General features: G+C 40.2%; 4 protein-coding genes across 39 annotated transcripts in view; 2 read left to right on the forward strand and 2 right to left on the reverse strand.

The window, feature by feature from the left end:
• LOC126266876 (protein lap4) overlaps positions 1 to 111,711 on the reverse strand; it is a 528,757-nt gene extending 417,046 nt beyond the window's left edge. For 10 of the 24 annotated variants that reach the window (XM_049971721.1, XM_049971713.1, XM_049971703.1 and 7 more), the window contains exons 1-2: positions 111,239 to 111,603; positions 111,030 to 111,147 (exon numbers count right to left, since the gene is read on the reverse strand). In XM_049971721.1, coding sequence (XP_049827678.1) covers positions 111,030 to 111,147; positions 111,239 to 111,400 — 280 coding nt within the window. In that variant the 5' untranslated portion in view covers positions 111,401 to 111,603. Of the gene's footprint in view, positions 1 to 111,029; positions 111,148 to 111,238 lie in introns of all 24 variants that reach the window. The other 14 variants (XM_049971689.1, XM_049971635.1, XM_049971663.1 and 11 more) reach the window with 6 other exon arrangements.
• An 88,134-nt stretch (positions 111,712 to 199,845) lies between these two features.
• LOC126266997 (uncharacterized) lies at positions 199,846 to 275,655 on the forward strand. Of its 3 annotated transcripts, XM_049971751.1 has the most exons (8): positions 199,947 to 200,744; positions 202,132 to 202,227; positions 207,901 to 208,023; positions 231,379 to 231,536; positions 246,776 to 246,857; positions 255,401 to 255,540; positions 259,090 to 259,301; positions 275,450 to 275,655. In XM_049971751.1, exons 1-8 carry the CDS (start codon positions 200,648 to 200,650, stop codon positions 275,514 to 275,516), a joined length of 975 nt encoding a protein of 324 aa, XP_049827708.1. In that variant the 5' UTR covers positions 199,947 to 200,647; the 3' UTR covers positions 275,517 to 275,655. The 3 variants fall into 3 exon arrangements, with proteins under 3 accessions (XP_049827718.1, XP_049827708.1, XP_049827726.1); XM_049971761.1 differs by lacking the exon at positions 207,901 to 208,023 and having other exon boundaries at positions 199,846 to 200,744; XM_049971769.1 differs by lacking the exons at positions 199,947 to 200,744; positions 202,132 to 202,227 and adding an exon at positions 207,727 to 207,766.
• A 46,349-nt stretch (positions 275,656 to 322,004) lies between these two features.
• LOC126267010 (ATP-binding cassette sub-family C member 5-like) lies at positions 322,005 to 853,194 on the reverse strand. Of its 9 annotated transcripts, none has more exons than XM_049971782.1 (32): positions 852,560 to 853,194; positions 797,137 to 797,271; positions 781,301 to 781,444; positions 779,767 to 779,925; positions 779,393 to 779,540; positions 752,549 to 752,691; positions 705,466 to 705,556; positions 697,695 to 697,868; positions 681,463 to 681,610; positions 635,799 to 635,947; positions 627,409 to 627,519; positions 601,285 to 601,395; positions 599,577 to 599,687; positions 589,562 to 589,707; positions 589,359 to 589,479; positions 539,404 to 539,600; positions 492,545 to 492,694; positions 492,231 to 492,357; positions 474,126 to 474,274; positions 447,006 to 447,112; positions 433,086 to 433,273; positions 431,370 to 431,516; positions 431,149 to 431,278; positions 422,522 to 422,675; positions 422,297 to 422,425; positions 420,710 to 420,801; positions 405,355 to 405,539; positions 379,780 to 379,942; positions 359,364 to 359,547; positions 347,964 to 348,156; positions 338,843 to 339,007; positions 322,005 to 322,572 (listed from the first exon to the last, which is right to left on the reverse strand). In XM_049971782.1, the coding sequence occupies exons 2-32, from the start codon at positions 797,256 to 797,258 to the stop codon at positions 322,489 to 322,491; spliced, it is 4,422 nt and encodes a 1,473-aa protein (XP_049827739.1). In that variant the 5' UTR covers positions 797,259 to 797,271; positions 852,560 to 853,194; the 3' UTR covers positions 322,005 to 322,488. The 9 variants fall into 9 exon arrangements, with proteins under 9 accessions (XP_049827739.1, XP_049827746.1, XP_049827780.1 ...); XM_049971789.1 differs by lacking the exon at positions 852,560 to 853,194 and adding an exon at positions 823,841 to 823,919; XM_049971823.1 differs by lacking the exons at positions 601,285 to 601,395; positions 627,409 to 627,519 and having other exon boundaries at positions 852,706 to 853,193.
• Positions 853,195 to 966,699: 113,505 nt separating this feature from the next.
• LOC126267049 (hepatoma-derived growth factor-related protein 2-like) lies at positions 966,700 to 1,015,089 on the forward strand. 3 transcript variants are annotated; one of them, XM_049971892.1, is made up of 4 exons: positions 966,703 to 967,021; positions 977,435 to 977,738; positions 1,012,277 to 1,012,373; positions 1,012,737 to 1,015,089. In XM_049971892.1, the coding sequence occupies exon 4, from the start codon at positions 1,013,247 to 1,013,249 to the stop codon at positions 1,014,762 to 1,014,764; it is 1,518 nt and encodes a 505-aa protein (XP_049827849.1). In that variant the 5' UTR covers positions 966,703 to 967,021; positions 977,435 to 977,738; positions 1,012,277 to 1,012,373; positions 1,012,737 to 1,013,246; the 3' UTR covers positions 1,014,765 to 1,015,089. The 3 variants fall into 3 exon arrangements, with proteins under 3 accessions (XP_049827839.1, XP_049827849.1, XP_049827856.1); XM_049971882.1 differs by lacking the exon at positions 1,012,277 to 1,012,373 and having other exon boundaries at positions 966,700 to 967,021; XM_049971899.1 differs by lacking the exons at positions 977,435 to 977,738; positions 1,012,277 to 1,012,373.
• Positions 1,015,090 to 1,039,685: the final 24,596 nt, after the last annotated feature.

Genomic DNA, 1,039,685 nt, shown 5'->3' on the forward strand with positions numbered 1-1,039,685 from the left:
CACTGAACTGAACTTCAGGTGCGACAGGAAGACCTGTTGCTATAATTAACAGCTGGAAACGGCAAGTTGTCAAGTTTAACTGCAGTGAAGTAGCACGAAAACAGTAGGACTTGGGGGCGCGAGATTGTCCGTTGCGTGCTTGCAATGCATTTTGCTGGATCCACACAAAACTGGCTCCAAACAGTTGTGTGGTTGGGAAACTTTGACTCTTTACATCAGTTTTTCGTTCTATTGATGACACTGGATTAAGGTGATACTGCAGCCGTTGTTATTTAAAAGTGTTTTGCTGGATGCGTTTACGTCGTTTTGGTCAAGTGTGTTAGCGGAATGGAAACATATCTCCATATAAATTACTCACGAGTTTTTGTCCGAATTTTCATCGTCAAACAGAGAGTGGAAAATGGACAGATGAGGTATCAAACTGAGCTGTATGAGATCTAATTTTGCACAGTTATTTTGAAAGTTATCAGAGTAACTAAGAAAAAATCACTGATTTGAGGGATAACTGAAATATCTCACAAGCAGTTGCTGCTAACTATGTGGGCTAAGTGCCAAAAAGTTTCTCTCTTCAAGGACTCGTTACTTTGCGCATAAGAAGTTGTATTGGTGTGATATGTAATTAACAAAAAAAGACTACCTATCAAATCAAGGGCTAAATTTAGGGCATTTCGTGAACAGAAAACAATAGGAAGACTAATAAGGCGCAAACTTCCAGAATGCTATAATAATTGCAACTTATGTTTATCAAATCAACGGAAAAGCAGACAAAGTTGCAAATTTCACTTTGCTTGTTAATTCATGACTAGTTTCAGGTCGGGTCCCATTTTCAAATTATCGTATTGGAAAGAAAACCAAATTTACTCTTATGTCCAATACATGTATTACCAAATTTTTCAACACGTGCCAACTATACAGAACATATAGTTTCAACACTTCCGTGACAGACAGTCAAAACGGTATTTAAAAAAAAAATACAAAATCATGTCAAAATATATACGTGTTACGAAGTGAAAATTAACAGTTACAGTTCATATAGGTAACTGACAGTCTACTACTGCTGCCGTAAGGGAACCTCAGGTCATAGGAAACATTTTTCGTTTTATTACAATATTCTCCAACAATAAAAATACAACAATTAATACAATAACAGTACAATTCAACAATAGAAGTAATACTCTTAAAATTTTTACCAAAAACAGTCCAATACTTAAAGCCAGTGAACACTAAAACACAGCAGCGCCACAAACGGCTGTTATGTTAATGCTTAATGTCACACTGGCACGTAGAAGCCATTAAATGTAGACCACAACACTGGTATTAAAAGAAAACTGGACATTAAAAGATCATCATATCCAACCCTTTACAAGAACAAAAACTATCATAACAAACTTTACATAACATATAAAGCTAAAACAATCTTTTTTCCTGGTATGTCACAAGTACAGACCGACATTAAACAGCAAAGTTGTTTACTGGTTGACTATGTAGGCTTCATCACTAAATTATTTAAAAATGTGTTCGGGTTCTTTTTTGTTAGCATATATTAACTGTACGATTGATTACTCCTGAGTAACATGTGTTTCTGGTTCCTCTGTTGAATCCGTTGCTCTATGACAGATAGTATTTATTTGATTATAAAAATGGCGGATAGTCTTTTACGGTCCAATTTCAGTAAGTCTGTTTTACTATAACTGATATGTTATTTACACTCTTGTCGTGTTGCCTATTTGACTCTTTTTATGCCCCCCGCCTTCCTCCCCATACAACCCTACTCCCGCCCCATAGACCCATGAATGTGTTTATGCCATGTATTCCCCAGAAATGGGGAAAAGAAATACAGTAGAAGAAGAATGGGTAGCTTTGAGGGATGAAGTAGTGAAGGCAGCAGAGGATCAAGTAGGTAAAAGGACGAGGGCTAGTAGAAATCCTTGGGTAACAGAAGAAATATTGAATTTAATTGATGAAAGGAGAAAATATAAAAATGCAGTAAATGAAGCAGGCAAAAAGGAATACAAACGTCTCAAAAATGAGATCGACAGGAGGTGCAAAATGGCTAAGCAGGGATGGCTAGAGGACAAATGTAAGGATGTAGAGGCTTATCTCACTAGGGGTAAGATAGATACTGCCTACAGGAAAATTAGAGAGACCTTTGGAGAAAAGAGAACCACTTGCATGAATATCAAGAGCTCAGGTGGAAACCCAGTTCTAAGCAAAGAATGGAAAGCAGAAAGGTGGGAGTATATAGAGGGTCTATACAAGGGTGATGTTCTTGAGGACAATATCATGGAAATAGGAGAGGATGTAGATGAAGATGAAGATGAAGTGGGGGATATGATACTGCGTGAAGAGTTTGACAGAGCACTGAAAGACCTGAGTCGAAACAAGGCCCCCGGAGTAGACAACATTCCATTGGAACTACTGACGGCCTTGGGAGAGCCAGTCCTGACAAAACTCTACCATCTGGTGAGCAAGATGTATGAAACAGGCGAAATACCCTCAGACTTCAAGAAGATTATAATAATTCCAATCCCAAAGAAAGCAGGTGTTGACAGATGTGAAAATTACCGAACAATCAGTTTAATAAGTCACAGCTGCAAAATACTAACGCGAATTATTTACAGACGAATGGAAAAACTAGTAGAAGCCGACCTCGGGGAAGATCAGTTTGGATTCCGTAGAAATGTTGGAACACGTGAGACAATACTGACCTTACGACTTATCTTAGAAGAAAGATTAAGGAAAGGCAAACATACGTTTCTAGCATTTGTAGACTTAGAAAAAGCTTTTGACAATGTTGACTGGAATACTCTCTTTCAAATTCTAAAGGTGGCGGGGGTAAAATACAGGGAGCGAAAGGCTATTTACAATTTGTACAGAAACCAGATGGCAGTTATAAGAGTCGAGGGACATGAAAGGGAAGCAGTGGTTTGGAAGGGAGTAAGACAGGGTTGCAGCCTCTCCCCGATGTTATTCAATCTGTATATTGCGCAAGCAGTAAAGGAAACAAAAGAAAAATTCGGAGTGGGTATTAAAATCCATGGAGAAGAATAAAAACTTTGAGGTTCGCCGATGACATTGTAATTCTGTCAGAGACAGCAAAGGACTTGGAAGAGCAGTTGAATGGAATGGATAGTGTCTTGAAGGGAGGATATAAGATTTATATCAACAAAAGCAAAACGAGGATAATGGAATGTAGTCAAATTAAATCGGGTAATGCTGAGGGAATCAGATTAGGAAATGAGACACTTAAATCACTAAAGGAGTTTTGCTATTTGGGGAGCAAAATAACTGATTATGGTCAAAGTAGAGAGGATATAAACTGTAGACTGGCAATGGCAAGGAAAGCGTTTCTGAAGAAGAGAAATTTGCTAACATCAATATAGATTTAAGTGTCAGGAAGTCATTTCTGAAAGTATTTGTATGGAGTGTAGCCATGTATGGAAGTGAAACATGGACGATAAATAGTTTGGAAAAGAAGAGAATAGAAGCTTTCGAAATGTGGTGCTACAGAAGAATGCTGAAGATTAGATGGGTAGATCACATAACTAATGAGGAAGAATTGAATAGGATTGGGGAGTAGAGAAGTTTGTGGCACAACTTGACCAGAAGAAGGGATCGGTTGGTAGGACATGTTCTGAGGTATCAAGGGATCACAAATTTAGTATTGGAAGGCAGCGAGAAGGGTAAAAATCGTAGAGGGAGACCAAGAGATGAATACACTAAGCAGATTCAGAAGGATGTAGGTTGCAGTAGGTACTGGGAGATGAAGCTTGCACAGGATGGAGTAGCATGGAGAGCTGCATCAAACCAGTCTCAGGACTGAAGACAACAACAACATCCCCCAGGATGGCAAGTACATTTTTGGTGCTTTGTGAAAGACAACTTTGTGGTTTAATGTTTGTTTATACCTGGGACATGTCAGGAAAAACTGTTTTATCTTTATATATTTTGGAAATTTTGTTATGGTACAGTTTTTGTTCTTGTAAAGGGTTGGATATGATAAAGATTTTTTAATGTCTTATTATTTCGTTTTCTTTTAATACCAATGTTGAGGTTCATATTTAATAATTTTAATGTGCCAACATGGCATAAAGCTTTCTCATACACGCCCTATGCGAAAATGCTATGTTTTACAGTTTAGTGTTTTTAGATATCAGTTTTATCGTTGACTTGTACTGTTATTCTATTATCTGTTATATTTTGTATGGTTGGAGAATATTTTAATAAAAACATTCCTATACTCTGATATTGCGCCATCTTCCCGAGGCTTCCTTCGGCAGTAGGAGTAGTACACTACCAGTTATCTCTACGCGTTGTAATTTTTCATTTGCACTTCGTAACACTAATATACTTTGACATGATTCTATAGTTTTGGAAATATCGTTCTCACTACTTATCACTATGTTTTGAAACTGTATGTATTTACTTAAAAATTTGGTAATACATGTATGTGTGTGTAAAGATGGTTTTCAGTCCTGTAGGATGATTAGAAAATTGGTTCCGGGCCGATAACTAGTCATCGAGTAAATAGAAGAAGTTAAATTTCCAACTTTGGTTGGTTTTTCGTTTTACATACCAATAAGGTGTCAAAAAGTTCATCATTTCAACGCCTACCTATTTTTCGCAAATAATGTTACACTGGTACGATATTTAACCGTCCAAATGGCCTCCTTCGAATCAAGTACTATACTCGGGACATTTCGAGTACAGAAGACGCGAGTAAAGCGCATGAGATGCAGAACGATCATGCTTTATGAAAAAATCTCTAAAATTTAAAAAATGAAAAATAAATGTTTTGTGAAATGATTTTCTAAAAGTAAGAAATAAATGAGATTACAGAGACGTTTGATGCGCCTTTGAATAATGCCCGAATTCGGGAACAGCAATATTTCTCTAATACATTTTAAACTTTAGATAAATCTTTACACAAAAATTTCAGCGTTTTTCTTCAATTTTGTTGTTAATGTATATAACTGTGTGCGAATTTTGTAATTTTGTCGCTAACCCAAAAAATGAAACAATAAGGATAACGAAAGATTCACACGGATGTTAAATAACTATTACTACAATACAGCTGTACTAAATGACATTACATGCTAACTGGAGGCACTACCGTCAGCTTTCGTCATATGTACACATGCATGTTGGGTTGCTGAATACTCAGTAGCTGCCGTGCGAACATTACTGGAATACCCAATTCTCTTGAGTTGTGAAAAGATCCCCATCACTGGTGACGAACTGAGACGGATTCCAGGCAGATAAAACCAGTCACTGCCACAATTTTCATCTATCTGTTGAAGGCAAGAATTTTACATGAGATATGTCACTCTGCTCCAATGGAAGAGAAAAACGTTTAACTTCCTGCGTTGCCTGTCTAACATACAGAAATTTTGTAAGTTTACAATAATTATCATATTACTTTTCATTAATTCTGCCACTGTCACTAACATTTCGATAACTGTCTATATGCTACCCTACCTGCAATTACCCTATGGCATCGTTTACCGCTCTCAGTCTATCATGTTTTTATACGTTCAGTCTATTTAAACCAAAATGCACATGATAATTCATGGTTCACTTTTTGGAAACCTCGTAAATGTCTCCCTATAAGACGCAGAAGTTTGAAATTTCTCTCAAAGGTGCCTACAACCTTCCATTTTACTGGTGCAAAAGCGTGGGCACCCTCGTGCTCGGCGAAGTTGTCGGCACATGCGGACAGAGCTTAGAAGTTCCTGTTACTTGTAAGGTGGCTTAATGATGTCACATTGGCGCCAAATCCCCCCACAATTCTGTCCAACGCCACCGTGGACATGTCGCACCCCCTCTTACCCACGTTTCACCTTCTTTTGACGTCTTTGCGATGGAAGTCGAATTCACGACGCCCAGCGCTGAAACCACGCGGTTTCCTTATGGGTGTCCGAAATAAACCATATGAGACGCCTGTTGCCACTCAAAATCGACACCAGAAGACCTCTGGATGCCGCGTATGGGGTGTCAATAAAACAGTGGGGCGTTGATTACCACACACTTCGCTGTCGAAAACGACCTCGCAATGCGATGAGCCACAGGACGACGTTCCCGACAACAGTACTTATACCACCGGCGATTCAAACCTTATGGAAGGACGTCTGCGTCTATATCCATACTCCGCAAGCCACCTGACGGTGTGTGGCGGAGGGTACCCTGAGTACCTCTATCGGTACTCCCTTCTATTCCAGTCTCGTATTGTTCGTGGAAGGAAGGATTGTCGGTATGCTTCTGTGTGGGCTCTAATCTCTGATTTTATCCTCATGCTCTCTTCGCGAGATATACGTAGGAGGGAGCAATATACTGCTTGACTCTTCGGTGAAGGTATGTCCTCGAAACTTTAACAAAAGCCCGTACCGACCTACTGAGCGTCTCTCCTGCAGAGTCTTCCACTGGAGTTGGTCTCTCATCTCCGTAACGCTTTCGCGATCTCTAAATGATCCTCTAACGAAGCGCGATGCTCTCCGTTGGATCTTCTCTAACTCTTCTATCAACCCTATCTGGTACGGATCCAACACTGTTTAGCAGCATTCAAGCAGTGGGCGAACAAGCGTTCTGTAACCAACTTCCTTTGTTTTCGGATTGCATTTCCTTAGGATTCTTCCAATGAATCTGTCTGGCATCTGCTTTACCGACGATCAACTTTATATGATCATTCCATTTTAAATCACTCCTAATGCGTACTCCCAGGCAATTTATGGAATTAACTGCTTCCAGTTGCTGACCTGCTATTTTGTAGCTAAATGATAAGGGATCCATCTTTCTATATATTCGCAGCACATTACACTTCTCTACATTGGGATTCAATTGCCATTCCCTGCACCATGCGTCAATTCTCTGCAGATCCTCCTGCATTTCAGTACTATTTTTCATTGTTGCAACCTCTCGATACACCACAGCATCATCTGCAAAAAGCCTCAGTGAACTTCCGATGTCATCCACCAGGTCATTTATGTATATTGTGAATAGCAACGGTCCTATGACACTCCACTGCGGCACACCTGAAATCACTCTTACTTCGGAAGACTTCTCTCCATTGAGAATGACATGCTGCGTTCTGTTATCTAGGAACTCCTCAATCCAATCACACAATTGGTCTGATAGTCCGTATGCTCTTACTTTGTTCACTAAACGACTGTGGGGAACTGTGTCAAACCTCTTGCGGAAGTCAAGAAACACGGCATCTACCTGGGAACCTGTGTCTATGACCCTCTGAGTCTCGTGGACGAACAGCGCGAGCCGGGTTTCACACAACAGTCTTTTTCGAAACCCATGCTGATTCTTACAGAGCAGATTTCTAGTCTCCAGAAAAGTCATTATACTCGAACATGCGTGTTCCAAAATTCTACAACTGATCGACGTTAGAGATATAGGTCTATAGTTCTGCTCATCTGTTCGATGTCCCTTCTTGAAAACGGGGATGACCTGTGCCCTTTTCCAATCCTTTGGAACGCTTCGCTCTTCTAGAGACCTACGGTACACCGCTGCAAGAAGGGGGGCAAGTTCCTCCGCGTACTCTGTGTAAAATCGAAGTGGTATCCCATCAGGTCCTGCGGCCTTTCCTCTTTTGAGCGATTTTAATTGTTTCTCTATCCCTCTGTCGTCTATTTCGATATCTACCATTTTGTCATCTGTGCGACAATCTAGAGAAGGAACTACAGTCTTCCTCTGTGAAACAGCTTTGGAAGAAGACATTCAGTATTTCGGCCTTTCGTCAGTCATCCTCTGTTTCAGTACCATTTTGGTCAAAGAGTGTCTGGACATTTTGTTTTGATCCACCTACCGCTTTGACATAGGACCAAAATTTCTTAGGATTTTCTGCCAAGTCAGTACATTGAACTTTACTTTCGAATTCATTGAACGCCTCTCGCATAGCCCTCCTCACACTACATTTCGCTTCGCGTAATTTTTGCTTGTCTGCAAGGCTTTGGATATGTTTATGTTTGCTGTGAAGTTCCCTTTGCTTCCGCAGCAGTTTTGTAACTCGGTTGCTGTACGTCATGGAGCTGCAACCCCATTAACGTGATCTGGACAGTTTGGAACGCAGTAAGATCACAATGTTTGTCCTGGTATACAGTGTGGAAACACTAGAGACCTTTCAGAACCATTGGAAGAAATCTGAAAGTGATCTGAAGCAGCAAAGGGTGTTTATGCTTTTTCAGCTCTGCTGTTTCGCGCCCTCCTGTGATGCTGTGGTACGATAACGTGGCCAGGGGGAGGGGGAGCGACATCGACACATGCGTTAATAAAACAGCAAAGCGTTCCCCTAAGGGGTTGGAACACTTGCAAGGAATGACATCTGCACGGAGTCTGGGGCTCTTGCCGGATTAACCAGCTTTTCACAGGTACAGGCGCACTAAGAAGTTGAGCAGTACAGCAACCATGTATCGCTTTAGGGTGGATCATTAACACGTTTCGTAGCAAATTTATTTTTAAGATTGTTGAATTAATGAGACAATGAAATTAAACACTTCTTTTAATATTTTGATGACGCGTAGAACGGGGGCAGCTAAGTAACAAACATGATATTTCTTTCCACTGTTGCAGCCTAATGCTATCATTTTAGGACGAAATTTAAATTGACTGACTTATATTTCGTTACCATTTTATTTAAATGTTAAAACATAAAAACACAAAATGTTACTAAATATTACTTATTTTGGTTTTCACTAAAGAATCAATGTTTGATACCACTTTTCGCATAATGCTAATTCGAAGACTAGTTGGAAAGTCGAAGTCTGTCAGTGAGCTTTTATGGGTGGATTTCGTTGTTTCCATTGCGTAAAAAAGCGGAATGTACATTTAAGTACAAACATCGACACAATCGTAGCTGCAGACTTGTTAAGTCGTGAAAATTTACATACAGCAAACAGAACTCTACGAGACTAATTTTGGTATGAAAACTAATCACGCAAACGTCACACTGCAGGTGTTTAAGTTCTAGCTGTAGCCCAGTTTCCACACAGTCAACATTACCTGAAAATCAGTGAAAATGTGCAACTCTTTGCAGACTGAAAAGCAGAGTGGTAACTTGATCTAACTGCAGATTCATTCGATGAGTGCTTCTCCTGAAAATGTATTTTAATAGTGAAAATGTTGGGAAAATTACTGAAACGTTTATTTAACCGCTCCCATATGATGCTTTCTTAAGTCATATCGTTTAAAAAGCATTTTTCTTCTCTCTTCCTTTTATTTAATTTCTTTTTTTTTTCGTATCGGCTGTCGCTGTACGCCTCCCAAGTGTTCATAATCTTCTACATGGAATCTGTTGTAATGCTGTTATAAACTGAATTTTTTCGCCGAGCACAAAATTTTGAAAAGCACATTAACAGAACACTAGGATTATCTACACACTTGCACAGAATAAACACACAGACCAGGCATCCTGCACTGATACATTAACGTGTGTGACGCTTGGAAGTTCATAACCAGACCGTAATGCTACTTTTCACCCCCCTTTAAAAACTGCTTCTCTCCATTTTAAGAGGAAACTTCACCCTGACAATACGTTTCGCACTTCATTTGCTGCTTCATCTGAAAAACAAACATGGCTACCTTCCCTTAAAACTGAGTCATTTCCTGTAGATAGTCTTCCTTTGCATTTATTCTTTTTAAGGTTTACACAACGCCAGTAGGCCACTTCTTGTATGTATAGTAAGTCAGTAAAGGCTTTCCTTTGGCGGTCTCGTTGAACTCCATTATCTCAGCATTAAAACTGGGGACACTACTCACCACAGGCCAACTGCAGAACTGAACTCTGGGAGAACGCCACCCACACTACGAACTGTTGCGGGGACCGGAAAGACCGGTGTACCCTACTTCTGGAACACACTGTCCACTACCTACAGTGTTCTGTACTCTGTGCAAATGTCAGCGCATTCAATCTCCATACAAAACTCCCGTCTAAAGAGCCCCCCTCCCCTGTTCGGCAACATCCTCGGTGCCACCGGCGCACCTTTGATGGGTACTTCAAGAATGTCCCTGAACAGCGATAGAATTCACTGCTTTCTAGGCGCCGATGTGACAGACAAACATTTCGATACACCTCAGCAGAGTGGCGCCTGTAAGTTTGTCACGAACGATGGCGGTCGAGATTAGGCTCGTTCTGCCCACCTACGTCGCTCTCTGCTGTGAGTGCCGTAACTAAAGCGAGCATTAAACGTGATTGTAGCGAGTTGTTTAGTGAATTTATATTTCATATATTGCGAGTCGGCATCACTGATGGTGGTGATAAGTGATAAATTCTACATAAGCAAGCGAGAGAGACAGTCTGCAGGATATACACTTCCTTCAAGCGGAAAGCACGCGCACGCGTGTACCGAGACTGTCGCCTGCAACCGTCAGCAATGCCATTCCCGTCCGTGCCTCGACATGCGCGAAACGCCATCGTTTGTGGACCAGACTGTAACTGTGGTCTACAGGCCACACGCTAAATTTAATGGATGTCTAAAGAAACTGACCGAATTTAAATAAGTTGAAAACTGGGCACACGCCTCGAGGCAAAGTAACTCATGGCTCGAAAATTACCCATATTATGTTCATCCAATATTTGAGAATGAAAGCAGCTAGTTTGAAGAAACTTTACAGGTACTTTCAAACTTTTCCTAAATTATCTCCCGGACACCGCCCCCCCCCCCCCCAAAAAAGAAGATGATTGGGGGGAAAAGTTTACCACTTATGTAATTTTCACTGTTCAGGGAATACAACCTCCTCATCAGGAATGACATTTTAATTTATTCCTTCTGTACTACTGACTATTTCCAAACATTTTGCAAACACAATACGCATATAGCAGTGAACGTACCCGCAAAATTATATCATTGTGCGGGACACAGTTCAGGTAGTAAGACGTCATAAACATACAGACGCGTGAAAAACTAGTTGATCTTAAAATGTAGCTATTTTATACATTCGTTTCTTTAAACAATTGGAGATGAGGATTACTGGTAGCAACTACTATAATTACATAAATTACTACCTCTATAATATTAGTAGGCATTGTTAATTTTTTTCCTTTATCGAGTTGAGCCTCTATGGACTGCGTGGTAACAACCAATTTCATTTTAATGTCTAGGTCTTGTTCTTATTCCTGCTTTGTCTTCCTGCCAGTACCTTCTGAGCCCATTAAGAAGTGCCTGTTTATGCTCTTCGGATGACGGTCCTCTCCGTCTTTTGGACGCTGATGCCATTTTGAAACCTTGGTAGTTGTTCACCAATCTTCTAAATTTGTTCCTGTCAGGAATTTCTCTCTCTAATATACCAAACTGCCTAATATCTTTTTCACATTCTTCGAACTCACTCGGCCTTGTTTCCTTAGATTGGATGAAACTCCATGTTCTTTTTGTTAGTCGATCACCGTCCATTCTCATGGGGTGACCGTAAAATTACAATTGTCTATTCTCACTGGATGCTGTGATAGGATCTGTCTTCCTGTATAAATTATTAATAGTTATTAATACTATCTTCACTAGCTTGATATTATTACTACCACCAACACCACCACCACCACTTCTTTAGGTCGCTGATCCTCGGCGCACAGTTATGCCTACATTGTCTTTTGTCAGTACACTCATTCATTCTTTACAGCAGATACTACCACTCCAAAGACTGCATGTAGGAAATATCAGACAAAATACAATACTAATTTAAAACCCGATGCAAAAACACGGGAAAACAACTTAATATATGACACTTTCAGATTAAAACTGTGTGCCAAACCGAGACTCTTAATTCTGGACCTTTGCCTTTGGTGGGCACGTGCTCTCTACCAAATGAGCTCCTTAAGCAAGACTCACGACCCGTCGTGCTTGGGTAACTCAGTTGGTGCCGGCACAGTAGCTCAGCGTTTTTAGTCAGAGAGCTGGTTGCCCTTTGTAATAAAGAAAATCGGAATAAAGGAGTCAACAATCAATTTGACCGGATGTCCTATCACGTCCGCCCAGACCGAACGCAACGAACAATACCGGACAAATTGAAAAAAGAAAAGTTGGCACAGCACTTATCCACGAAAGGTAAAGACCCCGGGTTCTAGTCTCGATTCGGAACAGTTTTCATCTACAAGGAGTTTCATGTCAGCGCACACTTTGCTGCAGAGTGAAAATTCATCCTGAAACTTATTACATGTTACGAAATTCCCCGTGTTCAGGGTCTCGCATGACAATTCTACACTAAATGTCTCGGATTGACCCTCTTCCAACGCTAAGGTACTAGCAGGGGTAACTACGAGAGATTTCTAAATCTAAAGTCGTCCGCTATCTCGGCAGTAGATATCTTACAGAGAAACGATAGTCCAGAAAAGGGTGGCTGCTTACAACATCATACTCCTACGTCGACTGAAAAATCGCATTATAAGGTAATTTCACCAGTGATGGCAGATCTGGCCCGATCGATATAGACAGCATAAGAGGCAGAACACTAGCTCTGACTGGACACCGATCGGTGCAAAAACTCGACTGCGATCTATTCGAGAAAACCATTCGCACGGCGCAGTTCAGGGAATAATCTGAAAATGTAAACTACGAAGTTCTTGAGGATGTAATGTGAGGAGGCACTGGAGGAAATACAAATGTATTATGTGGAAATGACCGATTGTCGCGATCAGATGGTCTTAACAAATCTGTGTTTTGCGATACTGTGGACGGTTTAAGACGAAAATTAAGTAATGCTACCTACACAACTGCATTTGTGTTCCATTAAAGGAGGAGTACTATCTGGAATAAGTTTCACGCTGTAGTCCACGCTTCAGACGAAAAACAAACCAATTTCGTCCAATGCAAACAAACTCTACCATGAGAAAACATGTGTTGCGCCAAATGAAAACTGGACACAGAACAACGCCACTCTTATATCCCTGAGAGCTCGCAATTTCTGTAATCATTTGGCCACGATTGTTTCCATTTATGAGCTAACAGCGAGTTTGGTACCTTATAATTCATATCCGTAATTTATTTTAATAATTACTCACCGTTTAGAGATTACACTTCATCCTTAGGTCACGTTTTCTGGTACTGTCGTTACAGACTTGGTAACACCTCTAAAGTGTGTGTGTCAATGTAATTGTTAGACATTCGCTGAATAGAAATATACTCGCCTCTGTCATTTAGGTAGGTCGGACATTTTGTGACATTTCAACTTGAACTTGAGAATGGCTATAAAGCCTGAAACGTGACTGTTTGAAATAAATAAATAGTAATTTACAGTTCAATGGCGGAAATTTATTTCAAAATGGTTGCATGTGTAGCAGGACTGCCGAGGTCATAATTGCCAACTCGTGTACTCGCTCTCCTTTCTGAGCGAGACGAGTGGGCAGCTGCGGAGACACGAGTCGAGTCTAGGGACACACAGAGACAGCGAGTTCAGACATGACGTCACAGGATTCGCTGGCGAGTTTAAAGCGAGCATACGGAGCTCATTTCTGATCTCTGCTGGACACACGACCTTGTTAATATCATTGCAAGAAACTCCGGACTTATATTAATCTGCCACCGTATGTTACCGAAGAAACAGCTGAAGATATAAATTCTACAACTGAGATAGTGTCGGCTCTCTAAAACGCTGTGAGGAGCTGAAAACTTGAAAGAGTGAATGGTGGGCTGAAAGGTTGAAATTAAAATTACTGTGTGATTACTGAAATGAAAATGTGATTTGCCAAGGAATTTTAATAAATTTGAATGTGAGCCACAAAGAACTACAAAGAGAAATGATTCGAGTAATTGTAGCGGCACCTACACGGAACACAATCTCAAACACCTACACGACCACGTAATTTATTTATTTTTCTTTGCGGGATAACGGTATCCCTAACTTCACTGTGCTACAAGGGTCGACTGAAAAATAATGCCTGCACCTTCGTAACTCTTCAACAGTTGGCAGGATCGGTATGCGCCATGTACTGGCTTGTTCCGTAGCCTCTTCTTTACTGCTCCAGTTCGTGGGAGGCCTTAGCATAGAACGGTTGTGTTGTTGACAGTGTAAAGTGTGGAACCCTACGCAGACGGTCGGTCAATGCGATTTAAGCAAGGTGCAGTCATTGAATTCTTGACAGGAGAAGATGTCACCCGAAAGGAAATTCATTAAAGAATGAAAGCAGTCTATGGTGATTGTTTTGATGTGAGTACTATGCGTTATTGGGCGAGCAAGTTTAAAGATATTGAGGCGGGAACATCCAACCTGAATGACAAACAAAGAGTTGGACGTCCTGTGACAGCAGCCACCAAGTTTCACAAGCAAAGTGTTGACAGATTGATTCAGGACGATCGTTATATCACTCAGAGAGAAATTGCAACCACAACTGGCATATCACAAGAACGTGTGGGTCACATTATTGCTTTGCTTGGCTATCGGAATATCTGTGCAAGCTGGGTACCCCGGATGCTGACTTCTGAAATGAAAGTTCACAAACTTGAAATTTGCCAGGAACTCCTCTCGCGTTATGAGATGAATGTGACACCTTTCTCCATTGAATTGTGAGAGGAGACGAAACGTGGGTACACCATTACGGCCTGGAGACAAAACGTCAATCTATGGAATAGCGACACGAAGACTCGTCCCAGAAAAACAAATTCAAGACGCAGCCCACAGCTGGAAAAATCATGGCTACAGTGTTCTGGGACGCAGTTGGTGTTATCCATGTTTATTTCCTTGATCGTGGAACAATAATAAATTCAGAGCGTTACATCACAACGCTGCGAACTCTGGAAAGACGGCTAACAAGGTTCCCAAAGGAAAAGGGAAATGTTTTCCTGCTGCATGACAGTGCTGAACTACACACTTCACGTGCCACCACAGCAGGACTTCATAGACTGAATCTTACCACCGTACGGCATCCTTCATACAGTCCAGATTTAGCACCGTCTGCTTTCCATGTGTTCCCAATAATGAAAGACGATATGTGGGAACATCACTATGCGTCTGATGAAGACGTTGAGAGAACAGACTGTGGTAGAGGAAACAGAGTGTCGACTTCTTCCATGACGGCTTCAGAAAACTTGTTCATCGTTGGCAATTGGCTGGTTATTATGTGGAAAAGTGAATATTGGTAATTTAAGATCACATTCTAAGGATTACTTCTGCGTTTGATTTATAAAAATATTCGCACCCATACCAAATTAAGGAAAGGTGGAGGCATTACTTTTCATTCAACCCTCGTAAATGACATTTTCCAAGCGACACACACAAGAGCACCTTCTCGTTGCTCAGCAAGCTTTCGTGAGAACGCAGTTTGGCAGATGCAGTGTAAACCTTTCAGTCAAGGTTCATTTAACATGCATAACATGGTGGCGTTAGCAGGAGTCATCTCAGAGAGCTTGACAGACATGTCGGTGGTAGCACATGTTGAGGTCCGGCGCTTGCCGCCGCAATCGGCTCGAGTGCAGTGCGGCGCAACGCACCCTTCAGGGCAGACACAGTAAATACATTAAAGCGATTAAACAGAGCCACTAATGAAATTAGGCCGCGGGAGCGCACAGAGGGGCGGCCAGCCGGCAACTCGCGGGCCCGCCACTGCCGAACGGCTAAGCGCTGTCCTCAGCGATCCCCACGATGTCCTGTCCCGTCAGCCTGCTTCACGACTGTCTCCGCGCGACACAATGGTCTGCACCAGAGGACGCATATTCAGGTCAGGGAGAATTTTGGTTGGATCAGAAACTTACTAGGACCTGAACATGTGCCTGCCGTAAAAGGCTTCGCAAAACCACTTACATTTTCAGAAATGTTTCGGGCAGGAATTTGGAACAAGACCGGTATAGATCCTGATTAGCCACTTTGTCGTACGCTGAGCCGCTATCTTAAAACGACCAGCGGATTCGTGGACTACAATAGCATTAATGTAAGCGCTGTTATCTAAGGTACGAAATGGAACTACGTAACAACTGTCACAATTAAAAACTTAAGAAATATTTGTCGCCATCGTGTCCGGAACAGTATTTCGTAGTCCAGGAACCGTACTTAGAAATACTTAAACATCGTGAATTATTTTTTGCACAGAATGAACTTCACAGCAAAGATTCACAATACGACAGAAATTAGATTATTACAAGTAACTACAGGTGGCAAACAGAACGTTGCTAGCCGTAAACAAAAAGAACACGCTGAGGAAAAATATGAAAGCATAAATGTGACGTTAGCACAACCCCCTCCGTCCCTGGTGTTTTAATGTGACCTGTCTCCATTCGCTACAAGTCTTTGTGCTTCCAATCTGTCTCCTTGACGAAGAAGGCCAATCTCCATAAAAATTTAACTACATTTTCATTATATTTTGACTTTTCTGATCTCCATATTTATGATACATTTACGCTTATCAGCTTTGCTTTTTGCAGTACTTTTTAAACTTAATTTTACTTCAACGGAATAAAAACAAACCATTTAAACACGTGCTTTTCATCAAAATGCTTATAACCTTTCGTCCTTTGTGACAAAGTTAACAACGCACAAGTTGCTGTGCTGTTACTTTTCAGGCTAAATTTTGACAAAAGAGCTCACTGCCTTTCTTCGTTTTAAAGGTTGCCTTCCGTACGACCTTAGGTATAACTATGCTCCACGAAATCTTTTCCAGCGGAATGCTGACCTACTCTCCGAATTATGTAAGTGACTGAGAAGATACAATGACGAGTTTTCCTTTGATGTGGTTTCAAGAACCATCTACTTCATTTTTATTGATATCCGAGTTTACTAATCCAACAAAGTTATGTGATAAACAATAATATTAGCAACAAAGGGCATTTATGGTCGATGGGATATAAAATCGCTACCATTAACTATAAGCCACAAATGTCAGAAAAAGGTAATCTGATGCCTAGTAACTAATACACAAATCATTATTAACAACATGCGACCATCCGCTCGCTGTCCTTACGAGAGGATTAGTATTTACTTACTAAACAGGAATGATGGACAACTCACCTGAAACCACAAACAAAAACAGAATGTTAGAACTGTTTACAATGTAAGACAAAAAAGACAAAAAACACAAAAAGCGCTGAAGAATTAATTACAACAGAGATATATATCTATAATCATGACAGCGAATCGAAAGTGGTGGAATCTTAAGTTCCTAATACTTCCTGGCTGTTACTTGTAATACTTTTTGCTATATTTTCCCCATTTAATTTCAGCAAGACAGTAATTCTTTTTATGTACTGAATGCGCTATGAAAGTTCATGAGCTAACTGCGGTTATGAAAAGGCCCCAAGTTTCTTACTACATTGGCTCTAAAAGACTCTAACCACTATGGGACTTAACATCTGAGGTCATCAGTCCCCTAGACTTAGGACTACTTAAACCTAACTAACCTAAAGACATCGCACACATCCATGCCCGAGGCAGGATTCGAACCTGCGACCGTAGCAGCAGTGCGGTTCCGGACTGAAGCGCCTAGAACCATTCGGCCACAGAGGCCGGTTGCTTACTACATCTATAGTACACTTAGTTATTTCCATTCAAAGATTGTCACTGGCAAAAGGAGTCAATACAATACACGAGAAGTTAATATTACATATGCAGCTGCTTTTGGAATGACTAACACCAGCGAATGGGAAATGGTGGAAAAATTCGACTAACTATAGGCAAATCGTAAACCGTGCAGTGTGTTCCAAGTACACAACTCCAACATGTAGGAAGTCCTTGTTCATCCGGAGAATATATATATATATATATATTCCGAGTTTCACTCTATATTACTATGTACGCGGGTGACACTGGACGTAAGATTTCTGCGTTATTGTGAGAATGATGCTATGTAAAGCAACAGCAATTGGAGCAAAAGCGCTTTGTGAACATGGTTTAACAGCCTGGTTACTCAAGGATACACGTCGTGACATTATGTTAAATAACGCCCGGGGAACAGGAATCGTGTGAATAACTCAAGATTTCACCGAAATCTTGTTTTAAAATGTAACAGAAGTATGTTTTACTTAAACAGAGCAGCGTTAACTGGTCACAAGGCTTCGATAGTGCAACATAAAATAACACGCAACCCATGGTTCAATCAAGGAGCATTTGAAGTGCACTTAAGTCAGCAATAAAGATTGCATGCTGAGCTCAAATTTCTTTAGAGACACGTGGGGGCACAAATTTCCTTGTGATCCACACATACGTAAAAATTACTATAGTTCAACTACAAACATCAACAACTCCGTGATAGAAATTCTGCAGGTTTCGTATTACACAGCTTCAGGATTTATTTGATCCGCTGACGAACAACAAGAGATCTATTTAAGTAGAGTTTAGAGTACCGGAGTAAACAGAACACAACTAGAGTACGAAAGATATCAATAACGAGTGTTTCTTAACAGTTTTCGTGCACCACAGAACGTGTTACTAGCCTTGCGGTTGAAAATGTGTACGCTCCTAATTCTAAAAATATAAATTCAGAGTAGATGCATTTTTCTTATTTGATGGATGGAATGTACACGAGAATTGGGTTACTGAAGCACAGGATACAACCCGTCGGCTTTGATGAATGACGTCATAGGTTGTTCATAGCCATTAATGTGTTTACTTTTCAGCAATAATAAATCGCTTGTCTGCTGCGGATGAACGCCATCATTGTGCATTAAAAAATTGAATGCGGTTTTAAAAGACAGCCCTAGATATTGCGTAATTTTTTTATTTTAAGTAATTGGTTGTTTGCAATTCATTCGGTACTTAATTTCATTCTTAGTGAGTCTGAGAATATTTGGACAAATAGTTTTATTTTTTTTATTTTAGGAGAATTTTTAGTTTTTCGTTTTCATTAGTAATGAATTTAGCTATTCAAATGAATCTGGATGATTTAAAGGAGGCTATGGGCGTAGACCTGATGGCCACGATTCGATTTTTACAAATGTATGTTCTTGTTGCCGATCGCGTTCGATATCGTGAGTGCGGCGAACATAAACGCCTGACAAGTGTGTCCGCTCGCCGTACCCACGACTTATTCGTATGGCGCTGCAGCAAAAATCGGTCGTGGCGGTCAAGTAGGTCCAGTAACACGAGGAACATGGTTCGAAAATCTAAGCTCGCCTTGAGGGATATCATAAAAATTACGCACTGTTGGTGTTTGAAGTATCCTATGTGGCTGTGTGCATGAATGTCGTACGAGCGAGCGTACAGTTGTAGATTGGTACTCTTTTTATAGGGAAGTTTATGGGGAATATTTAAAGTATAGGGGGCTGTCGGAGGTGGGGGGGTTTATAGTCGAAATCGACGAGTCGCATTTTGGCAAAAGGAAGTAGAACGGGGGGGGGGGGGAACCTCCGGTAGGAATATGGATTTATTTATTTATTTATTTTTTTGGGTGGGGGGGGCTGTAGTTTCAGGTCAAAAATGTGACGATGTAATTTTTAAAGTAGTTCCCGATCGAATGAAGGTAGTGTGTGTGTGTGTGTGTGTGTGTGTGTGTGTGTGTGTGTGTGTTTTCGTAGTGTTGTGTATGTGGGTATGTGATTTTTGTTGAAGTCTTTCTAGGCGAGCTTCGGTTTTTTTTTGCGGAGGAGTTTCCGTGTGGGAAGTTCAGATTTTACTTTTTTCTTTTATTGAATGTCTATTTTGACGTATTTAATTGTTGTATTACACCGTTACGCATTTTTTCTTCAACTGCAGTACGTAATAAAAGATTTGCAGCTGTTGCTCTTCTTCCCTTTCCCAGCACTAGTATCACTACGATTTTTCGAGTCTATACTAGCAATACTGAAGGCGAAAACACGGACATAAGTAAAATTTGTATCCCGTACTTGAGTTGACATATACAGCTCAACGGAAGGACGGGATATTGGTGCTAGCTATACTACAAAAGCGACGTATGAAACAGTGAGGTGATTTACTTATGGTTACAAATGTTATTTATGTAGCTATTTTTCACCTTCGCTAACACTTGTATCCTATTCTTCAGTTGACCTATATAACTCAACTGAAGTATGGGGTACAAATTTTGCGCGCGCCTTTTTTTTCGCCTTTCCGTAGTCGAAGTGACGTACAAATTTCCCGTGTTACCTACTTCGATTTCCTCGTTTTCGTTAGCAGTAGTATCCCATTCTTCAGTTGACCTACATAGGTCAACTGAAGCATGGGATACAGATATTACGTATGTAGATCTTTTCGCCTTCGCTAGTAGTACTATCTACGTAAGAACAGGACGCTAGTAATATCGGAGATGAAAGAAACAATACCTGTAAAATTTGTATCCCTTACTTCAGTTGACCAATACAGTTCAAGTGAAGAATAGGATACTAATGCTAACGTAAGTGAAGAAATCAACGCACGTTAAATTTGTATCCCGTACTGCAGTGAACCTATACAGATCGACTAAAGTTCGAGATACAACTCATACTCTATGCTACAGCTACTTCTATCCCTTTTTTTCTTCACTTTTTACAGAAGTACTAGGACACAAACAAGCGATATCCTTATTATTAAGGTCGAAATATTACTCGCGTTAATATATGCCTACCATATTTTTTTTTTTTTTCCTGCATTACTTTGTTTCTGAACACTCCTCTCAGCTGTTACATCTGTGTAATAAAGGATCTCTGGTAAATTCTGAAGTCATTGGCCAAATCTGACAGGTTGTATCCAGTTCTCCAATAGACCCCAAGAATTTGATCTAAAGATTTGATCCAGCTAAGAGAAGGCGAGTTTGTCACCGTCTCACGCGATTAGGTTCTCCATCATTGTTGTGTGAGACTTCTCAGGATATAGCTGCGCGCATTAGAGAAAGCATCTCTGTACGTCCTGACGACTCACAGCGGGTTAGTGGAAGCAGTCAGAGGTGATACACGCAATTTCCAAACGGCACAGCTCCGTATTAGTAGAGCGTTTAACGCCTCGATGGAAAGGCACTGGCACTCACCCTCCACCAGTCTTTATGGTGGACCTTCATTCAACGAAAACGTTGTATCTGTGTCAAACAGTATCATGCCGCAATGCAAGCTGTTTATGAATCTCAGAGATTAATCTTTCCCTCGTCTAAGTGACAAATGACTAACGAATCACAGCGTGTGGATGCACACCGGCTAATGAGAAGCTACGCAGTTTGCTGTCGAACCTAACTCTGTCGTAATACGTGTGCCCTTGTCAGAGTTGCAAATGCCGCCAATTCCACGTCATGAATGACATGACTAGGTTTATGAGAGCTGCAATTAGTTGTTACTGATGGTTCCCTTGCCGTTCTTAGTATTAGTGTCGGCCGTATGAAGAACTTCCATGCAGTGACTGACTGCAAACGCCGAACATCGTCCGCTGGAGTTTAATTCATCTCTAGATGAATTAATCATGCCATGATACTGGATGTACGTGGCATGTTGTTGAGTTCCCTTTCTTCATGATGTTACTTTCAATTAGCGCAACGAATACCCAATAGGCACAGGGAGCTTAGCTTCGTGAATTCAATCGGTGACTGACTGCTTGATATGGCAATGCAGCATTAGCGTTTTGTTATTTCCCGTGTACGTCATAGAAATAAGTAAGGATGGCTTATTACTAGTCAAGATTTACTATATAAATAGCTGAATAGTTATTTCTTTACTCTTCGGTGTACGTTTGCTTCGTGAGCGTAAGCATTTATCACGCGCAAGCGATAATCTTTCGTCTTACGATAACATTTTTAAGTCGCTGTCCTCTTATTATTACAATTTCGCGCCAGCAAATTTCTCTGGCCTTACTTTTCTGTACGTAACGAAATTTAAATAAAAAAACTAAGTCCCCTCAGTCGGAATATTACACACCTGATAACTATTTTCGTAAACTGATTGTGTAACTCTGAAAGAATCTGATTTTGCTGCTAGAATGTCACAAATATCGCGATCTTTTTCACCAACAACTGTATTTACAGTGAACAACTAAAACGTGCGTAGTTAATAAAACTTCGTGCATTTAAAGCCACAAATATGGACCCTCAAACTTTTATTTTCTTATTTTTATTCAAATCCGAGCTTAGTGGACAAAGTAATCTCTTTTCGTTAATATTTTGGTACTATAAAGACTTGAAATTTTAATGACGAAATACTCTTTCGTAACTATTTGTATAAGCATGTATTTGTAAAATCAGCCACTTCGTTTTAAAATTCAATTATAGGCACTTACGGTTGCTAGCTATTTATTTAAAAGTTCTTCATTTAATTTTAAATACAAAAAATTTTAGCGTTCTAAGCGAATAATATATTTCATTCTCATATAAACCTACAGCTTTCGCCAAGCGGTTACCCCACCACAAAACACTAATGAACACTTCTTTTCGAAGGCGCCGCCCTACTGTGCAAAAGCAAAACTTACTAGGCCGCTTCAGGTCTTTCTATCCCATTCTCATCCAACTAAGTAACTGCACATAATTCTCAGCTCACTAACTACTCTCGCCAATTTGGGACACAGTACTGTTGTATATCAGTAATACAAATCGGTTAGCAGCCACAGAGGAGACACTCTCACAGGCTCCACTTCTTTTGACCTACACCAACTCACTGTTTCAATATACCAAAAGCACAACGCTTAGACCCCCTTACAATAATGTACTTGATTGTGCCATAGTTTCACGTGGTTTCAATTTGTGGTCGGATATCTGGTAATGCTGTCTTGGTCCAACAGCGACACTCTTAGACGTGGGTTTTCATATTGTCAGTCAGTCACCGCCACCTCTGCTGTCAAATATCGTTATTCTCATAACGGTCACTAGAGATCTCTCGTAATAACCATGAAACATATTACAATATTTAAATTACAACACTCATCATCTCAATAACAAAATTAACTCAGCTCCGTGTTCATTCCCTGATTTACACCATTCCTGATGGGAACAACTTAAGACAATAAGATTTTCCCGCAATAAAAACTATCTGTTTGCAAATGAGGTGTTCCAACTCATTGTTACATCGCTCAATATACGAGGGTTGGAACTTCAATAGTGGCAATATATATTCACAAACGACACACAAGAGTTACATGTTTGCACCTGTTACCGTCCTTCAAAGTAGTCACCATCCTTGTGTAGAACCCGTTGCCAGAGATGTGGAAGGCGTTGTATACCGTTAGCAGAGCCTGTTCTGTTGATGGTGCGAATGGAGCGGTCGAAAATTATGGTGATTCTCGTGTACGACTGTGATGGTGTTATCCTAACGCATTTTTTCCTCCACGGTAGACCGTCAGTACACAGTATTACCGTTCGTTTTGGAGCATCACCTGCGACCAGGTCTGCGAAAGAAGCGGCGACACTTTCTGCGCAACCCCATTGCACGACGATGCGCGGGCGCATACAGCGCAAGCTGTGGCTGCCCTGTTCGGTCGATGGGACTGAGAAGTACTGTACCATCCACCATACTCCCCTTGCCACTATTTAAGTTCCAACACTCGTTAGATGGGATGCTTCAAGCTGCCTGCGAAGTATTCACAGAATTGTATCAGATACCTATATTAGTCGACGCTGAAAAGCCTGATCTGCCTTTTACTAAACACTATTTACTAGGACCATTTTGGACGCTCTGCGCGGCTAATACTGTGAGCTGTTCGTAATGCAATTTTTATCCTTTAATATCACAGATATACCGCTTTACCGCCTCGTGTTTCTCTGCGCCTGGAAGCATCCAGCAGTGTGTAACAATATTGCAAGAGAGCTTATTAACCTGCCTCTGGGATCCATATAAAGAAGCCAAGAAACTGTTTAATAAGGGCTCTGAGCACTATGCGACTTAGCTTCTGAGGTCTTCCGTCGCCTAGAACTTAGAACTAATTAAACCTAACTAACCTAAGGACATTACACACATCCTTGCCCGAAGCAGGATTTGAACCTGCGACCGCAACGGTCGCGCGGCTCCAGACTGAAGCGCCTAGAATCGCTCGACAAACTGGCCGGCTATTTTGAAGGTTAATAACATTTTAAAAAAAAAGAATATAAAAACGTGTTTCATTCGGTGATTACTTCTATTTGAGATCACAACTCATTATACAGAAACTGTAATAAAATTTTTAAAAAATAGTATCGTCAATGTTGAAGAACAGCCATGTTATTTAGAGTTTTTGCGAAGAACTACTTCACTTCCAAAGTAGTTTAAGAAACCCTCGTTTAAACAATACACATCATTCCGCGCTTACAATCAGCGTGCCCGACGACGCAGCCATAGAGGTTAAGATAGCTCAAATAGGCGATCTTACATCTACCAGCTCGGTAACAACGTTTGTAAACGGCTAAACATTTCATTTTTGTAGAACTTAAAACATGGCCGAGATGGCTGTCGAGAAATTGAACAGCATGTAGCTAACAGAAAGTGACATACAATATTTAGTAGCGTTTAATTTGGCATAACACGTACATTATTTTCTTAAGAATTTAAAGGTCTGGGGTTCAGTTCCCTGTGACTCTCAGGATTTTTATGTCATTTGGCATTTCTTTCACCTCCGACCATGTTTGTTAATGTGAAAAAAAGCCAACTTGTAACGTTGTTCGTACTCCACGTTAAATTTTAGATCTCCTTATAGCTGGCTGGGTAAGTCAATTCAAAGGTAGCTAGGAACAAGGGCATGTCACTTTCAAGAGGACCTTGTCCGGTACAGAAAAGCTGAGGTCAAACCAACCCTCCAATTGGTGACAGCTGTAAGCACAAGTACTATCACTCCAGGATTCCTCGATACAAATGCCTTTCAGCATAGCTAATCGGTTTCATCAGATGCGAGTCTCAGCAAAAAATGAAGCGATAAGGAAAATGGGCTGCAGAAATATATTGAGTATTTCAGAATCAGCGGACTTTACAAAAAAAATCATTACTGTAAAAAAGAAAATAAACCTTCGAATAATTTCATACCGTAGTACACATTTACTGAAAAATCTTACATAAACAGTACAGAGCGATTTGTATCTGTTTCTCCTCGTATTTCTAAGTACATACTGCTACCCCCAACATAGATTGGTTTGAACAGAGCAATGCCACACTAAGTGTGATCGAAAGAAACAGGATGTAACTTGTAGCAGGGAAAAGCCAAACAAGAGAAGGCTCTGGCGCAGAAAGAAATCTTATTTAGCCTTCAAAACGAGGCTCAATAGACCTGTCAAACAAAGCTACGATTCATAACTCTTCAAATCATAAATAGCGCTATTTGAAGTGCTTCGGCGAGTGAGCATTGAAATGATCAATCAACGTTGTGCTGCCTCTTATGGAAAGAGATCGTCTGCTGAACACGAGAAACACACACACTTGCGCGATCAATATGACAGATTTAATCTGATCCTAAAGCTATACCATAATATTTATAATAGGTATCTTTATTGTAAGTAACTATAATTTTTTGAAAAATGTTTCGAAGACACATTGCAATTATTTTTTGTGTCAGTAAGAAAAACAACTTGCCTTTGCAGTTTAATGTCATCTATGGTCATCGAAGTGACGCATTTACATTTTTCAAATGGTGCAAGCTGAAAATTATGCAGTCGCCGCAAAGCTTACTGCAACAGATCTGACATCACAGCATGACTGACCAAGGTGGGGCAGTGGTTAGCACACTCGACTCACTCGGGAGGACGATTCAATCCTGCTTCCGGCCATCCTGATTTAGGTTTACCATGATTTCCCCACATCGCTTCAGGCAAATGCCGGAACGGTTCCTTTGACAGGGTACGGCCACTTCCTTCACCATCCTTCCCTAATCCGGTGAGACTGATAACCTTGCTGTTTGGTCACTCCCAAATCAACCCAACCAACCATCACAGTATGTTTTCCATTTCAAGAGAACACGATTAACAAATACCACCCATTAGTCAAACGAGCAAGGCTTTTACCCTTCTGTATTGCTAGTACCACTCGTAAAATTAAACGATGTAATTCTGTATCGTCTGAAATCCTCATCGAACGAAGTTATCGGCCTTGGAGGAACTTCTAAGGTTGACAACAAGAAGAAAACTCGCAGTTAATTTCAGTTACTTGCTTTAGACCGAATAAGGGCATATTCAGATTTAATAGCAGAATAAAGTAAAGAAAAATCCATTATTATTACCTACCATATACATTATTTACATGAAATAAGTATGTAACAAAATGTATTCGGGACAGTTGCCTTTCGCGGGAAAGCCAAATGCAAACGTTCGGAGTTAGAGCCTCGGTCCGTCACAACGGTTTAATCTGCCAGGAAGTTTCGTATCAGCGCACTCTCCGCTGCAGAATGAAAATTTCGTTTTGGATAGGAGGACGACGATTGCTACCTCCGAATTCGACTGATGCGTGTCGTTTCAAGTGAGAAATCATCAGAAGCTCCAAGGATAATTATGAAAGTAACACGTATAGGATTTAGCTCTATCATTTCACCCTAATTTCTGATATTTTCACATACAATCGTCGAGCTTGTGATGATTTATCACTTGCAACGAATCTCGCCAGCTGACTTCGCTGACAGCGACCTCCTCCTGTATTAGATATCCTGGTAGCCTGATAACGTAGTAGTTACACATTTATTTCAAATATCACTACAAATAACAACAATGAGGGTTAATAATTATGGGTTTTGCTTTTTCTGTTCTACTTTTGAATCTTAAGATCATTTGAGTACGCCGAAAGATGTAGTTAGAATTGGATAAAAACGTTATACAGATTATTTTACTCTCAAGACTATAAAACAAGTTCGCCAATACCTCATTAGACTCAAAGCCGCCTTTCTGTCGGTTATTTGTGCTTGCTGTCGAAGTAGACATTCTTCTGTCTTTATACTCGACTTCGCTCATCAGCCTGATCTGTAATTCCATTCGAGGCCTCTAACCCTTCTCACTTCAAACATAGTCTGATATTTTTTTTCTTAGTTCTGTCCCAATTCTTACAGGAGAGATTTCTAGTCAAAACTAGAAGTAGTCTCATAAATACATGTGCAGAAATAAATACTTTTGAGATAAGGCGCAACGTATCACGTAGACAGAAAAGCATCTGTTGATACTACAGTGATTTCTCATGTGGCTACCATTCATTCTCAAACATTCTTTAGCCTCTTCCTCCTCGCTCTGCTACTACTACTACTACTACTACTACTACTACTACTCCTACTACTCCTCAAGGAATCGTGAACTCGTGCGAACACGGTTGACTGCACAAAAATTTGGTCTCATGTACGGGAGAGACTTACGTAACGTATGCGCGTTCTCAATGGGTGTGGAATAACGGTCTTGTAATGTTCACCATGGACAGTCATCTACGGTTAGATAAACGAGCAGGCCATCTGCTGGACCTCGTAGACCAACGCATTGCTCATTAAACGCTTGTGCTAGGCAGTGTCGTGCGAGACGTAGAAAATTGGGTTGTGACGCATCGTGCACAAGTAACATCCACTTTCTTTCTGGAAGAGTATCGTTCTCTAACAACACTGATAGTTTGTCGCGCAGAAATTGATGATACACAGCACCTGTTAATCAACCCTGTAAAATGAATGGCCCTAGATGATGTGACTCAATTCTTGCTCACACAATGATATTGAACCGAATCCGATGCTCTGTTTCTACGACCACTCGAGGAATTGCATCTATCCACATGAGATCATTGTGGTAATTTATTACCTACTCTCAATCGCGCTGCATCTGTAGACAAAATGCAAACAGAGAACTGTGGATCTCCAGCGCTGCTATTTACAATCCGCTGGCAAAACTTATATGGTGGCCTAGTGGCTTGGGAGCTTGAACAAGCTGTACGCGTAAAGTAACTGCTAGTACAAAATTGATCGCGCAAGAGCGTGATGTCAGCTCTTGTTTCAGCGCCATGATCTCGTCGTGACACCTCTTTGTTCCGACCCCAGCACAACCTCAAAACGATAAGTACGAGATGGGTGATGATGGCGTTTTCAGTGCTGTGTCTGACGAGAGCTACACAGTTTGAGGATGAACTCAACCAATATAAAACGTGCAATAAATGTGAACAGGAAGTAAGTATTTGTTTCCGGACATACGGTTGGATGTCCAACGCACCTTACACATTTATTACAATAGCCCGCGTTTACTATCTATGCCGCTGAAAGTGACCTCGTTACCAGTTATCAATGGTCTCTCATTGCTGTTGACTGTTTAAATATGCTTGCCTACACTGACACAATTGTATAACTTTGAGTGACATAATAAGCAGTGTGAATTTGGACTAAGTGAGGAAATGTATTAAAAAGTCTTGCTCCGCTTCTTAAGAGAAATCATGTTACTTGTATATTCAAATGCACTCCACCAAATAAACACGAAAGCGAAGCGTACGATCATCAGCAACATGTATGGGAAGTCTGAAACCCGGTATGTATATCCAAAATAAACTTATGAATGTACGGACTATTGCAACAGCCACGGATTATCGCTGACAATTTCTATTGCTTTTCTTTCAACTCTTATTGGAGATTCAGACCCGACAAAATATCAGCTATTAGAACAGAATAAACTTCATTTTAATCTGATATACATGGTTGTCAAAAAGGTGTTACCACTCATATGGTACCAGATAATTTTAAATCTGACTTTGTTGCAGACTAGAAGTAGATACCAGATTTACATTCGAAGAGAAGGCAGGAAAAAAATTTGAACAATTGTTTGATAAGGATCCTCGAAGCCGTTTAACTCTCTCTGGATTACATGAGAAATTGGTGAGCTGCAGCAGTGTTACTGGAAATGATGCACACAGACCCTAATGCTGAGTTCTTTATGTCAGAAAAAGTCACACTTCATGCCAACGCCAACGTGAATAAGAACAGGTGCTTCATCTAGAATACAGACATTCCCCTTGAACAGAGAGCACATCAGATCCTCTCCGAAAGGTAACGTACAGTGAAGTATTTTGAAGTTTGAAGTACTTGCCGCAGACTTTATGAATCACAATGTGACGGGAGATTATTTCCTAGATATGTTGCAGAATTTTGTTTTTGAGACTCTTTCCCTCCGTATCATAACATCAGGTTACTTCCAGCATCTTGGCACACTACCACATTATTCCGTAAAGGTACGACATCACTTGGATGAAACATTTGGTTGACGCTGGATTGGATGACAAGGATCTTCGGCTTGGCTACCACGATCACTCGATTTGACTCCACGTGATTTCTGGTTATGGGGAACTGTGACAAAACGCATGTATGCTGCAGACCTACTGACATTAATGGCTATAAAGAACACACAACACAAGTTGTCCGCTCTACGTACCGAAGTGTGTGAACGAGCTATGGTCTGTAACACGAAAAACTTTGTACATGACCTGAGCATCAAGGAGTACAGGTCGAAAAGGCTAGGAGAGTATTCTTACTAGAAAGAGCAGGTAAGCAGTTGTTAGCATCCCACTTAGTAAATGAATCGACTTCATTTACTTCCGGTACGATGAACGTGGAAGAATTATGGGCAAATTTTAAACACATTGTAAATCACGCATTGGACAAGTATGTGCCGAAAAAGTGGGTTGCGGACGGAAAAGATCCACCGTGGTTTAACAGCGCAATTCGAAGAATGCTCAGGAAGCAAAGGCAGTTGCACTTGCGGTACAAGAAAGATCGCGAGAATGAAGACAGGCAAAAGTTAGTAGAGATTAAAAAGAGCGATGCGCATAGCAGTCAACCACTATCACCGTCATACCTTAGCAAAAGATCTTGCTGAAAACCCAAGGAAATTCTGGTCTTACGTAAAATCGGTAAGCGGGTCGAAGGCTTCCATCCAGTCACTCACTGATCAGTCTGGCCTGGCAACGGAAGACAGTAAAACGAAAGCTGAAATTTTAATTTATCATTTGAGAAAACTTTCACGCAGGAGGATAGTACAAACATACCGCCGTTTGAGTCTCGTGCAGATTCCCGTATGGAGGACATAGTGATAAGACATCCCTGGGGTTGTGAAGCAGCTGAAAGGGTTGAAAATAAATAAATCTCCAGGTCCTAATGGGATTCCAATTCGGTTTTACAGAGAGTACTCTACTGCATTGGCTCCTTACTTAGCTTGCATTTATCGAGAATCTCTTGCCCAACGTTAAGTCCCGAGCGACTGGAAAAAAGCGCAGGTGACGCCTGTATATAAGAAGGGTAGAAGGACGGATCCTCAAAATTACAGACCAATATCCTTAACATCGGTTTGTTGCAAGATTCTCGAACATATTCTCAATTTGAATATAATTAATTTCCTTGAGACAGAGAAGTTGCTGTCCATGCATCAGCACGGCTTTAGAAAGCACCGCTTCTGCGAAACGCAACTCGCCCTTTTTTCACATGATATCTTGCGAACCATGGATGAAAGGTATCAGACGGATGCCATATTCCTTGACTTCCGGAAAGCGTTTGACTGCGTGCTCCACTGCAGACTCCTAACTAAGGTACGAGCATATGGGATTGGTTCCCCAAGTATGTGAGTAGCTCTAAGACTTCTTAAGTAAGAGAACCCAGTACGTTGTCCTCGATGGTGAGTGTTCATCGGAGGTGAGGGTATCATCTGGAATGCCCCATGGAAGTATGATAGGTCCGCTGTTGTTTTCTAGCTACATAAATGATCTTTTGGATAGGGTGGATAGCAATGTGCGGCTGTTTGCTGATGATGCTATGGTGTACTGGAAGGTGTCGTCGTTGAGTGACTGTAGGATACAAGATGACTGACAGGATTTGTGATTGGTGTAAAGAATGGCAGCTAACTCTAAATATAGGTAAATGTTAATTAATGCAGATGATTAGGAAAAAGAATTCTGTAATGTTTGAATACTCCATTAGTAGTATAGCGCTTGACACAGTCATATCGATTAAATATTTGGGTGTAACATTGCAGAGCGATATGAAGTGGGACAAGTATGTAATGGCAGTTGTGGGGAAGGCGGATAGTCGTCTTCGGTTCATTGGTAGAATTTTGGGAAGATGTGGTTCATCTGTAAAGGAGGCCGCTTATAAAACACTAATACGACCTATTCTTGAGTACTGCTCGAGCGTTTGGGATCCCAATCAGGTCGGATTGAGCGAGCACATAGAAGCAATTCAGAGGCGGGCTGCTAGATTTGTTACTGGTAGGTTTGATCATCATGCGAGTGTTACGGAAATGCTTCAGGAACTCGGGTAGGAGTCTCTAGAGGAAAGGAGGTGTTCTTTTCGTGAATCGCTACTGAGGAAATTTAGAAAACCAGCATTTGAGGCTGTCTGCATTACAATTTTACTGCCGCCAACTTACATTTCGTGGAAAGATCACAAAGATAAGAGAGATTAGGGCTCTTACGGAGGCATATAGGAAGTCATTTTTCCCTCGTTTTGTTTGGGAGTGGAACAGAGAGAGAAGATGCTAGTTGTGGAACGAGGTACCCTCCGCCACGCACCGTATGGTGGATTGCGGAGTATGTATGTAAGACATAGATGAAAAAGTGCACTAGCTTCATTTGGAATTTTCGTTGTGTTTTTACACTAAAATAAAATAACAGTAACGTAATAATAAGTAATAAAAGTAATAAACTAAAAGTCAACCCCATATAAGTGGTAAAATCTTTTCGACAACCGTGTAATCTGGCTCTTTTTAATGGGGAGATATCTAAATGTATTATTTGGCTATGAGTCATGCGTTTCATTTGTAATGTTCGGCTGACAGTGGATGAAGGCGGTTGGTGAAATGGCGGCCTGCCGCGGATTTGGGAAGGGGGCAGCGTCATACGCATCATGAAAACCACCGATAACACCCCCCCCCCCCCTACACACACACACACACACACACACACACACACACACACACACACACAACATTTTGCGTTTATATTTTTATGAACATTAATTTGCATAATTTCCATCTAATTTACGGAGAATAGATTAGATGAAAACAAAGTGTCGAAAATGACTAACAAATTACAAACAATGCTTATCTTGTTTTCCTGGGGCGCTGGCCCACATGGATTGATTCCATCCAAGAAAACGTGCCCAGTCACAAGCTGGCAGAAGCTGCTGCGAACAGCAAATCTGACACGGTTTGTGAGCCTACAAGTGGGGCAGGCAAACCACAGGAAGTTGACTCAGGCAAGAAAGGCGCTGTAATAAGGAAAAAGAAACCCAGAAGGACAAACTTTCTAGAATGGAAGCAAAAAAAGCCACTTTTACATGCTCGCTTAGCAATATTCTGCAGACAAGTATTCACAATCTTAGGGCTAAGCCTCATAACAGTGAGGGCAGACTTTGATTTCATACTGTGTCAAAGTTGTGAAAGTTTGTTGCTATTAAAGCTCTTACATTAATTTTAAATTTATTGCATGACACGAGTGCTTCTCAAATATTTGGGCAAGTTCTTTTCAAATCATAAATTTCCTAAACTGCAGTTTCTTGAATATCATGCTTAAGCGATGCAGTAAGTACTGATCTATTTTTTAGTATATTAAAATATGAGATATATTGTTATAATCCTGGTTCTCTGCTTGGGCTAGTGTGTAAGAGCCCGATATGCAGATAACGCATACTCAAATTGTGATATTCATTAGACTAGACTCAGGTGGCATACGTCATGGCTACCCCGTGATAGCAGGCTTAAGGCTTGCAACCAACCGACTGGGTCCATCGTCTACATTCACCCGCCGCTCTGTACTGACGTCAGTGAGGCAGAGCGAGATTAACAGGGAATGCAAGAGAGAGAGAGAGAGAGAGAGAGAGAGAGAGAAGAGCCCTCCCCTCCGTACGTCATCGCAGCGGCGGCGTCACAGGCGACCCAGTGACGTCAGAGTCCCGTCGATAGACGGCCAGGAGCAGCGCACACCCAGTGCGTCCACGCTGCGCTACACGTACAAGCGAGTTTCGGTGTCACTGCTCCTCACGCACGTGCTGCAGCTACTGCATTTGTTGCTCACAGCTGCAACAGCGCAACCGCCACCACTAGCACCATTTATTAGAGCTTTAATGAAGCTACAATAAGTTAAAGAACAGGTTAAAATCAAAACGGTCGGTTAACAGAACTCATTCTATTTGCACCTAAAACGACAACCTGCATTTACCGCACTCTGAAACTTACTACAAAAACCCGCTTTCCATGCTCGCCCCTATTGTGTCGTATGTTTCGTTAAAACAGAAAAGAAATAGAAAAATACTAATACTAATAACAATTACGCTTACTATGCACAGTTGTGTACAGAATTATTTCAACTGTTAAGTCATTTGTCGTGATATTAAACTATTTTCTGTATACTCTCGTGGTATAATGTGTGGCTTGATAGTGTAGCAAATGAGTAAGATTACCAAACCCAAGGACCAAGATTCAAGCACAGTTCACTTATTTCACCTCTGGTAATGAACTGTTAGTGTTAAGATTGCCGAGCTTCACCGTGGTCTGAAATCCACATCGAATTGTAGGCCGTATATCTGGTTGAATCACCCAGCTCCTATGCCGGAGGAAAACACCCGTATTACACTTCTAAATACGACCATGCCTATTAACGCACTGTGATGTTCGAACCTGACCTTCTGATTGGTAACAGATCTGTCCCGTGATAGAATATTTTTATCATGTTAACCATCCTATGATAGTTTCTTTCACTAGGCTAGATCATAGAAGAGTGAGTGTAGTAATTGTAAACTTTGTTTTCTGCAACTGCCTTTCAATACCTTCCACCATGGTTTTAAAATATTATGATGGTTACCACACTAAACAGAATATTCGCGTCAACTCGTTGTCCACAGAAACAATAAATATTTTCCTGTAAAAATTTGTCCCCACCACTTTTCATTTTATATCAAGATGCGGCTGCTGACTATGATATTTCAATGTTACGTATCATGTCAACACACTTACATAGCTAAATACACAGATGCCCAAAATTAAAGCAACAAACCACTATTTCCCCATCTTGTGTCTAATTCACGAAATAATCATACAAACTGTAAACAGATGGCCGTACGAACGTGTTCTGCACAAAAGATGGAACTCTGGTCCACGGACAACCACATCAGCGCACCTGTCAAACGGGGTAGTCTCACATCCACAATTGCTGTGTACATAGTCACAGACGGTGCTGTATGGCACAGGGAAGACGCCTACCAGACACACTGCGGTGGAGGGACATAGGCAGAATGGAAGCAGGGCAGTAGCAAACTGATGTGGCACGATGATTCAACGTGAATTGTTCAGTTCTTTCTCGGATGTGGCGACAGTTTACAGAGACCGAAACTGTATCCCGAAGACCAGAGCAGGGCCGACCACGTGTGACACCAGAGAAAGAATACCATTAATTGGCTGTAAGGGCACGGCGGTACCGCCTTAGTACTGCACGGCAACTGGCATCTGACCTCAGAGCATCCGCTGGACGTGTTGTATCGAGGCAAAGAGTGTACAGAACGCAATGGCAGAGTAGCCTTTATTGTCGAAGACCTGTTTTTGTGGAAAGATACCGGTATCGAGGAGGATCCCTAATCGAGTGGACAGGTATTAGAATGAGCACTCTAACACCTCTTATGAAATTGTACGGGTGAATCGACAAGGTATTTAATTGCTGTCAGGTACAGGGACGAGATCTTGGGACCTCACGTGCGGTTGTGTTCAGGTGCTGTGGACCCAGACTTCGTACTGATGGATGATAATGCGCTCGCCCTCATAGAACACAGGTGGTTGATGCTTTCTTGAGAACGGAAGATATTGCACACATGGCGTAGCCTGCTCGCTCTCCCGATTTGAATCCCGTAGAGCACGTCTGTGATGCACTAAGGAGACGGGTTGCATAACGTCAGCATCCACCAACCACTCTCAAAGACTTGCGATCAGATCTGCGGCAACAATGGGCTTATTGCCTCAACATGAGATTGATGACATCAGTCACAGCATGTCCCTTCGCTGTCCGACCTGAATTGCTGCCAGGGGTGATCACACCCCATACTCAGCACATTAAGCAGTTGTCGGAATATGTGTGCAAATCTTAAATTGCAAAAAAACGAAGAACATTTTTGTCCACCGTTATGCATGTTGCAGTTGTTTATGTTCTGTATTCTTTACATTGTTTCTCCTTCACTATCATCAGTTTATACTGTTGCTTTAATTTTGGACACCAGTGTATAATTGGCGATACTGCCAGCAAAACTAACTACACTCGTTTGAAACTTCCGCAGAATAGTAGCCATCCCGTAATCAAACGTGTTCTCCATAAATTTTAGTATATTCTTCACCCACAGAAAAAAGTAAGTAGCCATCACTTATGCTTGCATTCAAGCTAAGAAATCGTGAAAGGAGATTTCCACATACCATCATATATATTAGCTGATTGCCCAGTTATCTCTCTCTTCTACTAGACAGAAAGGGGAATCGAATATATCTATAGCATTAAATCGAAGTTACTTTTCAACAGGGTTGTGAAAGCGTGAAACAATTCAAATCAAAAAGTAAAACTCAGCATTTCACTTAATTGCCAACAACATTTATGGTTTCACTGCCATGAACACTAATAAATATTTGGAGGAAGACAAACGCTTCTTTGCATACGTATGGGTGGAGTACAATTTTTCAGAACGTTATAAAATGGAAAAAGTTTCTCAATAATTCGATAACGTTCAGATTCGAAGAGACTACGATTTAAGTATCGCCGGGAATGTGAAATCCGCAGTATTCGAGTTCGCTACAGTATTTCGTTTATATCGAAAAAAGTTATTTAAATCACTTTTGTGGTCTGTATCACGATCTCAATATATTTCAGTTAAATCGTTGTTCCGAAGAAGTCAGTTATGAACAAATACGTGAGTTCAGCTTTCCAATGAAGAAGCAGCTAACCATATTGTAGGAAAACTCAATTGGTTGTTGACTGCCAAACCCAACTTACAAATGGTTTATGTAACACTGTCAACAACCTAAATGAATTAACACAAGTTTTTTTTTCCAAACATCGCTCAAAATTACTACAGTTAGTTATTTGAAAGATCGATTTTAGCAGTAGGAAATGAAGTGGTTGACGATATTAATTTAAAAATTCAAATGGTTTTCGTGTCAGGTGCTACCCTTGATTCACTTGTGTACTTTAGTGGTTGTGGTAGCTGTTATGTTTCTGGAGATGTGACTGAGCGAAGTGGTCGCTATCACATAGTGCTGATCACAAGGGCATCTTCCGTCTCTTTCGCAGCATTGTATATTTCACGGGGAAAAAGTTCCAGATTTATCTATGTTGTCGAGCTTTTATGAATACTTCTGAATGTGAACGAATGTTCTAAAATATTATTGACTATTCTGGATTTTAGGATTTTTTAGAAGGGTCCTGAATTTTTAGATGTTCTCGAATGTTTTGGAATCTTCTCTGTGTTCCATAACGAAGTGACTGGCATAGTACCTTATTTCATATCAAGTCATTGTTAAACACTTCCGGAATAAAGAGTACTGGTGAGTGTTTCTGAGTATTCGAGAGCCGGCCGCGGTGGTCTCGCGGTTCTAGGCGCGCAGTCCGGAACCGCGCGACTGCTACGGTCGCAGGTTCGAATCCTGCCTCGGGCATGGATGTGTGTGATGTCCTTAGGTTAGTTAGGTTTAAGTAGTTCTAAGTTCTAGGGGACTGATGACCACAGCAGTTGAGTCCCATAGTGCTCAGAGCCATTTGAACCATTTTTAGTATTCGAGAGTTTTTAGTGTTGCATACTAACATTTTTACAATTTTTTGAATGTTCATTTTTACTATGCTCTCGAATGATCTGGAATGTTCGCAGAAAACACATGAAAAAAATCCAAGAGAAATTATCTTCTTCAGCTACTAGAATAGAAACAAGAATACAGATTTTATTGATACAAACTCAAAAGGAAAATATGAATTAACCTAGCTTCTTGATCCTCAAAAATTAACCGTTTCCTAAAATATGCATACACTCACTTTAACAAGATTTATTGAACTATGCTAAAAGTCATCTTGCTGGAAATTCATAACCAGCATACACTTCCTTCCTCAACTGCGCAATAACTGAAAATCCGGAAATTACTAAAACAGTCTCGAATGATTTGCTGTACAAGGCCAATTGGTTTTGATGGCGGAAGGAAATCACTCGTATCACTATTTCATGGTGACTCCAATGATTTGCGGTGCTCTGGTTTTGATTGTCACACTTCTCTAGAATGTCCAACTTCTTTCGTATCTGCGAAGATGTACGCTGTACAACTGTAGTCTCTTTTTCACACTACTCACAAAATACTTCTGATATACTTATCTTTCCTTCCATACACTGTTCTTACACCTTACTGTGCTTTGCTCCAACTAGCTGGCCATAGCTAAGTGGCCGTCCATCATACTCCGTTATGTCACCGAAAAAATTTCAAATGCTGGAGTCGTCGTCTTAAGACATTCTCTGCGTTGGACTGATAAGAAATTAGTATTCTAAGGCCCCTTCATTTTCGGCAGCTAATAATGGTTCTGTTATAGATTAAGACTTTAATCTGAACTCTAATATCTGCGCGAGCGCGCGCGGTCGTGTGTGCGCGTGCGCACGCACGCACACGCACACAAAGCGTGTATCAGTCACAACACGGCACGTAGCTAGCTGGCAATTTCAAGTTCTGAAATCTTTGTCTGTAACATTCTCGCAATGGCAATAATGATTGACATACACTGCTTGGAAACAAAGAAACAGTTAAGCTCACTAACACGTGATCAGATGTCTAAGTACACACCGTCGGCGGGAATGTAAATGATTACGCTTGCAGTTCTCTGTAACAGGGTGAACGGCTACCGAGAGTGCATTAGTATTGCTCGTGTTTAGTGGAGTTACCACGCTAAGTAGTGTATTACATGGGGCGTGACCAGCGTCAGACGTCTAGTTATCACTGCGAACGGCACGGAGACGCCACGTAGTCATCTGAGACAGCGTTATCAGCAACTGACAGTCTGAAAGGAGCCTAATAGTGTGCTTCCAATTGTCTGGCTGGTCGAACCATACAATACCGAAATATGTGAGCCGTTAGGCTGTGACAGTGGCCCGATGTTGTTGTTCCATGGAAGCGTGAAGGCACGCACACTTGTCACGGTTGCTATCGACCATATCTAAGTACCACAAGCGACGATGAGAAACTAGCACGTCGTAACCAATGGACATCTGCGCCGGTCGTCCGAGGACGCAACATTCTGTGTCTTCCTGCATAACTTGTCGGAGACCAGCAGCAGCCGGACTCTGGAGTTACCATCCTATGCTTAGGTGCCATTAACACAAACGGCCACTCACGAGTGTTGCCGAGACCGGGAAACATGGACTGCTGAACGAATGATGTCTCAGTGTGTTCAGCGATGAATGACGGTTCTGCAGTACCCCAGATGATCATCCACGGCGAAGTATGGTGGCGACCTGGGGAGAGATCCTAATTTGGGAAAGGCACAGCAGTCTGCTGCTTGCAGCACAGTCTGAGGAGCCATTGGGTATCACTATTTTCTGTGTCATCATGTCTTACTTCTCAAGTAACAGTACCATCATATCATTTCTCAACAAGATAATGCTCATCCGCAAATGGCACGTCTACGAAGTCTTGGTGACATGAACTGCAACTGGTCATTGATATTACACGTGCATTTGAGAACGGGCAGTTTCCAAAACTAATGCAAATAAAATAACTTAAAACGCAGCGAGGTGGAATAATGTCCTTCACAATTACTGAGACTGTGGAGCCCACCCAGAAGTAATTGTCTGAGTGATGTTGAGGTACTCACGTGGCCAGCAAGATCCCAGATCTGTGCTTGATAGAACATGGGTGGGACAGGACTGGACTCAACCTCGTCCCAGTAGCAGTGTCCAGGATATCAATGACCAGTTACAACGACTGTGGGTTACTTGCCTCAGGAAAGCATCCAAAAACTTACGACACCCCACCCAATCAAATTAGTGCAAGCTTTCAGGCCAGAGGGCGTGCAACTTCATAATATGAGGTGTGTAACAGAAGCATCGAGAATTCTGTAATTTCGCGTACTGCATTAGAACGATCAGCGTGATTTTTAGTTGTGTTGGTAAACATGTTTTGAACGTCTCTGTGCACTGGTAGTCATAACAGATGTTCTGTCTGTCGTCAGATGTCAACAATGTTACATGTGTTTGGTTACGGGTGGCGATTATTGATTTGTATTAAAAATGTAGAGAACTTGCATTAAATTTTGCTGTAAAATGTAACAAAGTTACGCGTAAGATGACGGTTTAAGAGTAGTAAAAGCATTTCCAAGATGGCTGTGAAGACAAAGAAAATGACGAGCGTTCTGGACACCCCAGCACAAAAACCACCGATGAAAACGTGGAAAAAATGAAAGATCTCATGCCCTGCAATCTTATCGGATGTTTTAGGTATAAAACACGAGACAACAATTTTTTCCCAAAAGTATCTACTCACACTTAACTGCTTGTTTGTGAATTTTTGGCAAAAAGCAACACTGTAATGATGCTCGAGCCTCCATATTCGCCAGATATGGCGCCATGTGACTTTTTTCTGTTCCTAAAAATAAAGAGCCTTGTGCCGTCGTTTTAAAAGCACAGCTAAGACTAAAAGCACATGGCTGAAAGAATTAAGTGCTATCGCAAGGATCGAGTTCCAGAAATGATTCAGGGATTGGAAGAAACGCTGGCATAAATGCATAATATCAAATGGAGACTTCTTTGAAGGAGATAAATATACACAAAATTATTTCCAAAAAAAATTAAAATGCCCGACTCTTTTTGAACCCAACTCGAAAGTGGGCTCAAACTTCCAATTTCTTTGCAACTTTGACTCGATTTTGTAATCACTTAAGTAACATGGCTTACTTTTTCAACCCTTCTCGGTTCTTCACTTTTTATCAGGCATGAATATTTGGAGACGTAACAGGAACCACAAGGCCACAGTTATGAAGAGACCACCAATGACAATAATTTCAAGAGTGAGCGAAATACGTTATAAATTTTAATAACGACCACAACAGAAATTAGAAACTTAATTCAATCCACATTTCATGCAGCATGAATCACGGACGTCGTAATTCTAGAATGAAATATTTGATTGTTGTGATCCTTCGGCAATATGAATTATGTCTGCAAATAAGTTCTTACTTGACTGTTAAAAGAGGCATACTACCCATGTTGGAATAACCGCCGCACATTGTAAAAAGATCAATGGATTTGGCCACAGACTGCTTTTATTCTTTCTAAGAGACCGTGTGTGCTTTATTTACTATGGTTTTCGTACAAAGAAAATTTCTTCAGACGGTGCTTTGTTTTGTTAGTTACAGGGCAGCGATGTAACCAACAACTTGTGGAAGTGTGCCTGCGTGAAGATTAGTAATGGCTTTGTGGGCAGAATGGTGTTAGTAAACATACATACAAGACGTAATCAGTTAAAGAATTACAAGATAACATTTTTGCCCAACTGACCCACATTTAAGAAATACATTAGCATACATAAGCTGCTACTACTACATAAATTTATGTTTTGTATGACAGACTTTCTGCCTTGTCCGTATCAATGTGCAAATTCACTAATGAGCCAAAACATTATGACCAACTCGTCGGACCGTCTTTGGAACTAAATACATCACTAATTCTGCGTGTCAGGGATCCGAGAGTTAGTCAGTAGGTTTGTGGGGACGTTTGGCATTAGATGTCTACGCACCGTCCAAGTAATTCGCGTAAATAACGGACCGCTGATTTGCGTACACGATGATGGCGCCACATAGCGACCCAGATTAGTTCCATGGGACCATGGGATTTATATCAGGAGAATTTGGTCATCGAAACGTTCCGCACACTACACATGCTATCTGCCTAGAGTTTATTAGTAATAAATACACTTCATTTTATTAGCCTTTTTGAGAGTTGGAGTAGTGTAGGGGGCTGGCGTGACCTTAAGCACAACCCAAGACCACTCGGCACCACATGTTGTAACTAATAATTGTCCAGAAGCTTAATTTAATTTAGTGTGCTATCCTTGTGCCGCAGCAGCCGTCGTCAAATAATCGACACGGACGGGTTATGGCCGTTACAGCGCACCAGCATGGAGACAATGCTGTAAACAAATTTCCTCGATACATTACAGCTATGCGGGCAGTACGAGATGTTATCGCACTGCTTGCACTGTACCTTGGAGTCCCTCATAACGATACTCTTCTTCTTCTTCTTCTTCTTCTTCTTCTTCTTCTTCGTTTCACACACATCTGCTGGATCAGCATTGTTGTTGTTGTGGTCTTCAGTCCTGAGACTGGTTTGATGCAGCTCTCCATGCTACTCTATCCTGTGCAAGCTTCTTCATCTCCCAGTACCTACTGCAACCTACATCCTTCTGAATCTGCTTAGTGTATTCAGCATTATTAGTTATGATATATCAATTTTCTTGGATGCCGATCATTCTGCCCCGCCCGAACTCTTCCATGCGCTAGTATTGCGACCTTGAAATACTCTCACTTGACCGCTTTCACACGGAATGTTGTGCATCTGGATGCACTGCGCCGCTTGCTGCAGGCAGCCTTCACTCAGAGTCCCGCTCACGGTAAGCAATGTCGCGTATCTGAACTGCGGCCTGTCGGCGCGTTGTTGGAAAAACGTCATCGACAAAACTATCCCCGTAGACTAAGTAGCTGCGATTTCTCGAAGCGCTGTCATTATGAAGAAATGAAAAATATTAAGAGGAAGAATTGGTATCACTAAAAAAAATTAGATCTCACGATTAACAGCTTTCCTCTGCCTTCAAGGGACATTTCCAGCATATCCTAAAAAATTCTTCAAATTAAAAAACAAAGAAGAAAATTTTATTAGCACTGTAGCACGCCACTAGTAATAAATTCATACATACAAGTATGTCAGTCAACATTCATGGTCTACCTAGAGTTCACAGATGACGTCATAAAATTTTGTGTTGTGCTTCAAGTATTTGCCTGTACTCGGAACGAACTAGAATTTGATCATAATTTGCAGTGCGATATTACAAACAGCAAGTCGAATGAAGCTCAGGCTATCCGCGGTAATAACGGACGTGAATGACAGTATTGTGGAATTTAAGGCTTAAAGCTTCTACTCACCAAGGAAGATAATTATCTAGTTTTCAGTAAGCTTGTAAAGAATTTCAGCAGATTATGTCGGTTGTATGTGTTTGTATCTTAAATATCTGTCTACGGGTTAATTTTTATATTATTTAACAATATTTGTTCTCCTGTGGTGGTGAAGTCGCAATTTTTTGTTACCTGTTCTGAAGTTTACATTTTAAGCTTCAGTTTTTTTTATTTGTCGTGAATAACCATTAGCTGAACAGTCCCAATGTTCTGGCCAACTCAGCAAGTCGTTAAAACACGCACATATTGCCTTCATTATACAGTATACTAATGACCAACCCTTGGCCAGTGGACAGAAACACAAAGCTGTTTCACAATGTTTACATAAACAAAGCGCCATGGGCAAATACCAGTGAACTCATAGTATCGGCGGCCTGTGCGAATGCTCGCTATGATGGTGTAAAGCGGGTAGTCTGAATGCTCTCTATGACGGTGTAAAGCGCATAGGGGCGACCACTTGACAATCTGCTAAACGACTACGTGATCCGCAGACGAAGCTTGTGTTTCTCGCGTGACATGACGCTGAAGTAGTCAAGCGAATCGCTTCCGCTCTCTGCATCTGGAAGCACGGCCTACCGTGTGCAGAAGCCCTTACTGCCTGTTAGTTGACGGCTCTTCAGGTTTGGGTTTGGCGTAAAACTGACCTTTCTGTCTAACAACTGGGGACGATTATACGCCATCTCTCCGCAAACTTCAAACGATTATTAGTGGTACTCTGCTCTCTATGTCACCCAGATCCCGAATCATTCTTTTTTTTTCTATGTGATGCGATTATACGCCATCTCTCCGCAACTTCAAACAATTATTGGTTGTACTCTGCTCTGTATATCATATCAGTCCCGAGTCATTCACATCATTTTTTTTCTTGGTGCTGCAAGGATGAAAACACTGTGTGTATTAATCTCGGCCTTTACAACAGTAGCTTACATAGGCTTCGAAGCTCGACACACATGGTAAGGCATCATCGGTAAGAGTAAGACAACTTTCTCCGAGAACGAAGTCTTATTGTATACTATGGATGGAGGGAGTTTCAAGTAACCTAAAGACTTAACGCTTCACTTTCATGGAAGCAGTTTTTACATTTGAACATTTTTCCATCGTTTAGGTAAAAACATTTCCTTTACGGCGTGATCTTCGCGAAAAATGCTGGAAGTTACAGGACCTTTACATTTCTGTAGCACCATAAGGAAAGGAGTGGAAGAAGGGGATAGCTCGTTCCTACATTGTAACCACAGAACTTATAAAGATTCCACAGACCAAAAAATCATCACATTCTTCTAATAATATCCGGGTACGCAGCCGGATCCCGTCGACATTCTGCCACGATATTTCGGCCCAGAGACGTCCGGCCATCATCAGGTGAGTATACAACTACTGAAGAGCCCAGGTGCAGCCACAATCATCACATTTTTCATTGCTTCAAAAGTAAACTGTTTTACTGAAATATAGTTTATTTCAAAAGTTCTATGATACCTTTACGATTCCACTACGCACTGTATAAAAAAACTAATACAAGTACATATTACATCGTAATAATATTGTTATCTGCTATCTAGTAATTATGTTAAACAGAAATTACGAAGATTTCTAATTAATAAGACACCTTGTATAACAATATTTAAAGAGCGGATGAGGAATGGCAGAAATTACAGTGACTTTTCGAATAACTTCTAGTTACGAGCATTTATGGATTTGACTTTCAGTATGAATTGGCATTATTTTATTCTGAAACCATCTTATAATTTGGAAGTCTAAATTTTCAAAAATTCTAGCATCCTGTTCTATAGAATTTCCGTCGTTCTTTCATAATGTGATCGATCATTCGCTCTACGACTGTCAGTTTTGAAAGAATGGCCAAGTACCTTACCACATGGTACAGGACACGATCAATTTGAAATCAGATATACGATTCCTGGAGGGCATTCGTCTGTAAGATTTCGTACAGTATCAAAACTCTCTAAGTCGCTCCAAACACACACAGTTCCGTAAATACTCAAAATAGGACAAATATTTTTCATACTTATTCCACATGACTAGCTTCTAATACCTTTACTGTTCTACATCCAAAATGCTGATACAATGTGCCATCAGTACGCAAAGCTCAACTTTACGCTGTAATTAATTTAGTACTTTATTGTCTGCAGCGAAGAGTACTGATGTCTCAAATTTAATGGTGCTGCAGCGAGTCCGCAACTTGTTGAAATTATCTCTACGAAGGAGATAAAAGTCATTGAGGATTAACCCTGTCCAGAAAGTGAAATCTTTAATCGCTTCGCATTACGAAATCTGTGGAGTCGGAAACATCTGTTGCTTTGAGTAAAAGACACTGTGTTCCACATGGAGCAATCATGAATTTAAATTTCACGTTTCAAAGATTACCTCCGTCCTTCTCGTATGATGTATCCAACGCGCGTCATTAACACTGCTGATACTCATATATAAGAAAGGCAACAATATACCGCCTCCCGTACGAGCAAGTAAGGCAATGTTGTGTTGACAAATCTGTAAGTTAACTACCACCGACAACTGTGATCCTGTTGATTGCAACACTAAAATCGGCACAACGATGACACTCGACACTCTCTTTTACGAAAGAAGTTTAATAGCTACAGGCTTTATATTCTTAAAAAATAAATAACTTTTTTCGACCAAATCCATTTGTAGGGGATTTCACCTTTCACGTACCGCCCCGATGATTTTTAACCCGTCCACAAAATAGGACTGTCAAGTTCCTTCTCGACGGCGACTTCATTTGAAAATAATTTTTTACCTGCCAGCCGTCTCTTTCACAAGGAGAAATCACAGGGACCCATGTCGGGCATATATGAGGCGGTATGTGTCAGGAGGATGGATTTTGCGGCAAGAGTTCCAGATGAGTGTGCTGATACAGTTTCGTGGTGATACAGCACTTTCCTCTTTCGCAGTTTTTTTTTTCAGTTTCTTGTCGATGCTGTCAAATATAAGACTAGTATTGTCCGATCACTTTTTTTTAATCTTTTCCTGTGAATTCTATGACATCTGCACCCGTACCACCCAGAAAGATCGCGTCGTAACTTTTCCGACTTATGGGACAGTCTCCTCCTCCTATTGTGCAGTCACTGGGTTGTAATGGTTTATCCATATCTCATTAAGGACGACAAATATATGAAAGAAGTGTTTCGGATTTCCCTCAAATTGTTTCAAACGTAAGTTTTGCAGTTGAAAGCCACACCTTGCTTGTTGTCCATCGTCAACTTATCATGTATAGCATTGTAACTAACATTCATGTCGAAAAACCTACGGTCCCACTACTTCGTGCACTTCCGTACGACAATGAGAGAGAAGCGCGTCCTGGCATTTTGCCCGTCATTTCTTCGGTAACCATTCTGCCGAGAGTTTGGAGCCATCCTCATAATAATAATAATAATAATAATAATAATAATAAAATATGTTCAATCACGCTTAAATTCACTGCAATAATGTCTAGTTGTTGTCAGTACTGATTTGGCTCTGTCAAACAGCATCCAGTTTCGCTTTTGCATCGTCATACGTTTTCCCATCTCAGCGAAAATCACTAACACAATTTACTGTGATCGCTTTATTTTCGTTTACGCGTCTCACTCAGAGGATGGCCGGACGATACACGACCGAAATATCAGTGGAAGAAATTTTATTTGCGTGGCTGCATGCCCGAAATTTAATAAACTATTCATTACGCCGCGAAAAGTTGAAAATACACGTCAGGTACATTATTATTTACAAAATGACAACCAGAGGCAATATGTCATTTCGCCAAAGTCTCTTAGACCCCTTATAAATTAATGAAGGGGGCAGTTCTCCACAATGTGTGCTATTGTTTATCAGCGCTACGCTCAAATTTTGCACTTTCACAATAATTTAACTTTTTCAAGGACTGCTAACATCTCCCTTGGTCCCGTTTAGATGTGGTCAGGTCTTTTCTTTAGCGACAGAAGTTAAGAGCACCAACTAGTAGTAGTAGTAGTAGTGACAAAGACATCATCCTTCTAATACAGTTACTTACTGAACCAATCCCTTATTTCAGTCAGCGAGAGGACGCTGGCCTTTTGTCAAAGAAATGCCTTCATTCTGAGCCCCTTCGGGGTACAGTGCTCTCTCTCTCTCTCTCTCTCTCTCTCTCTCTCTCTCTCTCCCCTCCCCCGTTTTGCAAAACAGCTCTCTTCCTGTCGAGTAACGAACTAGATAAAAGGCGGCGTACAGCTACAAATGCATCCAGTTTTTGGATCCGAGTGCTCCGGACACGGCGCCTGGCGGCACGGGATGTGCTACTTGCCAGCTGGGCGGCTGTCCGGAATGCGGCCTCGGCGCTCCATTGTGTGACTTCCGGCGGAGCGGCCACCTGTAGGCAGGCAGTGCCGGAGCGCCGCCCATATCGACCTCCTGCTGACCCGCTCCCGGCTACCACTGTTACCGCGGCCCCCCGACCCACCTGCTGTGCTGCTGCTACAACTACTACTTACTGCTCGGTACTGTCGCCGCCAGGAGGCAAGGGGCTGGAATTTTACCTGTAATCTAAGGCTCGTTTAGAAACATCAGGGAGTGACTCATTCAAATCACTAGTTAACTTCTCTGTACTTGACGAACAATCTTGTTATGGACATTTCTTTCGCCATAGGGTGGAAATGGCAGATACTGATACAAAAATTCTTGCACGCACCTTCATTGGGTTTTAAACACTTTTCTGCTCATTTTAATGATGTCCTAATGAGAATATTAAAACGTTCCATATCTATTACCCTACGTGGAGCACGGGGTAAAATAGCCTCCACGTGAAACGATAGTAATCTGTTCTCTTCTGCGGTAGGCATTTCTTAAAAGACTGAGCATGACCCTTTATTATGACCTGAAACTCTGTCACGTAGAACGTTAAGCTGCATCCACTGTTTCGGGGAAGTAACTTTTCTGCTGTTACAGACTAGCCCTATCGAAGAACGTTAAAATGAGTGTTACAGTTGAGTTTCACCTCATGAGCTGTGTGCTTCTGTCACCTTGTTTAACCAAAGGTTACAATTTCTTGAGGATTATGAGGGGGCGATTTGTCAGGCATTTGGAAACAGCATGGGCACGGAGGGTGATTAGCAACGTGCTTTCGAGCATCTACAACGTAATTTTTTATTCTCCATGTCTGCACGATACTTCTACTTCCCACTCAGTAGACTTCCTCAGGTGTTGCAAACTGTGGTGTTATGCATACTCGCTGCCTGGACTCCAACGACGATATGATTTCTTTTGCTGACGCGCCGCTATTGATAACGTTCGACTCCCGGCGTCCGTTACGCTCTTTAACGCTCATTTGATTTTCGCAGCCTTCAATTATTTCGGAAAAACACATTCTTTTAGTATTTTCCACATAAAATAGACGACATAGCCGACAATACCTTTACAAACTGAGTGCCGAAGCCCAAGCGGAGTGTAACTTTAACATCCGTCCCAGTTTATTGTGTTTTCCACGACTTCTCGAAACTGCAGCTGTCGTCCCCCGATACTACTGCTCACGTTGCAGTACCGCATCCCACGACCATCATGAGAGTACTTTGTTCATTACAGCTATACTCCACACCTTGCGGACCTCAATGACCCAGTGCGAATTTCGCCTTTTTTTTTTTTTTTTTTTTTTGGTAAGATCCTATGTGACCAAACCGCTGAGATCATCGGTCGCTAAGCTTACACACTACTTAATCTAACATAAACTAACTTACGCTAAGGACAACACATACCCATGTCCGAGGGAGGACGAGAACCTCCGACGGCGGGAGCCGCGCGGATTTCGCCGGAGAGAATACTGTTCGTTCGGTCGTGCAGAATCGCATAGGCCCGTCACTTGCTCGGAGTCAGAAAATTTCTTGTTTGCCGTAAGACGAGTATCCACATTGACAGTGCTACGATGTCTGGAACACCACGAACAGGTAAGCGCGGCTGCCCTTCACGCAGCAGCGGCACAAGAGAAAGCCGCCGACAGTTGCGCGCCCAGCGACACAACACTGGACACTGGACAGACAACAGATCCGCCTGTTCAAATGACTTCGGGTTCTGCTTATAGTGTCATCATTAACACACCTTTGTGTGTAGGTTCCGAGAACAACGAACGTGTCCAGGTTCCAGTCATCGTCACACGGGCCAGACCCCCTGACGTGATTGCACGGGATGCCATCGGTTACACAATACGATCACCTCTGCTTTAAATAGCAGGTAATTTGGACAGCTACAATTACTTTTCAGACCTGTTGCGGCTATTGGTTCTGCCCCATCTTCGAGGTCTAAGTGACGCTGGCTTCCAACAAGAAAGCAGACGGCCTCACATTGTCTGCGCTGTCCTACTCGATACATGGGTTTTCAACTGCTGTCCTGTCCAGCATGTTCTCTGAATTTCTCAGCGGTTGGAAACATCCAGTCATGCATTGCGCAGAGATTGGCATGCCAAGAGACGGCATCAGCCTCGTGTAGAGTTTTGGCTGATATGGTGAATACGGCGACCGAAACTTATTAATCATGCATTCTACTTCTATACTATATGAGCACATTAATCAAAGTTCCGTTATTTTCATGACCAGCAAACTGTTTTCTAGCCAGTTGGTTCCCTTGAGACAAGCAGCAGTTTCCCACGCCGAAGAAGGCGAGATGTAATCTGTGAGCATGCCGCTAGGCTGGCAGCTAAGAGAACGATCATGGTGAGAAGGCGGCGGAAAACCGGAACAGGAAGTGAGCTCCGCCAGCGCGTGGCAGTGACCGCGAGGGATGCTCGCTGCCCGGCCTCGGGCGAACCGCCCTCTATTGTGCTGTTCACTGGGTTGCATCGCTTCCTAAAGCTAACCCTTCCTGCCAAGCACTAGTGCAGGCACTCGTTGCCATCTACTGTGTGGGACGGGAAAACTTTGCCTAGTTCATGAACGCCATCTTTGGCATATCTATAGAAGCAGTGGACCTGTGCAACACACTGTTTTATTCCGTGAAACTGCGATTAAAATGGACTTTTTCAAGTGTTTGTTTTTAAACCATAAAAAAAGCGGTTACGATTTGAAACTGACAAAGTAAGGGTTTATTTTCTTACAGAACGAATGCAAAACGAAGTATTACAAAACGTACACGCACATAACACACACAAAACAGCGTTCATGGCAACGGTTGTAGCAACGGAACCAAAGGTGATTTTCTAGTAGAGCCATGGATTCCAATTCATAATTTACAACATCTGCACTAGAGGCAATACCTCTTAGTGTTTCATTTCTGTAGTCCAAATTCCTATCGTTGATGACGTCTGGTACTTAGCTGCGGCTTTTTCATTATGTCTGCTAACATTCTTTAGCGAGAGTAATAGTAGCGAACGAACGAAACTGGTAACCGATTTTTTCGTGCTTTATTCACGTAACCATCTAACAAACAGCAATGATAAATCAAAGAATAACAAGGAAGAAAGTTCCGTCATAATAATGATCCCTTGCTGCAAACAGTAATCATCATCTACTGCATCATCCACTCATCATTTACTCTCGTCCTTCGCTACAATTCCATTCGCCGACATTTGCTCCACGACAATTTTTTTCAAGTTAGTTTCTTTCCGCGATGAAATGATGCCTGGTGTCTATTTATTGCAACCTTTCTATCCACTTGCCTTTGACACATCACTTAAACCTTTGTTGTCGCACAAGAAATTGGGCCCTCTTTCGGGAAACAGGACATTTTCTCTGTAGCCGTTGCAGCCAAAATGCTCAAAAATGGTTCAAATGGCTCTGAACACTATGGGACTTAACTTCTGAGGTCATCAGTCGCCTATAACTTACAACTAATTAAACCTAACTAACCTAAGGACATCACACACATCCATGGCAGGATTAGAACCTGCGACCGCAGCGGTCGCGCGGTTCCAGACTGTAGCGCCTAGGACCGCTCGGTCACAGCGACTCCGTCTCCGTCTCTCTCTCTCTCTCTCTCTCTCTCTCTCTCTCTCTCTCTCTCTCTCTCTCTCTCTCTCTCGATTCATTTGACGAGTTAATACTAGATTATTATTTAGCGGTGTGGATACCGGATGACAATCTTGCATGTTACATTTGAACACATCATTAGGTCGCCTTCTTGTCTGTATGTTACGTATAAATTTTGTAGTTGATTTGAAACTAACTTCCCGATGAGATAGATACTTGAAACTTCCAACGTATCTCAGAACTGAATGAAAATGCAATAACAACTCTCTCTTGTCTGGTGTGTGGCAGAGTGTACCCCGTGTACCTGTGCCATCTACCCCTTTCCCTGTTGCAGTAGCGAATGATTCACGGAAAGAACGGCTGTCGGTACACCACCGTGTAAGCTCAAATCTCTCAAACTTGTACCTTCGCGGTCTTTTCGCGAGATATACGGAGGATGATCGGTTGTCTCAGATGAAGAGAATCTGAAGAAACCTGAAATTTACTACATATATCTGTTGTAATCTCATCAAAATGTTTGGAACGATTGAAAAATTTCACTTACGCAAGACTAAAAAGTAGAAAATGATTTCAATAGAACGTATTTAAAGATGACTAAAAAGTATGAAATAGCTTCTCTTAATTCTATACAGTCCTGAAAATCTGTGCTTATGAATTTTCAATAGGTGTGGCAATACTCAATAAAAATTTCAAACGAAAAACGTGGTTCGCATGAAATAGATAACTGATGTACGGCAGTTAACCTAACTCGCAAAACATTTTACTGCACTGCAAATGACTGGAGCTGGAGAGTGATATAGATATATATATATATATATATATATTCCAGCAACAGCTAATCTCTCCACTAATTATTATCTCTTGCATGTGTCAGACATTTTAAATGTAAAGGACATAATGCCTTGTCAGATACAAGGTTATGTCAAATAGGGACACAAATATTACAACGTAGTCAGCACCTAACCGATTACCACGAGGACACCGCACCCTTCTTACTACATACAGTATTTAAAAAGCAACCTTGTAAGCTAGGTTTGCTAAGGTATCACTTATACATGCTGATATATAACATTAGAACAACTTTAGTTTTGTGCACTATTTTCAAAACGTCGAAGATTCAACTGGGATTTATGGCTTTTGTTATTTTGCCTGGTAAATAACATTGCACCCTACTCTTGTTCTCACAGTGTGCCCACTGTAAAAGACGAATGTAAAGCATCATTTCGTAACAATGATTTATAAGAACGAAAAGGCATTTCAAACCAATCGCTGTAGTAGGACAAGTGTTTCGGTGCAGTTTGTTCCAAATCGCTAACCGTAAATGAACAAATTGTCTGCGAGTACAGTGCCTTTTCTTTCTCGCAGGCCCAGATTAGGTACAATACTATCAGTCATCATATATCTGACTGGATTAGCGCCTGCTGCTTCTCTCGCGTAAACTGTATAGCCTGCACAGATTTTTATTTCTGTTCTTATTTAATCGAATTTATATGTTGTTCACAAATTGCAACACTTTCTAAGTTTATCACGCTAATTATGGCCATACAACATTGTCTATTCCAAATGTGCTTTTGACCAAAAAGCGATTCTGGTAGCTGGAGTCCAAAGCTTTTGTTAATCATACCTTTTGCGTTCTTGTGGAGTTACTTCCATAACAACTTTCATCTACTATCAAATATTTCTTTATATCTAACCGAGAAGTCAAATACCAATTTTCATAAATTTAGCTTTACTTTTTTTTAACGTAACGAAATATTTTCTTACAAATTTTCATCCCATATTGCACTACGTCGAAGATTGAATTTCCAGAAACATTAAAACACTGGAACACTTTTTTGTTTTTGTTTCTAACCTTGCAGTCAAATACCAATTGTAATACATGCAACCTTGAAAATCCTTTAATAGTTCTTTAGTAATTGTTTTTTTTTTCAAAAAAAAACTTTCATCCACTACTTACCCCCTTAGTAGTTGAATATCCTAAAACGTTGAAACACGTATTTTCTAGCTGAGAAACTAAATGCCAATTTTCATATTTATAGCTTCAAAATTCCCTTAATAGCGACATAATTTTTAAAAGCCTTTCATCCCCATTTCAGCCCCTTAGGAATGGAATTTCGCACAATCCCTTCATAAACGATGTCTACTGTACAAGATCCACGTCCTCTCCATAATTGAAGGAAGTTTCTATCCTTAGCTATTTGGGCTGGGCGATGACGAGTCAGTGAATCAGCCTGACTGTCCCATTCCCTCAGGGGTTGAATTTCCAGAAACAGTGAACACGTATTTTTTATTTCTAGCTGAGAAGCCAATTTAAATTTTCAAAGATTTACCTTTAAAAAGTCTTTCATAATAAAATATTTTCATAAAAATCTCACCCCCTTAGGGGGTTCAGTTTCAAAAAACAGTGAAACATGTATTTTTTGTTTGTAACCTTTATGTTTGTAACCAAGAAGTCAAATACCAATGTTCATATATGTAGCTTTAAAAATACTTTAGAACTGATTTAATAAATATTTTTTTTAAATCTTTCAGTCATCATTTCATCCTCACAGGGTTAAATTTCCACAAATGCTGAAACACGTGTTTTTTATTTCTGATCGAGAGAGCAAATACCAATTTTCGTAGGTCTTCCTTCAAAGTTGCCTTTAATAGCGACATGATTAAAAAAAAAAAAAACACACACCATCGCCTCTTTCACCCCGTTACGGTTGGAATTTCGAAAAATCGCTTCTTAAACAACGCCTACAGCATACGATCAAAAATGGTTCAAATGGCTCTGAGCACTGTGGGACCTAATTTCTGAGGTCTTCAGTTTCCTAGAACTTAGAACTACTTAAACCTAACTAACCTAAGGACATCATACACATCCATGCCCGAGGCAGGACTGGGACCGTAGCGGTCGCGCGGTTCCCAACTGAAGCGCCTAGAACCGCTCGGCCACTACGGCCGGCAGTATACGATCGACACCTCCTCCGAATTTCGTGTTTCGATCCTTAGCTGTTTGGGCTGGACGATGAATAGTCAGTCAGGCAGGACATTGCTTTTTATATATACAGATAGCCCAGTTACCCGTACAAGGTATCAATTTTTGCTCACTCGTGACAGGGGGGAGGGGGCTGTTGCTGGGAGGGGAGCAAGCGAGCTCGACCCACACACAGACCGCCACGGGGTGAGGAGCTATGTCGGTGGACAAGCCCTGCCTGCTTCCGCAGTAGTGCCATCATGACGTTTCTTTCATGGTACCGTGAAAGCAGAAATCACGCAAGCGCATAAACATCGCTTAAATGTTGTTCGTAAACAAAACTGAAATTGTCTTAAGTATTGACAGATTCAATGAGGATCCCAACTGCAATAATTACGTACACTCATCACTACAAAAGGAAACGATACGAACTAGGGAAGTATAACACAGCAAACAACAGACTGTCTCTAACAGTACTGTCGCGCTTTCGACTTTTACCGAATCAAGAGCTGTGGATATCATCGGCCAACATAAAGTTAACACACTGTATTCTGAGCTGAGAGAGAGAGAGAGAGAGAGAGAGAGAGAGAGAGAGAGAGAGAGAGAGAGAGAGAGAGAGAGAGAGAACAGTGGGAAGAAGACGAACTCCAATAACATTACTAGTCTCATTTGCTAAGCAAATTGTGAATCCATCCGCTAAGGATACTAATTTTCTTCAATCACTTTCGAATAAAATCTGAGTCCCGCAGCGCAGACTTCGCGGATGTAGCACTTCCAGTTGACCCCGACGAATCTTTTTCTGTGACAGTTCGCCCATCTCATACTCTATTTTTTTCACGTATCAGTCATGTCTCTATGGTGTTTATTAAACTAATAACTGACGCAGCACATCTGAAGCAAGAAACGAATAATGTCGCAATACTGTCTCCTGATTGTAAGAGCATTAATGCGTTCGAATGGCAGCTCTGAAAATTTTGAGAGTAACTACGATCTGATCCATTTACCCCACTTATAAGAAAAGCATGACGCCGTGGCCGCACAGAGGCATTTCGCAATGCAAGGCGCCGTAAGCGCAGCGGTGACAGGCAGCAAGCCAAGCCAATCGGCGGCGGGCGCGCGACACGCGCCAGCGAGGCGCGCAGCTTTTTGCGGGAGCACAGCGCCTAACGGGCCGCTTCCGTTTCCTGGTGCCATCACGCTCCGCCCTCGCACGCCCCAAGGCTTCTACACCCATATATCAAGTCAATGGCCTGCCTGCGAAATTATGCGGCGACACTTGACTATTTATTTCCCATACCGGAGACTGCACTTCTATGAAACAACTTTCGCAAATATGAAACATATATCCCAATCAGCCAGAACATTACGACGTCCTATCTAATAGCTGCTGTGTCCACCTTTGGCACGGATTACAGCGGCGATGCGTCGTGGTATGGAAGCAATGAGGTCTTGGTAGATCGCTGGAGTGCGTTGGCACATTCAAGTCACCTAATTCTCGTAAATTCCTGGAAGGGGGGATGACGCCACGTTGAATCGTATCCCATATGCGTTCGGTCGGTTCCAGATCTGGCGAGATGGGGGAGGGGGGGGGGGGGGCAGAAGCACATCGATTGTAACTCGCCACTGAGTTCCCCGAACCACTCCATGGCACTACTGGCCTTGTGACACAGTGCATTATATTTCTGAAAAATGTTACAGCCGTTGGGGAAACATGATCGTCATGAAAGGCTGTACGAGGTCTGCAGCCAGTGTATGATATTCCTTTTATGTCATGGTACCTTGCACGAGCTCCAGTGGATCCATGGATGCCCATATAAATGTTCCCCAGAGCATAATAGAGCCACCACAGCGCCGGCCGCGGTGGTCTCGCGGTTAAGGCGCTCAGTCCGGAACCGCGCGACTGCTACGGTCGCAGGTTCGAATCCTTCCTCGGGCATGGATGTGTTTGATGTCCTTAGGTTAGTTAGGTTTAAGTAGTTCTAAGTTCTATGGGACTGATGACCACAGATGTTAAGTCCCATAGTGCTCAGAGCCTTTTTTTTTTTTTTATTATCACAGCAATGTGTAATATCTCGCAGGTCATGTCAACGCATCCTTCATGGCTTAAAAATGAAACCTTACCGCGTAAGTGTTGTTCATCAAATAAGAGAAGCGGACAAGAGCAAGCGTACACATTACTGTAATTGATTGCTGGAAGATGTCGCTGGGGGAACATTACTGTAATTGATTGCTGGAAGATGTCGCTGGGGGACATCTTGATCCGATCTGCTTTTTTTCGACGGATAAAGCTTGGTTTCATCTGTCGGGTTACGTTAATACACAACACACTGGGCTACAGAGAATCCCCGTGGCACACTGCAAAAGCTGTTACACGATTTAAAATTTGGTGTATGGTGTGCTGAACTTGGTAACAGAATTATCGGGCCATTGTTCTTCAACGAAACTGTCAACACACGTTTACTTGCAGCTCTACAATGCATTTTCCGCTCTTAACTCCAAACAAAAAATGTGCATATTTCCAGTAAGATGAGGCAACTTCTCATACATCGGATTTGTTCTTGCTGATTTCACAGAAGAGAGGACCATTAGTAAGGGCTTGTGGCCACCCCGCTCTCCCGACTTGTCACCAAGTGACTTTTACCTCTGGTGATTTCTAAAGGCTAGAGTCCACCGCAACGATGCCAGAACACTTAGCACATTGAAAAACAACATACGTGAAGAAATTTAGAACATTCCTCAAAGAGTACTAAAAAGTGTTTTCCTTATCATGCTTCGACGTGAAACAACCGTGCTTGGATGTTAGGGGAGAACATGTTGAACACAGACTTTAAATTGCTTTCTAAAATATGCTTATTAAACTAATAACAGTAAATCTGTTACTTAAACTGTTAATTACATAGTTAATAATGAAACTGTACAATAAAAATGTAACAAAGGATGATGTACGTTGATTTTCTTCATTCATATTCCTTTCGCGGCAGGGGCCAGTTTTGTGTGTGCCACTCTGTATAACAGACTAAAAGAAAACAGCAAATAAATAAATATTTGCTTTACATGTGTCCTTCACATTCCAGAGCCTTTCCACAACAAAACACTTCCATTCCCACTCCCTAATATTCGTTTCACGTTTTCATATTGCTTCTTAGTACCATTATTCCAAAATATCTACACGATGTGACTCGCTCTAGATGTTCGCCACTAATCTTGTACTTAGATACTTAACAGTTCTCTCTCTTTCTTCTAGGTACTGTCTTCATCCACATTAAATGAGCGCTGCCATTCACAAATTAGAAATAATGTCAGTCTTCCTGCAGTTCCTTGACTTCGTTCAACGGCGCTACTTTCCTGCGCATCTTCCACGTGCCATCTTATTGCGCTGCTGATGTTATCCGATAAATCGTTTACGTATATTGAAAAGAATAACGACCTTGTTACACTTCCTTGGAGAGCACGCTACGTTACTTTCGTTTCTGTGGAACATTTGTCGTGCTGTATAACTTAGTGTGTCCTCTTATTCAAATACTCCTGGAACAAATCACAAAATTACGAAGATATTCCGAAAACAGTGTGGTTCAAAACCAACTTACGGGCTGAAGAAAGACCTATCTTTTTTTTAATATGGCATATGAGGATCGACCCTTCAGGCAGATCTTGCGGTATTCTTTGTGTGTCCACCATTTCATTCACCCGACAAATGTTATGTCCAACAATTGGTAAGGCATTGGCTTTCTAAAACGTATTAGTATAAGGACATATACGCTTAACGGCACAAAGAACTTGCCGTTGGTCATCGCAGCTAGAGTTAGTTTTGTGTAGCCGTGACGCGAATAAAATGCCATGACCCAGTTTTTTCCACTTACATCGCAGACACGCGGAATAGGAAGTATTACTTTACAATTTCAGTATTTTAGACCAACTGATATTCCAATGAGATACAAATATTTTTATGCTAATAAATAGCTGTATTATTTACAGTTATAAAGATTAACTCTTACAATAAACTAAAAACGCTCTCAATAACGCTATTTATTGAGAACAAATAACGACGCTGCGAGTTTCGAACCGTCAGGTTGATCATCAGACAGCAGTTCACGTTTAAAGTTACAAGCACGTACCGACTTTAGAAAGTTACCCATGTAGTCCCACATTGATACCGATGCACAACAAGAGCGGTGCGCTGTCAGAAAAAAGTACATATTCCGCGTTTCCTGCACAGGGAGTTGTTCTGTAGGGCAGGTAACAGGGTTCATCATCACAGTGTGAGACTGAAATGGCGCAGAAATTGGAAGCGTACTCCAAAAAGCAGTCTTTGAATGGCTCCTCCACCAAGAATCAGTTTTCTATCGTCGAGGAATTGGACGATTTGGAGAACTTTCCGATTCTTATATACAGACACTTCTCATTGTAGTGTAGCATTCAATGTAAGTTACTTGGCTTGCCATAATGATGTGTAAGATACTTTTTGAAGTCCCCTCATGGATTATGCTGCTCATTTGGTAATAGCTGATAGAGTTCCTTGGAATGGTGCCAGCCAAAGATGGGCATTCGACGGTGAAATAGCAGTTCTAATTTCGAAACTTTAAACTGACTTCCGGCTTTTCTAATCATATCGTCAGTCTAATACTGCCGTCTCAGGTGGTTTAACGCAGACAATAGGGCAGCCGCCAAAACACATCATGCGATCCTGTAGAAGTTGTGATGTCACGTATGCACACGAAAAATGAGATGAAAATTGTAATGACAAATGGTGCAAGGAGTGGTATAAAAACAGTTTTTTCTGACAATCTATAGTTATGCTGTATAAAATGGTGCAGGAAAGCTACGAGACGTAACACAGGTCAAAGGACTCTTGCCTAAAACTTAGCACTTTCGCTCTTTTATCCTCTGTCATCTTTTTGATCTCTCGTATGAGCTGAACGTTAAGTAGTGCTTGTCTCACTAATTCATGAAAAAATTTGTTCATTTTACTGAAACGTACCTCCAGTAGGTTTCAAAAGCTGTCTGAGAGTTATCTGGAACCAGTATGCAAATAATTACCAGTAACGGAAGAAGAGAAAGCGCAACTAAACAATCCGATCGCCTTCCATTTGGATTGCAAACGGCATGAAATCAATCGAAAAGCGGTAAGAACTGCGACCTACAGGGAAAAAAAAAGTTGGAAAAGGTAATCTTTATGGGCGCCAGTTACAATACCGGCTATGCCACGTGCGGAAATATAGTAAGGAGTTTTTAATCCAACTATAAAGACGCCTGTAAAACACACGTATTTATTTCCTTATAATATTTATCCTCATGTGGAAAGCTGTTTCCTTCATTCTACATATATTACATTAAAAATTTTACAGTGTGGTCACATTGTTGCAATTTGCGTTCCTGATGAAGAAACTAATATCTTAGAAACAAGTGGAAATTCTCCAATTTAACAAATTCTGCTCTTTAGTTATTTCGTTGCAGTTGAGGGTTCATTAAGATGATTTTCATAAGAAACTGAGGAACTGCCTCCTGCCGTGCCAGATGAAGGGCAGATACACCGTGACGGGGTGGTTTCCGCGTGGCCACCCACTGGGATGTGGTCGCGGCGTGCCGCTTGCCGTATTGCACCGGACGGGCACGGGTCAACGGCCGCCTACTGCTGCTGCCAGTTTGACGACGCTGCGCTCCGGCGCTCCACTCCTGCTGCAGCCCCCGCGGCGGCCGGTGTATCAAGTTTTCGATTGGCACGAGAGTAAACTCGTAGCGTCAGACTGACAAGGGGAGGCCACGACATTTGGAACGCGTATTTACTGTAAACTTCGTACACTGGTAGTAATCCATGAGGACAACAAAATGTGTAAGCAGTGGCGCGTACTTTTCAAGCGTTACTGATAAAATCGCAAAATAATTTCGGTCGTCGAATATATATCTGTGCGTGGTCATTTTAACCATGCACTGAGTGCAGCCCAGTGGCGACAGCACGGTAGCTTAGCGTGTTCGGTCAGAGCGTTAGCTTCCCTTTCTGATAAAAAAACTGAGCGAACGGATGAACGAACAAAGAAAACGGGTGTCATCGGACGTCCCCTGAACAAATCCAGCGAACAATATAGAATAAAATGTATTTTAAAAAAAGTATTTGGCGTTCAAGCCGCTGGATCGAGTTCTGTTCGTCAGTTTGTTTTATTTTCAACACAGTCATTTTCTTTATTATTTATATTACAATTGATATAATGGGGAAAATACGTGTAATCGGATGAACTTTTATTAAAGTTACAATGTTATATGACAGTCTACTAATTTTTATTATCACAAATAATATCACATTATATTCTATCGACTAGTAAATGACCAAACTCATAAAGTGATGCTGAAAATGTATGCTTGTCCGTGTCTTCAAAACTGTTCGTATTTAATCGAAACAGAACGGGAAATTGCTTCTCGGAAGACGCTATTAAAATACACTTGATACTGCATAACCAATTATCAGCGCCGAATTTTAAGTAAATACTGCGTTATGCATGGTTTGCTTCGAAACTATCGTCTGAAAGAGAGGTTTTTGAAAATGTTAACAAGGTTTGTTTTTCCACAGAAAACGAAAAAAGACCTTGCGTATGTAGCATTTAGTCAATGGAGCTGGTGCCGTTTAACTTTATGTTTTCCATGTTTTTACGAAAAATACCATCCTGCAACTTGTAATGCCGAAAGCGACGATTAATTGTACATCTTTCGAAAGCCGTCTGTGCCGGTCAAAACTTGGAGGTAACAAGTCGTTTCGGGCTCCTTCCAGGTATAAGGGATTTCTAGAATCACGGACAAGCATACATTTTCAGTATGACGTTATGCGTTTGGTCGTTTACTAGTCGATAGTTATGAATATTACATTATTTGTGATAGTAAAATTAGTAGACTGCCAAATAACATTGTAAATTTAATAAAATTTCATCCGATTGCACGTATTTTCCCCATTATGTCAATTGTAATATAAACAATAAAGAAAATGACTGTGTTGAAAATACAAAAACTGACGGACAGAACTCGATCCAGCAGCTTGAATGCCAAACACATTAAAAAAAAATACATTTTGTTCTATATTGTTCGCTGGATTTGTTCTGGGCGGACGTCTGATGACACCCGTTCAGTTTGTTCGATGAACCGTTCACTCAGGTTTTTTTTTATTATTATTATAAAGGGTAGCTAACGCTCTGACCGAACAGGCTTCATGGTTAAAATGACCACGCACAGATGTATATTCGACGACCGAAATTATCTTGAGGTTGTCTCAAAAACGCTTGAAAAGTACGAGCCACTGCTTACACGTTTTGTTGTCCTCATGGAGTACTACGATTGTACGACGTTTGCAGTAAATCCGCGTTCCAAACGTCGTGGCCTCCCCTTGTGAGTGTACAACTTACAGGGAACTTTTTGTTCGCTACGATAAGTTGAACGAAAACCTCGCTATGTCCGTCTAAGTTGTGTGTGTGAGTTACGGTACTATATACGTCCGCAAGTCTAAAATTTCATATGAAAAGTTTAAAAAGAGATGAACATTTATGACTGATTAACGTGTACGCCAGAGCATATCCTGACGCTAAAGCGCGGAATAAATGTTTTTGTTTGTCATCGTGATACGTTGCTGCGCTCACTGCTTAGCATCGTGGCCCACGAACCAAGCGCTTTCATCTCGAACGGTTACCAGCTTAAAGCCTCCTGAAGGAGTATACCAGAGATCACATTGATCTGATGTACTCCCCCCCCCCCCCCCCCCCCCGCTCGCAGCTCTTCCCCTCTATCTTCCCTCCCACGATTATTTTCTCTAGAGTTCCTCCACCTCTACTCACAATACGGCTAAAGAACTGGACAATTTTTTGGTTGACAGAAAAAGAAAGGCGCCTGTGTATACTTAGTTGCTCAATAATGGACATACTTGTTCTCCTTTTGGTCGGTTTGGTGCTCAACACCCTCCGCTAGCATCAAAGTTGTTTGTGTCGCAATAGTGACAAATTTCAATTTTTTTATTTTTATTTTGCACTGAACAATGTTGCTGCCTGTCGAGAAGTGGGCAAACTAGTTCCAACATACGCCATCATCGTTGCCTGTATGTGACAGACGCAATTTATTCCGTTAATTACTTCTTTACAATATCAAATTGGCCTACAAGTGTTGTTCTTCACTGTTTCTTCCGGTTTGATAGTTTCAGCTGCAAACCACTGATGCCGACTGAGTCAGATGTGAGAAAGTGGCCACACTACTCGTTGGGAAAATTACCCTAAGTGTTTACCCCAAAACAAGTGAGTTACTTCCATATATCACTCATAATACTACAGGTCAGGCTGACTTCTATACCCTTTCATACACAAAGCTATCATCCGTCATTGTATTCTTTAGTGACGATTTTTAATTAATCTGTATTATTTAGTACCATCTCTGTAATGTTTCCATGAGGTGACGTTCAACAGCCGTAACGTATTTTATAACATGCATGTGAACAGTTTCGCGTGTTACTGTTTTTTTAACTGTTTGTGTGTCGTATTTCCTGAATCAGAGATTTGGAACCATGTCAGCATTTACCTAAATGTGACTGAAAGACGACTTAAAAGTTACTTAGGTTGGTCGCTTTTCCTGGAAACGGGCCTTAATCCTCCACGCGTTCCGGGCGTTGCTCACCTCCCCCGCCTCCCTGGTTAGCGCGCTGTCCGTTAAGCTATACGCCCGTGTCGACAAAAATATTCACTGATACGGTTCATTAGATATTTTCAACCTAAGTGGGTAGCGCCTTCTTTTGGCCTGGTCTCCACGCAGAAAGGTCACAGTCCCTCCCACTGAACACTTGGGTACTGCGGAGGCAGCGGCACGCCCACCAGGTCTCCAAATCGTTAAGCTGCTTGGACTGAGCAAGTTTTTCATCATGTCCGACTAAGTGTACGATCAGCTCTTAACAGCCTAGCTACACTAGCTATACTGGGACACAACAACATTGACTCTACGAACGCAGAAGGTAGACCAGCTGCACCGATAAAGAACTTGGGTGAATTTTTGCTGGATTCCTTCCCACAAATCGTTCTAACAAAATGAGTTCGTGGCCTCCTAGCAAAGGATACAATACCAAATTGGCACTTATCCCTGACATCAATGCATCTATCCGTATATCTGAACAGAAACGGAGGGCATATAACGGTTGGAATGAAGAGTGGCATGAAACACGACGGCAAGAAGGCCGCCAAGTACCAGAACTTGAAACCTGCAGTCCCAGAATATCGTAGTTTACTGTCTGGACGAGCAGTAGACAACACGCAACCACAATGTTCCGGATGTGTCCCCCAGTCATCTACACTTCTGAGACACACTAACTCGTTCGTGCGACTCGAGGAGAAGCTATTTAAATCACACGTCATTTCTGCATTTGTTGTATGGCAAGCAGGAAGTAACTCGGTGTTATATACTCGCATTCTGAAATCTGTAACACCAGTTCCCAAAAAAAATTTGCGTCAGCAAATGTGAATAAATTAAAAAAACGGTTATTTCATAACGAATTGTACTCTATAATAATAGGCAGGTGTATAACTTTCTAGAATGTCTGTAATCTGGTTGCTATGGGTGTATTTATCGCTTGTCATTTTTTGTTTGTAGTTCACTGTTGCTATTTGAGTTTACATATTGTCATAGTGGCATTTGGAGATAGTGAGTGCAGCTATGGACGCTAGAAAATTGAGTGCCAAGTGGAGAAATCTGAACATTTCCGACATATTCTTCTATTTGAGATCAACAGTAGCGGAGGCAGCCAGAAACATTCGAGCCGTATTGGCGATAATGTCATTGCACTACAAGAAAATGATTTTGTCGTTTTGAAATGGGAAGTTTTGACTTTAGTGACTATCCACGTTCAGAGAGACCATAGAGGTTTGATGAAGATCCTTTCAACGCATTCCAGAACGATCTACATGTACTCGAGAACTGGCAAATGTGATGAACGGTTATCAAGCCCACCATCGTGCGACATTTACATGCAGTGATGAACGTTCAAAAATCCGGTGTATGGGTACCGCATGCTCTAAGCCAAAATCACAAAAAACAGCGTTTGAAAATATGTATATCTCTGCTTGCTAGCCATCAACTGGCTCATGAAGAACACCGACCATTCCTATCCCATATCGTTGCTGGTGACGAGAAATGATGTCTTTATGATAACATAAGGAAAAGAAAGGAATGGTTGAGCCCATACAAAGCAGCAGACTACCGATAGAAAGACCTGCACGAATCGACAAAAGTTAATGTTATGCATCTGGGAGAACAGCGACGATGTGGTGTTCTACGAATTGCCTCCCCGAGATGTAACAATCACTGCTGACATTTATTGGCAACAACTGAAACGTCTTGCAGATGCAATCCAAGAAGAACGAGCAGGAAGAGTGCGTGAAGCGATGCTACTCCACATTAACGCCCACCCGCATTCTCCTGCAGTGACAAAAAACATTATACAGGAGATGGGGTGGGAAGTCATCCCGCGCCCACCTAATTCACCTGACCTTACGCCCGCAAATCTTCAGCTTTTCCGCGCTCTATCGAACAACTCTCAAGGAACTTCCCTCTCCGGATGAAAATGCGATCCGAACATAGCTTGACGAGTTCCGCACCTCAAAACCATATGGATATGGTTTCTACAGTCGCGGAATCGTAAAGTTATCGCAGCGTTGGCAGAACGTTGTGAACAATAAAGACTGATGACTAAAGTCTCTTATGTTTTTAACTGTTGTGTTTATTAGACTTAAGGAAAAACTCTACAAACTTATGCACAAACCCAATATACTATTTATTATGTGCTCTGTAAGTCATAACACAAATATATGGTAATCATTAGATGCAGTACGTCGCTGGTGCATGGCAAGTATAACGCAAGTAAATAACAGCACGTGGAAAAATCTGGAACAAAATGAAAATACGTGGAAGCAGCACAAGTCTGTGCAATCCTGGGGAGGCATTAGTTCGCTTAAAATTTCCCAGACGGTGATCGTGTCATGATTAGAGGGCCCCATGTGGTAAAGGACGAGGGAAGCAAACTGGTGGTTGCAATGGTGCTGCACGCAGTCTGTTTGCAGAAGGATGCCGCTCGTGAGTACGAGTCTTATGCCTCCACCAATGAGCCTCGGCGTCGCGCTGTTAGAGAAACCTGCTCTGCAGCGCACCGAGAAGGCCGAGCCGGAGCCGGGCGGAGGTCACTGACTGCTAGGCGGCCGCTCACCTGCCCGCGGGGAGAAGCTGGGAGGCGGGAGAACGGCGCCCCCGCCGCCTGCACAGGAGGCTGCCAGAGGCACTGCTGTCCCATGAGACGGTCAACAGAGAGAGAGAGAGAGAGAGAGAGAGAGAGAGAGAGAGAGAGAGAGAGGGCCCTAAATGTCTTTTCCTAATCTAATTCCCGCACGACTACCTGATTCAATTCGACTACATTGCATTATCCTTGTTTTGCTTTTGTTGATGTTCATCTTCTACCCTCTTTTCAAGACCTATCCATTCTGTTTAACTGCTCTTCCAAGTCAACTGTCAGAACCCATAATTTTACTGATATCAGGGCGCCTCTGACTAATGAATTTATTTGAAGCAACTCTAAATGAATCGATGCCAACACTAATGAAAACCGAAATAAAGCCGAGATGGGAGCAAACAACTTGTTTTTAACAAAATTTGCATTTAGTTCAAGAGCATCCGACATCCCGGGTATCCTCATGACTGCTAGTAAATCCACGAGAAGTCACCGTGTTACAGAGGGCCTATAGAACTACACATGGAAATTACGATCAGTTCCAGCGTCCCGGTCATTTGGACTTGGCGACGCCTGCCTAGGGGTGCGGACGTGGCGATGAGTGAAGGCAGCGGTGCATCTTGTGGAGCGGCGCTGCACCGTTGAGTGCAGAGCTTCGCGGCCGAGTGAGCAGCCGACCGATCGGTCGTTGCTCTGCCGCCCACGCGGACGTCTTACGAATCAAGAATGCGCCCGGTGCTACGGCCAACGCTCCTAGTGGCAGAACCGTGTGAAGATGTCCCAGTGCGAGGTTTGGGCCGCTTTGACGCGTCAAAAAAGCTTTACTAACGTTCGCTATACGTAGAATATATATATATATATATATATATATATATATATATATATATATATATATATATATATATATATATATATATACCAAAACTTGAATAGTTTACCTGCACCACAAGATAAAACGTATGTTTATGTCTCATATTTTCTGCCTTATGCATGTTTGTAATCAGAGCAAGACTTCTGGGACGCCCTGTATTACCAGAACGAAGTTCAGAATTATATTCTTCATCTCCCCATGTACAAAGAAGGGCGTGAAACAGTTTCAGTCGACATAGATCTTGTTAATGGCCACGATACAATTTCGTATGTGCTATGATTGCACTGGTGAGGTTACGTTATGTCCTCTTCATACCTTCTTACTGGTATACCGACGAACTGTCGGAATCACAGGGTGTATTCCTCTACGTTTCCCTTCGCTGTTAGTAGTTGTCTACGACGTTCGCTAAAAGACGAGTGAGTGCAAGCATAAAAGAAAGACATATTATCGTGCAAACAGCTGTGCCTAATACAGTGATCTGCATAATAAAACAGTATCTGGCAGTTACAGACAATCTCAATACAGGAATAAGACCACAACATTTCTCGTACCCCCAATCATACTCTGTGGCTGCTACGAGGAGGGTATCGACCATGAGAGAGAACGCGAAATGCGACTCTGCGAGCTGTAGCATCAGAAACAATACAAATGTATAGCTACCTCACAGAAAAAACCGTAGTGAATTTATATTCACTGCACGACACTGTCAAATAGTTTGTATCTGTAGAAAGCAAACAAAAGGCACTCACAGAATTCACTGAATCCAGGTAATAAACAGTCCGTGACCTCTAGTAGCGGACGCAATAAGATAAAACGAATGTTTTGCCATCCCAGGTAATCAGACTGTACGAAGTAGTTTATCATAATATGGAGATATACACATGAATTTTTCTTATTACCTGTTAAGACACGGTAAAAAAAATTAATCAATGTTCTACCTGAAGGTTGTTTTGAGCTTGGCCCTGATGCAAGCGGTATGCCATTGACTTCTACCTACATCTCAACTTCAGCTAGTTATCAGGACGATCTACAGTTTAACGTGAGCTCCGAACCACGGTGAGACTTTTCATTCAAACATTAGAAATTCATAGCCAAAGGTGAAGGAAGCGACAAGTGATGAAACATCGACTGAATTCTAAGTCTTAAGATTCGTAATCCAACACCCAATCAGCCATCAAGCATCACATGTGCGTATTACAAGAGTAAGATATAACCAGTCGACTTTGACCAATGACGTACACCGCAGTCTTCACTCCATTTACATAACTTCAGTTTCTTTGTTAGACACCCTTCAGTTCATTCCCGATACAAATGATGTTTGAGATTACAACTGCGTACACTGTCGTAACTCACTTTAAATAGCGGCTGGAAGACGTGCAATTCATTCCGTACGATGCGCAGTAGAGATGTATATTTGAGTAGCGCCGCAGTGGTCTACATTTCTAAGATGCAGACATAGCAGCAAACAGTGTGAGCGCAAACAGCGGTATCCTAACTGCCCTGAAGGGAACGGTAGGGACGCCTGTCAGTCAACAGGCCGCCACGCAGTGTGCACTGGCAGCACTCCCGGAAATATACTGAGCAGAAGCTGTGAAGTAACTGATGGCAAGCAACATCATCAGTTTCCAGAAAGCGAGAGCAACCAATGGAAAGCTATCGTACGCGACTGTTGCTCAACATCCACTGTAAGCACGCATTTAACAAACACTGCTGCTTTTAGAAATTTCCAATTCACTCAAGATTTATTGTTCCAACAGTGCATATGGAGTACATGGAATGATAACATTTACAGATCAATACCATAAGCGGCTCAGATACCTGGTGTCGACACATGTTGGAATACCCATATTTGCACGTTGTTTAGCCTCCACCAGTGGCAACGCAGGTGCTGAATCTGGCACCCAGTATATTGTACAGATGGCAAATACTGTCCTCGGATACGATTTCACACCTGCTCGACCTGTTCACTTAGTTCTGTAAGAGTTGTTGGATGAGTCGCACGTGTCACAAATGCAGAGGTCGTTGTTGCTACACGTCTTGCAGAGCACACAGAGTTTTACGGCCAGTGTGTGGTCGAACACTATCCTGTTGGAACACATCCCCTTCCTGTTGCGAGAACAGCATCTGCTTGTTAGCGTTCCCTCCAGAAACACCAAAAGGTGAACGTGGGTCGTAGCTTATTACACCACAAGACCATAAGGCCTGGGGTGGGGTCAATGTGTCTTTGGCGAATGCACTCTTCGAAACAGCGCTCATCAGGTCTACATCGCACGCGCAAAAGACCATGACTTGCATGAAGGCAGAACAGCATCTGCTTGTTAGCGTTCCCTCCAGAAACACCAAAAGGTGAACGTGGGTCGTAGCTTATTACACCACAAGACCATAAGGCCTGGGGTGGGGTCAATGTGTCTTTGGCGAATGCACTCTTCGAAACAGCGCTCATCAGGTCTACATCGCACGCGCAAAAGACCATGACTTGCATGAAGGCAGAATCTGCTTTCATCGCTTGGTTATAGGAAGGACGAGTGCGTCTCCATGGCATGACTGCCTGCTTCTTTCACACGTTTGCACGAACACTGAGTCATGTAGCTGTGAGCAATTCCATTTAAAGGCAGACTCACATGGCGCTCTGGTATGTATGCCACTTAGTTATCTGTCGACGGACTTCGACGAAACAATCATCAGTACATCTATTATGGCCTAGATGGCATATGCCGTCATCAGATCAAAATCTACGTCGTCTTTCCAGATGTACTATTTTTTTCCGGCAGTGTATATAACACTGCACTACTCTTTGCTACCCAACAAAATACAAATCTGGCACATATCAACACATACTACCCTGCTAAGAACAACTGTAAGTTCACCACTAACGCACTAAAATAACGCACTTTCGGATCTTAAGTAACGGTAGAAAACAGTAACAGAATCATAATGCTGGGTGAGGCATAAGCAATATATCGAGAGCTACTTATTGTATTGTCAACGTCGTAATAATGCGGATATATGTGAACAGTATGTGATCACTAGCGATGATTAGTACTTTCCGAAATGGGACCAAATCCACCTATATAATAAAATAAATCCTGCCTAGCTAAGGGCAATTACATGAAGAAATGACAGCATACCTATCCCATACACCGATGAGCCATAACATTACGACCACCTATATAATGGCGTGTTGTTACACTTTTCAAACACAGTACAACAGAAATTCTGATGGCAAGTCCTTGACAGGATTCCATAAGTACGTGGCATCAGATGTATTCCCAGAGATCAAGCAATTCCCGCAAATTACGAGACGGTGATCCACGGGCAGGCAGCTGGCGGCCGATGTGTGTTTACAATGGGTACAGATCAGACACATTTGCTAGCCAAGAAATCAATGTGAGTTCACTCTAATGACCCTCAAACCACAGTAGCACGATTCTGACCTTACAATGCGGATAGTTATCCTCAGCATGTAAGCACCCAACCATCGACCTGGGGTAACAAGAAATGTGATTCATTCGACAGGCGACACGTTTGTATTGATCCACGGTGAATCCTCTGTGACACTGTGCCCGATGTGGAGCTCCTAGTTCAACAATGGCTTTTGAACGGTGTGCTCCGAAACACTTGTGCCTGCACCTGCATTGTACTCTGTCGTCAGATATGCCACAGATTCGCTGCCTATCCTGGGGTACACAGTGGGGGATCCTCCGAACTCTACGTTTTGTGATTAGATGTGGTCGTCCAGTAATACCACACAGCCTACTAGGTACTTCACCATCCTTCTACAAATTTCCACAGGTGCTCACGACAGTAGTAAGCCAACAGGCGACCAGTTTCGCGTTTCCAGTAGCAGTGCCACAAGAATACCCTCGTTGTCAAAACGGCTTGTATCAGTGGATTTCCGCATATGCGGCCCGTATCTTCGCTATAACGTCTGCCCATTCGTCCCTCTTCCGCTTACATTATTTCCTTACTGCGTCACATGCCCGCAACACCACCAGGAGGCATTCAACCTCACGGTGGGCAGTGTTTTGGCTTATTAGTGTATAATCACGAATGTTATGGAAATTTGTGATAAGTTCCTTTAGGACCAAACTGCTGAGGTCATCGGTCCCTAGACTAACACACTACTTAAAATCTAACTTTAACTTGTGCTAAGGGCAACACACACACACACACACACACACACACACACACGTGCCCGACCAATGTGATGCAACAGACTGCTGATCATTTGTAGGGTGGAGATCTGCCGACTTACGAAAACATCAAATCATTAATACTAAGCAACACGAACCAATCACCTTTGAACATGACGCTAGAAGTATCTAAAATATAGTTTGTGCAATTACTAAATTTCGATACAGGCACATAATTAAGTTATAGTAACTTGAAAGCAGGGAGTGATTTAACACAGTCTATGGAACCAAATACTGAAGAACAAATGTTTGGACGTAGTTTGACTGTTCACAGAAATAGAAAGCAAGACAATGCTTTGCATGCGTTTTTCTACCTCTTGCGTTCCTTTTATCTAAAGCGGCGCTCTATTAATTTCTTAGTCTACGTCAGATGAACTATGAGATACACAGTGATGGCGTGAAGACAGTGATGACAAGCGTATGACACCAAAGATATAATGCAAATTAGTCAGTAATTACTGTGGACATAGAAATCAAAGTACAAGGAGTCCATGCTCTCTATAGCTGAGTGTGGGAAACTGAAACCACCGCAGCACAGGTGGGTGAATAATGTCCAAGATTTCAAAGGCCTAGTTTGCTGGGCCGGACTGGAGGTTCCCTGGCAGAGACTGTTTCCAAATGGACCGAAACACCGGTAGCTGACACTCAATCCTGCCATGGGATCTTCAACCTCCTTAAGAGCTGGAAATTGAAGGATATTCTTTCATGAACAAATGAAACATACGAGTTACAATGAAGACTATCATAGAATAGTTTCCGGTGACCTAAAAAGGAATAAATACATATTACACAGATAATGAACGAATAAAACGCTCGCATGTTCGCATACTTGTCAAAAAAAAGTTGTGCATCAAGTGTGGATAAGGTGCCTACAGTCTAGTGCACACTGTCTGAAGTACAGCAACAGTTGGTGTGGATCCTGCTCTGTCATAAGAACAACCACAGATATCTACACATATTTCTAATACTGACAATTTATATCTTTAGTCGTGAAACATGTCAGGATTACGTTACATAGGTTTATCAAACGCACTCTGCGCATAAAATAGAAAGCTGCAGTAAAGCAATCTAAACTTTGCAAATACGTGCGCAAGCTAGTTATCTTACCATTTTTCTTGGAACATTGCACTCAATTGTACGCAAGGGCGAAATGAGGCATCTGTAATTCAGACAAGTGCATCCTTGTTGAGAACTGGATAACGTGTCAGCCAGTACTCTGTGTGTGCCAGACTTGTCATGCCCACACGCTGCGAGTTGGCCAAGCCTGAAATGAAGCTACTACTACATACGCCAACTACGGAGGCGTTTCATTAAGTTCCAGCAGACGTCTAATCACCGGTACGTGCTGATGGCTGGCGTTTTACTGTTTGTCTCGGCAACGTCTTGTCAAAGCGCTTCACATCACCACCTGATTTAAACAGAGAAAAACCTACCTGGCACAACCCATCACGGTTGTTATTTCTTCAAATATGCATCTTATTTCATCATATGAGGACGTATACATTAATAACTCTGGGACGACATTTACTATTATTGTTTGAAAAAATAGCACAACAAAAATTATGGCGCATGGGAACTTCGAAAGTACGTTGGCGTTGGTAAACATTCTTGCGATGTTTAATGACAAGCGACAGTCTCAGTGGTCCTGGACTGAGAACGAACAACGTATGTAGGTGGGTTGGGGGCAGGGGAGAGCAGCAATTCATGAGAGATTTTTTCCTTTTATTATGAGACCGAGTCCCTTCAGCGCGCGCAATGCTCCGCTAAGCAAACATTTTCTATTACGTGAGCATAAACAACATAAGAAGTTGTCCGAAGAATAAGGCTGTTTCCAAGTATACCTGCATACATCCCTCGAACAGTTCAACACATTCTTTTGCGGTTCACACGCTACTAACACAAAATCCCTATTCACACCCTTATCCAGGTCGAAAACTAATTTGAGCGCGTGGCATAAGCGCTCCTGCTTTCTTTTTGCACTTCGCTTCACATGTACTTGGAGCCGCCAATCACTGATTGTTGGATAGCGCTTGCTGATTACAGAATTCAAACTCCAAATCCATGAGTAGTAGCTCTGGTTCGTGGACTACCGACTTTTTAGTGATTCTACTGTTACATCACGCTTTTCAAAACACACGCTCAATATGCGAGTTCCTACTCGAGGATGCAACAAAACAAGCTGCAAACTTTTAAACCGCAGTTTATTACATACACAGGGTACTAACGATAAAGCAAGACTCTCCTAAAGTATTTTAGCGGTTCAAATTCCATCGCTAACCTACGAATCGGCTATACAACAGTGAAAGGCGCCAATGCCACCACTGATTGCTTCACAGACAAATAATTGACATGGCGAATACTGAATTGTGAAACTAAAACTTTCTAAGAATTTTGCGATAAGTGTGAACCATCGTGATATGAAAACATCGCAGTCTTAGCTGAAAGAGAAGATCCTCTTCGGTCCCCGAGATTCTGGATGGCTCTTTTCAGACAATTTTCTGCTCTTATATTATTTTGTGTGCTTGTGGAATTTATGATAAATATTTTATATCTTAACACTGTAACTTAAAATTAACACCAAACGCAAAAAATAAAATAAAAATAAAAAATCCAAAGGTACACTTTGGCTTTAACAGCGGGTGTAACGCGAAGTACCAAATGCAATAAGTCGTGTACGAAATTAGCGGAACCGACCAATGGCGTTGAATTACCACTTCGCCTGGGTGTCTCAGTTTTTGCGTTAGCTGCTGACTCAGTTTCAAAAGAAGCTGTACAAACGGTCCTCGAAGTACGAGGCAATGATTTGACTTACGTTATCATACGAAAAAATATGTACGTCAATAGTACAGACTGCTTCCGACTTATGACGCTAACTGAAAATTCAGGATCTAAAGATATGCCAGATAAAAAGAACCGATATCACCAGAACTGTTGCAGTACTAAAGGAAGTTTCATATTCTCAAACTGAATAAGCGGACAACGAATACGTTTCACTGAACACATGTGATTTACTTCGTTTTGTTCGTCACACTGTACTGTTTGTCTCCATCGCAAATAAACTGTAACAGCAAACGAATGAAGTTAACAGAGGATGTTGAAAGTAGGTTTTATAATCTATTCAGTTAGAGTAAATGTATCACCACATCGAAAAGAATGTAGTACGAACAATTAAGTGTAACTGGTGTTTTTTCCTATTTCGGGCAGATAAGAATATAGTACAAACAATTAAGCTTAGCTGGTGGTTTTTTCCTATTTCGGGCAGTTGAACACATATTGGATGGACGGCAAAAAAGTAAACTTGTGCTGAAATAATTATGGTAAACTAAACAGAGTTTAACGGAAAGTAGTGCGCATTACCAGCCAAAAATTGGGATCTTCTTAGCGAGTAATGAAAAAAAAAATTGGAATTTACCAACATATACAGGAAACGAAACAAATGGAACAGTGATAGTTGACTGTAATGAGAACGAGAAGTAGGTGGGCGGGACATGTAGCCAGTAGAATGAATGTCAGAAGGACTGAGGAAGTTGTATAATTCTATGAGATCGGGAAGACAGAAACGCCGATGAACTGGAGACTGGTGGACAGCACTACGAAATATACAGGTGTAACAGACGGCTACACCTGAGGACAGTAACGCATGGGAAAATCTCAAGGAGGGTCATTCCTGCAACAGATGTCATTTTGCTGATTGATGATGATGGCATATTTAAATAGCAACATTTGCTGCTTCTCGATGGCCCTTAGCTTCTTCAACAATTTCCCTCCATATATCTCTGTTCACTGTTTCTCTCATCACCGGATATGTATGTTGATAATGTCAGCCAACACACTCTTTGAAATTTAACAAATTTTATCGTATGTTTCTCTAGTATAAGCTTTTGCATTTCAAGGCTGTATATTACTCGCCGACCATCTGCGTCTCTCATAGGCCCATAAAGTTTTAGCAGCATTTTTCTTTCAAATGTCTTTAGGTTGATCGTAACAGCTTCTCTCATCGTCAGCATTTCTGAGCCATATGTAAAAAAAAAGCAACACTTCTGGAACTCAATGGCAACCGCTATATTCATATTTTCAAACAGTGCAATGGACACAAACATTCCATGTAACTCAATCTGAGCACAATGCGAATACAAACAATGTTAACTAATTTCTGGCGGTAGCATTCTCGCTTCCCGCGTCCTGGTTCCCGGGTTCGATTCCCGGCGGGGTCAGGGATTTTCTCTGCCTCGTGATGGCTGGGTGTTGTGTGTTGTCCTTAGGTTAGTTAGGTTTAAGTAGTTCTAAGTTCTAGGGGACTGATGACCATAGATGTTAAGTCCCATAGTGCTCAGAGCCATTTGAACCATTTTTGAACTAATTTCTGTCTAAAAGGAATGCTACCAGTAAATACAACCATCACACGTAAGGACAAAAAGGAGAGTTCGACAATAGTCTGCAATTCACAGATCGAATTTTTCTTCCTTTGCTACGGTTCCATTAACCTCTCCTGAAAGCGTGTAAGCAGCCAGTTTGAACCCTACAGTACAGTCATTGCACTGAGGTGACAAGTCATGAGATGGCTATATGTACATATACACATGGCAGTAGTGTCGCGTACAAAAGGAATAAAATGACAGTGCAGAGCTGTCATCTGTACTCTGGTGGTTCATGTGATTACGGCTGCACGACGGCAGTTGGAGCTAGACTCATGAGTCATTCCATTTCCGAACTCCAAGAATCGCAGTATCAAGAGTGTGCCGACAATACCAAATTTCAAGTATTACCTCTCACAGCGGACACCGCAATGCCCGACGGCCTTCAATTAACGACCTAGGGCAGTGGCGTTTGCGTAGAGCTGTCAGTACTAATAGACAAGCAACACTGCGTGAAATAACCGCTGAAAACAATGTGGGAGAACGACGAACGTATCCGTTAGGCCAGAGCGGCGAAATTTGGCGTTAATGGGTTCTGATTTTATTTTGTATGAGCTGATGTTAGGATGCGATTGTGGCGCAGATCCCACGAATCCATGTACCCTATTTGTCAATAACGCATTGTGCAAGGTGATGGTGACCCCATAATGGTGTGGACTGTGTTTACACGAAATAGATTGGTTTCTCTGGACCAACTGAACCGATCAATGACTGTAAATTGTTATATTCCGCTACTTGGAGCCCATTTTCTGCCATTCATGGACTTTATGTTCCCAAGAAACTATTTAATTTTTATGGATGACAGTATGCCATGGCATCAGACCCCAGTTGTTCGCGACAGGTTCGAAGAACATTCTGAACAATACGAGTGGATAATTTGGCAACCTAGATCGCATTTGTGGGAGATAATCAAGAGATCATTCCGTGCACAATCCAACACAGGCAGCATTTTCGCAATTACAGACTGCTATAGAGGCAGCATGGTTCTGTATTTCTTCTTCTTTTTATATAAATTTGTGGTAAGGTCTTATGGGACCAAACTGCTGAGGTCATCGGTCCCTAAGCTTACACACTATTTAATCTAACTTGCGCTACGGACGACACGCACTCCCATGCCCGATGGAGGACTCTAAACTCCGACGGGGGGAGCCGCGCGGACCGTGACAAGACGCCTAAGACAGAACGGCTACGTCGCGCGGCTCTATGTTTCTGCAGGGGACGTCCACGCCACGTAGAGCTGATTCACTACGTCGTGCGAAACGAGGTCCGGTACGATATTAGTAGGTATCCCATCACTTTTGCCACCTCAGTGTAGGTTTTGTTGATGAAGTTTGTGGACTTGACATAACATGATGCGTGTGTGTGTGTGGGGGGGGGGGGGAGGGGGGGGGGGAAGGGGGAAGGGGGCAGGGGGCGGGAGGGAGTCGGGAGGCAGTAGTGAAGGACAACGAATGCAGGAGTAAATCGACAAAATTTTGTATTACAGACTATATCACAGCTATATCCGAATGATTGAAGAGCTTCGGAAAATGCAGAAAGAAACCTAAACGACACCAAAACAGTGTTTATGCGTGATTTGGAATTAAGCGTGCGGAGGCTGTGCCCAAGTTTTGATTGAATTGCCCTGACACGGAAGCAAATAGAGTTGAGTCTTAAAACTTGCTGAGAGACTGAAGCTTCCGTTCGAGACTATCACCAATTGAACTATGCACAGCTTAATTTCTGCTTGTACTTATGTCGCATACCTCACGCAAGCTTTTCTGTGCACGTTGATTGACTAGCAGTCGTGGATTTCAGGGAGAAACGGCTTCGTCACATCGTACAGGATGTTTTAAGAATTGAGTTGTGTGTGGTGCGCGATGTGAATGCGATTCTTGAGTTATGACTATACAATTCAGTTGCTTCGAGCACCGACCGCGGAAGACACGGAAATCATAAGTTCTGCAGAATAATTTCTGATTATTTGTTGAACAACAGTTCCTTATGCGGATTACATCTTATTACAAATGCATATCCATTGTTTTATGTGCGTACTAAACCTATTCCCAATATATTACAAAAGCTACGCGAAATATTTAAATGGAAACTACCAGTAACGACCAGACTAAGTTCAAACAGACTCATGATAACGAAAGGTTAACTACGGACAGTGATAACGAAAGAAATTGGAAAGGACGATTCAAAGAACTCAACAACCGAAAACTTAATCTTGAAACTTTATATAAAGAAGGGCGACACGACTGGTCAAATGTTTGTCAGACACTCAGGAGAGCGACACGAAATGTTGAAAAACAAATTGCCAGATTCGAACACAAACGCCAATTATCTCGCAAGAGCGTACTAATAAAATTTCATGAACGTGTACTAAGTGAAGCATCTGGAAATATTCTTCACGCCCCCTATGAGTCGCTCCCGTAGCGACCTTGAAAATAACATTAGACTTTCTGACATGCACAGAGGCATTAAGTAGCCACCCTTCACGCGCTCTTTTGCTGTCTGGATCGGGAAGGAAGCCAAACATGTGGTACAATGCTAAGTAATCTTTGCCATGCACTTCAGAGTGATCTGTAGAGTACGAATGTAGATGTAGATTAAATATGGTGGTAATAATAATTTCTTGTGACTCAGTGATCTGGTGCAAGTCTTTCATACAGGCGCGCCTTCGGGAACTTTAGGGTTTCCACGCTACCCCAGTCATCCAACCGGGTAAACGGCATCTACAGTTTCACGTGGGATCCGAAACATATGTTGTTCCTGGTGACTCCACACATCGTTGAGATGTGGAGGCCAAATTAAAACGCAGAAGGAAAACTCAGTGGTCCGACCGGGGTTCGTTCCTGCACCTTTGCATTTCCAGGCACGCATTTTACCACTAGACCACCAAGCCGGAAGTAATACGGTGGTAACGAGTGATAAAGAATTTGACAGTTATATACTGCCAGAGGAACGCACGGTATTTGATGTCATTATACAGCCTAGAGTTTGGTACCCAGAGAAAATGATTCGGATGAACCACATATAAGCAGAACCTGGTTGCTACAGAGGAGGACGCCAGCTATCTGGGAAAGGCATGTCGTACAGCAAGGCCGCTCGGCCGGCGGAAGTAGCGAAGCCCCTTCTGTGCAGGCGGGCAAGCACCGCAGCGAGGTCTGCCGTCACCTGCAACCGCGCTACTCCCGAACTGCTGTCTCGCTCAGGCGCATGCGCTGTACAGAAATACAACCACTCGCAACGAATACGCAAATGGCATTACGTAACGTGTATCAGGTTTTGATTAAAGTTTATTGTCCTCTAGACGGCTAGCCATTATACTCACCAAAGAGGGTGAAAACTCAAACAGTCTGACGCTTTTCACAATCGATATACGCATCTAAAGTGGGCGTGCATGAAATGTAAAGGTAAAACGGACAGGGATAAGAACAACATTAGGAATACGAAAGTGTACCGTGAAGTGAATTATGGAGACCTACATCAAATACACACTCTTTTCCTCGAAAGGCTGAAATTTGCAAACAGGACTACAGGGCTATTACAAATATACTGGAAAGGTGGCCTCCAAATGTTTCCGCTTTCGAACTTATGTGACACAGTGTTTACCACGAAATATAATGCGGTAAGAAAATGAGAAAGCCTGTAAAACCAAAAGAAAATACTATGGTCAGCCAAAACATTATAACCAACTGCTTAATAGCTCGTCCGTCCGTCTTTGGAGCGAAATCACAGATTCTGCATATCAGGGATCCGACAATTTGTTAGTAGTTTTTTGGAGGTAAGTGGCATTAGATGTCTACGTACAGGTCATATAATTCGTGTGAATAACGGGTCGCTGACTTTCGTGCACGATGATGGCACCAGATAGCGAACCAGATAGGTTCCATAGGATTTACACTGTCGAATTTGGTCGTATAGATATTAACGTAAGTTCATTATAATGCTACTCAGACCACTGTAGCACGGTTCTGGCTACGAGGCACTGACAATTATACTGCTGAAAAACGACATCGCCGTCGGTGGTTCGCAGCTGTCAGCGTGTTTTCGATTACTGTCACAGTTTCTATGCAAGCTCTGGGAAGTATCTCCCATAGCATAATATTGCTCCTACCAGCCTGCGTCCGTGGCGCGCTGCACGTTTCGAGCAACTGTTCATCCAGTGAAGGCGTTTGTGGAGATGACCAGCAACTTCGTGTAGCAAATATGTGATTCACCCGAAGAGCGGAGAGGTTTCCTTTGATCGACAGTCGAATCCCGATGGTACCATGCCCCCAGCAATAGTATCTGGCGATGTCATTGAGTCAACATGGGAACGCTTAGGGGTGGTCTGCTGCGGTGCTCCATGTTCAACAATGTTGAGTGAACAATGTGCACTGAAACACTTCTGTGTGCACCAGCACTGTGCTCTTTCGTCAGAGATACCACACGTCGCCATCTGTCTTACTTCACAGAGTAGACAAGCCTCCGAACACCACGTTCTGCGAAGAGCCGTGGACGTCCAACCATTTACCGCGTAGTGGTAGTTTCACTGTCCTCGTAACTCTTTCCGTAGATTCTTGAGACAGTAGCACGTGAAAATTCGTCCACCTTCGCCTTATTCGGTATACTCGTTCGCAGGCTCTGCGTAATAATCTGCCCTTGGTTTATCTCGATTTATTTCCCAATCTGCAGCCCATATCTTCACTTGGGGGATCCCGCGTCCGTTTCTGCTCCGCCTACATACTTTTGTTACCGCGACACGTGCCCGCAACGCCTCCAGGCAGTATCCACTATCGCGGTGGGTAGTGGTCATAATGTTTTGGCGTATCAGTGTAAACATTACATCAACCCCATCTTCCCAGATATATCCAATTATGTACAGGGTAGCATTAAAGTCTTCTCATTCTCTTCATATATATTATTACTTCCCTTTTACATTACTTTCTAGATTACTTTCCCGTAACTATTAAGCAAAAAGAAAGTAAATAAAATACATATCTCGAATGATGTAAGGGGACTTTTTTAAAATGCAGAATGGCACCACTAATGTTAATTTTGTTTTCATTTACAGTCTATCACAATTCCGCATAATCTAGAAGCTTTAGGCTGACTAATGTAGAAAAATCTCGGACAGAATTAATTAGCATTTAATTTGATTAATTAGTGAATTGCTTTGCTGTGTGAATTTTCTGAAAATCTGTCGGCTGTTTGACGGATCTCGTGATGCCCAAAATTCAGACTGTATGGATACGAATGCGTTTTTGGGTTTTCTGCTACACATTTGAACTTCCAAACCTCCATTACAAAGACTGATGGGATAGAGAGGGACGGAACGTATCTGAATTACACAAGTTTTACTATCACTGGAAGGTAAGTATGCCCGATTCGCTGGTGTTATACTCATGGATAGTATATAACAATTGATTAACTGATCTACTGTAATTTCATTTGGAGGATTATGGTCCTTCCAAGAAAAAGACAAACATCTTCGCTTTGCTAAACTATAGAAGAACTTTGATATTTTTGCACAGATATAGCCAGATGGCTCACCCAACAAACTAAATACGCTATCAGAAATGGTACTAACGTATGGCTCGTGCACCAAAATGCCAATAAAAAGAACGTCACAACAATATAGAAGCGTAACTCAGATATTGCCCACTATTCATACCAATGAACATACTGGTTAACAGCCATAAGAATTAAAGACCCGCCCCAAGTTCATGTAAGTCAAGAATGCAGAAGAAACTAGTCTTTTTAAAAAGAAACCTACAGACCTTAATAAAAGGCATATGTAGTTGGCTGGACAGAGTTAACACAGCGCCATCTATCTTCCATGTGGTTTAAACCATACTCTTCCGGAATACGAATACATTGCCACGTCCCTATGGGCACGGGAAACTACAGTTAAGAAACACGTGGAAATTGCTATGAATGAGGCTACCAGCAGAATCGCCCACCACGAAAGACTAAATCTTCCTAGCTTTAGTAACAGAGGATTCCTCTCCAAAACCACCACAGAACTATCATTTCAAAGATATAGTATTCAACAAGTAACTGAAGAAAATCAAAGCAATGGAACCAAGGCAATACTTCTCCTGCAGCATGGCAAATACAACAAGATTACACCACATATCGAAAAAAACCACTAACGTAACATTTTTATTGGACTGGAGATACTGCTAGACATCATTTGTCATAGAAAATGTTTCACCTTTTACGTTGTATCGAGAAGTGCATCAGACGTTCAATAGACTAAACGGTCCTTCGACATGCATTTTCCTATGTACGACGCTGGGGTCCCCTACTTAGGCTTTAAGGACACGGACTATGTTCATTTTAAAGAAGCATGATCCAAATCGTTTCCATAAGATTCTTTCACGTGAGATTCAATAACTGTATACTTACACACAGATGAGTGTAGTCACAAACCAATCTAAAAATGACGTCGAGAACCTGTTTTGGATTTTGGGAGAAATGTGCGTTGAGAATCATTTCAGCACTATCTCCAGCCAAGCGTTGCCAATGTGCGTGTGCGTGCGCGCGGTAGAGCATGTGGAGGGGTGGCTATAATAAACGAAAGGATGATCTTTCTTGATATAAAAATTTCATATTAATGGTAGTTGTACAACGAGAACCTTATACACTGGAGTGACAAGTCATGGGATATCAATAAGCACATACTTAGAAGGCGCTAGCATCGCTAACACAAGGTACAAAAGGGCAGTGCACTGGCTGAGCACCCGTAAGTACTCAGGGTGATTCGTGAGAGAAAGTGTCAGACATGATTATGGCCGCACGACGGAAAGTAACAGATTTTGAAAGCGGAATCGTAGTTGGTACAAGACGCATGAGACATTCCATTTCTGAAATCGTTGGAGAATTTAATATTCCGAGATCAACAGTATCACGAGTATACCAAGATTACCAAATTTCTGCATTACCTCTCATCACGGGCAATAGTGTCCGGCAGCCTTCACTTAAAGATCGGGAGCAGTGGCGTTTGCGAATAATTGTCAGTGCTGACAAACAACACTGCGAGAAAAATGAAATCAACGGAGGACGTACGACGAAATTATCAGTCAACAGCATGGCATCGGCTGCAGCGCCTCTCCTGGACTTGAAACCCGATTGGTAAGCCGTGGCCTGGTCAGATGAGTCCCGATTTCAGTTGGTATAAGCTGACGGTAGGCACAGACCTCACAAAGCAATGGATCCAAGTTGTCAGTAAGGCACTGTGCAAGCTGTTGGTGGCTCCATAACGGTGTGGGCTGTTTTGGAATGCGCTGGGTCCTCTGATCTTACCAACCGATCATTGACTGAAAATGGTTATATTCGGTACCTGGAGGCCATTTACAGGCATTCATATATTTCATGTTCCAAAAAATGATGGAATTTTTATGGATGACAATGCGGAATGTCACTTGGCCACAATTGAACGCGACTGGTTTCGAGAACATTCTGGACAATCGGAGCTAATGATGGTAGTGTGGAACATAAACTAGAGGTCAGTTCGCGCATAAAATCCTGCACGGCTATAGACGCAACATGACTCAATATTTCTGCAGGGGACCTCCAACGAATGACGTCCTTGCCACGTAGAGCTGCTGCACTACGCCGGACAAAAAGAGGTCGACACGATATTAGTAGGTATCCCATGACTTTTGTCATTTTGAGTACGCATGTATTACGAAGTTACGTTGAGTTTCCCAGGGAAGCATGTTTAACAAGCAGACAGAAATTTATATGAACAGCGTTCCATTTCAGTTAGTTACAGAAATATCAGTATAATGTCACAGGATTTTATGCTTTGCTTCGTTCTCTTTAACCGCCGCCGCACAATGGATTATTAAACTGTAAAAATTAAGGGGGGGTTGCCTCTTATTACTGAAGTCAAACACAGTTGACTATTTGGCAACTGCCATGCACCGTAGTAATTTATTGTTTTCATGAAACACTGCCGAGAGCAACAATAACATGCAGAATGAAAAAAGTGACCGTTTTTACGACAGTATTTCATACACGAAAATTCGACCTGACATACAATCCACTTCAGTAACATACCAGAGTAAAACAGGGAATTTCCTATTATTTCCCTCTGATAAACAGAATGTTGTCTGGCTCTGCGCCTACGACGGTATGTGCAAGGCAAGAAACTGGAACCGTTGCCAGTAAGGATTCTAAATCGGGATACAATACAGGCCAGTGTTAGCAGCCCTGAAACGGCTGAGCACTTACAACCAATTAGCGTTACAAATTCGCTTTCAGAAACTGTCCCTTGTCAGTACTGAAGTAAGCAATCGAAGAAGAAGAATTACAAGTTCAAGACGTCTGACAGCTTTACTCCACGGGTTTCATGAAATTAAGAATGCGTATTATACTAAAGCAATTGTATACTCAGAGATACTAAAATGCTTTATTTTTGTGCCCTTAGGAACGGACATAAGTGTTATTGTTGAATTAGTTCTGATTCCCTATGGCGATATCATGTACCATAAAAGGCTGAACGCGTCCATAATCCGAAGTTTGTTTCCACACGAGAGTGCTTCAATACGCATCGTCCCGTTGGAAATGGTAGGCCGTTCCTTTCCTCACTGCTTCGAACTGACTTGGCTAGCAAATTAATGGGGGACGTACAATTCAACATGGACTCCGGACCACAGTGCTACTCGGCTTTTTTCACATTTACATATCATTAATTACACAAAGGTCAAAGAAGCGGCAAGTGATGTAAAATCACTGGAATGAGTGTGTGAACTGTCCACCTCTGGATAGGTAGGCCGACACTTAACCACTGCATGTGTGGCAATTTGCCAATGACCTTTGTGGATTTGAGTACATGGTTTTCCAATTTGTCTAATGTTATATCTCTTCGAGACAAAGAGCACTGTAATTAAGATACAGCAGCTCTTCAATGCGTAATGCAGAAAACATCGGTCCTCCTACTACTCTTACGACTATTTCTATACGGGCAGTCGATGCCATCTTCGTATAGACGCAATAAAGTGGCTCCTCTGTCTTCAGTTAAAAAAGCTGCCAAAACGTATAAACCATGGCATAACATTTTTCGATAATTACAAGTATTTATAACTGAGAAAAGACGCGGAGCACTTCGTTGACGCGCTGCAGCAATTACTCTACCAACGTAAAAAGATGCTCAATCGACAGTAAACGACGACACACCCAATAATTTATAACTGGGAATGTTAACTTATTTTTAACGACCATTTTTACTATATTTTTCAAAACATTTCTACTAGTTCAGACTGCATTTCAAACCGTTACAATTAATGAAGAATTGTTTACCAATTTAAGTGAGTAGCACTCAGACCACAAGTCGTATGCCCGTGCACACAAATTTGCAAAGCTGCTATCTGCAATTACGAGCCATATATCAATTATAGTGAAATAAAAAGTGAAACCCTCAAGAATGTTCCATGAACACGTAAAAAACGCAACCTTCACGCATCATTCCCAACTAGACGGTGAGAAGAACGTGATGACTGGCCGGCCAATGTCAGGAGCGAACCCTTGCAGCCACGTCAGCCGCCGTGGCATTCCGCGGCACGCCTGTTTACCGGTGACGTCACGCCGCGTGTTTCGCAAGCCAGCCAGCGAACTGAGGTCACAGCCGCACACCCACTATTAAATGGCTTCATACGTCCATTAAGCTGTCCTCCTCATAGCTACAAATTTCAATACGATGTAGTCCACCTATTCGATATACTGATTATATAGAGAGTGAGCCTTGTAAACAGCCTACAACGGAACAACAAAAACGAACAGTACAACGTCATTGCAGATAAAATAGTTCAGCAAAATTGTGCACTTCTCACAATATCAGATTTACACATAAGTGAGTCAGTAACAATCCAATCCAACACATCCTCATCTGTACTCTTGTGGTACAACGAAACGAAAAACAGCAGAAAGCACTGCTAGCATTTCAATACAAAAAAAAAAAACGTATTCAGAACGAATAATCCATCACGAACAACGAAATTCTTATCAGTTTTTGAACAAATATACTGCAGAATTAGATCTTTTCAAAGCTGGTGTTTTATCGAGAACCTTTCGTAGAGTAAAAAGTCCCGACTGACTGGAAAAGAACTCGGGTCACACTTGTTTGCACAAAGGATCAACGAATGGATGCATATAATTGTAGACCAATAAATATATGTAAAGGTCCGTCTGCAGCAGAATTCTAGAACATAATCTAGGCTTCAACGCTAACGATTCTGAACTTCTCTCAACAAATTTACACAGGTTTCGGGAAAGAAAAAAGGTATGTGAAACATAGCTCGCTTTTTACGCAGCCCGTAAATAGCAACAGCAAATATAATTAATTAACTTATGGAGAATCTTCATAATTATGTGATTGGCCCGAAGTTGGTTACAGTGCGCGTCGAATTTCCTGCAGAACCGAACGAAACCTCAGATGATTCCCCGGAAGTGTAAAAGGGTCGCTGATATTCTCGCTTTCATTTCTTTTTTCTTTCAGACAGGATTAGCAGCACTAACTGTTTGCTGATGATATATTTGTCCTCAAAAATATCGTAGCCGGATGTTTGCAGGAAATAGACGACGATTACATATTTCTACTCTGTATGGTCTATTGAGATGTGGATAAACAAAGGCAGCGCCCATAAACAAGCGAAAAGCCACCCAATAGTCTCAGACTAATAGGTACTGGTTGTTTCAAGTTCCCAGCCTGTCACGCCGTTTGCGTGCCAAGGGGATACACTACGAAGCTGTAATGAAGTCAGTAGGTTGTAAAGCAAATGGAAGCAAGTTAATTTGAAATTATCCTCAAAAGTGTTGTGCTTCCTCTACGAACAACATTTACTATGCTAATCGTATGTAGTGAGTCACTATAACTCATGCGTAATCGTAAAGGAGCTACTTAGAGAACCAAAACAGCAACGGTTATGTAGTTCTCGCGACAGAGTAAAATAAATTTCGAGAACCGGTATTCGAGACAATTTGCGCAACTTTTATGCTACCTACATCGTATATGGCGATTAGTGACGATAAAAATACTATTACAGAAATTACAGCATATACGGAGACATGTTGATATTCGTTATCGTTCGCTCCAAATACCACTGCACTGGTGCAAAGATAATGATGATGACTGCAAATATAGAGACACTCAACTATGTGGTTCTTAGCCCCTTAATCGTCTCATGGCGTCCGAAAATGTAGATCCGAGCCTTTTCCCCCCTCTCATTGCTAGAAAGTAAAAATGAAAGCATATTATATGTAGATAACATCTTACTTCCAATGATAGAATTAGATATACTTGTCCACAGCGGGTTCACAAGTGCGAAGAACGGATTGGGTGGCGCCAAGAGGCCAAATCGGCGGCCAGAGGCCCACCCTCTCGCCCCCGCCCCGTCAACCTACATACAACGGGGTTGTCTTTAAATCATATTGTGCTATCAATTCCTTCGTCGGAAGTGTAGCACATAGCTTATGACTGTCTCATCATCCGCTACTGTCTCTTGACAGGTTGTGTCCTTGAATCCTTGTCTTGGGTAGCTGTATAATCTTTGAAGTTCTACATCTACATTCATACTCCGCAAACCACCCAACGGTGTGTGGCGGAGGGCACTTTACGTGCCACTGTCATTACCTCCCTTTTCTGTTCCAGTCGCGTATGGTTCGTGGGAAGAACGACTGTCTGAAAGCCTCCGTGCGCGCTCGAATCTCTCTAATTTTACATTCGTGATCTCCACGGGAGGTGTAGGGGGAAGCAGTATATTCGATACCTCATCCAGAAACGCACCCTCTCGAAACCTGGCGAGCAAGCTACACAGCGATGCAGAGTCTGCCACTTGAGTTTGCTAAACATCTCCGTAACGCTTTCACGGTTACCAAATAACCCTGTGACGAAACGCGCCGCTCTTCTTTGGATCTTCTCTATCTCCTCCGTCAACCCGATATGGTACGGATCCCACACTGATGAGCAATACTCAAGTATATGTAGAACGAGTGTTTTGTAAGTCACCTACTTTGTTGATGGACTACATTTTCTAAGGACTCTCCCAATGAATCTCAACCTGGTACTCGCCTTACCAACAATTAATTTTATATGATCATTCCATTTCAAATCGTTCCGCACGCATACTCCCAGATATTTAACAGATGTAACTGCTACCAGTGTTTGTTCCGCTATCATATAATCATACAATAAAGGATCCTATGGCTAACCATTAATGTTTTTCCACAGACGCATTGCGAAAGTACTACTTGCCGTATTAGAAGTTCTTGAGTTATTCTGGAATGACCAGACACGGCATAAAGCAATACCTTCCCTTCTTGAGCTCTGTAGCGAAGTCTGCCATGCCTTGGTGTTGTGTTCGTCAGTCCGCAATTTGTCGGATTGTATAGTAATTTACCACAGTTAGTCTTCTTGTTCTTTCAATGTGGCGTTCCACGAGCTCGGACTGTGTCCAGAAAGGGGAAGGAAATTGGCTGTGCCTTTTCAGAGGAACCATCCTGGCATTTGCCTGAAGCGATTTTGAGAAATTACAGAAAACCTAAATCTATTTGGCCGTGCACGCATTTGAACTTCCGTCCTCTCGAACACTCGTTAATTCCCGTTGAGTACGTGTGTACAGTCGACTAGTTCCTTATCTTTGCAGCTGTGTGTGTAAAGGAGATTAAAATGTGGATGCTCTTGGATGACTGAATAAAACGCACAGCGATAAAAATCGAGAGCTATATTATCTTCGGTGCCGCATCATAGATCCATCCTTATTACTGGTTGGTGAATATACCTTGGAGGCGTCCGCGGCTGGTGACGTTGCCTACAGGTTCTCATTTAAGTTCCTCCAGTAGTCCTGCTGGTCATGAATTGTGAAATACGGTGTGGTTTTACAGTTGATTAATCATTATTGCGCAGTTAAATAAATGTTGGTGTATTTTCAGCGGTGGTATTCTCCCGTATCTACAACAAGGCTATCGACAGGGCTCGTCCAAAAAGCTGCCAAACAAACTCCATTCTGGTGTACACAGTCTAATATTTCTGCGGTACACGATGCTGTTGACCCCACAAATAGTACTCTCATAGTCCAAACTGGATAAAATGAGAGCTTTTTAAAATTTAAATAAAATTGTTCGATTCGCATCCCAGGAACTGTGACCAAGCAAAAAATATTGAGTTTCAACATACTGGAAGTCTTGAGTTGTTATAGATACGGTAACCGTGGAAGTTTATCATCAAAAAGAAATCATAGAAAATGGTATTGGTACACTACTTTCAATAGCTTTGTTTACAGGTATAGTTGTGGATGTGGATGGGCAGACCGTATTCCACGGAAGTGAATGATGCGTAATTTAGTGAGAATCGGTATCCATGGATTTACGCCTATTTTTTTGTCTTCGTATATCTGTCTGCAGCTGCTGTTTTGCTACACAAAACTGATACGGAACTATAACATTAACAAAAGGAATCGACATAAATGCTAGTACGGTTATGTCTTACCGTGTCTATTATACCGTTTACTGCAACTGCAAATAGTGTGGGAATTAAAACTGAAGATTGTGGGACGTTATTTTCCTGCTCCTATTGGTTACTAAGTGTCGTACCCATCCTATCTCTGTACAGTCTACGTAATAAAAAGTTTTCTATGAAGACAGGCAAAACCTCGAAAAATATCACTGGTGCAGAGCTAGTAAAACGAGACGCCGCCACATTATATAGTACAACCTGTTAAAACAAAAAAGTACTACAATCAGATGTTTGTGGTGCAGAAAGCTTTCTCTAATCGCAAGGTTCCTCGTATATGATATGATCAGTGATAGTTCAAGATCTTTGTAATTCACACTGAAATTAGGAAATTTCGAGACTACAAACACACACAAAAAAAACGTGCATTAACCTCCTACGTGTCACATTGTTTGGTCTGTAGCTAGTTCCACATTTGGTTCTGAGACTGCAAAAAATGCGTTGTACGTTGTCACGGTCTGTTGAAACAAAAGATATAGTAGTACTACGTTCTGCTAAAATGCGACGCTGAAACAAATTAGGTTAATAATTCTTCGATGCCGACATTTCTGCACAATATAATGCTGGAGGTTCAACAACGTCTGACAGGAAGTAGTGTTCATTTTCCTTTCGTCAAGGAATCTCTTGATTCTATCAGTGTACTGCAGTCCATTAATCCGCCATAATTTGGGACCCAAATGTAGAGCTGACATACATGCTGTCGTAGAAGAAACATGGTTCACAACATTCCTTATGCCTCTAAGTAACGCGCATTTGCCCTTGAACTTTTAAATAAAATTAAATTTTTGATCGAGGAATGGCGCCTACGACGTTGTAGAGCCCCTGCGTCGTTCTCCAACGCCATCGAGACCTCTCTGAACCACTGTGTAACAGGTTTCCATCTACGAATAGAATGGTACTTTAGAGCTCGCAGTCTGGGTGATCGTCTCTGCTGCGTCTTATACTACTTAATTAAGTCTCTTCTCTGTATGTATTATGATCTACGTTTTAAGGGTAAAGTATTTCAAATGGCTCTTCGCACTGAACAACGTAGTAAACAATCGTTGGGTTGTAAATTTGCGACCGATATTAATAATCTATCGCAAAGGTCATCTTTAACATTCCACTGGGCCATAGGTGCGAGGTCAGGATTGCAGATTGTCAAGTCTACTACAAAACAGAAACCGGTGCTCAAATCTAATGGGGCTCCCAAAGTTATCATTAGAGATCAGGATCTCAGAGCAGTCTGTCTAGTAATCGCGTTTACTACACTCTTATCTTGATGCTCCACATGTCTTCATGGGCATTAAAATCTCCCAATAAAATTAGGCGGGACTAACTGTTTAAATTAGGTCTTCAATCTGACTGTAAGTAATTCGATCATGGAGAATGAAGATACTACAGATTGTCATTATTCTAAATTATATTCTAATGGTTTTTACTTGGAGTGTAGTGTTCGTAAATACTTGCTCTTTAAAGGCGTTGTTTGAGTACACTAGTGTATATACACCTCAGAGGGCTCATTCTGTGTTTCACCAATGAGTACTTTTGCCTTATAGGTGATATGCTCTAGGAGCAGGAACAGGGCCTTCCAAAACTTGTTTTTCTTGCATTGTTGTTACACATATTGTCGGATAGTTTGTGACTGTCAGTTTCATCACATTAGGCATTGGAACTTCACTGTAAAACCACTGAAAAGGTGTGGGTAATGTCAGCGAAGACGAAGGTGATGTATGTTTATGTGTAGTGCTTTTCAGTGCCTACTGTGTGGCTGGCGTAGTGTCCACAAAGTCTTCTGCTGTCAAGAAGAGTTCCAGTCCCGTCAACAATACAATTCACCAAGAAACCGATTAAGAGACACCACTGATAGTTTTGATGATTGACGTGTTGGTGTCACCAAATGGATCATCTGTAAAACATATCTGTGAAAAAGCAGGAGAAGTAGTACTTTGGCAAGGGTCGAAACACTAGCCAAATGTTTGGAACACATGTAGTAACTGTACCATAGTTAAGGTTCAGTGTCATGTTATTTGAAGATAAAAACTGATTGAGCGTCAAGTTTCGATAGTTTCTTTTTCTTTTTTTTTACATATAGCTAAATCTTAAAAGTATACACAATGTGACATGTTACTAGTGTAAACAGAGGAAACAGAAAAGGCCGTAAGAAAGGAGCAATATGCAACTTCACTGACTGGTGGATAAATCTTCACACACAGCACCTGCATAAGTTCAGTACATGGCACAGAATCTTCGCGGGTGGTGTCACTGTACAAAAGAGAACGAGAAAGAAACCTGCGACTTCGCAACTTCTTTTAAAAGGAAAAATGTTTTCCAGCAGAAGAGAAATTTGCCCTGCCCTGCACCATGTACTTGGCATCTTGAGAAGTAAGAATGGCTTTCAACTGTATTAGGTGGCCTGGAGAACTTAAATTGCCGCCATTAATATTTAACACGGCGCGCGGGGAGAGCAAGTTTCGCGTGCGCCCTCCGCTCCCAACTATCGATCAACGCTTCCCTTTAGCTCACAGCGTCTCGCGACCGACTTAACTCCTCGAGCAGCACACAGATACGGCAGAATGCTTTGCCAAATGAAAACAAACCGCTACCTAAGATAATTATGTTGTATCGAATTATTCAATAAAGTATCTGAGATTCGAATGAATCAGGTTGTTGGGCAGAACTCTATAGGTAAACTTTTCTGGTAAATAACGATGGGAGAGGGAGTTTCGGGGGTCACACTAAACACTTTCAATTTGAAGGTCCGCTGCACGTTGTGTGTCGCTCAGGACGCTCAACGAATTTGTGGTATGGCGCTTGCTAGCGGAAGTTTCCGGAAGGCGTGAATACACCTTCCTGGGGTGTTACGGACAATAAATCTACCCTGTACCGTTCAAAGACAGCACACAGGTCGAAGCAGTATATTGTCTATTATAATAGCATTGTTGGTTGGGTTGGGCGTTTGCTTTTTCTCTTTGGTAGTTTACACCACCGATAATTACTGAACATGTATTAATTTCACAAAACACTCGAGTCTACGATTTAATGATTTCGAATAGATGGCAATGGAGGCAGAAAGTCACTTAAAGGTATGAATATACACATATTTTCCTTGACTCTGCTTCGACGGAGAGGGGTCATAAAACTAGTAACGGCTGACAACTCTGACCTGTTATTCGGAAAAGTACGAAGAAATAGAGGAGGAAAAAAGTGCGCTGACCCGAGAATGTTACAGAAACACCTAGCGACCGCCAGCCAAATGAATGGGTTGCTGATTTCACAGCGTTTTCCTATGGCATAGTAAACAAATTGCAGCACTACTCATTGTTTTACCCATATCTTGATTGTACGCTGGTTGGCAACATAACGATGGACGAATAGTAATTAGGCTACGTAAACTTGTCAGATGCTAAGTGTAGCCCATGCCATACTATCGTCTCCTGCATGCTTAAATGTTTCATAAGACATTAAACTTTACTTCCAAAAATGTCTTCGGACAGCAACCAATACTAGCCGAGTGGTAAGAGTTACGGTAAAGCAAGGGACGTTACACAATCCCTGGAAGGGTACCTTTGAAACAAACAGTTCCTGGCGCTGATTAATTTCAAGTCACATACCTTGTGCATAACTCATTAAATTTTCTATGTAAAAGAGAGGAAAAACAAAACAAAAATACGCACATGTTTAAAACTTCAGGAAAGATTTTCAATGGTTTTCTGAGAGGATTTAAATCATCAATGAAATTGGATCAGCTGTACTATCGAAAAAGATTTTTCTCCAAAACGCAGACCAGTCCGGAATTATCTAAGTGAAATGAATATCACATATTGCAGACTACTTACGCCGACGGCAACACCGGACTCTAGCAATCATTCTTAACAGCGCCGCGGAAAATTGGCTCCAGTTAAGTTCGTGACTGGAGGATGGGACGCAACACCCGCATGTTGAAGACTGCCTCGGCCGACTGCGCTTTAAACTCTAGGAAAGCTCTACTACTGAACGAAAGTAAATTTGACAATTTGGTCAGCCAAAACAAAAATAACGCGAAACTTCTATTTTTGGCTAGCTTCTAACGTATCATCAGTTTCACTGTTGCATTATAAGACACGCAAATAATTATAGTTGGTGAGTTGAATCAATATCTCCTTTGGAGATATTGATTTAGTTTCTTTTTAAAAATTGTGTTAGTATACAGGTGCAAATGATGGTAATTATTTCAGAACCAGTCAACAAAATACCATATTGACCCCGGTTTTTCGTGATTGATTTTGGAGCTGCAACTCACGAAAAGTTCTTTGTTAATTTATTTAAACACTGCGATCTTGAGGCACATATAATTAAAGAACTAAAAAATGCAGGATGTGGAAACACCGAAGCACAGCAAGAGCATTACTTGACTGGTTCTACATGTGCACACCAGCAACTGATGCCAGAAGAAGTAACAGTCTTCACTCATTTCTATAACTGGACTTTAGTGCACAGTATGAAGCCCTAGCCCTGTAAGTTATTTATCTGCAATGATGAACCCCATAAAACGTACTACGAGTGAAATACAACTGCAATTATTAACGCTGTCAGCATCAGGATATTCTATCACTTAAAGAAAATAATAACAGAAAGTTACTTATGTGTGGCATTTGGAGCGATGATGTGTAATTTGGAAAGCATGAGCTGCACCGAAACTACACTGCAGACATAAAAAAATGGAAATATAATTTATAACATAGCTTAAAAATTGCTTAAGTACTACGAGTTTACTTCCGAAAACTGTCTATGTGGAGTCATGTTTGGCACTACCGCTCGTGGATAACGATAACTGTAGGTCTCTTAGGATACATAAAGTGACCCAACTGTGAACGATACCGAGCGGGTCATTAGCGTGGGAAGACGCAGTCCATTTTGCCAATAGCCTCATAATAGCAAGACGCTATTACTAGAGTACCTATTCAAAGGGACCACCGGTATGCGAGCGCGACGAGCTCTTGCACAGTGACGAGCTGGCAGAGGACTCGCGGTGTGCACGTGCAGACAAGCGAGGCGCACGTGCGCCGGCACCGCCTTCCAGCCACCCTCCCTTCCCTTCCGGGTGAGGGAGCGCGCAGCCGGGGGCGTCATGCTGCCGCTGTCGCCTCTAATTCGATCAAAGGCGGCAGCCGCCGCGCAGCGCCGGCACCAGTCTGTCTGCACACACGCCGCGCGGCTCTCGTGCCATCCCCCCTCCACCCTCCCCCCAACTCCCACTCACTCACTCACTCTCTCTCTCTCTGAAGTAGTCCGCCGATATCCGACAACGACCAACCACAGCGAAGAATGTCACGTCATTGCTCTTTTATCCTGCCAGTACTACATATCACATAATTGTCTAGTATCAACACGCAGGCCAAAACAGCACTCTGAAAATTTTGGTGTTTGAACCAATTATCATCTAGAACGGCAAAAAATTTAACACCATTTTTGTTTCCTTACTTGTAAACAAAGAACAACGAAAGCTAATTTAATAAGAAATTGTGATTAATTGTATGGTTCATGCAAGACGGTAGGATGGAAAGTTAACGGGGCAGGCAGAGAAATATTGTGCTTTTATGTTTTAAAAAATTACTTTTCAACGTATCCACTTTTCGAGTTAACGCACAAACTCTTACATTTCTCTGTTTCGACCTAGCTTTTGGTACAGAAAGGACCGTAAAACGTTCCCCTTACCGCAGATTAGGAGGAGATTGAGGAAATGTATGATGACAAAACAAATTATTCAGATGGTTAAGGGAGACGAAAATTTAAGTCATGAGAGGACTCGAATTCGACAGTGGGAAAGAGGAGGAGGAAAAATAATAGATGAATATGGGCTAGGGGAAAGGAATGAAAGAGGAAGCTGCCTGGTAGAATTTTGCACAGAGCATAACTTAATCATAGCTGACACTTCGTTTAAGAATCATGAAAGAAGGTTGTATACGTGGAAGTGGCCTTGGAGACACTGGAAGGTTTCAGATAGGTGATACAATGGTAAGACAGATTTAGGAACCAGATTTTAAATTTTAAGACCTTTCCAGGGGCAGATGTGGCCTGACCACAATTTATTGGTTATGAACTACAGATTAAAAACGGAGAAACTGCAAAAAGGCAACAATTTAAGGAGAAGGGACATGGATAAACTGAAAGAACCACAGGTTGTACAGGGTTTCAGAGAGAGCATTAGGGAACTATTGACAAAAACAGGGGAAAGAAATACAATAGAAGAAGAATGGGTAGCTTTGAAAGATGATATAATGAAGGCAACAGATGATAAAGTAGGCAAAACGACGAGGGCTAGTAGAAATCCTTAGTTAACACAAGAGATACTGAATTTAATCGATGAAAGGAGAAAATATAAAAAAAAAGTACTACATGAAGAAGCAGGCGAAAGAGAATACAAACGTCTAAAAATGAGACTGACAGGAAGTGAAAAATGGCTCAGCAGGAATGGTTAGAGGACAAATGTAAGGACGTAAAAGCATACGTCACTAGAGGTAAGATACTCCTACAGGAAAATTAAAGAGACCTTTGGAGAAAAGAGAACCACCTGTACGAATATCAACAGCTCAGATCGAAAACCAGTCCTGAGCAAAGAAGGGAAAGCAGAAAGGTGGAAGGAGTATATAGAGGGTCTACACCATGGCGATGTACTTGAGGGTAATATTATGGAAATGGAAGAGGACATAGATGAAGATGAAGTGGGAGACTTTGACTGAAGACTTTGACTGAGCACTGAAAGACCTAAGTTTGAAACGAAGCTCCAGGAATAGACAACATTCCATTACAACTACTGATAGCCTTAAGTGAGTCAGACGTGACAAAACCCTTCCATGTCGTGAAGAAGATGTACGAGACAGGCAAAATACCTTCAGACTTGAAGAATATAACAATCCCAGTTCCAAAGAAAGCAGGTGCTGACAGGTGTGAAAATTACCGAACTATCAGTTTAATAAGTCACAGCTGCAAAATACTAACATTTACAGAAGAATGGAAAAACTCGAAGGCGACCTCTGGGAAGATCTGCTTGGATTCCGGGGAAAAGAAACACGCAAATCAATACTGACCCTACAACATCTCACGAAAGAGAGGTTAAGGAAAGGCAAACCTACGTTTATACAGCATTATATTTTTGTAGACTTAGAGAAAGCTTTTGTCAATGTTGACTTGAATAGTCCCTTACAAATTGTAAAGTCGGCAGAGTGTAAAATACAGGGAGCGAAAGGCTCTTTACAATTTGTACAGACACCAGACGGCTGTTACAAGAGTAAAAGGACACGAAAAGGAAGCAATGGTTGAGAAGGGAGTGAGACAGGGTTGTAGCCTATCCCCGATGTTATTCCATCTGTATATTGAACAAGCAGTAAAGGAAACAAAAGAAAAATTCGGAGTAGGTATTGAAATCCATGGAGAAGAAATAAAAACTTTGAGGTTCGCCGATGACATCGTAATTCTGTTAGAGACAGCAATGGACTTGGAAGAGCAGTTGAATGGAATGGATAGTATCTTGAAAGGAGGATATAAGATGATCAACAAAAGCAAAACGAGGATAATGGAAAAATGTTCAAATGTGTGTGAAATCTTATGGGACGTAACTGCTAAGGTCACCAGTCCCTAAGCTTACTCACTACTTAACCTAAATTATCCTAAGAACGCGCGCGCGCGCCCACACACACACACACACACACACACACACACACACACACACACACACACACAGACACGAGGGAGGACTCTAACCTCCCCTGGGACCGAGGATAAAGGAATGTAGTCGAATTAGATCAGGTGATGCTGAGGGAATTAGATTAGGAAATGAGACACGTAATGTACTAAATGAGTTTTGCTATCTGGGATGCAAAGTACTGATGATAGTCGAAGTACGGAGGATATAAAATGCAGACTGGCAATGGCAAGAAAGGCGTTCCTGTGGAGAAATTTGCTAACTTCGAGTATAGATTTAAGTGTAAGTACTTGTATGGAGCGTAACCAAGTATGGAAGTGAAACATGGACGATAAACAGTGTAGACAAGAAGAGATAGAAGCTTTTGGAATTTGGTGCTACAGAAGACTGCTGAAGATTAGATGGCAGATCATGTAACTAATGAGGAGGTACTGAATAGAATTAAGGAGAAGAGAAATTTGTGGTACAACCTGAACAAAAGAAGGAATCGGTTGGTTGGACACATCCCGAGACATCAAGGGACACCAACTTAGCACTGGAGGGAAGCTTGTAGGGGTAGAAATCATAGAGGGAAACCAGGGAGAGGCTTGCACACGACAGAGTAGCATTGAGAGCTGCATCAAACCAGTCTTCGGACTGAAGACTACAACAACAGCAGCAGCAACAACAACGACCTCTTCATTGGACTAAGACCGTTTTCCAGCCATAAAATACTCCATGTGCGAAGACAGCACACAGAATACAGCAAACAGAACGTATGTTCCGACAACTCCTTGCTTAAAATGACCACTTTTTCAATTTATCAGGACCTATGTGTTCTGGTTCAAATGGCTCTGAGCACTATGGGAATTAACCGCTGTGGTCATAAGTCCCCTAGAACTTAGACCTACTTAAACCTAACTAACCTAAGGACATCACAAACGCCCATGCCCGAGGCATGATTCGAACCTGCGACTGTAGCGGTCGCGCGGTCCCAGACTGTAGCGCCTAGAACCGCTCGGCCACTCTGGCCGGCGGCGTGTTCTGGTGCACTGTGTTGAAGAAATATGCTTTTCTTCTTTTGCAACGTTCCTTATAAGACGTTTTTTCTCAGGTCGTTGGGCCACACACACGACTTGCATGGTACTCGCTAAAATCTGTTTCGCGCTTTGCAATTTAATAATGAGTAAACATTTTTTACATTCCCGAAAACACTGACTATAACCTTAGAGCAGAGGAAAAAGATTTGTCCTTCTCCTTGGCGTTGTGTCACTGGGTTCACCAATTGCTATTTCACTTCTGGCAGTATATGGGCAATGAGACTCATCAACAGAGCTGAATCACCGCAGAAACTCATTTGGTTGAACTAAAAATGATCAAAATAACTGTGCGGCACACGATGAGACACATAGTGACCATGACATCACAAGTCTCTGCTTCAGAAAGTCCACAGTGCAACACTAACGCGACCACCCGAGGCACGACATCTGTGCCGCCAGAAGTCGCACTGAGGACACAGCAGAGCTGAGCGCCGACTGGAAGCACATGAAAAAGGGCGGCAGCCACTACTAAGAAACGAACAGAAGGCATGCCACAGCACCTATGTCCTCAGCTGGCACTGCGCTCTTGTTGGCGCAGCTGTACGTCTCAAATCCAAATATTTTACTGAGAGTTCAGCGGTCTTGTCGACGCCATCAACACTCCGAAAGCCACCGAAAGAAACTTGTCACCATACCAAAAGAACTCTCATCGTTCTGTGTGTGACAGCACTGAACATCTGTAGTCCGATTTCGGAAACTTAACCACCATATGGCTGCACGCTATCTACGAACGTAGACGCGTGCTATTACCACGCTGAAGCGCCAAAGAAACTGTTACAGGTACGCGTATACAAAAACAGGGATATGTAAACACGCAGAATACGGCGTTGCGGTCGGCAACAAATATCTGGCACAGTTGTTTGCTCGGTTACTGCTGCTACAATGGCAGGGTATCAAGATTTAAGTGAGTGTCAACGTGGTTTTATAGTCGACGCAAGAACGATGGGACACAGCATGTCCGATGTAGCAATGAAATGGGGATTTTCCCTTACGACCATTTTCACGAGTGTACCGTGAACATCGGGAATCCGGTGAAACATCAAATCTCCGACATCGCTGCGGCTGGAAAAACATGCTGCAACAACGGGGCCAACGAAGACTCAAGAGAATTACATAAGTGCAACCCTTCCGCTAACTGCTGCAGATTTCTATGCTGGGCCATCTACAAGTGTCAGCGTGCGGATAATTCAACAAACATCATCGATATGGGCTTTCGGAGCCTAAGACCCACTCGTGTACCCTTGATGACTGCACGGCACAAAGCTTTACGCCTCGCCTGGGGCCGTCAACATCGACATTGGACTGTTGATGAGTGGAAACATGTTGCCTGGTCGGACGAGTCTCGTTTCGAATTGTGTCTAACGGATGGACGTGTACGCGTATGGAGACAACCTCATGAATCCATGGACCCTGCATGTCAGCAGGGGAGTGTTCGAGCAGGTGGAGGCTCTGTAACGGTGTGGAGAGTGCGCAGTTGCGAGTCATATAGGACCCCTGAAACGTTTAGATACGACTCTAGACAGGTAACATATGTAAGCATTTCTCTAGAAGATCAACTACTACTAACAGTAAAAAAGACGCCACCGCACACCGTGTTTAGTCTATCCTTTCGGAACACCGTTGGATTCTCCGCAAAAATTCCGGCTTTAGGTAGCTTTCAGTGGCTATAACGATTTGAGTATTAGTGCTTTCTATTAGCACTTTGAGCTCTGGTACTTTCCCTACATAGCTACAACAACTTACAACTGTTATATCTATGGCCCCTGTATCTGCGTTCTTCCTTGTCCGATCTGCACTCTTTGAGACTGAAGCCGTTTCTGTGTTTCCTCGAGATCCTCTAACCTAAAAAAAACCCACCTAGTCCACGCCACAAAGACCCTGCTACCCATGCAGCCGCCTCTTGCTCGTAGTCATACAACACAGGAACTGGGGGGTCGCAAATGCCATCCGGGGCTACTAAATGGAGTTGCAATTCTTTAGTCATATGCTACAAGTGGACGCCAACTACAGGGGATGCTCAAAGTATATATGTGTATATATATATATCCTCTTCAGACGACTGGTGACAGATCGGGGTGGTGGTGGCGGCCATGTTGTTGACTATTTCAACCATCCACCGGCTGGGAAACATTGCCTGCAGATGTGCTCTCACTTGTCTGCTGAAATACGCGGGCGTTCTGTGCTTGAATCGAATGCGTCGATGGAGTCATGGGGACAGCATTCAGCATGGCCGGCAGAATCTCTCACAGGAATATGAGAGATGTGCGACCATCAAGTCAGCCCGAGAGAGTGTACGCCCCAATTGAACAGTTCCTCACGACGCAAACCAACACGTTACAGGTAAATATGCGATTTGGGGCATAGGTATCTGTAGCATGTGGGTTCACATCCGCGCCTACGTAGGCAAGTTGTAAACGTTCACCACACCCTCGAGTAACAACGCAGCTTCGTCTGCTAAGAGGACATCCGCTGTAAAGCTTTGGTCTGTACAAGATTCCTTCAGAAACCAACGCGAAAATCACATGCGCTTGTTGTAGTCCCCCCATTGCAAAGCCTAGACGCGTTGGAAATGAAACGGACGCAGTCCGTCACGTAAAAGGCGCCAGACGGACGGTTGGGGCATATCAATGGCTCGGGATACACCTCGTGTACTTGGTGACGGGCCGTGCGAAGTGGCGCAGTGGTTAGCACACTATACTAGCATTCGTGAGGGCGAAGGTTCACACCCGCGTCCGTACATCCCGATTTAGGTTTTTCGTGATTTCTCTAAATCGCTTCAGGCAAATACCGGGTTGGTTCCTTTGAAAGGGCACGGCCGATTTCCTTTCCCTTCCGCCGCAACTGTTTGTGTTGTTAGTTGGCGATACAGGGTTACGACACCTTTCGATCGTGGTATTTCGCATGACACAATCGCACAGCTTCTCGCCCACTGCCGTTGGCTGCGCCATAAATCAAATACACCTCAGCCATTTCGCGCTACATGTGGCCAGCCATGTTACTCCCAAAGTTCCACGGCGTGAATAGCGACGGTTTCCGTGTGCTCCGCTCGTGTTTGTACAGCAACGCCCTCGTATGGCCGCAGTGCAGTCTCGTGGTGTCAAGCGATCCCACTTATTCTGTGTGATTACTGATCCTTGTTGCATGCCCAATGTCAGATGTCCGTTTGTGAAATTCTTGTTTTTGGTGGCCCTGTATACAAAGGCCTTACTTCAATAATGGCACACCTTGAATTTTATTTTATTTCGGGATACTGAGGCATAAATATAACGGACTGATGACAATTCTATGAATGAGATACCTAAAATATTGCAGTCCATTGCTTGTTGCAAGGTTTACCGTTTCCTTCTGTTCACTAAGTTACGTTTAAGCATCAGTATCTCGAAATGAACAAAACTGGAGCTATATAACTATTTAAATAGGTCCTTCATGTAGAGAAACCCACTGGTTTTACACAATCATACAGATTTTCTTCTTATTTTCGATGACGGTACCTTATAGAGATACCTGTTCTGTGTCTCATAGCAAAAGAGCCATTGTAGGCACGACGATAGACCAGAAATTATTTGCTTGGTCTTGGACCACGATTTACTTCTCGTTAGTCGCCAAGTTCATTTGTCAAATCTCTGGGCTGCATGAAGGCCAACGGCGTCAACAGTAGAGGAACACGTAACTGACTGGGTTCTTTTAACGTCATGACAAAATCATATCCAACTACAGTATACAGAACGAACATATGGCAAGCAGTTGCGTCTTTGTGTCGCAAGGAAACCTGTCCGACAAACATATTTAAGTAATAAAACAGTGTGCTAACACAGTGTGAACAAAGACTCCAGACGCGATGATACGATTGCAGTTTTTGTCAACAGAACTGTTCCAGTTTATGCAATAGACGCATCAATGCTCCCCATTAATCCTGATTTATGATCTGATGCCTGTGAATGACAAGATTCCGACTGAGAAATCAATTTCGCAACAGTTGTGCTCTCTCATTTTCCCCTGTAGTGTAGACTTCGTAAAGTATTTCTTTGTTCACTGCATTAACTTAATATACGGTTGTGTGTGGCTCCTAGCAGGGAAGGCAAATATCACATTATCTGCAAAATGAGAGTAGTATGTAAGGGCTCAGTGTCCCGCAACTAACTGACAAAGACTTCCCTCCTTTCCTCACCCAACCGATTGGATTTCACAGGTATGACTAATAATCAGAGCTGAAAATCACAAGAAAATAATTTTCCACAATATAATACTATTTTTCTCAACTACAATGGACGGTAATTGCATTTTAGTCTGCGCTCATCACTATGGCCTCTGAAAGATATACAAAAAAAAATTACATTTTTGTTCTCGTCGAAGACTAGGCAGAGACTGAATTAAAAAGATAAGACAGATTATTCGAACTTGATAAAGATTGTTGTTGTTGTTTTTTTCAGTCTGAAGATTGGTTTGATGCAGCTCTATCCTGTGGAAGCATCTTCATCTCCGCGTAACTACTGCAACTTACGTCCTTCTGAATCTGCTTCATGTATTATCCTCTTTGTCTATCTCTACGATTTTTACCCCCCCCCCCCCCCCCCTCCACTTCTAATCTGGTGATCCCTTGATGACGCAGAATGGTCCTATCAACGACTCCCATTTTCTAGTCACGTTGTGACACAAATTTCTTCTGTCCTCAGTTCCATTCAGTACCTCCTCCTTAGGTTTATGATACACCCTCTAATCTTCAGCATTCTTCGGCAGCTTCACATTTCAAAGGCTTCTATACTCTTCTTGTCCAAACTGTTTATCGTCCATGTTTCACTTCCGTACAAATACTCTAGGAAAAGATTTCATAACATTTAATCTATATTCGAAGTTAAATTTCTCTTTTTCAAAAACGCTTTTCGTTCCATGGCCAGTCCACAATTTATATCCTCTTTATTTCGGTCATCGTCAGTTATTGTGCTGCCCAAACAGCAAAACCCCTCTACTACGTTAAATCTCCTTTGGTTGGTTTAAAAGAGGGGTGAAGGGACCAGACTGCTAGGTCATCGGTGCCTTGTTCCGAATAAAACAATGTCATAAGGGTGAGAATAAAACAAGCAAGACTGACAACACAAAATGGAGAGAAAGGAAAAACCACAAGAACGACTTATGGACAACAAACACTTAAATGGAAAAAAATGGAGAAGAAAACCACAGAAACGCAAGGAACAGGTAGACGAGATTAGAACGAGAAAACAAATTACCATGGTTGGCTGACCGTGAGAATAAAAAGGAGAAGCCAGCCACTCTGCAACACATTAAAAATACCACCCTAAAAGCACTAGGGGGGGGGGGGGGCAGAGGAACAAAGGACATGCGCTAAAATTTAGAACAAATGCTAAAACCCACCCTCACGAATAAAACTTAAAACTAAATCCGCCGATGAGGCATTGTCAGAAAATTAGCGGCAACGAGTCCGGTAGCCGAAGACTTCGTCGCAGCGCAGTCAAAGTGGGACACTGCACCAGAATATGGAGTCCCTGCGAGAGGACCGCATGGAGGACTGCCACACAATCGTAGTCTCCTTAACGGCACGCAATTTGTTCTGCGTACTGAGACTATGCCATTCAGTCTGCCAAAGCCGAAAAACCGGGCAACGTAAAAATGAACGCAGGTCAGTTACTGGAATGCCGATCTCCATAAGCGGTGTCCGTGTAGCCTGTTTGGCCAGCCTGTCAGCAAGTTCGTTGCCTGGGATTCCGACGTGTCTTGAGAGCCCCACAACACCACTGAACGACCGGACCGTCCCAGAGCATATATGGACCTCTGGATGGTCGCCACCAAAGGATGACGAGGGTAGCACTGGTCTATAGTTTGTAGACTGCCCAAGGAGTCAACACACAGAAGAAACGACTCCCCAGGGCAGGAACAGATGTGCTCAAGAGCACGAGATACACCCACCTGCTCTGCAGTGAAAACACTGCAGCCATCGCACAAGGAATGCTGTTCAATATGGCCTCCATGGACATACGCGATGCCGACGTGACCACCAGCCATCGGTGTAAACCACTTCATGGCCTCGGTACATGTCAAAGAATCGAGATGAAGTGACAGCGGAGAATCGTGGGGTGAACTGAGACCTTTGGGCCATATGAAAGGTCCAGGCGAAGCTGCGGTTTGGGTGTACACCATGGAGGTGTACGCGATTGGACTTCGAATATTGGTGGTAAACGCAAGGACTCGAGTTCAGATAGAAGGGATCGGACGCGCACTGCAATTGGAAGCCCTAGCCTGGGCCGCCGATGCGGAAGATGAACCGCCGTGAGTGGGAAAAGGAGGCGGTAATCCGGATGCGCAGAACTACAAACGTGGGTAACGTAACTGGCGAGCAGTTGTGCACGCCTGACCTGCAATAATGGAGGGACTCCAGCCTTTGCCTCGTCACCGGACTCTTCCTAAAAGCCCCCATCGCTAGTCTAACGCCACAGTGGTGTACTGGGACGAATAAAAGCAACGCTGAGGGCGTCGCCGAACCACAACCCAGACTCCCATAGTCAAGGCGGGATTGAACAAGGGCTCTGTAGAGCTGCAACAATGTAGAGCGACCTGAACCTCAGTTGGTGCTGCTCAGGCAGCGGAGGGCATTGAGGTGTTGCCAGCACTTCCGCTTAAGCTGATGAAGGTGAGAAAACCAAGTCAATCGGGCGTCGAAAACAAGACCTAAAAATCGACACGTCTCCACTACAGTGAGGGGATCGTCAGCAAGGTAAAGTTCTGGTTCCGGATGAACGGTACGACGCCGACAGAAGTGCATAACATACGACCTTGCGGCCGAAAACTGAAAGCCGTTCGCTTGAGCCCATGACTGCGCCTCGTTGATGGCTCCCTGTAGGCGCCACTGAGCAACACCAGTTAACTGGTGCAGCAGTACGAAATGCAGAAGTCGTCTGCATACAGAGAGAGAGAGAGAGAGAGAGAGAGAGAGAGAGAGAGAGAGAGAGAGAGAGAGAGAGAGAGAGAGAGAGAGAGACTGACGGCCCTAAATGTCTTTTCCTAATCTAATTCCCGCACCACTACCTGATTCAATTCGACTACATTGGATTATCCTTGTTTTGCTTTTGTTGATGTTCATCTTCTACCCTCTTTTAAAGACCTATCCATTCAGTTTAACTGCTCTTCCAAGTCCTTTGCTGTGTGACAGAGTTACAATGCCATAGGCAAACAAAGTTTTTATCTATTCTGTCTGAACTTTAACTCCTAGTGCAATCTTTTCTTTGGTTTCCTTACTGCTTGCTCAATGTATAGACTGAATAACACTGGGAATTGGCTGCCCCTCTCTATCACTCCCTTCTCAACCACTACTTCCCTCACATTTCTTTCCTTTGTCATCTGGTCTCTGTACAAGTTGTAAATAGCTTTTCGCTCCCTGTGCTTTACCCTTATTACCTTCCTCCCTGTGCTTTGCCCTTATTACCATCAGAATTCCAAAGAATACTCCAGTCATCACTGTCAAAAGCTTTTTCTTCTAAGTCTACAAATGCTATAAACTTAGGTATGCCCATCTTTACTTATCTTCTTAGGTAAGTTGCATGGTCTGTATTGCCTCAAGGCAGGGCCAGTATTGCCTCATGTCTTCCTACATATTTCTGGAACACAAACTGAACTTCCCTGAGGTCGGTTTATAATAGCTTTTCCATTCTTCTGTAAAGAATTCGTGTCAGTACTTTGCAACATGACTTGTTAGACTGATAGTTCGGTAACATTCACAAATGTCAGCGCCTGCTTTCTTTGGAACTGGAATTATTATATTCTTCTTGAAGTCTGAAGGTATTTCTCCTGTCTCATACCTCTTGCTCACCAGAGGGTAGAGTTTAGTCAGTGCTGGCTCTCTCAAGGCTATCAATTGTTCTGAAGGAATGTTGTCTACACCCAAGGCCTTGTTTCGACTTAGATCTTTCAATGCTCTGTCAAATTCTTCTCGCAGTATGACATCTCCATTTACGTGCTCGCCCATTTTTAGAATACTGACTTCATGTTCACCCTCTATATACTCCTTCCAACTTTCCCTTCTTTGCTTAGGACTCGTTTCCCATCTGAGCTGCTTATAGTTGCTTCCCTTTTCTCCGAAGGTGTCTCATTTTACTGTAGGGTCATCTCTCTCTCTCCTCTAGTGATATATGCTCATAAATCACTACATTTGTCCTCTAGCCGTTCCTGGTTAGCTATTTTTCCTGTTCATCTCATTTTTAGACGTTTGTATTTCCTTTCGAGTGCTTCAGTTACTGTACTATGTTTTCTCCTCTCATCAATTAACTTCATTATCTCCTGTATTACTGAATCATTTCTAACAAGCCCCGTCTTTTTATCTATTTTATCCTTTGCTGCCTTCACTATTTTACCTCTCAAAGCTACCTATTGGTCTTCTACTCCATTCATTTCCCTTGTTCGAGCTCACTTAAACTCTCAACAACGCCGAGTCTTGCCATCATATAATTAATCTGAAACCTTTCGGTGTCTTCAGGTCTCAGCCACGTATACAATCTTCTTTCATTATATCGCTCTTAAAACGGGAAGTAAACCGTACACACTGAATTTTTAAGGCTTTATTGGCCACTTGTCGAAAACTGCCTGTTGGCGTCTGTCTTGGGTTCTTCGGCCGACGTTCGTTTGGTAAATTAGTGACGTTTCGCAGCACGAGTGGCTGGCGTTGTCGAAGCTTCATCCACCACCACCAGCAGGAGCAATGAAGGGTGAAGCTCTTACAATGCCAGCCATTCGTGCTGGCGAAACATCAGGAAAGTTATCAAACAAAAGTCGGCCGAAGAACCCGAGACAAATCCCAGCAGCCAATTTGTCAATATTTACTGGGCAAGGTTGTAGTGAATTATTTAAACAATCTCAAGATGACTAGTATTCGAAATTTAGTGAAGGGAAGATTATTATAAAATTGATCTGAGTTTCTCCAATTCTTCGTCTGATTAAGCCCAGGTGCGATAATAAGTAGACCAATAGTTGCACAAACTTTCAGGCAACTGAGTGTTTACAGTGTTCCTGATTATAACAATAATAAAAAATCTTAAAGCAGTAATGGGGACTATCGTTAAGAAAGAAGAAGTTTATGCAATGCAGGGCCAAGGATCTCAGGTAGCATCAGCCGTGTATGTTTTGCGTTCGTTCTTAATTCCATTCGCATTAATGGGCCTTGACTTGCCGTTATGGGAAAACAACAGTACCCTCTGAACACACTCCGCAATAGTGCTTGTGTTACTAGTGGTCGGCACTGTTCTTTTCACTGTGTCAGTGCTTCCAGTTTGGGGCAAAACGCGAGGAGCGATCAGATAATTTTTCCCACACATTACCAACTGCTGTTGGTAGTGAATGATCGTATATATATCCAGGCTATGCGACTAAGTATATATCCACGCTATGCGACTAACGGTACGATAAACAGTCCAGTCATACACCCGAAAAGGGCATCAGGAAGGCCAAGCTGAAATCCTAGCATAGTCAAGTTATCTCCCAATATTTCATTCTATAAAGAATCTGACTAACTTTTTGGAAGAGTACAAAATATATCTGAAGATAGGTCACACACAAATAATTGAAGCCTATTAAGCACGATCTGATCGTTTACCATGCAAATGCAGTGTGCCAAAGTGAAATCAATGGTCGGCTGTTAAAAAACAGACCCAGCCCTGTACAACACGTGGTTGATGAAAATTGCAATTCCGTTATATATTCGCATTGTCTCCCGAAGCCGCCGAGAAAAGCGCGAAAATGAGGAAAATCCACGTTCTGGGATGGCATATGAGCGCAGCAGGGCATGTTATAACTTTGTACGGCCTACTTTACTAAGAACATTCGCTGCATAGTCTCCCATCAGACACGCCAAAGTTGTTTAATTCCGCGAAAGTGGTAATTGCTCCGCTTCATTGTCACAGCATCTTTGAGCTTCGTGTAGCCAGAAAGTATGAAATTCGTTCCTCACTGGTCTTAAACCGTAGGAGTGCATCGAGATAAAACCTGTATGAGCCGCACAACTGCGAAATAAATCCTACACTTAGCATAGGTGTTAACAGTTCGGAAGTTAGTTACAATGTCTCAATGATTGTATTCGGAATGGCTCAAATTAGTGTGAGGTACGCCTGTGCATTCTACCTACGTAAGAAACATAACACAGGAAAATAATATTTGGAATAAAAACCACAATCATAATTCACAACGCACTGACAAAGACAACTACAGCTCGGATTTAAGGCTGACACTTGCACATCCATCACACTATACCAGCCTTCTTCATGAACAGGGTAAATAAGCGAACAATAGGAGTCTAATTTTAAAACACAAATTTTGGCATGTGGAAATAAAGTCAACGTTGAAAGGTTTATCAAATTATAAGGGCTCCCAAGAAGAGGAAAACGAAAATAACAGTTAACAGCGTGTCACCACACTCTCCTGCTTCTTCACTCTCTGTATCTATTTAGCTACACGCAACCGTGCAATTAATGCTGCGAATTTCAAGACATGTCATCTGACAGCTTTGTATAGGCAATATGTTGTAACAATAATTTACGTTAAATAACACAAGTTAGTCTTAATTTGGAGAAAAGTAAACATTAAAACTGAGCAAATATAGCTGTAGTTTCCGAAATGTTGCCCGCATATTTCAGGACTTGCTTATGTTATAAATAATCATTCATTCCAAGAATACTTTTATTTTCGCATTTAGTGAATACATCATAATTAAAATAATGTAATGAAGTCAATGTAATTTATTAGGTACATCAGAACTTTTACACTGAAAACTAAGAGCAAATTTAACTACAGTCCTAGTAACTTCATTTGACAAGCCAAATTATTATCTGTTTTTGGCAACTCCCTTGCCACTCTACACAGGGTGTAAATAATAAAAGTCCAGCAACACTATCAACTATTTATTGCACAAGAACTAAACATTGTGCAGATGCCATACATACTGCATTCTGAAGAGAAACTAACTTTTTTTCTTTTTTTTCCCAAACATTCGATATGCAACACATGAGTGACCCGTCTGACGTCAATACGGTAATCGAATTCTTGCCATACCCGTCCCAGCATGGCGTAAGTCCATTGTGGCAGGCGCTTCCCGTATTCTCTCCCGGAGCTCTGCTACGTCAGGTGGTAAAGGCAGTACATACACCATATCTTTAATGTGTTCCCACAGAAAAATGTCAAACAGAGTGAGATCTGGTGATCGAGGTGGCTATTTCATGAAAAGCTGTCCCCCTCTGTAGAACGGTCGATCCACCGATGTGAGTGCTCCGTGTTCAGGTACCGTTGAACTTACGATGAAACTGGGATGGAGCCCCATCCTGTTGAAAGACGAACGGAGAGTCACACTGCATTTGAGGCATAAGCCATTGTTGCAACATGTCCAAATAGTTATATCCAGCGACAGTCTTCTCGGCGAAGAAGAATGGCCCGTACAGTTTTCGACGTAACAAAGCAGAAAAAAACATTTACCTTTGGGGAATCACGCTTAAATTCAATGCGTTCGTGTGGATGCTTTGTACCCCAGATTCGACAATTATGCCTGTTCACTTTCCCATTAGTGTGAAAAGTGGCTTCATCGCTAATAACTGAGCGATCAACAATGCCATCCTCATTCAGTTGTTGCAACTGCTAACAAAACTCAAAACGCTTGTTTTTTCGTCGTCATTGAGCTTCTGCACTAGCTCCAATTTGATAGGTTTCATAGACCGCCTCTGTTGCAGGACTTTTCATACTGTCACTGGAGCCATTTCGAGTTCACGGGATGCACGACGCACCGATTTCTTTGGACTCTTTATGAATGTATCTCGTACGCGCTCCGCATTCACTCACACTGTGACCTCCGCTTCTCTTTGGCGGGCACAAGCAACCAGTCGTAACGAATTTGTTGTGCCAGTGGTAAATGGCCTTCCTCAGCTGTACCACACTTGCCTTTGTCGAACTCCCAACACACGGAAAGCTCGCTTCACACCTAAACAAAAACCTTCAGGGTTTCCCTTCAAAATGACCCGAGTATGGTATCTGTACAATGTTTGGTTCTTGCGCAATAAATAATTGAAAGTGTTCCCGGACTTTATGTACACCCTGTACTTACGTGGCTTAACAAGTTTATTGTATCAGGATGCGAACACTGACGATGTGCTTTCTAATGAAACAATTAACTCAAGTGAGTTGATGATGATGATGATGATGATAATAATAATAATAATAATAATAATAATAATAATAATAATGGAGCAGTCTTCGAAAACACAAACTGTTTACCACACAAAATTACAAACCTCATGAAAATACAAAAGCATCTTTTATTGTTTACAGTAATTAAATTCAAAACAATTTGATTTGTTATCTGCTGAAACCGTATACAGCAATAAAGATATATGATCTCTGATTTATTTTGTGAATAAAATCATAAAAGACCTCCTTTTCTTCTGGTGACAATATGGCCTTCTTTTATTAAATTTTTCATTCAAGGCTTTATCGATGTTCATTGCTAATAACATTGCTAAACAGAACTACACAAATTTATCCAAGTTGAATCCTGCACCCATCATCAGTTTGCCACAAAAATCTTTTAGACGAAATCAATGTGGATGTGAATATTGGGTAAAATGTGAAATATTTTCATCAAACTTGTGTTCATTTTCTGTTACAATAAATATTTCGACCAACTTCATCTCTGTGAGTACCTGCATAATGACCAACTGTGAACACTTACTTTAGCCAACACACAACACTACACCAATAGAGCATTACTGTCATTAGAACAGTCTTGTTAAAGTAACCAAACATATTCAGTCAAACAATAGAAAAAAATTAAACAATTTGGCTGCAATGAATTCAAAGTTAGGCTCACATTTCACAGGTCACCATCTTGCTTAGTCATATACTATGCAGCTGTTCTCGACAACATCTGGTAACAAATGACTCGCCAGCATCAACAAACTACATAAAGAAAATGCCAATCAAGCAACTGACCCACATGAATTTGCCGTAGATCAAACTGACCTAAATTAAAATAACATCAGTGCTCCAATAAAAATTTTCTAGAATGAGACAGGTTCATCAAATTAAAACATTGCACATTTCAGCACTAGCACACAAGGCAGTGGTTATAAAACTGTTGATGGTAAGGACCATTATTCACAGCTTTCTGCTTGCCAGGCACCATAGCCTCAATGAAGAAAGAACGATATAAACAATTTTCTAAAGGCTTTGCAGTTGAAATTGTCCTTAATAAAATATTTCTTTCCGCAATACAGCCTGTGTGAAAATATTGAATTTGCATTGTGTCTGTATTAGATTCATATCAGCGAAGGAAGCAATTATTTTGCCAATTTGGGACACTTTAGTAAATGTTCACAATACTTTTAGGGTTCACCGGCATCATATTTCCTACCTACAACCTCACAATATTTGACTGAATCATTTCAATACAGATGAAGAGAGCAACAATATTCTTCCAGGAAATGCGTAAGCTACCAGTATGCCTACTGCCCATAATATTATCAAAGAAATAAAAATAAATCCTTGATACACCATTTTGCTTTTACACATTCTGCATCAGACATGGCTTTCTCAGATAAATCTGTTGCATATCAATGCTTTGGCCATCACAGGAAAATTTCCAAATGAATGACACAAACAACTTTTATATGTCTATCACCAGACTACAAAGCAAATTTTCTTAGTAAATTCGGCTGTACATGCTCTGCTGCAGTCAAATTCCATCGCAAACCACAAATTTTCTTCATTTTTGGACTTGTCTCGCAGTTTGGGAAGGCAGAACAAATATGCAACCAAATTGAAATTTGTCATCAATTAACTGTTATGCAGAGCTGGGTCTCTCTTAACATCTGAACTTAATGGCAAATGATCAACAGAAGAAGCCAATTGCTTTCAAAATCCGCTACCGGTGAGATGGTCTGTATTGGCAAAGTTACGTGTCCATAAATCACAGTGAGCACACTAATTGACCAATACACCAGTACCTGTTTTCTCTAATAATTTTAAGTCCACTGTTGACGGAAAAAATAAATTTTATAAAATATTTGGCATCTATCTTCAAGTGCCCACCAGCTAAGATGTTCTACTGTGGGTCAACAAGATTGATTTGTCACTTTGCACTACCCTTGATGTCCTGTGGTGGCCCTTCCTGATATGGAGTCAACATATTTTATCTTTATTTTCATACATGAGTTACAAGTTCTCTTACAAGCAGTTACCCTCACTATGCAAATAGCAGTCTTCATATATCATATAAATGAATATAGGCCTACATGTAATTCATTATGCTAAGTGATTTTCGGAATTCAGGAGTTATATTTCCTATTGATTGGATTGTTAATCTGGCTAGGCATGTGACATTTCACTCGTGGAAGAAATAGACGTGCATGATAGAGAACTTTTTCAGAGAATTCAAGGACTGTTACAATCACATTTAGTCACTGGGCAAAGAAATATTCCACAGATGCTGTTGCCTGACTAGGTGTATAGGAGTAATTTTGAAGAAATGTGACAAGTCTTGCCTAATATATGCCTAACAACGGCAGCAAAAGTCTCTTAACTGTATGATATCCTAATGTTAAAAGTATCAAATGTCATTGAAGACAACACTATGTAATTGAACACCAAAACTACAAGTTTTGTGTCACAAAATGTGAGCGTAAGCACTATGGCCTGCCAAACAGGTCAGTTAAAACAAACAACTGTATAACATCAGTATTATTCTGAAACACGCGGCTCACCAATAAAATATTGTACAGGGGTGTTGAGAAGTGATTGATGGCAGGGAAAATACTGTTAGAAACAGGAACACTGACCACGAATGACGAACGAAATAGGATAATCATACCGCGACGTATAACGAAAATCTGTGCGTATTATGTCACTACGCAGTTATATGCCGTCAGGATTTAACAATTAGTCATTACACCGACGTCTTAAGCATTAGAGGCATCACCACAATTTTCACAAAGATAAATAGTGAAGCAATCGGTAGTACAACATAATCAAATTTCCAATGTGTAATCATCAGTATTGAAAACTACTTACTGCTTACAAAAGGCTCAACTGCATCTCTGATAAAATAACATGGGATCAAATTACAATTATTATGTGACCTAGTTACTTACTGTCGGTCTTTATTCTTAACAAACACAAATAAATTGATGATGCTATTGAGCAGACATGGAATCACTGTCTTTTTGGCCAAACCCAAACATAAACAAGCCGATAATAGTGACACCTGTGCGTAAGAGATCATAAACACTTCGAACGTGAGAATTTTTAATCAAACTTACCATTTCTGGAAACATCCAATTCGACAAGATTCTCGAAATTCTGTATATCTGGAGGTAACCGATGAATTTCATTGTCACTTAATCCTAGTTTTCTCAGTCGATGCAGACGAAAAAAGTTCTGAAACAAGAAACACTTTTATGACTCCACCATTCTGTGCAACACATAGGTTTCCTGCCCACTTATCTGTCGTAACTCTAATGATATTAACCTTTGGGAGATCGCGGATATGGTTAGCATCGAGTAAAAGTTCTTCCAGACTCCGTGAGTATCGCAAGATGTCTTCGGGGACATTCGGTAGTGAACAGTGACGCTTGTCAACATATTCAACCTGCCGATTACACCCTTTAAATATTGGTATGCAACGGAACATGACGTCTCACGAGTAAAAAACACAATTCATTATACGTTCGAAACTGCACTATGCTAACAAATCACAATAAAACGAAGCCACACACTAACTGCAACTTTCAGCCCAACACCCTACCCAGATTTGAACATGAAAACTACTGCATGTCTGACCGTGACGTCACACGAAGCTACACAGACGTGACACTTTCGCCATCTTGCAGTGGAATTTTGAAGCAACTGCGCTGGCCAAAGATGAATCACACAGATCATAACAGAGAGAGAGACTATGCACTGAGCACATAACGCCAGCGATTTAGTCGCAAGAATCAGAATCCTTAAACCCGTTTTACACTAGACGTGCGACTCTCACAAGAAAGCCTTTGCCCACTGCAGCGCTACAAGCGGGAGAACGTCCAACAACAAACAAGTGTTTATACGGGACGTCTTACGCTTTACTTGTTTACTGTGTTTATTGACAACTTCTAGTAGGTGAATTGGGGGCTTTAGTTCACTTTTGGGTGTTTTATGTCATTTTAAGGGCACTACAGTGCTGCATTTAATTGTTTCCACGCAGTTTATATGGAACTACATCGTTGCTCACATGTGTAAACACCGTCGTTATAAAAGCCGTTTAAATACTTTCAGAAGACAAGGCTCAGAAGGATGAAAGAAGATATCACCTTGGTCTTATTACCGTAGCTGCGGCTTTCATCATAAAGAAAAAAATCGGAAGAAAGACGCGGCAAAAATAGAAGCTGCAGGATTCGGCTGTGGCTTCAAAGCAGGAACAGGGAAAAGGACTGTTAATCCCTATTGATAAAGGAGTTTGAGGCTTGAGGGTCCACTACAGTTTAAAATTTTGTGAGAATGGATGCACTTTTTTTCGGCAAGCTGTCATCCTTCATTGAGCCCAACATTCGCCTGAGGCAAGCAATTTCGCCAATCAGAAACAAGACTTTAAATTTTTATGTATATTTTTTCATACGATTGTTTGCTCAACGATATTAGCTGAAAATTGTCGCTTTTTATTCTTTTCCAGGTGAACAGTTACTTTGCGATTTCTAGTGACTGACGAGTCTTACAAGAGGCTGCCGTTTGCACATCGTATATCAGTTTCGAGTCTGTCTAAACCGATAATAGAAGTCTGGTGTGAAATCCATGACTCTTTGAGGGATACGTATTTGAAGGCACTTGTTTCCTGTATTACTAAATAAAAAAAGTTAAAACTTTCACTTCACTTCTACTTTCTTATGGGCTGCAACAACTGAAGAGGAATGGCTTTTGATAAATTGTGTAACCTAAATAAAGCTTCAAGTAATACTTACCGAAAATTGCAGATATTTCAGGGTTAAGTTTTGTGAGATGAACAATCTGCTGTATTACGTTTCGCTGAGCAGGTGCGAGGCACACAATTCACATAGATCTCCGCACCGTTTGTCAGAGGTGCTTCCCACTTGGTCGTTTGCTAATGTATGAAGGACCTACATACACGTGAGAATAAGATCCATCATAGACCACAGGTAATATAGACTGTACATGACGTCATTACACTGAAACCAACATCTAAGTCACGTGACTGGGCCAGGACGCCGAATTTCTATTATTACACACTGTGTGGGGTGGAATTGACACAATTTTCCTCATTTATAGCTGAAATGAAGAATTGATTTTAATTTAACGAGAAAATAATTCGCCTTATTGCTATCACACTTGTAGTAGTGCGGTTAATCTGATTTATCCTAAATTCCTAACATGAATGCGATGGTAATAGTTTTTAAGTGTGGCTGGGTGATTTACTGCCAGTTCTATTTACAAGCAAAAAAATCACAGTGAATATATGCCCAGAGACATCTTGTTTTGACCATACACACTTCACAAACATATGAAAATCTCAAAGGGAAATACGCATATGAAAAAAGTTTTGCATCACCCCAGTTCCCAGAACTCCCAAAGATAAACATTGACTGTGGGTATTGTATCACAGACACAGTCCCTTTGACTGTTCAGAGATGTCACTTAACCCACCCAAAGAAGTAAAGAACTATGCATGTTTAGCGCCTATTAGAGGGACAGGGTCCGAGAGCCAATCAGATCCAGTCATTCCACCAGGAAGGAGGTACATGGCTCATGTTGTCTATAGTTCAACCATGTTTAGATGGTCAATACCGCGATTCAATGGCGTCCACATTGTTACTTTGTGCCAGGAATGGCTCTCAACAAGGGAAGTGTCCTGGGGTCTCGGAGTGAACGAAAGTGATGTTGTTCAGACATGAAGGAGGTACAGAGAGACAGGAACTGTCGATGGCATGCCTCACTCAGGCCGCCCAAGGGCTACTACTGCAGAGGATGACCGCTACCTATGGATTATGGCTCGGAGGAATCCTGACAGCAACGCCACAATGTTGAATAATGCTTTTCATGCAGCCACAGGAAGTCCTGTTACGACTCAAACGGTGCACAATAGGCAGCATGATGTGCAACTTCACTCCCGATGTCCATATCGAGATCCATCTTTGCAACGACGACACCATACAGTGGGGTGCAGATGGGCCCAACATCATGCCGAACGCATTGCCTGGGATTGGCATCACGTCCTCTTCAACTGAGGAGTGTTGCATATGCCTTCAACCACAGTCGTCAGAGTCATCTTTGGAGGAAACCCAGTCAGGCTGAACGTCTTAGATACACTGTCCAGAGAGTGCAGCAAGGTGGAGGTTCTCTGGTATTTTGGGATGGCATTATGTGAGGCCGACGTACGCCGCTGGTTGTCTTGGAAGGTGCCATAATGGCTGTACGATACACGAATCTCATCCTCCGACTGATAGTGCAAACATATCAGCAGCATGTTCGCGAGGCATTCGTCTTCATGGACGACAATTCGCGCCTGCATCATGTACATCTTGTGAATGACTTCCTTCAGGATAACGATATCGCTCGACTAGACAGGCCAGCGTGTACTCCAGACATGAACCTTATCGAACATGCCTGGGATGCATTGAAAAGGGCTGTTTATGGACAACGTGACCTACCAGCCACTCTGAGGGATCTACCTCGAATCGTCATTGAGGAGTGGGACAATCTGGACCAACAGTGCCTTGATGAAATTGTGGATTTTATGCCATGCCGGTATAGGCATGTAGCAATGTAAGAGGGCGTGCTACTGGGTATCGGAGGTACTGGCGCATACAGCAGTCTGGACTACCACCTCGGAGGGTTTCGCTGTATGGTGGTACAACATGCAGTGTATGGTTTTCATAAGCGATAAAGGACAGAAATGATGATTATGTTGATCTCTATTCCAATTTTCGCCACAGGTTCCAGAACTCTTGGAATGGAGGTGGCGCAAAACTTTTTTTGATGTGTGCATTTCAAAATATTTGCAGAGGTGTTTCCATGAGTTGAAAGTTAGGATGGATGTTGGTCTTTGGATGCAAAACGTGATGATTGACTAAAATTTTAAGACGACATATTGTTAATATACAGGTCACTGCACAAGTACAATCAACGTTTTGTAATATATTAAGGTTCTTATATTGAAATTGTTCCCGTATCTGTACTGGATTCAGAATACGTTATTTTGTGTAAATATCTGACATTACGCACGTAAACGAATTTTCTTTCTTACAAAAGTGTATAACATTTCACACGCATTCTTGTGGAATCGTTAGAAAACTAATGATGCGTGCAGAATTATTATTTTGTCTTCCACTCCTGTGGAAGTGGTGAACTACAAGAATTCACAGCGCCAAAAAAGAGTATTCACGAAACAACAATTTTTCTGTCGCTTGTTAAAAGAACTGCCAATACACTTCAACTTGACCACAATTTAAAAAAAAAACGTAGCTATTAGTTTATTATCAGGGATGACAGAGAAACTATGTTAACTGCACTGCTCCATATGTAACACATGTACTACAGTTCGTTGGACTGTCAAAATCAAAATGATTGATTTCAGCTATAAATGGGAAAAACTGTAACTATCAGCTCCACTTCACACAGTGCGTAAAGACAGGAGCTTGGTTTTTTGCCCCGAGACACGTGACTTAGATGTTGGTTTCAAACCTTAACACGCCAGAGATACGCACATGCTGTATGTATATGGTCTATGTCATCCATCCTGTTATGCTGTCTAGCGATCGTAGGCGTGAATTTTGTGCGTGTGGCCTCGTCTACAAGGTAGGCACTAGCAGAAACGATGCATCATGGATAATCTTGCAAGCTCATAGATCCCTTGTGGAATGGGCTTTAATGCTGAAAACGTGCAGCCAGCGAATTACGCAGGCCGTCATATGTTTAGGCATTCTTCTGTCATTGTATCTTTAAATCAGTACAAAACACAACCAATGCACATAAGACCTTTGCGTCGTTTTTTGTTTACACACAGTGAATCTCGTGTCCTTGACAAATTGAAAATATTCTTTAAACTTAATTATTCTTTCGAAACTGACCTTGAGTGAGAAATGTGGGAGCTGTTATAGGGTAGTGAGTGGAGGGATTTGTTGCCAATCTTCACTCGGGAGGATGCAGTGGGGAGAATGTTGGGAAAACAGTAGAGGTTCTCTCCTGGAACTGCAGAGTATGCAGTAGGAACATTTTGATTGGGGAATAGGAAAGGAAAATCTGTGCCCTTCAGGCACAGTTGGAGGAAGCAAGGAAGGAACTCATAAGGATCAAGGGAGATAGTGGGGAGGAAGGTGGTTGGGAACTGGGAGCTGGTAGGAGGATAACAAGAAAGAGAACGCGATCTGACAGTTTTATCATCAATACGAAAAACAAGTATCTACCACTGCCAGAGTTAAGTGGAGAAGAGCTTCAGGTAAAATGAGGAGCAGGAAATGTGCCGCAGACTTCATCCAAGGCCAAGAAGCCTAGGAATATACAAAGAGTTAGGAAGTAGAAAGTGCTGCTGCTAGGTAGTAGCCATGGGCGAGATGTAGGCCCTCAGTTCCAGGAAACTTTAGGGGCACCATACCAGGTCACCAGTATCTTCAAGCCAAATGCAGGGCTAAGTCATGTGATAGAGGACCTAGAGTCTTAATGTAAGTACTTTACAAAAGAGGACCATGTAGTGATAGTGGGTGGGGTGGGAAACAGTTTGGACAGGGATGGGGCTTACGACAAAAGTGGTGACCTGGAAAAGATAGCTTCCCTGACTCATGGCACCAATGTACAATTTGTTGAGCTGTTCATGATCGACCACACCTTGATGGAGTTGTGAGGTGAAACAATGTGGGGCTAGGGATGGCTCTGATGACAGTCAACTTTGCTCATGTTTCTCTGGTGCCTGTCGGGCTATCAACAGATAGAGTTTCACTAGGCATGGCCTACACCTAAACAGGACCGCGAAGGGAAGATTGGTACAGCTTGTTCATGAAAGTATAGTGGGTGGATCTCGGGTCACACATGGTCAAATACGTGTTGTTATAGGTAGGAAAAGTAGGTCTTTTATAGGATAAATCCAGACAACAGGTTCCACTGCCTAAAGAGTATCTCCAGCACTTCAAAAAATATACTGAAACAATCACTCACAACACAGATTTGAACACATCAAACAACACAATTACCAGATGTCACAAAGAAAAACAAACCATTGGAAAGAGTAACATTTCACAGACTTCACAATCCTCCATCTAAACATGGAATCGATAAAAAATAAAATACAACCATTAGAAGTTGAGCTCCAATCTTTACTGCACAGTAGTTTGTATTACTGAGCACTGGTGTAGAGACACAGAAATCCGACATGTAGTATTATAATTGTATGACAAGGCAAACTTTTACTGCAGAACTACTTCAAGGGGTGGAGGATCATGCATTTATATCAGAAATGGAACACAGTTCAAATAAAGACATGACTTCAGCAGCGTAAGTGTAGAGAAACACTTTGAAATAACAGTTCTTGAATTAACAGGGCTTGATATCACCAAGAAATTAATCATTTTGTATGTTTATTGATCCAAGTGGCAGTGTGGAGACCTTTTTCAATAAGTTAACAGAAGTTCTAGATAAAGCCTCAAGTACAAAGGACAACATAATTCTGTGTAGGAACATTAACGTCAACACTAACATCATAAATGAATCCAGCAGCACCTTCATAAACATCCTTCAAAGTTTTGGCATGTCCCTACTGGTCAATAGTGCAACAAGCGTTACCACAACGACTTCATCAGTACTTGACCATGTAGCCACAAATACGGACAGGAAAAAGTGTGATGTAGCTGTAAAAGATCTTGGACTATCAAACCATCTCTATCAAATAACAACAGTAAAGTCAGGCATCGGATCACTCCCTAAACTACGAGCCTACAAACGACATCTATCAGAAATCAAAATAAGAGATATTTGAAAAGAACTAGAAAAACAAAGCTGGGATTAAGTGTATAAGGAAACCAATGTGAATATGAAATTCTCTAAATTCTCCACATTGTTTAAACTGAACTTTGAAATGGCATTTCCAAAAGTAAGCATGTCTGTGTCAACATCTAACAAAAACAGATGGATAACAGCAGGTATTAAGAAGTCCTCCTAAACACTTAGACACCCCAGTTCCATGAAAAAGATTCGCAGTGATCCAAAATCCTTAAATTTCTATCATAGATACAAAAAGATCTATTGGAAGGTGCTGATTGCTACAAAAAAGACATTCAATGACAAAATAATATATAATGCAAAGAATAAAATCAAAGCAATCTGGGATGTTATAAAAAAGGAAACGGAGAAGGCAAACAAACACAAGATAACATACCACTAAGGGAGGGGGATAAACACTTAGTAAACTATGTAAACAAGCATTTTTCAAGCATTGCAGAGAAGTTACAGAAAAAATGCCCCAAAATAAATATAGGACCTGTAAATAATGTTGCACTAAATACAATTATGTTACTTCAAACCATAGAGAGTGAAGTCAATAGAACTGTTCAAAAACTAAAAAATAAGAAGATAGTAGGCTTAGATGAAGTACCAATCTGTGTACTGAAACAATGCATAGGAATTACATAAGGCCCCTTAACAAATATAATAAATGAATCCTTTACATCAGGGACATTTCCAGAGCAGTTAAAACAGGCAAGAGTTGTACCTTTGCTTAAGAAAGGTAATGCAGAAGAAAGAAAATTACCTTCCAATTTCCCTGCTGTCAACTTTCTTAAAAATTAATAGAAGCAATTATGAAAGAGATTAATGAAGTACCTGAATAAATACAATCTTTTTATGCGAATCACAGTTTGTTTTCCAAAGTGCCAAAATACAAATTCAGCCATAGTAGAATTCACAAAAGCTGTACTTGTTGCTCGTGGTAAAGTTGAGTGTGTCAAGGCATACTTTTGGATCTTTCTAAGGCGTTTGATTCAGTCGACCACAAGCTTCTATTAAATAAATTAGAAGCATTAGGAATAAGAGGAATAGCTAATGACTGGCTTCGATCATACCTAACAGATAGGGTACAAAGAGTAGAGATAACACATACTTCAAATAGATCTAAACATTTAGTAAAACACTTATCAGAATCAAAATACATTAATATGGGGTTTCTGCAAGGTAGCATATTAGGACCAATACTGTTCCTGATATACATCAATGACTTTCCCAGTAGTGTTACTCATGGTGAGAAAATCCTCTTCGCTGATGACAATAACATTATAGTCACTGAGAAAACAAGAGAACTCTTTGCTAAGAAAGCAAATGAAACTCTCAAGGGAGTTTATGATTGGTCAATAAGTAATAAAGTGACATTGAACATAAAGAAAACTAATGCCATGAATTTCAGTTTGAAGAGGAAAAATAACAATGTTAAATTAAATGTAGATGGCACATCTATAGACTGTGTAACAAATGCCAAATTTCTAGGAATGAATATTGATTCTCATTTGAAGTGGTGTGAACACACAAGGGTACTTGCGAACAGAATGTCATCAGCTTGTTATGCCCTTAGAATTCTATCATCAGTGTGTAGCATGCAGTGTCTTTTAGTTACATATTATTCATATGTGCACTCAGTTCTTAGCTATGGCATTCTTTTTTTGGGAACAAATGTACAAAATATGAACACAATTTGCAAGCTCTAGAAAAGAGCTATAAGAATAATAACCAAAAATACAAGTCGAGTCATTGTAAAGATCTGTTCAGAATACTAGGGATTTTAACTCCTCCATGTGAATACATTTACAGTCAGTTGTACACATAAAAATAATATTGGTAATTACTGCACAAACAGCTCTGTCCATAACCATACAATAAGAGATAGACTCAACTTACATTTACCAAGAAAAAATAAACATAAAACTCAAAACAGCATTTTCTACAAAGGAATAAAACTGTATAATAAATTACCAAGACAGATTAAAGGAATTGCCAAAATACACTTATTTAAAAAGGCAGCTAAAAAGTACCTCTTATCCAATACATTTTATATGTTGAAGGATTACTTAGTTAAAACAGAGTAAGCGTTTGATAAATAATGTTATACAAATAAATAATAATAATAAGGATTATAAAATATCCATCATTCCACATAAAACCTTCACTTTATGTTTTTTCCTTCTTTTTTTCCTTTCTAGAAATACTTACCCCCCAAGCTATGCATAGCACAATACTAACACCTCTTCCTCTCTCTGAGCTCAACGTCTCACTTATTATGGAGGGATGTTGACTCACTTTTTCAGGATAGCAAATGGGAAGTTGCAGTACAGAAAATGGCCCAGAGATCACTAGTGTGTGTGTGTGTGTGTGTGTGTGTGTGTGTGTGTGTGTGTGTGTGTGTAGTGAGTGAAGTATTATGAAACAATGTGTGTATAGTGTGTGCAGTGACTGATAGTGAGATATGAGTGAACAATGTGGCATTACATTATTTAATAATTTATTTGTAATAAAAGTATTGTATACCGGGCGTAAATCTAATGACTGTCTCTAACTAGAAGTCTGTAAATATATGTGTATAGGAATTAGCTTATTTGAAATTGATCTAAATTTGTAAATACTTTTGAAAGATGGCGGCGAGTGAGTGACGTGCGTTAGCTTGGCTCGCAAGTTTACATGAAATCTGGAGGTGTTTTAAGCAGTTAGGCTAGTCTACATATATTAAAGCCGTATATCTACTGCCGATTGTCGTATTTCACATCACATACTGAGCACCAATTACACGGAATCACACTTAAAATGGAAAATCGCCGAACAACGCGCAGTGCAGTCAACGGCCAGGCCGGAGACAGCGCAGCTGTGGAGTCTACACCGGGAGTTGCGCCCGCTTCGCACGGCATCGCTGACATCGCCGCAGTCGTGAAGGCTGAGGTGAGTGCCACGCTGCAGGCTAAGGAGACGCTCGTTGTTCAAACCATCACTGCAGCAGTGACGGACAAAATACAGAAAACTCTGGAAGCGAATGCGAGCGAGATCCGTGCACTGGACACATCGTTAAAAGCAAGTGAGGAAAAAGCACGATTGCTCGAACAGAAGTTGATCGAGAAGACAGACGAGCTCGAACAATATCAGAGACGCAATAATCTCAGACTGCTCGGCATTCCAGAGAGCAGCAGAGAGAGCACAGATGAACTTGTGATAAACCTCATCCAAGAAAAGCTAGGCGTGCAGGTGGCTCTGAGTGACATTGACAGAAGTCATAGAGTGGGTCGAAAGTCGCCAGGGACTACAAAACCAAGACCTATAATAGTGAAGTTTATGTCGTATAGGAAAAGATCTGAAATCTTCAGAGCAAAGAAGAATCTCGCGAAGTCGGGTCTGACTGTATGCGAGGATCTGACCTCTGAAAGACTAAAAATTTTGAAGAGCGCGATTTCGAAATTTGGGCTACAGAACGTATGGACAAATGACGTCAGGATAATGGTTAAGACCGAAAATGGAAAGAAAACAATTTGCAGTGTTAATGAACTTGAAAGCCTGTGCGTTAGAAGCTAAATCGTGTCTAATCTTGCTGCCACTAACCTGTATGTTTATACTGTTTACACTGTCAACTATATCTTAACTAATGTATTATCAAATTATTCGTTTCTCTACATAACTATTTTTTTTATCTCTAATTATTTTTTCTCGTGTAATTTTTGTTATTATTTGTATTATCAACTTTTCGTTTCTCCACATAACTATTTTCATCTTTAATTGTTTTTCTCATGTAATTTTGTTAATTATTACATAAGGTAGTCTCACTTCCATGCTTAATTAGCAACCCACCATCATACTTTAGTTGTAATCCTCATAAGTGAAATTAATATCACACTCTGTCGTAACGTGCAGATTACACCCATTGTGTTTAGCAAAATTCCTTCCCCTGCCAGCCCACGTCTGCTTCCAGAACCGTTGCAGACCTTGCTGACCTTGGCCGCAGATCATGTTGCCTCCCCGGGGACCTACCCCCTCCCCTTCCCGGCCGCTTTCACTGCCCAGAACTGGGAGGACAGTCCCTCACCCCCTTCTTTCACACGCCTTCAGCATTCCTCATGCCAGACCCTCTAGTCACCGCCAACCACGACCCGCAAACATCGGTTGGCAACCTCCTCGGGCAATCAACACCCAAATGCACCAAGTTGCATATTGCACATGCAAATGTCCAGTCTCTGCCAGCTCACTCCGACGAGTTCAAATATATATTTCAAACTGCTGATATACACGTAATACTTTTGTCAGAGACTTGGCTCAAACCAAGTATTCCAACAACTTCCGTAAACCTAGATGGCTATATCTTTCTCAGGCACGACAGATGCAACAGACGAGGGGGCGGAGTAGGGGCTTACATACGCTCTGATTTGTCAGCTACAGTACTACACACATCCGACAACAATGTAGATAAACAAGTGGAATATATGTTCATAGAGATCAAATCACTTAACAGAAAGTGCTTAATATGTGTCCTTCACAAACCTCCTAAAGTAGGTGAGTTCGCCTGCTTCGAAACTGCCCTCTCTAGTCTCGAATCGTCATATGAACATGTAATTATAGCAGGTGACACCAACATTAATTTTCTGTGCAATAGTCCTTCCACTGGGAAATTTTTGAGGATGCCTTCTTCCTCAAATATGACCCTACTTGAGCTGGCACCTACTCATCACACGACTACCAGTCACACTTTCATTGATATATTCGCAACGAAATCTCCGAACAGAATAATCTGCACCTCTCAAATGTCTGCATCTGGCATATCTGCCCATGACATCATTTCCATGACGTATTCACTAGAATGTCCTAGAAAGAAACAAAAACTGTCTACATACCGAGACCTCAAACGCATAAATTTGCCTAACTCGAAACTGAGGCACAAGAAATAGTTTGGGGGATGACCTCTACTCCCCTCATGGACATAAACGACAAACTCCAGGATTTCACTAACAAAATTACTCAACTGTATGACAAATATGCTCCAATAAAGACCAGAAAAGTAAAAAGGCAACCTGCACCCTGGCTGACTGATGAACTAAAACAGCTCATGAATCTCAGAGATGCTGCACATCGAGCATACAAGATACGCCCTACACCTGAAAATCATGCTGTATACAAGCAGAAACGTAACAAAGTCAGTCAAGCGCTGAGAAACGCTAAGCTCAGACATGCCCGTACATTAGCTGACAATAGATGTAGACCAGCTATTCTGTGGAAAAATCTTCGTAGTCTCGGTTTAGGCAAAATAAAAGTTGCAGAAAATCACATGGTCCCAGCTGAAGAACTAAACCGTTTCTTCACGTTACCTACAACCAAAATTGTACCGCAAAAAAAACAGAGAATCATTGATTACTTCATGGGGTTGAACGACTGTAGCAAAGAAAAATTTTATCTACAGCACATCACTTGCAGTACTGTCAATAGACCCATTATGTGGATTAGATCAGCATCTACTGGACGTGATGGTATCACTATCCAGATGGTAAAACTTATTATTGACCAACTACTGCCCTCTATATCAGACATTTTCAACGATTCATTAATCACAAGTGTTTTCCCTGAGGCCTGGAAACTGGGACAAATTAAGCCACTGCCTAAAAAGGACATAGCCACAGCACCCTCCTACTACCGCCCCATCTGCCTTCTTCCTACACTATCAAAGGCCTTAGAATACATAGTGTCAGGCGTTCCCCAAGGCTCAGTATTAGGTCCTATACTCTTCTCTCTGTATGTCAACGATGTGTCATCGGTTCTGACCTATTGCAAATACCATATGTATGGTGATGACCTTCAGTTGTATCTAAGTGCGAAACCAAGCAATCTCAAGAAAGCGATTGAAAATTTCAGTACTGACCTCGTCGCACTGTCAAAATGGGCACAGGACATAGGTCTAAAACTAAACCCATCTAAAACCCAAGAGGTACTTGTTGGTCACTCTAAGCTCATTAGCCCAAAACATCGGGAATCCGTACCACCTCTTATCCTAAATGGAACGAATATTAACTTCTCTCCCTCAGCAAAGAGTTTGGGAGTAATAATAGATGAAAATCTAAATTGGACAGAGCACGTAACTGCAGTGTGCAAAACATCATCAGCATCCCTTCATGTCCTACAAAAATATAAAAAAACTCTTCCCTTTCGATCTGAAAAAGAAATTAGTACAAACGCTTATACTCCCAATCATTCACTACAGCGATATTATCCTACAAGGCCTCTCTCAGGAAAATTCCCGACGTCTAGAACTGGTCATGAATGCCTGCATCCGATATATTTGTGACGTTCGACTTTTTGATCATATTTCACCAGCATATGCAAAATTGTCCTGGTTGCGTGCAGACAAAATCAGAGATTTCCATACACTCTGTCTCATCTACTGCCTTATAAATGTAAACTGTCCCTCATATCTCTCCTCGTCCCTAACGCTCATGTCGGAACAACATGACAGAAACACACGTTCCCATTATAATAAAATCCTCTCCGTTCCACTGCATCGCTCAGTCACCTTCTCCAAGACCTTTACAGTAGCGGGAACCCGACTCTGGAATAACCTCCCTCGTTATGTTAGAGAACTTAAAAGCATGTCCTGCTTCAAAAAACAGTTAATGACGTATCTACTTAAGCAACAGTAATGCCTTCCTCTGTACATGAATGCACTTCACCTCATTACTTCCCTCTTTCCCCCTCCTTAAATCTCCGCCGGCCGCGGTGGTCTCGCGGTTCTAGGGGCGCAGTCCGGAACAGCGCGCCTGCTACGGTGGCAGGTTCGAATCCTGCCTCGGGCATGGATGTGTGTGATGTCCTTAGGTTAGTTAGGTTTGAGTAGTTCTAAGTTCTAGGGGACTGATGACCACAGCAGTTGAGTCCCATAGTGCTCAGAGCCTTAAATCTCCATTCCCCAAAACACGCTAAACTAGTAAACATCTACTTTACACACATCTGCACAAACCTTCATTACTATTACCAATCCTTCTCATGTTTGTGATTATTATTTGATTTTTTTACTGTTATTATTATTGCTTATTATTGCTTTTATCATAATCTGTATGTATAGCACCTGCTGTAAAAATCCTGCCTGCATTTAATTTATTAGGTCTTAGTCATGTTTATCATTACATTCTTTTTACTGTTATTATTATTGCTTTTATCATAATCTGTATGTATAGCACCTGTTGTAAAAATACTGCCGCATTTACTTTATTAGGTCTTAGTCACTACTATTTATTCATATTGTCACTAGAGTAAGCAAATATTCTCATTTAAACTATGGTCATGATGTAACTCTGATGTGTGAAATGCTGCATGTGTGGAACACTGGTCCGATGTAAGAGAGGGCCTGATGGCCCTAATCTGATCAGGTTAAATAAATAAATATATCCTTGTAAAAAATGATCTACAGATGAATAAAGCTACCCCTACTACAACAACTACTACTATTGATGTGTAATACTACACTCCTGGAAATTGAAATAAGAACACCATGAATTCATTGTCCCAGGAAGGGGAAACTTTATTGACACATTCCTGGGGTCAGATACATCACATGATCACACTGACAGAACCACAGGCACATAGACACAGGCAACAGAGCATGCACAATGTCGGCACTAGTACAGTGTATATCCACCTTTCGCAGCAATGCAGGCTGCTATTCTCCCATGGAGACGATCGTAGAGATGCTGGATGTAGTCCTGTGGAACGGCTTGCCATGCCATTTCCACCTGGCGCCTCAGTTGGACCAGCGTTCGTGCTGGACGTGCAGACCACCTGAGACGACGCTTCATCCAGTCCCAAACATGCTCAATGGGGGACAGATCCGGAGATCTTGCTGGCCAGGGTAGTTGACTTACACCTTCTAGAGCACGTTGGGTGGCACGGGATACATGTGGAGATGCATTGTCCTGTTGAAACAGCAAGTTCCCTTGCCGGTCTAGGAATGGTAGAACGATGGGTTCGATGACGGTTTGGATGTACCGTGCACTATTCAGTGTCCCCTCGACGATCACCAGAGGTGTACGGCCAGTGTAGGAGATCGCTCCCCACACCATGATGCCGGGTGTTGGCCTTGTGTGCCTCGGTCGTATGCAGTCCTGATTGTGGCGCTCACCTGCACGGCGCCAAACACGCATACGACCATCATTGGGACCAAGGCAGAAGCCACTCTCATCGCTGAGGACGACACGTCTCCATTCGTCCCTCCATTCACGCCTGTCGCGACACCACTGGAGGCGGGCTGCACGATGTTGGGGCGTGAGCGGAAGACGGCCTAACGGTGTGCGGGACCGTAGCCCAGCTTCATGGAGACGGTTGCGAATGGTCCTCGCCGATACCCCAGGAGCAACAGTGTCCCTAATTTACTGGGAAGTGGCGGTGCGGTCCCTTACGGCACTGCGTAGGATCCTACGGTCTTGGCGTGCATCCGTGCGTCGCTGAGGTCCGGTTCCAGGTCGACGGGCACGTGCACCTTCCGCCGACCACTGGCGACAACATCGATGTACTGTGGAGACCTCACGCCCCACGTGTTGAGCAATTCGGCGGTACGTCCATCCGGCCTCCCGCATGCCCACTATACGCCCTCGCTCAAAGTCCGTCAACTGCACATACGGTTCACGTCCATGCTGTCGCGGCATGCTACCAGTGTTAAAGACTGCGATGGAGCTCCGTATGCCACGGCAAACTGGCTGACACTGACGGCGGCGGTGCACAAATGCTGCGCAGCTAGCGCCATTCGACGGCCAACTCCGCGGTTCCTGGTGTGTCCGCTGTGCCGTGCGTGTGATCATTGCTTGTACAGCCCTCTCGCAGTGTCCGGAGCAAGTATGGTGGGTCTGACACACCGGTGTCAATGTGTTCTTTTTTCCATTTCCAGGAGTGTATATGTGTTTGCGATCAAAACATTGGGCTTAGCGTGTTTGTACTGCAGTTTTATTCATCGAAATAGGAAAGCAAAACAGTGTAAAAATGGTTTCTAGTGTTACCTGCAGATGCATAAACAGGAGTGGAGAGGCAGAGAGTTTGCTGATGTTTTCATTCATCGCCTCTTATGTTTACATACGCAAACTGATGAAGGCAATGCATGGAAAAGCTTGTGCATCAATGATTTGAAGCGAAATATAGCCTCGCCTTTTTAAATCGTTTCTTTTATACATATAGAATGAAAATTGAACCAAATTTTTCGTATGTGATTTAACAGAAATTGTTGTTAAATTGTTATCATTGCTGTTGACAGCTGGTGTCACAGCAGATATATATGCATTGTGTATTATATTAAATGTTTACATTGGTTAACCCAGCGAGTGGATGTTGTGACTAGGAGACAAATTATACATTTAAAATTATCTTTGTGTTAATTGTTTCTCATGCATATACCATTGTTCAGCTCTGTGTTGTTATGTTCGAAGTGTTTTCTTAATTTGGGAACTGCTGCTCCAGAAACTAATTATAATGTATGTGCATAAAAAGCTTTGAAATGTAATGCCAATTTATGCATATATTTGTTTTCTAGCATTGTCAAAAGAGATTCCTCTGAATCAGCATGCACAGCCTCACGTCATTGTGGTTCATTTCCAGAGAAAATTGTACATTGTGTGTGAAGTAAACGTGAAAAACAGAAAGAAAATCAAGTTTCTTCAACAGCCAAATTGGCGCCAAGAGTGGGGAAAGTCGTTTGAGTCATGTGATAAAAACCTTGCACAAAAAGAATTACATAGCTGAAGATTATTTCAGTGATCAGAGTTATATCAAATGTAAATGAAGTGTTGCCACATTAGCTTCACAAGACATTTCCTGTCGTTCTTACAGAATGTGACTCAGCTTTGAGCTCTTTTACATTAAATTTTAGTCTACAAGATTATATGATTATGTCAGGTTTGTATTTGATACTTGCTTGCAACATCCTAGAACACTAAACTGTAGTGAACTGGAGCATCTGGTTTCATAAGTGATACGTTATGTATGTGCACAGAATTATATTGATTTAATGGTTAAGGAAGCTATAAGTAGGCATTCAAACAAAACTTATTCTGAACCTGAAGACCTACAGGAGACACCACACACTTGATAATCATTTGGTATTACAGTCAAGAATGGCTCATACAGTGGCACAGGTACAAAAGTAAATGCAAATACAGTAATCTAATTCTCTTTGAAGGACAGTGACTAGAGTTGTGATAAAACACAGTGGTTAATAAGTTGCAAGTTTCTTTTGTTTGTGAAAGCGAAATAATGATTTAATTTCACAAGGTGTTAGAGTATTTTTGTGTTGCATATATACCTTGAAGGACAGTAACAGGTGAAACGTGTAACTCATTTATATTGGTTGTGAATAAATAATTGCCACTCCCCATATTTTTCGACATTGCTGCATACTTAATTTCTATGAAACGTAAAACACTTAAAGATGGAAAAAGGCCAGTTTGTTAATTTTTAAAATTTAAACTGTCGTTATTAACAGTCTTCTCTAGATGACTGACACTTTTGATTTTATTCTGTTATAAAAACTGGATTTTTGCATGTAATATGTAATTAGAAATCAGAATTTTTGATAAAGAGTGTCAAATATTTATTAGTTAGCATTTATTTGACAAATTTTATATTGTAATGACACATATTCCAACTAAATGTAAAAAAATTATAATGCTACTGGATTTTTCGATCTTTATATATTTTATTCTTCATAGAAATGCTCATTCGACACTCATCTTTATGCTTACTTGGTCCCCCCGCGCCCATACAGCATGTAAGCACTCTACCACAAACCCTGGCTACCTATAGATCGTTCAACCTTAATTTTGAGTATCAGAGATGCTTTGGAAATTCAGAGTCAATCTCCTCGAGATTTTTTGAGAGTTGCGAGTAACTACTTTGAGAAACTGATATTTGAGTTCTGAATTTCACACATCATGAACATAAGAAATTACAATAATCTGATTGTCATGTGGTCTTCTTAGTTCACAGTTTTTAAATGGTTTATTGTGCTAAATCCATTGATAAAGCCAAGTTGTTCACATTTTTATTTAGAATTCAGTGTTTTCCACACATTTTAGTGAAATTAGCCCAATGAAATGATCATTTACATCAAGCATACACACACACACACACACACACATACAAACACATAAACAAACACATCTGCAAACATTGTCCCATAAAAATGTAACATGTTGTGAGCAAAAATCTTCCATTTTTATTGTGTGGTACAAATTTTTTAATCTTTGTTCATTCATAGAGAAACTAAAATATTAATGATACACTTCTATTCTGCATGATACAGGTACTACCAGTATTGTTCAGTACTGTTTTCTGTGGTAACTACTTTATAAAGTAATCAATTTTGTTTGGAAATTTATGTAACACAAATCAGATGATCCTACCTAACATTTTTAAATATTGTTATCAGATGACTATTGCTGAAAATTTCTACATATTCAACTTTCATGCTACCAAATGTGTCCTGCACTTGTCCCATAAATAAATGGCAGTATAATCACATAAATTAGTCTGACTGTATAAATGATCACTACATTCTTTCTCGATATTTCCCAACACCCAAAGTGGGTCTGACTAATATAATTACTGTAAACAGAACTTTGTGGTACTTAAGTATAAGCTTTTATGGACCAAATGTCAGATAAAACAGGAATTCATGTCTCCTTGTTTCCGTATGCCGAAGATGTGGGACACCACATTCACAGAGGATCCTAAACCACCACAGTCACACAATGCTGATGGCCTGTTTACTGTTGCATATAAGTACTGGCTGGTTGTGTCACATCTTATCGTAAAATCAACTGTATGTCTATTAAGAGTAATTTGTAGCCTCTCTCTGATGTTTGGAAGGGACTGTGTACATGGCATCCTGTGTTTATACTGACCAAATCCCACTACCATTTGTCAAATGTCCAGTTTCGAAGATCTGACTTATTATATATTCGGGAATATATAATATTTTGTACCTTATCTATCTGGTTGTGACCCGTGTGTTGTAGTAATATGTCTTACTGTGATGTCAGTAGGACATACTCCCAAAAGAGCTTTGAGAGCCTCTGCTGGTACAGCACTAAATGCTTCCATCATCATTACTAGAACCTCTCATTGAGCACATCTGGCTCTGTGTCATATCAGACAGAGTGAGTGTACAGTATTAGTCTCTGGACTAAATTGTATCTGACAGTGAAGGCGCTGGCAGTTTCATCCATGATTTTATTAGCCTTTTGACATACTGTGTCTAATTGTGACTGAAAAACTTCTTCCACTGTCAAGAAAAACGCCTAAATACCTTCAGACAGGAGTATGAGTAATTAGGGTACTGCATAGCATATGGTTTGGTGTCTGGTTTAGACAACATCTACCCTTAAGCGACATATATGCAATCCTATTGGCAGCTGTTGTTAATTTATTGGTTCTGCAAAAGACCTACGCCTTTGAGAACACATGACTCACATTTTCTCCAAGCTTCTGCCTTGAAACCACAGGGCACCGTCAAGATATTATTACTCGTAGAATAAGTCACAAATCCATCTGCTTCATCAATCCCATCCAAAAATTCCAACAGCAGCCTAGTTGTCATGAGCTAGAATCTTGGTCCTAATATTGAGCCCTATATAAGCCATTGGAAATCTTGTTTAATACCTTGTGATGCCTAGCAATCCATTCAGCTGTGAGACTTTTATAGTGGTCAATGAAACTGACACAAAGGCATAGTGGATGATGAGACGTCTTAGGCGATCGACCATTGCAGGCCACTATAAATTGTCAAAGGCTTCTACAATATCAGTTTTAATTTCTGAACAGTATTTATTGTTTGCCTGTCAGCAAACTGGAGGGCCTGATTTATGATATCACTGATTTAACTCTTTGGAAATCAAAGTGGCATGGGCTAAGTTCCAGAGCTCCCTGTGCTCTTGAAGACTGTTGCACAGTAGCCACTCGTGAGCATTTGCTATGGTGTTTATTAGATACATAGGTCTATAGATCGTTAGTTCTGTGGGATCTTTATCAAAGCCTTTCTTTGCTTTAACTGCAAGTGCTGTTTCCCATGTCTCCACTTCTCTGTCTCAGTGCCTCATTCGAGAGACAGGTTAATAATGACACTATGATTGAAGCTGCTTTTTGTATCACCTCCAAACAGATGCTATGTGGACGCAGCCCACACAGGTACTATCTGAACCCAGTGCTTTGCCACATTTTAGCGTGGTTATTGCTACCACTACTTCTTCCTAGCACTGATTGATGGTCATTGTGTTTGAATAGTCAGCTACCAAAGAGTCCCTAGGGCCACTTGTCGTTGTTCCATCAATCTTTGGAAGGGTGAACAGTATGATGCGACCCATAATGTTATCAGAAAGAAATTTGTATGGCTGAGCCCATTAATCACATTTCAATTCATCATTCAAAAATATTACAGTACTCGATCTTAGTTTCTCGAAAATTCTGTTTTAGTATTACAGTATCGTTCAACCCTTATGTCTATTTCCCCGTTTCCCAATGTGTACTGGTAGTTCCTCGGTGTTTTATGGGCCTTTGGTCCAATCCTGACAATTACCTGTTCCAGATCGTATCAGAAATTGGCCTGCACAACTTCTTTAAGATGTGATTTGTGTTCGTCCACTGAAGATGTTTAATAAGTTTACATTTTCAAGTAAATGGTATTGGTTGGGAGCAGCAATTCCTGTAATAAATGCACTGCAGTTAGCTCTTTTTAAATACTAGCTTGTCAGTTCCATACCACCTTCACTATTTAGAGGCTTTTCACTTATAGTTCTGGTATGAAAGGTTATGAGAATATGGAATTTAGAGGTCATGTGCTGCCTAACCTCTCAAAATATAGTATTCTTATCTGTTGCCCGATTAACAGGGAAATGTTTATATTGGTCTCTGACTACATCTATATGTAAAGGCACTATGCTGCACTGTTTCCATTTGCATATCGTTCTGTCATGCCAATGCATCCACTTAGTGTTGGCATTGGGTGCTCTTCTGTGATATGCACCACTACCATACAGCTCTTGATTTGGATGAACCAAATGGTTCAAATGGCTCTGAGCACTATGGGACTTAACATCTGAGGTCATCAGTCCCCTAGAACTTAGAACTACTTAAACTTAACTAACCTAAGGACCTCACACACATCCATGCCTGAGGCAGGATTCGAACCTGCGACCACAGCTGTCACACAGATCCAGACTGAAGCGCCTAGAACCGCTCAGACACACCGGCGGGTGGATGAATCAAATGAGATTGTTATACATGTATGGAAGTAATAATCGACTTGAATTGTATGGTAGACACCCCAAATGTAACAGCATGTTTGTAACATTGTTTCACGACTTGTTTCATGACTCAGCTATCATTGAGAGTGAAGGCTGCTGCCTTGGCATTCTGTTGCCTAACCATTGCGGTCTTTCTTCATATAATGTTCATCGAATAACACATCGAAACCTAGTTCCTCTAAGATCTTCTGCAGTTCACTTATAGATTATCTGCAGTGCATAGTGATGATAACGCAGGAATCTAATGGGTCTCGACGTATTTTAAGTGAGGGTAGGGTGGGGTCTTGGTAAACTCGTCTTTGGGCCTCCACAAAATCTTAGTATGGCTCTTCAAGGTTGAAAACTGCATTCTGGGGTGTAAGGAGGTATTAAATATCAGTAAGGCAGTTACTGTACGATGGACTGCCTGGGGCATTGGAAAAGTAGTTGTTTCTACTTTTCGGTTTCCAACACATTTTAGGACTCTCATGGGTAACTTGAGAATGATAGAATCCTCCAGCCAACTAAGTCTAATACTGCATTCTGCAACGCCACACACTTAGTTTGGTTTCTGCAATGGCACACACTGTTGAGGCACCTGATACTCCCAGTCTAATTAACTGTTTAGTAACTTCTGAGTCAACAATGAAAAATCTGCATATGGCATCAGTTCACATGCTAACATGAGTAGGTTATCAAGGAGAGTTAAAGCCAAGATATCGAGGAGTAAGTTATCAAGGAGAGTTAAAGCCAATATGTCGATCTTATCAGATCTGATGTCAATTTACACATCTGGTACCAGTTCCACCCTTGGGCTCATTGGTGAGCCTCCCCCCACACACACTCCCCTTCTACCAACGAGCCGTGAGAACTGATCAAGGTCACTCACAGGGAACACCATAAGCATTAGGCAACTGTGTGATGCTGGTTACATGACATAAAAATGTCGAGAACCCCCTATCAATGGGAGCATATAAAATGACAGGAAACCAATGGATGAAAGGGTATGAAGTTCTCCATTCCCCTCCCTTTATTATATTATGAATGCAGTGACCTGAGCGCCCATCATTTTAGGTCTGAATTTTATAGTGAGAGAATGATGAAACACCAACACCAGCAGCTACCAGCTAGCATCACAGACTGTAGAGGGATAAAACTGTTAGATATGAAAGTAAGTATCTAATAAAACAATAATATAATTACTACTGTTGTTATTAACAAATATAGATACTAATGAGTTTTTACTGTCCAGCAGCATGACATACCCCTGAAACACTGGTACCAAAATGGAGGACACCCACATACAACTGGCCACACTGCCACAGTAGCAGCCCACAGATGAGCTTCTCAATTTAATGAAAGTGGTATCTTTCAATTACGGTGCACCACTAAAGCAGCAGCCATTTTCGTTCACCTATAATGTACCACCAGCATAGCTGCAACAGCGGCACCAGCTGCCACAGCTTGCAGAACTGCAGGCAAGCCCTCATCAGGAGTACTGCTGTTTGGAAGCACATATAACATTAGTATGAGGATCTAAACGAGTAAATGTGGACCTGGATCCAGATAATGACTTTGCTGTGGTTATTGAAATCGAAAACACACAAAAAATTCATTTCGAAGTTCAGTATCCATGGTAAGAGTGGGAATATATGAGCAGTATGATGGGTTATGAAAAGAATAAGCTGTTGGATGAGTGTGATCCCTCCTATACACCTATTGACATTGAAACGTTAGGAGATAAAGCACTATAGGTGGTCTGTATGCTGAAGCCACAGTAGAATTACCTTCATAGGGTCCAAATATATACATAAACCATTCATGTGCTGTGAAATTAGATGATATGCAACTGTGCAATAACGATCACTACAGAAAGATTGTGTCATTGGCAGCCATATGTAAACACTGCTTACTATGTGCTTGTAGACTACTTGAATAAAAATAATAGTACACTGAACCAAGTGTAACAGTGTATAAATTTCTGTATGCTCCTGTCCCAAAATGTGTAACAGTAGTACCCGTAAAGAATGTAGAGGGTGAGTTCACAGAGGAAATTCCTTTGTGGGTAAAGCTGCCTATTGCGCTAAACGCTATACAGGATGTGTTTAAGGCCTACATACAGCAGTCTTCTTCCATATTTTGTGCTGCCACTATGCTATGTACCTAAAATTGAATAATGAATGGTATGCTTTGTACCTGAAGAGTTGTTGTTTCATTCACAGCCCCTCTCCTCCCCACCTTTTTCCTATCCAAGAACATATTTAAAGAAATATGTTACTTCCACATACTGAGGTCAGAGCATTCATGCACTGCCTCTGCCACCATACCTCCCCCTCCACTACCCTCTGTGATGCCAGAGCCGCCCACTGGGATGCCACTGCCAACTGCCAGAACACAGCCATCTCTTGACTGTGCACTGTCAATCAGTACTGATTGAGTGTCAGATACAAAGCTCCCTTAGTGGAAGCTGTAGGAAAGTGGTATATCGGATCCTGATAAAATGCCCACCCACAATATGTGTGTGTGGCTCATATGACAACAATGCACTGAGTGAGGGAGGTGCAATTGTCTCTCATTGGCTTCTGCACATACTATTGAAATAAACATGCTTAGTAGACCTTAATGGGTGAAGGCTCATCAAACTGACATAGAGCACTCACCTCATAATGCTTATAACAGGGTTCATACATAGAAAGAAGCATATCAATTTTAAAGATCTGAGGTAGTCACTTAAATCTGTGTGAATGTCACGTAGCGGAGGTATAAGCTATGTAGGAAAGAGGTAATGGTCTACAGCATTTAATCTGTACGTTTTTCGGAAAGTTTCCTGTAAACATCCGAAAGCACTTTACAAATATTTCGTGATTTCAGTCATTAGAACATGGAACAGGCACTCGCAGGTCGCTAGTCATGATCATCATCTTGGAATTCATAACCCTCCAGTTGAATCGTTGTAATATATTCAGAAATACCCAGAACGTAAGGGGTAAGTCGTCTTCTTGTATACATCTAAGTTGTGCATTCACCATTACCCCAAATAGCGATGTAATGGTCGACACACCGGCAGATTTGACTTGCAAATATGCACTCAGTGTCCTCATTTAATGACGAGCGGTCACTCCAAAATGATCATTACCTTGTTCAATCTGACGACGAAATGGCAGTAGAGGAAGCCTGTCCATCTTTTATACTCTGATTTTTTTAAAAAAATGCACACATTATTGTAAAAAATGTATATAAACAATGATCAATGAATAGCTGACCTAATCGTGAGAGAACAGGAAATGGGCTAAATTTTGAGGTGCATAGCAACAGCGGAGAAGTGAAGAAGCCACATAATGTATTTATGTTGTTTAATGTTAGCTACAATTTAAACAACAAAGGCTGAACATGTGTCAGCGTCAGAACGATACTCGACCGGGAGTCCTAGCCTCTAAAAATAACCGATTTTGTGACGCTAAAGTGTTATTGACTGTGGATGAATGGTATCGCTCATGTGATGTCTCAGTGCATTTTTCTGCATTGTTCCACAGTAACGTTCACTCACCGACAGTAATGCTGAGAGGTCATGCATCACAGAAGGAGACTTCCCTGGAGCAATTAATATATTTAACAGCAGAGAGAGCATACAATGCAGGAACAGACGTTTAAGAATCTAATGTACACCAGCTATTTTATAAATTATGCTGTAGACTTCCGAATAAGGTGTCAACTGTATTTCCACTGACTATGAGATATTGCGGAGTAAGCTGTTAGAGAGTGCTCCCTGAACTTTGTGTCCATCAGAAGAAACGATCCCTCAGTTGCTTGGGTCTTGTTGTGCCTGAACGAAGGTAGAAATGTATGAGCCAAGTGGACCACATATAGGTACAGAACTATGCTCGTAATTAACTCTGTTTATATACCCTACAGCACGTAACTGTTTATAAAAGTTTAGCGGCCACGTGAATGTTCTCTATAAAACACCCTGTATGCCAGTGTGAGCGTCTAGTTGCCGCCATGGAAACGAAATATCCCCTCCACAAGAGTCTTGTGGTAACTGAGTAGTCCTGCAATAATGATGCTGGAGACCAGAGCAGGAAGAAGGAGAATGCATCATTACTTCCTGATAGTACACGTGCTTCATTTTTAGCGCCTTTGCGCTATGGAAAGACTTATCTAGTTTTAACAACATTGACACATCAAGATGGGGTCCACTATGAACATGTACACATTTTCCTGTAAACCCTGTTTCAGACAAAATATCAGCTATTGAAGGATATTTTGCACGGCGTTGAGGGTATAACATACCCTGCGTTCAGCGAAAGCCGTGATATTCCGCCATCTCAAAAACTGAAGCCAAACGGTGTATTTATATTTGATGACATCACGTTGGAAAACCAGGATGAGATCAGGAAATATTTCTGCTTTGGTCGTCATGTGCAAGCTGATATATTTTAAATGAGCCAGACTTAAACTCAAGGATTCCAAAGCAGTTTGTCAGGGACAATGCAAACCTTATTCTAGCTTTCAAACAGTACAATTTGTATTTAAAACATATTTACAAAGCCCATGTAACAACCGACATGTCATTCAACGAACTCGTTACCAAAGGTGGGGATCGCTGGAATAACTCACAGTAGGCATTTCTGGTTATTTATGAAACAACGATACTGAATGATGGTCGACATAAACGAAACTTTGATGCCATTCCGCATAAAAGGCAGTGTACCAAATCATAAACCTGTCAGTACACTGTAGCTCAGAAACAATTCGCACAGATGGAGTATGCTCATCCAGATGGGATGGAGCACAAGCCAAATATACATTTACCAGCGGAAAAATGCTCCTGTCGGGGCACAAAAAAGGCGAATATGCTTCTCTTTATTAAAAAACTCTGACTGAAAAGTTGGATACCAGGTGCCTCATTCTACCTTCCTCAGCACCTTAAAAATTTTTCCAAAAATATTGCCAAGCGAACATATTTACACTCTTTTTAACATGCAAATTATGTCTCACTCCCCCAAGCTCTCCAAACTGTAACTTCCTCACACCCACCAGTCTATTGCTGTAAGCTGTTCATAGCCATCCGTTCCCAATTGCCCATACTCACTCAGTCATTCGGTGTAACTCACTGTCATTATCTCTTTGTGGCTCCCTAGTTGACACTGTCTCCTGTCTGTCTGCCACAGTCGAATTCGTGCTGTCCTGTTACTACTGTCTCCCCCCCGTTCTCTGTTACTGCTACTATCTCATTCATTTCTTCACATTGCTGCTGTCTCTTCTTAGTGTCACTGTTCTCTCTTCCCTGCTGCCATTGTCATAGATTCGGTCTCTAATTATCACTGGCTGTCACCTACTTCCAAATTCTCCCTCTCTTTATTCCTCTTCCGCTGGCACTGTCTCCTTCACTCCTTTCCTAGCACTTTTCTCTCAATGTATATTACGTTGCACTGCACCTGTGTCCCTTTCTTTCTCTCAGACTACCATTGTCTCCTTTGCTCTTTCTATGTTACAACCAGTCTCTATTATCTTGCAGTATTTAATATTTCTTCGCCTCTTTCCCGCTGCCACTGTCTCCTTCCCTCCTGTGATAAAAAAAATGTGAACATGTTTGCACGCCAATATTTTTGCGAAAATTTTTGAAGGTGCTGATGAAGGCAGAACGTGGTAGCTGGTATCTTTTAATAAAGTGGAGCATATTTTCCTTTTTGATGTTCCAATAGGAGCATTTTTCCGCTGGTTCACTTCTTTTCACTGCCACAACTGGCCATGTCACTTACATGAAAAGAACTTGATAGTTTAGCAAAATTTTGATAGTTACTTATGTGAAATTGAAATTACAGAAAACTGATTTTGCACTCCAGACCGGATTTTACTTATGAAAAGATTTTGCATGTGCTTTAGTACTACAACTTGGAGTTACCAGAACCCATCTGATGATAACGAAGACACTTTTTCTCCGTGCTACGTCACTTTATAAACTAAGTTTCCGCTCCACGCCGAATTTTACGTGTTTGTTTTACTTGCACAAGTAGGGTGTGTCTCGGAAATGGATAAAAACACCTTGAAAATTTTCAGGGCTGTTCGGGACCGGAATCTTAGCAACACGTCGTAAATATTACAGCCATTTGCTGTGCATAGCCGTCTTGGTGTCCTCGACTGGCGTTTGGTCCACTGCTGACGGCGAAAAAATGGTGAAAAACGCTTTTTTTGGGCTTTTCTCAGGAATCGCATATGTCATTCATTCATTTATTCAGATGTATACCCGCCAGTTTAATTAAATTTTGGGTTTATCACGGGTATACCCGTCATCAATGAATTTATTTAATTTTTATGAGCATATTTTACGTTTACGGGTAGGGTAATTTTGAACCTCTGTCCTGGGAAAAGGATAAAGTTATCAAGAAAATTTTCAAGGCTGTTCCAGCCTGGGATTTCAGGAATATGTCGTAAAAGTATTAGTCACTTGCTGTGCATAGCCATCTTGGAATTCTTGAATGGCTTTTTGTCAACTGTTAGCGGCAAACATTTGGAAAAAGAAATGTTTTTTGGTTTTTTTCCAAGGAACCGCCCAGGAACTAATGGTGCCTCCGTAAGTCCCATCAAGGCCACCGTACACCACATCAAATACAAAAAGAAGCAGCCAATTTGGTCCATTTACCCAAGCAGGACGAAGTGTGTAATATTCATATTTTGACCGTGTACTGTAGGATAGTGTCACTAGGACGATCCTTCTGTTGGATATAAAAATAATCCTTTAGCCGAAGGGCTATCCAAAACACTTGAGGGTACCTCGCTATCACCAATAAAACCCGAGATAAGAGCACCGGAAAATGCCGTTTTTATGGGCTGCGTTTAGGAATACATTGCTAAAAAAACGAGAATACCAACTTGGGATTAAAGGAATTGGATATCGGCGTCAAGGCAGCGGGTGCGAATGGTGAATCTCAACTGAATGATAGAATCCAGTGAATTGAGTAAGTAATGAAGACAAATTTAACGTAACTGGAAAACATTATCAATGCAGCAGCTACGAAAGGTGTATTTCATGGGCAGCAGCTGAATGATGGTTCAAATGGTTCAAATGGCTCTGAGCACTATGGGACTCAACTGCTGTGGTCATTAGTCCCCTAGAACGTAGAACTACTTAAACCTAACTAACCTAAGGACATCACAAACATCCACGCCCGAGGCAGGATTCGAACCTGCGACTGTAGCAGTCGCACGGTTCCGGCCTGCGCGCCTAGAACCGCGAGACCATTGCGGCCGGCAGCTGAATGATATAGAATACAATCAGTCCTATGCTGATACGATGTACGCAAAAATAAATGAGGTTTTTACAGTGACTGTATAGGTTCAGAAAACATTAGAAGAGTTAAAAAAAGCCCGCTCCTGTGAATACCGAGGAAAGGTAAGCTCGGAAAGAAGCCAATGAAACCCTTCTGAGGTTACTCAGCGTAATAAGTGGAAGGATTGCCGAGCCTGAAGAAGGTTTGTGTCAGTCCGTATGAGATGTGTACTATGTCCAAGTGTGATCAGTATGCGACGTTATGTCGAAAAACCGCAAGGTCATAAAGGGGTGGAAAGCCATTCATAGCAAACTGCGACTCCTAAAATTGGGACAGTTGGATCGTGAACAGTCACACTCTGAAATGTTTAGACCTGTAACAGAAAGTACTGAACAACTCACACACGGCGGCGTTGAAGGATAGTAACAGAAAAAGTGAAGAAGACGAAGAAGAAGGATATACTATCTCCGATTTCATAAAATGCCACAGTGCTAGCGAATTAGGTACGAAATATGGGTCACTCGAGATCAGTCGTATGTGCTGGAAAAGCAACCTATAAAGAAGGACACACTTCATGTTGGAGACATAGAGTTTGAGCGGACATCTAGTGTAGTGACACTAATATTTCTAAAAAAAAAACATTGAAACCACAACAGAATTTACCGAAATAGAAGAGATTATATCCTGAAATATTACGTATGACTGCCGGCCGTGGTGGTCGAGCGGTTCTAGACGCTTCAGTCCGGAACCGCGCGCCTGCTATGGTCGCAGGTTCAAATCCTGCCTCGGGCATGGATGTGTGTGATGCCCTTAGGTTAGTTAGGTTTAAGTAGTTCTGAGTGCTAGGGGACTGATGACCTCAGATGTTAGGTCCTGTAGTGCTCAGAACCATCTGAACCATTGCGTATGACTGATGCACATAGCGAGACAACACTCCAAAAAGTTCTATTAAAAAGAGCAGACAGTGGGAAATACATTCATATTATTAAACTTGCGTCAAGCGGTGAAATTAGCGAAGGCCGTGGCGTTAACATTCAATATAAAAAGCTGAACGTACTACCTCTGGAGTAGATACACTGAGCCCTGTTGGAGTGTTGCAATTCATCTGAGTTAACTTTGCCGACCTCTAGACGACCGAATAGTAAACTAATACATGGTATGTGCTGGACGGCTTTCGTCATCAAGTGGAAATTTGAGAAGATTGTGTATGGAGGTGCGTATTTGCTGGACCATCGTTATTCCCTCCCATGTAAATTGTTTGGTTGACTGCTTCTGCACATTTCGTACCTTTGTGTAGTTGAGAGAAGGTCGATTGTGGTGTGTGCATCTACCATGTGGAAGACACGTTTGCCTGTTCTCTAGACATGGGACAAACCTTAGTTGGCCTGTAAATTATAGGGGTGATTTGGAATCTTTTACATCACCGACATCGGTATTCGAGAGTGGAAATATCAGTTTCCTCTATTTTTTTCTAGTTACTCAGTGGTTTAGAGCACTCTGCATCTCGCTAAAGTCTGGGGTTTCTAGAGAAATAATTTCCAGTCTATATCTTTGGAAATATGTTGCGCTAGCGATCGGTAGGATGCCTCCTAGTGCTTGATATCGAGAAGTACCGCGAAGATGATAATCCGCTACCGTGGCATTACGACATCTCCAGACCTGTAGCTGTAGGATACCGAAAATTCCGGCCATTTTTTTCCTCTTCTGTAAGACAATGCTTCGAATTCTGTTTTCGTAATTGTTCTCATTTCCTCGTCTGTGCTTAGAGAGAGCTCTCTTTCCAACAACAAGAATGCTTTTATGATTAACGGTGTTTTCGCGAGCGTGCACAGGATTTTAGCCGTGAGAACGTTTGCGTATGTTGAAAGCAGGAAGGGTAACACGCGCTATTTTCGTAAACAGGTTCTGTTAGGGCAGGAATTTCTGTGCATGCAAGCGGTGATATCAGAAAAACACCTAACATGGAAAACCACTTAACAGAACAATAGGTTAAGTGCTGACAATGGCCCAAACATTTGGTTAAGACACCCAGAGTACACAGCCGAACATTAGCTTATCCAACATGTTTGCCCCCCATGTAATTGCTTCTTGCAAAACCTAAATGTTTCCAAACAGCTGAGAATGAAGAACAAGAGGAATCCTACCCCCACAAACTGAATTTTCTTTTATAAACAAAAATATACCCTTTCCATATATTCCATACATTGTCTAAATTATTTAAACAATAGTCAATAGAGAGCAATAGCCTCCAAATAATCGATCAACTGAGTATTTTTCCTGTCAGTTCATACGAAGAGGTGGCGCTCGGATAACTTAGGTCAGTGGAGGTGCTCTTTTTTCCCAACAGTTTCTTAGTTTAGTAGAGTTTGCATTGTCCTGATAGAATTTTACCTTCCTGCCAGGGGGTCATGGCATTTTACCACCAGAGAGTTGTATTAATTGATCAATTTAATTAAGTAGTCAATGTGACCTATATTCCCACGATTTTCTTAGCTTAGTAGAGGTTGCATTGTCCTGTTGGAATTTGAACTTCCTGCCTGGGAGGGGGTGTGGCACTTTCCACCTAAATTCGAACTTCCTAAACGGGGGGTGTGGCAGGGGTTATGGCTCTTGCATCATCAGTGACGTCACGTACGCCATCTGGGGTGACGTAATGCACTGTGCACGTTAGTACACGCTAGTGCACAATAGTACACATTAGTACATCTTTGCCCAAAAACATGGGCTTGTAAGGGGATGTGGCGGTCGGTTGAGAATCATGGTGGAGACTTTAACTATTTCCTTCCAAGTGCAGATGGATGTGGCATTCGCAGAATTGATTCTAAGTCCAGGTGTGCGTGGCACTCGTGAAAATCTAACAAAATCTGAATTTCCCACAAGGGAGAGTGGCAGGGTGGGAGTCATGGCACTTTCCCACCAGAAACGTTTACTAGTTGATCAATTTAATTAAGTAGTCAATGTGATCTATCTGCCCATCGTTTTCTTACGTTAGTTGAGGTTGCATTGTCCTGATGGTATTTGAACTTCCCGCCAGGAGGGTGTGACACTTTCTCACTATAGAGCTTAATTAATTGATCAATTTAATTAAGTAGTTGACCAAATTGATAAGAGTGAGATTCAATAACTCAGACCTGAAAGTGTACCTGTTGCAGTGAGGGAGGAGGGGGTTGGGGGAGGGGGATGGGGTGGGGTTAACAATACGTTAAGTGCCTGTCAATCAAAAGAAAATGGGGGTGTCACGGAAAATCACTTAACAGAACAATAGGACTGCCCCTGAGTGCGTACCTGCCCCTGATGCAGGCAACCTACACTAACAAAATGCACCACAATATACTCTGTCCCTCTACTTTTATTATCAGTTGCACTTTAGAACGAAAAGCAGTTCCTGTTTAACCATCAAAATGGCTCTCTTATTGTTCTCAAAGAACCCCATAAGAAGTTTGAAAGGTATGCACATACTTAAGTGATGACTTATTGATCTGCCGGCCGAAGTGGCCTTGCGGTTCTAGGCGCTACAGTATGGATTCGAGCGACCGCTACGGTCGCAGGTTCGAATCCTGCCTCGGGCATGGATGTGTGTGATGTCCTTAGGTTAGTTAGGTTTAATTAGTTCTAAGTTCTAGCGACTGATGACCTCAGAAGGTAAGTTGCATAGTGCTCAGAGCCATTTGAACCATTTGAACTTATTGATCCGTCAATGAATCGTCTTGCGTTTTGTAGAACATTCAGGGCCAAATTTGATGCGGGTACATAAGTTTTGAGTGTTGTATTGATTCCAGTGCGTCTTGTTTGCTCGATCTCAGTGCCATTAAGTTTATACGCTATCTCTTGAAAAAGATAGATGAAAACATTACCGTACGCATTAAGTCCCAATGTTTCTGCTGGAGTACTTCACCCGTTCTTCATAAATGTGCCTTCAAAGTATAAGAAACTACTTCTCGGAATTGTTAACTCATCTTCACGCTAAATCAATATTCGTATCTCTATTACCGAACGTCTCCAAAGTAAAAGGCTTGTGAAATATGTATTCCTGACGAGAGATTCGTTCGTCACATTGAACTGGTGTTTTTTTTCGAGTGGTGTCATTGCGAGCTTTCAATCCCATAGACATGAAGAACTCAAAAATTCTGACATTCTATCGCCTTGTCCTTTTGTTGTAGAATGGTATACTGACTGGTATATGAGTTGTTTTTATACCTTAATTCCTTGATGCACTGCTTCTAATAACGACATATCACAATTTTCTGTCCTCAAAACTCAACAAATGTTCCTTCCTGAACAATGATGTTCAACTTGAGATAGTCTAATGTCTGAGCAGTCACAGGGAGATATTTTGGACTACAGGGAAGCTCGAGTTTGTCTCTAGGTGCCACTGCAAGAAAGAACCTGCAAATGCTATGTACGTATCAACCGATCATTGATGTACGAATTTGTAGCGATATTACACTCGACACAGATCGTACTAATAGGAAGAGTGTCCATTGGTTGACCCGACATGTAAATTTTCCCATTACTATTATTAGTCAAAACCCGACTCCTCGAGAAACCGAGTATTGATCATATTGAACCTTTCCGGTTCAAGTCTATTGTATATTTTGTCGCTTTTGTCTCTGTTTTAATTGTATTAACGTTTGCACATTGTCAAATCCTTTTACAGGCCGTTTTATAGTTGCACTTAGATCATCACTGTCATACAAGCCAGGAGAAATCCTCAAAAACTTGCCGCCTGCTAGGTGAAGTGTATTGTTCGCCACTCAGTGATGTTTAGAATGCTGTTACAGGTTTCCAGACTAATCAGTGCAACATATCTCTCACCCTTTCTTAGATGTATTGGGGATGGGGGGGGGGGGGGGTTAGGGAAGTAATTTGAACTCAATATAGACGAGCACTCTTTTAAAGTCAGAGTGTGTGATATGACATCTCAGGTTCAACTGACTGGTGATATGCATGCTGCCTGTTTTTATGCATTTGCCAGGAGGCTCATTACATAGACATGCCCACAGAAGTATGAATCAAAGCCCTTGGTAGCGTCGAAAATTGAGATGTGTTAGTGCATTTCTTCCGCCAGGTGTAAATACCCATACAAATCAAAATATAGGGTGTTGTTCTATTTGCTCTTAACATACCTATCATACACAGCCCTGTGCATTTCAGATACTCCTGCAACGTCTAAATTTACGATACCACCTACCTTGACTTTCCAAATCTTATTCGGCAAAGTATTCCACATAAACACACCATGAAATCTTGGTATTTTAAGTTTCTTGACGAATTTAAGCAGATCAGAATTGATAAGTGGTGTTTTAGGTAGTATAATTAGAGGGCTTTTTTTAATAAATGGCCCAATCCCTCTCTTCTGTAGTTTTAAATATAGGCCTTTACAGCCTCCATCGTCCTATTATGCCTTTTAGATTCTGTAACTACTCATGAGCGTTTTGTGCATTCTTCACAGTTCGGCCTATGACTCCACCTGCCAATAACCCAAATGCCGATAGCCCCACTAATGCCGGAATTAGAAACAGGATAATTACACCAGATCTCGTAGGTACTAGGAGAGCCCTAGGTGTATCAATATGACTTCTTATACCTTTCTGCTTCTTCTTCATGACGTTTTGATGCTGCTACCACAGATTGCACATAATTTTTTAAACCCCTAGTAGGTTTTTTCTTCTTCAGTGTGAGATAAGCTACATTCATTATTTGTGTGAAATTTATTCCAGCATGGAATTTAAGTTTGGTAAGCATTGCTTTATCAACTGCTAATGTCGCAATACATTGTCATACCCCTGTATCCTTCTGCGGCGCGTCTGCTTTGCCTTATCGGCTAAAATTCGAAGTGCAGCCGAACGTTCTGCCAAACTTTGATATGCAGGGTATGCTCATTGCGTTCCTCGTCAAGTAGATTAATCTCCTTATCACAACGAACCAGACAGTTTTTCAATTTCTTTCCAGGTCTGGGAAGATGATGCTCGACTGTCAGTTTATTTGGTGATACACTTTCTACCACTCACGGTACTGTACTCCACTGTCTGAGGTTTGCACGCCCTGTTGTACAGCAAATCATCACAAGAGTTCACCCAACTATTTCGTGATTCTGGAAAGCCAAATCATTCACTAACGTTCTGTTCCCATGACACATTAACACACTTTTTAAGAAACATGTTCAGTTCTAAACTTTTCTGTGATTCTTCTGTATAAAAACTTCCTCTGATTTCTGCACCATGACTGTCCTTTAAGACGTAAGTTCTCAGGTTTTTCCTCTGTACTTTGGGCACTACAAGTACCTCCGTTGACCGGTTACGAAGGTAAGGCTTATCAGAGCTTTGTGTTCTGGAGGAAAGAAGGGAATAAGACTAGGTTTAACGTCCCGCCGACATCGAGGTCACTAGACATGGAACACAAGCTCGGATTGAGTCAAGGATGGGGAAGAAAATCGCCTGTGCCCGTTTAATGGAACCAGAGCGGCATTTGCCTGGAGCCATTTACGGAAATCACGGAAAACTTAAATCAGGATGGCCAGATGCGGATTTGGACCGTTTTCCTCCTGAATGCGAGTCCAGTGTGCTAACCACTGCACCACCTCGCTCGGTTTGTATTTCGATATATACACCTTACTTTACTTTTTCGTGTCTGGAGATTTGTTTCAAAGCCTTTCAGCCCAATGTCGGGCCAAGTCCAATGTTTGTCTCTTCTCAAGCCGTAGTTCGTCAAGGGTACACCTTGTGGGGCAGACGGAACACTGTAGAAGGTGTTCCATATCGTGAACTTCACCACAGTCGCATTTGTTGTCTCCTTCGTCCTTGAAGCCCCATTTGACTAGGTTTGCTTTAACTCGTGCTACGCCTGTTCTGATGCGGTTCAGTGCTCTTCAAATCTTCCAGCTTGATGTACTGCCGCTGGGTGTTTCTCGAGAGGCAGGGTAGTCCTTCGGATGCTAGTTCAATTCACCAGTGAGAAATCTCTTGCGGGATTTAAGTCTGCTACGTCCACATGAAGAACCATGCAGTGGGTGGCGCTCGTCGCAAATCTGTTTAAATTTTTCTGTATGTTCGTGCGCAGTTCTTCGGGATTCAGGAGATGAGAATCCAACTGCTTTGTATATTTTCCCAAGTGTAGTGGGTTTCATGCATCCTGTTGTTAGCGTGCATGTTTCATTAAGGACTGTAGTGACTTTTTTGGCATGGTGGATCGAGATCATCGGCATGCATGTTCTGCTGTGGAGAAGCAAAGTGCTTGAGCAGTTGTTTGTATTATAGTATTATAGTCAGACTAGCTCCCCATTTACTATTCGTCAGTTTTATTAAAATATTGTTCCTGGCAGCAACTTTTTGGCAGGTTTTTTCACAGTGATAGCTGTACGTCAGGGATCTATCCAGCACGACACCAAGGTATGTTGGTTTGTCCGTATGGTCCAGTTTGTTGCCATTCGAGGTGACGTTCAGCTTCCTGCTTCCTGTTTGCCTGTTTTGTGCGGAGATGGAAAGCGCTAACCTGTGTCTTAGATGGATTTGGTTTGGGGGAGTTCTCTTTATAGTACTCAGACATTACGTGTAGCGAGCTTTCTAATTTCCCTTCTACTTCCTCGAAGCTGTTTCCTTGCGCTGTAATGGCCAGATCACCGGCATACAAGAAATGGGTAGTACGTCCCGGTGTTGGTTGATCATTGGTGTATAGGCTAAACAGTAGGGGGGCCCGCACGCACACTGCCCTGGGCGAGACCGTTCTTTTGTCGACGCCTTCGGCTTTTTTTCCGTCCAGCGTTACAAAGAACTGTCTGTTTTGAAACAGAGATTCAATGATTTTTTTTAACTGATGATCCTTAAATGTACAGTACAGTTTTTCCATGAGCTTTCTGTGGTTGACGGTGTCGTATGCAGAACTTAAGTCCACCAATGCTACACCTATTATTTGTTTGTTTGCAAACCCTTCCTCTATGTATTTTGTGAGTGCTAGGATTTGACTGGTGCATGATTTCCCGGGTCTGAATCCAGCCTGTTGGGGAATGAGCTTTTGGTCTGCGATATTTGCTATGCGTTTTAGGATTATTCGTTCGTACAGTTTGTACAGATGGCACAGGAGTGCTATTGGGCGGTAGTTCTTCGGTTGACCTGCGTCTTTCCCAGGATTTAGTAGCGCCACTACCTTTGATTTCCTCCACATCTTTGGGAGCTTACACGTTTTTAAGCAATGATTAAAGAACTGCAGGATCCATTGCTTGGTACTAGGTCCGAGCTGTTTGATCTGTTCCACGCATATATCGTCGACTCCCGCTGCTTTCCCGTTTTTCATTGAGTTCATTCCATGATTAAGATCTTTCATCGTAAATGGTATTTCGACCATGCTTGACTCTTTACTCTGAATTCTGCTGATTTTTATTTTCTGACATTTCTTGTTGGGTTTCCCATTTAGTAGGAGCTGATGGGCAATTTGATTGGGTGTTGCTGAAGGGCATTGTTTAGCTGTCCCAAAGTCACAATTAAGTTTTTTTATTAAGTTCCAAGCGACTTTGCTGCTGTGGGTCATATCCATTCTTTCCAGAGTTTCGACCCATTTCCTTTGTCTTGATTCACTAATCATTTCCATTAGTGTTTCTCCACATTGAAATACTTCTTCACTAAAGGGGTCCTGTTCGTAAAACATTTCATACTCCCACAGGATGTTCTTTGATTCGTCAGAGAGGCCTGGGAAGAATTGCTCTCTGCAGCCTCGGGGTATGTGTCTTCGAGAAATCTTTTGGAAGGTCTCTACGAAAGTTTGATAATTTTCTGGAATTGGGTGTAGATTTTTTATTTCTGCATCCAGTTCCACAGCATATTCTATCCATTTAGCTTTTTTAAAGTTCAAGCGTCTGCGGAATGGCATTTTCGTTGTTCTCAAAGCAGCGTATATTTGGATTACGATAGGTCGGTGTTGTGTTTTAGGAAGAGGTGCGTATGCAGTTTTTAAACATCGGTCTTACACGTTTGCGCTTACAAAACAAATATCAGGGTTGTATTCGCGCTTCCACATTTTGCTGCTGAAGGAGCATGGTAGCTTGGGATCATGGATCAGGGATAAGTTATTTATTTCCGCCCACTGCTCTAATTTATGTCCGTTGTCATCTGTGTATTTGTAGCCCCATGGTGTGCTGTGGCAGTTGAAATCTCCTAAGGTGAACTGTGTTTTCTGGTTCTTGAAGTTTGGCGGCAAAGTCAAGTTGAACTTTTCTCCAGGCGGCTTGTGTACTGACGTAACGGTGAAGGTGCTACACTCGACAGTCAGTAATTCTGTTATTGTATGTAGTTCTGTTAGTTGATATTATGGCCATCTCAGGTATTGTGAAGACAGCGCTCCCATATTTAGGATGTGGAGTTTCTATGGCTAATTTCATTCTTACTACACCCCTGGAAATGGAAAAAAGAACACATTGACACCGGTGTGTCAGACCCACCATACTTGCTCCGGACACTGCGAGAGGGCTGTACAAGCAATGATCACACGCACAGCACAGCGAACACACCAGGAACCACGGTGTTGGCCGTCGAATGGCGCTAGCTGCGCAGCATTTGTGCACCGCCGCCGTCAGTGTCAGCCAGTTTGCCGTGGCATACGGAGCTCCATCGCAGTCTTTAACACTGGTAGCATGCGCGACAGCGTGGACGTGAACCGTATGTGCAGTTGACGGACTTTGAGCGAGGGCGTATAGTGGGCATGCGGGAGGCCGGGTGAACGTACCGCCGAATTGCTCAACACGTGGGGCGTGAGGTCTCCACAGTACATCGATGTTGTCGCCAGTGGTCGGCGGAAGGTGCACGTGCCCGTCGACCTAAGACCGGACCGCAGCGACGTACGGATGCACGCCAAGACCGTAGGATCCTACGCAGTGCCGTAGGGGACCGCACCGCCACTTCCCAGCAAATTAGGGACACTGTTGCTCCTGGGGTATCGGCGAGGACCATTCGCAACCGTCTCCATGAACCTGGGCTACGGTCCCGCACACCGTTAGGCCGTCTTCCGCTCACGCCCCAACATCGTGCAGCCCGCCTCCAGTGGTGTCGCGACAGGCGTGAATGGAGGGACGAATGGAGACGTGTCGTCTTCAGCGATGAGAGTCGCTTCTGCCTTGGTCCCAATGATGGTCGTATGCGTGTTTGGCGCCGTGCAGGTGAGCGCCACAATCAGGACTGCATACGACCGAGGCACACAGAGCCAACACCCGGCATCAAGGTGTGGGGAGCGATCTCCTACACTGGCCGTACACCTCTGGTGATCGTCGAGGGGACACTGAATAGTGCACGGTACATCCAAACCGTCATCAAACCCATCGTTCTACCATTCCTAGACCGGCAAGGGAACTTGCTGTTCCAACAGGACGATGCATGTCCGCATGTATCCCGTGCCACCCAACGTGCTCTAGAATGTGTAAGTCAACTACCCTGGCCAGCAAGATCTCCGGATCTGTCCCCCATTGAGCATGTTTGGGACTGGATGAAGCGTCGTCTCACGCGGTCTGTACATCCAGCACGAACGCTGGTCTAACTGAGGCGCCAGGTGGAAATGGCATGGCAAGCCGTTCCACAGGACTACATCCAGCATCTCTACGATCGTCTCCATGGGAGAACAGCAGCCTGCATTGCTGCGAAAGGTGGATATACACTGTACTAGTGCCGACATTGCGCATGCTCTGTTGCCTGTGTCTATGTGCCTGTGGTGTTGTCAGTGTGATCATGTGATGTATCTGACCTCAGGAATGTGTCAATAAAGTTTCCCCTTTTGGGACAATGAATTCACGGTGTTCTTATTTCAATTTCCAGGAGTGTATATTGTCATTATACTTACAATTAAATCTTACGATCGCGGTCTCAATTGAATTGCATTCGACAACGAACGAAGTATCGGAAATACACCCTGCTGTCAGCAGTGGTTCTGGTAATAGAAATATCACTACCATTCTTATGACTTGACATACTCTTCCCTTTGCTATCACAGTACTCCAAGTCAAATCCATACCCTCCTTACGACTGGACATAGTCATTACCTTCCCAAAAACACATATTTTATAAGCCTGATGCTGAAACGCGACCCTAACACCCATCTCCTATTACTGCTAAGTATTATAATTCGTCAGTAACTCAGTGTCTACGATACTAAACAATACTGAGAGCAAATCAGTGATCGGTCTACATATTGCGAGTGGTACCACTCTGTCTTAGAAAGATAGACTTAATGGGTCAGATGTTAAAAAAATCAGATCACAACAACTACTGTATGTTACTGCCACAAGCGATCTCGGTTCTACAGGTATGCACTAGTATCCATGTTAAAAGTTATATGCTTGTTTCATAAATCTGTGTATGACATTACCTCTGAATGAGGTGGTTTTTTGTCCAGACAAATACCGAGACGATGATCGTAGGAATGTGTATTATCAGACCAACACGTAGCCCACGATACAACCTCGTGATAAAATCGGTGAATTTTGAAAGTCATTCGGCTAAGTAACGCGGTATGTGACCGGTATTTGCAACTCCCTCACGCCGCCAGATATTTATCTGGTATATGTAACATATTCTGTGCCGATACCATGTCAGAGATTCCGTTATATATCCACTGAGTTAAAGGCGATGACTGATTGAGAAGGATCACAACAGCAGTAAATTGTATGCTTATTGAGGTCATAAGAATGTACTCTAGCTTTTCACACCTCTAGTGTTACGCTATCCGCTAGAAATGATGTCTATGATTTGGAATCAGGTCCTCCCATGCAGGCACATACCTGTGCTGGCTCACAGCCACAAGTAAATCATATTTCTCGCGCTCTCATATCTCGAAACGAGTCACTTTCCTCTAACCTATCTGCTACAGTAAAAATCCAACATGGTCTTAGTCCCTACACATCTTGCAACTGCTTCCATTTCTGCAGCTTTGCGCATGTGATCATTCCATTTTAAGCCAGAACTGAGCAGAAGTCGGACAAAGCCATATCCACCACCTTCTGCAACCAGTCTAGAAACAGAGCGAAGCATTCCTAACGGCATACTTGGTCCCTCACTGAATTTACCTGTCAAACGGCTGCTGCTACTGCTCCCTGTGTGGAACGAACCTATTAAATACACACGTATTGATACACTACAGATGTTAGTTTAAAGTTTCTTCACCTATACTCTAGGAGAATGATCGTATCCCACGTACTATACTGTAAAGCGCAATAAACGCCTCCTGTGGTCTTGTTGTTTGAAACAGTTTTCTAACACGCTTTGTACACTGCCAAACATTTCATTTTTCTGCCACGACTTTGAGGCCTGTGCCAGATTCTAAACTGACTGGGCTTTCGCAGGAAACTAGACCTTCCACGGTGTAAATCATGTTCTTAGAGCTGATACTACAACATGCCACACATCGGACGATTTTAAATAAAAGACACCTACAACATAAGGAAAGATGAGATTGTTCGCATTGTGTAGAGTCTCCAAATTATAGTCCGAAGGTGATTCACGAGCTCTACATTTAAACTTATCGCTCACACTGACGGAATAGCTGATAACTCTACGTTCCATTTCGACTCATTCATCATACTGCATTCATGTCCGTGATCACTGTTTCGGTACTATCCAACTCAGAAGGTATAGTCCAGCCACCAAAACTCTCTCACAAACAAGCATTGTCACTCAGTCATTCTTTCGCAATCAACAGCATGTCAGCGGACGGATGGGATGGAAAAGACACCACCAATATACTCTAATAATAAACATCATAGTTGATAGTGTGAACAATTTTAACACTTTTACAGTAATTTCAACACTGACCAATGATGTGACAGCATGGCCCCCAATTACAGTATCACAGGTAAACCACCCCTTTTAAATTACTTTGCGAGTATGATTGTGAATGTGAATAGATTATTGTGCAGTACGTCCATTCATTGTTAATTCTCGAACACATACATGATCGAAGTACATCAGGCAACACACTACATATTTGTAACACCTGGAGCATAGTACTTAATTTATGATCTATCTCTATGCTGATGGTAGTCACAGAGCATTCTCACAGTCTTAGGGTAAAATTAGACACTGAAGGACCCCCCCCCCCCCTCTTCCCCCTCTCACACTGTCATTGACCACCCGCACTGCAGCACCGTTACCGATTTAATCTGCAACCGACCAAAAGTAGACCGCTAGATTCGACGTCTCGTGAATGAATGAAGCCTGCCGAGTCGTCACCCATCCAAATGCACAATATTTGTCGAGATGCGCCCATATCGAGGAGGTTAGCACTCCTTATCGAGGTATATTAACAAATTTTAAAGTGTCGTCATGTAATAGCAAACAGTTAAGAAGAACAAGAAATGCATGGTTTTTGTGCACGATGGAGCTCCAGATGGATGGAGTTCGACGCATTTTTAAGTGAATCAATCAAGCTATCAATTTTAAAGTACTATCCCAGAGTCTAGGATCATTACCTGGAGGGTATAGGTAAGAGAGAACATAAACACACGCACTCCTAAGGCTACAACGTTCTGCACTTAAAATGGGCTATAATGTTAGATCGCTTGCGTTTCCGACCTATCGCTTGTATGGAATGTAGGGCTAATAATATCCCAATGTAAGAAATATGTTTCAAGCACATGACATACATCCTTCTTCCATGTATCTCTACGATAAACTATGTTATCGAACCGTAAAATGAAATAAGTACTCCCTTAAAACATTGGCACTGTGTGATACGAGCACAATATAGCTTTCCAGAGATGTATAGTGTCCACTGTCCAATTCCGATCACGGTTCAGAAATTGTACTATGCATGCCTCAGCCCTATATAAAATGATCGTCAGTAACGGGGAACACCTCTTACAAGGAAACAGATAAATGCATAGCAGCAGCTTCCGACATGTGATTATTACAAAGCATTCCGCCACTAACTCTGTAAAAAGCGCATCTGTCAGGTAAACGCATACACGAGAACTGCAGTATCTCACAAGCACCTATGGCTAACTTAGTTACGAAGCTGAAGTCGCGATTTTACACCCAAGATGCCACAGGGGGATGGAGTTCACTGCATAAATCAAAGTTCGTTTAGAGGATTATGTCACGCTTCATCAGACATGAGTTGTAATTCCTCTGATGACTCGGAGGTTTAGCGTTGAAGTTCGCAACTAGACGGTGCTTTAAATCAGATACAGAACACGTGGCTGTATACGAGTCGAACGCAGGCTATTTCATGCGACTGATGCACCCTGACAGAACAGTGGAAAAATTGACCTGTAGCAACTTTACCCTCACTCTCTAGAATGCATCATCGGTCTACCATTAAATCGTACATCGTTACAGCTCCATCTCAATCAATCACCCTGTCCACTCTAGGTTATCCTTTAAGTGTAGAGGCGGATGGTTTTCTATCTTCCTGAAAAGCGGGAATTACAGTAGTCAACTCGCGTGTATCACTGGTGCCTCAATAAACATATAGTAGAATGCTACCTCGATGGAGAAAAAAGTGAATGCTTCCCTGGGTCCCTTCGCTACCATGTCGGCGTGTTCTCAGATTCCTCCTGTTGCAGCATACTTGCCCCCAGGTACAAACGCTTATGAGTGAAGCAGAAGATACGAAAGTACTTTCTCAATTTCCCCGCATTTCTCCGCATTTCGGTCAAGTTATACCTATTCCCCGTAATCTATCGCAATTCTATCGATTTTTTTAATATCAGGTCTATCCATGCTATCATGACATAACCTATCGTTCAGTGTTCTAAAATTGCTTGTAAATATAGCACAACTGCCAACACCAGGCCCAAATACACTGATCGGGAGAGGTAGTGTAGCACCGTACTCGATTGTACCCAGTCACGCCCACATTTGGAGTGCTTTGCTCTGTTTTCTTTATATCAGTGTATACGTTTATTTGTTCTCTAGACATGGGACAGACCTTAGTTGGCCTGTAAATTATAGGGGTGATTTGGAATCTTTTACATCACCGACATCGGTATTCGAGAGTGGAAATATCAGTTTCCTCTATTTGTTTCTAGTTACTCAGTGGTTTACAGCACTCTACACCTCGCTAAAGTCTGGGGTTTCTAGAGAAATAATTTCCAGTCTATATCTTGGGAAATATGTTGCGCTAGCGATCGGTAGAATGCCGCCTAGTGCTTGATATCGAGAAGTACCGCGAAGATGATAATCCGCTACCGTGGCATTACGACATCTCCAGACCTGTAGCTGTAGGATACCGAAAATTCCGGCCATTTTTTTCCTCTTCTGTAAGACAATGCTTCGAATTCTGTTTTCGTAATTGTTCTCAATTCCTCGTCTGTGCTTAGAGAGTGCTCTCTTTCCAAACAACACGAATGCTTTTATGATTAACGGTGTTTTCGCGAGCGTGCACAGGCTTAGAACCGTGAGAACGTTTGCGTGTGTTGAAAGCAGGAAGGGTAACACGCGCTATTTTCGTAAACAGGTTCTGTTAGGGCAAGAATTTCTGTGCATGCAAGCGGTGACATCACAAAAACACCTACTAAAGGCGGGGACGTTAACTATTTTTGGGACACTATTCAATTTGTGAGAGTTCGCTATGGATACTGAGATTCGTTCCAGAACCACAGCCGTCAAGAGGAGAGATTACATGTATATCGATCGATGTCAGACTCTAGCAGTACTCGTAAAATTTAATTGTAGTTACACTGGTAAATATGTTCTTGGCTTTCAATATTCTTGTGAGTCTTGTATGTATTTGATAATTGTAGATAACTTTTGCAGTGTTTAACTGTCAGTGCCATTTAGCGATCTGTGCAAATAATTTTACCGCTGGAAGTCTCGTCTGCAGAAAACAGTGGCGAAAGGATCACTAGGAACAATGCACCCTGTGCTATTCTGGGAAACATTGGAACATCTCTTTCGGTGCTGGACCATACCACAGCTATGCGTCATCGCGCCTTGGAGCTCCGCGACGTCAGTACAACACTCGAAGAATTATAACTGTATAAACGAAAATAGACCTAGATTTCACCTGTAGCGGTGTGATAGCGATGGCTCACGCTGGGTTGCCCCCGGCAGTGGTTCTCGTCGGCAGCGGCTGCGGCGGGGGCGTCGTCGGCGTCGGGCATCGAGTAGAAGGATGTGTTTTTTATTATCAGTCTTTTGTTTAAACTATATTCGATGGATTTCACCAATCAATAGGATGCTGCAAATTAAGAAAAACTACCCCATACATGTAAAGAATACGGATTTAATTAATTTGCATAATTTTTTAAAAATCGATTTTGTGTTAGCGGTACAGTAGTTAACGGGAAGGAGTGTGTGAGTGGGTGACTTGGAGCAGAAGAGCAGGTTATGTGCAGAACATTAGGTTAATTTGCATAGCTTTAATTAAAATGCAGTACAATAGTTTAATGTGTGGGTGACAGAAGGATGCGCCAGAAATTGTGTTCAAAAGCATGTTAAATTCGAAAAGTCTACCAGAAAATGGTGGAGGGGATAACTAATTACTTAATTTCGTATCAAAGGTGGTACAATAGTTTAAGTGCAGTGACATTGAAAACCACTAAACAGAACAATAGGCTAAGTGCCGACAAAGGGCCAGACATTAGGTAAAGACACCCAGAGTACAGCGCTGAACATTAGCTTATGCAACATGTTTGCCCCCTATGTAATTGCTTCTTGCAAGACCTAAATGTTTCTAAACAGCTGAGAATGAAGAGCAAGAGGAATCCTACCCCCACAAACTGAATTTTCTTTTATAAATAAAAATATACCCTTTCCATATATTCCATACATTGTCTAAATTATTTAAACAATATTCAATAGAGAGCCATCGAATACCCTCCAAATAATCCATCAACTGAGTATTTTTCCTTCCAATTCGTAAGAAGAGGTGGTAGTCAGATGACTTAGGCTACTGGAGGTGCTCTTTTTTCCCACAATTTTCTTAGGTTAGTGGAGGTTGCAATGTCCTGATAGAATTTGACCTTCCTGCCAGTGGGGGCGTGCCCAGGGTGTGTGGCGCTTTACCACCGAGAGGTTAATTAATTGATCAATTTAATTAAGTAGTCAATGTGATCTACCTTCCCGCGATTTTCTTAGGTTAGTAGTGGTCGCAAGGTCCTGTTGGAATTTGAACTTCCTGTCTGGGAGGGGGGTGGGGGGTGGCACATTCCAACCAAAATTCAAACTTCGTGGCAGGGGCGTGTGGCAGGGGGTGTGGCCCTTGCGTATCAGTGACGCCATGGACGCCATTTAGGGTGACATAATGCATTGTGCATGTTAGTACACGTTAGTGCACGTTAGTACACGTTAGCCTGACAGCATGGGCTTTTAAATGGATGTAGCGGTTGGTTGAGGATCGTGGTGGAGACTTTAATTCCAGGTGGACGTGGCATTCGTGAAAATTGATTCCAAGTCCAGGTGGGCATGGCACTCGCGAAAATCTGACAGAATTTGTATTTCCCTTCAGGGGCGTGGCGGACGGGCGGGGGGGGGGGGGGGGTCGTGGCACTTTCCCACCAGAGAAGTTAACTAGTTGACCAATTTAATTAAGTAGTCAATGTAACCTATCTTCCCACCGTTTTCTTAGGTTAGTAGAGGTTGCATTGTCCTCATGGAATTTGAACTTCCCTCCAGGGGGGTGTGGCACTTTCTCACCAGAGAGGTTAATTAATTGATGAATGTAATTAAGTAGTCAATCAAATTTATGAGATTGAGAGGGGACCTATTCCAGTAACTCAGACCTGAAAGTCTACCTATAGCATCGAGGGAGATGGGAGTTGGGGGACGAGGGGGGGGGGGGGGGTGGAGGGGTGGACAATAGGTTAAGTACCTGTCAAGCAAGAGGAAATGGGAGTGACGTTTAAAAGTACTTAACAGGATAATAGGACTGCCTCTGAGTGCATACCTACCCCTGATGTAGGCAACTCGTAGTAACAAAATGCACCACAACATACTCTGTCCCCCTATTACTAAAGCGTATATTCAATAAGCGCAAGCTGTCGAAAATTAAATTGTTTTGGACAAATCAGTGTGGAAAGCACCTCACATTATTGTACCAGAGGAGACCCAGCTGTAACTCTAACTTGTGCTAAATTCTAGAGTTTAAGTGCCATCCAGCTTCACCGACGGCTTCCAGACATACTTGGCCGATTAAGACAGCTAATCAACTAGAAACATGATGATTCATTATTCCGGGGCTGCAGACAGACAGGAGAGGGAAAATGACTAAGGATTCCAGACTGTTCGATAGCTGTAACATAATCACTGCAAAAGTGTTCCTGAATTCAGTGTATTACCCATGCGATACACTTCAACGTGACTACAACAATGGCAATATCGGTCTACTGTGCGAAATGTACTCGAGTTTATGATATTCTTACTATGAGGGCGATGAATTGGGAATTTTAAAGAATTAGCATTCTTGTGATTGATTGTTCGAAGCATAATGGAAGTATCAAGACAAGCCCTATTGACGTCTACACTGAAGTTGAATCACCAGGCAATTTCCTACCAAACAGAGTGGCATATGTAAGAGGCATATGTAACACAGTGGCATATGTAAGATAGGAACAACATTGCTGTGGGCTGAGCTTGTGTAGTAGCTGCTAGGCGTGTGTAGCGCAACGCATTGCAATTCAGTGCCGCCTATGTAGTCGATCTGTCTTGTTCTGTTCACCTACAGTTATCGTTTTCGGTAGCGCTGGTTTGTACTTGTTTCCTTTTTTGATGGCAAGCTTAGGTGAACGATGTGCAGTTGTGAAATTTTGTTTCCTACTGAAACTGTAGTTGAAAACAGCTTACCGAGTGAATGGTTTGCTCGATCTAAAAAAGGCGACATGTCGATTGATAACAAACCACATTCTGGACGTCCATCAACTGCCCGAATCGACGAAAATATTGGAAAAATTTCAGAGATTCTTCTCACAGGCGACAGACAATTGATCAACTGTCAGAGATTAGTGGGATATCTTGGAGCTCCGTTCAGCGAATTGTAATAGATTTGGGAATGAAAAGGGGTGCTGCCAAGTTTGTTCCTCGGGTTGTAACTGATAATCAAAAGTAACGTCGAGTTGAAACATGTGCTTCGAAACAACAGCTTGAAACTGATCCAGATTTTCTGTCAAAGGTGATGAGTCATGATGTTATGGTTACCACCCAGAAACAAAGCAACTGTTAAGCCAATAGAGGACGTCATCGTAACCCAATCCAAAAAATGTCGTTAAGTCAAATCAAACATCAAAACAATGCTGATTTTCTTTCTTGATGCCAAGGGTGTAGTTCATTCAGACTTTGCTTCCCCTGGTCAGACCGTCAATCAGACCTTTCATTTGGAAGTTGTAGAAGATTGCGCAACGGTGTTCATAAAATTTGTGGCAGACAGCAGATTCTTGCACCAAGAGAAGGCAGCTGCACACACAGCCATCTCTGTTAGACAGTTTTTGGCTAAAATGGCTTGTTTCCGCTGCCCCACACACCTTACTCACTTGATTTGGCTTCTTTCGACATTTTTTTTTTCATTTCCACGCATGAAGAGGGGCATGAAAGGGCACCAATTTGGTAACATTAAAGAAGTCAAGAAAAAACGAGGGAGGAGTTGTCAGACATTTCTAAAGATAACTACAAAAATGTTTTGAACAGTGGAAGCACCGGTGGGACAAATGTACACTACTGGCCATTAAAATTGCTACACCAAGAAGAAATGCAGATGAGAAACGGGTATTCATTGGACAAATATATTATACTAGAACTGACATGTGATTACATTTTCACGCAATTTGGGTGCATAGATCCTGAGAAATCAGTACCCAGAACAACAACCTCTGGCCCTAATAACGGCCTTGATACACCTGGGCATTGAGTCAAACAGAGCTTGGATGGCGTGTACAGGTACAGCTGCCCATGCAGCTTCAACATGATACCACAGTTCAACAAGAGTAGTGACTGGCGTTAGTTGCTCGGTCACCATTGACCAGACGTTTTCAATTGGTGAGAGATCTGTAGTAGTAGTGGTCAGTGTTTAACGTCCCGTCGACAACGAGGCCATTAGAGACGGAGCGCAAGCTCGGGTTAGGGAAGGATTGGGAAGGAAATCGGCCGTGCCCTTTCAAAGGAACCATCCCGGCATTTGCCTGAAACGATTTAAGGAAATCACGGAAAACCTAAATCAGGATGGCCGGAGACGGGATTGAACCGTCGTCCTCCCGAATGCGAGTCCAGTGTGCTAACCACTGCGCCACCTCGCTCGGTGGTGAGAGATCTGGAGAATGTGCTGGCCAGGGCAGCAGTCGAATATTTTCTGTATCCAGAAAGGCTCGTACAGGACCTACAAGATGCGGTCGTGCATTATCCTGCTGAAATGTAGGGTTTCGCAGGGATTGAATGAAGGGTAGAACCACGGGTCGTAACACATCTGAAATGTAACGTCCACTGTTCAGAGTGCCGTCAATGCAAACAAGAGGTGACCGAGACGTGTAACCAATGGCACCCCATACCATCACGCCGGGTGATACGCCAGTATGGCGATAATGAATACACGCGTCCAATGTGCGTTCACCGCGATGTCGCCAAACACGGATGCGACCGTCATGATGCAGTAAACAGAACCTGGATTCATCCGAAAAAATGACGTTTTGCCTTTCGTGCACCCAGGTTCGTCATTTAGCACACTATCGCAAGCGCTCCTGGCTGTGACGGAGCGTCAAGAGTAACCGCAGCTGTGGTCTCCGAGCTGATAGTCCATGTTGCTGCAAACGTAGTCGAACTGTTCGAGCAGATACTTCAAAAAATGGCTCTGAGCACTATGGGACTTAACATCTGCGGTCATCAGTCCCCTAGGACTTAGAACTACTTAATTCTAACTAACCTACGAACATCACACACATCCATGCCCGAGGCAGGATTCGAACCTGTGACCGTAGCAGTCGCGGGGTTCCGGACTACGTGCAGGTAGTTGTTGTCTTGCAAACGTTCCAATCTGTTGACTCAGGGATCGAGACGTGGCTGCACGATCCGTTACAGCCATGCGGATAAGATGCCTGTCATCTCGACCGCTAGTGATACGAGGCCATTGGGATCCAGAACAGCGTTCCGTATTACTCTCCTGAACCCACCGATTCCATATTCTGCTAACAGTCAATGGATCTCGACCAACGCGTGCAGCAATGTCGCGATACGATAAACCGCAATCGCGATAGGCTGCAATCCGATCTTTATCAAAGTCGGAAACGTGATAGAACGCATTTCTCCTCCTTACACGAGGCATCACAACGTTTCACCAGGCAACTCCTGTCAACTGCTGTTTGTGTATGAGAAATCGGTTGGAAACTTTCCTCATGTCAGCAGGTTGTAGGTGTCGCCATCGGCGCCAACCTAGTGTGAATGCTCTGGAAAGCTAATCGTTTGCATGTCACAGCATCTTCTTCCTGTTGGTTAAATTTCGCGTCTGTAGAACGTGAGCCGGCCGTGGTGGCCAAACGGTTCGAGGCGCTTCAGTCCGGAACCGCGTGACTGCTACGGTCGCAGGTTCGAATCCTGCCTCGGGCATGGATGTGTGTGATGTTCTTAGGTTAGTTAGGATTAAGTAGTTCTATGTTCTAGGGGACTGATGACCTCTGATGTTAAGTCCCATAGTGCTCAAAGCCATTTGAACCATTTTTTGTAGCACGTAATCTTCGTGGTGTAGCAATTTTAATGGGCAGTAGTGTATTAGTTGTAACGGAGAGTATTTTGAAGTGGATACGGTTGCTTTGTAATCAATCTGAAAACATATAGTTTAGTTCTTTTTGGGTACCCCTTCATATTATTGTTGCACGATTGTATTATTATCTACTCACCTCTCACACGAACTGTTCAGCAAATAGTATAAATGTGGTGGTACTGCTACACGCCAGAGATACTCCACGATGGCACCTCAAAGTGTAAGAATTGTCGCGGACGTGTATGGCGAGTGTGAACAGTTCGTGTACATCGATGTTGCATTCCTTGCATTTGAAAACATTGGACGATTTTTGACAACATTCTGAACATACGTCGCTTCACTCAAAGCATTTAGGATAGTGCAAATCGCCTAGTTTCGCCAGACAGCAACATGGTTAACCTACAATCATCACTGAAAATGGTGGGACGATGGCGTACTACGGTACGAATAAATGGTGACAACGCATCAAATCTACAATCATAAAGACAACATTGTTTACGCCAAAGGTCGTGGAGAAGTAGTGTGGTTTCATAACATTTTGAAAACTGCGTCAATAAGAATCTTGAAGATTATAAATGCCCATCTCTTCAGAGACATAACGTTTTAAATAGTGTGTCAATAAGAAATATTGAAGATTTTAAATGCCCAGCTCTTCGGAGATTCAGGAAAAAGAATCCACATAGGCATCTCTGTACAAGATAGGTGTCCAACATTCTACTATGTGAACTGAGGTGAACACCTCACCTGAAAACGCACATTGTTCCAAGCTTTCACTGCTATACCACAGCCAGTGCACAGCACCACGCCACCAGGGGTGGCTGGAACAAAGTAGAGCAGGTAGCTGGACTGTGGCAGTCGTGGACAATTCTGCAATGGGCGCCAGCAGTATCATGGTATGTAAATAGTCTTCACGGGTTTGCCGCCGTATCACGTTGTGAAAATTCCACAATATTTCCTGTCCGACATCTTCAGATGGTTCAACCTTACTCGTGGCTAGGTACGACTGACGGTATCCACACACCGAAGCCCCGTTTTTATAACATGCGCGCGAAGAACGGATCAGCCGCGGAAACCACGCATGCGCAGTGATTTGGCCTATTCAAACTCCCTCTGCCGAAAATCGCAGAGCGGCTCTCCCTCACGTGCGCTGTACGATGCGTTTGCCAACAGTGCGGCCAGACGTTACTCACTAACAGCCGTACCAGGCCAGTGTAATGAAGGGCCTGGTATCGAAGAATCTTGATTTTCGCGTCGTGATTTAATAGCAGACAATGCAGGGTCCCAGGCTGTGCTCAGTTGAAATCCCGTATCCTTGTTGATGAGATCATTGGCTGTACGGATATGTATTCCTTCCTTAATGACGCAGTCCCAGGAAGATTATGCCAGGGATAAAGCTTCCGTCTTTTCACAAGTCATACGATGTCCTGTATTCAGGCAGTGTTCTGCAGTTGCCGACTTTTCCGGTCTAGTACAGCCATTGGTGAGTAACGTCTGGCCGCACTGTTGACTAATAGAAAGAAGATGTTGTGATACGCAAATGATTAGCTTTTCAGAGCATTCACACAAGGTTGGCGCCGGTGGCTACACCTACAACCTGCTGACATGAGGAAAGTTTCCAACCGATTTCTCATGAGCCAGAAATATAAGTCATGATAAAAAAAATCAGACAATGATCACAGAATAATACAATCATAGTTGCAAGCGGCAACACAAGTTAACTGCTGTGGCTGGCTAATACTAGCACATACACAGTGCAAAGGGCATCAGACTAAATGGCATGTAAGCCAACTCTGCCATGAGAAGGACACGAAGATTAGTAGTACCATCTAGTAACACAATGGCAAACATAAAAATCTACGTTAAGAGCAAAATTACACAGCTGTAGCTATACATTAGTAACATATAGTACCCAGATATTAGGCAATATGACAGTTTGCAGAAGTAGTAAATCAGGCTTTCTACAGGCAGTTTTAAATAAAGTAGGAGACTGACAATAACAGATGAATAAGGAAAACCGACATTCCCGACGGTTCTGTGAGGAAAATTCAAAAAAATCAGGCAGTTAAAAGTAGTGGCTCTATACTGTAAAAGAAGTTTTTATTAAGCAACTGCAATTGTTTGTTACGAATAAAACCGTCTTTAAGCGACTGGTGTTAAAAATTTCTTACTCTTCAAGGATATCGAGTTGGAGACCTTTTTTATCGAAGCGTAGGATACTCACATCTGCACTTCTTTGGGTTTATGCTCTCTGATAACACGTGGTTGGCAAAGGATGAATTATAAATATTAGTACCCTATTTTCCTAGAAGATGTTCTCTAAACCTTACAAATATAGCTTGCCCTATTTGTCCAATGTAATAGGCCGGACAAAAGTCACAGACGATTTGATAAACTCCTCATTATATTGAATCCAGATTGCGAATAATATTACTTTTTAGAGAATTATTGGTGGAAAAAGTTTTTTTAAATCATATTTGTTTTGCTGAAGACGCTGTATTCTGTAAGAGAAGGCCTAAGAAATGGTATAGAAATAAATTGTTTCTTTTCATTTCGGTCATTAATGAAAACGCCCAAAGTGGTGGTTCTATTCTTCATTTTATTATTAAAGATGTTACCTTCTATGTTGGGTTCAAATCCTATGTAAGTAACATTTTTAATAATAAAAACTGGTTAATTTCTTTCGACATTAATTAGCTCTATACGAATGTGCCAGTGAAAACAGCGTTGGACATAGCAGAAAAAAAATTACAGCTCTTCAAAAAAGACATTTCTGACTAACAAATGACTGATTTCATGAATTTGCTTCAAATCGTAGTTAAATATCATTATTTGGAGTTCAATGGACAGTTGGCGAAGATGACAAAATTTCCTTTTATACATTCTGCAAAGAAATTTGCACTTATCGAATAGTACCTTTTACTTCAACTCACTCCCAGTCTCATAAAAAAGCTTTTTTTCCATCAGCTGTCCACAGATGTATTTCCATTCCCTTATCATATGAAAATCTTGAATCAGAAATAAATTTGATCGAAGCTATTGAAATGAATAATGGCTATGAAACCACCATCGTATGTAACATTTTGAACAGAATCACCACTCTGGGCGTTTCCATTAATGACCAAAATGAAAATATAAATTTTATTTCTATACCATGTCTTGGACCTCTCTCTTACAGAATACAGCATCTTCTGAAAAACAAATATGATTGCAAAGTAGCTTTTTTCACCAATAATTCTCTAGAAAAAAATCTTATTCACAATCTGGATTCAATACGGTCTCATTTGCAAAAGTCAGGAGCTTATAAAATTGTTTGTGACTCTTGTCCAGCCTATTACATAGGACAAACAGGGCGATCTATATTTTTCTAAGATTTAGAGAACAATTTCTAGAAAAAAAGGTTACTAATACACTCCTGGAAATGGAAAAAAGAACACATTGACACCGGTGTGTCAGACCCACCATACTTGCTCCGGACACTGCGAGAGGGCTGTACAAGCAATGATCACACGCACGGCACAGCGGACACACCAGGAACCGCGGTGTTGGCCGTCGAATGGTGCTAGCTGCGCAGCATTTGTGCACCGCCACCGTCAGTGTCAGCCAGTTTGCCGTGGCATACGGAGCTCCATCGCAGTCTTTAACACTGGTAGCATGCCGCGACAGCGTGGACGTGAACCGTATGTGCAGTTGACGGACTTTGAGCGAGGGCGTATAGTGGGCATGCGGGAGGCCGGGTGGACGTACCGCCGAATTGCTCAACCCGTGGGGCGTGATGTCTCCACAGTACATCGATGTTGTCGCCAGTGGTCGGCGGAAGGTGCACGTGCCCGTCGACCTGGGACCGGACCGCAGCGACGCACGGATGCACGCCAAGACTGTAGGATCCTACGCAGTGCCGTAGGGGACCACACCGCCACTTCCCAGCAAATTAGGGACACTGTTGCTCCTGGGGTATCGGCGAGGACCATTCGCAACCGTCTCCATGAAGCTGGGCTACGGTCCCGCACACCGTTAGGCCGTCTTCCGCTCACACCCCAACATCGTGCAGCCCGCTTCCAGTGGTGTCGCGACAGGCGTGAATGGAGGGACGAATGGAGACGTGTCGTCTTCAGCGATGAGAGTCGCTTCTGCCTTGGTGCCAATGATGGTCGTATGCGTGTTTGGCGCCATGCAGGTGAGCGCCACAATCAGGACTGCATACGACCGAGGCACACAGGGCCAACACCCGGCATCATGGTGTGGGGAGCGATCTCCTACACTGGCCGTACACCTCTGGTGATCGTCGAGGGGACACTGAATAGTGCACGGTACATCCAAACCGTCATCGAACCCATCGTTCTACCATTCCTAGACCAGCAAGGGAACTTGCTGTTCCAACAGGACAATGCACGTACGCATGTATCCCGTGCCACCCAACGTGCTCTAGAAGGTGTAAGTGAACTACCCTGGCCAGCAAGATCTCCGGATCTGTCCCCCATTGAGCATGTTTGGGACTGGATGAAGCGTCGTCTCACGCGGTCTGCATCTCTACGATCGTCTCCATGGGAGAATAGCAGCCTGCATTGCTGCGAAAGGTGGATATACACTGTACTAGTGCCGACATTGTGCATGCTCTGTTGCCTGTGTCTATGTGCCTGTGGTTCTGTCAGTGTGATCATGTGATGTATCTGACCCCAGGAATGTGTCAATAAAGTTTCCCCTTCCTGGGACAATGAATTCACGGTGTTCTTATTTCAATTTCCAGGAGTGTATTTATAATTCATCCTTTGGCAACCACTTGTTAATCATAAACCCAAAGAAGTGCAAGATGCCAGTGTCCTACACTCCGAGAAAAAAGGTCTCTGACTCGATATCTTTGAAGAGCTAGAAATTTTGAAACACCAGTCGCTTAAAGACGGTTTTATTCTTAACAAACTTCACAAGACTCTTTATACACATTCCTACTCCAAATGAACATATCCCTTATAGAGATATGTGATTAGCTCTTCAATTATGGAGCTAGGTATACAGACCCACCACAATCGATCGTCATTAGAGGCTTTCGAGTAGAGTAAATAATTATACAGTAACCACAGGTATTGTTTGTTACTGTTTCCCTTCCTTTCCCTAAGGTTTTGAATGATCGACCCTAGTTGGTTTTCTCACAGTTGGTCAAACCCAATAGAGTTAGTATGTTGTATCATCTTTCTATTATGATTTTCAACAGATAGAAATCGAACTTCTTATTTGTTCTATGCCTCTCTGCAACTATAACATCGGTCATACTCACTGGAAGTCAAGATAGCGCATCGGGTATATATCTTATTTTATAATTAATCCCCTGTAGACAAAGCACCCATCTCAACAACCTATTGTACAATAAATGCTTGGTGGACTGCATATACTACTGTTTTCCTTCCGGATAGTAGCCCATGGGATCTTTGAAAACGCCACACTATCACAAGTGTTTCCTTTTCTGCAGCACTACAGCGTCTTTCGTGTTTATTCAAAAAACAACCCACAAAAGTGATGGGGCGATGTGAACCTGTATCATCATTTAACTCTCCATGAGACGCCACACTTGACAATCCATAATATGACACGTCTGTGGACACTATTAGGTCCTGAGCAAAATGTAGGTGAAACAGAACTGTTACACCCGCTAAGTGACGTTTTGTATGGTTAAAAATGTTTAAATAGAGCTACAAAATTCATATTAGTCAGATCCATCCCCGACAGAAAACACCTAAAGAAATTGTCCATTCTGAAGAGAGACTTTAACTGCTTTCTATTCTTTGGGACCAGGCAGTGTTCCTTACACCTGAAGGATCAAACTTGATACCTGACCTGCCAAATATGTGACCCCTCAGCTTCACCTATAATCTGCAAAAAAAAAAAAAAAAAAAATCTTTTGTCCTTTTGCCTTAAAAATAGTTCTTGGTTCTTGTAATACAGCAATATGCTCTTCCAGAGTTTTTGTTATAACTAATATATCATCGGTAATAGGGCAAAGTTCATTCTGGGACACTTTTGATACCAAATTGGTATCAAATTAATTAACTGATCAATTAATTACTTCCCCCTAGTTGACATTATGGGCTTTCCTTGACTAGGGCCCTTCTTCTTCTCCTTCTCTTTCCCTTCCCCTCCCCTTACTTACTTTATATTTGTTGCTGGAGTCAGGGATGTTAAGGTACTTATTTTTTATCTTCTCACTTTTTGCACACAGGTATCTAAGTACAAACGGAAAAATCAGATCAATTACATGTTTAAGAGTTAATGACATATTTCTAAACCCACAACAGATTGTGAAAGAAAAAAAGCATAGACACACAGCAGATAGTATGTCTAACAGATTCAGAATTCGAAGCACTGTCCTGCAAAACAGAAAATTGGCTGGAATTTTCGGTGAATTTTCGATGTCCTGCAACTGCCAGTTGGAGATGTTCTAAAGCCACAATGGCGAGTTCCCATTGGCTACCTCTGCCACACGCCCAGCATCCAAAACCGTGTCGTCCTATGAAACAAACCACATACTTATCACTGCAATTACAATTTAATATTAAGATGGCAGCCCCAACCTGATGACACTCGACCCTGAGCGAAGTATTGGAAATATCTCCTCTTGACGGCTGCATTTCTGGAAATATCAGTATCTATATCCTTCTTATGACTGTCATAATTTTCCATGTAAAATCATTCATAGCCCTTACAGCTATTAGTGCACTGAAATCGCTGTTTTCTGCGTCAAATCCATACTCCCTTACCATTATCATTTTCTTTACACATGTCGGAACATTGATCACAGTAAATTTACATCAGAACACATACTTTATAAGTCTGCTGTTCACAGTGAATCTACCACATGTTCCCTACTTAGTAGAATACTTTGCCAGTAACTGAATGCAGATAGGTCGAAATAATATTGTGGGATGGACAGACATGCTCCATTTGTTTTTCTTGAGAGTGGTGCCATTGTATATTAGGAAGACAGAAGTAATCGTCTTATATGTGATCAAGTATTAAAAACACAATCGCAACGACTGTGTTACTGTCACCCCGTATAATAAGCGGTTTTTGTTCTACAGGCATGCACAAGTATCTCCAATGATACCGATATTAAAAACTATACAAGCTTTATAAATCGAGGTATCATATTGCTTCTCAATGAAGTTGTCTTCCGCACAAATACTGTGACACTGAATATAGATGATGATGCGGGGTGTCTGTTAACAGACTGAAAGTGGAGGTGCACACTGCCAGCAGTTAAGCTCATAATAAAATCGCCACTCTCTCAGGTACAAAGCGACTATTACAATACTATTCATGATCGTCCTATCCAAAATGCATGCAGGTGGATTATCAGGGAGAGAGGTAGACTTCGTATTCTTTAGTAGGATGGTGTATAAGACACGCAAAAGTTCTTGTAGAAAATCAAATTACACATAGGTATGCCAGCAATATCACCATATACATACAGAAATCTTTTGAAAGAAATGAAAAATGACATAAAATCGGTAAAATTAGAGGAAAAGCTGGCTTAATCACGAAAAATTGAAGTTAAATACGTAAAATTGAAGGAAATGCGATGAAATATATCAAAGTGCGAAAACTTAGTAAAATTACAGAAATTGACTGAGAATACATAAAATTAGAGAAAAAGTGCCCGAAAATGAGCACTGACTGAAATCAATAAAATTGCGTATTCTGGAGGAGAGTGGACTAAAGCTGCATATACACACCTAAATTTTAGGCATTTTAGAGATGTGGTATGATGGTGAAATGGCCAAATTATCCTGCACATGAGCACTACATCCTAACATCAGACCAGGACTTGTGTGGGCAAGAGGAAGGTTACCAGGGCCATTGGTAAAATGGGGTTATCATCACAAAGCGAAAAAAGTGGTCCAACTAAAACATGTAATAAAAAATGCGTGTTCATATTTTAAAAAACGCAGTTGATGTCCGTTTGACCGTCTAGCGGATCACCCATAGCGCCATCTGGATTTCGCCTTCAAGCAAGACAAGTTTTGTTCTTTGCAATTTTTTCGTTTGACGCTTACTTCGTGAGATATTTGGCCTGGTCATGATCAATGGACCACCCTGTGTAAATATATATATATATATATATACTGTGTATTATTTCTTTATTCATCTTCATAACTCTCTCATTATAAAGTAACTGTGGTAGCTCCCTCAGTAAGACGATTGTACTATTGTGGTTACATATATTACTATTAAAAGTGTTCATTCGTCTATAAAAGCCCATTGCACACCAAATCCTGATGTGATCGGTATCATGGCAGGGTGGGAAAAGTATCAAGATTGTCTTGAATGTGACTAGTCCTGTGATGGTGCAGAAGAAGAAAAAGAAGAAGAATAGTATACTCCTACCTGGTGATAAATGAGCGATAATTGTAGGTCCATCAGCTGCGGAAAGACAAATGTTCTCATGTAACTACTAACACACTCGGATGGAGTCTGCTTGGAGCATATGTGTGTATTTTCATGAACACTGTTTCAGCTCTAGTACTAGCTGCTGCAAAACATGTTGCAGGCTGTAGATGGTGTAACATACATTCAGTCAAAGCAGTCAAATCCCCCACCAGAAAAAGTAAAGCCAAACAGAATGTTTGTATCTGAGGATGTTGTTGTGGAAAACTTAGATCAAATCCTACAATACTTCTGTTTTGGTCATCATATGGCTGTTTACACATTTTATTTGAGTCAGACATATTCGAGAATACTGAAAGAGTTGGTGAAGAATAATTTTAATCTCATTATAGTTTTCAGACAAAACAATTTGAATCTAGAATCCATTTACAAGGTGGAGGTAGGCACCGACATGCCATTCAATCTCTTTATTCATCCATTAACAATATACGTTGTATGATTGTGGTCAGTTACAGATTAGTTCCTTATATTTAATTTGTTTCAAAAAGCTTCACTAATAAATGTAAGTATTTTATATCGGTATATATAAATAATATTACTTTCCCATATTCAGTTATTCTTCAATTTTATAAAAACTTTGTGTTGGAAAACTGTTTAAGTAGTACCTTCAATTTATGAAATTCTTTAATTTCCTTTATTGTAGAAGGCAAGGCGCTAAAAAGAATTTTGGGCTGGTAGTTTACACTTCTTTGGTAGAGGGCTCCTTTGTGGGTGTGTCTGTGAAAATCATGCCTGTTTCTTGTTTCATGGGTATGAATCAGATTATTTAATTCCTGGTGAGTTTTCAGAATGCATTCACATTCATAGACGTATAAGCTAGGAAGAGTCTTTATTTTAAATTCTTTAAATATTTCCCTGCATGACACTCTCTTTCGTTATCCTAATAGCCCTTTTTGAAGTTTGAAAGCTAGTTTTGCCCTGTCTGCATTTCCCACCATATCCAAGCAAATTGTTCACATAAGCATAATGGGCACACAGCACTGATTCAGTGTTGCAACATTCCCAAAGCATTCTTAGCATATAGCAGCATTTATTTAGTTTTTACTCAAAACTTCTAGATGGTTTTCCCATCTCAAGTGCTCATCCACCCATATACCTAGGGACCAGCTGCGGTGGTCTCGCGGTTCTAGGCACGCAGTCCGGAACCATGTGACTCCTGCCTCGGGCATGGATGTGTGTGATGTCCCTAGGTTAGTTAGGTTTAAGTAGGTCAATGTTCTAGGGGACTAATGACCACAGCAGTTGAGTCCCATAGTGCTCAGAGCCAGTTGAACCATTTGAACCATATACCTAGGAATTTTGTGTATGGAGCTTGTGCAATAACATAGTTCCCTAACTCAGCTTTTACTCTTCTTCTAGCTTTACTTTTAATATTACTGAAATTCATCAACACCGTTTTATCCTTATTTGTGATCAAAGCATTATCGCTAAACTACTTTCCTGTTTCATTTACTGTCCTAGAGACACTCTCCTATAGATTATCCTTGGTGTATCCTTTTATAAAAATGCTAGTGTCATCAGAGAACATCACCATTTCTGCAACTTTTAGATGGTTTGGCAAGTAAGAACAACAGAGGGCTTAACACAGAAGCCTGGGACACTCCATAGCTAGTTTTTTTTAAGTCTGAAAGATACTCTTTGCCTTCATGACATATTAGTACTTTCTGTTTTCTATCAAAGAGATAAGACTTGAACCATTTGAAGGCAAGTCCCCTGACCCCATTCAATTTTGGTTTCATAAGCAATAAGTTATGGCTGATTAGATCAAACTCTTTGGATAAATCTAAGAATATCCTGCATATTAATTTATTCTTGTCCAAGGCGTTTAGGACCATTTTCATGAATTGGAAGACTGTCATTTCTGTGGATCTGTTCTTTCTAAGCCCATTTTGAGCATTAGTTAGTATTTTATTTTTATTCAGGAAGTCAGCTAGCCTTTCATACATTACTCTCTCAATTACTTTAGAGAAACATGAAAATAATGACACTGGTCTATAATTATTTATGTCAGCTTTATCATGGAGAGTTTTAGTTTTGATGGGAACGCCCCTGTCCTGAAAGAAATATTAATATTTTGATTTATTGCTTCCCTTGTAAATGTATGAATCATTGCTCAGACTTTTTGCTGCCTGTAAAACTTTCCTATAGACCCTTCTATATTTCTTATACTATGGTTTTATTGTTGTATTTATTTTAGATTGTTTGCTTAGGTTTCTAAGTGTGATTGGTGATATTTTAAACCCTTGGGTTACGCATGTGTTTGTCTTCTCACTGACTTTAATTCTTTTTAACGGAAATGCTACATCGCAGCAATATTTATAATCACTGAGAAAACTGTCATATTTTTTGTCTACGTCATCAGTTTGTTCTATGCCCCACGGTACTCTTTTTAGTGTACTATTAAATACCCTTATGTTGTCTGCTTTAATAAGTCTTCTTTGTACATATTTTTCAGTGACTGTGCAGTTCTTATTGTTCTCATTCCTTACCATCAGAAAATCCTGTATCTCTTACTTCAATATTGTACTCACAGCGCTGGCCGCAGTGGTCTAGCGGTTCTAGGCGCGCAGTCCGGAACTGAGCGACTGCTACGGTCGCAGGTTCTAATCCTGCCTCGGGCATGGATGCGTGTGATGTCCTTAGGTTAGTTAGGTTTAAGTAGTTCTAAGTTGTAGGGGACTGATGACCACAGATGTTAAGTCCCATAGTGCTCAGAGCGATTTGAACCATTTACTCACAGCTTTGTTTGTTGCTAAATATCTGATCAAGTGTTGTTTCAGACCCTTCCCCATATCTGTTAATTTCCCGCACAGTAGGTTGCAGGTTCTATGTATTGACAGATTTAATAATTGTACCTTGTTCTTATTAGTTTTGTCAAAATTAATGTTCAAGCCACAAAGAACGATTGTGCATTTTGACCTGCCTCTCAATTCATTTAAAAGATCATCTACATAGTATAAGAATTGGGTAAAGTCACCTGATGGGGACCTATAGATGCAAGCAATGATAGTTTGACAGTCTGTAAGTTCACAAATACAACATTCAAAATCTTTTTCTGCACACTTCACCTTGCTAAGTTTTACCTCTTTAGATTTAATATTACTTCTAACATAGATGCATACACCTCCACATTTATGTGTTTCCCTGCAAAAGCAACTTATTAAGTCTAAAGTCTGGTATATTTGCTCCACAAATGCGAGTGTCCTGAAGCCAGTGCTCACTGATACACAGTACAGAAACCTTCTTAAGATTACTGTTTAAAATTACTTCCACATCACACATTTTGTTGCCTAGTTCTTTACATTCTTATACAGCAAAGTCCAGCCATCTACATTTGATGCACAGCTCACCTGAGTGTCCCCTTCAGGTTTTGACCAAGTCTGATACATTTCAGGCATAGTCAGCCTTATACATTTCCCTGATCTGGTTCTGAGTTTTGAGACATATGTTCCAAATCGCTGATACAAGATAATTTGTTAATTACCATACTAAGTATTTTTTGGGCCAGCAGTGTCTTTCCTATTTCACTTAGGCCTTGACCATGTCTTGTATGGCAAGTTCTCAAGCAGTTACAATTGTCATAAGGTTCAAGGATACATTCCTTAATATCTAAAAGATTACGTTTTTCAACTGCTTAAAATTGTTTGAAAATACTTGTCATTTCTTTGTTTACATATGATGATTCAATTAAATCGTAACAATGAGATGTTTTAAATAATATAGCATTTGTATTTGTTAACTTGCCCAGTGTTGTCTTCAGAGTAGTTGTTGCTGCAGCTGTTTCATTATGGTATACATCATTGGAACTACCTATAAGAACTACAGAGTCGCTTCTTGACAAGTGTTCCTCTACAGTCCACCGCTCTACCAACTGAGCTACCGAAGAAGACTAACCACAGGTGGAAGCACAAGCGGCCAAAGACACTGATAGCTAGGGCATAGCCACCTATGGTAAACTAACACACGCAAACAGCTACAAACGTCGGTAAGCCCCTGCATATCAGTAACACTGACTGGCAACTACCAGCTGCTATTAGAGCCAACCAACAGGCCACAGCAGGGACACCGACGTGCTCGTCCACAGGCGCACAAACAATCTGCCAACATTCCCTCACACTTTGCTACTGGTATATTACCCATCGGACACAAGATCAATAGCAAACCTAACTGTTGCAGGTTGCTGACGCTGAACGAGGACTTTGTACCAGCACCCAGTGCCAGCCGCCGAGCAACACAACGCACAACGCCAAGGTATCGACATGCATGATACCCACTACTAACAAAGTCTATCCTTGCACAATCTATCGCAGGCAGCAAGACAACCGCTACTGCTGTTACCACCCGACCCAAGTATCGCAGAGGTTTTTTTTCCCTTGGCTCTTGCCTTGGCATTTTTCTTCCTCTGCCCTTAAAACCGATACCCTTCGTCAGATTTCGACCAATCTATCTCCAGATGAGCGCGTATTAATGGTTAATCCTAACCAGACGTACGCGAACATCGCAGAACCCACATCCTGAGACACCTCACGTTAGTGAATACTAACCCTTATGTAGAGATGGCAGTAGACCTTTTGTGTTGGCCATCATGCCGGTGTGGGCGTGGAGGGGCTCCACCTCTATTAAAAAAAAATCTAGACAAATTGCTGCAATCTTCAGTGTTGGTGAGGATCTGGGTGAATCTTGCTCCAGGTTGCACTATGAATTCAATTCTAATGTTTTTTTTTTTTTTTGAGTTTCAGGGTCTTCATTTTTATAGGCATTCCTCTACCAAAACCATCAGAGTAGGTTCTGATGTGTGTTCTTTTTTCTCTTTGTATTTCTTGACCCTGTGCTCCATCTTGTTCGTTATCAGCTGCATTTGATACGTTGTTTGTTTTATTCAATTTCAAAACAGGCACCATCAAATCTGGATTTCTGTAAGATTTTTTGCTGTGGTTTTTATTCGATGATTTAAATACATCTGCGCTTTTTGTGCCACAATCATGTGGTGTGTTTGCTTCAGATGTGTTTGTGTGAACTTCATTATCTTCAGGTCCATTATAATTGGGTATGTTACATACTTTAGGCCTAATAGTTTTCAATCTACAGTCGTCAAAGTACCAGTTTTTTAAGGTTATTTCTGGTCCCTTTAGTGAGGGATCTACTTTTCCACATCGAAAATGAAATATGTCTCCACATTCGGTGCACTCAACACCACTTCTCTCAGTTTTCTGGCATTTCGGACAGTGTTTGTTGGTCCTGTCGCCTGTATTTTTACTGGTCAAATTTTCTGTTACTGCATCACTGTACAATGGAGATTCGTACTGTTGTTTAAGTTCATCATTTTTTAGCTTTAACCCACGAATTTTATCTAATAGAAACGCTATAATATCGTCTTTAATTGTCTTTACTGTTTACATTTTCGTGCGTTTCGTCTTTACAGCAATTCAAACAGTACCAAGTCTTTCGTTTTGAACTCTGTGGGAAGACATCCCATTTTCTTGCAAATGTTCCGTGTTAATCTTTGATGCTGCACACACGAGTTCATCTTTGATTTTTCAGTGTTCACGCTTCTTCTTTTATCAACTTTTTGGTAGCATAGCACGCCAGAAAAGTATTATCACAATAAGTACATATTTTTGCGCATATTATACACTTTCCATGGTAATTTTTAGTTTTACTTATGAAGCTATTGCACTCGTCATTTTCATTTGGCGCTATCGCGCATATTTTTGGAATCACACAGAGTATGGGTTTCTTGTTAATGATAAATCAAGAAAGCTGAATGATGGTAGGTGTAGACGGAAGTTCCAGGAGTTTCTATATATACAGCTATGAAAAAAGTTATATGTTACTATACATCAAACCAGGGACAAGTTTGCACATATGTCAGGTATTCAGCCCAAGATGATAGGTGTGCATAGACAGAGAATGCTTCTGTATGTAGATGGAAAATTTCAGTTTCTCGAACGCAAAGTTAAAGAGCTAGAGACGTATGCCCAGACCCTTCTGAGACTGACCAGCTACGTGGATGCTAGGGATAAGGAACCAGAAACATACACTCACATCACTCTGATAAAGAAAATGGATGACTTAGCTGTAAAGGTTGATGGAATTGAGAAGAAAGTACATGACTTAACTGTAAAAGTTGAGTGAAATTTATATAAGCTGCAGCCTGTAAAGAAGCCTGCTCAGTATATAGTAAGATATCAACTAAGTGTAAGGTCATCACTGCATGGAAGGCTGTTTGAGAGAAGTTACAGTTGCTAAGGTTTGAAAATTGGGATTGAGAGAAGACACTCAGAGAAACGTTGAGGCCAGTTACTTATCTCTCGATAAGCTCTCAATGAAATTATACAATGACGGCGATGACGCTATTGCCAGTTTCAGTAACTGTCATAGTGATGCAAGTTCAGACAAAACAATCAGTGTCAATGGTGAAAAACTGTACATGTTGGGTATGCAGCATATAGCTTTAAATGAAAAACCAATACAGATAGGCGATAGGGAATTCCCATGAACACCAGGTCTACTGAACCTAATTTTCCTAAAACACTCCAAAACTGTAAAATTTTTATCCAATGGTCTGGAGATTTATGGTGAAATAATACAATTGACTGATGTACACAGACAGCATGAAACTAATGCAGTATGAAACAAAGAAATATTATAAAACCATTATTATTAGACAGTCCATATGGCAGGGGTGACGGTATTGACATTCAGAGTAAAAGAGTCAGCAACCAGCCCCCTTAGTATATATACTACAACAACACCAACAATGTATTAGATCAACTAGGACTGCTCATGGCATCAGATGCTGCTGCCAATACCGCTAATTTGATTGAGGTTGTGTCAGTAATTTCAGAGCTTAAAGAGAGATATGTAATCGAATGAGTATGGAGACAGTAGTTTGGGAAATGCACAAAACATACCCTCATTGGCGTATTATGATTAAAGGTTTGGATGACTTATGGCTGGCAGATATTGTAGATATGATGAAATATTCACATGAGAATAATAGATTCAAATATATTTTAATGGTTATTGATACATCCTCCAAATCTGCCTGCACATTATCTGTTAACCAAAAATGTGGAGAAATATCATGGAGGTGTCTGAGCATTTGTTGCAGACAGGAATGAATTGATGCCTGGACAACCTCCAAACCGATCATGATGGATAGTTTTACAATAGGTATTTGAAGACCATGATGCAGTGGTATAGAATACATCACCACTCAACGTTTACCCACCTGAAGGAGAGTATCGTGGAACATCTGAACAGAACGATAAAAGATCAAATGTGGATGCGTTTCAATCTTCACGGCTCATATAAGTGGATAGATATCTGCCCAGAAATAGTTGTACAATAATATCGAAACAGACATGGCACAATAAAAATGAGAGCAATCGATGTTTGTGATAATGGACTCGTGGATACGATGTACTATCCTATAAGAATGTTCAGTCCACGTAAACGGAAATTTAATATGGGTTATTTAGTAAGTCTCTCAAAGCACAGGACAGCATTTGAAAAGTCATACCTCCTAAACTGGTCGTGTGAGATATTCACAGTTTCCAAAGTGCAGAGAACACATATCAGAGTTTACATCTTAAAGGAAAGCAGTGGCACCGAAATTTCAGGATGCTTTTATACTAAGGAAACGCAGAAGAGTTAAGAACCACTTGTGTTTCTCATAGACAGTGTCATAAGACGTCGAGTATAATGGGGTGCACATAGCACAACCAGCACAGAGCATAACATGCATGATAGGAGACTTCTTGTAGGAGGCGGTGGTATTCTGGACAAACTTCTTGTCTTCTATGGTATAATTACTGTGTACCTGTATTTGTAGTTGATAAAACCATGCATGGTAAAATTAAGTTGGATTTGGATATGAATTTCAAGCAAGATATAAACGCTGCACGCCGTGCACTGAAGAAGAAGGAGATAACGATGATGATGAAGAAGGAGAACTTAAAAAACTACATCCTGACAGTGATTTATGCAGCTAAAAATGCTCTGAAGCATAAATGACTGCTTAAAGCACTTAAGCATCTGCCGATATACAAGACATCAGACGGACTTGTCGCCGGCCAGTGTGGCACAGCAGTTCTAGGCACTTCAGTCTGGAACCGCATGACCGCTACGGTAGCAGGTTCGACTCCTGCCTCAGGCAAGGATGTGTATGATGTCCTTAGGTTAGTTAGGTTTAAGTACTAAACGTTCTAGGGGACTGATCACCTCAGATGTTAAGTCCCGTAGCGCTCAGAGCCATTTGAACCATTTTGAAGATAAGACTTTATTTCCTTCCTCATTCCTGCCCTTGCAGGTCTCTCAGCAATGGGTTCACAGGCTGGTGGTGCTGCAGATGTAGCCAGAACAGTGAATAACGCACAGAGCTCCCAGGAGCAGATGGAGGAAGCAAGAATCATAACCGCATGATGGAAGGAGGAGCAATCAGTAAAGGGCTATACCCAAAACCGTACAAAAAAGGACTAGGTCTCTGATAAAAAAGGTCTGTTAGCTATTCTACCAGATAGACCGCTTACAAATACAGATCTAGCTGTAAAGTATAAAACCAAAGAGCACAACACACAGTGGGGCCCTTCACAATGGATCAACAAGGAGATAATAACGTGCAAACTACGAATTTTTTAAATCATTAGGTCAGAAGACGCTCAATGACGTCGTTCAATATAACTAGCCCAGTGAAATATGATGAGTGTGTTACATGCCACAAATATTTCTCCCATAAACATCATGCATCAACCATATTTAACAAGAATGATGAAGTTAGGATTGTCATCCAACACCAAGACGCTTAACTCTCCCATGCAAGAGTTTCATATATCTTGATGCATCACTTCCAAAAAGGGATGGTACTGTTACAGTGAAATGTAATGAAATGTCGTGTGGCTAAAGCCTCCCGTCGGGCAGACCGTTCGCCTGGTGCAAGTCTTTCGATTTGACGCCACTTGGGCGACCTGCGCGTCGATGAGGATGAAATGATGATGATTAGGACAACACAACACCCAGTCCCTGAGGGGAGAAAATCTCCGACCCAGCCGGGAATCGAACCCGGGACCTTAGGACTGACATTCTATCACGCTGACCACTCAGCTACCGGGGTTGGGCACTGTTACAGTGGCACTGAACCTTACATGTAAAGCTTTAGCGTTCCTGTTTCATGAGATATGACAGGGTCGAGAGTGACCATACACGCAATGCAGGAATAACATCAACTCTTCAAACGTATCTCTCTGCCTCCCACTCAGATTTGAACATTTTAGAAAATGCTGGATGGTTCATTGACGAGCCAGCAGATAGTACAGTAGAAGAGTATGAGAAATTTACTGAGTGTATACCTTTAAAATTGCTTGTGGGATACTTTGACGACAAGCAGCAAATTGTTCTGAATACTTAACAGGAAATTATTCTGGTATGGAGTGAAACAGATAACAGCCCATACATTCAAGGAGCTCAAGAAGAGAACGATGTCACCATCAATAAAACAATATGGAAGATGCCACACATCACAGTATTGGACGAGCACCGTTTGAAGCTTCTAAAAGTTCTGAATGTAGGTATACTTCTACCTCCATTCATGGGAGGTTTTCAAGTACCCAGTGCTACAGGCTGCAAGCAGACAAACGTGGTCTATTAAGACCTCCTCTCAGCTGGAGAAGCCCAAGTTCATCATACTTGCGTTTCAGACCAGCAGAAGATGGAATATAGCAAATGATTCCACCAAGTTCACTGCAAGTGAACTAATGCCAGTGTCTACCAGAACTTTTAATTCTACCCTCATGATAATTTACACTTGCAATGGAACACAAATGTGTACAGTCTAGCACATGTATGCAAGGTTCGATGTTTCATACTATGAAGCAAAGGGATGTCTACTCAGTCCACGGAAATCTAAAGAGCTGGCACCAATCATCATAATAGACTTCTCAAAACAGCATGAGATTATTGAATCTGGACCTATAGATGTACGAACTGAATTTGAATGCTGGCCGCTGGTGACCGAGCGGTTCTGGCGCTATAGTCTGGAACCGCTCGACCGCTACAGTCGCAGGTTCGAATCCTGCCTGGGGCATGGATGTGTGTGTTGTTCTTAGGTTAGTTAGGTTTAAGTAGTTCTAAGTTCTAGGGGACTTATGACCTCAGCAGTTGAGTCCCATAGTGCTCGGAGCCATTTGAACCATTTTTTGAATTTGAATCTTCAGACAATTTTCTGCAACACACTGCAGCAAATGTTCTAGTTCTGTATGACAGTATGATTAACTGCTGGTATGCAAGGAGTGGTATAAATGAAGAGGTGATGCGCCATACCCAGAGCATTCCACAATGCTATATAAAGCTGTGAACATTGTTGCAGACACTCAGGGTTTCTATGATAATGAGAGTAGAGAGTTCACATTTAAACATGTTGCATCTGTACTGTACACAGAAGGTGCTGAAATAATAGAGACATTCTCAGCAAACAATGCATCAACAAGGTCTTTCAAGGATTTGAAGTGTACTAAAACACGGAAGAATGCAAAGTGGTTAATACATCTCTACTATGGAATTCACTGGGGTCATCCTAGCATAACCTGTGAAGACATGGTGATGTTACTTCGATTACTCGACCACATGGATGCCATCATGTACATGAAGGGAAAGGAGAAGATCTCATGGATGTGTCAGATCTCCAAATTTGCTGCTATCCAAGAACCTGAAATTCTATGAGGGTCTTGTTCTCCATCGACTCAAGAAAAAGATGTGTGAAAATAATTTTGCAGCGTATGCTTATGAAAATGTAAGCTATTTTCAGTTTGATGAGAAGTAAATGAATTTTTACCTCTTGACCTGAGTATGATTTCTCTTCATCCTGTTCCCCCTTTGTTAGTACACAGTTTTATGCAGATACTATGTCTGTGGTTTTCTTCAAGAACAGGAGATATAATTTGAGGCATGCTTGCTATAGGTCTCTGTAAGCGGACACAGTCACATGCCTTCTGCTCCCATAAGCCAATTCGTGCTGCACGAGAGGGGTAATCCTATACAACCATTCCATACATTTTGTTATCTTCCATACTGAACTTCACCTCCTTAATAGCACATAACTTCAGAAAAGCTAGTATCATTTATGGCAAGGACTTCCTTTATTTATACACAGTGCAATAGGGGACAGTGTTTTTCCTGTAAATAACAACAAGAAAGATATACGGTAACGAATTTTTTCATTTATTCGATTCAAACAGATGCAGTTTGATTTTTGAGATGCAGTTCAGTTCTTGAGAACCAATTTGACTCTGCTATTTCAGTGCAGAGACACTTTTAATGTACACACCACAAGAATATCACTGGATGAGTATATTTTTTGCAATTTTTTTCCAGTTGCATAGGGTGTGGATGTTTTTTGCAGTTTTTTTATAATTATATGCTAAAAACTAATGTGGAGATTCTTTTCTACAACCAGATTGAACAGTAATTCTGTGTAAACTTAGAAACGAATTAATCTTGGACAGCTAGCAGCAGGTGAATTTTAAAAGCTGTTCTGTTTATGTGATGCACATGGTGCATAGATACACATATTTACACAGTTAGCATATGCTGTGTATGAATAATTAATAACGCAAATCTATTTTTGTTTGTGCTTTTATTTACATTTTTAAAACTTTTTTTTACATTTTTTTCATACATGGTGTGCATATATACAGGGTGCATCAAAAAAATGTATACACACTTTGAAGTGACATAGGAAATTTATTTCCCATTCTACAAAGTTAAATTTCTGGAAATGGAAAGCTTAAAGTCTAATTGGAAAAATAAATGTACTTTGCAAATGTGATTAATGTTCAAACTGGTGGCCTTCAGCATCAATACATTTCTGAGTATGAGTCACCACTGATTCTGTACATCGTACCAAAGTGTCCAATGAGATTTCTGTGCACGCCACCTGAATCTCATTCCAAAGTGTGCCCAGGTTATGTGGTTTACGTTTGTACAGCTCATCTTTTACTGCACTCCATAAGAAGAAATCCAGCAGCGTGAGGTCTGGAAAGCGTCCAGGAAACTCGATTGGTCCCCTGCGTCCTATCCACTGGCCTGGAACATTGTGATCCAGGTATGCTCGTACGTCCCTATGATAGTGCGGAGGGGCGCCATCTTGTTGGAAATAAAACTCATCATCACCGTATAATGCACGAATGGCAGGGAATATGGAGTTAGCAAGCATTGTTAGGTACGTTTCTCCAGTAACAGTACCTTCAAAGCAGAAAGGCCCAATGAGTCCCCTTGCAGACAAACCACACCACACATTTACACCAGGCAAATTCACAGCTTTGTCAACTGTAATGTGAGGATTATCTTCAGACTAGTACACACAATTGTGCCTATTGACAGTTCCTTTGGGTTTGAATTGGGCTTCATCCGACAAAATTATGCTACCCATAAATCCCGGTTCACGTCTCACTGTCTCCTGAAACCATTCACAATATTCTAAACTACGATCTGGATAGTTGTCACTTAGCTGTTGCACCAGCCTTGGAATGTACACACGAAACTTGCCTTTCTTCAGAATGCTTAACTCACTACTAGCACTTACATTACTCTCACTTGCCGCTTGCCTTCAAGATTTTTGAGGGGAACGCCGAAACAGTTCCAAGACCGCAGTTGTGGAATCATTACTCGTAGCTGTACGAGATCGCCCTGATCGACCTTTATGCACATGCCACACTGTTCCATGAATTTCGAATTTGCCTCGTAGACGTGTAATTGCTAACCTTGAAGATGGTTCAGTACCATGCTCACTTCTCCACTGTCTTCGAACTGCAGCTATATTCTCAAACTTCCAGTACCACTTAATTATCTGCTTCCACACTTCAAAGCCCAAAGGCACCTCCGCCATGTTGTAGTTATTTCCTTGCCACTGCTGCCACCTGTTGCAGAAATATAACATTACTTTCTCACAGATATTTAATCTTGTAGATCGGGAAATAAATTGTCTATGACACTTCAAAGTGTGTATACATTTTTTTGATGCACACCATGCTTATGCTTGTAAAAAGCATATATATATATATATATATATATATATATATATATATATATATATATATATAATGTGTGCTTTTTACACACATGGTGTGTGTACATACACATGCACATAGTAAACAAATAAATAAATATTTACACAACACAAACACACACACAATTACCCACACTACGATAAAAGGGCGATATTACTGTGCACACACACACACACACACACACACACACACACACACAGACACACTCACTCACTCATTCTCTCCCTGTCATTAAATCAGAGTCCCCCACCCCTTCCTATGCTGCAAGTGAGTAATCATCATAGATAACCCCTTTATCATCATGAGGCAACAGGTCGATTTTAGACTGTAGCATTGTGTACACTTCGTGTCCTCTCTATTGAATATTGGTTTGCTGTACCATATGAAGTGGCTACAGTGCAGCATCATGAACACCACTGTACAGTTACTGTAAACAGTCTTCGATAGAAAGGGCTCTCCAGGCTATATGACGCTCACCCTTAGTCCTACTTCTGGGTGGCGCCTTACAATGTGCAATACGCAAACATTTTTGATTGTAACCCTGCCAATTCCACAATGGGCAACCCATTCACGTCATCTTTCATAAGGTCAACAATCTTCTTGTTCTGTGGAATAATACCATAAGGATTATTGGCCATTTAGGAGGGTGTGGTACCTTGTTACTTCATATGGCACACAGTTCTCCACCCAGTAGATGAAGCAATCTGTATCCATATAAAGTAATTTAGAATCTGTGAAATGAGTTTTTGCGAACTCATAATGAAAGTGATCCTGTGTGGATTTTGGATAGACCTAGGATGCACATCCCCACATAAATAGGATTTGTAAATCCTACTGCAGTCTTCTCTATCTCTACAGCAACAAAGTTCTTATTGAATATGGTGACATGCATAAAATTTGGTCTGGCGTTGTATTTTCTTACTCCATAGCGCCCATCCCATTCGGTTCTAATCAAAATTTCATGCTGTTCCCTCAAATTCTCCTTTGTTTTGCCTAAAATTGAATTATTCATTAATTTATAAAAAAACTTTCTCAAAGTCATGTCTCATGTCTGCCCTGTGTTTAAATCAATATACGCCTTAGGGCCAGGGGAACTGCTTGAAGGAGATAGCCTGGATGATTCAAACCAGCTCCATCCCCAAGCTGACACACTGCTGCAGATAATCATAACGAATTATGTATCTCCGTCTATTCCCCAGCATTGCCATCAGTTTTGGGATGAAGTCTCCTCAGTGAACTAGTTTCTCTGGACACAGTGGCAAATCGGCGTGTGCATCAAACAAACCAATACGGTATGCCTCCCTCACATACCCTACACTAGAATCACTCACCTTACCCTCACCGATTTTTCCACCCAATCTCTTGCATTCATCTTTGGGCACCCATTGAAACTACCAGTCAATAGTGATCGTTGTAAGGCGTGCCTGTATAAGTTAGTTACATCCAAATATATGATGTAACTCAAATCAAGGGATGCATTGAACCTGTGACCCATCTGTGGGTTATTTGCCTTGGCATGCCTATGGACACATTGGCGAAATGTATCACAGATCCCTAGCTCAGAGAAAAGAAGCATGTCAGAATCGATCAGTAATTCAACGCTGTACTTCGTTTTCTTGAGGACTATGTCCCAAGACAGCCGAGGTGCCAAGTAATAAAAGACGGGATCCAGAGAATATGTGCTCATGCATAGACTTAGGAATTTCTCGAAAGCAGCTGCAAGCAAGCGTACGTCTACGTCCATGTCAAGCAGTGCATACTCTCCTGAAGTGGAGATGTTGAATTCCCATGAGACATTCATCGCATGCTCGTACTCTGCATCCGTTATGTCATCGCCTTTAAGGTTGATGGAGAATGCTATTATGTCAGGTGGCCTGGTTTTGTTGAATTTTGCCATACTATCCACATACTCGTATGGGAAGACTCCCTTCCTAGTCACAAGTTGAAACTTTACCTCGTTGGGAAAGGAAGTTCGAGTAACGTGCATATCCTCCTGAGATAGAGTTTCAAGTTTCTGGATTGGTGTCTGCATAAAACGTGGCGAGTCAAGGAAGTGGTGCGTAATTCTCGGCGTCATTCGTTTGGAAAATGAAATATATTTCTCAGCTCTCTCAGGTAGTACACTGACTTGATTTTTCTCCCAGCCGAAATCAGCCAAGTACCCAACAGGAAAGTGAGCGTCACACCTGCTTAAATTATGGAAGAAAATGGGTATGTGCCTTGGTAGCTGGTACTTCAAATTGCACATATTCTGAGCTATGCCACAGAACTTCCCCATAAGATGACAGTGGTCCCTGCGAGGAGTTGCCGCTTTTCTGTCTAACTACAGCCCACAATAGTGAACACGTCTTCATTCTCCTTTGATTTGGTCTTGGCAACGTTGTCACAGTAAATCTTATCAACTTTCCATGAAAGGTTTAAGCTCAGTGAACAGCCAAAAGGCAGGATTATTCCCGACATGAGATTTGTAACAGTTAAGACTTGAATTGTAGGATGATACAATTTGGTATCATATGGTACGTGTTTCCTGTAATGGTAGTATGTGAGACTGTAGGGTCACCTCCAAAGAGGGTCACAGGAGCGAGGAGGCATTCAAAGTCGGTGTTCACTACAAAGAGGCATCACTCCTGATGCTGTGCATTTTTAAACTTTATGAACTTGTTTTTCTTAGTAGCCATAATAACACATACCAAACCCCTGGAAACGTGCTCTACTAGATGCTTTGCTAGTCACCTGTCTGAGGAAAAGGCACTGGGGCACCTTAAGGAAATATGCTCTATATGCTCATGTTTACTCAATTGAGAGAATAGGAGTCGCGACACGTCTTTGACCTAAACATAATTGGATATCTCCTTATTTTTCTCTCTGGAGAATAAGAGCATGTTTGCACGCATCTTATGCTCACCACTAAATTTTGAGAATCAGAAGGGGCTGATGACTATATACTTGTCCTGATCATTTGTCTTGCTTTGCTTCTCCAGGCCATAAATATGAACCGATATTCCAGTATTCAGATTAAGGTATGTCCTGGAGAAACTCGATACTATCAAAGTTATAACACTTATGTACGTCAAAGTATCTGCCGTATCGAGTTGTGCATTGCACTATTTTCTCGTAATTCCTTTCGCAAGCCAGATTGACAATGTAAAACAAGACTGATCGGTTTTATTGTCAGCATTATTAGATGGATTCTTAGGGAGCTCTACATAACTGGACACTCCATTTACCGGATCATAGACATTTGTATGGATGCCCAGGTGTAGTATTCGGGTAAGTGCCTCAGCTCACCCCCTAATTTCTATCTCGGAAAACGGGCCCATTATAGCTCTCAAGGTGGACTCACGAAACTACTAGGCGATTGATGTGCTCCACCCCCTCCCCATCCAAAGACAATGAAGACTTGTCTCTTCAATGCCAGAGGAAACTTTGACAGGGTCTGACAGTTTGATGCACAGTCCTGCACCACATTTAATGGTGGGACACCATGGATCATTAACGACATTGAGGAGCTGCTTCTCCATGACTGGAAGGCACACTCTTAGAAACTCAACAGGGTTGCGGTACCCTCCTGGCGCATTTCCGACCATTGTGAACAAGATTCGCTCCTCAAAGAGGTCTGCAATCATCTAACTATAGTATAGTGTCACTGACACAATGTCCTTCACAAAAAGTACAAGAGACAGAAATGCCACTAGCCACAGAATAATATCTATTACTAATACTGGAACTGCAACTAGATGAGGAAGGTGCTTATGGTGAGTTGTTGAGGGGTATGTGCTGTACCTTGCAATATCTGTGAGGATGAGGTGCTGGTGGGGGAGGAGGAGGAAGAGGAGATGCTTCAGTATTGAGCCAGTGCGACGAGCCCGGTTACTGCTGCAGCTGCAGCCCTGATTTGCTTGCCAGACCGAGGGTGATCCACGGATACCAGACTGGTTCTGGGTGGCTCTGAGGGCTGTGGCGGGGCGGCAGCAGGACCGGCAGGAGGAGAGCTGATGGCTTCCCGCACAGCAACTAGTGGTGCCCTTACTGGCGAGGCATGCCTCACTGGGCCCTGCTTTGGTGAAGCAAGCTTCGCCATTCCAGTACAGAGGCCATGGCATTTGCATGGATGGTGCTGCAGAAGAGAGAGAGAAAATAACGAACACATTCCAGACATGGCCAGCTGCTGCAAAGAAAGAAAAAATACTGGGTATTTGTAAGCAGAGTGAGTATGTATAACCATCGTCACTCAGGCTCCTTGGCAAATCCATCCTCGCCTGAATTGGGGAAGAGCCATCTGTCCATTTCTCCCACATCACCTACAACATAATGATTTAATAATAAAAAAATATCAACAAGAATCTTTTAGGGAAAAAAAACGTTCAGGGGATCTGCGATGACTTTAGCTTAATTCAGGTGCATACCCCTTCCTGTTCACCATCTTCTACAAGGAGATCATCTACAAAAAAGAATGCATGACATGGTTTATGTATATGATGAAACTTTTGTCAGACAGCAATATATTACTACTATACACAGTACTACAAAGAAGAAAAATATTGTATACTACTCCCAATACTTTTGCTGCTGCTGTTACTGATTTTCAGGAGACATGCTGTTAATAATCTTCTGGACATGTACTGAAACAAGACGAAATTCTTAGTGAAAAGAAAAGAAGTAACATGTTACCAATCCTTGAAATCATCTACAACAACAATGACATATTATGCCGGCCGTGGTGGTGTCGCGGTTCTAGGCACGCAGTCCGGAACTGTACGGATGCTACGGTCGCAGGTTCGAAGCCTGCCTCAGGCATGGATGTGTGTGATGTCCTTAGGTTAGTTAGGTTTAAGTAGTTCTAAGTTCTAGGGGACTTATGACCATAGCAGTTGAGTCCCATAGTGCTCAGAGCCATTTGAACCATTTTTTTGACATATTATGTATACAACGAAATTTTTAGAAAGAAATTGTGTATACACAGTACTACAATTTTAAAAAAATAATAGAGATTACGAAAAAGAAAGAAGTACCGTTTATCGATTCTGACACTCGAAATAATTTACAACAACATACTATGTAAACACTGAAATTCCTTTTTAGCAGGAACATGATACTACAATGAAAAAAATTAATGGACATATACAAAATTGTGAAGTGAAGAAGTACATTTATCGATACTCATTCTCAAAATCATGTACAACAACAAGGACTCACTGATTGACTCCTAAATAATAACAACATATGAAATATACGAAGAAAAATGTACGTACATACTCTTCACGATGATATTGCTGCTGCTGCTGCTGCTGCTGCCACTGTTGGACCTCTGCCTCAGTAGCAGGGCAACAGAGATATCAGTACAATTTGTTAGCGCATATTGCCTATATCAGGGTCTAGCAAACATTCAGGGACAAACCTATTGTTTTCTTTTGACTGACAGGTCCTTAATGTATCGTTCTGCTGAGTGAATCTTGACCCCCTGGGGATAATCGGTCCTAATGAGAAACCTAATCTGTACCTCCCCTTTCCCCTCCTACTCCCAGTGCCTCTGGAAACCTCCAGCCCTCCCACTTCTCCGTCACTGACACAGTTACACTTCCAGGCATAAGTTATTCGAATAGCCCCCTCCCCCTTTATTAATTTGATTGACTAATTAATTAAACTGATCAATTAATTAACTCCTCCCTCTCTGGTAAATCCCCTAGCCTTTTCCTACCACCTGTCCCACCTTGAAATTGGCGAATCTGTGCCGGAGAGGAGAGATCTCATGACAGGGAATTCAATTACACAGCAAAGGGTATAGTGTTTATTTAAAAAATTCAATTTGCAGGTGTTAGATCTCTCTTGCTCATCAGTCTCTGTGTTTTGGGAAGATGCAGGTCTTGGAAGATACATCAGAAAAAACTAATCAAATCGATCGCTTCTTTGCTTCAGTCAAGCAAGGAATATGAAATACTCATCACACGTAATTACTCTTTATTGCGAAGTGCGTGCCATCTACCATCCACCAGGGAGCATGAAGCCTGCTCAGGACCCACACGACTTGGTCACGTCAGCTGCCACACAGCCAGACGACTTGAGCAATGCACAGGCCAGACGTTGCACTAATCCCCTGAACAAAAGCTTCAGGTGGCGGTAATCCTTTGATATTTGATACCCAAGAAATTCCTGCTGAAATACATCCTCTCTCTCTTCTCTCTATCTCTCTCTCTCTCAAGTAGACAACTCCTGTAACATACCACTTACCACCGCCAGGCTTCCCTCCACTGTTGGTCACAGTTGAGTCGAACTGTAGCAAATATTTTGTACAGATCGAGAAACATACAGTAGTCATATTGCATTGACAGTTGAACCTTGCAAAAAGTGGTCTACAGATAATGAATGGGAAGAAGTACGGTATAGTACCCTCTGTTTGGGGTATAACGCGTTTGTGTCTATCGTCAAGGCGCCGCCACGAAGGTCAAAACTACCCAGTGTCCTAATTACAGGCCACATTAGTAAACACACAGACTGGGTATAGGCCTCCTTTGATCTCATTCCCCTCAAACAAATTATCAAGTGGCAGCATTCTGTTGATCTGGAAATACCAGACTCACTTCCTTTCTCAGTCTCTCTCAAGAGTCCACACCTTGTTTGTATGTGTGAACCAACGTCTCAAAACGCGCAGACGGAGGTTTTCGTCTCTCCTCAGAATACTATGTTCCTATTGGCTTTTGCTGGAGACAAAGAGAGAGCTGACGCTATTTCGATATAAAAAATAGGATGAAGTATGCACTACCCTATGAAATTAATTGTTTAAGAATTTACAGGACTCCAATAAATCACTTAAAACACACACTTCCATCTTATGACGATCCTTCTTCATGATAAAACGTATTTTCAATGCTTGAGTATCACACGAAAACATTATGTAAATCAAGTAACGAATCTCCTGAAGTACACCCCTGACATTTGTTTTCCCCACACACTGGAAAAGGGTGATCTCTTTCCATTTCGATAATATGATATAGCAACCTTGCATCCAAAACCAGTCGCACATTACTCCTGCTTTCTTTACCGCTAATAATGGACTATTAAATGCATTTTGTGATCTCTGAATAATGCCTCGGTAACCATTATCTCGATCTCTCTTATAGCCGTTCCTTTTAGTTCTGAAGGTATAGCATATAATCTTTGAAGAATGCCTCATGATTCTCAATTTTTAGGCTGCATACATATTCTCTAAAAAACCTTGGTTTATCAGGGAATATTGGGTGGAATTCTAACGAGAAAGGTTTTAATTCTTCCGTCTTCTCTGTTGACAAATAATTGTTTTCATTGAACTTTGTCTTGATTGCTATGGCAGCATTATTCACAGAATAATACACATAAACACTCTACTCATTTATCTCTTTTTCCATCAGTAAGTTCACAGATGGTGAAATTTTTACTCATGGTTTCTAGACTTCTGGGTCAATAAATCAATTGTGATATCGTCCTTACCCTTTTGTGTTGTCACACAGAAATTCAAAAAATCTAATGCTGCCTTATACTTATGAAGCCAGTCCATTCGTAGTAGTATCGATGTTTTCAGATTATATAGTACAAGAAGAATGTGTAAACATTTCCTTAATAATAGGAAAAGTAAGGAAAACCACTGTATTCATAGTTTGACTGTTGCGCCCTATAATTCCAATAATTATGATTCGTGTAATGGTTAATCTAGGATGACATCACCATTTCCTTATAAATGATATCGTTCTTTCACAAGAATACTAAAGTCGCTTCCAGAAACGAGACTTTCTAGTTATGCTCCTCATAAAGCGATTGTTTTCATACAATAAATCTCACTGCCAATTTCTGTTATTGTAACATTCTACTAAATGATGATGACGGGTCTGAGATTCTTCATACTAGGGTATCCCAGAGCTTGGTCCTCCCTTTGGGACCCATGCAGTTTCCAAATTTTCGATAATAACATACCATAATTGTTGTTCGTTTATCACTTGAACTAAATTCTCTTGCGATCTGCGCATCTTTGAACCAAGTCCAACACTGCCCTTTGTGGAAACTTCCATGTTGTGCCTTTTCACCTGACAAAAGCAGTTACACTTGTCCTTGTTCTTCCTTTGATCGAAATTTAAGTCTCTACTGAACTCATCTTTATTCCCCCCAAAAGTATTTGCCTTGTCTATACTTGTTCAAAATTCCAAATTGTTGAAGATAACTTAAGGTAACATTCGATTTCCTCGACTCTTTAACCAGCATCTTCTCTCTTGCATGCACAGGCATGTGGCTGATTAGCATCTGAATTAGGTGAGTCTCGCTAATGGGTATGTCATTCGGCTTTCTCCTATTTAAATACCACTTGAAGTATTTTCTAAACCCGCCCCACCATCTATTGTAAGGGCCTGGATCTAGTATGTCAAGTGTAAGTTACTGTTGCTCGCCTTCTGACCAGTGTTAATATTTAAATTGTTGTACAAAATCTGATCAATTCTTAAAATCGTATTTATGAAGTACTGCCAACTCGGCACTAAAAAGCAAGTGTATTTCATCATTGTTTGGACTTGAATCACAGTTTCTGAATATACTTGGAGGTGAAGAATTACAACAACTAGCCACAGAAAGGAAAAAGCCGTGGAACACAGATAGTAGCATAGAAAGTGGATGGAGAACTAATGTTTCCAAAGTTATATCTGTCCCCTTTATATCTCAATCCGCAATCAAGAACAGTGTTGGAACTGTGGTGACAATTTTAGCATCAGTATTTCGCAGCTTTCTCCACTCTGTTCCTATCTATTGTAATTCTTTGTGTCTAGTTAAATTCAGAAACTGTGGTGCAAGTCTAGAAAATGATGAAGCAGATTTGTTCTTTACATTTTTAGGGCTAAGACCTGCCAAATCCTTCAATATCTTGTCATCAAAATGAAATCTCTTGCATACAGGGTGAACATTAATAAAACCTACAAACTGCAGGGACAGGCACCTGAGTAGGAATGGAAGAAAAAATCCAGTGAACATGTGGACAGAAATTGGTGGTGTGTTGAGCAAGCCAGTTTGAGGCATGCGTAGGATGCACACAGTTTAAATGAATGGCATATATATTCCATTGTGAAAAGATGTGGAATGTCCTTCTTCAGCTATGAACATACCGAATTGTGGGCTCCCATCATTACATTTCCACCATCTGCAGCAAAACCTACCATGTTTATTTTGCATGGTATGTCATGGTCAATAAAAATGTAACAATGCTAGTAGCATCATTCAGAGGAATAAGTCAAAGGAATTCATCATTGATTTTATCATTTGTCATTGCACGAACTACCATACATAAATGCTTTATACAAGCCTTGTCAGTGCACTCATCTGCAATTAGGGAAAATTTGTTTCTTTGGAGAAGTTCAATGTGGTAACTCAGACTTTCCTTCCCAGACACATTCTTTATAATGGCTGTTAATTTTGTTCTCCTGCATCTGACATACCTTGCAGTTTCATAATCTGGGCACACTCTTTTTGTCAGATTGGGAAACGTCTCGATTACTCTTGTTGGTGGATTACATTTGCAAACAAAACTAGTGAAGCATACTTCATCTTGCTTGACACTTTTACTTGTTTTGGTTTTAATGGTCACAGGAGGAGTTTCAGGTAATTTAAGCTGTTTTGCGACAGCAGTACTATTTTTCATTTTTTTTACTGTGATATGGTTCTTCAGATCACTCTTCCTGGATATGAAACACAAGTGTTGGTCACGACTTGAACAATAACAAAAAAAGAACCTCTGTTACTTTTACTTAATCACCCACAAAAAAGTGTATCATTTTCTCATTCCTTATTATATTTCGTGTAATATTTTGTGTTTTTACTTCTTACCACTCTCAATGAGGCATTGTAATCACTATTTGTATCCATATTTAACTATTTAATGCTCAACCACCTAAACTGAGAAACTTTCAATACAAACGAAATGGTGCACAACTGCAACTGGCTTTGTTTATTCGGATTATCAGCGATTACCAAGTACAAGCAGGAGATACTGGTATTATGCAAGCTACGTAATAAAGTGTACTGCGTCATTAAAAATTAATTTATAAAGAGAAATTCAAAACCAGAAAATTTCAGAGGAAAATTCGTATTTAATACAGAACACGAAAAATCAGAAGATGTTCTGACAAGTCACAGGATCTAGCAACACTGGGTGAGATCCATGTAGGGACCTCTGGTAACAGAGCCTTGGTTCACTGCCACACCACGTGTAGTGCTACAGGTCTAACAGCCCATTTCTTGTTGGCTGGTTTTTATTCTTCCACTGCATTGTAAATATGGTACTCATATTCTCATTGAATTCTTCCCGCATATGTAATATTGAATGGTGTAAATGATTATAAATTTGTTTTTATTTTGTGTAAAACAGAAGTTACTTTTGTTGAAAGTGTACTGTGGTCTCCTTTTTTTTATTTTGTTTGTAACATGTTCCATTACAATATTTGCACTTTATGTACGTTTTGCGTGTGTGTGTTTGTGTGTGTATGAACTGCATTTTAACTATTCTGCTCATATTCTACATTATTGTTGTTTGCATCCATTCTGTGCACTTTCTCGCAGGTTAGTGGGTTTTGACTTTGGTATCTACATCTACATCTACATTTATACTCCGCAAGCCACCCAACGGTGTGTGGCGGAGGGCACTTTACGTGCCACTGTCATTAACTCTCTCTCCTGATCCAGTCTCGTATGGTTCGCGGGAAGAACGACTGTCTGAAAGCCTCCGTGTGCGCTCTAATCTCTCTAATTTTACATTCGTGATCTCCTCGGGTGGTATAAGTAGGGGGAAGCAATATATTCGATACATCATCCAGAAACGCACCCGCTCGAAACCTGGCGAGCAAGCTACACTGCGACGCAGAGCGCCTCTCTTGCAGAGTTTGCCACTTGAGTTTGTTAAACATCTCCGTAACGCTATCACGGTTACCAAATAACCCTGTGACGAAACGCGCCGCTCTTCTTTGGATCTTCTCTATCTCTTCCGTCAACCCGATCTGGTACGGATCCCACACTGATGAGCAATACTCAAGTATAGGTCGAACGAGTGCTTTGAAAGCCACCTCCTTTGTTGATGGACTACATTTTCTAAGGACTCTCCCAATGAATCTCAACCTGGTACCCGCCTTACCAACAATTAATTTTATATGATCATTCCACTTCAAATCGTTCCGCACGCATACTCCCAGATATTTTACAGAAGTAACTGCTACCAGTGTTTGTTCCGCTATCATACACTCCTGGAAATTGAAATAAGAACACCGTGAATTCATTGTCCCAGGAAGGGGAAACTTTATTGACACATTCCTGGGGTCAGATACATCACATGATCACACTGACAGAACCATAGGCACATAGACACAGGCAACAGAGCATGCACAATGTCGGCACTAGTACAGTGTATATCCACCTTTCGCAGCAATGCAATCTGCTATTCTCCCATGGAGACGATCGTAGAGATGCTGGATGTAGTCCTGTGGAACGGCTTGCCATGCCATTTCCACCTGGCGCCTCAGTTGAACCAGCGTTCGTGCTGCACATGCAGACCGCGTGAGACGACGCTTCATCCAGTCCCAAACATGCTCAATGGGGGACAGATCCGGAGATCTTGCTGGCTAGGGTAGTTGACTTACACCTTCTAGAGCACGTTGGGTGGCACGGGATACATGCGTACGTGCATTGTCCTGTTGGAACAGCAAGTTCCCTTGCCAGTCCAGGAATGGTATAACGATGGGTTCGATGACGGTTTGGATGTACCGTGCACTATTCAGTGTCCCCTCGACGATAACCAGAGGTGTACGGCCAGTGTAGGAGATCGCTCCCCACACCATGATGCCGGGTGTTGGCCCTTTGTGCCTCGGTCGTATGCAGTCCTGATTGTGGCGCTCACCTGCACGGCGCCAAACACGCATACGCCCATCATTGGCACCAAGGCAGAAGCGACCCTCATAGCTGAAGACGACACGTCTCCATTCGTCCCTCCATTCACGCCTGTCGCAACACCACTGGAGGCGGGCTGCACGATGTTGGGGCGTGAGCGGAAGACGGCCTAACGGTGTGCGGGACTGTAGCCCAGCTTCATGGAGACGGTTGCGAATGGTCCTCGCCGATACCCCAGGAGCAACAGTGTCCCTAATTTGCTGGGAAGTGGCGGTGCGGTCCCCTACGGCACTGCGTAGGATCCTACGGTTTTGGCGTGCATCCATGCGTCGCTGCGGTCCGGTCCCAGGTCGACGGGCACGTGCACCTTTCGCCGACCACTGGCGACAACATCGATGTACTGTGGAGACCTAACGCCCCACGTGTTGAGCACCTGGGCGGTATGTCCACCCGGCCTCCCGCATGCCCACTATACCCCCTCGCTCAAAGTCCGTCAACTGCACATACGGTTCACGTCCACGCTGTCGCGGCATGCTACCAGTGTTAAAGACTGCGATGGAGCTCCGTATGCCACGGCAAACTGGCTGACACTGACGGCGGCGGTGCACAAATGCTGCGCAGCTAGCGCCATTCGACGGCCAACACCGAGGTTCCTGGTGTGTCCGCTGTGCCGTGCATGTGATAATTGCTTGTACAGCCCTCTCGCAGTGTCCGGAGCAAGTATGGTGGGTCTGACACACCGGTGTCAATGTGTTCTTTTTTCCATTTCCAGGAGTGTATAATCATACAATAAGGGATCCTTCTTTCTATGTATTCGCAATAGATTACATTTGTCTATGTTAAGGGTCAGTTGCCACTCCCTGCACCAAGTGCCTATCCGCTGCAGATCTTCCTGCATTTCGCTACAATTTTCTAATGCTGCAACTTCTCTGTATACTACAGCATCATCCGCGAAAAGCTGCATGGAACTTCCGACACTATTCAACATTATTTTATATTGCCACAGAATGAGTATCTAATTCCGCTTTCGATGATGTTGCTTCTTGCCACTGAGTGCTATGTATTATAGTGTCTTGCAGAATATGGATGTAGATGTAGATGAAAAGTCCTTATGCTTCGTAGTCTTGGAGACTAGAGTATTCTTGCAAATGCTATATATGCGACAGTAGTTATGCAAATTTTTTCACACGTTATTAACTGGTACGACAAATAGTCCATTTTAGCAGAAGTCAATGAAAATTTTGGTGGTCTGCAATAAATGTGAGAGTATGGAAAACGGATGGTAATAACAATAACAAAGAATACAAGCATTTAAATCGAACAGTACACACAAGAAGTAACAAATAGGCATAAGTCCACAGAATACTATATGATGAAACCAGTCTCTATTTCATATGAAACGAAAGCAGATAGGGAATCATTTACTCCACCCAATACTACAAATGAGAGCAAAAATTACGCAGATTATGAGCAATATATTTACGTTGCATTTCAAAGAGTGCAATATGCACAAGAATTTCGTAATCAGTAACATAATTTCGACTTGATAACTGCCACATGGTCGAAATTGCAATATTGGGTATTACAAATAACTACTTTACCACCAGACTACCAGATCCAACCGTAAAGTATAAATGTACTTGTATTTCGAAAAACAAGAATACTGATTTCCTAGGCATATTTTTCGTATACAAGGTTCACAGCCACACCACTTGAAGCGCTGCTGTCGTTCCCTATTTCAGTACATTTGTTTAAGTAGCCACCAGATAGCTTGGCGTGCATGCACAGAACTGAAATCGTGTATAAGCAGTGTCTTTTCCTGCTTGTGACTACTTGGAATGTGGTTGTTTGGTGAATAAGCAGTGAGAGCAAGCAGCCAGAATCTACCTGGAAAAATTTTACAGTGGTGCCAAGTTGTCAAATTTGCACATGTGCATAGCAATCTTAGAGTCGGGGTACACTTCAAGTGACTTGTTTGTGGCGCGTTATTCAATCGTCTCGAAGCTATTGCAGGTCCCACTTTCCGCTATTTCATGTTTCCACTTCATTGTTAATAGTAAGGTATTCAAATCAGATGTTTCTTCACCACTATACGCGGGAATATAATCAGAAATGGGACAAGAAATGTTTATGCAGTGCAAAGGCCAAACACGGATTTCTACGTCACCGTAGCTGCTTAAGCACTAGATATACAGAGCTGAACAATCCGTCATTTTGAATCCCAATCCGAAGACAGTATCAGATGCTTCGTGAAGCGTATGAAAGTCAATCAGCGAATGTTATTGTTTTACAGCCCCAAACTGCTCAGATAACAGCAAACACAGTCGCTATAACCTTATCAGTTTCCTTCAGATACGATATAGATTGGTGTAACAGGTGTCTTGTAAATTTAAGGCACCAAAAGTGGACACCAAAATCGAGCAGTTACAAGTGTAATGAAGGTAGAAAAGCTTTTTTTCTTTGTTTTAGAATTAGATGTGCTCATAAAGCAGTGGGAATGAAATTATATATATAACCAATGCATTTATTTTAATTTTTCTGAAAGTTTTGTTTACATAACATGACAGAACACTGTAAGTTTAAAGTAAGCTACTTTTTTTGATTTTTATCTACAGCACCTGTATAAAACGAGAGGTAATTCCAAGGAACTGTTAATTATAAGGAAGTAGTATATTAATAGTACTTTACCACAACTTCTTGGTAACAACAAATTATTTGCATTTATTGCTACACCTCCAATTTGAAGAAAGCCAGCTTGAGCAAAATTGGGAAGACAAGAAGAAGCAGCTGAAACTGAATGCTATCCCCACTCTTATCGATTTGCCAAATCCTTCACTTCCAGTTGACAGCCAAAGAGAAAGCATATATAAGAGAACCATGAGCTGGTGAATGAACTATCTTAATCCGTAAGTTAGAATAAGTTCAAAATATCCCAGATTGATTCCTCAGTGTGTTATCATCTACTACTTAGGGGCAACTTAAACAGATTATGAGAATACATTAAGAAAGTTGAAAGTAAACAATTTAAAGGTTACAGTATCAGGGCATTAGAGAAAAAAAAATTGTTAAACGGGCCTCGTAACACAAAAATGAAGAAAGTTATTGCAGATGCCAGAGTAGCTCGAACAGTCTGTATAATATCAGTTTAAACAAGTAATTATGGAGGCTAGCAAAAATAAAGTAAGCAGAAAAAAATTATATCTAATCTTATAAATCACTGCAGGCCATTTTAACATTATTCCATAATTGTTTATGAATGAAACTCTCCCTTACTGTAAACTTAAGTAGACACACCACATACAGAGTGTTACAAAAAGGTAGGGACAAACTTTCAGGAAACATTCCTCACACACAAAGAAACAAATTATGTTATGTGGACATGTGTCCGGAAATGCTTACTTTCCATGTTAGAGCTCATTTTATTACTTCTCTTCAAATCACATTGATCATGGAATGGAAACACACAGCAACAGAACGTACCAGCGTGACTTCAAACACTTTGTTACAGGAAATGTTCAAAATGTCCTCCGTTAGCGAGGATACATGCATCCACCCTCCATTGCATGGAATCCCTGATGTGCTGATGCAGCCCTGGAGAATGGCGAATTATATCACAGCCGTCCACAATACGAGCACGAAGAGTCTGTACATTTGGTTCCGGGGTTCCTTTCAAATGCCCCCATAAATGAAAGTCAAGAGGGTTGAGGTCAGGAGAGCGTGGAGGCCATGGAATTGGTCTGCCTCTACCAAACTAAAATGAGCTCTAACATGGAAATTAAGCGTTTCCGGACACATGTCCACATAACATCTTTTCTTTATTTGTGTGTGAGAATGTTTCCTGAATGTTTGGCCGTACCTTTTTGTAACACCTTGTATAAATCAGAAAATACAATACTGGTAAAACATTTTAACTGTACTTGGTAAATATTTAGAACAGCAATGTATGACATGCATGGAACACAAGTGAGTAAGATAGCGCAGTTGTTAGCATACTAGACTTGCATTCAGGAGGGCAATGGTTCAAACCTATGTCTGGCCATTCAGATTTAGGTTTTCCATGATTTCCCTAATTGCTCCAGGCATATACCGGCATGGTTCTTTTGAAAGGACCAGACCGATTTTCTTCCCCAACCTTGACACAGTCCAAGCTTGTGCTCCAGATATAATAACCACGATGTTGACGGAGTGTTAAACCCTATCTTCCTCCAGTCCTTGGAACGTGATGAATGTATTACATCGCAAAATGCTCGTCTAATCAACCCCTTTAATTTGCCTGTCTCTTAAAGTCACATTTAAGCCAATAAATTTACTATGTGGTAATATTATCTGCGCAAGGAATGTACTTTCGATGGCCTTAAGAGCATATTAAAATGTGTAAGTGTTTAAACGCGCGCCTTCAGCGTGGGATTCAAAATGGCGGATTGTTCAACTTGTGCTATACAGTGCTTGACTGCTCCAGTAGCTGCACATGCGCTAGAAAGCCTGTCTTTTTAGCGCTTGGAAGTAGCAGCCTGGCAGCTGCTTAATCAAACCTAGTCTTGGAAAATCCACTTTACACGATCAAACAATTTGGCAAACTAACATGTTTGGCGAACGTCTGACCGTGTTTGGTGCTGTTTTTGCCAAGCACATATCTTGTTTGCAAGAAATTTTGTTTGACAGGAGGGTTTGACAAGATAGTAGGTGTTGTTTCTGTCAGTGACTGGCCGGATATGTTTAGTGAAAAAAATATTTTATTGCCATTTGTTTAACTGTGTCGTGAGTTTCCACAGCTACACTATGTAATCTACAATCAAGTATAAAAACAAAATGGCATTCACAATTATCAAAATGGTAGAAGTATCACATCTTTTCCAGCCATGTATTACATAGTAGGAGGTAATGAACAGAATTAGTGTTTTACGTATAACATACGATGGGGAGTGCAATGAAATATAATAAATGGCATTTCAACTGACATTAGAGGGGGAAGTACTTGTGTCTTTATTTTCATAGTGAATGTGAAGTAAATCCTTAACAAGTTATTGAACGCTTCTCTGACCATCCACAAAAAATCGATGACATATGTTCTTCTTTCCATTACTAGGTTTTCATGTGTATATTTTTCATTTTAAGCCATTCTCTGGATCATCGTCTTGTTTTCCTATTTTTTGTTAAACACAGGTCCAGAATCATTGTTAGAAATACTTTATCTGCATTTACAGCCATTCGCTTTAGCGTCAAAATACAGATTACTTGAAAAGCGTCTGCTTCAAAAGTAAGGTTAAACTAACAAACTTTCTTGGTATGTGTAAGGGCTTGTTTGATGCATCTGTTGCTAGACAAGAGCGAATTTAACAGACAAGTTTCCTCTTTTACAAGGGCCTTAAGAAGAGTTTTACTGGCCATTCGAAGAAAGTTGCTGTAATCATTGGGTTCTGGGAGAAAATATTTCCGAACTTATAAATATATGGATAAATCTCTCTCTCATTTTAAGCCATTCTCTCGACCAGGTCTTGTTTTCTTCTTCTTTAAACACAATATTAAAGTCATTGCCAGGACTGCTTTGTCAGCATTTGTGGCCATTCTCACAACTGTCAGAATACGTATATGAACAGCATCTGCTTCAAAGTGAAGTGAAACTGACAAACTTTGTTTCTATGTGTAAGGGCTTGTTTGACAAATCCGTGGGTGGGGAAGGGTGCATTTGACAAATAAGCTTGCCAGTTTTCGGGGATTTAACACGGGTCTTGCACTTCCGATTTTTTGGTGTTCTGTGCGTGCATCTACGTATGTATCAAGAGGCTTGACAAGTGTGATGAAACAGTCACAGTGATAACAATAACCAGTGTGCTCTACCCTTAATGAACATGGGATGTGATTTGCGTAGAAGCATTGATTTGTGATATTCATCAAATACTCGTTATTTACCGCGCGATTAGCACTTGGACCATGGTCTTGCGGATTAACAAGATCTTGTAAACACGCCGCCATCTTTCCTTATCGGTTGTCCACCGATCGGTGGCATTGACGTGTTTACATGCTAAGTAAACGTCATCAGAGATAGCCAATCAGAGTCGTAGAGGGGATGGCAAACAGACCGCTGTATATTTAATTGACATGTGGTTGCTATGACAGTTTCGTGTACCGTTTTACCGGTGTGGAAGAGGTGGTGACAGTGCCATCATTGTTATTTGTTGAAACGGTGCATATTGTGAACGGGAATTGTGGGAGTCATATTGTTTTCTGATGATACTGTCTGCGGAGCCCCGCTGATCTAGCTTCTTGTTATTGTTGGTGTTTCGTTGCGGCGACAGTCTCCCTTTCCTTAAATAGGTTATTTTCATATCAAGAGAATATGGATTCAGGCAAGACACTTGAAGGCGTGGGAAAGGTTGGCTTCGTGGGAGCTGGGAATATGGCACAAGCTATCGGAGGAGCACTCCTGCGGACTGGTAATTTTATTCAGCAGTCACTTTTAAGCTATAGAATCAGTTAGCTTAATATTCAGTTGGTTATGCTTTAGTCTGCTGTATAGAAAATTAAGCGCCTTTATTGTGCCTGTCACAATATTTACATGACACCTTCCGCAATTTTGTGTCTACAATTTGAGGATAGCAAACATAGATTGTGCTTACTGAGAACAAGATAGAAAATTGTTATCGTATACATACAGAAAGGATTTCTGTAAAACTATCATCTCGACCACGCTACAACAATAGAGGGACGACCTGTTACAAGTACGTTTTGTCGGTTCATCACATTGTCACACAAGGGAGATTTCTAGTAGTGCTTGTTCCCATATCCATGAATGATTCCTTTGGAAAACGAACCATAATGTGAAAACGACATTATGCTTTCAGAGGCAGTTGAATGAGAAAATTAGTGCCCATTTCTACAAATCACATTTAATCTGCTTGATATGTGAGTCTACTAATGAAATTGGTAAACACTGAGGCACTGTACCTTCGGCATACAGTGACTACTGTTGTGCACCCTATATGTCATCTAACATTTTTGTTATTTAATCCTGTTTACAGATTCTCATGGAAAGAAATACAGCATTTTGAAACGTGTTCATCCCATATGCCCAAAAGTCCTGTTTGAGAATGACATGTTTCTGATGTGTCTGCCATTTTCTTCCACATAACGTTACACACTTTATTTCAGAACATTTTTAGAAAAAACTGATTTAAAGTGTAGCCTGACGTCTAGGTTATGTTGGAAGATGATGATTTGGTAGAGAGCTGGCGAAGCCTAGTATGTGAATCCCAGATAAAGGCTGTGATAAGTTTATTTTTGTGCTATATTTAAATGCACTTTTCTTCATAAAAACTAAAACCGCAGTGTAAATTCATATAACATGTCTTGGATAACAGACAATGTGATGAATTTTGGCTAACTCTTCTGTCCATATTACACGGATTTTTGATTTTTCCTTTTTATGGAAAGCTGATAGCAACTTCTGAAACAATTTCTTTTTTTTTTTTTCCCCTGTACAAATGTGACTTGACAATAGGAGATTTTTTTTTGCTATCATACTATGCATTGTATTGGGTGTTTAACTAAAGTAAGCTCACTGAAATGTAAACACTATATGTCAGTTACAAAATGAAGCTAGACTTGCTCCTTTTTTCCCTCATGTACAAAAGAAGAAATTGTTGGCCCGAAAGTTGGTGGACATATGTATCAGTTGCACCATACAGCTGTTGGACTATAATTAATTTTCAGTTCCAGGTTATTCATAAAATTTATTCATTTTTCTTTTTCATTGTGTGTACTGTGTTCGTAGTATCCTTTTTATTTTTATGTGATAAAATGTCATTAAAAATTTTTTTGCAGGTCTGTTGAAAGCAAGCAACATCTATGTATCGTCGCCCTCAAATACAAACAAAGGACCTTGGATTCAATTTGGGACACACACTACAACAGAAAATGGTACTAAACTGTAGAAACTTTTTGTTATAAGTATGAATGATAGTTGTTTCAGTCATTAGTTCTGAGTGTGATTTCATGAAGTTCTCCATTCCTGTCATGTATCAGATATTGTTTACACATCAGTAGCTGGTGTATCACATATTATCTATCTCTCCTGTATCCTCAAATTCTGTCTTGTCTCTGAGATTCTTTCCTTCCACCATCCCTCTAACTACTGTTCTTTGCTAAACCGGATGATGAAATATGTGCCCTTCCATTCTCTCTGTGTGCTTAGTTATATTTGTGCGTTTTAAGTTTTTGTCATTTTTTCTTTGTAACACAGCTTCATTCTGTCCTGGTTCAAACCCACTGATGTTTAGCAGTCTCCCATAATACCACATATCAAACAATTTGAATTTCTTTCTTTCTCATTGACTATGTTCCATAGAATAATTTGCTGAAGGAGATAATAAGAAAAAGTTCATTAGTGTAGCAATTAACTTCATTCAACCATTGAGTATGTGCAACAAATGCAGTATCATACATTTAGTACAGTTACCAGTTACAGATAACAAATTTGTTTCATTTAAAGTTTTTGTATAGGCAAACATCTACAATTAAAAGTTTGTTAAGTTACAAGCAAAATTTTAAACATTTAGAAACCTTCAAACAAATGGCACAGAAATATGCAAATTTTGCATCTGAAAGTGTTAATATGATGATTATATTTGTTACTGCATATTTAGAATTTGGGTGTGGTAATGAACTTTCCAAAGTTTCTCTGTTGACTTTGTGAGAAACTTAGATAAAAACTTTTATGTTTTTAGCAATGTATTTTATCTTTTGACATTTTGGTTGCAAAAAGAAAAACCAGAGATTGAATAACAAAAGTGATACTAGAACCATAAGTCGCGAACAATGTGAATATAAGTAGGACTACATTTCAAACCATGTGTCATCAGATGGTAAAGAAATTATGCAGCCTGTAACAGTCACAAACCACTTTCTAAGTTCAAATTTTTGTATGTGAGATATTGACAAAGTAGGAAAGCACACAGTGGAACAGGTACAAAGTAGAAAAACAAATAAGAATTTGAATGAAAATGGAAATTGCATCATATCAAATGATTAACAAGTTCAGAATGCTGTAAAATGAAAATAAGATCAACAGAGGCAAAAAGACAATTATTTGAGGAAATGCACTAAAAACATGTTTTAGGTATGAAAAAAACTAAAAGGAAAAGACAATCTCATTTGGAACAAGGCAACTCATTAAAAGATGTTGAGAACTTACAGTGAACTGTAAATAGAAGATGAGAGACCATGAGAAGCGAAATAAAAATATTTAGACATGTCTCAGAGAGGCAGTGACACTAGAGAGATAATTTTTAAGAGAAATAACTGAAGAATATGAAAAAATGCACTGATGTTGTTTGGGCACACACAGATTTCATTAGTTATTGTGGCAGATGCCACAGAAACTAACAATAGACAGAAAATCATACATGCTTTTCAGGATTTTACCAAGTGTAAATGAAATACAATTTAACCACATGCATTTTGCTTGCAACGTCATACTGTTTGCCTTTACCAGAGATAAATTTCATTTATGATTTGAAGCACTTATTACTGAAAGTAGGCCTAAAATTATGACAAGACTTAAAATTTGTATTTAAAGCATAAAAAAGAAAGTAATACAAATTAACAGTGGCCATAGAACCTGCTGACGAACTTTTGTATGTGTGATATGTGAAGACAACTGGATGGACAGGGAAAGAAATAAACAGAAGAGCACATGTGGCCTGGAGTGCTTTTAGTTGGCTGAAATGCCCTTATGGTGTCAGTGGCCCTTCCACATTGTGCTGATGTTGACATTTCATTTCCGTTGGTCATAGCCAATTGGGTGATAGTATATGGTAGCTAGTGAGAATGGCTGAATTTAATGACTTGTTTTGGTGAAAGGTAGTAATTGATTTCCTATGTTTTCAAAGTGGAGAGTGAGAGATTGACGATTATTGATGTGGCTATTATAGGTTGAGGTTGTTTTCTGGTTTTTTATTTATTTTTTTATTTTTAGTATTGTTTGTTTCTTGGGATATAGCACGGTTTCTTGGTGTACTGTTTCATATTGCAATGTTCTAGTTTTGTTGTGAGTTGGCAAAGCCAACATATGTGACTGGAGGAAAATTGACTGTGGAGACACAGTGATCTGTAGCCTAGCCTGAGGTCAAGGTTGGGTTGAAATGTTAGTTTGGTTGCGAAGTGGCAAAACCAGTGAATGTGAGCATATGAAAACTGGTTGTGGTGATGCAGTGATCTGCAGCATAGTCTGATAAGCGTTTCTAAACCTTGTGGGGTACTCTCAGAAAGTCTTGATTTCCAAGGTGGTGGTTAGGCAAGAACCTAAGATTACAGTTTAACTGTACAAAGTATTTGTTTATACAACAGCATTCTGCACAGCATATTGCATTATGCTACCACAGAATTTCATACACTCAACATGATGAAGAAATTTATCAATGCTATTTTGTCATTGGTTCTGCCATCTTGTCTGTTTACCCAACTTACGATTCATCGTGCGCTCTCTGTCGTTCAGTGGGAAAACAGTTACCAACTGCAGCTTGCACCAGAAAAGTCACTGAGATTGTAAGTGCAACTTCGCCCTTTAGGTAAATTAAACAGGGTTTTCAAAACTGTTTCAATGTATCTGAAAAGGGAATTTTTGCAGTTACTGTATATTGTCAATTTTAACTTATGGTAAAGAAACATAAACTTTGAATGCAAAAACCATTCAGAAACTGAGCATTGCTCAGTGAGCCATGAAGAGATGAATATTGTGAGTTGCTGGGAAAGTCGCAAAAAAGAAAAGAGAGAGAACACACACACACACACACACACACACACACACACACACACACACACAGGTCTGGAAACATGCTGGAGTGGAAGATGTGATTGTGAGTGCAGGTGGGTAGGACATGTAAGCAAGCTGTGGGATGATATGAGGAACAAGGAAGTTCTTAACTGGATTCCAAGATGAAAGGAAAGATTGAAACAAGAATCTGATGGAATGTGAATAAATGACATTAGACTATGTGGAGGAGCAAAACTGATGTGTATAACTGAAGGCCATAACACTTGTATTATTATTATTATTATTATTATTATTATTATTATTTATTAACTTGCTTATTTTGAAACACTATTGACAATGTGATGATCATCTAAAAAGGTCATTAGTATGGTCTCAGAGAACAAGTTTTGTACAGTTGCTAACAAAGGAATGTATGCATTCTTGTGTTCTGTAAACTTTTTCACAGTTTGCTTTGGTTTAATGTGATGTTCGGTATTACCACAGGGTCGATGTGATAAATTTGTTTCCACATTTCATTTGCTGGGTATTTGGCCATCTTACTGCAGGTGGTTTACAAATTGTGTGTGCTAGAACAGAAATGGCTAGGTGAAAGACAATTTCCTCACCTTTGTTCATCTGTATATTAGTTCAATTGAAAATGGTTGTTTTATGAGTTATACAGCAGGAAATTATGAATCTTGTTTTTCATAAAACTGTGAGAGGACCATATGTATTGTTTTTAGGCTGGTGCCCCTATTTAAGGTTATTATTTTGTCTACCTCATGCATTTTCAAAATAGGAGTGCACCAGAGTTTTACATGTATGTGTAATGTCATATGGTTTCCCTATACTTCCTACAGCTATCTCCTGTTCCTATCCCATTTAGGATACACATATGATGTAACTTAAGTCATTATTAGAAATATTTTTCTTTCTGCATGCCTGAGATTGCATGTTTCCCACGCAGGTCTTTTCTAATCCGTATTACCATCTTAGTATAAAGTTTTTCATCTTTAGATCCTGCTACTGTTCCACATGTTTCTGGCAGATGGAGCAGTACGTAACGTATTCCTATTGATTCCTGGAATGAGAAAATCCTGCTCCAGTACCAATGTTGCTTACCATGCAGCTGTTGGCTTCCTGGCCCCTTTCTCACCTGGGGTGCTGGTGCTGGTTTAGCTTGATGGGTGACCTTTGACAGAATTCCCTGTGTTTTCCTCTGGATTGCTTCCAGAGTTATCCAGTTACAGATGTGAAAAGTTTAGACTTCTGAAGTGAGCCAATCAGGAAGATATATTTTGTGACAGGTTTCTGTGATGTTATGCCGTAGTTGTCCTCTTTGGGGGATGCCTAAATACTTGAAGAGCAGATGTGGAAAAACATCTAAATGTCAAGAGAATAAAAAAATGTAACTCTTTTGTGTATAGCTTGGTTGTATCCAAAAAAATTGAGATGTGGTTAAGACAAACAGAATTTTGCTGCTGCCCATCTCATCACTGCAAAAAATCAGACAAATAACAAAATAAATAAATTACTGATTAACAGGGAACTGGTTCTGGGTACCATTAATACAGAGGCACTAAATTTTATTTGTGATAACACAAGGACAGTAATATGACAGTGATTCTGCAACTAGTATAACTGTTGTAGTAGCAACCATATCATGTTTATTTTACATTTTTTACAAAAGAATAACAAAATTAAATTCACGGGGAAAGAAAGGTCCGTGAGTATTGATTTATGTTTCGTACACAACTTCATTCTTGGGATCAGATGTTGTGAAGTTTACTGTAAAACTCCTGTGCTGTTGAAGAAGAAATGGCAACATTGTCAACATGATGTTGTTTTCTAATGAATAAACCTGGCTGGTCTCTCAGATAAAGTACAGCATGGCATATGTCAGCCATAGTCTTTCCTCTTTTGAATGTGTTGATATTTTTTTATTCTTCTGTTTCAGAATAAGAATGTTTAATAACTATTTGAACAATGGAAAGTCCAGGTAGGATTGTTAGTTACCATAAAGATGACACGTTGAGTTGTGAGCAGGCACAATGAAGAGACAGTTACACATTAAGCCTGGCCGGACATAAGCACTTGTGCATGTGTGGGAGGTGTGCTTGGACGCAAGCGCCTGTGTGTGTGTGTGTGTGTGTGTGTGTGTGTGTGTGTGTGTTTTTTTTTTTTTTTTTTTTTCCTTTTCTGAAAAAGGCTCTGGCTGAAAGCTTAATGCATAACTCAAACATCAGATAAGACAGCTGTATGCTTTGGAATTACTTAGGATGGATTCATAGCTTTAGTTGACTTAACAGACAGTTGTAAATCTTGTGGAACAAAGATGTTGATATGTGGTTCTTGGAAGTCCGAGCCAAATGGCGTGCTTGTGTTACAGAAAATATTTATATATATTCTAAAGCACAAAAATTGAAATGCACCCACATTTGTAGGTGGCTGTAGCCAGAATATTATGTACGGGCACAGTAAATAGGTATTGTTACCTCTGGAGTTGTAAATGATCAGTGTAAGACTGAGAGTTAGATTTAGATTGTATGAAAACTTTGAAAGTTGTAAATGTTCACAAACTAACCCGACATTTGACTTGAACAGTTTGTTTATTTTTAGGGGAACCCCTTAGAAATTCAGTTTTGACTGTTTCTTTTTGATATCAGTACAGTATAAAAGTGATGAAGTTTTGGTATTTTTTCCTAGGTGTGTTGCTTCTGTATTTTGTTAAGCTGACACATTTTATATTTTGTAACAAAGATTTATATTAGCTTCTGAGTCTTTCACAAAATGTGCAGAACACAGTTTGAAGCAACTGTATGATGATCATTGTGCTTCAGTGAAACGACGCAGATTTCTTCATTGCTTGTGTTCAAATGGGGTTTCTGCTGCACACCAAGACACAGATGAAGATCTGGAAGATGGATATGAAGAGGATTCACCAGTATCACATTTCAGTCATGGTTAGAATGTTGTGATTTTTGCTTTGTCATGTTCTGAACTGTCCTGAAGGGAAAATTTATGAGTATCAGTTTTTCATTTTTCATCATTATTTAAGTAATTGTACTTTTCACAGTAACTACAGTTTTATGAGTTTGGATTCCTCCAGAGAAAGTGGCTGCATAGCTTAAAAAAGGTGTGTGTGTGTGTGTGTGTGTGTGTGTGTGTGTGTGTGTGTGTGTGTGTGTGTGTGTGTGTGTGTGTGTGCGCGCAGGCGAGAGAGAGAGAGAGTGAGAGTGAGAGCACAGATTTCTTCATTGCTTGTGTTCAAGTGGGATTTCTGCTGCACACAAAACACGTTTTTGTGCGAATTCACCTTGGAATTTGGTGGCTAGTCAAATCTGGTGATCGTGGATTTTTCAGTAACCGAGGTGCCATCTGTGAAAATGGGTACAGTTTTTGAATCTGGTATCAGATAATACCCTACTAACTCAAGTTGTTATGAAGTTATTTATGGATGGAATATTTTATCCAGGATGAAAAGAAGTCTACCATAGATAAAGAATATGTATTTTAATTTTAAAAACGGTGTTAAGAGAACTTTCATTAACAGTCAGAGAAGACATTTTTGTTACTTTTTGATTTTGTTACATGGAAAAAAGATAAGCTCTAAAATTGATACCAGTGAGATAAAATTTCTTCTAAGCCTGTATGGAATGTGTTGATAAAGAAGATTGACATTTCCAGGTACAGACAGATAAGTAACTAGGATCAACTGTGTGCTGAATTATCTGAAAGCCTAATCTGTAAGGGAATTTCAATAGAACAGTAAATTTTGCAGTCATGATGTGTTACGATATCTAAGGAATGTTTAGCCACATGATCTTTAGGCAACTAATATTTAAGCTCAGAAGTAGATGAAGTTTTGGAATTAAGTTAAATTTTAATGTCCTTGGTTGGGAGCTTAAAGTTGTCTGTGGTGTGTAATATAATAGATCAATGCTCAGCTGTAGGAGCTAATTCTAAGTATCACTGTATAGCAGTGAGTGAAAGACAAATTCTGAAGCTGTAACAGTTTTAAGAAAGACTGATTATCCTGCTTTAGCAGTGACAGTTCTTTATCACTGCATTTACATTGTATTCCTCTGTTTTCCCTTTATTTCTTGATCATATTGCCTTACATACTCAGTTGGCAATTCTTGGCCTGTATCTGATACAAAAGCTGTAATATTAAAGTCAGGGCAACCTCATTTTCCATTTTTGGTACCATGTAGATCTGGCAGATGAGGAGAAAGACAAGTGCTCAGTATGTTGCTCTCCTGTAAATTGTTTTTATTTTTTTGAAGTAGTCTAGTCACTCCTTTGTATGAGATTACATTTTGCTTTACACTGTGGGCATGAAGAGAGGGGTTAGGAAGAGGGAATGCCATAAATCAGAGAATATGTTAATTCGACAAAAGTTTTGAAATATTTGAAAAGAAGATAAAAAAAAAATCTGTTCTGCAAGTAGTGTGTGAATGGGTGCAGTAAAAGTATAATGAACTTTAACATATGAAATAGAAAGGTGAAGCCACAACACGGGATCTGGTGTAGCAGTCTGGGTTGCTGACAACTACATAGTCACCCAATTACAACAGGCTGGTGGCCTGGCCATCAGGATGTCGAATATGGGTGACCTCAGGAGTGCGTAACCGTGACTCTGTGGCAGCTGCAAAGCCAGATAATGCTTTTGGAAGCATTTATTGGCAGCAAAGTCAGCCAGTCCCATGACTGGGAACCATTGAGGCATCAGTGTGCATTGACAACAGTGTTGGCAGCAGGGGGAAGCGGCACCTGCTGAGTTAGGCGGTGACATCACAGCCCACTGTGGGGAGTTGACACAACTGTGAGTGTTGCCAGCTGCCCAGGAGTTGGCTAACAGGGCGTTGCATGGCCCCAGTCGAGGACATCTCTGCAGTTGATGGTATGCTAGGCCCTGATGTGTGGTGAATGGCCCCTCTGGGATGGTTCCAGTTAGACACCTGACGGCATCTGGCTAGTGGGTGCTAACAGTCCTATGACTAGATCCAGTAGTAGGTGAAGTTTGCAGAAGCTGCAAGCTGGTGTGGAGAGTGCATTAGAGCTGTGGCTGGAGTAAGTCAGGATCATAGTTGAAGTGTAGCACGATGCCAGAGGTAGACGTGTTGGAGGCCCAGTATGATGTAACAGGTCTAACTTCAGGTAATGAGACAAGTCTCCAGTGCAGTGATCTTTGGCTTGGCTGGACAACCAGATATATTTGTCCACTTGGTGGTGTTGGGCTGGAAAGCCCCACTCTTTGCCATGTACTCCTGAAAAGTGTTGGAGTGGAGCAACCTGGCCCATTATAAGGCAGCCTGCAGAGTGCAGTATACTGATGTAGTAGAATTACTTTACCTGCCACAGGAATTACGTAACTGGCAGCTCTCTTGTTCAGATGCCATGGCCCGCATGTGCTAGTGCCATAATACCCCCCCCCCCCCCCCCTCCTCCAATGGGAAGAATTTGTTCCTCCAAATTCTGGTACTGAACTGGTGAATGTACTAAAATTAAATGATTCTATTGTATTTACAGCTCTACTCGCCCACACTTAATGGGTACAGGTTGTTCTCTATTCCTCTTATTCAGTCGGAACTCGCAGCATAGTCTCTTTTGGTGCAAATCACTTGCATCACACCTGGTGGTCGAGCCATTGGATTGGCAGCTAATGGATTGGGAGATCAGTAGGGCAGTTAGTTCTCCAGTGAACTGGAGATAGGCAGTGCAAATGACAACCTAGGTTAAGAATATTCCAGGGGACGAGGTTCCCATTACCGTGGCCTTATACTGGTACCCATTGCAATACTGTTGAATATTGTGTAATGACTGTTCTGGGCTAATGTGTGCATTGTGTGCTGCTGTTAGCTTTTTGAAGGAATTTATTATGATAGTGTCAAGGCTATCATTCAGGTAGGTTAGGTTTTTGCTGGTAAGATTTAAAAAGGATCGTGGGCTGATATGGCAGAGAATGTGTAAATTCAAAATGTATAGTCCTTCGTATTGCCATAGGAAGCTGTATAAAGTTGGTCCCCAGATGTCTCATTGGATTTTGTTCAGCAGTAACCAGTGTCATGTGGTTGTAACTATTCTGCCCCTTTAGTGCACCCTTGCTTGTAGCTAGTAGTGATAAACAGGGTATACCCAATGTGCTCCTACTTTTTAAAAGTATGCTTTGGCTACAAGGATGCCTGATGGCGTGCCTTGGCATCAGCACACTAACCCCCCCCCCCCCCCCCCCCCCCCCCAGTCCCCCAACCCCCCAAAGTTTCATTGCATGTGTGCCCCTGTCAGTTTGGACCACCATGGAAGGACACACCATTGCCTGCTCCCCCACCGACTGATGGAGCTTCTCTGCTGCCATCAATCCATACAAGTGTCTAGCCAACACACAATTAAACAAACTTTCCCTCCTTCCCTCCATAACAGTTCATTTCATGATCAACTTTATAAAGACTCCTGTTTCCTGTGTATTTGCTGCTTCCAAAAATAAAAATGTGGCCACAGATGTGTCCACGCAGTCAGAAAATGTGCTACTTGACTTGCACTATATTCATTAAAGAAACAAACACGATCTCCTGCCATCTGAAGTTTGTTGCTGAGCAAAAACAAACCCTCAATTACTACACTAACAAGAAACCAGAATCAATCGTCCACCTAACTGTTGACATACTGCTGTACTGAAATCCAATCAGTCTCCAAATTAGTTCTGTACCTGTCATGTGTCAACAGTGTCTGATTGTCAGTCAGCAGCCATATAGTGATATAGCCACGCCAGTGCTCCATGAATTTGTGTTATCCTGAAGGAAAAATACATATACTTATAAATAAAAAAAAACCAAAAGCCCTCATTTTTCACTTCACATATTCTCACTACCATGGTACATGACGTGCACCCAATATAATCCCAAAATTTTTTAATACAGTATCTGTTCAATGGGTGCAGACGTGCAGCAGCACCAATAGCATGATATCATATCTGATCAGTGACATTATCAAAAGCAGGGTAACTTCACTCTTTCTAGTCTCTTCTTTACATTGACCTGACTCTGAGTGTTAATGTGTGGAGAAGTGGCTTTATCAAGTGTTGTTCTGTTTTTCCTTTCTTACCTCCTCCCATTTTTTGGAACTGGTGCTGGTAATGCTGGCAAAGCTTCTGGTGCGCCCTGAAAGAATCAGCTATGCACCACATGGACGACTGTTGTCTATGTAAGTAGTTGTAATTTCACATTTACCAGTGAGGTCATCATTGCTTAGTACGGATCCTCATAATGAGCAAAACTCTGTAGCCTTCCCCTTTGGCATATAACTCATTGTCAGCATTATGCATTGTCCCACATGGCATTTAGACAACTTAAAATTCCATTGCCCCTTTCACTCCTGTTGTTCAAAGGGCTTCATATTGCTTCCTGTACTTGGTGCCAACCGTCTGTAATGTTCTTGCAAACTTTTGCCCAGATTCACCGTCCTTCCCCTTTCCGTGTTTCAATGTCTTGAACAGTGATGGCATCTTCTGATCATCTACCAGTTCATTCATAGACCCTTATTTTCATGCGTTTTTGAATTGTATGCTGCATGTATGTATAAGGTAATAGCGTGTTCAAATCATTATGGTAAAGTGTCTCGACATCTTTCCTATCATCCTGTGTACCTGTTCTGATCTGACTTTTGCTTTTGGGTGTAAAACATTTGTTATTAACTTACGAATTTGCTGTAAACAATACAGTTGTTTTATTAGTTTCAACGCGAAGTTAGAACCTTGGTCTGTAATCAACGTGCCTGGTGTTCAGATTTTAACAACCAATTGACCCTTGCTTGCGCAACTGTATCAGCATGTTGATTTGGGATACGTTGTGCGAGAAGTAATTTACTGTTGTTAACTAACAATGATTTCCCTCTGGGATTTGCCAAAAAGAATCCAAAATGTCCAATCTGATCATCTTGAGTGGTTTATCGGCTTCTTGTAATGGCTGTTGTGTAATATGTTAGTGACTTAACTCAGCACATTGCATGCATTGTATACTGCTTTTACATATTGCCTCACATCCTCTTCCATATTTGCCACCAGTACTGCTTGAGTATATGCCATTCCAGGATTCTCCAAACCCTCACGCCCTGTCTTAAAACTTCATTCCACGACACAGTAGGTAATACTTTGCCAGGTCTGAGTTTTGTTTGCATACACAGCAGTACAGCAGTCTTGTACACAATGAATTGTGGTTGCATTGCAAATAGCTTGCAATTGGCACCTGAGCTTGCACTTTCTGCCACTTTGCAGCGGTGTGACACATTTTCATACCATTCTTACCTTTCCACTGAGGCCACCTGCCTTTCCGTGTTTTTTGCCAGATTGATGAATCACCTCAACATAAAATTAATGGAGTTTAAATTTCCTCCATATAAGTAAAACAAAAGTATGTTAAACTATATATGAAACACAAAATTTCTTCTCAGTTGTGGTCTGTTTAAATCAAATGTTGTGATGCATAGGCAGTCAGATGTTCTGCCCCTTTTAGATCTTGGCTCAATACACAACTGAGCACATAACTGCTTGTGTCACATGAGAGCACAAATTCCTTCTCATAAATTTGGAAAACCAATACCTTATCCGTAATCTGAATGCTTCTTCAGACTCTATTGGCTATCGAAATTTTACTCCTTTCTTTAATAGATGAATTAGCTGCCATCCAACTTATGAAAACTGTAGTACAAACTACCAATACAAATTTACTGATGCTAGAAAAGCTGCAGATCCTTTTCCATATGTGGTATTGGAAAATCCTGTGCCTTTTATTATTCTGGGGTCTCTTAGGACACCCACACAATTAATTAAATGCCCTCAGTCCTGCATTTCCTCCAGCACAAGTGTCATTTCTCCACACTGAAAGTTAGATGTGCTGTGTACAGATGCTTAAAGATTTCTTTTAGGCTTAAGACATGCTTTTCCATCTCTTTTGCAAAGACATTTATGTCATCAAAATATACCATTCACTGCCCAGATTTTAATGCTCGCAAAACACTAATGAATGGTGAAGTGTTGCTAGTCGTTACTGTGTCCACAATACTTTTGATAAAGCCACCTGTGGCCTCTGCCCCCCTCCAAGTCACTCTGAAATGCACCTTGGAATTCATTTTCTGGCCACTGGATGGCAAACTCGGGTATCCTAAGATAGGACTGGTGAGTGCCACAAGTCCTCTGTAACTGTAAACTCTGGGCGTGCTTCAGTGACCACAGTGTGCACAGTAGTGGAATATTGTGTGTCATGGTAATGGATACTTGACTTAATCATCTAGATTGCGAGGATGGTACAAATCTCTACATAAAAAGGCCCTCCATCTCAAGGATTGCTGAAAAATGATGAGATGCTTGGCTGCTGTGGGCAGAACAGTTATTAGCAGGCAACCTCTGGGACATCTACCACACTTACATTGTAAAAGGCTTACTCAGTCATGAAGGTCTCTGACTGGGTGGACCCTTATTTACCTAACTATTCATGGGACGAAGATGAAACCATCAAACTTGTCCAAATCATTGCACAGCAGAATGAGTCTCACTAGTGGCTAACAAAACCCAACCCAACAAGAGGACTTGTAATCAGTCCTCCTGATTTGGGAATTATTTCAAATACTTCGGTTTATAGTATCAGAACACGTGCGGAATATGTTTTAATAATTAATAGAAAAGAGGCGGCTTTGAGAAAGCTTTACGTTTTTACATTCTAAAGTTTTAAAGGGAATTACTGGGACTTTAAAATCTGTAAAGTTATTAAGGAATGGGACAATGTTGGTTGAGACATCTAGTTACCGACACCAATAAATGTCTCCGGTCAGATATTAAGGAAGCAAAGTTGAAGTTCTTATACATGGAAAGCCGTATGGGACTTAGTCTCTGAAAAATTAAATTGTTAATAATTTGGTTATACTTAAAACTCGCTTGATAATAATAAGACACCTGCTTATGAGTAATTACATGTTTCAGTTAAGTGAAAAAAAGTTAAAATATAATGAGTTTGAAGCATCCACTTCCAGTACTCCCTGTGCCAGCATCAAGACTGAAATTAACTTGACATCCACGGAAAAAAATGGGTTCAATTTGTTATGACACTTTGTGCAGTGCCATTAGTGCCAAGTTTATTCTCCAGGCTTGTTATGTGTTTGCAGACCGGCATGCAATGGCGACGTTGACAATAGACACATTGACAAGGCATAGTGCTTCAGTGCTGTTGCGGATAGAGCTCACAGCGGAATGGTTCTGCTGGCATGCACTGCCTGCTTATATAGGAAGCGAACGACCTTGGTTACGTAACGCAGCTGATAGGGGACTTAGACTCTGCAGGCACCAGCAGGCGGGCGTTATCCCGTAAGCGCTGTAGGTGTTCCAGCAGCGCGCGTCCGCTGGTGCGCCGGCCTGGCACTGAGCTAAGTGGGTTGCGTAACCAGCAGGCTAAGCACCCAGCGGGCAGTGCGGCAGTATGCTTGATTAATTTTTTCAAACTGTTGCATCCTTGAGCCCCCGGTTCGCAGTGTACACTCCCCGGTTAATAATTTGGTTATAATTAAAAATCGCTTGATAATTATAAGACACCTGCTCATTAGTAATTGCATGTTTCAGTTAAGTGAAAAAAGTTAAAATATAATGAGTTTGAAATTTGACGTTATACCGTATGCGTGCTGTAGGTGCTCTAGTAGCACGCGCGTATGGGTAGGACCCACCAACCCACCCCCTATAACCGCCCACCGTGCCATTGCACAAAACATCATGTTGTTGCTAAATAATCATCATGGCAGACAGTATAGAAAATTTTTAGCTGCGTACCGCTACACGTACGCGCATGCTGCTAGAGCACCTACAGCGCTTACGGGATAACACCCGCCTGCTGGTGCCTGCAGAGTCTAAGTCCCCTATCAGCTGCGTTACGTAACCAAGGTCGTTCGCTTCCTATATAAACAGGCAGTGCATGCCAGCGGAACCATTCCGCTGTGAGCTCTATCCGCAACAGCACTGAAGCACTATGCCTTGTCAATGTGTCTATTGTCAACGTCGCCATTGCATGCCGGTCTGCAAACACATAACAAGCCTGGAGAATAAACTTGGCACTAATGGCACTGCACAAAGTGTCATAACAAATGGACCCAGCTATATGCCTTGGGTGTATATGCCTTTGAAACAGAGCTACACATCACCTTGAACATTATGTGTAGCACCTTGAAATTTAGCAAAGGTATTTGATGTGCAAATTATTATGAAGAGAGTAGATGGAAAACTGATCAAATCATATTCCTTTACTTTTACATTCAGTTGCATAATGCTTCCAGGACATATCAAGGCAGGTTTCATTCATTTACACTGAGGCCTAATACACAACCCAATGCACTGTTTTAAATGCCAGCATTTGGGCACATAACTGTAGCTTGTAAGGGAGAAGCCTCCTGCGGAAAATGTTGTAAGGGTGCTCATATGGGTGCTCATCACCTGAGAAGTGTATTAATTGTTCTGGGGATCACCTTGTCTGGAGTTACGACTGCAGTGTCTGCCTTGAAGAAAGGAAGATACAGGAGCTAAAAACAGAGTGTATTCTGTACGACAAGGCAAAAAAATCTATAAAACAGTACAGCCTCCCACTTACAGACTTCCTTCACTTGAGCTCTCAAAAAGCCTGTTCAGAAATCCGATGTCCCTATGCAATGGAGCTTAATAGTGCTAACACTAATAACTGCATCTGTAAATACTGTTGCAGTAATGCTGTTATTGCAAAGCCTATAGCTCCTCCCAGAACATCAAAAAAGGCCACGGTTGCTGCATTGTAGAGCTTCCAGCATCTTGGCAGGCAGACTTCAGTAAAAAGGCCAGGAATGCTACTACAACTGCCATAAACGTTTGTCACAAGGCTCCTCTGACAAACAAACCAAAAGGGAAGAATCAACCTTGGAAGACAGATCATTAATTGTCAGACCATGTAGATCTCATTCTGTATGACAGTTCTAATGATCCAGAATGAGATTTTCACTCTGCAGCGGACTGTGCGCTGATATGAAACTTCCTGGCAGATTAAAACTGTGTGCTGCACCAAGACTCGAGCTCGGCACCTTTGCCTTTCGCGGGCAAGCACTGTACCAACTGAGCTACCCAAGCACGACTCACGCCCTGTCCTCACAGCTTTACTTCTGCCAATACCTCATCTCCTACCTTCCAAATTTGACAGAAGCTCTCCTGTGAACCTTGCAGAACTAGCACTCCTGAAAGAAAGGATACTGCGGAGACATGGCTTAGACACAGCCAAGGGGCTGTTTCGTGCTTGGGTAGGTGGTAGAGCACTTGCCCGCGAAAGGCAAAGGTCCAGAGTTCAAGTCTCGGTCCAGCACACAGTTTTAATCTGCCAGGAAGTTTCAGTTCTAATGATTCTCCCTCAGAGACAGTAGAATGGGATGTCAGTCTGGAGGCTAGATGGGTGCCCCAGGCAAAGCCTCCACCCACTGCAGAATCTCTGTTCCGATGGAGAGATAGGCTGAAAGAAAAATCTCGCTGATAAAATGGCTCCCATACTAAAGTGAAACATCAGTGCATTCAGGGTGCTTGTTTAGGAACTGAAACTCCAAGCACAGGAACATCCCCTACGTTTGTGCTTACAAGAAACACAGTTGAAACTTGCTGACACCCCTATGCTGTGGGGCTATACCCTACTATGTAGGATGACTTGACTGGGGAAAGGACCAATTTGCTCTGTCCCTGATTACTGACCTGTAAGCAGTTGTTGCAATTGAAGTTCATGTAGGTCAACAGATTACCATCTGTTATCTGTATTTACCACCACAGGGTGTGGTATATTGAGGTTTTCGGAGAGCTTATGGAACACTCCCTCGAACATTTCACCTACTTAGAGACTTCATTGCCCACAGTGTATTATGGGGCTCAAACTCTGTTTGACCCAGGAATGGTGTTTTAGAGAGCCTCATGATGTCTCAGGAGCTGTGCATCCTCATCGCAGGCAATCCCACTCATTTCAATGCTGCTGTTGGGTCATCGTCAGCCGTAGATATTTCATTTTGCTCTGCATGCCCACAGCTTCTACTCAGTGCGAGGGTACTATTAACCTTATTTGTGTGACCCTTTTCACTCCAGATCCACCTAACAGATGGAGTAATATTTGAAAGGAAGCCACCAAGATGGATTTTCAGCATAGTTAAATGGATGCTGTTCGCCTGACTGGTTGTGTTTGAACACCGAGGCAGTGCCCAGGGGTGTGTGGATCACATCACATCACATGTGTGATCCACCATGCTGCCAACTTATCCATCTCGAAGTCATCTCATTATTTAAGGAGCAAGCGTGTACCTTCGTGAATTGATGCATGCTGCTCAGCAGTTGGCATGAAGTGTGTAGCACAACAGATTAAGTGCAGCTCAACATCAGAAAATTTCAAAGCCTTTGAAGTAGCAAAAGCCAAAGCTAGTCACATAATCGAGCAGAGCAAGAAAGAGCATGATGTGCATTCCCGGACTCTCTCTGTTGCTCTACGTGTTCTACAGAAGTATGGGAAGCCTCACAGGAAGACTGGTGGTAAACTCAGTTACCTATAACAGCAGTGCTGAAGTAGGGGTGTCTCCAAACAATACCTGAAGAATCCCCGGACAATGACAGAGCATTATGTGATGACTACTACCACTGTCAGCCACGATAAAGTGTTCTGCCACTATTGCACAGCTATAGAGAAGAGTGAGTTGGACTTAGGTCAAAATATTCTGAGTCATCAACTGCCTTTTGAGAGCTGGATTAGGCACTGTCTGAGGCTTGTGATACTGTGTATGGTCTTGACCAAATCCAATAGAGCATGCTGCAAACAGCTTCAAAGGAAATTTCCTAGAATGTTTAATTTGGTATGCCAGACAGGCTAATTTCCCAACTAGTGACGGGAGCCTCTGGGAAGGATGTTGACACAATGGATGAGGATTCTTCCCTCCTGTCCTCCATTAATGCTTCTAGCTGCTTGCATGGTTGCACATAGTCTGCTTGCATCTGTTTGGTTTAGCAATGTCTGAACTACCTCTGCCATGGTAACCTTCTCTACCACTGGTTTGGAAATTGCAGGGCTTGTGCCTACAATACCAGTACCAATACAAATGGCAAAATCACAAATGTGAAAAAATAGTGCATTGCACTCACTAAACTGAAGTGTTGTCATAAGCTGATTACCTGCAATGTCACTTGCTCGTTTCCAGCAGCACTTTTGACATAAGATGTGGTGATATGGGTTACTGACCACTATGTAGTCATCCAAGGATAGGATAACGGCCATCTGTATGCCAAGTAACCTCAGAGAATGGGTAATACAGTAGTATGGCAACAGTGAGCCAGAGAATACTCTTTGAAGATAAATAGCTTTTATTCACACTGGCTGTGGCCAGATGGCATTGCATCAACTGCAACGCTGGCAGCAGTTGGCAGAGTGACCTTGCTGAGGTAGGCCTTGACAACACAGCTCGCAGTGAAGAAGTTGGCAATTGCAATTGTTGCTGGTAGCCTGGGAGGCGGCTACCTGGGCTGGGCCTGGCCTGGGTTGAACACGTGATCTCAAGAGTCAGTGGAGTGCTATGTTCTGGCTTGTCCTGAGTGGCAGTTTTGACTTCAGAATCGGGCTAGAGGGTACTAGAAGGCCCATGACTGCAAATAGTAGCAGGTGCAGCCTGTGATGACTGATGTGGAGACTGCATTGGAACGGAGGCTGGATTCAGTCAGAACTGAAATTGAATTGTAGCACAATGCCAGCAGCAGACATGTGAGAATCTCAGTCCGATGTTAGGACATGTCTGCTGTCGTCTCATGAGACAAGTCACCAGTGATGATGATGATGATGATGATGATGATGATGATGATGATGATATTTGGTTTGTGGGGCACTCAACTGCACGGTCTTCAGTGCCTGTACAAAGCCCCAATTTTTGCACAGTCCAAGCTAGCTACTGTCATGGATGATGACGATGACGACAACGATGAAAAGAGAGGACAACACAAACACCCAGTCCCCAGGCAGAAAAATCCTGAATCTTGGACCCTGTAATCCAGAGACAGCAACGCTAGCCACTAGACTATGGGCTGTGGACACAAGTCTCCAATGTAAGTGATCTTTGGGTGGATTGAATCCCCAGGTATACTCGTCCAGGTGGAATTACTGTCATGTATGCCTGAAAATTACTGACCCACATGATGGTGTAGCACAACCTAGCCTATCATTAAGCAGCCTGCAGAGTGAAGGATTCCGAGGTAGCAATATTAGAGGGCTGGCCACTGGAATTCCGTAACTGGTAAGCTACCTGTATGGCTTCTGTGGCCTGCTTGGGCTAATGCCATAACATTGGGCATTTTCAGTTCATGTTAAAACATTTGTAGGTCTTGATAATCTTTCCTAGCCATTGCTCTTCTTTATTTCCGAAAGAAAGAAAGAAAGAAAAAGGAAGGAAGGAAGGAAGGAAGGAAGGAAGGAAGGGAAGCTCAATGATTCTTAAATTTTTAAATGTTAGTCACTGAGGTTTTGTGTTATTGTATAAAACTTTAAGTTTTTCACCCATTTGCAGGTACATTGAACAAACTTGCAGATCATGCCAAGGATGCTACCAAAAAGTACCTCTTAGAATGAGAGATGCCAGGTCCTGAATTATGGAAGACTCTGTCCCAACAACTTGCAGAATTATGAAAAGCATGCTATACTGTAGCTACCACTAACAAGCGACTCCCCAGAGGGCTCACCTCTCTTCAGCTGGTTCATGCTTGGCTACCACAGGACCCCAGCCTTTGCAGCATCTTTTCACTTCTGTGCTGCATGTCCATCCTCTTACTGTTCTTTTTCCCCTTCCTTGGGGAATCTGTCTAGGATATTTTTGGGAACGTGTTCTGCAGTTTCAGTAGCCGATGTCAGAACACTCTCTCAACCGTTGTTCGTTCCTTTTTTTGTTCTGCTTCTCCTATCTTGCTTCTACTTTGTTGTTTGAGATTCCTCTTTTTCTTCTTCCTCCTTGTGCGCTTCTGAAGGACGGCCCACATGTGTGATGTGTAATGGGTGACTGGGTAATGCATAATTCCCAGCCTTGGTTCGACAGCTCTATTTTGCACGTACCCCCTGTACAGGACAGGCTGAGGGAGGGGTGATTGCCTGGGCAGCTACCTTCCCATATTGCCAATTGGTCCCTCTGTCAGGTATTCGGTAAGTGTGACTTGAGGTGTGAAGGCAAGTGTGCCCTTCTCTGAGGGGGGGCCCTAGGTAGGAGGTGTGTGCATCAGAGACACTGGCCATCGTGGGGGATATTCTCGCAATGGAGTCTTCTTCTGCACAGTCAACATCTACTAAACATGAACGGAATGTGGCTAATGATTCAAAGGCCCTCCCAGCTGCACCATGGTTCCTCGTGCTTTCACGTACTGAAGGCAGTCAGTTCTTTTGGCATGGTAAATCCATTTATTATTCAGGAAGGTGTTGGTGCAATTTCTGGACTTGTGAAATCCTGCTCTCGCTTACACAATGGCAATTTGCTTTTGGAGATTACGTCTGATTCTTAAGTACAACAGCAGCTTGTAGCTTAGCTCTTCCATAGCTGTCCTGTTCATGTCGAGGCTCATCAAATGCTGAATTCTTCCCGTGGTGTTATTTACACTAGGCTGCTCAATGGTCTGACTGAGGCAGAAATCCAAATGTACCTCTCTGATCAGGGTGCCATTGCAGTCAATCTGGTGATGGAAAAGGTAGATGCATCCTTAGTGTCCACATACTCTTTTTCTCACTTTTTATAGAGTGGTGCTTCCATCAAAGATCAAAGGAGGCTCTGAATTTATCACAGTCTGACCATACTTTCAAAACCACACTCAAATGTTCTGTCAACACCTGGACAAATGTGTGACGTGTGGAGGGTGATTTTCCACCTTGGAACCCTGCATTCTACCATCCGGCACTTACAGTACTGTTCTTGCTACATGAAGGACATGGAAATGTGTACATGCATTTTCAAATTCAGCACTATGGTTGTAAAATCGCCCAGTGTCACAGTAGCATCCCCATCTCCTCCTCCAGCTGTGCAACAAGCCACCAAACTTTCACCTTACGGGGTGAAATCAGCTGCTGCAGAACCAGCAGGGCGAAAAGGGCAGAAGGAATACTCCTGTGAAGACTTCTTAGTCCCTCCAGCCAACAAATGTCTGAGTCTTCCTCTACCAACCAGAAAAGCTTTAAGGAATCAAACAAAGGGAAACAGTCTTCTCCTTTGCCGAGTTGGAGACCCTCTTTGACGTTGTTGCCATTTGATACCCTCACCCGGCCGACCTCCGTGTCGCCAGTGTGCACTGCCAACCATTTTTCTGCCCTGGACTCCACAGACTGACAGAAGAAGAATTCAGTGCCTCTTTAGATCTATGCAGCAGGAACTTCCAGCCTCTGAGCCCTGTAGTAGTGAGTCTTTGAAGGCTGGTACTTGGCAGGCACTGAGGTGACACCCTTTTCATTTTTTCCCTCCTCCCCATTCCTATATCATGTCTCTCCTCTAATTGAACGTTCGCAGCCTTTGATCCAACAAAGAGTACCTACAGCTGCTCTTTGAAATGCAGCGTCCGCTTGTGCCCTGCCTCCAGGAAACAAAATTGCATCCTCACAACGACGTTGAACTCTCACATTTCTTCCCAGTCTGCTTTGACCTTCCACCGAGCCTGGCATTCCATCTTATGGGGCAGTCATGCTGCTCATCCAGGATAACATTCCTAGTCAACTCATGTCCCTCATTGCACAGCTTCAAACTGTTGCAGCATGCATTTTCCTTCGTCATTTGACCTTTTCTATTTGTACTGTTTACATCTCACTGTGATTCGGTGTCACCAGGGCAGACTTCCTCCAGCTTACTGGGCAACTCCCTCATCTTTTTCTGCTGCTCGATGACTTTTTTGCACATCGTCCCCTTTGGAGTTCTCTCAGAACCTGTCCAAGAGGTGCCCTCTTGGCTGACCTTCTCAATCAACTTAACCTCATCTGCCTTAACATGGGAGTACCCACATCCTTTTCAGGCTCCACGCACACCTATTGCCATTTGGACCTCTCCTTCTGCACTTCCCAGCTTGCCCATCATCTCGAGTGGTCTGTTCTCTCCAACATGTACTCGAGTGGCCATTTCTTGAGTCTATCCGTTTGCTGACTCCTACTCCACCTACATGCACACCCAAATGGCAGCTTTCTAAGGCTGACTGGAGCAACTTTCCAAGTCCGATTGGAGGCTTTACTCCTCCCTGGCGACCTTCGATGAACAACATTTCCCCAGTTGTGATGACCAGGTAGAATATCTCACACACATTACCCGTAGCACTGCAGAAAATTCCAACCCTTGCACTTCCTCCTTGCTGTGCCATGTCCTGGTCCATTGGTGGACAGAGGCATGCTGCGACACAATTCTCGCATGGAGATGTGCTCTTCCTATGATGGCAAACTACATTTGTTATAAAACAGGTGCGTGCACAGTGTTGTCGCATTCTTAGGGATAGCAAAAAAGGCTAATTGGATTTATTACACTAGTTATTTTAACAGTTCCACTCGCTCTTCTGTTGTGTGGGTCACCTCTGACAGATCTTTGGGACCAAGGTCCATTTTCCAGTTTCGGGTCTGACCATAGCAGATGATGTCATAGTGTGGGCTCTTATGCTATCTCCAACACCTGGGGCTGCTATATTGTGAAGATTTTGAGCTCCATCCACTAACACCCTGCCTTGCTCTATCAGAAATGAGTAGAGGCAGCTCAGGTGATAACCTTCTCTTCTTAGAATCGTGAGTGCTACAATGCTGCCTTTACTATGTGGGGGGTAGATCATGCTCTCACATCATTCTGATCCTCTGCCCCATGGCATTCAGATATTACAGAACCTTTCTCTTTCAGGCAAGCACGTTCTCCTTGATATGTACAATCGCATCTGGGCAGAGGGCACATTTCCCATACACTGGCGTGAAGCCACTGTCATACCCATACGTAAGCCAAGTAATACAAGGTGATGGTATGGTGGCCAGCTGGTGTAGTGGCTCAAGTTTTGTGATTTACTAACCACTGCACAATGTGGATTTTGAGCTTCCTGTTCTTCTGTTGACCATCTCGTCACTTTGCCAACTCATCTCATAATTGGTTTTCTGTTTAAATACCATACTGGGACCATATTTTTCGATTTGGAAAAAACCTCTGACACCTGTTGGAGGATTGGTATCCTCCGTACTTTCTACATGTGGGGCTTGCTTGGCCACATGCCCCATTTCCTTCAGGAATTTTTAAAAGACTTGCAAGTTATGTGTGGATTCTGCCTTGTCGGACACCTTTATCGTGGAAAACAATGTGCCTCAGGGTTCCATCCTGAGCATCATCCTCTTTGCTATTGTCATAAACCCTATTATGGCCTGTCTCCCACGTGTCATCTCTGGCTCCTTTTTCGTTGATGATTTTGTGATCTATTGCAGTTCTCCACGAACTTGTCTTAAAGAGCGGTGTCTTCAGTGAGGTCTTGATCGTCTTTACTCAAGGAGCAAAGAAAATTGCTTTTGTTTTTCCACTGACAAAACCATTTGTATGACTTTCTGGTGGTGCAATTGGTTTCTTCCACCATCTTTACATCTTGCGCCTGTTGCTCTTTTGTTTGTTGAAACTATGAAATTCCTGGGGCTCATGCTCGATAGGAAACTTTCTTGGTCTTCCTCTGTGTCTTACCTGGCTGCCCACAGTACACAATCCCTCAGCGCCCTACATGTCCTCAGCAGTACTTTCTGGGGAGCAGATTGGACCACCCTCCTACGCTTCCACCAGTCCCTCGTCCGTTCGAAATTAGACTATGGGTGTTTTGTTTATGCATGTGCATGTCCTGTCCCTCTTACGCCGCCTCTATACTAACTACCATTGTGACATCCATTTGGCCACTGGAGCCTTTTACACTATCCCGGTTGAGAGTCTGTATGCAGAAGCTGCTGAACTACCACTGTCATACTGCTGTGACTTTCTCTTGTATGCATGCCTTTTGTCTGCCGTTCCTGGCCACCCATCCTATGCCTCCTTTTTCGATGACTTCTTTGATCACCAGTATTGGGCACATCACTCTTCTGTTACTTCCTGGAGTTTGCTTTCGGCTCTTGCTCTGGCAGCTTAACTTGATGCTACCTGCCACTTTCCCAATACCATGTGAATCCTTCACCACCATGGTTTTGTGTGGGGCCCATTTTCACTTTGGCCTGCATTCTCTTCCTAAGGACACTACTCCAGCCTTGCTCTATCACCATAAGTTTACCGACCATCGCACGAAACTTTGTGATAGTACATTCGTGTACATTGACGGCTCTCGGACTGCCAGTGAACACATTGTTGGGTGTGCCTTCGTCATTGGCACTTACAATTTTTGGTATCTGCTTCCAGAACACTACCCAGTATTTACAGCAGAGCTCTTCATTCTGTATCAGGCCAATGCAGTACATCCAGATACAGGCTTTTCAGTTATGTCATCCGCTCCAACTCTCTCAGACCCTTCGTGTGCCATGCACTGTACATCCCTTGGTGCAACAGACCCAGGAAAGCCGTCACTTGCTGATGCCTGATTGAGCCCCTGTGATGTTTATGTGGCTTCCTGGTCACATAGGTCTGACAGGAAATGAGGCCGCTGACGCTGCTGCCAAGGATGCAGTTCTTGTACCTCGGCCTGCTAGTTCTTCCATTCCCTCCAATAATCTCTTTGTTGTCGGCTGTCAGCAGGTGGTGTCACTTTGGCATCACCACTCATCCTCCGTTCATGGGAACAAGATCCGGGGGAATGGAGCTTCTCCCAGTGGCTTGGACGAACTACTCTCTGGCCTCTTGCCGTTAGGAGATCATTTTAGCTAGAATTGCGTATTGGGCACTATCTATCACCATTTGTTAAGTGGTGCTCCCCCACCACTTTGTGCTCATTGCCCTCAATCTTTGATGGTTCATCATTCTCCTGATGGAATGCCTACTTTTTTACTACTGATGGTCTCATTTATTTGCTGTTGGAGTTATTGGCTGGTTGAGCAAATGATGTGTGAGCTGTCAACCCTATTTCAAGTCGCTGGTTTTAGCTGTCTTTCCTTCTGTTGATTGGGCTTAACGTGTAGTCACTTTTAACTCTCTTTCTTTTTTCCGTGTTCTATAGTTCTGACATGGGTACATTTGACCCCATTTGTTTTTGCGCCCTAAAACAAAACTACGTAGCTAACTGCTGTAAAAGACTCTACATCTTCCTGTGTTCTTCTGTTTCTTTGTGATATTGTCTGATGAGGTAAAGTCTGCTCGGAAACTACAATTTTCTATTATTCAGTTTTGTTCATCTTGTTATGCTAAACTCTCACTAATCCAACACTAAGTAGACTGTCCTCTCAGTAATCTGGCCCACACACATCGCCTCTAGTGACTCTAGCTTCAATGACATGCACAACCACGAATGATGGCATGCAACAGTGTGGTTAGTTAATTACAATGTTAAACAGTGCTATATATATTTGAAATTGTTCCTTTCTTTGCAGTTCAGTAGCATGGCTTCTGAAAGGAAACACATTTTGCTAGATCTCAAGCAGAAACCTGCAATTTTAGATAAGTTGAACGAAGGTTTGTAGCACAAAGCCACTGCTGCTCAGTACATTTCTGGACAAGTAACTGTATACGACATCAAAAAGAAGAATGATGATATGTGATAGTAGGCAACCCAGATGGAGAGTGAGTTGGCATAATGGAAGGCTATGCGGTAGAGTGAGAATGAAGGACTGGATGTTCCTCTTTACAGATGGTTTATAAAACACAGCAAAGGAATTCCAGTGACCTGATAATAAAGGAAAAAGCAGCTGCATTTAACAAAGAAGTTGGTGCCAGTAACTTGTATGCAGCAAGTAAAGGTTGGCTGTCAAACTGGAAAAAATGACGTGGCAAGCGGCAGCTGACTGTCACTGGGAAAAGGTGATAATAGAGGAAGAAGATCTAACTGTGATGCCTTGTGCAGTGCTGATGAAACTGGTCTTTTTTTACATGATGTTTCTTTCAAAAACATTAGTTGCCAAAAACAAGAAGGCATATCATAGGCACAAACATCAGAAACAGTGCGTAACAGTAATGGTATGTTATAACAGAAATGGGAGTTGTAAACTACAGTTCATAGTGAGTGGGAAATCATTACAGTTGCAATTCTGTGAGACAGGTAGATTGGCCACCAGAGTGCATTAGTGTCATACACTTTTAGTATTATTAGTAGGCCTGGGAGGGTATATAAGGGACCGTTGTGATGGAGACGGAGATTCAACTTATTAGTGTGAGACATTGTTAACATACCCGATAGAGACTGAAAGGAGCTTCATTGTAAGTATCTACTAGCTGGCCAGTCAAGTTGTGCAGTGTCTAGACTTATTAATAGTGGCTCGATGGTGGACTGCATGAGGATGTGACAGCAGGCATATCCTTAGTCAAGGTCCTCGTCCATCAAGTCATACTACCACAAGTGAGGATCACTGTAATATGCACCGAGCTCACTGTAAAACCTTCAAGTCTGTGCTCTCCACTTGAGAACAAGTAATAGACTCCTTGCAAAATTCTGTGTCATCCTGCATCATTGGTTGGAGATTAGCAGCAACCTGACTAGAAAATTACCACCCTATGTCTAGGCTAGCATTAACGTGAGACACAAAAGTCTGTATTTGGAGTGGTGCCGTGACTGGAAAGAGTGGAATGTTTATGAATGGCATTGCTTTGTGCTGAAAAGTAAATGCAGTTCTGCACTACACTGGATGACCGTTGTCGGTGAGTGAACTGGGGAGAGATCCTAGTCTTCCAATGTTATGGAGAAGCACAGCAGTGTGTTAATCCTGGTTTCATTGGATGTGACTCCGCGTCAGAGATGTTAATAGTTGAGGGAACTCTGATAGTGTAATGGCATGTCTCGGACATCCTTCATCCTCGAGTGTTCTCTCAAATGACTTTATCACGGGGCTCGTTTTTCAACAGGACAATGCTTGTCCCCATGAGGCGTCTCTCTATGAACTGTCTGCTCAAAGTTGAGGTACTCCCATGGCCAGCAAGGTACCCAGATCTGTCCCTAGTAGAACACGAGAGACCGGCTCAGACATCAGTTCTGTTCTGTTGCCATTATACAGTATATTAAGGACCTACTAAAACAGTTGTGGGCCAGTTTGCCTCAAGAGAGGATGAAACAAACTTAAGACATTCTTCCCAACTAAATTAGTATATGCATTCAAGTCAAAGGGGGTGCAATGTCATACTGTATGCAGACTGATACTGTCAAGTTTTTTGTAAATTTGACTCCATTTTGTAATCGTTGAAGTAGCATCACCTGCCATATCAACCTGTGAAGTTTCATTTAGTTTCCTCCTACTCCTCCTCTCCTGGATTCTTCACCTTTGTGTCAGGCAATGTGATATAAGGACATTATCTTATTTACTTGTATTATTTTTGATCAGTTTTATATAATGACTGGGGCTGCCAGTCAGATGCGCAAGTGTGGCTCTCACCTCATGACATGTCTTGGGAAGCTTTCGGCTGTTTTTGGTCAACTTAATATTCCCACATTACAGGTTTTACCTGTCCTTTACAGCTGTTTTTATTATTGCCTTCTACATTTTCTAACCTCAATGAACATGCTAATGGTCATTTTACCTGTCCACCTTCTTCAGTTTAGAAGTATTTTATTGATTTGACAAACCCACGATGGAGCGACCAGTGACTTAGTAGTTTGGTCCCTTAAATGCGCCATTGTTCATCCATTCAGCCCTTGCGTCACTTAAACAAAATTTTCACAAAAAATAGCAGTATAAACATCTAAATACATATGACAAAATCACTATAGAGTGTGTGGTGGAGGTTACCATGTTAGGGTTTCTTCCCATTCGATTAGTGCATGGAACACATGAAGATGATTCCTTAAATCCTTAAAAGTCTGCATGCATATGGCAGTTACTATCATCTTGTCTTGATCCATATTGGAAATGATAGTCAAAGACACCCCATTTAATTCTGGTTCTCAAAACTTTGTTAACCATTGTGGGATAGCTGGCATCCATTTTTAAACATCTGCCAATTCAGGTTTTACGGCATCTCTGTGACCCTCCCACAGGTCATACAAACCTGTCACCATAGATGCTGCCCTTTTGTATATATGTTCTTTACCCCTAGTAGACATATTTGGTGTAAGTTCCATTCATTTGAACTAATTCTAGGACAGTATACCGATGGTGCCTCTTCTTTAGTCTTTTTCTTCTTCTTGTTTATCCTGGCTTCTTGACATCTCTTGTGAAGAGACATGATAAAAGTTCTGTAGTGGTGTAGGACAATCAATGAAGCTACACAACAGTTAATAATTTAACTTCTGAAGCTGCCGGTTTATAGGCATTTATGGAAAGAAAAACACTCTCATACACTCATACAGTCAGCAAACTTCATGTAACATTTTGTGTGTGTTATGGGGCTTAATATGTCACAAATCATTCTAATGAATTAATTAAGCTGCTGTACAGTGTTGCTAGGCAATGTAATCAACAAGGTGATGCATGTCTCAATTAAAACTGGACCTCGATATTTTGAATAAACTCTTAGTTCATTTTTTTTTTTTCAAAATCAGCACTTAACTCAAAATTAATTTCCAACTTCGTGCATTAAGTCCAATTGCATTTGAAACTACTGTTTCAAATCGAGCATGCAGGTTTTAGTTTTCCCGAATGGGCTGAACGACTCTTCTGTAATAACGTGATGTGTCTATCTCACGTAAAGTTTAAATGAAACTGGATTTACTCTCCATTTGGGTAAAGATTACAAAATAAAATTCACCACATAGATCAGTGAACTGTACACATGCACTTTTAGCACTCTAAGTGATAACTCTTTTCAGAGTAAAAGCTGCACATAAATTCACTTTTTTTATGCATACAAAATTCAAAACACCTTTATATTAAACAAATAAATTATGGCATATAATTATTAATCAAACATTTCTGATTCTGAATAAACTTCAAGAACTTGTATCTCATAATCCATAAAATTTTATAGCCTGAGAGAAATTATTAGTTTGCTATAACGGGTCAAGATCACAGTCAACTTGTGTCTGTACGATGACATCAAGAATTGACACTTGCTTGAAATGAACAAAATACCTGTACTGAAAAATAATGTCCGTTGAGTAATTTACTGACTTTTATAACAAATTCGGTGCTCCTTTGCATCGCTACAACAGGATGCAAAAGTATATTACAAACCATCTCTTTCTTTACACTGGCTACATTTTTCCCTTACATCGCTTAAAAAATATGTACACAGAAAATAGCAATGTCAACATCTACAAACATACTGCGCAAACCACTATGAAGTGTGTGGTGGAGGGTACTCCTATTGTACTGTAGTAGGGTTTCTTCCCATTCGATTTGCATATGGAGCACTGGAAGAATGGTTACTTAAGTGCCTCTGTGCAGTATTCTCGTATAAATCAGTTTGCCACTTGATTTACCTACAACTGAGCCCACGAGCTCTTTCCATTTCATATTCGTGAACATTTTTACAGCCAAATACTTGCATGAGTTGACTGATTCTATTTGTTAGTCATTGGTATTGTAATCATAGGACACTGTGTTTTTGTGCTTTATGGTGTGAACAATTTTGTATTTTGAGTATTTAAAGCTGGTTGTCTAGTTTTACATATCTTTGAAAACTTTTCAAGATTTGCCTGTATATTTGTGCAGCTTTTTTCAGATGGTAATTCATTCTAGACAATTAAATCATGTGAAAAAAGCGTTGTTACTATAAATATTGCATTCCAGTGATTAATGTTCAGAGGGAACACACCTGGAGTTATGTTATAAATGACATTGTGATGAGCTATGAGGTTCAAAAGGCGTAAAAATTATTATTTTGTGCCATAGAAATTTCCTGATTCCATTCCATTAGTTTCATTTGTTGTCATTTTCCTGTCAAATCTTTGCTGTGATGTAATTACCAGTTGTTGTCTTCATCCTTTTAATAGGAGTGCTGTTTCCTTACAACTTCATTTTTTAAAATCATATTATTTTGATATATGTGATAAGAAAAACATAGATTGACTGAATTAAACAGTGTTGAAATGTTTGTGTCATTTTGTTTGATAACAACATAAAATTTTAAGTATCTGTTCTTTGATCAAAATTTATGCCCTTCAACTATCCAGGCTTGATTTTTGGAGATTGTAGGTAATACATGACAATTATGGCTATGAACATTTTACATTCCTGTAAGATATAGAATTTTTTTTTCTCCAAGAAAAATTTGATCCTGACAAGTATTTCAATCATTTCCAGGTTGTGTTGTGGAAAACTCTGATGTTATATTTCTCGCAATGAAACCAATTTACTTGGATGCAGCATTGATGGACATAAAAAAGACTTTGAAACAACCGGTCAGCAATAAACTCTTTGTTTCATTGTTGGCTGGCGTGCCATTGAAAGTACTTGAGGAGGTAAGATGGGTTTTCATTGTGTATTCGGCTAATACTGATTTGCATAAATCTCAAATTGGTTATTTTCATGTTTAAGGTGCTGACCTCTCCCACTTCTTTGTAATTATTTGTGCATTTCGGTCTGTTTTGTGATGAACAAAAAACTAATAGTTTTTCAATTGTTATTTTGTGTAACTCAGCAGTACTGATCATCTATTTGTGTTTTCAGTAGTGTATGAGGTAATAAATCCTGCAGAATGTGTAGTCAGTCCTGCTGTGTCAAGGACTAGAATCGATCTGTAGTTATTCCTTGCCTGTCATAAGAGGTGAATAAAAGGGGTCTTATACCTAATGATGCTTTTACATTGACAATCCGCCCATCATGCTCTGTGATCTCTGCGCCTACTATTAGAATGGATTTGTATTTACATTCAGTCCACTATTGTAGCTGATCTGTTTTGGGCAGGCGGGTGGTCATCATGTATCCTTACAGTTGTAGCTCCCTGATAATGCAGGGATTACACTGTTGATGCCAGAGCTGTAATATCCCCATGTATGTGAGGAGTAAGTGCCTGGCCATTCTGGGGTGCTGGGACTATCGGCAATGGCTACTGTTCCAGGTAGCCTGTGCTATGGCAGGGTGGTGCCCATGGGGAGAGCCTCCAGTCAGAGTGAGTGGCATCAGGGTGGATGACCTTCGATGAAACAAATGACACACATCCATATGTGTGCCAGCAATGCTGTCTCAGCAGATATAAAGCAATATTTTTATGCAGGAGCTTACAACCTCATGGCGTTTCCATCTTTGGCCATGCCTTGGCGTTAGTCAGGAAAGGAAAAATGGAGGTGGACAGACTGCCCAGTTCTTGGTAAGCTCCAGAACTGATGCAGAATTGTTTGCTACAACAAAGTCATGGATTTTCATTGAAAATGTTGAGGATTGGTTTGGAGATGTTGCTGCAATATACAAGAAGAGAAATGGATATTTGTTGTTCAAAACACTGAATGCTAATCAAGGAGAGGGACGTTAGACCTGTGACAAGCTTGGGGATACACCAGTTACCATCTCTCCTCATAGTAAGCTGAACGGGATTCCAGAGTCACTTTCTATCTGGACCTGACATTATAAACGGATGAAGATCTTGATGCTGACTTAATTGTGTGGAGTCCATTTTGTTCGCCGGATCCAGATAGGACCTAAGGGTAATGCGGCATAAATTGGAGCTTTCATCCTAGCCTTTAATGAAAATATTTTAGCTGAGGAAGTATCATGTAAGGCCATATTTTCCTCCTCTTCTGGGATGTTTTAGGTACGAGACGTTTTGACATATGAGGTTACTTGTGGGGCTTAGGACAGTGCATGAAGCAGTCCTTCTGAACAGCCTCTACATGTGTAAACTGTCCAGAATTCCACCACCTCATTCTCCCACATGTTAAATTTCAAGAGGGAGAAGAAAATCCAGGAATATAAAATTATTGACTTCCTTTCTTATCAAGATGCTAAGAAAAAGTTTGAATGACTCCACATGTGCCGTATAATGTTTATTCTTAAGTGTAGCGTCAAAACCACACCTAACACAATGGTGTGGCTTCAGAAGAACACTCCTGGCCCTAGACACATGTAAGGGCAGTTTTTCAGTTGAGGGAGAGGACATCAGCTCCCTCAAACCCATAATGCACAGCACTGGTGGTAACCACCCAATCAGTGCAGCCAGAGGTGCCTCACTCTCCTCTGGCATGATCAGGGAAGAGTACACCTGCCAAAGTATCTCCTTCCAGGATGAAACAGACCAGCAGTCTACCACCAACCAGTTACTGGAGTGACTGATGAAGCTACAGGCTGTGAGTCATAAAAAAGACCTGTTCTCCTGTCCCAGAAATCAAGACAGGAGAAGTCTCACAGAAACTGAAACTATACAGGGAAAAGGAGGGCAGATTAAAGGGTAAATAAAATTATCGTGTATCGTTGTCTTAGTCCCCCTACCCCAGAGCTTGAGCCCTTGAATATCAATGAAGGCTCTCAATTCAGGTGGAGGATGACTCAGCATTAAGGTAGGTTATACTCCTGTTTCCCATTCACTGCTTTCTCAGATCTCAATCTGATGTTTGTTGGGTGGAACTCTAATGGCTACGTATTATGTAGTCGTGTAGTAATTCAGGTGCCACAGTTCTTAGGAATCTGACTCCCTACTATTGAAAACTATAAAGCCTAGTGTAAGAATCGCAGTAGCACTAAGAGGGCATCTAGAGAAGTCTCAGACACTTACTGTTAGCACATGCTGCTAACCTCTGCTTGAGAAGCTGTGGCTATTCGTGTCTTCCTGTCAGTGTAACAGTATGTGTTACTGTCTACCTCCAGACAGATCTATACTGTATCAGGAGCTGGTGAAGTTGGTGGAACAGCTGCTTCCATCTTTGCTCCAGCCCATAATCCTCTGTGGGGCAGCAAACCACATCTATCAGGGGCCAAATAACGGAACAGAACTGGAAGTCTGCCAGCTTTATACTGGAGCTACAACACATTTCAGTATGGCCAATAAAACATATATAATAGATCTTACTGTCTGCTGCCTGAGCATTTCACCATTGATCCAGTGGTCTATCCATGGCCACTTCTGTGACAGCAACCACTTTCCTATCACTCTCTCTTTCCCAGATCACGGATCAATGGAACATGCACCATGATGATATCAAAGGAGTGGTACAAGATACTATTACCACAATTATACATGCTTCAGAAGCTACTATACCCTATTCTTCAAGCCATTCTCGCAGGAAACCTGTGCCATGGTGGTCTGAAGAAATAGCTGTGGATATCGGAGAGCATTAAAAGGCTCTCCAAGGCCACAAATGCGATTATTCTGCACAGCATTTAATAGCATTCAGGAGACTTTGAGCAAAGACACAGTTTTTATTATGTATTATCTGTGAGAGCCTACATTCCATGGTCCCGAGTATGCGCTAAACACCACATATGTGGCCACCCACCATCCACAGTAATTCCTGGCATCTCCTTCAATAGCGACATCTGTACTGATCCTGCAGTCATTGCTTCAAGTTTTGTGGCACATTTTGTCAAAGTGTCTACATGCTCCGCATGTATATGACCTGGGACAGCCAGGAAATCTATGAAAAAACCAGGGAAAATCCAGGATGTTGTTAAAATAATGGAAATTTTTCATTGTTTCAGTTTTTGGTTAAATTTTTTGTAATTTTGTCTGATAAGAACTGTTACTCTAACAAAGGATTTCACTTTATCCCACTAGTACAGAATAATACTGTAGCAATAAAACATAAAAGAGAGAGAAACACCAAAATGAAACCTAAGATTGCAAAGAAAATGCGCCATTTACAACAAAACGCGGTGCACACACAAGTATGCAGAGAGTAAAATGTGTCAAAGGCTTTAGGATGAGGACTATGCAATCCTTCATAACAAGAAACTGCTTTCAATGAGTGTGACATCACAACTGTTACAGTAGCTAGCTTCATTTGATCAAATACCAGCAGACTCACAAGCATTCACAGAGTTGCGTATGAACAGCGCCTCCTCGAGCTTCTGGCTACTTGAAGTGTAGCTGTATAAGCAGTAGCAGCAAGCAGCCAGATACTAGCGTCTCCATGTAACCTGTGTTTACACCCCGTGATTTTGCTGTTTCCTCTTCATTTACAGCTCTCACGTCAAAATAAAACGAGATATCTGTGGGTCAAAATAAAACAAGAGATTTCTGTGGCTAGGAGGTATCAAGTGGATTAAAATATATTCACATAATTACGGACAACTAAAATATGTTGTTGGTTTCGGTTTTTATATTTTATATTATTTCCATATTATTGGCAATCCAGCGTTAATCATCTTGCAGGACAATGAAGTTATTTTTGTTGGTTTGCTAAAGAAATTTCGCTTTTATTAATCTTTTCTGCAGAGGCAGACAATTTATTTGAAACAATGTTTCATTCCACATTACTGGCTAGTTTCAACTGTTAACAGAATTTCATGTGCATGTTTTCATCTGTTGGCACATAGGGTATAATGCCATAATAAAGAACTAAATATGAGATAATAATATTGATATTCCACGAAATTTGGCATCCCGAACCGCACTGAAAAGCATAATACCAGAAAGGGGCCTACTTTAGTGTGAATCTGGACATACAAATGTCCACTTTAAGCCAAATTATGTATTTTAGTATGGTTTACGAAATTCCAGTGCTCTTGGAGTACTCAATGTCCTGTTTCTTTTATGACGTGAGACAAGATCTGTTAATGCTATAGGCATACAAACATGTGTGAATGTTCATTATAAGATGACTAAGTAAGTAAATTTGGCCAGTAGTATTGAATAAAATGTTTTGTTACAAATACATAGATGGGTTTAGCAGAATTTTACAAATCTGCCGTCTGTGAGAGACAATATTTTTCAATAACCTTCTCTAGGCATGATGTTATTTCTTAATTTGTATTGTTTACATCTTAAATTTACAGAAGGCCATTCTTCGGTAATTTGTAAGTCTGGCAGTACATTGTGTTTTATCATTGTAACTCCCCACAAGGCTCTGGCAGTTACAGTTTCCTGTCTTTGCAGATAATCTTGCTAATATTTTATATCATTTGAAAAAGTCGTGAAAAACTTATTGTCCTTAATTCTGGCATATACAAACAAATGTTTTGTTTTGTTTTTGCATGAAATTTGTATTCATTCTTACTAGCTTTTTGCAGTGCTGTGTGGATGTAAACGTGATTGGAAATGCTAGATAACAATACTGCAGAGTACAATAAAAAAGAAAAAAAAAGAAAAGAAAAAAAAAGGTAAAGTCCAGTTATGAAATAAATATTATGCCAAGGACTGCTTTCTCATTTTGTGTCCTTTATTTGGATAGGATATGATAAAACAATTACCTGAAGCACAATAACACTGTACGTCCTCTCCGAACAGCATGCTGCAGTGCTGCACATGGTCATGTGTGGTGTCCTGCTGTGCACAAAATGCCAAACACAAATGCACTGAAAGGCACTTGATCAGAGCAAACACCAAACAAGGGCTTCCTGTGTCATTGTAGTTGCACATTTGTAGTAGTGTCTGTTTTCTGGAGCTTCCTGGCAACTGTTGAAACAAACCTATTTCTAACAGATCAGGGAAAATATTGCAAATGGTGTTTCGAGAAGCATCACTTTGGAAGTAAATTTCCTCCGATGCAGGATGAATTATGTTACTTGTGAGAATGTATGATGAATTTCTTAAATCACAAAGTGTTTGACTTTCTTTCAGTCCGTAACATTTTGAGGACCAACCACTTAGAAAAATTTGTGGCCCAAAAGACCAGCCATTTAAAATTTTACTGGCACATTTGTGTTTGCTACATCTCAAAGGGTAACATGTGCAAAAAAGGATTGGTATTACATCTGAAAGCCAAGATTTGCTTGTTGTTGTACTATATGTATATTAATTTAAACCATTAACTTTTTCTATTCATATATTCATGCTACTTTTTTGTCATTGGCTGACTACATCAAGTGTCCTATTCTCTGAATATCTGCTGTCATTGGCTGGCAAGAGTGGTGACGCAAGCTATGATTGGCTGGCAAAAGCACATTGCAGTTTAGATTTCAGTGCTTTGAGAACTAATACACTGTATTTTGGGGAATTCGTGTTTGTACTTCAATAATAAGAAAATTCACAGTGTACTTGTTGCTACGCATCAAAGATCTTTCCAAAAGAAATTGTCTTTATGCTGTGTTTCATTTTCTAAGTTCCTGGGGAGCTCTATGCTGATGTATAAAACCTTTACAGATTTAAAGGACTGACATGTTGTACAGCTCTGAGGGAAAGTATACTGTCGCTTAACACAGAAAAAGTGTATTTTCACCTTGGATAAAATGTCTTTTCATGTGGAGGGGAGAGGGGGGGGGGGGAGGACTGCATTTTTAACTGGAAAATCGAGGAAAAAATCCATGAATTTGTTTTGTCCGTGCGTGTACCCTGATGCAGTAACTACCATCCTAACTTCCTGACCTGGATGTGCATGGCAAATTAGAACTACTTATCTGTCCATGTACATGCTTGAATCACACAGTGTTCATTTAATGAATTGGAGTTCTGTAGCACTTGAGCATAGACTCGATAAAATCCATAATCAAATCCTTAAACACCTTATCAGTGACACCATAAAACATGTTCTTGGGGGTTTTCCGTTTCATTGTTTAGCAGGTAAGGGAGTTCCCTGCCCCCCCCCCCCCCCCCCCAAAAAAAAAAAAAAAAAAAAAAAAAAAAAAAAAAAAAAAAAACTATAAACTATTCCCTCTCAACCCCTGCCCCTTCCCACCCCCCACCCGAGTGGTGGGAGAGTATTATTATTCCCCATTAAAAGACTCGCAAATTTTTACTAATTATTGACCAATCTCTCCAGCAAATGGACTGCATAAATTATTCAAAAGAATGGTCAACTGTGGACATGTGTTGTTTGCTGGAATTCGAAGGACATTTATCGCAATTTCAGTGGCTCTAGGGCATTCCAATCCTCTGAAGACCAATTTATTTGTCTGGAATCTGCAATGCACAGTGCTTTCACACATTGCCAACAATTGGTTGCTGTATTCTTTGATCTACTGGTGGTGTAAAATACCACCTGGCACCATCACATTCTGTCTAATCTGCACAAGTGGGACTCCAGGCCTGCTTACCTATTATTATCCAGAACTTTCTATCCCTATGACTGTTCTGGGTCCGGACAGGCTCTTAGTGACAAATGTGTGCAGGATCCTGGGGTCCCTCAGAATCAGTTTGCCATCACAGTGACATCATGGCTGCAGTGGGATGATTGGTCTTACCATCATTGTATGAGTATATGGACAATCTTTGCTTGTATTAAAGAACTTCATTGCAGTGCACCACAGAGAGTCAGCTTCAGGGGGCCTTGCAGAAAGTACATAACTGGGCCATGAATCAAGGGTATCAGTTTTCTCCCATGAAAATTCGAGTCATACACTTTTGTAGAGTCTGTCATACACTTTTGTAGAGTCAGGACTGTGCACTCACACCCAGAACTTTACCTCAGTAATCAGTTACTTGAAGTCATTTAAACTGTAAACTTCTTAGTCTCATATTTGACAATAAGTTAACATGGTTGCCCTCATGTATGTCAGCTCAAGGCAAGTTTGCATGGGGAAATGTAATACGCTCAGATTTAACACCAGTACATGGTGCGCAGACCACACAGTTCTCTTGTGGTTCTAAAATGCTTTGATTTTATTCCACCTGTCACAATGTATTGCTTACAGGTTGACAGCACCGTCAGTTCTGAGCTTGTTAGACCCTATCCAACACAGATGGAGCTTTTGGTATAAGCCCTGTAGATAGTCTACAGATGGAAGCTGGTATGCCACCACTGAGTGTCAGAGACCAGCAAATGGCAAACTATGCTGACACAGTCTGTCAGATGTGTACCCTTCCATGTTATTCAACTCTGTTTCACAACCAGCAGTTCAGACTGTTTACGAATCACCCAAAATGGATAGACCAGCTGGAATACAATTGGAAGCTCTATGTAAGGACCTCTAACAGTCCACTCATGTCTGTGATATGGAGTCCCCTCTCGGCATCCTCTGTGGTATGTACCCCGGTCCTATGATTCAGATGGGCTTCGTTTGAGGCCCTAAGAAAAATGCTGATCCTACCATTCTCAGATGCCTGTTCAGTTTTCTTTGACTATCCATATTTCACATCTGCATCTGCATCTGCATGAATGGACTGAAAATAATGACTGGGCCAGTATTCTCTGCAGTGTGTGTGTGTGTGTGTGTGTGTGTGTGTGTGTAAACTGCAGAATTGGACACCATGTCATGGGTTCTGCAGTACCGTAAAAATCTCGCCTCGGAGGACTTCCTGGTTTGTAGAGAGTCCATGAGCTATATACCAGGCATATCACAGTACCCCAGAAACCTTTTGATTGCTACTATCCAAGATCTACTAGCTGACCACCACAACTCCAGTACGACAGTAACATTCATCTTGACACTGAACCATGTGGGTATTCCAGGAAATGAACTTGCTGAGTAATTAAGTAAATAAGCAACTACTTGAGTCAAACTTGTATAAAAGCAATCACTGGAGACACACTTTGAGTACCAGGCACAGACTCAAGATTGCAAGTATGACATCACATTTTGAAAACCCGGGATATGGGATGGCAGGCAACCACAACCTTCAGCAAGCTGAGAGCAATTGAGAGCACCACCAAAGCATGGCATACTTCTCTTCAGGTTTCTCAGAAAGTTGCCATCGTATTGTGCTGACTGTGTGTAGGCCACAACAGACTTACTCACAGGTTCCATTAGTGTATGGAGGACTCTCCTCATTGCAACTTTGGTAGTCCTCTCATGACCGCCCATATTTTTGTTAATAAAATAGAAAGAAACATTCCACATGGGAAAAATATATTAAAAACAAAGATTCCATGACTTACCAAATGGGAGAGTGCTGGTAGATAGACACAATAAAAAAAAAACCACAAACACACACACAAAATTTCAAGTTTTTGCAACCAACAGTTGCTTCGTCAGGAAAGAGGGAATGAGAGGGAAAGACGAAAGGATGTGGGTTTTAAGAGAGAGGGTAAGGAGTCATTCCAATCCTGGGAGCGGAAAGACTTACCTTAGGGGGAAAAAAGGAAAGGTATACACTCTCTCGCACGCGCGCGCTCGCGCACACACACGCACGCAGACATATTTAAAGGCAAAGAGTTTGGGCAGAGATGTCAGTCGAGGCGGAACTGCAGAGGCAAAGATGTTGTTGAATGACAGGTGAGGTATGAGTGGCTGCAACTTCCCGCTATCCACCAGGCCTCAACCTCTGCTAATTTCAAGTTGCCGCCACTCGTACCTCACCTGTCATTCAACAACATCTTGACTTCTGCCTCGACTGACATCTCTGCCCAAACTCTTTGCCTTTAAATATGTCTGCTTGTGTGTGTGTGTGTGTGTGTGTGTGTGTGTGTGTGTGTGTGTGTGTGTGTGTGTGTGTGTGTCCTTTCGTCTTTCCCTCTCCTTTCCTCTTTCCTGACGAAGCAACCGTTGGTTGCGAAAGCTTGAAATTTTGTGTGTGTGTTTGTGTTTTTTTGTATTGTGTCTATCTACCAGCACTTTCCCGTTTGGCAAGTCATATTCTTGTTAAGTATGGTCAGCTGGCTGGTTTGAGATGAGCTGTCAACTTGCTTACCTCATTACCTAGATACTTGTGGATGATGGGTTACCAACTATGAAAGTTCTAAGTTCTCAGAGGGAAAACAGATTTTACAACAAAATTTAACAAACCTTCATGTTTGGGTCTGGATTGGTTGTGGACAGAGTACCTCTTGCTGTGGCAGGTGCCCCGTGTGGTCTCAGGCTTCTTTCTCCCTCCGCATTGTCATATATTTTTAAACTTTTGTGTGTTTATTTTATTTATCTAACTGTTTAAGATAATTAGCTCTCCAGCCCACACTGTCTGCATTTCCTTACCTTATTTTAATTTGTTGCCTCATTTTAGTTGTACTCCTGTGATGACCCTTCTTAGTGTATCCTTCAGTGACTAGTTAGTTTTTAGCTGCCTGTGTTCTCCTCTCACTTCTAACTATCCTGCTAGAGAGCTACTGCCACTCATGTTTTCAACCGCAATGACATGGTCACAGACCCTGTAGCTGACAAATCTCTTTGTCACTTTTCCTATGAGCCCCTTTCAATGCTTAATTATAATCATAATCATCATCATCATCATCATTGTTGTCAATGTATAGTCAATGGTTAAAGCAAGAATAAAAACGTTTTCACTCTAGTTATAGTAGTGTCAAGATTGTTATGCAGTAGATTTACAGTCCTTGACAATAACTTAGAAGTGTTGTTATATACATGTAAGAATTGATGCATTTTTGTCTTCCATTGCTAAAATATCACAGTGGAAGGAAAAAATATTTTTGCACATCCACAACATTATTAAGTTTATAGCAAAGTAGAAAATTCTTAGGTTCTAATGTTGCTTTGATAGCTAATAATGAATCTGAAAAAAAGGTATCTGAAATGATGATTTGTGCTTGCTGTTAATTGTAAAAGAATTGTTTCATTATTGTGCTTACAAGTTTGTAGGAACCTTGCTGATAGTGTATTCTGCTCTTATGAGTTGATCAACAATTTTCATTTCAAAAGGTATTCAAGAAAATTTATATACTTCTTGCTGAGGCTGTCGTCTTCAGCTTTATCAGGATGTTTCTAGATGAATAAGAGAGAACTTAATTATTGTGTGGTCATTCATTCCATGCATTATGTACAAAAAACCAGGTTCACAAATTTCTGTCTAGCAGCAACATATTAAAAATTTAGAAACATCTGCTTGCCATCTTTATATCTTATAAAAATGTATGTATGGTATGTACACTGAGATGACAAAAGTTCCTAATATCATGCCATAACTCGTTTTGCCCAGCATAATGCAGCAACTTGACACGGCATGGACTCAGTAAGTCATTGGAAGTCCTCTGCAGAAATCTTGAGCCATGCTGCCCCTATAGCCGTCCATAATTGCGGAAGTGTTGTTGGAGCAGGATTTTGTGCATGAACTGACCTTTAGATTGTGTCCCATAAATGTTAGATAGGATTTATGTAGGGTGATCTGGGAGGCCAAATCACTCATTCAAATTGTTCAGCAATTGCTAACAATCGTGGCCCGGTGACATGGTGCATTGTCATCCATAAAAACTCCATTGTTGTTTGGGAACATGAAGTCCATGAATGACCACAGGTGGTCTCAAAGAAGCCCAATATAACCATTCCAGTCTATGATCTGTTCTGTTAGACCAGAAGACCCAATCCATTATATGTACATACAACCCACACCGTTATATAGCCACCAGTTTGAACGGTGTCTTGTTGATGACCTGGGTCCATGGCTTTGTGGTAGCACTTGAACCCTACCATCAGGTCTTACCAAGTGAGATTGGGACTCATCTACCCAAGCCAAAATTTTCCAGTTGTCTAGGGTCCAACTGACAAAATTACAAGCCCAGGAGAGACATTGCAGGTGACGTTGTGCTATTAGCAAAAGCATCTTAGTCGATTATCTGCTCGCATGGCCCATTAACACCACATTTCACTGCACTGTCCTAATGGATATGTTTGTCGTATGTCCCACATTGATTTCTGCGGTTACGTTGCAGTGTTTTGCTTGTCTGTTAGCACTAACAACAGTGTACAAAATCCACTGCTCTCGGGTGTTAAGTGTAGGCAGCTGGCCATTGTGATATCCATGGTGAGAAGGAATGCCTGAAATTTGGTATTCTTAGCACATTCTTGACACTGTGGATCTCAGAATATTGAGTACCTTAACAATTTCTGAAATGGAATATTCCATGGGTCTAGCTCCAGCTACCATTCCGCATTCCTGTCATGCTGCCATAATCACATCAGAATTTTTTTCACTACACTGCTTTCTTTTGTACTTTGTGAACATGATACTACCATCATTTCTAAATGTACATGCCCAAGGTGTATATTTGCTGAGACAACCAGGAAATCTGGGAAAAACTGGGAAGTTCTTTATCGGAGAGAAAACCAGGAAAAACCTATGATTTTTTTAAATTTTGTAATTGTCTTAGTTTTGAGTTAAATTTTTGTAATTTCAGCTGGTAGGAGCTGATAGTCTAACAAAGGATTTTACTTTACCCCACTGCTGTAGAATAATACTGCAGCAATAAAACATAAAAGAGAGAAAAAGGCCAATGTAAAACTTAAGTTGCAAAGAAAATGTGCCGTATACAACAAAAAAACACCTTGCGCACATAAGTGTCGTATGTTGTGAATAGCTACTTTCATTTTCTGGTGAGGTAATGTGACATGAGCTGTGATTGCTTGACAAAAGTGCATCACAGTCTGTATTTCAGTGCTTCATAAACTAATGTGCTGTGTTTGGTGGAATTCGTACTTATACTTTCATAATACAAAAATATGCAGCATACATGTTGCTGCACAGCAAAGATCTTTCCAAAACGTGATGTATTTTTGCTAGGTTTCATTTCCTAAAGTGCTGGCAAGTGGTATATAAAAACTGTACCATTCAAAGAATTGATAAGTTTTACAGTACTGTCACTCAACACAGAGAAGGTGTATTTTCACTTAGGAAAATGTGTATTTTTATCTGGGGGAAAAAGTGTAATTTAACTGGGAAACATGGAATTTTTTTTCCTTGTCAGCATATACAAGTTGATGTCACTATCTCATGACTTTTGTGATCTCAGTGTATGGTGGACAAAAATGTGGTAACACCAAAAACACAACACATTACTATGCCTGATACAGTATAGGAAAACTGTTGGTATCCAAACCAGCTTGCCTTGTCTCTGAATGGTTCAGTACAGGTACTGCATGGTTTTTGAGGGAATATTATATCATTCTTCCTAGCAAATTCAGGTAGAGGTGTTGGAGGCGGTTAGCAATTAGACCACAAAGGCTCAATAATATTGAGATATGTTGACTTTGGTGGCCAGGCGAGTTGAGACACTTCATCTTCGTACATTTAAAATCAGTCCTGGACAATGTGAGCTGTTTGAACTGGGGCCCTGTCATTTTCGATCACAGCAGCTCCATTGTAGCACAGACATTGTATCATGGGATGCACTTGATCTGCCAGTATGGTCACATAATCTTCAGCAGTAATGTGACCTTGCAGAGTAACCATGGGGCCCATAGAATACCATCATATGGTTGCTGAAATCATCACCGAACCACCACCGTGTTTCACTCTTTTAACGTAAAACTGGCCAGGAGATGGAAACATTATGAAATAACTCATCTGACCAAATGCCTTTCTTCTATTGCTCCATAGTCAAAGTTTAATTAATAGCTTCAGCACCCCGTTTTCTTATTACGGGCATTTGCATGATTGGTGAGCGATTCTGGAATTGCAGCCCACCCTGCCGCTCCCTGATTCTGGAGCTCCCTTTGTGTTATTTTGGTGCTGACACTGTTAAGTCTGACATTCAGTTCTGCAGTGAATTTTGTAGCTGTCCTCATCTTCTTTTTGTCACAATCCTTTCCAATAACTGTGTCATTATCACTCAATGCATAATTTCATCAGTGCTGTGACTTAGCATATGATGTTTCTTAGCTTTGCCTGTATTCTTTATAAAACTTCAAAGTGGTGCCTCTGGAAACGTCAAGCTATGTTGGTTACAGATGCACGTACCATATGAATGCCAACACTTTAACCATGTTTAAATCCACTTAGTACGCAACTACACACAACACTGTTCTGACCATGATTGTCATTTGGAACATGTTGGAGACATTGCACAGATGCTGTTTGTGGTCATGTACATCAGCACAACCTGCAGACTTGGCTAGCGTCTGTGTTTATGTTCAAATGTATATTTCTCATGGTGTTTCCATATTTTTGTGCAACCTCTATAGGTTTGGTTTGTAGGTTCAACCTCACCTCCTAAATTACTGTATCAACTTCAACCGAACTTAGTACATAAATCACTTGATATTTGGAAAGAAGCACAGTGGGGCTAGGAGCCACCTACCTCTTAAAAGGGTGAGAGTGGAGGTGACCCAGACTATATTCATGTAGTATTTGAGAATTAGTCACTTCAGAGTTTCCAACAAACTTTGAACATAATTTTAAACCTTATCTAAAATATTTCTTGTTTACATTCTGAATGTCAAATATTTAAAACGTTAATTCATTTGTAAAGTAATCAAGAGTTTGAAGCTGTTTTACACAAAGGAGTTAGATCCTTTAAAGGAATCAAGTTTACTGGCTACGTACTATGTGCAAAATAGCTCTGTGGGGTTAAGAACCACAGTCTACATCCCTTAGTGATAAGAATGAAAAGGGGATGACATTGAAGCAAAACTCAGGAACATGTGGAAGTGAATACTATACACAGGAGAGGGGGATTTAGTATCTGCCGGGGTAGTCGTCCGACGTGTTGGTCTGTAAGTGGTACCAGCACCAGACTTCTACTCGAGAGATACAATGAGCCCTTCAGCAGACCGCATGGCAGCAGACCTGGTATCACACAGGTCGACCGGTGGTCTCAAGCAGTATAAAACATGTGGTAGAGCCCCCAGTAAATGCCCTCAGCAGTTACTCCTTAAACTAAAGAAAAGGGAATCATTAGTAAATATTAGTCAAATGTGCAGTTGGTTGTTAAACATTGCTCATTTTTGATTTTTTACTAGCAGGTAGATAATGAAGATAGGTATATTGTTTTTGTTAAGATTATGGGTCAAATTATGAAAAGTATTTCTAGGAGAAGTCTGTTACAACACAACTACTGATTGTTGTATTCTAAAACACAGTAGCACAGAAGGTTTAGATTTTGATATGAAATGTGGTATTTTTAAAAATGTTAATGTGTGAAAATTTTTGTGGCAAAAGCTGCTCTTCAAAAAGTATTGAAAATTATTTGTTTTTGTGTGAAACGTGAAACACATGTGTAGGAAATTGACATTATGGAGTTCAGTGCAACAGGCTGAAGTAATATTGCTTTGAATGTAGTAGATGAATTCACAAACTGAAACACTGAATCCTGTCAGAACTGGAACCGACTTAAATCTGCCCATGCACACTCTATAGAAGTAATACAGTTATTATTATACTGTGTTTGGTAACATAGTTTTATTTAGTTTGAATGTAGGATTGTTGATCTATTTGTTACCTATGTCCTTTCTTTGTTGCATCAGAAGATTGGTGTGATATCATTTGTTTTTAAGATTTTTAATTTTGTTTTGGAGAGTTTATCACATGCTTTTCAAAGTAAGCAAAATCGCCATGTGTTTCACACATTTGTAGTTCAGTTTTATGTTTCAGCGCATTTGACGCCCTTTTGTGACAATTACAATCTACCTATCTTTGTTTCCACTATAACATCTCTTCTTAGTGCTATTTGCCCATTAAGTTTTTCCTCTTTCACTACTTAAGAATAGGTGATTTTATGAACCAGCAGCAACATGTGATATGTAAACTTGTCAGGTTATAAGGAGGAGACTCATTTACACCCAGCAAAAATGGCTGCTGAGAAATGTGTTTTGGACAGAAATCAAAGACAAAGTGCGACTTCAGTGTATTAAGGAATAAAATTTCTGGTGACGTTAAATGATGAAATGGAAAACAGATTTCTTATCTCTTCGTACTCTGTCAGATCTTTTGCTTTCACTTGTTATAATCTTATTTGCATATGTTCACATTTCATTGCGTCGACTCATCTGTAACACAGCATAAATTTTTCAGAAAATTCATAGGATTGTGCCAGATGCTCGTGTCATCCGTGTGATGCCAAACACACCAGTACTAGTTGGAGCAGGCTGTTCGGGTATGATTGTAATCTCTTATCTTTTGTATATACTTAGGAAAGTATAAATTGTTGGACTTTATTGTGTAGGACAAAGTGGAGAGAACAGGCCTGTCTGGAAAGTAGTCCAACAGTGAATAACTAGAATTAGACTAAATGCTTGGATGGAACACTGGATAACAAAAGTTCGATAAATGATGCTGCAAAGATAAAAGTTTATAGTGAAAATTAAATTGAGAGAGGGTATTTTAACTTAAGTAGTCCCAAGTCCTTAAAGATTAGAGAGAGTGAAGAGATTCTCTTTTATACAGTTGTGAATTATATATTACAACTTGTGGAAAAAGAATGTTTTTGCCCTGTTGCGTGTTAGGACGAATGACATTCTTAATTCATGCCATTTGTTTGGTGTCATAATTTTGTGCTGTTTGTCTCGTAATGGCATAACTTGTAGCTTTGCATTGGTATATTTCTAAAATGTACTGAAAGAAACATGAAAAGATAAATATAAATGTTAGATGTATTAATGGTTTTTTATGCTGGCTTGAATGTGAACAATCAAATGAGTGTGTAGGAGTTTGGAAAACTTTGCTCTATACACTATCTGAACTAAAGTATCTGGATACCTCTTTGTAATGTAGAGTAGACCACCAGCTATCGCAAGAGGTAGACCTACCGGTATAAAGGGAGGTTGGGGGGTTATTGTGTTGTTAGTAGGGGTGGTTATTGTGTTGTTAGTAGAGAAGCAGTAACAGCAGGATGGGTCAATCAGGAGTGCTTATTGGCTTTGAATGTAGTCTAGTCATTGGATGTCCTCTGAGAAACAGATCAATTGGGGAGATTTCAACATTTCCAAAGCTGCCCTAGTCGACTGTTGGTGATATGATTGTGAAATGGAAATGCGAAAGAACAACCACCCCTAAATCAAGACCAGTCATGAAGCAACATTTGCGAGGCAATAGTTCATAGACAATAACATTGCTGAAATGGGCTAGCCTACTCAGGGTCCTGACCTGAACCCAATAGAACGCCTCAACACCTGCTGAGGAAGAAATTACCATTCCTCCATTCATTCAGATACATTATTGAAAGTGTCCCCAGAAGAATTAAAGCTTTCATAAAGGTGAAGGGTGGACACCACCTCCATATTTTGCCCACTAATAGGTGTCCTGATACTTCTGTTCAGATAGTGTGTATACTCAGTGATTTCTTTTAAAGTAGTATGAGACATAATTTCTTCTTCTTCTTCTGCTTATTATTATTATTATTCCAGTAAAACTTGCTCAAAACAGAATCGCATGGCATCAAATTAATTTCCCAAATTGGGCAAGTTTCCATATCGTGCATAATTCAGTACGCTACATAAAATGTCGGGTATCGTGAATAAAAGTGTAAATTTGTAATTATGCATGTATTTATTTACCTTCACTCCTGTACAGTAGGTTTTCGTATACTGTATATTCTACAATAGAACACTAGACTTACATTAATTCACGAACAATATGGCATTTCTGTATTTTTATTCTAACTTTAAATTTGTTTATGTTGTGTGTGCATACATATTATTTCCACATTTATTTGTTTTAAAGTTCATGTTTTTTTGCCACATATCGAGGAGGAAAATCTGTTTGAATTACCTGTTCAAAATTGAAATTGTTTTTTTCTGCTCAATTTTTTGCACCATACAATAGTTCCAAAACGTGGGTGAATTGGTGCATGCTGCAAATTGCATAACATTGATTGTGCGTGCAACAGCTGGTTGAATTTGGTGGGAACCAAACTGAATTCACATTTACCAACTTTGACTTTCAGGTGGCAGGTTGCATTGTCTATGAAAAGAACAACTTCACAATCTCCTTTCTTCATTTTGGCATTGAGAGAAATCAGCCATCTTCCATAAGACCACTCACCATCCACATCCTTTTATTGCTCCATCATCTATCTGGAAACTTACTGATGTCTATGTTTTTGAAACAACGTGTTTTTCCACCTTTCCAATCACCAATGGCTTCTCCATTTCACCTAACATGTTTCTACACAGCAGTACAGAGAGTCTTTCCTCAGACATTTTTGCACCAGTGCACTTTTCTCTTCAAATTGCTAGAGATTCTGAAGACAGTGCACGATAAAAGACCTGTTTCATCAGCATTGAGCAAGTTTTTTGGGTCATAATTTGAAATTAGATTTTACAGTATTGTCTTCCATTCTGTTGCTACACTTTCCTGCAAATCCTTAGCATCCTCGCACACATAATTTCACAGAATGTTGTGCCTAGCTTTGAAACTGTCCAGCCATCCTGTGGATGCCTTCACCTCCACATTTACAAGCAATTTAGGTCTTTCAGTGTCTCAATCTGCAACATGGGTCCAGACAAAGGTAAGTTTTCTGCCCAGCCACATTTGAACCATTCCCACAATATCTCATTAATTTCCTCATTTCCCCTTTTATTTATCTTCCTTTTCATTTCTTTGTTCCCTTTGATCCATTCATCCCATATATTATCCATGTTTCTTAAAGTAACATAAACTTGTATTTTACCACATCTTAAACACATTATTATTTCATGTGGAGAGAGTTTCTTTCTCACTTGTGTCTGTTATCTTAACCTTTTTGTTAGGTGTTAGCAACTCACTTTTTGTTTGGCATCATGTTATCACTTTAAGTGCTACTAGTGAACTGATACTAGCAGGAAATAAGGCAGGTAGTGCATTTCCTTTAAATACTTGACCTTTTCTGGTGAAATCATTATTTAATGGAACAACACTCACCTCATTAACTCATTCATGCAGATTGCAGTGGAGTGTCCATAGGTGTGCACCAATGTTAAAGTGTTGACCCATGCATGTCAATAATAGTGGAAAATGAGAAATACCAATGGAGCGATCACCAATGAACCGTTTCCTTTGCTGTGCCAACACTGCACATAACTTGTTCATTTTTGCACAGAGCTGTGTGTTTTGATGTCCCACCAAACCTCTTTTCTTGGTTTTGTGCCTCTTAACAGCATTGTCAGGGCTATACAGTCTCTGTGTCAAAACTAGTGTACTTGTAGAGTTTAGAATAACTAAGTTATACTGTATATAGTAGTACAGTATAAGCTCTTTTGTGCATTGCACAGTGAATTATTAATCAAGTCTTAAAATTTGCATTCTGTTTTTGTGTTAGGCATGTTCCACTTCTTAGAAAAAAATTAGTATATAAACGTGCATTGAATGCATCGGGACTGAAATACTTAAATGGTTGGGCAGATTTCCAAATTGTACACATTCTGCTCTGATCAAGTTTTACTATTATCACAATGTGATTCTGTATTTCTGACAATAATAAGATTTCTATATCATCTTTTAATGAAATTACTGCTATTAGATTTATGGTATGCATTGCCTTGGACCAGACAATTGATATTATATTGTATTCTGCTCACTATCCTCAAGCTCTTCAACACTGTGTGAAAATTTCATGAAACGTTTTCTTCTCAGGTATTGGCTGTCTTAGATAAGATTAATCAAGCTGTAACATCAGTCTTATGATAAATTAGCTGTTTTTAGGTTCCAAGCTTTTATTATATAACAGTTAATGGCACAAAACTTGGACTGTATAATAAAGGATAACTGAAATTTTACTAGAAATAGCTGCTCAAAATCTTTAAAATGGGGTTAGTGCTTGTATTTGTAGCATAATGTGTCTCTGTTTTGAACAAGAGACAGATTGCTATTTTATGCAGAATTTAATATCAAATAAAAGGTGCTGATACACAAAAGTTACACCTGGCTGATATCACTCCATCTTGATGGAGCTGCATGACACCAATTACATTTGAAGTAGTGGAGAAATGTTTCACTTATACTAATTGTATGTAGTGACATTAGGCTGGTCACATGTACCATTTGGAAGGGTAGGATCTGGTAGTGGGTATGACTGATCAGTTATGGATGGTAATTATTCAACTCTTGTTTCTACCAGAGCATTGATAATTAGTCATATCTCGTAGTTAGTAGATACATAAGACAGGAAATTTGATGTGTAGATGTTTCCAAATAACAACTTTTAAAAAATAACAGGAAGTCCATTTTAAGATAAATATTTATAGTTTAAAATTACATTGGTAGCAACAAATGCCCACAGACAACAAAAAAAAAAGATGTTTGTGGTCACTGGAGCAAGAACAGCTTGACATATTGAAGAGATTCCTGTGACATTGTTACATAAGCTGCAATAATGCAGTGGTTCAAATTAACTGGAATTGTCAGAAACTAACATAGACTTAATTATTAAGTTAATCCCAAAGAACAGTGGCATAAAATATGACAGAAGTACAGGCTGCCATGCACTTAAGGAGGGCTAGGCATAATGTTTTTTTAATATTTTGAGTAAATTGTAATAAATAGCTGGTTCCCACAGCACTAAAGAAGTTATTCAAGGCCCTCACACGTGCATGCAGCAAAATAAAAAAGGACAGCACCAGTCCTCTTGAAACATTGCCTGATGAAATCATCAAAAAGAAGTTCACACTCATTTGACACACAGGGTACCTCCATACTTAATAATAAACTAATGCTGCTAGTCAAGAGGATAATGTGCATGGGGCAGTACATTTGTAGTGTGTGGATAAGTTGAGAATTTGGATCTGATGGGAGGTTTGCTAGAATAGACAGTGCAACTGCAGTGACCACTCTGTCCGAATGGCACAGTGGTCAGAGCATCTCCCTAGTGAGCAGGAGACATGGGTTTGAATCCTGGTGGTACAGATTTTCAACTTTCCCCATTGATTTCAATCAATGCCCGCTCGTAGCCAAGGTGTGTAATTCTTTTACGTATAAAAAGCCCAATTGTTGCTAACTCTTGGAAAAACTAGCACTTGACCAGCACCCACAACTGGAAGTATTAAAAGTTTGTTAAGCTCCACAAAACTTCTCTGAACAAAGTTAAGAGTCCAAAACATGACACAGCAATAAAATTTTCGCAGTTTATGAGGGCATACATATGAATAACTGAAAGTAACAACTAGGATATGCGGCTGAGCACCATTCAGAATAATGTACCACGTGCTTCTGGCGTGATTCAAAACTGTGTCCCCTCTCCAGCATCCAGCCAGCCCTTAAACACCCTCAGACTTGGCTATCTGCAACTACTTGTTTTCAGGCTCAGGACTTGTCCCAGTACCAAAGTACTATTTCTATATCTTTAATGCTAGCTTAGATGTAATTGCACATGCATATGGTTTGGTATTGTGCTGATCACTTAAAGCTGTCACCGTAAGTTGTGCAATAGGTACCTCTCTCACATCAGTAAAAATATACAGTGTATCGTGCTATCATTTCAGAAAATCATCAAAGCTTGTAGAGGTAAAGCATCATGGATTTTTGTAGAACAATTATCAGCTCTCAAATTTCTTTTCTGTTATGTTAGAATTTCAGTGCGTGCTCCACTTGTCACTTGTAGAACTTCAAGATGGTATTATGAATTCTGCCCATGTGCTAGACAGCATTGCTGCAGTGGCAGTTTCGATTGCTTCATTGATTCGTGCATGAAGGGAACAATGTCACTGACTAGTGTTGTGTACACAAAGCACCACAAAAGAGGTGTAACGGTGTGGCTTCGGGAGAGAATGGAGGCCATACGATGGGACCATCATGACCCATCCACCTCTCAGAAAATGTCATGCAGCACTTCCTGCAATGTTTGTGATGTACGATGAATTGTTTTGTAGGGGCTGCATCGAACTGCAGATTGCACTCTGCCAAAATGTGCTTGAGACATATGGTGATGTCCATATTGAGGATGTTCTTTGACACTGTTTGTCTCTTTAAAGTTCCTTTGTTTCTGCCAATTGTGCCTTCCCATACTGACATGGATGACTTCATATTAACATTATCAGAGGTTTGCATTCTCCATACCAGATGACACATTGTGCCTTCTTCTGGTCTGTCACCAATTTAATGCATTCCTAGTAAAATCTTCAACAAAGGAATAAGGAAAAACTTTGAAAGCTGCTAAATGTTCTACAACAAACCACAGTTCTCTATAAGTAATAATTTCCAAGTTATGAATTGTTTTGAAATTATGGTGCAACTTTTGCATGCCCCGTAGTTAGGATGTTAGAACAGACTGACTAAATTATTAATCGTGCCTTTAATTTATATATGACAAAGTGACACATCCTTAATGGAAAATTAGTTCCCCATTCTCCTACTGCGATCTGTTTTCTTTAAGTTTAGTAAAGCATGAATTAAGGAGTTTTAATTACCGTACTGAAACAGTGGCTGAAAGTTACCTAATATGCTACATAAAATATATATTTTTACAAATAGTTTGTGGTGTGTATGTTAGTATCTTATCTCACTTTCCCCTTTGTTGGGAATTGTGGATTCCTATTCTAAGTGAAGGCAATCTGACTGGATGGAAATTAAATAAAGTTCTTATTGCTTGTCTTGTTGCCATTGTTTTTTTCCTTGTCCAGAACATCCAGTCAGTCTCTGTCCTTTGCTGACACTAAAACTTTAGGATTACTAAATTACATTTATATCATGATCCATCACATTTGTAATTAATACATTAAAAGTTTTGTACAGTCGCCTTGTTTATTTGAGTGAAAATAAAAACATCATTTGAAATAATATGATGTCGCGTAGAGCTAAAAAACAAATGTATGTGTCTGCTCCAGCAACCAGAATCACAGAACGATATAATTGTATGTAAGAATCTTAATTTTTTTCTAAAATAAAAGCTAAGCAAGAGATCGTTGAAAAATATTGGTACTGTAGCTGGAGGCTGCTTCATTCATTTCTTTGCTTTACCATATAATTAAAAAGGTTTGCCACTTAGGGATGGTGCACTGCCCCCCCCCCCCCCCCCTCCCACTTCTCCCCTTGCTAGTGAGATGAAAGTTTTCTTTCTGTGTAAGCTAAGTGCATTGGTATGGTTAAAAAAATGTTTCTCTCAAGAGTGAGTAGTAAATGTATCAAGTTGTAATTTATGTCATTTAATGAGATCTATGGTCTCTTGTCAGTGTAGAACATGAAGCTTCCAAGTAAATGCAATCAAATGATTTTGTCATTTATGTCACAAATTTTAATTCTTTCAAACTCATTCAACAAATCCTACTTCCCATTTATTTAGAATCATTAAATTTGGCAAGAAGAAAGGTTTCAAAGTAAAAACAAAGGAAAAAATCTGAAAATTGTTGATTTGTAATTACCACATGAGAAAAAATATTTCTTTTATCATTTGTTATCTGACTTCACACTTGAAATTAAAACAATCAGAAGGTTTGCATTCAGGCTGACTAGGTCCAGTAGTAAAAGTAAAGGAATGACTTATTGTTTTATGATACATTTCAGAAATTATCAATATCAGGTATCAAAGAGCAATTATTGCACATAGTCTAATCTGTGAATGTTTGTTTCATATGCAACTTGAAACGCCATATCTACATCTAGTAATTGCTCCTGGAAATCTAACTATGGATACATTCTGAAACACGTCATTTGAACAATACAGTCATTAATTGCCTGATATTTGACTTTCGCCATTGCGACTTAGTCAGCCTGAATGGAGAGCTAGTGATATGGTTGCCTGCCTCCTGTGTGACTTTGCCACATTTATATTATTAAAATTAAAACATTCTCTAAAATCTTGGAGCCCGTGATGTTGTGTTGCCAATATCAAATGTCAGTAACAGGAATAAATGGCAGAGATTCTCGATTCCTGGAACAGATAAACTGTCTATATAGATGGTTAAGTTTGTACGGAACCCTCACTGCATGAGTCCTCCTCGCACCTGGCCAATTTTCTCTCATTTTGCCTGTCTGTGATTCACTTTTCTCCTATGAGATACAGAAAGCAGCTAACCAGTTTAACATATGTAGTAAAAGAATTTTCAGTTTACAAGTACAGCATCTTAAATAATGATCACAAGGAACGAAAGCAGAATGGCGGCATCTTCTTGTAGTCATTGACTGTTGGCTAAATATAAATATGATGCTTGGACGTGCTGGCTCCCTTTCAATCAAGGAAGTATACAAAACTGCTGTGCACAGGTGTCCCCCCCCCCCCCTCCCCCTTGTTCATCATGAAGCAGCATAATCATTTTGTAATTATTTACAAATTGCAATTGACAAAAATTCATTTTTAGAGAAATATTTGCTTTATGTATTCATGTATGAAAGAAAGTTCTGTCAAACTACAAACTCTGTTTCTTCTTCATCCCTATTATAGTGTTACTGCAGTGGTGTAGTAACAAGTTTTCTCCCTAGCTAGTTCATTTTATTTCCTTAACTGGGTATGAAATCACAAACTTCTCCGAAATATATAAATCTATTAATTATTAGGAACAAAGCTCTCCTATTATCAGAATAAAATAATTTCTCCTAAACTTCTTACCAGATTACAGAAAGGTTTACAGCTTAGGTGACTCAAATTGTGTAAAGCAGTTCTTTGCCTTATATTTTCCCCATAGAAATTATTACCTTTCTTACTCATGTAAAAGTAAACTGACACTATTTTTCTCTGTAATTGCATAAGACTCAGTTTTGAATAATTGCATTAATGCAAAATTAATGTATCAGTTTTCAGTTGTGGTACAACAGCTACTAAAAAGGATGCAGAAGTAGTGAAAATGATGCTCTCTACTGGAGGCATTTGCCAAGAAATTTCAGAATCTTTGATTGATGCTGCTGGTGGTCTGTCTGGATGTGGGCCTGCATATGTATGTATAACATAATAATCTATTTGAACAAAAGTAATCAGTTTTTGACAATATAATGTAACTGGGTAGATAAAAAAATCTGCTCACCAAGTGGTGACAGGAGAAAACACGTATAAAGAAATGTTTTATCCTACGTAAGTTATTGGAGCGTGTCGCTCCTCCTTCCAGCAGAAGAGTTGAAGGGGAATGAAGAGGAACAAAGGAAAAGGACTGGAGAGGTTTAGGAAAAGAGGTAGAGTTAAAAAAAAAGGGTCACCCAGAACCCTGGGTCAGAGGAGACTTATCAGACGGGATGAAAAGGAATGTGTGAGTTCTCGTGCCACTCCTTAGGGAGTAATTTTTTTCTGTCCAGTTACATCATAATCTTTTTCATATTAATTAATATTTTTGGTATAACTAAATGTAGATAAAGAAATTTGATGAGTTAATCTTGTGCAGTCATATTTGACAAGAGGGATATTGTTTCCATATCTATGAAACTGTACTGCAAATGGCAAACAATTGTTTATGGTAGCATTGATACTTATATTAACTCTTCTGTGCTAGCCAAGATTTGTTAGTGCAGGCCACAACTATTATATATTGTGACAATGTTCGCCTGCTTTGTCTCTTCGTTTGTCCTCAGTGTTGACATACTTTCTGGCTGACAAATAGGTTGAGGAAGTGCAATTACTGTCTGTTTTAAATAATGTAGCTGGCAGATGCACAGTTGCATTTCAGTCTTTTACTTTCACTATTAACAATCCTCCAATATTACCCAGTTATATGGCCAGTGCCAGAAGACTCATTAATAGCTTTCAGGCAAACAATATTTACTATTCAACATCTATGAGCAGTAAAAACCTAACCACCAATGTTCACAGTTCTTGAAGAATAGAAAGGTATGTATGGAGCAGACACTGCCATTGTTTTAACCCATGGTCTAATTGTGTAACAGTTATTTCACAGTTAAGTAAAAGCATTGTTGTTGTTCTAATCAACAAAGATTTTACGTCTGAAACTCGGCCGTGGACTGATTGTCTCTGGACCAAAAAGCGGGCCCTTATGTATCCTCACAATAATAGTTAAATTTACAGAAACTACAATTAAAACTTAACTCATTAAATTAACTGCATACATCAAATAATTTGTTCCTTTTAAAAGTTTCTTCTTCCACAAGGCTTAGGCCGAATTATTTATTTAAATGATGAAATTAACATATATAGTTATGTAAACAATACTTTTGATAAGTTAATTACTTTAGAGTTAATTAAGGGCTGGTTTTACTAACATATTTTCGAATAGAGCCAAACAGATCCTTTAAGGTTACTATTAGTTGTTCCCCCAAATGCTAATAATTGGTACAGAATTTATATTTGTTTATACATCAACAATAGAATTTAAGTTTAAAAAAATCACTGATTTCACCTTATAACAAAAGATACTAACTAGGCACAGTCAAAATAAATTAGAAAATCAATTACATACCAAAAAAAACTAAGCACAAAATTAAATCTGGTGTTAAATTCTTTAAAACTGAGGGCCAACTTTTCTCTTATATTTATGAAAATACAGATTATACTCACTTATGTTAAAGGTAATTAGTCAGACATGAAAAAATGAATTTTAAGGTGGCAGATGGCAAAACAAGAGGGGAAGTAAAAATATCCCAGCTTGCTTCATCACACACAGGCTCCAAAAACCGAGCAGGGTGGCGCAGTGGTTAGACACTGGACTCGCATTCGGGAGGACGTTGGTTCAATCCCGCATCCGGCCATCCTGATTTAGGTTTTCCGTGATTTCCCTAAGTCGCTCCAGGTAAATGCTGGGATGGTTCCTTTCAAAGGGCACAGCCAACTTCCTTCCCCGCCCTTCCCTAATCCGATGAGACCGATGACCTCGCTGTCTGGTCTCCTTCCCCAAACAATCCAACCCCACAGACTCCAAAAAGCTGCATATTGCTGCATCTGTAGTAATTTTTCTTTGAAAATTTGTTAGTTTATTGAAGAGATTATGGCAATCATAGATCAGCATTTTGCACATCTTCCATAATTGTACTTCATGGAAGGAATTTATCCTCTGGGAAAAAATGGTGGATGATGTACACTGACATAAAAGGAGGTTATGTTGAATAGTAAGTGCATATTTTTATATTACAGGAGATACTTTCAGTGTCAGGCCAACTATTACACCAAACCACATTCCTTTCCAAAGAATGTAGAAACACCTGTATAGAGAGGTCACATTAAAATTTAACATAAGTTATTTATTTAAAGCTGTTGCTGTGGATCAACACTGCTGCTCTTGATCTCTAATATTCGTAGCATTCTGTGTACCACACTTGCGTTGCCCTGTGATGATGTTTAGCATTGGTAAGTGCTTAGAGAGTAGGCTGCTGTCGCTGGTGCAACTATGTTAGTAACAATTGTGTGAGAAATAATCTCGGCATTGTGCATCTTGTATATCTGTATAATGTTGGTAGTGAAATAGCGTGATGGTGGAATACGTTCATATTTCTTTCTTGGCAAATGCCAAGCTAATACAGCTCTTAATTCAGTTGGCAACTGAAAAGTTTGTTAGCTGTGCAAATTTATTAACTTCAGAACAGGACATTGATCATGACATTTCAAAAAACAAGTATACAAACACAGTGAAGATTCTGTTCTATTTTGAAATTTACCCAGCAACATAACATGTTTATACACTTTCTTCCCACAGAGGAGACTTATGTTAATTAAGAGCAGCATGTCAGAAGAAAGTTCTCATTTCAACAATCATGTTTTCATTCATTCAAACTCTCAAAAAGAACAGCTGCAGCTTTTTCCCATTTCTTATGCAGTGCTTCAGTACTTTAAGTATCCAAGGTTTTTCCTGGATCAGTCACTAATTAAATATATTTAAAAATTTGTAAGTATTTGTGATAATGCATTGTTTTTATTACCTTACAAAATTGATTGTTCATAAAACAAGCAGATTTTCCTTAAATTGTTGAGAATAACAAATTAATATTTTCATAAGTTTGAACATATTTTTCTGCAGCACTAATTCAGTTGTGAGTGCCAATGTCAGTAGATTGCAGCTTCGATTAGTGAGGACTCAATTTCTTTAGTGGAGCAGAGTGCACAGCTTTTGTTAGCTTTTGTGTTACTTGTGGTGCTTCACAAAATAATACTAAATTGCTAAAAAGTTGTTAACATTTACATAAACCTTTTACTTCCAGTAAATACTTAAAAAATGACTAAAAAAGATCTCTCAGTGAGAAGCAGAAATGTCAAGTCATCGAAAGGCACATACAAAAGAAGGAAAATGTGCTAGGTTAGGAGTTATCCTTTGACGAGCTACAGTGCGCACACACAAGTGTGCATGCTTACACACACACACACACACACACACACACACACGCCCCTACATGGTGCCAGCTTTAAGTAAATAGCTTAGACGCTGTCATTCTTTCTTAATACTAGGGTGTAATTTTTTGCTTGGATTGTCATTTTAAGTAGTTGTTTCATGAAAGTTATTGATGTCTGTTTTTTACATGTTATCACATACTAAGGCTTTCATTTTTAATAGGTGTACCTCATTATTGAAGCATTGTCTGATGGTGCAGTAAAGATGGGTGTTCCTCGAGCTATGGCAACACAGTTCGCTTCTCAGACTGTGCTAGGTGCTGCAAAAATGGTGCTAGAGACAGGGAAGCATCCAGGGCAGTTGAAAGATGAAGTGTGCTCACCTGGAGGTACTACAATCTGTGGTATCCATGCATTGGAGAAGGGAGGTGTCAGGTATGTTGAACAGTGGGGAGAGAGAGAGAGAGAGAGAGAGAGAGAGAGAGAGAGAGAGAGAGAGAGAGAGAGATTGATCTAATGTGGTGTAATCTGACTTGTATATTACTTACCCAGTTTCAAAAAAGTCTAAAAAACTCCTCTAGCAGCTTCTCATGTGGATGATGCAGGTACTTCAAACATCAGTAAGAGAACAAACAAATTTCAAAATATCTCTCATTTAATACAGTTTAATATATCATCATATTGGCAATACAATCACTTATTATACAGTAGCAGCTAATGTTGGAAACACTTGTACACGTGCCAGTGCTGTTAGCTGTATCAGAACAGAAATAACCAAATGAATGGGTAACACTGGTGAACAAAAGTTTGATGTTGATACCGTACACTTGTTATGAACTAGTTGTTGTGAACTGGTTCAAGACATGAAATATCTGGAGTCAATTTTGGCACAATCTGTTGTTTGTTTGCAATACAACCTCAGATATTCCCCCACTGTGGTAATTGTTTGACAGACTGACTATGATACCATCAGCACATAAGAGGTTTCCTTCCATTATTTAAAAAAATAAGCAGTTCTGTTACAATAAACAAGGACACATGGAAGAAACTTGTTTGGAGTATGAAAGATTTATTTATTACAATTGTAGTGACCCACATAAGATTCCACACCCACAACCTGGGTGCATAGTGGTATGGCGTGCCATGGATATCGCAGGGGCCTTCACTCTCAGATGCGTGCAAGGCATCTCCATAGTGCAATCTACTGGCTGGCCAATGGCTTATAGAATCGTGCCCCACCAACCTTTCCACCAGTCAGATCTTGATATTCACCCTGTGTGTCTCAGACTAATAGTACAGCCACTCTGTGACGAGTGTTTTCCTTTAATAGTATTCTTGAAGGAATAAGATGTGTCTGTTATTATCTGTATTTTCTTGTTGTCAGAACAGCAATAGGAAATTAATATAAACATAATGAAGGCAATGAGAAGAAAATGTGATTATAAATGATGTGCAGACATACTGTCCATGTAAAAAATTACATTTACAGCTTTTATGCTTGTGATCTTGTTCAGGGTAGTTTTATTTTCATGCATCAATAGTAGTCATCCAATATATTCTTGTTTCATTATCCTTGATAATGATGTTCCACAATATGAAGCTCTTAATGTAATACTCTTTTTCAAAGAAATGGCCTCAGTGTAGCCAGGAGCCGAACCAGAGTACTGTTGAGAAAGTATATAATCACACCTGTGCAATCCAAAGATTGTGGAAAGCCATCATTCTTCCAGTCAAATACGCATAGTTGGCTACATTTTTATACCTACAAAGTTCTTCCTAACTTCTTTTAAAGAAATCTTCATTCCATTGTCCTTGTTAGTGAATTAGTCTTATTGGTAAATCATTCACCACATAAAAGGACATAAATGTGAGGTCCTTTGAAAACTCCTATTTTGATCTAGAAGACGAAGAATAAATTGTATGTCTAATTAACTGCCCTGACATGGGGGTTCATTAAGCAAAGTCTGATGTGAAGTGAGCGAATATTAGCCTGCTTTGGCAAGTGATTTGCTCATTGACAGTGTTTGGCATTTCTGCTTCCAATAGTTGTATAATGGGTCACTCCTTCCAAACCCAGTTCTGCTCTTGAAAAAAGTGAATAATATTAACTTGAAAATTAATATCTGGTTCTCTGTGAATGAACTGGCACTAAACTACACTTAAACACAAGACATGCAGTTCTGTACTGCACAAGAACTGGCCACACTATTAGAAACAATGCATGAAAGTAAATTAATAAATGAAATTGATATTATGAATTTGTGTGTGTGTTTTACTGATAAGAAACTGAACTGGGAGTTCCATGTTACAGAGCTTGTTAAATGTCTAAGGTCCGCAACTTTGACAGCGTTGATAATAAGAGATAGTTGAGAAGAAAATGTCAAACAATTGACTTACCTTTCCTAATTTCATTCACTAATGTCATTTGGCATCATATTCTGGGGTAACGCAGCTTAGAGGAGAGGGCAGGCAAAAATGTTTGTTGCACAGAAGCATGTAATAGGATTAACATGATGTGCCCACTTCAGGAGCTCTTTTAAGCATCTCTTTAAGCAGTTGAGCAAACTGACAACAGCCCACAGTACATTTACTCCCTAATGAAGTTCATTGGTAGCAATTACTGTTTGTTTGAATACAACAGTATCATTCAGAAATACTTGAAGGAGAAATGACTTGTAACCGTCTGACTTAACTGTAACCATACTCAGTTGAATATATCAGACAATGGAAAATCCAGTACGGAATACAACACACACATGACCAGCCTCTGGCTGCTGAGGCCTGGCTGTGAGCAGCAGCACATTATGGGAGAGGCAACTGGGTGGTTGGAATGAGGAGGAGGCTGGGGCGGGGAGAGGGAATAATAGCAGGGTAGAGATGGAGGATGGTAAAGTGCTGCTTGTGGGACATACAGGGACGAGGTGGAGAGAGGGTAGGACAGCTAGGTGCAGTCATGAGGTTATACGGAAGTTGGGGGAGGGATGGAAATGGAGAGAAGTCAAGACTGTGGGTGCATTGGTGGACTAGAGGGCTGTGTGTTGCTGGAGTGGGAACAGGGAAGGGGCCATATGGATAAGGTTGAGGCTAGGAGGTTATGGGAATGTAGGATATATTGCAGGGAGAGGACACACATTTCAGAAAAGCTGGTTTTGGTGGGAAGGATCGAGATGGCACAGACCATGAAGCAGTCATTGAAATGAAGAACATTGTGTTGGGCAGCATGCTCAGCAACAGGGGTGGTCCAGTTGTTTCTTGGCCACAGTTCGTTGGTGGCTATTCATGCTGACAGACAACTTGTTGGTTGTCATGCCAATGTAGAATAGACCTAGATGCAAGGTCTGTCCTGTACACCCTACCACCATCTCCACCACCCACTCCAGTCCGGTCACGAGCATCACCAACCTCATCAAAGGCAGGGTTGCCTGTGAATCCAGTCTAGTGATTTATGAGCTAAGCTGCAACAGCTGTGAAGCATTCTATGTGAGTATGACAAGCTGTCTATCTGCATGAATGGCCACCGACAAACAATGGCCAAGAAACGGCTGCACCACCCTGTTGCTGAGCACAGTGCTCAATGCTGTGTTCTTCTTTTCAGTTACTGCTTCACAGCCTTTGCCATCTGGATCATTCCCACCAACACCAGCTTTTGTGAACTGCGCAGGTGGGAAAGCTCCCTGCAATATATCCTATGTTCCTGTAAACGTCCTGGTGTCAACCTTTGTTAGTCATTCTCCTTGCCCATCTAGCCCCTTCCCTGTTCCCATTCCAGCACTACACAGCTCTCTATTCCACCATCACACCCACAGTCTTTCTACTTCTCTCAATTTCCGATACCTCCCACACCCCCCACCCCCTACCCCCCACACCCCACCCCGCCCTCCATCTAACCTTCAGCGTTGCATTTACTCGACCCTGTGCACCAGTGTGGGGTTTGATTAGTGACAGGAGCTCTTAGGACAAGTCCGGTGACCAGCGTACTGGTGGAGGCTGGTATCCCTTCACTACAGATCAGACGTGCACAACTGCTCACCAGTTACGCAGCACACATTCATAGTTCCCCTGAGCATCCGATTTACCGTCTCCTTTTCCCGCTCGCAGTCGTCCATCTCCCTCATCGGCGGCCTAGATCGGGGCCGTTCACATATGCCTCCATTGTGTACGCCTCGGCCGCAGCTTCGTCTGGACCTTTTGTATGGCCCTAAGGACTCCTTTAACCCCACTCTCTGCTGTCACTTCTTCTCGATTCTTGACTTGTTCCGGGGCTCTGAAGTGGTTTACACTGACGGCTCAGTGGCTGATGGTCACGTAGACTTTGCACATGTTCATGGAGGACATGTTGAGCAGCACTCCTTGCCAGTTGGCTGCAGTGGTTTCACTGCCGAACTAGCGGCCACATCTTGTGCTCTTGAGTACATCCCCTCATCCCTGGCGAGTCATTTCTCCTATGTACTGACTCACTGAGCAGCCTACAAGCTATCAACCAGTGTTAACCTTGCCACCCTCTGGTAGCATCCATTCAGGAGTCCATCTATGCCCTGGAACAGTCCCACTGTTCCGGGGTGTTAGTGTGGAGCCCAGGACACGTCGGAATCCCCGGCAACGAGCTTGCCAACAGGCTGGCCAAACAGGCAACACAGAAACCGCTTCTGGAGATAGACATCTCCAAAGCTAACGTGCGTTCTTTGTTACACCACAGGGTTTTCCAGCTTTGGGAGACGGAATGGCATAACAGCACCCACAACAAACTGCATGTCATTAAGGAGACTATGAATGTGTGGAAGTCTTCCATGCAGGCCTCTTGCAGGGAATCAGTTGTTCTCTGCCAGCTCTGCATTGGCCATACGTGGCTAACGCATGGTTACCTACTCCATCGCGAGGACCCACCTCAGTATCGCTGTGGCTCCCAAATGCCAGCTTTCCACCTCGTGCTGGACTGCCCACTTTTAACCACTCTGCGGCAGACTTTTAACTTTCCCGGCACCCTACCTTCAGTGTTCAGCGACAATGCTTCCATCACAGTTTTAGTTCTACATTTTATCTGTGAGAGTGGGTTTTATGCTTCTATGTAGGTTTTAGGGCATATTCTTTGTACCTCTGTGTCCTCCACCCTAGTGCTTTTAGGGTGGAGGTTTTAATGTGTTGCAGAGTGGCTGGCTTTCCCTTTTTATTCTCATGGTTGGCCAGCCACTGTAATCTGCTTTCATGTTTTACTCCCTTCTGTTTCTAGTGTCTCTCACTTGTTTTCTTGTCCTCTTTTGTTCCTTTTGGTATTCGTTGCCTTCCCTTCATTCTTGTGGCTTTTCCCTTCTTTCTATTTTGTGTTATATGTTTTGTCCATTCTCTTCTCACCCTTGTGTCATTGTTTTATTAGGAACAAGAGACTGATGTCCTCGTAGTTTGGTCCTTTCTCTCTCTTTAAACTAACCAACCAACTAGCCGGCTGCCCTAGTCTCTCTTCTGCTCGTCCCTGTATGATCGCATAAGCAGCAGTTTGCTGTCTCCCACCCCTACCTTGCTATCCTTCCCCCACCCTGCCCCAGCCTTCTCCTTACACCTCCCCCCCCCCCCCCCCCCCACAACCACCACCACCAACCAGTTGTTTCTCCCATTATGTGCTGCTACTCGGAGTCTGGCCGTAGCAGCCACAGAATGTAGTGGTTTTTGTGTGTGTGTGTGTGTGTGTGTGTGTGTGTGTGTGTGTGTGTGTGTGTTATGCCTTTTCTTGATCTTGATGAAGGCCTTGTTGCCGAAAGCTCACTTTCTTGACAGTCTTTTTGTTGTGCCTATTTGCAACTCAGCATCTTCGCTATGTGGTGGGTAGCAGCTATCCTTTTCATATTACTGTTAAAGTGAAGATATTAATTTTATATTATAAATTGAACTGTTTAATTATATTTAAATTTACAGTTAATTGTTTAACATTACTCCTCCAAAACTACTCATTCTCTGTACTTGCACAGTACATTACATGCAGTTTCAGAGAAAAGTACTGACCTGATGCGATGCTGTGGGCAAGGTTAACTCGTAGTGCCAGAAGGGATAATGTCACATCAGAGCATGCACACTTTAAAATATTGCTGTCTCTCTTCTCTGAGTTGAGCATAGTACAGCTGACCATCGCGTCAGCACTGAACACTGGTTTCTGATCACTGTGGAGAGAGAGCTGCAAAACATACTGTCCATTTTATTTGTATATTTTTGAAGAGAAATGGTGTAATTTTAGTGTGATTTCCAATTTGCACTCAAAGAAGAATGACATAATTTTAATGTGATATTTACAGTGTGCTCTAGCACATGAGCACATAATAGCCAGCTACTTTAATCAGAAAGAAATGAAGGATTCAGCCATAAACATTTTTAACCATCTACTTGGCAGCTTTATGCACGCACACATGGGGTGATGCACTCAGTGGAAAATCCAGAATGTAATACTAATAATAATAATAATAATAATAATAATAATAATAATAATAATAATAATATGAAAAGAATAGCTAGCTACTCAACATATAGAGGAGGTAGTACATGGCAGACAGCAACAATAAAAAAAGACTGCTAGGTATTTTCAGCTATTTGACTAAATCCTTCATCAGACATAGGCAGAATAACTCGCATACATTCATACAAGCATAATTGACAAACACATAAACACTGTCCTCCCCCCATGAACCACGGACCTTGCCGTTGGTGGGGAGGCTTGCGTGCCTCAACGATACAGGTAGCCGTACCGCAGGTGCAACCACAACGGAGGGGTATCTGTTGAGAGGCCAGAGAAACGTGTGGTTCCTGAAGAGGGGCAGCAGCCTTTTCAGTAGTTGCAGGGGCAACAGTCTGGATGATTGACTGATCTGGCCTTGTAACACTAACCAAAACGGCCCTGCTGTTGAGGTAATGCGAACAGCTGATAGCAATGGGAAACTACAGCCGTAATTTTTCCCAAGGGCATGCAGCTTTACTGTATAATTAAATAATGATGGTGTCCTCTTGGGTAAAATATTCCGGAGGTAAAATAGTCCCCCATTTGGATCTCTGGGCGGGGACTACTCAAGAGGACGTCATTATCAGGAGAAAGAAAACTGGCGTTCTACAGATCGGAGCATGGAATGTCAGATCCCTTAATCGGGCAGGTAGGTTAGAAAATTTAAAAAGGGAAATGGATAGGTTAAAGTTAGATATAGTGGGAATTAGTGAAGTTCAGTGGCAGGAGGAACAAGACTTTTGGTCAGGTGAAGAGAGGGTTATAAATACAAAATCCAATAGGGGTAATGCAGGAGTAGGTTTAATAATGAACAGGAAAATAGGAATGCGGGTAAGCTACTACAAACAGCATAATGAAACCTTATTGTGGCCAAGATAGACATGAAGCCCACACCTACTACAAAGTTTTAAGCCAACTAACTCTGAAGATAAAAGAAATTATTCAGGTAGTGAAGGGAGATGAAAATTTAATAGTCATGGGTGACTGGAATTCGACAGTAGGAAAAGGAAGAGAAGGAAACGTAGTAGGTGAATATGGATTGGGGCTAAGAAATGAAAGAAGACGCCACCTGGTAGAATTTTGCACAGAACATAACTTAATCATAGCTAACACTTCGTTCAAGAATAATGAAGAAAGGATGTATACATGGAAGAACCCTGGAGATACTTGAAGGATTCAGATAGATTATATAATGGTAAGACAGAGATTTAGGAACCAAGTTTTAAATTGTAAGACATTTCAAGGGGCAGATGTGGACTCTGACCACAATCTATTGGTTATGAACTGTAAATTAAAACTGAAGAAACTGCAAAAAGGTGGGAATTTAAGGAGATGGGACCTGGATAAACTGAAAGAACGAGAGGTTGTACAGAGTTTCAGGGAGAGTATAGGGGAACAATTGACAGAAATAGGGGAAAGAAATACAATAGAAGAAGAATGGGTAGCTTTGAGGGATGAAGTAGTGAAGGCAGCAGAGGATCAAATAGGTAAAGAGACGAGGGCTAGTAGAAATCCTTGAGTAACAGAAGAAATATTGGACTTAATTGATGAAAGGAGAAAATATAAAAATGCAGCAAGTGAAGCAGGCAAAAAGGACTACAAACACCTCAAAAATGAGATTGACAGGAAGTGCAAAATGGCTAAGCAGGGATGGCTAGAGGACAACTGTAAGGCTGTAGAGGCTTATCTCACGAGGGGTAAGATAGATACTGCCCACAGGAAAATTAAAGAGACCTTTGGAGAAAAGAGAACCACTTGCATGAATATCAAGAGGTCAGATGGAAACCCAGTTCTAAGCAAAGAAGGGAAAGCAGAAAGGTGGAAGGAGTATATAGAAGGTCTATACAGGGCGATGTACTTGAGGACAATATTATGGAAATGGAAGAGGAGATAGATAAAGATGAAATGGGCAATACAATACTGCGTGAAGAGTTTGACAGAGCACTGAAAGACCTGAGTCAAAACAAGGTCCCGGGAGTAGACAACATTCCATTAGAACTACTGACAGCCTTGGGAGAGCCAGTCCTGACAAAACTCTACCATCTGGCGAGCAAAATGTATGAGACAGGTGAAATACCCTCAGACTTCCAGAAGAATATAATAATTCCAATCCCAAAGAAAGCAGGTGTTGACAGATGTGAAAATTACCGAACTATCAGTTTAATAAGCCACAGCTGCAAAATACTAACACTAATTCTTTATAGATGAATGGAAAAACTGGTAGAAGCCAACCTCGGGGAAGATAAGTTTGCATTCCGTAGAAATGTTGGAACACTTCAGGCAATACTGACCCTACGACGTGTCTCAGAAGAAAGATTAAGGAGGACAAACCTAGTTTCTAGCGTTTGTAGACTTAGAGAAAGCTTTTGACAATGTTGCCTGGAATACTCTCTTTCAAATTCTGAAGATGGCAGGGGTAAAATACACGGAGCGAAAGGCTATTTACAATTTGTACAGTAAGCAGATGGCAGTTATGAAGCAGCAGTTGGGAAGGGAGTGGGGAGTGAGACAGGGTTGTAGCCTCTCCCCTATGCTATTCAATCTGTATATTGAGCAAGCAGTAAAGGAAACAAAAGAAAAGTTTAGAGTAGGTATTAAAATCCATGGAGAAGAAATAAAAACTTTGAGGTTCGCCGATGACATTGTAAATTCTGTCAGAGACAGCAAAGGACTTGGAAGAGCAGTTGAACGGAATGGACAGTGTCTTGAAAGGAGGATATAAGATGAACATGAACAAAAGCAAAATGAGGATAACGGAATGTAGTCTAAGTCGGGTGATGCTGAGAGAATTAGATTAGGAAATGAGACACTCAAATCAGTAAAGGAGTTTTGCTATTTGGGGAGCAAAATAACTGATAATGGTTGAAGTAGAGGGGATATAAAATGTAGAATGGCAGTGGCAAGGAAAGCATTTCTGAAGAAGAGAAATTTGCTAACATCGAGAATTGACTTAAGTGTCAGAAAGTCGTTTATGAAAATATTTGTATGGAGTGTAGCCATGTATGAAAGTGAAACATGGACGGTAAATAATTTGGATAAGAAGAGAATAGAACCATTCGAAAAGTGGTGCTACAGAAGAATGCTAAAGATTAGATGTGTAGACCACATAACTAATGAGGAGGTATTGAACAGAATTGGAAAGAAGAGAAATTAGTGGCACATCTTGACTAGAAGAAGGGATCTGTTGGTAGGACATGTTCTGAGGCATCAAGGGATCACCAATTTAGTACTGGAGGGCAGCGTGGAGGGTAAAAATCGTAGAGGGAGACCAAGAGATGAATACACTAAGTAGATTCAGAAGGATGTAGGCTGCAGTAGGTACTGGGAGATGAAGCAGCTTGCACAGGATAGAGTAGCATGGAGAGCTGCATCAAACCAGTCTCAGGACCGAGGACCACAACAACAACAACAACAACAACAACAACAACAATGAGGAGGATTCATACTTAAATATATTTTATTGGCAACATAGAAGCCTAACATTAATGTAATTTTGAAAACTGAGTTATTCAAGGAAAGTAAATTCTATAAATCACTGGAAAATATTAAATGTGGGGTTTTAGCATCCCATAAGGGTATGAATGATGTGAGTCCTTATTATTAATATGATTTTTCCCTCCTGAATCAATTGCTATGTTAACTCGGCAACCTTTATGACCGACTACATTTTACTTAAACTATCAGTTCATCAGTTATAAACTCTCCCATTTAGTACTAAGATTTCTGTAGGAGAGAATTGTGTTGCTTTCTTTCTTCTTGTTTTTAGTCCTGTTATATACAAAGCATGAATTACACTGATTAACAAATTTAAACTTTTTTTCTGCATCTTGTTTGTAAATGGATGGATTTACCTAGTTTTGGGGTGCTGAGTACACTGGTAAAATCAGTTTTTCTCTGTGATGACGCATTTCCTAGATACACAGCAGAATAAAAAAATGGTAATAGTGAAAATTGATACAATTAAGTCAAACAAATATACACATTCAGAACGTTTGAAATAAATACTATTTTGTATGTATATATGGGTATGATGCCAATAAAAAGTCCAAATTAGTTCAGAAGATATTTTCACCTTTAATTGTCTTTGGTTTATGAAAAATGTGGTTATGGAGCTGTTCTTTTGTTTGCCATTTCATCACTCTTCCTAACAAGATCCCAGCAATAGTCACCCATCATCAAAGGATTCCAATGGCCTTGGTAATGGTGTTCCATGGTAAGAATGTCTTGGTGAAAGCATTCACCTTGCTCATTGCTTACAGTTCCCAAATTTTCCGGTAAGAAATCAATGTAAGAATGTAAAAAGTGAATTTTAAGGGACATTCTACACCCCATCTTCTTACAGTTGTCCACCAGATCATTCACACTTATAATATAGTTTTTGTCTTTTCTGTTACCCAAAAAGCCCTGCACAATTGCTTTAAAAGAAGACCAATTAGCTAATTTGATATCTGTGAGTTTGGTGTCAAAGGTTGGATCTTTCAGAAATTTTCTTATCTGTGGTCCAACAAATATACCTCTTTATTTTTACCTCATTTACTTTGGGAATCTTTTCTTTTAAGTGATTGATGGTCTCACCTTCTCAATCCAGAGCTTTTATGGAGTTCTTGATAAGGCCCATCTTGATATGAAGGGGAGGCAAAATGATTTTATCGGGCGCAACCAAGGGGGTATTGTTCACATTTACATTAACAGGAACATATGACTTTCTTATAGGCCATTCCTTGACTGTATAGTGGTTTATGGTGTCACGGCTGTCCCCAAGACAAAAAAAAAAGCAGTAGTATTTCATGAATCCAGCCTGTAAACCTGTAAGAAGTGCAACGGCAAAGCTGCCATTCATGACCCTTATATTTGATCACCTCTAGCAGGAAAGCCATGGTTTCATAAGCTGCTTTCATTTCTACTGTGTAAGCCAAAGGTACCGATGGAAATGCATTGCCATTATGCAGTAGTACTGCTTTCAAGTTGGTTTTACTGGAGTCAATAAATAGTCGCCACTCCTGTGGATTATGTTGTACACCTAGCTGCATCATCAGACCATTGACATCTCTACTTACACCCATCGAATTCTGCATATCGAAATACTGGGCGAAGGAAGCACCTCTTGATCTGAAACTAGAAATTTTTTGTCCCTGGAGCTAGAATGTTCCGTTTTGCAGTCTCGACACCAAGAGTTCAGCTTGCTGTTTCGAAAGTTATAGATCATGAACCAAACCGTTCAATTCCTTTTGATTAAAGAGCTGAGGCGAAGTGTCAGTTGAGGACTGAAGATACATTTGGATACTTTATTTTATGTCTAGTTTTGCTTGAATGTCCCAAAATATTTGTAAGACCGAAGTAACAGTCATTAGATTCATACTACACAATCAGAATAGCGAATGGCCATGCTTGGTGTTTTCCTTTCAGTGAATCGGTTATGGTTGTAGTTCCGGTTGCCTTCTCACTCAAATCAGTGATTGGTTTTACTTGGGCTTTTGGAGTGAATTTCGCACACACTTGACGAACGTTGTTGGAGTGGTGTAGACAGCAATGAGATTTACTAGTTGCCATTTTTCTTAGTGTAAGCTTTAGACACAAAATGTTTGCCCTATATTTCATAGGAAACACTCACTGAGGATCTCTTTCACCACTGCATTACCACATCAGCCATTTACTGACGATTTGTAGATCTTCTAGCTCTCCTCTGCAAATAAAAACAAACAGTTAAACATCAAAACAGAAGAACAGCAAAAAGCAAAATACTGACTACGAAAAATAAAAAAACGTTTAAAAACTCAAATGGTACATGTTAGAACATTTTGAGATATATTCGGATTCTACACACCAAAATACATACTAGTTGATGTATCACATCCCAGATGCAAAATGGCTGTTCAGTAGTGTTATTAAGTAGAAATGCTTTGTAAGGCCACAGAGGATTGTGGTATGTTTGTTATTGTTTTAGCAATTACAGTGTTTTTTCAGCAATGGATACCAAACTCATTGTTTTCAGTGATCTCTTATTTTACAATAAAGTTTTGTACCTGTCAAGTTCCTCAATTTTTTTACATGACAGTTCGATTTTACACAGAGTATGCAAAGGAACTTGCCCCCCTTCTTGCAGCGGTGTACTGTAGGTCTCTAAAAGAGCGTAGCATTCCAAAGGATTGGAAAAGGGCACAGGTCATCCCCGTTTTCAAGAAGGGACGCCGATCAGATGTGCAGAACTATAGACCTATATCTGTAACATCGATCAGTTGTAGAATTTTGGAACACGTATTATGTTAGAGTATAATGACTTTTCTGGAGACTAGAAATCTACTCTGTAGGAATCAGCATGGGTTTCGAAGAAGACGGTTGTGTGAAACTCTGCTCGCGCTATTTGTCCACGAGACTGAGAGGGCCATAGACACAGGTTCACAGGTAGATGCCGTGTTTCTTGGCTTCCGCAAGGCATTCGATACAGTTCCCCACAGTCGTTTAATGAACAAAGTAAGAGCATATGGACTATCAGACCAATTGTGTGATTGGATTGAGGAGTTCCTAGGTAACAGAACGGAGCATGTCATTCTCAATGGAGAGAAGTCTTCCGAAGTAAGTGATTTCAGGTGTGCTGCAGGTGAGTGTCATAGGACTGTTGCTATTCACAATATACATAAATGACCTGGTGGATGACCTTGTGGATGACATTGGAAGTTCACTGAAGCTTTTTGCAGATGATGCTGTGGTGTATCGAGAGGTTGTAACAATGGAAAATTGTACTGAAATGCAGGAGGATCTGCAGCGAATTGACACATGGTGCAGGGAAGCAGCTGGAAGCAGTTAATTCCATAAATTATCTGGGAGTACGCATTAGGAGTTATTTAAAATGGAATGATCATATAAAGTTGATCGTTGGTAAAGCAGATGCCAGACTGAGATTCATTGGAAGAATACTAAGTAAATGCAATCCAAAAACAAAGGAAGTAGGGTACAGTACGCTTGTTCGCCCACTGCTTGATTACTGCTCAGCAGTGTGGGATCCGTACCAGATAGGGTTGATAGAAGAGATAGAGATGATCCAACAGAGAGCAGCCCTCTTTGTTACAGGATCATTTAGTAATCGCGAATCGGAGATGATAGATAAACTCCAGTGGAAGACTCTGCAGGAGAGACGCTCAGTAGCTCGGTACGGGCTTTTGTTAAAGCTTCGAGAACGTACCTTCACCGAAGAGTCAAGCAGTATATTGCTCCCTCCTACATATATCTCGCGAAGAGACCATGAGGATAAAATCAGAGAGATTAGAGCCCACACAGAAGCATTCCGACAATCCTTCTTTCCACGAACAATACGAGACTGGAATAGAAGGGAGAAATGATAGAGGTACTCAGGGTACCCTCCGCCACACACCATCAGGTGGCTTGCGGAGTATGGATGTAGATGTAGATGTAGATGTAGGTGTAGTAGAAGGGAGGGGGGGGGGCGGGAGGTAGAGGTTGAGGTTGAGACTGAGGCAAGGATAGGGAGAGAAGTGGGTAGGGAGAGGGAGAGTGAGTGGAATAAAAGAATTTCAATTCTTTGGGCATGCATTCCTCTGCAGTGCTCCCTCATCTCTTCTGAAAGAGGTTCAGATAAGCTTACTGCATTGAAGTGTTGCATGGCCTGAACAGTTTCTACTGATGTAAAAACATGCTGGCAAATGTTAAAACAGTTTACACAAATGCAACTGGATGATATCTTAGACAATTGCCAATATTTTGATGGGTGATCACTTGGTCTTTGACAAGGCACAAATGCAATGAGAGAGTGCTGGACAGGGCTTCACTGACCAAGAAAAATAAAATGGCAACTACAGAAAACACACACACACACACACACACACACACACACACACACACACACACACACACCGTAAACAACTAGTGCCACTACACAAAGAAATGTGGCAATGCCAGTAGTTGTTTGTAGTGAATATTAGTTACCAAAGGGTGAACAATGATAAACTCTATTCCTCTATTGTTTGACCAAGGAGAGAGCAGGATTCCAAACAGAATTTAAGCAAATGCCCCAGTCTCAACTGCGTGCTTGATAGTTGGAAATGCACACCCGAGTTGCTGTCGCATTCCAAAGAGTGATTGCTACCCATTCAGTGTTATTTAGCAGCAGAATTGTTAGGCTGTTGTAAGTGTGTGTGATGCTCATGCTTTATACATGATGATCTGATGAATTTATTATGTACCACAACTACATGAAATAAGGTAGACACCCACCTTTACAGACACTAAAAGGCCCGTAAGCTAAGCTGGTGTTCAAAAAATGCTTTTCACAGGGAGTTTCCAGAAAATATGACCAATCATGTTGAACATGCTACTTGCATAAGCCAAAGAGACCATAGACTCAAGTGCCACCTTGTGATTCATGCAACATGTGTCTTTCACTGTTTTCATTCTGGAGAAAAGTGATGGCAAGATGGACTGACTCATCTGACAAACTTTCAGGTCCTGAGATGAAACGAGGTATGAAGTCCCTGTCATGCTGAGCCAAATAGTGACAACTGTCACCTTAAAGATACAAATCAGATTTGGCTTTCTATAAACAGCATGTCAAAATGTACCATCAATCTTCCTCCCGATAACGCACCATGGAATGGAAATCGGCTGCCCTTTTTCACCTCCATAGTGAAACAAACATTTGGCTGGATTGAATTCAAGTGTTCTTAAAAAAACTGTTCTCAATCTCACTGCCATGAGACAAACCACAAAAGTTTCATCTACATAGTTACACAAGCATGCATGTTTCATGGCAATGACTCCAGGGCATGTTCCTCAATGTCTTCCATAACATTGTTAGTTGATAATAGGTGACAGTGTGCTCCCCACTGAAACTCCATCTTTCAGCTCATAAAACTGGTCATTGATTAAAAGTAAGTGGTAGGCAATTCATGTTGAAATAGGTTATTTTAGTGAGTGAAGAGAGAGAGACCGCATCAGAACAAACTAAAATATCAGACTCATGGACACCTTCCTTTCCTTGACGTGTTGATCAGAAGGAAATTTGATGGAATATTAAGGTATGTCATTTATAGGAAGCTAAATCGTACTACTTTGTGTCTTCAGGCTGATAGTTGTCACCATCTGACTCAGCATGAAAGGGTATACTGTACCTTGCTTCACAGGGCCTAAATAATCTCACTCATTGAAAGTTTGCGTCCTGCAAAAATGTTTATAGTGTAAGACATATCTCTCTCTCACTCACACACACACACACACACACACACACACACACACACACACACACACAGTGCTCTATTGACCAACCACATATTGGGTGACTGATGAAAATAATGAGATGTTGTGTAAGTCCTACTTCAATAGAATTTCCATCAAGAGCAGTTGTATTCTGCAGGAAAATGATGTAAAGTGCATTTTTAACTATCTAAGATTAGGGTCATTTCAGGGTCTGTAAAGGATGACCTTGGTTTGCCATATCCCAAGCAGTTGCGGCATGACATACTTTGGCCAAAGCCATCAGGACTGGAGAAGACCTGTGTACAGAGTGCAAGAGTTATACACACTTAAAATGTCTGAGCAAATTTGTTATTGCAGAATGTTGCCTTGGTCAGGGTCAGCCTTAACTTCCGATATGGGCAGTTTTTGGGTGTGGTGGCACTTTGTTTATGGCGTGCTTGTTGTCTTTCGGCATATGCTGTACTATGATTTCTGGCCAGCTAGCCTCCTACCAAGGTTTTAAATATGCTTGCACAGCACTCTCTTGTTGGATTTGGGCCTTGCCGTGTTCATCTTTCAAAATATTGGCAGTTTACAAAGACATTAACTGGCTGCATTCTTATAAGTTGTTTAAAATATTTTACATGCCAAGAGAAACTAAAGTCTCCCACTATGCTAAAATAGTACCACGATATTAAAGATTTTTTCCCCCTTTAAAAATATTATAATAAATTGTTGCCACATTTGTTGGAGAGGTATTGTAATGAGAACAATTCTGTGCATAGAGTATCTCTTACCTTCATGTTGTGTGTGTTCACAAAAAACTGTTTTGTGGGCATATTCTTTCTTAGCTTCACTGTGTGACTTAATGGTTTGTTGTACTGAGAAGAGACATTTTTAACACATGTTCTGTTTACAGGAGCACCTTAATGGAGGCTGTTGAAGCTGCTACAAAACGTGCTGCGGAGCTTGGAAAAAACAAGTGAGGGGAAAGCTACATAGAGATGCATTTACAAATTTGTTAAAATGATGAAATGTCATTTTAAATGATGTACATAATATTGTTGATCGTATCATAATCTCATGTATGTAATATCTTACTGTGAAATAAAAGTTTTAAGAATGGTTTGTACGTTCTCCCTACATAATTTTCTATGTGTTACAAGGATGACTTACCTGTCATCACTCTATATTGAGTATTTAATAATAACTGGACTCAGTATTCAGTCCAGTTATATGTCATATGGAAGACTGATAGATTCATGAGTTATAGGTCTTCACAGAAATTAAATATGTATTTACATTAAGTGAAAATGCACAATATGCTTTTTAATTTGATTTTATTGACTGTAGAAGGTAGTTGCTTTATGTATAGCAGTTTCACAAAATGGTCGACTGGCAGTGATTTGATTCAACTTTGTTCCTCTGAATCTGTCACAGTTAATCAACTGTTAGTCTAATATTGCCTCTGATTCTTTCATGATATCAATTTCACCCCTGCCTCCTTTCCTCCATTAAATTCATAACCTATTAGCTGTTCCAATAAATAAATAAATTCTGATTGACAGCATTGTAAATAGCCTTCTTCAGGGTGGTGTACTTTTTAGTAAACTTACCATCTTGATGATGTAGAACATTTGCACTATTGTCTGAAATGATCTGTACAAGAACATGACAATGTGGTCATGTATATGGCAAAGTGTTATTGAATAGTGCAATGGCCATGGAAGCCTATACTCACCCTGCTTGGAGTTATGTTAGGAATTACTTGTTAGTCCCAGCCACAACTGCTTATTTCATTGTGTGTTGTCATATTTGTCTGCTGCAGGTAGCTTAATAAATCCTCGTTTTCATATTATCACTATTAATTTACATATAACTTTCAAAGTTTTCAGTTACAAAGGTTTAGAATGTATTGCTTCACTGCACTGAGATGGGATGGCAGTTTGGCAAAAAGATAGCACATGTGAACCTGATGTAAACCAATTACTGTTATTTGAAGTGTATGAAATGGAAAAACATTTCAGAGTAAGTCTGATTAACATGCAAAGTGACAGGAATGGATTCTAAAGCTTTGGATTTTGACACAAGAAAGTAGAATTTTGGTTTTGAAACACATTGCTTGCGATGGGAATTTTGCTTGAAGGTATTAAGGTAAATAGTTAAACACCAAAGGATCACACCATATTGTAAGAGTTAGAACTGCTGTCTCGAAACACAGCAGTGATGGTGCTTCACATGACCTAATTTTCTGTTGATTTGTTATGACAAGCATGGAAGATTCACTTTGACTTTATATTGTAATTAATGTGACCAAAATCTTAATTTAAAAAAAAATGGATACCATGGAACAAATTCCTGTTCAGGAGATCTACAGATAGCAAAAAGGAAGTGAATAACACACAGTTTATACTGCACACATACACCTCATACACATTACTAATTTTATCCTCATACACTACAGTTTCTTCTTTGAAGGGGAGGTTTTCAAACAAATCCACAACACAACTAAGGGCACCTGCATAGCATCCTCCTATGCCACCCTATTATGGGCAATCTAGAGGAAACCTTCTGAGCCTTCCAAAACCCCAAACACTTGATCTGATTTAAGTTCATTGATGATATTGTCTTGATCTGGGCTCAGGGCCAAGACACCCAACTCTCATTTCTTCACAACTTCATCACCTCTCCCACCCGCTTCACCTGGTCCACCCCAACACAGCATGCCACCTTCCTGGACATTGACCGCCTCCTCTCTGATGGCTCCATCCACACCGCTGTCCACATTAAATCCATCAACCACCAACAGTACCTGCATTTCAACAGCTGTCATCCCTTCCAAACCAAAAAATCCTCCCTGTGCAGCCTGACCAGCAGGGGCAGTAGATGTGCAGTGAAAAGAACACTCTTGCCCAAAGCTGAGGGTCTCACAACAGCCTTCAGAGTCAGTCACTACCCCCAGATCTAGTCTGCAAACAGGTTTCCCATTCCATACCCCCAAAAACACCCAATCCTCCCACCACCCCCAACAACAAGTTACAAGTGTGTTCCCCCCTTCGTCACCCTACACCAACCCAGGTTAGAACAACTGAACCACATCCTTTGTCAGGTCTGTGATTATCTGTCATCATGCTCTGAACTTGGGGACATCTTACCCAAGAGCCTTCCCACCCCTCCCAAAGTAATGCTTGACTGCCCAATGAACCTTCAACACCCTAGTTCATCCATATGCCACTCCCAACCCCAACTTCTTGCCACAGGGATCATCCCCATCCACTTACTCAGTGCTTTCTACTCCAGTCTTGTCACAGGCCACCATCAGAGGTCCAACTACCTGTGAAAGCAGCCATGTCATATACCAGCTCTGCTGCAGTTGTTTCACAGCTTTTTATATTGGTATGACTATCAATTATCTATCTACCAGGGTGAATGTTCACTACCAAACTGTGGCCAAGAGCAAAGTGGACCACCTGTGGCACAACATGAAGCTGAACATAATGTGCTTCATTTCAGTGGCTGCTCCACAACCTGTAACATCTGGATCTTCTCCTCCACCACCTAACTTTGTGGATGGGATTTATACTTACAACACATTCTCTGCTCCCAAAATCATCCCGGCTTCAACCTAAGCTAACCTACTGCCCCCTCATCCTCCACCCAACAGTTTCTGCCATCTCTGGTCTATCACCTCCTCCAAATTCATGTCCCCCCCCCCCCCTTTACTGTGCTCTGCTCTCTGCAAACGCCACCAGCTTTTCAGTTCTTTTCTGCTCTCCTATTCTGATCGCCCCCCCCCCCCCCACCTCACCCCTATCCCCATGCTCCCATTCCCTCCTCCACAGCCTCCCGATGCCATGCCAGGCAGCCACCGTCTTGTCCCTGCACGCTCTTGTCAGGAAGTGCTGGTTCCTCCCCCCATCCCCATGCCCTCCCATCCTGTATCCTGCTATACTTACCCCTTCTTCACCCCACTCCAGACTGCTGCTTCAGCTTGACAGTAGACCATTGCACTCTGGCCTCTGCGGCGAGAGAAAGTGGCCACATCTGCGCGAAGTGTGCTTGCTTGTGTGAATGTGTTTTCTCTTCTTTTCTGAAGAAGGCTTTGGCTGAAAGCTCAGTGTGTTACAGGTTTTTTGTTGTGCCTGTCTGCAACTCAATGCGTCATATTTACGGAGAATAACAATCTGTCCTTTTCATAGTATTGTTAGTAGTACACACACTGTTCTTTACGAGGAATGCTTTGTATTACGATATCGAGAATAAATCTGTTGATTCCACTACAACGTACAGTTTATTTCAGGGAACATTCATGAAATACTATAAAAACCATGATGATCTTTCGGTTACTATCAATTTGTTTGCTTATTCCTCATTTGGGCCCATGACACTTTGTGGGTCTGATTATAGAGCACGTGCCAGGACTTTCATATCAGTTCTAACCACTATCCTGATACACATTTTTATGTTGGTATTAATATGGACAAATAAATTCATGATTGCCACCACCACCACCCCCCTGTACAACGTATGGTGGTGATTACCAGCCAGTTCATATGTACACTGCCTAACAGAACCGAAGGGGAGAAGAGAATGGAATGAAATTTCATGGTTTGGGAGGATATGTGATGTTATTTCAGTGGTTACAAAATCAAGTTGAGTTTACAGAGAACATAAGTTTGACATTGCAAATTGTTTGTCATACCCGATGACGCCCCACGTTATGATGCCAGCAGTAACACTGCCACGCCTCTCCAAAACATTGGAAGAATGGGACCTCTCCCCAGATCACCACCATACTCACTGATGATGGTCATCTGGGATACTGCAGAACTGCAATTCCTTGCTGGACACAATGTGATACCACTCATTAGTGGTCCATGCTCCCGGATTATGATACCATTCCAAACAAGCCATTTGGTTTGTGCTAATAATGGCAGTCTATGGATGTGACAGTAATTGCCAAGTACAGCTGCTGTTAGTGTCCGATGTGTGGTATGTGACGACACAAAATGTTGCATGGAGCCTGTTGCTTGTTCTCAAATGGCCAGCACAAATGTGAAGTGTCATATGTTATTATTCTGAGTTAAGCCTTTATTATATCTATTATTGAGTTGACAAATTCTCTCTGAATAAAATTTTGGTGTCAGAAATGACAGGAAGCTCATGACAGCATGTTGAAAGTGTTGGTAGCCAAGCCAGTTTTTCATGGTTACAATAATATAGAAGTCAGTTGGAGCTCATGTGGACAGTAGGAAGACTGTTAAAATAAGTCCCATTTTAATTGATTCGACAACTGTTGCATTTGCTGGGCATGTGGGACTGAGCATCGTGCAAAAACGTGACACATTTTAACAATATTATTGATGAACAATCTGATGATGCTCCCTTGTGGTGGTAGGCGCACTCAACCAGAATCTTGACAATGATTGTAGCTGCCCTCCTGTTCCTATGCAGCCCAACATCAGTTTACTGTAACATCTGAATGTCCCACAAATATGGATATTGCACGACTGGACCAGTTGGCCAAATAAACTCTGTTAGGCACATTTCAAACTGTCAAATGCTTGATAATGCTGTCTCACACAAGTATGTGGCATCTCCTTGTCCTTCACAGTCATCACTCAACATGTGACTATGTTCTCATGCTTTATGTATATTAGTGATCTGACGATAATGCTAAACATGAATGACACTAGTGCACTTTGGTGGCTATGTTACCTGTCACAGTAATTGCATCTCTAGTCATTTATGAACCCTCCAGCAGAGTGTACATGTATAAAGCTGCATTGCCCTCTGACTATGTCTTCTGGTTGCTTCACTTTTTTGTCAGTCAGTGTATATTATTCATCAGAATACCATGAATAGCCCAAAGCTTTATTTTTTACTCAGCCTGCTCCTCAACTGGGCCAGCGGTCGAAACACCTTGTGTTTACTGTAAGATTTAACAGATTTTTTTTTAAAAAAAAAAAACGCCAGTCTATGGCTGGTAATGATTGAAAGCACATTCTATGATTGCTTCACAAACCAAAATAACTCTGTAAGACATAATAGTAATAAAAAACTTGATTATTATCTCATTAATCTAACTTTTTTGAGGATACAATTTGAGAGTTCTTGAGCTTCTTGACACAACCACTTTCCTTTCCATTCGTACACTCAAACATTACCATCCATAAAACATACTATGGCAGCCATAAGTAATGTAACCTCAGCACTGCTATAAATAAAGTACTGGAATAATTAAAGCAAATTTATTATAAAAATCTTTGACTACACCTTTGTATTACGTCTCTGCATAATCATTAACCAGAGTTAAGCTTTTATTATACGTCTTAATGAGTTGACAGATTCTCTTTGCATAACATTTTGGTGTCAGAAACAGCAGCAACCTCATGACAACATGTTGAAGTTCTGCACTGGAATCAGAATGTTGGGAGCTGAGCCAATTTTTCATGTGCATACTGAGATGGAAGTCACTTGGAGCCCATATAGGCTGTAAGGGGATTGTTAAAATAAGTCCCATTTTAACTGATTGAACAACTTTTCATGTTTGCTGAATAATGTGGCACTGAGTATAGCACAAAAACACGAGTTATAGATAAGAGACTGTGTCACTTATTCGGAATAGACATATACAATTTTTGTGGCTGATAGTTTGGTGTGCTTTATTTTTGGGTGAGGTGGTGTGGGCCCTTACCATTGACTGCTACTTTTTTTTTGTGTTAACTTAGGAAGATAGTGTCTCATCACCGGTAATGGTTGCATTAAATAGGCTTTCTTCTTCCACAGAGTAATGAAAAAGAAAGTCTAGAGAAGCAGTCCCCCTTTGAGTTTTGTCTTCACAAGAAGATGTTTGGTAACCCAAAGAGCACAGAACTTGTTGTACCCCAATAGTTTAGTCATGAATTCTTGCAAAACACCAAGAAATCTGTGGGAGTTTTCCAACAGTTCAGATATTGTGACATGCAATTTTCACAAAGTGTTTCGTCAGTTTTATGTTCCAATTTGTTGCTGACTACAGATGGATGGCCACTTTTGTCATCTTCAAGAACATTAATCCTTCCACTGTTAAGAAATTTGCTGTGGCTGATAATTTTAACCATATACGTGAGAAAAGAGTTCAGTGCAGCTGTCAGTAATAAGAATTTCCACAACCAGTCAGCGCAGCCGTCGACTTCATGGGGCCTGAGGGGACCCAAGCCCCCTCAAAAATTCTTTTGGGGTGGCAGAGCCCCCCCCCCCCCCAATAATTTAAGAAAGTTATTAGTTATATTATGCTTTGTAAAATCACACAATTATGTTGTGATTTTTTATTTTCCTTGTTTGATGAGATTTACCTTTTAAAATACATTCAGTAATAAATTAAGACAAATAATTATTACAGCAGTAGGCCGGTTAACTGAAAATGGGTGGTGTGAATAATGATAGTGCACACTTAGAATTTGCCAAGTGCGCGAACCTTTGGGTAAAGTTTGGCGCCGGCGGGACAGCACTGTGGCCGCGGCGACATAAAAAACACTGGAGCAGAAGCGCCTGGAACCCACCGCCGCGCGTCGCCTTGATGCTTCGAGACATTACAATACCGCGGCTGTATAAAGTCCACCCTGCTGTCATAGTCATTCAGCTTGGATAGTTTCGTTCAGTGCATGCTGCAGACGTGTTTAGTGTTGTGACTTTCGTCCCTAGTGCACTATTTTATATGACCATATTTTACTTTAGTCTCTTAGTGTATTGTGAATTAAATTTCCAATGGATAAGTTTGTTACCAAAAAGGCGCGCTTGGAAGTTGATTATACTGCAAGGCAACCACTAATAATTATTGTGTCATCAATTGCTCCGTCGACTTCAGGCGAGAACCGTTCACGGCCGAAACCTGGACAATCCGGTAAGGGAAGATCATTTGAGAAGCCTTGGTTGATCAAATATACATGGCTAGAATATGAAGCGTCGATCGAAAAGGTTTACTGCAAAACCTGCAAAGAGGCAAATGCTAACAAACTTTTTCGATCGACGCTATATATATAAGGTATTAGGGAACTAAATGCTATCACTAACCGAAGTGTGGCCTCATAATTGAAAGAACAGTTAGATAGTGATATGAAGGAAGGCCGTTTAGTTCTTGAGACAGTTTTTACTACCGTGCAATTTCTGTGCCGACAAGGATTAGCAGTTAGAGGGCCCGAAGATGATGACTCAAATTTTTTTCAGTTGTTGGAACTCCGAAAGAATGACATACCTGAGTTTAAAGATTGGTTAGGACGTTTGGAGTATAGGTGGACATCTCACAATATTCAAAACGAGATCATTGATCTACTAGGAAAGTCTGTGTTGAGGAAGAAGACTGAACGTTTTCTATTATGAATGATGGAACAAGTGATTTTTCGATTCAAGAACAAGTGTCATTTTGTATTCATACTATCAATGATTCCTTAATCATCAACGAGGATTTTATTGGCTTATACGAGACCCCCAACACTGAATTACAAGCTCTGTTTAGTGTTTTTTAAAAAAATTGCTCGTCTTGATTTGTCAATGGATAACTTAAGAGGACAGTGCTATGATGCTGACTCGAATATGAGGTAAGTTCAAAGGACTAAAAAAAGTTAGTTTTGGATATACAACCAAAAGCATGTTATGTGCACTGCACTGCTCACAGTTTAGACTTGACAGTCTCTGCCGTCTTAGGTCTATGAGGGATATTATTGTTTTAGCCAAGTACTTAATAAAAATACAGTAAGGGAATCCAACAAAAGGACGGGAATTTTCAGAGGCCAATGACCAAGCTGGTCTTCGACCCCTTTGCCCGATTTGATGGACTATGCGAGCTTCTAGCACTCTTATCTTGAGAATATTGGAAAACTTTGAAGAACTTATAGAGTTTTTAAACATATTCTGGAGAGGACAAAACAGAGGCATGTTACAAATGTGCAGGCTACCTCGAGTCAATGTTACAATTCAATACTTATTTCTTTTTACGTTTTTATTGTCATGCCATGAGCCCAGTAGAGGGCGTCAGCGAAAAAATTCAGTGCCCACATCTAAGTGTTGCTGACCTGGAAAAAAATATATGAGAGCTTGATTTGTATATTAAATGGAAGGCGTGATAGTTTTGAACACTTTTGGAAATTGTGTTTAAAAGAAAAACCTTCACAAGTTGATGATCCTTCGCCTCCTCGGAATCGAAGTATACAAAGAAGTATGAAAACAGCGAAGGCGGCTCACCGACCACTTTCAAATCCCCAAAGGAACACTACAAAGCTAATTACATTGAAGTTTGTGAAACGGTGCAATGTTGCATTACTGTGCGGTTTGCTTCAACTGGGCTCACACAGCTCCTTTCAGATGTACAAGAGTGCTTGCTTTTAGTAAGCAGAGGTGAAACAAATTTGGAAAAATCAACCGAGTTTTTCGAAAATGACCTAGACATTGAGAGACTGCGTTTACACTTGAATATGTTAGCCGATATCGCAAATAAAAAACGACTGGTCTTAAAAATGTGAGCGGCGTATCATTATTATCTGTGTTTTGTTCTATATAAGAAAGAGCGCCCGTCTTTTCTTGCTCTTCTTCTTTTTTCGTTTTTAATCGCGCGCCTTTCCGACAGCATCTAACAGGCTCCTATTTTCTTCAATTTTGTTCAAATGAACTAAACCTGTATTCCTGTTAGGAATTTATTTAATCATTCCACTATTGTCGCCAATTGTGACTACTGATATGATCTTATTATGAATACTTTATTGTTTCGCTCCAGTGTTGCGCTAAGGTTATTGTAATTTCCAAGTATTTCGCCGAAATACGGTGCAATTCTTTGTTATGTTCAAAACAGAGACAATTATTCACAAAATGTTAGATTTCAGTAAAAAAACTTATTTTGTTAAATAATAATTGTTTAATTTAACATTTCTACTTTCATTTCGTAGCATCAATCACAATTTATGAATATTATAGATTTTTTATACTACATTTTTTTCTTACGATGGCAACTCTATGCTCACGAGATTAAATTAAATCATTCTGAAGCTCTCGCGAGGCGAGAAGCTAGTTAGAAATTTCCCAAGCAATAAAAGGTAAAAAAGAGCAGAATAAACTAAGAAGTGAAGTGATCGTCTTATTCATTCGATTGTATTGTGTGCATTTTCTGATAAAAATAATTTTTGTTCTAGAAACTAAAAAGTGGCATGTGAAATACTTAATTCATTTATTTTTAGTTAATAATAAGTGACACCTCTAATTAATCCACGTACCAACTGTTGTGTGTGATATTTAAATAATAAAAATAACCAGTCTCATGCTCATATTTAAAAATAAAAAATCAAGAATAATTGGGATACATTACGTTGAAGAAATTCTGCTTAATAATCACAAAATGCTAATTTGTAAGAATTACGATAAGGAATTGAGATTTCGTCAATCTGCTATTTTGAGACATAATTAGTTTGAAATATTTTTTCAATTGCTGAATTATTACAAATATATGAATATACTTAAGTTTATTTTACATCCATTACAATTTACGCTAGCCGAAGCATAAATTTCCATAATTCCATAATCACCCACATCTATAAAATACCGTAGTTAATGCTCTAGTATATTTTGCGTCCAACGTGGGGCCACAACGTAAGAATAAATGTATGAATTGCAATTACTAATACAAAATGTGTGTTTCTATTTCCTTGTACCATGACGTGGAAATAGTCAACCATACTGTTTACAACAAATTGTACATCATTAAGGTAAAAACACATTCAAATGAATTTTTGTTTTGTCAAGATCTTAATTTTCTTCTATAGCATTCTTTTCCTTTGATTTTCCACAGAAAGTAAAACCGTAGTTAGCTGTAGTTTGGCACAGTGATTTCGGAAGGGTGTGTTAAGAAACATCCAATTCTGCAAAAATCGACGTAAGATTGTTTTGCATGTGAAGGTAGAGGACATAAAATGGCCGATTTGGTCGCTCAATGATAAAAGAGCATCGTAGTATGGAAAATTATTTATTGTATTAATATTATTTACTGTTATTTATATACGTATGTTACTGTTAAATATTAACATTCGTGTGAAGAATTTTTCCGAATTTTTCAAAATTTCATATTATGGTCAAAGTTAATAAAAAAGAGATTTTTACCAATTGAAACCATGACTTCACTATCAGATTTCGAAAATGAAGCGGTAAATCTAAATGAATCACTCATAGATTTTACTGCAAATGTGTTAGAAAATCAAACCCCGGACTTGAACATGTCCGCTGTGAATTCGGAGATTGAACAAAACAACGAAAACGGTCGTCCGACCACTGCGATTTTTACTGCAGCGGATACGGAACGACACGGAAGACAGTCTTACGCTTGACCTGGTTTCTGCTTTCATGAAAAAGCTGTAATCAACGCGGTCGCGAACGCGATGAGCGGGGGAAAGCTTTATGCGAGAAGAAACAGGACCAAAGAGATAAAGAATTAAAAAATGAAATAAAAACCGAACTAGGAAACATCAGGTCCGAGTTACTGAATATGAAGCAAGATTATGCATCAATTTTGAGCCAAGTTAATACACTGCACAGTGATTTTGAAAATCTACAAACTTCGCATTCCGCAATAAAGTCGGATGTGGAAGACTTAACATCTGCCATTACAAATTTCAAAATAAATAACCAAAAGATTTTAGACGAACAGCTAGAATTTCACAAAAGGCAAATAAATATTGGAATATCCAATTGGATAACTACTAAAGAGACGGAACTTGATGCAATAATTAATGTTGCCGTTGACAACGCTGTACAACGCGTACGGGAAGAAATACGTTCTGCCGTACAAGCGAGTTCAGACGCTGCGCACAATGCGCGAGACGAACAAAAAGAACGAAACGAAGAAATGCCTATGGGGACACGGGAGATGAAAGCTCGCGTCCGAAATTTGGAGAAAGCCGTTTCGATGGACAGCAGAACGGAAATCAATTTTCCTATCCAACCGCCGAACGACGACAATGCACGAAGAACGACATTCGGGAATCAAAGAATATTTCAAACGCCCGACTTGTCGCCAGCAAAAGGTAATTACGAAGACGAACGTATAATGAATTCAGCGAAGATTGAGCAAAGTCTACTCAAGTATCGCCATTTTCAAACATTTGCCGAGGACAAGAAGTCCATTCATCCAATTGTATTTGTACGCGCATTCAGAAATATCTTACCAGATACTGGTCTGAATATCAAGAGATTCAGTTCGTGATGTCACACATCACCGGTGACGCGGCACTATGGAAACCGCTGAACTATGCAATGTGCTCGCTGAATTCGAGAAAGCTTTCCTCGCAAAATATTGGTCCACAGGGATCCAAGAACGTTTGCGAAAGGAAGTTTATACCCCGGAACTGTACAACCCGAAAAAGGGAGTTCCACAAGCATTTTGAACGATATATCGCGAAAACGAGATACTGATCTGAGCGTATCTCACACAAAGAAGTACTACGCATATTAAAGACGAAATTACCGATCAACTTTACGGAGAAATGCACCAAATGAAGATTTGTAGCATTTCCTTTCTGTGATCGACTCCTTAGACCTAATCCAAGAAGACACAAAGTCCTACCAACACTGCAACAGTTGTCACGGTGTTGATAGTCCGAGTAGTAATGAACAGAGTAAACGTAATCAGCATAAGAAAGGTCAATACGGCGAAACGAATGTGCCTGGTTACAACAATAATTCGAACCATGTTTCGAATGATGCGAATACCGGTTACGTGGCCAATAAATGGAATTATGGCGACACTAACTCGGGAAATGGTACGAACCGTCAGCGCAAGTTCAGAAATGGAAATAATTACCATGACGCTAACCACAATAAAACGACACCATGGAAAGAGCCGAATGGAAATCAATGGTGCAACAACAATGGTCCTCCGAATCAGTCAAACACAAATGAACGTAACAAGAACCAATACTCAAATAGTAATAACGGCAATCAACGGTCAGACCAGCAACCAATTTTATGGTTCGGTAACCAGACGCCGAATATAATGCAAGCTGCGCCCATCATTCCAAACACGAACAGTCAAAATCTTATAGACAGTAGTCGTTCTACTACGTCGAGAGTATGCGAAGTCGCAGAACAATCCGGCCAACAGCAACAGTCAAACTAGAGCCGACCGTTCTGAACGGCCTCCCGAATACGGCCAGATCTGTAAGCGGAGGTAGCCCAACAATTAACCTGAAAGGTTTATGTTACAACGACGGTGCCGACATCAGGGATGAATTATTAGAAGAAATTAATGTCTGTAAACATGACGATGAATACATAGTACAACACTGTAACTATGGTCACTATTTTATTTATTATTATTTTGAGCTTTTCCTCATTACAGAGGCTTATCTCCAACATAATAATTTACTTGGAAATTACAATACAAACAATAAACGTTCTTAGACTATAATCTCAAAATATTTATCCAGATGTTTCGATCTTGTGTGTTACCTTCCTCTGCGCCCATTCTCCTCATTGTGTGCTGTACATTTTGAAGCCAGGTGGTCATTGGTCGTCTTCTTCTTGTACCCTCCGGTTCCCATTCCAGTATCAATTTTGGTATTCTGGTTTTCTCCATTCGTCGTACATGCCCGTACCACTGTAATTTCTTCCTATCCATTACGTCATATATTCTTTCTTTTATTTCCATTCTCCTTATTACTTCGGTGTTCCTTATCTTTTCTTTCCTGGAGATTCTTGCCGATCTTCTCCAAAAGTCCATCTCTAGAGCTTGTAATTTTTTAATGTGCTTCATGTTAATTGTCCAGGTCTCCGTTCCATACAGAACCATACGATCTAACATGGATTTGTATATTAATTTTTTAGTTCTGCTCATTACATTCCTGCTACATAAGACTGAGTTAAGCATCCCAATGACCCTCTGTCCGCTACTGATTCTTTTATTGATTTCTGACTCTGATTTTCCCTCGATTTCTAAAATGGATCCCAAATAACAGAAAGTGTTTATCTTTTTCATTTTCTTTCCTTCAATGTATAGCACATCTGAATCATTGGTCAAGTATTCTGTTTTTTGGTAATTAATCTTCAAACCCCAAGTTTTGTATGTTACTGCTAGTTGATTGCACATATACACTCCTGGAAATTGAAATAAGAACACCGTGAATCCATTGTCCCAGGAAGAGGAAACTTTATTAACACATTCCTGGGGTCAGATACATCACATGATCACACTGACAGAACCACAGGCACATAGACACAGGCAACAGAGCATGCACAATGTCGCCACTAGTACAGTGTATATCCACCTTTCGCAGCAATGCAGGCTGCTATTCTCCCATGGAGACGATCGTAGAGATGCTGGATGTAGTCCTGTGGAACGGCTTGCCATGCCATTTCCACCTGGCGCCTCAGTTGGACCAGCGTTCGTGCTGGACGTGCAGACCGCGTGAGACGACGCTTCATCCAGTCCCAAACATGCTCAATGGAGGACAGATCCGGAGATCTTGCTGGCCAGGGTAGTTGACTTACACCTTCTAGAGCACGTTGGGTGGCACGGGATACATGCGTATGTGCATTGTCCTGTTGGAACAGCAAGTTCCCTTGCTGGTCTAGGAATGGTAGAACGATGGGTTCGATGACGGTTTGGATGTACCGTGCACTTTTCAGTGTCCCCTCGACGATCACCAGAGGTGTACGGCCAGTGTAGGAGATCGCTCCCCACACCATGATGCCGGGTGTTGGCCCTGAGTGCCTCGGTCATATGCAGTCCTGATTGTGGCGCTCACCTGCACGGCGCCAAACACGCATACGACCATCATTGGCACCAAGGCAGAAGCGACTCTCATCGCTGAAGACGACACGTCTCCATTCGTCCCTCCATTCACGCCTGTCGCGACACCACTGGAGGCGGGCTGCACGATGTTGTGGCGTGAGCGGAAGACGGCCTAACGGTGTGCGGGACCGTAGCCCAGCTTCATGGAGACGGTTGCGAATAGTCCTCGCCGATACCCCAGGAGCAACAGTGTCCCTAATTTGCTGGGAAGTGGCGGTGCGGTCCCCTACGGCACTGCGTAGGATCCAACGGTCTTGGCGTGCATCCGTGCGTCGCTGCGGTCCGGTCCCAGGTCGACGGGCACGTGCACCTTCTGCCGACCACTGGCGACAACATCGATGTACTGTGGAGACCTCACGCCCCACGTGTTGAGCAATTCGGCGGTACGTCCACCCGGCCTCCCGCATGCCCACTATACGCCCTCGCTCAAAGTCCGTCAACTGCACATACGGTTCACGTCCACGCTGTCGCGGCATGCTACCAGTGTTAAAGACTGCGATGGAGCTCCGTATGCCACGGCAAACTGGCTGACACTGACGGCGCTGGTGCACTAATGCTGCGCAGCTGGCGCTATTCGACGGCCAACACCGCGGTTCCTGGTGTGTCCGCTGTGCCATGCGTGTGATCATTGCTTGTACAGCCCTCTCGCAGTGTCCGGAGCAAGTATGGTGGGTCTGACACACCGGTGTCAATGTGTTCTTTTTTCCATTTCCAGGAGTGTAGTTAGCATCCTCCCCATCTTGTGCTACGGCTACTTGATCGTCAGCAAATAATAAATGATGTAGGTAAACTCCATCTCTTATTTCTAATCCCATACTATTATATTTACGAGACCATGTTCTAAGGCTAATATCTATATAGATTTTAAATAATGATGATGACATGGGACAGCCCTGTAAAAGGCCTTTGCTTGTTCTAAATTTCTGTGAAAGTTTATTACCAACTTTCACTTGGCAAATGTTATCTTTATACATCTGTTGTATTATTTTAATCAAGGAAGGGTTTATGTTTGCTATATGTAGTGCTCCCCAAAGTAATTTTCTTGGAACAGTATCATACGCTTTTTCTATATCTATGAAAATTAATCCTATATTTTTTGATTTTCCCTATGTTTCTCCAAAATCTGTCGTAATGTGAAAATGTGGTCTACACATGATGTCCCAGCCGTGAATCCACATTGTTCTTCTTGGGTTTTAAATTTTTTTTCTAGTTTGTTTTTAATTACTTTCGCAAAAATTCTCATTAATGTGTTTGTAACACAAATTCCTCGATAGTTTGAACAAATTTTGCGATCTCCTTTCTTAAATATTGTATTAATGTAACCTAGCTTCATCTTGTTGGGTATTGAATCTCCATGTATCATGTATGGGTATTGAATCTCCATGATACATGGTTACCATTAGTGGTATTAATGTGGAAACTATCACCGATACTGGTGCCACTTGAAGTGTCATAAACCAGACCTTGTTTGACCAAATTAATCGCTTAAAGAGATTACCTATATTGCCCGTGCAAAATTGCCTAGTTTCTGGCGCATTAGGAGCTACCACACAGATAGTTAAGCAACAGGTGCTATGTAGAAAACGAGCAACTTACGTGCCACTTCCTACTAATTAAAAATCTATTGGTTCCTTGAATCCTGGGATGGGATTTTCTACGGGGTAGAAATGCAAAGATTGATCTACCTGTGGGAAAATGCGTGGTTACAAACAAAGGTAAAAGAATTGCACTACAGTTAATTAGGACTCCAAATGCACATAGATACTGTCATAATGTTATTGTTAAATTGGTCGACCCAAGAATACTCCACATTTCTGAGGATTGCGAGACATCAGAATTTCTGCACTCGGAAGTTAACAGTGCAGCAGTACCTAGCAATTGAGAAACTATTTTAGCAAAAGCAACAGAGTCGACCTATCTGAACCAAACACAGAAGGAAGAACTCGCAAATCTCATTGAATATTATATGCCTATATTTGCTAATAAACCTGGCATCATAAAGAATTTTGTGTATAACATGGAGGTTATCCCACACGAAACTTTCTGTAGGGCATCATATGCCGTGCCGTGGAGTAAAAAGGAGGCTGTAAAGTCGGAAATACGTCAGATGTTAGACTGGGGAATAATCGAACCATCGGACTCCCCATATTCTAGTCCCCTTTTAGCGGTATTCAAACTGGGGGGGGGGGGGGGGGGGGGGGGCAAGATAAGGTTAGTGCTTGATGCACGAAACATAAACAAAATTATCATACCAGTCCAAACCAGACCGGAAAATGTAGAGGAACTTTTACACCGTTTTTGTGGCACTCGTTTCCTCTCGAACCTTAATCTCCGATAACCGTACTGGCAAATTCTATTAAGCGAAAAGTCTAGAAAATACACTGCATTCATTTTTGCTGACACAGTTACCAATTCCAGGTACTAACCTTTGGCTTGAACGTCAGTGCGGGAGTTTTCATTGCAGCATTAGACAATGTTCTGAGCCCCACGCTTCTCAATACAGTCGTGGCGTACATAGACGATTTGTTAATAGCCACTGCTACGTGGGATGAACGCATTGAGATACGGCCAGCCATTTTCCACAAATTCAACGAAGCGGGGATAACTGCCAACTTATCCAAATCCAAATTTGGGAGGTCGGAGATAAAATTTCTCGGCACATTATCTTGCCAGAAGGAATTATATGCCTGCCTGAGCCTGGAAAATTGGACGCTATTGAACACTTCGCTGTACCAACAACTAAAAAACTGCTAAGGTCTTTTCTCAGAGTTGCTTCTTTTTTCTGACGTTTCGTACCCAAACAATTATTGAATGAAGAAAATCTTTTATCACTTCTACAGAAGAATAATGATTGGATCTGGAATTATCAATGTCAAACTGGATTCGACAATAAAAACAGCACTTGTAAATGCAAAGTTATTGTATCATCTGGAGATGCTTCAGGATTTTTTGCATTGCAACAAGCTTCTTTTTGCAGTTCGGAGGCGTGTCTGTTCCAAACCGTTAAAACCGAAGAAAAGATCGATATAAAAATGATTAGATTTGTGAGCAGAACTTTGTCAGCATGCGAAATGGCATACACGGTAACTGAACTTGAGACTCTTGCTGTTGTATTGGCCTCAAAGAAGTTTCACTATTAAGTGTACGGGAAACGTATACGAATATATTATGACCATCAGGCCCTTAGCGTTCTGCTATCATGTAAATTGTTACACGTGCGTCTCGAACAGTGGGCGCTAGTTTTACAAGAATATCGTCTGGAAATAATGCCCGGTAACTGAACTTGAGAATCTTGCTGTTGTATGGGCCTTAAAGAAGTTCCACAATTACGTGGATGGGAAACGTATTACGAATATATTGTGACCATCAGGCTCTTAGCTTTCTGCTATCATGTAAATTGTTATACACGCGACTCGAACAGTGGGCCCTAGTTTTACAAGAGTATCGTCTGGAAATAATGCATGTTAAAGACAACAACAAAGTGATTTCACTTCAGTCTGGAACCGCGTGACCGCTACGGTCGCAGGTTCGAATCCTGCCTCGGGCATGGGTGTGTGTGATGTCCTCGGATTAATTAGGTTTAAGTAGTTCTAAGTTCTAGGGGACTGATGACCTCAGATGTTAAGTCCCATAGTGCTCAGAGCCATTTGAACCATTTGAAAGTGGTTGCAGTTGCTTTGTCAAGACTCTCACAAGACCTCACTGAATTTTCCAACTGGATTGAAAAGGCTGTGGAATTTAGTATCTTAAAAATAGACGCAAAACATTATCGCAGCCAGTGTCTCCATTTCTATAAAAATATAAAAACCCCCATTGGGGAGAGATACTGTGAACTTTTCAACAAACCTCAAGTAATGGTTTTAATAAACACTTCTCTGTACAAAATGACTGACTTTATCACCGCAATGATGAAAATTCTAATAAATGGTATATTTGTCTACCTGACAGTCATATTGTAGATCTAATTTGGTATACTCACGGCATCTGGGGACATTACGGAGCCGAAAAGTGTGTCAGAGAACTTCAAATTTACTGTTATTACCCAAATTTACATTGTGTTGTGTTGGACGTTTTGAAAAAAGGGTACATGTCAAAAGTGCAAACCAAGCAATATTAGCTATCAGGTGTTATTGCAACCCACCCTGCCAACTAAACCACTGCAAACTGTCTCACTGGACGTTACAGGCCCTCTACCTACCAGCAGAGGAGGTGTTAAATATCTTATTGCTTTATATGATATTTTTTCGAAATATTTAAAACTATATCCTGTTCGAACTTCAGCCTCGAAGACGATCAGCATAAAAATAGCAAATGATTACGATCCTATTGTTGGCAAACCCAACACCATAGTTTCTGATGATACCAATTATTTCACGTCCTTCTACTAGAAAAACTTCTTACAGAAAAACGGAATTAACCATACCTTTATATCCTTTCTCCATCCACAATCCAAACCGGTGGCACGAATTTTCCGAAAATTTAGCAGATATATAAGAATCCAACAACAAACAAAATGTATAGACTACGTAAAACCATTTCAGCAAATATATAATCACATACCACACCTGTCAAAACGTTTTACGCCACATGAATTAATGTTTACTGAACCTACAGACGAGAAATGGATAAAAACTTTGCCAGTAATTCATCATCCAATGGTATCTCAGGAAGGTAAAATTAGTGAAGCTTTGAAAAACTTAAAACATGCTATACAACGTCAGAAATATCAGGATTCGTGTGTGCACAATGTTATCGAATTCCAAATAGGTGAGAAAGCGCTAGTTAGGAACATCCTAAATCATAATTCCTTAATAAACTGAATAAAAAATAGCAGAGACTATACATTGGACCTTTTGTAACAGCGTAAATCCACTTGAAGGAAGCTATTGAAAATACCGTTCAGTGACAAAGTCAAGGGACTGTACAACCAGATAGAATTAAATAAGTATTACGCATGATCTAACGTTAGTAGACAAAGTACTACTTACCCACTTGAAGTAACGACCTTTGTTTAATGTGTGCAAGTATTAGTATGTAAAAAACCTTACCAGGTATGTGACTTGTATCTAGATTTCATGATGCATGTATAACTAATGTGAATCTCTTTCTTTCAGTATTTAGCTTATAAGTTTTTCCTTTTGAATTAGTTAAGTAAATAACTTCATTCAATAATCAAAGATAATTTTTCAAAGAGAACTTCTTCAAACGTTATTTATTGCTTTGATGGATATGAATAACTAGTCATGTTAGAAATAAAGTTAAAGAAACCTTTTGAACTTTATTTCCAAAGTCAATGAGTAAACTCAAACTTCGAATCACTTGATGAATAGTAAACTTCAGTTTTCCAATTATTTATGAAATAATTTCGATTTTTGTGCCAATGTGTTATTTGCAATGTATGTATATAAACACTAGGCTAGACAGTCTCTAGGAAATCAAAGGTGTTACCGTGCTTAAACCATTAGATTATACATCCCTCTGATGTATATGTAATAGCTTTTTGACTGTGGGGGGACTTCGCACACAACAGCTATTAATCGCGCTCCACATTGTGTGAAATATTATGGAAGAACGGCAAGATACAGGACTCGCCACCTGCCTAATAAAACAACTTACTTCACAGGACGATAAATTAGCATCTACAAATACAGCTATTACATCATGGAAGGGTTTTTTTTCATGACTATCTACAGCGATCTGCCATCCGTCCATAACGGGCCGCGATCCAAAGAAATGTAAGTGCTCCTGTCCGAGGAAGGAAGGATGAAAGTCACAGTCAGAAACTGTCGGTGAACCTCAGCAGGCTCATTCGGATCTAACACTTGCATACGGGGGGCGAGAACTCTACCTGACAGTCCCCAGCAGCGGCCGTTCCGTTGCGACGAAATTTTTTTTCCATCACCTCAACCAACGCTTCAATCAAGTCATTCGTCATCCCACCACATGAAGATTTAAATAGAAAGCTGTTATGAAAAATAAAATACCCACAATTATACACTAAACGCAGTAAAGTTTTAAAGAGTACCGTTATTAAGACCTTGTTAATTCACAGTAACACAAATTTTAATGCAACGATATTGTTGAAATATTTAAGATCTTTCCTTTTACAATTTATGATGTATTATGTAATCATAATCCAGAGGAATATCCGTGTCCGTACTAATATGACGTTAATAGCAAAAAGTATATTTATTATTCTGTGATAATGTAATTAATTGAGATTTAAGTTGGAATATTTAAGGGTTCATAAGATATCAACATAGTCGAACACTAGTTCAACGAATTGACTTTAAATATTTACTACCTGGTGATATGCTATAAAAGCGTAAGTTACAAATAGTGCAAACTTCATGTCAGTTATTGTCAATGAAAAAAATTATTGAAAACCTCATCAGTAATGCAATGTCTGCCCACCCAGTTAGTCGTGTGGTCTAACGCACGGCTTTCCAGATTGGGAAGGAGTGCCTGGTCCCCGGCACGTTTCCGCCCGGTGGACTTGTGTCGAGGTCTGAATAGCCGCCCAATCTGTGGATGGTTTTTGGGCGATTTTCCATCTGCCTCGGCGAATGCGGGCTGGTTCCCCTTATTTCACCTCAGCTACACTATGTTGGCGATTGCTGTGCAAACAAGTTCTCCACGTACGTGTATACCACCATTACTCTACCATGCAAACATAGGGGTTACACTCGTCTGGTGTAAAACGTTCCATGGGGGGGGGGGGCACCGGGGGCCAAACCGCACAAGAGTGGTTCGGTGTGGGGTGGTGGAGGGGTGAAGTGGACTGCGGTAGTCGTCGTAGGGTTGTGGCCCACTGCGGTTGTAGTGGGGACGGGGCCTCTCCGTCGTTTCTAGCCCCCTGGTTAACATAGAATACCCCCAAATGCAATGTCTAACTACTATTTGAAAATATCATAAAGACCTGATTGTAACATAACTAGTAGACGGCTCATGGGGGCTTTTTTTTAAAGTGGTTTTGTTTTTCCTGGACCCTCCACTGCCGAATGAAGTGACCCTGTCGAAATTTAACAAAACCGTAATCGAAATATGAGGGTGCACATGTTAGTGATAGGAAGTCAGTGGAGGCTAAACAGTGGACATTGAAAAGGGAACGTAAACCCTATGATGAACTGAAGTATCTGATGCCTGTGATGAATTGAAGTATGTGATAGCTGTCAATAACTAATCAGAGAATCTATTACTAACAAAGATGGGCAGTAATTTCAAAATATTGTAAATTTTGACGACATCACACTCAAAATATTGTAAATAGTTTTTAAATTCCCGTCCGGGGGTCGATATAATATTGTGCCCTGCCTGTGACGTAATGACATACTTTTTTCTTTTTCTATTGAAGTATTAAGATTTAACGATATAATTTAAGCACTAAGTCAATGAACTGCACTGGAAGTCAGCGAATATGTACGCCCAGAATAATGTGAGCGGCGTATCATTATTACGTATGTTTTGTTCTATATAAGAAAGCACGCCCGTCTCTTCTTGCTCTTCTGACCTTTTTTTTCTTTCTTTCTTTTTTTTTTTTTTAAAGCGCGCACCTTTCCAACAGCATCTTACGCTAACGGGGCTCCTGTTTTCTTCCATCATTTTCTTCAAATAAACTAAATTTGTATTCCTGTTAGGAATTTATTTAATCATTCCATTATTGTTGCCAATTGCGACTACTGGTAGGATCTTTTTATGAATACTTTATTCTTTCGCTCCAGAGTTGAGCTAAGACTCTAAGATTATCGTAATTTACAAGTATTTCGCCGAAATGCGGCAAATTCTTTGTTATGTTCAAAACAGTGAGAATTATTCACTAAATGTAGTTACGTTTAAACAATTATTATTTAACAAAATTTGTTTTTTGTACTGAAATCTAACATATTGTGAATAAATCTCACAGTTTTGAACATAACAAAGAATTATGCCGTATTTCGGCGAAATACTTGTAAATCACAATAATCTTAGCTCAACTCTAGAGCGAAAGAATAAAGTATTCATAATAAGATCCTATCAGTAGTCGCAATTGGCGGCAATAATAGAACGACTCGATTAAATAAATTCCTAACAGGAATACAAGTTCATTTGAACAAAATGCACGAAAATAGGGGCCTGTTATAGTAAGATGCTGTCACAAAGGCGCGCGATTAAAAAAAAAAAAATATTCTGTGCGTACATGTTCGCTGACTTTCAGCGCAGTTCATTGACTTAGTGCTTAAATTATATCGTTAAGTCTTAATACTTGGAAAGAAAAAGAAAAAAAAATTTTTGTTCTGCCTTACGGGCGTTACGGCAAGTCTTGTCATGGTGGAAGAAACTAGTATGTTATTACGTCGCGGGCAGGGCACAATATTATAACTTGCAGAAATGTTATGTGAAGTAGTGAGGTGCATTAAGCTTCTCCAAGTAGTTCCAATCACGACAGCAACAGCAGAAAAGTCATTTAGCGCCCTTAGACGTTTGAAGTCATATCTCCGATCAACAATGGCACAGAAGCGATTGAATAACTTGGCTGTTCTTCATGCCCACCGAGATGTTTTGGATGAAATGGATATTCGATCAGTCATCAACGACTTCAGTAACCCAACAGGCGCTCGACATTTGCACCTTTCTAAAGACACTGTAGACCTAATAATGGCATTTAGAGCAATATTAAAGATCTTTATAAAATAGAGAATACATACATAATGTTAAATATTTACTTACGAAATATTAGTACTAGAACTGTATTAGGGGGGAAGGGGTTCAGGGTTTTCCTGCCAACGAGATAGGTGACACTCCGAAGAGATTGAATTCTGGAGATTAGTTTTGTGTGTTCACAGAGAAACAAATGAAATTTTGTTCAGCATTAGAGTATGTGAGGATAATAAGTAGTTCTACATGAAATTTAGAAGCGCCTTCCTACAAGTTCTGGGTACTCTGTCGGGAATCTAGTAAACGAGTAACAATGCAGTTAATTTATGTCATTTACAGTGAACTTTTCTGAGCATCATTTTGCTTCCAATGAAGTAGTGACATTTCTTTGATTTTGGTGTATGATGAGAATTCAAATTTTAACACTGATTAACAGTTGCAGAGTGGCACAAGGAGAAATTTTAAACATTGTAACAGACGGACAAATACCCGAGTAAGCTAAATGTATATAAAATTTTCTTTCCTTGAAGTAATCCTTTAGAAATTTCTTTAATGTCCTTTCACTGTAGTCCTGTAGACTCTTAGGAAGATGCTTTATCACTTGTACACCTGAGTAATGAGGATCTTTTTCATTAGCCCTCAGTCTTTGTTGTATATTTCTTAAATGGCCCTTATTTCTTGTGTCATATGAATGAACATTGGCATTTTTTTCTAGTAATGTATTTGTTATTGTTCTGTATGTGTATGTTGTATTATTGCTGCTCAGAGTTTCCCCAAACAATGTTCCCATACTGCAGGTGTGGTTCAAGTAAAGCATGGTACACTGTACACAGAAGTCTTTAGTTAGCATAATGTGCAAGCTATTTCATAATAAATATTACAGTGCTTAATTTACAACAGATGGTGTCTTTATGTTGTCTCCATTGGAGCTTATTGCCAACTGTAATTCCCAAAATTTTTGTAGAGGTAACTTTTTTGAATCTACATCAGAATATGGCTGGGAAATTAATTTTGCAAAATTTCAGTTCTTGTGTATGTTACACAGTGTGGGCAAATCCAGCCTTCTTCTGAGAAGACAGAAGCTGTTTAAAACTTTCCAGAACTGAACTCTACTGAAGCAATACATAGTTTACTAGGATTAACAGGATACATTAGGAAATTATTCTTAAATTATTCTGTAATTGCCAAACCTCTGAGTGATTCAGGGAGGAATAATTGAGAATATACATTTGAAGAAGAGCAGAGGCAAACATTCAAGATGCTCAGAGTTAGCCTGTCATATGATACAATTTTAAAAATCTACAACAAGAAACTGAACTGCATGCTGATGCAAGCAAAGAAAGTTTTGAAGCCGTGTTATTACAAAAATATCCAAGTGATGGTATTTTCTATCTGGTCTTGTATATGAGTAAAAAAAGCAACACCTCAATAAGAAAAATACAGTACTTATGAGCATGAAGTTTTGGCTGTTGTTAATGCATTAAAGAAATTCCAGTTGTATTTACTAGGAGTACATTTTAAAATTGTGATGGACTGCACTGCATTTCAAAAGTCTATGGGTAAAAAGAACTTGTCATTAAGAATAGCAAGATGGCTTCAATCTTGGAAGAGTATTCTTACATCATTGAATACCAATCTAGTTCTAGAATGAAACACTTAGATACCTTAAGTAAATGTACTATTAGGCTTCAAAGATGGTTTAATAGCTAAAAAGAAATCTAAAAGAGAAGGATGATGGGTTAGCAGCCATCAAGAGCATTATCAAAGAATAGTCTTATAATAACTTTTTAATGATAGAGGGAATTCTTTTCAAGTTCTGTGACAGAAGAGAGACTTTAGTGGTCCCATGCACTATACAATGTGAAATCATCAAGCTTGTTCATGAGGTCATAAAGCTTGTTCAGAGAAAGGATGTGTTGTGGGACTAGATAATTAGCTTTATTGCAACATAAAAACGAAACCACTCACATACCAACTCGACCTCACTGTTCCACTTGAGTTTGTCCTTTCGCTTCATCGAACCATGCAAGAATTTATGCAATGGTGCAGCTAAAAGAGGGCATGATTGTGAACAAACCCATGGTAAAAGTTTGTTATGCCAAGAAATCATCATAATTATTTAACTGTTGTAGGCTGTAGAAAATTAAGTATAGCTTCTACTTTCCCTTGCAGTGGCCATATGCCTTGTGAATTGAAAGTATAGAAACTGTACTTCGGCTGCTCCAAAGATGCACTTCAATGGGTTGATGAGCAGGCACTTGCATGTAGACAAGTGTCATAACTGTGATATGTGTTCTGCCTCAGATTCTGATGTGAGCAAGATGTCTTGACATACACACAACAAAAATCTAAGTCCCACGTGACTTCATCCATGAATTGTTGAAATGTTTGGGCAGCATTATAGACTCCAAGAGGCATTTGGGTAAATTCAAATAGTCCAAGCAGTGTGCACATGGCAGAGTTAGCAGCGTCATCTGGTGCCGCAGGTATCTAGTAGAACGCAAAAACTAAGTCCAACGTAGGAAAGATGTGCTCACCATGGACAATGAACGTAAAATCTTCGATATGCATTACTGGATATATATCTGGAATGGTTCTGCATTGAGCTGTTTATACTTGGCACACTGACGCCACCCATTATTCCTCTTTGGGACCATGTGTGGTTGAGACGACCAGCTATTGCTTGATGTGTGACAGACTCCTAGTGCAAGCATTGACGAGGATTCTTGCTTAACTGTCTTCAGTTTCTGGGGCGTCAAGTGGCATGGTCAAACACGAAGTGGTGGTCGAGATGTAGTCAAAATACAGTGCACTGTCAAGTGCTGTACAGGTACCACTATGGGAGTCTGACATGTGATCTCTGTGAACTGACTGAGGAGCTCTATGAACAGAGAATCACCAGTAATTATGCAAACTGCTGTGTCTTCCACACAAAGCACTCCACCTTGGCTTGTTAGGTTGGTAGCAGTGTAAGACGGCATTGGTGATGCTTGTCAGCCAGGAGTCCATAGAAGGATTAAACGTCTGTACCAAGTATGGGGTATGTCACTCCTGCAATGATGAACTGCCATTCAAATTTGCATCATAAGTCTAAGTTGGACATGAAAGTGACATGACTGTATGGCACTATTGTAGAACCATTGATGGAAAGAAGGAGACAGTCATCATAGGTGTGTCATGGCAGATGGGTGGATGGATAGACTGAGACATCAGCACTCATGTTATAAGCCCCCATCTCCTTGGAGATTATATGGGTTAATTAATGATTATTATGTTACAATCCTCTTGTTGTAGTTGGCCATGTATATCGAGATTTCGTTCAGTGTTAAATGCAACAGTGTAGCACTAACTGATGGAGGTTGTAATGTACCCTCTTTCATCCGGGGTGAAAATCAAATATCAAGTGACAAAATTTCAATTCATTTAAATGCTATTTCAAACCCTGAGATTATGATGATCAACTGACGACACCCCGCCAGCTTGGGTGGTCTGTATCTACAACAGACGATGTTAAGCTTAATATTTAGACAAAAGAATGATACATCACAGAATACTAAAACTAATTAAAATACCTTACCTTTAGATGCTGAATTTGGTCACATTGTCTTGATTCTCGCCATGGTGCGTTCCATCCATCTAACATTGTTAATATTAGGTCTGGGTATTTGTGTGCTAATGAAATCTGGTACTCGCTTTTTGTTTTACTATTGATTCTTCATTTTTATTAATTTAACTTTTTCACAATAATTTCCATCTTCATATCACATACTATTTATAGATACTCTCTATATAAGACGACAGACTTCCTTCCGTACTCCCATCAACAGTCCACCTCACAAAAAACACGCTCTCCCCACAACCGTCCAACTAACTCACTCCAACAGTCACCTTAACAATGTCCGACTCTCTACCTTTCACACACGAATGTCTTTGGCTCACACTGGTGCCAACATATTCTCCAGAAATAAATAAATAAAGTTCACATTATAGAATAATATAATAAAAAAGATTTGGGCAAAATTAAATATTACGTACAATAATATTAAATAAAAAAAAAATTATAGAAATTAAATTGTAGCACTGACCCTGCAAGGGCAGATGCAACTATAAGGGTGGTATCGCACTCTTCAGTAGTCCGTTACATTACAAGGTACATTAAGAACTGGTAAAATTTAATTTATTTCCTTTATCACACTGCACAAACATAAACACACTATTATTCAAACTGTGTCCACTACTATTAAACATAGAGATAAATCCTTTGCTGCGCAACCGCCTTTGGCTCAGGCAGCCTACACCTTCCACAGCCTCTCAACAACTGCCTCTGCTTGCGACTCTCTGCGGCACTGGGCATTGTCGCCCTCCAAAGACAACCACTTACAGCTACTACACACCAGTATCCTCACAATGTCTACCAAAAACTGTAACTTTGTGCCACTCTGTTACATACAGTCAACAGCTGTCATCTGGTCTGGAGAGCCAGTGGCCATTATCACTGACTTCCTGCTGAGTTTGTCATTTGCACAGAGGGCTGCACTTCCACACCTCGGAACCATACCATTGGTGGTACTGTCAAACTCTTGCTGATGAAGGTGAGCGGCTGAAGTTTCCCAGTGAACGGTGGGGGCGAGAATGGTGACTGGCAGTCTAGGTCCATAATGCCGAAACTTGCACATTGAGCTTGGCAACCTGTGCTTATGGCCTGGCGAGGGCTTATCTGCCTGCGGCTGAGAGCAAAGATTTGTGACACACGCAGATGGATACATTTCTGCTATGTGATCTGCAGTTTGCGTGAGTGCATCTAGATCACCAGCACACACTGTCAATATCTTCTGCAAGTTGGGTGGCAGGTGCAGTAACCAAATATTCTGCAGAATGTTGTCACTGACTGCACTGCTCACCATTGTACACAATCGGATATTGGTTGTGATGGGATGTGATCAGCTAGCTCTTCAGTGTGGGGTAGTTTCTCTGATTTCTTTGTTTTGGACTGCAAGAGCTGGGTAATCAGGGCCTTCTTGATGGTAAAGAAATGGACAGTGTTTGGTGGTTGTGCCAGAATGTCTTGCACTCCTGTGCCCATGTCTTCACTGAGTGCAGCAACTACATAACTGTACTTCGTATCATCTGCAGTTATATGTACAAACACAAACTGACTTTCTAGTTGGGAAAACCACAGCACAGGTTTCTATTACCAAAACTGTGACAGCTTTACTGTCATGTGATTACTCACTGTGCCAGTAGACATGTCTACAGTTGGTGGCGGATCTGACATCGTGGAGTTACGGTGAACTGGGGTGCGGAAGATGCCCAATGTGGCTGTTGCGGATGTACATACTTAGCACAATGCAAAGTGTTAATGAGTGCCAAATCTCACATCAGTGACCACCAGAGATCACGTCAGAGCCACCAATTGTTGCAGGACTAGATAATTAGTTTTATTGCAACATAAAGAAAGTAAACCTTAACTCATAAGACTCCATTAAATAGTATATTCAACAACAGAATAATACATATATAAAACAAAGAGAAAGCATAACTCAGTGATTGCTCCAAAGATAATCTTTAAATAATTATCACTTACATGCAACATTACGCTACACATAGTACTGCACTTCAGATATTTTGCGGTTGTGCAAACTGAAAAGGAAGTAATACAGGATTATTATATTCCAGAATGAACTGACAAGATGAAAAGATCAATTTCAAGTTTGTAAAATGTTTCATTGAGAATAAAAAAGCAGGAAGGAAGGAAGGTTTCCTCCATCCCTCATTCAAGGAGGTGAGCCATTGTGAACGTGGATCATATTGGACCACTTCAATCAACTCACAAAGTTTATGTGGCTATATCAAGTTTACCTAGCTGTATAAAAACTACAAAATCAGCAGATGCAAATACTAAGATGGAATTAAAGAAAACTAATTTTGGAAATCTAGTCCAAGTAATTACTGATAGAGGGACTTGCTTTACATGTCCACAATTCAAGGAGTACTGTATTACAGAAGGAAATGAAAACATTTTAATAATGGCAGGACTCCATAAGCCAATGGCTTGAGGGGATCAATTCTCCTTCGGCTGTGATCATTGCTAAGCTTAGCATTGATAACTTTGATGAATAGTATAAGGTGGTACTATCGGTTCAATGTGAAATGAATTCAACATACTGCAACAGTATTGGAAAACACCATTTGAACTTTAGACATACTGACCTTCACATCACAAAATTTTCAGAGCAACTTATTAATTCATTTGAAGAAGGATGCAATATACTGTAGGAAGATGGTAAGTCAGAAATCAGCAAGGTGCAAGAAGAAAACTGTGCTAGACTCAACCAATTTTGAAAGAAATCTTTCAAGTACAAAGTTGGCGACCTGTTGGCAATAAAAATGAACACAAACTGGACCAAAATTAAAGCTGAAGGCCAAGAATCTAGCTCCCTAATGAGTTGCAAAAGTTAGAGGAAATGATTCCTATGATGTGGGGGGGCCAAGACGGTGGTCACCAAGAGGATCCCACAACTACAACATGTGCTGAACTGATGCAACCCTGGCCAAGTACTACTCATCAACTGAGTCAGATGAATGTCAGGATGGCTGGATGTAGGATTAGACAGGGGATTTAAGGGTTTTCCTGTCGATGAGACTAGTGGCATGACAGAGAAACAGAATATTGGAAAGTAGTCTTGTGTGTTCTCCTCAGAAAAAAACACAAGTTTGATGGTTCTGAGTTTGTAACTGTGAGAATAATAAATAGTTCTACTGAAAGCCTGAACCAGTTTCCTTCACAATTACTGATGATAGTTAAAATGTTAATGATATGATGGTACTGATTAATTTTGTAGCATTTACTATAGTGCATGTTTCATGTGAGTGAGTAATATAAATGTTATAGAAAGTTCTTGTAGAATGTAAATACATTAGGGTTAAAGGACACTACTCATCAAGAAGCAGAAGTGTTGAGTTGCTGATAGGCACACAGAAAACAAGGAAAACTTGCTAGTTTTTGGAGTTATCCTTTGATGAGCGTGCATGCGCACATGCCAGGTGGGGTGGGTAGAGGGAGATGGTGGTGGAAGGCAGGGGCAAGGGACTGTGGGTGGGTGGCTAGCAGCTCAGAGGAAGTCTAGTTTGCTATCTAGGAATGCAGGAGGGAGGGGTGGCAGCTACATGAGCTGGCGCGATTGTAGCAGTGAGTGGGAAGGGCACACGCTGAAGGTGATGTGTACTGGCAAGGAATGCTAAGATGAAGAACTGGGAAACTGAAGGGTTGTGTGGAGACAGTTGGTTACACGAGATTGATGCCAGGATGCCTAGAGGAGTGAAGAATGCATTGTATGAATAAGTCCCATCTTCCTAGTTCAGAGAGGCTGGTGGTGGAGGGAAGGATCCAAATGGTTCAGGTTGTAAAGTGGCCATTGGAACTGAGCTTGTTGTGCACGGCTGCATGTTGTGTGGGTAACTTAGTTCTTGACAACTGTTTGACATGTGGCCGTTCATCATGGTGGATAGCAGTTTGGTAGTCACACCAACATAAAAGGATGTAAAGTGTTTGCAACCGAGTTGGTGTATGACTTGGCTGCTTTCACAGGTGGCCTGGCCTCTGATGGAGTAAGATAAGTGTGTGACAGGACTGGAGTAGGAGGTGCTGGGTATGTGGATTGGGCAGGTCTTGAACCTTGCTCTGCCACAGGGATATGATCCCTTTGACAAGGGGTTCGGAGTGTGAATGGCATAGGGATCGATTGGGATTTTGTGTAATTTGGGTGGGTGGCAGAACACCACTTTAGGAGTGGTCTGAAGGATCTTGGGCAGGATGAGAGATAATCAGAACCCTAGTGAAGGACATGGTTCAGTTGTTCCAGTGCAGGATGGTCCTGGGTGACAATTGTAGTGCTCCTTTGTAGTTGATTCTTGGCAGGTGGTGGGAGGATAGGGGGTGATTGAGGATACGGGCAGGGAAATCTGTTTGTGGAGTAGGTTTGGGGGATTATTACCTGTCAGTGAAGGCCTTGGTGAGGCCTTCAGCATACTGGGCAAGGGAGTTCTTGCCACTACAGATACAATGACCATGGGTGGCTTGGCTGTATGCGAAGGATTTTTTGATGTTCAAGGGACGGTAGCTGTGGGTGATTGGTGGGTTTACTGTAGACAGAGGTGTGGATGGATCCATCAGGATGCTGGAGGTCAATGTCCAGGAAGGTGGTGTGTTTGGTGAGGGAGGATCAGGTGAAGCAGATAGGAGAAAATGTGTCAGGTTGTGAAGGAATGTGGACAGAGTATCTTGGCTTTGAGTCCGGATCATGAAGATATCATCAATGACCCTGAACCAGGCTAGGTTTTGGGAGTTTTTGGATATTAGGAACACATTCTCTGCTCCCATGATCATCCTGGCCTCAGTCTCAGGTAACCCATGGTACAACAGTTTCCTCATCCTCTGCTCCCATGATCATCCTGGCCTCAATCTAATTTGTCAGAGGTAACACCAAAAGCTAGCAGGTTTCCTTTCTTTTGTGTGTACCTACTGCAAACTCAATGTTTCTGCTTTTGTAGGAGTGGCCTCCTTTAATCCTAAAGTATTTACAGAGTAATAACAACTGAGAAATATAAAATATTTCAGGTATAAAATACAAACAAGTTTCTGTATAATTTTCTCATTTTGTTTATCTTTTAAAAACAGTCAGGGTGTTTCATAAAGATTCATCCCATTTCATGAGGTCTGTATATTCTTCATGAATGAAGATAGAAATATGGGTACATTTTAACTTATACATTGGACAACAAAGTTTTTATTTTCAAAAAGGCAGCCAAGTTTCACAAGGGTACAATGTCTTACTTGCATGCACATATGCCGGCCAGAGTGGCCAAGAGGTTAAAGGCGCTACAGTCTGAAACCGCGCGACCGCTACGGTCGCAGATTCGAATCCTGCCTCGGGCATGGATGTGTGTGATGTCCTTAGGTTAGTTAGGTTTAAGTAGTTCTAAGTTCTAGGCGACTGATGACCACAGCAGTTACGTCCCATAGTGCTCAGAGCCATGCACATACAACCTTTGGGTATTTTTTACACTTAGGAGCAAAGTATCCACTTACCTGTTGTATATGTTTTATGTGCCCTCCACTAGATGCATAACATATATCTAAATGATAGTCAAACTCATCCCATAATTTTGCAATCATGTATGGAGTTAACTGGATTCACTGCTGTTTCTATTGTTGCTGCAGTTAATTCAAAGTTGTTGGAAGGGGAGGCAAATAGACAGTCTTTCACCCCCCCCCCCCCCCCACACACACACAAAAAAAAAGAAAAAAAGAAAGATCAAATAATAATATGGAAAGGATAGATTGATACTCAAAGGGAAGATGAGGTGTTGAGTCACAGAGAGGCACAATGAGAAAGAAGGCCATAAATATTTCAGATTTTGGACAAAGTTCTTCTTCAGAAGTACAAAATATTCACACACATTCACATGACAACTCAACACAAATGGGCAGTCTCTGAGCATCAATGCCCAACTGCGACTGCCTCTGCCTTGAGCAGCAGCTGGGATGGGTAGTGAGGATAACAAAAGAGGCATGGGGCAAGGAGAAAGAGGAATAGTAGGGTAGGAATGGGGAAGATGCTAGTGTTGCCTGCAGGAGCAAACAATGATGTGGTGGGGACAGGATAGGATTGCTAGGTGCAAAAAGGGAGATTGGTTTGGTGAGGGAGGGTGGGGGTATGGGGGCTGGGGGGGGGGGGGGAGTAAGGGAGAAGTAGATGAGAGGAAAGGCTATTAGGTGTGTTGGCAGGACAGAAAATGTGTGCAGTACTGGACTGGGAGCAGGGAAGGGGATAGGCTGGTAGAGGACAGGGACCAGTGAAGGTTGAGCCCAGAGGGGTTACAGGAACAAGGGATATATTATGCAAAGAGCTACCATCTGAGTAGTTAACAAAAGTTGGCATTTGTGGGAAGAAAATAGGTGGCACAATCTGTGAAGCAGTCATTTAAGTGAGATGCATCATGTTGGGCAGCATGTTCAGCAACTGGTGGTCCAGCAGTCTCTTCGCCACAGCAGAGTGGAGGTCATTAATGTGGACAGACAGCTTATTAGTTGCCATGCCCACATAGAATGTGATATGGTGGTTTCAGCTAAGTGACAGAATGCATGGCTGCTTTCACTGGTGGCCCTGCCTTTGATGGGGTAGGAGATGGCTGTGACGGGACTGGAATAAATGGTAGTGGGAGTATGTATGGGACAGGTGTTGCATCTGGGTCTGTTGCAGATGTAGGTTCTTGTAAAAGTAATTGTTTTTTTTAGCACTACATGAAATAAACTCCCATGAATGCACACATATATTCTTTAAAATCAGTGGCAATGTAAACACTAGACAACTAAAAACAAAAGATCAGTTTTTCTAATGTGTATCTAAATTTTTTACAGAGTTTACTTTAAGGTATTCCTTTGGGAAGTGCTCTGTACATCTAAATCATGAAGCTCATTGGATTGGCTTATGACACTCTGGAGTTTTGATGACTGGAGCTGATTGTTTACATGAAGCTGACATGGGTCATCTGGGATCCATATTCTCAGCAGAAAGGCTGGCTTGGGTCTGATGAGGAGATGGTCTTCTGACTATGAGGTATTTCAATAACAGAGTGGTTTTTGGAGCATCAAGAATGTACTGTACCAGATATGGTTCATTATAGATGGGTTGAAAGGTTTTGCCTTTGCATCCTCTCATGGGTACAAGAGAATGTGTCACGAGTCCAGGCTGGCTGAGGACAGACGTTGTGATATAAAGTTGAACATTTATTGGTTTATGCAACTCCACTTGCTGGTTCAAGTTAAAAATGGAAGTTGGAATGTCACACTGCTCTAATATAGGATCAAATAAATCAGCTGGAAATCTAGTTGTCATGCCATAGGGAATTTCTGTAGTGGTGGCCTTATATTCTGGAATCACATAAGCTGGGAGACTCATTAAAATTGTTGGTAAGTTGTCATCTGAAAGCTGCACTCTTAATGCTGTCTTTACATGATGCTGTTGTTCAACTTTGCTGTTCAATGATGAATGATAAGCAGTGGTTTTGATGTGGTGTATACCTTGGGTATTTATGAGCTAAGTGAACAGTTGGCACTTAAACTGTCACCCTCTGTCAGTGAGGGTGATTTTTTGGGACTTAAAGGCATGTGATACTTGATAATAAAAGTGTGCTGGCAATACTTTCTGCAGATATGTCATTCAGTGGAACTGCCTCTAGCCAGTGTGTAAACCTGATGATCAGTGTTAAGAGATAGGTCAAGGCTTCAGAGCAAGGTAATGGTTCCACTAAATCAATGTGTATATGTGATAAATGGCTGTCAGCTTCACTGAAAGCTCCACAAGCACTGATTGTCTGTTTTGAAATTTTGTTTGTTGACAGTGAACACCTGCTGTTGCTCACAATGGAAAACTATTGTACATCATCTCATCATATTTGAAAAACAGGAGACAGTGTTCCTCGATCTCACATAATAATGGAGAAACATAAAAAAGTTATACATCAAGGGTCAGTAATATTAAATTTGGAGTGTCTCAGGGATTGATAATTGAGCTGCTCGGGTGAACAAAATGGTAAGCGCCAAAATCACAGTTTCGAGATACAGCACATCTAAAGTTTCAATTGATCTGCAAATCTGAATAATTTTTTTTGAATAGTCCTTTTATTATGTAGTGATTATAACATCTATCTTCTACTATACAGACATAAATGAAACTCAGAACTGACTAAAACAAATGAAATATACAAAAATTATTATGTTACCATACACCATTAACAACACATAGTGATAGAACATTACATATTAAATTTTACAGTAAGTCTTCAACACTTTACTGAAACTGCAAAATCATTCATCACTCTCATTATTAATGTCTTTTTCATCCACAACTGTTGGCTTTAGTGCCAGGAAAAATCCATTGTGGATAGGAGGTATGTAATTTATGAGCGACAGGACGTCAGCAGCTTTCTTCTTTTCAATAAGCCTGGGCCCATTGTATTTAAGTCGAAGCGTAGGAATTGGTCCTTGCCTTCCACGTTTCCTGAAGCTTATTTCATGCCAAATGTAATGACAAAATATCTCGCTGATGAATAAAGATGATGGATATTCGGAGGTCACCTTCCACCTACATACATTCCTTAGGTTGACATCTCGACCATCAACTTTCTTCTTTCTGAAGACAAACGCTTCTTTAGAGTGTTGTATTTGATAGAAATCTTCTCTTTTCATATTATATACAAGCAATGGATTCTCATTAGCCGACTTCTTAATGATCTCGCACCACTGATATGGACTGTACACATCTTGTACTTGTCGGCAAACGTAATTTTCAATTGTACTTCAGGAACATAATGGTATGTACATGCACTTACCATTATGTCCATGAAATGTACCTCTGAGTCATCTGAATCGTTAGGGATGTATTCTGGATCCTTTTCTAAGATATTAGTATCATTGGAAGTATATTCCTCGTCTTCTGCCATGTTCACTGTAGCCATAATCTCGGAGATGTTTTTACTTGCCGCCATTCTCTCTGTCACTTACCATTATGTTTCCTCAACAGACGGACAGTGGCGCTTACCATTAAGCTCCTCTCTGACATCTGTTGAGTGAATTTGGAACTACTAGTAAGTTTACTGCATTGTGCATCCCACAGGTGGTGTCATTAGCCATCTACCGCAAAATAAACGGCAATGCCGCTTACCATTGTGTTCCCCCGAGCAGCTCAATTGATCTCTCCCTTTTTATATGTTATGTTAATGACTTCCCAAATATAGTAAAAAATGATAACTTCATTACAATGTATGCAGATGACATTTCAGGCATTTGTTGGGGAAATGGTATTCTTAATCTCAGCATAGAGGTAAAAAAAAAAAAAAAACAGATATTGCAAAGGAAAAGTTTGAAAATGACAGTCTAAAAGTCAACTTACAAAAAACAAATGTAGTCCCCTTCAATGTTGGTGATTTGCAAACTTTAATTGATTCTCAAGATAGTAATATTTTAGGGAAAATCTGCAGTCAGTGTAAATTCCTAGGTATATGAATAGATAGTAAACTACTATGGACACAAAAAATTGTCAATGTATGTGTAAGGCTATCATCTAGCCTATATGTTTTACGAAGAATAGCTCCATACGTCAATAACCAGACAATGAGGATGATGCATTTTGGTTTAATACTTCTATTTCCAGCATACGGTCTTTCATTGGGGGCTGGGGCTTCCAAAACTCATGTAGCCTTAGTATTTAAACTCCAGAAAAAAGCCTTGAAATTATTAGGCAAAAAAGATGCTATAACATCACGTAAGGGGTTGTTTAAAGAATTTAAAATTCTGACTATCTATTCTATGTGTATGTTTGAAACAATAATAATAACTGTAGAAGATAAGAAATATACATGGTGTAATGCAGAAATTCATGTTCACAATACTAGACAAGTGAAAAATTACCATACGATAAACAGAAGACTGAAAAAAAAAAAAACATTCCATATATTAATGGAGCAAAATACTTCAATGCTCTGCCAAATGAATTGAAGGTAATAACTGGAGAGACATTCAAAAACATTGAAAATTGTGGCTCGTTGAGCAGTGCTTCTATAGCCTTCTGTAGAAACCAAAATCTACAGTATTATTATGTCAAATAATTTGGACCTCATTCTTAAGTTCCTATTATAAAGTAAATTTAGATTGTATACTGTTGTATTGTGCTACCAATTGCTTTGCATGTAATTACATGTTTCACATAAATATATTACAAATTATCCTGTTTGAGTGAAGGCCAGATGAAGCACTGTTGAATCAAGTCTACTGTATCCTTGATGCCAAGGTGAGCCAAGCAAAGTAATACTTGGAACACTTGGTGGTGGTATGATGGAGGAGCATATAGCTGTGATCCATTATGTAACAACATTATTACAAATGCTAAGGAACAGTTATGGGTCACTGCTTTGTGCATTAACAATATCTCCATATGAAATGCTGACTGACAACATAATTGTCTGCAACTCTGGAACTTGTATCAGAAGGAAAATTCTCCCCTCCAGTAAAGTATTGAATATTTGTTGTCAGCTTCCAGAGAAATTCCAGATGGCATAGTTACATGAGTGCTGTTTTTTTATTCATTTCATTTTATTTTATTTATTTATTTTCTTTTGACGCTGTTAAAAGGCAAATGTTGGTGGCTTGTAGTCTGTGAATATTCTGAATTCTCAGCCTTCCAAAAGATAATGAAAATGGTTGACTGCCAAGTATTCAGCCAACAATTTGTAGTGTAGGTACTACAGTTATGTTGTGTTTTGGTGAAAGACCTGAACAAAAATGCAAGTGGCACAGGTGTTCCTGCCTGCATTTGGTGTAAGGAAGCACCTACAGCATAGTTCAAAGCTAAAACTAACAAAATTGGTGATAGCTTTGTACAGAAATGAGCAAGCTGAGTTGGATTAGCTATTTCTTCTTTTGACTTCTTGAATGATTTGTCTGTTTTGTCAGTCCATGTAACAGTATGGTTATCATTCTTCGCACAAATTATACAAAGGTTGTTGGATTTCTGCAGTATGTGGTAACATACATCTGCAGAAATTGACCAATCCTATAGAATGGCATCATTCTGCTACAATTTGACAATTTTCACTTTTTCTTCTATTGGTGAAATGACACTTAACTGAAGAATATCTCAAAAATGTATTTTCCGTCTTTACTGTTAAAGTGAAATTTATCTCGTCACTCAAGATGCACTATATGTTCTTCATCTCATGCTCGAGAAACAAAAATATTACATAAATAGGAATACAAAAAGTTAAATCATGATGAGAATATCTTTCTGTTGGAGATTGTTGTTGTTGTTGTTGTGGTCTTCAGTCCTGAGACTGGTTTCATGCAGCTTTCCATGTTACTCTATCCTGTGCAAGCTTCTTCATCTCCCAGTAGATTGTAGATTGTATTTTATTGGTCCTGTTGTCTACATAGCATCTTGTGCATAAGACATTGGACAAGTCAAGTTATAAATATACAGGTTGAAAGTAATTTCAAGGCATACATATTTAAGCTTACAATAATACACTTTACACGTAAGTAAGTATTTATATAACACATTTCATAAATTTAAATATTCTTCAATGGAGTAAAAGCAGTGATGCTGTAAATATGACTTTAGAGGTTTTCCAAATGTATTGACCTCAGTGATAGCTTTTATGTTTTCAGGAAGTTTGTTATAAAGCTTAACTCCCATGTGAAAAGTACCTTTTTGGCACAGTGCTGTGCTGATTTGAGTCATATGTAAGTTTCTGCTTTGTCTGGTAAAGTGCTCATGTATATCACAGTTTTTTTGTAGTCTCCAGTCCTTGCCTATTACATTTAATTTAAACAACAAAAGGGTTTCCATAATGTATACACATGGTAATGGGGGAATACCAGATTTCTTAAACAGAGGTTTACAAGAGTCTCTAGGCTTGCACCCAAACAAGATTCTAATGGCCATTTTTTGTAGTTTAAAAGTGCTATTAGCTGTTTTAGAGTTTCCTCAGAACGTGACCCCATATCTAAGACGAGAATGAAAGTATCTACTGCAACCTACATCCTTCTTTAGTGTATTCATCTCTTGGTCTCCCTCTACAATTTTTACCCTCCACCCTGCCCTGCAGTACTAAATTGGTGATCCCTTGATGCCTCAGAACATGTCCTAACAACCGATAACTTCTTCTAGCCAAATTGTGCCACAAACTCCTCTTCTCCCCAATTCTATTCAATACCTCCTCATTAGTTATGTAATCTATCCATCTAATCTTCAGCATTCTTCTGTAGCACCACATTTTGAAAGCTTCTAATCTCTTCTGGTCCATGTTTCACTTCCATACATGGCTACACCCCATACAAATACTTTCAGAAATGACTTCCTGACACTTAAATCTATACTCAATGTTAACAAATTCCTCTTCTTCAGAAACGCTTTCCTTGCCATTGCCAGTCTACATTTTATATCCTCTCTACATCAAACATCATCAGTTATTCTGCTCCCCAAATAGCAAAACTCCTTTACTACTTTAAGTGTTTCATTTCCTAGTATAATTCCCTCAGCATCACATGACTTAATTTGACTGCATTCCATTATCCTCATTTTGCTTTTGTTTATGTTCATCTTATACCCCCCTTTCAAGGCACTATCCATTCCATTCAACTGCTCTTCCCAATCCTTTGCTGTCTCCGACAGAATTACAATGTCATTGGCGAACCTCACCATTTTTATTTCTTCTCCATGGATTTTAATACCAACTCCAAACTTTTCTTTTGTTTCCATTATTGCTTGCTCAATATACAGATTGAATAACATTGGGGAGAGGCTATAACCCGTCTCACTCCCTTCCCAACCACTGCTTACCTTTCATACCCCTCGACTCTTATAATTGCCATCTGGTTTCTGTACAAACTGTAAATAGCCTTTTGCTCTCTGTATTTTACCCCTGCCACCTTCAGAATTTGAAAGACAGTATTCCAGTCAATACTGTCAAAAGCTTTCTCTAAGTCTACAAATGCTACAGACGTAGGTTTGCCTTTCCTTAATCTATTTTCTAAGATAAGTAGCAGGGTCAGTATTGCCTCACGTGTTCCAACATTTCTACGGAATGCAAACTGATCTTCCCCGACGTCGGCTTCTACCAGTTTTTTCATTCATCTGTAAAGAATTCGCATTAGTATTTTGCAGCTGTGACTTATTAAACTGATACTTCAGTAATTTTCACATCTGTCAACACCTGCTTTCTTTGGGATTGGAATTATTATATTCTTCTGGAAATCTGAGGGTATTTCACCTGTCTCATACATTTTGCTCGCCAGATGGTAGAGTTTTGTCAGGACTGGCTCTCCCAAGGCTGTCAGTAGTTCTAATGGAATGTTGTCTATTCCCGGGACCTTGTTTTGACTCAGGTCTTTCAGTGCTCTGTCAAACTCTTCAAGTAGTATCATATCTCCCATTTCATCTTCATCTACATCCTCTTCCATTTCCATAATATTGTCCTCAAGTACCATCGCCCTTGTGTAGACCCTCTATATACTCATTATACCTTTCTGCTTTCCCTTCTTTGCCTAAAATTGTGTTTCCATCTGAGATCTTGATATTCATACAAGTGGTTCTCTTTTCTCCAAAGGTCTTTTTAATTTTCCTGTAGCCAGTATCCATCTTACCCATAGTGAGATAAGCCTCTACATCCTTACATTTGTCCTCTAGCCATTCCTGCTTAGCCATTTTGCACTTTCCGTCAATCTCATTTTTGAGTCGTTTGTATTCCTTTTTGCCTGTTTCATTTACTGCTTTTTTGTATTTTCTCCTTTCATCAATTAAATTCAATATTACCTAAGGATTTCTACTAGCCCTCGTCTTTTTACCTACTTGATCCTCTGCTGCCTTCACTACTTCATCCCTCAAAGCTACCCATTCTTCTTCTACTGTATTTCTTTCCCCCATTCCTGTCAATTGTTCCCTTATGCTCTCTCTGAAACTTTGTACAACCTCTAGTTTAGTCAGTTTATCCAGGTCTCATCTCCTTAAATTCCCACCTTTTTGCTGTTTCTTCAGTTTTAATCTACAGTTCATAACCAATAGATTGTGGTCAGAGTCCACATCTGCCCCTGGAAATGTCTCACAATTTAAAACCTGGTTCCTAAATCTCTGTCTTACCATTATATAATCTATCTGAAACCTGTCAGTATCACCAGGCTTCTTCCATGTATACAACCTTCTTTTATGATTCTTGAACCAAGTGTTAGCTATGATTAAGTTGTGCTCTGTGCGAAATTCTGCCAGGCGGCTTCCTCTTTCATTTCTTCCCCCCAACCCATATTCACCTACTATGTTTCCTTCTCTCCCTTTTCCTACTCTCGAATTCCAGTCACCCATGACTATTAAATTTTCATCTCCCTTCACTATCTGAATAATTTCTTTTATTTCATCATACATTTCTTCAATTTCTTCGTCATCTGCAGAGCTAGTTGGCATATAAACTTGTACTACTGTAGTAGGTATGGGCTTTGTGTCTATCTTGGGCACAATAATGCGTTCACTATGCTGTTTGTAGTAGCTTACCCACACTCCTATTTTTTTTATTCATTATTAAACCTACTCCTGCATTACACCTATTTGATTTTGTATTTATAACGATGTATTCACCTGACCAAAAGTCTTGTTCCTCCTGACACCGAACTTCACTAATTCCCGCTATATCTAAATTTAACCTATACATTTCCCTTTTTAAATTTTCTAACCTACCTGCTCGATTAAGGGATCTGACTTTCCACACTCTGATGCATAGGAACGCCAGTTTTCTTTCTGCTGATAATGACGTCCTCTTGAGTAGTCCCCGGCCGGAGATCCGAATGGGGGCTATTTTACCTCTGGAATGTTTTACCCAAGAGGATGCCATTATCATTTAATCTTACAGTAAAGCTGATGCCCTCGGGAAAATTTATGGCTGTAGTTTCCCCTTGCTTTCAGCCATTCACAGTACCAGCACAGCAAGGCCGTTTTGGTTTGTGTTATAAGGCCAGATCGGTCAATCATCCAGATTGTTGCCCCTGCAACTACTGAAAAGGCTGCTGCCCCTCTTCAGGAACCACATGTTTGTCTGGCCTCTCAACAGATCCGTTGTGGTTGCACCTTCGGTGCGGCTATCTGTATCACTGAGGCATGCAAGCCTCCCCACCAACGCAAGGTCCATGGTTCATGGGGGCGGGAGGTGTTGGAGATCTGGCAGTTGAAATCTTGTAAATGGAGTACTGGATAGGGTCTGGCAGTGTGTCAGTATTTAAAGCTCTATAATCTCCACAGGGATGCTAAGTTACATCTTTCTTTGGAATAGACTGAGAAGATTTGGCCAGCAGCTTTTAGAAGGCTGATGTATGCCAAGCTTGATCATCTCCTTTAATTCAAGAACTGCTTGCAATAATTTTGCTTATTACATGTGTCTGATCTGTATGTGGACTGGAGGTCATGTTGTGATTGTGTATTGCACATTTACTTCAGGAAAACCGAAATTAGGTTTCTACATGAGAATGTCATGATGTCTCTTTGGAAAGGCTCGATAGTTGTGCTGTAGGTCAGTCTAAACTGTCAGTGGATTCTTTTTCAGAGCCTGTGCTAATGATTAAAGTTTCTTGGTCAAGTAACATTTTTGGTTTAGAATCAAGCAACAGGCAACAATGGCTAAGGAAATCAGTAGCAATAATTGGCTCGCAAACACCTACGAGAAGAAATGGTCATGGAAATCTTCTTTGAAAGCATATTTTGAGGTTCAGTAGTTGTTCACCATATGTGTGTATTATATTTTTTCCCTGAACCTGGGTCATTAGTTCCATAAACTATATTTCCAGTTGGGAAGAAAGTCTGTCACTTTGTAAGGTTATTTATAAACTGATTGGCCATTGTAATCTCTACAATTTTGTATTGCATTACATTGATACTTACATCTTGATTAGCTACAAATATAGAACATGCATTTGATTGGTAGTCACTGAAGCAATATACCTCTTAAAATATCGTCAGTTACTTGCATGTCAGCAAGAATACACATATCTTGGAGCAAAGTACATATCTTTTTGTCTCCTAGGTCTACATTGGTTAGTAATTTTTTAGCTTTTTATGATTCTGATTCTTCAAATTCTGTAATAATATGTTTTTTTATAAGTCTGGTAATGGTTTGGACACAAAATCTGAAATTAGTAATGATAGATTGTTATCTCTTTGATAATGTTAGTGGTAGTAAATTGGGTCTCCACTTGCAATATCTTTTTTTTCACCAGAAAGATAGTATTTTCACTGCCTCATGTGATATTTGCTTACTGGTGTCATTTGATGGCGACCTTTCCTTTAAAGACCTATTAAATAGTCAGAGTAAAATTGGGATGATGACTGGAAGGATTCATGTGTATTCACAAATGTGTTGGGCTCACCAATTTTAATTATTTAACAACACACAAAGGAAACCACTGTGAATGCACATATATATATTGTGATATCAGTTGCAATGGAAAAGATAAACAACTGAAAACAAAAGATCAGTTATTTCAATGTGTATCTATACTTTTTACAGAGTTTACATTTTACTGCATCTCTTGCAGGCACACAAGGATATGAGCCATGAGGCAAGACACTGGAAGCAAGGGTGAAGTAGGACTGAGTTGCAACAGGAATGCTCTTTTTTGGCTGGACAATGGGTGTATGGTGGAGTGTAGGTGACTAGTGAGATGAGGCATGGGACGTCTGTTTCTGGAAAAGGTTGGGAGGGTAATTTTGGCCTGTAAAGGCCACTGTTAGATCCCTGACTTATTTATTTGGAGATAGACTGCTTATCACAACAAATGCAAAGACCATGGGTGGTTAGACTGTATGAAAGGGACTTCTTGGTGTGGAATGGGTGGCAGCTGTCAAAGTGGAGGCACTTTTGGTGGTTGGTAGGTTTGATGATGACAGAGGTACTGATGTAGCCACTCTTGAAGTGGTAATTGACATCAATGAAGTTGGCTTGTTGTGCTGAGGAAGACCAGGTGAAGCAAATAGAGAAGAAGGTGTTGAAGTTCTGGAGGAATGAGGATAGAGTGTCCTTACCCTTCTTCCAGATTATGAAGATGTCATCAGTGAATCTGAACCATGTGAGGGGCTAGAGGATTCCTGATTGTTAGAAAGGATTGTTCTAGATGGCCTATAAATTGTGTAGCATAGGAAGGTGCAGGTAACCTCCACTTCAAGGATGACTACACCAGTATCTCCATCCAGATCAAACCTACCAATTGCCAACAATTCATCCAATTTGGCAGCTGTCACCTGTTACACAACAAGCTCTTCTTTCTATACAGTCACAATGTCAATTATCCTCCAAACTCTTCCCACAGCAGTCTTCTGCCACTCATCCAACCTATTCAATACCTTTGTCTGTCCCTACTCCAACCCCATGCTTCTCGGCTCATATCCTTGCTGTACACCCAGATACAAAACCTGTCCCTTATACCCTTTAACTACGACCTACTCCAATCTTGTAACAGGCATCTTCCACCCCACAAAGACAGGGCCAACCGTGAAGGCAACTATGTAGTTTATTAACTTAGCTGAAGCCATTGTACTGTATTATACATCGGCATGACAGCTAAGAAGCTGTCTGTATCCAGGAATGGCCACCACCATACTGTGGCCAAGAGACAGCTAGACCACCCAGTAGCTGAACACGCTACCCAACAAGATGTGTTTCACTTAAATGACTGCTTCACAGTTTGTGCCATCTGGATTCTTCCAATCAACACTAGCTTTTCTGAACTATTCATGTGGGAACTCTCCATACAACATATGCTACACTACTTCCTGTCCTCTATCTGGTTACACACTTCCGTGCTCTCACTCCAGCACTACAGACATCTTCTAACCCACCAATGCATCTACATAGTCTTTTCAGCATCTCTCTCCTCTATATCTCCCCTCTTCCCTCCCTGAGGCATTGCCATAGAGACATTTACAAAACTGCATAATGTTATCGGTTGAAGGAGGCTCATTAAGCTGCCATGCCCAGCTCACTGCAAATGTCAGGTATTGATTCACACTGACACAACTATAGCAACCCTACCCTGACGCCACCACATCCCTGCATAATCTGAAAGGCAGAAATATCATATTCCCCCCACTCCCACCCTGTTGTCCCTCCCAATCCCAATCCCATGCCTCTCACTTAGCTCCACTATTCAACCCAATTAGAATCTTGTTCACACCAGTGTCATTCACATTTGGCACTTGATGCACCGATGCACTGGCCATGTGTGTGCAAGTTGTTTATGAGCAAATGTGTGTGTGTGTATTTTCTACATCTGAAGATGAATTTCATCCGACAGCTGAAATATTCCTAGCATTCTTTTTCACTGTGCCTGTCTGCAACTCAATTCTTCCTGTTGTTATTTCATCCTAGACTTTCCATTGTTTAAGAATCACATAACATGAGATCAGGCTAACTTGGAGGCCAGTGCTGCAATGTGAGACCTGTACACTCTCTGCAGCTGATTCATCACTGAGGCAGTAAAGAGGTGCTGTGGCATACTCTCAATAAAATGGATGCTGCACAGCTGTAACTAAATTACAAATTCTGAAGCAGAGAGTGCAACATGTCTTTCATTGCTGTGTTATCACCATCTTGACTCAACACACATTGGGCAATAAATCAGAGAATGAGCTAGCTGCACCACCAACAGGCTGAAGCAGAGGTAAACTTCTAGTTTTTATACAAAAGTTAAAATTCAATCCAAGTTATTAGCTTTAGTCATGAAAAATGTGATGACTCTTTTTGAAACATACTATGTTATTTCTTATTTATGAATCCAGGGTTTTCAAATGCAGGACATTGAATATCTCTTTGCTACTATAAGTGACATGTGTGTCTTGCTTTGAAATCTCCAATTATTGGCTGGGTAGGTGGTTGGTTCTTTAGCATACAAATAATACTCTTAAATATTCCACCATACACTATTATCTTCACATCTGTCTGCAATGAGATCTTCATGATATCTATTCCCACTTTCGTCACACAGAAAATTTTGAGTGTTGACATAGAAAAATCGGTAAAATACCTCATTAACTGTGAATTTATTTCTTTTTCTAATCACTTGAATATTAATCATATTTAAATATTACCTTTATTGCTAAGACATATCTCTAAATTATATCAGAGCTGAAATACTAGTAAAATTGTAGAATGTCTACAGTTTCTCTCAAATATCTACTATTCCTCTTTGCAACTACTTTTATATAAAACACCATTTCAAAAAATAAATGTAAATGTTTTCTCATTCAATATAGATGGCCTCTGCAAAAAACTTTCTGTTCTGAGTGACCCAAAAGCAAACAGCAAAACATAGCAATATCTTGAGTTGTTCATTGCAACAATAAAAAGTCCCCTCTTTTAATCAGGGCAGGGCATTTGAGGCTTCTATTTTAGGGGTAGCAGCATCAAGCTAAGGCAGTGATGAGTTACAGCAATATACACTGATGGATCGTGACATTGTGACCACATGTTTAATAGCATGTTGGTCCAGCTCTGGAATGCAATACAGCAGTGATTTTGCCTGGCATGGGTTTGAAAAGATGTTGATATGTTCTTGGAGGCATGTGGCCACAGATGTCTATGCACAGGTCATGAGTTTCCCATAATTACAGGCCGATGGTATGTGGGCTTCATACTCATTCCTGACAGCATCCGAAATGTGTTCCATTGGGTTCCAGGCAGGTCAGTTTGTTTGCCAACACATGAACTTAAGTCCACTACCACATTTCTCACACCATAGTAGTATGATTATGGTCTTATGACACAAACACTTACCCTGCTAGAAGGAGCCTTGAGTATCAGGGAATATGTTAAGGCATGTAGGTGGTCTGCAGTTATGTTCACATAGATCATAGTATTCAAGGTGCCTTCAATTACTACCACAGGTCAAATGACAGTGCACATGAATGTCATAAATATGATTGGATTATATTAACATAACTATTGACATTATGTTTTAGTGTCATTAATTTTGAACAAAGTGCTGTTATATTAATTTCTTGAATTAAGTCAGGTGGCAGTTCTCACCCTATGCAGTTAGGTGGTGGTGACTTGAGAAAGCAGTTCTTTCAGAAAAGCATGACATTACCATCCACCCATCTGAGTTATTGCTTCTTGTTACAGCTGTCCCACAGATAATTACAAATCATCACTTTCGAGCACTAGAGCATGAATGTAATAGTCATCATTTTCTCTTTAAGCAATTAACTTGTACTATTATTGGCAAATAAGTTATTACAGTCCTTATGGACTTGTGATTGATTAGTGCAAAATACTTCACTGATGTATTTTTGGATGAAAAATAAAAAGAGAGAGCACAGAAGACAAATATTTACTTATACAGCATTTTCATCCCTTCCTTTCCTCTTCAATTCATCTTACAATACACCCTGATGGTAAGAATGGAATTAGCCTATAATTAAACACATAGTAAAAACACAAAGTGTAAAGAACTTAAAGATGAATATATTTTTTCTTTTACAGGACAAATGTACATACACGAGTTACATCTGATATTAATAAATAATGAGAATAAATTATAGAGCTATAAGGACTGATGATAACCTAAGTCAGTTGGTGATACTCAGTGGGTGACTCTCACACAAGCTGCACATAACCAGAAATATATATTTTATGATGCTGCATTTGAGGGAACTGATGCTCTACTGTTTGCTTACAGTGAGTGTGAAACATTCAAAGCAGTCTGATGCTATGTAAATGAATAAAGATAGAAGGATTTGTAAAAGATCATTGTTTGCACTATGGCACCACAATTTATGCAATGAATCTTTACCACACTCATTCGGCCAGTTGTGCCAAATTATGTGATGTCTGTAATTCAGTTGATAGTTTCTGTGAAAATTTACATTATTTCATGTGTATTGTTATAAGTAACCAAATCCATATCAGTTGTCACAGCTGCTTTCCAGTTATGCATCAGACGCAGAACACATCATATTGAATACTGAGTCAGGATTGGACAAAAGATTCCGTGGTGCATCCATTTCCACAACCTGCAACCAAACATTGTCACAGTTATACATACATAAATCGTATTGTTTTATTCAACAGTTTCTAGGACATCATTGATCATTTGATAGTAAAGAACGATGAAAATATATATTACTTCTTCAAAATCATGGTTTTTGTTCACGTTATGTTTTAAGGGCTTACAGAAGATGAACTACTGAAATTTTCACCTGGTAACAATCGTGGATGTCTTTCTGCTGCTTTTATTGAGCAGGAGAAATAATGACTAATATACTTCTGCAACATGTTTCACTAGCTTTCACAGTTATTAGGGGTCAGGAATAGGAATGAAACAATCATCTAATCATTGAAATTTAAGCTGGTATGGTGTATTTAAAAATGAATTATGAGGACAAATCTATACCTACAAATATATTCCACAAGCAACTGTCTCATGTGAGGTGACAATAATTCAACAAACACTATAATTTCCCCAATTCTGGTTGATTCCAGTGACTGACTGCCAATTGTGTAAACAAACAGTGATTGGTCCTTTCAGCAGTTTGTGCCCATTGCGTTACACTGGTTTATGTCAAAGATCGACTGACAGCCCCTGCAGCAAGTGTAGACCCTCTACAAGTCTTGCAGCAGCCTACGGCAATTTTCTGGTGTCTCAACTTCCCTCTATATAACATACTCTGTGAAAAGCATTATCCACCAGGACATTTATACATATCATGAGTAGTTATGGCCTTATAAAATTTCTGTGTAGTATGCCTGAACCTATATTCAAATCTGACAATTTCTCCTCATTAAGAATAAGGTGCTGAGTTCCATTAACTATGAATTCTGCAGTGTAGCTACATGAGTATTTTGCCACTGCTCGACAAAACTACTTCATGTTTATTAATGAAAAACAAAAATCCATTTTCAGCTTAACAAGTCCATCATCAGAAAAAATCATCCAGTATAACTTGGCTCATGCCAAGCAACTTTTGCATTGTTTTGGGTTAAAAAATGTGCGAAAGGCAGATCTGTTCTGAAATCAGTGATTTTCATCCAAAACCAGCACTAAATTAGCATTGTTCAGAAGTTGCTGAATAATGCTTACAATGATTTTGAAACTGCTTCTGAAGTTCAATGTTGCAAGAAGGTTCTGCTCACTGTGATATTCAATTTCAATGGTGTAGTGGGTCAGGAGTTATTTTCTCCGAGAACCTAAAAGGGGCATGAATGAAGCAATCTGCAGAAAATGCTCTTACTTGTGGCCAAATATTTCATGGTAAAAGTACCACATTAATGTAGCTGTTCACACTTCCCCATATGTTCATCAATTTTTGACTAAAAGCCATATCCTTATCATGTCTCTGCTAGACATGGCTCCAAATGATATCATCCTATTCTTGAAGCTGAAAATAACTAGCATCACAGAATCAATGTAGGATCAATGAAGGAGCTAAATATCATTTAAAATTGTGTTTTAAAAATGCTGACACAAATGTATTATATTTAATGGTGACTATTTTGAAGGGGACAAAATAAAGATATTTTGAGAAAAATGATAATTCTGTGTATTTTTTTGTTGAACATTATACACTGAAGGTGAATGTGGTATGACTCAAAACAGCAGAGTATGACGGCTAAGAAATGGAGAAAATTCCAGCAAGAGTGATACAGTAATGATACAAAAGACCCACTTATTTCTAACCTTTGTAATTTTGGAAAATTTTTATCCATGCTTATTCCCAGTAAATGTGGTTCTCAATATTAATCACTGCTGTGACTCTGCTGAATAGCACTTTATCAGTCATCATGACTTTTTGTGTACAATAAGAAAGAGCTCCCTCCAATGACTCACTGTCACATCAGTACAATTGAAAAATTCTTGTATTGTATTCATTCTCTCACTCTTCGTCATTGTTAATTTTCATGCAGGATATGTCTCTGCAAATAAATTTTAGTTTATATTTTACGAACTTGTGCCAACTGTACTACAGAAATGCATGAACTGCAGAACTGGACTTACAGCCTGAACAAAGTGAGCGGCACATGGCATCCACCAACACACATATTGCTGTTAGGCCAAAGTTTGGCAACAGTGTGCCATGCACGAGCCTAGTCAGACAAACCTGTGTGAGGTGAGCAACAGTACCATGGAGACACATATTCCTGTGTCTGATTCTGCTACCTGTGAACCACATGGGTTGAGCTATGTGTGAGCTCCCCACCAGCACATGTCAAGTTAATTTGGCATTATTAATTTTGTTTTCATTTTGCCATTTTTGCAAAGTACACAGCTCCGCATAGGTTGAGAAGGAAGTAGCTCATTTCATTTAGGACATGGATCCACTGTCTTGCTGCAGTCATGTTGTTGGATGGTGTGCTCCTTCCACTGAGGAGTGAATACCCTCCAGGACCAGTGTTTGAGTGAAACTATTTGTATTAACACCATTTACTGCAGTCTGTGAACAGAAACTATGGTCAGTTGGTCATGTACTGATTTGTGATGAATAAATGTATTATTTGACAAACATGCTCTTTTTATCAATTCCCATCACCGTGCCCTCAGCCTAACGTCCTTTCTGAAAGTAGTGCATTGGTGTGGTAATAAAGCCAGTTCACTACATGACTAACTTGTAATTGGTGATCTCCAAATATTTCCTCTTCACTGGTGGCCCTGACATGATTTCTACATGTGATCTTCCTCACCCAACACTGACTTGATTAAACATGGATCCTGGAACTGTATACGGACAAGCCCAATGGCTTGGAGGGCAATATCCACAGCTTGAGGTTAATGGGGAAACAGTCTCCACTGCATTGGTTGTTGAGGTCAGTCTGACTTTTGCACCAGTTTTCATGTTTGCTTTCCTGTTGAGCTCACTCCAGATGTTGCCCTTAGTTAGTTAGTTAGTTATCTAGTTGCTTGTGTGTTCCATGCATGCATGGTATGGTACCCGTTATGATATAGAACATGTCAAGTGCACAAGAAATGCACATACGAAACAAGATTTTTTAACATACACACACACACACACACACACACACACAAGAAAGAAACTTCCACATGGGAAAAATATATTAAAAACAAAGATTCCAAGAATTACCAAGCAGGAAAGCGCCGGTAGACAGGCACAATAAAATAACACACAAAATTTCTAGCTTTCGTAACCAACGGTTGCTTCTTCAGGAAAGAGGGAAGGAGAGGGAAAGACAAAAGGATGAGGGTTTTAAGGGAGAGGGCAAGGAGTCATTCCAATCCCGGGAGCGGAAAGACTTAACTCAGGGGGAAAAAAGGATAGGTATATACTCGTTCGCACACACACACACACACACACACACACACACACACACACACACACACACACCCATCCATACAAATACAGAAAAAACAAAGATTCCAAGACTTACCAAGCGGGAAAGTGCTGGTAGATAAGCACAATGAATAAAACACACAAACACACACACAAAATTTGAGCTTTCGCAACCGGCGGCTGCTTCGTCAGGAAAGAGGGAAGGAAAAGGAAAGATGAAAGGATGTGGGTTTTAAGGGAGAGGGTAAGGAGTCATTCCAATCCCGGGAGCGGAAAGACTTACCTTAGGGGGAAAAAAGGATAGGTATATACTCGCGCGCACACACACACACACACACACACACACACACACACACACACACACACACACACATATCCATCCATACACACACAGGTACAAGCAGCCTTGCCTCTCAATATTTCTTGCCTCTCAAAACCTTAATCCTACTCCCAACATCACCACAGCCGAAGCCCAGGCCATCCGTGATCTGAAAGCTGACCGATCCATCATCATTCTTCCAGCTGACAAGGGTTCCACGACCATGGTACTTGATCGTCGGGAGTATGTGGCTGAGGGACTGCGTCAGCTTTCAGACAACTCTACATACAAAGTTTGCCAAGGTAATCCCATTCCTGATGTCCAGGCAGAGCTTCAAGGAATCCTCAGAACCTTAGGCCCCCTACAAAACCTTTCACCTGACTCCATCAAACTCCTGACCCCACCGACACCTCGCACTCCTACCTTCTACCTACTTCCTAAAATTCACAAACCCAAACATCCTGGCCGCCCCATTGTAGCTGGTTACCAAGCCCCAACAGAACGTATCTCTGCCTACGTAGATCAACACCTTCAACCCATTACATGCAGTCTCCCATCCTTCATCAAAGACACCAACCACTTTCTCGAATGCCTGGAATCCTTACCCAGTCTGTTACCCCCGGAAACCATCCTTATAAGCATTGATGCCACTTCCCTATACACAAATATCCCACACGTCCAGGGCCTCGCTGCAATGTAGCACTTACTTTCACGCTGATCACCTGCCACCCTACCTAAAACCTCTTTCCTCATCACCTTAGCCAGCTTCATCCTGACCCACAACTTCTTCACTTTTGAAGGCCAGACATCCCAACAATTAAAGGGAACAGCCATGGGTACCAGGATGGCCCCCTCGTATGCCAACCTATTTATGGGTCGCTTAGAGGAAGCCTTCTTGGTTACCCAAGCCTGCCAACCCAAAGTTTGGTACAGATTTATTGACGACATCTTCATGATCTGGACTCACAATGAAGAACAACTCCAGAATTTCCTCTCCAACCTCAACTCCTTTGGTTCCATCAGATTCACCTGGTCCTACTCCAAATCCCATGCCACTTTCCTTGACGTTGACCTCCATCTGTCCAATGGCCAGCTTCACACATCCGTCCACATCAAACCCACCAACAAGCAACAGTACCTCCATTATGACAGCTGCCACCCATTCCACATCAAACGGTCCCTTCCCTACAGCCTAGGCCTTCGTGGCAAACGAATCTGCTCCAGTCCTGAATCCCTCGACCATTACACCAACAACCTGAAAACAGCTTTCGCATCCCGCAACTACCCTCCCGACCTGGTACAGAAGCAGATAACCAGAGCCACTTCCTCATCCCCTCAAACCCAGAACCTCTCACAGAAGTACCCCAAAAGTTCCCCACTTGTGACAGGATACTTCTTGGGACTGGATCAGACTCTGAATGTGGCTCTCCAGCAGGGATACGACTTCCTAAAATCCTGCCCCGAAATGAGATCCATCCTTCATGAAATCCTCCCCACTCTACCAAGAGTGTCTTTCCGCCGTCCACCTAACCTTCGTAACCTCTTGGTTCATCCCTATAAAACCCCCAAAGCACCTTCCCTACCCTCTGGCTCCTACCCTTGCAACCGCTCCCGCTGTAAAACCTGTCCATGCACCCTCCCACCACCACCTACTCCAGTCCTGTAACCCGGAAGGTGTACACAATCAAAGGCAGAGCTACGTGTGAAACCATCCACGTGATTTACCAACTGACCTGCCTACACTGTGACGCTTTCTATGTGGGAATGACCAGCAACAAACTGTCCATTCGCATGAATGGACACAGGCAGACAGTGTTTGTTGGTAATGAGGATCACCCTGTGGCTAAACATGGCTTGGTGCACAGCCAGCACATCTTGGCACAGTGTTACACCGTCCGAGTTATCTGGATACTACCCACCAACACCAACCTATCCGAACTCCGGAGATGGGAACTTGCCCTTCAATATATCCTCTCTTCTCGTTATCCACCAGGCCTCAATCTCCGCTAAGTTCAAGTTGCCGCCACTCATATCTCACCTGTCATTCAACATCATCTTTGCCTCCACACTTCCGCCTTGACTTACATCTCTGCCAATACTCTTTGCCTTTAAATATGTCTGCTTGTGTCTGTGTGTCTGTGTATGTATGGATGGATATGCATATGTGTATGTGTGTGTGTGTGTGTGTGTGTGTGTGTGTGTGTGTGTGTGTGTGTGTGCGCGCGCGCGCGAGTATATACCTATCCTTTTTTCCCCCTAAGGTAAGACTTTCCGCTCCCGGGATTGGAATGACTCCTTACCCTCTCCCTTAAAACCCACATCCTTTCATCTTTCCTTTTCCTTCCCTCTTTCCTGACGAAGCAGCCGCCGGTTGCGAAAGCTCAAATTCTGTGTGTGTGTTTGTGTGTTTTATTCATTGTGCCTATCAACCAGCGCTTTCCCGCTTGGTAAGTCTTGGAATCTTTGTTTTTAATATATATATATATATATGGGGAAAGAGGTTATAAGAGGAAAGAGGTTTTAGGTAGGGTGGCAGGTGATCGGCGTGAAAGGAAGTGCTCCATTGAAGCGAGGCCCTGGACGTGCGGGATATTTGTGTATAGGGAAGTGGCATCAATGGTTACAAGGATGGTTTCCGGGGTAACAGACTGGGTACGGATTCCAGGCGTTCGAGAAAGTGGTTGGTGTCTTTGATGAAGTATGGGAGACTGCATGTAATGGGTTGAAGGTGTTGATCTACGTAGGCAGAGATACGTTCTGTGGGGGCTTGGTAACCAGCTACAATGGGGCGGCCAGGATGTTTGGGTTTGTGAATTTTAGGAAGTAGGTAGAAGGTAGGAGTGTGAGGTGTCGGTGGGGTCAGGAGTTTGATGGAGTCAGGTGAAAGGTTTTGTAGGGGGCCTAAGGTTCTGAGGATTCCTTTAAGCTCCGCCTGGACATCAGGAATGGGATTACCTTGGCAAACTTTGTATGTAGAGTCGTCTGAAAGCTGACGCAGTCCCTCAGCCACATACTCCCGACGATCAAGTACCACGGTTGTGGAACCCTTGTCAGCTGGAAGAATGATGATGGATCGGTCAGCTTTCAGATCACGGATAGCCTGGGCTTCGGCTGTGGTGATGTTGGGAGTAGGATTAAGGTTTTTCAAGAAAGATTGAGAGGCAAGGCTGGAAGTGAGAAATTCCTGGAAGGTTTGGAGAGGGTGATTTTGAGGAAGAGGAGGTGGGTCCAGCTGTGATGGAGGACGGAATTGTTCCAGGCAGGGTTCAATTTGGATAGTGTCTTGGGAGTTGGATAATTAGGAGTGGGATCAGGATTATTTTTCTTCGTGGCAAAGTGATATTTCCAGCAGAGACTACGAGTGTAGGACAGTAAATCTTTGACAAGGGCAGTTTGGTTGAACCTGGGAGTGGGGCTGAAGGTGAGGCCTTTGGATAGGACAGAGGTTTCGGATTGGGAGAGGGGTTTGGAGGAAAGTTTAACTACTGAATTGGGGTGTTGTGGTTCCAGATTGTGTTGACTAGAATTTTGAGGTGTTGGGGGGAGTGGAGCTGGAAGTGGGAGATTGAGTAGATGGGAGAGACTGGGTCTGTGTGCATTGAGAGGAGGTTGAGGTTTGTTGGAAAGTTTGTGGAGGGTGAGTGAGTTGCCTTTACGGAGGTGGGAAACCAGGAGATTGGATAGTTTTTTGAGGTGGAGGGTGGCATGCTGTTCTAATTTGCGGTTGGCCTGTAGGAGGATGCTATGTACAACCTGTGTGGATGTGGGAGAGGAAAGATTGATGACTTTGATTTGGGATAGGAGTTGACGGGTGTGTTCATTGGCCGAGTCATGTATAGGTGAAGGATTAGGCGGGTGAGGGCTACGGATTATGCTGTTTGGAACTGGTATCAGGACTGATGGAAAGAAGGATTGCAGCCAGAGATGGGAACTTTAAGTGTGAGGCCTTTGGGGGTAATGCCAAATGTCAGACAAGCCTGAGTAAATAAAATATGGGAGCGTAATCTGGCTAGGGTGAAGGCATGTTTGCGGAGGGAATGTAAATAAAATTTAATGGGGTCGTTGTAGGGATGTTGTGAGGTTGACATGGTATTAGAAGGTGGAAAGGGTAATATGAAGTTAAAGTGAAAGTAAATAGAAATTTATATAGGGAGAGATAAAAGTGTGAAAAAAGTCGAAAAAGTGTTGGTTTGAGATGAGCTATGTTGATCCTGTGCTGAACTTAGGTTGGTGAACAACAGGAGTTGTCAAGGAGATTTCATCTGGTAATTTGTCAAAAAATTTTATGGCAGCATACTTTACTGCTTTCTGTGCCAAAGACAGGTTGAGTAAAGGATAGTGTAAGTCTTTCTTTTTTCTGGTATTATAATCATGAATATCACTGTTGTTTTTAAACTGGTCCATGTTGTTGAGAACAAATTTCATTAGTGAGTAAATTTACTGTGAGGCTGTTCCAAGAATTCCTAGTCTTTTAAAAAGACGCCTACAAGGTGTGAGACAATGAACCCCAAACATTATTCTAACCACTTTCTTTTCAGCTGTGCATACTTTTTGTCTAAGTGTTGAGTTACCCCAAAATATTATTCCATATGACATCAGAGAGTGAAAGTGTGCAAAGTATGTTAGTTTACTAATTTCTATATTCTCAAAATTGGCAATTATTGTGATTGCATAAGTTGCTGAATCTAGTCACTTTAGAAGATCCAAAATATTAATTTTCCAATTAAAATTCTCATCTATATGTACACCCAAAAACTTAGTACGCTCTACAATGTTTACTGATTTCTGTTGATGTGTTATATTTATTGAAGGAACTGTACTTTTTGCAGCAGATAATTGGATGTACAGTGTTTTTTCAAAGTTTAGAGCTATCCTATTAGCAGAAAACCAATTAATAACTTTTCCAAAGACCTTATTTGTATCATTTTCAATTGGAGTTTCTTTTACTGGAATAATAAGGATGTTTGTATCATCAGCAAACAGTGTCAGTTCAGCTTCTTGTTTCAGATAAGAAGGGAGGTCGTTCATATACATCAAGAACAGAAGGGTACCCACGATTGAACCCTGTGGAACATCTAATTTCGCCCTAGTTAGATGAAGTGGCAAACTTATTTAAATCACTTGACCCATATAAAGAAACGTTTTGTTTCCTGTTCTGTAGGTATTACTTGAACCACTCATGTGCTATTCCATTTATACCATACAATTGTAATTTCTGTAATGTAATGTAATGGTTCACACAATCAAATGCTTTGGACAAGTCACAGAAAATTCCTATTGGTGACATTTTACTATTTAAAGACTCCATTATGTGGTCAGTGAAATTGTATACTGCTGTCTAAGTAGGACAGCATTTTTGAAATCTGAATGGTGTTTACTAAGTATCCCATTACTGTTGAGTGGCTAACCACTACTGAGTACATTATTTTCTCGAAGATTTTTGAAAATGCTGTAAGCAAGGATACTGGCTGTTAATTATTGACATACGAGGGGCATTTGAAAAGTCCATGCAAAAAAAACCACCTAAGTGTTTGGGGTAAACCTTTTTTATTTTTCGACATAGCCCCCTTTTAGACTTATACACTTCATCCAATGCTATACTAATTTGTTGATCCCTTCTGAATAATAGGAATTGTCCAAGTCTGCAAAAAATCTATTAGTTGCTGCAATCACCTCCTCACTTGAATAAAATCTTTGTCCCAATAGCCATTTCTTCAAATTGGGAAACAAATAGTAGTCCAAGGGAGCCAAGTCTGGAGTATTGGGGGATGTGAAAGAAGTTGGAATCCTATTTCCATGAATTTTGTGACTACAACACCAGAGGTGTATGCTGGTGGACTGTAGTGATGGAAACGGACTTTTCTGCAGTTCAATCGCCGGCGTTACCTTTTGCAGCTTGGTTTTCAAACGGTCCAATAACAATGAATAATATGCAACTGTAATAGTTTTACCCTTTCCCAGATAGTTGATGAGGATTATCCCTTGCAAATCCCAAAAGACAGCCACCATAACCTTTCTGGCCAAAGGAATGGTCTTCACCATTGTTGGTGCAGATTCTCCCTTGGTAACCCATTGTTTAGATTGTTGCTTGGTCTCAGGAGTATAGTAATACATCCATGTTTCATCCACAGATACAAAACGATGCTTTAAGTCATGCAGATTCTTCCTGAACAGCAGCAAACCATCCTTGCAACACTTCACATAATTCCGTTTTTGGTAAAGCTGAGCAATTTAGGAACCCGTCTTGTGGATAGCTTTCTCATGTCCAAATGTTTACGCAAAATATTATGTACCCATTCATTCGAGATGCCCACAGCACTAGAAATCTCACGCACCTTAACTCTTCTGTCAACCATCACCATATCATGGATTTTATCAATGATTTTTGGAGTCGTAACTTCCACAGGGCGTCCAGAATGTTCAGCATCACTTGTGCCCATATGGCCATTCTGAATATTTTGAAATCACTTATAAACTGTTCTAATTGAAGGTGCAGAGTCACTGTAATGTTTGTCAAGCTTCTTGTCTCCTGAGGCGTTTTGCCTTTCATAAAGTAATGTTTAATCACCACACGAAATTCTTTTAGTCCATGTTTTGACAGTCATTCGACTTCCTTGATTCACAGGAATGCCAAACACAAAGAAATAGACCAATATGGCTAAAACTTGGTGTGCATTCTTTCCAAAGATGCTACTAACTAAACATGACCTCGATACATGCCGCTGGTGCCATCTCTCGGAGTTTGCATGGACTTTTCAAACGCTCTTCATATGCGGTGTCCCCCTCTTCGTAGCGAGGCCTGACAATGGCATATTTTAACCTGTCTGGGAAAATACCTTGGTCATGGAGGGTACACAGTCTTCAATTATAAGAGCATGGTGCTCAATGGTGTGAATTGAGAAAACAACGAATGCTTGTTTGAAAAGAAACACACTACTTTCTTCTCAACCCATAGGGAATGGTGTACTTTACATGACGAAACAAAAATTAGTTGAACAGCACCAAATGAACTTCATGCCTGGGGTGGTGGGAAGCTCATGCGAAGCTTGACCCGCACGGTTTACAAGTAGAGAATCAGACTCCGGAATACGAGTCTGCACAGTACTGTTGCACAGCTTGCACTGGTTTGTCCGAGTCCCACCCATGCTTGGCACACATTGCCAGAACTTGTCCTAATGATAAATGTGCACACCAGTGGATGACAACACTTGCTGTCTTCAGGCTTACTGTAACTGGAGTTCTGCAGTCACACATTTCTGCGGTATGGGTGCTACACACTTCACCTCTTGGAGAGTATAGCTTGAGATCTGCAAGAAAACACAGGTGATCAGCCTGTAGCTAGTATATTTTTGGGGCTCACACCCTTCATAGTGACATTAGTGTGAGTGCTGTGGCAGAGGGCCAGTCAGTGGAGATATGGTGGCACCTGGAGATGTCAGTGCTTGGGGTCGCCAGAGATATGGTTGGCATGTCCTCATACAGCTGGCTAGTGACAGCAACGGCAGGTAGTTCTGTCTGTGAACTGTTCATAGTAATATGTGGCATGTTGTTGTTGTGGTCTTCAGTTCTGAGACTGGTTTGATGCAGCTCTCCATGCTACTCTATCCTGTGCAAGCTTCTTCATCTCCCAGTACCTACTGCAGCCTACATCCTTCTGATTATGCTTAGTGTATTCATCTCTTGGTCTCCCTCTATGATTTTTACCTTCCACCCTGCCCTTCAATACTAAATGGCTGATCCCTTGATGCTTCAGAACATGTACTACCAACCGATCCCTTCTTCTAGTCAAGATGTGCAACAAACTTCTCTTCTCCCCAATCCTATTGAATACCTCCTCATTAGTTATGTGGTCTACCCATCTAATCTTCAGCATTCTTCTGTAGCACCACATTTTGAAAGCTTCTAATCTCTTCTTGTTCAAACTATTTATTGTCCATGTTTCACTTCCATACATGGCTACACTCCATACAAATACTTTCAGAAATGACTTCCTGACACTTAAATCTATACTTGATGTTAACAAATTCCTCTTCTTCAGAAACGCTTTCCTTGCCATTGCCAGTCTACATTTTATATCCTCTCTACATCGACCATAATCAGTTATTTTTCTCCCCAAGTAGCAAAACTCCTTTACTACTTTAAGTGTCTCATTTCCTAATATAATTCCCTCAGCATCACCCGACTTAATTTGACTACATTCCATTATCCTCATTTCCGTTTTGTTGCTGTTCATCTTATACCCTCCTTTCAAGACACTGTCCATTCCATTCAACTGCTCTTCCAAGTCCTTTGCTGTCTCTGACAGAATTACAATATCATCGGCGAACCTCAAAGTTTTTATTTCTTCTCCATGGAGTTTAATTCCTACTCCGAACTTTTCTTTTGTTTCCTTTACTGCTTAGTAATATGTGGCATAGGCACATATTAATATAATGCACTATTACTGACGCACTTAGATGGGGAAGCACAACATGGCATTTGATCCGGTCTTGGAGCCTGATGCAGCAGTGCACAGAGACAGGGAAAAAGAACACATTGACACCGGTGTGTCAGACCCACCATACTTGCTCCGGACATTGCGAGAGGGCTGTACAAGCAATGATCACACACACAGCACAGCGGACACCGTTAGGCCGTCTTCCGCTCACGCCCCAACGTCGTGCAGCCCGCCTCCAGTGGTGTCGCGACAGGCGTGAATGGAGGGACGAATGGAGACATGTCGTCTTCAGCGATGAGAGTCGCTTCTGCCTTGGTGCCAATGATGGTCGTGTGCGTGTTTGGTGCCGTGCAGGTGAGCGCCACAATCAGGACTGCATACGACCGAGGCACACAGGGCCAACACCCGGCATCATGGTGTGGGGAGCGATCTCTTACACTGGCCGTACACCTCTGGTGATCGTCGAGGGGACACTGAATAGTGCACGGTACATCCAAACCGTCATCGAAGCCGTCGTCCTACCATTCCTAGACCGGCAAGGGAACTTGCTGTTCCAACAGGACAATGCACGTCCGCATGTATCCCGTGCCACCCAACGTGTTCTAGAAGGTGTAAGTCAACTACCATGGCCAGCAAGATCTCCGGATCTGTCCCCCATTGAGCATGTTTGGGACTGGATGAAGCGTCGTATCACGCGGTCTGCACGTCCAGCATTAACGCTGGTCCAATTGAGGTGCCAGGTGGAAATGGCATGGCAAGCCGTTCCACAGGACTACATCCAGCATCTATACGATCGTCTCCATGGGAGAATAGCAGCCTGCATTGCTGCGAAAGGTGGATATACACTGTACTTGTGCCGACATTGTGCATGCTCTGTTGCCTGTGTCTATGTGCCTGTGGTTCTGTCAGTGTGATCATGTGATGTATCTGACCCCAGGAATGTGTCAATAAAGTTTCCCCTTCCTGGGACAATGAATTCACGGTGTTCTTATTTCAATTTCCAGGAGTGTATACGCATGTGAGTATGGTATTGTTGTGACCCCAACACTGATCCTGGAACTGAAATGGATGAGCTCAGTTCAGAAACCACTGAAACTACTCTCTGCAAGAATCTACAATGATCCTGGGAAAAGATGATATGCCAATATCATCAGCCATCTTTATGATAATGAATCAGTGATTGTCAGTAACCAGTTTCCTCACATTCTGAACATAGACACCAGCTGCTGAAGTACAGGAGCATCTAGAGAGTTTAACATCTTCAACAAATAGTTATTTTTGTAAAATTTGTACCATTTTCAAATGCTTATTGTACCCTCAGAAGATTAATCAAAACTGATGCAGTAGAGTGTCGATTATCCAAATATCAGTCAACCAAACGACCACTTAACTGAAGTGTTACTTACTCATGCATGCCTCCCTGCCCTTCAGCTATGATATTGTCCTTATCCCTCACACCAATGTTGAGTTGCTAACAGTAGTAACTGTTTGGGCTCTGTTACAAACACGTCTGTCAACTTTCCCACATAAAGTACACTTGCGGTATAAAATGCCTAAACAAAAATGTGTTGTCCTTTCTGTGAATGATAAATAAGAGATTAATAAAAGGTTAGAGGTAGCTGAATTTGAAACTATGTTATGTAATGAGGACAAGTTTTGTAAGCTGACAATTAAAAAAAAAAGAGCATCACAAATTTTATATCTAAGCTTTATTCTACTTGTTGGTCCATAAGTCATAAAAATATGAAGCTCACCATGAACACATATCTAGATATGATGCTGTTTACAAGTGGTTCATACGAGGAGAACCTCTCTCTTGCCCCATTCTATATGAAAAGGCAATTCAATTTAATGAAAATCTTGGAGGGCCATTGAATTTTAAAGCAAGCATGGCCTGATTAAAACACTTTTAAGTCAAGAGAAACCACTCCTTATGCCTCCTTGCCTCTTGTTGGCAGTTGCTAGGCTAGTTACAAGACGTGGTGGCAGCACTGACTGAAAGCTGGAAGGATTGGTAGGAAGGAGAGGAGCAGTAGTAACGTGGGAGCAGGGATGTGGCACACATACTCAGCTACACCCAGCCAGCAACGATGCATGACAACTTAGTAAACAAACCATTACATCTACTGAGACAAAAACAAGATTTGTCCACTGCTTTCTTTTTCAAATTTCCCTGACGTGTTTGAGATTCGCTGATTTCCAGAACCTGTGGCAACCCTGATTACATACACTTCTACTGTTCTTGCACTTTTAATAATAAAAGAGATTCATGTTACTATAAACATAATAAAGATTACTATAAACATACACTCCTGGACATTGAAATAAGAACACCGTGAATTCATTGTCCCAGGAAGGGGAAACTTTGTTGACACATTCCTGGGGTCAGATACATCACATGATCACACTGACAGAACCACAGACACATAGACACAGGCAACAGAGCATGCACAATGTCGGCACTAGTACAGTGTATATCCACCTTTCGCAGCAATGCAGGCTGCTATTCTCCCATGGAGACGATCGTAGAGATGCTGGATGTAGTCCTGTGGAACGGCTTGCCATGCCATTTCCACCTGGCGCCTCAGTTGGACCAGCGTTCATGCTGGACGTGCAGACAGCGTGAGACGACGCTTCATCCAGTCCCAAACATGCTCAATGGGGGACAGATCCGGAGATCTTGCTGGCCAGGGTAGTTGACTTACACTTTCTAGAGCACGTTGGGTGGCACGGGATACATGCGGACGTGCATTGTCCTGTTGGAACAGCAAGTTCCCTTGCCGGTCTAGGAATGGTAGGACGACGGCTTCGATGACGGTTTGGATGTACCGTGCACTATTCAGTGTCCCCTCGACGATCACCAGAGGTGTACGGCCAGTGTAGGAGACCGCTCCCCACACCATGATGCCGGCTGTTGGCCCTGTGTGCCTCGGTCATATGCAGTCCTGATTGTGGTGCTCACCTGCACGGCGCCAAACATGCATACAACCATCATTGGCACCAAGGCAGAAGCGACTCTCATCGCTGAAGACGACACGTCTCCATTCGTCCCTCCATTCACGCCTGTCGCGACACCACTGGAGGCGGGCTGCACGATGTTGGGGCGTGAGCGGAAGACGGCCTAACGGTGTGCGGGACCGTAGCCCAGCTTCATGGAGACGGTTGCGAATAGTCCTCGCCGATACCCCAGGAGCAACAGTGTCCCTAATTTGCTGGCAAGTGGCGGTGCGGTCCCCTACGGCACTGTGTAGGATCCTACGGTCTTGGCGTGCATCCGTGCATCGGTGCGGTCCGGTACCAGGTCGACGGGCACGTGCACCTTCCGCCGACCATTGGCGACAACATCGATGTACTGTGGAGACCTCACGCCCCACGTGTTGAGCAATTCGGCGGTACGTCCACCCGGCCTCCCGCATGCCCACTATACGCCCTCGCTCAAAGTCTGTCAACTGCACATACGGTTCACGTCCATGCTGTCGCGGCATGCTACCAGTGTTAAAGACTGCGATGGAGCTCCGTATGCCACGGCAAACTGGCTGACACTGACGGCGGCGGTGCACAAATGCTGCGCAGCTAGCGTCATTCGACGGCCAACACCGCGGTTCCTGGTGTGTCCGCTGTGCCGTGCGTGTGATCATTGCTTGTACAGCCCTCTCGCAGTGTCCGGAGCAAGTATGGTGGGTCTGACACACCGGTGTCAATGTGTTCTTTTTTCCATTTTCAGGAGTGTATGTGGATTTGTAGGTAAATAAAAGTATACAGTTGCATTATTCAAAGAAACTGGTTTTCCCAACATCCACATCCCCCGCTTAGTTTGGATAACTGATGCTCTGTTGAATATCCTGCTGTATATTCGACACTAATTCAATCCTTTTGCCCCATTTTTTCCACCACCTCAGTCAGCAAGCATTACTAAACATCAGTAAACAGTAAAGTAGGCAGCTATTTCTACTAGCAATGTCAAAATATATTCAGGCAAATACAACAATATAACAAAAATCTGTGATTATATGATATATACTCTCCGTAAAGTTAAACATTTCCGTGTACATTTTGATCAAACCTCGTAGAAGCAACATCACATTTAAAAACAACTGATTTATCACTTAACCTGCAAGTATAATATATAATTATATCTACATATAATACTTGAGTTAGTTACAGAACTAAACATGTCATTACAACATTCTCATTAGCACTGAATACTGCAGCCACAATAATGCAAAAACAAATTTTTTACATACCTGCCCTTTATCCATCACGATAATACGGTCACAGTGAATAACAGTGTTCAGCCGATGTGCTATTGTGAGTACTGTGCAGTGCTGGAACTCTGACTCTATTGTACTCTGGACACAAGCTTCTGTTTCAGGATCTACTGCTGCTGTAGCCTCATCCAGAATTAATATCTGTTTTGTAGATAACCAAAAAGAATATTAGTCCTGCATATTTTTAATATAATAAATTGTACTGATGCCCACACATACCAATACATTGCTTGTTGTATTAATTTGTGGACTATTGCATGTGTTAAAATCACAATTAAAAAAAAAACAGAATGGATCACAGAACTACTATCATTCTGAACTACAGGTCTGCCCTTCAGTGAGGGTACAAGAATAAGTCGAGAGTTGTTCAAAAAGTGGTAACAGGAGGGAGAGGGTGCAGATGGGGCAGATCACTTAAGGACATAAGTGTACTAGTGCTCTGCGAGTTGAGAGAGCCAAAACCTCAGCAGTTAATAGTAGCCTATCTGTGAATATGTTTGTTTACAACGACCTCGCCTGTATAATAGACTCTCTCTCAGATTTGCTGTTCAAGTAAAGTTATTGAGTCACTCAGATTATGTGTACTTCTCATCATCTCTGCTTTTTATGTAAGCACCCACCTATTCCTTGGCACCCACCTCTTGCGGGTGCAACGCAGGTGACGAATATATGCTCACGTGTTTCCTGGTTCTACTTCTCACTCTACAGCCACCTGGTGACAACATTTATATTTGTGTTTCTCTATTTTTTGCAGATTTGCCACTGGTTCTGTGCTTCCCAATTCTTGATTCTGTTCTCATTTCAGATGCTGGCCTGCATCTGCCTCTAAATTAACTGTGTGTTCTTGTACCTTCGGAGCCTAACTATTTCGTGTGTTCCCTTATCTTTCTTACTGTTGTGTGTTGATCGTGGATAGCCCTCCACATAGAACCACTACTAACACAGATTTTCAGTTGCAGGTGCAGTAGCTGAATAATTTAATGGAAATTATGACCAGACTGCTCGCTACACAAGCAAACCCTGTACCACCACCTCCACCAATCACAGCACTGCCACAGCCAGCAGTACCTGTTCCCATACCACCATTCTGTGCTTTTGACTCAATGTAGGGGGAGTGGTTCGAGTACCATGCATGGCTCAATGCTTATCTGCAGGCTCATCAAGTTAAAGGTAGGGACAAACAGAACTCTGGATGGTAAGTGTCCTCTGACTCTGGGTTCTGTGTGACTTTTCCAAACTCTACCCCTTTCCATAAACCTCACCAATCTTTTTCCTTCATCCCTCTTCCTTTCCCTTCAATGCTTTGGCAAGTCTCCCCTGACTTGGGGTTCTTGGCAACTTTTCCGAATTATACCCTTTTCCTAAATATCCTCTTCTCTCATCCCCCTTCCTTCCCATTCAACCCTTATACCAGAAGAAGGAGCCACTGGTTCTGAAAGCTTGTAAATTTGAGTACCTTTCATATGTGCGTTCTGTTGCCATACCTTGGTGAGTAGATTTTTTTTCTATCCAATTAAATTACATTAAAGAGGTAGCTGCATGTTACAAATTGTTTTATTTGCAGAGGCAACATAATCGAACTCATAAGCAGTGGGTAGTAGACTTATAACGGCTTAGTGCCACAGCAAATTTCAGTGTGATTGGGGATGTTATTATGGTGATGCCATTATCAGGCATGGCATTACTCAGAATCTGTGAGATCCTCGGATACACAAATAGATTTTCAAGTATTCTGACACTAGTTTGCAACAGGTTTTGGAATTAGTGGAGCAGAGGACTTGTGTGACATTGCAGCAGTCAACTTTGATTCCCCTTGCATTTTTGCAATATATACTAGTAATAAATGGAGTGTCCTTGTAGCTCGCACCAACAGTGTGCACAGTCTCAGTAAGGGCAGAAATGCAAACAGACTCAGTGTGCTAGGTAGCAAACTAGTGGAGTTTCACAGCACAGAAGCACCTGTTGTGATACTAAGTGTTGTTATTGTGGCAAGTACAGTCACAATCAAGCTGTCTGTTTGTAAAAACACAAGTTCAAAATGCACTTTGCATGGTCTCAAATGTCTCAGTCAATGGATGTCAATGCAATTTTGTCCAAGCTCTAGTTTTAAACAGTGCAAAGTAAATGCAAAGGAAAAGAAGTCACACACTTCTATTCAGCATCAGACAAATAAAAATTGTTTGTCACATAACAAATTGCCAATCACAAAGCATGCATGTAGTTGGACACTGGTCCATCAGTGACCTTGCTGAACACAAATACTTACAAATTGTTAGGCAAGCCCCAAACTACATAAGTTGCAGGCATCTCTTTCTGATTATGGTGGACATGACATTCCTGCACTAGGTATTTGCAGCTTACCTGCTACTTCATGTGACACACTGAAAACAGTTTCATTCACAGTTTTGTGTTCACATGCCAATGAAACTATTTTTGACATGGATTTGCTTAATTTTTGGTTTGCAAATTCAAGACAATGTCCTCTCTGACTATAGAGAGAGTAGCTCAAATTTGTGGTGAATTTAGAGACAATTTTCAAGGAGATCTTAAAAGAGATAATAATTTTGAGGCTTACATTGCCATGAAAGACAATGCACAACCACAGTTTTGCTACACATGGATAGTCTCTCATGCTATCCGAATCAGGTGGTACAAGAATTCTTATCCTGGCAAGACAATTGTATGATTTTCCCTGTAGCAGGCAGTCAGTGGGCATCACCTTTAGTGGCAATAATGAAACCTTCAGACAGATTACATTTCTGTGCTATTTCAAGGGAACAGTAAATCCACAAACCATGATTGACTCTTTTCCTTTGCCATGGTCTGAGGAACTCATGGACGAACTTGGTGCAAGTCATTTCTTTTCCAACATTGATTTTCAAGATGCTTATTTGCAGCTTCCTTTGGATGACTAATCAGAAGAAGATTTGGTGATCAACACTCACATAGAGTTATTTTTTGAGACACTCACTTGAATTTTCCAACATTATTTGTTATCGTTGACTGTAACAGTTCCTTATTGTTTATACTATTTGGATGACATGATCATTTTGGGTTGTACTCCCGATGAATGTCTTTCCAATCTCCAGAAATTGTTTCAAGTGGTCCCAAATGATGGTTTAAAGTTTAATAAAGGCAAGTGCTCCTTCTTCCAGGCTAACATTTGATATTTAACACATGTGATTAATAATCAGTGCATCCACCCTTTGCAGACACATTTAATCACCACAGGGGACTTCCCAGCCCCTTAGAATGGCAGTGAAATCCAAGTTTTGTTGGGTAAACTGACTTATTTCATTTGGTTCATTCCAGACATTGCACAGACTGGAGCTCCATCGCATCATCTTTGATGAAAGAATGTTCTGTCTGAGTGGACCAAAGAGTGTCAAGTCACATTTCAGAATCTTAGATGTGCTTTATTGAGTGAATGTTATTTGGTGCATTTTGATCCTGCCAAACTCATTGTGCTTGTGGTTGGCACATCCTCTTATGGAATTAGTGCTGTTCTCTCACACAGAAATGGACCTTACATAGAAACTCCTCAATAAAGTGCAGTGCAGCTACTTGCATATTGGGTACGAAGCTCTTGCTATCATAAACAGGTATCCAAATTCCACCAATAATTATATGACAGAAAATTCTACTTGGTGGCTGAGCACAAACCTTTCAACTTATTGTTCAACCCTTCCAAGCCAATCCCTCCGTGCATGGTGCAAAAGTTTCAGAGGCGGTCTCTACTCCTCTCCAATTACCAATACGAAATTGTGCACAGGCCAATGACTAAGCATTCAACATGGACACTCTTTCTCATCTACCAACTGCCACTGATTTGGTGTTCAACACTTCAGAGGACTCTTGCCTTCACTGTAATTTTCAGAAGAATGAAACACTCGATGCTTTTCCCACTGTCCACCATCAGATTGCTCAGGCATTGGCTGCAGACCCCAGTCTCAATATTCTGTTGCAGTACTTCTGCAACAGTTGGCTGCAGCAATTGAGCAGAGTAGTGATCTGGTGGTATGCCATTATTTTGCTCTTCAGCACCACTTTTCTGTCCAGCAGAATGTTATCCTATTACACATGGTCAATGATCAATCTTGTGCAGTAGTGCCACATTTGCTTCAGAAGGAAATTCTTTGCCTTCTCCATCAAAGACATTGGGGCACTGTATGCACTAGGCACCCCTCCCGACATCATTGTACACGGGCTGGCACGGACATGCAAATCAAACAATTCACTTCTCACTGTTGACAATATGTCTATCACTAGACTGCCCCACCACAGAAATTTTTTGATTTACCTAAGCCCAGCACCCATTGCCAGCACCTGATTATTGATTTTGCATGTCCCTAGTGGAACTGTCATTGGCTTTTGTAGTAGATGCATTTAGCAAGCTTCTGTTTGTGGTGCCCATGGAATCCACCATGACAGCTAGTACTATAAAGACTCTGACATCAATTTTTTATATTTTAGGTCTACCGGAAGTTTTAGTTTTGGGAAATGGACCCCAATGAACTTTGGCAAAATTTCAACAGTTCTGTGTCAACAGTGGTATCAAGGATGTAATGGCAGTACCGACCCACCCTCAATCTAATGGTGAAGCACAACATTTTATCCAAACATTAAAGTACCACGTGAACAAGTTATGTATTTCACATATGTGGAACCAGGCATTAATGACCTTCCTCTCATCATACAGTTCCCAGCCACACAACAGCAAGTCACCAGCGGAGCTCTCACATGGATGCTGACATCGAATGATGCTTCAGCTGCTGCATCCTCTGCAATGATCGATCCTCCTTCCCCAGAACTCTAAATTTAAGGTTAATGATGTTTTTTTTCTGAATTTTTGGCAGATGCAGCTGCTGGGAACAAGGCCTTATCAAGAAAGTGTTGGGATGCTCTTTTATGTCTTACAGGTCCCACTGGGCTACAGAAGCATCATGAGAATAAGCTTCGCTTGTGTGACTGTGTGATCCTACTGCACATTTTCCCTTTCCAGGTTTGGTGCCAAGGAGGATGCCGCAGGCTTGTTGCGTTCCCCTCCCTTCAGTCCTCCACTGCTGATACCGGACAGGGAGCCAATAATGAATGTGCTGCTATTACTGTCACCATCATCAAGGCTCCAGCCATGAGAGGTGGCTCAACTTCACCCTGCCACCTTCTGGTTGGCCTCCACAGAACCTCCAGGTGCTGCCGTGCCTTCACTGATAGAAGGAAATGTTCCATCCCTGGGCATAGGGCCACACTGTGTGGAAGATTTTTCAGCCACTGTTTCTGGCCCCAGTGGATGTCAGGGTGCGGACATGAGCTGGCATCAGCTGCAGTTTTGGTTCCTGACTGGTCAGTGGCAACTGTGCCCAAATCATACCCATTGTTGTTTTCACCAGGACCAATATACAACAGTGGCAAAAAGGTTTTTCTTTCCTTTTCTTTTTTTTTTTTTTTAATTTGCGGTTAGAGGGGGAAGGGAGAGGAATGTGACGCCATACAGTATCAACACCCCTTCAGGCAGAATGCATCCTGAGGTTTGCAGTAAACTATGCGACAGCTGTACCAATCTGTGGCTGTACCAATCTGTGGACATCTTGAAGCCACAGCTATGGCCACATGCACAGGTAGTGCCACCACTATGCTGGAATAAGAAGATGCCACAGTGAGGCCAGCCCTGTCTGATAGTGGTCTATGAACAGAATCAGCTGGAGCCTCGGCAGTTTATAGCACCCTATCTGTGAATGTGTATGTTTACAATGACATTGCCTATAAAGCTGATTCTCTCTTGGACTTGCTGTTCAACTTCAGTAAAGTAGCTATTTTACTCAGATTATGTGTACTTCTAATCATTTCTATTTTTTTGTCCAAGCACTCACCTATTCCTTGGCAGCCACCTATGGCAGATCCAGTACTTTTATTGCATGCCACACAAACACCTACCAACAGAAGTATGATTGTGTGGAGTACTAAATGAAATGTGTGACTGGGTTGAAGCTTTCTTGAAGGATGCACTTTGTACTGGATGAAGAGCCAGTGACAGATCTAGTATAAGGACTTCAGTTGTGCCCAAGGGAAGGGATGTTGGAACTTTTGCTGTACAGCTGTATATTAACGACATAGCAGACAACATTTATAACAACCCTATACTTTCTGTAAATGACTGATTTATCTTGTATTAAGTACTGCCAGAAAAAAGCTGCATAATTATTTTATCAGATGATGATGAAAACCAAAGCGATGAAAAGATTGGTAACTCACTTTAAATGTTCAGAAATGTAAAACTGTGTATTTCACAAAACGAAAAATGTAGTATTCTATTGCCACAATATCAATTAATCAAAATTGGAACTACTCAACTCATACAAATACCTGAGTGTAACACTCTGTATGGATATCAAGTGGGATCACACATGCTTTGTTGTAGATAAAGCATGTGTCAGACTTTGATTCATTTGAAGGCTAATGGTAAAATACTGTCACTCTATGAAGGAGACCACTTACAAAATCACACTTGTAACTTATCCTAAAATATTGTTCAAGTGTGTGGGACTCATACCAGACAGGACAAACAGGTGATATTTAATGTATACTTAGGAGAGCAGTACAAATGGTCCCACATTTGTCTGACTCCTGGGAGAGAATAAAAAAAATGCTGAAAAACCTGAAGTGGCTGTTTCTTGGATACAGATGCTAATTATTCTGTGAAAACATACTTACAAAATTTCAAGAACCAGTGTTAAGTGAGGGATCTACGAATATACTAGACATGCCCTATGTGTCACTCCTACAGAACTACAAAGACAAGATCAGGCTATTTACAATGTGCGCAAAAGCACTTAAACAGTAACTGGTCCCATTTTGATCATGTGAATGGAACATGAAGAAGCCTTCATATGAAATCTTGCAAGTAACATAATATTACACTTCATGTTTTGGAATAAATATGGATATCTTTCGAAGACTTTTAAAAACTCAGACTGAACACTTCCAAAATAATATTTTGAAAAATTTAAAATTTTAGAGCATCTTGTGTGCAGCAGTTGTGCTGGAATGGAATTTCAACTTGAGGGTTTTTCCCTCTTGAAGAAAAATATTTAATAACTTTTTTAAATTTTGTTATTTGTTGCTGGATGCATGTTTGGAATTTTATTAAAGGGTTACAATGCATATAACATTTTATTTTCTAATTATTTCTGGTTTCAGTTAGTGGGAATTAAATGAACTACTTAATAATAAATAACAAATTAAACAAAATTCAATAGTAAACATAAAAACTGCTGCAGGAAGAATAACTGCCAATAGAGCAGATGGATACACTTAAATTGAAAACTGTCCCATCCGCAGCTCGTGGTCCAGTGGCTAGCATTGCTGCCGCTGAATCATGGGCTGCTGGGTTCGATTCCTGGCCAGGTTGGGGATTTTCTCTGCCTAGAAACTGAGTGCCTGTGTTGTCCTCTTCATTTCATCACCATCATCATCATCATCATCATCATCATCATCATCATCATCATCATCACCATCATCGTCCATGAAAGTGACTAGATTGGACTGTGTAAAAAATTGTACTGTGTAAAAATTGGGACTTTGTATGGGCACTGAAGACCACGCAGTTGAGTGCCCCACAAACCAAACATCAACATCATTGAAAACTTCCTTCTAAGCTTTCAGAACAATATGTTCCTAGATGTAATAGGTAAAGACAGCAGATAGCAAAAAAGACATTCAAGGTCACTTGGCATATAGGACTTAAACTTTATAACAAATTTCCCAATGATAAAAGCAAATACTGAGGTCAAAACCCTTGGAGAACCTTTGAAGTCATATTTACAGCACCACTCCTTTTAAACCATCAAAGAATATTTAAATGTAAGTATTACAATTGAGCTACCAGAGATAGAGATCGACTGTGCATGAGGTGTGTGGTGTGTGGTGTGTGGTGTGTGTGTGTGTGTGTGTGTGTGTGTGTTTTCTTTACTGAGGAAGGCCCGGTTGAAAACCCAATGTGTAACATTGCCTGTCTGCAATTCAACATGTCATCCCTAATGCAGTTAAATATATGTAGTGTATCACAGAAATATTTAAATGAAGAAAGTGTATTATTTATAATTTAATATGTATGCATAATAATAACTTCCATGTGACTGATATCTTAAGTATAAGCTGCTTTTGTAGACTACAGGAGCAACAAAAATACAATACAATTTTTTAGGAAGGAGGTTGGAATAAAAGTGTGGAGGGCTCAACAGGTAACCCCCATGGCCCGTGCCCCTGTCTCCTCTCATCTTCCCATCTAATAGTTTTCAATTAATTTTCCTTTTCACATATGGTACTTGAATTGACTGCTTTAAGGAAAATGCATATAACTACCCTTTTTTTAAATTTATTTCCGATGCGCAATAAGTATATCCGGATTGCAATAGCAATTGAAGCAAAAAGCTTAAGCAATCTTTTCGTCTATGTTAAAGAGGTGTTCCCAGCACAATGCAATCATTTAACTATGCAAGTCACTCTACTTTTAAATAACAGTTTATTAAAGTGAACACATTCAGCACAATTGAAAGCAAGTTAAATATTTTAATGATACCTGGAAGGGTAAGCCAAATATGGTTTTGTGAAAATGAGGGCCAATAAACAAAAGAAGGGGAGAAACAAAAATATAAGATGAATTTTATGTAGGGAATCAGAACCAAAATAAGTTGGAGAGACGATGTCAATGAGCTCAGTTTCAAATCTCATGTGACTGGAGATGCAAGTGAAAAAAACTTAAAACAAATAGTCAGAGAGTAAGCAGCATCTGTCTAACATTTCAACATTGCTGATAAGTAAAGAGGTTAGCAGTAACAAATTGCATCCTACGAATTTGTTATTTTTGTCAGTGTCCCAGTATAAGCTTTGTGCATCACACACATTTTTCACTCCAGTGCTCAACTCTCTTATATATATGATTCTTATTTTGATGTTCACCATGAATAATAGTATCTAAGCTACAGTTGTTTAAGGTCAAATTTCATGACTAATGATGTAATAATTCAAATTCAGCTCATTATTTTTCTAGTTTAATCCAATTTGCATAATTTAACAATGGAAAAATGTGACAACATACCTTACAATTCCGCAGCAGTGCTCTAGCAAGACACAGTAATTGTTTCTCACCAGTAGACAGACTGTCCCCTTCCTGTGAGACCGTAGCATCCAACTGTCCCTTCATTGAAAGAACTTTGTCTCGTAATTTTGTTCTTTCCAATGCAAGCCAGATCTCTGCATCTGTATATTGACAATTTAAATCTAGGTTTGACCTGCAAATTTTAATATGAGGTGATTATTATTGCTACATGGACTTTTTATAGTTTAAATGTGATGATGCTGTTTGCGACAAATAATGTTAAGGAAATTAGGATTCCTGTGTTTTAAAAAAAAAAAAAAAAAAAAAAAAAAAAAAAAAAAAAAAAAAAAACTAGCTGATGTTTATGTGTTATGAAAAAATGCAAAGTAGTTCATTACATAATGATGAATAGAATTAAACATGAAATTCCTTTAGTCGTGGCAAAAACTATGCTGCTGTTATTATTCGTAAAAACACAGGTTTAATTGCTGACAAATTACCATGATATATGGAAGTTTACAAACATAATTTACAATAAAAACATTATTCTGTATCCTGGATTTTAAGGATGTAGCAATGTTTGCAAGTATTTTATAAAGTGTTTTAAATGGTATAAAACATGAAGGATCTTATTTCTAGGATGGAAAATTTCCAAAACTTAGAAAACTAGCACATCCCCTGAGTCAGAAGTGCTAGGAGATTTTCCATACGACCACTGTAAGGACAAAAGGCATGGATCCCAACCTGAGACTGTGGATGGATGTCTTACTTGATAACCTGAATAACCAACTAATAATAAGTTAGTAACACCATTTGTTTCCTGCTGATTGTTGCAGTTTATTAATTATTGAAGGGATTATTCCTTGTGTTTACCAATATTGTAGCATGGTACAAAATTCACAAAGCGAAACACTATTTCCTTCCAATACTTTTTTTTCACAACGACATATAGTTGTTCATTTTTAGCCAATAAGGCTTTGCCTTACTAGCAGGTAGAGCAGCTTCATAAAATTTAGCAAAGACGTTTATTGAAACAAACAACCATTATTAAAAACTGCACGAATTATAATTTACTTTTCAGTTATTGTTTTCATTTTTATTCATCCCCACATAACTCTCTCCCAGTGTGTATGTCACTCATTGATATTCGAGACTGTGGCAGGGAAGCTGACTGTTTGTATCATGTAAGGAGACATACAGGGTATATCAAAAAGAATCATCCAATTTGGCACATCTATATTTCTGAAACTAATAAACATATAGTGAATTTTGTTTTTTGATGAACAGGAAACTCAAAACATTTTTTTCATACCTCACCATAGGTGTTCAATACACCTCTCTTGAGATACACAGCACATGTCAATGTGGAATTCAAATTGTTCCCACACTGCAGTGAGCATGCCTTGAGTTACAGCTTCCACAGCTACTGTTATGTGACGTTTCAGTTCATTCGCTGTTATTGGTAATGGAGGCACATAAACAGAGTCTTTTATAAACCCCCAACAAAAAAGTTATTGGATACAGTCATGTCTGGTGACATTGGAGGCCAGTAATGTAAGGCTGAATCATTTGGTCCAGTGTGACTGATCCATCATTCAGTAATCCTTTGATTTAAAAATTCCTGCATATCCAGATGCCAGTGTGGCAGTGCCTCTTCCTGCTTGTAAATGAAGTCATTTGAATCAGTCTCCAACTGTGCGAAAGAAAGTTCTCAAGCATATTGTGATATGTGCTTCCTGTAAAATTGTTGTCGGCAAAGAAAAATGAACCATACACCTTATCTCAAATAACATAATAGTTACAATTTTTTACATTTGATGATTCGTTCTGATGTACCATGCAAAACTCGAGAGTTTGCTCTTTCCAACAGAACGTTGTTCATGCATGTATTTCAGATAACATAATAGTTATGATTTTTTTAAAAAATCAGATGAGTCTCCTTCGTATCCCCTGTATTTTGGAATTTAGTATGTGAATAGAAGACTGTAATCTTAAACACATATGGTCCTCTCACATAGTGATAGATCATAGTACAATCTTAAAACACACCCTAATCTGACTGTCCTCCCAACATCCTCCTACCACTGTGGCGATGAACCAGAGTAGCAGTCTGACAGAAGGCATCTGCAAACTGGTTACCGTGTTTCTGTAGAAAGATTACTGATTTTGTTGACTAACACCTCCAACCAATTACTTATGGCCTAACTTCCCATTACAAGAACACAAATCACTTCCTTCACCATCTTTCAAACATTTCCAACTCATGACAACCTGGTTCCTTGTTTGTTGCTATTGACACTACCTCTGGACCCATGAGTGGAAGATCATTCTGGAAACCATCCCCCAGGTTGTGGATAAGTCATATCTTGGCAATACCTTTTCTTCCAGGTGGGCTACTCTTGCAAGATTCACGGGAGAGCTGCTGTGAAGTTTGGATGGTAGGAGATGAGGTACTGGTGGATGTAAAGCTGTGAGGACAGTTCACGAGTCATGCTTGGTTGTCTCAGTTGGCAGAGCACTTGCCTGCGAAAGGCAAAGGTCCCAAGTTCAAGTCTTGGTCTGTTACACAGTTTTAATCTGCCAGGAAGATTCACTACGTCCATATTCACTAAGACACATCATGCCCATGACCTTGCTGGTACTGAGCACTATTTCTCCCAATGTTCTGCCAACTCCAAACATACTACCTCATTCCTAGCACACCAAACTAATTATATTCTAAGTTGTCATCACATGGGATGAGGCAGCTAACACTGACGTAGAGAGGAAATTATACCTCATGAGACACAGCACCTGTGTCACATGGAACATCCCAGTTATGCAATTTGTCACTATAGCGCTCTCCAGTGTCATCTGTTGGCCGCTGGCTGTATCTGGCTTGCAAGCCACAGAGTTTGTTTATAATAATGGACACACAAAAAATTCCTACGTTACCTCTACTAAAATGTTTCTTCCCTTTTCCATGTGCTATTTGTATTGTTCTGTCTGTTGTACTCGTATACAAAAATAAAAACTTCAGTATTCATGAACATGTTGCAAGACAAGAAGAAATGTTCCATGTCCAACCAGTAAGGACATAAGCTTATAAAAATTTACAAGATTGGACAAACTTACTCCTGAAAGAGAATGCACTTATATTTACATAACATCAAATGTTATAGAAAATATTTATATAAATTTGATAAGAAAATCCCATAACCTTTTATAAAATATGAAGGTAAGAATATAGAAAATAAAACAAAAATAAAAATAAATAAATAAATGAAATGGATAAAGCACAGAGTGACCCTGCTACACATAGTTTTGTGTCTCAGTATTATACCTTGTATTTTATGTTCTGATCTTCTGAAGGCTTTAATCAGTGATATGTTATTAACTGGCATGCAATTACAACAACTCCTACCAAGAACAATGCATTTTTGATGACTCTTCAATGTGCTGTTGCCTTAAAATAGTGTACTTTCATAACAAACAAGTTATAACATGATGAGAACTAAATTTGAAAATTTTTTAACCGCTGATAATGACATTTCCTGGCATTTAGTACAAGAAACTGTACCAATAATGATGCATTTTTGAGCAAGAGCATCAATGTGCTGGCATGTAGAAACAGCATACCTTCATATGGAGTCAGTTATAATATAAAATCCACCGAATATAGGCTTCAACTGAAAAATAATAAGGACAATATGGCATCTCACAAGTTCTGCTTATGATGTAGAGAGCATTCTTGCCTGTTATTGTTTCAACCTTCAGTAGCATGTTGCGAAAACAACACTGAATTTATTTTGTGTTTCACATGAGAAAATGGCTCATTGATCTGGAATAAAAGGAAGCAATGGTACAAAACTAATACAGCTACACATCAACTCATTGAGTGAGAGGATGGCATTTCACATAACTGATTATCTAATGGTAGATACACAAACTAATCTGTAAATGGCCATTAGTCCTGCAGGGAAGTCTCATATATCAACCTGTTTATAAGCCACCTAGAAGAAATCTTCCTAGTTATCCAAGATGCTTAACCTCACTTCTCCTTTGGGTTTATTGATGACATCATTATGGTCTAAAACCAGATATAAGGCATTCTATGCTCATTTCACCAAGCCTCAACACCTTCTCTGCTACCTATTTCCTCCGAACCTCCTCAGACCAACATGACACCTTTCTTGACACTGACGTCCATCCCTTGATGTCTCCATGAAAATCTAGGTTTATATCAAGGCCACAAACCATCAATACCTCCATTATGACAGTTGGCATCCCTTCCACACTACTCCCATAAATCATGGCAACATGTGGACAGCACATCTACAGTGGCAATCAGTCTCTTGCATGTTATGGTCTACAAGCAGGCTGGTACATGATGGAGCCCATGCTCATACTGCAGGTCAGTTCTAAACTTACAGACAAACAATATCCTTAAAAGTTCACCCACAAACAGATCTCCTGTGTCATATACACACAGGCATCTAATTGCCCCACTGCTCACAAGAAATCTGTTGCAAAGGGACACATCCCCCCCCCCCCCCCCCAATTTCCAAATATAGCCCTGTGCTGGAACAACTTAAAAATGTGCTTTGCTACGACTTTGAATACTTTTCGACATGCCCTGAAGTGAAGAACATCCTTCCCATTATCCTTCCCACTTTCCCCTAACTGGTATTGCACTGCCCATCTAATCTATGAAATAACCTTTTCCATCCTTACACAACACACGCAGTCCCAACTCATTGCCACATGGATTACATCTGTGTGAACGATACAGGTGTGAGACCTGTGCTATGCACCCTCCAAGTGCATCCTTTTATTCCTGATCTGTCTCAGCCATATCATACCCCATCAGAAGCAGGGCTACCTGTGAAAGTAGTTATATCATATAATATCTTTACCGTAACTTAAATACAGTCTTGTATGTGGCAATGATCATCAAGCAAATGTCCACCTGAATTATTGGCCACTGTCAAAATATGGCCCAGAGCATTGTTGACCACTCAGGAGCAGAACATGCTGCTGGGCATTACATGTTCATCACAGTCCATGCTAGCTGGATCTCCTCACACCCATGTGCCCTCCCCTTCCTCCTCCCTCAAGTACATATACAAGCTTCTCTTGAATTAAATAGAAAGAAACTTCCACATGGGAAAAATATATTAAAAACAAAGATTCCAAGACTTACCAAGCGGGAAAGCGCCGGCAGACAGGCACATGAACAAAACACACAAACACACACACAGAATTACTAACTTTCGCAACCGATGGTTGCTTCTTCAGGAAGGAGAGGGAAAGACGAAAGGATGTGGGTTTTAAGGGAGAGGGTAAGGAGTCATTCCAATCCCGGGAGCGGAAAGACTTCCCTTAGGGGAAAAAAAGGACAGGTGTACACTCGCCACACATACACACACACACACACACACACACACACACACACACACATATCCATCCACACATACACAGACACAAGAAGACACATTTAAAGGCAAAAAGTCCCCACGTGTTGAGCAATTCCACCCGGCCTTCCGCATGCCCACTATACGCCCTCGCTCAAAGTCCGTCAACTGCACATACGGTTCACGTCCACGCTGTTGCGGCATTCTACCAGTGTTAAAGACTGCGATGGAGCTCCGTATGCCATGGCAAACTGGCTGACACTGATGGCGGCGGTGCACAAATGCTGTGCAGCTAGCGTCATTCTACGGCCAACACCGCGGTTCCTGGTGTGTCCGCTGTGCCGTGCGTGTGATCATTGCTTGTACAGCCCTCTCGCAGTGTCCGGAGCAAGTATGGTGGGTCTAACACACCGGTGTCAATGTGTTCTTTTTTCCATTTCCAGGAGTGTATATTGGTAGTTAGTATCCCTAGTTCCGTAAACAGGCTCCTGCAGGATGTTCACACCACATATAACTCTTACTGCACGTTTTTGTGCCTGGGAAACTTTAGCTTGGCTTGATGAATTAACCCAAAAAGTAATCCCATATGACATTTGGAATGAAAGTAGGCATAATATGCCAGCTTTTTCATTTTTATATCCCCTATGTCGGACACAATTCACATTGCAAATAGAGATTTGTTAAGATGCTTCAGCCTCCAGGCCTGACGTCGATATTTTGGTAGTCCCACTTTTAATAGTAAACCAGGGATGTCACTGCAGTAAACAAGTGCATCATCTTTTAGATTAGATTAGATTTACTTTCATTCCAATTGATCCATAGTGAGGAGGTCCTCCAGGATGTGGAACATGTCAGAAAAACAACAACACATGACAAACATTTGCAACTAAAACAAATAAGCTAATGTACCACTCCACAGGTCCCAAGTGGAACGATCGTCATTTTTTTAATGAACACCATATGAAAGAATCAGATTACAAACACTACTGAACTGAATTTAAAATAAAAAAGTATTTTTTTATTTATAAGGTAATAAACGTGTAATAGAACTACTATAATACTTATTTACAATGAACACATTACTGCACTGAAATGATGTGGAAGTTAGATTGTACTTACACACACACACACACACACACACACACACACACACACACACACACACACACACACATATATATATATATATATATATATATATATATATATATATATCAGTTGGTTTTACTGAGAAATTCATCAATGAAGAAGACAGAGTTGGCCACCAATAAATCCTTTAGGCTTCTCTTAAACTGAATTTCATTGGTTGTTAAGCTTTCTATGGCTGCTGGCAAGTTATTGAAAATGTGTGTTTCTGAATAATGCACACCTTTTTGTACAAGACTACATGACTTTAAATCCTTGTGAAGATTATTCTTCTTTCTAGTATTGATTCCATGAATTGAGCTGTTGGTTTGAAAAAGTGATATATTTTTAATGACAAATTTCATTAAGGAATAAATATTTTGGGAAGCAGTAGTTAGTATCCCTAGTTCCCTAAACAGGCTTCTGCAGGATGTTCTTGAGTTCACACCACATATAACTCTTACTGCACGTTTTTGTGCCCGCAGAACTTTAGCTTGGCTTGATGAATTACCCCAAAAAATAATCCCATATGACATTATGGAATGAAAGTAAGCATAGTATGCCAGCTTTTTCATTTTTATATCCCCTATATCTGAAAAAATTAGCACTGCAAACAGAGATTTGTTAAGACGCTTCAGCAGTTCTTTGGTGTGCTCCACCCAGTTGAATTAGTTATCAAGCTGTAATCCCAAGAATTTAACACCGTCCACTTCTTCTATCTGCTTGTCATCATATGTTAAGCATATATTCGTGGGACACCCCTCACAAGTTCTGAACTGCATGTAGTCTGTTTTTTCAAAGTTTCGTGACAAAGAATTGGCTAGGAACCAGTGTTTAATGTCCACAAATATTTTATTAGCTGATCTTTCTAAGACTACACTTGATTTGCTATTTATTGCAACGTTTGTATCATTGGCAAACAAAACGAACTTGGCATCTGGTAATGTTATTGATGAAAGGTCATTGATGTACACAAGAAAAAGTAAGGGCCCCAAAATGGAACCTTGTGGGACCCCACATGTAATTAATTTCCAGTTGGATGATGCCTGATAGTTTGATACATGTCTCTTTCCTAATAACACCCTTTGTTTCCTGCCAGAGATATAAGATTTGAACCATTTTGTAGCATTTCCTGTTACACTATAATATTCTAATTTACTTAAAAGGATATTGTGATTTACACAGTCAAATGCCTTTGACAGATCACAAAATATACTAGTTGCCTGCAATTTATTGTCTAATGAATTAAACACATTTTCACTGTAATTGTAGACAGCCTTCTCAATATCAGAACCCTTTAGAAATACAAACTGTGACTTTCACAGTATGATATTTGAGATAAGATGGTTATAAAGCCGACTGTACATTACTTTTTCTAAAAATTTTGAGAATGCTGGTAACAGTGAAATTGGATGGAAATTTGATGCTATTTCTTTATCTCCCTTAAAAAGTGGCTTAACTTCAGCATATTTCAACCATTCAGGAAATATTCCACTGATAAACGACTGGTTACACAAATAGCTTAATATGTTACTTAGCTCAGAATCACTTTCTTTAATTAACTTTGCAGATATTTCATCATACCCACTAGATGTTTTTGATTTTAAAGATTTTATGATGGAGATTATTTCTGCTGGGGTAGTGAGGGTCAAATTCATATTATGGAAGTTACTTGAAATGTCTGGTCTGAAGTATTCCATAGCAGCATATACCGAACCTGACAACCATATCTTTTCAGTAATAGTTATAAAATGTTTGTTAAAAAGTTCTGCAACACTATACACATCTGTCACCAATGTATCATTTACTCTTAATGCTATTTGTTCCTCTTCATGCCTGGTTCTACCAGTCTCCTACTTCACTATATCCCATATTGTCTTATTTTGTTATCTGTTATTACTATCTTTTCCTTGTAATATATTTGCTTTGATGTCCGTATTACAGTCTTTAATATTTTGCAGTATTTCTTGTAATGTGCTATAGCATCAACATTGGAAGTGTTTCGGATTGACAGATACAGTTTTCTTTTTGTTTTACAAGATAAGTGGGAATATAAAAGACACTTCTGCACAGAAAAAGTAAATACTTTTATTTGGATGTTAGCAAACAAAACCTGGGGAAATGTATTTTCAAAAACAACAACAACCGATGACTTATACAATGCTTTTCTACTATTTTCATGTCCCTATTTGAGACTTGTTTTCCAAAACAGTTAACAAAATAAGTGTTGTGCCAAAGAACAACAGCCAGTAGATATTACCTGCTCTCAGAGTATCTAGCCAAACTCTAAAATATACCGGTCAAATAAAAAAAGACAACAAAGATAAACACTTCGCAGGCTTTGTTAAGATGTATAAGAGCATTTACAGGAAACTGATTAAAAAAGTTTAAACAATGCACAATGACAAAGTAATTTTAAGGTCAGCAAACACATCATAAGCAATATAGAATGTAGTAAAAAACAGAAATAAAATAATAATGTTTAAAGTCAATATGATATTGTTTTAGAAGATGATCATGGTGTGTTACTCAGAAATCTTACCCTTGCAAATTATATAAATGACTACTTCATAAACACTGCTGTCAACCTGAGTAAAAATTGCCATAGGAAGAGTGGAACCTCTGTTCCAAGAGAACAAAGTGTCAATTCAATATTGCTATTCCCCACAAATAAATCAGAAGTTCTAAGATTAATAAAAACAATGAAGAATAAAATGTCTTCAGGGATTGACAAAGTATCTGCTTCAGTCATAATAACATGTGCTCATGTCATATCAGAACCGCTCTCACACTTCATAAATATATCATTATCTGAAGGACTGTTTCCTCAAAGATTAAACATTTCAAAAATAAAACCACTGAATAAAAAGGGCAATATATATGAAGTGAGAAATTATAGACTAGCAGCTTTGTTATCTGTACTTTCAAAAGTAATAAGACAGTAATGCAACATAGAATAACAAATTTCCTTGAAAAAGTCAATCTCTTGTCTGTAAACCAGCAAGGTTTTCACAAAGGATATAGTATAGAATCAGCTATTTTTCATTTTTCATTTCATTGAAAATATTGTAATAGGACTAGACAGACACAACTGTACAATAGGAATAAATTTGGACTTGATACTGTCCAACATTATATTTTGCTAGACAAGTTAGAAGCTATTGGTATATGAGGAGCTGTGAAAAAATGCTTTCAGTCTTATCTCCATAACAGAAGACAGGTAGCAGAAATTACCTCAGCCAGCATTAAAATTCAAAGTATTGCTTACAGATTTGATTTTAATTTGTACCAATTGGGATACCACAGGAAAGTGTTCTAGAGCCTCTCTTATTTTTAATTTATTTAATGATATCAAAATGCCAATCAGTGCTACTCATATAACCCTGTTTGCTGATGATACAAATGTTGTGACTAATGTAAACCAAGTACTGCCAACATCTGCAACTAGAGTTTGGAAATATTTAGAAAATTTGTTTGAAATGAGCAAGTTAACTTCAAATATTTCAAAAACTAATTACATCCATTACAGAAAAACAAAGTCACAAAATGTCCTGGACCTCAGAATACAAAGGAAAGATGTTAAGAGAGTAGCTATCACAAAATTTTAATATATCCACAAAGATGAAAATTAGGTTGGAAAGCCCACATCCACTATCTCACTAGCAAGTTAAGTTCTGCTTGCGTTGCAGTACTTGTAATTAGTAACGTGTCTAGTGAACAGTGTAGCAGAAGTGCCTACTTTGCTTACATGCACAGTGCTATTACTCATGGCCTCAGTTTCTGGAGTCATAATACAATAAATCTAAAAACAATCTTCACACTACAAAAATGAGCTGTTAGAGTATTTATAAACAGTTTGAGAGTAACCCTCCAAGCAGCTATTTCAAAAGCTAAATAATCTAACTTTACTGTGACACTACTACAAAAAAGTGAAAGTGAAGTGAAAATTTCACAACCATCACAGATCTACATTCATACAATACAAGAATGTGTAATGATATCCGTGTAAAAAGAGTAAACAAGGATATTACACAGAAACAAACATTCAAGTATAAAATTGTATAAAAAAATCCAGTTCATATAAAAGAAATGAAAAAATTGTCTTACTGACCAGCTGCAATTCAGTGTAAGGGAGAACCTTCAACAACACAGTATCAAGTAATTATATTCATGTACTATGTTGATACTATATGCCACAGTCAGTGTCAATAGTGTTTTCAGTCAAATGTTTCTATTATCTGAATTAGTATTTTGGACGGAAGAGTCACAACCACTATGTGTTTTTATTTTAATCTTAACAATAATGCATGAAAAATATCTTTTATGCGATTAATCAAAGTTGTATATACTGTTTAAATAAAAGTTTGTATAGGGTACTATGCACCTTTGTACTTTTAGAATACTGTTCATCCTTGTGTGCATGTATGTGTATGTGCACATGAATTTTACTACTACGATTGACTGGATGCCAGGATCAGCACCTTCATTGTCGCCTGTGGAGGCTACATCACATACTAATATTGGTGTTTTGGGATGGGTCAATACTTGGTACCTTATAACTGCTTGTGCTATTATTTGTAAATGTAACCATTTCATGTACTCCTTGTGCACTGTTGCAACAACAAACCTTAAGTGAAACAGAAACCTCTAAAAAGATGACTATTTTTTTTCTGGCAATGTAGAATCAAATTTGTACATACTGTAGTGCTTGTGTCATAAAACCGATGAGCTCCTTGGTTAGAAAAGACAATAAAGAATAATAATGCTAAGTGATCAATGAGAAATATGCATAAGACTGAAAACATAAACGAGTAAAAAGTAATGTCTGATTCTGATGGATTTTGAACACAATTACTAACTGTAAAATGTATGAAGGTTTCACCTTATTGTTCCTGAAAACAGTACAGGATCTTGTGGAATAACTGACAAGCGACTCCTTAGATGTTGTAGCTTGACATCTGCTATGTTAACACCATCAACTGTAATTTTCCCAGAAGACAGCTCGGCCATTCTATAGATAGCTGCTACAAGAGAACTTTTACCAGATCCAGTCCGGCCAACAATACCTATTAACAAAACAGTTACATGAATCACTTTGAATATTGTCTGCAACTTCTGTCACTGATGATGTTAGTGTAATTTTAACAATAAATTCTGAATAGTTATGCATGTACAAACTGTCTACTAAGTTGAAGATGGTAAGCAGGAGATCCCAGGTTTGAGTCTCGGTAGGGGCACACATTTTCAACTGTCCCCATTGATATTTATCAATGCCTGTAAGCACCAAAAGGTGTGGATTTCATTGTAATTTCATTGTCCACTAGTTATTGCACTAGAGAAAGGTGACTGTCCTGTTCCAACAATTCATTACAAAATTGTATGAAAATTATGCAGTTATATTTACTTATTTTGTAGTTGTAACATGTAATTCCATACACAGAGATTACAGCTTTGGGATGTGTGAGATGATAAAGTTCATGGGTCATATTTGGAACTTGTGGATGTTTGTGTACATTAGTTCTAATGGAACATTTACCTTCCTTATGCAGATAGTATTTTAAACAAATGTAATTTTAAGTTTATAAGTGTGTACTGGAGGGCAGCAAAAAAGAGTCCTTCATTATCTCAAGGATCCTATGAACTATGGCATTATGTTTAACAAAGGAGATTTTAAAATTCTGTATGTACTGTAACTGGACTCAAATTTTGTAGAGATTTAACTACTGTGTTGTTTCAATAGAGGAGTGTTTTCCACTGGGGAAAAATAAAATTTCACGTGTGAGCAAGAAATTGGTGAATGTTACAACCTCAACTACTGAAGATGAGTATGTAGCTTTAAATTCTGCAAGCAAAGAGGCACTGTATTTGAGGCAGCTGACAGAAGAATTTTTAAATCATAGGCAGCAATCATAGGCATTTTTCATGACAACCAGTGTTCTATTAGACTGTCACAAAATCCTGTGCTTTGTACTAGACTGAAACATGTTTGTGCTAAAGGACATTTTATTAGACAATGTGTAAAAAGAAGTGAGATTGTTGTTCTGTAGTTGCAATCATAGGAAATATCTGCTGCTGAATTAACTAAACCACTTGCTATGGAACAAAACATATATCTTATTAATAAGTTGAAACTGTTGCCAGGTTAAGTGGTAGTGTTGTTACAATGGTAATCTGGCTCCTTGTTTAATTTTCATCAATGCCTTTTATGATGTGTGGACTATCTTTGTGTTGTTATTCCTTTTGCCTGTGTATACAATGTAATGCAGTTTCTGTGAATACAAGTATGATGAACAATGTAATTTTCATTTATGTTTACCATTATAAACACCATAATGTTCTAACCACACTCTGCTAACATCTTATGGACCAAGGATGGTAAATCCGTGCAGTGAACTATGTATGTCATGTTGGTAGGAATATAAATAACTGAACAAGCTTATTAATTTTGTGTCCACTTATTATAGTTTGTCTTTCATGAAATTCATCATTGTCTAAACTCTTGTTTTTTTGGAAGAAATCTGTAAATTCAGGTCTCCTAAAATGTCTTCAAATGGAAGTTAGATGAAAACCACTATTCCAGAGGTACACAAACTAAGAAGCAAGAATGATTACAACACATAGAAATTTAGGATGAAACTTATACTAATGCATGAAAAATTATGGAACTATATCGTGGGTGCAAGTATAGTTAGAAATGCAGAGAAGGATAAGATGTGTGGATACTTATTCTTTAGCATGTGGCTAAATCTCTGTATGCAGTATTCCAATCAACATTGTCAAAAGCTTTCTCTAAGTCTACAAATGCTAGAAATGTAGATTTGCCTTTCCTTAATCTATTTTCTAAGATAAGTCATAGGGTCGGTATTGCCTCACGTGTTCCAACATTTCTATGGAATCCAAACTGATCTTCTCCGAGGTCGGCTTCTATCAGTTTTCCCATTCGTCTGTAAAGAATACGGGTTAGTATTTTGCAGCTGTGACTTATTAAACTGATAGTTCAGTAATTTTCATTTCTGTCAACACCTGCTTTCTTTGGGATTGAAATTATTATATTCTTCTTGAAGTCTGAGGGTATTTCGCCTGTCTCACACGTCTTGCTCACCAGATGGTAGAGTTTTGTCAGGACTGGCTCTCCCGAGGCTGTCAGTAGTTCTAATGGAATGTCGTCTACTCCAGGGGCCTTGTTTCGATTCAGGTCTTTCAGTGCTCTGCCAAACTCTTCATGCAGTATCATATCTCCCATTTCATCTTCATCTACATCCACTTCCATTTCCATAATATTGTCCTCAAGTACATCGTACTTGTATACACCCTCTATATTCTCCTTCCACCTTTCTGCTTTCCTTTCTTTGCTTAGAATTGGATTTCCATCAAAGCTCTTGATATTCATGCAAGTGGTTCTCCTTTCTCCAAACGTCTCTCTAATTTTCCTGTAGGCAGTATCTATCTTACCCCTAGTGAGGTAAGCCTCTACAACCTTACATTTGTCAATCTCATTCTTGTGACATTTGTATTCCTTTTTGCCTGCTTCATTTACTGAATTTTTATATTTTCTAGTTTCATCAATTAAATTCAATATTTCTTCTGTTACCCAAGGGTTTCTATTAGCCCTCCTCTTTTTACGTACTTCATCCTCTGCTACCTTCACTGTTTCATCTCTCAGAGCTACCCATTCTTCTCTCTACTGTATTTCTTTCCCCCATTCTTGTCAATTGTTCCCTTATGCTCTCTCTGAAACTCTGTACAACCTCTGGTTCTTTCAGTTTATCCATCTGATACCTTTTAGTATCTCCAGGCTTCTTCCATGTATACAACCTTCTTTCATTATTCTTGAACCAGGTGTTAGCTATGATTAAGTTATGCTCTGTGCAAAATTCTACCAGGCGGCTTCCTCTTTCATTTCTTAGCCCCAATCCATATTCACCTACTATGTTTCCTTCTCTCCCTTTTCCTACTCTCAAATTCCAGTCACCCATGACTATTAAATTTTCGTCTCCCTTCACTACCTGAATAATTTCTTTTATCTCATCATACATTTCATCAATTTCTTCGTCATCTGCAGAGCTAGTTGGCAGATAAACTTGTACTACTGTAGTAGGCGTGGGCTTTGTGTCTATCTTGGCCACAATAATGCGTTCACTGTGCTGTTTGTAGTAGCTTACTCGCATTCCTATTTTCCTATTCATTATTAAACCTACTCCTGCATTAACCCGATTTGATTTTGTATTCATAACCCTGTATTCACCTGACCCGAAGTCTTGTTCCTCCTGCCACTGAACTTCACTAATTCCCACTTTATCTAACTTTAACCTAACCATGTCCCTTTTTAAATTTTCTAACCTATCTGCCCTATTAATGGATCTGACTTTCCACACTCCGATCTTTAGAACACCAGTTTTCTTTCTCCTGATAACAACGTCCTCCTGAATAGTCTCCGCCCGGTGATCCAAATGGGGGACTATTTTACCTCCAGAATATTTTACCCAAGAGGATACCATCATTATTTAATCATACAGTAAAGCTGCATGCCTCAGGAAAAATTATGGCTGCAGTTTCCCCTTGCTTTCAGCTGTTTGCAGTACCAGAACAGCAAGGCCATTTTGGTTAGTGTTACAAGGCCAGATCAGTCAATCATCCAGACTGTTGCCCCTGCACCTACTGAAGAGGCTGCTGCCCCTCTTCAGGAACCACACGTTTGTCTGGCCTCTCAACAGATACCCCTCCGGTGTGGTTGTACCTACGGAACGGCTATCTGTATCATTGAGACATGCAAGCCTCCTGACCAACGGCAAGGTCTATGGTTCATAGGGGGTATTTAGATTTATCATTTTGATATCAAGACTGCTTTCCTATATGGGAACTTGGAGGACACTATTTTTATGAAGCAACCAGATAGTTTTGTACCAAAAGGGAATGAAGGAAAAATCTATTAAGTATCCAAGGCTGCTTAAAATGGTTAGATAGATAGTGGTCTGAAAAGACACATACTGTAGTTTTCGATCTAGGTTATGTGAATATTGTTCATTAGGTCAGGTAAACAAACAATATTCACAATATTATTCATTAGGTCAGGTAACATCCCCGTGAACCATGGACCTTGCCATTGGTGGAGAGGCTTGCGTGCCTCAGCGATACAGATAGCCGTACCATAGGTGCAACCACAATGGAGGGGTGTCCGTTGAGATGCCAGACAAACTTTTGGTTCCTGAAGAGTTGCAGGGGAAACAGTCTGGATGATTGACTGATCTGGCCTTGTAACACTAACCAAAATGGCCTCGCTGTGATGGTACTGTGAACAGTTGAAACCAAGGGGAAAATACAGACAATTTTTCACGAGGGCATGCAGCTTTACTGTATGGTTAAATGATGATGGCGTCCTCGTGGGTAAAATATTCCAGAGGTAAAATAGTCCCCCATTCGAAACTCTGGGCAGGGACTACTCAGGAGGATGTTGTTATCAGGAGAAAAAAAACTGGTGTACTATGGATCGGAGTGTGAAATGTCAGATCCCTTAATCGGGGAGGTAGGTTAGAAAATTTAAAAAGGGAAATGGATAGGTTAAAGTTAGATACAGTGGGAATTAGTGAAGTTCAGTGGTACGAGGAACAAGACTTCTGGTCAGGTGAAGACAAGGTTATACCCTACTGGCCATTAAAATTGCTACACCAAGAAGAAATGCAGGTGATAAACCAGTATTCATTGGACAAATATATTATACTAGAACTGACATGTGATTACATTTTCACGCAATTTAGGTGCATAGATCCTGAGAAATCAGTACCCAGAACAACCACCTCTGGACGTAATAACGGCCTTGATACGCCTGAGAATTGAGTCAAACAGAGCTTGGATAGCTTGTACAGGTACAGTTGCCATGCAGCCTCAACATGATATCACAGTTCATCAAGAGTAGTGACTGTCGTACAGTGATGAGGCAAATGGTCAGCCACCATTGACCAGATGTTTTCAATTGGTGAGAGATCTGGAGAATGTGCTGACCAGGGCAGCAGTCGAACATTTTCTGTATCCAGAAAGGGCCATACAGGATCTGCAACATGTTGTCATGCATTATCCTGCTGAAATGTAGGGTTTTGTAGGGATCGAATGAAGGGTAGAGCCACGGGTCGTAATACATCTGAAATGTAACATCCACTGTTCAAAGTGCCGTCAATGTGAACAAGAAATGACCGAGACGTGTAACCAATGGCACCCCATACCATCATGCCGGGTGATATGCCAGTATGGTGATGACGAATACATGCTTCCAATGTGCGTTCACCGCAATGTCGCCAAACAGGAATGTGACCATCATGAAGCTGTAAATGGAACTTGGATTCATCTGAAAGAATGCACCCAGGTTTGTCATTGAGTACACCATTGCAGGCACTCCTGTCTGTGATGCAGTGCCAAGGGTAACCACAGCCATGGTCTCCGAGCTGATATTCCATGCTGCTGCAAACGTCGTCGAAGTGTTCGTGCAGATGGTTGTTGTCTTGCAATCATCCCCATCTGTTGACTCAGGGATCGAGATGTGGCTGCACAATCTGTTACAGCCATGCGGATAAGATGCCTGTCATCTCGACTGATAGTGATACAAGGCCATTGGGAATGTGATGGTACACATTTCTCCTCCTTACATGAGGCATCACAACAACATTTCACCAGGCAACGCCGGCAACTGCTGTTTGTGTACGAGAAATTGGTTGGAAACTTTCCTCATGTCAGCACGTTTTAGGTGTTGCCACTGGTGCCAATCTTGTTTGAATGCTATGAAAAGTTAATCATTAGCATATCACAGCATCTTCTTCTTCTCCGTTAAATTTCGCATCTTTAGCACTTCATATTCATGGTGTAGCAATTTTAATGGCCAGTAGTGTAAATACAAAATCAAATAGGGGTAATGCAGGAGTAGGTTTAATAATGACTAGGAAAATAGGAATGCAGGTAAGTTACTACAAACAGGATAGTGAATGCATTATTGTGGCCAAGATAGATACGAACCCCCCGCCTACCACAGTTGTACAAGTTTATTTGTCAACTACCTCCACAGATGGTGAAGAGATTGATGAAATGGATGATGAGATAAAAGAAATTATTCAGATAGTGAAGGGAGACGAAAATTTAATAGACATGGGTGACGGGAACTCAATGGTAGGAAAAGGAAGAGAAGGAAAAGTAGTAGGTGAATATGGAATGGGAGTAAGAAATGAAAGAGGAAGCCGCCTGGTAGAATTTTGCACAGAGAATAACTTAATCATACCTAACACTTGGTTCAAGAATCATGAAAGAAGGTTGTATACATAGAAGAAGCCTGGAGATGCTGGAAGGTCCCAGATAGATTATATAATGGTAACACACAGATTCAGGAACCAGGTTTTAAATTGTAAGACACTTCCAGGGGCAGATGTGGACTCTGATCACAATCTATTGGTTATGAACTGTAGATTAAAACTGAAGAAACTGCAAAAAGGTGGGAATTTGAGGAGAGGGGACCTGGATAAATTGAAAGAACCAGAGGTTTTACAGATATTCAGAGCGAGCATTAGGGAATAATTGACAAGAATGGGGAAAAGAAATACAGTGGAAAAAGAATGGGTACCTTTGAGAGATGAAACAGTGAAGGTAGCAGAGGATGAAGTACGTAAAAAGAGGAGGGCTAATAGAAATCCTTGGGTAACAGAAGAGATATTGAATTTAATTGATGAAATGAGAAAATATAAAAATGCAGTAAATGAAGCAGGCAGAAAGGAATACAAACGTCTAAAAAATGAGATCTACAGGAAGTGGGAAATGGGATGGTTAGAAGACAAATGTAAGGATGTAGAGGCACATATCACTAGGGGTAAGATAGACATTGCCTACAGGAAAATTAAAGAGACCTTTGGAGAAAAGAGAACCACTTGATGGAAACCCAGTTCTAAGCAAAGAAGGGAAAGCAGAAAGGTGGAAGGGGTATATAGAGGGTCTATATAAAGGCGATGTTCTTGAGGACAATATTATAGAAATGGAAGAGAATGTAGATGATGATGAAATCGGAGATAGAATACTGCATGAAGAGTTTGAGAGAGCACTGAAAGACCTAAGCAGCAACAAGGCCCCAGGAGTAGACAACATTCCATTTGAACTACTGACAGCCTTGGGAGAGCCAGGCCTAACAAAAGTCTACCATCTAGTGAGCAAGATGTATGAGACAGGCAAAATACCCTCAGACTTCAAGAAGAATATAATAATTCCAATCCCAAAGAAAGCAGGTGTTGACAGAAGTGAAAATTACTGAACTATCAGTTTAATAAGTCTCGGCTGCAAAATACTAACATAAATTCTTTACAGACGAATGGAAAAACTGGTAGAATTCGATCTCGGGGAAGATCAATTTGGATTCTGTACAAATGTTGGAACATGTGAGGCAATACTGACCCTACGACTTATCTTAGAAAACAGATTAAGAAAAGGCAAGCCTATGTTTCTAGCATTTGTAGACTTAGAGAAAGCTTTTGACAATGTTGACTTGAGTACTCTCTTTCAAATTCTGAAAGTGGCAGGGGTAAAATACAGGGAGCAAAAGGCTATTTACAATTTGTACAGAAACCAGATGGCGGTTATAAGAGTCGAGGGCTATGAAAGGGAAGCAGTGGTAGGGAAGGGGTTGTAGCCTATCCCCAATGTTATTCAATCTGTATATTGAACAAGCATTAAAGGAAACAAAAGAAAAATTCAGAGTAGGAATTAAAATCCATTGAGAAGAAATTAAAGCTTTGAGGTTGGCAGATGACATTGTAATTCTGCCAGAGACAGCAAAGAAACTGGAAGAGCAGCTGAATGGAATGGAGAGTCTCTTGAAAGGAGGATATAAGATGAACATCAACATTTGCAAAATGAGGATAATGGAATGTAGTTGAATTAAATTGGATGATGCCGCAGTAATTAGATTAGGAAATGAGACGCTTAAAGAAGTAAATGAGTTTTGCTATTTGGGGAGTAAAATCACTGCTGACTGTCAAAGTAGAGAGGATATAAAATGTAGACTGGCAATGGCAAGGTAAGCATTTCTGAAGAAGAGAAATTTATTTACATCGAGTATAGATTTAAGTGTCAGGAAGTCGTTTCTGAAAGCATTTGTATGGGGTTTAGCCATGTATGGAAGTGAAACGTGGATGATAAATAGTTTAGACAAGAAGAGAACAGAAGCTTTCGAAATGTGGTGCTACAGAATAATGCTGAAGATTAGATGGGTAGACCACATAACTAATGAGGAGGTATTGAATAGAATTGGAAAGAAGAGAAATTAGTGGCACAACTTGACCAGAAGAAGGGATCGGTTGGTAGGACACGTTCTGACACATCGAGGGATCACCAATTTAGTATTGGAGGGCAGTGTGGAGGATAAAAATCGTAGAGGGAGACCAAGAGATGAATACACTAAACAGATTTAGAAGGATGCAGGTTGCAGTAGTTACTGGGAGATGAAGAAGCTTGTACAGGATTGAGTAGCATGGGGAACTGCATCAAACCAGTCTCTGGACTGAAGACCACCACAACAACAACAGGGCTGTTGTTGTATGTACATGATTTTTCAGTGTTTTATAATAACAATATGATGAAATATAAGTTGTATCAGGGACTACCTGAGAATTTTGGAGTTAAAGATTTAGGAGATGCAAAGTCCTGTCTAGGCACTTGTACAACTAGAAACTGGAAGGAAGGTAATTTAAAACTTTACCATAAGAGATACATTGCAGATGTGCTGAAACCCTTTAATATTTTTGATTGTACTCCCATATGAATATCAGTGGAGGATGGATTAAAGATTTTGGATGTGCAAGGTGATAAAGTTCAAGTGTCATATTACGAACTTGTGGGATGTTTGCTGTATATCAGTACTAATACAGAAATTGACATATCTCATGCAGTTAGTATTTTAAGCCAACAGAATTGTAAATTTACCAGTGGCATTTGAAGAGAGAAAAAAAGAGTCCTTCATTATCTGAAGGGTACCATGATTTTAACGATTGTAAAGATCTGCACATAACTGGTTTTACTGATTCAAATTTTGTAGATGATTTAATTACTGGGTTGCCACAAGATGGGAGTTCTCTTCTGTTGGGGAAAAATAAAATATGATGGGTGAGCAATAAACTTAAGGATGTTACCATCTCCACTATGAAAACAGAACATGCACATTTAAATTCTGAAATCATGGAGACAATGTATTTGAGACAGCATACAAGAAAATTGTTAAATAAGAAGCATCAAAATCCTGTAATTTTATGACAACAGAGTTCTATTAGACTATCACAAAATCTTGTGTTGCATTCTAGATTGAAACAAGGACATTTTATTAGACAATATGTGAAAAGAAGTGAGATTGTTGTTAAGTATTTGCAATCGAAGGAAATGCTTTCTGAAGTTTTAACTAAACCATTTGTTAGGGGATTACACATGTATTTTATCCAAGAGTTGAAATTTTCATGCAGTAGTTGTCTTTTTATGCTCAGGATCATTACTGGTGATGAAATATGGATCCATCATTACGAGTCAGAGAGTAAATGGCAGAGTATGGAATAGAAACATACCAATTTGCCATGCAAAAAAAAGTTCAAGACCCAACAGTCAGGACACATATTGAAATCATAAGCTCTTTGGTGGTTACCTAGGGGTAACCAAGGATGCAAAACCAACATGGACTCCTCACACAGAAGAATAAAAGTTCCAAGGCAAAAGATGCTCTCATGTGCACTACAAGGGCCTGTGGTAAAAATTGTGATCTGGGTCCCAGAAGCATGTACTGGATATCCAAATCTGTTATAAAACCTATGATACATTTATGGGACTCCAGTATGGTGGAATAAAGCAGAGCAGAAGGTGGCTGCTGAGGAGCTTGGAAAGGTGCAGAGATTGGCCTGCTTTGCATAGTAGGAGGCATTAGCAACAAAAACACTGCAGGAAAGCAGACCACGCTGGACTTGTCTCCGTTACACCTTTGGGTCACAATGGAGGCACTAGCAGGGGTATAAAGGTTAAAAACTGGAATCCTTTAGGATATCCAGTATCCCACATTAATATAATGACTGTGGTAAATATAGGAATGGTTGGAGAAATTCCCACTGGCTATGAAACAGCTTCCAGCTGCTTCAACAAATGTTTCAGTGTAACAGTTGGAAGCACGGAGCATTGGAAGAATGAACCATGATACTGTTCAGGAGACAGTCTGGTTTGTGGATGGGTCAAAACAGATGAAGCTGCTAGGACCAAGGTATATGGTACTGCAGTCTCTCCAGGGATGCCAACTATGAAATTCTGGGCAGAGATATTCACTTTAATAGCATGTGTACATGAGAAATTACTTAAGTGCTACAAGGATCATACTATCTACATTCATTCAGACAGCCAAGCATTTCTGAAATCTTCATTACTCCCCTGCAATGAGATCAAAGATCAATGTAGAATGCCACGACTCCCTTGTGAGGCTTGGAGAAAGCAACAGGTTTGACCAAACGGGGGTCTCTGGTCACCCAGGGATTAGTGGTAATGAACAAGCTGATAGGCTGTCTAGTGTAGCAACGATGAGTCCATTTGTTGCTTCAGAATCTGTCTTAATCATCACTAATGGTATGGTAAAATCTAAATTATGTGGCTGGGTCAGAAGGAAGCACACAGAGTATTGCATTAAGATTCAAAATTGAAAACTTGGTATATTAGAGATGCCCAAACCATATTTTAAGAGAAGTATTGCAATCCTGGGCTTGAACAGAAGACAGATTAAACTCATTGTAGGTCTGTTGACTACCCATGGGAATTTCAAGAAACAGCTGCACACAATGGGCCTCGAGAAAGAAACTCCTGAGTGTAAACTATTTCCAATGCGAAGCACTGGAGGCCAAAAGACAGTAAATATTTGGGACATTAATCCCTGAAGAGATTGTGTCTCACAAAGACCTAGTAAAGGGTACCTTGCTACTCTTCAAGGGTTCTGGGTGACTCTACTAGAATGACAGGGAGAGAAACTGCACAATAATCTTAGTTTTGGTGTGGGTGCCGGAAGTCTTAGCTCACTATTTCTTTGTCTCAGTGATTAAATAAATCAAATCAATATTATTGACTGTCAGGTGAGAATGACTATATAAAATTAAAATGGTGTACTGAAGTTGATTGTGACTAATTTTGTAATAATAAAATATAATGTTATGATCATTATGAAACCATAAAAGTATATGAGGCAGAGTATGCAGGGGACTATGTTTCAACAAGCGCATTTCGCACTGCAGTTTCAGATTGTTTTCCATAATTTTTTTAATAAATAAAAGGAAAAAAGACTTTGAAAGAACATGTAACTTATTGTTCAACTATACAAAGATGAGTATTTAAACTGTGTTTAGATTTAATAATTTACCTCTTCTACATCCATTGTTAGCACGTGACGTCATAATATTGGTATTAATCTATAAGAAAGCACCAGCTATTGATACTGAGTGCATTCTATGATTTTTTGCTGATTTAGTATTGATGGAATGTAGAATTTAGAATTTATTCACCTTAGAACATTTTACGTGTTACTAGTGTAATCATTTACATATAAAGCTAACAGACAAAAATACATAAAATTTCATGATATTTACACCAGTGACATATTGATACAGATAATGTGAAAATTATTTATGTAGGATCCTTTTAACCAGTGATTTGTTACAACTTTGTATAACACTAGTCAGAACTTTATGTCACTTACATCTGATTATTCATACTATTTTATGGAATGGTATGCTGCCTTCTTAAACCAGTCTTCTAGAACATTCTTAAATGTATTATATGGAACAGAATGGGTGGCTTTTGAGAGTCTATTGAAAAATTTGGGATCTTGATATCTGTGGCTGTTGTGAATCTTAGCTAGCCTACTGCATGGTATGTCAATTGATTGTCCAGTTCTTGTGTTGTGATCATGTACAGACATCTTAAGGTTATAATTATTTAACTTCTCTTTAACATTGAGAAGGCAACTATGCATGCGGTGCCATGGGACTGTCATAATACTGAAATCTTTGAAGTGATCCTTACAAGATTCTCTTGGAGTGAGTGCAGCTATACATGTGTTAGGTTTTTTTTGCACTTGAATACAGTTCTTGAGCTGGAGCAGTTGCCCCATAGAAGAGTTCCACAGGTAAGATGGGCGTCGGAAAACGCAAAATAAGCAGATAATAGTAGGGTTTTGCTTACTTCTTCCGCAGTATGTGCAGCAGATAAATCACCTGAGAAAATTTTGAGCACAATCTTTCTGTATGACTCGCCCAGCTGAGTTTGTGATCTAGGTGCAAACCTAATAGTTTGATTATTTTTTGATCTTCATTAGACACACTTGAACTGAAAGCAATGTCTTCAGTTTTATTGTTATTAATTTGCAAATAATTTGCCTGGAACGAGTTAGTGCATTGGTCCACTGCTATATTTAATTACATTGCAGCTCCTCTAAATCGTCAACTTGTATGGCAACAGTTGTAGACACACGCACACGCGCACACACGCACACGCACACACACACACACACACACACACACACACACACACACACACACACACACACACAAACAAAATGAACAGGAATGGGCCCAGTATTGAGCCCTGTGGAATGCCTTTTGTAACAAGTCATGAGTCTGACCTTTGGTTGTTTATAGTTACCATATGCTTTCTGTTGCTAAGGTGAAGAGCATTCTCTCCAACTCTGTAGTATTGGAGCTTTCTGATAAGTATACAATGGAAGGGACTGTCAAAAGCTTTCCTCAGGTCTACAAGAGTCACACAGGTTGTTTTATTAGTCTCTAAAGAATCAGCTATTTTTGGAATGATATTCTCCACTGCTCTGACCCTGGAAAGACAAGGTCTGAAACAGTATTGCGAGGAGCTAGTTAGGTTATTTTTCTTGAAGTGCTTGTTCATCTGTGCATACAATACTCTATGATTTTTGATATTACTGGTAAGAGTGACATGGAACAATAGTTACCAGGAGATCCTTTATCATCTTTCTTATGGATAGGTGTTACAATAGTAATTTTTAAGCAATCTGTGAAGATTCCTTTGAGTAGCATTTTGTTGATGATTTTGGTTAGCAGCAGTAGAATTTCTTTCTTTATATTTTTTATTAGATGATCTGAAAGTCCATAGAAGTCTTCTGCTTTTAAGTTGCTAAGTCTGGCAATTGCTTTGTTAACCTGTCTGTAGGACACAAGTGTCCATTAGAAGTTGTCATGTTGCTCACTGTCTAGAGCTGGAAGAAAAACTATAGCTTTACTTGCATCTTCAATGAGATTTTTATTTGAGCCAGAACAGGTAAAGTGTGCGTTTAATATGTTCAGTTGAATTGGAATGTTGTTGGGTTTCTTTTCATAGCTTATCTCTGTTTTGATAAATTTCCACACTGGTTTACACTTATTTGTTGAACTGAATTGTCAAATTGTCATTGGCTTTCTTCTTGGCTGCTCTAATTTACTATCTATACACTCTTCTCGCTGCTGTGTAAATTTCCTCCTCAGCTTGTTCTGTCGCAATCTGTCATAGTGCACCATCATTTCTTTCCTAAGTTTGTGCAGGTGTGTTGTGTACCAGTTTCTCAATTCTTGAGGTTTATTACTCCGGTTATGCTTTGTGTGTTTTCTGTGATATTTGGGACAACATGAGTCACTTTTTTTTTTTTTTTTTTTTTTTTTTACAAATAATTCTAAAAATTGCAGTGTTGAATCATTAGCAGACATATCATTAGTGAGTACTGTATCCCAGTTGATGCGACTAAGATCAGTTTTTAACTGATTCAGTTTATGGCCTGTTATTGGTCTGATTACTCTTACTAACTCAGTTGAAGAACTGCCTGTCTTGTTGTTTAGAGGGTGCCTAACCCACAGCCCTGCATGATCTGATACCCTGTGGTTTACAGTACCAAATTCAGTTTTATTTCGCTGAAAGTTGCAGGTTATATTATCTAAGCATGCACTGAGTGTGGTGGATTTGTCATTTAGACAGTAGAAGTTTAATGGTCTTAATATGTCTAATAGGGGCTTCACATGTTCAGCTTTATACCTAATATCATCAAATATAAAAACTCTGCAATTTTACATTTTAAGAATATTATTTTCTATGAACAATTCTGTATGATTACTTGGAGAGTGGTACACTGATGTCAAAAGTTACATAAACAATTATAAATAGGACTTCCCTTATTCTATATAGTTGCCAGATTCTGCACTGTCTGCGATATTCTGTACTGTCTGTGATATATGACACATCACCCAGTTATAGTATAATACATGGTCAAAGTACATTAATGTGATAAACACCTATGTTCAACATCAACATGCAATAACCACTCACATATGGAGGGGGCAGCACTAGTGGTGGAAGGTATATGAGGCATGTTGGGGTTACACGGAAAACACTGCAGTCATTGTTGTAATGTGAAAACAGACAGATTTATCTTAAATCCAAAAGGATATGATCATTGGCTTTCAGGGCAAGGATGGGAGCATTTCCAAAGTCAATAAGTTTGTAAACTTGTTATTGGCATTGAAAGATGAACTAAGTGGAACAGTAAACTCTCAATGAGCATTCGCCGAATGTTGTTGCATATGGGCTTCCGCAGCAGGCACTTGGTTCATGCACCTGTGCTGGCTGCTGTTCATCAGTGATGAAGGCAGGAATTTGCATGCCAATGCAACAACTAGATGTTCAAAGAGTGGCAACAAGTGGCCTTTTCAGATACTTTACACCCCAATGGTCAAATGGCTTTTGATGTGAATAGCATGAAATATCTGAAAGCAAACACCCTACAACAATCATCAAAAGGGCTCAGGCCGGAGTAGGAAGCGTTATGCTCTGGGGAATGTTGTGTCATTCCCTGAGTGATTTTGTCAATCTGGAAGGCACAATGAATCAACACAAGTATACATCTATCCTTGAGGACCATGACCATCCCAAATGTGCAGTTTGTTTTTCATAGGCATGACGGCACGCTAAATGCAACATGTCACACAGCTTGCCACATACATACATGGTTCAAAGAGCACCAGGGTGAATTTACCTTACTACCATGGCCATCTTGCTCCCCAGACTTAAAACCAAATGAGTCTCCTTGGGACCAGCTCGATTGAGTCATACGCACTATGGTAACTCCACCTACAAACCTAACACAGCTAACCAAGGTACTGGAGTTGGCATGGCTCCACATCGCTGTCAGTACCTTCCAGAACCTCACTGACTCTCTTCCAGCATGTATTATACTGGTCTGTGCTGCAAAAGGTTGTTATTCATGCTGTTATTCACCAATAGCTGAAACCAAGGGAACTATCTCAAGTGCTGAGTTGTTTTCCCCATGACAGTCTTCAGGATTTACCTTCTCAATCAGTACACTGTACATAGCATGCAGCCCTGAAGGAAATATTACAGATGAGGTGTCATCAAAACAAAAAAGTTCTCCTCAGCTCTGATTCACACAGTACCTTACAAGTACTGCAGCAAATATATCCCACACAGAAAATCTACCTGCTGACAAAGTCTCCACCATCATGGGTTTGAAGCACAGTGATTACTTAGCCGAAGGAAGCCACCAGCTGTAAGATTCATCCACCTACAAACGGTGCCACATTGATCCCATTCCAGAAATCCATCAGGATCTCCGCTCTCTCCTAAATCCTTAGCACCATCGCAGAACCTCTCTCTGGAGTCCATCTCTCTCCTCGTCCCTGTCATTCCCCCACTCCAACCTTCTACATGCTTCCGAAAGTCCATACACCCAACATCACAGTGCACTCCAATGTGGCTGATTACTGTGCCTCCACTGAGAGAATCTCTACTCTCATGGACCATCTCCTTCAGCCTATTGCCCACAACGTATCCTCCTATACAAAAGATACCAAACATTTCCTGCACCAGCTCTTCACAGTTCCTATTTCTTTACCCTGCTTGTCACTATTGATGGCACCTCCCTCTTCACTAACATCCCTAATGCCCATGGCCTAACTGCTACTGAACACTATGTTCCAAATGAACAACCTCCTTCCTAGTTGCCATAACCAACTGCATCCTCACCCACAATTATTTCTCCTTTGTAGGCAATACCTACAAACAAATGCAGGGTACAGCTATGGGCACCCACATGGCACCATCCTTTATCAACTTATTTGTGGGCCATCTAGAAGAATCATTCCTGAACACACAGAATCCCAAACCCCACATCTGGTTAGTCACCCAAGGTTGTCACATCTGTACTGATGAGTGGCCCATCTTGAAATATACAGACTTTAATTAACCCCCCCCCCTCCCGCCTTGTACAAAAGCAGATCTCTTGTACCCTATCTCTCCAATTACTCCCCACCTCCTAAAGTCCCACTGTTCGGCCACAGAAGAGCATTCCACTTGTGAAAAAAGTACCACCAAGGACCAAAGCAACTGAATCACATTTTCTGACAGGGTTTCAACTATGTCTCGTTGTGCCCCGAAATAAGGAATGTTTTACCCACTAACATTCCCACCTGTCCCACAGTTGTAATCCACCACCAACCAAACCTACATGACATCCTTGTCCATCCCTGCACAACCCCACCTCCCAACCCCTTGCCCCATGGCTCATAGTCCTGTAATAGACCTAGGTATAAGACCTGCCCCATAGATCCCACCTATTCCAGTCCAGTCGCAAGCATTACCTATCCCATTAAAGGCAGGGCTACATGTGAAACCAGTCATGTGATCTACAAGCTACGCTGCAACAATTGTGGTGCATTCTACCTGGACATGACAACCAACACACTGTCTGTCTGTAAGAATGGTCACCAACAAATGGCGGCCAAGAAACAGCTGAACTGTCCCATTGCTGAATACGCTGCCCAATATGACATTCTTCATTTAAATGATTCTTCACAGCCTGTGCCAGCTGGATCTTTCCCACCAATTTACGAACTGTGCAGGTGGGAACTTTCGCTGCAATATATCCTACATTCCTATAACCCTCCTGGCCTCAACCATCATTAGTCATTATCCTTACCTATCTAGCCCTTGCCTGTTTCCAGCACTTCATGGCCTCTATTTCACCAATGCACCCTCACTCTTTTTACTTTTCTTCTTTTCCGCTACCTCTCTGCTGTCCTAATCTCTCTCCACCCTGTCCCTGTATGCTCTAACAAACAGTATTTTACCATCCCTCACATCTACACTGCTATCCCTCCCCTCCCCCTTAGCCTCCTCCTTAATCCCACCACCCAGCTGCCTCTCCCATCATGTGCTGCTGCTTGTTGGTCTCAGCAACCAGAGACTGTGGTCATGTGTGTGTGAGTTGTGTTTGCATGAGTGTGTGTGTTGTTTATTTCTGACGAAGGCTTTGTTGGACAAAAGCTCATTTTCTGACAGTCTTTTTGTTGTGCCTGTATGTGACTCAATATCTCCACTACATGGTGAGTAGCAACTATGATTTTCATAATATTGTTTCTAGTATCATTATTATGTGGAATGAAATAAACATATAACATTAATGGCTGGGGTTGTTCAGCCACCTAGTCCAAGGCTTTTTATTTGATACCACTTTGACTAGTTATGCATCAATGACGATGAGGACAACACAACACCCAGTCCCCGAACAGATAAAATCCCTGACTGGCCAGGAATTGAACCTGGGTCCCCTGCATGTCAGTCTGCTGCACTGGCCACCCAGCTACAGAGGTAGACATCATTGTTATGTAATGAGCTGTGACTGATTGTTGGTCACAGAATTTCACATACAGAGAGGCTGTTATCATAGCCACTTAATTTATGCATTTCAAAAGCTCTATAATATTGGCATATGAATTTCAGTTCAAGTTTTTAACATGCACGTCCAACACCTTTTGTAATCCCAGTTTATTGTTTAAATTTTTCCATGTGCGTAACTGATAAGACAGAGGTCATGTTTTACATTGGATGTACTTCAATACATCAAAGTTAATTTCAGTCAGTTTGTGGAGAACAAATTAATATCTTTCAAGAAAAATGTCTTCATTCATTCATTCACACACTGGGTCCCATAATTCCCATTAATAAAATTGTACATTATACACTAACTGGCAGAAGAAGCCACTACAAGCTACATCTATGAAGTATGCTAACACCCAGCAAAAAAAAAAAACACACACACACACTCACACACACACACACACAGATAGAGAGAGAGAGAGAGAGAGAGAGAGAGAGAGAGACTACAATCATGTTCATATTCAGTTCTAAAACATATTATAAAAAATGAAATTAAAACTTATGTTCTACAACACAAGAATATATACATGTGGTTGGCTGATCAGTTGTTAAAAAATTATAAACCACACACTTTACAAGACATTAAAACGTGCAGCCCAAAAGCTTAAACCATAGTCCAGACACAAAAGAAACTAATATTTCTCTTGTCTCATCTTGAGGACAAGTTACCATTTACATTTGCTTCTGCCCTCTTGTCTCAGTTAAAATGTGTACAGTTATTTGTGTTCTCTACACATCCCAGACTGAGGCTTCCTTCTACAAGAGTATGAAGCCATGATTTACTGAACAACGCACATCCTCCCACCATTCCATGGCTTCTTACTGATGACAGCCCACACGGGAGTGGCACATTGCATTCTTTGCTGGCCTCCTTGGTGGCTTGCTCATTTCCCGAAATTCCAGTAAAATGAGACATGTTTCCCCAGCTACTGAAAAATCAGTTATTTGGTGGATTTCAGATCTTTCTGTGGTTGCATGTTGAGGGATTTGGGGAATTATGGTGAGGCAAGGTTCAAGGTTAAAAAATTATGAAAAGTTGACAGGGGGTGATTGGGGGTCACATGGACGGATCACTGTTGGATGGAGGAATAGACTGAGTCAGGCATAGTTCAACATTGGTCTTTGGTTGAGTCTGATTGGTACGGTCGGTGGCGAAAAAGTGTTTCCACTGTAGGGACCGGGAGAAGGAGAGAAGGTCTTTAACAAGTTCTGCATGATTGAATTTGGGAGAGGGGCAAAAAGTGAGGCCTTTGGAAAGGACTAATACTTCTGCAAGGCTTAGGCTTTTGGCAGAAAGGTTAAACACCGTGTTTTGGGTCTGCAAAATTTCTGAATTCTGTGTGGTGGTGAGAGTGAGTGTTTGAGGATGGGGTAAATGTAGTAGGTCTACAAGACAGGGTTTGTCAGCTATGAGTGTATGTGGCGGAGGCTGTTGTAGAGGTAGTGGATAGTGGCAGTCCAAGGTGGGAGCAGGTAGTGAACAGGTTGGAGAGTTTTTTGAGTTGGCATAGTGCATGCTGCTCTAGCTCCTCAAGCGTAAGAGTTTCAGTGTGTGATGTGGGATCCAGTAATTTAGGATTGCACAGAAGGAGAATTTTATGGATGGAGAGAAGATATTGCAAGCAGGTTTGGGACTGGTTGATATGGTTTTGCAGGACCATGCTGGTGAGGGTTAAGGATTAATGGAATTTGAATGGATGGAGGTCATTGTGGAGGGAAGGGTGGCAGCCAGAGATAGGTAATTTGACGGTAAGGCCATCTAGGGGGATTCCATGTGCCAATCAAGAATGCAGGAACAGTATGTGGAACTGGGTTTCAGCTAGAACCCAGAAAAAAGACATGAATTATTCTTTACTTAATTTAGCAATCTAGTGTGGCACAATGTTCTGAAGGGATAACAGGCATGGTATTGGAAATAACTTTAAAACTAATTAAAATGAAATCTTTTTGACAATTTTTTGCTCCATAGTACAATATTTCACAGATGATTGTACAGTTTGTACATTTTTCTCCTACAACATTAAATCTTTAATTAAAATTATTTGTTTTAATCTTCAGATAATTGGGGTTAATGTCAGCTATATAAGTGAAAGCATGCAACCACATATTTAGTGGATTTGTATATTTCACTTGTTTACTTTGTACATCAGTGACAATTTCCAAATTTTAGCAAATCATTTTGGATTTTGTTCAATTGAAGAACCAACAAACTGAACAAGTCTATGTTTGCAATAATTACTAAAAATAATAAAATAAAAGTAGTTGTAACTGCATCCACAAATAGCATGGTTATTTGGATAGTACACCTAAAAAGCACAGCATATATTTCTGAAGAAGCTTTGGCTCCTGGATTTAGCAAGGGATCATCTGTTCCAGGAACACAAGCTAATACAACTAGTGAAGCATTTTATAGTTATGTGTCAGAATATCTGTAGCTGTTCAGCAACCTTTTCCTTTTTTTATGTATAAAATTGAAGAAGCATTTTATATTTATTTTTCTTTTGGCTATTGCAGCTACAAACAGTATATTATTAACATACCTATTTTTTCAGCAGATTCAATGATGAAATTAATGCCCTTTAAGACATTTGGCAAACCTTCTCTGTAACAGAGGCTGACATTTTTGAACTCAATTCTGCCCTTTGTAGGCCATTCTGGCAACACATTGATTTTTGCTGTTTTGAAATCCTCTGGCATTAATTTCTGTCAAACAAGGGAAGAAGCAGAAATACAATTTTGTACAGACAGTGGTAAGAAATATTGTGAATTTATTACACATCATTCCTTATCTCTAGTAGTATCCACTCATGTTATTGGCAAAAGAAGCAATCTTGGTATGAGTTTCATGCAATTTATGGTATATCGTATTAATAGTAAATTTTGTTCAACATTTCAAATTGGAATGACCGCCACCAAGTTTTCAGTGTGAATGTATGGCTGCAATCAGTCTGTATCACAAAAACCAATATCTCATTGCTAAGAACATGAACCTGAGTATTTGTTTCACAACTCAGATTACTTGAATTTCCACTCAAAAATGGAGCTTCCAAAAACAAAAATGTGAACTAAAGCTTCAAGAAGTTCTGTATCACACTATTATACCACACCATTATTAATTTTCCTGCATTTCTTTTCTCTTTGCCACTTTCTATTCCTTACCAAAACAAAACAATAAGTATTTTCTCAGCATCTTAACCTAATATCATCTCTCACTCTTTTTGAATTTATTGACATTTATTATGTTCTCCCCTCCCCGGTCAACCTCTGCTGCCTCATTCCCACTCCTACCACACATATTCTTAGATACGACTTCCTTTAATTTTTATTTTTTATTTGCATGATGTTACTTATTTACAGTTACGCTAACATCGCTGACCTCTGCTGTTCATAAGCACTTTGTAAGCTCAATTTTGGCTCTTATTTCATTGTAGCTTACAACTCTTTCCATTCCCAGTGTCTCTTCTGGCCTATGTTTTAGAAACACTACCAATGCCATCACATATTATGACCCTTATTAATTTTTGTTCCTTTCTCCTGTATAGAGAATTGGCAAAAAGTTGAGCAACTTAGTGACCCAATATCTATTACAACAAATGTGTATCTACCCATCCTTATTATGTGAGTGATATAAGATATTCTCTTTTGTCTAAATGGTATTTAACTTTTACTGCTTTTAGTCTGTAAAATCTGTTTTGAATGAAGTACTGACACATTCTTCCATTTCAACAACAAGATGCTCGTGGAAATAACAAACAAAACTAGGAAATGTTGCAATTGAAAAATATATTTCCTTACCTACACCAGTAACTTACATAATTATCTGACATTATATATTGCAGATGTCAGTTAATAGTATGATCACTGCTTATGGGCCATCATTGCCATAATGTATAATCTACTGGCAGATGTTAGTACACTCATGTAAATACTAAGCTGTCAATAGTACATCAATAATAGGTTAAAAACAGGAGTGAAAAATCAATGGCTTTCTTCAGAGTATCATTGGAACTTAACCATTCTGCAGCTGCTATACATTATATTTATTTCTACAACTGCACTTGAACACCACTTCATATCATTCACATATTATCATATAATCAACTTTTTATTACAATCTATACATCGCATAAACCAGAACAGCAATCACTAGTCAAATGTGCTACTGTATTTTCTCTTCCCAGGTTCACACCAATGATATATTTGATATGTTACTGTAGTGCCTTGTCTGCAAATATTAATTAACAATTTTTTCAGTAAATAAATATAGTAAATTAAAAAATTAGTACAAATAATTCATGACAAAGTTATCCTTATCATGTAGCAGTGGAGAATGTTTTGTTTTGGCACTCAGTAGTAATAATATACAAGGTGTATCTGAAATGAATGCAGAAAATGAGAGGGCTGGTTGAGTGGTTCATAATAAGCATATTTCACATAGCAACCAATGCCCACTTCCCTTATCGTACAGAGCTAGGCGTCGTTGAACAGCATCACGTGCCACCAAGAGCTAGGCACACAACATACCTTTCGAACCATCATGGTAGGAGGTCTGCAGGGCTATTCAATGTATTTGTAGCAAAAAGATAAATGAGAAGTTGGGGTGAAGTTTATATTTATTTGAAAACAGTTACAAAAGGTGCTCAAAATTACAGCCTTCTGTTTGAATGCATGCCATGCAGTGGCACTGGAGTGACTGTCACACTCTTTCGAACACTCCTAGCAAAGTGGAAGCTCTGTTGGGGCTGCCACAACGTGCACTATCAGCTCTTCATCAGTCTCAGTGGGTATTTTATAATGACAAATTTCAAATGGTCCCAAAAGAAAAAAAATCAATGGGCGCCAAGTCAGGGGAACGTGCAGGCCATGCCAGGAGCCCACCTCTTCCTATCCAGTTCTCACCAAAGGTTTCATCCAAACGCATTCACACAGCTTGTGTGAAGTGCGCAGGTGCACCATTTTGTTGGCACAACATTCACTGTCGAACATTGAGTGGAACATGTTCCAACAGCTCTGGCAGGGTTTATCGTAAAAAGATGGAAGTATCTGTTTGTGTTCAGTTACTAGGGAAACATGTTATTGACCAATCAGATTATTGCTTACCAAGCCGGACCAAATGTTGACAGCAAAACAATTTAGGCGACCACAAACAAAGGTCGCATGTGGATTTTCTCGTGCCCACGTGTGTTGCTGTTGAACATGCTCTCTCATGTAAAGAATACCTTGTGCTTAAAAAGTACACAGTTTAGGAAGTCTGGTTCAATGACAGCTTTGCGAAAACCACTGACAGAAAATCATCTGGGTTAAGGTCATGAGTCTTCTGAAGGCAGTAGGGGTGAAAATTATTTTCTTGCTATACATGCCAAATTGTGGAATGGCTTACACCCATTTCCCATGCAACACACCATGAATTTGTTCAGGGTGTGTTTTCTAGTGGTGCTAATGCCTCCTATTCAAGCCATGGTGTACGCACTGTGCAATGATGATCGCATCCATTAGGGAAAATGCACCTCAAGTAAATCTGTCCCTCATAGGGAACTGTGGATGGCAGCAAATGTGTGTGGACGTGGCACTTGATGATTTGGAAACCACCGAACATATAGACATTGGGCAGTGTGAGCATTTCCATACCCTGGCCTGTAAGCACAATGCATGTCTGCATTTTACTCCCAAGAATAGCACTCCATTCCCTGTCCACACCACACAGTAGCAAACAGAAGAGTGTCCTCATGTCACAACAAACTGATGCAGGGGAAACCAGACTCCACAGTGTGTAAAGGTGCTGCCCTCTACGCAACACCTATCAAACAGCCAAAAGCCCTGCGTTCACATCCAAGTAAGAAGCAGAAAACCTGTAATGTTGCCCCACCTGGAATATCTGCAACTATGTCGACTACAAGTCATAAAACTTCCACCTGATGTCTCTTTTACTTTGATGTCACAAATACATTGAAATCGTTGCCCTACAGAGCTGCTACCATAATGGCTCACATGGTATATTATGTGCCTACACTCTTGGCAGCAGAGACACTGTTCAACAACATCTAGTGCCTATGCTAAGGGATGCTGATATGGGATGCTATGTGAAATATGCTTGTTATGACCCACTCTATCAGTCCTCTCATTTTATACATTCATATCAGATACATCCTGAATATGTTTTTTATTTAGAGTAAATAGATGGTCTGTTTAGACAGAGGTAGTCTGTTTCTGTCTCACAGGGCACAGCCTTATCAAAGGCACCTTCAGTGCCGGGCAGGGGGGTTTGCGTGCTCCAGCGAATTTGAGGGCTATGCCACCATAGCTACCGGCAGGGCACTGAAGCCAGCCAGATGAGCCGTACCAATTTTGGTACAGGATGGCCGAACCCCTTAGGGGAATAAACACAAAGAGAAAATAAAATTCTGGTCCTACAGGTTGGGAGATGAGCGTGGATTTTCACCTCATGAAATGGAATTGTGGCTGATTCCATACATCAGTCTATGAAGGATGTGGATTACAGGATATGACATGGTAAGGGAAATGTTGACAAGAATGAAAAGAAAAAGGTGGGTTGGTGATATGGAAGAGGACTTCAAAGCAATGGGAATCAGGAACTGGAAGAAGTAAGCAGTAGACAGAAGCAAGTGGAGACAGGTGACAAAGAAGGCCAAGGTTCTACAAGGACTGCAGCATTGACCAGTAAGTAAGTAAGTAAGTAAGTAAGTAAGAGGGCCTGTTCATCTGTAGTCAAATATGCTCATTTTATAGCTGATTCAAGCCTCAACAGATGATGAATTGAATGCATTTGTACCACATCTCCAGTTTTTGTTACAGTTGTTATAAGCAATTTCATGTACAAAAGCCAATAACCTAGTCAATAATATGGCACAAACATGATGATAATTTTATAGGAATCATCTCTTTATTGTGATTTGAAAGCAATCTCTAGATTTTCTGTAGTTATTTTGGAAGTGATTTTAATGTTATGGTGAATATATGCATATTTCAGTTGTAGACACAGTCAGAATCTCACCACGATGCTAAATGTCCAAACAAATGCAATATCTTGCCTTCAGCCCTCTCCCCCATGGGGAAATCGAAGCAAAATTTACTTACTGGCTGACCAAATATTTAATTCTTACCTACCCTGTTGCTCACTTGCTACTGCCCCTCCAACTTTGTGACAGCTCTTGCTTACTTGTCTGGCCCAGCCACTACACTGCAATTTACCAGTCATACAATGCTCAGCTAAAATCTGCTGTACATTGACCAATTTGGGTGTCAGACATAACTCTTGTAAAATGCTCATTTATATTTTTTTAAAGAGACATACAACAAAGCACACTATCATTGCAAAAAGTAAAGCTTTCCTCAACATAAAGGTCAGTCTACAAAGGGCATTATCCGAGATGTGGAGGAGGTTCTGCCTGCGGCTATCGAGGGTGCAGGATTCAGTAGTCTGCAAGCTGTTAGTCAGCTCAGCATCAATGATGCCTGTTGCTTTGGTTCTGAGGATACACTCTGTTCCTACAGGTGGCTGGTGGAAATGGTGAAGACTGCTGGTCTCACATACAGGGTGCAAGCAGAGCTCACTATTTAAAGCACCATACCAGAGTCGATGGGGGTTCTTTGTTTTGGAGCTGGATGGAGGGTTTCAACAAGGGGCTCTGTTGATTCTGATAATCATAGCTGCAGATTCCTGGACCTGCACATGTTGTTGTTGTTGTAGTGGTCTTCAGTCCTGAGACTGGTTTGATGCAACTCTCCATGCTACTCTATCCTGTGCAAGCTTCTTCATCTCCCAGTACCTACTGCAACCTACATCCTTCTGTATCTGTTTAGCGTATTCATTTCTTGGTCTCCCTCTATGATTTTTACCCTCCACGCTGCCCTCCAATACTAAATGGGTGATCCCTTGATGCCTCAGAACATGTCCTACCAACCGATCCCTTCTTCTAGTCAAGATGTGCAACAAACTTCTTTTCTCCCCAATCCTATTGAATACCTCCTCATTAGTTATATGATCTACCCATCTAATCTTCAGCATTCTTCTCTAGCACCACATTTCGAAAGCTTCTATTCTCTTCTTGTCCAAACTAGTTATCATCCATGTTTCACTTCCATACATGGCTACACTCCATACAAATACTTTCAGAAACGACTTCCTGACACTTAAATCTATACTCAATGTTAACAAATTTTTCTTCTTCGGAAATGCTTTCCTTGCCATTTCAAGTCTACATTTTATATCCTCTCTACTTCGACCATCATCAGTTATTTTGCTCCCCAAATAGCAAAACTCCTTTACTACTTTAAGTGTCTCATTTCCTAATCTAATACCCTCAACATCACCCGACTTAATTTGACTACATTCCATTACCCTAGTTTTGCTTTTATTGTTGTTCATCTTATATCCTCCTTTCAAGACACTGTCCATTCCGTTCAACTGCTCTTCCAAGTCCTTTGCTGTCTCTGACAGAATTACAATGTCATCAGCGAACCTCAAAGTTTTTATTTCTTCTCCATGGATTTTAATACCTACTCCGAAATTTTCTTTTGTTTCCTTCACTGCTTGCTCAATATACAGATTGAATAACATCAGGGAGAGGTTACAACCCTGTCTCACTCCTTTCCCAACCATTGCTTCCCTTTCATGTCCCCCAACTCTTATATCTGCCATCTGGTTTCTGTACAAATTGTAAATAGCCTTTTGCTCCCTGTATTTTACCCCTGCCTATTTTAGAATTTGAAAGAGAGTATTCCAGTCAACATTGTCAAAAGCTTTCTCTAAGTCTACAAAAGCTAGAAACGTAGGTTTGCCCTTCCTTAATCTAGCTTCTAAGATAAGTCGTAGTGTCAGTATTGCCTCACGTGTACCAACATTTCTACGGAATCCAAACTGATCTTCCCCGAGGTCGAATTCTACTAGTTTTTCCATTCGTCTGTCAAGAATTCGCGTTAGTATTTTGCAGCTGTGACTTATTAAACTGATAGTTCGGTAATTTTCACATCTGTCAACACTTACCTTCTTTGGGATTGGAATTAATATATTCTTCTTGAAGTCTGAGGCTATTTCACCTGTCTCATACATCTTGCTCACCAGATGGTAGAGTTTTGTCAGGACTGGCTCTGCACATAGGATGCAGAATTGTAGAACTCTCCTTGATAGGTCAGGGGTGTGCTACACAAAGGAAGCAGCTACTTGGGTAGCGGAGTGGAGATGGAGGTTTTTAGGCAAGGTGGTAATTTGAGGTCCTGTGATGAACATTCATCAGCTGATATGCAGAGAGAAAAATCAGATCATGTACAAACTGTCAACAATTTGACTGTCAAAATTTTAACTTGAAAATGTTAAAGTATTTGTAACATGTAATGAATTTACTGCCCTTATGGAAATTTCTCAGGCTCAAACTATTCATGGGGCTGAGAGCTACTGAAACTGGAAGTAGGAAGCTCTGAAATGTTTAGTGATTCATGAAACATATATCAGAAAACAGATTAAATGCTATAGGAGGGGGAGTGTTCATCGCAGCTGACGAAAATATTGAGGTCAAATTTGAGCATGACATTGACGTTATCTAGATGCATATAACAGGTCTAAGTCGAAACAAGTTAATTGTTGGTTGTTTTTAGTGGCCACCCAATTCTGCTGTGACAGTTTTACAGTCATTCAGAGGAAGTCTACGGTCAATGGCATGAAGATACCCAGATCACGCACTGTTAGTTGGAGGTGACTTTAATCTGCCAAGTATAGACTGGGACATCTATGGATTAACTGCATGCGGTATGGACTGACAGTCTTGTGAAGTAGTTCCGAAAAAGTTTTCCAAAAACTGCCTTGAACAAATAATTAGACAACTTACACGCAATGGAAATATTTTAGACCTTTTGTCTGCCAACTGGCCTGACATTATCAACAGTGTCAGCATAAAGACAGGAATTAGTGACAAAGATGCCATCATATCAATGATGGTTATTAAAGTTAACAAATCCGTCAAGAAGACCAGGAGAGTGCTTATGCTAGAAAAAGTAGATAAGAAGTTGTCAGAATCCCACTTAGACTATGAATGGGCACAATTTAACTCCAGCATGACAGAATGACGGACATAGAGGGATTTTGGATAAAGTTCAAACTGATTGTAAATCACACTGTGGAGACATATGTGTCAAGTAACAGGATTAGGGATGAGAAGGACACTCCATGGTTTAATAATCAAATATGGAAAATGCTGAGGAAACAGAATTGCTGCACTCTCGGTTCAAAAAAGAGTTTGCAAATGTTGCCAAGCAAAAATAATTCGGAATATGTGCATCCATAAGATCAATGCATTAAGTATACAACAACTTCCAGCATCATACCTTAGTGAAAGATCTTGCCAAGCACCCGAAAAAATTCTGGTCATATGTATAGTCACTAAGTGGGCCGAAGGATTCTACCCAGTCACTCATAAACCAGTTTAGAGTGGCAATAGAAGACAGTAAAAGGAAATCTGTGTTTAAGAAACCATTCACACAGGAGGATCACACAAACATACCACCATCTGACTGTCATACGGACTCCCATGTGGAAGACACTGAAATTGTCACCCATGATGTAGAAAAGCAAATGAAAGAGTTGAAAATGCATAAGTCACAAAGTCAAGATGTAATCTCAATTCTGTGGTATCTTATTGTGAATCATTTGCATAGCAACTGGATAAAATGCAAGTGACTTCTCTATGTAAGAAAGGTAAAGAAATTGACTCCCATAGCAACTGATGAATATTCTGAACATCAGTTTACTGCAGAATTCTTGAACACATTCTGAGTTTGAATATAATACATTTCCTTGATACAGAAGAGCTTCTGATCACAAATCAGCATGGATTTAGAAAGTGTCACTTGTGCGAAACTCAGCTTGCCCTTTTGTCATGTAGATTCCCAGGACTTTGTCCTCGAAGATAAGCATTCATCAGAGATGAGGGTATGATCAGGACTGCTTAAGGGAAGTGTGAAAGGATTCCTTTTATTCTCTATGCACATAAATAACCTGACAGACAGGGTGAGCTGCAATTCATGGCTGTTTGCTGATGTGCTGGAGCATACAGGAAGGAGTTGTTGTTGACTGACTGTAGAAGTATACAAGATGACTTACACAAAATTTCTTGTTGGTGTGATGAATAGCAGCTTTCTCTAAATGTAGAAAATTATAAGTTATGTGGATAAGTATGAAAAACAATGTAGAAAATTATAAGTTATGCGGATGAGTATGATAAACAATCATGTAATGTTCGAATACAGCATTAATAGGGTCATTTTGACACAGTCACTCTGATTAAATACACACATCAAAAAAAGTTTTGCATTACCCCGGTTCCCAGAAGTCCTGAAGATAGATGTTGACTGTGGATATTGTATCACAGACACAGTCCTTTTGACTGTTCAGAGATGTCACTAAACGCACCCAAAGATTTAAACAACCATGTATGAGCAGTACCTATTAGACGGAAGGGATATAACAGCCGATCAGTTCCAGACATTTCACCAGGAAGGAGGTACATGGCTCATGTTGTCTGTAGTTCAACCATGCCTAGATGGTCAATATTGATCGCGTCCGCATTGTTACTTTGTGCCAGGAAGGGCTTTCAACAAGGTTGGTTGGTTGTTTTTTGGGGAAGGAGACCAGACAGCGAGGTCATCAGTCTCATTGGACTAGGGAAGGATGGGGAAGGATGTCAGCCATGGCCTTTGAAAGGAACCATCCCAGCATTTGCCTGGAGTGATTTAGGGAAATCACGGAAAACCTAAAGCAGTATGGCCGGATGCGGGATTGAGCCGTCGTCCTCCCGAATGTGAGTCCAGTGTCTAACCACTGCGCCACCTCGCTCGGTTTTCAACAAGGGAAGTGTACAGGTGTCTTGGAGTGAACCAAAGTGATGCTGTTTGCACATGGAGGAGATACAGGGAGACAGGAACTGTCGATGACATGCCTCACTCAGGATGCCCAAGGGCTACTATTGCAGTGGATGACCGCTACCTACGGATTATGGCTCAGAGGAACCCTGACAGCAATGCCACCATGTTCAATAATGCTTTTTGTGCAGCCACACAACGTCATGTTATGACTCAAACTGTGTGCAATAGGTTGCATGAAGTGCATCTTCACTCCTGACATCCATGGTGAGGTCTATCTCTGCAACGATGACACCATGCAGCACAGAACAGATGGGCCCAACAACATGCCACATGGACTGCTCAGGATTGGCACCATGTTCTCTTCACCGATGAGTGTAGCATATGCCTTCAACCAGACAATCATCGGAGACATGTTTGGAGGCAACCCGATCAGGCTGAACGCCCTAGACATACCGTCCAGCAAGTGCAGCAAGGTGGAGGTTCCCTGCTGTTTTGGGGTGGCATTATGTGGGTCGGATGTACGCCGCTGGTGGTCATGGAAGGCGCCATAACAGCTGTACAATATGCGAATGCCATCCTCTGACCGATAGTGCAACCATATCCGAAGCATGTTGGCAAGGCATTCATCTTCATGGACAACAATTTGTGCCCCCATTGTGCACATCTTATGAATGACTTCCTTCAGGATAATGACATGGCTCGACTAGTGACCAGCATGTTCTCCAGACATGAACCCTATCGAACATGCCTGGGATAGATTGAAAAGGTCTGTTTATGGACGACATGGCGCACCAACCACTTTGAGGGGTCTATGCCGAATCGCTGTTGAGGAGTGGGACAATCTGGTCCAATAGTGCCTTGATGAACTTGTGGGCAGCGTGCTGCAATGAATACAGGCACGCATCAATGCAAGAGGACATGCTACTGGGTACTAGAGGTACCGGTGTGTACAGAAATGTGGACCACCACCTCTGAAGGTCTCGCTGTATGGTGGTATAATATGCAATGTATGGTTTACATTGGCAATAAAAAGGGCAAAAATGATGTTTATGTTGATCTCTATTCCAGTTTTCTGTGCATGTTCCATAACTCTCAGAATCAAGGTGATGCAAAGCTTTTTTTGATGTGTGTATCTAGGCATAACATTGAGAAGTGATATGAAATAGAATGAGCACGTCAGGTTGGCAGTATGGAAGGCAAATGTTTGACTTCATTTTACTGTGGGAATTTTAGGAAACAGTAGCCTTAGCTCATCCATAAAGGAGGCAGCATATAGAAAAACTAGTGAAACAAATTCTTGAATAGAGTTTGAGTGTTTGGGACCCACTACAGGTTGAATTAATGTAAGACACAGAAGCAATTCAGAAGAGTGCTGCTAGATTTGTTACTGGTAGGTTCAATCAGTTCAAACAAGAATCCGTCTAGGGAAAATGATGCTCTTTTCACAAGGTCTGTTGTGGAAATTTAGAGAACCATAATTTGAGGCCAACTTCAGAATGAGTCTACTGTCACCAATGTATGAACACAGCTCTTTTTTTCACACACACACACACACACTCACACACACACACACACACACACACACACACACACACACACACAGCAAGAGAGGGAGAGGAGAGGGGAGAAAGAGAGAGAGAGAGAGAGAGAGAGAGAGAGAGAGCTAAAGTGTTGCAGCACTTCATCACATTTGGGCCTATGCTAGAAGAAGATGATGAAAGATTATCCTTACAGTACTAATTTATTGTTTGCAGTTCACCCAGGTTTTTAGAGCATTGCCTCAATATATATATTAAAAACAAATATTCCAAGACTTACCAAGCGGGAAAGTGCCGGTAGATAGGCACAATGAATAAAACACACAAACACACACACAGAATTTCGAGCTTTCGCAACCGGCGGGTGCTTTGTCAGGAAAGAGGGAAGGAAAAGGAAAGATGAAAGGATGTGGGTTTTAAGGGAGAGAGTAAGGAGCCATTCCAATCCCGGGAGCGGAAAGACTTACCTTAGGGGAAAAAAGGATAGGTATATACTCACACACACACACACACACACACACGCATATCCATCCATACATACACAGACACAAGCAGACATATTTAAAGGCAAAGAGTATGGGCAGAGATGTAAGTCAAGGCGGAAGAGTGGAGGCGAAGATGATGTTGAATGACAGGTGAGGTATGAGTGGCGGCAACTTGAAACTAGCGGAGATTCAGGCCTGGTGGATAACGAGCAGTGAGGATATATTGAAGGGCAATATATAATAGAAAGAAACTTCCACATGGGAAAAATATATTAAAAACAAAGATTCCAAGACTTACCAAGCGGGAAAGCACCAGTAGATAGGCACAATAAAATAACACACAAAATTAAGAGCTTTCGCAACCGGCGGTTGCTTCTTCAGGAAAGAGGAAAGGAGAAGGAAATATGAAAGGATGTGGGTTTTAAGGGAGAGGGTTCGGAGCCATTCCAATCCCGGGAGCGGAAAGACTTACCTTAGGGGGAAAAAAGGATAGGTATATACTCGCGCACACACACACACACACACACACACACACACACACACACACACAAAAGCTTGTGTCTGTATATGTATGGATGGATATATGTGTGTGCCTGTCTACCGGTACCGGCACTTTCCCGCTTGGTAAGTCTTGGAATCTTTGTTTTTAATATATACACTCCTGGAAATGGAAAAAAGAACACATTGACACCGGTGTGTCAGACCCACCATACTTGCTCTGGACACTGCGAGAGGACTGTACAAGCAACGATCACACGCACGGCACAGCGGACACACCAGGAACCGTGGTGTTGGCCGTCGAATGGCACTAGCTGCGCTGCATTTGTGCACCACCGCCGTCAGTGTCAGCCAGTTTGCTGTGGCATACGGAGCTCCATCGCAGTCTTTAACACTGGTAGCATGCCGCGACAGCATGGACGTGAACCGTATGTGCAGTTGACGGACTTTGAGCGAGGGCGTATAGTGGGCATGCGGGAGGCCGGGTGGACGTACCGCCGAATTGGTCAACACGTGGGGTGTGAGGTCTCCACAGTACATCGATGTTGTCGCCAGTGGTCGGCGGAAGGTGCACATGCCTGTTGACCTGGGACCGGACCGCAGCGACGCACGGATGCACACCAAGACCGCAGGATCCTACGCAGTGCCGTAGGGGACCGCATCGCCACTTCCCAGCAAATTAGGGACACTGTTGCTCCTGGGGTATCGGCGAGGACCATTCGCAACCGTCTCCATGAAACTGGGCTACGGTCCCGCACACCGTTAGGCCGTCTTTTGCTCACGCCCCAACATCGTGCAGCCCGCCTCCAGTGGTGTCGCGACAGGCGTGAATGGAGGGACGAATGGAGACGTGTCATCTTCAGCGATGAGAGTTGCTTCTGCCTTGGTGCCAATGATGGTCGTATGCATGTTTGGCGCCGTGCAGGTGAGCGCCACAATCAGGACTGCATACGACTGAGGCACACAGGGCCAACACCCGGCATCATGGTGTGGGGAGCGATCTCCTACACTGGCCGTACACCTCTGGTGATCGTCGAGGGGACACTGAATAGTGCACGGTACATCCAAACCGTCATCGAACCCATCGTTCTACCATTCCTAGACCGGCAAGGGAACTTGCTGTTCCAACAGGACAATGCACGTCCGCATGTATCCCGTGCCACCCAACGTGCTCTAGAAGGTGTAAGTCAACTACCCTGGCCAGCAAGATCTCCGGATCTGTCCCCCATTGAGCATGTTTGGGACTGGATGAAGCGTCGTCTCACGCGGTCTGCACGTCCAGCACGAACGCTGGTCCAACTGAGGCGCCACGTGGAAATGGCATGGCAAGCCGTTCCACAGGACTACATCCAGCATCTCTACGATCGTCTCCATGGGAGAATAGAAGCCTGCATTGCTGCGAAAGGTGGATATACACTGTACTAGTGCTGACATTGTGCATGCTCTGTTGCCTGTGTCTATGTGCCTGTGGTTCTGTCAGTGTGATCATGTGATGTATCTGACCCCAGAAATGTGTCAATAAAGTTTCCCCTTCCTGGGACAATGAATTCACGGTGTTCGTATTTCAATTTCCAGGAGTATATATATATATATATATGAGCATTTGTAAATGTAAATATGGGCAATTTTTATTTTGCCATTGATTTTGTAAAAGACAATTATCAATTTTATTAAACATAACCAATGACAGATTGATCACATTTAAATTTTGATTTAAGTATTCTATGTGAGGAAGTCATTTATACAGTGGTTCATTATCTGTTTCTGAGATTCTATAAGTAATCTATAATAGTACTTTATACTATTTGTTACTGTTATTTGGCATGGAGATTCACAATCCATTACTGCTGGTATAATACCTAGCTTTACAAGTGTGTTTATATGACATGCTGCTCAAATACAAATATGATACATGTGACATGCTGCTCAAATAGAAATACGATACAGAACAACTTTTATAACATTTTAGCAAATTTAATTACACTTTAATAACATTACCACTTTTCCTATTCAGAGCACCACAGCACAATTGTTGTTACTTTGCTGCGAAATTTAAAGCTATTAACAAGAATTATCAAATTTCTTACATATACACAAGAACATTTCATCAAAGTTCTATTTTTGGTCAAAAATTCCTTGGCAACACTGTAAACTGTTGAGAAATTATTATCACAAGTATTGCAATATAAGTATCATAAATTACACTTGACTGGCTACCCATCAGTTTCCTCACCATTGGTTTCCTTATCTGTACATTTCTATACTCAGGGTGCACACTCTGACGCAGATAGCAAGAATCGTTTTGGAAACAACTTCTGGGCAGCGGCTATGCCATTTATTTGCAAAAACTGACAGGAATGCTGGTTCATTTAAGTATGCTAGAGGACTTTATGAAGTTTGGAAATTAAGGGAGAAGACATGGCAGAACTGAAGCCATGAGGGCATGTTGTGAATCACACCTGAAAAGCTTTGTCATTAAGAGCATTCACCAAGGCAACATTATGGGACAGTTTTAATCTGTCAGAAATATTCAGTGTCAAAATCTATTATTGTGACCTGTTACTATTATTAGTGTAAAACTTGTAATAGAAATATTGATTCATTAGCAGTATAAAAAATTATGTGTATTTTATGGTCATGGTCATGCATTAAGGCCTTATACTCCAATGGAACTGCAGTGAAAATGGATTATTTCAGCACCGCAAAATCAAGCTCTTCACTGGCCAGTGAAAGAGGACTTGCTCCGCTTACTTTCTAATCACAGGCACTTTGGAAACAAAGAGTGCATGTGACAACACAATAAAGTACGGCTGAGCATGATACCAGTTTTTCAGAACTTCATCATTTTCTTGAGAAATTATACTAATCTGGCAGGCAGTCCCAGTTTAATTCATAGTTTCCTATGTGATGTGAGTGACCAAACAAGTACTGTTCAGTTCACTCTGGAATAGGGGAATACCTGCTTTTTGCTATGGCCACAATTTCTCAGACCAGTAACGTCCCATAACTCACTACGGAGTGTATCTTAGGATAATATATTTGATATTCTGTGTTTTGGCTTTTCTCTTCCTGGACACCAACAAAAACAGCTTCTTTGAGTACTTCCACAACCCCTATGTTGACAAATAATTTCACTTCTCATGGAGTTCACCTGTTCCTCTGCCAAAAGTTTAGAAACACTAGCTTCTGCCTATGATCTAATTACCTACTCCCAAATGTTCCTAAACAGATCCTTTGAATTAGGATCTATGGAAATTTGGTACAACTGTGTGATTCATTCACTGTTTTTCGTTCTGATTTGGCCATGAAATGCTGTCATTTAATTTGAGGCATGAGATTTGAAATATGTGTATGAGGCTGTGAGGGAGACATGCCAAGCTGCCACTTTGCAGCCAAAAACTTAAGTCATGAGAGGTGCACACCTTGGGCTAATTTAGTGTATTCTACTGCTGAACTGCTGGCATGTGCCACAGCTGGTCCAAGTAACTCTATTGCTACTCTATGCATGCAGAGGGGCTGGCCTTGCAGTAAGCAACAGCAGAGTTTGATGTAAGTTGCAGACACCACCACCATCTCAACGCCATTGTGAGCCAAAGTGTCAACCATCACAGGGATGGCAGGTGTCTGAGACATCACAAGACAAGTTCACTGCTATGAGAAATGAAAAGACTTTCCTTTTCTTTTGCAGTTGTTTTGTATATACTCCACCAATAACCAGGGCACAAACAGCATGGAGCAACAATCAGGAAGTTCTGGTGTAAAGCCCTTTGACAGAGGCTCAATCATCTACATGTATCCAGAATGAGATTTTCACTCTGCAGCAGAGTGTGCACTGATATAAAACTTCCTGGCAGATTAAAACTGTGTGCCCAAGTTCGAGTCTCAGTCCAGCACATGGTTTTAATCTGCCAGGAAGTTTCATCAAAATGTACTTCTATACTCTACAAACCACTATGAGATGTATGACAGAGGGTATGTCCCATTTTACCAGGTACTGGGGTTTCTCCTTGTTCCATTCACATGTGGAGCATGGGAAGAATTATTGTTTAAATTCCTCCACAAGTGTAGCAATTATTCTAATCTTATCTTCATGATCCCTTTGTGAGTGACACATGGGAGATTGTAGTATATACCTAGCATAATCATTTAAACCTGGTTCTTGAAATTTTGTTAATAGACTTTTTTGGGTTCTTTTGTAGACTGACTGCACTTCCCCTAGGATTCTACCAATAAACTGAAGTCTACTACCAGCTTTACCCATGACTGAATCTGTGTGATCATTCTATGTCATACCCCTACAAAGTGTCACATCCAGGTATTTGTATGAGTTGGCTGATTCCAACAGTGACTCACTGATATTTTTATCATAGGACATTATGTTCTTACATTTTGTGAAGTATAAAATTTTACATTTATGAACATTTAGAGAAAGGTGCCAATCTCTGCACCACGTTGAAATCTTATCAATATCTGACTGAATATTTATGCAGCTTCTCTCAGATAGTACTTTGTTATAGATAACTGTTTAATCTGCAAAAAGTCTGATTTTACAATTAATACTGTCTACAAGATCATTAACATACAACATGAAGAGCAGGGGTCCCAACACGTTTTCCGGGGAATACCTGAAGTTAGTTCTACATCTGATGATGACTCTTCATCCAAGAGAACATGCTCTGTCCTCCCTGCCAAAAAGTCCTCAATCCAGTCACAAATTTCACTTGGTGCCCCATATGATAATACTTTTGATGATAAGCATAGGTGTGGTACTGAGCAAATGCTTTTTGGAAATCAAGAAACACTGCATCTACCTGGTTGCCTTGATCCAATGCTTTCAATAGGTTATGAGAAAAGTGTGAGTGTGGTTTCACATGACTGATGTTTTTGAAAACCATGCTGGTTGGCATTGAGGAGGTCATTCTCTTCATGATATGTCATTATGTTTGAGCTCAGAATGTGTTCTAAGATTCTACAACTAATCAGTGTCAAGATATTGGATGGTAGTTTTGTGGATCACTTCTTGCAGACAGGTGTGACTTGCGCCTTTTTTGCAAGGACTGGGCACAGTCTGCAGTTCAAGGGACCTAGGATAGATTATATTGGGAAGATGGGCTAACTCCGCAAATTCAGTATAGAATCTGACAGGGATTCCATCATGGCCTGGAGCTTTGTTCAGTTTTAATGATTTCAGCTGTTTCTCATTTCTACTGACACTAATATTTATTTCATTAATCTTTTCAATGGTATGAGGCAACTCTCCTGGGTTTTCTTTGTAAAGGAACATTTGAAAACAGAGTTAAGCATTTCAGCTTTTGCTCTGCTACCCTCAATTTCAGTTCCTATATTTTTCGCTAGGGACTGGACACTAATTTTGGTGTCACTAACAGCCTTTACATATGACCAGAATTTCTTTGGGTTCTGGGAAAGATTATTTGACAATATTCTGCTGCGGTAGCCATTGAAGGCATGACAAATTGCTCTCCTGACAACCAAACGGGTTTCATTCAGCATTTCTCTTTCTATAGCCATATGCTTTATTTTAAACCTATTATGCAGTAATCTGTGTTTCTTTACTGTCACAGTATACCACGAAGGTTCCCTCCCATTACGAGTTGTTCTACTGGATACATCTCTATCCTATGTGTGGTCAAATATTCTTTTAAATGTGAGCCAGAGTTTCTCTACATGCTCCTGACCTGTTCTATAAGTTTCTCGTTCCTTATTGAGATACAACATTACTAATTTTTTGTCTAGTTTATTGAACATGTTCATCTTTCTGCTTATTTCAGTTGTCCTTTGTACTGTGGTAATCATTGTTGCCACACTCGCATCATGGGCACTACTACCAGTTTTGATGAGGACAGACTTAAAGAGACTGTCAAATCTATTTGTTGCCATTAGATCCAATATATTTACATCATGAGTGGGGTTCTGAACCATCAGTTCTAGGTAGTTTTCAGAGAAGGCGGTTAGTAATGTTTCACATGATGTCTTGTCATGTCTACCACTAACAAAGCTACAGCTTCAACACGATACCACAGTTCATCGAGAGTAGTGACTGGCGTATTGTGATGAGCCAGTTGCTTGGTCACCATTGACCAGACGTTTTCAATTCATGAGGGATCTGGAGAATGTGCTGGCCAGGGCAGCAATCGAACATTTTCTGTATCCAGAAAGGCCCGTACGGGACCTGCAACATGTGGTCGTGCATTATCCTGCTGAAATGTAGGGTTTTGCAGGAATCAAAGGAAGGATAGAGCCTTAGGTCATAACACATCTGAAATGTAACATACACTGTTCAAAGTGCCATCAATGCGAACAAGAGGTGACCGAGACTTGTAACCAATGACACCCCATACCCAGGTTCCAATGTGCGTTCACCACGATGTCGCCAAATATGGATGCGACCATCATGATGCTGTATACAGAACCTGGATTCATCCAAAAAAAAAAAAAAAAAAGACGTTTTGAAATTTGTGCACCCAGGTTCGTCATTGAGTACACCATTGCAGGCACTTCTGTCTGTGATACAGCGTCAAGGGTAACCACAGCCATGGTCTACGAGCTGATAGTCCATGCTGCTGCAAACGTCGTAGAACTGTTCGTGCAGATGGTTGTTGTCTTGCATACGGCCCCATCTGTTGACTCAGGGATCAAGACACGGCTGCACAATCCATTACAGCGATGCGGATAAGATGCCTGTCAGCTCGACTGCTAGTGATACGAGGCCATTGGGATCCAGCACAGAGTTCGATATTACCCTCCTGAACCCACCAATTCCATATTCTGCTAACAGTCATTGGATCTTGGCCAATGCGAGCAGCAATGTCACGAAACGATAAACCGCAATTGTGATAGGCTACAATCCGACCTTTATCAAAGTCGGAAACGTGATGGTACGCATTTCTCCTCCTTACACGAGGTATCACAACAATGTTTCACCAGGCAATGCTGGTCAACTGCTGTTTGTGTATGAGTAATCGGTTGGAAACTTTCCTCATGTCAGCACGTTATAGGTGTCGCTACCGGTGCCAACCTTGTGTGAATGCTCTGAAAAACTAATCATTTGCATATCACAGCATCTTCTTCCAGTGGGTTAAATTTCATGTCTGTAGCACGTCATCTTCATGGTGTAGCAATTTTAATGGCCAGTAGTGTATATGATTGGGAAATTTACATACAAGCAGAGTTTTTCTCTAAAGTTATCATTTACATCAGGAGATGAGTCTTGCTCAAAAAATATCACATGAAGCTCCACCTTCTGTCTTGGTGGATCTCATTTGCTTGTCTAGTGTGACAAATACTCCACCTCCATTTCACATTTGCCTACCCCTTCAATGTACTCTCAAATTTTCCCCAAAAATATCACTGCTCCCAATTTCAGGTTTCAACCAGATTTCTGTACCTAGTATTATTAGAGCTTCATTGCTTTTCATGAGTGGTTCAAACTATGGGCTTTGTTGTGAATGCTTCAGCAGTTTACCATTAGGATTTTAATACTCTCACCTGTGGGTGGCATTTCTTTCAATCTTACACTGATACTTGTAGATTTCCTACATCTATCATTATCTGGGTTGGTTGGAGAGTTGCTTGGTCTAAAACACCCTTGTGTGCACCTCACACACAGCCAGCTACCTGAGTAGCAGCCTCTGATGTGTAGTGCATACCTGACCTATTTATGTGGACCCTACAGTTCTTGACCCAATGGTGCGAGCCCAGGAAGTTGCAGCCTAACTTGTCACAGAACTTTTGAAGTCTCTGATTCCGTCCTTCCCCTCAACTCAGAAACAAGTGCCACAATCAGTTCTGGGGACAATGCTGCAAAATATGAGCTTCATTGAAACTCCACATGCAAGGCTAATCTTCTCAACCTTCTCTGCCAGTCACTGGAATGATCCAAGAATGAATTCCAAGTCCATACGACAAGCATCATTTATTCCAATGTGCACCACAATCTGCAGTTGGTTGCACCCTGTTTCCTCAATGGCTGCTGTTGTGAGTTGATAATGAAGTCTTGCAGAAGTGCCTGGAGCATGTTTGCAGAAGGCTGAGAGAAAATGTTATGCATTTATTAATGTGCCTGTGCTGCAGTGTCACAAGTATATGGTGTTATCAGGTTTTTGACCTTATGTTACATTTTCCCTCTTGGGAAAGTTTGGGAAAAATGTTAGTACAATTTGACAGAACAACAGGGATATTGGTGAGATGTGCCTCTGAAATAATGTATGTCAGTTAAATTTAAAAACATTGAAGCTGACAGGAAAGGTTCCAACCTATTTTGAGTCAGCAGAAAGCTGAAATATGTGCTGGTTCCATGGAGATACAGAGATAATAAAAGATTAACTAGATGTAATGACAAACTGTCTACACTTTAACAATAACATGATGAACAATTACAGACCTTTGCCATCTGTATTCAATGCGTTTTTGGTAAAGTGTATGTGTAGAGAGAGAGAGAGAGAGAGAGAGAGAGAGAGAGAGAGAGAGAGAAGAGAGGAAAATAATGCATCATTAACAAAGCTAAAATACCTGCAGTTGTATTTGTGAGAAGGTCTAAATCTTGCAATTGAGGGGAGATTAAATGGACTACATATGATACATTGCAAGAAACAGTCAGGTTTGCATTATTACCAAAGGAATCCAAACAGTTCTTGCTGCTGTCACACAAAGTTCAGAGCACCAGATGCATTTCTGCTGCAGAAGCTCAGTGCAACAGTGTAGCTGGACTCTACAAAAAGCTCAGGAATTTTTGGGTATGAATTGCGATTTATGGACCATGATGTGTTCTGTGATTGTCAAGAAATGGAAGGAGTATGTCACACTGCTGCCTTAATATGGAAATGCAAACAGAAGCAGCCTAGCCTCTCTGCATGCTCCTAGTAGCAAAGGCAAGTCCAATAGCCCATGTAGCGAACATAAATTTAACCAGGAAAGCTATAGAAAGCTCTCAAAATTTCTCTCATATGACCAAGTTAGTGTGTTTTCTGTATCTTCCAATGAAAGGGAAAATATGAACTCATTGTGCTATAGTCAGTGGATTAGGATGAAATTTTATACATCCTATCTGTTTGCAGAGAACTAAATTTGAATTACATAATGGGAGATAAAAAATCACAAGTACAAGAAAGACTTAGACGCTATATTATGAAATTTGATGCTATATTAGGAAATGCTTTCATTTGCAGTTTCCAAGGCATCTCCAATTTATGAACACAAGAAATTCAACTGCATGGAATCATTCACCATATTGTACATATTAAAGAAAGAAATGCACTTTCCTCAACTTTAACTCAGCCACATATCTCAATGACAAAAATAAAAAATAAAAAGAAGGTAGTTAGCACTGCTGAGAGAATATCTGCATAAAGTTAAATGATAAGGTGTTAATGAGGGAACATGCCTGGTTGATCCAATTACAAGAAACAAATGTCTGAATAACAATCAAGAACATTTGAAGCATAGTGTATGCTGGCCCATTAGATGCTTATTTGTATCAAAGCACTTATGATTTTGGGAAGAAAGATATTGTTATTTCACATGGCACAAACACAGGCAGTGTACAGTTCTGACTTGTGTAGAAGTATGTCTGAATAACAATCAAGTACATCTGAAGCATAGAGTATGCTGGCCGGTTAGATGCTTACTTGTATCAAAGCACTGACGATTTTGGGAAGAAAGATATTGTTATTTCACATGGTACAAACACAGGCAGTGTACAGTTCTGACTTGTGTAGAAGTAAGAATAAGATAAAAAGACAAGTTCAAAAGAGTGATAAACAACACATCTACATCTACGTGATTACTCTGCTATTCACAATAAAGTGCCTGGCAGAGGATTCAGTGAACCACCTTCATACTGTCTCTCTACCGTTCCACTCTCAAACGGCACACAGGAAAAACGAGTACTTAAATTTTTCTGTGCGAGCCCTGATATATCTTATTTTATCGTGATGATCATTTCTCCCTATGTAGGTGGGTGCCAACAGAATGTTTTCGCAATCAGAAGAAAAAACTGGTGATTGAAATTTCATGATAAGATCCCATCGCAACGAAAATCGCCTTTGTTTTAATGATTGCCACTCCAATTCAGGTATCATGTCTGTGACACTATCTCCCCTATTTTGCGATAATACAAAATGTGCTGCCCTTTTTTGTACTTTTTCAATGTCATCTGTCAGTCCCACCTAATGCGGATCCCACACCACACAGCAATATTCCAGAATAGGGCGGACAACTGTAGTGTAAGCCATATCTTTGGTAGACCTGTTGCACTTTCTAAGTGTTCTGCCTATGAATCACAGTCTTTGGTTTGCTCTAGCCACAATATTATCTATGTGATTGTTTCAATTTAGGTTATTTGTAATTGTAATCACTAAGTATTTAATTGAATTTACAGCCCTGAGATTTGTGTGACTTATCGCGTAATCGAAATTTAGCTGATTTCTTTTAGTACACATGTGAATAACTTCACACTTTTCTTTATTCAGGGTCAACTGCCACTTTTCACACCATACAGATATCCTATCTAAATCAATTTGCAAGTCATTTTGATCATCTGATGACTTTACAAGATGGTAAATGACAGCATCATCTGCAAACAACCTAAGATGGCTACTCAGATTGTCTCCTATGTTGTTAATATAGTTCATGCACAATAGAGGGTGTATAACACCTCCCTGTCTATTACTACGAACTGTAACCTTTCTGACAGGAAATCACGAATCAAGTCACACAACTGAGGCAATGCTCCGTAGGCACGCAGTCTGGTTAGAATATGCTTGTGAGGAACAATGTCGAAAGCCTTCTGGAAATCTAAAAATATGGAATCAATTTCACATTTCCTGTCTATAGCACTTATTACTTCATGAGTATAAAGAGCTAGTTGTGTTTCACAAGAATGATATTTTCTGAATCCGTGTTGTCTATATGTCAATAAATCATTTTCTTCGAGGTACTTAGTAATGTACGAATACAGTATATGTTCTAAAACCCTACTGCAAATTGACGTTAGTGATATAAGGCTGTAATTCAGCGGATTACTCCTACTTCCCTTTTTAGGTATTGGTGTGACTTGAACAATTTTCCAGTCTTTAGGTACGGATCTTTCTGTGAGCGAGTGGTTGTATATAATTGCTAAATATGGAGCTATTTTATCAGCATACTCTGAGAGGAACCTGACTGGTATACAATCTGGACCAGAGGCCTTGCCTTTATTAAGTGATTTAAGCTGCTTTGTCACACTGAGGATATCTACTTCTATGTTTCTCATCTTGGTAGTTGTTCTTGATTGGAATTCAGGAATATTTACTTCGCCCTCTTTGGTGAAGGAGTTTCAGAAAACCGTGTTTAATAATTCTGCTTTAGTGGCACTGCCATCAGTGACTTCACAGTTGTTATCACGCAGTGAAGGTATTGGTTGTGTCTTGCCACTGGTGTGCTTTATGTATGACCCGAATCTCTTTGGGTTTTCTGCCAGATTTTGAGACAGAATTTCATTGTGGAAATTATTAAAAGCATCTCGCATTGAAGTAGCACTACTTTTTGAGCTTCTATAAAACTTTGCCAAACACAGTTTCAGCAGTTAGGCTATCCATTTGAAAATAAATTAAAGAAAAGTTACAATATTTATCTAGGACTGACTGGTAGTTATTTTACCCTAATTTGGCAGAATTTTCGATTTTGTCTGAAGACAAGAAATGATTACCTGCTACAAGTTTAACACATCAAGTAATTCCTACAAGTGACGCTATGGTATTTGCACAATACATCACCTTGCATTGGTCATTGAGAAGAAGTAATCCATGTATTATTCAGTTATCAGTATTCAGCCTCAGTACTGTCATCAGTATTGTTAAGTCATGTTTTAGTCTGTTGGTTTCACCCTCAGTAACTATTCCAAAACCAATGGACATAGTGTCCATCACATATGCATAGACATGCAGATTGTAAATAAACTTACCTCTCATGATATGTATCCATCATCACAAATTGACAAACCATTTCACTGCCTGGTAAAATGGAAGTTGTTTACTATTCTTGACACATTTGGTGACTATCGCCAGATGCTGATAGTTACCAAAAAAAGGTAGCAGACAGCTTTCATAGTACTTGTAGGCTACTAGGAATGTATAGATGCCTTTTGGAATTCAAAGCACAATGATTATGTTTATGACGTTTGCCAAATGGATTTTATGAGATTTGTGATCAACGATGTGTCTAGTTTATCTCGTTGACATAATTATCTTTCCCAGCTCACTGGAGGAACATGCTAGCCACATAAGGAGTGTTAACCTGTGTTAACAATGTTAACTGGTATCTGAAATTAGGTAAGTGTTTCATAGGACAAGCACAAGTGCTGCATCTTTGTCATGCAATTTCTGCACGTGATGTGTGATCAGATAGAGACTGATGGATACAGTGAAAAGTTTTCCAGCACTGAGGAAACTCAAAGAATTGCACTGGTTCCTTGGATTAGCCAATTAGTAAAGGTGCTTTGTGGAAAATTATGCACCATCATGAAGCCCTGAACTACATTATGGAAGAAAGGAATCTCGAAGCATGGTTGTAGGCTGCATTTTCCCTCAAATGCAGGGTGGCAATGATAAAGCAGTTAGTTATGCATCATTATGCATGCTAAATCTGGCTGAGCAGAATAATAGCCCACTGAAAAGGAGATTCTGTCACTGGTCTATGGCACCCATTATTTCAGATGTTATCTTTACAATTGGCATCTCAGACCATGGTGCTTCCATATGTTATTAAATTCAAAGAATCCCAGCAATAGCCTCATTACATTGTCATTAAAGCTCAGTGAAAAAACTATGTAGTGAAAGATGAAGCTGATAAGCTTACTCTGAATACTGATGACTTAAACTGGAAAAGAAAAGTGCTGCAAGTGGAGAAAAATACTTAGTAGTGAGCTAAAAGAAGCACAAATTACAGCCAATTAATGTAACACCTTTTATACTTAACCTGATTTTATGGAGACAGATGACGTTCTGTAAAGGAAGACAGAACTCAGGAAATGAATTGGAGTTCTAAGGCTCTGCTGAAAATGTATTTGGCAACAATGTCATGAAAGTATTTGTGTATATCACAGTCACTAATGAGCCACACATGCCCTTGTCAGTACATTATTGCGGACAGTACTTCCTCACTGTGCAAAATGGTTGGCCAGACAGTATTCTTCAGTTCGTTCTAGAATATGACAATAGTTATTCTTTGCGACAGTGTACGTTTCATGAACCAATTTCACCTTGGCAACTGGTGACATGATCTTGCTATGGGGTTTAACTCAAGGTGAGGTGCATGAGGTTTGGGTTTGTGGCTTTTCTCTTTTTTGACACTGATGCTCATAGCCATAGCAGTTAATTCCAATATTCTTGTGTGCTGGCATGTACACAGACACCAGTTTCACCTAATCTAATATTCATTCTTTCATAAACACTTTGTAGAGATGGGCTCCTGCCTTCAGGCAACCCTTGTTTCTTTGGAAGTCTCTCATGTAATCCTTAAAATTTAACAAATTTCTATGTGAAAGGTTCAAAGGAAATTATCATTATATTTACTAGTTGTCCAACTCTCATCCTGTCCTGACACACATTTGGTGAACAGGATCTGTGCAAGAGCACACTAATCCAACTAGTTGTCACCTCAGCTTTAAAAAACATTAACTGTAAACAATAAATTTTACAAGATAATATGAAACGATTCAACTTACCCTAAGATATGAGTTGATTCTTTCAACTGAAATGAAACGCATTTCTGTTTCAGAGACAAGACGAACTGTATACTGGAAAATTCCACTGATGTGAGCTGAGTAAGATAATGCCAGTCCCGACAGAGCAGGTGGAATCACATCTCGGAATGCTATTACAAAGCAGGAAGTGAGACACACAGCAACCACTAAAAAAAAAAAAAAAAAAAATAATAATAATAATAAATAAATAAAAAAATAAAAAGCAAACAAATAAATAATGACCAAAATGTGTTTGATTTATATATTTATCATATTTTTGCAAAACAGTAAAATAAAAGTATCATAGAATTCAAGTATATAAACAGCCCAATAGACACCCAAAGGTAAAACTGAATATGTAATAAAACAGAAAGAAACCTCCACATGGGAAAAATATATCAAAAAACAAAGATTCCAAGACCCACCAAGCGGGAAAGCGCCGGCAGACAGGCACATGAACAAAACACACAAACACACACACAGAACTACGAGCCCCCGCAACCGGCAGTCGCTTCGTCAGGAAAGAGGGAAGGAGAGGGAAAAACGAAAGGATGTGGGCTTCAAGGGAGAGGGCAAGGAGTCACTCCAATCCCGGGAGCGGAAAGACTCCCCCTAGGGGAAAAAAAGGACAGGTGTACACTCGCACACACACACACACACATATCCATCCACACATACACAGACACAAGCAGCTGCGCCTGTCTGCCGGCGCTTTCCCGCTTGGTGGGTCTTGGAATCTTTGTTTTTTGAATATGTAATAAGCTATATACACAACCTACACCAGCTGTAGAAGGAGACATAAGATCTATTCCTTCATATATTTAGTAGCTATTGTGCATCTTCTGCTCTAATTTTTTGTGTTTTATGAAGCAAGTTTGTATATATGCTATTTCTTGAGAATATGATATAATAGTACTGAACCAGCCCAGACAGCTGTGCGTATTAAAGTGCTGCTTCATGAATGGGGAGGCACACCAGCCACGGATTAAACCTGCCCCATGGACTAACCGTGAGGGCTGGTGAGCTGTCCAGCCTGTATGTGGTTTTTAGGGAGTGTCTCATATATGACTAGGTTAATACATCTACATCTACATATCTACATTTCTACATCTACATCTACATTTATACTCCGCAAGCCACCCAATGGTGTGTGGCAGAGGGCACTTTACGTGCCACTGTCATTACCTCCCTTTTCTGTTCCAGTCGCGTATGGTTCGCGGGAAGAACGACTGTCTGAAAGCCTCCGTGCGCGCTCGAATCACTCTAATGAGTGTAGGGGGAAGCAATATATTCGATACATCATCCAGAAACGCACCCTCTCAAAACCTGGCGAGCAAGCTACACCGTGATGCAGAGCGCCTCTCTTGCAGAGTCTGCCACTTGAGTTTGCTAAACATCTCCGTAATAATATCACGGTTACCAAATAACCGTGTGACGAAATGCACCGCTCTTCTTTGGATCTTCTCTATCTCCTCCGTCAACCCGATCTGGTACGGATCCCACACTGATGAGCAATACTCAAGTATAAGTCGAACGAGTGTTTTGTAAGCCATCTCCTTTGTTGATGGACTACATTTTCTAAGGACTCTCCCAATGAATCTCAACCTGGTACCCGCCTTACCAACAATTAATTTTATATGCTCATTCCACTTAAAATTGTTCCGCACGCATACTCCCAGATATTTTAAAGAAGTAACTGCTACCAGTGTTTGTTCCGCTATCATATAATAATACAATAAAGGATCCTTCTTTCTATGTATTCGCAATACATTACATTTCTCTGTGTTAAGAGTCAGTTACCACTCCTTGCACCAAGTGCCAATCCACTGCAGATCTTCCTGCATTTCGCTACAATTTTCTAATGCTGAAACTTCTCTGTATACTACAGCATCATCTGCGAAAAGCCGCATGGAACTTCCGACACTATCTACTAGGTCATTTATATATATTGTGAAAAGCAATGGTCCCATAACACTGCCCTGTGGCACGCTAGAGGTTACTTTAATGCCTGTAGACATCTCTCCATTGATAACAACATGCTGTGTTCTGTTCTGTTCAATCCAGCCACACAGCTGGTCTGATATTCCATAGGCTCTTCCGCGACAGTGCGGAACTGTATCGAACGCCTTCCGGAAGTCAAGGAAAATAGCATCTACCTGGGAGCCTGTATCTAATATTTTCTGGGTCTCATGAACAAATAAAGTGGGTTGGGTCTCACACGATCGCTGTTTCTGGAATCCATGTTGATTCCTACAGAGTAGATTCTGGGTTTCCAAAAATGACATGATACTCGAGCAAAAAACATGTTCTAAAATTCTACAACAGAGCGACGTCAGAGATATAGGTGTATAGTTTTGCGCATCTGCTCGACGATCCTTCTTGAAGACAGGGACTACCTGTGCTCTTTTCCAATCATTTGGAACCTTCTGTTCCTCTAGTGACTTGCAGTACACGGCTGTTAGAAGGGGGGCAAGTTCTTTCGCGTACTCTGTGTAGAATCGAATTGGTATCCCGTCAGGTCCAGTGGACTTTCCTCTGTTGAATGATTCCAGTTGCTTTTCTATTCCTTGGACACTTATTTTGATGTCAGCCATTTTTTCGTTTGTGCAAGGATTTAGAGAAGGAACTGCAGTGCGGTCTTCCTCTGTGAAACAGCTTTGGAAAAAGGTGTTTAGTGTTTTAACTTTACGCGTGTCATTCTCTGTTTCAATGCCATAATCATCCCGGAGTGTCTGGATATTCTATTTCGAGCCACTTATTGATTTAACGTAAGACCAGAACTTCCTAGAATTTTCTGTCAAGTCGGTACATATAATTTTAGTTATGAATTCACTGAATGCTTCACACATAGCCCTCCTTATGCTAACTTTGACTTCGTTTAGCTTCTGTTTGTCTGAGAGGTTTTGGCTGTGTTTAAACTTGCAGTGAAGCTCTCTTTGCTTTCGCAGTAGTTTCCTGACTTTGTTGTTGAACCATGGTGGGTTTTTCCCGCCCCTCACAGTTTTACTTGGCACATACCTGTCTAAAATGCATTTTACAATTGCCTTAAACTTTTTCCATAAACACTCAACATTGTCAGTGTCGGAACAGAAATTTTCATTTTGAACTTTTAGGTAGTCTGAAATCTGCCTTCTATTACTCTTGCTAAGCAGATAAACCTTCCTCCCTTTTTTTATATTCCTATTAACTTCCATATTGAGGGATGCTGCAACGGCCTTATGATCACTATTTACCTGTTCTGCACTTACAGAGTCGAAAAGTTAAGGTCTGTTTGTTATCAGTAGGTCCAAGATGTTATCTCCACGAGTCGGTTTTCTGTTTAATTGCTCGAGGTAATTTTCGGGTAGTGCACTCAGTATAATGTCACTCGATACTCTGTCACTACCACCTGTCCTAAACATCTGAGTGTCCCAGTCTATATCTGGTAAATTGAAATCTCCACCTAAGACTATAACATGCTGAGAAAATTTATGTGAAATGTATTCCAAATTTTCTCTCAGTTGTTCTGCCACTAATGCTGCTGAGTCGGGAGGTCGGTAAAAGGAGCCAATTATTAACCTAGCTCGGTTGTTGAGTGTAACCTCCACCCATAATAATTCAAAGGAACTATCCACTTCTACTTCATTACAGGATAAACTACTACTAACAGCGACAAACACGCCACCACCGGTTGCATGCAATCTATCCTTTCTAAACACCGTCTGTGCCTTTGTAAAAATTTCGGCAAAATTTATCTCTGGCTTCAGCCAGCTTTCTCTACCTATAACGATTTTAGCTTTGGTGCTTTCTATCAGCGCTTGAAGTTCCGGTACTTTACGAATGCAGCTTCAACAGTTGACAATTACAATACCGATTGTTGCTTGGTCCCCGCATGTCCTGACTTTGACCCGCACCCTTTGAGGCTGTTGCCCTTTCTGTACTTGCCCGAGGCCATCTAACCTGAAAACCGCCCAGTTCACGCCACACAGCCCCTGCTACCCGTCTAGCCCCTTGAAGCGTGTATTGGACTCCTGACCTATCCAGTGGAACCCAAAACCCCACCTCCCTATGGCGCAAGTCGAGGAATCTGCAGCCCACACGGTCGCAGAACCGTCTCAGCCTCTGATTCAGACCTTCCACTCGGCTCGGCCACCAAAGGTCCGCAGTCAGTCCTGTCGACGATGCTGCAGATGGTGAGCTCTGCTTTCATTCCGCTAGCGAGACTGGCAGTCTTCACCAAATCAGATAGCCGCCGGAAGACAGAGAGCATTTCCTCTGATCCATAGCGACACACATCATTGAAGCCGACATGAGCGACCACCTCCAGGTGCACCCTGTACCCTTCATGGCACCTGGAAGTACCCTTTCCACATCTGGAATGACTCCCCCGGTATGTGCACGGAGTGCACATTGGTTTTCTTCCCCTCTCTTGCTGCCATATCCCTAAGGGGCTCCATTACTCGCCTGACGTTGGAGCTCCCAGCTACCAGTAAGCCCACCCTCTGCAACCGCCCGGATCTTGCAGACTGAGGGACAACCTCTGGAACAGGACAAGCAGCCATGTCCGGCCGAAGATCAATATCAGCCTGAAACAGAGCCTGAAACCGGTTCGTCAGACAAACTGGAGAGGCCTTCCATTCAACCCTCTGGAATGTCTTTCGCCCCCTGCCACACCTTGAGACGACCTCCCACTCTACCACAGGTGAGGGATCAGCCTCAATGTGGCCAATATCCCAGACAGCCACAGTCATATTGCGATCGGGGGATGCGTGGGACGAGCTGGCCGTCCCTGACAAACCCCCATCCGGACCCCCACAGTGATGCCCATTGGCAACAGCCTCAAGCTGTGTGACTGAAGCCAACACTGCCTGAAGCTGGGAGCAAAGGGATGTCAACTCAGCCTGCATCTGAACACAGCAGTTGCAGTCCCTATCCATGCTAAAAACTGTTGTGCAAAGAGCGTCTGAACTAATCTACAGAGAGCACAAACAAATCGACACAAAATTTAAATGGTTATTAAAATACAAGATTGCCTAGTAAATGCAGTAATGCTGCAACTTGTGCACTGTTGATGGACTGCTTGGCGGCAGAAGGAGGCTACACGATTTTACACTATTCAGGTACTAAAATGTGATGCTACAACTCTCAAATGCTATAATACGCCCGAAATTTATGAATTAAACAGTGCAAGTACCAAAAACACGCAAAGAAATTACGAATTAAACTATGTAGTAAATAAGTGAGCTAGGAGTATACGACTTTCTGCTGGCAGCTGCTTATCCAACGGCGGCAGAGAGCACACTGGGTTGGTACCCATGTTCTGTCTTGGTTACATGATTTGCAAACATTTAGAACAACTTTTGTTCACTTTCACATGACTACCACAACATACAGACAATTGGGGCACACATATTCCATCCTGGGGGGTAATAAGGTAAACATGATTGACATCCAACCACCTCTTAAATCAACAATGTCAAATTCATCAACAACCATGCCAATCCTGCACCATTCTGGCACACAAGAACAATAAAAAAAAAGATGATGGAATCTGGCCACCTCTTAAAACAACAATGTCAAATACATTAACAACCATGCCAATCCTGCATCAATCTGGGACATAAACACAAGTAAAAAAAGATGATGATATAACAGTACTGAAAGTGTATGGAGCATTGAGGAGGCTAGTAAATGAAAACAACAGTTAAGTAGCTGTAGTACCAAAGGAGGCCACGTGACTTTCTCAAAATCAGCAACTTTTTTCCTAAAAATCCTACACGCATCTAAACAAATCTAGAAGTGATTTCGACACCGATGAGCCAAAACATTTTACCACCTGCTTGATGGTATGCTGGTTCACCTTCAGAACGCAATACAACAATGATTCTGCATGGCATGGTTTCCGCAAGCCCTTGGTAGGTTTTCATTGGTATATGAGTGTAGGTATATATGCACATGTCATGCAATTCCCATAAATTATGGGCCAGTGCATTGTGGGCTTGGAGCTGATGCTTTATAGAATGCCATATGTGTTTCATCAGATTCAGCTCAGGAGAATTTGGTGGCCATGATGTAAACTAGAGTTCAGTATTGTGTTTACCAAACCATTCTAGCAAGATTCTGACCATATGACATGGCCAATTAGTGATGCAGGTGGTTCACAATAATGTTCACGTAGTTGACAGCAGTCATGGTGCCTTCAATTTCTATCATAGGTATCAGGGAAGCCCAGCTGAATGTCCCTCACAGCATAATACTATTCCCACCTGACACCAGCTGTGATGAAGTTCATGTTTTGAGCAGTTGTTGGCCTTGATCAGGGTGTATCTGGACATAACCATCAACCTGGTGTAACAAAAAATGTGATTTGTTTGAACAAGCATCACATTTCCATTGATCCATAGTACAATTTCAATGTCCCTGTGCCCATTCTAATGTAACTGGCATAGTCACTGGATAAATATGAAAACATTTAGGGATCATTTGCTGTGGAGCCCCATGTTCAGCAATGTGCACTGAATGGTGTGCTTCAAAACTCATGTGCCTACAACAACACTGTATTTTTCCTTCACGTGTGCCACAGTCTGCTACTCATCCTGCTATACTTAATGAGCCAGCCTCCAATCTCCATGTTCTATGATGAGTTGTAGACATCCAACACCTTGTCTCCTATCCTTCATGTATGTTCCATAGATTCTTACAACAGTAGCACATGGACAGCTGACCAACTTCGTTTCTGAGATGCTCATTCCCAGGTGCCAGGCCACAACAAACTGCCCTCTGTCAAAGTCACTGGATTCCCCCTTTTGTGGCCCACATCATCATTCGAATGTTCCTCATTTGTCTCTGTTTCAAATGTGTGTTTTCCTTACCACATTACACGTCCACAATGCTACCATGTAGCATTGAGCTTTGTGGAATACAGTATTCATTATGTTTTGCCTCATCGGTGTTTAATTATCAGTGAAATTAAGTTATCACTAATCACAATTTGTTATTAGTATTCTGTAATGGGTCCTTCAGCCTATTAATTTGGAACTTGACTGGTTCCACATCCCTAAAGGCTCTCCTTAATGATAAGATTTACAGGATATGATGTCTGAATCAATGAAATAATTGGAGGAGGGGGTAAGGGGCAGCGGAAGTGGGATAGAGGTGGAGGATGCCTATGATAGAAATGTTGAAAACTTATTAATATACTCTGAGGAAGGTAAATAATTCCACCAAGTTACAGAATTATTTCTGCTTAATGCACACACCATTCCATAAGGCCACACAAAGACAATAACGAAGATAGAATTTTTTTGTGAAGCAGGAATATGATATAATTACTGGTTGGTCATAGGTTTTTTACTGTACAAAATGAAGTGTTATTAAGATATTGCATTTGAATACAAGCTGTACAACTTTGCAACTGCCATTTTCCCCCCAACATTTGAGGCTTTAATCAAACAAATTGGTTACATATGTATCATTCAAAGTATTTTCCATCGCTGGCCACTACTTTCTCCCATCTTTCAGGCAGTGTACAAATCCCGCATCGAAAAATTGTACATCTTTTGAAGCGATCCACAAATCAATCCAATCTGTGACTTCTTCATGAGATTGGAAGTATTGGTCAGCCAGGCCTTGTGCCATTGATCTAAACAGGTGATAGTCAGAGGGAGCAATGTATGGAGAATACAGCGGGTGGGGTAGGACTTCCCATTTTAACGTTTCCAAGTACGTTTTGACCTCTTTTGCAATATGGGGTTGAGCATTGTCATGCTGCAAAAATCACTTTATCGTGCATCACACTGTATTGTAGCCATTTGTATTTTAATGCTCTGCTCAAACGCATTAACTGCATTTGATAACAAGAACCTGTGATTGTTTCACTTGGTTTTAACACCTCATAGTACACGACGCTGAGCTGGTCCCACACAAATGCAGAGCATAATCTTAGAGCTGCAAATATTCAGTTTGGCTGTCAATGTGGAAGCATGGCTGGGATATCTCCATGATTTTTTGCATTTAGGGTTTTCGTAATGAACCCATTTTTCATCCCCATTCACAATGTGATACAGAAATCCCTTCCATTTTTGCTTCTGAAGCAGCTCTTGACACACACACAAATGCCGTTCAATATCTCTTGGTTTCAGCTCATATGGGACCTAAGTTTCTTGTTTCGGAATCATGCCCATAGCCTTGAGATATTTTGAAATGGCTCGCTGTGTCACTCTTCTTAAGTTTGATGTGAGTCTTCACTCAGCAATGTCTCCAATTCTGCATCTTCAAAAACATTCTCTCTTCTGCCACTATGCCGGTCTACAATGTTAAAATCATCGTTCTTGAAATGTTGAAACCACTCACAACACGTTCTTCCACTAATAGGGTCCTTACCATACATACTTGAGAGTATTTGATGAGACTCAGCTGCTGCTTTCTTCATACTGAAACAAAACAGTAACACCTCACGCGAATGACGAGAATTAGGTTTGTAAACTGACATATTCAATCAAGAACAACTTTATGATGCAGACACATATTGACTAATGTTTGAATGAGGTTATATTGACCAAGGTCCAAGCTAACTGCCTGATGTCTGTGATCTGTTTCTTTTGACTGCTACTTGCCACTGTTGCCACCTATCAGCAAATGGCACAAGCAAAGATGTACACCTTGTACGATTATGGGTCTGTAAGGTCATGTTGTGAGTAAGATAACTATAATAGGGCAAAATGTTCAATGCTGAGTGGTCACTATTTTGTTGTGGACATTCCTCTCCACAGAAATACTGTTGAAAACTATAAATTATTTAAAAACGAAAACAATCAATTATTGATAAAATTATTTAATTGGTTAGATAAAACAATCTACTCTCCAAGTAGCAGCAGAACACACACATAAAAGATTGTTGTTACTGGCAAGCTTTTAGAGCCAGTAGCTCCTTCTTCAGGCAGAAGGGTTAAGGCGAAGGAAGAAGGGCGAAGGAAAAAGACTGGAGAGGTCTAGGAAAAGGGGTAGATTTTGGAAAAGTCACCCAGAACTGAGGTTCACGTGAGACTTACCCTATGGGAAGAGAAGGAAAGACTGATAGTTGGGGACTGAATTGGATGAGATTTGAAAACCTGAGATCTTAAAGGTGGAAGACAGGGTAATATGGAAGACAGAGATTACTATTAAAACACTGTGCACAAGTTAATAAGAGTGGGAAGCTAAGCGAATTGTATGTAACTGAAGTGGGAGGGGATAGTAAAAAATAGATGGGAAAGACAATGAAAAATGTAGAAAACTAAAACAGAGTGAAGCAAAGAGTAGTTACAGTGAAGAAAAGCTGAGGCAGAAGAAATTAACATAAATTAAGACCAGGTGGGTGGCAAGAACCAAGGGCATGTTGTAGTGCTAGTTGCCACCTGCGGCGTTCTGAGGAACTGGGGTCTGGGAGAAGAATCCAGATGGCGTGTGAGGTGAAACAGGTGTCGAGGTCACGAATGTCATGTTGTATAGCATGCTTACTGTATTTACTCGAATCTAAGCCAAACTTTTTTTCCGGTTTTTGTAATAAATAAAACCGCCTGCGGCTTTAAATCGAGTGCAAAGTAAGCGGAAGTTCTGAAAAATGTTGGTAGGTGCCGCCACAACTAACGTCTGCCGTCGAATATATGTAGTGCGCTACTAAGGCATGCTCTGCAGGCTCAAAGATAAATACTGGTGCCAAAACCTCTGCGCCAGTAAATAAATAAATTAAAAAAAAAGGTGGAAGACGAGCTTTTTTTCTCCGCCCCGAGTTTCGACCACTGCATTTTCATACATTATCCAACAAAGTAAATACAAATTCCGTATTGTTCATCTTCAAATGTAGCTGCCTTTCAATGTACTACAAAAATCCAACTGGCAAGACTGTTTGGGATGTTTGTCTGTCAACATGGCTAACTCTACGTTCTGAATTTCTTCCTACCTGTGACAAGAGATGGTTGCTAATAGGAACTTTTATGAATAGTGAATCACATGCAGTATTCTCTTCACCATAAGAATAATATGAATGTAAACATTTTGCCATGTATTCTTTCGTCTTTGCTGCTATCTCATTTCAATCTTATCTAACTAATAGACTACAAAACTAAGAGTGAGACAACAGCAAATGCTGAAGAATAAACATATCATGTCATGTTTATATTCGTATTATTCTTATGCCAAATAGTGATACAGTAAGAAATGAAGGACGGCAACTGACTAGATTTTTAAATCTAAGATGACTCTAATTTGTGTGCAGAATGTAATGTGCTAAAGAGGTGTCTGCAAAGATTTTCAAACAGGGAAAATTTTTTGATAAACTCTCGTTTAGAACATAATCTATCATACACAGTATATTATTTGGTTCTTGTTTATCATTATCAAAGAAAGCAGCAGTGTAAGTAACAATAAATAGCAGTCTCTTGCCATTGTTTCACTAATGAGATGATTCCTCTCTTTTCTTTTAATTGTAAGTGGCGGTAGCACGCACAAAAGCAAGTCATGGCGCGAGCGGCGACAGGCCCTAAACACTCATTATCAGAATGCGACAAACAATGCATGACACAACACAATAATGCATCTTCAGATTAGAGTGACGTAAAAACCTATACCAAAGGGAATGGCAGTTATCAGATCAAAGAAAAATAAGCAATCACTTCAAACCAGCCGAAGCACGTGAAAAAGGAAGGGTAGCCGTATAAATACAGACGGAGCGCCTCACGCATAGCAATGCCTACTTGGTAAAGATTAACTGCTAACCTTACAACTCGAACCAAACTACTGTAGCTGTATCGTCATTAATTTAACCTAAATTGTGTCTCGTATTACAATGGACCAACTTTGTTTCGATTTGGAGGTGCGGTCTAAAACTTTTCTCATCCCTTGAATTTCGAGTCTTAAATTTCAGGTGCGGCTTAGATTCAGGATTTTTTTTTTCCCTTGATTTCGAGTCTCATTTCTCAGGTGCGGCTTAGATTCGAGTAAATACGGTATGCCCATTCATCCTAACTGATAATTTGGTGGTAGTCATGCCGATGTTGAAGATTGAACAGTGTTTATATAATAGCTGGTATATGACATGTTGTTTCGCAGGTGGCTCTCCCTTTGATAGTATATGTTTTGCCAGTTACAAGGCTATTATAGGTGGTGGTAGGAGAGTTCATAGGGCAGGTCTTGCAGCAGGGATGGTCACAGGTGTAGGAGCCATAGGGTAGGGAGATGGGGTGCAGAAGGAGCACAGGGTCTGACAAGAAGGAGGTTGGGAAGGGAAAGGAAAGGAAATATATTCTAGATGTGGTTAGCAAAATTCCAGACAAAATAGATCTCATTTCGGGGCATGATTTTAGGAAGTCATAGCCCTGATGAAGCAGCTGATTAACGTATTCCAGACCAGGATAATACTGAGTCACCAACGGTGTGCTCTGAAGCTGTTTTGTGGGGGGATCAGCAATACCAGGATTGGATGTTATGGCCCTGGAAATCTGCTTTTTAAGTAGGCTTGTGGGGTAATTACATGCAGTGAAGGCTAAGGTGAGAATGATGGTGTATTACTGTAATGAGTCTGCATCCGAACGAATAGGTTTGCCTTGGATGCCAAGGCTGTAAGGGCGGGAACCTTTGACATGGAAAGGACGGCAACTGTCAACATGTCAGTACTGTAGTTTGTTGGAAGGTTTAATGTGGACGGAAGTGTGTAGCTGGCCTTTGGTGTGGATGAGATCAAAATCAAGGGAAGAGGCATGGGATATGGAATAGGACCATGTGAAATCTTAATTGGGAGAAGGTTTTCAGAGATTCCAGGAATTTTAGCAGGTCAACCTTAACATAAATCCTTATGGTAAAGATGTCATCAATGTATCTAAACCAAACCAGGGGCTGAAGACATTGATGCCAGGAAAGCCCCTTCCAAGCAATGTATGGAAAGGTTGTTGTCATACGAAGGAGTCATCCTGGTTCCCATGGTGTTACCCCTGATCTGTTTGTACATCTGCACCTCAAAGGTGAAGCAGTTGTTGGTAAGCATAAAGTTGATCAAGGTGAGTAGGAAGGATGTCATAGGTTTGGAATCAGGTGGGCACTGGCTGAGGAAATGTTCAGCAGCAGACAAATGATGTATTGTGGGAGATGTTGATATAGAGGGAGGTGGCAGCAATGGTGACAAGCAAGACGTGTGGTGGGAGTGAGACGGGCATGGATTTCAGACAATCTAGGAAATGGATGATATCTGTGATGTAGGAGGGGAGTTTTTGTACTATGGGTTACAGGTGTTGATAAACTAAGGCAGATATACGCTCGGTGTGTGGTTTGAAGCCAGCAACTATAGGGCGGCCAGGATGACTGGGTTTGTGGATCTTAGGAAGAAGGTAAAAGGTGGGGGTGCATGGTTTGGGAGGGCTGAGAAGTTCTATTGGATTGAAGTGTTAGACCTTGTGAGGTGTCTAAGATTTTAAGGAGGGACTGCAGGTCAGTTTGAAACACAGGGATGGGATCTGGATGGCAGACGCTGTATGTAGAGGTGTCAGACAGCTGGCGTAGACTTCACTAACATACTCCTATTGGTCAGGTACTACAGTCGCAGATCCTTTATATGCTGGGAGGATAATGATGGAGTCATCAACTTTTAGGGAACATAGAGCCTGGAGTACTGCAGAGGACAGGTTAGGATCATGTTGTAGGGACCTGAGGAAGGGTTGTGAGGCAATGCTGGATGTGAGGAATTCTTGGAAGGCTTGTAAGGGATGGTTATGAGGTATTGGTGGTGGATCAAGTTGGGATTGAAGTCTGAATTGTTCAAGGCAGGGTTCAATGTCAGGTTTGCTGTTGGAAAGGTTTTGAGGTTGGTTTGCACATTGATATTTCCAATGGATGTTACAAGTGAGGGAAAGTAGGTCCTTTACCAAAGCAGAATGCTGAAATGCAAGTTTAGGTCTGAAAGTGAGGCCCTTAGATAATACAGATAATTCAGGAGGGGAGAGTGCTTTAGAGGAGAGGTTAAGGACACTGTACTGTTGTGACTGGTTCTTGGGATTATGGGTTATTCTAGGTCTGGGAGGGAGTGGCGAAGGCTGTGGGATGTTAAGAAAGTTGGCCAAGCTCGGTTTGTAGGAGAGGAGTGATGGCTGATGGTGTGGGTGCTTAGGGAGATGCAGAGGGACAGGATAGAAAATACCACTGTTCAGGTAGTTTAGGAGAAGGTGGGATAGTTTTTTGATATTAAGTCTGGCATGTTGTTACAGTTTAAAGTGGCCTTGGCGACTGATACCATTCAAGGAAACATGAGGGACAGATAACTGTAGGATTTTAAAGAAAGAGAGATGTCTGGTAAAGTGGAAATTTGCTGATGAGGCATGTAGGTCACAGATTAACTGGATAAGAGCAAGAGATTGCTATATTTGAAACTGTAAAAGCACCTGATATAGGGTAGCATTGCATCCAGAAATGGGGACTTTCAATGCTAGGCCTTGATCTGTCTGCTGCTGCTGAATGTCCCCAGTCAGCACCCACCTGATCCCAATCCTATGACACCCTTCCTACTCAACTTAATGAACTTTATACTTACCAACAACTACTTCACCTCTGAGGGGCAGACATGCAAACAGATCAGGAGTACGGCCTTGGAAATCAGGATGAATCCTTTTCATGGGTCACTTGGAAGGGGCTTGGCATCCATAAGCCTTCAGCTCCTGGTTTGGTTTAAATACATTTTTGACACCTTTACCATATGGACTCATGGTGAGGCAGACCTGCTAAAATTTCTTAAATCTCTGAATACCTTTTCCCAATTAGATTTCACATGGTTCTATTCCAAATCCCATGCCACTTTCCTTGATTTTGATCTTGGCCTAAGGCCACATTAAGCCTTCCAACAAACAATAGTACTTACATTTTGACAGTTGCAATCCTTTCCATGTCAGAGGTTCCATCCCATACAGCCTTGGGATTGGAAGCAGACATATTTGTTTGGATGCAGACTCTTCAAAGCAATACACCATCATTATCACCTCAACTTTCACTACACGTAATTACCCCACCAGCCTTGTTAAAAAACAGATTTCCCAGGCCATAACATCTAATCCTGATACTGCTGATCCCTACACAAAACAGTTTAAGAGCACACCACTGGTGACTCAGTACTATCCTGGTCTGTAATGTGTTAATCAGCTACTTCGACAGGGCCATGAATTCCTAAAATCATACCCTGAAATGAGATCCATTCTGTCTGGAATTTTGCCCACCACAACTAGAATAGCTTTCCATCATTCTCCCAATCACCGCAATATTCTTGTCAGACCCAAAGCTCCTTCTGCACCCATCTCCTTTCCCTATGGCTCCTATCCCTGTGACCATCCCAGCTGCAAGACTTGCCCTACACACCCTCCTACCACCACCTATAATAGCCATGTAACTGGCAAAACATATACCATAAAAGGAAGAGCCACCTGCAAAATGACACTTGCCATATACCAGCTATTATGTAAACACTGTTCAGCCTTCTGTATGGGCATGACTACTACCAAATTATCAATTAGGATGAATGGGCATAGGCAGAGGGTATATACTGGCAACTCTCAATATCCTGTTGCAGAGCATGCTCTACAACATGACATTCGTGACCTTGGCACCTTTTTCACCACATGCGCCATCTGGATTCTTCCCCCAGACACTAGTCCCTCAGAACTCCTCAGGTGGGAACTAGCACTAGAACATGTCCTTGGTTCTCGCCACCCACTTGGCCTTAATTTAGGTTAATTTCTTCTGTCTCAGGTTTTTTTCACTATAACTTCTCTTTGCTTCACTCTGATAAGGTTCCTACATTTTTCATTGCCTTTCCCATCTATTTATCACCACCCCCTCCCACCTTTGTTACATACAATGCACTTAGCTTCTCACTCTTATTAATTTGTGCACAATATTTTAGTAGTAATCTCTATCTTGCATATTACTCTGTCTTCCATCTTTAAGCTCTCAGGTTTTCAAATGTCATCTGATGTAGTCCCCAACAATTAGTCTTTCCTTCTCATCCCGTATGGTAAGTCTCCCCAGACCCACAGTTCTGGGCGACTTTCACAAAATCTACCTCTTTTTCTAGACCTCTCCAGACCTTTTCCTTCATCCTTCTTCCTTACCCTTCAACCCTTCTGCCTGAAGAGGGAGCCACTAGCTCTGACAGCCTGTCAATCACAACAATCTTTTATGTGTGTGTTCTGCCACTGCTTGTGAGTACATTTTTTATCTATCCAATTAAACAAAATTACTTAAAAAGGTAGGCAACATACGGTACTGCAGTGAATGTTGATGTTGATGACTAAGAAGTCTAAATTTATATGTAAAAATTAAAAATGAAAGCTTCATCTCAGTATACCTGCTAAACTATCAATTCTGACAGCAAGCCATCTCATGGAAACCATGCTCAGGAAAGAACATGTTGAATTTTCATCAAAAAGTTGGACAAATCTGTAAAATTAACAAAAATATTTAAAAAATACATTTATTATTGTCAAAGTATCTGTAATAACTGTATGTTATAAAATAACTGTGTGTTACCAAATAAAAGCTGCAATTAGGTTCCTACGTTTCATCAGAACATACATAGATTTAAACGCACCCTAGGTTATGGAATGCATATTACCATTTAAAATGTTATTACGTCTAACACATGGTGCATCTATATGCTACTGACAAAAGTTTTATGATGTACTAAATTCAATAATTTAAGTTTAATGGTTAATGATTAGCATTAGTAGACTTATTCCAAGGAAGTTAACTTTAAAGAAATTAGGTGAAAAAGATGTAGAGTTTGACCACTATACGTGCATAGTTGCATTTACAATGAGCAGTTAAATCGTTGTCAATACTGTTTCAAATTATTGTATGATAACTATAAATAATTTGGTGTAATTGCATCTAACATAAAACTAGACACACATGAATTTATTAAAAATTAATGGGGAAGCCAGACCCAATCTGCTGACAATATGAGAACACAAACCACACATACGTTCTTTGAGTCCACTGGAAAGATTTTCATATTCAGAACTGTAGACAACAGGAGGAAGACAGGTGGCAGTGTGTAGTTTCTCATCAGTAACAAGTGCAGTGAAGAACAGTATGAAATTCCTGACCCTTTTACACTGTCATATGTATTGAGCCCAAAGGGCAAATTTTGATATTGTATTTCAATAGCTGGATACATTAAGTTTAATGCTTTTCAGGAATAGTAAGTGAAGTGTGGAGAATAGGTTTTATGCTATTTTTATAAATTCATAGCTTATTGTCTTTACCTGTAGATCAGTATTACTTCTATACCTACATATGTACTCTACAAGTCACTGTTCAGTGCAAGGTGGAAGGCTATTCTGTTGCCAAATATACTCTCAATAGATAACATTGGCAGAGGGGAATACTAAGTGTGTGTGTGTGTGTGTGTGTGTGTGTGTGTGTGTTTGTTTTGTACTAGCATCAAGAGTCAATATACAGGGAACCATTTTTCAATGTTATACCCCTGTGCCAGCAAAGTTTTGATTAAACTGAACAGATCTGCTATGAAAACTTCTGACATGATCCATGAGACTTCCAAGGTCAAATCCTTGACAAGAATACATGTTTTTGAATATGAAAAGATTTTTGAAAAATATGAGATGATGTCAAAGCAGTATACAGGATTTTCAACATCCACTTAAATAAATGGAAATGTGATAACTGTTGAGTGTTTGATAGCACAAGACGCAAATTTAGTAAACTGTTATCTTTCTCATTTTTAGATTGATATAATTGGTTTAGTGACAGTTCATTTATCACAGTTTGAATATCTTTTATTTTCTAGGAGTTAACTGGGTAAACACAAGAAATTGTCAATATCCAAAGTGAAGCAATGTTTATGACAAATACATGTAATTAAATTCTTATGTATATTCTTAAATGAGCACTTCTTGACTCCTTTCTTACTCACTTTGAAATAAATATGCCTTCTTTTGCAAATGCATGTATTGTGCTTAAACCACTAACAGTTGAGCCAATAGCACTGAGTACTGGTGATCGTGTAACTGCATCTAAGCGTTTGATATCACGAATGGCAGACCTTAAAAACACAAAAATTAAATTACCAATGTTTACGAAACATTAATTCTATGCAATGTATGACAACTCTAGGTATATAGTTTCATAGCATACTTACCTGAATATCTTACTTATCAAATGGTAGACTACACCCAATACAATAACCGCCACGAAAAACCATGGAAAGACAACACATATAAACAGGATTGCAAAAACAACTAGAAGTATATTCTGCATGATAGTTTCCACAGTGATAGGCAAACGAACATCAACTGTAAAGAAAGAAAACTATGAAATGTATGTACAATTAGAATAACACCTTAAAAAATTTTAAAATGATTTTCAATAGTGCAAATACTTTATCAGTATAGAATACACATCTATAGATTTTTAATTTTTAGAAAAAGCTTAAAGAATTTATAAAGTTCATTAGGTGCACAAGTACTAATCATATGATTTTAATATAGAAAAGAAGATCATTTTCAGCACTCCCAAACACGCCATTCAAAGGGCAACAATATACTTAATTTATGTGGTTTTATTATGTGGCCAGACCTTCCCTGCAGTCTAATAGTTAATGGGACCTTTAGTACAAAACAGCTGTTTTACAAATTACTGTTAGTAATACTGCTATCTATTCCACTGAGTGATAACAGGCAGTAAGCGTTCACGAATTTATATTTTGAAGTATTTTGAATATTTATGTTTCAATAGACTCATGCAGGTATGCATTTCCTTGTTTCATGTGAAGTTAATGGGATTTGTGACAATGTAATATCATCTTCTTCACAGAAGGTGACCTTTGCAGTATCCGACAACGCAGTCTGTTTTGTGACGGCAAATGACAGTGACAAGCTGGCAGCAGCATTTGCAAAATATCCTTTGGTCTTAATTGTAAAAATAAAAAATGAAATAATATCTATTTACTGTAAACCAATCAAGTAATACAAGGTAAAGGAAATGTTAGAATTTATCTGTCTGTCAAAAGATACAATTCATGCTTGTATTATATTGAAGTTGGCTGTTTTTAACATCAATTATCTGTAAAGAGAAGAAGAAATTGTGAATGAATATGAGTTTGTTTCCAAAAGGATTTTAGAATACAGTTTTATTATTTTGAAGAAATTTATTTATTTTACAAAACTGAAGTTACAATGTTGAAGTTGAAGATGAAGCAAGAGAGAAAGAAATTTATGTTAACTTAGAGGTTTGGAATTTTATGAGATTAAAAATCAAAGAAAATTTATTTACAAATTTCTGTAGAAACAAATGGCAACTGTTCTGACTGACTTATCAATGAAATATTTCTACTACAGGAGGAAGTTTGTCTTTTTGGGAAATCCTCTGTGTCAATGATAAAAACAAGATGTGCAAATTTTAAAAAATAAGACATACCACCAGTAATTCTTAAAGTATTAAATCAATCTATGTCAGAGAGGAATTATTTCATGTTATTGGCTTTTTCCACAATTTATACCAGTGGAGTCTATTATGTGCACACAGTTCTACAGAAATACATAAAGAGAAACAGAATATTCATCTCATCAGTGAAAATTGATAATTTGGCTCCCTGGTAAAGGATAATCTTAGAGAAGAAAAAAAAATCAAGTGGGACACAAAATGGCTTTTAATAAGAATGATTGTGAATTTACAAATAAATAAATAAATAAATGAAATCAGTACAAAGAGGATGACATGCAAATTCCATATAGATATATAGGGGAAGCCTCACATCTAATGAAATTAATTTTGAATGATTTTTCAGGTTGATTTTGCTGACAAACAGGCAAACACCACTGTTATGGATGCCATATCATCATCTACACCTTCGGCATGGAGGGAAAGACATCACCATCACTGTCACTGTAGAATGGCTATTTTTGGGCAGCTACTACATCTACTGCTGCTGTCAACAAGGAGATCCACCATACAATGATACAGAAAATCGTGATTTGATTTCAGAATAGCATTATAGCTAAATGTTATAGTGCTGTGGTGGTAGTTAATGATGAGTGATATGGTACACAACATTTTAGAAACAGTGGTGAACAGTAAATGAACATAATAAATGTAAAACTGAATTATTATTATAAAATCTAATCTAAACACACACTGTGCAATCCACTGTGAAGTGTATAGCAGAAAGTACTTAGTATTGTACAACTTATTAGGGTTTTTGTCTGTGTTCCACTTGCATACAGAGTGCAGTAAGAACAACTACCTAATTATCTATGTGTACATTGTAATTTATCCAATTAATTTAATTAGTCTACTTAATCCAATTCATAAAACAAAGCGATCTTCACACACACACACACACACACACACACACACACACACACACACACACACACACACACAAACTGAAAGTACTTCCTTTTGCAAACCTCATAAAAAATTAATGTATATGAGTTTTCTTCTATCAAAAGTAAAGTAAATGCTCCAATCATTTCCCCATCATTTCTTGATCAGTCATATCATTTTATTTTTCTCTGTCTTCATTAATTATGTTCTTTCATATTCCCCTTTCTCTCCCTCTCTCAACCTTTCACTCAAGCCTCACAATCAGTTTTTTTGTGGAATTTCTATGATGCTTTCCCATGAGTCAAATAAACCTGTGAATTTTCACGCTGTTCTCCTTTGTGTAGACTCAATACTGTCTGTTAGTTTCATGTGGTATGCCCCCCCCCCCCCTCCCCCAACCCACAAGCACATGAACAATATTCTAAGATGGACTGCTCATATTTTTAAGCATTATACAGACTGCATCTTCCAAGTATCATGACAATGAACTGAAGTCTGTCACTTGCTTCATCTGTAACTGGACCTATGTGACACACCATTTCATTTTCACACAAATTGTAGCGTTCAGTACAATATGGACAGACAAAATATGTATTCACCAAGTGGTGGTAGGTGAAAACACATAAAAATGTGGAAATCCACAAGCTTTTTGAGTCACCCATGATCTCTGCAAAATTCTGGTCAGATCCAATGCTACTTGTGCACCTATTTCCCTACCCTGTAACCCCTGCCCCTGTGACTGTCCCCTCTGTAAGAGCTAACCAATGCACACTCCTACCACCACATGCAACACCCCTGTAACTGGCAAAACATATGCTATCAAGGGGAGAATCACCTGTGAAGCTACATATGTCATATACCAGCTGTTATGTAAACATTGTTCGGTATGTAAACATTGGTATGACTACTATTAAGTTATCAGAAATGATGAACGGGCATAGTCAGAGGGTGTATATTGGCAACATGCAATATTCTGTGGTAGAGTACACTCTCAACATGACAGTAGAGATCTCACTGCCTCAATATGACAGTAGAGATCTCACTATCTGTTTCACCACACATATCATCTAGACTCCCAATCCTTACACCAGTTTCTCAGAACTTTATTTGCAGGTGGGATTGGTTTTATGTCTATACCTACGTAGATACTCTGCAAGCCACCACAAGCTGCATGGCGGAGGGTACCATGTACCACTACTTGTCATATTTCCTTCTGTTCCACTCACAAATGCAGTGAGGGGAAAAATGACTGCCTGTACGCCTCCATATGAGTCCTAATTTCTCATAGCTTATCTTCATGGTACTTTTGCGCAATGAATGTTGGCAGGAGCAGAATTGTTCAGCAGTCAGCTTAAAAAGCTGGTTCTCTAAATTTTCTTAGTAGTGTTTCCTGGAAAGAAAACTGCTTTCACTCCACAGATTCCTATTTGAGTTCCTGAAGCATCTCCGTAACACGTTTTGTTCAAACCTACCAGTAATGTTAAAGCAGCAAAGGGGAAGGGTGGTGTTAGCTCCGTGTGCTACCATTATTTTCTGTATATATATAATACATATGCTATATCATTAATTTATTATTCCGTGTCTTATTCATAAAATATTATAGTTCACAAACTACTCTCATGATACTTAACTGCAAAAGGAATAGTTAGTTTCCCTAAAACAATTTATTTGATGACTTATTACCTGCAGTAGATTCCTACAAAACATGAGGAATTGAGATTTCCATTGAGCAAAAGGTAATGGTTTATAAAATAATGTACATCAGTCAGAAGCCCTTTAGTTACTTTCTTGCAAGCATTTCAAGTTTTCCAAAAACATACTATTTAAAAAAATACTGGTAATTATAACTTGCTGTATAACTTGCTGTAAGATACTTTAGCTATTTTGGCCTTTAAGACTGAGTCATTCCCTAATATTTTTGAACTGTTAAACATGTTTGGTTAACAGAATAATGTTTAATTAAAAATTAAGAAAACTTAGAAAATTACAAACCTAAGAATATTGAATGAAGATACGGATATTGCGTGAAGATAGGTAAATCCCAGCAGAAGTGTATGTGGTGTTAAATAAATAGTCCAGCTAACTTTGTTAAACCTGCAGTAACTCAACATCTAGATAAATCAAATTACTACTTGTTCCTTTATAATGTGATTGTAACTAATTTCCACATTGCTTTTATTAAAACTAAAATGTAACAACAAAGTTTAATAATTATTTCTATGCACTTACATAAATATCTAGAATAGGTACATTAGTCAAGGAACCAGCATCCAGTAATCAAAGTGTGAATACCTATATCAAGAGCCAGCAGTTTGTCACCAGTATGATAATATCTATAAAACAGTGTGAACGTCTCTGTAAAGTTTTTTGAGTCTGTGGGAGTGATTCACTTTATCAACATTGTGTGGTTACTGTCTTATATGTATGTCGATAAAGCCAGTATTTGCTTCTGAATGGACACTATAAAATATTGCCATTGTCAAAATAGTTCATAACTGAGTAGATGAGATTACCTGTGATTATTATTCAATATGAGACATTGTAACCAATCTGATCATTGAGTGACTATGAGCGTCAAGGAATATGAAGATATATCATTTTAACTGATGGTGTGTTGTGTAAATCATTTCAAAAATTGTCATAAATTGACTACTGCTGGCAACCAGAAGATGTGTATTCAATGAAGAGCTACCAAAGGCTATCAATAAATCACAGGGGAGTCACATCACAATGTGCTTTGATCTTGCTGCCCACCTGGCCTAAAGTTACATTAATTTCTATGGCCTCAGGCTTTCTTTTCAGTAAATATTCCTGTTCTTCATGCCCTTTTATTGTTTATTATTTTATCATTTGTTTTCTGACCTGCTCATTTTTTTCCTGCCAATGGCCTTGCCACGAATGGAGCACTGGTTTCCATTGGATCACTTAATTTATGCACCACCAGGCACAGCTAACAATTGGATGGGTAACTGCCCAGGCCTGCCATGTGCTGTTGGCAAGTGGGGTGCACTTGGTCCTTGTGAGGCCAACTGAGAAGCTACCTGATTGAGATGTGACAGATCCAGATCATAGAAATTGAGAACTTCTGGGAGAGAAGTGTGTTGACCCCATGGCCCTCCATACCCGCATCCAATGACGCCGTAGAGGTGAGGATGACATGTAGGTCAGTCAGTACTGTTGGGCCTTCCAAGACCTTCTCAGATAGATATTTTTATTCTATTCCTCCCTCTCCTCTCCTCATCTGGCTACCACGTGTAAGGCACTTCGTTTTTCACTCTTATGACCCTTACATCATGTTTTTTGAGTAATCTTGCTTATTACCCTATCTTCTACCTTTTAAGTTATCTGGTTTTCAATTCTTGTCTGGTGCATGTAGAAGCAATCAGTCTATTCTTCTCATATTGTCCAATAAATTTCCCCTGACCTATGTTTCTGGACAGATTTTTCATAACTCTTCCCACTTACTAAACATCACCAATCTTTCTCCTTTATCTCTATTGCTTTCCTTTGATCCCTTCTGCCAGAAGAAGGAACCACTGGCTCCAAAATTTTGAGCATTTCCACATTTTTTAAATGTAATTTCTCTTGTTGCTATTTATAACATTTGCAATATTATGAAAATCTGATGGGATACTTGTGTAGAATTTTTTGTTTTGTTTTCCAGAGAATACATCATTGTAGTTAACTGCATCATATGAGGTTAGTTTTAATACTGTCTGCCAGGTTATAAAAACATATATCATACACTTAAGCTAGGAGAACATGCTGTGGTCTCCCTACCAAAAAATCATTGGTCCAGTCACTTATTTTGTATTATGCCTGAAATCAATGTACTTTTATAAATAAATGTGGTGTGGTATGAAGCCAAATGCTTTCAAAACATACTGAATCCATCTGATTATCTTGATCCATGACTTTCAAGATGTCATATGAGAAGAGCATGAGTTGCTTTTCACAGGATAATTAAATCCTAGTTGTTGGGCTCAGAGGAGATCATTCCGTTCAAGACAATTCATTACATTTGAGCTGAGAATATGTTCTATGATTCTACAACAGACGAATATCAAGGAGTTGGATCCTAGTTTTGTACATTATTCTGTTATCATACTTGTAGACTGGTGTTGCCTGTGATGTCTTTCAATACTGGATGTCAATGGATGTAGGGTACACTGTGGGTAAAGCGGCAGATATCTCGACTAAAAATTCAGTACAGCATCTGACAGGAATTCTATCAGGCTCTGAAGATTTGTTTAATTTTAGTGATTTCAGTTGCTTTCAAACACTGATAACATAAATGTCTACATCACTCATTCTTACTGCAGTGTGAGAATTAAACTGTGGCATTATTTGCATATCTTCCTTTGTAAAGGGACATTTGAAAACAAAGTTCAGCACTTTTGCTTTTGCTTTCCCACCCTCAATTTTGCTGCCGGTGCCATCCAGGAGTGTCTGTATTACTAGTTTCGTGTCTGTGAGAGCCTTTACATTCCTTTCAGTTCTGTGAGAAATCTTCCAGTAAGATTATTTACACAAGTTACACAGGGTTCACATATTACTCTCTTGACAGTCAAATGCATTTTATTCAGCACTTTCCTGTCCATAGCCCTATGCTTTGTTTTACAACTATATGAGTACTTAATAATTAGAGTATGTTTAACTCATCAGTAAACAGGTATTTAAATTACCAGTCAAAATGGACGTAGAAATTTTATGAATGTTTTATGAACTACACAGATAATGCTAAGGTTTTAAAAAACAACAATAAACCTTTGTCTTATCTAACTGAAAGTGTAGATCAAATATAACTGAACAAATAATGTGGACAAGCTCCTAATTTGAACTGATACCTATGAATCTCAAAGGAAAAAAAAAAAAAAAAAAAAAAAAAAAAACAATTACAAAGAAACATAAAACTAATAAAAGAGGGACTATATAAAAAATCCAATGAAATTTAAATAAAATTAAAATCTGAGGAGAGAAATTTATGATAACACAGACATAGCAAGAAAAGAATTAGTTGAATCTGTATATAAAGTCTGAAAAAAGCTAAAAATATTTTGAATGATGCCTTTTGTGGGCAAAGTGTCTAGATAAACTTGTTAGTGACAGACATTCAACAAAACTGTTAATTATAACAATGGCCAGATATGTACAGGACAATATAATTGGGTGAGTATCATCTAAGGTTAGTTCCATAGTAAGTTACTCAGAACTATTGAATATTTTTAAATGTAATGAGGGAAGATGAGTGAATATGATCCAGCGAAAAATGAGGCTCAAAGAGAAGGGGGCAACCAGAAATATGAATCTTCTGTCAAAAGTAGTGATAAAGGGATGGAAAGAAAAATATTAACAAATTCTGTAGATTTCAAGCGTACTGCTTTGGTAAAAACAATGATCATCCTGTTAGGAGTGACAACACTGAAAACATTGTTAGTCAAGAGTAAAACTCCCAGGGATTAAAGTACTGACTCTGAATCAGAGGCAGCAAAGGACACACACACTACCTTTACAAAGCAGGTTGCCAGTACTTTAATCTTTTATTCAGTCTGTTACCCCTTTGAATTGCTACTGGTCCAGTGCTTCTTTGCACATGATCTTCAATTTAAAAACAAAACAGACAAATTCCTGCATCTTCCTTTCCATGAGTGATTCATTCCATTTTATGCCTTTCTCAAGTTATTCTGTAGCCCTTAGTCCCACTAGCAACACCCTCCTACAGTTTTTTTCAGTGTATGGCTGTATAGGATACTGGATCTCCTGATGGCTTACACTAACAATTTCATCGTCTCTTATGTGAACTTACCATTTTATTTTCCTTGAGTCATGGGATTGAATACATATGCTCTGATTCACTGTCTTTACTCACATCTAAAACTACTGACTATTTCTTCTCAGTTATGTTTCTGTTAATTAATTTCCAGGAGTCTGGAAGGCATGATGTCAGCAGCACTATGGTTTACCACATTATGCAATAAACTGAAGAGATTCATTCAAGTTGCAAATATTAATTTTCTTAATTATTTCATGACTAGTTTCAAGCCTAAGCTTATTATCAAATCATCCACTATGGTATGAAATAACATCCATTAGGACAACCACATACCTATTCATTCCAGTTAAACACATCTTGTAAATTAGTGCAGGTTTGAACTCCATTCACTAGGCGGTTCAGACTTTACTAATTTGCAAAATGTGTTTAGCTGGAATGGCTACAAATGTGGCTGTCACTATAGATATTACTGCATAGCTTAATGGATGGTTTGATAATGCGCTTAGGCTCAAAACTAATCATGAAGTAATAAAGAAAATTAGTATTGCAACTTGGATGGTTCTCTGCAATTTATTGCATAATTAGGTCATGTTTATGTGTTTCTGCATTCAACAATTTATCAATAGTCTGTTAACTTTGTATTATTTAAGAAACATTATAGTTTTCACCTTCATCTATGTCTCTTGAGAAAAGAGTTTGCATTCTTCCCAGAGGCGTTGTTTCAAAGAAATACAGTGGGCTCTCCACCACTTTCTTGAACAACTTGTTGTGCAGTATTGTTGATGCTCTCAAAGACACCTAAAATATTAGCAATAGTTTGAGCACAACAGTAAACAACAAGTATTGTAAGTAAACATGTACTTACATTAGAAATCTCAGTGGTACTTACTTTTGTAAACATGAACCCTCTCAGCAAGCTAGTTCCCAAAATAACTGCAATTGTTACTGCATAAACAAGCTGATACATGTGGTACTTTGGATTATCATTTAAGTTGTGACTGATGACTGTTACATTTCCCAAATTTATTGTCACGTTCTGGAAATGATAAAAATGAAAATTCTGAGATCTGGTGTTACCAAAAGGGTGAAAGTGATACCTTGAACAACACACATCTCTAGTACAATAAGGACTAGTAATATTTTATTTCTAAAAATATTTCACAACAGGTCAATTAATATTTGCGGCCATTGCCTACAGTTGCTACATCACATATAACCTCTACTTACAAACAAAATGAATTCGCTGATGCACATCTGTGAGTAAGGAAGGTCAGGGCGGTTGGTGCATGATCAGAAGGCAACAGTAGCCTACGTCTGGACAAGGCAGAAGAGAAAGCTGTAGCATGGGTCAGAGACTTACAGGCAGGCACAGGCAGCAGGGCTGTTGACACAAGCAAGCAGGCGACAGGCGGGATCACCGACGACTCAGAAAAATGAGACATCTGGGCCAAAAACAGTAACAGATTATATCAAAAATTGGGAAAGTAGTGTCAAAGATATAGAAGACTATATCTGGAAATGTAAGACATCTTACATGAGCATGGTAGAAGAAATAAATCAACATGAAAAAGCTGCAAAATTAAAACAGTTTCACGCATCTCCCACTGGAGGACAACATGGCATAGAAAGAATCTATCAGTGAATAAGAAAGTACTGAGCATTAAATCATATAAAGAAGGATATAGAAGAATATATTTTAGAGATGATAAAGACGCATGAACACATTTTCAAAATGTGTGATGCTGATGTAGTGCTTTCATTAAAGCACACAAACCAAGGAAATAAGTACATCCTTATGTTTCAGCATGCAATGACCAAGTTTATGGGAGCCAAGCCTATTGAACAGCAGTATGTGAGGATAAGTAGTGAGCAGTTACAATGTAAAACAGTAGATAAGAGCCTTACAATATGCAAGCAAGTACTTATACTTTTGTTCACATATGACCATGAGAGGTATGACACTAAGAGGCTGCAACCAGTTCAAGAAATTTTGAAGAACTGCATTCAGAAGCTAATAATTTTGAATGAAACTCTGTGGACATGATTAAGTAATAATGAATGGCTCTTTATTGTCCCAGTGGACTAGGGCATTACCATTGTCTGTTATGAATAAAGACCCACTGATGTCATGCACTGATGTACAGGAATTCTAAATTATTAGATAAATGTCATGGATATAAGGCTCAAATGATGATCAAATCCAATCAAATAATACAAATAAATGTTTATAGTGTCAAGTGCAATTATGTAGTTTACAGAAACTACATTGCAAGAGAAATAAATAAATAGAGAGAGGTACTTATGGAGGGTGGCACAGGAAAGAGGGGAGTGGGGTGGGCGCAGGTGACTTAAAATTAACACTCATGAGGTAGTTGCAGATACCAAAATTTTCAATTATTAGAGGCCAATACACCAAATGAAAAGGTAGACAGTATTCAGAAGTTATTTCCTTTAGAAATGAAGAAGAGAGCTGAAAAAAAGTGTAGACAGCTGGATATGTTGATTCAAGAAAGAGGGAAAAAGTGCCACGGCAAGAATGGAAAGTCATGAAATTTTCCTAATATTTACAGTACTTTTCACAATATCTAAATAAAATATAACTTACCCCACTTCCTTCCTTGATCCACAAAGCAAGCCACCATGTGCTAAATGCTGTGCTGCCCACATTTAATAAAAAACACAATGAAACTATGAGTGTAATGAAATAGCCTCCTGCTGCAGAAATGTATGACTGGTAAGTATAAAAACGAATATTTCCTTTTGTAATTTCTTCCTTTTCCATGATTTTTTGTCCTGAAACCAAGAATAATACAATGGCATGGTATTGGAACAAAACAACTGCAAAAAGTCAAAAGTGAAGCAGCAATACTATGATAGATAATACCAAATGATAGAAGCAATAGCCACATTACAAAGGTTTGTGTTAATCAGAAACCAGATTTATAAAGTGCAGCCTGAGCTAGAAGATATGAACAACCTTTCTACAGAGTCAGTTGTCATGTAACACACTTTTTTATTCCCAGGGAAGCAGCTATAATGAAAGAACAAAGAAGCTTCAGCTAATTGTGTAAAGTGTATTAGCCTCAATGTGAATATGGAAATAGGTACAACAATATATGCAATGACAGATACATTCTTCCAAGAATTCAAAGAAAAAAATCAATCATCATTGTGTAGTTTAATATTATGACCAAGACACAAACTGACAATGAAACAGACAGCATCTGTGAGACCAGGAAATAATATGATGTTTGAAACACAATGAAAATCTTCGAGTCATGGGAGGCCACAATATTATAAGAGGAAAAGGAAAGAATAGAGAATTATCAAATATATGTTAGCTAAAAAGTGAGATATACACCTAACTACAAGGAATAAACTTTCCATTAACCAAAGACCATAATCACTAAAATAATATATTGAAGAAAGGTCTCTTGATATCACATGACAGGAACAGTGCTGTATGTTTCAAATGTACATGGTATTACATGTAACTTTTGTTTCTGTGTGGGAACTGTTGATTGTCTCAAAGTATCCAGAAGTTTGAATACTCCATTCTACGACCACTCATGCAATAATTTATACATGTCCCACAAGGCTAAGTGTGAGGTTCACAGTGACTCTCTATATATTTTTCTTCAGAATAGATTGCTGTGTAGCTTGAAGTAAATGTCGCATTGTCTACAATCCGCTTAATTTTTGCAATATGGGAGATGGAATCGATTTTAGGTTGGAGGGGAAATCCAGCTTTCATATTGTTTATGGAAGGAATACATAAATAATCTTAATAAGAAATGACAGGACAAAATTTTGAACACGACATAGTTGACTGTGGGTACAGCATTTTGCAAACCGGCCATCTCTTTAGGTTGAAAAGAAAAGCCATTATACTGAAATCACACCTAATTCACAAAATGTGTGTTGCATGCTTACATTTTGAATCTAAAATGTCTTATTTCAGTGTAATTATTATAATGTGAATGACAAGCATATAAGACAATCTCTCACATTCAAGAAGAATGTTGAATACAGCAAAAGTGATCATACAATGACTGTTTTCACAGCCACTGTTTAAGCACTTGGTAACAGGCATAGTTTTCAGTGTTTATTTATTTATTTATTTACTCACAGAATTTTCCATAGTGTTTGGCAGAACACAACAATATTAAATATGGAACACTTCCTACTTAACGATGTATACCGAAACGAGGGTAAATTTGCCACACAATGTCTAAAAACAACACTACTGAACCTCAAAGTGCCGTATATCGTAGTCACAAGCATGCCTCATAGAAACGACCTGCAGGACAACTCAATCGTAAATTTGGAGCTTACAAAAATAAATAGACAATTTCGTAAAATATGCAAGTATTATCAAAACGTAACATTCTTTGAACTTCCCAATTCAAGAGAACTGTTCATGAAACATGGTCAACACTATAACAGCGCTGGGAAGTTGTGCATTAGCAAAATGCTGACAAAACTAATACAAAAAGACGACCACGCTGTAAGAAATACAATTGCAATACAGCCAGTTTCTATCAAGGAAATACGAAAACACCTTAACAGCTGCATAACTAGTAAGTCAGTCGCAGCCACAGCATCAGTGCAGCCAGGATCATCACTTGAACAAGAAGAGGCAGCGCCAGAATCATCTTCAACAAAAACAGCGAGAAAATGTGAGGATCCAACGGAAGAAACAGTGGCCAGGCCATCAATCAGTAGGATAACCATAACACACCATTACCAAAAGGATTTTTTAGACCAAGGCAAGAGAAACGTAAAGACTACAAGGTAAGCAGTGCTCAGTGCTTCTCAGTCTTCCACCAAAATATGCAATGCATAAGAAACAAAGTGCAACAATTAGAAGTGGAACTGCAGTCTATTGACAGCTCACTTGTTTGCTTAACAGAACATTGGTGTAACGGTTCAGAATTATCAAATGTAGCACTACATTCATACATTCTAGCCTGTCATTACAGTAGAAACACTATGAAATGTGGTGGATCATGCATATACGTGAAAGAGGGGATTATGTATAAAATTAGGAATGACGTCATGGCATTAAGTGAAGATAAACACAGAAATATCTGCTTTAGATATAAAAAACCTAGATGTATTCCAAAGACTAACAGTACTATGTATTTATCGTGCTCCCAGTGGTGACATGGACACATTCACTACAAAGTTAACCCAAGCATTAGATATGGTCTCCAGCCCCAAAGGCAAAATTATCATTTGTGGAGATCTAAACATTAACATGATGAACCCAGATATGTTGTACAATAATTTTCTGAACATTATGTATGCCTATGGTGTATCACCATTAATTAACACTGCCACTAGGATAACCAGACATTCAGCTTCAAGTATTGACCATATGCTAACAGACATAGAGAAAGATAGATGTGACGTTGTCATAGATGACCTTGGCATCGCAGACCATTCCAGTCAGTTATTAAAATTGGGTATAGAATTAGATAATAACACTAAAATACACAAGTACAGTAGGGTTTTCTCTAAGTCAAAAAGAGCTCTATTTGCTGCACTACTTAACAGTGAAACATGGGAGGAAGTGTACAGAGAACCTACTATAAATGGGAAGTTTTCAAAGTTTCTGTCAGTATTTAAATTCAGGTTTGAAGAAGTGTTCCCTAAAGTTCTAAGAATCACTAAATCATGCAACAACAACAGCTGGGTAACCAATGGGATAAGGAAATCTGCCGAAACGCTCAAGCACCTCAGCTCAATGAAAAACTACCGTCATGATTCAGCATTTCATAACTATTATCATAGATACAGAAGGATCTATAGAAAAATATTGTTAGTGGCTAAAAGGTACCAAAATGACAAATTTATAGAAAAAGCCAGTAATAAAATCAAAGCAGCATGGAAAATCACCAAACAAGAAATTAATAGGAAAAAACTAAAGCCAGTAAACATACAGTTTCAGCACAATGATACCAAAATAAATGGTCCCAAAAAACTAGCAAACTTTGCCAATCAATATTTCAGTAACATAGCTACCAGACTGCAACAGAAGTTCAACAAAACAAAGCAATCACAAACTCTGAACAAAATAGCACACACAATGATGCTACGACCAACCACAGCAGAAGAAGTATCCAATGTTGTGAGTAACCTAAAATGTAAAAATTCAGCAGGCATAGATGAAATACCTGTGTGCTTACTGAAGGACTGCATAGACAACATCAAAGACCCATTAGTGCACATCATCAATGAATCCTTCTCCATGGGTTGCTTCCCAGAAATACTAAAGCATGCAAAAATCCTACCTATATATAAGAAAGGTGACCCAGAAATCATAGAAAACTACAGACCAATCTCATTACTGTCATCCTTTTCAAAAGTCATAGAGACCATAATGAAAAACAGGCTCATGGGGTACTTAACAAAGTTCAATCTTCTGAGTAAAGAGCAATTTGGTTTCCGGGCTGGCAAAAGCACAAATTCAGCTGTAGCTCACTTCTCAAATGTTATCCTCGAAGCACTAGACAAAGGAGACCACATAACAGGGATCTTCCTTGATTTGACCAAAGCATTTGACACGGTAGACCACACAATTTTGCTAAACAAACTAAATGCACTAGGAGTAAGAGGAGTAACAAACATGTGGTTTCATTCATACCTGCAAAACAGGGTCCAACAGGTGGAGATCACTCAAACCAACTCCAATCACACCTTTTCACACCTTTCAAACCCAGAATACATCAACATAGTAGTCCCCCAAGGAAGTGTGCTGGGCCCAATCCTCTTTTTATTATATATAAACGATTTTCCACAGAGTGTCAAACATGGTGAATCAGTACTGTTTGCTGATGACAGTAACATCCTAATCAAAGCTGAGTCGCCAAGTGCACTCAATGAAAAAGCTGAGGAAACACTTAAGCATGTATGCCAATGGATAGAGACTAATAATTTAACCCTAAATGTAAAAAAAACCAGCAGTATTAGCTTCCACTTAAACAGAAAACCGAACAGTAGCAAGCTAAAAGTTAATGACGAGCACATAGAATGTGTACCATCAACAAAATTTTTAGGCATGCATGTCGACTCTCAACTAAATTGGACCAAGCACACTGCGGTACTTGGAAAGCGAATAGCTTCAGCATGCTATGCACTTAGGATTATAAATTCAGTGTGTAGTAGCCGGTGTACTAGAACTGCATATTTTGCGTATGTCCACTCTATAATTAGTTATGGCATAACCTTCTGGGGATCAACAGAGCAGAACAGACAAACAATATTTAAGTTGCAAAAACAGGCCGTACGAATCATAACAAAAAGTAGCGGTAGATCCCATTGCACAGAGTTATTTAAATCTTTGGGTATATTGACAGTTCCGTGTGAATACATTTTGCAGACAGTAATATACATAAAAAGACACATTGACCAGTTCCCGATAAACAGTTCCATACATGCACATGACACCAGACACAGACAACACTTACACCTCTATAGGAAAAACAAATCAAAAACTCAAAATAGCATGTTATATAATGGAATTAAATTATACAATAAACTTCCACAAGGGATCAAAGACATAAGCAAAATAGATAACCTGAGGAAATCGCTAAAAAAATATCTCTCGGAAAAGTGCTTTTATACTGTCAATGATTACTTGAGATGATGTGAATGCATAGAAATATGTAAAAATTAGCAACTGTGTCATTAAGTGGTTTAAAAATGCATCTTGTTATAATATTCATGAATTCCGATTGTGACAATTATAAATTTGTGTACCTATTGTATATACTCATGTTGACAGCATCCATACAATCCTGATTGTCTACGGATGGATAAATAAATAAAAATAAATAAATAAATACTGCAAAATTCTGCAGGCACTTTGTGGCATTATCTGACAATTTTTTTATGTCATGGGTTGAGTCATTACATACTTTACAGAATGCTGATTAAAACTATTATAAACAAAAGGAACTAAAGAATGAATAAAACACAGTAAAAAGTATTCACAAAGTATATGAATAAATTACACATTACAGTGAAAAGTTCTCAGCTACTAAAAAGAACTCTAGTACAGAATAGAAGGCATGTGCCACTAGGAAGCCTTTCAACCTGGATTTGAGGACTTGGGATTTATAACTCAATTTTTTTCAGTTTTGCTGGAAGCCTATTGACAATGAAACCTACTGAAGAATTCACATCTTAGCAAAGTGTTATGTCAGTACAAACCGTTTTTCTGTCCGCTGTTCACTGATCGAATGTCGCAGTTTCTTCTGAATGAGTCTATATTGTCAACAACAAATCCCATGATGGAGTACACAAACGGGGATGGCAAAGTTAGAATTCCACACTGATAAGAGCAATAACTGTCACTTAGAAAAGAAATTCATTTCATTTCATTTCTAAATTAAATTCTTAAAGAGACAGACCAGCAAAATAAACATAGCAACAGTTGACAACTCATTGTATAACTGCTGGCTAGACTGGCTGATATGCATGGTAACAATTCTGGAACAGTTGCTAAGCTTTTAGATGAAATCTTTCTCCAGAGAACTACAGAATACACGTACACACACACCTGCATGGCCACATTGTACCCGATGACTATATTACACAGACATGTAGCTCAACTGGGGTGATGGTTGTATTGGGTGGTGTAGATGATGAAAGAAAGGAGGCAAGGAGAAGGGCGGAAAGTTGGAGGGAATGGGAGTTAATGGAATGATGGGAGGGGCAGAAACTTCAGAAGATGGGAATGTGGCATATGTGAGTTTGAAGTGTGAGACTACAGAGAGGAGCATGTTTGTGCAAGAGGTGAAGTGGAGCATGGATGAGGTGTGTAGACAGGTGTCAGGCACAGCATAGGCTGATTAGGCCAAGAAGATTTAGAGATCAAAGGCTCTATTGTAATGATAATTTCCATATACACACTTCAGAGAATAGCATGTACAGTGTGTATGTGGAGGAAGGGGAAAATGTATCTGGAAAATCTCTGATTGAACAAATCAAATAAAGTGGAGGAATGTCTAAGAAGTAAGCCCACGAATCACTCATGAAGGCTAATGTTAAGCCAGTTATGTATTTTCCCACAGAAGAAGGCAGATAACTTACACTGAGCATTCTGCCTTGGAAGACAACTCCAAACACTGATAAAAATCATGTTAGTGGAGTGGAAAAATCAGTTTCTTTTATTTTTTATTACACCAGACTTTTGTTTCAGTTCAACAAAATATGCGAATCACACTCCTATCAAACAATATGCATGAAAATTTGTTCACAGAAACATCTAAACTGTGAGCACTGGTAAAAGTCGATGGACATGTTGCATCAGTGTTGCCAATTACACATAACATATCCCTTAAAACACTGGAAAATCCAGGATTGGATGTAGCAATATATTGAAAGGGATAATTGCAGCTCACAATATAGCATAGATGCTGAGTCACAGAAAGGCATGACAAAAAGACTGTCAGAAAGTTAGCTTTTGGCCAACAAGGCCTTTGACAATAGTAGACAACATACATACACGCATACACTCACGCAAATGCAACTCACACACAAATAACCACAGTCTCTAGCAGCTGGAGCCAGCTGAGTCTGTGTGAGAGTGTGTACGTGTCTGTATGTTGTCTACTTTTGACAAAGGCCTTGTTGGCTAAAAGCTAACTTTCTAACAGTCTTTTTGTTGTGCCTTTCTGCGACTCAGCATTTCCGCTATACCATGAGTAGCGACTATCTTTTTTCATTACGTTGTAATCTGCATTTCAGAGTACCATAGAAATATCTAGAACTGACCTGGGGGATCTATATTCAACCAGTGTGTACCCTTTATATATTTGTGTATTTATGCCAATACCGTTAGCTACTCCTGGCTTCTAGTTGACTGATAAGATCTCTCCTTTGACCTCACAAACTGGCGTGGAACATACAGTGTGCCCTTGATGTTTTTAAGCCATTGTTGCCAATGGGATAGATAGTAAAAACAAAGTTCTGTGTCTAAATTTTGTCTATTTAGCCTTCTTAAACTGTGCTGAAATACAGAATAATTGTATTTATATAATCATGATTTTTCAAGTTAGCAAAACAACAAAAATATTTTTTTTCCATTTTACTGAGACTTGTCACAAACTGAATATAGTATCCCACGACAGATTCACCCAGGCATCTGACAAAGCAGAAAAGCTGACTGATTATGGCAAGATTTCATCCTGTCACAAAAACCTTTGTTGTCTTGCTGCAAATTCTATACTTTTGTTGTCAGTCTTTTCTGAAATTTGGTACATGTCAAACATGTCTTCCAAATATCCACATTATGAAAAGCAGTTGAAGTTATGAAGTCAAATGCATTATCAATTAGAAATGCTGCAAACAAACATGAAATGCCATGAATTACCTTGTGTGATCACATAATGAACAAGGAACAGAAACTGAATTTAATGTAGAGGAAGAACATCATTGCAGAACACGCAATGGTTGTTTTAGAGCACAGATTTTCATTTCTGAAATTTGACTTTTGGTTTTCAGTAAAACACTATCTTGGCAAAAGCCGAAGAAATGCAAAAGTGTTTGAGAACAATTTGCCTGGAGAAGAGTGGGTGGACAGTTTCATTCATTGAAATGTCATGCTGGCAATGAAAACTTCACGAAACATCACTACCAGGAGAGTAAATGTACCTTAGTTTTACACAGTGACATAATTGATATTATCTTGTTTCCTGTTTCATGAATGATTTTTTATTTTCTTTGTTCAAAATTATTATTATTTTATTATCCATGTTTCAGGTTGATATTGACATGGTTAACAACTACTTCGCAAACCTTCAAAAGAGTCTAGAGGGCATCAGCAATTCTAACATCCAACAGTACAATGAATCCAGTCTAGATGATGGAAAAGTCCGAATTTACAAATGAGGAACCAAGTCTCTGGGGAATATAATGAACTCTTCTAAATTAGTAAACAGAATATTTGTTGGTACAACCAATGGTGAACTCCTGCTGCATGTGATGTTTATAAATGTAAACATATGTGGCATACTTGGACACAAGGAGCACCTGCAGGAACCAGATATAACAGGTCAAAGTCTGGATGGTTTGATGAAGCCATATTCAAAGATTGGCTACACACTATTGTAATACGTTTGGTGTGAAACTAGTACTGTGTGACAGTGTGCCTTCCCATTTTTCATTACGTGTGCTGAAAATATGTAAGGAGCACATAATTAAATTCATCTGTCTCACTATGAATGCTACACACTTGCTACAACCTCTAGACATGGCATTTCACAAGCTTACAATCGCATGGCTATCAGTATTGACAAAATGGCACCAGGAAGCAGACAGAAGACTGACTTCAATTCTGAAGAGCACTTTCCCTACTCTTCTTAGTGAGTTGATGGAGACCACTAATCCTAATGCAGCTGCCTACTTAAAGCATGGATTCTGGACCTGTGGCATTTCTCTATTCACTCCCCAAAAAATCCTTAATACGATATTGTCATCACCATGTTGTATGGCAGAATCTCCAGACTTTCAGCCCACACTGGCACCGGTGGGAGAAGTAGTCATGAAAGTGTTCCAGGACATGAGATACGAAAAATAACCAGGTACCAGAAAAAGAAACTGAACCAGGAAAAAGTTTTGCCAGTGCCAATACTGATGGTGGAACATCTCAGCCAAATGAATAAATGTTTCATCCCATGTCAACTGAGAAATAAAGGAAAAGAGAAGTCATGAAAACTAACATGGAAAGGAAACAGTCAGTGTCCAAGGATTTCATTGATTGTGATGAAGATAGGCAGTTTTCCATTAAAGGTTCATCAGATGAATAGGGTGAACAGTAAGATAATAATGGTGACAATTTTTATCATCCTAAACCAGGGGATCGGCTCATAGTGAAGTTTCCAGCTAAAAAGCAAAAACCATTAAGTTTTATTTTGGTTGAATTGAGGAACTGTTCACTGGGGAAGGACTTGATGTTTGTTTGAAACTCTGGCAGATTCCAGTTCAGATATCCTGAGTCACAAGATTTGAGTCTTACAGAATATGAAAAAAATATAACGAAAACTAAGTGCTCCTGTTTTTATGAAGGAAAGGGGAGTTTTAAAATGTGCTGTAAATTTCCAGGGCTATTATATTAATACGGAAGTGACAGAGATGTAAGCCGGAAAAAGTGGTCGAGAGGTTCTAGGCGCTACAGTTCGGAACCGCGCGACCGCTATGGTCGCAGGTTCGAATCCTGCCTCGGGCATGGATGTGTGTGATGTTCTTAGGTTAATTAGGTTTAAATAATTCTAAGTTCTAGGGAACTGATGACCTCAGAAGTTAAGTCCCATAGTGCTCAGAGCCACAGAGATGTAAACTAAATTTACTATATTTTTCAAGGCTATTTTATTAATTACTGTGCTACTATTGTGTATAGGATGACATAATTTTAAGTCTGTTGCATGAGCATGAACATGTATAAGTACATGATTAACAAAATATATTAAAGTCCTCATATATGGCTCCTAAAATTCCTTTTAAAAAATTAAGTAAATACAAATAAATAACAAAATAATCCAATAGGGAGGATGATATCAACCAAAATGTGTAAAAAAAATAGAAAGAAACTTCCACATGGGAAAAATATATTAAAAACAGAGATTCCAAGCCTTACCAGGCGGGAAAGCGCCGGTAGATAGGCACAATGAATTGTTGTTGTTGTTGTTGTTGTTGTTGTCTTCAGTCCTGAGACTGGTTTGATGCAGCTCTCCATGCTACTCTATCCTGTGCAAGCTGCTTCATCTCCCAGTACCTACTGCAACCTACATCCTTCTGAATCTGCTTAGTGTACTGATCTCTCGGTCTCCCTCTACGATTTTTACCCTCCACGCTGCCCTCCAATGCTAAATTTGTGATCCCTTGATGCCTCAAAACATGTCCTACCAACCGATCCCTTCTTCTAGTCAAGTTGTGCCACAAACTTCTCTTCTCCCCAATCCTATTCAATACCTCCTCATTAGTTACGTGATCTATCCACCTTATCTTCAGTATTCTTCTGTAGCACCACATTTCGAAAGCTTCTATTCTCTTCTTGTCCAAACTAGTTATCGTCCGTGTTTCACTTCCATACATGGCTACACTCCAAACAAATACTTTCAGAAACGACTTCCTGATACATAAATCTATATTCGATGTTAACAAATTTCTCTTCTTCAGAAACGCTTTCCTTGCCATTGCCAGTCTACATTTTATATCCTCTCTACTTCGACCATCATCAGTTATTTTACTTCCTAAATAGCAAAACTCCTTTACTACTTTAACTGTCTCATTTCCTAATCTAATTCCCTCAGCATCACCCGATTTAATCTGACTACACTCCATTATCCTCCTTTTGCTTTTGTTAATGTTCATCTTATATCCTCCTTTCAAGACACTGTCCATTCCGTTCAACTGCTCTTGCAAGTCCTTTGCCGTCTCTGACAGAATTACAATGTCATCGGCGAACCTCAAAGTTTTTAGTTCGTCTCCATGAATTTTAATACCTACTCCAAATTTTTCTTTTGTTTCCTTTACTGCTTGCTCAATATACAGATTGAATAACATCGGGGAGAGGCTACAACCCTGTCTCACTCCTTTCCCAACCACTGCTTCCCTTTCATGCCCCTCGACTCTTATGACTGCCATCTGGTTTCTGTACAAATTATAAATAGCCTTTCGCTCCCTGTATTTTAGCCCTGCCACCTTTAGAATTTGAAAAAGAGTATTCCAGTCAACATTGTCAAAAGCTTTCTCTAAGTCTACAAATGCTAGAAACGTAGGTTTGCCTTTTCTTAATCTTTCTTCTAAGATAAGTCGTAAGGTCAGTATTGCCTCACGTGTTCCAACATTTCGACGGAATTCAAACTGATCCTCCCCGAGGTCTGCATCTACCAGTTTTTCCATTCGTCTGTAAAGAATTCGCGTTAGTATTTTGCAGCCGTGGCTTATTAAACTGATAGTTCGGTAATTTTCACATCTGTCAGCACCTGCTTTCTTTGGGATTGGAATTATTATATTCTTCTTGAAGTCTGAGGGTATTTCGCCTGTCTCATACATCTTGCTCACCAGCTGGTAGAGTTTTCTCAGGACTGGTTGTCCCAAGGCCGTCAGTAGTTCTAATGGAATGTTGTCTACTCCGGGGGCCTTGTTTCGACTCAGGTCTTTCAGTGCTCTGTCAAACTCTTCACGCAGTATCGTATCTCCCATTTTGTCTTCATCTACATCCTCTTCCATTTCCATAATATTGTCCTCAAGTACATCGCCCTTGTATAAACCTTCTATATACTCCTTCCACCTTTCTGCCTTCCCTTCTTTGCTTAGAACTGGGCTGCCATCTGAGCTCTTGATATTCATACACTTGGTTCTCTTCTCTCCAAAGATCTCTTTAATTTTCCTGTAGGCAGTATCTATCTTACCCCTAGTGAGATAAGCTTCTACATCCTTACATTTGTCCTCTAGCCATCCCTGTTTAGCCATTTTGCACTTCCTGTCGATCTCATTTTTGAGACGTTTGTATTCCTTTTTGCCTGCTTCATTTACTGCATTTTTATATTTTCTTCTTTCATCAATTAAATTCAATATTTCTTCTGTTACCCAAGGATTTCTAGCAGCCCTCGTCTTTGTACCTACGTTATCCTCTGCTGCCTTCACTACTACATCCCTCAGAGCTACCCATTCTTCTTCTACTGTATTTCTTTCCCCTATTCCTGTCAATTGTTCCCTTATGCTCTCCCTGAAACTCTGTACAACCTCTGGTTCTTTCGGTTTATCCAGGTCCCATCTCCTTAGTTTCCCACATTTTTGCAGTTTCTTCAGTTTTAATCTACAGGTCATAACCAATAGATTGTGGTCAGAGTCCACATCTGCCCCTGGAAATGTCTTACACTTTAAAACCTGGTTCCTAAATCTCTGTCTTACCATTATATAATCTATCTGATACCTTTTAGTATCTCCAGGGTTCTTCCACGTATACAACCTTCTTTCATGATTCTTAAACCAAGTGTTAGCTATGATTAAGTTGTGCTCTGTACAAAATTCTACTAGGCGGCTTCCTCTTTCATTTCTTAGCCCCAATCCATATTCACCTACTATGTTTCCTTCTCTCCCTTTTCCTACACTCGAATTCCAGTCACCCATTACTATTAAATTTTCGTCTCCCTTCACTATCTGAATAATTTCTTTTATTTCATCGTACATTTCTTCAATTTCTTCATCATCTGCAGAGCTAGTTGGCATATAAACTTGTACTACTGTAGTAGGTGTGGGCTTCGTATCTATCTTGGCCACAATAATGCGTTCACTATGCTGTTTGTAGTAGCTTACCCGCATTCCTATTTTCCTATTCATTATTAAACCTACTCCTGCATTACCCCTATTTGATTTTGTGTTTATAACCCTGTAGTCACCTGACCAGAAGTCTTGTTCCTCCTGCCACCGAACTTCACTAATTCCCACTATATCTAACTTTAACCTATCCATTTCCCTTTTTAAATTTTCTAACCTACCTGCCCGATTAAGGGATCTGACATTCCACACTCCGATCCGTAGAACGCCAGTTTTCTTTCTCCTGATAACGACATCCTCCTGAGTAGTCCCCGCCCGGAGATCCGAATGGGGGACTATTTTACCTCCGGAATATTTTACCCAAGAGGATGCCATCATCATTTAATCATACAGTAAAGCTGCATGTCCTCGGGAAAAATTACGGCTGTAGTTTCCCCTTGCTTTCAGCCGTTCGCAGTACCAGCACAGCAAGGCCGTTTTGGTTAATGTTGCAAGGCCAGATCAGTCAATCATCCAGACTGTTGCCCCTACAACTACTGAAAAGGCTGCTGCCCCTCTTCAGGAACCACACGTTTGTCTGGCCTCTCAACAGATACGCCTCCGTTGTGGTTGCACCTACGGTACGGCCATCTGTATCGCTGAGGCACGCAAGCCTCCCCACCAACGGCAAGGTCCATGGTTCATGGGGGGGGCACAATGAATAAAACACACAAACACACACACAGAATTTTGAGCTTTCGCAGCCGACGGCTGCTTCGTCAGGAAAGAGGGAAGGAAAAGGAAAGATGAAAAGATGTGGGTTTTAAGGGAGAGGATAAGGAATCATTCCAATCCCGGGAGCGGAAAGACTTACCTTAGGGGGAAAAAAGGATAGGTATATACTCGTGCGCACACACACACATATCCATCCATGTGTAAAAATGTTCATTTGTGTGTACTTTTAATATAGTGGTTGACATAGCACCGAGTGCTGGGTTTGAGTTGACCGACACTTAAATGTGTCTTCCTCATTGACTGTGGACATTAATAAAAATAAAAATAACATGAAACAATCCCTTAGCAATGAGCTATGAGATATTATGTTCAGTGAAAATGGAGATTGCTTTGTCTATGGAGCAGCGTAAAAAATACGAAAAAAAAAAGTGGCAGTCTCTAAACGAGTTGACAGTATTGGTTTACACAAATTTCACTGTAAGGATCATATTTTATAAAGATTTACACAATGTGGATTCACCTTGAATGTTTCCTGGAGTATGGTGTTCTCCTCTCATGTCCATTCCAGACATATCAGAGTTAAAGTAACTGACATCATTCAAACCAGCTTCCACTGGTTCTTTCAACCTGGAAAAAATAAAAATAAAGTTGAAGAACACTACATGGAAATAAAAGTCAAGAGAAATTTTCCTTTCAAACTATTCTATAGAATAATGTTTATATGTTCATGGTTGTAAGTGCTACATGACATGCAGCTGGGGGATGAAGAAAAATATTGCAACACGGTTTACTTATTACCGCAGTTTTGTAGAGGATGTTTACTGATCTTTTCCACTGAGAATATATGGAATACAGAACTGTTAATATGTATTTGCATGTGCTTTGAATTACTTTAGCTTCATTACATATACGAAAAAAACTATCATTCTAATAAGCAAAACATTATGCATTGGAAAACTGCCTCTTTAGGTTATTAACTCCATCATGCAAAAAATAAAAAATAAAAAAAAATTGATAACTGCAAATCAGGAGTGAATTTCATGTTATAGTCGATTCTCTGCTGAAAAATATGATAGTCCTGAACTACACAATAAACGTTCATCCAGGAATCAGGACATCTCAGTTGAACAAACATTTCAACAACATTTTGAGTTTGCAAGATGGTTCAGCAAATGAATTTACTAAGACCAATAAGGGAATCATCATCCATGTTGGTATCAATTCTCTTCAAACTAGCAGTGAATAGAAAATTGTAAAAGAAATGAAAAACTTAGTTTTATCCACCAAAAGCCTCTACAACATATCAAAAACTGTTTAATAATGATGATGCCTTCAGCTGTGGGTACTAGTTTTTATTTACTTGCAACTGGTTTTGCTGATACAAGTCACCGTCTTCAGGACCCTCTACAACGTATGGTGCAAGGGCACTCATATGACCCTTTGGGGGGGGGGGGGGGGGGGAGGGCACAAGATTTGGGGATATGGAATATTTTTAATACTGTGAAAGACAAATGATGACTTGTGAGTAGCTATAATGAAGTTCTTGTGTAACACTGCTTTTAAATCATCTTCTTGAAAGAAAAACATCTGAATACACTATATTTCTTCTGTTCTTGGAGAGTGGAGGATTGGGGGGGGGGGGGGGGGAGGAGGAGAGGGAGGATAGAGGTCCAGGGTCTGGCTCCCTTTACTCCAGGCACTGGTGTCCTTGGTATGGTGTTCATGTTTTCAACACAAGATTACCATTACACTTCTAGAAAAGTCCATAACCACTGGTCTCTGTGAAAATGAAATGTGGAGTTGAGGTTTATGCATCTCATTACAAACATTCACAATGCATTTGGTTTGCGTTTAGGAGACATGTCTAAAATTTACAATATAGTTAAAATATTGTACAGCAATAAATGATTTGTTTGGGGGTGGGGATATGTAACATAATGTATTCAGCTCAAATTTTTAGTTTGTCCTGCATGAATTCATCCACTGTATAAGAGCATTTCAATATCAGTGCATCTGACAGCTATCTTTTAAATGGACCTACATTCATCCATATTAACTTGCCTCCTTTTAATTTATTATAAATTAATTATAAATTTTCATTCCGTGTATTGAGGTCTCTTGACATACAGTTTGAGGTGGTGGGTGGGAAACAAAATTTTCTTTGTTCTTTGTATCATGTGAGTGAACAGAATGATTGCCCTCAAATAAAAGATAATAGTCTAGGCTGAAGTGGTGTCAACAGTGACTAGTAGGAATCCAGGATGTGAAAGACTCTGGATATTTCAGAGTCAGTGAAGAAAGTGGTTGGTAGTTTTGAATTGGGAGGGTAAATTGCAGGCAACAGGTGTTGATCAATGAGGGCCAAAACTCTTTCAGTGGGAGCACAATAATCTGCTACAAGGGGGCATCCAGGATTGTTGGATGGTGGATTTTGTGGAGGATGTAGAAAATGGGTGAGTGGAGAGTCATAGGAGTGAGGAAGGAAATGGATTCAAGAGAGAGGCTCTGGGAAGGGCCTAAGGCTTTAAGATTGGACTGAAGGTCCCAGACACCACCTCCACAAGTTATCCAACATGCTGACATCCTACTGCAGCCTCAGGGTACCACTATCAAACTTCTATGCTACCCAGGGTGTTGCTCCTCCTCAACTTCATAGCACCCAAACTCTGCCTAGCTGACATTTTCAACTCATCACATCCCCCAAAACTCCCTACCAGCACTCCACCAAATCCAGGGCCAACTTATTCTTATAACAATGTTATTAAAATTTTCACCAAAACCCTCAGCCCCACAGAAGTTTCAGCCCTAGCTAAAGGCCTCACCTTCAGCCCTACAATCCCTGCTTAAAGCCTTAGGTCCACCCCTTTAGTTCCTGGATCCCTACAAGCACTGTTGACACCACATCCCAGTACACCAACATCCCTCAAACCCTTGACCTTACTGAAAGTGAACAGCATCTTTCCCAATGTCTTTCAGACTTGAAACCCTCTGTCTCTTTCCTCATATGCCTTAATAGCGTCATCCTAACACAAAATTGTTCCTCCTTTGAAGGAATGGTAAATAAACAAGTCCGCGGCATAGACATGGACATCTGTGTGGCACCTTCCTATGCAAACCTGTTTATGGGGCACCTAGAGAAAACCTTCCTTGCCTCCCAAAATCCCAAATTCCCTCCCAGGTTCAGTGGCAATGTCTTCAAGATCTGAACCTAAGGTCAGGGCACCGTATCCTCATGCCTTTACAACGTCAACACCTTCTGTCCCATCAATTTCATCTGGTCTTACTTAAAGCAGTGTGCAAACTTCCTGAGTATTGACCACCTGCTGTCTGGTGGCTCTATCCACACTTCTGTCCAAATCAAACCTATCAATCACCAACAGTACCTGCATATTGACAGCTGTTTTCCTTCCGCACCATAAAATCCCTCCCATAAGCCTGTGGACAATGTGTCTGCAGTGACAAGAACTCTCTTGCAATGTATGCTGAGGGTCTCACTAGGGCCTTCACAGTCAGGCACTATCCTCCTGACCTAGTCCACAAACAGATTTGCTGTGTCATTTCCCCACATTCCAAATCCTCCCCTCACCTTCAACAACCAACTACAAAGGCGTGCACTCTTCATCACCAAATATCTCCCTGAACTACAACAACTGAACAGCTTTGATGCCCATCACCATGCCCTGAAATGAGGGATGTTCTACCCAAGATTGTTCTGACCCCTCCTAAAGTGGTGTTCCATTGCTCACCCAACCATCACAGCATGCTGGTCCAGCCCTATGCAATCCCAGTCCCTGTGGAAGTCTCAGGCAAAATGTAGTGGTTTTAGAATTTCTGCGTAAATTCTAGAACCATTCGGCCTTCCACCATCTCGAACACACAATATTTTAGATGTGAGTGGGAGAAAGGAATCCTATCTACTGCATGTCACGTGTCTGTGTGTGCAGGAGTGCAATCAGTTGTGAGCAAAAGGTCAACACGGCGGTTGAACGGCACCGTAAAGTACTTGTCGGGTGATCCATGGAAGTCGTAGTGAAAATCACACGGAAGAACCAAGGATCTTCTGTGTTATTCTGTGCTGTTTGTAATTCTGAGTATTGCTAGTGACAAAAGAACAACTGAGACTGGGAACTGCGAAAAAAAAAAAACACTTATCTTGGGCTTGCTGGAGGCAAGACATATTTCATGATTTGTTTGTAATAGTGTTATGGTTGTTAAGTCAACTTATTGATAAATTTACTTAAATTTGTTTCTTATGTGAGACGATATGAGTTACTTACAAGAAGTTAAATGTTATGTGGGATACCCATAGCTATTGAAAAGTATTGCTTGAGTACCTCATTACTTCACAAAGAGAGAGGGTCCTAAAGGTTCCTGTGACTAGTATCATTCTTCAGAGAAGAAGGATGTACAGATTCCAGAAGCCAGTTATCCAGAGACAGAGATCAGCTGTGCATTCCCAAGTAAGTCAACTCGTGTAAGAGAAGTGGGGAGTTTGCACGTACACTTCACACACTCTATTTTAGTCATCAAAATTGTTAGTACGTGGCGACCAGGGAAAAAGGACTTGAAAAATAGGAATTCTGAGACCGAAGATGAGAAAGGTGGATGTTGTATGTTGCCATAGCAACCAAACCAAATACATTAAAGATTGTGCTACAAGACTTCAGATCATGACCGAGTATTCAAAAGAGAAAAAAATTGAATTGAGAGATAGTGAAGAAGATTCAAGTGTGCTTTCACATGACTCCTTACCCTCTCCCTTGGATATGTGTGTGTGTGTGTGTGTGTGTGTGTGTGTGTGTGTGTGTGTGTGTGTGTGTGTGTGTGCGCGAGTATATACCTATCCTTTTTTCCCCCTAAGGTAAGTCTTTCTGCTCCCGGGATTGGAATATATATATGTTCTTTCTGACTTACCAAGCGGGAAAGTGCCGGTAGATAGGCACAATAAATAAAACACACAAACACACACACAGAATTTCGAGCTTTCGCAACTGGCGGCTGCTTCGTCAGGAAAGAGGGAAGGAAAAGGAAAGATGAAAGGATGTGGGTTTTAAGGGAGAAGGTAAGGTGTCATTGCAATCCCAGGAGCGGAAAGACTTACCTTACGGGGAAAAAAAGATAGGTATATACTCGCGCGCACACACACACACACACACACACGCACGCACACACACACACACACACACACACACACACACTCAAAAATGACTGGTACATTTGAAACGGCAATAAAAACTAAACGAGCAGTGATAGAAATACACCGTTTGTTGCAATATGCTTGGGAAACAGTACATTTTCAGGCAGACAAACTTTCGAAATTACAGTAGTTACAATTTTCAACAACAGATGGCGCTGCAAGTGATGTGAAAGATATAGAAGACAACGCAGTCTGTGGGTGTGCCATTCTGTATGTCGTCTTTCTGCTGTAAGCGTGTGCTGTTCACAACGTGCAAGTGTGCTGTGGACAACATGGTTTATTCATTAGAACAGATGACTTTTCTGGTGTTGGAATTCCACCGCCTAGAACACAGTGTTGTTGCAACAAGACGAAGTTTTCAACGCAGGTTTAATGTAACCAAAGGATCGAAAAGTGATACAATAAAGGATCTGTTTGAAAAATTTCAACGGACTGGGAACGTGATGGATGAACGTGCTGGAAAGGTAGGGCGACCGTGTACGGCAACCACAGAGGGCAACGCGCAGCTAGCGCAGTAGGTGATCCAACAGCGGCCTCGGGTTTCCGTTCGCCATGTTGCAGCTGAGGTCCAAATGACGCCAACGTCCACGTATCGTCTCATGCGCCAGAGTTTACACCTCTATCCATACAAAATTCAAACACGGCAACCCCTCAGCGCCGCTACCATTGCTGCTCGAGAGACATTCGCTAACGATATAGTGCACAGGATTGATGATGGCGATATGCATGTGGGCAGCATTTGGTTTACTGATGAAGCTTATTTTTACCTGGACGGCTTCTTCAATAAACAGATCTGGCGCATATGGGGAACCGAAAAGCACCATGTTGCAGTCCCATCGTCCCTGAATCCTCAAAAAGTACTGGTCTGGGCCGCCATTTCTTCCAAAGGAATCATTGGCCCATTTTTCAGATCCGAGACGATTACTGCATCACGCTATCTGGACATTCTTCGTGAATTTGTGGCGGTACAAACTGCCTTAGACAACACTGCGAACAGCTTGTGGTTTATGCAAGATGGTGCCCGGTCACATCGCACAGCCATCTTTAATTTCCTGAATGAATATTTCGATGATCGTGTGATTGCTTTGGGCTATCCGAAATATACAGGAGGCGGCGTGGATTAGCCTCCCTATTCGCCAGACATGAACCCCTGTGACTTCTTTCTGTGGGGACACTTGAAAGACCAGGTGTACCGCCAGAATCCAGAAACAATTGAACAGCTGCAGCAGTACATCTCATCTGCATGTGAAGCCATTCCGCCAGACACGTTGTCAAAGGATTCGGGTAATTTCATTCAGAGACTACGCCATATTATTGCTAAGCATGGTGGATATGTGGTAAATATCGTACTATAGAGTTTCCCAGACCGCAGTGCCATCTGTTGTTGACAATTGTAACTACTGTAATTTCGAAAGTTTGTCTGCCTGAAAATGAACTGTTGTCCCAAGCATATTGCAACAAACGGTGTATTTCTATCTCTGCTCGTTTAGTTTGTATTGCCGTTTCAAATATACCGGTCATTTTTGACACAATATATACATATATGTAATAAAATATATATATATGTAATATATATATATGTAATATATATATGTAATAAAAGCAAAGATTCCAAGACTTACCAAGCTGGAAAGCGCCTGTGTGTGTGTTTGTGTGTTTTGTTCATGTGCCTGTCTGCCGGCACTTTCCCGCTTGGTAAGTCTTGGAATCTTTGTTTTTAATATATTTTTTCCATGTGGAAGTTTCTTTCTGTTATATATATATATATATATATATATATATATATATATATATATATATATATAACAGAAAGAAACTTCCACATGGAAAAAATATATTAAAAACAAAGATTCCAAGACTTACCAAGCGGGAAAGCGCCGGCAGACAGGCACATGAACAAAACACACAAACACACACACACAGAATTACGAGCTTTCGCAACTGGCAGTTGCTTTGTCAGGAAGGAAGGAAGGAGAGGGAAAAATGAAAGGATGTGGGTTTTAAGGGAGAGGGTAAGGAGTCATTCCAATCCCGGGAGCGGAAAGACTTCCCTTAGGGGAAAAAAAGGACAGGTGTACACTCGAACACACACACACACACACACATATCCATCCGCACATACACAGACACAAGCAGAAGAACCCCAAAAGTGCCCCACTTGTGACAGAATACTTCCCGGGACTGGATCAGACCTTGAATGTGGCTCTCCAGCAGGGATACGACTTCCTAAAATCCTGTCCCGAAATGAGATCAATCCTTCATGAAATCCTCCCCACTCCACCAAGAGTGTCTTTCCGCCGTCCACCTAACCTTCGTAACTTCTTGGTTCATCCCTATGAAATCCCCAAACCACCTTCCCTACCCTCTGGCTCCTACCCTTGCAACTGCCCCCGGTGTAAAACCTGTCCTATGCACCCTCCCACCACCACCTACTCCAGTCCTGTAACCTGGAAGGTGTACACGATCAAAGGGAGAGCCACGTGTGAAAGCACCCACGTGATTTACCAACTGACCTGCCTGCACTGTGACGCTTTCTATGTGGGAATGACCAGCAACAAACTGTCCATTCGCATGAATGGACACAGGCAGACAGTGTTTGTTGGTAATGAGGATCACCCTGTGGCTAAACATGCCTTGATGCTCGGCCAGCACATCTTGGCACAGTGTTACACCGTCCGAGTTATCTGGATACTTCCCACCAACACCAACCTATCCGAACTCCGGAGATGGGAACTCGCCCTTCAGTATATCCTCTCTTCTCGATATCCACCAGGCCTCAACCTCCGCTAATTTCAAGTTGCCGCCGCTCATACCTCACCTGTCTTTCAACAACTTCTTTGCCTCTGTGCTTCCGCCTCGACTGACATCTCTGCCCCTACTCTTTGCCTTTAAATATGTCTGCTTGTTTCTGTGTATGTGCGGATGGATATGTGTGTGTGTGTGTGTGTGTGTGTGTGTGTGTGTGTGTGTGCGAGTGTACATCTGTCCTTTTTTTCCCCTAAGGGAAGTCTTTCCGCTCCCGGGATTGGAATGACTCCTTACCCTCTCCCTTAAAACCCACATCCTTTCGTCTTTCCCTCTCCTTCCTGAAGAAGCAACCATCAGTTGCGAAAGCTAGCAATTCTGTGTGTGTGTTTGTGTGTTTTGTTCATGTGCCTGTCTGCCGGCGCTTTCCCGCTTGGTAAGTTTTGGAATCTTTGTTTTTAATATCATGGGAAAAATATATTAAAACAAAGATTCCGGTTGCGAAAGCTCGAAATTTTGTATGTGTGTTTGTGTGTTCTTTTTATTGTGCCTATCTACTGGCGCTTTCCTGCTTGGTAAGTCTTGGAATCTTTGTTTTTAATATATTTTTCCCATGTGGAAAGAAACTTCCACATGGGAAAAATTTTGTGTGTGTGTTTGTGTGTTATTTTATTGAGCCTGTCTACCGGCGCTTTCCCGCTTGGTAAGTCTTATATATATAAATGGAGACAGACATTCCCAGCACTACTTCCTGCAGGGGGAGATCGAGCCATGGCCTGCAGGAAGTATCGCTATGCCAAAATCTGATTGGCTGGAGACAGCTATTTAGGAGCTAGAACCAGCTCTATAGTTCAGTTCACGCTGGATGCCGACCTTGTGTACTTTGAACACTGAAGATTATGTCTTCGTATCTGAATTGGACTCTTACTACTGAGTGTGTGTTACCACGTACCTATGTGGAAAATTAGAAGTGAACTCTTGTTTGCCTCAATTAGGAGACTTTTACTGGGAATGGTGTTGTTACCTTCACGTTTGTTGTTGTCATCAACCTTGTGAACTTACCTCGATAAAAGTTGTGTTTGTGAAAAATTGTGAAGTGTCATTCACAACACATATATATAAGTAACTAAAAAAGAGAGAGAGAGAGAGAGAGAGAGAGAGAGAGAGAGAGAGAGAGAGAGAGAGAGAGAAATTGCACGCAAGAGTCGAATTGGTCATGGTAGTCATTTAAGAAAAGTCCGTATAATAAATACTCCGATAAAGTGATGAATTGTAGGATAGTGGGACTCAAATAGCCTAAGTAAGCACATTATTTAATGAATAGTGTATATAGACATGGTATCTAATGGAAGTATAGAAGTTGATAAGTAGAGGAGGGCTCTAGGGATTAGATGAAGAATTAAGAACTATATGCGAAGTGTAGAGTAGATTTGTAACTTTACCAGAAAATACATAATTATAGTATACATAGGAGTGTATACTGGGGTAATGAACCATGAGGCCTACTGAGCCAGGATAAGGGGGGCAAAGAGTATGGGGCAGGCATACCTACATGGAGATAGGCCGACCTGTGGCCTGAATAAATAGGAGTGTTTTATAAAGGGGTGTACCAACCAAAAAATGGAAAGAGGAAGTGCTCTCATAGGGTCAACCCACTGGCAAAGTATAGATACTGATCCTAAGGGAAAGGAAGAGTATCGTGACAAAAGTCACAAAATTTTGTAGGGATTATTCTGTAAAGTTTGAATTATAGGCAAAATGAGCATTATTACGTTTTATGGAAGTTCACGAGTGTCAAAAGGAACACGTTCATTTTGTCCAGACTTCCTCCAAACTACAACAGATAATTACACTAGTACAAATAAAGAAAAGGTAGTACAGAGGATAGAAATAGAAAATGGATTACTCAAGTGTCATAAACACCTGCAGTTTATGATTGGAAATAAGGAAAGAGTCCTCACCATTCTTAAATATTATAAAAGGTGACTAAAAACATAAAAAAAGTTCGGGTCTAGATGCCAAGGTGAAATAAGAACAGAATATAGGAACTCTCAGCTAAAGATAATTCTAGAGATAAAAAAGATTGTTGTTAAAGTGAGAGATGTATGGAGAAACATGTATGAGAAAAGTATATTGTTATGATATGAAATGTTGTTGTAAGTGATGTTAGGTACATAACAATTATATATAAAATATTGTGTGTTTGATCTGAGGGGGTGGGTGGGTGGGTGGGGGGTGGGGGGGGGGGGGATACGTAGTGTTTTGAGAATTTCCACATAAATTCTAGAACCACTCGGCCTTCAACTATCTCCAACACATGATATTTTAGATGTGAGTGGAAGAAAGGAACCCTATCTACTCCACATAACGTGTCTGTGTATGCAGGTGTAAAATCAGTTGCAAGCAAAAGGTCAACGCTGCAGCTGAACGGCACCAACAAGTACTTTTCGGGTGATCCATGGAAGTCACAGTGCAAAGTACACAGAAGAACCAAGGAACTCCTGTATTATTCTGTGCTGTTTGTAATTGTGACTATTGTTAGTGACAAAAGAACAACTGAGACTCAGAACTGCGAATAAACTCTTATCTTGGGCTTGCTGGAGGCAAGATATATTTTACAATTTGTTTGTAATAGAGTTATGGTTGTTAAGCCAACTCATTGCTATATGTACTCAAATTTATTTCTAATGTGAGACGATACAAATGACTTACAAGAAGTCTAATGTTTATGTGTGAAGTGTGAATTTTGTTCTTTATGAAGCTCAAATATACCCATAGCTATTGAAAAGTATTCCTCGAGTACCTCATTATTTCACAAAGAGAGAGAGAGAGTCTTAAATGTTCCTGTGACTAGCATCATTCTTCGGAGAAGAAGTTTGTAGAGATTTCAGAAGCCGGCTATGCGGAGAAGAAGATCGGCTGTGCATTCCTAAGTGAGTTGTCTCGTGTAAGAGAAGTGGGGAGTATGCACATACACTTCACACACTCTTAGTTGTCAAAAATGTTAGAAAGACCAGCCCAATTTATCCACCCAGCACTTCCTATTCCAATCATGTCACAGGATTATCCTACCCCATCAGAGGCCAGGCCACCTGTGAAAGTAGCCACATCATATACCAGCTCTACTGCAAACATTGCAAGGATTTTTGTATTGGTTTATTTATTTATTTACGCATCAAGTTCCGCATGACCAATTTGAGGAGCAAATCTCCAACATCATGGAACGCGTCAGCACATGAAATTACAATGTAAAAGTAATACCAAATAAAAATAAAATGTTTATGAACCCAAAAGAAGTCAAGCCATAAGTTTCAGTAAAAGAAATCAACAATACAACAAGAATCAGCTTAATTTTTCAAGGAACTCCTCGACAGAATAGAAGGAGTGACCAATGAGGAAACTCTTCAGTTTTGATTTGAAAGCACATGGATTACTACTAAGATTTTTCAATTCTTGTAATAGCTTATTGACAATGGATGCAACAGTATGCTGCACACCTTTCTGCACAAGAGTTAAGGAAGTCCGATGCAAATGCAGGTTTGATTTCTGCCCAGTATTAACTGCATGAAAGCTGCTTATTCTTGGGAATAAACTGATATTGTTAACAAGAAATGACAGTAAGGAATATATATATATTGAGAGACCTATCTCAAAATGTCCAGACTACTGAACAGGGTTAGACAAAAGGTTTGCGAACTTACACCACTTATTGCCCGAACCTCCTGTTTCTGAGCCAAAGATATCCTAAAAGAATGGGAAGAGTTACCACAAAATATAATACCATGTGACATAAGCGAATGAAAATAAAAAAAGTAGACTAATTTTTGTGTTGAACAATCACTTACTTCAGACACCATTCGAATAGTGAAAATGGCAGCATTAAGTCTTTGAAAAAGATCCTGAACATGGGCTTACCACGACAATTTACAATATGAACACCTAGAAATTTGTCTAGTTAAAAGTTGATTAAGTCTCTTCAGTAAATTGATTCCTTAGGATGGATAGGATGTGTGACTGCTGTGTACGGACGCAGGAGGAGCTGACCACTCTTCGCGAACAGCTGAGCGTGTTGATGGCCGCAGTCAGCCGTCTTCAGGCTGCTGCCTCGAAGTGTAGCGGCAGTGGGGAGTCTGGTACGCCACAAGGTACACCCCAGGTGTTACATGCTTCACCCTCTGTCCCTGCTGTCGAGACATCTTCGCGGGTACCGGGCGCGGTTGGGCCACCCTCTCCCCAAGAGGAGTGGCGGGTTCAGCAGCGTTCACGGCGCACGAGGCGGAGGGTAAATGTGGAGGCTGGCTGTGTGGCATCGCCCCCTCTACCTGTGAGTGGACATGTGGCTGCTCCTTCAGCAAGGTCCGAGCAGGCACACGGGGGGGAGAGGTTTATTAGTTATTGGGAGTTCCAACATTAGGCGGGTGATGGAGCCCCTTAGGGAAATAGCGGAAAGGTCGGGGAAGAAGGCCAGTGTTCACTCCGTCTGCTTGCCGTGGGGTCTCATTCAAGATATGGAGGAGGCCCTACCGGCGGCAATACAGAGCACTGGGTGCACCCGACTGCAAACTGTTGCTCATGTCGGCACCAATGACTCCTGCCGTCTGGGTTCAGAGGTCATCCTCAGTTCGTACAGGCGGTTGGTGGCATTGGTGAAGGCAGAAAGCCTCGCTTGCGGGGTGGAATCAGAGCTTATTTGTAGTATTGTTCCCAGAACCGATCGTGGTCCTCTGGTTTGGAGCCGAGTGGAAGGCTTAAACCAGAGGCTCAGACAATTCTGCGGAGAGCTGGGGTGCAAAATTCTTGACCTCCGCTATCGGGTGGAGAAATGTAGGGTCCTCCTGAAAGGTCAGGCGTACATTACACGCCAGAAGCAGCTACAGGGGTAGCGGAGTACGTGTGGAGTGCACATGAGGGTTTTTTAGGTTAGAGAATTCCCTCCCTTGGCCCGACAAGACGCCTCCTGAGACGCGGCAAGGTAGGAGTAGGCAAAATGCAACAGGGAATAACAATATTAATGTGCTAATATTAAACTGCAGGAGCGTCTATAGAAAGGTTCCAGAACTGCTCTCATTAATAAACGGTCACAACGCCATATAGTACTAGGGACAGAAAGTTGGCTGAAACCAGATGTAAACAGTAATGAAATCCTAAACTCAGATTGGAATGTATACCGCAGAGACAGGCTGGACAGTGAAGGGGGAGACATGTTTATAGTGATAAGAAGTGCAATAGTATCGAAGGAAATTGACGGAGATCCGAAATGTGAAATGATTTGGGTGAAGGTCACGGTTAAAACAGGCTCAGACATGGTAATTGGATGTCTCTATAGGCCCCCGGGCTCAGCAGCTGTTGTGGCTGAGCACCTGAAGAATAATGTTATAGTTCTGGGTGGAGATTTTAATTTGCCGGATATAGACTGGGAGACTCAAACGTTCATAACGGGTGGCAGGGACAAAGAATCCAGTGAATTTTTTTTAAGTGCTTTATCTGAAAACTACCTCGAGCAGTTAAACAGAGAACCGACTCGTGGTGATAACATGTTAGACCTTCTGGTGACAAACAGACCCGAACTATTTGAAACAGTTAATGCAGAACAGGGAATCAGCAATCATAAAGCGGTTACTTCATCGATGATTTCAGCCGTAAATAGAAATATTAAAAAAGGTAGGAAGATTTTTCTGTTTAGCAAAAGTGACAAAAAGCAGATTACAGAGTACCTGACGGCTCAACACAAAAGTTTTGTTTCAAGTACAGACAGTGTTGAGGATCAGTGGACAAAGTTCAAAACCATCATACAATATGCATTAGGTGAGTATGTGCCAAGCAAGATCGTGAGAGATGGAAAAGAGCCACCGTGGTACAACAACTGAGTTAGAAAACTGCTGCGGAAGCAAAGGGAACTTCACAGCAAACATAAACATAGCCAAAGCCTTGCAGACAAACAAAAATTACGCGAAGCAAAATGTAGTGTGAGGAGGGCTATGCGAGAGGCGTTCAATGAATTCGAAAGAAAAGTTCTATGTACTGACTTGGCAGAAAATCCTAAGAAATTTTGGTCTTATGTCAAAGTGGTAGGTGGATCAAAACAAAATGTCCAGACACTCTGTGACCAAAATGGTACTGAAACAGAGGATGACAGACTAAAGGCCGAAATATTTAATGTCTTCTTCCAAAGCTGTTTCACAGAGGAAGACTGCACTGTAGTTCTTTCTCTACATTGTCGCACAGACGACAAAATGGTAGATATTGAAATAGACAACAGAGGGATAGAGAAACAATTAAAATCGCTCAAAAGAGGAAAGGCTGCTGGACCTGATGGGGTACCAGTTCGATTTTACACAGAGTACGCGGAGGAACTTGCCCCCCTTCTTGCAGCAGCATACCGTAGGTCTCTAGAAGAGCGTAGCGTTGCAAAGGATTGGAAAAGGGCACAGGCCATCCCCATTTTCAAGAAGGGATGTCGAACAGATGTGCAGAACTATAGACCTATATCTCTAACGTCGATCAGTTGTAGAATTTTGGATCACGTATTATGTTCGAGTATAATGACTTTTCTGGAGAGTAGAAATCTACTCTGTAGGAATCAGCATGGGTTTCGAAAAACACAGTCGTGTGAAACCCAGCTCGCGCTATTCGTCCACGAGACTCAGAGGGCCATAGACACGGGTTCACAGGTAGATGCCACGTTTCTTGACTTCCGCAAGGTGTTCGATACAGTTCCCCACTGTCGTTTAATGAACAAAGTAAGAGCATATGGACTATCAGACCAATTGTGTGATTGGATTGAAGAGTTCCTAGATAACAGAACGCAGCATGTCATTCTCAATGGAGAGAAGTCTTCCGAAATAAGAGTGATTTCAGGTGTGCCGCAGGGGAGTGTCATAGGACCATTGCTATTCACAATATACATAAATGACCTGGTGGATGACATCGGAAATTCACTGAGGCTTTTTGCAGATGATGCTGTGGGGAACCAAAGGGTGTAACAATGGAAAATTGTACTGAAATGCAGGAGGATCTGCAGCGAATTGATGCATGGTGCAGGGAATGGCAATTGAATCTCAATGTAGACAAGTGTAATGTGCTGCGAATACATAGAAAGATAGGTCCCTTATCATTTAGCTAAAAAGTAGCAGGTCAGCAACTGGAAGCCAGACTGAGATTCATTGGAAGAATCCTAAGGAAATGCAATCCGAAAACATAGGAAGTAGGTTACAGCACGCTTGTTTGCCCACTGCTTGAATACTGCTCAGCAGTGTGGGATCCGTACCAGATAGGGTTGATAGAAGAGATAGAGAAGATCCAACGGAGAGCAGCGCGCTTCATTACAGGATCTTTTAGTAATCGCAAAAGCGTGACGGAGACGATAGATAAACTCCAGTGGAAGACTCTGCAGGAGAGACGCTCAGTAGCTTGGTACGGGCTTTTGTTAAAGTTTCGAGAACATACCTTCACAGAAGAGTCAAGCAGTATATTGCTCCCTCCTACGTATATCTTGCAAAGAGATCATGAGGATAAAATCAGAGAGATTAGAGCCCACACAGAAGCATACCGCCAATCCTCCTTTCCACACACAATATGAGACTGGAATAGAAGGGAGAACCGATAGAGGTACTCAGGGTACCCTTCGCCACACACCGTCAGGTGGCTTGTGGAGTATGGAAGTAGATGTAGATGTAGATCATATGTCCATTCTGAGAAATTAAAATGTTGGATTTTGTTGAATTGTGTGTTAGAAATTGTAAAAACTGAGTCTTACTGTGATTTAGCATTAGTTTATTTTCTACAACCTATGAACTCATGTCATGAAATGCACTATTTGAAACTGAGCCAGTGTTGCACACAACATCCTTTACTACCAAGGTAGGGCAGACAGCAACCAGAAATATTTTAGAGACACCATTAATACTAAAGGGCATATCATTTATATAAATAAGAAACAGGAGTGGCTTCAGCACTGATCCCTGGGGCATCCCCCACTTGACTGTACCCCACTCAGAACCCACATCACAGCCATTCTCACCATTTTGTGAATAATGACCTTTTGCTGTCTGTTGCTAAAGTAAGAGGTGAACCAATTGTGAGCTACTCCCCATATTCCGTAATGGTCCAACTTCCGGAGTGATATTTTGTGTTCAACGCAATCAAATGCCTTAGTTAAATAAAAAAATATGCCTAGCATTTGAAACCTTTTGTTTAACCTATCCAGTACCTCACAGAGAAAAGAGACTATATCATTTTCAGTTGTTAAACGACTTCTAAAGGCGAACTGCACAGTTGATAACAAATCGTGCGATATAAAATTATCAATTATCCAAATGTCCACCAGGATGAATGGCCACCATCAAACTTCAGCCACAAGCAAAGTAGATCACCCTGTTGTGCAACATGTAGCTGAACATAACATGTTTGACTGCAATGGCTGCTTCAATACCTGACCCATCTAGATCCTCCCATCTATCAATAGCTTTCCAAAACTGTGCAGATTGGAGTTATCCTACAATATGTCTGCTTCCAAAATTATTCCAGCTTCAATCTATGGTACTGTTGTCCCTACAACCTCCATCCAACAGCTTCCACTCCCTCGGTCCTGTCGCTTCCTCCCTATTCTCATCTCCCACCCTCTTTGTGTGCCGCCCTTTTCCAACAGACATACTCATGTTTCCCCTTCTCTGCTCCTCTGCTTTCTTGCTCCCCCATCTCATCTCCCCTTTCCTCCCCTCTCCCTCCCTCTCACACAGGCCCTTCATACTGGTGTGTGAATGAGGTGTGCTTGCTTATGTACGTGAATGGTGTGCGTCTCTCTTTAACTGATGAAGGCTATGGCTGAAAGCTTTACGTAAGTGTCTTTTAATTGTGCCTTTCCCCAACTTGACGAATCTTCCTTATAATAAGTAGCAATCTGTCTTTTCTTACATTGTTAAAAGCCACTTAATTTAGAATGTAAGTGGTGTTTTTTGCAGGATGCTAATGTGAGTCGTTAACAAGATACCATATTTTGAAAAGTTCCCACACCAACACTTTTTCAATACCTGTGGCAGCACACACTTAGTGTAGACAGCATCTTTCACTTTCCCTACAGAAAAAAAGCCTACAGGCATCAAATCTGGGGAACAGGCTGCCCAAGGCTTCTGTGTTCAATCCAATGATTTGCAAACAATTTATGAAGACATGCTGAAGTACTTTGTGCACTATGGGCTGGACAGCCATCAGTTGGTACCACATGTTCCTCCTAGTCTGCAGAGAAATGTCTTCTAGCACCTATGCAAGACGATATGTTAGGAGGCTGTGATACTTGTGCATGTTCAGTGTTCTATCCATGAATAACGGGATTATGAGCTGATAGTTCACTATCCCACACCACATGTTTACAGTCCATGGATGCTGGCATTGCATCTGACAAAGCCAATGGGTATTGTCAACAAATCAATAGTACATGTTTTGGTAGTTTGCCTGGGCATGTTTGGTAAATGTTGCTTCATCACTAAACAAGATAGATGATACATCTGGAGTTCCCTGTCTTAAGGCCCACGTACAAAAGTTAACACAATTTTCACAACCATTTCCCTGCAGCACTTGATGGAGAGAGATGTGATAGGGATGGAACCTATGTCGATGGGGAATTCTTAGGATGCTTGCCTGACTCATGCCAGTTCGTCATGCGATTGTGTGGGAGCTAACGCATGGATCAACTGCAATAGCAGCAATAACATTAATTCCTCCTCTTCTGTCAACACTTTTTTTCCTTTTGTTATATTGTCTAGGTGTTACACTACCACTTTCACATAACTAGTTGAAGAGGTTGATAAGTAATTGCTGAGATGATGCACATGTATTGGGATATCTTGCCACATGCATCATACAAGAACAAACTCCATTCTTTCTACACTCTCCATACAACATCTGCAAGTCTGCATTTTCTGTACTGGTAACCCTATCATCCATTCATGACCTACTACTTGGACTGTCACACACTAACTGACTAGCAAGTCACAGTGCATTCACAGAACACACAAGCACACTATAAGCAAACATAACAACAGTGTACCCAGCAACTATGCAGACTGAATGGCACAAGCAAGCGTCAGTCCTGAAACTTCTCAAAATACTATATCTCATAAATGACTCACATTAGAATCCTGCAACAAACACCACTGACATTCTAATTTACCCTACTTTTAGTTTGGCAATGTCAACAGGCATTGTTCTATTTTAAAAAAAGTGTATGTTTGCACAAAAAATACACTTTCTAAGTATTATTACATTCTGTTTATTTGCTAACAAAATGAGCCCAACTACCAATCCATTCTATGAAAGCTACACATCAACAGCACCTTCCATTTCTTGAATATTGCAGTGCATGTGTCTTTTGTTTTTGACATACCCAAAAGAACTTATGTGATCCAGTGGCCATACAAATACTTACTCAAATGTTTTCAGTGATGTTAGTCACATTTGACATTGAAATGAATCAATGGTAACAGGCAAAAATCCTGAGCTGGACCAGGATACAAACCTGGATCTCCTGCTTAAAGTGAGCAATTGCCTTAACTCTCTTGGCCATCCAAGCACACTTCCCATCTGAGCTAAATTCCCAGCCTGTTACACACTACTAGCCCTGTGTCACATACCCATGAATTTCTTACAAGTGATTTCAGATTCCTGCAATAGATCAGCCTTGGTGTGCAACTACACAGAAAGAATGGTTCATCAGTCATCACACCATAGGTTAGGGGTGTGTGTGTGTGTGTGTGTGTGTGTGTGTGTGTGTGTGTGTGTGTGTGTGTCTGAAAGAACAGACACCTTACATGATCCAGAGGCCAAACAAATAGTTTTTCAAATGTTTTCAATGATGTTAGCTGCATTTAGGCATTGAAATGAATCGATGGTAACAAGCAAAATAAATTTTTTTGGTCATATCTGAAAGAGCAGACACCATACAGTGTGATGACCAAAGATCCATCCTTTCAGTATTGATGCACACTAAGCCTGATCTCTTGCAGGAATCTGAAATAGTGAGTAAGGGGTCACAGACAGGTGACTCTACGCTACTAGTGTGTAACAGGCTTTGAATTTGGGTTGGACTGAAAGTGTGTTCAGATGATCAAGTAGGTTAAGGTGACCACTCGCATTAAACAGGAGATCTGGGTTTGAGTCCCGATCTGGCACAAAATTTTCACCTTTTACCATTGATTCATTTTAATGCCCAAATGTGGCTGACATCATTGAAAACCTTGAAAACCTTTAAATACATTTTTCTTTGAGGTTTGCGACAACAGCAGTAAATATTTCGTATGCGCTGGATTGACATGTATATAGATTTTCTGCGAAATAAAATAACTGCAACAAATTCCTTTAGTATAATATTTCCCCTGGCTTTCATCATTTCAGTGGAAACACCATAATTTCCTTGTACCTCTCCTTCCTTCAAAGTGACATTACTTAGGTATGTAAGTATAACATCTTCATGGTGAGATTTCTGATCTGTCTATGTAAATCATCTTATATCACATTCCAATATATCTTGAACCCCTTGATTTGCCTTTATTCTCTGCCTTACTGCTCTTGAAATATTTTTCAGTTTGCTTCCTTTGCTGTTTCCCAAGCACCCTTGTCAAATAATTGCCCCTTTTAACAGTGTCTGTACAATCTTCAATTGCTTAGACACTCAAATTGTTGCTGGTACATCAACCAAATCTTTAAAAACTGTAATAAATTACATTTTTACCTTTCTGCTTGATAATTTGTCAATAATTAACATTAAGTAAAAAAAGTTCTGACAAAATCCGTACTGTCTGGGTATAATAAACCAACCAATATTTACAATATTTAGACCTGACATAGCTAAATGCCTATTTTTTACTCTTTGTAAAATCTTCACCAATCCATTCTATTACTCTGAGACCATGGTTCCATTACTTATGGAATAGTGCTTGAATGTTAATTCATTTTATGAGACACCAAGTAATAATATAGGAATCTGTTCTGGAACTTGGGCCAGAAATATCATCTCCCAGAACACATACATGTGATAGTGACAGTGTGGTGTGACGAGTGGTGACACAGTTATCTCTTGTGAGTGTACATGCCACTAGTATCAATTTTATAAATGAGGTAGGTTAGCTATTGCTCCCTGCTTCATGATATGTCCATGTAGAAAAATTGAACTCAACATTTGCAGATTCTCCCTGAAGGGCAGTGAGTTGGCAGGGCACTATCCACGAGCAGATGGCATCATCAGTAAATAACCAAGGAAGCTCATAGAGGCAACAGAGTTCCATGTTCAAAATCTAATAATTAATATCCATGGCTGTCTTTTTCAAATGAAAGTAATTTTACAACTCTGCACTGTTTTGAGGTGAAACACATATATGTATGTGTCACATTCTTCATTGATAAACGAAGCTTCTTGGAATTTCATTGGAATCAACAATATTGTTTCACTGTGTAAAAATTATTTTATTATCTGATAATCTTGAAGTTAGCAATTATGGACTTGATTTTGTGGAGATATTGTGCTGGCACTAACAGTGACTTTGACACTGAGGTCATGGCAGGCCCATCAGTACCAACCAGTCACATGTCATCCTCCACCAATGGCATCATTGGATGCTGTACATATGGGCCTGGGGTCAGCACCCTGCTCTCCAGCTGTTGTCAGTTTTTGTGACTTGGTGTCACTACTACTCAGTCAAGTAGCTCCTCAATTGTCATCATGAGGCTGACGGCAGCATGTTAAAAGTCCTCCCAATGAGAAAAGCCTGTGGCAGATCAGGTAATGGAACCCTGGTCCTCTGTACGGCAGTTAGCTGCATTGACCACTCAGCTATGGAAGTGGACAAGCAGATATGTACATGAAAGCAATTAAACAGAATTAGTCTACAACAAGAAGAGATAGAAATTAAATTTTTGAACCATCAAACCTATCTGTCTGTTTTATCTACTAATCGACTGCACAAATATAGTTCATTGTTATTTGACACTCACTATCTTTCTGAGTACACTATTTCCTACACAGTGATCAAGTGGAGTAATTAGTTTGATATTTATTCAGGTTTCTCTATTGTTAACTTACAATGTGTAGAGTGCATCAAATGGACAAATTTAATCAGTTAAAAGAGACTTCATGGACCTTTTGCAAAATGTATGTTGGTAGCAGTAAATCGTTATGCAGGCAGCTTGACATGCAAGATCCCTAAATTTTCTCAATAGTGTTCTTCGAAAAAAATGTTGCCTTCTCTGCATGGATTGCCATTTGAGTTCCAGACACATCTTTATAACACTTGCATCTTATTCAAACCTACCAGTAACAAATCTAGCAGCAGTACTCAAGAATAGGTCACACTAGCTGCCATTCAATACACCAATTAGAAATTTGTCTAAGTGATCTTGTATCCTCCTAAAGTCATTGAACTTTGACACCTTCCTGTACAGCATCATGATAAAACAGTTGTAGATTGCTTCCCACCCTGCTTGCCAGGTCATTTATGTATAGCGAAAATACTTTCCTGGGGCACCCTTCACAGTACACTTGCCTCTGATGAACACTTGTCATTGAGGGTAACATATTGGGTTCTGTTACTTAAAAAGTCTTTGAGCCACTCACACGTCTGAGAACCTTTTCCACATACTCATCTCTGAGAACCTATTCCATATACTCATACTGTTGTTAACAGTCACATCCTTTTCAGAAATCTAGAAATGTGGAATCTGCCTGTTGACTTTCATCCACAATTCACATTATCAATATATGATGTAAGAAAAGGGCAAAATGAGTTTTGCACATGCAATGCTTCTAAAACAATGCTGATTTGTGGACATAAGCTTTTTGGTCCCTAGTAAATTTATTACATTCAAACTCAGAATATGTTCCTGAATTCTGCAGCAAGCTAAAGTTAAGGATATTGGTCTATAATGGTGCAGGTCCATTCTTTTACCCTTCTTATATACAGTAGTCACTTGAACATTTTTCCAGTAGCTTGGAACTTTGCACTGGTTAAGACATTCATGATAAATGCAAGCTACATAAGGGGCCAATGCCATAGACCACTCTTTGTAAAACTGAAATGGGACTGCATCCAGACCTGGCAACATATTTGCTGTCAACTCTTTAAGTTGTATCTCTACACTAGGAATTGTTGTTACTATGTCATCCTTAAGGGACTCTGTGCAATGGTCATTCTGTTATCTCCTAATGCCACACAAGATCAGCCAATGAGTGATTGGATGGAAGCATTACATCCGATTAGCAATTTTACATAGGACCAGAATTTTGTCAGGTTCATGGCCAGATGTTTTGCTAAGGTATAACAGTGTAGTTGTTTCCTTCACACATAGATCTTTTCACAAATGCACGAATCTCTACTGACCATTGCCTGTCATCATTTGCACATTCCCTTTTGAACCAAGAAGACTGCAAAAGCCTTTGCTTCTGCAACTTTTTCTAAATTTTGTTTCAAAACCATGATGGGTCTTTTCTGTCCTTAATCCACTTATGGGGCACATACTTGTTCTGAGCACAATTTTACATTAGATGCTAATGATTGCTTAGCTGATCATTCCAAGGGAAACACTCTCCTAGCCTCCTCATTCCTACAATGATTGCATCGATAATGACTGACCTGTTTAAAGCTGCAAGGTCTAAGGTACTTCACTTGTGTATAGGATGTGAACTAGCTGCTCAAGACAGTTTTCAGACAATGTGTTCAAATGTACTTCACAAGACTGTCCGTCTGTACTCCCTAGAATGAAGCCATAGATGTCCCAATCTATACTCAGGAGGGTTAAAGTTATTTCCAACTAGTATTGCATGATCTGAGTGTTTACACATTACTGACCATAGACTTTCCTTTGAATAACTCAATAACTGCCACAGCAAAATCGGATGGCTAGGAAAAGCACCCAACAGTTGATTGGTTTCACCTAGACTTGTTATATATGACTAGATGACTTCAATATCACACCCAATTTTGACTTCAATGGAGATAATATTTTTGTGAACTGTAATGAACACTACCCCTCCCATGGCATCTAATCTGTCTTTCTGATATATGTTCCAAGACTTGCTAAATACCTTAGAGGTATCTACTTCGGATTTCAGCCAGCTCTTGGACCAAGAAAACTTCGAACACAAGAACTTCTCTGGAGGACAGTAAATTTGGGTACTATGTTACGAATACTTTGAAAATTTACTGATAAAATTTTGACAGTTAAAGTGTCTTTAAGCTGAACACAGTCTGACTTCACTACCTGTGTGTTGTCTGGCGAGAGTTCATCAGAGCACCTCAAACTACTGCCTAGCCTAAACAAAACCCATGTACATTACAGAAGTAGCCTACTACCAGAGTAGTTGAGTTGCTTACTTTGTGGAGTGCACTCCTGAACTATCAAGTGGAGTCCTTCAATTCCCCACCCAATAATGGAAGTCCAGAAATGTGCAACCAAGACCATCACAGAGTTGACAAAGCCTTTGGTTGAGATCCTCCTATCAGCTCCAAACCAAAGGATGACAATCAACTCTGGGAACAATGCTGCAAACTGCGAGGTCTGCTTGCACTGCATGTGTGAGTCCAGCACCCTTCACCACCTCCACCAGCTGCCTGTGTAATCTGAGTATGGCCTCAGAACCCATGCAACAGGCATCTTTGGTGCCTACATGAGCCACAGATTGCAGGTGACTACACCCTGTACACTCAATAGCCACAGGCAAGGCCACTCAACATCTTGGATGAGGCCCACCAGTCGAAATACCCATTGCACACAGGCTTTCTTTCCAACCTTCAATACTATCTTCCTAGGTGGCTCCATAATGAGCCTAATGTTGCAGCTCCCAGTAACTAGCAAATCCCTGCCAACATGTGCCTGTTTGAACTCTGATGAAGGAACAGCCACTAGTTCACTCAGACAGTGAATAGGGGAGGCCAGGACCACACTGGTCCACCAACTTGAGTGACGCAGATGTGTTACCACCAGCCACTCACTCTGTTGTGAGAGCTTCATGCTAACAGGGCATAATACTAGCCCAGGTTTGATCATGGCGTCAATTTGGCAAGGAAGAGAACTAACAGTTGTTTAAGGGATACCATGTCCAACTCAAGTCACTCACTGATGGGTCAACCCTATAGAGTGGCAAAATCACTGGAATATAGAATGCCATTTTTCAAATGCAGTTACAAACAATCATGGACATTTTCTGTGGTATTAAGATTAGATGATTTAGCAGATCAGTCAAGGTTTTGTAGGGTGACCAAGTGTTTGTCAAACCAGGAATGTGTATGTGCAGCCCTTTATTAATATTTTGTACCAAGATTTTACAAGACAATGAAATATGTAAATATTCTGAAATTTTATTCTATATCTCTTTTCACTGATGGATTATTTAAGGTCACACTAGTGGTGACTCTTATCTATTATTGTTGCTTAATTGTTGTAGCCACATGTTCTTCTTCTTTTGTTTGAGGCCAACAAAGGATCATATTTAAGTTACTAAATTAGTCCCACACTTTCTCCGATACTCCTGCATCTATAACCTGTTTTCTTTTATCTCTTTTGCTCTTTACTTTTTCATGTATTTTTGAATTGTTTTCCTTGGAAATCTTAATTTTTTTTCTATATTTTATTCTCACTTCAATTTCTTCCTTATTTATGTCAGTTTTTTAAGGTTTCCATTCACCACCCTAAGATACTTTTAATTTTTCAAAATGTTTTAAGAGTTTTCTTGTCAATCTGTCACAATTCATTATTTGAATGTGATCATGTATCACTACTCTTCTTTCCTTAATATTCTCTGCATTTTTTTACTTGATTGTATATAACTCTGTTATCTCTTTATTGTCTGCCTCCTTGGCTGAGATCTCAGCACATGTGACTGCCATGCAGTGGGTCAGGGTTCGATTGCCAGGGAGGTTGGAGATTTTCTGTACTTGGGGACTGGATGTTGTGTTGTTGTCATCATCATCATCATTTCATCATTGTCAACAAGCAAGTTGCCCAACACAGTGTCAACTGAAAAAGACTTGGAACTGAGTGGTGAACTTCCCCAGTTGGAACTCCCACTCATCAATGTCATACGATCATTTCATTTCATCTCTTTATTTAAATCCTTCTGCTGGTGTCCTACATCCTAACATCATCTGCATAATCTTTCTTTTGTGGGGGTACAGAATTTAGATGAATTAAACTTGGGATTTTACCCATAACCATTAGAGCTGCAAAATTTACTGTTTCACTGTCATCTACAAATGAGTAAGCATGACTGTTTCATTATAGAGTTTATAGTAACTCAAATATCTGTTTTACACTTTATCATTTATCTGAGTTACTCATTGGGTGAAGTTCACCAGCAGATATTCCAGTTTATAGTAACTCAAATATCTGTTTTACACTTTATCATTTATCTGAGTTACTCATTGGGTAAAGTTCACCAGCAGATATTCCAGTTTATAGTAACTCAAATATCTGTTTTACACTTTATCATTTATCTGAGTTACTCATTGGGTGAAGTTCACCAGCAGATATTCCTATGCCATGACAGGTGCTGCATGGAACTTCCAACACCACATGGGGTGCCAAGAGGGACCTCACAAGACCTCACTATAGGAGTCATCAAAAGACTAAAGAAAATAATCCATTATTTTGGAAATTCTTGTAAGGTCTGTAGTTTTTTGTTTAGCTGGACTCTGGTATCCACTCAAGACACATGCATGCAACTGACCTTTTAATAAAATATTTTACTAAGGAACCCATACCAAGAATTTATGATTTCACTACCTGAAAGCCTTTCAGTTTCCTTTTTCCTGCTTTCCTCACCTTTCTTTATTGATCCTAAAATTACTTTTTCTGAAGCATATATGCATTTAGACTGATTTACTGTTTTGTAATTGTGAATACTGGCGTTTCTAGGTAATTATTTTTTACTATACACACCTTTTGTTAAGTGAAAAGCTAAGTCCTTCTCTCTTAATCTTGCTCTGGTGGCTTCTTTTTCGTCCCCTGTTAGGTTGGATGACTTCTGGTAGATACTTAAATTTGGCTGTTTGTCTGATATTTCTGAACTTTGTTTGTAATTTTGATGGTTTCTTGCCATTTGCCATTACCTCTGGTTTTTCAAAAGATGATGTGTAGTCCTGCTTTTCCTGCTGTTTGGTTGAGTATTTCTGTCTGTTTTCGTGCTACCTCTGTATTGTCAGTCAAAGCTGCTAAATCATCTGCAAACAATCAGTTTTGAAACATACTTTTTCCAATCAGCATGTACTCATTCCATTTCTGATGTTAGATTGTGCTAATTTTTTCTTTCATTGTGTGATCACTTTTTCAGTTACAAAGTTTAATGGGATTGGTGATAGTCCATCACCTTGTAGGTCTCCTGTCTTAATCTCAAATGGGTATAATATGCCTCCCATGCATTTAACTTGAGATTTTATATTTTTTGGTCTTTTCTTTAAGAGCTTTTGTTTTTTCTTGCCTATTTCAAATTCTGCCCTTCTTTTACAAAAGTATGAATTTTGCTTTTTTCTAACCACTAGGCACTGATTTTTAATTGAGAAATGTACTGAATATTATGGTTCAAACTGGATGAAGTCAGCAGCAAATTCTGTACAGAATCTGACAGGGATTCTGTTTTATTTTAGCAATTCAATGCCATTGACACTAACATCTATATCACTCATCTTTGCAATGTGCAAAAATAAAACTGGGGCAGCACTTTTGATCTTTAATTGAAGATATAAAGTCTATAAATGAGTCCATAATCATGTTATGGCACTTTATTTGTAAAGGTCCATTTTGATCACATAAAATGTATGATTCACAATAACCATTTTCAGCTGCTGTCACCTTCAGATCTCTTAAAAATAGTAAAACAGTATTGTAACGAACTAAATTCAGTTAACTGAAGCAAAATCTATGACAGGCCTATTGATATACAAAAATAATAAAAATATTAACCTGATTAACAGCCATGCATACCAGTATTACAAAAATTTCTGATTTGTTAGTTAGATGTGTTCCAATCTCTAGTATATGACCATCTTTCAGGACATAAATTTTATCACATTCGCTAACAAAACTAAAATGAAAAAGAAATTATTATATAATAGTAGAGTTCTTATACACTAAACAGTTTCTAACTTTTTAATAAGATGGTCTTTATTTCCAGCATGAGAGGCCAAAAATATTTTATTTTAGGGTTAAATTAAATGAATTACACTAGTACATCCAGATACAACATAACCAACTGCCAGTTAGTTTAGATATCAGAGAAGAGGAATGCTGATAATTTGATCATTAATTATTGAAATAAATAAAAAGAAATATTTATATGAAGGCAGTTTAGATATCAGAGAAGAGGAATGCTGATAATTTGATCATTAATTATTGAAAGAAATAAAAAGAAATATTTACATGAAGGCAGATGGTTTTACTGACCAACTGAAAAGTGGAAATAAAAGCTATAATGTTAACCAAGGAGAGGTAGACAAAGCAAAGATGAAAAGAAAATACATTTACCTTCATGTAGTGCATATAATTTTCTCATGTTTTTGAGAAGCTCTAGTTTCTTAAAATAAGACAAAACAGAAAAAAATGTTAAAACACTATTGAGATTTCAAGTCTCACTGTACTCATATGACACTTTTTATAAAACTTAAATCGAAATATATGTAGCAGTTTTGGTGTTCATAACAAAATAAAGGCACCACTTACGAAACATTGTTTTCTTGGTCTTTGCTTGCTGTATATCTTTTGATCATAATCGAGTATTCCTTCTCAGAAGCCATCAACTCTTCATGTGTTCCTTCCTCTAGTATACGACCATCTTTCAGGACATAAATTTTATCACATCTGCTAAGAAACTAAAATGAAAAAGGAATTGCTATACAGTATCTGTACAGTTAGTTTAGGAGTACAACAAGGAAGTCTAAAATCAAACATAAAAATATTTGTATTTCATATAAAATCTGAACAGAAAACAAACTTAATAACAGAAATTTACCACAATGATAGTTGCATATGGAAAAATGATCGTGTGGTAGCAATAGAAGCTATAACATAAAATGTGCATGCAGAGGGTATCACCCCAAATGTTTCTGCATTTTAGCAGCTCTTGTGATAATGTCACATTGTTCCACAGAACACCCCATTCTTCTCTCTCACAATGTCTAATGACTATTGAGGTTGCTGATATGGAGTACCTGGCAATAGGTGGCAGCACAATGCACCTAATGTGAAAATGTATGTTTTTGTGGGTGCCCATATACTTTTGATCACATAGTGTGTTTGTCGCAGTAACCCAGAAACTCAAATCCACTGAGATAGAAATTGAATCTGCATGCAAAATTCTTCAGGCAAGACTCAGTGCCAAGGGTGGGCATAAATTGGTTACTGGATCCTTCTACTGCCAGTCAGACTCATTTCCTGATGTAAATGATAAATTTAGAGAAAAACTCTGTTTGCTTGTATGTAAGTTTCCCAATCATACATAATCATCAGTCAATGCTATAACAATCCAACAATCAAGACAGTGTTGTTAGTGGTGGGCATGACATCATGTGAAACATTATTAACTGTCTTCTCTGAAAGCTGCCTAGACCTGATAGTTCAAAACCCCACTCACATTGAAAATATATTTTATCTAATGGCAACAAATAGATATGACCTCTTAGAGAGTGCCCTCATTGAAACTGCTATCAATGGCCATGACATGGTTGTGGCAACAATGATTAACAAAGTACAAATAATGGGTAAAATAAGTAGAAAGATAAATATGTTCAGCAAACTAAATAAAAAAGCAGTAGTGTCATCTCCTAATGAGAAACTTGAAACTTTCAGCACAGGGCAGGAGCATGTAGAACAACTATGGCTCAAGTGTAAAAAAAAAGTTGACCATGCACTGCATAGATATGTACCCAATAGAACAGTTCTTAATGAGAGGGGTCATCCATGGGATAGCTTCACTGTAAAGAAACACCCAAGGAAACAGAGGTTACTGCATAATAGGTGTAAAACAAAGCTCAGGACAGTAGATAGACAGATGCTGATGAAACATGTTTGGCTGTCAAGAAAACAGTGTGTAAAGCCTTTAATGATTACCGTAGCAGAACACTGTCAATTTATCTTTCACAAAACCCACTGAGATTATAGTTACATGTAAAGCTGTCACTGGCACAGAAGTTAGTGTCCAGTTGCTTATGAGTGACACAGGAACAGAAATTGACGGTAGCAAAGCAATAGCTTTCAAATGTTCCTTTACAAAGGAAAACCCACTGAAAAGATGAATGAATTAAGTTACTGTAACTGGTCCTGAGAAACAGCTGAATTTAAAGACTGGACAAAGCTCCAGGGCCTGATGGAATTCCTATCAGGTTCTGTACTGAATTTGTGATTGAGTTAGCCTATCTAACCATATTCTTGACTTTGATTTGTTGTAGAATCTTAGAACACATTCTGAGCTCAAACATAATGAGGCATCTCGAACAGAATGACATCCTCCATGCCAACCAGCAGGGATTCCAAAACCATCGATCATGTGAAACCCAACTCCCACTTTTCTTACATGATATACTGAAAGATTTGGATCAAGGCAGTCTGGAAGATGCAATATTTCTTGATTTCTGAAAGCGCTTAACTCAGTACCTCATCCATGCTCATGGTCAGATGTATGAACATATGAAGTATCAAGTGAAATTTGTGACTGCACTGAGGAATGTTTGGTAGGAAGGCACAGCTTGTTATTGTGGACAGAGAGTCACTGTAAGATGTAGAAGTAACTTTGGGAGTGAAGTGTTTTGGGAACCTTGTTCATGTTGTACATACATCAAAAAAAGTTTTGCATCACCTTGGTTCCCAGAGGTCCTGAAGATAGACATTGACTAGATATTGTATCACAGAAACAGTCCCTTTGATTGTTCAGAGATGTCACTAAACTCGCCCAAAGATGTAAACAATCATGCATGAGCAGCGCGTATTAGATGGAGGGGCTCTGATAGCCGATCAGTTCCAGTCATTCCACCAGGGAGAAGGTATACAGCTCGTGCTGTCTGCAGTTCGACCATGCCTAGACGGTCAGTACCACGGTTCAAACATGTTTGCATTGTTATTTTGTGCCAGGAAGGGCTCTCAACAAGGGAAATGTTCAGGTGTCTAGGAGTGAACCAAAGCGATGTTGTTTGGACATGGAACAGATACAGAGAGACAGGAAGCATTGACAACAAGCCTCGTTCAGGCCGCCCAAGGGCTACTACTGCAGTGGATGACCGCTACCTATGGATTATGGCCCGGTGGAACTCTGACAGCAAAGCCACCATGTTGAATAATGCTTTTTGTGCAGCCACAGGATGTTGTGTTACAACTCAAACTGTGCACAATAGGTTGCATGATGCGCAACTTCACTCCTGGCACCCATGGTGAGGTCCATCTTTGGAACCATGACACCATGCAGCATGGTACAGATGGGCCCAAACAACATGCCAAACAGACCAACGGGGGATTAGCATCACATACTCTTCACTGATGAGTGTCACAGACGCCTTCAACCAGACAATCATCGGATACGTGTTTGGAGGCAACGCGGTCAGGCTGAATGCCTTAGACAGACTGTCCAGTGAGTGCAGCAAGGTGGAGGTCCCTCGCTGTTTTGGGGTGGCATTATGTGGGGCCGATGTACGCCGCTGGTGGTCATGGAAGGCACCATAATGGCTGTACGATAAATAAATACCATACTGTGACTGATAGTGCAACAATATGGGCAGCATATTGGCGAGGCATTTGTTTCCATGGACAACAATTCATGCCCCCATTGTGCATGTCTTGTGAATGACTTCCTTTGGGATAACGACATCGCTCCACTAGAGTGGCCAGTATGTTCTCCAGACATGAACCCTATCTAACATGCCTGGGATGGATTGAAAAGGGCTGTTTAGGGACGGCGTTACCCACCAACCACTCTGAGGGATCTACACAGAATCACCATTGAGGAGTTGGACAATCTGGACCAACAGTGCCTTGATGAACTTGTGGATAGCATGCCTCGACAAATACAGGCATGCATCAATGCAAGAAGATGTACTAATGGGTATTAGAGGTACCAGTGTGTACAGCAATCTTGACCACCACCTCTGAAGGTCTCACTGTATGGTGGTACAACATGCAAATGCAATGCAATGAGCAATAAAAAGAGTGAAAATGATGTTTATGTTGATCTCTATTCCAGTTTTCTGATCAAGGTGATGTGAAACTTTTTGATGTGTGTATATTAATGACCTTATGGATAATGTTAACAGTATCTCAGACTATTTGCAGATGATATGAAGCACTTTCTGAAAAAAGCTGCATACATATTCAGTTAGATCTTCATAAGATTTCAAAGTGGTGAAAAGATTGGCAACTTGCTTTATATGTTCGGAAATGTAAAACTGTGCAATAGATGGAATTCACCAACTCATAGAAATATGTGGGTCTAACATATCATATGACTGCAATATCAGTGAGTCACAGCAGGAATTGAGCAACTCGTAGAAATATATGGGTCTAACACTTTGTAGAGATATGAAATAGAATGATCACTCAGTTGTGGGTAAAGCAGGTGGTAGGCTACAGTTTATTGGTAGAATTTTGTGGAAAATGAGATTGCTTACACATCACTTGTGTGGCTCATTCAAGAATATTGCCCAAGTGTGTGGGAGCCACACCAAACAGGATTAATAGGATGTATTGAACATAGACAGAGACGTGCAGCATGAATGGTGACAGATTTGTTTGACCTGTGGAAGAACGTCTCAGAGACGGTGAAAAACTGAAATGACTGAAGATAGACATAAATTGTCCTGAAATGCCTACTTACAAAGTTTCAAGAATTGACTTTAAATAATTATTCTGGAAATATACTATAGCCCCATTTATACCACTAACATAAGGACTGTGAGAACAAGATTAGATAAATTACAGTCTGCACAGATGCATTTTAACAATCATTCCCTTCACACTCGTATGTGAATGGAGTGGGAATAAACCCTAGTAAGTGGTACAACAGGAAGCCTCTTCTGCCATGCAATTTATGGTGATTTGCAGAGTATACATGTAGATCTAAATTCTTAGCAGGCTGTCTCCAAGCCACCAACAGTGGGTTTTGACTGATATAATTATATTTTGATGGCTCATGCTGAAAGTGAAAAGCAAGAGAGGGCAACATATGATCAAATGGAGTTCTCATGAAAGTACATTTTCAGTCATGAACTGAGGTATTTAAAACTGCGTTAAAATCAAACAATGGAAAATCCAGGGAAGTTGCTGCTCATTACATTGTGAAGATACTGATTCGCAGATAGGCACAACAAAAAGACTTTCACAATTACAGCTTTTGGCCATTGGCCTTTGTCAACAATAGTCACACATACACACACACACACACACACACACACACACTCACACACACACACACACACACACATGCAAACGCAACTCACACACATGACTGCAGTCTCAGGCAACTGAAATACTGCCTGAAACTGCAGTCATGTGTTTGAGTTGCATCTGCGTAAGTGCATGTGTGTGTCTATTGTTGACAAAGGCCAATGGCCGAATGCTTTAATTGTGAACGTATTTTTGTTGTCCCTATCTGTGACTCAGCATCTCTGCTATTTGATGAGTAGCAATTGTTAAAAGAAGTACTTGAGCTAGTGTGAGGAATGAATTTTTAAATGATGGAGAAAATGAGTGAGCAAATAGATCAATCAGGTGCCCAAGTGAAAAGTTGAATAGACCAATTAGGAAAGCCAGATGCATTGTTGATTCACCTAACCCGGGAATTTGATGTATGACAAAAAAATTCTAGATATTAAAGTGCCCACAAGCTGTGAACATTTGCCTAAATTTAAAGCTGAAGTAAAAGATGACAGCAATTATAACATTCATATGCTAGAGATGGTCACATCTGAGGTGTGAGAATATAATGTCTCCCTTAAAGAGAACTGAACTATGACACTTCAGGCCCATATGCATTGTCAAGTACTTCATTAAGAATCCAAAGTTTCTGGAGCTATGGAAGCAGTGATTAACGCCACAGCAACAACAGAAATGTGAAAAACGGAAATATGAGGTCCAGTTGAATTATCTGAAGCAACACAAGCAGCATCAGCTCCATCTACTTCTCAACTCAGAAATTTCTTTGTGTTGAAGGTGTTAGCAGGTTTATCTATGTCATTTCAGTATATATTGTCAGGGAAGTGACAATCCTATTCAGCAAGGGGCTGATTGTTGGCTTCTACTAGACCAAATGTTAAAACACCTCTTAGATACTTAATCATTCACTGATATTTACAGGTTGCTGACTATGCACTTTGATCACTAAACTTACATTGTAGCTGTCAGACTACAATTTGATATAACATAAAAAATTATGCAAGTCCTAATTAGATAGAATAAGTGATCTGCAAAATCTGAGTTGCCACAGCAGATTTGAATGTTGGATTAGTGAAAAGTCTTACATGAAATCACTCATAAGACATGTTACTGCATTTGGCATCTGACAACAAAGTGCGTACTAAAGCACATGCAATTCAGACCCAAGCCTCAATGGCATTGCCCAGTGAACTCAGTCTTTTGAAGCAACATCAGCATAGTTTGATGATGACTGTGACAAGTTTCCAAAAATAAGTGACAAAACAGCAAACACCCACTCATGAAAACATAACGCAACAAACAGTGCTGAGAAAAGTGCTAAGTGCTATGTTCTCCCAATGTTATCAATATAGCTGCCAGAGATCTTAATTGTGGGGACATGAAGTTAGCTGCAGTGCTTGCACTGGCAGAGACTATCACTTGAAGTGTTGTGTCTGGCCTCCAAAGTACCTTAAAAATGTTTGGTGTAGCAGTACACTCTATGAAGCCTTTAGTCAAGTGTCAAAGACAGTCTCACTACTTCAATTGTAATGTGTTCCTGACTTGCTCTTGCTTTATGCTTAAGCAGTTACTCTCCGGCTCCCAAACAACTTTGCTTCAGTTTATGTATGTGCATCAGCTGGTAAGACATTTAGAGCATTTGTTTGCTCTTGGCAAGTTTGCCAAGACAAGGCTAGTGACTGATTGCAGTGTTAATATTCTCTTCAGTCACTCAAGTAATGAAGTCAATAGTATCCTGTGGGACACTAAAAATGGTACATGTAGGAAGTCTGGAAATTTTGCAAATAAATGAAAATGGCAATGTTCTGAGATCATACAGATTGTAATGGTAGTGGTCAATAATTCATCTTTCACTAAGTGTAGTATCTGTTTATGATTATAAGAAATGAATTATTTGAAACACATCATAAATTTACTGTACAAAACAGACAAGTTCAGAAATTGTAATTTTACAGCTTTAATAACACAAATAAAATAGTTTTATACACTTATATACAGAGTATTTGGTCAAATGTGGATCAAACATAAATGAGATTATTTCATTATTTATTCAAATACATAATTATTTCTCATGTATTGGATTTATTTTGAAATTTATTTTTTAATTTTATTTATATTTGAGGTTATTTACTTTAAAACTGTTGATTACAAATCTTTAAAAATTTCTCCAAGAAAAGATCATCACTAAATAATTAATTTGTAATGTAAAAGAACTTCTCTAATAGGTGTGTTATCCTTTTCTTCTGAGATAGCCATGAGAAGTATCTTTGCATATAAGTGGCAGAAAGGGAGATGTGAAAATTGGTTTGGTTTTCCCACACATGCTTAATGTGTCAGTAACTGTTTATTTGATGGATAGTCATGTAGAGAACATGGAATTAATGTGTCAACAGTGAATATAAATACCGGCAGCTTTTATTGATAATATCATAACTTGACAGTAGATGAACTCAATATCTTTCTACACCTATCAGGAATCTCATGTTCCTCAAGACTGCTGTGCCGGCAATGTAAGGAAAATGTATTCCACATCAGGAACCAAGGTAAGTCAAAATAATTAGTTTCAGTTTTTGTACTGGTAACTATAAACTATTTCTAATCTGCCACCTCTGTTTTTCAATTGTTTGTGAACATGAAGAATATTGACCCAACCATTTCATTGTGAAAAATCATATTTGGGAAGATATTATGAATTTTTGATGTATTTAGTACTGGTTGAGATGGTGGACATTAGAAGCTCAATGAAGAAAATTAACCCCCTATATTTTAAACCACTGTAACTAAAAATACTCTGATAAAAAAGTTGGTATGAAAAAATGGTTAACAATGACAGATGAGAAATGCAAGTATTTGGAAGCAATAAATTAAAAATCTGGCAGTTAAAAATGGAATTCAGAAAAATAGACCTTGAATGTTTTATCTGTTATAGGAATAACCGCCAGGAAGTTAAAGCAAAACTCGGTTCCAAGTCACAGACAGCACAGAGGTATAAACTTACATTTCATTTGATAATATCCCCACCAGCAGGTGATATAGTGGTGTTAACAGCTCAGGAGTGTAGTGTGCCATCACAGGCAAGGAAGGCAGGTCAAGTGGGCTTAATCAATCACAGCAACAGGCTAAGCAAACTCAGTTGACAGTAATACTTTGCATGAGTAAATCCCTATCATACCTAGCTGCTTCTTGTGTACTGACCCTACTGTGGACTTGGACTTTCTAGATATTGTTACCGGCATTCCTTTTGTGCGCCCTTCATAATGATCTATGAATGTGGCTTTATTTAGGGATTACAGGCTTGTATCAAGCGATGACACAAAATATGTAAAGACAGGAGTCTTTCTGTTAATGATTACAAAGTGGGCATTTTTGCCGTCAATAGGATCTTGGAGGGTCCCTCTCCACAGCAGCGAAGAAAAGATGTAAAACTGATACACAGCTCTCCCACTCTTGTATTAATGCATTTGGGTGGGTTTGTGGCACAAACATTGATATTAATAAATACAAACTGGTTTCAAAGTTTTGAAGAGCACAAAAGATGATCTATGAATGTGGTGAATAGAAATTTGCAAAGCATAAGATTAAGATACCGTCCACAGAGGTTTGCATAGCATAAGGTTACACATTGTGCACAGTAGTGACTCTTGGATGTAAGTCTACAGCTCAGAGCAAGTCTTGAGTATGATTGTACAGCTAGCTGCCTTAAGTGGAAGGCATATTTTGCCGGTGTTTTGCACGTTTCATTACTGTGATTGGGGTAAACTGATGCTACAAAGAACATTGTATTCACCACTGACTGTAGAAATTATTTATTTTTCAATAGCAATTTCGGCCTAGAGACCATTTTCAAGGGGTACTGCAAAAGATTTTGCTTTAGCATAAATCAGACTTTAAAATTCTCTGGCATATATGCATATCATTGTCAAAAATAAGCCTTTTCACTGTAGAAATACCATACCATCAAACAAGACTGAAGCTCTGTACATCATGATTTTCATGATGTACAGAGCTTCACACTCATCTGATGATACAGTATTTCTACAGTGAAAATGCTTACTTTGCTAATGAAATGTACATATGTTAGAGAATTTTAAAAGTCTGACATGTGCTAAAGCAAAATCTTTTGTAATACTACCTAAAAATGGCCTTTAGGCCAAAATTACAACAATGACATAAATAATTTCTACAGTCACTGCCAAATATGAAATCCTCTAAGAAATTATGTGTGACTGTGAACCCCAATGAGGAGAAGTTCTTTGATGCTATTGAGTTCATTTATGGCACACTGGTGTATAAGGCATCACAAATTCAGTTAATTAAGCACTCAATGTCTTACAGAGAATAACAGGAGATGAACTTGGCAATAAATAGTGGTGCAAAAACACATATGAACACAGTCTGCAGCACTTGAAGAAGACAAGTGGGTCAGTCATTCAAATATTGCGATAAAACAGAACCAACAACTCATCTGAACACCTGAAACCACACCATTAATCAATTTGATGAGAAACCTGAGAAATCACAAGTTAAGAGTTATATAATTAGATGGCCTAAATATATGAGGCATGGTGAATTATTAGGCTACATGTAGTTGTGGATTTGTCTTTGAGTCACTCAACAGACATATTTATTAATGGAATAATGACAGACAATTGTGTGATCTGTTTATATTTTAATCCTTTCATATTAGAGCCAGAGGATGTTTTTGATCATCATTCAGTTTCAATAGTCAGGTGAGAATTACTTTCTGCAGTTGTGGTAGGAAAGATTGGTGTAATTCACTCTGTAGAGTATACAAACATCACTCCTCTGAGCTGTTGAGACAAGCCTTCCCACAGAAGGGAACTTGCGGTGTGAGGTTGGATGGATTATCTGTCTTTGGGGATACCTCCTTTCTGCTTTGGTACACACTTCACTTCACTATATTCTCCTTTCTCACTTGTACTTTCTTTTTTATCTAGAGATGCTACTGGTACAAAGCTTGTCTTGAATGTAAGAGAACCTACAGAACTTAGCTTAGAATGGCAAAAAGAACAGCATACGAAGGATACATTGAACATGATCCTAATGAGTGCAAAGCTACACAAAATGTTGTTACATAATAGCATTACACGTATCATTAATATAACGTAGCTCTTGACCAAGATAAAGTTAATGTTTTTCGTTTAGATTCTGTAACAAATATCAGGAATGAAATTAAATCTGCAAGTATGGATGCAACCAATCTATTTAAGCAACACCAACTTGGGAACTATAGCTTTAAGTGGAGGACAATCACACCCACTGAGGTGACATAAGTAGTGGCAAAGTTCTCAAATGCCAAGAGCATGGCCTACTCTTGATTGTCCAATTGCATAATTAGCAAAACAGTGCATATAATTAGTGAAACATTTGTCTTTCTTTTTAACAGGTTTCTACAGTTTGGAGAATTTCCTACAATACTAAAAATATAAAAAATAATTCCAGTGTACAAAAAAGGGTCCAAACTTGATATCAGAAATTACTGGCCAGTTTCAGTAGTTCCTATTTTCTCCTAAGTATTTGAATCTCTTATTTATCACCAACTAAATAACTACTTTGAGTCACATATTCTACTTTCTAATAGTCAATTTGGCTTCTGCAAGGGAAGAAATACTACTAGTGCTGTTCTCTCAATTGTGAACAACGTAATAATAGCTTTTGAGAATAAAAATAAAGCTTCACCTCTTTTGTGTAATTTAAGCAAGGTATTTGAGTGTATTTCTGAGGATATCTTACTTGCTGAAATCAAATTCTATGGTGTACAAGACTCAGTATTGGCAGTAATTGTATCATACCTAAACAACAAGAAACAGTTTGTCTCTGTCAGCAATAGACACTCACAGCTGCAAGAAGTTAAGTCATGGGTCCCACAAGGTTTTGTCCTTAAGTCCTTTTTTATAATTGCAGACAATGATTAACCACACAATGTCCCCAACTACATTATTTGTTATGCAGATGACACAACTTTGCTAGCTCAACATAAGAACACATTAGTTCTGCAAGGTATGATGCAAGATGGCATGGAAGCAGCACTAAATTGGTTCTCTTCAAACACAGTGCTTTGCAACCCAGATTAAAAAAAAACCACACCTGCACAAATTTGTGTTGAGTTACTTATTTAATGTGGAAACTGAGAGACTCAGTAACAAAAGAATATTTAAGAGTTATTTATTTTTCACTCTTTCAGTCACATAGGGTACGGACTGTCAATATGAGGATATTCTTCTCACATCAGTGAAATTCTAAAAATTCTAAAGAAGGTGGTATGGGCAATGAGCAATGATGGTAGATTTGAGCGCTTCTGGTCACTATTCATACATCTCACAATATTAACAGTCATTATCTTTACATATACTTCTCAGCATTGTATGTGAAAAACAGCACAGAGGGTTTCAAAATGAGGGAAAATATTCACCACCATAACATTAAATGCAAAATAAAATTATATATAAAAAGCTACATGCTGGTAAGATCACAGCACTCTATCTAATCAACAGCTTAAGAATATTTAATAAATTTTCATTTTCTGCTCAGGCAGCCCCCGTAACTAATTCAGAAGCAAGTTGTTAAGCTGTCTACTTTTTAATCCTTTTTATGGTATAACTGAATTTATGAATATAAAATAAATTGGCATTAATTTTTAAGACTTTCATTATGAGATGTCAATGACTGTATTTATTTATTATTTTACAGTTTATCCTCTTATTTACAGGTTCTATTTGGAATATGTTAATGCTCATTCAGTTTTAAGGTACTATTCAAGGAAGATGTAATATGATATAAATGTAGAATATCTATTCCACATCAGGTGGACAATGGTAAATTAAGAATCTCAGTGTGGTTTATTAACCTTTTTTCTTACATCATTGTCCTGAATCATGTAACCTTTCCCTTTTTTGTTTTTATACATGAATATACCTATAGTGAGATCTTGGGCTCAAAAGATTATACTTTTTCCTAAGCTTCTTTGTCATAGTGGTCCAGAGGGCAAGCATTTACATTGTGTACAGGGATCACAAGTGATTACTGGATAGTTACATATTTTGACAACAGTGAGACATGAGTGTCCAGCTGAGACTAGAAGTGGCAACCTGAGCAGTAGAAGGGCTGTAGCATGGCTGCATAAGGTTGTCAGTGGTGAGCTGAGTCATCTCACACTGGCCAGGGAGCCTGAGGCCAAGTGGTGCTGTCAGATTTGGTGTGGCCAGAAGTTCCATGGTATTGGTCATATGAGTACATTACATGGTGTTATATGAAATGTTTCACTTGAGTGTTTCTATTGAGGGAACCATATATGGTATAGAGAGGCATAACATATCTGTTTAAAGAGCACACTGTTCTGACCATTTCATTTTGACAAAATACTTGTATCAGCACCTTGCACGTCTATGAAGATTCATTATGATGAAAAAATGTATGGACAAATATTGTAAAATTACTAACCACTCAACCATGGGTGATACAGTAATGATCAAGGTACCATTTTAAAGGGCTTAGCATGAACATCTGCTAATATACCCACTTTTACCAGTTACATCATAATTTGCAGATAAAATAAGTTTAATATAAATGTACTAAAATCCTGTTTCCTTCAGCAAAGATGGAAGATACACAAAACAGCAAGGTGGCATCTGTTAGGATACTGCCATTTGTATGTTCTATGTTTTACATGATTTATTACATTATCTCCAGCCAATTAATGTTTTAGTTATTAAAACTTCCTGTAATTTAACATAACACAAAAACTGATGGCACCAGCAGAAAGGGATGTAATTTTCCATAGAATGATGTGTAACTTTGTTAGTTATTAATAAATTTTAAGCATTGTTAATAATTTAGTGAAGGTGTGCAATCATGCTAATCATATTTTTGTGCCTAAACTATTGAGCATACAACAACTTGCTACATTTAAAATTAACCTCAATGAAAACATGCATCCTCCTGTTTAACTACATATTAGCTAGCAGTAAGAATACTGAAATTGTAACTTGTACTGGAGTAAACTGTGAGTCTAAGGTTTTGGAAAGTTTGGCCTAATGGTATATGATGGCCATCCTGATACTAGACAAGAGACTCAGTTTTAGACCACACTAGAAGGATGACTTACATTACTCTGCATAATGAATCAGCCACATGGTTTGGTAATAACTTATAATTATTTGCTTGTGTGCTTTCTGTATTTAAATACATTTTGTTATTGAATCACAGTTATGACAATAGTATTTTTTAATGGTTTTCCATTCACTGATGATTTTTTGAGTGTTACAAAAAGTTGGAACATATCCAGTTTTGAATGTTGCATGAACACTTGCAACTTTGCCACAGTCACAACTTGTATTTGTCTGCTGCTGGTGGATCATTTGTGATTTGTAATTATTGTTTTTATTTTTATTTATTGCTCCGTGGGACCAAATTAAGGAGAAGTCTCCATGGTCATGGAACGAGTCAATACATTAAATTATAATATGATAATAGAAACAGATAAAATGAAATATAAGAAACATATTCAGGTGACAATTCGTAAGTTTAAATAAAGAAAATCAACAATGTAACACTGGAATTTGCTTAATTTTTCAGCTCTTCCAGGAGCTCCTCGACAGAATAGAAGGAGCGAGCCATGAGGAAACTCTTCAGTTTAGACTTAAAAGTGTTTGGGTTACTGCTAAGATTTTTGAGTTCTTGTGGTAGCTTATTGAAAATGGATGCAGCAGAATATTGCACTCCTTTCTCCTGTTCTAGGCACAGTGAGGTCTTATGTTTAGTTCTCTAATGCAGTGACCATTTGGGACTCATATTTATTTTCAATCTGCAAAACGGTATTTTATTTTGGGCATCATACGTGAGAATATAGAAAATTTGCACTGTTATCTACAATGTATAAGGTTTCATGTAGCAGTTACAAACTTCACTATTTTGTTTTAAACACAGTTAGTGTAGGACTTTGCTGTAAGTACCAGTTAGGATCTCAATAAGCACTAATACAAAGCAGTTATGGAATCTGCTTAAATAAACTTTCAGTTTAATTACAAACATTCAGCCCAGCTACAATAATTTATAGTCACTAGCCCATTCATTCTTGACTTATTTCATATTTTAGTGAAACTGAGTGCAGTTCATATATTAATTGTGCAGAAAGCAAAAGGTGCAACCAAGCAACAGAAACCATAGAGCCCTTAACAGTAGTGTTGTTACATTCCAATCCAGCCATACATCAGAGGGCAATTTATGTACAATATTGACCTTGGGTGTTAGCTTCACAAATTATAGCTCCATAAAGTATTTCTGTTTATTTACTATTTGGAGGGGGGTAGGGAGGGGGGGGGGAGAGCTGGGAGGGAGAATGTAAATTAAACAATGAAAACTCTTAGGTCTAATTAATGTAAGGGATGAGAAGATATTGCTCATGCAGTCTCTTTCTTAAACTGTAACTGTAATAAGAAAACAAAAGTGTACAGTCACTGAGGAAAGTAGATACAAATAGTTCCACTACTACTGTGCAAACATTAATGAACACTTACCTGTTCAAAAGTGAAATGTACAACTACTGAAAGAAACAGTAAAAATCTATAGAATAGAAAGAGGTTGATACAGATACACAAAAAGTGAGATCATTATATACATACTTCCCTGAGAAAATAAAGGCATAAAATTGTCACCTGAAGTTAGCCTAAGAAGCTGAAAGATAATTCATGTTAAAATAAATAATATTTACAGAATGTTGGGAAAGTGTGTCCTTTTTAACACTATTGTCATGTTTCGTCAAATGCCAATGGAGAACTCAGTTAATGTCATAGTAGTTAAAAATTACATATTTTGGGTAGTGTGTTACGAACGTGCCAAAAACTAATAAATAAATTTCTTTTCTTAGCGTAAAGGTACTGTGGTAGTAAATGATTACAGGTGCTGACATACTTATAAAATAACTCATTGATTATGATAAATGCCATTGTCTTCAAAGTAATTAAAGATGTTGAATGGCATGAATTAGTTATTTATAGGGGTGGCACATAAGAGGAAACAATAACTTTGCAGAATTAAACTAGCATGTGATTTGAAAGAGCTTGTTCAAAGAATATAAGGGCTATAGAGAAAGGAATACAGGATTGGCAGATTGAGGTGATTATATTTCTGTTTGTCAGTATACTGAAAGTACTGGTATGTATGTTGGTTTCAGAAAATAGTGTAATAGTCACTAGGATGTGGCAATAACAAACATTCAATCATACAGCATCAAAGGAGTCATCAGGAGAACCAAGTAATTTTAAAAAAATCTTGTAAAAGGCAAATTTACATGTTAAAAATCATGTGTTTATTGAGTAACTGATTTGAAGCTCAAAAGTTTTTGTAAGCTATAATATTTATGAAATTCTAGAAAACATTCTTTTAACTAATCGATGCCCTAGAATTTTTAGAAGACAAAGGACTTACATCTACATCTACATCTACATCCATACTCCGCAAGCCACCTGACGGTGTGTGGTGGAGGGTACCCTGAGTACCTCTATTGGTTCTCCCTTCTATTCCAGTCTCGTATTGTACGTGGAAAGAAGGATTGTCGGTATGCTTCTGTGTGGGCTCTAATCTCTCTGATTTTATCCTCCTGGTCTCTTCGCGAGATATACGTAGGAGGGAGCAATATACTGCTTGACTCTTCGGTGAAGGTATGTTCTCAAAACTTTAACTGAACGTCTCTCCTGCAGAGTATTCCACTGGAGTTTATCTATCATCTCCGTTACGCTTTCGCAATTACTAAATGATCCTGTAACGAAGCGCGCTGCTCTCCGTTTGATCTTCTCTATCGCTTCTATCAACCCTACCTGGTGCGGATCCCACACTGCTGAGCAGTATTCAAGCATTGGGCGAACAAGCGTACTGTAACCTACTTCCTTTGTTGTCGGATTGCATTTCCTTAGGATTCTTCCAATGAATCTCAGTCTGGCATCTGCTTTACCGACGATCAACTTTATATGATCATTCCATTTTAAATCACTCCTAATGTGTACTCCCAGATAATTTATGGAATTAACTGCTTCCAGTTGCTGACCTGCTATTTTGTAGCTAAATGATAAGGGACCTATCTTTCTATGTATTCGCATCACATTACACTTGTCTACATTGAGATTCAATTGTCATTCCGTGCACCATGCGTCAATTCGCTGCAGATCCTCCTGCATTTCAGTACAATTTTCCATTGTTGCAACCTCTCGATACACCACAGCATCATCTGCAAAAAGCCTCAGTGAACTTCCAATGTCATCCACCAGGTCATTTATGTATATTGTGAATAGCAACGGTCCTATGACACTCCCCTGCGGCACTTAAAAACAACTTGCAAGATTTTATGTAACTGAAATGAATACACTAAGCAGATTCAGAAGGATGTGGGTTGCAGTAAGTACTGGGAGATGAAGAAGCTTGCACAGGATAGGGTGGCATGGAGAGCTGCATCAAACCAGTCTCAGGACTGAAAACCACCACAACAACAACAACAACAACAACAACAACAAGAAGAAGCACAGTCAGGTTCAAGTTAGATGATACATCAAAGAAGCAACGACAATTATAAGGTTGTAGAATAAGAAAATTATTGCAAGAAATAGAAAGAACTGTATTATAAGTAGAAGGAAGTTATTTGCAGCGTATGTGATTGTTTGACGTGTAGATAGGTTACATCCACTGTGACAAGAAAAAAGTCAGGATTAAGGAACTGTTGAGAAGCTGTGGAAGAATTGGTAATTATTTTGGATAGAAGAAGGGAGACTGGTCATTTGGTTGAAGATACTGGTAAACCTGAGTAAGAGGTATTTCAGTGGGAGGGATGTAACCTGTCACTAATTGGGAGACAATTGAAGTAGGGTTTGTGGAGTTTTGGAAGCAGATACAAGGCAAATGTGCCCAGCATTTCTATGATGAGGAGGCAGATGGGTTCAAGTGTCAGATTTTGGGATGAGCTTAATTTTCTAATGAGCCATGTTAGTCTTACGGAATCAAATAAATGTGGGAAGATTACTACAGTAAGCTGATAATGTGTTGAACTCATTAGGAGAAATCAAAATGTTAAGTTTGGGATAGGTTTACTGCATCATAAATAGGTTTTTGTTTCCACAGCTATGATGTTGGACCTACTAGGAAAGTTTTTGGGGAAATAAAATAGAGCCAGTTTTTAGGTCAGGAATTCTGAAAGGTTACATGGAAAGGATGGGGGTAGGATTAATTGTATGCCAATTAAAACAGTTTCAGAGAAAGTTCTAAATGTGATTTGTGTAGAAGTGGTCAGAAGCAAGGATGGAGAAGGAAAGCTTTCTCTAGTGGTAATGAGTAACAGAATGGAGATTCTTAAGAAGATCAATAGGTTAAACACCAATTTGCAGTTGAAGGTGGGAGAGTATTAAAACTTCTCGATACATTAGGCCTTTGAAGATAACCTGATGATATTGTTAAGAGATGGAGGGTGAAAGAAGTTTCTGGGAATGTAGATTTCAGGAAGGCAAGGTCTGGGAGCTACGAGGGTTCGGTACAAGAGGCAATTAAATGAAGTAAGAGTTTGAATGGTGTTGAAGGTTAGCAACATATGTAATAAGAGAGAATAAAGTTTATGAGAAAGGATGTCTTCCACCAAAGATAATAATGTTCATTTAATAATTTTATTCATACAAAAGTGACACTTCAAATATGACTTCAAATTAAACAGTTATACAGGGTGTAAATGATAATTATTTACAACATACCACAGGGATGTAAGGGAACTGAAGATGAGCTATTTGATGTAGTAGATGACCTGTGGTCTGTCAAACCAGGAAACAAGCTCAAATTGGTCTATAAATGCCACCTAAGTTGCAGAGCACAATAATTTCAACATTTGGTCACATTCTTACACTTCTGGCTGAGTCAGCCATTTCATTAAGATTATTAATTTAAACTATCCTGGAACAGTAATGAAGGAAAAAAAGACTCTGTAAACTTCATGCAAAAAGTAATTACATTTACAATTCAGTCCTAATATAATCCTTACAAGCACACTAGTTTTGTAGTAAGAGGAACAGACAAAAAAATTATTTAACTGTTGATTTTTTGCTGTAAAAATCTAGAAAATTTTGAGGTGCAATTTAAAAATTTGAATTTTGCATTTTGTAAGTGCAAGAGCACATGATCTGTAATACTCAAGGATGATTGTAGTTAAAATCTCATGTGGCTTGCATATGTTGTACCTTACGGGGCTTCTGTAGGCCAATTTGAGGCTGTATCCTAGCTTGACAGAGCAGAACTGTCCTATATCAAATAGTATGTCTCAATTTAACATATAATATTATAGTACATTGTAAACAATTACAGTTTACACAACATATATAATTAAAATATGGCTTCAAAGTAAAGGGGTGTGTATAGTTACAGTACCTGCACTTGATGAGTCACAAGCAGCACAGTTTTGTCTTTAAGGGCAGTAAGAATACATTTCTCAAAAATATGAGCACCAACATGAGCGTCAACAGCACTCAGTGGATCATCCAAAAAGTATATGTCTCTAAATGGGCAAAAGAAAGAAGTCTGTGTGGGTCATATTATCTCAAGGGTGTAAACTATGATTTAATATTTTTTGCAAAGGATTTTTAATTATTATAAATTTTCAAAACCAACTGATTAGTTTAGCATTAGCTAACTGTAATGGAATTTGACACACTTCATCATTTAAATCATGGTATTAGACTTACCTGTTGGAATACAGTGCCCTTGCTAAAGCCACCCTCTGTTTCTGTCCACCAGAGAGATTTATGCCTCTTTCTCCAATTTCAGTTTCATCTGCTCCTGGCAGTTGTTTAATGTCTTCCACTAGTGCACAGCTATAAACAGCTTCATAGTACCTGGGGAATTGTCTCTCTGATATTATGAAATCAATGGAATGAAAAGAAATATTACTATATAAGGCCTTATTATCACTACTAAAGAGACATAAATAGGTAACATCTATTTCTTTCACCAACATACATCTATGAAGTACTTATATTTTTCTTTAACTTTGTTTATGAGAATTACTCTTGTGTGAAAGTGCACACACACACTCACTCACACACACACACACACACACACACACACACACACACAAATAAAGAAAAAATACAATTTAAAGACCTGAAATCACTGCAGAGTTCATGACTGTTTGTCAGAATAAAAATATAACTTTTAATTATTTGTGTTTAAAATTCTGTGTGTGTCTATGAAGAGAGAGAGAGAGAGAGAGAGAGAGAGAGAGAGGGGGGGGGGGGGGGGGACAGATTCCTTGGTGAAAGGATTATAATGGTGAGCACTCAGCCCTGTGAAAATTATTTATGACATAGATGCAGAAGAAGTTGAAGAAGCACCAGTACCAAAATCTGACAAAAAACTGCCAAACAACAATGTGGTAGCTACTTGACCTTCCAGCACTGCATTTCAGTGACACCTTAGGCAAAAAAGGCAATGGTCAGTAGAAGCATCACATAGGCTCCTGGGCTTCATCACAGTGTTTCTTTCTTTTTTTTTTTTTTTGGTTCTGTTTTTATGTAATTTGTCAGTAGCTGTTTGAAAGACATTAAAAGATGAGTGCTCATTTCTGAGGAATATTATTTCTACCCTATATTTAACTGTGACCAGTGGTCTGTTACTTATTTCAACTTACTTTCTTGATTGTTAAGTTACATGAACATTGTGTTGATTCTACAATTTCTGCCTTAAAGTACCACAGACATCATACTCAATTTGAGGCTAAGACACCCATGGATCAAATGACTTCTTCTGCTGCTCTTGTTCAAAATAATTGTAAAGATAGTTTTGGCATTACAAGGGCATTAAGGCAACACTCCAATCTCCGAATTTACAAAATTCAAGCCCCACTAGAAACAATGGACTCTTGTAAAAAAGGGTGCAGAGGAGATGTAGCCACAGAATTTATCAAACAATTTATTACTTAATTGTTTACTATCATCAAAAAATATTTTGATTAAAAAGCATAGCTTTAAACTATAACTTGTTTTTAGATAACAAATTAATATGAACTTAAAAAATGATAACAAAAAACATATTTCATCCATTGATAAAAGAAAATTATCAGTTTTCAGCCATGCTGGTATCTTGATTATCACAAATACTAAACAGCATCATTTGTGCTCTACTATTAACTGAAGTGGGTGCACTGTCAAGCTGTTCTAGTCACAACAAATGGTATGGGGTGGTACATAAATAATGAGGTTGTATAAAGCAAGGAACAAATGTAATGTGGCACTGTACTCTGTAGAATATAGCAAGGTAACCCTTTGTTTGCAAGGTCACATTTTTCACATAGTCACTTGGCCCAACATTAGGCTACTGTGTGATAGGAGTTTCACCTTCCGTTAAGATTTCCATTGTTTGCATGCCAGCAAAGGACCAATAGGATTGATGACAGAACAAGAACATGCAGCCATGAGGTGTCTACTGTTCCATACCTGTGACCAAAAGTGCTAGATCAGTGCCTCTAGTACTTGGTGGCTGGTTCACTGTAAGCATTCATATTCAGCAACAAATTTGACAAATCACCAAGTCAACTGAAATGAGAATTTATTTTTATAAAATAATGCATCATAAATACAGAATGAAGGGAAGAGGTATTGCTAGCAGACTGCAGTAGACAGATATCTCTAGACAGCTTATCCAGGGAATGCACTGGTCTGAATTTAAGTTTCAGTATAGCATTCTGTTTTAATCCATGATCAAGTTTCATGCCCAGAATGATTCTGTTACAGCTGACCATGGCAACAGAAGCATGCAATCTTACGTAAGCTTCGTACTGTTATGCAGCACATCTATGACAGTAAACTCAAATATTCACAACACTATGTATTATAAACACAAGAATTATACTCCAAAGGAGAAAGAAGTTGCCTCTAGTAGCAAATTGTTTTGTTTAGGATGTACTTCATCTTTGAACTTAGTGATTTAATTTCACAGTATTTATTTATTTTTGAATATGTACTCCAAGGATATACATAGTAATTTTCTTGTTTTAGAAGTGGAAATTGTTGGAACTTCACATGTATTTAATTAAACGTCAGCATCCATAACATGCATCCGAATTATGGTCAACAGGAAATGTTATTGCAGTATTGTTAGAAGCTGCATAATAAAATATTAATACACTCTAAAACAAATACTAAGTAACATTACAGATGTGACACTAAATAAATTGTGCAGAAATAACATAAATACATTAATGGAAAAATCAAACAATGGAAAATCTCAGAGCAATAATGACAATACTGTGAAAAGGATAGTTGTTGCTCACCATATAGCAGAGATGCTGAGTTGCAACTGAACGAAAGCGTTGGTATGTTGATAGAGACAATAACAAACACAAACACACACACAAAATTTCAAGCTTTCGCAACTCACGGTTGCTTCATCAGGAAAGAGGGAAGGAGAGGGAAAGACGAAAGGATGATGGTTTTGAGGGAGAGGGTAAGGAGTCATTCCAATCCTGGGAGCGGAAAGACTTACCTTAGGGGGAAAAAGGGACAGGTATACACTCACACACACACACACACACACATATCAATCCGCACATATACACACACAAGCAGACATATGTAAAGGCCATACATATGTCTGGCCATACGGGTTTGCTGTTGGGTGACGTCATCGACCATCGCCGATATTTTGACAGGAGCACACCCTGCCACTTTCAAGGCACAACTGCAAGGAGGAAGCAATGTGCAAGGGAATTTAATACCTCGGTTCACAGAGGGGAAACAAGGAAGATACCATGCACAGAACAAGTAACCACAGAGTCAACACACAACCAAAGATAACCAACATCAGAAATATCGATAGTGACTATTAATCACCAGGTGAGGTAGCACAAATTCTGTCCCTTTGTTTTTTGGCGAGAGACAGAGCTGGATTCCAAGCAGCATTTAAACAAAATCCACCATCTCTGTTTATAAGGTTGGTTGATAGTTTGATTTCAACAGCTTTCTTAATAACACTATCCCAATAGCTGAATGTGCAAGCCAGAATCTCCGTGTTGTTGTATTCCATAGGATGACAGGTGTCCAGGCAATGTTCTGCAATAGCAGATTTGCTCGACTGTTGTAAGCGTATGTGACGCTTATGTTCAATACACCGGTCTTCGACAGTCCTGATTGTCTGACCAATAAATGACATGCCACAACTGCAAGGGATACGTTAGACACCAGCATTATGGAAACCAAGATCATCTGTTACAGACACCAAAAGGGCCTTAATCTTCGAAGGTGGTCAAAAAACACATGTCCCACCATATTTTCACAAAATACGGGCAATCCTGGAGGAAATGCTTCCTGCGTAAGACAAAAAGGTCATCTCAGCTGTTTAGCTAAAAGAATTTCATATAGTTTTGTATGGAATGTATTATATTTCAGGCTAAAACACATAAAAATAAATCACTTCATTTTCTTTGTTACAATCGGTATGTACTAACTCTGTATGAACAGTTAAAATTACTTTTCTTTTAGAAACATTTGATATTACAAAATATCTGGCACATTTAAAATTCCTATTATTAATTGCACATTCAGATGATATTTATTAAATTTATTTCTGGATTCATTTATAAAATAATGATATAACTTGGTGAAGATTCTTCTTTTGTCAAGAAAGTGGTAAATTCTTTGGAATATTGTTACTACAGCAGAATGAGGTAGTAGTGGTCACCCCTTGGACATGATCAGACGTGTTTTTAATTTTGGCAATAACAATGTAATTTTTGATTTAAAAGTGGAGACTGTAAAGATGGTTCAATATAGAAAAATGTGACATATTGAAAAAAATTACAGAAACAGAAATTATGAAGCAGGTTTACTTCAGAATTATCATGTCTTTTGGAACCTACAATGTCAAAAATTTCAGCATCAAGAATCAACACCTAGAGTTGATGGACTGGAACCAACTATGAGAAAATAAGGTAAGTAAAAAGTTTATTTGTAAATCTTACTCCTCTCAAAGCTTATTAAAAGAGTTAGATATTTTGAAGAGTGAAAATCAGTGGGTGATGTGAGGGAGGGTAAGGTTACATGGTCCAGGGTGGTCCAGCAGTTTCTTGACTACAGTTTGTCAAAGACCACGCAGACAGATAGAATGTGGCCCAATGGTTGCAGCTTAACTTGAAGGTCACATGACTGGTTTCACATATAGCCCTGACTTTGGCAAAATAGGTGATGTTCGTGACTGGACTGGAGTAGGTCGTAGTGGGAAGATGTATAGGAAAGGTCTTGGATCTAGATCTACTACATGGACGTGAGCCAAGAGGAAAAGGGTTGAGATCAGGGGTTGTGTAGGGATGGACAAGGATATTGTGTAGGTTCGGTGGGTAGCAGAATAACACTGCGGGAGAAGTGACTGGAGAGATAAGGCATGGGGGATCTGTTTTTGTACAAGGTTGGAAAGGCCTCAGTGAGACCACTGATATATTTTGAGAGGAACTGCTTGTCACTACAGATGTGATGGCCATGGGTGGCTACGTTGTACTGAAGGAATGGGTGGCAGCTGTTGAAGTGGGGTATTGCTACGCATTGGTAGGTTTCATATGGAAGGATGTACTAATGTAGCCATCTTTGAGGTGGAGGTCAACATAGAGAAAGGTGCCTTATTGAGTTGAGGAGGACCAGGTGAAGTAAATAGGGGGAAAGACGTTGAGGGGGGGGGGGGGGGGGGGGGGGGGAATGTGGATAGGATGTCCTCAGCCTCGATACAGATCATGAAGATGTCATCAGTGAATTTGAAACATGTGAGGGGTTTGGGTTTCTGTATGGTTAGAAAGGATTCCTCTAGATGGACCATTAATAGGTTGGCATAGGATGATGCCATGTGAGTGCCCATAGCGTACCCCGGATTTGTTTGTAGGTGATGCCTTCAAAGCAGAAGTAAGTATTAGTGAGGATGGTTCAAATGGCTCTGAGTACTATGGGACTTAACATCTGTGGTCATCAGTCCCCTAGAACTTACAACTACTTAAACCTAACTAACCGAATGACATCACACACATCCATGCCTGAGGCAGGATTCGAACCTGCGACCGTAGCAGTCATGCGGTTCCGGACTGAGCGCCTTAACCGCGAGACCACCACGGCCGGCATTAGTGAGGATTCATGGTGACAACGAAAGAGGCTGTATGTTTTAAATCCATCAGGCATTGGGAAAGGTAGTGTTCAATAAAGGCAAGGCCATAGGCATTAGGGATGTTAGTGTAAAGAGAGGTAGCATTAACAGCAATGAGCAGGGCATTATGTGGTAAGGAACAGGAACTTTGGAGAGTAGATGGAGGAAATGGTTACTATCTTTCATATGGAAGGGTAGGTTGCAGGTAATAGGCTGAAGGTGTTTGTCTATGAAAGCAAATATTCTCTCAGTGGGAGCACAACAATTGGTCACAATGGGGCATCTTGGGTGGTTAGGTTTAGAGACTTTAAGAAATATGTAGATGGTAGGAGTGTGGGAGTGGTAGGGGTGAGGAGGGAGATGGACTCTGGGAGGAGATTGTGGAATGGGCCTAAGGATTTGAGGAGAGACTGGAGATCCTGCTAGATTTCTGGAATGGGGTCACTATGGCAGGGAGGGTTTGTAGGTGGATAAATCTGACAGCTGGTGCAGTCCTTCCACCAGATTACTCTTCGAGCTCAAAACAACTGTGGTGGAGCCTTTGTCAGCAGGTATGATTATTTATACAGGTGGGATCAGTTTCTAGGTGGTGGATTGTAGTTCTTTCTGCGAATGTAAGGCTAGTGTGCATGTTGAGGGATTTGGGGAACGATGCCAAGGTAAGGTCTGATGAGGTTAAGAAACTGTGGAAAGTTAACAGGGAGTGATTGGGGCAGGGGGGGGGGGGGGAGGGGGGGAGGGAGGAGGGGCAGTGGGAGTGTATCACGGTAGAATAGAGGAGTGAACTGAGTCAGTCGGGGTTCAACATTGGTCTGTAGCTGTGGTGAAAAAGTGTTTACACTGTAAGGGGCTGGGAGAAGGGGAGAAGGTCATTAACAACTCCTGTATGATTGAATTTGGGAGTGGGGCAAAAACTTACGCCTTTGGAAAGAACTGATACTTCTGTGGGACTAAGGGTTTTGGAGGAAAGGTTCGTGACAGTGTTTCGGGTCAGTTTAGATTTTGTATGGTGGCAGGAAGGAGTTTTTTTAGGGTTTGGTAAATTTAGTAGGTCTGTGACACATCGAATTATCAGCTATGAAGGCATGTGGGAGAGGTTTGGAGGTTGTTGTAGAGGTAGTGAATGGTGGCAGTTCAGGATGGGAGTAGGAAATAAGCTGGCTGTAAAGTTATTTGAGGTGGCACTGTGCATGCTGCTCTAGTTCCTGGAGGGCAAGATTTTCATAGTGTGATATGGGATCCAGGAATTTGGGATTGCATAGCAGGAGAATTTTACGGATGGAGAGACATGTTGCATGGAGGTTTTGGCCTGACTGACATGGTTTTGCAGGACTTTTGGTGAGCGTTAATAACTGCAGAATCTGAACAAATGGAGGTCATTGTGGAAGGAGGGGTTGCAGCCGAAGATGGGTAATTTGATGGTAAGGCCATGAGGCTAGCGACCACACAGGAACAGTATGTGGAACTGGGTTCTGGCTAGGGATAAGGAAACTCTTCTGTATTGATGCAGAGAGAAGGAGTAAGAAGTCATGACGCAGGATAAAAACGCATAAAAACATGTAAATAAAGTAGGAATACATCCAAGAACATTCACAAAAGTGTACCAAAAAATGTGGGAAAATTCATGAAAGGATGAAACGAATGAAATATGGGGAAACAAGATGAAATCCGAGGGAGTAGGCCAATAGCAAAAGGCAAAAACCAACTGAAATCGATGTGAAAACACTATGAGATCAAAGAAAAAACAAATAAAAAGATTGTAATGTGGGTTGCAGATCTGTGAGTGGATAAGTGTGAAGAAGGGGGACGACAGATGTGACTCGATCACATAAAGTTAGAATGGGCTAGAATAGAGAGGAGAAGAAGTGGAGTGGTGGGGAGGGGTGGTAGGATGAGATACAAGTTCATGTGGCACAGGAAGAAAGCAAAAATATATGAGAGTGACACAGGAAGAGTGATCAATCTGAGCGCCTAAGATTAATGATATCAGTGGAAGTAAATGTGGAAGGTGAACTGGACCACCCAGTTGTTGAGCACACTGCACAACACAATGTCCTTCTCACCAACACCAACTTTTCTAAACTGCATGGATGGCAACTATTCCTACAATATAACCACCATTCCCATAACCCTCCTATCCTCAACTATCGCTAGTCATTGCTGGTATCCACCTATCCCCTTCTCTGTTCCCTTTCCAGCATTACACAGGCCTCTATTCCACTAAAGCACCCTCAGGCTTTTTACTTCTCCTCCCTTCTCCAGCCCCTGCTCTACATCCAACCTCTGAACTGCACCTAGCTGCCCTATCCTCTCCCCACCTCGTCACTGTATGCTCCCACAAGCAGCCTTTACCAGTCCACAGCCGTACTCTACTATCCATTCCCCTCCTTGCCCCAGCCTCCTCCTTACCTCCTCCACCCGGATGCTTCTCACATCATGGTCTGCTGCTCGCAGTCTAGCCAGAGATGGTGGTCACGTGTGTGTGTTTTGTCTATTCTGATGAAGTCCAGTTTGGCCAAAAGCTTTGTTTAACAGTCTTTTTGTTGTTCCTATCTGCGACTCAGCATCTCCATTATATGGTGAGTAGCACTATCCTTTCCATATTGTTATCAAATACGTTAATGGCATAGACACATCAGTATAATCCTTGAAAAATAGTGACTTTATATACACAGTGCTAATGGTAACAGTTCAGACAAGAGTTGCTTATTATAATACATTATCTAGATAATTCACCTTTCAAACTCATTAAATGAATAGAAAGAATAATAAAAATAAATTTTAAGAAGATTCAGTTTAGACAAGACAATAGAATTTTGATTTCTTAGGCATTTCAGCACTACTAGGAGCAAGATTTTGGTACCAGCTTACATTGCACCCTTTTGCAATATAGTGACAGTTTTTTACTATGCTGACAGACTGGTCTCTAACCTAGCTCAAGGCCTAAAACATCAGCTATTATGTTTAAAGGATCCCTGAAACTTGCAAATGGCACTAAATTTAATAGTTGAGCGATTAAAAAGCTATTACAGAAGTAATGGCTAATTAGAAGTTTAGTTATAGTGCATCTGTAGCTCTAGAAGTGTTAGCAAACGTGTTTATAACAATGAGGATAAAACATATCAAAGTGGAGTCAATCTATCTATTGTTGACCTACTGGTCTTAAATAACTATTTTCCCTGATCTTTGATCTAAATCTATTTATACACACTAGGGTGGAGGCAGTGTGTGCCCTTTGCCTGCATCTCGTGGTCTTGCGGTAGTATTCTCGCTTCCCATGCCCGGGTTCCCGGGTTCGATTCCCGGCGGGGTCAGGGATTTTCTCTGCCTCATGATGGCTGGGTGTTGTGTGATGTCCTTAGGTTAGTTAGGTTTAAGTAGTTCTAAGTTCTAGGGGACTGACAACCATCGATGTTAAGTCCCATAGTTCTCAGAGCCATTTGAACCAGTGTGTGCCTAAAAATGCCAAAATACAGCTCATACAATGTTTCAAATAATTTTCTTGTGCGTGTAATAGTTTACAATGTGCTGATTATTATGGTACATTTATTTTTAATTAAAAATGTAATAAGTTAGAGCTAATCAGTAGTTTTGAGAGGACTGATGCCACTCACTAGGGAGTCCAGATTTCATTCTTTCCAGTCATGACATTCATTTTCCCAGGAACTATTTAACTTGAAAGGTATTAAACGTAAGTTACATCCAAATTTACTTTTAAAATTTGTGCCCTTATTCTTGTTTACTTCCAGGATTTGACATTATAGTTTTATTGCACTATTTTTTCTGAACCAAATATTATTATTCATTTATGCCCCTAATTAAGAATTTGCATAAATTAGCAAAATTGTGAATACAAAAATTTTATATGTAAAATGATAACCTATTGTCAATGTAAACAGTGTGTTAATCAGATAGTACTACGAACTTTTATACTTTACCAACCACCTACCTAATCTTTTCGTTAAAGCAAATCATTATTGGAACTTAAAGGTTATCCCCATCACTAAATGTTTACCTTCCAGTTTTATAAACTGAAATATATTTAGTGCGATAAAAAAAAATCTGTACTCCATTCTGTAAATACTAACTGTCCAACCCCTCAGCCAACAATCCTGAACCATGTACCGCAATCACCATGTCACTCATGTACTCTACGTTTGCAATCACTGTGATGACAACTTGTAGTGACTTGGGCTTTTCTTTCAGCGAGTTCACACCCAGAAAAGAATCTGTTACCATCCCTATGTTTGTTAGTGTGATATTATGTACACTCTGTATTTTTAGTGAGCCCATGCCCAGTAAGTTCATGGTCAATATCTCTATCAGATTGATTTATTGTACAGGAGACTCGTCAAGCTTATAATTATAATACGTTGCATATGGAATACAACATTTACTAGAACTACAAAGTATCTTCGTATATATACTATTAATTTTTATCCTGCTCAAATGGTAAGATCATTATTAAAAATTCATCAGTAGAGTAATAGCACTTTTGTACGAGAGTGCTATATCATTTTCTTTTTACTGAATCAGTTTCAATCTTTTGAAAATTTGTTCTTTTTTAACTTATTGTATATTTTCATCCCCATATATTATGGAGTCTGTGCGAAAAGATTGACTCTACATGTAGGAAGCATAAACTTTCTTTGTTTCTGCTTACAAACCCATCCGGACGTTATTTGGAGGAAATAATTCTGGATTATTATTTGTGAAAAGAATTGTTTTCTATAAATAGAGTGAGGTAACACTTAGTATGTTTAGGTCTCTTAACAGTGGCTAACAAGATTCTCTTGACTTTGTACTAATCATGTTCCTTATATCCTTTTTTTGTAAAGTTAATATTTTTGTCAAATTGCTTACATTTTCCCAAAAGACAATGCTGAATCCCACTATTGCCTTAAAGTAGCTGTGGTACACCACCTTTTTCGTTCTATGGCAGTGACATTGGCTAAGATTGACATAGCAAATGCTAGGCTGTTCAGTTTATTTTTTAAATGGTTTATATGTGAGGACCAAGACAGATTTCTGTCCAACTGCATTCCTAAGAGTTTAACACATTCTGCTTCATTTGGTTCCAGACTTCCTTGTATAATTTCAATATGATTTATTTTTGACTGTTTGATCTTAAATTGTATAACCTGTGTTTTTGAAATATTTAGTTTTAGGCTGTTCAGATGGAACCACACATCTAGATTTTCAGGAGTTTATGACTCTTTTAGCAATTTCTTCTGCATTTTTATTTGCTAACAGTACTGATGTGCCTTCAGCTAATAAAACTGAATGACTTATATATATGAGTAAGTCATTTATGTAAAAAATAAAAAGTATAGAGCCTAGAATTGATACTTATGGTACCCCTTGTGAGGTAGTTCTCCATTTTGAGGAGTATTTTCCATTGTCTGATTTTATGACTACCCTTACCTGTCTCTTTGTCGAATATGACTTACACCATTGTAAGTCACTGTCTGCAATTCCATAGTTTTGCATTTTATATACACTGAACCACCAAAGAGACTGGTATAGGCATGTGTATGCAAATAGAGAGATATGTAAAGAGGCAGAATATGGTGCTATTGTAGGCAGCACCTATATAAGAGAACAAGTAACTGATGCAGTTGTTAGTTCGGTTACTGCTGCTACAGTGGCAGCATATTAAGATTTAAGTGAGTTTGAACTTGGTGTTATAGTTGGCACACGAGTGGTGGGACACAGCATCTCTGAAGTAGTAATAAAGTGGAGATTTTCCTGTACGTCCATTCCACAAATGTGGCATGAATATTGGAATCTGGTAAAATATTAAATCTCCTACATTGCTGCGGCCAGAAAAAGATCCTATAAGAATGGGACGAATGTCGAATGAAGAGAATCATTGTTTCAATTCTCTCCAGCACTACTTCAACCATTAGTTGAGTCCATGCCATGTTGTGTTGCAGCACTTCTGTGTGCTCACAGGAGACCTACATGATATTAGGCAGTTGTGGCAATTTCTTTGGCTCTTCAGTGTAATAATAGTAAGTGGTTCACAGAGTCAAATGCTCTGTATAAAAGTCACAGAAGATCCCTGCAGCTTTTTGTGATTTATCTAATGTGTAACAAACTTCATTTATAAATTCATTAATTGCATAAATTGTACTTTTGCCTTTTTTGAAAGAAAATTGATTTTTTGAGATTATATTAAACTTGTGACAAAAATTTTGAATCTGATATGGAACATCATTTAAAATATTTTAGAAAACACAGCAAGAAGGGAAATTGGACAGTAATTTCCCATATCTATGAATGTGAAGTTCGTATCTTGCCAAAAAAAGTATTAGAAATTGTGATCAGTATTCATACATGTAATATCTATGTTGTTGTTGTTGTTGTCTTCAGTCCTGAGACTGGTTTGATGCAGCTCTCCATGCTACTCTACCCTGTGCAAGCTTCTTCATCTCCCAGTACCTACTGCAGCCTACATCCTTCTGAATCTGCTTAGTGTTTTCATCTCTTGGTCTCCTCTACGATTTTTACCCTCCACACTGCCTTCCAATACTAAATTGGTGATCCCTTGATGCCTCAGAACATGTTCTACCAACCGATCCCTTCTTGTAGTCAAGTTGTGCCACAAGTTCCTCTTCTCCCCAATCCTATTCAGTACCTCCTCATTAGTTATGTGATCTACCCATCTAATCTTCAGCATTCTTCTGTAGCACCATATTTCGAAAGCTTCTAGTCTCTTCTTGACCAAACTATTTATCGGCCATGATTCACTTCCATACATGGCTACACTCCATACAAATACTTTCAGAAACAACTTCCTGACTCTTAAATCTATACTTGATGTTAACAAATTTCTCTTCTTCAGAAACACTTTCCTTGCCATTGCCAGTCTACATTTTATATCCTCTATACTTCGACCATCATCAGTTATTTTGCTCCCCAAATAGCAAAACTCCTTTACTACTTTAAGTGTCTCATTTCCTCATCTAATTCCCTCAGCATCACCCACCTTAATTCGACTACATTCCATTATCCTCGTTTTGCTTTTGTTGATGTTCACCTTATATCCTCCTTTCAAGACACTGTCCATTCCATTCAACTGCTCTTCCAAGTCTTTTGCTGTCTCTGACAGAATTACAATGTCTTCGGTGAACCTCAAAGTTTTTATTTCTTTTCCATGGATTTTAATACCTACTCTGAATTTTTCTTTTGTTTCCTTTACTGCTTGCTCAATATACAGATTGAACAACATCGGGGAGGGGCTACAACCCTATCTCACTCCCATCCCAACCACTGCTTCCTTTTCATGTCCCTCGACTCTTAAAACTGCCATCTGGTTTCTGAACAAATTGTAAATAGCCTTTCGCTCCCTGTATTTTACCCCTGCCACCTTCAGAATTCGAAAGAGAGTATTCCAGTCAACAATGTCAAAATCTTTCTCTAAGTCTACAAATGCGAGAAACGTAGGTTTGCCTTTTCTTAATCTAGTTTCTAAGATAAGTCTAAGGGTCAGTATTGTCTCACATGTTCCCATATTTCCACGGAACCCAAACTGATCTTCCCAGAGGTTGACTTCTACCAGTTTTTCCATTTGTCTGTAAAGAATTCACATTAGTATTTTGCTGCCTTGACTTATTAAACTGATAGTTAGGTAATTTTCACATCTGCCAACACCTGCTTTCTTTGGGATTGGAATTATTATAGTCTTCTTGAAGTCTGAGGGTATTTTGCCTGTCCCATACATTTTGCTCACCAGATGGTAGAGTTTTGTCAGGACTGGCACTCCCAAGGCTGTCAGCTCTATCAAAATCTTCACGAAGTATCATATCTCCCGTTTCATCTTCATCTACATTATCTTCCATTTCTATAACATTGCCCTCAAGTAGATCACCCTTGTATAGACCTTTTATATACTCCTTCCACCTTTCTGCTTTCCCTTCTTTGCTTAGAACTGGGTTTCCATTTGAGCTCTTGATATTTATACAAGTGGTTCTCTTTTCTCCAAAGGTCTCTTTAATTTTCCTGTAGGCAGTATCTTACCCCTAGTGAGATAAGCCTGTACATCCTTACATTTGTCCTCTAGCCATCCGTGATTAGGCATTCTGCACTTCTTGTCGATCTCATTTTTGAGACGTTTGTATTCCTTTTTGCCTGCTTCATTTACTGCATTTTTATATTTTCTCCTTTTGTCAATTAAATTCAATATTTCTTCTGTCACCCAAGGATTTCTACTAGGCCCCTTCTTTTTACTTACATTTCTTCTGTCACCCAAGGATTTCTACTGGCCTTCTTCTTTTTACTTACTTGATCCTCTGCTGCCTTCACTACTTCATCCCTCAAGTCTACCCATCCTTCTTCTACTGTATTTCTTTCCCCCATTCCTGTCAATTGTTCCCTTAAACTCTCCCTGAAACTCTGTAGAACCTCTGGTTTAGTCAGTTTATCCAGGTCCCATCTATTTAAAGTCTCACCTTTTTGCAGTTTCTTCAGTTTTAATCTACAGTTCATAACTAATAGATTGTGGCCAGAGTCCACATCTGACCCTGGAAATGTCTTACAATTTAAAACCTGGTTCCTAAATCTCTGTCTTACCATTATATAATCCATCTGAAACTTTCTAGTATCTCCAGGGTTCTTCCATGTATACAACCTTCTTTCATGATTCTTGAACCAAGTGTTAGCTATGATTAAGTTGTGCTCTGTGCAAAATTCCACCAGGTGGCTTCCTTTTTTCATTTCTTACCCCCAATTCATATTAATCTACTATGTTTCCTTCTCTTCCTTTTCCTACTATCGAATTCCAGTCACCCATGACTATTAAATTTTCATCTCCCTTCACTATCTGAATAATTTCTTTTATCTCATCATACATTTCTTCAATTTCTTCGTCGTTAGCAGAGCTAGTTGCCATATAGACTTGTACTACTGTCATAGGCACGGGCTTTGTGTCTATCTTGGCCACAACAAAGCATTTGCTGTGCTGTTTGAAGTAGCTTACTCGCATTCCTATTGTTTTATTCATGATTAAACCTGCTCCTGCATTAGCCCTATTTGATTTTGTATTTATAACCCTGTATTCACCTCACCAAAAGTCTTGTTCCTCTTGGCACTAAACTTCACCAATTCCCACTATATCCAACTTCAACCTATCCATTTCCCTTTTTAAATTTTCTAACCTACCTGCCCAATTAAGGGATCTGACATTCCACCCTCCAATCCGTAGAATGCCAGTTTTCGTCCTCCTGAGTAGTTCCCACCCGGAGACCTGAATGGGGGACTATTTTACCTCTGGAATATTTTAATCATCCCATATACATATAGTAAAGCTGCATCCCCTCAGGAAAAATTACGAACGTAGTTTCCCCTTGCTTTCAGCCGTTCGAAGTACCAGCACAGCAAGGCCGTTTTGGTTAGTGTCACAAGGCCAGATCAGTCAATCATCCAGACTGTTGGCCCGGCAACTACTGAAAAGGCTGCTGCCCCTCTTCAGGAACCACACGTTTGTCTGGCCTCTCAACAGACCCCTCCATTGTGGTTGCACCTACGGTACGGCTATCTGTATCGCTGAGGCACGCAAGCCTCCCCACCAACGGCAAGGTCCATGGTTCACGGGGGGAGTTAAGCATGTAAAAAGTACAGGTTCAGCATGCTGTGCAATAATACTATGCAGTAATTCATGTGATTTCTTTGTGAGTCATATGAGCAGTAACTACTAATTTTTTTTTTTTTTTTTTTTTTTTTTTTTTTTTTTTTTTTTTTTTTTGGTGAATTTTATTTTGAATGAACCAGTATGCTCACTGCCATTAATTTATGATCTTTAGTTAATGCACAATCAGTCAGACTGTGCTGAGAGTGAGCTCTGTGACTAGAAGAGCTGTTCTGTGTACATGAAATTAGCCATGATAACAATAGGAACTATTTATATGAGCTGCCAGTGAACGTGTAAGTAGCTAATGGGATATATGTAAAACCTACAGGAAGATGTATCTTTTGTGTGGGTATAAGAGACCATACACAGCTTTACATGAGTGTAGTCATGACGTCATTTTCGAATGGGACTTTTTGAAAGCTTCCCAAGCAGTTATAGAATGTGGTTGCTCAAAGGTTATGCTAGACGAGATGAGATACTGTGGACAGGAAGATACACATTCGAGTGTGTGGAGACTATGTGTGCTTGATGAAGTGATCATCCCTGCAGTCAGCACTAGAAAGGTAGCTGTCATGTGTCATGTCATGCATCAGCCCATGGATCTTGTAGTGGAATGTAAGAGAAGCATATCACTGAAGAATAACTTGGTCATCCCAGCCTCTGTTGTCTCGTTTCAGAACGGATTCAGTGAATTGTGGATACTTAACTGTCGCCGACAACCGCAGATCCTTCCAAGACGCATGTGTGTAGTAAACGCTGACCCATTAATTGCAGAACAGCTGAGCATCATAGAAACCTCCCATGCTGAGTCTGTGGTCGAAATTAATGCTACCACTACGAGACAAGATCTTCTAGCTGGACTATCAGCAGATCTCACTAAGGAACAACAGAAAAAGCTACTTGCCATTCTTCAAGGCAAAGAACATATTAGACAAATCGAGAGTGAAGCACTGGATTAGCACTGGAGACCATCAACCAATAAGCCACAGAGCATACCATGTGTCAGCAACGGAACATCAAATAATTCACAACCAGGTAGAAAAAATGATGAAGAAAGACGTCATTCAGCCTTCGCAGAGCCTATGGTCGTCACCAGTGGTTCTTGTCAGGAAAAAGGATGGCAGTTGGCACTTTTGTGTTGATTACAGGAAGCTTAAAAAGATAAATAAAAGGGACATTTACCCTCTTCCACGAATTGATGATACACTAGATTGTCTGAGGGGGGCTAAGTTTTTCTCAACCATGGACATGTCCTCTGGATACTGGCAAATTGAAGTAGATGAGGCTGATCGTGCGAAAACTGCATTCATCACCTCTGAGGGCCTATATGAGTTTAAGGTAATATCATTTGCTTTGTGTAATGCACCAGCAACTTTTGAACGGATGATGGATAATCTTCTATGTCACCTGCAGTGGACAATGTGTCTTTGTTATTTAGATGATATTATAGTGATCTCAGAGACATTTGATGAACACAGAAAAAGACTGAGGGCCGTTCTTAAGTGTCTCCAACAAGCTGGACTGAAACTTAATCCAAAAAAGTGTGTCTATAGAGCTAAAGTAATCAAAATACTTGGGCACCTTGACTCAAACAAAGGTCTGCGGCCAGACCCAGAAAAGGTGAGAGCTATAACAAAATTTCCTATTGGTAAAAGTATTAGATATGTGAGAAGCTTCCTCAGACTGTGTTCTTATTACTGTTGTTTTATCAAAGACTTTTGTATCAAGGCCAGGCCACTCCAAGAGTTGCTAAAAGCCAATGCTAAATTTATCTGGGGTGGTGCTCAACAAGATTCTTTAGATGTGCTGCGAAAAGCTGACCCTGTACTTGGCCTGTATGATGAGAGAGCACCTACAGAACTACACACAGATGCCAGTAGGTATGGGATTGCTGCTGTTCTGGTGCAGATTTTGGATAGAAAAGAGAAGGTTATAGCCTATGCTTCTAGAACACTTACAAAAGCTTAGAGAAACTACTCAATTACAGAAAGAAAATGTTTTGCTGTGATCTGGTCCATGTGCAAATTTCGTCAGTATCTATGGAAGGCCATTCACAGTTGTTACAGACCATCATTCACTTTGTTGGTTGACAGGTCTTAAGGATCCAACAGGATGACTTTCCAGATGTGCACTATGTCTTCAAGAGTACAGAAGTGTACAAAAGTGGAGGAAAACACCAAGATGCCGACTGTCTCTCTCAAGAAACCCTGTGCAAGACCATCAAGACTTTGTTGAAACTCGCTGTACTCCAGGATCTCTCTGCTGAGCAGAAGGACGCCAAGATATCTCAAATTATGCTTGCCTTAAATCAGTCAAAGGATGTGAAAGGACAATTTAAGGTAGTTAACGAGTTACTTGGCAAGAAAAACTTTGATCCGTTTGGAAAGAGGTGGCTACCAGTGATTCTCAAACACATGCACTTAGATGTTCTACAGAAATTTCATGACACACCTGACGCCAGACATTTAGGATTTATTAAGACATACGATAGGTTCAGCAAGAGATTTTTCTGGCCAGGTTTATCTAGGAGTGTTCGTCTCTATGTGTGACACTGTCAAGAGTGCCACAGGAGAAAGGCAGTTCCTCAGAAACCACCTGGCTGACTCATACCAATTCCACCTGCCGAAACGCCTTTCCAGTGTGTTGGGATTGACCTCCTTGGAAGATTTCCAACATCTGCTAGTGGCAATAGATTGATTATTGTTTGCACTGATTATCTGATGCGCTATGCCATTATAAAAGCCATGAAAACAGCTGAAGCTTTCGAGGTAGCCAAATTCATCATAGAATACATCGCATTAAAACACGGTGCCCCAAGGTCGTTAATAATGGATTGAGAAAAAGTTTTTCATTCTAATCTTGTGACAGAGATAAACCATCGGTGCAACATTACTCATCACATGACGACTGCCTACCATCTGCAAACTAAGAGGCTTACTGAACACCTTAATAAGACCTTGACTGACATGCTATCAATGTTCATAAATGTTGAGCAGCACAACTGGAATGGTGTGCTACCTTTCATAACGTTTGCCTACAACACCGCCAAACAAGACACCACAGTATTTATGCCATTTTTTCCGTTGCATGGGTGTGAGGTGACTACGGCGATGGACACTGTGTTTCTGTTACATACTGATAACGTGGACGACGACTACAGAGGGCAGGTGTTAACCAGAGATGAGGAAGCTTGGCAGTTAGCTCAACTCCGCACACACTGCAGGCTCAAGAAAACGATTGCCGAAGGTATGACCCGAGGCACTGCCCTGTTGTCTACCAGCATGGTCATCCTGTCTGGATCTTCACTCCTGTTCAGAAGGTTGGTCTCTCTGAGAAGCTCCTCAGGCACTATTTTGGAAACTATAAGGTAGTAAGACAGTTGTCTGATGTTATTTATAAAGTTGAAGATTTCAACCCCGACATAAGACGACGAGAGATCAGAGATACAGTCCACATCCTACGAATGAAGCCCTATAATTGTCCTACAACCCAAGGTAAATTCGAAGCTCTAGCAATGGGAAACAAGCGGAAAGGTACAGAATAACGTAGCGGCAAGGGAAGTTCTAAGAAGATCACCGCCAGGGCGAACATCAGCCATTGGGAGTTGGAGTACGCAGGACCGATGACTCATTCCTGGACTAGGAGGACGCTGTTCTCCTAAGGAGGGGGCAACGTCACAGAAGAAACTCTGTAGCACAGTCACCATAGAATAGTGGTTATGATACTGGACTGTTGCATGGAGGTTCATGAGTTCAAAACTCACCTGAACTGAAACATTTTAATTTCTATATTTGGTTTGAGTACATTCTAGAAGTATCCACAAATGGCAAGAATCATTGTACTGGAATGTTCTGTACCTGTATACATACTGTATGTGTTCTGGCTGGAGGCAGTTTGCTCTGTGCTCTTGTATGTGCAAGCGCTTAATAAACCTTCGTTAAGTGAAGTTAGTGTTCGTCATTCATTTACTTGCACCTTCCTCTATGAGACAATATGCTTATGTTTTTGTTTATTTGATCCGATTCATCACCCACAAGGCCAGTTTCATTTTGGCTCCTTGGAAGATACATTAGCATATCTGTTCATATTTTGGGAATATTTATTGCGTATTCCTGTTTTCTGACATGTTTTGTATTCCAAAGATCTCCTCACTAAGGATCAAATGGAAAGAAATGTACATCTAATTTAATCTTTGTCTGCGGTGTATTATTATTTTGTGTAGCATGCAGAGATCATTACTGACATTATGAACGAACACAGAATTCTAATCATGGCCCTTCAGGAAATTAGGAATGTGATCATGACTGTATGGAATCATAAGGACACCATCTTTATAAAAGAACACCAGGAAAAAGTGCCATGAAAAATTGGCCACAATTTGAAAATGGATTTATAATAAATCTCAAAATCGCTGACTCGGTCATAAAATGCAGACTTGCAACATTAATTTCAAAATATACAATTGAGACATACACAGTTACCAATGTATATGCTCCAACCAATCAAAGAAACAACCCCCCAAAGAAACACAAAAATGCTGAGGTTTCATGGATCAAACCTTAATCAACATTTCTCCATCAAAATTAACCTTTTCCCTGGTGATTACAATGCACATCTGGGTCTATGAGGAAGATAGCAACATACCACTGGAAAATGGCCAGCTCATAAACAAACCAACAAAAACAGTCCAACACTGATTTAAATTTGCAGGAAACACAAAGTTATCTAAAAATCAACATGCCTTAAAGGAAATCTCATAAATTAAAAACGTGGTAACACCCCGAAAAGGTGACTGGCAGCTATATCTTGTTTCATAGACAAATTTCGCCATTGTGAAATCTACAACATTAAAGTTCTAAGTGTGATAGACACAGGGTCTAACCACTAAATTGAAAATATCTAAATTAGTGCTCTGTGGTAAAGAGTAACCTCACAATAAAAACAGGAGAAAATTCAACCAAAACAAATTAGTAAAAAATTTGGTATACTGCACGAAATCTAGGGTAGAGCCTGTCGACACCAAATCACTACATTAATGGACTATCAAGTTAAAATTGATAATGGAGGAATTAGCTCTAATAAATTCCAGGAAGAAACATGATTGATGGAATGAGGAATGTGACCAGGTGATAGAGAGAAGACACTGAGCTTGGATAAACCATCAAAACCAAAAGTCAGAAGTACTAAATCTAGAATTAATACAACAAATGAAGTCCAACCATGAAAACGTCAGACAAACAAAACGTAAATATCTTGAAAGCAGCCTAGAAACGACAGAAGAAAATTTCAAGAAAAAGAAATTGCGATATAATTACCAGATATTCGGCATATCTCATAGGTCCTCCAACTATCAATAACATAGAACACACAATTACACACATTAAAAATAACAAGGCATGTGTTGAAGACCTGATCTGTGCAGAAGTATTAAAAAGGCAGGAAAACCCGCAATCATAAATCTCCATCACTAACTAGTCAAAATGTGGATCACACAGAATATTTCAGAGCAATGGATCACAGGAATAACCCATCTGTGAGGTAAAACCAACCCAGATAACTTCAAAGGAATAACACTTCTAGACTGCAAATACTAATTTTTTACCATATCATTTACAAAAAAATCAAAAACACTGTATAAGCTGCCCAAATTCTCATCCTGAACCTAACAATGGAATTTTACATGTACAGAAATCAACAGTTCTTAATTTTATTTATTGATTTCAAAAAAGCATATGATAGCATTGGCACATCCACATTTTTAAAAATCCTCAGATCATACAGTCAGTTTAATAAAAATCATTGAACTAACTTTAACCAACACAAATTCTAAGGTGAAGGTCAAGGAGGGAATTAAAAATGCTTTTACAATAAAAATTGGTTGTACACAAGGAGATGGGAATATTTTCAATATAGTCCTCGATTACGCCATGAAAATTTGACAAAAAAGAAATGCACTGAAAACAAAACTATAGCAAAATCCTCTATAAAAACCCCAGGCAGCCTCCTGGGGTTTCTAGATTATTTGCCTCTCCTTGCAGCTGACATGGAAGAAATTTGTTCCCAAATCACCAGTCTCCACAAAAGGGCTTAGAATAGGATTACAAATATCCTTTGAGAAGACTGAGATCATACCCACGGAATGCTTGGGCATAAGTAAAGTTGTCAAAAACAGTCACAAAATTAATGCAGTTCTTAAGCTTAAATATCTTGGAGAAGTCATCAAGTCAAACTTACTTGATAAAGAAACTCTAATGCTTTAGACAACAAGAATCAATGTGGAGCTGATCTGCCAACTTGACACTGTAGTGATTAGAGAATTTACATGTAAATTCTGGAACTACTCGACCTTCTGCCACCTCGAACACGCGATATTTTAAAGATAAGTGTGAGAGAGAGCCTATTTACTGCATAACACAGTGTCTGTGTGTGCAGGATGGATGTTGGTTATGGGAGGACAGGAGCTGCATCAGCTGAGCAACGCCAACAAGTGTTTGCCGCTTGTGCCATAGAACCTGTATGGAAAGTACAAGGAGTAATTATGTATTCTTCCTTGGTGGTCAACTAGTTGTAATTGTTATAGACAATCAAAACAACTCGTTTTGTCTAGAGAATCTTACTTAATTTTGGTGTTAGACTTGATAGAAGCAAGATCTGTCTTTGAATTTCTGGTGGTTATTAAACCCATCACACTGTAATTATATTTAATAGTATCTAATGGTTAACAACACAGCTGACTTGCAAGAGTTTGTATGCTTATCTGAAACTTGTAGAAATGAAAATATACCTGAAATGAACTGAAAGTATGACAGTGCTGATTTATTTCAAGAGAGAGAGAGAGAGAGAGAGAGAGAGAGAGAGAGAGAGAGAGAGAGAGAAAGAGAAAGAGAGAGAGAGAGAGAGAGAGATTTTTAGTTCCTCTAACCAGCACTATTTCTTCGGAGAAGAAGTTGTGGAGATAGATGCAGCCATGTATCTAGAGAAGAGCATTGGCTAAATGTTTCAAGTAAGTCAACTGTAGTAAGAGAAGTGTGAAGTTCGCAATCCAGTGTTGCACAGCTTCTCTTGTCACCAAAACTGTTAGAACACTTCTCTCACATGAATTGACTTACTTGGTAGACACAGCTGATCTTCCTCACTGGATAGTCGGCCATGTCAATCTCCAAAAACTTCTTCTCCAAAGAATAAGGCTAGTTAAGGGAATTTACCAGACTCTCTCTCTCTCTCTCTCTCTCTCTCTCTCTCTCTCTCTCTCTCTCTCTCTCTCTCTCTCTCTCTCCTCATGAAATAAGTGGATACTCACAGAATATTTTTATTTTAGTCTTGGTATATTTCAACTTCCACAAAGAACAAATTCACCATTTCTCACATAAATATTTGAACGTTTGCAATTCAACTGATTCATCTCACATTAGAATCAGTTAAATACATTTACAATAGTTTTGGTTTAACAACCACATAATTTATGAACACGTCTTGCTCGTGATTTATAAACATGTCTTGCTTCTAGCAAGTCCAACACATGAATTACTTGAAAGTCTAATTTCATTTCTTCATTTGTCATTAACAATCATCACAGTCATTAAAAGCACAGAATAATACATAAACACTCCTTGTTCTTCTCTACACATACACTGAAACACTATGGATTGTACAGCAGGTATTTGTCACCTGCCGTTTGGCCGTCGCATCCACATTTTGCTCATGACTGTTTTTAGACCTGCACACACAAACATGCAATGTGCAGTAGGTCAGATTCATCTGTCTCACACTTCTATTTAAAATATCATGTGATCAAGATGGAGGAAGGCCAAGTGGCTCTACAATTTATGTGGAAATTCTCGAAGCACTACAAAACATGGGTAAACAGAATCAACAAAATGTAATAGTTTGATTTCTAACCTGGTCCATTTATAATAAGAAATTCTTGTGAGTAAATATTATAATCCAAGGCTCTAAAACTGTAAACCTTCTGAAAGCCACTTATGCTTGCGAAATGAAAAAAAATATCAAGTCAAAGGAACCTGGAGAATCGTTCCCAATAAATCTATCTATTGAGAGAGTGACACAATCATCAGCCTAATGAAGAAGAAAAGAATCTCTTATTTCTTTCACATCTTGAGAATGAAAGAAAACAGGATTTTACAACGACTTGTGATGAGAAATCTTAGAAAGAAGACATGAGGATAAGGGATTCGGGAATTCAGCAAGACCGTAAGGCACTTGGGACTCCAGATAACAAATGCAGAGAACAAAGATTGAACCAATACTAATCTTAAGAACCACAAATAGTCATCAGACATGGCACATAGAAAGGCAATACAGATTTTACATGAACTGAGAAAATTACAATAAGAAGGAATGAAACGGTATTCCATAAAACAGTGCTGTGAACATTGTAAGAACTGAATTGTAGAACATGCCAAGAAAAATGAACAAGGAATGACTTAAGTGGTCCATTGTAGTAAATAAAGTTAGTAACATACATGAAATAAGTATCAGAAATCAGTACTTTTTGAGTAAATAATCATGAAAAAATCACATAATCTTACTTTTCACTGAGAAACTGGTCATTAATGATTTGTCCAGACTAAAAAATATTGTCACAATGGAAAAATGTGGAAACTGTGCCAGAGCAGGGAGGAATGGTTAACAGTGTGATAACTGTCTATGGTTTTTAGGGTTCTGTACCGTAATCAGTAAACTCAGAACCCATGTAGTACCACTTTGTTGTCCATCTGTCTATCTGTCTGACAGTTAAACCCTTTTCCTTATGAACCAGTACACGTATCAAGTAGAAATTTATGTCACATACTAAGGTCTATGGTCCCTTGATAATGTAATTAACATAAGCTTCTACACCAGTGCATCAAAAGGTATGGCTATTTATGTCACATACACTGAGGAGACAAAAGTCATGGGATAGTACTATGCGCATATGCAGATGGAGGTACTCTCACATAAACAAGGCATAAAAGTGAAATGCATCAGCAGAGTTGTCCTTTGTACTCAGGTGATTCATATGAAAGGCTTCCCAAGTGATTATGGCCACATGACCGGATTAACAGACTTTGAATGCAGATTGGCAGTTGAGCTAGATGTGTGGGACATTCCATTTTGGAAATTGTTAGGAAATTCAACATTCTGAAAGCCATAGTGTCAAGAGTGTGCTGAGAATACCAAATTTCAGGCATTGCCATTCACTGTGGACAACGCAGCGGCTGATGGCCTTCATTTAATGACCGAGAGCAGCGGTGTTTGCGTAGAGTTGTCAGTGTTAACAAACAAGCACTACTGTGTGAAAGAACCACAGACATCAACGTGGGACCTTTGATGAATATATCTGTTAGGATATGTGGTGAAATTTGGCATTACTGGACTATGGCAGCAGACGACCGACGGGAGTACCTTTGCTAACAGCACAACATCGTCTGCAGTTATTCTCTTGGGCTCATGTCCATATCAGTTAAACACTAGATGATCGGAAAACCATGGCCTGGGCAGGTGAGTCCCAATTTCAATGGGTAAAAGCTGATGGCAGGGTGCAAGTGTACCACAGACTCCATGAAGCTCTGGGCCAAAATTTTCAACAAGGCACCAAGTGAACTGGCAGTGGCTCCATAATGGTGTAGACTGAGTTTACACGGAATGGACTGGGTCCTCTGATCCAAGTGAACTGATCATTGACTGGAAATGGTAATGTTCAGCTACTTGGAGACCATTTGCAGCCATTCATGGACTTCTTGTCTCCAAACAATAATGAAATTTTTGTGGATGAAAATGGCCATGTCACCAGGTCACTGGTGTTTGCGACTGGCTTGGAGAAGATTCTGGACAATTCAAGTGAATGATTTGACCATCCATCGGACAGTTCATGCAGAAAATCTGGCACTGTCAACACTTTCGCAATTATGGATGGCTATAGAGGCAGCATGGCTCAATATTTCTGCAGGGGATATGTAGAGTCTAAGCTGCATCAAGCTGTTGCACTATGCAGTACAAAAGGACAGATGACACAATATTAAATAATCTATAGGGTACTTCTTGTAGAGAATCATGAAATTTGGCAACTGTCACTTGTTATCTGACCGTCTGTCTGCCTGTTCGTCTGTTAGACCACTTTTTCTCAGGAATGGGTAGATATATCTAGTTGAAATTTATGTCACATACTAAGGTCTCTGGTCCCTTGGTGCTGTATAAAAGTTAAGCTTCAAAGTCAATGTAATCAAAAGAGACAGACATTAATGTCACGTATTTTGATACTTGCAAACTCATTCATTAAAACCTATAGGGTATTTCCCATTGAGCTATAATCTGGGAATTTGGCAAGAAGTAAGATTTTACAGTACAAGTAAAACAAAAAGATGAGAAAACTGTTAATTTTTCATAATATTTTTCATTACATCACACAAAAATAATATTTATTTTTTCTTTTGGAATTCGACTTCAAATTTTAAAATCAAAACGTTCTTGAAGCCATGGACTTCCCGGGACTAATAATTTGCCAGTATCAATGTTGATAACAGAGAAAAGTTGGAAAAGTTGTTGACAGTCTGAATTCTATGAACAGATAAACTGTCAGCAAATATATTATTGAGAATGAACAGCTGTTTTAAAATAAAAATGGATTTGATGGTACCACAAACAGATTTGGAGCAGTTAAAATGTACATTTGACAGTGGTAAAATGAGGAAAAGTGTAAATGAATGGACTGTGTTTAGATTGGATTACATTCAGGTTTTGTTCCAGAGACTCAAAACTGATATGATTCTAGTGCATGAAAAAAAAACATATGACATTTGAATATAATAGTTAGCACCCTGATCATTTTTCAGGAGATTGACAAAACAGGTGAATACATTACAGTAATCTGGAACTGTTAATGAATTGATAATTAAATCAAGACCCTACACTGCCTGGAACTGTTAACAAAATGATAATTAAATCAAGACCCTACACTGCCGATGGGCAGAATTAATACATGCTCAGAATGAAACACATTTATGTACTTTTAATCAATTTACCATACACAAAATATCTAATCTTGACTGCTGTAACCAAGCGCTGTCAAAACTGAAATCTAACAGACATTTTTACTTAAGATTGTCTAACAGTTCCTGTTGAGAGATTCATTTATATTGTAGAAGGAGCTGCATACCAAAAAGTCTTTCAAACTCTATTTAAACCATTCTTTATTTGAAACTGAGTTTTTAATGGTTGCTGAAATTTGTTGAAAATGTGTGTTCTTGAATACTGTGCCCCTTTGTTGATCAAGTTAAGGGTTTTATGTCTTTATGTAGATTGTTCTTATTCCTAGTATTGATAATGTGTATTGGGCTATTGGTATGAAATAAAGATGAATTACTTGCAATAAATTTCATTACGGAATAAATATACTGAGAAGTAGTGGTTAGAATACAAAGTTCCTTGATCAGGTTTCTTCATGATGTTCTTGAATTTACCCAACAAACGAGTCTTATTACATGCTTTTGAACATAAAAACTTTTCATTGGTTTGACAAGTTACCCCAGAATATGATCCCGTATGATATAATAGGATGAAAGCCAGCAAAGTAAGCATTTTTTATATGTATGTATTTATATCTCCTACCTCTGACATTATTCTCACTGCAAATACAGATTTGTTAAGGTGCTTCAGCAATGCTGTGATATGCCCTCCCTGCCTGAATTTATTATCGAGTTGTAATACCAAAAATTTAACAATGCCAGTCTCTTCTATCTACATGTATTCATTTGTTATACACATGCTGGAAGGAAGTCTCATACAAGTTCTGAACTGCATATAGTGTGTTTTCTCAAAGTTTATTGACAGTGAATTAGCTTTAAACCATTTATTAATGTCAGTGGAAATTCAGTTAGCAGCTATTTCTAAATCTATTCTTGGCTTTGCTATTTATTGCAATGTTTGTATCATCTGCAAACAAAACAAACTTATCATCTGGCAATGAAACAGATGAGAGGTCATTAATGTACACAAGAAAAAGCAGCAGACCCAAGGTGGAACCTTGAGGAACACCACACATCATTAATTCCAAATAAAATGAAGACTGACTGCTTCCTGCAAAGGTATTTCACAATGACATCATTTGTTTCCTGTTAGTTAGATAAGACTCAAACCATTTTGTAGCACTGCCGGTGACAACATAACATTCTAATTTGCTTAAGAAAATGCTGTGATTCATACAGTGAAAGGCTTAGAACTTGGTCACAGAAAATGCCAGTTGCCTTTAATTTGTTATCTAATGAATTTATTACATTCTCACTGTACGTCTAAATAGCTTTCTTTATTGTAACCCTTAAGGAACCCAAACTGTGACTTCGAAAATACACTTTTTGCAGCCAGATGCTTAAGACAACGCATGAACACAACTTTTTCAAATTTTTTGAAAATTCAACAAAAGTGAAATTGATCAATAGTTTGATGGCATATCTTTGTCCCCATTTTTGTAATGAGGCTTAACTTCAGTGTATGCTAGACAGTATGGAAATATTCCACTGATAAGACATTGATTACACAAATAACTTATGATATCAAATCAGGTAAGAGTTATACGAGAAGCTGCAAGTCTGCTAGATTTAGTCTAGACATTTCCAGTAGGGTCACTCCTTTGAAGACTGAACAAATGTGTGCAGACTAGCCATGCAGTTCAGGAATGCACTGACAAAAGAAGAAAAAAGAGCAGTGTAAGTCTAACAGTAGTCACTGGGTTAAAAAGTTCACAAAATTCCTTTTGCTGGAGAGTAGTCTTGGGATGAGACTGTCAAAACTATAGTGGCTGTCACAAAAATAGGCTCTGCAAGGTCATCTTACCATCCTACAGCATTGCCAGTTAGTGATAATTTCAGATGTTAGATAAAAAAGAGAGACACCTCTACTTTTAGTCTAGAATATGATGCAGTGCCTTCCAAAAGAAAATTCTGGGCAGCTGTTATGAAAATTAACAAATAAATAAAAAATTTTGAAGAAAAATAGTTTTTCACTTCAACCTATGAAAGAAACAGAACCACTGACATATTGAATTGAAAATAATATATGAACATCCTCAAAGTTTATAAGTGCATGTGACAAATATTGTATCATGAAAACATAAAAGTATTCCAAGATAAAAACTAAAATACTATAAGAGGTGTCGTGCATGAGTACTTGTAGGCCGCTGCCAGGATTTTAGTTCTGACAGCTCAACTTAATACGGCTGAGAATATTCCCCATCATTAAAATTTTGTTTTATTTGTAGCTCTTACTGACCTTTTGTCACTGCAGCCATCACCCAGATCACCAATATGCACTACACAAAAGTAGCTACATGTACTTCCAGGTCAATATTTCCATTTGTTGAGCAAAATATATTTTTGAGTGTGGCTTTGTGAAACCACAAATTTTATCAAAGTATACAACAAGATAATTGTTCTCAGCTCACAGTAAACACATCTTACACAAAACTTCATTCTTGCTGCATCAACCAAGTGAATGGAGAAGACAAGGAACGGGGGTATCTGAGCCAGAATAATTATTTTTTTTTATAGTGATCACTCTATATTTTTCTAGCTGTCAGATATTTTCCTCTGTTGTAGCAATGAAATACAGTCCTATGACCTAATGGTTTGTCAAAAATCATCAAATTCTGTTAATTTCCATTTTCATTGATCCTTTTCTTGGAAAATCAAATCACATGCTAACATCTAGCGATTCTGTCACTGTTACTGCACTGTTAGCACAGAATACAGTTGATTTGGAAATACCACAAGGTTTTGTTGTCATTTTATGAACCTGTGCACAATTTGTATTATTCCTGGATTCTTCAGTGTTGCTCAGATAAGTAAAAAATCTTCAGTGCATTCGATACAACAATTTTACATTGTCTTTTCACCCTTTAGGCATACCAATCAGAGTAGCACTACCATGGGCCTTTGCTCTTGAATTTCGCTCACTACCGAACACATATCAGTTCATCGTTACACAGAAGAATGAAACCACACGTGAACACACAATATTGCATAGAAACACATAACTTTCAGCTGGCACTGTCCTAGTGTGCTGTTAGGGGACCATATGGCAACAAAGATATAAGATGGGTAAATTACAGTGCTTACCACTGGTAGACTGCAGGGGGCAGGTGTGACCTTGAGGTGTCTAATTTTATGATGGCCACTCTAGTAAAGAAATCCCTGAATACGAAATACTAGGTAACCAAAATTTTTCAGCCAAATGCAGTGCTTAGTGGTGATTTAAATTGTGTGGGGGGAAAAATTAGTAACAAAAATAATGCAGAGATTATTGGAGATGCCAGGAACCGCTTTGACCAAAAATCTCAACTACACAATTGAGGTTCGCATCAGGTACATAACTGGGAATGTTCCTCACACTAATCAGTGTCACTCTTTGGATATATGACAAGTTAGGGATGAAGTGCTCATCGAAGCTTTCAGAGTTGCTTAACAGTGTGAGTCAATCACATATGAGAAAACTGATGCATCACCCTTTCACACGATCCCTCCACAGATGACATGATCTACAGCTGAATGTTTCCGGGAAGAGACAACCTGATCAATTAATTTAAAGAAGTATTCGATTTAAACCTAAACTTTCCATAAAAACCCTCTGGTTGTTAATACTTTCATTAGGTCTTTTTTCAGGGTAAATTCTTTCTTAAGATAGCACAGTTGAATAACTACACACCCAGCAGCAACTATCACTCAAAAAATTATGACAGCTTGGACATTATAAATAGTAACAATCATAATAAATATGGACTTTCCTATCACAAAATATGAAGTTTGTCAGATAAGAAAGATGACTTTCTGATATCCCTCCGGGAAATGAAAAATTTAAAGTTATTTCTACAGATGCACTATGCGTAAAAGAAAATTGTATGGCAGTCAAGGAAACTGAAATGGTGCCCACAGATGGACATAAGATTGGATCACATTACATCAGGAAACGGGGAGTGGCTATCCACTAAAATAATGGAATGAAGTCAAAGGCCGCATATGGAAGAAGAGAGAAAAAAAAAAAAATATTACTACATTGAACAGGACTTTGAGCATTGTACCCCAGCAGTAAACTTGGATGGTAGTTTTGGTGGTATACAGATCCCCAACAGTAAATGTTTTAAATTTCATTAAGCAATTAGATGGTGCCTGATAAGCAATACTGTGTGGATATTTCAATACTGATTTCACCTTGGACAGTTCTGATAATGAGTACTTACAGTTGCTGATCTTCAGCTTTGATTTGATTCCCACAGTATCATTCCCAGCAGGAATAGAAAGACAGTGCACAGTACCGGGTAACTTTTTTTTTCTAGATCTGTGTTTTATGAAGTAGATATGAGTCCCATAATAAGCTATCCATCTGTCTGTTATGTAGCAACAAATCATACACATTAATCAGGTTTAACTCAGAAGGAAAAACATTCACTTTCTGTGACTCAAAAGTCTTTTTCTCAAGTCATCATCATCATCATCATCATCAGTGTTCTGCCCAATGGAAGCTCTCCACACAGCCCTATCATTAGCTACCCTCTTTGTTTTCCCATAATTGTTTCCTATCCTTACACTATCCATCATCTGATACCTTCTGCATCCTCTTTTGCTTCAACTCACCATTCCTAACATAGCATACATCAGTAAACAACCTCTTTTTATCCAGTGTCCAAATCAGTTGCGTTTTCTCTTCCTGATACCTTTAACATTTCTGTCTCTTTCCCTGCTCTTCTCAACACCTCATCAATTCTCACTCTGTATACCCATTTTACCCCTTCCATCCTCCTCCAAATCCACATCTCAAATGCTTCTATTCTTCTTTCCTCAGTGTTCCTGTCTCACATGCTCCATATGAGGCACTTCACCAGTCTCTTCCTCAGGTCCTTGTCCATGCACCCACATAGAAGCCTCTTCTTATTTTTAAATGTCTCCTTGGTAATTGCTATGTGTGTTTACACCTCCTTGTTACTACACCTTATGTCATCTGTAATAATGCCTTCCAGATATTTATAAACACTAACTTGCTTTATATCTTCCTGTCCTAAGTTTATAATACTATTCTTGCTTTTTTTGCACTTACAGTCATACATACTGTCTTTTTCTTAATAATTCTCATTCTAGATTCCTCACAGGCCTTATTTCAATCTATCAGCATTCTAGTCATAATTCTTTCGCTCTCTGCTAAGATATCATATAATCTACAACCACCAACCCACAGTCCTCTATTTTGTTCCAAAGGTTTCTGAGTAATATGCTCCAAATTTATGTTAAACAGTATTGTGGAGAGGCAACAGCCTTTCCTCACCCCCGTTCCAACTGTGCTTTCCTCTGTCATCATATTCCCATTTTGTACTTGTATTTTCTATAGTAGGTATAGGTTTTTATCAGTCTTCTACCCCTCCAGTTGACACCATTCTTCCTAAGAACATTCATTAATTTATTCCAGATGTCCATTAATTTATTCTACTGTGCTCTATCAAAGGCTTTCTCCATGTCAGTGAAAATGGTATAAACTTCTCTTCCTATTTTAATGTATCTCTCACATATAATTCTCAGCAGTCCAACTGCACCTCTTGTACTTTTCTCTCTTTTAAATTCATACTGTTCCCTTGCGATATTTTATTCCAGTCTTCCATGAACTCTTCTATTTATCACTCTTAATAAAACTTTTGATGTATGAGAAATCAAATCTATAGTTCTCAAGTCAAGCTCTGAAATTAGATCTTCTCTCCCTGATGTTCTTCCCATGCAGTGTTGCCTTTCATTGTCCTTTTAACCTCTGTAATGTCCCACTCAAACTGTATAATATTCCCAAACCTTTACCCTTACCACAAGATTCCTACCCATGAAATCATCTCCCCTGTAAAATTTGCCACATGGGCTGAGCACATGAATGTGCATACAAAAACTGTCTGCCTGGGTGATATTCACTGACTAGTTGATGAAGCTGCTCTACAACATGATTTGAGAGACCTAATACCTGCTACATCACATGGGCTATTCAGACCCTCTCACCCAATGCTAGTTTCCCTCCAGAAATGGGAACTTGCCCTCAAATACATTTTCACATCCCACCACCCTCCTGGACTTAATTTCCATTAACACATTCACCACTTCCTTTTTTCACTATACCCTTTTTTGCCATCTTCGTTTCCCTCCTTCTGTTATTTTTCTTATGTACCATGTTCTTAATTGCACTATTCACTTCTCTTCCCCCTAAGCTATCTTTACTTCTAATTCTGCTCATCATTTCTGAAGTGAAGTGCTTACCAATGTACCATCTCTGACCTATACTCTCTGACACCACCTTCATCTTTGCCTCCCCTTGTCCCCACTACAAGTATGTTTATCTTGCCCTGGGATCTGAGTGACCTGTCTTTCTTTTTTTGACTCTTTCCACTCTATCCCTCTGTAATCCCTGATGAAGGAACTAACAGCTGCAAAAGCTAGGATAATGCCATACCTTTTAATTTCGTGTCTATCTATTGGCAATACTAAACATTTCATCTCTTCAATGTAGGTATTGTCCAGCAAACGAGTCTCATATTTATTTATTCTCTCAGTAGAATTTTCATACATATGTATAACCTTTGTTATGACATAATCACAGAAAATCAATCTGTCACTGTGGCTAATGACAAATTCTACATACAGTTTGTGTAATTTTGATATGATAAAAAATAGGGAAATTTGTTTACACTACAAAAAGTGAAATGATCATAAAAAATAAGGAAATAAGACTCAACTTGCTCTTCTTTTTACTAAGTGATAAAATAAAGATATGAGTACTGGTCATCAATAACCATGTGCTAAATAAGATTATGGAACTACTTCAACTGTGCTTACAATAAAATACAAGATAATTTATATTCAACAAAACAGGTTTACATATTTCTATCACAGTTACATCAGCAATAATGCTGTAGGTAATTTTGTGGAGTCTATGGCATTAACTGGTGGCTGTTAAATTCCATTAAGCAGAAACTGCAACTGAATAGTATTAAATTATCTGCCCTTAAACACATGACAGCATGACTGATTTAAATCATTTTGTAAAAAGACTTGATATTTACAGCAATACTACCAACACAACTGTTTTATATCTATATTTATGGTTGTAAGTGGCACTGTTTTCTTTCCTTATGAAGAATGGGCCTTAATTTGATGCTCATATTACATTACATCAATCAAATTCCACAGGTCCTGTAGAGAGAGTGCTCTTTGATATAGAGAGAGGTGAAAATGTACAGTTTATGTAAGGGCAACACAATGGAATGACTTAATAGTATTAATTTTATTATTTTATACTCTAATGCATTAATTTTTCAGAGTTTCATGAAGATACTCTTCAATGGATTAGAGTTGCGACACTTGTGAGAAAATGTGAGAAGGAAATGACCTACAATGTTGCAATACAATTCATGGTTCTTGCATCATGATAATGCAGCCACACATTCACCCCTGGTAGTGTGTGACTATTGCACAAAAAACGATATCACTGTGCTGCCTCATCCTCTCTACTCTCCACTCTTAGCTCCTGCAGACTTTTTTTTTATTTCAGAAGTTGGGAATGCTGTTGAAATGATGAATACAGTATTTACAGCGGCAGATGAGATAAAACAAAATTTGCGCGATCCAGCAAGAGGTGTGCCAAGACTGCTTTGGGAAGTGGAAAAAGCATTTGGAGCAGTGTTTCAGTTGTGGAGGAGAGTATTTTGAAGGAGACCATGCGCAATAAGTAAAAGGTAAATGTAAAAAAAAAAATTGTGGGCAAAGTTCTGGAATTTTTTGAACAACCCTCGTACATATTGTGAAACAGTTCACAAAACAATGCGTTTTTTGAAGAGTGGTTTGAAGGAAGATCTAGTACTAACACCAAATACAATTCTAAAAACACACTTCAATATTCTGAAAATGTTATTTCTGTAAATTCAGTTTCCTGAAACTTGAATGGTAATGTACAGAACACTCAAGCAATCATGTTCACTATAAATGTAACTAAAAAGGCCTTTAATTAAAACTTACATGAGAGTTTTCCAATTAAAGGTTAAGGTCTGCCTGAAACCCACAAAACTTGTCACTATTTATTTATTTATTGTATTTCATTGCTTGAGTAGACTACTTCTAAGGCTTGTGTAGTTGTATAACAAGTATCAACACGCTTATCATTAATTTTAAAAAAGAATGTAGGAGTTCACATTCACACTACACAAACCTCCATCCTGCAAACCCGTTTTTCACCACTGAAGAAATAAATGTCTTAAATTTGTCATATGCAGTTATTATGCTCCATGTTTAGGAGGCCATGAAGTGAGAGTTGCGCCTCAACAATCAAAATAAAATCTGAATACACTTGTGTATGTTTCATGATTCTTATTCAAAACACAAACTGCTCATCAGCAGTAACAATGTACCTTGGCATGTATAATTGCTATTGATGTACAGAATCATTTTTGGCTCAATTCTACAATTTAAAAAAAAAAAAAAAAAACTATTAAAGTACAGAAAAAGGTTATCAGTGTGATAAAGCAAACTAAATGTGAGGCTTTATATACACACCCATTTCAAAAACCTGAAAAATACTGCCTCTGTCTACTTTGTACATTGTGTTGTACTAATCTTTACATGAGGTCCAAACATAACTATGATTTATGCTCATACAAAACAAGCCAGAATGCAGTAAATACATAGTTATAAAAAAGTGAGTTATACTGTACTGGACTTAATTTATATGACAGCAAACCTTGTTACTTAAAATGCCTATCGACATTAGATACATTTAAAGTAAAGTTGAAACAGTTCATGTTTGACCACTGTTTCTACTCTGTCTCTGAATTTCTGGAGCATCATTACAAGCAAATCTGATTGACTAAATATTGTTAATAATATAATTATGTATTATATCAATTTATATTATTATTTATGTTGATTGTGTTATCATGTAGCCACACCTAACAACTACTAGAATTTTAAATAAATTGAACTACCCTTGAATTGCCCTATACCATATGTACAAACAATGTAGTACTTCACATTACATTATTATGTACCTTGATTGTGCTAATCATGTAGTCTCACTTAATAACTAAATTATGTTATCCCTAAGCTGTCTATATCATATGTACAAACAATGTAGTACTTCACATTACATTATTATGTATCTTGATTGTGCTAATCATGTAGTCTCACTTAATAACTAAATTATGTTATCCCTAAGCTGTCTATATCATATGTACAAACAATGTACTAAAAGGATTTACTGGACCACAAATAAAGTAAACAAATAAAAAATAGTGAACAGAATTTACTAAGACTTGTCAAATTCAATTACAACTAACTCCACTGAGCCTTGCATTCATGTTTTCAAATGCTTCAATATCTACTTTTTCAGTAAGAGCACTGGTACTAACTTTTATTTCTATACCACTATCATCTGTAACAAGGTTAAGACTGGCATCGTCTGATAGTTTGTGGCGATACCTGTAAGACACCGCTAGCCCACGCCTCTCGCGGTGTACGTTTAACCCCATTTAAATGACGCGCCAAGCGCGCGCCCAGCGGCTGTACGATTAATTAAATAATCGGCGTGCGAATCACAGTTGAAATCTCTGGTCCAGAGGGACGTGAAGAGGCTGTGGTCCAGAGAGAGAGTAGAGTCAGTCGAGTCTTGTTCAGTCTTAAGAGTCAGTCGAGCTAGAAAGTGTCTTGTGAAACGATCACTCTGTGGATAATATTAGTGTGATGATTTCTTTTATATGTGTTGTGTTGTCTTCTTCGATGATTAAAAAAAAAATATAGGTAAAATAAATTTTTGTGATGTCCATCAATAAGTTCATTCCAGTAAAAATAGAACCACTTCCCTTCACCTTTATTCACCCTTTTTTCTTTCTTTCCTTTCAAAAAAAAAAAAAAAAAAAAAAAAAAAATACCACCCTCCCTTTTTTTTTAAATTCCGGACATCACAAGTTGAAATTGAGGATTATTTATGTGTATCATAACAGAAGGCCCAAAATAGAATCATATGCTACACCATGTCAGAGTGCCTGAAATTACAAATTCCAGATGCAGTGCAATTAATGTGAAACTAATATACACTATTTTCTCTGAAAAACCATGAAACTGCTATGACTATTGTTCCTTATATTCAGGCTTGTATGTAAATATAATGGTTCACACAATCAAATGGATGATCAAAGTCATAAAATATTCCCAACAATAATATGTTTGAATTATTGATTGTTATATATGACCACTGTCAAGGTAAACCTAGCCTGTTGAATGATAATCCTCTTTGAAATCCAAGTTGTGTGCTACTGCTACCTCTTTTGTTTTCTAAAAGTTTAGTAATTATACTGTATGCTGCTGCAAAGTTCTTGGCAAAATTTAAATAATGCCAGGAGTGAAGGTTAGTTAATTAGTTAGTTACATACTAGACAGATCATATTTACGATGCCAGGAGTGAAGGTTAGTTAATTAGATAGTTACATACTCGACAGATCGTTTGAACGATTCTTTTGTTGAAAAGATGTGGAGTGAAGCAGTTTACATGAAACAAATCCATGGAATAGAAGGAGTTTTCTAGGAGAAATGATTTTAGGTTAGATTTAAAACTTGCTTCACTACCTATCAGACATTTTATGGTATTGGATAAATTATCACAAATTTGTATGCTGAACACTGACCTCCTTTATGAGCCACTGACAGCGTTAATAATGGATAATATAGGTAATTTTTTCTTCCCAGTGTTGTAGATGTGGACATGGATTCTTTATGACAACTTTCTTTAGCCAATATATGTACTGTGATGATGCTGTTAAAATGCCTAACTACATGAAGACTTGCCCACATGATGATCACTAATGAACACCATGTATTATTCTTACTGCTCACTGGCAGGAGATTGATTCACTTGTTTCCAAGTCTAGCAACTATAGACTAGCAACTATACTAAGAGCAAAAGTAGTTGAATTTCATTGATTCAGAAGCTGACTAATACACTTCTTCCAATTTCAGTTTTCTTTAATACGTACACCCAAAAATTTGGAGCATTCTTCCCAATTTACTGACTCATATTCATTTGGTACATCAGTTGTTGGTAAGACTCTATTTGTTGTACAGAATTAAATATAGTGTGTCTCCTAAAAATTAAGGGAGAGTCCATTTTCAGAGAAACACTTAATAATTCTGCGAAAAACATCATTAACAACCTCATCTGTTACTTTCTCTCTAATGGGATTTATGACAACACTAGCATCATCTTCAAAAAGTAAGCATTTCTCCATGTGGAATGTTAAGTGGAAAGTAATTCACATACAAGAACATTTATTAAGTAATGCAATACATTTTTTTATTTTTCTGAAAGCAGGCAAGTTTTATTCAGAATTCCAATATACCATATTATTTCCCACTCTTTTGACTACAAAACCCTAGTTTTCAACATAATGTCTGTTCAAAGCATGCCACCTTACTGGAAGGCCTGTGTGCATGCATGGTACACTCTACTGGTCATCATAGGAGCCAACATCTTGCTGCATCAATAATCTCCGCATTGTACAACTACCGCTTCCCATGGAGTGTGTCCTTCATTGAGCCAGACAGTTGGAAGCCAGAAGGAGCAAACAAATATGAATTCTATACTAATTATAAACATCTGGAAGACAAAATACTAGTAATCTTAAAGTATCTGTTTAGTTCTAGTCGGAAGCATGTTAGCAAAACCAGCCCTTAATTAATTCCAAAGTAATTAACAGTTTTGTGAAAAGTATTCTTTGCAAAACTATATATGTTAATTTTATGATTTAAACAAACAATTTGGTCTAACTTTTGTAGTAGAAGAAAATGTTAAGAAGAACCAATTATTCGATGTATTCAGTTAATCGAATTAGTTAAGTTTTAATTGTAATTTCTGTAAATTAAACTTCAAACATTGTGTAGTTTTAGCACCTATTATTGTGATGATATATAAGGGCCCAATTTTTGGTCAGGAGTCAGTCAGTCCACAGCCGAGTTTCAGACAATGAACCTGTGTTGCTTAGAATGACATCAATGTATCAACTTAACAGTGCTCCCTGCCGTCCTTGGATAAGTGGCTGCCAGCAGCAAGTCGTATACTCTTAGCTCACTTATTTGTTACATAGTTTAATTCTTAATTTCTTTGCGTGTTTTTTTTGGTACTTGCATTGCTTAATTCATAAATTTCGGGCATATTATAGTATTTGAGAGTTGTAGCATCGCGCTTTAGTACCTGAATAGTGTAAATTCGCGTAGTCGTCTGTCTACTGTTTCTGTTTTGAACAGCCAGTGTCAGTTGGTCATAGCCAGTGCGCTCCCTGCTGCCATTGGATAAGCAGCTGCCAGTAGCAAGTCGTATACTATCAGCTCACTTATTTGTTACATAGTTTAATTCTTAAATTCTTTTCGTGTTTTTTGGCACTTGTATTGTTTAATTCATAAATTTCAGCCGTATTATAGTATTTGAGGGTTGTGGCATGACTTTTTAGTTCCTGAATAGTGTAAAATCGCGTAGTCTCCTTCTGCCGCCGAGCAGTGTGTCAGCAGTGTGCAAGTAACAGCATTACTGCATTTACTACGCAATCTTGTATTTTTATAACCATTTAAATTTTGTGTTGAATTGTATGTGCTCTCTGTAGATTAGTTCAGACGTTCTTTGCACAACAGTATTTAGTATGGATAGGGACTCTGACTGCTGTGTCCGGATGCGGGCTGAGTTGGCATCCCTTCGCTACCAGCATCAGGCAGTGTTGGCTTCCGTCACACAGCTTGATGCCAATGGGCATCACTGTGTGGGTCCAGATGGGGGTTTGTCGGGTACGGTCAGTTCGTTCCACGCATCCCTGGATCGGACTACGGCTATGGCTGCCTGGGATGTTGCCCACATTGAGGCTGACCTCTCACCCATGGTAGAGTGGGAGGTCTTCTCGAGGTGTGGAAGGGGCGAAAGACATTCCGGAGGGCTGAATGGAAGGCCTCTACAGTTTGTCTGACGAACCGCTTTCAGGCTCTGTCTCCGGCTGATACTGATCTTCGGCCGGACGTGGCTGCTTGTCCTGTTCTAGAAGTTGCCCCTCAATCTACAAGATCCGGGCGGTCGCAGAGGGTGGGCTTACTGGTAGTTGGGAGCTCCAACGTCAGGTGCGTAATGGTGCCCCTTGTGGATATGGCAGCAAGAGAGGGGAAGAAAAACAAAGTGCACTCTGTGTGCATATGGGGGGAGTCATTCCAGATGTGGAAAGGGTCCTTCTGGATGCCATGAAGGGTGCAGGGTGCACCAATCTGCAGGTAGTCGCTCATGTCGGCATCAATGATGTGTGTTGCTATGGATCAGAGGAAATCCTCTCTGGCTTCCGGAGCTATTTGATTTGGTGAAGACTGCCAGTCTCGCTAGCGGGATGAAAGCAGAGCTCACCATCTGCAGCATTGTCGACAGGACTGACTGCGGACTTTTGGTACAGAGCAGAGTGGAGGGTCTCAGATGGTTCTGCGACTGTGTGGGGTACAGAATTCTCGACTTGCGGCAGATGGTGGTGGGGTTTTGGGTTCCGCTGGATAGGTCAGGAGTACACTACACACAACAGGTGGCTACACAGGTAGCAGGGGCTGTGTGGTATGGACTGGGTGGTTTTTTAGGTTAGATGGATTCGGGCAAGTACAGAAAGGGCAACAGCCTCAAAGGGTGCGGGGCACAGTCAGCACACGCGGGGACCAAGCAGCAATCGGTATTGTAATTGTAAACTGTTGAAGCTGCATTGGGAAAGTACCGGAACTTCAAGTGCTGATAGAAAGCACTGAAGCTGAAATCGTTATAGGTAGAGAAAGCTGGCTGAAGCCAGAGATAAATTCTGCCGAAATTTTTACAAAGGCTCAGACAGAGTTTAGAAAGGATAGATTGCATGCAATCGGTGGTGGTGTGTTTGTTGCTGTTAGTAGTAGTTTATCCTGTAGTGAAGTAGAACTGGATAGTTCCTGTGAATTATTATGAGTGGAGGTTACATTCAACAACTGAGCTAGGTTAATAATTGGCTCCTTTTACCAACCTCCCAACTCAGCAGCATTAGTGGCAGAACAACTGAGGGAAAATCTGGCATACATTTCACATAAATTTTCTCAGCATGTTATAGTCTTAAGTGGAGATTTCAATTTACCAGATATAGAATGGGACAGTCAGATGTTTAGTACGGGTGGTAGGGACAGAGCATCGAGTGACACTATACTGAGTGCACTATCCGAAAATTACCTTGAGCAATTAAACAGAGAACCGACTCATGGAGATAACATCTTGGACCTACTGATAACAAACAGACCCGAACTATTCGACTCTGTAAGTACAGAACAGGGAATCAGTGATCATATGGCTGTTGCAGCATCCCTCAATATGGAAGTAAATAGGAATATATATTAAAAAAAAGGAGGAAGGTTTATCTGTTTAGCAAGAGTAATAGAAGGCAGATTTCAGACTACCTAACTGATCAAAACGAAAATTTCTGTTCCGACACTGACAATGTTGAGTGTTTATGGAAAAAGTTCAAGGCAAACATGAAATGTATTTTAGACAGGTATGTGCTGAGTAAAACTGTGAGGAATGGGAAAAATCCACCGTCGTTCAACAACAAAGTCAGGAAACTACTGTGAAAGCAAAGAGAGCTTCACTGCAAGTTTAAACACAGCCAAAACCTCTCAGACAAACAGAAGCTAAACGATGTCAAAGTTAGTGTAAGGAGGGCTATGCGTGAAGCGTTTAGTGAATTCGAAACTAAAATTCTATGTACCGACTTGACAGAAAATCCTAGAAGTTCTGGTGTTATGCTAAATCAGTAAGTGGCTCGAAACAGAATATCCAGACACTCTGGGATGATGATGGCATTGAAACAGAGGATGACACACATAAAACTGAAGTACTAAACACCTTTTTCCAAAGCTGTTTCACACAGGAAGACTGCACTGCAGTTCCTTCTCTAAATCCTCGCACAAACGAAAACATGGCTGACATCGAAATCAGTGTTCAAGGAATAGAAAAGCAACTGAAATTAATCAACAGAGGAAAGTACGCTAGACCTGACGGGATACCAATTCGATTCTACACAGAGTACGTGAAAGAACTTGCCCCCTTCTAACAGCCGTGTACCACAAGTCTCTAGAGGAATGGAATGTTCCAAATGATTGGAAAAGAGCACAGGTAGTCCCAGTCTTCAAGAAGGGTCGTCGAGCAGATGCGCAAAACTATAGACCTATATCTCTGACATCGATCTGTTGTAGAATTTTAGAACATGTTTTTTGCTCACGTATCATGTCATTTCTGGAAACCCAGAGTCTTCTCTGTAGGAATCAACATGGATTCTGGAAACAGCGATTGTGTGAGACTCAACTCACTTTATTTGTTCATGAGACCCACAAAATATTAGATACAGGTTCCCAGGTGGATGCCATTTTCCTTGACTTCCGGAAGACGTTCAACACAGTTCCAAACTGACGCCTCATAAACAAAGTAAGAGCCTACGGAATATCAGACCAGCTGTGTGGCTGGATTGAAGAGCTTTTAGCAGACAGAACACAGCATGTTGTTCTCAATGGAGAGACGTCTATGACGTTAAAGTAACCTCTGGCGTGCCACAGGGGAGTGTTATGGGACCATTGATTTTCACAATAAATATAAATGACCTAGTAGATAGTGTTGGAAGTTCCATGTGGCTTTTCACGAATGATGCTGTAGTATACAGAGATGTTGCAGCATTAGAAAATTGCAGCAAAATGCAGGAAGATCTGCAGTGCTTAGGCAATTGATACAGGGAGTGGCAACTGACCCTTAACATAGACAAATGTAATATGTAATATATTGCGAATACATAGACAGAAGGATCCTTTATTGTATGATTATATGATAGTAAAACAAACACTGGTAGCAGTTACTTCTGTAAAATAGCTGGGAGTATGCGTGCAGAACGCTTTGAAGTGGAATGATCATATAAAATTAATTGTTGTAAGGTGGGTGCCAAGTTGAGATTCATTGGGAGCATCCTTAGAAAATGTAGTCCATCAACAAAGGAGGTGGAATCATAGCGTGTAGGCTTTCACGGCCGGCATCGTCAGTAGTTAAAACTTCCGGGCTGAGAGGCCGTGGTCGAACAGTAGAACTTCTTCTCCCTGACGTTTCGTTGCCAGCTGCGGACAACATCTTCTGAGGCGAGTCTACGACTCGCCTCGGAAGATGTTGTCGTAGACTCGCCTCGGAAGATGTTGTCCGCAGCTGGCAACGAAACGTCAGGGAGAAGAAGTTCTACTGTTCGACCACGGCCTCTCAGCCCGGAAGTTTTAACTACTGAAAGGAGGTGGCTTACAAAACACTCGTTTGACCTATACTTGAGTATTGCTCATCAGTGTGGATCCGTACCAGGTCGGGTTGACAGAGGAGATAGAGAATATCCAAAGAAGAGTGGCATGTTTCATCACAGGGTTATTTGGTGAGCATGATAGCATGGGAGGTAATGACAGTGGCACATAAAGTGCCCTCCACCACACACCGTTGGGTGGCTTGCGGAGTATAAATGTAGATGTAGATATAGATGAAATAATTGTTACACCAGTAAGCCATGCATTAAAGCAATGACAGTGACTGTTCAATGTATTTGAAGAACTGTGAACTATGAGGTTATGTTTTTACTGCTCGTAGATGTTCAACAGTAAACTATTGTAGCAGTATGTCAAGGTTCGCCTGCAAACTATTAATGAGGCTTATGGAAAGTTTAAATAATAGTGCACTGTCCATACATATATAACTGTGTATTATTGGGGGGTTGTTCAAAGTGAAAGTAAACTACAGTGAAATGAAAATGTGTACCTGTTGGTTACATCATTTACAGTTAGTGTCCACATTACAAAACCCATTTTTCAACCAGTGTAGAAAAACAGTACCTCAACACTGAGGACAACAAATGAGGGAATAAACAAAGCAGGCGGAATTGCTACAACATATAGTGTCATCACCTCTTGAAACTTCATGAAACTGTAAGTGATGAAGCGAGGGTATTCTATGATGTCCCACAAAAAACTCCACTTTTTGTCATCCTAAACTAACCGAGGGAAAAATGTGTTACAGGAGAGCTTCTGTGAAGTTTGGTAGGTAGGAGACAAGGTACTGGCGGAATTAAAGCTGTGGGGACGGGGCGTGAGTCGTGCTTGGGTAGCTCAGTTGGTAGAGCACTTGCCTGCGAAATGCAAAGGTCTCGAGTTCGAGTCACAGTCCGGCACACAGTTTTAATCTGTCAGGAAGTTTCATATCAGCACATACTCCGCTGCAGAGTGAAAATTTCATTCTATTCTTATTTGTTTGTTCTGAATGGCCAGCGACTATTGGTCATAGCTCAGTCAAGCTCCACCTCTGTTCGTTAAACATCAGGAGTGTAGCAAGTTACATATTTATGTATGCTTTATAGTTAAGTCTTGGGTTATTAGTACTAGGATAGATAGGATGTGGGCATGCTGTGTGTGAATGGAGGAGGAGCTGGACACAGTTCATGAATAGTGGAACATGGGTTTGGGCATGGTCAGACATCTTCACGCTGCTACCTCGGGATAGAGTGGTGGCAGTGAATCTGGCACATCACATAGGATATATCAGTTGTACATTCAATCTGTATGTGGAGCTGTTGCCAATCCTTCAGTATGGTTCTAGCAGGCACATGGGGACAGAGGTTTGCCACTTATCAAGAGCTCCAATGTTAGGCACATTATGGAGGCCCTTGGGTGAAAAGCATCTGGCACTGAAAACTTGTCTAATGCGCGCTCTGTATGTCTATCAGGTGGCCTCATCTGGGATGTGATGGAGGGACTGCCTGCAACAACTGAGGGTGCAAGGTACAGTCCTCTGCAAGTCATAGCTTGCCTCAGTACTGATGACATTTGCCACTTTGGTTCTGAGGCCAACCTCAGTTCACACGGGTGACTGGCAGAAGTAGTCAAGACTGGTGGCCAAACTCGTTGGGTGCAAGCAGAGATCACAATTTTCAGTATCGCACCCAGAGTTGATTGAGGTCCTTTTGTTTGGAGGGTCTCAACAAAAGCACCATTCTTGATAGTCTTGGCTGCAGATTTCTGTATCTCTGTTACGAGGCAGAGAATTGTACGACTCCCCTTGATAGGTCAGGGGTGCTCTAGACAAAGGAAGTACGAACTAGGAGAGCAGAGTACTTGTACAGTGCACAGGCATTTTTGTTTGGCTAACCAGTTGTTTGGGTTCTCTGATGAATGTTTGTCAGTTGATGCGCAAAGAGTAAAATCAGATTGCACACAAATTTTTAACATCAAATTGTAGAATTATTAATTACAAAGTTCCTGAATTTACTGCACTCGAGAAAATTGTTACACTCAAATTATTCTTGGAACTGAGACTGGCTGAAATCTATAGAAAGCTCCAAAATGTTTAGTGAGGCATGGTACATATATCTGAAAGACATATTAGATGTCACAGGAGGGTGAAAAGTTATTACAGTTGACAAAAATATTGTGTCTATAGAAGTTGAAATTGAGTCTAACTGTGACATTTTCTGGACACAAAGTAACAGGTCTATATGAGCTCAAGTTAACTATTGGACTTTTTTAGAATCATTCAAAGAAAGGATACACTCATTAGCACAGAAATAGCCAGATTATGCAGTATTAGTTGGAGGTGACTTTGATATACTGAGTATAGACTGGGACAGCCACAGATTCACTGCAAGTGATAAGGACAGACAGTCTTGTGAGGTAGTGTTGAACACATTTTCTGAATACTGTCAAGAGCAGCTAGTTCAACAGCTCACAACCAATGGAAACATTTAAGACCTTGTAGCTATAAAAAGGCTTGACCATACTGACAGTGTTCGTACAGGGAAAGGGATTAGTGAAATAATGTCATCACAGCAATGGTGATTACTAAAAGCTGCAAATCCATCAAGAAGGCTAGGCGAGTATTTTGGTTAGAAAGAGCAGATAAGCAGTTGTTAGCATCCCACTTAGACGGTGAATGGCTATCATATTGTTCCAATATGATGAACACAGATGAATTATGGGGAAGCTTTAAATTGATTGTAAATCATACTCTGGAGAAGTATGTCCTGAGTAAGTGGATTAAGCATGGAAAACATCACATCATGTTTTAATAGCAAAATTTTGAGAATGGTGAGTTAATGAGACAGTTGCACTTTTGGCTCAAAAAAGAATGCGTAAATGATGATAGACTAAAGTTATTAGAAATTCATGTATTTGTAAAAAGATCAATGCTTGAAGCAAGAAACAACTTCTACTGTCATACCTTAGCAAAAGATCTTGTGAAGAACCTGAGAAAATTCTGGTTCTACATAAAAATGATGAGCAGGCCTAACGTTTCTATCCAGTCACTAGTTGATCAGTCTGCTGTGGTAATAAAAGACATCAAAAAGATACCCGAAGTTTTAAATTTCTCAATTCAGAAATCATTCACGTAGAACTGTATAAATGTACCACTGCACATTCTCCCAAATGGAGGACATAGTAATAGGCATCCCTGGTGTTAAGGGTCAACTGAAAGTGTTGAAAACAAATACGTCCCCAAGTCTGGATAGAATCTCTATTTGGTTTCACAGAGAGTACTCTACATTGGCCCCTTACTCAGCCTGCATTTTTAGTGAATCTCTTGTCCAATGCAAACTCTAAAGTGAGTGGAAAAAATGCATTTCTTTCTGTATATTACAAGGCTACAGGAACGAATTTGCAAAATTACAGACCAATATCCCTAGCATTGGTTTCCTGCAGAATTCTTCAGCTTATTCTGAATACCATAAATTATCTTGAGAAAGGGAAGTTTCTGCCCACAAATCAACATGGATTTAGAACGCATCACTTGTTCGGAACTCAGCTTGCTCTTTTCTGACATGATATTCTTTGAACCATGGATGAAGATCAAGAGGCAGATTTCATATTCCTACATTTCTAGAAATCATTTTACAGGTGCCCCACTACAGACTGTTAACAAAGATGGAAGCATACTGATTAGGTTCCCAGGTGTAAGAGTGGCTTGATGACTTTTTAGTAACAGACTACAATATGTTGACTTTGATAGTGTGAGAAAGGCGATCTCTGTTGTCTCCCCAAATTAACCCATATCTGCTGTTAATTATTACAGAGCAATCTTCAGCTCACTAATGTTAAGAGGTTTTGGCAGTCCAGCTCTGTTTTTGCTGTTTCAGAATTTAGCCTGCATGATTATTCTTCATAACTTTTTTTATGCAGAAAACTGTAAATCAGAACACACCTGGCAGTGGCAGCAGGTCTTTTGAAATATTAATAAAACAATAATCATTTCAGCTCATTGACATAATTATTTTTTGTGTTAACAATGAGTGATAACACTTAGAAATTGCTTGTGCTGGCTTCCCTCTTTTGTCATGTGTATCATTAAACAAAGAAGTCGAATAAATTACCCTGGCTTTGAATATCCAAATACAACAAAAACAATAAATATTTTGAGTTGCACTTTAACATGTTGACTACCCCAATTAACACAAGAAAGCCTGAGCTTTGTCATTTCAGGTTAGTACATAAAGCTGCAGGTGATGGTATAACAGTTTCCACAATAACATATAATAGCATATAGTTAGTAGCTTACAGGAAAGTTCAACTTAAGTAAGTTGTGTCCTTATGTACATTGCCCTGATGCACCTTGTAAAGAGAATTTCAACAACAGTTGCTATTATCACTAGTACAATCACTATCCCCACCACCACAACCACCAGCACCAACACTGATATTGCTTTCTCTCTCATACCGTTTGGCCTCAAATGTTTCTCCAAACAATACATTCTCCTTCAGAGTTGCATTTTGTATCCAAGCTTCTTGGCTAACATAAGCACAGGAGCCATCCCTAAATACATGTCCTGAAGTAATTCTCATTTGTCCAAGTGCTGCTAAGAGTAATGATGTTTTTCCAGAACCAACAGGACCACAAATACCAATCAGCTGACCCTATGCAAAACAAAAGATAAGTAACGGTTAAAATTTCTGAGAACTTTGGTGGTCTTTACAATGATAAGCAACTCCAACACACTCCAACACCAATTTCCTATTTTTAAAAGTATTGTCTTAACGAGAGCACACATAGTAGTAAGTCTGTTTCCAAGGAAAGAACACATTTATCATCACATCTTATGGGTATTCAGCACAGACTCGAGACATATCGATTCTTTGTCACAGCTATAACAAAATGTGCAATGTTTAAATAGCAAAATGGGTGAAACAGAAGAGCTCCTAAATGACTGTTAAGGCATCACTAGGCACAGCTCACAGAAAAACAATCAAGCAGTACTCGAATTACATATTTTGAATTATCTATGTAAAGGAAAACATTAATTTATGTATACGACATAGCACAATTTGATAATTTCTCCTAGGTTTTAGAAAATCGTGAGTGAGTCTAAATAAAATCAAAAATCAATCAAAATGCATTGCCATGCACCCTAACTCACATAAATTTCACAAATGAAAGTGAAAAAAAAGGAGTCATCTGGTTAATTTATCAGTATTTTATATTACATCATCAAATGTATGAGACAACAGATGTTCTACAACTCCATGTATATTCTGCAATCTGACCTACTATATGTAGCAGAAATCAATTGACAAAATAATGTAAATGGATAGATAAAAAAATTTACTCACCAAGCAGTCGCAGGACAACACACACACACACACACACACACAAGTTTAACTTTGATAAGATTTTAGAGACAATGTCTCCTTCTTATGGCAGAAGAGGTGAAGGGAAAGAAAGAGGGTGAAAGGAAAGGACTGGAGAGGCTTAGGGAAAAGGTACAGATCAGGAAAGTCATTCCGGGGTCAGAGGAGACTTACTGCACAGAATGAGATGGAAAGTCTCTCCTGACTCAGGGTTCTGGATGACTTTTCTGAACTGTTGTACCCCTTTCCCTAAATCTCTCCAGCACTTTTCCTTCACCCCTCTTTCTTCCTCTTCAACTCTTATGCCAGAAGAATAAGCCATTGGTCCCGAATGGTTGTAAGAGTTAAACCTTCTTGTGTGTGTGTTCTCCTGCCGCTGCTTGGTGAGTAGATTTTTTTTTATCTGTCCATTTAATATTACAAAGTATTTGAGGTGTTACTGTTATTTGCACTTATTCATGTTTTACTTGGGAATTGTATTGGGAAGAGCAGCTACTGGTAATTCACCAAATCAATCAATTTTTTTTCTGATAAAACCGCCACAGCCATTTCACAAGATAAATGGGAATGATGATAATCTACTGACTCTTCTCAGACTATAGGTTCTTGTAATTTTATCTGTAGATCTCTCCCTGAGTCAGAAGGCATCTACCTTGAGGTGGAGGAGCAACACCATAACATTCTCGCACTTATGAAGGAAACCTACAACAAAAAATCAACTACCCTGTGGATCTTCTCCACATCCCCTATTAATCCTACCCGACAAGAGTCCCAGGCACATAAGCCATACTCAAGACTCCTTTGCATGAGCGTTCTGTAAGCCATATTTCCTTAGGATCATCCAATGAACATGTCTGGCATCTTCCTTTCCATCACCTTGTAATGTATGGCTGTTCCCGTTCAATTATTTTGGACACATATTCCTAGATACTTAATAGTAGATTTATGAAATAATAACTGATCATATATTTAATGAAAGACATACATACCACTATATAATTTTCTGCAAAGAATATGGCACATTCTTTCTGGGTTATTTTACCTCTAGCATTAATCATATCTGCTAAAACACATTTTCTTTTGTCATACTCTACATGGCTTTATCAATCTCATGTATTTACTTTCAAGATCTTATTATCTTCATTGCTAACTATTTATGTCTGCAATTCATCTTTTCAACATTGTACCCTCTGGTTTGTCAAAATCGGCTAAGATAATACAAATAACATTGTGCAAGAACATTTATTTAACAATATGGCATTTGCCACAGTCGTTATATGATGACTACAAGCATATAAAAATAATAAATACCTTTCACAGATTACATACTTGAATGACTTAATGAAGATTCTTGTCATTTGACATTCACTTGTCACATGTTCAGTGTGCACTTTACTTCATTGAACTCCTTGTCATTCCTTTAATTCATCTCTCGCCTACCCATTTCATAAGCTGGTGACCATCATAGCCACATCACTTTTGCTCATTCTAAAATTTTCATTGCCCAAGTGTGACATCCATGTCTGTAAGTTTCCAAGCCAACATCTTTTTCTTTTTTGACCCTGGGTATCTTTGCATGACAAATGTTCTGCAACTTTTATACCTCTTTCCATTCCTCATTACATGACTGTGGTATTGCAATTTTCTGCATTTTACTCTGTTTAGGACTTACTTTTTTGTTTGTTTTGTGGACAATGTCACTGTTAGTAATTTTTCTGTCCATAGCACTCTTAGCATTCCTCTGTGCAGCCACATCTCAAATGCTTATGCATATTGTTTTGGTCAAAGTCCAGGTCTTAGCTCTATAGAAAAGGATGGGAAATATGTAGGAAGGTAAACATGTTAATTCTGCTTTGACTGAAAGATGATGCCTCTAGAACAGTCATTTTACAAAATGAGATTCTGGCTTTCTCGATATGGACTCTTGATATCCTATTTATTATTAATGTAATCAGACATGTGTATTTGATTACTTGTGCAATAAGTTTGCCATTAATGTTTAGCTGACAGTTTGATATATCTTTTATGTTGATAACCATTAATTTTGTTTCATTTATTTTGATTTCTAGGTCATAACACTTACTACTTTTGTTGATATGCTATACACGACGATGACAGCTATTTAAGTTGTCAGCAAATATTACAGAATCATCAGCACAGGAGATATTGTTTTGCTTCTCTCCATTCAAGATGATTCCTTCTTCAACTTTTTCAAGGGCTTCTTTGAAGATGTATCCCAAATAAAGATTAAATATCTGTGGCAACAAAATACAGCCTTGTATCACCCCTTAGCATATCTTCAATCTGCCAGGTTTCTCATACTCTAACAGCAGCATATTGATTCCAATTTAGATTAATAATGATAAGGAGGTCTTTATCTATCCCACTATTTTCAGCAACTTGCCTGTTTTGTAATGTTTTACTCTTTCAAAAATATTTTGATAAACAGACACAGACATCATAGTTCATGTCTACAGATATCTGGAATAAGATTTGAATGCTGAACAGAGTCTCTTAAAAGTCAACATTATTTCTGAAACTGAAGCGTGTAGGTGTCATTGTTCTTCATAAACCTTGTATAGTCTTTTGTGAATAATTTTTAGAAATATTTTGGGGTTGTGGCTCAAACTTATTGCTCGAAAATCACATTTTTTGCTCCATGTTTTTTTTTTTTTTTTTTTTTTTTTTTTTTTTTTTTTTTTTTTTTTTTTTTTAAACCTCTGACTGAAGCCATTTTTGAGAAATGAACACAAATTACAAATTTTATTGAATATTTTTGTCAATGATTTCATTTGTTTTCCATCAAACAACTTGAGGAAACCAGAATGCATCCAATCTGGTCCTGCTGGTTTTCCAGCTTTCATTGCCCTTATTTCTTATGTCACTTCTTCCACTGGTCCTGTTTCTTCAGTAACTTCAAGTAGATATGATGTATCACAATCAAAAACTTCCTCCACACAGTTTTTTCAGTCATATATTCTTTCATTTTTGCCCATGATCAGCTTATTGAACTGGCTCTTGTAAAAAGTGGAAATACGCATCTGACATTACTGCACTGAAGAACACATTGATCCAGTAACTTTAGAAAACTTCCTCTTTATTTTGTGTTTATGATCACAAATAAATGTTTGAAGACTAGTGACCTTATTCAGTAAATACCATATTAACATATGAGTATGAATACAAAGCCAACAAATAAAAATGAGGTACACCTTCAAGATTATATCAAGTAACAGAATACTTAGAATACACCCAAATTGACAAGACCACTGAAAACATGATGCTTACTTTGCTAACAGTGCATGTCACATTTTTCATTATATTGCCATGTCAGAAGCATTTTACATATACTGTTGTGGGGTATCACCTTGTTGCCCCATGTCTGGTACATTTCTTGACTTTACACTTTTATTCATATCTCAGTACGGTCATAGCTGACTGAATTTGATAACATATCAAGTTTGCTGAACAATCATGGACTTGAAATAAAGAGGAAAAACTCATATGATTTTGTAGATCCACTGGTAACTACAAGATCAGTTTCACTTGCTGATAAAGAAAAATAAGTTTTTCACCTATTCACTCATGTTACTGATCTAGTGCTGTTCTTAAGGAATGACAATTTGTTGGTTTGTAGGTGTGGGGAACACCACCACATGCTTCCAACACATCTGACAGTTCACCACGTTGTATCCAATACACAATGAAAATGTCCCTTTGAGATATTTCAACATATATTTAACAATAATAAACGAAATAAGTTCCATCAGAACACTAAATCTAGGCACAACTATGGCACTCTTCAAATCAAAAATAATACTGATACTGGCTTATGGGATAGAAATCATATGGATACACCTAAATGAAAATAACTTAGAAACATTGGAAAGAGTAAAAGCAACCTATACCAAAAGAGCATTAGAAGTAGCAAAAACCACAAGATCAAGATTAGTCTATCTTCTCGCCCGAGAATCTTTCCTCACAGAGGATCTTTAGGACCAGGATCTTATTTTCCAACACATCAGCATCGGAGAACCTACTAAGATCACTACTCAAGAAAAGAGAGGAAGTACCAACGGAATTCTATGGATTCAGGGCCATGATCGACCGCACTTGGACAGAAGCAAATTTTGAGATGAGACACATATTTACAAGACTTGCAGTACACGGATTCCACCATGAAATTTGTGCAAATACAACATACCATGAATGGTCAAAACTTTGCAAGTGTACAGTATGTGGACAGTCTTGTGAGAGATACCATATAGAAATATGCAACAAGAGTACCAGATCAAGTAGAGACTATGCAATAAATGGTTAAAATGATAATCTGTTATAATACCTGCACTGAATGTAATCTACTACTAAGAATGATACAGACACTCAGTACATCCTTGTAATTCACTCTCAAATGATTGTAATCTAATGTATAACTATAATGGCTATTTTGCTGCAATAAATCATTTATATTTAACAATAATTGTTATTGAGCAGTGACTACCTTCTGTTACAAAGTGAGAAAGTTTTTTGTGAAAGATGCACAGATAGCTGCAGCTGAATGTTTGCTGTAAGTTTGTCACAGGAATGTTCAAGACACGAAAAGAAATTTCTATAATATTCCCTAACTGCAAGACTACATCTTAATTACAAAATCCTTTCTTCTGCACTACACACACATTTCATGTCATTAGTGGTGTGTTAGCAGTAGACCAAAGGCTTCTATATAGGTAAAACACTGTGGAAATGTGATAAGATGTAAGTACACTACATACATTTTGTGAAATCCCCTGACATCATCACAAGTCACTCTTTGTTCATCTGATGCATTATTTTAGACGTCAAAAACTAGCGCACTAAATGGAGGACAGAACTACTTCACACGGTATCTCCACAAAAAAGGTCCTTAAGTATAGCATATGTTAATTCTTTCCAATTAATTCTTGCATATTTTGGTTCCTTTATCTTTGTACACAGAGAAAGAATATTTGAAGACTTGGAGCTGTTTTCTTTTAGGTACAAGAGCGGAAAACTTCAAAGATTCTCTGGGAGCCCCGGTGGAGATGCGGAACTTCATCACACAATCACGTCTCATATTTTCCCATTTCTCCTGGTACCATGCCCTTAAAATTGCTTACAGTTTTGCACCTATAATGGTTTTTTTCTTGGCACATGTATCTTGACCACTACATCAGGATAATGAAAGTAACCCCCAAAAATTGGTTTCAAAAACACTGTGTTTAACTAAACATTGTCCTTTTGGTGGTGGTATATCCTCTTTATTTCACATTTAACTGATTTACCTAAATGTTATAGGGAGCCTTACAGTTCAATGTGGACTCCCAAGCATGGTGTAGTTTGGCAATTTTCATATCAACAAATCATTGCAAGAGATGAAAGAAGCAGTAAGTGACACAACTGAGGATCAATTTCCAACTTTTTTTTAGGATTTGCAGACTGATACTTACCTGCTTATCCACAAAGTCCACTTAAAATACATTAAAACAGCAGTTAAAAACACATTAGAAGTACAGCTGGTTCTGTGAAATGGAGTTTTTTAAACCATACATAATGAGTGAGTCAAAAACCAAGAACAAATGAGTATGAATTTTTACTTTTTTGTATTAATGCAATGAAATGGCCAACAGTGTGAAAACTGCCTATCCTTTTCATATTTGATGTCATGAAGCAATCTGCCTTGAAGGAAATGTGGCTGGCTTTCAGAGCTGTAGCAAGTTGTGGCTGTTGCACCCACTGAGTCTGGAGAAGAAGCAGCTGATATTAAAATTTAAAGTTGATCTAGCTTTAGGAGAAGCAGAATTAGAGCATCTGACAGCTATAGTTTGGAGCAATAAGCATCGGAATGAGGTATGTGTCCAGACTGTGGTTGCAACTATTAAATCAGACATGAGATTTAAGAGATGCTGCCATTCTGTTAGCTGTAATCTAGATGTCTGCAAAAGCTTCAGTGCTATGGAGATTAAACAAAAATGAGTGAGCAACACAAAGAGTTCAGGGATAGTTGGAAGAGAAAGGGTACAAGTCAAGACTAATCAAGGAGATAATAAGACCAAGAATATCATTCTATTGAGGAGCAGTAATTAGGATTTTTAAGCCAAGTGCAATGCTTAGCAATGTTGCCAGTGATTTATGTTCTGTAGGTAGAGATGTTGATGAAGACGATAACTGGTGAAGGCCAGTAATGTTTGGTCAGTAACCTCAACTGCACAACTGAGGATAGTATCAGGTATATCACTGACAATGCTTCTCACTGCTGATGGGAAGATTGTATCAATCTTTCAGTGATATGACAAGCCTTGGCCAAATCATTCTGCAGAGCAAGTAAATGCTGAGTTCAGGATTAGTTCAAAAGAGTAGAGCAATCACACATGGTATGACTGATGCATCGCCCCTAAAGTGGCCAACATGCCCAACATCCGAATGTTTCTGGGAAGAGATTACTTGCATAAATATTTCCAGAATCATTCAGTATAATCAAAGCAGTCTGTCCAGTTACTGTGATTTCTTACAATTTTATTAAACCTCTTTTAAGGTACAAATTTCTGAAAGACTGTAAACATAGCAGCACCAGTTAGTCAATAAACAGAAAACATCATATTGGACAGTACAAAAAGAACAAACAAAATATGTCTAGACTTTTCTGTCAAAACACAAGAAACATATTAAATAAAAAAGAGGAGCCCCTCATACGGTGGTGTGAAATTCAAAAATTTATAGACATTTCTAGAAGTATTCTACTAGTGAAAAGAATATCATTAAGAAGTCACAGAAACAGAATGGATGCACCTAGATGGCTACAACCTAGTATTACTTTACTGTAGGCACAGTAAATGGAAAAGGAGAGTAGCTATACATGCAAAAAGTAGAATAAAGCCACAGCACATATAGCTCAGTAAGTACTATGTTACATGGGTCTTTGACTGCTGTACTAAGTAACAGACTTGTAAACATACAAAACAGCAGTTCCGACAATGATCAGCCCACAACACGATGGGTTTTAAACTTTATTAAGCAATTACATTTAGCAAAAACAAGTAGAAATCACTGTATGCAAAGATTTCAACATTGATTTCATCTGAGATAGTGTTGATTTTGAGCACTTGTGGGTACTGAAGTTCCGTTTTGGTTTATTCTCTATGCTTAACACTCCAAACAAGAATAGACGGCATTATGGAAAAGTGATTGATGATTTCTTTCTGACTTTAACTGTCTATCACCAAATAAATATTAGCTCCAAACAAATGATTTGTCTGACCACAACTGTCATGTGGCAGCAATAAGAATCTCATGTAAGAAGGGAAAAGTATAGTTTGCCTGCCGAGTGAACTAGTCTTGGCGATTTTCCATTATTTCCATAATTCTGTGGTGGGAGGCCACCTGGGAGTCACCAAGACTATTGCTAAGATTCGGGAGCATCTAACCTGGGCAACATTGTATAAGAACATTCATAGATTAGTAGAGCAATGCCAAGCCCAACTCTAATGCCAGGAGAGGGTTGCTGCAATCTACCAGGGAGACTGCACCAATGGACAAGGCGTTCATTGTTTATATAGGACCATTACCAAGAACATGAAATGGATATATATATATATATATATATATATATATATATATATATATATATATATATATATATATATATATATATATATATATATATATATATATATAGGTAGTGGTGGATGCATTCACATGCTTTGTATGGCTCGGCCCTAGTAGTGGAATAACAGTGGGTTTAACCATTGACCATCTGACTAACATTTTTTCAATCTTTGGTCTACCAAGGTTGCTTGTTAGTGGTAAAGCCCCTGCTTTCGTGTCATGGCAGTTTAGGAGATTTTGTTTTGAAAGTGCTCTACATCATATCACTACTATTCCCTACTACCCGCAACCTTCATTTGCGGAGAGAGTGAATCGCAATCTTAAGGCAGCTTTCATAGCCTTACACCAGAAGTCGCAGTGAAGATGGCACAAGATGATCCCTTGATTGAACTTAGCCTTCAACTCCACCCGCCATGAAGTGTGTAAGGCTGCCCCTCTCTCTCTGATGCTTAGTCCTGTGAACTACCCACTTGCCAATTTGTGGTCCATCAATGATTTACTACCCAAGGAGGTGACTAGCGAGTTCATTCAGCAGAATTGAAAACGTGCCAGGAAAAATATTGAGCTTGCACACTGGAAACTAGTGCAGCCATACAATGATGAGCACAGTCCATTTAAGGTCCAGCCAGGGACAACAGTTTTCATTCATAATTTTTTGGCAGGGGGCAAGGGAAAGAAAAAAATCTTGAGCAAGTTATTACCACGTTTTTTGGGACCCTGACAGGTGTTATGGGTCCTGAACCCAGAAAGTTTGCTGGTTCAGAATAGTCGGATGGGGAAACCTCATGGGTCCACATCTCTCAGGTCAAGGGAGGGAGCTAGCTCTGGTCTCTTGTCTTGGATGAATGGGGGATGGTTTTCTGTTTTCTGAGGGGGAGGATGAGCAATGTGGCTCATTCAGTGATATTCCCACTGCCGGTATGGGTCATCTTTCCGGTGGTGTAGGCAGAGCGCATGGTGGCATCCAACTATTGGGCCAATCGGGGAGTGAGGGGTAAGCTCTAGCAAGTAGCGAGGATTTTGCTTTGAGATGCTGAGTAGTAATGTCATTTGGGAGGTCTGGTGGACAGTACAGGCTCCGTGCGAGGCATCAGGAAGAGCACATCTAAAAGGGGCTGTTTACCCGGTTGACGGCACCATAGCAAATATCGCTGCCATGGAAGCAGTCATGTTACTGGGAAGCCGTTGGTGTAGTTTGCTTCCTGCATATCTCCTGGCACCGGGATCTGCAGTGGCTGACTTCATTGGACAAGCAAGAGGGTAAGGTTCATGCTTGTGCTGTAAATTGTGGCAGAATTGACTAATGGGTTCCGTGCTGTTGACTTCATTTTCTTGGCCAGCCATTGCTACTCCTACTGAGTCTGTCCTTGAATGTGTTAATTTCAACTTGCTCAGTAGGCAAGGTTCTAATGAGAGCTGTATGTGATGTGATGATTAACATTTACTAGGGCCTGGAGTGCTGATAAATTATGTGCGTATATTGCTAGTGTCAGTGTTAACCGCCACTGAAGACAGTTTGGCTGGTCCTTGTCTAAGTGCTGCCTGGTTATTGAATATATATCACATGACAGAGTTAAGCTGGCCAATTGCTAGAGATATACATGAATAAAATTTTCCCTGGATATATTTTGCTGCAAATTGCAAAAACATTACTGTTACGTTTCTATCTGAAGTGATAGTGTGTCTGAGAGATGCGTGTCTAATTCTAAATAAGTAGTAGGATAAATTCTTACAAGTTACTGAGAGGCCAGGTCCTGGGTTACCACCTGCTTGTGCTGTTGTGTATTTTCCACCCCTTTTACCCATGTGTGCCGCCTGGCCACGTATCTAGTTCACTCGCGGCTTAATGTATAATTGGCCTTACACACATAAGATAATAGATTTGTACTGCAGATGATGTGCTGTAATGAATTATTGTCTTTCTAGTTGCTTAAGGCAGATGTCAGTCTGTTGTAGATATCCACTAGTTATGGGATTTCTTATGCCTATTTGTGACCATTGCTGCTCCCGTTTGGCGGTCAATGTCAAGCCTGTATTGGAAACAGCTGAGTGTGCACGCGTCCACTTCTGGGCATAGCTTGTTGAATCCCATGAGGTTTCTTGGTCACATGAAATTTTATGTTTTATATCCTGCACTGTTGGGTGCCTGCCATTTAAATAACACGGTTGTTTGCCATGGTATCTGCATTGTTGTTGCCTGTACTCTGAATTACTTTGGTAATACCAGTTACGGCAGCAATGAAAGACTACATTTCCTCTTTAAATTTTAGTAAATTGTTCTTCAGGTTGATCATAGTTTTAAGAGTAAATAATTTTTAACTCATTTCACTAAATGTGTTATAGGCTATAAATGCCGTGGTTTATGAATGTTTAAATTTTTAAGTAACTTGCTCTCACCTAAATGGTAATTTTAAAAATGTGTTGATGGTTTTATTTGTTATTTGTCTTGTTTAAATGTGCCAAAAAATATTCAGTGCAACTGTCGATGGTGATTGCCTGATGTGTCACTTGGTCCAGTCCTACCACACCCAGCCTATTGTGTTGAGCTTGTGTCATTGTGTAAATGTTGAATTCAATGCTGTGCTGTGCAGTTTTTATTTACAACTGGTCATGGACAATTACAGTAGATGCTAAGAGAAAAAGTGGCTAAAGCTGGGTCAAAGTATCTTGTGACAAGAAAAGAGAGCTTTATTTTATACCTACAGAGGGTGAAACACCACCATAATAAAATAAGAGCTCACACGGACAGATTTAAGTGTCCATTTTTACTATCCACACTCAAGAGTGGAGTTGTAGAGAAATAGCTTGAAGGTGGCTCAATAAATCATGTGTCAGAGGCTTAATTGTGAATTGCAGAGGAATTATGTAGAGGTAGATGTAGATCCATAGCTGAATCAAGACTTACAAGTGTACTAGAAGAATTTTGCAAAATTCTTCAGCATATGGTTTAAAATGAGAAAAGATGCACTACACACAAAATTTTAAAGTTATATTATGATTCATAGTCCCAGAGAGGTGTGCAGCAACGAATAGCCAGTGGCAAGTACTCTCTGTTCAGGACACAAACAGCTACACAAGCTCTGCTGCCATATATTCAAAGAAAGTAGCTCCCAACAGTGATCTCTCAGCAAAAGAGGCCAGTAAAAGATCCAGTGAACATTCATCATTATGTACAATTGTTGCTAACATTAAGTTTTATATAAATGAGTTAAGATGGATTGGATTTTTAACTTGGAAAAAAAATCACCAAATTACAGTTCACAAAATATGATTTATTTTCTCATTAACAAATGCAACTGTGATCTAGTGGTAGCATCTTTGATTAGTAATCAAAATGTCTTCAGTCTCTGGTTCAAAACCCACTACCTGTTAAATTTTGATTGATAATCAGCACTGGTGGCTGAAGACTTCCGGCCTGAAGACTTCCGGCATAGGAAGTCACCCTCATTCTGTCATTGGCCTTGTCAAAGAGGGCAGAAGAGCAGACAGAGATTCTGAGTACTCTCTTGTCCTTGGGGTGGGAAATGGCATCTAAGGGCGCAAGAATCAGAAATGATCAACAGCATGAGGATGCAGAAGGCAATGGAAACCACTGCATTAAAGACAGATAATGTGTATGCACAGGGCATGTGGCCTGTGAATGTAAAAAGAGTCATTATTATCTCTCCATTGACAAAATATTCTAGAATAGTCTCCCACGTGGACTTTCAGGAGGGGACTGCCATGGGGGAAATGACCATGAGAAAAAGAGTGAATCACCAACGAAAGCCTAAGGCTCTACGATTGGGGCATGGAACATGGTAAGTAAGCTAGAAAATCTGAAAAGGGAAATGCAAAATCTCAACCTAGATGTAGTAGACGTCAGTGAAGGGCAATGGAAAGAAGACAAGGATTTCTGGTCAGATGAGTGCAGGGTAAAATCAACAGCAGCAGAAAATGGTATACGAGAGTAGGATTCACTATGAAAGGAAGGTAGGGCAGAGAGTGTGTTATTGTGAACTGTTCATTGTTCTTATCAGAATCAATAGCAAACCAACAGTGACAACGATAGTTCAGATATACATGCCAACGTCGCAAACTGAAGATAAAGAGGTGGAGAAAGTATATGAGGATATCAAAAGGGTAATACTGTATGTAAAGGGAGATGAAAATCTAATAGTCATGGGAAACAGGAATGCAGTTGTAGGGGAAAAGTAGAGTAAAAGGTTACAGGAGAATATGGGCTTGGGACAAGGGATGAGAAAGGAGAAAGACTAATTGAGTTTTGTAATACATTTCAGCTAGACGAGGTATACTTGAAAGGCCGAGTGGTAAGGGAAGATTTCAGTTAAGTTGCATCATGGTCAGACAGAGATTCTGAAATCAGATACCAGATTGTCACTTGTACCCAGGAGCAGATATAGACTCAGATCACAATGTAATAGTGATGAAGAGTAGGCTGAAGTTTAAGAGACTAGTCAGGAAGAATCAATATGCAGAGCAGTGGGATACAGAAGTACTAAGGAATGATGAGATGCATTTGAAGTTCAAAACTTTGTGCTCTGCCTTAGGGCAGGTCTTGTCATGGGGGAAGCCTCAACAGACAGGTCCACCGCATGAGCGTCTAGGGAAGTGATTCCAGTGGTGGTTTCCTGTTCCCTTCCACTGATGATGATGAAATGATAATGAGGACAACACAACACCCAGTTCCTGAGCTGAGAAAATCCCTGACCCAACCGGGAATTGAACCCGAACCCCTTGGCGTGACCGACTGGCACGCTGACCACTCAGCTATCAGAGCAAACCTAAGGCTATAGATACAGCAATGACGAATAGCTCAGTAGGCAGTACAGTTGAAGAGGAATGGACATCTCTCAAAAGGACAATCACAGGAGTTGGAAAGAAAGACATAGGTACAAAGAAGGTAAGTGTGAAGAAACCATGAGTAACAGAAGAAGTACTTCAGCTGATCGATGAAAGAAGAAAGTACAAAAGCATTCATGGAAATTCAGGAATACAGAAATACAACTCACTGCAGAAGGAAATAAACTGGAAGTGCAGAGAAGCTAAGACGAAATGGCTGCATGAAAGATGTGAAGAAATCGAAAATGAAATGATTGTCAGAAGGACTGAGTCAGCATATAGGAAAGTCAAAACAATCTTCAGTGAAATTAAAAGGAAAGGTGGTAACATTAAGAGTGCAACGGGAATTCCACTGTTAAGTTCAGAGGAGGGAGCGGATAGGTGGAAAGAGTACATTGAAAGCCTCTATGAGGGGGAAGATTTGTCTGATGTGATAGAACAAGAAACAGGAATCAATTTAGAAGAGATAGGGGATCCAGTAATAGAATCAGAATTTAAAAGGCTTTGGAGGCTGTAAGATCAAATAAAGCACAAGAGATAGGTAACACTCCACCAGAATTTCTAATATCATTGGTGGAAGTGGCAACAAAACAACTATTCACGTTGGTGTGCTGAATGTATAAGTCTGACAACAAACCACCTTACTTTCAGAAAAAATATCATCCACACAATTCTGAAGTGTGCAGGAGCTGACATGAGCGAGAATTATCGCACAAGCAGCTTAATAGCTCATGTATCAAAGTTTATGACAAGAATAATATACAGAAGAATGGAAAAGAAAATTGAGGCTGTGTTAGATGATGATCAGTTTGGCTTTAGGAAAGGTAAAGGCACTAGGCAGGAATTTCTGATACTGTGGTTGATAATGGAAGCAAGACTAAAGAAAAATTACTGGATCTGTTGAACTGGAAAAAGCGTAGGGCAATGTAAAAATGAGCAAAATGAATTTCCGAGAATAGGGCTAAGCTATAGGGAGAGATGATTAATATACAATATGTACAAGAGCCAAGAGGGAATAATAAGAGTGGAGGACCAAGAACAAAGCGCTCGGATTAAAAAGGGTATAATACTAGTGTTCAGTCTGTACATCAAAGAAGCAATGATGAGTGGAATTAAAATTCAAGGTGAAAGGATATCAATGATATGATTTGCCAACGACATTGCTATCCTGAGTGAAAAGGAAGAAGATTTACATTATCTGCTGAATGGAATGAGCAGTCTAATGAGTACAGAATATGGATTGAGAGTAAACCAAAGAAAGATGAAAGTAATGAAAAGTAGCAGAAATGAGAACAGTGATAAACTTAACAACATCAGAATTGAGGGACATGAAGCAGATGAAGTTAAGGAATTCTACTACCTAGGAAGCAAAACAAGCAATGCGGATGGAGGACAAAAATAGATCAGCACTGGCAAAAAGGGCATTCCTGGCTAAGAGAAGTCTACTAGTACCAAACATAGGCCTTAATTTGAGGAAGAAATGTCTGGGAATGTATGTTTGGAGGACAGCATTGTATGGTAGTGAAACATGGACTGTAGGAAAACTGGGACAGAAGAGAATTATATCATTTGAGGTGTGCTGCTACAGACAAATGTTGAAAATTAAGTGGACTGATAAGATAAGGAATGAGGAGGTTCTGTGCAGAATTGGAGAGGAAAGGAATATATGGAAAACTCTGACAAGGAGAAGGGACAGGATGATAGGACATCTGTTAAGATGTCAGTGAATGACTTCTATGGTACTAGAGGACCGCAGAGGGTAACAACTGTAGGAGAAGATAGACTCTGGAATACACCCAGCAAATAACTGAAGACATACGTTGCACGTGCTTCTCTGAGATGAAGAGGTTGGCACAGGAGAGGAATTTGTGGCGGGCTGCATCAAACCATTCAGGAGACTGATGACTCAAAAATGACTACAGCTAAGGAGAGAAGCTGTTGGATAGTCTGTGTTGTCCTGTCTTGCTGCTTTGGCAAAGAAGAATCAACATCTGCCAAGCTGGCTGGTACTTTAAAAAAATGAAAGGTCAACATTTTGAAAATAATATTGTGATGGAAAACAATGGGTTTTCAAAGGTGGGAAAATATTTCTGCCTCACAGCTGCAACTCAGGAGAGTTGTCGGATTGATGCTATATAAGTATGTGCAATGTTAAATATTAAGGGATGGGAAAGGGATGTCATGGACCAGAAGCAGAGTTATGAAAGTACTACAAAACCACACAGATTTTCACCTAAATCTGTGCTGTGCAAGTATACATACTGTATCAGAATTACTTTCCTTTTCAGAAGAAAGATTGTTGGTCTGCTCTGCATATGCTTGAATATATTTAATCTTTTCCTCATGGTCATTATGGACAATAGTAGCAAATAATGCACTTTTTGCATTATGTTGGAAAACTGGCATTCAGATTTTTCAGACTAAGGCTCTATACAATGCATGTCACTTTTTTGTGCTGTCTCCTACTGGAGTTTGTTGAGCATTTATGTAATACACACTGACTTGATAAATTCACGATGAAGTGTGCACCACTTCTTAGAATATCTTATATCTCTTGGATTAATAATATTTGATAAGGATACCAGACCAATGAAAAACACACAATAACTGGGCAAATTGAGGCTTGTGGATGAAACACTCTTCCTTGCTATTCTTCTGCTAAGCCTGTCTGGCATCTGTGTTACCCACAGCTAGAGTCTTGTAGTAATTCTATCTCAGTGTGTGCAAAACTGACACTTCTAAGTATTAGAATGTTGAGACTTATTCTAGTGACAGATATTGAGCACATAATCAAATGATATAAGGTCTTTTTTGTATATTTATATATATTGCATTCATTTATGTTGAGTGTATGAGTTCCTACCTAGGGCCGAATGTCTCCATGCCTTCCTGCAGTTTGTAATAATTTTATGATGGCATGACACCCCTGCACACAGCTGCATCAACTACAAAAGTGTTACAGAGATATAAAAGATAGCCTACAAGTTATTAATATATATCATATATATTAATATATATCATATATATCATATATATCCAATTACACTTCTTGGAGATACTTCACTTTAGACAATATCTTCACTTGCGACAATGTCTCCTCAGTGAGAACGGTTTAAAATATTTTGTTAACTAGGAAGCCTCCAATCCAACTGCATACCTGTTCTGATTTGTAGGCAATGGTACAGTACTGTATTTAAACCGATAGGAAGGCCAAGAGACGAGGCATCAACATGGACTTCAATATTTACATGATGATATGGGAGCATGAGTCCACAACAGCAATATCTTTAGCGCCAGTACTAAAATTTTATGGGACAAGTGTGGATAAAGCTCACAAAATTATTAAAAATAGAACTGCAAAGAAAAACATAAAAAAACTCTCTTAAAAAAAGTGTGGGTGCTCACGCTCACACACTCTCTCTCTCTCTCTCTCTCTCTCTCTCTCTCTCTCTCTCTCTCTCTGTCTCCCTCATGCATGCGCGCACACGCAGATGCAGACGCACACATGCACACACGCACACACGCACACACACACACACACACACACACACACACAAACCACATACACAAAACAACACCAATGAAACTACATTGTCAGATATAAAACTTAGAATAAAAAAGGAAAAGCAATGAAAAAGTGACTATAATCAGTAGATAGCTGTGGCTGGCTGATTGCATGAATGAAATGGATGAGCCAGCCACTCTGTGACACTTCTCCGGCCTAAAATCTTAGCCTGGAGCAGAGACTCTTTACAAAAGTGAAAGCATAGTTACAAGGAAAAGATAGGATTTCTATCAACCACTGTGAAGGACTATACTGCAGTCACCAAATGCTATAAATGATATGACTATGGGCACATTGGAAAGTACTGAAAGGAAACAAACTAATATGATCTCACTGTTAAGAACATGACTATTTGAAAAAGGACTGTAAAAATAGCAAGTGAACGCCAGAGTGCATTCCACGTGCGAAAAGAAAGTAATCATGCAGCCAATGAGGTACAGACTGTGCTGATGAACTAAATTTTTTGGGAACAGGAAATTCAAAATATAGAATATGGATCCTGAATCATTAAGTAATCTGCTAACAATCATCACAGAAAACCACAGTGTAACTACAAATGCAACAAATATGAAGTCGACAGTCAAAGAAGATGAAATACTGCCCAGGAAGAAAATATTATACCTAAGACCACTGATCAAATGGATTATAAAATTACCTGTCATCTTTGCAATAAACAGGAACCTTCATTGAGGAAGAAGTGAGATGCAGTTTATGAAGTGTTTACAATGCAATGAGACTAGCTGAGGATACACAGGTCTTAACCATAGCAATAAGACACCTGATAAGGCACATTCATTCAAAGAGCTGTACCACAAATTTTCTATTCACAGAGGAAGCTGATCATATGCAGCTTAGTATCAACAACTTGCCTGCAAACACAGAAGAACTACAGACCTTACTTGACTTTGTCTTTAAGAGGAGGCAGGAGAGACTTGATTCTGTGCATCTGTACAAACAATTAATGATGACAGATGGCTGAATTGTCAATAACAAAAATTTTCTGGTTTTGTGACCTCATTGTCAATATGTAAAGCTATCGACAATTTAGTCACTGTTGCAAGTGCTTGTAATTGGTGGAAATCAGCGAATGGAAAACCAATTGGACGTTATGACATGGCATTGTTTACCTGCTTTCTAGGACTGGCTGAGGTGCAGTACCTTAGCTGCTGCAGTCTCCCGCACACCTATGTGTATACTTCGTGTGAGCTGTTGTCCTGTAACACTGTTATTGCTGGTAGCCAAGACATGGGAAGGCAGTACAAGTCTTCTCTGTTCATGTTGGTGGGTCACTTAGCTATTTATATTGTCTCTCTAATCTTCCTCCTGAAAGTAAGAGGCTGTTTCACCAGTATGCGAGCTTCACAAAAATCAATCTGTTTGCCACACTCATCCTGGTGTTCTGTCACCGCTGACTTGGTGTGTTGCCTTAGACGGATATATCTTTTGTGTTCAGTTATCCATGTACTGATAGTCGCCCCCTCTCACCTAATACACCTGATTTTTTAAACTCCAGCAGCATTTAGTTTGTCAACTGCATATTTTGCTGTGTGAAGAACATCTTTTACTCTGTTGCTGTTTGGGAAAATCAGCTATATGCTTGCTCAGCAGAGAATTTTGTCAACCCGTTGAGTGATACTTGAACATATGGTAATAGAGTGATGTTTTGTGCTTCCTACCACTCTCCTCTATTGCCTTCATTCTTTGTTGCCATAGTTTTACCTACTACTTTCATCCCATAATCATTGGCTCCAAAAGTGGACTTGAGATTCTGTAGTTCACCATTTAAATGTTCCTTATTGCTGATCCTAAGAGCCCTCTTAGTTAAAGTGTGCAAGGCAGATTTCTTCTGCATAGGGTGATTACAAGAGAAGGCATGCAAGTACTGGTCAGTACTGGTTGACTACCTATATACTCTATGGCCCAGTGTACTATCAGGCTTTCTGTAAATTTCTATGTTGTATGTTAAGGGCTCCACCCATTCTGCAGAAATTTTAAAAGACAAGTGTGTCTCGGCCACAGATCTCATGATCAGCTTCAACATGAAGTCTTTTTTCATGAATGTACCAGTACAAGACTCCATGAACAGCTTAGAGGAACACATAGCACCCAATATCTGTGACCTAGTGTGCCATTGTTTAATGACCACCTATTTCAGGTGGAAAGGGGAATTCTATGAACAGACAGATGGTGTCGCTGTGGGCTCCACTCTCTTGCCTATTGCAGCAGACATTTTAATGAAAGCATTTGAAGAAATAGCACTCAAGGCCGCACCATTCCACCCAGATTTTTGCTTCAATATGTTGGTGATACCTTTGTTATCTGGCCACATTGGGAGGAAAGATACGAAATTTGCACCAACACCTCACAGCACAGCAGAATCCAATTCACTGCGGAGATAGAAAAGAATGGGGTGCTGCCTTTCCTTGAAGTGGAAGTTAACAGAAATCCTAATGGTAAACTGAGCCATAGATATATAGGAAGTTAACCGGTACTGACAGGTACACTCACCCCTCCTCTTATCAACACCCTATGCAGAAGAAATCCACCCTGCACACTTTAACCAAGAAGGCTCACAGGATCAGCAATAAGGACTATCTAAAGGGTGAACTACGAAACCTCAACTCCACTTTTGGTGCCACTCATTATGGGATGAAACTAATACATAAAATTATAGCAACAAAGAATGAAGGCAATAGAGGAGAGTGGAAGAAAGCACAAAACATCACTTTGTTACTGTATGTTCAGGGTGTCACTGAAAGGGTGTGCAAAATTTTTTGCCAAGCAGACATGAAGCCAGCTTTCCAAAGCAGCAACAGAATAAAAGATGTTCTTCACACAACAAAAAATGCAGTTGACAAACTGTGACTATGAAATTTGCTGTAAAAATCTATGTTTATATAGATCAGTTAATTGTATATGATCAAAGATAAAAATGTCACCACAGCTATGTGCTCTCAAGGTGCCAGTAGCACTCACATACTATCACCCCTTAACCCAATGGCAATGGAGCATAGAAAAATGATTAATATCATCTAAATAAATGTGATGCACAGTGCCACGGTTATGCAAAAACTCAGCAGAGTGTTAGAGGAGATGGATCTGCACATATTATGTGTTCAGGAGCCTTATTCCAGAAAAAGGGCCTTACCTGCCAGTTATGGCACACATCATAACAGCAGGTCATCAGCCAATGACCACCATTGGGACACCAGATAAAAACATGACAGTTACAAAGGTATATCAATTCTGTAATGAACAGCTGGTGACAATAGAAGCAATGGCTGCCTTGGGGAAACTTTATACAATTAATCAATATTTTCAGCACAGTCAGAAGATACAACCGCATATAGAAAAGCTAAAAACAGCAGCAATATTTGCTTGGCATGACAGATACATTTTTAATGGATGCAAATGCTAACTCAACATTGTGCCATATCAGAGAGTATCTTAAAAATACAGAGAACAACAAAAAAGCCTTAGTTTCTATCTAGCAGTCAAACAACAATACAGAGAGCTATTACACCAAAAACAAGCAGATCAATGGAGGCAAACATTAAGGACCAAATGGTAACAGATATTTGAGGTTTTCCATACAAACCTGCAATAAACAAGGTTCATCCACCCACTGTATTATCAACCTTGTAATGGCTTGATGGCACAATGATGACAGACTAGGAGATATCCATGCAGTACCATTCAGTTGCTGGATGATATGATGGTGGAAGATGCAGAGTACCATCAGTACCTTCATTTTGAATTACTAGCACGGTATTGTTTTGATTCAATTTGCCCAGTGGGAAAAAGGCTGGTAGTAATGAAAGTTAAAGAAGAAAAAAGTCCACAGATTGATAGAATTAATAGAATTATGGCACTAGTGTTGCATCAGCTAGTTAACCAAATTGTGCCTTGGCAACTGTGTTATTTATTTACTGTCTTTTGTATGAATGGTGCCTCGAACCTGGAAAATTCCAAATATCATACTACAAAAGTGGAAGACAAAGATCCAAGAGAACCAAAATCACACAGACTGATTTGTTTAGTAAATACTCCAGCCAAAGCAAAGGAAAATCTTTTGCGCCACTGCCTGGGGATTCACAGACTGCTCATAGATATGAGGCCCCTGCAGTATCATTTCAAGAAAGAAAAATCCACAGAGGATGTGATAATTCACGCAGTGAATGTTGTGAACACCTCAGATAAGAAGTATGTTTTAGGCATAATAATCAAGATAGTTGGGGCATTTGATAATTTGTGGTGCCTGCCCTGTTTAAAAGAATGAAACAGATCGACTGTCCCAGGTGTCTCTATAGCAGTCTACGAGATTATTTCACTGACAGGCAGGTGCAAATGGAATAGCCAGAAAAGAAAATTGTGATGAACATCAAAAAAGGGTGCCTGCAAGGCTCTCTTTGCAGTCCAGAGTTCAAGGATGTTGGCGCAGACCCATTACTTAAACAGCTTCAGAATGTAACAAACACTAAAGGCTGCATTGCCTGGGCAAACAATTCGTTAATTATTGTATCTACCAATATAAGGGCTAAACTGGAGGAAAATAGTAGGGTAGTTCTTAAAGACTACATAATTCAAGAGTAGAAAACAAACTAAGAATAGTAGTCCTCTTAGTGCCAATAAGAGTGGAGAAACAAGAAACATGTTTTTTCAGTCCCTGCTGTAAAGGCTGCCCTGTACAAAACACATGTTGTGTGAGTACTGTATCAGCCTGTTTTATCAAACTGCTTTTCAGGGTAGCCTACAAGTCAGGTTGAAGAAACAGTTTCCCAGCACCAGACATGTAGGTTGCACTACACAACAGACGTGTTGTGTTGGAGTAGTACAGGCCTGCCTTATCGATCTGTTTCGCAGTTACTGTACGTGTGAATGGGCATGGTTGGGAAAAGTTTGAGGTGGATTGAGGAAGGAATAGACAGAGATAGTGTGGCAAGAGGGGGTGGACAGAGAGAGGAGAAGGAGAAGAGGCAAGAGAGTGGGGCAGGATGGGGGAGAGAGGAGGAGGAGGAGGAGGAGGAGGAGGAGGAGGAGGAGGAGACAGATAGGGAGAGGCAGAGAAGTTGGACAGGAAGAGAGGGGGGTGGAGCAATAAATGGATAAAAGAAGGTAGGGAAGAGGAGATGGACAGAGAGAGAGAGAGAGGAGATAGGAGGAGATGGGCAAGGAGAGAGAGGAGAGAAGAAGAGATGGGTAGAGTGTTGAGAGGAGGAGGTGGGCAGAGAGGGGGAGACAAAGAGAGAGATCAGAGAGAGGGGCAAGGTGGACTTGGGCCAGAGAGGGGGAAAAGTGAAGATGGGTCAGAGAGGTGAGTGAGGAGGAGATGAACAGAGGGAGGAGAAGGACATTGACAATGAAGATGGTGAGGGAGAGGGGGAGGAGGAGATGGGCAAAGTGGAGCAAGGATGAGATGGAGAAAGAGTGGGGAGCAGGAGATGTGTGCAATATATAGGATGAGCACAGAGTCTTGTCCTGATTAAAAAAATTTATAGCAGAATAACCATTTGTCATAATAAGTTACATTTGATGCCATTACATAGATAAGTGTTACTAGGTGTTGTGATCAATAGATGGCGCTACTGCTCCACAACACCGACGCGGTCTGTTAGGTCACATTAGTTGCTGGCAAAATGGCATTGAAGCAGGAGAAAGTGCAATGTGTGCTTTGGTTTCGTGAAGCGAAATCGCACATCAGTGTTCAGCATAAATTTTGCACTTCTTATGGACGCAGCCCTTCTGATGTTAAATCAATAAAGTGATGGTATACAAATTTTAATGAAACAGGCTGCACTGAAGATCGTCCTCGAAGTGGCAGGCCTATTGCGAGTGATGCAAGTGGTGATCATGTTTGGCCATCGTTTCAATGGAGTCCATCTAAATCAACATGTCAAGCACCATGTGAACTTCAAACACCACAAGCAAGTGTGGTGAAGATTCTTAATGAAAGGCTTAGGTTGCATGCTTACAAAGTGCAAATTGCGCAGGCCTTGCAACCGAATGATTTGCTGACACATGCTGAATTTGCAACTGAGATTCTCAACAGGGTTGATGGCACTAACAATTGCTTAAGTCGCATATGCTTTACCGTTGAATTCACCTTTCATGTCAGTGGAATGGTAAATAGGTATAATGTCCGTATACGGGGTTCAGAGGCTCCTACTGTACAGTTACAGCGAGAAAGTGAATGTTTGGTGCGGCCTCATGCATAACAAGGTTTTCGGACTGTTTTTCTTGATAGTGCATGATTTCCTGAATGAAACATTTGGTCCAATACCCTTGCCACCCCACTCTCCAGACATTACGCCACTTGATTTTTTTTATGTGGCTATATCAAGAACAGAGTCCTCATCACACCAATTGCTGAAGGCTAGGATACAAGCTGCTGTGGGTAATGTTTCAGAACACATGTTACAAAACACGTGGTGGGAACTGGAACACTGCCTCGACATTCTCTGAACTACCAAGGAAGCACACGTTGAGATTTACTAACTTAAGTGGTCTAAAAAAAAAAACCTAGTAACACTAAACTAGGTAATGGCATCAAATGTAAATTATTATGTCGAACGGTTATTCTGTAATAAATTGTTATAATCAGGGCAAGACTTTGTGCTCACCCTGTATATGCTGCACGGAAAAGGATACATATATAAAAAGCATATTAAATGTATGTATGTATCTATGTATGTCTGTATGCATGTATGCATCTATGTATTTATGTCCAGAATATCCTCCAAAAACACTGCATTGACTTCAACTATATTTGGCACAATAACACCAAACTTCACGAGTATCAGCACTTTGGAATTTACAATTTCATAGCTCCAATAGTAGTGGAGACAGGGCAAAAATGTATTGTTTTAATTTTTGCCGCCCATGCTGTATTGGCTACCCTGTACAATATGCATACTGTATGAGAACGATGTCAATCTACTTTATCGATCTGCTTTACATGGCAGCCTACATGTTTGGGGAACATAATAATTTACAAACCACTGACAAGTAAGCTTTCCTGCATGATAGGCATGTTGTGTTGGAGAAGTACTGGCCTGCTGTATCAACCTGCTTCATTTGGTAGCATCTACATCATTGGCCAAAAATGGTTTTTCAACCCCTTAACATGTAGGCTGCACTGAACAATTGCAATATTGTTGAAAGAGTATTGGCCTGCTTTACTGATCTTTTTTGCAGGGGCTACACATTCAATTGGGCATAGCTGGGGGAAGGCTGACACGGCGAGAGGATCAGATGGACAGAGAGTGATGGCAGGCAGGATGCACAGGAAGAGAGGGGGCAGGAGGCAGGAGGAAATGGGCAGACAGAGAGGACAGAAGGGGATGTACAGAGAGAGGGTGATTTAGGAGATACACACAGAGACAGGGAAAAGATGAGATGGACAGGGAGAGAGAGGGGAGAGTAGAAGGTGGGCAGAGAGAGAGAGGGGGGGGGGGGGGGGGAGTGGAGAAAATGGACAAAAAGAGGAAGGACGAGGAGAAGTACAGAAAGAGGGGAGCAAGAAGATACAGGCTGCCAGGGGAGTGGCAGAAAGAGATGGGCAGAGAGAGGGGAAGAAGAGAAGGATTAAGAGAGGGGGGAAGGAAGATGTGTGTATAGTATGTGACATACACAAACATAAGCAATGTAGTGGTTGAAAGGCGAGCACACTACTAAAAGGAACGTTATCAAGACTGAGAAACCCCACAATCAAAATAAAAAAAAAAACAACCTGTGAAAAACTGATGGATGTACATACCTTAGTATAAACATCAACAAAAAGCAAAACTTTATGCATATACAGAAATTATCCATCAAAGAGTCATTAAAACCCTGAACAAAATAATAATAACTGGCTAAAGATGCTCTCAGCTGCCTCTAAGTGCAGCGTGAATGAACAACAATGCAATCTTATCCACTATTGTTGGCATAAGGACAGAAAGGCAAGGACAGCACATGTTCTGTGGTGATCACAGAGAAGTGTACTTCCAAGCCTGGCAGGCACATATAGAACAACACTGTCTGAGGCACTGCTGGAGATATTAGGCTTGCTACCTATGGACCTAGCCATAAGAAAGAAAGGTGTACAATACTGGTTCAAAAAGGGCAGATAAAATTGCGTAAAGGAGATACTGGACAAAAGAGCGTTGCCAAATAACAAAATAGAGGCATGCATTGATAGAGAATGGCAAGAAATCTGAGAGATGACAGAAACAGGGAAGATAACTTACCTATTTTTCTTCTTAACATAAAACAAAGATTCACAATGCCATACTTCCTTCTGACCAAGGAAATTATACATGCTCTGCTGGGACATGATCCACATTACAGTTACTTATTGAAAACATGACAATGTACCACACAAACTTGTCAATGTGGAGCAATCAGCATCTGGACCCCATCATCTGGTAGCGTTCCATTAGACAAGATGTCACAGATAAGGACAGTTATAACATAATACGGAGTCAGGAGCTGTGGCATAACCTGAACTCACTGACAGCCAAAACATCAGATTACGAACTGCAAGCCTACATGACCAAGAAACAACCAAGAAGAGGGCAGACATCATGACAATGAGGTGCATCACTGAAGAACATCCACCTACATTGACCTTCCAAGGGCAGCGAGGAGATTTGTCTCTAGGAGGACCAGGAAGGATTTCTTAGGACCCTGACAGCCATCTCCCAATCTCTTGAGTGGCACAGCAGCAGCCCCTACAAACCCTGGGTTGTCCCTCATCATGCCAGGAGATAACTATCCAGACAAAAGAAAAAAACTAGCCGGGTTCTTTTACCAAGTATACTAGTATAATGTAGTGTAGTGTTGTAGTATAGCCCAGAATTAAAAATTACAAAATTTGTGAAGTAGCAGTGTAGCATAGTTCAGTAAACTAGAAACACGTGTCCTCTGGATGAAGACATATTTGTGGGCCAGATGGCCAAAGGGTAAGAAGTACATTTTTAATATTATTTTAAAATGTTGTTTTTGTTATGTAGATTGTTTTCCCATTAACATCAAAATGCTTAGTTAAAATAACACATTTGAAATTAAGTTAAAATATTTGGTTATATTCATACCAATCCATGTGCCTGTTCTTGTACACTCCTGGAAATTGAAATAAGAACACCGTGACTTCATTGTCCCAGGAAGGGGAAACTTTATTGACACATTACTGGGGTCAGATACATCACATGATCACACTGACAGAACCACAGGCACATAGACACAGGTAACAGAGCATGCACAATGTCGGCACTAGTACAGTGTATATCCACCTTTCGCAGCAATACAGGCTGCTATTCTCCTATGGAAACGATCGTAGAGATGCTGGATGTAGTTCTGTGGAACGGCTTGCCATGCCATTTCCACCTGGCGCCTCAGTTGGACCAGCGTTCGTGCTGGACGTGCAGACTGCGTGAGACGACGCTTCATCCAGTCCCAAACATGCTCAATGGGGGACAGATCCGGAGATCTTGCTGGCCAGGGTAGTTGACTCACACCTTCTAGAGCACCTTGGGTGGCACGGGATACATGCGGACGTGCATTGTCCTGTTGGAACAGCAAGTTCCCTTGCCGGTCTAGGAATGGTAGAACGATGGGTTCGATGACGGTTTGATGTACCGTGCACTATTCAGTGTCCCCTCGACGATCACCAGAGGTGTACGGCCAGTGTAGGAGATCGCTCCCCACACCATGATGCCGGGTGTTGCCCTGTGTGCCTCGGTCGTATGCAGTCCTGATTGTGGCGCTCACCTGCACGGCGCCAAACACGCATACGACCATCATTGGCACCAAGGCAGAAGCGACTCTCATCGCTGAAGATGACACGTCTCCATTCATCCCTCCATTCACGCCTGTCGCGACACCACTGGAGGCGGGCTGCACGATGTTGGGGCGTGAGCGTAAGACGGCCTAACGGTGTGCGGGACCGTAGCCCAGCTTCATGGAGACAGTTGCGAATGGTCCTCGCCGATACCCCAGGAGCAACAGTGTCCCTACTTTGCTGGGAAGTGGCGGTGCGGTCCCCTATGGCACTGCGTAGGATCCTACAGTCTTGGCGTGCATCCGTGCGTCGCTGCGGTCCGGTCCCAGGTCGACGGGCACGTGCACCTTCCGCCGACCACTGGCGACAACATCGATGTACTGTGGAGACCTCACGCCCCATGTGTTGAGCAATTCGGCGGTACGTCCACCCGGCCTCCCGCATGCCCACTATACGCCCTCGCTCAAAGTCCGTCAACTGCACATACGATTCACGTCCACGCTGTCGCGGCATGCTACCAGTGTTAAAGACTGCGATGGAGCTCCGTATGCCACGGCAAACTGCCTGACACTGACGGCAGTGGTGCACAAATGCTGCGCAGCTAGCGCCATTCGACGGCCAACACCGCGGTTCCTGGTGTGTCCGATGTGCCGTGCGTGTGATCATTGCTTGTACAGCCCTCTCGCAGTGTCCGGAGCAAGTATGGTGGGTCTGACACACCGGTGTCAATGTGTTCTTTTTTCCATTTCCAGGAGTGTATTTAGATAAACTAAAAGAAAATAGCAAATAAGTACATAAACAGAACTTTTATAAGCTTTTCCACACTCATCTCATTACCAGCTAAAATAGAGGATAGCTCTCCATTTAAATTTGAATCTGCCCACTTATCACAATATAAAATACACTCAGTTAAAATATGGTGTACAGTGATTTGCATGCCACAGGCATCAAACATTGTGGGGACCTCTCATTGGTGTAGGGAGGAAACAGTGCCAAATCTGAGGGAAGTCAGGGCCACTTCATCCCAAGGAATGATCAGCAGGAGCAACATCATGGACAGATAGTTGGTTTTGCCATCGTTGCTTACTGTCTCTCACTGCCAGTCACTCTTCCTCCCATGATTGCACTGATCTCTGACTCACCAGCAAAATGACAGACTGCAGGTGAATAGCATATTGTGTCATATCCCATTCCCTATAGGCCTCTTTGGTGGCTTGGTCTGACTGTTCATTTCCCCAAATTCGAACATGCCCCAGTGCCTAGTACAATGATAGCTGTTTTCCCCACTCTTGAAGGAAGTACAGTTGGTTTTGTATTAAATCGACTATTTCTTCTGCCAGGTACAATTACTGCAATGCTTATAGGGCTCCAAGGGAATAAGAGCAGATGAGAAACTGTACAGATTGAAACATAAAATCTAGAGTTCAATCCTACTTAAAATTCATCGAAGCTAAAATAATTCTGGGCCTCTGTAGTAGATAAGATGGACATCTGCCCCAACCTCAATGTAAAACATTTAAATCAGCCACACCAATCTATAAAAGGCAATCCTTTGTGCCACAGTGCCTCATTGCTCATTGTCAATTATGAAATAGCCTTTTGACTGGTGGCTGAGAAAAAGTATGGTTTGTAGGTGTCTTTGGCATGGACAGTGTTTCATAGGTCTGTCACATGGGGAAGAGTTGTCACCTGACATGAAGTGCCAGCTCACCAGCCTCAACGCAGAGGTTTGGTATGGACTTGGTGCTAAAGACCCCAGTGGCAACCTGAACTCCTTCATGGTGCACCATATTTAACATTTTCAGAAAGAGGGTCTTGAAAGCCCATACACTGTGCACCTATAATCAAGCCGAGAGCACATGATGGCTATGTAAAACTGGAGCAGCCAAGTTTGGTCTGTTTCTCCTGAATTGTGGCTAGACATTTGCAAATACTGAATGCTGTGAGGGACTGCCTCTTCAGATCCCTGCAATGTGGCAACCACATAAGAATTAAATGTGCACCACATCTTTAAAATTAAGAACAGTGTCTATATTTCCAACTCACGAAGTTTAAAGCAAAACACGAGTAGTTAAAAATAGCTTTTTGATCGAGGAATTAAAAATCCCCTTCACCACCCACTCTACCAAACATCAGACAGTCAGTGGCAACTGATCAGTTACTGTTTCAATGCTCAAGGTGGAACAAAAGATAGAGAAGTTATCAACAAACAAAGAACATTGGACATTGGACATTATGCTATTAATGGTGATGGAAAAGACAGTCACATTTACAGCACCTCAAGGAACAACATTCTTCTGCTCAGTGTGATCAGAGAGGATGTTAGAACTTAATGTTGAAAAGTAAGATGAAATGAAGATTGGTGGAAATTCTCAAAATGCCCATGCATGGAGCTGTCCGAGGATATTATGTCTCCAAGTTGCCTTCTCAGGGCCAAAAACATACCATTTAAGTGATGCTGGTGCCAGAAAGATGGTTGTATTGCTGCTCACACTGGGCCAGGTTATCAAAGGTGGAGCGATATCTCCTCAACTGACACTGAAAGTGTGGAAGTGACTAAGGAACTGCCTGAATTCCAAGATTCAGACAAGGCAATAGTTGACCATCTGCTCCAATGTCTTTCACATGCTGCTTCCTAAGTTTTAAAAGTGTAATTAAAATTGCCTCTCAACACAAGCTAGGAAATGGCAGCATAATTTACCCCCTTCTGAGCCTAAGTTAGATTTAACCTTGAGTAGTGAAGATCATCCATTCTCCTAGTGCTGTAGCCATGTACACTGCTATTACTTTTGACTTCATTCGGATTGTTAATAACAAATTTCGTAAGTGCATATATATATATATATATGTGTGTGTGTGTGTGTGTGTGTGTGTGTGTGTGTGTGTGTGTGTGCGATTGTACACCTGTCCTTTTTTTCCCCTAAGGGAAGTCTTTCCGCTCCCGGGATTGGAATGACTCCTTACCCTCTCCCTTAAAACCCACATCCTTTCGTCTTTCCCTCTCCTTCCTGAAGAAGCAACCATCGGTTGCGAAAGCTAGTAATTCTGTGTGTGTGTTTGTGTGTTTTGTTCATGTGCCTCTCTGCCGGCGCTTTCCCGCTTGGTAAGTCTTGGAATATTTGTTTTTAATATATATAAAATAGAAAGAAACTTCCCCATGGGAAAGATATATTAAAAATATATTAAAAACAAAGATTCCAAGACTTACCAAGCGGGAAAGCGCCGGCAGACAGGCACATGAACAAAACACACAAACACACACACAGAATTACGAGCTTTCGCAACTGGCAGTTGCTTCGTCAGGAAAGAGGGAAGGAGAGGGAAAAATGAAAGGATGTGGGTTTTAAGGGAGAGGGTAAGGAGTCATTCCAATCCCGGGAGCGGAAAGGCTTCCCTTAGGGGAAAAAAAGGACAGGTGTACACTCGCACACACACACACACACATATCCATCCGCACATACACAGACACAAGCAGACATATTTAAAGGCAAACATTCCCATGTGGAAGTTTCTTTCTGTTTATATAGTGAGGCTACAGTGAAGATCTCTAGCTCTTTAAATAAGTGTCTGCAGGATGATCTTGGATGAGCTGGAGTAAGTATTCTGATTACATGCTTTTGTGCAATGAACACTCTTTTACTCAATGATGAGTTACCCCGGAATATGATGCCATAGGAAAGCAGAGAATGAAAGCAGGCGTGGTAAGCTAATTTACTGAGATTTATAGTGCCAAAATTTGCAATGACCCTAATAGCATAAGTAGCTGAACTCAAACGTTTCAGCAGATCTTCAGTGTGTTTTTTCCAATTCAACCCCTCATCAATGCATACATCTAGAAATTTTGAATATTCTACCTTAGGTACTGATTTCTGATCAATGTCTATATTTATTAATGGTGTCATTCCATTTACTGTGTGGAACTGTATATACTGTGGTTTGTCAAAGTTTAATGAGAGCCCATTTGCAGAGAACCACTTAATGATTTTCTGAAAAGCATCATTTAAAATTTCATCAGTTAATTCTTGTATTTTGGGTGTGATGGCTATACTTGTATCATCGGCAAAAAGTACCAGCTTTGCACCTTTGTCAATATAGAATGCAAGTCATTAATATATATTAAGAACAGCAAAAGACCCAAGAGCAAACCTTGCCACACCCCATTCTTGATTGTTCCACAGTTTCAGAAATCACCAGTTTTTTGCATATTATGTGACCTACTAACTTCAACTTTCTGCACTCTTCCAGTTAGGTATGATTTAAACCATTTGAGTGCTGTCCCATTCATACCACAGTACTTGAGCTTATCTATAAGTATTCCATGATTTACACAATCAAAAGCCTTTGAGAGATCACAAAAAATCCTAACAGGTGACATCTGGTTTCTCAGAGCATTTAATATTTCATTAGTGAAAGTATATATAGCATTTTCTGTTGGAAAACCTTTCTGGAAACCAAACTGACATTTTGTATAATGGACTCTTATCTTGAACAGGTTATGTGTCATGAGCTGCAGATAACACAAAATCCTGCTCCCATATGCAAAAGGGAACATTACATTCGTTATTAGAGGTGGAACTGAAGTCACAACTGTACTTTCACTGGCCAATCTGTAGTGGCAGAAGGTTGAATTATGACAGTTTGTCCTTAGCTATTTTTAAAGAGTGGATTAAATTTTTCTTAAGGCTGTTATTGGTAGAATATGTTGCCTTATAACCATGGTTCTTTAGAATTGGTCCTATTCTGTATGAAGCTTTACCTATAAAAGGAATGGAGATTACGTTCCCATAATTATGATCTGACGTGGTACCTAATGTCAATGAAATTATGCTTCTCTTGTTATTTACTCTCTTGTTATAGAGTTGTCTTAGAATGTCTGGTTTATACCCATTATTTGCGCAATCACTTCAAATGTTAATAATTCGTTCTCCAATGCCTTAACAGAAAGGGGAATAGTGAATGCTCTATGTAAATTGGAATGAAAGAATGCCATTTTATGAGACTGTGGGTGCACAGAGTCAGCTGGTGTGATATTGTCAGAGAAGGTACATTTTCTAAAGATGTTAAATTCTAAATGATTGTCTACTATAGTGAGATTAAGGTCTAGATAATTCACAATTCTTTTGGGAGATTCCATTTCGAGGGTAAAATTTATCTTATCATGGAGTTTATTGAATGCTGAAAAAATCTGGTCAATATCTTCCTGGGAACTATCATCTATGAGAAGTATATCATCAACGTATCTTGTGTAAAATGTGTTTCAAGACGTTCAAAAGGATCATTTCATCAATCTCAATATCAGACAATTTCTTGTGGAGGTGCAGGTTGATAAAGATCCCACCCTAGCCTTACAAAAAGAAATATGAGCAGGTCTAAAAAAAGGAAAAAAAAAAGAGAGAGAGAGAGAGAGAGAGAGAGAGAGAGAGAGAGAGAGAGAGAGAGAGAGAGAAGGCTCATAAATATGAACCCCAAACCACCCACCCTGAAGAGTCAATTTAAAGTCGTGGACAGCACTAATACCTGCACTATGAGATAAAAGATAATTTTGTTTTCACAGATAACTACTCAGTTAAAAATTCAGTAGAATTAGAAAATAAACTGAAAGCAATAAAATGATCAGAAACATCCAAATTTGCATCACTTGATATTACAAGTCTTTTTACTAATGTGCCTGTAGACCAAACATTGAGCATTTTAGAACGTAACGTAAGAAAAATTTAATCCACTCTTTAAAAATAGCTAAGGACAAATTGTCTCTCTCTGAGCTATAGAGAATCACATGCAGTGAGTGCCCTAGCTTTCACATCAGCCTAACAGGGAGAGCATTGTCAGCAAGACATAAAGTGCATAAGCCAACAAGAAGTGGTGACGGCACTAGGGGTTCGACTTTTACAGAGCACCTTGTCCAAATGGCCTATTAACCCAGTCCTCCAACTAATACTGAGCTGTTGCACTGTGAGGTAAAAGGAACAAGGCTAGATATTCTAGAGAGATGCAGATTCTTAAACACATGATATCCAATACAAAACAATCAGGTGCTGCAGAGAAATAATTGGATTAATTTATCCCCGTTACATCGACTACCATATTTCTCTCCTGGTTGCTGCATGCCATGTGAGACATCAAGCCTCGCGCTTCCCGTTAAATTTAATTTTGGCCCACTACTCTTTCACAAGAGTTTGGACACCATTATAATTGATTTTAAAAATTATGCACCACAGTAAGTAAGACTTAGCTGCTTTAAATACTTCCCCTTTCTATGATATGATAACGTTACGTGCATATCGTGTTACTTACAATGTTACCCGTGGAAGAATATTCCCGCTAAAGGTACATTGTAAATTATATGTTAGTACACTTGACTTATGTCTGTCAATAGCAAATAAGCATGATGATGGAGATGTTGTGCCCTCGACCACACTTTAATTAATATGTTTGACCTATGTTGGTCAATAGCATAAATGAACTTAACTTTGTAGATTATAGGTTAGTATACTTAACATATGTTGGTCAATAGCACATAAGCATGATGACGGAGATGCTGTACCTTCTGCCACACTATAATTAATATGCGTGACCTATGTCGGTCATTAGCATAGATGAATTTAATAATTATGCAGCAAAGTAAAGCAGAACTTAGTTGCTCTAAATATTTCTCTCGTAATGATAACGTTACATGTGTACCGTGTTACTCACAATGTTACCTACAGAAAATATTACCCATCTAACGTACATCGTAGACTATGTTTTAGTATACTTGACCTATGTCAGTCAATAGCACGTAAGCATGATGATGGAGATGTTGTACCCTCCATCACACTCTAATTAATACGCTTGACCTATGTTGGTCAATACTAGTTAAGTGTGATGACAGGGGCGTTGTACACCCAATTAAACCCTAATTAAATTATAAATAATGATTAAGGTTTTAAATAAGTGAGACAAGTAAAGTGATTGGTATTAGGGATGTTCGGTGGGGATATTTACACAATGACCATATGTGCTTAAAGTCGTAAAGGTTGTTCTTAAACTTTATATACCCAACCAAGTAAATTTCCTGTCATTTAATACAATTTGCATCTAGTTAATACACATAGGAACTTCATCTACATAATCCTTAGTTTGTTTGCAATTATGGTTATCAGATCCTAACACGTGATATACAGACAGCCAATGATATACAGCCTTGACTCTCCATATGCGCATGCACATGTACATGAGCTGCTATGTGCTCAGTACAATTCTGCATACAATGGTCAGTACCAACGTAATTTCCTCTGTCAACTGACCACATGGTGAAGAGATGCTGGGGCTGGACTTCAGTTAAGTAGTTTTCATTCGACATGGTACCACGGTACTATAGGTTTTAATTTTAATGTTGACTGTGCCCTACTCAGGTATGTTATGGTAATTTTATGCTTCTGAAGGAGGCTAGATTAATTTAGCTGAAACCTAGTAAAGATCAGAAAATTTGTGCAACTGAGGTTGCTTCTTAAAAATATTTGAAACCACATACCCATCTTGCTAGTAAGTGGTCTTCATTCTCTTTAACTAATAGGATGCAGTGCTAAGAACAGACGAGGGTGTGCACAATAAAATAGCATTTTTAGAATGGAGAATAATCATTACGCATACATTACAGATATCAATATTGCATCCACTCTGTTATATGTAAATGATCTGCCATCATGTCGGTATGATGGAGAAGTTTCATGAACCATGACCAGAAACCTGGAAGATTTACCAGCACCTAATCATCCAGTCATGAAAGCCATCATTGTGCAGGAATAGTTCTCTTTTCTGATGATGACTGAAAAAAACTTTAATAATTTAAAATTGTAAATACTATTTTCTTCACAATTAATATCTGGGCCCTGCAAATGGTCTGTCACTGATCTTAGATAAAACACAATACATACTGCACAAGGCCTGACCCCACCATCAGTAATAATGCATAAGGGCAAACCAATAACTGAAACAGATCGTACATTCTTAGGTGTTTACATTGATAAGAACCTGAAGGCAAAGTCACACATTACAGATCCCATTAAATATTTAAGCACTGCAACTGTTGCATTATGGATAATATAGGATTTTGAAGATGAAAATGTAAAAAAAATTACTTTCATTTCCTAACTGCATTCATAAATGTCTCTTGGCACCATATTTTGTGGCAATTCATCATTGAGGCGAAAATGAGTTTGTTGCACAGAGGTGTGTAATGAGGATTATATGTGGAGGGCTATTGACAGTAGACAGTAGACTCAGAATACATTTACTCCATTATGAAATTTGCTGCCAAGCATCAATCACAGTTCAAAAAGAACAGTAACATTCATAAATACAACACTAGAAGGAGAAATGGTTTGGGAGCTGAGAATGTGTTATAAGAATAACTACCATCTATACACTTCAGAGAAACTGTTGGTGGAGAGGAGGAGATAAACAGCTTAGATTGTGAAGCAGCTATTAAAATCAAGTATGTTATGTTCAGATGCATTGTGTGACAGGATCATCTACTTTGCTCTTGGCGACAGTTTGGCGGTGGCTATTCATCCTAGTGGACAGCTAGATGCTAGGCATACCAATAGAAAGAACTGTGCATTGGTTGCGGCAGAGCTGGTATAAAACATGACTGATTTCACAGGCAGCCTGGGCTTTGATGGGGTTAGATAAGCCTGCGATAGGACTAGAATAGGAAGTGCTGGGTCAGTAGTTTGGGTAGGTCTCACACCTGGGTCTTCCACAGGGATATGATCCATGTTACAAAGGGGCTGGGATTGGGAATGGTATGGGGATGGACTAGGATGTTGTGGAGACAGAGTGGGTTATGGAACACTACTTTGAGGGGTAAAAAGGAGCCTGGGTAGGATGTCCCTCATTTCAGGGCGTGACAATAAGATAATCAAAGTCTTGACGAGATAGGGGGGACAGGGTGATGAGGGGGCACTCTTTTGTAGCTGGCTCTTGGGAGGAAAGGGTGGGGAGGGAGGAATGGAAGGGTGGGGGAAATAGCACAATAAATCTGTTTGTGGACTAGGTCTGGGGATAGTGCCTGTCTGCAAAAGGCCTTGGAGGGCCCTTCAGCATATTGGGAAAGGGCATTCTTGTCATTGCAAATACACCGTCCTTGCATGGTCAGACTGTATGGGAAGGTTTTTTGGTGTGGAAGGGGTAGCAGCTGTCAAATATATGTTTTGTTGGTGGAATTAATGGGGCTTAAGTGCGAATGGAGCCGTCAGAGAGGAGAAGATCATTCTCCAGGAAGGTGGCACATTGGGTTTAAGAGGACCAAATGAAGAAGATGGGAGAGAAGGTGTTGAGGTTGTGAAGGAATGAGGAAAGGGTGTCTTAGCCCTGAGTTCAGATCATGAAGATATCATCAATGAACTTAAATCAGACCAGGGGTTTTGGGTTTTGGGAGGCTATCAAGGTTTCCTCTAGAATACCCATAAACAGATTAGCATATGAAAGTGTCATACAGTTTCCTATGTCTGTGCCATGGATTTGTTTGCACACCTGCCATCAAAGTAGAAGTAGTTACATATTACAATAAAAATAATTACGGGTACAAGGAATGATGTAGTGTGTCTCGAGTCTGAAGGGCACTGGGAAAGGTAGTGTTCAATTGCGGCAAGACCATGGGTATGAAAGATGTTGCTGTACAGGGAAGTGGCATTTACAGTGAATAGTAGGGACCAGGGGGTAAAGAAGTGGTGATGGTGGGGAGTTAGTGAAGGAAGTGGTTGGTATCTTTGATGTGGGATCTAGATTACATACAACATCAACACCTCTCCCATCTGTTTCCTTTGATCCTCAACACAATGTGCCACCTTCCTGGAGGTTGACGTCATCCTCTATGACAGCTTCATAGGCACATCTGTCCTGATTAAACCCGCCAACCACCAACAGTACCTGAATCTTGACAGCTGCCACCCTCCCACATGAAAAATTTACACATACAGCCTTGGCACTTGGGGATAGTGACAAGAACCCCCTTTCCCAGTATGCTGAAGGTCTCACCATGGCCTCCACAGATAACAGGCACTATCCCCTGGACCTAGTCCGCAAACAGATTTCCCATGTCATCTTCACATACCCCCCAAATTCTCCTAAGACCCAAGCTACAAAGGAAGCACCCTTCTCCACTCAGTAGCATCCCAGACTGGAACAACTGAACTATATCCTTCGTCAGAGCTTTGATTATCTATCACCATGCCCTGAAATGAGGGACGTCCTACCCAAGCTCTTTCCCACCCCTCCTACTCCTACAATGGTGTTCTATCACCCACTCAACATCCATAACATCCTGGTCCATCCCTATACTGCTCCCAATCCCAACCCCTTCCCACATGGATCACAGCCATATGGCAGAACCAGGTGCAAGACCTGCTCAATCCACCAACCCAGCACTTCCTATTCCAGTCCTGCCACAGACTTATCTTGCACCATCAAATAACAGGCCATGTATGAAAGCAGCAATGTCATATACCATCTCTGCTGCAACCACTGTGCAGATTTTTATATTGGTATAACTACCAACCAGCTGTCCACCAGGATTAATGGCCACAACCAAACTGTGGACAAGAGCAAAGTAGATCACTCTATGACACAACATGCAGCTAAATATAACAGGCTTAATTTTAATAGCTGCTTCAGAACTCAGACCGTCTATAACCTCCCCTCCACCACCAGCTTTTCTGAACTGTGTAGTAGGGAATTATCCTTATAATACATTCCCTGCTTCCAAAATTATCTCAAACTTATCCTACAGTAACCTACCATCCCGACACCTTCCGCCCAATAGTTTCCACCTATTCTGTCCTATTACCTCATCTATTTTCTCATCTCCTAAACCACATTGTGTACCACCTTCTGCCAATGCACCACCTGCCATATCCCCTTCTCTGCCCCTCTTGTTTTCTGTTTCCCATTTTTTCCCCATGTCACACCTCCTGTTGCTGCACCTGGCAGTCTTAACTGAACGCCATCTAGCCCTGCATGATCCACCAGATAGTGCTCTTCCCCCCTTCCCTGCCCTGCTCCATATTGCTAGTCATGTATTCATGTAACAGTTGCACTGTGGTTGGAACTGCAGTGATAGTGGTCACGCATATATGTGTTGTGCTTGCTTGTGTGAATGTACATGTGTTTTCTTTGCTGGAGAAGGCTCTGGCCAAAAGCTATAAAGTGTAATTACCCCTTCATTGTGCCTGTATGCAACACACAGGGTCATCTTTATATGGTGACATTCCAGCCTTGATTTTCCATTGTTTAATTTCAAATACAAACAGAAATCAAAGCTGAGAGAGAGAGATTGAATGTAGTCGTGTATTAATCACTTTATGGGTGGAAAACATTGCTTAAAGGAGCAATGTATATGGTCAACAAGTTGTCGTAATTTCCACTGAGAAAGTGTGTTATAATTGTAAAATACTCATACTATATTATAACAAGAGATCACAATTACAAGCCACAGAATATGCAAACAACTAACCACCATACTGCCTAGAATTTTTCTGAATTAAAACTACACATCATTTACAGTATCATTCACAGAGCTGAAGGTCTCTCGTTGGCAACTCAGTACAAAGGGAAGCCTTTTTCTTCTCTCTCTCTCCTTTTTTTAATTTTTTAATTTTTTTAAGCAGCTAAGAAACTTGCTATCTTTCTTTGCTTGACATTCAACACCATTAATCAATTATGCCATTGATGCATAACATCATACACAAAAATACAGACCTGTGTTTTATTTTAAACGTACCCTTTAGCATAACATTAAAAAAACAACATAATTATTCATTTATAATTGACAATGATAGTATAGAAGACTTCATGAATGTAACTACACACATTTTCTGTACCCTTACCCTTACCCTATTAAAAAGGCTGCACTCAAGGATAAATCAGGCCACAATTTTCTCGATGCATGAGCCACCTATTGCTTGGAAACAACTCATTTCATGTGGGAACAATGTATATACATCTTGTGACCTGCTCCTTGACTGGTACTGCCTCCTGTTGTGAATTTCTAGAATTATTTTGAAACAAACATTAGCGAATGCAATAGCTGCTGTCATTAATGGCAGAGCCAATATGATCACATTGACGTAATACCATTAGTGCACTCGTCAGATTTCAGAGTTTGATGTAATTCTGCTGCAAACACACGACATTTGTTAAGCAAGCAAGAAATTTTGGAAGCTCAAAAGGACAAAATTGCTCCATAATTCACTTCGCACTTTGTCCTCAGAAGGTAATTATACTTTCTGCCATCATTATTTTAAAATTTGTAATCTATAAAAGAACTAAAGAAAATATGAAAAAGAAATTTCAAAGCTTGGCCCTTTTAATATGTATTAGTTTTGAAGATACATCAATTACAAATGTAACAGTAGTGCTTTAAATAATGGCATAAACAGCCAGTCTCCATTCTGTTAAAGAATACCAATGCAACTAGATTCTAATCTGAGATATCTGGGAAATTTGAACTATATAATATCATAGCACGTTTATGGTGTTCTTACTATGTACATCATTCCCTTTATTATTCTTTCCAGAATAAATTTAAAAAAAAATGGAAAGTTCCCTTTTTGGTGTTAGCACATTAGAATGCTTTGTTCAGAAGCTACTTGGTCTCTGTTCTAAAGTAGCCAATCATGCCACTCAGCACAACATTCTTGAGTTCAATGGCTGCTTTATAACTCATGCCATCTGGATCCTTCCCTCCAATACCGACTTTTCCGTACTATGTACATGGGAGTTATCCTTGCAATATATCCTTTGCTCCCATAATCCCTCTGGGCATGACTTCCACCATCCTACAGTCCTCTCACTCTCTATCCAAAAGTTTACACTACTTCTATCCTGTCATTTCCTCTGAATGCTGCCTCACTTCAAGCAACCACCTACCCATACAGAACTGTATTTCCCACCACCCATGTCTTTCCCCCTCTGTCCATCCCCTCTGACACTTGACACAATGCCCAACCACCTGACAAGCTGCAACCCTGGCACTGTATGTCCAGGCAGCACAATGCAGGTGCACACTCTAGCTCACCAAAGGATTTTTTTCTGAAAGCTAGCAAAGTATTATTTTCTTTTGTGTGTGCTTTGTGGCCTCCTTCACCTATAAAAATATTTTCATCCTGAGAGAACATTCCTACATATTAAATCACATTATAAACTACACAACATTATTTTCGATAGAGTCTTCATTTATGATTTATTCTTAGGTTATGGTAACCAGATTTCCAAAGTCAAACCATGAGACACAAATTAGAAACTGAAATGAATATAAAATTTGTGGAAACTTTTGTTAATACTTCATCTGCATGGCATATTTGTATCATAACACCTGGTTTATGCTATAACTACACAAATCATTGCACTTTTTTGTCAGTCACACTATAAAAACAGCTTGCATTACTAATCAATTAATATGTCATTGTTTTGTTGTTATCAAATGCAACACAAGATATCACTTTAATATATTTAGGTCTTTGACTGCGATCAACAATATTGTAACTTACATATGAGGGCATGCTAAAAAGTAATTCCACTAAATTTTTTATGTGAAAACTCTTAAAGCTTCTTAAATAAAACAACCACTACTAATATTCATCTTTCTTCTTCATGTCTCCATATTTGCAACCCTCTGCTGCTAGAGGGCTCTGAAATGCAGTGTGTAAAAAGGTGCTGTGTAATGCAACTATGTCAGTGTGAGAAACAGTGTGTTAAAATTGAGTTTAGAATTCCAAGAGATCATCCACACATCGAGCACTGTCTCACTGAGCAGGACAATGCCACACCACACATGACTGCTGCAATAACTGTCACAATCTTACACCTTGGATTCATCGTCATCGATCGATCTGCAAGCCTCATTCAATTTTCATCTGTTTCCAAACCTCAAGGAACACCTTTAAGGACTTCACTTTGATGATGATGAAGCAGTGCAAGCAGAGGTGAGGTTATAACTCTATCCACAAAATCACCCATTCTACAGTGACACTGTCAACAAACTGCCCTCTTGTTGGGAGAAATGTGTTCATCACCAGGGTGACTATATTGAGAAATAAATACGCAGACATGCAGAATAAAGATGTACAATGTTAATAATGTTTGTTTTATTTACAAAGATTTAAGAGTTTTCACATAAAAAATTTGGAGGCATTGATTTGCAGACCACCCTCTTAGTTTACCTATTTGTCACTCTCAATTGGCCTGGGAGTTTTGTTGTGGGTTGTTTCTAGAAAACCTTTTTTGTTATATTTTACAGATGAATTTACGTTATTCAAGAGTTTGATATTTTCAAGTAGAGGTATCCTGAAAATGAGTCTAAGTTATAATTATTTTCATAAAAGTTTTGAAATTAAGCCTATTCTTTTCATCAGTCCATAAACCATTTACTCACATTAATGCATTGCACAGCATCATAATGACCTATTGTAACTGAAAAAGTAGTTTTACACAAGTTTGCTATTTTAATATTGCCAGTAAATACACACTTTATTTTTGGCAGTCCTGTGAAAAGTTTTACATCTATATCACATCAACTAATATGCCTCGTGATTCTAAAGGTCTAAAACCCCACTTCTAAATGTGGTGACGTGAAGCAACAGGAAGTGGAAGTGACAAACTATTCTTCCAGTGAAAACATTACATAATACCAACCATAAACTTCAAAATTTGTGCTTCATTCATTTTGGTGTAATCAAAGTGGGTGTTTCTTTTATTTTACAATGTGTAACTTAAAACACACTGTTCCAAAATACACACACACACACACACACACACACACACACACGACTACAGTCCCTGACAGCTGGAGCCAGACTCAGCAAATCTGTCTCCAGCTGTCGGAGATTGTGGTCATGAGTGTGTGAGTTGCATTTGCATGAATGTGTGTGTGTGTATATGTTGTCTGTTTCTGACATAGGCCTTGTTGGCTGAAAGCTAACTTTCCAACTTCCCCAACAATATGTTATCATAACTTTAGTAGTCACAAAGTGTAGTGGAGATGGAAAATTCAAAGTGTTGAAAGATAATTTTTCTGTAGTAACAGAATGTAGTAAGTTCTCAGCAATAACCAATGATAAAAAATCTCAACAGTATCAGGAACTGGCACATTTTTAGTAATAACAGGTGACCATAAGTTCTCTGAAGCAAGAGAAGGTAACAATTTATCAGTAGCAAGTGATGATACTAATCAGTCAAAAGCAACTGATGATCATAATGAGTTACTATTAACAGAAAACAGTAGCTTACCTATTAAATGTTCACTATGAATTTTTTCTGCGCTACCAGAGTATACCACAACAGCTGGTAATATCTCCAACTCATGTTCGATTTCATCGGCACACACTTTAACAGTTTTTACATTCTTAGCTATAATATATTCCAAAGTACATTCTGTATCTGTTATTTGTTCTTCATTTACTGGGTTAATAGTATCATAATGTTCAACATTGTTGTCAGTCATATGTTCCACTAAATATAAATAATCACTGAAATCTTATATCTGCTATTTTCCTATGTAGAACACATTGTCTAGTCTGTCTGTGCTTTCTCTTAATCGAAAACTTATCTCACCCTCCAATTTATCAGTCTTTAAAACACTGTTACCCATTTGAGCAAATGTCTTGTTCATTTCTCGTTTTATCTCTGTTTATTGGTTTCAAATTGCCTGAATAATTGCTTGTATGAGAGTCATTATGTCAATCTCTTAACAAACAAAAATGTACAAACCCACAAAATTAGTGTTGTAAAAAATCAATTAGAAATTATTTAGTTTTTTATCAGGTGTGGCTTTTGGTAATGAATATCTATATTTCTTTTCTTTCTAGATTGAACAGTGTTTGACAAATTGACTTTGTAACTGAGTATTCATGTAATTGCTACACTCTATTAACTGATAAATTCAACTGTAATTGATAAATTACTTGAAGTACAAATAAGTTACAGGAATCCAGTTGGATGACAGTTTCAACATCTATCAATATGATGGCAGGTGAAAATTCTGTCATTTCCAAGGCACAAATGCAGCAAGAAGGCATTGTGCAAGGGAATTTAAAAACACAGTTTGCAGAGCATATCTGGAAAGACAACACCCCCCCCCCCCCCCGCCTCCACACACACAGGTGTGTCTCTGTGTGTGTGTGTGTGTGTGTGTGTGTGTGTGTGTGTGTGTGTGTGTGTGTGTGTAAACACTAGTGCCACCACACAACCAAAGATGACCAACTTCAGAAGTTATCGATACTCTTTATTAATAACCAACAAGTGAAGTAGCATTAATGCTGTCCTCTGTTTAGTGACAAGGGAGAGAATAGTATTTAAACTTAAATCCCTTCTCTATTTAAAGGCCACCTGCTAATTTAATTTTACCTGTTTTACTTAATAACATTATCCTCATTGTTGGAAGTTCATGCCAGAATCGTCGTGTTGTTATATTTCATAAGCTGATTGGTGACAAGGCAATGTTCTGCTAAGGCATATGTGTTTGGCTACTGTAAGTTTGTGTGACAATTATGCCCAGTACACTGATTCTCCACTTTCCTGAAGGTCTGATCAATATATGAAATGCTATAACTGCAAGGAATACAGACCCACCAACCTTACACAAACCAAGATTACCCTTTAGGGATCTTAAAACAACCACATCCTTAAATAGTGGTCAAAAAACACATTTCACATCATATTTCCTCAAAATATGACCAATTCTTTGGATAAGCAAAAAAAAAAAAAAAAAAACCATAGACTAAGGTGTCACCTCAGTAATATCATCACTCACCAGGTGCACAGTCAGTTGATAGCGTAACACATGTCTGACCCATGTTACACTATAACCATTCTGGCAAAATGTGACTTTCAGATGCGCTAACTAAGCAGCGAAACTTTCTGGGTCTAAGATGACATGAGCCCTGTGAGCCAAGGTATGAAACAGTGAGCCAAGGTATAAAGCACCCCTCCACACTGAGCTAGATCAAGAAACAGCATATACCAACATACAATTGGCCTTCCTCCAGCCCAACACATCAACAAATGGAAGACAGCCATCCTTTCACACCTCCAATCATGAAACAAATATTTCAGTGGACTGAACTCAGATGTTCTAAAAGCCATTTAAATTCTCACTCCCATGCCCAACCAACAAAAGTATTGTCTACATATCTGAAAAAAAAAAAAAAAAAAAAAAAAAAAACATGCAGCCTCCAATGCTGTCAACTCCAAGACACATTACTTAAAGTCTTCCATAAGTAAATTGGCAATAACAGGTGACAATGAGCTTCCCATTACAGCTCCATCCATGTGTTTATAGTACTGGTCATTGAAGAAAAACTAAATGGAAGTCAACACATGTTGAAATACATTCATTAATACAACAACAAACCTAAACTCAATTAACTGTAATGAATCAGACAGAGGAATGTCAGTGCACATCAAAACTTACTAAACCACCACTCGTTGAAACACAGACCCTCTAATCAAAATAAGAAATCTGCCGAGTTTTTAATGTGATGTCCATGGTCTACTAGTGGGCTCAACAGGTAGCAAGGTGTTTTGCTACACAACATTTTGTAGCCACCAATGTTACTGATAATAGGCCTGAGAGGAATAGCACTCTTGTGGATCTTTGGAAGGTCATATAATCTAGTTGGGACACCACAGTAATAATTAATGTGCTTTATAAGCTCCTGTGACAAGGAACTATTCTTCAGGAGACTGTTAGTTTTCTCTCAACACCTTTTGTAGAGTCAGCACCAATCACGCGATACACTGCGTCTTCTGAACACAATCATACTTGTCCACCACCCCTGTAGCATTGCCCTTGCCCGCTAGTGAAACAATGATATCCAGATCCACTGTGTCTGAATGTAAAGCAGCCCTCTCAGCTGCTGTTATATTACTCTCTGATGAACACATCCCAGTCAACACATGACATGGTTCCCTTCTAAACTTGTCTATAGCATAAGGAGATATTTTTAAAAAGGCCATTCAATAGAACTTATAAAATCAATGACTGGTAAAAGCTTGGGTGTCAGCGCAAAACATAAGCTTATCCCCAGCAATGATGAGGCCATGTAATGACAAGTTTTCTCCATGAAATTGATCACAGAATGTCAAGATATAGTGTTAGACTGTGAGCCACAGATACATTCAGACTTCTCCAAATGCCAGGTAGTTAGAGAATGAAATTTCCGGTCAGACTGTGGACATGTAGCACCATCCACTCAATCCCAAGAAAATACCGGTTATTAAATGAATCCACAATAATTCCTTGGAAACAAAATCCAGCTGTTGGTGATAAACAGGCTGTTTTTAAACTAGCTCTTGATTCTGCGAAGGGGGGAAGCATGTCATATGTTGATTGGGGCATGTTCATCCAAGAGTAATATAACAACAGCTGAGAGGGCTGCACACTTAGATTCCTGCCTAACCACACTGCAGGAAATTGTGACTTATGTGAAAGAAATGGTCAAATATTTGTGACGAGAAAAAGTATAAATATCATTGCTAGTAGTTCCACTTTCAGCAATTTTATCTTTCATTTTATAATCAGATTGAAGAAATTAATTACTGAGAAAACACTCTGTTATATGTAGATAACTTTGAATAATGCAGAATATACCTGTGTTACATGAATAAGAAGGTCCTTGAATGTATTACAAAATCAACAACAAAAATATTAGTGTGTACCAACATACGAAACTACTTCCTTAAGCCCTGTAACTGCATGTCTCTAACCACATGACCACAGAGATGGCAAACAACATTGAATATTAGTACTGTTAACCCAATCAAAGCTGATGTGTCATTACTTGGCATTTAACTATAATACCTAAAGTGAAGTGTTTGAGATAAATCTTCAATGCATCATCACTTTTAAATAGTGTACTGTAATAAAAAGCAAGTTATAATACAGAAACAATGAAATACAATGAATTCAATATGGTGTCTTAAAAGCAGTGAGTGTGAGACATCAAGTGACTGATTTCTGGTTTCAACATCAGCCACACACTGTGGCACTTCCTAATTTTAGTCACTCATGAAAAATACATATTAGCTGATCTCTCCACAGAAAAGCCTGTTGTATAGTTGTCTCCATCAGAGTCACATTATCAATGGTAGAGTGATAACTATTGAACCCATACTGCAAGCGAACAAGGAACTGCCCGAGGGAGGATTCAAACCTCCGATGGGACCAGCCACACAGTCCATAACTGCAGCGCCTTAGGCCGCTCAGCTAATCCCACGCGGCACTAAGTGGTGATTGATCATCCACTCCAAGGTCTTCCTTACCCAGCTAGTGAGGGCAACACTTGGGCTCATAAATCTTTCCTACGTTTGAGGAGGGGGATTAAAACAGAATCTTTCCATGATTCATGGAATTGTCCTGCTTCAAAACTGAAATTAAAAGATTTAGGAGAATTCTTTAGACATTTCCATTGAGCTGCTACATCACGTTGTAACAAGTGTTGTCCTGACCTGGTGACATATCACATGCCACAGACAGTGCAACACAAGTTCCCACACTGAGAAAGAGCTATTATAAATTTCATTGTTGCTTGAACTGAAGTCAACACCACCCCTCTCAGTGACTGCATGTTATTGACAGAAAACTGGGTGCCATTAGGTGGTAGCTGTTATATGAGTGAAATGTTCACCCATTGCCTGGGCAGAGTCTCTTTTGTTAGACTGGAGAATATCATTCAAAACAGCAGTAACTGTGCACCTTGTACCTTTGCCTGGAACCCTCATGATGGTTTCCTGTGCATTCGAAAATGAAATGGTTAATAAGGTCCAGGAATACCTGCCATGAGGTTCTCTCCATCTCTTTCTAATACAGCAACATTTTGCTCTCACAGCCCAAAAGGTTGTGAGATTTTCAGCTGATGGCTTGTGTTTGGACCTACACAGTGCTGTCGACCTGCTCCTGATTGTGGAACAACATTCTGCACTCCGTCAAGGCACAGGTTGTCTTCTTAGAATTCCTGAGGACTTAGGAATGGATGCATCAGCAGCTTGGTGGATCATGGTGGTGATGTGACACACCTGTTCCTAGACATTCTATGTTTGAATGATGCTATACAACATCTAGTTTGAATAGCTGAGCACCCATCTTGGACTTTTTTTGGGGTCTGCACTATCTCCAGAAGGAGTATCCGCATTAGAAAGTGACTGGAATGTAGACAATTGCCGTGCAGGATTAGCCGAGTGGTCTAAGGCGCTGCAGTCATGGACTGTGCAGCTGGTCCCAGTGGAGGTTCAAGTCCTCCCTCGGGCATGGGTTTGTCCATAGGATAGTTTAGGTTAAGTAGTGTGTAAGCTTCGGGACTGATGACCTTAGCACTTAAGACCCATAAGATTTCACAGACATTTGAACATTTTGTAGACCATTGACCACTTTCCACAGAGAAGTGTTTGTGAGAGCAGTTGAGCATAATGAAAGATTGACTGCAGAAAAAGACTCTGTAGCAGTGCTAAAATGTGACTCAGGTCCATATTCAAAACATGCTAATCTTCTGGTAACAAGAGACTCTCAGCAACTTGGCCCCAGGGGTAGGGGGTAGAACCACCTCAGAGCACACTGTGTCCATTAAAATCATCACAGATAGAAAAGGCTAGGGGAGTTGCATGATAAACTGGATAGGAGTCTGCTGGTCACTTTGTTTTTGTGGGCACAGATGGAAGGAATATACAATAATGAAGGGTTGCGCATGTATTACAATAGCAACTGCTTATAGGCAGGTGTTGACAGAGAGAGCTCAGGGGTGGCATGTATAATAAACAAAGATGGCTATCTCCTTTACTTCTCTCCCCACTTAGGTTTTCCTTTCTATGCAGGTAATAACATCTTAGCACAGGAGTGTCTCATAGTTCGAAACATGTTTGTTGTATACACGAGCACAAAGGTCTTCCCTTTGCTAGTATTGTTACTTTCATCGTCCATTTTTTTCTGTCGAGATGGGGATTTTTCAACAGACAAAGACTTGTTGGAAGGACTCGTTAGTTGCCTCATACAATTTTCAATTGTCTGCAGTGTGTCCTGCATCAGGTTCACTACACAAGACTAGCACAGCATGATCTGATGGCTTTGGGCTTCTTCACTTCAGTCTGAACATGTTAACCACAACTTCCCCCTTGGACAGAGAAGAGATTTTGTCATCGTGGACACACTCCTCAACTTTGATCTGTGCCTGTACGGTATGATTTGGAGCTTGAGGAAATCATTTGTCTGTAGGCCTTGCTGGTTCCATGGGGGAAATAAGATCTTTTATGGCAAATCTTTCACTGCAAGAGAACTTGCATATGCACATGCCTGTGGCAGCTTCTGTTGACATAGTCTGCACTGAGGAGACCTTTTTCTGGAACGTTATTTTGACCACTGTAGCAAATGCAGTTTCTTAGGCTGGTGGTTTCTGAGTTACATGTACCTTTTCTTAATTCTATATATGGTACTCACCCTGTGTTTTTAATCTCCTGAATCATCATTTCATACAGGAAAATTTACCATTCAAGGGTCTAAACAGCATGGTTTTGTTGCAATTCACACAGAACAGGAAAGCTGAAGAACTGTCTTTGAGGGCAGCTTGGTCACATTTGCCACAAACTGCCCTTCCATTGTATGTTGTGGTGATGAGTCCATAGTGCTAACACTTCAACAACACATTGGGTTTGAGACACATGATCTAACTTCTGAGTGGATAAATCCTGCTTGAATGTGCTTAGGCAACACTGGAAAACTGATGGTCAGAACAAAGATAGCTGTCTTTTCTGATTCACTCTTGATTCACTTCAGTTAGTTCTTGTCATATGTCATCCCGGCACCTACCCACTCTTCATTCAGATCCTCTACATCTATGTCCATCAGGTCGCTGCATGTTACAACCACCTAGCTAGAATTAAGGATGTTGTGTAATACAGAAACAATTTGGTACAACTCAAGATTTTTTGTCTTCTGTAGGGGTTTTGTTTCATGTGATGTGGCACTTTCCACCAATAGTATGACATTTCTCAAAGGTCTGATAGATTTCAGTGTGGCTGCCACACATTCTAATTGTTTATTTATGTAGAAAGGTGATGCATTTCTGAGTTTATTTCCTGTGTCTTAAAAACCAAAAACACATTCTGGACACAATAAGTATCCTATTACTCATTGACTGTAACTTTTGAGCTGAATCTCTCAGTGGGCTATTACAGCCCTTTTTGTTGAGTGGGTGTTATTTCTCCCTGTTGTTTCACCTAAACCGCTGTGATTATTTTTAAGTAAGAGATTCATCATGGTATACTCATAAACATTAGGCAAACATGAGTCAGCCCAGACAGAGGCTCGTTTACATGGGGTAGCCTTATACAACTGAGATGCAGCAGGTTTCCCAGAGATTTCCCGCTAACGACTATTTAACCTCAAGAGATATCCATCCCATTGGCACACAGTGCACCCTCAGGTTGAGTTTCTCTTTTTTTATAAAAGTTTATATCACCCTCATGATGCGGGCAATTGACCCATGACCATATTCACTGTAACAACATAACATTACACCAGATGTGCCACACGGTGGGCCCTGAAGCTTGCCCAAGGCTTATAGTTATAGAGGACTGGCAGCGTTCATCAAGAAAGCCAGTCAAGCCAAACCCATATCGAGCAGTCAGTGAAGGCTGAGATTCCTGAAGTGCTCATCATTTGGCACAACCTGGGAGGTATTTGTGGTGTGCTGACTGCCACAAATCAAGGAGGAGGAGGAGGAGATTAGTGTTTAACGTCCCGTCGACAACAAGGTCATTAGAGACGGAGCGCAAGCTCGGGTGAGGGAAGGATGGGGAAAGAAATCGGCCGTGCCCTTTCAAAGGAACCATCCCGGCATTTGCCTGAAGCGATTTAGGGAAATCACGGAAAACCTAAATCAGGATGGCCGGAGACAGTATTGAACCGTCGTCCTCCCGAATCACAAATCAAGGAAGCATTACTCCTCCTATAATGTTTTCATGAAAATGTACTGCCAAGTTTAATCAAAAGGCTAAAGCAGGTAATAATGAGGTGGCAGCAAAGAAATGAATGTGAAAATCACAGATCAAACAAAATACACGTGATAATTTTGTTTTGTTTCTAAATACTGCTTTGTTGTCTGTTTCATTTTTTTCTTGGGTCCTACAGGCACAATGCCAAGCTCAATCAAAATTCTGTTGATACTACATATAATCATAAAGTGGTTTAGCCACTCCTTCTTTGATTACTGCTGACCTTCTGAGCTATACTTACTTTTGAAACAAGTAAATTAATATCAGAAATAATATTCTCATTTTTTTCAGATGTGGCAATGTATGACTTTAGTTTTTCTGTTTCAGTGGCATCTGAATTGTCTCCTGCATTGGCACACGTGCTGAAAACCAGATTAATTAATTAACAACATTGTCTGTATAACATAAGTGTTACAGTACAGTGAAAAAGCTTTTCTTACTCACTCAGAAGTAGTGTACCTTGGTTTATTGTCAACATCAGAGACAACAGGTCCATCCATTGCAAAGCTTCCATTGTTAATACACAGTGCTTGAGTTTTATCAACAGGACGAGTTATGTAGGACATCATATCTTCAAGCACCAGAAGTTTCTGTTAGAATAATTTCAAAAATTATATCCATCACTTAAGAAATAAGTTAAAGGTTTGCATTAATGTATTACACTAACAGCAAATATATGTAACACAGTGTGCAGGTATGATAATCTGGCTCAAGCACTTTTCAAAAAGTGTGGATATTATTCTGAGAGCAAAAGTGTAGCATAACACTGTAGTTATCAAACACGGTTTGTTTAAGTTGTGGAAAGATTATGAGAAAATTGCCGTAAATCAAATGTGGATACTTAAAAAAAATTTGAGGAGCAAGGCAGTTTAACCTTTAACAATTACTTAATGTTTCACACAGTTTAACCATTAACTATTACTTATGGTTTTGCATATTATTGTCACAACTTTCTTTTGAATTATATATTTCTTTCCCACCCTGGACAAATCTGTATTGGCCATGAACATGAGTAAGTAAAACTTCATTCCATTTCTTTTTCTCCATCAGAATAATTCTGCTGTCTTGAAGGTCAAACATTAAAATTGTGTGTGTGTTCCCATCAGTTTGATTTCTGTGTATGTGTATGTGTATGTGCATGTGCATGTGCATGTGCAGCAGAAATCAATGATGTAATCTAACTGGTTAGAGAAAAAACCTACTCACCAAACGGTGGCAGAACACACACATTACAGAAGGTAATAATTTTGCAAGCTTTCAAGGCCAGTGGCTTCTTCTTCGGGAGAAGGACTGAAGGGGAAGGAAGAGGGGTGAAGGTGAAGGACTGGAGAGATCTAGGAAAAGGGGTAGATTTCAGGAAAGTCACCCAGAACTGCAGGTCAGGGGAGACTTACCATCATATCTGTAATAATAATTGTGTTTGTACTATACCTCTTTTTCATCTATTCTTTTGTGGCTTCAAAATTCATTGTGAACCTTGGTCTCAGCAACAATTCTCTGCCAGTTATCACAATGGGTGATTATCAATCACAGATATTTAAACTGGTCAATTCTCTCAAAACTATAATTGCCCAATGTTATTGAGGGTGGCATGCTTTCCCAGCAGTCATGCATTTTGTTTTCTGCTGTTTTATATTCATTCCCATATTCCCAGTGACCTGCTCAAGTTCAAAGAATGCCTCCTCCACTGCCCTTCTAGTTGTTGAGACTGTATCTATGTCATTGGCATATGGTAGTATCTGCAATGACTTGTAGAAGATCATTTCAATGGACAGGAGGTTTGCGTCCCTCATGACCTTCTCCAAGTTAGTGTTAAAAAGGAGGCACAGCAATGCATCTTCTTGCCTTACACCATCTTGTATATCTAATGGATCATTTACCTAATCTATGTTATAAAATTCCTTTCGCTTGCATGTACCCTTCTAAGTGTTGCAATTTACACGTATTTTAATTTCTTTTTTAAAACAAGTATTCTCTGTTTATAGTAGACCAAAAGACCACTGTACACTGTGTTACAACTATGTGCAGAGTTATCAATAATCATTACAGAAGCAAATTCAAAGCCTATAAACAAGATCATCCTTAAATGAATTCTGCAACAACAGAAAACATTAAAGGCAGAAATGTAATGAGTAATGCTGAATAACTAGTTTCACTGCAGAAATTGAAACATTAAAAATATGAATACTCATATAAATCATTGAATGACAAGTATGCTTTCAAATAATAGAACAGTTTTATGTTATATGAAAGACCAGCAGTACACTAAAACAGAGAAAAAGTTAGAAAAGTGTGCTCCACCCAAACATGCAAAAGTAAGAAAGTTAACAGAAAAAATTCAATCACTCCCAAGCACAGACAGCTCTATATACAGTTACAAATCTTTTTCATCCTTCACTATATTGAAATTCCACAACAAACTTCTTTACATTGTTTGATTATGTGTTAGAATTATTTGCCTTTCATGTCACCAAAAACTATGCGAAATTTGTAATTCTTGGTATCTCATTTAATAAAAAGTCAAACAATTACTAACAAAGAGATAGAGGGGCTGGCCAGTACTTACCTCAGCTCAGTACAGCCGATAGAAACACAAAAAACAACCGAAAATTTAAGCTCCTAGCTTTCGGAATAAATGTTCCTTCATCAGGGAGGAGAGAGGGGAAAGAAAGGGAGGAAGGGAAAGTGGATTTAGTTACTCACAACCCAGGTTATGAAGCAACAGGGAAAGGAAAACAGGGAAGGTAGCAAGGATGGAGGCATGGTTGTCAGAGGGAAGCCTTAAGTCACACTGTGATAAGGAGTGACCTGAAATACAACAAATGAAGAGAGTTTGGAAGTGTAAATTCATCAGAAATGCTACTAAGAAACATCCTATCACAAATTTATTGATGGATTTGTTTGTTATGATCCTAAAAACTAGAGATGAATCATTAAACAACTTATGATGATACAGTGTGTATAGTGTCTAATTATAATATAGCTAAGAATTTTGTTGCTGTATCTCGATTTAAAAATGGAATAAAGGAACAGACCAGCTCCTGATTTTTAAATTTAATGGTTGATGATAATGTGTAACATGAAATGCTAGAACATCTACACTGTGATATAACATAATATTGAAAATAAAGGTCTTGTATCCTGGCACAGCAAGTTCAAAGGCCTGCCCAAAGCTATGGAACTCAACTATAGCTGCCACACAGTGCTGCTACATCTGCAGGTGCTGGTGTTGCTGCTGCAAGTGGTGCCATGAAGACTCACCCACCTTGCTGGCTTATCAGTGCCTGTGGCAGCCAGTTAAGGCCATCACCTCCACAATCAGTCTTGATTTCTCTGTGCTACTGTAATGAACTCATTACACATTGCTGTCTTGGTTCTTATTTTGCATCATCTTAGATACTGATTTTGGGTTACTTGCTGGACTTGTTATTCAGCCATGCTATCTCCACTGTCTGTCTTTATCTTATTGCTGTCCACCTGTTTGCTCTCTGGCAGCTTGCTGTTGATTCCCCAAGCCACTAAGCCAATCTCCCGTGGCTCTCATGTCATTCCTAGTCTTGTCTGATTCCAGTCACTATAACTGATGACAAGAAAGAAGGATAGAGGCATGCCATGGGTGTAAAGCTTGTGCAGCTCATGGAACAGCAACAGCAGTTAAAAGACAGATTGAATTGCTCCATGACGAAATTCAGCTTCTGTCGGGTAGCTTACAGGTTTAGGGTTCCCAACACATCCAGACTGTGGTCACTTCCCACCAGGAGGAGACCCCACCCACCTGTCTTCCTGTCATTTAATGACACCAAAGATGATTGAGACATGTACTTGCAGCAGCTGAAACAGTACCTTGTCATTTTTCAGGTTCCTGAGAATGCTCTCCAATGGTCTCAGGCTTCCTTAGAGACGTTTATAGTATTAAACAAGTTCGCTTCATTCTTGAATCTTGTCTTGCTCACATTTCATTTGAGATGTGCTTGCTAGTGTCTGATTATTAATCACAACAGTTCCATGTGGTCATATCGTGCCTTGAGTTCCATCTATATCAAAAGCAATCTAGTCAGTCATACCATTCGTGGGGGACAGATTTGCAAGGGCAGAGTTGACATTGTGATTTTACGTGCATGAACCCAGTTTGCAAACCTTCATATGCAGATTCTTAAACCTGAGATGTAATGGTCCAGTTGACTCCCATGATATATTGAAAATCATGCACTCTTTCAGGATCACACAGGCAGCAAATAAATGCCTCATGGTTTGACCCCAAGTAGTGGCAGTCCAGACATCACCTTGGGGGTGGAATTCTTATATGTCTTTTTCCTGATGATGGCATTGTGATTCATTGATTTTGGATGTGTCAATAGCCCCTTAACAGCCTGTCACACCACATCGACATAAGCAGTAGGGTTTCCTGTCATGTCCTGACTGCTTCAAAGCACATCCACAGGCATACTGTCTGGATCACTGGGCACACTGTACCCATCATGGGAAAGATGAGCATCTCTGCACTGTCTGTTGTCAACCATCCGGGCAGTCAGATGACACTCCCCACATGCATCTCGAGACAGTGCATGAAATTCTAGCAAACTGGGAAGTTTGTTTCAGGTAGACACAGGAACAACCATTACTTTGATTAACATCCAAATATATGCTCATCTTGGTTCCCCTGACTTGGCTCCATCCTTCTCTCTGGGATCAACTCACATTCAATGCTGCTTACAAAAGGTTGTGTGGCTGATAATTTTGTCGATAGTCACTCTGCTAGCGCCATTTTCAGTCTGGACACCTTCCTACTTTTGGATTTTTGATCACGGATGAGGTTCACGTAATTTGAAACATAGTTTGCTTCCAGGAGTGACCTCCGTAACATCTTGGTGCTTTTATTTGAACATGGCTTTGAGTGCACAATGAATTTCTGGGCTCGTATGTCCTTATGTCCAGATGCAGTGTGCTGCTTCTGACAAGCACAGCCTATTCTGTTTCCTTATGGATGGCTGTTAAGCAAGAACTCAGTCACCTTCTAGAAATTGGAGTAATTGAAACTCTTAAAACCAGTGTTTGGGCCACACCCCTTGTGGTATTAAGAAGCCAAATGACACTCTCTGACTATGTGGACACTTCAAATTGACAATTAATCCCTTGGCATAATTGGAAACCTACCACATACTACGTCCAGAAGACCTCATTATGAAGCTTGCTGAAAGTGAATATTTTTGAAGATGAATATTTTCAGATCCCAATGGATGAGGAATCGCAATGCATTGTGGTCATCAACATTGCCTTTGACTTATACAGATTCAAGTCTTTGCCCTTTGGGGTATTTTCTGCTCAGTAAATCTTCCAGAGATACCTGGAACAGTTAATCTTCTCCATTCCTGCTTGTACTATCTATCTTGATGACTCAATTGTTACAGGCAGTATGCACTAGGACCATTGGTACAATCTTTGTGCCTCTTACACAAAGTCAGTTTTTTTCAGGAGGAAGTGGAATGCCTTGAACACTTGCCCAACAAAGAAGGGATCCAGCCCACTGACTGCAACATTTCTGCCACCGACTCTCTACCCTGCTTCCACAACATGTATCACCTGCAGGCTTTTTTGGGAAAGGTGAATTATTATCATAAGTTCCTTCTATGAGTGGTCCACATTATGCATCCACTCAACTTGTTGTGAAAGAATGGCTTGCAATTCAGGCAGATGGTTGACTATGACCACACTTTCATACAGTTGAAACGTTTGCTGCACTGAGCATCCTGCCTTATGCCATTTTCTCTGCCACAATTTTTGTTTGCCAATGCTTCTCTCTATGGTACTGGTGCAGTGCAGCACATAGGAACGATGACATTAACAATACCGAGCAACTGATTCTCCAAGATGCGGGCACTTGCTCATAAGAGCTACTCGCAAAGTGAAAAGACACATTGGTGATCATCTCTACCATTAAAAAGTTTTGGGTATGTTCTCCTGCTTGTCCTCGCGGTTGATCATGTACGCATCCCACCTACCCTGTGCCCTCATGTCTTGCAACTTCTCTGTAATGGGCATGGGGTATAACATGGATGAAAGTCCCTGAACGTTGCCATTCCTGCTGGCTGGGACTGAACAAAGAAGTGGAGGCCATGTCGCACAGCCATTCTGCTGTGCCTGGAACCAGGCTGCTCCTTCGCAGTACTTCACCCCTTGGCCCACCAGCTGTTGCCCCTGTGACTAAATTCACCCGGACTTCACTCGCCCTTTTCTCAGCTCTATGTAGCTCATTGTCATGGATGCTTATTCTAGCTACCTATACATGGCCAGCATGGTGTCCATCAACACTGACACAACTCTCAATGCCCTTGTCCTGATTCTAGTGATCAAAGAGTTTCCCTGCAACATGATGTCTCACAATGGCCCCAATTTATGTTACAGCTTTTGAACAGTCCTGCACCTCCAATGACATCTGTTTAGTCTACCATTTTACCCATCCTCCAATGGCAAAGCGGAGCATATGGTCCAAATGTTTAAATAATGAATGTTGAAACTGTTGGGCACTTCCAACACATCAATACCCACAATGTTTCTGAGAACCTACAGAACCATTGATGCTGATGACTGTAAGCTGGCCCCATGGACGGCAGCCACATACTCTCCTCCTGGCCCCACAGCCCAGGGAACCCCAGACCAGGCACACTGGGTGCTTTATGCCAGACTCAGTTATCTGGGCACCCTTATATGGGACAAAATCCACTTAACTGCAAGCCACTGTGGTTGCCACCCATGGGTGGTGCCTTACAATTATTGACACTCTGAAGGGTTTGGAGTGCTGTCGTACCAACTGGCTCTGTGTGCCGACCACCTGCGCCATTACCACCAGCTCTGTCAGACCTGTAACGCCAGTCATCGCTACTCCCACATCCGCACAGGTACAACTTGTGCTCCAGGACACCAGCAGCGGTTCCTGAGCACACCAGCATGGAGGTGAAGGTCTCTGTGTCCCTTCCACCCATCTCCGCCTCATTGCCCGTACTGTCATTGCCCATGCCGCCAAGCAGCAGCATGTTGCCAGGAGCCCCAGAGAGAGAGACAAAGAGAGACAGAGAGAGGAAACTAGATGAGTGAATACATTTTTCTAATAGATGTGTGGTGACCTAACATCACAATGTTTAGCCGGCCGCGGTGGTCTCGCGGTTCTAGGCGTGCAGTCCGGAACTGCGCGACTGCTACGGTCGCAGGTTCAAATCCTGCCTTGGGCATGGATGTGTGTGATGTCCTTAGGTTAGTTAGGTTTAAATAGTTCTAAGCTAGGGGACTGATGACCACAGCTGTTAAGTCCTATAGTGCTCAGAGCCATTTGAACCACAATGTTTAGATGAGTGGTGAACTTAGATCAAAATGTTCCTTACTAATGGTGACACTCAGAAATAATTTCATATAGTTACTGGTCTGTACCATACGTGTATTTCTCTTCAAATACTATAGCTGCAAATTCTCCATTTTTTATCAAGGTAGTCAGTGACAGACTTCTGAGTGGAAATCTGTGTCTATTAATTCCATCCGGTGCCATGATACATGACTCACAGAGGACATGTGAAATTCATCCTATTGTGAACTGTTTCAGTGATAACACAGTGACAAAGGAACTCCACAATTATGGAGAAATTAATGAGTCTTAAAAATAAATAAATAAATATCAAACCATCAGAGTGCCTTGTAAAAAACATGACAAAATACATTTAGATGCTATGAGTCCACATTGATGAAGAGTTAAATATATCATTGTTACAATATGGTAAGCATCATAATGCTAAGGAGAAGAGACTGATAATACAAATTCCAGTGAGAAAGTAGATGAGCTACAAGTGGATCTGTTACTTGTTCTGGGTAGCCCACATTTCTGCCACTCAAATTTCTGCCACTTCTTTGGTCACTAAATCACACAAATATGGCTCTGTGACTGCGATTTGAATGCTGGCCACATTAATTGAGTGACCAGGGGAAATACAATGCTCAACAACTAGAAATTTAGTTAGTTGAAGAAGATAGGTGTCACAGAAATTCAAAACACTTTCTTCAGCCATGCATGAGATTTGTCCTAGATAACACTCCCCACATTCACTTATAACTTTACAGATTTTTGACTTCATAGTCCCCACAGGAGTTGCTGTCTTGGCTGGCAGGCAAAATGATCTCTTTGACTTTGCATTTTTTCATTACTCTTGTTATTTTTGAAGGGACACGCCCATACATGGAAGAAAGAACACTAACCTGATACCCTCCTCTTCCAGAAACTGGTCCTGTATTCTCTCATTCACCGTGAGCTTAATTTGGTGTGAAGCATGTCCATTATTTTTTAATACCAACAGTGGGGAGCACATTTGTTGCACAGAATTTTAAAATATAATGATCAGGGGACGAAAGTCAACACATTTTCCAGGATTTGCTTTGGAAGTACCTCACAAATTTTGTCCTGTCAAACTCAGGAAACATTCAGAAGAGTAGTTTCTCATTATTATAAATTACCCATTCTCTAATACCGTGCTACTGTGTACCATTGTTGGTTGCACTCATTTTTCAGAGCAGTATCAGTCTAGTTCCTCATCTTCAAAAAAGAACTTCATAGCCTCTCTTTTCACTTCATTCTGTAGCCCTCTAGGAGAACATCTAATATTCTTTATTGTAATCTAATTTGCTTGCTTTCCATATAATACACTTTCCCAACATCATCCTAATACATCAGAATAGTGGAGCCAGTAAGTCACAACCTGACGTTTTTCTAGACTTATTGGCTACATATAATTTTTGCTTCAATTCTTTGATAATTTCATCATCATATGGACTATGGAATTGCTCTATCATCCAGTTCATTTATAACACATGCACATTATATTTCACATACTGTCACCCCAAGGCATGAATTTCCTCTCAGAAGGCAGCAACTGAGTCACTTTGAGCACTGCTGCAAAGTATTCAGTTCTAATATTGAAAAAACAAAAATGGAGATGTCCCAGCTACTTGTCTGAATTCCTTTGCAATATTACATTTCCGGGAAAACATCAACAATCATATGTAAAACAATAATGGAATTCCAGGATGGAACAATACATAAAATAATGGAAAGGGAATCACTCACCGTAGAACAGATGTAGCAGAAAACAGCATAAACACTAACTTTCAAGTTGATATTCTATGTAAAGTACACTCCTTCATACACACACAACCGCCCAAATGCACACTCCTGCAGCTTTGGTGAGACTGACTATTCACTATCATTTATTTGGAGCAGTTGCTTGTGTGGATGGAGGTGGGGATATGGTAGGAAGGAGCACACAAGACAAGGAGAGGGTAGTGGGATAATGTGAGGTAGGTCTTTCAACAGGTGACTCAGCTGGATGAAATGGATAGGATATTGTCTGCCAATTCAGGTTCTGGTAAGGTTATAAGTATATTTCGACAAATCCTACACTCCGCTGCAGTTTCAGCATTCATGGGTGGCAAGGAAGAGACTTTTTAACATGGAATGGGTGGCTGCTGTCAAAGGAGAGGTATTCTTGATGGATGGCACACTTGAAATGAACAATCATATTTATAGAGTCACCAGAGATGTGGAGACAGATATCTACAAAGATAGTTTGTTGAAATAAGAAAGACCAGCTGAAGCAGATTAAGGAGTATTACTTCAACAGCTGTTTCACCACATACTTCCTTCTAGCACAAGTTTCTCTTAAGCACACAGGTGGGATTTGTCTCACGAGTACATCCTGCACTCTTACAATCCTTCTGGCCTAAGCCTCCATTAACCTGTTTCTCACTGCCTCACCTTACCTTTCTTCTTCTCTCTTTGTCCACATGTCTCCTTGCCCATCCAGACTGTGTACTGCTTCCTCCCCCCCCCCCCTCTCTCTCTCCCCCCCCCCCCCAAATCTCCTGATGTGCAGCTGCTGAGTCATCTTTCGAAAGACATGTCTTGCACTAGCCCACCTCGTTTTGCCCACACTGCTGCTCTCAATAAATGATAATTAGTATTGCTGCAGTAGTGTGCAACTGTTTACTGTTATATGTGTTTATGCACCACACATCAGTATGTTATAGGTGAGTGGTTGCTTTTCCTTAGTTTACCTCTAAATTCATAGGTAACATAAGCACCAATCTCTAACAGACATATACAAACAAGGTACAGCAGAAATGAATTTCCGATATTGAGGTATGTCTTCCACATTTCCGTCCTAGAAAGACATTGTCAATATCTACTTATTTTACTGTCTCTAAATAGATAGTGTCTTGAACTGTTGCTGTAAAAAATTAATAAAATATATAATAAACTTTACTTTCATTATTATTTTTGTGCTGAAGTATGTTAATTATCTGACAGATTGATCACAGTTTAATTAACAATGAACAATTCAATGATGGAATCTTAGAAAGTGGGAAAAAGTGAAACAAGTTACACATTTTTGAATACTGTTACATGAATCAATAAGAAATGCACCTCTATTCTTCCAAAAGCAATTGCTGCATCATAAATATTGGCCACACCAATTTGCAAAGTGTTGAATGTATTCCTTATTTGACCATTAAGAACAGCAATCAGAGGAAATGCCTGAAAATGGATGTTATAGATAATAAATGACAGGAACATGAGGATGTTTACAGTCAGTCCAATGATCAATATTATGCAAGATGACATGCACGTCACTGTCATTTTTATGTCATCATGATGATGAGCTAGCCTATAACATGAAACGATAAATATTAACTTTCCAATCTAAGCTACAGGCTACAGTAACCTGAATAAACATATAAAGATAGCAGTAGTGAATGACAGACAGGATGAAACAGATAGCATTATCCTCTATAATGTACAGCAGTTCATTTATTTTAGGTGCATGACTGTTTTTTTTTTCTGGCATTTAAATGTGGTAAAAAGAGGTTTTTCTATATACCTTATATTTTATACATCATGGATCCCTGGATCCCTATAAGGTAGAAGACCATCAAGACAGTTAAGAATGAGATTTTCAAGATAATGTGGAAAACGAGCAAACACTTTTGGAAATTACTGACTGGAGTGATTACTATAACAATGGACAAGTTTGCCAAATACTGTCACGTCAGCAGCAAATATCTTACACAGCATTTTTTTACACTGAAGCTATATTTAAATAATTAAAAATATTCTCCATTAAAGAACCACCAACAACATCAGCATGCATCAGAGTATGAGATAGAGGTCTTATTAACTGGAAACCACACTGTAGGAAAGGGAAGTAACAACTGTTGTGGCAAGTTGGCTACTGCATAATTATGCAAACGTACTTCTAATCCTTTTCCAATATTACTATCTCAAATTATTTAGCAATTAGAACTTAACAGTTCGTGTGTCATATGGTATGCTCCATGACTATATATTAAGTTGCCTAACCGCATCCGAATAAACACTCTAACTATGCAGCATCAGCACATCCATAGCGACTCCACATTTTCTTCTTTTCCTGGGGCTCCCAGTACTAGGGTAATCAGAAGGATCTGTAAGAAGGTGCCCAATTCTTGGTGTCTTGATGACCACAATGTAACAGTTCTTCCGGTAATGTTCCCTGTCATGACATTAGCAATGGTGAAGAAGAATAGATAATGCACAAGAAAATCAACAGGTTAAACATGAACAGTGATGCTGATCAATATGAGATCAGTCTTGTACCTAGATCAAAATAGGTATGTAACTGTAACCATCTCACCCCAGTGGACATATTTCTTTCCATTTTCGAAGACCTAATGGTTTAAACTGTTCAAACTAACTATTTCAATCACTCTAGTTCCCATGTGCCTTACCATGTAATTACAAACCTACTTTACCATCTCACCCCAGTGGACATATTTCTTTCCATTTTCGAAGACCTAATGGTTTAAACTGTTCAAACTAACTATTTCAATCACTCTAGTTCCCATGTGCCTTACCATGTAACTACAAACCTACTTTACTGTGAATGTGAATAATATTTTAATCAATGACACACATATATGAGAATCGTAGGGCACTAAGAAATAGACTGATTCATCACCATTTAAAAATAAAAATTATTTACTATTGAACTCAAAGCTAAAAAGAAATATGGATGGCCTTATAAGATTTTTATGTTACACAAAACAGAATAAAACTTTAAGTTATTAGCATCATATTGCTGAAAATGATAAACGACCTTTATTCTAGAGAGAGAAATAATCCCTTCAACAATAACTCTACTTCCTTCACGTAATCTGCTTAGAACATCTTTTAATTGATTCCCAAAAACTGCACAAATGGGAAAAGCCTGAAAATAAATGAAAAGAGAATTCAGTCACAGTTCAACTGAAGAATTATTCACTAATATCATTACTGTTCAAATTTTAGTAAATGAAGTACAATCACTCTTCCAAACAATGACCTTCCTTCCACCTGAAAATATGAGCATATTCAACAATCCTTTTACAAATAATTGCTTCATGAATTTATGTTTATTATTGATTTTATAATTATATAACTTCTCAAGAAAATTACAAACTTAATATACAAGTACTTTTTTTATACCTATAGTACTCAATAAAATGATTTTAAGTAATTATATGTAGTGATACATCTCAAATGTGCATCACTCACCACCTTAAAAAAAGTTAAAATTGGTCCCAAAGTATTGTACAGACTGGTTATGAATGGCCCAAAAGCACCAATATATAGAACAGGTTACTTATGATTCTTTTCACGTATGGAGAACCAGAAAAGTCTAAAAATATAATTAATACTCTTTCCTATATGCCTAAAAATCCTGATTTATTAATATTGCTTCTTATATGACTAAATTACACATGAAAACATTTTGTGATTGGTATACAGTTATGGTTAAATGAATGGCCTCGAAGACATATTAGAGTAATATGATTTGTAAATTTATGCCAAGTAACATTTCCACACTCAAAGAAGAATGTAATCGCTTTATCTGATGATTGTCTCTTTTATGTCTGCCATTAATTAAATCTGATGACAACGGAATTCACAAATTCATTACTCAAGACCAAGTCATATGGTTTTATAATCAATATAGGATACTGCTGACAATAAACTGCCAGTTGCCTGAGTAATCTACAATATAAGTCACTACTTCTATGAATAATATGACTTTTAACAAAGGAAAGTTTAAATGAGAAAACTAATAATTACGATATTGAATTGTTGGTCAATACTTAAGTGTAGGTGGTGAAACGTATGAAGCTGGTAACAGATATGTATAAAAGTAAAAGTAGCACAATACCTAGTTTCCAGAATTAATAGCTCCCTTGTTGGAGAAGAGATAGGGGTCAAAGGAAAGGTCAGTCACTCAGAACCCATCATGTGAGAGACCTACCTGTAATGACGTGGGTTTTGCCTAAACTATACGTCTCTCGTCTTCATTGAAGGAGCTATTAATTCTAATATGAAGCGACAAAGAAATTGGTATAGGCATGTGCATCTTCATATTTTTGCAGCACTAAGAGCGTTCCATAAAATTTCGGGCATGCAGCCGCATAATTTATGCAGCTGCACTCCTGATATTTTATGGTATAGGCGTGCGCATTCACATACGGAGATATAAACAGCGATAAAATGGTGTTGTGGTGGGCAATGCCTATATAAGACGACAAGTGTCTGGCACAGTTGTTAGATCAGTTACTGCTGCTGCAATGGCAGGTTATCAAGGTTTAAGTGAGTTTGAATGTGGTGTTATAGTCAGCGCGTGAGCAATGAGACACAGCATCTCCAAGATAGCAATAAAGTGGGGATTTTCTAGTATGAGCATTTCACGAGTGTACTGTGAATATCAGGAATCTGGGAAATATCCAAATCTCCGACATCACTGCAGCCAGAAAAAGATCCTGCAAGAACAGGACTAATGACAGCTGAACAGAACCGTTCTGCATTCCAGAAGTGCAGCCCTTCTCCAAATTGCTGCAGATTTGAATTCTGGACCATTAACAAGTGTCAGCATTCGAACCATTCAACAAAACATCATCAATAAGGGCTTTCGGAGTCAAAGGCCCAGTCATGTACCCTTGATGACTGCATGACAGAAAGCTTTATGCCTCGGCTGGACCCATCATCACCGACATTGGACTGCTGACGGCTGGAAACATGTTGCCTGGTCAGATGAATCTCGTTTCAAATTGTATCAAGCAGATGGACGTTTATGGGTATGGAAACAACCTTATGAATCTATGGACCCTGCATGTCAGCAGGGGAGTGTTCAAGCTCGTGGAGGCTCCGTAATGGTGTGGCGCATGTGCAGTTGGAGTGATATGGGGTCCCTGAACACTTCCACTGACTACCAAACTCCCCAAACATGAACATTATTGAGCATATCTGGGAAACCTTGCAATGTGCTGTTCAGAAGAGATCTCCACCCCATCGTACACTTATGGATTTATGAATAGACCTGCAGGATTCATGGTGTCAATTCCCTCCAGCACTACTTCAGACATTAGTCGAGTCCATTCCTTGACGAGCTGCGGCACTTGTGCATGCAAGCGGGGGCCCTACACAGTATTAGTCAGGCATACCAGTTTCTTTGCCTCTTCAATGTAAGAACTAGGTACTCGCTATTACTTCAGTATGTGTCTGTTGCCAGTACTACTTTTTTCACTCCTGAAAGTAAATATTGGTCAATAATTTTCTCTCATAATAAATGACATAATGTGTTTGATATCTGACTCATTCATACCAAGCTCAAAAGTCACTAAATTTTTCCTGTTAATGACGCACAAAAATTCAATTCTCTTCATATTTAAAGGATGCTTCTAAGGATTTTCAGGTTGCAATTATCTGATTATCCACATAACTGATGTTTACAAAGATTATGTTCACATGTGAACACAAAGGTTTCATGTGACTTTTATGCACTGTCCTAAAAAAGACTGAAAGAGTAAAACCTTTCTAAGTAGACTGTGCCATTTCTGTTACGAATTCCTCATTAAATATTAAACATTGAGATCTCATTCCAAGGCATCAATGCATACGTACTTTGTGTTGTGTAGACCTTTATCAGAACAGTTTATTATACAATAATATAAATGGGGTCTGTCACAAACATTACATAGGCTCCCAGGTAGATCCTGTTATACTTCTAATTCAGTAATGAATGAAAAACCTTTAAGTTTTAGTACAATCTGAAAACTGATCTCTCATATACACTGCTTTTCATGAATACTTTTGACTCCATCAATTGAAGCATTCTCTTGTTCTGATCCCATAATGATCTGTAATAATCCTTCATTACATTCTTTTGCCTACTACCTTGAAAATCCACTGCTTAAATGGCTTACTCACATAAAGCTCTCTTTCATATTAGTAGACACACTAGACCTCAACTTCTTTGGTTTCTTGACCACTTTTCATCATTTTCTTGGTGTGAATGTATCAGAAGGCATTAGGCATTGTTCAGCAATACAGCAGTGATATCAATCACAGTGTTTTACTCAAATTAACCCACAAAACATATTGTTTTATGAAATTTACTGCAATTGTCATGACGAAACAGTGGAAATGTGTTTTAATGGTTTAGAAGTTAGCATTACAGGCAAATTAGGACCTATTAGGCTTTTCAGGGTATGCTCAAGTGTTTCATTACAAGATGATATGATTAGCTGAACCTTACAACTAGAATGTAAAAAGTTATGACCAGTGCAGTAGGTCCCAATAATATATTTGCCAAAAATGTTCACTGAAAAAATGAGCTATATTTTACAGCAACAGAGTTATTTACCTTGATGCAGACATAAAGCACGATAACTGAAGAATGGTTCTCTGTCTGCTTCCCATATGAATACATAATCTATTAACAAAGCCAAATTTATCAAAGGCAGAACACTGAATGAAGGCCACTAACAAGAACAACGAAGTACAGGGACTGTGCAGGACTGTACCACACTGAAACACAGCTGCTTGCTTCACCTACAGTGGTGATTGTCAACTGTGACCTTTAGCATCTCAGAGCTGCAAATTGATACCAGCTATTGGCAGGAACATTAAATCCCTCCCCCCTGATATTGGTATATAGGGTCAAGAATATGCCATCCTATACCAGTGCTGGAGGGGAAAGGGGGTGGGGCGTAGGGGTGAGGGAGGCCAGCAGAATATCCTGCCGAAGGATCCAGTCACAGCCAGCAGCCAACACAGGCGCCCAGGCAGAAGACTATGGATGTGGCAGCATGCTGGAAGCAACAGACTGCACTGGTACAACACAGATGAGGGAAGGTCAGAGGGGAGGGACTGGTTCCAGCTCCACAGGTTACCAGACCACGAGACCCTCACCAGCCTTCCAGTGAGCAAGGCCAAGGGAGCAGAGGTCATATTGGAGACTTCCATAAAGGGCTACACTCAATACAAATACTTTCAGAAAAGACTTCCTGACACTTAAATCTACACTCGATGTTAACAAGTTTCTCTTCTTTAGAAACACTTTCATTGCTATTGCCAGTCTACATTTTATATCCTCTCTACTTCAACCATCATCAGTTATTTTGCTCACCAAATAGCAAAATTCAAAACTACTTTAAGTGTCTCATTTCCTATTCTAATTCCCTCAGCATCACCTGATTTAATTCGACTACATTTCATTATCCTTGTTTTGCTTTTGTTGATGTTCATCTTATATCCTCCTTTTGACATACTGTCCATTCCGTTAAACTGCTCTTCCAGGTCCTGTGCTGTTTCTGACAGAATTACAATGTTGTCGGCAAACCTCAAAGTTTTTATTTCCGCTGCATGGACTTAAGTTCCTACTCCAAATTTTTCTTTTGTTTCCTTTACTGCTTGCTCAGTATACAGATTGAATAACATCAGGGATAGGCAACAACCATGTCTCATTCCCTTCTCAACCACTGCTTCCCTTTGATGCCCTTCAACTCTTATAACTGCCATCTGGTTTCTGTACAAATTGTAAACAGCCTTTTGCTCCCTGTACTTCACCCCAACCACCTTCAGAATTTGAAAGAGAGTATTCCGGTCAACATTTTCAAAAGCTTTCTCTATGTCTACAAATGCTAGAAATGTAGGTCTGCCTTTCTTTAATCTCTCTTCTAAGATAAGTCGTAGTGTCAGTATTGCCTCACGTGTACCAACATTTCTACGGAATCCAAACTGATCTTCCCCGAGGTCGGCTTCTACCACTTTTTCCATTCGTCTGTAAAGAATTCGTTTTATTATTTTGTGCTGTGACTTATTAAACTGATAGTTTGGTAATTTTCACACCTGTCAGCACCTGCTTTCCTTGGGATTGGAATTATTACATTCTTCTTGAAGTCCAAATGTATTTCACCTGTCGCATGCATCTTGCTCACCATGCATCTTGTCATGGCTGGCTCTCCCAAGGCTATCAGTAGCTCTAATGGAATGTTGTCTGCTCCTGGGGCCTTGTTACGGCTTAGGTCTTTCTGTGGTGTCACCGCCAGACACCACACTTGCTAGGTGGTAGCCTTTAAATCAGCCGCGGTCCGTTAGTATAAGTCGGACCCGCGTGTTGCCACAATCAGTGATTGCAGACCGAGCGCCGCCACACGGCAGGTCTAGAGACACTTCCTAGCACTCACCCCAGTTGTACAGCCGCCTTTGCTAGTGATGGTTCACTGACTTCTATGCTCTCATTTGCCGAGACAATAGCAAGCATAGCCTTTAGCTACGTTATTTGCTATGACCTAGCAAGGCGCCCTATTCAGTTACCATTGATATTGCGAATCATGTACTGTCACGAGCGACGTTCTTCATTAATGGATTAAAGTTAAGTATTCCACCAGCTACGTCCGTTTTTCAATTATAATTCCCTTGTCATGTTCCAGACCTCATGCCGGCCTGCATGAGCTGAGACGCGTGCATTTCGGCCTCCTTTAGTAATACGGTGTTGGCTCTCCTGCCAACTGCAACATTGGCGACGTGAGTAAAAGTGTTCTTATCGATATTGCCCTGATTTACTTGTGTAATGGCTTCACCACAATCTCCAGATATACTGCCTGAATTTTATCGCTTACAGAATCAGCAGACGCAGGCCTTACTGGATGCCCTTGGACAGCTCGTCCAGGGTCAACGTGCGATGCAAAACGATGCGGCAGAAGCCGCTTCACCGCTAACGCAGCCACAACACCCTGTTGCACCCACTTTTCGACCTTTTGATGCTGCACTGGAAATCTGGATGGAGTGGTCACGCCAATTTGGATTCCATCTCGCCACCTAAAGAATTCAAGGTAACGAGCGGCAGCCTTTGTTGTTATTGTCGGTCGGCATGACCAGGTACCGTGTGATAGACAACTTATTTCCCCGACGCGATGTAGAAACTCTGTCCTACGAAGAAATTTTATCTGCATTAGATCCATATTTCCAGGAATCAGTCAATGTAGTTGCGAAATGGTATACCTTCTTTCGTACAAAACGTACGGCAGGTCTGGCTAATCGGGAGTGGGTTGCAGCTTTGCAAGGCCTTACTAGAGATTGTGCTTTTGAGTGTCAATGTGGACTCCCTTATACTATGGTACGTGAGGCAATTGCACAGAACATTTCTGATGTTCGTATAAGGGAACAGATTTTGAAACTAGTAAATCGCTCCCTTCAACAATTGATGAACATATTGGATCGGCACGACACACTTGACTTTGCTCAGGAATCATTTGAAACTTTGCCAGCAGTGTGTCAGGTTAACCGGCGCACCGGGCGAGCTGCATGGAGCAGTAAACAGCCCTCGCGCCGGCTGCGCTGCTGCCGCCAGGCTCTCAGCCACATGTGCCATGCCAGCAAGCAGATGCAGTGATCAAATCATGCCCGCAATGTGCTAGTAAACATTCTCGTGGGAATTGCCAGTCACGCCAAGCTATTTGCTTTTATTGTAATAAAAAAGATCATGTTCAAAGTGTTTGCCAGAAAAAGCTCAGATTGGAAGCTCAAAACCATTCCAGGCCCTTTGCTTTGCATCAGAATCGGAATCGAACCAAGGATACTCAGGCTCACGAAACTTCGCCCATGGACATTCATGTAGTTCATTCCACTCCGCGCAGTGCCACTCTAACAGTGACTGTGTTCGTCCCAAAAATAGTGTGTGTCGACATCGCCGGAACTCCCGTCAAGTCGCAAGTGATTATGTACCGGTGACAGTTCACGTTGCACGAGACAATAAATTTGCAGCAGGACAATAAATTTTTTGTGGACTTGGACGTTAACAGCAAAGTGATACCATTCCAGCTCGATACCGGAGCTGCAGTTTCACTGATCAATCAAGACACTTACAAACTGCTGGGCACACCTCCGTTGCGTGCCGCAAATGTTAAGTTAAGTAGTTATTCAGGACAAAGTATCCCTGTGTAGGACAGTGCAGCCTTCTTGCAACATACAGAGGACAAACAAAACTTGTGTCATTTTATGTCCTTTGTTCTTCTGCAGTGAACGTGTTTGGTTTCGATTTATTTCAGTTGTTTAACTTGTATATAGGAAATCAGGTCCTATCAGTGAACCAGATGGTGCCTTTAGACAGTGTTTCTCGTCTATGTGAAGAATTTGCAGACATTTTTGAACCGGGCCTCGGTTGCACTAAGAACTATAAAGCACATTTGGAACTGAAAGTCAACGCTCAACCGAAATTTTTCAGAGCGCGCAATGTTCCCCACACATTGGTGGTGAGGTCGCAAAAACATTACACGATTTGGAATCACAAGGTGTAATTGAACGTGTGCAGGCTTCTCTCTGGGCATCACCCTTAGTAATTTTGCCAAAACCTTCCGGAAAGTTGAGACTTTGTGTGGACTTCAAGGCAACAATGAATCCACAACTAGTGATTGCAACTTTTCCTTTACCCCGCCCGGAAGAACTTTTTGACAAAATGTGCCCGGGTAAATATTTTTCGAAGTTGGACCTAGCAGATGCGTACTTGCAAATACCGGTGGACGAAGAATCCCAGCGCGTTTTGGTGGTTAACACGCCTTGGGTTGTATCAATTCATACGACTGCCATTCGGGTGTGCATCCGCCCCTGCATTGTTTCAGCAATATCTACAAACTGTTTGTGCGTCGGTCCCTACTGCAGCAAATTATCTGGACGATATTGTGATCTCTGGAAAGATGGAAGAAGAACATTTGACCAATCTCAGAACATTACTTCAGGTCTTGCGACAAAATGGTCTTCGCTTGCGGAAGGACAAATGAGTGTTTTTTGCTCGGGTCTTGCCATATTTGGGACATGTAATCAATGCCCAAGGCATACATCCCAGTCCCATGCACCTGCATGTAATACAAGACTCGCCACAGAATTTGAAGCAGCTACAGAGTGTGCTGGGAAAAATTAATTATTATCACCGTTATATACCACACGCCTCTTCCATTTCAGCTCCGCTTCATTGCTTATGCCGTAAAGGTGTTCCGTTTGTCTGGATGATGGAATGTGACTGCGCCTTTCGCCAGTTCAAATCGGCGTTGCTTTCCAATACTTGCCTTATGCCATTTGATCCCCAGAAGCCATTCTTGTTGATGGTGGATGCAGCAGATTTCGGGGTCGGTACTATGCTTGCGCACAAAGATGGATCGCACAATCACCCTATTGCCTTTGCGTCCAAATTGCTCTCGTCTGCTCACAGAAATTATTCACAGATCGAGAAAGAAGCACTGGCTCTCGTATTTGGTGTTATAAAGTTTCATGATTTCTTGTATGGTCGTCACTTTACCATAATCACAGACCACAAACCTTTGACATCGCTTTTTCATCTGACCAAGCCTGCACCTCAACAAACAGGGCAGAAATTCATTCACTGGTCTATTTTCCCCTCACAGTACCACTACGATATCTTGTATCGGTCCACTGCTAAGCATAGAAACGTCGATGCGTTGTCCCGCTTGCCTGTTGCTGAGGATAGGGCATTCGATTCCTCCGAACTTGCTTGCATGTTCATTGATAAGGAAACCGATGACGTGGTTGAATTGTTTTCGATTGATTTTCATCGTGTAGCTACAGCAACCGCTGCCGACCGTGTCCTTGCTACCGTTCTGCGTTTTGTTGCTACGCAATGGCCCTTGTCAAGGTCACGGATCGGGGACCCGTTGGTTTGCCGATTTTTTGCTCACAAGGAGAGACTATTTGTACGATGTGGTGTTTTGCTGTTGCATTCTGATAATGATCAGTCGAGGGTCGTGGTACCACATTCGTTACAGTCTTCTGTCTTACAGCTTCTCCACCAAGGACATTGGGGTATAGTGAGAACGAAACAACTTGCCCATCAGCACTGTACTTGGTTCGGAATCGATGCCGCGATTACGAATATGTGGTCTTCTTGCATGGTGTGTGCCGAACAACAATCAGCACCACCCTCGGAAATACTTTGCATGGCCAAAAGCCACTTCCCCTTGGCAACGCTTACACATCTATTTTGCTGGTCCATTCTGGAATGCTTGATGGTTGGTTGTGGTTGATTCATTCAGTAATTCTCCTTTTGTTGTCCGGATGTCTTCCACGATGACATCTGCTACCATCCAAGTGTTATCCGCTATCTTTTGCATTGAAGGTCTTCCACAGACTATTGTTTCCAACAATGGCCCACAATTCATGTCCACAGAATTTCAGTTATTCTGCAAGGACAATGGTATTCAACATCTGCCATCCGCGCCATTTTCGAGATAGTCAAACGGTGCCGCTAAACGATTGGTCAAGACTTTCAAGTCACAGATTTTGAAGTGTGTGTGTGGTTTGAGGTTTTCGGGTGCTAAAACAGATGTTGAAGTTGAAAGAGTCACATTCTCGGGAGGACACGTTATTACTCTTTTTGTCCTCGTATCATTCCCAGCCCTGAGATGGTCGCTCGCCGGCTGAGTTGCTCCACGGTCGCCCTCATCGAACCTCGATGTCTTTGCAACATCTGCCACTTGGGGTTCATGTGCAGTGACAGACACCTGCTTTTGCTCCAGGCAACGTTATCTACTATCACCACTATCGAGGTTCACGGCGTTGGCTCGAAGGGCGCATTCTTCGCTGCCTCGGCAGAGCTATGTATATGCTTTTGGGGGCCTCTGGTGAGGTGCGTCAGCATCTCAATAGGCTGTGCCTTTGTCGTCGCACAGGATCTGCCTCTCGCCGTCTGCTTTCAGTGACGGTGCCGTCCAGTCAGCACCCCAGGGACCCATCTACTGGCTCGCCTAAGCCCCAGTTGTTACCGACACTGCCTTCCATTTTGCCCCATGGCAATGCACCGCCGCCACAGCCGCCGCCACAGTTGCCGCTGCCGCCTGTTCTCCAGCCGGCGACGCCCGCAGTGGACGCCTCGCTGCAACCGCCGGGCGCCTCCCTGGGTCACGCGCCGCTGATCGCTTCCCGTGATCAATTGTCCTCTGACATGGAACTCTTGCCCGCTCCGGACCATATGTCGTCTTCGCCCGTCGGGTGCCCCAGCGCGATGGAGGTCGATCCTTCAGCCCCTCCTGTCTCTACGGGCGCATACACCACATGTTGGTGTGCATCGTGGAGCAGGTTTTAGGCGTTTCCTAGCTCCCCGTAGTCCGAATAGCAGGGTGCGGGTGGCACAGCCTCGCCTGTTGTTAGGCTTTCCACCTTGTCGCATACATCAACATGGGGTCCTCCCCATGGCGGGCGGAAGCCTTATGCCACAACCGTATGCCGATTTGCGGGGGAGGAATGTGGTGTCACCGCCAGACACCACACTTGCTAGGTGGTAGCCTTTAAATCGGCCGCGGTCCGTTAGTATACGTCGGACCCGCGTGTCACCACAATCAGTGATTGCAGACCGAGCGCCGCCACATGGCAGGCCTAGAGAGATTACCTAGCACTCGCCCCAGTTGTACAGCCGACTTTGCTAGCGATGGTTCACTGACTTCTACGCTCTCATTTGCCAAGACAATAGTTAGCATACCCTTCAGCTACGTTATTTGCTACGACCTAGCAAGGCGCCCTATTCAGTTACCATTGATATTGTGAATCATGTACTGTCACGAGCAACGTTCGTCATTAATGGATTAAAGTTAAGTATTCCACCAGCTATGTACGTTTTTCTCAATTATAATTCCCTTGTCATGTTCCAGACCTCACGCCAGCCTGCGTGAGCTGAGACGCGTGCATTTCGGCCTCCTTTAGTAATACGGTGTTGGCTCTCCTGCCAACCACAACACTTTCGATGCTCTGTCAAACTCTTCACGCAATATCATATCTCCCATTTCATCTTCATCTACATCCTCTTCCATTTCCATAATATTGTCCTAAAGTACATCGCTCTTGTATAGACCCTCTATATACTCCTTTCATCTGCTCTCCCTTCTTTGCTTAGAACTGGTTTTCCATCTGAGCTCTTGATATTCATACAAGTGGTTCTATTTTCTCCAAAGGACTCTTTAATTTTCTAGTAGGCACTATCTATCGTACTCCTAATAATATACGCCTCTACATCCTTACTTTTGTCCTCTAGCCATTGCTGCTTAGACACTTTGCACTTCCTGTCGATCTCATTTTTGAGACGTTTTTACTCATTTTTGCCTGTTTCATTTACTGCATTTTTATATTTCCTCCTTTCATCAATTAAATTCAATATCTCTCCTATTACCCAGGGATTTCTACTGTATACTGGGCATTTATAGTGGACTTAAAGTTACAAGTGTGTAAAGACCAGTCTGAATCTGAAGAATGTGAATCAATTCTGCTTAAATGGCCTCTCTCACCACAAATGCTAGAGGGCATGCATAGACTATTTCATAGAGATAGGAGAGGTAAAATTACTTGCACATCTGAGCATCGGTTCAAAAATCTGTTTGTATGAATTCCTCAGAGTACTGAGGTCATGAAAGAGCACCATTTTGGACACTAAACTGACTTGGTCCACTACTTAGAAATCAAAATTGGCAAAAGTATCTGAACCAAAGATGTTAGCAACAGTAGGGGAGCGCACAACTAAGAAGATTAGTACATGGTCAACATCGCTGTACTTAGCAGCCAAAGACAGTTCTCCAAGGAGAGGTATAATCTTGTAGCAGTAAGACATGACCTGGTGCGGTGTCCTTTGCAACAACACAGAGGTGAGCTGCTGACACTTTTTCACTGATTAATGATACAGTTGCACTTGTGTCCAGTTGGAATTTTATGAACTAGGCAAAAAGCATCATATCCGACGTAAGTTTCCAAGGCAGTGGAGAAACCACCAGCTCTGCATCTGTGATGATGTGGATCAATGTGCTGTCCTGCCATGGGTGAGCATACAGCTGGTGGGTTGCTGTGAGGAGGCCCCGATTGCTCCAGACTCAACAATCCACTGCATAAATGACCTTGTGGATAACATCAGAAGTTCACTGAGGCTTTTTGCAGATGATGCTGTGCTATATCGACAGGTTGTAACAATGGAAAATTGTACTGAAATGCAGGAGGATCTCCAACGAATTGACACATGGTGCAGGGAATGGCAATTGAATCTCAATGCAGAAAGTGTAATGTGCTGTGAATACATAGAAAGAAAGATCCTTTATCATTTAGCTACAATATAGCAGGTCAGCAACTGGAAGCAATTAATTCCATAAATTATCTGGGAGTAGGCATTAGGAGTGATTTAAAATGGAATGATCATATAAAGTTGATCGTCGGTAAAGCAGATGCCAGACTGAGATTCATTGGAAGAATCCTAAGGAAATTCAATCCAAAATCAAAGGAAGTAGGTTACAGTACACTTGTTCACCCACTCCTTGAATATTACTCACCAGTGTGGGATCCGTACCAGATAGGGTTGATAGAAGAGATAGAGAATGGGGAGCAGCGCACTTCGTTACATGATCATTTAGTAATCGCAAAAGCATTACGGAGATGACAGATAAACTAAAGAGAAAGACTTTGCAGGAGACGCTCAGTAGCTCGGTACAGGCTTTTGTTGAAGTTTCGAGAATATACCTTCACCGAGGAGTCAAGCAGCATATTGCTCCATCCTACGTATATCTCGTGAAGAGACCATGAGGATAAAATCAGAGAGATTAGAGCCCACACAGAGGCATACCGACAATCTTTCTTTCCATGAACAATACGAGACTGGAATAGAAGGGAGAACCAATAAAGGTACTCAAAGTACCCTCCGCCTCACACTGTCAGGTGGCTTTCGGAGTATGGATGTAGATGTAGATGTAGATGTAGATGTAGATGGTGCAGCAGGTGCTTCTGGAATGCTGGGTGCCATAGTCATGGAAGGAGTGAACTTCCTTTGACTCGTGTGAAGTACATCGCAACACCGAGGAAGGAAAACATATCTGACCCCTGGTTAACATTACAAAAAAAAAAGGTCACTTGACAGTAAGCAGGGAGCAGAATGATTGGTGTGCTTGAGTCTCTTACGAGATGCTAGTGGTCAGAATGCCAGTGAACTCAGGTGAAAAAAGAAGATTACAAGTCAGAATCATTAGTTGACTGCTGCTAGCAATGTCAATGAACTACTTTTGGCACTTGAATATTGTTTTTGAAAGAATGCTGAGCTTCAGAAGCAACCTGAAAAGATTTAGAAATTTGAAGCACTTTACCAAGACTATAACTGAACATAGTCAAAGCTTTCCCTGCAACCTCCCTGTTGGGGGCAAGATGCACAATTACGTCCTGAATCAATGATTCTGCATACAAAAGTTTACAGTTCAGACACACGAAATTGCACTTGTATGTCAGACCCTGCAAGTTGGCTTGGCAGCCCTTGCTGTGTAAGACTATCTGTGTTCTTTACAAATTCACTACACTGTAGCCTAGCTGCAATAAAACATGTATGATGATCAAAGTATTTGGTTAACAAAGCACAGAGATCATTCAAAGACAAGGAACTTCGGTCCAAGAGTGGTTGCAGTTTCGTCATTCTATACCACTTTGTGTAAATGACTACTAGAAGACAAGGGTGACCCACTGCAGTCTGCCAGAAAAGCTATAAGCAAAACAGTACAGTTCAAAACACTGGAGGTAGACTTCACTGTTCCCTAAAGACTCATCAAAGGCAGTGTATGGCAGCTTTTGTTGCAACTTCCCTCTTGGAGGCAAGGTGCACAATTACATCCCGAATCAATGATTCTGCATACAAAAGTTTGGACATGCTTATTTGTATTTTGGATTATGTGTATGGATTGTCTCTTGAAGTCTTTGACTACCATGATGTAGAATAAATTCAACTAGGTCAGTTACTACAATTCTCACAGCTTCAAGGGGACCACAACACTCAGACCATGTTGGTGAGGTTGATTCTGGACTCGGATCAATTGCTGCCAACAACTCTAAATGAGATTGAAGAACAGACAAGTTTCCTGGATCTCCTGTCCTCTGAAGAGCAATTACCAACTCTTGTACTGACCGGGCAGCTGATTGGGCAGTGTCACCATAAAGTAAATTCACCAGACTTTAGCCTAGCTGCAATAAAGCATGTATGATGACCAAAGTATTTGGTTAACAAAGCACAGAGATCATTCAAAGACAAAGTACTTGGGTCCAAGAGTGGTTGCAGTTTCTACATTCCACACCACTTTGTATATGCAACTACTAGAAGACAAGAGTAATGCAGTTTGCTGCCTGCCAGAAATGCTATAAACAAAATAGTAGCGTTCAAAAAACTAGAGGTAGACTTCACTGTTTTCCAAATACTCGTCAAAGGCAGCATATGGCAGTGGGATCACAGCCGGGACCACCGACTGATATTCTTGTTGACAAGACACAATCTATAGGAGAGTAACATACTGTTGTTGCTATTGCTGCCATTGTTCCTTGTACTACCACTGTTGTAGTGACAGCTGTTGCTGCCGAAGTTCCAGAAACTTGGCATCCACAACATTGGCACTGGGTGAGAATGTGTTGCCAAAAGCACAATATGGAAGGGACCTCATCACCACTTTTTTATCCACTACTGATACATATGAGTAATCCATAAACAAAGCAAAATTCATCAAAAGAGAACAATGAATGAAGGCCAATAACAATAAGTAGAAAATCCAGGTACTACCTAGGGTCAATAGCCCATGAACAATAGGGTGTGACTGATAGTAGTTCACATAATTGACTGTACAAGGCTGAATCACGGATGCCTGTCTGTCTCCACAATTGTGAGTAGCTTGGTCCACATGACATATCACACATTCCTCAGGTGGTGATTGTCAACGGTGAGCTGTAGCAATTCTGAACCACTGGCTGGGATTTTAAAGATGGAATGCTGAGTCTGTTCCAACCAGGAACCTCTAAATGGATGCTTCATTTAATACCCAAATGAAGCTAACAAACTGTTTATGAACACAAAAACTTGTAAAGAGTACATTAAAAATGAATTATGTCCTCCATGTGACTTTTCATTTGTGAAAAGCCAAGAAATTAAAAAAAAAGGCATTTAATTCTGGATTATAAAACAACTGTCAACTGTATAGGAACTTGAAAAATCTAACAATAACAGCAGGAACTTAAAACTACAGGCTATATAAAACCAGATGATTAGCTACTGACAATTTTGAAAGAATGTCATAATAGTATCCTGTATTGCCATATAAGTGCTTAATAATTTGTGGTTTCATATATTTAGAAATGAGTTCAACCACCGAGGATGAGAATAACATTTCAAAAAGTTATTGTAATAGGCCTAATACACTGGGATGATCTAATGATCTACCCAAGTGCAAACAGGAGGTTCAAAAATCAAAAGTATCTAGCAATAATAACAATAATAATAATAATGTTAATAATAATAAAAAAGCTGAATTAATTAGGAAGACGTACTTGTTACAGCTAACAGGTGATCAGAATGTGGCAGAGGATCCAGAAAGAGCAAACTACACACAAGAAAACAATCAGCAACTATCTTTTCCCTAATAGAGGGTGATCAATCATTAATACAACCATATTCATGGTGTGCAGCTGGTCAGCGAAGCCAGCTGCTTTGCTCACTGCGTGGGTGACAGGAAGTCTGCCGTCGATACAATATAGTTAATTGTGTAAGCTTTTTCTAACGCACATAACATAAACACTTAAAATGAAAAGTAAATTACTCACATATATTACACAAGGATATGCCGGAACTGCCGCCCTTCCTTGTTAAAGTATTCTGCTTAGGAAATTGCTCATTAGCTTGTGCAGTTCCCTCTGTGAAATGGCAGCAATTTCTCGCCGAATGTTAATTTTCAGTTCATCTGATGTGTGTAGATTTGATTTTTACACATTTTCTTTTAATTCGCCCCCTTCCCCTCCCCACGCCCCCTTGAGATAAAAATTGCAGGGGGTTCAATCAGAGGAAGAAGGAGGCTATATGTTGTTAGTGATAACTCTGTATTGAAACAGGTCTGAATTTCCTTTAATGAGAAGAAAATAGAATGCTGTAAAATAATTTTCCCCATGTCTCTCAAAGTTAAAGATTTCCTTAAAAAATAGACTGGCAGGGGAGGGGGGGGGGGGCTATTACTCTTACACTGCAAACAGCACACCACACTATTTGTTGATCTTGCATCAATGCTTCATGAATTACTTTATGCTTTTCTAAACTCCAATAACACCTATTTAGTGAAACAATGATACATACAAAAAGAAAGTTAGGTGACGCTCAATTCCCCCATTGTATACCATATTCAAAATTCATACACAAAACCATTGGTCAATGGGTTTAAGTTCTTGCACTGTAGTTATTTTATAGGGCCGAAACTTTAGGAACTTCATAGCCATTTAAACAGAGCCATAGGAAATTTCCATTTGTTAAGAAAGACATTGAACTGACTTCCTAGGAGACCTTTTCAGAGCATGCTCAATGCTATCTGCAGTTTCTTCTATGACTGCTGTATGTGGTTGTCTATGTTTCCTATCAAGAACCCTTCCCATTTCATAAAATTTACTTATCAATCTACGAATCATACTCCAATTACAAACTTGAGCATCAGGGAATTACTCTGGAAATAATCTGCTTACTGCATGTGCTTTTTCTGTACTCATGTATGATTCATACATGAATACACTTTGAAAATAGAATACTTTTATTCATCATTTCACTTGAAATACTTCCACTCAATAAACAATGTTGTACTACCTAACAAACATGTGCTACCTATGCAAGGTTCCTACATGCACAAAGGTCTTGCAGCGAAGGAGAAATATACTCCCTATCAGCACTGTAGCTGGCAGTCTGATGACAGGGCAAAAATATCGCTGCCACATAGTTGCATTAAGGATCCATCACCCTATGCCTGTAGATGACACAGAAGCAGCAGTGATAAAGAGGGCAAGTATATTAACAGCAGAAAAGATAGTGACACCTTCAGTTGTAGTAATATTAGAAATACCTTCGTCCTTAGTTACATCACCACTTTTTATAGCAGCAGTATCGATGAGGTGAAAAACAAAATTATTAGCGGTTAAAAAAAAAGGAGAACAGTTTCTCCTTCACAACTTGTAGATATACTAAGAAAATACATCAATGAAGGCAAGTATATTACCACTAGCAAAGGAGGAATTGGCAACTTCAGCAACAGTAACATCAGTGGGATCACTATCCTTAACAGAATCATCTTCTACATCAGTACCAAGATGGGACACGAAATCGGTAACAGGGGAAGAACCAGCATGCGACACAGTAGGCACAAGTTACTCCCTTCCATCATCAATTACTGTTCACACATTAACTAATAAAACAGAAACAAATCATGATGTTACTATTAAAAAACTGGGATTGTCAGAGCACTTTCATCAAATTGCAATATTAAAAATATCTGCAGTACAATGCAATTAAAAGCTTAGTTACAGAAGGGATTGTGTATAAAAAAAAAGGTGTGACTATGCTATACAGTTGGCTAGGCAATAAGGGAGGAGTGGCACCCAGGAAAACATACGAATATGTATTTAGTTGTATTAAAATTTGATACAGAATGGTTTTCCAACACAGGCTTGGCATGTACTTACCATACAACTTTATTTGTAATTTACTCTACGGAGTATAACACAGAACTGCACAAGCACAGACTTGAAAACAAGTGAATAGCAACTTCTATAGACATCAAAGGTATTACATGATAGTAAAATTTGAATCTCTACATGCCCCCAAGTCTTAGACAGTTATAAATAAGAATTTACTCTTAAATTTGTGGCTCTAGGATTGAAGTCCAAATTCTTCAACACATTTCTCCTGTCTCAGTGCATGAAGAACCTTCACAGTAAATCTGCCATCATATTTTGTGTTGGCTAATATCCCAGTTTCTTGTAGAGCTTGGTGTATCAAGTGCTATTCTGTATGAATTTACTTCATCTTTGAATGAAAAACTGGGTTGTGTGGTAAATTCCCAGCTGACTGATTGTCATTGAATAGGGTGATGTCTGACAGTTTTGCCACACTCATCTCTCTTTGCTGCTTCCATGAAGCTCACATAATCAACTTCAGTTGATGAAAGAGAAACAGCTCTCTGCTTGCGTGAACACCATGAGGTTGCTGATCTGGGTAAAGTAATGTTGTAGCTTGTATATGACTTCTTATTAGCATTGAAACTTCCCCTAATCAACATATGTGAAATTGAATATGCATTCCTTATCCTTGATGTTGGTCAATTTATTGTCTGTAGTTCCTTTTAGGTATCTAAGAATTCACTTAGCCACTTGGCCGTGAATAAAAATATGGCTGTTGTTGTACTGGCTTAGCTTACTGATTGGATAACATGTCACATCAAGCATCAGAGGCAATGTACAACAATGCTCCAACCATTCCTCTGAATGGATAATGAGTGCCATCTTCTGTGTTTGCCCCTCTTGCATTCAACTTGTTTCCACTTGCCAATGGAGTCCTTACTGGCTTGCAGTCATCCATTCCGAATTGGTGTAAAACTTCTCTGATACACCTCCTTTCACATAATGTGATTTTGTCACCAGACTGATCTACTTCAATGCCCAGATAGCATCTTATGGCACCAAGATCCTTGACATCAAGTCTGGCAAACAACTCATCCTTGATTTGTTTTGTCCTTTCTGGGTCTGCTGAAGTGATTACAATGTCATCTACATAAATGAGAAGGTAGACTAAATGTTTTTTTTTTGCACTGTCTAGAAAAATAGATGGATCTGGAATTGTGGGTTGAATACAATTGGTGTTAAAGGGTTGCATTCAACTTGCCATCACACTGTTGATCAGCAAGGCACAGTTCACAAACGGCTTTTCTAAGTGTACACACTTTATCACCATGTTTCAATGTTTGGAGAATGCTATTTGCTTTCTTGAATCTATGATCATCTTCCTCTTCATCTTTCATCAATTTTAAGAATTCAACTAGTTATTCCATGGATATTACCATGCTAATTTACCATTGAGAAATGCAGTGGTGATATCCAGTTCATTGACATGCAAGTCAAATTTGAGCCATGGGTAGCCTGAATTATTCAGTTCTTGCAGCTGGAGAGAACATTTCCACAAACTTAAGCCCAGGTTGTTGGTTGAATCCTTGTGCAACTATTCTTGCTTTTCTCATCAAACAAAAGATCAATGACGTCTGTATTTATTTCTCAAAACAGTCCTACAGTCAATTATACTTTCATTTGTTTTGGTCTGTCTAGTGTCCCAGGTATCACTTTTCACCAGTGACCTGATTTCACAATACATAGCCTCTAGCCAATATCTATGATCTGAAGCACATAATGCATCATTGTCACTGATTTCTGTTGCATTTGCAATGGAGGTAATAACATGAGCTGAAACATCTGATGAGTCTACATCTGGCACAAACTGTTGAGCAGGTGTGAAGCTTGAGGAATTATTGTCTTCAACACGTTATAAGTCAAGGTCAATGCTGAATTCTTGGTCTTTATTGATTGGAAGCTGTAGAGTGGTTCATCATCTGATAATGGTTCTGATTCAATGTTTGTATCACAATTGAAATCTCCTTCAACAGAATCGATGTTGATGCCTCTGCTTTGGTGAAGATCTAGTTCATCTTCACAGAAGTCCACATAAATTTGTTTGGGCTCAAAACTGTCATGATCAAGGAACTTCACATCTCTTGACATGTCAATTCTATGAACTCTTGGTACCACAAACAATACGCTTTCAAACAGTCAAAATAGCCTACAAAAGTCTCTTCCTTCCCTTAGAATCCAACTTTTCTATGTTTTATGACTTATACAAAATGTATGAAGATGAGATAGGTCATGTTTTCTCTTCAGCCACTTCTCGTGAGGAGTTCTGTCAGCCAGTCCTTTACTTATGCAATGATTTCAGATTTAATAGCTTTGTTGATGGCAGTAGTCCTGACTCAAGCAGGATACATCATGACATTTAAGCCAACAAGCAGAATTTAATTTTGTGACCAGTCTTATTTTCAACTAGGTTCCTGAATTCAACAAACTTGTCAGCAACTTCACCTTTATTTGCTCATCTATAAAGGTCACAAAAAAATCACAAACTTGAAATGTTTCTCTCATTGGCCCACAGGCATCAGAGTGAATTAACTCCAGAATCTCTTTTTGTTTCCTTCACCTATGGTGATGGCAGTGGAAATGATTTTTTCTTCAAGACATATAGTGCATCTAATGATACAGACATCACTGAATATCCAGTCAGTCACATACTCATTTTTGAGCATTTTGAGCATATCTCATGAATTTAAGCGGAAGAATCCTCAGGAAATATAGTCCATACACAAAGGAGGTAGCTTACAAAATCCTCATTCAACCAGTACCTGAATACTGCTCATCAGTCTGAATCTGTACCAGATTTGATTGACGGAGGAAATACAGAAGATCCAAAGAAGAAGAGCATCTTGTTACAGGTTCATTTAGTAAGTATGAAAGCATTGCTGAGTGGCAGATACTGCAAGAGAGGCATTCCGTATGATGGTGTGGTTTACTGCTCAAGCTCCAAGAGTGTACATCCCTACCAGAGTCAACCAGTATGTTGTTTCTTTCTATGTGCACCTTGCAAAAATACCAAGAAGGTAAAATCAGAGTGATCTGAGCTCACTTAATAGACTTAACAGCAATCGTTTTTCTATGAGCCATTCACAACTGGAACAGGAAGGGGGGGGGGGGGGGGGGGGAGGAAAAAAGGTACATAGTCTATCCTTTGACACACAGTGTAAGGTAGTTTGTAGTTTGACCATTACTTGTCACTACACTTCGAAAAAACACACTATATACAGTTTGGAGCTAGCAAGAGATTTTTCCCTCAGTATATGTCAGAAGGTTACATAAAAATTAAAAAGCTACTTATCTTTACTTATTTTCATTCCATAATATCATATGTGATCATTTTTTGGAGTAACTCATCAAACCAAAATAAAGTTTTCCACATCCAAAAATGTATAAGACGAATTTTTTATGGTGAGAACTAAAGAACGTTCTGCAGAGGTTTGTTCAAGGAACTGGAGATGATAACTATTGTTTATTCCTTCATTTATCATTAAAAATGCAGGCTGTCTGAGGAGGAATGGTCGATATTCAGGTATATGACAGAAACAAAAGAATTCTAGTAAACACGGGCTCTAATATGCATACCTTAAGGGCTGTGATTACTTTTTCATCTTCACTACTGTGAAACACATCACGTATACTGAAAAAGTGCTCATAACTCTTAAGGTATGCATTTTAGAGCCCATATTCACCAAACATTTCTTCTTGTTTTGGTTCATAGCAGCTCCTCCAAAAATATGAAAAACAAAGAGCTTGCTATACAAGAGATTTGTTTAATAGTATCATAACTCTTAAGGCAATGCATTTTAGAGCCAAAATTTACTAGACTCTTGTGCTTCAAATGATCATTCCTGTCATATCCCTGAAAACTGACCATTACTTATAAGACACACTGTGAATCTGTTTTTCAGACTCAGAGCATGTTAAGTGCATCAGATCAATAATAGAAATAAGAATAATCTTTGCAAAGACTTAAAGTTACTTTCTTTGGTCCAGAAAAGTGTCCATTATTGAGGAACACACATTTTTAATAACTTGCTGCCAGCTACAAAAATTTTAACTACCAATCATTTACAAGAAGCCTAAGGGATTTATTGGTGGCCAACTCTTTCTACTCCATTGATGAATTTCTTACAAGAACCATCTGACCTGTAAATGTCACTAATAATACCAAATAAAGCAAGTATTATGCACAATTTGACTTCTGTGCAAATTCAGTGTGGCAGTGCAATCAGTTTAAATAACTGTTGTAAAAAGATTATATCATTTGGTGATGTATGACTATAATAGCATAAGAATTATCATATGCACCCCAGTGTATTGAAAATTTACATGTTTTGTGACAAGTTTGCTATTATCTTTTACATGAAGATATGTTTAAGATTTCTTGACTTATTCCGCATCCATCAGGACCATTTCACTTGGGATCTGTGGAAGGTACATCAGTGTATCTTTTTTTCGTTCCAAAAATGTAGTGTTTAATCTCATTATCTTACATGCTCTACATCCTGGAGGATCTCCTCAATATGGATCTACTGGCACAAACAGTGCATCTAATATATGCTTATCAAAGCAAGAAACTTCTCAAACCATATGACATTCTAGGGCCATGCCCCATCCTCAGATTCCTACCCTAGCAGTTGTTCTTGTTGTAAAATCTAAACTATGCAGCAAACCTCTACCACTTACTACCACTACTACAGGAAATCCAAAAACATTGGAGACTGGGCAATATGTGAAACTACTCATGTTGTTTACCAAATGATGTGTTCACTGCACAGGTTTTTTTACATATGACTAAACTAGCTGAACACATGAATGGAAACAGAAAATGTTCCACCTTGGGACTTAGTACCCAGGTGCTGAACATGCTCTACAGCATTACTCAAGAGGCCATTTGGATCTGCCCAAGTACTAGTTTCCCCAATTCCAGGGATGGGAACTTGCTATTCTCCTGGACTTCACCCCTATAAGTAACATTTGATCTTTGACACATTTTGTGTAATTTAATTGCTGATATACGTTTATTTTTGTCACCTCTTCCTCTCTCCTCTTTAATTTAATTTTTCTCTCTCTATCTTTTCCACTTTCTTTTATTTCTTGATTGCGTTACAATTTCCATCTTTCATTTCTCTTTAGCTTTTTAATTTATCTTTACTTCTTTCTCTGATCTTCCCATTGTCTCTAAACTGAAGCTGGCATAGAGCTTGTTCTTCGACTTATTACTCTTCCTGATGCTTTCTTCTTCATCTTTGGCCCCTTCTCATCTTCCTAACAGCTGGGTCCTTCTCAGTTTAAGGACAGAATGAATTTCTCCAGTTTTTTAAATCTGTTCCAAACAAATACGTCTTCCTTGGTAATTCTGAAAGCTAGGGCTATCTTTAACTTAAAATATTTCTATTGTTAGTACTAGGAAATATGCCTCTCAAGGGTAAGTATTGTCCTGCTGTTTTAATTCCTTATAAGTTTAATAGTTTTCTCAATCAGACTTCCTTTTTGATACAAAAGGCATAGACATACATTGTTTTTTTTCACAATTATCAGGGTATTTACACAAATGTCAAATAAGCAACAATTTATAAATAGTAAATAAACAGTATAAATGGAGGAGCAACAATTAGTTTTATTTGAATTAAAGGAATTTCTAATAATTGTGTAACTTGTTTATTTACTTGTACATTTTGAATCACAGAACAAAGTGGATTGTCATTAATTATGGATAACACTGAATATACCATCTGGAAGAGTTTATGTTTGTTGTATCTAACTGGAAACTACTACATCAAGAGATTTGGAATCTTAAGCATGGCTGCAGCAGCAACTGTGAAAATCTAATATACGGAATAAAAACAGTCTCACGTTGCGGAAGGCAGTAGTCAAAAGCTCTTGACTACTACCGTCCACAACTGGTAACTGTTTTTATTCCATATATTATCAACAAAATTTCTCATATCCATCAAATTTCTTCCCCTTGCTGGTGTCTATTTAACACAAGAGTACATATGGTTGAATGAATGAATTCCAATGAGTCAGATCTCTCAATGAAAAGGTAACATCTTTCCTGATCAAGTGTTCAAATGAATTCTATGATGTGAAACTATGCATATCACCAGTCCTTGAGATATTTACTACTTTTCTTGAAAGTTCCAATATAAGAGGAATAGTTTATGGTTATGTATAATTAACATTGTGAATCATATAACAATAAAACCAGTAATTTCATGAACTGTTGCCTTCTAATCGAACCAAGTGGTGAAGGCTCACAGCCCACAAAATTGTGTTGTTATATTTTGTTCATTAGACTTAATAAATATATCATTGTTCCTTGGATATCTGAGTACATTCATTGTAGTGTGATGCTCCCCTCGACATCTACATCTACATCTACATGATTACTCTGCTATTCACAATAAATTGCCCGGCAGAGGGTACAATGAACCACCTTCATGCTGTCTCTCTATTGTTCCACTCTCGAATGGCATGCGGGAAAAAGGAGCAATTAAGTTTTTCTGTGCAAGCCCGGATTTCTCTTATTTTATCACGATGATCATTGTTCCCTATGTAGGTGGGTGGCAGCAGAATCTTTTCGCAATTGGAGGAGAAAACTGGTGATTGAAATTTCATGAGAAGATCCTGTTGCAACAAAAATTGCCTTTGTTTTAATGATTACCACTCCAATTTGTGAATCATGTCTGTGAGACTATTGCCCCTATTTCATGATAATACAAAACGAGCTGCTCTTCTTTGTACTTTTTCGGTGTCATCCACCAATCCCACCTGATGCGGATCCCAAACCACACAGCAATACTCCAGAATAGGGCAGACAAGCGTAGTGTAAGCAGTCTCTTTGGTAGACCTGTTGCACCTTCTAAGTGTTCTGCCAATGAATTGCAGTCTTTGGTTTGCTCTACCCACAATATTATCTATGTGATCGTTCCAATTTAGGTTATTTGTAATTGTAATCCCTAAGTATTTAGTTGAATTTATAGCCCTCAGATTTGTGTGACTTATCGCATAATCAAAATTTAGCTGATTTCTTTTAGTACTCATGTGAATAACTTCACACTTTTCTTTATTCAGGGTCAATTGCCACTTTTCACACCATACAAATATCTTATCTAAGTCATTTTGCAAGTCGATTTGATCATCTTTGCAAGACGGTAAATGACAGCATCATCTGCAAACAATATAGATCAGGAACAATAGAGGACCTATAACACTTCCTTGGGGAACACCAGATATTACTTGTGTTTTACTCGATGACTTCCCGTCTATTACTACGAACTGTGACCTTCCTGGCAGGAAATCACAAATCCAGTTACACAATTGAGGTGTGGGCCCACAGGGCCTGTAGATGGAGTTAACATAGTAATAATATACTTAAATTTATTCTTCAGCCATAAGGGAAAAGAAATATTTTTGAGCTACATCCAACTCCAACTTATTTAAATCATTGCAAGCATATGAACATTGACTGGATTTGTACATATCTGCCAGCAACAAATATAAACAAAAGGAAAAGGTAGAAAAAACTCTATCTCTTTTAATCAGTGGTTCTTCTTGTGACAGTAGAAAGGAAGGTGGGAGACACAAGCACATTAGGCAATTGTTAAGTAGGAAACCTACAAGGACCAGGTGTCCCACTTAACAATTGCCTAATGTGTGTATGTCTCCCATCTTCATTTCTACTGCCAGGAGAAGAACCACTGATTAAAAGAGAGAGGTTTTTTTTACCTTTTCCTTATTACATATGCTGCTGGCTGATATGTACAAATTCACTCAATGTTCATATGATCCTACTACACTCTGAATGTGCTTTATGTTGATTTATCTGATAGTCCTACCAACCTTCCTTCAAATGTACACACACTATCTCTCTCTTTCTTCCATAAAATCCCCTTCATTTTTCGTCAAAAACACATTTATTTTAATGATATATTATCTATTGTTCCTAATGTTCAGATACTAAATTGAATACAGAATTAACATAATGAAAGCTGACAATCTGCTACAGTGCCTACTGCCTACTTCCTAAAGCACTACATAATCGGAGTGATGATTAAACATTCCAAATGCAAACAAAACCCATGTAATCCATAAAATAAAGTGGTGTAATATTTTTATTTATTTTATTGCAGTTTTAGTGGAGAGGAACATTGAAAAGCATATATAAAAGCTTATGCATGCATTTTGGACATAATTAACCCTATTCTATCATTGTGCCAAAGTTACACTGAACTTTTTTTCAGTGATGGACATCATAAATACCGTAAAGTAATACTAATAATGCAACTAAACTATTTCTAGATAAGTATCAGCACTACAGTTAGTTTATGCAATGAAACTGTATCTACAAAGCATTTTAGAACACATAATTTAGTTTCCTAACACCAAAAGCACTCTTAGCATGTCATGCAAACACAGAAAATTTCATATAGTAGACCTGAATCCTTTTTATTGCAATCAGTCCATCGAAGAAACGTATACTCCATTCATTCAGAATGATGAGTACAAAGTTGATTTGTTGTCGCATGAATGTAAGTACAGAGAATGCCTAGAAATGAACAATTTGCTGTAATGTTTCTGAGAACAATAATGTTATATAGATTTGCCTTATCTTTAATAAATTCACATATACTTTCACCCTTCATTTACAACTTGTTATTTCGGTTTCTCATCTTCAAGTGCTTGTATTATCTTTTCACCTTTACTTCCTTCACATCCTGTGAAATTGCATGCAACAGAAAAGAGGCTCAGATGAGCTGAAATATTAATACACTTACAAAAATTATGTGAAGAAATTTTCAAAATTCTGTCTACCTAACTATGGATAACATTGAATTCACATAGTATGTAAAAATTTGGCAAAATGTAAATTATGTAAGAATGATGTTATCAACTCATCAAATAGTGGGTCACACACACACACACACACATACACACACACACACACTCTGCACACTGTAATGGCCATGTACACACTGCCAGGACTGCAATTTGGCAGGTAGATTGGGGTGAGGGAGTGTGTTGTTTGGTGTGGATGGTTAATTATTAATTGGTTGGACTTTATTCTTGTCATGCTATCTCACAGTTATCTACAAAACCTATAAAAAGTACATAAACGTATGTAAAGCTAAGTAAGAAGTTAATTTGCTTACAAGTACTAACTTCTCAAAACTGTGCTTTTATTGATATATGTTCTGTATTTCAAGTTTTAATTACATTTCATAAATTCTGAATAATTCATTTGTCTTGATTAAAACACTGTCACAGCTGTTAAATGCAGATTAGTCAGAAATGTATTGTTGGGATTTGTAATACAACTGAGTGGATAGGATACTATACTAAAGGTTGTCATGATGCAGAGAAGCACAGAAGTCACAAAAGGAAGGCAATGTTCTGAAATGTACATGCGACATTCATAATAATAAAACTGTCATTTATATTCAAGCCCTGGATCCTTCACTGCAATGTATCCATATTTTATTGCAATTAATCTATTCTGTGGAAAAATTTATGTGAACTCATCTTTCATAATTAAAACCAAGTTGTTGTTGTTGTTGTGGTCTACATTTACATCTACATTTATACTCCACAAGCCACCCAACGGTGTGTGGCGGAGGGCACTTTATGTGCCACTGCCATTACCTCCCTTTTCTGTTCCAGTCAAGTATGGTTCACAGGAAGAACGACTACCTGAAAGCCTCCGTGCGCGCTTGAATCTCTCTAATTCTACATTCGTGATCTACTCGGGAGGTATAAGTAGGGGGAAGCAATATATTCTATACCTCATCCAGAAATGCACCCCCTCGAAACCTGGCGAGCAAGCTACACCGCGATGTAGAGCGCCTCTCTTGCCGAGTCTGCCACTTGAGTATGCTAAACATCTCCGTAATGCTATCATGGTTACCAAATAACCCTGTGACGAAACACGCAGCTCTTCTTTGGATCATCTCTCTCTCTTCCGTCAACCCGATCTGGTATGGAATCCACACTCATGATTAATACTCAAGTATAGGTCGAACGAGTGTTTTGTAAGCCACCTCCTTTGTTGATGGGCTACATTCTCTAAGGACTCTCCCAATGAACCTCACCCTGGTACCCGCCTTACCAAAAATTAATTTTATATGCTCATTCCACTTAAAATTGTTCCGCACGCATACTTCCAGATATTTTACAGAAGTAACTGCTAACAGTGTTTGTTTTGCTATCATATAATCAGACAATAAACGATCCTTCTTTCTATGTATTCACAATACATTACATTTGTGTATGTTAAGGGTCAGTTGCCACTCCCTGCACCAAGTTCCTATCCGCTGCAAATCTTCCTGTATTTCGCTATAATTTTCTAATGCTGAAACTTCTCTGTATACTACAGCATCATCTGCGAAAAGCCGCATGGAACTTCCGACACTATCTACTACGTCATTTATATATATTGTGAAAAGCAATGGTCCCATAACACTCCCCTGTGGCACGCCAGAGGTTACTTTAATGCCTGTAGACGTCTCTCCATTGATAACAGCATGCTGTGTTCTGTTTGCTAAGAACTCTTCAATCCAGCCACACAGCTGGTCTGATATTCCATAGGCTCTTACTTTGTTTATCAGGCGACAGTGCGGAACTGTATCAAATGCCTTCCGGAAGTCAAGGAAAATGGCATCCACCTGGGAACCTGTATCTAATATTTTGTGGGTCTCATGAACAAATAAAGCGAGTTGGGTCTCACATGATTGCTGTTTCCTGAATCCATATTGATTCCTACAGAGTAGATTCTGGGTTTCCAAAAACGACATGATACTCGAGCAAAAAACATGTTCTAAAATTCTACAACAGATCGATGTCAGAGATATCGGTCTATAGTTTTGCGCATCTGTTTGACGACCCTTCTTGAAGACTGGGACTACCTGTGCTCTTTTCCAATCATTTGGAACATTCCATTTCTCTAGAGACTTGCGGTACATGGCTGTTAGAAGGGGGTCAAGTTCTTTCGTGTACTCTGTGTAGAATCAAATTGGTATTCCGTCAGGTCCAGTGGACTTCCCTCTGTTGAGTGATTCCAGTTGCTTTTCTATTCCTTGGACATTTATTTCGATGTCAGCCATTTTTTCAGTTGTGCGATGATTTAGAGAAGGAACTGCAGTGCGGTCTTCCTCTGTGAAACAGCTTTGGAAAAAGGTGTTAAGTATTTCAGCTTTATGCGTGTCATCCTTTGTTTCAATGCCATCATCATCCCGGAGTGTCTGGATATTCTGTTTCAAGCCACTTACTGATTTAACGTAAGACCAGAACTTCCTAGGATTTTCTGTCAAGTCGGTACATAGAATTTTACTTTTGAATTCACTGAACACTTCACGCATAGCCCTCCTTACGCTAACTTTGGCATCGTTTAGGTTCTGTTTGTCTGAGACGTTTTGGCTGCATTTAAAGGAGTGAAGCTCTCTTTGCTTCCGTACTAGTTTCCTAACTTTGTTGTTGAACCATGGTGGGTTTTTCCCGTCCCTCAGTGTTTTACTCAGCATGTACCTGTCTAAAACGCATTTTACAATTGCCTTAAACTTTTTCCATAAACACTCTTTAGTCCTGAGACTGGTTTGGTGCAGCTCTGCATGCTACTCTATCCTGTGCAAGCTTCTTCATCTCCCAGTACTTACTGCAACCTACATCCTTCTGAATCTGCTTAGTGTATTCATCTCTTGGTCTCATTTACATTAATTTACATAAGTCACATTAATATAATAGTTTTGTCAAAGTTCAAGTTTTGGTAGCTGATGTGTAAAATTGTGCATATTTGAGAAAAGTACTTCTACTGTTAATGTTTCTGAGGTGTTTGTGCATCATTTTGAAATGGTTTAAATAATTATCCAATCAAATTATATTCTGATAATATTTTATTTAAAATTAAAAGTTATGTGTATATATCTCACCATGTTGTTGGAGCAATCAAAGCAATTATGTATAACAAAAATCACATGTACTACAGAAACCAAATTTTGAAACTGCAGGTAACTGAAAATGTGACTGTCAAACATGAATACAGAAAAATGGCAAACATTATGAAAATTTAAAAATAAATATTATAATATGCTTTTCTAATCATTTTCTTTTTTTACAGCCAACAGTGCCAATTTGCAGGTCTGTGAGAGCTCATGAAAAGTAGTTCCAAGATATAAAACTTCCTGGCAGATTAAAAATGTTGCGGGACAAATACTCAAACTCGGGACATTTGCCTTTTGCGGGTGAGTGCACTACCAACTGAGTTGCCCAAGCATGACACACAACCTGTCCTCACAGCTTCAACTCTACCAGTACCTCGTTTCCTGCCTTCCAAACTAATTCCAAGATATAGCATGTAAAAATTATTGTTCAGAACTTGTGGACGGATAACAATAACAACTGTTAGAGCTGGAAATGTGAAATCCTTCAAGATAAAATTTTGTAAAGATTTTTGGGTAAGCTTTGGAAAGTTAATTGGAAAATGTAATAAATGGAAAAAGTACACAACTAGCATACTGATTTCCAACACTATTATGAGTGTCCAATATGTTTGATTTTTGCGTATTCTTCATATGTTTCTGGGACTGTGAATAAGAAATTACTATGTAGCTACAAGACTGCAGATAAAATAATTAGTAAAATGAACTGTGCTAGCCAACTTTTCAATTTTTAAAATAAACCTGCAGATATGTTTAACACATTTGTACTGTAGGCAGAATGTAATGGCATGTTAGACACTATAGATTCTGGTTATGCATGAGGAATGCAGCAGAAGTAATAACATTACAAAAAAGGAGACTAGAATTTGAGCTCTTCAACACAGCATCTAATTAACAAATCTTGATGTAGGACAATCTTAGGATGCGCGAAAGAAGGATGGGGTGGAGTTAGGTTTTAGATAAAAGGGGATGATTTGCACAGCTCTTTCTCAATTAAACTGAAATACTACCATAAACTATAGTCTGATGCCAGTGAGCAGGAGCCTTGTGCAGATGTACGATAACTATAAAGCAGTAGCCCAGCAGAATAATATTTCAGCAAGAAAAGAAGTACAATCAAATTGGGAAAAATTGGTCTTGCTGCTTGGTAACTGTTATGCAAGAAAGCAGACCAATTGCTCCAGGCAAAAGCAGGGTCAAAACTTCATGTGACAATCATTAAGATACCTAGTGCTAAGCTTGGCCAGGTCACAGGAGACAGAGGAATTAACTAGGTATTTTAATGTAGAGGATCAAGTACTGGTAACTGAGGGGAATAAGTATGTGGCTAATATACCTCACAAATGTGAGGTATAGCATCGGGAATGAACTGACACATCAGGAGCAGCAAATGTCCATGAACTCAGATTCAAAAAAAGTAGTCTGCACTTTAAATGTAACAATAAAGGCAAGTCAGCAGAATTATCATATGGGAAGATTGATAGGGAAAGTGAGGGGAGGGTTTATAATCACGTATCGTGTAATTTTTCCTGTGGTACCTGTTGGGGGAGGGGCACCTTTCTTTAGACTAAACCCTTCATTTAGGCAGGCAGTATTGTGGAAGACTCAAGTAGCTAAGGTTTCCAAGGACATAAAGGAAGACAAACTAAAGACTACATTTAGTATAATGCACTAAAAATTTAGAAGCTTGAAAAAGTTCTTAATTTAGGTGCTTATTTAAATGGCTCAGAAATGAAAACCTAGTTATGTGCCATGCCTATGTCAACACCATGTAAACAACATTGGTAACATTATATGTCGAAGATTTTGAATTTATAGTGTTCCACTGTAGAAGGTAAGGGTTGCTGAGGCAAAGAAAGAAAGTTGAAGTATGAGGTAATAAAATAGTACTGGGCCAATAGGAAACTGAAAAATCCTTTTTATAAAATTGACAGTAGTGATCCACTGAAGACAATAAAATGATAATAAATAAATAATAGAATTAAAATAGGGGAAAAGAGTTATCAATCATTGCATGTGAAAAATAATCTTAAATATGTCACTATAGAGACAAGCAGACTTTGTATAGATCAACAGATTGAAACATTTGCCTGTCAGGTACCTATAAGGACATTTATAATTATTACACTTCATAGAAACTCATGCAGAAACTTGCAGATATTTTTAAAAAGAACTGAAATAACCAGAAGATTCTGACCCATATCAAGCTGTCAGACAATTGGAGGCAGATTATACACTCCTTAAAATGGAAAAAAGAACACATTGACACCGGTGTGTCAGACCCACCATACTTGCTCCGGACACTGCGAGAGGGCTGTACAAGCAATGATCACACGCACGGCACAGCGGACACACCAGGAACCGCGGTGTTGGCCGTCGAATGGCGCTAGCTGCGCAGCATTTGTGGACTGCCGCTGTCAGTGTCAGCCAGTTTGCCGTGGCATACGGAGCTCCATCGCAGTCTTTAACACTGGTAGCATGCCGCTACAGCGTGGACGTGAACCGTATGTGCAGTTGACGGACTTTGAGTGAGGGCGTATAGTGGGCATGCGGGAGGCCAGGTGGATGTACCGCCGAATTGCTCAACACATGGGGCGTGAGGTCTCCACAGTACATCGATGTTGTCGCCAGTGGTCGGCGGAAGGTGCACGTGCCCGTCGACCTGGGACCGGACCGCAGCGACGCACGGATGCACGCCAAGACCGTAGGATCCTACGCAGTGCTGTAGGGGACTGCACCGCCACTTCCCAGCAAATTAGGGACACTGTTGCTCCTGGGGTATCGGCGAGGACCATTCGCAACCGTCTCCATGAAGCTGGGCTACGGTCCCGCACACCGTTAGGCCGTCTTCCGCTCACGCCCCAACATCGTGCAGCCCGCCTCCAGTGGAGTCACGACAGGCGTGAATGGAGGGACGAATGTAGACGTGTCGTCTTCAGCGATAAGAGTCGCTTCTGCCTTGGTGCCAATGATGGTCGTATGCGTGTTTGGCGCCGCGCAGGTGAGCGCCACAATCAGGACTGCATACGACCGAGGCACACAGGGCCAACACCCGGTGTGGGGAGCGATCTCCTACACTGGCCGTACACCTCTGGTGATCGTCGAGGGGACACTGAATAGTGCACGGTACATCCAAACCGTCATCGAACCCATCGTTCTACCATTCCTAGACCGGCAAGGGAACTTGCTGTTCCAACAGGACAATGCACGTCCGCATGTATCCCGTGCCACCCAACGTCCTCTAGAAGGTGTAAGTCAACTACCCTGGCCAGCAAGATCTCCGGATCTGTCCCCCATTGAGCATGTTTGGGACTGGATGAAGCGTTGTCTCACGCGGTCTGCACATCCAGCACGAACGCTGGTCCAACTGAGGCGCCAGGTGGAAATGGCATGGCAAGCCGTTCCACAGGACTACATCCAGCATCTCTACGATCGTCTCCATGGGAGAATAGCAGCCTGCATTGCTGCGAAAGGTGGATATACACTGTACTAGTGCCAACATTGTGCATGCTCTGTTGCCTGTGTCTATGTGCCTGTGGTTCTGTCAGTGTGATCATGTGATGTATCTGACCCCAGGAATGTGTCAATAAAGTTTCCCCTTCCTGGGACAATGAATTCACGGTGTTCTTATTTCAATTTCCAGGAGTGTAATTTGCAATTATTTCAGTACTAAATTTTTGAAGCAGTCTGATCATAAACGAGATATGGAAAATCACTTAGTATGCAACCAAATATGAACTGTAAGCTTTGCCTTCAGAATAATGTGCTAGATAGTAACACCTTAACAGATAGCATATTTGTGTGTGAAGACAGAATCAATGGGATTCACATTCAGTTTTAAAATTTTACATGGATATTAACAAATGGCATTAAAGAAAAGGTAACTAGTTCAAAGGGAATATCAGTGAGGTCAGTTCAAGAGGAAAATTGTATTGCATTATATATGAGACTCAGTACCACAAGCATTTTATCAATTTCGTGCTACTGCAAGAGGGACATCAGAAAAAGAAGTAATTCCTTTAAAAGCAAATTTTCTTGTGGACGTGATGGAATTTTAAAAAAAATGTTACAAGATGCAGTACATTGTCATACAAGTAGTTGCTTATACATGGTATTTTGAAGACAGAGTATAATAGGCTTGACAGATTACAGTATGTCATCATTAGACTATTTTTATGACAGTAATTAATTTTAATTTTGCACTGAATGATGAAATAGTTTTGCAATTTAATGGCAGGTGGCTCTGGATAGACTTCTCAAAAATCATTATCCATTATATATCCAGACTTTCTCCAAACAGATACTATTTAGGAGGCAGAATACAAGTTTGGTTAGGAAAAAAGTGGGGGGAGGTTATGTGCTCTCCACTCTCCTTTCCTTTGGGTATGCCCTTGTGCGTAAAAACTTTTATAATGAACTCAGTGAAATTTTTCTACCAAACTGATGTTGGATGAAATGTTACTGAAAAAAATCTACATCTGAAACTATATAAATTTAAAACAAAAGTATTTCTAGTGTCTTGCAAAGAAACAATTAACATTAATGGTATCTAATCAGGAAATATGCAATTCCATACTTAATCATATCAGTTACAGTGGATTTGAATATTACATTGCAAATGGAATATTTTTTGTTGCATGGTTACAATATTAAAGAGATGATATGACAAATTTCATCTTAGACAGCAATGATAACAATTTGATAAATACAGGAAAAGATTTAAACATACTGTTTAATGTGTTCTCATTGCCACTTTCACATCTTTTTTGCCGTTTACTTCAGTTATTATTGACTGAAGTTGTGATCTTCGGAGAATTTTAGATTGTATTAATATCAGAGGTCAGAAGCACAATTTAAAATTTAAATTATGTTCATTAGAATAAAAGAATAGTCTAACCTGTGAAGCAGTCAAATTATTACCAGCTGCTAGATGTGCAAGAAATGTTACAATTGCAGATATGACTGGAACTGTTGGTGCTATTGAAATGCTGAGACTCTGACAGTAAGCTGATTTCTCAAGTAGCTGATGTTCTGTTTTGCGAATTTCTGCAGAAAATTAACAGAAATGAAATTAGTTTCAATTTATTACATGAACACAATGAAACTAACAATTATATTCCCAAACAATGGTCTTGTAAACCAAATATAAAGCAAGGTTTTTCCACATTGAGATATAGTGCATTGGGATTAACGCCACATTCTTCATTGTATATGTAACACATCTTCCGGCATGCAGCTACCAAATTTCATCTATTTACATATGGGTTTCAGATTACTAGCTGCCAAATGGTCTGAGACTAATGCAATACTTATAACCATAAAATGAACGAAGTGAATTGTTGGACTGAAAATGGAATTATAATGTTCTGAAGATAAAGTAATAGATAATAAAGACAGCTTTGAATAAGATCAGAAAGTTCATGATTAATACAAGGCTTCTCGGTGTTCACTTGAGTTGGTGACTATTTTTATACATGATATTTCAGTGACTGATGCAGTTGTCTTCTTCAGATGCTGCAAGCTGTGTCATGATGCATGCTGTGTCAAGGCCTTGCACCTACTCAGCCACCACAATAACACAGAAAACTTATGAGGGCACAGATCTCAAAGGGACAGCTCTTTGGATGACAAACAAGGGATATCCAGCGAGCAGCAACCCAAGTGCTGCCAGAAGTCATCGTCCTCACAGACCTTTTCTCCTCCGCAGGCCACATGAGTAAAAGTAGTAGCTGCAGTATCCCTGTGTCTGGGTGTATTTAGGCCAGCACTCAGGCTAAGCTCAAAGACTTCACTCCCAGTGAGTTTCCTGAGCCAGGCACTGACTGCAAAAGTATTCCCTCAATCAGGATCTCACTCTGGAGCTGCTGCTACAACAATGACACTGCCCCAACGATCCTACTCCCTTTGGGGGCTCTACACTGAAGAGACTTGGTTTCTGGTGCCATGACCGGCAATTTGAATTTGTAATATTTGTCTTTGTTTTTCATCAACAATATGCTTCACTTAAATTTTTGTGCATCCCTTTGGGACTTTTAACTTTTGCATGTCCCTTCCAGGCTTTGATTGTTGCATGCTTATGGTATGGAAACTGAATTTTGGAACTTTCAGTTTATTTTGACATTTTCAGGCCTTCAGCCTTCAGGTATCATGATTGTTCTTTAAATATTTCATAAGCGACTTGTCTTCAGTTGTTGTGTTCCAAATTAACTTGTCACAGAGAAGATCATTTATGTGTGTTACAATATCTTTCGTACTCATTTTATACCTGGGTAATTTTCCTGTACTGCCTTCAGTGGACAAAACACTTGCCAACAATGTTGTTGTTGTTGTTGTTTCTTTTATTTTCTTTTTCTTTGAGTCAATGTCCCACACATGCACTCTTAGCCAGGTAGATTGTGTCTTGGTATGTGTTCTTCCTTCTTCCATCTTCAAGTACACTGACTGCCACGTTGTTTCCAGCATAACAGAACCAGTGGATGTCTCTGTTCAACAGATGCAGTACACCAACGAACTCCTGATCACGCAGCTGCTGACCATTTTCACCTCACCTCTGGGGCTCTCAAACTGTCTCCCAGGTTGAATCCATGTTCAATGACTTTCGGACAGTGCTCCTGTTGCTTCATCAATTTGGCAAGAAGATCAAGATATGGGTGAACAACACTGCATGCAGGAAACAGCACTGCTTAGCCCACAGCATCACAGGTGACACCTGGCAGTGCACCTTCCTTCTGGTGTGCACAGGCCCAGACACTTACCACCTTCTGCAACAATTTAACCTGGAAGTGAAGCCCCATGCTCTGCTCTTTGACATGTTAAAGTCCTGTTTGTTAGAATACGTTGACTCCAGAAGCACATGGTGACAGCCCACCACAAGTTTTTCAGCTGCCATAAGCTTGACAGACAGGCTTATCGCAAATGGATCACCCTCCTCTAGGATTTATCTCATGACACATTTCCAGTGTAGTTATCCGCAGTATAAGCACTCATAAGTGGCCTTCTTGGTGTGGGATTTGAGTACACCCCCTATGAAGAACTACTCACAGATCTCCTTAAATTGAAGAATCCGTTCTTAGAAACAGAGCTTAAAAAACATCTCTCAGATCATCGGCCACCCTGCAGAACCCATCACAAGTATTCGCTGGTTTGCTGCCTGACCAACATGCTGCCCTCATTTCCAGCCACACCCCATACCCTGGTCAGATTCACATGATGCAGGCATAGACTCAGAGGACAAACACCACCTTTAACAGTTCCCTTCCTGCAGCCTGTGTTTTTTTTTAGTTACCATAGACACTAGTGCCACTACAGGTATGCTAAGTGCACCTCTTTTGCAAAATCTGAACATAGGTCTGAGTTGTGCCAAGCAGTGCTCAAAATGAATGTCGACTGTTGACTGTGCATGTAATGGATCCTTGGATGCAAGGGTGGATGGCAGGACAAATCTGTTCCAAGATGTACCCTACATCCAATCTGTACTTCCTCACTCCTAGGAATCTCGATCGGCCATGGCAGCCCTCAATAATGTGACCATCGAGCTGCAGATAGACACGTGGACCACTGCAACCATCATAGATTGGCGCTCTTATTATTGTGTGGAGGTCCATTCATCTTCAATGATTTGGTATTTCAGTGCTTAGTTACAAGAATAACATCATTAAAGTCAATGGCCAATTTACAGACCAAGTTCGGTAGCATTTGACTGCCGTTAAAGCCACAATTCTGGTCATCAACTCTCCTGGAGCCATCAGTCTCTTGGGCCTGGATCTGCTCAATGCTCTTGGCTTAGAAATCCATGGCTCCACTCCCCATCATGAAGTCACTGGGCACAAACCCTGACCTAAAAGACTTCTCTTCCAAGTTTAGCTCAGCGTGCACAAATCCCTCGTCAGGTGTCAAAGATTTTGAGGCATATGTGGCTCCTTTCCCATCAGTGACAATGAATTTCTTCAAACCCTGAAATGTTCGCTTCACAATCAGAGACAAAGCTCAGAGACAGAGCTAGAGAGGTTGCAGGATGAGGGTATTCTCACTCCCACTCCCCACAACCTATGGGCCGTTCACAGAAAAATCAAATGCTACATTGTGCCTTTTGTGAGGAGTTCAAGACAACTATTAATGCCCAACCTGTCATAGATGATTATCCTGTTCCCAAGGTAGAGGACATCATGATTCACCTTGGAGATGGCAATGTATTTGCCAAGACTGATCTACATGATGTGTATCTCCAGCTTCCATTTGCCGAGGATTCCCAAAGCTTTTTAGTGACCAACACTCCTTCTGGACTGTTTCAGTACCATAGACTTGCCAGTGCTCCGACCATTCTTCTGCACTACTTTAAGCACCTCACCCACAATAGTCTAGGCACGATGAACTATTTAGACAAGATTCTTTTCGTCACAGGCAAGGACACACAGAACTTGGCTAACAACATGCACACACTGTTCATGGTCCTCCAATACACAAATCTCACATGCAATAAAGACAAGGGCTGTTTTTCTGTTCACCAAGTGGAATACTTGAGCCACATTTTAGTGCATCAGGCGTCTGCCCTATCCACCATATACTGAGGCAGTGGAAAAACTTATGGCCCCACCAACACCAGCCAGCTGGAATCAGTGTTGAGGCAGTTCAATTATTACTGTAAATTTATTCTAAATGCGGCAGCCATTGCACAGCTATTACACCACCTCTTATGGAAAATTGTTTGCTGGCAATGAACCCCAGCCTATGATAAAGCTGCCCAGACTCAAATGGGCTTTCTTTCACCCCGCATCCCTCATGGCATATGACCCCACCAAACCCCTAATCTTGGCAGCTGATGTATAATACTTCGGGTTGGGGGCAGCTTTTCATATGCAGTTGATGGGATGGAGTGACCAATTGCATTTGTGTCCAGGACTCTCTCTGCTGCAAAGCGTAATTAGATAGAAAAGAAGCCCCAGCAATCATGATTAGCCTAAAAACAGTTTCTTTACTACGTCACCATTTCATGCTGTTCATGGAGCACAACTGTTACTCTCTCTTTTCAAAGTATCATCAAATATTCCAAACAAAATGGAATGCCACCTTCAGCGATGGGCTCTGTTTCTTTCAAGTTACAATTACAACATTCAGTACCATTCAACAAACATGCTACTATTGACCACCTCTTTCATCAGCCCCTGGGGAAGGCCACTGGCTTTGACATAGATCTCAAAATTGGGTTCCTCCTAGATGTCACTGCTGTGACAGCTGCAGCCAGCCTTCCACTGGACACCAAGCTCATCATGCACTACACCACTGAGGACCCAGCACTCCACATGGTACTCTGCCTGCTCCAACACAGCTGGCCGTCAGACTGCAAGCAGATGGGACACCCACAGATTGAGGCTTGCTGGTACTGCAACAAGCTCTCCATCCTCTACGATGTGCTCCTGCTCAAGGAAGACAATAGCCACAACAGTCATGATCCTGGCAGCCATGAATTTCATCTCTCTTGCACATGGAGCACTGGGACATTGTCTCACCAAGCAGCTGGACTGCCAACATGCCTAATGGCGGTCATGGATGCAGTGATCGCCTGTATGGTTATCTCCTACTCCATCTGCCAGAATAAGTTGGATACCCCTCCACATAATTCTTTCTCTTGGTCAGACACTTCTGTCCCCTGGCCATTGGTCCCTTCCTAGAGTACACTTGGTTTAATCACTATAGATGCTACCAGTGGCTTCCCCTATGTCTCATGCATGTCTCCTGCATGCACAGGGCAGATCATTCAAACTATTTATTTTATTTAGCGTATGGCATTACATATGAATGGTGGCTAGCAATTGTGGACTACATAGTTTTACAAAATATATTAATTTCATAATTTATAATTTAAACAATAAGTCTATAAATTAATATTTAATTTGTTGAACCATTCAAGGGCTGCCTCTGTCACTTCAAAGAAATCTTCCACATTCCCAGTTCTCCTGCTACAGCTTGTTACAGTGTGATGGATCATCTGGTGTTGATTTCCACAGTCACACTGAGAAGATGAAGCCCTTCCCCATCGGTAGAGGTTTTCAGCACATACGCCATGGCCTGTGCGGACCCGATTAAATGTTTTCCAGGTACTTCGCATTAGTTCCATACTGGCTGGTCTATGTCAGGTCTTCTGATGTTCCTCATGGACAACAGTGTTCCACATTTCTGTCCGCTTTTTGTTGATACTGAAAGTAGCTGCCTGTAGCGATTCTGCCAGCAAGAGATATGGTTGCCTAGATTTTAATCGGTTCATTTGGAATGTGGGAACGTCAGAGTGCATTGAAAGCGTGGGGATTTTAAGTAATTTTTGGTGTTCCTTGAGGATGGCGTTCTGTTTTTGGTGGTTTGGTGGTGCAGTGTTGCTTAGATGTGGTAACCAGTATAAAGGAGTAGATTTGATGCAGCCAGATATTGTCCTCATTGCTGCATTTAGGTCCACGTCAATTTTTCTCACATGTGTGCTATTGAGCCACACTGGGGCACAGTGTTCGGCAACAGAATAGACCAGCCATAAGGCAGTACATCGCAGTATCGTAGCTCTTGCACCCCATGAGGTACCACTCAGCTTCTGTATGATGTTATTGCATGATCTCAGCTTGCTGTGGAGTTTTCTATTTGCTTCCTGTAAGAGAGGGTTATATCAACAGTCACTCCTAGATATTCTGGAGTCTTGGTGGTGAAGGACCTGACCATTAAAGGTGACATTGAACTTCACATTGACCATTCTGTTGTTAAGGTGAAAGCAGCTGACTTCATTCTTCGTTGGATTTCTCCGCGTTTTGAAGTATTCATCTATTGTGCTTAGATCTGCAGATAGGATCTCTTCATCAGCTTCAAGAGTTCTCTGCTGGGTGCCCAAGGCCAGATCATCTGCATAGATGAACTTCCTTGACTCTGTTTCATGGAGGTCAGATGTATACAAGCTGAACAGAATTGGTGCCAAAACTGAGCCTTGAGGAAGACCATTATCAAGTTTCTACTGTCTACTTAGTTGGTTGCCAAGGACTACTTAAAACTACGTCCATAATTTTTTAAACTGAAGGGCTACAAGAAACTACTGTCATGGTTGATGGCCCTCAATTTGCTTCTTTGTGATTATCTGCTTTATGTAAAGAAAAGGATGTAGCACTGATACATGCTGTGCCCTTTAACCCTGCTTCTAATAGTCTAGCCAAACACTTTATTCATACCTTTAAATCCCAGCTGTCCAAGTTTCACCACCATCACCCTCTGGACATGCTCTTACAATCTTTCTGGCTTCTTATTGTTCGACTCTCTAGGACTGATCAACCCAGCAGAAAAACTCCTGGCCAAACACCTTGGTTATAATCATTTGTCATCCATCCCACCAGTGCCTACCCCTCCTCTCTGTGGTGCAGCAGCCACTGTTCCTCTCTCCAATATCCCGTGTGGAATCTATTTTTCAGCAAAGGCTGCCAGAATTAGTTTTCTGCAGTCGTTTCTAATCTTCTGGGCCAGGCCACTGCTGAGGTGATACTTCAAGATGGCACAGTGTGCCATAAGCACATTAACCATTTGTGGCCCTGCTGTGGCCCTCTTCCTGGATCCAGTAGCCTACCACCATCTTTTGTTCCAGAGGTGAAATCCTCCACAATGGCCAAACCAGACACCACAAGCCTGTGGCCCTGCTGTGGCCCTCTTCCTGGATCCAGTAGCCTACCACCATCTTTTGTTCCAGAGGTGAAATCCTCCACAATGGCCAAACCAGACACCACAAGCCTGTGGCTGGCTCCCTACAGGGGGCTGCACTTGTTCCACCTGCTACACCAACACCAATGTTGATGGAGATGGACCTCTGCCCCCTCCCCCCCCCCCCCCTACCCTCCCAGGTGCCCTGGCCACCAGTGGAGATCTGGACCGTACTAGAGACATTGAGAAGCACTGCCACCTCTAATCCCCTTCAAAAGGGGGGGAGGGGGGGAGTGAGTGGAGAACAGGAGAGGAATGCTATATCGAAACCTTGTGCCTACTCGTCAGCACGCAACAATACAGCCATGTTATATGGGCATGAATCTCTTAGGGGACAGCTCTTCAGATGATGGGCAGGGGATGGGTACACCACATCCAGCCACCACGTGGCAACCCAATCACCATCAGAGTCACTCGTCCCACAGACCCTTCCTCATCCACAGGCTACATGACCGAAAGTAGTACCTGCAGTGTCCTGGGGCCCAGGCAGTATTTAGGCCAGTGTCTGGGCTACATTCAGGGAGTTTGCTCGAAGTGAGTTTCCTGGGCAGGTGCCAATTGTAAAAGCATTCAATCAATAAGGATCTCACTCTGTGGTCGCCTCTATGACAATAATGCCATTGATGTCAACCTTGCCTTCCAGGAGCTGCAAGCAATGGACCTATTCCATTCGTTAACTCTATACAGAAGAGACCTGGCCTCTGATACCATCTTTGTTTTCCATTGGCAATACACCAGACTTAAACACTTGTGCATCCTTTTGACTCTTTAAGTTTGTCTTAGGACTTTTTTTTTTTGCACATCCCTTTGACTGTGGCACACTTAGTATATGAACATTGTATTCTGCAACTTTCAGTTTAATGAGACATTACAGGTCTTCAACCTTCAGATTTTATTATTGTTCTTTTAATATTCAAGAAGTGATTTGTGTTCGGTTATTGTTTTCCACACTAACTCCCATCAGAGAAGATTATTTATGTGTGTTACAATAAACTTCATATTCATTTTATGCCTGGGTATTTTTCCTGTGCTACCTTTGGCAGACATATCAGTGCGTACTCACTACTTGGTCTCCAACAAGTCTGGTTGCAGTCCAAGTAGTGAGTATGTAAACAATGCAGTTTGCATCACCTGAAGAAGAAGACTGGGTTGGTAGTTTTAATCTCATGTATAAAAATGGAATCAACAACTCACTCAAGAACAAACCATCAATCAAAGAAGCAATTAAAATCTAAAATAGCATGACTGCTTAAGTATCTAAGTAAGAAAAAATGAAAAAGAAACAACCTCTGTATTTAAAGCTGAAACTAAATATCTTTTAATGGGAATTTAACAGACAGAATATCCAGAATTATTGTAGAGTCTGTAAAAGAGGACAGATTGGTAATCACCAAGTAGAAGAGAAACTGAACAGATATGATATGATATGTTTAGCCCCAGCTACCTGGGGGCTAAGGCTGCTCCTCTTCAGAATGTTCAACCTTTTAATGGGGTATTTTTCCAAGCTAGTTTCCAAAGAGGTGTATGGATCTGGTGGTGAGTACTCCTAGAATGACTGATGACTGACAGACAAATGACGATTTTTCACTATGAGCTGTTTAGATCTTAGATACAGCTTGGGATGAACTAGGCCCCTACAGAGAATGAATACAATTGAATGTAGAATAGATATCATAAATGAATATAACAAAATTAGTTGAAATTCCAGTACTTAAAAAAAGTCACTTATTTCTTAGTTACATTAGATGGCTACAGTTCATTTACTGCTTCATAATCAGCATTATCATGTAGAATCCAGAATCAAGTATCAGTCAGAAGAACAGGATCATCAAGAAGAACTTATACTTCACACTGAAATCACTTTTACTGAGCATACATAAAAACAGAGAAAGTTGATGCACCAGCCTCAGCACAGAGTTCTCCTATTTGCACATACATAGAATGGTAGTAGTCCATTCACAAATGAGTCCTAGAAACTTCTGTAAGTCACAAATGTTAAGCAATAAACAATTATGGGATGTGGGAATCAAACCAGTAACCTGCATATCACAAGACAGTAACTACAACCAAAACACCATTGGGAATTCACAACATGTGGTACTGCATCTCATCCTGGCAAAACAGTGGTGTACTGTGTTCAAATAGACTTCAGCTTCCTGGATATGGATCCTGTCAGTGTTCCTTTGTGTGAAAGCACTGGTCAATCTTTGTATTGTGGTTGTGTTGTCATGCCCTCCTGGTCACATCAATGTTCAAATGAAGTTATTTTTTCCAGAACATTGCCAAAGCTAGGCAAGTCTTCATGTTCCTTGAGTCAGTAGCCTGTATCATCAATCTGTGTCTCAAGTGTATGATGGGACTATTGCAAAGGGTACGGAAGAAATCTTTGCAATGTTCTTTCCTCAATGCAGCATCATCACCTCAGATATACAGAATGATCCAGAATTCCTATTGCACAGTTATAGGCTTTGTACAGAGGACTCAGGACAGCAATATTTGGTAATAAAACCATGTTTGGAAATGTGCTGTAAATAAGATAAAGAACTTTGAAAGAAAGTCAAATGGTACACTGCCCACACAAAAACCATCTTATGCCTGCGTGAACTACAGTTTATGCTCGAAGTGGTGACATCAAGTATTGTTACACAAAGTGCACCTGCACACAGTGTTCATGTACATAAGGTCCAAAAGCTCTGGAGTGTCCTGAATGGCCTCTGCTGCAGCCATTACACAGGCAAGGAGATCGTCCTGTGACTCCACAGGAGTCTCATAAACAATACTCTTCATGTAATCCCACAGGAAAAATTTCTGATCGGATGGGCAACAAATCAGTCCACTGCAACCTCTCCACCTGTCCCTGAATGTGAAGTTGGTGACAGATGTCCCTGAAACAGATCTAGATGTAACTACTGTCCCATACATCCTCCCACCACCACCTACTCCAGTCTGGTAACAAGCATCATCTATCCCATGAGAAGCAGGATTATCTGTGAAATCAGTCATGTGATCTACAAGCTAAGCTGCAACCACTGTGCTGTGTTCTATGTGGACATGAGAACCAACAAGCTGTCTGTCTGCATGGATGGCCACCAACAAACTGTGGCCAAGAAACAGTTTGACCACCCAGTAACTGAGCATGCCGCCCAGCACAACATTCTTCATTTCAATGGCTGCTTCACAACCTGTGCCATCTGGATCCTTCCTCCCAACACCATTTTCTGAACTCTGCATGTGGGATCTCTCCCTGCAATACCTTCTACGTTCCTATAATCCTCCTGTCCTCAAGCTTCATTACCCATTGTCCTCTACTCACATATCCATTTCTCTCTTCCCATTCGAACCCTAAACAGCTACACAGGCTTCTATTTCACCAACACACTGACAGTCTTTCTATTTCTCTCCTTTTCTGCTCCCCCTTACTTCACTCTCCATGACCTCCATCTAACCTCCCGATTGCACATAGCTGTTCTACCCTCCCTAGACCTCATCCCTGTATGCTCCCACAAGCAGCACTGTACTGTCCCCCACTAGTGTCTTGCTATCCCTCCCCCTCTCGGCCTCATCAGAGACAGTAGTAGTGTTTGTGAGAGTTGGATTTGTGTGAAAGTGTATGTGTGTGTTATCTAATTAAGATGAAGACTTTTTGACTAAAAGCTTAACTGTTTAGCAGTCTTTCTGTTGGGCCTATCTGCAACTCAATTTTTCATTATATGGTGAGATGCATTTTATACTTTTCATAGTATTGTCATCTGTGAAAAGAAAGATCTGAGGAATGTCTGTAATATTGGCACAATGGAGTAGGAACCAGATAAAGTAATCTACATGTGGCACAAAATCAGCTTGCCTGCACCCTCTGGAAGTGATATGGGTGAAGCTTCTGTTCATGGAGAACTCACCAGACATTCCTGTGGCATACATCCTGTGTTGTTGCAGGTATTCATCGAGGGGTACTGGTTGACCAGTTGGAGGACTTTTTCCTCAATGCCAACAGAGTGGCACATCCGGCCATGACCATGGTAAGCCCTATTAGCCTTGAAGGTGACAGTTTCCCGAAGCCATTGTTTCAATCTTGTAAACACTGTATGTGATGGATGGGCATGAGCTGGAAATAATTTGTGATACAAGTGTTGTGCTAATTGACCTTGTAGTACAGTTTCACTGCAAATGAGTGACATCTCAGTGTACACAGAAAATGTGTAACCTGGCATTCTATAATGCACCATCTTTCTCAATCACTCAGTTGCTTCTATTCATTGGGTTATTCTCTGATGACACGTGACATGACATCACACAAGATGTCATGTGACATGACCAACCTCTGTCAAAGCATATTGCCTTCTGCTGTTCAAAATCATTTATCTTCCAAGTGGAACATTTCTGAACATGAGTTTATTACCAAATATTGCTGTCCCGAGTCCCCTCTACAATACCTAGAACTTTGTAATAGGGACTCTGAATCACCGTGTACAGGTGACATGTCAGTGTGACGCATTATTGAGTACTGATCGAAGATGCTATATCTCCTATATGTATAAGAATCCAAATTAGGTCTCGTGAGATGTAGCTTAATGGGTAGGGATTCGCATTATAATGTTCACAGTCATTAATCTAGGATTCCGATATCCATAAACATGCCAGTTATCTTTCTTCTTCACTTATTTTGATAAGATTTTTGATGTAATCATCATCAGGCTGAAATGAATGCAAATAATTCATTGATGTTTTAACATTTTCATCATAGATCAGGAAGAATGGATTGAAACTTATAGTGCCTCATTTTGCTCTAATGCACACATAAGTCACAAGACACAGAATCATATGCGAGTCTCTTTGCTTGAAGTCAACCTCATTCAGAGCAAATCTGCTAATGTCTTTTTAATCAATCCATTCTGTGAGATGATTCGTCTATGGATAACAGATCCTGCGGATGTTGTTGTGTCATGTAGTTACTTTTGACATTAATCTCAGCCAAAACACTTTTCCAAAATCAGAGATCATTGTACCAGGTGCTCCATGAATCAAATTTATGTTTTTGCTAAAAAGCTTGGCAATCTTCAGAGCTGTCACAGAAAATCAGGTTTTCATTATCAGTGGTAGTGTAATAGGTGAGGCAATTAGTCCACACTACTATCCATTTGTTGACTTAGGAAACCTCCCCAATCTGGTTAAATGGGGCAACTGTAGGAGGAACTGGCACAAGATGTTCTGCACATAACTGAGGCACAAGTTCCTGTCATTGGCAGTCTCTAGAATGTTTTACATAACATCTAAGAATGAAAAGTCCTTAATGGAATAATGACAACATTATGAAAAAAACAGGCTGCTACTCACCATATAGGAAAAAATATTGAGTCACAGAGAAGCACAATAAAAATACTGTTACACACTTAATCTTGTGGACAAAAGGACTTTTTCTTAAGCAGAAAACACACACACATTCAGATACTGTAATCATAGCTCTCACACACATGTCCACTGTCTCTGACTGCTGAGGATGGACTGCTTACAGCAACTGCATCTGCTGGAAAAACCAATCTATGGTTTGTAAAATAGTAGTGGGTGCGTTTGTGGAATAGGAGGTTGTGTAGTGCTGGGGTGGGAGCAGGGAAGGAGATTGGTAGATGAGGCACAGAGACTAGCAAAGGCTGAAGCGAGGGGGGTTATGGGAACTTATGATATATTCCAGGGAGAATTACCACCTGCACAATTTAGAAAGTCTGGTGTGGGTGGGAAGAATCCAGATGGTGCAGGTTGTGAAGCGATCATTGAAGTGAAGCACATTTTTTTGGGCAGCACATTCAGCAACTGGGTGATCCAGCTGTCTCTTGGCCACATTTTGTTGGTGGCCATTGATGCAGACAGGCAGTTTGTTGATTGTCAGGTTTACATAGAAAACACCACAGTAGCTGGGGCTTAGTTTGTAGATTACATCTGCAACTACATCTACAAGGATACTCTACAAGCCACCATACTGTCTTTAGCAGAGTCATTTCATTTCCTGTTCCACTCACAAATAGAGCAAGGGAAAAGCAAATGTTTATATTCCTCCATATGATTCCTAATTTCTCGAATCTTATCTTCGTGGTCCTTAGACGGATTTTATTTTGGTGGCAATAGAATCATTCAGCAGTCAGCTTCAAATGCTGGTTCTCTAAACTTTCTCAATAGTCTAAGTTGCCTTGTGTCTTCCAACAATCACTAAACCGTACACCACAGCATCATCAGCAAAACTCCGCTCATTGACTACTTTCACAGGTAGCCCTGCCTTTGATGGTATAAAGGTGCCTGTGACCAGACTGGCATAGGAGGTGGTGGAAGGATGTAGAGACATGTTTTTCATCTAGGTCTATTGCAGGGGGATGAGCAAGGAGCAAGAATGGACTGCAATATCCCGGTCGGCTCACATCTTTGCAATGGACCTAAATGCAAAATCTTTCCCATAAATCCTCCCATCACCACCACTTACACCACTCCAATCACAGGCATGTATTATCCCATCAAAGGCAGGGCTACCTGTGAAAGCAATCATGTGACCTACAAATTAAGCTGCAACTGGTGTGCTACTTTATATATGGGCATAACAACCAACAAGTTCCTTGCCCGCATGAATGGCCACTGACAAAATATGGCCAAGAGAGGGCTTTATCACCAAGTTGGTGAACATGCTGCCCAACCCAATGTGCTTCACTTCAATGACCGCTTCACACCAGTTTTTTTCTGTCACACAAATTGAAAAATTCCCTGCACTATACGATATGTTTCTATAACCCCCCTGACCTCAGCCTGTACCTCATCTACCTATCCCACTTTTCTGTTCCCACTCCAGCAGTACACAGCCTTCTACTCCACTAATGCACCCACAAGTGTTTCCCCCTTTCTCTCCTTCTCTCCCCCCCCCCCCCCCCCCCCCCCTTAAATCTTATAACTGTGCCTAGCAGACCTACTCTGTCCCTAGCATGTCCCTGCATGTTCCCACAAGCAGCACTAAGCCTCCCCACCTCTAACCCCACTATCCATCCCCCTCTCCACTCCAACTTCATCCTTACCCACACAACACACAGATTGCTTCTCCCAACAGGTGCAGTTCCTGTACATGATCTGGACTCAGTAGCCAGTGTGCATGAATTGTGCTTATGTGAATGTGTGTGCATTTTCTACTTTAGAAGAAGGCCTTTTGGCTGAAAGCTTAATTCATCCTTCTTTAAGGTCTCTATGGTCGTCAGTAATGACAGATCTTCTATTTATTTAGCTGTCACATTCGTTACTAAAAAGCAGCATTATAATGTTGCGGAGACATCGTAGTCTCCTGTACATCTTAATTGTCTGAATATCAGAGTCTACATGACAACTTTATTTATTCTTAATGAAAGGTTTCAGTCAGTAAAGGCCATATTCAAATCCAAAAACTTGTTACAGCAATTGTTGTGTGTCAATGCGCAATAGGTTTTTTGACCTGAAGGCAGACTGTAATGCCTCAAACTGGTCTTCCACATCTACACTAATAATAAAACTGCAAAATCATCATGTCTATCTGTTTGAAAATACTTATCTCCAAACCCATTGCATGAATTTACTCACAGTTTTCACAGGTAACTTTACTGTAGCTCAGGAGAAAATGTATAGGATTTATTTTACGAAAATCATATCACAGGATAAAAAAGATTTCATAACTTAAAGTTTACGAGACTGCTCGGCTTAGTAATTTGGATGTTTATCTTAGTGATCATGTACTACACCAAAGAAACAATAGATGACAGTGTCAGTTTCATAGTACACCAAAGAACCAACAGATAGTGCTATTAGTTTGTTTACCTTAGTGAAAGAGGCATTTTTGGATATTTAAATCAGTAGCGGAATTAAGTGCTGCAATCTTCTCTTTGTGAATGCAAACTAACATTTTGAATTCACTTGGCTTGGATATATAGGTTTACTGATTTCACTATGTGTATTAAAAACTTAATGAGATTGCTTTGCTTTTGCAGATAGGATTTATTTATATTTGACTTCTTGACTAGTAAAAATTAATTTATTGACTAAGAAATTCTATAAGGACTATGATTTTGCCATTTGAGGTAAAGACACTTCTTTATCTTCTTTTGCAAAGCAAGGGTTTATAAGTAGTGGAAAATAAATAAAATTCTGATACGAACTGTGGTATTCAGACAATGTTCATTATTATAGTGATGACTCAGATGTAATACTGTAATGTACCTCCAATGAATTCTTTGAAACGCATTTGGCATCCTTGTGTTGCGTCCATTTTTGTATACTACTATGACATATTCCTGAAGTATTAGTGCTCATCTTGATAAATATCTTTATGGAGCTTTCAAATTTGTGTGCCATCATAAAGAATGGTGGTCAGCACAATAGTGAATGATTTGTCATATAAATAGGGTCAGAATTTACTGATAGTTCAAACTACAAGAGATCTGGAGGCATACGCAGTCACTCTTCCAACACCCCCATGGATTTGCACTAGAACTATTCCTATCTTGTTACCATTATCATCAGTGTGTAGTTTCATCTCAGCATCTTTATCAGAAATGTGTCACGACTAGTAAAGATGTCAGCTTCTCCTTTAAGGATACAGAAAGATCTTTCTTGCTCTTTGACCCAAAAAAATTTGGCATCGTCCTGTTGTAGTTCTTGCCACAATCATGCCTTACAACTGAAACCTTTTATAAAGCATCTATAGTGGGAACACATTTCAAGGAAGCTTCTTACATTGTAAATGTGATGAGGAGTAAGAAAATCCGTTGTGGCTCTCAATTTCTCTAGATCAGGACAGAATCATCTTTTGTCAACTAGGTAACCCAAATTTATATAGCTATGGCAATGAAGAGTTACTCTCTCAGATTCAAAGACCGGCACAACTGACACACTTAAGCACAGTTGTCAAGTTGCTTAAGCTCTTCAAATACCTTTAAGATAATAACAGTTTGATCCAGAAAGCAAAACTTGTCATCTATATAAGATATTGAAATGAATAATCCATCATGCATCCTGAGGCGCTGAAGTGCTACACAAACTAAACAGCACAATTTGAACTCACAAATGTCATCAAATGTTATGAAAGTAGTCTTTTGCAGATCAGCTTCATGCAATACTATGTGTTCTATGGTGCTTCGTTTCTGATGAAAGCTTGCCTATTGACTTGTGCCAGTTGGTTTGTACCAAAAAAATTAAATTAAAGTTGATTATCAGTTGTAACAAACTGCTGCCACCAAACAACCAATGAACAAGCACACAATCATTTAATAGATTTAGTGACTCAACTACTAGTCTAGGGACTGGTTGGGAGAAACTGCATTGTGCTGTCAAGAAATTCGCTAAATAATAATAGAATAGCCTAATGAATAGTCAATGAACAAATCAAAAGCACAATTCAATACAAAACATCAAATAAGATGAACTGTGAATAGTCTGTTTGGACAATGATGTATTCTGACTCAGATTTAGACCACACACTATGACTTAATTGTTCAGCTGCACTGCCCAGTATGTAAACCCACTAATGTAAATTAATTTTCCACATTCAACTAGTTCACGCAGTTCACTGAATGACTGATTCTCAAATAAAGTACAATACAATTGATCATACAGACAAACAATGAATAAAACACATCTCCAGAATTGTTATCTGTTGCACTGAATGAACAAGTTCAAATTATCTTCCTACCATGTAATCACACCCAAACATCTGTGGTTCTTAGGCCACTCAGATCTTACCCAGGGTAAGTACACCAACAAAAGACCCCTGAACATTTACTGATTCCTTCCTCCATAACTTGGTCATGTGACCAGAACAGCTTTTAACTTCTAGGCCTTCTAGACCAACATTCAAAATCATTTACAATTTTTAAACATATTTCATACCAAACAAATAATGTACATCTTTCGGTTTGATTTGCATCCCATTATTACACCAGTTAATTTTACATATAGCTGAAATTATGCGTTTTAGACTTTTTTTTTATGTTACAAGCTGGAGCTGCAGGAACCTAGTCAAGTTCACAACTTAATTCTTCAAGCCCCTGCATTAACTGATTTAGTCAAATGACATTCTTACAACATTATATGCTAGAATTTCTTATTAATACATACAATCAATAAAATAAATTATTTTTGCAGAGACCAATATTTTAATGTAATTGTGGAGGACTTTTTTCCTTGACACACAAGCACTGCAGTACAGTATTTTGTTTATAATAAATTCCTCTTTCATTTAACATTACATCTCATAGCCTCAGCTTGTAGGAAACCTCCTATGCCAGATAGCACGTTTAAAATTGTTTCTGTTATCATGAATATTTTTACGATGTATAACCTAAATAACAATACTAAATTTTTTGTAGAACACAAGTGGTGATGACTTTATTCAGATCATCATTCTATTACAATTTTTAGTGCTTTTTTGTGACTATGTAGTGACAAATTTCACTTTCTATCAGTGCACGTATTGTATGCAAATGTGGTTTTCTTTATGTCATGGCTGTCAGTTGGCTTTTCATGCCAGCCATCAGGGCCACTGCTATCGGCATCGAATTCCTCACAGCAGCAACAGAACATACACATTATTTTGACGTAATATAATTCTGTTGTCCTTTCAAGTCAATTATTATTCTCTTGTAGTTATGCCTTGTAAAGTAACGTTCTTCTTGGAGTTATATTTATCCATGTAAGAGTGTCTATTTATCCAATCTGTATTCATTAATTCTTGTGTGTTGCCTCATTCTTTCGAAGGAAGCAAATAAAGTTTTGTTCTGCAAGTAAACAGTGATAATGTCTTGCACTCTCAGGCTGTTAACAAACCAGTCATAATTGATATGCCAGTAATGTCCAAAAATATATAATTTACTTTCAGATACACCCAGAATCTCACTGTTTTAGCATTCTGCGTGTGAGTGCTCAGCTGTGCGAGTACTTATCAACATAGGATTTCCTGAAAGCAGTCACACAGCCAGCCATTGCTCAGCAGTCCTTGCCAACCTTACAGCATACAATACATCTCAGTTGCCTCATACAGCCATCCCACTGAAATTCACCAGCTATATAACACTCAACTTAACCTTTACCCTTCATGATCAGTTTATACATAATTACCTACAACTTATAGCCACTCATCATCTTCAATCTGCCAGTAGTCACTCTGCATAACCATAATAGAGAAATACTTTGCTCCTCTCAGACAGTCGAAGATGTCATCATCTGTAGCAATGGTTATACATCTCTTTTGATAAATCTGTTCAGCTGCAAGTAACTGACACAGAATTGCCATATGCTGTCCTTCTTCCTGATGAAAACCATAGAGAAGGGCTAAAGGACACTGATCTACACTTCTGCCTGTCATTCATCTGCTGACCAACTAGAGGGTGCGACAGTCCCCAGTGTTGATATGGTATTTCACAGTAGGTCATCTGGTACTAGTGTCTGCTCTGCACTCTAAAAATGATTCAGAATGGTCAACACTCACTAGCATTGTCCCTCAGCCACATCAGGAGCTACTGATGGCTGGCTCAGTTGGGTGTCAGTAATGGTAGCTGAACATAATTTTTCATCAGCCGCTCAGAACGATGTTCCTGGACTATTTTGGTTGACCAGGTTGTACACAAACAAGGGGAAAATAATATCTTGGATTTTTCCCAGATTTACTGGTTAAAAATACATATTTTCCCGTGTGAAAACAAACTTTTTTCCTGGTTAAAATACACTTTTCCCAGATGAAAATACCATTTTTCCTCATTAAGTAACAGTATAAAACTTAGCATTACTTTGAATAGCAAAGGTTTTATACACTGGCATTTAGGACTTCCTGCCACTTAACAAAACAAAACTCGGCAAAAACATCAACTCATTTTGGAAAGATGTTTAATGTGTGGCAACATCTACACTGCATATTTTTCATGTTGTGAAAGTATAAATACGAATTCCACCAAATACTGCATGTTAGTTTCTGAAGGAAATCCAGACTGCTTTGCACTTCAGTCAGCCCATCATAGCTCACATAATGTGATCTCACCAGCTTATGACAGGAGATATTCAAAGCGTAGGGCATGTACTGTACTTAGACAACAGCAACATCACTATTAAGTAGCATGAAGACACAAATATGATAATTTAACATTTTAAATTAATATACATATTATATTATAGCCACATAAAAAGTTTTGCATGCATTACCCTAAAGGGTAAATCAAACACAAATGTGCTAGTAAAATTTCGAATGATGACATAAATGGCTGGTCTTCTAAGTCTGACATTTTTCTAAGTAGCTGGTCCTCAAAGAGTTAAATTTTGGATTAGAGTCAAACATGCGATGATTTAAGAAATTCATCATACATTCTCACATATAACATAATTCATCTTGCACAAAAGGACATTTACTTTGACAGTAACACTTCTCAAATCACCATTCACAATATTTTCCCATGACTTGTTAGAAATAGGTTCATTTGAGCAGTTGCCAGAGAGCACCATAAAACTGACTTTACTGCACATGTGCAGCTATGATGATGTAGAAAGCCTGTGCTTGGTGTTTGCTTTGCTAACACGCTTTTTGCCTCATTTCTGCTTGGAATTTCATGCATAGTGCATCATGTGCAGCACTGTGATATATTGTTTGGTGGGGGGGGGGGGGGGGGGGGGGTCCACAGAGTTATTGCACTTGTTGTATCGCATTCTATCCAGACAAGGAATGTAAAATAAGAAAGCAATCCTTGGCATAATATTCGTTTCAAAACTAGACTCTACAGCTCAAAGTACCCAAATATTTTGCTATGTGGTGACTTGAACATCATTTTTTTAAATTTTTTATTTTATTTTATTTTATTTTATTGAGTGCCTCAGCGATACAGATAGCCGTACCGTAGGTGCAACCACAACGGAGGGGTATCTGTTGTGAGGCCAGACAAACGTGTGGTTCCTGAAAAGGGGCAGCAGCCTTTTCAGTAGTTGCAGGGGCTACAGTCTAGATGATTGACTGATCTGGCCTTGTAACAATAACCAAAACAGCCTTGCTGTGCTGGTACTGCGAACGGCTGAAAGGAAGGGGAAATTACGACCGTAATTTTTCCCGAGGGCATGCAGCTTTACTGTATGATTAAATGATGATGGTGTCCTCTTGGGTAAAATATTCCAGAGGTAAAATAGTCCCCAGTTCGGATCTCCGGGCGGGGACTACTCAAGAGGATGTCGTTATATGGAGAAAGAAAACTGGCGTTCTACGGGTCGGAGCGTGGAAAGTCAGATCCCTTCTTAATCGGGCAGGTAGGTTAGAAAATTTAAAAAGGGAAATGGATAGGTTAAAGTTAGATATAGTGGGAATTAGTGAAGATCGGTGGCAGGAGGAACAAGACTTCTGGTCAGGTGACTACAGGGTTATAAACACAAAATCAAATAGGGGTAATGCAGGAGTAGGTTTAATAATGAATAGGAAAATAGGAATGCGGGTAAGCTACTACAAACAACATAGTGAACGCATTATTGTGGCCAAGATAGATATGAAGCCCACACCTACTACAATAATACAAGTTTATATGCCAACTAGCTCTGCAGATGACAAAGAAATTGAAGAAATGTATGATCAAAAACGTAGTAGGTGAATATGGACTGGGGCAAAGAAATGAAAGAGGAAGCCGTCTGGTAGAATTTTGCACAGAGCACAACTTAATCATAGGTAACACTTGGTTCAAGAATCATAAAAGAAGGCTGTATACATGGAAGAAGCCTGGAGATACTGACAGGTTTCAGATAGATTATATAATGGTACGAGAGAGATTTAGGAACCAGGTTTTAAATAGTAAGACATTTCCAGGGGCAGATGTGGACTCTGGCCACAATCTGTTGGTTATGACCTGTAGATAAAACTGAAGAAACTGCAAAAAGGTGGGAATTTAAGGAGCTGGGACCTGGATAAACTAAAAGACCCAGAGGTTGTACAGAGTTTCAAGGAGAGCATAAGGGAGCAATTGACAGGAATGGGGGAAAGAAATACAATAGAAGAAGAATGGGTAGCTTTGAGGGATGAAGTAGTGAAGGCAGCAGAGGATCAAGTAGGTAAAAAGACGAGGGCTAGTAGAAATCCTTGGGTAACAGAAGAAATATTGAATTTAATTGATGAAAGGAGAAAATATAAAAATGCAGTAAATGAAGCAGCAAAAAGGAATACAAACGTCTCAAAAATGAAATCGACAGGAAGTGCAAAAAGGCTAAGCAGGGATGGCTAGAGGACAAATGTAAGGACGTAGAGGCTTATCTCACTAGGGGTAAGATAGATACTGCCTACAGGAAAATTAAAGAGGCCTTTGGAGAAAAGAGGACCAATTGTATGAATATTAAGAGCTCAGATGGAAACCCAGTTCTAACCAAAGAAGGGAAAGCAGAAAGGTGGAAGGAGTATATAGAAGGTCTATACAAGGGCAATGTACTTGAGGACAATATTATGGAAATGGAAGAGGATGTAGATGAAGATTAAATGGGAGATACGATACTGGGTGAAGAGTTTGACAGAGCACTGAAAGACCTGAGTCGAAACAAGGCTCCTGGAGTAGACAATATTCCATTGGAACTACTGACGGCCTTGGGAGAGCCAGTCCTGACAAAACTCTACCATCTGGTGAGCAAGATGTATAACTATCAGTTTAATAAGTCACAGCTGAAAAATACTAATGCGAGTTCTTTACAGACGAATGGAAAAACTAGTAGAAGCCGACCTCGGGGAAGATCAGTTTGGATTCTGTAGAAATGTTGGAACACGTGAGGCAATACTGACCCTAGGACTTATCTTAGAAGCTAGATTAAGGAAGGACAAACCTACGTTTCTAGAATTTGTAGACTTAGAGAAAGCTTTTGACAATGTTGACTGGAATACTCTCTTTCCAATTCTGAAGGTGGCAGGGGTAAAATACAGGGAGCAAAAGGCTATTTACAATTTGTACAGAAACCAGATGGCAGTTATAAGAGTCGAGGGACATGAAAGGGAAGCAGTGGTTGGGAAGGGAGCGAGACAGGGCTGTAGTCTATCCCCAATGTTATTCAATCTGTATATTGAACAAGCAGTGAAGGAAACAAAAGAAAAATTCGGAGTAGGTATTAAAGTCCATGGAGAAGAAATAAAAACTTTGAGGTTCGCCGATGACATCGTAATTCTGTCAGAGACAGCAAAGGACTTGGAAGAGCAGTTGAACGGAATGGATAGTGTCTTGAAAGGAGGATATAAGATGACCATCAACAAAAGCAAAACAAGGATAATGGAATGTAGTCGAATTAAGTCGGGTGATGCTGAGGGAATTAGATTAGGAATTGAGACACTTAAAGTAGTAAAGGAGTTTTGCTATTTGGGGAGCAAAATAACTGATGATGGTCGAAGTAGAGAGGATATAAAATGTAGACTGGCAATGGCAAGGAAAGCGTTTCTGAAGAAGAGAAGTTTGTTAACGTCGAGTATAGATTTAAGTGTCAGGAAGTCATTTCTGAAAGTATTTGTATGAAGTGTAGCCATGTATGGAAGTGAATCATGGACGATAAATAGTTTGGACAAGAAGAGAATGGAAGCTTTCGAAATGTGGTGCTACAGAAGAATGCTGAAGATTAGATGGGTAGATCACATAACTAATGAGGAAGTATTGAATCGGATTGGGGAGAAGAGAAGTTTGTGGCACAACTTGACCAGAAGAAGGGATCGGTTGGTAGGACATGTTCTGAGGCATCAAGGTATCACCAATTTAGTATTTGAGGGCAGCGTGGAGGGTAAAAATAGTAGAGGGAGACCAAGAGATGACTACACTAAGCAGATTCAGAAGGATGTAGGTTGCAGTAGGTACTGGGAAATGAAGAAGCTTCCACAGGACAGAGTAGCATGGAGAGCTGCATCAAAAAAGTCTCAGGACTGAAGACCACAACAACAACATATTTTACTTTATTTTATTTTTTATTTTATTATTTATTTATTTTTTTACTCAGTAATACTGTTATGTAGCATTTCCAATCAGGTACTCAGGTACACATTCACACAACAATTCAAAAAGCTAGTAAGACGGAAGGAATAAAAATTCCTGCAAAAATAAAAATAAAACAATTGTTTGTATACACCAGAATAAAAATAAAAAAATTAACAAGGTTATCTGTGAAGCCAAGAAACAGTGTAAGTGCCAGTTTATATCCTACTACGAGAGTAAATATAAAGCCTTGTGGGGATACAATATGGTGTGTTGCCAATCTATAAATTACCGAAGATTGCAGTTCTATAAACTTCAGATGCAAACAACACAAATTAAGAAATAATGTCAAGCCCAGAGGAGGTACCAGGCAAGTGTATGTTGTGATAGTGCCACGAAATTTAACAGTGCCGCCACGACAGTACGCGCAAACGGTGATAGAGGCGCTCCGCAACTCGGCTGAACGCGGGAGCGCCACCTAGCGATGAACGGCGCTAGCCGCATGTCACGGAACGGCAGTCGAATACGAGATACTGAGTTGTTATCATGTTATCAGCTATTGTTTCTAAGAGAGAGTGTTTGAATATCCACGCAATTATTGGTGATTAAAGGTTATAACACTTTTTGGCGACGAGGTCAGATATTTTCACTGCGTTGTGGATTTGCGTGTTCGTGACGGGCAGACATGGAACAGCTTATGCAAGCACTCATTGAACAACAAACACAGCTGACAGCTGCTATTCACACTCAACAAACACAGCTGACAGCTGCGATTCAGGCGTTGTCGACATCACTTACTCATCGTCTGTCTTCCTCCTCTCCACCTCCATTCCCTCCTTACGACGAGGCCGCTGAAGACTGGGAGGATTATGAGAAGCGTTTGCGGCAACACTTCTTGGCTTTCGGTGTTGTCGATGCTCCTGTGTGTAAGTCGTTATTTCTATCTTGGATTTCCCCACGGATCTATCAGCTGCTATCTCAGTTAGCCCCTCTGCGAGAACCTGCCTCTTGTCCTTCCAAGAACTGTGTGACTTATTGTCTAACTATTACTGAAAAAACACCCACATCGTTGCAACCCGCGTGGCGTTCTACCGGTGTCGTAAACAGCCCCATCAATCTTACCAGGCTTGGGCGGCGGAACTACACGGTCTGAGTAGGAAATGTCAGTTTGTCACGGACACTCATCATGAGTCTTATGCTGATTCAATGGTTAGGGATGCTATTCTACGGCTTGCTCCTGATAAAGAAGTTCGGCAACGTGCCATACAACTGCCAAACCCGTCGTTGTCGGAAGTTCTAAGCATCGCTCAATCCTTTGAAGTGTCTCACGCTGCTGGCGCACAAATATACGCGTGGTGTGATGTAGGCGCTGTACAGTCAATTCTCGACACGGACAATTTGCCTGTTTCACAGGAGAATGTTGGGCCGCAACACTCGCATCAACCACGTTAGCAGGTTCGTTCCGCACCTCCTTCTTGTCCCCGTTGTTTCGTACAGCATGACAGGGCCGCGTGTCCAAAATGTTGGGCCACGTGTAATTCATGAGGAAAAAATGCCACATTGCTTCCGTGTGTCAGTCCCCTAAAGTTCCTGTCGACGAGGACGAGTCATCGGACATGGATGTTCACTGTGTGCTTTCTCAAACAAATAAGTTGTTTGTTACTGTTCATGTTCTGGATAAAGACATCCGCATGCAAGTGGACACTGTCTCTGCAGTAACTCTCATTAATTCTCACATGTATTTGGAGTTGGGCTCCCCTCCTTTGTCTCCAGTTACGCGAAATCTGAGAACTTATAATAAACAGAAAATTCCTATCATTGGTCAGTTTGATGCTTCCACCTCCTACAAGTCTGTTGTTAGGCCCCTCACGTTTTATATGGTGAATCATGTGGGCACTGAAAACCTGTTCGGTTATGATGCTTTCCAGTTGTTCGGGTTCTCCATTGATGATGATGTGCACCTCATATGTGAGGATATTCCGTATCAACAGCTGGATGGATTGTGTTCTTAATTTCCGTCCATGTTCTCTGCTGGTCTGGGTTGTGCCAAGAATTTTGAAGCCCACACTACTCTTAAACCTACGGCTCGCCCTAAGTTTTTCCGGGCATGCCCTATTCCGGTGGCGTTGCGTGCACCTGTCAAAGCTGAGATAGACAGGTTAACAGCTTCAGGGATTCTCCTTCGTGTTACCTCCAACAAATGGGCATCGCCGATTGTGGTGGTTTCTAAACCAAACGGGAGTCTGCGATTGAGTGGTGATTTTAAAGCCATTGTCAATGCTCAGAGCCTCATTGACACTTATCCTCTTCCCCGTCCTGAGAAGTTATTTACCAAGCTCGCTGGGGGCCAGTTCTTTTCCAAACTTGACTTATCGGAGGCATACCATCAGTTGCCGTTGGATGCTACTTCCAAGGAATTTCTCGTTATCAACACTCCTTGTGGGTTGTATCAGTACCAGCGATTACCATTTGGCGTCGCTAGCGCACTGGCCATTTTTCAGCTGTTTTTGGAACAGCTCACGTCTTCCGTTCCCTGCTGCATAAACTATCTGGATGACATTGTGGTCACGGGTCCTCCACTGAGGAGCACCTTCGTGATTTGCATTCACTGTTTCGGGTTGAGGTGCAATCTGGACAAGTCACAGTTCTTCCAACCCTCCATTGTGTATCTTGGTTTCCACTTGTCCCGTGAGGGTATACGTCCTCTACGTCAGCACGTTGCGGCCATTAACGCTCTACCCCGGCCGTCTACGGTCAAAGAACTTCAGGCATTTCTAGGCAAGATTGCTTATTATCACAAATTCATTCCATCCGCGGCGGCGGTAGCTCATCCTCTGCATCAGCTGTTATGCAAAAATGTCCCTTTCTGTTGATCCGACGAGTGTGAGCAGGCTTTTGTCCGCCTGAAGGCTCATTTGCAGTCAGTGCCTTGTCTTGCCACATTCCATCCGGGTCAGCACTTGGTTCTGGCGACTGATGCGTCACAGTATGGCCTAGGGGCTGTTCTCGCCCATCGGTATGAGGATGGGTCGAAACGACCCATCGCCTATGCTTCCAAGACCCTCAACGATGCGCAATGGCGTTACTCTCAAATCGAAAAGGAGGCGCTCACTATCATTTATGCTCTAAAAAAGTTCAGCGTTTTTTTGTATGGTTCTAAGTTTCACCCCATCACCGACCACAAACCGCTGGTCTCTCTGTTCAGCCCATCGACGTTGTTTCCGGATAAGGCAGCTCACCACCTGCAATGTTGGGTCTTATACTTGTCTTGTTTTCACTATGAGATTCACTATTGCCCCACGGCCCAGAACGCCAACACTGACGCATTGTCGCGATTGCCGATGGGCCCCGACCCGCTTTTCGATCGTGATTTCCACTTTGATGAGGAAGAACGTTGTGCAGTCGAGAGTTTGCCACTTACAGGTTTGCAGGTCACGTCGGCTACTGCGCGAGAACTATCGGGTGATCGGTTTTGTTCAACGGGGTTGGCCGGACAGGACCAAGGGCCGGGCATCGGATCCCCTTCGCAACTACCATGCCTTGTGCTTTCATCTCTCTGTTCGTGATAGTGTTGTTCTTCTGGCCACGGATGGCGCATCTCCATGGGTCATGGTGCCAGCCTCTCTTCGCAAAGATGTTCTCAAATTGTTGCATGAAGGTCATTGGGGTATTTCTCGGACTAAGTCCCTAGTGCGCAGGCACATTTATTGGCCCGGTATTGATTCGGGCATCGTCCACATGGTTGCTGTGTGTGGTCGGTGTGCTCAACAACTGGCTGCACCTCGTACAATGCCCTCTCCGTAGCCTGATCCAGCACAGCCATGGGAACAGGTGCACACTGACTTTACCGGCCCCTTCCTCTGTACTTATTGGCTACTGCTGATTGACGCCTTCTCAAAGTTTCTGTTTGTTGTTAGATGTCCGTCGCCCACCACTGCGGCGACGACCTTGGCTTTGTCCAAAATCTTTGTGCTAGAAGGTCTTCCATCCACGATTGTCACAGACAATGTCCCTCAGTTCTCTTCGCAGGCCTTCCGTGATTTTTGTACTGGACAAGGGATCCGCAATCGAATGGGGAGGTCGAGCGCCTTTTCCGCACTTTCAATACCCAGATGAAAAAATTCCTTAGTGATTTTTCCACAGATGACGCTCTGCTACAATTTCTGAGTTCTTATCGCTTCACGCCTCTGAGTGATCGCAGCCCTGCTGAACTCATGCATGGCCGCCAACCGCACACTCTACTGCACCTGCTTCACCCTGTCAGGCCTTGTGCTGTGTCCCCTAGTGCGGGAAAATACTCGGTGGGTGCCGACGCATGGGCATGAGGGTATGGATCTCGCCTTAAATGGATTCCAGGGGTGGTCAAGGCTCTTTGCGGCAGCCGGCTTTGTGAAATACGTATGGACGACGGCACAGTTGTTTGGCATTATGACCAGATGCGCCCACGAGTGGTGGCCACACCAGTGCGGGAGCGCAACCTAGCTATGAACGGTTCCGGCCGCATGTCATGGCACGGCAGTCGAATACGAGATACTGAGTTGTTATCACGTAATCAGCTATTGTTTCTAAGAGAGAGTGTTTGAATATCCACCCAATTATTGGTGATTAAAGGTTATAACAGTGCTGAAACATGTCTTGTGATAAAAAAAAATATTGTTTCACAGAAGGCAGATGTGTAAAATTCTGCTAAAGCTTGAAACAAAACATTTTATTCAACACTAGTAGCCAATGTTGTCTGCGTAGTCATTTTCAAGTGAACAATTATGTATGTTCGTATGTACACTGATCAGCCAGAACATTATGACCACCTACCTAATAGCTGGTATGTCAAATTTTGGCACATCATGGCATGGAAGCAATGAGGCCATGATAGGTCATTGGAGGGAACTGGCACTGCATCTCCACACATGTCACCCAATTACTGTAAATTCTGGGGAGGGGGGCAATGAGCTCTGGCACAATAGATGAAGATGGCATCAGGATTCATCAGGCCATCTAATGCTCTGCCAATGCGCCAACATCAGGTGCCAATGGTCATGCACTCATTTCAGTCATAACTGCCAATGTCAAGGGGTTAACATTGGCACATGCATGGGTCATCAGCTGCAGAGACTCACTGTTAGAAGTGTGCAGTGTGCTGCTGTGTATTCAGACACACTTGTAATCTGCTCAGCATTAAAGTCTGATGGTAGCTCTGCCATAGTTCACCATCCGTCCTGTTTTACCAGTCTGGCTGGCCTAGACGTCTGACATCTGTAATGAGGGGTGGCCACGCAACCCCACAATGTCTAGATGTGATTTGCCTTGGTTTTGCCATGTGTTGAAGACACTCACCACAGTACTCCTCGAATACTCAACAAGTTGTGCAATTTCTGAAATGCTTGTGCCAATCCCGTGGACCATCATAAAATGCCCGCAGTCAAACTCAAATAGATTGAAATAGATTGTACACCTACCCAATTCTACAGCCTGTGTTTATTTGCTTTACATTTCACTTTTTTGACACATACCAAGAAGGGAAAACTGATTGAATTTCCTACTCAGATTTGTTTTTTCTAGCCAATTTTAACACTATACAACAGTTCGAACAGCTTGGGTAAATTAATGTGAGCTGCAAATTGCATCACATCATTTATGCATGCAACAGCTTCTCCAGACATATTAATTTTTCTAGGGACATCATTTTGCTCCTCTTCTTCCTTCTTTGTTTCTTCCTGATCAACTTCTGTGTTGCAGATTTCTATCAAATCTGTCCCTGAAGTACAATTGGAGTGAGTTGACACAAAATCATCACTCTGAATGTAGTGATCTTCACTACCTAAAGTGTTTTGCATTTTAATTAATTCAACAATACCTGCTGCATTTTCTTGAGCTCTGATGGCCACACAAGTATCTCGCTCTTGACCCCCAAACCCCACTCTGTTGAAGCACTTAGTAACATTTTCAGGCTTTATTTCCCTTATTGCCAAGCCAATCCAATTTACTGCAACCAGGACAGAAACTGACCGTGCAACAGAAAATACACTTTCAGCTTCTTCAACACTAATAATAAGAGACTGTATCAATGATCACGTATAATGGGACTTGGATGTGTAAATAACCCCCTGGTCCATGGGTTGTGTGAGGCTGGTTGAACTTGGTGAGAACCAAGCCAATTTCATGTCTGCTAACTTGGCTTTCAGGTGGTAGGTTGCATTGTCCACGAAAATAATAATTTGGCAATATCCTTCTTCATTCTAGCATTAAGAAAGATCAGCCATCTTCCATAAGACCACTCACCATCCACATCTTTTTATTGCTTCATCATGTATCCGGATGCTTTATGACGTCCACATATTTGAAACAATGTGGTTTTGCCACGTTTCCAATCACCAATGGCTTCTCCATTTCACCTAACATGTTTCTACACAACAGTAAAGTGAGTCTTTCTTTGGACATGTTTCGAACAGTGAACTTTTTACCTTAAATTACTACAGATTTTGAAGGTAGTCCACGCTATAACAGTTCTGTTTCATCAGCACTGAACAAGTCTTTTGTGTCATAATTTGAAATTGGATTGTACAGAACTGTCTTCCATTCTGTTGCTACACTTTCCTGCACGTCCTTAGCTTGCCCATACACTTCATTCCACACAATGTTGTGCCTAGCTTTGAAACTGTCCAGTATGCCTGCTGATGCCTTCAACTCCCTATTTACAAGTTCTTCATGACTTTCAGAGCCTCACTCTGTAACATGGGTCCAGACAAAGCTAAATTTTTTATCCAGACAAAGCTAATATTTTTGCCACCACAGTTACAAACCATACTCACACTATCTCATTAAATTTTTAATTTCCTGTCTTCTTCACCTTTCTTTTTATTTGCCTATTCCCTTTCATCCATTCATACCATATCTTATCCTTTTTTCTTAAAGTATCATAAATTTGTGTTTTACCATGTATGACATTTAATTTAATTTTGTGTACAGAGTGTCTGTCTTACTTGCCTTGTTTATCCTAAACTTTTCATTACGTGTTAGTAAAAACACTTTTTTTTCGACATAATGTCATCTACATCTACATGATTACTCTGCAATTCACATTTAAGTGCTTGACAGAGGGTTCATCGAACCATAATCATATTATCTCTCTACCATTCCACTCCCAAACAGCGTGCAGGAAAAATGAACACCTAAATCTTTCTGGTATCACTTCAGTTTTACTCGATGATTTGCCGTCTATTACTACGAACTGCGACCTTCCTGACAGGAAATCACGAATCCAGTCGCACAACTGAGAGGATACCTCATAGGCCCGCAACTTGATTAGAAGTCACTTATGAGGTATGGTGTCAAAAGCTTTCCGGAAATCTAGAAATACGGAATCAACTTGAGATCCCCTGTTGGCCATTACTTCATGCGAATAAAGAGCTAGCTGCGTTGCACAAGAATGATGTTTTCTGAAACCATGCTAGTTACGTATTATTCCCTTCGAGGTCATTCACAATGTCTGAATACAGTATATGCTCCAAAACCCTACTGCAAACCGACGTCAATGATATAGGTCTGTAGTTCAATGGATTACTCCTACTACCCTTCTTAAACGCTCGTGCGATCTGCGCAATTTTCCAACCTGGAGGTACAGATCTATCAGTGAGCGAGCGGTTGTATATGATTGCTAAGTAGGGAGCTATTGTATCAGCATAATCTGAAAAGAACCTAATCGGTATACAATCTGGACCTGAAGACTTGCCCGTATCAAGCGATTTGAGTTGCTTCGCAACCCCTAAGGTATCTACTTCTAAGAAACTCATCCTAGCAGCTGTTCATGTTTCAAATTCTGGAATATTCCATTCATCTTTCCTAGTGAAGGAATTTCGGAAAACTGCGTTCAATAACTCCGCTTTAGTGGCACAGTTGTCAGTAACAGTACCATCGGCACTGCGCAGCGAAGGTATTGACAGCGTATTGCCGCTTGTGTACTTTACATACGACCAGAATTTCTTCCGATTTTCTACCAAATTTCGAGACAATGTTTCCTTGTGGAACCTACTAAAGGCATCTCGCATTGAAGTCCGTGCCAAATTTCGCACATCTGTATATTTCAGCCAATCTTCGGGATTTTGCGTTCTTCTGAACTTCACATGCTTTTTTCGTTGACTCTGCACCAGCGTTCTGACCTGTTTTGTGTACCATGGTGGATCAGTTCCATCTATTACCAATTTATGAGGTATGAATCTCTCAATTGCTGTTGCTACTGTATCTTTGAATTTGAGCCACATCTCGTCTACATTTGTGTAGTCTGTTCGGAAGGAATGGAGATTGTCTCTTAGGAAGGCTTCTAGTGACACATTATCCGCTTTTTCAAATAAAATTATTTTGCGTTTGTTTCTGGTGGATTTAGAAGAAACGGTATTGAGCCTAGCTACAACGTCATTGGATAAACAGCTGCAGCAGCAAGCCGTATACTCGTAGCTCACTCACTTGTTACATAGTTTAATTCTTAATTTCTTTGCGTGTTTTTGGTACTTCCATTGTTTAATTCATAAATTTCGGGCATATTATAGTATTTGAGAGTTGTAGCATCACGTTTTGGTACCTGAATAGTGTAAATTTGCGTAGTCGTTTGTCTCCTGTTTTTGTTTTGAATGGCCAGTGTCGGTTGGTCACAGTCAGTGTGCTCCCTGCCACCGTTGGATAAGCAGCTGCAGCAGCAAGTCGTATACTCCTAGCTCACTCAGTTGTTACAGAGTTTAATTCTTAATTTCTTTGCGTGTTTTTGGTACTTGCATTGTTTAATTCATAAATTTCGGGCATATTATAGTATAGTCTCCTTCCGCCGCCGAGCAGTGTGTCAGCAGTGTGCAAGTATCAGCATTACTGCATTTACTAGGCAATCTTGTATTTTAATAACTGTTTAAATTTTGTGTTGATTTGTTTGCGCTCTCTATAGATTAGTTCAGATGTTCTTTGCACAACAGTTTTTAGTATGGATACGGACTGCAACTGCTGTGTTCGGATGCAGGCTGAGTTGGCATCCCTTCGGTCCCAGCTTCAGGCAGTGCTGGCTTCGGTCGGACAGCTTGAGGCTGTTGCCAATGGGCATCACTGTGGGTGTCCGGATCGGGGTTTGTCGGGGACGGCCAGCTCGTCCCATGCATCCCCCAATCAGACTACGACTGTGGTTGCCCGGGATACTGCCCGCATTGAGGCTGATCCCACACCTGTGGTAGAGTGGGAGGTCGTCTCGAGGGGTGGCAGGGGGTGATAGACATTCCAGAGGGCTGAACAGAAGGCCTCTCCAGTTTGTCTGACGAACCGGTTTCAGGCTCTGTCTGAGGCTAATACTGATCTTCAGCTTGTCATGGCTACTTGTCCTGTTCCATAGGTTGCCCCTCAGTCTGCAAGATCAGGGTGGTCGCAGAGGGTGGTCTTGCTGGTAGTTGGGAGCTCCAACGTCAGGCGCGTAATGGGGCCCCTTAGGGATATGGCAGCAAGAGAGGGGAAAAAAACCAATGTTCACTCCATGTGCATACCGGGGGGAGTCATTCCAGATGTGGAAAGGGTCCTTCCGGATGCCATGAAGGGTACAGGGTGCACCCATCTGGAGGTGGTCGCTCATGTCGGCACCAATGATGTGTGTCACTATGGATTGGAGGAAACCCTCTCTGGCTTCCGGCGGTTATCTGATTTGGTGAAGACTGCCAGTCTCGCTAGCGGGTTGAAAGCAGAGCTCACCATCTGCAGCATCATCGACAGGACTGACTGCAAACCTTTGGTACAGAGCCGAGTGGAGGGTCTGAATCAGAGGCTGAGACGGTTCTGCAACCGTGTGGGCTGCAGATTCCTTGATTGCGCCATAGGGTGGTTGTTCAGGTTAGATAGCCTCGGGCAAGAACAGAAAGGACAACAACCTCAAAGGGTGCGGGGCAAAGTCAGGACATGCGGGGACCAAGCAGCAATCGGTATTGTAATTGTAAACTGTCGAAGCTGCATTGGTAAAGTACCGGAACTTCAAGCGCTGATAAAAAGCACCGAAGCTGAAATCGTTATAGGTACAGAAAGCTGGCTGAAGCCAGAGATAAATTCTGCAGAAATTTTTACAAAGGTACAGACGGCGTTTAGAAAGGATAGATTGCATGCAACCAGTGGTGGAGTGTTCGTCGCTGTTAGTAGTAGTTTATCCTGTAGTGAAGTAGAAGTGGATATCTCGTGTGAATTATTATGGGTGGAGGTTACACTCAAGAACCGAGCTAGGTTAATAATTGGCTCCTTTTACCAACCTCCTGACTCAGTAGCATTAGTGGCAGAACAACTGAGAGAAAATTGGGAATACATTTCACATAAATTTTCTCAGCATGTTATAGTCTTAGGTGGAGATTTCAATTTACCAGATATAGACTGGGACACTCAGATGTTTAGGACGGGTGGTAGGGACAGAGCATCGAGTGACATTATACTGAGTGTACTATCCAAAAATTACCTCGAGCAATTAAACAGAGAACCGACTCGTGGAGATAACATCTTGGACCTACTGATAACAAACAGACCCGAACGTGTTGACTCTGTAGAACAGGGAATTAGTGATCATAAGGCTGTTGCAGCATCCCTGAATATGGAAGTTAACAGGAATATTAAAAAAGGGAGGAAGGTTTATCTGTTTAGCAAGAGTAATAGAAGGCAGATTTCAGACTACTTAACAAATCAAAATGAAAATTTCTGTTCCGACACTGACAATGTTGAGTGTTTATGGAAAAAGTTCAAGGCAATCGTAAAATGCATTTTAGACAGGTACGTGCCGAGTAAAACTGTGAGGGACGTGAAAAACCCACCGTGGTTCAACAAAACTGTTAGGAAACTACTACGAAAGCAAAAAGAGCTTCACTCCAAGTTTAAACGCAGCCGAAACCTCTCAGACAAACAGAACCTGAACGATGTCAAAGTTAGCATAAGGAGGTAAATAAAATAGAAACAAACTTCCACATGGGAAAAATATATTAAAAACAAAGATTCCAAGACTTACCAAGCGGAAAAGTGCCGGTAGACAGGCACAATAAAATAACACACAAACACACACACAAAATTTCTAGCTTTCGCAACCAACCGTTGCTTCTTCAGGAAAGAGGGAAGGAGAGGGAAAGATGACCCACATCCTTTTGTCTTTCCCTCTCCTTCCCTCTTTCCTGAAGAAGCAGCCGTTGGTTACGAAAGCTAGAAATTTTGTGTGTGTGTTTGTGTGTTATTTTAATGTGCCTGTCTACCAGCACTTTCCCGCTAGGTAAGTCTTGGAATCTTTTTTTTTAATATATTAGCATAAGGAGGGCTATGCGTGAAGCGTTCTGTGAATTCGAAACTAAAATTCTGTGTACCGACTTGACAGAAAATCCTAGGAAGTTCTGGTCTTACGTTAAATCAGTAAGTGGCTCGAAACAGCATATCCAGACACTCTGGGATTATGATGGCATTGAAACAGAGGATGACAAGCGTAAAGCTGAAATACTAAACACCTTTTTCCAAAGATGTTTCACACAAGAAGACCGCACTGCAGTTCCTTCTCTAAATCTTCGCACAAACGAAAAAATGGCTGACATCGAAATGAGTGTCCAAGGAATACAAAAGCTACTGGAATCACTCAACAGAGGAAAGTCCACTGGACCTGACGGGATACCAATTCAATTCTACACAAAGTACATGAAAGAACTTGCCCCCCTTCTAACAGCCGTGTACCGCAAGTCTCTAGAGGAACGGAAAGTTCCAAATGATTGGAAAAGAGCACAGGTAGTCCCAGCCTTCAAGAAGGGTCATCGAGCCGATGCGCAAAGCTATAGACCTCTATCTCTGGCGTCGATCTGTTGTAGAATTTTAGAACAAGTTTTTTGCTCAAGTATCATGTCGTTTTTGGAAACCCAGAATCTACGCTGTAGGAATCAACATGGATTCCGGAAACAGCAATCATGTGAGACCCAGCGCGCTTTATTTGTTCATGAGACCCAGAAAATATTAGATACAGCCTCCAAGGTAGATGCTATTTTTCTTGACTTCCTGAAGCCGTTCAACACAGTTCCGTACTGTCCCTGATAAACAAAGTAAGAGCCTACGGAATATCAGACCAGCTGTGTGGCTGGATTGAAGAGTTTTAGCAAACAGAACACAGCGTGTTGTTATCAATGGACAGACGTCTACAGACGTTAAAGTAACCTCTGGCGTGCCACAGGGGAGTGTTATGGGACCATTGCTTTTCACAATATGTATAAATGATCTAGTAGATAGTGTCGGAAGTACCATGCGGCTTTTAGCGGATGATGCTGTAGTATACAGAGAAGTTGCAGCATTCAAAAATTGTAGCGAAATGCAGGAAGATCTGCAGCGGATAGGCACTTGGTGCAGGGAGTGGCAACTGACCCTTAACATAGACAAATGTAATGTATTGTGAATACATAGAAAGAAGGATCCTTTATTGTATGATTATATGATAGTGGAACAAACATTGGTAGCAGTTACTTCTGTAAAATATCTGGGAGTATGCGTGCGGAACGATTTGAGGTGGAATGATCATATAAAATTAATTGTTGGTAAGGCGGGTACCAGGTTGAGATTCATTGGGAGAGTCCTTAGAAAATGTAGTCCATCGACAAAGGAGGTGGCTTACAAAACACTCGTTCGACCTATACTTGAGTATTGCTCATCAGTGTGTGATCCGTACCAGATCGGGTTGACGGAGGAGATAGAGAAGATCCAAAGAAGAGGGGCGCATTTTGTCACAGTGTTATTTGGTAACCGTGATAGCGTTACGGAGATGTTTAGCAAACTCAAGTGGCAGACTCTGCAAGAGAGGCGCTCTACATCGCAGTGTAGCTTGCTCGCCAGGTTTCGTGAGAGTGCATTTCTGGATGAGGTATCGAATATATTGCATCCCCCTACTTATACCTCCCGACGAGATCACGAATGTAAAATTAGAGAGATTAGACCACACACGCAGGCTTTCCGGCAGTCGTTCTTCTTGCGAACCATACGCAACTGGAACAGGAAAGGGAGGTAATGACAGTGGCACATAAAGTGCCCTCCGCCACACACCGTTGGGTGGCTTGCGGAGTATAAATGTAGATGTAGATGTAGACCCTGTGAACACTAATCCCTTTATCAGTCATGCTGCTCTCTATTAGCTCTGGATTGTTTGTGGCTAAGAGGTCAAGTGTGTTTTCGCAACCATTTACAATTCGCGTGGGTTCACGGACTAACTGCTCGAAATTATTCTCGTAGAAAGCATTTAGGACAATCTTGGAAGATGCTTTCTGCCTACCACTGGTTTTGAACAAATATTTTTGCCAACAAGGTTGAAGTCCCCACCAATTATAACTGTATGAGTGGGGTATTTATTTGATACGAGACTCAAAGTTTCTCTGAACTGTTCAGCAACTATATCATCGGAGTCGGTAGAAGGAGGTAATTATTGACTTAGTTAGGCTGTTAAGTATAACCTCCACCCATACCAATTCGCATGAAGTATCTACTTCGACTTCACTACAATATAAACCACTAATGACAGACACAAACACTCCACCACCAATTCTGTCTAATCTATCTTTCTTGAACACCATCTGAGACTTCGTAAAGATTTCTGCAGAACTTATTTCAGGCTTTATCCAGCTTTCTGTACCTATAACGGTTTGATCTTCTGTGCTTTCTATTAGCACTTGATGCTCAGGGACTTTCCCAGCACAACTACAACAATTTATAACTACAATTCCGACTGTTCCTTGATCCAAGCACATCCTGTATTTGCCATGCACCCCTTGAGATTGCAGCCCACCCCATACTTTCCTGATGCCTTCTAACCGGAAAAACCGCCCAGTCCACGCCACACAGCCTCTGCTACCCATCCTCCGCTATCAGCCAGAGTGCATCTAGTCAACTGAAAAGGGCAGAAAATAATGCAGATAGTAAATTACTTTGGAATGCTTGACCATGCCTGGTAAAACCATTGTTCAATGGAACTACACCCATCTATTCCCTGCACAAATTTCAGCAGAGTGTTCTCAGGTGTGCAACAATGTTCCAGTGTGCACCCACGCATGTCAATCATAATGGAAAACAAGAAACATTGCCAATTAAGAGTGCTCATCAACAAACCATTTCCTCTGATGAACTGACATAGCTATATGTAAACATGCAAAATATGGCACTGCAGTCAACAATGCCTATATAAGACAACAAGTGCCTGGTGCAGTTGTTAGATTGGTTACTGCTGCTACAATGGCAGTTTATCAAGATTTAAAGGGGTTTGGATGTGGTGATATTGTCGGCACGCAAATGATGGGCACAGCATCTCCTTTGTAGCAATGAAGTGAGGATTTTTCCCATATGACCATTTCACGAGCATATCAGGAATCTGGTAAAACATCAAATCTCCGACACTGCTGTAGCCAGAAACAGATGCTTCAAGAACAGGACCAATGAAGACTGAAGAGAATCATTCAATGTGACAGAAAGCAGCCCTTCCACATATTGCTGCAGATTTCAATGCTGGGCTACCAACAAGTGTCAGCGTGTGAATCATTCCACAAAACATCATACATAAGGGCTTTCAGAGCCGAAAGTCCACTCATGTACCCTTGACGACTGCACAACACAAAGCTTTATGCCTTGATAGGCCTGTCAATGCCGACATTGGACTGTTGACAACTGGAAACATGTTACCTGGTCAGACAAGTCTCGTTTTAAATTGTATCAAGCACATGGACTGTGTGGATATAGGGACAACCTCATGAATCCATGGACCCTGCATGTCACAGGACTGTTCAGGCTGGTGGAGGCTCTGTAATGGTGTGGGGCATGTGCAGTTGGAGTGATATGGGGTCCCTGATATGTCTAGATGTGAACATGACATGTGACGTGTACTTAAGCATCCTGTCTGATCACCTGCATCCATTCACGTCCTTTGTGTGTTCGGATGGACTTGGGAACTTCCTGCAGGACAAAGCAACACCGCCCACATCCAGAATTGCTACAGAGCGACTCCAGGAACACTCTTCTGAGTTTAAACACTTCCACCGATTACCAAACTCCCCAGGCATGAACATTATTGAGCATATCTCGCTTGTCTTGCAACATGCTGTTCAGAAGAGATCTCCACACCCCTCTTACTCTTATGGATTTATGGACAGCCCTGCAGGATTCATAGTGTCAGTTCCCTCCAGCACTACTACAGACATTAGTTGATCCATGCCACATTGTGTTGAGGCACTTCTGCACAGCTGCAAGGGCCCTACACATTATTAGGCAGGTGTACCAGTTTCTTTGTACAATAATACTGTATAAGCTACAGTAGGAACATTCCATGTTACACAAAAAATTAGCATACAAAGGTGTACTGAATGTGTCAGGAGCGAAATAGTTATATGGTTTCGGCAGATAAACACACACACACACACACACACACACACACACACAAACACACACACACACACACATAAACACACAAATGCAGCTCCACAGACATGACTACAGTCCTGGCTGAGGCCAGCCTGCAAGCAACAGTGCATGACGGGGGAAGCAATCTCGGTCGTGTGGGTAAGGAGGAGGCTTTGGCAGAATGAAGGAAACATGTTGGGTTAAAAGCTGATGTACCATCACAATTTGTACATTATACAACCTTCAGGCACATGTTAGGAATAAAATTGCTATTCTAATTATGGAGTAATTAACGATTAAAGTTTCAATATTTCTAGTCACCGAAAGACAGCTATTTTCGCGTTTTCAAACTAAAAAAAAATTGTATCCCTAATAGAAATATGACATGATAATTCCTGAGTCATAATTAAACATACTAATGTTTTTATTGGTGTTAATTAATGGAATTGTAATTACGACTATAAAAAATGTAAAGGTTTACTTGTACAAAATTTAATTAATTAAATATTGGCCTTTCATTCAATAAAACTAATCCCTCTGTTCACCTGAAAAAGATAAGGTGATTATCCTTTAAGTAAGTAAAATGATAAACGCAAATCAATGAAATATACTGTTGTAATGATAAAACATGTAATTTATAATCTTAATAGAAACAGATTCTTTACTGTCTTTGTAGGAAATTATTCACTTTTATTTCATATAAATTTCTAAGTAATTTTGCAAGATGTATGTAAAAGTTTTAATTCTGAAACATAAAAATTTAATAGGTAACAATATCAGTAATTGTTTAAAATCATACAAATAGAGGCAAATTGTACGCCGCCATATCTCAGTTGGAGTTCAGTTTAGCGTCAGTCGTGAGACAGTGTTGGGTCAATCTTACATGTAGTTCACTGCCGAACATCTAGCATGTAAAATACAACTCACTGTGAACACAAATTCCTGGAGTTTATTTCTACCATTGCACAAGATGACCCTATGGCAGCATTAAGAAGCAGCACCCTGGATTACACAAGATATGTATTATTTATTTGGTGGAGGATATCTGTAATATGATGTGGTATTCTGCTTTCTTGTGCTAAGCAACGATACATATCCCAAACTTCACCACACAACAATCATTTTTCGCCATGTTAGATTACAAAAGGTTACAGGTAGTGATAAGGTGGCAGTGGGGGTGGAACATGGTTGGACAGAGGAGTGAACTGAGACAGGGTTCAACATTGGTCTTTGGTTGAGTCTGATTGGCAGAGCGGGTGGTGAAAAAGTATTTCCACTGTAGGGACTGAGAGAAGGAGAGAAGGTCTTTAACAAATTCTGCAGGATTGAATTTAGGAGTGGGGCAAAAGATAAGGCCTTTAGAAGGGACTGATATTTTTGTGGGGCTAAGGCTTTTCAATGAAAATATTCTCCACTTTGCTTTTGACTACTGCCCATCATGCCATAAAATGAGGAATGTCCTACTCACTATCTTTCCTATTTCACTGCCCTTCGAACCTAAACAACACCCTATACAACCCCTACCCCCAACCCCTTTGCTTCTTGGCTCATATCCCTGTAATAGACCTAGACGCAAGACCTGTCTCGTACATCTACTCCAGTCTGATCACAAGCATCATCTATCCCATCAGAGGCAGAGCTACCTGTGAAACCAGTCATGTGATCTAGAAGCTTAACTGCAGCCCCTGTACTGGGTTCTATGTGGGCATAACAGGCTGTCTGTCTGCATGAATGGCCACTGAAAAACTGTGGCCAAGAACCAGGTGGACTACCTAGCTGCTGAGCATACTGTGCAAAACAACGTTCTTCATTTCAATGACTGTTTCACAGCCTATGTCATCTGGATCCTTCCTACCAACACCAGACTCTCTGAATTGCAAATGTGGGAACTCTTCCTGTGGTATATCCTATGTTCTCATAACCCTCCTGGACACTCAAGCTTCATTATTCATTGTCCAACAGCCACCTATCCCTACCATTACACTGCCCTTTCTTTTCTGCCCCCCCCCCCCCCCCCCCCAACAGTCCCCCACACCGTCTAGCTTCCTAACTGCACCTAGCTGCCCTATCCTCTCTCCACCTCATCCCTGTGTGCTCCCACAAACAGCACTTCACCATTCCCCACCCTTGCCTTGCTATCCCTACCCCTCCATGCCCCAGCCTTCTCTTTACCCCGACTACCCAGATTGCTTCTCCTATCATGTGCTACTGCTCGTAGTCTGTGTGTGTGTGTGTGTGTGTGTGTGTGTGTGTGTGTGTGTGTGTCAAAAGCTTACTTGCTTGACACACTTTTTCTTGTGCCTGTCTGCTACTCAACATCTCCGCTATATGGTGAGCAGCAATCTATCCTGTTCATAATATTATCAACATGTTGATTAAGGTTTGCAGCCGACATGGTCCTTCCATCAACAGATGAAAAAGAATTGCAAGATACGGTTGATTCCAGTGAAGCTAAAGAAAAGAGTTATGCAGTGGATATCAGTACAAAGAAAAAAAGTAATGGCACTACAGAGAAATAAATTGGGAAAGACAATGCTGAATGGAGAAATATTAGAACTTATGCAAACCTTCAAATACATAGGAAGCTGGATAGAAAGTGACTGGGTGAACAGCACTAAAATTAAAACCACAATAACAATGGCAAAAAAGGCATTTTGTATGAAAAGGAGAGTTTTTTTGTCATAAATATGCAAACAGATTTGAGGAAAAAACTAATAAAACATTTTGTATAGAGTACTCTTCTGTATGGTGCTGAACCATGAACAATGAGGGAAAAAATCACACTGTTTCAGATTCAGACATGGTGGAGGATTGAAAGAATTAATTGGATGGATAGAATGAAAAAAGAGGAGGTACTCAGGACACTGGGAGACCAAAGAAAATTACTGAACATAATAAAAAGAAGGAAAAGAAAGTGAACAGAGCATATATATAATTGAAAGTATCAATTCTCTGTATATAAATTAAATTGTTTAAATATGTTTAAATTTTATAATTAATCATTTGACACTGTGATGGAAAACAAATAATGGTAGGAGTGGGAATTGAATCCAAGCCAATGAATTGTCAGTTGGTGCATTTGACCATTGGGCTACCACACCAAAAAATGAGCTGCTGCTTAAAAATCTCTCATGTGTAAATCTTTAGAGGATGTTTCATTTTTTCTTAGTGCTTGCTCAGATGAAATATTCTAGGAAACCGAAAGGGGTATCTACCTGTTTCTACTCAAATAGTTTGAGCCAAATCAGTAAGCATCACCTCAAGTCCTCCTGATGTTAGATTTACACTTGGAGTAGATCTACCTAAATCTTTAATCTCAATTTCTCCAGAGATCTACTGGGAAAGGGCTACTTTAGCAGATCATTTACAGAAAACATTTTCACACTAAATTTCCTCATATACTCATTCTTTTTACTACCATCTATAGTCTTTTGACTTACAAGAATAGTAATAAATGAATACATTAGTTTTACATATGTAAATTGAACTGTTTTAAATGTATTTAATTTTACAATTAACAGTTTAACATTGTGGAGAATAAAATTAAAAAAAATTATAAATTGAGATGGTAGTGGGAACCAAACCCGAGCCGATGAACTTTCATTCTGCGTGCTTGACGACTTTGCCACAGTGCCATTATGTCAACTGCTCCTCAAAAACGTCTCATACTCTACCGCTGCACAATATGTTACACACAATTTCAAAGAAAATTGCTGACATGGTACGGAGAGCAATGTATCACTCTTGGTACCAGAAGGGTGACGTCACATTAGTGCATACACAGTCGAAAACAGACAGCTGCCTCTCTTCTCTGAGTTGATAGTTGTGTGGCTGATTACTATTTCAGCACTTGGCACTGGTTTCCATTTCACAGAGAAAGTGTTACACAACATGTTTTTGATTTTTTATTTGCATACGAACATGAATCCCATGAGAAATGGCTTAATTTTAATGCAATTTCCAGCTTGCATTCAATGTAAAATGGCATAATTTTTGTGTGACTTTTGGCTTACATTCTAAGAGAAATGGCATTTTAGTGTTATATTTGCAGTGTGCTACAGCACATTGCCACATGGTACCAGGCCGCCACTGTCCTGGATGAAGTTCTAAATGGCAACACATACAACAACTTTAAGAAGGAAGCAACCATTTACAGAAAATTTAGACACATAGGACGTGCTAACATAGCAGAAAACTGACGATGGTCATGATAATTAATGATCTACAAACAATATAAATGTAGCCCCAATCTTTGTGCAAATAATGTAGTTACATATGATTAAATAGTATCTTTAAAGAGCTGCACAACAATCACATCTTACGAAGATTTCAAAATGGCAGTAAGATGGACAGATTGCTTTAAATATAAAGAAATGTGAAATTGTCCACTTCATAAAATGCAGAAATGGTATTATAACTACAATATCAATAAATCACAATTTGAATCAATCAAATTATTCAAATGCCTGGGTGTAACAATTTGCAGGGCTACAAAATGGAATGATCACACAGGCTCAGTCATAGGTAAAGCAGGTGACAGACCTCAGTTCATTGCAGGATAGTGGGAAAATGCAGTCAGTCTACAAAGGAGGTTTCTTACAAACACTTGTATGTTCAATCTTAAAATATTGCTCAATTATGTGGGACCCATCCTAAACAGGACTAACAGAGGACACTGAACATATACAAAAGGCAGCATGAATAGTCAGTCAAAGGTTCATCTATGGGAGATCTTTATCGAGATTATGAAAACCAGAACTGATGAACACCTGAAGATAAAAAGATCAACTATCTTGTGAAAGCCTTTTTGGGATATGGTGTTAACTGAAGCATCCGGAGATATATTTCACCCACTCCTAAAGGAACCACAAAGGCAAGAGTAGAACAATCACAGTATGTACACAGACATCTAAGCATTTATTCTTCTCGTGCTATATACATGACTGGAATGAGAAGAACCCCTCATATGCATCACAATGTTAAGCACCCTCTATGATATGCTTCACAGCAATTTGCAGAGTATGTACATAGTTATAGAAATTTCACCAGCTAACAGAAATTGTGCTGCATACGATACTATCAGATTTAAGCGCATTAACGTAGGATTCGCAAATAGGCCCCACTCTTGTTTTTTACTTGCCTTAATGTGTCTCCAAAAAGTGTCAGGCTACAAGACAAAATTCCATTTTCTATTACAGCAATTCAATAATTATAAATAAAGACATCAGTGCCACAGTTGTGTAAAGCTGATGATAAGACAAAAGTATACACAAATGGTCAGAGAAAAACAAAGTAACCCTTAACATATTATGAGCAACAGTATGAACAATAACAATACTAAAGCAAACAGAAATACTGTCTCAGTAAACAGTGTAAAGACAAAAAATTGTTATGTACAAATATGAGCAGACAACAAAAATGCAGAGATCATATTAAAATACACTCCTGGAAATGGAAAAAAGAACACATTGACACCGGTGTGTCAGACCCACCATACTTGCTCCGGACACTGCGAGAGGGCTGTACAAGCAATGATCACACGCATGGCACAGCGGACACACCAGGAACCGCGGTGTTGGCCGTCGAATGGCGCTAGCTGCGCAACATTTGTGCACAGCCGCCGTCAGTGTCAGCCAGTTTGCCGTGGCATACAGAGCTCCATCGCAGTCTTTAACACTGGTAGCATGCCGCGACAGCGTGGACGTGAACCGTACGTGCAGTTGACGGACTTTGAGCGAGGGCATATAGTGGGCATGCGGGAGGCCGGGTGGACGTACCGCCGAATTGCTCAACACATGGGGCGTGAGGTCTCCACAGTACATCGATGTTGTCACCAGTGGTCAGCGGAAGGTGCACGTGCCCGTCGACCTGGGACCGGACCGCAGCGACGCACGGATGCATGCCAAGACCGTAGGATCCTACGCAGTGCCGTAGGGGACCGCACCGGCACTTCCCAGCAAATTAGAAACACTGTTGCTCCTGGGGTATCGGAGAGGACCATTCGCAACCGTCTCCATGAAGCTGGGCTACGGTCCCGCACACCGTTAGGCCGTATTCCGCTCACGCCCCAACATCGCGCAGCCCGCCTCCAGTGGTGTCGCGACAGGCGTGAATGGAGGGATGAATGGACATGTGTCGTCTTCAGCGATGAGAGTCGCTTCTGCCTTGGTGCCAATGATGGTCGTATGCGTGTTTGGCGCCGTGCAGGTGAGCGCCACAATCAGGACTGCATACGACCGACGCACACAGGGCCAACACCCGGCATCATGGTGTGGGGAGCGATCTCCTACACTGGCCGCACAGCTCTGGTGATCGTCGAGGGGACACTGAATAGTGCACGGTACATCCAAACCGTCATCAAACCCATCATTCTACCATTCCTAGACCGGCAAGGGAACTTGCTGTTCCAACAGGATAATGCACGTCCGCATGATTCCCGTGCCACCCAACGTGCTCTAGAAGGTGTAAGTCAACTACCGTGGCCAGCAAGATCTCCGGATCTAACCCCCATTGAGCATGTTTGGGACTGGATGAAGCGTCGTCTCACGCGGTGTGCACGTCCAGCACGAACGCTGGTCCAACTGAGGCGCCAGGTGGAAATGGCATGGCAAGCCGTTCCACAGGACTACATCCAGCATCTCTACGATCGTCTCCATGGGAGAATAGCAGCCTGCATTGCTGCGAAAGGTGGATATATACTGTACTAGTGCCGACATTGTGCATGCTCTGTTGCCTGTGTCTATGTGCCTGTGGTTCTGTCAGTGTGATCATGTGATGTATCTGACCCCAGGAATGTGTCAATAAAGTTTCCCCTTCCTGGGACAATGAATTCACGGTGTTCTTATTTCAATTTCCAGGAGTGTAATAGCAAACAGATTTTCATCTGTTTCATATATCCTAAGGGTATTATCACCAACTGCCTCAGTGTAACTTGTTACTCATTCTATCATTATATTCACAGCAATAATTTGGGTTTATGCAGTCAAAACAAGAAAAAAATCATGTTCCCATCATTATGCCAAAAACAGTTATATACACAAACAACATGCAGGATACACTGAGCACTTAAAACTCAAAATAGTACGTGTTACCAGGGACTCAATAATAAATCAATTGAAACCATTAAAGAAGTATCTGAAACTGAGACAACAAGAAAACTATTAAACTATATCTTACAAAAGAAAAGTTATTATATAGTTAAAGAGTGTTAAAATAAAAAATAGCTAGCACATTAACAAATGTGAAAAATCAAACTGCAGGTGCAAAACTAATCTTAATATATGGTGCAATATTATTTTTGAAATTGCTATATGTAGTGTATTGTATATATCTATTAGGTGTATATGTCAGTGTGTGTGTGTGTGTGTGTGTGTGTGTGTGTGTGTGTGTGTGTGTGTGTGTGTGTGTGTGTGTTCGACTTAATCTGTATCACAGAGATGATAAGTAGTGATTAAATAAATCTAAATAGGAATGTGGACTGAAATAACATAAAGTGTCAAATTAAAGTATGGAGCTCACCTAAAAGTGAATCACAGAATCCTTTTTCCCAGGCATACATTTTGATGAACTTAATACTATTAAGTATCTCAGTCATTAGCTTCACTCTCTTATCAGTTATTTTCACAGCTCTTCCTCTAAAATATGCAGTCATCCTTGATATTGCATACTAGACGGGAGAGAAAATTCAATGTAATAAGAATGAAACATAAGTAAACCTACTTTTAATGGAAGGACTGCACATTTCTTGCAACAATCTAAGATCAAGTATGACACTATATGTGCTATAATACCAACTGATAAATCTATTCCTACATATTATTTCTCTAGCTCAAGTGTCTGCCTGATGAAAATATTATCTTTTATTAATGGCACTACCGAAGCATATTCAGTCAACATACAGACTTAACACAGAAAAATGTGGTCCAGTAGCAATACCAGCAACTGTAGCATTTGGGTTGTAAGAAAATGTTTAGTTTACATGTCTCATGAGGACTCCCTTTTAAGTTCTCACAAAGTCTACAAAGAAAACATTTTTTGTACAAATTGTTTCAATGTTTCTCAAAATATTCTTGATTGCAATGTATACACATCTGCATGTGTCTGAACCACTCCTGACAAATTTTTTTCCGCATTGATGTTGGTACCTGAAAAATATGATTTTAGAAGTATTCAACAGTTTCTTGACATGCTGAAAATTGCTGACCACACATTTTTCATTTACATAAGGGAATGAAAAGGTACTGTCCATACATGTCTTTAGTCAGGCAAAACTAATATGTGTCCTAAAACAGTGCAGGTAAATCCTGCAAATTATCAATCAATACTTTTCAAAATAAAGTGGAAGTAAATACGAACCTTCTTGGTCAACAAAATTCATGTGACAAAAATTTCAAAGCTATTACATTGGGCGACAGCCAAGCCCGCAATGTATCTAAATTCTTAAATCAAGATGTAGACTTCGAATGTTTAGGTTATATTTATCCGAGGTCAGTGCAAACTTTGTCCTGAAAAACATAAACCAAAACTCTGCCACAACAAGCACATCTGATATCATGATAATTGTAGCAGGAACAAACGATGTTGCTTGCAACAACAGTGAACACCTGATAACTACTCTAAGAAGGAAGTTACCTTGTATTATATCTAAAAACGTGTTTCTGGTTGACGTGCTATTCAGACACATTTTTCCAAATTGGTCATGTGTGAATGTAGAAGTAGCAAGTACTAACTCACAGATACATAAATTGTGCTCAAAATAGGCAAATGTTACCTTAATAAAAGCAAGTGAATTTAGTAGAGATCTATACACACGAAATGGATTTCACCTTAACAACTTAGGTAGAAATGAAATCACTAAATTCATAACAGAAACTGTAAAGAAAACAAAAGTAGAAAGTAGGTCCACAATACCACTCAGCTACAAAGAACTGAACATCACACCCAATGCTACTGTTACATCTGACAGGTCTCACGAAAATTTGGTATCCAAGTGCAAAAATGGTTTGGATCATACCAACATCAGAGCTCAATTCAGCACACCTAACATAGATAAAACTAGTGATTGCTTATCACAGCTGCCTATTCCTGCAACAGTTAACTGTCAAAGGAAATCTTTTTTTTTAGACTAAAGAACAAAAAGAGTTACAGAGTAAATTTTGTACCCAGTAATGTGCCCAAGTCCCACTCAATTGAAAAACCAGTGTACTCACACAAAAAGTCAAAATTTTGTGTTTTCTTCCAGAATATGCAAAGCAAAAGGAACAAAAGTTTAGAACTACAAATATTTTTAGAAAGCTTTAGAGACACTATAGATGTGCTTTGTATAGCCGAGCATTGGCTTAAAGATAATGAAGCTGCCTATTTTTCCCTTTCAGGCTTTCAAATGGTCAACAATTTTTGTAGAACTAATAAAAAGGGAGGTAGCTGTCTAATACTTGCCCGAGATAATGTATAATGTAATCCATTACTTAAAACCAAGCATATGAACTGTGAAAAGCATTTTGAACATGTCACAGTAGAAGTTAAATCTATTAAGCTTTTAGTTATATGTATTTACAGACCACCTGATGGTAACATACAAATATTCAGCTCCAAACTAGATATGCTACTACAACAGTACAGTTTAAAATATCCCAGTATTATCTTATGTGGAGACATTAATATAGATTTTCTAGTAGAATCCATGGCTTCCTGGAAAATAGTGAATATATTGCAATGTTATAACATGATAAACTTAAACAAAAAACCTACTAGAACAACTAATACCAGTTCCTCTGCAATAGATGCTGTTTTGGTTAACACTGACATGTCCTCTGCCTGCAAACTAGACAACATTTTCAAAGGTATATCAGATCACAACTGCTGTGCCAGCAATGTTGACAGAAAGGCTAATGATTTATGAGTATCTTGCAACACTGCTACGAAGTGGCATTCCCAATCAAACTTACAGTTAAAAAATACACATCTCAACAGTTCAATAATAAATGGTTAACACCAAGAATAAAAACCTCTTGCAGAAATATGAGACTGCTATCTGCCTACAGTAAAACTATAGACAGTGAGGTATTCCGTAACTATTTCAAGCAGTATAAAAGAATTCTAAACAAGGTAATTCATGAAGCAAAGAAAATGTATAATAGGCTATTCATTATCAACTCAAGTAATAAATCAAAGGCGTGTGAAGACTGATAAATGAAGCAGTTGGCAAAAAAGACAAGACACACTCAATAACCTGCATTAAAGATCAGGATGGTGTTATCACTGACCCTAAGCAATTATGTGAAATATTTAATGAGCATTTCACAAATATTGGTGACAAGTTTTCTTCCTTAATCAAGACTCCTGCACTCACTCATAACTCAGATTCCGCAGTATTCCCACAATCAATTTTCCTTGACCCAGTCACACCAAATGAAATCTACAATATTGTAAGGCAGAGACCAAACAAACATTCCTGTGGTCTTGATCTGCCTTTTAAAACAAGTTTGCCATGATGTGTGTGAACCACTGTCAGATATAATAAACTGCTCTTTATCATCAGGTCAATTTCCTAGAATTTTTAAAGCAGCAAAAGTTATTCCTCTGTTTAAAAAAGGGGAAAGGAGTGATGTGAACAACTACAGACCCATCTCAGTCCTATCAAGCTCATCAAAAGTCCTTGAAAAATCAGTATATGACTATGTTATAAATTTCTTGGAAAGTAACTGCATACTAAGTCCTCACCAGTTTGGGTTTAGGAAAGGAAGATCAATAAATGGAGCATTATACTCATTTTTAAATGAAATCTATAGGGCATTCAATGATAGAAAACACACAACAGGTGTGTTTCTTGATCTCACTAAAGCTTTTGATCTTGTCAACCATGAATTACTTTTGGAGAAACTACTACGTTATGGGATTAAGGGAAACTGCAATGACTGGTTTTGGTAATATCTCTCAGACAGAGTACAGAAAGTAGTGATTACATCCGAAATTGGTGAAAATGCTCAATCAGAGGAGCAAGTTGTAAGACAAGGTATTCCCCAAGGCACTTGGTCCCCTATCATTTCTAGTATTCATCAATGATCTGCCCCAAAGCATTCAGGAAGATCTACCAGTAATGTTTGCTGACGACACCAATATACTGTTTTCAAATCACTCTTCTCATCAACTAAATTCCACAATTGCTGATACAAATTGTAGTCTGGTAAACTGGATGAACAAAAACAAACTTTTCCTAAATAAAGATAAAACAGTGTATATAAATTTCCACTCGGTACAAAAGGTATCGTCTGTGATAGATGATATCAGGATTGAGAATGTGCCCATACAGCGAGAAAGAGCCACAAAATTCCTTGGAGTGTGGATACATGACACACTACAGCGGGACATACATAAGGATAAACTATTAAGTAAAATGAACAGTTTGTGCTATGCTTTTAGTATTTTAAGTTAAATCTGTGATATCAAAACACTAAAATGTGCCTACTTTGCATTAGTACACTCAATAATTACATACTGCATTCCTTTTTGGGGCTTCTCCCATAAGAATGTATTTATTATGCAGAAGCGAATAATTAAGACAATGAAACAAGAACCCCTGTCTTCCACCACTAAACATGTCTTTAAGGAGCTCAGTATTTTGCCAGTGTCTTGCATCTATATTCATGAAACAGTGTGCTTTATTCATGAAAATCTCCATATATTTACAAAAAATAGAGATGTTCACTATCATAATACTCGTCATTCCAATGGCATATTTATAGCTGATCAACAGCTACATAAAGGGCACAGTAGTGTAAGGCACAGGGGAGTATTTCTGTACAAGAAGCTGCCTGAAAATGTCAGGTCTTGCCAGAAAGGATTCAGATCCAAAATAAAGTCAATCCTGCAGAAGCACTGCTTCTATTCAGTGGAAGAATTTATGAGTAGTAATGTAAAACAATTTTTGTGGTGTATTTTACTGCATGTGTTAAAATATTACTTTCAACTGACTTATTTGACTCTATTCACAGATATAACTGTTCCTTGTAATGGCTCATCTGCATTTATAATAACACAATGTAAATAGTGTTACTCTGTAATCATTATCTGATGACTGTATGTAACATACCAAAAAAGTTATGATTCGCTATGTACAACATATAATTTATATAAATGTATATCTTAAGAATGTCTATACTTATGCATGTAACTGAATACCTAAAAAATAAGTATACTTATTTATCAAAGCATGTTAAATGTAATTTATCCTACATCTATGTGTAATAACACAACAATATTTCTGGATGAATAAATAAATGAAATGAAAAGAAGTTGTCAGATGATAAGTCAGATGAAGACAAGCTATGAGACATTAAATCAATGTTTTTTTCCATTAAATTATCAATTGTTTGACATGTTCAAATAATTTACAGAAATTCAGCTGCGTGATAACATCGACAATCACTGATATTTCAACAGGTGCCAACTACAGTAAGGAAACATTGTGCAGAGAAAAATATGACATACTGTGGTCCTGTTGAAATACCGTAACTGCAGTTGTCGATGTCATCATCTTGCTGCAGTCCAGTGACTTATTTGAATATTGTATATACCAGAAGAAACTGAGCTCTTAACTGTCAGACATGCTGAACAACTGTTGAATATGTCATGTTGAAGAATTATTTGATATTTTTGGTTGTTTTTTTCCCCTGATTTTATCAACGTCTAGAGTAGATGCAATACAGAACTAACTGTTCTTTGATTCTCTACAGCAATAGTTATGATATATCCAGTGTAACCAAAGAAGGAAGGGGTCATTGTCTTGGAAATACTTCATGAGTGAAACACTTTTGTTGGTTTCAATTCAACTTGGAACATCCAACAACTGATTGCTACTTAATTTTCAACATTCATGAATATATTAAAGTTTTGTCTCTTGTTTTAATGTCATATACACATTTTGCATTTTCTTGGTTGATATTTCTGAGAATTTCCTTATATTAATTGAAAGGAACAAGTTTTGAGTTTCAATCAAACTGTGCGAGTTACACCAGGAAGAGACCATTTCCACTCCCAAATGTTCATGCAGATCTGATTTTACGATAGTCTTTGATATGCCTCAGGGTGCCTCCACCACACAGCTAGTCACATGCCAATCCTTATCAGTGATGTAGCATACAATATCATTGTGTTTTGGAATAGTAACTACAAAGTTAATCAGTGATGGATGCATGAATGCTAAATTTAGCAGACTAACTGTGAACAACCTTTTCTCACAATAACTGATTACCGTAAGTTTGGCAAAAAATCATGAGGTGCTATTATTGAGTTAGGCACTTATGAAAATCATAGTGCATTAGATTCCTCAGTAGGGATTGTCAAGTGCAGCACTTACTTTGGTTTGTGAAAAGCATTAAGTTTACTCCCTTTATTAGGTGCTCTTCATTCTTTAGAATCATTCATATACCTTGCTAGTTCATAATGAAATATGTATAGAGACTGTGTTTGTTTTAAGCACAGGCAAGGGAAGATGGTCGCTGTCTGCAAACATCTAGAAGCTATGTTGGCTATGGTTGATAGGGGCCAGGTTTCTGCCATAGACTGCAACAGCTTTAGAGTCCTTAGGGTGATAGCTGTGACACTTCAGGTGTGTCTGGAGTCACATCAGATCCCTGACAGTGACATGCTCAATCTTGCTTGTTTATCTTCACATGAAGGTGAACAGTGGACAATGTTTGAATTTCAGATCTACAAATGAAAATCAAATGTTGTCAGTGGCCAATGGACTGTATGCATTAATAATAGTTGTTGTAGGTTTGTGAATAGGTGGTTATGGTGTTGTATTTGTACAAAGTATTTTCACAAGGGGGAGGGGGTGAGGGGGGGGGGGGGTGATGCAGTGAGGAAGCCAGTGGGCATTCTAGCAAGATCCTCTTGTGGAAATGCAGTATTTGTAACAGAAATTAGTTGATATGGGAGCAGGAGCATGAGATCTGTGCCCTTCAGGTGCAGTTACAATGCGCAAAAGGGGAACTAGACAGGTTGAGGAGGGTGAAGGGCACTGGGGTGTGGGAGCTGGCAGTTGGTAAGCAGGCAGCTAGGAGGAGGACATTCAGATAGTTGTACTTTGCATATAACCAATAAATTTGACCAACTGTCAGAGCTGAATGGAGAGGAGCCTCTTGTAGCTGTGGGTGTAGGAAACATGCAGCAGTTCACAGCAATTAGGGAGACTAAGTCAGGTGTAAATTCTAACAGAAAGAAGAAAGTTCTGCTGTTAGGTAGTTCACATGGTAGAGGTGTAGGTCAGCAATTGCAGGAGGTGTTGGGAAGTGGGTACTGCATCACCAGCATTGTGAAGCCTAGTGCAGGATCGGCTCAAGTGACTGTTAACATAGGAGAGTTACGTACGATTTTCCAAAAGAGGATCTGTTAGTGATTGTGGGTGCAGCAGTAAATAGTCTCGATAGGGATGGGGAGTATGATGTATGTGGTGACATGGTAAAGATAGCTACTCAAACTGGTGCCACTAATGTGCACTTTGTGCAACTGTTTCAGCTCCTTTTCTCCATCTCCCACCTATGTCAGGACATGACAGATGTGGATTTCTTAATGTACACTACTGGGTGAAGACTTGCAAAGTTTCTGAGCTACAGAGGTAGTGGATGTTGTGTACAAATGAAGGTATTTTGAGTTACAAAAACCAATCTATAAGGCTGATGAGTGGCTACATGTCATATATCACAAAGTAAGAGCACCTGTACGTGTTACACAGTTAATTCCGAAAACATTCAGTGTAAGATGGCCACTATCCAAGCAGTTACTCAGCTTGATATTTCCTGACAGAGATGTTGGATGTCCTCCTAAGGGATATTATGCCAAATTCTGTTCAACTGGTGCGTTACATCATCAAAATTCTGAGATTGTTGGGGGCCCTACTCATAATGCTCCAAACATTCTATACTAGGGAGAGATCTGACAACCTTCCTGTCCAAGGTAGAGTTTGGCAAGCATGAAGACAAGCAGCAGAAACTTTCGCTGTGGGTGGGCAGACATTATCTTGCTGAAATGTAAGACAAGGACAGCTCACCACAAACAGCAACAAAAAAGGGTGTAGAATATCAACAGTATTCCACTGTGCTGCAAGGGTGTTGCGAATGACAGCCAAATGACCCCTGCTATCAAAAGAAATGACACCCCAGACCATCACTCCTGGTTGTTGGGCCGTATAGCTTGCAACAGTCAGTTTGGTATACACCCACTGTCCAGTGCATCTCTAAACACATCTTCGCTGGTCATCAGCGCTCAGTTTGAAGCTGGACTTATCACTGACAACAATTCCACTCCAGTCAACAGGTTTGCAGGTTCTGGAGATGTCACAGAAAGCAATGGGATACCAATCTGACTATTGCCCACCATACACCTGACATCAAGGAGTGATGATTGGTGGTGCCATTTCTTTTCAGAATAGGACCCGTTTGATTGTCATCTTCTGCACCCTTACAGCACAGTGGTACATTGACAATATTCTATGCCCGTTTTGTTGTTCTTCATGGCAATCCATCCTGGTCATACATTTAAGCAAGATAATGCACACCAGCACAAAGTGAGAGTTTCTACTGTACTTGTCTCCATGCTTGCCAAATCCTACCTTGGCCAGTAATGTAGCTAGACTTCTCCCCAATTGAGAACGTTTGGAGCATTATGGGTACGACCCTTCAACCATTCTGGGATTTTGATGATCTAACACACCATTTGAACAGAATGTGGCATAACATCCCTCAAGGAGGACGTCCAACAACTCTATGAATCAATGCCATGACAAGTAACTGCTTGTGTAAGGGCCAGTGGTGGACCAATACATTAATGACTTCTTCAATTTTTAAGTTCCTGCTCTTGAATGAAATATCCATTTTTTCTGGAATTGTAATCATTTTTTTGTCTGTATATGTACATCACATCATTCTTTTTGGATAATTCCTTTGTGCTTTGTCACTTTTTTTGTCTTGGCATGCATATAATAAAAAGAGTGGTTTGCTTGTGTGTGCCACTATAACTCTGCAATCTATGCCCACAGCCCCATGAAGGTTATATAGTGTAGAAGCCCTCCAAGCCCCTTCTATGATGCAGGTTTTGGTTTGGAACTGCTGGAGGTTGGTTTCAAAGACATGGGTGTCAAAAGAGAGCATGGACTTCTTATGGGAAGTCAGTGAAGCAGCTGAGAACTACATCTACATGACATCTACATCTACATGACTACTCTACAATTCACATTTAAGTGCTTGGCAGAGGGTTCATCGAACCACAATCATACTATCTCCCTACTATTCCACTCCCTAACAGCGTGCGGGAAAAACAAACACCTAAATCTTTCTGTTCGAGCTCTGATTTCTATTATTTTATTTTGATGATCATTCCTACCTATGTAGGTTGGGCTCAACAAAATATTTTCGCATTTGGAAGAGAGAGTTGGTGACTGAAATTTCGTAAAAAGATCTCGCCGCGATGAAAAACGTCTTTGCTGTAATGACTTCCATCCCAATTCGCGTATCATATCTGCCACACTCTCTCCCCTATTATGAGATAATACAAAACGAGCTGCCCTTTTTTGCAACCTTTCGATGTCCTCCGTCAATCCCACCTGGTAAGGATCCCACACCGTGCAGCAATATTCTAACAGAGGACGAACGAGTGTAGTGTAAGCTGTCTCTTTAGTGGACTTGTTGCATCTTCTAAGTGTCCTACCAATGAAACGCGACCTATTGCTCGCCTTCCCCACAATATTATTTATGTGGTCTTTCCAACTGAATTTGTTCGTAATTTTAACACCCAAGTACTTAGTTGAATTGACAGCCTTGAGAATTGTACTGTTTATCGAGTAATCGAATTACAACCAATTTCTTTTGGAACTCATGTGGATCACCTCATACTTTTCGTTATTTAGCGTTAACTGCCACCTGCCACACCATACAGCAATCTTTTCTAAATCGCATTGCAACTGATACTGGTCTTCGGATGACCTTACTAGGCTGTAAATTACAGCATCATCTGCGAACAACCTAAGAGAACTGCTCAGATTGTCACCCAGGTCATTTATATAGATCAGAAACAGCAGAGGTCCCAGGACGCTTCCCTGGGGAACGCCTGATATCACTTCAGTTTTACTCGATGATTTGTCGTCTATTACTACGAACTGCGACCTTCCTGACAGGAAATCACGAATCCAGTCGCACAACTGAGATGATACCCGATAGGCCCGCAGCTTGATTAGAACTCTCTTGTGAGGAACGGTGTCAAAAGCTTTCCGGAAATCTAGAAATACGGAATCAACTTGAGATCCCCTGTCGGCCATTACTTCATGCGAATAAAGAGCTAGCTGCGTTGCACAAGAACGATGTTTTCTGAAACCATGCTAATTACGTATCAATAGATCATTCCCTACGAGGTCATTCACAATGTTTGAATGCAGTATATGCTCCAAAACCCTACTGCAAACCGACGTCAATGATATAGGTCTGTAGTTCAATGGATTACTCCTACTACCCTTCTAAAACGCTGGTGCAACCTGCACAATTTTCAAATCTGTAGGTACAGATCTATCAGTGAGCGAGCGGTTGTATATGACTGCTAAGTAGCGAGCTTTTGTATCAGCGTAATCTGAAAGGAACCTAATCGGTATACAATCTGGACCTGAAGACTTGCCCGTATCAAGCGATTTGAGTTGCTTCGCAACCCCTAAGGTATCTACTTCTAAGAAACTCATCCTAGCAGCTGTTCATGTTTCAAATTCTGGAATATTCCATTCGTCTTCCCTGGTGAAGGAATTTCGGAAAACTGCGTTCAATAACTCCGCTTTAGCGGCACAGTCGTCGGTAACAGTACCATTGGCACTGCGCAGCGAAGGTATTGACTGCGTCTTGCCGCTTGTTTACTTTACATACAACCAGCATTTCTTTGGATTTTCTACCAAATTTCGAGACAATGTTTCGTTGTGGAACCTATTAAAGGCATCTCGCATCGAAGTCCGTGCCAAATTTCGCACGTCTGTAAATTTGAGCGAATCTTCAAGATTTCGCGTTCTTCTGAACTTCGCACGCTTTTTCCGTTGCCTCTGCAACAGCGTTCGGACCTGTTTTGTGTACCACGGGAGATCTGTTCCATCTCTTACCAATTTATGAGGTATGAATCTCTCAATTGCTGTTGTTAGTATATCTTTGAATTTGAGCCACAACTCGTCTACATTTGAATAGTCAGTTCGGAAGGAATGTATATTGTCTTTTAGGAAGGCTTCTAGTGGCACTTTATCTGCTTTTTTAAATAAAATTAATTTGCATTTGTTTCTGATGGATTTGGAAGAAACGGTATTGAACCTAGCTACAACGACCTTGTGATCACTAATCCCTGTATCAGTCATGATACTCTCTATCAGGTCTGGATTGTTTGTGGCTAAGAGGTCAGGTGTGTTTTCGCAACCATTTACAATTCGCGTGGGTTCGTGGACTAACTGCTCTAAATAATTTTTGGAGATAGCATTTAGGACAATCTCGGAAGATGTTTTCTACCTACCACCGGTTTTGAACAAGTATTTTTGCCAACATATCGAGGGAAGGTTGAAGTCCCCACCAACTATAACCGTATGAGTGGGGTATTTATTTGCTACGAGACTCAAACTTTCTCTGAACTGTTCCGCAACTGTATCATCGGAGTCTCGGGGTCGGTAGAAAGAGCCAATTATTAACTTAGTTTGGCTGTTAAGTATAACCTCCACCCATACCAATTCGCACGGAGTATCTACTTCGACTTCACTACAAGATAAACCACTACTGACAGACACAAACACTCCACCATCAATTCTGCCTAATCTATCTTTCCTGAACACCGTCTGAGACCTCGTAAAAATTTCTGCAGAACTTATTTCAGGCTTTAGCCAGCTTTCTGTACATATAACGATATCAGCTTCTGTGCTTTCTATTAGTGCTTGAAGCTCAGGGACTTTTCCAGAACAACTACAACAATTTACAACTATAATTCCGACTGTTCCTTGATCCTAGCACGTCCTGTATTTGCCATACACCCTTTGACATTGCAGCCCACCCCGTACTTTCCTGAGGCCTTCTAACCCAAAAAAACTGCCCAGTCCACGCCACACAGCCTCCACTACCCGTGTAGCCGCCAGCTGAGTGTGGTGAACTCCTGACCTATTCAGCGGAACCCGAAACGCCACCACCCTATGGCTCAAGTCAAGGAATCTGCAGCCAACATGGTCGCAAAACCGTCTGAGCCTCTGATTCAGACCCTCAACCCGGCACTGCACCAAAGGTCCACAGTCGGTTCTGTCGACAATGCTGCAGATGGTGAGCTCTGCCTGAACTAAGCACCAAAATGGCCGAGACTGGCCAGAATGTGCATTTTGAATGTTTGAGAGCATTGGAGAGTGTTCCAGAATGTTACAGATTTTTTTAAAGGTTTGATAATGTTATGGAATGCTACAGGAGGTTCAAAAATGATCTAGAAGGTTCCAGAATTTTCCTTTTATAAATATTTATAAAGGTTGTGGAATGTTCTCAGATGATTTTTATTCTTTGGGGCCCACAGTGCTAAATATGTCTTTTAATGACATGATTATTTATGAATAATAGTCAGCTACACGACTATGTAAGTTGTTTATGTTTTATCTCATTCAAAATGAGCTCATTTTTGATGGTCTTAATATAATGGGGTTGTAACTATGATCTGAAAATTTATAATACATCATTAGGTGTTTTACCTTACAAGTAACATCGTTGCTGTCATGTCCTAGCTGTTTTAGAATTATTACTTTCTCCCAGGTGTACAGTGGAGCTGTATATTGGATGTTACTTGTATTCCATGTATAATTACGAAACCATTATATTAAGACCATCGCTTATCTATGTATTTACAGAGAACCTGACGGTGGCAATTTGCTGAAATGGGCTCATTGAGAATGAGCTGAAACATAAACAACTTACATAGCAATATAGCACACTATTATTCATAAATAAGTTCTCAGATGTTTTAGTATGTTCTTGAAGTTCCATTAAGAAATGAATAAACAAGTGAGAGAGTACTTCATTTCAAATTAGGCTATTGTGAAATACTTAAAGAGTATTTCTTGAATATTTTTTATCCTTCAAGACTATCTTTGAGTATGAAATAATTTTTACAATTTTTGCAAGTGTCCATTTCTACAATCTTCTTGAATGTTCTCGAGTGATCTAGAATGTTCTCAGAAAACAAAGGAGAACAAAGACCAAGTGATGTGGTTCTTTTTCAGCTAGTGACATATAAATTATATGCGGAAACATGAACTATGGCGAGGTTATTACCAGATGCATCCAAAAATGATGAACATGCTGATTTTCTTTTCTTAGCTGCTGGAGGATAAACACATGTAGAAAACCATCAGAGAATGAAAAATGTGTATGGGGCACCATGTCCATTGAAAACCACCATTGCAGAATGCTATTCCACTTTCCACATTGGTCACGATTAAACACAAGATGCCCCCACATCACAAATGTAGGAACACAGAAGTTACACCAATTCAAGCTGGAGACTCTCAAGCACCCACCTTACAGGTTTTATCTCTCCCCATGCAATCATCACACCTTTGGTCCCTTAAAAAAGACCTTGAACAAATGAATAATTGATTCCTGTTGGATAACGATGTGCAGCAGGCAGTTACAGACTTCTTCACACAGCAGGACATTGTGTTTTACCAAATGGGTATCTTCAGCCTGGTGCATCAGTGTGATAATTTCCTCAGTGCTCAAGGCAATTTTGCCTCACTGGCATCCTGATTCTCCACTGTATGGCCCTCAAATGGAAATTTTTTGATCACTCCTTTTTTTGTTCCTTAGATCCATAGTGAGGAGATTCTTGAGGATCCAGCTCTCACCCTGGGGTCTGAGTGACCTGCACTTTCTTTTTAACCTACTCCAACCCAAACATCTCTCTTTCCCAAGGAAAAAAATAATATCTCTGACAACTAGGATAGTGTGTGTACTTTTATATGTTTCTACTAGCAACAGATAAAATGTTGTCTCTTGAAAGTGAGAACAGGCCAGCAGTCTTGTCTCACAACTTTTTTAATTTTTTCAAGTGAAAAAGAAACCAGACTTCATTAGAAGAGTTAAAGGTCATGAAAGGGGAGCAATAATTGGGAATGGAGTTAGACAGTGTTGTAACTTATGCCTATTTTTATTCAGTCTATACAGGAGAAAACTGGAAAAGTAATTAAAGGTCAGGCAGGAGAAATTTAAAAAATGACATTTGCTGGTGACATTGGGATACTGACAGAGGTGACAAAGGACTTTCCTCGGAAGAGATTATAAGATGAACATTAACAAAAGAAAAACAAGGGTAATGGAACATAGTCAAATTAAATCAGGCAATGCTGAGGGAATTAGATTAGAAAATGAGGTATTAAAATTAGTAGATCACATTTGCTATCTTGGCAGCAAAATAACTGAGGATGCAGAAGTAGAGGCTGGTAACAGCAAGAAATGCATTTCTAAAAAAGAGGAATTTGTTAACATCGAATATAATTTTATGTAATAGGAAATCTTTTGATAAGGTATTTGTCTGGAGTCTATAGAAGAAAAAAAATTACCCAAGAAGACAGTAGAAGGTTTTGAAATGTGGTGGTATAGAAGGATGCTGAAAATTTTATGGGTATATTGAATGAATAATAAGGAGGTAATGAATAGATCAGAGTAAAACAGGAATTTGTGGCACAACTTGGCTAAAAGAAGGGACTGGTGGCAAGAAGAGCAAAATTTTTCATCAGATGAATACAGGGTTATAAACACAAAATGAAACAGGATATTGCAGGAGAAAGTCTACTAATAAATAAGGCAACATGAATGAACAGTGTAGTGAATGCATTCTGGAAGCCAAGACAGATATAAAGCCAAGACCTATCACAGTAGTACAAGTCCATACATGAGCTAGCTCTGCAGATACTAAAGAGATCGAAAGAATTTATGATGACATAAAGGAAATTATTCAGATCTTTAAGGGAGGTGAAAGTTTAATTGTGATGGGAGACTGGAAGACAATAGTAGGAAAAGTAAGGAAAGGAAAACTGGTAGGAGAGCATGGATTGGTGGAAAAAAATGAATGGGGAAATCACGTAACAGTCTTTTGCAGAAATCACATTTAATAACTGCTAACACGTGGTTTTGAAGAGAGGTTGTATATACGGAAGAGATCTAGAGATACCAAAAGGTTTCAAATGGATTATGTAATGGTCTCACAGAGATCTTGAAACCAGATTTTAAGCTGCAGAACATTTCTGTGGGTAGACTAAGCTTCTGGCCATAATTTATTGTTAATGAACTGTAGATGAAGCCTGAAAAAATTACAGATAGATAGCATATTAAGGTCATGGTATCTGAATAAACAGTGAGTGGCAGATATATAAGCTGTGAGTGCAGTGTTCATAGACCTAAGTAAGTTCATTACTGATAAGTGCTTAGCACCTTCACAAATAGAATGCAATATAAATATTGTAGTAACAATTTTACAAATGTAAGTGCAAAAAAGAAACAGACATTCAGTGAAGGGGCTGAAAATTTAAATGATTGTGAGGAAAAAGGGGTACAGTAAAAGGAGTCAGAATGTATCTCAAATGAGAGAGCATCTAGAAGGACACCGATGTGTCTCCTGGTAAACTGCAGAAACACAATCGGGAACGAAACAGAATTTTGTACATTAATTGGAGGAACTGAGGCTGTTATTGTGGTAGCTGTAGATTCCTGGCTGGCAGCGGATATGGGGACAGGAAAGTTTTTTTCAAAGGATACCATGTATACAGATGGCACAGAGGGACAAGAGGTGGTGGTGGTGGTGGGATATTTATTTTAGTGCATTAAGTATATGAATGCAAACAGAATTTCAGTAATAATGTCAACAACATCCTAGGGGCATAGTTCAGCACTTGCAGAGGGGAAGAGTTAGATGTAATAGCCATATAGAGAATGCGAAATGGGAAATCTAAACTGAAGAGCACGTAACTTGGAGGATTCCTAACAAGCCAGGAGTGCATTTGTGAGGAAAATTACACTCATAGAGCTCTGGAAGCACCTGAATTGTGGTATGGAGAAAAATTTTAAAAACTGAGTGGGCAGATAAAGTACTAGAGAATCCACAGAGGAAAAGGTGATCCACCGATCAAAGTTGTGCTATGGTAATTAGAAGTAGTCAAAGACTAGGGCATGTAAAATACACAATCAAGAGTATTGGCTAGTACAGTAGGTATCCGAAAGTGAAATGATTGATAACAGCTACAAAGGGACACAGCCTCATACTTTACTGTTGTATCTCCTTCAATCTTGGTTCCTGAGCAGCCATCATGTCTGTCCTTTATGCTGTTCTGTAAACCATTATTTCTTCCTTACTTTTTATTGGACTCAAAAAGCTACTGAATTATAACCTTGGGAGGTCTATACCAATTTACTGTCAATGGGAAAATAGAACTTTTTCTTCCATACATATTTTTTCTTTTTTTCCTAAAGTATCTGTTTATATATGATTTAGATTGTAAGTCTCATGACCATTCACACAGGATTATTATTGTAATAATCTGACACATCCTACACCCTAGCAGTACACTCATGCCACGGAACCATGGAACTTGAAAATAAATAAATAAATAAACTCTTACAATCTTTATTTACAGTTAACAGTTATGTATAATTATTGTACAGATAACAAAACTGTTAATCTTGAGGCTACTCAGTAAAACAATAAAATTCATAGCTCACCTGAAGTGGATAAAACAACAAGAATGATGTCATACCAAGGACTGCCCACGGACCCAACAGCCACAATATATAACTCACACCACAAATTATTACAATTGGCCCTCCAATTATCATTGGTACAAACAAAGCCATATCCATTATCTTCTGTCCATCGTTGGAAAATATATTTATGAGCTAAAGGATGACAAAACAAATAATTAAAGATATGTAACTTTTCATTGAAATATAATACAAAATTGCACTCAACTTTAGTCGTATTGAAATATACTGGTTTTCACAAATTATAGCAATACACAAAAAATAATAACTCGAAACATTGTTTGTTAAATGTATTGAAATTTGAGCAAAGTATAAAACTGAAAAGCTGGCATAAAACAATATATGCTCCAAGTTAGAATACCAATGAAACACACACAATGATATAGAGCAAGCAGCATCAATACAGACTCTAATTACCACCTCAAGCAGGAATACAATACATGCAGTTATAGGTAATGTGGTTACTGAGAGAGTTGATGAGCTCCTCCGGAAGTGACTTTCAACCTCCTTGCAAAGTTTCTCTCAGCACAGCAAGAGTCTTAAGAAAAAGGTCGTAAGTTTCATACATATGGTTTATGGGATTTGGGTTGGGACATCAAGTTGGATGAATGACATACTCAACTGTAAGCTGTGGAATGTTGTTGTCTCTGAAATGATCCCAGGATGACAGAGCATTGTGATTTAATAGGATGCATTCATCACTTATTGCATTAGCATGAGGATGCATATTATCATCACGGATGTCACTTGTATAGACTTACACAGTAACTGTTCACACAAAAAGAAAGGGATGTCTCTAAGTCCATCTAAAGATATACTCATATACCACAGGCATTGGCATGGCCCTTCAGGGAAATGTGATGCTCAATAATGAGTTCACCATAACAAAATATGTCTGCTACAGCTTTTTATCCTAAACCAAATTTCACCTACCAACACTATGATCCTCAATTGATTTGGAGTGCAGTATATTGGATAATCATTGATACACACCCAGGAAAAATTGTGCCAGCAAAAAAAAAAGTACATGGCTGTCCAAAGTCACACCACTGAAAAGTGTGCCTACTTGGTTGTTGCCTGACCCAAAGAGACTTAGTCACAACCTAAGGTTTGTTTCCAGAATTAACCTTTCAGTCTGCAATAGAGTATTTGCTGTTTTGAAACTTCCTGGCAGATTGAAACAGTGTGCCAGACCAGTACCTGAACTTGGAAATTTAAGGTTTCTGACCTAACACACAGTTTTCATCAGCTAGAAACTGTATGCTCTACTGCAGAGTGAAAGATTCATTTTAGAAAGAATGTCTGGGATGTCACTAAGCCATTGGATTGGGAGTGGTTTTTGCTCTTTCACAGGGATTGTATGCACCAGATCCTAGTTTATTAAGTAGGGCCCACACTTTTTGACTGGACTTTCTAAAGTCTATACCTTCCATGGATTTTTTCCACTTTTCTCTTCAGGCACTCTCAAGTGACTTAATAAGTTCCTCTGTCTCCCGATTTTTGAACTCGTTATAGAGGCGTTCAGTTGTTTCATTCCAGGCAGTTGTGTATTCTTTACTGAAACTGCATGGTATAGTTTTCTTATCTGATGCAATAAAAGCTTTACGAAATCGTTCATAGTTGTTAATGAGTCATTAGCTTTATCCACCGTACAGTGGCATCGGCACGTTTTGCGTATGACTCCCAATCAGCCTTTTCAAAATTCCATCTTGGTTTTGGAGCTGATTTTATAAGAGGGACTTGTATTCCAATGTGGACAATGACAGGTTTATGCTGGCTTGTGGGAAGTTAGTTAATACTTTCCTGCTTGATGGGTAACCTTTACCCTTGTGGTCTCACAGATCTGGGTTGGAACCGCGTTACCATCTAGCTGACCAGAAGGTGTGTCTCTCTATAGCATCATATATTAGTTGCAGGTCTTCAATATCTGCCCACTCAAGTAGGGTTTGACCATTATCATCGTTTTCAAAATAGCCCCATAAACTGTGGTGGCTATTGAAATCGCCCATTAAGAGGGTAGGGTATTTTGTTTCAGGGAGTGCTTCTTTTGACCATAGGATGTTAGGAGGCTTATATACATTGACTATTGTAAGGTTACTTACTAGTGTTTCAATTAAAAATATGTTATCCGAAGAACTTATTTTTATTGGAGCCCAGTTATCATTGTCACTAAGCACGTATGTAGCAGATCCATAGTTCTCATGGTGAATAGCTCCAGCAATGGTGTATCCACTTATGAGACCTCTTTTCATGAGATCTGCCTCATGGTTTACATGTTTTTCTAGGACCAGTATGACATGTATACTGTTATCCCGTGCTAGTCTTAAGAGGATATCACATTTAGTCTTACTTATACCTTCTATGTTAACATGCAGTATTGGGACTGATGGGCCGAGGTCTCTTGTCATTGGGTTTTGAGAAGAACCATTCATTTTATTGTTTGCTTCCATTTGCACTTTTAAACTGCGAGATGAGTTCACGCTCATAGTGCAGTGCCACGATAGTAGTAGACTTTAGGCTACCTTTAGGCATTGCCCGGGGTGTACCACTTGGAGGCAGTCTACTTTTACAAAGTGCCTTCACACAACACAGCCTGAATGTTACAGAACACCTAGGTGCACATTTAGGAACTATTCCTATAGGATCATTCACAATAATTCTGTAGGAAGAAAATGCTGGCTTAACCATTTTTACTTTGATAATGTGTAAGAAAATGTTCATCACATTTTCTCTTTATGATGCTTGATTCGCTCACTAATAATTTCTACATGAATAAGAACTCAAAGTCAGTGCTTCCTTGTCAACTGACTTATGACACTATCACTTTAAATAAATAACTTTGTTTTGTACATATCAGTGATAGAAACTGATCTTTATTGGCACAGAAGCCCCAACAGTGGTGCACATCATTTGGTATATGAATCAGTTCATTTCACAAGCAGCTGTCTGATGAAGAGGGTCTTAGACTTAATGGGACTGGAGTATGTACCTGCAGAAGAATGCAAAGGGCAAATTTTGTGAAGCTGTTCAGAAGGATACAAACCATATATCAAGGAAACTGGATGAAGAAGAGAACAAGATCTGATCAGAACATTGGAAAAGTATGTTTAGCAGGAGAGAAAAAATGTGCATCAAGGTAGAACAGTGGATAGAAGTGTTCTTTCACATTATAAAATCAGAAAATCATAACCTTGACGTGAGCAGCTGATCCATTTGCAATATATCACACCTCCTGGTTGTGACATTAAATCTTTCTGTTCAGTTTTGTGGTTTTATCTATCATTTTCATCTTATTTTTCTTATCACATATTCTTCATAACCGATTAGGTCCTCACTTGAGAAATTTTATCTTTATTTCATCTCGTTTTCTATTGTCTTAAAATAAATTAAGAAAGTCAGGCATAATTTGTCTTTTCCTGGGAGTTGTGAAGCTGAGCGGATGCAAAGAGTGGCACACTCACATTCACATTCTTGTAACATATTTGCTAAAATAAATAAAGTGTCTTAAGATCAGTTGATGTGGACCGCAATATTATCAGACTGTTCAGTTATTTTACTTATGTTTAAAAAGGACAAAGAAAGACAGCATATTGAGAAAAGTAACCAAAAGATTTCTTCAGCAATTTGCAGAGAAGATCAAATTATTTGAGACATGGTATGATGCTCCAGGACCAAACTCTGAACCTTTGGAGTGAGCATTTTATACTGAATTAATGTGAAATAATAATTAACTACAATTTATTTAAGTAAAATTTAACTTGTACATATTTCTTTTTCATGTATTCGGCCTCAAAAATAAATGATGGGAATTTTATTAAAAAAACCAACAACAAACAAAAGAAGCTATGACAACCAAAAAGGATGATCAGTGATGGAGGTAATATGCAAGTTGTACAATTCAGTTTATAAATTCAGAGTCAGGTAAAACATATTTGTAGTGCATGAATTCTTGGACAGTATTTATTCCCCCAAACAGTGCATAGCTAAACAATGAATTCAGAAAATGGTGGATGCAGAGGTGAATAAGAGGATATCATAATAAGTGAACATGCACATAATTTCAAGAATTCGTGGTGATTATTGATAATTGAAAAGCATATTTTATCTGTGAATGACTTTCTTTGGATCTGCCCAATGCTGGATTTCTCGCATGTTGTAACACTCATGTTTTCTGCTGTATTGAGTCTTGTTATTCAGTGTTTAATAAATGTAGTTCAATTGAAATGTATGTTATTAATGCCATACATTACCTTAACTGCATGAATAACCACAGAGGTGACTCGACAACCGTTAGCAACATTACAAAACTGCAAGTTTTTATCACCTTTATTTCAAGTGCTTTGGTTCCCATTGTTCACCACCAACAAGGACCATATTATTCCTTCATGTTTGGACTTCGCCATACCAACAGTGAAGTTTGACCATGAATCTGCTAACATATCTACCTCATCACACATGGATAAGGTGGAATGGCATGACCCTGTTTCACAGGTTTTCAATGCTACCTAGCCAGCCTCACCTGGCACAATATGGCCAACCTCACCTGCTCCCTGCGTGGCAACAACAACAACACATCAAGTGGCCTGCTCACCAACTTTGGGGGCACAGAGACGAAGTTGGAGCTACACGACCCATTTGGTGAGTCCATAGCATGCTGCCTCGCTCCCACACAGCTTCTCATTCTGCAGTGTTCTCTCAACTTGCATTGATGAAGACAGCCCCCACCCCTCCACCCACAAATCCCCCATGCTGTGGCAGGCTCCACTCACACGGTTTCATTTATGCATGCTTACTTGGCAATACCGGTCATCTCTGCTACTTCAGTTCGCCTGCATGCTCACCAGATGCAATTCGCTTCAGCTCTACCACCCACTTATTCAGTGATGCCAGTCACCTCTGCTGTGTCAGACACATGCATCTCTGTGCATCTCTCCCCCCGCATGAATTTTTGGCAAAACTGGTCACTTCTGAAATGACAGACACCTTCGCTCTTGCACCTTCTATACAACCCGCCTCCCATTTGCATGGATTTTCAGCCACACCAATTGCTTCTGGTGTGCTGAACACCTTCAGTCTCATACCTTCCACCTCGGCTCTTGTCACAGTGACCTACAGCACCCATACTCTGCTTGCATCCACTTGTTGAGAAAAGGGGATTTTGACTTGAGAAATAATATGTATGATATTATACACACTTTTATTTGCCATACCAGCTAAAGCATCTACTCACTCTCCTTATAAACTGTGATTACTGTTCTTTCTTGTTTCATTCTTCCCACTCTGCAATTATTTTATTTTCCCCATTCTCTCTCTCTCTCTCTCTCTCTCTCTCTCTCTCTCTCTCCACCTCTGTCCCTACTTGCAATATTTTCTTCCTGCATCTATTGCTTGACAAATCAGTGACTATGTCTGCTGTAACCCTTATATTGCACTGTCATCTTTCTTCCTCTTCTTTCTCTTTTGCCCAACAAAGGAACCTCAGAAGTATAAAGCAATGAATATGTCAGTTTTTAATATAAGTATCTTTCAGTCTGATGCTGCTTTGTAGGTAGATACATTCTTACAAGCTTATTTTGATGCATCTATGTTTATGACTCTTGTTTACCATGTATAGGTTTGTCCACCAGAAATATTTGCTGATTTATACAATGGCAGAAAATATTTGGGTGAATTTTTATTTGCACCTTAAAGTTTGCTGTGAAGGAATAAAATGTGTAAAGTAAATAAAAACAATTTCCCTTTCATGGTACTGTGTATGAAAGAAATGGCAGATGATTTGCTTTGTAAAAGGAGAATATAAACCGTTGGATATTAACACGTACTGTAACTAGCTAAACAGTAAGAGACCAAATGTGAGGCCACAGAATTCTGGTAAATTGAATTAAAATTTTTTACCATTAATATTAATAGTTGTGAAAGTTTCTGTACCCTAGTCATCTACAAATGGATAAGCATGCATACAAGTAGTTTGGTTATAGTTCTAATAATAATGAAATGGAGCCTAAGTAGTGTTGTAGTATGTATTTTTATGTAGACGATATCGTATTATAAGTTCAAATATTTGTTTTATGCTGTATTCTATTATTTGTTTGAGATGCTTCTTCGGCGACTTTCAGAGAATGAAGTTTTGCAGTAGACATCCCTAAGTCACAGATTAGGGCTGCATGGAGCTCCCAACACTGTGCAGGCAGCCAAGTAGAACCTCAGAATACTCTGTTCTATGAAAAACCATGGAGGAGCCAGTAACAATAACAAATATTTAAAACTGAAATCAATGTAAAACTTGTATTTTCATTGTTTTAAACTGATGCTACTGATTTCAAAGAAAATTATTATAACAGAAGCTAAACAATAATGGAAATTCTTGGATGGAACAATATATAAAGTGGACTGATACATAACAGATACATAACTGACACATGTCAGAAAACAGCATTCTTACTAGCTTTTGAGCTCTTGCTCTTTTTCTAGTTACACCCATTCACAAACACTACCACACAGACACGTGTGTGTACACTCCCACGGCTGCAGTGAGACTAATTACTGATGATCGTTTACTGAAAGCAGTCAAGTTGCCCAGGCTCATGGAGACAGGAGGTGACACGGAAGAATGCACGACACAAGGAGGGGGCAACAGGATAGAGCAAAGCAGGAGTTATGACAAATAACTCAGTGGTTGCACAAGACAAAAGGAGATTAAAGTGTAGAGCACAAAGGAGATATAGACTGATGGAGGCTAACTTGTTTCCCACTGCCCCCCCACCCTATCTTTTTGATTCTCTCTTCTGTCTCCACCATTCCTTCCCTGTCAAAATCTTACCCCCCCCCCCCTCCCCAAGTGACCATTCTCTCTCTCTCTCTCTCTCTCTCTCTCTCTCTCTCTCTCTCTCTCTCTCTCTCTCTCTCTCTCTCTTCCCCTCCCCCTTTCCATCTCTGTCTCTCCTCTCCCCTGCATCAGTCTTTGTCACTCTACATCTCTACCCTATCAATTCCTTTTGCCCTTTTGTGCAGCCACTAAGTCATCTGTCAAAAGACCCACCTCACTCTATCCCGTAATCCCCTCCTTAACTTATGTGGCCTTCCCTACCTCCTTCCCACATCCAATAGCCCAAGCAAATGCTTTCAATAACTGATAATCAGTAATGAGTACTGCTGCACCCAAGAGAGTGTACATTTGGAAGTTTCTGTGGTTGTGTGTATGGATGTATGTAATTTTACTATAAAAAGAGCAAGAGCTCAAAAGCTAGTGTCAATGCTGTTTCTTGTTACACACTTCTGTGTTCTACTCATTAGGCTGCTATAGGCAAGTGGCTGTCTTTCCCTTATTTTGATTATAATAGATGTTAACTAATTTATTACAATTAAAGCAAAATGATACACCAAAATAGGTGCCCACTTTCACAAGATGTGGTAAAATATATTACTTTTATTCCATGATGAATAGTACCTCAATGTTTTGCAAAAATAGCAAGATTCTATCAAAATAAAGATCCAGTGAGAATGTCAGATCAATATAATGTTATGAGTTGCGAGTCACAGAAGAGTATAGTAATGAACTATAGATAATGGGAGATGGCATGACTCAATTTGTTAAGTGTAAAGCAAGCAAACTAATCATAATGTTCAGGCCTGGAATTTTATTTTATTTTCAGTACTTCTTCACTACACAGGTGCATACAACATTTTATTTTTCATGAAGGCATACAAATTAGATAGCTTGCCATGTACTTACCTGGCCAGTAGAGCTGTCTCCCAAATTATTGAGCCGAAATAATTTTCTGTACAGTAAAGCAAGGCAAGCTGCCCGTAACCTAATGCCTGTCCTAAACAAAAAAGATCAAATCAATTAACTGATAGAATAGCAATGTTACACACATCATTGTGTTACATATATTGTAATTGTATTGTATCAATGTGTTTAGATTTTTATACGGTCAATCTGTGCTGACAAATGCCACAATAGGTAACATATGTAGGGTCAACAGGTTTGTGCAAGAGTTGAATCTACACTACCAGAAAATAAAAAAAGAACACCAAGAATTCATTGACCCAGTAGAAGGCAATTTTATTGATATACTCTTGAGGATGTATACAACAAATGATCCCACCGACAGAGCCATATGCACCTGAGTATAGCTGACAGTGCATGTAAAATGTCAGAGCTATTACCCTACATCTTTCTTCAGCGATGCAGGCTGCAATTCTCCCATGGAGACGAATGCAGAGGTGATGAATGTACTCTTGTAGACTAACTTGCCATTCTGTTTCTACCTGCTGCCTCAACTGGGCCAGATTTCCTGCCTGTGTTGCAGACCGTGGAGCATGATGTTTCAACCAGCCCCAAACATGCTCAATGTGCGACGGATCTGGGGACCATGCTGGCTATGGTATATGACTTACACCTCGGAGAGAAAGCTGGGTGGCACGGGATAGATGTGGATCTGCGTTATTCTGTTGAAAAATCACATTGCCTTATTGGTGCACAAACGGTAGCATGACAGGTTGAATGATGTTTTGGATGTACTGTGCACTGTGCAATGTTTCCTCTACAATCACCAGAGGAGAACAGTTATTGTAAGATACAGCTCCCCACACCTTGATACCTGGTATTGGCCCTGTGTTCCTCTGTCATGTACATTCCAGATGCTGGTGCTCACCTGCATGACAATGCACAAGTGTATGACCACCATTGGAAACAAGGCAGAAGAAGAGACTCTCATTACTGGTGGCAACAAGTCTACTTTTTTTCTTCTTAAGCACCTATCACAACACCACTGGCGACAAGCTGCACAATGTTTGCGTGCCCTAACGGCATACAGGATTGTAGCCCTGCTTCATGCAGACAGATGCATGCAGACCAATACAGTACTTTGTAAGATGCCAACAGCCATGGTGTGCATCTGTGCAATGCCGCAATTCAGACCCCAAGCTGATGGCCGTGTGCACCTCCTACGGACCACTGGTGAGAACATCCATACACTGTGGAGACCTCTCGTACCAGGTGTAATTCAATTCTGCTGCATGACCACCCCACCTCCCACAGATCGACTATATGCCCTTGCTCAGACTCCATCACATGCACAAATGATTCACATCCACACTGTGACAGCATGTTAACAATGTTGCAGACACGGCTGTATCTCCGTATGCCACAACAAACTGGCTGCTACTGACTCTGGAGGTGAACAACTGCTGCAAAGCTTGCAACATTGCATGTCTGATAACGCAGTTCCTGGTTTGTCAGCAGTGCTGTGTGACTGATCATTGCATTAACTGCCCTCTATTGGTGTCTCATACAAGTACGACATGCACTAGTCACTTGCACCTTTTTTTCGTTTTCAAATAGTGTATATATATTATGGTTCAATTTTCCAAAGGTGATCTAACTAGCATTTAAGAGTACCAGCAGTATTCATAACATACCATCTCCTTTCAGTGTCCTGGCATTTAAATTCAGTAATTCAAAATGACAATCCTCAAAACATAACAGCTTGTATGTCCTGAACTAAAAGTTTCTCATGACATTCAAACATTACTTACATGAAATTACTCTTTTGTATACTCTTTCTCAATCTGATAAACACTCTTCCTAAAATTAAAAAAAGCTTGATCACATGATTGAGAACGACATTTGGAGACATCAAAAGAGTCCAAATCCACGCCAACAGAAAATATAGCTTGAAACTATCTAATTCTTAGCATTGTATGAACAACTGGCCATCAATTTCCAGTTGCCTCAGTGTGTCTTGAGTTTTCCTCCCAGTAAATAGCAAATTATTCTACATCAACATTTTTTACATATATTATTATTACCCAATAAAATTCCCAGTGCAGTGTGGTGGCATACAATGGCCAGTCAATCCCATTGTATGGTCAGATCGCATATAAAAATGTTACTTCACAACTATCCCTGCTAGTAGTCAACTCTTGGAAATCAACCAACATTTTTGGCTTAGTTGCTTTTGTGCTTTTTAGGTTTTGAATTCATAACAAGCTAAATCTTGTTTCAACTGTGATGCCAAACACAGAACTTGAAACTTCATATGTGCAATGGAAACTCCAGGTAGGAATGTCAACAATGTAGGGGAAAACAGATTGCTAATTACCATAAAGAACACACATCAAGTTGCAGACAGGCACAATTAAAAGACACTTACATAAAGCTTTTGGCCACAGCCTTCATCAGTAAAGGAGAGACACATGCCATTCGCACACACAAACAAGCACACCTCATGCTCACACGACCACCAACTTCAGCATCTTGGGCCAGATCTCTTTTACTGATGAAGGCTGTGGCTGAAAGCTTTATGTAAGTGTCCTTTAACTGCGCCTGTCTGCAACTTGACATGTCTTCTTTATGGTAAATAGCAATTTGTCTTTTACTGTATTGTGTACAATTCAAGAAACTGTTTGAGCTCGCATTTGGTTGTACAACAAGGTTCTAGGCCCATGTACACTTAAAGCAATCAGCAATGCCTACATTTTGCAGAGCTCATCCAGTGCCTTTCACCATGTGTGAGTGAGTTAAAGCAGAACTGGATAGGTTGCAAAGTATGAGATTTAAGTCTTCAGTATTGTCTAGCCAGTGTGCTATGTCCAGAGTCACAGTTAAGAGACCAAATGGATCAGTTAAACTTTATGGTGATTTTAAGTCTACTGCAAAAGGTCAAGCAAATGTTGATCCTTATAAATTATAGAGTGCGGCAAACAGTTATCCTTTTTTAGATTTGATTATGTAAATCCAGATTTTGGCTAGTAGCTAGCCATTCTCAGTGCACTATTTTCCATTATCAATGCATGCAAGTACCTGTTGTTCAGACGACAGTCACAGTTCTTTGAATACTACATAGAGTAGGACCAATGACCATGGCAGTCTGGTCCCTTTAATCCCACAAGCCACACTACATACTGTAGTATTCAAAGAACTGTGACTGATGCCCAAACAACAGGGACTTACATGCACTGAGAATAGAATATTACATACAATAGTATTCAAAGAACTGAGACTGATACCCGAGCAACAGGGACTTACATGCATTGAGAATAGAAAATTGTGTATTGAGAATGGCTAGCTACTAGCCAAAATCTGGATCTGCATAATAAAATCTAAAAAAGGATGACTGATTGCTGCTCTCTATAATTTGTAAGTCACAAACAGTTGCTGAGTGCACCCAATTTCCGAATGGGAGGTAACCTGATGAAAATGTTGATCCACATCTAGTTCCTAGGCCAAATGCAGTGTTAGCAAAGGTGGTTGGGACCATTATTTTTCAAAAATAAATCACACTAACATCTTATTTCAGTTGCATGTAGATGAGCAGATGGAGTATTTTCTAGTGATTAATTTGCCATAGGCAGCATCATTGTAACAGGTGTCCATTTGGGGCCGCAAGCATTCCCATGATATTTCAGAGACACCTTGAGCAACTCATCCAAGGTATCCACAACTGTGTTCATTATTTAGATGACTTGCTAATTACTGGAACCACGTGGGAGCAACACCTGTGCAACCTAATGATGTTGTTTTAGCAGCTCCAGGTCCATGGTCTGCAATGTCATTATGATAAATGTAGTTTTTTTGAGCCAAGCATCAAGTACATGGGGCCCTTATTAAGTAAAGAAGGGCTTATGCCCACAGGATCTCATAGAGGCACCAACATACCAGCTCCTAAGAATGTCAAAGAACTACAGTTATTCCTCAGCAAAGTAATTTATTATATGAAGTACATTCCTAATAAAGTCCAGATTTGCCCTCTGTCACCAAATGGCCATGATCTCCATAGCCACTCCATGGAAAGGCTTGCCCACCAGCCTGACTGCTACCACTACAACGTCCACCCCCATTTAGGCATTGAGAGGTGTTAACAACTACCTGTGATGGGAGCTGATGGATGTGAAACCGTTTTCTCCCCCTAAGTCACTTCCAGCTCCCACCATCACCACCAGCAGGCCCCTCACAACACAACTGCCGGAGATTGGGCATTTTTGGACAGAAGTGCCCATAGAGACCAAACTGCTGATCCCATCTCCACTACAACCTAAACCCACTCCCTTGCAGCCAAGCCCAATGTGCTCTCTGGAAACCATCAGTCATCCAGGTCTCACCCAGACAGCACCATCTTCAGGTCCAGCTGATCACATCGAGGGCATAATACAGAAGCCTTAGCTGGGGATTCTGGCACCTCTTTCTCCCCTTCCTCACTGAAATCAGCACAGGTGGACCATTTCAGACCCCATATGTCGAATAAAGGGGGTAAGATTTAGTTTGGGACAGTGATTTGGATTCCTAACCAGTCCGAGGATCAAAAGGAGGAACACATCAGAGATACAGAGGTTACATATTCTCACTATAGTTTGCTTGTGTGGGAAGTGCTGCTACTGCCGCAACCATGTCACATGGAGCCAGCTACTGATGTGAGTATGTCGGTCAACACTGTGGCTTGGCTCTTGCTGATTGTTAGTTTTTGAAGCCTTTTGTTACTCACCATCAAATAGCAGGGTTTGACCTTACCTGTATTATGCTTGTGATTTGGATTGCTCCCTGGACTATCACACATGTTTAAGACAGCTTTACTTTGTTCTGGACTTGTTTTTGGTTAGTAACGCACTTTGTGAACTCAGCTGTCTTTGACCTCAGGAACTGCCTCTTTGTGCCAAGGGTCTCTGCATCAAGATCAGTGCGAGTGAATGAAAACTGTGTTCTACCTATGCAGAGTAGGATAGGAAAATGTGGAGCAAACATTGCCAGCAGTTGCTTGTGGTTGGTGACCAACTCAAATACTCTACCAAACAGTCAATATTGGAATTTTTACATGCCACAAATGACAGAGAACCCAATTTTCTATCTGTGAGTAATTTTGTTAGGTAGCTGACAGGGTATTAGATGCAAACGTGATTGGAAGTTCAGATCTGTTGGTTGTACAATGTGACAAGAATGTTCCAGTCCCATAGGGGGAAACATCTGTTGCTAGGATGTGAGGGCACCCAGGAGAAAAATGGGTGATTGCTTCACAATAAAGACTGCTTATTTTATTTTATAGATCCATTCAAAAGGGACATCAGCTTTCTAATGTCTGTTCAACATTGCTGCTTTCATGGTAGCATTTGAAAAAAAAAACCATCCACAATAATTTATTTAACAAAGTACTGACTGAAGTTCTCCTATCAGAGTGCATGGTTCACACAGCTCCTGGATGGCTTGCAGGTGGGATTTTGCTCTTCTCATTCTGTCTTTTCCCATAACACTTCATAAGTACTCTAATTCTGGTTTTAAGAAATGAGCACTTCTGCACATTGCAACAGAGACTGTTTGCAACAGCACTGTGAAAACCTGCCAGAGGTTGCATGAAAGGTGTTCTTTGCCTATATTACTTAGCACAATTAGCACAAGGACAATGTCTTCAGTAATGGCTCCAGGAACCTTTGAAACATTGATGGGGCATTTGCTGCACCAAACAGCAGCCTACAGTATTGATATAATCCACATTCTGTATTTATGGACATGAATATTTGACACTCTGTGTCAAAGAAAAGCTGGAAGTATGCTCCAGAGAGGTTGATCTTCAAGTAGCAATGTCCACCCCAAGGTGTGAGAAAATAATTCTTGGGTCTATGGTACTGGATAGGTATCTGCCACAGTTTGGGTGTTAATGGTACAGTTTGGGTGTTAACTATGGGCTAGAACCTGCTGCAGATGAAAGAAGATCCATGTGTTTAATGGACTACTATGATGGGGTATAGCTGCAGAGTTCATGAAATTGGTGCAGAATTCCCCACACTTGAGGTGACTTACTTAATTCTGTATGGACTCTCTGATGGCATAGGATACAGTGTGAGTATTTGAAAATCGCAGAATAGTGATATGTGCTGAAAACCATTTAGCACATCCCAAAATTTGCTAAAGGGAGAGGAATTTGTAACAAATGTGCTGATTTTTTGAGAGGGTGTGACTTCTGTTATCACATGAGTAGTCTACAATTGCATTAAATCATTAAAATAGTCCATGCCAATTATGTATGGAGCATCATTATGACTGCTATTACAAACTGAAGATACTGGATAACTAATTTTTACATCACCAAGGAATTCCATACATCCAAAACTGGAACTGCAGGGACATGCTGTGTGGCAGAAAGTGACAGAGTTTAATTGTCCACTTGTCACTTGTAACAACACTGCTGCAGTGACAGTATCCAATTGAAACAATACCCAGTGGCCAGGGATATGGCCACATGTGCCTTTCACAGCATCCATCCCATGTTGTATGGAGAATGTTGATATTCACTGGTGGCAAGGACTTTGCATTTCATCTTCAAGATATGTGACAAATGGTGTAATGTTCTCTACTGCCAGTTATTTTTGGAAATGTAGCTTTTATATTGAGTTATACCATTCATCTTTTTGCAGACTATGGCTGTATCATCTTATTGATTACTGCTTCAAATTCTGCAGTCCTTGCTGGAAGATAAATGTTTAGCATGCTTTTCATTTTCAGGAATAAATACAACACTTCTCAGATCTTTGTGTCACATATTCTTGAAGTATAATACAGCTATCTTCTCATGACAAACAATGATTTTGTAAAAACATTACAATAACCTTATAACCCAGAACATCCATGTAAAAGTCAACTTGACAGTTCAAAATATGAACCAATGAATTACTATAATCTTTTTTTGTTTGTCCCCAAGTTGATACCAGCATTGTTTAACTGCAGCTTTAATTCCAGGACTGACATGCTGCTCCAACCTGAGCTGACAATTCTTAGAGTATTCACAAACACAGGTACTTCCTCTCATAAAATTACTGTGATCACTGTCCCACATTGAAGGCACACATCGTCTGTTGACATAACATCTGCATCTACACCTACATCTTGTTATGTTTGTAAGTTGCCATATGAAAAATAAAAAATGCAGTCACTCTCCTGTACAACAATTTATTACGTCATCCTATTGTTCACAGGTATCATTTGTCAGAAAGGTAAATGTAGGCTACACATCACTCTTCCAGGGAGATACGTAATACCGTGACAATGGTGCAGTGGCCTATCCAAACACAGACTGTAAAAACACCTCTGTGATGGGGAAGGTGTAGCAACCGTAGTGATAACAGAACTTGGGCCAAAGAGAGGCACCCTTCGAAACATGAGGCAGGCTGGCCCAAAGTGTGTGGCTAACGCAGCTCTTATTTGAAACTGTGAATGCAACATCTTTCAGTTTAGATATAAGGCACTGAGCTTCCTATGTTACTTCAAATAATTGTGTGATGGCTGGGACATGTACCAATGTAGAATCTGTTAATCTGAAGGCGTGAATCAGGACTTGATGTGTGTGTCTCAAACCAACCTATCTTATATGATTCTATCTGAATAATATTCAGAAAACCCATCTGATGCGGAAGTGAATTTATAGTGTCAACTAATACCTTGGAGTTTGATGGCCCATTGTAAGTATGTCTGTCCTAGTTGTTTCGTGCACTGAAAGAACTGTAGTCATTCTGAGCCCATATGCTCTCAGTGGACAAAGTATGGCACTGGTGTATCCATGAGCTCATCCAGGGTGAAGGCAGGCAGCTCCTGCTTGGGGGAAGGAGGGTGGAGACCAGGTGATCATCTATACCACTCGAAACATTTGCAGTCTGCCCCACATCAGGAAGCATTCCCAACAATAAGAAGCATCAGTTCTGTGTCCTGTCATGAGGTGATGAGGCAGGCATGTTGTACGAACTTCATTCCTCTCAGACACTGTTGAACACAGGGAACATAGTTCATTACACAGGGAATTGGGCTCTTGTGGGCCATGGTGATTGTGAGGTCACCTCAGAGCAAGTCAGTAACTGATCTGTAAATTCTTATTGCTGTACCTGCTAAAGTGCAACACCTGCCATTAGTGCTAATAGTTTTTTTACTTGTAGTTCCAGTTGTTTTTGGTATATTTTGATGAGCTTAAGATATGCTAGCCCATCTGTAACACACTTATGAACTGGCTAGATCTAGATGCTGCTCTGTACACATAATGATTATGGTCACTGATATTTTAGTTGACTTCCACACATGAGACTAATAGCTTCTCAAATTTGCAGTAGTTATGCAAATAATTATGATTAAAGAATTTGCTGGCCATCAACCATTAAATTGCCATAGCCTTATATCAGGGAAAAACTGAAGTCCATAAGAACACAACTAAAGTAGAAGAAACTGACACTTGAAGTTTCAGAAGTTCAGTGCTTATCAAAAGGTGCAATCATTGATACTTGATAGCAACTTGAGCAAGTTCAGTTCTATCATATGTAGATGAGTGTTCCTGACAGGAGCATAATGCCTTGTCAGTACAGCAGGGCAAGACAGCAAATTCAGCAGAGCCCTGCAGAGCAGATAGATAAACAGAGTCCAGCGGCAGGGGCAGCAAGAAATAGTGCGGTAGAATAGAAGGCAATGATCTGCGTGAGGTGGCTGACTGAAGAGAAGCTGACTTCCACCTGCTCTACAGTCACTTATATTACCATATTCATGGTTCCTCATGTGGTGGATTCGTGTAGCCAGCAGTAGTGTGGTGTAGTTACCACCACTTGTGGCAGAGCCACTACACCTATGTCATCTATGGTACTGGCCATCAATACATTTTGGCCATCGATAGCTGCCTATCTCCAAAAAATTCCTCACTTAGAGAACAGATAAGATATATTCCTTTACAGAAATCATACAATTTCTTCTGTACATTATCATGCCCATACTGTAAATATATCATCTACAGCAAGTAGCTTATCACAAATGTCAGTTGCTTTTTCAAATGGAGCTGATTTTTGCTTTTCCACTAGGAAACTCTGTTAATCCAACAATGGAAAATCCAGGATGGAATGTAACAATATTATGAAAAGGAAAGTTGCTACTCACCATATAGCAGAGATGCTGAGTCGCAGATAGCCACAACAAAGAGACTGTCACAAATAAGCTTTTGGCCAGCAAGGCCTTCATCACAAATAGATGGCAAGGCACACACACACACAAACACACACTCACGCAGATGCAACTCACACATGCATGACTGCAGTCTCTGACAACTGAAGTCACACTGCGAGCAGCAGCCCCAGTGCATTATGGGAGTGGTGACTAGGTGGGGGTAAGGAGGTGGCTGGGGCAGTGAGGGGGAGGCATAGTAGGGTAGGTGTTGGGGACAATGAACTGCTGCTAGGGAGTGCACAGGGACGAGGTGGAGAGAGGGTAGGGCAGATATGTGCAGATGGTTAAATGAAGGGCAGGGGAAAGGTGGGGAGAGGGGGTTAGTGGAAAAGGAGAGAAGTAAAAAGACTGAGTGTGATGGTGGAATGAGGGCTGTGTAGTGCTGGAATGGGTACTGGGAAGAGTCTGGATGGGTGAGGACAATGACAAACAAAGGTAGAGGCAGAAGCATAACGTAGGCTATGTTGCAGGGAAAGTTTCCATCTGCATAATTCAGAAAAGCTGGAGTTGGTGGGAAGGACCCATATGATACAGGCAGTGAAGCAGTCATTGAAACAAAGAACACTGTGCTGGGCAGCATGCTCAGCAACAGGGTAGTCCATTTCTTTCTTGGCCACAGTTTGTTGGTAGCCATTTATCTGGACAGACAGCTTGTTGGTCATCATGCCCACACAGAATGCAGCACAGTGATTGCAGTTTAGCTTGTAGATCACATGACTGGTTTCACAGGTAGACCTGCCTTTGATGGGATATGTGATGTTTGTGACCGGATTGGAGTATGTAGTGGTGGGGGTTGTATGGGACAGGTCTTGCATCTAAATCTGTTACAGGGATGTGAGCCATGAGGTAATGGGTTGGGAACAGGGCTTGTGTAGGGATGGACAAGTATATTGTGTACATTCAGTGGTCGGTGGAATACCACTGTGGGGGGGAGGGAAGGATAGTGGGTAGGACATTTCTCATTTCAGGACACGACGACTGGTAGTTGCTCCAGTCCTGGGTGGTAATGAGTTACGAGGGGAATGCTCCTCTGTGGCTGGACGGTGAGACTTTGGGAGATGGTGGGAGACTGAAAAGATAAGGCAAGACAGATCTGTTTTTTTACAAGGTTGGGAGGATAATTACAGTCTGTGAAGGCTTCAGTGAGACCCTCGATATATTTTGAGAGGGACCACTTGTCATTGCAGATGCAACAATCATGGGTGGCTAGGCTGTATGGAAGAAACTTCTTGGCATGGAATGGGTGGCAGCTGTCAAAATGGAGGTATTACAGGTAATAAGTAGGTTTGATATGGACAGATGTACAGATGTAGCCATCTTTGAGGTGGAAGTCAACTTCTAGGAAGTTGGCTTGTTTGGTTGAATAGAATCAACTGAAGCAAATGGGGGAGAAGCTATTGATGTTCTGGAGGAATGTGGATAGGATGTCCTCACCCGCAATTCAGATCGCAAAGATGTCATCAATGAATCTGAACCAGGAGATCAGTTTTGGATTCTAAGTGTTTAGAAAGGATTCCTCTAGATGGTCCATGAATAAGTTGACATAGGATGTTGCTATGCAGGTGCCCATAGCTGTACTCTGGATTTGTTTGTAGGTAATGCCTTCAAAGGAGAAGTAATATGGGTGAGGACATAGTTCATCATGGTGACTAGGAAGGAGGTTGTTGGTTTCGAAAGTAGTGTTCAACAGCGGTAAGGCCATGGGCACTAGGGATGTTAGTGTAAAGGAAGGTGGCACCAATTGTGACAAGCAGGGCACCATGTGGTAAAGAGACTGTGTCAGATTGTGGACAGTCAGTGGAGAAAATGTTTGGTATCTTTTATATAGGAGGGCAAGTTCCGGATAATAGGTTGAAGGTATTGGTCTAAGAGAGCAGAGATCCTGTCAGTGGGGGCACAGTAACTAGCCACAATGGGGTGTCCTGGGTGGTTCGGTTTATGGACTTTAGGAAGCATGTAGAAGGGAAGAGTGCAAGGAGTGGCAGGGGTGAGCAAAGAGATGGACTCTGAGGAGAGGTTCTAGCATGGGCCTAAGGGTTTGAGGAGTGACTGGAAATTCTACTGGATTTCTGGAATGGAGTCACTGTGACAAGGTTTGTAGGTCGATGTATCTGACAACTGATGGAGTCCTTCTGCTAAGTAATCTTCGCAGTTCAGAACGACCATGGTTTAGCTTTTGTCCGCAGGTAGGATTTTAAGGTTGGGATCAGTTTTTAGATGGTGGACTGCGGTTCTTTCTGAAGACGTAAAGTTAGTTTGCATGTTGAGGAATTTGGGGAATGATGGTGATGCAAGGTTCAAGATTAATAATTCTGGAAAGTTAGCAGGGGTTGATTTGGGGGCAGTGGGGGTGGATCATGGTTGGATGGAGGAGTGAACTGAGTCAGACAGGGTTCAACATTGGTCTTTGGTTGGGTCTGATTGGTTGGGTTGCTGGTGAAAAACTGTTTCCACTGTAGGGACCAGGAAAAGGAAAGAAGGTCTTTAAGAAGTCCTGCATGATTGAATCTGTGAGTGGAGTAAAAGGTGAGGCCTTTGGAAAGGACCAATATTTCTGAGGGGATATGGCTTTTGGAGGAAAAGTTGAAGACTGTGTTTTGAGTCTGTTTAGATTCTGGATTCTATAGGGTGGTGGGAGGGAGTTTTGGAGGGTGGGGTATGTGTAGTAGATCTGGAGACAGGGTTTGTTAGCTATGTGGGGATGTGGGGGAGGTGTGGAGGTTGTTGTACAGGTGGTGATCAGTGGTACTCGAAGAAGGGAGTAGGAAATGAGCAGGGTGGAGAATTTTTTGAGGTGGCATTGTGCATGTTGCTCTAGTTTCTGGAGGGCAAGAGTTTCAGTGTGTGTTGTGGGTTCCAGGAATTTGGGATTGCACAGCAGGATAATTTTGCAGATGGAGAGAAGGTACTGCAAGGAAGTTTGTTGTTAGTATGCTTTACAGTTGTATGCACTGGCTGCTTCTCCTTTCTAATATATAGCTTGATTTCTTCAACTTTCATGAAAGCTCTCCTTTATAGTGGGACTTATGGAATATTGTTAATAAATAAATGAATTAAAGCTACAAGATGAGCGTTGGCAAATTAGGTACTTCCTAACTACACTGTTTGCCTCTTCTTCCCCAAATCTATCTTTACTTCTCACTATGTCCTTATCTTGTCGGGACAGAAGCTGGCACAGTGTTTACCATTGTACCATCTCTGACCTACTTTTCCTGATGCCTCCCCATTCATCTTCGCCTACACTCACATCCACTCTCTCCTATCCTGGGATCTGAGTGACCTGCCCTTCTTTTAACCTTCATCAGCCTGTCTCTGGCTTCTACTCAACAAAGGAACTATTACTTCCAAAAGCTAGGTAGTGTGTTCATTTTCCTTCCATATGAGTCTGGACATAGGTACCTCCTGAAGGTAAATACTGGCCAGCAGAGCTGTGTCTCTATTTACTAGTTTTCTCAACCAAAATTTTTCTTTTATACAAAAAATTATTGTTATATCCAGTTAAATCAGCATGATGCAGTGGCATAGAAGCCATAGAGGGTAAAATAATGTGTTCATAATTAGTCACATCACATAAATGTACAAGGTATTCACAGGCCTCAAATGCGAGAAATTTTCATTATAAAATTTTACAAAGAAGTAATTAACTTTAGCTGATACAACTGGCCAGTTCATGCCAGAATAGGCCAAATCATTGCCAGCAAAGCTACTCTGTCAATCAAATGATGTCACATGCTCAGCTGACTTCTGAGACAGAGGCTCTCGGCTGTCTAGAGCAGATCCTAAGCAGCTTAGTTTCTTTACCTTTGCATTTCCATTCTCCTCTGATGTGACTGGGCTACTGGACCTACCTTCTCTCATTCCCCTGGCAATCCTTACCACACAATCCCCATGGGCAAGTAAATAACTGTAAAAGTTTCTTTCTCTGAACACGAGTACAATATATTGTTTACAAGCCCATTTCACTTTTTGATCATGATTACACTCCAAAGTGGGTTTACAAACTCACATCACTATCAGGATGCCAAATTCACCCTGTCTTTGGCCTTGAGGTGCCACATACAAATTACTAAGCCATTAGCAGATGCGTGAAACAACTGTGAGGGCTGCGCAACTCCGTGCTGTGGATGAGTGCTTTGCACAGTCACTCCCAGCTGCCATCACGGCCTAACCTGCACTGCCACCACTGCTGCTGCAACTTCACAAGGTTGTCCAACCTCACCCACCTCCTCTGCTACCCTCGCACAAGGGCATATCGTGGTAAACAACAGAGTGCTGTCCCAACTCTAGGCACCACCGCCATGTTGCTGTCAAACACTGCCTTGTAGTTCATCAGTCTGCAGATGTAAATTGTGAGCTTTGCTTTTAGGGAGAAGATGCCACCGGTACCTATGCCACTGAATTTGCTTTGTTTGTTTTGATGTGTCTAGTTTAAAGGGATGTCAACAACCAGGTCACCTAGACAGATGGAGATTGATCCACAATTACAAGCTAGGAAGGAGCAACTCTGGGTGAAGAATGGAGATCTGCAGAGGTGCCTTAATGAGGCATTACTGAATGTAACAGCCATTACTGAATGCAGCACTTAGAGCAGCACTGTGCCATCAGTTAGCCTCACTTTCCAATTTCTGAGTTTCCCATAGGTAGTTCTCTCCTGATCTACAATGGGTTCACTGGTTCCCACCATGTGAAAATGTCCACACTTTCACATAAAGTTTCACTGGCAATGGGAAAATGTCCACATGGAGTGATGGAATGTTGGTAGTAATCACCAACCTAAGTTGCAAGGGGTGGCTCATGTTTATGTAAATTTCATGGAAGGGCTGAGAAGTAATACAGCATTTGGCATCCTTGTAAAAGGGCTAGTGGACAGGTATCGAGATAAGCAAAGGGTTGACCACTACAGAGACAAAAGTTTGGTGAGGATTTACAGCACTTTGCTGGCCAAATAAGGGCTGTGTCAAGTTGTGGATCTGTACTGGGGGAAAGGAATGAAAGGATAAGGTACTAGACAACAAAGTGAAAACTTACAATTTGGACATATCTGTTTGCGGCATTGACCACACATAGATGCTGAAGTAAATTATGTTTCACCAATTACACTATGGAAGACTGTACAATTCACATTTCTATGCAAGGAGGCCATTCAGTCTTCCACTAAGGTAAAGCCCATTAGAGGTGCATTCATTGCTGAATTGCACTGCACTTGTTGCAAACACCCAGGTTACAAGGTTCCTGAGTGATCGGCACTGGAATGTGCTTACTTTAGAAAGATCATTCATAAGAGAGCAAATTGTGTGTCTTAACAACATAGTTCAGCTAACCAAACAGGCTTGAATGAATGTGAATACAGAAACGTGAATGGGAGCAGTTCTGCCACTGCCCATCACTCCCCACTCACAAAGTGAATCCATCAAGAGAGGTAGGAAACATAACTTTAAAAGGTATTTTTATCATTGACACATGTGTAGAATTAAGAGTTTTGTTTGAGAAGACACAAGTCGAGCCCAGAATGAATTTGCAACATTCCAACAACCCACTAAATCATATATCATAGTGTTGACGTTAAACAAATCTAAGAAAATATTGGGTGGTATAGGGAACATCACTTGTATCACTGCAGTACAGGTGTTCTGTAGCTGTTCCTATGGAAGACTATTGATTGGTGCACTTCCATTGGTATGATGAAGAAGGTAGTGGGATTCATCAGACCGTGCAATGCTCTGCCACTGCGCCAACGTCCAGTGACAACGGTCATGTGCCCATTTCAGTTATAGTTGCCAGTGTCATGGTACTAAAATTGGCACATTCATGAATCGTCAGCTGTGGAAGCCCATCGTTACCAGTGTTCGATACACTGTGTGTTCAGACACACTTGCATTGTGCCCAGCATTAATGTCTGATGTTAGTTCCGCTACAGTTTGCCACCTGTCCAGTTTAACCAGTCTGTCCAGCCTATGACATCTGAAATCTGTAATAAGTGGTTGCCGCCCAACCCCACAATGACTGGCTGTGGTTTCACCTTGGTTTTGCCACTTGTTGAAGACACTCAACACAGCACTCTTCGAATACCCAACAAATCACGCATTTTCTGAAATGCTCATGCCAAGCCTCCAGGTCATCATAATATGGTCTCGGTCAAACTCAGATAGATAGTGTGCCTTTCTCATTTTACACACGGAGAGCACACTCACTGATACTACATGCACCATGCATGTATCTGACAAACAGTCATTCCTCACCAGCTGATGCTGCTATTGCCTGGACAGGTTTATATCAGTAGTAGGTTAGTGATCATACTGTACTGGCTGATCAGTGTATCTACAGCTTTAACAATATCCTGTGTACTACAGACCATGTTTCAACATAAACTCCATTCAGGCCCAAGCGTGTTGGCCACACAGTCAGTCTTCCAAAAGAAACTCAGTTCGATTTTAGTTTCTCTCAAATCTTGCTTCATACGCTCATGAATATACATTACTATGCCCCCCTCTTCATAGGATATAACCCCTCATTTCTAACTCTAAGCCAATGCATTACAATGATATTACTGTGAAGTTGACTCATGATTACTCCCAACTCATTCTTCACTTGCAGTTACCCATGTCTTGTCTGAATTTTGAATTGGAAGGATGTAGGCTTTATACTTTTCCTATTCCCTGGAAATCTACTCATTTGTACATAGTTTGGCAAACAAAAGACTACCTGCCAGCTACAATCGACTGACACATACAGCTTTGTCTGCTAGAGAATTGCAGAACTGCCCTGTATAGCTGAAACTATATTTGTACTGAGTTAACTATATACCCTGACACTTCTCTTTGCAAAATTCCTCAATTATTAGCTGTAACTTTACAACTGCTGTGTCCCCAACTAAAAGTCAAATTAATACAACCTCTGTTCTACTGGGTACGAACAAGCTGGGTATATGCAGTCCCATAACCCATTCTGATTTCATTTGTGCGCTTCAATCAGAATTTCATTCCATGCACATATTGAGTATTGCTAAAGAATAGCAGACTTCTGTTCAAAGCATCCCATTGCTGTACCCTCAGACCTGAATTTCAATTCTCTTCACAACTGAAAGAAACATCAAACGCCACTATCACATCATTCCTGTTATTCATTCCAGAATACAAGTCCTTTCTCAGTATACATCCTGTCTTTTAGTATACATCCTGTCTTATCACTTCTTCCAGATACTTACAACATCTAATTTGCTTAAGGCCCTGGATAAGTTGATGACACAGGAGCAAATCTAGCTGCCACCCATATTACGACATTCTGCCAGCATGATATCTTAACATAATTGTTTCTGGAGTGATATTCACCCTGCTTGCTATTCTGACATTGAGCATGACTATATTCTGCTGTTACAATCACAAGTTAAGTGTAGAGTACGTACAGCCACTCCAAATGATCACATGTCTTTTACCGGTTCCATTGGATTGTACCAAGGTTGTAATCCCACCAGGGATTGTCTTCTTTAATTCAAACTATGTTTTATTTGTCTTATGAATTGCTTACTTTGTGACTGCACCAACAATAGTTTTTTATTATTACACTTGTTTGCTAATTTAATGTTTTATTGTCATGAGTTATTTTTACAATCCTGCTATTGAGTTTAACTAAACTTAATTACCTTGCAGTTGCTATCATATAAATTGAGGTTAAAGAAATTGCCCTTCAGGTGTTTATTGCAAATGATTTATTTGTAAGACATGTTAATGTAATGTGAAGTGTCATGTTTTGCAACTTATGCCATTCAACACATTTGGTAGTTATATCTACTTAATTTTGTAAGTCATACTTAGTGACATTCAGAAAGATTTAATGAAGCAGCTGACTTGTTGCTTGTGCTTATTATTATATTTTCAATTTTGAAATTTTTCTTTGGTTAATTAAATAGTTGTGGTTTTACTTAGAGGAATTATTTGCTGATACTAACAAACCCAAAATAAATTTTACTTAACAAGGCTTCAGTCCACCATGGTTGCAGTTATCAGGTTGTTAACCAATTGGTGACACCTTGGTGGTTACACGGTCACTGTAAGAAGAAAAACAGCAATCTGACGAGGAGGCCATTCAAGATAACGTTGCCCCTATTCTATTAAAAATCACACCAGGTCCATTACTTTCTCTAATGAAGTTGAAATCAGTCAATTACATTCTTTATTAGTCTTTAAAACTGAGCTGTAAACTTGTACTGATTTTTTATGTTATGTTACAGTGCCTGTCATTTGAGTGTTTCAGTTGCTTGTAATCCTTGAAATTGTCTCTAAAACCAGCTTCACCTACTTTTGTGACACTACTACTGTCACAGTCCTGTGTCACCACATAGTAATGTAATGGTTATGCTCGCTTCCAAGATTTGAACTGTTAAATAAAAATAAAATACTGAATTGTAAAATTAAATTAAAATATTGTTACCCTTAGATTTAAGGTCCCATTGTGATTGTTGAATTCACACCCAGTAAATTCACGTACGGGCAGGGGAGGAAATGTAAAAGGTGCCACCAGGCTCCAAACACAAGAAATTTTTATTATCTAAATTTTACAAACATGCTTCCTTTTCATCTGTTGCTTATCTGCTGATATGACATTAAACGACCAGTTCAGAGCAGAATAGGCTGAACTGTTGTCAGCAAAACCACTCTGACAATCAAATAATGTCACAGGATCACCAGTACTCATAAAGTGCCTGAAAATATAAGATAGAATTACATAAGACAGTTAAAGTGCACACTATTCACCAGGAAAGCCCAACTGTGTGTAGTGTGATTTAACAAGACAAGATGAACTACTCTGTTACTAATTTAAAAAATGTTGTTGTTGTTGTTGTTATGGTCTTCAGTCCTGAGACTGGTTTGATGCAGCTCTCCATGCTACTCTATCCTGTGCAAGCTTCTTCATCTCCCAGTACCTACTGCAACCTACATCCTTCTGAATCTGCTTAGTGTAGTCATCTCTTGGTCTCCCTCTACAATTTTTACCCTCCACGCTGCCCTCCAATACTAAATTGGTTATCCCTTGATGCCTCAGAAAATGTCCTACCAACCGATCCTTTCTTCTAGTCAAGTTGTGCCACAAACTTCTCTTCTCCCCAATCCTATTCAATACTATCTAATTAGTTATGTGATCTACCCATCTAATATTCAGCATTCTTCTGTAGCACCACATTTCCAAAGCTTCTATTCTCTTCTTGTCCAAACTATTTATCATCCATGTTTCACTTCCATACATGGCTACACTCCATACAAACACTTTCAGAAATAACTTCCTGACACTTAAATCTATACTCGATGTTAACAAATTTCTGTTCTTCAGGTACGCTTTCCTTGCCATTGCCAGTCTACATTTTATATCCTCTCTACTTCGAGCATCATCAGTTATTTTGCTCCCCAAATAGCAAAACTCAAAAACTACTTTAAGTGTCTCATTTCCTACTCTAATTCCCTCGACATCACTCGACTTAATTCGACTAGTAGTAGTAGTAGTAGTAGTAGTAGTAGTAGTAGTAGTTTTATTCATCTGTAGATCTCTTTTTACAAGGATATAGGACATGTCAAAGTATTTACAAGCTTAGATCAATTTACAATAAGCTAATTCGTATACACATATATTTACAGACTTCTAGTTAGAGACAATCATTAGATTTTACTCCTGGTATACAATAATTTATTTGCAAATAACTCATTAAATAATGTAATGCCACACTATTCACTCATATTTCACTATCAGTCACTGCACACACTATACACACATTGTTTCATAACACTTCACTCACTACACACACACACACACACACACACACACACACACACACACACACACACAGGTGATCCTTGGGCCATTTTCTGTACTGCAAGTTCCCATTTGCTATCCTGAAAAACTGAGTCAGCATCCCTTCATAATCAGTGAGATGTTGAGCTCAGAAAGAGGACGAGGTGTTAGTATTGTGGTATGCATAGCTTGAGGGGAGAGTGTCTCTAGAAAGGAAAAAAGAAGAAAAATAATAAAGTGAAGGTGTTATGTGGAATATTGGATGTTTTATAATCATCATTATTATTATTATTTGTTTGTATAACATTTTTTTATCAAACCCCTACTCTGCTTTATCTAAGTAATCCTTCAATGTATAAAATGTATCGCATAACAGGTACTTTTTAGCTGCCTTCTTAGATAAGTGTATTTTTGAAATTTCTTTAATCTCTTTTGGTAATTTATTGTACAGTTTTATTCCTTGGTAGAAAATGCTGTTTTGAGTTTTATGTTTATTTTTTCTTGGTAAATGTAAGTTGTTGAGTCTATCTCTTGTTGCATGGTCATGGACAGAGCTGTTTGTGCAGTAATTGCCAATGTTACTTTTGATGTGTACAACTGACTGGTAAATGTGTTCACATGGAGCAGTTAAAATTCCCAGTGTTTTGAACAGATCTTTACAATGAGCTCGACTACTATTTCTGGTTATTATTCTTATGGCTCTTTTCTGGAGTTTGAAAATTGTGTTCATATTTTGTGGATTTGTTCCCCAAAAAAGAATGCCATAGCTAAGAATTGAGTGTACATATGAATAATATGTAACTAAAAGACACTGCATGTTACACACAGATGATAGAATTCTAAGGGCATAACATGCTGATGACATTCTGTTTGCAAGTACCTTTGTGTGTTCGCACCACTTCAGCTGAGAGTCAATATTCATTCCTAGAAATTTTGCATTTGTTACACAGTCTATAGAGGTGCCATCTACATTTAATTTAACATTGTCATTTTTCCTCTTCAAACTGAAGTTCATGGCATTAGTTTTCTTTATGTTTAATGTCAATTTGTTGCTTATTGACCAATCGTAAACTTCCTTGAGAGTTTCATTTGCTTTCTCGGTAAGGAGTTCTCTTGTTCTCTCAGTGACTATAATATTGCTGTCATCAGCGAAGAGAATTTTCTCACCATGAGTAACACTACTGGGAAAGTCATTGATGTATATCAGGAATAGTATTGGTCCTAATATGCTACCTTGTGGAACCCCTATATTAATATGTTTTGGTTCTGATAAGTATTTTACTAAATGTTTAGATCTATTTGAAGTATGTGTTATCTCTACTCTTTGTACCCTATCTGTTAGGTATGATCGAAACCAGTCATTAGCTACCCCTCTTATTCCTAATGCTTCTAATTTATTTAATAGAATCTTGTGGTCGACTGTATCAAAAGCCTTAGAAAGATCCAAAAATATGCCTGTGACACACTCATCTTTATCAAGAGCATTAAGTACAACTTTTGTGAATTCTACTATGGCTGACTCCGTATTTTTGCCACTTCGAAAACCAAACTGTGATTTGCTTAAAAGATTGTATTTATTCAGATAATTCATTAATCTGTCTTTCATAATTGCTTCTATTATTTTTGAGAATGCTGACAGCAGGGAAATGGGCCGGTAATTTTCTATGTCTTCTGCATTACCTTTCTTAAGCAAAGGTACAACTCTTGCCTGTTTTAGCTGCTCTGGAAATGTCCCTGATGTGAAGGATTCATTTATTATATTTGTTAATGGGCCTTGTATAATCCCTATGCATTGCATCATCTAAGCCTTCTGACTTTTTATTTTTTAGCTTCTGAACAGTTTTATTGACTTCATTCTCTGTGGTTGGAAGTAACATCATTGTATCTAGTGCAACAATTTTTGCAGGTGTTATATTTGTTTTGGGGAATTTTTGCTGTAACTTCTCTGCAATACTTGAAAAATACTCGTTTACATAGTTTGCTAAGTGTTGTGGATCATTTATTACCTTATCCCCCTCCCTTAGCAGTATGTTATTCTGCGTTTGTTTGCCTCTCCCCGTTTCCTTTTTTATAACATCCCAGACTGCTTTGCTTTTATTCTCTGCATTATATATTATTTTGTCATTAAATGACTTTTTTGCAGCAATCAGCACCTTCCTATAAATCTTTTTGTATCTATGATAAAAATTTAAGAATTCTGGATCATTGTGAATCTTTTTCATGGAACTGAGGTGTTTAAGTGTTTGGGAGGACTTCTTAATACCTGCTGTTATCCATCTGTTTTTGTGAGATGTTGATACAGTCATGCATACTTTTGGAAATGCTGTTTCAAAGTTCAATTTAAACAATGTGGAGAATTTGGAGAATTTCATATTCACATTGGTTTCCTTATACACTTCATCCCAGCTTTGTTTTTCTAGTTCTTTTGAAAAATCTTTTATTTTGATTTCTGATAGATGTCGTTTATAGGCTTGTAGTTTAGGGAATGATTCGATGCCTGATTTTACTGTTGTTATTTGACAGAGATGGTCTGATAGTCCGAGATCTTTTACAGCTACATCACATTTTTCCCTGTCTATATTTGTGGCCACATGGTCAATTACTGATGCAGTCATTGTAGTAACCCTTGTTGCACTATTGACCAATAGGGACATGCCAAAACTTTGAAGGATATTTATGAAGGTGCTGCTGGATTCATTTATGATATTAGTGTTGATGTTTATGTCCCCACACAGAATTATGTTGACCTTTGTACTTGAGACTTTATCTAGAACTTCTGTTAATTTATTGAAAAAAGTGTCCACACTACCACTGGGAGATCTATACACACACAAAATGATTAATTTCTTGGTGATATCGAGCCCTGATAATTCAATAGCTGATATTTCAATGTGTTTGTCTTCACTTACTGTACTGAGGTCATGTCTAGATTTGAACTGTGTTCCTTTTCTGATATAAATGCTTGATCCTCCACCCCTTGAAGTAGTTCTGCAGTAAGAGTTTGCCCTTTCATACAATGATAATACTACATGTTGGATTTCTGTGTCTCTACACCAGTGCTCAGTAATACAAACTACTGTGCAGTTCAAAGATTGGAGCTCAACTTCTAATGCTTGTATTTTATTTTTTATTGATTGCATGTTTTGATGGAGGATTGTTAAGTCTGTGAAATGCCCCATGTTACTCTTTCCGATGGTTTGTTTTTCTTTGTGACATCTGGTATGTGTGATTTTTGAAGTGTTATAATCTGTCTTGTGAGTGATTGTTTCAGTATTTTTTGAACTGCTAGAGATACTCTTTAGGCAGGGGAACCTGTTGTCTGGATTTATCCTAAAAAAGACCTACTTTTCCTACCTATGACAACAGGTATTTGACCATGTGTGGCCCGAGATCCACCCCCTATACTTTCATGAATCAGCTGTACCAATCTTCCCTTCCCAGTCCTGTTTAGGTGTATGCCATGCCTAGTGAAACCCCATCTGTTGATAGTCCCGACGGGCACCAGAGAAACATGAGCAAAGTTGGCCGTCCTCAGAGCCATCCCCAGCCCCACATTGATTCGCCTCACAGCTCCATCAAGGCGTGGCTGATCATGACGCCGGAACAGCTCAACAAAGTGTACATTGGTGCCATTATCCTCGATTTGCTTTTGTTGATGTTCATCTTATATCCTCCTTTCAAGACACTATCCATTCCGTTCAACTGCTCTTCCAAGTCCTTTGCTGTCTCTGCAGAATTACGATGTCATCGGCGAACCTCAAAGTTTTTATTTCTTCTCCATGGATTTTAATACCTACTCCGAATTTTTCTTTTGTTTCCTTTACTGCTTGCTCAATATACAGATTGAATAACATCGGGGAGAGAATACAACCCTGTCTCACTCCCTTCCCAACGACTGCTTCTCTTTCATGTACCTCGACTCTTATAACTGCCATCTGGTTTCTGTACAAATTGTAAATAGCCTTTTGCTCCCTGTATTTTACCCCTGCCACCTTCAGAATTGAAAGAGAGTATTCCAGTCAACATTGTAAAAAGCTTTCTCTAAGTCTACAAATGCTAGAAACGTAGGTTTGCCCTTCCTTAATCTTTCTTCTAAGATAAGTCGTAGGGTCAGTATTGCCTCACGTGTTCCAACATTTCTACGGAATCCAAACTGATCGTCCCCAAGGTCGTCACCTACTAGTTTTTCCACTCATCTGTAAAGAATTCGCGCTAGTATTTTGCAGCTGTGACTTATTAAACTGATAGTTCGGTAATTTTCACATCTGTCAACACCTGCTTTCTTTGGGATTGGGATTATTATATTCTTCTTGAAGTCTGAGGGTATTTCACCTGTTTCATACATCTTGCTCACCAGATGGTAGAGTTTTGTCAGGACTGGCTCTCCCAAGGCCGTCAGTAGTTCCAATGGAATGTTGTCTACTCATGGGGCCTTTTTTCGACTCAGGTCTTTTAGTGCTCTGTCAAACTCTTCACGCAGTATCGTATCTCCCATTTCATCTTCATCTACATCCTCTTCCATTTCCATAATATTGTCCTCAAGTACATCACCCTTGTATATAACCTCTATATACTGCTTCCACCTTTCTGCTTTCCCTTCTTTGCTTAGAACTGGGTTTCCATCTGAGCTCTTGATGTTCATACAAGTGTTTCTCTTATCTCCAAAGGGCTCTTTAATTTTCCTGTAGGCAGTATCTATCTTACCCCTAGTGAGATAAGCTTCTACATCCTTACATTTGTCCTCTAGCCATCTCTGTTTAGCCATTTTGCACTTCCTGTCAATCTCATTTTTGAGACGTCTGTATTCCTTTTTGCCTGCTTCATTTACTGCATTTTTATATTTTCTCCTTTCATCAATTAAATTCAATATTTCTTCTGTTACCCAAGGATTTCTACTAGCCTCCCCCCATGAACCATGGACCTTGCCATTGGTGGGGAGGCTTGCGTGCCTCAGCGATACAGATAGCCGTACCGTAGGTGCAACCACAACGGAGGGGTATTTGTTGAGAGGCCAGACAAACGTGTGGTTCCTGATGAGGGGCAGCAGCCTTTTCAGTAGTTGCAGGGGCAACAGTCTGGATGATTGACTGATCTGGCCTTGTAACAATAACCAAAACGGCCTTGCTGTGCTGGTACTACGAACGGCTGAAAGGAAGGGGAAATTACGGCCGTAATTTTTCCCGAGGGCATGCAGCTTTACTGTATGATTAAATGATGATGGCGTCCTCTTGTGTAAAATTTTACGGAGGTAAAATAGTCTCCCATTCGGATCTCCGGGTGGGGACTACTCAAGAGGATGTCATTATAAGGAGAAAGAAAACTGGTGTTCTATGGATTGGAGCGTGGAATGTCAGATCCCTTAATCGAGCAGGTAGGTTAGAAAATTTAAAAAGGGAAATGGATAGGTTATAGTTAGATATAGTGGGAATTAGTGAAGTTTGGTGGAAGGAGGAATAAGACTTATGGTCAGGTGACTACAGGGTTATAAACACAAAATCAAATAGGGGTAATGCAGGAGTAGGTTTATAATCAATAAAAAAAATAGGAGTGCGGGTAAACCACTTCGAACAGCACAGCAAATGCATTGTTGTGGCCAAGATAGATATGAAGCCCACACCTACTACAGTAGTACAAGTTTATATGCCAACTAGCTCTGCAGATGACGAAGAAATTGAAGGAATGTATGATGAAGTAAAAGAAATTATTCAGATAGTGAAGGGTGATGAAAATTTAATAGTCATGGGTGACTGGAATTCGGTAGTAGGAAAAGGGAGAGAAGGAAACGTAGTAGATGGATATGGACTGGGGCTAAGAAATGAAAGAGGAAGCTGCCTGGTAGAATTTTGCACAGAGAACAACTTAATCATAGCTAACACTTGGTTCAAGAATCATAAAAGAAGACTGTATACATGGAAGAAGCCTGGGGATACTTACAGGTTTCAGATAGATTATATAATGGTAAGACAGAGGTTTAGGAACCAAGTTTTAAATTGTAAGACATTTCCAGGGGCAGATGTGGTCTCTGACCACAATCTGTTGGTTATGAACTGTAGATTAAAACAGAAGAAACTGCAAAAAGTTGTGAATTTAAAGAGATGGGACCTGAATAAACTAAAAGAACCAGAGGTTGTACAGAGTTTCAGGGAGAGCATAAGGGAGCAATTGACAGGAATGGGGGAAATAAATACAGTAGAAGAAGAATGGGTAGCTTTGAGGGATGAAGTAGTGAAGGCAGCAGAGGATCAATTTCGAAAATAGCTCCGACATTATAAACAATTCAGGCATACAGAGATGAGGTAACTGAAATCAGGATGTCCTAATTGATACTATGAAACATATTGAGCTTCAAAGTGTACACAAAAAAAGAACTCATGGAAATGTGTCCCTGCAATGTTTAATGAAGATTCACAGCTATCTGCTGTCATAAAAATGCACAGCCCCAGTGTGACAAAACATGAAAAAGTAAAATAAAGTTTATTGTCATTGCTGACAGTCATAGTTGTGGGATTGCTACACAGATCAGTGACAGAATATCTGAAAAAGCAACAGCATTTGTTAAGCCTGGTGCTTCCATGTCTGAAATAGAAAATGTCCACCTGCCTGAAGCCGACAAATCAACTCATAATGATTTTATTGTGTTGTTTGGAGGAGCAAGTGATGTTGTGTTAAATGTTAAAATTTGTTAGGATAAAAAATCTATTAAATCTGAGTACAAGAGGGTAATAAGTCAAAAATTGAGAAATTCAGGAAATTGCTCAAAGCCATGAACTGTATATATGTTTACAATACTTCTGACTCAAATGTAAAATACAAAACATTCTTTTAATTAAAGTTACCTCCACTTTTGAAAATTGTTATCCCCTAAAGGTAACTCAAATCACACAGAAGTCAAAGAATAAACCATGGATTACACTAGGAATAAAGATATCATGTGGGACAAAAAGGAAACTGAACCTAATATCTACAAACAGCTCTGATGTTAGCATTGTAATGCATTATGAAGAATACTGCAAAATATTGAAGCAGGTAATCCAGTAAGCAGCTGAGGAAATTGTAAATAACGTATCTCAGAAAATTATTAAGAGTTTCTCTGCAAATGGACTCTCACTAACTTTTAGAAAACACAGTATTTACAGTTCTGTACAGTAAATGGCATAACACCATTGATAAATATAGTCTATGAACAGAAGTCTGTTGCTAAGGCAGAATATTCAAAACTTCTGGGTGTGTGCATTGATGATAAATTGAATTGGAAGAAACACATTGATGATCTGCTGAAACAGTTAGGGTTATTGCAAATTTTGGTGATTAACATATCAGTAAATTAGCCTACGATAACTATTTTCATTTACTGCTTTTATATGGCGTAATATTTTGGGGCAATTCGACATTAAATTGCTCAAAGACAGCTGGCCGTGGTGGCCGAGCGGTTCTAGGTGCTTCAGTCTGGAACCAAGTGACCACTACAGTCACAGGTTCGAATCCTGCCTCAGGCATGGATGTGTGTGATTCCCTTAGGTTAGTTAGGTTTAAGTAGTCCTAAGTTCTAGGGGACTGATGAGCTCAGATGTTAAGTCCCATAGTGCTCAGAGCCAATTTCTGCTCAAAGACATGAACTGTATAGATGTTTACAATACTTCTGACACACAAAAGCATGGAATCAGAATAATAGCTGGAGCTCATCCAAAATCACCTTGCAGACATTTATTTAAGGAATTCAGTATATTCACAGTACCTTCACAATACATATATTCACTTATGAAATTTGCTATTAATAACCCATCCCAATTCAAAAATAACAGCGAACTGCATAGCTACAAGACAAGAAGAGAGGATGATTTTTCACTATTCTGCATTAAATCTCACTTTGGCACAGAAACAGGTGAATTATGCTGCCACAAAATTCTTTTGCCATTTGTCAAATAGCATTAAAAGTCTGACAGATAGCTAACCAAAATTTAAAAGTAAATTAAAAGAATTTCTGGATGACAACTCAATAGATGAATTTTTAGATATCAAGTAGTAACTGTAAAAAAGGAAGAAAGAAAGAGATAAATTATTTTGTGTAAAGAAAACTTATGTTTAAGTGACACGTTCCACATGTCGTATTCATCATCTATGGAACAGCTATAAATGTATTAATGTATGTATGTATGTACAAGAAAAAGATAATTATATTGGGCAACAAAATAAAAACTGTATGGGATATTGTGAAGACAGAGACAGGTGGCGCTAAAAAGTAAGAGGAACAGATAGCTCTAAAAATAAATGAGACATTGGTAACAAATGCATGTAGTGAAACTTCCTGGCACATTAAAACTGTGTGCCAGATCGCGACTCGAACTCTGGACCTTTGCCTTTCACAGACAACTCCTCTACCAACTGAGCTACCGAAGCACAACTCACATCCCATCTTCACAGCTTTAATTCCGCTAGTACCTCGTCCCCTATCTTCCAAACTTCACAGAAGCTCTCCAGTGAACCTTGCAGAACTAGTACTCCTGGAATAAAAGATATTGCAGAGACATGGCTTAGCCACAGCCTGGGGGATATTTCTAGAATGAAATTTTCACTCTACAGTGGAGTGTGCACTGATACGAAACTTCCTGGCAGATTAAAACTGTGTGCAGAACTCAGGACCTAAGCCATGTCTCCGGGGGCTATGTGGTACCAATGAGGTCGACACCAGCATCGGTCAACGTATCGTCTTTGAACTAAAGTAAGATTATCTTTGGGTGAAACTGCCATGTTAGTTCTTTGTAAGCCTTCTTGTGTAAAGAGGTGTATAAATGAACTACTGCAAAATGGGAGTGTTGTTTGGTGTAACTGACTCGAACTTCTCTCTCAAATTCTTTAAATATTAGCTGTTCCAGTTTACAGTTTACTGTATTGTATTCACCTATTTTCATGATCTCCTGACAAATAATCAGGGTAGTAAGTATTATATTCAAATAGTTTATGTTTTTATGTTATACTTTCTGACTTTTCCACACCCATGAGAATCAGCTCATGTTTTGGGTCTATGGAATGAAAACTTAATCTAATCTAAGAACACCATCTTCATTGCCACGTCCTCAAAATCACCCATAAACAAACTGTTGACAATGGGGGACAACGGACTCCCCATAGCCACTCTGTCAATTTGTTCAAAGTATTTGTCATTAAACAAAAATTGACAAATACTTTGAACAAACAGATGGAGTGGCTATGGGGAGTCCTTTATCGTCCATAGTCACTATTTTGTTTATGGAAAATTTTGAGGACATGGCAATGAAGACAGCATTCTTAAACCCAACTTGTTTCTCGAGATACGTTGATGATGAGGTTATGGTATGACCACATAGGAGGGATGCTCTGGATTGTTTCCTAGATCATTTTAATTGTCTGTATCCCAATATTAAGTTCCCAATGGAATTTAAAAAGGATGGAAAGCTTCTGCCTTTAGATGTCTTGGTCGACAGGAGGGATGATGGGATATTAGGACACAGTGTTCATCACAAGCCCATGCATATGGACCAATATCTTCATGCATCAAGATGTCATCCATCGTACCATCACAATGGGGTCCTATTTACATTGGTAAAAAAAGCTTATGTCATTTCAGATGCAGATAGTTTGACACAAGAACTGGATCATCTAAAATCTGTGTTCAAGCAGAATGGCTATACTGACAATCAGATCTGTTGTGCTCTACAGATTGGACCTTTGTGGGGACCAACATAATATACATGCAAATTGGTGGCATTCCTACCTTTTGAAAGGAGCATATCTTCAAAAGTAGGAAGAATTTTAAAGAAATTTGATATTAAAAGTGTATTCCATCGGCCAACTAAGACTAGAGCTCTGATGGGCTCAGTGAAGGATGATTTAGGTTTGAGAAAGCCCGGGGTCTACATGATTCCCTACCATTGTGAGAAAGCCTATATTGGACAAATGATTTGTACAGTCCAGGATCATTGTATGGAGCATCATCGTCACACACATTCATTTCAGCTGGAAAAATCTGAGGCAGTTGATCACTGTTTTACTAAAGGACATAAAATGTTGTTCAATGAGACACAAGTCCTTGCCCCTGTGTCGTTGTATTGGGACTGTGTAGTAAAAGAAGCCATTGAAATCTGGCTATCTGACAATATTATAAACAGAGATAAGAGGTATCCTTTAATTAAAAGTTGAAACCCTGTTCTGTCTGACGTTAAGAAACAATGGTCCTTGTTTCAGTCATCAAAAGCTGTCAATAGTGTTTGACATCAATTTATCATTTCCATGTTCTTCCACCATCAGTGCACTGTTGTGCCTTGCACTAGTGGGCAGTTATGTTCATGCATGCACGATGGAACCAGTCATGTATAAAGGAGCCACCACAGTATATTTCATTTCAGTCCCAGAGACCTAGTGAGACGGACTACTCACTTAAAGATGGTGGCCAGGTGGACCGCCAAATTATTGTGTCCAGATGAAGATATGTTCCAGCCGGAGACCTGACATTAATACAACTAATTATGGTGCCAGGAAAGTTTACGGAGCATCAGCCACAATGTTTTTTGGGCAGCAACCTGCCAACTTCATTTGATGTTAGAGAATATTGTCTGATTGTACAGATACAATCGTCCTGTATGCATCTGAAGACATGATTTGTCTATCAAATTAGTTTGGTACATCAAATGTCACTGGAGCAAAAAGTCATGTAGTTTTGTGAATATTTTAAGACAAATGATCCGATCTTCTTCTTTTCCTATTCCCATTTCCCTGCAAAGTCTGCTTTCTTATTGGGTTTTGGCAATGTTAGTGACAGTTGGTGGCTGTATACCATCCCTCTGTTATGCAGTTTGTGTTTGCACCTAGAGAAAATTTCAAGTTTTTCTAAATGTTTGCACTGGGTGTATTTAGGCAAGATATGAGTACCAGCACAGTATGTACCCAGTTGCATGTGGGAAAACACAAAAAAACTACATCCAAGCCGTCTGGCTCAACAGCCCTTGTTGTTAATATGTGAGGCAGACTTGATCCAGGGTAGGTTCGCCTCCTTTAACCCCAAAAGGGGCACAGTAAAACACCTGGCTTTCCAGCCAGTTTATCATATGACAGATGACAACATCAACTATTTTCATTTGCAATAAGGGTAAGTTTAATTTAATTACAGTATACTGTCTGTAAAACTAAGAACTATTAACTCTTATAATCTGTGAAAAATGCCACTAAGCCTCATTCACATAATATCACAGTAATAAGTTAACAGCAAACCACGAGTGGAAAACTGTTTAAAATACTCACATAAATAAACCAATGGAAAAGCCAGGCTGGAATAATAACAAAAATTATGAAAAGGATAGATTGCTAGTCAGCATACATTGGAAATGTTTAGTCACATGAGTCACAGACAGGCACAACAAAAAGACCGCAAGAAAACTAAGCTTTCAGCCAAGGGGCCTTTTTTGCTGAATTAGACAACATAAACATACACATTCAAGCAAATGTAACTTAAACACACGAACACTGTCAATGATTGCCAATGCCAGACTGCAAGAAACAGTGCATACTAGGAGAAACAATCTGGGTGGTGGGGGTAAGGAGGAGTCTGGGGCAAAGAGAGAGAGGGATGGCACAGTAGCGGTGGGGGAAAGTAAAGTGTAAAGTGCTACACCTACATTTACATGGTTACTCTGCAATTCACACTTAAGTGCCTGGGAGTGGGTTCATCGAACAATTTTCATTTTACTTCTCTACCATTCCACTCTCGAGTGGCACGTGAGAAAAAGGAACACCTAAATCTTTCTGTTCAAGCTCCGATTTCTCTTATTTTAATTATGATGATCATTTCTCCCAATGTAGGTGGGTCTCAACGAAATATTTATGCATTTGGAATACAAAGTTGGTGATTGAAATTTTGTAAATAGATATCGCCTCAAAGACAACTGCCTTTGTTTCAGTGACTGCTACCCCAATTCGTGTATCATAGCAGTGACACTCTCACCCCTATTGCGCGGTAACACAAAATGAGCTGCCCTTCTTTGCACTTTTTCAATGTCCTCTGTCAATCCTACCTGGTAAGGATCCCATACTGTGCAGCAATATTCCAGCAGAAGACGGACAAGTGTAATGTAGGCTGTCTCTTTAGAGGAGTTTGTCGCATTTTCTAAGTGTTCTGCCAACAAAGCGCAGTCTTTGTTTCGCCTTCCCCACAATATTACCTATGTGGTCTTTCCAATTTAAGTTGCTCATAATTGTAATTCCTAGGTATTTAGTCGAATTGACAGCCCTTAGATTTGTGCGATTTACCGTATACCCAAAATTTATCAGATTTCTTTTAGTACACATGTGGATGACCTTGCACTTTTCTTTGTTTAGTGCCACCTGCCACTTTTGCACCATACAGAAATTCTCTCTAGACCATTTTGTAATTGGAATTGATCACCTGATGATTTTACTAGACAGTAAATTACAGCATCATCTGCAAACAATCTAGGGGGGCTGCTTAGATTATCTGCTACTTGAGGGACAGCTAGGTGCAGTCAGGAGGTTTGGGGCAGGTCGGAGGGGGGCAGAATAGGAGAAAAGTGAAAAGACTGTGGGTGCACTGGAGGAACAGAAGGCACTGTAGTGCTGGAGTGGGAACAGGGAATGTAGCATATATTGAAGGAAGAGTACCCATCTGCGCAATTCAGAAAAGCTGGTGTTGGTGTGAAGGATCCAAATGGCACACGCTGTGATGCTGTCATTGAAATGAAGAATGTTGTGCTGGGAAACATGCTCAGCAGCTGGGTCGTCCAGCTGGCTCTTGGCCACAGTTTGTCGGTGGCCATTCATAAAGATGGATAGCATGTTGATTGTCATACCCATGCAGATACCATCACAGTGGTTGCAACATAGCTTGTAGATCACATGACTAATTTCACAGGTAGCCCTATCTCCGATTAGATTGATGATGCTTGTGACTGGACTGGAGCAGCTGGCTGTGGGAGAATGTATGGGACAGGTCTTGCATCTAGCTCTATTACAAGGATATGAGCCATGAGGCAGGGGTTGGGAGTAGGCCTTTATTAGGGATGAACGAGGATATTGTGTAAGTTTGGTGGGCGGTGGAATACCACTATGGGAGGAGTGAGAAGGATAGTGGGTACGACTTACCACATTTCAGAACATGAAGGACATGACGAGAGGTAATCGAAACCCTGGTGGAGAATGTAATTCAATTGCTCCAGTCTTGTTTGGTACTGTGTCGCAGGAAATGCTCATCTGTGGCCAGACAGTGGGACTATGTGAGATAGTGGGTGAATGGCATGGGAGACCTGGTCTGTACAAGATGGTGATGATGATGATGGGGAAGGAGACCAGACAGCTAGGTCATCGGTCTCATCGGATTAGGGAAGGACGGGGAAGGAAGTCGGCCGTGCCCTTTGAAAGGAACCATCCCGACATTTGCCTGGAGCAATTTAGGGAAATCACGGAAAACCTAAATCAGGATGGCCGGACGCGGGATTGAACCATCGTCCTCCCAAATGCGAGTCCAGTGTCTAACCACTGCGCCATCTCGCTCTGTGTAGTCTGTACAAGACTGGGAGCATAATTATGGCCTGTGAATGGTCCAGTGAGACTTTCGGTATTGTTTGAGATGGAATGCTCATCACTGCAGCTCCGACAGCCACAGGTGGCTAGGCTGTATGGATGGGACTTCTTGGAATGAAATATGGAATGTGTGGCAGCTGTCAATGTTGAGGTATTGCTGGTGATTGGTAGATTTGATATGGACAAAGGTACTGATATGGCCATCTATGAGGTGGAGGTCAACATTGAGGAAGGTGGCTTGTAGGGTTTAGGAGGACCAGGTGAAGAGGATGGGGGAGAAGGTGTTGAAGTTCTGGAAGAATGTGGAGGGGGTGTCCTCAGCCTTGATCCAGATCATAAATATGACATCAATGAATCTAAACCAGGTGAGGGGTTTGGAATTCTGTGTGGTTAAGAAGGATTCCTCAAATTACCCATGAATATGTTGGCACAAGACGGTTTCATGCATTTGCCCACTGCCATCCCCTTGATTTGTCAGTAGGTGATACCTTCAAAAGGAGTAATAATTGTGAGTGAGGATATAGTCAGTCATGGTGACCAGTAAGGAGGTAGTAGGTTTGGAATTCGTCAGGCACTGGGAATGGTGGCATTCAATAGTGGCATAGTCATGGGCATTAGAGATGATAGTTTAAAGGGAGGTGGCATCAATAGTGACGAGCAGGGCACTATGTGGTGAACGAACAGAAACTGTGGAGTGTCAGTGGAGGAGTGTGCTCCCTGCTGCCGTTGGATAAGCAGCTGCCAGCAGCAAGTCATATACTCTTAGCTCACTTATTTGTTACATAGTTTAATTCTTAATTTCTTTGCGTGTTTTTGGTACTTGTATTGTTTAATTCATAAATTTTGAGCATATTATAGAGTTTGAGAGTTGTAGCAATGCGTTTTAGTACCTGAATAGTGTAAAATGGCGTAGTCTCCTTTCGCCGTCGAGCAGTGTGTCAGCGGTGCGCAAATAGCAGCATTACTGGATTTACTAGGCAATCTTGTATTTTAATAACCGTTTAAATTTTGTGTCGATTTGTTTGTGCTCTCTGTAGATTAGTTCAAACGTTCTCTGCACAACAGTTTTTAGCATGGATACGGACTGCAACTGCTGTGTTCAGATGCAGGCTGAGTTGGCATCCCTTTGCTCCCAGCTTCAGGCAGTGTTGGCTTCGGTCACACAGCTTGAGGCTGTTGCCAATGGGCATCACAGTGGGGATCCGGATGGGGGTTTGTTGGGGACGGCCAGCTCGTCCCACGCATCCCCCGATCGGACTACGACTGTGGCTGCCCGGGATACTGCCCACATTGAGGCTGATCCCTCACCTGTGGTAGAGTGGAAGGTCGTCTCGAGATGTGGCAGGGGGAAAAAGACATTCCAGAGGGCTGAACGGAAGGCCTCTCCAGAGTGTTTGACGAACCGGTTTCAGGCTCTGTCTCAGGCTGATACTGATCTTTGGCCGGACATGGCTGCTTGTCCTGTTCCAGAGGTTGCCCCTCCGTCTGCAAGATCCAGGCGGTCGCAGAGGGTGGGCTTACTGGTAGTTGGGAGCTCCAATGTTAGGCGCGTAATGGGGCCCCTTAGGGATATGGCAGCAAGAGAGGGGAAGAAACCAATGTGCACTCCATGTGCATACCGGGGGGAGTCATTCCAGATGTGGAAAGGGTCCTGCCAGATGCCATGAAGGGTACAGGGTGCACCCATCTGCAGGTGGTCACTCATGTCGGCACCAATGATGTGTGTCACTATGGATCGGAGGAAATCCTCTCTGGCTTCCGGCGGGTATTTGATTTGGTGAAGACTGCCAGTCTCGCTAGTGGGACAAAAGCAGAGCTCACTATCTGCAGCATCGAGTGGAGGGTCTGAATCAGAGGCTGAGACAGTTCTGCGACCGTGTGGGCTGCAGATTCCTTGACTTGCGCCATAGGGTGGTGGGGTTTCAGGTTCCGCTGGATAGGTCAGGAGTCCACCACACGCAGCAAGCAGCTATATGGGTAGCATGGGTTGCGTGGCATTAACTGGGCAGTTTTTTAGGTTACATGGCCTCGGGCAAGTACAGATTGGGCAACAGCCTCAAAGGGTGCGCAGACCAAGCAGCAATCGGTGTTGTAATTGTAAACTCTCGAAGCTGAATTGGTAAAGTACCAGAACTTCAAACACTGATAGAAAGCACTGAAGCTGAAATCGTTATAGGTATGGAAAGCTGGCTGAAGCCAGAGATAAATTCAGCAAAATTTTTTACAAAGGCACAGACAGTGTTTAGAAAGGATAGATTACATGCAACCGGTGGTGGCATGTTTGTCGCTGTTAGTAGTAGTTTATCCTGTAGTCAAGCAGAAGTGGATAGTTCCTGTAAATTACTATGGTTGGAGGTTACACTAAACAACTGAGCTAGGTTAATAATTGGCTCCTTTTACTGACCTCCCGACTCAGCAGCATTAGTGGCAGAACAACTGAGAGAAAATTTGGAATACATTTCACATAAATTTTCTCAGCATGTTATAGTCTTAGGTGGAGACTTCAATTTACCAGATATAGACTGGGACACTCAGATGTTTAGTACAGGTGGTAGGGACAGAGCATCGAGTGACATTATACTGAGTGCACTATCCGAAAATTACCTCGAGCAATTAAACAGAGATCCGACTCGTGGAGATAACATCTTGGACCTGCTGATAACAAACACACCCGAACATTTCAACTCTGCAGAACAGGGAATCAGTGATCATAAGGCCGTTGCAGCATCCCTGAATACGGAAGTTAATAGGAATATAAAAAAACAGAGGAAGGTTTATCTGTTTAGCAAGAGTAATAGAAGGCAGATTTCAGACTACCTAACAGATCAAAATGAAAATTTCTGTTCCGACACTGACAATGTTGAGTGTTTATGGAACAAGTTCAAGGCAATCGTAAAATGCGTTTTAGACAGGTACGTGCCGAGTAAAACTGTGAGGGATGGGAAAAACCCACCGTGGTTCAACAACACAGTTAGGAAACTACTACGAAAGCAAAGAGAGCTTCACTCCAAGTTTAAACGCAGCCAAAACCTCTCAGACAAACAGAAGCTGAACGATGTCAAAGTTAGCATAAGGAGGTAAATAAAATAGAAACAAACTTCCACATGGAAAAAAATATATTAAAAACAAAGATTCCAAGACTTACCAAGCGGGAAAGCGCTGGTAGACAGGCACAATAAAATAACACACAATCACACACATAAAATTTCTAGCTTTCGTAACCAACAGTTGCTTCTTCAGAAAAGAGGGAAGGAGAGGGAAAGACGAAATGATGTGGGTCTTCTTGGAATCTTCGTTTTTAATATATTTGCATAAGGAGGGCTATGCGTGAATCGTTCAGTGAATTCAAAACTAAAATTCTATGTACCGACTTGACAGAAAATCCTAGGAAGTTCTGGTCTTACGTTAAATCAGTAAGTGGCTCGAAACAGAATATCCAGACAGTCTGGGATGATGATGGCATTGAAACAGAGGATGACACGCATAAAGCTGAAATACTAAACACCTTTTTCCAAAGCTGTTTCACAGAGGAAGACCGCACTGCAGTTCCTTCTCTAAATCCTCGCACAAACGAAAAAATGGCTGACATCGAAATAAGCGTCCAAGGAATACAAAAGCAACTGGAATCACTCAACAGAGGAAAGTCCACTGGGCCTGACGGGATACCAATTCGATTCTACACAAAGTACACGAAAGAACTTGCCCCCCTTCTAACAGCCGTGTACCACAAGGCTCTAGAGGAACGGAAGGTCCCAAATGATTGGAAAAGAGCACAGGTAGTCCCAGTCTTCAAGAAGGGTCGTCGAGCAGATGCGCAAAACTATAGACCTATATCTCTGACGTCGATCTGTTGTAGAATTTTAGAACATGTTTTTTGCTCGAGTATCATGTCATTTTTGGAAACCCAGAATCTACTCTGTAGGAATCAACACGGATTCCGGAAACTGCGATCGTGTGAGACCCAACTCGCTTTATTTGTTCATGAGACCCAGAAAATATTAAATACCAGCTCCCAGGTAGATGCTATTTTCATTGACTTCTGGAAGGCATTCAATAAAGTTCCACACTGTCACCTGATGAACAAAGTAAGAGCCTACAGAATATCAGACCAGCTCTGTGGCTGGATTGAAGAGTTTTAGCAAACAGAACACAGCGTGTTGTTATCAATGGACAGACGTCTACAGACGTTAAAGTAACCTCTGGCGTGCCACAGGGGAGTGTTATGGGACCATTGCTTTTCACAATATGTATAAATGATCTAGTAGATAGTGTCGGAAGTACCATGCGGCTTTTAGCGGATGATGCTGTAGTATACAGAGAAGTTGCAGCATTCAAAAATTGTAGCGAAATGCAGGAAGATCTGCAGCGGATAGGCACTTGGTGCAGGGAGTGGCAACTGACCATTAACATAGACAAATGTAATGTATTGTGAATACATAGAAAGAAGGATCCTTTATTGTATGATTATATGATAGTGGAACAAACATTGGTAGCAGTTACTTCTGTAAAATATCTGGGAGTATGCGTGCGGAACGATTTGAAGTGGCATGAACATATAAAATTAATTGTTGGTAAGGCGGGTACCAGGTTGAGATTCATTGGGAGGGTCCTTAGAAAATGTAGTCCATCAACAAAGGAGGTGGCTTACAAAACACTCGTTTGACCATTACTTAAGTATTGCTCATCAGAGTGGGATTCTACCAGATCGGGTTGACGGAGGAGATAGAGAAGATCTAAAGAAGAGCGGCGCATTTTGTCACAGGGTTATTTGGTAACCGTGATAGCGTTACGGAGATGTTTAGCAAACTCTAAGTGGCAGACTCTGCAAGAGAGGCGCTCTGCATCACGGTGTAACTTGCTCACCAGGTTCCGAGAGGGTGTGTTTCTGGATGAGGTATCGAATATATTGCTTCCCCCTACTTATACCTCCCGATGAGATCACGGATGTAAAATTAGGGAGATTCGAGTGCACACGGAGGCTTTCAGACAGTCGTTCTTCCCGCAAACCATACGCAACTGGAACAGAAAAGGGAGGTAATGAGAGTGGCACGTAAAGTGCCCTCCGCCTCACACCATTGGGTGGCTTGCGAAGTATAAATGTAGATGTAGAAATGGTTGGTATCTTTTATGTAGAAGGATAGGTTGTATGTAACAAGCTGAAGGTGCTAAGAGAGCAGATATTCTCTCAGTGGGCGGTACTGTGAAAGGTCCCCTTGGGGCTTCCTAGGTGGTTGGTTTTACAGTCTTTAGGAAGCATGGAGAAGGTAGGTGTGTGGGAGTGGTAGTGGTGATGAGAGAGATAGACTCCAGTAAGAGATTCTGGGATGGGCTTGAGGATGTGAAGAGAGACTGGAGACCCTGTTGGATTTCTGGAATGGAGTCACTGTGGCAGGGTTTGTAGGTGGATGAATCTGACAGCTAGAAAAATCCATCCACCAGGTAATCCTTATGATTCGAAACCATAGTGATGGAGACTTTGCCAGAAGGCTGTATTATAAGGTCAGGAACGGTTTTTATGTGGTTGGTTGTGGTTCTTTCTGCAGATACGAGGGTTGGAACTATTTATTCACAACCGAAACAATAGAGTTACATGTTTGCACCTGTTGCAGTCCTTCAAAGTAGTCACCAGAGTTGTGTAGAACCCGTTGCCAGCGATGTGGAAGGCATAGTATTCCATTAACAGAGCCTTTTCTGTTGATGGTGCGAATGGGGCGGTCTACTGCCAGTTGAGCCTCTAGAACAGTTCTGAAGCAAATGCCACAAAGTAGCTCCTTCATCTTTGGAATCAAGTCAAAGTCACAAGGATTTATGTCCTATTACTGTTCATTTTTGGAACATCACCTGTGACCACCTTTGCAAGACTTTGATTTGATTCTGAAGATGAAAAAACCACTTTGCGGCATTCGCTTCAGAACTGTGCCAAAGATTCGACAGGCAGTCGACCGCTTGATACACACCATCAACAGAAAAGGCTCTGCTAACGATATACTACCCCTTCCACATCACCGCCAACAGATTCTACACAGCGTTGGTGCCTACTTTGATGGACAGTTACAGGTGCAAACATGTAACTCTTTTGTATTTGTTGTGAATAAATAGTTTCCACTATTTAAGTTCTGCATGTTGACAGATTTGGGGAATAATGTTGAAACAATGTTCAAGGTTAAAAAATTATTGAAAGACAACAGGGTGTGATTTGAGGACAGTGGGGATGGATCACAGTTGGAAGGAGGAGTAACTGAGACACATAGGATTCAACATTGGCGTTTGGTTGTATTTTTGTAAGAAAGTGTTTCCAATGGAGGGACTGAGAGAAGGAGACAAGGTCCATCCAGCATGATTAAATTTGGAAGTGGGGAAAAAGGTACAGCTTTTGGAAAGGGTTGATACTTCTGTGGGACTAAGACTTTTGGAGGAAAGGTTCATGACTGTGTTTTGGGTCTGTTTGGGTTCTGGATTCTGTAGGATGGTGGGGAGGAGTTTTTGGGGTTGGGGTATATGCAGTAGGTCTGCGAGGCAGGGTTTGTCAGCTATGAGGAGATGTGGGGTTTGGCGGCTGCTGAAGAGGTTGTGGATAGGGGTAGTCCAAGGTAGGAGTAGGAGGTGAACAGCTTGGAGAGTTTTTTTGAGGTGGCACTGTGCATACTGTTCTAGTTCCTAGAGGACAAGAGCTTCAATGTGTGAGTTGGGATACAGAAGGCAACACCTGTTTCCACAATGACCTCCATCTGTTCAGATTTCATCAGTCCTTCAACCTTGCCAACATAATACTGCAAAACTCCTTTGCAATATCTCCTCTCCATCTATAAAATTCTTCTTCTGTGCAACCCCAAATTTCTGTATCTCGTCTCACACATTGAAACTCATGGCCTCAGGAACTAGAGCAGTACCTCACCTTCAAAAACTCACTCCCTCCACCATATAGAATCGAGAACCTAAACAGACCTGAAACACAGTCACAAACCATTCTTCCTTAAGCCTTAGTCCCACAAAAGTATCAGTCCTTTCCAAGTGCCTTACCTTTTGCCTCATTCCCAAATTCAAAAATGCTGGACTGACTTTCACTCCTTCTCCCAGCCCCTACGATGGAAACACTATTTTGCCACCAATCAGATCCAACCAAAGCCCAACGCTGAGCCTCACCTGTCTCAGTTCACTTCTCCACCCAAACGTGATCCACCTCACTTCTCTCAACTCATCTCCTGTTAACTTTCCAGAATTTCTTACCCTTGAATATTGCCTCACCATCATTCCCCAAATCCTTTAACATGCAAGCTGACCTTACATCCAAAGAGAGAACTGCAATCCACTAGCTACAAACTTGTCCCGACCTTTTAATCTACCTGCTGACAAAGGCTCCACCACTGTGGTTTTGAACCAAAAGGATTACCTGGCAGAAGGACTCCACCAACTGTCAGATCAGTACAATTACAAACCCTGCCACAGTGACCCCATTCCAGAAAGCCAGCGGGATCTCCAGTCTCTCCTCAAATTCATAGGCCCATCCCAGAGCCTCTTCCCAGAGTCTGTGTCTGGTTACTGTGCTTCCACTGAGAGAATCTCTGCTCTCGCAGACCAACACCTTCAGCATATTACCTACAACATACCTTCCTATACAAAAGACACCAACCTTTTCCTCAACTGACTCTCCACAGTTCCTGTTTCTTTACCAGATGGTGCCCTGCTGCACTGCCGCTATCAGACACTACCTTTCCCAACTCCAGATGGAATCCAAATGTACAAACTCCTTCCTGGTCACCATGATCAACTATATCCTCACTCAAAATTACTTCCTCTTTTGAAGGTCTCACCTACAAACAAATCAAAGGTACAGAAATAGGCACCAGCATGGCACTACCCTATGGCACTAGCATGGAACCATCCTATGCCAACTATTTATGGGCCATCTAGAAGAATCCTTCCTAACCACCCAGAATCCGAACTCCCTCACCTGTTCAGATTCACTGATCACTTCTTCATGATCTGGATCAAGGGTGAGGACACACAGTCTATATTCCTCCAGAACCTCAACACATGCTTTCCCATTCACTTCACCTAGTCCTCCTCAACAAGCCACGATCCTCAATGTTGACCTCCACCTCAAAGATGGACACATCAGTAATCAGTACATGTTCATACCAAACCTACCAATCACCAGCAATACCTCAACTTTGACAGCTGCCAACCAATCCATTCCAAGAAGCCTCTCCCACACAGCCTAGCCTCCAGTGGCCATCGCACCTGTAGTGATGTGCACTCTCTCTTGAATATGTCAAAGGTGTAATTGAAGTATTAACAGGCAATAATTACCCTCCCAATCTTGAACAGAAACAGATTTCCTGTGCCGCATCCCTCCAGTCACCCATCACTTCCCCAAGTCCCACCTTCCAGCCACAGAGGAGCATTCCCTTGTGACTTCCTCTTTTTGTGCCCTGAAATGAGGAATGTCCTACCCACTATCCTTCAAATCCCTCCCACATGGGTATTCCACCACCCACCAAACTTACAAAATATCCTCATTCATCCCTACTCAACCCCTGCTCCCAAACCCTGCCTCATATCCTTGTGATATACCTAGATGTATGACCTGTCCTATACATCCTTCCACCACACCACTGATTCCAGTCCAGTCACAAGCATTATCTATCCCATCAAAGCAGGGCTACCTGTGAAACCATTCATATTATCTACAACCTAAGTTGCAGTCACTGTGCTGCATTATATGTGGGAACGCAACCAACAAGCAGTTTCTCCACGTGAATGGCCACGAACATACTGTGGCCAAGAAACAGCTGGACTGCCCAATTGCCGAGCATGCTGTCAATTACAACATTCTTCACTTCAATGGCTGCTTCACAACCTGTGCCATCTGTATCTTTCAAGCCAACACCAGCTTTTCTGAACTGCCCAGCAGAAAATCTACTTGCAATGTATCCTATGTTCTCGTAACCCTCCAGTCCTCAACCTCCATTAGTCACTGTTCTTCACCCACCTCTCCCCTTCCCAGTTTCCACTCCAGCACTACAATTTTAGGCAAGATGGCGCCGAGTGAACAGTGTAATGACACATCGCATGCGTACAGAAAGAGTAAAAACAAAAGTTCATTGTGTAAACAGTGTAAAAAACGTGTTATGAAAGGAGTCTTATGTGTAAAGTGCAACTACTGGCATCATGAAAAGTGCGCTAGAGTGAACCTAAAATTCATAAGTGACGATCTCGCATGGACTTGCTCTGACTGTTTGCAGTGTGAAACAGCCGAACTTGTAACTACGATATAGTCTAAAGATGAAATAATAAAATTACTACAACGTGATATTGGATCTCTGAAAAAGGAGATTAAATCTCTGAAAGACGCAAACGCAAAGTTGACAAGTGAAACAGTTTCTTGTGTATGTGGAAATTCTTTGTCAAGTACAATACAAAACAAGGACGATTCTCATGCGCAAATTTCAGTGAAAAAAGACGCAGAGGGCATACGGAGTGGAAAATCTGTAAACAAATACATTTGGAAAACAGTTACGTACAAGAAAAAGAACAAACTCGAAAATTCCGGTGTCTCATCAAAACAGGTTGATGAAAAGGAATTTCTCGTTATTGGCGATTCCATACTAAAAAATGTGGTAGTTCCGAACTGTGATATTGATGTTCGCCCTGGCATTCAACCTCAACAACTCGCAAAACAGTTTAAGAATATCAAAAAGCATGATTCTAACTCCAGAAATAATAGTGGTCCTAAGACAAATTTCAAAGCTGTTATAATACACGCAGGGACAAATTCATTACGAAGCAACAGCCAGGAGGAAATAATAAATGAAACACGAGACGTAATTCACTGTGCCAAAACTGTTTATACAGGCTCAAAACTGGTAATCAGTGGAATTTTACAAAGAAGATCGGTGAGTAATACTCACATAAACAATTTAAACAGTGGCATTAGGGAACAGTGCGATGAACTTGGTGCGATTTTCGTTGACCCAAACAAATTCCTGAGTGACAAATGTCTGGGTAGGGACGGTGTTCATTTAAATAGACTGGGTTCAATGACTTTTAGTAAAATGCTCGTTGATATCTGTAAAATAATCAAAAATAAGGGAAACTGATACTGTCTGTAGGGGGTGACAAATCAAAACAACCTTCTCTAAATAATAATAGTGAAAGTAATCGAAATGTAGAAGCTTCTCAAGGATTTTTGGAGCCTCAGCAGGACACAGAACAGGACACGACACAGAATATTACTAAAAAACTTTCTCATATTAACAAAACACTAACTGTGATGCAAGTGAATTTATGTAGCATTAGGAATAAATTGTTGGAATTGGAGCATTTCTGCGTTGATAAGAAAGTAGATGTTATTTGTGTATCAGAGCACTGGCTGAGGAGTAATGAGGTAGATTGCTTTATTCCTCAGGGATATGTTGCTGCAGATGTGAAGTGTCGGGAAGTGAAAAAAAATGGGGGGGGGCAGGCATTTTTGTCAAAGAGGGTACAATATTCAGAAAAATTGATATTAGCCCATACTGTTCTGAAATGGATGGGGAATTCACTTGTGTTAATCTTGTGGATCATAACCTAATTATTGTAAGTCTCTACAGATCACCAAGGGGTGACATGTCTGTTTTCTTTGAGAAATTTGAATTAATAATGGAAAAGTTGTTAAAATCTAAATCAAAAATTGCTGTCTGTGGGGACTTCAACATAGAAATGGGAAATGATTGTGAGCAAGCCACAAAGTATTTTTTCAACCTCCTCAGAATGTTCAATCTATATTGTAGCAATAGAAATGTCACACGTGATGGAGCATGTATAGATAACATCATTGTTAACTTTGATAGGGATTTGTACACTGTCAGTATTGTAGGTGGGGGATTTGCAGACCACGATCCAATACTCCTCACACTCAACCTGAACAAAACTAAAGGACTCCCCTCCAACACTAGTGCCAATGCTAAGGAAAAGGTGACTTGGGTTAGAGGGCAGAAGGAAGAATTGGTATACCAGTTCATTCAGAAACTCAGAGATATTAACTGGGACTGTGTATATAACTGTCAAGTGGGAATAAATAAGACTGAAGCTGCTTTTGAGAACTTCATTAAAATATATTTAGATTTGTGGTATTCTTGTTCTCCTCTTATAAAAATCAATCATAAAAGTTGACCTAAAAAGAAAAACATTAAGTGGTACACAGATGAACTTACCAATGTGAGGGAAAATATGTTATCATTGTACCACATGTATAAAAATTCTCTTAAATATGGAACGGAGCAGAAAGATGAATTGGACAAAGCGTATCTTGAATGTAAGAGAACCTACAGAACTAAGCTTAGAATGGCAAAAAGAACAGCATACGAAAGATACACTGAAGGGGCTACTAATAAGTGCAAAGCTGCATGGAATGTTGTTGCACAAGAGCATTGCAGGAATGATGAACATAGCGTAGCTCTTGACCCAGATGTAGTCCATCATTTTTTCATGGACTCTGTAACTGATATTAGGAACAAAATTGAAACAACAAACACTAATGCAAGTGATCTACTTAAGCAAACAGAAGCTGGGAACTATACCTTTAAATGGAGGACAATCACACCCACTGAGATCACAAACGTAGTGGCAAAATTCTCAAACTCCAAGAGTATGGACTACTCTTGGTTGTCCAATAACATAATTAAAGAAACAGTCCATATAATTAGTGAACCATTGGCCTTTCTGTTTAATAGGTGTCTAGAGTTTGGGGTTTATCCTACAACTCTAAAAATATTGAAAGTTATCCCAGTGTATAAAAAAGGGGACAAACAAGATCTCAAAAATTACCGACCAGTTTCAATAGTTCCCATTTTCTCGAAAATATTTGAATCTCTTATTTATAACCAACTAAACTACTACTTTGAGTCACATAACTTACTCTCTAATAGTCAATTTGGCTTCCGCAAGGGAAGAAATACCACCAATGCTGTTCTTTCAATTGTGAATGAAGTAATAACAGCCTTTGAGAATAAAAATAAAGCATCACTTCTTTTATGCGATTTAAGTAAGGCATTTGACTGCATTTCTCATGATATCTTACTTGCAAAACTCAAATTCTATGGTGTACAAGACTCTGCATTGGCAGTAGTTGAATCATACCTAAACAATAGGAAGCAGTTTGCCTCTGTCGGAAACAAAGACTCACAATTGCTAGATGTTAAGACAGGAGTTCCACAAGGTTCTGTCCTTGGGCCCTTCCTTTTTATAATTGCACTCAATGATTTACCCCATTGTATCCCCAATACTGTTATCTGTTATGCTGATGACACAACTTTGCTTGCTCAGCATGAGAACATGTCAGTTCTGGAAGATATGATGCGAGATGGCCTGGAAGCGGCACTAAATTGGTTCTCATCAAATACACTGCTTTGCAATCCTGATAAAAACCAGAAGATTATACTTGGATTGTCAAAAGAGATAGAGGTGAAAGCAGTTAAAATTCTAGGAATTCATGTAGATTCTAAGTTAACGTGGGAAACACACATCAACCATATCTGCACAAAATTGTCTCGAGTTATGTATCTAATGTGGAAACTGAGAAGCCTAGTGACGAAAGAATATTTAAGAGTTATTTATTTTGGACTCTTTCAGTCACATATAGAATATGGACTGCTGATATGGGGACACTCTCTTCACATCACTGAAGTTCTAAAAATTCAGAAGAAAGTGATAAGGGCAATGAGCAATTCTGGTAGATTAGAGCACTGCCGGCCACTCTTCATTCAGCTGAAAATATTAACAGTTATTAATCTTTATATATACATCTCAGCATTGTATGCAAAAAACAATATAGCAGATTTCGAAATGAGAGAAAACATACACCACCATAATACCAGAGGCAAAACAAAATTAGACATACCTAGGCACAGGCTGACAAGAACAGGAAATGCCCATCTAATCAATAGTATAAAAATATTTAATAAACTTCCATTTTCTTCTCGGTCGGCTCACATAAGTAGCTTCAGGAGCAAGCTACTAAAATGGTTATTAATCAATCCTTTTTACAATATAACAGAATTTATGAATATAAAATCAATTGACATTAATTTTTAAGTATTTCATTATGTGATGTCACTGAATGTATTTATCTTATGTTATGGTGTATGTTAGCATCTATGGGTACTATTTGCAATGTTCATTTAGCTTTAAGATATTATTCAAGGAAAGTGTTATATTATATCCATGTAAATTGCCTATTCCACCTCAGGTGGTCAATGGTGAATAAAGAATATGAATATGAATATGCTATCTATTCCACCAATGCACCCACAGTTATTTATTGCCATTTCCGTCCCCCTCCACCCCCTCCCCTTTCCACCAGACTGCAACTAGCTGCCCTACCTGCTCCCACAAGCAACACTTTACCATCTGCCACCCCTACCCTCCCATCCCCCTCCCTCCCTGGCCCAGCCTTTTCCTTAACCCCAACAACCAGATTGCTTTTTCCATCATGCACTGTTGCTTGAAGTCTTGACTCAGTAACTACTAACAGTGAATGTGTGTGTGTGTGGGGGGGGGGGGGGGTATTTGTGTGAAAATTTGTGTGCACATTGTCTAATTTGGAAAGAGGCCTTTCGGCTGAAACCTTACTTGTCTAGCAGTCTTTCTGTTGTGCCTGTCTGTGAACTCAGTACCTCATTATGTGGTGAGTAGCCATCTATCCCCTTCATAATATTGTCAAATAAATAAAAAAAGAATGCAAATCTTTGCTGCCTATCTGTTAGTAATATATGTAATCTAATATACTTAATGTGGACAACACTCAGTGAATTACTATTCAATGTACAAGAGATGATGCAAATAGGTGACAGACTCAAAGGCTTGATGTACAGAACAGATACTGAGATTCACTAAATAATAATTTTTGCAGTGGTATTCTAAAGATTAAAAACATTGACAGAAAGGTGGAAGGAAAAAAATCTCTACATATTTGAAACAAGGGTGAGAAGAAGGATTTTTACATACATAAAAGACTGAGGAGGCAGGAGACACTGGGCATGCAAGGAAGTATAAGTAAGTTGGATGGCTAACTGCTTACAAATACTGTGAGAATCAAGTAGATTCAGGAGACTAGCTGTGTGGCAAGAAATCTGACAGCTCAGTTGACAAACCTGCGATGGATGCAAAACCACAGCAGATAATCACACTTTTGTACACCAGAATGCAGTGGCAGGATGAGCTAAATGAATTAATCCAGATGAGTGCTTAAGAGACTGGAAGGAGACAACACCAAAGGAGATAAAGGTAATTTCTTGAGGCAATGCTTAATCTTCAGGATCTGTGACTGCTGTATGATGATGATGATGATGAATTATAGCACAGAATTAAACCACAGTCATAAATTCACATGTATAGTACCAATGGAATTATCCTGGATTGCTCTTAAACATCCATTGCAACTGCATTTAAAAGCATTCATATAATGTCACAAATATTATCCAAATGACAAAAATAAAGACAGATCTTCTTTTAAAGCTGAAACAGTTACCTGTATGAAACAGCCCAGTGCCAAGAAAAGAGTAAGATTCTAAGGAATTCAGCCAATGTAAGAAATGCTGCCCATTTTATACCATTCCAAACACTTTCTTCACTACCCTCAGCATATTGCAGCAAATTGCGCATGAATATAGTCTGAAAACAAAATTCATGTTAATTATCAAATTTATTCTGCACTGAATGAAAATGAAATGAAATCATACATTAACACATTTAAAATAAAAACTAAAATAAAATATTTTCCAAAAATTACACAGCTTGCAACCTGAAATGTGAAATGTCTCACTACTCAAATCGCTGAACCTGCCATAAAGAAGAGGCATCAAAGATCAGGTGTACAGACAGGTATGAAAATTACAGAACTATCAGTTTGATAAGTCACAGTTGCAAAATACTAACATAAATCCTTTACAGAAGACTAGAAAAGCTTGTAGAAGCCAGCCTTGGGAACATCAGTTTGGATTACGGAGAAATATGGAAACGTGCAAAGCAATACTGACACTAAGACGTCTCATAGAAGATAGATTAAGGAAAGGCAAATCTATGTTTATAGCATTTGTAGAGTTGGAGAAAGTTTTTGGCAATGTTGACTGGAATACTCTTTTTCAAATTCTAATGGTAGCTAGGGTAAACTACACGGAGCAAAAGGCATATTTACAGTTCACACGGGAACCAGATGACAGATGTAAGAGTCGGTCGCCTATCCCCAACCTTATTTATTCTGCATATTGAGCAAGCAGTAAAGGAAACAAAAGAAAAATTTGGACCAGGAATTGAAGTCCAGGAAGAAGAAATAAAAACTTTGAGTACACTGATGACACTGTAATAGGGACAGCAAAGGACTTGGAAGAGCAGTTGAACAGATTGGATAGTGTCTTGAAAGAAGGATAATGGAATGTAGTCGAATTAAATTAGGTGATGCTGAGGGAATTAGATTACGAAATTAGACACTTGAAGTAGTAAAGGAGTTTTGCTATTTGGGAAGTAAAACAACTGATGATGGGAAAAGTAGGGAGGATATAAAATGTAGACTGTCAATGACAAGAAAAGTTTTTCTGAAAAAGAGAAATTTGTTAACATCAAATACAGATTTAAGTGTCAGGAAAACCTTTCTGAAAGCATTTGTATTGAGTATAGCCATGTATGGAAGTGAAACATGGATGATACACAGTTTAGACAAGAAGATAATAGAAGGTTTTGGGATGTGAAGCTGCAGAAGAATGTTGAAGATTAGATGGGTATATCATGTAGCTAATGAGGATGTACTGGTACTGAAGAGAATTAGGGAGAAGAGAAGGGGTTGGTTGGTAGGACACATTCTGAGGCATCAAGGGATGAATACAGTAGGCAGATTCAGAAGGATGTTGGTTGCAGTAGTTACTCGGAGATGAAGAGGCTTGTGCAGGGTAGAGTAGGGCGGAGAGCTGCATCAAACCAGTCTTTGGACTGAAGACCATGACAACAAACAACATCAAAGATCTAAGTACAAAATAAATTATGTCAATATACAGGGTGGAGAAAATTGTGTCATAAAATTTTAACCCTGGATAGCTGATGCCAGTAGGAACCAAAATTACTAATGTTGTGTGGATCGACAAAGCATAATTTTTAAGCTACTGAAACTTGATGGCAGGTGCTCCAATTGGACACAGGGTTGCCCTGTTGCCGGATGCTCTGGACAACACATGACCACAAATGCTTTGGCTGCCAGAGATCACGATGTATTGAAGGCAGCCCACATGCTCGGTGGTAGTGCACCAGCCTTCCCCTCTTGGAGGGGGGCTGAGGGAAAATCTGATGGGGTCCCGAAACATCCATTGTAGTTTGATGATATGACATACTGGGAACAAACCAATCAACAGTTGTTAGTTTAAATACAGAAAGTCTTTTACAAATTGTGTCAGATCTGAAAAGGGCCTTTTTTGTAGCTAGGACATTGTTTACTTACTGCAGGTGCTCGAACTGGCAACCTTCTGATATGACACAAGTTTGATAACGTTGATTGATGTTTTGCCAAACTCTTTCAAAGATTCCTGACATTTCCCCAATGTGATTGGCAGCATGTTGAATGCAATCCATTAATTCCTTTTCGTTTCTAGGTGGTTCATGTCTGGGTGGGTGAACTAGAACCTTGAAGAATCAGCACAGGAAAAAGTCCAGTGGTGTGAGGTCTGGTGATTGTTGGGGCCATATCCTACGAGCACTCTGCCAATTACCTAGATGTCAAAGAGTTCATCTAAATATCTGCGCACAGCTTGACTGTTATGTGCGGGTAGCCCATCATGCTACAACCACATACATAGCCGTATGTCCAGGGGAACATCTTCCATAAGGTCGGGGAAGAGCGTCTTGCAAAAAGTGATGGTAAGGCGAGGAGGTAGATGGGCAAGCCCAATCAGATGTTCACTCACAATGTCTGCCCAAATGTTGAGCATAAATCGTTCCTCATGTCCATAGACATACGTGATGTGAGGATTTCCCCTTGCCCAGTAATGAATGTTTCGAGTGTTGTAAAGGCCATCCTGATGGAAGGTGCACTCATCAGTAAACAACACAATGGTGGGGAAGTTGGGATCTCGTGCAACACATCACAGAAACCACCGGGAAAACCTTAGCCTGTGTCCATAGTCCGCCACAGAACTTAGGTCTTGGACAGGGTGGAAACTAGAAGGATGCTGGTCGTCACTGCTCAAAACCTCCCAGACTAACTGATGAGTGACCCCCACGTCATGTCCAACTACTTAAGTACTTGTCATACATGCTTCCGCGAAGTGCTTGAAAACAATCTCTTAAAATGTAGCATCCTGTCATGTTCGAGGTCTTCCAGCATCACCCTGATATCCCATAATGAGCCTGCTTAACTAAGTCGCTGGTGTATTGCTGTAAATGTTTGCTGGTGGCGTCTTCTTGGGTACCATTCCTCATACAACTGTCTAGCTTCATGCGCGTTACTGTTGGCTAGTCCATAAACAAAAACCACATCCCATTGTTCTTCAAACAAGTACTGTGATGCCAATCTTACTGTATGACCAAGTCACAGGTGACATGTGTGCTCTGAAGAAAGCTTACTTGTGAATGTCTCTGACATGAACTGGGGACAAACAGCAAGACCTATTCAATACGTGTGCGTATCACGTTGGGGCAGTGACGGGGTGATGGACATGTGTGAACCTAGCACTGCCCATCAACTGACGAACAGCAACAGAGCAATCTCATGGCCAATTCGAACTCTTGGCTCCAAGTTTCCGTAGTTTAAAAATTGTGCATTGTCGACCTACATAACATTAGTAATTTTGGTTCCTACTAGCATCAGCTATTCAGAGTTAAAATTTTCTGACATAATTTCTCTCCACCCTGTAAACTTCATATTCATGATACTGAAATTCATCAATAATAAGGAAAGTCTAGAAATTACTTTCACAAACACTCTGTTCCAACTGCAGTAGAAATTTAGCAGATATTTTAATTTCTATATGTTACCATGAATCAGTAGATTCTCCCCTTGGAATGAACATGGATGTTAAAAACAAAGTTTTGGGTTGAGTGTCCTGTTGACAATAAGGTAAGTGAAGATGTAGCAAAAACTCAATAGAACAAGGATAAGGAAAGGAAACCAGCTACAACCTTTTGTAGAATGACCAACATAACAAAAAGTGCTGTGTCGTTTCAACAGGATAATGTCACCATTCATAGTTTTCATCATTTATTGTCAACTCTAAGAGGAATATTCCTTGGTCATCGAACACATTTTTTTTAGTACGACCAGTTGGGCTGCCCTGTCACCTGATTTGATATCAAATGATACTGAACAGCTAAGGAAAGAAATGTAGCAACAGCTACCATCATTCAAGCCACAATGAGTAACAAAGCAATGGAGAATAGGTGCAAATGGCTCAAGTGTTAGTTATCAGTGATGACCACAATTTCGGTTATATTATCTTTAGAAGTTACTAAAAAGATCTATCATATGTGCCTTTCATAAATACTGTAAAAGACTTTTCCTGTTTAGCTCTTATTCTTACTTTTTATTTCCCTTAAAACTCTTTTTAACTAATTTTTAAGACATGCTGTAAAAAGAATAAGACTGCAATGTCATCACGATTATTCACTGCTCTTTTGAAGTCAATCGAAAAATGAAGGCTACTGCATGCAGAATGTTTCATAATGGTGAAAAATATGAAATCAAAAAATAAGGTTAAAACCTTCTGCCAGACTTGGACTCATCAGTGAATACTTATATTTTTGTGAACACTACTCTCCAAATTACACCATGTGAAGACAGTTCCAAATCACCTCAAATACACTCCTGTAAATTGAAATAAGAACACCGTGAATTCATTGTCCCAGGAAGGGGAAACTTTATTGACACATTCCTGGGGTCAGATACATCACATGATCACACTGACAGAACCACAGGCACATAGACACAGGCAACAGAGCATGCACAATATCAGCACTAGTACAGTGTATATCCACCTTTCGCAGCAATGCAGGCTGCTATTCTCCCATGGAGATGATCGTAGAGATGCTGGATGTAGTCCTGTGGAACGGCTTGCCATGCCATTTCCACCTGGCGCCTCAATTGGACCAGCGTTCGTGCTGGACGTGCAGACTGCGTGAGACGATGCTTCATCCAGTCCCAAACATGCTCAATGGGGGACAGATCCGGAGATCTTGCTGGCCAGGGTAGTTGACTTACACCTTCTAGAGCACGTTGGGTGGCACGGGATACATGCGGACGTCCATTGTCCTGTTGGAACAGCAAGTTCCCTTGCCGGTCTAGGAATGGTAGAACGATGGGTTCGATGACGATTTGGATGTACTGTTCACTATTCAGTGTCCCCTCGACGATCACCAGAGGTGTACGGCCAGTGTAGGAGATCGCTCCCCACACCATGATGCCGGGTGTTGGTCCTGTGTGCCTCGGTCGTATGCAGTCCTGATTGTGGCGCTCACCTGCACGGCGCCAAACACGCATATGACCATCATTGGCACCAAGGCAGAAGCGACTCTCATCGCTGAAGACAACACGTCTCCATTCGTCCCTCCATTCATGCCTGTCGCGACACCACTGGAGGCGGGCTGCATGATGTTGGGGCGTGAGCGGAAGACGGCCTAACGGTGTGCGGGACCGTAGCCCAGCTTCATGGAGACGGTTGCGAATGGTCCTCGCCGATACCCCAGGAGCAACAGTGTCCCTAATTTGCTGGGAAATGGTGGTGCGGTCCCCTACGGCACTGCGTAGGATCCTACGGTCTTGGCGTGCATCCGTGCATCCCAGGTCGACGGGCACGTGCACCTTCCGCCGACCACTGGCGACAACATCGATGTACTGTGGAGACCTCACGCCCCACGTGTTGAGCAATTCGGCGGTACGTCCACCCGGCCTCCCGCATGCCCACTATACGCCCTTGCTCAAAGTCCGTCAACTGCACATACGGTTCACGTCCACGCTGTCGCAGCATGCTACCAGTGTTAAAGACTGCGATGGAGCTCCGTATGCCACGGCAAACTGCCTGACACTGACGGCGGTGGTGCACAAATGCTGCGCAGCTAGCGCCATTCGACAGCCAACACCGCGGTTCCTGGTGTGTTCGCTGTGCCGTGCGTGTGATCATTGCTTGTACAGCCCTCTCGCAGTGTCCGGAGCAAGTATGGTGGGTCTGACACACCGGTGTCAATGTGTTCTTTTTTCCATTTCCAGGAGTGTATTTTTTATATGCACTGGTAAGACAGAACATTATGATCACCTTCCTAATAGCCAGTATGTTCACCTTTGGAGTGGATAACAGCAGCAATGCATCATGGGATGAAAGCAAAGAGGCCTTAGTAGGTCACCGGGGTGAGTTGGCACTGCATATGCACATACAAGTCACTTAAATCCTGTAAATTCTGGCAAGGGGGGCAATGTGCTCTGATGCCATGTTCAACATCTACATCTAGATCTACATGGATACATTGCAAATCATACTTAAGTGTCTTCCAGACAGTTCAGTGAATTACCTTCACAATAATTCTCTACTATTCCAATGCCAAACAGTGTGCGAAAAAACAAACACCTATATCTTTCTGTGTGAGCTCTGATTTCCTTTTTTTCCCCTGTACTGGTTGGCATCAACAAAATATTTTCACATTCAGAGGAGACAGTTGGTGATTGAAATTTGTGTGAAGATTCCACCGCAATGAAAAATGACTCTGTTTTAATGAAGTCCACCAAAAACCCTGTATAAAGTCAGACACACTCTCTCCCCTACTTCATGATAATACAAAACATGCTGCCATCCTTTAAACTATCTTGATGTACTCCATTAATCCTATCTGTTAAGGATCCCACACTGCACAGAAGTACTCCAAAAGAAGACGGACAAGTGTAGTGCAGGCAGTGTCTTTAGTAGATCTGTTATATTTTCTAAGCGTCCTGCCAATAAAATGCCGTCTTTGCTTTGACTTCCCCACAACATTTCAATCACATCCCAAACATGATCCTCGAAACACTCCTGGCCTTGTGACATGGTGAATTATCCTGCTGAAAAATGTCATGCCGTCAGGAAATATGATCATCATGAAGTGGTGTACATGGTCTGCAAACAGAGTCATGGTGCCTTGCATGAACTCCACTGGGCCCATGGATGTCAACATGAATGTTTCCCAGAGCATAATGGAGCTGCCAGCAGCTTGTCTGTCTCGCAGTACAGGTGTCAATGAGCTATTCCCCTGGAATATGACAGATTCGCACCCTCCCATTGGCATGATCAAGAAGACATTGGAATTCATCAGACCATGCAATGCTCGGCCACTGTGCCAACATCCAGTGCCAATGGTCACATGCCCATTTCAGTCATAGTTGCCAATGACGTATTATTAACATTAGCACATGCACTGGTTGTCAATGCAGAAGCCCATCATTAGGAGTGTTTGGCATACTGTATGTTCAGACACACTTGTGCTCTGCCTAGCATTTATGTCTGATGTTAGTTCCACACCAGTTCACTGCCTGTCCCATTTTACCTGTCTGTCCAGCCTACGATGTCCGACGTCTGCAAAGATGGGTGGCCGCCCAACCTCACGATGTTCAGCTTGGTTTTTCCATGTGTTGTAGACACTCACCACAGCACACTTCAAGCACCCAACAAAGTGTGCAGTTTCTGAAATGCTTGTGCTGAGCCTCTGGACCTTTACAACATGCCCTCGGTCAAACTCAGATAGATCATGCACCTTCTCCACTTTACACACTGACAGCACACTCAGTGATACCATATGCACCATAATATGCTGGCTGATCAGTGTAATTGAATTTGTGCACTCTATCTCCTGACAAATGTGGTCAGAATATTCAAAATCTAAACTACAATAATTTACCTTATGTATTGCATTTCTGTTGATTACAGTGTAATGTATTCTAGTGGAGCATGTGTCTGTTACTCTAGAGTATGTGTTTATTATCTTTAAAATATTGTACACATCAAATACAAGCATGTGAAATAAAGGTCAGCTCTACAAACATTCAAAAGAGAGAAAGTCAGGACTGAATATGTAAGGACAGACCTGCAGGTGACTTTGACCAAGAAGGAAAGAATGAGTGCTGCAAGATTTATGTGGGAATGTCAAGTGAAGTAAATGCATCTGACTCAAACTCCATGTCATTATTGGGAGATGGAGGTACCAAGTGAGTGACCTAGGAGGAAAAGGGCAGACCAGGTTAATTAAGATCTCAAAAGGAGAGGAGTAACATAGGATGCAGTGGGCAGAGAAAAGCAGTAACAGGATAGAAATCAATGTAGGCATATTATTCACAAAATTCCTAACCAGTTTTCTGGAATGAAATCCTGATGATGATGATGCTGCTGATGATGATAAGCTTACCACATGAGTATGTTTCAAGGTTATTATGTTATTTCACTTTGCATCTATGTTAAATATAATATGGTTGTTAGGACAATTGTGACCAACTATACTATTAAGTCTATCCATAAAGCATACAATGTCAGCATTTGATGGACGATATACTTCAATCACTTTATGCTTAGGTAACATAAGGTCATTACTCTCAGGCATAACACCTGCAGGTTTGATTGAAGTTTCTTTGCAGAGATCTCTCATGTGCATACACACAAACACAAAATGTGCCCTACCCCCCTCCCCCCCAACCCCCACCCCCCACCCCCCCGAACGCGCACGTAATTGAATATCAATCAAAAAGTGTTTTTTCTAATATTCATCTATTAAACATTTGCTACAGGATGCCACTGGATGAGACAGTGCCTGTGTGTGGTTTGGCCTATCTTCTGGTGGTAGCACAGAATATCAGTGCTTTACAACTGAAATTGTGACTACAATGTTCAATAGAGAACTATTGAAGAAGGGCACTCATATGATGTTGGGAGAGTGGTGGGGGGAGGGGGCTCGAGGTTGGGGTATGTAGTATTTTTAATATTTTGGGAGATGAATGGCAGCTTGTAAGTCATCATCATCATCATCATCATCATCATCATTATCATTTAAGAGTGATTATGCCTTTCAGCGTTCAGTCTGGAGCATAGCCCCCTTATAAAATTCCTCCACGATCCCCTATTCAGTGCTAATATTGGTGCCTCTTCTGATGTTAAACCTATTACTTCAAAATCATTGTTAACCGAATCCAGGTACCTTCTCCTTGGTCTGCCCCGACTCCTCCTGCCCTCTACTGCTGAACCCATGAGTCTCTTGGGTAACATTGCTTCTCCCATGCGTGTAACATGACCCCACCATCTAAGCCTGTTCGCCCTGACTGCTACATCTATAGAGTTCATTCCCAGTTTTTCTTTGATTTCCTCAATGTGGACACCCTCCTGCCATTGTTCCCATCTACTAGTACCTGCAATCATCCTAGCTACTTTCATATCAGTAACCTCAACCTTGTTGATAAGGTAACCTGAATCCACCCAGCTTTCGCTCCCATACAACAAAATTGGTCGAAAGATTGAACGGTGCACAGATAACTTAGTCTTGGTACTGACTTCCTTCTTACAGAAGAGAGTAGATCGTAGCTGAGCGCTCACTGCATTAGCTTTGCTACACCTCACTTCCAGTTCTTTCACTATGTTGCCATCCTGTGAGAATAGGCATCCTAAGTACTTGAAACCGTCCACCTGTTCTAACTTTTGTTCCTCCTATTTGGCACTCAATCCGTTTATATTTCTTTCCCACTGACATTACTTTTGTTTTGGAGATGCTAATCTTCATACCATAGTCCTTACATTTCTGATCTAGCTCTGAAATATTACTTTGCAAACTTTCAATCGAATCTGCCACCACAACTAAGTCATCCGCATATGCAAGACTGCTTATTTTGTGTTCACATATTTTAATCTCACCCAGCCAGTCTATTGTTTTCAACATATGATCCATAAATAATATGAACAACAGTGGCGACACGTTGCAGCCTTGTCTTACCCCTGAAACTACTCTGAACCATGAACTCAATTTACCGTCAACTCTAACTGCTGCCTGACTATCCACGTAAAGATCTTTAATTGCTTGCAAAAGTTTGCCTCCTATTCCATAATCTCATAGAACAGACAATAACTTCCTCCTAGTAACCTGGTCATATGCCTTTTCTAGATCTATAAAGCATATATATAATTTCCTGTTCCACTCATAACACTTCTCCATTATTTGCTGTAAGCTAAAGATCTGGTCCTGACAACCTCTAAGACGCCTAAACCCACACTGATTTTCATCCAACTGGCCCTCAACTAATACTCGCACTTTCCTTTCAACAATACCTGAGAAGATTTTACACACAATGCTGATTAAAGAGATACCTCTGTAGTTGTCACAATCTTTCCTGTTTCCATGTTTAAGGATTGGTGTGATTACTGCTTTTGTCCAGTCTGATGGAACCTGTCCCGACTCCCAGGCCATTTCAATTATCCTGTGTAGCCATTTAAGACCTGAAATTCCACTGTATTTGATGAGTTTCGAATTAATTTCATCCACCCCAGCTGCTTTATTGCACTGCAATCTATTGACCATTTTCTCCACTTCCTCAAATGTGATCCTATTTCCGTCATCATTCCTATCCCATTCTGCCTCGAAATCTGAAACATTACTGATTGTATTTTTACCTACATTGAGCAACTCTTCAAAATATTTCCTCCCTCTGCCCAAGGCATCCACAGGATTCACCAGCAGTTTTCCTAACCTGTCCAAAATACTTGTGATTTCCTTCTTACCTCCCTTTCGAAGACTGCTAATTACACTCCAGAATGGTTTTCCAGCAGCTTGATCCATAGTCTCCAACCTGTTTCCAAAGTCTTCCCAAGATTTCTTCTTGGATGCTGCAATTATCTGTTTGGCTTTGTTTCTTTCTTCAACATAACTTTCTCTGTCTACCTGAGTTCTAGTATGTAGCCATTTTTGATACGGCCTCTTTTTCCTTTTACAAGCTGCCTTGACTGTGTCATTCCACCAAGCTGTTTGCTTCTTCCTCCTTTTATACACTACTGTTCCAAGACATTCTTTAGCCACTTCTAGTACTGTGTCCCTGTACCTTGTCCATTCCTTTTCCAATGACTGTAATTGACTACATTCAACTACCTGGTACCTTTCTGAGATCGCTGTTATGTACTTGTGCCTGATTTCCTTATCCTGAAGTTTCTCCACTGTTATCCTCCTACATATGGACCTGACCACCTGCACTTTCGGCCTCACAATCCCAGTTTCACTGCAGATTAAATAATGATCAGTGTCATCAAAGAATCCCTTGAATACACGTGTGTCCCTCACAGCTTTCCTGAATTCCTGATCTGTTATTATATAGTCAGTGACAGATCTGGTTCCCCTGCCTTCCCAAGTATACCGGAGAATGTTATTATGTTTAAAAAATGAGTTTGTGATTACTAAGCCAATACTGGCACAGAAATCCAACAGTTGTTTCCCGTTCCTGTTGGCCTCCATATCCTCTCCAAATTTACCCATAACTTTTTCATACCCTTCTGTTCAATTTCCAATCCTGGCGATAAAATCACCCATGAGCAGAACACTGTCCTTGTCCTTTACTCTAACAACTACATCACTGAGTGCCTCATAAAAACTATCCATCATATCTTGATCTGTCCCTTCACAATGCGAATCGATAAGTGTCATGGCGGCTGCAGTGTAACACGTGTTAAGTTCGGCTCGCGAAATTTAGTCGAATTTGAAGGTGTACTCGCAGGTGGTGTTGTCAAGTACATGTGGAAATCGTGTAAACAACAGTGTTCTGTGCAGTAGTGCTATTTTTCTTTCTGTGCTCCGCCAATATCTTCGAGAAAATGGTAAACAGAAGAGTCAACAGCAACGCGTCCAGCAGCGGGGAAGCAGCAGGTGAGGCGGGCCTGCTCCTGGCGGAAGGTGTGGCCGCGGCTCCCGGTATAGCAGAGCTGGTCCGCTCTGAGGTAAACGCTGTGCTTCGCAATAAAAACAATCTCGATCTGATAGCAGGTACTATATCAGATACTGTAACGGCAGCAGTATTGGCCAAAATGCGTGAAACTGTTGAGGCCAATACTGCCGAAATTACAGCACTAAAAAAGTCTGTGTCTGAATACGAGAAAAAGGCACAAGAGTTGGAAGTGAAACTACCTGCCGCAACAGACGAGCTAGAACAGTACCAAAGGCAAAATAGTCTACGACTGTTTGCAGTAGCAGAAAATAAGGAAGAAGACACGGACAACCTGCTTATACACATCGCGAGTGAAAAATTAGGCGTTGAAGTGATCAAGGCAGACATTGACAGGAGCCATCGGGTGCTACCAAACCTCGTCCAATAATAATTAAATTTGTGTCACACCGAAAAAGGGCTGAGATCTTTACACAGAAGAAGAAGTTAGCAAGGACAGGGCTTACAATAAGGGAAGATCTGACACACGAGCGGCTAAAGATTTTAAACAGTGCCATATCCCATTTCGGTCTTCAGAATGTGTGGACTCAGGATGGCAGAGTAATCATTAAGACTGCAGCTGGAAAGAAGACAGTCACAAACATGACAGAACTAAATAGTATTAAGTGAACCTACTCGAGCCAAAAGTCAAACTTAACACCATTTGCAAATTGTAACAGTCCTATACTCAGATATAGTCTTGTAATTGCATTAACTTTTTAACTATTTGTACCTTCAACTAATTGTTTTTGTAACTGTATTCACTTTTTACTATTTTTTTGTGTCTGTAGCTGTAGCCATTGCTTAATTTTAGTTACTGCTAGTACTTTTTCATTTTCTCAGTTTATTCTCTTACATTCTGTAATAGATCTATTGCAATTATTAGTCTCTCCTTTAGTTCATTAGTCAACCATCTCTTCGGTTTAAATTGTTCATAACAAAAATCACTATCAGTATCACTTTAGCAAATCTAAATCTAATTGTAGCTTCCTACGATAATCACTACCACTATCACTCTAGTAAATTTCAATTTAATTCTAGCTTCCTACGATAATCTATTAAATATTAAGCTTACTTCTCTCTGCTGGCAGCATCGGCCTCTTAAATCACTCCCCTTTCCCTTATTTCCACCTTAAGCTGTTTCAAATACGCTAATTACATTTCTCCTCTTACGACATAGGATACTCAGTGACACACAGCCGTCACGATTTTGGTCATATTCTCCTTGCACCCAATACGACTAATCCATTTTCTATACTCCCGTGACCTCAGGAAATCTCTTGCAGTCGCCTTTCTTTCGGCACTCGCGGAGTCACAAACAGGGCGCGCAAAATCACGGACACCCGTGTATTATGTCACTTGGCATAAACACCGGCCAGTGCCCCTCGCGGCAGGTAGTGCCTAACAAAGGGACAAACCAGTCTGCCACCCTACTCTAGGCTGCTCAGCGGAATGCGTCAGAGCTTTTAGCAGCTCACTGCAACATTCAGTCTTTACCTGCACATTACTAAGAACTTAGCCTCCTCTTCAACCAACTAAACTATCATGTAATCCTCTTATCCGAAACGTGGTGAAGCCACACATATCCTCTGCATCTATTCATCTCCCAGGGTACACATTTCTTAGGGCAGACAGATCAAAAAAGCGAGGTGGTGGGGTTGGCGCATATATACGAACAGATCTCAAAGCGAAAGTCTTATGTACGTCAGATCCTGCTGAAGAAAAAGAGGCTGAATTCATGTTTATTGAAATAAATATACAAAGTCAGAAATTCTTGACTGGCGTCATGTACAAGCCGCCAAAAATAAGGTCAATGAGTTCCTTCCAGTTGGAATTACATTCACTTCAGTGTCAATACGAACATGTCATTGTAATGGGTGACTTGAACATAGACCTGCTAAGAGACACTCCGTCCGCAATAAACCTAAGAAGACTGTTTAGTTGCAATAGCATGACCATTCTTCCATTACAACCTACACACCATATGGTGCACAGTCATACTCTTATAGACGTGATAAAACGAAACAGACTGACAAAGTAAGAGATGTTGGTCAATCATCGGCCCCTGGCCTCTCAGCACATGATGTAATATTCCTGGCCTACTCTGTGCAGCCCCCAAGGATCAAATCACGTTACATAACTTGTAGGAACATGAAACGTATTGACCTTGATGCTCTAACATCCAATTGCTCAGAAATCTCATGGCATCAAATAATCAGAGAACCTACAATCGACGGCAAAATTAATGAACTTGGTGATAAACTCACTGCCCTCTATGACAAACTTGCACCTGTGCGCACGGTCCGTGTAAGAAAATCTCCTGCTCCATGGCTGACAGCTGAATTACGTCAAATGATGACTAATAGGGATGCTGCCCACAGGCGTTTCAAGGCAGATCCGAAACCCGAGCGTTTTGAAGAATATAGAAAGCTATGGAACAGAGTGAAACAATGCATTCGCAATGCCAAAATCAGGCACGCTCACTCCCTTGTATGCAGCGATCTGACACCCACGACTCTATGGAAGAATCTCCGTAGCTTGGGGGTTGGAAAGGCAAAATCGGAAACTACTTTTCATGTGTCAGCTAACGAATTAAATGAATTCTTCTCTGCACCTCTGAATACCAGCACGGCTGATAATTACCGTCCACAAGAATCCCCAAACAGGATAACTAACAACGATACCTTCCATCTAAAACATGTAACAACAAATACGGCAAGAAAAGCAATAATGAGAATCTATTCTGATGCAATAGGCAACGACAGTATCAGTATAACCATGATTAAGAATGTTGCCGATATCTTAGTACCTGTCTTAACTGACATATTCAATTTTTCCCTCGTGAACGGAATATACCCCACTGCATGGAAAAGAAGCACAATTCGACCCATCCCTAAGATCGAAAACCCGCAACTGCCTAGTGATTACCGACCAATTAGCATACTGCCTGCTGTTTCCAAAGCACTTGAATATATTGTTCATGACCAAATCACTGAACACTTGCATGAATTCAGTCTATATGACAATTTTCAATCCAGTTTCCGTAAACATCACAGCACAAACACTGCTCTAATTAAAGTAACTGATGACCTGAAATATGCCATCGACAATCGAAAGGCAACAATATTGACGCTACTGTACTTCAGCAAAGCTTTTGACACTGTTAACTTTGACATATTGCTCAGAAAAATGCAACAGCTTAATTTCTCTGATAGTGCATTCAGATTGTTTGAAAGCTACTTAAAAGACAGACAGCAATGTGTTGTCTGCGTAAATGAAAAATCTTCCTGGAAACATTTTTTTTTTTTTGAGTGCCACAAGGATAAGTCTTAGGACCACTTTTGTTTTCTTTATATGTCATCGATATTTCGTCGGTTTTGTCCTCCTGTAAATATCATTTCTATTCCGACGACCTCCAGCTCTACCTAAGTGTCAGACCTGAAGATGTAAACACTGCAATTGCTCTGATGAATGATGATCTGTCTTCAGTAGTGACATGGGCGAAAAACCTGGGGCTTAAATTAAATGCAAAAAAGACGCAAGTAATCTTAATAGCCCATCAGAAATTAGTAAGTAAGTGGGTGTAGCTTTGGACGAGCATCTCAACTGGGCGGAGAATACAGTCGCAGTGTGCCGAAAGACGTCTGCTTGTCTCTATGCTCTCAAAAAGTTTTGGAACATATTTCCACAGGACTTGAAACGCCAGCTCATGCAAGCACTCATTCTACCGAACCTCCACTATTGTGATGTGATTCAACAAGGCATGAGTAGTGAAAACAAAAGACGGCTAGAGCTAACCATGAATGCCTGTGTGCGTTACACCTGCAACATTCGCCGATATGATCATGTTAGTGCTTCATACTCCGAGCTAGGGTGGCTGTGGCCGGACAAACTGCGTGACTACCACACTCTATGTCTACTTCACCGACTCCTCGTCGCACAAGCACCCCAGTACCTTGCTTCAGAGATTAAAAACCTGTCACGCCATCATAATCAAAACACGAGGTCACTCTTATCTGGTATCCTAACTGTGCCCACTCACAGAACAAAAACTTTTGCAGACTCCTTCTCAGTTGCCGCTGTCCGCCTCTGGAACAAACTGCCCCTTACCTTGAGGAAAATTCAATCTCCTGTTGCTTTTAAGAAGAAGTTGAAGCATTTCCTACTGTCATCCTCATAAAGTTCTCCACAAAATTAATGTGCAAGGCCAATGCTCTCATCTGTCAAATAGCAAAGCTAGCGTCTCCTATCTTGCTTGTGAGTTGCCTTCCTGTATGCCTTTCTCTATTAGCCACGCAGTCTTCTTTTCCTTTATATTTCCTTAATTATGTTTCATCATGTCTCTCTATTCTTCTCCTCCTTTCACCATGAGTCTCCCTCATACTCCCTGCTGCCAGCACTCCTATCTAAAATCTTTCTCTTCAATAATGTATTTTTCCAGGTGTACCTTTCTAATTGTTTATTTCACTTTTTGTATTAGATGTAGTTTAACATGCCTACTAAAACATATTAATGTAAAATAAGTAGAATGCCTGGTTAGATGTAAGAGAGGGCCTGATGGCCCTAATCTTGCCAGGTTAAATAAATAAATAAATATACTGTCACAATCCTAATTTTCTTGCTAGACACTGTCAAATCTATCCACATCAGTCGTCCGTTTACATACCTTATTGCAGCTACACTGGGTTCCATTTCTTTCCTGATGTAAAGCCCTACACCCCATTGTGCTATTCCTGCTTTGACTCCTGACAGGTAGACCTTGTATACTCCCACTTCCTCTTCTTTCTCACCCCTTACCCGAATGTCACTAACAGCTAAAATGTCCAGCCCCATCTTACTTGCAGCCTCTGCCAGCTCTACCTTCTTCCCAGAGTAGCCCCCATTGATATTAATAGCTCCCCATCTCATTACCATTTGTTTGCCAAGTCGTACCTTAGGAGTCCCTGGTTTGTCAGTTAGAAGTGGGACTCTGTCACCTCCAAAGGTCCAAGGCATTTTGCTCTGATTGTTGCCAGCATCATATTTAAAGTACCAGGGAAGCAGGTTGCTAGCCTTACTTGCCCTGAGTCCCATTGGGTATTAATCCTAACGGTTGAGGGACTAACCGGTGGATTTGGTAGTCTTTGCCGTATGAGCACAAAGGTGACCACGACTCAGAATATGTTTGAGATGCCCTACCTTATTCCAAAGTAACTGGTGTCCCGACTGTCGGGACCACTTACTTGGCCACTCATACGTTGCCCGTGGTTCATGAACTAGGACATGACTACAGGAACCCACACCATGAACCACCAGCTATAAAAAAGTTCCAGTTCTGACCCTCTTAAGAACAAACATAATAAAGACGTTTAAATAATTTTCCTTTCCCTGATGACTCCCCCCCCCCCCCCCCCCCCCCCCCGACCACTGTACATGGGTGCCATCGTCTTTTTTGAGGCTTACATATATTCTCACAGTAATACAATAAATGAGAGTTCATCATACAACCGACAGCACATTGTAATTATATTCAACAGTAAACAATTAAGTACATGCAATGACCCACAAGATTTCATTTTCTGTATTTCCCAGAACATGCTGAGATCCTTTGCGCTCCTCTCCACAGAGACTTGTTGTACACAGTATCATAACAAAGAAATGCTAATGTCTAACCAAATAACAGATAATTCATCTCACACCCAACAGCATTGCTTGTAAATTCTGCATCATATATAATTTCTACAGCTTGCCTTATTTGCCATGTCTAACTTGTTTAGTAAAATTTTTGTTCAGTAATCATCTTTTCATGAATAATAATGTGCCCATTTCTCTCTCTCTCCCTCTCTCTCTAACTCTCACTCTCTCTCTTTCTCTCTGTCCTCCATCCCCCCCCTTCTGCCACGCACTCTGCCACCTAATAGCTCTGTCTAATTCCCTTCCCAGTAAAAACTAAAGACCGGTAAGAATATGTTGTTCAAATGATAATACATAAATTATTAAAACAATCCTGCTGGAGGAACATTCGTAACTGAGCATTATAGTAGAGATTGAAAGTACTGATTCAGTTGTACAGTTTTTAATTTTCCAAATCTTACACCCTGACTGGTTTTAGGCTATTACATGCCCATCATCAACTGTGACAACTTTGTGCTGCACGAGAGCATAAGATGCGGTATACCACCAGCAAGTGCAGAGCATGGTAAGCTCCATGTTCCGTGCTTACTGGTGGTACACCCGTGCTCTCTATTGTGGCACTCGGGGTGACTGCACAAAATTATCACACTCGATGATGGGCATGTAATTGCCTGAAACTGGTTGTGGTCTGGTTTTGCAACAGTTTGCAGAATTTAATAATAAAAAGGACACTGGATACTAATCAGTAGAGAATAGACCAAGAATAATTTCTCATCAAAACTCAAAGCTATTTCACCATTACTATGAAACTAATAGGACTTCCCGCCTTCTCCTCTCCCTGGCTCAGAGCCTTCGTACACTATCGTCCATAATCATCCCATATTTATTTCCATATTTATGTCACCAGTGACAATTTGGGGTGAAAATCTGAGGATTACATTTTTCCAAGACTTCACTAACAGTGTCAGATAATTGCCTAAAATTTCTGAGATTTTTACGCCAAACAGTTACTTAGACATGAGTGCACTCCTGCACGTCTGCAAAATTTCCAAAGTTATTTGTAGTTAAAGCGCCAAATACTTGTGTGAAAATGCTGAAACAGGGTAACATGGTAACATCAATATAACAAATTGTTAATTTTTGTTGTTGTGGTATTCAGTCCTGAGACTGGTTTGATGCAGCTCTCCATGCTACACTATCCTGTGCAAGCTTCTTCATCTCCCAGTACCTACTGCAACCTACATCCTTCTGAATCTGCTTAGTGTATTCATCTCTTGGTCTCTCTCTACAATTTTTACCCTCCATGCTGCCCTCCAATACTAAATTGGTGATCCCTTTATGTCTCAGAAAATGTCCTACCAACCAATCCCTTTTCTAGTAAAGTTGTGCCACAAACTTCTCTTCTCCCCAATCCTATTCAATATCTCCTCATCAGTTATATGATCTATCCATCTAATCTTCAGCGTTCTACTATAGCACCATATTTCAAAAGCTTCTGTTCTCTTCTTGTCCAAACTAGTTATTGTCCATGTTTCACTACCATACTAGGGGTAAGATAGATACTGCCTACAGGAAAATTAAAGAGACCTTTGTAGAAAAGAGAACCACTTGCATGAATACACTCCATACAAATACTTGCTGTCTCTGACAGAATTACAATGTCATCAGCGAACCTCAAAGTTTTTATTTCTTCTCCATGGATTTTAATTCCTACTCTGAATTCTTCTTTTGTTTCCTTCACTGCTTGCTCAATATACAGATTGAATAATATCGGGGACAGGCTACAACCCTGTCTCACTCCCTTCCCAACCACTGCTTCCCTTTCATGCCCCTCGACTCTTATAGCTGCCATCTGGTTTCTGTACAAATTGTAAATAGCCTTTTGCTCCCTGTATTTTGCCACTACCACCTTCACAATTTGAAGCAGAGTATTCCAGTCAACACTGTCAAAAGCTTTCTCTAAGTCTATGAATGCTAGAAACGTATGTTTGCCTTTCCTTAATCTATTTTCTAAGATAGGTCGTAGGGTCAGTATTGCCTCACGTGTTCCGACATTTCTACAGAATCCAAACTGATCTCCCCCAAGGTCAGCTTCTACCAGTTTTTCCATTCATCTGTGAAGAATTTGTGTTAGTATTTTGCAGCTGTGGCTTATTAAACTGATAGTTCGTGTCATTTTCACATCTGTCATCCCCTGCTTTCTTTGGGACTGGAACTATTATATTCTTCTTGAAGTCTGAGGGTATTTCGCATGTTTCATACATCTTGCTCACCAGTTGGTAGAGTTTTGTCAGGACTGGCTCTCCCAAGGCTGTCTGTAGTTCTAATGGCATGTTTTCTACTCCCGGGGCCTTGTTTCGACTCAGGTCTTTCAGTTCTCTGTCAAACTCTTCACGCATTATCATATCTCCCATTTCATCTTCATCTACATCCTCTTCCATTTCCATAATATTGTCCTCAAGTACATCACCCTTGTATAGACCCTCTATATACTCCTTCCACTTTTCTGCTTTCCCTTTTTTGCTTAGAACTGGGTTTCCATCAAAGCTCTTGATTTTCATGCAAGTGGTTCTCTTTTCTCCAAAGGCCTCTTTAATTTTCCTGTAAGCAGTATCTATCTTCCCCTAGTGAGATAAGCTTGTACATCCTTACATTTGTCCTCTAGCTATCCCTGCTTGGCCATTTTGCACTTCCTGTCGATCTCATTTTTGAGACGTTTGTATTCCTTTTTGCCTGCTTCATTTACTGCATTTTTATATTTTCTCCTTTCATCAATTAAATTCAATATTTCTTCTGTTACCCACGGATTTTTACTAGCCCTCACCTTTTTACCTACTTGATCCTCTGCTGCCTTCACTACTTCATCACTCAGAGCTACCCATTCTTCTTCTACTGTATTTCTTTCCCCCATTCGTGACAATTGTTCCCTTATGCTCTCCCTGAAACTCTGTACAACCTCTGGTTCTTTCAGTTTATCCAGGTCCTATCTCCTTAAATTCTCATCTTTTTGCAGTTTCTTCACTTTTAATCTACAGTTCATAACCAATAGATTGTGGTGAGAGTCCACATATGCCCCTGGACATGTCTTAAAATTTAAAACCTGGTTCCTAAATCTCTGCCTTACCATTATATAATCTATCTGAAACCTGTCAGTATTGCCAGGCTTCTTCCATGTATACAACCTTCTTTTATGATACTTGAACCAAGTGTTAGCAATGATTAAGTTATGCTCTGTGCAAAATTCTACCAGACGGCTTCCTCTTTCATTTCTTAGCCCCAATCCATAATCACCTAATATCTTTCCTTCTCTCCCTTTTCCTACTCCTGAATTCCAGTCACCTATGACTATTAAATTTTAGTCTCCCTTCACTACCTGAATAATTTATTTTATCTCATCATAATACATTTCATCAATTTCTTCGTCATCAGCAGAGCTAGTTGGCAGATAAACTTGTACTTCTGTAGTAGGCATGGGCTTCGTGTCTATCGTGGCCACAATAATGCATTCACTATGTTGTTTATAGTAGCTTACCCATACTCCTATTTTTTTTATTCATTATTAAACATAGTCCTGCATTACCCCTATTTGATTTTGTATTTATAACCCTGTATTCGCCTGACCAAAAGTCTTGTTGTTCCTGCCAGTGAACTTCACTAATCCCTACTATAGCTAACTTTAACCTATCCATTTCCCTTTTTAAATTTTCTAACCTACCTGCTCGATTAAGGGATCTGACATTCCACACTCCGATCCGTAGAACGCCAGTTTTCTTTCTCCTGATAACGACGTCCTCCTGAGTAGTCCTCGCCTGGAGATCCGAATAGGGGACTATTTTACCTCCGTAAAATTTTACCCAAGAGGACGCCATCATCATTAAACCATACAGTAAAGCTGCATGCCCTCGGGAAAAATTACGTCTGTAGCTTCCCCTTGCTTTCAGCCGTTTGCCATACCACAACAGCAAGGCCATTTTGGTTAGTGTTACAAGGCCAGATCATTCAATTATCCAGACTGTTGCCCCTGCAACTACTGAAAAGGCTGCTGTCTGGCTGTTCAACAGATACCCCTCCATAGTGGTTGCGCCTACAGTACGGCTATCTGTATCACTGTTTTTAATAGCTCTGAAAGCACACACTAGGTATTGTTAATGTTTCATTTAATTGATTGAAAAAAGAGGATCATGTTCTAATAATGTTTATTCTTCTTTCACGGTAGCTTAAATCTAAGCATTTATTTTGATTATGAACAAGTACACTGTCAGAAGTAAAAACTGTGTGTACTGCCATACAATTATCAAGTGAAAATTTGTATGAAAGTTTGTATTTTGTTCATAAAATCAAATGTACCTGCATGTACTAAATAAAATTCAAGTTGAATGCAAATTTAGAACTTTCCTATCAACTTTTCATATGTTTCGAACTGCCTACAAATACACTTAACATCCTCTTTATTACAAATATTTTCCTTGTATTACATAAATTAATGGTGAGCAAGATGTATGAGACAGGCGAAATACCCTTAGACTTCAATTCCAGTCCCAAAGAAAGCAGGGGATGACAGATGTGAAAATGACACGAACTATCAGTTTAATAAGCCACGGCTGCAAAATACTTACACAAATTCTTTACAGATGAATGGAAAAACTGGTAGAAAGTGACCTGGGGAAGATCAGTTTGGATTCTGTAGAAATGTTGGAACATGTGAGGTAATACTGACCTTACTGCTTATCTTAGAAAAAAAATTAAGGAAAGGCAAACATACGTTTCTACCATTTATAGACTTAGAGGAAGCTTTTGACAATGTTGACTGGAATACTCTCCTTCAAATTCTGAAGGTGGCAGGGGTAAAATACAGGGAGCAAAAGGCTGTTTACAATTTGTACAGAAACCAGATGGCAGTTATAAGAGTCGAGGGGCATGAAAGGGAAGCAGTGGTTGGGAAGTGAGTGAGACAGGGTTATAGCCTTTCCCGACGTTATTCAATCTGTATATTGAGCAAGTAGTGAAGGAAACAAAAGAAAAATTCGGAGTAGGAATTAAAATCCATGGAGAAAAAATTAAAACTTTGAGGTTCACCGATGACACTGTAATTCTGTCAGAGACATCAAAGGAACTGGAAGAGCAGCTGAACGGAATGGACATTGTCTTGAAAAGAGGATATAAGATGAATACCAACAAAAGCAATACAAGGATATTGGAATGTAGTCGAATTAAATCGGGTGATGCTGAGAGAATTAGATTAGGAAGTGAGAAGCTTAAAGTAGTAAAGGAGTTTTGCTATTTGGGGAGCAAAATAACTGATGATGGTCGAAGTAGAGAGGACATAAAATGTAGACTGGCAATGGCAAGGAAAGCGTTTCTGAAGAAGAAAAATTTGTTAACATTGAGTATAGATTTAAATGTCAGGAAGTCGTTTCTGAAAGTATTTGTAAGGAGTGTAGCCATGTATGGAAGTGAAACGTGGACGATGAATAGTTTAGACAAAAAGAGAATAGAAGCTTTCGAAATCTGGTGCAACAGATGGATGCTGAAGATTAGATGGGTAGATCACATAACTAATTAGGAGGTATTGAATAAAATTGAGGAGAAGAGAAATTTGTGGCACAACTTGACTAGAAGAAGGGATCGGTTTGTAGGACACATTCTGAGGCATCAATGGATCACCAATTTAGTATTGGAGGGCAGCACGGAGGGTAAAAATTGTAAAGGGAGACCAAGAGATGAATACACTAAACAGATTTAGAAGGATGTAGGTTGCAGTAGATACTGGGAGATGAAGAAGTTTGCACAGGATGGATTAGCATGGAGAGCTGCATCAAACCAGTCTCTGGTCTAAAGACCACAACATCAACAACTTAAATTAAAAAGAAAATGCATCGTATTGAGAATTTTTAATTTACTATGTAAGACACAACAGAGGCCCAGTATCAAAATTATTATTTTTCTCTCTCTGTCTGGTCCTGTTTTAGCACTTTCACATTATGATATAGTGCACTACTAAAGATGAGTGTTTCTGCTGCAACTGCAAATGACAAGGACCAGTTTGCAAGTACACAAAAGGAAAGTCATGTGACACATAAAAAGTCTGACAGTGAGATACAAGGATTTTATTGCAGTAGAGCACCCAAATACATCAAGGAATACTGCCAATATTGATTTATTGGCAGAATGTATCTTCACTCTGCCAGGGAGTTAATGATTTATTTACTGGCTAAAACAGTAAATAAATAAAATTAAATAATTAAATACCTTTCAACATAAAAAATTACTTATATTATTACAAAATTGTAAATCACACTTTTGCATTTTCATCAAAGATCTAAAACTGCAAAAAAATCATTTCATATTTGTATAGAGGAGAACAACACATTGCAGGATATGTAAGGAGTTATGGGATGGGAAAAGAAAAAGTGTCGGGATGTAGCCTCTTCTGAAGTTAAGGCTACCACAATGAATTATTATTATTATTATTATTATTATTAATATTATTACTTTTCTTTTTTTGTAAAGTGTGAACTTTTCAGAGTGGAGTGGAATGATGTTTATTCGTTGTTATAGTGGTAAGTCAAAATAAGCAAGTTACAAGTCTTTGTTGAGGATGCCACTAGTGAGTGATGCTTACACAGCAACAAGAATAATGCCGGTTAGGAGGCAAAGCATCAACAACTTAAACTAACAAAAAACTCAATTTGTTGAAATTTTCTGGATTTCTGCCATACATTTGGTGGTTCACAAATATTTACATGCTAACTGGCTGCCTAGCTCATTTGTATTACATAACTGTTCCTACAATTGCACGAAAACTTCACGGCATTTCAAGCAGCTAAAACTGACTTCTTGTCGTTGTTGTGGTCTTTAGTCTGGAGACTGGTTTGAAAATTGACTTCTTGTCGTTGTTGTGGTCTTTAGTCCAGAGACTGGTTTGATGCAGCTCTCCATGCTACTCTATCCTGTGCAAGCCTCTCTGTTTCCAAGTAACTTCTGCAACCTTCTGAATCTGCTTAGTGTACTCATCTCTTGGTCTCCCTCTATGATTTTTACCCTCCACACTTCCCCCCAATACTAAACTGATGATCCCTTTATGGCTCAGAACATGTCCACCAACTGATCCCTTCTTCTAGTCAAGTTGTGCCACAAATTCCTCTTCTCCTCAATTCTATTCATTACCTCCTCATTAGTTACATGATCTGTCATCTAATCTTCAGCAGTCTTTTGTAGCACCACATTCCAAATTATTTATCTAAAACATTTATCATCCACGTTTCACTTCCATAAATGGCTACACTCCATACAAATATTTACACTTAAATCTATACCCGGTGTTAACACATTTCTCCAGGAACACTTTTCTTGCCATGGCCAGTCTGCATTTTATATCCTCCCTACTTCGACCACCATGAGTTACTTTGCTTCCCAAATAGAAAAACTCATTTAATACCTTATGTGTCTCATTTCCTAATCTAATACCCTCAGCATTACTTGATTTAATTCGACTACATTCCATTATCATCATTTTCCTTTTGTTGCTGTTCATCGTATCTCCTCCTTTCAAGGCATGGTTCATTCCATTCAACTGCTCTTCCAGGTCGTTTGCTGTTTCTGACAGAATTACAATGTCATCGGCAGACCTCCTCATTTCCTTCACTGCTTGCTCAATATAACCCTGTCTCACTCCCTTCTCAGCCACTTCTTCCCTTTTTCGCGGCTCAACTCTTATAACTGCCACCTGGTTTCTGCTCAAATTTTAAATAGCCTTTCACTCCCTGAATTTTACCTGGACATTCCAGTAAACATGGTCAAAAGCTTTCTCTAAGTCTGCAAATGCTAGAAATGTAAGTTTGCCTTTCCTAAATCTATCTTTTAAGATAAGTTGTAGGGTCAGTATTGCCTCACGTGTTCCAACATTTCTACGGAATCCAAACTGATCTTCCCCAAAAATGACCTCTACAATTTTTCAAGTTGTTTGTAAAGAATTTGTGTCAGTATTTTGCAACCGTGACTTATTAAACTGATAGATCGGTAATTTTCACACCTGTTAACACCTGCTTTCTTTGGGATTGGAATTATTATATTCTTCTTGAAGTCTGAGGGTATTTCACCTCTCTCCTATATCTTGCTCACCAAATGGAAGAGTTTTGTCATGTCTCACTCACCTAAGGCTATCAGTAGTTCTAATGGAATATTGTCTACTCCTGGGAATTTTTTTCCAAAATAGGTCTTTCAGTGCTCTGTCAAAGTCTTCACATCATACCATATCTCCCACTTCATCTTCATCTATGTCCTCTTCCATGTCCATAATATTGCCCGGAAGTACATTGCCCTTGTATACACCCTCTATAAACTCCTTCCACCTTTCTGCTTTCCCTTCATCGCTTAGGGCTGGTTTTCCATCTGAGCTCTTGATATTCATACAGGTAGTTAACTTTTCTCCAAAGGTCCTTTAATTTTCCTGTATGCAGTATCCATCTTACCCCTAGTGATTTGTCCTCTAGCCATCCCTGCTTAGATATTTTGCACTTCCTGTCAATCTCAGCTTTGAGACATTTGCATTCCTTTTCGTCTGTTTCATTTACTGCATTTTCATATATTCTCCTTTCATCAATTAAATTCATTATCTCTTCAGCTTTTCTACTAGTCCTTTTCCTTTTACCTACCTGATCCTCTGCTGTCTTCACTATTTCATCTCTAGAAGCTAGAAATTCTTCTGGTATTGTATTTCTTACCCCTGTTCTTGTCAGTCATTCCCCAACGCTCCCTCTGAAACCCTCAACAACACCCAGTTCTTATGTTTATCCAGGTCCCATCTCCTTAAATTCCTACATTTTTGCAGTTTCTTCAGTTTTAATTTACAGTTCATAACCAATAAATTGTGGTCAAGAGTCCACATCTGCTCCTGGAAAGTCTTACAATTTAAAACCTCATTCCTAAATCTCTGTCTTATGATTATATAACCTATCTGAAACCTTCTCGTGACTCCAGGCCTCTTCCACATATGCAACCTTCTTTCATGATTCTTAAACCAAGTGTTAGCTACGGTTAAGTTATGTTCTTGGCAAAATTCTACCAGGTGATTTCCTCTTTTGTTCCATACCCACAGTCCATACTCACCTACTACTTTTCCTTCTCTTCGTTTTCCCACTATCGAATTCCATCATGACTATTAAATTTTGGTCTCCTTTAACTATTTGAATAATTTCTTTTATCACATCATACACTTCTTCAATCTCTTTGTCATCTGAGGAGCTAGATGGCACATAAACTTCTACTACTGTGGTAGGTGTGGGCTTCATGTCTATCTTGGCTACAATAATGTGTTCACTATGCTGTTAGTAGTAGCTTATACGGGTTCCTATTTTTTTATTCACTGTTAAACCTACTCCTGTATTAGTGTTATGTGATTTTGTATTTGTAGCCCTGTATTCACTTGACCAGATGTCTTGTTCCTCCTGCCACCAAACTTCGCTAATTCCCACAACATCTAACATTAACCTATCTATTTCCCTTTTTAAATTTTCTAACCTACCTGGCTGATTAAGTAATCTGACATTCCACGTTCCGATCTATTGAACGTCAGTTTTATTTCTCCTTATAATGACATCCTCCTGAGTAGTCGCTGCCCAGAGATCCAAATGGGGACTATTTTACCATCCAGAATATTTTACCCGAGAGGGTCCCATCATCATTTAACCATAAAGTACAGCTGCACGTGCTCGGGAAAAATTATGGTTCACAGTAACAGCACATGTAATGTAATTACAGTTGATTCATTCATCTCGGTATAAACCTACACATATGGAGGTAGTCATTCCACCTAATACTTACAGGACTTACAAATCCCATAACAAGGCTTGCAGCATACAGCATGCATGAAACAATCATACGTGTCTGTATAAACTTCCTCACTACTCTGGACAAAGATGCATCATTAAGTCCCACTCGTGCAACTTCATCCTGCCAAATAAGCTGCAACCTAAGGAAAAGTAGAAATAGAATTTGAAATATCTCATTCCACTATCCCATTTAAAATTTTATAAATAAAGATAACACAAAGAAATGGAGCAAAAATGTGCGTATAAAAATGTCTCAATATATATAATACTGACACATTCCACCCTAGATTTTCCATTGTTTGTCTCTTTTATGTCTGATACTTTATGTATAAAATTTTATGTGCAGATTACAGAATACTCTCTTACCTTTGAGAATTTAGATCACATGATTCAAGATGTGACCCTTGAGGCAGATCTTCTAAAGTGAAGCCTTTTTTGTGAGCATGATACATGTAAGGTGAAACCCATGAATAATAAATATATGAAAAAAGGCCAGCACTATCAATACCCAAAACCTTTTTGTTCCTAAAAGCAAAATCAAAACATTTTATTAACAAAAATGAATTAACTTTAAGATATTAATACACACAGTTTGAAACTTGTTGTTGGAATGGACTCTCATTGCCCACTTTATGAATGTAATATCGCAGTATTGATTCATTTATACCTGGTACTTACAAATAAACTTTAATTACTTGAGGCAGTGCAGATGGAAACTATTTACCGTATGGGTACTCAACTTTACAAGAATTATGCACAGACTCTGGGCTGCAGGATTTGTGTTGTTAGTAGTGTTATTGTCATGACTTTCCATTAGATACCAGTACTGATATGGAGCCACAGAGGTGAAACACAAGCATCAGTATGCATTACAGCTGCAGACAGTCAACATGAGTCTGTACAACATGAGCAGGGCTTTACTCAGATAGCTGTTTTATCAAAACATCAGCAACACTGCTGGTGCTCTTTAAAAGATTGACACATTAGAGAAATACAGAGAAGTCCTTGTTCTGCACAAGGGTTGAAGAACATGATTTGAAAGGTCAAATTAACTGTCAATTTGGGAATTACTCCTTGGATAGACATACAGTGCATTGTGCTACAAATTGTTGAAGAAGTTACTATTGCCATGGCTGAGAATGCTGGATGCAATGTGCAATCTTCAAGCATCTGAACATTACATGGTACACCATTCGAAAAGAGCTCCAAACAAATGTGATATGGTATCTCTAGTATAGTTCCAAGCTGTCACGGATACAGATGGCCATTCCACTGAGCAATATTTGTAACCTGGATTATAAACCTGGTAAAGCAATTAACAAATCTTACCCTTTCATAAGGGAGGGGGGAATTAAAATGTGTTTCCTTCAATGGTTTAGTCATTATTTTTCTTTCACATGTCCTGAACAAATTTTTCCACAAAGATTCATTGTCCTACAATCACTTTTTTTCATGGGGGTCTTTTCAAGTAGCATAAGTTGAATTGTAGCCACCAAAGTGTTCGAAAACAGTGGGAAGTACAGAAATATTTGAATAAAGAAAAAAATACATTTCACTGAAATACAAATAGCTGTTAGCTAGTAGTGTCTTCTTACATTAGCCCCCCAATTCATAAAGCTTTCTATATAAATCATAATCAATGTCATTACCATTTTTAAATAGTGTAACAAATACTTTTTTTTGCCCCCCCCCCCCCCCTCCCCCACACCCTGCTGTGGTGGTGTCTAGGAATGATGAACACCTTTTATTTTCATTGATCTGTTCCATATTAATAAATAGCCCTACACAACTATACTTTATCAGAAAAATTAGTAATGCAGATTACAAATAAATGTTAAACAGAGTTAGTTTCTACTAATCTCTATGAACAAAATTCTTTGGAATCATTCAAAATACTTACTTGATATTTCTTCGAACTGGAATAAGATTTTTGAGGGCAGGCTGATACCTTGACATTCCATGATTTGTCATATATTGTGGAGTGGTATTTACATATGCACGATAGGGGCTACGTTGTAAGGAACTGTTCCTCCTGCCTTTGAGCCTTTAACAAAAAAAGATTAGTGGTTTTCATAGAGATTACTGTTTGATAAAATATGAGCTATTTTTCATATAATGTGTGTCTACCAAACCTAAGTTCAGGGAGTGATTCTCAAACACAGAAAGTTTGTCATTAAATGTTCTTGACAGGTGGTTGTTTAAATTTTCTTCATGCCAGTTCTCTTTTTTATTGCACTAGTAGCCGCAGGCTACTAGTGGCCACAGTGTGACAACATGTAAGTCGTAATAACATGTACGTAACGGGACTTCAAGGTGAGGCTAGCTACAGTCAGCTGAAATCAGCACTGCACAGTGCTAATGGCCTTAGCAGGTGGGTCAGTGTCACCATAACCAGGGCCCATCTCTTTTTACAGGTGACGAGCCCAGGTGCCATGTTTAGTGAAGCAAATGTGCCTCAGGGTGATATAAATGTGTGTGAATTTTGAAGCAAAGGCATTCCTATTTCTGAACTTCAGCAGCACCATCAGAATGCCAAGGCCATGCTGGACAGTGAGATAACTGGGCCTCATCAACAGCAGCCATGTGTTCGAGATCACATTGCGCCTTTAGCCACCAGCAATGAGTTCGTCATGGGACTCAGTGCCACAGTACCATATCTGCCATCTGCATCTGCTGCTGCCTGTGCTGAGTTCCCCACAGGACTTAGCACCTTCAACACCATCTACCGTCTAACTCCTGCCAGAGGGTGCAGTCGATCCTACGTACAGATGTCTCCACGTGCCACCACACTGAAGGCAAGCAGGGCTGTGGGGCTTGACAGAAAAGTAGTGTGCTATTGACATCACGCTTGTGGCCTACAGAGGCTGCAGGCCTACTATCATCAACACAAAGTGCCTAGGCAGCATTCTCTCAGCAGGTGGAAGCCACCATCTGTACATCAGCTTTGGCCATTATCAACAGAATGAGGCATGTTCTGCTGCACTGAGCCATAACAAAGCATGTACTGAAGTTGAATAAAGCATTTTTGTTACTGTCAGCGGTGTTTCCACGGGACCCTCCAGCTTGCCAGCACCACCACCACCACCACTCATGCCACCGAGTGCAACTGTGCTCTTCAGAATGGTATCAGGGGAGCTGACATCACCACAGTCAACAATGGACAGAATTAGGAAACATAGGGTAAATACTTATATGTTAACACAGAATGAGGATGTGAACGTAGTGTTGCTACAGGAAGTTGAGTATTGTGTGCTTTATGCTTTCCTAAGAGGTTTAGCACCAGAGGCATCTAGAAAGATCTCCATACAGTAATTAGATTAGCATTGGATTATGAGGAAATTGAGATATCAACAGGTATGAAGGATCAGAGAAATGTGCTCATATCAAATGCAAAATGCTTTAATTGTGGGCCTACAAAGCATATGCAGAGGCAATGCTACCAGCCATGAGAGCTGAGAGGGACAGTGTGGACTCCCAACAATAATAGTAGAAGTGGTCTGGAGGTAAGAAGCACCTTCTAAATTTAAGAGGGAACCCCAGAGATGCCAGAAGGATTTCCCAGTAAAGATAAATGCAGTAAAAATGAATGCAGAGGTGTAATGTGCTGTAGTGGGTGTGAAAAGTGGCAGGAAACACATAGTTTTATTGGATATAGCAGCCCATGTGTCAGTGACCTCAAGAGAGCTAGTAGGTGGCAGGTGTTGGAACCCACCATGCTACAAGTTACTTGGAGTAGGCACAGTGCTATGTGACCCTTATTATTGGTAATGACGAATTTTTTGTTCGAGACAACCAAATTTAGGCAATGGGTGGAAGCAGTGCCTCATCTAAGTGATGGCTACTGTATGAACCTAGGGTTAGACTTTCTGCATCAACATATTGCCGTAATTGACCTTTGGTGAGATGTAGTGGAGCCCAGTGAGAAGACATTCCAGCTAGGGAAGCTGTTGTCAATTCTTATCTGTCACAAGAAACACTTAGTTTACAGGGCAATCCAGTTAAATTGTGAACGATGATATTAATGCTTCATTCGCATGACAGTGTGTTGAGTGGCACCGGAAAGTTGCTGTGGGTGAATGTGGAGCCTGACTTACCAAGTGATGTGTTGTGTACGGTGGAACTGCTGGAGGATAGTGAAATATTGGATACAGTATGATTCTGACAGGTGATGAAGCACAATCTGAATAGCACAATCTCTGCAACCAATTTTGGGGGAATTTATTAATCAACAATTGGCTGATAGTAAAATAGAGCATAGAAGTAGCTCTGATGGAATATGGAAGTAAATTGTAATTTTATCAAAGAAATATGCAAATGGCTCAAAGAAATATCAATTTTTTTGCAAGTAACATTGTTTAGATAGTAAAACTATGACAGATGTCCACCCAATTCCGAACATCACAGAAGCGATTCATAATCCTGGGCAATGGTGGTACTTCTCGACGATGGACTTGAAGGGTGGATACCATCAGTTCCAAGTGGCTCAAGTGGACAGTATCATTATGAAGGATGCTGCAAGGATTATAAAATGCACCAGCAGCATTCCAACATTTGCTGGATGAGGTACTAAAAGGATTGACACAGTTCTGTCATCAGATACATCAGATACTGACGTATCTGGTTGAAATAATCAGCTTTTTGAGAGATACGCAGTAGTATAGGCAAAAACTGAGGGAAGTATTCAAGAGATTATGGACAGCTATTTGACGCTAAGTACTGAGAAATGTCACTCTACACTACACGAAGTCAACAACTTAGGACCTGTGATAACTAAGGATGGTTTAAGAACTGAGCCTAGATTAGTGCAAGCAGTGCAAGATTTTCCAATACCAGAAACAACCGAGGGTTTATAATCTTTCCTGGATCTTGCAAATTATTACAGAAAATTCGTGAAGGGGTTTGCAGATATTGCAGAACTGCTTATACAGTTGTTGAAGAAGGGGGTTAAGTTTGTGCAACTAGAGGAATGTCAGGGAGCGTTTGTTGGATTAAAGAAAGTGTTAACATCGAGTCCAGTGTTGATGTTTCCGTACTTTCAGAAGGAGTTCATACTGTCATGTGATGCATCAAACCATGCTCTTGGGTGTGTTGTGTGCCAGGAGATTGAAGGTGAAGAATATGCTACTGCCTTTGTGTCAAGACAACTGAAGAGAGTGGAGAAGGATTAGTCTACCACAGAGAGAGGTTTATGCTTAGGTTGGTGTATGGATTAACATACTTCTGGTTTTAAGTTAATGGAAGGAAATTCAGGGTAGTGACAGGCCATGCTTCTCTGAAGTGGTTACTAAGTTCGAAGGACCAATCTAGTAGACAGGTCAGATTGGCAATAAAACTCAGTGAATTTGAATACAAAGTAATGCATAAACTAGGAAAGAAGCACTGAGATTCGGACGGCTTAAGCAAGAAAACAGCAGTAGTACAAGCACTGTATCAGAGCCTTGCTAAATGGCAAACAGCATAGAGAACCAACAAGGAGTGTAAAGAGTATAGCAAGCAACAGTAGTTTAGCACACACAACGGATTATTGTGCAGAGAAAAAAATTAGAATTACAGGTGGTTGTGTCAGCACAGCTGAAGCAAGAAGCACTATGTGAAATGCATAATCACGTCTCATCAGGCCATGGGGAAGCAGAGTGATGAATCAGAGAGGGGCAGTAAAGTAATGGTGGAAGAGAAAGAAGAATGATGTTGATCAGTACTTCATAAAATGTATAGAATGCGTGCAGCATGCAGATTTTAATGGGAAGCATGTACTACTGCAGAAGTTACCAAAAACAACAGAACTGTTTAGTTTCATTGGGGTGGACATGTTAGGAACACTCAACAAAACACAGAAGGTGATCATTTTGTGCTGATCAAAATATACCTTTTTTCCCCTAACACTGAGATGCTTCTGATACCAAACCAACAGCCAATCACAGTTGCACAAGCTTTAGTTAATAGGTGAGTACCGTAGTTTGGAGTGCCGGAGACAATATGGACCAAGGGATGAACTTCACGTCAGACTTGATGGAAGAGTTGTGCCGGTTATTAAAAGTAAAGAGGTTAATACCAAGTCCACTTCATCCTCAAGCTAATGGAAGGACAGAATGAGTTCATTGGACACCTGGGAAGGTGCTTAGTCATTATGTGAATGCACAAAATTTGGATTGGGATATGTTTTTATTCTTCATAATGAGTGTGTATAGCTCTAAAGTGCACAACAGCACAGGGTTGTCGCCATTCAAGATGTAAGAAAATGCATTCTTTACTGTCAGCAAAGTTTCCTCTGGGCCCTCTGGCCCCATCTCCACCATCACTCACCCCACAAAGGAATTGAAGCTTTACTTTCTCAATAAACATTATGCCTCTGAAACTTTAATAGTGGGGTTTCCTCACACTGTTATATGTGATGACTGAACAGTTGAACAACAACCAATGGACTCTGATACACAATATTTTTCTTATGGTGTGAATTTGTCAGTACTTACTGTTCAAAAGGACTTGGCACACGTTTGCAACTTCTCATATCTTCAACAGTGACTTTATTTGTTGGTTTTGTCAGAAGAAACTTTTGCAAATTTACTTTAATATGCGAAATTACATTTGGCCAAGTGGAAAGTCACAGAATATTATTTTTAGACGGCAATTTCATACACAGGACATTGTTAAGAGTGCATGTCAGGAGGAGAATGCAAATTTGACAAAACACAAAAATGTACCAAAACAAAACCAAATATCTCATTCAAGAGCCAGTAGAAATATGCATTCCTACTCATCTCAATGATGGTATCCATTACTGTCCATAATGGTATAAGACACAAACAGTAGGGATAACACTACATTCCTCTTCATGTATATGTTAAGGATTTTTCATCTTACACAATAGTTTTTAATGTAGACAAGAAATATCAGCCCACATGTTGATGTTGTTGTTGTTGTTGTTGTTGTTGTTGTTGTGGTCTTCAGCCCTGAGACTGGTTTGATGCAGCTCTCCATGCTACTCTATCCTGTGCAAGCTTCTTCATCTCCCAGTACCTACTGCAGCCTACATCCTTCTGAATCTGCTTAGTGTATTCATCTCTTGGTCTCCCTCTATGATTTTTACCCTCCACGCTGCCCTCCAATGCTAAATTTGTGATCCCTTGATGCCTCAGAACATGTCCTACCAACCGGTCCCTTCTTCTTGTCAAGTTGTGCCACAAACTCCTATTCTCCCCAATTTTATTCAGTACCTCCTCATTAGTTATGTGATCTACCCATTTAATCTTGAGCATACTTCTGTAGCACCACATTTCGAAAGCTTCTATTCTCTTCTTGTCTAAACTATTTATCATCCACGTTTCACTTCCATACATGGCTATCCTCCATACAAATACTATCAGACATGACTTCCTGACATTTGAATCTATGCTCAATGTTAACAAATTTCTCTTCTTCAGAAACGCTTTCCTTGCCATTGCTGGTCTACATTTTATATCCTCTCTGCTTTGATCACTTTGCTCCCCAAATAGCAAAACTCCTTTACTACTTTAAGTGTCTCATTCCCTAATCTAATTCCCTCAGCATCACCCGACCTAATTCGACTGAATTCCATTATCCTCGTTTTGCTTTTGTTGATGTTCATCTTATTTCCACCTTTCAAGACACTGTCCATTCCGTTCAACTGCACTTCCAAGTCCTTTGCTATCTCTGACAGAATTACAATGTCATTGGCGAACATCAAAGTTTTTATTTCTACTCGAAACTTTTCTTTTGTTTCCTTTACTGCTTGCTCAATATACAGATTGAATAACATCGGGGATAGGCTACAACCCTACCTTACTCCCTTCCAAACCACTGCTTCCCTATCATGCCCCACGATTCTTATAACTGCCATCTGGTTTCTGTACAAATTGTAAATAGCCTTTCGCTCCTTGTATTCTACCCCTGCACCTTCATAAGTTGAAAGAGAGTATTCCAATCAATATTGTCAAAAGCTTTCTCTAAGTCTACAAATGCTAGAAAATGCTAGAAACTTAGGTTTGCCTTTCTTTAGTATTTCTTCTAAGATAAGTCATAGGGTCAGTATTGCCTCATGTGTTCCGACATTTCTACAGAATCCAAACTGATCTTCCCCAAGGTCAGCTTCTATCAGTTTTTCCAATTGTCTGTAAAGAATTCGCATTAGTATTTTGCAGCTGTGGCTTATAAACTGATAGTTTGGTCATTTTCACATCTGTCAACACCTGCTTTCTTTGGGATTGGAATTATTATATTCTTCTTGAAGTCTGAGGGTATTTTGCCTGTCTCATACATCTTGCTCACCAGATGGTAGAGTTTTGTCAGGACTGGCTCTCCCAAGGCTGTCTGTAGTTCTAATGAAGTGTTGTCTACTCCCGGGGCCTTGTTTTGACTCAGGTCTTTCAGTGCTCTGTCAAACTCTTCAAACAGTATCATATCTTCCATTTCATCTTCATCTACATCCTCTTCCATTTCCATAATATTGTCCTCAAGTACATCGCCCTTGTATAGACCCTCTATATACTCCTTCCACCTTTCTGCTTTCCCTTCTTTGCTTAGAATCGGGTTTCCAACTAGGCTCTTGATATTCATGCAAGTGGTTCTCCTTTCTCCAAAGTTCTCTTTAATTATCCTGTAGGCAGTATCTATCTTACCCCTTGTGAGATAAGCCTCTACATCCTTACATTTGTCCTCTAGCCATCCCTGCTTAGCCATTTTGCACTTCCTGTCGATCTCATTTTTGAGACGTTTGTATTCCTTTTTGCCTGCTTCATTTACTGCATTTTTATATTTTCTCCTTTCATCAGTTAAATTCAATATTTCTTCTGTTACCCAAGGGTTTCTACTAGCCCTCGTCTTTTTACCTATTTGATCCTCTGCTGCCTTCACTACTTCATCACTCAGAGCTACCCATTCTTCTTCTACTGTATTTCTTTCCCCCATTCCAGTCAATTGTTCCCTTATGTTCTCCCTGAAACTCTGTACAACCTCTGGTTCTTTCAGTTTATCCAGGTCCAATCTCCTTAAATTCCCACGTTTTTGCAGTTTCTTCAGTTTTAATCTACAGTTCATAACCATTAGATTGTGGTCAGAGTCCACATCTGACCATGGAAATGTCTTACAATTTAAAACCTGGTTCCTAAATCTCTGTCTTACCATTATATAATCTATCTGATACCTTTTAGTATCTCCAGGGTTCTTCCATGTATACAACCTTCTTTCATGATTCTTAAAGCAAGTGTTAGCTATGATTAAGTTATGCTCTGCGCAAAATTCTACCAGGCGGCTTCCTCCTTCATTTCTTAGCCCCAATCCATATTCACCTAATATGTTTCCTTCTCTCCCTTTTCCTACTCTTGAATTCCAGTCACCCATGACTATTAAATTTTAGTCTCCCTTCACTACCTGAATAATTTATTTTATCTCATCATACATTTCATCAATTTCTTCGTCATCTGCAGACCTAGTTGGCAGATAAACTTGTACTACTGTAGTACGCATGGGCTTCGTGTCTATCGTGGCCACAATAATGCATTCACTATATTGTTTGTAGTAGCGTACCCATACTCCTATTTTTTTATTCATTATTAAACATAGTCCTGCATTACCCCTATCTGATTTTGTATTTATAACCCTGTATTCACTTGATAAAAGTCTTGTTCCTCCTGCCACCGAACTTCGCTAATTCCCACTATATCTAACTTTAACCTATCCATTTCCCTTTCTAAATTTTCTAACCTACCTGCCCGATTAAGGGATCTGACATTCCACGCTCTGATCCGTAGAATGCCAGTTTTCTTTCTCCTGATAACAACTAACAACGACCTCGTGAGTAGTCCCCGCCCAGAGATCCGAATGGGGGACTATTTTACCTCCGGAATATTTTACCCAAGAGGACGCCATCATCATTTAATCATACAGTAAAGCTGCATGCCCTCGGGAAAAATTATGGCTGTAGTTTCCCCTTGCTTCCAGCCGTTTTGCAGAACCACGACAGCAAGGCCATTTTGTTTAGTGTTACAAGGCCAGATCATTCAATCATCCAGGCTGTTGCCCCTGCAACTACTGATAAGGCTGATGCCCCTCTTCAGGAACCACACGTTTGTCTGGCCTCTCAACAGATACCCCTCCGTTGTGGTTGCACCTACGGTACAGCTATCTCTATCATTGAGGCATGCAAGCCTCCCCACCAACGGCAAGGTCCATGGTTCATGGGGGAAGGATCAGCCCACACAGACTGTTAAAATACTTGCAATGCCACAGTATTTGCCACCAGTAGGCTCTCTCAGTCAGTCACCCCTGTCCATCAAAACAGCTCATGCATTTCGAGGGAATGATTCCACCTATTTGACTTTGACTTCATCATTCACTTCACAGTACCTAGTAACTGAACATGTCTGAAATTCACTCTTATTGGAAATTACGATGTTTACACCTTTAAAGACATGGAAAATTAACAAACTTCCTCTCTCACGTGTAATTAAATCAATTTATCTTTTATGGGACATTTTATAAAGGGTTCTTCAATCTTTGATACTGAAAATTATGAAGAACTTAAATGCTATATTAAAAGCATTGGATCTTTCTCCATTCTAAGCTTAGTGATATGGGCTGGATATTACAGAGAGAGAAATTCCAGTCTGTTATAGGAAGCATTCCCTAATGCATCCAGCAAGGTGGCACAGTTGTAACACACTGGAATTTCCTTGGGGGAGTTGGCAATTCAAACCCCTGTCCTACCATCCATTTTTAGGTTTTCTCTTATTTCCATGAAATACTTAAGGCAATTCCTTGAAAACACATGAGTAATTTCCCCCTCTGCCTCGGAATAACTTTCAGTGAAGCCAACAAATACTACAATTTCCCTGGGATCAGTTTTTGTTAACCCTTAAAGTAAAAATATATATAAAAGTAAAAGATGTAAAAATATACATATCATATAAACTGACTGATCCATGGGTAGTTGGTAAATAGCTCAAATATACATATTATGTTGTTGTTAAAACTGTTGAAAGAAGATTTATGAAAATGATATAGGATGTTTTCAGATGCTGATTTCTCACAGACAGCCTCTGTTCTTTACATCTGTTCAACTGTTTTTGACACTTAGGATGGAGTGTAAGTAGAGATTAGAACACATTAGTTAACCACAGCACATTGCTTTCATTCTCATTTTATTTTTGTGTCCCCTTCAAACTTGCTGCTTTTTCACAAATTGCTAGATAATTAAAAATCATATTTCACCGACCTCAACAATAACACTTAAAAGAGTACTGTGGCCAATACATCTACATATCTTAGGTTAACAAATTAGTTTAATATTTTGCATGAATTCCACGAGCAATTTACTAATGTCATGAGAATCAACACATTCAAGGAGAATTTTTGTTTCATTTTAACTAGCTTTTTATAAGTACCCAGTCTGATTCCTTTCTGTGTCTAGGAAAGCCAAATGATATGTGGCTGACATTCTGGATCTCCTCATAGTCATAGTAGTTGCAGTGTGGTGATGTTATGATGAGAATTCTATGGAACTGTTGTCAATAGAAGCTGTGGTGGAATTTTAATCTAGCAATGGTTATTTAAAAAACCATTGCTTCTTCCCTTTGCTACTATGGTTAAATTTTGTATTCCATTTGACATTGTATCATTGTGTCTTCATTACACAGGGTATAAAAAAACTAGCTATACCATATCTTAAAGTATTTGGAGAAGATAAAAATAAACATTTTTTTAACATGACAAAAATGTCACAAGGGTATCATTTTCATGTCCGTGTTCTACAAAGGTTTTGATGCTAGTGACACTCAGAGAAGGTGTTCCAATTGCTGTGTGATGAATGTTGTTTTACAGATTTTGTTGATCTCCTATGGATTTCTTTTTGTGGAGGGAGATAAAACATTTGGTGTATGAGACACCAATAGACACTCCAGAAGAACTGATTGCCCATTGTCTGAAGCTGCAGCCATTATTTATGAAACATCCGGTTTTTTCAAGCATGTTAGACAAGCAAGTAGATGACAGTTGTAATTAATGTAAATGGACAATATTTTCAGCAATATCTCTAATAAGTATCCATTATGTGGGAGTTTGAAGACAATCTCTGAACATCACAAGCATCAAGACATTCATGAACCCTAGAGAGGAAATGGTGCACCTGTGACATTTTTTACAGGTAAAGAAAGTGTTTCTTTTTATGTTTTCTAAACATTCTGAAGTTTTACATAGATATATCTTTTATGCTCTGTATGTCTGTTTGTCTGTACCAGATGCCCTTGTGTAGATCCTCAGTCTCCAACAGTTTCGGTCTTAGACTACCACAATGAGATCCCCATCAAGAATGCCTCTGTTTTCTTTTATTCTTTGTCGTGTTCTCTGCCAGTTAGTTGGCCTTCACATTCCCCACAGTCCCAGCATGCCCCTTGGTCAATACAAGCGATATTCCTTCTTCATACTTCTGACACAGCAACTATTTAGTAGGACAGATAGCGGCTCCCTTCATCCTTGCCACTTGATGTTAGTGATTGAAAAGCAGAGAGTGAATCCATTACTACTACAACATCCTCATCTTGGATTTTCATATAGTTACTTAGAGCTCTTTCCATGGCTACATGTTCCACTGTGTAACCTGACATCTCTTTTGGTAGTTGGAATAGTCAATTATTTTTATTTTTGGGATCTACATAGGTGCAGCCAACAGAGCCTTTCATATTTGGACCCACTTGTCAACACAAACACAGCACTTGAAAATTTTCATAAAAAGCTTTGTTAATTGCTCCATATGAGTGGAACATAAAATGGCATTTTGAACCTTTCCTTAAAATAGGTAGAATGCACATCCGAGAGAGGGGGGAGGGGGGTACTGTGTGTGTGTGTGTGTGAGTGTGTGTGTGTGTGTGTGTGTGTGTGTGTGTGTGTGTGTTCCATGCCGTTCTTTCTGATCTGAATCACTTGGTAACACTGCAGTGGTGAAAAGAAGGATGGCTGCTGTAGTACGTAAATGGCTGCCAGTGCACTGATTAGTCGTTTTTTATATGTAACTGAAGTTGGAGAAGGAACTATACAGTGAAAAAGTATTGTACATTTTTGACTGTCTTAGATTAAAAACAGAATTTTGTTTATAAAGTTGGAGTGCAAATTACTTATGGTGTTTCTGCTTCTTCTCTCCTTGCTAACACTAGTTAATGTCAAAAGAATTCATTTCACATATGCACTTGGCAATTTTTGCCATTTTGCAGTGTTTCTTGTGCTGTATTTAGTTTACTTACACTTCACTTTTGTAAATCGAACTGAAGTTATGTGTGTTTCTCACTCTGCACAGTATTACAGTGTTTATGTCTGTTCACATGTTTTCGTGCTGGTTGTGAGCATTACCAACCAGTGAATGTACATATTTCTTTTCTTTTAATCTGTGTACTGTGTATGTGTGTTTGTGTGTGAGAGAGAAAGAGACAGAGAAAGAGGAAGAGAGATTAGAAGATGGGGGTGGTCACAGGATGAATGTGTGCAGTGTGTGGGCGTGTGTGTAAGTTAGTGTAAATTAGTGAAAATGTCTTGTTACCTTGGCAGAGATGTGAGAGGAATTTGGGAGTTGGGTGAGGGGCCAAGGGGTGAAAGGCGTTTTTAACAACTCATAGATCACTTAATACAACATTAAAGATATACACATAATCACAGGCTCCATTTACCACCACCATCTCCTCCCAGCTTCTGTCCTATAATCAGGCCAATCGCCTTCCCCCTCCCTCCCCCCCCCCCCCCCCCACACACACATACACAAAAATGAAAAACTCAACCTCCCCCCACATCAATCTGCTCTCACATCTCTGCTAAACATACAAGACATTTTCACTAATTTACATTAACTCACACACACACAAATTTTAAAAAAGATGTAGTTTCATAGACTGGCAATATTCACAACCTGCATGAAAACAAATGAATAGATATAAATACTGTACAGAGTGAGAAACACACATACCTTCAGTTCAATTTACAAAGGGAAGGTGCACATAACCCAAATGCAGCGCAAGAAATACTGCACAATGGCAAAAACTGCCATGTGCATATGTGAAAATAAGTCTTTTGATGTTAACCACTGTTAGCAAGGAGGAAAGAAGCAGTGGTTTGGACAAGATGTAAACTAACACTGTAAGTAACATGCACTCCAACTTAAACACCGTTTTTGATCTAAAACAACCAAAAATGTACAAAATATGTACCCAATTTGCAGAATAACCATGGAAGATGCTTTATAAATAAAAGCAAAATGTGTCTGGTGTAAAATTCTCTGTAATTAAATTGTAGTAAGCTCAAGATGTAAACCAATAATGACTGATTGAAAAATATTGTTTCACTGTATTCACACAGATCTGGAAGTGAAGCATTAAGCAGCTGACCTCCTCTAATGGAGGAACCAAAGACCATCATAAAAGTGCTGTCTGATATGTGCATCACCACTCACACAATTGCCAGAAGTGTTGGTTTTAGTGCATGAGGTACTGTACACAACAAAAGTATCTGTCAATGGGTCTCAAGATTGTAAGTGTTCTTTGAAAGGGAGCTTCACATTGTATCTACAACGGAAATGTTGAAAATGTGCAAGGGCAAAGAAGATGAGGTTTTCAGCCATCTGATTACAGTGGATGAATGTTGGGTTGTTCGCTATGGTCCAGAAATGAAAGGAACCAACAAACAATGAAAACTACACAGTTCCCCTCCTTAAATGAAGACACAACCATCTTTAGGCAAGGTTATGTTTTCTCTTTTTCTGCATTGTCAAGGAGTCACTTTCAAACACTATATAAAAAATAGACAGACCATTGCAAAACATATCCAAAATCTTCTGACCACTCTGCCGCCCAGGGTCAAACATGTAACAAGTCAGTGAGATGCTTAGACTCTTGTGTTAGTGTGTTAACTGTAAACTCAACATTCATCTCTTGCAATGACCTCTTACATGAATGTTTCTTCGTCATCAACTTGCCCCTGTCCCCCCCCCCCCCCAAATCCTCCCTCCCCCCACTAAACCATGGTCCCTGCCAAGGTATGGTGGCTTGCTTGCCTCAACAATACAGATAGTTGCATTGTTGGTGCAACCACAATGGTGGTGTATCCACTGAGAGGTCAGACAAACCCATGGTCCCTGATGAGGGGCAGCTGCTTTTTCTGTTCTTGCAAGGGCAACAGTCGGGAAGTTTCACTGGTCCAGCCTTGTAACACTGAAAGTCACAGAGAAAGATCAAGCTTTGAATACAGTAATTAGATTCAAATGGATGTATGCTGTGGTTGTTACACACACATGAAGAGGCTTGTACAGGATAGACAAGCATGGAGAGCTCCATCGGACCAATTTTCAGACTGAAGACCACAACAGCAGCTTTTTTCAGCAATTCCTATCACAGTCCACTTGGTGTTCCTATTGGTCTTTAGACATCAAATGAGAAACAAACTTAGCTGAAAACTGAAACATGTTCAGGTTTTGAGTCACAATCTAAAGCTATAAAATAATACACAACAGTTGGTATGCATGAGATCAGTCTTCTGTATGTGAGCACCACCATCTGAGGTCTAGAGTCTTCTTGGTCAAGCATAATAATTAACTGACTGATGACTAGTTTAGAACCACTTATAATACAGAGATCAGCCATGGGTATCTTCTCTGAAAGCTTGCATCAAAAGTTAAAATGTTTTCATAAATGTTTACCCCACTTCCAGGCAAAACTTCTTGTTGCAGCATTGCTTCCATTAATCAGACATTAGAAATGCTCCACAAATACATTATCACACTTCACTCAAATAATACTAGTTCATAATACAAATGAAACATCAACATTGTCATTACTCAAGAGGTGGTGGCAGAGTCATTATCATCAACAACACATTTCTAGGACCTGCATTGTCGTGTAAAAAAAACAAAGTGCATATGTATTTTGAATAGGTGATGTACACTAATGCTATATATATTTAATGTTATATCAGGTGTCTCTCTTAAGTCATCAGGTGCGTTTTCTTTGGTGTTTCAGGTGATATTTGCAATTTCACTTTTTTAATGTGTAGCTGGTGTTGGTCCAAACAAATATTGCTCACCACGCCTTTCATATGATACACAATGCTGACAAAAAATGTTGTTTTGTTTCCCATTACAAACAAAATTATTTTTAAAGCGGTCGATATTTCTTTCATTGACATGTATTAACAGGGATAGTAAAACACAAAGACTAACCAGTAGTCCGGCAGCAAAATCACCACTCTGGCCCATGCTGACTGCTACCACCACGCAGTAGTGCTCCTTTGTCACTGTTGGAGTACTTGTTATTCATCATAACAACGAAAATAATCATTTTTCGGCAAGATAATGTACCACTAAAGTATTGTGCATGAGTTAATAAGAGTGAAAAGCTAAGTAATCTCTCTCTTGCATCTTACCCTATCTTCCAACTTTAAGCTATAAGGTTTTCAAATCTCATCTTGTACAGCCCCAACAATCAGTCTTTCCTTCTCATCCCGTTTGGTAAGTCTCCCCTGACCCAGGGTTATGAGTGTCTTTTCTGAACTCCACCCCTTTTCATAAACATCTCTAGTCTTTTACCTTCACCCCTCTTCCTTCCTCTTCAGCCCTTTGAGCAGAAGAAGGAGCCACTGCCTCCAAACGTTTGCATACATGAAATCTTTCTTTTATATGTGTATTCTCCTGTTGCCACTTGGTAAGCAGATTTTTTTATCCATCTAATTACATTATATGGTTAGTCATCATGTTTTGCTGCCCTGATAATACATATTGATGAAACAAGTACCACACTACACAAAAGTGGGACTGCTTTATCTAATGAGCGTGTAAAATTTTTCTTTAAAAATAATTTTGTTTTTGACATGAAACAAACTGACGCTTTCCACTGACAATGGGTGTTGCATGAAAGACAGATGAGTGGTGTGTGTTTGGGCTGACTCCAGCTATGCACTGCAAACATGAAATTGCAGATATCTGCCGAAAACCGGAGATGTGCTTGACAGCTCATGGGAGAGACACCCTGTATTGATCAGGATGTTACTTCCAAGATGAGAGTTAAACAAACTGCTAAAAAAAAGAAAGTCATATTCCACAGATCCCATAGAGAGTAGTCCCTGGGGCAAGGAAAGGAATCAAATATGAATATTTAATTTAATTAAGGTGCACAACCATAAAATAACATTACATTACTGTATTACAATGACAATTGTAACTTCCAGTTAACCTAAAACATTACATCTAAGGTTTTTGTGGAGATACTCTTCAGTGGAGTGAAGGAGTTGTCCAAAAGGAGGTTCTTTAAGTCAACCCAAAACTCTGCTAAACTATCTACCTAAAATTTAATTTGTTCTAGTAGGCTGTTGAATATATCTGTCCCCACGTATTTAGTTTGTTTCTGTACCAATGTTATATGTTCGAAGTCTTTGCAGAAGTTAATTTTGGTTTTAGTGCCTTTCCCTATTTTTTATGACAAGAGAAATATTGGTAATGACAACGGACATTAACAAATATAATTGCAAAGTAGTTGTCAAACTACCCAGTTCTTTGGAGAGGTCTTAGCAGGATGTTCTAAAATTAACACCAGCTACAATTCTTATAATACACTTCTGTATTCTGAAAATAATATGCCTCATCCTATCTTGAATGACTCAATACCTAATTAGTGCATTAATTAAAGATTAATAGTTATCTAGGATGTGAGTGATGACACTAAACAGACAAATTACAGTAAAACTAAGACTTACAATTCTTCCTCATTTCCATCACTTCTTTTATCTTGACTATCAGAGAGATGATTTGGCTGAATTTCAGGAACGCGAGAAACTTCATTCAAGGGGATCTTTCTAAAATCCCCACTATTTGCCATTTATTCTCTTTTACTGTAACAACAAAAATTCTTGAATTATAAATGTTTAATCACCCATTCACTCACACACACACACACACACACACACACACACACACACACACACAAGATTTACAATAGTACAAGTTTCATATTCCCCAGTTATTTTTCAGCTGTTAGGGGAAATGGAGACTGCATGTTCATTCCTGTCCTCGCATGAATGGATAATGGATGGTGTAACATTTTTAATGGTCTAAAAACAGAAATTCTCACTTAAACAGAAATGAGAGAGAGAGAACACACACACACACACACACACACACACACACACACACACACAGTCACACTCTGTAGAGAATAAATGGTGAGACATTGTTGTACTATGAAGAGGAAGCAGACTGAATGGAGAGGCTAGAATGAGAGCTGAAAGAAATAATGTAAACATGTACCTAAGCTAAGGAAAAAGATATTTTATTAAGTATGAAATTAATAAGACAGAAGAGAACATAAAGAAGAATGCTAGTCTGAAGTGTTAGGAGTAAACATAGAATATAAGCTTACAAATAATTAGAAATGTGTAAGATTGGAAAGATGAAGCACATGAGTCAGGTCCTCCAATGAGATGGATCCCCCTGTTGTGAGGACAATGGTTTCCCCTCATCCTCCCAATATGTGGCTCCTGGTAATCTTGAGGACTGAATGACCTGCCCCTACTTTCTACCCCTCTTTCCTCCCTGAGGAGGGAATTAACTGTTCTAAAGGATAGGATAGTTTTTGTACTTTCAAATATGTCTATAAGCAGTCCTTCAATTTTGTCAACTGAAGGTAGGTACTGGTCAGCCATTCTCTGTCCTTGTAATTTTATAGCTTTCTCAAATCCTTTAGGGTGTGCTAGAACTGGAGTGTTAGCACCTACAATGTTTTTACTACAGCGCTAGTGTGGTTAAAAAAAGAAGATAATGATGATAAAACATGGAAACTCAGCCAAGACACACAGTACAAACATAGTTTTCACTACTGATGATTATTAAACATAGTGCATGTTTACAGCTTCTGTGATGGCACTGCTCCTTCATCCGTTAAAGAATACCATCAGCATTTTTGACTAGTCAAATTCCAAATAATTACTTTTCCTCGAGTTTTTAATAGATTTGATGAAATTGGTAGTTGTCCTGTGCACAAATTTTGCATGAAAAAAGTTCAACAAACCGTGCAGGAATAGCAAAACAGTACTAACACCCTATTCCGTTAAGTACCCTGTGGAGATTTTCGGCACATCTACGTACTGTGTGAACATGAGTCTGATGATCAATTCATTCATCAGGATTATGTTTTGATGACTGTGACTGCGAATCTGAATGAAAATATAATAATATGGATAACTGAAGGCATCAGGATCTCTAGTATTAGAAAGATGAAATTGCACATGAAAGCAAAGAACAAACATGATCTAGAGTTTGTCAGCTAAATGACAAACAGTTAATAGTTTGTCAGCTAAATGGCTAACAGTTAATATGTATCAGATGGCATAAATAAATCAAAAGCTGTATGGCAGATTGTGAAGATTGAAACAGATGCTCAGGAACAATAAGTTTTAACCCTAAATTAGAAATAGATGGGGAAATGATTACAAACTCCAGACATACATGCAAAGAATTCAATAGGTGTTTTATAAATTCTAACATAATTGACGATCTCCCTCCTCCACACGTAAGTCCCAATATAATGTGATACAGATTAAGAGAATTCAAATTTACTCATGTATCCTGCTATGAAGTGACTAACATTATAAAATCCCTAAAAAAATCTCAAATCTGCAGGCTGGGATGAAATTCCGACAAAAACGATAAAGGCAGGATGTGGTAATATTGCCCCCAACTTGTGATGTTACAAGGGATACTGTAATAGTATAACTAATTTCCTGGATGTGGTAATGTTTACTGTGGAAGAACAGTTAGGGTGTAGCAAGCACAAGTCAATATATTTATGGAGTCACCTTCTTGATAAAGAGAGGAGGCAGCATATAACAGTTTCACATTGAATTACTTAGTTACATAACTGCCTATGTCTCATCGCATAACTTGGTACATATGTTAATATTGTAAGGTGTGCTTGTCTTGCTAATCATTGGATTTGCTGCGTATCTGATCACTGAAATAGGAGTACTTCATAAACATAAGAGCTCTTCAAAATAGTTCAGAACTCAAATTTAAAGCATAGTAGCAGGGATAATATTTTGGACATTAAATAACATGTTTTATATAAAAATTAAGTTGTAAGGATGTTTGAGAACCTCTGCATAATAAGTTATTGTCTTTTATTGTGAAGGTACTGTTCAGTTTTCGATCTATGTAGAGCAAAATGAGTATTTCATATACCACGCCATTTAGGCAAAGACAAAATAATATAAGGTATTTAGTTTTATGTATTTTAATATTGCAACATTGTAAATGCATGTTGGCCATGTTTAGAAATAATATATTTGACTAATGTAGTGTCACATGTCCAGACACAGGACAGAGGATAGGGGACAAAGGTCAGGGTTTTTTATCGTGGTCCGTCGGTGGGGTAAGGTCGGTGCGACTAAGAGCTGCCGACATTTGTGAACAATCATGATTTAGACAAATACTTGAATTCATTCACTGCTGTACTTAGGCTGGCTATTTACTCAATATAGGGCGCGAATGCAACTGTGCACAACCGAACCCCTTTTGCAGACGAGTCTTGATAAAAGGTTGTGCACAAGCCCGAGTGAAGTTGCAAACTCTGTGACATAATAAATCAAGTGTCTGATGAAGGCTGCTTTCTGGACAGGCTGAAGTATGCAGAAGTTTGATCTATCCACAAGAAGGGCAGACAAGAGGAGATAGGAAATTTTCACCCAGTATCAATACTACCAATTATTTCTAAAATATTTGAGCAAATAGTGTGTAAATGATTACAAAAATACAACAAAAAACATAACATTATTCTTAATAATCAGTATGGGTTTAGGAAAGGCCAAAGTGTCATGCATGCTATTAATGAACTAATCACTAAAACAAGCAAATGCCTTGATAACAAGGAGAGTGTACCCAGTATTTTTTGTGAGCTCAGTAAGATATTTGATATGGTAAACCACAAGCAGCTGCTCCTCAGATTAGCTTCTTATGGCTTCCATGAAAAATCATTCAGTTGGTTCACATCTTATCTCAAAAATAGGAAACAGAGGGTAGTTGCCAGATGTAGAAGTATGAAACTAGAATTTGGTTGCAATAATTACACATCTGTTGTTTGAAACTGATAAACAGTACTTTATTCAAAATAATCTCCATTGCTATTTATACATTTCTCCCACCTCTCTAGCAGGCTATCAATGCCACTGGGGCAATAAAAAAAATTTCTTTTGAAGTGAGCCAGCCAGCAAGCCATTTTTGTACATTTCCATGTGAATTGAAGTGTTGTTTAGTGAGAGCGCATCCCAGTGATGCAAACAGATGATAATCAGAGAGAACCAAGTCTGAAGAGTAAGCCACATGCCCTCGTATTTCCCAACTGAATGCCTCAATTGTTTCCCTGACCCATTTTGCTGTCTCTGATGGGGTGTTATCATGGAGCAACATGAGTGTGGCCTTTCTCCATATTCCAGTTGTTTTTCACGTAATGCTCCATTTAAATCAATCATTTGCTGTTGGTAGAGATCAGTAACGGTTTCGCCAGGTTTTAGCAGATCATAATAGATGACACCCTTCTGATCCCACCAAACATAGAGCACTGCCTTCTTTCCAAAGTGGTTTAGTCTTGCAGCGGATGTCGATGGTTTGCCTAGATACACCTATGATTTAAGATGTGTAGGATTCTCAAAATATATCCATTTTTCATCATCTGTCACTATTTGATGGAGAAACGACTTTCTTTTGTATCTGGCGAGCCTCATTTCATAAGTGGTCTTTCAGTTTGCTTGCTGTCTTTCATTCAGTTCATACGGTACCCATTTTCCCACTTTCTGCACCTTAGCTTTCAATTGGACAGAAACGGGTTTCTGTGTCACATTCAATTGCTCCTAAAGTTTCTGTTGAGTTGTAGTATCATCTTCATCAAATAAGGCCTGCAATTCATTGTGTTCAAACTTTTTTGATGGTTTCCTGCACTAGTCAGTTTTCACATCAGAATAACCACTTTTGAATTTTTTGAACCACTCGAACCAAGAGCATGTTCGCTGAAACCATTTACAAGCATTCAATGCAATTCTGCAGTAGTTTTCTTCAAATGGTAACAGAAAACCAATGACTTCCGCAGATCGTAGTTCGTAGGCACAAAACTCAACATGTTTATGGGTTCGAAACAGACATCAATGTATATAACTTGGGTTACTGTGTGTTGACATTCATTGTCAGCTGTTACAGGAAGCAGATGGTGCTGCAGATGTAGTCTCACAGGCCCTACACAGATTATATATCTAAAGGGAAATTCCGGTTTCATACTACTACACCTGGTATACAAATTAAGGGCGGGAATGCTTGCTGTAGTTAGAAGGAAATACAAGCAGGTGTACCCCAGGAGTACATACTAGGTCCGTTACTATTTCTACGTTATATAAATGACATGCCAGGTTACGTAACTTCAGATACAGTTCTGTATGCAAATGATTCAAGAGCAGTAGTCTGCAGTAAAAACACTGAAGAATTAGCACAGAAAATGAAACAAACTCTTCAAGAACTAGAATATTGGATATATTACAATGCTAATACTAACAAAAACACAAATTGTACACTTAAGGACCAAACAAACTGTTGAATATATAACACAGTTAAGTTATGAAAGCAGAAAACTGATCACTAAAGAATCTGTTAAATTTTTTGGAGTGACCATAAACAAAAACTTATGATAGTCTGATCATGTGGGTTGCTTATTGAATGGTTAAATAGTTTTGTTTACGCAATGATGGTTCTAAATAAAGTGACTGATATAGCCATTATGAAAATTGTATGTCATGCAAATGTTATATCAGTTGTATGATATGAAAATTTTTGGGGGTGTGAAAACAGAAGCCTCCTGAGTGTTCGAGCTACAGAAAAAATTATCAGAGCTGTGACTGGAACAAACAACAGACAATCATGCAAACCTTTATTTGCAAGCCTTGACTTATACATGAAACACTTCTCTTTGATCTAAAAAACCCAGATCTTTTTGAAGGAAATTCGTTTACATATGCGTATGAAACAAGGCACAAACAAGATTACATGTTACCTTGCCACATACCAACATTATTTGAAAATACTACAAATTATGAGTACATGACTTTGAAGCTTAGCAATAAAATGCGTTTCAATTCAAGGACTGCCATCTAGAACACACAGGTGCAAACACTGAAAAATATTTAAAAAGCAAATATTACTACAGTGTGGATAATTTTATAAGCAAGGAAGACAGGTAGAAGATATTACTTTTGTTTTGTTCTTCTGTTTCTTCTATATTATATTGTATGTGTATGCTCATGTTCTCTTTCAGTGGAGGTATACGTTCTTTTGATATGACTCCATACTTACAAACTATCTATCATGTAAATTATATATCTAAATATTTAGATGTATACTCCTTTTATGGAAGTATGTGCTCTTATTATGTAAGTCCTTATTTATAAGCTGGAAAAACAAACATGAAAAATACTTAAAAAGAAAGATTTTAAACCACTGTGGAAAATTTTAAGAAACAGGAAGAAATCTAACATGTATTTATCTTTTTATGTTGTAATGTGCTTCTGGGAGCATCTTGTTTTAAGGTACACTTAGATAGGCATAGAATTATTCACTAACGAGACACCAATGTTTCAATCAAATGATTGTGTATAACATGTCATGTGACAATAAAGATTCTACTCTATTCTAATCTCGTTCATGCCAGTGCCCATGCTGTATCGCCCAGGATCCCTGGAACCACTGTCATGCCCTGCATAACCTCTACTGGCTGATGCACAAACAAGAATCACACCTTCTCCTGTCATTGCGTGGCTGACTCCACATACAAATCAACCATATTTTAACTAGGTTCAATGTGTAAGATGTCAGATGGAGTCAGCTAAAAACACATCATTTTGTGGAATGTAATGCAGCAAATATGGAAGCAGAACATATTGTTATTTAAATACTTCACGAGAAATCTAGTTTCTTTACCTTCCTTTTGCATGTGTAGATTACACAGCTTTTTAACAAGGCTATAAACAAAGTTTACATATCTCAGTCTTGTACCTGTCCAAAAGGTTACTTGTTACTATCATTGTAAGCATTGATCTTGGCTATAAATGTAGAGATGTGTTCCTGACACCATAGTTTTACAAAACATCCACATCAACATGGGGCCAAGGGTGTTATGAATGGAATTCCCTGCAGTGATCCCCAATTATGCAACACATCTCAGATGTGAATTTTTACTTGCGTTCTTCTTTACAGATATTCTTTTCATAATTTTTAGTTTGATTGTCTTTCATTCCATTTTGTGTATATTAGAGTAACTTACTGACCAGATTTCAAGAATCGCTTGTCACCAAGAAACCCAATAACACAAGATCCTTCAAAAAGAATGACTTAATTTTAAATGGTAGTAATTACAAAACATGGTATATATCGGCAAGGAAATGTGTGTCATTTGAAAGAGTGTGGCCCATAATTTCGACATTAGATGTTAGTCAATGCATCTTCTGTTTGCAGTTAGTCAGAAGTAAGATGGTGTCTGCTCAACAGGAGACATTTTGTGTGCTGCAGTTTGGAAAGAGTGAGTTAGTGATTTTGGTCCAGCATGTTTTTCATCAGAATTTTAGCACTAATCACCTACACCCAAAAATATTCATCATTGTTGTCACCAATTTGAGGAGACAGCATGCTTATGCAAAGGTACGAGTCCAGATCGATCTCGCACTTCTGATGACATGGTGGAGAGAATTCGGCAAACCTTTGAGTGGAATCCACGAAAGTCTACTCATCACCCAAGCACAGAACTGGTAACGCCTCATACAACTGTCTGTTGGCTGTTAAGGCATTGTTTGTCCTATAAACCATAAGACTAAAGTTAGTGCAAGCTCCTCGGGTTGGTAATAAAAGGAAACAGGTTGACTACAGCATGGTTCTGCTAGAGGACATGCAAGACAATACATTTTTACCACAGTTGATTGTCAGCAATGAGCCAACATTTCATATTAGTTGCAAAATAAACTGACACACTGTGTACATATGGGGACTCGGGAATACTCATGGCATTATTTATCATGAAAGAGACTCAACTAAAGCGAATGTTTTTGTGCTATTTCTCATGAAAAAAGAGTGCAGGCCCTTCTTTTTTTTTAGGAAAACACAGTGACTAAAATGAGCTACCTTCAAATGCTGCAAAATTTGCTTTTTTCACAACTTCAGGAGAACTCCGATGACTTCATTTTCCAATAGGATGGAGCTACACCACACGGGCACAACAAAGTACATCAGTCTCTCAATGACACTCTGCGTCAATGCTGGATAGTGCACATGGGATTCCAAGACACTGTCCAGTATTCCTGGCCTCCAAAATCATCAGACATTACTCCATGTAATTTTTTCTTGTGTGGATATGTGAAGGAAAGTGTGTTCACCTCCCCTTTACCTCATGACAAAAAAGAATTGAAGAGAAACTAACAGTCACCATAGCTTCTGTAAGAGCAGATACGCTGCGTCAAGTTTATGGTGAATTCAGCTATCATCTAAGTGTTGTTCATACTGATGCTGCTGGACACACAGAGCATTTGCGATAGCATACCCAAAACTTTAAGATTTTATGAGTATTTCACATTCATCCTATGTTTGTACTATGCTTTTATCAACAATATGTAGTTTTGTAATCAGATCATTCTTTTTGAAACACCCTGTGTTTTGCATCTTTTTACATAATGCTCACTCAGGGATAGTCTAAATAAGATCAGATTAAATTGACCTATTCTTTGTATGAATCTGACTAGACTGTTTCATGCGTGGTACTTTGGAATTTTTCTATAACATGCATTTTACAATGACTTCCAAAGTGAAGATAATCTTCCAACAACCACACAACGAAATGAAATTTTGCACATGACAATTATACAAAGCTCAATTTCTCTCTCTCTCTCTCTCTCTCTCTCTCTCTCTCTCTCTCTCTCTCTCTCTCTCTCTGTTTTTTTTTTCCAGGTCTGTAGCAGGAACACTAGCTCCACACTGTTTTCATGACATTCTCCATGGCATACGAAAGAGTGGGAGAATTTAGGTTCATAATGTCTCAATTTTTTTTAGAACATTCCCAAAGTCAGTTCTCATGAATCTGAAAGGTTTTTATCTCTGATATCTAAAAATTAAACATCACTGAAGCTAGATCTTCTACAACTACTACTCCATATGTGTGCTTGCTCCTTTTGGTGCTCAAGTTCTGCAGCTGAATCTTGCATAAACCTGAAGTGACTTTTCCTCCAGGTGTGCTTATTTCATTCTAAGCCCCACTTTTGTCCTTATATACCGCAACAGAATAATATAAAGCACCTCTGTTTCCTGTAAGAAAATTTTTCCAGTCTTTTTGCCAGTTTCACCATTCTCAAACTCATTTCTCAACAGAGGTTGCATTACTTACAACAGCAATAGTCAAATATGGGGTCAAATATCACTAAATTCTAATCATTATATTCTAATATAATGTTTCCCTTGGTGTCAAACCTCATCATTCATGCTTGTGTACACTATTGGCCATTAAAACTGCTACACAAAGAAGAAATTCAGATGATAAACGGGTATTCATTGCACAAATATATTATACTAGAACTGACATGTGATTATATTTTCACGCAATTTGGGTGCATAGATCCTGAGAAACCAGTACCCAGAACAACCACCTCTGGCCGTAATAACGGCCTTGATATGCCTGGGCATTGAGTCAAACAGAGCTTGGATGGTGTGAACAGGTACAGGTGCCCATGCATCTTCAACACCATACCACAATTCATTAAGAGTAGTGACTGGCGTATTGTGACGAGCTAGTTGCTCGCCCATCACTGACCAGACGTTTTCAATTGGTGATAGATCTGGAGAACGTGCTAGCCGGGGCAGCAGTCAAACATTTCCTGTATCCAGAAAAGCCCGTACAGGACCTGCAACATGCGGTCGTGCCATATCCTGCTGAAATGTAGGGTTTCGCAGCGATCGAACGAAGGGTAAAGCCACGGGTCGTAACACATCTAAAATGTAACGTCCACTGTTCAATGTGCTGTCAATGTGAACAAGAAGTGACCGAGACGTGTAACCAATGGCACCCCATACCATCACTCCGGGTAATATGCCAGTATGGCGATGATGAATACGCACTTCCAATGTGCGTTCCCTGCGATGTCACCAAACACAGACGCGACCATCGCGATGCTGTAAACAGAACCTGGATTCATCAGAAAAAATGACATTTTGCCATTCGTGCACCCAGGTTCCTCGTTGAGTACAACATCACAGGCACTCCTGTCTGTGATACAGTGTCAAGAGTAACCGCACCCATGGTCTGTGAGCTGATAGTCCATGCTGCTAGAAACGTCGTCGAAATGTTCATTCAGATGGTTGTTGTCTTGCAAATGTCCCCATCTGTTGACTCAGGGATTGAGACATGGCTGCACAATCCATTACAGCCATGCAGATAAGATGCCTGTCATCTCGACTGCTAGTGATACAAGGCCGTTGGAATCCAGCATGGCGTTCCATATTACCCTCCTGAACCCACCGATTCCATATTCTGCTAACAGTCATTGGATCTTGACCAACGCGAGCAGCAATGTCGCAATACGATAAACTGCAATCGTGATAAGCTACAATCCGACCTTTATCAAAGCCAGAAACGTGATGGTATGCATTTCTCCTTCTTACACGAGGCATCACAACAACATTTCACCAGGCAACGCCGGTCAACTATTGTTTGTGTTTCAGAAATTGGTTGGAAACTTACCTCATGTCAGCACGTTATAGGTGTCTCCACTGGCACCAGCCTTGTCTGAATGCTCTGAAAAGCTATTCATTTGCATATCATAGCATCTTCTTCCTCTCAGTTAAATTTCGCGTCTGTAGCATGTCATGTTCATGGTGTAGCAATTTTAATGGCCAATAGTGTATTATGCAGAACCCATCAATATCCGTTCTTTGGTCTAATACTGCACACACTGTGAGAATTATTGGTGTATTAACAGTAAGCTTATAACATGCTTCGTTGAGTCCAGCCTAATGGCCAGAAATCTATAACTCATAGCAAGCACGGTTAAGGTCATTCACTTAAGTGCAAAATTTAAGAATGAGAGTAATGTGCCATTGTCAAGAAACATAAGTCTATGAAACTTGGACCATACATTAAAAAAAAGGCTGTAGTATAGTAAAGAAGATAACAGAAAGAAAAACACAATGAGATGAACAGAAATTTAGTCACAGACAATATTACACCGAAGTCATCACAATTTATAATGATCACCTGGACATTACAATATGCGAGACATGAGTGTGTGATCACCATGAGCAGCAATGGATGACCTGCAAGTTTTCTGTGCTGGCCACAAGGGTGGCAAGGAGTTCTTGTGGTAGGGCATTCCGTTTCTCTTCCAACGTGTGTGGCAACTTGTGAATGTTTATTGGTGCATGTGAATGTGCTGCAATACGTCTCCCAAATGTAGCCCTCATGTGCTCAATGGGATTTAGTTGGGAGAACATGCAAGTCAGTCTATTTGTTGACAATCCTAGTATTCCTAGAGCTTTTCCACCCACATTGTTTGTTTTTGTTGCACATTTTCATCCATAAAAATTAAGTCAGAGCCAAATGCATCACTGGAAAGATGTAAATGGGGAAGGAGTACAGAGGCACAGTAATGGTGGTTGGTGAGTGTACTGTGTTCAAAGATTTGGACATCGGTATGCTCATGCAACATTATGCCTCAGCACACTATGACACCTAGGCCACCAAAACAATCATGTTTGACAGTATCCCTGTGTGCATTACTTATCATAATATGGGAAGATGTGGGAGCACACAATGTACCCAGGAACACTGTCAAACATGATTGTTTTCATGATCCAGATGTCACAACATTATGAGACATAATGCTGTATGGGGATAATGATCTCAATATCTTTGAACATGGTAGAATCACCATGTAATGTTATTGTAACAGTGTACTCCTTCCCCTAGTGTATGTGTACAGGTGTGCATTGAAGCCAGACTTTTTTATGGATGACAATGTTTTATTTATTTTTCTTCTGATGATCCATGTTGTGACAGTATCACAGGATATGCGGGGTGTCAGAAATCTATGGTAGCACGTAAAAACAAAACAAAATTATTTCGTATTACAGTAAACAGTAACTTAGGTTCTACTACAGAAAATCAATTTTGAGAGGTAAATAAATATTACACATTAATAAGTGTTACCGAAAATAAATACTGCAAAATATGTGTTTACAATAAACAATAGTCAGGATTACAAATGTAGATTTGGACACACATTTGAATTTAACAATACAAGAAATGCTAAACACTGTAGTTCAGGAACTCTTCTATCATATAAAATGATCCTTGTTATAGGAACTGCCTTAAAGTTTTTTTAAACAAGAGCTAATCTTCTACCAAACACTTAATTCTTGAAGGATGGGCATTAAAAATCTTATAGCCAGTCAAATGGACTCCTTTCTGTACCATACCTGCCTGTTCACAGTGTATATCATGTTTTCTTCTCATCTCATGACTATGATACTCACTATTCAGTTTAAAAATGGATTCTTCTTTCCTTATGAAGTACATCAAAGAGAATATATATTGTGCAGTGGATGTAAGGATTCCAAGTTTCTTAAAAAGATTCCTGCATGTGGCTCTAGGATGGACTCCACACATGATCCTTACGGCTCTTTTTTGTGCACACAGTACTTTTTTGGCCAGTGACTGATTACCCAAATATAAAATTCCCTATGCCATAATGGAATGAAAATAACCATGATAGGCTGACTTCATGGTTTCCATACTTCTATAAGAAGAAACAATGCGTAAGTTGCTGAACTCGATCTTTTGCATAGATCCAGGTTATAATTTGAGCAGTTCAGTTTTCTGGCAATATGCAAGCCTTGGTATTTTGAGGTATCCACCCTGGTTATCACCGCTCACCTATTTTGACTATTTCTTCATCTTTGAATGTTGTGTGGAACTGAACATAGTTTGTTTTAGTGTAATTTAAAGAAAGGCCATTGAAATTAAACCAGTTCACTGTTTCACTTAAAACCTTATTTGCTGTTTCCTCAAGTTTATCTACTGAATTATCAATAAATAGTGTAGTGTCATCAGCAAAAATGGTGAATCTACAATATTCCATATAGAGAGGCAGATTATTTATAAAGATAATAAAAAGTAGGGGGTCCAGAACTGAGCCTTGGGGCACTACACATGTGATAGTAACCCATTCTGAAGATAATGGGACTCAATTTTGACTATCCACTACATCTTCATGTTTCCTGTTTAACAGGTTCGAGTCAAGCCATTTCCCTGATGAACCATTTATACCGAGATGTGCAGCTTTTTGTAAAAGAATCTGGTCACTCATACAGTCAAACACTTTTGTTAGGTCACAAAAAATCCCAACCAACTTTAGTTTTTTGTTGATAGATTCCAAGACTTTGCCACCAAATGCAAATATTGCATCTTCTGTTGACAAATCTTTCTTAAATTCAAACTGACTTTCACTGAGGATATTTTGTTCCCTGAGATGCTTAACTAACCTGGCATGCATTAGTTTCTCTAAAACCTTAGAAAAACTTGTCAGTAGTGATATCAGCTGATAGTTAGCAGCATCCATCTTATCACCCTTCATATACAGCGGTTTTACAACTGTTTACTTAAGCCTCTCAGGAACTATTCCTTGTTTAAGTGATGCGTCAAAAATGTGGCAAAGAACTTTACTTACATGGCTATAGCAGTATCTTAATAATTTGTTAGAAATATTGTCAATCCCGATAGAGTTTTTACTTTTCAGAGATTTAATAACTCTTTCAATTTCTTGAACAGTGACTGTTGTTACCTTCATGTACTGTACTGAGCTAGGTACTCTAGGTTTCAAAAGATTGATGGCTTGGTTCATGGAATCTTGTAAACCCATTTTTTCTGTTACTTTTAATAAAATGTTTGTTTAATGTGTCTGCAACTATTTCTGGATTGCTAACAAGATGAACCTCATTTTTTATTTGGATATTTTCACAACAAACTGCATTTTTCCTTGTTTCCTTCTTTACAAAGTTCCAAATAGATTTTACTTTATTGCTCGAGTAATCAATTTCTGTCTTCAAGAACATGTTCTTTGCTGCTTGTATGGTCTTATTCAGAACTTTATGAGTTTAGAGTGCATACTCCTACTGGGATCATTTGATCTCTTGGCTGCTGCATATAGTTCTCTTCTTGTTCTACAAGAAATTTTGATGTCTTTAGTAACCCAAGGCTTGTTTCCAGATTTTAACAGAGTTTCTCTCACTGACTTCAAAAAGACTTGTAACTTACTTGTAACTTCACTGACAAATATATTAAATTTTGAGTTAACATCAATTGAAGCATACACACTAGACCACATAGTACTATGCATGTGGACGAGCTCTTGGAATGAAAGGAAATTCAGTGAATGGACTGGCCTCTCCATTCTCCCAGACTTAAATCCTATTAAGCATAGCAGTTCTTTCTATGTACAGTCCAAGTGTCATTGATCTTTGTTACCTGGCAGTGACACATCACCTGAAAGTTACTTTCATCTTTAAGTTTAGCACATCAGAAATTTTTGGTTAATATAACATTTCGGTTCTTTTTTGAGATTCAGATTCTTTCTCTATTGCCATTGACAACATACAGCAGAACAGGCTTTTCCAGTGAAACCAAGTTACAGTTGCAATCCAAGTTTTGACACTGATATTCATTTTACATGTATAAATCAAGTATCTTGTATACAGCTATATTTTTAAATATTAGTATCAGCATTTTTCATATCATAAAACTCTTTTATATTCTAACATAGATTTTTTTAGCCAATAATATAATGTAAATTTAGATTTTTTTTAATAGCAAGAGTCAGCAGTGAGAGGAAACTTGTTAATAGTTTTGAGGGTATTCACTTCATGGGGGTTTCCTATTATAGTTAGCCTGTGCCTTGTGATGACAATGTTTGCCTTATTTCTAGTGCCATGTTCATGAATTGTATGCCTGATAACTGATAACACATTCTTTAATGCGGTTTTTCACAAAGAGTGCAGACTCACAGGTGTACAGATACACTACTGTTAGTATCCCAAGCTTAGTAATAAAAAAAAAAAAAAAAAAAAAAAAAAAAAAAAAAAAAAAAAAAAAAAAAAAAGGGATGGCAGTGCTTTTTAAGCGCAGCCTTGTACATTACATGGACAATTAAAGAAAAGAAAAGAAAAAAGCATGACTGATATGAGGAGAATTCCCAGTATGATTAGGCCATATGTTACAAGCGATTTAAAGAGGGCGAAACACATCATACAGAGATAATTACTGCTGACTATCTCTCAGTTTCCACATGAAGTAGGACACTCATGAAACCTTTTTAGAGATTTAGTTAATATGTTCTTCCCAACTGAGTCTGGCATAACTATATATTCCTAAGAAACTGACTCATTTATTATTTACGTTTTTAAGACAGTCCTGACATAAGTTTTGTGTTGGCTGGATTACAAACAAGTTTATTAGCTGCAATCCAACTTGACACAGAGTTAAGAGTTTTTTGCATAATCTTATTAAGAGTTGTAATTCTTGATGCAAAGTACAGGTTTGCCACAAGTTTCCCCAAGTGAAATTCCCTGATTAACAGACAAGTTTTAGCATTTTTCACTGACAAATTTTGAGACCTAAAGGGTGAGTAAAGACATAAGTTGACAAAAAAGTGTAAGGACCTCTGTTTTCTCCTACGGTCATATGCGCCTATGTCAAAATTGTGAAACACGAAGACAAAGGGAGGAGTTAAAAATGACTACATGTCAATCCCCAACAACAGAAGAGAATACAGGTAAAACCAGGGACTTGGAGAAAGGTCTATAAAATATGCAATAGAAAAATGGAGGTCCAGAACTAAAAATTAAATGGCCTTTGCCATATTGTTACGATGCATAAAAAGTAAAATGTACTTAACAGCCTGAGTGTCATTCGCTACAATGGCCTTCAACTCAGACGGCAAACCCAAATGGGAATGCAAATGGTCGAAAAATGAAATGGTTGACAGTTAAAAATTGGGTGCAATATGCACAAAGTGGTGGGGGAGTGCCACTTAACAAATGGTGAGGGCTAGAAAGGCAGTACCTAACATGCTACCTAGTTAAAATGACCCCCTAATGGCGGGAGGGCTGAGGGAAGGTCATCCAAATCACTTGGAGAGACTTGATAACCTGGAGCTTATTGTCATGACAGGAGAACCAACGGCGATGCCAAAGTGACACCACCTCCTGACAGATGGCAACTGGCAACATAGAGATCATCAGACAGAATGTGAGAACTAGTGGGCTGAGGTACGAGGACTGTAGTCTTGGCAGCAGCATTAGTAGACTCGTTCCCTATCAGACCAAAATGACGAGGAACCCACATAAACATCACAGTGGCTCCATCAAGAGTGAGCAATTGAATGCTTTCTTGGACCCGTTGCACCAATGGATGGATGGTGTACAGTGTACAGAGGCTTTGAAGGGCGATGAGAGAGTCTGAGCAGATGACACAATTGAAAACACAGTGTCACCGAATGTACTGTGTGGCCTGATACAGAGTGAAGAGCTCTGCTGTAAATACTGAGCAGTGTGCCAGAAGCTGATACCGAAAAACATTTGTGCCAACGACGAAGGCACACCCAACATCACAGTCAGTCCGAGAGCCATCAGTGTACTCAAAGGTACTATCACAAAATTTCATGTAAAGGTCAAGAAACTGAAGGTGTTAGAGCAAGACTGATGTAATGTCCTTAAGAAGTGAATGAAGGTCAAGGCCGCCACTCGAAGCCAAGGTGCTGAAGGGTTCACACCCACCAGGAAAGTTGCAGGGAGCGTTAAGTTAATCTGCCAGAACAAGAGCCGAAAGTGAACTCCAAGAGGTAACAGAGAAGAGGGACGCACCCCATACTGGCAATAAAAAGGAGTCATTGGAGAAGGAGGGGATGGGTAGCCACGCATGGCAGACAAAACGGCATGCATATTGCTGAGGAGAAAATAACGGCAGTAGGACATCAGTAGTTTGGCAGCTTCTGCATACTCACTCTCAACAGGGCTACTGTAAGAGGCGCCATGGCCAAACAGATGCCACGATGATGGACAGTGTTGAGACGGCATAAGAGGGATGGAGTGCAGATGCATAAACAAAGCACCCATAGTCTCGTTTCAAACAGCAAGGGACCAGTACAAACGAAGGAGTGTGGTTCGATCTGTACCCCTGGAAGTACCATTGAGGACACATAGGACATTGAGGGATCACATACAGTGGACTGTCAGGTAAGAGGCCCAAGAGAATTTCCGATCAAACAGAGCCGCAGGAATGTTTTAGTTTATGCGAATGGAAATGCAACACATCCTAGATGGTGGGAGAAACCAATTGCGCCACCAAAAGTTCATAAAAACAGTTTTGTCAGTGGAAAAACGAAAGCCATTGTCAATGCTCCATAAGTAAAGACAATCGAGACATTGCTGAAGACGCCTCTCAATGAGACAGGCCCATGAATAACTGCAATACATGGCAAAATCATCAACAAAAAGGGAGCCAGAGATGCCCAGTCAGAGACAGGCCGTTATAGGGTCAACCGTGATAGCAAAGAGGACAACGCTCAGAACAGAACGATGATGCACACTGTTTTCCTGGATAAAGGTGTCTGAAAAGGGAGAACCAACACATACTTTGAAAACTCAAAGAAATGGGGCAGGCAGCCACAGAAGCCCCACATGTAGAGAGTATGATGGTACCAGTCCTCCAGCAAGTGACATAAGCTTTCCCCAAATCGAAAAACAAGGCCACAGTCTGGGGTTTCTGCAGAAAACAATTCATGACATGGGTTGACAAAGGGACCTGCAGAATGGTGTGCTCAAAATCCACACTGTGTGGTGGTTAGTAAATTGAAAGACTTGAGCCACCATACCAGCCAGGCATGAATCATATCTTCCATCACCTTGCATGTCCTTACCAGGCTTAGGTATGGGTATGACAGTGGCTTCATGCCAGCATCTGAGAAACGTGTCATTTGCCCAGATGCAGTTGAAATTATGAAGGAGAAAGTGCTTGCCCACAAGAGAAAGGTGAACAGTTTCTGGCCATGAGACAGAGGACTGGAACAAAGTGAGAGCATGATCTATCTCCTTCATACCGTCAGACCAGAAACTGTGGAATGGATCTTGGCCCCAGAGAGCCATTGAAGATTGGCACACACAATGGAAGAGGGAGTGGAACTGTTAAAAGAACTAGTGAATGACATCCAGCTAGCTTTTTGTTATCCTGAAGAATGCAATGACACTGTGCATGCATCTGTTTATAATGAATGCAGTTTGCCATCGTAGGATGACGGTTAAACGTGCCGAATTGCATTGTGGCAAGCCTCAGTCCTCCAAGGGACTGGGACACAGCATGTAAAGAGGAAGCGCGAGAAATGGAACATTCTGCATCAGTAAGGATAACGTTTGTAAGATATTCCACCTGGTCATCAGAGATGGGGAAATCATATTCATCGAATATCTTCAGTGAGGGATAAAGCCTCCAGTCGGCCTTAGTAAGCTGCCATTAGGATGTGCAGAGAGGTGGGGTAGGAGTCAGCAAATGGATAGCACACGCTAAATGGTCTGGTGAGTATGTGTCAGAAAGAACAGACCACTCAAGACGATGAGCAAAATGGGCAGTGCAGAAGGATAGGTCCAAACGGGAATAGGTGTGTGTGAAGTGTCTGAAAGGAATGTGGGTGCTCCTGTGTTAAGGCAGAAAAGGTTAAGTTATTAAGAAGGCCAGCCAAGAGGGCAACTCTTGGACAGGCTCTGGCAGAACTCCAAATTGGATGCTGCACATTAAAGTCACCAAGCAGCAGAAATGGGTTAGGTAGCTGCCCAATAAGCTGGAGGAAGTCAGCCCTGGTGACATCAAATGACAGGGGGGAAGTAAATGGTACAAAGGGAAAAGGTCAAGTGAGGAAGGAAAAGGCAAACTGCAACAGCTTGAAGACAGGTAGTCAGGGAGATAGGTTGACTATGAATGTCATCCCATATGAGAATGTATCGAATCATACTATTTTTCTTTCTTTTCTTGTCTTATATAAGCTATATGCAACCTGAATGAGCTATAAACCAAAGATCCCACCAAAAATAAATTAGCGAGTTGTTTTGTGGCAAGGATATTGTTTTAATACATAGTTAAATATCTGTATGAAACAAAGTAAGAAATACACTCTGCAGTTTATTAATTCATGTATCTTCACCCGTTTGTTTTGGGCAGTGGGAGCAGTCAGACATATGCTCGGATCTGTCATACCAGCATTGTTAAAAATGTGCATTTTAACCATTCATTAAAAGTATTATAAAAAGTTATTAAAAAAGGAATATTTATTTGCACAGTTGTAATTTAAACTCCTATCTGTTCATCATTTAACTCACCTCCAAGATCCTGCATCAAGAAGTTCGGTGCAGACAAGAATAATTAACTTGTATCTGGAGGAGCATTGCTGCATTGACACTGTCACACTCAAGGCTAAACACACTGGAATTGATGTGAAGGTAATGACTCAGACTTGAGAGGCACCTATTGAACTTGGTTTACTTACACTAAAAATATCGTGCTTCGTGTGTTGAACAACCTACAGACAGATCGACAGTTTCAATGGTTGTGGTGATTGTTTGATATCACACACTGCCGGAAGCAGTATGTAATGCAGATTATGTTTACTAACCTTGAATGTACAGATATACAAGGTCTGTTGATATTGGTATCAGTTAAAGTTCACCCAAGATGGTGCACAGATTCATAAATTACCTCCAAAATTTTCTCAGCTACTCTTTCCAATCAATTTTCCAATTATTCAAGCGATTATTAATACATTTCCATTTCCACATCCCTATTCAAGCAGCATGACTCCCCATGAGATGGAATGCCAGCCTCAGGCAGAAGGTCCAAACAGACCAGGACGAAAAGTGAAAGCTCAAAGTCGTGAGGATGCAATTTTGTTTCCTGAAAGCAGAGTACAAGTGGATGCTGTGATTCTAAAAGCAGCCATAAATCCTCTTCATTGGATTGAAGCCCGCAAATGTTCCACTGGAGGAGAGTCATGATGAGGAAAAAATGAAGGAATGTCACCTCAGCGGCAGCTGAGTGCCAGCCTGCAAAGACTCACTGCTACAGGGCACAGAGGCAGGAGGATCCTGCTCCGTGAGGTCCACAGAAGCTTTGGCCTTCTTCTGTTGTCGGCCTGCAGAGTCCAACTCAGAAAAACAGTTGGTGGTGCGCACTGGCAACACAGAGGCCAGCCAGGTGAAAGTATCACATGGCAACACCATCGAAAGAGATCTTCAAGTTGGCGAAGGAGAAGACCATTTACCTTTGTTGGACTTCTTTGAGCCTTTCTTGTTAGCAGATAAAGACTCAAGTGTTGGTTGGCTGGAGAGATGCAGGATCTCTTCACGGGCATATTCCTTGTGTCTTTTTGTCTTGTCTGTGACTTCGCCCCGTGAGGCGAGAGTTTGATGGCTTGTTGCATAGTTGGACGAGGGGACTGCAATGCTACCATGACAATGGGCAATTTTACATCCTCAGAGCTGAATTTGAGGTCACATATCTGCATAACCGTGTCCTTCATGGAACAAGATGTAGTAAGAACAGAACTATAAGCGCCAGATGATAGAGCACAGGGTTTGCAACTAGCCAATAACTTGCAAGCGAACAGCTAAGGAACTTTTTCCTTTACCCTGATCTCCTGGACAGCCCACTCATCGAGATCCATCGAGAGGAGGTGGCATGGTCACCATTGCAGTTGATACAGCAGGGAGAAGGAGGCAGTCAATCACCCTCGTGTGTATCCCTACCACAGGTTACACATTTCACCAGGCGTTGACAAGACATTCAAGTGTGGTTGAAATGATGACATTGATAGCAGTGCATTGGGTTTGGAATGTACAGTCAGACTGTGAGAACCTCATAACCTGCTTTGATCTTGGATGAATACACCACTCTATCAAAAGTGAGAAAAAGAGTGCATGTATGTACTAAGGAGGCATCTACCTTTTTCGACACCCAATGGACGGCAATGACACCCTGATCAGAGAGGTATGTTTGGATTTCGGCCTCGATCAGACTGTCAAGCAGCCTAGCGTAAATAACACCACAAGAAGAATTCAGAGTTTTATGGGCGTCGATATGAACAGGATAGCTGTGGACAAGTGAAGTGGCAAGCAGTTGTCGTGGTTGGGAATCAGGAGTAGTCTCCAATAGCAAAGTGCTATTCCATAAACGAGAGCAGGATTTCACAGGGACGGCAATTCCATCAATACCTTTCTGAATAATAAATGGCTTAACCGTTGCAAAAGGCTGACCGTCTTCAGTACATGAAACAATGAGGTACCATGGTGCAGTTGGGAGGGTCTTTGAATCGTTAGCCTCATTCTGGTTACATTTTTTAGACATTGATTGTGAAGATGATTGGCTCATTGCGAGAAAATCCCCTCCATGATCGTCAGTGTCTCCAATGGCGTGCTCCTTCCAACTGGGGGCCCCTTCACAAGGGGTCACACCCAGGTGATTGTTCACACCTCAGGTCACATCTCCCAGACACTTGACAGAGGGTCCAATCGGCAATTTGGGAAGGTAGCAGCTCAGGCGATCACCTTTCTCTGTCCTAGCCTGTACCAGGAGGTACGTTTGAACTCTCCCTGCAGACCTGGGGCCGGTAATTATGCGTTACCCAGTCACCTATTATGCATCAGATGTGTGGACTGGCCTTCAAGAGAATGCAGGGCGGAAGAAGAAAAAAGAGGAGCCTCAAATGCCAAAGTGGAGAAAGGTTGGGAGAAGATAAACAAAGAAAGGAAAAAGGAACTAAAAAAGTGGTCAGACTTTTCTTATGTCAGCTACGGACAGTGTAGAACATTCCCAAAAACATCCCAGGCATGTTCCCCAAAGGAGGGGAAAAAGAATAGCAAAATGATAGACATGCAGCACGGAAGGGAAAAGATGCTACGAAAGCTGGGGCCCATGGCAGATATCTACCCTGTGTGAGAAAAAATCTTAAGTACTAACATCAAAATCTTTTGTAATCAACTGTTTTCAGATGGAGAAAGCAAGCAAATTGTAAGTGTGTTTCATTAAGACCACTATTGTTGTTTTATTTCAATAAAACAAAACACATTTGAGACAAAAATATGCATTTCCTTGGAGTCCCAAGGAAGATTTAAAATACCTTCGCTGATTTCAGAAATAACCACAGAAATAGGTAGGCCTCTTGAAAGAAGTGTATGAGGCAGGGAAGAATTGTGTATAGGGACCACCAATAAAATGTTGGTTCTACAATGTTCTTATTGTTGCTTACTAATCACTGCGTTATGCCTATTATTTCACACGTATTGTGTGATTTTTCTTTCGAGAAATAAACAAATAAATAGCGTATAAAATGCCAGCGACTGCTACAATTTTCTTCTTCTTATAGTGCATACTTTCAAATACATAAACATATTTTCGAAGTGCCAAAATGTACTAGAATAAATAAACTGTCTTTAAAACACTGCATGTACAATGTACTTGCAGTGAGACAGTTGCAAATTCCTGTAATCCATCGCCCATGGCCACAGGTCTGCCGAGGAGCCACTGCAGTCCTGGGTCCTTGGATAAACCATGAAAATCTGCCGCATTATGACACACACACACACACACACACACACACACACACACACACACACACACACACACACACACACACACACAGACCTGAACCGCAGGCACATTGGCGAGACTAGGTCCGATGGGCAGGGCTTGCACATTAGTGGGAAATGATGGGCTTCAGATCAGCAGGCCCGATCTGTTAGAGATACCCATAGAAATGGCCTGTGGTTTTGGCCTGTCATGGAAGTCCCCTCATGTGGCCAGCTATTTACGTGTCACAGTCACCATGTTGATGAAATGAGATTGTGTTGATCAATCCATGCAATAAATAACTTGGGCAAATACTCTGAGAATCAATACTAATGAGGATAGATAGCAACTCACCGTAAGGATGATTGCCGAGTCGCAGACAGACATGCAGAAAAGGCAAATAAATTTTTGGCCATAGCCTTTGTCAGAAAACAAGAGCATACACACATTCACACATCCCTCAGACACAACTCATGCATACCTGAGCACCATCTCTGGCTGCTGCGTCAACAATATCTGAGAATCAGATCCAAACAAACCACTCCTCCCGCCTCCTTGCCTCTCATCGACAGCTGCTAGGCTAGTGGCAAGAAGTGGTGTCAGCACTGACTGCAAGCTGAGGAGAATGGTAGGAAGGGGAGAAGCAGTAAGAATGAGGATGTAGGGAAGTGGCACACGTACTCGGCTGCGCCCAGCCAGTGACAATGCATGACATCTCAGAAAATAAGCCATTTCATCTACTGAGACAAAAACAAGATTTTTTCCAGTGCTTTTTTTCAAATTTCCCTGATACTTCCTGGACATGTTTGAAATTCCCTGATTTCCAGAGCTTATGGCAACCCTGAAAGTAAGTAAAGTTTTATCATAAGCATAGCAGATAACCGACTGTGATACACAATGGCGCAGGTCTTTGACAGCCACAGTGAAGAAGGAAGGGCCATGAACAGAGCCCTGTGGAACACCTGTACCAATTTCTATTACGGCAGAGTGCCTATTTCTAATTGAAACAAACTCTCAGGTAGGAAGAAATTTCTGCTAATATAGATTTCTGTATAACACAATACTCTAATTTTGTTAGCGATATGATGAAAGGAATACAGTTGAATGCTTTACTTAGGTTGTTTTTATATTACATTTTTGTTCACTTTTCTGAGTTCTTTGAACTACCTTGCAGAAGATTTGCCTAGTTTCTCATTGATAACGGCTCAGTTTTTAAGGTTGTGGGTGTCATTAACAAATTGTATCTCAGGCACGAAAATAAACTCAGAATTGAGGGAACATAACATGTGGAATGCGACAGGGATTGGTCATCATCATCATCAGTTATCTGCTATATTAGCAGGTCCTTTGCCTCTCCATTTTCTGTGATCCATTGCTTCCTTCTTAAGGCTGCTGTATGTTGTACCATCCACCATGTCATCCAGTATCTGGAATCTTTTCCTTCCTTGCTTCCTTTTCCCTTCTACATAACCTTCTAAAACTGTTTTTATCAGTCCGTCATTCTTTCTTAATATATGCCCAATGCAATTTCATTTTCTTCTCTTTATTACATCTAGTAACTGTCTTTTCTCTCCCACTCTTTCTAATATCTCTTCATTTTTTACTCTGTCCAAAGCCTCCAGCCTTTCTCTGTCTTTCTTCCTCATAGTCCATGTTTCAGTGCCATATGGAAGAACACTCCATACAAGACATTTTATGAGTCTCTTCCTGAGTTCTCTGTCCAGATCACTGCAGAAAATTCTCCTTTTCTTATAAAACACTTCTTTTGCCATTGCTATCCTTGTTTAAGTTTCTGTGGTGCACTTTCAGTCGGTGTCTATCCTGCTTCCAAGATACTTAAAATTTTGCACCTGTTCAGGGATTGGTACTGGGCACAATCTTGTTTCTAGCCTACATAAGAGATCTCCCAATAGCTTTAAAGCACAGTTAAAAAACTATGTTACTGATAACACAAGCATACAAATCAAGGTCCAAACTCGACTCTTGCAGAGACGGCTCAGACGACAGCTGAGTGTGCTTACAATTGGTTCATAGGTAAATAGTTTAAGTTTTAATCTCAATAAGACTTTTATTATGCAACTTCAAACAAAGATGATTACCTTCTAGTACCAGAAGTAGATATTAATAATCAAACATTGAATGGTCCATAGTCTGTAAAATTCTTTGGAATCCAGCTGAATAACAAGTTCAACATGCAAATAAACTCAACAAAAACTCAGTTCAGTTTACTATGCCCTTAGAAGCATCTCTCGTGGTGTTTGGTCAGCAGAAGTGAATAGTAAGAATATTGTATAAAGAAGATAGCCATGCATCTTTCAGAAGGCCTTTGTTTGGATCTTGGAAATCTTAAACCAACTTCCAAATACATTTACTCTTAACTGCTTTTTTGTTTACAGCAAAAATTATTTTCAACTAAACAGTGCAGTCACAATACAAGGCACAAAAATAATTTTCATGCAGACTCTTTCCTGGACCAGAGTTTGCAATGGAGCTACGCATTCTGGTGGTAATATATTCACCACTTTCCTGTCTAACATAAAGCCAGAAATTCAGAATCACTACCCATTCAAACGAAAGTTAAAAACATATTTCACTAGACACTCTCTCAAAAAATTATCTGGTAACAGCTTTCTTACTAATTTACTTGATTAAATTCAGATGACAGATGTATAAATAGCATTGAGTAGTGTAGCAATGATTTATTGTCACTACATATACAGATTAAGTTTCTAAGACTTTAATGCATAACCACATCCCTGAAGATTTTCCTACTTGTTGGGGTATACGGAACATGATGAATGAAAGAATGCATCAAGAACAGTTCAGCTAAACTACACCACCTCAACAAAATAATTCATCAAAATCATGAAACACCTGAGAAAAGGAAAGAATATAGTCCCAGATCTCATTGCACTGACACTCTGTTTTATCATATATGATATGGAGTGGCCAAAACAGTGGACACTGATTTGTCAAAAAAAGGGTTGTTAGAAGAAAAAAAATATTGAATAGATGAAATACCACAATGAATGAAACATAGCACAGGAAGAGAACTTCTAGGACTAGACATAAAGGCATACACTTTAGGTAAGTGTATAGAAGACAAAAGTATATGTCTGCCTGCTTAGCTGATAGGTAACATGCTTGCCTCTCATGCAGCGGGCTCGGGTTCGATTCTCAGCTGGGTTGGAGATTTTCTCCGCATGTGGACTGGGTGTTGTGTTGTCGTCATCATGATTTCATCCTCATCATCAGCATGTAAGTCACCCAATGTGTCACTGTTTGAAATAAGACTTGCACTTGGCGGTCGAACCTGAAAGGGACCTCTGAGCCAACAATGCCATACGGTCATTTCATTTCATTTTTCAAAGAATAAGTCTTATAAATTTCAAGCTGAAGCAGAACTGAATAAATAGTAATGCAATAAGTCTTGGGATGAAAATGATAATATTAAAAAGATATAAAGATAAATCTCCAAAAGAAGACAAAATGTCTAAAGGACAGGAAATGTGAAGCAGAACTGTTAGTACAAATGAGCATTTACAAAGAAACAAGAAGACAACCCTGCAAATCTGGAATAATGCTGATAGTAATTCTACCTAACCAAAAAGGACAAGATAAGATATAAACTGGGGAAATGATGAAGGTATACGCATTAACGGAGCCCTTAGAACCACATATTATCTTGCTGGCAACACTGTGCAGTTTGTCTTTAGTGCAGATGAAACTCAACTGTCAATAAATAAGCTTAATAAAGACAATTTGAACACAGGCATGAAAATGAACTATAATTTGACTAACATAATAAACAACTTGTATATCAAAAAAGCAATACAAATTAATAGTCCAAGCAAAAACCAGTTTTTGAGGTTCTATACTTAGAGTGGTTGAATATAAATACTGGATGGACTGGAAAAGAAATAAACAGAAAATTAAAAATGTTCTGAAGTGCTTTTAGGAAACTAAATTAAGATGGAAAGTTTACCAGCCATGAATTACCAGTTATGACTTATGATAATAAAACAAGGACTTTTACTGTAGAAATCACTTAAGGAATGGTCAATAAGCAATGGAGAAATAATGGAAAAATAAATCAATGGATCAGGAAACAGGCTTTAGTGGAAGATTTAATTATGACATTCATGAAAATGAAATGGAGGTTATCAGGATATTTATCCAGGCAAATGGATGGTAGACGGACCAAGGAAGTTCTTTGCTGTTCTCCAAGAGATTGGAAAAGACCTAGATAACTACGTCAAGGTAGGTGGTTACATGATATTAAAAACATGTAGGTGGAACACTTATACTTGCAACTGTAGAACATAATGCATGGAAAAGACTAGATGAGATCTTTATTCACAAACACACATCAAATGGCTAACAATGATGATGAAAGTACGCACAATTATGTGAGAGAAAGTATAAAATAACTGAGCAGAATTCGAAAACATAAATACAAAATAGTAACTGATAAAGTGATAGGAATTTTATAACCAACACATATGGACTGTAATATCAGTTGTCACTGGACACTGAAATAAATTGTAGAATTCTCAGATACTTACTTCTCCTTTGTAGAAATGAGATATTGCTTTTAATATCACAAAAGAGAGAAAACCTATTTCAGAGCAATTGGAATGATGTACTTGAGTAGCCACAATAATTTACTAAACAATGGACAGTAAAGCATTAGATATTAAATATTTCTAATGCAGGGAGCCATAATACTAACTTACTCGCAAAGAGTGAAACGGACTTTCTTAGGATTACGTAACTTCTTACTTGAAACATGTAGAACTCATTGTTATATCATCCTGACCAAGTATGCATTGCCTTTAGCCCTAAATCCAACTACACAATACCTGCAGCCTGATAACACAGAAGCACCAAAGATAAAAGCAGTCCAAACAGCTGCACACATGACTAAATTTTCAGAATGTGCCAAGATATTGCAAGAGTGTACTCTTAAATAATATCTCCCCATTTCATCCTCATCCCACACCCTGACCCCTTCTTATACCTCTCACCTCTGTGATTGCCCTTGTCTCTTTATTTCTCTGCCCCATCCTTATTCTCATCCACTGTGTGTGTGTGTGTGTGTGTGTGTGTTGAGAGAGAGAGAGAGAGAGAGAGAGAGAGAGAGAGAGAGAGAGAGAGAGAGAGAGAGAGAGAGAGTATTGTTAAGTGCCAAGGTCATAGGAATGCCAGCCTTATGGCTGGACAGTCAGTTGTGAATACTAGTGAGTATTTTAAAAAAGTATCAGAAAGAAATATCTATCCTGACAATATTCGATACCATTCACTGATCATTTTCTGCAAATAATACATAAATAAGGGTGAACCAGGTACCACTGTGACTTTTTTATATTTCTCCAACAAAATTATTATTCTAAGTGGAATTTTTATCATTGATGCAAGTTGCTGCAATAGATACACAAAACACATGTCTAAGTAATTGGGGACCTAAGTTGGAAAACTCAAACATTTGATCGATATCTAAAACATGGACAAAAGGTGAGTATATCAACTCACATGACATTTTGTGTAAACATGATGTAACAAAGAAAAAGAGGCTTGAGGGTAATGTAGAGTCATAATATCAACTCATGAGACATCTTGAATAAACAAGCAAGGATTCAAGAACAGTGCTATCAGACACACATTAAACTAACCTTGATTCACATCTGCTGATATATCTTCCATCTACAGGTAAGCTGAAACCTGACAGTGTAATATACTTACAGTAGTGGTGTAAATATTACATTATATTAGGACAAGAAGAAAGGTTCTTTGCCTGGAATAGAGACGGCATTGAGGTTAATGTAAATTTCATTTTGTTATAGGTTGGTACATGTTGTGGAAGTCAAGTGTCAACTTGTTTTATTATACAACAGCTGGAAGTAGGCGTGTTGTATGTTCCACATGAAGGATATCCTAAAATTATGTCAACAGATTGCACCATCGAAAATGTGCACAGTATAGTTTTTGGCAACTGATATTTAAATTTATATCAAATAGTTGATGCCATATGCATGCAAAAAGGCAGATTAAAAATAAAAATTAAACATAATAAAGATTTGTGCAAGACAGGTGCCACATTTGTTAATGCTGACTAAAAGTAAATGTGATTTCTCAGTAATTTTTAAATTGTTAATTTGGACAGATATGATCCAGTTTCTAATGATAATGATTAGTAAATATACTGTGAAATAATAAATTGAAATTTCTGAAGTACTATCAGTTTGTCTCTTAGTTTTGTGCTGTCAGAACAGTTAACCCTCTTGTAGAGGGAAAAAAAGCAAATAAGTAGGCCTACATATTTGGGATCAGCTCAGAGATTTAGAAAAAAAAGAGTTACACTGAAGGATAGTGTGGATGATTGAATAATCACAATTAACTTCTTTGTGGATCAATAAATATTTTATTTATCAAACAATGGAAAATCCAGGATGGAATGTAACAATATTATGAAAAGGAAAGTTGCTAATCACCATATAATTTGTGTGTGTGTGTGTGTGTGTGTGTGTGTGTGTGTGTGAGGCCTTTCTGGCCGAAAGCTTATTGTGACTGTTTTTGTTGCGTCTATCCATGACTCAGCATATCCGCTACATGGTGAATAGCAACTTTCCTTTGCATAAAATTTTATTTATAATGTTTGAAGTTGTTATTAGTGACAGTAACTGGGTTAGTAGCTAGTGGAATGTCCCAGGGATGAATGCACCAGCATGTAACAATTATCCAGCCACTGCATTCGCCTCAGAAGAGACAGCCTAGGATGCAGAATAAAACTTTGAAGTGTTTGCCACAGAAAACAAACATTTGTAGAAAGAGAAAAATTCAAGTTCTGTACCTCCTATCTCAGAGTTAGTATTAAACTCCAGATCCTCACGGGAGGTATTGTGTCACCTGTATACTGAATAGGCTTATAAAATAGCAATAGGATTGAGAGCATACACCCATAATGTGATATACTGTAATGAAATAATGGCAAAGAAGGAAAGGTCAGTATTTTTTACAGTTGATAAGAATTTATACTGCTACATTTTGAAGAAATGAAGTTGGCAGTTTTCATTGGGAAGGCTAAAAAGATGATTTCTAGGATGCAAAACAGAGTCTTCTTATTCTTTAGCTGATAAAGAGTAAAACAATAACTGAATACTACATGTCTTCCAGAGTCCACCTCCACAGTTGAGTGATCAGTGCACCTGACTGCTGCACAGAGGACCCACATTCAATTCTCAATACAGCCAAATACTTTTTCTTTGGGGAGGATTGAAATAGGGTGCACTTAACCAACTGAGGAGCTACTTGACCAAATAGTAGTTGCTCCTACGTCAAGAAACCTCACACCAACCAGCAGAGCGGTGTACTGACGCCATGTCCTCCATACCACATCCAATGATGCCATTGGCAGAGGATGACACAGCAGTCAGTCAAGCTTGATTGGCTCAGCTCATCTAGGGCCTGAATACAGATATTTATCTTTTACACAGTCAATATGGGAAAGGAGGTCGGGGGATGAAAGAAGCACTGGATTGCAATGTGCTTTGGCAACAGAGTAACAATGACGACCAAACTTTTGAACAGCCATTTTAGTCACCAGATCTGGGATTCCTTGATTTCCAGTTTTTCCCATGTCTCAAGAAATTGGTGGGTGGAAAACATTGCAGATATAAAGTATAAGTTATGACAGGCTTAGCTGGATATTTCTTGGATCCTCCGCAACCACTCTGAAGGTGAAATCTGCTTGAAGAAAAAACAATGGATTTTGTGCAAAGACCCTACATGAGACCGTATCAGAAAAGACATTCACTTTGATCCACAAACTGTAGGCATACCACATGTACTGGGCCAAGTTCTTTGGTAGCCTGACAGGCATTGGGCATTGTGGAATTGATAGTATGAAGTTTTTAACTGAAGTACATGTTTCTTTTTATAGACAGTGGGTCGTTGGGGTCTAGTACAGTCAGTTAGAATTTTCAGGAAATGCATTACATGGAATAGTAATGAATATAAAAGCAAATAATGAATAAGGTGGTCGAAACGGGATGAGGAAGAATATTAATTAGTGGCAGATGTGAAAAGGCTGTGATAAGTCCTGATTAAACAAGTAATTCGCTGATTAAGAGTAGCTCAAGTGGTTAAGATCAACAATCGTGTGTGAAAAATAAGAAATGACAACTGTCAGGTACTACATTTCAAGAGAAACAATCTATAATGACACTGCCCATGATGAAAATGATATTGTAACGAAAGTGATGAGTGCAAGTGCAAATTGAAACTGGTAGGGTTGAAATACTTGTCAAGTAAACAGTAATTATATTTACATATTTTGTTTGTTCTTCTTATGTCTTTGCCACTAATCGATGAATGCATCTTGATTGCAGAAACCATGGACATCATGGGTTTAGCACCCCTGCCACAAGTAGCTGCAACCACACCATATGAACACTGGCCACACAAGTTGACTGCCTGGGGAACTACAAAAATGGCAACTTAACCAACCACTGAGCAAATGTATATCAGTTACTCTTTAACCAGCTGTGTCCAGTAAATCACCACCAGTTATGCTAAGCCAATGTCTCTCACCACCACTACTGACGGACTCCACCAAATTCGTTCTTTCACCCTGCTGTACTGCACTTACCCTGGATGTTAGTGTGGCCTATGTCACATGGAACCCTCTGAACTTGCTCACGTTATTTTTAACTGTTGCTAACAGCATTCTGCGACACACACTGAATTTCTGAAGTTTCAGCTGCTACTGCTTCGTTTATTTATTTGTAAACTTTTCTTCCTAATGATCTAGTGATTTAAGTTGTATTTATGTTTGATGGCCACTAAATATTTAATTGTAAAAGATTCAACCAACAGCTGTCCTAGCTGTCCACCATAAGCCAGCTCACTGTGCCAGTCTGAACTGGAACTTCCCTCCTGTCCCAAGCGCCTACTCTGCCACAGAAATGATACCTGCCCCAACAACTGCACTGCTTGCCCTGCACTTGCACATGCCACATCATTCCCATCTGTGACAGCACCAGAAGGTGGACTACAAAGCCCTCACCATCAATGGAGGTCAACATTGTCCACATAAAGCAGGGAAGATTCAGTGACAGGCAATTATGGGCGCAGCACCACACAGTTGACCACTGGGTGCAGTTTCAATTGAATACTGGCATGACAGCAACACTGTTCTTCGTAGATATCTATGACAATTAAACTTTGCTACTCTCTAACCACCATGCACTATGTCTCCACTTGGGTATGGTCAAACACCGATTCGTGTTATAGACATATGGTACACCTTGGCCACATACAGATCAGTTAGCCACCATCTTCAGTTAGTAATTGTAATGCATAAGCCAGTCTTACACAAATTTGGCATGGACTCTTTCAATTCATCTTGTTTCATAATTATATACTCTGTGCCCTATTGGAAGTCATTTCCTTTCTAGAAATCAGCACTTTTGTAACAGCTGACCTTCCCTGTTTCAACATGAATTTTAGTGTGTGCAAAATGGTTTTCACCACATATCACTCTTCACATTGACGTCATTCCAAGTTCTCACATGCTCATGCAACCAGAGTGTCAGTTCAGAACGAACTATGTCACCTCATAGCCCGGGGTGTTCTGCATCAAGTTCCATCGAGTCTCTGGTCATCTGCCAACAAAATGGTCTATAAACCACACAGACTGCAACACACTCGTGGAGACTTCAAGGCCACAGTTAGTACCCACACTGCAACGAATGTATATCCACTACCATGGACTCAAGAATTATTTTCTCAACTTACAGGTGGGTGCTGCTACTTTTCAAAACATAATTCCAGAAGAGTCTGAAAAATTCACATAATATCAAAATACTATTTGAATTGCACCAAAACCATATGCTGCCATTTGGCATAGAAAGCACTTTAGCAATACTTCAAAGATGCCTGGAGCAATTACTGCATGACACTCCCCATTTCTCAAATTATTTGGATGATTTCACAGTAACCGGAAACAATAAAGAAGACTGTTTATACAACCTTCAGCAAGTTTTCACACATCTGGAGCAAAGAGGCCTCCAATGCAACCTGCAAAGGGATTCATTTTTTCGCCAGATGTTTATTATCTGGAACATACTCTGAGAAAACATGGAGTGAAACCATCAGAATTGCACCTACAGGCTATACAGTAACTGCTTGAACCAAGCAATTTGAAAGTACTTCACAGAGTTTTTGGTCAAGTAAATTATCACTGATAATTCATTCTGACTGATGCTAAGAAAGATGTCCAGTGGATTGCCAAACATAAGCACGCATTCTCCCATCTCAGCCACTGTCTAATGCAAGCTCCATGCTCCATCCATTTCCCCCTGAAAGTACACCCTGAAAATGGATGCCCTGACTTAGGGATTGGGAGCAGTATCATAACACCATACAACTGATAGGTCTGAACATACAAACACATATGCATGTAACACCATCCCAGGTGCCCAGCATAGCTACTCACATTCTGACAAACAAAAAAATCGATGAGCATCTACATCCACATCTATACTCTGCAAACCATCGTCAGGTACATAGCAGAGGGTACGCCACATTGTACCAATTATTAGTTTTTCTTCCTGTTCCATTCAAGTACAGAGCATGGGAAGAATGATTGTTTGAATTCTTCCATGTGTGCAGTAAGTACTCTAATCTTATCCTCATGATCCCTGTGTGAGCGACACATAGGATGTTGTAGGATATCTCTAGAGTATTCATTTAAAGCAAGTTTTTGAAACTTCGTTGTTCAAATTTCTCGGGATGTTATTGTTGTGATAGTGCCACGACATTTAACAGTGCCGCCACGACAGTACGCACAAACGGCGATAGAGGCGCTCCGCAAATCGGCTGAGCGCGGGAGCGCCACCTAGCTACGAACGGCGCCGGCCGCATGTCATGGCACAGCAGTAGAATAAGAGAGACTGAATTGTAATCATGTGATCAACTATTGTTTCTAAGAGAGAGTGTGAATATCCACACAATTATTGTGATTAAAGGTTATAACACTTTTGGCGACGAGGTCGGGATATTTTCACTGCATTGTGGATTTGCGTGTTCGTGACAGGGCAGACATGGAACAGCTTATGCAAGCGCTCATTGAACAACAAACACAGCTGACGGCTACTATTCAGGCCCAACAAACACAGCTGACGGCAGCGATTCAGGCGTTGTGGACATCGCTTACTCATCGTCTGTCTTCCTCTTCTCCGCCTCCATTCCCTCCTTACGATGAGGCCGCTGACGACTGGGAGGATTATGAGAAGCGTTTGCGGCAACACTTTTTGGCTTTCGGCGTTGTCGACGCTCCTATGTGTAAGTCGTTATTTCTATCTTGGATTTCCCCTCGAGTCTATCAGCTGCTATCTCAGTTAGCCCCTCTGCGGGAACCTGCCTCCCTGTCCTTCCAAGAAATGTGTGACTTATTGTCTGCCTATTATCGAAAAAACACCCACGTCGTTGCTGCCCGGGTGGCGTTCTACCGGTGTCGTAAACAGCCCCATCAATCTTACTGGGCTTGGGCGGCGGAACTACACGGTCTGAGTAGGAAATGTCAGTTTGTCACGGACGCACATCACGAGTCTTATGCTGACTCAATGGTTAGGGATGCTATTCTACGGCTTGCTCCTGATAAAGAAGTTCGGCAACGTGCCCTCCAACTGCCAAACCCGTCGTTGTCAGAAGTTCTAAGCATCGCTCAATCCTTTGAAGTGTCTCATGCTGCTGGCGTGCAAATTGACACGTGGTGTGATGTAGGCACTGTACAGTCAACTCTCGACACGGGCAATTTGCCTGTTTCACAGGAGAACGACGATGTGGCGGCGGTTCACTCGTGTCAACAATGTCGTGTTGGGCCGCAACGCTCGCAGCGAAACCAGCAACCACAGAATCCGGTTCGTTCCGCACTTCCTTCTTGCCCCCGTTGTTTCGTACAGCACGACAGGGCAGCGTGTCCAAAACGTTGGGCCACGTGTAATTCTTGTAGGAAAAAAGGCCACATTGCTTCTGTGTGTCAGTCCCATAAAGTTCCTGTTGACGAGGACGAGGTGTCGGACATGGATGTTCACTGTGTGCTTTCTCAAACAAATAAGTTGTTTGTTACTGTTCGTGTTCTGAATAAAGACATCCGCATGCAAGTGGACACTGTCTCTGCAGTAACTCTCATTAATTCTCGCACGTATTTGGCGTTGGGCTCCCCTCCTTTGTCTCCAGTTACGCGAAATCTGAGGACTTATAATAAACAGAAAATTCCTATCATGGGCCAGTTTGATGCTTCCACTGCCTACGAGTCTGTTGTTCGGCCCCTCACGTTTTATGTGGTGGATCATGCGGGCACTGAAAACCTGTTCGGTTATGATGCTTTCCAGTTGTTCGGGTTCTCCATTGATGATGATGTGCACCTCATATCTGAGGATATTCCATGTCAACAGCTGGATGGATTGTGTTCTGAATTTTCGTCAGTGTTCTCTGCTGGTCTGGGTTGTGCCAAGGATTTTGAAGCCCACATTACTCTTAAACCTACGGCTCGCCCTAAGTTTTTCCGGGCACGCCCTATTCCGGTGGCGTTGCGTGCACTTGTCAAGGCTGAGCTAGACAGGTTAACAGCTTCAGGGATTCTCCTTCCGGTTACCTCCAGCGAATGGGCATCGCCGATCGTGGTGGTTTCTAAACCAAACGGGAGTCTGCAATTGTGTGGTGACTTTAAAGCCACCGTCAACGCTCAGAGCCTCATTGACACTTATCCTCTTCCCCGTCCTGAGGAGTTGTTTACCACGCTCGCTGGGGGCCAGTTCTTTTCCAAACTTGACTTATCGGAGGTGTACCATCAGTTGCCATTGGACGCTACTTCCAAGGAATTTCTCGTTATCAACACTCCTTGTGGGTTGTACCAGTACCAGCGATTACCATTTGGCGTCGCTAGCGCACCGGCCATTTTTCAGCGTTTTTTGGAACAGCTCACGGCTTCCGTTCCCAGCTGCATAAACTATCTGGATGACATTGTTGTCACGGGAGCCTCCACTGAGGAGCACCTTCGTAATTTACGTTCACTGTTTTGGGTTTTGCATTCAGCTGGGTTGAGGTGCAATCTGGACAAGTCACAGTTCTTCCAACCCTCCATTGAGTATCTTGGTTTCCACTTGTCCTGTGAGGGTATACGTCCTCTCCGTCAGCACGTTGCGGCCATTAACGCTCTACCCCGGCTGTCTACGGTCAAAGAACTTCAGGCGTTTCTAGGCAAGATTGCTTATTATCACAAATTCATTCCATCCGCAGTGGCGGTAGCTTATCCTCTGCATCAGTTGTTACGCAAAAACATCCCCTTCTGTTGGTCCGACGGGTGTGAGCAGGCTTTTGTCCACCTGAAAGCTCATTTGCAGTCGGCACCTTGTCTTGCCACATTCCGTCCGGGTCAGCACTTGGTTCTGGCGACTGACGCGTCACAGTATGGCCTAGGGGCTGTTCTCGCCCATCGGTATGAGGATAGGTCAGAACGACCCATCGCCTATGCTTCCAAGACCCTCAACAAGGCGCAACGGCATTACTCTCAAATCAAAAAGGAGGTGCTCGCTATCATTTATGCTCTAAAAAAGTTCAGCGTTTTTTTGTATGGTTCTAAGTTTCACCTCATCACCGACCACAAACCGCTGGTCTCTCTGTTCAGCCCATCGGCGTCACTTCCGGATAAGGCAGCTCAGCGCCTGCAACGTTGGGCCTTATACTTGTCTCGTTTTCATTATGAGATTCACTATCGCCCCACGGCCCAGCACGCCAATGCTGATGCATTGTCGCGATTGCCGAGGGGCCCGGACCCTGTTTTCGATCGTGATGAACTCCTCTGTTTCCACATTGATGAGGAAGAACATCGTGCGGTCGAGGGCTTTCCACTTACAGGTTCGCAGGTCGCGTCGGCTACTGCGCGGGACCCGGTCCTGCGTCGGGTGATCGGTTTTGTTCAACGAGGTTGGCCGGACAGGGCCAAGGGCCGGGCATCAGATCCCCTTCGCAACTACCATGCCTTGCGCCTTCGTCTGTCTGTTCGTGATGGTGTTGTTCTTCTGGCCACGGATGGTGCATCTCCACGGGTCGTGGTGCCAGCCTCTCTTCGCAAAGATGTTCTCAAACTGTTGCACGAAGGCCATTGGGGTATTTCTCGGACTAAGTCCCTGGCCCGCAGGCACGTTTATTGGCCCGGTACTGATTCGGACATTGCCCATATGGTTTCTGCATGTGGCCAGTGTGCTCAACAACTGGTGGCACCTCGTACAATGCCCTCTCCGTGGCCTGATCCACCTCAGCCATGGGAACGGGTGCACACCGACTTTGCTGGCCCCCTCCTCGGTACTTATTGGCTACTGTTAATTGACGCCTTCTCGAAGTTTCCGTTTGTTGTTAGATGTCCGTCACCCACCACTGCGGTGACAACGCTGGCTTTGTCCAAAATCTTTACGCTAGAAGGTCTTCCATCCACGATTGTCACGGACAATGGCCCTCAGTTCTCTTCGCAGGCCTTCCGTGATTTTTGTACTGTACAAGGGATTCATCATGTTACAGCACTGCCCTTCCATCCGCAATCGAATGGGGAGGACGAGCACCTTGTCCGCACTTTCAAATGCCAGATGAAAAATTCCTTAGTGATTTTTCCACAGATGACGCCCTGCTGCAATTTCTGAGTTCTTATCGCTTCAAGCCTCTGGGTGATCGCAGCCCTGCTGAACTCTTGCATGGCCGCCAACTGCACACTCTTCTACACCTGCTTCACAATGTCAGGCCTTGTACTGTGTCCCCTAGTGCGGGAAAATACTCGGTGGGCGCCGACGTGTGGGCACTAGGGTATGGATCTCGCCCTAAATGGATTCCAGGGGTGGTCAAGGCTCTTCGCGGCCGCCGGCTTTGTGAAATCCATACGGGCGACGGCACGGTTGTTCACCATTACGACCAGATGCGCCCACGAGTGATGGCCACGCCGGTGCCACCGCCCCATCCTTCGCCTCCACCAGCCCGAGACGCCAGTCCTGTCGCTGCTGCCAATCTACCGTCCATGTTGATGCAGCCGACGTCGCTGCCGCTTCCGAGTATGCCGGAACCGGCCCCAGTCGTGACGCCGCCTTCTCCGGGACCCATCTCGCTGGAGCACACTCCCAGGTCCATAACACCTATGGATGCTGCTCCGGAGTTTTCACCCATCATCTCATCCAGGAGGCACGTTCCACGCACGAGCTTCCGTCCTGGACATTTTCAACCATACTCTCGTGTCTCTGCGCGGGATCTCCTCGGGGCCTCACAAGAGGCCATGGATGTCTCCGCGCTGTCCATGTCTCCAAGGAAGTGAGTGTTCTTTTTTTCAAGGGGGGAAAAGTGTTGTGATAGTGCCACGACATTTAACAGTGCCGCCACGACAGTACACACAAACGGCGATAGAGGCGCTCCGCAAATCGGCTGAGCGCGGGAGCGCCACCTAGCTACGAATGGCGCCGGCCGCATGTCACGGCATGGCAGTCGAATAAGAGAGACTGAGTTGTAATCATGTGATCAACTATTGTTTCTAAGAGTGTGAATATCCACGCAATTATTGTGATTAAAGGTTATAACAGTTATGTTTGTCTTCAGTTCCTTCAGTATCTCTGTAACACTCTCCCATGGATTAAACAAACCTGTGATCATACATGCTGCCCTTCTTTGTATATGTTCAATATTCCTAGTTAGTGCTATCTGGTATGGGCTCCACACACTTAAGCAATACTCTAGAACCAGTCACATGAGTGATTTGCAAGCAGTCTCCTTTGTAGGCTGATTGCACTTCCCCAGCAGTCTACCAACAAACCAAAGTCTACCACGTGCTTTACCCATGACTGAACTGATGTGATCATTCCATTTCATATCCCTATGAAGTGTTACACCCAGGTATTTGTATGAGTTGCCCGATTCCAACAGTGACTTATTGATATTATAGTCATATGATACATTTTCTTCATTTTGTGAAGCGCAAAATTTTATATTTCTGAACACTTAGAGCAAGTTACCAATATCTGCAGCACATTGAAATCTTATCAAGATCTGACTGAATATTTACACAGCTTCTCTCAGAAGCTACGTCTACATCTGAAAATGACTCTCCATCCAACATAACATGCTGTCCCCCCCCCCCTCCCCCCTCCCTCCCCCGTAGGTCTTCACCCAACACATTTCCCTGGGGCACACCCGAAGTTACTTCTACATCTGACAATGACTCTCCATCCAACATAACATGCTGTGTCCCCCTCCCCCCCACCCCCCAAAGGTCTTTAGTCCAGTAACAATTTTCATTTGACACCCCATATGACTTTACCTTTGACAATAAGCATTGGTGTAGTCCTGAGTCAAATACTTTTCAGAAATTAAGAATCACTGCCATCTACCTGGCTGCTTTGATCCAAAGTTTTCAGTATGTTATTTGAGAAAAGTGCAAGTTGGATTTCACATAATAGATTTTTTTGAAACCCATGCTGGTTGGCATTGAGGAGGTCATTCTGTTACGATACCTCATTATGTTTGAGCTCAGTATATGCTACAAGATTCTAAAATAAATTGATGTCGAGGATACTACATGGAAGTTTTGTGGATCACTTCTTCTATCCTTCTTGTAGACAGGTGTAACCTGTCCTTTTTTCCAAGAACTGGGTAAAGTTTTTTGTTTGAGGGATCTAGGACAGATTCCCCCTACTTATACCTCCCGAGGAGATAACGAATGTAAAATTAGAGAGATTCGAGCGCGCACGGAGGCTTTCAGACAGTCGTTCTTCCCGCGAACCATACGCGACTGGAACAGAAAAGGGAGGTAATGACAGTGGCACATAAAGTTCCCTCCACCACACACCATTGGGTGGCTTGCGGAGTGTAAATGTAGATGTAGATTATAGTTAGAAGAAGGGCTAACTCAGCTGCAAATTCCGTATAGAATCTGACAGGGATACCGTCGGGGCTTGGAACTTTGTTCAGTTTTAATCATTTCAGCTGTTTCTCAACAATACTGACACTAATACTTATTTCATTAATCTTTTCAGTGGTACGAGGATTAAGTTGGGACAATTCCACTGGGTTTTCCTTTGTAAAGGAATATTTGAAAACAGTGTTAAGCATTTCAGCTTTTGCTTTGCTACCCTCAGCTTTGGTTCCTGTCTCATTCACTATTGACCGGACACTAACATTTGTGCCACTAACAGCCTTTACGTATGACCAGAATGTATTTGAATTTTGTGAAATGTATTTTGATAGTATTCTGCTATGGCAGTCATTGAAGGCATTATGCATTGCTCTTTTAACAGTCAAATGTGTTTCATCCATTATCTCTCTATCTATAACCCTACACTTTGTTTTGCAGTTATTATGCAGTAATCTCTATTTCTTTAGAAGTTTCTTTACAGTGACTGTATACCATGGAGGTTCCCTCTTGTTATGAACTGTTCTACTGGGTATATATCTATCCAGTGCATGGTTAACTATTCTTTCAAACTTGAGCCAGAGTTCTTGTACATGCTCCTGACCTGTGCTGAAAGTTGCAAGTTCCTCACTGAGATACGACACTACTGATCTTTTATCTACTTTACTGAACATATATATCTTTCTGCATGTTTTAGTTGCCCTTTGCACATTGGTAATCACTGTTACCACAACTGCATCATAGTCGCTGAGACCAGTTTCCATCTGGACATCCTCAAAGAGGCCAGGTCTATTTTTTGCCATTAGATCAAACATATTTCCATAATGATTGGGGTTCCTAACTATCTATTCTAGGTAGTTTTCAGAGGAGGCAATTAGTAAAGTTTCACAGGATATCTTTATCACTCTCACCACTAACAGAACTATAATTTTTTCAATTAACTGTTGGATGATTGAAGTCTCCACTGTGATAGCAGCATCACTGGGGAACTTACGTACAAGCGAACTGAGGTTTTCTCTAAGGTTTATGGTTACATCAGGAGATTAGTCTGGTCGGCCCCACCATTGATACTGAGTCTTCCCCAACAATCTCACATGCAGCTTCAATTTTTACCTTGGTGAGTTTCTAGTCTACTGCAACAAATACACCACCTTCATTAACCATTTGCCCATCCTTTTGATAAACGATTAAATTTTACCCAAAAATCTCACTGTTATCTATTTCAGGTTTAAACCAGCTTTCTGTACCTGGTGTTATTAGAGCTTCACTGCTTTTCATGAGTGCTTCAAACTCTGGCACTTTGTTGCAAATGCTTCAGCAGTTTACCATTAGGACTTTAATACTCTCACCTGTAGGATGCATTTCTTTCGATCTTACACTGATACTTCTGGGTTTCCAACAGCTATTGTTATTTGGACTGAGTGGAGAGTTGCTTAATCTAAAAACCTCTTGTGTACATCCCACACACAGTACTCTACCTGAGTAGCAGCCTCTGATGTGTAGTGCACACCTGACCTATTTAGGGGGGACTCTACATTTCTCAACTCTATGACACAAGTCTAGGAAGTCGCAAACTAATTTGTCCCAGAGCCTACAAAGTCTGGAGATGTTGCAAATTATGAGCTTCATTGCAGCTCCATGCACAAGACTGGTCTCCTCAACCTCCTCTGCCAATCGCTGTAATGACCCAAGAACAGGCATCATTTGTTCCACTGTGTGCCACAGTCTGCAGATGGCTGAACAGCTGATGATTAATACATCTAAAGTACACAAATCTCAGGTGTTCTTCCAACACACCGATCTGCAGCAGCTGCCAATCATTTTGACAGTGGCAAAGTTGATTTCCAGCTGCTTACAAATGACAACTAACTCATCCCATTTTTGAGAATAGCATTCACAGTGGGGCTGTATTTTGGCTGGAGAAATATATTATGAGGCAGTGGACAAATAACTTTTAATTAAATCTGTTTGCTAGAGTATTTAAGTTGGTCACTGACCATATACAACTGCTGGTAATATTAGCACCTGACTGCCATCTCCCAGAATGCACCACCCACCACCTACTTTGGTTCCTTTATCTCAATAATATTTAATATAAGATCACACATACATTCCACAGCTTGCCATGCGTATGTTGACACCTTATGATAGTTCCTGGTAGGTCCACAAGAGGCTTCCCCGCCAGGTCTGTTAGCAAATAGACAACCAACTGCCAGCAGGTCTAACAGATCTTTTACTGACAGATGCACAAATATCAGATGTGGCACTTAAAACAGTTTTTATGGTGCATTCAGGATTACATATGCAGTGGATGATCGTTTCAACCAACCAAATAGGTGGCCAAAAGCCTGCAGTCACCCTTTGAACAACTTAAGAGTTCACCATGGAGTTGCACTGTTATTGGTGGTTGCAGCGACAATCGGAAAATTGTTCCACAAGGAGTAACATCAAATATGTAAGTTAGCACTCCTCCATAAAGGGTATTGGGGCATGTCCAAAGCCAAACATCTTGCACACCAGTATGTATATTGGCATGGTATCAATCAAGACATCACCATGATGGTTGTGTGCTGTCAGGAGTGCAGTACACCCCAGTCAGCACCTCATCAACAGTTACATTCCTTGGCACTATCCCATGGGCCCTCGGCCCACCTCAGCACAGACTTTGCAGTACAATTTCTACAGTATTTGTGGATGGTAGTAATGGATGCCTATTCATATTTCCCCTATGTGGTACTAGTTTCCTCCAACTCAGCAGAAGCCACAAGGCATCAACTGAAGAGCAAAGAAACTGGTACACCTGCCTAATATCATGTAGGGACCCCGCAAGCATGCATAAGTGCCGCAACACGATGTGGCATGGACTCGACGAATTACTGAAGTAGTGCTGGAGAGAATTGACACCACGAATCCTGCAAGGCTGACCATAAATCTGTAAGAGTATGAGGGGCTGGAGATCTCTTCCGAACAGCACATTGCAAGGCATCCCAGATATGCTCAATAATGTTCATGCCTGGGGGGTTTGGTGGCCAGCAGAAGTGTTTAAACTCGGAAGAGTGTTCCTGGAGCCACTCTGTAGCAATTCTGGATGTGTGGGGTGTCGCACTGTCCTGCTAGAATTACCCAAGTCTGTCAGAGTGTGCAATGGACACGAATGGATGCAGGTGACCAGACAGGATGACAGACTGTCAGAGTCACATATCTAGACATATCAGGGGAGCAACATCACTCCAACTGCACATGCCCCATATTATTACAGACCCTCCAACAGCTTGACCAGTCCCCTGTTGACATGCAGGATCCTTGGATTCATCAGGTTGTCTCCATACCTGTACACGACCATCCTCTCGATACAATTTGAAAAGTTGAATGCTTTACACGCTGACACTTGGTGATGCCCCAGCATTGAAATCTGTAGCAATTTGAGGTAGGATTGCACATCGCTCATGTTGAACAATTCTCTTCAGTTGTCATTGGTACCATTTTTGCAGGTATTTTTTCCAGCTACAGCAATGTCGGAAATTTTATGTTTTACCGGACTCCTGATATTCATGGTACACTCATGAAATGGTTGTATCGGAAAATCCTCACTTCACTGCTATCTCAGAGATGCTGTGCCCCATCGCTCTTGTCCAGACTATAACACCACATTCAAACTCACTTAAAGCTTTATAACCAGTAACCAACCAAACAATTGTGCCACGCACTTGTTGTCTTACATAGGCGTTGCCATTCTGTATGGACAGCAATGTACGTTGTTTCTTTGAATTTTATGTACTATGCTGATAGACATGTCCAAAATTTGTGCAGTTCCCCATGTAATGTATACCTGCACACAACTCTTTGATCCTTCCTGCAGTGTTTTGGCCACACCTTTTACTTCTGTTAGATCAACTGTTTTCCTCCCTTTGCCACAGAGCACTTCAAAAGAACTTGTCATTTCATAATCATTTTCTCCACATCCTTGGCAAACATTGGAGCAGTGTCTTTTTTCGTACCCTTGAATGTCCAGTACTTCTGGCACACAGTCGCCAATCTTGTAAAAGAGCTTTACCAGCAACGTGCAATCCTGCATTGAGACATTAATGCTGAGCACCTCAGGCGCAAACTGAAGAACAGCAGTGTACCCCCAAACTAGTAGTAAAATTCCTGTTAATTCCTTTCTTATTTTCCCATAATGTTTTCCACTTCTTCAATTATATTCCATTTAAATTCATCGGCATACTGAGCAGCAATTTGTTTTTTACAGTATTTTGGAACGTTAAGTATAATCAACCTGTATATTTCTAGATTCATCCATTGAAGTTGGTTCTAGAAACATTCTAAGTAGGTTTTCACATGATAGTTTGTGTCTTTCTTCAAGCACTTGCCAGTTCAGTTCCTTCATCACCTTAGTGACATCCTCCCATGGGTTGAACAAACATGTGACCATTTCTGATGCCCTTATTTCTATCCATTCAATATCCCCTGTTATTTGTTATGAATCCTGCACATTTGTGCAATAGTGTATGGTGGGTCGTATGAGTGTTTTGTATGCAGTCTCCTTTGTAGACTGGTTACAGTTCCATAGTGGTCTCCCAATGAACTGCACTCTGACACCTGCCTTAACTCTGAGTGAGACTATATTACCATTCCATTTTGTATCCCTAGATATTGTTATACTCAAGCAGTTTATCACTAGCTACACTAAGACACTATCCACTCTTGTTGCTGGATTCATCTCACTCTGTTGTACTGTCATGAGACTTTGTCAGCAGTGATCAGCTACAAGTGATAGACTGAAACCTTTCCTCAGGATAACTGTGCTACCACAGCCTAACACATGTGGTAGGCTCTGAAGTTGATTGTATCATATTCATTCGTCAATGACTACATCCTGTAGTAAACACTGAACTTCTGGAAATTCATATATCAGTTGGTTCTATTTTGTTTATTCCCTTGTGGACTTCAATTTTTCTGTAGATACACACATCTGCTGATTTCTGTTGTTTTAATGTTTCATGGTAGGCAAACACTTATAACTATAAAAGTGTTTATTTATTACAGTACATTACAGCAGTTATCAATTGCAGACTATCAGTTGTGTGCATACTATTCTCTATTTAATTTCACATGAATGATAATCAGGCTTTATGTAACTGAATAGGGATGTAAGAGTAGTATGATGCTCACAATCACATCTCCACTTTCCTGTGTTTACTTGTGAGTTCAACTCCGTATCACACCAAATAAATTCCAATTGCCTTAATTAAACATGCAACCCCTAATGTCCTTGAGGTACAGGATGGGAGCAAGGTAAAAATTGACATGTCGCTTACCAAGACCAGAACGTTGTGGTGAAGGAGATATAATAGTGAAAACTAAAAGTAGTGTTCATACTAATGAATGAAAAGCACCAATGTTGTTCTACCAAGAACTGACATAAGATTCAGTTACCACACTCTTCATACATTTAAATAATTCAGCCAAATGTGGCTCCAAATTTAAATTACTTGAAAAATGTTAATTTTGAAGCAGAACAGTCCTTATCGGGCAACAATGAGTAACTGCAGTGTAAACACAGGGGCACAAAGTAGACAACACACTATGTGGATGAAACAACTGAACTACTTACAGTTGCATAGTGGGAAGTGGATGACGTATGCAAAAGATCTACATCTACATACATACTCTGCAATCCACCATACGGTGAGTGGCGGAGGGTACCTTGTACCACAACTAGCATCATCTCTCCCTGTTCCACTCCCAAAGAGAACGAGGGAAAAATGACTGCCTATATGCCTCTGTATGTGCCCTAATCTCTCTTATCTTATCTTTGTGGTCTTTCCGCGAAATGTAAGTTGGCGGAAGTAAAATTGTACTGCAGTCAGCCTCAAATGCTGGTTCTCTAAATTTCCTCAGTAGCTATTCACGAAAAGAATGCCTCCTTTCCTCTAGAGACTCCCACCTGAGTTCCTGAAGTATTTCCATAACACTTGCGTGATGGTCAAACCTACAAGTAACAAATCTAGCAGCCTGCCTCTGAATTGCTTCTATGTCCTCCCTCAATCCAACCTGATAGGGATCCCAAACGCATGAGCAGTACTCAAGAATAGGTCATATTAGTGTGTTATAAGCGGTCTTCTTTACAGATGAACCACATCTTCCCAAAATTCTACCAATGAACCGAAGACGACTATCCGCCTTCCCCACAACTGCCATTACATACTTGTCCCACTTCATATCACTCTGCAATGTTACACCCAAATATTTAATCGACGTGACTGTGTCAAGCGCTACACTACTAATAGAGTATTCAAACATTACAGGGTTCTTTTTCCTATTCATCTGCATTAATTTACATTTATCTATATTTAGAGTTAGCTGCCATTCTTTACACCAATCACAAATCATGTCCAAGTCATCTTGTATCCTCCTACAGTCACTCAAGGACGACACCTTCCCGTACACCACAGCAAACAGCCGCACATTGCTATCCATCCTATCCAAAAGATCATTTATGTAGATAGAAAGCAACAGTGGACCTACTACACTTCCCTGGGGCACCCCAGATGATACCCTCACCTCCGATGAACACTCACCATCGAGGGCAACGTACTGGGTTCTATTACTTAAGATGTCTTCGAACCACTTACATATTTGGGAATCAATCCCATATGCTCGTACCTTAGTTAGGAGTCTGCAGTGGGGCACCGAGTCAAATGCTTTCCAGAAGTCAAGGAATATGGCATCCGTCTGATATCCTTCAGTGCAGCAACAGAGAAGCTAAACACTACAAAGGAGACAGCACAGTGCACTATGTTCTCAGTTACAGTGATGAGTAAGTGTTGTAAATAGTCTTCACGGGTTTGCCGCTGGATCACGTTCGGTGGCAAACCTGTGAAGACAGCCGGGAAAGCTTGAAGAGTTGCTCAAAGCAAACTGCATTTGGTGCAGTTGCATTAGGCACTAATGAAAGAGGCATAGGCCTTTTGGATGGGAACCAGTTTAAGAACATTAAGCACATATATCAGCGTTTTGTATTTTGAGAGTATACTCAGATTGTAACATCTGTTTTATTTGGTGCTTGAAACAATATCATATCCAGCAATACAGAGCAAACAGATGATCAGTCATATAAATTGAATATGCGAATAAAAAAATGAATTACAAGATTCTAAGATTTCAACTGCTACTACAGGCATAGAAGGAAATGAAAGAAGTAAAGAAAGATGAGGCACTAATATAAATGGCATAAAAATAGGATAGGGATCTGTGGAGAAAGAGAAATGTTCTGATGCAAACATAAAACCAGTAAAATTTACAAATAAAATTTCAGAGATGAAAGATAAAACTGTGGATAAAGTGAAAGACTGTGACATCAGGAGAACCTAACTCAGAAATAGAAAACCATGTTAAATCATTATTTCCATAGAAAGGACTATAGCGAGTAATAGTAACAGATCATCCAAATACTGCCAAACTAATGTGCATAGGAACAAATAAACGTTGTGGCCAGTTGTTGAGTGCATTCGAAAGGTAGTGGGAAAAGCTACAGATTTTTCATTTAACAAAAAGAAGAGATATGGCAGGCGACACTGTAGAATCAGTGTACCCAGAATATCCTCAATTTGGAACAAAATACTGAAACAACTTTTTTCAAAGACTGCAAAAGAAAACCACAAACAGTGCTTCAAGAAATATGCAACAAAGAAAGAAAACAAAGACAACACAGCACGAGAGGCAAAACAAAAGATTTGTGCTCATAAAATGAGGTCAAGTGTGTAGTACAGAATATGATAAGGTACAACTTATATTGTAGAATGAAACAGAATGGAAGGAGGAAGGAATAGAAGGTATATCTAGCTGTATCAGTATGCAGAGGTAACTGCAAGAATATAGTAATGTTTGGTAAAAAATCATATAATACGTGTGAATAGATTTAAAATGATAAATGTTATTCATTATGTTTGTATTGAATCAGTGTTAGTTTTATGGACAAGATGGATTCTATTAATGTGATTGAGAAAAACTGCTTGGAATTGGTATGTAGGCAAATTAAAACCGTGAACAGTTCAAATATAAATGTTAATGTGAACTAGTCACATATTTTTGAACAACAAAAGACAAATATATGTACAAGTGTTGATAGAAAATTGACATTTTATTACGTATACAACAGGAGCATGATGTGCATCGAATCGTAGGCAGTCTCTGTCATTCTTGTTATTCATGTATGGAACTTGATGTAGGCACATGAACAATAACATCCCCACAGACTGACAGGAAAGAAAGGAAGGAAGGAGAAGGGGCATGGAGCACATGTTATCACAGTGAAGCCAATCATCATGTCATAGACAAAAACCATCACAGAGATATGACAAATGAAGTGGGCGATGACTTGCCAAAATGAAGGTGAGGGGCTACTGACAAAATGCAGTGGCAAAATGCCATTGCACCACAGACAACAGCAGCAGTACATCTACCTACTGTCAAACAGTACAACAACACAGGGAATGCAGTAAACAAATCACCAGCATCATAGGCTACATTCAGCTGAGTGGCAGATGGAGGTCATGAACACATGTGACAGCATCTAAGGCACAATGCTGCAGACTGCTCACAAAGCAAGCCCAATGAACAAAGGTTCAATTCCAGGTGTGCAGCACATAAGAAACCATTAAGATGAAGGACTGAATCTACTTGAGTGGGTCCTAGGGATGTAACACACAGTAGTGTGGGCTGCTTGAAAAGACAGGTCATAAATTCGAATCTTGCAAAAACAGTCTTCAGTAGTTAGGTCAAGAACTTTAGTATATGCTCACTGTGCTAACCAGCAGGTAAATGCTACCTCTTTTAGATAAAAATTCTGTCTCACTGAGCTGACAAATTCTTGCCAATGATTCCTTGCTACACATTTTTCTAACAACAGACTCATCTAACTTCAACATAACTATCAGAGTAACTAGTTAGATTTACATCCTAGTGTCAAAAAAATGCTCATTTTTAAATATCAAACACCAAAGAGACTTGTCACAAGTGGATTAAAATTTTTCAGTCCCTGAAAAGTCTAAATAATGTTCTGCACTTCCTTTTCATAGATGTAGAGGAAGTCTTGACACTTACCTAACAACTGATCAAAAGAAGTATAAAACATAAATACTGCATGATTAATGGGAAATCTCATATAAAGATGTGAAACAAATACTAACAGAGAGATAGAGGGGCTGGCCAGTACTTACCTCAGCTCAGTACAGCCGATAGATATACAAAACAGAACAGAAAATTTACGTATCCTAGCTTTCGGAACTTTGTTCCTTCGTCGTCCCCTCTCTCCTCTCTGGCGATGGAACAAAGTTCCGAAAGCTAGGATACGTAAATTTTCTGTTCTGTTTTGTGTATCTACCAGCTGTACTGAGCTGAGGAAAGTACTGGCCAGCCACTCTATCTCTTTATTAGTATTTGTTTCACAAAATAAATAGTGCTACTGTTTGGTTATGTAAAGTACGCAATTATCAACTGGCAGCATTGATGCAATTGGCTTTTATTTAAAATTACGACCAAAAGATTAGAAGACAGACAACCAGTTTCTCACAGATGAATGTGAGTGGCACACAGGCACCCTTAAAACATCAAAAAATCAAACTAGCTTTCACATCAGCAGTTCCAAGGGAGAGACGGGGGGGGGGGGAAGGGGATCAGAGGGGGAAGGGAGGTCAGGGGTAGGTGGGAGAGTGAGAGTTAGTGCTGGGGGAAAAAAAAAAAAAAACCAACAGCGTGAAAGATAGTATAATTTTTTTATCTTACAAACATATTTATCATCCACCTCTGCAGTGGAGTGGTTGTTTGAGTGTGTTTAGTTTTCCATTTTGTTGTACCCATCTCCATTAGTGTAATATTATTTCTAATTAAATGGTTTTGGTTGGGTAATAAAGTTTAAAGCTTTTGTTTAAGCTGCTGCTGTTTCGATCTTGATCTTTCAAAGGATAGCCTTTATTTTAATAAAAGTAATGATTCTTTTAGCTCTAATTAACTGAAGATAGCTATTTGAGTGAGTGGAAATTGTATTAGACACTGGAAAACAAAGATATTTGAGCTATGTGCATGTCTAATAAGAACAGCATACCTCTCTTCTATGATGTTGTGATGAGGAATATTCAGATAACAACTATGCCATGGACAGTGTGAGTGAGTAACGGGTTATGAATCAATCATATCTGTGGGTGAGCATCCCTCTACACAAAGAGTTTCTCCAAGATCCGCATTGTCAGTTTCATAAAATACAAACACAAACTGTAAATATCAACAATTAAGGTAAACAAAGCAGGAGAAACTATCTTGGTTCTGAGTGACTTCTCCAGTTTGGATCAATTGTACAAGGTTTCATTATCTTTCCTTATCTGCCAAGAGTACTTTTCTTCTAGCAGTGGAGCAACCACATTCAAGCAGCTCACATCAGGTATTGTTCTGTCTACATTACCTTGAACCAAAATATGAGCATCCATATTTTCAGAGTACATTAGCTGGTGCTGTAATCCCATGTTATATATGATTTAAAGTATGTGACTGTGCTGAAAAGTAATGCCTCTAAATTTTTTTGTACAAAAATTCTTAGTGGGAGAACAACGCCCTATCCCGACAATGCTAAATTTAGTGACTTGGCTTCCCTGTACTTCAGAAACCACTGTAGCTATTGAGATGGAACTTTTACAGGACATTAAACTGTATGTTCTGAGACTACTATAATTGCATTTCAGCTACTGCTTTCAGAAGTACATTTTTTTAATTACACAGTTAAAATTTTCTGTACCTTTTTGTAAATTATCATAAATAATTTTAACTATACATAACATTATATTCTTCTTTTAGTTTGGTAGACTCAGGATATGTATGTTATTACTCCCTGAAAATCTGAATATTCTGCTCTCAGTGGTTTCTGAGATTTCTGAAGAAGCAACCGCCGGTTGCGAAAGCTAGGAATTGTGTGCATGTGTTTGTGTGTTATTTTATTGTGCCTGTCTACCGGCGCTTTCCCACTTGGTAAGTCTTGGAATCTTTGTTTTAATATATTTTTCCCATGTGGAAGCATTTTATTTGGGTCTGCTTGTGTGTGTGTGTGTGTGTGTGTGTGTGTGTGTGTGTGTGTGCGCGCGCGTGCGAGTGTATACCTATCCTTTTTTCCCCCCTAAGGTAAGTCTTTCCGCTTCCGGGGATTGGAATGACTCCTTACCCTCTCCCTTAAAACCCACATCCTTTCGTCTTTCCCTCTTTCCTGAAGAAGCAATCGTTGGTTGCGAAAGCTTGAATTTTGTGGTATGTTTGTGTATCTATCGACCTGCCAGCGCTTTTGTTTGGTAAGTCACATCAACTTTGTTTTTAGATATATTTTTCCCACATGGAATGTTTCCCTCTATTTTATATATAATTCAGAAAATTGCAAATTATATAACGAGATAAAAATCCGAAAATGTTATTTTTTTCCATTCTAACTCCCCTTACAGCTTTTTTAAATAAAACAAGTGTTATTAACATTCTACATTTTTATTTGTCATATCTACATATTTGCAGCCTCTGCCTCTTGGGGGCTCTGAATTGCAGTGCGTAACATGGCAGCATGCAGCATAACTATATTGATACATGAGAAACAGTGTGCTGTAATCAAGTTTTGAATTTAAAGAATTCGTCCACAGATGGACTTATTCCCCCTCTCTATCAATCTCATCTTCCCTTCCTCCATCTATTTCCCACTCCCCCTCTCTCTGTCCATCCATCTCCTCCTCCCTCCTATCGTCTTTCCCCCTCTATCTGTCCTTCGCTTCCTCCCTGCTCTGTCTCTCCACATCCTCTTCTCCCACTCACTGTGCATGCACCTCATTTTGCACCTCTTTGTTCATCTGCTCTTACCATCTCTTTGTCCAATCCTTACTCTTCCATTCCTCTGACCAACTCCTCGCTCTCCTTGAGCATGACAATGCTGGACCTCACACGAACACAGCAACATCTGCTGCAATCTGACATCTTGCATTCACTGTCATCCATCATCCTCCATACAGCACCAATCTTGTACCTTCTGAATTTAATCTGTTTACAATACTTAAAAAGCATCTTCAAGGACGTCCCTTTGATAGTGATTAGGTAGTACAAGCAGAGGTGAGGTTGTGACTCATTCAACCAAGTCAAACATTCTACAGTGACAGTATTTACAAACTCGTCTCTCACTGGGAGAAATGCATTTGTCGCCGGGGTGACTGTACTGAGAGATACAGATGTTGACAAGAAAAATACAGATGTAACATGTCAATAACATTTGTTTTATTTTAAAAGCTTTAAGAGTTTTCACATAAAAAATTTGGTGGCATCACTTTTCAGCACACCCTAATAGTATCTTGGTTTTCAACATAACACTTTTGTCTTAGCTTAGGCTTAGTCACTCATGATATAAAGGGGCAACTGGTTTATCAAATTGTAATTTATTTGATTTTGTTGACAACCATATTGACTAATTTGCTATTCATTTTTAATACCATATTCATTAGTGCCATTTCTCCATGGTGAGGAATTGGTAGTTCGCAAATATTACACAGTAGTCACAACGTACTGATTAATCCCGATAGTCCTTGAAGATGCTCTTTAATTTTTGTAAACAGATTAAAATCAGAAGGGACCGGATTGGTGCTGTAAGGGGGATGATGGATGGCAGTGAATGCAAGATGTCAGATTGCAGCAGATGTTGCTGTGTTTGTCATGCTCCAGGAGAGCAAGGAGTTGGTCAGAGGAATGGATTACAGAAAGCAAATGAAACCATCAAAGATGTTTTATAGATGGGCGAAGATGTTTTATAGATGGGCAATATGTAATAAATTGACATTGGACATAAAGAAAACAAACAGTATGCACTGCACCGTAAGGAGGTAAAACTACTTTAAAATGTGTAAGAAACACTAAAAACACTAAGTTTTTACAGACAAATTTTTATCATCAGTTAATATAGAATGAACACACAAAGGTACTGGTAAAATGAATATGTCTTTGGCACAATCCGCTTCTAGGGCTCTATCATCAGTTAATAACAACCAATGTCTTCCGGTGATGTACACCAATTCCTGGTTACGGGGTTTCTTTTCTGGGGTTAGAGGGCATGAAACAATATCATAACTTTTAAACTTCAGAAAAAGGCCACAAGAATAATACATAAAAATAGTAGGAGGGCTCAATGTAAAGAACGATTAAAAAAACTGGTCATGCTAACCACACTGAGTGAGTATATCTACGAATCAGTGGTGTAATCATCGAAAATATTACTAAGTACTTCACTGACAGATCTACATTTATAATCACAAGACAGTTGACACTTTGAGCTCACATTTACAGCAGAAAAAAAAAAAAAACAAAAAACTTGAAAGAGCATTTTCTTCTATCAGTGAATAAAATTTTATGATGGGTGGATGTAAGGGTGTGCAAACCTACATGGAGCATATTTGGATGTTTACAGGCCTGCAGTCAGTTTTCTAAACCGAATGGAGTTAGTGCAAGGGGCACAGCAACATGTTCATGCCCAGGAGTCTTCAGAGGTTGTCCTTAGTGTCTGCAGCGATGAAAAGAAAAACTATGTTTTATATTAAAAGTTATCTGAAGCAAATTGTGTGTAAATCAAAGAATATTGTACAATAGGAACCAACTGAATGAGGCAATGCAGATGTTAAGATACAGGCATCATACTCAGGAGGATGGAGTTTACTCTGTCCAAGCACCCTGATTTAGGTCTTCTTAAATCATTCCAGGCAAATGCTGGGACAGTTCCTTCATCAAGGCCATGGTTGACCACCTGTCCTATCCTCTCATAACAAAACAACAGTTATGTACTCTGTGTATGTGTACACTTGGAGTCAGCAATTTTCGTTGTATTACATGGTAAGTCCCATATCACTATGAGATTTTGCTGAATAAAAATAAATAGCTAATGATTTAATTGAGAAACATTCACCACATTTATGTACAGAAGTAAGTAAATTATGCTTGTACATCAATGCAACTTTTTCCTAAGAAAATTTCAAACTGCTATCAAATATGACAAATTCTGTTTTACGTCATTCATTTGAAACTTGGCATGTGTTGCTGTTTCTGATTGAAACTTCATTAATAGTCACTCAAATGGTAGTTTATTCAGTAACAGGCTCACTGTTGATATCTGAAAAGATTGGGTAAATGGAATTCAGTGGTCGTTTGTTGCTGACTAGTCTACCATTTTATGACAGAATAACACATCAGCAGGTCAAATGTAGATCTGTTGATTGTGGATAAAGGGTGGTAGCTTGAGTGATTTAAGTAAGTTTACAACTGACAGGCAGTAGACAAAGATAAGTGGCAGTGCACAGCATTCTAATACTACAGAATTCTCAGGGTCCTTGAGAAGGCAACACTGTCCCCACATGCTCTCTAATGAAGGGCGGCAACTTGGTTCTGTTGGTTTGCCTAAAATAGTTAACATGAGCAACTGTCAATCACAATCTTATTTTAATAGACTAGAAGGTATATTAAAGTAGAACACTTTCTTTTTTTATTTCCTCAACAAGAAATGAGGAAGAGTCTGGCTAAGGGTTCTTACAGATCAATGTATCAGTGATAAGTGAATTTGTGACCAAAAAATAAAGCGTGCTAACAAGGAATGAAATGGTAATAACAGCTAACAGCACTCACTGGACATGATTCAGACTGTGAGATGCAGATTGCAAATTACATAACAAAGAAGAAAGATTGATTGAGTAGTTATTGTTTGACCTGTGTAGGTGGAGGAAGCAAGAGACAGTCATGACGGTACTGTACAGTTCACTTGTGCTGTAGCTTTGTAAGTCTTACTGCCTGTTACTGCCACAACTTCATTGTCACATCACTTTTGAGTTATAAAGAAATGTAGACATCACAAACAGTACCTTAAAGCACTTCTTGGAAGTCAATGATTGTCATAATACAGTCAACCACTCACTGACATTCTACTATTCACAATAATTTTCCACCCTTCAAGATGGAAAAACTTGTAGTCAATGGAAATATCTCTCAAATACTCATTAGTTCTGAACAGCACAAAATATACTGAAATTTCATAATTACAACAGCAGATATGAGGTATGTCTCATACAACTTATCTCAGAAGACTAAAGACAATAACAAAAGTCCTGTGTGTAGGGCCTATTTAACATTATATCGTAGACTACCACTGTGATAACATTTATTATTCACTCTAGTTCAATTTACAATTTCTTTTTCTTATCTTGGAATGAGGCACCGGAATCATTAATGAAAACATTACCTAACATCTCCAATACAAGTTCAAATCAATGCAGAATGAAATTTTATGTTCAGCTAGGCCTACTGTAAATCAACTTCCTAATTTTCTAGCTTGCATTGATTTGCTTTGTTGTCTCCTTACATTTCTATTTGCACTGTGGGTTAAATGAGTATAGTCTCTTGTAAAACTGGCTCAGAATATGTCAGTGTAACACATGTATCAGTGTAAATACAACACAGATTGAAGTATGTGGTTTACATTAATGAGTCACATATGGTGACTGGGTATAAGTTTACAACCGTCGATGAACTTTAACCTTGTAACCAGCCTGTTGCAGGGAAAATAACAATTTGGCCTTGTTTAATAATTAATTTTCTTTTGAATCCTTTATTTCGAATGACTAAATTAACTTTAGAGGTAGGAAGAGCCAGAAAAGAAAAACTTCTTTTACAAAGGTTACTAAACATACATATTAATAGACGTTAAAGTTAAATATAGCAAATACAATAAATGAAACAGTTCAGTCACAACAATACAGTAAAAAATATTGTTAATATTATTCACAGAATCAGCAAATATTAAAGAGATATTTATGTAATACTGGAGTATGCGTAATCATTGTTCATAAATATTTGCAGATAGGTAACAGATTTCTTTCGATTATTTTAGGTTTAGGCATGTCGTGGATTTTTTTTACTTTTGCTCTTCGAGTTCTGAACGTTCATTGAAACAAGATTTATTGCTACACAGCTTCAGTTATCAACTTGCATCGTTGTGAGTCCTTATTAACTTATTTATATATCTTTACTACAATCAAAAGTATTCTCGCACGGCCAGTAAAAAATTCTGCACAAAATGGGGCTTTCTGTGGAATTGAAGATTGGGAGAATTCGGTCTTACAAGAATCCTTGTATTGTTGAAAGGTGCTTTGGCTACATAAAGTTACAAAACAGCATTCTGACTACTCGCAAAATGCGGTCATTTCGTATGTAAGAAGCTATAAAAAAATACGTTATACGCCTAAAATGGTCTTCGCTATAACACTAACTGTACTGTTTGTCGTCACACTAACTATTCTATAAACTACGTTAGGTACAACAATATCGACTCATTCGCATGGGCACTACATAGCTTGCACATTCATGTGTAACCTATCTACTGTTTTCTTACGGAACAACTACTGTATGTCCTACTTTCCTTGCGACACAACTGTTGCATATGCATAACGTAGTTTAACGAGCGCACCTGTAGCTTTCAAAACAAAGCAAACACGCTGATTTGAAGTAGAGTATTTCATCTTTTACCGGCAGAATAAGAACTCGTCAAAGGACTCCAAGCATTGAAATGAAAACTGGAACAGCTCTTACGATATAATGCATCGCATTACTTACTGTCTACACATCTGGCAGACCCATAAACCAAAACAACTATCCCTGTTACGCACAGCAGGTACAGCACTATACGTATAAACCGTGACACTAATAATCACGAAACGCATCATGGAATGACACGCCCACTTCATCGGAAATTGATAAAAAGTCTTTATCAAGTTCAACGGACTATAAAAAAATTAGCCCTATGAAAAATGGTCACGTACTATTTCTACAAACAGTAATTCGCATCACAGATTTATATTAAATTTGTTCATCCAAACACCTGCTTCTTTACTTAAATTATCAAAAGCTGTAAGGAGCAGTCAAATGAAAACGAGACCGAAAACGCAGGTAAACTGTTTATTAATTCAAAACTAATCGCCATAATCCTTAGTACATTTATCCCACGTCGAGACTAGCCAACGCCTTCATAGAAAAATGTTTGCGGTTGCCTGCGGAACCGTGTCTGTAATCAGGCAAGCAGCTCTTCATCCGAAACAAATCGATGGCTACGAACCTCTTTCTTTAGGGCTCCAAAAATGTGGATATTCAACGGGGAACGATCGGAAATGTCTGGAGGATGTGGTTATGAGGTGAGAATGCTTGACAATGGCCAAAGAGTGCTTGGCTGAAAGCTCGCGTAATTTTAATCACTTGGCGTGGCTGGAAACCTGAGAACTTTTTATTCAATAATTATGAAAGAGTAACCAGAGCCTGACAATCTGTCCATTTCGGTTTTATTTCCTATGCAACTAATAACGTCATAAGTAACTGCATTTTTCTCTTTCATTAAAAGTGACTTTTTCACTTAATATATTACCAGAATGAAAAATGTTCCAATTCTGGCACAAAAGAATGTGTATATGACCTCGGCAGGATTTTGGTTGCAAAAGAAGGGAACTAGTTTTCAACTAATCTGGCGAAGACATTTAAGTCAAAACATCTTTATATGTTAGCGCTATTTTACCTGTTAGTACCCATGTCATAATATAATGCACCATGTCAAGTAAAACAACGTAATCATTATATCACTCTTCCAGGAACAAAGCAGCCCCCAGAAATTTTATCCCCCCCCCCCCCCCCCCACCAAAAAAAGATGTTACATATATGCTATTCAGCCATATGATACAATATATTGTGATGACGAATCTCCTGGATTTTGAGCACAGGATCAGGGACTTCAGCCTATAAAGTGAAAGATGCCAACAACTCACAGTTAAGAGAGCTCACCCCGCTGGGGAAGTAGGGCAAACTTATGTTCGAATATGTCAAGATGTTTTGATATCAATGTCTTTGAAGCTTCTAGTGGAAAAGGTAGTTCCCTTCTTTCACATCCCTAACTCTGCCCTGGACATATTCGCCTCTTTTGTGCTATGACAGGAGAATTTTTCATTCTGGTTCCCAACTTTTATCTACAGTTACATTAATATCAGACAGACATAGCTAGGCGACCGATTGCATATTTGTTTGACTCAGACTACCACTGATCAACATAGACTTTTTTTAATTGTCTTTCGAACTATGTTACGTATGTCTTGCCAATGGATAAAGCTTTCACAAACCAGCAGGACGGTCATTAACTAGCTATTTGTCTACCTTCTCACAAAATTTGAATCAATTCATCCAAGACCGGTAGTACCACTCATGAAGAGAAACAAATAGCATTAAGAGTAAATGATACATTGGTGACAGATTTGCATAGTGTTGCAGAACTTTTCAATAAACATTTTATAACTGTTACTGAAAAGATGGGGTTGTAAGGTTTGGTGAATGCTGCTATGGAATACCTCAGACCAGACATTTCAAGTAACTTCCATAATATGAATTTGATCCTCATTGCCCCAACAGAAATAATGTCCATCATAAAATCTTTAAAATCAAAAACAGCTAGTGGGTATGATGATATAACAACAAAGTTAATTAAAGAATGTGATTCTGAGCTAAGTAATATCTTAAGATATCTGTGTAACCAGTCGTTTATCAGTGGAATATTTCCTGAATGGTTGAAATATGCTGAAGTTAAGCCACTGTTTAAAAAGGGAGATAAAGAAATATCATCAAATTTCCGTACAATTTCACTGTTGCCAGCATTCTCAAAAATTTTAGAAAAAGTAATGTACATTCAGCTTTATAACCATCTTATCTCAAAAAACATATTGTCAGTCACAGTTAAGATTTCTAAAAGGTTCTGATATTGAGAAGGCTATCTATACTTACAGTGAAAATGTGCTTAATTCATTAGACAAAAAATTGCAGGCAACTGGTATGTTTTGTAATCTGTCAAAGGCATTTGACGGTGTAAATCACAATATCCTTTTAAGTAAATTAGAATATTATAGTGTAACAGGAAATGCTGCAAAATGGTTCAAATCTTATATCTCTGGCAGGAAACAAAGGGTGTTATTAGGAAAGAGACATGAATCAAGCTAACTGGGAACTAATTACATATGGGATCCCACAAGGATCCATTTTGGGGCCCTTACTTTTACTTTTATATATCAATCACCTTTTATCAGTAACATTACCAGATGACAAGTTCGTTTTATTGCCGATGATACAAATATTGCAACAAATAGCAAAACAAGTGTAGTCTTAGAAAGTTCAGCTAATAAAGTATTTGTAGACATTAACCACTGGTTCCTAGCCAATTCTTTGTCACTAAACTTTGAAAAAGCACACTACATGCAGTTCAGAACTTGTAAGGGGTGTCCCACAAGTATGTGTCTAACATACGATGACAAGAAGATACAAGAAGTGGACAGTGTTAAAATCTTGTAATTACAGCTAGATAACAAATTCAACTGGGAGGAGCACACCACAGAACTGCTAAAGTGTCTTAACAAATCTCTGTTTGCAATGCGAAATTTGTCAGATGTAGGGGATATAAAAATGAAAAAGGCTGCAAAATATGCTTACTTTCATTCCATAGTGTGATATGGGATTATTTTTAGGGTAATTCATCAAGCCAAGCTAAAGTTTTCCGGGCACAAAAACGTGCAGTAAGAGTTATATGTGGTGTGAACTAAAGAACATCCTGCAGAAGCCTGTTTAGGGAACTAGGGATACTAACTACTACTTCCCAATATATTTATTCCTTAATGAAATTTGCCATTAAAAATATATCGCTTTTTCAAACCAACAGCTCAATTCATGGAATAAATACTAGAAATAAGAATAATCTTCACAAGGATTTAAAGTCGCTTAGTCTTGTACAAAAAGGTGTGCATTATTCAGGAGCACACATTTTCAATAACTTGCCAGCAGCCATAAAAAGCTTAACAACCAATGAAATTCACTTTAAGAGAAGCCTAAAGGATATATATATATATATATATATATATATATATATATATATATATATATATATATATATATATATATATATATATCTGCTTGTGTCTGTGTATGTATGGATGGATATGTGTGTGTGTGTGTGTGTGTGTGTGTGTGTGTGTGTGTGTGTGTGTGTGTGTGTGCGCGCGCGCGCGTAAGTATATACCTATCCTTTTTTCCCCCTAAGGTAAGTCTTTCCACTCTCGGGATTGGAATGACTCCTTACCCTCTCCCTTAAAACCCACATCCTTTCATCTTTCTTTTTCCTTCCCTCTTTCCTGACGAAGCAGCCGCTGGTTGCGAAAGTTCGAAATTCTGTGTGTGTGTTTGTGTGTTTTATTTATTGTGCCTATCTACCGGCACTTTCCCGCTTAGTAAGTCTTGGAATCTTTGTTTATAATATATTTTTCCCATGTGGAAGTTTCTTTCTATTATATATATATATATATATATATATATATATATATATATGTGTGTGTGTGTGTGTGTGTGTGTGTGTGTGTGTGTGTGTGTGTGTGTAAGTACAGTCTAACTTCTGCACGATTTCAGTGCAGTAATGTGTTCATTGTAAATAAGTATTATAGTAGTTGTATTACATGTTTATTACCTCATAAATAAATAAATAAACTTTTTAATTTTAAATTCAGTGCATTAGTATTTGTAAAATGACTCTTTCATATAGTGTTCATTAAAAATGACGATCATTCAACTTGGGACCTGTGGAATGGTATATTAACTTATTTGTTTTAGTTGTAAATATTTGAATATTTGTCATGCATTGTTGTTTTTCTGACATGTTTCACATCCTGGAGAACCTCCTCACTATGGATCAATTGGAATGAAAGTAGATCAAATCAAATCTAATAAGTAGTGTACCTAAAAAAACTCACAAAAGCGTGTTTTTTGCTCATAAAATCCGAATGAAGCTAGAGTTTTGAAGGCAAGTTTTCAATTTTATCGTAAATATCCATTTTAGTTTATGTAGTTCAAAAGCTTTAGAGCATTCAGTTCACATGAGAGTGAGTTTTACATGCATGCTACATTTACCTCGACTTTAAACTGTCGAATCTCGACAACAGATAAAGATTATCGGGTAAAAACATTCGTTTTGACTTTACCCACTTATTAGTTCTGACATTTGACGTTTCCACTCAACTGTAGGACGAATGTCATAAATGCCCCTTGCGACTCTCCCACATTCCCAATTGTGAGACGTTAATAAAAATCCTCCTCCTCCTCCAATCCCCTGTACTCTAGCATCAAATGTAACCAAAATGAATAAAGATGTGAAGCAATAAACAGTATAATCTTAACCCATTGGCTGAAAAAATAATACAAGTGCAAGCTCTAGTAAGGTCTGTCCTCCCTCTCAGAGGCTGCAATCAAATGGGCTAAAAAAAAGAAAGAAAACGACCTTAGTGGAGAGTTTGAATACATTCATACAAGTTTAAAATATTAGAGCTGCATGCTTCAAAACTGTGTTTTTGAATGTAATTTGAAACATGTAAGTGGTACACATAGAAGTTTACAAAAAACTTGTAAAATGGGGTAAGTTAGATTTCTAAAAGAGAGGTTTCAATTTAAATGTTAGTATGCATTTTTGTGTATCTTTTCTACTTTAAACCGTTTCTGTGTACTTGGTTCACGTAAGAATGAATTCTATATACCGCATTTAGCTTGACTGTAACCCACCATATTTCTACAATGAAACAGATTACTGTGTAAAAAACCGTTTTGAGTTTCTCATTTATCAACTTTAGTGGGAAGTTTGAAATGACTGGTACATGTTTAAAGTAATGCACTTCAGAAATCTGCATGAATCCATGTGAAATCAGAATGGAGCCCATACGAATAGTGCTATTAGCAGAGGATTAATTTCAATGCAATTAAAATATTTTGCAAAAGGAAGTAATCGATTCACACATTTGCTTTAGCGCCAGCTCCAGCTTGTCTTTCAAGCCTTGTTTAATATACTTTAACGTAATTAGTCTACAGTAAGACAGATATTTGAATGGCTACACAAATGACCTCTGGTCCAAATTAAACCAAACTCTTTTTACCTCATGTTCTTAGCCCAAATGGACTCAAGCACCAAGAGTCCCCCCCCCCCTCACCCTTCATCCAACTGTATTCTTGCATGCAGCCTTTTCAAATGTATTTTACAGCACTTTTTAGCGGTAACAATTAGACCCCAGAGCACTAAAAGTGTGGATAAGTACAAAATATCCTGTTTAATACCTTAGAATGACAATTTTACTGCTCAAAATGTTATTGGAAAATAAATCATTTTTTCTGTTACGTATTAGTTATAAATTATTATAGCTCCAAGAGCATCTTACATTCAGAACGAGAAGAGAGTCTTCTGCTTTTGATGCTATCATTACAATCTAAGCAAGATTTTTCGTCCTTGTTCACCCAGAGATTCTTCCTCCAGTTCCTCATTTTCTGCTTCAAAGACTTGGTCTACATTACTGCCATCGGCACATACAAAGTTATCGTCTTCAAGGAAATTATCCTCAGGACTAAATCCTCTATCATATACAAAGTTATCGTCTTCAAGGAAATTATCCTCAGGACTAAATTCTCTATCATCCCCATTTTATCAGCTTCTTCAACCAAATCATCCAGTATATTAGTGTCAAAATCGTGATGAAACACAGCAAAATACATATTGTGCAAACCACGATGTTAGCACTGAAGACGGATAATTTGATATAAACTAACGCTCTTCGACTGTGAATGCTCAATATTTCACCTAAGATGCCACACTAAGGTAAATTCTACGCGTTAAAGCAGACATGCTATCTATTACAAAACAGTCACACCATTAATAAACATTTGTAATATCTATGACAAGAGCACCAGTGCCCGCAAACCGTTGGACTCAGGCAATAAATAACACAACTACTGTTAATAATAATGTTTGCCATGAAGGTATTCTTGAGCACGTGTAACTCATATGTACAGATTGTCGGGAGCCACAAAGAGATATCAACTGAAATAGCAAATCTTAGAAGGGCTTAATAATATAGGCTTAATGGAAACTATTGCTTCATCAGCTAAAAATTCTTACCCCCATTCAGGGTGATTATAATTAAAGTTAAACATTCAAAACGCTATAGAAATAACACCACTGGTCGGAATGACGCCAAATTGCAATGGAATGTTACCGGAGAAGTGGAAAGACGAATGGCAGAATAAAAAAATTGTGTGATAATTTATCAATAGATGGTGTTGTATGTGTCATAATATGTAAATGAGAACACCTGTCATGTGCACGACCCATTGACGTTGGTATAAACACGCCGGGTACATGGCTTTTCCTCCATTTGTGTCTGCTACGTTCGCCATGACTGTCTCAATGCACGATCGCACTCAGCTTGTAAAGCTGTATTACAAGACTAATGACCGTCCACAAGTCGCTCTGCAGAAGTTCTGGACACTGTCGGGTTTGAAAAAAGGCGATGGTCTGATGACTGTAGTGGGTCTGGAGAAAATGATTCGGAAATTCGAAAAGAATTGTAACACGGTGGAGGGAGGAAACGAATTGATTCGACATTAGTAGAAGCAGTTGACACAGCAATGCAGGAGGAGACAAGTGGTAGTGTGGGAAAGTGTAGTGCATGGAGAACTGCCCAAGCATTGATCATACTTGTGAGCACAGCGCGTAAAATCATACAAAACATCATTCTTCGCTATCCATTCAAAATTACCCATTTGCACGAGTTGACCTGCCACCACGACAGACCTTTGTGGACAGATGAAGCCCACCTCCATCTGACAGGATACGTCAGTACACAGAATTGTCGAATATGGGTAACAGAAAATCCACACGCAAATGAACCAGTACCACTTCATCCTGAAAACGTCACTATGTGGTGTGGGTTTACTACATCATTTTTGTTCATAGGGCCATATCTTTTGGCAGAGACAGATGCTTCTGGCCCTGTTATCTGTACCGTAATTGGTAAGTGCTATGAGTGTCTTTTTACCATTCACATCATTCCAGCTCTCCAACAGTGTGGAGGTGTGGACGGGAACATTTTTATGCAAGATAACGCACATCCAAACATTTCAAATCCAGTTAAGCAGCTGCTGAAGCGCCATTTCGGAAATCCTAGCATTATCAGCAGCCATTTCCCCACAGCCTGGCCGTCCCAATCGCCTGATCTTAATCTCAGTGACTTCTGGCTGTGGGGCTATTTGAAAGATGTTGTGTTCAGTGTTCTGATTGCAAACATAGCTGCATTGAAGGCAAGCTTTGTCCAACACGTTCTGAACATGACCCTGTAAACACTTCGATCACTTGTGGAACATGCTGTTTCTCGATTTCAACTTGTTGTAGAAAACGATGGACAACATATTGAACATATTTTGCGCCAGTCACACGGAAATTAATAATCCGATTTGATTTTGATTTATGCTTTTTATGCGGCTTTAGGACTCAGGACAATTAAAAACCGATGTGATTGATGTTCTTTATGTCGTTTTTGGCATCAAGACAATGAAAAACCGATGTGACTGATGCTTTTTATGCTGTTCTTGGCATCTGGACAATTAAAAACCAGTGTGAGTGATGCTTTTGATGCAGTTTTAAGCCTCAAGACAATTAAAAATCGATTGTTCCCATCCATTGTGATATGACCTTGACATGATGGATGGGCTTACATAACTAACTGCATCACAACTGTAGAGCAATGCACACGGAGTCGTACAGTTTGTTTAACGTCAAACTACACGTAAGGCATTTTTGTATGATTCATTTGTCGTTTGTAGTCGACCACTATTAAACTATGATGCTTATAGCACCATCTGTTGCTACATTTTGTAAATATTTATTTTTCTTCGATCATATGTTTTCCCCCTTTTCCAACAACATTCTGTTGTAATTTGAATTCATTCTGACCTTTGGTGTTATTTCCACAGTGGATTGAAAGTTTTACTTTAATTATAAACACCCTGTACATTGCGGGTGTCAGCTCTGTTCTGTTATTTAAACCGATAATAATTTACCGCTTTCATAAATCTGACATTGCTTGTAGGCACAAAAGCAAAAAATCCACTACTATCATATGTGCGACTGCAACGAAACCAGCTTAACTACCGATGTCAGCAACCAACGACGGCCTCAAAACTTTCTTCTCGAGAATATTTGACGTTACGTTACGGCCTGTGTGAATGCCGCCATTTGAAATGCATTGTGCTATATTTTGGCATAATGTGACATGATGTGACGACCAGTGTGAACTGGCCTCTAATTTGCGGCCTGAAGCAAATTACTCTCCTTCACCAACTTCTTCATCTCGGAATAGCATTTGAACCCTACAGCCTTAATTATTTATTGCATGTATTCCAATATCAGCCTTCCCTTCCATTTTTGACTTTCTACAGCTCCTGGACATTATTTCCTGATGTCTTCACACATACCCCATCATCCTGTCTCTTCTTCTTTTCAGTGTTTTCAATATGCTTCTTTCTTTGTAGATTCTGCAGAGAATCTCCTCATTCCTTATCTTATCAGACCACTTAATTTGCAAAATCCTCCTACAGTATCACATTTCAAATGCTTTGATTATCTTCTTTTCCTGCTATCTCGTTGTTCATATTTCACTGCCAAACAATGCTGCGCTCCAAACGTACATTCTCAGATCATTCTTTGGCAAATTAAGGCCGATGTTTGATACTAATAGATTTATTTATCGGATTTTTTGCATGGAGCCACCAGCTGATGACTTTCGCGAACCTGACGACAATTTTTTACAAGTTTTGCATCAACAGAGAATACATACATGTTATATATGCATAAATGATTACATACACATGATAAAACTATAAGTGTACTTAATAAGGCCACAAAAGTGGATGTTACATCATAATTATTACAAATATTCAAATTTTACAGAACAATGAACACAAATATTACTATTTAATCCAACATTAATAGTCATTCAGAAAGTACAAGCACTAATCAGTCAGGAATGATTTCAGTTTCAATTTCAATAAGATCCCTTTGTGAATAATTATAGAGCTTGGGAGTTTGTTGTACTGTATCTAGCTATTAATACTTAGCCTTTTGTTTCTAGTTCAGTTCGTAATACCACTTTCTTGTACAGTATTGTAAAAAGGGTATAAGAGCACTTAATTCTGTTATTTTGACATGTAACAAAAATATTAATTAATTTGTAAAGACAGAATGAGTGAACTCTGAGCTATTTTTTATGTACAAAGATTTCCCTGCTGGAGTATCTGCACCATAGATGGATAATACAGACTGCTCTTTTCTGCAGTGTAAATATTCTGTTCATATCCATGCCAGCATCATAGCCCTTGAAGTGTCTTAAGACACTGATTATGAGTTGTAACTGAACCAATAATTTCACTAACGATCTGTCACCCTGATGTTGCTCATGAACACTTTTACCTTGTATGAGATTCACAGTCCCTTTCTCAAGTTTTCAGACCTGCTATATAGTGCCACTGCTTGTACTGTAAGACTTCTTTGGTTTGCAGAAGGTCGAGTGCTGTAAGAGAACTCACATCCTTAATCCGCCAGTAAATGCGTTACTACCTTTTTACAGAATGCTTCTGTATTTGGTTCTAATGGTATTGAACATTTAAAACGTAGGTGGCAAATCTCATACTCATGAGAACAATATATCTGAAGTTAATCTAAGAACAGAAGAGAAGAGAATGAGATTTTCACTCCGCAGCAGAGTGTGTGCTAATATGAAACTTGCTCGGAGATTAAAACTGTGTACCAGACCGAGACTCGAACTCGGGACCTTTGGCTTTCACAGGCAAGTGCTCTACCATCTGAGCTACCCAAGTACGACTCACGCCCTGTCCTCACAGCTATACTTCTGTCAGTACCTCGTCTCCTACCTTCCAAACTTTACAGAAGCTCTCCTGCGAATGAAATATCTCCCCAGTTACTATCAGCTGTTTCTGCTGGCGTTTTAAAATGTCCACAGAAGTGCTTACTCTGCGTTTTCCGAAGCACCACAGAGCCGTGACGTCAAAGTATAAACATCACCTCCACAGGAAGTGGAGTCTCTTGTCAAATGCTCATACTTATCCCATTCAATCTGCACAAACCAAAATTGCAGTGCACACAGTGGAAATACTCTAGATCAATGGTAGTCAGACTATTGAGCTTACCGTCTTTTATGGTGAGCAGCAGGGATTTTCAAAATATTTCCACTAGGTTTTCATTAAATTTTGATGTAAAGTACTTGATAAGTAATTATAATGAAATGCTTTAACTTGTTGTAACTCTAATTCATAAGTTTTGTAAAGCTACTTCTATAGTATATAAATCACCATTGCTGAGAAAATGGTGGACAATTAGAAAATTTTACTGCTAACAGAGATAAAAAAAAATCGGGTGGTATATTAAAAAGGTTGACTACCCCTGCTCTAAATGCTACCTGCCTAAACAACGATTTTATACAGATATCTGACATCTGATTGCGAGTAAAAGACGAAATAACCTATTACACCATAGATCCACCCTCTAAGATGAAATATGTCATATAAAATAACTCATTTAACTCATTATGGTCTTTTATATCCTTCCACTTATGATAAATTATTGTAATTGCTTAAAGTAATGTCTCATGAGACTGAGGTCGTGACATGGCCTCAGACAGCAGAATATGTATGATCATGCATCTTAAGTAAGTCATTTTGCATTTGGTATTATTAGGCTTAACAATAATTTCATTTCACTTTGTTATATTTTCAGCATTTATTTATGCTTACTTAGTTAAGGGATAAATGTATTTTTTTCTTAAACTACTATAGTCATCCAGCTACTTAGTAATTACATTGTTAGATTTTCATAGCAGAATTCAAATGCATAAGAGACTTGATCTATTTTTCCAGGCTCGATCATTAGTGCATACTTCGGCTCAAAGCAATTAGCCTTACACTATTTTTCAGTCTCTTTATACAACAGCACCAGGTTCTCAAATTTATTGAGAAAGACAATGTTTAGGCTCTTATTTACTGTTAGGAGCTACATGTTAACATTTCACTCTACTCTATTTTCCACAACTTCATATCTCACCTTTACTGTAAGTCAACATGTAAGGAAATGAAAATTCAAAGAATGATTTGTTCCCCAGGTAAGTTAATTTGCTTTTGACTAGTTTGAAGAATACTTCATTTGCGTGACTAACAGTCATATTATTATTTTTTCAATGCAATAGGGTCCATAGCTGCGATGAATTTTTTGAATGATTCAGAAAATAAACAAAATGGCAGCTGAAGGCTTCAAGAAATCATTTTAAAAAGTCATATTATTGCTTCCTACCTTTGTAGAACTATACTCATGACTTAGCCTTTGTGCTAATACTGTAGACTTGAATTTACATATTTGTGATGTGGGTGTCCTCTCCTTATCCCCCTGCATAAAAGAAATGGTACAGATTATTCTTTGTATGGGCTCACCAGACCAGGGATCAGACCACCCATTCTCTGGGTTCATCCATCCCTTTTCCCTCCCATACCCTCAGAAAACTGGTTCCATCCCATCTTAAGGATTTCAAGTTGCATGCACAGTATATAACACCTGCCTTCAGAAATTCCCATGATGAAGTTTCTCGATACCTAACTACTTTACCCAGCTATTCTAACATGTGTTCCCTAACTCTTTTTTTATAATCTTTTGCTTTGCCGCAACTCGTGTACCTTCTGTCTAATTATGTAGCACAGAGCCTACCTTCCTGTTATCCTTGTCAATGGCAAATCACTCTTGATCTATTTATTGTATCCAGTTTTTCATGTTTGTGTTTATTTATTATTGGAGCAGTCACCTTTCATACAGACTAAAAATCTTTATCAAAGTGCAGTTTGTAATGACTCTGTTAGACCAATTTCCCCTGTATGTGTAATAACATAGCTCTCACTTTCTGCTGAGAATACTGCTACATTTGCTATTAATCACTATTTTATCTCTTTCATTTTTACAGCATTCGAAACATTTACTTAACAGCTCTTCAGTGTTTCCTTCTTGTGCTAAAAGACACAGTACATCCTTAATTACTGCGTTTTCTTATACTCTCACAAACCGTTCATGCACTAGTGCACGTTGCTCTGCTAACAAATTACCAGCACTCTCCTACCATTCATAAAGAAAAATACCATTTACTGCACACTCGGCAGAATAGTTCTTATTCCATGCTGTTACATCTTAGTACGTCACCTTCTACTGTAAGGGCTAGCGTTAGCATCCACTTTTAGCCATCATTCAGTTACCATTACAAACATATGCATATCACAATTATATAAACGAATTGCTTCTTTACTTTGTGTCACAAAAAATACTGTCTTTGTCGATATATCTTATGTAAGTTACCTTGTACCTCTTGGCTCTTTCTGTATAGCAGGTTGGAATTACCAGTATGTGGCCTGGAAAAAAGAAGAGTTTCAACAGTAGAAACACATGAATCTGGAAAGAGGGAAGATAAAACCGGTACTCCAGGTGGAGAAGAAGAAAACGAGATACAAGGGTAAGTGTTAGGACCAAAAAGAAGATAGATCTGCAGAGACAAATTCCCATTCCACTTCCACTCCAGGGTACCATTCCTGATGGGTTTTACACTGGGGCGCCAGAGGACAAAGGGTGGTGAACATGCCATACAGAACTGACTTGTACCGGTTTCACTGGTACAGGCCTCAAAAGTTAATCCTAACTGCGCCAGTAGAGATTGTGTAACCACATATCAGTCATCTGTATTGTTTAGCCTTTTAGTCATCATTCTGCAAGTCAGTTTTTGTTCACGGTGTTTCATAACTGTGAAATGTGTGTATTGAATAATAAGTACCTAGATTACAGTACCTAACCTCCCTTTAATTTATATATGTATCGAAAATGCCTCATGCAAACGTGTAACATTATATTTTCATATTCTCAAGTGGTGCTTATATACACATATGTATAAGGGATTTTCTACCTACCTACCTATATATATATATATATATATATATATATATATATATATATATATATATATATATATATATATATATACTTTTACTTTCGTGACATAAGATAGAACAGTGATAGGGAAATGTATATTACAGACAACAGAATAGTTAGCTCTGTGGAAATTTTAATTTGAAATAATAAACCAGTTAACTCATAATCCCATTGTGCTGGTAAAGTAACTGATATCTGGTAATTTTCTGTGCCAGATGCATTGACTGATTATTTACTAATACAAAGTAGTAATTTTTTGGTGTTGTGAGGTATGAGAGGGTGATATTGACTAGATGTGCCAGATATCATGAGATATCATGTACCTGGTGTGCAAGCATACAGGTCACTAGGTGCAACAACAGTTGTGTTCAGTGGATTATGGTATCTTGTTACAGGTTTGGTAGTTCTTATTAAACAGAACTACTTGTTGATTAATTGGTGCATATTGCATGTAAGCTGTTTAAAGTAGGGTGTCAGAACTATCTGAGAACCCAGTTTGTGATGTTAGCTATTGTGGTGACAGTGTCATTACTTGTCACTTCATTCATATGAGATCAGGTCACTGACCAATGTCATTTTTAAGTAATCTCATTCTGCTTGATTGTAGAGGGACTTTCTGAAACACTACTTTGAAATTAACATCTACAAGTAAGATTAGATTAGATTAGATTAGTTTTTCGTTTCATAGATCTGTGTTGAGGATATCCTTGTGGATGTGGAAAATGTCACTTTTTTTAAAAGCTGAAATAACAATACTAATAGTATGAATATATACAATACATCGTTTGTTTCTATTAAAAAATTCGTCAGTGAAGTAGAAGGAGTTGGCACTAGTAAGTCTTTCAGGCTCCTTTTAAACTGATCTTTATTTGTAACTAAATTTTTTACGTTTGCTCTCAAATTATTGAAGATGAGTGTTCCTGAGTAGTGGACCCCTTTTTGAACTAAGGTAGTGCTTTTAAGTCCTTGTGCAGATGATTTTTGTTCCTGGTATTGTATGTATGAACTGAGCTGTTTGTTGGAAAAAGATATATATTCTTTAGGACAAATTTCATTAAGGAGTAAATATACTGAGAGGCAGTAGTTAGTATACCCAGTTCTTTGAAGAGGTATCTATAAGACGTCCATGAATTTACTCCACAAATAATACATACTACACGCTTTTGGACCCTGAAAACTTTTGTTTGACTTGAAGAGTTACCCTAAAATATTATATCAAATATGACATTATGGAATGAAAGTAGCCAAAGTATGAAAGCTTTTTCACTTTTATGTCGGCTATGTCTGCTAACACTCGAATTGCAAATACAGGTTTGTTAAGGCGTTTCTGCAGTTCTGTGGTGTTCTGCTCCCAACTGAATTTATTATCAAGTTGTAATCCCAGGAATTTAAGACTCAACCGCTTCTATCTGTTCTTCTTCGTACTTTATGCATATGCTGGGTGGAAAGCTCTTACAGGTTCTGAATTGCATATAGTGAGTCTTTTCGAAGTTTAATGTCAGTGAGTTGGCTTTAAACCATTTATTAATATCCATGAAAATTTCATTAGCAGATCTTTCTAGAATTACACTCGGCATACCATTTATTGCAATACTTGTGTCATCTGCAAACGAAATGAACTCTGCGTCTGACAGTGTAACTGATGAGAGATCATTAATGTACACAAGAAAAAGCAATGGTCCTAAGATGGATCCTTGTGGGACACCACATGCAATTTCTTCCCATTCTGATGATGAGTTATTCACTAGTCCTTTGCACTGACAGCCTTTGTTTCCTGTTACAGAGGTATGACTTGAACCATTTTGCAGCACTGCCCGTGACACCATAGAATTCTAATTTATTTAAAAGGATGTTGTGATTTACACAATCGAATGCCTTTGACAAATCACAGAAAATACCTGCTGCTTGTAACTTGTTATTTAATGAATTAAGTACATTTTCATTGTAGGTGTAAATAGCCTTTTCGATATCAGAACCCTCCAGAAATCCAAACTGTGTTCTTGATAATATGTTATTTGTGGTCAGATGTTTCTAAAAAATTTTGAGAATGCTGTCAAAAGTGAAATCGGTCTGTAGTTTGATGACATCTCTTTATCTCCATTCTTGAATAGAGGCTTAACATCTGCATATTTCAGCCAGTCAGGAAATGTCCCAGTTATAATTGACTGGTTACACAAGTAACTTAGAATTGTACTAAACTCACAAGAACATGCCTTAATTAACTTTGTTGATATTTCATTGTAACCACTAGAATGCTTTGTTTTTAAAGATTTTATTATGGAAGTTATTTCTTTTGGTGAAGTGAGTGACATATTCATGTAGCTATTTGTAAAGGCTAGATTCAGATATTCAAGGGCGCTATTTACTGATCCTGACAATCCCATTCTATCAGTAACAGATATAAAGTACTTGTTAAATAGATTTGCCACACTATGCCCATCGCTTACTAATGTGTCATCTACCCTTAGTGCTATTTGCTCCTGTTCCTTTCTGGTTCTACCAGTCTCCTCTTGCACTATATCCCATATTGTTTTTATTTTGTTCCCTGGCATTGCTATCTTCTTCTCGTAGTCCAATTGTTCAGATGTCTGAATTACTTTTTTAAATATGTTACAGTATTCCTTGTAGTTAGCTAAAGCATCAGCTTTGGAGCTATTCTGGGTCGACAGATACATTTTCCTTTTTGTCTTACAGGAAATCTTTATTCCTTGTGTGATCCTCGGTTTTAATATAGACTTCTGTTTAATTTGAGTAACTTTTAGAGAAAAACAGTTTTCAAACACAGTACTGACATTGTTCATGAATGTGTATATTTTTCATTCATGTCATGAGTACTATAAACATCTTTCCAGTTCACATCTCTGAGCAGTTTTCTAAAACATTCAATTTTTGGTTGATTGAATACTCTCCTGTACTCAGGTTTAGAAGTCTTGATAATCGGCTTAGAATTTACTTCTAAAACAAGGAGCTGCATGTCATGATCTGATAGTCCATTTATTACAGGTTTTATGGTATGATTTTGCTCCTTTGATTTGTCTATAAAAATGTGTTCAATGGCTGTCCTTGAGGATTTAGTGATCCTAGTTGGAAAGTTTACAGTGTGAGTTAGATTGAAATACAACATTACTAACTGCAGTACAAGTTTACTGGAAGATTGCATTAGAAAATCTGTATTAAAGTCACCAGCAATCAAAATTTCTTTGTTTCTTCCGGTTAAATAACCTAAAAGAGCTTCTAGATGATTTATGAATAGATTATAATTTCCTGCAGGTGCTCAGTAAATAGTTACTATTATATAGGATCTGTTATAGAACTCTACTTCTGTTGCACATGCTTCTAGACGCTGCTCTAAACATAATTTATTAATGTCAATGTTCTTGAATTTATGGCAGGATTAATAAATGTGGCAACTCCTCCTCCATCCATATGTACTCTACAGAAGTAGGAAGCTAGCTTAAATCCTGAAATGTGTAACATATCTATACCAGTGGTCACCTGATGTTCAGAGAGTCAGATTATGTCAATTTGGTTAGGTGAATACATTTCATCGATACGAATGAGGAGTTCATCAACTTTATTTTTGAATCACAGAATGTTCTGGTGTAATAAAGATAGCTGATACTGCATACAAATGGGACTATAACTGCTTTGGTGAAGATGAAGTGGCAGTTTCTGATTACTTTCTGTTGAACATTGTTTAAATGGAGGCTGTATGCTAAAATCTGACTCCTGTTCATCTGATTTCTCAAACTGAGTGTTTCTGCCAATCTCTCTTAAAACTCGTTTTCTATCCCCCTTACCTATCCTAAAAAAGGCATCCCTCTAACACCTGTTACCACTGGTATTTTACCACTTATGACAGTGTCCCCCCTTAAGTTTCCTTCAATCAAGCCAGACAGTTTTCCCTTCCCTTTCCTATTGAGGTGAAGGCCGTGCCTAGTGTAGTCACACCTATCAATAGCATCCACAGGAATCAAACCAATATGGGACCCTATATCTGTCCTAAGCAGCCACTCCAACTCCAAGTTCACCCTCCCTACAGAAGAGTTCAGATGAGGCCGATTATGGCGTCTCAACACAGACACAAATTCCACACTCGTATGCTTCGTTGCTAATGCTGTCTTCACCAGGTCACTCTCTATGGAATATTCAGAGTCCCTGTCAATGCTATTTCCCGGACCACCCACTATAACCACGGCATCCTCCCTCGTGAAATCCTTGCATAAAGAACCTATATCCTTTGTTACCTGACCCAGATCTGGACTAGGCTTGAAAAAGTTTGTGACCTGGTACTCTGGACCTAGATTTTCCTGCAGTAGTTGGCCAGCACCTCTACCATGGGAACCACCTAATAACAGAACTTTCTTTCTCTTTACAAATTTCCCTATCTTTTTCAAGTCCTTGTGTGGTGTCACCGCCAGACACCACACTTGCTAGGTGGTAGCCTTTAAATCGGCCGCGGTCCGGTAGTATACGCCGGACCCGCGTGTCGCCACTATCAATGATTGCAGACCGAGCGCCGCCACACGGCAGGTCTAGAGAGACTTCCTAGCACTCGCCCCAGTTGTACAACCGACTTTGCTAGCGATGGTTCACTGACTTCTACGCTCTCATTTGCCGAAACGATAGTTAGCCTAGCCTACAGCTACGTTATTTGCTACGACCTAGCAAGGCGTCAGTATCCGTACTATTGATATTGTGAATCATGTACCATAAAGAGCGACGTTCTCCATTAATGGATTAAAGTTAAGTATTCCACCAGCTACGTCCGATTTTCTCAATTCTAATTCCCTTGTCATGTTCCAGACCTCACGCCAGCCTGCGTGAGATGAGACGCGTGCATTTCGGCCTCCTTTAACCATACGGTTGGCTCTCCTGCCAACCACAACATTGGCGACGAGGCAAAACCGCGTTCTTATCGATATTGCCCTGATTTACTTGTGTAATGGCTTCTCCGCAATCTCCAGATGTACTGTCCGAATTTTATCGCTTACAGAATCAGCAGACGCAGGCCTTACTGGATGCCCTTGGACAGCTCGTCCAGGGTCAACGTGCAATACAAAACGATGCGGCAGCAGCCGCTCCGCCGCTAACGCAGCCACACCACGCTGTTGCACCCACTTTTCGACCTTTTGATGCTGCACTGGAAAGCTGGACGGAGTGGTCACGCCAATTTGGATTCCATCTCGCCGCCTACAGAATTCAAGGTAACGAGCGGCAGCCGTTTCTCCTTTCTTCAGTAGGTGTGACCACGTACCGTGTGATAGTCAAATTATTACCCCGACGCGACGTCGCAAATCTGTCCTACGAAGAAATTTTGTCTGCATTAGATGCATATTTCAAAGAATCAGTCAATGTCTTTGCCAAACGGTATACCTTCTTTCGTACAAAACGTACGGCAGGTCAGACTAATCGGGATTGGGTTGCAACCTTGCAAGGCCTTACTAGGGATTGTGCTTTTGAGTGTCAATGTGGACTCCCTTATTCAGATACTATGGTACGTGATGCAATTGCACAGAACGTTTCTGATGTTCGTATAAGGGAACAGATTTTGAAACTAGTAAATCCCTCCATTCAACAAGTGATGGACATATTGGATCGGCAGGACACACTTGACTTTGCTCGGGAATCATTTGAAACTTCGCCAGCAGTGTGTCAGGTTAACCGGCCCGCCGGGCGAGCTGCACGGAGCCGTAAACTGCCCTCGCGCCCGGCCGCGCCGCTGCCACCAGGCTCTCAGCCACGTGTGCCGCGCCGGCGAGCTAATGCAGTGATCAAATCATGCCCGCGGTGTGCTACTAAACATTTGCGTGAGAATTGCCCGTCACGCCAAGCTATTTACTTTCATTGTAGTAAAAAAGGACATGTTCAGAGTGTTTGCCAGAAAAAGCTCAGATCGGAAGCTCAAAACTATTCCAGGCCCTTTGCTTCGCGCCGGAATCGGTATCGAACCAAGGATCCTCAGGCTCGTGAAACTTCGCCCATGGAAATTCATGTAGTTCATTCCATTCCGCGCAGTGCCACTCTAACAGTGACTGTGTTCGTCCCAAAAATAGTGTGCGTCGACATCGCCGGAACTCCCGTCAAGTAGCAAGTGATTATGTACCAGTGTCAGTTCACGTTGCCGAGACAGTCGCTCTTGTCAGCAGGACAATAAACTTTTTGTGGACTTGGACATTAACGGCAAAGTGGTACCATTCCAGCTCGATACCGGAGCTGCAGTTTCACTGATCAATCAAGACACAAACTGCTCGGCACACCTCCGTTGCGTGCCGCAAATGTTACGCTAAGCAGCTATTCAGGTCAACAGATCCCTGTGTTAGGACAGTGCAGCCTTCTTGCAACATACAAAGGACAAACAAAACTTGTGTCATTTTACGTCCTTCGTTCTTCTTCTGCAGTGAACTTGTTTTGTTTCGATTTATTTCAGTTGTTTAACTTCTCTATAGTAAATCAGGTCCTATCAGTGAACCAGACTGTGCCTTCAGACAGTGTTTCTCGTCTATGTGAAGAATTTGCAGACATTTTTGCACCTGGCCTCGGTTGCGCTAAGAACTATAAAGCACATTTGGAACTGAAAGTAAACGCCCAATGTTCCCCACGCATTGCGTGATGTGGTCGCAAACACATTACACGATTTGGAATCACAAGGTGTAATTGACCGTGTGCAGGCTTCTATCTGGGCATCACCCTTAGTAATTTTGCCAAAACCCTCCGGAAAATTGAGACTTTGTGTGGACTTCAAGGCAACAGTGAATCCACAACTAGTGATTGCAACTTTTCCTTTACCCCGCCCAGAAGAACTTTTTGACAAACTGTGCCCGGGTAAATATTTTTCGAAGTTGGACCTAGCAGATGCGTACTTGCAAATACCGGTGGACGAAGAATCCCAGCGCGTTTTGGTGGTTAACACGCCTTGGGTTGTATCAATTCATACGACTGCCATTCGGGTGTGCATCCGCCCCTGCATTGTTTCAGCAATATCTACGAACTGTTTGTGCGTCGGTCCCTACTGCAGCAAATTATCTGGACGATATTGTGATCTCCAGAAAGACGGAAGAAGAACATTTGGCCAATCTCAGAATATTATTTCAGGTCTTGCGACAAAATGGTCTTCGCTTGCGGAAGGACAATTGTGTGTTTTTTGCTCGGGACTTGCCATATTTGGGACATGTACTCAATGCCCAAGGCATATATCCCAGTCCCGCGCACCTTTGTGCCATACAAGACTTGCCTTCGCCGCAGAATTTGAAGCAGCTACAGAGTTTGCTGGGAAAAATAAATTACTACCATCGCTATGTGCCACAGGCCTCTTCCATTTCAGCTCCGCTTCATCGCTTACGTCATAAGGGTGTTCCGTTCGTCTGGACGACGGAATGCGAACGCGCCTTTCGCCAGTTGAAATCGGCTTTGCTTTCCAATACTTGCCTTACGCCATTCGATCCCCGGAAGCCCCTTTTGCTGGTGGTGGATGCATCTGATTTCGGGATCGGTGCTGTGCTTGCTCACAAAGATGGATCGCACAATCGCCCTATTGCCTTTGCGTCCAAATTACTCTCGTCTGCTCAAAGAAATTATTCACAGATCGAGAAAGAAGCATTGACTCTCGTATTTGTTGTTACAAAGTTTCATGATTTCTTGTATGGTCATCACTTTACCATAATCACAGACCACAAACCTTTGACATCGCTTTTTCATCCGACCAAGCATGTACCTCCAGGTACAGCGCAGAAATTCATTCGCTGGTCTATTTTCCTCTCACAGTACCGCTACGATATCTTGTATCGGTCCACTGCTAAGCACGGAAACGCCGATGCGTTGTCCCGCTTGCCTGTTGCTGAGGATATGGCATTCGATTCCTCCGAACTTGCTGGCATGTTCATTGATGCGGAAACCGATGACGTGGTCGAATCGTTTCCGATTGATTTTCGTCGTGTAGCTACAGCCACAGCTGCCGACCCTGTCCTTGCTCCCGTTCTGCGTTTTGTTGCTACGCAATGGCCCTTTTCAAAGTCACGGATCGGGGACCCTTTGGTTCGCCGATTTTTTGCTCACAAGGAGAGACTTTTTGTACGACGTGGTGTTTAGCTGTTGCGTTCTGATAATGATCAGTCCAGGGTCGTGGTACCACGTTCGTTACAGTCCTTTGTCTTACAGCTTCTCCACCAAGGACATTGGGGTATAGTGAGAACGAAACAACTTGCTCATCAGCACTGTACTTGGTTCGGAATCGATGCCGCGATTACGAATATGTGCTCTTCTTGCATGGTGTGTGCCGAACAACAATCAGCACCACCGAAGAAATTCTTTGCATGACCAAAAGCCACTTCCCCTTGGCAACGCTTGCACATCGATTTTGCTGGTCCATTCTGGAATGCTCGATGGTTGGTTGTGGTAGATTCATTCAGTAATTTTCCTTTTGTTGTCCGGATGTCTTCCACGACGTCATCTGCCACGATCCAAGCGTTATCCTCTATCTTTTGCACTGACGGTCTTCCACAGACTATTGTTTCCGACAATGGCCTACAATTCATGTCCGCAGAATTTCAGTCATTCTGCAAGGCCAATGGTATTCGACATCTGACGTCCGCGCCGCTTTCGCCACAGTCAAATAGTGCCGCTGAACGATTGGTCAGGACTTTCAAGTCACAGATGTTGAAGTTGAAAGAGTCTCATTCTCGGGAAGACGCGTTATTGCTCTTTTTGTCCTCGTGTCGCTCTCGGCCCCGAGATGGTCGCTCGCCGGCTGAGTTGCTCCACGGTCGCCCTCGTCGAACCTTGATGTCTTTGCTACATCCGCCGCATCAGGTTCCTGTGCAGCGGCAGACACCTGATTTTGCTCCAGGCGACGTTGTCTACTATCGCCACTACCGAGGTTCACGGCGTTGGCTCGAAGGGCGCATTCTTCGCTGCCTCGGACGCGCTATGTATCTGGTTTTGGGGGCCTCTGGTGAGGTGCGTCGGCATCTCAATCAACTGCGCCTCTGTCGTCGCACGGGATCTACCGCTCACCGTCTGCTTTCAGCGACGGTGCCGTCCGGTCAGCGCCCCGGGGACTCATCTACTGGCTCGCCTCAGCCCCAGGTGTTACCGACGCTACCTTCCATTTTGCCCCATGGCGACGCGCCGCCGCCGCCACCGCAGCCGCGGCCGCCTGTTCTCCCGCCGGCGACGCCCGCAGTGGACGCTTCGCTGCAACCGCCGTGTGCCTCCCTGGGTCACGCGCCGCCGATCGCTTCCCGGGACCAGTTGCCCTCCGACATGGAACTCTTGCTCGCTCCGGACCATATGTCATCTTCGCCCGTCGGGTGCCCCGGGCCGATGGAGGTCGACCCTTCGGCCCCTCCTGTCTCTCTAAGGGCGCATACACCGCATCTTGGCGTGCACCCTGGAGCAGGTTTTGTGGCGTTTCCTAGCTCCCCGCGGTCCGAATGGCAGGGTGCGGGTGGCACAGCCTCGCCTGTTGTTAGGCTCCCCACCTCGTCGCATACGTCAACATTCGGTCCTCCCCACGGCGGGCAGAAGCCTTATTCCACAACCGTACGCCGATTTGCGGGGGAGGAATGTGGTGTCACCGCCAGACACCACACTTGCTAGGTGGTAGCCTTTAAATCGGCCGCGGTCCGGTAGTATACGTCGGACCCGCGTGTCGCCACTATCAATGATTGCAGACCGAGCGCCGCCACACGGCAGGTCTAGAGAGACTTCCTAGCACTCGCCCCAGTTGTATAGCCGACTTTGCTAGCGATGGTTCACTGACTTCTACGCTCTCATTTGCCGAAACGATAGTTAGCCTAGCCTACAGCTACGTTATTTGCTACGACCTAGCAAGGCGTCAGTATCCGTACTATTGATATTGTGAATCATGTACCATAAAGAGCGACGTTCTCCATTAATGGATTAAAGTTAAGTATTCCACCAGCTACGTCCGATTTTCTCAATTCTAATTCCCTTGTCATGTTCCAGACCTCACGCCAGCCTGCGTGAGCTGAGACGCGTGCATTTCGGCCTCCTTTAACCATACGGTTGGCTCTCCTGCCAACCACAACACCTTGAAAGCTTGTTGTGCCCTTTCTACAGCTTCAGCAACATGAGGCTCATCCGATTCTGACTGAGGCAACAGGTCAAATCTATTTTCAAGATATATCACAAAGCTGTCTGATGCTCTCCTTTGCCTGTTCCCCCTATTACCTGTTGCCATTTCCCACCTCTGTTCGCCCTTCTCCCTCTTTAACCTGTCCAGATCCTCCCTTGCCTTGTCTAGGTCAGCTTGAAGAGCTGCAATTTTCCCTTCATGTTTCCTATCTTTACTACAGATCCTACAATACCACTGGTGAGCCTCATTTATGTCCCCATCCCCCACGCCACTACATTCGCCCCACTGAAAGAAACTACAACACCCATCACACCATATCCCAGAACTAATGATCCTATGGCATGTTACACACTTCTCACTTATGGCAAAAACAGAAATCGTATAAACTGATTTAAGTACTGACTAATACGTAAACAAAGGACCCTAGAAACTATTCAGGCAGATATAAATAAATTGAAAGAGTATTGAATTTAAAAAAAAAAAACTGGTGATTACATGTAAGTTTGAGTCACTGTTTACTTACGATACGCGCGCGTGAAATTAAGCCTAAAATCTGTGCTATAGGCGCGAGAAGGAAAATAAACTTCTTACCCCGTTTAATCTTATTTAACACTTCACTAACACTTCCACTAATGTAACAACACTTACAATATATTTATACCAACTGGAAACGTTTACCTATAAGTTTAATTCTCTGCTTCCTTACGATTCGAGCGCGTGAAATTAGGTCTAGGATTCGTGCTACAGGCGCGAGAAGAAAAATACGCTTCTTACGCCGTTTAATCTTATTTTATACTTCACTAACACTTCCACTAATTTAACAACACTTATATTATATTTATAACACCTGTAGTCATTTAAAAATAGCTTAATAACAACGCTCTTTATTATTATTTAGTGCAGCAAATACTCGAAGTATCCGCGTCGCCGCAGTGTTGCCAACTACATGATTTTGTGTTCTTCCCTCCAATGACAGCACATAATCCATCCCACCATTAACAAATCTACTAAAACTATAGTCTTCCATGCCATATATACACTCACACATGATTTTGAAATTGCAATTTGCTTACGAAAAAATATCCAGTCATCCATCAGCACAATGGAAGCAGATGTGTATAATGCAATTTCAGAATGTCTGTCAGTGCATTTTAAGTTCAGTGATGCTTTGTAGATTACTCACTACCCCTATTTAAAATGTTTCATTAAAACTACAGTCTTCTGTATCATATATATGCATATACATTCTATAGTGATTTTTGAAATGTACTTCCCTATGGCTAGCTTTTAGACAGGACCAAATTCGACCAGTCCATTCCACAGTTACATACCAGAGCTTAAAAACAATGTTCTTTTTAGCGAAGAAAGTGCATACATTTCTACTGGACATCATGTAGTCAAACATTAAAAAGACATGTTCCCAATGACTATGTGAGATCAGCATATTTTGCCTTCTTCCAAAGCATCATCTCTTATGGAATTTTACTGTGGGGTAGTAGCTGTCATGTAAATGACATTTTACTTTTACAGAAGAAAGTAATAAGAATAATAACAGATTCTTATAAAAAACAACATTGTAAACCTCTGTTTATTAAATTGCAATGTCTTACAGTAGTAAACTTACTCATCTACAATGTTTTAATGTACATTAGAAACAATGTGTCTAATTTTGTATCGAGAAGTGATATTCATAGCCATAATACTAGAAACAGAACATCTGTAGACGTACCATATCATAGATTATCAAAATCGCATAACTCTTACCTAGTTCTTGGACTAAGGATGTTTAATAGACTAAGTGCTGACTTTAAAGAACTGCCTGTAAATATCTTTAAAGCTAAATTATACAAGCTACTAGTGAACAATCCATTTTATACCATTGATGAATTCTTTGAAGATTAAAATACTATATTCTAATGTGTACCTATTTTATGTTAACCAATTTACATCAATATAGTAGTTTATATAGAAATATATGCTCTTGACTTTGTCTATTGCTGTAATCAGCTGAATGACAATAAAATTATTATTATTATTATTATTTCCAGTGTATTAAATAAATGTTGCGTTCTACCATATCCATAAGCTAATAGACATCTATAGAGGGCCATCACGATAATCCAAGCCGATGGTTCACTGTAGTTTTAATGGAACATTTGTTAACGGTAGGAAGGTGTTCCACATGGTGCATCACTGTACTTAAATAGCACTGACAGAAGTATTTCCTTTCAAGCAAATCAAATTTCAAAATCTGGAGGTAATTTGTATGTGCATACATGGCATGGAAGACTGTCATTGTAATGGAACGTTTGTTAATGGTGGGAGGAAGTACGAGACACATAATCACTGTACTTAAACAATCCTGACAGACATTTGGAAACTATGTTTTCTACACATCTGATTCCATTGCTCTACTGGATGACTGGGTATTTTCTTCATAAGAAAATTACATTTTAAAATAAGGAAGGAGGCTATATGCATGTACTTGGTATGGAAGACTAGTTTCAATAGAACATTTGCTAATGATGGGGGAAGTACCACACTCATCATTACTTCACTTAAACAGGACTGACAGATATTACTGAAATTTAAAAAAGAAACATAATGTTCTTCTTCATTCCACATTAACCCCTATTCACTATGCAACAGTACTTCGCAATTAACTGTATTTTGTATATTTCAAGTTACTCATGTGTTGTACCCAAAACCTGTTGGAGTAGGAACATTATGGACATTGAAGGCAGGAATACTTAGACAGAATGTGCTGCCCTTAGCCATAACTAAGGCTCAATATATATGTGTCAGTTCGCTGCCCATCTTCTCCCACTCTATTTGAATGCATCTCTTCTTCATACCTCACCATTAATTCTCAGTTTCCACAATAACTTTGAGGTCATCGTCAGATGCTGTTCTGACATTAACTCACATAGACCTGATGATGGTTAAATGATATGTACTGGTGAACAGTTACATTGATTCAACAGCTCAGTAGTGTGGAATTGCTGTCTACCAGTCATGAGAGTCCACATCTGTTTGTATTGCATGGATGATCAGTGACGGAAACACATTGCTGGGATCCAGTAGGTTGGTGAACTGCATTCGAATTCTTAACGTAAGAAAGCCCTGGGAGAGATGATGTATTTATCCTGAAAACATAAGGGTGGATATGGTATCTATGGACATACACAGACAGCAATTTTTTACTTGATGAGTGCAAGAGAAAAGGATGGAAGGGTAACTGGCAATACTGGTGTGATGTATCCTCCGCAATATATTGTACAGAGGCTTGTGAGAGATTTGTTTCAGATGTAGGATGTTTGCAGGTGACAGTGTATACAAGCAGGCAGGGAGACCTGTGGGCATCTAGCTGTTGACCTGAACGTAAATAATTCTAACAACTGCAAATAAACAGAACAAAAAATTCCCTTTGTTATCACTGGAAAGATTAACTGTATTAAAATTACTATCACTAAGCATGTGGATCGAGTTGGAGTAAGATGCATGTGTTTATCTCAGATTCATTTGCTACAATTCGAACCGACTGGTGGGTCTGTTTCTAAAAAAATTTAAGTACCACTACACATATGTGCACTACCCACATGGATATACACTGTGCTATCTGGAGTATGATATCACAGTCTGTCCACTCTCAAACAGCACATGGAGGGAAAAAATTAACAATGCTCTAATTAAAGCCTAAATCTTCCTCTACTCTTTTATTAGCTCTGAATTCAACATTGTTTTGCGATGCAGCTGCAGCAATGTAAATGATTCAATGAATAGTGTGCTGAATCGTATTATGGAGGTACCAGGATATGCTATTTGAAAGAAAAAGACGATGTATTTCTCATGAAACACTGTGCTGTCAACTACAACTGCGATACCATTAGGCTATCGTACATCTAGCGCAGTGATCGTAGGGATATGACAAAAATTACATATTTATAGACAATCATTCAATTTAACTATAGATGTTAAGGCTCGAAATTTCTTTGTGGTGCCCTCATATATTGAAGGCACAGCAGTAGGGCTCCCTTGGTGACTGCACTGGAGAACTATTCCCCTGTATTACCTCCATTAAAAAAACCTATATCTGGAATTATGATCAGATAGGAGATTAGGGTATATTCCGAGGCAAATGGATAATCACTTTTAGTCGATCAGTACTCGTGAGTTGAACAGGAACGAAAAAGTCGATAATACTTTTATGAGATAGCCCACACCATGCTCTGCACAGTGGTTTGCGGAATATGTATTTAGACATAGGCTTTTATCTATAGGTGGGCTGCGAAATGTAGGCTATGGCAAGCTGAAAAAGAAAAGAGTAAGAGGGAGATGTGATATATACATCCATATGATAAATCTTTTCCATCAAAAATTTTTCTCTTCTTCATACCTCCTTTGCGTTATCACAGATGACGTGTCACTGATCTCATTTGTACTAAGATTACAGTACACATGAGGTGCCCATTTGCTTCCACCGCCCTTAGAGAAATGCATGAGTTCTAATAAATGTTCACCAACGTGCAGTCTTCTATAGCTGCTGTCCCCTGCCCCGAAAACAGCATATACAGGGTGGTCGAGAAATATATATATTAAAAAGAAGAAAATTATTTAAATGAAAAAAGAGGTATGCTCCAAAACGTTGATGGAAAAAATAGAAAACATTTCATATGTCATAAAAAATGGGAAAAACATTCAAAAGAATTAATAAAAAACTTAAGAATAACTGAACAATGTCGAGGTATGAAATTTCAATGTTTATATAATAATTATAACTTTGTACAAAAATATTAGACAATGATGAGAGTAGTATTACTTATATTTAATAAATTGGTATATAAATAAAATTAAAATTTCATTCTTTCTTATTGTGATATTTTTCTCAAGGTTGTGAATTAAAAAAGAAAACTAGAGAGGAAATAGATTTTGAAAACAGGGAATACAATACAAACAGTTATTGCATTTATATAACAGTTTTAAAGAAAACATGTTTTAAAAACGAAAAGATTAAAATTAAAATAAAGAATCGATGGATGACCTGAACTGAAAGACACTAACAAGAAGCCCAAAGATACAATATGTTGGATATAATATATTAGAAATGTGAGAATCTGAGTGGATAAAATCAGTAGAACATAAAAACTTAAAAATTAAAACAGTTACCTGAAGTTACCGAATCTTTGAATCCAAAAAATGCCTTTTACAGTGGTCAAAGTAATATAACAAAATTAAGAGCTAAAGCTAATGGCATATCACAAAAATAAAATATATTGATGTTGTAGTCTTTACCCGACTTTAGAATAATATGATTATTATCCTGAGCGACACCCAGCAAAAATATATAGACCAAGATATTATATTAAAAATAGTATTGGTTTATAAAATGTATAGTATTTGCACCTATAGGACTGTATCATCCAGTATTGTCAGTACCAATAAACGTCGATTACAATGATAAGACTTCAGTTTCCTTTGTGTATCAAATATGCAGCAGAAAAAATAAGTAAATGTAATCACAATGATAGGGAAAGAAATTTTATTGGAACTTGGACAACTGAAGAAGTAAAGAAAGCTCTGGGAAAAGGATATAAAACTATATGTATACATTAATATGGGATTTTAGAAATAAAAGTAACATGTTTAAAAATTATATAGAAGGCTTTATGAAAATAAAATTAGAAACAATTCCTCATGATATTGAATCCAAGGAGTTATATATTTAAAAAGTGGAAGAAAAAATGGATATTGAATTGGATTAAGATCAGATAAAGGAAATTACAGGAAAACTGGCTATGCTAAGGTATATCTGAATTCATTATGGAGAAAATTGGGACAACAAAAAAATATGGGCAAAAAAGGGTATGTTGCAGATCTGCAACAATTTTATGAGATACTATTGGCTGATCGACTAGATAATATGTTTAGAACTTTTGCTAATAAGAGTATGGTACAGATCAAATACAATTTTAAGTATCATTGTGTGGAAAATTACACAATTACAAATATTTTTATAGCAGCATTCATTACATCAATTGCAAGGCTTGTGTTATATGTTATGTTAGATGAGCTAGGAGAGTCAATTATATATTTTGATGCAGACATTATAGTGTATATTGATGATGGTAAAAATACTATGGAAACAGGATGTATCCTGGGTGAATGAACTGGTCATTTAGGAAACAACTGGTTTAAAAATTGGGTATCGTCTGGTTCTAACTGTTTCTATTATGAGAAAAATGATAAAAATAGTGTAATGAAGATAAAGGGTTTAACTTTAAACTGTAAAAATATTCAAAAGTTGAATGACGAATGTATGATAAGATTAATTTAGAACAAAGAGAAAGAGATGATACAATTAGAGGACAGCCACAGTTGAGACTCTCTATCTGATTTTTGTTGTACACTGTGCCAGAAGCGTGCCAAGCGGCCAGCAAGTGACACTTCCGAGTACGATATTGAATGAATGCGAATACAATCGTTTATATTGACTTATAGTTTTGTACAACAGAGAGTGTATTTAGTGTCATAAAAATCGACAATAATTAAAAAATGACACTACTTTTGACTTTCTTTAGGTTTCTAAGAACCCAGACAGGTATGAAATACAGATTACTATCCTGTTTATTTACGATTCTCTTATAATGTATGAATACTTATCGTAGAACGTCATTCCACTTTAATAATAAGAAATTTCCATTAGTAAGCGAAGACCTAACCTTTTGCAGAAACACGTTTTGGCCAGCCTTTACTGACATAACAATGACAACCACTTTGTTAATAGACTGTGCGCGCTAGAAATTATCATTGTGGACTTGCAGAACAGAACTTCATTTGCTTCTGGCGAAGGAATGAGGCGGCGCATAGGAATTAGCGAATACAGATCGGATAAAAACACAATTACTCCGAGGAGAACGTTGCTTTTCCTAGGCTTTAACTACAAGAGAATAATAACTGACTAGAAATAACAACAGAACTAGGGAATCTGAGAGCTATACATACTCTTGTTGACGGCTGTGAAATATTCAGTGCCGATTGCAGTGCCCTTGCAGCTGGCATGGGAAGCCAATTGACAGCCGCGACGTAAACAAACCACGCTCGCTCACAATACACGAACGACCAGTTGCGCACAGTACACAAACGACAATTCACTGCACTTAACGGAAAGTGAATTTTGCCACTACGGCAGCCCCTAGGTGGAAGCGGAGCGCCGTCCAGGTAACGAGCAGGGAAGCGCACACGCCGTCCCAATCTCGTTGTGTGGTGTGATGATGATACCGCGTCAGTAGGAGGCAGTTCTGTGACCGTCGGAGGCGGTTGTGCAACAGCTGGAGGCGGTTCAGCGACAGAGATGGGCGGTGCCGGTGCTTGAACAGGAATTTGTGGTCGTGGACGGTTGTCAGCAGGATCCTCCTGTGGAACCTAAGCCGGTTTCACTCTTATCAATTGACACTATAGACGGATTTCTCAGCGACGCGACGGTAGCACCTGAAGATGACGGGCAGTTGTCTCGCTGAAATATTGTGCGGTTTCTACAATATTATCCGGCGTAATTCCCGTGAACATATCAAGCAGATGCAGCGCCGGGAAAGCCTCAAACAGCACATCTGGTACCTCTACGGGGAGGAGATGGTTAACACAGTACGTGAGTTTGATAAACTCCGCAACAAAAGGGAGAGACTGTTGTGTTCTCTCGCGTTCTTAATGAGATATCGGGACCAGCAAACTACACCAACTTTCGCCAAGTTTACCCATTATGTGGACTCTGCGGCGGCCAGGAGAATTAAACAACGACCAAGCAGGGCACTGGTTAGAGAAAGAATCCGTTATACTAGACGAGTATTAGACCAAGTCTCCAAAAGCCTGCTCTCACTTCATCTGAAGATCTCGTCGTGTCTGTCAGCGGATTCCTGGGAGTGGGTGGACAGCTCGACTTGGGCGCCTTCGGACTGGGCGCGGCAGCAAATCACGGCGCGTCAAACTTCTAAGTTCCAACGCCTTACACACCGGTCATTGCAAGAAGAGAAATTTAGCAGACAGACTGTGTTTAATCTCACAGATAAACCACTGAGTGACGCTGCAATGTCAGTGTTAGAAAAGGGACTTAATTTTGCGCCTACTCCCAAGACCTTGCCCATCAAGGAGTTCATCACTGCCGTTGAACAGGGTGTTTTAAAACTTCAGAATGATGCTGCTGAAGAAATAAGGCGAGAGGCTTGCAGATCAATAACCAGGATGCCTGCACCCAAGCAGAACGTCACCATTGAAGAAAGAAGAGCGCTCCGTTCTTTAAAAGAAGACAATGATGTAGTAATTTTATCTGCTGACAAGGGTAACGCAACTGTTTTGCCTGCTACATCTTATTTTGGCAAGATGATGGACATACTACAGGGTACAGCGTATCATCGTCTCCAGAAAGATCCGACGGATGCCGTACAACGGAAGACATCCGCTCTCCTCAAATCCAGCAAACTTTCTGACCATCTGAAGAGTTTAAGAGAACGAGCACCAGTTCCGCCACGACTTTATGGGCTGCCAGAGATACATAAGGAGAATGTTCTGCTTCGCCCTATCGTCAGTAATATAGGTGCCCCAACATACCACCTAGGTAAACATCTGGCTTCTCTTCTGAGTCACATGGAGGGGAAATGTGAACACCATATTCGAAACTCAGAGGATATTATACGGCGACTGAAGAACCTGCGCCTTGAATCTACCGACTTACTAGTGAGTTTCGATGTGGTTTCTTTGTTCACACGGGTGCCTCTGATGGACTCATTACAGCTCATAGGAGCTAAGCTGGAAGAGGATGTCTTACACCTTTTCAAACACGTGCTTACCTCGACTTACTTTTTATTTAACGACCAGTATTTTGAGCAGACTGACGGTGTTGCTATGGGTAGCCCTCTATCTCCCATAGTAGCTAATCTTTTTATGGAAGATTTCGAGGACAAAGCACTTCAGACGGCGGTTTTGAAACCCAAATGTTTTTGGAGATATGTAGATGATACGTTTGTGGTATGGCCGCATGGGACAGCAACGCTTCCTTCTTTCCTGCAACATCTGAATTCCCTCCATCCAAGCATCTGCTTCACCATGCAGGTAGAGAAAGATGGTGAGCTCCCGTTTCTGGATGTTTTGGTTCGTAGAAAAGGAGACGGCTCCTTGGGTCACAGTGTGTTCCGGAAGCCTACGCACACAGACTTGTGTTTACAAGCTACGAGCTGTCATCATCCCTCACGGCGCAGCGGTGTATTACGGACGCTAGTGCATAGGGCTAGAGCCATCTCAGATCTGGACAGCTTATCGGCAGAGCTTAGCCATCTCCGCTCTGTGTTTGCCCAGAACGGGTACTCCGAGAAGCAAATCCGGAACGCATTTTGACCAGCACGCTCCAAACTTCAAGAAGAGCCTGAAGAAGCAGAGAACGCCACGAGGTTGGTTTTTCTACCGTATGTCGGTGTCGTGTCTTTTAAGATGGGCAGAATTTTCAAGAAGTACCGGATTAAATGCGTTTTCCGGCCTCCAGCACGAGTGCAACCAATGCTGGGCTCTGTTAAAGACAACCTCGGCCTGAGAAGACCAGGAATATATAAAATCCCGTGCCAATGCGGGAAGTCTTATATTGGCCAGACGTGTCGTACGATCAAAGACAGATGCGACGAACAAAGGTTGGGTCAGCCAGAGAAATCTGCGGTTGCTGAACACTGCCTTGACACAGGACACGGCATGAATTACGAAGAAACCAAGATCCTCTAGCATGCTTCCACATACTGGGACTCCATCATCAAAGAGGCGGTCGAAATACGTATAGACAGTGACCTAATAAGCAGAGACACAGGGTTTCACCTGAGCAAAGCCTGGGAGCCAGCCTTGGTGGCACTAAGGAATCGTCAGCCGCAGAGTGGCAACCGCACCGAATTAACGCAGATGGGAAGCCTTAGCGCAGATGCTTAAATCGCGCGCCAGCACCTCGCGCGCGCGAACGGAGTCCGTCGCTCCCGGCCGCATTTTCCCGCGCCGCGGCGCGCTTTCGCAGACCGCGACCCGTTCTCCAGCAGAGGGCTCTTGTATTCGACGCTGTCTACGATTGGTCTTCGTTGACGTCATGCCCCGCTGGCGCCTGCGCTGTTGTAGAAATCCAGTATATAAATTGGCTTGCTTCTCAGCGACGCGACAGTAGCACCTGAAGATGGCGGGCAGTTGTCTCGCTGAAATATTGTGCGGTTTCTACAGTGTTATACGGCGTAATTCCCGTGGACCTATCAAGCAGATGCAGCGCCGGGAAAGCCTCAAACAGCACATGGAAACTTTTGTTTGTGTTGTTATGTTGTCTATGAAAGTTGCCTCAGACCAGCGTGTCAGGCGATCATCAATCATTCTTAGAATGTATCTCTGCTCGTTGGAAGGAGGCACTCAGCATGCGACGTCGTTGCGAACGTCGGCGTAACTCGCGTAGGTCACTGGAATGTATCCAATTGGCGCTTGAACTTGACTTTGAATCTTGCTTTGTTGACATTTTATGTAATGCACGTGCCCATTCTCGACAGCCTTTTGCACTCCGGGCCACACAAGCTGGTGCGAGATGAGGCGACACAAGTCTGACTTAAATTGTGTAATTTGTCGAAAGCTGGTTTACAAAACCCTGCTGGCAAGAATGGTCTTCGATTTCCTTTCGAGAGACCGCAATGAATCTTGACATCAGAACCTGGTACGTCTACTAACTTTAGCTCGATTGTTGGCGCTAGATCGTTGAGGTAGTTGAAAATCCTCAATCTGTTTTTTCTGCCTCGGCGAGTTCCATTAAGTATATTGCCGGCCGGGGTGGCCAAGCGGTTCTAGGAGCTGCAGTCTGGAACCGCGCGACCGCTAAGGTCGCAGGTTCGAATCCTGCCTCGGGAATGGATGTGTGTGATGTCCTTAGGTTAGTTAGGTTTAAGTAGTTCTAAGTTCTCGGGGACTGAAGACCTCAGCATTTAAGTCCCATAGTGCTCAGAGCCATTTGAACCATTAAGTCTATTACGCTCGCTTTGTTTGTAATGGCAGAAGCAAGGGGCCGGCAATCTGCTATCATGTTGTCGATTCCGGATACATGTCTGATGTCGGTACTGAAATGTTCAGTAAACACTAGTTGGTTGTGCTGGCGTGGTGAACAGTTGTTGTTATCCTGTCTTTCGATCAGTGGAGATAGTGAATGCTCTTGTTTGCAGCTGAGGTCTAGAATATTTTACTGTCTCGTATATCGCGAGGAGTTCACGATCGTGTGGACTCCACAAACGATGAGATGTCGACAGCTTATGTGAGTAAAATGCCAAAGGTTGCCACGCGCCTGCGTATTAATGTTGCAGCGCGGCTCCGATCACTATCTGGCTCGTGCCTACTACTAAAGCAAGAGGTGTGCTTCAAAGGCTGAATTCATGTCGTCGGTCAGCTGAATCGGCAGAGTTTCCCTGATTTTCGGACGAGCCAGTGCTGCAGTCAGTAGTACCTGCACTTCAGCAGAGTGCGGCAGATGCCGACGGTAGAAATTGAGCATACTAAGAAACCGACGTAGCTCACGAGTTATACGAGGACGTATGATCTGCAATATGGCTTCCACTTTTTCTGTAAGGGGAGTGAGCTGTTAGAGGAGATTCTGTGTCCTAAAAAATCAATCTGCGACTGTCCAAACACACATTTAACCCCGCCGCATATTTGTTAAGTCGTTCTAAAACTTGTAACAAATGTTGTTCATTTTGTTCTGTGGTCGACGAAAAAATTAAAACGTCATCTAGATACGGGAAACAGCATGGCAATCCTTACAGTACAGAGTCCACAAAACTTTGCCAAGTTTGTGAGGCGTTCCTCAAGCCGAGTGCCATGTACTTGCTTTCAAATAATCCAAAAGCCGTGTCCGTTGCCGTTTTCGAAACGTCTTCCTCTGCAACTGTTATCTGTGTAGATGCCTTAGTACAGTCCATTACGATAAAAATCGTCGCGCCTTTTAGCGCGTAATAGTAGTCACGCAGTAGAAGCTCAGGATATCGATGTGGTACTATGAGGGCATTGAGAGCACGGTAGCCACCACACGGGCGCCTGGTGCCGCTTTTCATAGACACAGTGTAGCGGACAACACCAAAGACTACTAAACGGTCGTATAATCCCTTCTCTCAGCATAACATCGAATTCAGCTTTCGCGGTAGCTAACCGGTCGGGCGTTAGACTCCGAGGGAGGCAAGAGACTGGTGGGCTGTATGTGGTCTTGATACAATGTAAGGTGTTGTGACATACCTCCTTGGGTGCTCCCGGGGCCACGTCACGGCCAGAAACTGTCTGAGTAGACAGGTGTGCTCCACGGCGTCTCCTTGTACGACTTGGGCAGATTACTCGGCTGCGCGGCGGCAAAACCCAGAAGCAGACAGCCCGGTGTCACCATCAACCGATTGTGCGTTCCTGACATCGGGTTTTAAGTTGTAGTGCGCCAACAGATCGGCTTCGACGGTACGTTCGATAACATCTGCGACAGTAAATTCCCACATGAATGCTTGGCATTCATTCGCTGGGTGCCAGAGTTCTTGATGGGCGAATTGTTGGCAGCAGACAGGCAGAACAACTTTGTCGGTCTACAACAATGTAATGGTCTCCAGGGAAAAATATGTAAATCCGAGCCGATATCTATGAATCATGGACATTGCCGTTGGTGGGGAGGCTTGCGTGCCTCATCAATACAGATAGCCGTACCGTAGGTGCAACCACAACGGAGGGGTATCTGTAGAGAAGCCAGACAAACGTGTGGTTCCTGAAGAGGGGCAGCAGCCTCTTCAGTAGTTTCAGGGGCAACAGTCTGGATGATTGACTGATCTGGCCTTGTAACAATAACCAAAACAGCTTTGCTGTGCTGGTACTGCGAATGGCTGAAAGCAAGGGGAAACTACGGCCGTAATTTTTCCCGAGGGCATGCAGCTTTACTGTATGATTAAATGATGATGGCGTCCTCTTGGGTAAAATATTCCGGAGGTAAAATAGTCCCCCATTCGGATCTCCGGGCGGGGGCTACTCAAGAGGATGTCGTTATCAGGGGAAAGAAAACTGGTGTTCTACGGATCGGAGCGTGGAATGTCAGATCCCTTAATCGGGCAGGTAGGTTAGAAAATTTAGAAAGGGAAATGGATAGGTTAAAGTTAGATATAGTGGGAATTAGTGAAGTTCGGTGGCAGGAGGAACAAGATTTCTGGTCAGGTGACTACAGGATTATAAACACAAAATCGAATAGGGGTAATGCAGGAGTAGGTTTAATAATGAATAGGAAAACAGGAATGCGGGTAAGCTACTACAAACAGTATAGTAAACGTATTATTGTGGCCAAGATAGATACGAAGCCCACGCCTACTACAGTAGTACAAGTTTATATGCCAACTAGCTCTGCAGATGATGAAGAAATTGAAGAAATGTATGACCAAATAAAAGAAATAATTCAGGTAGTGAAGGGTGACGAAAATTTAATAGTCGTGGGTGACTGGAATTCGATAGTAGGAAAAGGGAGAGAAGGAAACGAAGTAGGTGAATATGGACTGGGGCAAAGAAATGAAAGAGGAAGCCGCCTGGTAGAATTTTGCACAGAGCACAACTTAATCATAGCTAACACTTGGTTCAAGAATATAATGGTAAGACAGAGATTTAGGAACCAGGTTTTAAATTGTAAGACCTTTCCAGGTGCAGATGTGGATTCGGACCACAATCTATTGGTTATGACCTGTAGATTAAAACTGAAGAAACTGCAAAATGTGGGAATTTAAGGAGATGGGACCTGGGTAAACTAAAAGAACCAGAGGTTGTACATAGTTTCAGGGAGAGCATAAGGGAGCAATTGATAGGAATGGTGGAAAGAAATACAATAGAAGAAGAATGGGTAGCTTTGAGGGATGAAGTAGTGAAGGCAGCAGAGGATCAAGTATGTAAAAAGACGAGGGCTAGTAGAAATCCTTAGGCAACAGAAGAAAGATTGAATTTAATAGATGAAAGGAGAAAATATAAAAATGCAGTAAATGAAGCAGACAAAAAGGAATACAGACGTCTCAAAAATGAGATCGACAGGAAGTGCAAAATGGCTAAGCAGGCATGGCTAGAGGACAAATGTAAGGATGTAGAGGCTTATCTCACTAGGGGTAAGATAGATACTGCGTACAGGAAAATTAAAGAGACGTTTGGAGATAAGAGAATCACTTGTATGAACATCAAGACCCCGGCCGGAAACCCAGTTCTAAGCAAAGGAGGGAAAGCAGAAAGGTGGAAGGAGTATATAGAGGGTGTATACAAGGGCGATGTACTTGAGAACAATATTATGGTAATGGAAGAGGTTGTAGATGAAGAGGAAATGGGAGATACGATACTGCGTGAAGAGTTTGACAGAGCACTGAAAGACCTGAGTCGAAACAAGGCCCCGGGAGTAGACAACGTTCCATTAGAACTACTGATAGCCTTGGGAGAGCCAGTCCTGAGAAAACTCTACCATCTGGTGAGCAAGATGTATGAGACAGGCGAAATACCCTCAGACTTCAAGAAGAATATAATAATTCCAATCCCAAAGAAAGCAGGTGTTGACAGATGTGAAAATTACCGAACTATCAGTTTAATAAGTCACAGCTGCAAAATACTAACGTGAATTCTTTACAGACGAATGGAAAAACTAGTAGAAGCCGACCTCGGGGAAGATCAGTTCGGATTCCACAGAAATGTTGGAACAAGTGAGCAATACTGACCCTACGACTTATCTTAGAAGCTAGATTAAGGAAGGGCAAACCTACGTTTCTAGCATTTGTAGACTTAGAGAAAGATTTTGATAATGTTGACTGGAATACTCTCTTTCAAATTCTGAAGGTGGCAGGGGTAAAATACAGGGAGCGAAAGGCTATTTACAATTTGTACAGAAACCAGACGGCAGTTATAAGAGTCAAGGTACATGAAAGAGAAGCAGTGGTTGGGAAGGGAGTGAGACAGGGTTGTAGCCTTCCCCCGATGTTATTCAATCTGTATATTGAGCAAGCAGTGAAGGAAACAAAAGAAAAATTCGGAGTAGGTATTAAAATCCATGGAGAAGAAATAAAAACTTTGAGGTTCGCCGATGACATCGTAATTCTGTCAGAGACAGCAAAGGACTTGGAAGAGCAGTTGAATGGAATGGATAGTGTCTTGAAAGGAGGATATAAGATGAACATCAACAAAAGCAAAATGAGGATAATGTAATGTAGTCGAATTAAATCGGGTGATGCTGCGGGAATTTGATTAGGAAATGAGACGCTCAAAGTAGTAAATGAGTTTTGCTATTTGGGGAGCAAAATAACTCACGATGGTCGAAGTAGAGAGGACATAAAATGTAGACTGGCAATGGCAAGGAAAGTGTTTCTGAAGAAGAGAAATTTGTTAACATCAAGTATAGATTTAAGTGTCAGGAAGTTGTTTCTGAAAGTACTTGTATGGAGTGTAGCCATGTATGGAAGTGAAACATGGACGATAAATAGTTTGGACAAGAAGAGAATAGAAGCTTTCGAAATGTGGTGCTACAGAAGAATGCTGAAGATTAGGTGGGTAGATCACATAACTAATGAGGAAGTATTGAATAGGATTGGGGAGAAGAGAAGTTTGTGGCACAACTTGACTAGAAGAAGGGATCGGTTGGTAGGACATGTTCTGAGGCATCAAGCGATCACCAATTTAGTATTGGAGGGCAGCGTGGAGGGTAAAAATTGTAGAGGGAGACCAAGAGATGCTTCAGAAGGATGTAGGTTGCAGTAGGTACTGGGAGATGAAGAAGCTTGCACAGGATAGAGTAGCATGGAGAGCTGCATCAACCCAGTCTCAGGACTGAAGACCACAACAACAACAACAACATTTGTAGCCTGTCTTCCTGTCACTGACGAAGAGGCGTTGGAATGACGTTTCGCAATCGGAAACAGTGTCCGACGTGCAAGGAGATATACGAGGTGCATTCAAGTTCTAAGGCCTCCGATTTTTTTTCTAATTAGCTACTCACCCGAAATCGATGAAACTGGCGTTACTTCTCGACGTAATAGCCCAGCAGACGTACACATTTTTCACAACGCTGACGCCATGATTCCATGGCAGCGGCGAAGGCTTCTTTAGGAGTCTGTTTTGAGCGCTGGAAAATCGCTGAGGCAATAGCAGAACGACTGGTGAATGTGCGGCCACGGAGAGTGTCTTTCATAGTTGGAAAAAGCCAAAAGTCACTAGGAGCCAGGTCAGGTGAGTAGGGAGCATGAGGAATCACTTCAGAGTTGTTATCACGAAGAAACTGTTGCGTAACGTTAGCTCGATGTGCGGGTGCGTTGTCTTGATGAAACAGTACACGCACAGCCCTTCCCAGACGTTTTTGTTGCAGTGCAGGAATTAATTTGTTCTTCAAAACATTTTCGTAGGATGCGCCTGTTACCGTAGTGCCATTTGGAACGCAATGGGTAAGGATTACGCCCTCGTTGTCCCAGAACATGGACACCATCATTTTTTCAGCACTGGCGGTTACCCGAAAATGTTTGGTGGCGGTGAATCTGTGTGCTTCCATTGAGCTGACTGGCGCTTTGTTTCTGGATTGAGAAATGGCATCCACGTCTCATCCATTGTCACAACCGACGAAAAGAAAGTCCAATTCATGCTGTCGTTGTGGGTCAACATTGCTTGGCAACATGACACACGGGCAGCCATATGGTCGTCCGTCAGCATTCGTGGCACCCACCTGGATGACACTTTTCGCATTTTCAGGTCGTCATGCAGGATTGTGTGCACAGAACCCACAGAAATGCCAACTCTGGAGGCGATCTGTTCAACAGTCATTCGGCGATCCCCCAAAACAATTCTCTCCACTTTCTCGATCATGTCGACGACACGGCTTGTGCGAGCCCGAGGTTATTTCGGTTTGTTGTCACACGATGTTCTGCCTTCATTAAACTGTCGCACTTTCGACACATCCATAACTCCATCACCACATGTCTCCTTCAACTGTCGATGAATTTCAGTTGGTTTCACACCACGCAAATTCAGAAAACGAATGATTGCACGCTGTTCAAGTAAGGAAAACGTCGCCATTTTAAGTATTTAAAACAGTTCTCATTCTCGCCGCTGGTGGTAAAATTCCATCTGCCGCACGGTGCTGCCATCTCTGGGACGTATTGACAATGAATTCGGCCTCATTTTAAAACAATGCGCATGTTTCTATCTCTTTCCAGTCCGGAGAAAAAAAATCGGAGGCCTTAGAACTTGAATGCACCTCGTACACTTATGTCCTTGGTTTCCGAAGTTTTTATGGTACCAACAGATGGAGGGTTGTTCTTGTCCTGTAGTAGAGGAGGCAGTTGAGGAATGGTTTCTAGACCCCTTGTGGTACTGGTGCATGTCACTGCTGTTGCCTTGTCGAGAGAGTAACTCCTCAGTTCGTTTGGTGAGATGGTCGACTTTCGCTGCCAGACTATCAAGATCTGTACACATTGCTGTTGCCAATGAATAGGCCCAGATGTGTCGCTGCCAGTGTGTTAGCTGGAGCTGCGGATAGCCTGGCTTGTATTAGGTTGTTCTAAACCGCCAGTGCACCATTGCATCCTGCTATCAACGTTGAAATTGCAGCCTGGCCTGTAGCATCCACTATGTGGTCGACCAAGTCGTCCACTGCGTCCAGGGGCCTGCCAGTCCGCGACGATGTGATGGCTTAAATGTGTGGCGGCAGACGGCGACTTCACAACGTATGCAGCAGGTTATCAGGCACTGTACCAATGTCCACCTTCCTGTGCAAGTGACGGAAAAACTGTTATGGTTTGCGGTCTCCCATGTATTATGTTAACACATGACATATAAATTCCTCTTCTGATGCAGGAACTCGTCGTATCAGCTCTACCTTCAATCTCTCATATGCGTTGACCGCAGACGATGCGGTGAATACACCTCGTATTTATTACCGTAGAGTGTAGCGTCTGTAGAAAGGAAGAACACGATGACAGTGCTTCCCTAGGACTGGGGGAGCATCGTGACACAGGCAGGGCGAGTGTGGGCATACAAGAATTTTTTCGGGTGCTGTACAGATATAAAAGAAAACTGCGCAACTTGTGTAAAAGTGCATATACGGTATTTCAAAGTTAGTGTGGCTTACACAGTTTAAAGTGTGTATATATTGCATTAAGTTACTATTGCTTATGTTATGGGATGACTGGAGAGGATGACTATGTGTCCTATAATGAGGGATGTGTAGATTGATAACGTGGATAAAAGTGAGCGATTTTTTACGTGCAAAATTGTATGCGCTATAGATACTGAGGCGCAGTCGTCAAGAGGAGACATTAACTGTACACTGATCGGTGTCAGAATGTAGGAGCAATGGTAATAAAAATGGTTCAAATGGCTCTGAGCACTATTTGACTTAACATCTATGGTCATCAGTCCCCTAGAACTTAGAACTACTTAAACCTAACTAACCTAAGGACAGCACACAACACCCAGCCATCACGAGGCAGAGAAAATCCCTGACCCCGCCGGGAATCGAACCCGGGAACCCGGGCGTGGGAAGCGAGAACGCTACCGCACGACCACGAGATGCGGGCAGCAATGGTAGTATTTAATTGTTGTTAGACTGGTAAATATTTCCTGGTTTCCGACATTCTTGTGAGTCTCGTATGTATTTGATAATGTGTAGGCAAGTTCACGTGTTTAACTGTCAGTGCAATTTAGCAATCCGTGGAAAATAGCCACAGAAAACCACGGAAAGAAAAAGTGGATCGTGTTCCGATACCGGATGCATCACTAATTCGGCGGGTAAGTTCGATAAGAGGCAATGAGAATTCTCGATTGATTGCGGTGGGATATAGGAGGGAACGTTTACGTACGTTGAGAGTTGGAAGGGTACGACGTTAGTAGCGTTGGGAAGAGCACATTCGATGTTATTTTCGTAAACAGGTTCTGTTATGGGAAGAATTTTGGTGCATACAAGCTGGAACAACAAGAAAGAGAGCGTTAACTATCTGGGGCACTAAAATATTACGGAGAGCTGGACTCGACTGATATTTTTTTGTTTTTCACAAAGCCGTATGAGGTAAGAATAACACTGAGAATGTTTTAAATGGCAATGGGGCGGGTATGTGCGGTTTAACGCGAATGTCAACATGCTCTGTGCTATTCTGCCTTCAATGGTAAAGACAAGTGGCACCTGGAGATGCCTGGTATATGAGACTGGCGTGAGCGCTACTTGGAACGCAACTTTCACCGGTGTTCGACGACGCCGACTCGGGGACTGTGACGGAGTGTGAGGGACCCAAGCTGCGGCTGCCTCACTTCACGAGGGTTGTGTGCACGCAGACCTAAATAGAGGTCTGTGAGTGCTTTTACAGCTGACGGCCCCGCGGACCGTACGAGCGATCGCGTCATCATCGGTGTCTAGCGGATAGGAATTTCTCAGGTGTTACGTAGAATGGGGGTGACGCCACCTCATGCTTGCGCAAGGCGGGCAGGGGCTTGGGTGCGGTTTGACATCTGACTGATGCGTCACTCATCGCTACCTACTATTTACTCTACTGGAAAGGGGGCGGTGGACTGTACTTGTGCATGTTGATTGCATTATTTCGCGAGCAGCTCTTTATGCTGTGCTATGCGCTATTTGGATAGTTTACGAGTACTGAGCGTGTCTACACATCAATGTGAAGAATTATTTAGGAGCAGTTTGCTGTTGTGTACTGAAATTACAAGTTGGTTGCGTGTCTGTGGGCTGTGCAACATGGCTCCAGGCACATCAGGGTGGATCTTTTATATCGGTGAGATAGATATAGTCTATTGTTAAATAAGTTGTTTCAGAAATAAATAGAGTGCAGTCAATCCTTACTCTCCCCAGCAGCCCAGAGCAGGCTGAGTCATCTTGCCACTCTTTTTACTAACCACCTTGGTTTACATCAGGAAACGGGCGACAGCGTCCTCTGCTCATGGTACTGAGTACCAGACCTCGTGGAGAACACACTGTTTGCCGCCATCATGGATAACTGTACTTGTGTCTTCAGCTGGTGTCACAGCGGCGCCCTTTGGCGGCGACGAAATCTACTAAGCCAGTTGGGGTCTGGAGCTCGTGGTGAAGGCACTAGGCATCTTCGATTACGGTACTTGCGTCATCACCTGACGTCATTGCAGCGTCCTCTAGTCCCATCGACATGAACTAAGTCAGTTGGGCTATGGACTCAGTGGCGAATACACTTGGTGGTGATGCTGCTTCTAATTGTTTAAATATAGACTGTTGTATGATTTAGACAGTTGACGATTAGCAAGGAGAGTCTTTTAGATGGATTATTATTTTGACAATTTAAGAGTTGTTTGGCTGTCTAGACGTAAATGTATTGCATTATTTACAAGTGGTTCGCATGTCCGTAGGCAGTGCAGTGCGTTATTTTTTACGGTTTACAATTAGCATGCGTGTGTGTGTAGAGCCTTATACATGAGTTATGAAGGAATAGTTTGCAGGTCTGTATGCTGTGGGGCATGTCGGAGCATTTGTTCTGTGATACATACACTCCATCCTTAAATAAAGTGCTCCCAAAGAAATAACGTACACTCCTTCCTCTCCATCAGCCTAGTGTGGGCTAAGTTTTTTTACCAGCAATCCCTAGGAAGAGGTTGCGTCCTGGAGGCTTAGGTTAGTGGGGGTGAGCTTTGCTTGCAACAATTTTCTAAGGTTGGTAGGGAAAGCCCAAGTGATCTCTTTTTACGGCCAGAATTCAAGCTCGGCGCCGGTTCCTAGGAAGAGGTCGCGGTCTGGACCTAGAAAAGTAGTTGAAACTAGGTAGGTGAAAGTATAGCGAGCGTGTTTTCTTACCTATATGAAGTCGAATCACGTGACTAATGCATTAGCCAATAGGAGTGTAGCATTCTAGGGGTGAGCGGTGCTGGGTCATGAATGAACACCCTGCTGATATGGGGAAAATGTGGAACTTCTCATTTGATCACTGAATATTGAACTTGTAAATTGACTTAGTGAATATGATTAAAATTGAAATGGGATGAAGTACTTAGGTAATTGATAGGTTAGATGCGCGATGTGAGTGTTGCTTTAGTTAGCATATTTACAGAAGGCTATGTCCGATGTGAGTATGAAGGTGCGGGCTTGAGGCTCTAATGTAAGCAGTTGCTCGTGGGCCACTGATGCGGCATGTGTCCAGTTATAATGCACGTGCCCGAGAGAGTAGATGATTTTGTCATCACGCAACTTAATGGTAGCGCCCTCTGGTGGACGTGATACAAAGTAAGTCAGTTGGGCTCTGGAGCTCGCGGTGAACACAGTGGCTGCCATCATCTTGAATACCGGTACTTGTGTCATGATCTGATGTCACAGTGGCGCTCTCTGGAGGCGAGGATATTAACTAAGTCAATGATTGAAATTGGTTAAATAATAAAGAAAAATCCTTTTTTCTGCCTAGGTATGACGCATTATGATGTTGGAATTTGAACTTCCCGCCATTTTCTGGGGAGGGGGGGGGGACGTAGGGTGGTTAGGTTAGTGGAGGTAGCCCAATTGACATTCATCCCGCCAAAATTCAAACTTCCCGCCGTCTGGAATGACGTCACAGGGGGTGTGTCTGTGACGTCACGATCACCATTTTGGATGACGTCATCGCCTCCATCTTGGATAACGGTACTTTGGACTGATACTCCTGTTGTCCCAATACTGACGATCAGCATAAGTTTTGAAGAGTCCTTGATAATACCGCTGCAGATGAAATTGGCTTGAACTTGCACAAATCAAAGTGTCGGATTCTGTGGCTAAAACGAGGGTAAGCGCACTGTGGTTTTCGCGACAGTCGAAATTATTTCTTCTGACGATTTTGTCATGTCGTTTTCAGAATAATTACACCTCTCGGCGTTTTTCAGGCCTCAAATCACGTCGAGGTCATCTCTTTGATCGTTACTGACGTATCAGTGATGACTGGTTTGTAAATAGCCCGAGGGTGAAAGAAATTATCATTGTGGACTAGCAGAAAAAAAAAAAAACTTTATTTGCATCCGCCGTAGGAAGGAGGCGGTACACAAGTATTAGCGAATACATATTGGATAAATACACAATCTTACACAGATGACTGTATCTCCAAGAAAAACATTACTTTTCCTAGGTGTAACTAAAAGAGAATAATAATTGACTATAAATAACAACAGAACTAGTGCCAAAGAAACTGTTATATGTAAAAAGGCAGAATACGGCACTGCGATCGGCAAGGCCTATGTGAGGCATCACGTGTGTGGCACAGCTGTTAGATCGGTCACTGCTGCTACAATGGCAAGTTATCAAAGATTTAAGTACTCTGAACGTGGTGTTATAGTCGGCGCATGAGCAATGGAACTCAGCGTCTCTGAGGTAGCGATGTAGTGGGGATTTTCCCGTACGACCGTTTCACGAGTGTACTGTGAACATCAGGAATCCGGTAAAATATCAAATCTCCGACATCGCTGCGCTCGGAAAAAGATACTGCAAGAACAGGACCAACGACGACTGAAGAGAATTATTCAACGTGAAAGAATTGCAACCCTTTAGCAAAATGCTGCAGATTTCAGTGATGGGCCATCAACAAGTGTCAGCGTGCAAACCATTCAACGAAACATAATCGATATGAGCTTTCAGAATCGAAAGCCCACTCGTGTACCCTTGATGACTGCACGGCACAAAGCTTTACTCCTGGGCCCGTCAGCACCGACCATGACTGTTGAAAACTGGAAACATGTTGCCTGGTTGGGCGCGTCTCGTTTCAAATTGTATTGAGCGGATGGAGGTGTATGGTATGGAAACAACCTCATGAATCCAAGGACTCTGCGTGTAAGAAGGGATTGTTCAAGCTGCTGGAGGCTCGGTAATGGCGTGGAGCGTGAGCATTTGGAGTGATATGGGACCCCTGGTACATCTAGATACGACTCTGACAAGTGACATGTATGTAAGCATCCTGTCTGATCACATGCATTCACTCATGTCCATTGTGCATTCCGAAGGACTTGGGCAGTTCCAACAGGGCAGTGCGTCACCCCACAAGTCCAGAATTGCTACAGATTGTCTCCGGAAACACTCCTCTGAGTTTAAATACTTCCACTGACCACCATACTCCCCAAACATGAACACTATTGAGCATATCTGGAATGCCTTGCAACGTGCTGTTCAGAAGAAATCATCACCCCCTCGTATTCTTACGTGTTTATGGACAGCCCGGCAGGATTCATGGTGTCACTTCTCTACAGCACTACTTCAGACAGTAATCGTGCCAATGCCACATCGTGTTGCGGCTCTTCTGCGTGCTCACGAGAGCCCTACATATTAGGCAGGTGTAGTAGCTTCTTTCGCTCTTCAGTGTATTATATCTCAAAACAAAATGTACGCCCTGTGGCGGCAACAAAACATTGAACGCCGATTGCAGCGCCCCTGGCTGCTGGAACTGAAAGTCAATTGACAGCCGCGACGCAAACAAATCACGCTCGCGCACACACATGCGACACTTCACTGCACTGACCTAAAGTGAACTTCGTCGCTTCAATGTCGTAGATCTTCCCAGCAAAGAGAGGTTTTGTTCACTATACTTCCAGTCAAATCTGTGAATGTGGAATGTAGTGTAGCGTTAGAGGAAAATTATCTTGCTGCGAAGTCAAAGAAGTTTATGAAACATTGTTTAGCTATAATGTTGTTTATTCTTTATTTTTACTTTTGGTCACTGTGCGTATCCAAAGATCTATTTTACTGATTGTCTCTGTAGTTGCGCTCCCTTTTGGCAACAAGGCCCATTGCTTTGGTTTGCTCAGTTGGGGAGCCAATTTGTGTTCGTAAATGTCACCACCGACGAAACGAATTACAGCTACGTCATTGCGGCACTAAACAAAGAGATGGCAGGGAAGTACAGGACATCCTAGCAGCGCCCCCAGTCATTGAACGCTAAGAAACAATTAAAAGGGCATTAATCGAACGTTTGCCACAGTCAGCCTTCAAGAGAGAGGAGAAACTGCTGCACCCAGAAGAGCACAGTGATCGCATACCTTCGCAGTTATTACATCGTCTGCGCACTTTGGCAAATAGTGCAGTCATTGATGACATATTGAGAAGCACCTGGATGTCACGCCTGCCTGCCGACGCACAAAAGATACTTTGGTGAGTGCAGGAGATTCAGACACTCTCACACAGACAGTGTAATGGAAATGTATCCATCTGCGAGTTTGGCAGCTGTCGCACCACAACCAGAGAATCCTGCCATAGCACCATGTGCATCACTACAGGCACAAGTGGCAGAACTCACAGCATAGGTCGCTGTTCTGCATGCAGGTACCGACCGACGTCGCTCGCTTTCAACCACGAGGGTACGTTGGTACCACAGACGATTCAGTAGAGAGATCCAGAAGTGTAACCCGCCTTTTAAAATGGGAAGCAACGATAAGGGATCAGTGATTATAGCAGCTGACTCAATAGATAACAGCGTCACCTTTTCATCACTGAGCAGAACATGAAACAGCTGTTCTTGGTAGAAACTGCCAGTGATGTGTTAGGTGTCAGTTTGCACAACCAAATGCCTACCTCGCTGTAGTCGTGACGATTGTCACCTGTTTCCCACTAATGTCTCCACCATCCAACATATGGACGGGTGGCCTTATCTCTCCACCTGGGCCTCCGACGTCAATTCGGGTGGCAGCTCATGTTCGCGGATGTAGTGCATCCCATATCAGGAACAGACTTTTTGTTCTTCTTTGGACTACTTCCAGACCTCAGACACCGACATCTTCTGGACATAACAAGCAAGCTAAGCAGTCAGCGTCGATTTCATCACAGTGACTTTGCTAGTAAGCGAACAGTAATGGGTGATTCACTATATACCGCACTCCTTCAGCAGTACCCAGAGATTATGCGGTAGTCACCCACGCTTGCATCAGAACAACACAATACAGTGCACCACGTATTACCAACTCCTGGCCCATCGATCCACGCTCGACCACAGCATCTGAAACTGGAAAAGCTTAAACCAGCAAACCAGAAGTTTGGCTACATGCTGGCGCAGGGAATCTGCCAACAATCTAGTAGTAGCTTGTCTTCGCTTCTTCATGTTGTGCCAAAGAAAGCAAATGGATGGCACCCCTGTGGCGATTATCGTCACCTCTACAAACAGACTATTCTTGATCGATATCCTGTACCCCACATTGAGGACTTTGGACACAACATACACGGTAAATGCATCTTCTCTACTATAGATCTAGAGCTGGCTTACTATCAAATAACAGTCACACCAGAGGACATCTCCAAAACCGGAGTGTGTACTCCATTGGGATTCTTTGAATTTATCAGGATGCCATACGGCCTATGCAATGCTGCCCAAATAGTTGAAAGGCTCACGAACGAAGTGACACATGATCTAAATTTCTGGTTCGTCTATATCGACGACGTTTTAGTGATGCCCAGATCAGGGACAGAGCATTTTGCCAGCTTTTCGACCGTCATGGTGCACACGGTTTGCCTATAAATCCAGTGAAGTACGTTTTCTAAGCGCTAGAGGTGCAGTTCCTGGGCAACACCACCAACACCCATGGAACACGGCCTCCACAAGAGATGGTCTAGGTGATCTTGAATGAGTCAAAACCGATAACAGTACGTGAGTTACGTGGATTTCTAGGTGTCACGAACTTTAATAGACGTTTCGTTCGTAACCATGCCTTATTGGCTGCACCTTTAAACGAGTACCTACTTGTAACACGTAATCCTTGTGAGGAAGTGAGTGGACTGATGGGATGCTAGAGGATTTCGCAAAACTGAAATCTGCTATGCAGAAGCCATACTGTTGGCTTGCCTAGCTCCAGAAGCACCGCTCACCCTCATACCCTCATGCTCGTTGTTTCTGCTAGAGCAGTCGATGCCGTGTTGCAACAACAGACGAACGAGTGCTGACAAACACTAGCATTTTTCAGCAAGAAACTTTCGCTGGCACAACACTAGTCCACGTACGACCGGGAGCTGTACACGGTGTTTGATGCTTTTTAAGAAGTTCCAGTACATGCTTGAGGGGAACAATTACGGACCACAAACCTCTCACATATGCATTTCAACAAAAACCTGACAAAGCCTCACCACACCAGCTCCCCCATTTAGATTCATAACCAATATTGTACATGTTGACGGCGACAAAAATGTGCCAACTGGTGTTCTATCGCGCATTCAAAGGATCACAAGCGCTGTGGATTATGAAACCATCGCAGCAGCACGACAGTTTGATATGGAGAGATTTTGGCAGAACCTGCCTGTCTACGGCTCTAGTGTGTTTCGCTACCGGCATCAAACACCTATATAAGCTGCGATGTGACAACATAAAAAGTGCATTCTTTTATGACCACCAGCAAGCCATTGCTTCATTTCATCAGCTGTCACACCCAAGAGTCCTCAGAAACACCAAACTAGTGAAACGGACTTTTGTGTGACCGAATTTTAATGCTGAGACTGCAAGGCTTACGTACATCAATGCACTACATGCCAGCACAATAAAATTATGCGACATGTTACTATTCGGCACATTTCTACCATCCAATAAACGTTTCGAGCACATACATTTGGATGTAGTAGGATCTCTCCCACAATCTGAAGCGTTTACCTACTGTTTGACAGCAGTCGATCAGTTCACACGTCCGTCAGTGGTTTTTCCGACGCCAGACAACACAGCAGAGACTGTAGCTCCGACATTTTCCGGCTGGCGGATCACCCATTTCGGCATTCCCCTATGCATCACGACGGATCAAGGTAGACAATTCAACTCACATCTGTTCAAGGTCCTCGCCTCGCTGCTAGGATCAAATAGGATTAAAATTACATACTACCACGCAGCAGCAACTGGAATTATGGAACGACTGCATCGAGATTTGAAGGCGTCCTTACGTTGTCACACCTCAGAACATTACACTGAGTCACTACCTATCGTTTTGCTCGGTATCCGTGGAGGTAGAAAGGAGGATGTGGGAGCTATGGTAGTCAAAATGGTGTATCGACAAACGATTCGTCTCCCACATGAATTTTTCGACGCTACTCGCAGTGATGTGATAGAGGCCTAGTACTTTGTTAGAAAACGCAGTTGCACATTCGGCAACTGCCCCCCTTGGAACGGAGAGAACGATGGTCTCGTCATTCATTTGTATTCCGCTAGTTGTCAAGATGCAAACATGTTTTCGTTAGGCACGACACTGCACAAACCGCTACAGCCACCTTATGATTGACCCTACAACGTGCTCACTAAGGGTAACAAACAATTTAAAGCGTAAGTTGATGGTAACTCAACGACGATTTCAGTTGACAGACTAAAGTCCGTTTATGGCACTACTTCCAACGACTGGGACAAGGCAACTGGACGAACCAACACAGACACGTCAGTACAGCTTAGTACAGCTTTCCATCCGAGAGCCGAGTGCAGGCGCCACGCGCCGAAGTTAACTAACGGCGCCTGTGACGCCACTGGAAGTGACACAGCTTCAAGAGGTGTTTAGCGGTCGGGGCGTCGTGTGCAATTCAACCAATAACACTGACACTGCGGGTGTCGGAGGGGGGAGGGGAATTATCTTGTTACAAAGTGCCGCTCATCAAAGAAATTTATGAGATGTTATGCAGTTATAGTGTTATTCATTCTTTGTTTTCACTTTTCGTTCCTGTGTGTAACCAGAGATGTATTTTACGCGTAGTTGCGCTTCTTAAATGCTGGGATAAATCTTGTCAAATGCCCAACAATAGTAAGCCGATATGGAACTGCTAGCTACTGTCTTGTGCCTTCTAAGCCTTCCCTGCAAGATCAATTTCGCAATTATTTTGTTAAGTTTACATACATAATTTCTGCCGATAAAGCTGCTGATAAATTATGCTTCTCAAAACTTTTACCTCTCCGGAAAAGACTTTTTGCTTACACTTTTCATATTTTATTTCCTGAATGACGAAACTATACACCAATACAAAAATGACCAAAATATTGACACAAAAACTTTCCCATCAAAAATTCTTCATTAGAGATGTGGCAAACTTACACAGAATAACACGTGAAGCAAAGTGCATTTCCCTCTACACGTGACTAAATAAGTTCGGTACACATCATTAGAGCAACAAAACTGTTAAACCACTGCTTTTTTGCTAATTTCAGCTCTTTAATGTTAATGTGAATCATTTAACGGGTTGTTATTTTAACATTCACGGGCAAGAAGTTTGGTAAAGGAAGGAAAGGGTCAAATTAGTAACATGTAAACATGAAATGAATTTTTATTTGTTGTTTTACTTCATTCAATATATATTCACAAGCCATACATTTACAAATGTAATCAGCTTCCCCAATCACTGTCTCATTCCATAATAGTCACCCTCTGCAGCTGCTGTTGCTTTTTTGTGTGCCTTTAATGTACTCTGAAGGTACACAGTAGCAATACGTCATATTAACTGTGACTCAAGCATGTCTTCACAGTTAATGGCAAAGACTAGCATGTGCACTTTGCCAAATACATTGGCTTGTTCGCCAAAGAAAAAGCAGACACAATTAACAAGCCTGTTATAAAAATGTTTTGCGTTTGCAGTAAATCTCACCAGAACAGAATGAAAGCATTTTTCTGTATGTTGCTCTATTTTAAACGCTGCTACAGAAGGCTGAAGCAAACCACCTCTGTAACCTTCATAGTAAAGGTATCTTGATTTGTCACAGGAATGTTGCAGTAAGTGTGAGCATTTCAGTATATTGAGGGAATAGTAATAAGTTCTTTGCACTTAGCACATCTTAACATTCACATAATATTTTTCACAACACATCCTAATACATAATAAATAATATTCTCCTAGTGGAGGTCACCTTCTAAATGCCATCCTTATTACTCAAGTCACTTGCAGTAACATTGTTCTTGAGCAACGTCTTGTTCTCAACAGACTGGAACCGTAATGTGGTGGGATTATTGTTCCAACCAAACCTAGATCTGATGCAGAAAAAAAAGAATTATACATGATATTGTGAGAGTTTGTATGTTAAAAAAACTTCAGTGGTTCAGTATGCCGAAACAGAAACTCCTGGTAGAGGCTTCCAACACCATGTATGCACTTGAAAACTCCTACCACAAATGTTTTTTGTGGATGTACGAATGCACACGCACCATCAACCTTAATGTTTGAAGGAAGTTTTCTGTACAACAAAGACATTCAGTCCAATAATTTACATTTTCATTTCTCAGTGGTTGTTTAAAGCCCTTAGCATAAGCATTCCTAAAGTTGCACCCATCAAATGGTGTATCAATAATTCTGATGACGTCTACAGAGGCAGAGGTATCCTGAAAATCTGACAGCTGGGAACTCTCTAGAAATTCAGTAGCATCAGAAACACTCGAGCTCATTGTCTGGACTGCAAGAAGGGAAAGTAAGTTTCTTATTATAGAAATTCACATGTGAACCAGAGTGAAAATTGCCAAATTCACACTCTTGTAGATAATGTAACTTCAAAATAAAGTCTCACTTCACACCTCCAGATTTGCAGTTAATAATTTTCTTTTCAGCTAAAGTATTACAAACTAATTTCAGCTTATGGCATGGATCAAAAATTGCATGAACATTATTATCATTGGCAGGGTACTTGAAGTAAGAAGTAAAATTTTCCAGATTCAGTGAGCACCCAAGATTTGCCAGTGTCTGAACGTTGACAGCAGTACCATCATATGTCACTGACCTCACAAGAAAACCTACAGAAAACAGTTACTGTAAACAAAGTCTCACAATTTAAGTCGTTACGTCTGATGACAGTTTATTCTCAAAGAAATTTGCAATTGAACACTTAAACTTTTCAGCGTATGAGACTGCCTGGAAAACTGAAGCTTCAGTAACCAACACTGCATCTATATTCTCAATATTGCCCAGATCAGCATAGCCTGCATACACTTATTTTGTTGTTCCACACAAGCTGCTTCCTAATTAACACACTACCAAAAATAAGCGCACAGTTACTGTAAACAAAGTCTCACAATTTAAGTCGTTACGTCTGATGACAGTTTATTCTCAAAGAAATATGCAATTGAACACTTAAACTTTTCAGCGTATGAGACTGCCTGGAAAACTGAAGCTTCAGTAACCAACACTGCATCTATATTCTCAATATTGCCCAGATCAGCATAGCCTGCATACACTTATTTTGTTGTTCCACACAAGCTGCTTCCTAATTAACACACTACCAAAAATAAGCGCACAGTTACTGTAAACAAAGTCTCACAATTTAAGTCGTTACGTCTGATGACAGTTTATTCTCAAAGAAATATGCAATTGAACACTTAAACTTTTCAGCGTATGAGACTGCCTGGAAAACTGAAGCTTCAGTAACCAACACTGCATCTATATTCTCAATATTGCCCAGATCAGCATAGCCTGCATACACTTATTTTGTTGTTCCACACAAGCTGCTTCCTAATTAACACACTACCAAAAATAAGCGCACATTCTTTAAGATATTGTTTGTCATTGATATTATGTTATTATGTTTTAGATAGTTGAAAACCTTCTGTAGTAATGAGGTTCACAGTTTACTGATGATACCCAACCATGAAGAATTCAAGGGTAGGACAAAAGAAACCTAGAAGGTACAAATCTACACTCCTGGAAATGGAAAAAAGAACACATTGACACCGGTGTGTCAGACCCACCATACTTGCTCCGGACACTGCGAGAGGGCTGTACAAGCAATGATCACACGCACGGCACAGCGGACACACCAGGAACCGCGGTGTTGGCCGTCGAATGGCGCTAGCTGCGCAGCATTTGTGCACCGCCGCCGTCAGTGTCAGCCAGTTTGCCGTAGCATACGAAGCTCCATCGCAGTCTTTAACACTGGTAGCATGCCGCGACAGCATGGACGTGAACCGTATGTGCAGTTGACGGACTTTGAGCGAGGGCGTATAGTGGGCATGCGGGAGGCCGGGTGGACGTACCGCCGAATTGCTCAACACGTGGGGCGTGAGGTCTCCACAGTACATCGATGTTGTCGCCAGTGGTCGGCGGAAGGTGCACGTGCCCGTCGACCTGGGACCGGAACGCAGCGACGCACGGATGCACGCCAAGACCGTAGGATCCTACGCAGTGCCGTAGGGGACCGCACCGCCACTTCCCAGCAAATTAGGGACACTGTTGCTCCTGGGGTACCGGCGAGGACCATTCGCAACCGTCTCCATGAAGCTGGGCTACGGTCCTGCACACCGTTCCGCTCACGCCCCAACATCATGCAGCCCGCCTCCAGTGGTGTCGCGACAGGCGTGAATGGAGGGACGAATGGAGACGTGTCGTCTTCAGCGATGAGAGTCGCTTCTGCCTTGGTGCCAATGATGGTCGTATGCGTGTTTGGCGCCGTGCAGGTGAGCGCCACAATCAGGACTGCATACGACCGAGGCACACAGGGCCAACACCCGGCATCATGGTGTGGGGAGCGATCTCCTACACTGGCCGTACACCTCCGGTGATCGTCGAGGGGACACTGAATAGTGCACGGTACATCCAAACCGTCATCGAACCCATCGTTCTACCATTCCTAGACCGGCAAGGGAACTTGCTGTTCCAACAGGACAATGCACGTCCGCATGTATCCCGTGCCACCCAACGTGCTCTAGAAGGTGTAAGTCAACTACCCTGGCCAGCAAGATCTCCGGATCTGTCCCCCATTGGGCATGTTTGGGACTGGATGAAGCGTCGTCTCACGCGGTCTGCACGTCCAGCACGAATGCTGGTCCAACTGAGGCGCCAGGTGGAAATGGCATGGCAAGCCTTTCCACAGGACTACATCCAGCATCTCCACGATCGTCTCCATGGGAGAATAGCAGCCTGCATTGCTGCGAAAGGTGGATATACACTGTACTAGTGCCGACATTGTGCATGCTCTGTTGCCTGTGTCTATGTGCCCGTGGTTCTGTCAGTGTGATCATGTGATGTATCTGACCCCAGTAATGTGTCAATAAAGTTTCCCCTTCCTGGGACAATCAATTCACGGTGTTCTGATTTCAATTTCCAGGAGTGTATATGCCTTAGATGAATATAAATGCAAGGATAGGGCAAATTGTTTGGATAGTTCACTGTATCACCTGGATTGCATCTTTGCACCACTGTTTTTAAATGGGTAACTATAAAATCTGAAGAACCCTTTCGAAATTATAATTTACAGTTATTTTTATCAGCATTTTGCCATTGTTTCCGCCTTTTTTTAATACCACTCAAGTTTCATCTGCAAATGTCTCACTTTTTTCTTCTAAGGGCCACAATTCTGTGAGAGACATCAGTCTGAACACTTGCATCACGCTTCTCATAATTGCTGTCGGATTCACACATTGTATTTCTCGTTTGTATCTCATCGATTTTCTGAAACAAAATTAAAAGAATCATCAGAAGCTATTATGAGCTATGGCAAATTCAGAGAGATACATTAACAGCAATGTTATCCTTGTTAGTTCAATACATGGTTTCACCTCAGAAACCGATGGTTTATACCGAACAACTTGCCTTCTCCGATTGATTTTCGCTTGCAAACGGCCTGAAAACTAAATAAAGTTAGTATAGCGTCATCTTTCAGCAGCTCTCTATCAGCTCATGGTGGAAACATGCAGCTGTATTTTGTAAAATGAGAGCTAGATATGATGCTATGTTTTTATGGAATCCAGTACTCCCTTCGTCTGGACATGAGTGAGGAAAACAGAAAAGATTTTAGATATCTTTTTACAGTATTTGAATTTCTCGAACACTATTTCCTTTACCATACATTAAAGCATATGTAACTCACAGAGGCAACTGTGACAAGACCTTCTACACGAAAACCTCCAGCCTACAGCCAGGATTTTTTATGGGCAAGAACACCAGTAGCTCCCTGCTAGCAGCAAATCAAAGGAAAACAGGTGCAGAGCAAAATCTTCATGAACCAAAACTACAAGAAACCCTGGTGAGTGGTGTCAAAAATCATTCCATTGGAAAACAGTCACTATTATCCTTTAAAAATGGGTCTGAGCACTATGGGACTTAACTTCTGAGATCATCAGTTCCCTAGAACTTAGAACTACTTAAACCGGAATGACTTAAACCGGACATCACACATATCCATGCCTGAGGAAGGATTCGAACGTGCAACCGTATAGGTCACTTGGTTCCAGAATGTAGCACCAGAACTGCTTAGCCACTCCGGCTGGCTCCTTTAAAATATTACACCATAATGTGCAGTCAGTGTTTAATAAGTTAGTAGAAATAGATCTCTTCTAAAAAACAAAGTCGCTCTTAGATGTTCTCCGTATTACTGAACACTGGTTAACAGAAGACAAAATTAAAAGAACGCCACTTGGTGATTTTACTCTATCTGGTTATTCTTGTCAGAACAAAAGTAAGGGAGGTGGTACAGCATTCTATGTAAAATTAATTTAAGCTACAAATGCCTCACAAAGTACAATAATATGCAAATAGAGACAGACTTTGAATTCTCCTTAATTATCTTAACAGACTATAACCTATTGATAATGAATGTATGTAGAGCCTCTGATGGGAACATCCAAACCTTCAACCACTCCCTTGAAGCACTACTCACAAAAATTCACTCACTAAACAAAAATCTATTAATAAGTGGAGATTTTAATATTGACTTCTTCACACCTGGGAAAAACAAAGACGAATTGTTGAATATTACAAATTCATTCATCCCCAACTGTAAATACACCAACCAGGATCACAAGAAATTCAAAAACAGATCTACATTAGATTTTCATAAACGCGATAAACTACACCACCACAAGTCATCAGCACAGGTTACAGTGACCATAAACCTCAAATACTAATGGCGAATTTAAATTGTATAAGACAATATCCTACAAAAACTAAAATGCAAAGGCAATTTAATGACGATCATATAAGGCTTTTTAACTATCTGTTAATGGCTGAAAACTGGGAAGAGGTCTATAAAGAAAATGATGTAAACTACATATTTAATTCCTTCCATAAAACGTTTCTCCATCACTTCAATTCTGCATTTCCACTGAAATCCAGGAAAATCGTAAACAAACAAACAAACTCATGGGTAACAAAAGGGATAAGGATCTCCAGTCAAAAAAAGGGTGACTTAAAAAATGACATGAAACACCATGAAGTCGATGATCAGTTTAGGTCATATTGTAAGACCTATTTTGCAATCTACAAAAAAGTAATCCAACAAGCAAGAAAATTATACAATAATAAATTTATAAAGGAATCTAACAATAAAATGAAACGCTTGTGAACATTTGTAAAAAATGAAACAAACAGTAAGCAACATGTTATAAACAAAACATTAAAACTCAACCTAAATGGTGAAGTCACGTCAGATCCCTACAAAATAATAAATGGTTTTAATGACTATTTTAGCAAAATAGCAGAAAACCTGATAAATAAGAAATGCCACAGACCAAATACTCAACACCAAACATTGATGGAAACCGTACCAGTACAGGCATCAATGTTTCTCCACAAAGTCTCCAATACTGAAGTACTTACAGCTATAAAAGTACTAAAGAATAGGTATTCCAGTGGCAGTGACAACATTCCTGATTTAATTGTAAAGAAATGTGGAGAATATATTGTAGAACCCCTAACCCACATAATAAATGCATCCTTTACAAATTGAGTTTTCTCTGACCTTCTAAAATTACCCCACTTCACAAAAAGAGGCCTAAAAATGATGTAGCAAATTACATGCCCATAGTACAACTCAGCTCATTCTCAAAAATATTTGAAAAATTATTTTACACCAGAGTGAAAGACTTTACTAATAAACTATCCTTATTAAGAAAACACCAGAATGGTTTTAGAAAGTATCTCAACATAACCTTAAAAGCACTAGATAATAAGGAAATCTCTACTGGTATCTTTTTAGATTTATCCAAAGCCTTTGATGTAATTGACCATACCATACTCCCTAAGAAGCTAAAAAATAAAGGTATAAGAGGAATTGCAAACAAATGGTTAGAATCTTACCTGTCAAACAGATTTTAAAAAGTTGAAATTAATTTTGAAAAAAAAAGAATACAACCACCCATCAATGTACTGTCCACTACTCTGACACAAAGCCTATTAGATATGGTGTGCCAAGAGGCTCAATCCTGGGACCCATACTGTTTCTGCTATACATTGATGACATAAGCACGAAGCTTCCTACAGGACATACCACACTATTTGCCGATGGCACTAATAACAGGTACTGATACAGAGGACCATAACCAAAAAATTAAACCGCATATGTCGTCACTCAGCAGATGGTTCAATGAGAATAAACTGATTATAAATATAAAGAAAAGAACTTGCATCAACTGCAGACTCTCATCCCAAAAACAAGAAATGCCCAATGTGCTTCTAAATAACCAAGAGCTTATATGTGTGGACTCTGTCAAGTTTCTTGGCATATGGATTGAAGAAAATCTTAAGTGGGAGACTCACACAAGTCATATCTCAAAAAAGCTATCAACTGTGTGTTACGTTTTAAGGATACACAAAAAATCAGTCACAAAATCTGTTCTCATACATGTATATTATGCTTACTTCCATTCTACATTACAGTATGGAACCATATTTTGGCGGAACTCACCTGCGGGTAGATATATTTTCAAAACGCGAAAAAAAGGCAATACACATAATATGTAATCTAAGACATCATGCAGACAACAGTTCAAAACAAATGATATTATGGCACTGCCCTCTGTTTACATTTATAATATCGTCTCATTTGTCAAGTCATACCTGTTAAATAATGACTGCAAATTAAAATTCAATGGAGATATTCATAACTATGAAACAAGGCAGCAATCTGATGTATATATCACTCAGTCCAGAACTACCTGCTACCAAAAAAGTGTTTTAGATGTTGTGATACAAATGTATAATAATTTACCAAATGAAATCAAAGCAACATAGAACCCAAGAGCCTTCACTCATAAGTTAAAAAAATATATCTTGTACGAATGCTTTTATGCAGTTGATCATTTTTTGAAAGGTGTTAAAATTGTAAACAATTTTATAATAAATGTTCAGTTAGGTCTGAAAACTATATACTGTGCATGTCTTTGAAACATACTGGATTATTATACACTGTGCATGTCTATGAAATATACTGTGAAATATACTGGATTATTTTACTATTCCATTTGTACTGGCTGTTTGTATTTTACTATACAACATTTGTATTTACTGTTTTGTTAAAGATAGAGAATTTCCTCATTAAAAAATAATGTAAAATCAATTTATTAAAAATTACTTGCAAATATGTTCTCTTGACCTGCCCAATATCATATGTACAACTGTACAATACTATGATAGTCTGGATTAATAAAATACAATACAATACCACTTCCTATTGCCTATCTATTACTTTATCCATATGCAACAAAACTCTTTGCCATGTTTGTAAAAAAAAAAAGAAACGATCACTTTAAAGTCACCAGCAGAAGAACGAAAAAAAGTGCTACTGCCCTGTTCTAATATGACGACTCCACAAAAGAGCCTCCCAGTTTTCTAGGCAGAGACGCCTTTGAGTAGTCTCTCTAGTTTGGTATTGAGGGATCTTTGGTTAGCAACCGAATAAATAAGATTGCAATAGTTTGTCTCCCAATTTTTTAGGGAAAAAGCAGAAAAAGTTACTAGGACACATACGTGTTGAGTGTATTAAATACAGCACGATCGAAATAAAGAATATGGACAGATTCCCCCTACGACATGGAGTTATACTACCGACAATTACAGGGAGAGGAGGCTCTCCTGAACATGAGTATGGACATTGAGCAAGCAACAAGTTCTGCAGCAAAACGTACGCTGGAGCGGAAGGAAGAATTAAAAGAGAAGAGACGAGCAGTTACCATTCAGCAACACCAACAACAAATAATGGAGGAGATAAAGAATCTGACAGTGCTCAACAAATATACAGCTAATATATGATCAAAACAAAGGTAACAGATGTCACAGTAATGCAATAGGTCCATTTTATCTATTTGTTGAGTGACTTAATGATAATGTAGGTAAATATCACTCCATCGCCTTGGGGAAGATACTAGTTACCTCAGATTCTGAGCACAAGGAGAAAATCACAAATCTAAAGGTTGTGGGGAAAAACAAAATTCGGATTGGTTTATCAACAAGAGAGACAGCAAATAAGTTTGTGGAGGACAGCCTGCTACATCAGAAACAGATGGTAGCAGACATACGAAAGCACACAACACATCGGCAAGGAGTTATTAGAAAAGTAGATCCCGAGATCACAGAGTTAGAGTTGAAAGATGCTATTCAGTCTACAATTAGTCACCCATTTGTGCAGAATGATCAAGAGAACAAGTAATTTAGAAACGACAAATTATATACCCTGGAAAACGTGTGTGGCCACGTTTGCATCGCAATTCCTACCAGAATATGTGACGATATACGGCATAAAGTGTAATGTTAGACCATACATACCACTAGTAAGGCAGTGTATAAATGCCTTTGGTATGATCATCTTAGTAATCAATGTCAGTCACAGATTCGATGCAGTCAGTTGGACGGAACCTTGAGACAGCTCAGTGCCCAAGTGAAATAATGTGATGCAACAACTGTAAAGGGAACCATGCATCCAGAGATAAATCTTGAACATTATATCTCAAAGAACAAGAGGTTAAGAAAGCTTCAGCTACATACGTTATATCCTTTAAGGAACTTGAAGAATATGTAAACGAAAGACCTTATGCTTCTGTGGCAGAGAATCTTGACAGTAGTACATTGGATTGAGAGAAAGAGTCCTTTTCCCATAAAGAGTATCCAGCACAGATTCATGGCAACTGTTCATCACAGTACACAAAAACAAATAAAGAATTCACCAACTCCAAGCCCTCCATTTTCAAATATAAATTTACCAATATCTCTTATTAAAGAGAATCTATATGCATCACGACCACATACTCCTAAACCACAACAAGCAATCGTATCAGGAGTGGAGAATAAGAACGCAGCGATAATCGAGCAGTGGGTGGCTGGCATAACAAATCTAATAACACAGTTTTCCTCATTAAACAAAGATAGTCTGGATCAAGCTAATATATACAGTATGATTGCTTCAATAGTTAAAAAAATATGGATCAGGACAGCAATATGTTACTCTTATGCTTTACTCATATAAAAAGAACAACAGATATTAAGGTTCTCCAGTGGAATGCCAGATCCTTATATGCTAATAGAGAGTCGTTCATGCATGAACTTTATACTAATGACTCCTCTATCGCTGTCATAAGTGAATCCTGGATAAAACCAAATACGTCTATTAGCGGTCGAGAATATCAAGCGATAAGACCGGATCGAGAGAGCGGAAAAGGTAGTACAAAACTCAGCTAAAAACCAATTATCATGCCACTACCTAACCTTGACTTTCAAGCGATAGCAGTAAAAGTAAGTATTAACAAACGCCAACTCTTCATTGCATCTGTATATCGTTTCCCAACATTTAAGTATTTTGAACAACACATGCACACAATGTTGCAATATATGCCAAAACCCTTCCTAATATGTGGGGATTTCAATGCCCATCATGCAGCAAGGGGGTGTCTTTTGAATGATTACGCAGAGGAGTGCATAATGCCTTGCATTGATGATTATAACATGATCATAGACGATGAAGGACCTGTTACATTAAAACAAGGAATATGGATGAGACCAACTACAGTGGGTATAACATTAGCTTCTCCCTGTATGAACCAAATCACAGTATGGTCGGTTCTGCACTATACCTTGGGATCAGGTCTTTTCCCTATAACTCTGAATACACGGTGTGAAAAAAGTAACTAAGCAAATATTGCCAACAAATTGACTTGGGACATGAACTAAGCAGATTGGTATAAATATTCCCAAATTTTGGAATTACAAGTAAAATCAATAAGAAAAAACCGACCTCCATACAGGGCCTACACACAGTTAAAGAACAGCGTATATCACGCAGCAAATGAATCCATCCCAAAACGACCTTTATCAACAAAAGCAAGACGACTGGGCAAACCATGGTGCAATAAAGCAGTACAAGACAGAACAGCAGTGTTATGTGAATATGTTAAACAGTCCAACAGGAACAACATTTACTCTATAAACCAACAGCAGCTAAAACAAAGAAACTACTGTAATCCATTAAGAAGAGTAGTTGCATAAATTATTATAGTGGTTTGACGAATCATTGGAGATATGCCAGAAGGTCAACAGATTTAGGAATATCGGACCTGCAGCCAATAATATATAACATATGAGTCGATAGAAGAATTCTGTCACCTTATTGTCCCATCAAGTGTTTGGAATAAGCTAATCAAGAGAAAAGGGATACTCCTGTAACTTAACATCTGCTAACTACACAGTTCAGTATTTATGAGATTTATCAGTCATCAAAGAGAGCCCTAACACTGCCCCATGAATGGAACACATCACATATTTCATAATAAAATACATGCCAGAGAATGTTGTACAATTACTTCTTAAAAATATAATGGAATTTGGTTGCGTTGTAAGTAGGCTGTTTAAGTTTTTTTATTGGTAACGCCGCCGCCACGTAGCGCTCTGTATGAAAATCACTGGCTGTACCGTGTGCAGTCGGTGGCTGGTTGGCATTGTTGTAATACTCGCCATTGTACTGTTGGGCAGCGGCAGCTGGATGCTAACAGCGCGTAGCGTTGCACAGTGTGAGGTGAGCCGCCAGCAGCGGTGGACGTGGGGAGAGAGATGGCGGAGTTTTGAAATTTGTAAGAATTGGTGTCATGAACTGATGTATCTATTATGACTATAAAGGTAAATACATTGTTTGTTCTCTATTAAAATCTTTCATTTGCTAACTGTGCCTATCAGTAGTTAGTGACTTCCGTAGTTTGAATCTTTTAGTTAGCTGGCAGTAGTGGCACTCGCTGTATTGCAGTAGTTCGAGTAACGAAGACTTTTGTGAGGTAAGTGATTTGTGAAACATATAGGTTAATGTTAGTCAGGGCCATTCTCTTGTAGGGATTATTGAAAGTCAGATTGCGTTGCGCTAAAAACTATTGTGTGTCAGTTTAAGCACAGTCTTGTACAATTTTTCTAAGGGGACGTTTCATATGTCGACCCTCAGCCGAGGATACCTCACTGGAATCTTCTGATTTTTTCTTGTAGTTTGTGTAATTAATGTAGATTTTTTTTATTGCTAGCGCGTAATCACAGAGAGAATTTCCTTTGTAGTTGCAGTCTTTCATTGTTGTACAGTAAAACAGTTGTGGCATGCATGTAGATTTGCACCAATTATTTCGCAGCTGCGCTTGCAATTAACTAGATATTATTTTCAGTGCTATGTTAATGTGTTCTCTTATTTTTGTTCTTCAAATTGTGTTTTTCTGTGTTATCGTGTGAAAAATTGTGACAATAAAAAAAATGGCGTGTGAAAAACGTAACACTAGGCCCCAAAGTAAACTGAGAAATGACAGTGAAGACGAAAGCAGTGTGTTAGCGTCACCATGTAATGAATTCACTAACGTTCAAAGTAGTAATTTGGTAATGCGCATAGAGAAATGGAGCGGGTTGCAAATAATGGTGTAGGCAGTGAAACAATTAGTGAACAGGGAAGCGTTATCGATCGATCGGTCGGCAACAGCTCGCCTCAGGATTCCGAAATGACAGGACACAATCTTGCAAATACTGTAGATTCAGATTTTGCGTCCTCACCGTTTTCTCAAATAAATCAAGACACATTTTCTGCTTTTCAAAATGCGAATATTGCCGGTTCAAATGCACTGCCGAAAAGCACTGAGGAACATGTTTCAGACACCAGTGCACTGTTATTACAGTTAATGCAACAAATGGGACAAAGGCTGCAAAAGTTAGACACAACGCTTGAACAAAATCAGAGACAAACACAGTAACAGTTGGATACAATGGAACATAATCTTCGGAAGTTAGACACCACAATTGAACAAACACGTGAAGATTTAACTACTGAGTTACATAACATTGAATCGAAATGTCAAAAAATCTGTAATGACGTAAAAACACAAATTTGTGAGCATTTTCAACCTATTTTTTCGCGGCATGAAAACACATTACAGAATCACGAAGCAGCCATAAAAGAATTGCAAACTGTTGTTCGTGAAAATCACGACACCTTGCAAGCTAAAATGGACTCAGTTGCTTCCACCGATTCGGTTACGCAACTTGCAAGAACTCAGGAAAACTTAAAGGACACAGTAGATTCGATTTCAACACAAATGGACACTCTGAAACTTGGTTCAGAAAAACACACTGAGGAAATGTGTTCACTATCGGAGAAAGTAGCCGAACTTTCGGATCAGTTCACTAATTTATCTACGAAGGTAGATGATAATCTGAATGACACAAAACCGGTGGTCTTTAATGACACAGAAGAGTTCGAACAAATTAGGAAATTCAAACAAAATCAGAATCGATTTAATACGCAACACCAAAGAGAAATCCGGGAAGTACAAGATCAGTTGACACAGGTAATACAAGAATTACGTATTTCAGAGGACACTCGCACTTCAATACGGGAAGAGGGACATAAAAATACGGAACTGCCACAAAATAACAACACAGGGCACTTTGGAGATTATGAAAGAAATTGGTTAAGTACACCGAATTTTGAGATGGAACCGCTGAAACGACGTAACAATGACCGATATGCGACCCGCCGACACGATGAATTTGACTATAAGCTGTTCATTACTACACGTAAATTCAAAACATTTAAGAATTCTGACAACGACATTCATCCACAAGCGTGGCTCCATCAATTCTCTCATTGTTTTCCTCCCAACTAGTCACTAGAGCACAGTTTAGAATTTATGTGTGGCTACTTAGAGAATGAACAAGCTGTAAGAATGCGATCGGTCATTCACGATTGCCACAGTGAAGGAGAATTTTACCATGCCTTCCTCTCAGCATATTGGTCTCAAGCTACACAAGACAGAGTAAAACATAGCATAATGATGATGAAACACTTTGAACAATCTGAATTTTCCAGTCTTGTCAAATATTTTGAAGACATGTTGCACAAGAATCAGTACCTGTCAAACCCATACAGCCCGTCAGAACTCATCCGCATTTGCTTAATCAAATTGCCTGAACATTTACGGCATATTATTTTGGCAGGCCGTTGCAAAGACGACATTGAAGCTTTTCAGGGACTCTTACAAGAATTAGAAATTGACACTGACAATCGCGGAACGCGAAAACAGGAACACAACAATTACAGGTCACATCCGTCGCAATTCCGCGATGAAAGAAATAATAACTGGACACGACAAGGCTATTCTCACAATACAAATCGTGACCAAAACAGACACCACCCGTATGACAACCGTTGGCAGAGTAGTAATAATTACAGGGAAAGGTCACCTCTCCGTGGTAATGACTATCACAGAGACAATCAGAGAAACAGACAATATGGGAACCAAAATAATTACTATCAAGGGAGACAGAATAACTTTAGACGCAACGGTCCAGCGCGCAGTTACGATTCAGAGAGAAATTCTCCACCACCTGACCGACAAGAAAGAAACTATGGAATCTACCGACATGACGACAGACGATATGATCGTAACGACAGACCTGAATTGCAGCAGAACTGGTGGGAATCAAACAGAGCAGGGCCCTCTCGACAAGGTGAATTTGTAGAAGTTAGGTCTCCAAATCCCATTAACGACTCGCGCCAACAAAGACACAATAGGCAATGACTCACACCGCTGGCTGCCACAAAACGTACGCATGAAACTGACGACGCAGCTGCCGTAGCTAGTAATTACGTTAAAATGGAAGACATTAGGGACATATTACTCCAGGAACACGACGTAAAACATAACAACATTGCATATCCTGTGATTCACATTACTGTAAATGACGTAAAATTTACGGCAGTACTTGACTCAGGCAGTCCCATTTCAGTAATTAGTGAAACAGCTTTTAGTAAATGCAGCAAATCGAAAGATTGCCCCACACTTCCGTTACGCAAGATTAAATTACAAGGTGCAGTCATTGGAAAAAGTGTAGATGTACGCCAATAAACCAACTTAGAATTCTTTTGTCAAAGCCACAGCTTCTCCATGAATTTTCTTATTGTTCCATTATTGTCGACGGAAATTATACTGGGAGTAGACTTTTTGAATGAAAACAAAGCAATCTTAAACTTTCATGATGCTGAAATAAGTTTAGAGAAAGAAGGTAAGTTAATAGCTTTGAAATTTGAAGATTGGCTCTCAAACCATGACGAGGAAATTAATCGGCTTTACCTTCTGTTAGACAACAGTTCGGAATTTTCTACGGAACTAGACACTAACAATCACTCTGCAAGTACTGACAGGGATGATATCGACGGCATATTTGAAACTAATGAGTTAATTCAGAATAAAATTCAAAAAATTGAGAATTCTAATGACACTGATAGGCAGGACCTTTTTGAGATTTTACAAGCACATTCCACAGTTTTTACTCACAAAACAGGAACAATCAAGGGATTTCAATACCAATTTTGTGTTCGTGAGCATACTAAATTTTGTGTTAGACCATACGTAATTCCAGCACATTATAGGGACCGTGTTAGAACAGAAATACAATCTATGCTTGACGACGGCATTATTGAGCCTGCAGTAAGCTCATACAACAATCCATTACATGTTGTTGAGAAGAAAAATGGATCGATCAGGCTTGTCTTAGATTCGAGACAAATCAATACTATCATTATTCCTGAAACAGACAGGCCGCACACGTTGGAAGAACTTCTTCAAAATTTTAATGGTGTAAAAGTGTTGTCTTTCATTGATCTCAGATCCAGCTTTTATCAGATCGAACTTCATCCAGAATATAGAAAATACACAGCTTTCTTTTGTTTCGGCGTTTGTTATCAGTTTCGGTAACTTCCTTTTGGTTTGAACATTTCCTCGGCAGCATTCATTCGTGGGCTAAATTCCATATTACCTGAGCTCTTAAAACGTCACATCACCTTATATGTGGACGATATTCTGATAGCAGAAGCCTCATGGGAACAACATAATCGCATCCTCAACAGCGTGTTACATATTTTTGCAGAATCTGGAATTACAGTTAACTTGGAAAAGTCTGAATTCGGTAGGACAAAAGTGAAGTTTTTGGGACATATTATTTCTTCTGAAGGCATCCAGCCGGATCCTGAAAAGTTAGAAGCAATCAGAGCCATTCCAGTTCCATCCACAAAAAACAAGTCCGCAGTTTTCTAGGTCTCGTAAATTTTTACCGTCGTTTTCTGAATATGCAAATTCTAGTTACACCAAAACTTTGTTCTCTCACTGGAAAAAATGCTATTTGGAACTGGGACGAACAAGCACAGTTGGAATTCAATTCTTTGAAAGAATCGTTACTTAACGCGCCAATACTAGCTCATCCAGATCTCTCACAAGATTTTTGCCTTACCACGGATTCTTCTAAAGTCGGTCTTGGTGCCCATTTATTTCAAGAAGCCACAGAAAATGACATTACTGTTCAGAAAACCATTGCTTTTGCTAGTCGAGTGCTAACAAAATCTGAAAAAAATTATTCCGTTACTGAATTAGAAGCTTTAGCTATCGTTTGGGCATTTAACAAATTCCGTTTCTTTCTTTATGGTAAGCATCTAAAAGTATACAGTGACCATCGTGCATTACAATTTCTTATGTCTTCAAAATTAAATCATGACAGGTTAAAACGTTGGGCATTGTTTCTGCAAGAATTCCACTTCACAATAGTCTACATTCCCGGCAAGGAGAACATTGTTGCGGACGCACTGTCACGCGCACCGGCTGGGCTTGAGAAAAGTAACTCAGAAAGCAACCTCGAGAGAAATTTCAGTATTCTTTACATCCAGAAAGTCGCCTTTGAAAACTTCATCACCACATCTTTAATGGACATTGCTCATGAACAAGATAAAGATCCGATTTGGAAAGACATCATTGCCGGCCGCGGTGGTCTCGCGGTTCTAGGCTCGCAGTCCGGAACCGTGCGGCTGCTACGGTCGCAGGTTCGAATCCTGCCTCGGGCATGGATGTGTGTGATGTCCTTAGGTTAGTTAGGTTTAAGTAGTTCTAAGTTCTAGGGGACTGATGACCACAGCTGTTAAGTCCCATAGTGCTCAGAGCCATTTGAACCATTTTTTTTTGGAAAGACATCAAAAGTAAATGGCATGAAAAGACACACACACAGATTCGGCATTATTATCTGGTTAGAAACAACATACTGTTCAAACGATGCACTGTTGATGACAAGCTATGGGTACTTTGCATTCCAGACGATTTTGTTAATAAGCTCATTTGGTACATTCATTTCAGCTATGCACATTTTGGTCCACGAAAATGTTATCATATTCTTCGAACGACTTGTTATTTTAACAATATGGAAAAGAGAATTCGAAGAGTCTTGTCTATTTGTAAATTTTGTCAAAAGGCGAATCCATCTACTGTCTCTCATCGTGCTCCATTGTTTCCTATCATTCCTTCTAAATTAAAAGAATTTGCTGCTGTTGATCTCTTGGGACCGCTTGTCAGAACATCTAATGGATTTTCGTACGTTCTAGTCGCTGTTGAACTTACTTCAAAATTTGTTTCTTTCACTCCGTTACGTAAAGCCACTGGACGGTCTGTATCCAACGCCTTTGTTAGAAATTTCTTACGTGAAGTTGGACACGTTAGTAAAGTAATTTCAGATAACGGACCGCGATTCATATCTGCTGTTTGGTCACGCATGCTTCGTAACCATAAAATCAAATCTGTTTTTATTTCATTGTACTCACCACATTGCAACCCGTCTGAACGGATTATGAAAGAAATCAATAAGCTTTGCAGACTTTATTGTCACAGAAAGCATCAGCATTGGGACAGATATTTACACTTATTTCAAAACGTGCTGAATGAAATGCCTCATGACTCCACTGCTTTACCACCTGTTCTTGTACTGAAGAATAAAGAACCACCAAACAGAATCAGAGAGCTTGTACCTTTTCCGAATACACGTAAACTTCGACACAAAGACATAATTGATTTGGCTATTAAAAATATAAATTCTGCTGCAGGCAAAAGGAAAAAATTACACGGTAAAGCAAATGCAAAGAAATTATATATTGGTCAGAAAGTTCTCATTAAAGCTCATCCATTGTCACATAAGAAGATACACTTGAGTCACAAATTCTTTCTAGTTTACAATGGACCTTACGGAATCCGACGTATACCACATGATAATTGCGTTGAAGTTGAAACTCTGCGTACTAGGAAGAGTAAAGGTTTACACCACATTTCACATGTAAAACCGTTTATTGAAAGATAATCTGCTTTTTAACTTTGTCTTTGCCATAAAACATTTCACTTCACATTTCTAGTATGCTTTGTCACACTTAGAAACTGTTAACATGCAACAATGTTTTGAAGTTCACTATCCAGTCTAGAACTTATGGAACATATTTAGACAGTATTTACGAGTGCATTGTTATAGTGAACAGACATCACTGTGTTATTTCATGTGTACATTCTTGCTTGTTAGTTGCACGATTACGTAACGACTATAAGGCTCACATACTTAGAACATTTACCAGTATTGCTAATGAGATTTTAATGCAACATTTTGGTATACTTGAAAATACATTCTGGATTTAAAGTACTTTCTGTGAGATACCAGATGATACAGTGGTTAGTTTATGTGACAGCTACACGATTTTATCATGACGCTACTAATGAGTGACAATTTACAATGTTGCTTTTTCAGTTTATCTGTTTTATATCTGCACAGTTTTTCTGAATTTTTCTGGAAAGTAAAACATGTTTTAGTAGTAACGTTTGTGGTATAGCTACAATGCGACAGCCTTTTCTGAAGCACAACAATACATACAGTACAGTACTTACTTCATCACGGCAATAAGCGTAATAAGTAAGATATCTATACGCAAAGCATTTCAATTTCGTTTATCATGAGGTAAATACATTGACTTGTGCAGAACTTAGCTTTCGGAGGACAATAACTACGACACTTCCACAGAGATTGTCTTACAGCAAGACGCACATTTAGCGCTACAGGACACGCATTAAACTATTTATTTTTCAACATATTTGAATTACAAAGAAAGTTTTCTGTGATACATTTCATTCCATTGCTGTAATCTGTAACACCTGAGGATATAATTACATTATTCCTCAGGGGGGTACACGCTTACATTGTGTACCATGTGTTTGGCAAGCACAAGGAGCCCTAGCTAGTATGGTATTTGTTTATACAACTTTACACATCGGTACCATATTTCTCTAATACAGAATTACACAGCTATCTGATTATTTGACAGAGAAACAAACACCTTTTTACTACGTCAGCGACACATGTTTAAGCAGTTACGCAGTTGGATAACTTAACACTTATGAAATTCTATTTTGTCTGTACTTTGTGAAATGTTTATATTTTTTCAGAACCATTGTGATACTATGAGAGGTTTGAATGATGTAATTGGTATGGGATCATGATTTTTAAAGTACATTTGAGGCAGATGACACTTGACATGAGCAGAGAATTTTTTTAGGTTTTTAAATTATTGGAGGAAGCTACAACGTTTTTGAGAATTGACTGAGATGTTATGATATTATTACGATGACTATGTGTATTATGCTGTTGTGGTATGTTTATGGTCAATAAGCTGATGCTATATGAATTATTTGACTATGCTATGTATCTGTTATGATGAAATATTGAAGAAGTGTCGACGAATAAGGTAAGGAATAAATAGTACTGGTTAGGGACTCTGATTTGTGAAAAAGGTTGTTAGAAACCAGGAATCGTACTTTAAGAGTTATGAAAACTATGTATATGCGTGAATGTATCACTATGCTGTCGAAAATTTTTGAACACTATTATTTTTAAATGATTTTATTTCTACAGATTTGTAACGCAAATTCTTGACCTGTGAATTTTTTTATATATGAGACTGTCACTGTAGCGGAAACTGGTGTCGTAAATATTTCGATAAGACAGTTAAGTGACCACCTGCATGTAATGCGTCGTGGGCACCCAGCTGCGCGACAACCACCTGACAAAAGAAAACCATTAGTGTGTGCCTGTCAGAGGCACAGGTGGAGAAAAAAAAAAGAGGCCATTATCCTCGCTACTGAGATTCCTTTGTAGAAAGCATCGCAAATACTACACGCCCAAACTTGAAAACATATGATTACACTGTGGAGCTCTTAATTTATGATATTTACTAAAATGCCTCATGAAATGACGAGAAACATTTCATGGCTATTGTCCTGCTAGTTGAGAGAAATGCCATGTGGCTTGCTTTACGCATTTATTTACTCATTTTGTTTAATATCTAGTTTCTAACTGCACTGAAGCATTGGTTAAAATAAATTTTATGGATGTACTAATATAAATATTTTATGCCTACAGATCCAGTAAATAATAACTTTATGATGTACTTAAAAAAAACGAAGTAGCACAAAAAGACATTTCCCTTCACAGAAATTGCATACAGAAGTGTCTTTTCAAGTACATGGTAATATTTTTTTACAATAAATTTTTGTGGTGCACCACTTTAATTATATACACATTAAGATGTGAATCGACATCTCCCTTTTCTGCATTGTTGTCTTTACTGTAATATTTTTTCTGCTTGAGCTTTGTCATGTTTAGGTATAAGTTATAGCATTTGCTGCGGCTGTTTGCCATTCATAGTGCTACTGAATGTCACTTTGTATTACTAGGTTAAGCCAATTTTATTACTGATTTATTTTTATTGTTGCTGCGCATTGCCTTATATTAGTTGTAATATTGCTGCCTTTTTTGCCAATTTCCATTTTTTTTATCATTGCTTTTTGTGTAAATTGTTTTGTGCTGCTGCATTGCCTCGTCCCTTAGTTTAGTATCTGAGCTCAGTAGATTTAAGTTAGCTTAAGAGGGGGTAGACTATATAAGAATCTAACTATGATGAATTGGAAGAAAAGCATTGAGAAGCTTTAAGAAAATGGTTTGGCCAAAAAAGTAGTGTACAGTGGAGAAAAACTATTTTTGAAAGAGGATGTGAACAGAATACAGAAAGCAGGTTTAGATAGGACTTTTTGGAAATAATGATGAACTAAGGGAGATCTCTATGCAAAATACTGCAGTAAAACAAACCCTGTCCTTTCCTTTCGTATTATCCCTCTATGTGTTTATGTACCCTTGTGTATTTGTCTCTTTCCTGTCTTTATGTGTTTAGCTAATAAGATTTATGTTCTAGAATTTTTCAAATACTATGTCATTTTCTTTGTAAATATGTTCAGACATTATTTATAGTGTTTTGTTTTAATGCTCATGTGTGAAGTTGATGTTTCAAAACTTATTCTGATCTTTTATGTATGTACTTATGTAGTAATTTTTGTAACACTGATGTATTTGCTATTTCGATTCTTTTGTAAAGCCTATACTACTGCAAATGTTATCTGTATTGTTATGTTCTTTAAAGACGTATTTTGTACCTTTGTTATTGCATTCTTATGTTATAAAATTGTAATTGACACCAGTTCATCAAATTAAGTAACTTGTAAATTACATTTCACTGCACACGTTTCTGTTGGTCATAGTATATAGACAATATATGAGAAGTAGGGACTGATAGTGTTTGCGCGTGTGTTAATAATTCAGTAAGGGACTGGATAACAGCATTGCTGGTTGTAAGAACATTTCAAAAACAATTTTTGTGAGTGCACAAGTGGTGGTTATGGACTTGCTATATTATCCGCAAGACTCTTCAATGGTGATTGTGCACCTGCACAGTCAAACAGATGGCTGCTGGCCATCTCTACAAGGACTACAGTGGGTCTACACCTTTGACGACCCACCGATACCATTATTTCTACAAGGACTGCAATGGGTTTGCACCTCTGGTGGCCCACCAATACCGTAATCTCTACCAGGACTACAGTGGGTCTGCTCTGTGATGACCTTCCTACCGATAGTCTTCAACGTTGACTGACTCTGCTGTGGCCCATTACCTGTCTGCATGTCAAGACTCAGCACTGCCTTTCGTTGGAAGGACAACACTACTTCTTCAAGACTGCTTAGAAATCCACTACTTCCAAAGCAATTTCTTTTATTGCTCAGACTTTGAAAAAAAAAACACTGCATTTTTACTGTGATGAATGATCAGGACTGTCTATATGGACTGTGAGAAAATTTTAGCTTTTGACCAACATTGTATCGATAAGTGTGTGCATTTCATTTCTTTGTTATTGTAATTATGAAAAAATTTTTCAAATCTGTATTGGCCACTGCCTATAACAATTTGTAAAAAATTTTTGTGGTGAGCATGGGGGCTATGTAAGTAGGCTGTTTAAGTTTTTTTATTGGTAACGCCGCCGCCACGTAGCGCTCTGTATGAAAATCACTGGCTGTACCGTGTGCAGTCGGTGGTTGGTTGGCATTGTTGTAATACTCGCCATTGTATTGTTGGGCAGCGGCAGCTGGATGCTAACAGCGCGTAGCGTTGCACAGTGTGAGGTGAGCCGCCAGCAGCGATGGACGTGGGGAGAGAGATGGCAGAGTTTTGAAATTTTTAAGAATTGGTGTCATGAACTGATATATCTATTATGACTATAAAGGTAAATACATTGTTTGTTCTCTATTAAAATCTTTCATTTGCTAACTGTGCCTATCAGTAGTTAGTGACTTCCGTAGTTTGAATCTTTTAGTTAGCTGGCAGTAGTGGCACTCGCTGTATTGCAGTAGTTCAAGTAACGAAGATTTTTGTGAGGTAAGTGATTTGTGAAACATATAGGTTAATGTTAGTCAGGGCCATTCTCTTGTAGGGATTATTGAAAGTCAGATTGCGTTGCGCTAAAAACTATTGTGTGTCAGTTTAAGCACAGTCTTGAACAATTTTTCTAAGGGGACGTTTCAGCGTCAAGAACTGGTCTCTGAATGGAAGACGCAGGTCATAGTGCCCATATTCACTATGTAATCAAAAGTATCTGGACACCCCCAAAAACATGTTGTTGTTGTTGTCGTTGTGGTCTTCAGTCCTGAGACTAGTTTGATGCAGCTCTCCATGCTACTCTATCCTGTGCAAGCTCCTTCATCTCCCAGTACCTACTGCAACCTACATCCTTTTGAGTCTGCTTAGTGTATTCATCTCTTGGTCTCCCTCGACGATTTTTACCCTCCACGCTGCCCTCCAATACTAAATTGGTGATCCCTCAATGTCTCATAACATGTCCTACCAACCGATCACTTCTTCTAGTCAAGTTGTGCCACAAGCTCCTCTTCTCCCCAATTCTATTCAATACCTCCTCATTAGTTATGTGATCTACCCATCTAATCTTCAGCATTCTTCTGTAGCACCACATTTCGAAAGCTTCTATTCTCTTCTTGTCTAAACTATTTATTGTCCACGTTTCACTTCCATACATGGCTGCACCCCATACAAACACTTTCAGAAACGACTTCCTGGCATTTAAATCTATACTCGAAATTAACAAATTTTTCTTCTTCAGAAACGCTCTCCTTGCCATTTGCCAGTCTACATTTTATATCTTCTCTACTTTGACCATCATCAGTTATTTTGCTCCCCAAATAGCAAAACTCCTTTACTACTTTAAGTGTCTCATTTCCTAATACAGTTCCCTCAGCATCACCCGATTTAATTCGACTACATTCCATTATCCTCGTTTTGTTTTTATTGATGTTTATCTTATACCCTCCTTTCAAGACACAATCCATTCCATTCCATTCAACTGCTCTTCAAGTCCTTTGCTGTCTCTGACAGAATTACTATGTCATCGGCGAACCTCAGAGTTTTTATTTCTTCTCCATGGATTTTAATACCTACTCCGAACTTTTCTTTTGTTTCCATTATTGCTTGCTCAATATACAGATTGAATAACATCGGGGATATGCTACAACCCTGTCTCACTCCCTTCCCAACCGCTGCTTCCCTTTCATGTCCCTCGAGTATTATAACTGCCATCTGGTTTCTGTACAAATTGTAAATAGCCTTTCGCTCCCTGTATTTTACCTCTTCCACCTTTATAATTTGAAAGAGAGTATTGCAATCAACATTGTCAAAACCTTTCTCTAAGTCTACAAATGCTAGAAACGTAGGTTTGCCTTTCCTTAATCTAGCTTCTAAGATAAGTCGTAGGGTCAGTATTGCCTCATGTGTTCCAACATTTCTATGGAATCCAAACTGATCTTCCCGGAGGTCGGCTTCCATGAGTTTTTTCATTCGTCTGTAAAGAATTCGCGTTAGTATTTTGCAGCTGTGACTTATTAAACTGATAGTTTGGTAATTATCACATTTGTCAACACCTGATTTCTTTGGGTTTTGAATTATTACATTCTTCTTGAAGTCTGAGGGTATTTCGCCTGTCTCATACATCTTGCTCACCAGATGGTAGAGTTTTGTCAGGACTGACGCTCCCATGGCTGTCAGTAGTTCTAATGGAATGTTGTCTATTCTGGGGGCCTTGTTTCGACTTAGGTCTTTCAGTGCTCTGTCAAACTCTGCATGGAGTATCATATCTCCCATTTCATCTTCATCTACATTCTCTTCCATTTCCATAATGTTGGCCTCAAGTACATCGCCCTTGTATATTCCCTCTATATACTCTTTCCACATTTCTACTTTCCCTTCTTTGCTTAAAGCTGGGTTTCCATCTAAGCTCTTGCTATTCATGCAAGTGGTTCTCCTTTCTCCAAAGGTCTCTTTAATTTTCCTGTAGGCAGTATCTATCTTACCCTGGTGAGATATGCCTCTACATCCTTACATTTGTCCTCTAGCCATCCCTGCTTAGCCATTTTGCACTTCCTGTCGATCTCATTTTTGAGACGTATGTATTCCTTTTTGCCTGCTTCATTTACTGCATTTTTATATTTTCGCCTTTCATCAATTAAATTCAGTATTTCTTCTGTTACCCAAGGGTTTCTACTAGCCCTCGTCTTTTTACCTATTTGATCCTCTGCTGGCTTCACTATTTCGTCCCTCAAAGCTACCCATTCTTCTTCTAATGTATTTCTTTCCCCCATTCCAGTCAATTGTTCCCTTATGCTCTCCCTGAAACTCTGTACAACCTCTGGTTCTTTCAGTTTATCCAGATTCCTTCTCCTTAAATTCCCACCTTTTTGCAGTTTCTTCAGTTTTAATCTACAGTTCATAACTAATAGATTGTGGTCAGAGTCCACATCTGCGCCAGGAAATGTCTTACAATATAATAACTGGTTCCTAAATCTCTGTCTTACCATTATATAATCTAGCTGATACCTTTTAGTATCTCCATGCTTCTTCCATGTATACAACCCCAAGAACATATGTTTTTCATATTAGGGGTATTGTGTTGCCACCTATTGCCAGTTACTCCGCATCAGCGACCTCAGTAGTCATTAGACATCGCGAGAGAGCAGATTGGGGCGCTTTGTGGAACTCACGGACTTCGAACATTGTCAGGTTACTGGGTGTCACTTGCGTCATGTGTCTGTACGCGAGATTCCCACACTCCAAAACATCCCTAGGTCCACTATTTCCGATGTGATAGTGAAGTGGAAACGTGAAGGGACACCTACAGTACAAAAGCGAAAGCTTACAGGCCGACCTCGTCTGTTCACTGATAGAGAGTCGTAATGTGTAATAGGCAGACATCTATCCAGATCATCACACAGGAATTCCAAATTGCATCGGGATCCACTGCAAGTACTGTGACAGATAGGTAGGAGGTGAGCATCCTTGGATTTCATGTTCTAGCGACTGCTCATGCCTACAGTGAAGTTTTAATCGCCTTTTTGCTTCCTACTGTTGAAGAGCAATTTGGGGATGGAGACTGCATCTTTCATGCTGTTCATAATGCAAGGTCTGTGGCGGAGTTGTTAAACGAGAATAACGACCCTGTAATGTATTGGCCTGCACAGAGTCCTGACGTGAATCCTATAGAATGACATTGGGATGTTTTAGAACACCGACTTCGTGCCAGGCCTCACCGAACGACATCGATACTTCTCCTCAGTGCAGCACTCAATGAAGAATGGGCTGCAATTCCCCAAGAAACCTTCTAGCACCTGACTCAATGTATGCCTGCGAGAGTGGAAGCTGTTATCAAGGCTAAGGGTGGGTCAACACCAATGCTGAATTTCAGCATTACCGATGGAAGACGCCACGAAATTGTAAGTAATTTTCAGCCAGGTGTCCTGATACTTTTGATCACATAGTGTATAAAAAAGGGAAAGATCCATTATTAACCACTTCCTACAGACCGACTGCATTGTCGTCATGTAATGCTAAAATATTGGAAAAAGTAATAAAAAGGTTGTTGGAATGGTGGGTAGAATCTTCATACTTAATGCTGGATCGCAATTTGGCTTCCCTAAGGGTAGAAGCTCGACGGACAACATTTTTGCATTAGTCTCCTCTTTGTTAGCTGGCTTTGGTGAGAGCAAATATACAGTAGCACTATTTTTGGATATTGCAAAAGAAGTTGATAGTATTCACACAAGTATACTATTAGATAAGTTAATACTTTTAGGAATTTCACCTCAGTTTGTAGAGGGTATGTCGTCATTAAGCAGTGAATGAACTGTATATGTTAGAAAGAATACTGGATTCTAGGGCCCATGCTTGGTGGACAACAGCGTACCACAAAGATTGGCACTCAGCTCACTACTATATGAAACATATGCCTATGATATGGGGAGGGCAACAAAGTAATACAATTTAAAGCACTTATTCGTTTCTTGGGAATGACACTGGACAGTAAGCTTACTTGTACTGCACATATTAAAACCTTAATCGAAACCAATGAGCAAACGCTTAATATTATTCGATCACTTACAACAACATGGTGGGGAGCCTATGCTTCAGTGCTGCTGCTCCTATGTCACTCGCTCATTAAATCAAGATTGGATTAGGGACGTATATACCACATGTACACAACATGAGGAGTGTTAGAGAAACTGGATAGATTGCACTACCAGAGTAAATGCACCTGCTTAGGAGTAATCAAACCCACATCAACAAATGCACTGCTGGTGGAAGCGCAAGAGATGCCCCACTATATAAGGAGGAAGATGCTCATGGAACAATACATAGTAGAGCTATTATCATACTCACAGCACCTAATTCATCAGATTTTTCAAGTGTGCTCTCCTTCTCTAGGAAACTTGAGTAGAAAATATTTTGATTTCATTCTGACATGTAATAATTTGGCAGATGAGTGCAAAGCTATTGCCACAAGTACTTAGTGGCCTGTTTACCGATATGATTATTTCTTAATCAAGGATCGCTCCTCATTCCAGACAATGGAGGGGAAAGTCTGACTTCTTAGAGACAATTACAACAATGCTAAGACAAATGGGGGAAACAAGACAATTGGTAATTTACATATACACAGATGACTCATAGACAGCAGTAGAGAACAACACAGGGTGTACTGTATTTAGTCCACAACTGCAGATGGCCCAAAAATATAAATTACGAGCGACTACTTCCATCTGTCTGGCTGAAACAATTGCAGTGTTAAATTGGATTGGATTGGATTGGTTGGGGGGCAGAGACCAAAAAGCGAGGTCATCGGTCTCATCGGATTAGGGAAGGACAGGGAAGGAAGTCGGCCATGCCCTTTCAAAGGAACCATCCCAGCATTTGCCTGGAGCGATTTAGGGACATCATGGAAAACCTAAATCAGGGTGGCCGGACGCGGGATTGAACGTCGTCCTCCCGAATGCGAGTCTAATGTGCTAACCACTGCGCCACCTCGCTCGGTTTTGCAGTGTTAAAAGCAATACAGTGGTGTATGAATAAGAAATACACATCCTCTGCAATATAATCAGACTGTAAAAATGTACTTCTAGCAATATCAAATATAAAAATCTTAAAAAACAATTCATTATTGGTACTATGAATGTCTCACAAGGCAGATAAAATTGTCTTTATATGCTGAAAGCTCACTGTGGAATCTCAGGCAATGAAAAAGCAAATCAGTTCGCAAAGCAGGCTATGTTCAACAGGACAGCACTACACATAAAACTTATTCAGAACCGTACATTCCAGCCTTGGCAGGAAGAATGGATGCAGAGCTCACGATACAATGGAGGTTTCTATGTGCAAATACAGCCACGAATTCTGAAACAACCTTGGACTGAATAAGATTGTGGACCTCAACAAGCGACATCCACATTAATTAGAATAAGGCTTAATCATGGGACGTTTCCTGAGCATTTATACCAGCTGCTCGTAAAACAAACACCAGTCTGTGAGTGTGATGATACTAGACAGTGAGAGGTGGACTATATATTATTTCAATATGGAAAATATAGTGAGGAGAGGAATACGTTTTTAGCATTTGTTAACAAAAAAATAAATATCAGAACCAATATCATTCAAGTACTTGCTATCTGAACCTGATATTAAAACTTACAAGAAGATAATCGAATTTATATGTAAAGGGCAGATAAAAATATAAAGTTTAATAGTAAATTATAAGGAACAGGAAAAAACAATCTACAATGAAAGATGCACATATCGAACGAAGGAATATATTATTACTATGCAACAGTGACTGAATAGTGTCCAACCAGAGACAAGAAACCAAACAACAAACTAGCAGTTCAGTATTGAGCTCACTGACTGTTATACAACCAGATAACCATATAGTAGAAATATATTCCTACTCTATACAGATAACCAGAGGATGTCAACACAAAACATTTCATCAACAAGGAAGTTAAAAAAGACTTCTCATTTGAGCATGATAAAAGAGTAGTTGTAGAAGATTATAATAAAGTGCCTTATGGATATTAAAATTCTATAACGAAATAAATAAATTGAAAATAAGTTTCCTATACCTTCATTTGTAAAAATAAAATTGGTATCAGGATTTTTAAAACAGTTACATACATGCAATAACAGCTTTTATTGTATTCTCTTTTTATGAATCTATTTCCTCTCTATTTTTCTATTTCAATTTGTGATTTTGGGAGCCAAAAAATCTGAAAACTATTTTCAATACATCGAGATTTATTAAATGTAATTAATGATCCTTTTGTTCTTTATCTAATATTATTTTGCACAAAGTTATTATTAAATAAATTTTCATAGTTAATATATAGATATTGTTTAGTTATTCTTAAGATTTTATTAATTCTTTTAAATGTTTTTTCCATTCTTTATAAGAATAAGGAATGTTTACTCTCTCTATTTTTTCACCAGTGTTTTGGAGCATACTTCTTTTTTAAAAAGTATGTATAGTTCTAAACATTTTCTCTTTTTAATTTAAATATTTTTTTCCTTTTACAAAATTCATACAACTTAAACAACTCAAAAGCTTGAATAACATTGCTTTTTCTAAAATCTGCTATCTATTTATAACACATATATTTTTCAATCATAGTAAACATTTTCTATGTATAAATGAATATGCTACTCAAGAAAATCAACAATGCTAGCAATGCTAATTTGATAAAAAATTAATGAGCTATGAGAAAATGTTTTGTATAACATTACTGGATGTGAATATTTAGATACTAGATATGGTGAAAAATTTGAGTTGTGATTAATAACGATTTTAAAATTATTTTGCCAAAAAAACATTGTAAGCCAATTACTGATTGGGAGATTTAATATTTTTGAAGATGTAAATTTTACACTGATACAAGGGAATCAAGAAACTTAAAAATAAAGATAATGATTTTCATGATTTGTAATTTTTAGTGTGAATACAGATGATGCTGAATTCCATTTTAATTTTTACCATTTTTTCTTATGCTACGGAACATGGAATGTCAATCCCTTAATCGGGCAGGTAGGTTAGAAAATTTAAAAAGGGAAATGAATAGGTTAAAGTTAGATATAGTGGGAATTAGTGAAGTTCGGTGGCAGGAGGAACAAGACTTTTGGTCAGGTGAATACAGGGTTATAAATACAAAATCAAATAGGGGTAATGCAGGAGTAGGTTTAATTAACGCATTATTGTGCACAAGATAGACACGAAGAGGGAGCGAAAAGCTATTTACAATTTGTACAGAAACCAGATGGCAGCTATAAGAGTCGAGGGGCATGAAAGGGAAGCAGTGGTTGGGAAGGGAGGGAGACAGTGTTGTAGCCTCTCCCCAATGTTATTCAATCTGTATATTGAGCAAGCAGTAATGGAAACAAAAGTAAAATTCGGAGTAGGTATTAAAATCCATGGAGAAGAAATAAAAACTTTAAGTTTCGCCGATGACATTGTAATTCTGTCAGAGAGAGCAAAGGACTTGGAAGAGCAGTTGAACGGAATGGATAGTGTCTTGAAGGGGGGATATATGATGAACATCACCAAAAGCAAAACGAGGATAATGAATGTAGTCGAAATAAGTTGGGCGATGCTGAGGGAATTACATTAGGAAATGAGACATTTAAAGTATTAAAGGCGTTTTGCTATTTGGGGAGCAAAGTAACTGATGATGGTCAAAGTAGAGAGGGCATAAAATGTAAACTGGCAATAGCAAGGAAAGCGTTTCTGAAGAAGAGAAATTTGTTAACATTGAGTATAGATTTAAGTGTTAGGAAGTCGTTTCTGAAAGTATTTGTATGGAGTGTGGCCATGTATGGAAGTGAAACATGGACGATAAATAGTTTGGACTGGAAGAGAATAGAACCCTTTGAAATGTGGTGCTACAGAAGAATGCTGAAGATTAGATGGGTAGATGGCATAACTAATGAGGGAGTATTGAATAGGATTGGGGAGAAGAGGAGTTTGTGGCACAAATTGACACGAAGAAGGGATTGGTTGGTAGGACATGTTCTGAAGCATCAAGGAATCACCAATTTAGTATTGGAGGGCAGCGTGGAGGGTAAAAATCGTAGAGGGAGACCAAGAGATGAATACACTAAACAGATTCAGAAGGATGTAGGCTGCAGTACGTATTGGGAGATGAAGAAGCTTGCACAGGATAGAGTAGCATGAAGAGCTGCATCAAACCAGTCTCAAACTGAAGACCGCAACAACAACAACAACAACAACATTACCTCACTTTCTTTATTTGAAAAGAAAAATATATTGATTTCCAATTATATTTCATGCTTTATTCATTATTAAATCTGAGTCAAGGTGAGGCTAGTAGCAGGAAATTATTCAAAATTTGTAAGGGATAAAAAGTATACAAAACATAAAAATTAATATAAATAAAATATAATAAAAATATAAAATAAAGTAAAAAATAAAAAGAAACAGTATATTCTATATCTAAAACTGGTCATGTGTCTGCTTGTTTTCTTATTTTTCTTAGAACCAATGTGAATCAGGCCATATGTAATACCTAAACAACTAGCTCCCAATATTAATTTATATGATTGTTTTCTTTTCCTCATTAGTAATAATCAATTCGTACATTGCTGCAGAATATGCGAAAGATAGGCTTTTATAATTATTCTTTTAACAAAAGAGTAGTTTGTAACAACTTTTGTATCACTTTCTCTTGAGAGTACTTACGTTTTAGATCTCACACGAAAAGGACATGTAATTTTTAGTCATGGATCAACAATATGTGTTGTAAATGATATGTGTGATAAAAATAATGTAAGAAAATACATATATTAAGAGTTATTTTAGACACGAGAATATTTTTATTTATTATGCCAATATTGCTTCACAAACTTGACTTTTGCCTGCAATCATCAGAAGACGCAGTAGTTTCTTCCAACCAGCAAAACATCATAAGATAAACATGAGCTAATCATCAAGATTCAATAGATGAATTATATGATCAGCAACAACAGATAATTAGAGTTAATTTAATGATGTGAGTGTAACTTAATAGATATTTCTATTAGATATATATACAATGTATAATACTCGAACAATTTACTTTATGTTAAGCAAAGCTTTCTGCTGCAAATATGGTTTGTGTGACTTCAGTATTGGTATGTTGCATTGTATTTTTCTTATGCTGCTAGTAAGACTGTTCATGGCACAAATTTACTTTCAACAAGAATCCTTAGTTTTGTAGCAGTGATATTTTTCATGCCTGGTGCAAAGTGATATCAAAAGTGCGCGAGAGTTTTTTTTGGTCATATGTTGTTGTTTATCTTTGCCGTAAGACTATAGTATTTCCTAGTTTTTGTTACTTCTCTGTTGTTTTTTTTAGTTTCTTCTCATTGTGAGTTTTCACGAATAAATATTTTTTCGTTAACTCATTATACTGGACGGCTATGCAATTATTTGTTGTAGGCAAGTCGCTTATAGTTTAATTCCAGTACTGCATGTAGTAATTATCTTCCATTGAGTAAATTTCATGCCAATTCATACTCTTTGTGTTAGCTGTTGGGCCTCCCCCCCCCCCCCCCCGGCATAGTTATTCCAAAATCAACCAACAGAACTAACACAGCCACTATCTTTACCCTAGGGATTATAATTTTTTCCCCTAGAGCGCTCTGCGGGCCCACTTACTACTCACCTCCTATCACACTGTTTTGTAAAGATCATAAAACAGTTATAGAATAAAAAATAAGTGTTTTTAATATTAAAAAACTTTTTAATATAAAAAATTTTAATATAAAAAATGATATAAAAAGTAATATAAAGAAATAAGTGTTTTTTTTTTAAATGCCTCATTTTTTTCACACTAAATGTCCAACTGATTTAACACAACTAGCTGACAATGGTGTCCATTCCTTTTTCTCTATTTACAAGTACGTTACTTCCTCCCACATATATCTTGCAATGGGACTGAACTGAGAAAATTGCTGAACATCTGTACGCCCTTTAAGTGAAATGCAGATAATGCAGCAGGTGAAGATACCAGGTACTGTTCTATTACACCACTGAAGACTGTAAAAACATCTGGAAGTAAGTATCCACAACTATGTAAAGAGCAATGACCAGCAAATAACAGGAAAAGCAAATGTCATGCTGAGAGAGGGGATAGTATCCACGAAAAAAGCGTGAGAGTTGAGTGATTGTGAATGTTTAATGTGTAAACCTTACGCTATAATTTATAAGTGACAGCGGTTTTAACATAGACATTATAGTGTGATACGAACTGTAGGTAAATATATTTATAAAATAACTTTTTTTGGTGCTTGGGGAGCAAGTATCTTGAGTGAATCAAAGATATTTATTTTGAAACGAGACTCACAACACATACCGTCGATATATCACACTTTATGTAGATATTTTCAGTGCAATACAGTGAGAGCTATGTACTGAACATTGTCTTTGAAATCCTTTTTGTGCGAGTTATATGCTGCTAACATTCTAATGTCATAAGAAATGCACTGCTGGCAGTGAGGAGGGAAGCAAATTCGCGCACACAGTCTGCTGCAATATGTTGTGCTAGTGAAAAGGAAATGGTCAGAGGAAAGTTTTAATTATGATACATGTGGAAGGCTTTCATAGAGCTGGTCAGAGATGTGCCCTCTTGCATCTAGAGCTGGAGAGCAGAGAGCTCCTGTGGGACAGTTGGCTGCACAGTGCATCTCTGCCTTTTACGCTTGCTACATGCTGAGCAAAGTGGGAGGGCATTACTTGTTATTTCATGTTCAGCAGCCCTCGGTCATGGTGGCATGTGATACTCAGATGCACTGTGGAGCATTCAGCGAAGACATGAAATCTTCCGCAATATGCTCGCTGACATTCACTACTGGCTCCAGTTTCCTCAGCGATTGACCCAGACACTCTGAAATCAGCGCCTGAGCCTTTTCAGAGATTGCCACAACTTGTGACACGCGTTTCCTCGAATCAGGTTTCCTCAACAGGATAGCTGAACCTTCCCCAGAATTCTCTGAAGCATTATAAGCGAAGTAAACAGTTGATCTCGAATACCCAAACAATCAAACTACTTCAGAAGACTATTTGCGGAGACTTTCGATAATAGCTGCTCATCGGTTGTGCTCTACACTTGTCCGTAACATCTTTGCCATTTTGAGGTTCTGTTTACTAGATGCCGATGGCTTTCAAGAACACCAATCGCGATCTCTGGCGGGACTACTATATGGCGGGAAATTAAAACTGAAATTTCAGAGCCGTACCATGTGCACTTCTTTCCGTACAAAACCTTCCAGTCAATATTTCTTTTTACAAATCCAATATAATCACATAGCGCTAGAGGAGCTGATAGTTACATCACATGCTAAAAGTGTCTGCCGAACATTCGTGGAAACTAGACCAGTACCAATGGATGCTGTACTATGCAGGAAATTTGCAATGCCACCAAAATTTACTGATGCTACTGCTGTTGATGCTGAAGTGACGTCCATATACCAAATGACAATCTCAGGATGCTGGGTGCACTGAGGGTCTGTGGCAGGCTGTTCTAGCTCGTCGGCTCCGTTGTGAGCCGCGGAGCGCTCCCTACTCCAGAGAGCCATGTCGCTCGCTGTGACCATTCAAGTGGGCCGGCACACGGCACGGCCGGCTCAGGCAGGCGGCAAAGCAAGCTTTTTGATGTGCCAGCTTACAAGATCGACAACCTCATACTCTTAGTTGCTAAGACGTAGTGACATGTTACACCAATGTTTTACAATAAATTGAATACTAAATTTATTGGGCCTCTGTAGCTTGAAATTTTCTTTTCATTACAAGATCGGAAATATCAGGCGTCAAAGTGTTCACGGCGTTAATGTGGAGGAAGGTCTTCATTGTATCATCCTGAAGAAACGATCGTTCCTTACTTTTTACTCTATTCATTGCTGAGAAAAGCTGCTCACAATAATATGTAGGTCCAAACATGCACATGTTCTGAGCGGCATTGTTGTGAAGCTTGAGAAATGTTTTTTACTGTAATGAACGATACCATCGTGACAAATCCAACGTGCTGTAGTACTTTTATTTCAACAAAGTTGAATTTTGCAAATCAATAATCTCCAATTGAAGTGAAGAGAGAAGTCATCGGGGGAAACTGAAAAAGCAGTGTTGAACGCCTTAAGTTCCATTTCCAATCTAGTGAGGTCTCGGAATCGTCTTTCAAACGACGTGATGAGCTGCTTTAACTTTGCTTGGTAATCGCAGAGAGTAGTACCTCAGTTTTAAAGAAGCAAGACGATTGAAGAGCGTTAAATGTCCATTACTCATCTGCCTCTCGAATGAACGCTTTGATCTGGTCGTGCATGTCAACGATTAGCGGCCCTTTGCCCTGCAATGACAGATTTAAATTATTCAGATGCATAGTTATGTCAGCTAGGTACGCCAGGCCTGATATCCATTTTACATCTTTCAGACAACGCATTTCTTCCCCTTTCATTTCGAGAAAAAGGGATATTTCCTCAAGAATAACCAAGAAAACATCAAGAACGTTTCCCCGACTCAGCCAACGAACTGTACTGTGGTAAGGTATATCCCCATACTCCGCTTCCATATCTTTCAGGAATCCTTTGTACTGGCGATGATTCATACCGTGACGCCGCACAAAATTCACACACTTCACGATATCTTTCATTACGCCACCTAGCTCTAGTGTTTCGGCACACACTGCCTCTTGGTGAGTAAAACCATAAAGAGTCAAAACGTTTTTCCCGAATTAGTTCCTGAGTTTATTTTTCAGACGAGAAGCAAACCTTGGCGACGCCCGATCATTTGTGGTGCACCGTTTGTCGCTAAAGAATGGAGCTTATCCCACGGTAAATTCATATTGTCCACTGATTCACAAACATCTCGGAAAATGTCACGTCCTGTTCCGGTGTAATCGAGTGGTACCACATCCAAGAGTTCTTCAGTTACTTGCAGCTGCTTGTCGACACCACGCACAAAGACTGCAAGCTGAGCACAGCCCGATATGTCGGTGCCTTCGTCAAGCGCTAGCGAAAATGCAACAAAGCTCTCCGCCTTCTTCCTAAGCTGTTTCTCTGAATCATCTGCCAAGTCCAGGATTCGACGAGACATTGTTTGCTTCGACAGGCAAACCCCTTCAATTGCCTGCACCTCCCTTGGAAACAAACATTCTGCAACTGCTACTGTGCACGATTTTACGAGTGGTCCCACTGAAAACGGCTTGCCACTCGTCGCAATGATGAGAGCGACCCTGTAGCTTGCTCGAATTCCAGATTCAGTAGTGTTTTCTCGGCTCTCATTCACCTGAAAATTATGAACTCATTACAGAACACGAACTATGTTGCATGTTTTGATACCCTCCGTATTACTAAACCGTTTTTGAACTTACATCTCCTGGTATGTCGTTCTTAAGCCTGGCTACCAGTTCTCAGCGTGCAACGCCTTCTACCTGATCTTAGTGCGCTGCATGAAGACGCGTACAGTGTCGTTGTATATTGTACCTCTTCGCAGAATTAAATACTTTATGACATACAAGACACTGCGAACGACCATCCCTCTAAATGAATAGAAAGGTATCCTCCAACTGAGGTACAGGGCTCCCGCGGCTAGTCATAGCTGTCATTGAACACGGATTATTGCGTCAGTTGCGGCTGCATGCGGCCAGGGGGCAGTGAGTTCGCTTTCCACCTCCACGCGGGCTCCGAGCTGCCGCAGTGAGCGCCCCGGTTCCCTGGAGCTCGGTTGGAACAGCCTGGTCTGTGGGGCTATGGAAGGGAGAGGAGCATACTGCAACAGTGCAGGTGAGGTGACACCAATTTTTTGGGCATAAATTACCACTATCATGCGACAGTTTTCACTTTATGCTAAAAGAATTTAACTCTTAACTAACACCTGGGTAAACATGAATACAAGTTCCCTACTTGGCCAAGGTCCATACTACAAATGACAGTCTCAGGATACTGGGGGACACTAAGGAGCTGTGGAGGGGGGACGGGTGATGGCGGAAGGACCAATAGGAGCACAGTGGTGGTGATGGAGACGGTGGAGGCGGTGGTGAGAGGTAGGACCAATAGGAACATAATGGGGGTACGCCATTTTTTGGATCATAACTTACCGTCATTAAAGTAAAAATTGTCACTTCACACTAAAAGCATTTGGACACATGGGTAATCATACAAGCAAGTCCCCCACTAGGTTGCCATCTTATCTATAAATTACAGTAATTCACATTACATTTAATGACCCTAATTGTCTTATCATGACATTTATTGTCCATAAATTACTTAACAAGTAAACAAAACATGGGCTAGGAGTAACTGGCTGATTTGCTTACATAAGGAGGGATAATGGCGTATTTGGTATGAAGCCTGTCTACGCCTACACTACTTGTGTCTTGAAAAATCGTCATTAAATGACAGGAGATAAAAATTTCCACCAATAGACGATGCCTCGATTGGTCCATATACATCAGACTGTACTAAGTGCTTAGAAGACACTGCTCTACAAACCCAAAGGACGAGCTAGATAAAACAACATATTAATTGCATGGTGGAAATGAATGAATGTATGGGAGCACAATGCGAGAGGTCTTCCCGAAGTGCACAGGAAGTCGAAGTCCACATGGCATCAGATCAGCATGATTGTAACATTAAATATGGCCGCCCCAACAACACCAGTTACATGAAGAAGCGGGAAAAGACGGTGTGTTGCACTCAGTGAGCATTTACAGTGCACTCTGGTAGCGTTCTTCGTTACAACATGCTCAGGTGGCAACAGCTGGATTACTTCACACAGGGAAGAACAACAGGAAACTGGAGGGAGCACAAAGTATGTAGAGTGTATCGAAAGAGTTTGCTTTGGCTATCAGCATTGTTTCACAAGCATGGAGAGCATTTTGAACCACAGACACTGCAGCCAGAAGGAGAGGATATGGTCGACCATGGTTAACTACAGCAGCAGATGAACGCTAGCTATATTGTGCAACACGAAGAAGAGACCTACCTCGAAGAGAGCATTGCAATTGGAACCGTGTTTAATAGGACTGCAAGCGCACAGTCTCACACTCCATAGGTGCCACAGCGAATGCACATGGATAGGTTTTTGGCCCAACGACCAGTATGTTATGTACTATTGACACCCACACCTCAGCGACACCATTTTCGATGATGGCAAGAGCATACTGACTGGGTCAAAGAAGAAGTATGGTTGAATGCTCTTCTCAAACAGCAGATTCAGTCTGTGTAGTGATTCTGGGTGTTCTCTCAGACGGGGAGAGGTTAGAAAACACTGGAACACTGTTGAACATGATAGTTTTGGCGTTCCAGTTGTTATGCTGCGCAGAGGCATAATGCTGCGTGGGCACACTGTCCTCTAAATCTTTGTACACGATGTACTCACTGGCCAATGTTATTGTGACACTGTACTCCAGTCCTTGCGAGTCTTTTCAGAGGTTCACTCGGCCATGATTTAATTTTTATGGATGAAAATGTGCGTCCACACTATATTGTGCATGTGGAACAGATTGCCAATTCGCCATTTTAAATCCTATTGAACATATGTGAGATGCTTTTGGAAGGCGTATTCCAATGCATCCACATGCACCTATGGCCTTTCAACAGTTGTCAACTAAGCTGGTGGAGCAATGGAATTCCCTACACCAAAAACTGATTATTAACATAGTGGGCAGCATTGTTGCACGCTTCAGAGCATGCATTGCTGTCCTGCCTTTTGTAATGTCCAGGGAACCATCATACAGCTCAATGCTTTCAGCATAGTTAGTGTCTGAATAAAAGTGTTATCGTCTCACTCAGTATTTTTAACAGTTAACTTCTGTACTATACTGTAGCAGTTCTTTCTATGTATGGTCCAAATTTCATTGAGCTTGGCGACATGTCAGTGACACATCATACGATAGCTACTTTCATTCTTAAGTTCTGCACACCTGTGTATTTTTTGCTAGATTTGGAAGATGTGACTGTTTTCCATCAAGAACCACTCACAGGATTCCTTGACCAAGATATCCTCATTTACCCAGTTGACACCTTTGCCAACTTCAGCATACTTTTGTGAGTCATTTTTTCTAGCCTTTGATGCCATAGAAATCCACTACCTTGTGTGTAGTGCAATTCCTTTCTATTCTATTCAAACAATAGACCCAATTCTTATGAAATTCTCTGGCATTCAGTTCATCTTCTGTACAGTAGATTAATCTCCCTTGTTAGTTACTTTATGCCCTTTGTTTACAATTTAACTAACTGAGAGCAACTTCATGGCTGTGTTTGAAATGTGAAGGATGCCAGACACTTCTACATCCACTGTTTTATCACCAGTGCAGATGGTCAGACTTCCAGAAGCCTCTGCTACTAAGTCCTCACCTCCCATACTGATCATTGAGCTACTATATGGTTTGGCATAACGAAACTTCATTCCATCGTTAAGTGATGTGAGTCGAAACACATGATCTAAATACAAAAAGTGGCTCTGAGCACTATGAGACTTAACTTCTAAGGTCATCAGTCCCCTAGAACTTAGAACTACTGAAACCTAACTAACCTAAGGACATCACACACATCCTATCCAGAGGCAGGATTCGAACCTGCGACAATAGCGGTCGGCCCATGAAATGTTGCTTTTAGGAAGTGGAACATAACAATATTGTGTGAAAATTATTGATTGAGTTATGTACAATTAAGCATTACCATTAAAATCAGAAGTTTACAGACAATGGTAAGCATAGCCTGTCTTTGTGTGTCTCACAAGTTTCTCCCCCTTCTGAGGCTCTTTAGGTCGTTATACACATTATCAGTTTCATTTGACAATTTTATACAGTCGAGAATATGTATTTCAGTCTTAATTTCACATTAACATTACAATCACTAGTGGTCAGCCAGTGATGTGAGTCGAAACACATGATCTAAATACAAAAAGTGGCTCTGAGCACTATGAGACTTAACTTCTAAGGTCATCAGTCCCCTAGAACTTAGAACTACTGAAACCTAACTAACCTAAGGACATCACACACATCCTATCCAGAGGCAGGATTCGAACCTGCGACAATAGCGGTCGGCCCATGAAATGTTGCTTTTAGGAAGTGGAACATAACAATATTGTGTGAAAATTATTGATTGAGTTATGTACAATTAAGCATTACCATTAAAATCAGAAGTTTACAGACAATGGTAAGCATAGCCTGTCTTTGTGTGTCTCACAAGTTTCTCCCCCTTCTGAGGCTCTTTAGGTCGTTATACACATTATCAGTTTCATTTGACAATTTTATACAGTCGAGAATATGTATTTCAGTCTTAATTTCACATTAACATTACAATCACTAGTGGTCAGCCAGTGTGGCAGTGCCGTTCTAGGCGCTACAGTCTGGAACCAAGCGACTGCTACAGTTGCAGGATCGAATCCTGCCTCGGGCATGGATGAGTGTGATGTCCTTAGGTTAGTTAGGTTTAATTAGTTCTAAGTTCTAGGCAACTGATGACCTGAGAGGTTAAGTCGTCTAGTGCTCAGAGCCATTTGAACCATTTTTTGATCATTTACATGCAGCAAAATGATATTACAGTGTTTTGTGAAAATAAATTTTTATTTCGCTTTCATGAGCAAATAAATTTACAAGTTATTAACGAACTACTTTATCTAAAATATAGTTCACTATCCTTTGGAGATAATTAGATTACTATAATTCCATTCACTTTCCCATGTGTGAGAAAAAGTCTTGCAGAATTCTTACTGCATGAGCCAACTAGATTGCAATATCAAGCGACCATTGTTGTGTCGTATAAGGACTCAGGTTTGGAAATAAAGCCGCACTGAAACAATTAGTCATAACTTCACTAAATATTTAATCAACTGAATTCTGTGGCAAAATGTATTCCATCACCTGTGAAACCAGGTACCCCATTTTGCTACCATTTACTTTTCTAGCATGTAGGAAGCAAGAAACAGATGTAACCCTGACATAATCATATGTTCTTGTTGAATAAAAGTTAAGTGTTGATGCAAAAGACCTTAAAGTTGAGCCACATTTTTAAGAATGACAGAACCTGCTGTCCTGGCAAAAAGATGTGACAACTCTTCTTTTAGAGGTTTTTGCTGTCTGTGGCAACAGTTAGGCTACTGAGGAAGCTTGGTTTTCTACCTGTTTTGCACATTTATGTCACTCACTTAGTTTACATATTTCTCTTGATATGGGCAACAGTGTCACAAGATGGAGCATTTCAACTGAGGGAAACGAATTATGGCTATAGTATCAAACAAATAGATCCATGAAATTAGTATTATATGTCAAAGTTTTGGGCCACATAAATTATGATTGCATTCTGGAGCAATAGTTCCAAAAATAAGGGAAACTCTCCCACATAATACTTAGAACAGAGTAGAATAATCAAATATGCACAAAAGCGAATTAATATGTTGAAAATTTTAAACGAATAATTTGTTCTCTTGTCACAATATTCACTCATAGAATTGTCTGAAGTATAAACATTTAAATAAAATATAAAGTGCATAGGCAGCTGCTGTGATACCAGCTGCCAACAACAAAGGAAAATAAATTTAACATTATATTCTGCCAAATAAATAGGTGTTTCGCACTGAAACATTACCATGACTTATGAAAAATCTACTGCAACTTACATTCTGTGTATGAGAGAAACGATAAAAAGGAATGCAAATATGAGGTATGGACACGTAGCACTGAAGTTTGATCACAGTGGAAACTCTCTGGTTATAATAGTGATATATTTTACTAGTGTGCTATATTCTGTCATAAAGTCTTGATCCACAGGCTTGATCCTTCATGCACCTAAATATTGCAAATATGAAAGTCAGTGAGGTAAAATATCGAAATGAAGAGTCCTTATTTAAAGCCAAAGTATTATTTTAACTAAAGCATTTTCCTCCTGAAAGAAATAGCAGTCTTTCTGCTTATGTTTGTGCATCCACAGGGCCGCATGGGATTAGCCGAGTGGTCTAAGGCGCTGCAGTTATGAACTGTGCAGCTGGTCACGCCGGAGGTTTGAGTCCTCCCTCGGGCATGGGTGTGTGTGTTTGTCCTTAGGATAATTTTGGTTAAGTAGTTGGTAAGCTTAGGGACTGATGACCTTAGCAGTTAAGTCACATAAGATTTCACACACATTTCAACATTTTTTTGCATCCACAGGTAACATTAACAACCATTTTCACACAAATTTACATTCACATTTCGATGTATAACATTTGATTTCGGTTGGATTTATTGATGCATCTTTAAGCATTTTCAATGCAGTTGATGTCATTTTACATACTGTGTATAACTACATAAAAGTCATATATTTTTAACAAGTTTCAGCAAGATGTACCTTCTATACAGGACAAACTATGTAATCTTAAATATAAATGCGTCATGTAGAATGACAAAAGGAGTAACAGCGTGTGTAACACAAGAACGTCCTGAGAAAAACGTTTCAACAACTATAAATGAGATACACTTGATAAATGTTAAACATTAAGTATAAATGCACAATGAAAATAAAACAACAGTATGATAAAATTACATTTTTAAAAATCTCTCTCTCTCTCTCTCTCTCTCTCTCTCTCTCACTCACTCACACACACACACACACACACACACACACACACACACACACACACACAACTCATAGTGTTCTGGTTTCAACCATATGGTGGAGTGCATAAATCATTGGATTCTTGTTACAGTGTTAGGACATTTCCATAGATTTTAACCTCCTTGTTACTTATGAACCGATTCTGGATTTCGACACACAAATTTAAATTTTCATCATTTATGAAACATTGCTTTCTGTAAAGAATCATTTTTTCTGTTCTTTTCTTTTTATACATATAAGATTTATATATATTAAACAATAATAATTTTGTACCATAGTTAATACTGGCACACAAACAAAAGAAGTAGAAATACCCTCTTTAGTTGATTATCTTAACCTGTTTCTCTATATAAGTGGTAGCGGACTGACGTAAGACGAGTTCCGCCATGTTAATATTGTTGAAAAAAATGTGTATTCCAACTGAAAATTAAAGAAGTGCTGTAGAAAGTTATTACGAAAGCATAGTTTGTTCGTACATTCATATTCTGTTCATCAATATGCCTGCACCAAGATCCTGCATCAAGAGGATCGAAGCAAACAAGAGGAATTTGCGTGAGTGGAAGAGGGGCGATCCAGAACCAGTATTGTTATATCAGTCTCTATGCACAATAGCAGCAACAGGAAAAGGATGTATGTAAATTTACGAATGTTAATCTAACAATGTCTTGAATATTGAAGGTCTGTTGATATTAATGCCAGCTGAAATTCACTAAGGATATGAGTACTTTCCAATTTCTTTCAATTATTCTTTCCAAATTTCCTTTTTAATTATTTAAGCAGCAATTTTTAATCAGTTTCCATTATATATTATATTTTATGAATGTCCTCCTATTCCCCCTCCTCTTGCCACTATTCAGTGACGACTGTTCAGAGAATGTCGCCGCGCGTTGTATGAACACACCTTTCAACTGTTGAGATAAATTTTTTTGAGATAAATGCTCCATTTTATCGTTACAAAAACCTAGTGAGGCCTTGTTGCATTTGTTACATGTCCATGAGATTGGGACTAAAGAAACTTGAAGGAGCAAATTAAAATTAAATTCTACCTACGAGGTGCGCCAAGAATTCTGATTTATGCGGTAAAGGTAGGAAGCTGCTATGCTGTATACTTATTTGGACATGCTTGGCGCCACCTTTCTCGCAGTGAATAATCTCTTTTTCTTCCAATTTATATCCTGTATGGAGGGGGCATTTCTACAGGAAAGACGAAAATTTGTGTAAAGTAAACATTAAAGTGCAAAATAATTCATTCAAATTCTGGCAGACTGTATCAGAGAATAATGAGGTTCATAAAAGAATATGCATATCAAACTGCTTTAAATGAAAGGTACCAATACAAACAAAATTATGTTTCTGCAATTTTTTTATCATCATTTTGTTAATCATTGTTCATAATGGAGCCAAAGGGAATTGCCATTGTTGAAAATTCATTACAAAATGCAATATGCCAAGATGTCGAAAATCCGAGCTTGGCAACAGTTGAAAGTAATGCACCGACTCGTGAACTGGACGATGGCTGCCAAAACAACAATTTTGGCCTCCACTATTAAAAAATGGCGTTCTACGAGACAATTGTCTGGTCTCACTGGGAAACATTTTTTCGAATAGTGGAACTGTAGTGCGCGACAGCGAAAATTTCTTTGATTATTTGCTCACAACGTCGCCAACGAAAGAACAGGAAACAGCTCACAAAAAGAATGCGGAAACAGTGAGACAAACACTTTGACACAGCTCATGCAACTAATAACACAACAGTTTGCACTGCAAAATCAGGAATTTAACGATTTCAAGAATAGTGTTAGTCAACAGATCAGTGAGGCGAGCAAAACTATACGCACTGAATTATCTGATGAATTATACGGTAAGTTCACAGAGCTTGGTAAACAACTAAAACAAGAAATAATTACCGACATGTCCAGCAATATAAATTCACTAACGGAAAAAGTAACATCCATAGACTATAATCAGGTACAACTTGCAGGTGAGTTACGAAACGCTAGTGAAGCATATTCTCAAATTCAGGAGACGCAATCTGAAGTGGATACGAAGGTGAAAAATGTGACGAACGCAGAGAGCTGCAAGACGTATGCAAAAACCTACCTACAGAAGTACAAATGTTGAGTCTAAGAGTAGATCAGTTACGATTGGAGTCAGAATTTGCCAAAAAAAAAAAGAAAATAAAACAAAGAGATAAGTTATGTGCAGAGGTAAAGGAAATAACTAAAAAAGCTGAAAAAGCTGAAGCCGGGATGTTGGGTAAGCCATCACCCTTGCTGAAAAGGTAGTATCAGAATACAACATTTATGTAGATACTGTACAAGAAGCTCTAAAAGAGAAAGAAAGTCAATTTCTAGCTTAAATAAATTCGGGTTTAACGGAAGAAGAGGAAAGGCTATGAGGCAGTGTTGCTAAAACTACTGACATTCCAGAAAAACATGTGACAGAAAACAAACTAATGCTTTTAGAGAAGTTACATACCTTCACTGGACCCACAATACGGGGCTAGCCCGTCGAAGGAAAATAGCGAAAGTCACACAATGCAATAACACTTGCCAGCAGTCGAGCAAGCGCAGTTGCCACGCACTACTCCACGAGTGTGCAGAAAAACGCTTTTCACTGACAGCGTGGCGTGTCTGTCAACATTACTTGCAGATGACAGATTACTTAGACATCGACAATTTCCGGTGTTGACTTCTGAAGGGAAAAGAACACACCCTGTGGTCTTTATCAGAGCATTTCGAAATGCTTTACCTCGTACCTGGACCGAAACCCAGGAAATTAGATTTGTTGTTGGCTATACACAGGGTGACATTCTGCTATGGGCTATGGTCATGGCGGAATATTGCCACTATTATAAACTATTTGAGAATGTATTATTGGATAAGTATTGGTATGAGGCCGTACAAGAGAGGCTCAGACAAGGAAACTTCAACCCAGCTCCGTTTAATAGCAAGTATGGAAGTTTAAGGGGCTGTTTCGAAAAATATTTAAATAAAACCAGATATTGGACGAACCTGGTATCTCAAGTAGACGTGCTCAAAATTTTAAAGAATGGTATTCCTGCCCACATTAGGGAAAAACTCATTACCATCCCAGAACACGACACCGAATACTTTCTATATCTATCCAAAAAAGCAGAGTTATGTTCGCTACAATTTCCGCCAAATCAGTGAATGTGATATATAGGGATCGTATATGGAATGTAATACCTACATTATTTATGGTATCAAATAAGACACCTCACCTGCATGTGATAAAAGACCATGCAGATGTGATAATAAATCGTCAAAAATAGTAAAAATTTTTCCCAAGGCAGGAGAAACCAATTTTACAATTGTTACTAAATCAGAGCCATTAACAGCAAGAATCTTCAACACATTCGCTTTAGAAACAAAAGTGATTTCATTTAGAAAAATCCTCATGTATGAGAAAGTCGAGTAGAGTGTAAGAGAGGGATCACTGGACTCCATAAAAATGTTAAGTGTCTATTATAATAACAACATACAACAAGAGAAATATATTGCTTCTCATGCATGAAGTGTGCCTATGTTCCCTTCCTTTCAGTAAAAATATCTGCAAATATAGAAATGTGGCAAATAATGCTGTGCAGATAATAAGCAACATGAATGAGAGCCATCTTAAGTACAGCAAAGCTGCTACCTTTGCATCTTGAATGTGAAACAAGAATTTTGCTGCTTTCAAGGGAAAACTACCAACAGATTGTTAGAGGGATGAAACAGCTTTATTTTTTAATTAATAAGGTATGATATATAGCAGAACAAGACCTATCTAAATATTAGGGTGAGTACACACAGTAATTGACATATTCAGAAAACACACAATGCAGCACAAAAGGCACCAGAACTAAGAAAAAGTACATATTAAAACATTAGGAATCCAGGAATTTACTAGTACAAATATCAAAATGAAAAATGGTGCATATGACCAGCACACTATTTCAGAGAAAAACAGACATCTCAGGTCACAAGTGTGGAACAGCTCATTTCATATTTGCGTGATTAAATACACTTAAAAATCTTCAGCATGTAGCCATATGTACAAATTAATTTGCAATGTGAATTTAAAATGAGTAATTCCAAACCATTCTGGTTTATCATGAAAATGATCCATCGAACATGAAACTAACTAACTGAAACTATAACACCTCATCAGGGACAAGAGTCGAAAGTATGGGAATAACAAGTGTCAGAAAAAGCACGCACCTCATCCATCCAGAAAGCAAAACTCAAATAAAAATAATAGAAAATAGACATCTCGTAAATAAGCTGGTGGATATCAGAAACCAAATATTCCACAATGAAAATAAAAAGAGGAGCAAGACAAGCAATTATGACTAGCTGCACTCATCTGCCATTTCTCTTACCACCTACCAACTCACTCACACCATTGCACACCCATACTATTTGACATTTGCATACTATCTGAAGCCACATCACCTCACATGAAGGATAAAAGTCAAAGGAATTGGATAAAAATGTCAACAATAGCCACGCCTCATTCTTAACCCTTTGACTGCTGGAGGCACACCATCTGCTTGGCGGGCTCAGGCACCATGGCCTGCGCCGAAATCCAGCTACCTGCGCGAAGTGACTGGAATGGCCTGCCCTGCCCAACCCGCCCTTTGCTGAATACTTCTGGACTGATTACAATTCGTGCAGAGCCAGCGAGAGTTTTTGGTGACTTTGGGCTGTAAAATCTTGGGCAACAGTTTTTGTAGAGAAATCAAATTTGGCCAAGTAGTACAACTTTTTATGTTTTCTTAAGAACGATAAAGAAAAGAATTTTATAAGCCATATTGAGACAGAAAAGTGTAGGTAAAGCCGGTCAAAACAATAGGCGCTCGAAAAAATTTCCACGTTTGGCCTCTTGCATCTCCTGGACTAATTCTGTGACGAACGATAAACTTGGCATGTAGTAACCTAACAACACAAGGTTCTCAAATATAGAGTTTCATTTGCGTAGCAGTTTCCAGTACTGAATGAATTAAGTGCAAAATTGAAGATTTTGTAAAAACGTAAAAAAATGCGGTAATTTCGTTCTAATTTTACTAAAGAAAGCTATGTTCTATACAACATTCCAAGCTGTATTATTGGAATGAAAGTTAAGCGCGAAAATCAATGTAAACTTAGGACTTCCATATCTAGTAGAGTGAATGCATGGTGAAAATGAAATTTGGAGCAGAAGTAAAGAATATACCCTTCTTTCATCTTTTCATAACAATCCATGTCTCTTCGACTAATTTGTAGATTATTGCAAAATAGTAGGGGAATAAATATTTTCATTCCACATCTTTGATGAAAGTAGGGTATATTCGATACTTCTTTTACAAATGCCGTTTTCTATTAATGCTTCAAAGCCAGTCTCATTCGACACAACTAATTTTAAGCCCCCCACCGTCTCCAGAATAGTGAGTTGAATTCCCCATATTGGCTAACAACAGAGGCAAAGAGAACAGAGTTTTAACTTTGGCATGTTACTTGTCGTTGATCAAAGGCGTTTGAAATCATTTATGGAAAACAGGCTTTGTACAAGTATACAGAATGTCATCTGTATTTGTAGTACTAATGATAAGAGAATATAACTGTCTACGTTACGTGTTAATAATTTATACATATCATACTTATGTTAAGATAAGGGTTTTGTTATACTGGCGCAATGTACTGGAAGTAATTACATTTGCCATAGTACATATATCACACCATCTCAATCACTAAGTCCGTTCATTTGCTAGCAAACCGGCACCAGCGAAGTTGTATATATAATTCAGAAATGTCAAATTTTCTTAGATTTGGTAACCAATTATTACTAATGCTTCTTTGTATGTAATGTCTCAAAGCAGGACGTAACACATAATATAACGTTGCAAGCCCGCATCTTGTGGTCGTGTGGTAGCGTTCTCGCTTCCCACACCCGGGTTCCCAGGCGGGGTCAGGGATTTTCTCTGCCTCGTGATGGATGGGTGTTGTGTGATGTCCTTAGGTTAGCTAGGTTTAAGTAGTTCCAGGGGACTGATGACCATAGATGTTAAGTCCAATAGTGCTCAGAGCCATTTGAACCATAACGTTGTAAGTTTTACATTGGTAACTGGGTTCCTGGCGCACTTTTCGTTTCGTGTAAACCACGCATCTGCGCATTAGCGTATTTTTCTGCAAATGTTCACTCTGAATAACAGCCAGAAAATGTCTCCCTGTGAATTGCAGAGGATTCTCGTCATCGTAGCGCCTTCCCCTACCACCTTTTTTCCGTTCTGTAGCATATTTTTCTTCAATATCCCCTAAGAGAGAAAGGTGAAACTCTGTGAGTGCCATTTTTCGCCATGTTACCGACCGGTGGAGAGTATGAGCATTTAGAATACATAAATCCAGAATTTGAAAAAAAAATATTTCTTGTACAATTTCACAGTTTTATGCACTGATCCCACTGAGCTCAGTAACATATAACAACGGGCAACTGCACCCATACTCTAATTGTAATCTACAATACAATGCGGTTTCTTTATTTTTTCTACAGGATTTCTGTCAGTCTTCTCTGTTTCAACAATGTGTGTTGTGTAACATGTGGCAAACATGCACACCTCTCTTATCACATCACTTGATAGCAAGGATCTTGTCAGTGGATTTAGACTCAGTTTAACCTCATTTTAATTTCTACTGCAGTTTTATCATGTTGCGCCTTTTCCTACGAACAGTGCCACATGCATCTGTTCCATGGTTGTGAAACCAGAGGAACAGGACTGAGCTGGAGCAGCAATTATCGACATTCAAAAAATTTCAAAATATACCCACTCTGAGTCACACAGTACAAACGCCTTTATTCCGAATCTACTTTGCTTGGTTGGAATAAATTGCTTAAAAGATGATGTCCTTTGAACAGCAAGAGTCTTTCATCTATACAAAGCTTGTGATATGGACGAAATGAATTTCGAAAGGTCTTATGAACTTTGTCAACAATCGCCCTAATTTTAAATATATTGTTGCCTCCAGTACTCACAGAGTTACCAATGAAGTGTAGTATTCTCAGAAGCAGACAAAAACCGTCTCTGGCCATAATTTCGCTAAAAACTGGCTTGTTCGAAATATTATCTCTGGACCAATAATCACATAAAAACTTCTTAACTTGCGCCACTAAAAGGTAAATAGCAAACAGAAGAATGCATTTCCTCAATTCCAGTGTCTTTCCATTTAGACAGTCGAGAATTCATTGATTCTGTAGTATTTTCTATGGTGTAAAAGTAAAAACGATTTGTTTCGTCTCCAATAAGTAGCAAAAGTTCTTCAGACATAAATATCACAAAAAATGAAAGAATGCTTGGGTCAGTATCTGGTTGATATTTGTGTCCTGAACTGGATCATCAAAGTAATAGTTTGTCCTTAGCTCGAGTCATCAAACTAATGGTTTAATGGCTGGAAATCTGTTTCTTTCCAGTCAAACGTGTCAGTTAATTGCTCTCCTTTCTGAACCATTCCACTGTCACTTTCCAAATCCTCGAATTCAGGGGAAGTGCTGACTGTAATTCTTGCTCTCCCCTCTGATGTAAAGGGCTGATGACTACAGCTCCGAGATTCTGTTGAAGACTCATCACTGCTAGCAACATCAGATAATTAACACTCACTGTCGCTCCTAGTGAGCATACCTACGATCTCTTCATCTGTGCAACCACAGCGAGGTGACATTTCTTCCATAGAAAAAAAACTGACGAAAACAGAGAAGCGAAATCGAATTCTGCAAAGAGGGGACACAGCAACATACATATATGTAATTTCGAACTATAGTCAGACCACTGAACAGATGCTGGAAGAGAAGGGTGGAAAGACAGCTCTGCGTGTTTACTTGATTAGATTAGATTAGTTTTTCGTTCCATAGATCCGTGTTGAGCAGATCCTCGTGGATGTGGAACATGTCACCATTTTTCATTTTATTTTTTTAAGCTGAAATAACAATACTAATAGTATAAATATATACAACACATCATTTGTTTCTATTAAAATTCGTCAATGGAGTAGAAGGAGTTGGCCACTAGTAAGTCTTTCAGGCTCCTTTTAAACTGATTTCTATTTGTAACTAAATTTTTTATGTTTGCTGGAAAATTATTGAAGATGAGTGTTCCTGAGAAGTGGACCCCTTTTTGAACTAAAGTAAGTGCTTTTAAGTCCTTTTGCAGATCATTTTTGTTCCTGGTATTGTATGTATGAACTGAGCTGTTTGTTGGAGAAAGAGATATATTCTTTAGGACAAATTTCATTAAGGAGTAAATATACTGAGAGGCAGTAGTTAGTACACGCAGTTCTTTGAAGAGGTTTCTACAAGACGTCCATGAATTTACTCCACAAATAATACGTATTACACGCTTTTGGACCCTGAAAACTTTTGTTTGACTTGAAGAGTTACCCCAAAATATTATACCATATGACATTATGGAATGAAAGTAGGCAAAGTATGAAAGCTTTTTCACTTTTATGTCGCCTATGTCTGCTAACACTCGAATTGCAAATACAGGTTTGTTAAGGCGTTTCTGCAGTTCTGTGGTGTTCTCCTCCCAACTGAATTTATTATCAAGTTGTAATCCCAGGAATTTAAGACTCAACCGCTTCTATCTGTTCTTCTTCGTACTTTATGCATATGCTGGGTGGAAAGCTCTTACAGGTTCTGAATTGCATATAGTGAGTCTTTTCGAAGTTTAATGACAGTGAGTTGGCTTTAAACCATTTATTAATATCCATGAAAATATCATTAGCAGATCTTTCTAGAATTACACTCGGCATACTATTTATTGCAATACTTGTGTCATCTGCAAACGAAACGAACTCTGCTTCTGGCAGTGTAACTGAAGAGAGATCATTAATGTACACAAGAAAAAGCAATGGCCCTAAGATGGATCCTTGTGGGACACCACATGTAATTTCTTCCCATTCTGATGATAACTGATGACTTAATTCACTGGTCCCTTGCACTGACACCCTTTGTTTCCTGTTAGAGAGGTATGACTTGAACCATTTTGCAGCACTGCCCGTGACACCATAGAATTGTAATTTATTTAAAAGGATGTTGTGGTTTACACAACCGAATGCCTTTCACAAATCACAGAAAATACCTGCTGCTTGCAACTTATTATTTAATGAATTAAGTACATTTTCACTACAGGTGTAAATAGCCTTCTCGATATCAGAACCCTTCAGAAATCCAAACTGTGTTCTTGATAATATGTTATTTGTGGTCAGATGGTTAAGAAGCTGCCTGTAGATTACTTTTTCTAAATTTTTTGAGAATGCTGGCAAAAGTTAAATCGGTCTGTAGTTTGATGGCATCTCTTTATCCCCTTTCTTGAAACGAGGCTTAACATATGCATATTTCAGCCAGTCAGGAAATGTCCCAGTTATAATTGACTGGTTACACAAGTAACTTAGAATTGTACTAAACTCACAAGAAAATGCCTTAATTAACTTTGTTGATATTTCATCGTAACCACTAGAATGCTTTGTTTTTAAAGATTTTATTATGGAAGTTATTTCTTTTGATGAAGTGAGTGACATATTCATGTAGCTATTTGTAAAGGCTAGATTCAGATATTCAAGGGCGCTATTTACTGATCCTGACAATCCCTTTCTGTCAGTAACAGATATAAAGTACTTGTTAAATAGATTTGCCACACTATGCTCATCGCTTACTAATGTGTCATCTACCCTTACTGCTATTTGCTCCTGTTCCTTTCTGGTTCTACCAGTCTCTTCTTTCACTATATCCCATATTGTTTTTATTTTGTTTCCTGGCATTGCTATCTTCTTCTCGTAGTGCAATTGTTTAGATGTCTGAATTACTTTTTTAAATATTTTACAGTATTCCTTGTATTTAGCTAAAGCATCAGCTTTGGAGCTATTCATGGTCGACAGATACATTTTCCTTTTTGTCTTACAGGAAATCTTTATTCCTTGTGTGATCCATGGTTTTAATATAGACTTCTGTTTCATTTGAGTAGCTTTTAGAGGAAAACAGTTTTCAAACATGGTACTGACATTGTTCATGAATGTGTTATATTTTTCATTCAAGTCATGAGCACTATAAACATCTTTCCAGTTCATATCTTTGAGCAGTTTTCTAAAACACTCAATTTTTGGTTGATTTAATACTCTCCTGTACTCAGATTTAGCAGTCTTTATAATCTGCTTAGAATTTACATCTAAAACAAGGAGCTGCATGTCATGATCTGATAGTCCATTTATTACAGGTTTTATGATATGATTTTGTTCCTTTGATTTGTCTATAAAAATTTTATCAATGGCTGTCGTGCTCAGGTACCAGTGACTCTGCGCTCCAAAACTCGTCCCTAGCGGTGGAAAGGCTGGTGTCACGGTATGTTTCAATACGTCCTTAGTGCTGTAGGAAAAGCCAAGGGCCATACTTAAACACGTCGAGTACGCCTGGGAAATGGCGAGGCATGACGTGTTAACACGTTCCCAGCAGTCAAGGGGTTAAGGAAAGCAGCACTCGAAGAACAATAGAAATTAGAAAATTCTTAAATGACCTGTTGGATATCAGAACCAAAATACACTCCTGGAAATTGATATAAGAACACCGTGAATTCATTGGCCCAGGAAGGGGAAACTTTATTGACACATTCCTGGGGTCAGATACATCACATGATCACGCTGACAGAACCACAGGCACATAGACACAGGCAACAGAGCATGCACAATGTTGGCACTAGTACAGTGTATATCCACCTTTCGCAGCAATGCAGGCTGCTATTCTCCCATGGAGACGATCGTAGAGATGCTGGATGTAGTCCTGTGGAACGGCTTGCCATGCCATTTCCACCTGGCGACTCAGTTGGACCAGCGTTCGTGCTGGACGTGCAGACCGCGTGAGACGACTCTTCATCCAGTCCCAAACATGCTCAATGGGGGACAGATCCGGAGATCTTGCTGGCCAGGGTAGTTGACTTACACCTTCTAGAACACGTCGGGTGGCACGGGATACATGCGGACGTGCATTGTCCTGTTAGAACAGCAAGTTCCCTTGCCGGTCTAGGAATGGTAGAACGATGGGTTCGATGACGGTTTGGATGTACCGTGCACTATTCAGTGTCCCCTCGACGATCACCAAAGGTGTACGGCCAGTGCCAGTGTAGGAGATCGCTACCCACACCATGATGCCGTGTGTTGGCCCTGTGTGCCTCGGTCGTATGCAGTCCTGATTGTGGCGCTCACCTGCACGGCGCCAAACACGCATACGACCATCATTGGCACCAAGGCAGAAGCGACTCTCATCGCTGAAGACTACACATCTCCCTTCGTCCCTCCATTCACGCCTGTCGCGACACCACTGGAGGCGGGCTGCACGATGTTGGGGCGTGAGCGGAAGACGGCCTAACGGTGTGCAGGACCGTAGCTCAGCTTCATGGAGACGGTTGCGAATGGTCCTCGCCGATACCCCAAGAGCAACAGTGTCCCTAATTTGCTGGGAAGTGGCGGTGTGGTCCCCTACGGCACTGCGTAGGATCCTACGGTCTTGGCGTGCATCCGTGCGTCGCTGCGGTCCGGTCCCAGGTCGACGTGCACATGCACCTTCCGCCGACCACTGGTGACGACATCGATGTACTGTGGAGACCTCACGCCCCACGTGTTGAGCAATTCGGCGGTACGTCCACCCAGCCTTCCGCATGCCCACTATACGGCAAACTGGCTGACACTGACGGCGGCGGTGCACAAATTCTGCGTAGCTAGCGCCATTCGACGGCCAACACAGTGGTTCCTGGTGTGTCCGCTGTGCCATGCGTGTGATCATTGCTTGTACAGCCCTCTCGCAGTGTCCGGAGCAAGTATGGTGGGTCTGACACACCGGTGTCAATGTGTTCTTTTTTCCATTTCCAGGAGTGTATTTTCAAAACACATTAAAATGATAGGAGGAAGAAGGGAAGCAATTATGACTAATGACACTTATCTCTCCTCCTCTTACCACCTAACTGCACACTCACACCATCCTGCACCCACACTAAGTATTTTACATTTTCATAGTATCTAAAATAATAATATCTTACATCAGAGACATGAGTCACAGGTTTTGGAATACCAAGAGGCAGCTATATTTTTAAAACACTATGAGAATAAATAATAGGAGGAACATGACAAACAGTTATGAATAGATACACTAATCAGTCCTTCGTCTTAACACCTAACAGCTCACTCGCCATCATACACTCTACTAAGTTATACTCATTACAGTAACATACTAGACACAAAGTATATTCTCTCTATACTGAAAATGGTGAAAGTTTTGTAACATCAGAGCTGAAGTAATGAATATGTATTGGGAGAGCTTACATGTGCTCTAGTTAGTACTGAGAACTTGCTTAGTGAAGTTAATAAAGAGCGGACAACTATTAATAAAAACTATGTGCATTTTTTACTTTCTTTGTTTAAAATATGTCCTTCCACCATAGTTTTAGTTTCCTTTTGTTTAATAACCTATGCAGCTTGTCATTTCCATTTTACAATAATTGTTAAGCAAAATATTAACATCTGTCCAAACAACAGATTCACACAATTCCTGTGCTGAATGTTTGTGACAGACATCTACTGCAAAATCATCATTGGCCATGACACAATCAAGAATTAATTTACATACTTTTTACCGTTGGTTTTGAAACCAGATAAAGGGATCACAGTGTTGATCTGATAATAGTTCCCACGTGAAAAAAAATTACTATCAGCATTTTCTGTGGATATCACAAGCCACATCAAGATCTTTAATTAGTTTGTGTTCAGCACTACATGCCAGCTGCTTATCTGTTGTTAAAAACAGAGCACAGTTACAATACTTTAATTTCTTTCCTGTGCTGTAACAACAGTATCCAGCAATGAATGTAAGCACTGATAATTCTGGACCGATAATTTCCAAATCACACTAACACTTAATTTACAAATATCTGATGCTGAGATGTCTCAGGCAACATCAAGACATTCAGACTGAACACAGCTTTGTAGAGATCTAATTACAATTTTCTTAGCTGAGTCATCTTGTACAAAAACTCTAACAAAGTTGATAATCTCAGCTTTTTCTCTGCCTCAGATATTTGCCACATTGACACATGGTGCAGGGATCCAGACAATCATCGATACAGTCCATACCTGGTTTCCGAGGCATCAGTCTAAAATTTTGCAGGCAGCAAGTATGACATTTTAAGTTTTGACAGATAATATTTTCTCAGTTCTAATAATGCATATGTTGCATGCTTGAGTACCAAGTGTATTTCCTTACTGAGCTTACCACTTGACAAATTCATGGAGCTCCAGTTGTCTAGCCAATTTAGAAAATTTTCTAGAAATTTACACCTCTCATTATCCTTGTGGTTTGTTAGAGGCTTTTGTATTTCCTCTCTAAGTATAAGGCCTTTCAAATGGAACTTAATAGTCACAATTTTCCACCATGTGCTTATTATTTTAATAAATTCAACAGTTCCTTATTAATTTTAAATGTTATTTGTAAGCCCTAACTCCAGTAAAAACAGTTGATGTTCTCATTGAAAAGCAAGTGTTACATTTTTTTTAATATATTGAAGAGGGCCCCAGAGCTTTCATACTTAAACCTATTCAAATTTCAATAATTTGTTTGTTTCAATGTCAAATATGGACCTAATTGCAGAAAATTAAGTTTGCATTCTCACAGAGGTGTTTCCAAAGCTGAGGAAGCAAAATGTCAGAAGTTAATCCTTCAAATTCACCCAGTTATTTCTGATGCATTTATAAATATGTACTAGGCCTATAACATAAAACAAGGGAAAGCAGTACTAAGTTGTGGCGGAAATTGGAAATTTGTGGTAAGGTCTTATGGGACCAAACTGCTGAGGTCATCGGCCCCTAAGCTTACATAATACATAATCTAATGAGGTCTTATTTGACCAAACTGCTGAGGTTATCGGCCCTAAGCTTACATAATACATAATCTAACTTAAACTAACTTATGCTAAGGACAATACACACACCTATGCCCCAGGGGGGGACGCGACCCTCTGATGGTGGGAGCCACACCAACTGTGACAAGATGCCTCAGACCCCACAGCTTTTGAATATTTTCAAAATTACTAACAGCTTTTCTATTGATCGAATTATTGTCAGAACAGATACAAATAATCTTTAAACCTAAGTCTTCCAGCCCAATCAATACTTTTTTATTACATTGAACAACTGGTCTGCAGTCATTTTAATTACAGGCAAGGTGTGGACAACATCTTTAAATGATGAAATTACACCTTGCATCATAAACACATGAGCAGTTGTTGCAAGAGCTGTGGTATCATGTGCCATACCAACAAAAATTCTTCCTTTGTAGTCGATGGCTGGCTTAACGTGTAAGTTTAAGGACATAAATGCTTATCCTGTTGAGAATGGTCTTTCAGATCATGGTGCACAGCTGGTTACAGTACATGGCATAGCTCCATGCAGTATATCAAATCAGAATTTCAAAGCAGTGCGTTCATTTAACAATATAAATACTGCAAACTTTAGGGAAAGGCTAAAGGAGCTAGACTGGGATCAAGTGTATATGCAAACTTGAAATATAACTTATTTCACGATACATTTTTAAGGGTATTGGAAAATTGTTTTCCCAAGAAAACAGTGAAACATAATTCCAAGAAAACATATAAAAAACCTTGGCTAACTAAAGGAATAAGAATATCTTGCAACCGTAAAAGAGAACTGTATCTAACAGCAAGAGGGAGTACTGACCCCGAAATTGTTCAATATTATAAAAACTATTGTGCGGTACTAAGAAAAGTTATTAAAAAGTCCAGAAGCATGTGTATCATGTCTGAGATCAGTAACTCTGATAATAGAATTAAAGCAATTTGGAATATTATTGAAAGGGAAACAGGGCAACCAAGAGCACAGGAAGACTTTAGTGCCATAAAACTGAATGACAAGTGTACTAACAAACAATCTGAAATTGGAAATATTTTCAATAATCATTTTTAAATGTTGTGGAGAAAGTAGGATCTAGATCTTCACTAGAAGAGGCAAGGCTTCTAATAGAAGAGGCCATACCTGTGCAGTTTGAAACAACTGTATTTCCACGAACCTCTCCCTCTGAAATTAGTAAAATAATAAACTCACTGAAAAGTAAAAGCTCTTACGGAATTGATGGCATTTCCAGAAAGATACTTAAAGCTTGTTCCCCACAGATAAGTAGGATTCTCAACCACTTATATGTAATACCTCTTTGAAGCAGGGTGTTTTCCCCGATAGACTGAAATATGCCATTGTAAAACCATTGCATAAAAAGGGGGATACGTCGTATGTCAACAACTATCGCCCAATCTCTCTTCTGACAGCTCTATCAAAAATTTTTGAGAAAGTAATGTATTCAAGAGTAGCCTCCCATATATGTAAAAATAAAGTACTAACAAATTTGTCAGTTTGGTTTTCAGAAAGGCTTTTCAACAGAAAATGCTATATACGCTTTCACTGATCAAATATTAAATGCTCTGAATAACCAGACATCACCCATTGGTATTTTTTGTGATCTCTCAAAGGCCTTTGACTGTGTAAATCATGGAATTCTTTTAGATAAGCTAAATCATTATGGTTTGAGGGGGGCAGTGCAAAAATGGTTTAATTCATACTTAACTGGAAGAATGCAGAAAGTTGAAATAAGTGGTTCATGTAATGTTAATACAACAGCTGATTCCTCAAACTGGGGGGCTATCAAGCACGGAGTCCCACAGGGTTCGGTCTTAGGTCCTTTACTGTTCTTGATATACATTAATGACTTACCATTCCATATTGAAGAAGATGCAAAGTTAGTTCTTTTTGCTGATGATACAAGTATAGTAATAACATCCAAAAACCAAGAACTAAGTGATGTAATTGTAAATGATGTTTTTCACAAAATTATTAAGTGGTTCTCAGCAAACGGACTCTCTTTAAATTTTGATAAAACACAGTATATACAGTTCCGTACAGTAAATGGCACAACTCCAGTAATAAATATAGACTTTGAACAGAAGTCTGTAGCTAAGGTAGAATTTTCAAAATTTTTAGGTGTGTCCATTGATGAGAGGTTAAACTGGAAGCAACACATTTATGGTCTGCTGAAACGTCTGAGTTTGGCTACGTATCCTATTAGGGTTATTGCAAATTTTGGTGATAAGAATCTCAGTAAATTAGCTTACTATGCTTACTTTCATTCACTGCTTTCGTATGGTATCATATTCTGGGGTAATTCATCGTTGAGTAGAAAAGTATTCATTGCTCAAAAACGTGTAATCAGAATAATTGCTGGAGCCCACCCACGGTCATCTTGCAGACATCTATTTAAGGATCTAGGGATCCTCACAGTAACCTCACAGTATATACACTCCTGGAAATGGAAAAAAGAACACATTGACACCGGTATGTCAGACCCACCATACTTGCTCCGGACACTGCGAGAGGACTGTACAAGCAATGATCACACGCACGGCACAGCGGACACACCAGGAACCACTGTGTTGGCCGTCGAATGGCGCTAGCTGCGCAGAATTTGTGCACCGCCGCCGTCAGTGTCAGCCAGTTTGCCGTGGGATACGGAGCTCCATCGTCGTCTTTAACACTGGTAGCATGCCGCGACAGCGTGGACGTGAACCGTATGTGCAGTTGACGGACTTTGAGCGAGGGCGTATAGTGGGCATGCTGGCGGCCGGGTGGACGTACCGCCGAATTGCTCAACACATGGGGCGTGAGGTCTCCACAGTACATCGATGTTGTCGCCAGTGGTCGGCGGAAGGTGCACGTGCCCGTCCACCTGGGACCGGACCGCAGCGATGCATGGATGCACGCCAAGACCGTAGGATCCTACGCAGTGCCGTAGGGGACCGCACCGCCACTTCCCAGCAACTTAGGGACACTGTTACTCCTGGTGTATCGGCGAGGACCATTCGCAACCGTCTCCATGAAGCTGGGCTACGGTCCTGCACACCGTTAGGCCGTCTTCCGCTCACGCCCCAACATCATGCAGCCCGCCTCCAGTGGTGTCGCGACAGGCGTGAATGGAGGGACGAATGGAGACGTGTCGTCTTCAGCGATGAGAGTCGCTTCTGCCTTGGTGCCAATGATGGTCGTATGCGTGTTTGGCGCCGTGCAGGTGAGCGCCACAATCAGGACTGCATACGACTGAGGCACACAGGGCCAACACACGGCATCATGGTGTGGGGAGCGATCTCCTACACTGGCCGTACACCTTCGGTGATCGTCGAGGGGACACTGAATAGTGCATGGTACATCCAAACCGTCATCGAACCCACCGTTCTACCATTCCTAGACTGGCAAGGGAACTTGCTGTTCCAACAGGACAATGCACGTCCGCATGTATCCCGTGCCACCCAACGTGCTCTAGGAGGTGTAAGTCAACTACCCTGGCCAGCAGGATCTCCGGATCTGTCCCCCATTGAGCATGTTTGGGACTGGATCAAGTGTCGTCTCACGCGGTCTGCATGTCCAGCACGAACGCTGGTCCAACTGAGGCGCCAGGTGGAAATGGCTTAGCAAGCCGTTCCACAGGACTACATCCAGCATCTCTACGATCGTCTCCATGGGAGAATAGCAGCCTGCATTGCTGCGAAAGGTGGATATACACTGTACTAGTGCCGACATTGTGCATGCTCTGTTGCCTGTGTGTATGTGCCTGTGGTTCTGTCAGTGTGATCATGTGATGTATCTGACCCCAGGAATGTGTCAATAAAGTTTCCCCTTCCTGGGACAATGAATTCACGGTGTTCTTATTTCAATTTCCAGGAGTGTATTTTAATTCGCTTATGAAATTTGTTGTTAATAATCCAGCCCAGTTCAAAAGTAATAGCAGTGTGCATAGCTATAACACCAGGAGAAAGGATGATCTTCACTATGCAGGGTTAAATCTGACTTTGGCACAGAAGGGGGTAAATTATGCTGCCACAAAAGTCTTTGGTCACCTACCAAACAGCATCAAAAGCCTGACAGATAGTCAACCAACATTTAAAAATAAATTAAAAGTATTTCTACATGACAACTCCTTCTACTCATTGGCTGAATTTTTAGATATAAATTAAGGGAGGGAAAAAGACTAACTTAAGCATTAGTATCATGCAATATTTTGTGTAATGTAATATCTTGTACAGACATCTTTCATTAACCTGACACGTTCCACATCATTACGAAGTGTCGTATTCATGATCTATGGAACAAGTATTAATCTAATCTAATCTAATCTTCGTCTAACATGAATGTCACAAAACAACACTGATGAGTTTGGTTTGGTACTTTCTCCCTACTGTAGCTAGAAAGTTTGGACTGTTAGGATCAACATTAATATTTGCACAGATGTTTCTAATAGTACTAAGATGAGGCAGAATAATATTTTCAGTGCTCCTTATGAATCTGTAAGCATGGCCCGAAATGAAAACCAACAAAGAAGCAAATACTAAAACATGGGGAGGAAACCTTTATCTCTCAGAACGCCAAAAGCTTAACTGAAACTGGCTTCTTATGAATTCAACAGCAGATTTAATTTTCCCACCACATGTCTTGAAGATGTTTTTCTTCCTTTTTTCACGCTAAACTTTCAACAAATATTATATTTTCTAGCTCACAGATTTTACTCACAGTTTTTGGAACTTTCATGGAAGTAATTTCACAGCTCTTAACATAAATGCTTACACTGAGTTCCTGATTAATAATTATGTACAAAATATGATATGGTGTTATTTCACTGTCTACATAAAAAACAGTATATATGAACCATTCACTGCTTTTGAGCACTTTTCGCTACAAGTAACAGAGTCGATGTTCTTTACCAGTTCTTGAAGTGAATTGAAGGAAAACTTCTTATTATCTTCTTCTAGAGATTTAATACTGTTCTCTGTGGATGCTCTGTCAAGAAGCTTCCCTTTGCTCCTGTTTTTCAGAAGGAGATTATTCTTTCGAACTATACGAAGGTCAGTTAGGAAATTTGTTTGGAACTACGTTTTCTCGGAGTTGCGGCTCGCTTAGTGGTGCGGTTAACGTAGCCCCAGTTTTCCAGTCTACTGCTTGTGTTTCCCACAATATATCGCCTTTGCAGAAGTGCAAATCGCAGACCTGCGAAGTGAAAAACAATATACTGCACGCATGTCGCTGAAACTTTTACTGATACTCACACTTCAACTGCCATATACTTTCGTCGATAAGTACGGCTTAAAATGAAAGGTACTCACCACAGAATGCTTGATTAACGAAGTTCTCTCTTTTGATCGCAGATAACCATTTCCTTCGCGTATTCTCATCGCCTGGAAATTTAAAAATGTGAACCTTCTTCTTCTCATCGTAATTACTGTCACAACCAGGAACACAATACTTATTCATCATGGTGATTATCTCTTCTGAACTGCTACAGGCAGTATACACTTAAAAGCACAGAAAAGCAAAAGATTCCACGAGGGAATTCAACTCACTAACACTACAGCTCCGAAACAGTTATTTACATGGCTTCACATAACATTTCTACAGACACCTAGGTTGCGCTACTACGGGTAGGTGACACTGGCCTTATACCTGAAGTCACTTACCTGCTGGCAGAGAGTTGCAAGGCCTTGTGATTTAGGTGGTGGTGCATTAGCACGAAAATTTTCGCTCAGTTTTATCGAATTTGTAACTTGTAATGTGGAATAATTGTAATTTATTATTTGATTGTTTTAGACCTCAGGTCACTATTTGAACTGCTTAAGCTTGTAATTATTAGCATGTTTTGTTCCTATACAATATTATAATTTGTATCTATTACCATCTGTAAGTAAGTGTACTGTCCTCATGTATAATTACGACTCGTTCTCTTGTATACTGGATCAAAGAGACACGAATAAATAAATAAAACACTAAATACCATTTTCTACATCTATACCCTGCAAACCATAGTGAGGTGAATGGCAGAGGGTGCGTTCCACTGTACCAATTATTAGAGGTTCTTCCTATACCATTCAGTTACGGAGCGCAGGAAGAATGGTTGTTTGAATGCCTCTGCGCGTGCAGTAATTATTCTAATCATATGGTCTTATCTTCTCGATTCCTAGGTGAGCGACAAGTTGGGGGTTGTAGTATATTTCTAGAGCAGCCATTTAATTTCGAATAAATAACAGTGAAGTTTCATTCCATCCTGTCTCATTTCTTTCCGTTGTCGGTTTATGTGAGTGCACTATTTTAAAGGTATTGTGGAATGTTTTCTAGTTCCGTTTTGTCCTGTCAGGTGGGAATCGAGCGCAATTGATTTGACAGTATTTCGAGTAGTACAAATCGTAGTCAAGTAAGAGAATGAATATCTTCAACTTTGAACTGCTTGTCGTGCTGAGAACCTGTCCTTGGGTGTTTGTTTGTAAACATATAATTGGCCACCAATTGTGTAAACAGACGTGCTTTAGTCATGTGAGATCAGTGTGAAATTTAGTGAAATTTTATAATGACTTTATTAGAAGTGTGAAAATCTCTGTCAATACATTGATTTTCAATGCCTGAGAAAGTAGTTATGCGTTTTTGAAATTGTCGACCACGTATATGATTCAGATTTCAAATATGAAGTACGAAGTGATATATAAATATTGACTTTTAACCCCGTGTAAGTATCAGAGTGTTTAATTGTTTGTATCCAACTTGTATTTTTATGTTACGTTTGTTATATACAACATAATTATTGAACGGATTATTTCGCTCATAAATTACTGTAATTTTCAACTCGTACTTTCAGTTTTGTATATAAAGTGAGTCAGAAATATCATCCAGCGATTATTAATTTTTTGTGCTTTCCACTGCCCGTGGATGAGCCAAACATGTCATATATAATTTATGAGTGCAAAATTATTAAACATATGTGTCCAAGTAATTTAATTAGTTAATTTCTTGTTCTGATTATCATTTTCACGCTAAATCTTAATGATGTGGAACGAGTCATTTTACAGGCGTGAGTTAATAGTTCCTGCCCACTGCCACTTGCCCATTATAGTAATAGAAATTTTTCTGCAGAATAGAAGGAATAGAAATGTCCATGCTGTATTTTGAGACATTAAAGTATTTTGAACGTCATAGATGTGCGTGCTTTACATTACTCACAAATTACTTATCACTATGAAATATTCATTGCCACCAATGTAGCAAAAAGAGATAACTTTTTATGCTAGATTGGAGTTGGTCGTGAAATATGTTCAGTTATTTACTGTGACTCTTTTGCTAATTTTAATCATTAATAATGGTATTATAATTATCTTTTGATCTGTTGTCGTATACATGGAAGCCTGAGTAGTAAAGTTGCACACTTTACCATAAGAAAGAGGTGTATTTCATACATCTATAATGCAAATAATGTTAGTATTTTAGGTCCTTTAATTTTTTAAGGTTTTTTGTGATTTAAGTTTCTTTGTGGATATGGTATCTTTTCTTATTTGTTTATAAAACTCTTTGTAGAGACCCACATGCTTTATCACTCCTGATTGGTATTTTTTTCTAAACTACTATTTCTATATCATATCAGCCAATTTTGGTCACATATTGGAGCTTGGCATCCCAGATTTCTTTGATGTTTAATATTGATAATACCTAGCGCTTACCAAATACTGCAATTTCTTACAGCTTTTGACCAAGCCAGTGTTTTGATTTTGTGTTTCAAAACATGAAAAGTAATGTTCAGTGTCCCGTAGTTTTTAAGAAAAATTTAAGTGTAACTTAAGGGTTATTGATGCTATAGAGATGACTGCAGTGTCACTTTAAGAGTTCTCAGACTGTACTTTTATTTTACAATAAAACATGTTATATGGTTCAAAATGATTAAATGAAGAGACAGGCCAATGGGACACCTTCTTGGATATCAAGGAATATTTAATTTTGGATGTAAGGGAATAACAGTTGTAGAGAGAGACCAAATACTGACTACAGTAAGCAGGTTCAAATAGACAACAGCCTGCATCTCGTGGTCGTGCGTTAGCATTCTCGCTTCCCACACACGGGTTCGATTCTTGGCGGGGTCAGGGATTTTCCCTGCCTCGTGATGGCTGGGTGTTGTGTGATGTCCTTAGGTTAGTTAGGTTTAAGTAGTTCTAAGTTCTAGGGGACTGATGACCATATATGTTAAGTCCCATACTGCTCAGAGTTCTCATTCAGCATGGTTGCTGCCACCTTTCTTCTACCTAGAATGGTATTAGTCCATCTGCGTATGGTGGTCTCACTGCCATGCTCTTCTGCAGCCCTAACCATGGATTCAAAGGTCATATTGCTAAAAGCTCACCCCCCCCCCTCCTCCCAATATCCAGGAAGATGCAGAAAGCTATTTCCTGAAAGTGTAAAACTTTCTGTGCCTGGTGAGTGGGTGAAGTGCTGTATCACTTGATTTCCCTGGTTGATGTGGGTGTCAACTTACTTGTAGAGGAACCTTAGCTAGCCTCTTCTTCCTACCATGCACACTAGTCAGTTTTTGTAATGCCCCTGTAAGAATGGAGGACAGACTGACTGTCTCATATTTTTGGCCTTGTGATCAGTTCTCACTGGCTTTTCAGTTCTCCCTGGCTTTGGAATGAAAATAACTCTCACTGCCCTCCAAGCATTAGGAACTATTCCTGCTGCTAGGCTGACCCTAAACAGTCTATATAGGAGTCTGATTAAATCCTACTTTGCTTGTTGCAGTAGAACTGTAAAGATACCATCTGGGCATGGCAACTTGAGCAGTTGAAACATTTCCATGGCCCTGTGGGTTTTTTGTAAGTCAGAGCATTCTATGGCAGATTCCCAATTTTCCCTGTGGTTACTTCTAAACAAGTGTCTCTCTGGGACAGACTCCTGCTCTGTGTTATATGATGGAGTGCACTGAGGGAAGTGAGTCTTGAGGAGCACATCCAGCATCTCACTCGCTGTCCTTGTATTCTCACCATCCTCCTTCTTTAACATACTTCCTGGATTAGTTGCTGTTCTAGTGAGGATCTTATGAACTTTAGCACAAGCAGGTATACCTTCCACTTCCTCATAGAATGCATTCCAGCAAAATAGCTTTGCTTGCTTCATTGCAAGTTTTTGTTTCACAAGGGCCTCCTGATGTTTTAGCCTATGCCCTTTTTCCCTTGTGAGGTTAAACAGGCTTCTTACTCACTTACTTTGCACTTCTGGATTCCTGTTTGTGCTCTTGTCAATGATTGGGCAGTTTTCTAAATATGAGGTCATAACGGCAGCTGTTCTATTTACCAGTCTCCTCACTTCCTGGAGAGTAGTAGTACTTTCACTCATGCTTTCTTCCTCACATTGTTTGGTGCACATGGTCACTTAAGTCCCTTAAACAGAAGTCCGCAATTGGCATGAATGAAATTACATTCTTAACATAAATATGTGTTCTGGAGTTCTGTAGATTTCTAGTATAAATCAGCTTACCTCCAGTTCCTTCTAAGCTTGACTGCCCCCCCCCCCCCCTCCCCCAATATAGATGGGGTTCCTGGATCAGTGCCACATCCACTTTATGTCTTCCCAGAAGATGACTAAGGGTGGCCGTTGCCCCATTACTGTGTTGCAGTTTTACCCTGTAACACTTGTAGCCTCCAACTTGCTGCCATGGTCACTTCTGATGTCTTTGATTAGCCTGGCAGCAACCAACCTGTGAGAACCCTAAGTACAATTTCATGTCTTGTTCTCACATTGCTGCCAAGGATTTTTCACTGACTTCCATCACAAGAGTTTGGCTGTCCAGTACAACCTTTTGGTTGATTACCCTCCAATCCTCTGTCAAGGATTTAAGGTTCTGTGCTTTTATTTTCTCAAACAAAGTCTTTGGAGGAGAATCCTTGAGAATTTTTGGTACAAAAATTGATGCCTTGAACAGATTGTCCACTGTCTTGACCAGCATCTTCACCACCTCCCGCAGAGATATCTTGGGCCCCATCTCCTTAAGCTATTCCACTGTTACCAGCTCCTCACAGACAAAGATAAGAGCACCTGTGTCCAGGTAGACCCTCCTGAATTTGGGTTTTGGACTGTTTGCCCCCACCCCTCTCCCTTATCTGATTAGTCTCTTCACTCCAAGACAGTCTCTTTTTTTTTGGGGGGGGGGGTTAGGGCAAAGACGTTTTAGTTCCCTCCATTTATCACCAAAATGTAAAGGGGATGATGTGTGCTGCTCATGTAAAAGGACCATACACTGAACTTTCAGAAAAAACCTTTTTGTAATCTGAAAAACGAGGAGTGCATGCTGCATCACTGTACTCCGGGTCCTTAAGAATATGAACTCTATAACTTTTTACTAGAGCTGGACTCCTTACAAGATTCTGAAATTTATCTTCAAGCAATGGATCCAAGTAGGCTGAGCTATGTTGGACACATTAATGAAGACATTCAGTGAATTTATTGAGTATCTCATGCAAAAGCTTCAAAACTTGACACAACACCATCACATATTAAAATCTCAGAGGCATTACTTAAAATTTACCAAGGAACACTCTCCGATACTTCATACAACATTATAATACATGTTGCACAAAACTATACATGTTTGCTTCAAGATGCAATACAAGAATTTTACTTACAGAACATTCAAGTCACCCTTCATCATTTTGCTGTGTTCTTTAAAGCAGGGGATTGCTGTGTCATGTAAGTGATTGTTTGTAGCATGATACAACCACATTCTGTTGTTGTTGTGGTATTCACTCCAGAGATTGGTTTGATGCAGCTCTCCATGCTACTGTATCCTGTGCAAGCTTCTTCATCTTCCAGTACCTACTGCAACCCACATCCTTCTGAATCTGCTTAGTGTATTCATCTCTTGGTCTCCCTCTACGATTTTTACCCTCCACACTGACCCACCAATACTAAATTGGTAATCCCTTGAAGCCTCAGAATATGTCCTGCCAACCGATCCCTTCTACTAGTCAAGTTGTGCCACAAAATTCTCTTCTCCCTAATTCTATTCAAAACCTCCTCATTAGTTATGTGGTCTACCCATCTAATCATCAGCATTTTTCTGTAGCGCCACATTTCAAAAGCTTCTATTCTCTTCTTGTCTAAACTATTTATTGTCCATGTTTCACTTCCATACATGGCTACACTCCACACAAATAGTTTCAGAAACGACTTCCTGATATTTAAATCTATGCTCGATGTTAAGAAATTGCTCTTCTTTAGAAACACTTTCCTTGCCATTGCCAGTCTACATTTTATATCCTCTCTACTTTGGCCATCATCAGTTAGTTTGCTCCCCAAATAGCAAAACTCATCTACTGCTTTAAATGTCTCATTTCCTAATCTAATTCCCTCAGCATCACCTGATTTAATTCGACTACATTCCATTATCCTCCTTTTGCTTTTGTTGATGTTCATCTTACTTCCTACCTTCCAAGACACTGTCCATTCCATTCAACTGCTGTTCCGGGTCCTTTGCTGTCTCTGACAGAATTACAATGTCATCGGCGAACCTCAAAGTTTTTGAAAATTCCTTTCAGATTAAAACTGTGTGAGGACTGAGACTCGAACTAGGGACCTTTGCCTTTCGCGGGCAAGTGCTTTACCATCTGAGCTATCCAAGCACGACTCATGCCCCCTCCTCACAGCTTTACTTCCACCAGTACCTCGTCTCCTACTTTCCAAACTTCACAGAAGCTCTCCTGCGAACGGGGCGTGAGTCGTGCTTGGATAGTTCAGATGGTAGAGCACTTGCCCACGAAAGCAAAGGTCCTGAGCTCGAGTTTCGGTCCGGCACACAGTTTTAATCTGCCAGGAAGTTTCACCTCATGCAGAGTGAAAATCTCATTTTCAGAGTTTTTATTTCTTCTCCATGGATTTTAAATCCTACTCCAAATTTTTCTTTTGTTTCCTTTACTGTTTGCTGAGTAGACAGATTGAATAACATGGGGGATAGACTAAAGAAAACCTCCCTCACCAATATGCTGGAACAGTTACCATGCATCCAACTTGTTAATTACTTCAGTGATGGCAGCTCTGCACAATATAAAAAATTTTAAATTTGTACCATCACAAGCAAGATCATGGGGTAACTGAAATATCAGACTTTTGCCAATAGTCAGGGCAAAAATGCATGTGGTGTAGTTTGTGGCACTGTTAAACATTTAGCAACAAGAGAGAGTTTACAGAATCCTTATGACAATCACATTTTCAGTCCAAAAGATCTGTTTACATTTGCCAAAACTCAAATTTCAGGAAAATAAACATTTTATGATATGACAGAGGAGGTAACAAAATCCATAGACATGTTACAAAATTCACATGACACTGGTTCTACCATTCCTGGGAGAAGAGTCAATCTTTTTTTATACCAATGGTGGCTTGAAACAAATTCCAGAGACTATTGAAGAACCCAGAGATACAAAGGTCAAATTCAATAAACCAAGTGGATCTTTCTCAGATTATTAGTGGCCACAGCATGCTGAAGTTTGCTGGATCCTTTATGAAAACATTTTAATGATGTTGCCTGATCCTGGCACAAGCACAAGTCTCTTATATACTTGTGGATTAGACACAGTATTCTTGATTGATGACTTGCTTGAAGAATGAACACTTTTAGAATGTTACAAATGTATTTTATGCAAATTGGAGATTATTTACTGTACACTTGCTAAGAGTCACAAAACAAAATGAAGATACTTTTTTATGTTCTTTCAGTTTTAAATCACTAAACAGATCAAACTCCCCTCTAAAAAAATCAAATAAAAAAAGTGGATAAGACTTTCATTCCAGATTTGTAAATATTTGTATCTGAAAATTTCGGCACTTTAATACTTTTATATCGTAGTCAATTCTCTTATCTTCCCAACAACACAAAACTGAATAAAATTGATTCATAAACAAAGAAGTTGCAGTAGTTACAAACCTTTAACCAACTCTTCCTACCAATGCCAATTTAGGAAAAAGACCCACATTTCAAAATGGTCTCCTTACTTGTTTTGATCAGATAATTTCGAAAAAGTATTTCATCCCTCTTTCACTATGTACTTTCATGCACCAATTTATCACAAACATCTGTGACACGAGGGAAACAAAATTTCCTTATTTTGGGTGATTTTAAATGAAATGACCCAGTTACTGCATTATGTTAGTGTTTCCTAAATATTATTGCAGCAGTCATGTTAGCAAGTCATAAATATTATTTTAGCAGTCATGTTAGCATGTCATAAATGTTATTTCAGTGTTCATGTTAGCACATTGTAAATGGTACTTTCTCAGCCATCTGTTTGTCATATGTTCAACCATTTCTTCCTCATATCAGTGTAATGTTGCTAATGTAAGGAAATTATTTTTAAAGCAATGCACTATACATGGGTATTTTATTGCAATTGAATCAACTGTTTTGTCGTATAAGATCCGAGGAGTATGGTCTTTCTAATGGTGAATGCGTAATCATAGCTGTTCCAATAATGAAGTTTAAAATGGAAATGGGAAAGAAGGAAGGGTCTTGCATTGAGACTATGTGAATATGGACAGAGGGAAAGATAAATTCGGTGCCCAAAAAGGGAAATATGAAAGGAAAAAGATCAGAAATGCTGTGGCCAAAGAAAGCAAGAAGATAGCCTCAGAGACAGATGCCTGTTCCTCCCACCCCAGGATCCCTTCCTGACAGTACTTCACTGGTGGGCTAGAGAAAAGAGATGTTCATCAGTCCTACAGAATGGACACCACTGGCTTCGTCCCCACATGCTCGAAAAATTTGCCCTTCTGTTGTAAGCAAATGTGAATGCCATAATTACAAATGAACTTGTCATTCTAATTTGGAACATTTATGAAGAACACCATGTCCCAATGCTACATGCTTTAGTAATCGAATACATTTGTTTGACGATTTAAGAAAAAATATGTGAACAAAATACAAATTCAGTGTCTTACCCTGTACTGTGTATATGAACTCAGTGAAGTGAGTGATCCTAAAGGCAAAAATTAGGTTGGTGCATAAGTTTGTAGCATTTTTGTATCACATGTTGGTATTCCAGTTGCTACAGGTTTACTTATCGATTGTCATTTTTTATTTGTAGTTCATTGTTACTATTTGAGTTTACATATTGTCATTTTGTCATTCGGAGAAATGACTGGAACTGCGGACACTAGAAAATAGAGTGCCAAGTGGATAAATCAGAACAATTCTGACAGATATTTGTGTTTGGGTTCAGTAGAGGGGTGGCAGCAGAGGAGGCAGCTAGAAACATTTCTGCCAAGTATAGTAATAATTCTGTTGAACAGAGCATGGCAAGAAAATGGTTTTCTCATTTTAAGAAGGATTGTTTTGACATTAGTGACTCCATGTTCGGGAAGACCTTTGATGTTTGATGAAGATAATTTAAACGCTTTAATTCGTAAAAATCCATGTCAGTGTACTTGAGAAGTGGCAAAAGTGATTAACTGTGATCGTTCCACCATCATGAGACATATGCATGCATTGGTGAAGGTTTAAAAATTGAGTGTATGAGTACCACATGCTCTAAACCAAAATCACAAAAATCAGCGGGTGGCCATATGTACACCTCTGCTCATGAACAACACTGGCCATCCTATCCTGTATCATTATTGGTGATGAGAAATGGTATCTTTATACTAACATAAGGAAAACAAAGGAATGGTTGAGCCCAAACAAATCAATAATTCCCCATGCAAAGACCTGCATGCATCCACAAAAGATAATGTTATGCATCTGGTGGAATAGCGATGATGTGATGTACTACGAATTGCTTCCATGAGGTATAACCATCACTGCTGACATTTTATTGTCAGCAACTGAGACGTCTTACAGACACAATCCAAGAACAACAATCAGGAAGACTGTGTGAAATGATTCTACTCCTTGATAATATACGCCATATTGTGATCTACTGAAAGAAGTACTTATGGGAGTTGGGTTGGGAGGTCATTTTGCATCCACACTATTCACCTAATCTTGTGCCCTCAAATTTTCACCTTTTCCACACATTATCAAACAGCCCTCAAAGAACTTCCTTCCTGGATGAAAATGCACCCAGACAAGATTTGACGAGTGCTTCGCCCCAAAACCACATGATCTCCACAGTCACAGAATTGAGAAGTTAACCCATCATTGGATAAGTGCTGTAAATAGTGAAGGAGAATATATTATTGATGACTAAATTCTCTGTTATATGTATCTGTAGTGCTTATTAAACTTATGGGAAAACGCTATGGAGTTATGCACCAACATAAAACAAAATGCTGAAGCAGGTGCACCATGACACTGTTATCTCGCTGAAGGCTCAGAAAACCATGAACAGCTTCACCAATGACACTTTCAGGGGCATTGCAACTGAGGCCTTATGCACTAAAGCAAGCACTTAGCTTTATAAATAGTGTCTGGTTAAGAAATACATGATCTTCAGTATGAAGAAAAGAAAGTTGCCAGAAGCCAGGTGTACTGTGAACACGACCTATTGCTCATCAGGTACTCTGTGGGTATGCAGATTAGACTGATACTGAATCTATCACCCCAGATCATATAAAATGATAGACTACCACCATGAAGTTAATAGCCTACTTGAAAATTCCGCTGCCACGCATATCAGAAAACATTACTGGATAAGTTCCTGAACTTGTCAGGGGCTTCACCCATTGCTTATGGTTAGAGGACCTTGGCATTTCAATTGAATAATTGACTTCAATGGTTTCTGAACGACAGAGTTTGGTCTGTAAATTAATGTTTGTTCAAACGAGTCTCTAAAACTTACTCATGGCATATAAACAATATTATGTAAAGGATAGTTGCTACTTGACCATACTCCAAAGATGCTGAGCCACAGATAGGCACAACAAAAAGACTGTCTGGCCGAAAGCTCATTTTGTAACAGTCTTTTTGTTGTGCCTATCTGCGACTCAGCATTTTCACTATATGGTGAGTAGCAACTATCCTTTTCATAATATGGTTACAGTCCATCCTGGATTTTCCATTGTTTGATTTATTTCATGGCTCATAAATGTATAAGTTATAAAACAATTTGAGAATGAATTTACATAATTTAAACAGAAAAATGACAAGAAAATGAATAGTTGCTAGGGTCGCCACCAGCATGATGCTGGGCAATTACAGTTGAGATGATGCCCAGACACAATGGGCACAAATTATGCTTTCAGCCATGATTGCAAAACTTTAAAATTACATAAGAATATGTATGAATTTGAACAGAGCATACACGAGAGCAGTGATTAAAGGAAGAATCAGAAAGAAACATATCTAGGCAGGTGAGCTCCAATGAATTAACTCAATAGAGAAATAAACACAAGTGGTTACAAGAAAATTCCTCTTTGAAGCAAGAATTAGATTGCCGAAAAACTTGCATACTGGTGCATAAGGTTCATAGATCAAGTTAAGAAGACTAATAAATGGAAACCAGGAAAGAAGTCTTCTTTCTTCAATATATCACGATTTCCAAAATACAGAGTGGACGTTGCAAATGTGTTCTCGCCGTGACTGTCATTGAGGTGGTTGCCAACAAGTCGGGGTGTGCCAAACTGTGGCAGCTGCTAATTATTGCGGGGCTGAGCCGATGTGATGTGATTGCAGGTCGTCTTCCAATCGGGATCTGAAAGTCTGTTCCTTAGCTTCCACAAGAAAGTTAAAATGTGTCTGCCAATGAGACACGTCTTTTTTGGAAAAGGGATGCAAGTATTGCTCCATTCCCACAACTAGTCTTGTTTGTAAGAAATTCTGAAAATTTTGCTGGGTTTTGCGCAGTGTTTCCACGGGAAGAGCAAAGTTTGGAAATTTGCAGACATACAACTGGCTACATGCTTGGCTTCAGGACATGTATCTGGAGGCTAGGGATGGAAAAAAATCAACCAGGTTGAACTGATATCAGTATTTTTTTTCTGAATAATTGGCAGTTTTCAGTATTTGTTTGGTCTCAGTCATCACATTTGCTTTTTATTTTTTACTAATAACCAAGTAAAAAACCTAAGTATCAATTAGCCGTAGCAATGGTAAATTTTTTAAAAAATATATTTAAAAAAACAAGTAATTTTTGTTTGTTTAATTTTCGTTGCTTTGAAATAATTCTTTTTATAGAGAATGGGAAAAGGGTCAGTGCTACTTCACTAACAGTGCTGACAGAAATGAGCAACAAATACATGGCAGAAGATTTGGTACAGAATTGGTGAGACAGTAATGTACCTGTTACCATGTTGTTTGGCCTATTGGAACTAAGCATGTACATTCCGTGTATGAGACTTGCCCCATCTGGTCTGTATGATAGTTTCTCACTGTTGTCATTGGACATTACTTATGTTAATGAATGACACCATTCCTAGTCTGGGAATGTTATACGGAGTGTGGAATCAATGAAGAATCAGAAAGAAACATCTCTAGGCAGGTGAGCTCCAATGAATTAACTCAATTGTGAAATAAATACAAGTGGTTACAAAAAAATCCCCTTTGAAGCAAGCAAGAATTTCTTTATGGATAGAAACAATGTACTTGTGACATCTTATAAGGAGAAAAAGTAAAACTTAACATTCATTTATAGTTTACGATAGAAATAGAAACTAGCTCATCTATTATCTATGTCTACATAATATGTCTTTATCTGGCTGTATGTCTTGAAAACAGGAAAATTAACTTGAAAAGTAGAGTACCTCATCCCTTGAAAAGTAGAGTACCTCATTCTCAATTTTCAATCTGTAGCAATGAGTATTCATAATGCCCAAATAGTGGTATGATTCTTAGTTACAATAGGATTCTTGAGCTGAGTTTTAGAAAATTAGAATCAAGTGGAGAATACTAATGATTTTTAGGAGTATCTAACCACATATCACTTTTTGAGAAAAGCAGCAAATAGTGGACAGGCTGTTTTCTTTTATTTGCCTATTTAATTCAGTGTTTTTACTTTATGTATCTTGAAAATGAGGGAGTCAAAATGCTGGCAGCTCTTCCAAAATGTTTGAAAGTTCATCTTGTTTTTGTACCAGTAAAAATTGAGTTCCCCTGGTCAAGAGCAGATGCATTTAATGGAAGAAACTACTACAAGAATGAAATGTTAGAGGGGTGGGTTACTTATATTGCTGCATTCCCCTAGTCACTCATGTAAACAATACCCAGTACAGGCAGAAAGACGACAAATAAAACTGAATTGGAAAGTATATGGAGCAAGAGAGTCTCGTATGCAAATTCAGTATGAAACCAGGGTAAAATGTCAGGAGAAAGGCCTGAAATAGGCTGCCACCTCACATTACACAGTACTCTGATCCAGAAGTGTTGCCATTAGGTTTCACTAAGAAACATGGTGAGGCCTTTCCAAGAACAATTTCTATCAACTGACAATCAGTGAGGAAAGAAAATAAACTAGAAAAGTTTAAAAACACAATAAGAAAATGAAAGAACACAGAGAGAGCATCTGTCGTATCTCCTCGAAATTTCCATTTACTGAAATTACAAGATTTCTGTACACAGTAACTTTAAATTCTTACATCAAAATGATCAAACAAAACATAAAAATTGCTTCAGATTACCACACATTCATCCCAAAGATTATGAATTAACTCAAAGTTATGAGCATTTACATCCAAAAAATTCTCTAATGAAAGAAGAGCACAAAACAAAATTGAAATATTTATATATCAAAATCTTACAAACTCTCAACTGTCTCAAAGTGTGAAAAGGTGCCTCTAAGTACATGTGCATGTTGTGTACAACAAAATATGATCTGTAATAAATGGTGTTCTCAGTCATGGGTGTGTATGTTAAAACAAAATGAAATTACAAAACATGAAATGACTTAAATAACGTATAAAAATTGTGAGACACATGAAATTCAGCACATTTACAAATGACAAACATGTACACTTGATGTGACATGTTTCACTGAACATAAAATGGGTTTATGAACACATTTTTAGAAGTGGATGAAATCGTATGAAGAGACAAAGTAATACCTTTGCTGTCGGTACTAAAATATCAGTTAAGTGTAACAAAAGTGAGGCAATAGGCAGCAACAAAAATACAGCATAGACTTGCAGTGAGGTCCAAATTTAGCACAGGAATGCTTTGAAAAACAGATCATAGAACACCATGAAAACAATTAAAGGAACAAAAAACTATAAAGCCTTCCAGTGACATCCAATTTTAATCTTTAAAAGTTATGTGGCTGTGTTTGAAGATAGACTCATGAGAGATCTGAATGAGTTAGCACTGCATATGCACACTTCTTTGATTTTGACTTTTAATTGAATATTTTTGTCACCCTACCCCCATGAACCATGGACCTTGCCATTGGTGGGGAGGCTTGCGTGCCTCAGCGATACAGATAGCCGTACCATAGGTGCAACCACAATGGAGGGGTCTGTTGAGAGGCCAGACAAACGTGTGGTTCCTGAAGAGGAGCAGCAACCTTTTCAGTAGTTGCAAGGGCAACAGTCTGAATGATTGACTGATCTGGCGTTGTAATACTAACCAAAACGGCCTTGCTGTGCTGGTACTGCGAATGGTTGACAGCAAGGGGAAACTACGTCCATAATTTTTCCCGAGGACATGCAGCTTTACTGTATGGTTAAATGATGATGGCGTCCTCTTGGGTAAAATACTCCGGAGGTAAAATAGTCCCCCATTCGGATCTCCGGGCGGGGACTAATCAGGAGGATGTTATCAGGAGAAAGAAAACTGGTGGTCTACAGATCGGAGCGTGGAATGTCAGATCCCTTAATCGGGCAGGTAGGTTAGAACATTGAAAAAGGGAAATGGGTAGGTTAACGTTAGATATAGTGGGAATTAGTGAAGTTCATTGGCAGGAGGAACAAGTCTTCTGGTCAGGTCAATACAGGGTTATAAATACAAAATCAAATAGGGGTAATGCAGGAGTAGGTTTAATAATGAATAACAAAAATAGGAGTGCGGGTAAGCTACTACAAACAGCATAGTGAACGCATTATTGTGGCCAAGATAGACACGAAGCCCACACCTACTACAGTAGTACAAGTTTATATGCCAACTAGCTCTGCAGATGACGAAGAAATTGAAGAAATGTATGATGAAATAAAAGGAATTATTCAGATTGTGAAGGGAGACAAAAATTTAATAGTCATGGGTGACTGGAATTTGAGAGTAGGAAAAGGGAGAGAAGGAAACATAGTGGGTGAATATGGATTGGGGGAGAGAAATGAAAGAGGAAGCCGTCTGATAGAATTTTACACAGGGCATAACTTAATCATAGCTAACACTTGGTTCAAGAATCATAAAAGAAGGTTGTATACATGGAAGAATCCTGGAGATACTAGAAGGTATCAGATACATTATATAATGGTAAGACAGAGATTTAGGAACCAGATTTTAAATTGTAAGACATTTCCAGGGGCAGATGTGGATTCGGACCACAATCTATTGGTTATGACCTGTAGATTAAAACTGAAGAAACTGCAAAAAGGTGGGAATTTAAGGAGATGGGACCTGGATAAACTGAAAGAACCAGAGGTTGTACAGAGTTTCAGGGAGAGCATATGGAAACAATTGACAGGAATGGGGGAAAGAAATACAGTAGAAGAAGAATGGGTAGCTTTGAGGGATGTAGTAGTGAAGGCAGCAGAGGATCAAGTAGGTAAAAAGACGAGGGCTAGTAGAAATCCTTGGGTGACAGAAGAAATACTGAATTTTAATTGATGAAAGGAGAAAATATAAAAATGCAGTAAATGAAGCAGGCAACAAGGAATACAAACGTCTCAAAAATGAGATTGACAGGAAGTGCAAAATGGCTAAGCAGGGATGACTAGAGGACAAATCTAAGGATGTAGAGGCTTATCTCACTAGGGGTAAGATAGATACAGCCTACAGGAAAATTAGAGCAACCTTCAGAGAAAAGAGAACCACTTGTATGAATATCAAAAGCTCAGATGGAAACCCAGATCTAAGCAAAGAAGGGAAAGCAGAAAGGTGGAAGGAGTATATAGAGGGTCTATACAAGGGTGATGTACTTGAGGACAATATTATGGAAATGGAAGAGGATGTAGATGAAGATGAATGCTGCGTGAAGAGTTTGACAGAGCACTGAAAGACCTGAGTCGAAACAAGGCCCTGGGAGTAGACAACATTCGGTGAGCAAGATGTATGAAACAGGCGAAATACCCTCAGACTTCAAGAAGAATATAATAATTACAATCCCAAAGAAAGCAGGTGTTGACAAATGTGAAAATTACCAAACTATCAGTTTAATAAGTCACGGCTGCAAAATACTAACGCGGATTCTTTACAGACGAATGGAAAAACTGATACAAGCCGACCTCGGAGAAGATCAGTTTGGATTCTGTAGAAATGTTGGCACACGTGAGGCAATACTGACCCTACGACTTATCTTAGAAGCTAGATTAAGGAAAGGCAAACCTACGTTTCTAGGATTTGTAGACTTAGAGAAAGCCTTTGACAATGTTGATTGGAATGCTCTTTTTCAAATTCTGAAGGTGGCAGGGGTAAAATACAGGGAGCGAAAGGCTATTTACAATTTGTAAAGAAACCAGATGACAGTTATAATACTCGAGGGACATGAAAGGGAAGCAACGGTTGGGAAGGGAGTGAGACAGGGTTGTAGTCTCTCCCCGATGTTATTCAATCTGTATACTGAGCAAGCAGTGAAGGAAACAAAACAAAAATTCGGAGTAGGTATTAAAATCCATGGAGAAGAAATAAAAACTTTGAGGTTCGCCGATGACATTGTAATTCTGTCAGAGAGAGCAAAGGACTTGGAAGAGCAGTTGAATTGAATGGATTGTGTCTTGAAATGAGGGTATAAGATGAACATCAACAAAAGCAAAACGAGGATAATGGAATGTAGTCGAATTAAGTCGGGTGATGCTGTGGGAATTAGATTAGGAAATGAGACACTTAAAGTAGTAAAGGAGTTTTGCTATTTGGGGAGCAAAATAACTGATGATGGTCGAAGTAGAGAGGATATAAAATGTAGACTGGCAATGGCAAGGAAAGCGTTTCTGAAGAAGAGAAATTTTTTAACATCAAGTATAGATTTGTCAGGAAGTCATTTCTGAAAGTATTTGTATGGAGTGTAGCCATGTATGGAAGTGAAACATGGACGATAAATAGTTTGGACAAGAAGAGAATAGAAGCTTTTGAAATGTGGTGCTACAGAAGAGTGCTGAAGATTAGATGGGTAGATCACATAACTAATGATGAAGTATTGAATAGAATTGGGTATAAGGGGAGTTTGTGGCACACCTTGACAAGAAGAAGGGACCGGTTGGTAGGACATGCTCTGAGGCATCAAGGGACCACAAATTTAGCATTGGAGGGGAGCGTGGAGGGCAACAATTGTAAAGGGAGACCAAGAGATGAATATGCTAAGCAGATTCAAAAGCATGTAGGTTGCGGTAGGTACTGGGAGATGAATAAGCTTGCACAGGATAGAGTAGCATGGAGAGCTGCATCAAACCAGTCTCAGGACTGAAGACCACAACAACAACATTCTGGTCACAATTTGTAGGACTGTGCAAGTGGCTGAGGACATCTGACAGGAACATCTGGCAACACCAACTGGAACAGCAAGGCATGTCATTTTCTTGGTAGATTTGATTGTGGCAGCTTAGGTATGAGGGCAATTGTATAGTCTGGTAATAGTGTAACATGAGACAGAAATGCCAGGTTTGATATTAGGCTGTTAATTGTCAACCAAGTGCATGATTGTGCTACAATCTGTGTGATTACTGCTGTAAGACCTCACTCGGAAATAACAACTTGGGTTGCTTTCGTGGCAAACCAGACATCAAAGAGGAATTCTCTTACTAGAACAAACAATCAAACTTTGTTACATGCTTCACCATTGTGCATGATGAGTAGCACGGAAAGTGCTTTTCAGTGTGTGAGGAACGGGGCATGCATGCAACTTCAGTTGATCTGTTGATGGTGACATTTACACCTTTTGTGGAGACATCAGGAATATTGAACAGCGGCTGTAGGAATGTCCTGCCTACAGCAGGTCATGTACATCATGGCCAAATGCCCCTTATGAAGACATGTGCTGCTGAGCCTGCTGTGTGGGCCAGGACCAGGAGAGCAATGCCTTTTTGGAAGCAGGCAGTCAGCACACTGTTGGAGACCAGTTGGTCCTCCTTTTGCAAAGACAGATCCCTCACTTCGTGTTGTGATACCACCATTGTTTGTGAGTGCCGATACTCGTGCTACTTTCCTCTGACTATACACTTATACAAACTGACAACCATCATGCCAGTGATGTCTTACAAAAACATAGTATACATCCTACTGAAAATCATCCAACCAATGAGCTTTACAAGAAGAAAATTAAACAAATTGGCTTTTATAATTGCTATCATATTGTTTAGTTCAAAGAAAAGATAAATGAACAAAAAAAAAATAAATAAATAAACTGTACAATCTCTGTGACCTATTCAACAAGAATTGAATTTGTCAGGAAAATCAATTTGATGGCAAAGCAGAATTTGTGGCACCACCATTGGGTGTTGGCATTAATGGAGCTTACATAAACTATTTACAGAATGCTGTGAGTTAAGGTGAACTTTAGAGAATATGAGAATTTACAAATATAACACTATGAGAAAAATAAATTTTACAACTTAAACAGGACACACACAAAGAAGTGAAAGGAATAAAAAGGAGAACATGTGGAAAAGAAACTAATCTCAATGACTCATCTGTACATCCACACACATGTTTATTGCTGTATAATGCAGGGTTTGTGTAATTAGTCACACACAGTAATAGCACCCCTCTGTTCATGCCATTAAATCTAAGTTAATTGCGTCGTTCCTAAAGCAAGCATGCATAACAATGTGTACTACTTATCTTAAAGTAAACAAACTATTTACAACAGTGCTCACATGCGCCACTACTAAACATGCACAGAAAAACATTGAATATTAGTCCCTTGATATATTTCAAGCTCATTGCTTTGTGGCTTCCTCCTTGACTGTTGCATTATATTGGCTGACCAATCCTGATTATTTACTATTCACTTATTCTACTATTTTGTTGTGAGGAACATCAACCCGGCTTTGCTGGGGTCTTTCTTTTACCTGAAAGTATCTCCAGTAATGTGGGGCTGCATATCATTCTGTAACCAACTACTAAAACATAACTTGGAAGAAAATAATGAAAAAAGGGCTTAGTTGCATCATCTAACTAATAGTATACCTTATTTCCAGGTGTTGTTCCTAATGTCTGTTGTAGATAGCAGTAATGAACTCTTAATCATTTCGCCTGTGCAGTAGGCTCAGACAGCCACAGAACAAACACCAAATCCCTCATTAATATCTTAGTGGTCCAGACACACACACACACACACACACACACACACACACACACACACACACACAAATCTTCCTTATATGTCATCTACGATGGTGATCAAACTACAACTTTCTTCCCCTATTAAATGCTCTAGTTGACTTCATCCACTCCTGCTTATCCAGCTTGACAGAAACATACTTTTTTTTGCCTTATTATGGAGGGTGAAACTTGTGGCATGCTGCAATACTTGTAGTGTGGGTGTATGTCATGTGGATACTGACCCCAAAAGTACTTTCTATCTCACCCTTCATTAAAGGAAATTGCATGCACCTGTGCGCCATCTCAAATGCCTCTTACCTCTTTAACTAAAAATATCACCATAATTATCTAGTAGGCAGTGTAGCATGTAGGACATTGCCAAAAGACCCTATCATTTATTCCCCCCCCCCCCCCCCCCTCCCCATCCCCGTCCAGTTATCAAGATTGCTACATAAGCGGACTGTAAGACTATCACAACAAGGGAGAACAAATATTACACATAATGATTTAACTGAATATGCATTGAAAAAGGAATCCACAGAAAGAGCCATCATGAAACAAATAAAACGTGAATTGTTCTAAAATATTTTCTTACAAAAACTTACTTATTTTCTAGGCAGCCACAGCACACTGGCTTCCTATGTATTAAAAGCACGAGCTACGTGCTCCAGGTAGATTTTGACATCCACTACATGATGGTGCCTATAGATTTTCCCTGTTGTGATGGATTCTATTTCTAAGAAATTTCAATGCAAAATCCTTCTCACATGTAACTGACCCCCAAACAGGGAAAGAAACATCTGGCCTGTATCCGCTATTTGTTAGATAGCCTGTGTGCACTGACAAGAACTTTGTCCCCCACATGGAAGACCATGGCATGTGTCCTGCTATCAGATGCGATCTATCACTCACTGTATGATTTCCATGTTGTTGTTGTTGTTGTTGTTGTTGTTGTGGTCTTCAGTCCAGAGACTGGTTTGATACAGCTCTCCATGCTACTCTATCCTGTGCAAGCTTCTTCATCTTCCAGTACTTACTGCAACTTACATCCTTTCTCAATCTGCTTAATGTATTCATCTCTTGGTCTCCTCTACTATTTTTACCCTCCACGCTGCACTCCAATACAAAATTGGTGATCCCTTGATGCCTCAGAATATGCCCTACCAACCGATTCCTTCTTCTAGTCAAGATGCGCCACAAATTTCTCTTCTCTCCACTTCTATTCAATACTTCTACATCTACATCTACATGACTACTCTGCAATTCACATATAAGTGCTTGGCAGAGGGTTCATCGAACCACAATCATACTATCTCGCTACTATTCCACTCCCGAACAGCGCGCGGGAAAAACGAACACCTAAACCTTTCTGTTCGAGCTCTGATTTCTCTTATTTTATTTTGATGATCATTCCTACCTATGTAGGTTGGGCTCAACAAAATATTTTCGCATTCGGAAGAGAAAGTTGGTGACTGAAATTTCGTAAAAAGGTCTCGCCGCGACGAAAAACGTCTTTGCTGTAATGACTTCCATCCCAACTCGCGTATCATATCTGCCACACTCTCTCCCCTATTACGTGATAATACAAAATGAGCTGCCCTTTTTTGCACCCTTTCGATGTCTTGCGTCAATCCCACCTGGTAAGGATCCCACACCGCGCAGCAATATTCTAACAGAGGACGAACGAGTGTAGTGTAAGCTGTCTCTTTAGTGGACTTGTTGCATCTTCTAAGTGTCCTGCCAATGAAACGCAACCTTTGGCTCGCCTTCCCCACAATATTATCTATGTGGTCCTCCCAACTGAAGTTGTTCGTAATTTTAACACCCAGGTTCTTAGTTGAATTGACAGCCTTGAGAATTGTACTATTTATTGAGTAATCGAATTCCAATGGATTTCTTTTGGAACTCATGTGGATCATCTCACACTTTTCGTTATTTAGCGTCAACTGCCACCTGCCACACCATACAGCAATCTTTTCTAAATCGCTTTGCAACTGATACTGGTCTTCGGATGACCTTACTAGACGGTAAATTACAGCATCATCTGCGAACATCCTAAGAGAACTGCTCAGATTGTCACCCAGGTCATTTATATAGATCAGGAACAGCAGAGGTCCCAGGACACTTCCCTGGGGAACACCTGATATCACTTCAGTTTTACTCGATGATTTGCCGTCTGTTACTACGAACTGCAACCTTCCTGACAGGAAATCACGAATCCAGTCGCACAACTGAGATGATACTCCATAGGTCTGCAGCTTGATTAGAAGTTGCTTGTGAGGAACGGTGTCAAAAGCTTTCTGGAAATCTAGAAATATGGAATCAACTTGAGATCCCCTGTCGATAGCGGCCATTACTTCGTGCGAATAAAGAGCTAGCTGCGTTGCACAAGAGTGATGTTTTCTGAAGCCATGCTGATTACGTGTCAATAGATCATTCCCTTCGAGGTGATTCATAATGTTTGAATACAGTATATGCTCCAAAACCCTACTGCAAACCAACGTCAATGATATACGTCTGTAGTTAGATGGATTACTCCTACTACCTTTCTTAAACACTGGTGCGACCTGCGCAATTTTCCAATCTGTAGGTACAGATCTATCGGTGAGCGAGCGGTTGTATATGAGTGCTAAGTAGGGAGCTATTGTATCAGCGTAATCTGAAAGGAACCTAATTATTTATTTGATCTGCCCATCTAATCTTGAGCATTCTTCTGTAGCACCACATTTTGAAAGCTTCTATTCTCTTCTTGTCTAAACTATTTATCGTCCATGTTTCACTTCCATACATGGCTACACTCCACACAAATAGTTTCACAAACTACTTCCTGATATTTAAACCTATACTCGATGTTAACAAATTGCTCTTCTTTAGAAACACTTTCCTTGCCATTGTCTTTAGAAACACTTTCCTTGCCATTGCCAGTCTACATTTTATATCCTCTCTACTTTGGCCATCATCAGTTATTTTGCTCCCCAAATAGAAAAACTCATTTACTACTTTAAGTGTCTCATTTCCTAATCTGATTCCCGGAGCATCACCCGATTTAATTCGACTACAGTCCATTATCCTCATTTTGCTTTTGTTGATGTTCATCTTATATCCTCCTTTCAAGAGACTGTCCATTCCGTTCAGCTGCTCTTCTAGGTAATTTCCATTGCGGCCGGAAATCTATCACTACACTGATCTTATTCAGAGGCACTTGGCTTCGCAAAACCATGATCAATGGCAGCATAGTGGCAGAGTGCAAGACTTCATTGATAACTTTCTGGAAGTTGTGTAAGAACACATGCCAAATTTTTTATACTGTGATGTCTCAACAGACACCCCCCCCCCCCCCCTCTGCTCCCCCCCTCCAAATTGATCCGCAAAAAATTGTGGCCCATTATCTGAAATTATTCTGCAAACCAGTCTTACCTATTTGAGGAAATGCTTTCCAAATACGCTCAGGATGCTCTTCTCCATCACTCTTTTGAGTGGTGTGACCACAGTGTAGTTGGAGATCAGTTCAGTCATTATAAGCAAATAGTAGTATCCTCAGCTCGACCTTGGGAGCGGGCTAAGGAAGTCAGTTGCGGCCATTCCCACAATTTTAATGGGACAATAGGGAAAAGGATTGGTTGATTTGAGGTTGATGCCAATTTTGTCTTCCGGCAATCCTTGCATGTCACAAGTATCTTGCAAATCTGCCACTGCATATTCATAAAATGGCATGTCTTTTTCAGTTTGAAAAAAACTTTCTTTGCACCAAAATGTGTATAGCTCTGGTACATGAACAAAACCAGTTTCTCAGTAAGTGTGTCTGGGATCAACCATTGGGTGTCTATTGTCCTGTGCCTAAATAGCTTCCTTTTTCTGATGAGGTAGAAATGTCTCACCCCTGGGTTGTCTCACTAATACTAACACCATTTCATTCCCTGCAATGCGGGATCTGCCCCCTGCGGGTTCGGGGGTTAATATAGGCCCGTGGTATTCCTGCCTGTCGTAAGAGGCGACTAAAAGGAGTCTCAAACTTTTCGGCCTTATATGATGGTCCCCTGTTGGGTTTGACCTCCACCTCTCAAAATTTTCCGAAGAGCGAGCCGATTGGGGAAGGGCGCCTTACTTGGTGCATTGTGTCCATCTTGCGATCAGACCTTTCACCAGCATATACACCGTTGAACTGCAGTCCTGTCCGCTCTCCATCTCTTGGGCATGACTCTTTTTCTGCGTGCAGATAACACCTTGCACTGTGCAGTGCCTCTTTCTGCACCGACGGCGACCATGGACCACATGTTACCTAACATCCAGCACAGTAGCCAGTCCGTTGTGGTGGGGCCGCCATGTACCCTGTTGGTTGTAGCCCCCTGACAACACAGGGATCGCTCTACTGATGCCTGCGCCGTTAACTCCCCACGTATGCCAAGGAGTAGATGCCTATCCTCCTGGGGTATTGGGACTCCCGGCAACGGCCATCCTGCCAGGTGGCTCTTGCCGTGGCTGGGTGGCGCCCGTGGGGAAGGCCCTTGGTTGGAGTAGGTGGCATCAGGGCGGATGACCCGCAATGAAGCATGGTACATCGTCTCTCGCTCGTGGCTAGCCGCCAGCAGTCTCTAAGCGTTCTCGGGCTCAGTTTAATGCTCAGAAGTACGATCCGAAAACGTTCCCCTCCCTGGCCACACCGTGGGAGGAACGTAAGTCTCAGGATGGCAGTAGCAGTTATTCGCCCCACTTCTTAGTTTGTACGAGGGTTGATGGGGAGTCTTTTCTCTCCACAAAGCCTCAGTTCTTCGTTGAGCATTTAGAGGACAAGTTTGGGGAGGTGGAGGGCTTGTCAAAAATGTGCTCTGGGTCAGTCCTGATACAAATGGCATCCTCTTCCCAGTGACGACGGTTACTCGCTTGTGACAAGTTGGGGGATGTTGCCGTTATGATCACACCCCATAAGAGTTTAAATATGGTCCAGGGAGTTATTTACCATAGGGATCTTCTTTTGCAGTCTGATGAAGAGCTGCGTGCCAATTTAGAGCGCCGAGGTGTACATTTCGTCCGGCGCGTTAATCGGGGTCCGAAGGAAAATAAGATTGCTACCGGTGCCTTCATCTTGGCCTTCGAAGGGGATACATTACCGGAAAAAGTCAAGGTGATGGTCTACCAATGTGACGTTAAGCCCTATATCCCTCCCCCGATGCGGTGCTTTTAAGTGCTGGAAGTTCGGCCATATGTCTTCTCGCTGCACTTCCAGCCTCACATGTCGAGATTGCGGACGCCCATCACATCCCAATACTCCATGTGCCCCGCCTCCAATCTGTGTCAACTGCAGGGAGCACCATTCACCTTGCTCGCCAGACTGCCGAATTTTCCAGAAAGAGCGTAAAATCATGGAATACAAGACCCTGGACCGACTAACCTATACTGAGGCCAAGAGGAAATACGACCGATTCCATCCTGTGAGAATGACATCTTCCTACACTGCTGCTACAACACCTGTGCTAGCCCCGTCTGTTTCTCCAATTGTGGCCGGATCGACGAGTAGTAAAACTCCTCCTGCCCCCTCGCCAGTGGGGGGCTCTACCCACCGGGTTGCTCCTGCGCCACCTACCTCAGGAGCAACACCATCCCACCCATCGGGGACGTCCGTCCCCACTTCTAAGCCGGAGAAGTGTCCAACTTCTTCGGCTTCTCATGCTCGCAACGGGTCCCTTGGGTCCCTCCCTTCCCAGGTTTCCGCCAGATAGAAGCCTGACGACCGACAATGGCGTAAGTGCCTGCAATCAGCTGGTCGTAGGGCTTCACGATCCTCCTCCGTCCCGGAGACTGAATCGGTGAAGCCCTCCCAGCCGGTGCGACCCAAGGAACGGCGTGAGAAACCCAAGAAGAGCTCTCAGCCCAAGGAACTCGCGGTGGCAGCCATCCCACCACAACCTTCCAGCTCTGCGTCTGAGGATGCGGTGGAGATTCTGGCGTCCGCTGAGGACCTCGATCTCGCCGGTCCATCAGACGCCATGGAAAGCACTATCACAGGTGCTAAATCGGAGGCAGCAGGTGACCCAGCGGCGTAATCTCCCTTCCCAGTCCCGTCAAGCCTTTCTCAGCCATGGACAACACCATCCTCCGGTGGAACTGCAGCGGTTTCTTCCACCATCTAGCTGAGCTCCGCCAACTTATCAGACTTCACCCTTTCCTCTGCATTGCTCTGCAGGAAACTTAGTTTCCGGCAATGTGAACCCCCGCCCTCCGTGGCTATTGGGGTTATTAATAAGAACCGGGCAGCTTATGAAAGGGTGTTTGGTGGAGTCTGCATCTATGTCCTGAACTCTCTTCACAGCGAGTCTGTACCTCTCCACACACCTTTAGAGGCTGTCGCTGTACGGGTGTGGACGCCACAGGCTGTTACCGTCTGCAGTCTTTACCTTCCACCGGATGGTGATGTCGCGCAGCATGTCCTGGCTGCTCTGATAGCTCAATTGCCTCCACCTTTCCTGTTATTGGGCGACTTTAACGCCCATAACCATCTGTGGGGTGCGTCAGTGGCAACAGGTCGAGGCGTCATCGTTGAGCATTTATTGGCGCAGCTCGATCTCTCGATCTTAAATGATGGTGCCTTCACACACTTCAGTGTGGCGTATGGCACATACTCCGCCATTGACCTTTCCATCTGTAGCCCTAGCCTCTTACCGTCTGTCCAATGGAGAGTGCATGACGACCTGTGTGGTAGTGACCACTTTCCGATCTTTCTGTCACTACTACAGCGTCAGTCTTCTGGGCGCCCTAGCAGATGGGCTATGAATCAGGCTGACTGGGACTTGTTCTCCTCCACTGCCGCTATTGAGCCTCTCTCTAACGATGCCATTGATGCAGTGGTTCAATCGGTCACCACCGGCATTGTTACTGCCGCCAAATCTGCCATTCCCTGTTCTTCTGGGTCCCTTCGGTGGCGGACTGTGCCTTGGTGGTCGCCTGAGATCGCTGAAGCGATTAAAGCTCGCCGGCGGGCGCTCCAGCGTCACAAGCGACATCCCTCAATCGACCACCTTATCGCCTTCAAACGGCTGCGTGCGCGAGCCCGCTGCATTATCCGCCAACGCAAGCAGGAGTGCTGGGAGCGGTATGTGTCCACCATTGGCCTCCATGTCACTCCATCGCAGGTCTGGGCAAAGATTCGCCGCCTCTATGGCTGTCGGACCCCTGTCAGTGTCCCTGCGCTCTCACTGAATGGAGCAGTTTGTACTGACTCCGACGTCATTGCAAACCGCTTGGCAGAGCACTTTGCTATGAATTCCGCTTCTGCCAACTACCCCTTGGGCTTCCGCTCCATTAAGGAGTGGATAGAACGTCGGAGTCTTTCTTTTCGCACTCACCATCCTGAATTGTACAATGTTCCATTCAGTGAGTGGGAATTTCGAAGTGCCCTCGCCGCTTGTCCTGATACCGCTCCTGGGCCAGATAGCATCCACTCTCAGATGCTGAAACATCTTTCAGTGGACTGCCAGCGACGCCTCCTCGATCTTTACAACCGCATTTGGGTCGAGGGTGAGTTTCCGTCGCAATGGCGGGAAAGTCTTGTTGTTTTCATTCTCAAACCAGGGAAAAACCCTTTGGAGGTGGACAGCTACCGTCCCATTAGCCTCACCAACGTTCTTTGCAAGTTACTTGAATGGATGGTGATCCGGCACTTGAATTGGGTCCTGGAGTCTCGAGGCCTTCTGTCTCCGTCTCAGGGTGGGTTCCGTAAAGGCCGCTCCGCCGCCGACAATCTGGTGAGCCTGGAGTCGGCCATCCGTACTGCCTTTGCCCGCCGTCAGCATCTGGTTGCTGTCTTTTTCGACATGCGGAAGGCGTATGATACGACATGGCGTCATCACATCCTTTCTACGCTTCATGGATGGGGTCTTCGGGGCCCTCTGCCGATCTATATCCGCAATTTTCTGTCGTATCGTACCTTCCGCGTGCACGTCGCGGCCTCATATAGTTCCTCCCAAGTCCAGGAGAACGGTGTGCCACCGGGTTCTGTTCTCAGTGTGTGTCTGTTTTTAATAGCTATTAACAGGCTCGCTGCGGCCGTGGGAAATACTGTCTCCGCTTCCCTGTATGCTGACGACTTCTGCCTTTACTACAGTTCTATTGGCTACAGAGCGCAATCCGCAAGGCGCAGTCTTGGGCTGTAGCGCATGGTTTTCAGTTTTCCGCAGCCAAGACCTGCGTTATGCATTTCTGCCGGCGACGCACTGTTCACCCAGAGCCGCGGCTTCATCTTGACGGTGAACTTCTTAAAGTGGTGGAGTCACATAGGTTTTTGGGGATGGTTTTTGATGCCCAGTTGACTTGGCTGCCTCATATTCGGCAGCTTAAACAGGCATGTTGGCGGCATCTAAATGCTATGCGATGCCTGAGCCACACCAGATGGGGCGCCGACCTATCTACTCTCCTACGGCTTTACCAGGCGTTAATCCCGTCCCGTCTGGACTACGGGAGTCTGGCTTATGGCTCAGCATCCCCATCTGCGTTGCGGGTGCTGGACCCAATCCTCCACAGCGGGATACGCCTTGCCACTGGTGCCTTCTGAACCAGCCCTGTGGTCAGCATACTTGTGGGAGGCAGGTGTCCCTCCACTGCGGTTACGACGCCAACAATTACTGACTGCTTATGCTGCCCATGTTTTTAGCTTGCCCGGGCATCCAAATTATCGTGTCCTCTTCCCGCAGTCAGTCGTTCATCTGCCAGAACGTCGGCTCCGGTTGGGTTGTCCGATTGCCGTGCGTGTCAAACAGCTTCTTTCCTGGCTTGGGTGTTTCCCTGTTCCACCTCCTTTCCGGGCCCCTCTGCGTACACCCCCGTGGTGTGTGCCTCGCCCTTGCCTTCGGCTCGACTTGGCACATGGCCCGATGGACACAGTCCCTCCGGAAGCCTTCCGACACCGCTTTTATTCCATCCTGGCCACGTATCAGGGCTCTGGCGTTGTCTACACCGACGGTTCGATGGTTGCTGGTCTAGTCAGTTATGCACTAACTCTAGGGGACCATTCTGAACAACGTTCGTTGCCGGCTGGCTGCAGTGTTTATACTACTGAGCTGGTCGCCATCTTTTGTGCCCTAGAGTATATCCGCTCCTGCTCAGGTAAGTCCTTCGTTATCTGTAGCGATTCCCTGAGCGGTTTACGAGCTCTCGACCAGTGCTTCCCTCGTTCTCGTCTGGTGATGGCTATCCAGGAGTCCCTGCATACTCTCGCCCGTAGCGGAAGGTCTGTGGTCTTTGTTTGGACCCCAGGCCATATTGGTATACCCGGCAATGAAACTGTTGACCGCCTGGCGAAAGAGGCCACCAGTGCGCCATCTCTGGAGATTGGCCTCCTGGCGGCTGATTTGTGGGTAGTCTTACGCCGCAAAGTTCTCTCGTTTTGGGATGCTGAATGGCGCGGTCTGACCACCCCTAACAAACTCCGTGCCGTCAAGGACACGACGACTGTGTGGCGGTCATCCATGCGAGCCAACCGCAGGGACTCAGTCGTCCTTTGTCGGCTCCGCATTGGCCACACCCGACTCACACACAGTTATTTACTGTGTCGTGAGGATCCCCCTCTTTGTCGTTGTGGGGCGTCCTTGACGGTGGTCCATATTCTGTCGGAGTGCACCCTTTTAACCGTGCTCAGGCAGACTTTTGCAATGCCTGACATGCTCTCTGCTCTTTTATCAGATGACTCTGCCATGGTGGACTTGGTTTTGTGTTTTATTCGGGCAGGGGGTTTTTATCCTTTAATCTGAGTTTTTTAGTGTTTGATTCTGGCTTTTAGCCTCTGATTTTAAACTGAGTTTTTAAAGTGTTCTTGGTGGTTGGCTTTTCCTCTTTTTCTCTATGGTCGGCCAACCACCGTCACACTGTGTGTTTTAATTAATTTTGTCTGGTCTCTGTCAGAGTATTTCATGTCCTGTTTCGTCTGCTGTCTTTCCTGTTGTTCGTTTTTTATTCTCTTGGGGTGGTTTTAGTTTTTATGGAACAAGGGACCGATGACCATAGTAGTCTGGTCCCTTTAATCCCACAAACCAACCAACCAACCAATGCGGGATCCTTGTCTTGTTCAGCGAAGATGTCAGTTAGTGAAGCTGTCACATGTTTCTCAGAAACAATGTTTTTGAGATGGTACAAGCTAAAGTAGTTCTCTTCGAGATCCTCCTTCACACCTTCTGTTAGGTCCACAGAGGAGCATGAAAAAGCACCTGCAATGATGTTGGAACTGCAAGGACATATTGTATTGATAAATCAAGTTCCTGGATCAAAAGCACACATTGTACCAGTGTACCATGCATAAGGTTCATAAGTAAAAGCTGCAGCATCTTGTGATCCATTGGAATGGTGATTTTCCTACCAAATAAAAAGAATCTTAACTTCTGGAAATCCCAGATGATGGCCAGGACTGCCACCTCTGTGACGGCGTAATTTCGTTCAGATCTCTTTAATATGCGGCTACCATGCACAATGGTCTTGTGCATGAGTGACCACCTTGCTCCATCTCCCGAAACAGAACCACCTCAAGCCTTGTTAATGCACTGTCCATTACCGTGCAGAAATCAGCAGGGCCAGATGCGCAGGTATTGATGCCAATACTAGAGGTGATTTTAATGCTTGATGTTTCTATTTGATTGTCCCAGGTCCAAGCTGCTGCTCTATTCATGAGTTCACAAAGGCATGGTGTAGCTATGCTTTTGGCCAAGATAATACCTAGATATCCTGTCAGTTGTTTTTTTTTGTAGGGGGCTGCGGAAAATGTCATATGGCCTGTATTTTTGCAAGGTCAGGTGAGATCCCATTCTTGGAGATGATGTGGCAAATGAATTTCATCTCTTACACTCCAAATTTGGATTTCTGCAAGTTCACCATAAACTCAGTTGTACAGAGTGCAATCAGTAGGTGGCAGAGCACAACATTGTGGTTCCCCAATGTGCTTTCCGCTGTCAAGATTTCGTGTACATAATGCGTGGCATACTTGCATGAGTCTCATCTAGCACATGATCTGGGGTTCTGATGAAGGCTGCAGAGGAAATGGTAAGCCTGAACAGCAAACACCAAAAACCCTAACAGCGACCGAACACAAGTAAGGATGTAATGTTGCAGGACAGATCAAATTCTATTTGCCAGTAGCTCTATCTCCAGTCAAGTGAAGAGAATACTTGTGCTCCATGAATCGTGCAGGAGCTTTTCAATACTTTCTAGTCTGTTGGTTCCTGGTTTTATTATTCACTGAAGAGCCAAAGAAAGTGGTACACCTGCCTAATATCGTGTAGGGCCCCTGCGAGCACGAAGAAGTGCCGCAATACAATGTGGCATGGACTTGACTAATGTCTGAAAGATTAGATTAGATTAATACTAGTTCAATGGATCATGAATACGATATTTCGTAATGGTGTGGAACGAGTCAAATTTTCCAATACATGACATAATTACGTTAATTTAACAACATAATTAAGTTAATATAACAACTATTTTTAAATTTTTTTTTCTTTCTTTTTTTTCTTAATTTATATCTAAAAATTCCTCTATGGAGTAGGAGGAGTTGTCATTCAGAAATTCTTTTAATTTCTTCTTAAATACTTGTTGGTTATCTGTCAGACTTTTGATAGTATTTGGTAAGTGACCAAAGACTTTAGTGGCGGTATAATTCACACCTTTCTTTGCCAAAGTTAGATTTAATCTTGAATAGTGAAGATCATCCTTTCTCCTAGTATTGTGGTTATGCACACTGCTATTACTTTTGAATTGGGTTTGGTTGTTAATAACAAATTTCATAAGAGAGTATATATACTGGGAAGCTACTGTGAATATCCCTAGATCCTTAAATAAATGTCTGCAGGATGGTCTTGGGTGGACTCCAGCTATTATTCTGATTACACGATTTTGTGCAATAAATACTTAATTCCTCGGTGATGAATTACCCAAAATATGACACCATATGCAAGCAATGAGTGAAAATAGGCATAGTAAGCTAATTTACTAAGATGTTTATCGCCATAATTTGCAATGACCCTTATTGCATAAGTAGCTGAACTCAGACGTTTCAGCAGATCATCATTTTGTTTCTTCCAATTTAATTTCTCATCAATGGACACACCTAAAAATTTTGAATATTCTACCTTAGCTATATGCTTCTGATTAAGGCCTATCTTTATTAATGGCATCATACCATTTACTGTACGAAACTGTATGTACTGTGTCTTATCAAAATTCAGTGAGAGCCCGTTTACAAGGAACCACTTAGTACTTTTCTGAAAGACATTATTGACAATTTCATCAGTTAATTCTTGTTTGTCAGGTGTGATTACTATATCATCAGCAAAGAGAACTAACTTTGTCTCTTCATGTATATAGAATGGCAAGTCATTGATATATATTAAGAACAACAAAGGACCCAAGACCGACCCTTGTGGAACCCCATTCTTGATAGTTCCCCAGTTTGACGAATGAGCTGATCTTTACATATTATGAGAACTGCTTATTTCAACTTTCTGCACTCTTCCAGTTAGGTACGAATTAAACCATTTGTGCACTGTCCCACTCATGCCACAATACTTGAGCTTGATTGCAGAATATCATGATTTACACAAGCAAAAGCCTTTGAGAGATCACAAAAAATCCCAATGGGTGATGTTCAGTTATTCAGATCATTCAAAATTTGATTGTTGAAAGCATATGTGGCATTTTCTGTTGAAAAACCTTTCTGGAAACCAAACTGACATTTTGTTAGTACTTCATTTTTACAGATTTGTGAAGCTACTCTTGAATTCATTACTTTCTCAAAATTTTTGGATAAAGCTGTTAGAAGGGAGATTGGACGGTAATTGTTGACATCAGATCTATCCCCTTTTTAATGCAAAGGTATAACAATAGCATTTTTCAGTCTATCAGGGAAAATGCCATGTTCCAGAGAGCTATTACACAGGTGACTGAGAATCATACTTATCTGCTGAGAACAAGCTTTTAGTATTTTGCTGAAAATGCCATCAATTCCATGTGAGTTTTTACTTTTAAGCAAGTTTATTATTTCCCTAATTTCAGAGGGAGAAGTGGGTGAGATTTCAATTGTATCAAATTGCATAGGTATGCCTCTTCCATTAACTGCCTAGCATCTTCTAATGAACACCTGGATCCTACTATATCCACAACATTTAGAAAATGGTTATTAAAAATATTTTCAACTTCTGACTTTTTGTTCGTAAAGTTTTCATTCAATTTGATGGTAATACTGTCTTCCTGTGCTCTTGGTTGACCTGTTTCTCTTTTAATAATATTCCAAATTGTTTTAATTTTATCATCAGAGTTGCTGATTTCAGACATGATACACTTACTTCTGGATTTTTAATAACTTTTCTTAATATAGCACAATAGTTTTTATAATGTTTGTAGTTTCTGGGTCACTACTCTCTCTTGCTGTCAGATACATTTCCCTTTTCCGGTTACAAGATATTTTTATACCCTTAGTAAGCCATGGTTTGTTACATGGTTTATTACGAGTATATTTAATTATTTTCTTGGGGAAGCAGTTTTCAAATGCATTTACAAAAGTGTTATGAAATAAATTATATTTTAAACTGGCATCAGGTTCACGGTACACCTCATCCCAGTCTAACTTCTGTAGGCTTTCCCTGAAATTTGCAATTGTTGAATCATTATCATTGACTGAACGTACTACTTTGGAGCTCTGTTTAGTACTGCTGAATGGAGCTATGTCATATATTGTAACTAGCTGTGCACCATGATCAGAAAGACCATTCACAACAGGCTGAGCATTTATCTGGTTAAACTTATCTTGGTCTATAAAGAAGTTATCTATCAGTGAGCCGCTATCCTTTACCACCCGAGTAGGAAAATCAATAACGGGTGTCAAATTGAAAGAACCGAGTAATACTTCAAGGTCATTTTTCCTATTACCCTCTTTCAGAGAATCTACATTGAAGTCCCCACAAATAATAATTTGCTTCCCCCTGTCTGACAGATAGCACAACAAGGAGTCCAAATTTTTCAGAAATGGATGAAAATTTCCTGATGGGGACCTATATACAGTTACAATTATAAATGTGCCTTTATTTAATTTAAGCTCACAGGCACATGCTTCTATATGTTTCTCTACACAAAACTTTTTCGTTTCTATGCTTTTTGCACAATGACAACTCCTCCTTTCTCCATATTTTCTCTAATTACATGTGCAGAGAGTTTATATCCACTTACATTTACATTATCTATATCAGTAACAATGTGATGCTCAGACAGGCATAGTATATCTAATCCTGTAGTAAATCCGTAAGAGTACGAGGGGTTGCAGATCTCTTCTAATCAGCACTTTGCAAGGCACCCCTGGCATGTCTGGGGAGTTTGGTAGCCAGTGGAAGTGTTTAACAAAGAAGAGTTTTCCTGGAGCCACTCTGTAATAATTCTGGATGTGTGGGGTGTCACATTGTCCTGCTAGAATTGCCCAAGTCTGTCGGAATGCACAATGGACATGAATGGATGCAGGTGATGAGACAGGAGCTTATGTATGTGTCACCTGGCAGAGTCTTATCTAGTCATACCAGGGGTCCAATATCACTTCAACTGCATGCTCCCCACCGCATTACAGAGCATGTACCAGCCTGAACAGTCCCTTGCTGACATGCAGGGTCCATGGATTTATGAGCTTGTCCCCATATATGTGCATGTCCATCTACACGATACAATTTGAAACAAGGCTTTTCTGACCAAGCAACATGTTTCCAGTCATCAGCAGCCCAATGTCTGTGTTGATGGGCCCAGGCGAAGCGTAAAGCTTTGTGTCGTACGGTCATCGAGGGTACACAAGTGGGCTCCGAAAGCCCCTTTCAATGATGTTTCGTTGAATGGTTCACACTGACACTCGTTCATGGCCCAGTATTGAAGTCTGCAGCAATTTGCAGAAGAGTTGCACTGCTGCCACACTTAATGATTCTCTTCAATCATTGTTGGCCCTGCTCTGCGGAATCTGTTTTGGTCTGCAGCGATGTCTTCCGTTTGATTTTTTACCAGATTCGTGATATTCACGGTACACTTGTGAAATGTTATACGGGAAAATCCCCTCTTCATTGCTACCTTGGAGATGCTGTGCCCAATCACTCATGCACCAGCTATAACACCACATTCAAGACTGATGACCATATATGTTAAGTCACATAGTGCTCAGAGCCATTTGAACCACATTCAAACTACTTAAATCCTCATAATCTGCCATTGTAGCAGCAGTAACCAATCTATCCACTATACTAGATACTTGTCTTATGTAGATGTTGCCAATTGCAGTGCCATATTATGCCTGGTTATGTACCTCTGTATTTCAATGTGCATGCCTATACCAGTTTCTTTGGCGCTTCAGTTTAGATTTCATTTGCCACGGAGTCAAGTACTGTGCGAAGTGTACCATCTCGTTTCAGGACAATAAGGAGTTTTTTTTTTTGTAGAATGTTACGGCTGGCTCAATTACACATTGATCAAGTATTGTTTGTGTACATTTCTATGCTATTGGTATGGAGTGTGGTCGAGTGAAGAACGCCTTGTGATCTTTCCTCCTGAACTTACATTGAATGTCCTTTATTGCCCTGACTGTGATGAGAAGACCTCAACATTGTCACTCATTGCATTCATCAGTTTGATCTTCTCCTTATTTTTAATGTCTTTGGCACCATTAATCTTATCTGTGGTGGTAGCTGCTACTTTCTCTTCACAGAGCATGACTCCATCCAGCTTGTTATTGCCGTGATTGATGATGAGTAACTTCCTTCAGCCTCTGTACCAGTGACATTTAGGCAAAGTTTCGGGCATGTTGACAGGATGTGCGCCCATATTGCATGCTCTTCAAAACATATGCTCATCTGAACTTCTTTGTGCAGGATAATTTCATGATGATTTAGATCCAAGAAAGCCTGAAACTCCCACATAAAATCCAAGCCCAGTATTACATTGATGGAGATTTTATTAATGACTAGGATATCCCATTTGGGTGTGTGGCCCTGGCACTCAAATTCAATGTATACCTGCCTTGCAGCTTCTGTGGTCTTTCCTACAATGGCTTCTGTATCTTTGTCTTCTGTAATCACAGAATTGGCCAAGTGATATTTTCTAGACATTTTTCCAGTTCCTCTCCTGCAATTGCAGAGTTCTGTCCCAGATTACAGTGTTAACCCCATCTACAGTGATAACTGTGGCAGGATGTAGGTTCCTTGTCTCCATCATTTCTTTTCCTTACAAGGATCTCTCACCTCCACAATCTGGGCACTGTGTCTTTCATGATTGTGTCCCTGTGCTCTGTCATCTCCTTGATTGTAATTATTATTGTTACCTTTATCATTTCACCAGTTCCCCTTGTTGTGGTGATTACTGTAGTACAGCTATGAGGCATGTGTGGATGGAACCTGTTGCCTCTACGCTCATTGTATGAATGGTGTGGTCGTGCAAAGTGTTTCTTGTTACCGTGAGTTGGGCTGCCATTCCCATTCCCATTCTCATTGTTAATGTGTTCAGGCCCTAGTAATTGGGTCTTGAATGATTCCTCATTGTCTCCACAATGTTCTATTAGTCTTTTTCTGATAAGTGTGTGACAGCTTGCCATAACAGAACCATGTTGAACAATTGGTGCAAAAGGCATGTTAAGAAACAGGTTTTTCTGACATGTTTTCTTGAAAAATATGGCAAGGCTGTGTATACCTGAGTTTGCAAAATTTTTGTCCAACATGATTTCATCTTTAACAAGTGCCTGATTTCCTGTGATTAATATGTCATGAGGAACTTCTCCTGAAACATTCGGTAAGAGTGGCAATTCTGTGCTAATGTTCACAGCTTTGTTTCAGCTTCACCGTCGATAAAACTGAATGTAGTTGAAAATGAACAGGCTACAATGATGGATGCTGAATAATCACACTGTTCCACCCAGGTACTGTGATGGAGGTTATGAAAGTCAAAGCTTTCCCCTTACATTGACCTCGTGCCTTCATTGAATGCCAGATGTGGCTCATAACATGCTGCACTTGGCGGCTGTGGTGGCGTGCTGCTATTGTCTCTGAGTGAGTGATTTTCGTAACAACCTATCATCATGTCAGATACAGAGAGGATGCTGCACTCAATTGCACTGGCGACTAAGTGCAGTGACTTTCAATTGCAGAGTTCCTCGCCAATTATTTACTCCTGCTGCTTATGGAGCCTGTTGATGTTTTCTTGAACTTCCTTCGACTTCAGCAGTACTCACTCTTCTGCTGTGCTTGAAATTGGTACAGGGGATGTCATGTCATATTTCTACAATCTTTTCCCCTTCCTTGACTTTTTGTTCTATTTCATCAGTTTTTTGTTCTGTTTGCTAGAGTTGCATTATCTGTCCCAACACTTTGTAATTGTTTGTTTGTGGATCTGTGATTCAGAAGAGATTCCCTTATTAATTTTTGTCTTCATCTGGAAATCCTTGCTTGTTTTCTGGTGTTCCTTTGTGTCTTTAGCATTCTCGTGTACTTGTTTCTGTACTGGCTCTGTAAAGACTTAAAAGATTTCAGCTGTTTCTCAATGCCACTAACATCTATTTCACTCAGCTTTGCAGTGGGTTGAGAATTAAATTTGGCCAGCTTCCAGGGCTGTCTTTGTGAAAGCATGCTTACAAGCAAAGTTAAACATTTCTGTTTTTTGCTTTGCAACCCTCAGTTTCCATTTCTGCCTCACCCATGAGTGTCTGGACCTTATCTTTGGTACCAATAACAGCCTTTGTATATGTAGAGTCTTGTACCGCAAGGAAGCAAGGGAGAGGATGTTGTTGTGGGTGTCTGGTATCCTCTTTCTACAACACAAATGCACATGTGGATTAATGCAGTTCTTTATTTACAAGAAATGGAACATTTACTTAACTTGAATAGAGTCCATGTTTGTGGTGCAAGCTGTTCAGTAATAGTCCCACTATAGTCACTAATCTGGTCACTATGGACTATCACAGTCGGTGATGAACTTAACCTGCTCTGTGAGTAAACTGACAGCCGCCAAACTGGATGAGTGAGTGAACAAGGCCCTGCGGTTAGCAGCAGCCTAAATGCATGCTGTCGAGAGGGCGTTGGCAGCGTGTCACTTGTGGGTGTGTCTCTGGCCTCTCTCATGATAAGCGCACTCAATCCAGCCCTACGAGTTGATCTTCGCACTTCGTCTTTGCCAACCGGTATGCTGGCAACAGTTTACGGCAGCACATTACTCCCACCCCCCCCCTTCCCCCCAAAATACTGCACCGTTGTGACATATAGAGAGAATGCGAATGGCAATTGGGGGGGGGGGGGGGGGGAGCTGTCAGGACATGAACTGGGAGCCATGACTGTGGAGGATGGTCTGCTCCCCACCATACCCCACCATATGGCTTGCAAGGCAACAGGAACATCCTGTGGAAAAGTGCTGTCTGGGCACACATCCAGGCCTGAGGGTGATGACGATGATGATGATGGGTCCATGTCCATCGGGTTGGCAAGCAGGGTCAGCGGGGGCACTTCATCCAACCACCCCTCCTGGGGTGCCCAGGTGGCACCAGCGGGCAGCTGATAAGGCCGCACTGGCTGCACGGTCCCATGAGGCCGAGAATCTGGGGGAAGAAAAGCAGCAGAATCACGGGGCAAATGACATGCATGAATTTGGTTCTGGCAGCAGCACTGCAAACCATTGGGACCTGCAATCAAGTACACAAAAGAGCCAGTCATGCCTCGTTCCCTGTGCCCACAGTTGCCACAAGCCCTGAAAAAAAAAAGCTTGTGCGGTGCAAAGCAATACTTGCGGACCATCAGCAGTGCCAGATGCTACAGTGGATGTAGCAATTGTGGCAGCATCCGATGGTGGCGACCATGCAGAAGTTCTACTGGTGATGATCCATCTCATGGGTGGGAACGAAAGGAGGTGAGAAAGAGTTGCAGCACCTGTTCCTGAAGGTGGGTGGTACGAAGCTTGGCCATCTGTTTTTAAAAATGCATATGAAGCATTCTGCTTCACCGTTGTACATTGGGTGAAACATATAAATTGTTAGATGACGAATGCCATATCATTTATAAAAATGTTCCAAATCATGTGAAGTGAACTGTGGTCCATTGTCCAACACAAGTACTTCTGGAAAACCTTCTATGCCAAATATGGAGGACAATGCTTGAATGGTGCTGTGTGATGTGGTAGAAGCCAAAGGCACTGCAAATGGGAACTTGCTAAAGGAGTCTATGACTATAAGCCAATGAGTGTCCCTGCAAAGACAGCGTGTACTCGTTGCCATGATGACTGAGTCTTAGGCCAAGCTGCGAATGTGCGTGCTTGGGCGACACTGTGATGTCATCTGTTCAATATGGACATCCATGGCCTATCAGGTACAGTGCCATTGTGGAAACTGTTGAATGTGAATAATTCCCCAATGTTCTTGGTGGAGCAATCACAACACATCCTTTTACAACACTATGAATAAGCACACTTGATTGACCACTGTCATTTTGAACTAGAATCGCACTCTGTTGAACTGAAAGGTTATGCCAACGTGCAAAATATCAGTGCACAACTGAGGTCTGGATACTGTTCAATGAGTGAGACCAAGGCGTGCGAATGTAAGGCAACAAAATCTTCAGATCAAGGTCTGCTTCCGTGGTCTGTGAAGTTTTTCTATAGTACAAGGGAAAAGACTGCAGCAATTCAGAGTTCTGCACATTGATTTGGAAGCAAGATGAGGCAGACACATCAAAATCAGAGTCTGGGCCAATTGGAAGGCGAGATAGAGCATCTGCATTGCCAAGCTTTGCCACAGGTTTGGCACAATATCATATTGATACTGTGAAGGAACAAAGCCCAATGTTGCAATTTTTGAGCAGTGCATATAGGAACCGGCTTTGACGGATGAAACAAGGACTGCAAAGGCTTGTGTTCTGTCACTAAAAAGAACTTGCAACTAGTCAAATAGTGATAGAATTTGGTCTCACAAAGCATAATGGTGAAAGACTCTTTTTCCATTTGAGAATAATTGCACAGAGTTTGAGTTAATAACTTTGAGGCAAAAATAATGGGCCTGTCTTGTGCACCAATTCCGTGCGGAACCACAGTGCCGATTCCATAGGAAGAAGCATTGACTTGCAAAACTACCGGCTTGGCAGGGTCAAAATACACTTAATATTTGTCACTAAGCAAAGCATTTTTGAGTTCCTGAAGTGTGTCGTGAAAGTATTTAGTCCACACAAAAGTACATTTCTGTGACACAAGCAGTGCAGTGGAGTAGCAATCTGAGCAGCATTCGGTATGAACTGAGTGTAGTATGTCATCTTGCTTCATATTGACTGCAGTTCTGACACACTGTAAGCAGCAGGCAGGTCAGAGATTGCAAACAAATGAGATTAGAGGGGGTTCACACCCTACTGTTTATCATCTGACCTAAGTGCTGTAGTTCAGTTTGAAAAAAGTCACACTTTTTGAGATGACACTTAGAGTCCTGCATCTGACAACACTCGAAAAAGAGTACGCAAATTGGCAATGTGTTCCTCTGGTGTACAACCTGAGACGACAATATTGTCAGGGTAGTTTGAACAAAATGGTGCTTTTGCAATCAGCTGTGCCAGGTAACGTTGAAAAATGGCGGGTGCGGAAGGGCAAAAGCAAATACTTGAACAATCCTAAGTATGTATTTACAGCAAACACTTTCTGTGATTCTTCATCCATTGGAATTTGCGGGTAGGCATCATGCAAACCTATCATAGAAAACTAACGTCCTGCACTGAGCCTGTCCATGAGTTCCTCAGGGTGAGGTAAGGGATAATTGTCAACTACTTGCTATGAGTTGACTGTAGACTTGAAGTCAACACAAATGTGAATGCGACCAGAAAGCTTAGGCAACAAAACGAGAGGACTTGCCCTCTTACTAGCATGAATGGGAGCAATTAAACCAGTGTCTTGAAATTCTTTCAGTTCAGTGGCTACTTTGTCTCTTAACGCAGTTGGAATGGGGCATGCTCAGAAGAACATAGGATGTGCATTGTCTTTCAGTGTAACATGCACTACACAATTATTAGCATTTCCCACTCCTTCTGAAAATAGTTCAGGAAATTCACTAAGCAAGCAAGCTACGCTGCCTTTTGGTTCAAAAGCAGACACTGACAGCGCATTGTCTTGAATGCTAAGTCCAAACAAATCAAAGACATCTAAACTCAATATGTTCTCACTGTCTCTTGATTTCAACACAGTAAAATACACTGTCCTAGTGTGAGATTTGTAAGTGGCAGACAAAGTACACTGATTTCCTGTACTTTGCAAGCCGTGAGGTGTTTACTAGATTGGCACGACCAAGCAAAGTTACTGAGGCACCTGTGTCTGACTGAAATTCACATGACGTCCAGCAATTCATAATGAGATAAATAGTTTGTTAGAAAATTGTTGCACAGCACTAGGGTGAGAAGGAGACACAACCATAACCTTACTTTTGTCAGAACCTGTTGTAGGCTTTAAAAACACAGCATTTACTCCATGTGCACAGGCGCGTCTTTTTCCGGGAGTGGGCAAAACTGGCATATTGTGCCATTGCAACCAAACTGCTCGGACATAGACTTTTTTTTCCACATGTGTAACACGTTGGGTTACGCAATGGACAATCCTGTCTTTTATGGTGAGCAAGACATCTAGGTCAAGACTTCACTAAATTCACAGGCCTCTTTACATGTCTATGTGGCTGTCTGCACGGTTCTGTATGCGCTCCTTGTTGTGGCTGCTTGGAATGGTCGCGAACAAGGGGCGACTCTATCCGAAAAATCGGGGACTGGACAAACTTATTGGCCACTGTGGCACCCAAATTATATTGCTCTAAGATTTGCAATACTTGGGGAAGTGATGGATCAGAGTACTTTAAGATCTGTTCCCGTTTTCTACTATCTGGGACACTGAATGTTATGGCATCATGTATCATTAAACCCCTGTAAAGGTTGCCACAACTACACTTAAATTTGCATTTCTTAGTCAAGCCAGTTAGTTCTGTGAATCACTAGTGGTACATCCATTCCAACTTTTTGTACAAGCAAAAGAACTGATATCTAGTGCAGATACTTGGACTTGCTGGTCATAGAACTGAGTTAATGCAGCAATTACTTGGTCAATGATGAGTTTGTGGGGAGACGCAGTTGGAAATATTTTTTGTGTTAACTTAAACACAACAGTCAAAAGGAAGTATTGTGACTTTACAGTACCGTGAACACAATGAACTTGACAATGTGCTTTGAACTAAGTCAGGTATCCAATCCATTCCTCCGCTGTTTTCTTAAATTGCCGGAACGTTGGTATACTGGTTAGCAGCACTTGTTGGGATGGCTGGTTGGTCAGTTGTGGTTGTGTGGCCGAAGCATCTTGCGCATCATATTGTTGTCATACCGTCATCAGTGAAGTAGCGACTTGTTGGTTCTGAAACTGAAAAGCTTGTGTTAGCCATCTGTGGCTGAGGTACAGGGGGAGGGGGTGGGGAATTCGTGATTTGCACAAATTCTTTATATCAGAAAGCAAGCAAAGCCTCTGAAAAGCGAAAATTGATTAGTTCTGCAGGTCCCCTCCTGGAATACATGCAAGAATACAACAACAAATTAGCAAATAGCACTTGTACATGATCATCCCTGCAAGCTAAAACACAAGAGAAACAAGCAAAATCTTCAGCCAAGTTAATTGTCTTCAATCGCCACTGAATTATCCTCGTTCGCCACTGTAGAGTCTTGTACTGCAAGGTAGCAAGGAGACATGTTGTTATGGGTGTCTGGTATCGTCTCTCTACAACACAACCTGTGATGAACTGAACCTGCTCTGCGAGTAAATTGACAGATGCCAAACTGGATGAGTGAGTGAGTGAGCGAGCGAGGCCCTCCGTTGAGTGGCGGCAGCCTAAATAAATGCTGTTGGTGGCGTGTTGCTTTTGGATGTGTCTCTGGTCTCTCTCGTGATAGGCAAACTTGATACAGTGCCTACTAGTCAATCTTTGCACTTCATCTTTGCTGACCGGTGTGCTGGCAACAGCTGAATGCCAGCTCAATATATGACCTGAATATCTTTGGGTGTCATGAAATATCGTTCACTAATGTTCAGCTGTGGTGGCCATTGAAGGCTTCACACATTGCCCAACTGACAGCTGAACATGTTTCATTCAGGAACACACTATCAAAAGCCATATAATTTGTTTTATACTTGCTATTAAGTAGTCTCAGTTCCTTTATAAGTTTCTTTAAGTGACTGTATGCCATGGAGAGTCCCTCCCATCGTGAACTGTTTCACTAGGTACATATCTATTAATTGCATGGTCCACTATTTAAACTTAGCCATAGTTCCTGTACATGTTCCTGTCCTGAGTTAAAAGTTTCACATTGAGATATGACACTACTGCTTCTTTGTGTACTTTAGTGAACATATAATTCTTTCTACCTGTTTTAATTGTCCTTTGTGCTTTGGTAATCGTAGTTAACTGTCCTGTCTCATGGTCACTTACACTATGTGATCAAAAGTATCTGGACACCTGACTGAAAATGACTTACAAGTTTGTGGCACCCTCCATCGGTAAAGCTGGAATTCAATATGGTATTGGCTCACCCTTAGCCTTGATGACAGCTTCCACTCTCACAGGTATACTTTCAATCAGGTGCTGGAAGGTTTCTCGGGGAATGGCAGCCCAGTCTTCATGGATTGCTGCACTGAGGAGAGGTATCAATGTCGGTTGGTGAGGCCTGGACGAAGTCAGCATTCCAAAACATGTGTTCTATAGGATTCAGGTCAGGACTCTTTGCAGGCCAGTCCATTACAGGGGTGTTAGTGTTAGGTAACCACTCCATCACAGGCTGTGCATTATGAACAAACAGGTGCTTGATCATGTTGTAAGGTGCAATCGCCATCCCTGAATTTCTTTTCAACAGTGGGAAGCAAGAAAGTGCTTAAAACATAAATGTAGGCCTGTGCTATGATAATGCCATGCAAAACAACAAGGGGTGCAAGCCCCTCCATGAAAAACACAGCCACACCATAACACCAGCGCCTCCGAATTTTACTTTTGGCACTACAAACGCAAGCAGATGACATTCATCAGGCATTCCCCATACCTACACCCTGCCATCGGATTGCCACATTATGTACTGTGGTTCGTCACTCAACACAACATTTTTCCACTTTTCAATCATCCTATGTTTCTGTTCCTTACATGAAGTGAGGCAACGGTTCGCATTTACCAGCGTGATGTGTGGCTTATGAGCCGCTGCTCGACCATGAAATCCAAGTTTTCTCACCTCCTGCCTAACTGTCATAGTACTTGCAGTGGATCCTGATGCAGTTTGGAATTACTATGTGATGGCCGGGATAGATGTCTGCCCATTACACATGACAGCCCTCTTTATCTGTCGGCGGTCTCTGTCAGTCAACAGATGAGGTTGCCGGGATAGATGTCTGCCCATTACACATTACAGCCCTCTTTATCTGTCAGCAGTCTCTGTCAGTCAACAGATGAGGTTGGCCTTTACACTTGTGTGTTGTATGTGTCCCTTCACGTTTCCACTTCATTATCACATAGGAAACAGTGGGCGTAGGAATGTTTAGGAGTGTGGAAATCTTGCGTACAGGTGTATGACACAAGCGACACCCAATCACCTGACAACATTTGAAGTCTGTGAGTTCCGCGGAGCACCCCATTCTGCTCTCTCATGATATCTAATAACTATTGAGGCCGCTGATGTGGAGTACCTGGCAATATGTGGCAGCACAATGCACCTAGCACGAAAAAGTATGTTTTTAGGGGTGTCCGGATACTTTTGATCACATAGTGTATGTCATTTTCTGTGTGGTCATCCTCAAAGAGGTCAGATCTATTTATTGCCATTAGACCAACAGATTTCCATCATGAGTGGGATTCCAAACAATCTGTTCTAGATAGTTTTCAGAGAAGGCATTTAGTAATGTTTCACAGAATGTCTCGTCATGCCCACCACTAACAAAACTTTAATCGTCTTAGTTGATTGTTGGATGATTAGTCTCCTCCAAAGATTATGGTGTAATTGGGTCAGTTAACTGCTAGTGAACTGAGGTTTTTTCTAAAATTTTTGGTTACCTCAGCAGACAACTCTGGTAGTTGATAGAAGAACAAGTTCTGTCTCAGAGGAAGTGACTATTTGTCTACTGTGACAAGTGCACCATCTTCATTTCCCATTTGCTTATCCTTTCGATATTCACTTAAATTTTCCCCAAAAATCTCACTGCTGTCAATTTCGGGTCTTAATCAGATTTATGTGTCTGATGTTATTTCAGCTTCACTGCTCTTTACCGGTGCTTCAAACTTTGGAATTTTGTTGTGAATGCTTGGCATTTAACCACTATGGTTTCGGTAGTCTCATCCATGGGAATCGTTCTTTGAATCTTACATTAATACTCCCAGGTCTCCTACAGATGTTATCTGGAATGAACGGAGAGTCGCCTTATCTGAAAACATTCTTGTATGTGATGCATATGCTGTCAGCTACCTGGGTAACAGCCTCTGATGTTTTGTGCACACCTGACCAATTTCAAGGAAGCCTGCATTTCTGAAGTCAGTTGCACAAGTCTAGGAAGTTGCAACCTAGCTCCTTTCAGAACCTTTGCAGCCTCTGGTTCAAGCCTTCCACTTGACTCAGAACTAGGGGGTTATGATCTGTTCTGGGGGAAATGCTGCACATTTTGAGCTTTCTTATAATGCCGTAAGCAAAGCTGTTATTCTCAATCGTCTCTGCCAGTCATTAGAATGATCCAAATATGACCTTGAAGCTCAGATAACAGGCATTGTTTATCATAACAGGGATCACAATCTGCAGTTGTTTGCAACCTCTTTCCTTAGTGGCTGCTGAAATAGTCTCATCAAGTTGCTAAATGAGGCCCTCAGGCATACACACTGAGTGCACATGGTGTTCCTTCCCACCCATGGTTCCGTTTTCCATAGGGATGCCCTGATTCACTGCATGTTTGAACTGCTAATTATTAATAGAGCCCTGCCATTTTGCATTTACCTCCCTTTGACACGGGACACCACTCATTTCCCAGTATGGAGTTAGTTTCACTGGATCAGTTTCAGTTTCAGTGGAAGGCAGTACCTCAAACCTATTGGTTAGGGGGACAGGTGTAATCCTGAGTTCTGCATGGTTCCTGCCTGCCCTGGAAAGAGCACATAGACCTACCACTGACTCGCCACTCAGTCAAGTGGATGACAATGGTAGATCCTGAAACTTCCTGGCAGATTAAAACTGTGTGCCAGGCCAAGACTCAAGCTTGGGACCTTTGACTTTCGTGGGCAACTGCTCAACCATCCGAGCAACCCAAGCATGAGTCAAGACCCATCCTCACAGCTTCAATTCTGCCAGTTCCTCGTTTCCTCGCTTCCAAACTTCACAGAAGCTCTTCTGTGAACCACACAGTTTTAATCTGCCAGGAAGTTTCATATCAGTGCACGCTGCGCTACAGAGTGAAAATCTCATTCTGGAAACATCCGCCAGGCTGTGGCTAAGCCATGTCTCTGCAATATCCTTTCTGCCAGGAATGCTAGTTCTGCTAGGTTTGCAGAAGAGCTTCTGTGAAGTTTGGAAGCTAGGAAACGAGGAACTGGCAGAATTGAAACTGTGAGGACGGGTCATGAGTCATGCTTGGGTAGCTCAGATGGTAGAGCACTTGTCCGCGAAAGGAAGGGTCCCAAGTTCAAGTCTCGGTCCGGCACACAATTTTAATCTGCCAGGAAGTTTCATATCAGTGCACACTTCACTGCAGAGTGAAAATCTCATAATGGTGTATCCTGTACTTCCTGAAGACAAGACAGTATCCAGAAGACAGAATAGTACTTGACACATCTTTGGTATTTCTGGTGCATGACTCTCGGTAGCCCTTCCAATTAAGCCATTCTTAGCAATTTCCAGCTGCTTAATTGTTGTCAGAGTGATTTCCCACTTATGAACAATGTATCAGAGAGCTGTGATCTTTTGTAGAGGCATGTACAATTCAGGAACATTGAGACAGAACCACTGAATTCTGAGGAACTCATACATATGAACTTATTTAACTCTCAATTATGCTATAAATTCTGCAATTTTAATATTTTTTTTCTAATTGTAATATATTTTAGCTGATGCCAAGTTAAATCATTCACAGTCATCTAGAGGTACAGTGAACTGGCAAATAACAGAATTGATAACAATTTCTGTGAAATTATTTTTCTTGCATCATGAATAACACTTTTCCTTTACTTATTAATTGGTACTTAATGCTACCTGTGTGAGTGTCCTTTTTGTTCAAAGAACAGGAACAACAGAATGCATTCTGTGTAATAGCTCCTTAAAATATCTTACCATTTCATATTTGTAAGGCAAATGTATTTGTCAGACCGTGAGAGTAATAATCAAAATTATATTCTAGCTAACTGCAATAAATAATTTTCATTTTCTTTAAAAATGTTGCTGCATTTTCTTTAAAAATGTTGCTGCGCTGCAAATTTTTCTGAATACAGCATCTTAACACTCCTGATTTAATTATAACATATTAACAGTTCTGATTTAATAAAAATGTGTGATGACATTATATGGTATACAGTAATTTGAAATATTATATGTAGCCAGTTATTTATGGTTTAAAAATCTTTTGAGTGTTTTTCAGAATATGTGACTATGAAATTTCCATCGTCGGGCACCGTGTTATCATCTATCAAAGGAGACAGATATTTACTTCCAAATTTATTCACCATTTCTTAATTGTCAGTAACTGAATCTTATAACTAAAAACATTCAGTACATTTAAGAAACATTCCCAGGTGCTCAATTTTTAACACATGCAAGATCCACCCTCTGAGAATATATGAAAATAATCTGAAATTTCCAATTCACGTGTGTGTGTGTGTGTGTGTGTGTGTGTGTGTGTGTGTGTGTGTGTGTGTGTGTGTGTGTGTGTGTGTGTGTGTGTGCGTGCGCCCCCCCCCTCTATTTTTTATATGTTGGACCACAAGATATTAGACTACCTATTTGTAGACATAGTATGTACAGTTATTTGTTGACAGAGTATGTACAGTCATTCATAGTGTATATGGGTCATTGAGTTTGATTCTGTATTTCTCTTTCAGATCCTTTGGCTGACGGAATTCGCTTTTATGCAAGAAACTGCCTAATGCATCTGACTGCTGCAATGATTTTAAAGTAAATAACATTAACAAGTTTGTTGGTGTGGTCAAAACTACACTGACTCATTGCATTTTATATTTCATACAGTAGTCAATTAAGACAACTTAAACTGTGGAAACAATGAGCAGTATAAAAACAGCATTGAAAAGAAGCAGACATTGACTTGATTTTAGTTTCTGTAATATAATCATAGAGTGTCATAGAATGCTTATATTTGTATCTCTTGACTTATGCTCTCTATTTAAAAATAGTCGAAACATTGAAGTTTACAGTACATCATGTGATCACATAACGGCTATACAGTTCCGTTCAAAACATCTGCCTTACACTTAGGAAAAAAATAACTTTTGCTTATAGTTATCTCCTAGACAGTATACACAAAAATGCCTCACTAAAACATTTCAGCTTCATTCATCACATTCATTTGTAGTGATATATTTTATAGTTCTAAAATGGCCGGTCCTTTTAAGAAAGGTGACAAAGTTTTTGCAAAGGTTCGTGGGTATCCACCTTGGCCTGCCCATGTCCAGTGTTTAGCAGAAGCAACAAATAATAAGTTAAAATATCATGTAATATTTTATGGGACCTATGAGACAGCGGTCTGCAAGGCTGAAGACATGTTTCCATATGTTGAAAATAAAGAACGATTAGGAAGACCGTTGAAGAGGAAGGGTTTTAATGAGGCATTAGCGCAGATAGAGAATGGAGTTAATGATAAGCTCTTTGAAACAAAGTGTAATGAAGACAGCGAGTCAGACTGGGAGTCGGATTTCAACCAAACCTCTCCTGAATCACAAAGGGCATCCAAAAGTTCTGAACAAACTGAAGGAAATTCTGTTAACCAGCGAAACTCAAAGATTTTGAAGTCTGCTGATAAATTAAACAGTAAAAAATCTCTAAATGAATCTACATCACCTTCGTCTCAGGGTGAAGCACAAAGAGTGAGTCGCTCTGGACGAAAAATAAAGCCCAAAAAGTTTGCTGATGATGAAATAGCAGGGACAGGTATTAATACAGACAACAGTGAACACAGTGTTCGAGCCATAGGTGGTTCCTATGATCAAAACAAGAGTAATGTGTTACCAAATAATTATACATTATCTAATACTGTTAGTGAAGACAATGCTGCAGGCAGTGAAGATGATCAGGTGGATTTTTGCAGAACAGGCAGATCTCACCAATTTCCAGTGTCTCATAAGAGGAAGTCCTCTTTGCAGACTGGAACTGCAGAAGGAGATAACACAATATTTAAGCCACATGTCGAACTTTCTGAACCACCTGTACAGAATGCTTTGCCATCAATTGGAACTACTCGACTGACTAAAATAAAACAATTGCAAACTGTGAGTCAACTGTTATGCTTAGATGCTCTCATAAAAGCATCTACTTGTTGTTCAAAAGCCAAGCTTGAAAACTGTGTTAAATATTTAACTGAACTGGCAAACTTGCCAGTAGACTGCAACACATTGAAAAGGTGTCCCCAGATTGTAGTTACAGTAAGGAAGCTGACTAAATACTTAGGAAACACTACCAACTTAGAGACACCTGTTTCTGAGGGGGGAAAAGCAACAGAAAAAATATTTCTTATTCAGTGTAAATCTCAGCAAATATATAACAAGTACAAAGCAATGTTTACTAATTTTGAAAAAGATGTATCTTCTTCAACATACTTAAATAATGTAGATTATTCCCATAGACATAGTTTTTCCAGTGAAACTGGCAGTTCATCTGCAAGTGAAGTATTTCCTGCTGTGATATCACAACCTGGTCCTAGTAACACTGTAATAAGAAAGCTTTCTACGAGAGGAAGAAAAATAGGCAAACCTGTTGCACAGCCTAGGCTATCGAGAATAGTAGGTAGGCCAGCAAAATTTATTAGAAGGTCAGTACATCACTCCAGAACTACCAATGCTGACAACAGACGTAGAGAGGATGTAGAAAATTGGCCGCCCAGCAGAGGTTCAACTTGATTTGCCTCCTCAATGTTCTAAACAAAACTAATGTAAAGAGCCCATTAATAAAGAAAAGTGCTTGTAGATGTTTTATAATTTACTGTATTAGAGAAAGAAGATAACAGTGAAAATTATTGTTAATGTTTTGCATGTATTTGTGATCACAACGTTTATATGAATATTTTTGTATGAGAGGTTTTATTTTGTAATTGTATTGTGTACAGATGTGCCTTAATTCAAATGAAATGAACATTGTGCGATGCAGTTTAGACTGTACAATATTTTATGTATATTTTCTGAAGCACACTGTCAAGATAAGGTGTGAATAAACTGTTACATAAAATCTGTCTAATGAATTCAAAATTTATTCCTATTAATGTTTTCAGATGTGGGTCTCCAATAGTAGAGTAGTTCAAGTAACTAAACGTAGCTGCAGAAGATTGTTAGGAATATAAGAATTTGAGTTTAGTGTGAGTAATATAATTAGAACACGAGAAAAGAGTACTGTACATCTATAACTATACTCTACAAACCACTGTGAAATGCATGATAGAGGGTGCTTCCCTTCCCACTACTTGTCCGGATTTCTTCCCATTCCATTTGCATGTAGAATGCTGGAAGAATTAGTACTTGGATACCATTGTGCCCACTGTAATCAGTCCAATCTTGCCTTTGTGATTCCTGTAGGTGTGCTTTGTTGGTGATGGTACTATACTCTTAGCTTCCTGACTTAATTGTGGTTCTTGAAATTCTTTGGGATATATGGTATACATCTTCAAGTTTCTGCTTGTTCACTTTTTTCATCATTTCCATGAAACTCTCCCATGGATGAAACAAACCTATGAACGTTCATACTGCTCTTCATTGTATATAAGGGATGTTCAGAGAAAAGTCTACTGAATTTTTATATTTTTAGAAAAAGTGTATTTGAAGAAATTGCAGGATATTGTTTTCATGCTTGTTGACTATTTTCCCACATAATTGCCATTCTGTCCAATGCACGTGATGAACTGTGGTACAAGATTCTTTATACCCTGCACAAAAAACTTTCCCAACAGCCTATTTCCCCAATTTAGAACCTCTTTTAGCACCAGCTCATTGGTTGAAAATTTAATTTCACTCATGTTTGCCTTCAGGGAGGTGAAAAGATGATAACATGACGATGCCAGGTCAGGGGAGTTCGGGAGGTGATTCAAAACATTCCAACCAAATTTTTCCAAGTCACCTTGGTTGTAAAGCTGTGTGAGGATGGGCATAGTGCAACAAGCACACTCCTCTCAACAGCATTCCATTCTTTTTGTTTTGAATGCTCCTTCTGTTTTTTTTAAGTCTCACAACATTGTGCATTGTTGGTCTCTCCTTGAGGTAGAAATTTGACAAAAATGATGCCTTATCCATACAAAAATACTGCGACCATAGTCTTTTTGCCTGAAATTGTGGTTTGAAATTTTTTGGCAGTTACAGAATTGGTGTGACACTACTGTGAGACTGACTTTATGTCTCAGCAATGTAATGACCCATTCATGTTTCATCTCCGGACACAACAGAGCTGAGGAAATTCTCACCTTCCAATTCAAGTCACACAAAGAAACTCACTGGTGCTACTGATCCATTTTTCTCATGCTGCCCTGTCAGCTGTTTTAGAGCCAATTGCGTCCATAGTTTCTGTGCGTGTCATGTATAAGAGAGTTCTGGAGAGTTGTGAAAACATTGAAGAAATTTCATCCAGTGTCAGTTGGCAGTCTTCACGAACATTTTCCTCAGTTTTTTGCATCAACTCATCATTAAAAAAAAAAAAAAAAAAAAAAAAAAAAAAAAAAAAAAAAAAAAAAGGTTCCTCCACTCCTCTGTTTGTGATGAATATTTGTTCTGCCTCCGCTAAACTCCCTACGTCACTCAAACACACTTATTCTGTCCATAACACCTTCACTCTTTTCATTCATGAAAAAATTTCAGTGTGTGTTATACCTTCCACGAGTTGGAAGCAGATCGCAGCATGCAGCTTATGCTTGACGGGATTGCTTACCAACATCTTCCATGCAGCTGGACACTACAATGTGTGTTTATGTGCTCCCGTGATCCTGCAATGCTTGCTGTGTTGAGGGCATCCCCCTCTACCACCTCAGTTTTTCCAACCCTCAGAAGAAAACAAACCAGCCGATTATGGTCACAGTACTTACTTTCTGAGCATGCCTCATACATTTAACGTCTCTTGATAGTCCTATTCGATACTGGTCCACACACATGAGCAATACTCTAGGATTGGTTGCACGAGTGTTTTGTAAGCAATCTCAAAAAGATTTGTAGACTGACTGCATTTTCCCGGTATCCTATCAATGGTCCAAAGTTTGCCACCTGTTTTATCTGTGACTGTGAGCTTATGTAATATTCTGTTTTATATTTGTACAAGATGTAACACCCAGGTATTTGTAAGATTTGATCGATTCCAGCCATGACTCGATATTGTAGACAAAGGATACTACATTTTTTCATACAGTTTTACATTTCCAAACATTTAAAGCCAGTAGCCAGTTTTTACACCACTTTGAAAATTTACCAAGATTTCCCTGAATATTTATGCATCCTTTATCAGACAGTACTTCATTTCAGAAAATTGTATCATTTGTGCGGTGGGTGGAAAATTTTGTTATTATTTCTTCTATTGTTAGGTTTGTTGCCGTTCTCAAGACAGGCTATTGTGCGGATCCTATTATCCCTAGATAATGAAACTGGTCAATAACCATTATCGATGTAAATTTTCAAAGTGAATGCTCACCAAAATTTGATGTTAATACTCATCAAACCCCACGCTAGTAATGGTATAAAGTCTGTCCTGTGGCGACACATGAAAATACGATATACGCAAACTGAGACTAAATCACTCGAGTCATTCCATAATTAAAACTTTACCCCAATGGGAACTCATTGTTAAGTGCATATTGAGTTACATAATACAGCATCCAAGACTGTTCATGGCAACTGCACAAATGCGACGCGCCTTCCGACACGGAATGTACGCTGACACGAATCTAGAAGAGAACTGGTGCCTTACTCTAGCTCACACACTCTTATTTATATAGTCGCGGTGCGGACCGCCAAAGGCGCAGCTGACAACATTTGCCTTGCTGACTAACCGCTGGGGCTAGCAGAACAGTACCTCAAGTTACTAAATAATTAATTGCTTCATTCACTGAAGACCAATGAAGTTCATGATTTACTTGTGCAATCAGCACACAGGTAAGTATCTATAATAAAATTATAATGTGTCTAGGTTAAATACTTTTGGCGAGAGAATTATTTTAGTTGTACTGCACGCAGTAGATGAACTCTGAACCTGCCCTTTGCAGCTATAGTTTTATAGCTACCTTTTTGAAACTTCTCACATCTTTGTTATTATAGCATATCTCCATTCTACCTAAATCTACACATCCTAGCTTTATCTAATCACTTACTTAATCTATCTTTCTTCCGAACTTTTGGGACACAAAAACAGAAAATCATGAATTTCATTCAAAATATTACTTTGTGAGATCCAACATGCTGTTTCCATTAAATTACAATAAAAAAAGAATCTGAATATAAATTCTGAAGTTTCTAGCTCCTTTCTGTTGCTCCAATGATTTTTCAGTAAAACATCCAAATTTCAAAAACTGTTGAAGTTATTAAACTGAAACGTAACACATTATCATTTTAGCATCACTCCTGACATGCTATTAACTTTTCAGATTATTTATTTTATTTTTGAGGTATTGTGCAACATTCATGATGTCATAGCGAACTGGGCTGGCACACAATGGAAAGCATATAAATTTTATATGGCGTGAGTAGGCTGCTTCCCTACAAAGTCTTCAGGTTACTATTGTCTGCCAGGTTGTTAATATACAGTATTAACAGCAGAGGCCACTACGCACCCTGAGGCAAGCTTGAAGTTACTTTTATACTGAGGTGACCAAAGTCATGAGATATCTCCTAATATTGTGTCAGACCTCCTCCTGTGTGGTGTAGTGCATCTATCTGATGTGGCAGGGACTCAAAAAGTCATTTGAAGTCCACTGCAGAAATACTGAGCCCTTGCTGTCCCTATAGCCATCCATAATTGTGAAAGTGTTGCTGGTGCAGGATTTTGTGCTTGAACTGACCTCTTGATTGTGTTGGATAGGATTTATGTCAGATGATGTGGGTGGCCAATTCATTTGCTCAAGTTGTACAGAATGTTCATCAAACCAATCGCGAACAATTGAGGCTCAGTGACATGGTGCTCTGTCATTCATAAAAATCCGATCGTTGTTTATGGATATGAAGCCCATAAATGGCTGCAAATGGTCTCCAGATAGCCAAACATAACCATTTACAATAAATGACCAGTTCAGTTTGACCAGAGGACCCAGTCCATTCCATGTAAACACAGCCCACACTATTACAGATTCACCACTCACTCACAAAGTGCCTTGTTGACAACTTGGGTGCATGGCTTCATGGGGCCTGTGCCACACTCGAACTCTTATCATCAGCTCTTATAAAATGAAATCAGGACTCATATTACCAGGCCACAGTTTTCCAGTCATCTAGTGTCCAACCGATATGGTCATGAGCCCAGTGGAGGTGCTGCAGGCGATGTTGTGTTGTTAGCAAAGGCACTCACATCGCTCATCAGCTGCCATAACCGCTTAACACCAATTTTGACAGACTTTCCTAATAGATACAATCATCATACATTACTCACTGATTTCTGCAGTTATTTCACACAGTGTTGCTTGTCTATTGGCAGTGACAATACTATGAAAACACCACTGTTCTCAGTCATTAGGTGAAGGCAGTGGGCCACTGTGGTTGTCCTTGGTCAAAGAGAATGTGTGAAATTTGGTATTATTGGCACACTCTTGACACTATAGATCTTGGAATATTGAATTCCCTAATGATTTCCAAAGTGGAATGTCCCGTGCTTCTTGCTCCAACTACCATTCTATGTTCAAAATCTGTTAATTCCTGTGGTGTGGCCATAATCTTATCGGAAACACTTTCTATTGAATCACCTGAGTGCAAATGACATCTCTGCCAATGCAGCCCTTTTATACCTTGTGTATGTGATACTACTGCCATCTGTACATGTGCATATCACTATCCCATGAATTTTGTCTCCTCAGTGTATATCAGCAGCTCCTCATTCAAGATGACATACTGCATCCCCCTACCAAGACTTACTTTGATGCCCTATGTGATTGTACTGTCACTAATAAGTATTGATGTGGTACTGAATTAAATGCTTTTCAGAAGTCAAGAAGTGCTGCATCTTGATCCATGGCTTTTAGGATGTCGCGTGAGAAAAGCACAAATTGAATTTTCCATGAACAATGTTTCAGGAATCTACACTGGTTGTTATGGAGCATGACACTCTGTTTGAGATATTTATTTATTTATTTATTTGTCATCAATATAATTTGTATGGACATAATTTTTCACAATATAGGCACATAAATATATACAAGTACAGAGATGTTAACAGATACATGTGTATTTGTGCACATACATACTATCAACAGTTATGTAAATGATTGTAGTCACAATTCTCTGTGACAGGTAGAACTGCCTTGATAATGCTTTGGTAGTGTTACCAGGCCAGATAGGGTACATAAGGTGTACAAACTGTGTTAGATGTCCAGTGATCGTTGTAAAAAAAAATGGGGAGATGCCACTTTCTTGTGTGAGAGAGTGTTGTCAGCATCTGACATAGTTTGAAAGAGGCCTCATCCCAGGTCTCCATTTGCCCAGCCGGCCAAATTGTCCAATATCCAGATTTGTAGGACATTCATATGTAACAAGGGCCCATTGTTAGACTGCATGGGAATGTTGAGTAGGCACATAGATTCTGCATGGGAATGTTTAGTAGGCACCTAGATTCTGATCAGCCATGTCTGATCACAACAAGGGAAATCATCATACTTTGCACCAAGAACATTGTAATCCCTACACATCTGTGGCTGCCATCTGAAAATAAGTAATGGACTCTCTACAGGGTTCCGTGTCATCCTGCACCATTGGTCAGGGATGAGCAGCAGCTGCACTAAGCCATTACTATCCCATGCATAGGCTGCCAATGACACTACATCACAAATGGCTTCATGTGGAGTGGTGCTGAACTGAGAAGGTTGGACTGCTGATGAATGGCATTGTAATGTGTTCAGTTATGAATTGTAGTTGTGCACTACCATGATTGACTTATTGTTGGCTAAGTATGGAGATGACCTGGGAGAGGTCCCATTCTTCCAATGTTTTGGAGAAATTCAGCAGTGGTATTCATGTTATGGTGTGGGCAGCCACTGAATATGACTTTAGGTCACAGCTGGTAATGATCAAAGGATAGAACACTTGAGGGACCGGCTAGGAAGTCAACTCCATCTTAGTGCCAGTATCTAGGATATCGAGGTCCATTTACAACAGTTGTGGGCCAGCTTGTCTTAGAAAAGGATACAATGGCTTTATGATATCCTTCTCAAGTAATTTGGTGCATGCATCCAGATCAGAAGTGGTGCAACATCATCCTGATACATGAGTACATACTGTAGAGTTCTTTGTGAATTTCATTCGGTATTGTAATGACTCATTGGAATTGCATGACACACTCCCTCAACGTATAGAGTTTTGCTTTGTTTCCTCATCTGCTGGGTGCTTCTTTTCCTTTTTTCAGGCAGTGTCTTTCTGTATGCTATTGAACATGTTCTAAAATGACTCTTGATCATAGCAGTTAATCATGACAATGTTTGTCAACATAATTTACATATCATTGCAGGTAACCCATGACAGTATAAAAACACTTTTCTAATGAATATTCCTGATGGCATGTATTTCATTTTTGTCCTTGATCACTTTTGGAAATTTGTTGTTAAATTTTATTCCATTATATAGAATTTTTTTTCATGTGGGGTACCATAGCTTTATGTTTGTTAAAGGAAGTTTTGAAGTTTTCCACTTTGGTTGTTTTTCACAGATAATCAATTTATTACATCTTGGACACATGTAGTTTCCAATTTGGCGGTATTATGGAAAGGTTGGATTGCTACTCTCCATATAGAGGAGATGTTGACTTGCAGACAAGCAGAACAAAAAGATTGCTGTACATTTGAGCTTTGGCAACAAGGTCGTCTTCTAAAGTAGAAACCCCCCCCCCCCCCCCCACACACACACACATACATGACCACTGCCTCTAGCCACTGACACCAGATGGCATAGAGAAACTACAGCAATCTTTTTTTTTGGGGGGGGGGGGGGAGGATGAGGACGAGGCTGGGGCAAGGTAGTGAAAGAATAGCAGGGTAGGGGTGGTAGAAGGTGTAGTGCTACTTGTGGGAACATGAAGGGATATAGTAGGGATGGGATCGGGCCGCTAGGATGCAGTCAAGAGGTTACAGGGGAGAGGGAAGGGGAGTGGAAAAGGAGAGAAATACAGGAGAGTAAAAAAGATTAGTGGATACGTTGGTGGAATAGAAGGCTGTGTAGTGCTGAAGTGGAAGCAGGAGAGGGATTAGTGAAGGTTGGGGACAGAGAGTTATGGGAACGTAGGATATATTGCAGGGAGAGTTCCCACATATGCAGTTCAGAAGGGCTGACTTTAGTACGAAGGTGCAGATGGCGCAGGCTGTCATTAAAGTGAAGGATGTTGTGTTGGGTAGCATGATCAGCAAATGGGTGGGGGGGGGGGGGGGCAGCTGTCTCTTGGACATAGTTTGTCAGTGGCCATTCATACAGACACACAGCTTGTTGACCATCATGTCCACGTAGAAAGCAGCACAGTGGTTGCAGTGGGATAGGAATACATGTGTCCGGACTGGAGCAGTGCGTGGTGGGAGGATGTATGGGGCAGGATTTCATCTCAGCGTGTTACCTTGATATGAGTTATGATGCAAAGGATTGGGAACAGGGATGGAGTAGGGATGGGCAAGGATATTGCATAGGTTCAGTGGGCAGGGGAATACCACTCTGGACGGGATAGGAAGAATAGTGGGTAAAATATTCCCCATTTCAGGGCATGGCGAGAGGTTGTTGAAGCCCTGGTAGAGTATGTGATTCAGTTGCCCCAGTCCTGGATGGTACTGAGTCACAAGGGGAGTGCTCATTTATGGCCAGATGGTACATTGGAGGTTGTAGGTGACTGGAGAGACAAGGCACTGGAGATCTGTTCCTTTAGCAGGTTAGCTGGGTAACTGAAGTCTGTGAAGGCCTCAGTGAGACCCTTGGTATATGTTGATAGAGACTACTCATCATTTCAGATCCAACTGCCATGGGAGGCTAGGCTAAATGGAAGGGACTTCTTGGTATGGAATGGGTGGCAGCTGTCAAATTTGAAGGTATCGCTGATGGTTGGTAGGTTTGACATGAATAGATATGAGTCGGTGTTGCCTAGTTCATGAATTTTCTTCAGGTGGCCTTACAATCAAATTGCCCAATTCCAGCTGTAATCCCTCCTTCCGAAATACACTCCAAGTGTTTGAATTCTGCCAGTTCATACTCCTCATCATCTTAGTCCTGCAAAACCACGTAAATCAGGTCCAAACCTCCTTGTAGTTCCTCCTATCTATCTGTAAAATTCTCTTGCTCTGCAATCCCAAATTCCTGCTCCCATGTCTCACATTGAAACTTTTGCCCTCTAAGAACTAGAAAAGTGTACAAATGCCACCTCAAAAAACTCTCCAACCTGTTCACCTCCTACTCCCACCGTGGACTATACTATCCACCACCTCTACAACAGCCTCCAAACCTCTCCCACATCCCCTCATAACTGACAAAACCTTCCTCCCAAGCATAGATTTACAACATCCTCAGAAACTACCACCACCACCATACAGAATCCAGAATCTAAACAGACCTGAAACACAGCAATGAACCTTTTCTCCAAAAGCCTTAGTCCCACAAGAGTATGAGTCCACTCCAAATGAGATTCCTTTTGCCCCACTCCCAAACTGAAACATGCTGAACTTGTTAAAGACCTTCTCTCCTTCTCCCTGTCCCTACAGTGGAAATGCCAAGGTCATTAAATAACTAATGCCCCACATTTTTTTTAAAGCCATTGGTATACATAGACAAATGTCCTTGATGGTGCTTGCTTCACATTTGATGTTTGAACTGTGCGCCAGTGAAATTTTGAATCACTCTGGCAGATGGCAGAGTCATAGTACAGCATCAAAATGGCATCTATATACGACTCACGTTACAAGCAGCGTACCGTTATTGAATTTTGTGTGCAAAAAAAGCAACTGTGGTGATCATCCATAAACATTTGTGTGCAGTGTGTGGTGATGCTGCAGTTGATAGGAGTATGATTAGGTAATGGCTGAAGAAAGTTGCAGCCTCAGGAAATGCAGAAACAGAGCTCCATGATCAGCCATGATCAGGACGTCCTGTCACAGCCACTGCTGCAAACATGCTGAATCGTGCAGATGCCATTCTTTGTGCCGACTGGTGCATCACAACTCAAGAACTGGCTCTACAGTTGTTGGTCAGCATTGGAAGCGCGTCTGCAACAATCAAGACTCTCAGATATTCAAAGAGGTGCTCACGGTGGGTTCCACAAAAGCTCATAGTGGACAACAAGATTCAAAGAAAGGCCATTTCATCTGAATTGTTGGAGCACTTTGAAACTGACAGAGAGGCCTTTCTGTCATGGATTGTTACAGGGGACGAGAACTGGGTGCACCACTTTGCGCTGGCATAATCCTCACTCACCACAAAAGAAGAAATTCAAGACAACCCCCTCTGTTGGAAAAGTCATGGTGACAGTCTTCTGGGATTGTGATGGCGTCATTCTCATGGGTGAAGACTCTGAATAAACTCAAGAACTGTTTCAGACATGTTTGATCGGACAAGAATTCAGCAGAAATCTTGCTCCAACACAATAATGCACACCCACACACAAGTCTGTGAACCCGAGAACACTTTGCCAAATTGGGCTGGACATCATTGCCTCATCCACCCTACAGTCCAGACCTGGCACCTTTTGACTTCTGTTATTTTGGGCTATTTAAAGATTCTCTACAGGGAACACACTTTGAAGATGACGAGAGGGTCAGTTGCGACATGAAAACATGGCTATAGCTACAGCACAAGAGCTTTTACCCTCAGGGAATAAATGCTCTTCCACAATCTTGGCATATGGCCATAGTATACATAGAAATATAGGACATGGACAAGACATGTTGATATATATTGTCACCAAATTCTGACTTAACAATAAATACGTTCTGAGAATAAAATGTGTGGGTTATTACTTATTGAATGACCCTCGCTCTTTCTTGCCGGTAACCCTACCTATCGGACTCAACCAAAAGCAGATGATTCAGTTCATTCCTCCACCCATCCATGGTCAAATCCCACTGCCCACAAAGCACCCCCTGTTAACTTCCCAGAATTTCTTAATCTCAAACCTTGCTTCACCATCGTTTTCCAAATCCATCAACAAGGAAACCAAGAAGACTATCCTGACCTTATTATTCCACCTGCCAACGAAGGTTCCACAACTGTGACTTAGAACTGCAGTGATTACCTGGTAGAGAGTCAGCTAGCTGACCCTGTTCCAGAAATCCAATCTCTCCTCAAATCCTAAGGCTCATCTGAGATTATCTCTCCTGAGTATCTCCTCCTCACTCACCTACCATCCTATATAAAAGACACAAACAATTTTCTCCACTGCCTCTTTGTAGTTTCTGTTCCTTTACTACACAGCACCCTGCTTGTCACTACTGATGCCACCTCCCTCTGCTCTAACATCCTGAATGACTGTACCCTTGTTGCTGTTGAACACTACCTTTCCTGTGCCCTGCTCACTCCAGACCTACAGGGAACCTGTGGTACAGCAATGAGCACCTGCATGACACCATCATATGCCAACCGATTCATGGACTATCTAGTGGAAACCTTCCTAAATAATCAGAATCCATAATCAGTCACCTGGTTCAGATTCACTAATGACATTTTCTGGACTGAGGGTGAGGGCACCCTATCCACATTCCTCCATAACCTCAACAATTTGTCCCCACACTCACTTTACCTTGTCCTCCTCAACCCACAGGCCACCTTCCTCGACATTGACCTCCACCTCAACCATGACTACATTAGTATCTCCACCCATATAATACGTACCAGCTACCAACAATACCTTACCTTTGACATCTGCCACCCATTCCCTACCAATAAGTCCCTTCCATACAGCCTAGCCATCCATAGCCTTCGCAGCTGTAGTGGCTAGCAGTCCCTCTCCAAGTACACCAATGGTCTCATTGAGGCTTTCACAGACTGTAATTACCCAACTAGTCTTGTACAGAAACAGATCTCCCATGCCTTGTCTCTCTGCTCATCTACCACCTTCCACATACCCAACGTCTGGCCACAAGTGAGTACTCCCCTTGTGACTCAGTACCGTCCAGTACTGGGGCAACTGTGTCACATTCTCTATCAGGGCTTCAACTATGCTTTGTTGTGCCCAGAAATTAGGAATATATTACCCACTATTCTTCTCTCCTCTTCCACAGTGGTATTCCCCCACCCAGTGAACCTGTGCAATATCCTTGTCCATCCTTACTCGATCGCTGCTCCCAACTCCTTGCATCATGACTCATATCCATACAATAGTCCTAGATGAAGATATGCCCTGTACATCCTCCCACCATTACCTACTTCAGTCCAGACACAGGTATCTCATACCCCATCAAAGGCGGCAAGGCCACCTGTGAACGTGATCATGCGATCTAAAAACTAAGCTGCAACTATTGTTCTACTTTCTGAATGGACCTGACACTAACAAGCTGTCTGTCAGCACGAATGGCCACTGACAAACACTGGCCAAGAGACAGCTGCTGAAGATGGTGCACAACACTACGTGATTCACTTCAATGACAGCTTCACCGCTTGCACCATCTGGACCCTTCCTATTAGCCCCAACTTTCTGAATTGCACAGATGGGAGCTCTCCCTGCAAAATATATTACGTTTCCTTATCCCTCTGGCTTCAACCGTTGCCAGTCCCTCTTCTTCAGCTACCTCCCATGTTTTCTGCTCCCACTCCATCACTACACAGCCTTCTATTCCACCAACACACTAATCACTTTTCCCCTCCTCTACTCTCTCCTTTTCCACTTCCCTTCCCTCCCTCCTCTAACCTCCCGACTGCACTGTAATGGCCCTACCATATCCCTGCATTCCCCCACAAGTAGCACTACACCTTTTACCACCCCTTCTCTGCTATCCCTGCCCTTTCCTGACCTAGCCTCTTCCTTACCCCCACCAACCACAGACTGTTTTTCCAGCAGGTGCAGTTGCTCTACACAGTCCAGCCTCAGTGACTAGACAGTTGTCATGTGCATGTGAGTTTTGCTTGTGTAAATGGCTGTGTGTCTTTTCTACTTTTAAAGAATACCTTGTGACTGAAAGCTCAAATGTACAGCAATCTTTTTGTTGTGCCCGTCTGCAGCTCAATGTTTCCTCTATGTGGTGAGTAGCAATTTATTCTTTTGATAATATTGACATTATTCCAAGCTGGGTTTTCCATTGTTGGATTACATCCTGATATGTAATTGGTGACTTGGTCTTGTTCCATGTTCATTTAGTGAGCTGTTTGTCGAGTATTGGTTGATATCTTTCTTCATGTGGATCACTGTTTGCAAAATGTATTCACATGAAGGTTTGAGTCCCATAAATTTAAACAAGTTACTGCAGAGTATTCTACTTTTAGTTATAATTTGTATAGTCTTTTTTTGTAGCTTAAATATTGTATATTCTACTCATTTGTTGCCCAGAAGGTTATCCATAATGAATTATAACATGATCTTATGCAGAATATGTTGTTATAATGCATGAGTTACTACACACTGAATTTGTTATTGTAAGTGCATAGCATGTAATATATTCAGTCCACTTTACTTGTGAGTCCTCACACATCCCTAGAAATTTTGTTCTTGATTCACATTGTGTGATCTCACTTTTTACATTTAGAGACTACTGCTGGATGTTCTGCTTATGTGGAAATTGCAGTTGGAGCTTTTTAAACATTTTGAGTTAATTTGTTGTTTTTTATCCATCTGCATTAGTGTGTGTGTGTGTGTGTGTGTGTGTGTGTGTGTCTTGAGCTGTAGCAGATCCTGTGATTTTATCATACCTGAAACCAAAATGTTCTTTACACAGAAGATTGTATTTTATGAAGTATCCCATGCATCAATTTTTCACTATAGTTTTATTACTTTTTGAATAATGAGAGTAAAGAGATGACCAAATAATTATCTAGGTCACCTTTCTTGAGATATGCATTAAAGGGCCTTGGATACTGCCTGTACCATAGGACATGGGCACTGCCAAGTGCCTCTCAGCTTACTCCTAGGCAGGCATAGCTAATATAGGCTACCTATCCAGCAACCATATTACATGCATTCTGCACAAGTGCTGACCAAGCAGCCAACCTGTCTGCATGTGCTTGGTCAATGCAGAATGTGCGTAGACTCTGGCCCGCTTAGCTGAGTGTCAACATGTCAGCCTTTAGCTGACCCCTGTCCATTTGAGCCCGATGGCAGGCACACGAGCTGGAACAGCCTTGTGTTGCTGGAGGAGCTTATTTTTTTCTTGAAAGTACATACATTTCGATGCCCTTATGACTGCTTAGAGTTTTACAGTACAGTTTGTAATGTGATTTAACCTTGTCGACATCTGCGTCCCTTGATGCTGAGAGGGTTCCGGGTGGCTGAATCCTAATAATATTACTCTTGAAGTATATCTCAATTCAGTGTATCAGTTATTTACTCCTTCTGATTACTCCAAATAAATTTCCACTGAATTGTATAATATTGTACATTTATTACATGGACATATGCAATATGCTTTATGTGAAGATAAAACAAATTAATAGCTTCTCACTCAATCAGTAAATTTTTTACTCTGTATATTCTTCCCTGGCGATTCTCAGGGTTGCCTTCTCCAAAGGACACCTTTTGCATCAATGTGGTGTTGCAACTGCATGATGTACTTGTTGTGACATGAATGTGAAAGCTCATACAAGGAAATACACCCAAAGTAAGGTACCTACAGGTAAGGACAAATATACATCACATTCTACATACCTTTTTCCACATAGTCCCTACACCAGTTCACATATTTGTTCAATTGCAGCACTAAATTTTAGGTGCCCTATGGTAGAATTTGTTCAGCTGATTATGGAACTACCGTTGGTCTGCTGTCTTGGCTTCATCGTTACTTGTGAGTTGTTGTACTGTAGTATCCATGTTTCATCACCGGTAACAATGTGGCCCAGGAAACCTTCATCCTCCTTGGAATATCGTTCCAGATGATTCAGTGAAGACATCATTTGCTTGCTGCTTAGACAACCATTTACATGAAACCTTCTGGTACCCTAACGACCTCTGAGCAATGTCATAATCACTCACATGCAATATGCCAAGCTCCCAGGAAATGGCTGTGATGTGCACATGCTGATCTGCTTTCACCATTGCATCCCTGAGGGAAATGTCAGTCACTGAAGAATGCGGCCTCCCCGAGAAATTAGTGAGCATTAGCAGTAAATAGTGGAGATATAGAACATCCAGGAAAAATGCATTTGCAGTTGGCGTTTGTAGTTGGCTGTTGTAGCGCTATTTACTGTAAATAAACATCCTCTTGGAGATATTTTGTTGAACAAATCAGATTGGCAATACTTTAGATTATAAAGTTTTTAGCCTCATGATGTAGCACACTTTCAGATGTCCTGTCTAAATTAAGGCAATAATATTTATTGTGAGGTTTTATCTTATATGGTGTAATGTATGTTTCACGTTTAACGTCTTGCACTTGACGTGGAAAACAAATCATAAGACACCTAAATTTGTAGTCTAGTTCTGTGATTCATCTTCTCACCAAGCTTCAAAGTAGAAATATGTAGTTGCATAAATATCTTTTACATTCACTGTATTGAATTCCAGATACTGTTAGCATAAATTGTTCTAGGGAAATGTATTACTGGTCCCGTAGGCATACAATAATTCAATACATGTTTACTGCATGTTTTCCACAATTTCACCTTATGTTTCTGCTTCAGTGTCAGAAGTATAACAGTGGAGTCTGGACTCTGCTATTTTCCATTTGTATGTGCCACCACAGTTACGATAAACAGCGCTGCCGTATAGTATCAGTGTTCGCCACTGGGTGAGTCTTGCTGTGTGCTGTTAATGTCAAGATGTGATGTCATTATTATGTGTGCATGCTGTATCAAAGACAACACAGGCCATCTATTGACTTTTGTGATCATTTGAGATACTAAACTGCAGTACCTATAATTTTTTTAGTGCAAAAATAGCCACCAAGTATCAGTGTAGTATGGAGTCCATGTTAAACTAAACATAAATAGGCATTTATTTTCAGAAATGATTCAGTAGTTAAAAATAAATATTAGAATGTCTAATGCCAAAACATAATTTAATAGATATCCTCCATACCGTCAACCAATTACACATATCGTTGAAGAAGTGCATCAGTGGGTCTGAAGTTGGGCTAGTAGTTTATTAGTTAGGATTATTGAATCTGATCTTCAAACAAATTTTTGAGATTTTTTATCTCACCTGGGAGAAAGTCAGGTGCTAGTCTCACTTATATGCATTGAGACATTGCGGAAGTCATTTGTCACATCTAATGCTGAGTGAATAATACTTGTAAATGGTTCTTCATATCAGTAAAATTCAAAGTTTTGTTAACATTACCCATTAAGATCTTAAAAACTTAGGACATGACTAATGACAGTGTATGTAAGGAAAGTAGTTTGCCTTGGCATACAAAACATATAGTGCTGCTGTTAGATGCAGAAGAGCTTAGCACGCTATAGATTATTTTTCAAGGTAGTTTGATATCTTCATTCCCTTTCACTTGATGGTCAATGTTGTAAAATTCTTTAATCCAGTATTCACAGCCATTTGGAAACTGCAATGAAAGAACTGTTGCAAATTTTAGGATGTGTTGATAGTAAGGGTCAGATGATTATAAAACTTTGCATTTTACTGATATTTGAGAAAAAAGGGCTTTAGTCATCTATTTTCAGCAAAAATGTTGTACCTATCATGTACACAGGAACAAAATGAGAAGTTAACCTTGGCATTAATGTGACTAATGACATCAGTGATGTCTCAAAGTAGATAAGTCAGACTGGTACCTTTATATCGTTATTCTCCCTGGTGAGACTGAAAATCTCAAAAGTGTGTCTACAGCTCAGATTCAATAATCCTTACTAATAAACTACTAGCTCCAGATCATACACACTGATGCAGTTCCTCTATGATATGTGTAATTGGCTGACAGTATGGAGGTCAATTGTCAAATTATGCTTTGGCATTAGACATGTCAGTCTTGAATTTTAATTAGCTGAATCATTTCTGAAGGTAATTCCTTACTTGTGTTGAGTTTAATATGGTCTCCACACCACCCTGCTACTGGTCAGCAATTTTTTCATAAAAAAATAAATAAAGAAAGAAAAAGGGTAATCAGACTCGCAATAGTTTCGGACACAGGAACTCTATCACCATATAACATATTACTCCTTGAAAAATATATTGTGAAGTTATTTTTTCCAAAAGCTAGCAGGTTCACACTAAAAAAAAGGCTTCCAAAATTGCAGTGAGTGTACCAACTTAAGATATAATGAGTGGCTCCTTCAATTCACTGGAAAATGGATAACTCAATTTAGTCTCTCAAACGTCACAAAAGTCAATAGATTGCTTCTGTTGTCTTCGATACAGCACATATATGTCATAACGATTTCATGTCTGACTTTATCAGCAAGCAATGAGATTCACCCACAATGGCCACTTTCTTTCTAAAGCATTAAGTACCTGTAATGTGACGTCATGAACCACAATATCAGAAGGCCCAGGGTTTAAAATCAGCCATGAATTCTGGCAAAACATTATGCTCAACTTGGCAAAAAGTAACACCAAATTTGGTAAAACATACAGTGAATGTCACAAAAAATAACAATGAATTTGGCAAAAATGACAAACTTGACAAAAATAACAATGAATCTTGAAAAAAAAAATGCACTGAATCTGCCAAAAATCAACACTGAATGTGACAAAAAATACTGAATTTGCCAAAAAATCCTAATATCCCAAAAAACAACTTTGAAAGTGGCAAAAAATAAACAATGAATTGGGCAAAAAATAACATTAAATTTGCAGAAATAACAAATAATTTTGTAAAAGTAACACTGAATTTGGAGAAAAATAACACCAACTTTGGCCATAAAATTAAACAATTTTTTCCTAGCCATAATAATTGAAGAATATGTGGACAATGTTGTTGAAGAATCATTCTCACAACATAATTGACTGCCAACGAAAAGAACTTTGAAGATTTGCACAGTCATGGTCAAGTGATGGACAAAAATATGGAAATGCCGCAAACACAACATATTACCATGCCTTATAGGGTATAAGGAAACTGTTGGCATTCAAAAAAGCTTCCAGTCATCTCAAAATGGATAAACAGAGGTTCTGTAAGGCTTTTAAGGGTATCTTATGCCATTCTTCCTGCAAAATAGAGTTCAAGTTCCTCAAAAGTAGATTACAAAGAAGGCTCGATAACATTGAGATCTGGTGACCGCGGAGGCCAAGGGAGATGACACTATTCATCCTCGTACCCACAAAACCAGTCTTGGGCAATGCAAGCTGTTTGATCAGAGCCCTATCATCTTGGATCACAGTATCACCATTGTGGAACAAATATTGTACCATGGGATGGACTTGAATAGCCAAAATCATCATGTAATCCTTGGCAGGAATGTGATCTCACAGAGTAACCATGATATGGCTGTCCAAATCGTCACTGAACGCCCAGCATGTTTCACTCTTGGCAGTAAGCAGTCTACATTGTAGGCTTGGGACAGCAGACATTATATATAAACTAAGCAAGAAGTTGGAAACAATGTGAGAAAAGACTCATCCAACGAAATGACTTTCTGCCATTGCTCCATAGTCCTGGTTCTATGGTGTTGGGACCATGCATTCCTGTTACAGGTATTGGCAACACTGATGGGTGGTTTTGGAATTGCAGCAAACCCTTCAGTTCTCAGCTTATGGAGATCCCTTCATAATGTTTAGGTGGTGTCAGGGTTCACGAATGAGATATTCAGTTCTGTATTGACTTTTGCATCTGTTTTCATCTTATTTTTTGCCACAATCCTCTTCAACAATTGTCCTTCACAGTCACTCAACACACTTTGTGATTTAGCAAATAATATTTTTCCACTTTTCCTTTATGCAGTATAAATCTTCAATTCAGTACCTCTTGAAACACAAAACATTTTATCTACCTTATTACGCAAGCATCCACCATATGAGCACCAACAATTTGCCCATGTGTGAATTCACTTAGCTCCAATACAACGCACTCACACTTACATAGAACAATGTTCAAATTATGACTGACACGTGCAACACATTGATGGCACTTCACAGGTGTCATTCGTTGTCAAATACAACAGTGCCACCACCAGGCTCGACAAGCATTTGCATTTATGTTTAAGCGTGCATTGCCTGCAGAGTTTTCAGTTTTTTGTCCAACACTTGTAATTATAGTTTGAGTGCAAATTAATATGCTGAAAAGTAAACATATTCAACACAAGGGAACTATATATAATGGGAAGACTGCAGTAGCAATAACCACTATTTCTGTGACTAGGAAAAGTGTGGAGTAGGATTTGTTTATGGTATCCCATTACATGGCCTGACAGTTAATTGTGATGAAGTGTAGTTTTATATCACATGAAGTGTGATCAAAAAGTAATGGGGATTTTTGTTTTCATAACGAATCTTTATTTATTCACCAACATCAACTTTGTCCCCTTCAAAGTAGTCTTTCTCAGATATATAATACACTTGTGCCAGCACTTTTTCCGGTCTTGGAAGCAGTTCTGCAACTCACTTTTTGTTATGGTGTTCATCCCATCTCAACAATTGCGGAAAATGATGTCCTTTCATAGTTCTCTTCTGACTTGGAAATAGAAAGAAATTACAGGGGACCATGTCTAGCAAATACGGTCACCGAGGAAACATAATGGTTTTGTTTTTTGCCAGAAAATCATTTACAACCATTGAGGTATGAGTGGAAGCATTATTGTGATGCAATTTCCATGAGTTGTTTCGCCACTGTGATGCAATTTCCATGAGTTGTTTCGCCACAATTCTGGTAGTTTTCTTTAGATTGCTTCATGCAAATGGTGCATAACTTCCAGGTAATATTCCTTATTGATTGTATGACTATGAGTCACAAACTCATGATGCACTATCCCATTTTAATCAAAGAAAACAGTGAGAAGAACCTTCACATGTGATTGAACTTTTTTAATGTCTTTTGGTCTTGATTCTTCAGGAAGTTTCCACTGGGACAGCTGGGTTTTGATTTTGATGTTATACCTGTACACTCACATTTTGTCACCTGATATAACCTCCTTTAGAAGTTCTTGATCACTGTCAGCTTCATTTGGTAAATCCTGAGCAATGTCGTTTTTGGTTGAAATTCAACAAATTCGGAACGAACTCTGCTGCAACACATTTTGTGCTCAAGACATCTGAAAAAACTGCTTGGCATGAACCAAAGCATATGCCAACGTCTTCAGCAACCTCTCTGATGGCGATTTTCCAGAATCACTTTCTTTACTTCTTCCACTTTGTTGTCAGTTACTGCTAAAGCTTCCAGGGAGGTATCATCTTCAATGTCTTCTTAAACCTCTTTGAAATGTTTATACCACTCATAAACTCTTGTCTTACTCATAGCAGATTCACCAAAAGCAACAGTCAACATTTCAAATATGGTGCTGCACTTCATTCCATTTCTCAAGACAAATTTAATGCAAATTCTTTGATGCATCTTTTTCAAAAGTAAAAATTCGCAAACTACTCAGAAACACATATAACCTTTTCAACTGTCAACAATATATTAAATATTCTAAAAATCTGAAAATACAATAAAACAACAGGAACATGTGTACCAATGAGAAATATTTTTTTTTAATCGGATGTATAAAGCCTTTAAAATTAAATAATTCCTGTTACTTTTTGATTACACCTCGCATAGTATCTGATCTCTGTTGGTGTTTCTCATGGGCACCATCAATTTCACACAGTGTGTTCAAAGACATTCTACAGCTGATGGTGCTGCCGTTCATGAATGTTCATGCCCATGATGTATTTCAATAAGACAGTCACATGCCCTAATACAGGTTCCACCTGCTGAGTTTGCCTTGCACTTTGGGCACACAGCCAGGACCAGCTGCTTCACCAATCTCTCTCCCTTGTCATCAGTATGTGAAGGGTAGTGCAGTTTGTGATCAGGAACCTACCCATGACCACCAGATAGCACAAGTGCAAGCTACACAGAATGGATTATCGCAGGATGCCATTCAGGACAATTGCCCCTCCATATCATCGTGGTGGTCACATAATGAAATTTCATGTTGTAATAATTTTGTTTGTGGTGGTCTCTACTTCTGGCCCACAATAATCCTAATCCTCTTTGTCTTTCAGTGAGCAATTTGTTTTTATGACAGTGATGTAAGCTGCAGGGTGAGGACAGCCACTATTATTTGATGTTTGCTACCAACTGTTTAGGCTCATTGCACCAAGTAGGCTGAATGGTTTGAGGGAATGAATACACTTGTGACTAAATACTGATTTCACAAGGTAGCCCATATTTTCTTGTAAATGCCCATTTATGTAGTTACAGGCAGCATGTCAAATTTTTATTGGATGTCTTTGGTGGGATGAGTACTGACCAGTGCAGTTTACCAACAAATTGACTACTCATACTCAGGTACATCCCCTGGCTGAGTACCAAGTAAATTCTCTCTCTATGTAAGATGAGGTGTCATGATGAGGGGGAATAACAAAGAGATTATTGTTGCCACACTGGGGAAACATTACTTTAAAAAGCCCCTTTGTAGCTTAAGATTAAAGTAATAAGGGCCATGCCACAGAGTTGGTTCAAAATCTGACCTTCAAAAGAAATATAGCAGAGGTGTGTGTGAGGATGTATTTGATCATGTTTACTTGGAGGGTACCTGTCTGTTTGGAGTTAGCACAAAATTGAACCAGACAGATGTATGATGGCATTAAAAGAGTTCATAAGCAAGGGAAGGGTGTGAGTATATAACGATTTGACAATTTGACTTTAATGGTGACACACAGGCAGCCTGAAGTGGTTGGTGTACTCAGTATTAAAGGATAGGCAGGAGGATGAATGCATTGGTCAAGGATGAATGTCTCTTCAGTGGAATCAGTGTAACCAGCCACAATGGGATGCTATGGGTGAGAACATTTGTGAATTTTGGGAAGCATATGGGAGAAAGGACAGAGGTGTATGCATCTGAAAGGTTATGTGATGAGCTTTGATGAACTTCTGAAATGGAACAAAATTACTGCAAAGGATTTCTTCTGAACGCTACCAAACTGTTTTGTGTGTGCCCATTGATGACTAAACACTCCTACTATTCAGTGAGTGACTCCCTTCACTCCTAAATTATTGACATTCTACCACAACTTTCCTTCTATAATTATTTTAGCTATCATATTGTTGGTAGCATAAGGAACAGAACTAGGGGAGCAACTGGGGAAAAGATTGGAGGTTAGAGTTCTTGGGATATTGTCAAGAAGTCAGAGTGAGAAAGGGCACAGTTTGGTGTAGGAACCAACTGGACCACTTAAAAGTGTAGATTTGTACCTGATTCAGTTGTGGTCAATTGGAAATACGATAAAGCAGTGTTTTTACAGAAGGGAGCATGAATATGACCTGTCCATCTTAAGTTGAATCTGGGAGTGGAAATAAGAGTACAACCTTAGAATAGAACAAACTTTTGTGGAATTCTGTATTTTGGGTGTTTTATCACGAACAGCATAGACTTACAAAGCATTCCATGATTTGAGTATTCAGTAATCATACAGATTAGATTAGATTAGATTAAGTTTTATCTTCACACACTCAAAAATGAGATGATTCTCATGTCAGAAAGAATAACACAAAAAACATAAAACATTTAAATATAATACTTACTACACTGATCATTCTTCAAGAGATTGTCAAAATAGGTGAATACATTACAGTAAACTGGAACTGCTAATATTTACAGAATTAATACAATGTCAAAATGAAACACTGTTACGCACTTTTAACAAATTTACTGTACACAAAGTACCTAATCTGGATTGTTGTGACCGAGTGCTGTCAAAACTGAAATCTAACAGACATTTTTACTTAAGCTGGTTTAACAGCCCCTGTTAAGATATTCATCTATGAAGTAGGAGGAGTTGCCGATCGAAACATCTTTCAAACTCTGTTCAAACGGTGCTTTACCTGAAACCAAGTTTTTAATGGTTGCTGGAAATTTATTGAAAATGTGTGTTCCTGAATAATGGACCCCTTTTTAGACCAAGTTATATGATTGTAGGTCTTTGTGTAGATTGTTGTTATTAATAGTATTGATACTATGTATTGAGCTGTTGATTAGAAACAGAGATACATTACTTGAAACAAATTTCATTAATGAATAAATATACTGATAAGCAGTGGTTAGAATACAAAGTTCCTTGAACAGGCTTCTACATGATGTTCTTGAGATTACACCACAAATGATTCTTACTACATGCTTTTGCGTACTAAAAACTTTTGCTCGCTTTGATGAATTACCCCAGAACATTATCCTGTATGACATTTGACATCATTCTCACTGTAAATACAGACTTGTTTAGGTGCTTCAGCAATTCTGTGGTATGATCTTTCCAACTGAATTTACTATTGAGTTGTAATCCCAGAAAATTACCTCTTCAATCTGCATGTCATAGTATGTTACACACAAGTTGGAAGGGAATTTCTTACAGGTTCTGAACCTTACAGGTTCTGAACTGCACATGGTGGGTCTTTTCAAAGTTTAATGAGAGTGAATTAGCTTTAAATCATTTATTAATGTCAGCAAAAATTTGATTAGCAGCTACTTCTAAATCTCTACTTGTCTTGCTACTTATTGCAACATCACCTGCAAACAAAACAAACTTAGCATCTGGCAATGTAACAGATGAGAGGTCATTAATGTACACAAGATAAAGCAACAGACCAAAGGTGGAACCTTGAGGAACACCACATGCAATTAATTCCCAATCGGGTGAAGACTGACTGCTTACTGCACAGGTATTTGCAAAGAAACCCTTTGTTTCCTGTTAGGAGACACCATAATATTCTAATTTACTTAAGAGAATGCCATGGTTCACAGAGTTCAAGGCTTTTGACAGATCACAGAAAAAGCCAGTAGCCTCTAATTTATTATCTAATGAATTAAGTACATTCTCACCGTAAGTGTAAATAGCTTTCTCTATATCAGAACTCTTAATAAACCTAAACTGCGACTTCGACAATATATTATTTGCAGTCATATCCTTAAGGCGAAACTTTTCACATATTTTTGAAAAAGCTGGCAAAAGTGGAATTTGTCAATGGTTTGATGGTATCTCTTCACCCCCCTTCTAGTAAAGAGATTTAACTTCACCATATTTTAGCCAGTCTGGAAATGTTCTGCTGGTAAGAGATTGATTATACAAATAACTTAAGATAGAACTTAACTCACATGAGCACTCTTTGATTGAGTTAATTGATATTATCATATCCACTAGAATATTTAGATTTTAAGGATTTTATGATGGATGCTACTTCCTCGGGAGACGTGCCATTTCCATTTTCCTGAAGTTATTTTTAAAGACTGGTCTCAGGTACTCCACTACATTGTCCACAGAACCTGATAACCCCAAACTGTCAGTAATAGAAACAAAGTACCTGTTTAAGAGGTTTGCAACACTAAATGCACCTGTTACCAATGTCTCGTTTATTTTAAGAGTTATCTGTTCCTCTTTCTTTTTGGCCCCATCTGCCTCTGTTTCACTATATCCCACACAGTTTTTATTTTGTTGCCTGATGTAATTATCTTTTCTGATAATAAAGCTGCTTCGATTTTTTGATTACTTGCTTCAATGTTTTTTAATATTCTTTGCAATGCATTACAATGCTAACATCGAGCTGTTCCTGGATAGTAGATACAGTCTCCTTTGTAAAAGACGGTTTTTTTTTTTTTTTTTGCTTCTGTTTGCTTTGAGTTACCTTTATGGGAAAACACTTTTCAAAAACAAAAGTAATTTTATTAATAAATGCTTTGTATTTTTCATATGAGTCAGAAGTATTGTAAACATCTATCCAGTTCACGTCTTTGAGCAATCTCCTAAAATTCTCAGTTTCTGACTGATTTATTACCCCCCGTTACTCAGATTTAACAGATTATTTTCTCCTGACAAGTTTCAACATTTAACACAAGATACTGCTTTTCATGACCAGATAGCCCATTTACTGTTGGTTTTGTGATGTGATTTTTTTCTTCGATTTGTTTACAAAGATATTATCAGTAGCAATCTCAGAGTATTTACATATATTAGTTGCAAAGTTCACAGTAGGAACTAAACTGAATGACAGTGTTACTGATTGCAACAATTGTTCACTGACAAATCTGTGTGGCCTGTTATCTACAGTGAGCAAAGGAACACAAATTATGTACATGCTTCTGCATCATAATGTGGGGCTGCGGTGTTCATGGTATGGTTGCTGATCAGTTGCTGCCCTGCACTTTGATGCTGAGTGATTTGAGCCACTGTGGTCCATTTATCCTCTTTTACAATTCGCAATAGCCAACAGCAACCTGTCACAGTTCACCGTTGCTCTCAGCAGTTTTTCCTCCTCACATATGGAGGGTCCCCATCATCATATGGTTCAGCAAAAACAATAAAGCCAACTGGTCATAAGATGTGGAAAACTTTGAATGATACTGAAACCATTCAAAGTGAAGATCTCATGGGAACTATGATAAAAGTAACCTAAAAATAAAAGTTAGGCACATTAATGT

The sequence above is a fragment of the Schistocerca gregaria genome, chromosome 1 (assembly GCF_023897955.1).
Source record: "Schistocerca gregaria isolate iqSchGreg1 chromosome 1, iqSchGreg1.2, whole genome shotgun sequence".
Lineage (NCBI taxonomy): Eukaryota > Metazoa > Arthropoda > Insecta > Orthoptera > Acrididae > Schistocerca > Schistocerca gregaria.

Bases quoted from the DNA above. Each gene is read 5' to 3' on its own strand.
- LOC126266997 (XM_049971751.1), top strand. From the start codon at position 200,648: ATGGATTCAGGCAAGACACTTGAAGGCGTGGGAAAGGTTGGCTTCGTG. The intron at 246,858-255,400 runs GTATGATTGTAA...TTAATGTATCAG, and splicing joins AGTTGGAGCAGGCTGTTCGG to TTTTCAGTTGTGGTACAACA. The intron at 259,302-275,449 runs GTATGTTGAACA...TTCTGTTTACAG, and splicing joins TTGGAGAAGGGAGGTGTCAG to GAGCACCTTAATGGAGGCTG.
- LOC126267010 (XM_049971782.1), bottom strand. From the start codon at position 797,258: ATGGCAAATAGTGGGGATTTTAGAAAGATCCCCTTGAATGAAGTTTCT. The intron at 405,540-420,709 runs GTATACTGAGAT...TTTTTTTTTTAG, and splicing joins CAGAATTGATAGTTTAGCAG to TGGTTGCTGTGTGTCTCACT. The intron at 359,548-379,779 runs GTATGTTAATAA...TTTTGTTAATAG, and splicing joins TGAATCTGCTGAAAAAATAG to GTATTGTTGGCCGGACTGGA.
- LOC126267049 (XM_049971882.1), top strand. From the start codon at position 1,013,247: ATGGCCGGTCCTTTTAAGAAAGGTGACAAAGTTTTTGCAAAGGTTCGT.